The sequence below is a fragment of the Hypanus sabinus genome, chromosome 7 (genome assembly GCF_030144855.1).
Source record: "Hypanus sabinus isolate sHypSab1 chromosome 7, sHypSab1.hap1, whole genome shotgun sequence".
In the NCBI taxonomy this organism is placed as follows: Eukaryota; Metazoa; Chordata; class Chondrichthyes; order Myliobatiformes; family Dasyatidae; genus Hypanus; species Hypanus sabinus.
The window spans coordinates 63916002-65069434 of NC_082712.1; the positions used below are offsets into that span (position 1 = coordinate 63916002).

General features: G+C 41.1%; 6 protein-coding genes, 1 long non-coding RNA gene and 1 pseudogene across 26 annotated transcripts; 4 read left to right on the forward strand and 4 right to left on the reverse strand.

Annotated features, from left to right (window-relative positions):
• Positions 1-4884: 4884 nt before the first annotated feature.
• On the forward strand, positions 4885-159481 carry hsdl2 (hydroxysteroid dehydrogenase like 2). The gene is made up of 11 exons (XM_059974840.1): positions 4885-5031; positions 18855-19018; positions 42902-43000; positions 53938-54052; positions 118151-118254; positions 118737-118835; positions 144761-144955; positions 151507-151578; positions 154038-154184; positions 156388-156516; positions 158905-159481. Exons 1-11 carry the CDS (start codon positions 5015-5017, stop codon positions 159015-159017), a joined length of 1254 nt encoding a protein of 417 aa, XP_059830823.1. The 5' UTR covers positions 4885-5014; the 3' UTR covers positions 159018-159481.
• On the reverse strand, positions 57317-82872 carry LOC132396855 (uncharacterized). 2 transcript variants are annotated; one of them, XR_009513152.1, is made up of 4 exons: positions 82784-82872; positions 80488-80718; positions 59570-59831; positions 57317-59469 (listed from the first exon to the last, which is right to left on the reverse strand). It is a non-coding gene; the product is annotated as an uncharacterized LOC132396855 (long non-coding RNA). The 2 variants fall into 2 exon arrangements; XR_009513151.1 differs by having other exon boundaries at positions 59570-59835.
• A 21975-nt stretch (positions 159482-181456) lies between the features above and the next one.
• On the forward strand, positions 181457-357995 carry LOC132396856 (uncharacterized protein KIAA1958). Of its 5 annotated transcripts, none has more exons than XM_059974843.1 (5): positions 181457-181595; positions 234880-236051; positions 290269-290435; positions 292413-293132; positions 355999-357995. In XM_059974843.1, the coding sequence occupies exons 2-5, from the start codon at positions 234914-234916 to the stop codon at positions 356218-356220; spliced, it is 2247 nt and encodes a 748-aa protein (XP_059830826.1). In that variant the 5' UTR covers positions 181457-181595; positions 234880-234913; the 3' UTR covers positions 356221-357995. The 5 variants fall into 5 exon arrangements, 4 of the variants coding, with proteins under 4 accessions (XP_059830826.1, XP_059830825.1, XP_059830829.1 ...); XR_009513153.1 differs by lacking the exon at positions 181457-181595 and adding an exon at positions 234340-234524 and having other exon boundaries at positions 292413-293507; positions 355999-356095; XM_059974842.1 differs by lacking the exon at positions 181457-181595 and adding an exon at positions 234340-234524.
• inip (ints3 and nabp interacting protein) lies at positions 349354-395524 on the reverse strand. 5 transcript variants are annotated; one of them, XM_059974854.1, is made up of 5 exons: positions 395386-395524; positions 389253-389297; positions 368192-368294; positions 366682-366772; positions 349354-351575 (listed from the first exon to the last, which is right to left on the reverse strand). In XM_059974854.1, the coding sequence occupies exons 2-5, from the start codon at positions 389275-389277 to the stop codon at positions 351480-351482; spliced, it is 315 nt and encodes a 104-aa protein (XP_059830837.1). In that variant the 5' UTR covers positions 389278-389297; positions 395386-395524; the 3' UTR covers positions 349354-351479. The 5 variants fall into 5 exon arrangements, with proteins under 5 accessions (XP_059830837.1, XP_059830835.1, XP_059830839.1 ...); XM_059974852.1 differs by lacking the exon at positions 395386-395524 and adding an exon at positions 395167-395284; XM_059974856.1 differs by lacking the exon at positions 395386-395524 and having other exon boundaries at positions 389248-389287.
• Positions 395244-528720, forward strand: snx30 (sorting nexin family member 30). Of its 4 annotated transcripts, none has more exons than XM_059974848.1 (9): positions 395244-395348; positions 466093-466281; positions 468844-468954; positions 481740-481898; positions 483147-483342; positions 487964-488163; positions 490134-490220; positions 514658-514810; positions 515079-528720. In XM_059974848.1, exons 1-9 carry the CDS (start codon positions 395283-395285, stop codon positions 515151-515153), a joined length of 1236 nt encoding a protein of 411 aa, XP_059830831.1. In that variant the 5' UTR covers positions 395244-395282; the 3' UTR covers positions 515154-528720. The 4 variants fall into 4 exon arrangements, with proteins under 4 accessions (XP_059830831.1, XP_059830832.1, XP_059830833.1 ...); XM_059974849.1 differs by lacking the exon at positions 395244-395348 and adding an exon at positions 395388-395524; XM_059974850.1 differs by lacking the exon at positions 395244-395348 and adding an exon at positions 415607-415688.
• Positions 528721-530986: 2266 nt separating this feature from the next.
• On the reverse strand, positions 530987-556112 carry LOC132396860 (thymic stromal cotransporter homolog). 2 transcript variants are annotated; one of them, XM_059974865.1, is made up of 4 exons: positions 554874-556111; positions 540722-540805; positions 539450-539606; positions 530987-531332 (listed from the first exon to the last, which is right to left on the reverse strand). In XM_059974865.1, the coding sequence occupies exons 1-4, from the start codon at positions 555988-555990 to the stop codon at positions 531275-531277; spliced, it is 1416 nt and encodes a 471-aa protein (XP_059830848.1). In that variant the 5' UTR covers positions 555991-556111; the 3' UTR covers positions 530987-531274. The 2 variants fall into 2 exon arrangements, with proteins under 2 accessions (XP_059830848.1, XP_059830849.1); XM_059974866.1 differs by lacking the exon at positions 540722-540805 and having other exon boundaries at positions 554874-556112.
• Positions 556113-563616: 7504 nt separating this feature from the next.
• Positions 563617-940790, reverse strand: LOC132396859 (paralemmin-2-like). Of its 7 annotated transcripts, XM_059974860.1 has the most exons (12): positions 940506-940790; positions 923592-923672; positions 916562-916692; positions 810696-810810; positions 806092-806113; positions 801663-801767; positions 787723-788406; positions 755601-755686; positions 588925-591373; positions 582733-582920; positions 575581-575625; positions 563617-571406 (listed from the first exon to the last, which is right to left on the reverse strand). In XM_059974860.1, the coding sequence occupies exons 1-11, from the start codon at positions 940548-940550 to the stop codon at positions 575617-575619; spliced, it is 3915 nt and encodes a 1304-aa protein (XP_059830843.1). In that variant the 5' UTR covers positions 940551-940790; the 3' UTR covers positions 563617-571406; positions 575581-575616. The 7 variants fall into 7 exon arrangements, with proteins under 7 accessions (XP_059830843.1, XP_059830841.1, XP_059830842.1 ...); XM_059974858.1 differs by lacking the exon at positions 575581-575625 and having other exon boundaries at positions 801663-801764; XM_059974859.1 differs by lacking the exon at positions 575581-575625 and having other exon boundaries at positions 588925-591370.
• A 99791-nt stretch (positions 940791-1040581) lies between these two features.
• On the forward strand, positions 1040582-1041125 carry LOC132397474 (protein sidekick-1-like; annotated as a pseudogene).
• The last annotated feature ends 112308 nt before the right edge of the window (positions 1041126-1153433 follow it).

Below are 1153433 nucleotides of genomic sequence, written 5' to 3' on the forward strand. Positions count from 1 at the left end.
AAAAGTAAGTATAACTGAATAAAGTCTAAAACTTAACAGTTGAACTGTTTTAAAAAAAAACTGGGAAGGAATGTTATTCTTTGCAGGAAACTTAAATGCAGCAACTGAATAACATATTAAACTGAAACTATATTTTGAAAGCATACTGCATTGGTGCTCACATTTCAATTTTTGCAAAGTTTATCCAATACTGGTTTGTCACTTAATGAGTCTAAGTAGATTTTTAATAAATGAGATTTTAGAATTTTTGTTGGAGTTATGAGAATTGCCTTTTCATACAAGAAGGCAGAAGTCCAGTAGTCATGAAGCAGCAACCTCACTTGCTTACATAGGTATTAGTGCAGGCCAATGAACAGTAGTACATATGTGATTTGAATTCATTAAAATGATCATATCTTTGCCAATTATAGAGATAATTGAAACATTGCTCTCACTTGCATCACTCTGAAAATAGAATTGAGTGGGAACACCTTAAACTAAATTACAAAGTGGTACCTGATATATTCTTTAGCTTTTTCTTTTACTCTTCTTATTGTTGCTATTTTATAGATCCTTCCTTCATTCTCCTTATTCATTTCTCATTTGCTCTCTTTTTTTGCTTTGCTGTTGTTGCGCACAATTTTCAATACTGCCAGTTTGTGTCCTTTGGGTTTTCCAGGACACTGAAATATGTAGCTTCTTTGTTAGGAAAGTCAGAGAAGAGTAGGAAAGAGAAAGCTGGAAGTTACAGGCCAGTTAGCTTAACACTTAACATCTGTCATACTGAAAATATTAGAAATAATAATCAGGCATTAATGGGTCTTGTGTTACTGTACCAAAAGGTTCAGTGCTCATGCCTCATTTTATTTTACATTTTATATAAATGATTTGTGAGATATATTTCCTAATTTCACTACTCTACAAAGATAGGTGGAAAAATAAGTTGTGAAGAAAACATAATAAAGCTACAAGGGGATATAGACAAATTAAGCAAGTGGACGAAGATTTGTAAAATGCAGTGTAATGTAGGTTAATGAAATTGTCCGTTTTAGTAGGAGAAATAATAAAAAAGCATGTTATCAAAATATTTAACAACCACCAAGCTCTGGATTTCCTATCTACCTTCTCAAAAATCACGTTTTGAAAGTAATTATGCTGTTTTTTCTTTGTTTCTTGAGGAATTGAATACTAAAGTAGGAAAGTTATGTTATGTCTTGAAGGACATTTGTCAGACCATGTTTGGAATACTATGTTTTCCTGAATTAAAGAAAGTTGTAAGTGTGAAGACAATAGTTCAAAGATTTAATAGACTGATTCTTGGACTGCGTGGCTCATCTTGTGAGGAAAGGTTGGACAAATTATGCTTGTATCCACTGGGGTTTGGAAGATTGATAGGAGACTTGATAGAAACATGAGAGGTCCAGTATTTATTTTATCTATTGAGATGCTACATAGAATAGGCCCTTCCAGCCACAGTGCTCAACAGTCCCTGATTTAATCTTAGCCTAATCATTGGACAATTTACAATGAGACCAATTAACCTTCCAACGGTAGGTCTATAGACTGTGAGAGGGAACTGGAGCACCAGGAAGAAACCCACACGGTCACGGGGAGAATGTACAAGCTCCTTATAGGCAGCGGCGGGAATTGAAGCCGTAAAGCATTACGCTACCATGCTGCCCATTTTAAGATAGAAAAGAGGTGAGACATCAATTCATAACCCTCAAAGGGTTGTGAAACTTAGAATGCCCTTCTCCAAAGTGTGACAGAAAAAGAATATTTGATTGTTTTAAGGTAGAAGTAGGCACTTAATAAATAGAGGACTAAAGGTTACTGGGAGGTAGGCAGAAATGTCAAGTGGAAGTTACAATCAAATCAGCCATGATCTTTTGGCTGGCAAAGTAAGCTTCAAGGACTACCAGTGTTTTCATGCCCCAGATGGTATGTTCACAACTATATAGCAAGTGAAATAAAAACTTTTAAAATCATTAAGTAAAATGAAAAATAAATTCTGGAAAGCTACATAAAAAGTTGGCTTCAATGAAGAAGATGGTGTGCAAACTTTTGGACTCTATTGGAAATTAGTAAGGTAATAAAGAGGAATATTTAAATGTTGTTTGTATAAGTAAAATCCTGTATAAAAGGAAGGAATAACAATCACACTACTGACTAAATCACAATGATTCTTTTATTATAATTTCACTAATATTCTGCAAATGAAGCTTACGTCAGTTTCTGGACTACCAGCCCCATCAATCTGGGCTGTAGATTATCATTGATTGTTAAAGCTTATTTGTATGTTTATTTTATAGAATAAATTGAACTGAACTATATTATTGTAATAATATAGTTTTAATGCCATCTCTCTAAAAAAGCTTTCACAGTGCTGTGTTGTCCAGAGCTTTTTTACCCAGCAATGCTGAAGGACCAATGATACTCAGCAAGTCAGGTTGATGTTCAATTGAGATGAACTTGAGGTGATAATATTTCCATGCATTCATTTACCTGGTATCCTTGTTCTTCTTGGTAGCAGAATTCATGGGTTTGGCAGTGGCTTGGTAAATCAATAATTGAATTAATGGGTGAAGACTTTGGCTTTCGAACTCCAACAAAAGGTTGCAGTCTGTCACCTGAAGTTTAATAGAAGTTGGATAATGCAACAAGACAATGATCTGAAAGAAAAGAGTAAATCAACAGCAGAATGGTTTAAAAGAAGAAAATTAGTGTTTTGGAATGGCTGAGTCAAAGTCCTGACCTCACTCCTATAGAAATGTGCAGGCAAGCAGTTCACACAAGGCAGCCCACCAACATCACAGAGTTGAAGCAGTTTAGTAAGGACAAATGACCTAAAATTCCTCCAAGCTGATGTGATCAACAGTTACCAGAAATGTTTGGTTGAAGTTATTGCTGTACAAGGAGGTCACACCAGTTACTGAAAGCAAAGGTTCACATACATTTTACAACAGAATCAGAATTATTATCACCGGCATGTGATGTGAAATTTTGTAACAATATTATAAATATTTACTTATACATTTATTTATATATATTTATACATTTATTTTTCTCAATAAATAAATGATCAAGTATCATTTTTGTGTTATTTAATTGAGTTTTCATTAAGGATTTTTGTGAAGATCTGATCACATTTTAGGTCTTATTTATGCAGAAACAGAACATTCTACAGGGTTCACAAGCTTTCTAGCACCACTGTAAGTGGAAAAAGTTGTCTCAAGGCATCTTGGCTAGTCAAATCGTGCTGAGATTTAGAATTCAATTATGACTACAAATCATATAGTCCATGAAAATAAAAATAAAAAAATCTAGAAATTTAAATTAAAAACAGAAAATGCTATAAATTCTTAGATCGGGCTATATCTACAGGAAGATGAAAAAGAAATGTTTCAGGTCAAATGAATGTGGAGGCTGGTGGCAGAGGAAGTGAAGAACGGGGGAACTCCGTTCTATTCCAGAAGAGGGGTTCTAATCTTCCACCCTATCAACCTTCACCTTTGACAGATCATTCTCCACAATTGCTGCCACCTTCAAAGAGACTCCAACACCAGTTACTTCATCCCCACTTCTCTCCTTTCAACATCATGCAGAAACCATTCCCTTTCTAACTCTCTGGTCCATACTTCCATTCCCACTATTCACAGTGCTCCTTACACTACTTTCCCGCACAACTAAAAGTGACACACGCCTGTCCTTTCACCTCTTCCAGTCCCACAGTTTTGAAGACTATCTAGATTGTATGTTGGGTCAGATAGAGATCCTGGCTGCATGTTATTTCAAATCCCTTTCCCATATTAACCTGTCTCTCCTTGACCTCTTCCACTGCCTAGTAAGGCCAAACACACACTGGAAGAACAACTCAAATTCCCTTCGGGAAGTCTACAACTGAATGGCATGAACACTGAATTTTTCAATTTCAGACCATCTGCACCTTCTGTCCTTTTTTTCTTTGTATTCCATCAGCAACCGCCCCCCCCCCCATCAACCAGTTTCCTGATTCCATATACCTATCACCCACATTTAATATACTGGGTTTCCTGCTTCCCTCTCTCAAATGATTCCACCTACCCATCATTTCTTCTTTTCCATTGATGCTGCTGGGCCTGCTGAGTTCCTCCAGCATTTTGTGTGTGCAGCATCATTTCTTCTTATCTGGCTTCACTTACTTTTATCTGCAGACCCTTCTATCTCCACTTACCCTCTTCCAGCCTACTTATTTTGCTTTCTAATTATTTGTCTCACACCCAGCAACCGTTATCTTCCATCTCCATCCTTTACCCCACCATCTCTCTCCTCCGCTGGTTCCACCTACCCTCGCCCTAGATACTAGTCATCTTTCCTCTCAATCCTTATGTAGGATTTAGATTCGAACCGTCTACCATCGCTCCGCACCTAGAGGTGATGCCTACCCCGCTGAGTTCATCCACAGTTCAGTTCTTTTTGTTCCCCATTTAATATATGTAGTCTCGAGTCTCATGATTTCCTGTCTGATTGTATTAAACGCAAGCTCTTTAATATTTTTAACATTCCAGGAAGGTGAAACGCTGTAACTTGAAATTCATGCGATAGGAAGCTTCGCGTTCCCACTGTCTAAAAATAAACAACTCTCAATTGCCTATTTAAACGACAATGCTCAAAAGTTTCAAAAGACCGACCAAACGGAAATATGTCAAGACGTTCTGATTGACGTGTGCGTTCGCCTATCATTGCACACAAATCAGGATTTTGGACGCATCATTTTGGAAACGTAGAAAAAAATGAATATGTAATACCATTCTAAGAAAGATTTTAATAAACTCGTTTAAATGCACTGGTTTGTGCTTTATCTTCATTGAAAAATAAATCGGCTCCATTCTCTCTTTAGATGATCGCACTAAGAAATGTTTGCTTGCAAAAAGTGGAGCAAAGGGCGCAGTGATCAAAGAGTGATACATTGATTAGTCTTTGCGACCTCCCATCGTCACTCTGACGATTTGCGACTAGGCCGTTTTTCATATTGCGTTACTGCACTATTCTGAAAATGTTACAAAACACCGGGTAAGCAGATTACAGTACTGAGCAAACGCGTATATAATTATGTTTAATGTATCGAAAAGCAAGATAAAAAGACAATACAATAAGTTGGGGATCGCTGTTTAATTATATTTACAATTTAAGCATAGTTCTACCCACTTCTGTTTGAAAATAAACAGAGGGAACATAATCTCGTCGTTTGCACTTCAAAATGCTAATTATCCCGTGGTGAATTACAAGATTTAATATTTAAATAGAACACGTTAACGCCTGTGATCTGTTATTTTAAAAATTGAATTGGTGGTCATTTGGTATGCTTAAAGCTATCATTAATTTTGAGAAATAGGTGAAGTACGAATGTGTTTAATACAGAATTTGAATGAATACAGTCCACCTCAACAACTAAGAGTTTATAATGAGAGCGTGTTCAATTCGAATGCATGTGATAATTAAACCAGTTAGTTCAACGGACTTTAAACTGTTTGGACTACCTGATTCTACACTTTGAAATAGACCGTGTTATATAGCAAGAGTTACTTGATCCAGGGAATGTGTATGAGTCATTTAGTAAAATATTAACGAGACTCCAGATTAGATGAAAATATGCCTTTGCCTTTTTCTTCAGGAGTGTGGTAAATATGTTGACTAGGTTTATGTGAAACTTGACAAAGTATATTCACTGTTTGATTGAGATGGTGACAGGTTATAAGGAATCCATGCAACCTCAGAAGTCTTCAAGTTTTATCTTTAGGAATGATCGCTTATTTATTCTGAAGTGGAGGAGGTATTTGGCTCTTTGGGCTTATGCCAGCTGTTGTCCTTTTCTCTGGAACTTATCTGATGAACAGTTGCAACAGTGTGTACTATCTACAAGATACACTGCAACAACACACCAAAGTTCCTAAGGCAGAACCTTCCAGACCCACGACCACTACTATCTAGAAGAATGAGAACAGCAGATGCTTGGGAACACCACCACTTGGAAATCCCCCTCCATGTCACTCACCAGCCTGACTTGGAAGCATATCACCATTCCTTCATTGTCACTGGGTCAAAAATCATGGAATTCTCTCCTGAACAGCACTGTGGGTGTACCTGCACCTCAGGGACTGCAGTGGTTCAAACAGGCAGCTCATCACCACTTTCTCAAGGGCAAGTAGGGATTGGTTTAGCTGGGGACACCCACATCCTGTAAATGAATAAATTAAAAAAGTTCTCTCACATGTGCCCTAATTTTCCTTTTATCCTTTTGCCATTTCCAATCACAAAAGGGTAATTTCCAGTAGCTAATTAACTCACCAGCATATTTTCAGGATGTGGGAATACACCAGACCATGTTGGAAACCCAACTTGGTCCAGGAAAAACAGCAAACTCAACTTATGTTTGTAGTCAGGATCGATTCAGATCGCAGAGCTGTGAGATACCATTGCCAACTGCTGAGTTACCTTGCTTGAGTATTTGATGACTTAATAAATCTCAGGATGGTGGTGGAATCACTTTGAATCCCAAGTTACAAACTTACGAGTTTCTCCCTTCTGATCCATTCCAGAACTACGCAGCTACTGAGTGAATATAAGATTGAGTTTGACTGTGACCACAAGTCAAACATGCAATTTAAGAAGTAGTTAAGTACAGTTAAGGACAAGTGGCACATTGCCCTTTATTTTGGTATGAGATTTTAAACACTGAAGCAAGCATGTCTTGTTGGAATTATGCAGCACCTGGGTATCGTGCTGTTTTGTTTCCCCTACCTAATAAAGGATATGCTTGCCTGAGAGGGTTCCTGCAATATGTGGTGTGATTGTAGCAATTAGGTTTGTACACAAGCGTTTTAAAAAATTGTGAGAGTATTTTGCTGAAATAGACAAAATTTCGACAGTAAATTGGAAGTGGAGAGGATTGGAAGTAGGAGTGTCTAAACCAAGGAGTCACAGTTCTCAAACATCTAGTTAGTAAAAGGTGAGGAGGAATTTCTTTGTTGATAGGATGATACTGTGAAAGGTTTTTATCAGAAAAAATGGCACTGGGCACAATTGCTATTAAGGAAATAGAGATTGCTCTTGATGGTATTGCGATTGGATGGTAGATCAGGCTAAAAGAGCTCAGAGGCCTATTGCTACTATTTATTATGTTCTGCTGTAATGTAAAAATCGTTCATTATATGGAACGCTGCAGAATGTCTTGCAGTGTCAGCAAATAGATAATGAATGAAAGAAAGAGACACTGGGAGAAAACGGAACACTATTTTTGAATATAATGAAAGGGGCATTTGCTTGTGAAGTAGCACTGGGAAATTTCATGGAATTTTTGATTAGAAAAAATATAAAGGCAGAATAAAATGAGACATGTTAAACGTGGCTTAGTAGTGGTATTCAGCCTCTGAATTAAAGGCTGTGTGTTCACGATGTACAAAAACTCCACAATGCAGAACTAAGCTTCTTTTGTAGGGGAAGGTTGCCGAGTTAATCTTCAAAAAGAAAGTATCAAAGTTCCCCATGATCTCAGATTTTAATAAGACTTTGGATAGGGTGTTACATAAGCGATTGGACTCATAAGGTATGAAACATCAGTCATTTCAACCCTGATTCAAAAAATTTACAGTGGTGCAATAAATTAAGTGCTCATCAGCACCACTGGTTTGCAATTCAAGGAGTGTGCCAAATTATCTAGAGGTTATCAAGCTGTAGTGAACAAACTCACATGGGACGCCTTAAAGAATTTCATCACTTGGGAAGGGAAGATTGGCAACATGTGATGTGCTAAAGATATCATCCTGATAACACGGACACCTGAATAGTGGCAAAGAATTCGTAAAGTACTTGGGGAGAGGGAAATTAAGTGTGATGATGTAATGGAACCAAGTGCTAAGAAAAGCAAAGTTGATGTAAACGTCAATGATGAAATAACAGAAAGGGGCACGGGTCTTCATTTTCAACGAACCACCACTACAGAACACTTGTTCATTTAGTCATCTATAAATGAATTTATATAAGTGAATTCTATTGAGTTTTTTTGTTTTGTGGGTGCCTGCAAGAAGATGAATCTATAAATTGAAACTTCCATTTCCTAACTTATAAGTCAAAAAGGCAACTAGAAAACATTGTCTTTGAAGCTGACAGTGTTTGAAACTTGACTCACAAATATGAAATGTCATCTCCCTTGTTTGGGAAGAGTAAGACGTGCCAGGCAACTCCAGGCAACATTAATGTGTTCAGCTGAGGGGCAGGACACAGAATAGAAATACCCTTAAGAACCGAAACAAATACGAAACCCCTTTTAATAAGTTCTTGGGATCTGGAATGCACTGTCAAACAAAGTAGCGAAGGTAGATGTCAAATTCTTTCTTAGCTTAATCTGATTTTCAAGCAAATGAAGAGATACCAGGGTTCTGGGACTTGCTGGATAGATTAATTACTCTTATATAGTGCTATGGTCTGTTTTGATAAGTTCTGGCATGGACTGGTTCAGCCAAATGATCAGTTTTTGTTCTAAATATTTTAAGTAGTGTGTGTATCAATTGCTTTAAAGCATTGTTTAGTTTTGGAGAAATTTTAAATTACAACTGTGCTTCTTGGTAAGATGTAGTTGAATAAATGGACAATCCCTTTAATATTGTTGTTCATTATCAGTCTGAATTCCTGATCTGCATTTTCATTTCTGACATATTTTAAGCCCCTATCATTACTTGGGTGTTTTCCTTGAGAAAACTGAAAAATGTAGAGCTTGCATGTGGGATCACTAAGGCCAAAAAAGACATTGTATGCTTTTTTGAGCCTTCCAGTTCTAAAGTGTGTTATATAAAGCATTATGCTCCAAGGCAGCAATAACCATAAACTTCTGTCAGTGAATACTTGCATTGCTTCAAATGACTGATGTATCCTGGGGCTGCTGTCTGATTGTGCCTTTGAACTCAGTGGATCAAATCATTGCTGCTCTGTTCTTCTTCTTGATGAAAGTTTCAAGGAAGACTAATTTATGATGCATAACCTTTGGATGGAGTGACTTAGTGTTTAATTTTGTGTGGCTACAGCCCTACATATAACATGAAATATGATAAAACACGCAAGGTTGTGTTTTAGTGCAAAGTATTATGTGCATACTGGAGAAAGACATTTCAAATCCTGGAGACAGAATTCTGTTTTGAGTGGCACCACTTTCATGGAGCAATGGGGAAACCAGAAAAAAATCGTTTGAAAGTGTGCATAACCTGTTTAGAGTTAACAATATTTGATGAATAAATCTACAGAGTTTCTTGAATTGCAGCAAAGATTACTCAGGTGGGTAATGAGACAGCAATCTGGAAGAACGTTCTGTATTTCCCAGGTATTTCACAGGATTATCAATGTTCCTACATGCATTTACTCTGTATGAGTTTTGATTTGCATTCTTTTTAATTTTTTTCATAAATCTGTTTTGGAAATTTTTAACCTGAATACTACGTGCCGTAGACCACCATTCAAAGAAGAGAAGGGAAGTTCTGATTCTCAGGGTCACACAACTCAACACTTTAGCTAGTTAGTCAGTTAGTCAAAAAATGCATTATAACTTCAAAATTACCTAATTGGTAGAGGTATACGACAGGGAACCAGGCTCTTCAGCCTGATTTGTCTATACCAACCAAAATAAGATAATTTCAATCTGGCCAACTCTGCAAAGCTGTATTTTCTGTAGTGGGCTCCTTGTTTATGAAAACATTTCCTAATCCACTGGTTGCTAAGTAGCAGCCGATCTTCCACAGTCTACAGCTTTAAATGTGTTAAGCGTTTCCAACTTTAACAAAATGGACTGCTTGTAAAAGAAAATGTTACTTACTTTATACACTTATTCTTATCAGAATACTTAGAGATTGACAGGAGGAAAGCACACCCAAAGCTATTCTTACATTGATATCTTCCAGAAAGAATGTATTTAATATTCTCTCACACTCTGAGGTTCTTAAGGATCAGTTATATACTTTGCAATAATAACAATTAAAAATACTGAAATTCTTGGCAGATCAGAGACCATTAGTGCAAAGAATAACAAAGTTATCTGTTCAGGTCTAAGACCATTCATTTTATGGATTTCCTTGCAGAATTGAATTGAATTGACTATATTATATCCTTCATGAGTAAAAATCTTTATGTTAGTCTCCATCTGAATGTGCAATGTGCAAACTATAGTAATTTGTAATAACTAGTATGTGCAGTAAGGTATACAACAGAATAGTCAATATAGCTTAGAAATACAATTGTGTCAGCATGAATTAATTAGTCTGATGGCCTGGTGGAAGAAGCTGTTACAGAACCTATTGGACCTGGTGTTAATGCTGCAGCGCCGTTTCCGGGACGGTAGTAGCTGTAAAAGTTTGTGGTTGGGGTTGCTGGGGTTGCTCGGGTTCCCAGTGATCTTTCTACACACCTGTCACTTCTTAAGCGTGTTGCACCAGACAGGCACCTGTCACTGTAAATGTCCTCAGTGATGGGTAGTTCACATCCACAGATGCACTAGGCTGTCCGTGCCACTCTTTGCAGAGCCCTGCAGTTGAGGGAAGTACAGTTCCCATACTAGGCAGTGATGCAGCCAGAGTACATCTGATGTACAATGCAGGATCAATGGTAGCTATTTTTTTCTTGGTTAAAATCTCAGAAAAAGCATGGTGGTGATGATGTTCAAGACATCTCTTTGGCAATTTTGGTTGTGAGTTGAATATTTGCCAGGATATTAGGATAATTTTCCTTGACTTTTGAAGTAGTGTTATGTTTTATTTCCACCAGAGCAAACCCATGAAGGTCTGAGTTTAATGCCTTGTGCAAGTGAAATTCTCTAACAGTAGCACGTACTGGCCTCCATTTTATGCCTAAATCATGGCTGAGAGGGGTAGGTCTTTACCAGTGAGCCATGTCTGACGTCTTTTGTTTGCTGTATCATAGATCTTAAAGTTCTGCAGTGTTCTGGCACTTGCTGGATAAATTTGCTTAATTATTTGGGTAAGTATTCTCTTAAAATTTGAGATTAAGTCATGAGTTTATGTAAGTTCACTTTTAAAATTCATGTAGATTTCCCTGTAATTGCTTTGCTCTGAATGTGATCTCTCACTGAACTTTTTTTTCAAATGGAGCACTTGTTGAGCAGATGTAATGCTTTGTGAGTAATCACGAGAAGTTATGGCATGAGATAATGTAGAATTTTATATGTTTTTTGCTTGCAATTTTGTGTGGAATATCATTTTTAACAATAGCTTGCATTTAATTAGTACTAGTTCTCAATGTAGTAACATGCCCCAAAATATTTAGCAAACTATTTGCCTCTGAGCACTAGTCAAAAAAGAGATTGTAGATTAGGTAACAACAAGTGGTGCAAAAGGCACATTTTAAAGGCAGTCTTGAAGCGTGAGAAGTAGGGAGATAGAAAGTAGGAAACCACAGGACAGGTAGCTTAACTTCTGTCATAAGGAAAATACTGAGAATTATTGTTTTAGTCAGTGTTATGGACACTTGGAAAAATTCAAGCTATTCAGGCAAAATCAAAATTGTTCGTCATCATTGATCATTTGTGGTCAATTTATTGGAGTTGTTTGAAGAAGTAACATGCTGTGGATGAAGAGGAAATGATGCATGTATTACACTTGGATTTGCAGAAAGAAGGCAGCAAGCTTACTGTTGCAATAAAATCTCAAGCCCTTGCAGATAATGTTTGAGCAGAATGGAAGGTTGGTTGGTTAACAGGAAGCAGAGTAAGCGTGTGAAAATAAAACAAATCTGTAAATGCTGACAATCTGAAATAAAAACAGAAAATGCTAGAAGCACTGAGTAGATCAAGCAGTACCTGTGGAAAGAGAAGAGTTAATATTTCAGGTTAAAGACCCTTCTTTGTTTATGTCTTGATTGCAGTCTTTTGTGGTGCTAGAAAGTTTGTGAACCCTATAGAATTTTCTCTTATTTCAGCATAAATGCAACCAAAAATATGGTCAGATCTTCACACAAGTCCTAAAACTAGATAGAGAACCCAATTAAATAATAAAACAAAAACATGATACTTGTTCATTTATTTATTGAGAAAAATGATCCAATATTGCATGTATTTGTTGGAAAACACATGTGAACCTTTGCTTTCAGTAATTGGTGTGACCCCCTTGTATAGCAATAATTTCAACCAAACTTTTCCAGTTACTGTTGTTCAGGCCTGCACATCAGCTTGGAGAATTTTAGGCTATTTCTCCTTACAAAACTGCTTCAACGCAGGGATGTTAGTGGACTTCTTGAGGTGCATTAGTGATGTTTTGTCAGTGAGGAGGAGGTGATATTTCCAATCCACACAGACTCTGGTCTCCCAGTGAGGAAGTGAAGTATCCAGTTGCAGAAGGAGGTACAGCGGCCCAGGTTTTGGAGCTTGTTGATTAGAACTGAGGGTATGATTGTGTTGAATGCTGAGCTGTAGTCCATAAACGGCAGCCTGATGTAGTTATTACTATTGTCCAGGTCATGCTAGGCCGAGTGGAGAGCCAGTGAAATTGCATCTGTTGTAGTCCTATTGTGGTAATAGGCAAATTGCAGTGGGTCCAGCTCCTTGCTTAGTCAGGAGTTGATTCTAGCCATGACCAACCTCTTCATCATAGTAATTGTGAGTGCCACAGGGTGATAGTTGTTGAGGCAGCTCACCCTGCTATTTTTGGGAAACAGGTGGGTACCTCCGACTCTAATAATGAGAGATTGATGATGTTTCTGAGCACTTCACTAGTTTTGGTTGGCAGAGCCCTACCAGGAACCTGATGCCTTGCAAGGGTTCACCGTCTTCAAAGATGTTCTGACATTGGCCTCTGAGGTGGAGATAGCAGTGTCACCAAGTGCGGCAGGGATTTGCATAGGTGTAGTTTTATTCTGTATTTCAAAGCATGAATAATAAGTTAAATGAATGAGCAAAGATGTGGCGAATGATGTATAATACAGAAAAATGTGAACCTGTCCATTTTGGCAGGAAAGTAGAAGCATTTTATCTCAACTGTGGGAATTCAGAGCCAGGAGGTGTAAAGGAATCTGAGGTGTCTTAATGCATGATTTGCAAAAGGCTAAACTGCAGGTACAGCAGGTAATTAGACAATATTATTGTTGTTTGCTAAGGGAATTGAATATAAAAGCAGGGGGATTATGTTTCAGTTAAATATGGCTTTGTTGAGATCACGTGGAGCACTGTGTACAGTGTTGGGAGTGTGCTGATAATGAATGTGTTCACAAATTGAGGATCAATTTTGATCAGTTGCTGGAACTCCAAACTCCAAATTAGAAAAAGGCACAAGACAAAAATCTCAGCCCCTGATCTAGCCTGGATGTCAGTGCAGATATTTTGTATGAAATTTGAACTACCATTGCCAAATCTCGCTGAGTTGAGTACAGGAGATATCCCATGTTTCTGACCAATATTATTCCTCAGTTAACATTTTTCCTAGAAACAGTCCATTGCCATTTGCTGAGTGGAACCTTAAATATTTCAGATCACGATAACAGAATTAGTCAATGACACAAATTTAAAGAATTCAACAGCTGTGAAAAATGTTGAATATTTTTTAGGATCTGTGAAAGACCAGATGCAAATACAAGTTCTTTGATTTTTTTTAGATTTGCCAATGGTGTTTGAACAGTCTATTCTAACATAGTATACAATAGTGATGGTTGGGAAAATTTCAGTTTTAACCTTATTCTTAATTTTTTTTTCCTCACTTCATGAATTCAGTCTTATTTCATTTCATTGTGATTTGCCGAAAACAGACAGCAACTGACTGCACTGGTGCAGAGTCTAGGCTTTCTTTTGGCTGTTCTGAGGCAAAACCGCAATAATCCAAAATAGCAGACTTGCATGTATTGTTACAGTTTATTGACACCACAGTAAACATAATTAAATAATTACTTAATTAATACTTTGTACTATAAAGCATATGGTCCTCTTTCTCCTGTAGTTGGTGTTGCTATTGTCATCTTCCTACCTGAAGCACAGCAAGTATGTAACGGCTGTGAAGTTCATCTTCCAGATAAATAGGGCTGGTAGAAGTTCCTCACTGGCTTTTAGATAAATTCAAAAATCAATGGAGCAAAAAATACTGCATTCAGTAGTTTGTTACATGTAATAATCCTCCAAACTATTACCTTACAAGGCAATATGATAGGTAATGATTAATCTAATTATCAGAACTAATGCATATAATTTATCTCAAACTACTCTTATAATTTCTGTCCGAGATTGGTGGGGTTTTGGTTGTCCAATGGTATTATAGTCATCACATAATATAGTGTACAGTGTCGTAATGCTGACAGATGAGGTCAGTGTGATAAATGGGCTGTGTTTCATCATGGAGGGTGGATACTCTATAGGTCAAGGTTATGGAATGTTAGTCCTGTTGCAATTATTGGAAGTTGGATGAAAAGATTATCATTCTATTAGAATTTTAACCGTACCTCCTAACATTCTGAGGTACTCTCGAATTTCATACACTGTTGTGGACTTTGGCCTACTTTGTAATTCCTGAATATAAAGGGAATGTTCATGTGTTTTACGTCTTAATTAGCACAATAAATAGAACTCTATTGAATTAATGTTTTTAGTTAGCTTATTGTCTTTGATCAAATTTAAAATTGTAAGCTCTCAGTATAGTGCATTTGTCAACAAAACATGGCATCTTTGCTCTCAATCTATTAACAAAGCTTCTTATTTACAATGCATGAAAAGGGAGAGACTTGCATTTGTTTTTAATACAGCATTATTTGCACAGCAATGTACTATAATAACCAATGAATTACTTATTTAGCGATGCAACTTGTAACAGGCCCTTCCAGCCTGATTGTGGTGCTGAACATGGGGTAAGTTTTGGTCAGGAAGTCCTGAAGGTACCTTGCACTTTTTCAAGGAGGTGTTGTGGACAGCAAAATTTCAATTCTTAATATGGATGCATCTTTAAAGCCATCAGAGGTGGAATTTTTAATGTAACATCTGTCAAAATCTAAAATGGTTTAGCTTAGATTTTGTAAAATCCAAAAAGGTGTGGGTGCTATCGGTTAAGTTAGGTGATTTATGTTGGAATATTTCGCTACAATGTGCAAAACTTGCTTCTCTGTAGCTATTTGTTAAGTTTTTTTTGTAGTGTACTTGATCTGGTGACCTTCTAGTTTAATATTTTTATAAAAAGTTACTTTAACCTCTACAAGTACCTCAAAATTGGTTATTTTTTGTTCTATTTAAAACTGCTTCTCAGCTACTGAAGATAGCTTTTTGCTGAGGTTAGAAGTTTTATTAGTTGTCCGGATGAATGATGACCATTATTAGTGAAAATTACATACACTGCTGCTCTGCCATTCAATGCTCTTTGCATCAGTGTACAAAGAACAACCAAGTAAGATTTACTTAAGATAGATTTTAGTGCGGACCATGTATTACAGTAAATATCTTCAAGGTTATCAGCCTTATTTTGAAATTCCACTTTGTCTCTGTAATCTGCCCTGGCTCCAAGTTCCCAAATTCCCTCCCTAAAGAACTGTATTTTTCTGCCCCTCACTTGTAAGATGCTCATTAAAAGTATCCTCCTTTATCAAGGCTTTAATCACTTGCCCAAGCATGTCTTGATATGTCTCCATGTCAGATTTTGCTTGATAATGCTTTTGACAAGCGTCTTGTGTTTTGAATTATCAGCAGTCCTATTATAGTATAGGACTTTCTCTTCCAAAAAGAAAGTAAATCAGCTCTCCCTAATGACTTTGAAAAGATGTGGTTACTTTCTCATCCAATCAGAAGTGAAGCTTTGACTGGGAATCTCCTGGCAAGCCCCAACACTTTTACAAGAAGCAGTTGATTAGGTACTGGAGTTTGTAATGAACTGAGAATTTTCAAGCTGTGTGGCATTTTGGTAAAGTGTAGAGGATAGCTGCATGTAGTTGAAGAGTTCATTGTTACGTCCTGCACCTCTTCTTGCTGTTGAGCCCAGACTTTTGGATCCTGTTCAGAGTATTTGGCTCAGACCCTTGAACCAGAGAATGGTGTCTGGGCTCAGCCACCATATTGACTCTGGTTGCTCAAATAAATCATTGGACTGGAGCCTCCAGCCTGATTGCAAAGCTAAACCATGTTCATGGGGCCAACATTGTGCTTATTGGTCCAATGCTCATAAAAGGAGCCCAGACCCAGTTTCATATCCAGAGGTAGCAATAGGTTAACAAAAATGGACAGGAAAACAGTGGGGTACAGTGCTGGTGGCTTCAAGTGTATTGTATTTTTAAGGAGCTTATTGCAGAGCTTTTGCTGTTGGAATGCGTTTGGAATTTTGGAATTTCCATCTGTGTTACAGACTCTGGCCTGATTTTACTCTTGTTGAAGATATGTACATGTATATGAGCCTGAATAATTGCCAGATGTTATGGTGCAGTGATTATTGATGGTCAGGAAGAAAGTATGTCCAGATTCTTGATAAGGACAAGTAGAACTATTTTGCCTTCCATGAGGAGGGTTTGGTTAGCAACTTTGTAAAGAATATTTTGTGTGTGTTTATTTTCTTGAGTAGTCTGGAATTTATTGCATTTATTTTTTACATTTGATTTTATATAGAGGATCATATAGAGGATAGAGAGTGAGGCCATTTGGCCTATTTGGTTTATCACGGCACTGAGCAATCCCATAAAAACTTTACTCCCCCACCTCCCCTTTTCCTGCAACTCACTCAGTGAACATAATTTCACATATTGCAGTGTTTTCAGAAGAAAAAGTAAGATTTCAGGAATACATAATTAACAGATATTTTATGTTTTTTTCCAAAGATAATTTCATATATTGTTTGTATTTTCACAAGACTGTTTGGCCTGTTGAGCCCGATAGTCCTGAGATAACCTTTGATACATTGCCTGGTTACAGCATTGGCATTGCTGCTTTGCATATTTTATAATGTTCAAAATGCTACAAAATGCAGATTGCTGGTGATGCAACATTAAATATAAATAGTTAAGATCATGAAGCAGTCAAAATTAAAAAGCAAGAAAAAGTCTGAATGCGCTTGTGGTTTCTGCAGCTTAGAGTAGGTCTTGGTATGGCGATTGAATCAGCACATTCTTTCAGATAAATTGCAAGTTGTTTTTCTTTATAATTTCTTTAATGCCCTTTGTATATTGAACATTATCCCAATCCCTTCCACAATCCGGGCTATTTAATCTCCCAAAGCCTTGCTCTCTCTTATCAAACTGTTGGATTGAAGTTCCTAACTCCTGTTAACTGTGTCTGGCATTGGGTCAGTTTAAATAGTTGTAATGTGGCCACTTCTGTGACTGTGAAGTACTGTACCAACTTCTGGGAATGTCATTGAGATATGAGAAACTTCTGTTGGAACTGTAGAGTATAGTGTTTTCAATGGGAGCTCTGTTTGTAATTCATTGTCTACAATGCACCATAAGTTGTCAAGGAAGGTAAAAGTAATGGAACTTGCTTTATGATGGAAAAGAAGACGTTCAACTTTCTTGTTGAAAATAGGGAAGAGAATGAGTTTATTTAAGTGTAACACTGCAATTAGAAAGCTGAGTAATGTCCTGTATAAAGTCACTGGAGGTACTGTTGCATATGGCTAATTTTTTAGTGCATGTACATTTGTTTCAGAGACCTGAATATGAATGTGTCCCATTTGAGGCCAAGCTTTGGGAATAAAAGCTACAATTAAAAGGCTTTGAAAGTTGTGCTAAACTTTGTGTAAGTGGGAGTGAGGTTGAGGTGCACGTGGCACATAGGCCTTTTGATCTGACTGTTCATTTCTCTGCTGTCCTTTCTGTGTAATTCCTGGATTGATTTATTTGGTTAAGATTAGCTAGGGATTTGTGTAGGGTCCAACCACCCCAGTTATTTTCAACCCTTATGTACAAATGAGATTGACAGGATGGATTTTCTAGTGGCTGTATGCTTCTGCTGCTGTGTGTGGGAATTTGGTTCGCAGCAGTATCTGAATGGCTGAGTTAAATGCCTGGATTTAACTCCACATTGCCCTTGGTTGGCCTTCGTTTTTATTTAAATATATTACAAGGCAGCTGCATTCTTGGTTGTGAACTGTTTGTATTTTCAGGAATGGAACCATGCCATAAGCCAAGGAAGACCTGTGTTGTAGAAAGTAAAAATAATTTGCAAGTTTAGATACAGTATCACGCTCAGAATAATTGGAAAATAATTTGACCAGTCAGAGCGTTGAAGCAAATGACGTGAGTCTAAAGGAATTTCAAGTATGTTTCTGTAAACTGAGTTGCCAAAAGTATTGGTGCTGAGCTTAATTGAAAAGACATAATTAGGGTACTTTTATTCCAAGTTTGCAGTTCATTTCTGAGAATGTGCCAAGTTGCCCCGTTCTTGTGAAAATTCCAGTAAAGTAGCATAATTTCCTTCATTCCTGATGTCTGACAGATGCACTTTCAAAAATGGAGATTGTTCTGTGTAGATTAAATTTTACTGAAGCAAGGAGAGATTTCTGAATGTCCAAAAATTTTTTGCATAGCGCAATTGACATAAGGTGTATTTCTAAACCTCTTTTTGGACAAGACTTCAAAACTCCTCTCTCTGCTTGAATTGTCTTCCTAAATAGAAACAAACAATTATCATACTTCTGTTTTCTGAGTTCCTTCTGCTAGGCATGTAAAATACACTAGACCTCCACGCAAGGCATCAGTTGTCTGCTAACAGATGCATTGGGCTCCTTTCAACTCAGCCACGTTCTAAAATGCAGTAACACAGTGCTCAAATAAAAGTCCATTCCTACTCATTTAATCTTTACTTCAACTTCAATAAAAATTGTACGTGGCATATTTCTATTTCAAAATGCACGGACAATCTCTAATGAATTTCTTCTTTTTATTACCCCCAGGAAACTTGCAGGTCGCACACTTTTCATTACCGGCGCCAGTCGTGGTATTGGGAAAGCAATTGCTTTGAAAGCAGCTAAAGATGGTGCCAATATTGTGATTGCCGCTAAAACTGCAGAAATGCACCCCAAATTACCAGGCACGATATATACAGCAGCAGCAGAAAGTGAGTATTTGTTACTTAGGTTCGTCTAGGGAAAAATATAACATAAAAGCTAACAAATCATGCTGGAACTGTATATCTCATCAGTGAGACCTTACTGCTGTGGCCAATTCTGGGCACTGCAATTCAGAAGAAAGCATGAAGGTAAAAGGTTTAAATGTATCTGCATTGAATTGCAGAGACACTGAACGGAACCAAATGCATAAGGTAGAGGGAAGAGCTGAGAATTCCATCCACCAAGGTTTTTAAAAATTAACGTGTCAAATTTGCTTGCTAAATATTATCAGATATTTGGTATTAATGAATTAGAATTTTATTTTGTTTTATTTAGAGATGCAGCACAGTAATAGGCCCTCGAGCCCAATAAGCCCATCCGCCCGATTACACCTTTGTGGCCAATTAACCCACTAACCCGTATGTATTTGGAACGTGGGAGGAAACTGGAACACCTGCAGGAAACCCTCACAGTCACAGGGAGAACATAGAAGCTTCTATCAGACAGCAGTGGGAAATAAACCTGGGTTCCTGGCATGCAAAGCTTCACACTAACCGCTACACTGCCAAGCTGACCCAGTTTATAGTGTCTTTTAACACAGTAATATGCTGCTTCATGTGCTTGTATTTGGTCACAGATGTCAGATTAAGAAATAATGAGGAGGTACAACAGTTAAGTTAAAATCAGGAGGCCAGAACTAGATGACCCTAGGGATGTTAAGATATAGTACAGGTCCACAATCCCTTATCCGAAATTCTGAAATCTGAGAAGCTCCGAAAACAAATTTTTTTCATGGAGCATGTCGTAACAAGGTTTGTTTGGCGTATCAACAGCTGACGTCACTCAGGTGTGACGTGGCAGCACTAGCAGAGACAGCCAGATGTCAGTTGTGGCTCAGCGCTCGTACTGGTTACACGTGCATTTGCTGTTCGCTGATATTTTGTGTTCACTGTTGACTTTGTGTATAATTTCACTGTGAAAATGTCAAAAAGAGCTGCAGATACCCCTATGGGTAATAATGACGAAAAAGAAAAGGAAGCATCTATCATTATCAATAACGCAGAAAGTGGAGTTATTGCAGAAGCTTGATTGTGAAGAATGTGGTGTCAGAACTGCCACTGTATGTGATTTAAAGAAACAGAAAGACCAGTTACTGAAGTTTTATAGTGACAGTGATGACCATAAAGTAATGAAAAATAGGAAAACACTGCATAGGGCAAAAAATGAAGCTCTTGACCACGTGTTGATTGAGTGGATTAGACAACAAAGGGGTGAACATATGCCACTGAATGGCATGTTGATTATGAAACCAGCTAGAATACACCATGAAGAACTGAACGTTGCTGCAATGGTGTTAAATACAGATAAGCATGAAGATGATAGTGATGATGATGCCATAGTGAACACCGGTGGAAAAAATCCCCACAGACAATATGGTGAAAATGTGTGATCAGTTAATTGCTGGTCTTGAACAACATGCATTTATCGGTGAACAAGAGATTATGGCAGTTTACTCAGTTAAAGAGAGATTGCTTAGACATAAACCTTTGTTAATGAGAAGATGACACTTGAGGAAGTCTTTAAAAACACCGTCTGTCGTAGTGCTGCTTCATAACTTGAGAAACCTTTTCCTGGCCCATCAGGTACCTGTAGAGTATTTAGCTTTTTTTGCCAGATGTAATGCAACTTAACTGGAGGTACCTGTGCGTATATAGCTTAGTTTGAACCTGCTTATGTCCTAGAGTGTTTATGTTCTACATTTATTCCAATAAGTCATTTACCATGTGTTGATTTGGTTCATTTGAAGCTGTATATTCTTATGCTTTATTGAATGTTTTTGTCGGAAATAAAATGTTCTAGTGTAGTGGTCACCAACCTTTTTAAACCCAAGATCCCCTACCTTGGCCTTAGTGAAAGGCAAGATCAACTCCAAATTGATTAGTTACACACACGCACACCGGGGCAGTAAAGACCGGAAGTAAAACCCCGCAACCTGGAAGTAGAAATAATGTATGTACACCAGGGGTCACCACCCGTTTTTGCACCGTAGACCGGTTTAATATTGACAATATTCTTGCGGACTGGCCGATGGGTGTCGGGTGGTGTTAAACACGACCGGAATACAGCGATACTTGAAACAGATTCCTTATGTCAGACTATTCCGCAATTTAGTTTTCGTGGCTCTCGGCTGCTGTCCCACTTGCTCAAGTTTTTTTCCGCTGAAAAAACACAGTGGATTTGTCTTTAAGTTCAGGGTGATCGGAGTCAAGGTGCCAAAAGCAGTTTTGAGGGCTTCATTGCCTCATTAGACAGTCTCCCCACCCACCAGACACCTTGGCCAGGTGCAGCTGTTCCCGTGGCAGGGCCGTGGCGATCACAGTCCGGAAGGCGACTGAGCAAGGAGTGCAACAGGGTGGTCGCCTGCTCCCCTTGTAGGATCTATCGGCTGACAAAAATTTTTTTCAGTAGATCGCAGCGAGGTAGCTGCTTTGCTACTTACGAAACCCTGAGCCCAAATCAGGTTGTCTGCGAATATTTTAGCACTGGGTTCCCCACAGGCCAATAGCAATGGTGCTTCCCGCCAGCCTCCCGAGACCAACCAGTGATCCCAGGTACAAGGGTATCACTGCGTTTAGGCGACTGATGACCTCGTGTGCGTTCAAGTTCAACAGTGGGAGTGACAGGGAATGAGGAAAGGTGCAGCTGACTCATATCGTTTGCTTGCGGCTCGGTGGTTGGGGATCACTGAAGTATACTGTGTAGTGCGGGGGAGCTACACGCATGCGCACTGGGCAGAAAGAACGGAACTAAAACCCCGCAACCCGGAAACAATCTCTCAGCAGTATTTGTGTATTTTTCATTTTTTTCGGGATCTGCTGGGAAAGTCTCAAAGATCGACTAGTCGATTGCGATTGATGGGTTAGCGACCACTATACTAGTGTATTTATGGTCTATAATTATCCCACTATTTCATTTATCAATATATTAATAAATTGTAATAGTATTTGTAAAAGAACGCGGATCAGGAAAACCGGGAAGTTCTCTCTCCAGCACTTGTTGTTTGAACATGTACAGACATTTTTCTTGTCATTATTCCCTAAATAATACAGTATAACAACTAATTATATAGTATTTACATTGTATTAAGATATTATAAGTAATCTAGAGATGATTTAAAGTATACGGGAGGATGTGCATAGGTCTGGGGCCCTCCTGGGTCCTAAGGTCCACCCGCACTGAGGCAGGTTAATTATCAATATAATTATCAATTTTCTGAAATCCGAAAAATTCTGAATTCCAAAATGCAACTGGCCCAAAGGATTTTGGATAAGGGATTGTGGACCTGTACATGGAGGGGATGTTGAAAATAAAATCATTTAATTAAAATGAAAATTGAGCATAAATGACAGTTATGAATAGAAATTGTTTACTTTATTTCTTTTTATTATTATTCCTTATTTTGTTGTTAAAAATCTGCCCCATCAAATGAATATTGAACTTATTAATCTCTAATTTTGAACCAAAAATTGCTTTCTCTACCAAAGCCATGAAAAGGATGATATCTGCTACTTTATGAAATACTGCTTATGTGTTTGTTGCATGTCACCTGTCAGAGAACCAATTCACATCTTGGTTCCTGCTGTTCTGAGGCAAATGAAGTCACCTTCCACTTGTCCAAGCAATAGAGCTGCAGCTCTCTTCTGTCTAAATCTTACCTCGCATTTTTTAGCAGATCTATTTCTTAACCTAGTAGAATCAACAAGCATCTCCTGACGTCTCAAGAGTATAGCACAGATATTTTGTATCGATGTATTTATATCTCAGTGGGGTGAAGCTCACGGGCACTAGATAAATACTGGTATGTTGTTTATTGAGCCACTTTCTTCATTGGTTAGTCATTACAAGCAGGCCATTTGATCATGTGAATTCTCTTACCTTTTCTTTCGTCTTGACTGCAGAGCCAGAGGCTCCAAATTTGTACCTCCTTTTATGCACACTTTGGAAGGGAGAATTACACTGCCTATGTGAATTCCCACAGTGACCCTGTGATTTTTATCTCAGAGGCTAAAGTCAGAATATCTTTCAAGAAGGTGAATCCTCATAAGGTGTCATGTTCAGTTGATATAGCTGGTGCTAAAAATCTGTGCTGCCCATTTGGCTGGTGTATTCAAGGACATTCCTACCTATTTCAGACAGACAGAAGGACATACTTTATTGATCCCAGGGAAATCGGGTTTCGTTACAGTCGCACCAACCAAGAATAGTGTAGAAATATAGCAATATAAAACCATAAATAATTTAATAATAATAAGTAAATTATTCCAAGTGGAAATATGTCCAGGACAAGCCTATTGGCTCAGGGTGTCTAACACTCCGAGGGAGGAGTTGTAAAGTTTGTTGGCCACAGGCAGGAATGACTTCCTATGACGCTCAGTGTTACACAGTGCACACAACAGCAAACATGATAGCACTGGCCACCACAGATCATCCGGCAGATGTAAAGGACCTCAGTCTCCTCAAGAAGTAGATGGAGGCTCAGAGACTCAGGTTTTGAAGCTTGTTGATTAGTACTGAGGAAAGATAGTATTGAATGCCAAGTTGTTCTCAATAAAAAGCAGACTGACATATGCTTTGCTGTTTTCTAGGTGCTCCTAGGTAGAGAGTTGGTGAGATTACATCCTGTTGTTATGGCAGGCAAACTGCAAAGGCTCCAGATCCTTGCTTGGGCAGGAGTTAATTCTAGCCATGACCAGCCTCTTAAATTGCTTCATTACTGTTGATGTGAGTACTACCAGGCAATTGTCATTGAGGCAGTTCACCCTCAATCATACTGGTACTCTTCTTGGGCACCAGTACAATTGGTGCCCTTTTGAAGAGCATCAGTGGAGGATTACAAATACCTGGGGATACGAATTGACAATAAACTGGACTGGTCAAAGAACACTGAGGCTGTCTACAAGAAGGATCAGAGCCATCTCTACTTTCTGAGGAGACTGAGGTCCTTTAACATCTGCCGGAAGATGCTGAGGATGTTCTACGAGGCTGTGGTGGCCAGTGCTATCATGTTTGCTGTTGTGTGCTGGGGCAGCAGGCTGAGGGTAGCAGACGCCAACAGAATCAACAAACTCATTTGTAAGGCCACTGATGTTGTGGGGGTGTCTGTGGTGTCTGAAAAGAGGATGCTGTCCAAGTTGCATGCCGTCTTGGACAGTGTCGCCTATCCACTCCATAATGAACTGGTTAGGCACAGGAGTACATTCAGCCAGAGACTCATTCCACCGAGATGCAACACTGAGCGTCATAGGAAGTCATTCCTGCCTGTGGCCATCAAACTTTACAACTTCTCCCTTGGAATGTCAGACACCCTGAGCCAACAGGCTGGTCCTGGACTTATTTCCACTTGGCATAATTTACCTATTATTATTTTAATTATTTATGGTTTTATACTGCTATATTCCTACACTTTTCTTGGTTGGTGTGACTGTAACGAAACCCAATTTCCCTCGGGATCAATAAAGTATGTCCGTCTGTCTGTCATTTATTTATTTATAGAGAAAAATGTCCAATTTTACATGTATTTGTTGGAAAAAGTATGTGAACCTTTGCTTTCAGTAACTGGTGTGAACTCCTTGTACAGCAGTAACTTCAACCGAACATTTCCGGTAAATGCTGATCAGTCCTGCACATCGGCTTGAAGGAATTTTAGGTCAATTCTCCTTATAAAGCTGCTTCAGCTTTGGTATGTTGGTGGGCTTCCTTGCATGAACTGCTTGCTTCAGGTCCTTCCACAATATTTTAATAGGATGAAAGTCAGAACTTTGACTTGGCCATTCCATAACATGGATTTTCTTCCTTTTAAACCATTCTGTTGTTGATTTACTCTTGTCTTTCAGATCATTGTCTTGTTGCGTTATCCAACTTCTATTAAGCTTTAGGTGACGGACTACCACCCTTACATTCTCCTGTAAAATGTCTCGATACAATTTTGAATTCACTGCAGATGTCCAGGCCTTGAGGCAGCAAAGCAGCCCCAAACCACGATGCTCCATCTACCATGCTTCAAAGTTGGGATGAGGTATTGGTGTGCAGTGCCCTTTTTCTTCCAACATAGCAGCGTGCATTTCTGCCAAAAAGTTCAACTTTTGTCTCACCTGTACACAGAACATTATCCCAGAAGCATTGTAGAACATCCAGGTGGTCTTCTGCAAATTTAAGACGTGCAGCAATTTTATTTTTTGGAGAGCAGTGGTTTCCTCCATGAACACTATTCTTGTTCGGTATTTTTCTTATCGTGGACACGTAAACAGAGACTTTAGCAAGATCTAGAGTTCTGCAGGTCTTTTGCTGCTATCCTTTGGTTCTTCTTCACCTCCTTCAGCATTGCACACTGTGCTCTTGGTGTGATCTTTGCAAGAGGCCCACTCCTAGGGAGAGTAGCAACAGTACTGAGTTTCTTCCACTTGCAGACAATTTCTCTTCCTGTGGACTGATGAACACTCAGGTCTTTAGAAATGCTTTTGTAGCCTTTTCTGGCTTCATGTATCTCTCCAATTCTTCTAAAGTCCTTTGAAAGTTGTTTTGACTGAGATATAGTGTACATCAACAAATCTTTCTTGAGAAGAACAGGCTCTGTCAGAAACCTGATAACTTTTCTCAATAAATAAATGTACAAGTATAATGTTATAGAACATAGAAAATTTACAGCACATTACAGGCCCTTGGCCCACAATGTTGTACCGACCAAGTAACCTGCCCTAGAAACTGCCTAGAATCTCATTACTGCAGAACCCTCTAATTTTTAAGCTCCATGTACCTATCTAAGAGTCTCTTAAAAGACCCTATTGTATCTACCTCTACCACCGTATCTGGCAGTGCATTTCACACACACACCACTCTCTGTGTGGAAAAACTCTCTGACATCCCCCTTGTACCTACTTCCAAGCACCTTAAAATTATGCCCCCTTGTGTTAGCCATTTTGGCCCTGGGGAAAAAGCCTCTAGCTATCCACACAATCAATACCTCTTATTATCATCTTATACATCTCTATCAGGTCACCTCTCATCCCCTGTCGCTCCAAGGGGAAAAAGCCAAGTTCACTCAACCTATTCTCATATGGCATTCTCTCCAATCCAGGCAACACCCTTGTAAATCTCTTCTGTACTCTCTCTATATATAGTAACCACACCCTTCTTTTAGTGAAGTGACCAGAACTGAACACAGTACTCGAAGTGGGGTCTAATAAAGATCTTATATAGCTGTAACATTACCTTAAGGCTCTTGAACTCAATCCCATGGTTGATGAAGGCCATCACACCATACACCTTCTTAACAACACTGTCAACCTGTGCAACAGCTTTGAGTGTCCCATGGACACAGACTCCCAAGATCTCACCTCTCCTCTGTACTGCCAAGAGTCTTACCATTGTAACGCTTGCTTCCGCTAGCAGCTTAATATAGGGGTTGATAACCCCTGGCCTGGCCAAATTTAAGAAATCTCATTTGGGTGGAAGCTGCACGATGTGATCAATTTGTGGTTACAAATCAGTACCACAAAATAACAAACAGTACACAATCTGCGATTAAACGATTAAACTTTATAATTCTTACTTTGACTATATGGTTAGTGAAGAAACGTAAAAAAAAGAAATAAAGGGCCCAATCTTATTAAACAGTTTGTTGTGCAAAGTTGGACTTCACTGATAATCGATCGTTCACCATCAACCTCCTCCAATCATCGCTGCTCTTCAGACCTTTGCTCTGAGTCCACCCCGTTCGGTGGTAAACCAAATCTCTCCATTTGTGTGTTCTCTCCTCATCTGTCCCCGGCAAAAGCCCGCAAAAAATCTCCTTCCAGATTCACAAGACAGAGCAACAAAATCCTGCTTGGCTAACATGCATACCACAGTCCTGTTATCTCCAGCCATAACCCAAACATTGCTGCTACAGAGAAACCGTTACCTCAGCAGTGAACATTACAGAAAAGCCATTTCATTAGCCTTAGCAGTGAAACATTACAGAGAAGTCATTACAGTGCGTTACACCATTAATATTATATTCTGATTTCAAATTTGAACTACTAAAATGAACCACTTCACACTTATCTGGGTTGAACTCCATCTGCTATTTCTCAGCCCAGTTCTGTATCCTATTGATGTTCCACTGTAACCTTGACAATTCTCCAGACTATCCACAACTTTGGTGTCATTAGCAAACTTGCTACCCACCTTTCTACTTCCTCATCCAGGTCATTTATAAAAATCACAAACAGGAGGAGTCCCAGAACAGATTTCTGCAGAACACCACTGGTCACTGACCTCCATACAGAATATGAACCATTTACAACCACCCTTTGCTTCCTGTGGGCATGCCAGTCTGGATCCACAAAGCAAGGTCTCCTTGGATCCCAAACCTCATTACTTTCTGAATGAGCCTTGCGTGGGGAAACCTAACAAGTGCCTTACTGAAATCCATATACACTAGATCCACTGTTTTACCTTCATTAATGTGTTTTGTTACATCCTACATAATTCATTCAGGCTTGTAAGGCACAACCTGCCCTTGACAAAGCCATGCTGACTACCTCTAATCAGATTATGTCTCTCTAAATGCTCATAAATCCTGCCTCTCAGGATTGTCTCCAACAACATGCCCACCACTGATGTAAGACTCACTGGTGTATCATTTCCTGGGTTATCTCTACTCCCTTTCTTGAACAAGGGAACAACATTTACAACCTTTCAATCCTCTAGTACTTCTCCTGTCCCTATTGATGATGCAAAGGTCATCGTCCGAAGCTCAGCAATCTCCTCCCTCGCTCCCCATGGTAACCTGGGGTATATCTTGTCCAGTCTTGGCAACTTATCTAACTTAATACCTTTCAAAAGCCCATCCTCTTTCTTAATGTCTGTGCAGTCCAGTGTTTCAGTCAGTTGTAAGTCATCCCCACAATTGCCAAGGTCCCATTCACTGGTGGATATTGAAGCAAAGTATTCATCAAGTACTTTTGCTACCTCCTCTGGCTCTATGCACATGTTTCCACTGTTGCATCTGATTGGTCCTATTATCATACGATTAATGCTCTTGCTCTTCACATACTTGTAGAATACCTTAGGGTTTTCCTTAGTCCTGCTTACCAAGGCCTTCTCTTGGCTCCTTCTAGCTCTCCTAATTTCATTCTTGAGCTTCCTGGCTTTCTAGAGCTCTAACAGTACCTCATTTCATGAATCTTTCGTAAGCTTTTCTTAACTAGATTTTCTATATCCTTTGTACATCATGGTTCTTTTACTCTACCATCCTTTCCCTGTCTCAGTGGAACATATCTGGCACACTCAGCAGCCATTCCTGCCACTGAGGCATCCAAGTCTCTGTAATTGAAGTGAATTGACTTTATTTCTTACATCCTTCATATACAAGAGGAGTAAAAATCTTTCTGTTACGTTCCCATCTAAATGTGCCATGTTCAATCAAAGTAATTAATAACTTATAATAAATAGAACAGTCAATGTCATATAGAGTCATATACGTAATGTATGTCAATGTCCACAATGTCATAGTTCTGTGTATTAATCTACGCTCTAAGTTCATCCACCTTGTTTATGACACTCCTTGCATTAAAATTGACACATCTCAAGCCATCAGGCTGAGTGCATCTTTGCTCTATCATCTGCCTATCCTTCCTCATAAACTCCCTTCAGGCTGTCTCTACTTATGCGTCAACTGCCCCATCCTCTGGCTTTTCACTTCCCTGCAAATCCAATTTGAGCCCTCCCAATAGGATTAGTGAACTTCACTCCCAGGATATTGGTTCCCCTCCAGTTCAGGTGCAACCTGTCCCACTTGAGCAGATCACCCCTTCCCTAAAGAAGGTTCCATTGATCCAAGAACTTGAAACCTTGCCCCTTGCACCATCTCCTCAGCCACTCATTCATCTGCGCTATCTTCCTATTCTGACCTTCTTTAACTTGTAGCACTGGGAGTAATCCGGAGAATGCCCCCCTTGGTTACCTCCTTCCTAACTCCCTAAACTTGCTGTGCAGGACCTTTATCTCTCTCTTGCCTGTGTCATTGGTACCAACATGTCCCATGACCTCCAGCTGCTCACCACCCTCTTCAAGAATATTCTGCAACCACTCAGGACAAACCTGAACCTCAGCACCCAGGGAGGCAACACACTATCCTGGTGTCTCTTTTGCTGCTGCAGAATCTCGTATCTGTCTCCGTAATTATCATGTCCCTATGTCTATTGGTCTGCCTGACTTCACCCTCTCCTTCTGAAGCGCAGAGCCAACCACAGTGCTATTGGTCTGGCTGCTGCTGCCTTGCCCAGATAGGACATCCCCCTCAGCAGTATTCAAAGGGGTATACCTGTCGCTGAGGGGGATGGCCACAGGAGGACCCTGCACTGTCTTTCTCCCTTTACCTATCTCAGTGTTCACCTGTCTACTCCCCGAATTCTGCACTCTGGGTGTAACCACATGCTCAAAAGTCATATCTATCAATTGCTCTGTTTGCCAGATGATCCTAAGTTCATCCACTTCCAGCTCCTTAATGCCGTCTCATGAGTTGGAGATGGCTGCATTTCCTGCAGGTGTAGTCATCAGGGAGACTATCAGGTTCCATGAATTCCCACATCCTACAGGAGGAGCATTCCACTGCCATACCTGCCATCCGGCCTGCACTGCGCAATGGGCAACCAAGTCCAAATCTTCTAACCTGTTTCTTTGGCCTCAGCCTCTTCTTGTCGAAGTCTCTTGAATCAAAGCCTGACGCTCCTGCTCTTACGGCTGGCTTACTCCTAACAGTGGCTGCCCCGCTTGTCGCTTCTATACTTTTATTCACTTCGCAGTGTTCTGCTCCCGCTGCTAATTGGGCCTCTGGAATCAGCGTCATTTTGTAGTGTTATTTATTTAATTAGAATTTCTCTATCTAATTTTTGGACTTGTATGAAGATCTGATCACATTTATGCAGAAATAGAAAAAATCTATAGGGTTCACAAGCTTTCTAGCACCACTGTATCTGCATTTATTGTCTCATTGCTGCATGGCCTTGAGCAGGTGAATTGCTGCCTTAAGTAGTTGCATTCTCAGGATGTGAAACATTACCATGGTGCTATGAGTTTAGGAGTTCCTGGCCATGATCCATTGCCAAGGTCAGGGTGACTTAAGGCAACAAAGTTTGTTGATGGTTTCTTATGCACACATTTTGTCTTCCTCTGTGGCAGAGGAAATGTCCAGTTTTGTCTTACTTGTTTGTCTTAAAACTAACTTCTTATATCTTATCATGGTTGTAGAAGATACAGGAAGACTTCTCCCACATGTTTATTTGTTGATGGTCATTTGTTCCCATGCTGTTGCTGAGTTAAAGCGGTTATGTGATAAATGAGCTGCAGAATCTTGTCTTAGATTGACCTTTCACTACATGTTGCAATTCATAGTGTTTGACATTCTGTTTACAAGCTAATAAAAGCTGTTGACAGGATTGAATGGTTGAATATGCAAATCCTGCTTGGTTTTCATGGTTTTCAGCATATTTGTTGACCAGTTTCAGATAGGAATCAATTAGAAATCTGTGTCAATCCTGCATATGAAGCTGCAGTCCATTATGGCAAGTATTTTGTAATGCCTTATCTTCAGATATTAAATCTCTAGTTTCTGCCAATGATGAGTAATTTGGTGTATTTTGTGATAGATCTTTAAGCCAAACTTATCTTTATGGCTGCTCCCTTTCCTCATCTCCTAATTGGGTGACGAGAAAACTAAAATTGTTCTTAGAAATTCTAATAAGACAGACAGACAGACATACTTTATTGATCCCGAGGGAAGTTGGGTTTTATTACAGCCGCACCAAGAATAGTGAAGAAATATAGCAATATAAAACTATAAATAATTAAATAATAATAAGTTAATCATGCCAAGTGGAATTAAGTCCAGGACCAGCCTATTGGCTCAGGGTGTCTGACACTCCAACAGGGAATAATTGGTAAGGGCTCTCCATTGAACACTTTAATATTCCCTACTTTGAGAGAGAGTTCAAATTTGGATTGTAGCTCAGAGCAAAATCAAGGCTTTTTTTTCTTTCTGCCTCCTTCATCCTACACTATAATCTGGTTCATAACTAGGATTGGAAATGAAGCATTGATTTGAGAGAAGAACTGTAGAATGTTAGATAGGTGCAATATTCTTTCGCGTTCCTGGTTCCTTATGGAAGTTAATTATGGAGATTAAGCCAAGGATTGTGTTCAACTTTTATTCACCTGCTTTTGTTTTGCAGCTTGGATTTGGGTGAAAGCCTCATTAATATTGGTGTACACTCTTTTAAAGTATGGAGTTTATTCAAGTGTTGAAATATGATTGCACTTTTTCAAAGTGGTTCTGTTGAAATAGTTTACTGACCTTGACATTCTGATCATGATTCTGTCTATTACATTGTATGAAGGAAGCTCCTACTGTTCACACAATCCTTGGATGAAGGACGTTTTTTTTGTATTCCTTTGGGGAGGCAATGTTTGCAGGGCTCACTTTTCTGCATTTTGGGTTGGGGATTAAGGGAAATGTACACTAATGAGGTTTGGAATTCATGTGATAAAAACTTTTGTCTGGATCCCATTGAGACACATTGTACATTGCAACATTTAAATAGCTGGTATTTTGATAGTCTTTATTTGCAGTGGATATGAAATATTTTAATTTGGTGTTCTCCTCAATTCTGTACTTTAGAATTTGAAGTTTAGAATGAAATTATTCAAAAGTATATTTCATAAAGTTTATTTTTGCTAATTTATTTTGTATATTATAATACAAGTGTCCCCCGCTTTATGAATGTTTGCTTTACGCAACTTCGCTTTTACAAAAGACCTATATTAGTAAACTGTTTTTGCATTACAAAGAGGATTTTCGCTTTTACGAAAAATTAACCCATATAAGTTAATGGTTCTTTGCTTTACACCATTTTGGCTTATGAAAGGTTTGGTAGGAACACTCTACCTTTGTAAAGGGAGGGGGGAACACCTGTACATAAAATGAGTTTTCAGAAAATATCATCTCATAAGCAAATATGATCATTTTTGCAATCTTGACACTTTACTTGCAACAAGGGAATGCTGACTTCTGCACTGCCGATAGAGAAAGATCAAACAACAGTGGGAGACTTGGATAGACGAATACAAGATGACAAAAGGCATAGATAAGAGTGGATAGTAAGAGACATTTTCCCTGGATGGAAATGGCTGAAATGAAAGGCAATAATTTTAAGGTGATTGTAGGATAGAGAATTACACTGAGAATGGTAGGTGCATGGAACATGCTGCCAGTGGTTGTGGTAGAGAAACACATTAAGGATTATGGATAGATAGGCATGTGGATGATACAAAATGGGAGGGCTACATGGGAAGGAAGGGTTAAATTGATCTTAAGATAGTTTAAAAGGTTGACACAATATCTTGGATCAAAGGATGTGACCTGTGCTGTAATGATCTATGTTATCAGCTTAAGCTACACTGAAATAAATTTTGGACAAATGCCTACCTAGAGAGTAGTGATAATGTGGAATGTGTTACAGTGATCAATTGTATTTTAGAATGTATTTTTAGAATTGTATATTACAATGTGTATTTTAGGGAAAATTTGTTAAATCTGCAAGAAGTAAAGTAACAGCCGAGTTACTGGTGGAGGTGAAGATGAGGATGCAAGATCTGTATAAATGCAGTCATTGACCATCGATTGAATGGCATATTTTCATGCTATTTTATGTAGTTCTGTCCTATTTTAGGTGTGTTAAATTATCTTTCAAATATATCCCCTTAAAACTTTTGTTTATTTGCAGCCAGCATTTTCTTTTAGTTTGTTTGTATCTTACCTATTTCCCATGAAGAGAGGGTTGTGACCAGCTTCTTGTGCTACCTTGTAGGGGCTTGGTACCGTTCAGCTATTTCTTATTTTGGGTATTTCACAGGGAAATTAAATCTTTTACACAGCCAAGTTCATGTGTGTCTCAGACACCTGATGGGACCAGGCCCAAGGTGAGGATGCTAGATTCTATTTTGTGTACTGACAATGTAATACAGCCAACATCTATCTGTAAATCAGCCTGGAATTTAAATTAACATTTTGCTTTCCCTTTACCATTATCTCGCATAAACAACCACAAATCTGGAATGTACTTTTTGGCTATGAGTTTTAAGGCTATTTTGTGCTCTTGGCATTTATGAATTATTCTATCCTTGGGGGAGTATCTGATGAATTATCGCTTTGTTGTAGACGCAGTGAAATATGTGTTAATGTACAAATGGTCATGATATGAGCAGAACAATAATGTGACATTCCTGTTGTCATTTTTATAACCTTTTAGATTTTTTTGCATACATTTTGTTTGTTTTGATTATCTTGGAATCAAAGTGAAGAATGCCTTATTAGGGAATATTATGGCTTGTTTCAACTGGAAGGATGACGTGGTTTTGTATCTTGATGAGACTTTTTCTGATGAACTTGATCTTACTATTCTCTCATTTAATTGGCTATTATATCTTGTTTATAAGTTTTTGTTTTTATGTTAGTGTTACATTTGATGATCTGTGTTTAAATCTCATGTTCTGTAGCAGAATTATTAACTATTATAGATTTGGAGGTTTCTTTGTGTCTTTAACCTTCACCTTTGCTCCTGTACTTCTCAAAGTTTTAGAACTGGATTTCAACTAATTAAAGACTTCATGACTTGTTGAAAATGCATTGATATAAACTTAATAGCATGGAACAAATGGATGACAAAGCAGCACAAAACTCTTGTGCATTTAACATAGAAAAGAACGACAAGAAGGTTGAGATGGGTAAAATCGGAAATGGATGCTGTGAGAAAGTGGATATTATTTAAGAGGGGTGGTAAAAGGTTTAATCAAAAGGAATGAATTTAGTAGGATTGAGAAGAGGAAAATTCTTATGTTTCTTAATCTGTTTAAGGTGGGCCACAATTGTTTAGAGATCTAAGATGCCACATAAGAAGGAAGTAGATGTGTACTAAGTGTTATTTATTTATTTATTTATTTATTTATTGGCATAAAGCACAGCATAGGCCCTTTTAGCCCTTTGAGTCATGCTGCCCAGCCATCCCCTGATTTAATCCTATCCTAATCACAGGACAGTTTACAATGAATGTCCAGTTAACCTATCAACCGGTACGTCTTTGGACTGTGGGTGGAAACCAGAGCACCCAGAGGAAACCCACACAGTCACGAGCAGAACATACAAACTCCTTACAGGCAGCGGTGCGAATTGAACCCTGGTCACCTGTACTGTAAAGCATTATGCTACTGTGCCACCCTGTAGAAGAGCCAATTGAATAATATAGTATTTTACCTGATAAAATTTTCCTTAAGTAAATGTTAACTTGCTAAAAAGTTTCATTCAGTTGTGTGATTTATCCAGTGTATATTAATGCCTTTGAGTTTGTTTATGAAGAATAATGAATTTACACAAGAAGCGACATTAAATACTTTACCTCTTAGCCAGTCAGCTCTTAAATCTTGACAGACTTTGACAAATTAAGAAATGACAATGGCTTCTTGACATGTAGAATCATCACTTTTCTTGCTGCGAGATGTTAAGCATAGTTCTATTTTATGAGTTGCGAGAGCCTAGGAAATATTGAGCACTGTTCAAAGAAGATCTTGGCATTTGCTCAGTGTTTGGAATCGCAATTTTTCCTCGCTCAATGCTACTAAAACTGATATATTTTTATTCATCTCTTTGTTCTCAGTGGGTCTGGCCATACAAATTTACCACATCAGCTTCCTTAATAGATTAATTTTATTTTGGCAGTAAATTATTGCAGCTGAAGCATGAAAGGATATAAATCCAAATGCCTCCTTTCATGTTTATAATTGGTATGTTGAACTGCAAATTCATGGAATTCTAATACAGTAGCTGTGCAAATTAATGAAATTTATGTCACAGACTGCAATTTAAATCTATTTTACATAGAAGCACAAAACCAGGCTGATAGTGATTATGTCAGTGGGTCTTGCTTTGATTTTACATGTGCATTTACTGAATGTTATATCTCTAATGTATTGCTCTTAGGTGTTTTGATGCTATTTAATATACTGTAGAGAAGTTGAAGCGTTAATGGACCTTTTTATTGGAAATTTATACTCATTTCAGTCACTGGCGAGATTCGGCCTCACTCCATGTGAAAGCGTATTATTTAATTCCATGACTTCTACCACCTTCACAGATGAGGCAGCAGATGCATTGGAACACCATAACCTAATTATCCACCATATTGTACACAATCCTGACATTATCTCATGGGCACATTCCATTATTGGCTTTGTACAGTGACATATAGTCAACAGAACTGTAAGAATATCATCAGCAGTGATGATATTGAAGAGAGTGGCACACCATGATTAGACCAAGTCCAGAAACAGGTGGTTGATAGACTTTAGCCCAAGTGTCCAATATGCGACTATTCCCAATTCAAAAAGCAAGAATTTCATTTGAGTAAAAATCACATGGAGAATCACTTTTTAATTTTCCAGTTGCTTTAATCATTTGTATCCTGAAGACATTTACACCACTGTCATCAGTGTGACTGCATGTTTCTGTAGATGTATATCTGCCCGAAATGTTAATTTCACAGCACTGGTAGTTATAGTTAAATTATAGTTGATTTTCTGATACTATTGTCTTTACCTGTGATGCAACACAGAACTGGTGTCAGCAACACACACAAAATGCTGGTGGAACACAGCAGGCCAGGCAGCATCTATAAGGAGAAGCATTGTCAATGTTTCAGGCCGAGACCCTTTGTCAGGACTAACTGAGAGGAGAGATACTAAGAGATTTGAAAGTAGTGGGGGGAGGAGGAAATGCGAAATGATAGGAGAAGACTGGAGGGAGTGCGATGAAGCTAAGAGCTGGAAAGGTGATTGGCGAAAATGATACAGAGCTGGAGAAGGGAAAGGATCATGGGACAGGAGGCCTCGGGCAAAAGAAAGGTTGGGGGGAAGCACCAGAGGGAGTTGGAGAACTGGCAGAATGATGGGCAGAGAGAGAAAAAAAAACAACTAAATATGTCAGGGATGGGGTAAGAAGGGGAGGAGGGGCATTAACAGAAATTGGAGAAGTCAATGTTCATGCCATCAGGTTGGAGGCTACCCAGCCGGTATATAAGGTGTTGTTCCTCCAACCTGAGTGTGGATTCATTTTGACAGTAGAGGAGACCATGAATAGACATATCAGAATGGGAATGGGACGTGGAATTAAAATGTGTGGCCACTGGGAGATCCTGCTTTCTCTGGCAGACTGAGCGTAGGTGTTCAGTGAAACGGTTTCCCAGTCTGTGTCAGGTCTCACCAATATATAAAAGGCCACACCGGGAGCACCGGACGCAGTATACCACACCAGCCGTCTCACAGGTGAAGTGTCGCCTCACCTGGAAGGACTGTCTGGGGCCCTGAATGGTGGTGAGGGAGGAAGTGTAAGGGCAGGTGTAGCACTTGTTCTGTTTACAAGGATAAGAACCATTAGGTGTCAGCAGTTAGGTTATTGGGAGGGTCGATACAGAATCTTGCAGTCAAGATGGCGCCTGGGTACAGCATTTCTTCGGTGAAATTCTTCCAGATAGATCATGAAACCATGTATTTCACTTCTTTTATATCGTTTACTTTTGTTTTTTGTCTTGTCTGTGATTCTGGAACTATTGGAGCCAGTGATCGCAGTTTGGAGATCATTTGGGTGTTCCAGTGCTCTGCAGTTTCTGAGAGGATTCTGGGAGGCAGAGGCAACGTGTGGGAACCTCGTGGTGAGAAGGCTGCAAGCTGATGTTCGACTCTATTTCGCCGATTAAAGCTTCCATTATTTGCCAGTTAAAGTAACGAGGGAGATTGAAGTGCCGGCAGCCTGCTTTTTACCGCTGTTGGGATCACTCTGCTGCTGGATAGGGGGGACTGCCTTTTTATCATTGGTGAGATTGCTCTGCCTTTTCATGCTGGGGATGTTGCTCTGATGTGGAGAGGGAATACTACCTTTTATCGTTAATGAGATCGCTGTGCTATGGAGAGGGGAGACTGCCTTTTTATTGCTGGTGGGATCACTTTGCTCTGGAGAGAGAACTTTACCCAGGTTTTCTGCGTTTTGAATGTGCACTTGGATTGCAGACTTCCTTTTCAGTCTTGTTCTTTTTTGCATTCTATTTGTATCCTGTTCTATTTTTGTTCATATTTTTGTGAGGGAAGGAGGGATTTGGGGGTGGATGATTGTGGTGCCTTTTTCTTTCTTGGTTTCATGGCTATCTGGAGAAGAAGAATTTCAGTGTTGTATACTTTGATAATAGATGAACCTTTGAACCAAATATTGTTTCCTCTCCCCGTTGTTAAATCATCAATTAAATGTTGTATGATGAAAAATATTTATATCGGGCATTTCGTGATCTTGGAAATCTGGTTACTGTAGTAACACAAAAAATGCAACATGATCATTTTTGTAAGATTGGCTTGGGATAAATTTTGGCCAGGAAACAAAGTCTGACAAAAGGCTAAGTGCTTGTTTTTCTATGCTTATACACTTGTAAGGGAGAAATTCATCCTTTGTTGCTCGTGCTGGATATGTATGTGAACTTGCCCGAGCATGATCTCTCCATTAACTCAGTAAAACTGAATATTCAGAGGTGAGTGCAAGTGGCAGTCAGTAATATTGCACTCATTGAACACTTGTCTCTCTCTTGAAGTTATTCTGTGGAACTTGTTTTTCCAGTGATAATATTGATAAGGTATTAGTTCAAGGTGTGAATAGATTGACTTGATTGTTGAATTCTCCTCCTCTTGATGTTACTCAGGAAACATTCTTATGTATAACAAAATGTGAACCTTGCCTTTGATGTTGAACACTGATTAGGTATACAATCATATATGAGGCAACTTGGAAATGCTCAGTTTATGCTCCATCCCTCAACAGAAATTTCTTCATCATTTAGATTCTAATACACAAGTGCATGCCATTATATCCCTCTTCAGTTGGGCCAATGAAAAATGCTTTGAAAAAATATTGGATCTAAAAACCATCATAATTTCTCTGTAGAAATATATAGGAATGTTATAATTTGAATCTCTGGATGTTCTTTTAGCTTGCTTGTCATTCCTATTTGCTATTGACTTGTGTTTTGTTCTATTATCTTTCTGTTCTCTTTCTTGCAGTGCATTCAGAATTGGCTGTAAGGTTTAGTTGCTCTTGTCTCCCTCCAAGTAAAAATGATCAGTGTACTGAGTGCCTTGAGTCTATATAATGAGAACATGGGGGAGCCACACAAACAGCAGTTCACAGCATCACAAGCTCCCCACCATGTCAAGGCCCTCCCCATTTGTAGATCCCAAATGCTCTGCCACCTCAAACTCACAAACTGAATTGAAAAAGATTGCTGATATGGAAATAAAACAAAAAAGCTACAGATGTTGGAAATCTGAAATAAAATCCACATGCAGGAAGTATTCAGAAGGTGGAGAAAGAAACAGATTGATGACCGTTAATCAATTCTAATGAAAAGTTATGAACCTGAAACTTGGCTTTTTTTTCTTTTTCCACAGAAAATGTTGTTCTTACCAACCCTTCTGCACTATAGGGGGAAACTGTCTATTTGTTTACTAATGATATATATAATCAATAATAATTCTTGGTCTGTTCACTGCATATAGTTTAATTTAGCATGCCCAACATGTGACTCATTTATTGCATGTGAGTAACAATTGAAAGTTTAAAGTGCATTTATTGTCAAAGTAAACATTATGCAACCTTGAGATTCGTTGCCTAACAGGCAGCCACAAAACAAAGAAACTAAAAAAGAAATTATTTTAAAAAAAGACCGTCAACACCCAATGTGCAGAGAGAGAAAAAAGCAATATAATACTAGATAATAGAACTAAGTATAAGTAAGTAAATATATTATGCAAACAATCTAAGTAAGTAAATAGTGCTCAGGACTGGAATTTTACTGAAGACATGAAGCCAGACATCTCTGCAGCTGGAGTAGGCAACAGCCACAGTTCATTGCAAAGCTGATTAATCTCTGGAAGACCACAGAAGCTTGGCATCAGTGCAGCCAGCACTGCAGCTTAGTGTAGAGCTGAGTAAACGTCGTGGAGCGGCGATCTGAACCGGCCCTCGCTTCACCTCCAGTCACGACACCCTGATCTTTTCAATCAAGCCCAGTGTTTACATCATCCAAACATCAGGTCATTCCTCACTTTCGGACTGCTCTAGGGCCTGGACACTGCCACTACGATTCAGTGTGTACCTGACCTTTCCAATTTGTACTGGCTCTTAAATCAGTCAGACATCAGGATTTTCCTCGCTCTTGGGGACGCTACAACTCAGCCTTGACTGTGCTTCAACCCCAACTCTATCTCTGCTTGCCACAACCATGCATCCCTCACCTGTGCTTTTGCTTCCCCCACCTTTCCATTGTCAGCATTGACCATTATTAATAAAGTGTTATGAATAAGATATATAGTAGTTTCCTTTGTTTTGCTTTTTGCTGCCAGTAAGTAGTCACTGGGCATCACCAGCACCGCCTTAAGCTGGAAGTTCTATAGCAACCTGCACTATTAGCGGTGTAACCTGTGTCTGGTGCTTTGCTGTCAATTTAATAGGTGAGAAGTCCACTTGATCTTTGATTTCAAACAAGTTGAATGGGTAAGATAGTTCATGGTTGTTATTTGTATCAACATGAAAGCTGATGTGAAAGGTGAGATTGTGGATTTGTGCCTGAGCCTCTTCACTACTTCACCAGTATTTTTCAGTTGGGCATGGTCTTCTCAATTTCATGTCAGCCAAGAGGTGCAGCAAGGATAGCTGGAAGAGGTTTCAGTAGGATCACATCAAAGACACTCATATGAAGGACAAAGTTTCCCTTGAATGAAAAACTCTACAAAAAATAGTGGATACAGCCCAGTCCACCATGGGTAAAGACTTCCTCACCATTGAGCACGTCTACAAGAAGTGCTGCTGCTTTCCCATCATCGGGGATCCCCACCACTCAGGCCATGCATTTATCTCACAGCTGCCATCAGAGATACAGGAGCCTCAGGACTCAAACAACCAGGTTCTGGATCAGTTATTACCCCCAACCATTAGGTTCTTGAACCAGAGGGGATAATTTTCACTTGCCCCATCACTGAACTGTTTCCACAGCCTCTGGACTCACTTTCAAGGGCTCTTCATGTTCTCAATAATTTATTTATTATTATTATTATTTATGTATAGTTTGTTGTCTTTTGCAATCTGGTTGGAAGCCCAAGTTGGTGCAGTCTTTCATTGATTCTATTATTGTTATTCTTCTGTTATGGAATTATTGAGTATGCCCATAAGTAAATGAATCTTAGGGTTTTGTATCATGACATACAGTATATAGTATGTACTTTGATAATAAATTTACTTTGTACTGTGACCACCTCATATACTATCTAGGCAGCCTCCAACCTGATGGCATGAACATTAATCTCCAACTTCCAGGGCATGAGCTCCCGTTCTCTCTTTGGATGCTGTCTGTTTGCTGCTTGTCACAGCATCTATTTTTTTTAGTGTTCAATCCTGTCCATTTAATAACACAAGGAATAAAAGAAGTAGGCGAGACAGCTTCTCAAGCCTGTTCTTTACTCTTTTCCATTGCAACTGTAGCATCCTGTAAATATGGAGACCAAAATGTCCGGTACTTGAGGTGCAATCTCACTTATGCCTTGTCAAATTCAATTAGACTTCCCTACTTCTATGCTCCATACTCCTTGTAACATAGCTCAATGTGGTATTACTTTTAATTATGTGCTGAACTGCATGCTAATATTTTATTTTATGTACAATGGTCTTCAGATCCCTTTGTCCTGAAGCATTTTGTGGTCTCACTTGCTTTGAATAATAATTTGCTTTTGTATCTATTTTTTCGAAGCATTTTCCCCTGTTTTATCTATTTGTAATTTCTAGCCTACACACGTAATATATCTCCTTTCATGTTTTTTGGGTCGTCTTCAAATTTGCTAACCTACCTACAGTACTGTGCAAAAGTCTTATGCTAATACTGTATACATGGCTAGCGTGCCTAGGACTTATGCACAGAACTGTATTTGTCTACATTAGAGTGGAGAGTGAGTTTGTAAATCTAATGGCGGCAAAGGATAGCCAGGGTGGGGCGCAGGGTTGGGGATGTGGGACAGGTGGCAGAGAAAGGAGTACCAGGGGTGTAGCATTGGCATGGATACAGATTCATCCACTGCTGAGGCACCAGGCAAGATTCCAAAAACTTGGTTTATTGGTCATTACAAAATATCCCTCTGGTGCTTTGTGCCACCATTCCCCCTTCCCCCCTCCCCCTTCAACCTCTTCACCCCTTCAACCCCTCGCCCTTGCCGCCTTCCCCCTCCTCTTCCTTTTATCAAGTCTGTTACATTCTTAAAGAATTCCAGCAAAGTCGTCCCTTTCCTAAAGCCATTTTGACACCTTATGAATAGCTTCTGATTTTCTAAGTGTTCTACAAAAACCTCAATAATGGGCTCCAACATTTTCCCAATGATGAATACTGTATTAGGCTAACCAGCTTAGTATTTCATCCTTTCCACTCCCTCAGCCTCCCCTTTCCATTACCTCCTCACTCTTTTCCACTCCCCTACCACCCACCTTTCTATTTTCATCTCCACTTTTTCACTTCACTCCCCTTCCTGAATTGTGACATTGGTGATTTTTCAATCCACCATAAGCTCTAGGAATCAAGAGAAATTTGGAGATGATAGCCAATGCATCCATTATCTATGCAGCCCCTTCTTCAAAATCTTAAGTAGCAGGCTACCAGAGAACTTTTGGCCTTCAACCCATCAATTTGCCAAATTTCTCTTCTGTAGTGATTTATTTTGGAGTTCTCCCTTTCTAGAGGTACTTGCTAGTAATTGAAATGTTTTTAGTTTTTTTTCTGTGAAAGCAAGTTCCAATGAAAGGTGGCCTAGCCTCTTTATTCTTCAAACAGCATCAGAAAAATCATATCTTTTCTTGTGGAATCTTGCTGTGCACCAATGGAATGCCATACAGTAGAACAGTAATTACACTCGCATGGATACCTAATTGGTTGTAAAGCTCATGATACTAAGTACCAGAATTTATTTCTGGAGAGTATCCCTTTGTTTGATGTTGTGGTATTCGCTGAGCTTGGCAATTAGCTTACAGATGTTTCATCACCAGTCGAGATGATATTCTCAGTGCGTAGTGTCCCTTGGGGCTAGAACAGTTGGGCACTGCCTCCAAACACTTAAAAGAATTTTGAGAGTTGCTGTTCTTTAATAGTGCTTTGAAACCTAAAAATATTCGAGTAGCTCCCGCAGCCTATAACATAATATAGTTGCTGCTGTCAATATTGAGCTCTTCATCTGTATTTAGTTTGGTGACAGGAATAACTAGATGTTACGAATTGGGCCATGAATATGTATTGTAGTGAGCTCAGCCAGGTTTATAAGTTACGAAGTGTGAATGCAAAATACTTTGAATTATATTTGCAATACTGTGCCGTCCTTGTTCCTTCCAGCAAAGGATGAGCCGTATGTAACTTGAGCTGCGAAACATGACCTTTTCATTCTGTTATTGAAGTATTTGACAGGAAAAGCTGGGCTTGGTGATATTTTTGTAATTATTCTAAACAGTTGACTGATGAATGAATGTTGACAGTCAATACTGGCTCAGTCGCCACCAACACCAATCTACCTACCTCAGCTTTAGAAAGCTTAATGTGTGTGATGTGTTTTGCTTTGCATTTATGTTTTATATTTGTGAAAAATAGCTTTGCCCAATGCTGTCAATTCATCTCCATGGATTAAAGAAAACTGATTGTACACTTCTTTGATTTGTCTAAAATCATTATTTTTTCCAGTTGAAGCTGTCGGAGGCAAGGCTTTACCATGTCTGGTTGATGTGCGAGATGAGCAGCAAATCAGCGAGGCAGTCCTGAATGCAGTGAAGACATTTGGAGGTACAGTCAGATCAATGATTTTGGATGTGGCAATCTGGTGGACAGCGAATGGCTTTTGACTTTTCTCTTCTGGGAGATATCAATTTATAAGCCATATGGATGGCTTAAGATCCTGAGTTAAACTCTGAGCAAGCTGATCAAAGCACCGACTTTCTTTTTGCATTTGTAGTACCACAGTGATGCAAGCACTATGTTTCAATTATGCATTCTCACTGTTGTGCAGTTTCCAAAACACTCCTCCCATTGTTCCAAAATCAACCAGTATTTCCAGGGCAGCTATTTAACATCAAAAATAAAACTAGGGTTAACGCAGTGATGTGCAGAGGGATCTATTCACTAAGACTGAGATGTAATTGTGATGTTTTTGTAATCTAAGGCAATTGATATAATTTTGGAAAATGGAGTTAATGTTCAATTCAGCCGTCACTGTAATTAATTTGAAGATTAGAGGTGTCTATTCCTACCTTGTGGAAGTGGTTTGAACTCATCTCGCCTAACTGAAGCATAGCAGGTAAAAAAGAATGACCTTTTTTTGTTGTAATGGGTGCAAAGTTTATATACAGATAGTCAGGATAGTATTCTTGAAAATAACTAAATTGTAGAATAAAAGGGAATCAAAGAGGTTTCTGGTGCTGCATAAGATCTCCAGTCTGAAAATCTCAATCTTCATGAAGTACGTGGCTTTTAACAAATTATTTTCTTCATCAACTTTATTATCATTAGTAATATTTAAAACTGAAAGTTTATATATCACATGTACATTAAAACATACAGTGAAGTGTGGCATTTGCGTTAACAACCAACACAGTTAAGAGGGCAGCCTGCAAGTGTTGCCACAAGACAGAACACAACAAGCAAGAAAACAACAAGAGCAAAACAAGCCCAGTTCCTCCCCCCCCCACCCATGAACACAGTTCTCTAACCTCACAACAGTCTGTATTCTGCATTCTTTGGCCTTCGGCCTCCAGCAGACTCAGATTGGAAGCAGACATGCAGACATTGGGTCCTCAACTACCTCAGCGGACTCCCAGAGGTTCACATCCCAGGGCTCTGGTCAGTGGGCCGTGACTTTCTAACTTCCAATTCAACCTTTGGGCTTTGATCGTTGGCAGTGACAAGACCTTGAATTCTGGACAGGACCCTCAACACTAGGCCCCAGATTCTCCTCTCATTAATTCATGAACCCAAAGGGGTGATCAGACCTCGTTCTGCCTGAACTCAAAGAACTCTGAGTCTGGAACTCAGTGACAACTCACTGACTCTGGGAGAGACTTCCACCTTCATCCACGCTGGTCTGTTGTCCGGACATCCTGGCTAGGTCCATGGATGTCACTCGTCCACATCACTGTCCTTCGAATGTAAAGTGGACTCTTTAAGACTATCCTGTAATTCCATTGCATTCCTGTCCCTAAACCCCTAACCTGAAATTATGAAGCATGATCCCTTATGTTCCCTTGGCCATTTAGTAGGTTAGTTACATTTTTAATATCAATTATGGACCCTTTGGCAGTTGTGGAGCCTGTTCATCAATGATTAGGACTCTACGCTAGGGCTGCATAGAAATGGGCAATGTTTGTGTATATTTTTTTCCATATGGAAATATAAGGGTGAACATGGACCATTTTGCTGTATAGCCTTTTTGTGTAAAGTTATGTTCTTGGCCAGTTTATGTTTACATTCTGAATATTTGGATTTAGTTCACCCATTTTGTTAGGAGACCAAACACTATGGAAAATTGGAGACCTGGATGATTGGTGCTTCAACATGGAGTTGATTGGAATGGGATACAGGCCTTTCAATATGTTGTCTTTATTTTAGTTTACACATTACCATGTAAGGATCTGTGAAAGCCTTCCACCAAAAAATGTACTTAAGCTCACCTTATGCCATCAGTTTTTCAGTACAAGTATGAAATATTTATTTGTTTTATGCACATTTTGCCTTCACCTTCTTTTACTTCTAATTTATTTAAAAAGAAACAGATTTTTTTATGCAGTGCTTTTAATGCAGTGAATTGTTCCAAAGTGCTCTATGGAAGTTGGAGGAAGGGATCCTAACAATTTATTATGTTTGAACTGTTAAATTGCACCGTGCATAAGGGGTAAATCAAATACAGAAACACATAGCAACCAAGGTTAATCTTACCATGATTTACAGCCTAGAAGCCACTATCCACACATGGAATATATACAGTGTTTATTAACATTTCAAAAAAATCTATTTTGTAGAAGTTTCACATGTTGGCATTAACAGAAGAGCACTAGAGGCTGGTTTGTGTTTGAACTAGCCTGCTACCCATGCTTCCCATCCATGCAATTCCTGGACACTTTCACAGTTTTGTAGGTTCAATTGAATTAGTGCTGCAAAATGGAGTGATCTGCAACTGACAGCTTGGCATTGGTGGCAGATTCTGAAGCCTCACCCTCGAAGGCATATGTTGTCAAAGTCTTTTAAATTATTTTTAAATGTCTGTGACATTTAAGAATAATTCAAATAGAAAGTTCAAAGTAAATTTATTATCGAAGTATGTAATGTCACCATATACTATCCTGAGATTCATTTTCTTGCAGTCATTCACAGCAGATACCAGGAAACACAATAGAATCAATGAAAAGCTATGCTTAGATGGACAAACACCAATGTGCAAAAGAAGACAAACTGTGCAAATAGAAAAAAAGCTTGATCGATAGATAAGTAAATAAACACACAGATCGATAAACAATATTGAGAACATGAGTTGTAGATCTCTTGAAAGTAAATCCATAGATCATGGAATCTGAGCAGAGTGAAGTTATAATGCTGGTATAGGAATGTGGTGGTAACTGTTCCCAAACCTGATGGTGTGGGACCTCATGCTCCTGTATCTCCTTCCCAATGGCAGCAGTGGGGAGACAGCACAGCCTGGATGGGACGGGTCCTTGATGATGGATGCTGTTTTTTTCTGCCGATGCTCCTTGCAGATATGCTCAATTACGGGGGGGCGGGGGGGTGCTTTTACTATGATGGACTGAATTGTATCTACTGCTTTTTTTTAGGCTTTTCCATTCATTATCATTGGTGTTTCTATAGCAGGCCATGATGCAACCAGTCAGGATACCCTCCATTGTGCTGTGTCCTAAGCCCCCTCCTTTACCCTCTGTATACTCAAGACTGTGTCGCCACCCACAGCTCCAATCTGCTAATAAAATTTGCTGACGATACTGCATTGATTAGCCTAATCTCAAGTAATAATGATGCAGCCTACAGAGAAGAAGTCATCACCCTGACACAGTGGTGTCAAGAAAACAACCTCCCCCTGAATGTCGCAAAAACGGGAGCTGGTTGTGGACCACCGGAAGAATGGACACAGGCTAAACATCTTTTGACAACAATGGATCTGTAGTTGAGAGGGTGAACAGCTTTAAGTTCCTTGGCACACACATCACCGAGGATCTCACGTGGTTTGTACATACCGGCTGTGTGGTGAGAAAAGCACAACAGCACTTCTTTCACCTCAGACAGTTGAAGAAATTTGGTATGGGCTCCCAAATCCTGAGGACTTTCTACTTCTACTGGGGCACAATTCAGAGCACCCTGACTGGCTGCATCACTGTTTGGTATAGGAACTGTACTTCCTTCAATTGCAGGATTCTGCAGAGAGTGGTGCAGACAGCACAGCTCATCTGTAGATGTGAACTTCCCCCTATTCACAGGACATTTACAAAAACGGGTGTGTAAAAAGGGCCCAAAGGATCATTGGAGAACCAAGTCACCCCAACCACAAAACCGTTCCAGCAGTTACCATCCAGGAAACGGTACCACAGCATAAAAGCCAGGACCAACAGGCTCTTGGACAGCTTCTTCCACCAGGTCATCAGACTGATTTAATTCACGCTGATACAATTGTATTTCTATGTTGTATTAACTGTCCTGTTGTACATATTAGTTATTGCAAATGACTATAAATTGCACATTGCACATTTAGTTGGAGACATAACATAAAGATTTTTACTCTTCACGTATATGAAGGATGTAAGTAATAAAGTCAATTCAATTCAATTTAATTCAATCTATAGAAGTTTGTCAAAGTTTTAGATGACACGCCAAATCTGCACAGATCTCTAAGAAAGTAGAGGCACTGCCATGCCTTCTTTGTAGAGGCAGTTACATGCTGGTCTCAGAGTAGATCCTCTGAAATGATAACACCAAGGAATTAAAGTTACTGGCCTTTTCCACTTCCTTTTCGCTGATGTGAACTGACTCGTGGACGTCTAGTTTCATCATACTATAGTCAGCTCTTTGCTTTTGCTGGCATTGATTGAAAGGTTGTTGTTATATTACCACTCACCCAGATTTTCTCTGTCGTACATGCTGATTCCTTACTACCTTTTGATCTGGCCAATAACAATGGTGTTGTCAGCAAAGTTGAATATCGCATTGGAGCTGTACTTAGCTTTGCAGTCATAAGTATCAAGTGAATAGAGAAGGGGACTAAGCACACAACCTTGTGGTGCACCTGTGCTGTTGATGATTGTGGAGGAGATGTTATTGCCAATCCAGAATGACTGGGATCTACAAGTGAAGAAATCGAACATCCAATTACACAAGGAAGTATTGAGGCATAGGTGTTGGAGCTTACTGATTAGGTTTGATGGAATGATAGTATTGAATGCTGAACTGTAGTCAATGAAGAGCATCCTGATGATTGCATCTTCATTGCCCAGATGTTCCAGGGTTGAGTGAAAAATCATTGAAATGGTATCTGCCTTTGAACTGTTATGATGAAGTAGAGCCACTCTTCAGGTAGGAGTTGATATGTTTCATGACCAGCCTCTCAGCAGTTCATCACAGTGGATGTAAGCGCTACTGGATGATGGTCGGTGAGGCAGGTTACCAAGATCTTCTTGGTCACTGGATGATTTAGGTCAGCTTGATGGAGGTGAGTACCTCAGATTGCTGAAGCGAGCGGTTAAAGATGTCAGTAAACACACTAGCTAGTTGTTTAGCACAGGTCTTTTATAGAAAATAGAAGTAAGTAATTAGCAAAAATACTTAAAACAATTACAGGCAGTCCCCGGGTTACGTACGAGTTCCTGAGTCCGTCTTTAAGTCGGATTTGTACTTAAGTTGGAACAAGTACATCTGGTATTTAGTGTCAGTTTGTCAAAAGTTTGTCGTAGTATATAGTATATATTTTACCTTTCTATGTATATAAAACACTTAAGAAACATATGTATTCCAATAATTAAACCACTGTGTTGCTTAGTAATAATTGTAGCTTTCATCGGGGCAGGGCGTTTCACATGCTCCATTATTCTCACTTTATCTGTTATCCTTTAAAATTGTTCCGATTGTTGACCGATTGTAGTCTAACGCTTTTCCAATAACCAGTGGCGTTTCACCTCTTTCCAAACACTTTATTATTTCCACTTTATTTTCAATCGCAATCACTTCCCGTCAACGGACCAGAAACACTGCGGGCGGCGGGTCCCAGGGTCCGCTGGTTAAGAACTTAAGAACTACCTCACTGAGACAGGCTAAATGGGACATGTGGGGGCTGTGCTGAGTTTGGGTATTTGATCCTCCACAATATTCCATGTGGGAATTTAAACTGGAGGTGGCAGTGTTTTTTTTATGAGGTCGAGTTGCGAGCTCGACATCAACCTGGCATGGATAGTACGGGAGTCACTGGATCGACATCAACCCAGCACGGGAGTGGACTGTCACTGGATCGAACCTCTGTTCTTGAGTTCAGCACTGATCTCACTGTGCCACCGTCTGACCGGAAACTGGGGTGGGGGGGGGGGGGTGGCAGTGTCAGGGTGAGTCTAACTAAGAAAAATTTAAGCCAACTACAAAGTTACACAACTCAGTGTCAACGGCAACAACTTAAAATGGTGGACGGCGGTCCTTCTTTAGTTCGTAAGTACGAGTTGTCTGTAACTCAGGGACTGCCTGTATTCTAAAACAGGTTTAACTGATATTATTTAGTACTATTCATTTGAAAGCAACTTCAACCAATTAGCATTTCCATCCAGATTGTAGATTTAATTGAGACAAGGTGGTTTCAAGCTGAGGAGATGGATGTGAAGTAAGGTAAACTCCTCAACCCACAGAGAACATGGAATAGTACTATACTGGATAAACCATTTGGCCAGTGATACTGTGTTGTTCTTGATGCCAACGTATGTTAAACCTCCACATGTATCATCCTGGTCCCTCCATTCACTCCGTATTAAAAGCCTTAGAAACTCCACCAAAATGTCTGATTCCACTTCACCTTTGCCAACCTACTTTAGGCACCCACCACGGTCTGTGTAAAAGAAAACAGAACTTGCCTCTCATGTTGTCTTCAAATTTCACCCCTCTAAAGGTATAATCTCTGGTGTCTGTATTTCTACCCTGTAGAAACGATATTGACTGTCTACCCTATCAATGTCTCTTGTAACCTTAAATACCTCATTTATAGCTGCCTTAGCCTCTGAGCTCGAAAGAGAACAACCTACGTTTGTCCAACCTTTGCTTATAGCTGATACCTTCTAATCCAGACAGCATCCTGGTAAACCTTTTCTGTACCATTTGCATAGACAACACATTTTTTCGCTAATAGTTCAACCAGAACTGCATGCAATACAAGTGTAGTCTGACTGAAATTTTTTACAGCTGCAGTATGACTTCCTTATTTATCTTCCCTTCCAATGATGGCAAACATGCCACATCTTTGCTATCATATCCACTTACTTAACCATGTTCATTGAACTACAGACCTGGATTCCAAGATCCCGCTGTTCATCGGTGCTATTAAAGGGTGTACAATTAACTGCATACAGTCTTCTTTCATTTGACCTTACTCGATTAAATTCCATCTGCCACTTCTCTGCACATATCTGTAACTGATCTGTATCCCACTGTATTCTTTGATAGTCCTTCACACTGTCCACAATCCACCAACTTGTGTGAAACCTGCATACATGCTAATCAACTCATCTCCATTTTCGTCTGAATCATTAACGTATATCACAAACACCAGAGGTCCTAGCATCAATCTTTGCAAAACATCACTGTACTGGTCACAGACCTCCAGCCACAATAACAACCTTCCTCTCCTACTCTGTCTTCCATGGGCAAGTCCATTCCAAACCCAAACTTGCAATTGGTCTTTATCTTCTGCATCAGCCTACCATGAGGGACATTATCAAATGCCTTACTAAAGTCCATGTAGATAACTTTCATTACCTTACCCTCACACCAAACACCTTTGTCATAAAACTTCGCATGAATACATTGCCTCTGGAGTCCAGAGCTTGACAGCTGGTGGAGTGGATGGTTCAGCGGGCTGACACTGATCTTCCAACGTGTTTTGTACTATTGTTTTTTCAGTATGCAGGCTTGGAAGACAATAAGGTGTACATCTGTGTGATGCTATTAGTGAGAAGTCTTTTTGAAACTACTGACTGAATAAAGGCACAATCTGGGATGTTCATCTCTTGACCTTTATCGTATTCCAAAGCCTGGGGCCTCTGCACCTCCCTCTACAACTAGATCCTTGCCTTCCTTACTACTCTACTCTCTCTACACCCTTAACTGTGTGGTTAGGCACAGCTGAAATGCCATGTATAAGTTTGCCAATGACACAACTGTCATTGGCAGAATTTCAGATAGTAGTGAGGAGGTGTATAGGAATGACATAGATCAGCTGGTTGAATGGTGTCATAACAGCCTTGCAGTCAAAGTCAGTAACATCAACAAATTGATTGTAAGGAAAGGGAAGTCAAAGATACACACACCAGCCCTCATCGAGGGACAGAAGTGGAAAGGGTAAGCAGTTTCAAGTTCCTGGGTGTTAATATGTCTGATGATCTATCCTGCAGCCAACTTATTGATGCAATTACAAAGAAGGAACAACAGCTGCTATATTTCAATAGGACTTTCATTAAAGACTTGCAAATTTCTACAGACATACTTTGGACAGTGTTCTAACTGTTTGCAACACCAGCTGGAACTGCACAGGATCAGAAAAAGAAAGTTGGAAACTCAGCCTGCTCCATCACGGGTACTACCCTCTCCAGCATCAACATCTTCAAAAGGAGATGCCTTAAAAAGGACCCCATCATCCATGTCATGCCCTCCTTTCATTACTACCATGAAAGTGAGGTATAGGAGACAGAAGAGACTTGGTGAATGTTTCAGAGACCCCTCTGCCATCAGATTTCTGAATGGACAGTGAACCCCTGAACACTGTTCATTGCTCCCCGACTAACCTGGTAGAGCTTGAGCAATTTTGCAAGGAGAAATGGGAAATCTTACTCCAACACGTTGTGCAAAGCTTAATAGAGGCTTCTCCAAAAAGATTACTGGCTGTAATTGCTGCGAGTGGTGGTTCAGCTAAGTACAAAGCAAAGGGGGGTGAATACTTCTGAACCGCTGTCATTTCGTTTTTTGGATTTTTCGTTTTTCATCCTTTACGATTTTCCCCTGTTTTATGGGCTCTACTGTGAAAAGGAAGCATGTGATTCACAAATAAAAATTCTCAGTTAAATTGCTCAAAATCCCTGGTTGTAAAACACATTTATATGAACAATGGGTTGGGGACTATATAGTTTTTCAAGTCTAGGGTGCCTATGACTTTTGCAAGGTTGGGACTGTAGTGATTTTATGCATTGCACTGTATTGCTGCTTCAAAATTAAACAAATTTTATGACACATGCCAGTGATAATAAACCTGATTCTGATATGGGTCTCAATTGTGGACTGAGAGTGGAGGTGGGAAAGGAGAGGGAAATCATGGTTGGGAAAAGGGAGAAGAGAGAGGGGAGGGAATGAGGAGCATCAGAGTGGCACTTTGTAATGATCAATAAACCAGTTGTTTGGAATTAAGTGACCTTGCCTGGTGTCTTGGGGCGCCACTCTGCCAGCTGGCTCACACCCCTCCCAAGTTACTCCACCCTCACCATTCCTAACATTCTTTGCTCCGGCCAGACTTACAAACTCGCTCTCTGCTCCACATTAACAAATACAGTACTGTGCATCAGTCTTAGGTATCAGTGCTATATAGGTATATGCGCCGAAGACTTTTGCACAGTATTGTGTGTGTATGTATGCGTATATTATAATATTTCGCTTCATTATTATTATTTATTTCAATGTACTGCTACCGCAAGCAACAAATTTCATGACATATGCCTGATGCTGATTCATTCATTCATCACCTATGTACTCTCTGCACATTTTATGACTATCTATTTTGTCCCTTTTACATCTCAGTTTCTGATTATCAGCAGTTTTATCTCCACTTGAGTGAGGCTTGTCAGTGCCAGACAAAACTGGCTTCCTTCTAATCTCAATTTGCATTCAATTTCCTTTTTGGTTTACTAACATTGTCTAGCAATGTTGTTGGGATGGCAAAAATGAAAACAATTTACTCATAACAAAGACTGAGATTGCATCATTGGATCTGGTCAATCAGTGATTTTGGTGGGCAAGTGACAGCAAAATACTCTACATCTTCTCACATGACTTGGAACTTTAGGTGATTTACTTGTTAGCCCTCCAAAGGTACCAGGTGTTATTTGCCTCAATTTTATTGTCATGAATTCCTTCTGGGACATTTATGACAAATATGCCTCACTGTGAGGCATGCCTTAATGACTTTCATTCAGATTGTGGGTTTAAATCCCACTCTAGATAGCTGAACCCAGAATCTACATTGGTGCTCCTTGTACTGCAGAAGGTGTCATCTTTCAAGTCACTCAGTCTAGTTCTGTACCTTTGTCTTGTGTCTTACAGTAAATCCAGGCCTGGTTCTATCATCTGAAATAGATTTGTAAGAACTTGTGGCACTATTCCTCCCTAAGTTTTGAGGGAGTTTGCTGTGTCATTTTCGCTCACTGTCAGTGAACCCACTTCAAAAATTACTTCATTGGTTGTAAGTTACTTTGGGATGTCCTGAGGTTATGAATGGTGCTGCACCATCACAGGCCTTTCTTTATCCCTTTGTTCATTTTTGAAGCTGATGACAAGTGATCTGATTTTGCTGGCATCATTCCTGAGGCCAACCAAGTTGATAAATGAGCAAACATAAGTTAATTCCACGACTACCATATCCTAAGGAATGTCCCAAATTTACCCTTGCAGAATTCACAAATCACTCCAGAAATTAGAGAAATGGAATTTATGTGGAGACAAATAAGTAAAATTTAAAATAAATGACAAACTTTATCAATTTTTATTTCTGGTCACTTAGTAAAATGAACTCAATAAGATTTGGATGTGATGTCACCACGTTGATTGGGTCTTCAGTCCTTCCTTTACCATGCTCTCGCCAGTCCTAAGAGAGAGTATGGTAAAGATGAATCGAAATGCAACACTGCCACTTTATTCATCAATGAGGCATTGTCTCTGACATGCTACATTGTGGGGAGGTGCAATGGCCACGGCCAGCCCCTTAAATTGATTTTGTGGCCTTTACCCCACTACTACTAAGTCACGCCACTTTAACCATTTATCTGTCTGAACTCCTCCTATGCACCTTTCTCCCATAAACCCTGATCCTCAAATCCCATGTTTTTCCCCTGATATCCTCTCCTTAATGTGGGGTCACCTCTATTCAATCAGAGTACAATTAATTAAATTTTCTGATTGTGTTAATGGCAAATGCTGAGCAAAATACTAAGAGTATACACTTCTTTGAGAGACCTCATGTGCTCTTTTATGTCCTCTAAAGCAGTTCCGCAGTTCAGTTGATTTTTTTGCATTCCTGGCACTGAGTTAAGGATCACGTCATGCTCTCATGGACTGGACTTCTGTCAGGGGATCAGTGACAATGTAAAGCAATGACTTAAACAAGAACTTTCAGGTATATTCCAAGTCTGCTTCCCTGAGGTGGTGGGCAAAATGTTTGGATTGAAAAGGCTGGAGCTATTACATAAAAGATTATTAACTGACCTTTTTCTCCACAGGCATAGATATTTTGATAAATAATGCCAGTGCCATAAATCTGACTGGTACACTCGAGACACCAATGAAGAAAGTGGACCTCATGATGAATATCAACAGCAGGGGTGCCTACCTAACGTATGTACTGCATAGTTTACACTCTGATCATTAAGTGCTTGCACTGGGCACCAGGATATTCTTTTAGAAAGTCAAACATGTTATTAGTTCTTTTAAGAAAATATTGCAGGTGTGTCTGTTATGGTTAAGTTTTCAATGAGCTGCTTTATAGATGGCACTTTTACTGTAATGAAGGCGACAAGTCACTTCATTTGAGCAAAATTTGACAATAAGATACTATGATATATTTGTTCAGACAAATAAAAGCTGAAAAAAAGTATGAATTGTATGAATCAGTTTGAAGGAAGAAGTGATTGATTAGGTCAGAGAAGGAATTCCAAGCTGTGGGTGTTGACATTAGGAGGCGTGTTACCAATGATACTATGGTGAAAATCGGGTGGTACATAATTCCTATTTTTGAAGAATGTGGAAGTCTTTGGAAGTTTGTAGAGCTGCACGATGTTAGAGGGAGGGTTAAGACCTTGAATTGATGGAGAAATGGATGTATTAAATATCACGGTCAGTTTTAGTAGATTTTTAATCTGAAGCAACATTAAAATAAGTTCATTATAAGTTACGTCTTTCTTTGTAAGAAGGGAAAATGATAATATTTCTCCCCCCCCACCACACTCTTTTGATGACCTTGAGTGGATAGACACCTCTTAGTCATATGCCAATCCTTTTGTGCTGCTGCATAAGATAGAATATTGATATTTATATTTTCTTTTTTAATTTGCTCAGTTTGCATCTAAACTCAATTACGTTTCAGATCAGTCTGGTTGTAGTTACACTTCTTTAAAACTGTGCTCCCTGTTGAATTAAACATATTCTATCTTTACTTACCCCGATGAGCAGAGCAGTACAGTTTCTTTCGTATTAGGCTTCAACATGTTGGTTCTATTCATAAATAGTGTGACAGAGCTTTGTTTGTCAGCTGTGATGTCTCTGTGTGGATGTTGTTTACATTTTGTAGTGGCTCATCTATCAAATGTATGGAGGAAGCAGTGCATTCTAAAGGAGACATGGCATTTTAATTGCTGCTGAATCAATAATTTACATAGATTTCGCAACACTGCTTTGTTTTTACAGTGTCTCTGTTGAGGTGGTCCAGCATCGCATCCCGTATGTCTTGCATTAACATGAAAGCTGATAATTCCTTTTTGAGAATTGCACAATTGATATTCTGATTTTTTTTTAACTTTCAAAACAGACATATCTGAATCTATTTCATTCTTTTCATGATTTACTGCAAACAGAATGCTTGTGTTTTCCCCTCAAGTTTTCTCCTCACTAGCTGGTACACAGAAGCAAAACCTTCTTTTCTTACCCGGAGAAAGAAACAACCTCTTTCATTTTTGTACAAAGAAGCTGCAGCAGACAGTACATATGGAAGGAAATGGATAGTTAACATTTCAGGAGACTCTTCATTACAACTGGAAAGAAAACGAGACAGCTTGTATAAAATGGTTGGGTAGGGGCTGAGGAAGAGCTTGCAGGTGATAAGCAGAGCTAGATTAGGGGGTAATAGGCAGGCGAGGGAGGGGGAGAGTAGAAACAGTGTAAGAAATTGATAGGTGGTAGAAACAAAGGGTAAAAAAAACAATTTGAAGGGAGAGGACAGTGGAACATTAAATAAAAGGAAAGAAGTGAGAAACTGATGTTTAGTGGGGGAGGGTTGATGCTTTGCTGCAGCTTGTGTATGGGAGTGGGGTAGGGGGGCTTGGGGATTCTAATACTTTTCTGTCATTCATTCTTTGGGGTTTTCTGTTTTGTGGATGTCTGCAAAGAGTAAGAATTTCAGGTCGCTTTTTTATACATTCTCTGATATTAAATTGAACCAATGGGAGGAACATATGGGGGTGGAGAGGGGAAAGAGATGCAGTGATGGGGACTAGTGGGGAAAGACAAAAAGAAAAGAGGGGAATGGTTACTGGAAGTTAGAGAAATCAATGTTCATACCGTCAGGTTGGAGACTACCAAGGCAGAATATGAGATGCTGTTTCTCTATTATGCATCCATTGTCAGCTCTGCGGAGGCCATGGACAAACATGTTGTTGTGAGAATGGGAAGTTCAATTAATTGCATTGTCATTCTACTTTTCACACCTCCAGTTGGTGAAGTGTTGTTGAAGTGAAAGGAAATGTGCTTATAAATGGGTTGTCAGGTTTTAATGTTTTTTGAGGACACCAGAAAGAACATCCCCGTGGTATTGTAAATGATGTTGGTGTGCACCTGTTGAACTAGATCGTGTCTTGGTTTATAGTTGCATACAAAAGACAAACTTTCAACAGTGTAACATTTTCTGAGTGAGAATGTCAGTCTTGATTTTTGTGTTCAAGACTGCTGGTAAGGCATTTCTGACTTCAAAGTTCAAGCTCAAAATATATGGTGAAAATGTCACTGAGATTCATTTTCTTGAAGGCATTCACAGTAGAACAAAAAAAGAACAATAAGATCAATGTAAAACTACACACAAACAAAAACTGATGAACAAAATCCAAAAGAAGACACCTTGTGCAAATACAAAAAAAGGTTAATAATTGAGTAATACTGAGAACATAACGTGCAGAGTCCATAGGTTGTAGAATTAGTTCAGTGTTGAGGTGAGTGAAGTTATCCATGCTGGTTCAGAAACCTGACAGTGTGTTTAATAACTGTTTCTGAACCTGATAGTGTGGGACCTAAGGTTCTTGTACTTCCTTCCTGATGACAGCAGCAAGAATATAGATGGTGGGTGTCCTTGATGATGGATGCAGTGCTCCTTGCCGATGTGCTCAATGGGAGGAGGCCTTTTCCTGTGATAGTCTGAGCTGTATCCACTACTTTTACAGGCTTTTTCATTAGTGTTCCCATACCAGGCCATGATGCAACCTGTCAGGATACTCCCCACTGTGTATCTATAGTTATCAAAGTTTTTGATGACATGTCAAATCTTCTATGGCAGTACAGCTACCATCATGCCTTCTTTGTAATTGTACTTGCAAGAATTCCGATAGAAGCAAGCTTGCTGTTGTTTGCCACAAACTGCTTTAGTAAATGAAATCACTGATCCTTTGAACACCATTCAAATAAAAATAATCTATTGCTCCATAGCCCTTTGAGGATTTTCTTTGTCTGTTCTTTACATAATCTATGTTTTTTTGAGATATGGCAGAGTCTAGATGACCAGGGAGAAAAGTTTATTGGAACATTTTACCTTGTTAAAAGATGTCTAAAAGTATGTATTAATGTCATTGTTAAAACTAAATTTGGCTCACTGTCTCTAACTCAATGACGATGAAATATTTTGTCTGTATTTCTCCATTTTGATAAACTTCAGGTGCTCAAAAGCTTCAGAAAGAATGTAGTGTATGCATTGGCTACGTATTCCACCATACACATAGAAACTTACACCATAAAAACGGTTAATTACTTGAGTTAAAATTTTACTATCTTTATTGAGTTATGACATTCAGATAAGGCATCACCTCGAAACTTTATACTAAATACTCATCTTCTGTCTGTTCATGTGTAATTCTCAGGATATTTGCTAGGATATGCTAACTTTAAAGCAAAATCGTGCATCCTATTCATGAAATTGTAGTTTGTGACATTCAAGGCAAAGTTAACTCTAGATTTTGCTTGTGATAAACGAAGACAAATAAATGTAAGGAAAGCATGGGAGAAATGTATCCACTTGGTTTTAGCAAATCATTTTCTTGATTGTGATCCCTGTACAAAAAAAACTTGCTTCAAGTTTCTTTTGTCCAATTATTTTCAAATTCAGTGCTTAGCAGTATCAATTTTTTTCAAGATTCTGCTCTTGTTGCTGAATGCAAGATCACTAGCTGCTTTCAATGTAGAGGGTTTTCTGTGGTAGGCCTGTTAGCACTGTTTTCCCTAACCTGATCCACCTATGAGAACAGAAAGAACGTTTTTGGCTTCGGTGTGGAGTTTGAACTTTTGTTGAGGCTTGTTCAAACAAGGTGGCTCCTGTTGTAAAATAGCTGTTGCAGGATCTTGATAAAGCATTCTGCTGCTTTGGTCTCCTGACAGAATAGGAGCATTTGGAATAACTTTACAATCACATGCAGAAACTGTAGTAGTAAGGAAACACTCCTTACTCTGCCGCTGCAGTGTTTTTACTTACTGCTGCAAGAGAGCATTACTTCTGAGATGACTCAAGTCCTCTGCAAGGAATCGAAATCTTACTCAGCTCTGGTCTGTCCAATGATATGAGTAGCTAAGTAACTATGTCTTCATGGTAGGGGTAGTTTTTGGTGTGGGAAAGAGCGTAATCGTCACTCAATTTTCTGCTGAAAAATTGAGTTTCTTTTCAAACTCAATTTGACCAGATTGAGTTTGGTCACTCAGCCAAACTCACCAGAATGTTTTCCATAGGTTTCTCCCAAGATTGTTATGGCTATTGTGTTGCATTGCATATTTAGCCTTGCCTGAATGTCATCACTATACCAGTTTTACTGGCTAAGATGCTGGCTTTGATTCAGTCAGACCAGGGGTCGGCAACCCGCGGCTCCGGAGCCGCATGCGACTCTTTCATCTCTGTGCTGCGGCTCCCCGTGGTTTGTTAGTTTTTGAAATGTAATTCGAAATTTGAACATTATGGTGATCTTGTACAATCTAAATGAAACGTTGTGGCGACCCCATTTCCTGGCACATCCGAACCGGCTCACAATTAGCCACCGTTCCGGCTAAGGGAGATAGCCTACGGGGGTTTGTGAGTACGTGTCTTTTGGAGCATCCGTGCCCACGGGGGCGGGGGGGGGCGGGTTGAGGGAGGCTTTAAAGCAAGGCTGTTTAGTTCGAATAAAGTTATCTTTGACTGCAGTGTCGTTATTTTAGCGCTGCGTGTAGCACACCGCTGCAACGTGTTTTTATCGCTATTAATATACGTCACCACTGCCAATGCCTGACACCTGCCAGTGCGCGATTTCTTTTAATTTTTCGATCCAAGGTAGGCTAATTATGGAGTAACCTTTAACCCAACGTCTTTTTTTCGGAGTTCAAAATGTTTTTGTTGCATGCAGAAATGTAATTTCGTTTTCTCTGCAGGAGTTCATCAATTTCATAAATGCAACACATTATAGTTTGTTTATACATAGCATAAAGGCAAAAAAAACCATTGTATGCAGTGTTATTTCATTTTAAATGTCAAATGGGTTTTGTGGCTCCCAGTGTTTTCTGTGGGAAATGGGTCCATATGGCACTTTCAGTGGTAAAGGTTGCCGACCCCTGAGTCAGACCATGCACGACTTCCACACTTGATACCACCTTCCTTTCATTTCCCTAAGTTTTCACATTCTTTTGGCAACCAAAAATCTGTCCACAGGGCAGCGAAACTTCAGAATCTCAAAGGCATGTTCATCTTCCAGGCCGTGTCCTTGGGGAAATTGCGATTCATGTTCTTGCAGCCATTCACAGTAAATACAAAGTAACAGCTGAATCAATGAAAACACAAGCAAACAACCAATGTGTAAAAGACAAACTATGCAAATACAAAATGATCATAAATAAATAAGCAATGAATTTTGATCTTACGTGTTGCAGATGAGTCCTTAAAATTGATTCCATAGTTGTGGAATTGGTTCAGTGTTAGCATGAGTGAAGTTATCCCATCTGGTTCAAGAGTCTGATGACTGAGAGGTAACTTATTGACCCTGGAGATGAGGCTTCTGTACCTCCGTTCAGGTGGCAGCAGTGGGAAGAGAGCATGGCCTGCATGGTGAGGTTCTTTATGATGGACGCTGCTTTCCTGCTACACTGCTGCAAAATCTTTGCATTCCATTTAATCCAGCCATATCTATCTGAGATAAAGGGATCATATCTGCAAATAGCATGAATGTTTTCATCAAAGCCCTATATAATTATAGTAAAATTATTTTCGTGCTCCAGCTCTTCTGTAGTATAGTCTAATAAACCACAAAGTTTCTCCATTCTTTGCTTTTTGTGTGATGCATATAAAAAGACTTTTGGATTCCCTTATGAAGACCAACATTTCTCAATCTTTGACATTTCTAAAATACTTATTTTTTCCTACTTTTCATGTCTGAAGTGTTAACTTGTCAGAATAAACCACTAAACATAACCTTACCCACAATTGAAAGTAGTGGCGGGAGGGGGAAAGGCGAAATGATAGAAGACCGGAGGGAGTGGGATGAAGCTAAGAGCTGGAAAGGTGATTGGAGAAAGTGATACAGATCTGGAGAAGGGAAGGATCATGGGACGGGAGGCCTTGGGAGAAAGAAGGGGGGTGGAGCACCAGAGGGAGATGGAGAACAGGCAGAGTGATGGGTAGAGAGAGAAAAAATACAAGCAAACAACTAAATATGTTAGGGACGGGGTAAGGAGGGGAGGAGGGGCATTAACGGAAGTTAGAGTAGTCAATGTTCATGCCATCAGGTTGGAGGCTACCCAGCTGGTATGTAATGTGTTGTTCCTCCAACCTGAGTGTGGATTCATTTTGACAGTAGAGGAGGCCATGGATAGACATATCAGAATGGGAATGGGACGTGGAAATAAAATGTGTGGCCGCTGGGAGATCCTGCTTTCTCTGGCGGACCGAGCGTAGGTGTTAAGCGAAGCGGTCTCCCAGTCTGCGTCGGGTCTCACCAATATATAAAAGGCCACACCGGGAGCACCAGACGCAGTATACCACACCAGCCGACTCACAGGTGAAGTGTCACCTCACCTGGAAGGACTGTCTGGGGCCTTGAATGGTGGTGAGGGAGGAAGTGTAAGGGCAGGTGTAGCACTTGTTCCGCTTACAAGGCTAAATGCCAGGAGGGAGATCGGTGGGGAGGGATGGAGGGGATGAGTGGACAAAGAAGTCACGTAGGGAGCTGGAGACTGTTCCAACTCTATACAGGTATCCGTCCCCCTCTTTTCCTTCGCTACATCGACAACTACATTGGTGCTGCCTCCTGCACGCATGGTGAGCTCGTTGACTTTATTAACTTTGCCTCCAACTTTCACCCTGCCCTCAAATTTACCTGGTCCACTTCCGACACCTCCCTCCACTTTCTTGATCTTTCTGTCTCCACCTCTGGAGACAGCTTAATGTACTGATATCTACTATAAACCTACAGACTCTCACAGCTACCTGGACTATTCCTCTTCCCACCCTGTCGCTTACAAAAATGCTATCTCCTTCTCACAATTCCTCCGTCTCTGCCACATCTGCTCTCAGGATGGGGCTTTTCATTCCAGGATGAAGGATGTCTTCCTTTGTTAAACAAAGGGGCTTCCCTTCTTCCACCATCAACTCTGCTCTCAAACGCATCTCTCCCATTTCCCACACATCTGCCCTCACCCCTTCTGCCCGCCACCCCACTCGGGATAGGGTTCCCCTTGTCCTCTCCTACCACCCCACCAGCCTCTAGGTCCAATGTACAATTCTCCATAACTTCCGCCACCTCCAGTGGGATCCTACTACCAAGCACATCTTTCCCTCCCCCCCCTTCTGCTTTCCGCAGGGATCGCTCCCTACGCAACTCCCTTGTCCACTCGTCCCCCCCATCCCTCCCCACCGATCTCCCTCCTGGCACTTATCCTTGTAAGCGGAACAAGTGCTACACCTGCCCTTACACTTCCTCTCTCACCACCATTCAGGGCCCTAGACAGTCCTTCCAGGTGAGGCGACACTTCACCTGTGAGTCGGCTGGTGTGGTATACTGCGTCCGGTGCTCCCAGTGTGGCCTTTTATACATTGATGAGACCCAACGCAGACTGGGAGACGGTTTCACTGAACACCTACGCTCGGTCTGTCAGAGAAAGCAGGATCTCCCAGTGGCCATACATTTTAATTCCACATCCCATTCCGATTCTGATATGTCTATCCATGGCCTCCTCTACTGTCAAGATGAATCCACGCTCAGGTTGGAGGAACATCACCTTATATTCCAGCTGGGCAGCCTCCAACCTGATGGCATGAACATTGACTTCTCTAACTTTTGTTAATGCCCCTCCTCCCCTTCTTACCCATCCCTGACATATTTAGTTGTTTTTTTATCTCTCTCTGCCCATCACCCTGCCTGTTCTCCATCTCCTTCTGGTGCTCCCCCCTCCCCCTTTCTTTCTCCCGAGGCCTCCCGTCCCATGATCCTTTCCCTTCTCCAGCTCTGTATCGCTTTCGCCAATCACCTTCCAGCTCTTAGCTTCACCCACCCCCTCCGGTCTTCTCCCGTCATTTCGCATTTCCCCCTCCCCCCACTACTTTCAAATCTCTTAGTATCTCTCCTTTCAGTTAGTCCTGACGAAGGGTCTCGGCCCAAAACGTCGACAGTGCTTCTCTTGTAGATGCTGCCTGGCCTGCTGTGTTCCACCAGCACTTTGTGTGTGTTGTTTGAATTTCCAGCATCTGCAGATTTCCTCGTGTTTGCCATGAAATCATGCTATTTATAACTAATGGACAAAACTGCTGACACTGAAACAATGATTCATTTATTCTAAATGTTTTAAGTCCTAATCTATGCTACTGTGTTATTCTATTCCTTTAAAAAATGTGTTATTTGCCATAACCATAGGTTTCTCTAAAACTGGAGGTGATGGCAAGAGGTGGTTTTGAGAAGGCGAAGAAATATTCCCTTTTCTTCCCTAAGCCAAACAAACACTGGCTTGATTTTACAAAAAATTGACTTTGTCAGGTAACCAAAGATACCTTGTTTTAAAGTTTTAAATTTCTATTTCTATAGGAAAGGAAGTACATAAATAATGCAGTTCATTTCTCACCTTCAGGATTTTCAAAAGAATTCTGACTTCTTCATCACCCAAAATAGAATGTCAATATTAAAATGCAAATTGTGAGCAAATATGTTTGTGATGTGACAGCAATCACATATCTGAATAGGAAAGTCAAATGGGGGACTGGGAGTTTCCTGGACATGAGGAGGAACTCCTTTCCTCCTTTTTAGCTTATGATGTGGGACTTTTGATTTCCACTGGAGACTGGGCTGCATATCTCTTTTGACAGCACAGCATTCACTCTGTGGTCCTGTTTTACAGGTGAGATATTAAACTGAGAGCCTTGAGGTGATCTCCTAGGAGATTTTAATAGATCCCGTGATGCTTTTTCAAGAAGAGCAACACTGGTAAACTGGCTGATGTTTGCCTCCACTGTGTCAGCATCACTGAAACATATGATCTGCCTCCACTGTGTCAGCATCACTGAAACATATGATCTGGCTTTATCACATTTCTGTTTGCTTAAACTTGCTGTGTGCACATTGGATGCTGCTTTTCCTTTGTGACTTCACTGATAATTAAATCTAAACCGGTGAAAGAGAGTTAAAAGCTATAATGTCTGCTTTCAAGCAAATACAAAGGGAAAGCATTTTTAATTTACTTATCAACATCTCCTGGTGGCCAATTATGTCTCTGAGGTGGTAAATTACCATGCAGGAATTACATATTCTGTAGAAAGAGGCTTTTTTATGTAAAGGAATATTCTTTACTTGTAATATATATTGGAAGTAAAATAGGCACAGACTTTCTCAATACTCGGTATCTCATCTGATGAATTATTTAACAATGCATCTGTATCATTTGTTTCCATGTTAAACAATGTTAAACAGGACCCAGATGCTCAATAGCCAGTGGCAGCAGGACCCTATAGTGGGTGTTCCCCACTGAGTATTTGTAGAGGCTGCACCTAGATTCATTGCATCCCTCAGTACATACTTCTGCGCTCTGGAATGTGCCTGTCAGTACGTTTTGCATATGGATATCTTCTTACACTGGAAGACTAACCGGTTTGGCCAAACCAAATGTGTGTCTGACTCAATGATTTTCCAGCACAAGTTGATCATCATCTTGGAATGTGTCTCTGGGACACATGTGCCTGTGGATCAGTGAGGCCTTTGTTACATGGAAACTTAACAAAGAACATTTGCATCTTTTTCCAGACCTTTTTGGCAAAGTCAACAAAGTACTGAATAATTGTCTCATTTGCTCCTCAGCCATCCTGAGGGCAGCATGCTTCATAGTGAGGCTCTGACTGCACAGGACAGATCTCACAGGAAGAGCTCCTCTCACCTCCAACCAAGTAAGATCTTGATGTTTTTGCATTCTTATGATGATGAGGTATTTTGCCAAATAACTTCCATAGTTTCCATAGGAAATTATCTCAAAGTACCCATTGTGTCCATCTAGCACAGAGCCTGAAGGATACAGTGCCTTGAAAAAGTATTCAGCCCCCCCCCCCACAACTATTTTCACATTTTACTGTCTCATTTTCAAAATTTTAAATATATTGAAGTAGGATTTTTGAGCTTATCTACAAAACATTATGCCTCATGTCAAATCATACGGAAAATTCCAAAATCCATCAACAATTTGCTCAAATTCTATGTGTCTAGGTACCATATCCGATGCGGACTTTGGTGACCATGGATTTCCATACAGATCTATCCCTTGTTGTTTGGATGACTTCCATTTCCTCAATGTATAGTCACTTGCCTAGGCTTTTGATGTACATAAGCCAAGGTTTCTAAGTTTTCTCCCCTCGATCTTTCCAGAGAGTGTGAGTTTTTCTAGTTCATCTTTCCGCATGATGTGTCCCAGGAATCTGAGTTGTCTTTCTTGTATGAGTGATCTAACTGCTTGGGCTCTTCTGAGAACTTCTTCATTTGATGTGTGTGTAGTCCATGATATTTTTAACATTTTCCTGTAGAACACCATAATTCAGCTGCTTCTCGTCACTTTTCCAATGCTGGGGAAATGGTCCAGCATTCACTTCCATAAGTCAGGATAGAATAACCGTAGAACTACAGTATTCTGTTGTTAGTGTTCATGCTCATCTTTCTGTCTGTTAATATGGTCTTCATTTTCTGGAAAGCTTCTTTCGCCATTGCTATTCTGTATTTGATATCTGTGTCACACCTGCCATCACTTGTTATTTAGCTGCCAAGATATCTGAATTTGTTGACTTGTTTGATGTTTGTATTTCCTATCTTGATCACACATTATGGGATGTTTGACTTTCTGGAGATGGCCATGCTTTCTGTCTTCTTGGTGTTGATTGAGAGGCCTCTGCGTTTACTTTCTGTTGCCACTTCAGTGAGTAGTTCTTGAAGTTTTGTTTCTGAGTCAGCTATTAATATGATGTCATCAGCATATCTGATGTTATTTATATTATGGCCTCCAATTGTGAGTCCTTTGATGTCTTTGATACTTCTCAAGATATTTTCACTATAGAGGTCGAATAAGTCGAGTGAAAAGACACGACCTTTCCTGACTCCTGTCATGATATTCACATACTCACTTCTCCTTCTACTCTGATGGATGCTGTCTGGTCCCAGTATAAGTTTCTTAAGAAACATACATCTTCTCCATCAAGGTCTTGAAGCATTTCCAGGAGATCTTGGTGTCTGACAATTTCAAAAGCTTTAGTATAGTCAATGAAACATAGGTAGATGTCTTTCTGTACCTGGATGGCTCATTCACAGATCATCCATAGCACGAAAATTGCTCAAATTAGAAACCAAAGTTGTGTGTCTGAAAAAGAATTCATCCCCTTTGTAATTACTATGTTCACTTTCCTCAGTTGTATGTTAACTTATCAACTCATCTAATTTGTTGATGTAGAAAACCGAAGGGATTTCCTGCTTCTAATGAATTCACAAGAATACATAACCCCTCTCTCTGTAAGGTCCAACAGTATGGTAGATTTTCAACAGACCAAACCAAAATGAAGACAAAAGATCATTCAAGGCAAGTCATGGAAATGATAATAGAGAAGCGCAAATCTGGAGAAGAGAGAAGGCCCATCTCAAAGGCACTGAACATACCTCAGTGCAGTCCACTGTGAAAAAGTGGGGGAAAACATGAAAGCACAGCCACACTGCCTATGTCAGTCAGCTCCTCTAAACTTAATTGCTGGAGAAGAATAACACTTGTAAGAAAAGCTACTGTGACGCCAAATGACACTCTGGGTGAGCTGCAGAAGTCAGTGGCTGCAACTGGAGATGAAGTTCATGGCTTCATGATCTCTAATGCCTTGCACAAAAAGGGTATTTGAAAGTGGCAAGGTAGAAGCCCCTGGCTAATTAAAAAGAATATTCTTTCCCATAAAGACTTTGCAAAGTGTCACTTAGAACGGTGGTCCCCAAGCACCGGGCCACAAAGCATGTGCTACTTGGGCTGCAAGGAAACAATATGGTTTTGGCGATATGACTCATATCGTTTCATACCGCCAGATCATATCATTTTCTCGCGGCCTGGTAATACATGCTTTGCGGCCCAGTGGTTGGGGACCACTAACCTAGAAGATGCGGTAAGGATGTAGAAGAAGGTCTTGAGGTCAGGTGAGACTAAAGTGGAAGTTTTTGGCCTCAATACTAAGCAGTGCATGTGGCATAAATGTAATACTGTGCATCATCAGCCAGGTAACACCATCCCTGTTGTAAAGTATGGTGGAACTAGCATCATGCCATCAGAATGCTTGTCAGCAGCAAGAACTGGAAATCTGATCAGGATTAATGGGAGGATGAGTGCTGCAAAATACAGCCTCTAACCTCTGCCTGAAGCTTAAACTGGGGAGAAAGTTCAGCTTTTAGCTGGACAACAACCCAAAGCACACAACCAGAGGATGCATGGAATGGCTTCCAATGAAGAAAATTGATGCCGTTGAGTGACCCAGTCAGAATCCTGACCTTAACCTGATCAAACATCTTTGGCAAGACCTGAAGGTGTCCACTGCCGCTCCCCAACTAACCAGGCACAGCTTGAGCAATTTTGCAAGAGCGAATGGGCAAACTTTGCTCCATCATGTCTTGCAAAGTTAATAGAGACTTACCCAAAAGACTGCTGGCTGTAATAGCTGCAAGAGGTGGTTCAACTAAGTACTGAGCAAAGAGGGGTGAATACTTTTCAACCGCTGACATTTCAGTTTTTGAATTTTTAGTTTTTTGGGCTCTATTGAGAAAAAGGGAACATGTAATTCACAAGTAAAAATTATCAGTTAAATTAATCAAAATCCCTGGTTGTAGTACTCATTTATGTTTATGTATATATTTAACAAAGAGTTGAGGGCTGAATATTTTTACAAGATACTGTATTTGGTGCTGATCAGTACATGATAGACTTCTACTCAAAGTCTTGCCAAATCATAAGCCCTGGACGAACCATGAGATCTAGACCCAAAGGAGATTACTTCACTCAGCTTCACTTGCCCCATTATTGAAATATTCCCACAACCAATAAACTCACTTTCAAGCACTCTTCATCTCATGTTCTCGTTATTTATTGCTTATTTATGTATTTTTATCATCATCATCATCATTATTATTACTTCTTTTTCTATTTGCACAGTTTGATGTCTTCTGCGCTCTGGTTAATGCCCTAGTTAGATGGTCTTTCATTGATTCTGTTAAGGTTATCATTCTGTGGGTTTATTGAGAAAGCTCACAACGAAACAATTGCCAGGGTTCTGTATGGTGACATATGTGTACTTTGATAATGTATTTACTTTGAACTTTGAACTTATGTTTTACTGTAGAAACTTTTCTATGAAGGACTAGAAACTATGCCAAGGTCATTTTTAATGGAACAAGACCAGGGCCATTCTTTACAGTACAGGGAGTAGGTAGAACCATAGCATATAATGACACACACACAAAATGCTGGAGGAACTCAGCAGGCCAGGCAGCATCTGCAGAAAAAAAGTACACAGTCAACATTTTGGGCTGAAACCCTTCGGCAGAACTGGAGGAAAAAAGCTGAGTAGATTTAAAAGGTGGGGGGAGGGGAGAGAGAAACACAAGGGGAGGGATGAAATAAAGAGCTGGGAAGTTGATTGGTGAAAGAGACAGAAGGCCATGGAAGAAAGAAAAAGGGGGAGGAGCACTACAGGGAGGAGATGGACGGGCACGGAGATAAGGTGAGACGTTTTGGAATGGGATGTGGAATTAAAATGAGTGGCCACTGGGAGATCCCACTTTTTCAGGCAGATGGAGCGTAGGTGCTCAGCAAAGCATTCTCCCGATCTGTGTCAGGTCTCACCGATATACAGGAGCACCAGACACAATATATGACTCCAACAGACTCCCAGGTGAAGTGTTGCCTCACTTGGAAGGACTGTTTGGGGCCTTGAATGGTAGTGAGGGAGGAGGATTCCAATAGACTATCCATGGCCTCCTCCACTGTCGTGGTGAGGCTATACTTGGGTTGGGGGAACAACACCTTATATTCTGTTTGGGTTGCAGATTTTCTCCAATTTGCGATTGCATTCTTTGATTATATCTTAGCTTTATTCATATAAAAGTTGTCATTGGGATGAAGGCAATATTTCATATGATTATCTCCCCTTCTCTAGAGCAGGGGTTCCCAGCCTTTTTTATGCAGTGGACCCAAGGACCCCACGTTGGAACCCCCTGCTCCTGAGATTTGTACGTCATGAACTGCAGAATGCAGATGAAGCAGAAGGTGGCATAGTGTGAGTGTTGTAAGGGCCAGACCTGTGTTGCATCATTACCATGTTCTTCCTTTCCATTGAGAGGAAGTGCCGCTCCCACATTTTTGTTCTGCTTTGATTATCCAGCCATTTCCTGCCACATGCACCAGTTTACCTGAACCACATTCCCAGCTCTTTCAGGTTTCATATTTGGTGAGTATGATGATCATAATTTGCCTCACTCTTGCTGTGATTGACCCTAAGGCCTAAGGACCCCAAAACTGGTTATAGAAGTTGATCAGCCTGTGGATCTGAGGAGAAAATGGTGACATCATCCATGTTTAGAGGATAAAGCTTTTTTATTTTAAAAGTACACTTTATTCATTGCAATATATACAATATATACAAAAAGGAAAACAAAGCAAAATTGTTTACGTATTATCATTTGGTTAGTACTTTCAGCACTTTAAAAGAAACACATTTGATTCACCCTATCATTATTTGAGTAAAATTTGCTTTTCTGTTGCCAATCAACTTCCAGCAGGATTTGTAGTAGTGAAACTGGTAAATGAAGGCCAGGACTAGTAAATCTGTCACTATAATACCAATTTAGCATGAAAGTTATGTTGGGTTTAATTGTGCATTTCCTCTCTCTTGTTTAGTACAATTGCATAATTTACGTCTCTCTGATAGATGAGAATGAATAGTTAAATTATTTACAAACAATAAAGTTAACATATATGAAATACAAATCACATGTAGGGGTTGGGAGAGGCAGAGGCAAAAGAGTTTAATGAAACCTTATTCAATTATATTTGGCCACCCAAAGAGAAGTGAGAAAGAGATTAAAGAAACAATGAAAATGCTTAAAGCACTTCATAGGACAAGCAGCATCTATGGAAGGACGGACAGACTTAATCTCTCAGTTTGATGACTCTTCATCAGAACTAAGAAGAGATAGGTACAGGGCTTAGAAAATGCCCTGGACATGAGGGAGAGAAAAGCTGTGTTAATGTTGCAGATAGATAACCCACACTAAAGCTGGTTAGTTTCGAAACAAATCAGAGAAGATGTTTATCTGAAATTGTTGAATTCAGTATTGAGTCCTGAAGGCTGCTACATGTCCTGAAGAAAGATGAGATGTTCTTGCTGAAGCATATGTTGGACCTTGCTGGAACATGCAGGATGGCAGAGACAGAGGTCAGAATAGAATGGAGAATTTAAGTGACAGGAACTGAAAGCTCAGGGTTGTCCTGCTGTCTGTGCAGGTTCTCTGTGAAGCATTCAGCCAATCTATGTTTAGTTTATTTGATGTAGAGGCAACCTCATATTGAATACAATATCCCAAATTGGAAGAATTGCAAGTTATTTTTAAACCAAGAGAGGTGGGCAGAGATCTTGGGAGAAAACTCCCCAGGGATCAAAGCTATCAATAATGCAGCTGTTTAAAATTGTTTAGAGCTAGAAGAATGCAATGGTTTTGAAGGGCTGGAGATGGGCTGAACATCTGGTGGATTTTAAAATGAGGGTGGAAGTTTTAAAAAATAGGTATGCAGAACATCTAACTTGGATTAATGGACATGGGTAAATGCAGCAGTACAGTTCAGCAAATGACATGTGTCTCCACAGGAGCTGAATACTGGATAGGGCATAATTGATTCATGGACGTGATGATCCTGGTGCTGGAGCATTTAGAATCAGAGAGTCAAACTGCATGGGGAAACAGGCCACTTTTTTGACTCAACTGGTCCATGTTGAACAAGATTCCTGTCTAAGCTAGTCCCATTTGCCCATGTTACTTCAGTATTGCTCTGAAACTTTCCTATCCCTGTCCCTTCCAAGTACCTTTTAAATGTTAATGTACCTGCCTCAATCTCATCCTCTAACAGCTCATTCCATATACTAACCACTCTGTGCGTGTAAAAGCTAATCTTAAAATTCCTTTTAAATCTATCCTCTCTCACTGTAAACCAGTGCCCACTAATTCCATTATTCAGCTCCTGCTAAGACCTCATAGCTTTCTCTCTCCACACCTGACTATTATATTGCTCAAGTACCAGGTCTTTCCATCTTTTACTCTCCATATGTTGAATCTTAATAAAAATTCCTGATCCCTATTTTCTGAATTGTACTGCTGCATTTAACCAGTACTCTTCCCATGTCCATTAATCCAAATTGGATTCTCTATGTTTGTAATATACATAAATGATCTGGATGATGGGGTGGTAAATTGGATTAGTAAGTATGCCGATGATACTAAGGTAGGAGGTGTTGTGGATAATGAGGTGGGTTTTCAAAGCTTGCAGGGAGATTTGTGCCGGTTAGAAGAATGGGCTGAACTTTGGCAGATGGAGTTTAATGCTGAGAAGTGTGAGGTTCTACATTTTGGCAGGAATAATCCAAATAGAACATACAGGGTAAATGGTAGGGCATTGAGGAATGCAGAGGAACAGAGAGATCTAGGAATAACAGTGCATAGTTCCCTGAAGGTGGAGTCTCATGTAGATAGGGTGGTGAAGAAGGCTTTTGGAACGCTGGCCTTTATAAATCAAAGCATTGAGTACAGAAGTTGGGATGTAATGTTAAAATTGTACAAGGCATTGGTAAGGCCAAATTTGGAATATTGTGTGCAGTTCTGGCCACCGAATTATAGGAAAGATATCAATAAATTAGAGAAAGTGCAGAGACGATTTACTAGGATGTTACCTGGGTTTCAGCACTTAAGTTACAGAGAAAGGTTGAACAAGTTAGGTCTCTATTCATTGGAGCGTAGAAGGTTGAGGGGGGATTTGATCGAGGTATTTAAAATTTTGAGAGGGATAGATAGAGTTGACGTGAATACGCTGTTTCCATTGAGAGTAGGGGAGATTCAAACGAGAGGACATGATTTGAGAGTTAGGGGGCAGAAGTTTAAGGGAAACACAAGGGGGTATTTTTTTACTCAGAGAGTAATAGTTGTGTGGAATGAGCTTCCTGTAGAAGTAGTAGAGGCCAGTTCAGTTGTGTCATTTAAGGTAAAATTGGATAGGTATATGGACAGGAAAGGAGTGGAGGGTTATGGGCTGAGTGCGGGTAGGTGGGACTAGGTGAGATTAATAAGAGTTCGGCACGGACTAGGAGGGCTGAGATGGCCTGTTTCTGTGCTGTGATTGTTATATGGTTATATGTAGCCTCAGTTTTAAAAACTTATGTTTTAAAATCTCATTTTAAAATCCACCCTTATGTTCAGCCCATCTTCAGCCCCTCAAAACCATTGTATTCTTCTAGTTCTGGTCTCTAAACAATTGTTCTAAACAATTTTTAACAACTGCATTATTGATGGCTGTGATCCCGGGGAGTTTTCTCCCAAGATCTCTTGGTAAAAGACTATGCCTATGCGGTGGTTGGCATCCATCTGTCTCGAAGGACAATGGGTAGTGATGATCATCCTCAAGTCTGGGTGGAAGGTATAGAGATCCTGAGGTGCCCAGTTGTCAAGATCCCTCCCTCGGCCTCACCAGTGTAGTCCAAAGGAAAGCTTATGAAGCAATATTTTTGGCACCAGCTTGACTGTAGGAGCTGCTAGAAAGATGTTCAAAGACATCCAGCTGCCTGAGGGGCTCCACTCCTGATTTGTTGTCTGGGTTTACTCCCGTAGCCTTCGTCTTTCCTGAGGCTGCCCACAAGGCAGTGGGGCTATTTACACATACCTGGGGATTTGGTTCATGAGCACCAGGGCATGTCCACATACCAGTGGGCCTGCACATTATGTGTGCAAGGGCCAGACCTCCTCCCTGTCCTCTGTAGTTAACCCTGTGTCCGAAAGGAGTTCTGTTTCTGTGTGTCGCCAGCAAGGAGGCACCACATGAGGCTTGCTGTAAGAGAGGCTGTGTACTGGCAGGGAGAACCTTAATTCAGCTGTCCTTTTCACAAGTCTACTAGGCAGCAGTGGAAGCTGAAAGTGAGAGTGACAAGCACTGCCCAATACACTACCACACTAGATGGACCACAACAACCATTTTGACAGCATCCTATTATTGCCCCTCATGATTTTATATACTTCTATAAGATCAGCCTTCATTTCTCCTCTGCTTCAATGAAAAGAGTCCCAACCTGCTCAATCTCTCTGCATGCTCAGTCCATTGAGTCCCAGCAACATGCTCATACATCTCCTCTGCACTTTTCAGTTTAATGATGTCTTTTCTCTAGCAAAGTGATCAAAGCTGAATAAATATTCCAAATGCCACCATTGAATAGAATTACATGGAGTGCAGCTACCAGAAAGCAGCATCTGTCATTAAAGACTTCCGCCTATGCCCTTTTCTCATTACTGCCATCTTGCAGGAGTGCAGAAATCCATACTAGCAGGTTCAGGAACAGTTCAGACTTCTGAACTGGTATGGTAACGTCAATCACCACTACTCTGAATTGATTCTACAACGTACAGACTGGTTTTCAAATACTCTTGCCCTCAGTATTGGTTTTGTACACTTTGTCTTTGCCCATTGATTGTCTGGCAGTCTTTGTTTATGCAGTTTTTGTTTGTACAATTTTATTGCATGTCCTTTTTCACGTAAATGGCTGTAAAAATTGAGTCTCAAGGTAGTGTGTGGTAACATTGACAAGAAATATTGTACTTTGACAATAAATTGTAATGTGAAGCGTTAATGCTATCTGCCTTTCAAAAGATGCTGTGTTAGTTATCAATTGGCCCATTTGAAGAATGCTGCAGCCCTTTCGTTGACTGCGTTTGACTGATTTCTGACATCAAAGTACCACTGTCATATAAATATAGTGGGTATGGGGCTCTCTGCTCCCTTGCTTCGGGGGTTTGCCGAAGGACTGGCTTGCAATTGATGCGTGGAAAATCAGAAGTGTGCTGCAGAGGGACCATGCAAACATTTAGATAAGTGTCTGTGTAACTTGACTCGTCTTTTGTTTGTCTTTATTTTATTAGTAAATAAGTTAAAATTATAACATCCAGCTTCCAGGCTCATTGATGAAAGCCAGCTTTCAGAATTTTTTTTCACCAACTGTGTGACTCTGATGCCACTTTCAGGGAACTTTGTGCGTGTAGTCATAAATACAGTGGCATGCAAAAATTTGGTCAAAATTTCTGTTTCTGTGAATAGCTAAGTGGGTAGAAGATCAACTGATCTCCAAAAGTCATGAAGTTAAAGATGAAACATTATTTTCAACATTTTAAGTAAGATTAGTGTATTATTTTAGTTGTGTACAATTTAAGAGTGAAAAAAAGGAAAGGAGCACCATGCAAAAGTTTGGGCACCCCAAGAGATTTGAGCTCTCAGATAATCTTTACCAAGATTTCAGACCTTAATTAGCTTGTTAGGGCTATGGGTTGTTCACAGTCATCATTAGGAAAGGCCAGGTGATGCACATCTCAAAGCTTTATAAATACCCTGACTCCTCAAACCTTGTCCCAGCAATCAACAGCCATGGGCTCCTCTAAGCAGCTGCCTAGCACTCTGAAAATTAAAATAAATGATGCCCACAAAGCAGGAGAAGGCTATAAGAAGATAGCAAAGCGTTTTCAGGTAGCTGTTTCCTCAGTTCGTAATGTAATTAAGAAATGGCAGTTAACAGGAATGGTGGAGGTCAAGTTGAGGTCTGGAAGGCTGAGAAAACTTTCTGAGGGAACTGCTCGTAGGATTACTAGAAAGGCAAATCAAAACCCCTGTTTGACTGAAAAAGACCTTCAGGAAGATTTAGCAGACTCTGGAGTGGTGATGCACTGTTCTACTGTGCAGCGACACCTGCACAAATATGACCTTCATGGAAGAGTCATCAGAAGAAAACCTCTCCTGCATCCTCACCACAAAATTCAATGTTAGAAGTTTGCAAAGGAACATCTAAATGAGCCTGATGCATTTTGGAAACAAGTCCTGTGGACTGATGAAGTTATAATAGAAGTTTTTGGCCACAATGAGCAAAGGTATGTTTGGAGAAAAAAGGGTGCAGAATTTCATGAAAAGAACACCTCTGACTGTTAAGCACGGGGGCGGATCGATCATACTTTGGGCTTGTGTTGCAGCCAGTGGCACAGGGAACATTTCACTGGTAGAGGGAAGAATGAATTCAATTAAATACCAGCAAATTCTGGAAGCAAACATCACACCGTCTGTAAAAAAGCTGAAGATGAAAAGAGGATGGCATCTACAACACAATAATGATCCTAAACACATCTCAAAATCCACAATGGACTTCATCAAGAGGTGCAAGCTGAAGGTTTTGCCAAGGCCCTCTCAGTCCCCTGACTCATCGAAAATCTGTGGATAGACCTCAAAAGAGCAGTGCATGCAAGGTGGCCCAAGAATCTCACAGAACTAGAAGTCTTTTGCAAGGAAGAATGGGTAAAAATCCCCCAAACAAGAATTGAAAGACTCTTAGCTGGCTACAGAAAGCGTCTACAAGCTGTGATGCTTGCCAAAGGGGGTGTTACTAAGTACTGACCATGCAGGGTGCCCAAACTTTTGCTTCGAGCCCTTTTCCTTTTTTGTTATTTTGTAACTGAAAAAGATGGAAATAAAATAATCTTGCTTAAAATATTAAAGAAATGTGTCATCTTTAACTTTATGCCTTTTGGAAATCAGGTAATCTTTTACTTGCTTAGCTATTCACAGTAACAGAAATTTTGACTGGGGTGCCCAAACTTTTGCAGACTACTGTACCTTTTACCTTTTTTCTACAACACTTCCCCAGGGCCTAACATTTAGTGGAGAAAATTTCTGCAATTTTTGTACTGACTGTTGACAAGCAGTGTTGGTAAAGATGGTGTGGCTGCTGGTCTAGGTGTTTAACATGGTGTTTTGGATGATGTTGTCAAAGTTAACAAGGAAGTAAGAAACTGGAACGGACAAAAATTAGATCCTTGGCAGACTTCAGAGTTCAGAGCCGTATTGTCTAACGAGGAAAAGGACTGTGAGAACTGTACATACCATAATTTCAGGTCATGGGTTGGATGAAATCCAAATATAACCATTGACTTGCTCGCGTGATGTGAATCTAGTTCTTTGTTACACTGTTGGGAACTAACTCTCCCAACCCTGTATAGTAGATGTTTCCATTTGCTGGCAATCTTGACATTGATGAGAATTTGCAGTGTTCCTGAGACTCGAGTGACAAGAAGGCTATGACTCAGTCTCAGACTTAGTGCATGAGTGTTGGATGGGGAAGGTAGTTTGGACTGTGGGTGAGAGGACAGGCTGACCATAAAATGAGTGTCAGGTTAAGTTTCAGGGCTCTTTTTGCTGAATTTGATACAAGAATTAGTTCAAATGATTCTTTGTTTAGGGAACACAATTACACCCTTGAAAGTAAGGATTCAGATATTCAATGTTTAACAAATCAGCAAAAATTTTGCTTCTCCAGAAACCACTACTCTTCACCTCTCTTAGCATTTGCAAACCACCTCGTCCACTCTATGGGGAGATCTTTCACAGAGAAAGGAGGGTAGAAAAGACAGTGGGAGAAGACTGATGTTGTTACACCACCAGGCTTGGTTTAAGTTTCATTGCTTGCTAATTTGTGTTTTGCTTGTGTTTAGGATAAATAAAACTGTCCACTTGTTAACTTTTGTGAAGCGTTTAATAAAATCTACAGAACACAGATAAATTGTAATTCAAATATTTCCACAGATCAAATAGTTTATAAGATTACAGTGTTTCTATTCGTACCTATTTCCCCAAGTAATATAAAGCAAGGTCAAATATTGTCTGAATTGAATTATTTTATCACCAATAAACAAGTGGTGTAAACAAAGGGCATCATAATGGTCTTGCTGATAGCAGAGCTATGGCCTGTGATTGATTCTAGCCACTGATGGTGTCTGCATGCAGTTTCCTCCCACAGACCAGAGTCATACTTAATTGACTACTGTAAAATTTCCCTATGTACATGGATGATCAGTGGAACAGAGACATGTTAATTGGCATGTGTGAGAGAATAAGTTGCAAAGAAAAGGAGCAGGAGCTGGGTTTGACTTGAGAGCTAGCACAGTTTTGATCTCCTATGTCATTTGGAAAATTGAAATTATGAACCAAAATAAGAGAAGAAATTCCACTGAAAGTGTACTTTGAAAGTATTTCAGCTATTTAAAATAACTTCACAGGGAAGCATTTGTTGTTCACCTCTAAATAATTATGGTGGCAGGAGGTTGCAATTGCTGTTGACAGAAGATCCCAACTGAAATGTCATACTAAAGCTGAAATATCATCAACTCCATTACAGTACTGAGAAAAAGATGTTAGTTAACATATTATTTTCTTAAGTATTGTCCCCTATTTTGTATGTTAACCATTATGTTCTGACTGGGAGGTTTAATTACATTCATTATATTATAAATTATCTCAAAACAAATAAATTTTTGCCTATCCTTTAAGTTACTGTGTGCAGCATTTCTAGGTATCTTCATAATTCACTCAGATTTTGTCAAAGCAGGTTAACAGAAATGACCCAAGATAACTGTGTGATTCGAATTTGTTTTTCCCAATCAGTTCAGAGGGTTTTGCGTCCACATTCAGAATCAGAGTCAGGTTTAATATCACTAGCATATGTTGTGAAATTGAAAATGCAAACATGAGGAAATCTGCAGATGCTGGAAATTCAAGCAACACACACAAAATGCTGGTGGAACGCAGCAGGCCAGGCAGCATCTATAGGAAGAAGCACAGTCGACGTTTCAGGCTGAGACCCTTCATCAGGACTAACTGAAAGAAAAGATAGTACGAGATTTGAAAGTAGGAGGGGGAGGGGGAATTCCGAAATGATAGGAGAAGACGAGGGGGTGGAAAGGTGATTGGCAAAAGGGATACAGAGCTGGAGAAGGGAAAGGATCATGGGACGGGAGGCCTAGGGAGAAAGAAAGGGGGAGGGGAGCACCAGAGGGAGATGGAGAACAGGCAAAGAGTGATGGGCAGAGAGAGGAAAAAAAAGGAGAGGGGAAAAATAAATAAATCAGCGATGGGATAAGAAGGGGAGGAGGGGCATTAACGGAAGTTAGAGAAATCAATGTTCATGCCATCAGGTTGGAGGCTACCCAGACGGAATATAAGGTGTTGTTCCTCCAACCTGAGTGTGACTTTATCTTGATAGTAGAGGAGGCCATGGATAGACAATCAGAATGGGAATGGGACGTGGAATTAAAATGTGTGGCCACTGGGAGATCCTATAAAAGGCCACACTGGGAGCACTGGACACAGTATACCACACTGACTCACAGGTGAAGTGTCGCCTCACCTGGAAGGACTGTCTGGGGCCCTGAATGGTGGTGAGGGAGGAAGTGTAAGGGCAGGTGTATTCTTTGTCTTTGTGGCAACAGTAATTGTAATACATGATAATAGAGAAAAAAAACTGAATAAAATAAAAAAAGTAGTGAGGTAGTATTCATGGATTCAATGTTCATTCAAAAATCAGGTGGCAGAAGGCAGGAAGCTGCTCCTGAATCATTGAGTGTGTGCCTGTAGGCTCCTGTACTTCCTTCCTGATGGTAGCAGAGAGAACAGGGCATGTCCTGGGGAGTAGACGTCCTTAATGATGGACACCGCCTTTTTGAGGCTTTGCTCCTTGAAAGTGTCCTGGATACTATGGAAGCCAGTGCCCATGATGGAGCTGGTTAAGTTTACAACTATGCAGTTTATTTTGATTCTCCGCAGTCGTCACCCACTCCCCCCCCCATACCATATGGTAACAGCCAGTTAGAGTGCTCTCCATTTCACCAATTTAATCTTATCCAATAACATGAGAGCTTGCTATGTGAGAATCACAAACAACACATGAGCAAAAGTTCTCTGCTAAATAATTGAAAAGCAGTGAAGCAGTTAATTTTGCATGATTTAATTTAATCCTCTGGAATAAGAACATAACAGAATTTAAGATGAATGCATTGCTTGATTAGTTTAAATTACTGATTTTATTTAGAGATTCAGTGTGGTAACAGGCGCAACAAGTCCACACTACCGAACCAAACCATGTGACCAATTAACCTGCTAGCCTGCATACCTTTGGAATTTGAGAGGAAACCACGGGGAGATCACGGGGAGAAATATAAACTTCAAGCAGAGAGTGGCGGAATTGAACCCAGGCTCTGTATTAGCACATTGCTAGAAAGTCATCCATTAACAGCAAATCCAGTTAATTTCCTAGCACTTCCTAGTAGGCCATAACCTCCATGAACATGTCAGAAGTTTGTGCAATAATTAGATACACCTGAGCAGAATAAACAAAGCAAAATGTGCATCAAAGGCTCACTCTGTACAAACACATCAAAGTCATAGACTTCCATTTTGCTCTGAGGCCGAGATTTTTTATTTGTAAGCTCTCTTGGCTTATTTTGCATAGACTTATTCTTCACTGTGTTTGAAACTAATCAGTTAAATTAAACTTCATTTTCCTCACTTTTTTTATTTGCACGTAATTTTATGAAGGGAATTTGGAGTCGGAGCCTGCCTGTGAAGTCCATTCATTTCATCAACTAAGTGGTTGATGATCCTCAAGTGACCTGGAATTCTCCAGGCAGGCAGTCAGACTTCTCAGCCCATGATTGAGTTCTGCAGTCTAGATGATTGTTGCAATTGTGACAATCTCTTCAGCAACTGGCCCAACTGATCCAGTGTCCCCTTCACCATCAGGTCTGATCACCTGAAGGTGTTGGGGGTCTGGTTTGGAGGGGCCGAGGTGTGCAACAAGAACTGGCAGGAGCGGACTGCCAAGGTCAAACAGAAACTGGGGCTGTGGGGAGAGTGCTCCCTATCGATAGTGGACAAGAACCTGGTCATCAGGTGTGAGGTGTTCTCAGGGCTGCTGTACTTGGTGCAGGTGTGGCCAGTCCCCTGCTTCTTCAGGTGGGAAATCACCCGAGCCGTCTTCAGATTTGTCTGGGGATCTAAGATGGAGTGGGTCAGACGGACCACCGTGCACCTGAATAACGGGGGCAAAAATGTCCCCAATGTCGCCCTCACCCTGATGGCCAGCTTCGTGTGTGGCTGCATCAGGTTGTGTGTGGATCCCAGGTACGTGGGTACCAAGTACCACTATGTGCCCAGGTTCTACCTGTCACCCTGGCTACAAAGGATGGGTCTGGCCCCTTTCCCGTGCAACACCCCTGTCAGCTGATCGTTGCCACCATACCTGTCCTTCATAGGGAAGTTCTTTCAGGTCAATGCCTTGGACCACAGGGCCATCAGGCAGTGGTCAACACATAAAGTCCTGCAGGCACTGCAGGAGAAGGACGTGATGGACACAGTAGGGTGGTTCCCTGAGCAGACCGTGCAGTTCATCTGGCAAAATGCCTCATCGCCAGACCTCACCAACAGGCACCAAGACCTCGCCTGGCTGGCGATGAGAGGGCCCCTCCCAGTCCGATCCCTCCTGTACACCTGGAACATCGCCTCCACACCCCTCTGCCCACGGGAGGACTGCAGTGAGGAGGAGTCGGTGACCCACCTCTTTGCACACTGTGGGTTCGCGGAGAAGGTGTGGAGGGGGATGGAAGGGGCAGTGTCGAGGTTCATCCCCAGCAGCTGCATGACAGAGGACTCTCTGATCTACGGGCTGTTCCCAGGGATGCACACCGAGACCAACATTCGCTGCTGCTGGCAGATCATCAACTCAGTGAAAGACACTCTTTGTTCGGCCCAAAACTTGATGGTCTACCAGCACATGGAGATGTCTGTGGGGGAATGCTGCTGACTGCTGAGAGACGCACTCAGACTTGGTGCAGCCACTGCAGGGGCCCGGTGGGGAAGGACCACAGTCGAGGGTTCTTCTCCCATGGGAGTTGAGGGGTAGGGGGGTTGGGGGTATACCCCCTGAATGTAAATATGGAAGAACAGAGTGCCACGTGGGTGGTAAAAATTTTGAAAATGTAAAGGCAGTAATGGAAACAACTGTAAAGAATTGAAAGTCATTGAAGGGTTTATTGTATATAATTTGATTTTTGAATAAAGTATATTTTGTTTAATAAAAAAAATCTGGCAGAAACTCTGCTGAATATTGTGAGGAGCGAAACGATAGTAGGTAATTCCAGGGTTAAAGTGCGCAGTCGGTATGGAAACAGGCCAGGCAACATACTTACCAAAGGATGGCATAGTCCATTGTGTCCAAAACCGAAGGCCAATCTGAGAAGCAGAAGTAACCGTGTATCATGGTCACACCTCTACGTCATTCAGAAATTGAGATCTTTCTCCTGAATTCTTTTTTGGATTAAGTTGTATTCATTGTATTCCCAATTTTTGGTCTCCTTTATAAATTGAAATAATTTTGCTCCATCTTTCTTAACCAACATTTTATAAATGTTAAAGCTCTCCTTTGAAACAGGAAAAATGAAAATGTAGGTTAGGTAACATCTGCAGAGATAGATACACGTTCATCATGTCATGTTCTTAACCTTTTTCCCTCTTTTCACATTTCTGTACTCACAATAGTTTCACACAAAGACTTTCCTCTTTTCACAAGAAAAAAGCCCCAGCTTACACGGAGGACCAGTTCAAATTCAAATTTATATTTAATTGTTATTCAGCCATACATGAATACCCAGGAATATAGCCATATGAAACAGCACTACTGTGTTAGCCAAGGTGCAAAACACAGTACCGTCAGTCATACACAGCACAAGGCACATGTAACACATATAACATATCTGTAAAATACAGTCACACAATAAAAATAGTCAGGACCCTGAATCCAAAAATGTTGTAGTAGTCTTCAGTTGAACACAATACAGTTTGTCCCTTGCTGAGCGAACACGAGGATACAGCACCAACTCCAGATTGGACGCTATGCAACAGTGCCTCTGGCACTCCAGTGGAGCGTACCAACTCCAACACCTCTCCTGGGCAACACAGCAGCTTAAGGCTTAGTCCTTGCTACAGCTGAAGCCAAGCAGCTCCCCCACCATCTGCCGACAAATCAGTGAATCGGACTTGCAGCATTCCACATTAACAGTGTTCAATAGGGTCTTGAGCTCACAAGAAAAGTGACTAAGATGATCACTCGCTATTAGACTGCACACCGCCTTCACATTGCCAACTCCTCCCATGCCTGTCTGACACAGGCAGCAGCACGATGTACCCCAAGTCCATCTCCAGTTTCTTCACCAACAAGGAACCCACTGATGGGTTGGACTGCAGTACTTTAAGTTCTGAATGTCCAGCAGGGTCATTAATTGTAATAATACATTAAAAAAAAGACAATAACGCCTTTGGTTGGCTCCGTTAGAAGCCGCTATGACTGAGTATGCCACCATCTCACCAGAGGAATAAGGCAAATAATGCAGTACAGGAGGAAGCTATCTGGCTGATCATGCCTGTCCTGGTCACCAGTCCACAAACATTGTGGTTCCAGAAAGGACGTTATATTTTCTTACCTTCCATTCGTAACTAAATAGATGGAGTCTACATTGATATTCAGGAAGCAGTTCCTTAGTGACTGTAAAACTGTTTTCCATATAGCTTTCTCTATGATGGACAGTAAAGGGTCCCTTTGTAGTTACAGATTTGCAAAGGCATTACAAAATGGGAATCTCAGAGTGATCTCTCACTAAAAAGTGAACATCATCTCTGAGATCCCCTCATATATCTTCCTCTGCCCAAATGTAAAAGGTGAGATTTGTGTCTGAATCTCTTCACCACTTCACCACTATTTTTGAGTTGGGCATGATCTTCTCAATTTGTCAGTCAAGAGCTGCATGAAGGATAGTCGGAAGAGGTTTCAGTAGGATAGAATCAAGGGCACTCACACGAAGGGCAAAGTGGCAATTGAAGAGGTTTTTGAGGTGATCCTGCAAGCATTGACTGCCTTTCTGCACATCCCTAGTTTTAATTATTCCGTAATTGATGGTCATGCCTCTTCTAGTAGCTCTGGTTCTGATCTCAGGAATTTTTTCCCTAAATTTCTATTTCTCTCTTTTTCCCATCCTCACTGGTGTACCTTAAAATTTCATCAGCAATACTATCAATGGGAGCTTGGTGCTTGCAAATTACATATTACCAAAAGTACTTCCTTTGATGCAGAAATCTGTGGAACGTGTTGAGGTTTTCTATGTCCCTTGTTTCAATTGACTGGTCCCTTGTAGTGAATTGGCGTCAAAATTAGTAACTGGTCCTGTGAAGTGCATTGTTGCGATAGCATTTAGTTAACTAGAATAGTCTGTATGTAAGCTAGGCAACTTGAACAACTTTTTAAAAATATCTTAAAAGTTTAAAATAACTTTTTAAATCATAACAAAAATTCATCAATACATTATAAACTGTTGTGTGCATTAGTTAATATATTGGAAGACATTGGTAATAATTTCTGAAATGGCAAAAAGTAATCTGATTATGTTAACATGGAAATTTTCTCAAGTTCAAAATATCAGTTTAATCACTTACCCTCTCTCCTGAAATAAGCTTCAGAGCTTTTACCAGGGCCTGCCTGACAAGCTCATTTCCTCTCGCTATTTCTCACTGCTTGCTATTTCCTGTAAAGTATGTGACTATTTAACTAAAACAGAATTCCTGAAGAGGAAATAAAAAGGGAGCAGAAAACACAGTTCCTTCCTGTTTCAAAGCAAGGTCACATTTTTCTCGCATCATTTTGAAGCTCAACTTCTTTCATGAAACTTGTTTTTGTAAAACATTGTCAACACAAGAATTAGTTTCAAACCCAAAGTATAGAGGTTAAACACTGGACAAGTTAGACCACCCAAGTAGTAACTTCCTCCAATTAACTGTTAATGTAGCTTACAATTTCATCTGATACTATCCCTAACTTACTCCAGGTTTGTAATTGGTACATGAGTTATGGCTGATATTCTGTCTCTGGAGGCATTGTTCATTTTGTATGCAGTTTGTTTTGTACAAACTTCACTTCCTATTCGTAAGCTATATTTTACATCATTTCCTGTGAGGGCCAATTCAGATTTCAACTTGGGGCAAACAGGGTAGAAAGACATCTAATTCCATCCACTCTTTACTTGCCCTTGAAGCAGTAATCTCTATGATTCTTAGCTATAATATTTATTGTTCATTGCTATTAAGTTATCCTTGTGCCTCGTTTACTTTAGTCCATGGCATCGCAATAAAATGTTGCACATGTGCATTACTTTGTTTAACGCTAATCATGAGACTCATCGATAATATTAGTATATTCAGGGTCATGATAATTCTGTATTGGATTTAATACATGTATCACTTAACTTTCTGCAGTTTCACAAAGTTATCTCATTAAAACCCTGATGAAAGCTTCTGGCGCAGGTGATTTTTGAGATATTTAACTTTCTGCCTAGCTTTGTACATACGTAGTGCGAGGGCAGTAAAGTGAAAAGATAAATTGTCTTCAGAGACTTTTCCTGTGGACTGGAGATGCATTTGAATACCATACGTTACAGAGTCAGTTTCCGACACCAGCAACGTCGATCGCCAAATCCTGGAAGTCAGGCCAGAATGTGGCGAGAATGAGAGCTGCGCGTGCTAAGCCTGAAGCTGATATGCTAATTGGAAAAGTACACACAGACATGGAGAAAGCTCGTGTAGAACTACCCTGAGTGCACTCAAGGTGCTTGAACCTGAGGCTGCCTTAGCAGAGGCAAAGGTGTATGAAGTAGCATCTGACTTAGACAGTGGTGGCTGTCTTTCTAGGAAGGTGATGAAAGAACCCTCTTAAAGGACATGGTTGCTCAACAAAAGATGAAACCAATGCAGCAGGCAAAGATAGCTTGGTGTTATGCTTCACACTAAATTTTTACCCAGTCCTCCTTCACATGAACTTGCATCCCATGCTTTACATTGAAATCCAAGAAAGATGAATCCTTAATTAAGGGAGGAGGTGAGAAGTGCCCAAGGTCACCCAACTTGGAAGCATGTGGGTGTTCACCACTTAATAAGAGCAGACAAGGGCTGAACAGTCCACCAAGTGCATCAACAGGAGCTACCACAGAACCAACTGCATGGCACTCACTCACTACACCAGTCTGTGGTGATAAATCAACATTGGACAACAGTTTCAATGAGATGCTGAGCCTGGCCAGAGGAGCCCTGGGGCAGAGTCAGTCCAAATGTGGATAAGGTGATCATCTAGAGAGCAGTGGAGAATCTGTGCAGGATATACCATAGTCCATATACCATGGTCATATGGTACAGCAAGCACCAATGGTCTCCAGGAAACTGAACTAAGAACCTATTGATGCTTCAGTAGAATTAGAACCCAGGTACAGCTGTAAATTTAGGGCCAACACCTTGGGATACTAGTTCCAGCACACCCGCAGCAGAACACTGCAGGGAGCCAGCTGAGTATCCATCAGATGTAGCTAATTCCCCAGGCACTAAAGACATGTTCTGGAACATCAGAAATTACTGGAAGCAGAACTGGTGGATTTGTCGCAGAGTCAGTAGGAGGGAAGGTCTGCTTACCCCTTCCAATTCTTATTGACTGCGACCATATACCCAACAATAGGGATGAGAAACCATCTCCTGAAGCTGCACATGGTCGTTCACATCTTAAGGACATAGATGACAAGATTTCTCTCTCTTCCCCCCCCCCCCCCAGTGAACTTGACTCTTTTGCTGAGATTTTTCTGTTGCTTGGCGGAGACACCATCTGTTTAGGTAAGGTATTAGAACAGCATAATGATTGGGATGATGCACCTTACATCTTATGCTAATGACTGGACCTAGTTTGGGTCATGATGGGTGAAGTCTGCCTCAATGGTGCTCGTCAGCCACTGTCAACGTATTTGAGACAAATGTTCTGGAGAATGGGCACCCAAGTCATTTAAGTCCCTATGAGAGTAGTATCTATGAAAGAGAAGCTTGGAGGAATAGCCAAAGACAACCTTTACAGTAGTTGGCACATTTGTAAGCAACCTCTTAGCACAGGGGAACTGAAGTTTCCAACTCGGGCAAGGATTAGAGTCCTTGATGTTCAAAGATAGATGTATGCAGAGGAAGTGTGGTGCATCACAAAGCAGGAACCCAATTCTAAGTTACCTTAGTCTCACTCAGTCTCCTTCTTGAATCTATGTTAAGTTTGAGGATGTAATAAGAGAGCAGGAATCACTTCAGAGATACCTCAGCCAGTCATCATTCTGGGTGAGCAGCATGTTAAAGCTCTGTTAATGAGACATTACCACAAGCAAGTATGTCATCAAGGACAAAATTTTCAAAGCAAGAGCAGTTAGAGACTGTTTCAAGATTAGTCTTTGAGACTGTCCATTCTTTTGCCAAAGAGTTAATGAAATCATATGACTTTGAGATTCAGTAGTAAAGTTTGACATCGTGCATGTCACACAGGGAGTGGTCTGCCTCTAGAGGCCTTGTTCAATTTGTACTCAGTTTGTTTTGTATAAACATCACTTCCTGTTCGTAAGCTTTTTTTTTACCTCATTTCGTACATGGGTTAATTCGGATTTCAACAGAGCAAACACAGTAAAATGATATCCATTGCTATCCACTCTATATTTGCCCTTGAAACAGCAATATCTGTGAGTCTTATTATGTTTATCATTCATCGCTATTAAACCATCATTGCACCATGAGTTCACTCTAGTTCAAGGCATAGCTATAGAATGTGTGAATTAATTTCTTTAATGTTGATTGTGAAAATAATCGATAATAATAAAAATATTCAGCCTCTGAAGAAAGCTTCCAGTTTGGGTGATTTTTTAACTTCCTGCCTTGCTTTGTATACAATGCACTGTGTGAGGGCAGTAGAGTTGCCATGGCTGACTTTATTAACAACCCCTGATCACTCTTACAAATTTTTATCTAGACTTGAATCTTTCTGATAAAGATGCTTCCTGAATATGGTTGGGTAGGAAATTCCAGGATCTGTGACCTAATATTGGAGGAATGGCAGTACTGTGAATTATGGATTTCCTGGTAACTGAGTATTTTTTCTGTCTCTGTACTTTCAATAATGATAATAATTCAGTTTGTAGATTTAGCCAGCTCACGCATAGTCATCAGTGCATTTTTACTCACTACCTGATATATTCATTTTCAGGCCAATTTTCAAGGAACAGTTGTAGAGTATTGTGGTTGCGCATGAATAGTGAAATGATTTATCACTCATACGTCTCTCTCCTTCTACTTGGACGTGCTAGTTATCCTACAGTTTCCTGCCTTGCTCTTTGGTAAGAGATCTCTCTGTGATCCCTGCTTTGCTGCAACTCCATTGACCCATTTCTCTTCAATTCCACTTGCTTGCTAAGAGTTTAATGATGGCCTTTTATGTTTGTTTGTTGGCTCGATCAATTATCTACATTGGCTTTCCCCTGTCCCCGTGGTTTCCATCAGACTGTTGGAGAGAAACTCCTTTTCAACTGGGTGGCCGGCAAATGGATAACTTAGAGCAGTTCTGGCCTGCAAGCAAGGGAGCCACAGACACTGCAAAGCCCACATGTCAAAGCTGTTAGCAATTTGCTAAGCATCCTGTGCCCTTGCCATCCACTACTGGTTCTTTAAGACATGGCTTCTCACTGAAAGCCAAGAACAAGAGAAAACAATCAAGGCCGTCAATAACCGTACTCAGTAAATTTATAGAATAATAAACTTAACAGAATCAGTGAAAGACTGCATGAACTTGGGTGTTCAACAAGTGTGCAAAAGACAACAAACTGTGCAAATACAATAATATATAAATAATAATAAATGAATAAGCAATAAATATGGAGAATATGAGATGAGCTGGGGGTTCCTGATGATGGATGCAGCTTTCCTGAGACAACGCTTCTAGTAGATGTGCTCAGTAGTAGGGAGGGCTTTTATGTTACCTGTGATGGACTGGGCTTTATCCAGTACTTTTTGTAGGCTCTTTCATTCAAGGGACAGAAAATCCTGCCCTTCATGCCTTTGATGCAATCCTACAGAAACCTCTTCCAGCTATCCTTGCTGCAGCTCATGACTGACGTGAAGTTGAGAAGACCATGCCCAACTCAAAAGCAGTGATGGAGAAGTGAAGAGATTCAAACACAAATCCTCAAACTCACCTTTCACATCTGGGCAGGGAAAGATATACTAGGGGACCTCAGAGATGATGTTCACTTTTTAGTGAGAGATCATTCTGCGATTCCATTTTGCAACACCTTTGCAAAAGGTCATGTTTAGTACATGGGAAAACTGGTTAGGAGTGGGAGGAATATGGTGGGAAGAAATTAAGATGAATTGTCGAAATTTGGCATCATTTACAATAAGATTCCTTTATGTGGATTTGTATTCTCATTTTCACAGTTTGTTCTACAAATTGTTTCAAAAGATCACCTGCATTCTGGTGACAGATGATAATGCTTCAGGTCCATGTGCAGCAATAATAATTGCAAACTACTTGGGATTATTTGAAAGAATTCTTCAAAGTAAAGTGCTAGTTGGAGTGATTTTATTTGTGATTTCACAAACACAGGAGCACTCTCCCCCCACCAAACCCCTCAGAGTTTATTCTGGCTTAATCATGTATAACATCTGCCTTCTAGATTCTTCTATCCAGATAAGGATACAGCTCTTGCTTGAAAGGTTTTGGTGACATGACATCAATTACATGACCTGTAGGTCTGTTTCAGAGATCTGCTACTTTCAGATCTTAAAATTATGAAGTGTGATGCCAGTAACCTTGCTTAGCTGACAGAAAATTTCCACACAAAAACAATTATTTCCTGTAATCATCTTAGGAATTGCCTGCAGTTCTTCAAGTATAGACCCCAGGTTATTTTAGCCGTTATTTAGCATGCATTTTTCAGAGAATTGCTTCACTGATCCTCCTCTGCACTCTTTTCAAATCCACGTTACCTGCCATGTCAGCAGACAAGTCACGGTATTCTCGGCCTTGACTGGCATCTTGTACAGCAACAAAATATATAACTCTGGGGTCTGGATACCTGTGTCTTCACACCTGTACCTTGGGTTTTCCCTGTATTCAGCTGCCAATTTCTCCATGTATGTAATTGTGTAATTATGCATGTCTCCAACAGTGAGTTGCAATGAGAGTCCAGCTGCCATTCTCTCATTTATAGAAGCTTCGGTTTAAAGGTATCTTTTGGCTAAATAGATCTACCTTGCTGGTGTTTGAGAATAAGGATCCAAAAGAGCATGTATGACTAAAGATATTCTCACTGTCCATAATCTCAACTGGAAATGGGAATGATCAGCTGAGGTTTTATTTTGATGCAAGTAACTTTTGATGCTTATTGAGTTTGGAGAAAAAGTTGTATGGAAATCTGCTGTACCTTATCCAATTGCTCCAATTTAAAACTTAGATGCTGAAGCCAGATAATTTCTTGGCGGTATATATGACCTTGATACTTCCACATTTATGGGTGCACTGTCAGTTGTTAATCATTGCAGAGGCTGTTTCTGATCACCACAGTTGCATATCAGTGAAGTTCCTTTCTTTCACTATTTCCAATTATGCATCATTTGTCCACATTGGCTATGATTTGTGCGGATGTAAATTAGCATTGATGGAGCCTAATCTTAATTACACGATGAACTTCAAATAATTGTGGGAGACTTGGAGTCAAAACAGGAAAATTTGCAGGAAGGTAATATTTGCTTTAATTGTGGTAGTTTATAAAAGTCATTGGGCAAAAACATTCACTTCACTTCACTCCTGATGAAGGGTTTCGGCCTGAAACGTCACTACCTCCTCCCATAGATGCCGTCTGGCCTGCTGAGTTCTGCCAGCATTTTGTGTTTTTATTTATTTCCAGCATCTGCAGATTCACTCATGTTGATGTGCATTTAAAACATTAGTTATGTTACACAATTATTTTTGTGGAGTCTTTTATTTACCTATCTTCTGATGTCATTTTCAACACATTCCTTGGTGCTTTGCAGTTTAATTTCTTGACTTAATGAATGTGACTGGTTTTGTCCAGGAGGTCTGCTTCAGAAACATTGAACCTAAGGTCTGTAGTTGGACCTACAATTGGATGCGTGGAAGCCACAGATTGGATGATTCATCACTTTGAGTTGAGCCTGGTAGTTGCAAAATCTGAAGCGACACGGTTTGTGGATTGGACTGTGTGTTCACATTACGTTGCGTTTCTGGTCACTCCTTTTTTTGGTCGCAATTTTGATTGGGTCGGCCTGTAGATAACAAATGACACAGTATTAGATACTAGTTCTTAGGTACTGAGCTAAGCTAAATATGCCTGGACTCTATCGATTTTATGTTTTATATTCTGTGTTTTTTGCTCGTTTTCTTTTTTTGTCATTTATGTAATTTGTTTCTTTTTGCACCTGGAGGGAGGTTGATGTTTTTCTTTGAATAGATTCTAGGGTTTCCTTTGTTTCTTGGCTGCCTCTGAGAAGACGAATCTTGGGATTGTGTACTTTGATAATAAATGTACTTTAAATCTTTGGATAATGTTTTAAATCAATGAAGTTGCTTATCTTCACACTTTCACTGAAAGCCACATTGTGTCATTGTTTCCACTACTTAACTATTCTCATAATGCAGCCCCACTCCTCACTTTCATATCAACTTTGGCTTTTATTAATTTCTGTCATGCACCCAGATGTGATAAGGTACCTGAAACTTGTCTACTGAATGAGCAGGTCTGGCAGCAATGTGACTTAATTTGTAACTTCTCATGAAGAACGGAGAACAAAGGGAGGTGGGAACGCAGTCATAGTTAGAAATAGCGGCTACATTCTTAAATGGAAGGTTCTACTTTCCCCTTTAAAACTTAAATTCAAGAATAAGAGAATTGTATATTAAGTTAGAAAATAGATCTAAGACAGATATACAGCACAAATCTCCTTATATAACGGGCAATATACTTTAATATGTGTTTTATTTTTTCTATTTTAACAGCTGATCTCCAGTAGATAATTTATTTGTGAACTAGTCACAATAAAGCAGAAGTTACATGCACTTGCCTTTCACATGTGAATTAGTTATGTAGTCAGCACATTCAAATGGCAGTTCTCGACTTTGTTCTTTGCCCATTTCTTTGATCTGCCAACTCTAATGAACAGAGCATGAATAATCTATTTTTAACTGTATCACTAGTGTCTAAAGAATGGAAATTGGTGAAGAAATATGTGTTTTATATTATCTGGGGATAGAAGACATCATCTTTTGAGATCATGTGTTTGTTTATACAGTTTATACTGGTGTTCAGCCAGATGGGAAATATGATGGCTGCAGTTAACGTGAGCTAGTCTGGGCTGAGATCAGAAAGATAATATTTTCTGACCTGTTGTCTGATTTAGCCATACAGCCTTGCAAGTGATAATTTAATTCTGGACTCCTGCTCTTCCTTAATATTTTTGACCCCGTTGTTATTCTCCATACTCTCAATTGCAAGTTGCCAAATATTTCTATAATATCTTCTCTTCTTGAGCCATTGGATCCACACTGGACCCCCAACAGATCACCTACCAACTGAACTGATCTACCAATGACACCATAGCACTACACACTGTCTTCACTCACCTGGGCAAGAGGGATGCGTACATTAGAATGCTGTTTATGGACTACAGTTTAGCATTCAACACCATAATTCCCTCAGAGACCTTGGCCTGCATCTCATCTTGTGCAGCTGGATCTTAGACTTCCTTTTGGATTGCTGATAGGTAGTAAGAATGGGCTCCCTCTCCTCACCCTCTGACCCTCAACATAGGTGCCCCCCAGGATTGTGTCCTGAGTCCCCTCCTCTATTCCCTTTACACTGCGACTGTGTTGCCACACACAGCTCCAATCTGCAGATGACACAACATTAATTGGTCTTATTCTAGCAGTCATGAGACAGCCTACAGAGGAAAGGTCAACATCCTGACACAATGGTGCCAAGATAACCTCTCCCTTAATGACCAAAAAACAAAAGAGGTGATTGTGCATTACAGGAGAATCACCCCGATTAACATCAATGGGGCTGCAGTTGAGAGGGTGAGTAGTTTCAAGTTCCTCGGTATACACATCACCAAAGATTTCACCTGGGCTGTACACACCAGCTGTGTGGCAAAAAAGGCACAACAGCATCTCGTCCACCTCAGGCAAATGAAGAAGTTCAGCATGAGCCCCAAAATCCTCAAGCCCTTCTACAGGGGCGGCATTGAGGCCATCCTGACTGGCTGTATAAAACGCTTGGAACTTCACTAATTTTGACCGCTGGGCACTGTAGAAAATGGTACGGACAGCTCAGCGCATCTGTGGATGTGAACTTCCCTCCATTGAGGATATTTACAGCAGCAGGTGCGTAAAGGCCTGGAAGATCATGGGGGACACCAGTCACCCCAAACATAAACTTTTCAGCTGCTCCTGTCTGGCAAATGCCACTGCAGCATTAAAGCCAGGACCAACAGACTATGGAAGAGCTTCTTTCTACATCCATTAGACTTTCAAATTCACATGTCTATACATTGTGACAAAGTCATAACGTGAAGATTTTTACCACTCACATTGTGGGATGGATGTATGGTTTAAATAAATTCAATTCATTACCTCCAATGACTTTCTAAAATTCTTTCTTTTACTCCCAACTTCCTCGTCAGCATGCAACCTCTTTCTACCAGTGCAACATTATCTGAAATCACAGCCAGTTTCAAGTGTAAGGTAACAAAGCCTAGCTGTACTTCTTTGTCCCTGCTGTAAGTTGTCACTGTGTACCTGGGATCCATACTACAGGGACAGAAATTGGTGGGGAAGGAAGCATTTTCCTCACCACAGTCTCTGCTCCCTCACAGATCTTGATAACTGTACGACTGAACCCACGCTATTCAAAAAGAAACAACAACAAACTGCTGGAAGAATTCTGCAAGATCAGCATCTGTGGAGGTAAAGTGATGGTCAACAGTTTGGCTTGGTTATCTATTTGCCTCCTTGGATGTTGCTTGGCCCACTAGGTGCCTCCAGAAATTTATTTTTTTTTTGTTTTTGTTTCCACTTCTGCAGTCATTTGTATCTTTATGCTATTGAAAATCTTGATGCCATATTTGACAGAGACAACTATTTGAACCACATCTCCAAATATCTATTTCTACTTTCATAATATCACCTAACTCTGCCCCAACATCAGCTGACCTCCTGCAGATACTCTTAACTATTTTTTTAAACCACGTACATTATACTTGATTCTCCTGCATTTCCTAATCCAGCAAAGACACAGAAAGAGCTCCTCCTTGCTGGTAATCAACACATGTGCATCTCAAGAATGTTTTGCTGACTGCTCTACTCTCTCTGCACTGTTGACTTTGTGGCTAGGCCCAGCTCAAATGTGATCTATAACTTTGTTGATGACACCACTGTTGTTGGCTGAATCTCGGATGGCGACATGGTGAATCTCTCACTTCTGTTGTAGTAACAATTTCGTCCTCAATATCAGCAAGACCAAGGAATTGTTTGTGGACTTTAGGAAGGGGTAGCCAGGAGAACACACTCCAATCATCATTGAGTGATCTGCTGGAAAGAATGAGTAGTTTCAAGTTCTTTGGTGTCAACGTCTCAGAGAATCTATAGTGGGTCGAAAACATTGATGCAGTCAATGAAGAAGGCATGACAGTGGTTATACTTCATTAGGAGTTTGAAGAGGTTTGGTATGTCACCAAACACTCTTGAAAATTTAGAGACAGATATACGATGGAGACCATTCTGACTGATTGCATCACAGGTTAGTATGGATACTCCAGTGCCCTGTTTCAAAGGAAGCTGCGGAGAGTTACAGACTCAGCCATCATGGGCATATCCCTCCCCACATTGAAGATATCTCCAAAAGGCAGTGCCTCAAGAATGCAGGATCCAACATTAAAGGCCTTCACTATCTGAATCATACCTTCTCATCAGGAAGATGGGACAGGAGCCTGAAGACCTTTACTTAATATTTTAGGAACAGCTTCTTCCCATCCGCCATCAGATTTCTGAATGATCCATGGACGTTACTTTGCATTTTGCTCTATTTATTTTTTACATTAGAATAATTTTTGTGTCTTACACTATACTGCTAATGCAAAATAATAAAAGTTCATACATTTGAAAATGACAATAATCCTGACTCTGAGGCAACATGACTGAAGGAGTAACTCAGACATAGAAAAGACAGGTTGCACCATGGTTGTCCTCTGTTCCACAACAATTCTACCATTGTAACTCATAGCATTCTCTTCTTCAGTCTTCCAACTATTCTTCAATGTTCCAGGTATTCCTACATGGCAGATTTGGCTCTAATTAAATATCCATTTTATAGGTGAGACCACCACAGTTGTCTGTATATCAAATAATGACGAGTCAGAGTATCAGAATGTGTCATGACTACAACCTTTCCTTCAACATCAGCAAACCAAACCAAAACATTTGGTTATTGACTTCATGAAAATGGTCGATACACATGCCCCTGCCTACCTATTGAGGTTGAAAGCATTGAAACCTTTAAGTTTTTAGGAGTGCACCTCACCTATACTTTGTTCTGGTCCAATCACAAAGACACCACATCTAAGAAAGCTCACTAACGCCCCTACTTCCTTAGGAGGCTAAAGAAATTTGTCATGTCCCTGTCGACCCTTACCAATTTTTATTGATGCACCTTAGAAATCATCCTAACTGGGTGCTTCACTGCTTGATACAGCATCTGCTCTACATGTGACCACAAGTAAATGCAGAGAGTTGTGGATAGAGCTCAGCATATCACAGAAACCAGCCTCCTTTCCATGGACTCTGTTTATACACTGCATCAGTAAAGCAGCCAACATAATCAAAGACCCCAGCCACCCCAGGCATTCTCCCTCCTTCCATAAGACAAATGCATGAAAACATGTACCACCAGGTTCAAAGACAGATTCTACCCTGCTGTTGCTCCCTAGTACAACAAGATGGAATCTTGAACTCACAGCTTATTTTGTAATGATCTTGCACCTTCTCTGTACTTTAAACTTTATTCTGCATTCTGGTATTATTTTACCTTGTACTGCCTACCTCAATGCGTTGTGTACTGATTTGATGGGTTCGAACAATATGCAAGACTAGCTTTTCACTGTATCTCGGTACATGTGACAATAATAAAGCAATACCAATTCCTTTCCTGTCATATTTCTATTAAATTTATCCCTAAATGCATCCAGACCATTGGCCTGAATTTCTTCCTGTAGCTGATGGGTTCCACATTTTCTCCACTTTGACTAAAGAAGTTACTTTGATCTCCCTATTTTGTGTGTGTGTGTGTGTGTGTGTGTGTGTGAGAGAGAGAGAGAGAATATGAGTGAAGATCTTTGGTGAGTCACAGAGATCAGGACCAGGAAGTTGAAGGCCATGGTGGAGTAATGAAAACCACCTGGAACAGAACAGAGATTTTGTTAAGTCCTGCTGAAAGGTCTTGGCCTGAAACGTCAACTGAACTTTCTTTCCATTGTTGCTGCCTAGCTTGCTGAGCTCCTCCAGCACTTTGTGCGTGTTGCTTGGATTTACAGCATCTGCAGATTTTCTCTTGTTAGCGATTTTGTTAGTTTGGTAAAGTTTACAGATATAGAGAAGGGTGTGAACATGCATAGATTTTAAGAAGCAGATGAGAGTTTTGAGGTGAACTGTTGTCAGTGTAGAATAGTAAGCAGAACAATTGTGGTTCAATAGGATTAGGTGTGAATTGGGATAAAGGCAATAAATAGTTTTAGGTAATCTCAAATTTATGGAGAGTGGTAATGAGATATAGATAGGAAAGTTGTTCCACTGGTAGGTGACACTAGAACTAGACGACATAGCATCAGGATTCGGGAACATAGATTTAGGATGGAGATGAGGAGGAACTGCTTTTTCCAGAAAGTGGTGAATCTGTGGAATTCTCTGCCCAGTGCAGCAGTGGAGACTACCTGCGTAAATATATATAAGACAAGGTTGGACAGATTTTTGCATAGTAGAGGAATTAGGGGTTATGGGAAAAAGGCAGGTAGGTGGAGATAAGTCAATGGCCAGATCAGCCATGATATTGTTGAATGGCGGAGCAGGCTCGACGGGCCAGATGGCCTACACCTGCTCCTATTTCTCATGTTCTTATGTAATGGGAAAGCATTAGGAAAGGATGGGAAGAGTTTGGAGATAACAATAAATTTGCATTAATTGACCTTGAGTTTGCTTTTTTTTTACAAAATAAACTTTATTCATAATAAAAAATTTCATTGTAATTAAAAATATTTATAAGAAATTGTTCAATGCTTTTTCATTCTTTACATTCATAGTCATAGCTTTCCATACTGTTCTATTACATTCGTACATATCAATAACATTGCTGCCATTCATGTGGCACTCTGGGGTAGTATGCACTACAATAATTGAGGGGCTTCCTCCCCCAAACCAACTCCTTCCTCTCCAGTAGCAGAAGAAGCTTACACTGCGGTCCTTCCCCATCAAGTCCTTGTGGTGGAGCACTAGGTACCATTGCATCCCTCAGCAGGTATTCCTGCAGCTGGGAATGTGTTAGCTGGCAGCTTTTCTCCTTAGACATCTCATCGTACTGGCAGAATGGAGGGTGTCTTTCACTTAGTTGATGACCTGCCAGTAGCATTTGATGTTTGTCTCCATGTGTGTCCCTGTGAACAGCCCGTAATTTAGAGAGTCCTCTGGGCAACGACACAGGCACTTGCATTTTTCTCCACATCTTCTTCGCAAATCCACAGTCCAAAAAGAGGTGAGCTTCCTTACCAGAGGTCTCTTTCTTATTACAGTCATCCCACGGGTAGTGCATGGTGGGTGTGATGTTCCAAGTATGTAGGAAGGATCTGATTGGGAGGGCTCTTCTTACAACCAGCTGTTACAACAGGTCTTATTGCCTGTTTGTACGGTCAGTGATGAGTCATTCTGCCTGATGGTTTGGACAGTCTGCTCAGGAAACCACCTCGCTGTGTTCATTGAGTCCTTCTCCTGCAATGGCAGCAGGACTTTCTGTCCTCACCACTGATGGACTGTCGTCAAAAGTGTTGGTCTAGAAGAACTTTCCCATGAAAGACAGGTCACGTGGCAACGTCCAGCTCATGGGGATGTTGCATGGCAATGGGGCCAGCCCCATCCTTTGTAACAGCAGGGACTGATGAAACCTAGGCATGTAGTGGTACTTGGTGCTCCATGTATTTAAGTTCCATACATAGCCTGATACAGCCACCCATGAAGTTGGTCACCTGGGTGAGGGTGACATTGGGTATGTTTTTGCCTCCATTGTCATGGGTCTTGCGTATTGTGCCCCATCTGACCCAGTCCGTCTTGGATCCTGAGATGAATCTAAAGTAAATTCAGGTAATTCTCAAGCTGGAGGAGCTGGAAATGGGTTACTCTTGCACCAAGTAAAACAGTCCTGAGAACACCTCACACCTGATGACTAGATTCTTCTCAGTTATCAATAAAAAGCATCCTCCCCACAGTCCCAATTTCTGTTTTGCCTTCCACTCTGCTCCAGCCAATTCTTGTTTCCTGCCTTGGTCCCTCCAAACCAGATCCTCAGCACTTTCATGTAATCGGACCTGATGGTGAAAGAGACAGTGGATCAGTTGGGCCAGTTGTTGAAGAGTATGCCTTCGATTTTCGTGCAGTTAACTCTGGCCCCAGTGCCAATTCAAACTGGTTGCAGATGTTAATCAGTCTGTTAACTGACCTTGGATCCAAGCAGAAGGTGGTGATGCCATCCTTGAGTTTTGAGTTCTTCGGACCTTGTGTTTTTTGATTGCAAAATCCTTGGTGAATTGTGAATATGTTATGGCAGTTTGACGAAACTATCCCAGTTGGAAATGTTTTGCAGAACACCTTGATAGGAAGGAGCAACTGGGAAAATAGCCTTGAAATTGGTCAGTTTTGAAATTGAAAATTTTAGCCGTGTAGGTGAGAATTGAATATATACTAACATTGATTCAATTAAATACTGTAGCATTCTGACATAATGAGACCACTATAAGGAAGGAGATTGTTGGATATATGTAACACTATCTGTCTATTACTCCCTAACTCTTCCTCCGTTCATGTATCTGTGATTTAAACTGAATATATCTCTTTGATCATTTCAAAGCATTTCCCATGTTCAATTTTTATTTGAATAAATTGGGAAAAATCAAAATTTAATCTGTGAAGTGGGATGTTAACCAAGATAGGCAAAATCTTCCTTGCAAGTAGAGTTACCTGAGATGGAGGAGCATTATCAGTGAATTAGAATGCACCTTCAAATTAAAATAAGTTTTTTAAAGGGAAAAATGTTCTGAAATAAAAACAAAAAATAATTTAATTTGTAGCAGGTCAGGCTGCATTTTGTATTGAAAGACAGACTTAATGTTTTTGATACCCTTCCTCAGAACTGAGAAGGAGATGAGACAAAAGGAGCTTGTTAATATGCAGGGAGGGCTGGAGAGGGAAGATATCTCTGACAGGGTAAAGCCAAGGTGATTTTGGGGATGAGCTGTAAATACTGTTATCAGGTCAGTGAGTGAGTAAGTGTAATTAGAGACTGAGAACATAGACAAAAGAATGTGGGACTGTGAAATGCAGCACAGAAAGACAGATTGGTTTGTATTGCCTCTCTCATCATCTCATGATGCCAAAATGTGCATTACTGCCAGTGGAGGGAAAATGCCATTCAAAGTCCACTGTCTGCTGTAACAGAGCCAATGTGTGCACAGCAAGCACCTACAGTTATCATTAAGATAATGCCTGATCATGTATTCTGCAGATATTGGTCACTATGGACACTGAGGGATAACTTCTGTCCTCGAGTAGTGTTTGGGATATTTGAATTTTCTCAAAGAGAGGAAATAATCTCCTCTGTTTAATGTTCCGCCATGAGAGAATATTGCTTGACATATGATGTTCTTCAGATCCTGGGTATTCTTTGTAGGTGTTGGTGAGCATCTCCTTGTGGCAGACTCCGCTCCGGCTAATTAATGTGTATGCCTCACCCATGTGAATAACTGGTTGACCATCCTCCAGCAGTTCCCACAGCTGCTGGTGACATCTCAGACAATCATCCTGGCCAGTGACCTTAAATGCATCATCGATGCAGTGGGACAATCAGGCAATGCCTGGACAGCATCTCCAGATTTCTGATGGAAACAGTTAAAGTTGCCAAGCTGCACACATACAGGCAGAGCACAGCCAGATCCTGGATTGACTTCCTCTTTGAGTCGGAACCTGTTATGGTCAGATCCTCAACTTCACACTGGTATTCTTCACTGACCACTGTCACCTACAGAAGACCAGACGGTAGGTGGGGGTGGGGTGGGGCTGTCGTTGAAGCTGAACATCAAACTATATATCCCAGAAAGCATAGAAGAACTAAAAAAGGACAAGGGACTCTGCAGGTTGGAGAACCTTGAAACCCCTCATTTATTCCCCTGTGCCCTGATGAGAAGCAACCAGGGCGAACATTAGCAAAATCTTCATCAACAAATGGGTTCAGTAATCAAGGCAGTGTCAGAGAGAACAGTGCAACCTCCAGACATAATTGCAGCAACTTCTCTTTCTGCAGTCGAGGGGGGTGGATGGGAGGGAGGAGTAATGAGAGGTGAAGGACCAGCAAGCCCACCTTTTTGCCTCCAAATCCTCCAAGGTCATCATACAATTCAGGGTCTGCACTGTGGAACAAGATGAAACATAGTCACGCTTCTTCTTCCAAACGGTTCACAATGGGAGCTCTGATTCCCAGTTTTAAAGAAGAGGATAGCTTAGTTGCATCCTCACAGACAGACGTATTGTGGATCTGCAGATCTTTCTCTGCTGGTCTGTGTGACAGAAGGGCTACAGACATCACAGTCTCCTAGAACTTCCTGTCCTCTATCAGGTTAGGTGACAGCAAGCAGGAGAGCCTGTACCAGTCATTGACACTGGAGCAATTCAAATAAAATTCCAGGAAGCGACAGCTTACTGACTGCGCTATACTGGGCTCTATGGATTGAATGGACCTGGACCTGCCTGAAGTGCACAACAGTGTGCTTCTAGCTGGCAGCTTGTCAGACTCCATGAAGAAGTGTGTCATCACCCTCGTCTACGAGCAGAAAGGGGACAGGGATGACATAGGGAATTGGAGGCACAACTTGGTGTTGAATATAGATTGCAAGATCCTGTCTAAGGCCATTGCCAGGCAGTAGAGGGACCCAGGTGAAAACCTTATCTTCTGTTCAGATCAGAGGCCAGTTTGCTAATTGATCAGCATCTGCAGCCAGTTGTTGTTGGCATCAGGGGTCGGAGTTAACTCTGTGAAGAACAAGGCCATGCTCTTCAGCATTAGGCCTAACCAATCCAACGTCCCCTTCACTGTGCGGTCTGATTACTGAAGGTGTTAGGGACCTGGTTCAGATGAGCCGTGGCATGCAACAAGACTTGGCTGAAGTGTATTGGGAATGTAAAGCAGAATTTGGGACTGTGGGAAGGATGTTCCTCTTTAAAAACCAGGAAGAACCTGGTCATCACGTGTGAGGTGCTCTCAAGGATGCTCTAGCTGGCACAGGGGTGACTCCCCCCCCCCCCCCAACTCCTGCAGCTTGGAAATCACCGTCTTCAGTTCATTTGGCTATCCAAGGTGGAACAAGTTAAAAGGGTCATGATGGACAAGCCTCTGAACAAAAGGGACAAAAATGTATCCAGTATCAACCTCACCCTGATGGCCACCTTCATGTGTGGCTGCATCAAGCTGTAGGTAGAACCTAAGTATGTGGGCACATAGTATCAGTACGTACCAAGGTTCTAGCTGTTCCCAGTGTTGCGAACGATGCGTCTGGCCCTATTCTGCGCATCATCACAGTCAACTGGATGTTGCAGCACTCCCTGTCGTTTGTGGAAAATTTCTTCTACACCAACACCTCTGACAAGTGGTCAGCACAGAATGTTCTGCAGACACTGCAAGAGATCTCAATGGATACTGTGGGGTGGTTCCCTGAGTAGGCTGTCCAAACCAGCTGGCAGAATGCCTCATCGCTAAATAGGAGCATAAGAAAAAGAACTGAATCAGGCTATTTGGCCCATCAAGTTTGCTTCACCATTCCATCATGGGTGATTTATTATCCCTCTCAACCACATTCTTCTGTCTTCTCCCTGTAACCTTTGATGCCCTTACCCACCAAGAACCTACCAACCTATAGTTTGGATTAACCGGTCACAAATACTTACTTCCACAGCATTTACCACACACTTTACTATCTAGGTGAAGAAAGACAGCAAGTGAATGGGAATACCACCATCAAACTGACACCTTGATTTAAAAATGTATCGATGTTCCTTTGTCACTTTTTTGCAACCCTAGAATTACTAACCTAACTGTGATCACACCTTTGTGATAAAGACTGGTTCTGCAAAGCAACTTGCTTTCTTAAGGGTGGGGATGATCATTAAATACTGACTGTTCTAGTGACGTCTGCATCCTGAGGGAACAAACACTATTTACCATCTGATACACTGGATCAGAAAGGATAGATCAGTCTCTCTTCTATTTTATCATACACACTTGACAGATGGATTAAATCTTTGTTTAGCACAAGCACTACCACCTGTGGTTTATTGCTGAGCAGGAATGGAAATGTAGGTGTTTTCCCACTTGGCACTAGTGCATGCACACTGATAAACAAGTTGTAAAATAGCCTTCCATTTCTCAACCCCATCCAGTTTGACAGCTGTACTATAGTGGTTAGAACAATGCTTTACAGTAGAAGTGACACGGGTTCATTTCCCGTCGCTGCCAGTAAGGATTCTCTTTGTGATCACGCGAGTTTCCTCCCGGTGGTCCAGTTCTCTCCACGGTTCAAAGACGTACCGGTTGGTAGGTTAATTGGTCTTTGGAAATTGTCCCATGATTAGGCTGGGATTCAATTGAGGGATTGCTGGGTGGCTTGGCTCAAAGGGCTGGAAGAGCTTATTCCATGACGTGTCTCAATAAAAAGATAAAAATAAATAACAAAAAGTCAAAGACTTGGAGGCTACTGGAGTCATAATAAACAGAAGACTTTTCTAAATTTCCTACAATAATGCTGACAGGGGATGTAAAATAAAATGACATTTTACGATGTGCATTCATCACAGTTTCATCCCTTCAGCTTTTTTGGCTTCAAGCAATACAGTCCAATAACTCAGGAAAAATATTCTGTGCTTTTAGACCCACTGTCTGGTTTGTATCCTTTTTTTTTATTAAATACAAACTACTATTCTACATATGACTTAGAAAGCTTAAGAGGCATGTTACAAATGTGTTTGTTGAATAATTTGTACTGTCAGTAGTAGCAGTTTGCACTTATTAAAACCTCTGATGTTCCAAAGAAAATGAATTTCTTTTGAACTCAGTTTAAGATGGCACTGGTAAGGTACTGCAATGACTTGCTAGCAGCAAATACAGCTATAATTTACTCTATTGATCACATCTTTTCTCAGATACGATCATTGCAATCAGTAGCCTTTCAGAGTTGAGCTTTTCAACCGCCTATATGACCTGGCATTTTTGCAGGTGGTGGGGCCCGGGCCTGAGGGCAGGGAATGAGCGAATGTTTTGGCCATTTGGAGCAGACCTGAAGGTGATTCGATACAACAGAATGAAGACAAAGTAGGGAGGCCTAGGCCCAGGCCTGGTAGCGTGGAATAGCCCGTTAATTGGCATAATTAAGCTCTGGTCCAGATCGGAAAGGTCATGTATGGGCCAAATTGAGGCGGCGGGGCCCAGGCCCAAAAGTGTATCAAAGCAGCAGGCCCTGGATCCAGGAGCAAGAAAAGACCCAAGGTTTAAGCAGTCAGCCAGATTGAAAATGTCAGAGTATCAGGGCCAGAGAAGGGGGATGGGCCAGTGATCAGGTTTACTTGTCTCTGCACTGAACTGAGGCTGTAGTGTGCAACTAACGGGCTCCTGGATTGGCTGCAATGATGACTGGTTTCGTGGCTGTGGCCTCACTTTCGTGAACTTCAGTATACGATAAAAAGTAAACAATAAAACTGTTTACTTTTATTGTTTGCCCAGTTTGTTTAATTCTGTACATTGGGTGCTTCACAGTTTTTTTAATATGTTCTATTGGGTTTCCTTGTTTTGTGACTGACTTTAAGGAGATGAATCTTAAGGTTGTGCATACTTTAATAAATGTACTTTGAACTTTGAAACATAGTGACTGTTTTAGGAACATAACTGTGTGTGTAGCATGCTCTCATAAAAAGTAATGCAAATGTAATTGAATTAACTGTCATGATATTGGTAGAAAGGTAAAAGTTGCTCGGATGACTAAGAAAGTTCCCCTTGTAAATGTTGATTATGTGATCTACTTTGGCCATCTAAGGAAAAAAAGAGAATGAAACACAAGTTTTCCTTGTCCCTATGAACTTCTACATCCAGGATAGCATCCTTTGTCATTTCTGCCAACGGCAGCACCACCCACATTTTCTCCTCCCCACTTCTTGCCTTCTGCAGAGACCACTCCCTAGCCTGCTCATCCTCCTCACACATCCTTCATTCTCCCCTGCCCTCGCACTACATGTAACACTTGTCCTTACACTTCCTCCCTCGACACCATCCAGGGACCTAAGCAACCCTGAACCTTCAAAGAAAAGGTTCATATACATCTCCTCCAACTTTGTCCGCTGCATTTAGTGCTCCAGATGTGGCTCCCTCAACATCGGTGAGACCAAGTGTGAACTCGGCAACATTTTCACAGAACTATGCTCAGTCCATAAAGGCCATCCTGAGCTCCACTTCCCAATCCACACGGACATGTCCATCCTTAACGTTCTGTACTTCCACTATGAAGCCCAACACCAACTGAAGGAGCAGCACCTTACATTGAGTTTTCCAATTTTAGGTAATCTGCACCCTCCCCTTTTCTTTCCTTCTCCACCCCCTTTTTTCCTTCTGATCCTTCCCATTGTGGTTCCCCTTCCCTCCCCCCTCCCAGTCCCCTTCACCCATCTTTGTTTCCTAACTGCTTCTCCGTACACCCATTTCACAAACCCCATCCCTGTTTGTCATTCAAGAGATTTTAAAGATTAGTTTTATTTGAAACTTTGAATCATACAATGAACTGCGTCATTTGCATCAACGGCCAATATAGTAGAAGAATGTGCTGGGGGTAGCCCGTTACTGTCACCATATTTTCAGCACCAACATAGCATGCTCTTAACTTACTAACCCTAAGCAGGGTGTTGTGAACCATTGCAAAGACCGCTATGTTACCGTGCTTCCGAGCTCTCCCTCTCCTCAGTTTCTATTCTCACATCCTTTTCATTAGAATTCAGTAGTGATGTTTCTGCTTCCCTCTCTCTCTCTCTCTCTTCCTCCAGTGACTGTCTCCGATCTCCACACTCCCATCCCCCCACTTTGCTCCATTTGTTCTTTCTTTTTCTTTTCCCTCTAACCCCTTGGCCGCCTTTATTTATCATTCCCCTTCCCCAGTCTTCTGACTCCACTCCCCTCATCTCCCCGATTTGGCACTACCTTCCTGTCATCTCGCACGCCTTCTCAGTCCACCAGTCGCCTCAGATTCCTTCCTTGCCGCCTCCCCACTTCTCCGTACACTCATCTCTCCACTCTCAGTCCTGATGCAAGGTTTTGGCCTCTAACGTTGACCGTTTCTTGCTTCCTGTTGATGTTGCTCACCCTACCGAGTTCTTCCAGCAGATTGTATACTGCCCCAGAAAAGGGCAAGACTTGTATTTGATTTATAACGAGCCTCTCAGAACTTTGATATATGAAGTCCTCTGGAAATAATTTTGAAGAACAGTAATTGTTCTGAAAAATGCTACAAACAAATTAAACCTTTTCAGTCCCAAGCTTTATCACAGTAAGATGGATGGGGAAAATTCTGTTTCCCAATGACTCCTGGGAATTTCTGGCCCATCTCTGCTCAAAGAGGAAGAGGAAGACTAAGGTGCAGAGAGCCTTGAATCCACGTGCAGGGAATATACAGGATCCCGTTACATTTGGTGGAAGGAGCACATCATCTAGCAAACTTCCCACCTATTTGTCTCAGAGGACACCCCAGCAATAGCCTGCAGTAGTCACGTTACCCACATCAGACACCTCAGAATGTGCAGAAATTACTGGAGGAATTGAGCCTATCAAATAAAGCATTTTGCTGATGTTCATTGAAGGATATGTTTTTAGTCTCTGGCTCAGCTGAACAGCTTAACTAAAGGATAGTGCTTCTGTATATTACATTCATGCCTCTGAAGAAGGCTTGAACCAACCACCTCTCCTAACTTGGTTTAGCATATTTAAGAACATATGCATAATATCTGATTGTTGTCTATTAGCTTCTGATCATCTGTTCATTTGGGGTATGTTAAATGTAAAATTAAATGTAAAGCTCAGTAGAGAAACATAGTGGCCAACATACCCTACCCTTTTATATTGGCAATATCCTCTCCTCCTTTCCATTCCTGAAGCTGTGTCTCAACCCAAAACATTGATTGCTCATTTCCCTCCATAACGGCTGCCCAACCTGCTGAGTTCCTCCAGCATTTTGTGTGTGGTTGTAGTGGGGAGCTTTCTGTAGGTTAAGGTGGAGCATAGCAATGCAAATCTCAGTTATTCTCTCTCTCTCTCTCTCTCTTTCTCTTTCTCTCTGTCTTTCTCTCTCACCCTCTCTCTCTTTCACTATATCTCTATCTCACTCCATCTCTATTATACACACACACCTATGAACGTTATCTAGTTACACTGCTGTTAGTACATGCAACCAGAAGTGCAGCAGTGCAGATGATTACATAAACATTCGCATGTGAGATAACATTTGCTCATCAAGATTTGCATATGACAACATAAGCATCAAAATGAATACATTTTTGGTACCAATAATCAAATTTATAGGATGTTGCATTTCTGCCAGCTCTGAGGTATTTGGTATTTTGCATGTGGTTTATTAGCATTTCATTGAAAACCACTCAAATTCTCCCTCTCTGCCCCCATTCTTCCCTACTACTACTTAACCTAGTTTTACTCACTACTTTTCTCTTGCTCTCACTCTGTCACTCGTACTTCCTGTTTTGGTAATGCGGTTTATGGCACAATACTTAAGGCAAATTTAATTAATTTTGAATTCCTTAAGCAATTCCTTGAGAGCAGATCCCATTTCTAGCACAACAGATGTCACAGAACATAAGGAGAAAATCCCTTAGAAGAATTGAAGGTGGAGAAAATGAAGACATTACACACAGACAACATTCCTGGCAGACTGCTCAGAGGATGTGCAGACCAGCTAGCAGGTGTTCTCTCTGACATCTTCAACATCTCCCTGAGCAGCACAGTTGTTCCAATGTGCTTCAAGGTCACCACCATCGTCCCCGTGCCAAAGAAGTCTTCAGTGTCCTGCTTCAATGACTACTGTCCATTGCACTCACATCCATCATCATGAAGTGTTTCGAGAGGTTTGTCATGAGGCACATCAAAACCCTGCTGTCCCCCTCACTGAACGCCCTGCAGTTTGCGTACCGTCCCAACCGTTCAGCAGAGGATGCCATTGCCATCACCCTCCATCTGGCCCTAACCCACCTGGACAAAAAAGACACATACATTTGAATGCTGTTCATAGACTTCAACACAATCATCCCTCAGAAACTGATTGGAAAGCTGAGCCTACTGGGCCTGAACACCTCCCTCTGCAACTGGATCCTAGACTTCCCGACTGGGAGACCTCAGTCAGTCTGGATTGGGAGCAGCATCTCCAACACCATCACACTGAGCATGGGGGCCCCCCAGGGCTGTGTGCTCAGTCCACTGCTGTCCACTCTGCTGACCCACGACTGTGCTGCAATACAGCTCGAACCACATCATGAAGTTTGCTGTTGACACGACTGTGGTGGGTCTCATCAGCAAGAACGATGAGTCAGCTTACAGAGAGGAAGTGCAGCGGCTAACAGACTGGTGCAGAGCCAACAACCTGTCTCTTAATGTGAACAAAACAAAAGAGATGGTTGTTGACTTCAGGAGGGCACGGAGCAACCACTCCCCGCTGAACGTCGACGGCTCCTCGGTAGAGATTGTTAAGAGCACCAAATTTCTTGGTGTTCGCCTGATGGAGAATCTCACCTGGTCCCTCAACACCAGCTCCATAGCAAAGAAAGCCCAGCAGCCTCTCGACTTTCTGCGAAGGCTGAGGAAAGTCCATCTCCCACACCCCCCACCCCCCGCCATCCTCATCACATTCTACAGGGGTCGCATCACTGCCTGGTTTGGAAATTGCACCATCTCGGATCGCAAGATACCGGATAGTGAGGTCAGCTGAGAAGATCATTGGGGTCTCTCTTCCTGCCATCACGGACGTTTACACTACACGCTGCATCCGCAAAGGAAACAGCATTATGAAGGACCCCATGCACCCCTCATACAATCTCTTCTCCCTCCTGCCGTTTGGGAAAAGGCTCCGAAGCATTTGGGCTCTCACAACCAGACTATGTAACAGTTTCTTCCCCCAAGCTATCAGACTCCTCAATACCCAGAGCCTGGGCTGACACCCCGTAACTGCCCTATTGTCCTGTTTATTTATTGTAATGCCTGCACTGTTTTTGTGCACTTTACGCAGTTCTGTGTAGGTCTGTAGTCTAGTGTAGCTTTCTCTGTAGTGTTTTTTTACGTAGTTCAGTCTAGTTTTTGTACTGTGTCATGTAACACCATGATCCTGAAAAACATTGTGTCATTTGTACTCTAAGCTGTACCAGCAGTTATGGTCGAAATGACAATAAAAGTGACTTGACTTGACAGTTACATTGGATTAATATTTCTAGTATTTACATTATTATGCTGAAGAATGCAGGGCATTCATTAAGAAACTTCTATAAGTTTGTCATTTTGGGAAGAAATGCAAGTTACAGATGTCTTTCTTCCCAAAATAATCAGTCTCAGTTTGAATTAAGAGACTGAATAGTCGTATTATGTGGCAATTAATACTAAAAACTGGGTTATTGATTCAAATGGTTTAACCAGTGCAAAGAGAAAATAACTCTCCCCACAACCTACTCCAGCATCATTTCATCTTGGACTTTTACTTCATCATTAAGCACAGGTATTTGGTGTAAGTTGGACTTCAAAGGCTAGCAGGAGGGTACTTTTCAAGTGGTGAAACAGCAATGGAGGTTCAAAGGTTTTCAGTTCCATATACAGATATTGTTTAAAAAGTTATGGATAAGCACAAAAATGATGACAAAGGTTAATGGAATTGAAAGAGTTTTGCAGCAGCTGTGCAAGCCGCAGCGAGATCACAGGTGGAGTCAGCAGTTCTAGTCGCCACACCTTGGAAAAGCTGTGATGCCCTCTGAGTGTGAACAGAGTAAATGTATCAGAACAGTGCTGTTAACCAAAGATACAGTATTAAAGAATATGAAGAAGGAAGAGATATCCAATTACGTCAAATATGACCTCATTGATTGTCAACCAGCTCTTTGTACTACACATCCCATTCCTCTTTCAGTTTTTTGCTTTCTATTAAAGGGGTTATATTTTCGATAATGAATAGAAATAGGAATTAGACAAAACTTAAGATCTGATCACGGGCACTAGAGTAGCTCCAGAATTGGTTCATTCCCAAACCTGAAAGGTAATTGCCAAATGAAGCTGAAAGACAGGAAATAATTTTGATGTCTATGTTGGTGTTTAGGATCAAAAGCCTCTGCACTGGTCTTCTTGAAGGGGAAGAAATGGCTGGGAAGCTTGTTGTCCTCTGTGTCTTTGTAATGATTGGTATCAGTTTTAAGGACATTTGCATCCAATTTGTTACTGAAACTTCCCAGCAGTTTTGCAAACAATTTCTGAAGATATATGCAGGAGAAGCTTGAAAACTGGAAACAATTGTTCCACAACTTTAAACAAGTTGAAACAAGTGAATTTAGAGAATTACTTAAACAAGATTGAGTTAAAGATCAAGAAAGGCTTTTGGATCAACTGTCATAGGCTAAAGGCAAGGATTTTGTAGAGGAAAGTGAGGATGAACTTGAGCAATAGTTTGCAGGGGCCAAAGATCTCAGTTGGCTTTCTGAGGAAAGGCTTGGTGGATTTGAAAGGAAAGCATCAGAATGTACATGAAAGGAAGGAATCATTAACAAGATCAGCTAAAAAGGGGGCTGCGTTGCATTTGAAAATTTGATCGTTAAGAGAGTAAGATGGGTGTGACAAGAGAGAGCAGAAGAAATTGCATCAGGTTTTAAAACTGCAAGGATGGTTGCCAAACCCTGCTTGACATCATTAACACATGAATAATAGCATGATCATAACTTGCATTTATGCAATAGCATTATGAAGTAAAATCACCTAAGGTGCTTTACAGGAGCAAAGGCAAACAACTAAGCCAGTTCTGTGGAAGTTTTAAGAAGTATTTTAAAGGAGCAGAGATATGCAGAATTTTGGGAACAGATACCAGATCCTGAGGCCTACGCTGTTTAAGGTACACCAGCTAATGATTGAATGATGTGTGTGTTAAAGTTGCAGCATATATTGGTTGCATTTTTTTATGTCCTTAATGTAATCTAACCTCATCTACTATGCTCACATTAAAGTATCACTTTTAATAGCATTCCCTGGTAATGTTCCATTAGCCTTCACCTTTTCTTCGGCTTCCAAGTTTACTCAGGTGCTCAGATACAGGTGCTCCCACAAAATAGATCAGTGTGCAAACTTAAAGCACATGGTATTGGAGGTATGGTATTGATATGGATAGAGAATTGGTTGGCAGACAGGAAGCAAAGAGTGGGAGTAAATGGGACCTTTTCAGAATGGCAGGCAGTGACTAGTGGGGTACTGCAAGGCTCAGTGCTGTGACCCCAGTTGTTTACGATATATATTAATGATTTAGACGAGGGAATTAAATGCAGCATCTCCAAGTTTGCGGATGATACGAAGCTAGGCGGTGGTGTTAGCTGTGAGGAGGATGCTAAAAGGATGCAGGGTGACTTCGATAGGTTAGGTGAGTGGGCAAATTCATGGCAGATGCAATTTAATGTGGATAAATGTGAGGTTATCCACTTTGGTTGCAAGAACAGGAAAATAGATTATTATCTGAACGGTGGCTGATTAGGAAAAGGGGAGGTGCAATGAGACCTGGGTGTCATTGTACACCAGTCATTGAAAGTGGGCATGCAGGTAGGTACAGCAGGCAGTGAAAAAGGCAAATGGTATGTTGGCATTCATAGCAAAAGGATTCGAGTACAGGAGCAGGAAGGTTCTACTGCAGTTGTGCAAGGCCTTGGTGAGACCGCACCTGGAGTATTGTGTGCAGTTTTGGTCCCCTAATCTGAGGAAAGACATTCTTGCCATAAAGGGAGTACAAAGAAGGTTCACCAGATTGATTCTTGGGATGGCAGAACTTTCATATGAAGAAAGACTAGATCGACTAGGCTTATACTCACTGGAATTTAGAAGATTGAGGGGGGATCTTATTGAAATGTATAAAATTCTAAAGGGATTGGACAGGCTAGATGCAGGAAGATTGTTTCCAACATTGGGGAAGTCCAGAACGAGGGGTCACAGTTTAAGGATAAAGGGGAAGCCTTTTAGGACCGAGATGAGGAGAAACTTCTTCACACAGAGAGTGGTGAATCTGTGGCATTCTCTGCCACAGGAAACAGTTGAGGCCGGTTCACTGGCTATATTTAAGAGGAAGTTAAATATGACCCTTGTGGCTAAAGGGATCAAGGGGTATGGAGAGAAAACAGGTACAGGGTTCTGAGTTGGATGATCAGCCATGATCATACTGAATGGCGGTGCAGGCTCGAAGGGCCAAATTGCCTACTCCTGCACCTATTTTCTATGTTTCTATAGTGAGTTTGGGAATACCAGGAGTTTGACTCAGCAAAGGTGAACAAACATGGAAATATTTTCAAGTCAGAACAAAATATAGTATGGGTCAAAGCTTGTAATTTTGAGATATTCCCATATATTTGTCACCCTTGCCCTTCCAGATGGTGGAAAATATGGCCTTGGGTATTACTAGTCACCATGAAACAATTCTTGACTATGAGCAAAATTTATATAAAAGAGAGGCACAATCCCTCAAATTACTTGCATCATTCAATCATTTACTTGGTATCTTTTACCTCAACTCCACTTTCCCATCCAATTCCTTTGGCATCCAAATTAATTATTCTGCCACGAATGTGCTTAACACCTGCTGCCTTTTGGAATAGAGAATTTCAGTGTTTAACAACCCTCTTGGTCAAGAAATTTGTACTCATTTCAGATGCCTTATTCTGAGAAAGAAATCCCTTGCTCCAGACTTAACACACGTAAGCAGCCTCTCAGGATCCACCCAGTGGACCCCTTAATGTCAAATGTTTCACTGAGATCATCTTTCATTCTTATAAAATCTGTGCAAAATAGGAATGTCTGTCTACTCCTCCTACTGTACATCACTTCATGCCTCGAGTAAGTTTTGTGAATCTTTCTCACAATCCATCAACAACAATTATTTTCTCCTTTGAGTATGGAACAAGTGAGGTTAGGCTGTAATTGAAGGAAAAAAAAACTTTATGTGGTATATTACATTTAGATTTATCATGTTTACATCTTGTAGTTTCTTCTGTGCCCTCATGTTTTGTGGTATTATCGCTCTTGAAGTAGTTCCCTGTACAAGCCAAAATTCTTCAGCTTCATTTAGGTACTTAATTGTTTGTTATTTGGTAGTGTAAACGGTTAGCATAATGCTATTATAGTGCCAGTGAGTTGGGTTCAGATCCGCCATTGTGCACAAGGAGTTTCTATATTCTTCCCGTGTTTCTGTGGAATTCCTTCAGGTGCTCCAGTTTCCTCCTAGTTTGCACATATTAGTAGGTTAGTTGGTCAAATGAGTGTAATTGGGTGGTGCGGGCTCATTGGGCCAGAAGGGCTTCTAACCGTGCTGTGTTTCAAAATAAAATTTTGTATTTTATAACTGTTTAAAAAGGTACTTTGTATTTTTAAAAATTGCAACAAAATCCTAACATATACAATCTTACCTGAATAGGTAATTTGACTAAGATATAGGAAATTCTTTATGAAAGCTGGGACTTACTGATTCCTTATTGACCTTCTGAAAGGAAATAGTAGGTAATTAAACCCTACAGACTGTGGTTGATCTTTGACCTAACCATTTACCTACCTTTACTCCATAAACTTTAATCCTTCTGGTTAAGAGATATCAATCACAACTTAAAGTTAATAATTGATAATTATAGCAACTGCAGAGGAGAATTCTTAACTTCCTCCACCCTCTGCATATGTTTCCCAAAGTAGGCCTAGCTCTAACTTTTTGACCGTGTTCCCTGGAATAGATTGCTTAATGAGCAAATAGAATTTATCTGTATAATTTCCTTTAACACCTTGAAAACTCAAAATCCTGGCACCCCTTAAACTTCAGAGAATACAACCCCAGTTTGTTCAATCGCCCTTGGAGAACCAGAAAATTATGTTTTTGCTAACATATCCTTGGTAAAGGTGTGTGTTCAGAACTGAACATTGCCGATTTTATAACTGGTTAGATTAGTTGCCTGCAGCTTCTGTGTCAGGAATGGTGCAACTCATGCAAGGAATGCCTGTGTGCATACCAGTGTAGCATGTAGTGTAGCCCTCCACCTAGTGGGCTGATTGAGATCTCACCAGTTGAAATCTGCTTGTGATGTTATGACAACAGCTTATGTTTATACACCCACACAAGATAACATTAAAAACGTTGCATGAGTACCTTGAAACAAAGCACACAAGGAGATATGAAATAGATGACTAAACACTTTTAAGGTTATTTTTGACAGTCGTTCACCATCCAAGGCAGATATTAAAGTTCAAAGTAAATTTATTATCAATGTACAGTCTGCCCTCCTTATCCGCGAGGGATTGGTTCCAGGACCCCTCGCTGATACCAAAATTCGCGGATGCTCAAGTCCCTTATTGACCCTGTCTTAACACGGTGGATCCTAGGACCCAGCAGAACCTCAGACCTTATTTAACCTGTCGCAGTGTGGTGGACATTAGGACCCAGCGGCAGAGATCTGAATCCGCAGTGTTTCTGTTCACGAAAATAATCACGATCAGATCACGATTGAAAATAAAGTGGAAATAATAAAGCAATTGGAAAGAGGTGAAACGCCATCAGTCATTGGAAAAGCGTTAGGCTACAGTCGGTCATCAATCGGAACAATTTTAATGGATAAAGTGAGAAAGGCTGTGCCCTGATGAAAGCTACAATTATTACAAAGCAACGCAGTGGTTTAATTACTGGGTTTTGATCCTCACATCAACCCGGCACAGTGGAGAGTGCACTCAATAGCAGTCTGTCACTGGATCGAACTCGGGAAGAAGTTCCCGAGCCCGGTGCTGAAACATACGTTCTTAAGTGTTTTATATGCATAGAAAGGTAAAACATATACTATATACTAAGACAAATGTTTGACTAACTGACGCTAAATAATACTGGATGTACCTGTTCCGACTTACTGAGTAAGAGAGCTTCCAATTTTTTTCGATCCTGATCCGCGATAACACACGCACATCCTCGCGGATACTTTAAATCATCTCTAGATTACTTATAATACCTAATACAATGTAAATGCTATGTAAAATAGTTGCTACACTGCATTGTTTAGGGAATAATGACAAGAAAAAAAAGTCTGTACATGCTCGAACAACAAGTGCTGGAAGAGCACTTCCCGCTTTTCGTGATTTGCGGTTGGTTGAATTAGCGCATGCGGAATTCGCGGATAAGGAGGGCTGAGTGTACATACATGTCCGATATATGACCATGAGGTTCATTGTCTTGCAGGTATACTCATTATATTCATTGAATAATAACCATAACGGAATCAATGAAAGACCGCACCGACTTGCATGCTTAACCGGTGTGCAAAAGACAGCAAACTGTGCAAATACAAAAAGAAAGAAATAATAATAATGAATATATAAGCAATAAATATCAAGAACATGAGATGACAAGTCCTTGAAAGTGAATCCATAGGTTGTGGGAACGTTTCAATGACGGGGCAAGTGAAGTTATCCCCTTTTGTTCAAGAGCCTGATGGTTGAAGGGTAGTAACTTCCTGAACCCAGTGGTGTGAATCCTTCTTTCTGATGGCAGCAGCAAGAAGAGAGTGTATCCAGGTTTGTGGGTGTCCCTGATGACGGATGCTGCTTTCCTACAACAGTGTTTCGTGTAGATATGCTCAGTAGCTGGGGAGAGCTTTACCCATGATGGACTGGGCCATATCTACTACTTTTCACAGGATTTTCCATTCAAGGGCTTTGATGTTTCCATACCAGGCTGTGATGCAGCCAGTCAATGTACTCTCCACTACACTTCTACAGAAGTTTGTCAAAGCTTTAGATGTCATTCTGAATCTTCAAATACTTCTAAGGAAGTAGAGGCACTGCTGTGCTTTCTTTGTAATTACACTTGCGTGCTGAGCCCAGGTCAGGTCCTCCGAAATAATAACACTGAGGAATTTAAAGTTGCCGACCTTCTCCACCTCTGATCCCCTGATGAAGACTTATTCATGGACATCTGGTTTTAGCGCAGTTTCCAGTGATGGAACAATGGATATAGGGTCAGAAAGACTGGAGCACAGAGATCGAAGAGTGTTGGAATCTTGGAGGATATCATACAGATGGAGAGGTGTAATGCTAGGGAAGAATTTGAAATTCTAGGGTATTGCTCTTTTGGAACAAGGTAATCAAAATGTCATTCTTGAAAGTCCATTCAATACTCCAAGTGTTAGCATAGTCCAAGTCTTTGTTTGACTTTATAAAAAGGTTACTTCTGTTTTATTGGTGCTAAACCCTTATCAGAACTGTTCAATGATGTTAGACTTAACATGACAGATGCACTTATACAAAACGTCTGCTGGCATTCATAATATGGCAGTCTGTGAAAAAGGTAACCAAGTAAGTTAGAATTTCAGATGGTATGTGAAACGTATCCTTGAAAAGAAACTGTTGCACTCTTTTAAAATGTACACTTGAAATACTTAAGTTCTCTTTTATACTTTTGACCAATTTATAATGGGACTAAAGCTTGAAACAAGATAGTTCACTTTGCTGCTGATGAGAGACGCATCGAAAGAAGACAATCAATAACACTTGCAGATACTGTAAATCTGAAATAAAAATACAACATGCTGGAAATACTCAGGAGTTCAGGCTAGTCGCTAAACGGAAACCGTTTCCATCTCCACTGATGCTACCTGACCTGCTCTGTACTTCAGCAGAGATGACAAATGCTGTAATCTGCAGCAGAAAGAAACTGCTGAGGGAACTTAGTGGGTGAGGAATCCTCTGTAGAAACAAAGGGATAGTGTATGTTTCAGGTCAAGTTTCTGCATGAGTCTTGAAGTTCCTAGGACATGTAAGTAAGAGACAGCTAACAAAGACATATATAAAAGGAAGCCAGATGGGTAACTGAAGGAAAGAAGGGATATAATTGTGTTGTGATAGGGTGAGATAAGGTAGGGTGCAGGTGTGTAGGAACCATAACATGAAATGAATTGACTGTGTTTGTGCTGTGACATTCAGTGTAATTCCACACCAACTATTTAACAAGAAAACATGAAAGAGGAGATGATAGACCAAGTTGACTAAAGACAGGTTCAACCAATAAACATCTGCCGAAATTTTGCTTTTTTGTGTGATTATTTTGCTGGATTTCACCACTATTGCATGCAAGAACATTTGTAGTAGAAGTGTGAGTAGGCATCTTCTCCCTCGTGCCTGTTACGCTTTTCAGAAAAATCATAGCTGATCTTGTATCTCATGGTCCATTTCAATGACAGTCTCCATTTGTTTGGATTCCTTCAATATCTACAAATATATTGATATCTTGGACATGAAGTGCTTTTGCTTGCCATGACAACAGGTCTACAGCAGATGGAATCTCACTAGTTTTCTAATCAATTTTGGAGCATCAAGACAACATCATCAAGCACCCTTTTATCAAATACAGCTCAGTATTTAACACATTCATTTCACGACAAGCTCAAAACCTGTGTGTCCATACCTCCCTCTGGATTCTCAACTTCCTTATAAAGACAGAGGCGCACCTCAAGGATGTGTTCTTAGCCCACTGCTTTACACTGTCTACACTCATGACTGTGTGGTCAGGCAAAGCTAAATGCCATCTATAAATTTGGAAATAACACTGCTGTCATTAGCAGAATCTCAGGTGGCAACAAGGTGTATAGGAATGAGATTGGTCAGCTGGTTGAGTGGTGCTGATCGTGGATTTCTGGAAGGGGAAGTCAGGAGAACACACCAGTCGTCATTAAGGAGTGTTAGTAGAAAGGGAGAGCAGCTTCAAGTTCCTGCGCGTCAACGTCTCTGAAAATATATCCTGGGCCCAACACATTGATGCCGTCAAGAAGAAGAGTCACCAATGACTCTTGCCAATTTCAGAGAGCATCACAGCCTGGTATAGAGGCTCCAATACACAGGATCACGAGAGGCTATGGAGGGTTGTAGACAACCAGCGTCGTCTTGGGCACACTCCTCTCCTTCATCAAGGACATCTTCAAGAGCTGATAGCTCAAAAAGGCAGCATCCATCATTAGAGACCATCACCTTCTAAGAGATGGACTCTTCTTGTTACTACCATCAGGAGCTTGAAGACCCACATTTGACTCAGGAACAGCTTCTTCCCCTCCACCATCACATTTCCAAACAGTCTATGTACCTGTGAATACTACCTCATTGTTAATTTTATGCATCATTTACTTTTTGTAACTTGATAGTAATTTTTATGTCTTGCTCTGAAATGCTGCCGTAAAACAACAAATTTCACAACATGTCAGTGATAACTGAATCTAACAATGTGAAAGGGTCAATATAAATGCATGTTTCTTCCAGTTAAGCTCTCAGTTCTGCACTAAAAGTTTCAAGCTGATGAAATGCTTTTGCGTATTCAATCTAATTTGGACCACTCTTAAATATTTCTTGGTTTTCAGCAACATCCATTTACAGGAGACTGCAGAGGAAAGCCCTAATGAAATAATATCCATGAATTCTCCTGCCCTTATTTACTGCCAACACCGCATAAAAAAAGATTTACTGTACTGATGTGATGCAATTGATGGTGCTTGTAAGCTGCCACTTAATTTGTTAGAAACAAATAGCTTTGTAAATAGATCATTCTGAAAATATTTTTTACCATGTGTGTCATTTTGGTGATGGAAGCACAAGGAAGCACAACCTTTGCTCAGTTGAGGATGAGCTTATTTGACCTGAGCCCTGGGTTATTCAGTAGCTATGGTCCCTACCCTTTGAGATTAGACTACAAAAGCAATTGTTGCAAGGCACTATATAAAAAAATATCACTAATACTGTCTTTGCTAAGTCCTTCAAGTTCACCTGGAGGATAACAAAATCAATGTCAACACCATCCCTGAGGTTTAGCCTCTCAGTATGAAGAAGTAATTTCATTCAGTTAGCTACTTTGGGAAGACCATATTGCTTATGTGCCTGGCCACCAGACTCTCAAAATAGACACTCCATTCCAAGCTCAGTCATGGAAAAAGATTCCCAGATGGGAAAGATTCAAAGATGTGTTGAAAACAGATTTCTGAAGAAATGGAACATCCCTGAGTTTAACGCCACTTGCCCACATAATCAGTCCATTGTCATACTTGAACCAGAGGGCTGCTTCAGGAGAACCATTCTGCATGGCATTTTCAAGTAATTCTACCCTTCGGTGCAGGCAGTTATACAAACATAACCTCTTCTCTTTTTGAAGGAGAACACTTTTTTAAGCAATCAAGGGAGGAACCAAAGTTGCAGAAATCTTCAACAACAGCTTCCATTGTGAATTGTAGAAATTCATGGAACAGAATAAGGTCATTCAGCCCATTGTCCACATGTTGTATACGAGGGATATTTAGATCTTCCTCACTTTCCTGATCACTGCCTGAAGTCATTTTAATGCTCATCAAGGAACTATAATAAATGTGAAGTAACAACAATGCTGGAAATACTCAACATGTCAAACAGTGTCTGGAGAGAGAAACATATTCAATGTTTCAGGAACTGATCTTTCAGTGGAACTATTATATATACTACAGTAGTTTCTGCCTCCACCACCACTTGAAGCACTGTTCCAAAACCCACCAGTCTTTGGTCAGAAGATTTTTTTTTGTCTGAACTCCCGTTATAATTTTCTATTTACTTTTGAATTAATTACCTTGTTATTGCGGTAACTGCTGAATAAAATGGACCTTTCCTATTCAGCCTATCAAAATCTCTCAGAATTTTGTGCCTCAATAAAAATTCTACTCTACATCCTCCATATTATTGAAAGTGAGCCCACCCTTGTCACTCCTGGCAACATCCTTGTAAATCTCCTTTGTGACATCTCTCAAGCCATCACTTCCTCCTTTTATTATGAATTAGATCCATTCATTTTTCAGGCAGGATGAGATTGCATGAAAGACCTATATTACATGTAGGCTACATATATGATGAAGTTGGGGTTGGGGGGGGGGGGGAAACACCAGGGAATTGGGAGGATTGAACAAGACTGGGTGGAAGTTGGGCAAAACAGATGTCAAAACTTTTGATGAACATTGTAATTAGTGTTTAATTAAAGAAGTGCTTTGAGGAGATGTTTTCAGTATATTCTGTCACAATTCTTTTCTATAACATAAAATATTTGCCGCTGCATTTTCTGTATTACTGGTATTACTTCACTGGTCAACAAGTGCTTTGGGATTCTCTGAAATTGAAATATAAATACAAGATGAGGGTAAAAAATATCTTTATTGGCTCATAAAAATCATTTGTAAAGATTCTTCTGAATTATTGTTAACATAAAAGCTGAAATTTTATGCCTAGTTTTCTGTTGAAAAACCAGTATGTTAATTCAAATTAGATTATGTATTTTGCATTGTACTCAACTCATTTCTCTCCTCTGCCTTAGGTCCAAATTGTGCATTCCTTATCTGAAAAAGAGTGAAAATGGGCACATTCTGAACTTGAGTCCTCCTCTCAACATGAATCCGGTATGGTTCAAGAATCACTGTGGTGAGTTGAAGAGATATTCATGTATTTTTTCTGGGAGACGTGAGAAACTGGAATTGTTGTCATTGAAACAGATGGAGTTAAGGGGAGAGTTCATCTTGTGGTTTAAGATCACAAGGGCTTTTCGATTCTTCCCACTGATATAATAAATATTTTATCAAAGTCAACAAGCTATTTTTTTGTTCAGCAAATTCTTTATCTAGGTCCAGAATGGACTGTCAGAAAAGTTGGTGATAGCTGATTCAAAAATCACTTTCAATGAGTGAAAAGAACAGTAGGGCTCTCAGTGAAGAGGAATTGGCTAGCAGCTTCAAAGCACAGATGCAGACACGATAGGTCAAATGATGCCCTTCAGTATTATAATTCTTTAAATCTTCAGTATTAACTAGAAATAAATATGGAAAAATGGTTTATATTTCTTATTCCTGAAGTCTGAAGAGGCAGACTATAGTGCTCATGATCCAAAAATTTCTTTCTGTTCTCAGCGTACACCATGGCTAAATATGGGATGTCGATGTGTGTTCTGGGTATGGCCGAGGAATTCAAGGGAGAAATTGCAGTTAATGCTTTATGGCCAAAAACCGGTAAGGGTACCTTGATTTTCTTCAACCTGGTGAAAATAGTTATTTTATACTAATGGTTGTATATTGAATATTTAATGCTGTTTTAATTGAGACTTTTCTCCTTTCCTGGAGATGTTGAGATAGATGTGTGAAGTATCAGGTACTGTTGAGTATGCTACTTGGGTGAGTCTTAACATTATTGCACAAGCATATATTTGCAATGCATATAGAAAAAACTGGATAAATATTTGGTGAGTGTGGGGGGGGGGTCGGAACATATTTGGAAGGGTTGGTTGAAGGGTCAGGCAGGTGAAAGTTCAAACTGGACAGAAAGACTAGCATAATATAACTGGACAGATTGTGTGTGCCTGTGTCGTACATTGTTTAATGTAAATACAGGTTTCCCCTGCTATCCGAAGGTAGAGTGTTCCTATGAAATGGTTTGTAAGTCGGAATGTCGTAAAGTGAATAAGCAATTACCATTTATTTATATGGGAAAAATTTGTGAGCGTTCCCAGACCCAAAAAATAACCTACAAAATCATGCCAAATAACACAACCTAAAATAACAATAACATATAGTAAAAACATGAATGATATCATAAATACACAGCCTACATAAAGTAGAAATTCTTTTCTGCAATCATTGCAACACTGTCTAGCGTAGTGAAAATCTCTCGCAAGCACTCTCGGCAGAAGCGCTCTCAGTGGAAGTACTCTCTCCAGTAACCTTTAAGCTATGAAGCTGCCAAATCATACCAAATAACACATAAAAATACACAGCCTATATAAAGTAGAAATAATGTATGTACAGTGTAGTTTCACTTACTGGAATCGGGAAGACAGTTAGCCTACCAAGATTATCTCCAATGTTGGCGATTGCCAATTTTATATTGTACTCTTTCCAGATCTCTCACAAAAATGCCTTGGAGTTGCCTTCTCTGTCAGTGGTACTTACAATAAATTACATCACATTTTGTGTATAGTAAGCCTTAATTGTGTCTATTAGGCCTTTGTCGCATGGCTGCAGCAATGACGTCGTATTCAGCGGTAAGAACACAACACGAATTTTACCGCCATACTCGGTAATGCCAGGTGGATGAACAGCACAATTATTGACAATCACAAGACACTTATTATCGAGGTTATTTTCTCTACAGTATTTTTCAACAAAGGGACTAACGCATCCACTCACGTACTCAGAAAAAAGCACTTGGGTATTCCAACCATTTGGATGTGAACAGAACACAACAGGAAGTGTTTACTTATCAACGCCTTTAAGTGCCCTGGGATTTTCTGAATTGTACACTAGTAGAGGCTTAAGGACAGCATCACCAGTGGCATTAATAATAAGCATTAGGGTAAACCTGTCCTTCGATGCCTTGTGTCCCTGAGCCTGCTTTCCTTCTATCGAAATAAGTGTCTTGCTCGGCAATTTTTTCCAATAAATTGCAGTTTCATCACAGTTAAACACTTGTTTATACGAATAAACACCTTCTGTAATTATTTTCTTCAGTTCTACTGGGAACTTTTCGGCAGCTTCGGTATCAGCCGAAGCACTCGCTCCAGTAAATATTAAACTATGAAGCTGCCCTCGCCTCAGAAACCGATCAAATCATCCATAACTGCCTTTAAATTCCACTTACAAGGATAAATTCCAAGAGGGAGATCAGAGGGGAGGGACAAATGGACAAGGGAGTTGCTAGGGAGTGATCCCTGCAGAAAGTAGAAAGTGGGAGAAAGGGAAAGATGTGTTTGGTGGTGGGATCCTTTTGGAGGTGATGGAAGTTAATGGGGAATTATGTGCTGGCCATGGAGGCTGGTGGGATGGTAGGTGAGGATGAAAGGAACCATATCCCTGGTAGGATGAAGGGAGGATAGGGTAAGAGCAGACATGTGTGAAATGGAGGATATGTGGTTGAGGGCAGTGTTGATGATAGAGGAAGGAAAGCTCCTTTTTTTGAAAAAGGAGGACATCTCCTTCACTTTAGAATGAAAAGCCTCATCCTGAGAGCAGATGCAGTGGAAATGGAGGAACTGAGAGAATGGGATGGTGATTTTACAAGTAATAGTGTGGGAAGAGGTATAGTCCATGGATTTATAATAGACATCTGTGGATAAGCTGTCCCCAGAGATAGAGACAGTGAGATCAAGAAAGGGGAGGGAGGTGTTGGAAATGGACTAGGTAAATTTGAGGGCAGATTGGAAGTTGGAGGCAAAGTAGTTAACGTGTTCAGCATAGGTGTAGGAATCAGCGTCAGTGCAGTCATTGATACAGCATAGGAAAAGTGTGGGACAGTCACCAGGATAGGCTCGGAACATAGACTGTTCCACATAGCTGACAAACAGGCAGGCATAGCTGAGACCATGCAAGTGCCCATGGCTACTCCTTTTGTTTGAAAGAAGTGGGGGGAGCCAAGGGAGAAATTATTTAGATTGAGGACAAGTTCCACCTGGTGTCCATAAAGAAACGGAGAGTTTTGAGGCCTTCCTGGTTGGGGTTGCAGGTGTATAGGGACTGAACATCCATAGGAAAAATAAGATGATGGAGGCCAGGGAACCTGAAATCATTGAAAAGCTCCAGAGTATGTGAAGTGTCATGCTCTTTTGTAAATCCCCACTTTAGGGGTGACTGAAATGCCACCTGCTTGTATCACGTTGTTGTCAATCACTATCAGAGCATGTCAGTAAGTTAGCCATTGCCATTGTTTCATCATGACAATGTTATGCACAGATTTACCTCAGAAAGATACCCCTGACATTGGTGCCATGCTGGGAAGAGACACTTTCGAAGCAGAGGTGGTTATTATGTTGCTGGAAATGCATTAGTTTCTATCATTTTATTATTGGAAAGAGAAGTATCCTTTTCTTCTTTCTCTAGCCTTGGATCCTGGAATGCTAATCAAATGCAAGACATTGAACTTCCCAGTGGCCAGCCTTTTGTGCCATAAGGAAGTCATCCTCAGGTGGGGAAGCAACATCTGTCTGAGAGGGCTCCAACCTGATTGCATGAATGTCAATTTCTCTATCTGGTAAAAACATTTCCTCCCCCTCCTCTCTTCTTCTAGAACCACTTTGGTTCTTTACCTCTTCTCAACTACCTATCACCTCCCCTTGTGCCTGCTCCTCCTTCCCTTTTTTTTATGGTCCACATTCCTTTCCAGCCCTTTACCATCCTGGCTTCACCTATCACCTTCCAGCTATCTGCCTTCCCCTCACCCCACCTTTATATCCTGTCATCTTCCCCCTTCCTCTCCAATCTTGGAGGAGGGCCTTGGGCTGAAACATCAACTGTTCACTCATTTCCATAGATGTTGCGTGACCCACTAAGTTCCTCCAGCATTTTGTGTACATTGTATTGAATATGTACTTCTACTTACCTTCAAACCTTCTGAAAAAGTTGAGTCAAAAGAATGCATGAATTTACATGTCAATAGGTGGAATGCGAACCATCCAACATCTTGCATTGGTAAGAGCTGGCTGAAGTATTTAAATTCTGCACAAAGGTGCATGACAAAGCAGTTCTTGGCTATCACTGGTGGGTAGAGCTGCAGCTATTAAAAATGGAAATGTATCTGGACAGGATGATCACCACCATTACTCTGTCTACAAAAGTATATTGTCCGCAGGAAGAACTAAAGTCACAATGGTAAAGCTAGGTCAAAGTGCCTCCATATCTATTTTCTGTTCTTTTGATGATAAGAACAGAAAACAAAAATAACAAAACTTCTTCCATTTCTAGGCTCATGCTATCCAGGTTTGGAGATAAGTGGATTAAAAGTATGGAATTTTCTACCTATTGCTTCCCTTTTAACATTTATGTTACTAGAAAGTATCAAAGATGTGGAAGAAGATTATTTGACTCAGTAGAGCTTGGCAATAGTTAAATTTCCCTTTCGAAATCCACTTAAACTACCTTAGCTGATCCACCAACTGACTGACAGGTGTGTATTTTTATCTTGTTTCCATAGGGTAAATATTTCCTTTTCTTTGTCTTGTTAAATTAAATTCTGGTAGTGACCCTAAATAAAAGACTTCAGTTCATAGCACTGAGTAAGAAATAGTATTGCACAGTTTGACCCATCAAACTTCAATGTAAAATGTCACTTCACGCTCTTTCCAGCAGCAGGTCTGCGTAGAACAAAACAACATCCTTCTAAAGAAAATCAGTTGAAAGTTCCGAAACATGTAGATCATTGACTAGCTGAGTTATTTTGAAGACAGAGAGGTTGTGCTAATTTATTGAACAAAAATCTCAACTCCAGTTATCCTAGTGGGTGGACTGTGAAATAAATATTTGACTATATTTGGACCACATCCAAGGTAAATCTACAATGCAGGCGTGAACTTCCCCAATTGATCGAAACCATTATGTATGAGAAAGGTTATATTCTTAATCAGAGGAACTTGTGCCATTTAAATTATCACTGCATTTGATTTCTGATGAGGCAGGCATTGCAATTTTAAAGTTTTCTCAACCTCACGTGTTATGGTTTACTAATAACTGAGTTTTAGGTTTATGCCACATTCACCTTCCTCAGATCTTACTGATATTGCTGAAATGCATAGATGGCTTTCAAGGGATTAAGCACAGAATGCTGGCAGAAATGGATTTTTGAAGGGCGTAGTACTGATTATACACCCTGCCATTTGCAGCTTACAAGTATCAGAGAAATTAAAATGATTGTAAATTAGGGCTGTATATTATCATAATTCTTGCAAATGAATGAGAAAGAAAAATATTGTTATTAGTAAGTATTGATGACACCTATGGACCTCTCACTGACTTTGACCCTATTTTGCTTTGGTATGGAAATAGACTTCAGTAATGACACATAATTATTAATACATGCTGTAACGTTCTCCTTCGCGTGTCACGAAACGCCGAATTTAACGTCGAGATAAACCACAGTTAATAAGAACCAGATCGCAGTAAGATTAACCATTTACTGTTCACTCTTCACATTAACATATGGTGAAAACTGTTGATAAAACAATACAAGATTGATACAGTATTTGTTCCTTCCTTAATATCACATTTCAAGTGTAAATACTTGCAAAGGTGACTATAACTACATTACACTAAGGTGCAGTATACAGGGAGAGTTTACCTGCTCCATTGACTACTTTAAATACACTTCCATGCAAACTATCCGCGACTCTTTAACTAACGAAAGCATAAACATTATCTACCGTCGTTACTTCTAACAGGATCGGCATTAACATCTTAGTTCAATATATCGATTATCTATTAACTTACAGCGTTGCTCTCACTGTGATTTCTCATGCCTGCAAAACAACTTCTGCTCGGGTCTGCCTCGTGGTGAGCCCCCACCCTCGCGCTAATTTCAAACTGGTATTTTCCCACAAGACGCGGCGAAACCGGATGTGACGTCATCGCATGCCGATATATTTTACATGCAATGAATATACTTTAAACACTTCTAATTCTAACTAGAAAATACTATCGAATGAATTACTAAGCGGAAATATTATAAACTAAATAACTGTTGTAAAGACAGCACACATGCATTAGGATAATGTTACATCTTTAACAGTTGAGCCTGTATTGGCCAGTGTGAAACTTGAGTTGAAGTATCAATTTAAAAGCCTTTTTGCTGTGATGTTTCACTCTCAGATGAGCTCAACACCTCTTATGCACACTTTGAATTTTGCCACTTTGAAAACCCACTGCAATTTGCTTATCATCACAGCAGGTCAAAGGCAGACGCAATCTCAATGGTTCTTCACACAGCCTGAGGCCACCTAGGAGAATACAAGCACTTATGCCAGGATGTTGTTCATCGACTATAGCTCAGCATTTAACATCATCATTCCCACAATCCTGATTGAGAAGTTACAGAATCTGGGCCTCTGTACCTCCCTCTACAATTGGATCCTTGACTTCCTAACTCGTTGATGATCAACACTGTCGCACCTCGGGGGTGTGTGCTTAGCCCACTGCTCTACTCTCTATATACACATAGCTCAAATACCATCTATAAATTTGTTGATGATACAACTATTGTTGGTAGAATCTCAGATGGAGACGAGAGGGTGTACAGGATTGAGATATACCAACTAGTGGAGTAGTGCCCAACAAGAACCTGGCACTCAATGTCAGTAAGACGAAAAAGCTGATTGTGGACATCAAGAAGGGTAAGACAGAGGAACACATACCAATCCCTATAGAGGGATCAGAAGTGGAGAGAGTGAGCAGTTTCAAGTTCCTGGGTGTCAAGATCTCTGAGGATCTGACCTGGTCCCAACATATCGATTCAGCTATAAAGAAGGCAAGACAGTGTCTATACTTCATTAGGAGTTTGAAGAGATTTGGTACATCAACAAATACACTCAAAAATGTCTATTGATGTACTGTGGAGAGCTGACAGGCTGCACCGCTGTCTGGTATGGAGGGGGGGGGGGGCTATTGCACAGGACCTAAAGAAGCTGCAGAGGGTTGTAAATTTAGCCAACTCCATCTTGGGTACTAGCCTACAAAGTTCCCAGGATGTAATCAAGGAGCAGTGTCTCAGAAAGGAAGCGTCTATTATTAATGACCCTCAGCATCCAGGACATGCCCTTTTCTCACTGTTACCATCAGGTAGGAGGTACAGAAGCCTGAAGGCACACACTCAGTGATTCAGGAACAGCTTCTTCCCCTCTGCCATCCAATTCCTAAATAGACATTGGACCTGTGAACACTTCATCACTTTTTAAATATATATTAATTCTGCTTTTACACAGTTTTTAATCTCCAATATACATATACTGTAACTGATTTATTTTCCTTCTATATTGTGTATTGCATTGAACTGTTGCTACTAAGTTAACAAATTTCATGTCACATGCCAGTGATAATAAATCTGATTCTGATTCTAAAAGGGGGCATAAAACTACATCTGTACAAATCCTGGCAGTATCTGATGACCTGACGATCTCTGTCTCAGAGGCTGAAAATGGAAGATCTTTCAAGAAGATGAATCTTTGCAAGACGTAAGGGCCCTGATGGTGTACCTGGTAGGGCAGTGAAAATCTGTGCCAACCAACTGGTGGGTGCGTTCAAGGACATCTTTTAGCTCTCACTGCTACAATCAGAGGTTCCCACCTCTGCTTCAAAAGGGGGACATTCATAACAGTGCCCAAGAAGAGCAGGGTGAGCTGCCTTAATGACTGTCACCTAGTTGCACTCACATCTGCTATGAATAAGTGTTTTGAGAGGTTGGTCATGGCCAGAATCAACTTCTGACTAAGCAAGAACCTGGGCCAACTGCATTTTGCCTGTTGCCACAGTAGGTCTACGGTGGATGCAATCTCACTGGCTCACCACTCGGCCTTAGATTGTCATGGTTTCTCATGCCCCACAAATGACCAGGAGACGCAGAAGATTCTTCAAGAAGGGTTAAACTTTAATTTGCAAATCAAAGCTGAGACAGTCATTGAGCTAGTCGCTGATTGCCCACCGATCCTTGGACATAGCATGTTTTATAGCAATCTCCTGGTTTAGTTGCATTAGCATATGCAATCGATCTATAGTTGCGTATCACACGTACATCCGCCACTATTGTTTCTACCCATTGATTTAATCATGTTCTAATCTACATCTCTTAGCTACCTCTTATTAACCCACCATTGTCCTACATTTTTAATATTTCATTCTCCTACTAAATTGGGTACATGCATAGCAAATAGCAAACTCAAACTAGATAATTTACATCTCTTAGCTTCCTCTTAGTAACACACCATTATCTTCTACATTCCTAAGATTTCATTCTCCTACTAAATTGGGTACATGCATAGCAAATAGAAAACTCAGACTACATAATTTTGGTTACACAGCAAACAATCTCAACTTTTATACTCCAATATATCCCCCCTTTGAGACCCAGAGGGTCTCACACAGAGAAAAGACTGAGAGTCTGCGCACAAAAGCCCCAATAAACTCAAGCATTTATTCCCAAATCTCAGGTTAAACTATAATTTTCTGCCCCAAGACCTCAAAGTATTCTCTCCCTGTTACCCTGGGCCGCTGAGCCAAAAACCTGTCCCTCTGTACCTGAGACAGGGAAAAAGACTCGGAAGCCCTTACAATCTACTCCCACACTGTCGTTTTGCTCTTGTTCATCATGCAGGTGTTGTAGGCTGTAACCATACATTTTCGGTATTTCTTTCTCCACTAAACTTGCTTCAGTAATTGCCACGAGCATCGGAAATTGTTTGGTTGCAGCATGCACTACAAGAGGTTTGAGACAAGGAAGAAAACAGCACAGCACAAGCACGCAGCTCAACAATGCAATACTGACAGTTATTGCCATTTTAGTCAGCCTTGCTCCCCATCCTCCGAGTCTACTTTCCAACCAATCAAATAACTGATGTCCGGACCCTGCATTCTGTTTAACTTCCTTTCTTAGGCTTTTCAACTTATACATTGCCTTAGTAAACAATCCTTCTGGACTAGTGTTATTTGGTATAAAAGTACAGCACTTCTCTCCAAACATCACACAAACTCCTCCTTTTTCTGCCAACAGCCAGTCCAATGCTTTCAGGGTTCCATTAATTCTCTCTACCATGCCCTGCGACTGAGGGTGGTATACATATCCAAATGTTTGCTTTATCCTCGGCGTCAGTAATAACAGTTTGACCACTTTCTGGATAAAAGCTGAACCATTGTCTGAGCTAACTTCTGTAGGTATTCCAAACCTTGGGATCACTTCATTTGTCAGAAATTTTACCACTGTCTTTGCCCCTTGATCTCTTGAAGGTACTGCCTCCACCCATCTGCTAAATCGATCAATTACTACCAGCATGTATCTTTTCCCTCTCACTGTCTTTATCATGTCTACGTAATCGATCACTAGATGTTTAAATGGTCCTTCAGGTACAGGAATGTGACCTATTGGGGTTGTAATTCCCTTCCGAACATTATTCTGTGCGCATACCTCACACTGTGACAAGACAAAGTCCACTGAAGCCTGTAAATGAGGTGACCAAAAACCATCCTTCTTTATTTTCTTTATCACTTCCCCCCTTGACCAATGGTCCATCCCATGCACTTCTGAAATCAGAAACGACAGTAGAGGGGTGGGCGCTACCAACAAACCGTCTTCCGTGCTCCACAAGCCTTCCAGGTTCTGCTTGGCCCCCCTTTTTCTCCACATTGTCTGTTCTGCCAAAGCAGCCTTACCTTGTATTTCAATTAGGTCCTCTACCTCAGGTTCTGGAGTTAGACTTACCTGGAGGGCAATGACAGCTGATGTACATCCAGACGCTTTTCTGGCTGCCTCGTCCGCAGCTTCATTTCCCTTTGTTATTACATCATTTCCCTTTTTATGTGCCTGGCATTTCACTATAGCCAACGCTTTAGATTTCATTATGGCTTTTATTAAGTCTAGAATTTGCTGACAATCTTGTATGGGATCTCCGCTACTTTTTTAAAAACCTCTTTGCTTCCACACTGCCCCGAACAAATGGCATACTCCATGAGCATATGCCGAATCAGTATAGATGTCTACTTTCTCACCTTCCATCATTTCACACACAGCTGTCAGGGCTTTGATTTCCGCTAGTTGGGTGGAACACGGTTGGGGACAGGACTCCATCCTAATAATCTTAGCTCGATTGATCCTGCTGCACTACTGAGAACCCTGCATGATTTCCATCATAGTCCCTATAACAAGAGCCATCTACGAACAGAACCTTTTTATCTGCATCCTCTAGTGGTTCTGACCGTAAATCTGCTCTCAATTTGGCAATTGCCATTGTCTTCCCTACACAATCATGGGGTTCTCCTTCTTAGCGCAAAGGGACAAAATCGGCTATATTACTGGTAGTGCATCTCTGTACAGTTATGTCTGGAAATGTCAATAGCATCTGATACGCTGCTATTCTGGCTGGCGTCAACACAAATTTCCCTCTTTCCAGCAATTCTGCTACTTTGTGGTGTGTGTACAGAGTCACAGGATAGCCCAGGGTTACAGATGATGTCTTTTCATATGCATAGTACAGCGCCGCCAATCCCTGATAACAGGGTGGATACCCCTGAGCCACCTCATCTAGTCTCGTACTGTAGCATGCTATCGGCTGCTTTGCTTTTTCTGTGCCTGTCTCTTGTGTTAGAACCGCTGTGACATAACCCTCCTGTCGGTTGGATACATACAAATGAAAAACCTTCTCGTAGTCAGGCAAAGCTAATGCTGGTGCTGACTGCAATTCCTGCTTAATAGTATTGAAAGCTATCTCCGCCTCTCCATTCCACTGTAAGCCGTTTTTCAAATTTGTATGTCCTGCTTCTTCTTTCTCAAAGGTGCCACAATCTCAGCATGTTCTCCCATCCAATCTGAGCTGTACCCTGCCATTCCCAAAAACGTCATCATCTGCCCTACAGTCTGGGGTTTGGGGGCTGTAACGTTCTCCTTCGCGTGTCACGAAACGCCGAATTTAACGTCGAGATAAACCACAGTTAATAAGAACCAGATCGCAGTAAGATTAACCATTTACTGTTCACTCTTCACATTAACATATGGTGAAAACTGTTGATAAAACAATACAAGATTGATACAGTATTTGTTCCTTCCTTAATATCACATTTCAAGTGTAAATACTTGCAAAGGTGACTATAACTACATTACACTAAGGTGCAGTATACAGGGAGAGTTTACCTGCTCCATTGACTACTTTAAATACACTTCCATGCAAACTATCCGCGACTCTTTAACTAACGAAAGCATAAACATTATCTACCGTCGTTACTTCTAACAGGATCGGCTTTAACATCTTAGTTCAATATATCGATTATCTATTAACTTACAGTGTTGCTCTCACTGTGATTTCTCATGCCTGCAAAACAACTTCTGCTCAGGTGAGCCTCGTGGTAAGCCCCCACCCTCGCGCTAATTTCAAACCGGTATTTTCCCACAAGACGCGGCGAAACCGGATGTGACGTCATCGCATGCCGATATATTTTACATGCAATGAATATACTTTAAACACTTCTAATTCTAACTAGAAAATACTATCGAATGAATTACTAAGCAAAAATATTATAAACTAAATAACTGTCGTAAAGACAGCACAGGGGCCTTAGTTATTGCCTCAATCTGATCTGGTGCTATTGCCTTCACTCCCTTGGATATGACCCTGCCTAAGTATTCCACTTGCTGCGTCCAAAATTGCAGTTTCTTTTTGGACACTTTATGTCCTCCGTGCGCCAGCTTCTCTAACAGTGTCCTGCTCACACTGTTCCTTACTGTGGGAGCAAATCAACAGGTCATCCACATACTGTAACAGTGTACTTTCCAATGGCATGCCCTCCAGGTCTGCCTTCAACACTTGGTTAAAAACGTGTAGTGAATGTTTAAAACCTTGCGGCATTCTGGTATTGGTATACTGAGCACCTCTGTAAGTAAATGCAAACAGATATTGACACTGGTCGACTAGAGGAATGCTGAAGAAAGCCAAACACAAATCAATCACTGCAAAGTAACTTGCTTCTGGTGGAACATTAGCCAAAAGCATGTGTGGGTTGGGGACTACCGCTGGCCAGTCCTCTACTACATCATTTACCGCTCGCAAATCATGCACCAATCTCCACTTAGATTTATCTGCTTTTAAGACCGGCAGCAACAGGGTATTACATGGACTGTTTGTTCTTTTAAGCACCCCTATTTCAAGCAACCCCTGCACTGTCGATGCTATTCCCTCTTCTGCTTCCTGTCCTAGAGGGTATTGTGGTCTCCTGGGTGGAATTGCTCCCCTTTTCAGCCTTATTTCCACTGGACTAGCTGTTTTTATTTTCCCTACATCCGTGTCATGCTGTGACCACAGAATAGACGGCAACTCATCTAACCTTTTAACTTTCTGCTGGCCTCTTTCCTTTCCCAGCAAGGGCAGGTGTGGTTGGGGAGTTATTTCGACCTCTCTCATTGTCCCTACCATATCTACATTTCCCATTATTTTAATGCAGTTGTTGTCTTCTGATATCCACACCTCTGGCATGATTTTCCTCCACACTGTTACGGTTTCAGCACTCTTAACTAAGGGTCCTAAGTCTTTAGACTGATATCCCTTGTTTACCAACAACGTTACGTGGGGTGCAGCCTCCGGTATTCTGTACCATTTTTCTAAAAAGGTGTTCCACTTAACTTGTAAAGCTGCCCCTTGCTTTCCAATTATCACAGCCTCCCCTTCCAGGTGCTGTTGGGTGCTTCAGGTGCCATCTCTCCTCTAACTCCCTGTTCTGAGTCTCGTCAAAAATCACTGTACAATGTAGCTCAGATTTGGGCATTACAGCCCTGGGTAATTATAGCCTGCACGCCCTTTTTCCATTTTTCCCAGGTTTCCAGAATCTGATCTGCGATGTCTCCTATCCAAAAGACATTAGTCTTCTTGTCTTCTCGCACTATCAATTGAGCCCCTGCTCTTTCCACACTCAGCCCATTTCTGGTGCATTCTAATTTTAATTCCAGTTTCAATAAGGCATCTCTGCCTAACAAATTAATCGGAGTTCCTTTAAATACTAGCACCGGTAAAACAATTCCTTTATTTCCCATTCTCAACCACACTGGAGCCGTGCACTGTGTCAACTGTGTTTTCCCCGAGAACCCTACCGTCTTAATAAACTTTCCTGACATGGGAAGGTGAAGGGCATACTGTGGCTGTACACAAGTGTACGTGGCTCCAGTATCTATCATCATTGGCGTCAGTTGCCCTTCTAACATAACCTGAATGATGGGTTCCTCGTCTGCCTCCCTTGTTATCATTGGGTAATGTCCCTTCCCACTCAAGTTCTCGGGGCACCCCTAATACCTCGCATCGGGGTTCACAGGTCCGCTTGGGCCTGTGGGGGCTAGTCCTTGGCTAAACTTTAGTTCCCTTCTTATCGGTTCCTGCTGGTGTGTGACAGGCCATGGTGTAAACGGGCAATCTCTTGTCATGTGACCTGGCTGATTACATCCCCAGCACAATCTCTCTACCTCTCTTTCCCCCTGTTTCCTCACTGGTCCCCTCTGCCCATAGCTCCTCTGTCCCCCTCCTTGGGACTTCCAGTCCTGTCAGGGCTGTTTGAATTTAGTCTGTTCCTGATAGGGCATTTGTGGGAATGCTCCTCCAAAGATGATTATTGGCATGGGGTTTTCCAGCCCTTGTCTTACAGTATGATCGGTTCCTCCACATAGCAGTGCTTTGTCCAGTTCGATGGCTGTACTCGGACCAGTGGTTGCTGGCAGCATCTTTTTGTTTTTCTCTTTTTCCTTCTTTTTGAGCGAGCTGCATTTGTATTAACTTTCTTTGCACCTCTTCCTGCTGCTCAGCCAACCTTTGTTTGTCTTTCCGGTATTTCTCAACCACATGGACTACGTGGTCTCTAAATTCTTGTGGGGTTATTGACGTTAGCTCAACCACTTCCTCCAGTTTGGATTTTACTTGCGGAGGCATTGCATCCAAAATGCTATGTCGGAACAGTGAGGTCATAAATAAGCTATTCTCCACCTCTTGCTCAGTCTCCAGTTTCCACCTTTTCAACTGGTTTTCTACGTAAGCTGCTGGGTTTTCAGTGGATCCCCTTTTAAGGCTTTGGGGTCCACTTTGGGTGGATAAAGCTTCCTGAAGGCCTGCCATACCCTCTGCCTCACTCTGTCAAACCCGTCTCTATCAGTTCTTGGGTCGTTCGAGTTTACTATGCCAGCCATTTCCATTAGTTCGTTAAATTTGGAGGTTCCCATCAACTTTATCAATAGTGCCTTCAAATCTCCCATAGCCAACAATCGTCCCACCGTTTCTTCTTCAAAGGCTCTAATCCATTTCCCTGCTCCTTCATGTAGATTGGGCAGAGTGTTTTTCAGCCCTTCTAGGTCCTGGGATCCCCAAGGGATATACTGCACTTGTACTAACAACGGCATCATTCTTTCTCCTTCTTCCCACCAGCCCTGGCTCTCCTCCTCACCTGACTCCCCATCTGTCTCAAGGTATGTCTTTACTGCCTCCCACACAAATGTCTCTGGGGTTCTCTTCTTCCCTCGGTCTCCTTGTGGAGTCCTTCCTTTCTGTCTTGATTCAATACTTGGTTGGCTTCTGGAGTATTTTTCGCATCTCTTCTGACAATCCCCTCTCAGTAACTTATCTGGCTTTCTCTCTACTTCCACAATTCGCTCCCCTACTGCCTCCTTCTGCTCTTCTAGGCTTCTGCCTCCTACCTCTTCCCCACAAATTCTCGCATCCTCTCTCTCTCCACTTAACTCTTGCTCCTCCACTGAGTCACCTTCTCTTTCTTCCTGTTTATTTCTATAGTATAACCGATAATACTCATACTCCTTTTCCTCTTTCAAGTATTTCATCTGTTCAATCCCTTCTTCCATTTCTCTCTGTGTCTGTTCCACCTTTATCCTTTCTGCTTGTATCTCCTTCCATATCGCCGCTTTTTCCTTGTCGTATTGTCTTTTTTCCTCCTCATTATCCCAAACTTGTACTTCTCCCTGCACGTTTACTGTTCCCGTCAGCAGGGGGCACTGCTTAGGGGTTCCTTCCTCATTATAGGGAGGGGGCTTTTCTGTTTCTTTCGCATCCAGGTACGGAGCCGAAGCCAGCTTCTCACAGTACCTTCCTCTCTCTCTAACAGGCTGTTTCTCCAGCACCTCAGTATCTTCCTCGCTTGTAATCAATATTCTACCTGTCCTCCTCAGCCTTTCTCCCTCCGTTCTGAAGAGTTTTAGCACTTCCATTTCTCGTTCTCTTTTTTGCCCTCTTTTCTTAGATTTATCTTTTGGTTTGTAATTTTTAATTAGTCCCTCCATTTCTTCGCACAAGCTTACATCAAACGTTCCTTCTGTTGGCCATTGTGTGACCAGGTTTTTGGTTCTCTTTCCCATTTTTCTGAAGCTTTTGTGATCTCATATTTATTTACCGGGATTTTTTTTTTTGCTCAGAATCTCTACTGCCATTCCTTTACCTGTCATGTTGTTCTCTCTTTTTAAGGTATTTCAGAGATTCACAGTTCGTTTACAGGATAATATTATTTATTCTAATTCTATGCCTAGTCTATCGTCTATCTACCAGCACTTTAAACTATATATTGGACTGTCCTCGTTTCCTATTCTGTTCTGCCCGTACAGACCTCTACTCAAAGCAGTACCCACAGAACTTTCTCTTTGCACCTCATCTATTCAGACCCTTATCTCTAAAGGTGGTATCCACGAGGATTTTTTCTATTTTTCCTTTCCCTGCCCGTTCAGACCTTCGATTCATACAAAGCGGTATCCACAGGGATTTTCTCTATGCACCCTGTCTATTCAGACCCTTATCTCTTACGGCGGTATCCACAAGGATTTTCTCTATTTTTCCTTTCCCTGCCCGTTCAGACCTTCGTCTTCTACAAAGCGGTATCCACAGGGATTTACCACACCACGTGGAATTTTTCTTAATTTAACTTTTTATTAACTTATTTGTACTTACCCTCACTGCAGTGTTCTTGATCAATCCTCTGAGCCTCCTATTAACCCCCAATTCTGCCAGATTCTTTGGACCAGAGAGACCCTTCGGCAGTGGTTCCACACTTCTGAGACTCCAAGACCTCCCCAAAGCCAACAGAATTCTTAGTCCAAATTGTCACAAAAAGCGCTTACCTTTTGTTTGGGTGCACCCTTAACTCTGTTAGCCTTGTGGGGGTCCCTTGAGGACTGGGAAGCATCCCCAATCTGCCGTTTCCTTTCCACGGGTCTCTTTCCGGTCCTGCCGCGGTCGCCAATTTTGTTGTGGTTTCTTGTGCCCCACAAATGACCAGGAGACACAGAAGATTCTTCAAGAAGGGTTAAACTTTAATTTGCAAATCAAAGCTGAGACAGTCATTGAGCTAGTTGCTGATTGCCCACCGATCCTTGGACATAGTATGTTTTATAGCAATCTCCTGGTTTAGTTGCATTAGCATATGCAATCGGTCTATAGTTGTGTATCACACGTACATCCACCACTATTGTTTCTACCCATTGACTTAATCGTGTTCTAATCTACATCTCTTAGCTACCTCTCATTAACCCACCATTGTCTTCTACATTCTTAATATTTCATTCTCCTACTAAATTGGGTACATGCATAGAAAATAGCAAACTCAGACTACATAAATTACATCTCTTAGCTTCCTCTTATTAACACACCATTGTCTTCTACATTGCTAAGATTTCATTCTCCTACTACTTCCTGCCTCCTTTTACAATTATAACTTTAAAAGTATTGTTAAATAGTGTGATAGTTAGCTGTATTGGGGCAAAGGGTTCTTGCATAACTAATACTAGTACATTAAATTAACTATATAGCATGGAGCAGGTGATGTGTTACTGCTGCGAGATGTGGGAACCGGTAGACCCAATTGAGGGACACGGCGACTACATTTGCGGCAAGTGTTTGTTGCTCGAGGAACTCCAGCTTCATATTGATGAGCTGCAGTCTGAGCTTCAGACACTGTGACACATCAGGGAGGGGGAGAGTTAACTGGACTCTGTGTACCAGGAGATAGCCACACCTAATAGATTAACTAATGTAGATTGCAGTCAAGCACAGGATGGTGTGGCTATGAGTGGGGAAAGTAGGGGAATCCAGGAGGTAGGGCTGGAGGAGATGCAGGCCTTGCTCTTGTCCAACAAATTCGAGGCTTTAACTCCCTGTGAGGGCAGGAGCGGGGACTGTGGGGAGGATGAGCAACCTGCCCATAGCACCATGGAGTGGGGGGCCATTCCAGAGGGGGGAGTCAATAGAAATGTTGTAATAACAGGGGGCAGTATCGTCAGGGGGATAGATAGGGTTCTCTGCAACCGAGTGCGAGAGTCCCGAAGGCCTGCCTGGTGCCAGGGTTAAGGACATCTCTTCTGGGCTGGAGAGAAACTTGCAGTGGGAGGGCGAGGATCCAGTTGTCTTAGTGCACGTTGGTACTAATGACATAGATAGGACAAGGAAGAAGGTTCTGTTACAGGAATATGAGCAGCTAGGGGTCAAATTAAAAAACAGAACCTCAAGGGTAATAATCTCTGGATTATTACCTGAGCCACGAGCAAATTTGGCTAGGTTAAAGAAAATTAGGGAGTTAAACGCGTGGCTCAAAGACTGGTGTGGGAGAAGTGGGTTTTGCTTCTTGGGACACTGGCACCAGTACTGGGACAGGAGAGAACTGTTCCAGAGGTTCGGGCTTCACCTGAACCGGGCTGGGGTTAGTGTCCTGGCGAAACATATAACTAGGGCTGCAGAGAGGTCTTTAAACTAACTAGTGGGGGGAGGATTCTAGAGACCAAATAATTAAAAAGACAATGGAGAAGCTAATGAATGTAGGTAAAAGTGGAGGATTAAAAAGACAGAGTGTGTCAGGAGGGGAAAGAATGTACGGAGATAAGCGTAAAGTTGTACAAAAGGAAAAGGTAGGAAATAAGTGTCAAACATATTTGAAAGTCCTTTATTTGAATGCACATAGTATTAGGAATAAAATCGATGAGTTGACAGTACAAACAATTACGTATGGTTATGATATTGTGGCAATTACGGAAACATGGCTGCAGGGTGACCAGGACTGGGAATTAAACATACAAGGGTATTCGACAATTAGGAGAGACAGGCAAGAAGGAAAAGGAGGTGGGGTGGCTATGTTAATAAAGCAAGAAATCACTGCAATAAAGTGAAATGATATCGGCTCAAAGGATCAGGATAACGAAACAATTTGGGTTGAAATAAGAAATAATAAAGGGAAAAAAGCAGTGGTGGGAGTAGTCTATAGGCCTCCAAACAGCTGTAACTCAGTTGGTCGGAGCATAAATCAGGAAATAGTTGGGGCTTGTAATAAGGGAAGAGCTATAGTTATGGGGGATTTTAACTTTCATTTTGACTGGACTAATCAAGTCGGACACGGCAGCCTTGAAGAAGAGTTTATTGAGTGTATTTGGGATGGGTTCCTTGAACAATACGTTACTGAGCCGACAAGGGGGCAAGCAGTCTTAGATCTGGTCCTGTGTAATGAGACAGGACTAATAAAAAATGTCCTAGTAAAGGATCCCCTTGGAATGAGTGACCATAACATGGTCGAATTCTATATTCAATTAGAGGATGAGAGGGTTGGATCTCAAACAAGCGCACTGAGCTTAAATAAAGGAGACTATGATGGTATGAGAGCGGAATTGCTTAAGATGGATTGGGAAAATAGATTAAAGGGTAGATTGGTACTTGTTCAGTGGTGTATATTTAAGGAGTTATTTTACAACTATCAAGAAAAATATATTCCACTGAAGAAAAAAGGGTGTAAAAGAAAAAATAGTTATCCGTGGCTAAGTAAAGAAATAAAGCAAAGTATACGACTAAAAAGAAAGTTATATAAGGTAGCTAAATCTATTGGGAAGATTGAAGATCGAGAAGCTTTTAAAGATCAGCAGCAAATAACTAAAAGATTAATTAAAAAGGGGAAGATAGATTATGAAAGTAAATTGGTGAAAAACATAAAAGCAGATAGTAAGAGTTTTTATAGTTACATAAAAACAAAAAGGGTGGCTAAAGTAAATGTTGGTCCCCTAGAAGATGAGACCAGGAAATTAATGGTAGGGGACATGGAGATGGCGGAAACGCTGAAGAAATATTTTGTATCAGTTTTTACAGTAGAGGACACTCAAAGTATCCCAACACTGAATAAACAGGGGGCTCTACGGGGAGAGAAGCTAACTATGATTCAAATCACCAAGGAAATGGTACTTGATAAATTAATGGGACTGAAGGTGGATAAATCCCCTGGACCGGATGGCTTGCATCCTAGGGTCTTAAGGGAAGTGGCGGTCGGGATTGTGGACGCATTAGTGATAATTTTTCAAAACTTGCTGCACTCGGCAATGGTCCCGGCAGATTGGAAAAATGCTAATGTAACTCCTTTATTTAAAAAGGGCAATAGACAGAAGGCTGGGAATTATAGGCCAGTTAGCCTAACATCTGTGGTTAGCAAAATGTTGGAATCAATAATTAAGGAAACAGTAACAGGGCATTTGGATAAACATAGCTTAATAGGACAAAGTCAGCATGGGAAAAGCAAAAGTCAGCAAAAGGGAAGTCATGTTTGACAAATTTGTTGGAGTTCTTTGAGGACATAGCATGTAGGGTAGATAAAGGGGAACCAGTGGATATAGTGTATTTGGACTTCCAAAAGGCATTTGACAAGGTGCCACACCAAAGATTATTACTTAAAGTAAAAAAATCATGGGATTGGGGATAATATTCTGGCATGGGTGGAGGATTGGCTTTCTAACAGAAAACAGAGAGTTGGGATAAATGGTTTATTCTCAGACGGCAGTTGGTGACTAGTGGTGTTCCGCAGGGGTCGGTGTTGGGACCCCAACTCTTTACAATCTATATTAATGATTTGGAGAAAGGGACTAAGTGCAACGTATCGAAGTTTGCTGATGACACAAAGATGGGAGGGAGTGTAATGAGTGCGGAGGACATTGAAACCCTGCAGGGGGACATAGATAGGCTGAGTGATTGGGCAGGCATTTGGCAGATGAAATATAATACTGACAAGTGTGAGGTCTTGCACTTTGGCAGGAAAAATAATAGAGCAAGTTATTATCTAAATGGAGAGAAACTGGAAAGTGCTTCTGTGCAAAGGGATCTGGGGGTCCTGGTGCAGGAAACACAAAAAGTTAGTATGCAAGTACAGGAGGTGGTCAAGAAGGCCAATGGAATGCTGGCTTTTATTGCTAGGGGGATGGAGTATAAGAACAGGGAGGTCTTACTGCAGTTGTACCGGGTGTTGGTGAGACCACACCTGGAGTACTGCGTGCAGTTCTGGTGTCCATATTTAAGAAAGGACATACTGGCTCTCGAGGCAGTGCAGAGAAGGTTCACTAGGTTAATTCCGGGGATGGGTGGGTTGATGTATGATGAGAGGTTGAGTAGATTGGGACTCTACTCATTGGAGTTCCGAAGAATGAAAGGCGATCTTATTGAAACATATAAGATTGTGAAGGGACTTGATCAGGTGGATGCAGAGAGAATGTTCCCAATGATGGGTGAAACTAGGACTAGGGGCCATAATCTTAAAATAAGGGGATGCTGTTCCAGGACTGAGATGAGGAGAAATTTCTTCACTCAGAGGGCAGTGGGGCTGTGGAATTTACTGCCCCAGAGAGCTGTGGAAGCTACTACACTCAATAAATTCAAAACGGAGATAGACATTTTCCTGGATAAAAATGGCATTAGGGGATACGGTGAGCAAGCAGGTAAGTGGACATGAGGCTAGGTATAGGTCAGCCATGTGATCTCCTGGACCAGTTTTCGATAGCCTGGATGGGTTGGAGAGGAATTTTCTAGATTTTTTTCTCCTCAATTGGCAAATCGTTTTTTTTTCCCCCCAGGTGATCACATGGGCTTGGGTGGGATGAATAATAAAATAAAATGGGTGGCATGGTGCTCTGTTGGTTGGCACTGTTGCCTTGTGGGATTCAGTGAAAACTAGAGTTAAGATTGGATCAGCCATGATCTTGTTGAATGGCGGAGCAGGCTTGAGGGGCCGATTGGCCTACTCCTGCTCCTATCTCTTATGTTCTTATGTAAATTGGGTACATGCATAGCAAATAGCAAACTCAGACTACATAATTTTGGTTACTCAGCAAACAATCTCAACTTTTATACTCCAATAAGATCACCTGAACAATAGCAACTGGCTGCTGTTTGTTGGTAACAGCTTAGCATTCAACACCATCATATAATAATAATAATAATAGTAATAATCAACAAGCTCCGAGAACTGAGCCTCTGTATCCCTCTCTGCAACTGAATCCTTAACTTCCTCATCAGGGGATCACAGTCACTGCAGATCTGTAATAACATGTCCGTCCTGCTGACAATCAACACTGGCTCATCTCAAAGATATGTGCTTAGCTCACTGCTCTACTCTCTCTACACCATGATTGTGTGGCTAGGCATTGCTCAAATGCCATTTTTTTCTTTTTTTGAACTACATTAATTTTAAAATATGTATTTCTTACATAATTTATAGCTTTTAAAAAACTTATTGTGCATTGCAATGTACTGCTGTCTCAAAATAACAAATTTCACAACATATGTCAGTGATATTAAACATGATTCTGATTTTAATAGCCTTTTTAAATACCTGACTTTTAACAATTTTTGATAATTGGCATTTCAAAAGTTCAAAGGTAGAATTTAATGTCAGAGAAATGTATATGATATACATCCTGAAATGCTTTTTCTTCACAAACATCCACGAAAACAGGGAGGTGCCCCAAAGAATGAACAACAGTTAAACATGAGAACGCCAAAGTCCCCCCAGCTTCCCCCTCCCGCGGGTGAGCGGCAGCGAGCAACGATTCCCCCTCCTCCTGCCCAGAAAAAAAGCACATTGGTACCGTCACTGAACCCAAGCATGTGCTAAGCAATAGCAAAGACACAGACCAAAGTTACCCCAAAGGCTTCACATTTCATCTGACATTTGACAAACCACAGGTTCTCTCTCTCCCTGGCCCCCATTTTCATTGTGAGCAGGAGACATAGGAACAAACTGCTGGATTATGATGTTAAAAGTCTGTTCCATGGCTTTTTTTGAGCTCTGTGACCAAAGATTGCAAAGACCTCCACCCTCAATCTGCCCATCCCCAGAGCCCCGAGATCTCAGGCTTCCGAACGCGATCGAGACTGTCAGGCCAAACTCTTGGCATTTCGAATAACAGCCAGTTGTGGAACCCCGAGAATGGGTCCCATTCCTGCAAAGAACCGAAGCCTGCATGTAACTCCAGGTCAGGGTCTTCAAAAGAACCTTGAACGTGAAAAATAAAGATATTAAAGGTAGAAGTAGAGCTGTTTCCGAAGATGCAAACAAAGGAGTCGCCATTAGGCGCCGTTATTCCTCCTGAGTGCCACCTTCAATTGTGTTTTGAATCTACAATACTGGTCAAAAGTTTTAGGCACATGTAAAAAAATTCTGTAAAGCAAAAATTCTTTCAAAATAATGAAGTGAAAAGTTTCCAAATATAAAAAAAATTACTATAAGGAATAAACAGTAAAAAACTAAATGCGATCAATATTTGGTGTGACCAGCCTTTGCCTTTAAACTGCATCAATTCTCTTAGGTCCACTGCCATGCAGATTTATAAGAAAATCAGCTGGGTGGTTGTTCCAAGCATCTTGCTTCTTCTGCAGACTTTGGATGTCTTGCTTGCTTGCTTCTGTCTCTGCAGGTAATCCCAGACAGCCTTGATGATGTGAAGGCCATACTATCTGAAACCATATATATAAAAAAAAGAGGGGGGTGCTTAAGACTTTTGCACAGTACTGTACTTCTGACCAATAGTGCCACATTTTTGTAACCTTATCAATGAACGTATATAAAAGAAGTAAGAGATAGGTTAAATATTCCTCATTTTTAGTGGTATTCATTGTTACAGAGAATCAAATCACCTATAAGGGAAATATGTCATTTAAATCATGTTTCTATATTTAAATCTCTATTTTTGTTTTAAATAAGGAGAGCTGTGGTAGAATGAATATCACAAATATATTTAATAAAATGAATGACGAAGAGTTTTGTGTATACTGTAAAAATAATCATTGATTTGTTCAGTGAAGTCTACAAGAGAATGGGCCTTGAGCAAATCAGAGGTCTTTCACCAAACTATACCACTACAGTTAACATTCATGATTAGATCCAGGAAAATGTGATCCACTTTCCAGACATCAACAGCTACCTTTAGTAGAGGCTGGTGAAATTCACCACAATCTTTAGTTTATCAGCAGGCCTTCAGTCATCTGAGGAAAAGAATGTTTAAAGATTAAGGCAATCAGATACAGCACAGACCCTACGGTCTACTTGGTAGCAGTAACCCTATCATGATGTACGCTTAAGAGATATGGACCACTTACAGCACTGGGAAGGTATTACCAATATTATCTTTGCAAAATTCTACAGATCTATAGGTAGAATAAGTGAAACTATGTCAGTGTACTTTCCCAGGCCAACATCGCCATCCTTGAGGCACTGAGTACAAGCAGCCATGATCAACAGCCCTGCTGTTTGCTGCATGACACCAATTTACTAAAAAAAATCATTCTACTTTAAGCTCTGTCATGGAATGAAACTGAAAAAGGCAGATGAAACATGATATTCCCATCAAACAGTGGTAATTTCTGATCCAGACTACTCAAGTAGAGAAGGAGCATTTGAGAGTGCAACCTTCAAGGGAAGTCCAGTATAAATGGTGCATTCTGCCTCCCAAATAATCCAACCATGTGCACCTAACAAGCACCTCCTACCCCACTGATGGCCAAATCAGTTACTTCAGATTGGAATGTAAGCAAATCGTCTTCATACATGGATGATTGTCCAAGAGAAAAAACAAGCAATATCTTAAAAATATATCGAAGTATATTTTGGAAGATAACTGCATAGATGTATTTGACATTGATTGCATGTAATGTTAAGGTTTTAGGATTTAGACCTATTAACAAAGAAGAAACAACAATATATTTCTTAATTCAAGAGATTCTGGAGGATGATGTGAGACCTGGCGGGAAATCTCAAGGTGGTGGTTTTCTCAACGCTAGAAGGGTTGCTTTGTCCTGGATAATGTTAATCATCTTGAATGTTGTTGAAGCTGTGGTAATCTAGGCAGCTGATGTGTATTACATCACACTTGGGCCTTGCAAGTGGTGGAAAGGGTTTGGGAATGAGGAGGTAAGTTGTTCACAGTATGTAGCTCGTCCTGAGAGATTTCTGATCAGTGGTGACCTTCACAATATTGATGGTCAGGGACTTAAAGATGTTAATCCCTTTGAATATCATTGGTAGTTGGTTAGATATATTTTTGTTGGACATGATCATTGCCTGGCACTGTGCAATGATTACGTTTTGCCAGCTATCAGTATGCACCTGAATTATTGTCTAGGTTTTGCCACTTGTAGATATGTGCTGCTTCTCTGTTGAAAAGTTATGAATAGAACAGAACATCATGTAATCAACAGCAAGCATCTCTACTTCTTTCCTTGTAGTAGAAGGAAGATATTGATGTCTTAGAATTTTGTATCCTGTAATGTCTTTGTTGGTACACTTTGACTTGGAGTTCAGCAGTTCAAGTTAGAAGTTTACCAATACTCTCCAAAGGCAACAAAAGACTCGCCACAAGTATTGTCCTTATTTCCTAAAAATACATAAATTAAAAAGTACCTTCCTGATTTTGACAGTACTGAGAATTTTTCAATTTTCAGTACTGAGTATTTTTCAGTTCAGTGAAAATGTTGGCAGTCCCTTAGTATCTTCAGCAAAGCAACTTCAGTGCTTCAAATAGCAAACACGAGGAAATCTGCAGATGCTGGAAATTCAAACAACACGCACAAAATGCTGGTGGAACGCAGCAGGGCAGGCAGCATTTATAGGAAGAAGCACTGTCGATGTTTCAGGCTGAGACCCTTCGTCAGGACTCACGAAGGGTCTCGGCCTGAAACGTCGAGAGTGCTTCTCCTTATAGATGCTGCCTGGCCTGCTGTGTTACACCAGCATTTCGTGTGTGGTGCTTCAAAAAGTTTAGCTTCCAGTGATAACAAACCAAATCTGCTTAGAAACTGAGCGAGGGACTTGACACTGATGACGTGCTTCATAATAACTGAGTTAAGTCGAGAAAAAGTACGTTCAATCCTTTATTATGAAACCAGCAAAGACAAATGATCTTATAGCAAGATTAGAAATTAGCATAACCAAAATTAGCAAGGTTACAAAATAAGTGGAATAAGAATGATTAGTGTTCAAATTAGCAGTCAATAAAAAATATCATTCAAGTCAAAAAAAGGATGCATGACTCCTACATGGCTCATTGCCATTTCATCACAAAGACTCCCTAAAGATGAGCAATAAATACCAGGTTTGTTGGTGATATTATCTAAAATGTATAGTTAATGCAACTCATAATGTGCTTTATCCTAACAGCACTGTGGGTGTACCTACACCTCAGGTACTGCAGCTGTTCAAGAAGGCAGTTCATCACCACTTTCTCAAGGGCAACTAGGGATGGGCAATAAATGCTGGCTTAGCTGGTGACGCCCACATCCCGTAAGTGAATTAAAAAAATTACAACTGAGGTCATGGGGGTGCAGTGGAAGCAGGGGAAACAAGCACAAAGGAGTAAGGCACGTCACTATTTCCTGCTTTCCTTGAGCCATTAGCTTGGGAGATTTAGCAGCATCATCTTTTGATTATTTGTTACACTTGATCAACATTGTGCGGATTTTTTCTCAATCTTTCAGCAGTACTTCTCAGGTGGCGGTATGTTTGTAATGTAGGAAGGACATACAGTGGCTAGTTTGAACACAGCAAACTGACAAACCATATGATTTGTTTCTGAAATGTTTTTTGAGGAATAAGTATTAACTGGGGCACTGAGGTGAACCCTACTGACTCCCTCCAGTGCAGATCTTCCCATATTTGCAACTCAAGAATGCTGGGTTAGCACATCTGAAGTTTGTGCACCTTTTGAGTAAAGTCACCAAAGACGGGTGTGGGCTACAGTAAAGGTCGATGGTTTTGAACCAGCCCACCTGCAAAACTACCAGTAAGTTGTCCGCAGTGTGCAGGTGAGTGGTAAAACCTAGGAAGAGTTGACGTGGAAATGTGGGGAGAATAAAATGGATTTGGGTAGGGTTAGTGCAAAAGGTATATGATGGTTGGTGTGGGCTGAAGGACCCATTTCTGTGCTGATTTTTCTGACTCTGACTCTAACCCTGCAATCATCACATTTCACGAATTGGTTCCTACTGCAATTTGCTCTGGATATCCTGTACCTTTTTTGAAAACAAAACTTCTGTCCCTTATGGCCTGCTTTTATTATGATCATGCTCTGTGTTAGCAAACAACAAAATGAACCTTTAAGTTCATTTACTGTATATAATAATTTTAAGTATTATATATTAAAAATACATTTCTTTGACATCTTGCAGCCATTCACACAGCTGCGATGGACATGCTGGGAGGACCTGGTGTGAGCAAACAGTGCAGGAAGCCTGAGATAATAGCTGATGCTGCCTATGCCATTTTCTGCAGGCCAAAGTCATTTACTGGGAACTTTATAATTGATGAAGAATTTCTCAAAGGAGAAGGAATAAGCGACTTCAGTGTCTATGCAGTTGAACCAGGTACGCACAGAGTTCTTGCAGTTTTTAAACTGTTATGACTAAACTGAATCCTGTATTCACCATAGTTTGCTGAAAAGAACCAAAATTGTTTTTACACTAGAGCAGAGGGATTAAAGGGAAAATTTTACAAACTAAGGTACTGCGTGGCCTTGATAGGAGGGCACTGTTTTGAGAATTAGATGATTTTGTACACTCGTGAAGCTTGTGAAGAGAATTTAATAATTGGCATTGTGAAACAATAAAGTTACAGTTGAAGCCAGGAAATACTTGAAGCATTCAGGGGCTCAGAAAGTATCTGAGGAGAGACACAGTTAACTCTTCAGAACTGCTATAAGATCATTGACCTGAATAGTTAACTCTCCATAGGTGCTGACATGCTGAATGTTCAATCTTTATTTTTGACTTCAGGCAATTGCAATCTTTTTTTTTGCTTTTAGATTTCTTTAAGGTTATTACAGTTTCAATTTAAAAATGCATTGCAGAGTACAGAAGATAACTGTCCCAAAATTAAAATGGTGTAATTATTTGAGTTGAAAGGCCTTTGTTGGGTAAACAGCATCTGGTTTTATGGTTGTAGTGTGGTAACAAGGAAGTGAGAGAATGAGACTTTAGAAACCTGCTCCCCAGCACCACCAACTGGCCAGAGTCTGGAACTACATCATTAAAGTAAAATTAAAAGGAATTACATAATATCAGAAGGAAGTGGCGCTCGCTATTAATTAGGCACAAGAGACAGCAAATGTTGGCAATCTAGAGCAACACAGATTGGAAAGAAGTAAAGGAACTCAGTGAATCAGGCAGTGAATGGACGGAAATGACAGTCGATGTTTCAGGTTGAGACTCTTCATCTGGACCAGATAAAAGAGAGGAGATAGCAAATATATAAAAATGGGGGGAGTGGATGGAGCAAGAACTGACAGGTAATGGGTACATCCAGGAAAGGGGTAGAATGATATGTAGATGAGGAAGGTATGGAAATGGTGTAAGCAATTGGAAGGTGATAGGTGGAAGTGGCAAAGGGTTGAAGAAGATGGAACCTGATAAGAGAGGATGGTGGACCATAGAATAAAGGGAAGGATGGGGAACGGGAACCAGTGGGAGGAATTTGCAGGTGTTGGGCAGATGGAGAGGATGGAAGAGGGAAAGATATAGGGTGATGAGCAGCAGTAAGATCAGGAAAAGAAAGATGGAAGAGGCAGAGAGGAGCAGTTACTGGAAGTTAAAGAAATCAATGTTCATCAGGTTGGAAACTACCAAGGTGGAATATCAAGTTCTGTTCACTTATCTGTGTTTATAGTCTCAACACAGCGGTGAAGGAGACAGTTGACAGACATGTCAGTGTGGGAATGGGTAATCAAATTTAAATAGCTGGCCACCGGGAGATCTTGGATGGGACAATGGAAGAAGCAAATGTGCTGTACGAAGCAGTCCTCCAATCTGCATCAGAGCTCACTGTGGTAGATGAAGCTGCAGCAGATGCAATGAATAACACCAATGGGTTCACATGTGAATGGTTGCCTCACCTGGAAGGACTATTTAGGGCCCTGGCTGGTTGTGAGAGATGAGGTGTAGGGACAGGTGAGCACTTAGTGCACTTGCAGTTATAAGTCCCTAGAAGGGGATTGGTGGGAAGGATGAGTGGATAAGGGGGTCACAAAGAGATGGCAGTAGTTGTAGAGAATGATAAGAGTGATATTTGGATGCACAGGCCGGTGTGGTGGTGAGGACAGATGTATGGGAAATGGAAGAAAGGCAAGTGAGGACTCCATCTTTAGCAATGGGGAGGGGGCAGAAGCCCCATATAAAAATAAGTATTATTGGCTCCAGAGACTTCAGCAGAGTTGAATATCTGTGCTGTCTGCAATCCAACTATTGATGACCTCCATCATCCTGAGGGTTTGAGAAGCCCAATTTCAAAGAGAGTGCAACTCAAACGTAATGAGACAGCTACTGAGTTGGAAGCAAGAGTGGATGTGTGATTGATGCGGAATCAAATCTTGCAAGAGGCATTGGACTTTACGTTATTTATAGAAGTATCAGGTTTATTTGTGGATGAGTCATTTTTGATTATCTTATTTGCAGCAATAAAAACCATTTTACGGTATTTATCAATTCAGGTAATCAGCAGAGCTTGAGTTCCTTCAGGAAACAGCCTGAAAGTTTCCGTTTGTTGTTATATTTGATACTTTATAATAATAATAAATGTGCCTCATGCTTAAAACTGTACCACTGCTCCCAATCATAAGAATTAAAATTGAAAGTCGTGGGCTTGTTACAAGAGACAGGCAATGGAGACTTGAAGTTAATGAAGTAGAATTGCAGCTGCATTTCTGTACAAGACTCAGTGGGGAGCTGTGGTGCAGAAGCAACTAGCAGTATAGGTGGCCTAGGAGAAGCCAATGCTAAACTGACTTGGGGCTTCCACAAAGAAACATGGAAGTCCTGACATAAGCACTTCTGCCAAGTGGAAGATTTAGCTCTTGAAGTTGGTGGCTTAGCCATTTGCAGAAAACCACATTGAAAGGTTTGATTGGAAGTACTCTGGTACAAATATATATAGAACTGAGGAGACACTATGTGTGGATTTAGAAAGAGTGCTTTGTAAAATTATTCAGAATTAAGTTGATAGGCTAGATTAAAATTGTTTTCATTACATTAGAGAGATTTTTATTTCCATTCTTTGCTCATTCATCCTATACCCTAGAGTGATTGAACAAAGAATGAAAATAAAAATCTCTCTGAAGTAATGAAGCCCCATTGAATGTTGACTGAAGGTCAAACTCTTTTTGGAACCAAGAATATAAATGTTAAATATCCCTGCATTACTTGACCAGAAGCTGGTGAAACACAGTGAGCACAGGAATTTGGGTGAATGGGACAGGAATATAGTAGGGAAACATAGACTTATTTAAAAATAGTTAAGAATAGTAAATAATATACTGACAGGCATAGTGAGCAAGATCCAGTATATAAAATGGAGGCAAGTTCTAATGGAACATTCATTTTGGAGTGGTCATTTTGAGAAGTGCTGTTTTGAGTTTTAACTGCTGAGGCTTTGACAAGAAGGATGAGCGCTGACAAGGTCTTTACTTTTTCATCTTTTAACAATAGAGATAGAAACAACCTTCAGTGGAGTGCTATGCTCCTCCAGTGAAATGTCAAAGTCAAATGCGCCTGACAACAGTATCTATGGGATGTGTGCTCAGCTGCTGTTCCTCTCAGAGTATAGGAATTACTCATGACAGCGGCTGGACACCTGATACAAGAGAAGTGTTATAAATGGAATTTCACCCAAAGAGATAGATGAGAAGGAAGGAAGTGTAGGAGTCTCCTGTGGTTATTCCCCTCATTCACAAGTATGCTAGTTTTGGATACTGTTGGGGGGAAATTGACTCTTCGGAAAAGCAACAGAAGCAGCCAGATCAGTTGATTCTGCTGTAGAGCTGGGTAGATCAGAGCGCAGCTGAGCAGCAGTGATAGGCAATTCTACAGTTGGGCACAGATGGACATTTCTGTGGCTGTGAGCAAGACTATAGGGTGGGGCATTGCCCTCCACACTGGTGGCAGAGTCAAGGATGTCTCTGATTGGATGCAGGACATTCTGAAAGAGGGGAAGATGGTGAGCAGCAAGAGGACATTGGTACCAATGGCATAGGCAATGTCTTCCTGACATAGATAGGAAGAGAGATGAAGTCCTGCAAATTTAGGGATTTAGCAAAAGGTTAAATCAATGTCCCTCTGGAGTTATAATTTCTGGATTACTCCCATGCTCTGTGCTGCAGAGGGCTGGAATAAGAGGATAAGGCATAAGAATACATGTTTGAAGAGCAGACAGGAAGGCTTCAACTACTTGAACCATGGGGATCTACTATAACCACAGATCACCTGTTTAAGGGGTGCAGGATACATCTCAATTGTAGGAAAACCAATATCCTTGCAGGGAGATTTACTCCTGTTATTCACAAGGTTTAAACTATTATGGCAGGGGTTTGGGACCTAAAATAGTGGTGTATCAGATGAGAAAAGTGAAGCAAGTCTAGAGATTAACGTGAGCAGGTAATGAGAGGTAATTTCCGTAATATTGAGTTAGTGCTATGCAGCAGATGGGACAGAATATGTCCTGAGTGTACAGGAAATTCTTCTGAACCAATATGTGGATAGACCTACACTTAAGCAGCTCTTACAAATCAGCCTGGGCAAATGGTCAATGTGTCAGTGAGGGAGCACATTGAGACCAGTGACTATTTTCTAAGTTTCAAGCTAATTGCTGAAACAATAGGACTGGTGTTCATGTTGAAGTCCTAAGTTGGAGGAAAACACGAGGAAATCTGCAGATGCTGGAAATTCAAGCAACACACACAAAATGCTGGTGGAACACAGCATTAACAAGCCCTGATGAAGGGTCTTGGCCCAAAACATGGACAGTGCTTCTCCCTTTAGATGCTGCCTGGCCTGCTGCGTTCCACCTGCATTTTGTGTGTGTTGCCTAAATTGGAGGAATGCTAATTTCAACACATCGGACAAAAACTATCAAAATTCATTGGGAGAGGCTGTTTACAGATAAAGGGACATCTAGCAAGTGAGGTAGGAAGAGTTCAGAGTCAGCATGTTTTTGTTGGGAAGGCTTGTAAGATTAGAAAACCTTGGTTGATGAAGGATATTAAGAATTTGATCGAAAAAAAGGTGTATGTCAGCTATAGGTGTATGGAATCAAGCAAGTCTCTTGAGGAAGATACAAGTACATTTAAGAGAGAAATTAGGAGGGGTAAATAGGTCATGATATATCAAGATAAAGGAAAGGAGATTACATAAGATATACACAAGATAAAGGAAAATCTCAGGAGATTCTGTAAGTGTTTTTTTGGAGTAAAAGGGTAACTACAGAGACAGTAGACTCTCTTCAGGATCAGTGTGCATGTTTGGAGGGATAGAAAGTTGGTGAGGTGTTAAAATGAATGCTTTACATCTAGATTCACTATGGAGAAGCGCATAGGAGCTAGTAAGTTCAGAAGAAGGATCATTGATATCCTGGAGGAGGAAGTATTCAAGGTCTTGAAATATATAGAGGTGGATAAATCATCGGGGGCTAACCAGATTTATCCAAAGATTTTAAGGGAAGCAAGGGAAAACATTGCTGGGGCACTGGCAGAAATGATTCATTAGCCACAAATGATGTGAGGATAGCTAATGTTGTGTCTTTCTTGAAGAAGGGTAGTTGGGATAAGCCAGGAAATTACAGACCAGTGAGCCTTGTATCAGGGGTGGGAAATTTACTGGAAGGGAATTTGAGAGACCAGATTTACTTATATTTAACAAAGCAAGGACTGATTAAGGATAAAATAGTTTTGTGCATGGGAAATCATGCCTCATGATTTTTTTTAGTAAACTGAAGCTGATTAATGAGGCTCGGTCTACATGAACTTTAGCAAGACCTTTCACAAGGTCCCGCATGACAGGCTAGTCTGGAATGCTAGAATGCATGGAATCCAGTGTGAGCTAGCCAATTAGGTACAGAATTCTTATTACTATCACTTGAATTATTTTATCTTGGTAATGGAGGGTTGGTTTTCAGATTGGTGACCTGTGACCCATGACGTGTCATGGGGATTGATGCTGGATCCTTTATTGTTTGCTTTGTACTGTATATTAATAGTTTGGATAGGTACCTAAGGCTTTTGCACAATACTGCATTTGTCACCGTGGAGCAGAGAGCAAGTTTGTGAATCTGGCGGAAGCAAAGGATGTTGGGAGTGGTGAGGATGGAGCACTCTGGGGAGGTGGGGTGGGACAGGTGGCAAAAAAGGAGTACCAAGGGCGGTGGTGGCACTGGTTCAGACACACCCGTCCCTGAGACACAGGCAAGGTCATTTGATTCCAAACAATTGGTTAATTGATTATTACAGAACGTCTCTCTGGTGCTTCCCACTCCCTTCCCCTTTTCCCAACCATGATTCCCCTCTCTCTGCCCCCTTCCCACTCTCAATCCACAATAGAGGCCCATATCAGATTCGAGTATATTATCACTTACATATGTCATGAAATTTGTCTTTTGTAGTTTTTTTTGTGGCAACAGTACAGTGCAATACATAAAACTACTGCAGTGCTGTGCAAAAGTCTTTGGCACCCTAGCTATATATCAGACTTTTATACAATACTGTGCAGGGCAAGTTTGCAGATGAGATGGTGTTGTGGACAGTGAAGAAGGTTCTCTGAGGTTACAAGATCTAATCAATTGGGAAAATGAGCAAGGGAATAGTAAGTGGAATTTAACTTGGACAAGTGTAAGGTAATGCATTTTGGGAAGTTAAGCGAGGAAAGGACGTACACAGTGAATAGACATGGTGAGCCAGCTGAAGTGTTTCTGTGCTGTACAATTCTATGACTAAAAATGAACAATCTGTGACCAGTGAACTCTTGTTCTACTCTTCAATAAGTGGTTTATGAATGTTTCTCTGACGTCCCAGTGATGCACCAGAGATTTAAATCACACCATTGTTAAAACTTTAAACCTTTGGTGATAAGACTTTAATTACACTGATCTGAATTTACAGGCCATCCACTATTACCTGATTTCTTTTTGGATGAGGATCCTGAAAATTTGAGCAAGAAGATGCAAGAATTTGGTATGTCCCTTATATTCCCTGTATCTCAATGCTGATACGACATCTAGATGAACTGATGAATATTAGAACTGAAACTATTGTTACTCTGTATCCTCATCCCCAGGATGAGATTGATACAAGTGGTAGTCAATTAATCTGTGCTAAATTGTTGGAGAGGAGCAATCTTCTTGATTTTCTTCACACAGATTGACTCATCTTTAGAAATTTGTGTAACACTGTTAATCCTATGAACAGCAAATGAAAATCAGTTGGAAATTGAGTGACCACCCTGTGGTTTGTTAATTCTTAGACTTTCTCCTTTGACTTTGTGTTTTAATACAACGTTCTCAATGTGTGAGTGTCACATACTTCAGTGAGCTGTGGGAGTATGGGTGAAAACTCAAGACAAAGGAACAGAGGGCCCATGAAGAACAAAATAGTCTGCTTAGTTATAGGAAGATGGGAAGAAAGATTGACAAAGAGAAAAATGCATATTATTTCATTAAAATAATTATTATTGTGGCAGCAGTTTACATTCCTGGGCTGGAGTGGTCGATGAGCTTTGCATTTCATATTTTCAATACCACTATCACTGGGTAGCTTTCTGCAGGGGCTTTGAGAAATGGACCACCTACATAACCCTGACCCTTCCTTTCCCTAGAGTCAGCTAGTCAAAAGCTAACATGATGAAATGGGCATAGCTGCAATACCTAAGACCTGCTGTTGGTATGACTGTGCTGCAATATTTGCTGTTGTTTAAGAATGATTGCTGTACAGTTTAGACTGCCCTGGACTCAATTCCTGAGCCATGAGTTGTACATGTTCAGTGGTTGAGCATAAAAAGATGATAAATTCTTATTCCTATCACTTGGAATTATTTTATCATTAATATCCACAGCTAAAAACTTTGCAGTGTATAGGTCTATGATTATTGTTCAAACATTTAGCACAGAGGAGGTTTGTTGGTGTATTACACCGCTGTAGATGTTTGAAAGAGCTAAATGTTTTTCTTCATAATCCTGCAATATTGCCCTATCATTTATACGAATTGTTATTTGAAACTTGCAATTAAACTCACTTCCACTATTTCAGAAAGTAGATTTCAGATCATTATAATTTGTTGCAAGGGAAGAGAATAATATCTCTGATCTTCCTTCGGGTTCTTTTTTGAATCATCTCAGATCTATGTCACCTGATAATTGACCTCCTACTATTGGAGTTATTTTCTCCATAGTTATCCTTTCAAGCCCAAACATAATTTTGAGCACACCCTAATTTGTTCTGTTCTTAGCCATCTTTGTTCTGTGCAGTGGCTGGGATATTCCTGCGGTATATCTGAACTATTTATGTCATAAGAACATAAGAGCAGAATTAGGCCATTCAGCTCTTAGAGTCAGCTCCGCCATTTCACCATGGCTGATTTATTATCCATCTCAATCTCATTCTCCTGTCTTTTGCCTGTAACTTTTGACACTCTGATTTAAAAAAACCTATCAACCTCCACCTTAAATGTAGCCAATGACTTGACCCTGCACAGCCATCTGTGGCAATGAATTTCACAGGTGTCCTCCCTTGCCTTGACATCCGTCTAAAAATATGCTCAGGTTTGGACTAAATTCAGTATAACGTCCTTGATTTGGTACATTATTGGGTGGAAATTTACCTCATTTGTGCCTGTTTTTTAACGTATAAAATGTGCATAAAAATCATGCTGTGTTTTTTGATGAAATTGAGTGGATATTCACCTTGATGTGTGTATAATTTGTTCAATATTATGAGAGTGTGATACGCTTTTTCCATTATCAGTCAAAAATTGGTGTAAATGTGTGCAACCTACAGTCTGAGTATTTCCTTCACAGTGAAAGTAGAATGAAACCCTGCTCTCTGTTGTTAGTCGTACAATTTAGAGTAACTCTTCTGCGATATCAGATCAGTGATCTCCTTGTGCTATGCACTAGAATGTCTACAGCAGCTTTTCATTGGAGTGATCAATGTTCACTGGCAACAATGTAAACCTGCAGTTCACAGAGCACAGCAATGAGACATGTATGGATCATTGGGAATGGGGAGGAGCGGTGTATGGGCAGATGAAGGGAAATTTGTGGTTTTCCCCTTCCTTGACCCTCTCCTACATTGTCCCTTCATTTTATGGTAGCCTACTGTAGAGTTGCTGTGGGATATTACACTCATCGAATTTCAGTGCAACAAAGTTTGGGGAGGGCGGGTTGGGATATGTAGTTTGGCTGCAAGATAACCACCCTGAGGACTAAACTAAAACCAACTTAGTATTTTTGAGGGGTCTTTCAAATAAGAGATCAACAGGATCAATTTACTGTAGGAAAATTCCAATTCTCAGACATATTACAAACAAAGTCAATGACCTTGATTGCTTAGTGGGTCCTATCTTCAGTGATTCATGTTAGGTCTATTATCTATTAACAAGGCATAACTCTAGACATTAAAGTCATATTTCTTTGTAGGTGGAACTCCTGCGTTTGAAGCTGGAAAGCAGCAAGTTTCAGCAACATCTAAAGGACCTGTTGCTGATACTTTCAGGACTATTGAGGGAGCACTCACTGCTGATGTGGTAAAATCCACAGGAGGGGTTTATCAGTTTGAATTATCAGGTAAAGTGACTTGTGTAAGTTTTCTGCTGGCCTTTTTGAAGGCAAATTTTATTTCAGGATGTAAACTATTTTGGAACTAACAACTTAACAGAGAATCTTCTTCCTTTACTTTGACTGCAGGCTTGATTTTTCACAAGCCCTATTCCAGTTCCTGAATCAGGCATCTTTATAGTTATTTATGTTTTATTTGAAACCACAGGTATTACAATAAAGTAAGATTGACAGAAATTGATTTGGACTGTGGGATAGGAGCAAACATATGTGACAGGAAGGAATGACTGATCCATCAAACCCTTGTCACAGTAGCCTTGAATAAATATCATGACTAAAGATCTCGTCCATCTTCTGCAACCTCATTGTCTTCTGGTCAAGGCTGATTAAGAATAAAATCAGGCTGCACAAAGTGAAAGGTACTCTGGGAGAATTTCCTCTCTGACCGCCTCAGGTATTTGAAACTGGTGCAGAAATTCACAAGAATCAAACTGGAAAGAGACTTGTTTTTTTACAATTTTCCATTTTCTTAATGGTAATTTCTCCACTCTAATCAATTCATGTCCATCATGATATTTTCATTTGTGTTTTTTTTCCAATCCTAGCCTATTTTCTAAGACAAACTGAGTATCTAATTTTCGTCCCTCCAAATCACCATCAAATTTTGTTTTGCATTAACTTGAACAACTGGATTTTGCTGACCACTTGTACATAGAAGGTCAGTTGTATATAGATAGATATAGTTACTTTGTGTTTTTCCATGAGTTTAACTTGGTGTGTAGTCTTATAGGCCAATGTTAGTAATTGACATAATTTAATTTAATCAACAAAAACAAATAAAAATTGAAAACACAATACTGTAAGACATTTCACTGTGTTTAAAGTTAATAAGGGTTAAATGAGATCATTAGTTACCTTCTGCCCCTTTGGAATGTGATGAAGTCATCACCTGAGAAGTGACAGGAATGCTGATTGATGGGGCAACCACCAAACGAACTACTCCTTCATCGTGCAGCTTCCTTCATGTGTAGATTTTCAATTTTCATCTTATTACAGCTATTAGTCTTGCTCAAGTGTGCATTTGGTCTGTGTATTCAATTTACTGAAGATGTCTATCCTTCTGCTTTTATAATGCCAAACCTCTAGTTTTAATTAACTGTCTAGAATACAATTCTGAAAATATGGAAAAAATAACATGACAGGGCAAGAATGCATTTGGACCATGGTTACTGTCTTTTTGAAGAGCTGATTAGTTTCACCAGCCATGCATTATCTCTTTTGTCCTGCCCTTTATCATCCCCCATAGGCATTTTCATTTGAAGTATTTATCCAATTCATTTCAAAGTTTTCATTGAAATGTTCTCATTTTCAGTCAGTTCATTCCAGAACATTATAACTCACTGAACTCTCTTATTATTGCAAATATCTAGGAGAATTTTCAGAATCATCCAAAAACAATGTGGTAACCTCATTTTAAGTTAATTCAAGGTTATACCTTGTTCTTCTTTGATTTTATTACCAATAACATGATATTCCTGCTCATTTGATTCACAATAATGTTACAACATGGAGCCATAAAGATCTCCCCGAATTACAAATCCAGTATCACAATATAAGGATGGGAGTAAGCCACTCGGCCCTTTGAGCCCACCCTGTTGTTCCTTCGAGTCATGACTAATCTACACCAAGCATTGTCCCTCCTTTGTATCAGCTCCTGATACCTCTCAGTTGCCTGATCTTCGAAAATAATAATCTATTTCATCTTTAACTGTCTCATTGATTTAATCTTCACAATTCCCATTTAGAGAATCTCAGAGATTCTCCACCCCAAGCAAGAAGTTCCCTTCACTGCTAAATGACCACCTCCTAATCTTGTAGCTATGTTCACTTGTTTAAGGTTCTCCCACTGAGGGAGAAGTCTTCACATCTACTCTGCCTTCTATGGAAACACATTGGCATTAACACTGCCATACCACTTTAGGATCTTGTATGCTCCGATAAGATCACTCTCATTCTCTAAATTCTAAATGGTACAGATCTAATTTCTTTAGCTTCTCATCCCTGAAATTCACCTAGTTAATCTCTTTTAGGCTACCTGGAACACAATTATATCAGTATTTCAGTACATTTTTGTCTTGTTTTACCTTGTATGGAACACTTCATATTTCTGTTGTTTGTCTTTTAATTAGATCTTTCTCCTTTCCTTGAGCAGGTGATCATCCAGGAACCTGGTACATTGATCTGAAAAATGAAAGTGGCTGTGCTGGCGAAGGAAGCTTCCCAGGAAAAGTGGATGTACAGATGAGTATGAGCAGTGAGGACTTTGTAAAAATGTTTTCAGGTGAGCCTTTATGTAAAGGGCTATCATAAAAACAGTTCATGGGCAGTGTACGACTCATGACCTGCATAGGCACTGTATCCCGTCGTAACATGCCTAACAATTACTGCTTGAACTTAGATGGGATATCATATTTAATACAATAAAACCAAGGGACATACAGGAGAGCTATTGAACAAAATCATAATGCTTTACAATGCCAATGACCCAGGTTCAATTTGCACCGCTGTCTGTAAGGAGTTTCTACGTTCTCCCCGTGACCGTGTATGTTTCTGGGTGCTCTGAATGTGTTCTCCCACATTCCAAAGACATATGGGTCAGTAGGTTTTTTGGATGATGCAGGTTCATTGGGATGGAAGGACCTGTTACCATGCTTTATCTCTAAATATTTTTAAAAAATTGATATTGAGCTGTATGGGAGAGAGTATGATAAATCTCCAAAAGTTTGATGAAAGATTTGGAAACTAAGAATAATCTTAAAAGTGGTGGGATGGAGATGGGAAGAATGGGTTGTAGAGTAAAGAGAAAGTGAGAGACAGATATGGAGAGGTTTTGAGAACACATTCCTGCTGAAGACAGGCCAGCCAATATCAAAGTAATGACTGTTGGGTCAGAATCAAAGTTGTACAGAGATTGCAGAGGGATGTAGGGTTGGAGGAGGACTTGTGCCTGACAAGACAGGTCTGCAGCTTGTTAATGAAGCATATGAATGGAAGGATCTGTTACATGATAAAGAAAACTTAAAATCTTTGCAGGTTGGTCTCGTTCTCATTAGGTAGTTAATTCAGAAAAGGTGTTGAGCAAGACTTATGATGATCTGTCAAGTTTAGTATTGAAATGTTCATTTGATTTACCCCTGCCCCTCACCTTTGGGAAAAAGATGCACAACAAAATGGCAAATGTTGCATACTAACATGATATAATAATTGCAGTTCAGCTTTTCCTGACTCTTCCTTCTTTGTTTCTGAGAATATGGGTGCCCATCATAAGACTTAACTTTTGATCTGCCTCTTTCAACATCTCAATTGCATTTGTTCTAATGATATCACTTTCTTTAGCTTGAATTCTGATATTTCTTCCTTCAGCAAAGATCGCTCCACCATGGTGAATGGGGCCTTGACTGTCTCTAACCCAGTCTTCAGTACTTCTCCCATGCTTTGCTTCCATATTAGATATGCCACATTTAACAGAGAATCCTTGTTTATTCCTGGCACCCCTAGCATGATATTGCTGCTGAAAAGATTTTACTCTTTTACTTTCACCATTCCTAAGGGACTATTATCTCCATGGCATAAGAGTCTGCTGCTCAGTAAATGCTTAATCATCTCTCAGCTTTCCATAGGAACTTTCACATAAAAAATGTAAGAGTCACCTTTTCCTTTCTCTTTAGCCTTTCAACTATCCAGAGGTTGAAGTTCTCCTTAATGAAATAACAATTTCCTTACTTATCCTAACTATATTTGTTATTCATATTGTGGTCACCTCTTTATTAGGGAGCCCAAAAGTAAATTGGATAAGCGGTTTGCAGAACATCTCCATTTAATACACGTTTGTGATACTGAGTTTATGGTCATATCTCAATTTAATTGCCTGACAGAATTCAAACTCTGATCAGACATAGCTGGAGACATAAATAATGGGAAAATAGGCTGACCTTCCCTTAGCAACACAACCAGCACACCACAGATTGGGGAAGAACAGTGCCAGTGCCCAGTCCTGAAAACAATGCAACTGTTTGCAAAGATACAAAATACAGTAGGTACTGGAATCTGGAATGAAAAATATTAAACTGCTGGATGAACTCTAGACCAGGCAACATCAGTGGGAAATGAACAGTCGACATTTCAGGTGAAGACCAGTCACCCATTTCAGAGGAAGGTCTTGATGCAGAAAATGACCATTTCACTCTGCAAATGCTGCCTAACCCGTTGAGTTCCATGCAGCAGTTTGTTTATTGTAAAGAAGAAGCCAGAACTCAGATTACACACTATAAAAGGACCATATGTGTAGGACTCTTGTGTCTGAAAAGACAACATTGAGTATAGTGCAATAGCAATCTTTTGTAAATGATGTGTTTTGATGGATGGATATTAACGTAATGTTTTCAGATGCGGATGAGATTGAACATGGGATCATAAGTAGAATTATGCTGAAGAGCGTTCAGAAGGAACTTGTTTGCTGACAGAATTTGAATGTTACAGCCACATTGAGGCAAAGAGCTAAGAAAGAGACGGAGTAAACATACAACAAGACAGAAAGCAGGAAAATCTCTTGAAGATGGGAGGGAATACTAGCATCAGATTAGAACCTTTCCATGGACTATGAATTTTGTGTAATGAATCAAATCTGTCTTTGTTCATTACTAAAGCATGATCTTTGTCCTTCTTTCAGGTAAAATGAAACCAACCCTGGCATTCATGTCTGGCAAACTGAAGATCAAAGGGGACATGGCTCTTGCTATCAAACTGGAAAAGCTGTTGGCCCAGCTCAAGTCCAAGCTTTAACCTCTGATCAAAACAGCTATCAGTTTCTTCACTTGCCAGTACACAATGTTGATTTATGACTTCATGATTGAACATAACCACTTGACCAGCTAATTTAACTTTACGTACATTTGACACCAAACTTTTTGCCTTTAATTTGTATTTTTACAGTAAAATGAGGAAAATGGAATTCATAAATGAATTTGTTCTTGTTACTGAAACAATCTCAATTGAGTATTTAATTAACTGTGTACAACTTGACCTTGTACCTGATTATTATGTAGGTTGGCTAGAATGATCAGAGTTATTGTGGTTGTTTAAAGTGGGTGCATACTTTTGTTAATCTGGTCAGTAGATTTGAACTCATTGTTACTTTAATAACTTGAGGGGGATCTCCAATGTATTTTTTAATAATCTCACTTTCCCCTCCATTTTATGAACTGTTACTGTAAATATTGATACAATATCAAATTATTTCCACATAATATTTGGTATTTAATTTAATTTCATAATTTTTAAAAATTATTTCTACAGGGTGAAAGCTCCATCTTCTCTTAAACTATATCTAATTTTGTTAATAAGAACATTAGAAAATGGAGTAGGAGTAGGCATCCAGCCACCTCGAGCTGGCTCCGCCATTCAATAAGATCATGGTTGATCTGACTATGGACTCATCTTCACCTACCTGCCTTTTCCTCATAACGCTTAATTCCCTTACTATGCAAAAATCTATCCAACCTCGTCTTAAGTATATTTACTGAGGTAGCCTCTACTGTGTCATTGGGCAGAGAATTCCACAGATTCACCACTCTTTAGGAAAAGAAGTTCCTCTACACCTCTGTCCTAAATTTACTTCCCTGAATCTTGAGGCTATGTTCCCTAGTTCTAGTCTCACCTACCATTGGAAACAACTTTTCTGCCTCTATCTTATCTATCCCTTTCATAATTTGATATGTTTCTATAAGATCTCTTCTCATCCTTTTGAATTGAGTACAGACCCAGACAACTCCATCTCTTCTCAGGTCTAACCCCCTCATCTCTGGAATCAGCCTGGTGAATTTCCTCTGCACTGCCTCCAAAGCCAGTATATTCTTTCTCAAGTAAGGAGACCAGAACTGCACGCGGTACTCCAGTTGCAGCCTCACCAGTATCCTGTACATTTGCAGCAAAACCTCCCTGCTCTCAAATTCAATCCCTCTAGCAATGAAGGCCAATATTCCATTGCTTTCTTGATAGTCTGCTGCACCTGCAAAACAACCTTTTGTAATTAAATATCAGATGAAGAAAGTCTTGAACAATAATTACAAAATGGACAATCATGGACTGTACTATTTTTAAATACAACAGCTCACATTGACAATTAGTGTATTGTCTCCAAGGACTTCACCACCACAAAGCATGATGCCAACAGGTAGCCATGGTGATTTCAGTTACAGTGAATGTGATCAGGCCAGCGACGGTGGTGACAGTGCTGAACCTGATGCACCTCTTGCCAACATTAATATTTTAGTACACAGGAATTGCCAGTCACTACCCAGGAGTGCAGCTACAGGCTACACTGTAGCCACCATTCGTCAAACTCATACCATCTAACTCTGCAGAGACCAAGTCTATATGTGGGATTTTCCTTTTCCACCGATCAGCTACTCAGCAAATAAATTTGCTAAACTTAAGGGAATTTTTTTTGGATGTTTTAAAATAGAATTCCCAACTTGATAGAACTGAATAACACACACAAAATGCTGGTGGAACACAGCAGTCCAGGCAGCATCTATAGGAAGAAGTACAGTTGACGTTTCGGGCCGAGACCCTTCATCAGGACTAACTGAAAGGAAAGATGGTAAGAGATTTGAAAGTAGGAGGGGGAGGGGGAAATGCAAAATGATAGAAGACAGGAGGGGGTGGGGTGAATCTGAGAGCTGGAAAGGTGATTGGCAAAAGGGATACAGAGCTGAAGAAGGGAAAGGATCATGGGACGGGAGGCCTCAGGAGAAAGAAAGGGGGAGAATTCTGATATGTCTATCCATGGCCTCCTCTACTGTCAAGATGAAGCCACACTCAGATTGGAGGAACAACACCTTATATACCAGCTGGGTAGCCTCCAACCTGATGGCATGAACATTGACTTCTCTAACTTCTGTTAATGCTCCCCCTCCTCTTTATTTTCTCTCTCTCTGCCCATCACTTTGCCTGTTCTCCATCTCCCTCTGGTGCTCCCCTCCTCCCCCTTTCTTTCTCCTGAGGCCTCCCGTCCCATGATCCTTTCCCTTCTCCAGCTCTGTATCCCTTTTGCCAGTCGCCTTTCCAGCTCTCAGATTCACCCCACCCCCTCCGGTCTTCTCCTATCATTTCACATTTCCCCCTCCCCCCACTACTTTCAAATCTCTTACTATTTATCCTTTCAGTTAGTCCTGACGAAGGGTCTCGGCCAGAAACTTCGACTGTACTTCTTCCTATAGATGCTGCCTGGCCTGCTGTTCCACCAGCATCTTGTGTGTGTTGCTTGAATTTCCAGCATCTGCAGATTTCCTCGTGTAGAACTGAATAATACTGACTTAAGAATTGGGCATTTTGGCCCATCGAGTATGCTCCGCTGTTTCATCATTGCTAATCCATTTCCCTCTCAACTCCATTCTCCTGCTTTCTCTCCATAACCTGACCCTGACTAATCAAGAACCTATCAATCTCTGTCTTAAATGCACAGAATGACTTGGCCTCCACAGCCACCTGTGGCAACAAATTCTCAGGCTCAAGAAATTCTTCCTAATCTCTGTTCTAAAAGGACATCCCTCTAATTTAAGGCTGTACCCACTGGTCCTAGACTCCCCCACCAAAAGAAACATCCTCTTCACAACCACTCTATCAAGGCCGTTCAACATTCAATAGGTTTCACTGAGATCCCCCCTCATTCTTCTAAATTCCAGCAAGTATAGGCCTGGAACCTTCCATCTTTGCTCATATGATAACCCTTACAATCCTGGAATAATTCTTGTGAACCTCCTCTGAACCCTCTCCGATGTAAGCACATCCTTTCTCAAATAAGGGACCCAAAACTGCTCCCAGTGCTCCAAATGAGGGCTCACCAGTGCCTTATGCAGCCTCAGCATTACATCCTTACTTTCATGTTCTAGTTCCCTTGAAATTAATGCTAACATTGCATCTGCCCTCCTCACCACCGATTCAAAGTTCAAAATAAATTTATTATTAAAGTACATATATGTCACCATATACAACCCTGACCTGAGATTCATTTTCTTTTGGGCATACTCAATAAATCTATAGCATTATAACCAGAAAAATTAATGAAAGACCACCTAACTAGGTACTTCATCCAGAGTGCAGAAGACAACGAACTGTGCAAATACAAAAAGAAGAAATAATAATAAATAAACAAACAATAAATATTGAGAACATGAGATGAAGAGTCCTTGAAAGTGAGTCCATTGGTTGTGGGTACATTTCAATGATGTGGCAAGTGAAGTTGTCTGCAGCCCACAGAACATTGCTGAGGATCACTAGAGCCATCTTGGATTCAACTTGCAAATTAACCTTTAGGGAATTCTGCTTGAGGACTCCCAGATCCCTTTGTACCTTGAATCTTTGAATTTTTCTCTCCTAATGAAGTTTTTCCTTCTACCAAAGTGCATGACCATACACTTCCGGACACTGTATTCCATCTGTCACCTCTTGGCCCATTCCACGAATCTGTCTAAGTCCTTCTGCAGCTTTCCTGCTACCTCAATGCTACCTGCCCCTCCACCTATCCTTGTATCGTCCACAAGCTTGGCCACAAAGCCATCAATTTCATCATCTAAATTGTTGACATACAATGTGAAAAGAAGTGGTCCCAACGGAGACCCATGAGGAACACCACTAGTCACCAGCAGCCAACCCGAAAAGGCTGCCTTTATTCCCACACTTTGCCTCTTGCCAAGCAGCCAATGCTCTATCTATGCTAGTACCTTTCCTGTAATATTCTGGGATCTTATCTTGTAAGCAGCCTCATGTGTGATACCTTGTCAAAGGCCTTCTGAAAATCCAAGTACACAACATCCACTGATTTTCCTTTGTCTATCCTGCTTGTTATTTCCTCAAAGAATTCTGACAGATTTGTCAGGCAAGATTTTCCCTTAAGAAAACCAAATTGACTTTAGCTTATTTTGTCATGTGCCTCCAAGTACCACCTACTTAGCAATCGACTCCAACGTCTTCCCAACTACTGAAGTCAGGCTAACTGGCCTATATTTTCCTTTCTTCTGCCTCCTTTCCTTCTTGAAGAGCAAAGTGATATTTGCAATGTTCGTGTCCTCTGGAATCATGCCAGAATGTATTGATCCTTGGAAGTTCATTACTAATGGCTCCACAGTTTCTTTAGCCGCCTCTTTAAGCAACCTGGATTGTAGTCCATCAGGTCCAGGTGACTTCTCTACCTTAAGACCTTTAGCTTCCCAAGCACCATCTATCTAGTAATAGCAACTGTACTCACTTCTGCCCCTTGACGCTCTCGGACTTGAAGCTTACTACTAGTATCTTCCACAGTGAAGACTGATGCAAAGTACTTATTTAGTTTGTCTGCCACTTTCTTCTCCCTCTTTACTATCCAGCATCATTTTCCAGCGGTCCAATATCTACTCTTGCCTCCAATATATCTGAAAAACTTTTTTTGAAAGTTTCCCAATCCTTTAACTTCCCACTAATATTTGCCCTTGGCTTTTATGTTGGGGTTCACTTCCCTTGTCAGCCACCTTTGCGTCATCCTGCCTTTACAATACTTACTTTTCTGTGAGATGTTTTTCCTGTGCCTTCCAAATTGCTCCCTGAAACTTCAGCCATTGCTGCCCTGCTGTCATCCCTGCTAGTGTCCCCTTCCAATCAACTTTGGCCGGCTCCTCTCTCATGCCCTTGTAATCCCCTTTACTGCACTGTATTAGTGATACCTCTGACTTTAGCTTCTCCTTCTTACTGTTTTCTAAGGGTTCCATTACATTCAGCTCCCTAATCATATCCAGTTCATTACACAATATCCAATCCAGAAATGCTGATACCCTAGTGGGCTCAACCACAAGCTGCTTCAAAAAGCCATCTCAGAGGCATTCCACAAATTCTGTTGGGATGCAGCATCTATCTGCATATTGAAATGCCTCATTACTAACGTAACATCACCTTTTTGACATGCTTTTTCTATCTCCCACCGTAACTTGTAGATCACATCTACAAATAACTGCCACTGAGGTCTCCTTACCCTTGCAGTTTCTCAACTCTACCCACAAGGATTCTACATCTTCTGATCCTATGTCACCTCTTTCTAAAAATTTTATTTAATTTTTTACCAACCGAGCCACTGCTCCTCCTGCTTACCTGCCTGTTTTTCAATAGATTGTGTATCCTTAGATATTAAGCTCTCAACTACAATTGTCTTCCAGCCATGACTCCATGATACCCACAACATCGTGCCTGCCAGACTCTTAACTGTACTACAAGATCATCTGCCTTATTTCGTTTACTGCATGCATTCAAATATATCTCTTTCAATCCTGTAGTTGTCGCCTCTTTCAATTTTGTCCCCCTTTTACACTGCAACCTGTCCTACTGACTGCAATGTTATCCTAATATCTGCCTGTCCTTTCTCACAGTCTCATTATATTCTATCTCTGCTTGTAAACCAACATCCCCATCCTCAGCTCTATCACTCCAATTCCCATCCCCTTACCAAATTAGTTTGAACTCTCCCTAACGGCTCTAGCAAAGCTGCCTGCAACGATATTGGTCCTGCTCAGCTTCAAGTGTAGCCCTCACTAGCCACAGCTCTACACTCCACCCATGTACATCTTGAGAAGAACGATGCTGTTCTTACACTACAGTTCAGCATTCAACACCAAATTTCCCTCCAGGCTTGACAAGAAGCTCAGCGACCTTGGCCTTCACCTTGCCTTGTGCAACTGGATCCTGGGTTTCCTGTCAGATCACCAACAAGTGGTAAGATTGGGCTCCCTCAGCTCAGCCCCTCTGATCTTCAACACAGGTGCCCCTCAGGACTGTGTCCTAAACCCCCTCCTTTACTCCCTTGATACCTATGACTGTTGCCACCCACACAGCTCCAATCTGCTCATGAAATTTGCTGATGATACTACATTGATTGGCCTAACAGTTATACCAATGCCTAATAATGTGAGCTGCCTTAATGACTATCACCCCGTAGCACTCACATCTAGTGATGAAATGCTTTAAGAGGTTAGTCATAACTAGACTGAACTCCTGCCTCAGCAAGGACCTGAACCCATTGCAATTTGCCTATCACCACAATAGTCAATGGCAGATGCAATCTCAATGGCTCTTCACACAGCTTTAGATCACCTGGACAACACAAACACCTCTGTCAGGATGCTGTTCATCGACTATAGCTCAGCATTTAATACCATCATTCCCACAATCCTGATTGAGAAGTTGCAGAACCTGGGCCTCTGTACCTCCCTCTGCAATTGGATCCTCGACTTCCTAACTGGAAGACCACACTGTGCAGATTGGTGATAACGTATCCTCCTCGCTGACGATTAACACTGACACACCTCAGGGGTGTGTGCTTAGCCCACTGCCCTACTCTCTATATACACATCAGTGTGTGGCTAGGCATAGCTCAAATACCATCTATACATTTGCTGATGATTCAACCATTGTTGGTAGAATCTCAGGTGGTGACGAGAGGGCGTGCAGGAGTGAGATATGCCATCTAGTGGAATGGTGCCGCAGCAACAACCTGGCACTCAACGTCAGTAAGATGAGCTGATTGTAGACTTCAGGAAGAGTAAGATGAAGGAATACATACCAATCCTCATAGAGGGATCTGAACTGGAAAGAATGAGCAGCTTCTAGTTCCTGGGTGTCAAGATCTCTAAGGATCTAACCTGGTCCCAACATATCGATGTTGTTATAAAGAAGGCAAGACAGTGGCTATACTTAATTATTTTGAAGAGATTTGGCATGTCAACAAATACACTCAAAAACTTCGAAACAAGTACTGTGGAGAACATTCTGACAGGCTGCATCATTATCCGGTATGTGTGTGGGGGGGGGGGTGGGGTGGGGGAGGGGGGGGGGGTCTGCTGCACAGGACTGAAAGAAACTTCAGAGGGTTGTAAATCTAGTCAGCTCCATCTTGGGTACTAGCCTACAAAGTACCCAGAACATCTTCAGGGAGCAGTGTCTCAGAAAGGCAGCATATATTATTATGGACCTCCAGCCCCCAGGGCATGCCCTTTTCTCACTGTTACCAACTGGTAGGGGGTACAGAAGCCTGAACCAGTGATTCAGGAACAGCTTCTTCCTCTCTGCCAACCAATTTCCTAAATGGACATTGAACCCTTGGACACTAACTCACTTTTTTTTTAATATACAGTAATTCTGTTTTTTTTACATCTTTAAAAAAATTATTCAATATGTGTATGCTGTAATTGATTTACTTATCTATTATAATTATTTTTTTTCTCTCTCCTATATTATGTATTGCATTAAACTGTTGCTGCTATGTTAACAAATTTCATGTCATGTGCTGGTGATAATAAACCTGATTCTGATTCTAATCTCAAATAATAACAAGACAGCTTACAGAGAAGAAGTCATCACCTTGATACAGTGGTGTCAAGAAAACAACCTCTCAATCAATGTCGCAAAAATAAAGGAGCTGGTTGTGGACTGCAGGAGGAATGGAGACAGGCTCACCCCTACTGACAACAATGGATCTGAGGTTGAGAGGGTGAACAGCTATAAGTTCCTCGGGATACACATCACCAAGGATCTCGTGGTCTGTACATATAGGCTGTGTGATGAAAAAAAAACAACAGTGCCTCTTTCACCTCAGACAGTTGAAGAAGTTTGGTATGGGTCCCCAAATCCTAAGGACTTCCTACAGGGAACATACTGACTGGCTGCATCACTGCCTGGTATGGGAACTGTATTTCCCTCAAACGCAGGACTCTGCAGAGAGTGGTGTGGACAACCCAGCGCATCTGTAGATATGAACTTCCCACTATTCAGGATAGATAGATTTGTAAAAAGGGCCCAGAAGATCATTGGGGACCTGAGTCACTCCAACCACAACCTGTTCCTGCTGCTACCAACCGGGAAACAGTACCACAGCATACAAGCCAAGACCAACAGGCTCCAGGACAGCTTCTTCCACCAGGCCATCAGACTGATTAATTCACACTGATACAATTGTACTTCTATATCGATTGTCCTATTGTACATACTATTTATTACGTATGACTATAAATTGAACATTTAGATGGAGATGTAACTTAAAAGATCTTTACTCCTTATGTATGTGAAGGATGTAAGTAATAAAGCTAATCCAATTCACTTTTGTACAGGTCATACCTTCCTCAGAAGAGATCCCAATGTTCCATCTATTGGGAAGGGTTTAAACTAGTATGCTATTAGGCAGGAACTTCGGAACATAAATTGGGAATAGATGTTTCAGGGAAATGCACAGCATAAATGTAGCAAATATTCAGGGAATATTTGCATGGTGTTCTGCATTGGTATGTTCCATTGAGGCAGGGAAAGTCTGGTAAGGTAAAAGAACCATAGTGTACATAGGATGTAGAAAATCTAGTTAAGAAGAAAAGCTTACAAAAGGTTCAAGAAACTAGGTACTCTTAGAGCTCTAGAAAATTACAAGGGTGCCAGAAATGAACTCAAGAATAAAATTAGGAGAGCCAGAAGGGGCCATGAGAAGCCTCAAGGCATTCTACAAGTATGTGAAGAGCAAGAGGATGAGAATAGGACTGATCAGGAGCGATAGTGGAAACGTGCATGGAGTTGGTGAAGGTAGTGGAGGTACTTAATGAATACTTTGCTTCAGTATTCACCAGTGAAAGGACATCAGCAATTGTGGGGATGACTTGTAGCGGACTGAAATGCTTGAGTGTATAGACATTGAGAAAGAGGATGTGCTGGAGCTGTTGAAAGGCATTAAGTTGGATAAGTCACCAGGACCAGACGAGACATACCCCAGGCTACTGTGGGAAGCGAGGTTGATGAGTTTCTGGCGATGATCTTTGCTTCATCAATAGGGATGGGAAAAGTATCAGAGGATTGAAAGGTTGCAAATGTTGTTCCCTTGTTTAAGAATGGAGTAGAGATAACCCAGGAGATGATAGACCAATGAGTCTTACATCAGTGGTTGGCAAGTTGTTGGAGAAGATCCTAAGAGGAAGGATTTATGAGCATTTGGAGAGGCATAATGTGATTAGAAATAGTCAGCATGGCTTTGTCAAGGGCAGGTTGTGCCTTATGAGCCAGATTGAATTCTTTAAGTACGTAACAAAATATATTGATAAAGGTAGAGCAGTGGCTAGCCCACAGAAGGCAAACTGTGGTTTTAGATGGTTCATATTCTGCATGGAGGATGGTGACCAATGGTATTCCACATAGATCTGTTCTAGGACCCCTCCTCTGTGTGATCCTTATGAATGACCTGGATGAAAAAGTAGAAGGGTGGGTTTGTAAGTTTGCTGATGACCCAAACGTTGGGAGTGTTGTGGATAGTCTGTGCAGTTGTCAGAGGTTACAGTGTGACATTGATAGGACACAGAACTGGGCTGAGGAGTGGCAGATAAGAGTTCAACCCAGTTGAGTGTGAAGTGATTAACTTTGGTTGGTCAAGTTTGAAGACAGAATATACTATTAATGGTAAGACTCTTGGCAGTGTGGAGGATCAGCAAGATCTTGGAGTCCATGTCCATGGGACACTGAAAGCTGCTATGTAGGTTGACAGTGTTGTTAAGAAGGTGTATGGTGTGATAGCCTTCATCAACCAAAGGATTGAGTTCAAGAGAGGTAATGTTACAGCTATATAAGATCTTAGACCCCATTTGGAGTACTGTGTTCAGTTCTGGTCACCTCTAACATGAGGGGGCATAGTTTTAGGGTCCTTGGAAGTAGAGGAGGCCATGGACCAATATTTCAGAATGGGAATGGGGATTAGAATTAAAGTGTTTGGCCACTGGGAAATTGCACCTGTTGCAGATGGGTGGAGGTGCTCAACAAAGGAGTTCCCCCAATCTGTGTAAGGCCTCACCAACGTCCAGGAGGCCACTCTGTAACTCTGTGGATGATCTTGACAGAATTACAGGTGAAGTGCAGCCTTATATGGAAGGACTGTTTGGGGCCCTGAAAAGTGGTGAGGAGTGAGGTAAGTGGGCAGGGTTAGCACTTGTTCTGCAAGTGAGGATATGTACCAGGATGGACATCAGTGTAGATGGATGAGTGGGTAAGGGAATCATGGAGAGCATAATTCCTGTGGAAAGCAGAGTTTCGGATACCTTCTTCACCCCTTTAACTTTTTCATTTATCACCCAGCTTCTCACTTCATTCCCCCTCATCTGGTTTCACCTATCGCCTTCCAGTTTGTACCCCTTCCCCCACCTTCTGGATTTTTCCCTCTTTCTTTCCAGTCCTGATGGAGGATCATGGCCTAAAACCTTGAGTCTTCATTCTTTTCCATGTTTGCTGCCTGACATGCTGAGTTCCTCCAACATTTTGTATGTGTACTCTGGATTTCCAACACTGGCATAGTTTCTCGTGCTTGTCAAACTCCTCAGCTTTTCTTCCAAATAAGATGTTTTAGGCTCTGGGTTGTATAATGCTTTGGAACATTTAAATGTCATTCAGCTACTTGTGTATCAGAAAGAGTGGTTGGTTAAGTTGAAGTTTTTCTGTGGTTCCCATGGTACTATTTGAACTCAGTAGGTGCTGCAGACTCCACATATTGAAGGGAAGAGTACTACAGCCAAAGTAATCAGTGCAACAAATTGATCACAGCATGTAACAAGTTTGCTCTAACGCAATGGGAGGGTAAGTATAACCTGCAGAGATAAGGATGTCTTACAACTTTGCATGAGGTAGGACCTCCACTACTTGACATGGGAATGAATCGTAGTGACCTAAATCACTATGGGGATATGATGTTTACCTTTCCAGTGAACGGTAAAACAATGCATTTAAATGTAGTGAAACATCACAAGGTATATCATGAAACAAACTCCACATAAGGAGAGAGTAAGGCAGGCAATCGTTGTCAAGTTCACATTTGTCACAGGTATGCATGCCCAGGGTATAAATTCCATGAAAATTAGCTTTATGCAGCAGCAGTACAATACATTACAAACAAGTTAACATGATCTTAAATGAACATACATTAAACATAACTCAGACATCAAAATCAATATTACTGCATTAATATAAATTGACAGAAAGGAAAAGAAATATAGTTTGAGGTAGTGTTATGGTTCTTCAGGTCAATTCAAGAACCTACTGACAGTCCTGCTCTCTGACCAGATGGAGGAAGTGCAGCAGCTACTGACAAAAGTGGAATTGAGTGCAATAAAGTTGGACTTCACCTAAATGCTAAAAAGACAGTGTAAAGAGGCGTTCAACTGAGACGAAGGTACTCTCAAGACCATAAAGAATGATACCATTAAGAAAGTCTTAGACTTCAAGTACCTCGGGTCAGGAATGATGAGTTCGGAAAAGGACATAGAGATACGGAAGGCGCTAGCGTGGAGGGCTATGAATGACATGAAGGAAATCTGGAAGTCGATCCTGACCGGAGGGCTCAAAAAGAGGGTCTTCATAGCAGTCATAGAGTCCATTCTCACATATGGATGTGAGACATGGACACTCACTAAGACCATGTGAAAGTCAGTAGATGGTTGCTATACACGAATGCTCTGGATGGCTCTTGACGTGAGTTGGCAGCAGCACATGACGAATGTCAAGCTCTATGATGACTTACCGATGCTCACCACTAAAATTGAGGTGAGAAGACTGCAACTAGCAGGGTACTGTCTATGCCACACTGAGCTATCCACCAACCTAGTCATCACATGGGAGGATGAACCCTGGGCACCCTCCCAAGACTATGGTCACACACCCAGAAGATAGCGGCACAGCTAATGTAGAAGATCTAAACACACTGATGAAGGAGAGGGAGGAGTGGAGAGTCCGTCATCGTGCCTGACGCTGGCCCCCTAGGCCTGAGTCAACGTAGTAGTAGTAGTACTGACAGACGGGTGGAAGTTGTTGTTGAACCTTTAGGTGTGGGTCTTAAAACTCTTGTACCACCTGCCTGATCACAGCAGTGAAAAGAGGGCATGTGCCAGGTGGTGGGGGTCCTTGATGATGGATGTCACCTCTTGTAGATATTTTCGATGGTGGGAGAGCTTTACCCGTGATGGAACTAAACTGGTGAGTGTACTACTGTCTGCAGCCTCCTGCATTCCTGTGCATTGGAATTTCCACACCAGGCTGCGATGCAACCAGTCAGAATGCTTTATTTTGTCCATCTATAGGAGCCTCAGTCGTTGATGACATGCCAAATATCCTGAAACTTTTAAGTAGAAACTCTGGTGTGGCTTCTTCATGGTTGCATCAGTGTGCTGGGCCCAGGACCTCTGAGATCTTGTTACCCATGCACTTGAAACTGCTCAGACCCTTCAATGAGGACTGGCATGTGCTCGCCTACCCTCTCTAAAGTCCACCATCAGTTTCTTGGTTTTGACAACATTGGAACAAGGTTGCTGCTATAACACCACTCAACCAATGGACACTTGTTCTCATTGCCTCAACACCTTGCTACTTGAACTGCTAAGTTCCTCCATTATTTTTCGTGTACTCCATCCTTCGTTCCATGGTCTACACTTCTCATTGCCTGAGTAAAGCAGCCAAAACAATCAAAAGACCCCTCCCATCTGGGTCATTCTCTTCCCCTCCCCCATCCCATCAGTCAGAAGAGAAAAAAAAACTGAAAGCAGGTTCAAAGTCAGTTTCTGTCTCTCTGTAATAGGACTACTGAATGATCTCCTAGTATGATAAGCTGGAATCTAAATCTTACTATCTATCTCATCATGGCCTTGCACCTTATTCTCTGCTTGGCCTACAGTGTCTGTGCAACCATTGCATTTTAACCTGCATTCTATAGTTTCTTTCTCTTGTACTACTGCAATGTTCTGATGAGATGAAATGATCTGTATGGTTGGCTTGAAAAACAAAGCCTTGATAATAATAAACCAAATGTTAAGATCTGTGGCTCTGCAATGGTATGTATGAAAATGAATGGAGTAGTGGGGAAGCTTAACAAAGTCCTGTTAAGGAAGGGAATTTCAGAAGCTTAAACTAAAGCTGCTAGTGGTGGAGAAAGTAAATTTCAGGGAAAAAAAATAGAAGAACTAGGAGAGTGTGGAGATAGTGAAGGATTGTGAGGTGGCGGAGGTTATGGAATTGCAATGCCTGACCTCTGGTCTGATTTGTATATTCACATCTAATCCAATGCAATTAACTCTTCATTGTTTCTGAAATGGTATAACAACTACTCAATTCAAGAGCAATTCAGGAAGACCTACCTTCATCAGTGATAACATCCTATCAATGTATGATAAAAACAGATGATTAAGCATCCCAAATAAGCTGTAATGTAAATGAAAGCATATAAAGCAAGGTAGGTCCAATTGGTTTATAGATAGTATGTAGAGTCATTCAGCATGGAAACCTTCCCACTGACAACCTCTGTGCCAACCAGTGGGGTGCTTGTCTGTATTAATTCCCTTTTCCATGTCCTTGGCTCATGTCCTTGAACCTTCTGGTTCAATTCAAATCTTTTATTTGCTTTCTTATCATTGACTTTTATTGACACTATTAGTGTTTTAATAAAAATGATTATTGCAATAGGGTTGAGATTAGCTTGGTCATAAATTGAGAATGTTGTGACTTCACAGAAGGTAATGTTAGACCTGTTGAAATCATCACTTTCTAGTTGAGGGAGATGGAAAAATGGAATTAAATAATCAAGTTTGCAGGATGTTTGTTTCTCTACAGCTTCAGATGGCATGTGTCAGTCTCGCGAGATCATGGATCTGCGCCTGGTAAGTCTTGTTTCAGCCCCTCCAGGGTGCAGCCCTCGGCAAGGTAGTATGGAAGATCGGCAGTTGCCCAAGCAGCAAGTCTCCCCTCTCCACGCCACCAATGTTGTCCAAGGGAAGGACAAGGGCCGATACAACTTGGCACCAGTGATGTCACAGGAATTGCCAGAGCGAGGTTGAAAGCAATGTCGGACTGCCTTAGGGACTCCAGCTCCGGATTTGTCCTCAGGGTTTACTCCCGAAGCCTTTCCCATAAATGGGTATGGCCTCAAGGCAGCAGAGGTCTGAAATCAAGGCAGCAGAGTTTTCCCTCTCTTGGATGGACTGCCTTCCAGGTTGACAAATTCCATCTACCCAAAGGTTTGAAGGCGCCAGGACCTGCCTTCGCCCCTTCTCATGTCAGTAGAAACAGTTCCTCCGGGCTTAGAGGTTAAGCCACACAAGAAGGCCGGGAGTTGGACTTGGTTGTCAGAGGCTATTTGAGGTGCATGCTGCCCAGAGCACATTTATGTAGCGAGAGCTTGTCCCCCACTACCACTCCTCGGCTTGACAACCTTGGATTAAGAGTTATTATAAAAGACCTCTTTCTTATTACAGTAAAACAATTGCAATGCTGACCAGTATACCACAACTGAGCCACCAAAAGATAAACTGCTTACTCATAGTCTTCACTCTGTTGTTCTTCAACTCAAAATAGTTGTACAAGTATCACAGTACTTTGTAATATTGCACATGAAAAAAGAAAATGCCATTAGAAATAAAAAGACAGACGTCAAAGAAGCTAGTACTCATGAAATACTTTCAAGCCATGTATACACATTGCAGTAAAACTGGACGTAAAATGTTTACCCATAAACACATAAATATTATGCAAATACCTTACAAATTGTTCTGTCAATCATTTACCCTGGTGTCAGAAGTGATTGATCTCGTACCTGAAAGTACTGGTGAAGGCATCAATCCCTTCAATTATTCAGGGGCTTGTGCATCCATGGTGAGAAAGGTATTTATTTTCTATCTCTGATTGCCCTTGAGAAGATGATGATGAACATCTGGTGAGGGTAATCCCACGGTCCTGTCATGGAGGAAGTAGAATTGACAAAGAAGCTACCAGATTATGAAGGCATGCAAATTAGGATGTTAAGCAATTCAAAGGGGAACCCACAGGTTACATCAAGTGTTGCTAGGGACAGAGGGTGAAAGTTTGGGAGTGCATTAGGAGTAGCCAGCATGACTAATTTTCATGGCTTGTCCACCACCTTTATGATTGAGTTCAGAAGTAAATTTCTTATCAAAGTACAAATATGTCATCATATACAAGGCTGAGAACCATTTTCTTACGAGGATTCACAGTAAATACAAAGAATTGGGTATTGAGCAATGAGGAAGGGTTAGTTAGCAATCTTGTCGTGCGAGACCCCTTGGGTAAGAGTGACCATAATATGGTGGAATTCTTCATTAATATGGAGAGTGACATAGTTAATTCAGAAACAAAGGTTCTGAACTTAAAGAAGGGTAACTTTGAAGGTATGAGATGTGAATTAGTTAAGATGGACTGGCAAATGATATTTAAAGAGTTGACGGTGGATATGCAATGGCAAGCATTTAAAGATCACATGGATGAACTACAACAATTGTTCACCCCAGTTTGGCAAAAGAATAAACCAGGGTAGTTAGTGCACCCATGGCTGACAAGGGAAATTAGGGATAGTATCTAGTCCAAAGAAGAAACATAAATTAGCAAAAAAAAAAGCAGCACACCTGAGGACTGGGAGAAATTCAGAGACCAGCAGAGGAGGACAAAGGGCTTAATTAGGAAAGGGAAAAAAGATTATGAGGGAAAGCTGGCAGGGAACATAAAAACTGACTGTAAAAGTTTTTATAGATACGTGAAAAGACAAATGTAGGTCCTTTACAGTCAGAAACAGGTGAATTGATCATAGGGAACAAAGACATGGCAGACCAGTTGAATAATTATTTTGGTTCTGCCTTCACTAAGGAGGACATTAAATAATCTTCCGGAAATAGTAAGGGACCGAGGATCTAGTGAGATGGAGGAACTGAGGGAAATACATGTTAGTAGGGAAGTGGTGTTAGGTAAATTGAAGGGATTAAAGGCAGATAAATCCCCCAGGGCCAGATGGTCTGCATCCCAGAGTGCTTAAGGAAGTAGCCCAAGAAATAGTGGATGCATTAGTGATAATTTTTCAAAACTCCTTAGATTCTGGATTAGTTCCAGAGGATTGGAGGATGGCTAATGTAACCCCACTTTTTAAAAAAGGAGGGAGAGGGAAACCGGGGAATTATAGACCGGTTAGTCTGACATCGGTGGTGGGGAAAATGCTAGAGTCAGTTATCAAAGATGTGATAACAGCACATTTGGAAAGAGGTGAAATCATCGGACAAAGTCAGCATGGATTTGTGAAAGGAAAATCATGTTTGACAAATCTTATAGAATTTTTTGAAGATGTAACTAGTAGAGTGGATAGGGGAGAGCCAGTGGATGTGATATACTTAGATTTTCAAAAGGCTTTTGACAAGGTCCCACACCTTGGGAGATTAGTGTGCAAACTTAAAGCACATGGTATTGGGGGTATGGTATTGATGTGGATAGAGAATTGGTTGGCAGACAGGAAGCAAAGAGTGGGAGTAAGCGGGACCTTTTCAGAATGGCAGGCAGTGACTGGTGGGGTACCGCAAGGTTCAGTGCTGGGACCCCAGTTGTTTACAATATATATTAATGATTCAGACAAGGGAATTAAATGCAGCATCTCCAAGTTTGTGGATGACACGAAGCTGGGCGGCGGTGTTAGCTGTGAGGAGGATGCTAAGAGGATGCAGGGTGACTTCGATAGGTTAGGTGAGTGGGCAAATTCATGACAGATGCAATTTAATGTGGATAAATGTGAGTTTATCCACTTTGGATGCAAGAACAGGAAAACAGATTATTATCCTAACGGTGGCCGATCAGGAAAAGGGGAGATACAATGAGACCTGGGTGTCATTGTACACCAGTCATTGAAGGTGGGCATGCAGGTACAGCAGGTGGTGAAAAAGGCAAATGGTATGTTGGCATTCATAGCAAAAGGATTTGAGTACAGGAGCAGAGAGGTTCTGCTGCAGTTGTGCAAGGCCTTGGTGAGACCGCACCTAGAATATTGTGTGCAGTTTTGGTCCCCTAATCTGAGGAAAGACATTTTTGCCATAGAGGGAGTACAGAGAAGGTTCACCAGATTGATTCCTGGGATGGGAGGACTTTCGTATGAAGAAAGACAGGATCGACTAGGCTTATACTCACTGGAATTTAGAAGATTGAGGGGGGATCATATTGAAACATCTAAAATTCTAAAGGGATTGGACAGGCTAGATGCAGGAAGATTGTTTCCGATGTTGGGGAAGTCCAGAATGAGGGGTCACAGTTTAAGGATAAAGGGGAAGCCTTTTAGGACCGAGATGAGGAAAAACTTCTTCACACAGAGAGTGGTGAATCTGTGGAATTCTCTGCCACAGGAAACAGTTGAGGCCGGTTAATTGGCTATATTTAAGAGGAAGTTAGATATGGCCCTTGTGGCTAAAGGGATCAGGGGTACAGAGAGAAAGCAGGTACAGGGTTCTGAGTTGGATGATCAGCCATGATCATACTGAATGGCTGTGCAGGCTTGAAGGGCCGAATGGCCTTCTCTTGCACCTATTTTCTATGTTTCTATTTTCTATGTAAACACAACAGAATCAATAAAAAAACAAACATTGTACAACAAACTGCAAATATGAAAACAAAAAAAACCCAAACAAAATAATAATGATAAGTGTTGATTGTTCATCATTTCCAACAATGACAGGAGGCCTGTGCAGGAGAGTTTTAAAAGTGGAAAAATCATTCCACTGTATCAAACTCAGAAGTCTGGGTCTCGTGGTACAAGTAGTTGTCACAAACTGGGGTCTTCCTTGGCTGCAGTGGATGACCTTCCTCAGTGCCTTGTCATGTCCTTAGCTCTCCACAAAGCATTGCAGAACTACCTTCCTGGCCATTGGATCTCATTGTAGATCTCATCCGCCCAGTCCACCGGAGCTGACTTCACACGCTAGGACAGGTATTTCCCTATCTCACCAGGGTACGAGGCTGCAGGCTACCCTCACCTGGTTTAGCCCGCCTGTTGAAACAGTGTTATAGGATGTGGCTGCTGTCGAACACAAATAACTACTTGGAACCACAAGTGAGAGCTAAGTGTCTGGTGGGGTCAAAAGGTAAGCTGCCACAGAATAGACATGATAAGCCTTCCTGGACATGCCATACACCCCAAATAAATAAAAAAAGGAAGCAATAAATATCGAGAACATGAGATGAAAAGTCCTGAGGCTTCTGTACCTTCTTCTTGGTGGCGGCAGCGAGAAGAGAACATGGCCTGATCATGGATGCTACTTTCCTGTGACAGCACTCCATGTAGATGTGCTCAATGGTGGGGAGAGTTTTACCCATGATAGACAGGGCTGCATCAACTGTATCTTGCAGGGTTTTCGGTTCAAAGGCCTTGGTTTTCCCATACCAGGCTTTGATGCAACCAGTCAGTATTCTCTCCACGCACATCTTTTAAAATTTATCAAAGTTTTAGATGGCATGTTGAATCTTCGCAAACTTCTAAGAAAGTAGAAGTGCTGCTATGCTTTCTTTGTAATGGCAGTTACACTAGACCCACATGCAGACTGCAGGGATCTGTCCGAACTTTGTATACAATACAAAACTGGCAATTTTTCACATTATCAGGTGGATGTCAATATTGTTACTTTACTGGAACAGCTAGGCGAGGAGTGCCATTAGCTCTGAAGCACACATTCTCAGTACTGCAGCTTGAATGTTGTCTGAATCCATTGAAGCAGAGTATCCTGTGCTCTACTCTTCCTTGGTATAGTATGAAGTAAGTGAAATGTGAGGACTGTTTTCTATAATGATACAGATCTCAGGAGGAAGCCAAGATGGATTTAAACTAGTTAGGTTGAGTTGTTCTCCAGTCTTGGCAATTTACTTGCAAACATTTTGTCACCATACAAGGAGACATTGTCAGTGCACTGTAAGCAAATTCTCAGGTCTGGAACAAATTTTGGAGATAGATGTGTAAAAGGCCAATCCTGTTATTGTGAGAAGTTGTAGTGAGTGAGGAACTGCAGCTTAAAGGTAGCTGGTCCCAAGTTTCAGTTATAAATTGCTTTGGATTTCTTTAGGACATAAAATGATATGCAAGGATTTTTTTTTAACTTACAGCACTGCTATAGCCAATTTATTTACCTGAAGAATGCAAGTCAAACACCATATGTATGGAAGTGGTCCTCAATGGACAATGAAGCCCAAAAAACATGACAAACATAATGATAGGTTCCTGATGTTATCTGTAAGCATCATAATGGTGAAAAAAGTTTGAACATTTTTCTGGGTATTCACAGCTTTAACCAGAAACCTAAACCTTAGCATCACACATCTTATCTCTGCAAACCCACCATTTTACCTCAAGTCTAACATTATTCATTGAGTCAAACAGCCTAGATTGCGAGGAGGTTAGCTGAACGTATGATCTAGAAAGGAAATGCTGATAGAGTTTGATAAAGAGCAAGAGGCTGTTTTAACAAAAGTTAAAATCATTTTTCTATGAAAAACACCAAAGCAGAGAATTATTTAAAGAGTGATAGATTTGGAAATAGTGATGAACAATGGGTCCCAGGTGTTTCTTGTACATGAGTTACTGAAATCAAACATTTAAGTGCATCAAGCAGTTAATAATAAATCTAATATTGTGTAGAGGAAACACGAGGAGATCTGCAGATGCTGGAAATTCAAACAACAACTCCTGACGAAGGGTCTCGGCCCAAAACGTTGACAGTGCTTCTCCTTATAGATGCTGCCTGGCCTGCTGTGTTCCACCAGCATTTTGTGTTGTTGATTGTGTAGAGGAGCAAGGATGCCTTGCTATTATTATACAAGTCCTTGGTAAGACCAAGATTGTATGCATTTTCATTTCTAGAAAAGATATATTTGCTGTTGAGTGAGTAAAATGAAGGATTATCAGAATAATTCCAGGGGTAATGGAAGTGTATTCAGAAGGAGAGGAAATTTTATTGAAACATACAAATCTCTGAGAGGGCTTGAAAAGCTGAATGTCAAGGGAGAATATTTCCACTTGTTAGGGTATTTTTAACCAGGGGCTACAGTATAAAGATATGGAGTAAGATATTCAGTTCTGAGGTGAGACAGTGTTATGAACTTACAAAATTCCCTAATCCGGGGGGCTGTGAAGGCCTAATCACTAGTGCCACCTTTATTAGATACACCTGCTCGCTAATGCAAATATCTAATCATGTGGCAACAAATCAATGCATAAAAACATGCAGACATGGTTGAGTGGGGTTCATTTGTTGTTCAGACCAACCATCTGAAGGGGGAAAGGGGGGTAGCTTAGTGACTTGGACTTTGGAATGATTGTTGGTGTCAGATGGGATGAGTATCTCCTGGGATTTTCATGCACAACAGTCTCCAGAGTTTACAGAGGATGTTGTGAAAAACATCTAGTGCATGTAGTTCTGTTGGTGAAAATGCTCTGCTCTTGAGACAAGTCAGAGGATGATGGACAGACTGCTTCAAACTGACAGGAACGTGACAGTAACTCAGATAACCATGTTATAATAGAAGTGTGTCGAAGAGCATCTCTGAACACATAACATGCTGAACCTTGAAGGTATAGCAGCAGAAGATTATGAACATATGCTCAGATGCCACTTTATTATGTATGGTAAGTATGTTGTAGTGGAGAACTAACAGCCACAGATGCACCACAGAAACTATCCTTACCAGTTGCATTTCAATCTGGTATGCTCTGCTCTGGACCTATAGGTTTCTAAACAGTGCTCTGTCCATCACAGACTTGTTACTTTCTTCCATCCAGTGCACCTTTATCATGTGTTGCTGGATCCCTGTATCCGATACTGTTGACTAATCACAGTACATGAATACTGGAAAATCTGACGTAACTGATGGCAGGAGTGAATGAATACCAGTGGTGTAGGGAATGGACATGTCAAGAATATTTGGAATAGTATTCTAGTTCATTGAATTTTGTTCCTAAAAAGGGAGCATTTGCTTTTGGTTACTTGTGTTTCATGATGCTTTTAAATTTTTTTATATTTTGTTATAGGACATACTGGAAAGACTTCAGCAGTTTCTGGGAGCCTCTGAGGGGTGAGGAATAGAAAAAGAGTCAATGTTACCCAAAAGAAGCTTGGGGAGATGGTAGAGGAGCAGTGCATCCCTGTACTGTTACAAACCTCCTGACACACAGCTATTCTGTAACTATTTCATCCCCCCCCCCTGCCTTCTCCCCCCCCCCCATCTCTGTCTCCATCGTATTTACAATGATGATGGGACTATCTGTGTAGAAGCTTCCAAGATGCTTTCTTACTGAACTGCAGCTTCATTTTTACTATTAATAAAACCCTTGACCCCAACTCATTTGTTTCCAGCACCGCTATTCTCATACCTCCTCCTCCAGTACAGAACAAGGATAGAGATTCCATGGCACACACACACCCCGCAGCCTCCAAATTCAACAATTTGCCATTTCTGCCATCTTCAAAGAGATTCTACCCCAGACGCATCTTCCATTCTCCCTGTTCAGCATTTCATAGGGTCTGATCTTTTTATGACTTTCTGGTTCACTCACCTACGTTCCTACTTACAGCACTTTCCCTAGTAACCATAGGCGATGCAATATTTGTCTATTCTCGTCTTTCCTTCCCAGCGTCCTGAGACCAAAAGATTCTCCAGGTGCATTTCCTCCAGTCTAGTTTACCGTACAACATTTGGAGAATATTTCCAGCATTTTGTTTTTGTTGTAGATCTCCAGAATCTGCAGTTTGATTTTAAGCCAATCCATTTTGTTGGGAATAAACTTGAAGCAGGCAGGCTTCCTGGCACGGTTATTTATGTTTATCTTTGAGCGCCTTTTATTTAATGATATACGCCTGTGGTAATTCTGCAAATAAGCTTTTCATTACAGCTGTGCAGAAATGTGCGAACAACAAATAAACTCGACTTTGACCCTTTTTAGCGCGGATTTTACTCGCACTGTCGATCCTGGGAAAACATTCCCAGTGGATTAAGTGGATTATCAGTGCAATCGGTATATTTGCAATACCAGTTTACATGAATTAAAATTGCAACGGACGACTTGCACGCCATTAGGGCTCCTAGCTGCTCTGCCGATTGTCCAGCAAACACCGTCTCCGGGGCTCGGCTCGAGCACAGGTGCGGGGGCGCGCCGGGAAATAGCGAGCAGGTACAGGTACAAATGCGGAGTGGTCGTAGTGGGACGAAGGATTGGGCGGCAAGAAGGGAGGAAGGAGTTCGCTGTCGCACTCTCCCCGCTCCTCTGGAGCACATTTCCGGTGTTGTCGGGAAGGGTCCGTGCAATCCGTTGGGCTCTGTGTTGTGTTCCGTCCCGTTCGCTGGGAGAAAATAAAAAAAACCGCGACGACGGCGGTGGGATCGAGGAGCCGGGCAGTCGCCGCTGCTCTGCCAGGCGACGAGTCGGCGTTAGGGGTCCTACACCGAGGAAACTGGGCATACACACGCGGTTGACAACCGAGAAAGCGAGGGACGAAGAGTGGGACGCGGGCTGCTCCTATGGATGCCGAGGTGCAGGTGGGTGCAGGTTGAGAGGAACGGGCGTGCGGCTGGCCGCCCTAGGCCGAGGGCCGGCCAAACGCACCGTCACCACCGCTCTTTATTTATTAGGTTTCCTTTGTGTCTCTTGTTTGCGGCGCCGGAGTCTGCGCATTGCCACCCGCCCTATCGGTGATGAAACAATGAGAGTGGGGGGTGGCCCGGGACCCGATGTGCCGTCACCCCCGGGCCCGTCTTCTTCCCCTTCCCACTTTACTGCCCCCACCCCCCCGCCCCGGTCTCACTCACCAACTCACTCATTCACATACACACAAATGTGGCACAGCCACATTTTCCCTTGCTTTTTGCCCAATCAGTTTGCAGGGAATGTGAGCAGACCTATACAGAACCGACCATAAATACTATGTGCGTGCCTGAATATCTACACTGTATCACTATGCATCGAACACCGTACACAGGCAGGTTGAATTGTTACGTAGAAGTAGATAATTAAGCAGAATGCATCCGTAAGTGTAAAGATTAGCTCATAGTTATGTTTCTCTGTAAGAAACTGGATATTACTTTAAAGTATTTAAAGTCAAATGTACAGTTTGCGTACAGTTAGCTGCGTGTGTGAATGATTCACTCACAATCGTATCTAGTTTTGTGAGTATAGCTTTTCAGTTTTGTTTTCGCTAAGAAACCATGTGCAGAGTATGTAACTTGATACTTGATTTGTATCACACCGGGACAATGTATGTAAAATGCTTGTGGAACTCAGCAGGTCTAGCAGCATCTATGGAAACGATTAAACAGACGTCGTTTAGGGTAAATGAGAACCTTCTTCAGGATTGGAAAGGAAGGGGGTGACGATAGAATGAAAAGGTGGTTGGAGGGGAAGGAGGTCGAGCTAGAAGGTGATAGATGAAGCCTGGTAAGTGGGAAAGATTTAAGGGCTGGAGAAAAATAATCTGATAGGAGAGGAGAGTGAACCATAGGAAAAAGGGAAGGAGGGGCACCAGTGGGAGGTGAGGAGAAAGAGACCTCTCATGTGGTTTCCCTTCCACTACCATTGGTGCTGCCCTCACCCGCGTCTCCATTTCTCGGACATTTGCGTGCACCTTTTCACTGCCTTAATAGGAATAGAGTTCCTCGTATCTTCACCTACTACCCTGTGAACCTTGGCATCCAATACATCATTCTCTGTAACTTCTACCATCTTCAATGGGATCCTACCGCCAAATCCATCTTTACCTCCTCCCCACTTTCCGCAGGGATTGCTCTCTCCATGATTCCCTTGCCCTTCATCCCTCCTGGCACATATCCCTGCAAGAGACAGAAATGCTGCACCTGCCCATTTAACTCCTCCCTTGCCTTCATTCAGAGCCTCAAACAGCTCTTCTAAGTGAGGCAACACCTCACCTGCGACTCTGTTGGGGTTGTTTATTGTTTCTGGTGTTCCCAATCAGGCCTCTTCTTCATTGGTGAGACCCGACAAATTGGGAACCAGTTTATCGAGCACCTATGCTCCACCTGCCCAAAGTGGAATCTCCTGGAAGTGAATCATTTTAATGCCTATCCCCATTCCCATTCTGACATGCTGCTCCATGGCCTCTTTGCCATAATGAGTCCACTCTCAGGGTGGAGGAACAACACCTCATTTCCATCTAGGTAGTCTTCAACCTGATGGCATGAACATTGATTTTTCCTTCCAGTAAAAAAATTATCCCTTCCCCCTTCCCTCCTCTTCTATTCTCCACTCTAACTTATTGCCTGTCACCTCCCCCTGGTGCCCTTCCTTCCCTTTCTCCCATGGTCCAATCTCCTCTCCTATCAGATTCTTTCTTCAACCCTTTACCTTTCCCACCTACCTGGCTTCACCTCCCATCTATTAAAGGGGTCTTATTTCTTCCTCCCCCCACCTTTTTGTTGTGGCATCTTTCCCCTTCTTTTCCAGTCCTCTACCCAAAAGGTCAGCTGTTTATTCATTTCCATACATTCTGCCTGACCTGCTGAGTTCTTCCAACAATTTATTTATTACCCTGGATTTCCAGCAGAATCTGCAGAATCTCTTGTGCTTATGATATACGCAATCTGTTTTCTTTGCCACTCTCCCCTCTGCTGCTCAGGGATCACCGTGCTGTGTACAAACAAACTGTGAACACGTTATCTCAGTTGCATGCGGCCATCTGTCTTAATAGAGACCATCCAGCATTCTTGTTTTCACTTTCCAAATCTGACTGCTATTTTCATATGTAATTTAAATTATATGCAAATGTATGTTTACATTGGCAATTTTCTTGTGTCTTTAAAAAATCATTACTTTGGCTGTGATTACTGTGTCTAAATTAATTATGGCTACAACATTTGGTAATAGCTAATTTGAGTACCGTAAATATTATTTTTGCTTAAATGTAAATTGATGAAACTTTTAAAATCTTGTTAAGTATTCTTATTGGCAAGAATTGAATGTTTGCAATCACAGAACAATAAATGACAGAAATGAAATGTGGTTCATGTTAATTCATATCTGAATCTGTTTGTAATTGTGTGCCCCGCTGGTGAAACTGAAGGATGTCTTTTTTTCCCTATTAATTTTGTATCAGATTTTGTTTCAATTGCTAGGATATTTTAATATGTATGTTGTTTTACTTTCTCATGGATAACTAAGGGCAGATCTTAAAGCACCCGTTAAAATTTTGACATTTCATTTTCAATAGCAACAGGAACACTGTTTGAAGTTTGTTACATTTTGTTGACAGGACTTTTCACCAGAATGCTGCTACTACTACATAGAAAAGATAAACCACTTAATTTTTAATTTTATGTGACAAGCAGTGTTTGATGGCCAGACCTTGACTGGCTTTTATGGAATTGTTTTATCTACAGTGCCAGTGCACAGGTCAATTAAACATAAGCAGATTCTGGATACGAGGTACAGCACAAACTAATGTTTATCACACATTTCTGGCAGAACTTGCATGTTTTATTTATGGTCCCATAGCACAATAATGTTAAGTCAGCTCCTCACATAAAATGTATCTTTTGTTTATCTTCTAGTTTAAATTTGTTTGCAGTAGACCTAAAACTATAAACTAAACACTGCCTCAATGCTACATAAGTCATTAGCCACATGGGTAACAATGTTTTTTGTTTTTTATATTTTGTTATTTGGAAGGGTTACTGGTGAATTGTATTTAATATTTGCTTGTATCAGCAACAGCAGTCTGGCAAAAAGAGACAGGGATTTAAATAAGCTAGTGAATCGTAAAACTTTCAGTAGTGGCTCAATGATGTAATTTTTATTTTGTAGGAATCTTATGTGAATCAAATATCTATATGAAAGTGAAATTTAAAAATTATGTAGACTAGAAAAATTCTTGAAGATATAACTGAGTCTTCCAAATAGAATAGTGCATGTTTGAACTAGTAAGGCAGACAGACATACTTTAGTGATCCCAAGGGAAATTGGGTTTCATTACAGTCGCACCAACCAAGAATAGTGTAGAAGTATAGCAATATAAAACCATAAATAATTTAATAATAAGTAAATTATTCCAAGTGGAAATAAGTCCAGGACCAGCCTATTGGCTCTGGGTGTCTGACTCTCCGAGGGAGGAGTTGTAAAGTTTGATGGCCACAGGCAGGAATGACTTCCTATGCCGCTCAGTGTTGATTCTCGGTGGAATGAGTCTCTGTGAATGTACTCCTGTGCCTAACTAGTACATTATGGAGTGATTTGTATATAATATATATGGATATGATATATAAATAAATACATATGGATATGTGTGATAATGATATGTAGCAGAGTCAGGATAAATTTGTCAGATACTTGAACATTCAATAAATAGTGTTTACACTTTCTGTTGTAGCAAATATGTATTGCAAGGTAAAAATTATTAAATCTGCATCTGTTGTTGCAAACTGTTCTGGTGTGTTGATTAATATTTGTACTTGAAATTTATATAATTTCAAACATTCAGTGCCTGCATTGTGTAGTGTATTCTTTCTGATAACCATCTGCAGATTAGAACTACAAGTCAACACAGCCAAATTCAATGGAGATGCAAACGACTACATTTGCTGGAATCTGGAGCAGCAAAACAGGTGCTGGGGAACTCAGTGGGTCAAGAACCATCTGTAGAAAGAAAGAAGTTGTTGATGTTTTGGGTTGAAAACCTGCAATAGGACTAAGAGTGGCAAGGCAAGATGTCTAGTACAAAGAGAAAGGAAGTGGAGAGAAAGGACCTCGTCTGCCTCTATCATTTACTTGCCAGTCTTCCAACTCTACCCACTCACCTCTCCTGCCTGTCATCTTGCATCCCTCCAGAGTCCACCAATCAGCTTGGAATCCTTTCTCATAAACCCTTCTCTTTGGCCTTTCCGCACTTGGCCTGAAAATTCGACTATTTCTTTTCTTCCACAGATACCACTTGACTCACTGAGTTCTCCTAGCACCTTGTTACAGTCAAATCCAGTACTCCTTTCCTGATAGGTACTTGAGATACCAAAGTGGTTGATGTTTACCTTCTCTAACTGACCTGGACTGCAGCCTAGTCCTAATGTAAGAGAATACTGCAAAGTTGGGAGTCTTTATTGCTCAGCTTCTTGGTTATGTTGAATTATCGCTGCACTTTTCTGATCAGCCCATCATTTTCCATGTCCATTAACTTGGCTTCATCCAAAACTCATTCAACAGTATTCAAATTTGTTCATCTTGCTGACACGGCTCATTGTTAAACCTTTGATTTTTGTTCTTGACTTCCTCTGTAAACCTATCTTTTCATGTGTCACTAACCACTAAAACTATATAACTTATGGATTTTTTATTTTGATTTTGTTTACTTTTATATTCTTATCCCCTCTCCTCCCCGTTGTAGCTCCATCTCTGCATGAAGTGTCTTTAGCTGCCTGATTTGTGGGTACCATAATTCTCTCCACCCCTAAGCCTGTTTCCTTTTCACAATCTACCTCTGTTATCTGGGCTTTGATCATTTACCCCAGTATTTCCCATACTCCAGTGTCAAATGTGCCTAGGGATGTTAGCCATGTGAAAACTGCACTTGCTGTTAGTAAACTTGCTGAGTAATGGTGGCTTCTATGATGTAGCTCAATTTTCATGCTGTTATGTTTACGTGTTATGTTTTGTGTATTGCGAAAACAGTAATATTGATAGCAATGTTCAGCTCTCATTGGAGAGCTCTGGTTGTACTATGGATCACCTGAGCTCTAATGTCATCCAACTGTGTTTCCTCAGCCGCCACCCTTCCCCATTAGCAGCCCTGTAATCAGCAATGTATTATGCCAGGACTGTTGGATTTTATCTGTGTTTGCCTTTTAAATATTTTTTTCAAATGCTTCTAATACAAGTCATCAGCATACTTGCTAGAAAGAAAGGTAGGATGTCAGCCCTGTCAATTATGCATATTGATCCATGCAGGATGTGTGCACCTGTGACCAATATTATGTGAGTTTGCTGACTTAAATTATTGCAAAAGGTAGTTCTAATAAAATTCATTTACAACTTGTGGACCATGTCAATTATGAGTTCAGATCTTGGAATAACAAGCTTGTTTGGCACAGTTCGATATCCAGTGCAATTACGCTTTGTGATTGGGAAATCGCTTTTTCTAAATGCAGTTTTATTAATCAGTTGAAATATGTCTGTGAACTTTAATCATCTTGATGATCTTCATATTGATGCATTGTTGACAGATTATTTTATATTGCACAGCACAAGGTCATTCAGATTTTTATTTGAAGCACACTGCTTGCAATTAGTATAGGGGTAAGTTTTAATACAGTCCCATGTTTCATCCTAAAAATAGCTCTGCAGAAGATACTGGGTTTCCTCTAAGCTTTCACTGATGCAAGCTGATAAATAAATGCTGCTTAATGAATTCTATAACATAAGTAAAAAAGTCATTAGGATGTCCTATTTTGTGAATTTGTTGTAAGTGAAAGACATTGACTTCAGACTAACATCTGTTTGACAGCAGATAAATGCTCAGAGTGATAGTAGTTAAGCTTAGATGTTTTGCATAGATCACCTTTTCACAAAGAATCTGCCGAATCTCTTATCAAGCAGAATTTGTCATGGCCTTTGAAGATTTTAAACCAATAACCAAAGGCTTCTTCAAGGAGGCAGAATTTTAGACCTGGGCCCTGAAGCTCCAGAACATCCAAATTCAGATGTACAAGTGGACAAAAATTTCAGCACTAAGATCTTGAAAAATTGGAGAAAGGGGTGCTTGAATTCTTATTTCTGCCTCATTGATAATGAGGGGATTGATATAACCTAGTTATTGCCCAAACGGTATTATTTGAACTCAAACTAAGGAACAGAATTTTGTCTTTGCACAAGAGGATGAAATGTGTCGACTGGATTTTGGGAGTTTCAACCAGATGGTTCACAAAACTACTTATTTCACTACTTTTCCATATTTTTCTTTCAAATGTGGTTCGGCTGCTGTTGGAGCCTGTGATCTACATTTTGGTGATGTTTTTTGGGCTGATTGAGCAATCTGATGCTTTGCTGTCGCTGAGAGGGCTCTATGAGGCCTCAAGGCCAAGTAGCCTGAAGATGGGGCACAAGCCATGATTGATTCCATTTTTTTGCCAGTTAAAATGCTGTGGAAGATTGAAATCATTGAAGTAAATGCAGAAGGTGAGTTGTCTACTAGACTCTTGCTCGCTGATGCCAGAAGGTGTCTGCGTGTAACGATCTCACGCTTTCTCAATGCTGTCGGAGGATGGTGCTGTAGTTCTGGGGTCTTGAGCAAGGTTTAATCAACATGGTTTGTGGCTTGATCTCCAGTTCATGTTATGATATTTTTCTGGCTGCTTTTTTTACTTGTTGCTATTTTGGGCAATTTTGAATCAGGGCGGCCTGAGATACCGAATACTGAACTGAGCCGAATGATCCTGGATTCCTTCATTTTGTGTTCTATATTGTTTTTTTTTGTTGTTGTTGCTGTTTATGAGATTTGGGTTTTTTTGAGCATGGGAGGTAGTTTGATGTTTTTCTTTGGATTCCATGGTTTTTCATTGTTTCATGGCTGTCTATGGGGAAGATAAATCTCAGTGTAGTATACTGCATATGTACTTTGTACTTTGAATCTTGATTGGCCTTTTGATTTTATTGTACAGAAGAACAAGCTTAATCGACAGAGTGGCCTACTCCTGCACCTGAGTTGTGTGTTCGGAGGTAAAGTTCTTGGATGATATAAAACTCAGTGGATAGCAAAGGAGATGGTTGTAGCCTTCAGGATTGTGAACGACTCAAGTGTGGTAAAAGAAGATCTGATCTAGAGAAGGCGGACAGTTGTACTTCAGGAAGATTAAAGGTGAAAGATAGTATACTGTAATTGGCACAAGTTTTAAAGAAGGACAGACCATGATGTTCATAAATGCAACACTTGAAACATATTGTTATTTATTAAACAGTGGTTATTTGAGGCTTTACCTCTTCGAGGCTTGAGTGAAAGATGATTTAAAAAAAAGCCAAGTTATTTTTTCTAGTTTATTTATTGTTTCCTTCTTTATTTTTGCACAGTTAAACAGGGGATGTCAGGCAGGATAATTGAATACTCCTCTTGTGTAATGTGGGAAGACAGGGAGACCTTCAGTATCCCTGACGTCTTCACCTGCGAGAAGTGCATTCATCTGTAGCTTCTAAAACTCCTTGATATGAACTCAAGATCATTTGGGAGGCTGGGGAGCTGATAGGACGTATACAGAGGTAGTTACACCCAAAGTACAGGACACAGAAGACTAGGTGACAGGAAGGGGAAGGGGGTTAAAAGCCAGTGCAGAGAATTCCTGTGGCCAGCCCCCTCAACCATAGATATATTGCTTCGGGTACTGTTTTTGGGGGGGTGGGTAGGGAATGGCCTAGTGATCAGGTATCTGGCTCTCTGACTCGGAAGGGAAGGGGGGAAGAAGAGGTAACCTGTGGTGGTAAGTTCTGTGGATAAGAATGAGACTCCAGATGGTATGTTGTCTCCCAGGTACCAGGCTGTGGGACATCTTGGATCGAGTCCTCAGCATTAAGTTGGAGGGTGAACAATCGGAGGTCGTAGTCCATGTGGATATCATGGGTAGGAAGGGTGACAAGGTTCTGCAAAGTGAGTCCAAGGAGTTAGATGCTAAGTTAAAAGACAGGACCTCTAGGGTCGTGGCACTTGCCAGTGAGGCCAGAAATAGGAAGATCATACGGTTTAACATGTGGCTAAGGAGTTGGTATAGGACGGGGGTCGGCAACCTGCGGCTCCCGAGCCATTTGTGGCTCTTTCACCTCTGTGCTGCGGCTCCCTGTGGCTTTGGGAAATAATTGGTCAGTATTTAATTAAAATGTATTTTATGTTAGTTTGTTAGCTTTTGAAATGTAATTATGGTGATCTTGTACAACCTAAGTGTAGCGACACATTTCCTGCCACATCATAAAACGGCTCACAATTAGCCAGCATTCCGGCTAAGGGAGATAGCCTACGGGGGTTTGTGAGTACGCGTCTTTTGCAGCATCTGCGTCCATGGGGGCTGGGTTGAGGGAAGCTGAAAAGCAAGGCTGTTTAGTTCGAATAAAGCTATCTTTGACTGCAGTTTACTGACACCGCTACAACGTGTTTTTATCGCTGGCTGTCCAGACGGAAGGTGCTGAAACGCTTTGTCGCGTGTCTGGAAGAAGTGAAAACTTTCCTGGGCAGCAAAGGGCTCACCTTTCCTGAGCTGGAACAGCCAGAGTGGCTGGAAAAGCTACACTTCATGGTAGACATGACAGCGCACCTGAACACGCTGAACACAGCTCTTCAGGGGAAAGGACGTACAGCCCTGCACATGTTGGAGGATGTTTTGGCATTCGAGCGCAAGTTGACAGTGCTTGCCAGAGATTTACAGAAAGGCACTTTGTCTCACTTCCCCAATTTGAGAGAGTTCAAACAAGGTCACGACATGATAATTTCGGAGTATTTACATTCTGCAATCATCGCAATGCAAACATCGTTTGGGAAACGCTTCTGTGAGTTCAGAGAGGAAAAAAACACATTATCCTTCCCGGTCACTCCCTTAAGCATCGATCCTTCCCTACTGAATACGACTGCATTGGCAGGTGTGAGTCAACCTGATCTTGAGATGGAACTGGCCGACATAGCCGACAAAGACATATGGGTGTCCAAGTTTAGACGCTTGACAGCAGACCTTGAAGATGTTGCCCGTCAGAAGGCCGTTCTTGCTCAGAAACACAAATGGAGTGATATTGAAAACCTCACAGATGACAGCTTGCGATCCTGTGTAAAGATGAAGGTGACATCATACAGCCCTGATGTGCAGACGCTGTGCGCTGAGGTCCAGGAGCAGAAATCCCATTAACCAAGTATGATAAATATTTTAATTGCCTATTATTTTACTCATATTCATATTTTTTCATTGTTCAGTGAAATAGTCCTTTCATTTTTCAGGATGACAGCTGGCTGACGTTATTTTTGGTTTGCTGCTGGCGGAAAATTTAAGTTCGGCGTTTTTCATAAATACAAGAAGGACTCAAATAGACATTGAATATTTTACTTAAAAGTAACTTTCAACCCAACGTCTTTTTTTCGGAGTTCAAAATGTTTTTGTTGCATGCAGAAATGTAATTTCGTTTTCTCTGCAGGAGTTCATCAATTTCATAAATGCAACACATTATAGTTTGTTTATACATAGCATAAAGGCAAAAAAAACGTTGTATGCAGTGTTATTTCATTTTAAATGTCAAACGGGTTTTGCGGCTCCCAGTGTTTTCTTTTCTGTGGGAAACGGGTCCAAGTGGCTCTTTCAGTGGTAAAGGTTGCTGACCCCTGGTATAGGAGAATGGCATCAGATTTTGGCTGTCTTCCAAGGAAGGCGGGACCTGTACAAAAAAAGACAATTTGCATCTGAGTTGGAGGGAGACTAATATCATAATGGGAAGGTTTGCTAATGCTGCATTGGCGGGGGGGGGGGGGGGGAGGGGTTTAATCAAGAGTTGCAGGAGCATGGGAACCAGAGTGCCAGAACAGGTAGTGGAGAGGTTGTGAAGACTGATGTTTTTAAGGCCTCCGTCAGAGTCAGGAAACTAAGGTTGAGTAAGGTGTGGCTAATGTTCTGAGCTGCATGTATTTCAGTATAAGAAATACTCTGGAAAGGCAGAGGTGGTCAGGCCATGGATCAATATCAGGAATTGTGATATTGTAGCCAGTAGTGAGAATTGCTTGCAGGAGATACAGGGCTGGCAGCTCAATATCGTAGAGTTCTGTTCTTTTAGAAGTGACAGAGTGTGAGGGATTAAAGAGCAAAGGGTAGTGCTGCTAGTTTTTGAGAGTGAGTGTAGATTTTTGCAAGAAACACAAGGTTGTTATAGTAGGTGATTTTAACTTCCCACATATTGACAGGGACTTTATACTATAGAATGATTAGATGGGATAAAGATTGCCAAATGAGCTTACAAAGGTTTCCTTAATCAGTATGTAGAAGTCCCAAAGAGAGTGTGCAATAGTTGATCTCTTGTTAGGGAATGAGACCGGGCAGGTGACTGAAGTTTATGTAGAGCAGCATCTTGCACCTAGTGATCATAATGCCATTAGTTTCAAAGTAAATAAGCCAAAAGATATGTCTGGTCCATGGGTTAAGATTGTAAATTGAAGAAAGGCTAATTTTGATGTTATCAGAAAGGATCTGGCAAGTGTGGATCGGGACAGACTGTTTTCTGGCAAAGGTCTTCTGGTCCTCAAAAGTGAAATTGAGAGTAGGAATATTGAATGTGTCCGTCAGAATAAAAGATAAAGGTAACCAAGTTTAGGGAACATTGATTTTCAAGAGGTATTGAGGCCCTGGTTGAGAAAAAGAGAGGAGGTACACAACAGGTATAGGCAGGTAGCAACAAATTAGGTATTTAAGAAGTGCAAGAGAACACTTAAGTCAGAAATCAGGAGGGATGAAAGAAGCCCTAGCAAATAAAGTGAAAGAGATTCCCAAGAGCTTCTATAGATATGTTAAGAGCAAAAGGATTGTAAGGTCCGCTAGAAAATCAGAATGGCAATCTGTGTGGAACCAAAAGAGAATGGGGATACAGATTTTGAATCTGTATTTTCTTGGGAGGTGGACACTGTCTGTGGAAGTGATGCAAAGCAGCAGCGAGGTCATGGACCCTATACAGAGAAGGAGGTGTTTGCTGTCTTGAGGCAAATTAGGGTAGATAACTCCCCAGGGCCTGACAGGGTGTTCCCTTGGACCCTGTGTGAAGCTAGTGCAGAAATTGCAGGTACCCAAGCAGGGATATTTGAATCATCCTTATTGACAGGTGAAGTAGTAGAGGATTGGAGGATAGCTAATGTTCTGCAGTTTAAGAAAGGCTGTAAAACTTAAACAGGAGATTCATAGGCCAGTGAGCCTGATGCGAAAGTTACTCAAGATTCGAGGGAGTAAATTCAGGATAGAGATGCAGAATTGCTTTTCCCAAAGAGTGGTGAATATATGGAATTCTCTGCCCAAAGAAACAGTGGAGGTTACCTCAGTAAGTGCAGTGGCATGCAAAAGTTTAGGCACCTCTGATCAAAATTTCTGTTACTGTGAATAGCTAAGCGAGTAAAAGATGACCTGATTTCCAAAAGGCATAAAGTTAAAGATGGCATTTCTTTAATATTTTAAGCAAGGTTACTTTTTTATTAACATCTTTTACAGTTTCAAAATAACAAAAAAGGGAAAGGGGCCCGAAACAAAAGTTTGGGCACCCTTCATGGTCAGTAGTTAGTAACACCCACTTTGGTAAGTATCACAGCTCGTAAACACTTTCTGTAGCCAGTTAAGAGTCTTTCCATTCTTGTTTGGGGGATGTTCACCTGTTCTTCCTTGCAAAAGGCTTCTAGTTCTGTGAGATTCTTGGGCCATCTTGCATGCATTGCTCTTTTGAGGTCTATCCACAGATTTTCGATGATGTTTAGGTTGGGAGTGTGAGGGCCATGGCAAAACCTTCAGCTTGCGCCTCTTGAGGTAGTCCATTGTGAATTTTGAGGTGTGTTTAGGATCATTATCCTTTTGTAGAAGCTATCCTCTTTTCATCTTCAGCTCTTTTTTTTTACAGACAGTGTGATGTTTGCTTCCAGAGTTTGCTGGTATTTAACTGAATTCATTCTTCCCTCTACCAGTGAAATGTTCCCTGTGCCGCTGGCTGAAACATAAGCCCAAAGCATGATCAATCCAACCCCGTGCTTATCAGTCAGAGAGGTGTTCTTTTCATGAAATTCTGCACCCTTTATTCTCCAAACATACCTTTGCTCATTGTGGCCAAAAAGTTCTATTTTAACTTCATCAGTCCACAGGACTTGTTTCCAAAATGCATCAGGCTTGTTTAGATGTTCCTTTGTAAACTTCTGATGCTGAATTTTGTGGTGAGGATGCAGGAAAGGTTTTCTTCTGACACTTCCACGAAGGTCATATTTGTGCAGGTGTCACTGCGCAGTAGAACAGTGCACCACCATTCCAGAGTCTGCTAAATCTTCCTGAAGGTCTTTTGCAGTCAATTGGCGGTTTTGATTTGCCTTTCTAGCAATCCTGTGAGCAGTTCTCTCAGAAAGTTTTCTCGGTCTTCCAGACCTCAACTTGACCTCCACTGTTCCTTGTTAACTGCCATTTCTTAATGACATTACGAACTGAAGAAACGGCTACCTGAAAACACTTTGCTATCTTCTTATAACCTTCTGCTTTGTTGGCATCATTTATTTTAATTTTCAGAGTGCTAGGCAGCTGCTTAGAGGAGACAATGGTTGCTGATTGTTGGGACAAGGTTTGAGGAGTCAGGGTATTTATAAAGCTTTGAAATTTGTATCACCTGGCCTTTCCTAACAATGACTGTGAACAGGCAATAGCCCTAACAAGCTAATTAAGGTCTGAGACCTAGGTAAAAGTTATCTGAGAGCTCAAATCTCTTGGGGGTGCCCAAACTTTTGCATGGTGCTCCTTTCCTTTTCTTCACTCTAAAATTGTACAAAATGAAAATAATACAGTAATCTTGCTTAAAATGTTGAAAGGAATGTTTGATCTTTAACTATATGACTTTTGGAGATCATCTACTCACTTAACTATTCACAATAACAAAAATTTTGACCAGGGTGCCCAAACTTTTGCATGCCTCTGTATATTTAAGACAAGGTTAGATAGATTTTTGCATGGTAGGAGAATTAAGGGTTATGGGGAAAAGGCAGGTAGCTAGCAATGAGTCCATTGTCAGATTAACCATGATCTTATTGAATGACGGAGTAGGCTCGACAGGCCAGATGGCCTATCCTGCTCTTATTTCTTATGCTCTTATGGAAGGTATTCTAAGGGACTACATATGAGCACTTGTCTAGAGTTGGACTGATTAAGGATAGTCAGCATAGCTTTGTGTGTGGTAGGTCTTGTCTAACCAGTTTTAATGGGTTTTTTTAGAGGAAGTTATAAGGAAGGTTGATGAAGGCAAGGCAGTGAATGGTGTCTACATGGACCTAAGCAAGGCATTTGACAAGGTCCCGTATGAGGCAGTTGCTCGGGATTCAAGATGAGGTAGTAGATTAGATATTGGCTTTGTGGGAGAAGCCAAGGTGTGGTAGTAGATAATTGTCTCTCTGACTGGAGTCCTGTGACTAGTGGAGTGCTGCATGGATTGGTGTTGTTTGTGATCCATCTCAATGATCTGGATGATAATGTGGTTATCTGAATCAGTAAATCTGAGGATGACACCAAGATTGTGGCAGGATGTAGACAAGCTGGAAAAAGGGGCTGAAAAACGACAGGTGGATGTTATGTTGAAGTTGTATAAGACATTGGTGAGACTTAATTTGAAGTATTGTGTGCAATTTTGGTCACCTACCAACAGGAAAGATGCAAGGAAGGTTGAAAGAGTACAGAGAAAATTATCAAGGATTGGAGAACCTGAGATGTAGGGAAAGTTTGAACAGGTTAGAATTTCATTCCTTGGAATGCAGAAGGTTGGGGGGAGATTTGATAGAGGTATACCAAATTATGAGGGGTATAGATTGGGTAAATATAAGTAGGCTTTTTCCACTGAGATTTGAGTGAGACTACAATTCAACCTCATGGGTTAAGGGTGAAAGGTTTAAGAGGAACATGAGTGGAAACTTCTTCACTGAGTGCCATACGAGTGTGGAATGAGTTGTCAGCACAAGTGGTACATGTGAGCTTGATTTCAAAAGTTGAGACATTTGGATAGATATAGTGCTGGTCATTTAAGTAGTTCAGCATAGACTAGATGGGGGCTGAAGGGCTTGTTTCTGTGATTCTCTACTATATTGAGATAAACCAGAATAAGAAAGAACATTCTTTTATGTGGCAAAATAGAGAAACAGAAGTATCAAGTTTGAATCCTATAAATGATATTTTAGACTTCTGATGTGTATTGTATGCAATTCTGTGTATGAGACTAGGAAAACTGTTAAGTTCTTGGAAGCTTTACAAAGGACTTTTACTCGGGTGAGAAAGATTGAAATAATATTAAGACTTTCTGTCGGACCAAGAAATTCAGGTCATGACCAAACACAGATTTTCAAGATAACAAATTTTCTTGTTAGCAGCTGGGGGAATACACTCTTGGCTAGAAAGTGGGGCAGTATCCACTCTGAATCCCATAGAGTCAAAGCTATTGCCAAAAGATCTGGAAGGGGATCTGGAATACTCTCCCTGGGGTTAAAAGTAATCCCATGTCTTTAAAAAGATCCAGAAGAATTGGGGGAGAAAACTGGAGAATAGGGCAATGGAAGATTAAAGATATGAATGCATGGTGCCCAAGTGTCACCCATAATTTGAATTGCTAACATCACTTCTGTACCTTTACTCATATTAATAGAAGGCTTTAGAAAAGGTGCAGTTACCTCAAGTTTTTATTTACATCCACACTGTATGGTGGCAAAAGTTTAAGAGAGTAACATAATCCTGCAGTTAGTTGTTTGCATCATTCTGAAGGGAAATTGTGCTCTTGCTGTTCATGACTTTGCATAAATCACTTGGCTGAATTATAGTCTTGTAACATACTACCTCTCCTTTATTATATAACAGTTCATCAACTGGAAGTCAAATAAATCTAAGTGACCCAGCTCTCTCTCTCAAGCTAAAATGGTTGGGCAAGGATCATGTTTTGCTCTCTGTACAACTTAAAAATGGTGCTGCTTGCAAATCCAGGCAGCAGTAAACCTTTCATGGTTGGAATTTAAAGGCATTGCTTCTATTGGATGATGGTTAAAAATGTAGAACGTGGAACAGTGCAGCACAGGAATAGGCCCTTCAGCCCTTACAGTGCCAAATTTATTAAACTAGTAATTAAAGGCTTAACTAAACTCATCCCTTCTGCCTACACCAATCTGTATGCACATTCATGTGCTGATGTAGAGCTTCTTAATCTCCTCTATTGCATTTGTCTCCACTATCACATCTAGCAGTGCATTGCAGGCATCACCACTCCATTCTTAAAGCAAAATTTGCCCCACACTTTTTTTGAATTTAACTCCTCTCACCTAAAACCCCTCTGGTTTTCACCCCTGGAGGAAAAATACCACTGTTTACCCCATCTATGCCACTCATAATCTTATAAACTGCTTCAGGGAAAATAACCCAAGTTGTCCAACCTCTCCTCGTACCACATTCAAAATGAATGCCACCATATACTACCTTGAGATTCATTTTCTTACAGGCCAGTTCTGGGACAGATCCTCTGAAATTATAACTGAACCTCTCCACCACCGATCCTCTAACGAGGGCTGGCTCATGGTTTCCTCTTTCTGTAGTCAATAATCATCTCTTTGGTTTTAGTGATCTTGAGTAAGAGGCTGTTGAGGCACCATACATCTGGAATTTCAGTCTCCCTTCTATGTGCTGTTTCATTACCACCTTTGATTTGGCCACGACAGTGGTATTGTCAGCAAACTTGAAAATGACATTGGAGCTATGCTCAGCCACACAGTTGGAAGTGTAAAGCAAATAGAGCAGGGGGCTAGGCATACAGCCTTGTGGTGTGCTGATGGTGATTTGGGGAGGATATGTTGCCAATCTGAACTGGCTGGGGTCTGTAAGTGATGAAATTGAGGATCCAGTTGCATAAGGAGGTATTGAGGCAGAAGCAGTAGAGCTTATTGATTAGGTTTGAGGGGATGATGGTGTTGAATGCTGAACTGTAGTCAATGAACAGCATCCTGATGTATGTACCTTTGTCCAGATGTTCCAGAGATGTGTGATGATCTAATGCCATCTGATGTTGACCTGCTAGTGGTGATAGGCAAATTGGAGTTGATCCAGATCACTGCTTAGCAGGTGCTGATGTCCTTCATGACCATGCTCTCAAAATAGTGGATGCAAGTGCTGTTGGAGAACAGTCATTTTGAGGCATGCTATCTAATCAAATTTAATCCTGGTAAACCTCTTCTGCAACTTCCCAAAGCCTTCACCTGTAATAGGGTGACCAGAATTGAATGTATTACTCCAGATATAGTGTAACCAGAATTTCATAAGAGCTTTAACCAGAGTTGTAGTTTAACTGAGTTTCAACTAATATGTATTGGGGTGGGAGAGATAGTTGTGAAAGAATGTGGTGGTTACAGAGGAAAGGGGACTTGTAATTTTAATCATGTTGCACTACTGTAGACCAGCATGTGCCCTGACTCATGAAGCAAAATGACTGATTAGATCCTTCTATGTTTAACTATTTAAACATAAATATTTAAACTATTCCCGACAGGCCTGTCGGGAAGCGGCCTGATCGAGGGAAGTGCCTGGTGTGAAAAGTGCTAGTCTTTGGCTCGAGAATCTTCGGCGAGGAGACTACGCCAGGCACAATTGCAGAGGGTGAAGACATGACCACAGCTGATTCAGTGTGCTACGTGCATGATGTGGGAGGTCAGGGACACTGATGGTGCCCCTGGCTGCTACAGCTGTGGAAAGTGTGTCCAGATTCAGCTTCTGAAGAAGCATGTTGCAGCACTGAAGAAAGAATTGGATGACCTCAGGTTTATCCACGAAAACGAGGATTTTCTGGACGGGACCTACAGTGAGGTCATTACACCGAGGATACCGGAAGAGAGAAAGGGGGTGACGATGAGGAAGGAAAGGATGCTTGAAGTACGGGAGACCCCAGGGGATGTACCTCTCGTAAACAGGTTCACCTTCTTGGAAGCTGTCAGGACAGAAGATACTGCCAGTCTGAGAGGCGGTCAGGTCTGCGAGCCGAAAATTGGTGCAGAAGCAAAGCCGAGGAGTCAGACATCAGGAAGAGCCGTGGTAGTAGGGGACTCCATAGTAAGAGGTACGAAAAGGGGTCTCTGCGGCAACAGGCGAGATTTAAGGATGGTGTGTTGTCTCCCTGGTGCTAGGATCCAGGACATCACGGACCGATTGCAGGGAATCCTCAAGGGTGAAGGTGAACAGCCGGAAGTGGTAGTGCATGTCAGTACAAATGACTTTGGGAAGAAGAGGAAGGACATTCTGCAGCGGGACTTCAGAGAAATCGGGAGAAGGCTGAAGAGCAGGACTTCCAAGGTGGTTATCTCTGGTTTGCTTCCAGTTCCACATGCTGGAGAGGGCAGGAACAGGGAGATAATGGATCTGAATGTGTGGCTGAAGAACTGGTGCAGGAAGCAAGGATTTACATTCTTGGACCACTGGGATCTGTTTTGGGGTAGGGATGAATTGTACAAAAGGGATGGGTTGCACCTTAATAGGTGGGGGACCAGCATTCTGGCAGACAGGTTTGCCACTGCAACACAGATGTGTTTAAACTAAGTGGGGGGGAGGGGATGAACTGGAAATATAAGGATGGAGTTAAAGGGAAAGTGAAAATAAGAAAAGTTAAAAAGGACAACAGAATCAATGGAGTAGAAAGCTCAAGAAGAGATCATACAGTCTGGCCAAGTGCAATGGGAATTGATATGAAAGGAGAGGGGAGTACTGAATTAAAAGTATATATGAATGCACGAAGTATAAGGAATAAAGTAGATGAGCTTGAGGCTCAGTTGGAAGTTGGCAAGTATGATGTTGTGGGAATAACTGAGATATGGCTTCAAGCGGACAGGGCCTGGGAAATGAATATTCAAGGATATACATCTTATCGAAAGGACAGACTGACTGGCAGAGGGGGTGGGGTGGCTCTGTTGGTGAGGAATGATATTCAGTCCCTTGCGAGGGGGGACATAGAATCAGGGGATGTAGAGTCAGTATGGATAGAACTGAGAAATTCTAAGGGTAGAAAGACCCTAATGGGAGTTATCTACAGGCCCCCAAACAGCAGTCTGGATGTAGGGTGGAAGTTGAATGAAGAGTTAAAATTGGCATGTCGCAAAGGTAATGATACAGTTGTCATGGGGGATTTCAACATGCAAGTAGACTGGGAGAATCAGAATGGTACTGGACCCCAAGAAAGGTAGTTTGTGGAGTGCCTCCGAGATGGATTCTTAGAACAGCTTATACTGGAGCCTACCAGGGAGAAGGCTATTCTAGATTTAGTGTTGTGCAATGAACCGGATTTGATAAGGGACCTCGAGGTAAAGGAACCATTAGGAGGTAGTGACCATAATATGATATGTTTTAACCTACAATTTGAGAAGGAGAAGGGAAAATCGGATGTATCAGTATTACAGTTGAACAAAGGGAACTATGGAGCTATGAGGGAGGAGCTGGCCAAAGTTCAATGGAACAATACCCTAGCAGGGAAGACAGCGGAACAAAAATGGCAGGTATTTCTGGGAATAATGCAGAAGGTACAGGATCGGTTCATTCCAAAGAGGAAGGAAGATCCTAAGGGGAGTAAGGGGCGGCCGTGGCTGACGGGGGAAGTAAAGTGCAGTATAAAAATAAAAGAGAAGTATAACAGAAAAGATGAGCGAGAAACCGGAGGACTGGGAAGCTTTTAAAGAGCAACAGAAGATAACAAAAAAGGCAATACGCCAAGAAAAAATGAGGTACGAAGGTAAATTAGCCAAGAATATAAAGGAGGATAGTAAAAGCTTCTTTGTATGTGAATAGCAAAAAAATAGTTCGGACCAAAATTGGGCCATTGAAGACAGAAATGGGTGAATTTATTATGGGGAACAGGGAAATGGCAGATGAGTTGAACAGGTACTTTGGATCTGTCTTCACTAGGGAAGACACAAACAATCTCCCAGATGTAATAGTGGCCAAAGGAACTAGGGTAAAGGATAGACTGCAGGAAATTTATATTAGGCAAGAAATGGTGTTGGATAGACTGTTGAGTCTGAAGGCTGATAAGTCCCTGGGACCTGATGGTCTGCATCCAAGTTAGTCAAGTTAGGGAAAGGGGAAGGACAACGAGATCTAGGTGTTCTTGTACATCAGTCAATGAAAGCAAGCATGCAGGTACAGCAGGCAGTGAAGAAAGCTAATGGCATGCTGGCTTTTATAACAAGAGGAATTGAGCATCCGAGTAAAGAGGTCCTTCTGCAGCTGTACAGGGCCCTGGTGAGACCCCACCTGGAGTATTGTGTGCAGTTTTGGTCTCCAAATTTGAGGAAGGACATTCTTGCTATTGAGGGAGTGCAGCGTAAGTTCACAAGGTTAATTCCCGGAATGGCGGGACTGTCATATGTTGAAAGATTGGAGAGACTGGGCTTGTATACACTGGAATTTAGAAGGATGAGAGGGGATCTAATTGAAACATGTAAGATTATTAAGGGATTAGACACACTGGAGGCAGGAAGCATGTTCCCGCTGATGGGTGAGTCCAGAACTAGAGGCCACAGTTTAAGAATAAGTGGTAGGCCATTTAGAACAGAAATGCAGAAAAAAATTTTCACCCAGAGAGTGGTGGATATGTGGAATGCTCTGCCCCAGAAGGCAGTGGAGGCCAAGTTTCTGGATGCATTCAAGAGAGAGTTAGATAGAGCTCTTATAGATAGCGGGGTCAAGGGATATGGGGAGAGGGCAGGAACAGGGTACTGATTGTGTATGATCAGCCATGATCACAGTGAATGGCGGTGTTGGCTAGAAGGGCCGAATGGCCTACTCCTGCACTACTGTCTATTTTAGGTGCCATCTTGAACTTCAAAAACTCTTTCTTAATTCTTAAGTAATTAAAAAGTTATTTACTTCCCATTTTGTCTGTCATAACAGGACCATTAATACTGATGAAGGGTCTCGGCCTGAAACATTGCTCGTTTCAACGGATGCTGCCTGACTTGCTGAGTTCATCCAGCTTGTTTGTACCATTAATACTTTTATAAGTGGCTTCATGTGCACAATGTCTAAGTGTGGGTGTCAGTGCTTCACAAGGGAATTGAGTGAAGGTACATAGTGCTTGAGTGTGCAGTAACCTGAACCAACAAGTGATTTGACCATACCCGGCAGACTGTTTATTGCGAAGTGTAGTTTAAATTGTATCTGTGCTGTTTCAACTGTTGATATCCAATACTGCTGCCACCTGCTAGTTACCAGACACCTGGCATATGGCTTCTTGTCTCATTGCATTCCTAATTTAAACCTTGGAAAATTCACACACCACAGAAGAGGTTAAACCTGGAGATACACAAGGATAAATGCCAACACATTCGGTTGCTGTGTTTACTGCAGGCACAGTAATTTTTTCAATAAAATATCAGAGCTTGAAATGTAGGTGCCATTGATGCCAGGCTAAAAGGAGAGAATCCAATTAAGGATGGAACCTTTCAAACAAACATCTGTGACCAAACAGCTATAAATTACCAGCACATACAATTTCGAGCAAATTAGTTTCATTTGAAGTGTCTGACATCTCAGCATCTTGACTCATTTTCTTTGCAACTTGTAATGTTTCCATTTTGTTTTTGAGAAAGTCGAGATTTAACACCATAAACAGGACAAGTGATGAGGATGATTTTGCCCCATTGGAACATAAATTTTAAATCTCCTCAGAACTGTACAAAGCAGTGACCCATATTGTGATGCAGAGTCTTGACCTGAAATATGGATCATCCACTGTTTTGTACCCACATTGTAATCTGCTGCTGTAATCCTCAGCAAGTGGTGCTTTGCAAATTGGTAATCAAGCTTATGAAAATAGTTAGAGTCGCAGTTATAAATAATGGGAACAGGCCCATTGGCCCAGATTGTCCATACCAATCAAAATGCCTACCTCAGCTAGTCCCCATTTCCCTACATTTAGTCCATGTATCCATATAAAATCTTTTAAACGTTGTAATTGTACCTATCTCTACCACTTCCATCTAACCATCACCTCTGTTTCAGGAAAAACTAGCCCATGGGACCTCATTTAATGTTGTTCCTCTCTCACTTTGAACCCACACCCTCTAGTTTTAGAGAATCTGCTGATGCCTGAAGTCCAAAGTAACTCGCACTAAATACTGGAGGAACTTAGTAGGCCAGGCAGCAACTATGGAAATGAGTAAATGGTTGATGTTTCAGGCTGAGACCCTTTATCAGGACTGGGGGGAAAAAAAGATGAGAAGTTGGAGCAAAGAAGTGGGAGGGGGGAGGAAGAAGTACAAGATGGTAGGTCACAGGTGAAACTGGGAGGGGGGAACGATGAAGTAAAGACTTGGGAAGCTGAGATAGGTGTAAGAGATAAAGGGAATCTCATAGAGGGCAGAAGACCAAGGAAGAAGGGAAGGGAGAGGAGCACCAGAGGGAGGGGGTGAGGTGAAAGAGGAAAATGGGAATGGTGAGGGTAGGGGAGGGTCAATTACCAGAAGTTTGAGAAACCTATATTCTTGTCATCAGGTTGGAGGCTACCCAGATGGAATATAAGGTGTTGCTCCTCCAATCTGAGTATAGCCGCATTGCAACAATAGAGGAGACAATGGGCTTGCAAGCCAGAATGGGAATGGGAAGCAGAATTGAAATGGTTAGCCACTGGGAGATCCCGCTTTTTCTGGTGACAGAGCATAGGTGCTCAGTGAGGCGGACTCCCAATCTACGTCGGGTCTCAGCAATTATACAGGAGGCCACGCTAGGAGCACTGGATACAATAGGTGATCCCAACCGACTCTCAGGTGAAGTGTCTCCTCACCTGGAAGGAGTGTTCGGGGCTTTGAATGATCGTGAGAGAGTAGGTGTAATACTTGTTCTGTTTGTAAGGATGAGTGCCAGGAGGGAGATCAGTGGGGCAGAATGAATGAACAAGGGAGTCACCTTGGGAGGTGGTGGGTGGGGGGGGTGGGGAAGAAGATGTGCTTGGTGGTGGGATCCCATTGGAAATGGCAGAAGTTCTGGGGAATCGTGTGCTGGACGTGGATGTTGGTGGGGTGGTAGATGAGGACGAGGAACCCTATCCCTGGTGGGGTGGCAGGAGGATGGGGTGAGGGCAGATGTGCATGAAATGGAAGAGATGCGGGTGAGGAAGTGTTGTTGGTGGAGGAAGGAAAGCCCCTTTAAAGGAAGATGACATCTCATTAGAAGCAGTTGATGTTTTGGGCCAAGACCTTTCAATGTTCAAAGTAAAAATTATTATCGGAGTACACATATGTCACCATCTAAACCCTCATATTCTTTTCCCCGTGGGCAAACTTAGCAAATCTATAGAGCGGTAACTATAAACAGGATCAGTGAACAACAAACTGTGGAAATGCAAATATAAGTAAATAGCAATAAATAAGGAGAGCATGAAATAACAAGATAAAAAGACCTTAAAGTGAAGCCTTCATTTGTGAGAACACCAGAAATAGAATGAGTGTAGTAACTTAACTCCGTTAACTTAACTCTGTTGTTCAAGAGCCTGATGGTTGAGGGGTAGTAACTGTTGTTGAACCTGCTGGTCTGAGTCCTGAGGCACTTGTACCTTCTACCTGATGACAGCAGCTAGAAAAGAGCATGAACTGAGTGGTGAAGATCTCTAATGATGGATGTTGCTTTTCTCGGGCAATGTTTCACGTAGATGTGCTCAATGGTTTGGAGGGTTTTCCCCATGTACTGTGCCGAAACCACCCATTTCATCAGGACCTCTAGTTTTAGACTCTCTAGCTCGGGCAAAAAGACTGTCACCATTCACTTTATCTACTTGATGTCCCTCATAATTTTATTGTATCTCTATTATGGTCATCACCCAGCCTCTTATGATCCAGGGAAAACCGCCCCAGCCTCTCCTTATAACCAAAGCCTTTATGCACCCTTTCCAATGGCATCCTTTGTATGGTATGGCAACCAGAAGTGCATACGATATTCCATCTGTGGTCCTACCACTTTGTACTGCTATACCATGGCATTAACTCTTGTATTTAGTGCTCCGACTGATGAAGGCAAGTGTGCCAAGCATCTTCGCCACCTGTGTTAACCACTTTCAGGAAAGTATGTAAACTTAGTCAAAACTATGATTATAATTGACTGGAAAATAAAAGTTTGGTCAACTTGAATTTTTAGTGAATGTAACATCAAATTTGATAACCTTTTGAGAACTGACTGAATAATAAGTAATTCAGCAAGGAATATTTTCCCCTCTTCCACAAATTCTCTTTTAACTGTTTACCCTTGTAACTAGGTCTCTTTGAGTAATTATTGCATTCTTGTGACAAAGAGCATTTTGCAGAATATTATAATAACTTCTAATTTATTTTATGGTTGAGTTGTGGTCTAAGCATAGCACATACTATGTTATGTGATCACGGTTTCTGCTTTTGAAGTTCAGCTGGACAAATTTTGAGTATCACCAGTGCTTTTGGTTACTGTTAATCTCACAATTTAACATTTGTGAAGGTATTTATCTGCTACTTGGGTACTGCTGTTTCTGGGAGGTTGCAGAAAGGAAGTTCAGGACCTTTGTGCGAAGTAGTATGATGTTATTTCCTGATTCACATGCAGATTGGTAATGAGAGATAAGGATTAGAGAAGTAAATGTGTGGCTTAAAGTATGGTGTGGTAGCAATGGATTTCAATTCATGGGACACTGGCACTTATATTGGGAAGAAGAAGACTGTTCCTTTGGGATGGAGCTCAATTGAATTGTGTTGGGGCCCATGTCCTAGTGAGTTGCAAAAATATGGCTGCAGACAGAAGGAGAGGGTTCCAACAACAAGCTCTTTAATAAATCAAGGGGAAAATGAGTGGTTTGGGGAGTATAGGCAAAGAGGAGTTTCATTGGGTATACAAGTATGGGATTTCTAGAGAGTAAGGCTTGTGAGTTAACAACAAACAATGGGAACTTTTTGTTAACATTGTTAAACAATGTTAACTTTTTTCAACATGTTGGATACTGTAAATATCACTAAGATAACAGGTAATTTCAAATATCAGAGAGAAAAGGATCTAGCGCTTTCTTGGCATGTATAATGAATACACTCTTCTCAGGCTTCCAACCAGGTACAGATATCGATTATAACTGATGTTTTGATGCCATCTTCTTCAGGGATGATGCCTAGTCCAGCGGTATTTCTTCCCCTTTTGTCGATCCCTCATGATTGGTTAGTTCTCATCCAATCAGGTTTCCACTCTCCTTCATTTACAATTGAATTCCAGTTCTTACTTAGAGCAAGACGTTGATCTTTGTTAAATTTCTGTCTTCACCAGGCGGTCCCAAAAGCCTTTGGAGCAGCACTGTAGTTTTGTGCCGTTGAAGTCAATCCTGTGGCCACTGTGACTGCAGTGTTCTGTTACCGCTGATTTCTCCGAGTAATCCAAATGGATAGATCTCCACTGCCTCTTGGTGGGTTTCCATATTGTGTCCTGTCTGGTCAATATATGCTACTCTGCATTCTCAGGGAATCCAGTAAATGTCAGCCAACCTGAGTCCCGGGTCACCTTTGACCCACATAAACTGTGAATTGAACTTCCTTGTTTGTGGATGGTACTAAGCTGGTATTTCTTCAGGATCCTGGCAATCCTTCCAGAAACCATGGAAATATAGGGAAGATGAGCAGTAGTGACATGTTCCTTCTCATTGTTAGCTTTCTTAGTTTTTCTCAGCTGTTTTAAGGACCTGATTGATTTTCTTCATCTTCTAGCCATTCTGTAGCAACATTGTGTAAAATCATCTTATTTTCTTGGGTAGACTCTCTGGGTTCAAAATAGTTTTCGCATAGTTAATCAAAGCTCTATTATTAAGATACAAATCAGTGTGAGTGGTTTTCTGATTAGACACTATGTCCGAGGCTGCTGTCCAGTTTCTGTCATATTAGAATGTCCAGGTATGGAAGGCAACCGTTCTTCTCCATCTCCATTGTAAATTGAATGTTTCAATGTATATTGTTCAGATGGTTGTGGAACTGTTGGAGCACCTGGAGTCCGTGAGGCCACACTATGAAGGTGTCATCAATGTATATGAAGAAGCACTTGAGGCGCAAGGGCAATTAACTCAGAGCTCTGTCCTCAAAATCCTCCATGTAGAAATTAGCAATAGCCAGCGACAAGCGATCCCACAGCCACTTCATCCATTTGTGCATAGTAGTTCCCCTCATAGAGGAAATAAGTCGATGTAAAGGTGTATTCAAAAAAAGTCAATGGTACCCTTTTCAAACCTTGACTGCAGGAAGACTAAGCTGTCCTAAATGGGAGCTCTTGTGAACAGGGACACCATGTTAAAACTGAGCATTATGTCCTCCAGGTTTAGCTAGATGTTGATTATCGTTTAAGCAAAGTTGGTTGAATTCGTGATGGATGCGCACAGCTCCCAACAAAGGGAAGACAACAAGGTCATTAAAATTTAAGCATTAATACCATTCACAAACCTGTAAGGAAACTTGGGTCATAGCTTTGGTCAATGATGACCCGGGGTTCAAGTCGGCCTGCATTTACAGGATTCCCTGTGAATGTGAAAAGCGTATATCGGCCAGACAGGACGTATGGCGGAAACACGCATGAAGGAACACCATTTGGAAGCAAAACACTACCATGGCCATAGGATTGACTTGGGCACAAAACCACTATGCCGTGTCAATGGCTTTTGGAACCGCCTGGAAAAGGAAGCCATTGAAATAAAACTAGAGAAAAAGAATTTTAACAAAGATAAAGGGCTCATTCTAAATAAGAAATGGAATTCGTTTGGATGAGGACTAATCAGTCAGGAGGGACGAACTACGGGGGCATATATTTCACCAGACTGGATGTGCCCAGGTATCATCCTTGAAGAAAATGGCAGAGTTTGTCATTGAAATGTTGGTTATAATCAACACCTGTACCCGGCTAGAAGCCTGAAAAGTGTTTATTCAACAAGGAGGAAGTTTTAAAAATTCCAATTACAAGGGATGAAGTAGTAGAGAAACTCGTGGGACTGAAGGTGGACATGTTGCTGGTTTGAAGAAGTAGCTGCAGATAGTGATCCATCAGTAGAACATTTTTTTTTAAACTCACTAAATTCAAGTGGGGTACCAGAAGATTGGAAAACAGCTGATATGACTCACTTGCTCAAAACAAGAGGATGCCAGAAGGTGGGAAACTATAAGCCATTTAGTTTAACATCTGTTGTTTGTGAGATGCCAGATTCCATAATCAATCAAAGAAAACAACTCATAATTTGGGAAAGGTGAATAGTTAAATATCAATATGGTTTTATGAAAGATAAATTCTGATGGTGTATTTGATATAAGGGAACATGGAGTGCATTTAGGTTTCCAAAGGCATGTGACAAAGTGCCTCCTGAGAGGCTGATGCATAATTTAAGAGCCCGGGGATTGGAGGAAGTGCCATGACATGGATTGAAGCTGCCACATAAGCATTTGAAATAAATAGACTTTTTCAGTTTGGTAATTGGTTTATTACTGTTGCTTGTATCAAGATAGATTAGGGAAAAAATTGATTAGCATCCATCTGTACATATCACCTCATCACATTAGTGCAAAGGGGAATGCGAAAACAGCAGACTATAGTGTTACAGTTACAGCGAAAGTGTGGTGCATGCAGAGAATAAGGTGCAAGGCCTACAATAAGGGAGATTGTGAGGTTAAGAATCCATTATTGCACAAGAAATCCATTCAGGGTTCATCTTGCAGCAGGATAGAATCTGTACTTGAGCCTGATGGTGGATGTTTTTAAGCTTTCAAATCATCTACATAAAGATAACGGAAGAAAAGAGAATATCCAGGGTGGCTGGGGTCTCAGACATCTCAAATCGTCTCCACCTTTGCACCATGGCTGGGTGCCATGTACTCTGTCTGGTATCCTAAACTAGCACTTCTGTTTTGTGGATATTAATGGAAAATTTTATCTTTTGACACCATTGTCACTAAACTCTTTACCTCATTCTTGTACCTCCCTTCATCTTTATTTGAGAATTTTGTTCACTAGGGTGAAGTCATCTGTACATGTAGATAGAATTGGAGCAGAACCTGGTCAAACAGACTTGAGCATAAGGGGCTGAGCTTGCAGATTTGCAGGAGACCGATTTTCGAACATAATCATGGTAGAGGGGTTGTTGATTGCAGTCTGTTTGTCAGGAAATCAAGGATCCTGTTGCACAGGAAAGTGCTGAGTTCCTACTTCTAGGAGTTTGGAGATGAAATTGTTTGGAATTATGCTATAAAAGGCAGATTTGTCAATAAATAAGAATCTAATGTATGTGTTTTTGTTAGTTAGAAGCTCCTGAGATGAGTGTAGGGCCAGTGAGCTGGCATCTACCAGGAGAGATTAGAGTTGTGTGGGAGAATGGAGCTTTGTGCCACGAACAGCCTGTCAGAGCCCTTTCTGATGGTGGAAGTCAGAGTCACTGGGCAAAAGTCTTTCAGGCATATTACCTTACTTTTCTTTGCAGTTTGCTATTCTTGTTGAAGCAGCTGGGAAACCTCAGATTGAAATGGAGATTAAAAATATCTGCAAATACCTATCCCTGCCAGCAGATCCATGCAGGATCCGAGGATACTGCCTCTGATTCCATATAGGACAGATGTTATCAGCATGTTCACTGTCACAGCATCTGTGCGTTGAGGTGCATTGGAGGCTGTCGGGGTCATTGCCCTTCTATTCCTGACCTCATTTCCAATATATTCAGCTCATCAGGGATGGATGTGTTGTTAATGATGCTGTCCAGCTTCACTTTGTAGCCCATGATAACACGTAAGCCTTGCCACAACTGGCAGCTGGTCTGGGATCTATTTTGGACTGGTATCCCTCTTGGCATCCCTGATAACTCTACCTAGACAGATGTAAAGAGTGGAGTGCCCCAGAGATTGATTATTGATTCTCTGTTGTTTGCTATTAACATTAATGAGCTGGTAGAGGAAGCAAATTGTTTCAAGTTGTTGATACAAAATGGATGGAAGGGTAGGTTGTGATAAGTATATTTGTGATTCTGCAATAGGATAGAGATAGTTCAGTTATTGTGTTTACTTAAAAAAAATCATGCTGTTGGGTAAGAGAGATCAAAAGGTGGATTATTAACTAAATGGAGAAATATTGCAAGTGAGAATAAGTTCAGAAAAATCTCAATGTCTTAAGTATATAAAAGCAGGATGGCCTTTTAGTACCTTCTCTCAGAGGGTGGTGCATATCTGAAATTCTCACAGAGACCAGATCATTAGACACATTTAAACTGGGCTCGGATAAATACTTGAGGGATCAAAGTATTGAGTCTGATGGGGAACTACCACAAAGAGGAATTTAGACCAGCATAATCAGTCATAATTGTATTGAATGACGGATGGGGAGGGTTGTGAGTGGCTTCTTTTTTTTCTCTTGCGTTCTGGCAAGCAGAGTGCATAAAGATTTCAAGGTGACTTAAACAGATTGAGCCAGTGACCAAAAGCTGGGCAAGTGGATAAATGTGAAATTATCCACTTCAGTAGGGAAAAAAAATCCTGATGCTTGGTTTTTTTTTTCACTCTAGCTTTTGTATAATTAGCTGAATGTAAATTCCCCAGCTGCTGTGGATTTGAAATTATTCATGGTTTATTAATCCAGTTGTCTGGGTTATTTATCCAGTGATGTGGTACTGGGTATACGTGAGACTATGCACCCATTCCCACTTAATCAAATAGTAGTGATTGTGTATCTGTACCAATTCACAGTGGTAACACTATTCTTTGCTAAACACTTTGTGCATAGCGTGCTTCCATTAAACTCAAATGTTTTGTTTATGAATATGAGTCAATTGTAGCTGAAAACTTGAACTAAGCAGGTGTCATTGCATTCACCTTGAAAACAACCACAAAATTAGATGGTTTTTGGTTTAATGCATCCAGTTTCTTCTCCTGACATGCATAATTTGGTGAACCCCAAATAAGGAAAGTTTATAATGTTCACATGGAGATCTTGTCTTGCAACTTCAAGTCATGTATAAAGCTATCTGACACAGATCATTTTTGATTTAGGTTTTCATCTACATTTCATATTAGTTTTATGTGTGTAGATGTATAAAAAGAATATAGTCGTATCTAGTGACATTCTGGTAATGAATGCTTGATTCATCTGACACTTACTCAGCACACCGTTTCATTTTGGGAAATCTTGATTCCTTGTTTATTTTCTAAGAGTCCCTGTGGCCTTTTACATTTCTAAAGCATGATGAACAACGGGGTAGTTAGTAATGTGATTTTGTAGGTTGCGGTGATGTAGCGAATTCCCAGTGTGTTACAAAGTTATTATCTGATGCAACTGTTGAGTCATTTTGAAGTATTCATTTGTATTTTAAGATGCTGGAAATCTGAAATACACAATACTGGAAATATTCAACAGGTCAGGCAGCATCTGTGGAGCAAGAAACAAATGAAAGTTCTTTAAGTACCTGGAACATTAACTGCTTGACTGTAGATATAGCCCAGCCTGCTGATATTTTCCACCATTATTTTAAATTGGTGATACATACTTACCATTCTGTGAAATCACCTTGCCAATTTCTGTCATGGTGAGATAGATGGAGCAGGCAAGTGATGACAGCAGCTTTTTTTCTCCATTAATATAAAATGTAAGCAAGAATATAGAACAAGAGCTAATGGCACCAATAAGGTTGAAGTACTTTCTCCTTTATAGGTATGTCTACCAAAAAAAATGATTTGTATTACGGTCCAATTTTAACCCATATGCTACAAGTGTTTAGAGCAGCAGAAAAATTCCTAAAATTTAAAAGCGTATGGTGCAAGTCATTTCCATTATGGAACAATAATCATTTTCTATCTGGGGGGGGGGAACCGTTCACTAACAGAACTTGGGAGGATAAAGGTATTGCTACTCCTCAAGCTATTAATGGGGCAAGTACTATCCTTAGCTTTCAAGAACTGATATCTTGATATAATATTGATAAACACTCTCTTCTACTTTAGAGTAAGATCAGCTTGTAAAACCTACGGCATTCCTTGGGGGTCAGATTTAAAGGACCACACCATTTAAGCTGGATACAGGGTGCTCCAAGACAGATAGTGTCATATATCTATGATAAATTAAATTCCCAGAATTATATGCCCACATCAGGAATGAAAGCCTGGGATAGGGACATACCTGAATTGGGACAAGACTTGGACTGGGATGCAGTTTGGGATAATGCTGCCGGTGCTTCGAAAAACCCAAATCATCGGTATATACACATGAAATTTTGTCATAGAGCATATTTAACATGGAGAATTAGACATCAATGGGACTGGTTCTTGACCCATATTGCTCATTTTTCCCCTGCTGAATTGTTGGCTCTTTTATACATGTTGGATGGGAGTGTCCAGGGTTTTTGGTTTGTGGGGGAAGTTTATCAGTACTCTTACAGAACTAATGGGGGTACAATTAGCAATGGACCCTGCTGTACATCTTCTAAATGGTGACTCCTACCTTTCCCTTATGGAAAAAAACATGCACAGTCTGGCTGGCAGGCCTGACTGCAGCTAAGAAGATTGTAGTCCAGCGTTGGAAACCTCCCCATGATATTTCATATACTCACTGGCTTCGGAGCTTTTTGGACATTTCGTACTTGGAACTTTCATCAGCAAGAGTAAATGATGCACGACCAAACACAATCTTAATGTGGACAAATTTGATATCTATCTTCTTTCTTTTTCAATCTTTTTATTGAATTTCATATATAAAAAAAACATATCGTAATATTGAATAGGTTATAAGTGCATTAGACTTAAAGTTGAATTAGTAATAAAATAACAATATCTTATTAAAATATCAGCAAAAAAATAGTACATTAATCAATCTAACCTATATTAATTATACATGAAAAAGAATAAGAATAATCATCAAAAGAAGAAAAATTTTTTTTAAAAAAATACAAGAAAAAAGAATATATATTGAAAAAAAAATTAAACCTAAACTAAACTAACATGGGCAATAATAACAGTTTATATGTATATGATAGTGTCAAAAACTCCGGAACTCCATACCAGAACAAGAACAAAAAGAGAAAAGGTCTGGAAGAGACCAAATTAATTCATATGAAAATGTTGAATGAACGGTCCCCAAGTTTCTTCAAATTTAATTGATGAGTCAAAAATAGTGCTTCTAATTTTTTCTAAGCTCAAATAAGAAATAGTTTGAGAGAACCACTGAAACGTGGTAGGAGGATTTACTTCTTTCCAATTTTGTAATATAGACCTTCTGGCCATTAATGTTGCAAAGGCGATCATTCGTCTAATTGAAGGGGAAAACCGGTTACCATCCTCATTTGGTATACCAAAAATTGCAGTAATAAAATGAGGTTGTAAATCAATATTCTAAATTGAGGAAATAATAGCAAATATGTCCTTCCAATAGTCATAGTCATGTAGAGTGGGACATGACCAAAGCATGTGGGTCAATGAGGCCACATCTAAATGACATCTGTCACATTGAGGGTTAATATGAGAATAGAATCGAGCAAGTTTATCTTTAGACATATGGGCTCTATGTACAACCTTAAATTGTATTAAAGCGTGTTTAGCACATATAGAAGAAGAATTAACCATTTGTAGAATTTTTTCCCATTTTTCTGTTGATATATTGAAGTTCTTTTTCCCATTCTTGTTTAATTCTACCTGATATTTCTGGTTGTATCTTCATAATCATATTATAAATAAGAGCCACTAATCCCTTCTGACAAGGATTCAAGGTAAAAATCATATCTGAAAAATCTATCAAAGTTGAATTGGGGAAGGATGGTAGAACTTTATGTAAAAAAATTTCTGATCTGTAAGTATCTAAAAAAAAAATAAATAAATTAGATTTAGGTAACTTAAATTTGTTGGAAAGTTGGTCGAAAGACATCAAACTACCTTCAAAAAAAAGATCTCGAAAACATATTATACCTTTCCTTTTCCATATGCTAAAAGCTTGATCTGTCAAAGAAGGTTTAAAAAAGAAGTTAAGTAAGATAGGGCTATCAAGAACAAAGTTTTTCAGAGTAAAAAACTTACGAAATTGAAACCAAATTCATAATGTGTGCTTGACAATAGGGTTGGATAACTGTTTATTGAATTTAACTAAATCAGTAGGAAGAGAAGAACCAAGAACAGAGAATAGAGAATATCCTTATGCATCATTGCATTCTAAATTTACCCACTGTGGGCACAATGGTGAATCCAAATCTAATTTCCAATATATTAAGTTTTGAATATTATTCGCCCAATAGTAAAATCTAAAGTTAGGTAAAGCTAAACCACCATCTTTTTTAGATTTTTGTAACTGCCTTTTACTTAACCTGGGGTTTTTATTTTGCCACACAAATGAGGAAATTTTTGAATCAATGTTATCAAAAAAAGATTTAGGAATAAAAATTGGTAAGGCTTGAAATAAATATAAAAATTTCAGTAAAATCATCATTTTAATAGCATTAATCCGGCCAACTAATGATAAGGATAAAGGAGACCATCTTGTAGTAAGTTGTTGAATTTGATGAAGCATAGGTAAAAAATTCAATCTGAATAAATCTTTATATTTCTTAGTAATTTATATACCTAAATAAATAAAGTTATCAGTAACAACTTTAAATGGTATCCTGTCATTCAATAAAGTTTGCACATTTAAAGGCAATAATTCACTCTTATCCAAGTTTAGTATATAACCAGAAAAACTACCAAATTGAACCAACAAGGATAAATTAGCGGGAATAGACCTGTCAGGATCAGAAATATATAACAACAAGTCATCAGCATAAAGTGATAACTTGTATAACTTCTCATTACGGGTAATACCAAAAATATTAGGGGATTCACGAATAGCAATGGCTAAAGGTTCTAATGCAATATTAAATAATAAAGGACTTAAGGGACAACCTTGTCTCGTACCACGAGATAATTGAGAAAAAGGGGATCTGTAATTATTTGTAAGAACAGAAGCAACAGGTTTATAATATATTAATTTAATCCATGATATAAAATTAGGACTAAAATTAAAATTTCTCAAGGCATTAAATAAGTATGTCCATTCAACTCTATCAAAAGCTTTTTCAGCATCTAATGAAATAACACATTCTGAGGTTGTGGGTGAAGAAGTGTAAATTATATTAATCAATTTTCTAACATTAAAAAAGGAATACTGGTTCCTAATAAAACCAGTTTGGTCTGAAATAATTTGTGATAGTAACTTTTCTAATCTAATAGCTAAAATTTTTGTAAGAATCTTAGAGTCTACATTTAATAGCGATATAGGGCGATAAGATGCACATAGAGTAGGATCCTTATCTTTTTTAAGAATTAGAGAGATAGTAGCTTCATAAAAAGACTGGGGTAGTCTCTTCTTAGTAAATGCATCATTAAAGATTTCACATAACCAAGGGGAAAGCAAAGAAGAAAAAGTTTTAAAAAATTCTATACTATAACCATCAGGACCAGGAGCTTTCCCTGAATTCATTGATGAGATAGCCTCTCCTATTTCAGCCATAGAAATAGGAGCATCAAACACACTTCGATCTTCATCTGTCAGTTTGGGAATATTCAAATTGTTAAAAAAATTATCCATCATGGATAGATTGCCATCAAATTCTGATTGATATAAAGATTTATAAAAATCTTGGAAAGTATTATTAATTTCTTTATGATCAGTAGTCAGATTACAAATTTTAATAATTTGTTGCTTAGTCAAAATAGCTTTTAATTGGTTAGCTAACAATTTACCAGTTCGATCACTATGAATATAAAATTGAGCCCTAGTCTTAATTAATTGATTCTCAATTGAAGAAGATAATAATAAACTATGCTCCATTTGAAGCTCAACTCTCTTCTTATAGAGTTCTTTGGTAGGAGTCACGGAATAAATCTTATCAATTTCTTTAATTTTATCCACTAATAAAGCAATATCTAAATATCTTTGTTTTCCTTTACCGACGGAATACGAGATAATTTGTCCATGGATAAAAACAAAAGAGTCCCAAAGTATTCCTCTGTCAATCTCTTCGGTATAGTTTGTTGAAAAAAAGCAAGTCAATTTGCTGTTTTATGAAGGTGATAAATTCTGGATCTTGAAGCAAAGTAGCGTTAAATCTCCAAGTTCTAGTATTATTGAAAGAGTCCGAAATCTTGATAGATAACTTCAAAGGTGCATGATCTGAAATGGCAATAGAGTCATATTTACAATCAGTAACATCTGTTAAACGATTATCAATAAGGAAATAATCAATTCTAGAATAACTGTGCTAAACATGTGAAAAAAATGAAAATTCTTTATCTTTAGGGTTCAAAAACTGCCATATTTCAGTAATTCCTGAATCAACCATAAAGGAAGTAATAAGTAAGGCTGATCTATTCAGAAGAATTCGAATATTCGAATAATCGAAGGATTCAGCCAACAGTTGAAATCTCCACCCATTATCAGCATATATTCATTTAGATTAGGGAGGGAAGTAAATAAACGTTTAAAAAAATCAGGGCAGTCAAAGTTTGGAGCATAAATATTAACTAGAGCCACTTTTCGATTAAAAAGTGAGCCAGTTATCAACAAAAATCTGCCCTGTGGATCAGAAATAATTTCATGATGTGTAAACGAAATTGAGGGGTCTATAAAAATAGACACACCCCTAATTTTGGCGGTACAATTCGAGTGAAATTGTTGACCCTGCCAGAACCTAAAAAAGCGCTGATTATCCTCCCTCCTAATATGGGTCTCCTGTACAAAAATAATATTAGCATTTAGTCTATGGAATACTTTAAATATTTTTTTACGTTTAATCGGTTGATTTAAACCATTAGTATTCCAAGAGATAAAATTAATAGACTTATCTATCATGCCAATACTAATTGTATATATCATAAAAGGTTAAAAAGATACATAACCCATAATTCAGGAAGAAGGAAAAATGATTCAGGAGCAACCGGAGAACATGACACTTCAACAATATTAATAATCTAAAGTTGGCCCATAAACTAAAAGCAAAAAAATAAAAAGCAAAAGCGTGATAAAAGATCCCTACCCCCTCCCCCAACCCCTCGACAGGCACACAAACTAATACTAATATTACCCCCATTTCAAGATGGCAACTCCATGAAAAGAAAGAAAAAAGACTATATAACACCCAGGTATAAATACAGGGTTGTAAGAAGAAAGAATATATCAATCAAAATGAAAAAATAATATAATAAAGCAAAAGAACATTAGTAAAAAAGGATAAACATTAAAGTTTAAAATAGTGTAATATGCCTTTAAAAAAAATTCCATATTCAGATACAAGAAAATGACGTTTCAAAAACAGAGACTAATGGGAAGAAGAAACGACATTTTGAAAAAACCATATTACAGAATATAAGTGTAAATTCACCAATCTATTAAAAAAGGACATCAAAAAAGGATTTAAAAAGGATTCAATAATCACTACAATATATTAAAAAAAAGGTCCAAAAATCCAAAACATTCGTCCCATTTTCAAGTACAAGCAAATAAATGCTTACGGAAAGCAAAGTCTTATGTGAAGAAGAAACGACATCTTAAAAAATAAATCATTATTACAGAGTGTTAACATGTATATCCAATTCAGAAGAAAAAAAATTAAGAAAAAAAATTATAGTAAAATTAGAAGAGCTTCTATAAACCATGATAATAATAAAAGACCAGGTCTACAGACCAAAGTAAAAAGCTATACCGCAGCTTCATAAGTTAAAGCCCAAAATGAAATGGCATCTTCTCTCCAAAAATTCTTCAACATAACACATAGTTCAACTTGTACTAGAAGACCGATATTCTTCGACGAATTTCTTCGCTTCTTCCGGAGTATTAAAGAAGCGCTGACTGTTGTCACTCAACGTAATTCTGAGATTCGTTGGGTATCTTAAAGCTTGTTTAAGTCCAATCGAATGAATCTCTGCCATCACTGGTTTAAAAGCGATTCTCGCCTTCATCACATCAAATGAATAATCTTCAACAATTCGAAACTTGTTGTTTCTGTGAGAAATCATACCTTTCTGACGAGCTAATCGGATTAAAAGCTCTTTCTCCTGAGGATAATGGAGGCGAACAATCACAGCTCGTGGCTTATCTCTCGAGATCGAAAATCTCGAAACTCTGTGGGCACGATCAATAGTAGGTTTAGCCCACAAAGCGTCCTCACCGAAAATTTCCCACAATAAGTTAGAGAAATATTCAGTTAAGTCACCAGACTCAACATTTTCGGGAAATCTGATAATTCGCAAGTTTTGTCTGCGAGATCGGTTTTCAAGATCGGTGATTTTAAACTTACTCTGCTCCACTATTTTAACGGTTGACTGTAACTTCTCCTCCAAAGTTTCAATAGTACGTATTTTTTCACAAATTAACTTGTCAAGAGGCTCAAACTTTTATTCATGCCGTTCAATATCTGCTGCCTGCGATTGAAGCTTCGTATCAAACGATCTAACGACTTCTTCAAGCTCAGACATTTTCGCAGTAAGCTTATTTTCCAGACTTGCAAATTTAGTATCCAGTTTAGTATCCAGAAGACTGGAGATTGCCTCAAGAGATGGAGGGTCTTTAGACGATTTCTTAGATACAGACATTTTAAGTTTGAAAAGATTAAATCAAGTATTATTTTAAAAAAGAAGTAAATCGTGAGTATCAACCCATGTAATTAAGTACGAAAAGATTTGATTAAAGGGTGATTATAGTTTAAAAAATGAAGAGTGCCCAAAGGCAGATGTCTACGTCGCCATCTTGAAACTCTGCCCCCCACCATATCTAACTTAAAAGATCTTTTGTTAAAATAAGAATTCTTTGTCTGTGTATGCACTACTATTCAGTTGGTGGGTGGAGGGGAGAGGGGTAGAGGAGGGTGGTGGGGAAGGTTGGGGGGTGGCTGGGTTAAACAGTCAAAATGTAATTGGCAATTGGTTGTATTGAATGTAATTTGTTGGTGATCAATAAAAAATTAGCAAAAAAAAAGTAAACAAATTGAAGGTTGCCTGGTGTCAGATTTAGCAGTAATGTGCATTGTCCTACACTGAATGTGTAGTCCAGTTGTTCATTGTGTTGCTTCCTGTAAATGAGAACGTTAACCACACAGTAACAGTTTGACCAGCTACAAAGTGTAAAATGAATGAATTGTTTTCCATTCTGCAAAGTTTGGGTAAAATAGCATTCTTTGGTAATGTGTGAATTGAGGGGGAGGAAGATGAGGGTGCTATATTTCCATGCTTTAATAGACTGCAACATCTTTCCCTAGAGACATACTTATTGGTGTTGAACTGAATATGTAGTTTTAAGAATTTGCCTGTTCCATGTCTTGGAACCCTCCACGAGGACCACAACCTTGTATAGTTTGAAGTCTCTCAATGACCCAGAGAGTATTTGTGAGTGATTTTTGGGTTTAGGTCATTTACATTTGGCAAATGGCTTTGGCTACCAGTCTTCTGTTCCTTGACTATGTATTGTGGATTCAGTTTGGAATAATGCATTCCTTAGAAGCTTTGGATCCCAGTCCAGAAGCTGCTGGCATCTGTGGGATGGATTCAAATCTGGAGGTGTGAAGTTTGTATGTAGTTTCAAAAGAAAGCATTGTCTATACTTTGTAAATATAGAATTGGCCTTTGTGTTTATCAAATAAATACTGAGCTCCATGTTGGGCCAGCAGACCTTTCCACTGAAAGCATCTCCATATGTACCTTGTTTTGTTGAATAAAGAAGCTACTTTGTATCTGCCAGTAATTTTCTCTGGCGATTTCATTTGCGCAACAACAGTTCTGGTGGCTGGAATAAGGGCTTTATACCATGGCTCTTGGTAGGGTCACCCATGCCAACAGGTTAAAGGCTAGAGGCCAGACTAGGAATGCTCCACTGGTCCTCCAGGTTTGGGGGTTCAGATCAGGGCTACCAACTCTTTCTGGTAAAACAATTTTTATGAAAACAACAAGAACCCTTCTATATCTGTGTGTGACATTATGGATGGACAGATAGAGGACCTAGGCCAGCAGTGTAATGGGCAGAAAATAAGTATGCTTTGGAATGGCAATGCTTGTAGGAGTGGCCATTGTGTGAGTGGACAGGCTTTGGCTAGAACCTAAGCTTGAGAAATTAAAAGTTATAACATGTAGGCAGGACGGAAGTTCAAGCAATGGAATACTGCTTCTGTGAGATGTGAGATTTCAGAGTACCTACTTGTTGACTACTTCAGCAGGAAGTGCACCCACCTTCAACTCCTGGTCAAAGTCCAGAAGCTGGAACTGGGACTACATGCCTTCAGGACCATCCAGGAGGCTGAAAACTTCATAGGCAAGTCTTTTATTGAAGTAGTCAGACCAAGAGTGCTGGGTTCAGGTAGTAGATGGATGACCACCAGGAGAAGTGAGAGGGGTAAGTATTCAGTGCGGGGCTTCCTTATGGCCATTCTCCTCAGCAACAAGTAAACCCCTTTGGATATTGCTGGAAGGGAGGGGATGATCTGTTAGGGCATGGCAGCTATAGCCAGGCCAGTGGCACAGTGACCAACTCTGGAGCTCAGTAGGGAAGGGTAAAACCCAGGCAGTGATAGTGATGGCAGACTCAGTAGTTAAGAGTTTAGACAGGAGATTATACAGGCCATGAAAGAAGCCAGTATGGTGTGGGGTCTAGGGTCCAGGATGTCTCAGACTAACTGCAGAAGATTCTTGAGCATAAGGGCGAGTAGGCTGCCAGAGGTTGTGGTGTACATTGGCACCAGTGATATAGGAGAAGACGCCTAGTGCAGTAAGCTATAGGGAGTTAGGGAAAAGGCTGGAGAACAGGAACCCCAAAGTAGTAATTCTGGATTACTTTCAGTGTCGTGGGCTAGTCGGGGCAAGAATAAGGTGATGGTATGAATGAATGGCAGAGGAAGTGGTGCAGGGGGCAGGGTTTCAGGTACTTGGATCATTAGGATCTCTTCTGGGGAAGGTATGATCTGCACAAAAAGGATGGGTTACATCTGAACCTAAGGGGGACTAATATCCTTGCAGGCAGGCTTGCTAGTGCTTTTGGGGAGTGTTTAAACTGGGTTGGCAGGGGAATGAGAACTGGAGTGAGGGAGAGCAGTTGGTATTCAAGTCAAAGCAGTGTGTTGGGCTGTGAGAATGGACAAACAGATGATGGGGCAAAATTACAGTCAGTGGGATGAGGTGGTGTAACATGGGGGCAAAATCAAAAGGGGAATGGACACAGGACTAAAGGTGTTATACTTGAGTTCATGCAGTATATGGAATAAAGTAGATTTTGTTGTGCACTTTAAGATGAGCAGGTATGATGTATTGAATATGTTGAATATGAATATCATCACTGAGACATGGCTGAAAGAAGATCATAGTTGGGAGCTTAGAATCTAAAAATTCACTTTATTGAAAGGACAGGCAGGTAGACAGAGGGGGTGGTGTGGCTCTATTGGTAAAAAACAAAATCAAATACTTAGAGGTGACATAGGATCAGAAGCTGTGGAATCCTTGTGGGTACAGTTAAGAAACTACAAGGGCAAAAGGACCTTGATGGGAGTGTATACAGGTCTCTGAATAGTAGAAGGATGTAAGACATGAATTTCAGCAGGAAGTAGGAAAAGCATGTAATGAGAGGAATGTTACGATAGTTATGGGGGATTTTAATATGCAGATAAGTTGGGAAAATTAGGTTGGTGCTGAATCTTGAGAGGGAACTTGTAGCATGCCGAGGAGAGGGCTTGCTAGAGCAGTGGTCCCCAACCACTGGGCCGCGGACCGGTACCGGTCTGCAAAGCATGTGCTACCGGGCCATGCGGAAACGATATGATTTGGCGATATGAGTCAGCTGCACCTTTCTTCATTCCCTGTCACACCCACTGTTGAACTTGAACTCATGCGAGGTCATCAGTCGCCTAAATGCAGTGATACCCTCGTGCCAGGGATCATTGGTTGGCCTCGAGTAACCGGCCGCCTCGCGCGGCTAGCAAGAAGTGCCGTAGCTACTGGCCTGGAGCGCGGACAGATGGACGCCGCCTCTAAGCCTGTTGACCACACCGAATGTTTGTGGGGAACCTGGTGCTAAAATATTCACAGATGACCTAATTTGGGCTCAGGGTTTCTTAAGTAGCAGAGCAGCTACCTCGCTGTGATCTACTGAAAGTCATCCTTCAAGCCAAACTTTTGTCGGCTGATAGATCCTATCTACAAGGGGGTGGGCACGCACCCTGTTGCACTTCTCAGTTGGTTGCTCTCTCCGGATTGTGACCCCGACACGTGGACCTCTAGCCTTTACCTTGTCCTCTCACCCCACCCACAACCAGTTGCATCTGGCCAAGGCGTCTAGCGGTGGGTGGGCAGAAGGCTGGAGTTCGGGCCCGGAGGGTGTCTAATGAGGCAATGAAGCCCTCAAAACTGCTTCAGCACCTAGAGTCCAAGCACCCTGCACTTAAAGACAAACCCGTTGAGTTTCTTTTTGAGTGGAAAAAACGTGAACCAACAGGACAGAAGCAAGTGCTAAGAGCTACGAAAACTACATTGCAGAATAGACTGGACATAAGGAACCCCCTTCGAGTATCGCTGTCTCCCATCACCCCTCGATGGGACCATCTTGTTGCAGGGAAACAAGCCCAGGGCTCCCACTGATTCAGCGATATTGGTGTGTTGCAATGATTTATATGTTCATGTGAGGGAAATATGCACCGTGTTTAATATTAAATTTGTTAGGTAAACATTTTTAGAAATGAAATTGATTGTATTAGCCACTTACAAGTGACTCATAGTTGACTTATCACCTATATTCTGGTCATGATGAACACTCCTCACCATCATCCGGTCCGCAAGAATGTTGTCAATATTAAACCAATCCATGGTGTAAAAATGGTTGGTGACTTCTGTTCTAGAGCAGCTTGTGTTTGAGCCCACTGGGGGAAAGCATTTCTGGATTTGGTGTCGTGTAATGAACTTTGGGAGGCAGTGATCACAATCTGATAGAATTCATCCTGCCTTTTGGGAGGGAGAAGATAAAATCAGATGTATCGGTATTACGGTGGAGTAAGGAGAATTACGAAGACATGAGAGAGACAAAGTTGATTCGAAGAGTACACGAACAGGGATGATGGCAGAATAACAATGGCTGTAGTTCCTGGGGGTAATTCAGAAGGCGCAAGGTAGATGCATCTCAAGTATGAAGTATTCTAAAGGGAGGATGAGGCAACTGTGAGGTCACAGGTAGCATAAAAGCAATCGAAAGGACATATGGTTATAGCAAAAAATTAGTGAAAAGTTAGAGGGTTGGGAAGCTTTTAAAAGCTAGCACCTTTTTAAAAAAATGAAAGAAAAAGTAAAATATGAAGGTAAACTAGGCAAAATATCATAAGATACCAAAAAGTTTTTCCGATGTATGTAAAGAGTAAGAGAGAGTGAGTGAATATTGGGCCTTTGGAAAGTGATGCTGGGGAGGTGGGCAAAGAATGGTGGATGAACTTATTTCATGTCAGTCTTCACTGTGAAAGACACTAGCAGAATGCCAGCAATGCCAGTCAGGGACTGGAAGTGATGAATGTAGTTGCTATTGCTATGGAGAAGGTGCTTGAGAAGCTGAAAGGTCTGAAGATGGGTAAGTCACCTGGACAAAGAGGACTACACTCCAGGGTTCTGAAAGACCTAGCTGAAGAGATTGTGGAGGCATTTGTAATAATCTTTCAGGAATTACCAGATTCTGGAATGGTTCTGGAGCACTGGAAGAGTCTTTGAAAGTGAGTCTATAGGTTGTAGGAGCAGTTCAGTGTTGGGGAAAGTGAAGTTATCCTCAAGTTTACATACAACAAGCTGGAGAAACTCAGCAGGTTGGGCAGCATCCATGGAAACGAGCAATCCACGTTTCAGGCCGAAACGTTGACTGCTCGTTTCCATGGATGCTGCCCGACCTGCTGAGTTCTTCCAGCTTGTTGTACATTTTGCTTTGACCCCAGCATCTGCAGAGTACTTTGTGTTATCCTCAGGTTTGCTCCTCCTGAAAGCAATAATCAACTCCTTGGCTTTGCTGACGTTGAGTAAAAGTTGTTGTTGTGGCACCGCTCAGCCAGATTTTTCAATCTCCTTCCTGTGTGCTGTTTCATCACTTCCTTTGATTCAGCCTGCAACAGTGAGGTCATCTGCAAACTTGAAAATGGCATCGGAGCTGTGCTAAGCTACACAGCCCTAAGTGTAAAGTGAATAGAGCAGGGGGCTAAGCACACAGCCTTGTGGTGCATCCGTGCTGGTAGAAGTTGTGGAGGAGGTGGTGGTGTCAATCTGAACTGATTTGGGTCTGTAAGTGAGGAAATTGAGGAACCAGTGCTCAAGAAGGTATTAATGCCAAAGTTTTGAAGTTTATTGATTAGTTTTGAGGAGATGCTGAGGCTTTTGTATGACATTGGTCAGACTGCATTTGGGAGTATAGTGAGCAGTTTTGAGCCCCCTTATTTAAGAAAAGATGTGCTGGCATTGGACAGGGTCTAGAGTGGGTGTATGAACATTACCCCAAGAACGTAAAGGTTAACAAGTGAGGAGCATATGATGGCTCTGGGCCTGTACTTGCTGGAATTTAGAAGAATGGGGGGGGGGCGGAATTCTCATTGAAATCTATCGAATATTGAAAGACCTGGGCAGAGTGGATGTGGAGAGAATATTTCCTGTAGTGGATGAGTCTAGGACCAGATGTTACAAGCTCAAAATAAAGGGGCATTCATTTAGAATAGAGGTGAGAAGGAATTTCTTTAGCCAGAAGATGGTGAATCGGAAATTCATCGCATGGACAGCTGTGGATTTGAGTGTTGGTTCATAATCCTTTCTCTCTGTAATTCCATGAGTCTCAATTTTAGATAGTAATTTCCCATTGAGGATTTAATCAAGTGCCCTTTAGAACCCTCTTTGAATAAATAACTGAAATGCCTTTGTCCTGCTGCTTCATGTTTCAACTTTAACTGAGTCATTTTAAAACGTTGCTTCTGGTTCAAGGATTTGTTTACACGTCTGTCTGGTCTCCATACATACATACATGAAACTGATTTTGTATATAAAATACTTGAGATGTTGATGACTGGCTGATTCTGCATAAACACAGATGTGTAAAAATAGTTGCCTAAACAGGGAAGGAAGTGAGCAGCCCAAGTTTTATTCCTTCTGAATGTTTTATAATTAATTAGTTTAAGATGCTGTCAGTCAGTGAATGAATGAATGTGATCAACTATAGGATGCAGCTTCAGACAAAGGAGCATGATCTTAAACTTAAAGCTTAATTGGTAAGGGGTGACGAGAAATATTTCTTTGCGCAGAATATCTTGGAAATTTTGATGGCCTACCCTACATGAAGCTAAGAGTCTTTTTCTTTATTAGGAGGGTATTAAGGATTATGAAACAATGATCAATAGAGGTAAAACTAGGCATTCTGTTATTAAATAATGCAGCAGGCTCCAGGGTTCCTACTGTGCTAAGGTAGGGTCACTATTTCTCTTCTAATAATATCTCTTTGTCTACAGAAGTTATTTAATATTTCTCAAAAACTATCATTTTGTGATTTTTGTTTTGTATCTAAAATTTGTATCCCATCATGTTCTGTGCTTGTGCACTGATTTTAAAGTGTAAAGACAGTAAATTTTCTTGTTTCATTCCCTTTTCAGTTTTGATTTATCTTTTCAGTTTTGATTTATCTTTTCAGTTTTGATTTATCTTTTCAGTTTTGATTTATCTTTCCAGTTTTGATTTATCTTTCCTTCAGCTACAATAACCAGATATGGAACAAAATTTATGAAGGGTGTGGGGTGGAAGTAGGAACATCGATCATTATTATTTGTACTAATTGGTCAGTCCTCAGCATTTGTGAAATTGCAGTTGATTTAGAAGCAAATAATAATGTTCTGAATATTTGTCATGTAAACCCCCTTACTTTTGTTTCCAAATTATGCTTCTGAAAACAGTGAATTTTAAGCATTCTTGTTTAAACAGATGCAACAGTCACTGCCAAGTGTTTTATGGCTTGGAAAAATATAGTTTTCCTGAAGGGTGCTGTTATAGAATTTTCACTCCGTTGCTTTCCATAGCACAATTAATTTAGTATGTATAATAATTGATGGAAATAAATGTGTTGAAAGGTGGTTGCTCAAATGAAGTTCACATTTAGCTGAGTAGAGCCTGAATTTATCTTAGCTGAGATTTTAGTTGTGCAAAAAAGCCTTGATCAATTTTGTGTAGTGTTTTTGTCATAATAAACAGAATAGTTAATATCCTCTCTTTTTAATGTCTTTTTTAAAACTAAGTTGGATTGTGGCATTGAAGTATACCCATTGCTCCAATATTCTGTTGTCATGCAATTCATTTGTGTAGACTTCGCATGTTTGTCACTCCTTTTAGGAGATAAGGGTATTCAAAATTGCTTTAAAGTCACTTTTTTTGAAGTGGGATCACCACTCATCCAAGAATGTAGCAGCCAATTAGTTAACCCTGGAGAGGGTTCAGAGGGCGTTCTCAAGAATAAAAGTCTTGACATAGGAAAATCTAATGGCACTTGTTGGTGTTTGGAAGGATGAGGAGTGGAGGGAGGGGGTAATTTCATTGAAACTAACGAAATACTGAAAGGCTTAAGAAAGACTGGGGCTGACTTTGATTATTCTGTTAGTAGGGGAGTCTAGGAAATGAGGGCATGGCCTCAGAATAAAAAGATGTTCCTTTAAAACTGAGGTGAAGAGGAATTTTTTCAGGCTAATGGTGATCGATCTGTGAAATTTATTGTCAAAACTTCTGGAGGCCAAATCATTTGGTGTTTTTAAGACAGAGGTTGAAAAATTCTTGATTAGTAAGGATATGAAAGGCCATGGCGAGAAGCAATTGAACAATTGCTGAAAGAAGTCTGGTGATTTAATGCAAGAGCAGACTTGATGGGCCAAAAGGCCTGATTCTGTTACTGTATCTTATGATTTTATGGCCTTGACTTAGTGCACAAGAGCCTCTTGTAAACTGTGAGTTAGGTGACCTTTTACAGTGGAACTTCAGTAATTTTTCATGTTTGGGCCTTTGGTGTTTGATTTTGCAGATTTTATTTCCATTAATATGGCAACATACTTTTAATTTGTCTTTTTTTTTAGGTATTATGCAACAAAATGATGAATGAGCTCAGTGATTTAGAATGAAGCACTGGAATTGGGACCTTGCTGAGTTGCAAAAAACCATGAATGTTACTTGGTGAGCCGGATGCCAAGCCATTGGAATTTCTGAATAGTCAGATGGGATTGTTGGAGTTTTACTTTAACCTGATTTTACTGATTATTGAGGTGAATATTTGTTGGGATCTCATAACTGTACTTAGTGAGGTATATAGATGGCTTGAGGCCTCTGGTAATGTCATCCATAATATAGATAGATACTTTATTCATCCCCAAGAGGAAATTCAACATTTTTCCAGTGTCCCATACACTTATTGTAGCAAAACTAATTACATACAGTATTTAACTCAGTATAAATATGATATGCATCTAAAATCACCCTCCCAAAAAGCATTAATAAATAGCTTTTAAAAAGTTCTTAAATAGTTTACTAAAGTGCATTGAGTGGTAACTTAAGCTCAGTCCTAACCCCGGCACTTAACTTGTCTTGCCCCTGGTGGTTGAATTGCAGAGCCGAATGGCGTTGGGGAGTAATGATCTCTTCATCCTGTCTGAGGAGCATTGCATTGACAGCATATGGCACCTCTGCAAGTTTGGTACTCTCCAAGTACTGTTTTTCAGTGTCAATTTCAGTGTGGTCAAATCATGACAAAATGCTCAAACCAATAAAGTTCTGTTTAGGCTTGGTTACTGTGCATTACATGGCACTTGTGTTCCGAAAAACCTAACATTTTCTGTCAACGTGGTAATCTGGTACTTTTGATAGGGATTTCTGCAAGCAATTGTAAGATGTGATGAATGTGTGTTGCAGCAAGAATGTCATTCCCCTGTGTAAAAAAGGCATGGATTTGTATGGCAATCGGTGACAGAAAGTGGTAATTCAGATTGCCTGTCTAAGTTAATCAGAACTAGTTCTGCATTGTTTAATTCAGGCCGTTGGCAAAATCAATCATTTTGGCATAGAAGAGACTTGTGATCATTATTAACAAGTAATATATTATCAGTGCTCATTTAATCCTAAAATTTTGAAAAAGTTTGACACATTAGAGACCATTCAACCATCATAGCCAATGCCAGTCAAAAGAGCTATGCAATCTAAGCCCAACCTTCAGCACTAGGATCTGTGTAACCCTGCAATTGAATCACTTCACAAGTACACACCCAAGTAAAATGTGACAAGGATTTTTATCTCTATCATCCATTTATGGTTTCCATGAGTACAGACCTCCATCATTCAAGGGTGGAAAAAAGTTGTTTCTTTCACTCCTGTCTAATCGTTCTACTACTTTTAAGTCCATGCTCTTTGGTTTTTGACCTCCTTGATAAGGAGAATAGGTCCTTCCTATTTACTTTGATTACTTAATTTTACATCAGTTAAATCTTCCCTTTGCCTTCTCTGATCCAAAGAATAATCCCAGTTGATTAAGCCTGTATGGCTGTAATTTTCCAATCTAAGCAACTCTTTAAACTTCCTCATGACTCAAGATTCAGGTTTATTTATCATATATACATCAAAACATACAGTGAAATGGTTTGTTTGTGTAACAGCTAACAAATCTTGAGTGTGTGCTAGGGGAAGCCCATAAGTTGGCGAGGCACCATCAACTCAGCAGAACAACACAGAACGCAACAAGCAACAAAACACATGCTGTCCCCCTCTCACCCACGCACATAGAGTTCTCTAACCCCAAGACAGTCTGTCTTCAGACTCCTGCCTCCAGTGGACTCGGATTTGGACTTGGACACGCAGACTTTGGACCATTGACTACCCTAGTGGACTTGGATTTGCAGATCTGGGCCTATAGCCATAGGGCCTCAGCTTCTGGACTTCCAATTTAGCACTTGGCATCTTCCAATTACCAAACTCTAGATTTGCCAATGACAGAACCCTGAACACTAGGCCCCTACCTCTGGTCTAACCAATTCACAAACCAAGGGTGTGATTGGATCTTGCTCCCCCAGCTTGCAAGGTACTCCAAATCCAGAATCCTCCAACTCCCTGACCTTGGGGGAGCCATCAGCCCTTCTATTCACTGGTCTGTCAATCCAACATCCCACTGGACATCATGGTGCAGCCTGCGGATGTGAGACATCTATGTCGCTGTCCTTAGAATGTGGAGAGGAATCTTGGTCTTCGGACTATCCTCTCATTCCTCCAATTCCCCCAGTTCCCCCACATCCCGATTCCTAAAACCCTAACCTGATCTCTAATTCATCTCTGATACCAAACTATCCCCATAAAATCCTAAAAAACACCTTTTTAAAAAAAAAACCTCTTAAAAACATTTAAAACTGAGTTGCAACCTCATTGGTACCATGTCACAGCTCAGTGCCATCTCCATCACCAGAACAATTTAATCTTTTGGTATCAGTTTACCCAGCATCATTACCAGTTAAAAGCCCAGATCCCCTGTCTCTTCTGAGGGTTTTACTCAAAAACATAATGTTAATAATTGGTACATATTGCAGCAGGAATCTATTCTCCCAGGTGGGGGGGGGGGAGGTGAAAATTTACTGAGCTATGGGGGAACAGTTTTTTAAAAATTTTGCGTTTGAATTGGATAATTTCACATAATGTATAAAACAGATCAGAAGGATGCTGAATGTGGGCTGACTTGACCCCATTTATTTTATGTGCATATTGTTCTGTCAAAACACCTTTTTGCTATGTCCCATAATAAATAACTCGAGTTGATCAATCATAACTACATTTATTTTACTTGCAGCAAGGGGAGAGCATCACTGCACAAGTGTTGGTGATAGCTCCAAATAAAGCCACTCCTTACTCATACAAGCACAGCTACCCACACTTCAGTTCAAGGGAAGGGTGCATTCTGTCCTGCTTGATCAGTGTACTTGTCATTCTTCCAGCCACCCATCTGCTGATCTACAGTTATTCAAGGACTCAGTTCATTGGTATAATGTTCACGAATACTATTGGCAAAGCACACTGGTACAATACATGTTCCATTTTGTTAGTACAAGTAAAGTACATTTCCACATGTCCCTAATCCACCATTCACTATGTTTAATGACTCTATGACTCATTTGATGTTTTCTTTTGTTGATTTTTGATGAGCATTAACAGAAAATATGCATTTGTATAGTACCAATGATATTGCAAAATATTTGCACTGGTAGAATGTGTTAAGTCTGCACTGAACCATGTACCTTTTAAATTTAAGAACTCATTTTGGATGATTTAATCTGGGGTGAGGTTTAGCTACTTGTTATATTAACTGGAATTCTCAGTTCCTCCACTGAGATCACCTGAACCCGAAACTGTTCCCACAGCCTGTGGGCTGACTTTCGAGAACTCTTCATCTCATGCTTTTGTTATATGTTGTTTATTTATTATTTTAAAATTTGCACAATTTGTTGCCTTTTGCACATTGGTTATTTGTCTAGTGTGCATTTTTTTCAAAAATTCAGTCATGTTTCTTCATATTTTTTGTGAATGCTCACAAGAAAGTGAATCTCAGGGTTGTATACAGTATGTACTTTGATCATTTACTTTGAACTGCTCAAAACAGTTTTTCTATAATACGTGGTGGTTATTCTTGGCTGTTTTACGCCACTGTATTCTGCTGGGTTACGCTATTCCTACAATACTGTTGGAGTAACTTCCAAAGTTTATTTCTAATGCTTAGTCAGAATATCTTACTGCTAGTGGAACTTGGGGAGGGGTTGGTATTACCATTTACCTTTTATTATCCTCCTGTTGTATGCAGTTCTTAAATTGGGTTATATTCCATTAAATTGTTGTAGGTTTATACAAACACAGAAAACCTATAGTGCAATACAGGCCCTTCAGCCCATAAAGTTGTGCCAAACATGTCCCTACCTTAGAAATTACTGGGCTTACCTATAGCTCTCTATTTTACTAAGCTCCATGTACCTGTCTAAAAGCCTCTTAAAAGACCCTATCGTATCAGCCTCCACCACCGTTGCTGGCAACCCATTCCATGCACTCACCACTCTGAGTAAAAAAACACTTACCCCTGACATCTTCTCTGTACCTACTCCCCAACACCTTAAACCTGTGTCCTCTTGTGGCAACCATTTCAGCCCTGGGAAAAAGCCTCCGACTATCCACACAATCAATGCCTCTCATCATCTTATACACCTCTATCAGGTCACCTCTCAGCCTCCTTCACCTCAAGGAGAAAAGGCAGAGTTCACTCAACCTGTTCTCATAAGGCATGCTCCCCAATCCAGCCAATATCCTTGTAAATCTACTCTGCATCATTTCTATGGCTTCCACATCCTTCCTGTAGCAAGGCGACCAGAACTAAGCACAGTACTCCAAGTGGGGTCTTCACATTTATCTGGGTTGAACTCCATCTGCCATTTCTCAGCCCAGTTTTGCATCCTATCAATGTCCCGCTGTAACCTCTGACAGCCCTCCACACTATCCACAACACCTCCAACCTTTGTGTCATCAGCAAACTTACTAACCCATCCCTCCACTTCCTCATCCAGGTCATTTATAAAAACCACAAAGAGTAAGGGTCCCAGAACAGATTCCTGAGGCACTCACTCCACTGATGACCAACCTCCATGCAGGATATGACCCGTCTACAACCACTGTTTGCCTTCTGTAGGCAAGCTAGTTCTGGATCCACAAAGCAATGTCCCCTTGGATCCCATGCCTCATTTTCTCAATGTCTTGCATGGGGTACCTTATCAAATGCCTTGCTGAAATCCATATACACTACATCTACTGCTCTTTCTTCATCAATGTGTTTAGTCACATCCTCAAAAAATTCAATCAGGCTTGTAAGGCACGACCCGCCCTTGACAAAGCCATGCTGACTACACCTAATCATTTTATACCTCTCCAAATGTTCATGAATCCTGCTTATCAGGATCTTCTCCATCAACTTACCAACCACTGAGGTAAGATTCACTGGTCTGTAATTCCCTGAGCTATCTCTACTCCCTTTCTTGAATAAAGGAACAACATCCGCAACCCTCCAATCCTCTGGAACCTCTCCCATCCCTATTGATGATACAAAGATCATCGCCAGAGGCTAAGGAATCTTCTCCCTCTCCTCTCACAGTAACCTAGGGTACATTTCGTCTAGTCCTGGCAACTTATCCAACTTGATGCATTCCAAAAGCTCCAGCGCATCCTCCTTCTTAATATCTCCATGCTCAAGCTTTTTAGTCTGCTGCAGGTCATCACTACGATCACTAAGATCCTTTTCCATAGTGAATACTGAAGTAAAGAATTCATTAAGTACCTCTGCTGTTTCCGCCGGTTCCATACACACTTTCCCACTGTCACACTTGATAGGTCCTATTCTTTCACGTCTTATCCTCTTGCTCTTCACATACTTGTAGAATGCCTTGGAGTTTTCCTTAATTCTGCCAGCACAGGCCTTTTCATGGCCCCTTCCGCCTCTCCTAATTTCCTTCTTAAGCTCCTTCCTAGTAGCCTTATAATCTTCTAGATCTATAACATTACCTAGCTCTCTGAACCTTTTGTAAGCTTCTTGATTAGATTTATTACAGCCTTTGTACACCACAATTCCTGTACCCTACCATAATTTCCCTGTCTCATTGGAATGTACCTATACAGAACTCTACATACATATCCCCTGAATATTTGCTACATTTTTTCTGTACTTTTCCCTGAGAACAATTTCCAATTTAAGCCTCCAGTTTCCTGCCTGAGAGCCTCATAATTCCCCTTACTCCAATAAACACTTTTCTAACTTGTCTGTTCCCATCTCTCTCCAATGCTGTTGTAAAGGAGATAGAATTATGATCACTATCTCCAAAATGTTCTCCCACTGAGAGATCTGACACCTGACCAGGTTCATTTACCAATACCAAATCAATTTCAGCCTCTCCTCTTGTAGGCTTATCTACATATTGTGTCAAGAAACCTTCCTGAACACACCTAACAAACTCCATCCCATCTTAAACCTCTTGCTCTGGTGAGATGCCAGCTGATATTTGGAAAAGTAAAATCTCGCATCATGACAACTGTTATTATTACACCTTTCCAAGATCTGTTTCCCTATCTGCTCCTCGATATCCCTGTTATTATTGAGCGGTCTATAAAAAAAACACCCAGTAAAGTTATTGACCCTTTCCTGTTCCTAACCTCCATCCACAGAGATTCCGTAGACAATCCCTACATGGCATCCACCTTTTCTGTATCCATGACACTATCTCTGATCAACAGTGCCATGCCCCCACCTCTTTTGCCTCCCTCCCTGTCCTTTCTGAAACATCTAAAAGCTGGCACTTGAAGTAACCAATCCTGTCCCTGAGCCATCCAAGTCTCTGTAATGGCCACCTCATCATATCTCCAAGTACTGTTCCATGTTCTAAGCTCATCCGCTTTGTTCACAAGACTCCTTGCATTAAAATGGACGCATCTCAAGCCTTCAATCCGAGCGCAGCCCTTCTCTATCACCTGCCCATCCTCCCTCGCACACTGTCTTCAAGCTTTCTCTATTTGTGAGCTGACCTCTTACCCAGTCTCTTCAGTTCAGTTCCCACCCCCCAGCAATTCTAGTTTAAACTCTCTCCAATAGCCTTAGCAAACCTCCTTGCCAGGATATTGGTCCCCCTGGGATTCAAGTGCAACCCGTCCTTTTTGTACAGGTCACACCTGCCCCAGAAGAGGTCCCAATGATCCAGAAATCTGAATCCCTGCCCCCTGCTCCAATCCCTCAGCCACACATTTATCCTCCACCTCATTCTATTCCTATTCTCACTGTCACGTGGCATAGGCAGTAATTCCGAGATTACTATCTTTGCTGTCCTGCTTCTCAACTTCCTTCCTAACTCCCTGTAGTCTTTTTTTTCAGGACCTCTTACCTTTTTTTACCTATGTCAATTGGTACCAATATGTACCATGACTTCTGGCTGTTCTCCCTCACACTACAGGATATCCTGGACACGATCTGAAACGTCCCAGACCCTGGCACCTGGGAGGCAAGCTACCATCTGAGTTTCTTTCCTGTGTCCACAGAATCGCCTGTCTGACCTCTTGACTATACAGTCCCCTATCACTACTGCCTTCCTCTTCCCTTCCCTGCCCTTTTGAGCCACAGGGCCAGACTCTGTGGCAGAGGCACGGCCACTGTCGCTTCCCCCATGTAGGCTGTCCCCCCCAGCAGTACTCAAACAGGAGTACTCATTGTCAAGTGGTACAACCACAGGGGTACCCTCTAGTTTATTTTGAATTTAATCCAATTCAGGGCATTTCATGTGTTCATTTATGACAATCACTATATGCAGATAGGAGGAAACATTTTTGCTTTCAACAAGAACACCTATCACTTCTAGAGTTAATTATTCAGTAATGTGTGACAATGATAAAGCCCTAGGTGTTCTTTTTATGGTAGTTTATTGCTGGTACAGCTGAATTATTTTGAACATTCCCCATTTTCTTTGAAGGAACACAGTGGTTAAGGATTATTTCCAAAAGATCAAATTCCAATGTTCTGAAGCATAGTTGTATTGAATGGTGGTCAGCAGAACATTCTGGTATACTGTGAACCACAAAAAGTACAGTATTGAACAGAGCTTTTCTCTAGTAAATGACCAGTTGCAAGGTGGGAATATTCAGCTAAAATATAATTCCCTGATCAAAATTGGTGCTTGACTGCTGTTTTCTGCCTGAATGGTCAGGGCTACAATCTTGAGTGAGTACATCTTTGAGTAATTGAGCTATGCTATCCTGAGCAGATTAAAAGCAAATAAAACATTAAATTTAATTGTACAATGGAATACACTTATGAAGGTCACAACAATTTTCTAGAAGTAACTACGAACGGTGTGATTACTTGTCCAAGTTAAAGTACTTGTCTAAATATGTCTGCTTCTGAAGTAATTGACTCAAAATTAACCTGTTGTAGTTAAATGACGAATCTGTTTATACTTTATTATAAGCCCTTGAAGCTGGTTTGCTGCTGCTTGTTGGTATGCCCTTTGGGTCATGAAGTTGTGTGATTGGAGTAGCCAAGTTTGAAATTTTGCTTTCCCCTTTTCCTCTTACAGAACACTGACTACTGAAGAGTGACAGGCCAACAAGATGGAGGACTGCCTTCACACGTCTTCAGAAAACTTGTCCAAACTGGTTAGCTGGGCTCACAGTCATGGAACAATTTGTAGTCTCATTCCAAACCTGAAGCACTTGTTGACTGAAGGGGCCCATGGAAATCTTACTGCAATGTGGGGTTGTGGCGCTGGCCATGCCTACCACTGGCCACTGGCTGTCACCTGCAGGACAGGATCCCAGGACAGAGTGTGCTTTCAGGACAGTAGAAGCTTTAACTCAGACAGCTCCAGCATCATTGCAGTATCTTCTGAGGCCCAGCAAAGCCCATCGGAGAAGTACCAAAGTAGATCCTCAAAAGGAAAGGCGGAGTTTTCAAGGAATAGAGATTCCTGTGATTTTTCATATAGTGAACATTCAGAGGTTGATGAAAATGTGGAAGAATATGATGGTGATTTATTTCACATGGCATGTGAGTCTTCTGCAACTGATGAAGACAGTGATTATGAATCACGGCTACAAAAGAACACACTGAAAAGGCGAGAAGCAGGGCCTTTGCTTGCACTGGACTCTCCAAATCACCTTTCTCATGAAAACAGTAATGAAGTTATTGTAAAAAAGATTAAGCAAGAGGGTCCTGAAGACTATTACATTGTGACAAATGCTGAAATAGCTCTAGACAATGAGAGTTCCTCTGTAACTGTGAGATCCAAGCCGAAGCCTGGTCCTGCTTCCTATTTAGGTCCTACCAAATCTTCAGCCCTCCTTCCTGCTAGTCACATGCCCGAAAGGACTGAGTCAAAAGCTGTTTCTATTATTCCACCAAATACGACAAGGACAATGGGTCCCAAGTCTGGGAAGAGTTGTACGTCTTCACAGAAGAAGCTAAATGATGGTCAAGGAACTGGACAGCAGTTAGTTCTTCAAATGCCAGTCAGCACTTCGGGAGGAAACCAGCAGATCAATATCCCATTGTCAGCCCTCCAGCTTCCTGGCCAAGAGGAGCAGAATGCTTCTGAAGACATAGGAGTACAGCTGGTAAAGACCAGAGCATCCAGTGAGGTTTCATTATCTCCATCTATCAGTGCAGAACCTGAAGTCAGCTCAAGTCAGCAGCAGTCAAGTTTGCTTCAGTCCCTGGCAAAAGATGTCAGTGTACAATCATCAGCAGCAGGTAAGAAAGCTCAATTAACATAGCACTTTGGTCCTGCAATTTGTGGTTTCTGTAACTGTAATTGCAATGTGAGAGGTAGTTTCAGTTTGAAGTCTTTCTAACATCTAATATTCTATTGTATTGATTTTTCAGGCAATGATAGGGCAGACTGATTTTTGGGGGGGGGGGGGGATTTTCTTCCGAAGCGTTGATTTCCCCTTGTAAGTAATGTTTGTCCAAGCAGCAAAGCTGACCAAATTTTTCTTGTTACCAGATTAGCATCTTTTAAATATTAACAGGTAATTTGAAGCTGTGGACAATAAATAGTGAAAAAAATTGGTCTTAATTAACCTCAATGTTGGTGGGTGGAAGGGTCTGGGGTGGTGATGCATGAGGGATGAGAAGGGTAGATCCAGTTTGTTTGTCTGTGAAACTCCTAAATGAATGAAGTTTGTAATATAAAAAGGACATAGTTTCAATTCCTATCTGAGTCTGCCAATGTACTTTATTAGACTGCTTATTTAGATTGCACTTATTTTTAACCTATTAAAACCAACAATTTTGCTATATGTTTTTACAAACTAGTTTTGCTTTTTTTTAAACCTTTAAGAATTTGTATTTGTTGGGTAATAGATTTAAGAACCAATGCTTTAAAAATAGTTCTGAGTTTCCTTCAAGTCGTGACCAAATGCTACAAAAACAGGTTCTGTTGTCTTTGTGTTCTACTTTCTGGTTTGTTGATTTTCTTTTTCACACTTGTAGAGCACCATTTTGGAGTAAGTTACAGATTAACAGTAAATTCTTATCTACTTAACTTGGGTTCTTCGATCCATGTGAATAATTATTTAGCTTTAAAGTACTAGAAACAATGCATCTGCTTTTCTCTTCAATTGCAGTTATATAATAGAATTACTTTTGGTTAGTACAGTCCAAAAAGACTAGTCGTATTTTGATAAATGTTCAACAAACACATCAAACATGTCTTTTGAATACCTACAGAGATGACTTTAGGGTGCCATTTAACATAATTATACGAATTGATGTGTGGGCTCTAGTTCCATATTTGTAATATGGCTGGCAGATACTTGCTTTCTTTTTAGCGATAGGTGGGTACTTAGCTATCCCAATCATGAATACAAAGTATGGAGATGAAGCATTTACAGCTTTGTTGCCATTTTGAAGCATTTATATTTTTAATTAAGTTTTGTTTCAGTGCCAAGTAGCTTTATAGTAACATATGGTTTTGTTAGTTTCTCACGCTGGATCTCAAGCAACCAGCTCCCAAACACTGCCAAGAGATTTTAGGAGTGAAAGCCAAAATAACTTCTTACAGAGTCTTCCAAGACCCAGTAAATTTGATACATTGGTGGTTTAAAAACAGTGTTTGTTGTTGAATTCCTGATATGGTACCTGCATCTCTCCCAAATTTATTAGATTTTATTTATAGCACCGAATATACACCAGGTTTATAACATTATTAGTGTCTCATCCATCCTTAACATAATATCCTAACTTTGCTTCCTGCCTCTTGAGAACTTGGGTAGCTATTCTTAAGTACATGAAAATTGTTCATTTCTACCTACTTTGTTTTTCTACAAGTTTGACATTTTTACCATGAGAGAAACTCCTTCATGGATTCATTTGTGATTGACTTGCACTTGAGACTCCTGCACAAGTGAAAGCAGCCGCTCTTGCTCCCAGTGATCCAGTCCAGATCATTGAAAGGAGTTTGCACATCTCCTCAGACTTTGTGTTTCCCTTTGGTGCTCCAGTATCTCCCACATCCAAAGCACGCTGGTCGATTAATAGGCCACTGTAACTTTAGCCCTTGGCGTAGATAAGTGGCAAAATATATTAAAGGGAAGTTGATAGGCTTGGGAAACTGAATGAATTACAGGATTGCAGGGAAGTAAGGTGAGGTAACGGAGTGCTTTGTAGGGCTCAGCAGATGCACGATGGGCTGAATGGCCTCTTCCAATGTCACAATAAATATATACCCTGCCATACCCCTCTATTATTTCAGTTTGTCACCTGTCAACCTTTATCTTGCTAGAAATAGGAAAGAACCCCAATCTGTTTGAATTTTGGTTTTGCTGTCTCTTTTGTTGTGACTATTTTCAGGATTTCTCTAGGTTATGACATGACTCTATTCCAGATAATAGTCCTTAACCTGAATTGCTTGTAAGTTGGAAAGAGAAGCTATCATCCAGCCTTAAGTCACTGAATGAGCAAGTGAATCTGCTCAGTGCTCCTATTTCTGCTCAGCTTGACCCAGCCCCTGATTGTTGTAGCTTGGGGTGGAGTGGGGTAAGTGTTGGTAGAGAAGGTACATGTTTATGTCCCATTCCCACCCCACAAATTCTTTCAGCCCTAAATCCATCCCCATCCACCTAGTTGGGTTTCAATGTTTGCCTGTATTTATATATACACTGTCCATTAGTTGGGCATTCATAACTTGGGGAGGAGATGTATAGCATTTGCCCGATAGTTTTGCACAATAGAGTGTAAATTTGTGCCTGATGAAGTAGGTGTATTCTAACCCAGGTGATCCAAAAATTGTTGATGTGCAATATTTTTGGTCAGCAACACCATGTAAAATATCAATATTGGTATTGCGTGCATGTAGGTAAGTGTTATGTCATAATGAGTTATCTCCTTTTCACTATCAAATCTGATACATAAGTGGTTTTAATGCAAAATATTCTATAATTATAAAGATGGAGGTGGAAAGCGGAAATAGTGGCTACATATAAGGAATGATTTGTGTGCAGTTTCTAATCTGAATCTTAAGTTTTTTTTACAGTAGATTCTCTAAGAGCAGTTGCTTTTAGCTTGTGCCTTCCCTACATAGGTTAATAATCAGCATTATACCAATTTGACTTGAGCACCAAATGGGCTATTTACATCTTTACAGCTAACTGACTTGTTGCTGATTGCTGAGTTTATTTTCATAGACGTGCATTTATTTATAGTCCAATATGTTAGGTTATTATTAGAGTTATAGATCTTGGGGAGCAGTTGATGACGTTCAGTGTGTGCTATTTATGAATTTGTGCATCATCTTGAAGGTTAACACATTGAAGGTACAGTATTTGTAATTTGGATGTTGACTTGTACTCTGGTTGTGCAAGCTACTGGAAATCTCTGTAGTAATTTTATTTTGTGTGATTCCATTTATTCTTAGCAACATCTACATCTGTGTGACACAAATTAGTAAGGCTTTATGCTACTCCTCTATCCATGTTAAATTTCTCTTTGGATACATTGTAATTTATTTTTATACAAATCAATATATATTGCTTTTTTAAAAAAAACAAGCCTTTCAAAAATGGTGATGTCTTGATTGGCTCTAATACTGTTTTATTTTGTATTAGTTTGGTTGAGATATTGGAGTAATCTGTGATAATAAATGTAACCAGCTTCATCAATTCTACACATTAGCTTAATTTTCCACTGATTTAGATATATGCATAGTTTTTTCCAAAAGGTAATTTGATATTTACTTGGATAGGGCAAATTTCAAGCCCTTAGAGAAGGGTAGTTATGCGTATTTTAAGGTAGCTACCATGTGAACTTGATTGAATTGTCTTGAGTTTATCTGGTGCTCTGATATTGCAAACAAGATTTAATGTTGGAAATACCCTGTGTTTAACTATGGCATGTACCATAAGTGTACAGCATTTAATCCTGCAATTAGAAAATAAAGATCTGTGTATTTTACTCTTTAGGAATTTTAAGTTGAGGCTAGTGTCTGTCATCATTAGTTAATATATGTATAATGCATTCAAAATGTTTAATTACTGTAGCACTTTGTCTAGGACCTGCCAGCAGAAGTGCTGGATGTGGGTTCAATTACAACCTGGGATTCATAGACCTCTTGCTTAATGGCATTGGTCCATGGCATAAAAAGTTTGGTAAATCAGAAGGCAATTTATCAGGTTATAATGCACCTGTTTGGCAGCCTGCAAACTGATGGATACTCCATAACTTCAACCTGCCCAACCAAGCACATCCTGAAACTTAGTAAGAATTGTATGGGTCAATCAAAGGAAAGCTAAATATAATTTTATCAGAGAGAGAGGAGAAAGAAGATTCCTTCCATCGCCTGACCACAGGTCATCTTTCTTGGAATACTTGTGAATATCTTTTTCAACTCTGTACTTGAGTACTTGGTCATTGTTTTTCTGATTTACCTCCTTTCTTCCAGTTTCTATACACTTCAAATCAAGAAATGCTATCTATGTATTTCATCTGACACCACGTCCAAACATTCCTGTAACTGGAACATCATTCTGATGCGCTCTTTTGATTAAAAAAAAGTCTTGATGGTCCCTCTTGATGGTTTTTGAAACTTCTCTCCCCTGCACTTTGATTTCTGTTTGAAAATGAATGGGAATTGAATTTAAAATACAGGTTTGCTTTCTTGTAGCACCTTTCATATTCTTCCAGGATATTTTAAAACATTTTGCAGCAGATGAGTTGCTTTGTGAAATGTACATGCCATAGTATAGGGTTGTTCATTAGTATTTTGTCAGTGACTATTTTTTATTCTCTTGAGAAAGGAATTCAGGAATCCACTTAATTTTGTGCTGGGACTTTCATCTGCTCTTAAAAATTATTTGTGTGATCATTGTGTGGAATGGTATGATTTGTGAAGTTCCATACAAACAGAACAGTACGTCTTTAAGTACATTAAAATTTATTTTTAAATTTATTGCATAAACAAGGCCGGCATTAATTCTTCATCATTTTTTAGCACTTTGAGAAGATGGCAGTGGGTCATTGCATCTGTTCTCCCAGTGAAGATGTTCCCACATTGTTTTGGGTGGGGGAGTTCTGACATCTAAGCCCAGTGATCACAAAGGAATTATGATCATATTTCCAAGTCAGGATGGCGTGCGGCTTGCAGTGAATCAGCAGGTTGTTGTACTTGCATGCATCTGTATTTCCTTGTCCTTCTAGGTGATAAAGATCCAGATTTTGGGAAAATTCTTGGGAGTACCATGGGTGAGTAATTGCAGTCCATTTTGTAGATTAAAGACAAGTATGCTGCAAGGAATGATTCATCCAGGTCAGCAAGTCTACTGTATCAAGCTTCTCACTTGTGTTTTGAAATTGATTGAAAGGGTTTGTACTATGATGAGATTGACTGACTTGCTGCAGGATACCTCGTCTCAGAGCTGCTCTTGAGACTGCACCATTCACATGACTAATCTGGCAAAGTTCACCAGCAGGATGTTGACAGCAGGGGAGTTGGTAATGCTATTACCATGGAATGTTTAGGGTAAGTGAGTTACACTCATTGTTTTCGAGAACTTCTGGGGCAGCAATGTTATTTGCTCATGCCTAAATCTTGCTGTGGTCTTCAAGTTCAAGTTTATTGTCATTCAACTGTATACAAGAATACTGCCAAACGAAACAATGTTCCTCCAGACCAGGGTGTACAATACAGAACCTATGAGACACACACAGCACATAAAATAATATTAGCACAAATACAATAACAAATAATGTGCATTTACGACACAAATTTAAAAAAATAAACAGAATAACCCTACTGGTGCTGAGACCTGGGTGTTGGCAAGGGCATCTCACGGCCTGTGGGAAGTATCTGTTAGTCATCCTAACAATCCATGTCCTGATGCTCCGGTGCCTTCTGCCTGATAGTAGGGGTCTAAGAGATTGTTGGATGGATGCGAGGGATCCTTAACAATTCTAAGGTCCCTGAATACACAGCACTCCTGATAAATATCTCAGATGCATGGAACAGAGACGTGATGATCCTCTAAGCCAGGGGTCGGCAACGTTTACCACTGAAAGAGCCAATATGGACCCATTTCCCACAGAAGAGAAAACACTGGGAGCCACAACACCCGTATGACATTTAAAATGAAATAGCACTGCATACAACGGTTTTTTTTTGCCTTTATGCTATGTATAAACAAACTATAATGTGTTTCATTTATGAAATTGATGAACTCCCGCAGAGAAAACGAAATTACATTTCTGCATGCAACAAAAACATTTTGAACTCCGAAAAAAAGACGTTGGGTTGAAGGTTACTCCACAGTTAGCCTACCTTGGATCGAAGAATTAAAAGAAAGCGCGCACTGGCGGGTGTCAGGCATTGGCAGTGGTGATGTATATTAATAGCGATAAAAAACACGTAGCGGTGTGCTACACGCAGCGCTAAAATAAAGACACTGCAGTCAAAGGTAACTTTATTCAAACTAAACAGCCTTGCTTTAAAGCCTCCCTCAATCCGTCCCCGTGGGCGCAGATGCTCCAAAAGACACGTACTCACAAACCCCCGTAGGCTATCTCCCTTAGCCGGAACGGTGGCTAATTGTGAGCCGGTTCGGATGTGCCAGGAAATGGGGTCTCCACAACGTTTTATTTAGATTGTACAAGATCACCATAATGTTCAAATTTCGAATTACATTTCAAAAACTAACAAACCACGGGGAGCCGCAGCACAGAGATGAAAGAGGCGCATGCGGCTCCGGAGCCGCGGGTTGCCGACCCCTGCTCCAAGCAGTTCTCACAGTCCTTTGTTGAGTCTTGAGTTCAGTTGGCTTGCAAATACCATACCAGATGGTGATGCAGCTAGTCAGGACACTTTTAATGGTGCTCTTGTAAAAATTTGTTAAAATGGGACAGAGTGGGGATGGAGGAGGAGCCTTACTCATCTTTCTCCTCAGGAAGTCGAGACCATTGCTGTGCTTTATTGACTAAAGCAGTGGTGTTGAGGGACCAGTTGAAATTGTCCATTAAGTGTGCTCCCAGATACTTGGTGCTCCTAACACTTGCCATGGAGGAGCTGTTTATGTGCACTGAGAAGTGGTCAGCCTGCTCCTTCCTAAATTCTACAATCATCTCTTAAGTTTTGTCTACATTGAGACTCAAGTTGTGCCTGCACCATTCAACCAGCTGTTGTACCTCCTCTCTGTACACTGTCACATCATCGTGGCTTGTAGTCGTGAGTAGTGTCACATGCTGGGAAATAATTAACTGCATTCTTCATATTTAAACAATTTGATCTTTGGTAATTTCAGACCTGGTAAATTTGACTAATTATCATTTAACAGTGTTCTGGTTGCATGCGATCTTGCATTTTTAAAAATTTAAATAAAACACAAAGAAACATTTTTTGTTGCTCAGCTGTGATTATTTATATTGGCCCCATGGCTTGTAGTGTAAGAACTTTCCAGTTAGCTTTCAATCATGTAAATAAATGTTTTTAGTGTAATAACTAGAACAATGTGAAGGCATTCAGACAGAAACACTGAGCTACTCAAGTTACTGAAGTGACTGAGCTAAATTAAATACACTGCACATACCTCTGGTGCAGCACAATATAAACAGTGCCTTTGTTTCTGTAGGTTAGGGATTTCTTTTGTACTGGAGATAATCAGGACAAAATAAACAAATTGCAATTTTCTATGAAAAAGATTCCCAAGTTTTAACTACTACCTTCTGCTGACTTTGCATAACTTTGCTTAATTGGGCAATGAGGGCCTCTGTATGATGGAATGAAGAATTGGCCAGAACTGCTAGTCGTGGTCTTTATTTAGTAATCAATTGCTAGAAAGGGTGTACTTGTGACCATTAGATAAGGCTCATGTGTGATCACTTTCTAGTTATTGTCCTGAACCTGTGTTGAATGAACACAGTAAGGTACAGGATTGCTCAGTGATTGATTAAGCTCAGATGAGCAAAGGTCTTTGGGATTAGAAGCAATCATTGCCAGTGTGCTTCTGTTGACTTTTACTGTTGCAGGCAGATCTTTAGTGGGCAGTGCTGCCAGCAGTTATAGTAAAATGCCAACAGGATTTCAGGCAATATGAATTATTTTGTGTAACATTTTCAGTTCACCTTAAAGCTACCCTTGCCACTTGAAGGAAATCACTTTGACTGCATAATTGCTTAGCTAAAATGTTATACACCAAGTTTGAAGGAGCAAATTGAAGTACGCGGGGTGAATAAAGGTAACAATAAAAATAAGAAATTACAAAAAGGAATTCTGAGAAAGTAAGTAAAAACTAAGTCCTAAGTACTTGTACTTGTAATTCTATTCATTTAAAACTATTGTTTTTAATCTGTTTTTTAATTTAAAATTTGATATTGAGGTTTTTTTTATGTCAGTATATTGAAAAGCTTTGATTAATGTCACAGCTCTGAGCAAAGGCATCCATAAAAGGCTTCCAGATGTTTATGGACAATCATTGCTGTGGCACATGACCCGATTACATTCACCAAGGCCCATGCTTCAACAATGGGCTTTGCCACATGATTCAGGATAATCATTGCCAGGAAAATTGGCCTTCAGACCTGGACCAGGTAAGTTTGAGGCAGTGGAGAATGTGAAAGCAGGCAAGGGAATCCATTCCACAAAACCAGCTCTTTTTGTATGTGAATTTCATCAGAGTGCAGTTCAAATGAGCATCAAATTACGTGTTTATTGTTGGGCTTGCATTACTAGCCTAATCTGCATGTTATCTTTTAAACTGAGATTGTGAAAGTGAGAGAGAGAGAGAGAGAGAGAGATAAAACAATTAACAACTACATAATCATGCAGGGCTCCAGTCCTATGCAGTAGAGCTGGTGGTTATGAGTAAGTGAGTGGATGGCAAATTCTAGCATCTCTTTAAAAACAGAGGAAATAAAGGCTTATTATACTGACAAGAACTTCATAAACTAAGTGTGCTAACATACCGAACTTGCGGTTTTAATGGTTGGGTTCACCACTGTTCCCTTGAAGGTGCACAGCCGCAATGTAACTGAAATGCTCCTGTGCATATATCCTTTGTTGTTGCGCAGCTGGAATTTTCTTTTATGTAATGTTAATGTTATTTTGAAATTATGTTAAGATAAGTTTGAAATCTGTTAATTGTGAAATGCCCTTTAAAAAAAGTTAATATCCATAAATTTTCTAAATACTGTTAGCAGTTACTTTGAAACATTTTACAGTTTCAAAGTATCTACATTATAATTGTTTCAAGTTGCAACACTGTTACAAATTATAACATTAAACACAGAATGGAAGTTGGTAACTCATTGTTAATAAACCACTGGCCCACTGAACACCAAGACCATCCTGTCAAAACATTTTACTTTTGACATTGTGCCTGTCTGTTGCTTTGATTGCCTGACATGGTTCACTTGTGTTGTGAGTTGTAGTTTGCATTTCTTTGATGTGCATATTACAGAAAATCATTTAAAGAGCCACCCAGTTTTCAGGCCATGTAAAAATTTCCTGAGCAGAGCAATGGTTGGTTTGCGCAGCTGTAAATAAATTTAGAGTGAACAGTGTTCTTCATAATGTTAGAATGAGATTGGGATCTAATCTGCATTTTTAACTTTGTTCCTGTACATGGTATTGCATAAGCATCTTTTTAATGGTACTGTTTGTTAATTTCCTTGGGTTTAGAGGTTTCTTTAACATTTTGAAGGCACAAGAAAATGTTAATCAAAGGAGGAATAATTCTACCAAAGGCTGAATTGAGATTTCATTTTTAAGCAGAAACTCACATGGTGTGCATCTGGTCAGTTGGAGGGTGGACAGGGTGGCACTGGAAATTATATGTTGGGGTGTATTTATAACTCTGAAACACACTTTAATGTGCCCAATCGGATTTCTCTGCTTTAAACCAAAGAATAATCCTTTGGTTATTTCAACAGTATATGTTCTCTTTTCTTGTAAATAACTGGACTGTGAATAATTGAGATTGAACAAATTGTTGATTCAGTGGAAAAATAATTCAATGGGCTTCTGTTGTTAGAAGGAGGAATGTTGGTGAAATACTGTTTTGAGCTATTTCTTATTTCATCCAAACAAATTATTTTTGCATATATTATGATTATTCTGCTAAAAAACTGAGGAGCAGTGCCTATTTGAGAATTGAAAAACAAGCAAATTCTTGATGTTTTTCTGGACAATATTCGTGCATCAGTTAGCATCAGTTAAATTACTTGCTGATGTATTGCATTGCTTTAGTAAGGGCATACCTTGCAACAATTGGCAGCTGTGGTTTCTACTTAACGGGAACTTGTAACACATTGTTATTTTGAAGCGGGTCAGATTTTATAAATTTCTTGTTGGAACTTTGGCATTTATATCAGATTAATTTCTTTTTACTGTATAGGAAATGGTAGTTGGTTGATATAATAAAATAACATAGAATCAATACAAACTCTCTTTTTAAAACAAGCAAGAGAGTGCATATAAACCTGGACTAAATATAATACTGCTAGCATGTTATCTGTTTACAAGCCAATGTAATTCAACAATCCCTTTGGAATGTTTAGGAAACACCATTTCAAAATGCATGTGCAAATGTGAACCTGAACCACACTTGTTTTTCTTTAGTACAGTATTTTTGATTTAACAGCAGTTGTTTTAAGTTAAGTCACCACTTACCATTTACAAAATGACAAGTATAAACAATTAGTATTATCAAGTGTAGATGTAGTGGAATTAAATCCACAAACATTACAGCATGTGTGTTGTTTTGGGTGGGGGCGAGTGTGGTAGGTGTGAAGAACAAAGTAGGATGTTGAATAAATGAGGCCGTGCACTAAAGAGTCCTTATGTAGCGATGGAATGAGAGCAAAGTTTGTCGTAAAGAAAAGAGGAGTAGAAACGGAGACTCAATGAGTGTGGGTCTGATGTTTCCTCCAAATTGTTGCTTTTATTTATATATATATATATATATATACACTATTGCATTTTAGTATGTTAATATAAATGAGAGGTTTTCTTTGTTTTCATCCAACTCGCAGTAAACAGTGGAAATTATATTGAGGGATGTGGGTGGGAAAGAATCTCTGGAATTCTTTGACATGAAAGAGTTGGATCTTGTTCAGACTTTCAGGTTTCTATGGTGATCTGCTGAATTGTACATGACTTGGGATTTCTCGAGTTTGATTGTCAGTCTATGCCCACTTTAGATGTTGGTGAAGAATTTATCACAAAAGATGGTGCTGATATGCAGTACTGCCTCAGCATGGCTCATGGAGTTTTCATGTTTCCTGAACTGTACTTGAATTCACAAAATATGACCAACAGTGCAGTTCTATTCAAGAATGGCGCTAATTGCTAGGTAGCAGCACTGTTTTGACAGTCAACTGTAAAACACTTAAAGAAATCTGGAGCAACACACATGATGCTGAATGAACTCAGCAGGTCAGGCAGCATCAGTGAAGGGAAATGGACAGTCAATGTTTCAAGTGGAGACTGACATATTAAGGCAATAGGTGGGCAGTGTGAGAGAAAGTGGAAGCTGGTAAGAGATTGGTAGCTCTCTTAGCTGTTACTCTCACTACCAGTTCCCCTCACCTTCATTACAGAAAGCTGGAGTAGTTTGTGCAGCAGTGTTTAGATAGGTGAAACTCACGTTAACATTGATCACTATGGCATTCTTAGTAATGACGTGTGAAGATTGAAAGAAAGAAAAGGATCCATCTTCAATTCTGGAAAGGAGTAGGCTGCAGTAAATGCAATGTACGGGGATATTTAGTTATGAATAGCATGATGCCATACAATCCAATGGCCATATTTGTAATTACAATTGCAGACTTTGATTCCTTTTTGAAGTTTGTAATCTTTAAGTGGGTATATGAAAACAATTGAACATCTTATCTCAGACTTATCAATGTCCGGCAGTTTGATGTTGTGCACTTTATAGTGCTTGTCTTTTATAGAAATTCCTAATGAATGTGGGTTATAGCTTTCTGTTGGGCAATTCCTGGTGGTAAGCTGGTGTTTTGCTGCTGTAAACTGTGATTGTCACCCCTTGCTTCGATGTGTCAGCTGTTAATTGAACATGCATAATTTGGCCAGGGGCATTGAGCAAAAGGTCAACAGATATCATCAGATGAAGTGCTTTGTTCACATGAAACTTTTTTAAAAGTAAATCATTTAAAGCAGTTAAAGTACTTCAAAACATCCACCATTGTCCCTGTACCTAAAAAGACCAAGGTAACATGTCTGAATGACTAGCGTTCAGTTGCACTCACCAATAATAAGCAAATGCTTTGAGAGGCTGGTCAAGAACTACATCTGTGGCTTGCTGCCACCTACACTGGACCCCTTGCAATTCGCCTACTGACACAACCGATCGACAGATGATGCAATAGCCACTGCTCTACACACCATCCTTAACACATCTGGAGAAGAGGGATGCTTATGTGAGAATGCTTTTCTTGGACTACAGTGCAGCCTTCAAAACCATAATACCCTCCAGGTTCAACAAGAAGCTCAGAGACCTCTACCATCACCCTGCTTTGAGTAGCCGGATCCTGGACTTCCTGTCAGATCGCTGACAGGTGGTAAGAGTGGGCTCCCTCACCTCTGCCCCTCTTACTCTCAACACAGGTGCCCCTCAGGCTGTGTACTAAGCCCCGTCCTTTACTCTCTGCAGACTGTGTCACCACCCACAGCTCCAATCTGCTAACTAAACTTGCTGATGACACTACACTGTTTGGCCTAATCTCACATAATAATGAGGCAACCTACAGAGAGGAAATCTCTAACACAATGGTGTCAAGAAAACAACCTCTCTCTCAATGTCACAAAAATAAAGGAGCTGGTTGTAGACTACAAGAGGAATGGAGATAGGCTAATTCCTATAGATATCAATGAATTTAGGGTTGAAAGAGAGAACAGCTTTAAGTTCCTCGGCATAAACATCATTGAAGATCTTACATGGTCTGTACATACCAGCTGTGTGGTGAAAAAGGCATAACAGTGCCTCTTTCACCTCAGACAATTGAGAGGCTTGGTATGGGCCCCCAAATTCTAAGAACATTCTATAGGGGCATGATTGAGAGTATTATGACTGGCTGTATCACTGCCTGGTATGGGAACTGTACTTCCCTCAATTGCAGGACTCTGCATAGAACTTACCACTAGTCAGGACATTTACAAAGACAGGTGTGTAAAAAGGGCATGAAGGATCATTGGGGACCCGAGTCACCCCAACCACAAACTGCAACCATCCGGGAAATGGTACTGTAGCACGAAAGCCAGGACCAATAGCTTGTTCCACCAGGTCATCATACTACTTAATTGATGCTGATACAATTTGTATTTCTACGTTATATTGACTATCCTGTTTTATGTAATACTTATTATAAATTACTGTAATTGCATATTTGAACGAAACATAAAGATTTTTACTCCTCTTGTATATGATGGTCTAAGTAATAAAGTCAATTCTATTCAATACTTCAGGAACTGGAGAGGTGAGAAGTGAATAAACACCCACACAGTACTTGCTAAGTCAGATAAGGGGGAAACTTAAACCTTGTTACAAGGGTTACTCTGTAGTTGGATATCTGCACTGTGCCTTGCTCTTGTTCATAAATCCCCTCCACTCACACCACATTTTAGACATTTCAGGAAATGCTATAATTGAGCTGATACTACCAAACTAAAACTGGATTAAAAACCAGAAGTTCCTTGCATGTACTTCACATCTCTTACTCTACTCCAATCAGTGTATATTTTTGTAAAATCACTGCTTTTCATTTGAATTACGGCAATGTCCTCGTGTAAATTGAATAATTCCAGGTCAAGAACATGGTAAAGAAGAGCTTAGAAATGAGGAAGAATAAAGAAAATTGATCGCAAGCAAAAGAAAATCTGCAGATGTTGGAAATCTAAGCCACACACACACACACACACACACACACACACACACACACACACACACACACACACACACACACACACACACACACACACACACACACACACACACACACACACACACGTACACACACGTACACACACACACACGTACACACACGTACACACACACACACGTACACACACGTACACACACACACACGTGCACACACACACGTACACACACACACACGTACACAGCTGGAGGAACTCAGCAAGCTATGCAGCATCTGTGCAGAAGAGTATAGTCGATATTTTGGGTTGAGACCCTTCATCAGAACTGGAGAAAAAAGGATGAGGAGTCAAAGTTAGGTGGTTAGAGGGGAGAAAGAAACACAAGGTGATAGGTGAAATGTGGCCACCCATTTTAATTCTACTTCCCTTTCCAATTCTAATATGCAAGTCCATGACCTCCTCGATTGTCGTGATGAGACTACACTCAGGTTGGAGGAGCAGCACCTTGTATTCCGTCTGGGTATCCAACCTGATGGCATGAACTTTGGTTTCTCAAATTTCAGGTAATGCATCCCCCCACCCCCCCCCCAAACCATTCTTCAATCCCTTCTCCTCTCTCTTACCTGCCCACCACTTCCCTCTGGTGCTCCTCACCCTTTTCTTTCTTCCATGGCCTTCTGTCCTCTCCAGTCAGGTTTCCCCCTTCTCCAGCCCTGAATCTCTTTCACCAATCAACTTCCTAACTCTTTACTTCACCCCTTCCCCCTCCCGGTTTCATCTATTACCTTGTGCTTCTTCTCCCCACTTTTTAATCTGAGGCCTCATCTTTCTTTTCTCCTGATGAAGGGTCTCAGCCTGAAACATCAGCTGTACCTTTTTCCATAGGTGCTGTCAAATCTGCTAAGTTCCTCCAGCATTTTGTGTGTTTGTTGCTTGTAAAGAAAACTGACACCACATTTTCTGATGATAATGAGCAGGTTTCTGTGGGAAACTGAAATCTTTGAAAACGGGTGTTACTCATTTCCATTATTTGTGTGCATCTATGTTAGGCTTGTTGGTGGAATTATGAGCTTTTTGGTGCAATAGCAAAATGGAAATACATAAGACATCATCACATTCACTCAGCAAAGAACATCAAGATTATCACCCCAGACGAGGAAATGCTTTCATATGCACTACTGTCATTTTAATGAATACAATCTGCCTGAACCTGAATTGAGTAGCTTGTTTTCAGGGTTTTAAATGCAGATGTTATTGCGAATGTTAATCTGGTGCCAGATGCTCAAGTCTGTTATCCTGAATCAGTCATTGATTTTGTCTGCACTTTTCGGATAAACAGTTGTGTGACTTGGGAATGTAGTTGCAGATTTCTAGCAGTCACTTCATAGCCTGTTTATAATTTGATTTTATCAGTAAGTTTTGATATGGAAGAGCAACAGGTAAAGTAAAGATCCATTATCTTGGTGTTGCCTTGTGTATTTAATTTACATCATCCAAATAAAACCAGATCAAAACCTGAGTCCAACTACACTTATTAATTGATAAATGAGAGGTAATTGAAGAATTTCAGGTGGAAATGTTAATAGCATCTGACATAAAAATGTCTGTAGAGCTCCCTCACCTGGCATTAAAATATTGGTGAGAAGAATCACATGTTAACCACGAATGAAGTTCTTCTGTGATTAAACCATCCAAGTGTGATATTATGTAATTCATGAATGTCCCATTGCTTGGAATGCATATGGTTGGACTGCCTTTCCTGTTGGCAGAGAAAGGTGAGAGAAAGATTCCCGAGTTAAGTGAGAAGGGTGAGCTATTGGCCAATAGTTCCAGCTGCTTTTGCTATCATATTGCCAATATAATTCATTAGCATTTGCACAAATAAAAATCATTTCCTTTGTAGTGTCATGAATTTTGGAGCCATCCCATGGGACAGTAAGGTTTGTATACTAATGAGTAATGATGTAGTGTATTGTTGGCCAGGGATTGTAACCCAACACTTCCAAATGTTCATATAAAAGTACACTGTTAATGAAATTGTATGTCTCTGGAGAGTTGACAGATAAAATTCAAGATAGCTGGAGCTGAAACATCAGGTTTGGATGGAGGGTGGTGTTGTGGGTGTTGGTAGAAAAAACAAGCTGTCATAAAAAATCTCAATGTAATGTGTGAATTGGCATTAACCACAGCTGCTGCAGTTGAAGTAAATAGAGTGCTCGGTTTGATTTAACTGCCTACTTTGAAATTTTCAGTATAAACAAACAAGGCTAATAGTTGAGGTTTTCATGCTGGTAGGAGCTTGCCCATATCAAACATAGGGGACTGCATCTTGTCGAGGAGGACCTTCTTTCACTGCAGCATAAGTTGGCATTATAAGGCAAATGAGGTGTCATTTACATTTGGAAAATGAAGTAATTCCCATCTACTTATATAAACTTGGCAGATAACTGTATAGAGTCTCTGTTTGTAGAAATTCAGTGTATAGGTTTTTGTATATAGTAATCAAGTTCCTGGTAAGGGGCTAGTGTATTATCATAAACATGAGGAATATTTATTTCTTGTTCTTTTTGTAAGTTGTGAATTAAAAATAATAAATTGCATTATTTTGCAGAAGACATTTAATTCTATATCACTGACTAATCCTTGACCTTTATAGCTTTGAAATGTTGGCTCCTCAGGCATTTACTGTCTATTCACGATTGATTTTTGAATTGTCTGGCTGAGCCATTTTAAGGGGCAGTTTAGAGATAATCACTGTAATGTCCTGATTAAGATTTTACTGCTAATGTTACAGGGTATTTCATTTAATGGTGTTCTGTAGAAGCAGTGCTTTCTGTTGGTAGTGTCTGGGTTAATGTTAAAAATGAGGGGTTGTGATGTTCATGCTTTGGAATGTCATGTTATCCAATCAGGATGATGGAATTGGGAGAAGGTTCTAGAAAGCACTGGGCGGAGAAGTTTTGTGATAGACACTGAGATGGGTCGAGATCTTTTTCGGCAGAAGAGGGAGAGAGAAGAAGCTAGAGAGAACCCGGGCATGGGATTCCAATCCAACAGGGATGCGCAATTTGATGGAGTCCAAGAGGGGGAATCCTTCTGGCTCTGTGAGTACATCAGATACAACAGCTTTTGGAAGATTTGGGCTCCAACCTATGTACATTTGACTGTTTTAATTATGATAGGCCCTTTTGAATTTTCTTCTTTCTTTAATAAATATACTTATAATTATGCTGTGTGCAGTGTATTATTTCTTAACGAAGGGTGATTGCATAGGGGTAGTGTTTACATAGTATTCACACAGATTAGGGTTCTCAACATCCCAACTTCCCAGGTTTGGTGGGACCCAAAGAGAGGCATAACCAAGGCAGAACGATTTGGGATGATAATGTTTCTTAGTTATGTGGGGGGGACGGACGGCTACCAAAATAATTAAATTAGCAGCCACCCTAGAGGAGTTGGCTATCAATACCGCCAATGCTCTGGAAGACGCTCAGTCCCAGATATATAGAATTACTACTGAAATGATTGCCATCAGGCAGACATTATTGCAGAATCAGATGGACGAGAAAGGGGGCACTTGTTCTCTCATAAGGAAAGAATATTGTACGTACATCCCTGATATCTCCGAGAATGTTACTAACTTGAACCAGTACATATGGGAAAAGGTGAAGAAGGTAAAGGAAATAGGAAGCTGGATGAGAAACTTTACTAATAGAACAAGTTGGTGGGATGGAATATGGGGATAGTCTTCCGACTAGGGAAGCAGGATCCTGCATGGGATAATCATAGTGGCAATCATATATATTGTATACTCTGGTGTTGTGTGTGTGGAGAACTTAAGGGTGCAGCAGTCAGTTAATAAAGAGGGCCCTATGATGCCTCGAATACTAAGGGCCACTGCTAGCCAAGGGTACTGGTGGGGAGAAAAGGTGTACCCTGTGAGAGAAAGACCCTTTCTCAAGGCTTACAATCCCCCCTATGAGGAGGAGGAGGAGGAGAAGATACCCTAGTAAGAAATGTTAATCTAGAAGATTAACAAGGAGGGAACTGTGGAAGAAAATACCCAGAACTGACACTGTATTGAGCAAGGAAGGGTTAATGATCTTCAAATGTAAAATCAAAGTCTACTGTGACTAATCTACTCTGTGCTGCTGACAATGTGCCTTTCAGTCAAGACGATTAAAATAACTGTTTCTACTTTGTTCTAAGAATTATCACATATCTGATGTACTCTTTTAGCCTGTCTGATGTACCCTTTTGAGAAATTAACACTGAAGTAAATGTGTAACTGCTCAAGGACATATCCTGCAACTTTGCTTCTCAGCAGAACTGCCGTTAAAGTTCCTCCTTCTGATTTATGTGTTTTTTCTCTCATATGCTTGGGATATAAACAAGAGCGTGACCCATTGTCAGGCAGTCTCGGAACTCCGCTTTTAGGAGGATGAGCTCCATGATATCATGCTAAAATAAAGGCATTCTGAAGCGATCTACTTTTGATTTTACATGTGAAGATCATTAACCCTTCCTTGCTCAATACAGTGTCAGCTCTGGGTATTTTCTTCCACATACATTCATAGCTCTTCACACCAGACAGCCAGCCACTCTAGTGTTGTTTGGTTGACATTGAGCACGTTTCAGCTATATCAGGTGAAAGTGGGCAGTTGCCCAGAACGGGTTCAGTGTTCTGCACCCTTTCGGCACACTTACAGGATTTGCTGGTCTTTAAACCCCACTTCACCATATTGTCTCCTGTCCTAGAAACTTCCGCTCGCTCTCTGTTGAGAGTGCACCACTTTCATCTGTCACGCAGTGCCACGTCTGGCAACATTTCTGTGGGGTCTTATGCTGTATTGGTGGTGGGGTTCTGGCTTCTGTTTGTTACCAGAGGTCAATCCTTTATGTTTGGAGGGATGTTCCGTGCAGTAGTTCCTCCACTGTAGCAAAGCTTTTCCTTGATTTTTAGGTGGTTGGAAACTGGCACATGATGATGTAGTGGGTGCTGTGGATCCGAGTTCTGTTTACCTTTTTCAATATTTGTTGTAGTATGTCTTCGAATCTCTGGGGGAGCAATGCCTGCAAGTCTGTAAGTGATGTTAGTGGGTGTGGGGTGCAGTGTGCCGGTGATTATTTGGCAGGCTTCATTAAGTACGGATCTATTTTCTTTGCATGGGCTGATCTGCCCCACACAGGTGCTTAGCAGAGTGCTAGGGCAGTTGATCTAAGTGTGTGAGCACTTGCTCCCTATTTCGTGCCTGCTAATTTTTTTCAAGAGAGAATTGCGAGAGCCAGCTTTCCCTCGGAGTTTTTGGATGTGGGTGGCAAATGAGAGCATCACGCCCAGGTGAATTGGTGTTGGATGGTGTTCGAGTTCCTTCCCACACCAGAAGATCTTGAGTTTCCGAACTGCTTCTCGATTCCTCAGGCGGAATGCACACTCTTAAGTTTTTGATGGATTTGGGTTCAGAGACCATTTTTCATAATACTGCTTAATTTCTTTGAGGACTGCTGTAAGTCATACTTCAACTTCTTGGAAGGAGTTAGCTTGTGTTGCAATGCATAGGTCATCTGCATAGATAAACCTGCATGTATTAGGAAAGGTTGGTTGGTTGTTTGTGTAAACATTAAAGATTACAGTAGACCATAGTACTCATAGGCTAATTAAATTAGAAACTAATCCCTTCTGTCTACACAGTGTTAATATCCCTCTATTCTCTGCACCTCTGTGTGCCTATCTAAAGAACCTCCTAAATGCCTCTGTCATATTTACCATCCCCACCAGTGTATTCTCGGTATCCACTGGAATACTTGGACCTTTCCGTGTTTCTGTGTCAAGGAAAAGTTTTCCCCACATATCACCATTTGAACCCTCTCACCTCAAATAAATGCCCTCTTGTATTAGGCATTTCAATCCTCTATTTATATCCCTCATAATATCCAGAGAAAACAACCCAGGTAAGTAGATGTTTGGCACAGCATTGTGGGCTGAAGGGCCTGTATTGTACTGTAGGTTTTCTTTGTTTCTCTAACTTCCTCAAATAGGCTTTCTAATCCAGGCAGCATTCTGGTAAATTTCTTCTACATCCTCTCCAAAACTTCCACATTCTATATAACAGGGCGACTGGAAATAAATGTACTATGCCAGATGCGACCTCAACAGTTCTATAAAGCTGCATTATAACTTCCTGATTCTTGAACTCATTGCCATGCGCTGCCTTTACAACCCTGTTGACCTGTTTAGTCACTTTCAAGGAAAGTGGACATCAGCACAGTTAAGTGTGCTGCCATTAACTTTTGTGGCCCTTTAATTTTGGTCTCTAAAGAGAGTGAAGAAACAACTCTCAGAAAATGCTGGTGAAATGCAGCAGGCCAGGCAGCATCTATAGGAAGAAGTACAGTTGACTTTTCGGACTGAGACCCTTCATCAGGGCTAACTAAGAGACATAGTAAGAGATTTGAGAGGGGGAGGGGGATGAAGCTAAGAGCTGGAAAGTTCATTGGTAAAAAGGATTACCTGCTGGAGAAAGGAAAGGATCATGGGATGGGAGGCCTAAGGAGAAAGAAAGGGAGAGGGGAGCACCAGAGGGAGATGGAGAGCAGGTAAGGAGTGATTGTGAGAGGGGCAGAGAGAGAAAGAGGGAGAAAAGAAGAAACAAAAAAGGGGAAAAATAATAAATATATCAATAAATAAAGGATGGGGTAAGAAGGGGAGAGGGACATTAACAGAAGTCAGAGAAGTCAGTGTTCATGCCATCAGGTTGGAGGCTACCCAGAAGGAGTATAAGATGTTGTTCCTCCAACCTGAATGTGGCTTCATCTTGACAGTAGAGGAGGCCATGGATAGACATATCAGATTGGGAATGGGACGTGGAATTAAAATGTGTGGCCACTGGGAGATCCTGCTTTCTCTGGCGGACAGAACATAGGTGTTCAGGGAAATGGTCTCCCAGTTTATGTCGGGTCTCACCAACATATAAAAGGCCGCACCGGGAGCACTGGACACAGTATATCACACCAGCCAACTCACAGGTGAAGTGTCACCTCACCTGGAAGGACTGTCTGGGGAACAAGTGCTACACTTGCCCTTACACTTCCTACCTCACCACCATTCAGGGCCCCAGACAGTCCTCCTGTCTTCTCCTATCATTTTGGATCTCCCCCCTCCCTCTCCCATTTTCAAATCTCTTACTATCTCTTCTTTCAGTTAGTCCTGACAAAGGGTCTCAGCTCAAAACATCGACTGTGCTTCTTCCTATAGATGCTGTCTGGCCTGCTGCATTCCTCCAGCATTTTGTGTGTGTTGCTTGAATTTCCAGCAACTGCAGATTTCCTCGTGTTTGTGTGAAGAAGCAACTAATTGGTTGGTAGGAGTTGAGAGAGGTTTAAAAAGAGAAGATAACATGAGGCTATTTTGTACATTCAAATAGCAAAGGGAATTATATAAAAGTGAGTGGAATATTAGAATATATAATGAAATACTGAGATCATCAAGTTCGGATGGGAAGACTATGGGATGATGCCAATCAATTTGATAGGACACAGGTGGACATGTAGAATGGACAGACAACTGGCAGATGAAATTAAATGCAGAGAATCATGGATTAAGGCAAATTGACAGAATGGATGGAAAGACAATGTAGACTGAATTGAGTTTGCCTGAATCTTTGACAGTTTCCTCATGAGCACTTTACAGGGCACATCACATAAAGTCAGCAACTGACAAATATGTTATCAGGGTCTGGTAAAACTGAAGTCAAAGCAGGGAAAGCTCTGATAGTTAGTCATATCTCCAACAAATAAATGGCTGTGTTGTTGGAGGTCAATCATTGTCATGGAAGAACATCACTGCAAGAATTCCTCAGGGTAGTATGCTTGACAACCATCTTGAGATAGTTCATCAACAAGCTCCTTCCATTGTACAATATTTAGTCCATTCACAGCAATTGAAGCATGTGGCAAGACTTAGACAGCATTCAGGCATGGGTTTTTAAAGGTCAAGCAACATTTAAGCAGTATTGCCTCACGTGATCATCATTTACAAGATAGATACTACCCATCTGCTTAAGACATTCAGTGATGTTGCCATCACTGTATTCTTCATTATTAATACCATAGAGTTGTGTGGTGGGGGAGGGGCTATGGTCGCTATTGACCAGAAGCTATGGCTACAACAGCAGGCCAGAGACATGCCCCAGCAACCAACTAAAATGGTCTTTCTATCCAATGTCAGTACATAGAAACTGCAGTGTGTCCTGTCTACAAGATACACTGTACATACTTGTCCATGGTGTCTGTGACACTTCTCAAACATATGACCCCTACCACAAAGGATGACAAAGGCAGCAGTCACATGGGAACAGCAGTACCTGCAGCTTACCCTTCTAGTGACATACCATCCTGACTCTGAAACTTATCACTGTGATCACCATGTTGTGGTGCTATTTAGAGTTCTCTACCCGACGGCATCTGAGGGAGTGCCTTTGTCAGAACTACTTAAGAAATTTCAAGGAAGTGGGCAGTAAATTGTGCCTTACATATGATGTGTACTCCTGGAAAAATTAATGATTTTTAAAAATCCTTCAGGAGTTAGAGGAGATTTAGCAGAATTGCAGGCAGGGATGAGGTGTTTAGGCGTTTGGAGTTTAGATCTGAGTATTTGAAGACGGTCTCTTTGCAACAGAGGAAGTTGATGGAATATTGGATAGAGGTGTAGAAGATTATGTCCGGTTTGAATAAGAGAAAGGCAAACAATGTTTCCTTTAGCTCAGTGGTTCCCAACCTTTTTTTGGCCATGCCCCACCTAATCACCTCTAAAATCCTGATGCCCCCTGTGGTGATATATAATTCTTATTATTCAAAAAGTGAACTCCTATTCAACTGGAGGAAGCCTAAAAGACCATTAACTTGGTTTAAACAAGCTTCCAAAGAACATGGCATTCATGAAAGAGAAAAATAAAAGAACCAAAGGACTGTTAAAGTTCTGAAGAAGAAATTACTAAATTGTAAAAAAAGAACATTAAGGGATATTAAAATAATAATAATAATAAATAAATAAAACAATGCCGACTTGTTTCTACAGCATACAAAGACAGATACACCGTTTAAAAGAGATGACGCAATGTACACACCTTCACACCACCAAGAACCGAAAGCTACTGCAAAAAGCAGCATTGGCGCGACCTCGTACGAGTTTCTTACGCATTTGGACTTGTTCATTCGTTCCTTCCTACATCAGTCAATTCATGAATTTAATTATGAAAGCCATTTGATGGTTGTAATGATGGTGATACACTACATATACAGTACATATGCAATTACACATGTACATACACAAGTATTTTTATGTATGCATACTGTATATACACATATGTATTAACTCGCACACACACTCATACTCACACAGACTTACTAGAAAAAATTCACTGTTAATTCACTGCCCCCCCTTAAAAATCAAATTACCTCCCATGGGGCGTACGTCCCACGTTGGGAACCACTGCTTTAGCTTATTATTCAAGGTCTACAGATTAAGAGATTAAGGTTGGACAAGAGAATCAAGGTAGAAAATTTTAAGAGAACCTTTTAACACAAGTAGTTATAAATGCTTCCACTTTCATAGACAGCCATTTGAAAAGGAACTTTAGGAAATAAATTTCCAGGGACAGTGAGCAGGGGAGAGATTCAGTGAGCTGAATTAATTATTGTGTCATTACAATTATATAATAAACAATGGATTTTTAGAGCAGATGGATAGTTTATGCTGCTATTCTGGGGGTTGGACTTGTTTTCAGAGAGGTAGTGATAACTTCTGTATACTTGTTCATTAATTTAAGTGCAGTGCTACCATACCCTGACTCCATTTGCTCCCTGTTCCTAACTTAGCTCCAAAATTAGTATTGGTTTATTGTTGTCACATGTACCAAGGTACAGTGAAAAGCTTGTCCTGCATACTGTTCATACAGAACAATTCCTTACACAGCGCAGTACAAGTAAAACAATAACAGAATGCAGAATAAAGTGAAACCACTACAGAGAGAGTGCAATACAGTTAGACAATAGTGGTCCAGAAATGAGCAATCTTAGATTCAGAATTAACAATGGATTTTGCATTAATTGTTCTTTATGGACGCAAATTTCATATTCCTTCTACATTTTGCGCTACATAATCAATTGCTCTTGGCTTAATTGTGGGCTATGCCTCCTAATCCTAGGCTTCCAAACCATCTTTCTACTTCAGCAATTCTTAATTTTGTGACAACTTGAAGTATTCTTTAACTTGCTCATTTTCTTGGAAAAAGCTCTAATTTGAGTAAATAATCTCCATAAATTTAGGTAACATTACTGTAAATCCATGCTGCTATTTCTTCAACTCAATATATCCTTTCTAAGGTAGAATAGCTAAAACTGCTCATAGAGCTATTGTAGTCACAACAACTTTGTATTGCTCGTACACTCCAGTCATCTGAATATAATGGCATATTGGCTGTTAACACTTTTGATTATTTTCTGTCCCAGTCTATAATGTTTATGATTTCTGTAAATGACTCTTCAATCACTTAGGCTGCCATTGCTTTTAGCTTTGTACTATGCAGAAGAATGATCCTATTTAATAGGAATGGAATGACTTTCCCATTTGTTTCTAATTGAAATGTGTTTGGCTCTTTGCTTAATCTTTTATTAACTTTGGCAGAGTAGCACCAATACTGAATTTCCTCTACTTGTAGACAGTTTCTCTTACTGTGGACTGATGAACACTCAGGTGTTCATCTGTAGCCCTTCTGTAGCCCTTTCCAACTTAATGCATCTCTACAATTCTTCTTCAAAGGTCCTCCGAAAGTTGTTTTGATCAAGACGTGGTGCACACAAACAGATCTTTCTTGAGCAAAGTAGGCTCTGTCAGTAACCTGATTTTCTGTGTGGTTTTTTATAGGGCAGGACACATCTGAACCCACCAATCTCAGTTCATTGATTCAAACACCTGACTCCAAATAGCTTTTGTAGAAGGCATTACCCTGGAGGTTCACATACTTATTCCGACAAATACATGTAATATTGGGTAATTTTTCTCAATAAATAAATGAACAAGTATAATGTTTTTTGTGTTATTTAATTTGGTTCCCTTGATCTAGTTTTACGACGTGTGAAGATCTGATCACGTCTTAGGTCATATTTATGCAGAAATAGAGAAAATACTGCAAGGTTCACGGACTTTCTAACACCACTGTATCTCCGCAAGGGCTCTGTTGGTTTGGTCCAAGGATTCACTCAAGCACTGGAGATTTACCAACCTTAATGTACTTTAAGGCATTTTTATGTTGACATCTTCAACATTTTTATATTGTCCAAGACATCTTCACTCTTTTTTAGCATCCATTATTTTATTTCCAGAGGTAAAACTGATGAGAAATACATTAAATCTCTTGCCCATTTCCTGTAGCTCCAAATGTAGAAAGTCTTTCTGATCTTTAAGGTGATCTACTCTCTCCCTTGCCATCCTTTTAATCTTAATATAGATATAGAATCTCTTGGCATTCTCTAATTTCTGTATTTTTTAAATTCTTATTTAGATTTATAATCTTTGTAATTTTTTTATTGAATGCTTTCTATTTCTGTATTCTGGTATAACAGCCTTACACCTTTAGGTGTTCAGTTTGCATGTCTGGTTTGTGTGATTTCTGATTATTTGCATGACCTCTTTATTCTTTAATTTCTTTTAAAATTTATTAATATAATTTGCAAGCATTGACTTGGATTTCTTGGGGTTTTGATGTGAAGTTTTAAACATGAAGAATGCATTGAGGATATATTTGGAAGGTATTTCATTATGTATCTTAATAAATTTCTTCTTTTCAGTCACAATAGCACAGTAATTTATATTTACATAATGACCTGTTATTCAAATCAAATTCTAGCTTTTTTTAGTTCCCTTGTTGGTGATGAGATAGCTTTCAGCTTTGCGAATCCATTATTTTTATCTTTTTTAATCTTCAGTCGTATTTTGCAAAGTCCTTCACGAAAAATATTTGAAATGTAGCATCGTGGTTTGAACATGCTCTACTCAGGAAAATCCACTAAAGATATTTTTATTTATTGTTTAATATAGATGTTATTTAACCTCTTTTTTTTATTTTTGTTAAGCTCACTACCATTAGCCCAAGAAAACTCAGGCAACTCTGACAAGCTCAAAACATTCCAAACCTTGTACATGCACATCTGTTACTTTTTCTTCATTGACTAGCCTTGTTACCTGAGAATCCAAGCCTAACATGCACCAGTCTTTTCATTGAGACCAACAGAATAAATAGCTTCCAGAATAAAAACTTCCAGTCAACACCTAACCACACTGGTCTTCTTTCTTCTCTCTGTCATAATGTTCCAGGAGGGAGGGACTATCTAACTTTCTTTTTAGGTTGTTGTTCCCTTTCATCTCTTGTCAATTCTCAATACCTACAGAAATCATCTGGTTTTTCTTTCAGTATTTAGCCATTGAGCCATTGATGCCTGTCTGTGTGTTTACCTCTGTTGACCATACCTTCCCCCCCCCCCCACTTTATCACAGTCCCTCATTTTGTGTGTGTGTGTGTGAAATGCTCTTTTTCTTTTCCTTCAACCACACCCACCCCATCCTGCTACCCACTTGCTCTTACTTTCTGTTTAGATCTGCACTCTTGACAATGAACCTTTTTTTCCCCTCTTGTAGGGATCAGCAGTTAGTTGTCACTTGGCTTTTAAAATTAGAATCCCATCAACACCACAGGTCACCTGGTGCCAATTTCTATTTGTGCAGCTGTGAGTAGAAATGATGGATTTGTTTAAGCAGTGAAGTGGCTGTTCATCTGGTGTTTAACACTATCTGGACACCATCTGGGTGTGAGTAATTAATTCTTTCAGAAGCAAACAAACAGATTCAACACAGGCTAAACCGCAAATTCTGTGTGGTGCATTTTGCTGCTTGTTATTGTTGAATTGAGTGGGGCAAGTTAAATAGAATTTTCAAAGTTGAATCTCTGAGATTAGAATTTAATTCTAGATAATATTTTTAATGCTTTTTGATGTTAGGAGGAATTCTTGTCACATTAGAATCTTAACTGGTGAGCCTGATGCATGATGCATTTTTCTTACAACCCCCGATAATTCCAAACCAATTATCATCTGCTTTTGCTTTGTTCACTTTTTATCTTTATCTTGGTGATACATGTTGATGTTGGCATTGGAATGCTCATTCTAGAGGAGACACTGTTTCAGTTCGATCTTGCAAGAATGCCCCAATTGCATCTGATTTTTTTTCTAATACCACAAATTCCACTAGTGCCTCACTGTAGAAACCTGAGCATAAAACCAAGGCTGATACTTCCATACAGTTCAGAGGCAGCACCTTTATTAAATGAGGGTTTAAATCCAGATCACAGCTGTTCTTTCAAATCAATGTTTTAAAAATGTTGTGATGTAAATTTGAAGCAAAACAGTCTGGTTCACAAGTATTCCGGCTAATCTTTGTCTGTTAAACTAAAAAGAATATTTGGTAATTATAACACTGCTTGTTGAAGATGGCTGAATGCAAATTATCTAGTTCAGTTTCAACATTACACTAATATTTCATATGCACTTAATTGGTTTGGTTTGGAAATATAGCTCTTACAATGGTGCTAGAAAGTTTGTGAATAGTGTAGAATTTTGTTTGTTTCTGCGTAAGTATGACCTAAAATGTGATCAGATCTTTGCGTAAGTTCTAAAACTAGATGGAGAACCCAATTAAATAAACAACACAAAAAACAGCATATTTGTTCATTTATTTATTGAGAGAAATGATCCAACATTACATATATTTGTTGATTTACTCTTGTCTTTTGGAGGATTATCTTGTTGCATTTTCAAGCTTCAGGTGATGGGCTGCTACGCTGACATTCTCCTGTAAAATGTCTTGATAAAGTTTTGAATTCATTATTCCTTTAATGATTGCAAGCTGTCTAGACCCTGGGGCAGCAAAGCAGCCCCAAACCATGGTGTCCAATTTACTATGTTTCAACTCAAGTAATCTGGTGTCTTTTGTGAATGATCTGAGACATCTATGAGCAAGGAAAAGGAAAATTACCATTTTGCATTAAGATAAAACTGGATTTGTCTTGGCATTTGTGTGTGTATATATATATGTGTGTGTGTGTGTGTGTGTATATATGCACACACACACACACGCGCGCACACACACAAACACACACACACACACACACACACACACACACACACACACGTATATACAGCTACATGTAAGTGATGCTCAAGACAGAATCAGCGCGATTGGTTTATTGGGTTTATTAAGGCCACATTAGCATACTCTGTAATATCAGTGAGCTGACAGTAACTTAGTGATTTTCATCTTTAATGTTCAGATGTCAGAGTTGCTCTCAGTTGTAAACAGCAAGGTAAGCCAGATCTGAGCTTTTCAACCAGAAATTGCAAGCCTTTTTTTTTGCAGTACTAACTAAAATATTTTAATATACCTTTTTATATAGAATACAGTTAAAACTACTTTGATATCTAAACTGTGCTCTGTGCTGGTCATGGTGTGTGTTCGGGATGTGAATATAATAACGGGTTCCTTTTGTAATTTATGGTTTTAATCGGCACTACAAAAATATTTAAAGGAATAATCTTGGTGCTCCAACAGGCTGTAGATTTGATTTAGGAATGTATTGTAAAAAGTAAGTGCCAAGTGGAGAAACAGTTATTTCAAAAAATGAAAAGGCATTTTAGACCTCAACACTCACTGCTCTTTCAATCACAAGGAGGACATTGAGTTCCAGATCCTCCAAATAACATCAATTCAGATTAAGCTACTTCAATTTCCTTTTTTTTTAAATAATTTTTAAAAACCATTTCTAAATTGCATTATCACTGCTGAAATGAAGTCTTGTCAGTCTTTCATAAACATGCTTATTCCCTCTTCCTTTTGAATTACCCTTTTGGCTATTCTCTAATGTATGATGTAAACAAAACTTCAGTTATTTGCACTGTAGAGTTAAGAGCTTTTTAATTCTTAGTCTTACAGCAGTTCAACTTTTTTCCAGCCACTTGTAAGTGCAGAGGTTTAAACTATCATTAATTTTCAATCACTGCTGAAATTATATAATCGAGATAACTGGTAGTTTTGGAAACAGATGGCCAACAGCAAAAAACAAAATGGTCCAGAACGGTAATGAGTGGCTTTGATGATGAACTGTATGATTTTAAGCATACAAGGGCCCTTATTTTAACAAGATTTGTCCACTGGCCTGAAGTTAAATATTACATTTGGGCATTGATTTTGAATTTACTGAAGATGTATTTGATGCAAGTTCCACTTCTGCAACTTTTACACACTAAAGAAGGAAACTGCCAATGACCAACGTTTTATATGAAAGATTCCGAAACTACATTATGCCTTTGGAGATTTTGAGAAAGATCATCAAAGCCACAAAATCAATGTTAAGGATGTATGGAAATATAGACTGCTTACAGAAACTGGATAAATTTGGTCCCTTTGATCTCCATTCACTTGGAAAAATTCACGAGTGAACAGATTACAGTTAGACTGAGAAATTCAGTGAGGGATTTGTATATTGATTAGTTACAGTAATGCTTATTTTCTCATGTAAGGCAGCTGAAATGGAGATTTCTGTTGGTGCCCCTTGAGTGCAAATCCTAAATAAATGCCTCTGGTTTTTGGCACTGAATTTTCAGAGTAACACTAGGAAATTACGAAATTTGTACAATTCAAAGGGGTCATTTACATCAGAGGTCATCATTTTAGGGCTATGGGGGAATGATTAGGAAGTACACTGAACAGGCAGCTGTTTGTAGTGCAGAGGATAATGCATCAAGTTGTGAATGCTTATATGTTTATATAATGTGAATATTTAAAGGTGCAGATATTTGAAGGGGCTATGACTGGCTTTGTGGGTTCTGTGTTTCTCTGCATGTGATACACAACACAGGTTCCAGTCACAAAAGTGGACCATTCAGAAACAACTTTACCTTGGTATGGGCCCAGGCTGACACATGGCATTGCAAATGCACCCTGTCAAGCCAACTGTGCCCAGGGCCTTTATTCTTATTGCTTTTGGTTCAAGAGATTCTGGTTCTTCATTTCTATAAGCAACACACGGCGATTCTTAGTGAAGAACGCAGTTAATATGCAATACCTCATTCCATGTTATGAAGGACAGAGATAAGTTGATTGGTGTTTTCCTCTCCCACTGCCAGTTTCCTTCTCTTTAAGGTGTGGGCTTGTACCGGAGTAATGGCTTTACTAGTTCTCCCAATATGTGAAATGTATTCTTGAAAATAGACCAGAGAAAATCTGCAGATACTGGAAATCCAAGCAACACCTTCAAAATGCTGGAGGAGCTCAGCAGACCAGGCAGCATCTATGGAAAAGAGTACAGTCGATGTTTCGGATCAAGCCCCTTCATCAGGACCATTGGATTGAAAATAAACCATTGGATTGAAACAATTGAGTGCTGTTCTGAAGGGACTGACAATCACTTTTGGATTATAAACCAATATGAGCCAAGTGGCCATACCTAGCAGCCATCATTTTGTTAACTACTTTCTAGTTTTATTCTTTGTGATAGACTTGCTCCTTGCTGCCCAATGATAGGAGGCTTTAGTCCAGTGGACCATTTGACAAATTTTTTTCAGGAGTGCACAAGCAGAAACAGTCATCTTCTTCACTATTTTTTCATGTAAGGAATGTCAGTATTGCTGGCAAGCCCAGGATTTATTGCTTGTCCTAATTTTCTGAATTGCTACAGCACAGACGGCATAGGTACTCCAATGGTAATGCTAGATTTGGAATTGCAGCATTTAGACTCATTGAGGAAAGGATGGTGAGCCATTTTCAAGGAGAATATGACACGTAATGCAGAGAAACCTGCTGGTGTCTCGGCTCTTTGCCCTTTTAGATGGTCAAGGTCATGGTAGGGATCAGTGAAAAAACCTATAGACAGTCCTTGGTTGGCACTTTGCATTCTTTAGCCAATAAGTACTGGTAGTGGATGATTTGCTAGTCAATCAGACTTCATTGCTGAACATGAGTCACCTACATTTGCTATACTTTGCCTTCGAACCTGGTGCTGCTAACACAGTATTTGTGTGGCTTGTCCAGTTAAGCCTACAATTATGTGACCACTGCACTCTGCCACATTTCCCCCTAGATTCCTGCAGGTAACATTGATGCTCAAAATTAATGGAAGGAAGTAGCATATTACTTTGAAAATTATTATTGTCTGGCATACTTATCATATGTATTTTTCTTTGTATTCTCAACCTCGTGCCCAAATGTTGTCTAGGTCTTAATCTAGTGAACAGTGTCCGATTCACATTTCTTTTATCCTACACCTATTCCCAACTAATGCAAATTATTTTCCTTAAGTGCTTTGGTGTTTGTGGTTTACTCCAAAATGTTTTTGGTACCTGGATCTTAGGAATTCAATAGACAAAGCATAAAGTCACTGAATTTTGACATATTGTTCATATCCTCACAGTAGAAGCAATCCCTAATGTACTAACTTACAAACAAGCTAGATATTGTATAGTCCATAAGACAAAGGAGCAGAATGAGACCATTCAGTCCATCAAGTCTGCTCTGCCATTTGATCAAGGCTGATATTTTCTTTCAACCCAATTCTCTTGACCTCTTCCCATAACCTTTGACATCCTTACTAATTAAGAACCTATCAACTTCTGCTTTAAAGATACTCAATGACTGACTTACCACAGCTGTCTGTGGCAAAGAGTTCCACAGATTCATCACCCTCTGGCTAAAGAAATTCCACTTCATCTCTGTTCTAATGGTTGTGAGGCTGTGCTCTCTGGTCCTTGATTTTTCCACTATAAGAAATATCCTCTCCGTGTCCACTCTATTGTGGTGTTTCGATATTCATTTGGTTTCAATGAAATTCCCCCCCCCCACCCCTCCAGTTCTTCTAAACCCCAGCAAGTGCCAGGCCAGAGTCATCAAATGCTCTTGATATGTTAATCCTTTCATCCTCAGTATCGTTCACGTAATCTCCTTCTGGATCCTCTCCATTATCAACACATCCTTCCTTGTATCAGGGCCTAAAACTGCTCACAATACTTCAAGTGCAGTGTCACCAATGGCTTATAAAGACTCAGCATTACATCTGTGTTCTTATATTCTAGTCCTCTTGAAATGAATGTCAACATTGTATTTGATTTCCCTCACACTAACTCAACCTGCAAGTTAACCCTTATGAAACCCTGCACTTGGACTCCCAAGTCCCTCAGCACACCTGGCCTGAATTCTAAGGATTTTTTACAGGGGCACAATTGAGAGCATCCTGACTGGCAACATCACTGCCTGGTACAGGAACTATACTTCCCTCAATTGCAGAACTCTGCAGAGACAGCCCAGTGCATCTGTGGATGTGAACTTCCCACTATTCAGGACATTTACTGCAACAGGTACAGAAAAAGGTCCCGAATGATCTTTTGGGACCCAGGTTACCCCAACAGGCTCCAGGACAGCTTCCTTCAGGCCATCAGACTGATTAATTCATGCTGACACAATTGTATTTCTATGTTATTTTGGCTGTTCTGTTGTACATACTATTTATTACAAATTACTATAAATTGCACTGTTCTATTTATTATAAATTACTATGATTGCACATTTAGACAGATGTAACTTAAACATTTTTACTCCATGTATGTGAAAGATGTAAGAAATAAAGTCAAGTCAATTTTCCCCCCATTTAGAAAATAGTCTATGTCAATATTCCCAGATTTCCAAATCCATCTGAAGATTTCCTGCTTCTTCAATTCCACCGGTCTTTGTATCATCTGCAACCTTTTCCCTCAAGACATAAATTCCATTATCTCGATCATTAACGTACAAGATGAAAAGTAGCAGACCCAACTCTGACCGCTGGGGAACAATACCACTACTAGTCACCAGTAGCTAACCAGAAAAACCCCGTTCATAAAATGCTGGTGGAACGCAGCAGGCCAGGCGGCATCTACAGGGAGCAGCACTGTTGATGTATCAGGTTGAGACAATTCAGGACGAAGGATCTCGGCCCAAAAAGTCGGCAGTGCTTCTCCCTATAGATGCTGTCTGGCTTGCTGTTTTCCATCAGAATTTTATTTGTGTTACTTGAATTTCCAGCATCTGCAGATTTCCTCCTGTTTGCTTTTTAAAAACCCCTTTCATTCCCACTCTTTACTTTCAGTGTAGCCATAGAACCTGCTAACATTTTAAACAGCTAACCTAATTCAAATGATACAACTTTTAATCTTTCAGTTACATGCCTCCCAACCTAGTATTGAAATCCTGTCATGGTAAGAAGATCTACAAATGCTTTAATCTGGATTTGAAATGTTGGACCTGTTTGTGTAGCTCTTTTAAATTCTGTATGTATAATGGCAAAAGAAAGTATCCTGCAACACCATAAATCCACCACTTCCCATGCTGCTGTGAACTATTTAAATCTAGCCCAGCTTTCAAGATAGATTCCAAATCAGGCCAATTCATCAGCCAGTGATGTAACTACATGGCCAATACCACATATAAATGTGTTTTTAACTTATTTTTAAAAAGTGATTTTCATGTATTTTTCCCCGTCTTCGCTCTTCCCCTCGATCTATTTATACTCCCTTTTTTATGTCTTGCCAAGGCTATAACCTCTGCTACTCAGTGTTTTATTTTTACCTCTACAGCCTGAGGGCTCACTGTACTTGCTCAGTTGCAGTTGCAAATTTGTCTCTAATGCTAAGTAGAGCAAAGCAAATAATGAAATTTCAGAACACACATACCACCCTCTTTTTCAGAAAAAAAGTAAATTTACAGCATTTTTAGTTTATTTTCCACAGCTCCTGTGCTGCTACTAAACTGCATGCCTGAACACAGTTGCATTGATGAAGTAAACAGACTGAGCTGTATTTGACATACCATTTACACTATAACATATCTGCAATTTGGCCCATCTTCAGAATGCTTGTGACGATGCTTCAACTTCTTCCCATCCTCCTCCATCTTGTTCATTTGGCATATCTCTTAATTCCTTTCTGACTTCCTGTTTGTGTCTGTACCATTTGCCTCAGCCTTGCAATTTCTGAATTTTGCGGTCTTACCTCTGCTTGGATAAAGTTGTTTCTAAATTTTCTCCTAGATTTATTCATGAACATCTATTCTTAGTTTTATTTGACTAGAATATAAAAGCAAGGATGTAATGTTGAAGCTTTACAAAACACTGGTGAGGCCTCAGTTGGACCATTGTGAGCAGTTTTGGGCCCCTTATCTAAGAAAGGATCTGCTGACGTTGGAGAAGGTTCAAAGGAGGTTCATAAAAATGATTCTGGGATTAAAAGGCTTGTCATATGAGGAACATTTAATGGCTCATAGCCTCTGGTCATTGGAATTCAGAAGAATGAGGGGTGACCTCATTGAAACCTATTGAATGTTGAAAGGCCTCGATAGAGTGGATGTGGGGGAGTCTACGACCAGAGGATGCAGCCTCAGGATAGAGGGATGTCCTTATAGAACAGAGTTAAGGAAGAATTTCTTTAGCCAGAGAGTGGTGAATCTGGAATTTGTTGTCACAGGTGGTTATCGAGGCCATGTCATTGGGTATATTTAAGGTAGAGGTTGATAGGTTCTTGATTAGTGACGGTATGAAGGGATAAGGGGAGAAGTCAGGAGATTGGGGCTAAGGCAAAAAGGATCAGCCATGATGAAATGGTGGAGCATATTTGTGGGCCAAATGACCTAATTCTGCTCCTACTGTATGGTGGTTGTATGCTCTTATTTGCTGCAGTACCAGAGACAACTTGTCAACAAATACTTGTCAACATCTGTAGAAAAGGAAATAAGAATTAACACATCAGATTGATGAACTTTTTATCAAAATCCTTCTGCACTAATACTCCCTAACCTGTTGAGAATTTACGACCTAATTTTCTACTCCAGATTTCTTGTATGCTATTTCACCATTGTATAATTGCAAAGTAGCACTTTTATGTAATGATAGTCATGCATTATCTACAATATGTTTGGTCCACATGTTCCATAAAACTAAATTTTTCAAGTTAGTTTCTTTGTACTGTTGTAAGCACAAAGTATATGATATTTAAACCAGTACAATTTGCTTTAGCATGTGCACAGTGAAGATTTTATTTTTTTTGCCATTCTTGTGGTCTGATTAACCTAACTCGAGCTGCAAGTTAATTTTTGGATATTGTAGCCAATTGTCTGGAAGGAGATGCGTTTTGAGCAGGACCAAATACTTCAATGTAGATGATGTATGCTTGAGTCTTTTACGATTCTTTGTTGATATTCTCTCACTGTCAGTAGGCAACATCTAAATGTTAATAGTTAACCCAAATGCTTTGCACTTCAAAATGTGTTTGCCGTGGGTCCAGCACAAGTTGAAATGTTTAATTACACATTGGACAATTTTTCAGTATTCTATTTAATTATGGAAATCCTAGAAATATTATTAAGAAAGGGTAAAAGATGAAAATTCTACTCGTGCTGTTATAGGTTACCTCTTTTGCTTAACCCACAAATAGTTTATTTTACATTAGTTTGGTATTCCACCATTTGACTTCCCTAATTACTGTCAGAGTAATACAGGCAGGCTACTTGTTGTTGCATCTTTACTTCATGCATCCAGGCTGCTGTTGCTCGATTTACGACATCCATTTGCAGGGTCGTGCATTGGTTGGTTCTGCAATGTAACATTGCAACATGTTGGCCTGGTATGTTTGATCTGAGATGGTCTGTGCTCTATCTGATTTCTCTCACTAATTCATGTGCACTATTGAGTGCAACATTGACATGAGGACCTTTTTGATAATTTTTGCGTCTTTAAGTTTTTACGTCATGTGTGAAATTGAAGTTGGCTTTTGAAACCTAAGACAGGTATGTAATATCGTTTTCCAATGACCTTTGTGAAATTGAAAATTACTTTTAATTGGCTTTATGAGCAGCTTATTTTTTTTTCTTTCCCTTCCCTGTTCCATTTTTAGAAAATGAAGAAAGAGCCTGCGAGGGTCAACAGAATGAAAAAACTGTTCGGAGCACCCTGACAGCACTAAGAAACTTCCGAGAGTTCCTCCTTTCCAAATACCCACACGAAAACCGGGAAATCCAATTCATACCATGCACGGAACTTGATGTCTACCTAGCTTCATTCTTTGTGGATGCCAGGCAGAAAGATGGTTCTGAATACGAGCCCAACAGTTTGGCCAACTATCAGTGTGGACTTGAAAGGTACTTAAAGGAATACAAATATGGGTTCAGTATAACAAGAGATAAGGAATTCAGGCGGTCCCAAGAAGCACTTAAGCAGAAGCAGCTTGAGCTAAGAGGTAAAGGGAAAGGAAACAAGCCACATAAGTCAATGAAACTAACTTTTGCCGATGAGCTCATCCTGCGCAAGAGGGGTTTGCTAAGCAGATATAACCCCGAGGGGCTGCTCAATCTTGTGTGGTTGAACAACACTAAAGCTTTTGGGCATTGTGCAGGATTCCACAGTTCTACGCTAAAGTGGGGGGATATCAGGCTGCACATAACCGAGACAGGCTTGGAGTACCTGGAGTGGGAAATCATAGACAATTCTGATGCACAAGGGAAGAGCCGGAGAGCTGGAACGGAGTGCAGAATTTACGCCACGCCGCATTCTCCACAGACATGTCCCGTGCAGGACTACAAAGAGTACGCACAAAGGCGCCCTCCAGCTATGCGCTATGAAGATGCCCCCTTCTATCTGTCAATTAAGCCAGTCTGTAATCTGGCTGCACTTTACTGGTACAATAGTCAATCCCTAGGGAAGAATAAACTGTCAAAAATGGTTAAAACTATGTGTGAAAAGGGGAATATTCCAGGGAGGAAGACCAATTTTAGTGTTTACCAGAGTTGCAGTTCTCTGTCTGAGGCACAAAGCAACCAGTTGGTGTTGATATGTAACAATCTGAGCCAGCAAGCTGCCCAGTCAATGTCTGGCCTCAACAATACAGGGAATTTTATTATCTCGGGTTCTTTTGACTCTTCCTCTGATACAGCTTGACAGAAATTTGCTTTAGGATTTTAAAAATTATTTTTAGTACTCTCTGTCCTCTTGCAATTTTATAGAGCCTAATCATTCTTCAGCCACCAATAGTTATACTTTTCAAACTCAGTGTGTGAATGAATTATATCTTGCAAGTGGACAAATTTAAAAAAACAAATCAATGATCGATTGTACAGGTAAATGATTTAGTAAAACTCTTTTTAAAAGTAAATGTGTACTGATATCGGTCTGGAATTTTTCTTCCAAGCAACTTAAATCTCTTTTGAAGTACTTTAGTTCCATGAAGTTGTTCAAAATTTTTTGATATTTTGAAATGTGCACCAACTTTATTCAGTTCTTTAACAATGGCATCCTTTATGTTTAAATACTAAATTTTCAAGAAGGGTTACAGAAATTATTCAGCTGCACAGATTTTAATTCACAGATTTCCAGATGGGGAGGTGGGAAATAATATTTTTGAACAATCTTGCCTCTTTCTGTAACTGCAGTATTAAATGTTTAACCCAGTATTAACTGTGTGATGTTTTTAGCCATTTCTCATCAGTGTTTTAACTACCTTCCCAGTGTCCCTTGTCCCCCCTTTACATTCTCACCCCATTGCTGCCCCAGTTCTTTGATCTGCAAGTGAATCAGAGTATTATAAATTACATGTTTGCCACCTTTGAAGTCAAGCTATTTTAGTTATTCAAAACGATTAGCTGACACTGAAATTCCCTCAAAGTAAATACGTGACAAATATACCATAAAAAGATTTATTTTTACAACGTTGAAGCTTAGCAATTATATTTGAACATTTTCAGGGTTTGAGTACCTCTGACAGTGACCTGTAGGGTCCATTCATATCTTTCCGTATGGACTAGCTGATCCATGCCCGTAGTGTCCTACCTAGAAACATACATTAAAATGTACTTGCAAGATAACAATGTTAGTCTGGCTAAAACCTGAAACATAGTAGACTGGTATCTCACTATTTTCTTTCTGTGAAGTTTGCTGATGAAGACTCCTTCCATTTCAACCTTTTCATTTTACAGTTATTGAGGATATTGTCTTAATATTGAGGAAAATAATTCAGTGTTCTGGTAACCATGTTGTGTTTTAAATGCATAGTCTCTTATCCATTGATTTGTTTCTTTGGGCTCTGCATAGCTGAAAATTGTTTGTTTAAAAAAAAATCTTCTGTTTGACTTGAGATTTTTTTTATTACTACTATTAATGTCACATATTTTGTATGTCATATTTATTTTAGTTTCATTTGATCGCACTTTGCAATTATAACTAGGCTTCTCATATACAAGTACTCATATTTGTTGGAGCTCCAATTTTGGAAAAACTAAGCTAAATCTGCTACAAGGTTCACTTCAGTGAAGGATTTATCGGCTATAGGTCTTGACTTGATGGCATAATTCCACAAGTTTAAAGAGAAGTAGACTTTAGTGCAGGACACTGTTTTACTTCCTGTAGCAATTTCTAGAGCCACATGTGACTGTGTGTATTTAAGACATTTTGTGCAAATTAAGCCCAATTTTCCTTATTTTTTAAACCAACTAAAAAGAGTTCTAAAATTGTTGAAAATTTTTGTACCTTAATAATGCACCTATATGTGCGTGCTCTTCTCAATAAAAGATTAAAGTATACCTTTCTCGAGAAGTAAAAGGTTTTGGGGTTGTTAAATAGAGCCGTTTGTTTTGTATCAATCAATTTTATTGTTTTAATGAACATGTAAAGATTACTTATAAAGGAGACTGTTAGGTACTACTTTTTAATCAAAAACTAATATATAGACGTTGTGCTTGGTTAATTTATCTCTTTCTGCATCTAAACACCAGAATTTATATGGAATCCAGATGTGGAGTGAATTGCGAAACATGCCTGTAACTGTAATAGACTTCCGATTCTGCATAAATTCTTCCACAGAAGAGGTGCATTGAAAGGTCAAAAGGGATAAAATAACCTGTTCTTCTTTTAGTTTAAGATGAGGTCAACATCAAGAGGGTTCTGTATGGCTCCAGATTTTGGCCCAAGTTTGAAATTCTTTAGGAGACACTAAAATCACTGCCTGAAGTGTAGTTCAGATGTTTAGATGTGGAATTCTCTTTTATTGAAAGTTTTCAGATCAGCTTTTGAATACAAGCCTTCATAAAATTTTAATCTGTATATTTTAATCATGTGCAGTTGTTCTTGATTCCTGCATCATTGAATGTTTTCACAGTGTAATGCTTTATTTCTGTAGCCAGCCTAAGACAGTACTTGTTAAAGAATAAGATTATTTCTCTCATCTCATGAATGTCCCAATGGATTAAAGATCAATTAAGCACATGAAAAAAGTTGTGCAATTTAGCTTGCAAGTGGCTTATTTGCACCAATTAACATTAAAGCCATGCCATTTAGATCCTGTCTAGGTTGATCCAATCTTAGTAGATAAGCAATTTGCTTGAGGAACTCAGTTGGACAGGCAGCATCTGTGACGAAAAATGAGCAGTCAGGTCATTAAGCTTTGGGTTAGAGCCCCTTGTCCATATGAAGAATCTCAACCCAAAATGCTGTTTGTCCGTTTCTCTTCACGGATGCTGCCTGACCCACTGAATTCTGCTGGCGTATTGTTTGTTGCTGCAGCATCTGCAGTATTTTGTATCAGCATAGAAGATAGTAATTCTTGGGAACTATTAGCTCTGTGAGCTTGCTCCACTGTTCGTTTGGATCATGCTGAATGAGTGCCCTAGCGCTATCTACCTGTGTTGGCTCCAGGTGTTTTGGTGCGCTTTTACCTAATCTTGGTTGTGAAAATTATAATGAGGTACTGCAGTTGACTGACATTCAGCAATGGTGGGGAGCAGGGTTACTGTAGTATTTGGCAATGGTTTCCATTACAAGGTGAAAGAAAAGTTCAGATTTTACTGCTAATCTCTCCCAGAGCTCAATTTTTATCATCACACCTCCAATAAGTAATGCCACATAGTTAAGCTGCCTGTGACAACTGTACCCCAGTAACAAACCAAGGTGATTTATAAACCCAAAATATTCTAGTGCATTTTGCAGGAGTAATTATCAAACAATTTGAAACTGTTTCAAAAAGAGACATGGATGGATGACTAAGGCATGGTCAAAGAGAGACTTGAGGAGCATAGTGGAGGGGCTGCAGAAGGAATGGGATAATGGTTACTTCCCCATGGGCACCCATGATATATTCCCCACCATATAACTGCAGACTCTGTCAGATGCAGTTAGCTTATAGAAATCAGCAGGGCCAAAAAAGGCATGAGGTTGCTCTAGTAGACAAGCAGAAGGAGAATCTTAAGGGCTTCTACAGATATGTTAAGAGCAAAAAGTTTGCAAAGGGCAAAATTGATCCTCTGGAAGATCAGAATGCTAATCTATGTATGGAGCCAAAAGAGATGGGCAAGATCTTAAATAGGTTCTTTTACATCTGTATTTGCTCGGGAGATGGACGTGGAGTATATAGAAGTGAGGCAAGCGACAGTGAGGTCATGGATCTTATACAGATTTGAGGAAGAGGTGTTTGCTGTCTTGAGGCAAATTAGGGTAAATAAATCACCAGGGCTTGACAAGTTGTTCCCTCGGACCCTTTGGGAGTTAAGAGTTGAAATTGCAGGGGCCCTAGCAGAAATATTTAAATCACCCTTAGCAACAAGTGAGGTATCGGAGGATTGTGGGGTAGCTAATGTTGCTCCACTGTTTAAGGAAGGCTGTAAGAATAATCCAGGAAATTATAGGCTGGTGAGCCTGTTATCAGTAGTGGGAAAGTTATTGGAAGGTATTTTAAGGGACCGACTATATGAGTACTTGGATAGACAAGGACTGATGAAGGATAGTCAGCATGGCTTTGCTCATGGTAGGTCATGTCTAACCAGTCTTATAGAGTTTTTAGAGGAAGATACCAGAAAAATTGATGAAAGCAAGGCAGTGGATATTGTCTTTAGCAAGGCATTTGATAAGGTCCCACATGAGAGGTTGGTCAAGAAGGTTCAGTTGCTTGGCCTTCAAGATGAGGTATTAAATTGGATTTGACTTTGGCTTCATGGAAGAAGCCAGAGAGTGGTTGTAGCTGTTTGCCTCTCTGACTGCAGGCCTGTGATTAATGGTGTGCTACTGGGATCAGTGTTTGTCATCTGTATCAGTTATCTGGGTGATAATGTGGTTAACTGGATCTGCAGATTTGTGGATGACACCAAGATTAGGGGTGTAGAGGACAGCAAGGAAGACTATCAAAACTTGCAACAGGATCTGGGCCAACTGAAAAAATGGGTTGACAGTGAAAGATGGAATTTCAGAAACAAGTGTGCACTTCGGTAGGATTAACCAGGGTAGGTCTTAGGCAGTGAGTGGGAGGGCACTGAGGAGTGCAGTAGAACAAAGGGATCTGCGAGTACAGGTCCATAATTCATTGAATGTGGCGTCACAGGTAGATGGGGTCATAAAGAAAGCTTTTAGCACAATGGCCTTCATAGATCAAAGTAATGAGTACGGGAGTTGGGATGTTATGTTGAAATTGTGTACAAAGTTGATGAGGCCTAATTTGGAGTTATATTTGAAGTTTTGGTGACCTAACTATAGGAAAGATGTACATAAGATGGAAGTATGGAGAAAATTAACAAGAGTGTTGCCAGGACTGGAGGATTTGAGTTATAAGGAAAGATTGAATAGGTTAGAACTTCATTGCCTAGAATGTAGAAGATTGATGGCAGATATGAGGGATGTAGATAGAATAAATGTAAGCAGGCTTTTTCCATTGTGGTTGGGAGAATCTACAATTAGAGGTCATGGGGTAAGGGTGAAATGTTTAAGAAGAACATGAAGGGAAATATCACTCAGAGGTTGGCAAGAGTGTGGAATGAGCTGCTAGCAGAAGTGATGGATGCAATTTTGATTTCAACATTTAAGCGAGGTTTAGATAGGGATGTGGATGGGAGGAGTATAGAAAGCTGCAGGTTAATGAGACTAAGCAGTTTACATGGTTTGGGTTGGACTGGAAGGGCTAAATTGTCTGTTTCTGTGCTGTAGTTATCTGAAACCAGGGAATCTTTTCATTTGATGGCTCATAACTGTCTTTAATCTTAAGAGATTTGTTAGTTTGAAAAATTGAGGGTTATAATTTTAAAATTATACTAGGTTGCTTATATTGTTGCTCTTCCCACTGGAAGAATAGATTTTTCTTATAGAAACCGAAAATGCTGGATAAAGTAACAGGTGAGGCTGCATTTCTGGCAAGAAAATCATGAATGGTTGATGGTTCATGAATGCTGCTTGAACCTGCTTAACATTACTAGCATCTTCTATTTTTATTTGATTTTCAGTAACTTCAGTATTGCTTTTGATATCTGTCATCTTTACCAGCTGGATAGGTGACTGATCGCACTCCTTAGTGTCTGTACAGCCAAATTATTATCAGGTGATTCAAGTAGCTTTGTTCACCTTTCTCCTGCTGCAATGAAGATAGCATACACAAGCTCTAAAGATGTACATTCTGTATTTTGATCATTCATTTCACCAGATGCACCTTAAAACTAAGGGAGACTCAAATTTTTCATTTCCACACTATATCTTGGTTTGAGTTTTGTCCTGCTGTCTGAACTTCAATTTTACTTTCAAGTGAAGATTGATTTTTGTTTCTGAAAATAGAATTGTAATACTAACAGTATTTTGTCAATGAATTGTCACTGTCTTGCCAAAAAAACATGCCGATCTCTATGTATTTTGTAATCAAGTGGTATTGTTGCAATGCAGAATAAGCATGTTTTGCAGGCACTTATATTTTCATGAGTGATTTGATACTTTTTAGAAATGTTACAATTTGCTGCTAATAATCTATTAATAATTTTGAAGAGTGTTTAGAGCCTTTAGTGTAGTTCCACTAATCAATTCTTTCTATTGGGTGTTTGACTTGTTCTTGTTGGACCAAACAATAAGAATGGTGCAAAAAAAATTATTTCTGAGATTTCTTTTATAAAACCACAAGGGTGGTGGGATGGGGGAAGGGAAGGTTGGTTGGAATGGAGATAAGCAAAGCTGGTTGAAAAAGGTTTACTGTAACAGATAGTGATATCTTTCACCTAAACCACCTTCATTTTTCCTCAGTTGATGAAATAATGTTTCAAGATGCTCCATATTCTTCAGAATATTTATAACATGCATTTGAATTTAATTTTTTGCCTGTGTGTGTGCTGTCATTTCCTACAGACAATGTATTTAATGTTCTTCAGTATTGTTCATTCATTTTGTGGGGGTGTACAGAAGAAAGAGTCGTTTGGCATTTGCATCATGCAGTACTTGTACCCATTCAAGATGACTGTATTGATTGGTAGGCTAACATCTTTGCTGTTTATGGGGAAAATATGTTGCCCCCCTCAAAAAAAACATTAAAAATACTTGCACACTACTTAAAATTAATCTGTTTTTAAAGTTATTAATAATTGTCTGATTGCTGCATGCTGCTTCGGAGTTTCTCGGTGTATGTAGAAAGTGAATGATTTTCCAGATAATAAAGAATAAATCTATACTGTATTCTCCACTTGGGTAGGATTTGTTTTTATTTTAGTGCTGTGCTTCTGAGTTAAGAATCATGCAGTTACATATACAAAGACACCTCCTGTGGTTGTATCATGTTGTCAAAAATCTGTCATTGATGGTAATAAATTATGTATTCTGAATGTGGCTCTTTTGAAGGATCACAGTAATAAAAAATGAAATTTTATTGGACTGAGCGTTGTTTTATTTAGAAATCACGAAGCAATTTATTATTTAAAGCTTGAGTTAGCTTGTAATATTTATCATCTAAAATGTTCAGCATTTTGTTTGAAATGCCTGCGAAGTTGTCCTTCACATCTTACTCAGAGAAGATCTTTTTTCATATGTCAAACTGAAATTTCTTTGTTCAAGTTTAAGAAGAAATCTTGCATTTCTACACTACCTATGATAATTCATTCCAAAATATTTCCATTTGAGTGTTGTAGGAAATGCCGCATGCAATTTGCACCCAGCAAGATCTCTCAAACAGTAATGTGATAATGACCAGATAATCTATTTCAGCTATGTTGTCAGAGGGATGAATATTGACCAAGACACCAGCGAGTCTTAGTCAATAATAACTCATCATCTTTAGAACAGTGTCTGTAATCTTACCCACCCACAAAGCTCGTTAGGACCTTTTTAATATTTCATCTGAAAGATGCAGCACTTTAAAACTTCATTGAGATACCAGCCTAGATTGTGTGCCTCTGCTTGATCTGGTACATGTTTATTCAACTGACTAGTTTACTAAGCTATTTAGTGGGGAGCAAAGAATCAACATATTGCTGTAGGCAATTTATCTATATAGATATTAGGGAACTGATGCCTTAACCTTAAATGCACTGGTGTGATTTTATACTTTTACTGGTACTTTCACTGATATTGATAAAGTAAGGTCAGTTCTATGCTTCGCTTGTACCTTATTTGCTGAATTTCACTGAGAAATATACGTAGCAAAAGGCTGTTTTTCAATTTAATTTTAAATATATTCAAGGCTGTCTAAGAGCCTTGAACAAGATGTTGCAGCAGTTATTTATAGTTTTATAGTTCATATCAATATTTTGAAATCCTTGCATCTCACCCCTTTATATCTTTCCAATTGTCTGTAGCCCACCAACTTTCACATCTCTGCCCTTCTGAATAGATTGAATGAGAACATAAGAAGGCAGAGATCTTAATGTGATTGCTTCTTAAAATCAACCATTTGTTGAAAAGTATCATTTTCATCACAAAAACATTAATTATACCATGTAATGTAACGGACACACCAGAAGTCACGTTGGTCAAGCAAGGAGGAATGTAACTTGCATAAATGGTCTGATACGTGAGTTCAGGTAGCCAGCCACATTTTAAGAGGACAGGACTCTTCACTGCAGTGAATTGTTAGTTTCTGTTGGAAATATTGAACTAATTATGCATATTTCAGCTTATTCAGTCTGTTTTGCCTAAAAGCAAATCTTCACTTGAACTGCTTTTATGTAAGGTATGGCTTTTTTCCATAAACCAAATATAATTATTCACTAGTCAAGAATTCTGTGTCCATTTCAGAATTAGGTTTATTATCACTGTCTTATATGATATGAAATTTGTTTGTGGCAGCAGAACGAGAAGAGCACACATCCTGAATGGTGAGGGTTTTTAATAATGGATGTCACTGCCTTGTGCACCTGATTTTCTACAATTTCTATGTTTGTATCATTGAAGGCAATCTTCAAGACAATCTTGGCTTTAGTTTTGATAGATTTTGTGATTGTGAGAGTTTATGAACCTTGGTCATGTTCTGCTTCGTACTGTCTTTCTCTACCCTGTTTATTGTCATACACTGTTCCTATTTTATGGAGAGAAAGATAGTCATGTTACACAGTATTTGGAATGACTCAAGTAGAATGGTAGTTAGCCCTTTGCTTGCTTTCACCAACCTGGGATTTAAGATTAGGTTTTCTGACCACTCCTTAATTCTCAATGGCTGTAAAGCTGCATTTTATTTCATGCTTGCATCTTCTGTCTCCTCTCTCTATGGATAGACATAGTACAGTTAGTGAAACTCTAAGTATATCTCGTATACTGTCCCAAGTTCACTCCTGGCAACTGTTTTGTGTAAGTGTTCAGTTAGTCAGCTGTTCCAATATTTTAAGGCTCTTTGAGAAATTGTCTTTGATAACACTCTTGCAAAGTACTGCATTTTACTCCTTTAACTGATCGTAAAACATCTCATATTTCTTTGAATTAAATTATAATAACCAATGAGAAGTAACTTTTAAAGTACAGTCAGAAAGCATGATTAAAATTCTTGCCAATACTCAAAAATCATCTTTTAATTTCTAGAGATTCTTTTTATTCAAGCTTGGCAAAAAAATTCAGAAGTGCTGAGAGTATTATTCTCCATTGAAGTCATTTTGTAAAAATTAAATATTGATGAAATAATATTCTTAACTCTTTTCTGATGAGGAGACACTGAGAACTAAGCCAGTCAGGTTTATTGTGGCATCAGGACTGAGGTTTATGGCAAAAACATCCTCTAGGAATGCATCTGTCCTTGAGCTTTCTCAACACCTTTGAGTAGATTTTGTGGGCAGCAGTGCTGGTTCTACCTTATTTGGCTGTAAAATAGTGTTCACGGGTGTCGTGTTGACAGGGAAAATGAGAGGGGACAATATTGACTAAATGAGGACAGTTTGAAAGGATTTGTAAAGGATGAAATTTTGTGTGAATGACTGATGTGACTTATGTGCAAGTGATATTAGGGGAGGCACTACCTAGGTTCTTGCAGACCCCTGCTACCTCCCTCTAGTCAGGTCAAGTCTCAGATTTGGAAGGTTCGTTGGGAGGGGTGGGGGGGAGCCTATTTCAGTAAGGTCCTGCTGAACTCCAGGGTTTTTCTGTTGTCGTGGGGAGAGCTGCAGAATTGTGTGGAGAATGGAGGTTATGGAGAAAGTTGGGGGTGCAAGGATAGTGAGCTATGCATCTCATGTCTCCCCCTCACTCTCACCTTCTCCCTCTGTCTTCCTCATTCTCTTGCTCTTGCGTTCTATCTTTCTCTCATACTCTGCCGTCTCTCTCTCCTTCTCTGAACCCCCCCCCCCCTCCCCCACCTCTGTCTTGTCTCCCATCACACCCTCTGGTGAAATTTAGGAAAAGGTACAAATCACAGAGTGGTAAAAGCATCATAAGAACTAAATTATAACATTAGATTAGTTACAACAATATATATTTTCCTTTACAGCATTAAAATAGTCATTTTCTTAGGCAGTAAGAACTGTGATTGACTTAACATTGTATTTTTAAATCATAATTTCCTTTTAATCACCAGGCAGCCTGCATAATAGGAGAATTAAGGGTTATGGGGAAAAGGCAGGAGGGTGGAAATGAGCCCATGGTCAGGTCAGCCATGATGTTATGGACTGATGGAGAAGGCTCGATGGGCCAGATGGCCTACACCAGATCCTATTTCTTATGTTCTGATGTTATGTTCTTGTATCATGTTATGGACTAACAATACCAGAGAAATGTGAGGGGGAAGCTAATTTAAAGATCTGAAATTTGCTGCCCGCAAGAAAGAATCTATTTGGTGATTAAAACAGAATTGGTTGACATTTCAGGGAAAATACTTCGTAGGAACGTGGGTTGGGGGGGTGCTAGAACTGAGTATGTTGCTCTATGGGGAGACAGCCTGGTCTCAGGACTCAATGGCCTTTCTCTGTGTCATAATTATTCTGTGGCTCCATGTTAAAAAATTAATGCTGTAATGTAAATTAAACTCCCAAGAATATTTGCCCCTCAGAGTGCTTGACTATACCTTTTGAAAGTGTCCTTTGCATACCACTATTCCTTATTAATCCAAACTCCCTCTAGCCCAAGGGTTCCCAACTATTTTTTTAAATGCCATGGACCGATACCATTAAACAAGGAGTCCATGAACCCCAGGTTGGGAACTCCTGCTCTAGCCATTGGCACATTGCTATTGGAATATTGGAATATTGCCCTACTGCAGTCTAATATCATGTATAGGACCTGGAGCAAGAGCAACATTCCAGATGAGGCTGAAAATAGATTTTGGACGTGTTGGTTGTCATGTGTTAAAACCATAAGATGATATGACATATGGGCAAAATTATGTTATTCGGCCCATCAAGTCTGCTTCACCAATCATGGTGGATTAATTTTCCCTCAACCCCGTTCTCCAGCCTTCTCTCCTTAACCTTTGATCCTCTTACTAATCAAGTACTATTTTACATATACCCAGTAGCTATCTGTGGCAATGAATTCCACTGATTTATCACCCTCTGGCTAAAGAAATTCCTCCTCTTTTCTACTCTGAGGCTGTGCCATTCAGATCCTCTATTTGAAACATCCTCTCCATGTTCACTCTATATCCCCCATTCCGCCTCACCCAACCCTTTTAAACTCCAGCAAGTACAGGCTCAGGGGAATCAAAGTTCTTTATACATTAACCCTTTCATTCCTGGGATAATTCTCGAAAGCCTCTTTTGAACCCTCTCCAAAGCCAACATATCCTTCAGATATGCAACCCAATACTGCTCACTATACTGCAAATGCAGTCTGACAGTTCCTTATAAAGTCTTAGCATTGCATCTTGGCTTCTTCTGGAGATGAATTCTAAAATTCCACTTGCTTTCCTTATTATGGACACACTCTGCAAGTTGACTTTTAGGGAATCCTGCACAAGTACACCAAGTCCATTTGTTCCTTTGATTTCTGAATTCGCTTCTTGTTTAGAAAATAGATTTTGCTTTATTCCTTCTACCAAAGTGCATGGCCATACATTTCCTTGCACTCTATTCCATATGCCACTTCTTTGTCCATTCCCCTTATCTGGCCACTCCAGTTAAACCTCACTTTTTATCATTGGCCCAGTGAAACATGCATGCAATGAGATTTGTTCTTTTCAATAGTTCTTCCTCTCCCTACTCCAAAGTGAAAAGTATCAACAGTTGTCCTGGCATGAACTGACATTTTAATTATATAATTTTTTGTGAGTAATCGGCCCAGTTTTGAGGATAAAATTGTTGCATGCTTTGAATTTTTATGGGCTATTGCATAATCCAGACTGACAACTGTAATAAAATTAAATCATAAATCTGATTATTTTAAATGTATTTGTGGGATGTAGGTGTTGTTGGATGGCCAATATTTATTGTCAATTAAATGCAATCACCATTTAATTTTGGGAATTGTTTCAGGGCCCTCTTGTTTCATTGCGATTATTTTTGAGAGGGTGAAATGAAAGAGTAATCATTCATCAGAGGCAAAGGGAGTGGGAGATTGTAATTCATTTGAAATTCACACCCAATAAATATTAAGGGATATGTCAATAACTCCTTCACAAGCTCCATAAATAGCTGAACCACATGGACTCGATTTTCAGTTTTCCTTCTTGTCGTCTCATATTATTGAGTTAATCCTGGGACCAAGTAAGAATGTTCAATTCAGTGTCATTGTTCCAAGCTGAACGAGATCAGAATCCAAGAACATTTCAAGAAATAGGGGTCTATGGGACTTGCAGCAAAGCAACAGAAGAATTGGTCTATGCCAGAGGGTATGCAACACATACCCTTTTCATTCAGAGGCTGGAGCATTGAAGCGTAGGCTGACACTGTTTGCGGCCATGAGAGAGTGATGGACTGTTGAATTTCCCGTGATCTTGCTAGATCAAATCTGTTCTTGGAAAGATCCTACTTGAAAGAAAAGTAAAAATATATTTTATCAACTAACTTCACTAAAACAGATTATCAAGATGTGGTTTTGTTGCTGTTCCTGCAAAATTTCTTGAAATGCATGAAAAATGTTATACAAATTCATGCTTTTAATCTTTTTGGTGTATCATTCAATTAACTACTTCTCGCCTTGATTCTGGTTTCCCTTTTAAATCTGTATTTGCTTTTATATTAAAACATGTTTTTTCTATTGAAAAAAACAGGGTGAGCTATAGTAGACCCTGTAGTCCTGTATGTCAAAGCTGACTTGAGCATGGTGACCACTCTTGAGGCATGTTGGTCCTTGGGTATGTTTCTAATCGAAGAACCCACAATTGTGAACAAACTTACGAAGACCAGTTCACAGTTGCCCAGCTCACTATACAATTATTGAGTTGCGGTATTTGATTTATTAAAAGTAACCTGTAACCTGATGTTTCATTTGGATAAAACAAGTGCATTCTAAATGCTGCAAGTGGCAAGATTATTGTAGTCTGTGCTTTGGATAGACATGAAAAATGCAAAAGTTGCTGTATAAACACAAATTATCCCATTTTGGAATACTCAATTTTTTTTGTTGTGTTGATGCTGGGGTTATCACATTTATCATTCTTCAGAGCTTTGGGAAGTTGATCGATGTTTGAGCCACTATAGGTCATCTTGTCATGGTGCAAAAAATGGGTGCTCACAAGTTCCATATTAAATAGTATATTGGAGTTTATTTCATCCATAGTGGTTTAACATTTCCTGCAAAGGCAGCACCTTGAGAAAGGCAACACCATCATAGGAATGTTCAAAAATGCATTCTACAGATTGTGTTGAAGTTCTTGCCAAACGATTTGAACCCACTATTGGAATCTGCATCAAGAATACTATTAATGCCCTTGAACATAGAGCATAGAATAGTACAGTACATTACAGGCCCTTTGGCCCACAAGGTTGTGCCGACTCTCAAACCCTGCCTCCCATATAACCCCCACCTTAAATTCCTCCATATACCTGTCTAGTAGTCTCTTAAACTTCACTAGTGTATCTGCCTCCACCACTGACTCAGGCAGTGCATTCCACGCACCAACCACTCTCTGAGTAAAAAACCTTCCTCTAATATCCCCCTTGAACTTCCCTCCCTTTACCTTAAAGCCATATCCTCTTGTACTGAGCAGTGGTGCCCCGGGCAAGAGGCGCTGGCTGTCCACTCTGTCTGTTCCTCTTAATATCTTGTACACCTCTATCATGTCTCCTCTCATCCTCCTTCTCTCCGAAGAGTAAAGCCCTAGCTCCCTTAATCTCAGATCATAATGCATACTCCCTAAACCAGGCAGCATCCTGGTAAATCTCCTCTGTACCCTTTCCAATGCTTCCACATCCTTCCTATAGTGAGGCGACCAGAACTGGACACAGTACTCCAAGTGTGGCCTAACCAGAGTTTTATAGAGCTGCATCATTACATTGCGTCTCTTAAACTCTATCCCTCGACTTATGAAAGCTAACACTCCATAAGTTTTTTTAACTACCCTATCTACCAGTGAGGCAACTTTCAGGGATCTGTGGACATGTACCCCCAGATCCCTCTGCACCTCCACACTACCAAGTATCCTGCCATTTACTTTATACTTGGAGTTTGTCCTTCCAAAGTATACCACCTCACACTTCTCAGCCCACTTCTGCATCCTATCAATGTCTCCCTGCAATCTTTGATAATCCTCTACACTATCTACAACACCACCAACCTTTGTGTTGTCTGCGAACTTGCCATCCCACCCTTCTAACCCCTCATCCAGGTCGTTAATAAAAATCACGAAAAGTAGAGGTCCCAGAACAGATCCTTGTGGGACACCACTAGTCACAACATTGTTAAGTTCAATGAAGTAATGAAATTGTGCCTGTCTGCAGATTGTTATTGTGTCCTCTTTGCAATATTCCTGAGCATTAAAAACTTTGAGCTGCAGTTGCCAATATAACAAAATTAACAATCAGTTATCAAACTAAATTAACTGAGATTTTCTTGTGATCTGGGTGCTGAAAAATGAAGGGACCAGAAACTTAGCTGCCTAAGTGTTGAATCACAGAAATTTAGCGAACTAAGGAGGCTATTCAGCCCCATATCTTCATGCCTGCCAAAAATTTTCAAACTTTTAGAACTATCTTAAGGTGAAATTTGTTTTGAGCATAAAATAGGGAGAAACAAGTTAACTTTTCTGTTTGTACTTTTTTTTGTCTTTAGACAAAATCAGAACTCTTTAACTGAAAGTGCAAAGCATTCATAACTAGTTAGAAATAAGTGACTGTTTCAGAGAACTGATTACCGAGTGATTAATTACTGGGAGCACAGTATTCCAGGATAATTTGATATTCCAGAAGAAAGGACAAAAAGGGAAAAGATTGTTAGCATTGCTAATCAAGGAAACAATCAGTACTGTTGTGATTAATAATATTAGGTGAAATCCAGTTAGATGGGAATAAGGAATAACAGAGATATGGTTGTGAGTTTTCTATAGGCCCTTACATTGTTGTCTCATGGAAGATAAAAGCCTAAGTGATTGTTGAATGTATGAAAGAAGAACTACAACTATAATTTGCAAATTGATAGGATTAATAAAACTGACATGGGCCTTATGGAAGAGGAATTAGTGAAATCATTAGTGATTATTTCTTAAAGCAATAAGTTATGGAAAGTGTAGAAAGGCTACTGTAGATTTGATCAAGGTTATTGAGGTTGTATTAATAGGAGATCATATTGCTAGGGAGCAGTGATTGCACCATGGTGGAATTCCGGTTATAATCTGAGTGCAAAACCATTATCCTTAACTTAAAAAGGCAGTTTCAAAGGTATGTGGGAGAAATTGAACCGGGAAAAAAAGAATAAAGGAAAGGTGAGTGGGTGAGCTGTGGCAGAAAATTAAGCAACTATTTCATAAAACACTGCAGAAATGTATCACATTCAGAAAGAGGGTGTCAATGAGAATGATAAACCAACTAAGTTGCCAGGCCAATACCTGACATCCAATGGCTTGAATGGAAGTGGCAGCAGAGATATCAGATTCAACTCCATTACATTTCAGAAGGGTACAATTGGTTTGGAAAACCACAGGTAGGAGGAGAGACAAAAATCAGGATGTTTTAGGCCAGTTAGTGTTATGTCTGTTGTTGAGAAAATGCTTTGGTCTATAAACAAGTCATCTACAAAAGTTAAATGCAATCAAATCAATTCGATATGGCTTTATGAAAGGGAAATCATGTATGGCAAGCTTGCTGGAGCTCTTTGAGGATGTATGGAGCAGAGGCAATTGCGAGCAACTTGTATGTGTGGTGTATTTGGATGTTTGATAATGTGCCACAATAATTGTTAATGCATGCGATGAGAAGTCATAGTAATGGGGAGGAGTGTGAACATAAACTGAAGACAAATTTTCACATAGTAGATCAAATTGGAATAAATGGGTCTTTCAAACTGGAAAGAAACTAACAGTGCTGACCTTGGAGTCTGCCAGTCCTTAGTTATATACTGTCTATATTAATGACTGGAGGAGAGATTAGAGCATAAGGTATCCATATTTATTGTGACATGACATTGTGGAAACACATGCTAGGACAAAAAGGATCTAGTGCTTTCCCGGCATTATTGACAAATAAACTCTTCTCGGGCTTTATTCCAGGTACAAGTATTGATTTTAACTGACATTTTGATGACAAACTCTGCCATCTTCATCAGAGATGATGCCTGGGCACCTCTGGTCCGGAGGTATATATACCCCCACCGCCTGTCCCTCCTGATTAGTTAGTCCTCATTCAGTCAGGTTTCGGCTGTGTTTTGTTTACAATTGAACTCCAGTTCTTACTTAGAGCTTCAGTTTTGCTAAAAATTCTTTTCCTGTAGTTTTAGTTCAATGCCTTCCTTCACCAGGCTGTCCCAAAAGCCATTGCACAGCACAGTAGTTTTGTGCCATCAAAATCAATCCTATGGCCGTTGCAAATGCAGTGTTCTGCCACTGCCAATTTCTCCAGGTAACTCAAACCTGCACCTGGCTGGAAGCCAAGAAGAGTTTATTTGATATGCTGGAACATTTGGAATCTCTATCTGGATGTTGATGGGTTAGCAAAGCTTAGCAAGTGTAGTTAATTTAATGTAGGAAACTGTAAGGTCATTTCAGTGGGAAGAATCTAAAGGGAGACTGATTGAAATAGAGAGTAGTTGTAAATGAGGGAAGTACAGTTATTTTCATGCATGAAGCACAAAGAGTTAGCAAGTGGGTGTAGCAAGTGATAAGGTGACATATTGGCATTTATTGCTAGTGGGTTAGAGTTTAGAAATAAGGCAAGTTATACAAGATGTTGGTGAAGCTGTATCTGGAGTACTGTGCATTGTTTTGGTTTCATTATTAAAGAAAAGGCACACTAGGATCAAATGTAGTTCTGAAGATATTCAGGAGACTTATTCCAGGAATGCAAGGGTTGTCTTGTCACAAATGGTTAGAATGTTCTACCCACATTCTTTGGAAGTTAGGAGATGAGGGATGATCGTACTAAATGAAATATGTGATTCAAATGTGTTGTGATGGATAGGTGTTGCAGGAGAGCCTCAAATGAGGATGTAGGTACAAGGCAAAGGGGTGATCATTTTAAAGTTGAGGGATGTAGGAGGATGGTGGATCTCTAGAATCCTTGACCCCAGAAGGTTATGGATTCTGGAAAGTTATTGAACATCAATTAATTGAAGGCTGTGTGTAATTTACATAGGAGAGGGGACTTGGAGTAGATCACCATTATCACCCTGAATGGCAGGGAGGCTCGAGGGGGATGTGGCCTGCTTGTGCTCCAATTTATTGTGGTCTTCTTTGTTCTTCCTTTCTGTAATGTTCTTTAGCTGCTGGTCCATTTTGTACAGCTGCTGAATGCTCACTTTATCCATTCGATCCCCACAAACTATAGTAGAATTGGTTTGAATTAGCTCTGTGACTGCCCTGGGCTTTGAGTGTGCTATGGTGGTTCTATTACGCATATAAAACAGTGATTTGTGGTCCTGCTTTGAGATTTCTAAAAATCTTAATACTTTTACCGTAATCCAGGGTTGTTTCAGATGTTTGTTACTGGATGACGTATAATGTGAGCTGTGAAATAACCAGCTCATTGTATCAGTATATTAATTCTAGTGAACCACCACATTTTGTCCTTATTAAAACTAGAATGAATACAGTAATGCTAATTTTTCCTTGTTTGACGCACAATGTTGCAGAAGTCCCCAGAAATTAACCTTGGCCGTCACCTCTGGGTTGTGTTTTTGTTTTATATAGCCCTTTCAGGAAAACTCAACAGGTTTCCGACGTTTGATGGTGAATTGAAGGAGCTCTGTACAAGCGCTGTCAGTGCCAACACCACGAAGGCGACCCTGTATTCTCTGAATGTATGGCGATACTGGTGTGTGACTCGAGAGCTGAAACAATACATGGACATTACCAAGGTGAGCCATTTGAATATTACTGTTCCAGACCTATCTGTGCAACTGCACATGAACCTCCAGTCAGCATGTTTTTCAAGTTTCAACTTAAAGTAAGATTATATAGCAATTATAGGTGTTTCTGGAGAGAGGAAAGATTGAGGTGTACGATGGCAAAAAGATAAATTGATCAGTTAATTGAAATGAGAGGTTTGGCACATTGGTCTGAGCTACAGTTCAGGGAGCCCATGACTCCTCTTATCAAGGAGCAGGATGGCCTCTTCATTTTGAGTAAATGCAGGAAGCTTCTTCATCACGATATAGACATCCATTAGAAACGGTACATTCATATAACACAGTACAAGGCAGACAAAGTCAGAAAACAGTTCATGTATGGATCACTCCCCTGAAAAGAGAAATTTTACTTGGGATGAGCATTAAGAATTTTCTATTAAGACAATACTAACATTCTATTTATTACTGGAAGTGGGTGTGGGGACTGAACTGGATTCCTCCTCCAGAGCCAGCTCAGGTACAGTAGCTTCCTTTTGCACTTCTCCATTCTGTGACTCTCTGGCAGTATTTGTGTGACTGTGGTTTTAAATCTCCCATCCCCCCTTTTTCAGTTGATTAAAGCTGTTGCTGCCAATTTCTGACTTCTGACCATCAGTACTATCATCGTCCAGGTGAAATGTATTTGACAGGCATTGCAAACACGTGCTTCAAAAGTTCTACTTAGTTTTTGTCAAAAATAGAATGTTTAGAAAGAAACATTCAGCCACTTTTTGATTGGTTTTGAATGCCTTAAATGGGTGAGAATGTGTAACTCGCCCCAATGGGGAGATGTTGAGGTGCGTAGAGGAGGGACATTTGGGGTGAAGCTCGGTAAAACAAGGAAGAAAGGAGTAGAAGCGTGTGATGTATATGTGAAGACTCATGTGGAGCATAAACACTGGCGTAGGCCAACGTCCAGAGTGTAATGAAATACATTGCGTTTGTCTTGATTAGTATAGCTCTAGACCCTAATCAAAACTCCATTCTCCATTCACCATTCTAAGCATACTTAATCACTTTGAACCAAGGCAGCCTTTCATTAACTTTGTTTCTTTCTCTATTAGTTCAATTAAACTTGCTAAGTATTTCCAGCATGTTGTGCATTTCACGTTTCCAGCATCTGTAGTACTTTGCTTTTTAAGTTTTACATGATTTTTTTCTGGAATTACTCAGCAGATTATTTGAACAATTCATTTTTGAATTCCCAGAGATTCTGACATTCCTGGAAGTATGACATCTTGAAATAATCTTTAAAAGATTTGATTTCCACTATCACTTCCCTTTTTGTTTATATACGCGGATCAAAATCAGAAGTAGGACATTCCGAAGCTCAAGTCTGCTTCATCATTTGTTAAGATTATGATTGTAACCCAGTCACCACATTCCTATTTGCTCACAGTAACATTTCATCTACTTTTATCAAGTAACTATTTACCTCTGTCTTAAATATATCTGAAGATAACATATTTAATATTCATTGATTACATGTGTGCGGATCTGTTAACAGTGCAGTAAGAAAGGTTTGGAAACGCTGCATGAGCAGGAAAGAAGAGTGGGGAACAGTGTCCAAAGTCAGAGGGTTATGCTAAAGAATGCACAAAGCACGGCTGTCCCTAGTACTGAATGGTGGGACCCAGGACTGGTTCCTGTTCAGAGTGGCGTTGGGTAGATCTTTTGATCTGTCTGGCTGGTGGAATTATCTCTGGTGAATGGGGGGTAGTTAGAGTAAGAAAGGGGATCCTGATTGGTATTCCTTCAGGCATGCATAGGCAGAGTCCGGATCAAGTCTTTTTTCCCAAGACCAAACATCCTACTGGCTGTCACAGCTCACATTTAAAGTGAGGGCAAACCTCATGTAGGATGGTTGGCATTGGCGAAAATGAAGTGGGAAATAAGCTAAAGGAGCCTTGCAACTTCAATTACTTGCTAATTTCTCTCCTTTTAAAGATTCCACCTGTGAAGCTCAACGAGTTGCTGGAGGACTTCTACGTGACAGTGAAGAAGACCGATGGCTCTGATTTTCTGGCCACCTCCCTTCATGCAATCCGAAGAGGCCTGGATCGGGTGCTGAAAAATGCCAATGTGGGCTTCTCCATAGGTGATGCCAGCTTCAAGTCCTCCACCCAGAAACTGAAGGACAAACTGAGGCTGCTGAACAAAGCAGGCATGTCTGGCTCACGGTCCCGAAACATCATCTACTTCACTGGGCAAGATGAGGAGGAGATGTGGCATGCTGGTTACCTAGGTGACACCAACCCGGTTGCTTTGCTCAGCGTGGTGGTAAAGTTCAACAGCCAGTACTTTAACATGAGAACCTTGCAGGAGCACGTGGACCTCATGTATGGGGATATCGAGCTGTTGAAGGATGCAGAGAATAGGCCCTTCTTTGCACGGACTGACATGGTCAAAAGAGAGAGCAAACTCTGCAGTAACAAGCTCTGCTTTGGGCAAGTCTACCACGAGCACTCGGAAGGACTCAAGAGATGTCCATACTGCCTGCTGTATAAATACATGTATACCCACCGGCCTCCAAGCCAGCGGGATCCCAAATCTCCCTTTTACCTTGTGGCCAGGAAGGATTTCTCCCAGCTGGACAGCGTCTGGTTTGAGGAGCAGAGAATGGGCCTCCGCTCTCTCAGGGCAGTGGTCCCAAAACTGGCAAAGAAAGTAAGGCTTGAGCAAAGCGAGAGCTTCACGTTTGTGTCCTTCACTCAGGCATCTCTCCTCAAGCCAGGAAAGTTCCTTTCTTCTGACAGCTGAGAAAAGTCTGTAGCTGTGGACCAAAAGAGTTGTTATAACCATAGATCTTCTAAATAATGGAGGGTGGAAAATAATGATCAGGCTAGCAGATAGAAAATGAAACACAATGTGAATTTATTTTGAAATAGGTAATAGTTATTTAATCTTTCATAATCTTTTTGTTGCAACATTTTCATTGCAGGTTTGTTTTTTCTAAAAGGCTACTGTCACATAACCTCTGTAAAATAAAACAAAACTGCAAACTATTGCTGTGGGGAATTTGGTGAGAAAGGGAATTCCCTGGTAAGTAGTAGTGAGTAGTGGAGTGTTTTGGTTTTAAATCAAACTGATGTCTTTATGTTTTTAGAACAAAAAAAAACTGCAAGTCAGTATGCATTAACTAGGTATCTGAAAAAGTGCTAATAATGTTGACTGACCATCTGTAACAAGTGTGTGTCTGAAGAGATCTGGTTTTATGAGAGCTGGCAAACTTGAATGGACATGCCACACATCCAGAACAGATCAAAAGCTGGATATCCTGTGGTGCTGGTTCATTAAAGCCTTTCCATCATTGACGAGGTATAGTCAGGAGAGTGATGAACTAATTGCTGCTTACCTGGATGAGTGCAGGTCTTCCAACACTTGAAGCTTAGGACAGTATCCTATTTTATTGGTAGCCCATCGCCATCTTTATTCTCCCTTCAATGTTGTTTCACTATGGCTATATGTGTATATCAGCCATAAAATTCACTGCAGTTACTCATCTCAGTTGCCCTGATAGGACCTCCTCCCAAACCTGCAATACCTGCCATGAAGGGCAAGACAGCAGGGAGTGGGAACACCCTCTTCCAGATAGATGCACACTGTTCTGACTTGGAAATGTATCACTATTTTCTCATTGTTACTGGGTCTATGACCTTGAACTCCACACAGAGAGAGACTTCACCAGAAGGACTGAAGCAGTTCTGGAAGCTGGGTGTGGGCTAGGGCAATAAATACTGGCCTTGCCAATGACACCCATATCCCCTAGATGAATAAAGAAAAAACATACTTATTCTTCTTTTGAAAGACTGAAAGAAAGATGCTCAGAGTTTGCTGTGATTAAATGTGTAGTGCTGAAGGGAAAGATGGTGCTAAGTTCAAAGTGCATTTATGTCACCCTATACAACCTTGAGATTCATTTTCTTGTGTGCATACTTAATAAATCCATAATAGAATGACTGCAAGATGGTTAAAACTGGGTGTCCAATCAGTGTGCAAAAGACAGCAAACTGTAGAAAAACAAAAAGAATAAAATAATAAATAACAAAATAAATAAGCAATAAATATCGAGAACATGAGCTGAAACATGCTTGAAAGTGAATCCATAGGTTGTGGGAACATTTCAGTGAAGGGACAATTGAAGTTGAGTAAGGTTACCCCTTTTGGTTCAGGAGCCTGATGGCCGAGGGGTAATAACTGTTCCTGAACCTGGTAGTGTAAGGTCTGAGGCCCCTGTAATATCTTCCCAATGGCAGCAGCGAGAAAAGAGCATGTACTGGGTGGTGGGTGTCCCAGATGATAGATGCTGCTTTCCTTTGACAATGCTCTATATAGATTTGCTTAATGGTGGGGTCCCCTTCATCTGTTACTCCTTTTTCTTTACTGCCTTGGCTCTAATTCCAGCAATCACTTCTATAGTTGAATCTCTCCATGGCTGTTCCCTGCCTACCACCCTCTGTATCTCTGTAATATTCTTCAGTCCCACAGCACCCAAGTTATCTGTCCTCCCCTGAGTCTGACTGCTTACAAAGTCACAATTTTGATTAATCCATCGTTGGTGGTCCCGTGTTCATTGATTGCCTTCAAACATGAAAATTCATCAAAATTGAAAGCCTCAAAGTGCTTTCTACTTCTCATTCCTGCAATATGCTTCATAAAACCTGTGTCGGTGGTCCAGATCTAAGTTATCTGTCCTATTTCTCAGTGTTTACTGTGTCAAATCTTGTTTGTTAATGCTCTGTGAAGCACCTTGCAATTATTAATTGAAGAGTATTATAGAAGTTTAAGCTGATGTTTTAATAAATGGATTTTAACCACAGTGATGAGGTAGATGAACCCCCTCCCCTTCAATCTTTTGAGTGAGAGCTCCAGGATTGTGTTGATCATGAGGTGATTGGACAGAACCTGCAATGTTGAGAAATTCATATTGCAGGGGCCGATGACACCACAACCACGAGATTCAAGGGTGAAGTAAGTGAGAAGTTACACAAGGAAAAGGAAGAAATGCTGGACTTCCCAGTCGTGTGGCACTTTCAATGCTGAAAATCCACATCACCTCAGGAGAGTACATACTGTAGCACTGCAGGGGTGGAATACCTTGGTAGGAAGAGCGGGGATAGAGGTGGATTTTTACATTGTAAAGATGCTGTGATCATGGCAATCGTAAGAAGGGATGGATTGGTGTTTTTGCACTTGCCTGCTGTGCTATCTCCATGTAATAGAATAAAGAACACCAGTGAATGAGTGAAGGGGAAGGAAATGGCCAGAGTTTGTAGACCGCATGGGAACCAAAGGTATATGCTTATAAAAATATCAATGTAGGGTACCTGAGCTGGATCTCATTAATGGAGAAGCAGAAGGATGTCAGTGCACAGGTCTCTGAAGGTGAGACAAATTGCAAAGTTCTTGAAAAGGGGTATGGGACCTTTGGCCTCCAAAATAGAATTCAAAAGCAGGGGAGTTGTTCTGAACACTGATTTTGCTGGAGCCTGACATCATGGCCAACTCTGTGCACTGGTCTTTAAAAAGGATCTCATGACCTTGGAGAAGGTGCACACGCAGAGTCAGCAGAATGGTATTGGATGAATGAGAACAGTTAAGTAGCGCAAGCAAAGGTGCTATTGACTGCTCTTGGGACAGTGTACGACAATGGGGTGGGGTGCGCGCAGAGAATGCTGAGTCGGTGCAATTTTCTCCACCGTAGAATCTGGATTTAAGGCAATTGGTCAAAGCACTAGAGGTGACATGAGGGAAAAGATCATGCAATGAGTAATAGTGTGGGGAAGATGGTGGAAGCAGATTTAATAATAAAAACAATTGCTCACACTCCAATGAAAACTACAGTGATATGGTGAAAAGTTAGTGTAGAAATAATAATTGAATTGATCATTTTTTATTTTAATTTTTTTTTGCTCAGCATGACAAAACTTTCAATTTCCAGATACACTTACATTTATATTTCTTCCCCTCACAGATATCAGGTATCAGAACACTTCCATCAAAATATTGACATCACCACAACATCCTATACAAAAGCCCTTATTAGTATAGCAGACAGGTTTACATCTATATACTGCAGAAGAAGTACATTTTTTATGGAAACTATTTGTTTTTGAATGTACCATACTTGTCAAAAAGTCCAAAGGAATGTATTCCATGATTAATTTATGCCAACCAAAAGTCCAGGGGCCGTATCGGATATCCAACAAAGTAAAATGTACTTTCTCGCACAAAAAGTCAGAATGTTTTTTCTGATGTGCATTAATAATTTGACTGCTGGGTAAGCCTAAGAGAAAAGACATTGGGACCAGTTCAAGCTCTTCAGAATCTTTTCCATTTCACCCAAAATATGCCTGAAGTTTGGGACAAGTCCAAAAACGGTGTGTGGAAGTTTCAGTATTTACTTTACATTTAGAACACATTGGAGAAACTCCCATCTTAAATTTTGGGAGACAAAGTGGAGTCAGGTGGGCTCTATGCATAATTTTGAGTTGCAATGCTTTAGTTCTATTACAAACTGAAATCTTCTTTGCATTATCACAGATGTCTTCCCATGTTTCAGCTGTAATTTTTACTCCCAGCTCTCCCTCCCAGACCTTTCCCAGCTGCTCATCTTCTCCACAAGAACTTGCCCTTAGGATGCTGTAAAAAGTACTAATGGAGACTAGCCAAATTGAGGAGGGGCCCTTGCAAACCCAGTCAACCACATAAGATAAAAAGGAACTTAATTGATATTTTTTGATGTCTGGAAAACCCAGAGCCCCTAGACTACTGGGAAGCTGTAACTTAGACATTTTAATACAGGGCCTTTATTTTGTTCCAAATGGAAGAACCAAACCAGCTATTTTTTTTTAAAGTATTTGTTGGGTAAAAATGACTGGAATCATTCTCATTGGGTAGAGCAGACGAAGAAGAATGTTCATTTTGAGCAAGGATATTTGACCAAGCCAAGAAATGGGAAGAGCGCTCCATCACTCAAGATCCTGTTTGATTTTGTCAAGTAACTGTAAAGTTAGCTTTGAACAATTGATCAAACGTAGGTGTGATAAATATGCCTGAGTAAACAAAACCTGTCTGCGACCATTTAAAGGGGAAAACACCCTGAGAGTCAGGTATCTGCTGCAGATTCCCCAGAGGCATAGCCTCTGATTTAGTAAAGTTGATTTTATAACCTGAAAAGGCACTAAATTAATTGATGCACTGTATAAGTTGGTGCACTGATGTAGCAGGGTTTGATAAGAAAATTAGAACATCATCTGCATACAATGTTATTTTATGTGACTCTCATCCTATGGCTGGAGCAGATATTTTGGGGTCTCGCTGAATAGCCTCGGCCAATGGCTCGATCACTAGTGTGAAAAGTAGTGGTGATAAAGGGCAGCCCTGCTGGCTGCCCCTCAGAATACTAAAATTATCTGAACCTAATACCATTAGTGAGAAACACAACCAAAGGGTCATTAAAAAGAACCTTCACCCACTTAATAAAATTATTGCCCAAACCAAATCATTTTAAAGTGAAAAAAAAAGATACGGCCATTCGGCACGATTGAAGGCCTTTTCTGCATCAAAGGAAACCACCAAGCCATCCATTGCCTGTTGCCGACATGCCTGAATCACATTAAGTAATTTTCTGATATTGTTAGATGATCTACGATCTTTTACAAAACCCATTTGATCCTCTTTTATGATAAAAAGGTAACACAGTTTCTAATCGCAACGCTAAGGTTTTAGATAAGATTTTAAAGTCAACATTTAACAATGAAATAGGCCTGTAAGAGGCAAATCTTCAGGGCTCTTACCTTTCTTAAGAATTAGGGAGATATTAGCTTCTCGCAATGATAGTGGGAGGAGACCACAATTAAATGCATGATTGAACATGTTTAGCATAGGCTCTGATAATAACCCTGTGAACTCTTTATAGAATTCACTAGTGAGTCCATCAGGACCAGGGATCTTCCCACTTTGGAGCTGCCTCACAGCTTCCTGTATCTCATGCTCAGTAGAAATGCCAAGGAAATCTAAATTCCTGAAAAAGGACTCCATCCTAGATTGCCCATCATTACATTGCTCAGATTGATACAGTTTAGAATAAAAATTCTTAAACACAACATTAATCATTTTAGAATTACTAGTGAGGGTTCCTGTCCTAACCCTAATTGGAGCAATAGTCTGAGAGGCATTTTTCTTTCTAGCTAAATAAGCCAAATACCTACCTGGTTTTTCACCATGTTCAGACAATTGTCATTTAGCAAATGTCAATTTTCTTTTGGCTGCTTGTGTAAGTGAGGAGTTTAGTGTACAGCGTAGGGCTGTGATATTCTGTAACTTGGCTGCAGAAGGCTAACTAATATAATCCTTCTCAGCTGCCGCAAGCCGTGCTTCCACTAGGCGCTGCTATTCCGCAGCTTGTCGTTTCTTACTAGCAGAGTAGAAGATCATTAATCCTCTTGCATAGGCCTTAACGGTTTCCCAGAGCATCGATGGACTACTAGCTGATTTGGAACTAATAGATAGGAAAGTTTTGAATTCGGAAGTAGTCTATAAATTTATTATCTTTTAGAATAAAAGGATTCAGCCTCCACTGTCTAGATTGTGCTGAATTGTCTTTGGGCTTAATATTCAAATATACTGCTGCATGGTCAGAAATAATGATATTTCCAATTGTGCAGGATACAACTAAATCTAGGAGAGTTTTAGGTGTTAGAAAAAAGTCTATTCTAGTGTAACACTTGGGAAGATTAGAAAAAAATGTGAAGTCTTTGTCTGAGGCATGTAACAGTCTCCAGATATCCACAAGTCCTAGTTCTCCACACAAGCCTGTTTGGACTGTGAGGAGAGCAATAGGGGACCACTGGGCACTCTGACCATCAATGGGTCCATGAGACAATTAAAATCCCCACCTACTATTGAAAAGCTTGTAAGTTTGGAAAAAGCATCTCTTAGGAATTTGAGAGGATGAGCTGGAGGGCAGTAAACATTGAGAATACCATATTCCTCTCCAAATATTGAAGCCTTAACAATCACAAATCTCCCATACTTATCCTTAATGCAGTCTAATAACTTAAAAGGTAAGTTCTTCCTAATTAAAATGGCTACCCCCCTACTCCTGGTATTAAAAGATGATAAATAGACTTCATCAAATCCATTCTGTTGCAGTTTTAGATGTTCTTTATCACTTAAATGTGTCTCCTACAATAAGGCTATATCCACTCTTTCCTTTTTCAGGTTTAATAGGATTTTCTTTCTCTTGATTGGTGAATGACTCCCCTTAATGTTCCAAGTGCACAATTGTAATATATTACTGGTCATAACCCTTTATAACAATCATGTGACTCCAGAGGAGAAGAAACCTGACTTAAGATCAGCTGAGCAGCAATAAGTAAATAAAAGAACACACACAAAAACAAAGCGCCAACAGCGCTGAACAAGAGGACTTATCCCACACTCACAAAGGATTTATCTGAACCTTCTAGCACCCCATAATCTGCTCCACTGCCAATATGGCACTTAACATAGTCAAAAATGAAAACGGCATAATTTATCAATCCACCGATTTGTTACTAGCATGTTTAAACTCCTTCAGGCTGGAGCAGCACCGCTAATTGAAACAAATAATGAAACTATTAATCAAAACAAACATGTTATCCATCCTATAAGGTACCTTGCCATCGAGTAATGAAGGTAAAATAAAGCAATTATCGAGCATGTTATCGTCCATAACCAGGACTGCACAATATACTGTATACATTCTTTAGCCCAATGTGTCCACAGGAGCTTTAGCTTTGCCAGGAGAATCAAATATCTTGGTGGTCCCATTGTAGATGATTTTCAGCGCCACTGGGTATAGCATTAAGTATTGGATTCCAGATTCTCTCAGCTTCTTCTTTACTGATTGAATTCCTGCACTTCCGAATAACGGTTGCCAAAAAATCTTGGGGAAAACATAAGCCTGGATCCCTCATATATTAAAGCCTGGGCGTCTCGCGGCGCCTTGAAGCCTCCGTCACTCTTTGCTTATCACTGAAATGATGGAACTGCATGAGGACAGGTTGAGGGCGTTGGCCTGGGCCCAGTTTTGGCGCCAGCGTATGGTGAGCTCTTTCCACTTTAATGCATCTGGTCTTGGTTTCCAAATCAAGGAAATTAAGCAGCCAGCCCTCAAAAAACTTCACTGGGGCTGCCTTCTGTACCTTCAGGTAGACCGATGAGATGCATATTCTTTCTCCTACCTCTGTTCTCAAGATCATCGACATGGTCAGACAGAATTTGAACTTGCTTTTCTAGTACCCGGATGTGGCTTTAAGCCTGATCAGATACAGTCTCTACAGTGGAGACTCTGCCCTCGGCCTCAGTCGTTCTTGAATCAAGATTTTTAAGCTCCAATGTGTAGTTTTGGAGTGTTAGAGAGCGCGGAGCCAGCTTCTTGCCAATCATTTTGGATATGTTCTCTGTAACTTCCTGGATTACTTGACGAAAAGCAGGGTCCAACGTGTTAGCAGTCCCCAGCTCTGGGCGAGTGCCCTGTGCAGCCCAGCTTGGCCACCTATTTAGTACCTTTCGATGGCATGGGTTTGAAGCAGCTCAAAAAAAATACTCGTCACTGTTCATGTCATTAAATCCACCACTTGAGCGTTTAAAAAACAGTTGAAACGATAGGTTTATATGCAAAATTATCAGTGTTGCGGTGCTGAGCTTAGCAAAGCAGACTTTTCACTGTGCCACCATCTTGAAAACCTCCAATTGAATTGATCATTAAAAGATTAACATTAATCCAATAGCATTCTCCTGTGTAGTATCATTTTGTGATGCTATAATTAAGAGACAATTAGACTGTTAAAAGATTTATTTGCTGTGTGTTATTCAGATTACTGTGATTATTTCTTTGTACTTTCTTTGTGATGCACTGTTTCTGTAGACCATGAGGAGATCATGATTATGAAAATGTTTTCTCCTCTTTCAGAGATGTTAAATAGGTTCTACTTCTTAGAGTATGTAATTGAAGTTTTCTTGACTCTTGTTCAACTTGCAGAATTATATTTTGTATAACAATGGAGAATCTCAGTATTATAAGCTATTTGGTTGGGAAATCCAGTGTTGCACAACACCACTACGCATACTTTTGAATATGTGTGATCTGTTTGCTAATTATTTTCAGCCTAGTCACAACTCCTTGCTGTATTTCTTACTTGGAAAGAAACACTGTTTTGTTTTCTGCCATGGACTCATATACCCGTGATTGATTTGCCCAGTTCCTCTGCTAGATTAGAATCTTGTGAGCTGAGCTCTTATGATATTGCTGGAGTTGTGTTGCTCAAAAAAGTACATTCAAAGCCCAACTTGCTCCTGAGTTGTCTCTTTTATAAAAGGGAGACTTCATATTTTTTTATTTATAATTTTAATTCTATTTTATCATCCTTTTAAAAGGAAATAGCAATTTTGAGTTTGTCACAGTAACTAATTTGTATATCTTCTGTGTCCTTGAGTATAATTTAAGCTTCAGAAAGACTTTTGCTACAGGTCATCTGGATAAAGATCATAGAAAAACTATAAAGGCTCCCATTTATAAAGCGCCTTCTGTCAGTGCAAAATGCTCTGGAGCCAATGAGGTACTTTTGCAGTCACTTGTTATTCAGGATAAACTGCAACCGTTCTGCTGAAGGAAATAGTCTCATCCACTTGAGGGCTGTGAGGGGCTTCATTTAAAAAGCCTTTTCCAACAGATAGTACTCCTGACAGTGTAGCACCTCTTCGGGACTGCACTAAGACAACCTCTGAAAGTCTTGGGCTAGTCTAATGTGCACACTTGAGAGTATTGTGTCCAATCATGGACTTTGGAAAAGGCCCCAGCAGGGATGCAGAAATATCCTAGAATAGTACTGTATATGGTACATAAGTTTTGTGTGTATGTGGATGGTGAGGCTGAGTTCCTTCTCCTGAAAGAAGAGAATGAGAATTTTTGGCAGCATAACTGAGAAGGAAGTATTTTACCTCATAGAAATGTTGGTAATTGTTTAAAAATGATTGGCAATGAAAAACAAAAGAGAAATCTATTTATGAGGCCTGCAGTTCTTTTCAGAAATGTACAAAAGGGCAAAGAGAGCAGGAAGTGGTTCCAACTGGATCATTCTTTTGGAGAGCCAATGTACCAGCTCTTCCCCACCTATCTGAAATCAGGAGTTTTATTGATAAACCCACTTAACAGTAAAAATCTCTGAAATGTGAAATACCTGACAGATTTGACTGTCATGTATAAGAACAATCTTGCCTTTCCATATCCACAAGTGCATTGCTATATAACTTCCGCTTCCCAGCTTGCAACAGTGACTAAATTTTAAAGGCTCCCAAGGATGTCCTGATTTTGTTAAATCTGTCATTTATACATTTTGATCATTATACTCGTGCATTTCCAAAACATTTATTCTAATCATAATCACTTATGAGAACCTTAGAAAAACACCATCATCAGGAAAACAAAACTGAAAAAGTGCACATAAAAGGTTGGAAGTAACCGATTTTCCTGCAGATTGGTGGGAGTTGTCAACATTGAACAGGAACTACCATTAGCCGGACAATGTCATGAGAATGTAAGATTAATGACAAATGACCAGTTCTTGAGAGGCAAGGTATCCCCATGTACTTGCATCCTTCTATCCATCATACACTCTGTTAATGGGGAAATAGAGGAAAAGCACCAACTCTCGTCTAACCAGATCAAACCCTTCTGCCTGTGTCAGCTTGGTATAAGCTGATACAGTTAAATTTAGTGTCACCACTGGTAATGAATTTTCTTGTTTAATTGTATTCTTGTACTTCAATTATGAGAGATTTGATTTGACCATTTATAAGAAATGGAAAGAACAGCAGCAAGGAACAAGATTTGTTCATGTGTGGAGATACTCAGCTGAACTTGGAGCATGTTGTTCCATTTGCTACCTTGTATATTTAAAGGGAGACTGTGCTACATTGAGAAACTTAACTAAGCACCTTCATAAGTTCATGCAGCCCACAGTGTGCTGGCAGCGTTAGCCTGATGAGATCTTCATGCAGTGGAGTGGAACTCAGGGTGGGGGCTGCTGGCAGCCCCCACTCAGATTAATTCGGGTATCTTAGCACAGGAATCAAAGATGCGCCCAATGTGAAGACACTTTTCCAACACAGTCTTCAGAACCACCAGCTGATGAAACATGGATTCACAAGTTCAGGTAGACCAAGGCTGCCAACACCTGATTATATGATATTTTGTCCTTTCATCATCCTCCTGTGTTAAGACTGCTCTTTGCACAGAAAATAAGGCCACAATTAATTTAAAACTTGCTTGCCACAGGGCATTTCCAAGCAGCTTCAGCTCTCTGTCATATCTCACAATGTGCTGCTTACCACTGCATCAGAGGTCAATCCAGGCACCACTTGTGGAGGAAAATTTTCACTCAAAGTGTGTCATGATTCCATTACTGTACTCCATTCACAGCTTCTCAAACTGGTGAGTTCTCCAATTACAACAGCTGAATTATAGATAAAACAAGTAGTGCAGAGGTACTAGATTCAGAATGGAAAATAGCACGAGTCAGCCCAGGAGGAGCCCTTCTCATTGTGTGCAATTTACTGTACATAGTAAGCTGGCAGCCAGTGCCCTGGGAAGAGCAGTGTGAAGACCTAGAGCCTGAGGAAGAGAAAGATTTATAAGGACCTGCGCCTGCTCTGTATCCATAGCTTAACCTGGCAGCTAAGTGAAGGAGGCTGATGCTGGCAGTGTGGAATAAAAGAGGCTCCATGAAGAAAGCTTGTCATGCAAGGAAATTTATACAGGTTGAGTACCTCTTATCCGAAATTCTAAAATTCAAAATCCTCCACAATCTGAATATTTTTCGAGTGCTGACATGATGTCACAAATGGAAACTTCCTCAAAGAGGCTGGAAAGGTTCCCTGGTGATGTGTAGGTTTCTGTGCAGCACAGACTGTTCTGAGACATGACCGCACATGTTGGGAGAAGTTAATGTAGAAAAACAATGCATAAAGTGAAAACTGAAGGTCTCGATTGTGTATTGAAAGAGTGGATTTGTCAGTGTTGGAGTCAACATGTGCCGCTTAACTGAATACTGATCATTAAACAATCAGATCTACAACGACAAATGGAAAATTGAAGGTAATTGTGAATATTCAGCGGCTGTTTGCATAAATTTAAGAAAAGGCACAACGTTAAATTTTTAATAATTTTAAGGATGAAATGTCTGATGATCAAGAAGCAGGAGAGAAATTCATTGATAGATTTGTGAATATACGTCACCGATGAAAATCTAACACTAGAACAGGTCTGCAATGCTATACTTTACATTAAAACCTAGAAAAAAGTAAAATACACAGTGATCTATAACCTTTTAATGAAAACACGGCATCGTAGACTGAAAGCCTGCCGTTGTTTGTTGTTGCTCAACAGCTGATTCAAGTTTTCTCCCGATGCAGCTGTGTTGCTTTTGTTACCCTGCACACATTATATTTTCATTATATTAATGGTATGTATTAAATTTTACTGTTAAGTACAGATGTGTGATGAACAAAGGCTGCTTACCTGTAGCATATAAACTCAGAGCCAGAGCCGGGAATGATGAGGATCCCAAGCTATCTCATTATATGTTCCAAAACATTTCTGGCCCCAAACATTTCGGATAAGAGTAGTCAACCTGTATTTTATTGAAAAATAAAATTCCCCATTGCAAACCAGGTAACTCTCTCCAGATTACAATGCTGTGATAATGTCTTGGCGATAAAGCAATCAGCCTGGACAAATATATCCCCTCACATCCTGCTCTACAGATCCATTGCATCCAGTACAATTCATGAAGTACTGACCTTGTTTACAATTGCTACAACATCTCTTATTTCTTGATGAGAAGCACCTCACTTAATATCTCAAACCTCTGCAAAATGAGCATTTTCTATGGCATTTCCATTGCATTGTTATAGAGTTGCATGGCTCAGCTTGACACATAGAATGTCTTTTAGCATTACTACACTGTCTGGGATTCTCATTGCTAAACTAGAGCCACCTTCCCACCTGACCCACCCCTAACATTCGGGGCTTTCCTGTTGGCATGTATCTCTTTGACCAGAGTGGTCAGATTCTTCTGGGTGTATTTTGTAACTGTCTTTCTACAGTCCATCCTATACTGTATGCTTGCACTGTGTAGGTGCCACAGGGAGTGTACATCTATCAGGACTGCTACCTTCCAGTTGCTGTGTAACAAAGTGTCAAGGGAGATGCAGAATTTTGTGAGATTCCATCAGGAATTGCACAGGTCCTGTTTCAGAACTAATTTCAGTTTGTAAAGCACCCCAATAGTTTGGTCAACTTTACATTTTTGTTTACAGAAGATCTATTTCACCATTACCACTAAATGTAACCATGATGGAAGCAGTCCAGTTTCTTGCAATCATGCTTAAAGTCTGAGCAGAGTACTAACAATACTGGTAAAAATAAAACATAGTAAAAGTGCTTCACAGGATGTTTATCAGATAAGATTTGACAGTAAACCACAGAAGGGGATGATGAGAGTTAATTTTTTTTCAAAAAACATAGTATCCACTAAGTTTTGTAGAGTTTAGAAGTCAGATTTTGTTTTGGGTAGTAGAATACTGAAATTATGCACAAAAGCAGAATTGGTGGGTTGAAGATAATTACAGACCTGAGGAGGAATGAGAAATGCAGGGATTGACATGGAACATTAACATTTGGAACTTGAAAACGCTGCTCTTGTTTAAATTATTGTCCAAGTTTATTAACACAGTTTCAAGTGTAATCTGTGACCAGACATTCTGAACAATTGATTATTAAATCTATTGTGTGTTCACTCACTACTATACTTTAAAATGAGTAGCCTTGCAATCTACCATTCGGGAGTTGCAACCTTTTGTTAGTTGTGGGGCTACAGAAATGTGCATAGAGTAATATGAAGCTATTACAAATTACTGGAAACAAAATGAAATTCCAACAGAATTAGTCTGTGTACTGCTGAATAATCATGACAAATGTGGCAATAATAAATAGCAATAGATTCAGACTTACAATGACTGTCTTATTCTTCATTTTAACTCAAACCTAAATATGATGGCAGATGTTAATTGGGTGAGAAACAGTCTTCACATAGGACACATTAAGTGTTACTCCTATCAAACTCCTTTAAGATCCAACTGACTTGCAAACTCAGGTTTGAGAATGTAGGGCGGGGGGGGGGGGGGGGGTTGTTACAGCTGGGAGATAGAAATGCAGTCAAGGTTCCGTTGCTGTTGACTATCCAGTGATAAAATGAGTGTAGGTATTGGGCTGACAAATTTGGATGGGCTACACTGATGTTTCAGAGCAGCTTGACAGTGCCTCCAGTCCACACAGACATACTAAGAAGTTTGCAAAATCCAGACTATCTAAAACCATGCCCACAGTGTGGATGAGGGAACAGCATGGAAGGCATTATTTCCATTTCAACAAAACTAAAATTTTGCAACTGGGACACATGAAGCAACTGTGTAAAATATTTTATGACAGCATACAAATTAGAGAGTTAGATTTCTGAGGAAACATTTTATTAATTCAGCCTTATGATGCTAACTTAGATTTGTCTGGTGCATGCTATTTTACTTCAATAATGATTACCAAATATTATATACAGGTCATTCTATTCCAGAGAAGTTATATTATTTCAAAGACATATTTGCTCATTATGAATTTAAACATCAGAGATCTTGGAGACATCAAAACAAGAAGTAGCACATGTTCCAAATTCAATCACGCAGTGAGTTTCCTTTATCTGCTTGTCCTTATGATCTAGGATAATAATTTTTAAAATTCTGGTTAATGTACACTCATGGAAGCAGAGTAATATTGGCGAAGAGCAGCAAGAAGGAAATGATTGGATTGTTTGTATGAGGCAAGCTTATCAATAGGTCCATGAATATTACATTGATGGGGTTTCAAGTAAAATCCGTAAACTGGATGAAAAATCTGCTTTCATATGATCTCATCTTAGCATATGATTAATGGGTTAAACTGTATCTACAGACAATCTGAAATAGTAAAATAGAAGATAAGGAAGTTTGTTTTTTTGAAACCAACCGCTTTTTAAAATAAATTGTGTACAATTACATTCAGAAGTGAATCCAAAAAAGAACTGCTGTCAGCTATTCAGAATAAAATACTGCTGTTTGCATCTTCCTCACAGTCAGCAGACTGGACACGTGTCTTCCTGGACTACACTTATTATTACTATGTCAATTAAGATTACAATCAAGAAGTTGAGTCAGGTAATCCAAAATATGCTACTTGCATTCTTACCTCTAGTTCCTTAAAGCTGTATTTAGTACCAGTGAGAGATCTGTACCCACCCTTAATGTACTTATGTCATACAATAACAGCGTAGTATCGACCTGAAACACTGTACACTGGTGTTATTTGACAAACTGTGCCCACTAGTTTGGTATCCTTGAATGTATGGACTTGCATCTAAACTCTGGTCCAAAAGATCCAAATAGACCTTACAGGGTTATTTCTCTCTGGACCCTGTGTATCTCCTCACTGAGTCCCTGACATCAACCCTAATCTATCCTGTCTCTGGTGTCAGAGTCAGGACCAAGGTGCATTAGAGAAAATGCAGATGAGATATTTTTGGGGATGTTAAGAGGACCAGAGGGCTTGAGTTAGAAAGATAGGCTAGGACTGTTTGTCCTGGAGCAGAGAAGGCTAAGCAATGACATTATTGAGGCAATAAAATCATGAGGGGCGTAAGTAAGGTGGATGGACACAGTATTTTTCTCATGGTGGGGGAAGTTAAAACCAAAGACCATAGGTTTAAGGTGAGAGGAGTAAGATTTAAAAGGGGACTTTGGGCAATTTTTTTCACGCTGTAGGAAAATGGAACAGGGTGCCAAGGAAGTGAGAGAAGCAGGTACAATTACCCATTTAAAATAGATTTAGATAGAATAATAGGAAATATTTAGATGGATATGAGCCAAAAATAGGCAAACTTGGACAACCTCGGAAAGGCACATTGGTTAGCTGGGACAAGTTGGGCTGATGGGCCTGTTTCTAGACGTTGACCTCATCCTAATATAGTTTTAAGCCCATAATCTTTTGATTCAGAGATGAGACCATGACCTAGGCAGCCTTGTTTAAACACACATTTGAAGAATAGTTACATTTTGGATTTCTCTTATTGACAGAAAAGAGCTTTAAAATAACCACATCAAATAATCCTGTTGCCCAAATTGTGGTCAGATAGTTCAGAATGGTCTGGTAATAGCTCTGCATAGAGGTATTTAGTGTTTCAGCTCTATCTGGCTATTCAGCTCTTGGTAAAAGAAAAACATGAAAATACATAATGATGATGAGATGATGCTGGCTTATGGAAAGGTACAAGCTTCAATTTTGACAATGATTTCACTTAAGGAGCTACCTGTGATGCCAAATCTTGCATCCATACAGATCTTCAAATCAGGAAAACAACAGTCAACTACGCACACTAATTGAAAGGAAAAACAAATCAAGAGAGAGGATGTCAACAAGTTGATATTAGGAAAGAGTTGTTAACAAGATAATAATTTGAAGAACCATAGGTAAGATGATGGGAGTCATTTTACAATGTGGAATACACTGGTTCATCAGTGGATTCAATTATATCATGAGGGGAGTCATTGAGAAAAAGTTGCACTGCCAGTTATTCAACCTGGAATGAACGGCCCGAGAGGAAAGAAAGTCAACTGTAACATTTGTAGGGGAGACAGGTAATTACTTTGAATAGCACAATTACACAGGGCCATGGGGATTGGGACCAATTGAAAATTGAATATCCACTAAAGAGTAGGCACCATAAATCAAATAGGTTCTTCTATATGTGTGATTATGAAATATTATTGGCAACACTGATCGGAATATCTTAAAATAGACTGGAATTTTTCTGGGGGAATGAGGCAGCCTTGCTTGGCTCATTGCAACAGCTTAAAAATTAGTCTGACATAACTATGAATTGAGTTGGTTGGTAGTCCATTTAGAGTCAGTCACCTTGGTGAGTCTGCAGTCATACATGGATCTGACCATGCAAGTTGTAGCAGGTTTCTTTTCCTGATAGGTTTTACAACAATCCAGTGGCTTACTGACTAGTAAACCATTATTAACAACTAGTCTTTTCCAAATTATCTGTGTTGGAATTTGAACTAGCCTAGAGCTCCGGATTACTCACCTCACTGTTTAACTACTGTCCCACCCTAACATACACTACATGCTTAACTTTCTAAACATGACAATCCATTCTGGCAGCAGCTGATCTGCTTTTATCAGATCCCTCCTTAGTGGTACCCTTAAACATCAGAGCAGTGTAATGTAGGATTGGTATCAATACATGGTTGATGGTCCACACAAATTCCATGAACAACAGCTGTATGTACCTGTGAGAGTTAGTCAAAGACTTGGAACAATAAACCCTGCTTGTCTGACAAAACACACAACTTTAACACCAGGCCTATTTATTTATTTTTAAATTACGAAGGAGAAACAAGAACAGAAAATATTGGGAATGCTTAGTAGATCAGGCAGCATCTGAGAAAGGAGAAAAGGGTAATGTTTTCAATTCACTACAAGGAAAAAGAGCTAGAGGGCAAGTTTACAGTTTAACGGTACCTCTAATCTAAAAAAATGTCTCAGGAAACTTCATGTGAGGGATTATTGATCAAAAATTTGCATAGGCTACAGGAGTTATTAAAGGCAGATTGCCCAAAAGCTGACTTGGAGAAGTAGGAATAATTGAGTAATCATGGGGAACTTCAATCTCCAAATGGACAGGATGAGTTAAATAGGTGGAGGACCAATTCGTGGAATTATATATAGTTTTCAAGATACTATATATTGAGGAACCTACTAGGAAGAGGGTAATTTGAAATCTAGTATAATAAAATGAGGTAAAGTTCATTAATAACCACAAGAGAATCCGCAGATGCTGGAAATCTTGAGCAGCACACACAAAATGCTAGAAGAACTCATCAAGTCAGGCAGTGTCTATGGAGGGGAATAAACAGATGACATTTGAGGCCAAGACCCTTCACCAAGACTGAAAAGGAAGGCAACAGAAATGAGAATAAGAAGTCAGGGCAGAGGGAAGTCGTTTAAGTTGGCAAATGATGGATGACACCAGGTGAGAGGGAGAGAGGGTGGGTGGGTGATGGAAGGGGATGCAGCAAAAAGCTGAGATAGGTGGAAGAGGTTAGAAGCTGAAGAAGAAACTTAATAGGAGAGGACAGTGGATCATGGAAGGTGAGGAACCAAAAGGCCATGTGAGGAGAAGAACAGGGCTGAGGGGGTAACCAGAATGGGAAATGGAAAGAGAGAGGGAAGGGGAAGAAATGATCAGAAGTTAGATAAATCATTGTTCGTGCCATCAGATTGGAAGCTACACAGACAGAATATGAAGTGTTGCTTTTTCAACCTGAGTTTGGCCTCTTCATGGCAGTAGAGGAGGCCATGGACAAACATGTCAGCATGGGAATAGGATGTTGAGTTGAAATAGGTAGTCACTGGGAGATCCTGCCTTCTGAAGCAGACAGAGTGAAGGCACTTGACAAAGCATTCCCTTAGTCTGTATCGGGTCCTACTGATGTAGAGGTGGCATGTCAGGAGCACTGGATACAATAGAAGACTCACAAGTGAAGTATTGCTGCATCGGGAAGGATTGTTTGGGGCCTTGAATGGTGGTGAGGGAAGAGGTGTAAGGGCAGGTGTAGCGTTTGTTCCACTTGCAGGGATAAATTCCGGGAGGGAGATCCATGGACAGGCACAAATGGATGAGGGAGTTGCATAGAGAGCAATCCCTATGGAAATGGGACATAGAGTGCCAGTGGAGGGAGGGGGAGAAGAGGTGGAAGATTTGCTTAGTGTTAGAATTCTGTTGAAGATGGCGTAGAATGATGTGTTGGTTACAGAGGCTTCTGGGATGGCCGGTAAAGACAAGGAGAACCCTACCCGTTATGATGGCTGGAGTGTGGGTGAGGGTAGACGTGTGGGAAATGGAGGAGATGCAGATGAGGGCAGCAGCATCAAAGGTGGTGAAAAATAAACTAGTAATCTTATTGTGGCATAAAATGACCATAATATGATAGAATACTAAATTGCATTTGAAAGTGGTGTAATTCAACCTAAGCAAAGGAAATAAGGAAGACATCAGGGATGAGTTGATTGGTAAACTGCAATATAGATAGTGAGAAAACCATGACTAACTTTGAGTGGAATAGAATGCAATTTATGAAAAAAAATTCCTCTACAGCACAGAAACCCAAAAGGAATTGTTGGCTGCCCGTGACTGACAGGAGAGATTAAAACTAGTGCTTAATCAAAGAAAATGGCTAATAAAGTTGCCAGTATTAGCAACAGGCCTGAGGAAAACATCAAGGACGAATATGGATCCCTCACAAACAGAGACAAGAGAATTTATGACAAATATAGAAATAACAGAACTTTAAATACGTGCATCTGTCTTCACGGCAGAACTGAAGGACGCAAGGTACAGAGAAAGTGTATGAAATTAATACACAATGACCAGGAAAACAGGGGAAGGTGAAAGCCATCAAATCCAGTCCCATTCTGTCCTATATTCCAGAAATTTGGAGAAGTTGGCTCTGGAGTTGACATTGGTTATCACCTTTCAACAGCCTGCAGATTGGAGTGTGGCAAATGTGACCCCATTATTTGAGGAGGGAACTACCAATCTATTAGCTTGATACTAATAAGTAGTAAAATTCTTGAAGGTAGGAAAGGATGTAATAATTGAAAACCTTGAAATGAAAAATGGAATTAAATGAGATCTGAATGAACTGGAGAGACAGATATCATGGTTTGATGAGTTTATTGGTGTCTTTTGAAGACCTGACCAATAGGTAATAGGGAACTAGTGGATTTAAATTTTAATGGTCTCACATGGGAAGTTGGTGAATGAGTTTGGAGTACAATGTGAATGATGTACTGCTTTGAATTGAGATTTGGGATTGAGAAACAGAATGAGGATTACTGGATCTTTCTTGGGTTGCTGGCTGGGACTGACAAGGTTCCAAAGGGATTGGTCCTGAGGCCTCAGCTAATCACTACACATATCAATGATTTGGTTAGGAAGGCAAATGGAATATGTTGGTGTTTATTTTGAGGGGATTTCGGTAAAGATATCTGACTGCAATTATATTGGACTTTGTTGAGATCACAACTGGTACATAATACATTATTTTGGTCTCCTTATCCAAAAGTAAAGGATATGTTTGCGATAGAAGTTGTGTAATAAAGGTTCACTAGCACTAAAGGGAATATTAGTTACCAGGTGCCATTGTTATCCAACCAGACAAGGATGCCTTTATATCGTATTGATTTATTTCTTCTTGTTTCCAAATTGAGGCCAGGTGTAATCACGCACCGACCAACAGGATCTAGGGGCCACACTGCTTCCAGTGAGATTTGAGGTGATTGGGTCATTTCTCTATCAATCATATGTGGAGACAGTGTTGCAGATTGTGACTGGAATAAATTTTTCTCTTGCTGGGAGCATGCTGTAGCTTCTGGGAGTTTGGAATCTCTGTTTGCTTCAGTAAGTGGATTCTCATATGCCAGGTGTATTCTGCCTGTTGGAAGTGTCAAATGGATTACCTATTCAATTATTCCACCCCCCCCCCCCCCAGTATGAACAGCGTCTGCTGTTGTACACGGATTCTGCTTGCTTTCGCAAATAGACTGCCTTGGAAACTGCTCCACAACACCTTATCCTGCGTTACCAGCAGTGCAGGTCACCACATGCTGTTTCTGAAAGCTGCATTAAAACCAAGAACTCAGGACCCAAGTTGCACAAAAAAAAAAGCTTTGCCAAGTTTTCTTGTGGTTTACTGTTGTAAATTTGAATTATACTGAGATGTAAATGACAACATGTAGCCCAGCATCTGTCATCTCTGCAGCTTGCTCATCCCACAATGCAAGCAGTGCCTCCCCAACTACAGGCCAGTGAAGTACTGAATGAATCAATGTGGAACTGTTGGGAAAGAGGGGCAAGAGAGTGTGAGTGTGGGACGGGGGTTGGAGGTGGTGAAGAATACTCCCAGGGGCCATGGGGTCCTGGAGAAATTGTCATGGGTGATAGATTAGTAGCTTTTGTGTACCAGATATACATAGACCTTCCAAACCCATGGCTAGGTTCCCCAGCATTTATCAGGGAGATCTCTACAAGAACATGAGTACTGTCTCTGAACGCTGGTATTTTGGGGAAGGCTGCTCTACACTCAGATGTCTGTTTCACTACACCTGTTTCTTTGGGCTCAAGGGAAAATAAGTGGGCCTCTTGTCCCTGAGGATGGAATTTAGAAGACCTTCCTGACACAGCAGCATAAATGTGTGATATGGCAAGATGGGTGGTGGCAACTAAGAATGAGCTGGAGGCTGCGAAGCTGCGAGGGACTGCAGTTCTAACATCCAGGAGCAGAGCATCAGGCTGCACATGGGGTTGTAACTGAGGCTGGAGGAGACCAAGGATCTAATCTCAGTGTTTGTCCTTTAAAGGGCCGTTCCAGGGAAATGGAGATCATAAAATTTGTCCTTTGCATATACGTCATTTTTTTGTGACTAGTGAGGTTGAAAATCACTAATGTGCCTGTCACACCACTGTTGACATCATTTGGGGGGAGATTTACACCAACAGCAAGGGAAAATAAAAATTCCTCCAACTAAGTAGGGATCAAATTTCTTGATGAGCATGAAGTCAACCAGCAAAATCCACTCTGAGTTAACTCAATTTTCAACAGCACTGCATCTTTCGTTTGAAGCTTTGAGAAGGAATTCCTAGGCTCTCGACTTACAATGGGGTCTGTTTGTTGCAATGAATTCCTTCTGCTATTGTAAACCTCCTCTGCGGTAATCTCTGAATACATTTAAAACCACAAAGTCCATCCCATCACCAACTCAGTACAAACATCAATAGTCCCTCTACAAATCTAACCTTTTGGACTCGCTGCCTGATTCTTTCAATTCACCATTCAGACTCAGTAAAATAAACACAACACTAAAACTACAACACATGAAGGGCAATGCTAACTGAAGAGCTGGCTTTACATTGGGAAGCTTGAGCTCCAGTTGTTCCGCTCTCAATCATCAGGAAATGTTGAATGATGACTGTTTCAGCAGAAAGCGATGAGCAGTGACGGAGAGCTTTACAAACATCTTCTCACCACCACCTCCCTCTCCCCATGACAATCCTGCAGTCTTTCCTTTTCCCTGTCCACTTCCACGGAAGCAAAATTAATCAGTGTGATATGAGCTCAGCACTTGCTGCTTCCTTTAGGCCCTCTTTGCTACATAGTCGTTGTCCACGGTCATAAAACCTGTGGCCCGCTCCTGCCATCCTGAACTGCTGACTACCCGGCCTACTTTCTGACCCCAGCTTCAGTGAAATTATTAATTCAACTCCTTCAGTTTCAGTCTGATCCGCTCTAAATCTGCTGCTGTTTTTACCCTCTCCTACTTTGTTGTTCAAAGTCCCTTTCCTCTTTAATGTACTGTTATAGTACATTCAGTGTGCTGGTGCCACCAGCGTCGGAGGCTGTATCAAAGGTGAATAATCAACATATCGGAGGAAGGTTGAAAAATTGGCTGAGTGATGCCACAGCAACCTCAATAGCAGCAAGACCAAGGACAGATTATAGACTACTGGAGGAAACTGGTGGTCCATGAGCCTCACTGAGGGGGGAAAATCGGAAGTTGAGAGGGTCAGCAACTTTAAGTTCCTCAGTGCTACCATTTCAAGAGCCTGACCAGGGCCTAGCACATCCACTTTTGAAGAAAGCTTCAGCAGCGCCTCTACTTTGGAGTTTGAGGAGATTCGGCATGACATCTCAAACTTTGACAAGCTTCTATAGGTGTAGTGGAGAGTATGTTGACTGCTGTGGAAACACCGACACCTGGTTGCAGGAAACCGACATCCATCATCAGGGACCCCCACCATCCTAACTATGCTCTCTTCTCACTGCTACCTTCAGGATGAAGGTACAGGAGCCTCAGGTCTCACACCCCCAGGTTCATACCCCTCAACCATCAGGTTCTTGAACCAAAGAAGATAACTTCACTCTACTTACTCATCAATGAAATGTTTTCACAACCTATTGACTCACTTTCAAAGACATCTCATGTTAGATATTTATTGCTTATTTATATATAATTACTTCTTTTTTATCATTCTTTTTGTATTTGCACAGTGTTGTCTTTTGCACACTGGCTGTCCGCCCTGGTGGTGTGGTCTTTCATTGACTGTTATGGTTATTGGATTTATTGTGTATCCCTGTAAGAAAATGAATTTACTTTGAATGTATTGTAGCCTCCTGAATCTGTGCACACCTTTACCCGTGTTTGAGTCCCTCTAATCAGTATTCTACCCATGTCAAACACTTCTGGTTAAAAATCACAACTCCCGTCCCCTGTCCTTGTGACCATAACTGTACCCTCTCCACTTATTCTTCTGAATCTGTGTGGCCTGTGCTCACTATCCTCTTGGCAACCCATCATCATCGAGCCAGCCGAGGTCTCATTCGTACCAATGCACTTGCAACCAGCAGTGGTGACCCTTCCTTTCCCATCTCCTTCCATTTCATCTGGTGCTTCCACAAGACACTTCCTATTCTTTTCATCAGGAACAGTGACCATCTCTATTTGAACATGCTCAAGCCTCAGCTCTGTCTCACCAACACTTGACCATTATCTTTAACCTGCCTTTATCCACCAGTCATTGATAACCAGAAGCTTTGACCAGCTAAACATATTCCCAGCCACTGAGGTCAGGCTAACTAGCCTGCAATTTCCTTCCTTTTGCCACCTTCCCTCAAGTGGAGTGACCTTTGCAATTTTCCAGTCTTCCAGAACCGTTCCAGAATCCAGTGATTCTTGAAAGTTCATTATTAATGCCTCCACAATCTCTTCAGTTACCTTTTTCAGAACCCCGAAGTGTAGTCCACCTGGTCCAGATGACTTATCTACCTTCAGATCGTTGTTTCCTTAGCACCTTCTCTGTAGCAACTGCACTCACTTCTGCCCCTGGCACTCTCAAACTTCCGGCATACTGATTGCACCCTCCACATTGAAGACTGATGCAAAATACTTATCCAGTTCATCTGCCATCTCCTTGTCCCCCATTAGTATTTATCTAGTGCCATTTTTCAGCAGTCCAATATCTGCTCGCCTTTTTTAAAAAAAACTCTTTATCTGAATAAATTTTGGTATCCTCTTTGATTTTGTTGGCTAGCTTACTACCATATGTCATCTTTTCCCCTTTATGGCTTTTTTAGTTGCCTTCTGTTTTTTTTAAAGTTTCCAAATCGTCTAATGTCGTACTAATTTTTGCTCTATTATGTGCCCTCTTTTGCCTTTATTTTGATTTCCCTTGTCAGCCACAGTTGCATAATCCTGCCTGTAGAGTACTGCTTATTCTTTGGGATGCATCCATACTGTGCCTTCTGAATTGCTCCCAGAAACTCCAGCATGCTTTTGTCTTCTTCCAAACAACTTTGGTCAGCTCCTCTCTCATGCCTCTATAATTCCCCTTAATCCACTACAATACTGATACATCTGACTTTAGCTTCTCCCTCTGGGATTGCAGGGTGAATTCTATCATATTATGATCATTGTTTCCTAAGAGTTCCTTTACCTTAAGCTCCCTCATCAAATTGGGTTCATTACAGAACACCCAATCCAAAATAACTGATCCCTACTGGGTTGAACCACAAACTGTTCTTAAAAGCCATCCGATAGGCATTCTACAAATTCCCTCTCTTGGGATCCAGCACCAACCTGATTTTCCTAATCTACCTGCAAAATGAAATACCCCATGACTATTGTAATGTTGTCCTCTTGACATGCCTTTTCTATCTCCCTATGTAGTTTTCACCCATATCCTGGCTACAGTTCGGAGGCCTGTGCAAAACTCCCGTCAAGGTCTTTCTCCCCTTGTAGTTTTGTAATCACAAGGATTCTACATCTTCTGATCCCATGTCAGATCCTTCTAAAAATTTCATTTTTTTTAAACCAACAAAACCCCGCCACCCTCTGCCTCCCTGCCTGTCCTTTCGACTTAATGTGCATCATTGGATGTTAAGCTCCAAACTATAATCCTCTTTCTGCCAGTGTCATTGCTTACAAGTTCTACGTTATTCTGTATATTGTGTGCATTCAAAATAACACCTTCAGCCCTGTATCTATCACCCTTTTCAATTTTGTTTCCCCTTCCTCAACCCTTTTACATTGCAACTCATCCCACTGACTACAATTTTGCCCAGTCATCAGCCAGTCCTTCCTGAGAGTCTCACTACACACTGCCTCTGCTTGCAAGCCAACATCCCTATCTTCAGCCCTAATCATGCCAGTTCCCATCCCTCTACCAAATTAGTTTAGATGTATCAAACAGCTCGAGCAAACCTGACTGTGAGTATTTTAGTCCCCGTCAGGTTTGGGTATAACCCGCCCCTTTTGTACAGGTCATTGCAAACTCTTCTGGGGAGGATGATCTACAAATCTGAACCCCTACCTGTTCCTCAGCCATGCATTCATCTGACAAATCATCCTATTCTTACCCTCACTGGCACAGGGAGCAATCCAGAGATTGCTACCCTGGAGGTCCTGCTTTTCAGCTTTCTACCTATCTAATGCACGAATCCTCATGTGACGATTTGACCATGACTGCACTGCTGAAAAGTGGATGTGACGGTTCTGTCTCAATCCTGCTCACCTATCCTGGAACATCAAGCAGTCAAATGTTGTCCTTTTTATCTGCCAAGGGAGCTTTTGACCATCATCCTGGTAGTGGAGGAGTACATTCAACCTCAAGCCAACGCCAGGCAATGGAAGAGATGAACATTGTGATTAGCACTCACAAAACAATGCACCCAGATGCCATCCCTATCATCTCAGGAGATTTGTACCAGGCCAGCTTGAAGAAGTTTTGAACAACTACCACCAGTGACATATCACCTTTGCTACCAGAGGAGCCAACACACTTGACCACTATTTTACCACCATTACGAATGCTTACCGTGCCATCTCACGCTCACACTTTGAAAAGTGTGAGCACCTGGCTGTACTTCTACTCTCGGCCAAACTGCAGAGATTAAAGACTACAATACCAGTGAAGAGGACAAAGAAGGTATGGTCAAGGGAGGTGGGTTGTGCTTATTGGTCTGTTTTGAGTCGGTGCACTGGACAATATTCAGGGATTCATCTTTGAATCTGAATGTCACCAGCTTCATCAAGACTGGCAAAATGTGAGCGACTCAGGCACAGCAACTTCTACAGGGCCAACCAGAGGTGTTCTTGTCTTTTGTGAATGTATTTTTTTACAATTGCAAGACTCTGCTGGACATTGAGAACTCAGTGCTGCAGGTCTACTCCATCAGTTGGTTGCTTGCTGGTGGAGGAGCTGGGTTTGGTGTAGATCGTGCTGCTGCATGAGCCAGAGAGACATCGGAGGACTTGGTACACAAAGGCAGGGTGCAATCATCAAGTCGCTGTTTTTGTGATTGCAATTCCCTGTTGGACATTGTTGATGTGGAATGGTGCAAGTCTGATTCACTAATTTATTGGTGGACAGTAAGGGAGCTTGGTCATGGTAAGGATGGGGCTCAATCTGGGCTGTCACCTCTTTGTAGCCCGCAGGACAGGCGCTGGAATTGGTGTGTTCACCGCAGTGCCAGAAGTGTGGCGAGGCTTTCATGCTGAAGCCAGTGCTGCCCTCTAGTGTTCACTCAGCAGAAGACGAGTATTGTATTAGACAGCAGACTGGTGTATACCAGGGCCATGAACTATGTTTTTGTGTGACTGTTTTACTGACATCTTGCATGTGCTTGCTATCTCACATGTGCTATACATGTCTTGTGCTGTGTATGAATGTTGTTACCGTGTTTTGCTCCTTGACCCCAGAGTGACACTGTTTTGTTTGGCTTTATCCATGTATGGTTGAATAACAAATGAATGTGTGCCTTCAAGAACATAGACAAACCAAAAGTTGTGGACTAACTGGGAGATTTGTAGCCTACTGAGGGCAGGATCTGTGGCACTCAAGACTGGTGATTCAGAACTATACAAGTAAGTCATCTAGGTCTGACCTACAGACGGCCATTTTAAAAGTGAGAAAGCAATTCCAGCTCAAAACAAGGTTTGCAGCTCATTTGCTACAGTGTAAAACTTAACATCCTGAATGGCTGTGATGCTTCATTCCCAGATGAGCTCAACACCTACATGCATGCTTTGAAAGAGAGAATGAAATTACATTTGTGTGAATCCCTGTGTCGAGGCCAGTGTCAGAACATAGTTCAAGAGGGTGAACCCTCTCAAGGGGTCAAACCCTGACAGTTTTTTTTGTACAAATCAGTATTTTTGTTCAATTGTTCTCCTGCAAAATGCTCTAGAGCATTTGATTACCTAAAGGGGTTATACAAATGGAGTTGTTGTTGAGTATGTAAAAGACCTGTAAAAAAAATACACAACAAACAGCTTCACACCCAGGATCAGAAATTGAATTAAAACATTCGTTAGTTGATCACTATCATACTGCTGTTTGTGGGAGCTTGCTAGGTACAGTGCGCTGCTCTGTTTTCTACATTGCAGCATTATCTAGTCTAAAGAACTTGTTTGACTGTAAAGGTGCTATGGAAATGTAGATCTTTTATTGCCAATTTAACGAGCATCCATAGTACTGTATTGTAATCTGAAACTGTCACACCAGTCAGACAATTAATCCATCCAATCGTTCCTACCGTATTTTTCTTCACTTGCAGCACCTTCATCAATCAGCCTTTTTGGAAAAACGCACTGAAGTGTTCAAGAAACAAAACTGAGAACAATACCAAATACAGGAATGAAGATAATGTTGAAAGCCAATGTTTCATGTAGACTAAAGTTTATCTATTGGTCCACTGTGGGTATTATCTTTCTAAAATGTTGCTCTTCTTCGTCCGTAAATTTCCACTTTCAAAGGGAAAATTGTAAAATCTCCCCAATCCCCTCCTCTACTCCCATGAGGATGTTAGAGCCAGGAGAAGGAGAGGGAAAAGCTTCCCCCCCCCCCCTGAAATCAACCGGTCAATAAACTTCAGTTCCTTTTTTTTGTCCACGCCCTATAAACTTATAGTATATAACTCAAATACAACTTCGAGTATTCACAACCTTCTGGTTAAAGAATTATAATTTTCTGCCCAAAAAACATAGAACAGTACAGCAAAGTACAGACCTTTCGACCCACAATGTTGTGTCAGCCTCTTAACCAACTCTGTCTAACCCTTCCCTCTTACATAGCTCTCCAGTTTTCTATCATCCTATGCGCCTAGCTAAGAGGTTTTTTTAAATACCCTGATGTATCTGCCTCTACCACTCTCTGAATACTTCTGACCTCCCCTCTATACTTCCTTTGAATCATCTTAAAATTATGCCACTAGTATTAGTCATTTCCCCCCCCTCCCCACTCCCAAGAAAAAGTATCTGGCTATCAACTCAATCTATGCCTCTTATTATCTTGTACTTCTCTGTCAAGCCACCTCTCCTCCTTTGCTCCAAAGAGAAAAGCCCCAACTTACTCACTCTTCCCTCCTAAAATATGGTCTTAATCCAGGCAGCATCCTAGTAGATCTCTACACACTCTAAAGCTTCTATCTCCTTCCTATAATGAGGTGAGTAGAACCTTCTGCATTATCCACATCCCCACCAACCTTCATATCATCTGGACACTTACTAATCCACAGTTTCACATCATTGTCCAAGTCATTTATGAGAAACACAAAGAGCAGGGCTGCCAGAACAGATCCCTGTCGAACATCACTGGTCACTGACCTCCAGTTAGAATATGCTCTATATACAACCACCTTCTGCTTCTATAGTTAAGCCAATTCTGAATCCATACAGCCAGGTTTCCCTGGATCCCATCCCTCCTGACTTTCTGAATGAGCCTACTTGGGGAGCTTTATCTCCCCTTCATCTCTTTCCCAAATGTCATGCCAAGATCCTGCTTCAACAGCCTCCAATCTGTGAAAACAGCCTTGCTGTATTTACCCCACAAATCTGTGGCATCTCAACATGATGTCCCCCATTCTTCGCAAATTCAGGGCAAGTATCCTCACTCTCTCAATATGACAATTCTCTCATTCCAAGAGCCAGTCTGAGCTTTAGGCAAGTATAACTTCCTTTAGCTACAGGAATTACAGACCAGTACATTAAAATCAATCTCAGATGGATGAAATATTTTCCTAAGTCCCATTCCATTTATCCAATCTCAGACCAGAGATAAAACCCCCTAAACTCAACAGCATCAGTGAGACAAATTCTATAGACTGGGTCTACCTTGTCTTCCTGCAGTGAGAAGACATAGGTCTATATTGATGGATTATTTTATTGGTGGTCAAATCCAGGCAAAAGGCAAAACAACAATCTCTACTGCCAGGAGAGTTCAAAGCAATTGATATTTCTTATTTAGAATATAATTACCAACAACTAAAAATAATTTTCAGAAGTTAAAAATATTAAGAATTAAGCACATTAGACTGGGACAAATACATTTAATACTGGGATATTCCACTTCACTTGATAATAATTAAGCTTAAAAACTTAACCACGTAAGATAGAAGTAACCAAGTAAAATAGAAAACAAAGAGCCAGGAAACAACAGATTACATCTGCATCATGCACAGGTACTCGTGGAACACAAACAGCATCCTACCTCCCCTTATCCCATCTTGGAGCTGCTCCTGCACACTTTTAGTGAGACCTATAATGCAAAAGAAGAGGAGATTTGAGGTCAATGTCATGTTGAAAAAAGTCCCCAGAGTTGCAGATTCTCAAAGAAAGACACACCAATAGTAGAGGAGCAGAACTGCCACAGTGAGTTTCCCCATTTTCCTTGGTTTTTCTGATGTGACTTTACTACCAGTGGTGTGTTTGTGGAGCTAGCTGAATTATGTTATTTATAGGGAGAATGGGTATGGCTGGTTTCTAATTCGTTGATGGATTGCATGTGATGTTAATACCTTTTCAAATATAAGTTGTACTTTTGTTAAGAGTGCTCAGCACAGAGAGAGAGAGCAAACTGGGTCCTAGAGTATGCCTTGTTAGTGAACATTTTCAGGTTCTTTGCATAGCATACTAAGCTTGTAAATAAATATATTTTGTGCAAAGTAAATTCCTTGGAGATTTGGAAGCACTTGCAAAATGATGGCAGAATGTCAGTGCAGCTGACTAATACCTCAGGAAGTAACAGCCAGGGAGCTTTATATTTATTGGAGGAAATTAGCAGGAAATTGCTAGCTCTGGACCACCTAAACTAAGAGCAAGGTTTGAGAAATCTAAACAACAGGCCAATTTGGAAATGTCGGGTACAGGCCGAAATGTGGTGGCGTTGTCCAGGCCCGGAGCAGATCGATGCGACAGGGCTCAGGACCTTGACCCAATGATTGGATGATTTAAACTCCAGGCTGGATGGATTGAAAAAGCACGGCATCGGGACCAGAGATGAGGATCAGGCCAGTTCTGCTCACACTCCATGACGTTTGCTTCACTCAGGCCGAGGCTGAGGTCTGCTCTGGGGCTTCGTATCTGTGGGCTCCGTGAAGTTCTGCCCCGTTCTGGCTGCTCTATGTTTTGTGCCTGTGGACACACTTTCATTCGGAACGCTGTTTGCTTGCTTTTACTGTGGTGATATCATGTGCAATGATGTGCCAGTACAGGTTTGGACAGAGCACTGAGCATGTACAGGATTGCTAGAATGTTCCAGCACGTGGCTGGTTAAGACGTGTTTGTTTATTACTATCAATAAAAGTTCTCTAATTCTTCTAGAATATGATTCTTCATTGTTAACCCACAGTACATTTAAACAGAAATAACATAACATGGTGTCAGAAGTGGTTCTGGAAGAATAATACAGGAGAATTGAGAATCGAAGATAATTGAAGAAAAAGAAGAGAAGAAGAAAAAAGTTCGAACTGTAAACGGTAAAATGGAAGGTTTACAATCCCCATCAAAACTTCAGCTGACTGGCAATGTAGCTGAGAATTGGAGGACATTCAAGCAACAGTTTGAGCTGTACTTATCGACGATTGATTATGAAGAAAAATCAGAAAATACCAAAGCTGCGCTTTTGCGCCATGTAATCGGGAATGACACAGTAGAGATGTAGTAATTTTGTCTTTGAAGATGGAGATAATTTCTATTTAAAGTCGATAATGGACAGATTTGAAGTATTTTGTATACCTAAGCATAATTTAATGCATGAGTGATATAAATTCTTCACATGTGCATAGAGAGCTGCTGAAACAATTGATCAGTATGTTACTGAGTTAAGAAAGCATAGTAGAACATGCGAGTTTGGATTGCTCATGGACTCTCTTGTTAAAGGTAGACTTGTTTGTGGCATTCGAGATAATGCTCTGAGACAAAGGCTGTTGAGAGAGCAAAAATTATTTTGGAAAAGCTTTGGCACTTTGCAAAGCTTCTGGGACCGTGATGGTGCAGGCTGAAGAGCTTTTGTCAGAAACTGCAATGTAAAAGCTGTAAAAAAGTACAAATATATCAAGAAATATAATAATACATCGAAGAAACCGACAGAGAGCAAGATGGCATTTGAAAGAAAAAGTCATGTGATCACTGTGCATGGGAACATCGTCCAAATCAGTGTCCTGCATATGGAAAAATTTGCAATGGTTGCGGTAAGATTAATCATTTTTCATGCTGTTGTAAAAGTAGAAAGAATGAAAATAAAATGGAACAAGTAAATGCTGTGCTTGAAGATGAATGTGAGGAATTTTATATAGATCTGCTTGGTGAAAATAAAAAAAAAGTAAGGATGACTGGACTATTCCGTTGCAAATGAATCAAAACAATATTCTGTTTAAACTGGATACTGGAGCACAAGTAAATGTTCTTGCAGAATCTGAGTTTAATGCATTAAAGCCAAGACCAAAGTTACATGAGACAAATATAAAAGTGACTGGGTATTCAGGTGCAGACATTCCAGTTAAAGGAACATGTGTGGCAAAGGTATCACACAAAAATATTGTGCACATGCTTTTATTTGTGGTCATGCCAAAAAATGTACAGTCAATTCTGGGTTTATCTGCCTGTGAAAGACTTAATTTGGTGAAAAGAATTTTAGTCCTGGATAGTGACACAGAGTCAGAATACAGTGACTTGATGAAAGGGTATGAAGACTTGTTTAAAGGGCTTGGTTGTCTTCCAAGAGAGCACGCGATTAAAATTGACCACACAGTGCAATCCGTAATACATCCATGCAGAAAAGTACCTTCTGCATTACATCATCAACTGAAAACAGCTAGACAGAAGGGAAAGGCTAGGAGTCATTAAAAAAAAATTGATGAACCAACTGAATGGGTCAATTCGCTTGTCATTGACAGACAGACAGACATACTTTATTGATCCCGAGGGAAATTGATAAGAAAAATGGAAAACTGAGGATTTGTTTAGACCCAAGAGACTTGAATCAGGCCATTAAAAGAGAGCATTTCAAATTGCCCACTCATGAAGAAATTTTGTCACAGTTTGCCATAATTGGTAAATTAGATGCTTGCTTCAGATACTGGCAACTCAAATTAGATGAACAGAATTCAAAATTGTGTACCTTTAACACTCCTTTTACTAGATACTGTTTTCTTAGGCTTCCGTTTGGAATTGCATCAACTCCTGAAGTGTACCATAAAACCATTCGCATGCTATATGAACACATTGAGGGCATGGATACATCCATGGATGATATTATTATTTGGGGATCGACTAAACAAGAGCATGACACCAGGCTCAGACGAGTCTTTGAGGCGACACGCAAGGCCAACCTGAAATTGAATAAAGAAATATGTCAGCTAGAAGTGACTGAACTTACCTTTGTGGGTGATATCATCAGCAATGAGGGTGTGCGTCCTGATCCATTGAAGATTTCTGCTAATGAGAATATGCCAAGACCGCAATATAAAAAGGATGTTCAGAGGTTTATGGGAATGGTTAACTATATGGGAAAGTTTATACCCAGTCTCTCAGAACAGCTTGCTCCATTGAGGCAGATAACAGAAAAGAGAAATGAATGGAGCTGGAACCATGAACAGAAGGCATGGCAAAATCTCAAGAAAGAACCTGTGTTGAAATTTTATGATGCTCAGAGACCCATCAAAATCTCATGTGATGCATTTCAAGCGGGCTTAGGGGCAGTATTACTCCAAAAACATGATCAGGAATGGCTACCAGTGGCATATGCATCTCATTCATTATCTGATCCAGAAACAAGGTAAGCCCAAATTGAAACAGAATTGCTCAGCATTATGTTTGCTTGTGAGAGATTTCATCAGTCTGTGTCAGGGCAATCTATTGATGTTGAAACTGATCATAAGCCGTTGATTGCGTTGTTTAACAAATCTTTAAGCGACTGTCCTTTATGAACTCAGCGAAGGATGATCACATTGCAAAGATATGCGTTAAATGTGTTATACACACCTGGAAAATTCATGTACATGGCTGACACCCTTTCCAGAGCTGTGGATCTAACGACAAAAGACTGTTACAGGAATGTTACTGATGTTCAGATATTTATTGATATGGTCATAGAAACTGTACCTGTTGCTCCCAAAAAGTTGGAACTACTGCGTCTTGAGACAGAGAAGGACAAAATTCTCAATCGGTAATACAAGTGGTGTTGGATGGATGGGCAGACAATAGGCATGACTGTATCTGAGTAGTACAAGATTATTGGAACCACAGATCAGAACTGTCTGTTCTGGATGGGATAATGTACATAGGTAGCAAAATTGTTATATCCAAAAGTCTCCGTAAAGAAATGATTGATAAAATTCATGAATGCCACCTTGGCCATTGAAAAATGTAAGAGAAGAGCACGGGAAGTGATGTTTTGGTCCAGTATGAATCAAGAGATTGAAGAATTGGTGTCTTCTTGTCAAGTATGCCTTAAATACCAACCTCGCAACCCTAAGGAGCCACTGCATCCACGTCCGAATCCTCGTAGACCTTATCGGAAGGTAGGTGTTGATCCTTTTATAACTAACAACAAAGACTATCTATTAATAACAGATTACTACTCATTGTATCCTGAAGTGTGTTGTCTGGGCAGAATGGCTGCCGAAAATGTAATTACATGCATGAAATCAGTTTTTCAAGACTTGGTGTACCTGATGAAATTTTCACAATGGTCCACAATTCAGTAGTGAATGCATGAAACGTTTTGCTTGTGAATGGGGCTTTGTTCATACAACATCTAGTCCATTTTTTCCTCAGTCTAATGGATTAGTTGAGAATTGGTAGGAATTGTCAAGAAACTGCTGCACAAGGCAAAAGATAGTGGAAGTGATTTTTATAAAGCCTTGTTAGCCTGCCGAAGTACTTCACTGGAATATGGATTTTCGCCTGCTCAGCTCTTGATGGGACAACATTTGAGATCCAATCTGCCAATAGATGAGAGCCTTCTGAGAACAGAGGGAGGTGAACAAGTGAAAAGATGGAAAGGTGAACACAAAGCAAAGCAGAAAATATACTCTGATAAAAGTCCTCATCCATTACCTGAACTGCACCAGGGAGATGAAGTAAGAATACAAGACAAAGTGAACACATGGACACAGAAAGCTACAGTACTTGAAGAGTACAACCCAGATCATACATGGTCCAAACAGAGGAGGGAGCAGTGTTAAGAAGAAATCGCAAAGATCTTCAGTTAATGGCTGAAGATGAGACAAAACATGTAAATAATAACAAGGAAACACAAGATCTGTGTGTACCACTTAGAAGGTCTACTCATGTCCGTAAACCCACAGAGAGACTGATAGAGACTTGCTGAATTAGGTATTTGCTTTGATTAATGCTGTTAATTGTTTTTCTTTTAAGGAAAGGAAGATGTGATATCACGTGCAATGACGTGCCAGTACATGATTGGACAGTGCTCTGAGCATGCACAGGATTGCTAGAATGTTCCAGCACATGGCTGGGTTAAGACGTGTTTGTTTATTACTGTAAATAAAAGTTCTCTAGTTCTTCCAGAATATGATTCTTCATTGTTAACCCACAGTACATTTAACCAGAAGTAACATAACAATTTACACAATGTGTTTTGTTCTCTCTGTACATTGGGTATCTGTTGAATTTTTTAAAATGGGTTCTTTTGGGTTTCTTGTTTAGTGGCTGCCTGCAAGGAGATGAATCTCAAGGCGTATACATACTTTGATAATAAATTTACTTTGAACTGTTACAACCTGCAGAGAAATGGGCCATTTCTCAGACTGAAACACACTACTCATATATTTGACTAACCCTGTCTGCATAACCCTTTATTTTTATAGCCCTCACACGGCTTTCTAACCTCCCCTTAAATGCATTTTGACTGACCCTGTTGTGGCAGTGATCTCCACGTTCTCATCACACTCTGGAAATAACAGAAGCAACCCAATTCCTGCAAGCCTGCTCCACCATTCATTAAGGTCACAGCTGATCTCGTACTGAGTGACGTTTTCCAGTATTATCCCCACATCTCTGGATTCACTGAATGCCCAAATGTCTATCAATGAACGCAGTAGCTGAGTCTCCACACGATAAGGAACTCCACATATTCATCTCTGCTGAAAGAAGAAATTTCTCCATATCCTAACATTAAATGCCTTATTCTGAAACTGTGCATTTTGGTCCAAGACCGTTCAGTCAGCAGAAATATCCTCCCTGCATCTTGTTTATCAAGCCCTTATAAATTTTGTTAGTTGCAATGAGTCAATGTGACCTACTCTCATTCTTACAATTGCTATAGAGTTACAATCCCATTCTTCCATTGCATGGCCAGCTCTCTCCATCTCTAGAACCATTCCATGGTGAGTACATCCTTTCTCAGGAAAGGAGGCCTAAACTGTGCTCACTAGTCCAGGGGCATCACATCAAGGCTCCTGGCATTTTTACTTAAGCTTTCCTTACTCCTGTGGTCAAACCCTCTTGTAGAAAATGCTAACATACTACTTGTCCTCCTAATCGCTTGAGGAACCTGCATGCTGGCTTTCGGTGACTTGTGTGCAAGAACACGCAGACCCCTTTGAGCCTCAGATACTGCTTTACAGTTCTGAGCACCAGAGTGGATAACTTCACATTTTCCCACAATACCTGCCTATTCTCACCCACTCACTCAGCTTGACCATATCCCCTTGAAGCCATTTTACATCTTTCACCTATCTCTAAATTCCTTATTTTGTTTCTTGGTGCCTTTGTTATACAGTGGATTCTGGTTAATTTGGATACATCAGATCCAGTTCATTTTGGCCTAATTAAATAGCTGCCCAATTGGCAAGTTTCATGGAAATAATTTTTTTTTAAGGTATAAAAAAAAGTAAACTACCATTTTAACTGAAGAACAAATTGTATATGTAAATTAAATATGAAACAAGTTAGTATTACAGTGCATTAAAACCGTCTATTAGTTTGTTGTAGTTATCGTCAGAGGAATTCATCGAGTGTACACTGCTTTGTTCTTATGATTGACTTTAAATGAACAGAATCAGCAGGTAATTTTTTCAGCCAATGTCAAACTGTTTTGTGACATCTTGATGAAGGTGTGAAATTTTTTTAAAGGTCAAAATGATCACAAATTGCTGCTTTTTGAATTGGCATCAATCAGCCAAATGGCTAACATAACACAAATACCTAAAATAACACAAACACTTGCGACTGATGATATTTAAAAACCATTCAGTCTAACCATGGTGTAGTGTCTAAAGGCCACACAAGTGCACACAACTGACGCTAGTTAGAAGCTAGTTTGGCAACTGTTTGAAAAGAATGTTTCATCTTTAACTTTATGACTTTTGGAGATCAGTTCAGCTTCTACTCACTTAACTAGTCACAGAAACAGAAATTTTGACCGGGGTGCCCAAACTTTGGAAATGCCACTGTATCTGAGAAAGCTTCTGATATGTTTATCAGGCAGTTACTTGAGAAATGTGGTTTAGTTTTAAGCTGGAAGAAAGTTCAATGAACTTCAGGGAAGTTGCAAGCATTTGACTTCTGAGAGTATAAAGAACCAGAATCCACTCTGCACACATTAAGGTTATTGCATGAACTTCAGTGGGAAACAAAAAGTTGCTTGTAAAAGTAGATGCAAAGACCAGATTCCAACAGGGTGCACGGAAGGCCAAAAAGAAAGAGTCAAAGGAGGTACGAAAACAGAGGATTTGTCAGATGATGTTGTGGATGAGGAAGCCTAGACGAGAGACCAGATCATAAAGGGAGAAATAAGAGGATTAATAAGAGAACATTCCAATAAACTAAATGGCCCTTCCCAACATCAAGATGCATAAACTGGAAGAAGAAAAAGGTGGGTAGAGATGGAGAGAAAGAATGTGAATGAGAAAGAGAAGGAACATGAAAGGGAAAAAAAGAAAGGGATCAAAGTAAATCCAGAGAGGGAAAAGGAGAAGAACAGTGTACAGAGCTATGAGAACCACTTCTTGCAGACTCAGGGTCAGGGTCAACTCTTTTTACCCTCAGAGGCAGCCCCCAGAACCTCAGATAGTTTGCACAGCCACAAGTCTCACCTGGCAAGCAAAGTGATGCCCCTTGTCAGGAAAGGTATTAACACAACAAGAAATCACATGATTGAATCTTTGGGTTGGAATGGGACAGCTTAAAATTTGGCAAATTATGGATGTCTGTATAGTAGTTGTATAACATAGTATATTGTAATTGTAGTTGAGATGCATTCCCTATTCATCCTCTCCATGGCTGACAAGTAAAGTCAGAGCCAAAGAGAGGGCATACAGGGAAGCCAGAGCTAGTGGGAAGATAGAGGACTGGGAAGCTTATAAAAATTTGCAGAAAGAAACTAAGAAGGTCGTTTGGAAGGAAAAGATTAATTATGAAAAGAAGCTGGTGACTAATATCGAAGAAGATACTAAAAGCTTTTTTTAAGTATATAAAGGGTAAAAGAGAGTCAAGGGTAAATATAGAACCAATACAAAATGATGCTGGAGATATTGTAATGAGAGGTGCAGAGATGGCAGAGGAACTCAATGCATATTTTGCATCAGTCTTCACAGTGGAAGACATCTGCAGTATAATGGACATTTGAGAGTGTCAGGGAAGTGAAGTTTGTGCAGTGAAAATCACAACTGTGAAGGTGCTTAGGAAGCTCAATGGCCTGAGGGTGGATAAATCTCCTGGACCTGATGGAATGCACCCTCTAGTTCTGAAGGAAGTAGCTGAAGAGATTGTGGAGGCATTAACGATAATCTTTCAAGAATCGATAGAATCTGGCATTTTACGGGATGACTGGAAAATTGCAAATGTTACTCCGCTATTTAAGAATGGTGGGAGGCAGCCGAAAGGAAACTATAGACCTGTTAGGCTGACATCAGTGGTTGGGAAGATGTTGGAATCGATTGTCAGGGATGAGATTACGGGGTACTTGGCAGCACATGACAAGATAAGCCAAAGCCAGCATGGTTTTCTGAAAGTGGAAATCCTGCCTGACAAATCTACTGCAATTCATTGAGGAAATTACAAGCAGGGTAAATGAAGGAGATGCAGTAGATGTGGTGTACTTGGATTTTCAGAAGGCCTTTGACAAGGTGCCGCACATGAAGCTGCTTAGCAAGGCAAAGAGCCCATGGAATTACAGGAAAGTTACTAGTGTGGGTGGATCATTGGCTGGTCAGCAGAAAACAAAGTGGGATTAAAGGGGTCCTATTCTGAGTGGCTGCCGGTTACCAGTGGAGTTCCACAGGGGTTGGTGTTGGGACCGCTGCTTTTGATGAAATACGTCAATGATTTGAACTATGGGATTAATGGATTTGTGGATAAATTTGCTGATGATACAAAGATAGGTGGAGGAGCGGGTAGTGTTGAGGAAACAGAGAGCCTGCAGAGAGACTTAGATAGTTTAGGGAATGGGCAAAGAAGTAGCAAATGAAATATAATGTTGGAAGGTGTATGGTCATGCACTTTGGTGGAAGAAATAAACAGGAAGACTATTATTTAGATGGGGAAAATATTTAAAATGCAAAGATGCAAAGGGACTTGGGAGTCCTTGTGCAAGATACCCTAAACGTTAACCTCCAGGTTGAGTTGATGGTGCAGAAGGCGAATGCAATGTTGGCATTCATTTCTAGAGGTCCAGAATATAAGAGCAGGGATGTGATGTTGAGGTTCTATAAGGCACTCGTGAGACCACATGGAGTATTGTGTGCAGTTTTGGACTCCTTATTTTAGAAAGGATATACTGACATTGGAGAGGGTTCAGAGAAGATTCACAAGAATGATTCCAGGAATGAAAGGGTTACAGTATGAGGAAAATCTGGCAGCTCTTGGGCTGTATTCCCTCAAGTTCAGGAGAATGAGGGGGGATCTCATAGAAACATTCCAAATGGTAAAAGGCCTGAACAGATGAGATATGTCAAAGTTATTTCCCATGGTAGGGGATTCTAGGACAAGAGGGCACAACTTCAGGATTGAAGGCTGTCCATTTAGAACTGAGATGCAGAGAAATTACTTTAGTCAGAGGGTGGTAAATCTGTGGAATTTGTTGCCACACGCAGCAGTGGAGGCCAAGTCATTGGGTGCTATTAAAGCAGAGATAGATAGATTCTTGATTAGCCGGGGCATCAAAGGGTATGGAGTGGAGGCAGGGGAGGGGGGATGACTGGAAGAATTGGATCAACCCATGATTGAATGGCAGAGCAGGCTAGATGGGTTGAAAGGCCTACTTCTGCTCCTATGTCTTATGGTCTATTGAGCTGGGGTTTATAACTAAACAGGGAGGAGTGTGTATTTAAGATTTGAGTAATCTTGCATGTGTGTCTGTGTGTATATATGTATGTTTGATTAAGCATTCTTGTTTATTTAATTTTTCTTAACAAAATATAAACTTACTTGTTAAAAACGCGAAAAAATCTGCAGATATGGGAAATGCAAGCACCACTCACAAAATGCTGGGGGTGCTCAGCAGGCCAGGCAGCAACTATGAAAAAGAGTGATCAGTTGACGGTTCGGGCCAAGAACCTTCATCAGGACTGGAAAAACAGATGAGAAGTCAGAGTAAGAAGGTGGCAGGAAAAGGGAAGAAGAAATACAAGGTGGTAGGTGATGGGTGAAACAGGAGAGGGGTGAAGTAAAAAGCTGGGGAGTTGATTTTGAAAGAAATAAAGGGCTGGAGAAGGGGGAATCTGACAGGAGACAGTAGAAAACCATGGAAGAAATCGAAGGGGAGGAGCACCAGAGGGAGGTGATTGGCAGGTAAGGAGATGAGGTGAGAGAGGGAAACATGAAAGGGGAGGGCAATTACTGGAAATTTGAGAAATCTATGTTCATGTCATCAGGTTGGAGGCTACCCAGACAAAGTATAAGGTGTACAAAAGCTGGACGAACTCAGCAGGTCGGGTAGCTTCCATTGAAATGTGCTTTTGTACGTGTTGATTTGACCACAGCATCTGCAGTGTACTTTGTGTTAAATATAAGGTGGTGCTCCTCAACCTGAGTGTGGCCTCATTGTGGCAGTGAAGGAGGCCGTGGACTCCTCCCCTCCCTCTCTCCCAATATCACTTTGTACTACTTCCTCTCCTTCTCCCACCTTCTTACCCTGACTTCTCATCTTTTTTTCTCCAGTCTTCCTGTACTGCACTTTCTCTGTAGCTGTTACACTTTATTCTGCTTTCCCCTCATTGTAATGATTTGATCTGTATGAACAGTATGCAAGACAAATTGTTCACTGGCAGTAATAAAGCAAATGCAATTATCCAATACTTCTGTAAACTGTTATGGAAAATTTACATAGCATTAAACAATGTTTATTGTCCGCCACTTGCTATAAACCTTCCTTTTGCTTTTCACAGAAATGGAGTCCCACAGCACAGATTCATCACTGAGGTGGTTTAATGATCCTTTCTTGTCTGCTATTTGTTTCCACAGGTGTATTGCATGCATTTGGCTTTTTAATTTTTGTCTTTCTGGGAACTCTGGTCAGCATGCTCATTTATTTTACATTTGCAGGCCCCTTTGGTGTACTGACAGGTGATGTGTCACAGCTATGGGTTGGAGCTTGTGGTTGTTCCTTCTCTGACGTGGCCCTTGATCCATCTGGATCTGGTGAGAATATGGAGCAACTTCCTCTTGCACATATCCTGGCATAGACCACGTGCCAGAATCGTGAACTTGGACTCTCACTTGATATCCAGGCTTCAGGACTGGTGGGCTTTTCGCAGTCTTGTTGTGATACTGTTTCTGTTTGTATTTCCCTTTCACCTTAGCCAATTTGACCTTGTGTGCTCCTTTAGTTTCGATGCACTGGGAGGTTAGTGCATATCCGTCAATCTATCAGCATTTGGGCTGGAGAAAGGCCATTCTGCAGTGGCGCACTCCTGTAAATTGTTAGACTTTTGTGGAAATCCTCTTGTCCATCAAGCACCTTTTTCATGAGGCCTTTCACTGCCTTGACCAAACTCTCTGCTAGGCCATTAGATTTTGGGTGCTATGGGCTTAGTTATACGGTTATATAGTTACATGTGAAACCCTCGAATCGTTGGCAAAGGACTCAAATTCACAGCTCAAATTGTGAACCATTGTCTGATACAACTTCACATGGAACTCCACACCTCACAAAGACAGCTTTCAGGAAGGTGATGACTGCTTTGATGGATTAGATCACAGCGTTGCAACCTTTGGGAAATTGGGAAAAGTAGTCTGTTACAACAATATGACTCTTCCCATTACCATCAAACAAATCCATTCCGATTTTGAAGTACGGCCCATCTCGCACAGGTGTGGTGTAAGCGGTTCTGCTTGCTGCTTTGGTCTGTAGGACAGGCATATTTCACATGAAGCAGTGATCTGGCTGATATCTCAATTAATTTTCAGCCAGTATCACTGCATGAGCACTACATTTACACTTTACCTCACCAAGAAGCCCCTCATGTATCTTCCGGAGCATTTCCTTGCATAGCAACACTGGATTCACAAGCCCACTCACTTTGAAGACCATTTCTTCCACTACTGTCAGTAATCTCTGCGTGCCCAATAATTCCGAATACACATTGGACAGTCATCCATAGTTGCTGGCCATTCGTTCTGTATTGTCTCCTTGAGTACTTTCATCTGTCCCTGGTGCTTTCCTAATCTGCTCTGTTCTATTAGGAGACCCTGGAATGAAGGTGACAACCATGTCGACAGAGGCCTGTTTATCAGAATTAATCTCTTGGCCACTCCTTTCTTTCTTGTTGACTGCTCGAGATAACACATCAGCAGCGAACATATATTTTCAGGGTGGGTAGATCATCTTCATGTCATATTTCTGCAGCATTATCAACAGCACTGTATCCTCATGCAGTAGAGTTACATAGAGGTACTGATGGAACCTTTTGCATAGATATGATGAGAATCTCTTTCTCTATCTGTGCATAGTTGGTTTCCACACTTGTTAAAGCCCTTGATGCATCGGCTGCAGGTTACCATGTGTCATCATGCTGCTGCAGTAGTACTGCTTTAAGGCCATACTGGCACACATCAGCTGAGGCCCCAGTACACCTTTCTGGATCATAAATCTTTAACACGGGAACTTTAATTCTAGAAATACTCTTCTTGCTTGTGAGACCAAATCCACTTATTATGCTGCTCAAGGAGTGACCTAAATGGTGATACAGTAGACAGTCGAGGGATGAACTTGGCTAGGTAAGTCACCATCCCCAAGAAACGACTCACCTCTTTGTTTTGGGGCCTCTCCATGTTTTCAATGACTGACATCTTTCTTGGGCCAGGCTTCACTCCTCCTTCAGATATGACATTTCTATGAAAGTTAGCGTCTAAACACCAGACTCACATTTTTATTTATTTAATTTCAAATTGACATTCAGTGTCATGTTAAGTAGCTGTCTCAGTTGTGCATCATGTTCTCCTTGGTGGACCCCAGTTGACTATGTCATTCATCATGCTCTTGACAATACATATGCCCTCAACGATCACGTGGATGGTTTTATGGTAAACTTCTGGTGCAGACAGAACCCCATATGGTTGCCGAAGAAAGCTATATCTTCCCTGTGTGTGTTAAACTTGCCTCCTCTAGCTTAATCTGCCAAAACCCAGAGGACGCGTCAAACTTGCTTAATCATTTGGCACCTGCAAAATGGGACATGATCTCCTCTCATTCAGGCAACTTAAAATGCTCCCCCAACCGCGAATGTCTTTATTGAGATCTCCTGGGTCTAGACATATCCACAGTGCTCAATTTTTCTTTTGCACAATGACCAGTGAGCTCACCCAATCTGTTGGTTCTTCAATTTTCTGCATGACATTTATCTGTTCCATGCGTGCTGGTTCTTGTTTGAGTTTGTCTCTAAGAGCAAACAGAACTTTCCGGTATGCATGGACAACAGGAACCATTGCCTCATCTATATAAATATTGTGTACACCCAGGTAAGCATCCAAGCCCCTCAAAGACTTTTGCATATTCTTCCGTGAGTGTTGTGTGGTCATCTTTGGTCTGTGAAGACACTATGAAAATGCTTTTCATCAGGTTGAGCTTTTTGTGAAAGGCTTAGCTTGTGCATAAAGGCAACTCTCAGCCTCTCACCTGAATTTCTTGGTGAATCTGGTGAACTTCTGGAACACTTGCTTCTCTCTGTCTCTTTCTCAGTCACTCACAGTATTCATTTTGTTGTGAATCCCGTAACTGGGTCACTTACCAGCAAAGATAGAGAAGTCTGTTGAAGTCTGATGATACTATTTTTAATCGTATTTATTAGTAAAAAGACACAAAAATAATATCAATGCAAATATACAGATAATATACATCGTCAATACTAAATCTAAAAGTGCAGGTATAGTAATAATCAATAAGAAATAGCTCTATCATTGCCTAGGGGATAATGTATTGTCCAATGGAAATATAAAAGTCACTCAGTTCATTCAGGCTGCAGCCTTTTGGTTGGAGAGAGAGAGATTTTTAGAAACTTGCCGGCTTTCCTTTTTATGATTTTGATCTGTCAGAATTCCCATTGGTGAGGCCGTTCACTTGTGGCCTCTCCTTTAATTAAGCCGTTCTTCCGTGATGAGCCCGCTACCCTGGCAAGGGAGGACGCACACGGGCCCTCACCGGCGTTCGCTATAAAACGCTGTCACTGGTTTTCCAGCGTTTCTCCTGGTGCGTCTAAAGGGGTTGTTCCCCAGACCATCTTTTATCCTTACCTACGGGGTCTCAGATATCAATCAGGTTGGGATGATGCAATCCCTCAACCAGCCCACTCTGGTCGTCCCCTGAGGGGTTTCAATGAATAGTACAGTACTCAATACACAATTCCATCTCCAAGAGACAATAGCCGTTATCAGGGGTTTTGTTTTCGCTGAGGCCAGGACACATTCCAAACCTTGTGGATTCTCTCTCATTTCCTGGGTCCCAGACCTGAATTAATAGTGATCTTGTGATTCTCAAAAAGGAGGGGGCTACTTTGTACCCTTCGGCCCCTCAGAGTTGTGGCACATTCGTAACAATTTACTCTCCGTGTTTAGATCTCACACGAACCTCTGATGCCATGTTATATTTGTTCTTGATAAAGACAAACTGGGCGTGGGTAAACGCTAGAACATTTTTATTACTGAACTCTGTTCAACACTGAGTATGTGTTGTGTAATCAGCTCACCATTGAAGCTTCCAGTTCTGGGAGCACTGCCCACATTGCCCACTGGGAACTGAAGTTCTCTATTATATACATGCATAATAACATATGAGTAATAATTTTTAATTATACATCACATGCTCCTTTATTTTCCACAGTAGACCCCAAAATTAGGGAAAATTGTAAAGAATGAAAAACTAAAAATTGAAAAACTGAAATGCTGGCAATTTAGAAGTATTACACCCCTTTGCTCAGTACTTAGTTGAACCACCTCTTGCTGCTGTTACAGCCAGAACTCTCTATTAGCTTTGCACAACATGATGGGGCAAGGTTTGCCCATTCCTTTCTGCAAAATTGCTCAAGCTGTGCCAGGCTAACCTCAACCTTGGAAACAATTCCTTCAGCATCCATGCGTTCAAGCTCACTGGCTTTTCTTTTTATTACAGATTTTATAACTTTGTAAAACATGGGTGTGGCATTTTCCTTTAACATTATTTTACCCTTGATAAATTTGATTTTTCCAATGCCATCCTTGAACACTGCTCTGGCGTCATCCAGTACCTTTCTTAATTTGCTTTCAGTTGACTTTATTGCAGAGGATGTGGCATGCAAATGGTGGATGGATCTCCAGTCAAGTTGTAGTTGTATCAGCCAATTATATCCACACAATTCTGGCCTTTCAGTTTTTAACTACATTCAAGCCCAAAGTGGTTTGTTGGTTGTTGTATTCCACTACTACAAATGTCATTCCCACAGGAATTAACTTTTCTCCAGCATAGGTTCTTATTTGGATATCTACAGGAAAGATAGTTGAGCATCTTTGACATGGCATTCCAACTCATATTGTGGAATGACTGAAACAGCCGAGTCAGTGTTCATTGCCATCTTAATTAATTTGTCACTCACTTCTGGTGTAATACATATTGCTTATCTCCTGTTAGTTTTCACATCATAAATCTCAAGGCTATTCAGTCTTGTGGCTGCTCTCAACATTATCAGATTTTTCATCAACATCATGCAGATTAGTGCCCTTTCTAAAATTGAAACTTGAATTTTTTTTCTTTTTCTCTTCCCTGTACAGTCCATTTATTTTTGTCTACTCAACATGCTCTTTGTATGTGTCCTATTTTGTTGCATTTTCTGCAAGTTTTGCCCTTAACCCTACAATGGTCTGGTGTATGTGTCCCTACCACAACAATAACATAGTTTGTACAGCCAGGCAGGGTTCTGTTTGGACATCACAATTTTGTTCACGCTCACTTTCATTCCTGACTGCATCTCAATTGTGTCTATGGCTGCTGTTTCCATTGATAGAAGGGTTCAACTGCTCTTCTAAATGTAAGTTGTGCTTCAGTTAGGAGTCATTTTTGAATGGTTTCATGAAATATTCCACTAAACAATCTCTCAGTGCATCATGAAGCCTATCGCTGAACTGACAATGTTAAGACAATCTCTTCAATTCAGCCACATGCGTCAAAATAGGCTCGCCTTGTTTTTGATTCTGCTTATGAAATCTAAAGTGTTCTGCAATCAGCAATGGTTTGAGTTTTAAATGGTCCTGCACTACTTTCACAATTCAGCAAAGCTCATTTTGGCTGGTTTGATTCAAGCTGTTAAACTTTTAAGCAAATTGTGTGCATTTGCACCTATTACACCGAGCAAAACTGACACTCTTGTTGCATCCACAAAATGCTGGTGGAACACAGCAGGCCAGGCAGCATCTATAAGGAGAAGCACTGTTGATGTTCGTCAGGGTCTCGGCCCAAAACGTCGACAGCGCTTCTCCTTATAGCTGCTGCCTGGCCTGCTGTGTTCTACCAGCATTTTGTGTGTGTTGTTTGAATTTCCAGCATCTGCAGATTTCCTCGTGTTTACTCTCTTTGCATCGGTTATTTCATTTGCTTCAAAATGCTGCTCAATTCATTTAGTCTACATATTCCGGTAATCTGTTGTGCAATTAAATATGTCTACCTTTCCAATGCAGTCAGCCATTTCTGCTTTATTTTATTTATTATTATCATCCAGTACTCACTGTTTATGAATACGTTAATTTGCTGTTTTCTAACCTTTTTTGTAACTCAACCGCCTCCCTTCCTCTTCCAAAGAGACACATGGTGCACTTTTTTTACACTTGAACTTCTCTCTCCTCTTGCAAAGAAAGATGTGTTGTGCTCCAACAGGTAGGTAGTTGTCTCAGATTTGTTTTAAAACTTACTCGTTGCCTCTATTATCTTTTGTAACTCTAAAATATAAAACTAATTCAGAGAAAACACGGGAGCCCAAGGATAAACGTGTCTGCACTCCGCTTTCCTTTTAGTAAGGTGCACACGTATGACCTGGTGGCAGTCCACATACTTTTACATATAACCCGTAATCGAATGCTTAATCAAACAATATATTTACATTACTCAAATAATACTAAAAATTAAATACACCACAATTTCCACCAATTGTGGAAACTTAAATGGCTATGTAACAGTTAAGTAAATCTTGGTTTATGTAGGGGACTGGATTCAATTCTGTTTGTTGTGTATTTCTAAAGATATGTTTACTACGGAAACAAAGTATCTGAGGTGCAGTCTAATCATTCCAGGACTAATAGGGTTAAATTAAGAAGAACACAAGTAGAAAGGAACAGGAGACCATTTATTCTGTCATTCATTTTTATCCATGGTCTAACTTGAGACCTGTAAAACCCTTGGTTAATGAAAATGCACCAATCTGATTTAAAATTTAAAAAGTAATTTGATGTTATTAACTCAATATCAGAGCTGTTTGCAAAAAAGACTGTCAAATTTCATAGAATTGAGACATACACCTGAATTTGAGTTCCCCAAAACCATTTCCCAATCAATTCTGCTGAATATTTTAATTATTTTATTTCATAGGTCAGGCTTGACTTCCCTTCAGTGTTGATGAATAAGTGATGATTTCAGATAATTAAAGGGAGTCATATAACTTCTGATGGTGGAACCGAGAACAAAGCAGCATTATCTTAAGATGCAACCTATTATGTTTGGAAGCATAGCTTCACACAAGGGACAGTGAAAATCTCAAAGCTCTTTCCGCAAAATATTCAGCCCAGGCAAAAGGGGAAATAGGAGGAGAGTTAATTTATAACAGTATAATTTGATTGGGTTAGTATATTAGTATTAAGAAATCAAGTATAACATACAATTGAGGTTAATCAAGAGTTGACTCCAAGCCCCCTCCTTTACTCTCTGTATATCCATGATTGTATATCATATATACTCTCTGTATATCCACAGCTCCAATATGCTAATAAAATTTGCTGACGACACTACACTGATTGGCCTAATCTCAGGTAATAACAAGGCAGCCCACAGAGAAGAAGTCATCACTCTGACACAGTGGTGTCAAGAAAACAACCTCTCCCTCAATGTCGTGAAAACAAAGGAGCTGGTTGTGGATTACAGGAGGAATGGAGAAAGACATCAATGGATCTGGGGTTGAGAGGGTGAACAGCTTTATGTTCTGCAGCATACACATCACCAAGGATCTCACATGGTCTGTACATATGTGTGGGGGAGAAGGAACACAACAGTGCCTCTTTCACCTCAGATGGTTGAACCCATCTCTGTGGAGAGAAAACATTGTGTCTATTGCAGCAGATGGGTGGGAACACTTTGGATAATAGGTGTTATCCATCTATTCGATGCCACTGAAATTAGTCATGCAGTTTGACTAGCGTGAAACAAATAGTTGTTCTATGTGTATGTCTCTTTAAGGTGGAACATTTTGCCACCACTTGGCTAACAGTTTCTTAATAATTATGATAATATGACAACTTTTATATATTGTTATAATAACTTTAACATAATACATTTTATAGAAAATCTTATTTTTGTCCTGCAAAAAACTGTAAGTCATCCTACCTGAGAGGAGCCAGTGCAAGCAACAAGCAAGTGTCATGGGTCACAAGCACATGACCTACTTATATTTAGCTCCGCAAAATTTCCCTCAATTTCGTAACAGATCCTAAGGATGAATGGAAGTAGAACAGAGGAAACTTGCTCATTCTGTTGTTGACTGCTGTTATTAGAGCTATGCCAGGAGGAAAGAATGCTTTTATATAATCCCCTTTCATGTCCTTGGAACATCCCAGAATGCTTTTTGTCCAATGAACAATAATCTATTTTGATGGCTGTGGGTTGGCCAAGATATTATGAAATCTCCTGCATTTTCAACCATATTCATCTTTCAGCACTATTGAAAACACCAGATCTTATCACATTGATATTTATGAGATCTTGCTTTATGCCACTGGTGACCATGTTACAATAATGGCTTTAAAACTCTCAGGCACATCCTGAGGTTATGGAAGGCTTTTTGTACTAAATCCAGCTTCTCTGCCCCCCCCCCCCCCAGGAGATCTTTTATACTCACATAAGGGACAGATTGTAGTGTAATAAATCCCTGAAGATATATTCTCCAGTATTGAACCATTCAACCATTCTAATTTGAGTATAGACTGGAGCTGCTCAAGTTAGGAACGAACTGACTTATGAAAATCTGACTTCATAAAAGTTCTCCCATATATTTTTAAAGCACTTTTCTAGCTAGTAATAATAATACTTAATGGCACTCATTATGACTGGATTTGGTATATATTTCTTTGGTTTTATTATTGCTAATGTTATCAATGAAATGTTCAATGAAAGAATTACAGCAAGTGTTTTCAGAGTAATACATGGCACAAGACCGCATATAGACATAGGAATAGAATTGGGCCATTCACCCCATTGAGTCTGCTCCACCATTTCATCATGGCTGTTCCATTTCCCTCTCAACCCCATTCTCCTGCCTTCTCCTCATTACTTTACATGCCCACCTTAAATGCACCCAGTGACCTAGTCTCCACAGTTGCCTGTGGCAGTGAATTCCACACTCATCACCCTTTGGCTAAAGAAATTCCTCCTCATCTCTCCTATAAATGGACATCCCTCTATTCTGAGGTTGTGCCCTCTGGTTCTAGACTGACCTACCAAAGGAAACCTCCTCTTCACATCCACTCCATCTAGGCCTTGCAGCATTCGATAGTTCTCAATGAAATCCCTCATTCTTCTAAATTCCAGGATTACAGGCCCATAGCCTTCAATTGCTGCTCATGTGATAACCCTTTCTTTCCTGGAATTATTCTCATAAACCTCTGAACACCCTCCAATGTCAGCACCTCCTTTCTTAAATAAGGGGCCCAAAATTGCTCCCAATACTTCCAGTGCTTTATACAGTTTGAGCATTACACTCTTGTTTTTATATTCTGGTCCTCCTAAAATGAATGCTAACATTGCACTTACCTTTCTCACCACTGATTCAACCTGCAAAAAACGAGGACTCCCAAATCCTTTTGCACCTCTTTTTAAAAAAAATTCTCCGTTTAGAAAAAATGCTTTTATTCCTTCTACAAAGTGCATGACCATACAGCTCCTGACACTGTATTCCATCTGTTACGTTCTTGTCCATTCTCCTAATCTGCCCAAGTCGTTCTATAGCCCCTCCTCCTATCTTTGTATTATCTGCAAACCTGGCCTCAAAGCCATCAATTTCATCAGCCAAATCATTGACATACAGTGTAAAAAGTAGCAGTCTCAACACAGACTCTCCTATTGCCACAGCTTTCCTCTCCTGGCCCCTTCCCTTCTGAGGTACGGTGCCAGACTCAGTGCCCAAGGCCTGGTCACTTCCATTCCCACCCCATTATCCAAAATGGTTTACTTGTTATTGAGGGGAATGGCTACAAGCGTACTCTGTAACAACTGCCTATTTCCCTTCCCTCTCCTGACAGTAACCCATTCACCTGCCTTCCGCAGCCTAGGGGTGACTATCTCTCTCTAACTCATAGCTATCATCTCCTCAGTTTCCCTTATGAGCCATACGTCATTGAGTTGCAGCTCCAGTTCTTTAATATTCTGTCTGAGGGGCTGAAAATCTTTGGCAGCAGAGTGACATGATATTGGTTACTATAGAAAACAGACTCTACTTGGACAACACCAAAAGACAGATTTGAACTGAGCTCACTAGAACTTTGAGGCAGCAGCTCTAACTGTACTACCCAGGTTTATGTCATGAAATAAAAAATATGGTAATAGAGGAACCTGTTGCTGCAGCAATTAGATTGAATGTGATCAATTCCAGCATTTATATGGAACATTAAATGATACAAGATGATACGTCCAAACTTTCTCCTACTTTAGCCAGAATATGGGTAAGCAGCCATATTAATGAAGAATGTGGGAACACAGGGATTACTCTCAGTTGTTGAGTCAAATCCATAATTTAGAACAAGAGGCTTTTCCTGTGTCTATAGTGTCAAACATGACAACAGGAGAGGCCTATGTTCCTGCTTGAGTATCCAGGTCCAGCATAGGGTGGGCCCTCACACCTTGCCAATAGGGAAAGTTGAAATTGTACCAAATCCTGAGCTGTTGATCTCACCACAATCCCAGTCCCCACCATCACTGTGGGACACATAATTCAAGGGAAACAGTCATGTAATTAGTGACTGCTCTTTTCAAGTAATGTGGTTGGCTTGAGCATTTCTAGTTTCACCTGCTCTGTTCGTTTCACAGGAAAGTCAGCATCTTATGTTAATATGTGACTGAATGAGATTTCAAACGCACGCAGTCTTTTGTCATACAGGACTGTTGGTAACCCTCACTCCAAGTTCCCACATTATTCCATATTTCTCACTTTCCTTTCACTCCCATTGCCATGTTGCATCTGTGCATGATCTAAAGATAGAAAATAATTCGGCTACCAGGCACTTAACTAGCTGAAAACTAGCTTGAAAGAGTTCAAAGTACATCTATCTCACCATATACATCCCTGATTCATTATCTTGAGGGCATACTCAATAAGTCCATAATCATTGTATAATCAATGAAAGACCGCACCAACTGTCTGTTTAACCAGTGTGTAAGAGAAGAAAACTGTACAAATAGCATTTAAATCCCGTCATAACAACTGCAGAATATGGTCAGACATATAAAAGTGGAATTTCATTAAAAAATGGCTGAGTGGGATTGGAGGTGGAGGGGTCCGTAACTTTAAATTCCTTGGCATTGTCATATCGGAGGATCTGTCCTGGGACCAGCATGTAAGTGCCATTACAGAGAAGGCAAAATAGTGCCTCTATTTTCTTGCAACACACACAAAGTACTGGTGGAATGTAGCAGGCCAGGCAGCATCTATAGGGAGAAGCACTGTCGACGTTTCAGGCTGAGACCCTTCGTCAGGACTAACTGAAAGGAAAGATAGTAAGAGATTTGAAAGTCGGAGGGAGAGGCAGAAATGCGAAATGATAGGAGACGGAGGGGGTGGAGTGAAGCTGAGAGCTGGAAAGGTGATTGGCAAAAGGGATACAGAGCTAGAGAAGGGAAAGGATCATGGGACAGGAGGCCTAGGGAGAAAGAAAGGGGGAGGGGAGAACCAGAGGGAGATGGAGAATAGGCAGAGTGATGGGCAGAAAGAGAGAAAAAGAAAAGAGGGGTGAGAAAACTAAATATATCAGTGATGGGGTAAGAAGGGGAGGAGGGGCATTAACAGAAGTTAGAGAAGTCAATGTTCATGCCATCAGGTTGGAGGCTACCCAGCCAGTATATAAGGTGTTGTTCCTCCAACCTGAGTGTGGCTTCATCTTGACAGTAGAGGAGGCCATGGATAGACATATCAGAATGGGAATGGGACGTGGAATTAAAATGTGTGGCCACTGGGAGATCCTACTTTCTCTGACAGACCGAGCGTAGGTATTCAGCGAAACGGTCTCCCAGTCTGCGTCGAGTCTCACCAATATATAAAAGGCCACACCGGGAGCACCGGACGCAGTATACCACACCAGCCGACTCACAGGTGAAGTGTCACCTCAGCTGGAATGGTGGTGAGGGAGGAAGTGTAAGGGCAGGTGTAGCACTTGTTCCGCTTACAAGGATAAGTGCCAGGAAGGAGATTGGTGGGGAGGGACGGGGGAGGGGGGACGAGTGGACAAGGGAGTCACGTAGGGAGTGATCCCTGCAAAAAGCAGAAAGGGGGGGGAGGGAAAGATGTGCTTGGTAGTGGGATCCTGTTGGAGGTGGTGGAAGTTACGGAGAATTATACGTTGGACCCAGAGGCTGGTGGGGTGGTAGGTGAAGACAAGGGGAACCCTATCCCGAGTGGGGCGGTGGGCAGATGGGATGAGGGCAGGTGTGCGGGAAATGGGAGAGATGCATTTGAGAGCAGAGTTGATGGCAGAAGAGGGGAAGCCCCTTTGTTTTAAAAAAAAAGGAAGACATCTCTTTCGTCCTGGAATGAAAAGCCTCATCCTGAGAGCAGATGCGGCGGAGACAGAGGAATTGTGAGAAGGGGATAGCATTTTTGCAAGAGACAGGGTGGGAAGAGGAATAGTGTAGGTAGCTATGAGAGTCTGTAGGCTTATGGTAGATATCAATAGATAAGCCGTCTCCAGAGATGGAGACAGAAAGATCAAGAAAAGGGAGGGAGGTGTCAGAAATAGACTGTAAATTTGAGGGCAGGGTGAAAGTTGGAGGCAAAGTTAATGAAGCCAACGAGCTCAGCATGCGTGCAGGAGGCAGCACCAATGCAGTCGTCGATGTAGTGAAGGAAAAGAGGGGGAAGGATACCCATATAGAGTTGGAACATGGACTGTTCCACAAAGCCAACAAAAAGGCAGGCATAACTGGGACCCATGCAGGTGCCCATGGCTACACCCTTGGTTTGGAGGAAGTGGGAAGAGCCAAAGGAGAAATTATTGAGAGAAAGAACTAATTCCGCTAGACGGAGGAGAGTGGTGGTAGAGGGGAATTGCTTTCTATTTTCTTAGAAGTTTGCACAGATTCAGCATGTAATCTAACAACTTAACTAACTTCTACAGATGCGCAGTGGAGAGTACCCTGACTGCTTGTATCATGGCCTGGGTTGGAAACACTATTGACAAAGCATGAAAAGGTCTACAAAAAACAGTGGTTACAGATGGAGTGCAGTGTCTGGAAGCGTATTGTTACGTACCCCGTAACTGGGTGTCTTACCAGCAAAGATAGAAGTGTCCGTTGGAGTCTGGTACTAATTTCAAAACGGTGTTTATTAGTAAAAATACACAAATCAATATCAACAAATATACAGATAATACACGTTAGCAATACTAAACCTAAAAGTGTGGGTATTATAATAATAATAAACAAGCTCTGTCGATGTCTAGGAGATAATGAATTGTCATATGTGAATATAAAGTTCAGTTCATACAGGCTGAGGTAGTCGTTGATCGATGAGTCGATGGGGAGAGAGAGAGAGAAAGGGCGAGCAAACAGTGACAGCTACAGTCATTCAAACCTTCCTTTACTTTCTTGATCCGTCGATGTGTTGTTGTGGCCATTCAGTTATGATCCCTCTGTCCTTTAGCTAGACCATTCTTCTATGGTGGACTCGTCACCCAGGCAAGGGTGGACACACACACAAGCCCCCACCGGCCTCGCTACAAAAACTGTGAGTTAAAATTGACCGATCCTTCGTTCGGTCTCCGATGCCCCACTTTTCTCGTGGGTTCCAACACTTAAGCAGTGCTCACTAGTGTGTCTCTTGGTGCATCTCCTGGTGTGTCTGAGGGGTGTCACCCCAGACCTCACTTTTATCCCTACTCACGGGGTCTCAGGTGTCAATCAGTTTTGAATGGCTTAGCCCATCAAACCAGCCCACTCCAGCTGTCCAATGAGGAATTTTAATGAACAGAATAGTACCAAGTAAACAGACCTCTCCGGAGCCGTAAGTCTTACAGGAGTCATAATATGGTCTCTCTCCCCCCCCCCCCCCCCCCCCCCCCGGTGTTATCAGCAGCAGATGTTCCAACTTGTTTTCCTCTTATCTGTGTCTCTCTCTCATTCCCTCTCATGAGCAGCATGATAACAGTAACAGTTTGTGATTCTCCCAGGGGAGGGGGACATGGGCAACTCCGTACCCTTCTGCCCATCAGAGCTGTTCATCCTTCGTGACAGTATGGTCATGCACTTCGTTTGAAGGAGTAAAAGCATGGACTAATTTCTAAATGGAGAAGTAGTTAAAAAATCCGAGCTGCAAGGGGACTCTGGAGTCCACATGCAGGATTCCCTAAAGGATAATTTGCAGGACAGGTTGGTGATGAGGAAGGAGAATGTAATGTTAGCATTCATTGAGAGGACTAGAATATGAAAGAATGTAATGCTGAAACTTCAAAGGGCACTGGTGAGGCCTCACTTGGAGTACTGTGCTCAGATCTGGACTCCTATTTAAGAAAGGAGGTGCTGACTCTGGAGAGATTGCACAATAATGACTCCAGGCATGAAAGGCTTATCGTGTGAGTGATTAATGGCTCTGGGCCTTTACTCACCAGAACTTGGAATAAGGAGGGATCTCATTAAAACCTATTGAATGTTAAAAGGCCTACGTAGAGTGAATGTGGATCAAGTGTTTCCTATGGAAGGGGAGTCTAGGAACAGAGGGCACAGCCTCGGAATAGATGGAAGCCCATTTAGAATGGCGATGAGGAGGAACCTCCCTTGCCAGATGTGATGAATCTGTTAATTCTTTGCCACAGGCTGCTGCAGAGACTAGGTCATAAATATATTTAAGATGGAAGTTGATAGGTTCTTGATTAGTAAGGTTGCAGGGTGAAGGCAGAATGGGGCTGAGCCATTAAGAAATGGCAGAGTGGACTCGATGGGCCAAATAGCCTAATTCTGCTCCTATGTCTTATGGTAGTAGATGGTTGTCTCTCTGACTGGAGGCCTGTGACTAATGGGGTGCCACAGGAATTGGCGCGGGTTCCATTTTTGTTTGACATCTACTATATATCATTGATCTGGATGATAAGGTGGTAAACATAATCTGCAAATTTGCAGATTACATGGGGGCACAGTGGACAGTTTGGAAGGCTATCAAAGCTTTCAGCAGCAACTGAACCAGCTAGAAAAATGCCAGAATGGAATTTAATGCAGACAAATGTGGTGTTGCACTTTGGTAGGACAAACCAGAGTAGCACTTACACAGTGAATGGTAGGGCACTGAGGAGTGTGGGAGAATGGAGGGATCTGGGAATAAAGCTCCATAATTAATTGAAAGCGGTGTCATGGGTAGATAGGGTCATAAAGAAAACTTTTGGCACTTTGACCTTTATAAATCAAGGTAGTGAGTGCAGGAGTTGGGATGTTATACAAGATGTTTGTAGGCCTAATATGTAGCACCTACCTACAGGAAAACAATCACTAAGATTGAAAAGGTATAGAGAAAATTTAGAGAAAAAAGGGTTTTGTCAGGACTTGTAGACCTGTGTTATTGGGTAAGACCAACTAGGTTAGGATTTTATTCCTTAGAGCATAGAAGAACGAGGGGAGATTTGGAGGTACACAAAATTATGGTAGGTATAGATGGGGTAAATGCAAGCAGGCCTTTTCCACTGAGGTTGGGAGAGACTATAACTAGAGGTCATAGATTAAGGATGAAGTGCTGTTCTGTGCTGCTGGCTCTACGATGAAAGTTACAACCTTAAAGTTATTTAAGTATGGAAGTACAGGTTTCCAAGTCACATATTACCCTGACTTCAAATTATAATCAACATTCTTTCATAAATGCTGGGATTAAGGTCTGCACCGTGCACATGCCATTTCAAGTACTGCAGTCATATTTCACTGCATTTGTGGGCACAGATAGGATTGTCTGTAATAAGAATTGTGATATTATGGAAAGTGCATCAAAAACAAAAATGAAGTTGTCAAAACATTTTCAAATTCAAGTAAAGATATTCACACCCACCATACCACAAACGTGAAAAAGACAAAATACCAGTGATTTCCTATGCCCTAGTAAGCTGACTCCAAATCCAACTTCTCCCTCCTCACAATCTCTGAACATTTTGTTCCCTATCAAAACACACCCCACCATCCGTCAAAAACATCTAATCCTTACTTTCAAAATTCTCACAAAACCAAGCCAAGAATACACTGTTCTGTGGAAGTAATTGAGACATGGGCCGAATGCAGGAAATCGGTTCTGGTTGGATGAGCACTGTGGTCAGCATTAAGCCAAAGGCCTGTATCTGTGCTCTATTGCTCTATAACATGATTCTTCTTGCTGTTGTTTTCACCACTGTTACTATCAAACTTCTTGGTCTCCCCTAGATGACAGAAATGCAACACTCGCAAAAACTTTTTTTTTACAGAGCAGCACAAACAAAATACAACTCACTACATTCGGATATATAAACCAAGTTTTAATTTTTTTGTAAATAACCAGTAATTTTATTATATTCTTCAAAATACAAATGGCAGATAAATGTATCAATGTTTTAATGAATCACATTGATCAGTTAGATAGACCAAATACCTACTTGGAAATAAATCACCCTTTTGTAATAAAACTCTTGGATCCTTGCCTAGGCCTGGGAGATAATTAATTTTCTGTGCTTAGCTTCAAGGCTTTCAATATTTTTAAAATCTGTAATGCACCTGATGCCCGAGATAAATGGAAACACAGAAACAGGAATTCACTCATTCAAATTATGGTTAAATCAAATAAAACTACGCAAAATAATATGATTAGTTACTAAAAAAGAGTTCCATTGTGCTACATATATTTAGTACAATTTATTACTTGAAAATTAATGTGTGTTTATTCTGGACACTTGTAGGAATTGCCACTTATTTTGCTATTGGTTTCCTTCAAAGTTTAATTCAATTTGCATTCAAAACATTGGTAGATTGATGGAACAATTCTGTGTTCACAAAATACAAGAGGCATTCAAATTTATTGTTCCTCAAAATAGTCGGTTTTGCACAATGATTTATATTGGGTTACATGCTTGTGAAGTGGCAGAGCAGATTTGAAAGGCCTATTCCTGCTCCCGATTCATATTTGTATGAACAGAAGAGGAAGGTAAATAAATAATAGGTTATACACAATAGTTGTAAGATGAGGTGTGCAAATGGAGCTGTGTCCTTTGTGCAGAGAAGCAGGCCAATATGTGTGCTTTTAATTTTGTGCAATACTGACTCCAAAACTGTTACTGTGGCACATATGCATCTTTAAGCGATGGTGAGGAAACAATTCACTGTCACAACAAACTTGCGATTGATCAGTTTATGGGAAGATGGATCAAGTTAGGTTTATCTGCTTTAAATACTTTCAAAAAGAAAACTAACAAGTTGGTTGAAAAATCTGCCCTTCTCACCACCTTTTAATTGAACAATGTTTGCCTCTTCCATCTAATTCCTTGCTGAGGTTCAGTTTACTGTCTGGGATCTGTCAAGTTGCCATTGCAACACTACAGCCAATTCTATATTTTGCCCTGAAGCCACAGTACCAGCACAGGTTTAATGTGGAATCTTGGCTGCTTTTCCAGTCTCTCTTTAACCAAGGCCAAATGTAGCACCCAAGTTGGAGAATTTTAAACAGACTGAAGCCCAGATGCAATCTAGTATCATACTGTTTACAAGGCCAGGAGTTCACTGAATAGATATTGCTTCCACTAACAGTTTAACATCTCTTTCTCACATTCCAATCAAGTAATTATTAGACGTCATAAGTGTCTAGTTTAGTGACTGCAATTCTTTTTTTGGAGTACAGCAATTACACAAGTTGGTACTGCACCACCATAATGAAAGAGTAGTTCTATATCTGGGCTTTTAACACTTAAAAACTGAGTGACTTCACTCAAAATCCAAGAACTCAACTAAAATAAAGAATGATAATATTGACAACAGTGGATACAAAACTGACATTCAACAAAAAAAAACACAAAATCTGAGTTATATAGCCACATACTTCAAGCTTAAACTACACAGAATGCATTGAAGTACAATCAAGATTTCTAAAGCATGCTTACAAAAAACCTTTTCTCAGTAATATACATTTTTAAGTTTCCTCAGCCTAAGCAGGAGCTTGGCCAATCCATTTTGTATTAGCAGCATTAGGCAAATGAGGCCATATTTTTTCAGTATAATGATGAACCCATAAGCAGTACATAATGTACTAACTTACTTGTAGACAGATGATTATCAAAGTGAGTACCCTCATTATTTGACAAGTTCCTGATGTCCAAGATCATGTTCACTGTTAAACCTTTACAGAATACTTCTTTCACTGCTGGTGAATGTAATGAGAAATGAGGGAAAGTCATATGAATGAACTGGAAAGCAGAAATTGGGCATCTGTTTCCCTCTTGCACATATACACAAAATCTGCAAGATAATATATCATGGTCCACTAGTAGCATCAAATGATGAAATTAAATTTCCCTTTATTGCCGTTCTTTCAGGTGCAAGAAATAGTCTCATTTATGAAAAATCCTCTCCAACAATCAAGACTGTTTTTGAGTGCTTATTCTGGCTCCAAACGAGGCAAAACAGGAAGAATAAGATTTCCAAAAGCCGAGTCTTGAGTTATGAAATATCCTGATGAATGTGCATGTGCATGCTGTGAATCAAATAAAAGAAAATACATTAGATTTCAAATACAGAAATGTCCAGTAAGATCAGTCAATAATCCAAATTAGCTCCCAATAATGTTGCTTGTCATTGGTTTAAATATATTTACATATAACAGCAAATACTATAATAACAGCTCAAACTATTGAAGAATTGCCAAAATCAACTCTAACCAATAGAAAACATCAGCAATTTGGAAGGTACCAAAAGCAAAGAACTAAGTAAATAAACTACTGATACACTCACAAAAGGTAAAAATTTATGTGCATTGTTCTGTATGAAATAATTACAAATGAATTACAGTGCACATAAAAAGTATTCAACCCCCTTGGAAGTTTTCATGTTTTATTGTTTAACAACATTGAATCACAGTGGATTTAATTTGGCTTTTCTGACACTGATCAACAGAAAAAGATTCTTTCATGTCAAAGTGAACACAAATCTCTACAAAGTGATCTAAATTAATTACAAATATAAAACAAAATATTTGATTACATAAGTACAGTATTCACTCCCTTTAATATGACACACTAAATCATCACTGGAGCAGCCAATTGTTTTTAGATGTCACATAATTAGTTAAATGGGGATCACCTGTGTGCAGCCAGGGTGTTCAATTGATTGTAATAAAAATACACCTGTGTCTGGGAAGTCCAACTGCTGGTGGGTCAGTATCCAGGCAAAAACTGTAACGTGTAGATAAAAGAACACGCCAACGAACTCCGTGAAAAGATTATTGAAAAGCACAAATCAGGAGATGGATACAAGAAAATTTCCAAGTCACTGAATATCCCTTGGATTACAGTTAAGTCAATCATCAAGAAATGGAAAGAATATGGCACAGCTGTATATTTGCCTAGAGCAGTATCCTCAAATACTGAGTGACTGTGCAAGAAGTGGACTAGTGAAGGAGGCTCCAAGAGTCCTATGACAACTCAGATTCAGATTCAGTTTTTTGTCATTTAGAAACCACAAATGCAATGCAGTTAAAAAATGAGACAACGTTCCTCCAGAATGATATCACAAAAGCATATGACAAAACAGACTACACCAGAAAATCCACATAATGTTTGGCAATCGCCAATCCAGAGTCCGGAGAGGTGCTGCGTATTAATATCGTGCTACCATCTTAGCGCGTTCCCTGGAAAGGAGCTCCAAATCCACCAGACAAAACAAGACCAAAAACTAAAGCTACAAGACCTGCACAAAACCACATAGTTACAACAATAGCATAATTGATAAAAAAACAGACCATGGGCACAGTAAAAATAGTCCAAAGATGTTAAAGGACTATAGTTCAAAAGAAATCACCACACAGTTTCCACAAGTCCCCAGGGTCCTGACAGACTCGCCACCCCACGCCGGCGGCAGAAGGGAATACCCCTGCTATGGACTTACACGGCGCCGCCCGACTCAGCCTCACAGATGCAGCACACAATGGAAGCTCCGTCAAATCCAGCCTCGCAGACGCAGCACACACCGAAAGCGACCTGACCACAGCGGACTCCGAGTCCGTCGAACCTCCGAGCCGACGATCATCCCCTCCGGCACAGCTTCTCCGAGCACCATCCTCTGCTGAACGTATTAAGACGGCCCTGCCAACGGCCATCGGCAGTGTGACCCCGAGGACTGGGGGCCTGTTCTTCCCAGCAGAGTCCTGGACTTCACAGCACCAGCAGCAATGAAGAAGATCTTCCTGGAGATGTTTCTCCGTGCTCCCACGTCCGTTTACAATCGATTATGATTGCGCATGGCACCCCACTTCACAAATAACAGATAATCAGCTCCGGGAGAGTGGCCGCTGTAAGCTGCGTCGCGCCGCCATCTTAGAACTCTGGAGGAGTTACAAGCTTCAGTGGCTAAGATGGAAGAGCATTCACATACAACAACAGTTGTCCAGGTGCTTCACCAGTCACAGCTTTATGGGAGAATGGAAAAGAGAAAGCCACTGTTAAAAAACAGCTCTCGGGTAGAGTTTGCCAGAAGGAATGGTCTGAAGTCAACTGGAAGAAGGTTCTATGGTCTGATGAAACCAAAATTGAGCTTTTGGCCATCAGACTAAGTACTATGTTTGACATAAGCCAAAACCCACATATTATCAAAAACACACCATCCCTACCATGAAGCATGGTGGTGGCTGCATCATGCTGTGGGGATGCTTCACTGTAGCAGGGCCCTGGAAGGTTTGTGAAGGTAGAAGGTAAAATCAATGCAGCAAAATACAGGGAAATCCTGGAGGAAAACTTGATACAGTCTGCAAGAGAACTGTGGCTTGGGAGAAGATTTGTTTTCCAGCAAGGCAATGACCCCAAGCATAAAGCCAAAGCTACACAAGAATAGCTTAAAAACAACAAAGTTAATGTTCTGGAGTGGTCAAGTCAGAGTACAGACCTCAATCCAAATGAGAATTTGTGGTTGGATTTGAAATGGGCTGCTCACTCACAACAGAGCTTCGGCAGTTTTGTGAAAAAGAATGGGGAAAAATTGCAGTGTTCAGATGTGCAAAGCTGATAGAAACTATTCACACAGACTCAAGGCTGTAATTGCTGCCAAAGTGCATCTACTAAATACTGATTTGAAGGGGGCAAGTAACTGTCCAAATAATTATTTTGTGTTTAATAATTGTAATAAATTTAGACCAATTTGTAGATGAAAACTTCCGGGGGGGGGGGGGGGGGGAGGGTGTGAAACATCAGGAGAGGCATATTAAGAAAACAAATCTGATCCAAGAATGGAAAATACTGCCATTTAAAAAGAAATTTTATCGCTCTGAACCAACAAATGGGTCTTTAGACAGAAATCCATTCTAAAGTAATGACTCGTGTAAATCAAATACAGCTTAAAGTAGTAAGAGTAAAATTTTCTATATAAACAAGAAATTCTGCAGATGCTGGAAATCCAAAGCGATATACAGAAAATATGGTCATTCTCACTCTCTTTATCTAATCTCATCAACATAACATTCAACTCAAAGCAACACACACAAAATGCTGGAGAACTCAGGAGGTCAGGCAGATTCCATGGAAGTGAATGAAGAGTTGATGCTTTGGGCCGAGGCCCTTCTTCAGCACTGGAAAGGAAGGGAGAAGATACCAGAATAAAAAGATAGGGGAAGGGGGAGAAGGAGGATAGCTAGAAGGTGATGGGTGAAACCAGGTGGGTGGGAAAGGTAAAGGGTTGGAGATAAAGGAATCTGAGAGGAGAATGGACCATAGGAGAAAGGGAAAGGTGAGGGGCACCGGGGGAGGAGATCGGCAGGTGGGGAATACATAAATTCTCTATTTTGTGGCATTAAATTAATGAGGTAAAGATAGTCAAAGTAGAAAGGTCTGCTCCATATGGTATAACTTGAGTCATACAACCTCATATTTAAAATTAACTATTAGTTAAAAAATGTATTTTTAAAAAAGTGTGAAGTTCATAAGTTGCTGCACCCATAAGGATTCTTGCAATCAAAAAACTAAAAGTTAACTTACTTGTCACGTATACCATACGTCAAAACATAGTGAAATGCATTGTTTGCAACATGACACCCTTTTCAAAATTTTGTCTGATATGTTAATATGACATTATAGACCAGTAACAGATTCACAAAAAAGGGAATTGTGCAGATTAAGGAAGAGTGTTTAAAAGCCCTAACTTCGGATTGAGAGATTGCAGAGAGAAACACAGTCCAAACAAACATTTGTGCAGTATGCACTTGTTTTAAATCTCTTCAGTGCAAGGCACTGAGATGGGATGCAATTTGGAGACACTGCAATTTGATAATGCATGAGGCATGTTGGTTATTTCCTAATAATCTATACTGGATTTCAATCTACTGTATAATCAGCAGCTATTTCAAATGTGGGATATTTTTCAGTTTGTAGCAATTTAATTGACTGAATCAATGAACCTGCACTTTTATAATACTTATTGTATCTACAAGGCATGTCATCACATTTCACAGCCAACGCAGTAAGCAGAACAAACAGGGGCAGGTCAGTTTAGAGACTGATGTTGGATAGTGACCAAATATTCTGTTCTGGTAGTGACTGGAAATATAGCCCAAGATACACACCAATAGAAAGATACAGTGCCTTAGAAAAAGTACACAGGCACTACAACTATTTTCACATTTACTAAATTTAAAATATATTGAAGTAGGATTTTTTAAGCTAATCTACAAAACATTATGCATCATGTCAAATCAAAAGAATAATTCTAAAACCTATCAACAATTTATTAAAAATATAGAAACAAAATTGTGATACTGAAAAATGAATATGTAATTACTATGCTAACTTTCCTCAGGTGAATACTGTATATTACCTCATCAACTCACCCAATTTGTTCATGTAGAAAATTGAAGGATCACTTGTTTTCAATGAATTCATAAGATAAAATATCCTCTCTCTCTCGCTCTGTCTAAGGTCCAGCAGTATGGTAGATTTTCAAGACCAAACCAAAATGAAGACAAAACAGCATTCAAGACAAGTCAGGGAAATAATAATAGAGAAGCACAAATCTGGAGAAGGGTACAAAACCATCCCAAAGGCACTGAATATACCTCAGAGCTCAGTGCAGTCAATCATGAAACCATAGCCACACTGCCTAGGTTGGGTCATCCCTCTAAACATTCCAGAGAAGAATGACACTTGTACTGTGACACCAACAGTCTCTCTGAGTGACCTGCTGAAGTCAGTTGCTGCATTTGGAGATGAAGTTCACGGCTCCATAATCTCTAATGCCTTACACAAAAAGGGTATTTATGGAAGAGTGGCAAGGAAGAAGCCCTGGCTAAGAACAACAAACATATCCCTGTCCAGCAAGGTTCTACAAAATGTTACTTCGAAGATACTGTAAAGTTGTAGAAGGTCTTGTGGTTGGATGAGACTAAGGTGTAACTTTATGGGCTCAAAACTAAGTGTTACAAATGCCGTAAATCTAATACTGTGCATCAGCCAGGTAACACCATCCCTACGGTAAAGTACGGTGGAGTTGGCATCATGCTATGAGAATGTTTTTCAGCAGCAGAGACTGAAAATCTGGTCAGGGTCAATGTGAAGATGAATGCTTAAACTGGGGAATATAGAGATCCTGGATTTTAAAAAAACTGCTAGTCTTTGCCAGAAAGCTTAAACTGGGAAGTTCATCTCTCAGCAGGATAATGACTCGAATCACCCTGGAGAGGCTTCAAATGATGAAAATTTATATCCTTGAGTGGCCTAGTCAGAGTCTTAACCTTAACCCAATCAAACATCTCTGGCAAGACCTCAAGACTGCTGTTCACCGCCATTCTCCAAATAACCTGGCACAGCTTGAGCAATTTTGCAAGAAGGAATGAAAAATCTTGCTCTCTCACATTGAGCAAAGCTAATACAGACATATACAAAAAAATTACTGGATGTAATAGCTGTGAGAGTAAGTCCAACTATGTATGGAGCAAAGGAGAGGAGGGGTGAATACTTTTGAATTGCTGACATTTCAGTTTTTGAATTTTTAGTACTTCTTGCTTTACAATTTTCCCTGTTTTTTGTGGGAACAGATATTGTCCCCATAGCCCTCAATGTGTGGAAAAAAGGAGCACTTGATTCACAAATAAAGATTCTCAGTTAAATTGATCAAAATCCCTGTTTGTAATACTCATTTATGTGAACAATGGGTTGGCGCCTGAATACTCTTACAAGGCGCAGTATGTTGATATCCATCCCAAGATCCACGGATCCGTTGCTTGATAATACTGGTCCACAGCATTAAAAAAAAGGTTAGGAACCAGAGTTTGAAGATGTTCAATTGAAGGAGACTTGTTTAGAGCACAAACACCAACATGTACAGTTGTCTGGATTAGTTCATTTCCATACTACAAATGCAACACCAATTCAAAGATGGAAGTGGGCAGAACTTATAATAAATTTGAACCAGTCCTTAATCAGATTTTAGAAGTGCAGGATTAGAATAGGGCTGATAAATTCCATAGCATGCCGCAGATGAGGAATTAAGAAAGCAAATTAGATTCTCTAGAAGCTAATTCCTATTCCACCGGTTGCCCCAATAAGCATTTTGTATATAAATGAAGAGCAGTTAGCACAATGCCTTACAGAGCCAGCAGTCACTGTTTTGGGTACAGTGCCTGCCGGTGTCTGTATGTTTTGTACACTTTCTCTGTAACTGTGTGGGATTCCTCAGGGTGCTCCAGTTTCCTCCAATATTCTGAAGACATATGGTTAGGGTTAGTGAGTTTGTGGCATGCTATGTCAGCACTGGAAGCATGGTGACACTTGAGGGCTGCCCCGTCACCATCCTCCAACTGTGTTAATTGTTAACGCAAATGATACATTTCACTGTATGTTTCGATGTGCATGTGACAAATAAAGCTAATCTCTACGAATAAACTGAGTTTCCAGCCACGTACAGGTATCAATTATAACCGATGCACCATTTTCATTAGAAGAATTTATTCGTCATATAGTCAAGTTTATTGTCATTTCGACCATAAACTGCTGGTACAGTAAACAGTAAAAACAAAACAACGTTCCTGCAGGATCCTGGTGCTGCATGAAACAACACAAAAAAACACTAGACTACGTAAAACAACATAAAAACTGCACTAGACTACAGACCTACACAGGATTACATAAGGTGCACAAAACACTTCAGGGCAGTACAATAATTAATAAACAAGACAATAGGCACAGTAGAGGACAAATTACAATATAATTATAAATGATGTAGATGTCAGTCTAGACTCTTATTGAATAGTCTGATGGTTAGGGGGAAGAAACTGTTGCACAGTCTGGTCATGACAGCCCGAATGCTTCGATACCTTTTGCTAGATGGCAGGAGGGAGAAGAGTTTGTGTGAGAGGTGCATGGGGTCGTTCACAGTACTGTTAGCTTTGCGGGTGCAGCGTGTGGTGTAAACGTCTGTAATAGTGCCAGGAAAGCACTAGATCCTTTTCAAAGCTAATGTCTCTTTCTTTTTCTGTCTCTTTATTAAAAAAAAAGAACCTTAATGAATAGGAGGACAAGTCGAACATTGTTTTTTTTTTAAAGCATGATTTTATTTCTTTACCTAAACCATATACTCTTTATAGAATGAATACTTCAATGAACACAACAGGTGGCAGAATAGGTCAGTTGGCTCTTTAACACTGGCCTATAATTCAAAACAATTATGGCCTCCGTAGCCCTCAATTTCAAGATCTTTCAAAAAAAATCCTCATTTCCTTGTTAACTACCACCCCTCAACTATTCCCACCACCCAGCATCTTGAATTCTAGTGATTCACCACCCTCCTACCCTCTGAAAGAAGCTATGAACTTTAATTTTAAATGACCATACCCTATAAAGATTCATCAAGCTGGCTCATGGGGTGGTGGGCTTGCCATAAGGAGAGGTCAAATAGACATATCTGGAATGGGATATTATCTCATTGAAACTTGTACATTTCAACAAAATGAATATGGATAAAATGTTTTACATGGCTCAGACATCTAGAACCAAGAGTCAGTGTGTCAGAATAAAGGGTTGGCCATTTAAAATCAAGACATTTCCTCATCTAAGGTTTTGTCGCTGAGATCAGACAAAAGACTGTTAAGAGTTCTGGATAGCAAGGGAATCAAGTAACAAGGTTCAAGATTCATTTATTATAATGTATAAAGTATATAACCTTGAGATTTGCTTACTCATAAGTAACCACAAAGCAAGAAACCTGAAAAAACCCAATTAAAGAAAAAAAAAGAATAAAAATAAAAGACCAACACTCTATGAGCAAGAGAAAGGCTCCAGAGCCCAAATTTCACCACCCAGCACAAAGCCGCTCTGAAGCTCTTCAAATCAGCTCAGCATCCAGAGCAATCCAACCTTGCACCCGGGCATGGGCACTGAATCTCCTCTGCCCAATAAACGGATGACACAGTAATTGCAACTGAATGACAGTATACACAGAAAGGGAGACGACTTATTCCCGCTCCTAGTTCTCATGCTTTTGTGACTTGCAGGCACAAATTCAATTATAAGGGTATGACAGGGTATTCATTACCAAAACCAAGACCATCAGAACTAGTAACAAATATGCAGGCTTGTAAAGGTCTACTAGAAAGATAAAACTGTAGAAGATATGACAGTCAAATTAAGAGAATACAACTGGCAGTGATCAGCTTACAGGTAAAATTAAGAGAAAGGACCCTAATAGAAATTATGTGTGAACCTACTGACAACAGCACTGAAGAGGCAGAATACATCAATGTAAAAATTAAGGAACCATGCAGCTAAGATTTGCTGGATTTAATAGGGGCTTTTAGTATAGATTCTCAAGAGAATATCCTGGCAGGTTGCATGTAATGTTGTAATACAAAAAACTGTAGTAGTTTCATCTAATCATCAGAATTATAAACTACTTGTTACAGGATGGAAGGATGACCATTCAAGTTTGATGGTGACATAAAGATGGACAATACTGCACACATACATAAAATAGTATTAACATATATCAATATTAATTGATTGAAAAAATAGATTTCTATGGGCACATGCAAGTTTATCCTAACAAAGAACAAAGACCCTAGAAAGTCTGCAGAAAATATTTTCTAGTATGTGGGAATTTGGGTATGAAAAGTTTGAATGGGAAAGCTGGGACTGTTTTCCTTGGAACTAAGCAAGAGATTTGATAGTGGTATACAGATACAAGATTAGTTTAGGTAGGGTAACTTTCCTTATTTGTAAATAGCTCAAAGATCGGAATACTCAGATGTAAAACAGATGCGCAGAAGATAAATGGGACACAAGGATAAACAGTAGTTAGGATCAGTAATTCACTACCTGAAAGGATGGAAACCAAATCAATGTCTTCAAAATGAAGCTGCATAAGCAAAGAAAATAATTTGCAGGGCTTTGGGAAAAGTAGTGGGAAAATAGCATCAACAAGATTACTGTATTGTGAGTTGGCAGAAAATCCAACAAATCATTTGGCCTTCTATACCATTACAATTATATGATTCTGACTCCTTAGACTTTGTAGAATTTAGTTGAAGGGGTACTATAATCAATATTTTAAAGATATTTTCAACGCATCTGGAAAGGTAACTCAGTAAATGAAAACTATTCCCACAGGTTGAGGAGTTTAAAAAGATAACAGCCAACATGTAGGAACAGACTTCTCAGAAAAGTTAGAAAATACAAAGTTGTAAAAAATTGCATATTTCTTTCACATATGCTAGGAAAATTCATGACTTTAAATCCAATATTACTGGATATTAATTAATAATTATTGATGGACAAGTTGAACATGTGGGCAATGAAATTACATCACTGATGAAACAGAATTTTTAATGCAAGCCAATAAATAGATTTCACATGTTGCTGATAAAAATCCATTGACATTAGAACTAGTTATAAGTTACTTTGTGTGTAACAGGGGCAAAATAATATACCTAGGTTTGGGTATGAAATCTTAGCAAACTGGATATACTGTTTTCTCACAGCTTAGCAGATATCAACTCTCAAATCACAATACAACTATCACTTCACCCTCAGATCTCTTGCTTTAGTGCAAAACATCTTGTACATCAGCGGACTTCAATGTGGGGTCATCTGCCATAAATGGTTAAACTGCAGGGGCAAGAATGGATGAAGTCCACCACTGCTATTTCCATTAAATTCCTGATGCTCATCATATATTGACAGGAAGTTAAATTCACTTTTCTTGATAAATTTGTAGCATTTCTAAGTGATAAGCAGCTTGCAGAACAAGTTGTCACTGCTATATCTGAAATAGTTTACCTGTTAGATATGTTTGTAAAACTAAGTTTATTAAACAGTTACAAGGAAAAAACTGCAATCTCTATTATGCAAAAAGGCTTTTACAGATTTCCTTAGAAAACCCAAAACTTTCAGCAGCAATATTGGACGTGATAAGTTTATGCAATCTCCTTCACTGTGCACTCCTAAAGTAGAATTGCAAGATGATCTGATTATATATCTTGATCATTTGAAACACTGTACATTGATAGATATGGAATTTCAGTTCAGAGACCTACTGAAGATGCATATTCCAGATTGGATGGATCCATTTGGGGTAAATATAAATGATGTTGACACCACATTGCAAGAATGTCTGTCTTATTGTGCTGAGTGATATAACAGCTCATGCTAAATTCTGGATAACTAGTTTTATTCAAAATAAATTTCCACAGCTCTGGAAGAAAGCAAAAATATTTTAAATTGGATTTCCCACCTCTTATGTACTTGAATATGGTTTTAGTCAAATGCTTCACCTACCAACATCTTGTAACCATCCTGATGTTGTGAAAAGAGGCAATCTTTGATTTTATCTTTAACTAAGTTGTAACCAGATATTTAATAACTTGTTAGTTTGCATTAAAGTTCAAAGCAAATTTATTATCAAAGTATATATATCACCATATACAACCTTGAGATTCATTTTCTTGCAGGCATACTTAATAACCAGAATAGAAAGACAACACCAACTTGGGCACTCAACCAATGTGCAAAAGACAACAATCTGGGCAAATACAAAAAGAAAGAAATAACAAGAAGGTGTGATAGAGTTGGAGGGGCCAGAGGAGGAGGTGTTGCATTGCTTGTCCGAGAAAATCTTATGGCGGTGCTTTGGAAGGATAGATTAGAGAGCTCCTCTAGGGAGGCTATTTGGGTGGAATTGAGGAATGGGAAAGGTGTAGTAACACTGATAGGAGTGTATTATAGGCCACCTAATGGGGAGCGTGAGTTGGAAGAGCAAATGTGTAAGGAGATAGCAGATATTTGTATTAAGCACAAGGTGGTGATTGTGGGAGATTTTAATTTTCCACACGTAGACTGGGAAGCTCATTCTGTAAAAGGGCTGGATGGTTTAGAGTTTGTGAAATGTGTGCAGGATAGTTTTTCGCAACAATACATAGAAGTACCGACTAGAGATGGGGCAGTGTTGGATCTCCTGTTAGGGAATGCGATAGGTCAGCTGACAGATGTATGTGTTGGGGAGCACTTTGGGTCCAGTGATCACAATAGCATTAGCTTCAATATAATTATGGAGAAGGACAGGACAGGACCTAGAGTTGAGATTTTTGATTGGAGAAAGGCCAACTTTGAGGAGATGCGAAGGGATTTAGAGAGAGTGGATTGGGTCAAGTTGTTTTATCGGAAGGATGTAATAGAAAATTAGAAAATGGAGGTCATTTAAGGGTGAAATTATGAGGGTACAGAATCTTTATGTTCCTGTTAGGTTGAAAGGAAAGGTTAAAGGTTTGAAAGCACCATGGTTTTCAAGGGATATTAGAAATTTGGTTCGGAAAAAGAGGGATGTCTACAATAGATATAGGCAGCATGGAGTAAAGGAATTGCTCGAGGAATATAAAGAATGTAAAAGAAATCTTAAGAAAGAGATTAGAAAAGCTAAAAGAAGCTTTTAGCTTGGTTTGGCAAATAAGGTGAAAGTAAATCCGAAAGGTTTCTACAGTTATATTAAAAGCAAGAGGATAGTGAGGGATAAAATTGGCCCCTTAGAGAATCAGAGTGGTCAGCTATGTGTGGAGCCGAGGGAGATGGGAGAGATTTTGAACGATTTCTTCTCTTCGGTATTCACTAAGGATAAGGATATTGAATTGTGTAAGGTGTGGGAAACAAGTAAGGAAGTTATGGAACCTATGACAATTAAAGAGGTGGAAGTACTGGCGCTTTTAAGAAATTTAAAAGTGGATAAATCTCCGGATCCTGACAGGATATTCCCCAGGACCTTGAGGGAAGTTTGTGTAGAGATAGCAGGAGCTCTGACAGAGATCTTTAAGATGTCATTAGAAACGGGGATTGTGCCGGAGGATTGGCGTATTGCTCATGTGGTTCCATTGTTTAAAAAGGTTCTAGAAGTAAGCCTAGCAATTATAGACCTGTCAGTTTGACATCAGTGGTGGGTAAATTAATGGAAAGTATTCTTAGAGATAGTATTAATAATTATCTGGATAGACAGGATCTGATTAGGAGTAGCCAGCATGGATTTGTGCATGGAAGGTCATGTTTGACAAACCTTTTTGAATTTTTTGAAGAAGTTACAAGGAATGTTGACGAGGGTAAGGCAGTGGATGTAGTCTATATGGACTTAAGCAAAGCCTTTGACAAAGTTCCACATAGAAGGTTAGTTAAGAAGGTTGAGTTGTTAGGTATTAATGCTGGAGTAATAAAATGGATTCAACAGAGGCTAGAAGGGAGATGCCAGAGAGTAGTGGAGGATAATTGTTTATCGGGATGGAGGCTGGTGTCTAGCGGGGTGCCTCAGGGATCTGTTTTGGGCCCAATGTTGTTTGTAATATACATAAATGATCTGGATGATGGGGTGGTAAATTGGATTAGTAAGTATGCCGATGATACTAAGGTAGGAGGTGTTGTGGATAATGAGGTGGGTTTTCAATGCTTGCAGGGAGATTTATGCTGGTTAGAAGAATGGGCTGAACGTTGGCAGATGGAGTTTAATGCTGAGAAGTGTGAGGTTCTACATTTTGGCAGGAATAATCCAAATAGAACATACAGGGTAAATGGTAGGGCATTGAGGAATGCAGAGGAACAGAGAGATCTAGGAATAACAGTGCATAGTTCCCTGAAGGTGGAGTCTCATGTAGATAGGGTGGTGAAGAAGGCTTTTGGAACGCTGGCCTTTATAAATCAAAGCACTGAGTACAGAAGTTGGGATGTAATGTTAAAATTGTACAAGGCATTGGTAAGGCCAAATTTGGAATATTGTGTGCAGTTCTGGCCACCGAATTATAGGAAAGATATCAATAAATTAGAGAGAGTGCAGAGACGATTTACTAGGATGTTACCTGGGTTTCAGCACTTAAGTTACAGAGAAAGGTTGAACAAGTTAGGTCTCTATTCATTGGAGCGTAGAAGGTTGAGGGGGGATTTGATCGAGGTATTTAAAATTTTGAGAGGGATAGATAGAGTTGACGTGAATAGGCTGTTTCCATTGAGAGTAGGGGAGATTCAAACGAGAGGACATGATTTGAGAGTTAGGGGGCAGAAGTTTAAGGGAAACACGAGGGGGTATTTCTTTACTCAGAGAGTGACAGCTGTGTGGAATGAGCTTCCTGTAGAAGTAGTAGAGGCCAGTTCAGTTGTGTCATTTAAGGTAAAATTGGATAGGTATATGGACAGGAAAGGAGTGGAGGGTTATGGGCTGAGTGCGGGTAGGTGGGACTAGGTGAGATTAAGAGTCCGGCACGGACTAGGAGGGTCGAGATGGCCTGTTTCCGTGCTGTGATTGTTATATGGTTATATGGAATAAATATATTGAAACATGAGGTGAGGAGTCTGCAAGTGAGGAAATCCAGGATCCAGTTGCACAACAGGGTATTGAGGCCACGGGGGTTGAAGCTTATTGATTAGTTTTGAGGAGGATGATGGTAATTGAATGCTGCGCTACAGTCGATAAAGGTCACCTTTATGTATGCATCTTTGCTATCCAGACGTTTCAGTGTTGAGTGAAGAGCCAATGATATGGCATCTGCTGCGGATCTGTGCTTCACAGGAAAATTGGAGGATCCAACTGAACACTCCAGCACAGGTGATCAACACAGGTCTCACAATAGGAACACTCACAAGGGATTCATTAAATATCCAAAGCAACAATACTAACCTCTTTTGCGATGCTCATTGGAAGAATATTTATATAGTTTCATAAATAAAGTATTCTGCTCAGAGCTTGAAAATTATTTTTCATATATACTAGTAACATTGTATTTAGCATATACTGTAATACCTATAAACTGTTAAAACATAAATACTGACTGTATATTAGAATAATTAGTACAGTTGACCAAAAAAAACTTTAGCAGCTCACAGAGACTATGGAGGATAGGGGCCCCAGAGGTAAATGAAAGTCACAAGTGGGCTACAAGCAGAAACAAAATTGAGAACCACTGTTATGCATCACATCACCAGTCTGAGGAACTTTATACCCTAAAAGAGTAACACAACTTTTGACAAACTTGTTTATTCAGTATACAGAGTACATCAAGAATTTTCACGCAACTAGCAAAAAATTCTCAGAATACAAGTTCTTCAACTTCACTCACAAAAATTCAGTTTAACTTGAAGAAATACCATTAAAATAACCAGACCACAGTGATTTAGAATTAATGATTTTAGTTTTAACTTATATGTTAACCAAGGCTAAGCAATGCAGAAAAATCTATGCATAGCCTATAATCAGACTACTTCCTTTTTATGAAAATAAGCTCAATGAATTATGCCACGTATGAAATTATATTTTAGCATATGTTTATACAGTTTTAGTCTTATTAGCAGAAATACTTTCCGAAGATTTGGCGCTTCATGGCATGGTGAATGCAGTCATTAATTTATTTTTATATTTTTATACGAACATTGTTTGCCCTTAATATATTAGAATTACACTATAAAACAGTTAAAAGAGTTAAGGAGATGACATAGTTTGGCAAATTAAACATTTCCAGTGTGTGAAATACTGTATTTTTTGACCAATTTTCAAGTAACTGACATATTCAGCAAGTTGGCACTCCCTATTCCTTGTGGATGGATGATTGACAGCATACTGTAGTTGGAGGGATTCACATCTCTCTGACACATTGGTGTCAAGAAAACAACCTCTCCCTCAATGTTGCAAAAACAAAGTAGCTAGTTGTGGATTACAGGTGGAATGGAAACGGGCAATTTGTCTTCCTTACGAACTGAAATCATAGTCTATACATACAAAATCTAATTACAAGCAAAACCCAAGGCTCTAAACCCCAGTCTGTGAATGACCTGCCAGTCAGAATGTATCCTCCCTGTTGCCCATAACATTTTAAAAAATATTTGCAAAGGAAAATTGTGAATAAATTTTAAATTACATAAATCTTCTCCTTGATATCAGAGATGTCAGCTTTTCCCAGAGTAAATTTTCAATTTCACGCTTTAAACAGCTTTCAAAAGTTTACACACTGAGACTAGGCAGAAAATTCATGAATAGAAATAGGTTCATAATGGAGTAAAATAAGAGCTCTCAAACTGTTCATCTCACTAAAAATTTGACATATGGGTGTTTAAGTCATCAACACTAATAATAAAAATTATGTTCAAAATTACCTGCAAGGCAGCCTTCTGTTGTGCTGCTATATGTTGTTGTTCAGCGTGGTCCCGAAAATCCTTAGCAAAAGCAGGCCTTGATAGAGGAATACTATAAGCAAGTGGTACAAAAGTGAGACAATGCATTTCAGTTATTTAAACATCTTTTCACACAGTCCACACAATATGGTTCTACAAATGGGGCTTAGCACTGACTGTAAAATAAAACAATTGCAAAAATATTTATGGTAAATAAATTAAAAATATAAAATTGTGAAGATGATAGAAGGTTTTAGTCAACTGTGCATTACACATGAACACAAATTGGAGATAAAGCATTGTGATTGATCATATGTTCATAATCTTGTTAATGTCAATAGAAACATTATGTCAGTACAAAATGATACCTGTATAAATAATTGAAATTAAAAAAAGAAAATACAAAATACCCAGAAAATCAGGTAGTATCAATGGAGAAAATTAAGTTAAGGAAAGATCATCAATCTAAAACATTGAGCCCTTTTTCTCTCTATATATACACTACCAAACACACTGCATATTTTGATCAATTCCACTTCACTCTATTATTGACATACTCATTTACACTTATACATTTTATTTTGCATAATCTGTGGATATAAAACTTAAGATTTACAGAAAATCTTGGATAACAATCGTTAAATGATTCCACACTATGACAATTCATCATACTATTCAGAGATTGGAACTGACCCAAGGTATTATTTTTCCATTAAACATTAACACAGGCTAACAGCAATTGGAAAGAACCAAACCAAGTAACTCAAAAATCCTCAAAGTTCATCAAAACATGACTTACTCCAGCAACAGCACTACATGATATTAATAGATCACAATTTTTAAAAAATCTTAAGCAACATTATGGACTCCATCATCAACATTTTCTAATGGTTAAATTAAGTCAACTGAACACCAAACACCCTCAACCCATCCACCCAACTCCCAAAACTATTATTCACATAAAACAAAACTACAAAAACAAAAAGAAACATGAACTATTTTGTGTGATCATGGGACACTGTGTGACCATTAATTTCTCTGAAGTACTGAGTTTATAATGATGAACCAAATTATTTTAAAAGCTCATCGCATACTGTATGTATATTTGTGCTTTATGATCTTGACTCTCTCAGAAAGCTAGATTTTTTAAGAGATACATCATCATCTCTGAACAACTATAAACGTGGCATTTAAGAACTACATATTGAGTACAGTTTTTTCAAAAAAGATAATTTTAATATTGAAAAGTAAATCAATTCCCACAAATTGTATTAGCTTTGCTTCTATTTCTTTTCACTCAAAAAGATTTGCAACCATTTAAAACACCAATTATTAAAAATGGAAAATGAAAGAGGAGGAAATTTCTAATTTTTATTGCAATATCAATTGCATATGAAAATCATTACACCCTGTTCACATAAAATTCAGTTTTGAAGTTACTTTGATCACTGATCTTGAAATAAATTTTCAATAACAATCTGATGTACTATACCTGGCTCCAGGGTTGTTCATAGACGATTGATTCTGCATTATCAACTTTTTCTTCTCCTGTTTCAGCTCTGCCAAGATAGCAGCACGATTTTTGTTCTGAAAATCTTAATTTAAAAAAATTAGTTTTGGAGAGTGTAAATGACACATGAATCAGATACTTGAAGAATAGTTAAAACTTCTTAACTTTTAAATGACTATCAAGGAAGCAATTTCAAAGGAAAAACATTTGAAAAGCCAACTTTATTTTCTTTGATCTTATTTCTAGTGTACTGAAGTTCAAAGCTGATAACTGGAATAAAAGATTCAGACCTTACTTTTGCAATGAACAAACTCTTAAGCAAATTTTATATCGGAAGCCCACACATCACTAGACTGGTATTATTGGTTTTACATTTTCCTAAAATCAGAATTTTGAAATGGGATGGAGAGAAAAGACTATGGTATTTCGTTTTTCAAAAAAAACTTAGTAAATGGGAAGTGTCACTGAAGATTACCTAAATGCATTTTAACAGGAAGCTCAATAAAGAAACGTAAGCAATTAGAAGTAAGTGTCCAGCTTCTCCCTGAAGATGGTACATGGCAGAGATGGAAAGGGAAAAATTGAGAACTGAAACAACTAAATTAGCTCTTCTCCTCAATCTATGATGAGAGAATAAAACAGAAAACAGGATCTACATCCACTAATGATGTATGAATGCTCTTATTTCTTGTTTACATGTGAAAACTAAACACACAAGCTTTTGAAAGATACTCTCCTTTGTTAGATTTTGGTAGATTTGCTAGACAAATAAAAAAGTAGAACAATGCAGCAAGAGATATTTTGGGATGTATGAGAGAAGGCCTAGACGTGTACTTTAGGAAACATATTCAGTCCAGTTAATCTGGTTTCAGTATGTCTAAACTTGAAAGATCAAAAGGTTACTAAAATACATTTTCATTATCTGTATACTAGAGTCTGTTCTGAAGGGAAAAATTACATAATCAAAAAATCTGAGCATATACCATAGCATGTACCACAGAAGAGTCTTGGAATAAATCAACTATTTTCCATAACACTTCAACACAGCAGTTCAAACAGAAGGAATAGCTGAATCACACAGATAAAGCAAATTCCTAATTAAATACCGTATCCAAGGTTGCACAATTGACTTCAATGTCTTGGATAATAAAGAGCTGTAACTACTTGGGATCTCTACTTGTGATTAACTCTGTGCACAATCTGAATGTAGTGGGCTTTAATCAACTTAAAGTCTCCCCATGGTCAAACGTCTGTTTGGAAATGTGGAGAAAACTAAAGTTCTGGTTTTAAATAAATGAATGCAATTAGCAAATCAGTTTCATCACAGAAATTACTTTTGTGCCAGCCAGATAAAAGAATTTTGCTTTGAAAACATCTGTCATTTCTATTGGAAAGTTATTTGTGTGCAATATTGTTATAACACTGCATCTGTTTAAGAGACTGATTTAAGCTCTCCTGCTGCTCTAGTCAAAAAAGTCGGCTCAAAATTTGGAAGAGTGTTATTACATGAGCTTCCTTATGAATCAATTTTCTTTTCACTTAAAAAAGGGTACAGAAGGTACTAACGCCACTCTTGCTATCTTCTAGTTCGGAATTGTTCAACCCAGCATTATCTCTTGGATCAAACAAAGGTCAGTTTTATGTACCTCAGTAAAGTACTGCTATAAAGTAGTGGAGCATACATTTATTAAGGTCGTCATTTATATTGAAATAGCTTGTAGCCCAAGCTGTTGGCTTATAGTTACTAAACCATTCACACTTGGCCCCACTGAGGATAGATTCTGCACTGCAATGACCACAAGAACAGGTACATGCAATTACATTCAGAACATCTTTTGAATATGAACTACTTAAAACAAGTGTGCAGTTTTGTCGCCTTGAACAGCATAAGTTACAAGAAAATATTGATGTGATGAGTAGCCAATATTCTGGCACTAAGTGTTATGAGCACTAATTTATTGGTTAGCTGTTCGTTTGCTGACTCTTTAAACAGTCATGCAGATTGAAAATCACTCAATTACTCCAAAATACAATTGATTTAAAATAAAGTTTTGTTAAAACATTTCAACTTCTACCTAGATTTTACGAGAATGCTTCATTCTTTATTGTGCTATCTATGAGATGCATACAAGTCCGTGATAATAAATTTGATTCTGACATTTAAGATAGTTAAAAAAATTTGCTTCTCACTTCATGGTTTGATGCCAAAGAAAATTTTTCAATTGTTCTCATCAATATTCCTGGAGACCAAATACTACCCTTAAATTGTTATCAGTTAGAAACAAACATTTAAAGAAAAAGCCTGGCCAAAATGATAGCTAAGTCTATGGAGAACCTTTCTAAAATAAATCAAGCTGTGAGCACCATTATTTCTTTGCTAACCCTTAAAACACAGGCAAGTGCTTTGTCTATAGCACAGCTTAAATGCTAATCTATGTTTTCCTTATTTGAAATGCAGGATACAATCATGATTGATTTTTAAAATTTCATATACATTAGCAGGTTTTTATTTGAGTTTTATCAATATACCACTCCTGTAAATAAAGCAAATAAGTCATGACGAAGTATTTAAAAAAAAATTATATTTAACCGTTGGGACTGTTCAATGATACTGGGTCAGTCACTCTCATTAACAACTAGATGCAGACTACCTAGCTAAAGAAACAATCAGCTGAAATACTTTTTTTTGGTATTCAACTTAATTATTCTAATTAATGAACACAGTATTGACAGCTATTTAAAATCTGCATTTTTGTTAGTGGTGTACAATTTATTTTCCAGGGGTGGGTTGGGGAGATGTTGATTGAGAACTTAAATAATTTCAGAGACTTTTCACAAGAAAGTCACCAAATAGTCATGAACAAGACAAATTTTAGCATTTAGATTCTGTTCATACTGTTAGCAAAAAACTGCAAATTAATGTTTTCCATAATTGAAATGCAAGGTACTATCACCTAAGGCTTTGTCCGCTACCACGTAACTTAGAAAAAATCATTTTAGCCCTCCACCTATAAAAAACATTATTTTAGATATTTGGTGATTCAGCTTTCAGAGCTTCCAAATTAAGCTACTGAAAAATTCAAACCAGAAGAAATGTTATGTATCGGATATACTCTATACTTCTTACCTGTACAAACCAGCCTATCCTCTGAGCCCACACCACCTAACCAAAGCCTTAATCCTGTTGAATTCTGATCAAAGGTCATTAGTCCAAGCTGTTAACTTTTTAACAGCTTCACTATTTCCTGCTATTTCTTTCTCCAGACTTCTAGCATCTGCAAGATTTATTTACGGCAGTGTTAGTAGATTATATCTGTGGGATGATGGGGGCAGAGATGATATACAGTTAAGATTGTTCATTCAAGTTACAAAATCTGGTTATATAAAATGTGATTTTTCATATCTAGCAAGAAAGACACAGCTCTTCAGTGAAGCACTAATCTAATTACTAAATAGAAAATAGATTTGCAGTATAACACTAATCACCACAGAATGACTGAACAGAGGTGATACAATGAACCCATTTTCTGAGAAGTACAAGAGATTAATTGTATTGGGAGCTATAAGTGGCAGAATTCAATAAACTCTTTTGTAGCACTCTGGAAACAAAGTGTAAATGCCACTGTACCATGCATTATATGATGGCCACTGATTAGGTTTTGCCATCCCCCACCCCCCATCCTCAATTTCTAGCAGTAAGTACCAATACTGCCATATTGCTGAAATATGATTGATCAGCATAGGGCTGTAATTTTTAAAATCTTTAATGCCATCATATATGTCCTTTAAAGTGGTGTGCAGAACAGCACACAGTTCTCCAGCTGTAGCCTAGTGAGTACTTATTACAATTCTTGTATGAATTCCTGCTTTTAGAAATCAAAAAATAAATTATGACAGTGGACCATTCAGTTAATAACATGCATGCCAATCAAGAATTAAAAGCTAACTAGTTTAATCCCATCTTTAAGCACTAGTCAAATCTCTACTAAATGTAGTATTAATTGCAAAGCATCATAGGGAGCTCAGCTGAATCCCACACCACAACACACTCCAGTTATGAATACTTCTGTTGACCAATACCCTTTACTGTCCCTCACACAGTATTTAAAATTTTATGTATCACTTTCTCCATGGATGATATATCCATATTGAACATGCTTGACATCTCAAGTTAGATCTAATTAATCTGATATTGTGGCGGCTCATTTCCTAGCGTATGCGAACCGACTCACAATTAGATAGCCTACGGGGGTTTGCGAGCACAGAGCTTTGGAGCCTCTTCGCCATGGGGGGCCGGTTGACAGAGGCTTAAAAGTGAGGCTGAAGTTTTCGAATAAAGTTTTTCCTTCGACTGCAGTTACCGACTCCGTGTCGTAATTTTAGCGCTGTTTGTAGCACACCGCTACAATTGGTGACCCCGACGGTCCAAACGATTTTTGGACCAGAAATGACCGACGCCGCCTCTGTTCATGCGGTTTCGTTGACACTGCCGGGTTTCTGGACACAGCGCCCGGACCTATGGTTCCAGCAAGCCGAAGCCCAATTCCACGTTCGCCGGATCACCTCAGAAGACACCCGCTACTACTACGTGGTGGGCTCCCTCGACCAGGACACAGCTGCCCAGGTCGCGGAGTCCGTACAGTCGCCCCCGGCAGACGGCAAGTACACGGAATTCAAAGCCCTGCTCCTCAGGACTTTCGGACTCTCACGGCGCGAGCGGGCTGCCCGTTTACTGCACCTGGATGGCTTGGGCGACAGACCTCCATCGGCTTTAATGAACGAGATGTTGTCTCTCGCCGACGAACACACACCCTGCCTCATGTTTGAGCAGGCATTCCTGGAGCAGCTGCCCGAGGACATACGCCTGCTGCTGTTCGATGCGGATTTCAGTGACCCCCGGAAGGTGGCAGCCCGGGCGGACTTGCTGTGGAACGCCAAAAAGGTGAGCGGGGCGTCCATCGCACAGATCACCCAGCCACGCTCCCGGCAGCAAACCAGTCCAGGCCCGGCCGCAGAGCCCACTAACCCCCGGCCCAATGACCACTGGTGCTTCTACCACCAGCGGTGGGGCGCAGAAGCCCGCCGTTGCCGCCCGCCCTGCAAGTTCCCGGGAAACGCCAGGGCCAGCCGCCGCTGATGGCTACGGCGGCTGGCCATCGGGATAGCCTCCTGTATGTGTGGGATAGCAGGTCGGGACGCCGCTTTTTGGTCGATACTGGGGCTGAGGTCAGCGTTTTACCTCCGACAAGTTACGACACTCGCAGCAGGGCACCGGGTCCCCCCCTGAGGGCCGTGAATGGCAGCACAGTAAGGACCTATGGCACCCGTCAGGTGCAGCTACAGTTCGGCCCCAGCCAGTTCACGTGGGACTTCACACTGGCCGCCGTAGCCCAACCGCTTCTGGGTGCGGATTTTTTGCGAGCTCACAGCCTGCTGGTTGACCTGCCCAGGAAGAGACTGGTACACGCCCAGACCTTTCAGACGTTCTCCCTGGGCGCGGCCCAGTTGCCAGCCCCTCACCTCGGCTCCATCACGCTGTCCGACAACGACTTCACCAGGGTCCTGGCGGAGTTCCCATCGGTTCTGGCACCGCAGTTCACAGCAGCCATGCCCAGGCACGGCGTACAGCACCACATCCCGACACAGGGACCACCCCTCCATGCCCGTGCTCGGCGGCTTCCCCCGGACAAGCTCCGACTGGCGAAGGAGGAGCTCCAGAGAATGGAGGAATTGGGGATCATCCGGCGGTCCGACAGCCCCTGGGCTTCCCCCCTGCACATGGTGCCCAAAGCGACGGGGGGCTGGAGACCGTGCGGCGACTACCGCAGGCTGAACGAGGCTACCACACCGGACCGCTACCCTGTGCCGCACATTCAGGACTTTGCGGCAAACCTGCACGGCGCCCGGATCTTCTCCAAGGTCGACCTTGTCCGAGGGTACCATCAAATCCCGATGCATCCTGACGACGTCCCCAAGACGGCTCTCATCACCCCGTTTGGCCTCTTCGAGTTCCTCCGCATGCCGTTCGGCCTGAAGAATGCCGCACAGACGTTCCAGCGGTTAATGGACGCGGTGGGACGGGACCTGGACTTCGCGTTCATCTATTTGGATGACATCCTCATAGCCAGCGGCAGTCGTCAGGAGCATCTGTCCCACCTCCGTCAACTCTGCGCCCGACTGAGTGAGTACGGTCTTACAATCAACCCTGCCAAATGCCAGTTCGGACTTGATACCATTGACTTCCTGGGCCACAGGATTACTAAAGACGGGGCAACCCCTCTGCCCGCTAAGGTAGATGCGGTCCGCCACTTCCCCCGACTCACCACGGTCAAAGGCCTTCAGGAATTCGTAGGTATGGTCAATTTCTACCGCCGCTTCCTCCCTTCAGCTGCCCGGATCATGCGCCCCCTGTTCGCCCTGATGTCGGGTCCGAGCAAGGACATTACCTGGGACGAGGAGTCCGCCGCCGCTTTCGTTCAAACGAAGGAAGCTTTGGCTGACGCCGCAATGCTAGTACATCCCAGAATGGACACCCCTACCGCCCTCACAGTGGACGCATCAAACACGGCAGTCGGTGGGGTGCTGGAGCAGCTCATCGCAGGTCGCTGGCAACCCCTGGCGTTTTTCAGCAAACACCTGCGGCCACCCGAGCTCAAGTACAGTGCTTTTGACCGGGAACTGTTGGCGCTCTACCTGGCAATCCGGCATTTCAGGTACTTCCTAGAAGGTCGGCCCTTCACCGCGTTCACGGACCACAAACCGCTTACCTTTGCGTTTACGAAAGCATCCGACCCCTGGTCATCCCGCCAGCAACGCCACCTGTCCTACATCTCTGAATACACAACGGATGTCCGGCACGTCTCGGGTAAGGACAATGTCGTGGCGGATGCGCTCTCTCGCCCTACCGTTCATGCCCTTTCCCAAGGGGTAGACTTTGAGGCACTGGCAGAGGCACAGCAGGTAGATGAGGAGATTCCGAGTTACAGGACTGCAGTCTCTGGTTTGCAGCTCCAGGACCTCCCCGTGGGCCCAGGTGAGAGGACCCTACTCTGTGACGTCGCCACCAACCAGCCCCGTCCGGTCGTCCCCGCAGCCTGGCGGCGACGTGTTTTCGACTCCATTCATAACTTGGCGCATCCCTCCATCCGGACAACTGTCCGGATGGTTTCCAGCAGGTTCGTTTGGCACGGACTCCGCAAACAGGTCAGTGAATGGGCCAGGACGTGCATGCACTGCCAGACGGCCAAGGTTCAGCGGCACACCAAAGCCCCACCGCAGCAGTTCCATCCCGCCCACCGGCGTTTCGACCACATTCATGTGGATATCGTGGGCCCCCTGCCAGTGTCGCGTGGAGCGCGTTACCTCCTGACTATCGTGGACCGGTTCACAAGATGGCCAGAGGCGGTCCCGCTCACCGACACCACCTCCGAATCTTGCGCCCGAGCCCTGATCGCCACCTGGATATCCCGCTTTGGTGTACCAGCCCACATTACCTCCGACAGAGGCGCCCAGTTCACCTCCAGCCTGTGGTCAGCTATGGCCAGCCTTTTGGGGACTCAGCTGCACCACACCACTGCCTACCACCCACAGTCGAACGGGCTAGTGGAGCGTTTCCACCGTCACCTGAAGTCGGCCCTCATGGCCCGCCTGCGAGGAGCCAACTGGGCGGACGAGCTTCCCTGGGTCCTTCTCGGCATCCGCACAGCGCCCAAGGACGACCTGCACGCCTCGTCGGCCGAGTTGGTATACGGCGCGCCCCTGGCCGTCCCCGGGGAGTTCCTACCAGCCCCGAGGGGGCAAGAGGAAGAACCCGCTGCAGTCCTGGGCAGACTTCGCGAGAAGCTCGGTAACCTGGCCCCCATACCCACTTCACAGCATGGGCGGCACCCGACCTGCGTACCCAAAGATCTACGGAACTGTAAGTTTGTGTTTGTACGAAGGGGCGGGCATCGGCCACCGCTGCAGCGGCCATACGAGGGGCCGTTTACGGTGCTCCGGAACAACGGGTCCACGTTCGTGCTGGACGTTGGGGGGAAGGAGGAGGTTTTCACGGTGGACCGCCTCAAGCCGGCCCATGTGGACCTGGCGCAACCGGCCGAGTTTCCGGCGCCTCGGCGCAGAGGCCGACCTCCCAAGCAGGTTCTGGCCCAGGCTGTGGACATTGGGGGGTGTATCGCCGGTTCTGGGGGGGGGTTATGTGGCGGCTCATTTCCTAGCGTATGCGAACCGACTCACAATTAGATAGCCTACGGGGGTTTGCGAGCACAGAGCTTTGGAGCCTCTTCGCCATGGGGGGCCGGTTGACAGAGGCTTAAAAGTGAGGCTGAAGTTTTCGAATAAAGTTTTTCCTTCGACTGCAGTTACCGACTCCGTGTCGTAATTTTAGCGCTGTTTGTAGCACACCGCTACAATATGAACATCCATTAATAAATCCATGCCAACTGCCCTTAATTAGAAACACAGAAAAACCTACAACACAATACAGGCCCTTCGGCCCACAGTGCTGTGCTGAACATGTACTTACTTTAGAAATTACCTCAGATTACCCATAGTCTTCTACTTTTCGAAGCTCCACGTACCCATTCAGGAGTCTCTTAAAAGACCGTATTGCATCCGCCTCCACCACCGTCGTTAGCAGCCCATTCCACACACTCACCACTCTCTACGTAGAAAACTTACCCGACATCTCCTCTGTAACTACTTCCAAGCACATTAAAACTGTGTCCTCTTGTGTTAGTCATTTCAGCACCTGGGAAAAAGCTTCTGACTATCCACATGATCAATGCTTCTCTAAATGTTTATCTCCCCTTTCTTGATCTGTCTCCATCTTCTGGAGAAAGAGTATCCACCAACATTTACAAATCCACAGAATCCCACCACAACTGTTTTGACTACACCTCTTCATCTCCATTCTTTTCTTCCCTCAGTTTCTACCTCTACCACATCTGTTTCCGAAATAAGACATAGGAGCAGAATTGGGTAATTTGGCCCATCAAGTCTGCTCTGTCATTCAATCATGGCAGATCCTTTTATCTTCTTTTCAGCCCCATTCACCAGCTTTCTCTCTGTAACTTTGATGCCGTGTCCAATCAAGAACCTATCAAGTTCTGCCTTAAACACACCCAATAAACTGGCCTCCATAGATACCTGTGGTAATAAATACCACAAATTCACCATCCTGTGGCTAAAGAAATTTCTCTGCATTTCTGTTTGAAATGGATATCCCTCTATCTTTGAGGCTGATGCCCTTTCTCCAAGACTTCCCCACCATGGGAAACATCCTTTCTACATCTACACTGTCTCAGCCTTTCAACATTTGGAAGGTTTCAAAGAGATCCCCCATCTTTCTAAATTCCAGCGACTACAGACCCAGAGCCATCATATGTTCCTTGTATGATAACCCTTTCATTCCCATAGTCATCCTTGTGAGCCTCTTCAGAACCCTTTCCAATGTCAGTACATCTTTTCTTAGCCCAAAACTGTTCTGAGTCTATGATATCTTACTTCTTCGAAAACACATTCCCCTCACTACAACTATCATTTATAGAGTTAACTAGACCTTCTCTATTTCCCAAACCTCTGCCCTTACCCCATTCCCCAACTTCCCTTCCTATTCCACAGGCAAAACAGCCTACCACCCTGTGCATACCACTTATCGTTCTTCACAACTGTGGCCATTCTACAACAGGATTCCACACTGCAACTCCATGGTCTGCTTATCCCTCCCCAGGCACTTCCTCTGCAATCACAAGAGGTGTAACACCTACCCGTACACAATCCATGGCCCAAAACAGCCCCTCCAGGTGAGGTAGTCTTTCACATACAAATCCACCGGCAGTACTTATTGCACCTGATATTCCCAATGAGGCCTCCTCTAACCACGACCATTTTACGGAGCACTGTGGCTGCCTAGTTCTCCCGGTTGCCAGCTATTATAACTTTCTTTGTCATTTACACAACAACATGTCTGTCCTCACTCTCCCACTTCAAGTTGAAGCTAAATTTAAATTAGAAGAACAGCACCATGTATTCCACCAGGGTAGTCTACAACCTGGTGACATAAATGGTGAATTTTTCAACTATTACTAACTGCTTCCCTTTTTCTCTCTCCTCCTCATCCACCTGACCCACATCATTACCTTCTTCTCCTTCACAACACACACACAATGCTGAGGAACTCAGCAAGTCAGGAACATCAATGGAAATTAATACACAGTCAATGTTTCGGGTGAAGACCCTTCTTCAGGATCTTTCTCCTTCCCACCCTCTCCATCTACCCACTATCCATCCACTCCTCCCACTGGATGCCTTCTCCTATGTCCCCCCCCTTCCTCTTCTATCAGATTTCATCATTTTCAGTTTTTGGCAATTCCTCTCACCTACCAGCTTGACACGATTTCCACTCTCACAGCCACCTAACAGTTTTTGGTGCTGTTCTGGGAAGCGGTCTTGTCCCCTATTCTTTTCCTTATACATGCTCCCATTAGGAGACATCAGTAAAGAACATAAAAATTGAATTCTACAGTTATGCAGATGACACACAATTGTACATCTTGGTTAAGTCTGATGGTGATAACACCCCATCTTTTCTGTCATCTGGTGTGGCTGCAATAAATAATTGGATGAGCAATAATTTCCTAAAACTAAATGAAGATAAAACTCAAATACTCTTGGTTGATCCCAAAGCCAAAAGAGATAAACTTGATAAATTTTTGACCTTGGCTCCCCTTGTAAAATCAGACGTAACAATTCTGGGTGTTATCCTTGATTCAGATTTGAACTTTAAATCTCACAGAAAGAAGGTGACCAGAGCAGCATTTCTATACTTAAGGAATATTGTAAAGGAACGTTCATTTGTCATTTAATGATGCTGAGAAATTAATCCATGCTTTAATATTGAATAAACTAGATTACTACAGTGCACTTTTTACTGGCCTTCCAAAGCAATCTATAGGCAAACTTCAACTCATTCAGAATGCCACTGCTAGACTTTTAACCAAAACCAGGATGAGGGAGCATATCACTCCTACCTTAGCTACTCTGCATTGGCTTCCTGTATCTTTTAGAATTAAATTTAAAGTTCTCTTACTTGCTTTATAATTCTGCTTGAGTTCTTAGATCTTCTTCCACCAGTTTCTTAAATTTAAACTATCTTCCTCAAAAGATAATTGGCAGGTCAGCCTTTTTGAACTATGCCCCTAAATTGTGGAACTCAACATCTAAAACTATAAGGGATGCACTCCCAGTTGACAATTTTAAACACCAGCTCAAAACTCATTTATTTAAGCTTGCTTTTAACAAACATCTTTTTGTCTTTTATTTTCATATTTGCACTTTATCTCATTGTAAAGCAATTTGTTCTATTATTTGGATCCACCCACCACCTGCCAGTTCCTGCTCTAGCCCCTTTTTATACATGCTACCTCCCCCCTTTTTTATATCCAGATGAAGCCTGGAGTATTCTCAGCCTTGAAATGCCAGCTGTCTACTTCCCTCCATAGATGCCGCCTGTTCCATTCATTTCCTCCAGTGTTTTGGGTGGTGTTCCAGAGTCCAGCATCCGTAGTTTCCTGTGTTCTGCCCCCACCAAAATGTTGATGTTCTTTGCTATTAATAAATTTATCTAACACCTATTGAGTCTTCCATTTCTGAGATGACAATATAGGTTATTACCCAATTAGTGTTTTAGTAATGACCCTGATGAGGAAGACTTTCAGGTCAGTGGCTAACCTTTCAAGGAAACAGTTTTACAGAAATATTAATTGGATTAGTACTACTCTTTACAATTGAGTTTAGATTCAAGATTCTTAAAACTTTTGGTGTATCCCACTGGAAAGGTTTGATTTATTATTTACCAACATCCAGCATTTTTCACCTCAAAATCATATTGGGAACTAGGCTTTGCACTTATTTTGCCCCCTTCTAAATACTAGAAACTAGCTGCCCAATATTAGGCCTCCCATGATCAAAGACATCAAAGAATTCACAGAATGATACAGCATGAAAAAAGCCATTCAGCCCCACATGTCTACATTGACCACTCCCAACACCTACCACATGGTCCATAGCCTTCCATGGCTATGCAATTCAAGTGCTCATCTTGATTCAGCATTCTAGTTTTAACCTCTCACTGGGTGAAGAAGGACCCCCTCTATCCCCCTTAACCAAAACTTAAGTCTTTTAATTTTTTTATATCTACACATATAGCAAACAACAAGAGTCCTAACATCAATCCACTGGGATCTAGTCACAGGCATCCAATTGCAAAAGCACCCCTTTGACTCCTATTGCCATCAATTTTGTATCCAGTAGCCCGAACCTTTTGAACAAATTTCTCATGTAGGGCCTTATCAAATACTTATCTAAATCACACCAACTGCCTTGTCCGCATCAATACACTTTATTACAGCTTCAAAGAATTCAATCAGGTTGTTAAGACAGCATTGTCCTGAACAAACATAAACTGGCTGTCTCTGATTAGTCCCTGCCTTTCCAAGTAATTATTAATCCTCTCCCTCAAAATTGTTTCCAGTATCTTCCTCACCACAGATGTTAGGCTTACAGTGCAACAATTGCAAGGCTTGTTTTGAATTGTTTGCTATTCTATTTAAAAGTGTCTCAATCAATTGCCAGTGTTTAACCGGTTTCTTTTTAAGTGAGGCTTACTGTCAAAGTAGAGGATATCATGTTAATTTTGACAAATATCACGGTTCAGCATGTGGTTCTTTCAGTAAGATTTAATCTATCCCCACTCCCTGAATGAGATTGCCTTAAAATGATTGCTTCACCACTGTTAACAAGTTTTCTATGGGAAGGCGGTTTTAGAAAAAAATCATTATCTATTTGCTGATATTTGATTGGTGCTGTTAAGATTATTTCAGTTTAAAACAGGAAGAAAAACAAATTAATCCACACACAGGAAATAACACCACCTACAGGGATACTCTGATAAAGCAGGAGCAGTTCATATGGTGATCTCTTACTGCACAAAAATACATGTGGGAGACAAGATAGGGTTTGCAGATTGAAGATTGGTGGAATTATTGATAGTACGTAAGGTAGTCATGAGCTGCAGAGAGATATTGGTGTATTGTGAAAAAAATTAATTCACACCTGATTTCTAGTCAATTAAAGAACAAAATCCTTTTACTCATTCAGCAATGCGCTCACAATCTTACGAAGAGCTACACAGAACCATAATGCTACAATCCAGAAAATAGGCTCTTTGGCCCAACTTGTCCATGCTAACCAAATTGCCTAACTGAGCTAGTCCCGTATTCTTCAAAACCTTTCCAATCTATGTATCTGTCATCTCTACTACATGCTCTGGCAGCTCATTTGCACCACCCTCTGTGTGAAAATCTTGTCCTTCAGGTTGCTTTTAAACCTTTCCCTTCTCACTTTAAATTGATACTGTCTCGTGCTGGACTCCTCTGCTCTGTGGAAAATACGGTGGCTATTCATCTTATTTATGGTTAATTTTATAGTCTGAAACTGCACTCACTGCAATGCAATAATGAATAGAAACTTAACATCCAAAGTCAAAAAAAGGAGCCTGTCTCAAATCCAAGCACTGGACACTAACATACCATTACAAATGCTTTAAGTGTGTATTTGTAGACGATTACCAGTGTTTCAAAACTGCTTAGGTGCTCAACGTTATATAAAGCACTTTTAACTACTCCAACACTATCCTGCCTTATTGATGCGCCATTCATCATTGCATGTTAGTCATGCTTAGGAAGGCAATTTTTAAAAAAAATTGTCATTGGTCAAGCACTTGCCTCTGCAGTTTTCCCTAATTAATAATCCACTTTCAGTATACATCGCTTGCATAAAATACATCTCCAGGAATATTCTACCAAATAGAAAACATCACAATATTGCTGCTACATACTCTCGCCTCACCCCATCACAACAATGTTCATCACTAACAAAATTTATGCATTATATGCAGAAAGCAAGTCAGACAATTATTTTCCAACCACCTCTCTTGACTTCCAAAATAGAACAATTTCTAAGAATCAAAAATTAAGTTCCCACTTGGAGATGAAATAAGAACTTTAAATTGATATCCAAGATATGCACCAAATGCAAGTTGAATAATATTGTGCACTCACCCAATATAATGAATGTTGTAGGGGTGTGTGAATGGAGTGGGAGAGAAGATGATAGGTTAGGAGATAGTAAAAAAGTATTTTAGAAAATAAAAAGGAGAGGCAAACAAATGAAGGTACAAAAATCTGATTAAAAGTTCCCCTTTGGCATGGTATCTAATTAATACCAGAACATTTCTGAAGAGCCTTTTGACACTTTTTTCTATGTTTAAGTCTGTCTATTTAATGCCAGAAGTATTATGGGTATAAAGGTGATGAACTTAGAGCATGGATCTTTAAATGTTATGATGATTACTGAGACTTGGCTGAAAGAGGGACAAGAATGGGTGCTTATTGTCCTACCAGGGTTTTGCTTTTTAGAAAAGATGGAGGAAGGTAAGGTGGTGGGAGTTGCATTATCAATCAGGGACAATATCACAGCTGTATTTAGAGAGGGCATAATGGAGGGCTCATCAACTGAGTCTATATGGTAGAACACAAAAATAAGTGCAATCGCTCTGACCCCCCCCACCTCCAAAAACCACCAAGACACTGAGAAACAGACATGCAGGTAGAATAAGGTATACAAACAATAGGGTTGTTATCAAGGGGGACTTCAACTTCCCTGATTTAAACAGGGACCTTCCTAGCACAAGAGATTTGGGTGGGACAGAATGTGTTAGATGCATCCAGAAAGGTTTCCTAAATCAATATGCAGATAGTCGAACAAGAGAAGGGTCTGTACTAGATTTGCTGTTGGGTAATGAGCCTGGCCGGGAGACTAAGCTTTCAGTGGGTAAACAATTATGGAACAATGACCACAACTCCTTAACTTTTAAGACAGCTATAGCTAAGTATGGACCTTGCAAGAGAGTAGTAAATTGGAGCAGGGCAAGTTATGGGAGCATTAGGCAGGAATTAGGAAAAGATCATTGGGAACACCTTTTCTCAGGCAAGTCCACATCTGACATGTGCAGGATGTTTAAAGACCAATTGCACAGAGTACAGGACAGGTACATTCCAGTCAGACGGAAGTACAAGGATAAAAAACTAGAGAATCTTGGATGTCAAGGGAGGTGATAAATTTAGTCAAGAATTAAAAGGAAAAGTACGTAAAGCTTAGGAAGCTATGCATGATTAAGAGACCTTGGGGATTATAAAGAAGCCAAAAAAAGAACTCAAGAAGGGAATTAGGAAAGCAAGGAGGGTTATGAAAATTCCGTGGCAAGTAGCATTAAAGAAAATCCCAAGGCATTCTATACATCAAGAGCGAGAAGATAACTAAAGAGAGAGTAGGACCACTCAAGGACAAAGCAAGAAGCATTGGAAACAGCTTGGATGTGGAGGATATAGGTGAGGTTCTTCCTGAGTAGTTTACATCAATATTTACCAAACAGAAGGATATGGAAGATAGGTAGATCAATGCCGAGCATATTCGTGGAATTTGTTGCCACAAGGGGCTGTGGAGGCCATCAACTGGGTATATTTATGGCAGAGGTTGATGGATTCTTGATTAGTCAGGATATGAAGGGATACGAGAGGAAGGTAGGAGATTGGAGAGAAATGAATCAGTCATGATGAAATGATGGAGCAGTCTTGATAGGCCAAATGGCCTAATTCTGCTCCTATATCTTATAGTATTAAAATGCTTGGGCATTTTGAGGTAAATATGAGGAAGTGGTGTTGAGTCTCTTAAGAGAACATTAGGGTAGGCAAGTCCCCAGGGCCTGATGGGATTTGCCTCAGGTTAATGAGACAGGCAAGAGAAGCTGGGGCCTTAACCAGTATATTAGTATCTTCTCTAGCCACGGGCGAGGTCATGGAGGACTGGAAAGTAACTAATGTTGTCCTATTATACAAGAAGAGAACAAAGCGTAACGCTGGAAACTATAGACCAGTAAGTCTTAGTTTAGTGGTGGAGAAGTTACTGTAGAGAATTCTTAGGGACAGGATTTGTGAGCATTTGGAAAACCATGGCCTGATTAGAGTGAGCCAGAATTGCTTTGTGCAGAGCAAATCTTACTAAACTGATTACATTTTTTTATGAGGTGATGAGGGCAATTGATGAAGGTAGAGCTGTGGATGTTCTCTACATGGATTTTAGTAAGGCATTTGACAAGGTCTTTCATGGGAGGCTCATGCAGATTACGATGCATGAGATCCATGGTGAATTGGCTGTTTGCATTTAGAACTGGCTTGCCCATAGAAGAAAAAGACTTGTGGTCAAAGGGACTTATTTTAGCTCAAGGTCTGTGATTAGTGGTCATAAAGAAGTACAGTTCAGAAACAAGCCCTTTTGTCTATTCAGTCCATGCCAAAACCATTTAAACTGCCGACTCCCATTGACCTGTGCCAGGATCACAGTTACTATCCATGTATCCAAATTTTTCTTAAACGTTGAAATTAAGCTCGCATGGACCACTTGTGCTGGCAGTTCATTCCACACTCTCATGACCCTTGAGTGAATGTTTCCCCTCACCTTTCACCCTTAAGCCATGACCTCTTGTCGTAGTCCCACCTAACCTCAGTGGAAAAAGCATACCTGTGTTTACCCTATCAATACCCTTCATAATTTTGTGTACCTCTGTGACCTCACCAGTACCTTGTTTTCCTTTATTGGGGGGAGGGGGAGGGAGGGAGAGAGACAGACTGAGGTATGTAGAATTACCAGGTGAACAAGTAGTCTTTGGGGTACAGCATCTGTGTCTTTATTGATGCTTTGCTACACGAATGAGTATTCGTGGGGGGTGCAGATGCTTCTTTGCTGGCGGGGGAGGGGGGGTCACTGCTCTGCTACTGCTTATGCGTGGGTGGCAGGAGTTGGAGGGGGTTTGGGGTTCTAACATTTAACTGTCATTCTTTCTTTGGGAGCACTCCTCTGTTTTCGTGGATGTTTGCGAAGAAAAAGAATTTCAGGATGTATATTGTATACATTTCTCTGACATTAAATGTACCTCTGAAACCTTTGAAATCTCTCAATCTTTTACAGTCTAAAGAAGATAAGAAATAAGAAATAGGTGCAAGAGCAGGCCATCTGGCCTGACAAGCCTATTCCGCCATTCAATAAGATCCTAGCTGACCTGGCCATGGACTCTTCTCCACATGCCTGCCTTTTCCCCATAACCCTTAACTCCCCTACTATCCAGCCTTGTCTTAAATATATTTGCTGAGGTAGCCTTCACTGCTTCATTGAATAGAGAATTCCACAGATTCACCACTCACTGGGAAAAGCAGTTCCTCCTCATCTCTGTCCTAAATCTACTCCCCCAAATCTTGAGGCTATTTCCCCTAGTTCTAGACTCACCTACCAGTGGAAACAACTTTCCTACCTCTATCTTATCTATCCCTTTTATAATGTTATATGTTTCTATAACATCTCCTATCATTCTTCTGAATTCTTCCAAGCCCTGTCCCAGGTGACTCAATCTCTCCTCATAGCCTAACCTCCTCATCTCTGGAATCAACCTGGTGAACATCCTCTGCACTGCCTCCAAAGCCAGTATATCCTTCAAGTAAGGAGGCTGGAACTGCATACAGCATTCCAGGTGTGACCTCACCAGTACCCTGTACAATTGCAGCATACACTCCCTGCTCTTAAATTGAATCCCTCTAGCAACGAACGGCAATTCCACCTGCCCTTTAAAACCAACCTTTTTGATTCATGCACAAACACTCTCAATTCTCTCTGCACAACAGCATGCTGCAGCTTTTTACCATTTAAATAATAATCTGCTCTTTTTTTTCTTTCAAAAGTGGATGACCTTGCATTTACTAACATTGTATTCCATCTGTCAAACCACTTAACCTATCAATATCTCTCTGCAGACTCTCCGTATCTTCTGCACAATTTGCTTTTTCACTCAATTTAGTATCATCAGCAAACTTAGATACACTACACTCGGTCCCCTCTTCCAAATTGTGAATGTATTTCGTGATCAGTTGCGGACCCAGCACCGACCCCTGTGGCACACCACTCACCACTGATTGCCAACCAGACTAACACCCATGTATCCCAACTCTCTGCTTTCTATTAGTTAACCAATCCTCTTTCTGTACTTTTACCCCCAACTCTATGCATCCTTATCTTATGGATACGTCTTTTATGTGGCACCTTATTGAATGTCTTCTGGAAATCCAAGTAAATAACATCCATCTATCCCCCTCTATCCACTCTGCTTGTTATATCCTCAAAGAACTCCACTAAGTTTGTCAAACAGAACCTGCCTTTGCTGAATCTACGGTGCGTCTGCCTGATGGATCTATTTCTTTCCAGATACTTTACTATTTCTTCTTTAATGAGAGCTTCAAGCATTTTCTGAACTACAGATATTAAACCAACTGGCCTATAGTTACCTGCCTTTTGCATACATCCCTTTTTAAACAGTGGCATGACATTTGCCGTCTTCCAATCCACCGGGACTTGCCCAGAGTTTGGAGAATTTTGGTAAATCATCACCAAAGCCTCAACTATAACCTCTGCCATTTCTTTCAGTACCCTGGGATGCATTCCATCAGGCCCACAAGTTTACTCAGCACTACTTCTTTAATGATAGCTGTTGTATCAAGATCCCCACCTTCCTTCACATCCATAACATCTCTCTTTGGCATGTTAGGTGTGTCCTCCACCATGAAGACCGACACAAGATAGTCATTCAAAGCCTCAGCCATTTCCTCATTACCCAATATCAATTCCCCTTCTTGTCCTCCAAGGGACCTATATTCACCTTAGCCCCCCCCCCCCCTTTTCCACTTATATAATTATAAAAACATTTACTAACCATTTTTATATTTTCTGCTAGCTTATTTTCATAATCCAGCTTCCATTTCTTTATTGCTTGCTTAGTGGTACTTTGCTGCTTTTTAAAGCTTTCCTCAATCTTCCAGTTTCCCACTATTCTTCGTGACTTTGTATGCATGAGCTTTTAGTTTGATGCCTTCTTTTAGTTATCCGAGGCTGGCTCTCCCCACCTGTACCGTCCTTGCTTTTAACTGGAATATACTTCTGTTGTGAAAAATCTCTTAGAAAGCCTTCCACTGTTCCTCAACTGTCCCACTATATAGCCTGTGTTCCCAGTCTACACTAGCCAAATCCAACCTCATTCCATTGTGGTCTCTATTATTTAGGCATAATACACTGTGAAAAAGGATACAGTCCTAAATTATTCAAACTTTTCTTATAACTCAGGTTCTCCAGACCTGGCAACATCCTTGTAAATTTTCTCTGCACTCTTTCAACCTTGTTTACATCTTTCCTGTAGGTAGATTGTAGCACACAATACTCTAAGTATCTTAAACAACTTCAACATAACATCCCATCTTCTGTACTCAATACGTTGATTTATGAAGGCAAATCTGCCAAAAACTTTCTTTACGATCCTATCACTGTCACTTTTACCGAATTATAGACCTGTATTCCCAGATCCTCTTGTTCTATCACATTTCTCAGTGCCCTACCATTCACTGTGTAAGATCTACCCAGGTTGATCCTACCAAAGTGCAAAACCTTGCACTTGTCTGCATTACATTCCATCTGCCATTTTTCAGCCCATTTTTCCAGCTGATGAAGATCCCTATGCAAGATGTGATAGCTTTCCTCACCATCCACTAGATCCCCCAATCTCAGTGTCATCAGCAAATACGGTCATCCAGATCACTGATATAGATGACAACAACAAAGGACTCAGGATCAGTCCCTGCAGTACCATTAATCAGTGGCCTCCAGTCAAAGAGGCAACCCTCTACTACCACTCTCTGACTAGTCTCACATAGTCAATGTCTAATCCAATTTACTACCGCATCCTCAATGCTGAGCAACTGAACCTTCTTGACTAGCCTCCCATGTGGGGCTTTGTCAAATGTCTTACTAAAGCCCATGTAGACAACATCCATTGCCTTGCCTTCATTCACTTTCCTGGTAACTACCTTGAAAAGCTCTGTAAGATTGGTTAGGCATGATGTACCATGCACGTCTATATCCAGTGTTCCGAAGGGATTGCTACGGTTTGTGATGTACATAAGTGATTTGGATAAAAATGCAGATGGCTGGGTTAGGAAATTTGCAGATGATGTGAAGATTGGTGCTGTTGATGAGCTGAGGGACATTGGAATCAAGTTCATAGCTCCCTGACATTGGCTACACAGGTTGATAGAGTAGTTAAGAAGGCACATGACATGCCTGCCATCAGCTGAGGCACTGAATTCAAAAGTCAGGAAGATATGTTGCAGCTTTTTAAAGCTCTAGTTAGAATATTGCATACAGTCCTGGGTTGCCTCATTATATAAAGGATGTCGAGACTTTGGAGAAGGTACAGAAGAGATTTACTAGGATGCCGCCTGGTATAATCAGAAGTTGGACTAACTTGGGTTTTTTTCTCTAGAGCAGCAGAGGTTGAGGGGAGAATTGATAGACGTTTATAAGATTATGAGAGGCATAGATAAGAGTAGACAGACAGTACCTGTTTCCCAGTGTTGAAATGTCTAATATCAGAGGGCATGCATTTAAAGTTAGTGGATGCAAGTTCAAAGGAGATGTGAGTGGTAAGTTTTTTTATACATATAGAGAGTGATGGGTGCCTGTGGTGTGATAGAGGCAGAAACATTAGAGAATTTTATGAGATGTTTAGATAGGCATATGAATGTGAGGGAAATAGAAGGATAAGAACATTGTATAGCTGGCCATTTGATTACTAATTTAATTGGTTCAGCACAACTTTGTGGGTTGAAGGTACTGTTCCTGTGCTGTACTGTTCTATGTAAGAGCTTTACTGCATGAAAAGATGGATGAGACTGCAACTGCATAGCAACTTTGCCCACCATATGTGGCCAACCTACAAACTTTTTTTGACATGAAATCATTGGTACAATGGGGGAAAAAACAGGGCTGAAATTCATTTCAATTTCTAAGCTCTAACTATGTGCATCTACTATTGCTCTTGGCCATACCTTACCTGGTGCTGGAGGGTTTGTTGTCATTTCTATTGAACATCCAAAATCTATTTGAAACAAAAGGTAAATATTAGGCATGGAAATTATAGATTTGGTGACAATTAAAAGGGAAAACCTGAACAGTGATAGGGTTGTATCCCATAAAAACAGCAATTACAGAAGCTGAGAATATAGCAACATACAGAATTTATGTAAAAAATCAATACTTGTCAAGCAGCACATTATTCTTGAGGGTTTGTCCCAATGGTTTGAGCCTTAGCCAACAAACAATCCCAGGAGTATAAAAGGCTTATGAAGCTTCAGCTCTGGCATCTTTTTTTCTTATCAAGTTTGGCACTAGAATTTGAAGTAATACTGTATAACTTACACACTAATAATACTTACACTTCTGTGTGTCCTATGCTTACAGATGGTATCTGACAATGCTATCCTTCAATCTAGGTCAATTTTATCCAATCCAGTGGATGTACCATCTCTGCAATGACTGTTACCATGGTCTGTGAAATGAAGGTGCTATAAACATACTTCCTCAGAAGGCTAAGGAAATTTAGCCTGTCCTTATTGATCCTCACCAATCTTATAAATGCACCATTTGAAAACATCCCATCTGGATGCAGTTATAAAAAGTGGCACATGCCAGCTTGGTATGGCAACTGCTCTACTCTAGACCGTAAAAATAGCAGAGCTGTGCTGAGCAATGCCCACATCATGAAAACCAGCTTCCCCTTCATGGACTCTATCTACACTTCTCACTGCTTCAGAAAATCAGCTAGCATAATCAAAGACTTGACTTGAAACCTCCCACCCAGGATATTTTCTCTTTGCCAATTAGGCATAAGATACAAAAGCAAGGACAGCTTTTTACCTACTGTTAGGGTGCATTAATAGACCTTCTATACATTAATGATCAACCATTGACCTCACAATCACATTGACCTCTTTCTTCCTTATTAGGGAAAGAGAGCCTGTGGTCTGTCAAATACCGGGTGAACGAGTAGTCTTTGGAGTACTGCAAGTCTGTGTCATGCTTCAGTGCTCGGTGGTGGGGGCTGATGCTTTTTTTTGCCTGTGGGGGGGGATGGGGAATCATGCTTGCTTCTGCTTTCGTGCGGGAGGGTGGGGAGCTGGAGGGGGGACTTTGGGGTTCTAACATTTAACTGTCATTCATTCGTTATGGGCACTCCCCTGTTTTTCGTGGATGGTTGGGAAGAAAAAGCATTTCAGGTTGTATATTGTATACATTTCTCTGACATTAAATGTACCTTTGAAACAATCTTAAACACAAAAGATTCTGCACATGCTGGAAAAACGAAGCAACACTGGAGGAACTCAGCAGGTCAGGCAAGATCCATGAAGACATCAGAACAGTCAACATTTTGGGCCCAGCAAAGGAAGTGGCAAGATGCCAGAATAAGGTGACGGGATTGGAAGGAGTACAAGCTAGAAGGTGACAAGTGCAATCAGGTGGGTGGGGGTGTCGGGCAGAATGTGGGGGGTGGGTGTCAGGTAGATGTCTTAGGAATGGAGATGTGGGTGAAGGCACCATCAATGGTCAAGTAGGGGAAACCCAGTTCTTTGACATCTTTGAAGGAGGAAATCTTCATCCTGGGAACAGATGCTGCAGAGACAAAGGATCTGAGTAAAGAGAATGGCATTTTTATAAGGGACAGGGTGGAAAGTGGTGTAGTCAAGATAGCCATGGAAATCACTAGTCTTATAAAAGATATTGGTAGGCAGTTTGCCCTCAGAGATGAAAACAAAGATTGAGAAAGGGGAGAGAAATGTCAGGAATGGAGTGACTGAGTTTAAGGACAGGGTGGAAATTGGAGTCAAAGTTGATGAAATTGACAAGCTCAGCATGGGTGCATGAAGCAGCACCAATGCAGTGAGCAATACAGTGCAGAAAGAGTTGGGGAGAATTACCAGGGAATAGTTGGAACATGGACTGTTCCATGCAGCTGAAGGCTGGGGACCATGCAGGTGCCCACAGAGACACTTTGAGTTTGTAGTAAGTGGAAGGAACCAAAAGAGAAACTGTTGAGGGTGAGGACCAGTTTGCCAGGGTGAGGGTGTTGGTGGAGGGGAAGTCGTCAGGTCTGTAGTTGAGAAAGAAACAGAGGGCTTTAAGGTCTTCTCGACGGGGGACAGAAGTGTATAGGACTAGACATCCATGGTGAAAATAAGGTGATCAGGGCAGGGAATTTAAAGTTGGTGAGGAGATCGCAAACATGTAAAGTGATGCAGAGGTAGGTGGGAAGAGACCGAACCAAGGGGGATAAAATGGAGTTGCAGTACAGTATATGGATACGAGTTCAGTGGGGAGGAGCAGGTAGAAACAATGGCAATCAGATTTGTGGATCTTGGGTAGGAAGCAGAAAGGAGCTGTGCAGGGTAACAGAACTGTTAGGTTGATGGCAGTGGAAGGGAGATCTTTTGGTGATGGCGCAGAGGACAACAGCCTGATGTTTCTTACTGGGGTCCTTTTCAAGGGGTAAGGAAGTCTGAGAGTTGCCAGCCAGTCTCAGGAAGGTAAAAGTCAGCCTGCCAGAGTACAACAGCACCCCCTTTGTCTGCAGGTTTGATGGTGAGGGTCGGACTGGTGCAGAGAGTGTAGGGCTCAAAGGTGTGTCTCGTCAGCAATTACAGGTGAAAAGATCCAGAGCAGGGTGTCTAAGAGGAGGAAAGTTGGAGATGGAAGAAAGGGTCATCATTGCGGAGTGAGGGATCCTTGCCAAAGAAGTAGTCTCAGAGATGGACGTGACAGAAGAAGAGCTCAATGTCATGGCAAGCACAAAATTCACTAAGGTGAAGGAGGAGGAGGGCAAAGGTAAGGCCCTTGCTGAGGACAGAATGTGCTGCCTCAGAGAGAAGGTTGGAGGGAATGGTGAAGCCATGGCAGGGATTAGAACTGGGATCAGAGGGGAGGGGAATTGGTGGTGACAAAGGGGAGGGCTGGGGTGTTCAGGGAAGATAGGATGCGAAAAAGATGGAGACCCTGAGGACCCAAGAGGTGATGGAGAAGCCTCAGACTCAGGGTTGGGGAGTATCTGAGGGGAAGTGGAGCCCAGCAGCAAAGAGAAAGGTCTTGGCCTTGAGATGATAGCAGCCAAGGTTGGAGGCCACATAATTGAACCCGCGTAGCCTCCAACCTTTTGGCATGAAGATTTATTTCTCCGACTTCCAGTAGTTTGCCCCCCTTTTCCCTCTTCTTCATTTCCCCTATCTGCCCCCCTTCCTTCTCAGATTCACCTATCACGTCGCCCTGGTGCCCCTCCTCCTTTGCTTTCTCCCATGGTCCAGTTTCCTCTCCTGAGATTCCTTTTTCTCCAACCCTTTACCTTTTCTACCTATCATCTCCCAACTTCTTAATTCATCCCCCCCACCCACCTGGATTCAGCTATCACCTTCTAGTTTGTATTCCATTACCCCTCCCCCCACATTCTTATTCTGGCATCTTCCCCCTTCATTTCCAGTGCTGATGAAAGGTCTCAATCCAAAACATTGACCGTTTGTTCATTTCCACAGATGCTGCCTGATCTGCTGAGTTCATCCAGCATTTTGTGTGTGCTGACTTCACAATCTTAAACTGCACTTTGTGACTGTAGCATATATTCTGCAACTTGTTATTGCTCTTCTCTAGTACTTGCATTTGAAATAATCTGTATGGATGCTTTCAAAAACTATTTCCACTGTATGGCAACATATGCATTTCTCTCAGATACATCACTACTAAGGTGCAAAGGACTTTAATATAGACTGGCAAGATAGATTTCCAATCTAAGCACCAAATGCAATGCTAGCAAATCACAGGAATAAAAACTGGAAGTTAGAATGGTGAACCCATGAACTTGAAGGATATTAAACAAATAAATACGGGAATTCAAAGAGGAAATTAAATTTTAATCTACAAAACCTAAATGCATTCCGGAACTATAACATCCTCCTTCAGTTGGTTCCTAAATCCATGGCCAATTTTATGGATTAGTCAGCTACCACACGCTGGTGCAAATCACTCTTTTTAATTATTACAAGCGTATACAGCTGCAAAGATAAATGGTCATTTTATTTTACTGCACTAAGGTAAGCTGAAACTTCAAGCAGCTTTCTTGAACACAAATTCCTGAGATATGCAAGTCCCGAGCATGGCTAGCATATGTTACCCTTTCCTAGCTAACCATGACAGCTAATTCTCACACTGTTGTATCCTGCTGGCTACAAAGTACATCCATTATGCAGACGAGCTGAGAATTTCAGGATTGTGTCCAATGAAAATGAAAGAATTATGATACACATCTGTCATATTGTGTGTGAACTGGGTGCAAAACTGGAGATGATATCAATCCCAGATGTTTCCTGCTTCCATCTCTACCACCCTTGTCACAGTTCCTCCAGCACTTTGTGTTTTGTTCAGATTTCCAGCATTTGCAGAATCTGGTGTTTATCATTTGTCTACTCTTTACTTAAATCATCCCCTTGTGTGTATGTATCTCCTCTTTAGTGAGATCAGCTGCAATTAACGCACCATCAATATCTTTGCAGTCAGCACGATCACCATTTTATGGCCTTCATATTATTATTAGCAATAATCTTTGTTTGCTCAACCCCTCCCCTACAACTTAAAGCATGCTTCATCTGTAACATCTCAATCCCAATGAACAGTCTTCAACCCAAAACACAACTTCTTTTTGTTGCAGCAGATGTAGAACTCTTGTTACAGAACTCTGTTTAGACCTCTTCTGCAGGATTACATAAAGTTCTGTTCACCCCACCATAGGAAGGATGTTGAGGCTTTGGAGAGGGTGCAGAAGAGGTTTATCATGTGCTTAGAGGGATATGCTATCATGAGAGGCTGGATAAACTTGGGTTGTTTTCTTTGCAGCAGTGGAGGATGAGGGGAAATCTAAAAGAGGTTTATAAGATTATGAGAGGCATAGATAGAGTGGAGAGTATCCTTTTCCAAGGGATGAAATGTCTCATACCATCTGGGGGCTGTGAGGGGTAAGACGCACATGAATATAAGGAAGATGGAGGGATATGGTTGTGCAGGTAGCAGGAGTTCGTTTTGGGGGATTCTTTGATTTACTTTTTAGCTGGTTCAGCATAATATCGTGGGCCAAAGGGCCTGTTTTAATGCTGCACAGTTCTGTGCTCTAGACGCTGCCTGACCTGCCAATTATTTTCAGCATTTCTACTTTTAATTTCAGATTTCCAGCGTCTGCGTTTTTATTACCCCAATATAAGTCACGGGTTGGGGAACCAATGTCGAAGATGCCCTGTGATACCATAGACAGGTACATTCAAATTGAGCCACTGGTCTGTCGTCAGAAGGGAATCTATACTGCTCCAAGATAACAATACACCACAAAGAATGTATTTTAAATAATTTAACTAGCAATCGTAACCTACAACAATAAAAAGCACCAATGTACTCTCGTAAATTAACAATACCGTACTGACGGAGGACAAAACAAGCATCGAAGAAAAATAAACTGCAGATAGAATGTTGCAGGAATAACTTCTAAAAATGTTTTTCCATACAATGGTAACTACTACTGATATACAGTATTCTGCTTTTATTGATACAATTCCTCTAGTATTATAGATGGGGAAATGAGTGGCCAGGCGTGATCCTGGAAACATGCATGTGCACGGCAAGAATGATTAAAATCTAACCCATACTGTGGCAGGGATGACACTGCCGTAACTGTCACCCTCTCAGTCACCACACCCGGAGATCGTCCGCTGCTTCCGGGACAGCTGACGTCACGTAGGGCGCGAAGGGTCGGTAGGGGTGGGGGAGATGGCGGTTTGCTGCAGGCCTGCAACGCACGGTGGAGGCAACAACTTGCTCAGGAGCACATCAACCTAGCCCAGCCTTCCCTTCAGAAAGTTTATTTTGCCCTCCCGTAGACCTACCAATCGACTCCCACACCCTCCTCCACGCCGGTCTCCGTTACTGACGTCCTCACATTCGGCGACAGATGTGTTAACAACTGACAGCCACTTACTCCGCCACTGCGGGCAAAACACGCATGCGCGTCGACGGGTACGTGCGGTCGCCTTCACACCGGCACGCATGCGCACTTCCTACCGGACGGGTATGTTAGATCGTCTTCACAGCGGGACTTAGTCTACCTGTTGGGTTCGCTCAATTGCCTTGACGCCGGCACGCATCTTAACAAATCTTGATCTTGAAGCTTTTTAAAATGTCGTGGTTAAAATGAACAATCTACCAAAGGGCGTTAAAAGTGATAGCAATCTCTCACGTTCTCAGGTACATTGCAAACAATCTCGATGGAGGCGCCCACTTGCTATGATATTAGTGCGCATGCGTTTGATCGCGGTTAAAGGGGCCGGGTTTTAAAATTGCGTAGATGTAAAGCAAGGACGGAGAGAGTTTGTGAGCTTTGAAATGATGATCTTATTTGTAGATTCCCCTGATGAAGTGGAATAATTGTCAGGCTGCCTCAGAATCAAATTCTTCAACAAGATCTCCAGTCGTTCTTCTAAACTACTGTAATGTGTTTAGGCCAACCTCTTGAACAGTTCCTCAAGAGACAACTCTCTGTTAAGAATAAACCTAGTAAACCTCTGATCTGCAGTGCAAATAAACCTCACTAATTAAAGGAGAATTAAACTACATACAACACTGCAATTTGGTCTCATCAAAAACCTGTACAGTAGCAACAAGATATACTTTAAATCCCATTCTTATTGCAAAGTTCAAAGTAGATTTATTATCCACCATATACCTGACTTTCATATTTATTTCCTGGAATTCACAGTAGAACAAAGGAAAAAAACATAATGAAAAACTATTTACAAAGACTGACAGACAACGAGTGTGCAAAAGAAAACTGCAAGTACCAAAAAAAACTAAAAACATAAGTTGTAGAATCCTTGAAAATGAGTCAATAGATTATAGAATCATTTCAGCGTTAAGGTGAGTGAAGTTATTCACACTGGTTTGGTAGCCTGATAATTGAGGGGTAATAACTTCCAGAACCTGGTGGTATGAGGTCTGAGGCTCCTGTACCTCCTTGCTGATGGCAGCAGCAAGAAGAGAGCACTGGGCTGAATGGTGGGGATCCTTGATGGTGCTCTTTTTTGACAGTGCAATAATAGTTATTGAATTGACTTTCTTACATTCTTCACATACATGAGGAGTAAAAATCTTTATGTCATGTCTCCATCTAAATGTACAATGTGCAATCATAGTAATTTATAATAACTAGACGGTCAATGTAACATAGAAATACACTCAAATCAGCATGAGTTAATCAGTCTTATGACCTGGTGGAAGAAGCTGTCCCAGAGCCTGTTGGTCCTGGCTTTTATGCTGCGGTACCGTTTCCCTGATGGCAGCTGCTGGAATAGATTGTGGTTGGGGTGACTCAGGTCCACAATGATCTTATGGGCCCTTTTTACACACCTGACTTTGTAAATGTCTTGAATCATGGGAAGTTCACAACTACAGATGTGCTGGCTGTCTGCACCACTCTGCAGAATCCTGTGACTGGGGGAGGTACAGTTCCCATACTAGGCAGTGATGCAGCCAGTCAGGACGCTCTCAATTGAGCCCCTGTAGAAAGTTCTTGGGATTTGGAGGTCGATACCAAACTTCCTCAACTGTCTGAGGTGAAAGAGGCGCTGTTGTGCCTTTTCCACCACACAGGTGGTGTGTACAGACAATGCGAGATCCTCAGTGATGTGGATGCCGAGGAACTTAAAGCTGTTCACCCTCTTGATATCAATAGGGGTAAGCCCGTCTCTATTCCTCCTGTAATCCACAATCAGCTACTTTGTTTTTGCAACATTGAGGGAGAGGTGGTTTTCTTGACAACTCCATGTCAGAGTGATAACTTCTTCCCTGTAGGCCACCTTGTTATTGTTTGAGATTAGGCCAATCAATGTAGTGTCAGCAAATTTAATTAGCAGATTAGAGCTGTGGGTGGCGACACAGTCATGCTTATACAGGGAGTAAAGGAGGGGACTTAGTACATAGCTCTTTGAGACTCCTGTATTGAGAGTCAGAGGAACAAAGGTGAGGGAGCCCACTCCTACCACATGCCAGCAATCTGACAGGAAGTCCAGGATCCAGCTGCATAAGGCAGGGTCAAGACCAAGGTCTCTGAGTTGAGCATGGATGGAATTATTGTGTTGAATGCTGAACTGTAGTCCAAGAACAGCATTCTCACATAAGCATCCCTCTTACCCAGATGTATAAGGACACTGAAAAGAGCAGTGGCTATTGCATCATCTGTCGATTGGTTGTGTCGGCGAATTGTAGGGGGTCCAGGTTGGGTGGTAGCAAGCTGCAGATGTAATCCTTGACCAGCTTCTCAAAGCATTTGCTTATTATTGAGGTGAGTGCGACAGGATGTCAGTCGTTCAAGCATATTACCTTGGTCTTTTTTGGTACAGAGACAATGGTGGATAATTTGAAGCAGGAGGGCCTTTCTAATGACTTGTTTTACCCTTGAAACATTGAATGTTTATTCCTCTTCATAGATGATTCCTAACTTACTGCGCTGCTCTAGATTTCCAGCATAAGCGGAATCATTTGTGTTTACCTTTTTGTTAATTTGTTCCACAAGATCCCTCTACTACAATATTCTGTGGTCACTTGCCATTTAATCAATATCCTACCATCTCCACACATTAATCTCTTCCTAATTAATACCCTGCCACCACTGAGATCTCATCACTAGGACAATGAACTGTTTACCTTTTACTGGTGCTGTGCACTTCACATACATTTTAAATACAGTATATTTTCTTAACTTAGTTGCAGTAATGTGTTGTTTTATGTGCTGTGATATATGTGTTGTGGGTGCACCGTAGTCAGGAAGAACATTGGTTGTATACAAACATCCTACCCTGCAAAAACTCATTTCAGGGAGGTAGCACCACCACCCCACCCCCCACAACCCCATACCCCCCCCCCCCCCCCCGTCAACCTCCAAGGGTGTATGTATACTGGACATTTAGGACATTTGATAATGAAAGAACACAACAATTAATTTGATTACATATGAAACTATACACACACACTTTCACTGTATATTTCTTGTTGAGTATTTTGTTGGCAGTCTCAATGCTAATAGCTAAATGCTAATGCAAATAAATTTTCTATTTCTTTTGCAAACTTTCCTTGTACTGTGATGTGGCTTGCTTGGCAGATTTCAGCATTTTGCTGGAAGTCTCAACCTCATAGCAATCTGTGTCAATGAATTTGTTAATTTTGCAAGACATCAGATTCACAAGTGTTTTGTGAGACAGCTGACTTCTGAATTCTGTCTTCATGTGACACACTGTGCAAATGTCCTTTCTACATCACACCTGAAAGCTCCTGACATAGAATGCTCTGGCATCTTTGAAGAACTACTTTGTCTTGTAAGGGGGGGGGGGGAGATCTCTTGTGCTTCCTCACTTAGCAACTGCCTCCTTGCCAGGTACCCAATAAAAAGCTCTTCATCTGGGCAGTGAATTTCAGAGTTGCTCACATCTATCTACTGAATGTTCTATTCTCTCAATACCTTTGGCTCAATAAATCTGCTTGGTGGTCAATGAAAGAGAGAGAGAGGTCGACTGTAAAGCTTGCCCACAGAGAAAGCTGATAGGTCTACTTAGCACAAAGAGAGACCAATCAGGATACTCTCTCTCTCACTACATCTGTCACTCGCTCTCTGTCTCTCTCTCTCTCCTTCTCTCACTTGCTTGCTCTCAAAAAAAACTGATTTCCGGGATATTGTATGTAATTTGCAGGCGTCAGGGAGTCACTATCAATATGCAGGAGACTCCCAGAACTTCGGGAGAGGTGGGATGTCTGTGTATATATGTACAGACAGATGACAATAAACTTGAACTTGTACCAAATTTTTGGTTATTTGTTTAACTTTTGGAAACTGGCATCTTTACAACTTGTTTCCCTGCTCATTCGTATCAGGGACAAAGTTGGTTACCATTCATTCTATCATTTAATCCAAGTCATAAAGTTCAACGTACATTTAGTATAAAAGTATTTATACAACCTTGAGATTTGTCCCCTTACAGGCAGTCACAAAGCAAAGAAACCCAAAATAACTGATTAAAAAAAAGGTATCAAACACCCAACACGCAGAGAGAAAAAAAACAAATCATGGAAACAATAAAAGTAAGCAAATAGCATTCAGTACTGAAGTTTTACAAAAGTAAATCCACAGACACAAAGCCAGGCATCACAGCAGCTGGAGTGGGCTGCAGCCTCATTCAGTGCAGAGCGGAGTAAACATTGCAGAGCAGCAAGCAGAACTGGTCTGTCCCTCACCTCTGGTCCCAACATCTTGACCTATTCAACCTGGCCCAGTGCTTAAATTGTCCAAACATTTGGTCATTCCTCACTCTTGGACCCTGGCCCTGCCCTTCAAACGCTCTTGGGACGGTGCCCCACTGCCTCAATTCAGCCATAACCAAAACAATGATAATTAATCATAGAAATCTATCAATGACCATTCTGAATGAAAACCCCAGTGGTGGGAAACTTTGAAAACCGTATTTGCCTTCTTTGTGATAGTACTTGCATGCTCGTACTATATCGTCCTCTGATATGATAATGCCAAGGAAATTAAAGTTACTCACCCTCTTTACCTCAAATCCCCTAGTGAGGATTGACTCATGACCTCCAGTTTCTTCCTCCTTTTGTCAATAATCACCTCTTTGGTTTGTTTGATTTTGAAAGAGAGGTTGTAATTGTGGCACAATTCAACCAGATTTTTCATCTCCCTCTTGTATTCCGGTGCGTCACTACCTTTGATTCAGCCATCAACAGTGGTGTTGCCAACAAACTTAAAATAGCATTGGGGCTGTGCTTAACCACACTGTCATAAGTGTAAAGCGAGTAGAGCAGGGGGCTAACCATCAGCCTTGTGCTGCACCTGTGTTAATGGAGATTGTGCAGGAGATGTTACAAATCCGAACTGACTGGGTCTGCAAATGAGAAAACCGGTTACACAAGGAGGTATCAAGGCCTGGGTTTTGGAGCTCAGTGATTAGTTTTGAAGGGATGACTATTTTGAAAGCTGAGCTGTAGTCAATGGAGAGTATTCTGATGTATGCCCCTTCATTGTCCAGATGCACCAGGGTTGAATGGCGTCTGCTGTAGACCTGTTGTGAGCAGGCAAATTGAAGTGGATCTAAGTCACTCTTCAAGCAGGAGTTGATAAGTCCATTGACCAAACTCTCAAAGTATTACATTACAGTGGATGTAAGTGCTATTGGATGGTAGTTACTGAGGCAGGTTATCACATTCTTCTGTTACGTATTCAGGCAATAATAAATATATGAGTTCGGCAAGGGTTTCTTATAACAAACAACACGTTTATTAAACACAGAAAACAAACCCCCCAAAAGTAAACAAACACTACCGTAACCGGAAACAGCTGCTGAGCGGCAGCCCAAACAGTTCTTAAAGTGATATTCCAAAAACAGTTCTTAAAAGTGGTATTGCCAAAAGTTCGATATGCTCACAGTCCATTTAAAAGGAGAGACTTTATAAGACGATTTAGGTTCTCTTTCACGTCGCGTGCTTCGATCCCCGACGTCGAACTTCCCACGAAGAATTCACGAAACAGAACGGCTTAAAGGCACTGACCTTTCCTTCTCCACTACCTTCAATCCTTTCTAGTTAAACCTAGGGATTAACATGAAGATAGTCAACGAAATCCTTCCAAATAAGGATCAAACAAAGGTCGCCCCCGTTTCACCGTAGAAAGCGATTCTCCTCGATCTTTAACTTCCAACTTCCAATCTTCACTCTCCACTAATTTCGAACTAACAGGATCGTAAAGAACCTGCTGGCAATGACCTCTTAAACTTTAGGCATCAAATAAAAAACTTCATCCTTCAACTAAACTGCGTCATCACTTAAAACACGCAGTGGCATGAAGTCAACCTGGCAAATCCAGCCACGACCTGCCCCTCCTCACAGGGTGGGGTCTACCTTTTATAACCTGTAAAGAAAACCCGTCACATGATCTCTACTGGCGGGAAAATGACGTCACCACCATCACAAGACCATCACCTCAGGACCAGTACAGCTTCAACCCCAGTCACATGACAAGGGCTCCACTGTCATGTGTCACGAGTACGTAACACCTCCCTCCAAAAAAACATTTTTGTTCTGACGAACAAAAATTTTTAACAATTGCTTACAAGAAAAACAAAGGTATAAATTTTATAACATACACAATATACAATACCATCATATAACAGCTTATAACTCACAATACAGTAGGAGTGTTACAATTGAAAAAAAACCACTCCAAAAAAAAAATCACAGTGTACATTCAACATCGAGATAGACAATCAGCAACCACATTATCTTTACCTTTAATATGAGTCATCACAATATTGTACTCTTGTAACATCAAACTCCAATTTAATAATCTTCTGTTTTTGTTTTTCATCTTACTCAGGAAAACTAACGGATTATGATCAGTGTAAACAATAAGTGGTTTTTGAGTTGTACTAACATATACCTCAAAATATTCCAGAGCTAAAACAAGAGATAACAATTCTTTCTCTATTGTCAAATAGTTTCTTTGATGCTTATTAAATTTCTTAGAAAAGTAAGCTACTGGATGATCAACCTCATCACCCTCATTCCTTTGCATTAATACTGCTCCTGCAGCCTCATCACTAGCATCCACAGCCAATGAGAAAGGTTTTCCAAAGTCAGGTGCCTTAAGCACAGGTTGTTGACATATCATTGTTTTCAATTTTTCAAATGCTTCTTGACAAGGCACCGTCCATACAAACTTCTCATTCTTCCGTAGAAGGTTAGTTAATGGAAGGGCAACATTAGCAAAATTCTTACAACATTTCCAATAATATCCTACCATTCCCAAAAACCTTCTGAGAGTCTTTTTCCCCGTTGGAGTGGGAATCTCTAAAATTGCCTGAACTTTTGCCTGAACAGGAGCTACCTTACCTTGACCCACAACATAACCAAGGTAAGTCACAGTGGCATGTCCAAATTCACTCTTAGCTAAATTAATAGTTAAGTTAGCTTTTGAAAGCCTTTCAAACAATTTCTCCATCACAATAATGTGTGCTTCCCAAGTATCATTTCCTGTCACTAAATCATCAATATAAGCATCTGTATCTTTCAATCCCTGAATCACAAAGTTAATCATCCTCTGGAAAGTACCTGGGGCATTCTTCATCCCAAATGGAAGAACATTATACTCATATAACCCAGATGGAGTTACAAATGCAGAAATCTCTCTACCTCTGTCCGTTAGTGGAACACACCAATACCCCTTCAATAAATCAATCTTTGTAAGGAACTTTGCTTTTCCAACTTTATCTACACAATCATCTACTCTAGGAATTGGATATGCATCTGTTTTCGTTACAGCATTCACCTTCCTATAATCCGTACAAAACCTAATACTACCATCTGGCTTTGGCACCATAACACATGGCGAACTCCAATTCGAGTTAGAATGTCTAATGATATTATTCTCTAACATATATTCAATTTCTTTCTCAGCAAGTTCACATTTTTCCATGTTCATCCTATATGGATGTTGTTTAATAGGTTTGGCATCCCCAACATCTACATCATGTGAAGCTATAGTAGTCCTTCTCGGAACATCTGGAAACAACTCCCTATATTTAAAAATCAACTCCTTCATCTGTTGTCTCTGCTCTAACTGTAAATGTGCTAATTTTTCATCAACATTTTCCAGAATGGTTGAATTTGGTAACCTAACAGAAACAATGTTGGATTTAGAATGAAAGTCAGATGAATCATCTACCATGTTCCTAGTTAAATCAAACTCATTCTCACTAACCACAACAGTCACAGTATCAGATTGTTTCTCAAAATATGGTTTCAACATATTTATATGGCAAAGTTGTGTTGACCTTCTACGATCTGGAGTTTTTACCATGTAATCCACATCATTGATTTTAGACACAATTTCATAAGGACCATGAAATCTAGCTTGTAAAGGATTTGTCTGCACTGGGAAAAGAACCAACACCTTATCTCCAGGCTTAAACATCCTCATCCTACCTTCTTTATCATACCAAGTCTTCATTTTCTCCTGAGCCAACTTTAAATTTTCCTTAGCTAAGCTACAAGCTTTATGTAACCTGTCCTTAAATTTCAAAACATAGTCCAACAAATTAGTGTGTACTTCCTTACTAATCCACTGTTCTTTCAATAAAGCTAAAGGTCCTCTAACTCTATGCCCAAACACAAGTTCAAATGGACTAAAACCTAAAGATTCCTGTACCGATTCCCTTACTGCAAATAAAAGTAAGTTTATACCCTCATTCCAGTCACTTTCGTTTTCCACACAAAATGTCCTAATCATATTCTTGAGGGTAGAATGAAACCTCTCCAAGGCACCCTGCGATTCTGGATGGTATGCAGACGAAGTGATTTGCTTAGCTCCCAATTTATAAACTATCTGTTGAAACAATCCAAACATAAAATTACTGCCTTGATCAGTTTGTATCTCCTTAGGTAATCCAAAATAAGTAAAAAAATTTATAAGGGCCTTTGTCACAGTCTTAGCTTTTATATTCCTAAGTGGTACTGCCTCTGGAAACCTAGAAGAAGTACACATGATAGTCAACAAATACTGATAACCAGTTTTTGTCTTTGGTAATGGACCAACACAATCTACAATAACTTTAGAAAATGGTTCACCAAAGGCTGGGATAGGTTGTAATGGAGCTACTGGTGTAACCTGATTTGGTTTACCCACAATTTGACAAGTATGGCACGTTTTACAAAACATCGCCACATCTTTTCTTAGACCAGGCCAGTAAAAATGTTTTAAAATCTTGTCCACAGTTTTCCTTACCCCTTGATGTCCACCTAAAGGCACACTATGAGCTAAAGTCAAAATCTCATTTCGATAAACTTTTGGGACAACTACCTGGTAAACAACATTCCAATCCTCACTTGCAGGAATTGTAGGTGATCTCCACTTCCTCATCAACACTCCTTTTTCCAAGTAATATCCTACTGGCACCTTATCAATTTCACTATCTAGTAAAACCTGCTCTTTTAATTTTGTAATCTCAGAGTCTCTATTCTGCTCTGCTATCATCTCCTTCCTAGACAAAGATAAATCTTTATAGTCAGACTTACTCCAATCTTGTTCAAACAATGAAGATAAGAAAGTCTCTGACACATCCTCAAAACTCGAAACCTGAGTTGAACAGTCCTGAGTAACAACCTCATTCTGCGCAACAATCTTTTTAGCCATAGCTCTAGTCACAACACAGGAAGAATCTGTGTTAGAATTCAACTCTGGTTCCTCTGCCTCCATTGTCAAATGCACTTCAGGAAAAACTTGTCCACCTGCCAAGTCATTACCTAACAATAAAGAAATACCCTTCACAGGTAAGCTATGCTGTAATCCTACTTTAACAAATCCTGTAACTAAGCCTGACTTTAAATTTACTTTATGTAAATGTACAGGCATAAAATCACTTCCAACACCTCTTATGTAATTTACCTCACCAGTATCAGACTCTTCATTAAACTTCAACACACTATCTAACATCAGTGATTGAGAAGCACCAGTATCCCTAAGGATTTTTATTGGCACCAGAGTAGATCCTTCCTTCAAGGATACAAACCCTTCAGTTACAAAATGATCATATCCCTTTCTAACTTGGTCAGACTCTAACAAAGCCTCATTTGTTTTTATCAAACCCTGTAACTTTACTAGTGCTTTAGTATGTTGCACACAAGCATCTGGAACTGCTTCCTTCTCTTTCTTTTTCAATTTGAAACAGTTAGCTATTACATGGCCAGGCTTCTTACAATAGTTACAAGTAAGACCAAACTGTCTTTCCTTCACAGGCTTTCCTTTCTCATCAACTTTCTCATTAACCTCTGATTTAACTTCTGATTTACCTGGAGTCTCCATGTTATTTTTCCTCTTAAAATTTCTGCCCTGAGGAAATTTATTCTTATGGATTAAAACATACTCATCAGCTAATCTAGCACAGTCCTGCAATTTATCAGTATCCTTCTCATTTAAGTAGGTCCTTACTTCAACAGGAATGCTTCTTTTAAATTCCTCCATTAAAATCAGCTCTGTCAATGTATCATAGTCCCCATTTACATTTTTAGAAGAAACCCATCTCTCAAAACACATAGCTTTATCATAGGCAAATTCCACATAAGTTTTTTCCACAGACTTTTTCAAACTTCTGAATCTTTCCCTATATGCTTCTGGGACTAACTCATATGCGTTTAAGATATGCCTCTTTACAATATCATAATCAAGTGCTTGCGCAGCTGTTAAAGCTGTGTAAACTTGTTGTGCTTTGCCTTTAATTACACTCTGTAACAACACTGACCATTTATCTTTCGGCCACTCTGACATCCGAGCAATAGTTTCAAATAGTATTCAAAATAGTTTCAAAATACCTTTCCACTTCTGTTTCACTAAATGGAGGGACCAATTTAATTTCTTGACTAGCAACAAATGTTTTTTTAGAACCAGAAGACTGATTTCCAGACCTTAATTCCTCTATTGCATATGCAAATTCTCTCTGCTTTTGTTCCATCTCCAATTTACACCTCTCCAATTTCATTTGTTCGATTTGCAACTGCATCTCCAGATTACTTATTGGAAACGACTCTAAAATTGATTCATCAAAAACACCCGAGACCACATAGTGTGACGCGATTTTTCTCTGTATTACAGCCTTAGAAGTAGTCTGCAAAATACCTTTAAGTTGCAATCTACTAGCTATCTCAAACACCTCAGTTTTCTTCGCCTTCGCCAACACCTCCGCAGCTGGCGAAGCCAGAAACTCATCAATATTCATTGCTGCCGAATACCACAACAAGCCAAACAAAAGAACCGAGTAATCCCCATTTCCAAAACACCGATTTAAAAGTCAGCAAGCATTTAAACTCAAATGATTCAATCCCTGACGATCCCCCATATTTAATGTTACGTATTCAGGCAACAATAAATATATGAGTTCGGCAAGGGTTTCTTATAACAAACAACACATTTATTAAGCACAGAAAACAAACCCCCCAAAAGTAAACAAACACTACCGTAACCGGAAACAGCTGCTGAGCGGCAGCCCAAACAGTTCTTAAAGTGATATTCCAAAAACAGTTCTTAAAGGTGGTATTGCCAAAAGTTCGATATGCTCACAGTCCATTTAAAAGGAGAGACTTTATAAGATGATTTAGGTTCTCTTTCACGTCGCTTGCTTCAATCCCCGACGTCGAACTTCCCACGAAGAATTCACGAAACAGAACGGCTTAAAGGCACTGACCTTTCCTTCTCCACTACCTTCAATCCTTTCTAGTTAAACCTAGGGATTAACACGAAGATAGTCAACGAAATCCTTCCAAATAAGGATCAAACAAAGGTTGCCCCCGTTTCACTGTAGAAAGCGATTCTCTCGATCTTTAACTTCCAACTTCCAATCTTCACTCTCCACTAATTTCGAACTAACAGGTTCGTAAAGAACTTGCTGGCAATGACCTCTTAAACTTTAGGCATTAAATAAAAAACTTCATCCTTCAACTAAACTGCGTCATCACTTAAAACACGCAGTGGCATGAAGTAAACCTGGCAAATCCAGCCACAAACTGCCCCACCTCACAGGGTGGGGTCTACCTTTTATAACCTGTAAAAAAAAACCAGTCACATGATCTCTACTGGCGGGAAAATGACGTCACCACCATCACAAGACCATCACCTCAAGACCAGTACAGCTTCAACCCCAGTCACATGACAAGGGCTCCACTGTCATGTGTCACGAGTACGTAACACTTCTGTAGTCAGCATGATGTCCTCAAGAGAAAATCTTGCTGCATTGGTAGAAGAAATGAAAGGGTTGACTATTTTCTAAATGGAGATAAAATACAAAAAAAATGGAGGAGCAAAGAGACTTGGGAATCCTTGTGCAGGATTCCCTAAAGGGTAATTTGCAAGTTGAGTCTGTGGTGAAAGAAGCAAATGCAATGTTAGCATTCATTTCAAGAAGACTAGAATATAAAAGCAAGGATGTAATGTTGAGAATTAGTAAAGTACTTGTGAAGCCTCACCTTGAGCATTGTGAGCAGTTTTGGATTTCACGACATATGCCAGTGATATTGAACCTGATTCTCATTTTGCCTGCAGTAACTTCCCCCGGTGCCTTTCCCTTTTGCCTTTGCCTGTATGCAGGAAGGAGGAGGAAATTCTTATGATCAGATTTCCCAAAGGGCAGTCTAGAATTGGAACAGTAGGCATTGTTGATAGTAGGATAGAAGTGGTCAGATGTGTTGGGTCCCTTGATGCTGCAGGAGATGTGCTAATGGTAATTGGGCAGGGATTTCTTCAAGCTAGCCTTAATGAAATCACAGACAAGAATCACACTGAAAGGTGTCAGGGTAGGTGGTTTGCTGCATTCATTTTACCCTCTACCTTCACAAGTCTTCCAGGGCCTACTGCTGTGAAGCATCCCCACAGCATGATTCAGCCTTCACCTTTCTTCACAATGGGGATGGTGTATTTTTGATGATGTGTGGTGTTTGGCTTACGCCAAAAAGCGTGTTTTGTCTGATGGCCAAAAAATCTCAATTTTGGTTTCATCAGACCATAGAACTTCCAGCTGACTTCAGAGTCTCCCACAAGCCTTCTGGCAAACTCTAGCCAAAATTTCACGTGAGTTTTTTTTTCAAAAGTGGCTTTCTCCTTGCCACTCTTTCATAAAGCTGTGACTGGTGAAGCACCCCGTCAAGTTGTTGTATGTGCAGACTCTCCCATCTCCACTGCTGAAGCATGTAACTTCTCTAGAGTTGTCATAGGTCTCTTGGTGGCCTCCCTCATTAGTCCCCTTCTGCATTATCACTCAGTTTTTGAGGACAGCCTGTTTTAGGCAAATTTACAGCTGTGCCATATTCTTTCCATTTTTTTGTTGATTGACTTAACTGTACTCCAAGAGGTATTCAATGACTTGAAGATGTTCTTGTGTCCATATTGTGACTCATGCTTTTCAATAACCTTTTCACAGATTTGCTTGGAGAGTTCTTTTATCTTCCATGGTGTAGTTTTTTGCCAGGATACTGACCCACCGGCAGTTGGATCCATCAGATACAAGTGTATTTTTACAACAATTAATTGAAACATCTTGACTGCACCAGTTAATCTCCATTTAACTAATTATGTGGCTTCTAAAGCCAGTTGGCCGCAGCAGTGATGATTATGTGTGTCAAATTAAAGGGGGTGAATACTTGTGCAATCAAATATTTTGTATTTTATATTTGTAATTAATTTAAATCACTTTGTAGAGATCTGTTTTCACTTTGACATGGAAGGGTCTTTTTCTGCTGATCAGTGTCAAAAAAGCCAAATTAAATCCACTGAGATTCAATGTTGTAAAACAATAAAACATGAAAACTTCCGGGGGGGGGGGGGCGGTGAATACTTTTTATTGGCACTGTACGTGTATATAACATATACAGTATAACCATATAATGTATATTGAAATGAGGCAACATTTCTTTGAACCAGTGTAAAACAGAATACACATATCACACAAAACTTATGAAAGTAAGGATAAAATCTACAGCTGAATCGCACATAAATAACAAGCTAAAGTGCATTAATATTAAATATTGTAACATTTGCAACAGAGCTCGCTATGCCAGCTCCTCAGGTTTTTCTCCTGAACTGTAGCTGCTTCTCTCTTTCTTAAAATCTAAACATCCCCAAATTACACTGGTGATATTTTGATTAACACAACCTTCCATTTTTACCGTACCGTCTCCATTCTGTATGCCCCTGTGGAAATGTTTGATGTTGAAACATTATCACAACAAAGATGCTTTGATGTTGAAACATTACCAATACAAAAGGGTTTAAGGTGCAGAAAAATAGGGTTTTTGAGTTTATCTGCAGTCAAAAACAGAGTAATAAATGTTTCCACTAGTACTCACACTAATGTATGCTCTTTGAAGACAGAACTAAATATACCAGAGTTATCTTGTTACTTTGGCATGTTACATTCATAACATTTTCACCTAGCATGGATACAGGTGAAAACATTATATTTTACATATAAATATTTCAGGATTCCTTTTCAAAATTGTAGTCAATTTGAAAGGTTCACCTCTGAGATTGGGACCTATCAATAGTTTTTAATACTTGGGATAAGAATTTATATCAATTTTCTTTTCAGCATTAATTCAGTGACCCTGCTGCAGGCACGTGACTACACCAGTCCTTGTTAATTAAAGGCTAGCAATGTTTGCTTTCTGATTTTCTTTTAATCTTTTCACTTCATGAAAATAAAATTATTTTTCAGAAACCCCATTCTAAATTGGCAGACTTCAAATGTGGACAAGTTTTATTTTGATGAATTAACTTTTCTTAGGCTTCCAGCCGGATTCAGGTATCAATTTTAACTGATGATTCGATGTCACACTTTGCAAGGCATTTCTAGTCCGGAGGAGATGGTTATCAACTTCTGGAGAACTCACACCACTCACACCCCATTTTCCATTGGCAGCACGACAGTTACATACTCTTGGAACCTACATCATGCACAACCTCGCGCTTCTGGGTCCCAGAACACATCCAACACAGTTTTGTCAAATGTGTTCAGGAACATTACCTTAATTAGTAGATAGAAGACCCTAAAGAGAGTGTGTGATACTTGTTCTTCTATTAGGGAATGAGATAGGGCAGTTAACAGAAGTTTGTGTGGGGGAATGTTTTGCATCTAGTGATCACAATAACAATAGTTTCAAAGTAATTATGCAAAAGATAGGTCTGGTCCTGGGGTTGAAATTCTAAATCAGAGGAAAGCCGATTTTGATAGCATCAGAAATTATCTAGGAAGTATGGATTGGGACAGGCTGTTTTCTGGCAAAGGTGTTCTTGGCAAGTGGGAGGCCTTCAAAAGTGAAATTTTAAGTGTACAAAGCTTGTATGTGCCTGTCAGAATAAAGTAAAGATAACAAGTGTAGGGATCCTTGGTTTTCAAGGGATATTAAGGCCCTGGTTATGAAAAAGGGAGGTGTTTAACAGATATAGGCAGGTAGGAACAAATAAAGTGCTTATGGAGTATAAGAAAATGCAAGAGGACATGTTAGAAAGAAATCAGGAGGGATAAAAGAAGGCATACAGTTGCTCAAGCAGACAAAGTGAAGGAGAAGCCTAAGGGATTCTACAGACAAGTTAAGAGCAAAAGGATTGCAAGGGACATAATTGGACCTCTGGAAGATCAGAACAGTAATTCATATGTGGAACCAGAAGAGATAGGGGAGATCTTAAGTATTTTTTTGGCACCTGTATTTATTCAGGAGACAGACATGGAGTCTGTAGAAGTGAGGCAATGTAACATCAACTTCATGGACCCTATACAGATTACATAGGAAGGGGTGTTTCCTGTCCTGAAGCAAATCAGGATGGATGAATTCCCAGGGCCTGACAAGGTGTTCCCTTGGAATTTGTGGGAGGCAAGTGCAGAAATTGTCGAGGCCCTGGCAGAGATATTTAAATCATCATTAATGACAAGTGAGGTACAAGAGGATTGGAGGATAGCCAATGTTGTTCTGCTGTTTAAGAAAGGCTCAAATGCACCTCCCCCTCTAGAAATTATAGGCTGGTAAGCCTGACATGAGTAGTGGGAAAATTATTGGAGGTATACTGAGGGACCAGATATATAACCATTTGGATAGACATTGGCTGATTAAAGGATAGTCAGCATGGCTTCATGAATGGTAGGTCATGTCTAACCAATCTTATGGAGTTTTTCAAGGAAGACATCAGGAAAGAAGATAAAGGCAAGGCAGTGGATATTGTCTACGTGGACTTTAGCAAGGCATTTGACAAGTTCTCCCAAGGGAGGTTGGTCAAGAAGGTTCAGTCACTCAGCATTCAAGATGAGGTAGTAAATTAAAAAAGACATCAGCTTTGTGAGAAAAGCCAGGGAGTGATTGTAGTTGGTTGCCTCTCTGACTGGAGGCCTGTAACTAGTAGAGTGTCACAGGGATTGGTGCTGGGTCCATTGTTGTTTGTCATCCAGATCAACGATCTGGATGATAATGTGGTGAACTGGATCAGCAAATTTGCAGATGACACCAAGACCGGGGGTGTAGTGACCAGCAAGGAAGGGTATCATGATATGCAGAGGGATCTGGATCAGATGGAAAAGTGGGCTGAGAAACGGCAAACACGAGGAAATCTGCAGATGCTGGAAATTCAAACAGCAACACACACAAAATGCTGGTAGAACACAGCAGGCCAGGCAGCATCTATAGGGAGAAGCGCTGTCAACGTCTCAGCCCGAAACGTTGACAGCGCTTCTCCCTATAGATGCTGCCTGGCCTGTTGTGTTCTACCAGCATTTTGTGTGTGTTGCTGTAATTTAATCCAGGCAAGTGCAAGGTGCCAGGGTAGGTCTTACACAGTGAACAGTAGGGCACTGAGGAGCTTGGGAGAACAAAATGATCTGGGAATTCATAATTCATTGAAAGTGGATAGGGTTATAAAGAAAGCTTTTGGCACTTTGGCCTTAATAAATCAAAGTATTGAATACAGGAGATGAGATATTATGTTGAAGTTGTATAAGACATTGATGAGTCCTTATTTGGACTATTGTATGCAGTTTTGGTCATCTCCAGGAACGATGTAAATAAGTTCTAGATAATGTAAGTGCAAGCAGGCTTTTTCCTCTGAGTTTGGGTGGGATTATAACCAGAGGTTATGGGTTAAGTGTGAAAGGTGAAACATTTAAGGGGAGCATGAGGGAAACTCCTTCACTCAGAGTGGCGTGAGAGCTTGGAACGAGCTGCCAGCACTAGTGGTGCATACGACCTTGATGTCAATGCTCAAACAAAGTTTGGATAGGTACATCGATGGAAGGGGTATGGAGGGATGTAGTTCTGATGCAGGTCAATGGGAATAGATCTCATCATGGAATACACTACCAGCAAAGGTAGTAGAGGCAGATACAACAGGGTCTTTTAAGAGACTCTGAGATAGGTACATGGAGCTTAGAAAAATAGAGGGCTATGTGGTAGGGGAATTCTAGGCAGCTTCCACAGTAGATTACATTGTTGACACAACATTATGGGCCAAAGGGCCTGTAATGTGCTTTAGATTTCTATTATTCTGTGGACTAGATGGGCTGTTGTGCCTGTGTCTATGTTGTACTTTTCTATGACTCTAACAAAGCTCACCAATGCCTGTACTTTCTGAGGAGGCTGAAGAGAATGTGACTTTCATCCATACTCTGGTGATTCTTCAATTCGGGGACACTTTTGATGTATTTCTTAAAAGTGAAATTTCTTGAAACTCTCTTATGTTTATCTTATAACCTTTGTTTTTGGTTCTGGAATGAAGACCAGATCTCGTCACCAATCAAGCTTTAAGGGAACTTTTATATTTTAAGATGTTTTTGCAGAGTTTTCACATGTGAGTGTTATTATCATCACACCATCAAAATACAGAATTTAATTTAAAATGAATGTCAAACCTGTAAAAAAAAACAATGCCCTTTGATAAATTTGTTTTAACTCATTTTAAGTACATTCAGAATACATCTTTGAGACACATTTTCTTAAGAAAATCAATATTTTCCTTGGTTAAGTAACTACACATTTGTTTACTAATTGGACTATTGGAATTTTAGTCCTTTTTGACAGAATGCTGACTTTAGCATCAAAGCACTTGACTCCAGCAAATGAGTTCAGACCAATATTACGAAACAAAACTTTATTTCCCATCAAAATATGCACAGTGATGCGAATGACAAAATACTTTCAACGTTGACAAACAATGGCTTTAGTTTGACATTAACTCTGACAAAACATTTGTCTAACTAGAAGGAGCAACGCTTAAAACATGTCCTTACAGTCTGCACTATTTATCAAAATTCCATAAGAGATCGCAGTCTCTGAGGCAGACAGCTAGAACAATTGGTTAAAAACATCCACGTGAATCATGAACAAAGGCAGCCCAGCTAAACTAGGCACTGCCTAGTCTTGTTAAAAAAACAATAATGCTTATGAAACATCTACCTTTGAGTAGACTGAGTTTGTGCAGCCACTCTCCTCATAGGCAGACAAAAAAGATGTTTTCGATATTCTGAGATTTATGTGATGATTGAACTGTATTTTATATTGGTTTCCTTCAGTTTTTTGGTGATTTCTTTCTTTTGGCTGATAAGCTGGTGGTTGATCTGTTAATTTTTTTGTGTGTAAGAGGGATTATTGTGGGTTTTAATTTTGCTGTCCTTTTCTGCAAGTGAGGGAATTGGGAATTGTTATTGTTGCTGTTTCTTTTCTGTGAGTGAGGGGGGTCAGGGATTGTTATTGTCGCTGTTCTATTCTGCAGGGAAGGGGTGGGATTTGATGTTATTGTTGCTTTTTTCTGTGGAGGAGTGGGTGGGGGATTTTGGAGATGCAAGTTTTGTTTCTTTTCTTTTTCATGCCGGTGGGGGCAGAGGGAGTTGGTGTCTTTTCTTTTATCAACCCCATGGTCTTCTTGTATTTCATGGCTATCTGGAGAAGATAAACACCAGAGTTGTATTGTACATGCATACTTTGACAATAAAAGGAACCTTTGAACCTTTGAAGCCTCAGGAAGATGGACGTCATTTTACTCTTGTTGCTGGCCTACGGGGTATTCTCTGCTATAAAACTTCGCACTGTCTGTCTTTTCTTATCAGCAGCCCTTTTGTTTTTTTTGATTAAATCTCCACTGTCATTTCTTCAGTCTCTGTCCACACTTTGGTAATTGTGAGGTAGTCTTAAATTTGCCTGTCACCCTTTTTTTTAATCTCTCTCTTTCTCATTCAAGGTACTTCTGATATTTCTCTGGGTCTTCTTCAAGAGTGTCTTTATACTTTTTAATCAGTCTGCTGATGATTTTATGACCATCTTGACAACTTCACCATCAGTCGTGTGGTGGTAATGACATTTCTTTTTAAAGAAATAGTTGGCTAACTATCGCACTTGCTCAACAGGATAGCTAGCTTGTAAATGTAATTTAAATATACAGAAATAAAGTGAAGTTATTTATTTCTCATTTAAAACACTTGAACAGTAACTCGTTTGGTAATGACATGTAATAAACATACTCTCAGATCAGGACATCAAAATGTCAGTATTATCCCATTACAGCCACATGTTCCCCTGTCACTACTCCTTTTTATGGCAACCACATAAACAGTTGTTTGAAAAAACTTGATTGGTCTCTAAAATGTGTTGCATGTTGATAATAACAGAAGTATTGGGGATAGTGGTTCTTTGTCATAAAAATGTACAAACTGTAAAAAAAATCCATGTGAATTTGAAGTGTGTTTTAGAAGTTCTTGTGAGAAAATTTAAACTAAAGTTTTCATGAATTTAATACTTATTATCACTTCATTTTGAAGAAAAGTTTACAGAGACTGGATAGGGGACAAGGCCAAAATAGTGAAATTTTGACACATTCAAATTTTTAATTCACTTAAATATTAAGAAAATATTATTTGTGAAGCATATTGAAAAAGTTCAGTTGTTATTACTTAGCTTTTAAAACTACAGAGAGTCATTTGGATTTATAAAATGAAGTCATGTTTTATTAGGCAACACGAGTGAATCTGCAGATGCTGGAAATAAATAAAAACACAAAATGCTGGCAGAACTCAGCAGACCAGACAGCATCTATGGGAGGAGGTAGTGACAACACTTCGGGCAGAAACCCTTCATCAGGAGTGAAGTTACATGGGATGGTCGAGGGGGGGATAAGAAGTGGTGGGAGGGATGAAGTAGAGAGCCAGAAATTTCCCATAATTCTCCACCTTTCCCCCTACCCCATTTCCCTTCAGCCTATCACTTCCCAGCTCTCTACTTCATCCCTCCCCCCGACTTCTTATTCCCCCTCGACCATCCCATGTTACTTCACTCCTGATGAAGGGTTTCAGCCCGAAACGTCGTCACTGCCTCCTCCCATAGATGCTGTCTGGCCTGCTGAGTTTTACCAGCATTTTGTGTTTTTATTTTATTTTTGTTCATGTTTTATTAATCTATCTGAGTTCCTTGAAAATAAAGGAATAGTTGGCTAACTATCGCACTTGCTCAACAGGATAGCTAGCTTGTAAATGTAATTTAAATATACAGAAATAAAATGAAGCTATTTATTTCTTTAGTGAGATAGATGAAGAGGAACTAGTCTGAATTTTCAGAAGGCTTTTGACAAGGTCCCACTCAGGATGCTGAGAAAATTGAAGACAATGTAGAGCTGTGTATTGATTAACCAAAAGAAAACAAGAAATCAAAATAACTGGATTTTTTTTTCAGGTTGGCTGGCTTTGAATAGTGGGGTACCAAAGAGATTAGTTCTTGGGTCCCAACTATTCAGAATCTCTATCAATTACCTGTCTGAAGGAATCAAATGAAAAGTTTCCAGGTTTTAAAAGTAAGTGGCATGGTGAATAGTGATGAGATAGTACTATGGCAAGTTGAGGTCATGGAAAAAGTAATATTTATTCATTTTTAAATGTTGAAAGATTGGGGAATGTGAATATTTAAACGGATCTGGGAGGTCACACATGGTTGACATACAAGTACAGCAGGCACTTAGTGAGGTACATGGTTTGCTGACCTTCATTTTAAGAAGATTTGAGAGAAGATGTCTTACCACTATTCTATAAGGCCTTGTTGAGACCACATCTGGACTAATGTACACAATTTTGGATTTACTTGCTGTCGAGGGAGGGAAGTGAAGATTCACCAGGTTAGTTCTGGGATGATACATTTTGTTATATGAGAAGGACATTCAATAGACGAGGCCACTATTCTCTAGTGCTTCGAAGAACGTGAGAGTTAAACCAAAAAGTTAATGGTTGACTTCAAAAGGGGAAGGATGGTGAGCATACTCCAATCTACATTGTTGGATCAGCAGTGGAGAGAGTCAACAGCTTTAATATCCTGGGTGTTAACATGTCGGATGGCTCGTCCTGGGCCCAGTACAAAGATGCAATCGCGAGGAAAGTGTGCCTGTGTCTTTACTTTCTTAGGTGGTTAAGGAGCTTAGGCTCTAACAAACTTCTACAGATGTACTGTTGCAAGTGTTTGACTAGTTGCACCATTGTCAGATACAGCAATTCAAATGAACAGGAATATAAGAAGCCGCAGAAAGTAATGGACTTAGTACCAATAGAACACAGGCACATCTCTCCCCACCATTGGTAGTTATCTACAGGAAGTGCTGCCTCAAGAAGGTAACATCCATCAGTAGTGTTCCCCATGGTCTTGGTCATCAATGCCACCTTCTCACAGCTACCACTGGGCAAGAAGTACAGAAGCCTGAAACGCCACACCATCAGGTTCCAGAACAACTGCCCTTCAACCATGCTGATTTTTAAACAACCAATGCAACCCTAATCAGTAGATTTTAAGAACTCTATTACTAATTAAAATATGACTACTTTGATTACTTTGCACTATATTGGACTTCATTTTTGATGTTCTAATTCTGTTCTTTCTTGTGAAAATTGTATTTATGCGTAATATATGTTTTTCTTGTGAATTTATATAATGCTGCCTACCTGTGATGTTGCTGCAAGTATGTCTTTCGTTCCATCTGTGCATACATGTACTTGCGCGCATGACAATAAATCTGACTTTGATTTTGAAATTCTAAGGAAGATTGACGGAGTTGATACGGGAAGGATGTATTCCGAGGCTAAGGAATGTAAATCTAAGGGATTGTGTCGAAGGTAGAATTAGGCCAATTAGAATGTCATATGTTAAGGAGAAATTTCTTCTTTCCAATGGTGCAAATCCTTTACATTCTCATTTCCAGGGGTTTGAGAAGACTCAGAACTGATGTTAATAAATTTCTGGATATAACAAGATCAATGGATTTGGGGACAGGAAAGAAAAAAGGTTGCTGAGATGAAGTTATGCCATGATCTTGCCAAAGGTGATGCAGAACTAAGAGGCCAAATGGCCCATTGCATCCATTATTTCTTATGCCTCACCTACTGGGTATTTCTAGTATTCTCCCTTGTTTATTTCCAGCAAATGCTGAGTTCCCTAACTTTATATTTCCTCCCTTGTCTAATCTTTTCATTCATCTCATTCTATCTACACCTGCTCCAGTCAGTTCAGTTTCAGTTTGCAAACCCTTTCTTAGTCAGCACCAACGCTGTAGTTATCACTCTGTCTCTCTTGGTTTCCATCCTACCAACAATGTTGCTTTTTCTGTCATATGTTTGTTTTCTGAGGTTTTCCTTATTCTGATGGCCACTGACCTGAATGGTTAACTATTTCTCTCGACTCAGATGCTGCCCAACCAAGTCTTCTGCATTTTTGCAACCTGTTCTTCTTTGACATTATGCATTATAATAATGACTATAGCTTGACTATTTTGGTAGCAGTATACATTCCACCTCAGGCCAATGTCAATCAGGCTTTAGATGATCTGAGCAATGGGATCAACAAGCACAAAACTGCACACCCTAATGCTTTCACCATTGTTTTGAGAGATTTTAACCAGACTTTAACCAGGACTGCTTTGAATTGGTGGATTGGACTGTATTCAGGGATTCATCTTTGAACCTGGATGAGTATGCTGCAGTTGTTATTGACTTCATTAAAACCTGTGTGGATGAGTGTGTGCCTACAAAGACTTACTGTACATTCCCAAACCAAACGCTATGGATGAACCAGGAGGTACGTCATCTGCTGAAGGCTAGATCTGTGGCATTCAAGTCTGGCAACCCAGGCCTGTACCAGAAGACTATGATTTGTGGAAAGCTATTTCAAGGGTGAAGAGACAATTTTGAATGAGGTTTGGAGGTGACATCGGATGCACAATAACCCTGGCAGGGTTTGCAAGACATTACTTCCTACAAAGTGAAGCCCAGTAGCATGAATGGCAGGATGCTTCACTACCAGATGAACTCAATGCTTTCTATGCCCGCTTTGAAAGGGACAATACCACTACAGCTGTGAAGATCCCTGTTGCATCCGATGACCTTGTGAACTCTGTCTCCGAGGCCGAGTAAAGAGAGTTAACCCTTACAAGGTGGAAAGTCCCAATGGACCAGAGCCTGGGGGCTCTGAAAACCTGTGCCAACCAATTGGCGGGAGTATTCAAGTGTGCTTTCAACCTCTCACTGCTATGGGCAGAAGTTCCAACTTGCTTCAAAAAGACAACAATTATATCAGTGTCTCAGAAGAATAATGTGAGCTGCTTTAATGACTATCGCCCGGTAGCACTCACGTCTACAGTGATGAAATGCTTTGAGAGGTTGGTCATGACTGGACTGAACTCCTGCCTCAGCAAGGACCTGGACCCATTGTAATTTGTCTATCGCTACAATAGGTCAATGGCAGACGCAATCTCAGTGGCTCTTCACACAGCTTTAGACCACCTGGACAACACAAACACCTCTGTCAGGATGCTGTTCATTGACTATAGCTCAGCATTTAATACCATCATTCCCAGAATCCTGATTGAGAAGTGGCAGAACCTGGACCTCTGTACCTCCCTCTGCAATTGGATTCTCGACTTCCTAACCAGAAAGCCAAATGTCTTTTTCTCATTGTAACCATCGGGTAGGAGGTACAGAAGCCTGAAAGCACACAGTCAGTGATTCAGGAACAGCTTCTTCCCCTCTGCCATCGGATTAATAAATGGACATTGAACCCTTGGATACTGCCTCACATTTTTAATATATAGAATTTCTGTTTTTGCACAATTTTTAATCTATTTAATATATGTATACTGTAAATGGTTTTTTTTTCTATATTGTGTATTGCATTGTACTTCTGCTGCTAAGTTAACAAATTTCATGTCACATGCCGGTAATAATAAACTTGATTCTGATCCTTGCTGAGTTATAATGCAGGAACTGGTTGTGATTTGATAGTGATGTTCCCCTAATGCAGTGCTACCTGGTGCTGGAGAATATCATATCCCAGTGGTTTAATTGGTACAGCTGGTATCTACAACACGGCGAGATTGAGTAGGGGAAAGGTCGGGCACCAGTGAGCAACAAATGCGGACGCAGTCGATGCAATCACCGGTGGCAGCGCCTCCTAGCAGGGGAAACCTGGTATTGCAGCGTGAGGGGCGAGTCCTGACATGCGCAGTGGTGGTGGTACGGGTTGTGGGGAGGATCTAGGCTGCTGTTTTTTTAAATGGAGGTGCTGGCAGTAGCAGAAGCTCGGGTAGAGGACGGAGCGACGGGAGGAGAAGGCGACGATTCGGGCGCCATGAGTGTGATGTGCAAAGCGTTGCCCTCCTCGGGCCCAAGATCCATTTGCGACGTTTCGCACCCGTTGTCGGCCGAAGAACTGCTGTCGTCCGGACCCGACACGACAGCGGCAGCGGGGGACAAGGTGGGGGTGGGGAGGTGGGAACTGTGGTGTGAGGGGTGGGGAAGTGGGTTCTGTGGTGGGGATTGGGGGTTGCAGTGGCGGGTAACACTGAGGGGACTGGGTGCTGTGATCTGGGGGTGGGGCTGTGAGGTGAGTGTGGGTTGTTGTAAGGGGAACAGAAGCGGGTGGGGGCTGTGAGCAGAGGATGATCCGCCGAGAGGGAGGGTGGAGAGGGGCTGTGAGTGGGAGTGAAGTGGATAAGGGTGCTCTGTACAAGGGAGGGTGGGGAGAGTGGTTGTGAATGACGGGTGAATGAAAGGATTGTGGCTAGGGAGCTAGGTGTGTCAGGTGACATGGGTGAGGGTATGGTGTGTTTATGGGGTTTGTGAGGGAGATGGGGTGAGTGATGAAGTGGGGCATTGGAGGTGTGTGAGGTAACTTAGTAAATAGGTGTAATGGTGGTAAATCGTTAGTTAATGCTACAGGTAGTGGTTGAGGTGGGAAATGTGACTCTTAGGATGTTTGCTTCCAGAGAACTTTGGTGTTCAATTTCTTCGTTGGTGTCATCTCAAAATGTCATCGTCTCTCCTGAAGTTGGACTCTATCTGTAGAGTTCACACCAGTTTATCTCTGTGTTTTTTAAATTTGCAAGTCCATTTCCATCATGGGTTGCTTTGCAGGCAGGGTAGGGGTATTTTTAAGAGAAACTGATGGGCACTTATAGAAAAGTTTGGGATTTCTTTTGTATCTACTTGAATATCCCAGAGTGTTAAAGCAGATGAAGTAATTTTGAAATATTGTTGCTGCATATAATGTCTGAAACATTAGCTGATTTGAATATGAAATGGACCTGTAAACATCAAGATAAGGGTCGCGAGAGACTGCAGATGCTGGAAATCTGGAGCAGCATACACAATCCAGGTGAGAAGGGGCTAATGATTGGTGAGTCCAGGTGAGAGGTGGCTCTCAGCTGGATTCACTTGTCACCTGCCAGCTTGTGTATCTCTCCTTCTCTTCTCCCCCCTCCCCCAACCCCATATTTTCATTCTAGTTTCTGCCTCACTTTTTTCTAGTCCCCTTGAAAGTTCTGGGCCTGAAACATCGACTGCTCATTTCTTTCTATAGATGTGGCCTGACCTACTGAGCTCCTCCAGTACTTTGTTAGTGTTGCATTTGTTACCAGGTAATCTGCATTTTGTGTTGCTGAATGAGGATTAAATATTGTTCAGGACATCAGAATAAGCACATTAAAAATCCTGCTGCATTTCATCCACCTGGAAGGGAAGTTTGGCAAAGTTATCTCCTCTGACAGCATTTTGATTGGAATTGTGAGCCCAGATTTTTGTGCTCATTTCAATGGAGTTGGGGGATAGAAGTTTATGACCATGACCTAAATGTGATAGCATTTGACCCTATAGCCAGTCTTGCATACAATTAGTTTATGCACAGGAAGCTCCTGCAAACAAAAAAATTGAAAATCTGAAATGTAAGCAGAAGGTGCCAAAAATCAACAGCCCCTTCTTGTCAGGCTATCATTTTGTGAATGAATGATAATTATTGTTCTTGCCTGTGCTAGCCATATCCTGTGCAGTAATTTAAAATTACCAAGCATCCTCTGAGGAAAGAGCAGCTGATGTTTTTGGTTTCATTTCCTTTCATCTGATTGTTTTTGTGATGTTGATTGACAGATAGATTTTGACCCAGGAGTAGAGAAGGATTCTGTTATTCAAAAAGGACTTTCAGGTTAGCTGGATAGCGCATTTGATTTTAATATCATGCTGGAGTCTCTGACAGTTGAGTATTGAGTGCATCAGTCTAAATTGTGGGATCATTGAATGGGACATAAACTTGAATCTTCTGGTGTGAGAGACCATATACTGTCCATACTGAACAATAAGTGCCCATTGCATCCTTCTTGGCTGCTGCTTCTATCCTGTATAGAGGTGAGCAATACAATGTATTTGTAATTTATTTTGAATAACGAGTATCTGGCTATTGGCCATTAATGAGTAAAGTTTTCAATTTGAAATGCAAATTGTGCTTTTGGGAAGCCTATCATCAAAATGTTTCTGGTTAGGATGTTGCTTCCACCTCAGTGCTTTATTGAATAGTACAAATAATACATTATATATGTTGGTAGGTAATGAATTCTTTGTAAAAGTGCTTTTAGCAAGATAGTTTTCATTGGGTTATTTTTAAAATTTTGCAGGAATTTCATCATGATTAATACAGGTAAAAGTTAAATTTTGCAATGGCATTTTATCTTGTTCTCTAATCTTGATTTTTGAGTTTTTAAATTGTATCTGTTCTTGCAAAGTTTCTATTTTTTGTTTTATCTGTTGTAGCAAAGATGTAGGTGTAAAGATGCTGAATATAATGGATTAATTTTTCAAATCATTTTAATTGAATTTATTACTGTTTAGTTCATCATCTCTCATTTCCAACCACCAAATGTTAGGAGAATTTTCAAATGTACTTCAATCCAATGGCTGGATAATGCTTTTGTTGAAGCACTGTTGTGTGTTCTGCTATGCTTTCTGCAATGTCATAGTGGTAGATTTCAGATAATAACTTCAGGAAATGGTGTTTGTGCATCTCAGAAGACTATGATTTGGAGCATAAAATGATTGAGAATGTGTGAATTTGAAAACTCAGATGAGATATTTATGGTTGAAGCATGTGCCAGACAGCAACCACAATATTAATTAATGTCATTGTACCAGGCTGATTATTATTGTAAATCAACTTGCATCTAGGGATGGTTTAAGTTTCTGAATTTTTTTGTGTAATCATGTTGCAGTATAGGATGGGTGTACTGCAAAAGTTCACATTTCAAATACAGATTTCCCCCCTATTCGTTCCTACGAAATGGTTTGTAAGCCAGAATGTTGTAAAGTGAAGAAGCAATTACCATTTATTTATATGGGAAAAATTTGTGAGAGTTCGCAGACCCAAAAAATAACATACCAAATCATGCCAAATAACACACAAGACCTAAAATAACAGATAGTAAAAGCAGGAATGATCTGATAAATACACAGCCTATATAATGTAGGGATACTTTTCTGCAATTATTGCAGCACTGTCCACTGCAGCGAAAATCTCACGCAAGCGCTCTCGGCAGAAGCACTCCTTCCAGTAACCTTTAAGCTATGAAGCTACCAGGTAACACAAAAATCCACAGTCTAAATAAAGTAGAAATAATGTACGCCCGGTGTAGTTTTACTACTGGAATCGGGAAGACAGTGAGCACACTGATGATGGTATGTTAGGCTGAGTCGCCGGAAGTTGGCATGGTGGGAGGTATAGGAGACTTGGGTGTTATCTCATTGTGGTCTGTTTCCATCAGGGCAGGCAGGTCACCTTCTTCTATGTCTGCTGTGGCTGATGTGGAAGGCTTGTAAAACAACAGTATGCTTGACTGTTTAGCCTTGCGCATTTTTCTATCATATAGTTCTTTGTAAGCACTCAAACCATCCTGCAAATATGCCCTAAACCTATGTACCCTTCAAAATTAAAATCATACTTTTCTGCAATCATTGTAGTTGTCAATCGCAGCGAAAATCTCACGCAATTGCTTCACATTCAGTTCCTGGACAACTTCACTTTTGGGCCATTTGCTACTGCATTCGGCTTCAATTGTTATCCTTTCCTCTTCATCTCTCAGTTCTTGGTCATGTGATGCCAAAACCTCTTCAACATCTTCATCAACTTCCACACACCTTTTGCCAAACTCACTATATCCTTACTTCGTTCACCACAAACAAAACACTTAATTATGTCTAGTGTTACGCTAAGTGTAACACCCTTATGTGCTCTTTTAGGCTTTTCTAATACCTTAGAACTCATCTTGCTAATGGATGCGCAAAATAAATAGACATAAAGCACAGATGCTCATAGGCATGTGTTTAAGCAATGCCGGCTAGAATGCAATTCCAGGGGAGGAGCTTGGCTGCTCGGGTGGGCGCTGCCTTTTTTCGTAACAGTGAAAACACCTTCTGTGAGCGAAAACAGGTAACTAATATAGGTCTTTCGTAACAGCGAGGTGATGTAGAGCGAATGTTTGAAAAACGGGGGACTCCTGTAGTGTGTTTTTCTTGTTAAAATGAAGAGTTGACCCCATTGACTGTCCTCTTTGCACAGTTCTCAGCAGACTTACTGACGATGGTGGTGCCGTACTCTTCTAGGCTGACAGCTGAGTCTTTGAACATGGACCAGTTATCATGTAGAAGCTCATCTGTTTCCTCAGACATCACTGTATGATTCTGCACTGGATGCTTCTGTTTAAGTTTCTGTTTGTACACTGGAAGTAGCAGCGCAACCTGTGGTCTGGTTTATCGTGGACAGAAGTGGTCATTTTTTTAATACAGTAGTGGTGGAATGTGTTTGGGGATCGGCTTGTATTTTGATAATGCTCTTGAAGTTGGCCTATTTGGAGTCACTAGCAATGATGAGAGGGCTTTTGGTATTCCAGTTTCAAGACTATTGACCGCAGTACAGTTCATTAAGTGCAAACTTCATCTGTCTGAGGCGGGGTGTAGACTGCTGTCACATTAGAACCGTCACATTTTCAGTGTAATTGTCTTTGCCTTCCACTCTGAGGAAACAGGAAAGCAGATTTTTGCTATGATTTTTCTCAGTGACTCTTACTTCACTCCCTCCTCCTTCCTCCCACCCCCATCATCCTGACTGTTTTATGTTAGAACTGGCCAATTCTAATTGAAGGTCATCAACTTGTAATGTTAACAAATTTTGGTCTTCGTTATCAAGGGCCATTATCCAAATCAGAAGTCGGGTTTAACATCACCGGTATATGTTGTGAAATTTGTTTAGCGACAGCAGTACGTTGCAAAACATAGTAATTAAAACTCTAAATTACAGGAAAGTGTGTGTATATAACAATAAATTAAATGGTGCAAAGAGAGGAAAATATAAATTCTGAGGAAGTGTTCATGGGTTCATTGTCCATTCAGAAATCTGATGTGGAGAGGAAGAAGCTGTTCTTGACGTGTTGAGTGTCTTCAGGCTTCTGTATCATCATGATGGTAGCAATGAGAAGAGGTCATATCCTGGGTGATGGGGGTCATAAATGATAAATGCTGCCTTTTGGAGGCATCATGTTTTTGAAGGTGACGTAGATGCTGGGGAGGCTAGTGCTCATGATGGAGTTGACTGAGTTTACAACTTTTTGCAACTTCGTCCAATCCTATGCAGTGACCCTTCCCCCACCCCCATACAGACAGTGGTGCAGCCAGTTAGAATGCTCTCCATGGTACATCAGTAGAAGTTAGTGTCTCTGACTTACCAATTCTCCTCAAGCTCTTTATGGAAATAGATCTGCTGTTATGCTGCCTTTACCAATGTGATTGCATCAGTGTCACAGAATAGATTCTCATAGATGTTGACCCTCAGGAACTTGAAACTGCTCCCCCCTTTCCACTTCTGATCTCTTGACTTGTCCTTCCTGAAGTCCACAATCAAGTCTAAGCCTTACTGATGTTGAGTGCAAGGTTGTTACTATGATACATTCAACCAGCTTATCTATCTTTCTCCTGTACGATGCTTCATCACCATCTGAAATTATGCCAATAATATTTATTGGCAACTTTTTAGATGACATTTGAGCTGTGCCCAGCCACACAGTCATGGATATAGAGACAGTATATCAATGGGCTAAGTTCACATTCTTAATTTGCGGCAATGTTGATTGTCAGCGAGGAGACGTTATTTCTGTTGTGCATTGCATATGGTCTCTTGGTGAGGAAGTCAAGGATCCAATTGCAGAAGAAGGCACAGAGGCCCAGGTGTTGAGCTTTTTGATTAGAATTGAGGATATGATTGTGTTGAATGCTGAGTTGTTGTCAACAAACTGGAGCCTGACGCAAGAATTTCTACCACCCAGGTGATCCAAAGCTATGTGGAGAGCCAGTGAGGTTGCATCTGATGTAGACCTGTTGTTGTGAAAGGCAGATTTCAAGGGGTTGAAGTCTTTGCTTAGGCAAGGGTTGATTCTAGCTATGACCACCCTTGAAAGTACTTTGTAGTAGATGTGAGTGCCACTGGGTGATGAGCATTGAGGCAGCTCATTCTGCTCTTTTTGGACACGGGTATGATTGTTGCCCTTTTGAAGCAGGTGGGAACCTCCAGCTACAGCAGTGAGAAATTGAAGATGTCCTTGAACACTCCCACCAGTTGGCTGGTACAGATTTTCAGAGCTGTACCAAGTACCATCAGGGCCTGACTCCTTGTGAGGGCTTGCATTCTTGAAGGATGTTCTGATGTCCTCTGAGACAGATCAAAGGGTCACTAGATGCTGCAGGGATTTGCATAAGTGCAGTTTTATTCTCCCTTTCAAAGCGTGCATAAAAGGTATTGAGGTCATCTGGGAATGAAGCATCACAACCTTCCATGATGTTGGGCTTTAGATTTGTAGGAAGCGATGGCCTGCAAACCCTGCCAGAGCTGACAGGCATCCAATTCTGTCTCTAACCTCAATCGGAATTGTTTTTTTCACTCTTGAGATAGCCGCCTGTTTACTTTTTGGATCACTGGTCTTGAATGCCAGTGATCTAGACCTCAGCAGACTATGGATCTCCTAGTTCATCCATGGCTTTTGATTTGGGTATGTTTGATATGTCCAGAAAAGAGACTTGGTTGAGAGAAGGACAGGAATAGATGCTCTAATATTTTTATCATTTAGAAAAGATGAGGGAGGTAACGGGGGAGAGAGTTAATCAGTGACAATATTATAACTGCAAACAGAATGTAATGGATGTCTCACCTACTGAATCTATATGGGTAGAGCTCAAAAATAAGAAAGCTACAATCACTTGGGATACACGTCACCTTCTCCAGCTGTGTCATATGGCATGAGCAATCATGGTTGCAACCATGTTTGTTCTTGGCAAACTTTTCTACAAAAGTGGTTTGCCATTGTTCCCCTCTGGGCAGTGTCTGCCTGGTGTCAGTGGTTACATAACCAGGACTTGTGGTATGTACCAGTTGTACATGCAGCCATGGCTTCACTTGACTGAGGGACTAAGCAGGCAATTCAACTTGCCCAAGGGTGACCTGCAGGCTAGCAGAGGGAAGGAGCATCTTAAACCTCCTTTGGTAGAGACACATCTCCACCTTGTCACTGGGGTATCGGATCTCCTAATAGCCATAGGGTACTGGGGAGCAGATAGGCAGGCAGATCAGGGAAAAGTGTAAAAACATCAGGGTGGCTGATGAGCAACTTCAACTTGTGTAACATAGATAGATCTCCTTAGCTCAGAGTTTTAGGTGGGGCAGAATTTGTTACTTGCATCTAGAAGGGTTTATTAATTAATACAAAGTCCATGAGAGGAGGTCCATACTGGACCTGGTATGGGGGAAATGAGCCTGTCTAGGTGACTTTCGTAGGGAGAACAGTTGGGGAACTGTGATCACAACTCCTTTTTAAGTTTTAAGATGGCTATAGATGAGGATAAATATGGGCCTTATGGGAGAGTATTTAATTGGAGCAGGACAAGTTACAGGAGTATTAGGCAGGAGCTAGAGAGTGTTAATTGGAAACAGCAATTTTTTAGGCTAGTCCACAGATGGCATTAAGAGACCAACTCCACAGAGTACAGAACAGGTATGTTTCAGTAAGAAGCAAGGACAAAGTTGGGAAAGTAAACCTTGTTGAGAAGGTTAGTAAATTTGGTCAAGAAGGAAAAGTGAATGTAAAGTTTAAGAAGCTAAAATCATGTGACACAATGACAGAGATGGCTGCTTAGAACAGTGCTCCACGCCAGTGGTATATAATTATTCTTTAAAAATTTGCTTTCACTCGCTATTTTATCACTGTTGCAGCTCTAAAGTGTTACTGTCTGTGTAAGATGTCAAAACAACTTAAAACGAAGGCTTCTGGAGATATTAGACATTTGAGGTTGTAGTGCTCCGGGCAGACGGCCTCTGATCAAAATGGCAGAGGTCCATCGTCTGATGGAGACCAACAAGAGGTGAGTCATGACTTGGCTGACGTATATGCAGCTTTGAAAAAAATCTCGGACGACCTGTTAGGCCTTGAAGATGTATGTTGATCTATATCGTTAGTGGAGTCAAAGTTGTCTTCGCTGATGACCATGCTTGCAGATGTCGAGAAGCAAGTTGACTATCTAGAAGCGGCAGATAGGGAACGAGAAGTCAACCCATTGGTTACCAAAGTGGATATTGACCAGCTAACAGATAAACCGGAGGACATGGAGAACTGTAATCGGTGCAACAATCTATGATTCATCGGCATTCCAGAGAGAAAAGGGGGGCAGTATATCGTCGCATTCATGGATAAGCTAGTCTCAGAGCTTATCGGCGATCGAGAGGAAAAGCTTGAAATAGAACGCGCACACAGAGCGCTGGGCCCTAGACCCAATACCGGAGATAGGCTTCGGCCTATCCTCGCAAGGTTCCTGAGGTCAAAGGATCGAGATTTTGTGCTGCAAGCGGCGAGGGTCAAGGGCAAGTTTTCCTGAGACAACAATCATGTTATGATCTTCCTGGACTTCTCCAGACCCTCGCAAGTAAAACGAGGAAAGTTTAAAGAATGTAATAAGATGCTTTGGGGATGGAATGTGAGCTTTGTGCTGCTTTACCCAGCCAAGCTAAGAATAGAGACTAAGGATGGTTTCAAGTTTTTGAGTGCCCAAGTAAAGCAAGAAAACTTATTGAGGAGATGGGGTAGTTTAACTATGCTAGTTAAATTGAGCAAGATGTGAGTCAAGTTGTGTTTGCTATTTTTTAAAAATCTTGCTATTATTATTATTGTACTGAAGCTACCTTATTCTCACTAGGGCTGACATGCTGTTAAGTGTGCTTTGTTTACTGTAAAATTGCACCGGCATAGTTTCTGAGGAGTTAAAACTAGTCCAGGCGTTTCATGGACCATAATCCTTTGTAGAAGGGACGTTTGGCTATGTTCTGTGGCCACTGTTGCGTGTAGGAGAGTTTTACGCGCCATTTTGTTACCTTTCAGTTTGAACTGGGGTTTATGAGTCAGTGTCAAAATATTGTAGTGTATTTGTTTCTTTGTCCCAACTATGACTTCTCTTAATTCAGATAAAATGTTTCACTACATGGAATATTAACGGGAAGTCCTATAAAAAAGAGAAAAGTAATGAATAAGCTTAGATAAAAAATGGGATGTAGCATTTCTACAGGAAACACATTTATCAGCAGAAGAATCAGTAAAGCTGCTGGAGAGTTTTAACAGATCATGGTTACAGAGCAGGGGTGTTATAACACTTATAGGTGGCTGCAGTTTAGATGTGAAAAACAAATCAAAGCTGAAGCAGGGAGAATTCTTATTATTTTGGCAGAAGTACAGAAGCAACATATTATTTTAGCAAACATATATGCATCCAGTATAGAAGATGCAGGAGTTTTTGTTGATCTTGAAGGGAAGTTACATTCTATTGGAGCTTGGGGGAGATTTTAATTTGGTAACGCATCCACTCATCGACTGTAGTAAGATCTTGTCATATAGAACCTCAAAACTCACTGTGATGGTGCAAAAAATGTTTAAAGCCCTTGGGCTTGTGGATGTTTGATGCCTTATGAATCCCAGTGGAAATAAGTCCAGGACCAGAGTATTGGTGAGACACCCTGTGCCAATAGGCTGGTCCTGGACTTACTTCCACTTGGCAGGATTAAATTATTATTTAATTATTTATGATTTTATATTGCTATATTTCTTCACTATTCTTGGTTGGTGCGGCTGTAACGAAACCCAATTTCCCTCGGATCAATAAAGTATGTCTGTCTGTCCAATGGGAGGGATTACTCTTTTTTTTTCTGCAGTTAATAAAACATACACAAGGATTGATTTCCTTATATCCAAGTCACTTATTCAGTCTGCGTCTCAATGTGCAATTGGTGATATTATAATATCAGATAATGCTTGGGTTTGTCTAGCGACAGTACCTCAGTATAAGAGAATGCAGTCCCATAGATGGAGATTTAATTCATCCTTGTTGCAAGAATCAATATTTAGGCAAACTATGAGACAACAAATCAAGGAATATTTAGAGATAAACATACCTATGGTCTCCTCGGTAGGGACAAACTGGAAGCCCTGAAGGCAGTTTTGAGGGGAACATACTATTCAACATACTTATATTAAAAAAAAACAGAATAATCAGAAAATTACAAACTTAGAAAATAAAATCAAAGAGATTGAGATAAAATTGAAGCAGTGGATGTCATCCAAAGATTTGAGAGAACTAACATGGGTAAAATATCAGTACAATCTAATATTATCCCAGAAAGTAGAATTTTGGCTTTTCAGGGCAAGAAAAGGCAATTTGAATCGGAAGAAAGCTGGCAAGCTTCTAGCAAGGTGTATAAAACAGAGAATCAATATCTATCATCCCAGCTATTAGACCAGCAACAGGTGATACTTTGACACCTAAAGATATTAATGATGTATTCCAAGAGTTTTTTTATAAGAACCTATATACATCAACCTCCAACTCTGGTGAGGAAGAAATTGGTAGCTTTCTGAGGCCATTAGGGTTACCTGAGTTGATGAAAGAACAACAACAATACCTTGATTCTGCTGTAACATTGGAAGAAATTATATCAATGATTAAGACCTTACCTACTGGAAAGCTCCTGGCCCAGATCGATTTACAGTGACATTTTTTAAATGCTATGTGGAGGAGCTAGTTCCACTACTGCTGAATATGTACAATGAGTCTATAGAGCGGGGTAATTTACCCCCTACTTTATCACAAGCACTAATTACATTGATTACATTGACCTGTGTGAATGTAAGAATTATAGACCAATTTTCCTAATCCCAATAGATGTGAAAATTTTTATCAAAGATCCTTGCAAACCATTGTAGGGTTCTCAGTAATATTAACTGTAATGTTAACTGCTAATAGTAAAATGGCTTCCCTGAAGTGTTATAATGAAATAGCTTCTCTGTAATGTTAACTGTGAGGTAATGTTCTCTGTAACTGAAATGTCTGGGTTATAACTACTGATAACAGGGGAACGAACCAATAGGAGTCTTTTTGTTCTATCTGTATGTGTGGGAACTGGGGTTGGTGCACGGGAAGTTCGGCGAGGAGAAGCGAAGAGGGAGGACATGTGGGAAGCGCTCTGGTAGACCACCATAGTTAGTCCCAGTCCGAGGGTCTAGGAGGTCAGAGGAAAGCGAATGGTGGATTAAGGATATTGCGTGAGCTCCAACGTGTGCACAAACTGTATAATCTCTATTTTTGGCGCCTTTTTATTTTGTTTCTCTACTAACCCCATAGTCACAGTAAAATTTATAAAGTGTAATTGTTTAAACATTCATTGTGTACTGACTGATATTTTACGTTATGGAATTGTGCCGGAGTGCATATACAGCATTTATGTAAACGTGAGACACAGTTTGGCAGGGAGATGGCGGTTTCCCCTAGACGAACATGGGTTGATAGAGCTGAGTGTTACACCGTTTAGATACAGTAATAACACTGATGATACATAGTGATCAGGTGGGATTTATCAGGGGCTGCAGCTCATCTGATAACATAAGGCATATTGTGAATATTTTGTGGTCGGTGGCTGATAATCAATTTATCTCACTCGATGCTGAAAAAGCATTTGGTCGGGTGGAATGGGACTATCTTTTTAAGATTCTTCAATTTTTTTGGATTTGGACCCATCTTTTTAACATATATTAGACTATATATTAGACATATATTAGATATAATAACTCTGAAGCAGCGGTTCAAACTAGTGGTTACATTTTACCTTCTCTTTCAGAAGGGATGCCCGATAGGGTTCCTCACTCTCCCTAATGTTGTTCTGACTGGCTTTGGAGCCCCTGGCAGCAGCTATCGGAGAGAAGGAGAACTTTATAGGGATATCTGTGGGAGGACAGGTTCATAAACTGATGCTTTATGCGGATGATATTTTATTATTTGTGTCGGACCCTAGTTGGTCAGTGCCATGTCTTTTTAACATGATAAAGCCTTACTCTAGATTCTCAGGTTATAAGGTTAATTGGACAAAATCAGAAGCACTATCGTTGACTGCAGATTGCCCTGCATCTGCTTTTTACTCAGGCCAATTTCACTGACTGAAGAAGGGTATATGATACTTAGGTATTAATTTTTCACCCTCGACTGAAGGATTTAGTAAAGGTAAATTTTGTTCATTATTGCAGAGAATTTCATGTGATGTAGACAGATGGTCATCATTGTATTTGTCAATGTCAAGAAAAGTAAATACCTTGAAGATGAATACATTCCAAAGGTTAATTATTTTTTCCAATCATTACCAATTCAAATTCCATTAACATATTTTAAGCAATTTGATAAAATAATTAAGGCTTTTATTTGAAATGGTAAATGCCCACGCTTAAAATTTAACAAATTACAATTGCCAGTTGTATGTCGTGTTTCCTTATTCAATAAGGAAAATGAGGATAATCCTAGGAACTATAGACCATGGAGTCTCATGCCTTTGGTAGGGAAGTTACTCGAGAGGATTCTTAAGGATAGGATTATATGCATTTGAAAACCATGGCCTAATTGTGGTCGTTCAATATGGTTTTGTACAGGTCAAGTCAGATTACTAATTAAAATTGTTTGAGGAGCTCATGAAGATGATTGAAGGTAGATCTGTGTGTGTTGTGTACATAGATTTTAGTAAACCATTTGACAAAATCACATGGGATCCGTAGGCACTTAGCCGTTGGGGATTCACAATTGTCTTGCCCATGGGAGACAGGGTAGTCGTTAATGTGCTTATTTAGGCTGGAGGTCTGATGATTGCTAAAGGATACAGCAGGATATGGATCAGTTGCAGGTGTGGTTGGAGAAATGGCAGATGGAGTTAATGTCCCAGAGTGAGGTTTTATGCTTTAGGAGATTAAATCTAGAGACAGTACACTGTTAATGACAAGAGGCTTGCCAGTATTGATGCAGAGAGGGATATTGGGATCCAAGTCCTTGGATCCCTTAAAGTGTTTGCATCGGTTGATGGGGTAGCAAAGAAGGCATATGAAATGCTTGCCTTTTTAGTCGGTCACTAATTTTGAGTCAGGAAGTTGTGCTGTAGTTTTATAAAACTTTGGTTAGGTATGTTTTGGAATATTGAATTGAGTTCAATTCTGCTTGCCCCATTTAAGGAAGGATGTGGATGTTATGCAAGAGAAGTTTACCAGGATGTTGCCTGGATTAGAAGGCATCCTCTGCAAGGAGAGGTTGGACAAAATCGGGTTGTTTTCTCTAGAGTAGCGGGGTCTGAGGGGAAACCTAATAAAGTTTGTAAGAGATAGAAGCATAAATAGAATAGGATCTGTATCCTTTTCCCAGGGTTGAACTATCCTAATATGAGGCAGAATGGATTTAAATTAAGAGGGGCAAGTTCAAAGGAGATATGTGGGACAGTTTTTTTTTGAAAAACGTGAATGCCTGGAGTATACTGTCAAGTGGAGGCAAATATTATAGAGGCATTTAAGAGGCTCTTGGATGGGTGAATGAATTTGTGGAGAATGGAGGGGTATGGGCATTTTATAGGCAGAAGAGGCTAGTTTAGTTAATTGCTTAACAAGTTCAGTACAATATTGTGAGCTGAAGGGCCTTTGCTGTGCTAAACTGACTTGTGTTTGCTGTCTGTTGTGTATTCTCAGTATTACTTTGATTTTCAGTATATACAGGTTTTTGCTTCTCAATATTTGACTACTGGGATTCAATTTTTCTTTTACTCAAGATGTCTATATAAATCTACTTGGCTCCATCCTTTCTCCCTCGTCCAGAAACTTGTCACTCATGTTCATTATAGTTCTAGTTATAGTTATAGTTTACTCCTTAAATATCATTATAGTTATAGTTATAGTTTACTCCTTAAATATTTATTTTAGTTTCCTTACTTCAAATAACTCGTATTCACTGCATGGAATCCCTCTTTCCCTCTGTCTCATATAGGATCATTTCAGGGTCCTCTGCTCCCTTGATTAACCAGTTCCCACTGTTAACATCCATGCTTACCTGGATAAACTCTTGTACTGAACAACTTTCCCCAAGCTCATAAAGTGCATGTTTCTCTGTGATATGCAGAAAAGCCATCATTTCAGTCCCATTAAGAACCCATCCCCAACTTTTCTGTTATGTCAATTACTACTATTAGTGTTTTACTTAATTGTGCAGAACTAGTTTAGTTTTGCTACCATTTTCCTGCCTTCTCACTTTTAACTGGTCCCTTTTGGAAACAGATTATTGACAAATATCCACTTTAAATTAATTGCTATATTGACTATACATCTCTCCCCACACTTTCCCACTTTCTCCTGTCACTGCTCTAGTGATGAGACTTTTAACACTATCTCTGATAAATCTTCCTTTTTCTATCCCTTCGGCCTTAGTTTATCTTCCCCTCTGCATTCAGTGGATCATCTTTTTGCCATTTTTGCTCACTTAGTGAGATTCCACTACCAGGTCCCTCTTGCATCATTCTGAAGGGAATGCTTTACAGAATAAATCAGTCTGTCTGCAAGACTTTTTTTGAACTTCTAAGTTGCCCTACACTTTGATTCTCCCTCCCAATCCCTCCCTGACTTGTCTATTGCCAATTACGCTGTTCCAAAAATCCCAGTGGAATCGTATTTCATCTCCCATCTTGTTATGACTTTTGGGGGTATTGAGTTATTGATTTGATATAATCTACAAGATCTATTTCTAATATTAACAGTTTTTTGTCTTCCATGGTATTGTCTAGTCTTTTGGCTATTTCAATAGTTCTATTTAATATCAGAGAATGTATAGAATATACAACCTGAAGTTGTTCTTTCCAGACATCCACAAACACAAATGTCCCAAAGAATGAGTGACAGCAAAGAATTAGAACCCCAAAGCCCCCTACCTCCCCCTGCCCCCCCCCCCCACAAGCTGCAACAGAGCAACCATTTCCAGTATTTCTTTGGTTTCAGGTTCAAGTATTTCACAGCTTTTACATGTTTATTTTCTGAATAATTGGCCTCTGTCTCTGTAAATATTGGATCATTTGGGCAGTCATGAGCTTGGTCTTTCAGGAGTATTTTCTTTGAATTCATCACCTCTTTGCAATTTAACTTTTCACTTTGTTCTGTGATCTGAAATGGGAATCTGTTTGCATAAATGCTGCTTGACATTTTCAGTATGCAGTTTTTTTAGATAAACACTAGATTAATAACTTCAAGGAAATCTGCAGATGCTGGAAATTCAAGCAACACACACAAAATGCTGGTGGAATGCAGCAGACCAGGCAGCATCTATAGGGAGAAGCACTGTCGACATTTCGGGCTGAGACCCTTTGTCAGGACTCTTCGAGACCCTGGCGAAGGGTCTCGGCCGGATACGTGCTTCTCCCTATAGATGCTTCCTGGCCTGCTGCATTCCACCAACATTTTGGGAGATTAATAGCTTATTAGGCTACTTCAGACACTTTAGCTAGCTTAGTATTTTATGTTCACCATAACAACACATTCTGCTGCATTGGAGACACTTATATTAAAGCCTGTATTGCAGCCTTTCTCAACAACTTTGCCCTAGAGGAACCCTTGAAATAATTTTCAGGTCTTGGGGAACCACCACATAAGAATTATATCTACAGCTCACGGTACATTAGGGAGATCAGTAAGTTGTAGATATAATAATCCAAAAAACTCTTTTTTGATAGAAAATACATTTTTTGCTTTATTTTCTTGAAATTAATCTTTCTCTTTCATCAATTTAAAAAAACTCTTAGGCAAACATAATACATTCTCAGTAATATTCTGGATCAAACTTGGGATAAGCATACTTGGATTTCACCTTCAACTGAAACGAGTCTATTTTTGTCCTTGTTCTTGATGCTTGTTAAACAAGAAGAATCTTGCACACACATGTAGGAAGTTGAAAACTGCAGCAAAATGTTCACTGCTTTCTTATGAATGGCAGGGTGCTCTTTCACAGCAATCCAGAATTTGTCCAAGTGCAGGTCAGTAAATCTCATCTTGATCAGAGTGCAGCTCACAAAGTTCTTCCTTTTTCTTAAAGTCAAGTTCTGCTCAGCCTGAGAAGATTCAGAGAAAGGCCCCCTTACGCAGTCATAGACTTGTGTTGAAAGGGAGGAAGAATGCTGCTTAATTTTGTTCTGCAGTTCTTCTAGGTGGTTTTCAATATGCCTGAGATTTCCTCCCTCTCAAGCCCAAGCAGCAGTGGAAACATTTCAAGATTTTCTTTTACAACATGATTTTTCCAAAAATTCAGTTTCCTTTTAAACCCAAGAATCTTTTCACTTGAAGTCAAAATATTTTCTCCAGGGCTTTGCAGAGACTTGTTCAACTGGTTCATGTGATTGAAAAAAAGTAGGCTAGTTTCTGCAGCCATTCTTCATTTTTAAAGCACTCAGCAAAATCTGGCCTTCTATTTTCTTGAAAGTACTCCTGCAATTCACCTTTCAGCTCAAACACCCTGTTAAGAACTCTTTCTCTGCTATGCCACCGGGTATCTGTATATGGTAGGAGATCGGTGCTCGTTGTCCAGGTTTTCAGTTTTTTAGCATTCTCTAGTGTACTGGTCTTAAAGCTGCTAAGTAACTTGCTTCCTGAACTTTTTTTTCCACTGACTGTGACTTTATTTTCAAAAGCTTTAATCTGTTTGTTTTGAGATTCCAATAGTTGTTTAAAATAATCAGCACTTGTATGTCATATAGCTATGATTTGTAGTTAAGTGTCTTTTCAATTGTGCTGGAGCCATTGCAACATTTCTGAGTTGTTTGCCACAGACTAGGCACAATGGGATAGGACAGCTTGGATCACCGGTCTATGTAAAGCCCACTGATAAGTAGCTTTCATTGTAAGGAGGAACTTTTTTTGTCTATTGTTGACTCAGAAGATTGTAATTCATTATTAACCTTATCAAAATTGTCTGTAGGGCTAGACCTAGAATCTTCTCTTCCATCTTGCACCACCTCTTCAAAAATCGCCACTCTGGACCATCTTTAGAATGAAAATTTCCCTCCAATTTTCTACTACACTGGTAGTTTGCTCGCACCCATGAGTCAGCTGGGGGCACATAAGGAGAGGTTGAGGGAGGTAATTCAGGAGGAAGAGGCTGACGTCACAGCCCAAGTTGAGCAAGTCCATTCAATGCCTGGAAAACGCATTTCATGCTCCTCCCTTCCATGCATACAGCGCTCGTCATCAGCCTACTGTCCTCCCCTCTGTGCAATAGAGCGCTCACCATCAGCCTACCATTCTCCCTTCTGTGCAATACAACGTTCACCAATATCAACAGCCTCCCCAATCTCAAGTCAAAATTTGAGAATGGACTCGACCAAATAAACATGGTCCTACTGCACACTGCCTTATGAAGCTGAGAGACCTCTAACAAGATTGGTAAAAGGGGTCTGCTCGGTCATTGTCCACCACTGTGAGTGCTAGCATAAAGTGTTGTGCAAAGTTCAATCACAGTCTCTTCTGGAAACCCTAGTGACCTCTGATGGAACCCTGATTGAGAAACCCTGCTGTAATAGATGACATCACCATCTTCTGTGTGGGCTGATGGTTAAACGGTATATTAATTATCTTTAGCCAGTTAGAGTTGGTGTGTCAGTGGGGAAGCAGAAAACTGCAGGAAGAATAAATCATTTTTTTGACTGATTCAGCATTCCTTTCACTGTTTAGTCTATCTACCTGAAGGCACTGTAGGTCTTCTGAGGTGTAAAAGGATATGGTGAGAATTCACTAGATCAGATAGCCAAGACTGATCAAAATCTGGAACTGTAGAAGCAGTAGTTGCTCTTAATATCGAAAAGGACCTGGTCATCGGGGCAAGGTACTTTTGGTATTGTTTGTGCCCAAACTATCATCCTTTTCATCTGGAAATCTAAGAACACTGCCTAAAGACAAAATAAAACTTTTCATAGAATGGGGGAAAAAGTGTACCTAATATTGCCCTTGTCCTGATGGCCACCACCAAGGTGTGAAAATCATCTTTGACTACAAGTCTGCCAGGCAGTGATCAGTGAGAAACATTTTGGGGGGGGGGGGTGGTAGGTGGTGCATATTCCTCTAGATTAGTTTCTTGCAATTGACAGAATATCTCATTATAGCTCATCAGCAAGTATCTAGCTATTGTTTGGCTGGTAGTGAGAGGGGCTTACCCCATCAAATTTCTCTTGCACAGTCAGATTCTCACTATTAACAAGTGTTGCAGAGGTGATTGTCTATCCCTTTGATCAAGAAGGTGTGGAAAAAGATGCAAGAGTCCTTGTTCAGCCTGAGCTGCAATATAATAGAGGACTCGTCTGTTGGCTCTTTTCAGAGTCATAGTATAAGTGCTGCTGGAACATCTTTGATTTGGTGAAAGTTGCAGCTTGGCTTCCTTAAAATTTGGCCGTCTTGTGCCACAAAATGTCAAATTGAATTCTTCTGGCTATGCCAGGTTGTTGGAGCAAATGCTAAGGAACACTGAAACCTCGTGAAGGCAATACAAAGACTTTGTAGAGAAGCACTAGAAAATAGGGTCCTGTCACCACCTGATATTGAATGGCACAATCTAGTGATCTCTTAAGCATCTCCGTGGGCCTTTTGGTCAAGTCACAAATGTTTAACATTGGTGTTTTGTGAAAATATCGGCTTAATGAAGCAAGTGTCAACAAGTCGTGACATCCATGGAATGAAAAGAATGCATCATTGTATTTCCTGTGTGCATTTTTATGAATAAACTTTTAAAATAAGAGTTTTGGAAGCACTCTAGTCGGGTAGTAGCTGAGGGGAGAGACAGCAAATGTTTTGTATCTATCATAACAAGTGTCTACAATATTTTACTTCCTGAATTTTTTGAACATGCAGTGTTGGTCTTCAAAGCATGCCATGTTCTTTTATAGTTGGGCTGCTCCTTTTTTTTGTTTTGGTTTATTCTGATCTAATTGAATCTCACTGTCTGGGAGAGTTGGATTCCGCAAAGGCAGCTGTTGTACTTTTCATTTGGCCAAAGTGAACTTTAATTATAGCTGGAAGAGAATTTGTTTTACGCTTGTTAGAAGATACCTTGTAAGTGATTCAATTAGATGTGCTATAACCATTAGTTTTGCTATATAAGGGTGTTACCACATTTATTAAATTGTTCCTATTGTAAATGGCAGTTAGTGTTTTTAATTGGCTACCAATGGTTGTACAATGTTCATAAAAGGTAGAAAATTGATATATTCTCTTGTTGGCTGGAATTTAGGGAAAACTACCTGCATTTGTTTTAGAGGCTCAGATGAACCACATTGTTTACTGTTTTTTTTTAAAACCACCTTGAGTAACTCTAGCGGTTTCTCTCCCAATTCTAGCATCTACAGAATCTGGAGTCTATATTGCTTACTGTGCGCAGCTAATTATACTACAAGATAAATGCTGTCTAATTTGTTGAATAGTAATTTTAAATATTCCTGCTTGGACATGGTGCAATTGCAAAAATAAAGATTTAATTTTTAAATTTATAGTTTAGTATGAGGCAAAGTATGATGCACTTCACCTTACTGTATAGCAGAAGTCCCTATATTGTTCAGAGGTTCATTTATTATCAAAGTATGCAATTGAAATTCTTCAGATAGCCACAGAACCAACAAAGAAAAGAATGGAAGCACTATCATCATCCCCCAAATCTCTCCTCTCTGCATACAAAAAAAACCCAAAGGCAGAACAGACACCCCCATCCCCCTCCGCTATGCACAAAAAACCCCACAAATGGGGTGAAAAACATGGAATATAAAAAAAGCTATAAGACTGGGGGGCGTGGAAGAAAACTGTCTGTAGACCAAGTTGAAATCCAAAATGCAGAAAACCTGGGTAACATTCTCAGGGCACAGCAAGAGGTTCTTTCCTCTCCAAGGCAAAGCGATCTCACCAGTGATAATAAAAAGGTCATCTCCCTCTTCATAGCAGAGTGATCCAACTGGTGATCAAAAGATAGCCTTCGCTCTCCGGCATTAGAGCAATCCCACCAGTGATCAAAAGGCAGGCAGCTGCCAGTCACCTTCCACATTCATTTCAATGTTTCATTCTCCCTCTTTGAGTTAATGGAAGCTTTAATTGACGAAATGGAGTTGAACGTTGGCTTGCAGCCTTTTTACCACAAGGTTCGTGCACACTGCATCTGCCTCCCGGAATCCCCTTGGAGACTCTAGAGAGCTACAACACCCAGATAACCTCCAAATAGCAAATCACAGGATCCAACAGTTCCAGAGTTACATTCAAGATGAAAAACAAATGTAAAAGACATAAATGAAATGTATGGTTTCATGATCTATGCTGAAGGTGTGTTGTACGTGGACATCATTGTGATCGGAAGCTAGTGCCGTGGCAGAGTTGTAGATTCTAGTTGAAATGTTTAAGTGGATGTCACACATTTAAAATAGCAGCTGTCTGAGTGGGTTAAGTTCCACTTGCTCTACAGAGTTCATCCATTTTTCAAGAAGTCTTTGCACTGCGCCTTCCAGTTCCTTATTTCCGTTCACTTTGTTCCTATTACAGCAGCTGTGCTGTTCTGATGTCCTAAATTTGGGGGTGGGGGGGAAGAAGAGGAGGGACAGTCTATGTTGCAAGCCTGTACTGGTGACCGTCCCACACTTTCCCTACACTACGTCGATGACTGCACTGGTGCTGCTTCCTGTGCCCGTGCTGAACTCGTCTATATCTTCCACTTTGCTTCTAACTTCCACCCGGCCCTCAAATTCACCTGGTCCATTTCCAACACTTCCCACCCCTTTTTCAATCTCATTATCTCTATCTCTGGAGACAACTTAGCCACCAGTGTCTACTTATAAACCAAAGGACTTAGAGCTACCTGGACTATACCTTGTCCCACCCTGCTACTTGTAAAACCACTATCCCCTTCTCTCAATTCCTCCATCTCCGCTGCATCTGCTCTCAGGCTGAGGTTTTTCATTCTAGTACGAAAGAAATGCCCTCTTTATTTTTCAAAGATAGGGACTTCTGTTCCTCCATCAACGCTGTCCTTAACTGCATCTCTTCCATTTTATGCACGTCTGTTCTTACCCCTTTCTCCTGCCATGTTACCAGGGATAGGGTTCCTTGCCCCCACCTACCACCCCACCAGCCTCTGCACCCAACACATAATTCTCTGAACCTTCCGCCACCTTCAACTGGACCCCACCACCAAACACACCTTCCCCTCTTCCCCCTCCCCCCCCCCACTTTCTGCTTTCTGCAGGGATTGCTCCCTATGTAACTTCCTTGTCCATTTGTCCCTCCCCACTGATCTCCCACCTGTCCCTACACCTCTTCCCTCACTACTATTCAGGGTCCCAAACAGTCCTTCCAGGTCTGTTGGGGTCATATACTGTGTACGGTGCTCTTAGTGTAGCCTCTTGTATATCAGTGAGATCCAATGTAGATTTGGAGACCGCTTTGCTGAGCATCTATGCTTCATCCACCAGAACAAGTGGACAAGTGGGATCTCCCAGTGGCCTCCCATTTTAATTCCATTTCCCATTCTGATATGTCCATCCATGGCCTCCACTATCGGGATAAAGTCACACTTAGGTGGAAGGAACAACACCCTGTATTCCATTTGGGTAGACTCCAACCTGATGGCATGAATATTGATTTCTCAAACTTCCAGTAATGCCTCCACTTCCCCATCACTCCCATCCCTTTTCCCTCTCTCATATTATCTCCTTGCCCACCCATTGCCGCCTCCTGGTGTTCCTCTTCTTCCCCCCCCCCCCTTTCTTCATGGCCTTGCCTCTTTCACCAATCAACTTCCTAGCTCTTTGCTTCATCTCCTCTCTCTCTCTCCTCTCCCCACCTTTCAAATCTACTCCTCAACTTTTTTTCCCTAGTCCTGTCAAAGGGTTTCAGCCCAGAGCATCAAATCTACTTTTTTTTCCTGTAGATTCTGCCTGGCCTGCTGAGTTCCTCTAGAATTTTGTGTGTGTTGCTGGGATTTCCAGCATCTGCATATTTTCTCTTATTGTTTTAGCTGTGTTGTAACATAGAATGCTCCTCTTGTGGGTTAGGGTTCTTTGATTTGTTCATTACAGGGTAAGGGGAAGATGGTACAAAATGCAGATTTCTTGCGGTTATATATAGTCTCCAGCTTGTTTAGGACTCACTACTTGGTTCCTACAGGTGTTCTGCCTAAATTGGATCTCTATGTTCTGCTTAGATCTGAACAGTCAGCAGAAAATTTATAGCTAGATCAGACTTCATGGTGTAGAGCTGAGAAGAGATATACCTACTTAGTAGAAAATGTTTAGGCATTCTATCCAACCATTTGAACAAAAAAGCAGTGGCCTTAAATGTTTGCCAAACGAGATCACTTGATTGGATATTTGTTGCCTACTTTCATAAGAAATGGGCTAGTTGTGAAATTTGATTTTTGGGACACTGCCCAACTTAGTTGGGTAGAAACATGAATGATAGTATTACATTATGACAGGTGCAGGTTTGGCATATGATGTTCTCAGGCTTGTAGGTGAAATGGAGCTGAACCCTAAATGTCAGCATGTCATTTACAACTTGTTCTGCAATCAGTTATATCGCCCTAGCCAGTTGTTCTTTTTTTATTTTTGCAGGAAGTGAAAAATTTTCCACCTGGGGGATTCCACCAAACCATTTTTTTTTGGATTAGAAAAAAATATTAATCCAATGAGGAAGTAAGGATCATAGTGAATTTTGCAAAGTCTGTCTATCTACTTGGGTGATAACTGTGAATGAATTAACCTAATTATGAAGAGATGAGTAATAAGCCAATGGGACTTCCAAGTGTGCAAAACCTATTGTATAAAGTTATGGAGGAAACACTGGACATGACCAGTAGGTTGGGCAAGTCTTGATGTATCCTGTTGAGCGTCCTTCAGCAGAGTGGGTTAATTAATAAAAATATTAGCTCTAAGTTTTAAGTTGCTGTGAGGATAGATGTGGGGATGGGTAAGACAAAGAGCTTCTCTAAGGTGAGAGAGGTTCCCATGGCTAAGCTTTAAATACAGTCATCAGGTTGCAGGGCTAAAGGGGCAATTAAGGAGGACATATTAACAAAGGAACAGAAAAGCCATACAATGAGGGTGGTTAGAGAATATGCACTCAAATGAAAACAGAAGCTGCAAATTGCAGATCTATAAAACAAGTCTGGCTGATGTTCCAATGACATAGATGGAATGGCCATATGTGATTGAGACAGAGTTAAAACTCTGAAATAAAAGCAGAAAATACTGGAAACATGCAACATGCCAGGTAGTACTTGTGGAAAGGGAAAGCAAGGTCATTGAAGTTGTAAGATTTTGAGTTTGGTAGGCTCAGAATTACCTAGACTGAGAATGCTGTGCTGTTGCTTGTTCTTGCTTTGGGCTTTAGGATTAAGCATACGGTACAGATAGAGATAGTGTGAGATGAAGAAATGATCAGCTCAAGAAAGAGTGTACTCAGATCTGTTAAAGCCAATCTATGATCCCAATGGAAATTTATAAAACAATGTCTATGGAGAATAGTGCATGCTAGAAAACTGCAAGAATGGAAATAAGTAGTACTTTTTCCAAGTTTAAGAACTGGTCTCATTCTCAACTGTTAACTTGACTCTTGCCTTACTTCATTAGTAATTTATCCCTTGTTCTACTTGTAAATTTCATTCAGATCATAAGAGACAAATTTACGTAATGCCTTTCAAGTTCTCTGGAACATCGCACACTGAATTGGGGAAGTGAGTAACCAATATGTGAATAGAACAAGTAATACAAACAATGTAAATTATTTTTCTGGAGTCTGAAGAATTAACAATTGATGTTGATATTGAGGATACCCTTTTGAAAGGATGCTATTAGAACTTCCATAATATTCAATGTGCAGATGTGGTCCTCTGTTAACATCTCAGTTTGGAGTTGGAGTCTCTGATAATGAAGTGCTATACTTTATTTGATCTTTGGGATGTTGCCATCATGGACATGGCCTGGGTTAATTGCCCTGTTGTTAAGTAGGGTGTTCTAGGATTTGGGCCCAGCATGGGTTATGTTTCAAGTCAGGAAGGGGTGTAACTTGGGGGGGAGTGGAGGAAAAAATGCAGATTGCATTGTTCATGTTTGCCTGAAACCTTCGTCGTTTTCTGGTTAGTTATTGCCACTGGAGTAATGTGGATAATTAATATTAATACATTTTATGGATGTATAGTATCATGGAGGTGTACCAGTAAAGTGGGCTGTTTGTTCTGTATTTTATGGAGTGTCACTTGCTGTCAGACTGTCTCCTATAGCCACTTGAATGTATGGTCTTGACTTTCTGACCAATGGTGACCCCCAGGATATTGGTAGTGGAGAACTTGGTAATGCAGTAGCTGGCTATGCTAAAACTTAAAAGATCATCAATCCTGAAGTGTAAGCTTAGAACTGTGATTATCATGATGAGCTTTTGATCACCAGCTTTCTGACTGGGAAGCGTCTATGCGGCTATTTGGGCTGCAGTTCACATTGTCTTCTGCTGGGTCCTGTAGTTCAGTTTCCAGAGACCAAGATTCTCCTGGTATCATTTACTTTGAGCTCTTTTTGGAACTGAAGGCTGTGAAGAAACTGGTTTACAGTCTAACTGTAGCAAAACCTGGGTTAATGTTTGATCAATTCCCAAAGTGGACTTGATGACTAATGTGCTACTCATTCTGTTTTATTTAAAAAAAACAAATTGGTTCTGAATTGGTAGAGATTCAAAACGTGGAAAAAATGGTGGCAAGGACTGAACTGTGAAGGGAGCTGGTTAAATCTAGTCACTGGTGTTACCTGTAAATATCAAGCTCATAAAATTGAACATAAATTTAAAGTCCAGCTCTAAATTTATTCTTCGCTGTTTTAATATAGAAAATAGTATAAAGGATTGCAGGTTTCTAACTAGTAAAGAATAAAAGTAAAGGTATATAGGATACAAAGGATTACAGTAAATTGAGCCATTGGTAATTGGATAAAGTTTATTTAGTAAAACTCTTAAAGAACAAAAACTAAATCAAGAAAATAGTCAGTATTCCCTACGTTTATTTTGGATACTATGCTGCTTAATTGAACCAGGACACTGTTGCTGAACAATTTCTAACTAGTGTCAGTCACGTGCACTTACATGGCCATAATACACTACACTGCTTAGAGCGAACAGTTTTTAAGTAGTGTCAGTTGGATGTTTGTGTTCAAAATACATTTGCATTTATTTGTGTTCAGAATGCAGGTTGGTGATTATGTTGTGTATTTGTGGGTGGGCACAGTGGCACAACTTTTATATCTGCCATCTCACAGCACTGGAGACTTTGGTTCAGTCTTGCAGATAGGGAGTGGTGAGTGTGGAATTCACTGCAGTAGATGGCTGCAGAGGTCAGTCATTGTGTATATTTAAAACAGAGCTCGAGAGATTCTTGATTTGTCAGGGTGTCAGGTTACAGGGAGAAGGTGGGACAATGGGGTTGAGAGGGATAATAAATTGGCCATTTGGAATGTGGGGACTCGATGGGCTGTACGGCCTAATTCTGCTTCTATGTCTCGTGGTCTGACCTAGGTTTCTCTTTGCATGGAGTTTGCATGTTCTCACTGGGTATATGTGGACTTTCTTCTGCTTTGGTTTGTTTCCATGTATATAGTGTGCAAATGAGTGATAAAATCTGAGGGTGTGTGGATGAGAATGTGGAGAAAAGAGATTAGTGTAGCATTACTGTAAATGTGTTGTACATGGTCTATGTAGCCTCAGTGGTTTAAAGGGTCTGTAATGTCACCACACATTCCAGCACAAACAGAGCACGCTGAAGTGTTCAGGAGAACAGCAACAACACAACAAAAATATAAACCCCTTACCCAGTGGTCCCCAACCACTGGGCTCTGGACTGGTACCGGGCCGCAAAGCATGTGCTACCAGGCTGCGAGGGAACGATATGATTTGGTTATATGAAATGATATGAGTCAGCTGCACCTTTCCTCATTCCCTGTCATGCCCCCTGTTGAACTTGAACGCATGCGAGGTTATTATGCATGTGAGGTTATCAGTCGGTCATTAACCTACAACTACTCAATGAGTGAAAAAACAAATGTCACTTGAGTTTCTTTGGAAGAGGTGGTAGGGACAGAAAAGGCCTAATGATGATGATAACGCAGAGACAGCTGAGGCCCAGACTAAAAAGAAAGCTCCCTTCAACAGAAAATACGATGACTCGTACATAAAATATGGCTTTAATGCGACCGGTGACTCGCACGCTCCAAGACTCCTGTGTGTGATCTGTGGAGACAAGCTGTCTAATAAGGCAATGAAGCCCTCAAAACTACTTTGACACCTTGAGTCCAAGCACCCTGCACTTAAAGACAAACTCGTTTGAGTTTTTTGAGTGGAAATAATGTGAGCAAGTGGGACAGAAGTGCTGAGAGCCACCACCTCCACAAATGCTGCTGCTCTGAGAACGTCATACCTAGTGGCTAGCTGTATTGCTAAGGCTAAGAAGCCTTTCACTGTTGGTGAGGAATCGATTCTGCCTGCTGCCAAGGACATGTGCTGTGAACTGTTTGGAGAAGCTTCAGCTAACAAGATGGCATAGGTTTCTCTTTCAGCCACCACATTTTCAAGGAGAATTGATGGCATAGCGGAGGAGATCGAAGCACAGCTGTTGGAATGGCTTAACGAGTCACCATGTGACGAGGAGTGGATAGCAAAATTGGCTGATTTGTGTGACATCTTCAACCTGCTTAGTGAACTCAAATTTGTCTCTTCAGAGGAGAATGACAATTGTCTTCAAGTTGGCGGATAAAGTGTCTGCTTTCAAAGCCAAACTGGATCTGTGTGGACAGCGAGTGGATAGGGACATATTTGACATGTTCCCAACATTAGCTGGGATTTTGGGAGGGACTGAGGCTGCACTGTCCTTCTCATAGCTAGTACGCGATCACCTATCTTCGCTGTCGTCAGAATTCGAGCGTTACTTCCCAATCGCAAATGACCCAAGATGTGCAAAGGAATGGATCCGTGATCCATTTGTGAATGTTCCTGGTGAATCATCCTCGTCAGTGCAGGAAGAAGATCAACTCCTAGAGCTTGCAAATGATAGTGGGCTGAAAAGTATGTTTGACATAACATCTCTGCTGGCATTCTGGATCAAAGTCAAGGCTGATGAATATCTTGAGATAGCCATGAAAGCACTGAGAACGTTGCTTCCAGTTCCAACATCATATCTCTGCAAAGCAGGGTTTTCTGCAATGAAAACTAAATTGCGGAATAGACTGGACATAAGGAACCCCCTTCGAGTATCGCTGTCTCCCATCACCCCTTGATGGGACCATCTTGTTGCAGGGAAACAAGCCCAGGGCTCCCACTGATTCGGCGATATTGGTGTGTTGCAGTGATTTTATATGTTCATACAAGGAAAATATGTGCTGTGTTTGATATCCAAACGTTACTTAAAATGCTATGATGCTATTGACTTATAAGTGACGTATAATTGACTTATCACTATATTCATGCGAGGGAAACACGAGCTGCGTGTTTAATATTAAATTTGTTGGATAAACCCTTTTGGAAATGAAATTGAGTGTATTAGCCACTTGTAAGTGACCTATAGTTTACTTATCACCTATAGTCCGGTCGTGATTAACACCCCCTCCACCCCTCCACCCCCCCCCCCCCCCCCCCCCCGGGGTTGGCCGGTCCGCAAGAATATTGTTAATATTAAACCGGTCCGCGGTGCAAAAAAGGTTGGGGACCCCTGCCTTTACCCACCCACCCCTTACACAGATAGACTTCATGCCTCAGATTCATTCTTCTGAATTTTCTCTGGACCCTCTCCAAATTCAGAACATCACTTCTTAGATAAGGGGCCCAGAACTACTCACAAAATGCAGTCTGCCCAATGCCTTATAATATCTCACATTGCATCCTTGCTTTTGTATTCTAATTCGCTCAAAATGAATGCTAACATTGTATTTGCCTTCCTTACCGCCAGCTCAACCTGCAAGTTAACCTTTAGGGAATCCTGCACAAAAACTTCCAAGTCCCTCTGCACCTCTGATTTTTGAATTTCCTCCTCATTTTGAAAATAGTCCACACTTTTATTCCGTCTGCCAAAGTGTGTGACCATGCACCCCCTACATTATATTCCATCTGATACTTGTTTCCTCATTTCCCCCCAATCTAAGTCTGTCTGCAGGCACCCTGCTTAATCAACATTACCTGCCTTTCTACCTAGCTTTGTACACAAAGATGTCAATTCCTTCATCCAAATCATTGACACAACATAAAAAGAAGTGGTCCCAACATTGACCCTGGCAGCAAACCAGAAAAGGTCCCCTTTATTCCCACTCATTGCCAGTCAGTCAATGCTCTATCCATGTTAGGACCTTTCCAGTAATACCATGGGCTCTTGTTAACTTGTCTGTGACCTTTAGAAAATATATTTATACAACATCCTGCCTTTTATTTCCTTAAAGAATTCCAACAGATTTGTCAGTTTCCCCACTAGAAAACATGCTAACTTTGGCATATTTTATCATGTCCCTCCAAGCATCTCAAAATCTCATCCTTAATAGACACCAACAAATTTCTAACCACTGAAATTGAGCTAACTATCCTATAATTTCCATTCTTCTGCCTCCTTTACGTCTTAAAGAATGGAGTAACATTTGCAATTTTCTCACCTCAGGAGCGATTCCAGAATTTAGTGAATCTTGAAAGATCACCTCCACAATCTCTTCAGCTACCTCTTTGAGAGCCCTGGGGTGTAGTCCATCTGGTCCAGGCGACTTCAGACCTTTAAGCTTCTGAAGCACCTTAGTAATACCAGCTACACTCACTTCTGCCCCCTGACACACTCTCAATTCTGGCATTCTGCGAGTGTGGTCACAGTGAAGCCAGATGCAAAATACTTAAGGTTGTCTGCAATGTCTTTGTCCCTTAATACTACATCTCCAGCAGTTCACTATCCACTATTTCTTCTATTCTATACATCTTGGGGGGAAAAAAACTTTAGGAATTCTCTTTTAAATCATTGGTGAGCTTGCCTTCATACTTCATCTTTTCTCTTCATGGCTTTAATTGCCTTCTGTTGATTTTTAAAAGCTTTCCAATGCTGTACCTTCTCACTAATTTTTGCTATATTGTGTGTGCACACACGAGGAAATCTGCAGATGCTGGAAATTCAAGCAATACACACAAAATGTCGGTAGAATGCAGCAGGCCAGGCAGCATCAATAGGATGAAGTACTGTTGACGTTTCCGGTTGAGACCCTTCGTCAGGACTAACAGAAAAAAGAGATAGTAAGAGATTAGAAAGTGGGTGGGGGAGGGGGAGACCCAAAATGATAGGAGAAGACAGGAGGGGGAGGGATGAGGCTAAGAGCTGGGAAGTTGATTGGCAAAAGGGATACACGGCTAAAGAAGGGGGAGTATCATAGGATGTAAGGCCTTGGAAGAAAGAAAGAGGGAAAGGAGCACCAGAGAAAAATGCGGAATAGGCAAAGAGTTATTGTGAGGGAAAGAGAGACAAAAAATATTAAAAATTAATAATTAGGGATGGGGTAAGGAGGGGCATTAACGGAAGTTAGAGAAATCAATGTTCGTGCTATCAGGTTGGAGGCTACCCAGATGGAATATAAGGTGTTGTTACTCCAACCTGAGTGTGGTTTTGTCTTGACAGTAGAGGAGGCCATGGATAGACATATCAGAATGGGACGTGGAACTAAAATGTGTGGCCAGTGGGAGATCTTGCTTTCTCTGGCGGACAGAGCGTAGGTGTTCAGCGAAACGGTCTCCCAGTCTGTTGGGTCTCACCAATATATAAAAGGCCGCACTGGGAGCACTGGATGCAGTATACCATACCAGCTGACTCACAGGTGAAGTGTCGCCTCACCTGGAAGGACTGTCTGGGGCCCTGAATGTGGTGAGGGAGGAAGTGTAAGGGCAGCTGTAGCACTTGTTCAGTTTACAAGGATAAGTGCCAGAAGGGAGATTGGTGGGAAGGGATGGGGTGGGGGGGGGAAGTATGAATGGACAAGGGAGTTGCTTAGGGAGCGATCCCTGTGGAAAGCAGAAAGGGAGGGGTGAGGGAAAGATGTGCTTGGTAGTGGGATCCCATTAAAAGTGGCAGAAGTTATGGAGAATTATATGTTAGACCCGGATGCTGGTGGGGTGGTAGGTCCTTCCCCCACCCCCACCTCTTTCTGCTTTCTGCATATTGATACATTCAGTTTTACTTTCTCCATCTCAAACTGCAAGGTGAATGGCATGGACATGATCTGAGACGTCCCTGACCTTGGCACCTGGGTTTCTTTCATTCCACAAAATTTGCTTTCTGTTCTAATTGTGGAATCACGACTGAACTCCTCTTCTTCCCACCCTACCTGAGCCACAGGGCCAGGATGTCTGCCAGAGATCTGGTCGCTATAGCTTTCTTCAATAGTTCATCTCCCCTAACAACATCCAAAGCAATATTTTATTATTGAGGGGAACAGCCACAAGGCTGTTCTGTAGTAGCTGTCTATTCCCCTTCCTGACAGTCATCCTGGTACCTTCCTCCTGCAACTTGGGGGTGACTGCCTCCATGTGGGTCATATCTATCATATTTTTCTATGAGCCTAATGTCATCCAGCTGCAATTTCTGTTCCTTGGCATGGTCTCTGAGGAGCTGTAGCTTGATGCACTTCTGATTATCTCCCAAATTTCCCAGATCTCACACAAGGAATGTACCACTACCTCTGGATCCATTTTCAGTGTACTCACTATGTACTAATGGAGAAAAAAACTTGCTAGAAACTTTTTTATTTAGAACCTCCACCTGTACTTGCCCAAGCCTGTTGAGCCAAAGCACAACCTCTCCAGCTGTGGCTGCTCCACACACACATCCTCTCTTTTTATTGGACCTGTGCAAAATCAGCCTATTGATAGCCCAGAGCCTCACTTCATTCTTCATTTCCCATTGTTAGGGGGTGGGGGAGGAAGAGAACAGCTCCACACTTTTTTTAAAAACAAAAGATAAAAAGCTTAGGTTTGAAAATCTGTTTTCCATATCTGTTGAATTTTATACTGTACTTCCATTCTTACACTCTTGCTTGGGTTGCTGTGTTCTTTTTCTCTGGAAGAGTGAATGGGAGGTGTGGACCCCTATTAAACCATGAATGTAATTTGGCTCTTGGCTAACATGTCTGAGATTGCATTGAATTGTCAAAAGTCCTGAGTTTGGATTCATTTTGACAGTAGAGGAGGCCATGGATAGACATATCAGAATGGGAATGGGACGTGGAATTAAAATGTGTGGCCACTGGGAGATCCTGCTTTCTCTGGCGGACCGAGCATAGGTGTTCAGCGAAATGGTCTCCCAGCCTGCGTCGGGTCTCACCAATATATAAAAGGCCACACCGGGAGCACCGGACGCAGTATACCACACCAGCTAACTCACAGGTGAAGTGTCGCCTCACCTGGAAAGACTGTCTGGGGTCCTGAATGGTGGTGAGGGAGGAAGTATGAGGACAGGTGTAGCACTTGTTCGGCTTATAAGGATAAGTGTCAGGAGGGGGATCGGTGGGAAGGGATGGGGGGAGCGAGTGGACAAGGGAGTTGTGTGGGGAGCGATCCCTGCGGAAAGCAGAAAGTGGGGGAAGGAAAAGATGTGCTTGGTAGTGGGATCCCATTGGAGGTGGCGGAAGTTATGGAGAATTATACGTTGGACCTGAAGGCTGGTGGGGTGGTAAGTGAGGACAAGGGGAACCCTATCCTGAGTGGGGTGGCTGGCGGATGGGGTGAGGGCAGATGGGTGGGAAATGGGAGAGGTGCGTTTGAGAGCAGAGTTGATGGTGGAAGAAGGGAAGCCCATTTGTTTAAAAAAAAAGTAAGACATCTCCTTTGTCCTAGAATGAAAAGCCTCATCCTGAGAGCAGATGCGGTGGAAACTGAGGAATTGTGAGAAGGGGATAGCATTTTTGCAAGAGACAGTGGGAAGAGGAATAGTCCAGGTAGCTGTGAGAGTCTGTAGGCTTAAAGTAGATATCTGTAGATAAGCCGTCTCCAGGGTTGGAGATAGAAAGATCAAGAAATGGGAGGGAGGTGTTGGAAATGGACCAGGTAAATTTGAGGGCAGGGTGAAAGTTGGAGGCAAAGTTAATGAAGTCAACGAGCTCAGCATGCGTGCAGGAGGCAGCACCAATGCAGTCGTCAGTGTAGCGAAGGAAAAGAGGGGGATGGATACCCGTATAGACTTGGAACATGGACTGTTCCACAAAGCCAACAAAAAGGCAGGCATAACTGGGACTCATTCGGATGCCCATGTCTACACTCTTGGTTTGGAGAAAGTGGGAGGAGCCAAAGGAGAAATTATTGAGAGTAAGAACTAATTCGGCTAGACAGAGGAGAGTGGTGGTAGAGGGGAATTGGTTAGGTCTGGAATGAGAAGCCTCATCCTGAGAGTAGATGTGGCGGAGATGGAGGAGTTGTGCGAATTCCTCCTCCTCTGGACACCCCACTCTGGTCTTCTGCCTGCTCTGGATCAGTTGGTGAGCTCCAAGAGCGGAACTCATCCACAATGGTGGGGGGTGGGGGGGGGATAGTTTGAGTGCTGTTGCAGATCAGGGGCTTCAATAGAGCCCCAGCCACCTTGAAGAGGAAAAAAGACATTAAGGAGAGAAATTTAAACTGTTTCCGCAGATGAGCTCAACCATTTGGCGCCATCTTAGCTCCGCCTTCTGTGCCAGTATTTGAAGTTCCCAATCCAGTTTTCTGTAATCTTGTGAGCAATATACCAAGCTAATTACAGCTTCACTTTTGAGGCTTGCTTTGTGTGAGCATTTATTCTCTTTGCTTCCTAGTGCACTATGGTTTTAGGCTGCGATATAATGTCCCAGTTTGGAACTTGCAGTCTATTTCTTTTATGTGCCTGACAAAGCTGAAGTTCTGTAGTGAGATCGCAGACTGTTGCAGGAATTGTAAGGTTGTTATACTAGGTGATACCAACTTTTCACATATTGACTAAAACTCCACTGGATATGGACCAAAGATTACAAAAGAAAATAGAAAAGGTGTGTCAAAAAGGCAGTGTTATGATGGTCATGGGAGATTTCAACATGCAGATCGATTGGGGAAAATCTGGTTGGTAATGGATCTCCAGTTTGTTGAATGCCTAAGAGATGGCTTTTTAGAGCAGTTTGTTGTTGAGCCTACTGGGGGGATCAGCTATACTGGATTGGATGTTATGAAACAGAGACGATGAGGGAGCTTAAGGTAAGAGAACCCTTGGGAAGCAGTGATTACAATATGATTGAGTTCAACTTGAAATTTGATGGGGAGAAGTTAAAGACTGACGTAGCAGTGTTTCAGTGGAGTAAAGGAAATTGTAGTGGTATGAGAGGGGAGTTGGCCAAAGTAAACAAGGTATTGGCAGGGATGACAACAGATCAGCAATGGCGTGAGTTTCTAGGAAAAATTAGGAAGATGCAGGATAGATGTATTTCAAAAACACAAAGAAATACTCAGTGTTAAAATAGTACAACCATGGATGGCAAAGGAAGTCAAAGCAAATGTAAAAGCAAAAGAGGGCATATAACAAAGCAAAAATTGCAGGCAGTCCCCGGGTTATGTACAAGTTCCGTTCCTGTGTCCATGTTTAAGTCGGATTTGTATGTAAGTTGGAGCAAGTACATCCAGTATTATTTAGCGTCAGTTAGTCAAATGTTTGTCTTAGTATATAGTATAAATTTTACCTTTCTATGCATATAAAGCACTTAAGAAACGTATGTATTTCAATAATTAAACCACTGCATTGCCTAGTAATAATTGTAGCTTTCATTGGGGCAAGGTCTTTCACATATTCCATTATTCTCACTTTATCCGTTATCCTTTAAAATTGTTCTGATCGTTGACCGACTGTAGCTTGACGCTTTTCCAATGACCGATGGGATTTCACCTCTTTCCAAACGCTTTATTGTTTCCTCTTCATTTTCAGTCACGATGGCTTCCCGTCAACGGAACAGAAACGTTGTGGGTGGCAGGTCCCGAGCTGCGCTGGCTCCTAAGGACCACCGCATTGAGACAGGCTAAATGGGACAAGTGGGGGCTGCGCTGGGTTTGGGTATTTGATCATCCACGATATTCCGTGTGGGAATTTAAACCGGAGGTGGCAGTGTTTTTTTTGAGGTTGAATTGTGAGCTCGACATCAACCCAGCATGGGAGCGGTATCTTACTGGATCAAACTCAGAAACCTCCGTTCTCGAGCCCGGCTGGAACGGGGGGTGGGGGTGGGTGGGTGCGGGGTCAGGGTGATTCTTACTAAGAAAAATTTAAGCCAAACACAACGTTGAACACTCAATACAGTGTCAACGACAACGACTTAAAATGATGGATGACGTTGCCATCCAACTTAAAGTGGCAGACAGCGTTCACCTTCCTTGGTTCGTAAGTACGAGTTGTCCGTAAGTCTGATGTTCGTTACTCGGGGACTACCTGTAGTGAGAAGGCAGGATTGGGAAGCTTTAAAAACCCTACAGGGGGCATCTAAAAGAATCATTAGGAGGGGAAAGATTGAAATATGAAAGCAAGCTAGCAAACAATATCAAAGTCACTAGTAAAAACTTTTTCAACAATTTTTTTTTTAAAAAAACAATGAGATGAGTGGATATAGGATTGGTGGAAAATGAGGCCAGAGAAATAATAACGGGGACCAAGTAGATGGCAGATAAACTGAGTATTTTGCATGTCTTCACTGTGGAAGACACTAGCATTGTGCCTCATGTTGAACTGGTCTGAGGGAAGAGAAGTGAGTGCAGTTGCTATTGCTACGTACCCCGTAACTAGGTCACTTACCAGCAAAGATAGAGAGGTCCGTTGAATCTGATGGTACTATTTTTAAAAGTCTTTATTTATAAAGGGGCACAAAAATAAGATTAATACAAACATTCAGATAATATACGTCATCACTACTCAATCTAAAAGCGCGGGTCTAATAATAACCATCAATAAGAAGCAGCTCGATCGTTTGTCTAGGGGATAATATATTGTCCGATGGAAATATAAAAGTCACTCAGTTCCCGCAGGCCTCAGCCTTTTGGCGAGGGGACCGCTGGGTTTTCACTTGTTGGAGAGAGAGAGATTGGTGAGAAAAGAAACTTGCCCAGGTCTTTTATGAAGCAAATCCGTTGAATCAGGGGAGCGGGCTTCCCCGTTGTTAGCTAAAAGCTGTTTTCCGTGGTTCCAGCCACCGATTCCAGCCACGGAATTGAACGCACTTGGCTTCCTTCAAATGGCTTCCTGCTACTATGGGATCGTTAGCGTTTCTTCTGGTGCGTCTGAAGGGGTTGTTCCCCCAGACCCTCTTTTATACTTCCTCACGGGGTCTCAGATGTCAATCAGGTTGGGTTGTTGCAATCTCTCTCTCAACCAGCCCGCTTTGCCCGAGGGCTTGCACGTAGCATAGTCCCCAATCCACAAACGTGGTCTCCAGGAGACAATGGTCAATGTCACGTTATTTTGCATCGCTGGGGAACGAGGCATCTGGCACGTCTCTCTCCCCCATTTCCTGGGTCTACTGACCCCCCCCAACTAGTGCTCTTGCGATTCTCATAAAGGAGGGGGCTGCGGGCATAACACTATTACAAGGGAGAAACTGCTCAAAAAGCTGAAAGACCCAGTACATAAGTCTCCCGGACCAGATGGACTGCACCTAAGGATTCTGAAAGAGGTAGTGGTAGAGATTGTGGAGGGTATTAGTAATGATCTTTCAAAAATCATTGAACTTTGGCAACATGCCAGAGGACTGGAAAATTGCAAATGTTACTCCACTTTTTAAGAAAGGAGGAAAGCAGTAGAAAGGAAATTATAGATCGGTTGACCTGACCTCAGTGGTTGGGAAGATGTTGGAGTCAGTTGTTAAAGGATGAGGTCAAGATAGGACAAAGGCAGCATGGTTTTCTTGAGCAAAAATCTTGCCTGACAAACCTGTTGGAAATTTTTGAGGCGGTTACATGTAGGATAGATAAAGGGGATGCAGTGGATGTTGTATATTTGGACTGTGAGAAGGCCTTTTGACAAGGTGCCACACATGAAGCTGCTTAGCAAGGTAAGAGCCCTGGCATTACAAGAAAATTACTGGCATGGTTAGAGTCTTGGCTGATTAGTAGGAGGCGGTGAGAAGGAATAAAATAATCCTTTACTGTTTGGCTGCCCGTGACCAGTGGTGTTCCACAGGGATCTGTGTTGGAACCACTACTTTTCATGTTATATATCAATGATTCAGATGATGGAATAGATGACTTTATTGACAAGTTTGCAGATGATATGAAGAAGAGAAAATCTGCAAATGCTGTAGGAACTCAGCAGGCCAGGCTGCATCTTTGGAAGAGTGCAGTTGACATTTTGGGCAAAGACCCTTCAGTAGGACTAGAGGGGGGAGAGGGAGAAACACAATGTGATAGTGAAACTGGGAGAGGGAGGGGTGAAGTAGAGAGCTGAGAAGTTGGTGAAAGAGGTATGGGGCTGGAGAAGGGGGAGTCTGATGGATGATAGAAGGCCATGGGAGAAAGAAAAGGGGGAGGAGCACCAGGGGGAGCCAATGAGCAGGAAAGGAAATAAGGTGAGGGGGAAACGGGGATGGGGAATGCTAAAGGGGGAGCATTACCACAAGTTTGAGAAATTGATGTCATGCCATCAGGTTGGAGGCTACCCAGACAGAATATAAGGTGCTTTTCCTCCAACCTGAGTGTGGCCTCATCATGACAGTGGATAGACATATCAAAATGGGAAGTGGAGTTGAAATGTGTGGCCACTGGGAGGTCCTGCTTTTTCTGGCAGTTGGAATGTAGGTGCTCTGCGAAGAATCTTCCTATCAATGTCCGGTCTCACCGATGTACAGGAGACCACATCAGGAGCACTGGACACAGTATAAGACCCCTGCAATCTCACAGGTGAAGTGTTGTCTCACGTGGAAGAACTTTTTGGGGCCCTGGATGGTAGTGATATGAAGATTGTTGGAGGAGCAAGTAGTGTTGAGGAAACAGGCTGTAGAAGGATTTAGTCAGATTAGGAGAATGGGCAAGAGATTGACAAATGAAATACTTTGTTGGAAAATGCATGTTCATGCACTTTGATAGTAGAAATGAATGTGTGAACTGTTTTCCAAATGGGGAGAAAATCCAGGAATCTGAGATGCAGAAGGACTTGGGAGTCCTTGTGCAGAACACCCTAAAGGTTAACTTGCAAGTGGAGTTGGTGGATGCAAATGCCATGTTAGCGTTCATTTCAAGAAGCCCAGAATAGAGTCGAGATGTGATGCTGAGGCTTTATAAGGCACTGGTGAGGTCTCACCTTGAGTATTGTGAACAGTTTGGGCTCCTTATGTAAGAAATGATGTACTGGCGTTGGAGCAGGTTCACAGGAGGTTCACAAGGATGATTCCAGGAATGAAAGGGTTATAATACAAGGAACATTTGATAGCTCTGAGTCTGGATTTGGAAGGATTGGGAGGGTGAAGGAGGGGTGGTTTGGAAAGGACCTCATAAAAACCCAGACAGGAGATGTGGAAAGGGTGTTTCCCATGGTGAGGGAGTCTAGGACAAGAGGTTGCAACCTCAGGATAGAGAGGTGTCCATTTAAAACAGAACATAACATAGAAATCTGTAGCATATTACAGGCCCTTCGGCCCACTGTTGTGCTGACCATGTAACCTACTCTGGAAACTGTCTGGAATTACCCTACCACATAGCTCCTTATTTTCCCAAGCTCCATGTACTTATCTAATTTTCTTAAAAGACCCTATTGTATTCACATCCACCACCGTCGCCAGCAGTGCATTCCACGCACCCACCTGTGTCGAAAAACTTGACCCTGGCATCCCCTCTGTATCTACTTCCAAGCACCTTAAAGCTATCCCCCCTCATGTTAGCCATTTCAGCCCTGGGGGAAAATAGCCTCTGGTTATCCACATGATCAGTGCCTCACATCTTGTACAACTCTATTAGGTTGCCTTTCATCCTCCATCACTCCAAGGAGAAAAGGCCAAGTTCACACAACCTATTCTCATAAGGCAAGCTTTCCAATCCAGGCAACATCTTTGTAAATCTGCTTTGCACTCTTTCTGTAGTATCCATGTTCTTCCTGTAGTGAGGTGAGCAGAACAGAACACAGTACCCCAAGTGGGGTCTGACCAAGGTCTTGTATAGCTGTAACATTACCTCATGGCTCTCGAACTCATTCCCATGATTGATGAATGCCAACACAGCATACTCTTTCTTAACAACACTATCAAGCTGCACAGCAGCTTTGGGCATCCTATGGACACAGACCCAAAGATATCTCTGATGCTCCACACTGCCAAGTGTCTTACTGTTAATACTATATTCTGTCTTCAAATTTGACCTACCAAAATGAACCACTTCACACTTATCTGGGTTGAACTCCATTTGCCATTTCTCAGCCCAGTTCTGCATCCTATCTTTGTCCTGCTGTAACCTCTGACAGCCTTTTAGACCAGGGGTAGGCCAGATCTAGCCTCTGAGGTATTTTGACCAGCCCATGAGCAAATATTGGTATGCTATGCTTATCCAGCCCACGAGTGGATTTTTCCCCCCTTATTCTGAGTGTTTCACATGACCATACTGACAAGCAATGAACAGCATCATGTTTCACATTGACTTATTGACTGTTTGCATTAAAATTTTCTTTTTTATTATACTTATTTTACCATCATTCAATGCATCATGTTCATACGTTTTATGTTTAAAGATTTTTTGTGTCCTTTTAATAGATTCAAAAGATACCTTGATTGAAATAAATTGCAACTAAACTGAGTTCTTTGATTACTAATTGGTATCCTTGGTTAAGCACTTGCCTTGCTGAAATCCATATACATTACATCCACTGCTCTACCTTCATCAATGTGCTTTGTTACTTCCTCAAGTAATTCAATCAGGCTCGTAAGACACGACCTGCCCTTGACAGAGCCGTGCTGACCATACCTAATCAAATGTCTCTCCAAATGCTCATAAGTCCTGTCTTAGGACCTTCTCCAACAACTTGCCTACCACTGAAGTAGGAGTCACTGGTCTATAATTTCCTCATTTATCTCCACTTGAACAGGGGAACAACATTTGCAACACTCCAATCTTCTGGTACTTCTCCTGTCCCTCATGATGATGCAAAGATCATTGTCAGAGGCTTAGCAGTCTCTTTCTTTTCCCACAGTAGTCTGGGGTATATCTCGCCAGGTCCTGGTGACTTAACTAAGTTAATACCTTTCAAAATCTCCAGCACATCTTCTTCCTTAATGTCTATATGCTCATGTTTCAGTCAGCTGTAAGTCATTCCCACAATTGCCAAGGTCCTTTTCCCTGGTGAATATAAAGCATTCAGAAAGAACCTCCACTACCTTCTCTGACTCCATGCACATGTTTCCACTATTGCACCTGGTCCTATTTTCACACGACTCATCCTCTTGCTCTTCACTTACTTGTAGAATGCCTCGAGGTTTTCCTTAATCCTGCTTGCCGAGGCCTTCTCATGGTCCCTTCTAGCTCTCCTAATTTCATTCTTAAGCTCCTTCCTGGTAACCTTGTAATTTTCTAGAACTTGTAATTTTCTAGAACTTGAACTTTTCTTGAACCTTTCGTAAGCTTCTTAACTAGATTTTTTTATATCCTTTGTACACCAAGGTTCTTTTACCGTACCATCCTTTCCCTGCCTCAATGAAACATACCCTTGCAGAACACCATGCAAATGTTGCCTGGATTGGGGAGCCTGCCTTATGAGAATAGGTTGAGTGAACTCTGCCTTTTCTCCTTGGAGCGACGGAGAATGAGAGGTGACTTGATAGAGGTGTACAAGATAATGAGAGGCATTGATCATGTGGATAGTCAGATGTTTTTCCCCAGGGCTGAATTGGCTAGCATGAGAAGACATAGTTTTAAGGTGCTTGGAAGCTGGTACAGAAGAGATGTCAGAGGTAAGTTTTTTTACACAGAGAGCGGTGAGTGCATGAAATGGGCTGCTGGCGGCGGTGATGGAGGCAGAAACGATGGAGTCTTTTAAGAGACTCCTGGATGGTTAGGTGGAGCTTAGAAAAATAGAGGACTATGGGTAAAGCCTATGTAGTTCTAAGGTAGGGACATGTTCGGCCCAGCTTTGTGAGCCAAAGGGCCTGTATTGTGCTGTATGTTTTCTGTTTCTGATCTTTCCTAAACATTTGCCATATTTCTGCCGTGCATATCCCTGAGAACATTTGCTCACAATTTATGCTACTAAGTTCCTGCCAAATAGCATCATGCTTTTCCCCATACCCCAATTAAATGTTTTCACAAATTGTCTGCTTCTTTTCTTCTCCAGTGCTATGGTGAAGGAGATAGAATTGTGATCACTATCTCCAAAATGCTCTCCCACAGAGATTTGAAACCTGACCAGGTTCATTTCCCAATGCCAGATCAAGTATAGCCTCCCCTCTAGTTGGCTTATCTATATATTGCGTCAAGAAACCTTCATGAATGCACCTAACAAACTCCGCCCCATCTAAACCCCTTGCTCTGAGGAGATGCCAGTCAATACTACTAGGGAAGTTTAAAATCTCCCATTGCAACAATTCTTATTATTGCACCGTTCCAGAATCTGCCTCCCTATCTGCTCCTTGATATCTCTTACTATTGGAGGGTCTTTAAAGAAAGCACCCAGTAGAGTTACTACCCTCTTCCTGTTTCTGACTTCCACCCACACTGACTCAGGACATAATCCCTGTGTGGCTTTCTCCTTTTCTGCAGCTGTGACACTATCTCTGATTAGCAATGCCACATCTGCATCTCTTTTGCCTCCCTCCCTCCCTGTCCTTTTTGAAACATCTAAAGCCCAGCACACTCAGTGGCCATTCCTGACACTGAGACATCCAAGTCTCTGTAATGGCAACAACATCATAGTTCTATGTATTGATTCACGCTCTTAAGTTCACCTGCCTTTTTTAAGATACTCCTTACCTTAAAATTATACATCTCAAACCATCAGTCTAGTGCATCATTGCTCCATCATCTGCCTGTCCTTCCTCACAAACTGCCTACAAACTGTCTCTATTTGTGCACCAAGTGCCCCATCCTCTGCCTCTTCACTTCGGTTCCCACCCCCTGCAAATCTAGTTTAAACCTTCCCCAATAACATGAGCAAACCTCCCTGCCAGGATAGTGGTCTCCCTGAGATACAAGTGCAACCCGTCCTTTTGGTACAGGTCACATCTGCCTCAGAAGAGGTCTCAATAATCCAGAAATCTGAATCCCTAACCCCAATCCAATCCTTCAGCTACTCATTTATCCGCCACCTCATTCTATTCCTATACTCACTGTCATGTGCCACAGGCAGCAATTCTGACAAAACTACCCTTGAGGTCCTGCTTTTCAGCTTCCTTCCTAACTCCCTGTATTCTGCTTTCAGGACCTCCCTTTTTCTACCTGTGATGTTGCTATCAACATGTACCACGAACTCTGGCTGCTCACCCTCCCATTTCAGGATATTGTGGACGCATTCAGAAACATCATGAACCCTGGCACCTGAGAGGCAAACCACCTTCCATATTTCTTTTTCGTGCCCATAGAATTGCCTTTCTGTTTCTCTTTCCCTTACTCCCCCCCCCCCCCCAACTATAGAGTCCCCTATTACTGCTGCCATCCTCTTCTGTTCCATACCCTTCTCAGCCACAGGGCCAGACTCGGGGCCAGAGCATGGCCACTGTTGCTTCCCCCAGGTAGGTCTGTTCTCCTCCCCCCCCCCCCCCCCCCAACAGTACTCAAAATTCAGTGTCTGTTGTTAAGGGGGATGGCCACAGGGGTGCTCTCCACTACATGATGCTCTCCCTTCCCTCTCCTGATAGTCACCCACTTGTTCATCTCCTGTGGGGGCCTGGTGTGAGTTACCTGCCTGTAGCTCCTATCAATTGCCTCCTTACTTACCCCAGCAAGCTGAAGGTCATCGAGCTGCAGTTCCAGTTCTCTAATTCAGTCTCTAAGGAGCTGCAGCTTGATGCACCTGGCGCAGATGTGGCCATCAGCAAGGCTGGAAGTCCCTTGGATAGCCCATATCTGACACCCGGAGAAGTAACTGACCTTGCAGACATACCCACTATTCTTAAATTAGAGGTGGAAAAATATATGGAAGTAACTTGCCTCCTGTTCTCACCAAAACCCCAATAAGCCAAAACCCTGCTACTCTGACTGTTCTGCTAGGCAGTATTCTGCCTTTTACTTAGAACTTCAGCGGCCTTGCTTTATGATGAGCTACTGCATCTGTGCACTTCTCCCAATTGAATCTGCTGAGAAATTTCTTCAACCAGAGACTGGTAAATCTGTGGAATTTGTTACCACAGGCAACTGTGGAGGCCAGGTCATTGGGTGTATTTAAGGCAGAGCTTAGAGGTTCTTGATTGGATATGGCATCAAAGGTTATGGGAAGAAGGTCGTAGAGTGGGGGAAAAGGATCAGTCATGATTGAATGGCAGAGCAGACTTAATGGGCCAAATAACCTAACTCTGTACCTTAATGGGCCAAATGACCTTATGGTTTACCATAAAAAGGACTAGGTGAGATATAGTTGGATGTGTTCCAGAAAGTTTCCTTAATCATTTCAGTCCCAGAGCAAGACTGCAATACTTGATCTTCTATTAGGGAATGAGATGGCAGGGGACAGAAGTTTGTGTTGGGAAAGACTTCGTGTTTAGTTTAAAGTAAATACAGAAAAGGATAGGTCTGGTCAGCAGATTGAGATTCTAAATTGGAGAAAGGCCAATTTTGATGGTGTCAGAAAGGATCTTGCAAGTGTGGATTGGAATAGGCTGCTTTCTGGCAAAGGTGTACTTGGTAAGTGGGAGGCCTTCAAAATTGAAATTTTGGGAGTACAGAGCTTGAATTTGTTTGTCAGGATAAAAGGTAAAATTATAGAACCTTGGTTTTCGAGAGATATTGAGGCCCTGGTTAAGAAAAAAAGGTGTATAGTAGGTATAGGCAGGTAGGAACAAATGTGGTATTTGAGTAGAAGAGATGCAAGAGAACCAAAGAAATCAGGAGGAATAAAAGGAAGCACAAAGTTGCCCAAGCAGACAAGGTAAGGGAGAATCTTAAGGGGTTTTACAGATGTGTTAAGAACAGAAGGATTACAAGGGACAAAGTTCTTCCTCTGGAAGGTAAGAGAGGTAATCCATGCATGGAGCCAAAAGGGATGGTGGAGATCTAGCATGGGCTTTTTGCATCTGTATTTACTTGGGAGATGGACACAATCTATAGAAGTGAGGCCAAGCACTCTATGCAGATTACAGAGAAAGAGGTGTTTGTTGTCTTTAGGTAAATTGGGGTGGATAAATACCCAGGGTGTAAAACCCTGAGAAGATGTTTTCCCCAGACCCTCTGGGAAGCAAGTTTTGAAATTCCAGGGGCCTCGCAGAGATATTTAAAATCATCCCTAGCAACAGGTGAGGCACTGGAGGATTGGTGAATAGCTAATGTTGTTTTGCTGTTTAGGAAAGCCTTTTAAAATAAACCAGGGAATTACAGGGTGGTGAGCCTGACATCAGTAGTGGGTAAGTTATTGGAAGGTACTCCAAGTGACTGATTTGAGTATTTGGATAGACGTGGACTGACTGGGGATAGTCAGCATGGCTTTGTGCGTGGTAGGTCATGTCTAATCAATCTTGTAGTTTTTTTTTGAGGTTACTAGGAAAGTTGATGGAAGCAAGGCAATGGATGTTGTCTACATAGCTTTAGCATGGCATTTAACAAGGTCCCACGTGGGAGGATGGTCAAGAAGGTTGGTGCTCTGCTTTCAAGATGAGGTAGTAGATTGCATTAGATGTTGGCTTTGTAGAAGCCAGAGAGTGTTAGATGGTTGCTTCTCTGCCTGGAGGGCTGTGATTAGTGGAATGCTGCAGTATTTTTTGTTATCTATATCAATGATCTGCATTATAATATGGTCTATATCCCTCATAATTTCATGAATTCCTGATAAAATCATCACTTGACCTTCAATGGTTCAGTGAAAATAAATCCACCCTATCCAATCTCCTTTTTTAACTGCAACCAATCAACATCTCGGTGAATCTCTTCTGCACTGTCTACATTGCTATAAGGAAATAAAGCAATATATATGAATGCATGGAATTGCTGAGAAGTTTTAAGTTTTACATAAGAACATAAGAGATGGGAGCAGGAGTAGGCCAATCGGCCCCTCAAGCCTGCTCCGCCATTCAACAAGATCATGGCTGATCCAATCTTAACTCTAGTTTTTACCGAATCCCACAAGGCAACAGTGCCAACCAACAGGGCACCATGCCGCCCATTTTATTTTATTATTCATCCCGCCCAAACCCATGTGATCACCCGGGGTAAAAAAAAACGATTTGCCAATTGAGGAGAAAAAATCTGGAAATTTCCTCTCCGACCCATCCAGGCTATCAAAAACTGGTCCAGGAGATCACATGGCTGATCTAAACCTAGCCTCATGTCCACTTACCTGCTCGCTCACCGTATCCCCTAACGCCATTTTTATCCAGGAAAATGTCTCTCCGTTTTGAATTTATTGAGTGTAGTAGCTTCCACAGCTCTCTGGGGCAGCAAATTCCACAGCCCCACCACCCTCTGAGTGAAGAAGTTTCTCCTCATCTCAGTCCTGGAATGGCATCCCCTTATTTTAAGATTATGCTCCCTAGTCCTAGTTTCACCCATCATTGGGAACATTCTCCCCGCATCCACCCGATCAAGCCCCTTCACAATCTTATATGTTTCAATAAGATTGCCTCTCATTCTTCGGAACTCCAATGAGTAGAGTCCCAATCTACCTAACCTCTCATCATACATCAACCCACCCATCCCCGGAATTAACCTAGTGAACCTTCTCTGCACTGCCTCGAGAGCCAGTATGTCCTTTCTTAAATATGGACACCAGAACTGCACGCGGTACTCCAGGTGTGGTCTCACCAATACCCGGTACAACTGCAGTAAGACCTCCCTGTTCTTATACTCCATCCCCCTAGCAATAAAAGCCAGCATTCCATTGGCCTTCTTGACCACCTGCTGCACTTGCATACTAACTTTTTGTGTTTCCTTCTCCAGGACCCCCAGATCCCTTTGCACAGAAGCACTTTCCAGTTTCTCTCCATTTAGATAATAACTTGCTGTATTATTTTTCCTGCCAAAGTGCAAGACCTCACACTTGTCAGTATTATATTGCTTTAGCATTTCTCAGTGCACATTCGTGAATGCTTGGAGATAGTTTTTGGTTGAATTTGAGTATTTGTGTACAGTTACTTATTTGCTGGTAAGTGGATGGAGCTGTTTTGTGTATTTTCTTGCTGTACTGGTGAAGTGTTAATGTTGCAGATGGTGGTAAGAAGCCAGCATCTTTGCTGCAGGGAAGTATATGGACCAAACATAATGCTATTAAGTTGTACTTCATTTGGCACCTGAGGATCCAAAATTGTCTGCAGACCAGTAAGATGGGAAAGGTGTAGGTGGAGGAATTTGGTGGATCGAGCAGCATCTATGAGAAGTATGGAATTGAGAGACAGTCATTATAAAGAGGGGAATGGTGAGAAGGAAGTCTGAGGTAATTGGTGACTGAGGGGTGTAAGATGATAGATGTGTTAGTGGGCGGGGCTGGAATTGGGATACTGGCTGGTGACTGATAGCTGGAGGCAGATGGAAGGAGGGGTGGAGGGGAGTGTGAAGGTTGTATTCCTGCTTGCCTCCCTGCAGACAGGTTTTTAGATTATTATAGGATGAATACCTTGTGGGAAAGTAGTCAATGAGTATATGAACCACTTGATGGGTCTATGCACGAACATGTCTGTCTGCCAGCAGAAGAGTTTAAATTCACAAATTGCCCCCCTTTTGAGAATGAAATGGAAGATGTTCAAAATATTTGGATACATGAATTCAGTTGTTTAAACTTAGTGGAGTTGTGAAGCTTCATTCTTGTGTACCTTGCTAGAAGATGTAGGTAAGTAAAGGTTAATATGCTGTGTAATATTTTTGCTGAAGTGGCACCATGTATCAAAGGCACCAAGATCTGGAGCTCTCACTGGTGATGTTAACCTGTTTAGCATCTCTGAGAAGAAAAAAAACATGCCTGGTACTAATCGATACCATTATATTGTTGTTCAGTTGAAGCTAGCCTAACATGCTCAGGAAAGGGATTATGAGACTATGAAAAATGAAACAGATAACTAATAGAAATATCCATGTGGTCTAAACCTTTGGAACCTGTAACATGTCTCATAGATATTCTTAGAGTTCAGAAAGCATAATGCCTTACTGAATTCATGGTTGCAAGTTCTGAACTGCTTCAGCTTCTTGAAAAATAGAATTCAATGCATACCTAGTCGTTTAGTGTCCTGTTAAATTGTATGTGAGCTGTGTGAGCATTGCTATGTTTAAGCATTAATAAAGTTGCATATCTATCTGTTGGAATGTTGGTTGTGTGTATCATTGTGGAAGTTCTGGTTATCTTGGGTTTTGTAAATAGTAAATCTATTTTTAATGCTGGTCAGCTAAGCGTTGACTTGTCTTTCAGGATCTAACATTGCCCAATGGGACACCGGTGGAGACATCAAGCCCTGCCTCTTCATCGTCACTTCTCAATAGACTGCAGCTAGATGATGAACTAGATGGTGAAACTAGAGATCTATTTGTTACAGTTGATGACCCAAAGAAACATGTGTCTGCAATGGAGACTTACATCACTTACAGAGTTAGTACAAAGGTATGAATAATTGAACTGTTCATTTTCCTGCTATACACTGTATTTTTTTGGCTTGGAAATAGTTATGTAAAGAACTCAAATCCCACCAGGGAAGCTATGGAAGTAGTAGGAGGGGGTAGAAGGAGAAGGTAGTCAATAGTATTAATCACCGAGCAGATTGTTAAAGGTTGTCTAGTTCACTCCTTGTGTAGTTTGTATTGAGACCCACCAGTGAGCTGTTGTGTGAATTTGAAAACCTTTTGTTAAATGTGTGCCTTCAGCTAAACTGGAATGAACTGCATTTGGGATTAAATGTTCACAAATAGTTGGGTATCCAATGGACACATTGTATTGTGATGTAATATTCTTCTGGTCAATACAGAACCCAGCCACCTGAAAATCTTCCAGACTTAATGAAAGACTACTTACCCTTGTTTAAAAGCTGTGAAGTACGATATCGTCTCTCTTGGATCAGACTAGAATGGCACAAATGAAGTGCAGTGGTTGCAGTTAATTGGGACAGCTCTTAAAGGACAAAAACAAATTGAGAAAATAGCCGGGATTCCCTTAGTTTATCTAGGACACTATGCCTCTCAATTGGAGCAGGATACTGTTGCTAAACACTTCCTAATTAATGACAGCTGCATGCACATAACGTGCCGTTAGACACTACACCATGCTTCAAGCGAGCAGGTTTTAAATAGTGATATTGGTGATTGTGATTTTTGTCACTGATAATTGGCAAGTAATGACAGAACTGTTTTGCTTACTACTGTTTCAAGCATTCAGTCTTGGAGATGCTAGAAACGATGAAGAGTGAAAATGAAATGATTTGACTACTTCAGATTAGGAACTATGAAGAATTTGAAAGTATTGACAATCATGAATATTGCAATGAAAATTTGGAGCATGCAATAATTAAAAGTGTTGTTTGAAGGCTGTCCACAATCTGCACTAGTATCAGAGCTGATTTTGTTTAATCAGCCAATTAAAAAAACACATCAGCATACACTGAGTTCCTCTGATAACTATTAGAGGCTAATACAGTTTTATAGTACTATAGTAGTTTTCGCAGTGTTCTAATTTATTTTGTATTTCATTTAAGCACATAATTTGTTACTCAGTTAAATGGTAGTTTTGTCTTTTTTTAAAATATGCTTTTTTAACTATTTCTGTGAAACTTAGGCTGTTGGGCAGCCATGTAATTTGGCCAAACGTGTACTGGTCCCAATGTGTTCCAATCAACTGGAATCCACTGTAATTGGGAATAGTTGAACAGTAGATGATGTGACTGCAGAAGAAAAATACACTGTCTCCCTTGCCTTAACTGTTCTTTTTGGACTTTAAAGTATTTGTTGGTTTCAAAAGATCCTTCATAGCAATTAACAGCCAGAAATGTTTCTCCACAATTTACAGGACTGTGCAAAGGTATTGGGCGTATATATCCAAGACTCGTGCACTGTACTGTGGTGCAGGGGACTGTCAGTAGTTAGAAGCTGTTTGCGACAGCAGTGCACTGCATAACAACATACTGCCGTAAAACAAAAACAAATTTCATGATTTGATGATAAACTTGATTCTGATGTGAGCCTCTGTGGACTGAGAGTGGGAAGGGGACAGGGAGAGGGGAGGGAGTGGGAAGCATCCGAGACATTCGGCAGTGATCAATAAACTAATTGTTTGGAATCAGTTAATCTTGTCTGGTGTCTCAGGGCTGGGTGTGTCGGCACCCATGCCACTTACTGGCACTTCACCACTCATCCTACACCCCTCCCACTGTGCTTCACCCTCGCCATTTTCAACATCCTTTGCTCCTGCCAGATTTACAAACTCCTGCTCTGCTCCACATTGACAAAGACAATACTATGCAAAAGTCTTGGGCACCTAAGACTTTTTAAAAGTACTGTATTTAATTAATCTTCAAGCTAAATATCAATAGCATAAAGTTGCCCCCACTTTATGCTACTGTATCTGTATATTGAGTTGCTTATTAACATGTACGAGCCGAGTGGGCGTCAGTCTCCCTGATGAATATGGACTGAAGTGCCATTGCGTTGAAATCTTTTAACTCCTATTTATTTTGCTTTATGTTGATGTGACAGAGAGGCTAATGTACGCAATCAGCCTTCATGCTATTTTGATGGGTTTAAATTGTGGAAAGAAATGACTAGTTTGTCTTACTGGAATATGTTTGCTAAATTGAAACAATGAACTATTAATGACTAAGCTTGACACTTGTTTGAGAGGTGTTATGCGGGCAAAAAATAGCTCTGAGACTCAGGCTTGTTAAAAGCATCCTTAGTTGGTCTTTGATCATAATTATTAATTTCTTATTAACTGGTTTCACATTTTTCTTCCACGGACTTAGTTATTGTATTTATATCCCAGTAATTGTCAATGCTATTTTTAAACAAATGTAAAATGTTATGAATCTTGGATAACTTCTAAAGCTTCGCAGTTTAATTAGTGCAAGTTAATAAACCAATTAGGATTAGTCAGATCAAATTCATATATTCTGAATGTTTTAACAAAAGTTAATATTTTAATTTCACCCTGTTTACTAAAAGTTTCAATTAATTTCAGACCACCAGAACTGAATTTGATTTACCAGAATATGTAGTACGGCGCAGATACCAGGATTTTGATTGGTTGAGGATTAAACTGGAAGAATCGCAGCCGACGCATATCATACCAGTAGGTACAGGGTAAATCTGGTCTCCAGGTGCATATGATATTTAAATTCATTCATGGCATGCATGATCTGGAAAAGTGTACTTTATTAGGTTTTGATAATGTTGAACTGCACCTTGAACTACTGCTAAATGTATACTTTGGCCAAATGCATGGACCTGCTTTATTCTATTGTCTTTCAAGTGCCTATTGTTGTTACAATCTCTACAATCAATAGTTTGCTTCTTATATCAGCATGTCTCCATTCGGTGTGAGGTAATCAAAATTCAAATGTATATTAACAAACATTGTGAATCTGCCTTTTCTTTTGGCCCATTCTCTCCTAGATATAAATCTCTTGGGTTTTGTTGGTTGTCAGAAATATTTCTAATATACCAGATAACAGGAACTAGTGATTTGTATTTCTTGTGATAACTAGTAATATCAAGTGGACATTTATTAATAGATGGTCATATTAACCCAAAACACAAATTAATGAGATCAGATGCTTACAATTCCAAATTTAATGTTGGCCTCAATTATTAAATAAGTGCATCACATCACTGATTTTAAAAATGGCTCAATATATACAAATATTTTCATTTATACTGCAAAGTTTACACAGAAGTTGAATTCTTAACTTTAGTTGCCCTATCCCCCAATCAATTAATCATATCTACAATAATCTGTCAAGAATTTTTAATCTCTCAAGAATCCTGTAGATGAACAAACTAGTCATCATTAATATGAGATTCTGCAATTACTTAAAGTCCTGAATAACACTTGGAATGGTGGAGCAGTTCTGTAGGCCAGGCAGCATCTATGGAGAGGAATAAAATCAACATTTCATTGGGACTCTCATGATGAAAGGTCTCAACCTGAAACATCAACTCTTCATTCCTCTCCATAGATGTTGCTTGACTTGCTGTGTCCTTCAGCATGTTACTCTAGTCATGCTTACAGGTCCACAGCAAATGCTATCTCATTGGCTCTTCACTCAACCTTGTAATATCTGGACAGCAAAGATGCATACATCATTATGTTCTTTATTGAGTACAGCTTGGCATTCAATACCATCATACTCTCAAAACTAATCAATAAGCTCCAAGACTTTGGCCTCAATACCCATTTGTGCAACTGGGTCCTCAGTTTCCTCACTTGCAGAAGCCAGCCAGTCCAGATTGGCAACAACACCTCCATGTTCTCCATCAACACAGGTACACTTCAAGGCTGTGTGCTTGACCGCCTGCTCAACTGGTTTTACACATGACTGTGTGGCTAAGTACAGCTTCTTTATTTTTGTAATTTGTTTTTTATTGAAGTTCATCATCAAACAAACATTTCCATAAGATAAATTTCAGACTTCGTACATATATATCATATATCCATATTTGTCACAAATCTCCACATATTTATCTGAGGTAAACAATTATAGAAAAGAGAGGAAAGAAAGAACAAGCAAAAGGAGAATACTATGTAACAACATATTAATTTGTGAGAATAAAATCAGGCCTATGAGGTGTTATGTAGTTAAACCACCTTTCATGGTGGTTTCACCTTTCAAATTGTTCCAACTTATGATCAACAGATGCTGTTATCTTCTCCATTTTGTAAATGTCCATTGTAATTTCCATCCATGTATTTAAAGTTGGGCTCTCCTGTGATAACCATTTCCTGGTAAGAGTCTTTTTACCAGCCACCAACAGTATATTCATTAAATAGTTATCTCTTTTCAGCCATTCTTGAGGGATATACCCAAAATATATGGTCTTAATATATTTATAATTATTATAAATTAAATATTTATAAATATTAAATATTATTTAGATGTTAATTATTTATAATTATAAATAAATAAATTATTAATACATTTATAATTCAAAATATATATCTTCCTAAGGATATTTCACATTTAAAAATGTCTTGTAGGGCATTGTGTATCCCACTCCAATAATCTTTGATAATGGGCAATCCCAGAAAATATGATAATGGATTGCATTTTGATTTCCACAATTCCTCCAGCAAACAGGGAGGTTACTGTCATAATGGGATTTCTGAGAGGGTGTAATAAAATATCTTAGCAAGTTTTTCCACCCAAATTCCCTCCATTTCAGTGAACTGGTACACTTCCATTGATACCTCCATGTTATTGTCCATTTTACCGTAGATATAATTATCCCTCCTTTCTTCTCCCATTTTGTTCTAATGTATGAAGTCGAATGTGTTTTAAGATTTGACAAACCCTTAAACATGCTTGAAATGATTCTACTACCATTATCTGAATTATGTGCTTTTCTAAATAGTTCTATCAAGCATGTACTTGGTTACATTTTTAACCCTCCTATGAACATACTGTCACATCTGCAAATACCAATAAAAGTCTTGTTTTTCTAATAAGTGTTTCTCTTTAAGCATTTCGAAACTGAACAGTGTTCCTTCTTTCATTATATTGCAAAGAACTGTTATTCCTTTAGCTGTCCAGTCCTTAAATCTAGCATCCAGTTTATTCGGCGTAAAATACGAGTTGTATGCACACCATTTAAGAATTGCAATATGTCCCTCTAGTTTATATTCTTTTATAGTAGTTTTCCCTATTTTAATAGTTCATTTCACCCATGGTTTGTCAATAGTATTTATTTAACTTTGTAGTTGTTATCAGCCAAAATTGCCTGTATGGGGATGTTTTTCCATTGAGTGTTATATGATGGGTTGCACCAGCATATCACAACTCCATGCTGCAAAATAATAATCTCGAAGAGAAGTTAGGCCCCATCCCCCCTTTTCCTTGGCTAATTGCAAAGTTTTTAGATGCATTCTAGGCCTTTTTCCTTGCCATATATATCTTGATGACATCTTGTTCCATTCATTGAATTGATTTTGGTTAATCTCTATTGGTAGGGTCTGAAAGAGATATAATAGTCTGGGCAATATATTCATTTTAATGGATTCAATCCTTGAACTGAGACTAAAAAATGGAATTAGTTTCCATCTTGTTATATCTTCCTTGATTTTTTATATATAGGCGGATAATTGTGTAGCTCCCTGGTATGCTTCAGTCTCGCTCAGCTTGCTTCTGTCTGGGGGAGCAGCCTTCGGCCCCGCCAAACTATGTAATAAAGTTTGTGTTGATGCCAAATAACAGACATTACACCATATGTGATTAAAGGAGTACACTTTATAACTCTTAGTTTGACTATGTAGATAGTAAAGGAACAAAATCAGAACTGTTTAACTGTTTTTAAAAAAAAAAGTAAAAGGCGCAATTATTATTAACCAGTTTGTGCACACTTCGTTGGAGCTCTTATGGAACCAGGTCCCCCTTCCTCCAGTCGATGTCTTCCGAACTCTGCCGACCCACGAATGGGACCACACTTCGTGATCAACCAAATGCTCTACTCAAGTCTGTCCTCATCTCCTCTCCTCGCCGAAGACCCTGGGCCTTGGACTCTCGCTCGGAGTCCGTTCCATTGCCCAGCTTACAGCATCGCATCTCATCTCTCTGTCCCCATCGTGCCTCCCCCCCCCCCCCCAAAGCCTGCGAAAACAATAGCTTACAGATACACAAGAAAGAATAACATCTATCCCAATTGGTTAGCAAATGAATGCAATTCTCTCTATCAGTAATTATAACCCAAACAAGCTGCCAGAGAGAAGCACTTTCTCAGCAGTTAATATAACAAAGAAGCCATTTTATTAGCCTTAGCAGTAACATAAAAGAAGAAACCCCTTAGAATTGCATTCTGATAATTTTGTCAAATCTTTTGCCAAATATTTGAAAGACTGTTTACCATGAGCAGGGATATCTACTTTCAATTTCTGTTGGTGGGCTATAGTTATACGAAAGTAATTGGGTTTTATTTATGTCTTGTATCCTGATAATTGACCATATTGTTCAAAGGATTGCATCAACTTAGGTAAAGACTATGTTGGTTTCCCTGGATAGATCAAAATGTCATCCGCATAATAAACCAATTGATGCTCTGTCTCTTTAATAGTAATTCCCCTGATATCTTCATTTTGTCTGATGTATTGAGCTAATGGTTCCAGATTTAATGCGAAGAGGAGTGGTTACCATGCACAACCCTGTCTCATGCCCCTTTCTAGGGTAAAACTATTTGACAAATATCCATTGATTTTAGTCCTAGCAGTAGGATTATCATATAGTGCCAGTATAGTTTTAATAATTGTCATGTAAACCAGTTCTATGTAAAACTCTGTAAAGAAAATTCCAATTAACCGAATCAAATGCCTTTTCAGCGTCCACGATTATCAATATTGCTTCAATTTTATTTTTTGTATATGATCCATAAAGTGAAGTGTCCTTCTTATATTGTCTTCTTTGCCATTGTTATATAAAACCTGTTTGATCATTATGTATCAGTGTGGATAGAAACTCTGCTAATCTTTTGGCCATGATGGAGATAAATGGTCTATAGTCTACGTTAAGAACAGATATTGGTCTAAATGACCCACATTCCATTTTATCCTTGCCTTCTTTTGGTCTAGCTGAGATTATCTCCTTCCAGCTGGGTGGCATTTGCACCTTTTTTTTTAAAAGAGTCCAGTTCAGTGTGGGGAGTAAAACAGGAATTAACTCATTTTTAAATTCTTTATACCACTCTGCCATATATCCATCTGGTTCCTGATGACTTGCTTAAGTTAAGCCTACTAATTGCAGTTTTTTGTTCCGCTTCAATTATGTCAGCAGTCATCGTTCTATTTTGTTCTCCGCTTAAAGTGGGTAACAGTAGAATTCAGGAAGGTTCAATTTGGGTTATGCTTCCCTCTGGAACTTTGGAATATAGAGTTTTGTAAAACTCTTCAAAAGCTGCTTGAATTTCACTTAGCTTATTTTTTTTAATTACTTTTGTTCTTGGATCCCTAATTCTATGAATTGTATTTTCCGCTATCTTTTTTTCAGTTTCCATGCCAGTATTTTCATAGGTTTAGATCCACTTTCATATTGTCTCTGTTTCAGAAACATTAGATTTTTCATGATTTCTTTTGTAGACAAACTATTAATTTCATTTCTAATTTTTTTAATTTCCTCTGTGTCCTGTGCCAAACACAACTTGTGTTTTTTTTTGAGTTCCTTCAGTTTATTTTGTAATTCCTCTAATGTTTTATACCTTATTTTTTCTTATACAAAGTTATCGCTATAATTTTCCCTCTTAAGACAGCCTTCACAGTATCCCATAGAATGGGAAGTGAAATCTCTCCATTATCAGTGAATTCTAAGTAAAGACTAATTACTTTTTTAATTTATTCCTTAGAATAGGGATAATTGAGTAGACTTGAATTTAGTTTCCAAATAGTATTCTTTGGTGTAGGTCAAAATCAACAAATAAATAAATAGGTGCAAGGTCAGTTATATCTATTGTCCCTATTCCACGGGTGTTTATTTTGTCTTTATCTTTTCCAAATGTTATGAAATAGTCCATTCTTGTACATGAAGAATTGGGGCAGAATAATGAGTGTAATCCCTTCTGTTGGGGAAAAGGTCCCTCCATATATCAATTAGACCAACATCTTCAAAAAGTGTATTAACTTTCTTATGTAAGGACTTGGTTTTGTAGGTTTTTCTATTGGAAGAGTCTAACTTTGGTTGTAATTGTAAATTTAAGTCTTTCCCACATATCAAGAGACCTTATGTTTCCGTTATTAGTAACTTTCTGGAAGAAACTAATATCACTACCTGGGGGTGTGTATATATTCAATAGAGTAACTGAATTTCCATCTATATTCCCCCTCACCAGAATATACCTGCTCTCCTTATCTCCCATTTCAAATGCTTTTCAAAATTTAGCTTGCTTGAGATGAGAATAGCCACTCCTCTCCTATGTCCTGATTTATATGAAGAGAAAATCAAATTAGTGAAGCCCATTCTCTTTGGTTTTCCATGCTCATTATCACTTAGTGAGTTTCCTGTAAATATACTACATGGACTTGTTCGTTCTTCATTTTTTTTTAGAATTTTTACTGTGTTTGAATTTAACAGCCCATTGACATTAAAAGAAATGAATTTTACACTGTCCTTAGCCATGTGTATTTATCTGTCAGTATATCATTGAAATTAGCAGAATAAAACTTTATCAATCTACTCCCTGAACAAATAAGAATCAAGAAATGCGAAGGAGAACAAAGGTAAGGAGGATGTGATTGAAAGGCTGAGGTCTCAGATGACCCTGAATTGAGCTAGAGGAAATGTCTAGCCGTGGGGGATAGCCTCTCCTACCTGTGAGTTGAGGGGCCCCCACTGCAGTACCCACAAAAGTAAGTGAAAAAAATCTATGTCCATTACACAGAAAAAACTTACCTGTGTCGTCCTCCCATGTATATATTCTCATTTAGGTTGGGAAAAAGGAGTGAGTGAATGAATGAATAAAAAATAAAAATAATTGAGTAATATAAAATCCACATTGTAGTATGTGCTTCTTGAAATAAGTATAGCACCATTTATTTTTGCTTCTGTTTAGCTTATCAACACTTTTGAAATTAGTCAGACCTTATGGCTGTTCTGGAGGGAGTGAGGGCTGACTTCTGAAAACTCGTAGTCTCTGCCTGGTATTCTTCTCTCGCTCTCCTCCCATCCCCTGTTTTCTCAATTCTCTCACTATTTCCCAAGGAGAGTGGGATAGCTGCTCAGCCAGGCTTTCCCTTGGTTTGATCACGCTGATGGGCAACCCTCTGTTCTTCATGTCTGCAGTCACCTCTTCCGCTGTCTGATACAGCTGCGTCCCATCTCCATAAAACACATTTCTGCAGGACCGCTGAGGGGTAATATTGATCAAAATATATTAATTTCCAGTTCAAAAATACCTTCTTTCCCCAGGCCTTGTGCAGAATCTCTGCTTTGATTTTGTACCGAAGGAATCTGATCAATGTTGACTGTGGCTTGCCTTCCCTGTCTCCAGCAGGCCTCGGAACAAGCACGCGGTGTGCTCTCTGTCGAGTGCCATGGTTGGGGGAAGCTCCACTCTGTCTCGTAGCAAGTTTTCTACAAACTCCGCCATAGAACAACCCCTCCGCTCCTTCAGGAACATTATATATCCTGATATTCTTATGTCGTGACCTTTCTTTTTGTTCGAGTAGCTTACTTTCCTGTTGATTTATCAGTTTTATAATCTTACAGAATATCCATTCCACGTTTTGAACACGATCTTCCACCTTTTTAATTCATGTCTCTGCCACCGCTATTTTTTGATTAACATTGGTGAGCTCTGACTTGATATCAGTTAATTGCTGTTTTATGTCTTTTTGGAATTCCCGTATCTCTTCCAAAATCTTTACTAAATTTGCCGCCTCGTTTGAACGAGGCCCAGCGTCAGCCTCACTACCACAAGGTCGTGTAGGAGAGTCGCTCGTTGCAACCCCCTCGTCCACAGGCTCTGCAGTGATGCTTTTTTAAAAATCTCCATTCCTTTTCCCCATTCTTAACCCCTTTACCAGTTCAGATATTTTCGAGAAATCTTGTATTTGGTGGATTAACGGGGCAAAATAAGTGGTTTTCCGGAGGAGCTATTATTTTAAGCTGCCATTCTGGACAGTGACGTCAGCAGAACACTGGTTAAGTACAGCTTCAATGCCATATTGAAGTTTACTGAAGACATGACTGTTGAAAGCCAAATCAAAGGTAGTGATGAATTAGCTTGTAGGAGGACGATTGAAAATCAGGCTGAGTGATGCCATAACAGCAGCCTCTTACTCAATATCAGCAAGACCAAGAAGCTGATTATTGACTTGCGAAAGAAACCAGAGGTTCATGAGCCAGTCCTCATTGGAGGAGGAGAGGGTCAGCAACTTAAATTCCTCAGTGTTATCATTTCAGAGGACTTGTCCTGGGCCCAGCATGTAAGTGCAATTATGAAGAAAGCATAGCAAGTATCTCTACTTGGGAGTTTGCAAGGATTCAACCTGTTATCTAAAACTTTTACGAACTTCTGCAGATGTGTAGTGGAGAATATATTGATTGGCTACATTACAGCCTGGTATGGAAACACTAATGCCCTTAAATGGAAAATCCTACAAAAAGTAGTGGGTGCAGCCCAATTCATCAAGGGCAAAGCCCTCCCCACTATTGAGTACATCTCTACATGAAATGCTGTTGCAAGAAAGCAGCATCCATCATTGGAGATCTCCACCCAGGACATGCTCTCTTCTTGTAGCTGCCATCAGGAAATGGGTACAGGAGCCCAAAGACTTGTATACCACCAGGTTCAGGCACAGTTATTACTTCTCAACCATAAGGCTCCTCAATCAAAGGGGGTAACTTCACTTCATCACTGAAATATTCTCACAACCATTGAACTCATTTTCAAGGACTCTGCTTTATGTTTGGAGTTACAGTTTGTCTTTTTCACTGACCCATGTCATTGGGGTCAGTCACAGAGAAGTACAGCACAGAAATGGGCACTTTGGACCATCTAGACCATGCCAAACAATTTAAGCTGCATACTTCCATCAACCTGCACTGGGACAATAGCCCTCCATACCCTTCCCACCAATGTACATACCCAAACTTTTCTTAAATGTTGAAGTCAAGCTTGCATGCTCTACTTGCACTGGCAATTCATTCCACATTCATGACTCTTGAGTGGTTTCCCTCTCTCGCTCTCGCTCTCTCTCTCTCTCTTGGTTTCAAGTGGTGACAGACCCTTCCAGTGTTTTGAGGGACTTCTCCATCTGATTTGGCCTCTCCATGTCAGGTTGCAGGCAAAATGTGGACATTGGTCCTTTCCCCTCAGACCCTTTGTGTTGGCTGTTCCAAGCTTCTTTGTTCCAAGTTTTATGGTTGTCGCTGTTCTTTGGCATGATTTTCTGTTAGTCTTTCATCAGATCCAGAATTTCATCTGTTAGCTATTTTTCTTTCTTTCTTTTTTGGGAATCACTTCATTAGGCATATTCACTGCTGCTTTTTTAAACTTCAGCAAACTTGGTGTTTTCTTCACTGCTGAAGTGTATTTCATCTTTGTGTCTGGATATTTCAAGCAAGCCAGGTCTAATTTGGATGAAACATAGTTTATAGGTTCAGAAATTATACTAAGCACTTAGTTTTCCTTAACAGTCAAAGCTTAACCCTCAACATGCACATCACTGGAACATGATCACTCTCTCAGTCCACTCCTGGATATGTCTTGGGCTGTTGCACGGCATACCTAAAGGCTTGCTGATTGTGATGTAGTCTATTGATTGTGATACCCATCTTCAGAGCTTCTCCAAGTCAACAGTTTTGTTTGTCATTACCTGATCATTTGCACGACACCAGTCTATGAATCTGTTATCTCTGTTCCTGGTTCCTAATCCAAATATGCCGACGATATTACCATCGTGTTGTTGTCCAACTTTATTCATATCCCCTATTGTTATATCTTGTGATTTGCAGTGGTCTTTTGCTCCTTGCAAGATATTATTTAAAAACTTCCTGTATCATCTTCACTACTATCAGCTGTTGGAGTATATATCACTATTATTGAAATGCTCATGGGTTGTCCTCAGAGTTTCACCAGCAAGACTCTGTCCGATAATGCCCAGTATCCCATAAAGCTTTTGTTATTTTTCTCAGCATCTAGTGTTATTCCCACATCTCGTTCAGGTTTATCACCATCTGACTAGATAATCTGAATTGAAACATCTAGTCCTTCCCACCTTGTCTCTCACAGTCCCATGATGTTGAGTCTCAAATATTCCATTTCTTGCTTCATATTCTCTAGCTTTCCAGCTTGATAGAGTTCTTGCATTCCTAGTTGCTGTTTTGATGGTATCCTTGTTACGGACCATTGCCTGATGACAGTCGAGTCTCATCTGTTGTGTATCATTGACTCTACTGAGCGAGGGATTGTTGCCTGTGGGGAAGACCCCCTTCACGCTTTTCCTCTTAGTCCATCATTGTTGTTGGTAAATTCTTCTACCGAGGTGCTTTGCCATTGCCACCTTCTGGGCAGTGACTATGCAAGATGTGTTATTCCAGATATTATCTTCAGAGATAGTTTGCCTGGTGTCGGTGGTTGCATAACCGGGACTTGTGATGTGCACCCTGCTCCTCCAACCATCCTTCACCTGCTCCTGTGGCTTCATGTAACCCTGATCAAGGAGGGTGCTAAGCAGGTACTACACCTTGCCTGAGGGTGACCTGCAGTCTACCAGAGGGAAGGAACACCTTACACCTCCTTTGGTAGTGATGTATCCAAAAAACAGTGACAATGATAAAACTTTGAAACAAAGAGATCAAGTGAAAATATAGGGAAGTGGATGAATAGAGAATGCAGAGGTAGAGAAACTGAAAAATTCTGACATGCACAAGGTGAGGACACTCATGGGTGCTAATTCTTGTATATCTAGTAGGTGTTTGAGGCATCGATACTCATGAAAGAAGCAGATATACTGGTTAGATAGTCTGATACATTGTCGACTTGTTTGAAGAAACGATAGGAGAGAAGTCAATAATTATTAAGTACATGGACGGCCCATCTATTATGAAATTAGATGTTAAAGCAGCAGCGGGGGAAATTGAAAAGAATAAAGCATTGGGACCAGATGGCATTGCTATAGAAATGATTCAAGCTCTGGAAGATTTTGGGATTGAAAGGTTGTCAGATTTACTGAATGAAATAATGGGGAGATGGGTGAGGAAATGAGCAAATCAGTGTTTATTGTACTGCTTAAAAAGAGCACACCTCAAGCAATTGAATGTGAGTTACACTGCACAATTAGTTTGAATCATGTTGTGAACATCCTGCCAAGGATGAAGTTTGCATTTCAAGTTCCACTACCTTCAATGAAGCAGAACTGTTTGTGTGATCTTCATTTTCTTTCTCTCATCATGATGAAGCAAACTTCATCCTTGGAATGATTTGAGGTCCAGAAAGATCTATACCCATGTTTCATCAATTATACAAAAGCTTTTGATGAGGTGAGACAGAAGAGCTGATAAAAATCCTTCAGCACTTGGACATTACTGGGAAAGATATCTGAAACTTGTGAACAAAGGGCAGGAATGAGAGTTGAAAATGAAACTAGTGATTTTTTTTGTCGAGATTAAGAGGGGTTTGACAGGGTTGTGTTCTCTCACTTGGCTTGTTCAGCCTTTATAATGAGAAAAGAAGTTAGCAGTATTCTAGGATACAATTTGAACTATCTATGATATGCAGATGACACAGTGCCGATAGCTATTTCTGAAGAGAATCTCCAAGAAATATCAAAGTTGTTGAAGGAAGTGTTAAGAGGGAATTGATCATTAACTGCAAGAAAACTGAATGTATGGTTTCATAAAGAATGAAATACAGAAATGTGAACTGAAAATGTGCAATGAAGCAAGGAAATTCAATTACTTAGGGAGCGGGATAACAGCTAGCGGTAGGACTGATGCTGAAGTTAGAAGGAGGATGCAAGTTTGAACATTTGAGCAAGGTACTAAAAAATAACAATTTCTGTGGGTATGAAACTGTGTTGAGGAGCTGTGTTCATTCTACACTAACATAGAAGCAAATGTAGGACAATATCAAAGCAAAATGAGGGAAGACTAAGCTGCAGAAAAGAATGAGAAGAAAGATGAAAATATTGTGGAAGGACAAAGTAACAAATGAAGTATTGCGAGAACCCAGAATAAGAGAGCTGATGTTATCAATCAGGAATGGCAACTGGAATTTCTGGGACTTGTACTGAGGAAGGGGAAGCTCAAACATCTTTTAGTGCCAAGAAAAACTGACGGAGGAGAAAGTCGTGGTTGATAGTGCATGATATCCATGTTACCTTAAAGGATGGACAGGCAAAAGGTGTGAAGAGCTTATTAGTACTTATCAGATTAAAGACAAATAGAGGACCATATTGCCCAATTCATATGTCACAGCATGTGATGATTTTGATGTACTAAGCTTCAATGCATCCTTCATTTGGTAACATTCCCTTCTGGATATCTTGCTATGATGGAAGAGTAAGTTTTAAGCTGATCAAAAAAACTTTCATATTTTGATCTTGCAACAGCATTAGATATCCATCTCAGTGAATGTCTCTAGGAATAATGTATAGATCTAGTGCACAGCATTGGAAATTGCATCCCATAATTACAGTACTGCCACACACTAAGAATGTCTAATTTTAGGTGCTCTGATCAAAATAGTGCACTTTTAATTTGTTGAAATAACTGCAAATTTTAGTACTGCCTTTCTTGGCTTTGGTTATAAGGTAGTCTGCTCATTTGGTACTTTAAAATATGTTGCCTCATTTGGTGGTGTAGTTTCTACCCACATTTCCATTGCAACGTATTATTAACATGTACAGTGTTTTTTAATATATGCCAAAGTTATAATCTGATTTGCTGATTGTCCACTCCCATTCTGGTTGGTTTGTAGTGTTTATTGTCACATCATTTGTTTGGGGGGGGGCGGGGGTGAGGTGAAAATGGATTGCTTCAAAGTTGAAAACTGAGGAAACCTAATAGTTAAACTGTTTAATTTGCATTGAATTGCATATGATTTTACACCACCAGAACTGGACAATCTGCTTAATTGTTTTATAGAAGTGTTGTCTTGCCTTTAGTTCCTTTGTACAGCTCATCTGCTTTGTTCTGTAATGAGTTTCTTGTGGTAACTCTTTGGTTTGAAGTTTCTTCCAGATTCCTTCCCTGATTGGTGATTTTAATTTATTGGTCCTAGTTTTGAAACATCCCTAATATCTTTTTTAAAAAGTCTTGTGGTTTCTCCTGAATGTTGTACACAGGTGAATGTGTCATCCAATTTTAAATGTATTTTAAGTGCAGAGAGATTCATAAATCACTAATTTCATGCAGTAAATTTAAATTTCTTTTCTTGCAGCCTTTGCCAGAGAAGTTTGTAGTGAAAGGGGTTGTGGATCGCTTTTCAGAAGACTTTGTGGAGACTAGAAGGAAGGCACTGGACAAGTTTCTGAAAAGAATCTCTGATCATCCTGTTCTTTCCTTCAATGATCACTTTAATTTATTTCTTACGGCAAAGGTACCTGGTTTAGATCTTACCTTAGCAGAGTGCTTTACAGTACCAGTGACGCAGTTACATTTCCTGCCACTGCCTGTAAGGAGTTTGTACATTCTCCCCGTGACTGTGTGTGTTTCCTCCGAGTGTTCTGGTTTTCTGCCACATTTCAAAGATGTACTGGTTGTTAGGTTAAATTGCCCTGTGATTAGGCTAGGAGTAAATTGGGGAATCAGTGGGCTCCTACTAAAAGGGCTACCTTCATGCTGCATGTCAATAAAAAAGAAAAAAAAATCAAATCCAGGTTATGGAAACGGGTAAGCAACTGATCAGATACTTTTTTCAAAAGCCAGTCCAGAATTGATTCAGTTTCATCATTCAGTGTTGCCAGATCAGACTGTGTTATTCAGCCAGTATTCACTTTACCACTAGCCCCCTCCATGCCATGCAAAGTAATTAGTTCAAAAAGGATTAAGGATGCCAATTTAATGTCAGATGTCAACTGCAGAGAAAGAAAACAAAAATAAACACTTAACATACAAGCTATTCCCAAAGTTGGACTCAGGCATGAGAATTTTGTCATCAAGTACAACATTATAGGTTGTCGAACACAGATCATGTTTTGTTCATCTACCCAACACACCCTTTGACCTTTGTTATCAACAGATCAATGAACAAAATTTCCAATATTCTAATTTTAAAATCAGAACTCTTAAGGTATTACTTGTAACAAGAAATTGCCTTTTTTTGGTCTGGCATTGAAGACCATTCTGCTGTTACCACAAATCAGGTTTCCTTTCATGAAACTGGAATCTGGGGCCCTTCCCTTTGGTAGGGATTTTTTCTGCTTCAGAGGCCTTGCCTTATTGTTTTCTAATTGATGTGGCCTTTTCAACTTGGTCTTTCTGGGCTAGTGTTGAGATTGGACTGGATGGTGGTGTAGGGTGGAATCAAGGAAATTCATGATAAGGCAAGATCGCTTCAAGGTGCTCCTTACAGCAGCAGGGTCTAACTGCCTTCTTGATAAGCGTTCCTCTAAATAGGCTCAACACCTAATGGCCCACCCAATGAAAGTGGTCATGGCAGCACAGAAGGCATTCATGCCTTTTAAAATCTGTTTTTCAAAATTAGTCACATACACTTCCAACACAATTTTGGGCATATGGTCCTTCCTCTTGTTCCTGAGAACTGTTCTTTCTTCTTGATCTTGAAATTTTTTATTGTTTAACAAATTATTTTCAACTGACTTTTGTGGCTTTTTTTTTAATATAGGATTTGAATCCTTATAAAAAGCAAGGCCTGGCTTTTATTGCAAAGATGGGAGAGTCTGTAAAATATGTTACTGGAGGTTACAAACTAAGAAGCCGCCCTGTAGAGTTTGCTGCTGTGGGAGATTATTTGGATATGTTTTCTCAGAAGCTGGGGACAATTGATCGAATTGCACAAAGGATAGTTAAGGAACAAACGGGTAAGATATTGTATGTTGATTTTTGAAACTTTGCTTACATGTGCACAGTTCCATTTAGGTTAACTTTGTGCTTGTTTTAAAGTAACTTTAGTAATGGTGCTTCCAAAATAAATAGTACTTCAGCCCATCATGTTTATTCTGTCCATTGTCCCCAAATGTAATCCCATTTAGCACATTAGCTCTGTAGACTTCTATACCTTAAAGGTTGAAGTACTTGACTAGCTGCTGCATAAATGTAATGTGTAACTACCTCTGCCACCCTTTACAGGTAACGTGTTCTGACTTCAATTACCCAATGCCTGGGGAGGGAAAGGAATGGGAGAAATCCTTTCTAAACCAATTTTCCTCTACCATACCCCTAAGCCCTCGTCTTCAACACCTTGTGTTGTAGGAACAAATGTCGTGGGAACATTTCAGTGAAAGGGCAAGTGAAGCTGTCTGCTTTAGTTCAGGAGCTTAATGTTTGAGGGGTAATAACTTCTCTTGAATCTGGTCGTGGGAGTCCTGAGGCTCCTGTACCACCTTCCTGATGACAGCAGCAAGAAGAGAGCATTACCTGGGTAATTTTTTTTTTGGGGGGTGGTTATCCTTGATGATGGATGGATGCTACTTTCTTGCAACAATGCTTTGTGTAGATGTGCTTAATGGTGGGGAGTGATGACTTTGCTGTATCACTTTTTTGTAGGATTTTCTATTTGAGGGCATTAGTGTTTTCATATCAGGCTGTTGTGCAGCCTGTCAATATGCTCTCCTTCACACATCTATAGAAGTTTCTCAAAGTTTTAGATTTTGTACCAAATCTTTGCAAGCTTCTAAGGAAGTAGAAAAGCTGCTGTGCTTTCTTTGTTATTGCACTTGTGTGCTGGGCCCAGGACAGGTCCTTCGAAATGATAACACTGAGGGATTTAAAACTGCTGACCCTCTCCACCTCTAATCCTCCGATGAAGACTGGCTTATGGACCCCTGGTTTCATCCTCCTGAAGTCAATCATTATTGATTTCAATAATCATTAGAAAACATTTATGATTTCCACAGGTTATGCAGGTTGAACCTGATGATGATAACATCCTATCTTTTCTGTCTTCTGGTATCACTGTAATAAACAACTGGATGAGCAATAATTTCCTAAAACGAAATGAAGATGAAGCTGAAATACATTTGGTTGGTCCCAAAGCCAAAAGAGATAATCTTCCAAATAAACCTGACTTTGTCTGCCCTTGTAAAGTCTGAAGTAACAAGCCTGAGTGTTATCTAAAACTAGGTCAAGGGTGCATGTCACTCCCATCTTAGCTCTACTCTGCATTGGCTTCTTGTATCTTTTAGAATTGATTTTTAAAGTTATTTAAAATTTTTAAAGCTGTCAATGGTCTGGACCAGAGTACGTCACAGAATCACTTTTGTTTCATAATCTTGCTCGAGCTTTCTGGTCATCTTCAGAATCAGAATCGGGTACATCTGTAGAAGTTTTTGAGTGTATTTGTTGACATGCCAAAACTCTTCAAACTCCTAATGAAGTACAGCTACTGTCTTGCCTTCTTTATAACTGCATTGATATGCTAGGACCAGGTTAGATTCTCAAATCTAGACACCCAGGAACTTGAAATTACTCACTCTGTTCATTTCTGATCCCTCTGAGGATTGGTACGTGTTCCTTCGTCTTACTCTTCCTGAAGTCCGCAATCAGCTCTTCTGACTTACTGGTGTTGAGTGCTAGGTTGTTGCTGCAGCACCATTCCGCTAGTTTGCATATCTTACTCCTGTACGGCCTCTTGTCACCACCTGAGATTCTACCAACAATAGTTGTATCATCAGCAAATTTATAGATGGTATTTGAGCTGTGCCTAGCCACACAGTCATGTGTACATAGAGAGTGGAATAGTGAGCTAAGCACATACCCCTGAAGTACTCCAGTATTGTTCGTCAGCGAGGAGGAGATAATATCACCAATCTGCATAGATTGTGATCTTCTGGTTAGAAAGTATAGGATCCAATTGCAGAGGGAGGTACAGAGCCCCAGGTTCTGCAGCTTCTCAGTCAGGATTCTGGGAATGATGGTATTAAATGCTGATCTATAGTCAATGAACAGCATCCTGACAGAGGTGTTTGTGTTGTCCAGGTAGTCTAATGCAATGTGGAAAGCTATTGAGATTGCATCTGCCGTTGACATATTGCAGTGAGAGGCAAATTGCAATGGGTTCAGGTCCTTGCTGAGGCAGGAATTCAGTCTAGTCATGACCAACCTCAAAGCATTTCATCACTGTAGATGTGAGTGCTACCAGGCAATAGTCATTAAAGCAGCTCACCTTATTCTTCTTAGGCACTGGTATAATAGTTGCCTTTTTAAAGTGGGAACTTCTGCCCACAGCAGAGAGAGGTTGTAAATGTCCTTGAATACTCCCACCAATTGGTTGGCACAGGTTTTCAGAGCCTTACCAGGTACTCCCTCAGGGCCTTCCGCCTTGCAAAGGTTCACTCTTCTTAAAGACAGCTGAACATCGGCTTGTGAGACGGAGATCACAGGGTCATCAGGTGCAGCAGGGATCTTCACAGATGTAGTTGGGTTCTCCCTTTCAAATGAGGGCATAGAAGGTATTGAATTCATCTGGTAGTGAAGCATCGCTGCCAGTCTCTTAAATTTAAATAATTTCCCTCAAGGGATAATTAGCAGGTCAGCTTTTTTGAACTGTTCCTAATCTCTGAAACACAAATCTATAAAGGATGTAGTCTCAGTTGACACTTTTAAGTACCATCTCAAAATCTATATAGCATTTTAACTAACATCTTTGTTTTTTATTTTTATACTTGCATTTTATTCCATTGTAAAGCAGTTTAAACTACATCATTTGTATGAAAAATGTGCTATAAATATGTTGTTATTAAACCTTGCTGGAACCAAGTGAGCAACTTGGTTTATAAAGTGAAGTGGTAACAAAACGCACAAGGGGTTTGAGAGGGATAATAAATTGGCCACGATAGAATGGCAGAGCAGACACTGGGCCAAATGGCCTAATTCTGCTAGTGTATCTCATGGTCTTGTGTTTTGTCAAATTATCGGGGAAAAAATTGAGAGGATGGTTGAGAGATGAGATGCTATACAAGAAGTATGTTTTTCAGCTACTACTACGGACTTGAATGCAGATGGAACCTGAATCCAAATGTTGGCTGAAAAGGAGAGTTTAGACATTTGCCAAAGGAATGCCTGATTCTAATTTTCCCTCTAGTTTTTTTTAGTGGGGGAGGGTGCTATGATAGTGGAAGCAGCTCAGTGCAAGCTATGTAGATTTTTGCAAGTAATATTGATGGATAATATTACTTGGGCGTAAACCTATTTCAATCCTCATTCTCTGAAGCACTGATGCACGTGTCACGTATTGTGAGCAGCTACTCAAAGATGGAAGCTGTGGTTCAGCTAATGCTCAGTGTCACAGCCAGAAAGTTGCAAGCGTCTAATCAGTATTTGCTAATATTCCTCAAACATGGATTGACCTTCATTTGAACAACACAGAGACCAATACGATAGAGATTGAATTTGAAGAAGCAAAAGTATTCAAAGCTATAGTGATGAACAAAGTTTCAGGTTACTATCAATGGGTTAATTTGTTTCCAGTAGGATAGTCAGCTGGCTGGAAGTACAACAAATCCAGTTTCTCTTTACAAGTGAGTGGGTAGAGTTGGAAAGTCAAATATTCTACTCTAATTGGCAAAAGAACCATTATTGGAATTAGTGGGAGGCTTCACTTACCTGTCATGGAGGGACCATTTTGGAATGAGGAAGGCACGAGGGATTGTAAAGCAATTGCAAAGTTGAGCGCAGCAATATAAAGTGAAAGGTGAGATGTGTATAGACAGAGCACTTGGGTGGAATCCGTCACAGTGATTCAAGCTTGACTGAAAGAAAAGCATCTGCCCTAGTCAATGTTCTGGCATGGGAGACTAGGAGAAACAACTTTAAGTTATGTACAAAGTAGTTTGGGGAATTCAAAGGCTACTAATTTTATTTGAGAACTCCACAGATGCAGAAAAATTAGCTGAGAAATTAGTCATGTAAAGATGATGGAAAATTAAAGCAAGCTTTTGGGAAAAACCTCAAATGTTACAATTTTGCCTGGAGCTGGTCAATTCTTGAGCAGAGCTACAATTTGGCCTTGTGTTTGGAGCATTGGCTGCAATCCTTCTACACTGCCAGGTTGGTCTCCTAATACTATTCAATGGGGCAATTAAATGAAAGTGTCATTGCAGACAGTCAGCTGTTTGGAAATACAGCAAATCTGTCCCACTGAGATCAGAGGGGACCTCAGCAAGACGGGGGTGAGGGAGTGCGGCAAAGAACCTGCTCAGCATATTATATGGAATAATCTCGTCTTTACTTGGTCAAGGTAAATAGTTAAAGGTACAGTTAAGTGAAAATTTGAGCCAGATTGATTGGAGAAACTTGGTCACTATTCAAGTTGGAAGTTCATTGTCTGAGGGTGTGTCCGGGAAATGGTTTGCTACACCGTAAGTCACATGGTAGTTATTGGGAGGTGCGTGTAAATTGTCTTCTACTTGAGTATCTAGTGTTTTCATTATGCTTGTAATTAATAAAGCAATTTTTAAAATTTCAAACTTCTCTGTTATTTAGAATATTTGGTGGAGCTTCGAGAATACGGGCCTATTTATTTTTCCTGGTCTGAGGTGGAAGAACAACTGAACAAGCCCCTCAGTGGGGCATCAAATTGCATTGGCAGCTGCTGTGTAGCCCTGGAAGAACTGTCAGAAGGCATGTCTGAAGACTTCCTTCCTGTACTTCGCGAATATATCCTCTACGTAGAATCAATGAAAGTAAGAGATCCTTTTTACTCCACTAGCACTATTTTTGAGCTTTACATTGTGCATCTACTGTTTGATGGTTGAATTACACTATTTCTCAAATGGGGTAGATATAATATTTGGAAATTCCATTGCTACAACCTTAGTCAAGCCTAAATCTTCAGGAGTGATTCTGTCGATATTCTTTTCAATTTCTTTTTAATATTTAAGAGTATCCATTCATATTAAATGTTGGCCTTTTTTAAAATTACTATCATCTGCTTGAAAACTCAACAACTGACAATTGCTTTCATGCCCCATCTCCATAAACCCTATTTCCCCTCTAATATCCTGAAAATCTTTAAATAATCAAGCCTCTGCAATAGAACATAGAACAATACAGCACAGTACAGGCCCTTCGGCCCACAATGTTGTGCCGACCCTTAAACCCTGCCTCCCATATAACCCTCCACCTTAAATTCCTCCATATACCTGTGTAGTAGTCTCTTAAATGTCAGTAGTAATCTTCAAGATTTTCAAATATTTTGCATTGACTTTTTATTATTCTTAGCAAGCAATGCTCTGCCTTGAATATGCTTACTTCTTCCATCTTAAACCTTTGAGGATGTTGAAATTTTCCATTTAATAAATGAGCTTGGATCAAAGTAAAATTTATTATCAGAGTACATATACAACTGTGAGATTCATTTTCTTGTGGGCTTACTCAACAAATCTATAGAATCGTAACTATAACAGAATCAGTGAAAGACTGCACAATTAGGGTGTTCAACCAGAGTGCAGAAGACAACAAACTGCAAATGGAAATGTAAATAAATAGCAATAAGTAACAAGAATATGAAATAAAGTCATTGAAAGTGAGTCCATTGGTTGTGGGAACATTTCAGTGATGGGGCAAGTGATGTTGAGTGAAATTATCCCCTTTGTTCAAGAGCCTGATGGTTGAGAGGTCTTGACTGTTCTTGAACCTGGTGGTTCAAATGACTGATACTTGTTTCTGTGGATATAGCTTGTCCTGCTGGGAGAATGCCTTGCTGGCATTTAACTTGTAGAGCTTTTTAACAATCATGCATATTCTGTGAAGTTATCTAATTTTTTTTCTAGAGATTAGATGCTTAACCTACTTGATCTCTTATTTTTGACAAATCTACCATCCAAGGAACCCTTCTAATCTTCGCAGCATGGCTATAATCATGAGAAGAGTAAGAATCCATTAATAGAGCACCCTTGGTAATTGAAACTGGAATATCAGATTTTCTAGATTATTGGATGTTATTAACCCAATGCATATTTTTTTCCCAGATGATACCCATTAGCAAAATATTTTCCAGAAAATCCTGGGTTTAAAATGGGTGTGGGAACTGGGCTCTGGTGATCTTAAAGGGTGCTTGGAAAATAAGCCAGTGAGTTTGAAAGGAATGGGAGGAGACAGCTTTGTGTAAGATGCTGAATGAATTGGATACCAAATTATTTCACTGTAAATCCTTCATTTAAGTGAGAAGTCATAAAACTGTACAGAAAGTTTGGGGCTAAGCAATAAACAAGTCTAATGTGCTTGTAGCAAAGGAATGGAAGGTGCTTAGAATTTGCAGTGGGGGCCAGTGGGACGAATGTGCAGTATATATGATGTGACATGTATTTCGAGAAATGTTTTCTCATATGGTTATTCTTTTGAATCCACATTTTAAGTGGTTGTCGGCTGCTGTGGTTTACTCTTGAGGTATATTTGGAAATTGAAGTGCTTTATATGACGTGTTTTGCATGTTGCTCTTCCTGAGATTTAATACTTAAGTGCAGATTCTGATTCAGCATCTATGCTGGCTGACTTATTTACATTTGTCTAGTGAGTGCTTCATTTGCATGTGCCAGGATTGTTTTAGAAGTGAAAATGAACTGTACTTAACTGGTTACTGTCTGGTAACACAACTTTTGAAGATTAGCACAGCTGTCAGATGACATTCTGTTCAAGTTTGTTTTTTTTTCAGAATGTGCTGAGAAAAAGGGATCAAGTGCAAGCAGAGTATGAAGCTAAACTGGAAACTGCTGTTTACAAGAAAGAAGAAAAACAAGCAGTGAGTACTATTTCACTATTAAGTTAAATTGTCAGGACAAAGGGTCTCAGTACAGTGAGACAGACAAATGGAGAGCTGTTTGAAGACTCTTCATTTCTCTAGTCTGGGTTAGGATTTGTTCAAGCTGTTCAATGCATCCTTCTCTGCCAATTAGAGGAATCCATTTCAAATGAGCCTAGGTTCATGGCCCCAAAGTGTTTAAGCACAGCAACTTTTCTGGGACTTTGTTCATTGTTCTCATGTAGTAAAAGCAAGAAAAGTTGCTAGTGAGTGGCTGTCCTTGTGATAATGATATGAGACAAGAATTGAACATTCAGCCATTTTGAGATGGTTCTGCCATTCACTAAGATTGTAGCTAATCTGTACTGTATTTACCCAGTACCGAATTGTTTTGAAAGTTTCAATGGCACCAGCCTCCATTTTGAGCACAGTATTTCACCTGAGCTTCCTGGCATTGCTGTTGCCTGCCCTGGCTGAGTGCTCAAAAGGCAAAGATACTTTGATCAAGTTAATGCAGAGCAAAATTCAATTTGATCTGTTATCCTAATTTTTGACTTTGACAACTGTGTATAAAATTAACAACTTTGTAAATGCTAGAAATTGAATTTGTTCCAAAGGCAATGCAATGTTTGTGTTGTTTTAATGTTTGTATACCCTGTTGACAGGTGGGTTATCTGAATCAGTTGGTAGTGCAGCCTTTCAATGGAAGGCAAAATTTGAACTAATGCATCAGATTTTTCTTTGTATTTTATTGTCTAGAAAGGAAAACACTGGCTGTTTAGCCAGGTACCTTCATTTCTGCCATTCTTGAGTTTTAAAAAACCTGGACTTGTATTTGGCTCTTTTGAAAAGGCTAAGATTGGAAGATTAAGACTGCTGTTAGGACAAAATTTTCCTCAATTTTAAAGAAGAAACTTTAGCTCTGAACAGTCTTCAGCTCTACACCTTTTTATTATTCTTGGCAAGCAATGCTCTGCCTTGAATATGCTTATTTCTTCCATCTTAAACCTTGGAGGATGTTGAAATTTTCCATTTAATAAATGAGCTTGGATCAAAGTAAAATTTATTATCAAAGTACATATATGTCACCATATACAACCCTGAGATTCATTTTCTTGTGGGCTTACTCAACAAATCTGTAGAATCGTAACTATAACAGAATCAATGAAAGACTGCACAATTAGGGTGTTCAACCAGAGTGCAGAAGACAACAAACTGCAAATGGAAATGTAAATAAATAGCAATAAGTAACAAGAATATGAAATAAAGTCATTGAAAGTGAGTCCATTGGTTGTGGGAACATTTCAGTGATGGGCAAGTGATGTCGAGTGAAATTATCCCCTTTGTTCGAGAGCCTGATGGTTGAGAGGTCTTAACTGTTCTTGAACCTGGTGATGTAAGTCCTGAGGCTCTTGCCCTGCCTTTCTGATGGCTGCAGTGAGAAGAGAGCATGGCATGGATGGTGGGGATCCCTGTTGATGGATATTGCTTTCCTATGAAGTTTCATGTCGGGAGTTTGGGAGGGCTTTACTTGTGATGACCTGGACCCAAAACCCCAAATCCACTACTTTTCATAGGATTTTCTGTTCAAGGGCATTGGTGTTTCTATACCAGGCTGTGATGCAGCCAATCAATGTACTCTCCAAGACACATCTATAGAAGTTTGTCAGTTTTATTTGCATGTGCCAAGATCGTTTTAGAAGTGAAAATGAATTGTACTAACTGGTTACTGTCTGGTAACAAAAATTTTGAAGATTGGCACAGTTGTCAGTTAAATTACAGAAAACATTGTATTCAAGTCTATTATTAATAAGGTCCTCTAAGATGGTATCATTTTGGGTCAGCTGACTCTCACTACCTCTGATCCTCTGGTGAGGACTAATTCGTGGACCTCTGGTTTCCATCTCCTGAAGTCTATGATCGGCTCCTTGGTTTTACTGACATTGGATGAGAGGTGGATGTTATGGCATCACTCAGCCAGATTTTCAATCTCCCTCTATATGCTGACTTATCACAACCTTTGATTAGGATGACAGTGGTGTCATCAGCAGACTTGAATGTGGCATTGAAGCTGTGCTTAGCCATGCAATCATATTGTAAAGTGAGTAGAGCAGAGAGCTAAGCACACAGTCTTGTGGTGCGTCTTTGCTGATGGAGATCGTGGAAAAGATGTTGCCAGTCTAAACTGACTAGGGTCTACAAATAAGGAAATCCAAGATCCAGTTGCACAAGCAGGTATGAGGCCAAAGTCTAGGAGTTTATTAATTAGTTTTGAGGGGATGATGGTTTTGAATGCTGAGCTGTAGTCGATAAAGAGCATCCTGATGTACGTGTCTTTGGCACTTCACCCAACCCTAGAACACTTGGCAATGAGATGGCATCTACTGTAGATCTGTTTTTCTTGTAGGCAAATTGGAATGGATCCAAGTTGCCTCTTGGGCAGGAGCTGATATGATTCATCACCATCCTCTCAAAACACTTCACTGTGGATGTAAGTGCAACTGGACTATAGTCATTGGGGCAGGTCACCTCAGTCTTGGGCACCGGTATAATTGAAGCCTGCTTGAAGTAGGTGGGTGTCGCTCATTGCCAGAGTGCGAGGCTAAGGATCTGTGAACACACAAACCAGTTGAGCAGCATAGATTTTGTTGTATGTGGCCAGGTAATCCCTCTGGTCCAGGTGCTTTCCAAGGGTACACCCTCCTGAAGGCAGCCTGCACTTCTGCTTCAGAGATTGAAATCATAGAATCATCAGGAGATGTGCGAGTTCATGATGGTTGTCCGTACTCTGGTCAAAGTGAGCATTGAGTGTATCTGGAAGTGAACCCTTGCTGTCTCCTATGTTGCTTGAGTTAACTTTAAAAGATGATAGCAGTCAAACCCTGCTACAACTGTTGAGCATCCATAGTTGATTCAAGTTTGGTAAGGAATTTCCACTTTGTTGTTGAGATGCTTTCCAGAAACCATTGTAACTCTGTCTTAAGCCTTCAAACAAGCCTGGTTTAAGTCTCTATGATTTGAAATGCATTAGGATGGATTGTTGTGAGTGCATGATTATAGTCAGCTGTTGATGGTCTATACATTGTGGTCAGGATTACTGAGAACTTCCTAGGTAAATAAAACAGATGGCATTTGACAGATGTTCAAGGTTGGGGGGACACGAGTTTGACAAAACATCCACGTTGGAGCGCCAGCAAGTTTATCATAACACCCACACCTCCTCCTTTTGCCTTTTCTGAATCTGTGGTTCGGTCCATTCTGTAGACCGAGAATACTTCTGGTTTGTTCGCTGTGTCTGGTGAAACTAAAGAAAATCGCATACCAATAAAGCATGCAATTGAGCAGTTTCTCAGTTTCTTCTGATACAGCAATCTTGCCCTCGGGTCTTCAATTTTGTTCTCCATCGACAGTACATTTGCCAGCAAGATACTGGGTGGAGGGGGTGTCATCCCTCTCTTTCAGCCTGGCTTGGAGTCGTCCTCTTCTGCCTTGCTTTCAGCAACCTTAAGTTGCCGTACCTGACTGGTCTGTTGGGTACTTCAGTTTGTGAGATCTGACGACCATTGGAGTTGATTTAAAAGTCCACTTCTTAGTGGGAAGTTACGTGCTGCTGATTGCAGTGAAAGTCATTCTAAAGTGGTATATTTAAAAGAAATTTTGGAATTTCCTGCTGTCCACAAAACATAGCTGATGATTGCCAGTGCCATTTATTTCCATATAGTGTCCTAATTCACTTTACTTTTCTATTAAAGATTAATGTGTACACTTGAGCCTTTTTTTAATACATCCTTTAGGGTGTCAAGTACTTTATTGATAGCAAACTACATTTGAAGTATAGATATAGTAGGGTGGGAAGCATAACCATGTTGCCAATAGTGAATTCCCTCAGAAGATGATTTTAAGGTAAATGTGCATTACATTGATCTTGGGGGTCTGAGATCTTTGTGACAATGTAACAGTCTCAGTATTGCACTAGTTTTGACCTTGGGGTATTGCACTTGCATATCTTGTTAAGTGTTTAGACATATGACAGCCTTATCTGTTCAAGTTGGAGAGTTCCTTTATTTGACTGTGCCAGGGCTGAATTGGAAAATTGTGAATGCCATTTGGTAAACATGTATTTCCCAGAGATAAAATTCTAACTGACTAGTTGTTCAGTTAGTGTAACGCTATTACAGTGTCAGCGACCCAGGTTCAATTTTGCAGCTGTCTGTAAGGAGTTTGTATGTTCTCATGATTGTTAGGTTTCTTCTGAGTGCTCCAGTTTCTTTCAACATTCTAAGGATACAATGTTTGGGTTAGTAAGTTAGCATGTTGGTGTTGGCGCCAAAGCATGGTAACGTTATGGGCATTCCCCAGTATACTGACTCAAATGATGCATTTCACTGTGCTTTGCTTCGATGTATATGTAACAATAATGCTGATCCATTTTCATTCAAGCAGATTATTTTCTTGGGTACTGTCAACTTGAATGAAGGGTTTGAATTTGAAGGACTCCATCCTCTGCATATGGACATGTAAGACATAGTCTCTTTATGTCCGTCTTTAATCTCTCCCTTTTCCAACGTAAACTTTGAAATTTCAACTTTACTCAGTCGGATCTGTAGAGTAATAGTTATGGCTACTCTCAGAAGCGCCAAAAGAAATCCGGACCCGGGCAATGGGAAGCCCAAAAATGCTGGTGAATTCTCGGAGGAATTCCCCTGGGTAAAGAGACTGGAGTCTCAAATCAGCAGAATCGGTATTGAAATAACTCAATTAAAAGAGAAATTTGAAGGAAAAGTTGACTCTCTGAGCCTTGATCTAAAAGAAGTTATTTGAAATGCTGCTGACCTTCCTTCTCGTTTGGAAAAAGCCCAACAATGGATCGTCGATCTGGAAGCTCGATCAAGTTGGACTAATAATCAAATTGTTGGATTAAAAGAGAAATCAGAATCGGCCGGCACACTGGATTATTTCACAAAAATGTTTCGGTCTTTATTTCCGGAGGTTTGTTTACAGCCTTCAGATACCAAAATGGCTTATAGAATTTGCACTTTAAAATTCTTGGATCAAGGTAAAAACAGACACATTGTTGTGTTTTTTCTCCATATTATTAGGCTTGCGAGGGGGAAAAAAAGGCTATTTCGGTATCAAGATTCAGAGATCGGCTTTTTTGAAGATTTTCCACGCAAAATTGTTAAGCATGGTGGATTCACATCGATTATGAAATTAGCATATCAAAAAAAGCTTTTTCCACTGCTCCAGTATCCAGCTAAATTGAGGCTTTTTGTCAAAAAGTCTGGCACTCATATTTTTGATGATCCAGCCAAAGCATTGCGTTTTATTAACTCTTTACTTGATGGATCTGATGACGAGTCTGAAGACTGAAGCTTTAATGATTTATAATGATTGTCTTGCGGTGTAAAGAGTGATGAGATTGAAAGATTCGATGGTTACAGAAAGTCTTTACCTTAAAATGCATTTTTATCTCTGAAAAAGACTGGTTTGGATGGCTTTAACCTCAGAAGACATAGCAGGAGAACTGTTAATAGACTGTAGATAAGTTTGAACCATTTAGAATTTTTCCTCTGCAGCATTTAAATGAATTAATTGTTTTTTTTTTGTTTCGTATGCTTTTGTAAAGATCTTTTAAATAATTATTTGGATTTCCTTATGTTTTAAAGATAGATTGGACAATTTAAAGATGGTGATTGTTGTTCTTTTGTGCAAATATTTCAAGAATTGTTTTGGATGTGTTTTTCTTCCCTTTTCTATTATTATGAAGATTACTTTCAAATTGAAGGTCATTTTGTTTTACAAGAAAAACACTTTCCTTCCAAGTTAATTATATTGAGATATATGTCGACTGTAATGAGTTTTATGTTCGGTAGAGGGAGACAGATTACTTTTTTTCACTTTTTTACTTAGGTAGGCGGAGTTTGTATTTGCATCTATGCTTTTCTTGGGGCTTGTGTTGAATGATATCGACTCGTTTCTGGACTTTGTAGTTTGGGTGTTTTTTTTTAAATCCCCATTATGGAATCCTGGAGCATACGTCAATGATTTTTATTGTTGTTCATCTCCGCCATTTTTGACTACCTTATCCTGACATATGTCTAACTACTCTTCTTAGATACAAAGTTCCAATATGATATCTAAACAGTTAAGTATTTTAACTTGGAATGTTCGCGGTTGGAATCATCCTATTAAGCGTAAGAAAGCATTTAAAGTTATTAACCGATTCCAGCCTGATATAATCTTTGCTCAAGAGACGCATATCAGGTTATGTGATTAAAAATCGATTTTTTTTTTAATTTTGGAAGGGTCCTCAGTTTCATGCAAACTCCCAGAGTAAAACTAGAGGTGTCTCTATTTTTATTGATTCCAATATTCCTTTTAATCAGGAGGATATTATAGCCGATATTAATGGTAGATTTTTGATTGTTAAAGGAATAATTTGTAATAGGAAAATGGTTTTGGTTAATATTTATGGACCAAATGTTGATGATCCCTCAGTTTTTAAAGCTGTCTTTGCTTTATTACCTGATTTAAATGAATATATTTTATTAATGGGTGGTGATTTCTAATACTTGTTTAAGTCCTTTAATGGATAAGTCATCATCCAAATATCAACTCCCTAATCGTTCTGCATCGCTTCTTAATTCTTTCTTAATTGATTATGGTTTAATTGAGATCTGGAGGCATATGCACCCTAGTGATAGAGAATACTCTTTTTTTCCTCACGTGTTCATAATAAATATTCGAGAATCGACTATTTTATAGTTGACCCTCGACTTTTATTTAATGTTCAGAAATGTGAGTATTATGCGATTGCTATCTCTGATCATGCTTCTTTAAACTTAATATTTGAACTGAAAGATGTGGTTTCTACCAGACCATTTTGGAATTTTCCAGAACATTTATCACAAAGTTCAGAATTTGTTGAGTTTATTGAAGCTCAGATAAGAGATTTTTCTCTTTAATATAGGAAATGACTCGAAGTTAGTAATTTGGGATACATTAAAAGCTTATTTACGTGGTCAAATTATTTCGTATATAGCTAAACTGAAGAAACAAGAATGGAATTATATAAAATTTCTAAACAAATTAAAGAATTAGATAACATCAGTGCAATCTCTCCAAATGTTTCATTTAAAAGAAGAGTAGAATTACAATCACAGTATAATTTATTACTAACATATCCTATTGAAGGATATTTGCTTAAATTGAAAAGTCAATTTTATATTTTTGGGGATAAAAATGGTAAGCTCTTAGCTTCCCAATTAAGAGCAGCTAGAGCTAAAAGACAAATTTTAAGGATTCCTAAAAATAATGGAGATATAGCAAGTAACAATGAGGACATTAATAATATTTTTCAAGATTTTTACTCTGATCTTTATAGATCTCAATTTCCTGCAGATTCCTTCAAAATGAAGGCTTTTTTTTTTACATAAGATTAAATTTCCACAAATTTCTGTTGAAGATCAACAGATGCTTGATGCTTCAATTACCGAGCATGAAATTCAGAAAGCTATTTTATCAATGCAATCAGGTGAAGCTCCTGGACTTGATGGTATTTGATGGGATTTTATAAAAAATTTGAAAGATTACTTTCTCTGTAACTTTTGGAAATATTTCATGAATCCTTTGAGAAGGGTAATGAAGCAATTTTATGAAGCATCTATTTCCTTAATTCTTAAAGATCCTGTTGAATGGTCAACATATAGACCTATTTTGTTATTAAATGTGGATGCAAAAATTCTCTCTAAAATAATGGCTAATCATTTGGAAAATATTTTAACTAAAATCATCTCTGTGGATCAAATGGGCTTTATTAAAGGCCGTTACTGTTTCTCTAATGTTCGGAGATTGATGAACATTATATATTCATCATTATCTAAGCAACCTCAATGTGTTGTCACTATCGATGCAGAAAAGGCTTTTGATAGAGTTGAGTGGCCATATTTGTTTAAAGTATTAGAAAAATTTGGTTTTGGTAATAATTTCAATAGGTGGATTCAAATGATTTATAAGAATCCTATTGCCACGGTCATTACTAATAACTGCACTTGCATTGTCTCACTTTCTTTTTGTACTAGATAGGGATGTCCATTAAGCCCATTATTATTTAATCTTGTATTGGAACCTTTAGCTATAACATTACGTGAAGCTAAAAATATTCATGGTATCTCTATGAGATACCATAAGATTTCTCTTTATGTAGATGATCTTTTGGTTTTTATCTCGAATCTTGAGGAATCAATTCCTAATCTTTTGGAAACACTTAAACATATTGGTAATTTTTCGGAAGATAAACGACTTGAATAAAAGTGAATTGTTACCATTAAATGTCCCTGTTAGTGTATATATAATGATATTCCTTTTAGAATTGTTAATACATTTAGATATTTAGGTATTATAATTACTAAAAAAATATGCAGATCTTTATAAAGCTAACATAGTTCCTTTAATGGACTCTATGAAACAACTATTTTCTAGATGGAATCCACTTACTCTTTCTTTAATAGGTCGTATCCATGCTATGAAAATGATGATTTTACCTAGATTTTTATATATTTTCCAAAATATACCTATCTTTTTAACTAAAAAAATTTTTGATCAAATTGACTGTCTTATTTCTTCCTTTATTTGGAACAATAAGAGACCAAGAATTAACATGCATCATTTACAAAAATCTAAAAAAGATGGACTTGCACTTCCTAATTTAAGACTATTATTGGGCTGTAAATATCAAACAGTTATGTTTTTGGTTATACTGGCTCGATAAGAACCAAAAACCATTATGGGTTGATTTGGAATTAAAAGCTGTTAAATAATTTCATTTAACTTCAATATTAGGAGCTTCATTACCTTTACAGCTCTCTAAAATTCCAAATTTAAATCTTTACCTGGTTATTAAACAATCCTTACGGATTTGGGTTCAGTTTCATAATTTTTTAAATTTTAAACAATTTAAGTTGTCTAGTTTTTTAATATCAAAACTTGTCATTTAAACCTTCAATAACTGACCCCATTTTTCTCCTATGGAGAAATAAAAGGATCCGTTCTTCTACAGATTTATTTTGTGATGGTCGATTGATGTCTTTTGAAGAGTTAATTAATAAATATTCTCTCGTTCATAGACATTTGTTGCAATATTTTCAGGTTTGACATTTTTTACAACAATATTTAACTAAGTTTCCATATTTACAAGAATCTGATTTGTTGGATACCATTTTGAAGTTAAATCCTTTAGTGAGAGGTTCCATTAGCAGAATTTATAATTTATTTTTGTCACAAAAGGAGAACCTACAACTAAAGATTAAACAAGATTAGGAGAGAGAACTTAATATGTCCTTTGTTAATGAAGATCGGCTTCAAGTTTTGAAAACGTAAATTCTTCTTCTATATGTGCCAACCACTGTTTAATCCAATTTATAATTGTTCACCATTATTATTTAACAAAGGAGAGACTATCTAAAATATTTCCTAGTACAGACAACTACTGTGATAGATGTAAAACTAAAGTAGCTACTTTGTCACATATGTTCTGGTCAAGTTCTTCATTAAAATTGTATTGGAAATCTTTATTTTCTACAATTTCTAAAGCTCTGAAAATTAATTTACAACCTAATAGATTGACTGCTCTATTTGGAATAGTTCCACATCATATTCCCGGTATTTCATCTTCAGATCAACATGTAATTGCATTTGTTACACTATTGGCAAGAAGAGCTATTTTGTTAAAATGGAAAGATATCTCTTCCCCTACATTAATTGAATGGTTCTCTCAAGTAATGTTATGTCTCAGCTTGGAAAAAATTAGAAGTAGAACTTTTGATCCTCGATTCGATTTTGAGAGAAGATGGGGTTCTTTTCTCAAATATTATCATTTAATTTGAATTATTCTATATGGTTTCCTTCCAATTTTATTTTTTTATATAAATATGAATTGGTGGTTGATGACTTTTTTTTAATATATTTGGATGATGGTCAAATGTATTGCTCCGGGTGGGGGGGGGGTTGATTCCTAATGTTTTTCCCCCTTTTTTTGTAGTTAGTGGGGTTTTTCCCCTAGTTAGATGGGGTTCTTTTTTTCTTTTTTCCTATATATATATTCCCCCCCCCTCCATTTTTATATATTACGATCAGCTTTTTTCTTCAGCTTTGATTGTGTGCATATTAATCTGTTGAAGTTTTGTATCATTTTATAGCTGTAGAAGATTATGTACCCATTAAAAGATTTTAAAAATGAAAATGAAATGTATTTGAAGACCTGAGCTATTGTCTATATTGGTCTCCAAGGAATGATTATTTTGGTCAGTCATCTAGCTTTTCTATTAAATAAGGCAGGGATATGCTTTCTGATGAAAATACTTGTGTTTAGAGGTAAATCAATCAAGAAATTTCTTTTTTTTTGAGCCTTGTAGGAAAATAGCTATAGGTGTCTACAAACCCCATTTCTAGAAAAGTTGCGATATTTTCCAAAATGCAATGAAAACAAAAATCTGTGATACGTTAATTCACGTGAGCCTTTATTTAACTGACAAAAGTGCAAAGAAAATATTTTCAATAGTTTTACTGACCAACTTAATTGTATTTTGTAAATATACACAAATTTAGGATTTGATGGCTGCAAGGTACTCAACAAAAGTTGGGACAGAGGCATGTTTACCAATGTGTTACATCACCTTTCCTTTTAATAACTCTTTTTAATAGTTTTGGAACTGAGGATACTAATTGTAGTAGATTTGCAATTGGAAATTTTGTCCATTCTTGCTTGATATAAGACTTCAGCTGCTCAACAGTCTTTGGTCTCCGTTGTCTGATTCTCCTCTTCATGATGCGCCATACATTTTCAATAGGAGATGGATCTGGACTGGCAGCAGAATATTCAATTAACACCGGTTTGGAAGACTCCACATTAAGCAGGCTTATTGGTAGCAGGTATATTTACAAAATACAGTTAAGTTGGTCAGTAAAACTATTGAAAATCTTTTCTTTGTACTTTTGTCAGTTAAATAAAGGTTCACGTGAATCTGGAAATGGAGTTTGTAGTTCAAAATTAATGTTTCAATGTTCCTAATCTAGTTTTAACACGAGTCAGAAGACTCTTGCTACTTGCTACTAGATATGTATTGTGTTTGGGATAAATTTGGTCATGCTCTTTAAAGATTGATGCATCTTGGAATAAATGGCAGCAAGAGTTTGGATCTGGGAAGTGGGTGTCAAAATTAAGGAAAGTTTACAAAGCAATATATTGGCAAGTTCTTTCGTGTAGCATAGAATTACTTAATTTCTTTCCAAACTGAAGGCCATGTCTTCAGTTGGTATTACTAGTCAATCAGCATAGTTGAGTATTCTTTAAAGACATAATCTAAACAAAGGTGTAAATTAAAAAGTTTTGGAGAAATTTCCCTGTTTTGGAAAGTGTATTTCTAGATCAATTCAAATGGAAAGTGATAATAAATGACTGGTACTGGGTCTGGAGCTGGTATCACCTACCTTCTTTCCAAACTAAGCAAATACAAAACAAATATGCAATGCTTGAATAAACCTTGATTAGGAAGAAAAGAATTTTTGATTATTTGTTAGCTCAACTATTCCTGTTAAACCAGTAATTTAGTCCGTTTTTTAAAAAAAATTACTGAATTAAGTTTTTTTTTTGAATTGCCAGTCTGGAAGAATCATTCAAATGTCCATACATAAAGCCCTTTTCGTAATTCCATCTGTTGAAATTTTATCAGCAGTTTTATTTGGGCTTGGAATTGCTTGGCTAAAATACTCAAGGTGGGATAGTCGTGTTTGCATGTTTTTACAGTGATGGCATTGGATTCATTTTTATCTATGCCACAGTTGTGGCTTACTCCATATTACAAAATGTGCTGGTTGGTAGTTTAATTGGCCACTGTAAATTGCACATTGTCGGTGAGGTGGAAGGAATGAGAAGAGGTAGTTTAGAATCATGAAAGGATTTGATGCACAAGAGAGAATAGATTACAGGGAAAATGGGAATCGATGGGATTCATCTAAGTGTTGGTATTGTAACATGTGAGTTCAGTGGTGTTTGAATGTTAATGTTGGCATGCTTGATTTTTGGTAATCTGGGAAATGTATGCTGTTGAATATGTAAATGTCTATATTGGGTGCTAAATGCTCAAACTTTGTATCTGTTTTCCATTTGCTTGTATTTATTACATGTTTTAATGAGGGCTTTGCTAGAACTTTGTCAAGCAGAATTTGGTACTGTAGCATAGAAATGGTAGGACAATTCATAAAACCTTTTGAAGTAATCTTTAAGCAGGGTCTGGAATGGGAAGAGGCAGAAACTTAACCTGAAATGTCATGTTTCTGAACCAGAATGACATAGGCAAAATGGAGCAAACTAAATTGGCAACATGTAACAAACTGTGGAAAGCATGTTTTGAGTCATGTAATCCTACTTTCCAAAAAGGCGGGCTTGTTTGCTAGCTGACAAGGTAGAATTAATTATGGTATTGAATGAGCTAAACTTTCCAGTGCAATATGCTATATCATGAAGGAATTTGTTGTGCTACAGTTTTCGGGTCTCTTTAACTAATGTGTACAGACTGTATCTTGTATTTTCTCTTTTGATACTGGTGTTGACTGAGGAAATGCTTAAAGGAAGCAGCAGTGAAAATTTGAAATGAAGCCAAAAGTCTCTGGTCATATAAACTGGCGCTGGGATTCTAAATTGCAGGAAGGCTTCAACAAAAAGTGATGATGGTGAAATGTTGGGGAAGAGCTCTAGTTGAGATGCTTGTAGTAAGTATAGAGTTGGATGTTCTAAAACTTGTGTAACGCAGTGGATTTTGTCACCATTAGGAAAACAATCCTTCAACCATAACCTCTTCATGTGTTCTGCATTGGGCTCCCTCATGTGCCTAATGTTGCTTAGCAGTTTCTTTTGTATGTCTGGCTGTGGTTTTGAAATGAGATTAAAAGGTTTTTCATTCAGTAGTAAGTCAGCATATCAGGCAATCCATGATGGAAAAGGATTTTTGTTAGAAATCACAGATAACATTTGACATAAAGACAGTTTTTAAGCTGGTGTACTTGGTCTTTCCAGGATAAATCCAGTTCTGAATGAACTAATTCTGGATGCTGACCATAAACTATAGGAGCAGATTTCTGCCATTTGAACCATCAAGTATGCTCCACCCTTTCATCATGGCTGATCCATTTTCCCTCGACCCCATTCTGCTGCCTTATCCCTGTTGCCTCCAATGCATTGACTAGTCAAGAAACTATTAACATCTGCCTTAATACACCAATGACTTGGCCTTCACAGATGTCTATGGCAATGAATTCCACAGATTCACCAACCACTGGCTAAAGAAGTTCCTCCACATCTGTTCTAAGTGGATGTCCCTTGATTTTGAGATTGCTCTCTGGTCATAGACTGCCCCACAATAGGAGACATCCTCCCCACATCCACTGGGGCTTTCAAGATTCAGTAGGTTTCAATGAGATCCGTCCCTTATTTTTCTAACTTCTAGTGAGTACAGGCCCAGGACCATCAAACACTCCTACAATAACTGCTTCATTCTTGGTATCATTCTCATGAGCTTCCTATGAATCCTCTCCAATGTTAGTATATCCTTTCTTGGATAAGAGGCCCAGATCTGCTCTGAAAACCAAGTGATGCCTCACCAGTGCCTTTTAAAGTGTCAGCTTAATGTCCTTGCTTTTCTATTCTAGCCCCCCTCAATGCCTTCACTGCCAACTCAAACTGCAAGTTAAACTTTACAGAATACTGCATGAGGACTCCCAAGTTCCTTTGCACCTTAGATTTTAAAATTTTCTTCCTATTTCGAAGATGGTATATACTTTTATTCCTTCTACCAAAGTGCATGACTATACACTTCCCAGCTCTGTATTGTCTGACACTATCTTGTCCATTTTCCTAATCTGTTCAAGTCCTTTTGCCTCCTCCCTGTCTCTTCAACATTACCTGCTCCATCACTTTGTATCGTCTTGGCTGCAAAACTGTGAATTCCATCATCCAAATTATTGACATCTAATGTTATAAAGCTGTCCCAGCACCAACCCCTGTGGAACACCTTTAGTCACTGGCAGCCAACCTTTATTCCCATTTTACCTCCTGCCAATCAGCCAATCCTCTATCCATGCTAGTATCTTTCTTGTAATACTATGGGCTCCTACTTTGTTAAGCAGCCTCATAAGTCACCTTGCACTATATCCTAGCTGTATTACTGATTCATTTAGTGCAAGTACAACGTTTTCAACTGGAAATTTGTACAATATTTTTATTCAATCAAAATAATAAAATAATAATATAGAGTTTGTGGGTGGGGGGATGGTAGACGAGCTACTGGAGTAATTCAGCATTTCTGGAGGGAAATGCTCTGTCCAGAGATGCTGCCTGACCTGCTGGGTTCCTCTAGAAGCTCACTGTTTGACTGTAGCTTCCAGCATCTGCACTCTCATGTCTTCTGGGTGTTAGCAGCGGCAGTCTATGAAATATTCATTCTAACCTGTAACTGGAGGAATGAATGACCAACAAACTAACTATTGGGTTTGTTCAGGTGTAAATTTTTAATCTTTTGACTTTCAAAAGCTTGATCCATGCTTTGGAGTATGTTCTATTATGTTTTTTTCATCTATTATGTCTTTTGGAAGAAGACAGCGAGGCTTTGAGAGGAAGTGCAGCGGTGGCCATTTTCAAATTGCTTCTCAGATCGGCGTTCTGTGAGGCGGGACTGTGCAGGCGCGTGAAGGAGGCCTGGGAAGGAGGGAAGATATAAAAAGAACGCAGCCTTAAGCAGCGGGCAGCGGAGTGAGCCGGGAGCAGAGTGTAGGCTTATCTTTTAGTTCTCCTTGTTATTTTCAGTTATTCGGGAAGTATGAGTGTGAGGGCAGCTTGTTGTTCTCGGTGTCAGATGTGGGAGATCCTGGAGTCTCCGAGCCTCCCGGACGTCCGCATCTGCGCCAGGTGCGCCGAACTGCAGCTCCTGAGGGACCGAGTTAGGGAACTGGAGCTGCAGCTTGATGACCTTTGCCTGGTCAGGGAGAGTGAGGAGGTGATAGAGAGGAGTTACAGGCAGGTGGTCACTCCGGGGCCACAGGAGACAGATAGGTGGGTCACGGTCAGGAAGGGGAAGAGGCAGGTACTAGAGAGTACCCCAGTGGCTGTACCCCTTGACAATAAGTACTCATGTTTGAGTACTGTTGGGAGGGACAGCCTACCTGGAGGAAGTGACAGTGGCCGGGCCTCCGGCACAGAGGACGGCCCTGTAGCTCAGAAGGGTAGGGATAGAAGAAAGAGGACCATAGTAATAGGGGACTCGATAGTCAGGGGTTCAGACAGGCGGTTCTGTGGAGGTGATCGGGAGTCCCGGATGGTAGTTTGCCTCCCTGGTGCCAGGGTTCAGGACACTTCTGATCGTGTCCAAGATATCCGGAAGTGGGAGGGTGAGGAGCCAGAGGTTGTGGTACATGTAGGTAGCAATGACATAGATAGGAAAGGGGAAGAGGTCCTGAAGCGAGAGTATAGGGAGTTAGGAAGGCAGTTGAAAAGAAGGACCGCAAAGGTAGTGATCTCGGGATTACTGCCTGTGCCACGCAACAGTGAGAGTAGGAATGGAATTAGGTGGAGGATGAATGTGTGGCTGAGGGATTGGAGCAGGGGGCAGGGATTCAAGTTTCTGGATCATTGGGACCTCTTCTGGGGAAGGCGTGACCTGTTCAAGAAGGACGGGTTACACTTGAATCCTGGGGGGGACCAATATCCTAGCGGGGAGGTTTGCTATGGCTACAGGGCAGACTTTAAACTAGTAAGATGGGGGGGCGGGAATCAATTTGAGGAAACTATGGGACAGGAGGTTAGTTCACCAGTAGAGCAAGTAAGTAGACAGTGTGTGAGGGAGGAAAGGCAGGTGATGGAGAAGGGATGCACTCAGCCCGAAGATGTAGGGGAGAAGAAAGAAAAGGATAATAAATTTGAATGCATTGTTAGGGATGAAAAGAGAGGAGGAGGTGGAGAGTATCTTAAATGTATCTATTTTAATGCTAGGAGCATTGTAAGAAAGGTGGATGAGCTTAAAGCGTGGATTGATACCTGGAATTATGATGTTGTAGCTATTAGTGAAACATGGTTGCAGGAAGGGTGTGATTGGCAACTAAATATTCCTGGATTTAGTTGCTTCAGGTGTGATAGAGTAGGAGGGGCCAGAGGAGGAGGTGTTGCATTGCTTGTTCGAGAAAATCTTATGGCGGTGCTTTGGAAGGATAGATTAGAGAGCTCCTCTAGGGAGGCTATTTGGGTGGAATTGAGGAATGGGAAAGGTGTGGTAACACTGATAGGAGTGTATTATAGGCCACCTAATGGGGAGCGTGAGTTGGAAGAACAAATGTGTAAGGAGATAGCAGATATTTGTAGTAAACACAAGGTGGTGATTGTGGGAGATTTTAATTTTCCATACGTAGATTGGGAAGCTCATTCTGTAAAAGGGCTGGATGGTTTAGAGTTTGTGAAATGTGTGCAGGATAGTTTTTTGCAACAATACATAGAAGTACCGACCAGAGATGGGGCAGTGTTGGATCTCCTGTGTTATGAATGTACCACAGCTCTGAGGGGCCGAAGGGGCAGGAGCAGTCCCCTCCTTCCGGAGAATCGCAAGATCACTATTAATTCAGGTCTCGGACCCAGGAAATGAGAGACAATGCAACTGTTTTGACCATTGTTCTTAGAGACACCTGTGTGAATTGCAACTCCCTGCTACGTGCCAGCTACCAGGGACGTGGACACCCTTGGGCAATGTGGGGGTGGGGATTGCATCACCCTACTTTGATGGACATCTACAACTCTGCAAGTCAAGATAAAAAGGGACTGCAGGAAGTGGTACCCCAGCGACGCTCCAGAAGGACACACCATCGCTCAGCGCTCCCGTGCTAGTGGGAAACCATTTAAAGCCACGTGCATCCCGTTCTCCTTTGCCTAGGGAGCAGGTGGCTGATAACACCGAAAAGGACTTCGAACTAACAACGGGGAACCAACTTTCCCGATTCAATGGATTTGCTTCATAAACGACTGGGCAAGTTTCTTGTTTCACAAGTCTGTCTTTCTAACAAGTGAAACCCAGCGGTCCCCCAAAAGGCTGAAGCCTGCAGACTTCTGAGTGACTTTTATATTTCCATCGGACTCAGTATTATCCCCTAGACCAGGGGTCAGCAACCTTTACCATTGAAAGAGCCACTTGGACCCGTTTCCCACAGAAAAGAAAACACTGGGAGCCGCAAAACCCGTTTGACATTTAAAATGAAATAACACTGCATACAACGTTTTGTTTTGCCTTTATGCTATGTGTTGCATTTATGAAATTGATGAACTCCTGCAGAGAAAATGAAATTACATTTCTGCATGCAACAAAAACATTTTGAACTCCGAAAAAAAGACGTTGGGTTGAAGGTTACTTTTAAGTAAAATACTCAACGTCTATTTGAGTCCTTCTTGTATTTATGAAAAACGCCAAACTTAAATTTGCCGCCAGGAGCAAACCAAAAATAACGTCAGCCAGCTGTCAACCTGAAAAATAAAAGGACTATTTCACTGAACAATGAAAACATATGAATATACAAAATAATAGGCAATTAAAATATTTATCATACTTGTTCAGGTTGACTCACACCTGACAATGCAGTCGTATTCAGTAGGGATGGATCGATGCTTAGGGGAGTGACCGGGAAGGATAATGTGTTTTTTTTTCCTCTCTGAACTCACAGAAGCGTTTCCCAAACGATGTTTGCATTGCGATGATTGCAGAATGTAAATACTCCGAATTTATCATGTCGTGACATTGTTTGAACTCTCTCAAATTGGGGAAGTGAGACCATGTGCCTTTCTGTAAATCTCTGGCAAGCAACGTCAACTTGCGCTCGAATGCCAAAACATCCTCCAACATGTGCAGGGCTGTACGTCCTTACCCCGTTGAAGAGCTGTGTTCAGCGTGTTCAGGTGCGCTGTCATGTCTACCATGAAGTGTAGCTTTTCCAGCCACTCTGGCTGTTCCAGCTCAGGAAAGTTGAGCCCTTTGCTGCCCAGGAAAGTTTTCACTTCTTCCAGACACGCGACAAAGCGTTTCAGCACCTCCCCTCTGGACAGCCAGCGATAAAAACGCGTTGTAGCGGTTGCTACACGCAGTCAGTAAACTGCAGTCAAAGATAGCTTTATTCGAACTAAACAGCCTTGCTTTTAAGCCTCCCTCAACCCGCCCCCCATGGGCGCGGATGCTGCAAAAGACACGTACTCACAAACCCCCGTAGGCTATCTCCCTTAGCCTGAACGCTGGCTAATTGTGAGCCGGTTCGGATGTGTCAGGAAATGGGTCGCCACAACGTCTTATTTAGATTGTACAAGATCACCATAATCTTCGAATTTAGATTTACATTTCAAAAACTAACAAACTAACATAAAATACATTTTAATTAAATACTGACCATGTAGCGGTGTGCTACACGCAGCGCTAAAATTACGACACGGAGTCGGTAACTGCAGTCGAAGGAAAAAACTTTATTCGAAATCTTCAGCCTCACTTTTAAGCCTCTGTCAACCGGCCCCCCATGGCGCAGAGGCTCCAAAGCTCTGTGCTCGCAAACCCCCGTAGGCTATCTAATTGTGAGTCGGTTCGGATGTGCCAGGAAAAGGGTCGCCACAAACAATTATTTCCCAAAGCAACAGGGAGCCGTAGCACAGACGTAAAAGAGCCACATGTGGCTCCGGAGCCGCGGGTTGCCGACCCCCGCCCTAGACAAATGATAGAACTATTTCTTATGATAATTATTACTATACCTACGCTTTAGATGGAGCATTGACGAAGTATATTATCTGAATGTTTGCATTAACCTTACTTTTGTGTCCCCTTATAAAATAAAGACTTTTAAAAATAGTACCATCAGACTTCAATGGACTTCTCTATCTTTGCTGGTAAGTGATCCAGTTACAGGATACGTAACACCTGTTAGGGAATGCGATAGGTCAGCTGACAGATGTATGTGTTGGGGAGTACTTCGAGTACAGTGATCACAATAGAATTAGCTTCAATATAATTATGGAGAAGGACAGGACTGGACCTAGAGTTGAGATTTTTGATTGGAGAAAGGGTAACTTTGAGGAGATGCGAAGGGATTTAGAGAGAGTGGATTGGGTCAAGTTGTTTTATGGGAAGGATGTAATAGAGAAATGGAGGTCATTTAAGGGTGAAATTATGAGGGTACAGAATGTTTATGTTCCTGTTAGGTTAAAAAGAAAGGTTAAAGGTTTGAAAGCACCGTGGTTTTCAAGGGATATTAGAAACTTGGTTCGGAAAAAGAGGGATGTCTACAATAGATATAGGCAGCATGGAGTAAAGGAATTGCTTGAGGAATATAAAGAATGTAAAAGGAATCTTAAGAAAGATTAGAAAAGCTAAAAGAAGATACGAGGTTGGTTTGGCAAATAAGATTAAAGTAAATCAGAAAGGTTTCTACAGTTATATTAAAAGCAAGAGGATAGTGAGGGATAAAATTGGTCCCTTAGAGAATCAGGGTGGTCAGCTATGTGTAGAGCCGAGGGAGATGGGAGAGATTTTGAACAATCTCTTTGGTATTCACTAAGGAGAAGGATATTGAATTATGTAAGGTGTGGGGAAACAAGTAAGGAAGTTATGGAACCTATGACAATTAAAGAGGTGGAAGTACTGGCGCTTTTAAGAAATTTAAAAGTGGATAAATCTCCGGGTCCTTACAGGATATTCCCCAGGACCTTGAGGGAAGTTTGTGTAGAGGTAGCAGGAGCTCTGACGGAGATCTTTCATGTGGTTCCATTGTTTAAAAAGGGTTCTAGAAGTAAGCCTAGCAATTATAGACCTGTCAGTTTGACATCAGTGGTGGGTAAATTAATGGAAAGTATTCTTAGAGATAGTATTTATAATTATCTGGATAGACAGGATCTGATTAGGAGTAGCCAGCATGGATTTGTGCGTGGAAGGTCATGTTTGACAAACCTTATTGAATTTTTTGAAGAAGTTACGAGGAATGTTGACGAGGGTAAGGCAGTGGATGTAGTCTATATGGACTTCAGCAAAGGCCTTTGACAAAGTTCCACATGGAAGGTTAGTTAAGAAGGTTGAGTTGTTAGGTATTAATGCTGGAGTAATAAAATGGATTCAACAGTGGCTAGAAGGGAGATGCCAGAGAGTAGTGGTGGATAATTGTTTATCGGGATGGAGGCCGGTGACTAGCGGGGTGTCTCAGGGATCTGTTTTGGGCCCAGTGTTGTTTGTAATATACATAAATGATCTAGCTGATGGGTGGTAAATTGGATTAGTAAGTATGCCGATGATACTAAGGTAGGAGGTGTTGTGGATAATGAGGTGGGTTTTCAAAGCTTGCAGGGAGATTTATGCCGGTTAGAAGAATGGGCTGAACGTTGGCAGATAAAGTTTAATGCTGAGAAGTGTGAGGTTCTACATTTTGGCAGGAATAATCCAAATAGAACATACAGGGTAAATGGTAGGGCATTGAGGAATGCAGTGGAATAGAGAGATCTAGAAATAACAGTGCATAGTTCCCTGAAGGTGGAGTCTCATGTAGATAGGGTGGTGAAGAAGGCTTTTGGAACGCTAGCCTTTATAAATCAGAGCATTGAGTACAGAAGTTGGGATGCAATGTTAAAATTGTACAAGGCATTGGTTAGGCCAAATTTGGAATATTGTGTACAGTTCTGGGCACCAAGTTATAGGAAAGATATCAATAAATTAGAGAGAGGGTGCAGAGACTATTTACTAGGATGTTACCTGGGTTTCAGCACTTAAGTTACAGAGAAAGGTTGAACAAGTTAGGTCTCTATTCATTGGAGCGTAGAAGGTTGAGGGGTTGATTTGATCGAGGTATTTAAAATTTTGAGAGGGATAGATAGAGTTGACATGAATAGGCTGTTTCCATTGAAAGTAGAGGAGATTCAAATGAGAGAACATGATTTGAGAGTTGGGGGGCAAAATTTTAAGGGAAACACAAGGGGGTATTTCTTTACTCAGAGAGTGATAGCTGTGTGGAATGAGCTTCCTGTAGAAGTAGTAGAGGCCAGTTCAGTTGTGTCATTTAAGGTAAAATTGGATAGGTATATGGACAGGAAAGGAGAGGAGGGTTATGGGCTGAGTGGGACTAGGTGAGATTAAGAGTTCGGCACGGACTAGGAGGGCTGAAATGGCCTGTTTCCATGCTGTGATTGTTATATGGTTATATCATGCCCTATTCGCCTTCTGTTGTGTTTAAAACGTGAAATGATTGGCATGGTAGAGTAGAAGTCAGCGTAATGCTAATTCAGCACCAGGATTCAATTACCATTGCGATTTGTAAGGAATTTGTACATGGATTTCCTCCCACATTCTAAAGATGTTGTGATAAGGTTAGTAAGTGGTGGGCACGTTATGTTGGTGTCAGAAGCACAGTGACACTTCAAACTTTGGACTGTCACCACCAGGGTCAAGAACAGTTACTGCAAATATTCAACACTTTTCTCTTCTATCTGTCTGCTTCCCAAAAGCCCTGGAAACTGCAGTTATTTAAACCTCTTTTCTAAAAAATAATCTAGATGCCGGAGTAATTAATGACTACAGTCCTACGTCAAACTTGTGTTTAAGTAAAATCATTGAAAAGGTGGTTTATCAGCAACATAATAACTTCTTGGCACTAAGCAATTGTATGGATGTTTTCCAGTCTGGATTTCGACAATACCATAGCACTGAGACTTTTCTGGCCAAGGTTTTAAATGACATCTGCTTAAATCATGATGAACTTTTACTTTTGGTTTTACTGGATCTTAATGCTGTTTTTTTGATACAGCTGGTGATTGCTGGACAGAGTGGAAAACTGGGTGGGACTTTCTGGTATAGTCCTCAAGTGATTTAAATTGTATTGTTATGAATGCACCACAGCTCTGAGGGGCCGAAGGGTGCGGGGTAGCCTCCTCCTTTGTAAGAATCGCAGGATCGCTATTGATTTGGGTCAGGAGACCCAGGAAATGAGAGAGAGACGTGCGGAATGTCTTGACCCCCCCCGGCGATATAAAAGCTATGGGAAACGGCCATTGTCTCTTGGAGCCGAACTTGTGTATTACAACACTGTGCTACATGGAAGCCCTCAGGCAAAGTGGGCTGGTTGAGGGAGGGATTGCATCACCCCAACCTGATTGACATCTGAGACCCTGTGAGTCAGGATAAAAGAGGGTCTGTGGGAACAGAAGAAACGCTAGCGATCCCGTAATAGTGGAAGCCGGTGGGAAGAGGCCACGTGCGTTCAGTTCCAGTTGCCCCGGAACCAGTGGCTTTTACTACGGGAGAATGGCTTTTAGCTTGGAACGGGGAACCCAACTCCCAATGACTCTCATAATAAAAGGACATCATAAAAGGACTGGGCAAGTTTTAACCCGTCTTTCTCTCAAACCAAAACGCTGCAGCTTGAACGAACTAACAGTGACTTTTATATTTCCATCGGACAATACATTATCCCCTAGGCAACGATAGAGCTATTTCTTATTGATTATTATTATACCCGCGCTTTTAGATTTAGTATTGACGACGTATATTATCTGTATGTTTGCATTGATATTATTTTGTGTATTTTTATCAATAAATGCTGTTAAAATAGTACCATCAGACTTCAACGGACCTCTATCTTTGCTGGTAAGTGACCCAGTTACAGGGTTCGTAACAGTATTTACAGGGATATTTTATATTGATTTGGTAGCTGTGTATCTGACTGAACAAAAATTGCATGCGAGTGCCTCAAGGGTCCATACTAAGGCCTCTTCTGTTTAATGTATACATGCTCCCTCTAGCTCAAATCATGGTAAGCAACAAAATATCTTAATTATGCAAAAGACACTCCAATTTATATATGTCACACAGTGACTATGGTCCCATACTATCTCAAAAAAAAACCCAGTATTGAACAAATCACTGATTGGATGTGTCAAATTTTCCTCCAGTTAAAGAGAGTGCTGAAATAATTGTTCTGGGGCCAAATAGAACATTCGAAAGTCAATGCTCACTTAGAATCCCTGTCTTTTCAGACCACAAACCAAACCAGAAATCTTGGTGGTTGAGATGAGCTTTGACTTAAATTTTAACTGCTACATTAAGACAATTGCAAAGCCAGTCTACTATCGTCTTTTAAAAAAAAAATATGTATAGCAAGAGCTAAAGGGTTTGTGTCTCAGCATGGGCTAGAAAAACTCATCTGTGCGTTTATTTTTAGTAGGCTTGATATTACTGTAATGCTGTTTTCACAGGTCTCTGTTTTTAAAATAATACCTCAGCCAGCTACTGGAGTCCTCACTAAGACCAAGAAAGTGGAACATATCACTCCAGTTCTCAGAACCATGGCTTCCTGTCCATCAGAGGATTGACTTCAAAATATTGCTAGTGGTTTATAAAGCACTGAGTGGTCTAGGGTCAAAATACATCTCTGATCTCTTGCTGCATTATGAACCTTCCCGTGATCTCAGGTCATCTGGAGTGAGTCTGCTTTCTGTCCCCAGGGTTAAAACTAAACATGGTGAAGCAGCCTTTAGTTACTATGCTCTATATATCTGAAATAACCTTCTGAAAGATCTGAAGTCTGCCCCAACTTCAAGCTCTTTTAAATCGAGGCTTAAAACTTAATTAAAAGCTACAGCAAAAAGTTAAAATCTCCTGCACTGTAGCCTCTCATATCCTTTGTGATTTTATTGTGTATTGTTTGATTATTAGATCTTGTTCTATATAAAGCAGTTTGAACTGCCTTGTGTTTGAAAAGTGCTATACCAAATAAACTCGCTTGTTTGCTACCCGTCAGGCTCTTGAACAAAAGGGGATAACAACACTTGCCCATCCATTGAGATGTTCCCACAACCAATAACCTCATTTTAAGGATTCTTTATCTCAGTATCTCATTCTTGTTTTATTGCTATTTGTTTATAAACAATATAAATTTGTTTATATTTGCATTTGCACAGTTTGTTGTCTTCTGCACTCTGAGTTGATCTTCCTTTGATTCTGTTAGTTACTATTCCATAAATTTACTGAGTGTGCCTGCAGGAATTGCCTATGGTGATGTATGTATTTTGATAATAAATATCAGCATTAATATTTAATAAGAAAAAACCTTTTTCTGCCTTATCAGTAAATTTCTTTCAAATGAAGGGACCATGGTTTATGTATGCTGGCTGTAGCTGGAATATATGCCCCTCAGCTTTCTAATTTTGTTCTGTCCCAGACTCAGTCCAGTGGCAGAGTCGGAGTTCAGTTGCCATTGAGCTGCATTGGATTACTTGTGTAATCCTCTGAATCATTGGCAGGAAGTAGTTCTTCCATGCAATCTATGCTAGTGGTTAATTGTTTTCTTTTTTAAGTGCACAATATATGAAGACAAATTGAATCTTTTCTATTGTAAAGATACCAACAGATGTTGAAAAGTGCCAGGATCGCGTGGAATGCTTTAATGCTGATCTAAAGGCAGACTGGGATCGGTGGCAGTGTAATAAGAGGCAGGACTTCCGGCATCTGTTAATGGGAATGGCAGACAAAAACATCCAGTATTATGAGAAGGTAAATCTGTGATATGAATGTACATGCCATTCTGCCTGACTTTTTAAAATCATACTTTCAACCACCTGTTTCTATTGTTTGTTTGTATTTATGCCTTGATGATATCCCATGCAAAACAACTGGTATGTTACTGCTGCTCGCACATGTTGTTCTAGGAAGTAACTGACTTGCTAGTTTGAGACAAATTCTGAATTGGGGCGCAGCTTCATTTTCTCATTTGGAATTCATGGCATGCACTTGTCTTGATACTTGTTTTTGTGTTCTACAGTGCCTTGCAGCTTGGGAGTCTGTTATTCCTCTTCTACAAGAGAAGCCCGATGATAAAAGTGAGGACCACTCGTAGCTTGTTGTTCAGCATTGGTCACTGATGACCATCACTTCCCCAGCTCAGTACTGGAATATGGCACTTTGGGGCAGGAGAGTTGGTTGATCTTGTGTGTGGCTCTACATCAATGCCATGTTGTGCAAGGGCATAAAACTGCAGAAGGTGTGCTCTCTGTAATGAAGGTTTTTGTTTTGTCCAGTGTTATCTAGCAATTCACTTTGTGGTCTGCTGAGTGCAGTCCATGTCTAGTACTCCAAATGGTGAAGAATATAATGTCAGCCTTTGGCTGTTGTGCTGTTTCATAAACTGTACTTTTTTTAAAAAAAAAAGTAACATGTAAGCGTTTTTGATAGATGTCTAATGGCATTCCATGTAACCAACAGAGTGCAGTTGGGTATGTGCTGGTACTTCTGTGGATTTGGTTGTAGAGATTTGAGTATATTTATACATTGGAAAGCCCTCAGGCTTGTTTTGGGGATTGAGTGATATAGTAAAACCCCTAGACCAATGGGAGGAAACACCTGATACTTGAGATTTGTCCTTTTGTAGTCTGTTATCACTACACTAGTAATCAACTTTAATTTCGTAAAATGTTTATTCCCTTGTGCACATTAGACCATGACAGTAGGACACTAATTATTTGTGAGATTCCATCACCATGCATGTGAGACATTTTTGAGGCCATCAATTGAAAATTAACAGCATTCCATTTTTTAATATTAGGGTAAACCTATCCATCCTTCACTCGTGTTACTTGAGGGTATAGTGTCTTCTATTTTCACTCTGTACAGTTTCTAATCCTTGATATGTTATTTTTCACATTCGTTGTCATGTTTGATATTTCCAGATCACCTGAAATAATTGATATTTTTACGGGAAAGGAAATAAAGTCACTTAATTTTTTTCCTCCTGTTGATTAGACCTGCTTGTATCTTACTTGAGTGACTATTGCAGATAAAGGCAGAGGTATTCTTATCAGATAACCCAGGGAGCAAATAATTGAATTAATTATGGGTATACAAAAGTGCCTTTGTTGCATGAGAAATTTGCTTATACAAAATTTATCTGTCTGAATATTAAGCAACCCCAGGCTTCAATGTACTAAACTATAAAGTGAGGGGAAAACTGGCCAAATTGCATGATTTGCACATTGCCTTCATGCCTTCTGTAATGGAATCACTGCACTCAATGATTTTTTTTTCAGTTTCTCCTGAAATGAACGTTGATAGATCACTAAACAATGTACAATTTTTTAAAAGTGCTACTGTGTTCCATTAACTCATTTTTTGATAAAAGAGAAATCTGGTTGTAGTTTTTGCATCTACAATGCTGTTTCATGCTCATTTAGGTGTTCTGTATTAGATACTTAAGGTCTTCTAACTGAATTGCTATTTGAAGGAGAATTTCATTAAATGTGGACTGCTTTGAAAATAAGGGTCTGGTTAAAGAACGAGATTTTCATTTTTATATTTTCATCCATGGTAATTTCCAAGAGAATTCTATGTAGCATTGGGATATTTTGCCTATCTACTCACTCATTTCTGTGCAGCTCCTTATTGTGAGCAGTTTAATATGTGAAACTAAAAACAAAGCTCTTTGAAGAGTGGGTGTGAAATTTGGATTTGATTGAAATTTGCTGTACACTTGAAATCAATGTTCTCTGTTAATTATCTTGTTCGAAATGCTATCTTCAAAGTTGGAGGACAGGCCTTTATTGAGTGGGGGTGGGGGAAAGCGTTTTTTAAAAAGTTCAGAAAAAGCACTTTTCGGTCAGAAGAGTAATAGCAGAATGTTCTTAAATGATCATTATTTTATCACACCAGTGAGATGCCTCAATGTACACTAATCTTGCAAATACTTTCATGTTCTCGGCTTGTAAATGGATCATTTGGCTATGCTATAATTTATTGCTATTTGTATGCAGTGATTTGCTTAAGTGCCAAAACTTTATTCCATTTTCACAGATACTTAATGTTTTCAATGGAGAAACAAAAGTGAATGATTTAAGTCAAATGATCAGACTTGCAGCAAGTTAGTGTGGAGCAAATGAACCATTGGAAACTCATGGCATAGGCAAGTAGCAGTGTAATTGGTGTTCAGGGTCATTTGTTGGTTTTACTTAGTTGTATGAGAAAAGTAATATCAGTGCTACTGTTATAGCTGTAATGGCTTTCACTTGTGCTTACAAAGGTATAGATAATCCAGAGCAATATTCTAATGTAAAGTTTCATTTGGCAGGCTTGGGTTTGGGTACAATTACCATATCCAGCACAGTGTAATAGTGATGGTCAATTTCATTACTTAAATTAACAATGAAATGAACTAATCAAATGTTTGTGTCTCCACTATTTGCTAATTGGAATAAATATATTAATACCCTTTAGGGAATAGACGTGCCTAATTTAGTTAAATGGAACTCCGTTGAAGGATTGCAGTTTTGCAAGGTACTAGATTCTAGAAGTGAGACATTGAAAGTTTTGTTCCCTTGTTTTGCCGGTGGATCTTGGGGTAAATTCAATTGTAATCCTCAATTGTTTGAGGTTGTGCTTTTGTTTACTGTGAACTGTAAACCATGAAACATTTGATAAATCATGAAGGAGTTAATAGTTATTAAAATGAATGTGGACTATTTAATTTGGTACAACTTTCCCCTGCAAGTTTGGTGCTATTGCCAACATTGTAATCTTATTTGTACCTATGAATCTTTTTTTGAACACTATTGAATAAAGTTTTGGGTCAAGTATTTGCCTTTAAATTATGTATTATTGTTATGCAGGAATAAGTACATTTCTGGTGTACACTCACTAATTCTGTCAACCCTTTCTTAATCTATGAGGAAGAAAACTAAGCATTCCAAAAATAATTTTGTTTCATTAAATGGGCAGCACTTTCTAATGTAATTTATGGAATCAAATTTATTTTAGATGGGTTGTGAGCCTGACAAAGAGTTCTGTTAAGCAGTGGATAATAAACCAATTTCTTGCTGGCAGGCACAGTTGTGATTTTGGTAGAGTTTAGCACTATTTAATGTCTCATCAGTACTTGTACTGAACTTGTGAAACATTAAAGCTATGTTATCTCCCATGTTAAAAGGTTGTGGTGAATGAGCACTGAAGATTTGTATTCAAAAGCAAAAGTAATAGTAATACTAAGGTATCAAGAGCAACAGTCTGCTGAAAGAACTTTTGGATTGAACCCTTTCTTCCTATGAATGCTGCATGACCTACTCATTTTCCAGCAGGTTGCTTTTTGCTCCATATTTTGATATCTGCAGTCCTTTATCTCCACTGAGCTATCAGTGTAATCTGAAAATTTCCAAGTCTTTTTTCAGTTTGGGCAAGAACCAGCCACTCCGCACCAAGGATAAGGTGGGGGATTCCTGCATTGGTTTCCCTTTTCGGCATGGGGTAGATGTGATGTTAGATCCCTAATGTGCTCTTCCTAAATTCCAGTTATACCTAAGATACAATAAAACTTTTTTTCATTCGTAGAATCAATTTTCCTTTAACTTCTAAGAGTGGTAATTGAATATTTTGCTTGTAAGCCTGGAATCCAGTAAGTATGAGGAAGTTGAGTTTACAAGAATGGAATAGAGACAAATTCAATAAGAGGCACAATCAACAAAGTAAAACTTATGAGGAACTAATACAGCAATTTTAATAATGGAGAAATTATATCTGGTTTAGCGCTAGGCACTGATTCTATCCCATTTATTTTTAGGTTTTCAAGCAGATTTTCGTTGAACTGGTAAAATTCTAGTTTTATCCTTTCTATTTTGTAAAGATAGTTTGTGATCAGAGTTCAACAAAGCTGGTTAATTGTAGATTTGTTAAAAGAATGCAAATTCTATTTTCAAGATTGTTTAATAGTTCCTGTATGCATTTGCAAAGGAGAATTAAATACTTGTTACTTCAGATCCGATGGAGCTTTTTTAAAAAAAAGAACCCAATAATGTTCAAAAACAATTATAAATACATAAGATAGCTGGTATACATTGTATGTCCATAGTGGTGCTAGGGACATAAGTATCTGTACATAAGTGACTTATCAGTAAATAAAGAAGTGGTGGTTGGGGGCAGTGGGTTAGTGGGTGGAGATGTTGATCAACCTTACTGCTTGGGGAAAGTAACTTTTTGTGTCTGGTGGTCCTGGTATGAATGTGACATAGCCTCATTAGAGTGGGGAAAGCAGGTTGAGTGGGAGCCTTCATGATGTTACTGGCCCTTTACAGCACCTTTCTGTACATGTCCTTGCTGGCGGGTAGGTTGATGCTGGTGATGCATTGAGCAGTTTTGACTACCTGTTGTAGAGCCTTCCTTTCTGACGCAGCATAGTTTCCTTGCCAAGCAGTAATGCTTGTTTGGATGCCCCTTACTGTGCATCTGCAGAAAGACACTCTTGTGTCCCAATAGTCCAGCTCTCTTCAGCCTTTTCAAAGTAGAAACATTGCTGATCTTTCATGACTGTGCAGAATGTGTTTTGAGACTATGAGAGTTTGTGTCAAATGTGTACTCCCAGGAGTTTAAAGCTGCTTGCAGTTTCCATTGCTATGCCACCAAGTTCTCCTGAAGTCGATAACCATCTCCTTCGTCTTGTTGACATTGAGAAGTCAGACTCACTGTTGGTGATGAACCCCACCACTGTCATGTTATCAATGAATTTGATAGTGTGAATACTTGGGTGTTAGTCCAAGTGGTCTTGGGTGAGCAGAGTGTACAGCAATGGGCTCAGTACACAGCCCAGGGGGCACCAGTGTTAAAGGATGATGGAGAGAGAGGAAAGGTTGTGCATCCTGAATATCTCATCTCGTTAGGAAGTCCAACACCATAGCAGTGGTATATTTAGACTGAGGAGTAGGAGTTTATTCACCAGTCTGTGGGCAATATTTTGAATGTCAAACTGAAATCCAGAAACAGCATTCTGGTGTCCTCATTTTCTAGGTGTGTCAGGGCCAGGTGCATTCTTTCATAGAGTGGTTCTGTTGTTGAGTGTACGATGTGGTAGGAATGGAGGTTTTGATTTTTTGATATGTGCTATTATCAACCATTCAAAGCACTTGATTGGTGTTAGTGCCACTGGGCAGCGTTCATTTAGACCACGAGGCCATTGGAGATAGAATCAGAATTAGGCCATTATTACACATATCTTCCACAACACTGTCCTCTTGTGTTGCCAAACATTACTAATATTTAGACCATAAGACATGAGAGCAGAATTAGTCCATTTGTCCCATCTAGTTGACTTACATGGTCTAATCCATCTCCATCCTCTCTCTCTAACCTTTCATGTTCTGACATCAAAAATACACTCAATGACCTTGCCTCCATAGTAGCCTGTGGCAACGAATTCCATAGATTCACGACCCTCCTCTCCGTTCCAAATGGACGTCGCTCTATTCAAGGGGTTCCCAGTCTGGGGTCCATGGGCCCCTCGGTTAATGGTAGGGGTCTATGGCATGAAAAGTTTGGGAACTTCTGCTCTATTCTGTGGCTATGCCCCCTGGTCCTAGACTCCCCCACCAAAGGGAATATCTTCTCTGCATCCACTTTGAAGGTTTAGAGCTCTTTGGTAAAGAAATAGTGGCTGATTTGTAGCAGCCTGGATGACAGAAGTGTTGATGGTCTCTTTGAAGATGTCTGTGAGCTGATGCACACACTTGGAGTACCCTACCTGATTTGTTGTCTGGCCCGGTTGCGTTACTGGGGAAGACTTTCTGCAGAGTCGTTTTCATGTCTGCTGACCTGGGAGGGTGTAGCTTTTGTTGTTGGTGTTGTATTGCATGCCTCAAAGTGTGCATAAAAGTTGTTTAGAGCGACAGGGAGGGAGGTGTCACTGGTACAGTTGATGTTTTTCCTTGCATAGGTTGTTCATTCACAAATGGTTCTTGGACTTGAACTTCATTAATTAGGAGGAAAAACTTGTTGCTATGGCAGCATGACCCAAAGAGTTGTTTGCATATAATGAAGTGTTTCTGCAGTGTAGAAAATAGAATATAACAGACTTCTATAAATAGTGTTATTGAACAGATCAGCTATTTTTAGTAAACTTTATGAAAGATATGTTCTATCTTGGCCAGGAAACCAAAGCTAATATCCATTGATACTTTAACATATTAGTGCTGGAGAATCAACTTGATAGTTTAACTAAAAGTGAAGCACCTGATTGTTCATTGACTTAGTTTTGTGGTCCCCGATTTTAAATCTCCTTACTTTTTTTGCATTTGTGATACGTGGGCTACCTCCTTTAGGAAGTTGAGGCTGTCATTAAGAATGCAGCCACCTTGTGCTTGGGACAATTAATATGCCAAGTTTTTTGGAATCTGTGATTTTTGTTTTTACATTTTTAATTTTTTTGTGTGGTTGATTGTGCTGAACTTGCCAAGGTTGTGGGAAACTAGTAGCCTAGAATTTTCGTTTTGTGTCTAGAATGCCTGATACTGTATAAGTGTTGTGAACTAAACCATAATATTGAAATTTGATAACATTGTATGAAATTGTTTATGTAAATATTATTTTCCCACTTTTCAATCCTAGTGTTATGAAAAGGAAATGGTGTTTAACACATTTATTAGAAGATGAAGCAGTCAAGGGAGATTATGAAAGCTTGAAACAGTATTGTAATATTTGCAAAGTACAATTTACATTTCCATTGGCAAGATGAGGTTAATGGTGTGAACATGGGGAAAAAGGACCCGGTTAACTATCAGAAGGTGGCGAGTAAACATAAATTGATAATGTTCGTGATGACAACTAAAAGGATGCCGGTGGATCAGTGCTGACGACTGCTGTTTGAGGAAATTAGGTCTTTGGTTTTGGTAGAATAGAACTCAGAATTTTATTGAAGTATTGTGAGACTTAAGGTTAGCATTCAGATACATCAAATTAGGAAGGCAAACAAAATAGACCTTTATTGCAAAGAGTACATGATACAAATAAGTTTTGCTACAACAGTACAGAGCTTTCAGAACAATACATGCAGTCAATCAGATGCTGAAACTTCAGGGTTCACTTATTAACAAACACTAAGTTGATGTTACCTGTGGACATGCTAACGGTGTACTCGCAAGGTCCTGTCTATGACTGCAGGTGTGGGCCAGATGTGGAGTTATGATCAAGAACACTATGTATGGATTTTAGCCAGGCCTTGGAGTAAATGAAGCAGTCTGAAATTTGCCTGGTTCTTTTTCCTGGGCTCCTGTTTAAATTCACTGGGTGCCTGTTTACCCACCAAGGCTAAGCTTCCTACTCACTGGAATTGTTTATTTCTTTTAAACAAACATGTTACAAGGTAATATATACATGTTGCAAATATCCAGTTTAGCAACTGGAAATGTGCTAATCTAGTACCACTGACATCCCCAGGAAGCTGATTATTTGAGTTTTCCTCCATTGGGCGTGGAATGCAAAGAAAGTAGACCAGATGAGAGGGTGTTTTTTTTTAAGGAAAGAATTAGCAGAAAGGCTGGAGTCCCTGGAATTCAGATAAATAATGAATCTATTACCTTCTTTAAATACTTGTGGATGGTAGGCCATTGAGCATTTTCCCAGTTGATTTAAAATGTTCTTGGCAATAGGAATCTCTGCAGTTAAAGCCAAAGCTGAGATGTGCTAGGATTCTGTTGGATGATATCACAGGCCATTGGGGTTTCTCCTTGTTTCTTTGGTTATGAATTGCTACTGGCTGACTGCTATCATTATCAGTTATTCTTAATGCATACTTGGTTTCGATGATCTAAGCACAAAGTAGCAGTATATCAGTCAAGGAAAAATAATGGAAATAACTTGATGGTTAAAAGAAACATTGAAGATTTGTCTCTTTTTTTTAATGCAGTGACCAGTAGAAGTTAATGATTGTATAGTTCTAAAATAGGCTTTATTTTCACTGAAGAGGTAATGATTGCAGAAAGAACATTTTCTATATCTGTAAATGTCAACTACAATATTGAGCTTCTGGCAATTTTTCTAGATCTTTTTTTGTAAAGGATTGGCAATTCAAGGTTGCAAAATACTGCCATCTTTTGTAATTGGTAACTAATGTAAAATTGAAATCTATGTAAATCATTTACTCGATGTGTGGTTTTCTCAGTGCATGATTGTCTGCAGTGAAAGCTTTTAACAAGTGTACAGGCTTGGCTGAATGTGCAATGTGTCTATATTGCATCATAGGAAATTTGATCCTCCATGTACATTGGTTAACAATTGGATTTGTGTGAAAATGTGTACTGTATAAACTTTAAGTGATCATGGCTAAACTATATGAACTGTATAATTTTGATATTGCATTTCTTTACCTCAATTGATTTTAAATACTTTGACTAATAAAAATTAATGTATTTAAAAACAACATGGTACCATTTTCTAATTTAATTCACAAGGATTTGAAATGTGACTTTTTTTTAATTCACCCACTTACGGAATATGCCTATTGCTGGTAAGGGCTCTATTTATTGTTAAGTTAATGTCATTCCAGAATGCAGATGAAATTTTACTCCACTGATGTGGTTCTGGAATTATACCTGGTGTAACTGGTTAAGTGTGGTATTTTTTTTACTTGATTGGTTTATATAGGAATCTAATATTTTTAATCATTATACCAGGTACTAGCTCTCCAGATTTAAATTCCTTACCATGAAAGTGTCATTTTAATTTTAATTAGGTTATTAATTTAGGCCTTTGAATTACTCTAGAATATAAAGTAAATTCACTCCCTATAATGAAGACCTATCATTTGTGAAAACTTTTCAGTCTTGATGCCCTATACAGTTCAGCAATTAATTATTTGCAATAGATAATTAATGGGCAATTCCTATGTGTTCCCTGTTTTGTAAATGTGAGACTTTAATGTGGAGGAGTTGTCCTGCTTTGAGTTGGGAGAATTTGTGTCCTACCACCAGAGTTGATCACGAGTGACTTTTCAAGCATGATGGTAATGGAGAAAAGGGATGTAATTAAAGCGTTATTTGGGGTGGCCTGTTTTTTAAAAGCAAATGACTGGCAAAAGTCTGCAACATTGTCTAACATTCTTAGGGAGAGTTAAAACTAATTTGGCAGTGGATGGGGAAATGGTAATGGGATGAGATGCAGTGCAACAGGGGAACAAAACTGAAAAAAGGTGATACCATCTGAAGATATTGTATTCGAATACATGCAATGTACAGAATAAGGTAGGTCTTGTAGAGCAGTTAGTGATTGTTGGGTATGACGTTGTGGACATCACTGAGTTGTGACTGAAAAGAGATTGTTGGGAGCTTAGCAGAGTTTAAGCTTAACAGCTTAACTTCACTTTGCATTGAAAGGGCAGGTAGGCAGAGGGAATGGACTGACTTTGTTGGATTTAAAAAATGAAATTAAATCCTTAGAAAGGGGTGACATTGGACTGGAAGATGAAGGTTTGTTGGTAGAGTTGAGAAATAGCAAGGGTAAAAAATAGTCTGATAGGAGCTGTATACAGAGCTCTGAACAGTAGCCAGAATGTGGGCGGTTATGAATGTACAGCAACTCTGAGGGTACAAAGTCGCCCTCTCCTTTTCGAGAATCACAAGATCGCTATTAATTCGGGTCTGGGACCCAGGAAATGAGAGAGACGTCCAGAATCCACAAGATTTGAAATGTGTCCTGGCCTCAGCGAAACGGAACCACTGATAACGGCTATTGTCTCTTGGAGACAGAATTGTGTATTGAGTACTGTACTATTCATTGAAATCCCTCAGGGGACAACCAGAGTGGGCTGGTTGAGGGATTGCATCATCCCAACCTGATTGACATCTGAGACCCCGTGAGTAAGGATAAAAGAGGGTCTGGGGAACAACCCCTTTAGATGCTCCAGGAGAAACGCTAGAGATCCCGTGACAGCGTTTAATAGCAACAGCTGATGGGGGGCTCATGTGCGTCCTCCTTTGACTGGGTTGGCGGGCTCACCACGGAAGAACGGCTTAGCTAAAGGAAAGGCCACAAGTGAACGGCCACACCAAAGAGACTCCGATGGATCAAAATCATAAACGGAAAAGCCGGCAAGTTTTTCTCCAAATCTCTCTCTCTCCACCCATTGCCACACAGCGGTCCCCAAAGGCTGCAGCCTGCATGAACTGAGTGAACTTTATAGTTCCATCGGACAATACATTATCCCCTAGACAACGATAGGGCTTATTTCTTATTGATTATTATTATACCCGCACTTTTAGATATAGTATTGACGATGTATATTATCTGTAATTTGCATTGATATTATTTTTGTGTAATTTTACTAATAAATACTGTTTAAAAATAGTATCATCAGACTTCAACGGACGTCTCCATCTTTGCTGGTAAGTGACCCAGTTACGGGGTTCGTAACAGGGCTACAAATTATAATAGGTGATAGAAAATGCATGCCAATAGGGCAAAGTTACAATTGTCATGGGAGATTTCAATATGCAGTTAGATTGGGGAAAATCAGGTTGGTGCTGGATCTCGAGGGGGAATTTGTAGAAAGCCTATGAGATGGCATTTTAGAGCAGCTGTTGATTTAGCCCACAATGGGATCAGCTATTCTGGATTGAGTTGTGTAATGATCTGGATTAAGGAGTTTAAGTAAAGGAACCTGTAGGAGAGAATGATCATAATATGATAGATTTTTGCCCTGCATTTAGAGGGTGAGGAGCTAACGTCAAATGTATTTGTATTACAGTGGAACAATGGGAATTTGTACAGGCATGAGAGAGAAGCTGGCCAAGTTGATTGGAAGGGGACACTAACAGAGATGACAGCAGAGCAACAGTGGCTGGAGTTTCTGGGAACAATTCGGAATGCACAAGATAGACAGATGCATCCCAAAGAAGTAGTAGTACTCTAAAGGCAGGATGACATAACCGTGGTTGACAAAGGAAGTCAAAGCCAACATAAAAACAAAAGGAAGGGCATATGACGGAGCAAAAATGAATGGGAAGTTAAAGGATTGGGAAGCTTTTAAAAACCAATAGAAGGCAAATTTTTAAAAAAATTCCCATGAGAAGGGAAAAGAAATATGAGTTCTGTACCCACTATGATATCAAGCTCTGCTTCCATCTCCAAGTGCACTTCTTTGACAAGGATCCCACACCCCGCACTGACGAACCCTGCTCTCATTTCCAACTCTCTCCTTTTCTTGGACACTCCTTTCTGGTTCTATGCCTGCTCTGAGTCTTTCCATATCTAATTGCTGATGACTGATTTCAACATTTCTTTCTCCTCCAACCTGACCCATTCAGAACACTGCCCTGCACCCCCTCTGCACCAATCCCAGCCTTACCATCAAAGCTGAAGATGAAGGGGATGCTATTGTTGTGTGGCACACTGACCTCTACCTTGTTAAGGCCAGGTGACAACTCTCGGTCACCTTGTCATGCTTACCCCTTAAGAAACACATTCCATATCATCAGAAAACTGTCTCCGAAACTGTTATTGTTCTCAGTCACTCTGGAGAACTCCCAACGACTGTCACCAAACTTGTAGTTCCCTTACCCTGTTTTGCTGACTTCTATCTCCTACCCAAGAGCCACAAACCAGACTGTCTGGCTAGTGTATTGTCTCAGCCTGCTCCTGCCCTACCGATCTCGTGACCTTGTATCTTGATTCCATTCTGTCCCCCTTTGCCCAGTCCTTTCCCACCTCCCTCCATGACTCTTATTCAATCTCCTCAGTAACGTTCAATTCCCTGGCCCTGACAGCCTCATCTTCACGAATGTTCAGTCCCTCTACACTTCTATCCCCCATCAGGAAGGCCTCAAAGCCCTTTGCTTTTTTGACATAAGAATCAATCAATCCCCCCTCTACCTCCACTCTCTCCTGTCTGGCAGAACTGGTTCTCAACCTGAACAATTTTTCCTTTGGCTTCTCCCACCTTCTCCAAACCAGAAGGTAGGCACGGGCCCAAACTATGCCTGCCTTTCATTGGCTATGTAGAAAAGTCGATGTTCGAAGCCTTCCCTGGTTATACTCCCCAAGTTGTCTTCCACTACACTGATGACAGCATTGGTGCTGCTTCATGCTAAGTTTGCCAATTTAATCAATTTTGCTTCTAACCTCCACCCTGCCCTTAAATTCACTTGGCCATCTCTGATACCTCCCTCCCCTTTCTTGATCTCCCTGTCTCTATCTCTGGAGACAAACTGTCAACTGACATCTTTTGTAAACCTACTGATTCCCATAGTTATTTGGGCTATACCTCTTCCCATCCTATCTCCTGTTTTTGTTTTAAATGCTTTTCCCTTTTCTCAGTTCCTTCACTTGTGCTGCACCTGTTCTCAGGATTTCCATTCCTGGACATCAGAGATGTTGTCCTCTTTCAAATGATGGGGTTTCGCTCTCTACTATTGATGCTGACTTCACCCACATCTCCATTTCCTGTACATTGGCACTCACCCCATCTTCTCTCCATCATAATAGTCCTTGCCTCCATACGCAACACACTCTGCAACCTCCGCCATCTCCAAAGGGACCTTAGCACTAAACATACTTTACCTCCCACAACCCCCACCAGTTTTCTGCAGAGATCACGCCCTTGGAGGTTCCTTTGCCCACTTGTACATCCCCACTCATCTCCCTCCAGGCACTTGTCCCAGCAAATGGCTTAAGTGCTACACCATACACCATCTCCCTCGCCTCCATTCGGGGCCCCAAACAGTCCTTCCAGCTGTGACAACACTTCACCTGCGAATTTGCTGGGGTTGTCTACTGTGTCCAGTGTTCCCAATTCAGCCTCCTCCTGTTGTAAATTGGGAGACCACTTCATCAAGCACCTCTGCATTATCTACCACAAGCGGGACTTCCTGGTGGCCAAATATATTAATTCCAATTCCCATTCCTGTTCTAATATGTCAATCCATGGCCGCCTGTTGTGCCAAAATGAAGCCAACCACAGGGTAGAGGAGTAACACCTTGTATTCCATCTGGGTACTTTCCAGCCTGACAGTAGGAATATATATATTTTTTCTGTCCTTGAAAACACAATTCCCCACTTCCTCGATTCTCCACTCTGAGCTTTTACTATTTCCCACCTGGCTATTACTTCCCCCTGGGTCCCCTCAACTCTCCCTTTCTCCTCACCTACCAGAATGTTTCTTCTCCAGCCCTTAACCTTTCCCACCCACCTGGCTTCACCTATCATCTTCTAGCTAACCTCTTTCCCCTCCCCAACTTTTAAATTCAGGCATCTCTTCCCCACTTCCCCTTTATTCCTGAAGAAAGGTCTCAGCCCAAAATGTCAGCTGTTTACACTTTTCCACAGATGCTGTCTGACTGGCTGAGTTCCTCCAGCATTTTGTGTGTGTTGCTTTAAATATGAAGGTAGGCTAACAAATAATGAGAAAGGGATACACACATGAGGCTGCTTAGCAAGATCAGAACCCATAGCGTGGAAAGCTACTAGCATTGGCTGATTGGCAGGAAGCAGAGTGTGGGAATAAAGGGAGCCTTTTCTGATTGGCTGCCAGTGCTGAGTGGCATTCAGCAGGAGTTTGTATTGGGACTGCTTTTTGTGTTGTATGTCAGTGATTTGGTTCAAAGGTACAATTTAATGTCAGATGTATACAATATACATTCTGAAATGATTTTTTTCTTCACAACCATCCATGAAAACTGAGGAGTGCCCCCAAAGAATGAACAACAGTTAAATATTAGAACCCCAAAGTCCCCCATCCTGCGCGTAAGCAGCAGCGAGCAACAATCCCCCCCCCCCCCATGGCAAAAACAAAGCATTGGCACTCAGCACCAAGCACTCAAGCGTGAGCAAAGCAATAGCAAAGACACAGACTTACAGTTACACTCAAAGACTTTGTGTTTCACCCGCTATTCAACACACCACAGGTTCCCTCTCTCTCCCTAATAAGGGAGAAAGAGATGTCTCCGTTTTCCCAGTGAGTGGCGAAACATACCAAACAACTCACTTGCTTATGATGTTAAAAGTAAGCCAAGTCACTTTTTTTTCAAGCTCTGTGTCCAAAAACTGGGCACACAGCCACAGACATCCCAACTCCCCAGATGACACATGGGTTTCCTGTTGTGATACTGACCCTTGATTTGCCTGTCACCAGAGCCCCAAGATCCTAGGCTTCTGAATCCAAGCCTAGGTGGAGGGGCAGGTAGTGTTGAGGAAGAAGGGAGGTTGTAGATTAGGATGATGGGCAAAGAGAGTGGCAAATGGAATACAGTGTTGGGAAGTGTATGGTCGTGCACTTTGGCAGAAGGAATAAAAGCATTGACTATTCTCTAAATGGGGAGAAATTTTAAAAATCTGAGGTGCAAAAGGACTTCAGAGTCTTTGTGCAGGTTTCCCTAAAGGTTAACTTGCAGGTTGAGTGAAGGGTGAGGAAGGCAATTGCAATGTTAGCTTTCATTTCCAGAGGACTAGAATACTAAAAACAAGGATGTAATGCTAAGGCTTTAAGGCACAGGTAAGGCCTCACTTGGAGTGTTGTGAACACTGTTTGGGCCCCTTGTTTAAGAAAGGTTTTACTAGCATAGAAGGTTCATGAGAATGATCTGGGAATGAACGGCTTATACGTGGAGCATTTGATGGTTCTGGGCCTTTACTCACTGGAATTTAAAAAAAAATGAGGGGGAGATCTCATTGAAACTTAATACACTCTATCTAGGCCTTTCAACATGTATGTGGGGAGTTTGTTTCCTATAGTGGAGGAGTCCAGGACCAGAGGATGCAGCCTCAGATTAGAGGGATGTCCATATAGAATGGAGATGAGGAATTGTTTTTAGTCAGAGGATGGTGAATCTTTGGAATTTGTTGCTACAAGTGGCAGTGGAGGCCAGGCCGCTGTCCCCAAGTGCTCCAAATCAGCCAACATCATTTCTGTACCTAAGAGCTCTAAACCTTCAGAGTGGATGTAGAGAGGATGTTCCCTGCCACAAGCAACTGGAAATCTGAGCAACGTACATAAAATGCTGGAGGAACTCAGCAGGCCAGGCAGCATCTTTGGAAACAAGTACAGTTGAGGTTTTGGGCTGAGACTCTTCAGTAGGATGCTTCCTTTAGAGGGTGAATCTAGGACCAGATGGCACAGCCTCAGAGTAGAGCAGGAATTCCTAACCTTTTTTATGCCATGGGGCTCCTACCATTAACTGAGGGGCAGTGGACCCCATTTTGGGAATCCCAAGAATAGAGGGATGTCCATTTAGAATGGTGAGGAGGAATTTCTTTAGCCAGAGGGTGGTGAATTTGTGGGATTTCTTGCTACAGGTGGCAGTGGAGGCCAGATCTTTAGTTGTACTTGAGGCAGAGGTTGATACATTCTTGATTAATCAGGGTGTGGAAAGTTATAGGGAGAAGGCAGGAGAATGGGGTTGAGAGGAAAATGGATTAGCCATGATTAAATGGCAGTGCAGACCGGAAGTTCGAGAAATTGATGTTACCACACTCAGGTTAGAGGAAAAGCAGCTTGTATTCCATCTGGGTAGCCTCCAACCTGATGGCATGAACATCAATTTCTTGAACCTCTGGTAATGCCTCCACTTCCCCTTCACCATTTCCCGTCCCTTTCCCTTTCTCACTTTACCTCCTTACCTGCCCATTGCCTGCATCTGGTGCTCTTCCCCCCTTTTCTTTCTTCCATGGCCTTCTGTCCTTTCCAATTATAATTCCCCCTCTTCCAGCCCTGTATCTCTTTCACCAATCAACTTCCCAGCTCTGTACTTCATCCCTCCCCCTCCCAGTTTAACCTATCACCTTGTTTCTCTCTCCTCCCCCACCCATCAATCTTTTAAATCTACTCCTCATCTTTTTTTCCTCCAGTCCTGCGGAAGGGCCTGACCATTTGGGTCTAGGAACCAGAGTATAACTGCTTAAGAACAATGTAAGTAAAGTGCACAACTGAAGGTGGAGGATGAATGCAGTCATGTTGAATGTCAAGTTACAGAATAATGATATGTTATGTTCAATGTAACAACAGTATTGTAGACTAATCTTTCAAACTAGTTTCCAAGCAACAACAACGGCAGTGATTTTCTTCAAGATTTTGGAGATGTCCGCTGAATGGAGGCATGAGTTGAAATTACAGTTGTAACTGGAGGGAAGTAAAACTTGCTTTTCAAGGCATATGGGTGTTTTGGAAAACAGCCAGTGATTCTTTGAATAGTTGGAGCTTTCCAGATATTTTAGTGCTGGGTTTCACATCAATCTTCTGGTATTCTGGAATATCCAGATTGCTCAGATGATCTGCGTTCTACAAGGCTGCAAGTGAAGCAGAATAGGAGACTTACAGTAGCAAAATGAGCAGTACTAATTTTAAAGCTACGTACTGTGCCCAAATCTTGGTTGTGCCTCATCAAAAAAAGTAACGTTTCCCCCACTCCCATTCTCTGTTCCAAATGCACACATCAAGTAAGTAGGGCGAATGCTACAGACCAGTTCAACTGAAGAGCCTGATCCTGTGCTGTGTAATTCTGTGATGAATGAAATCTTTGGGAGCCAATCTAAAATTAGACAACCCTGCCAATGGATATCTATTTCCCCATTTTTTTTAATAGAAACCTAGGTTGTGCCTATACATGCTCTGAAGTCAATTCAAAGAACACTGGTAACTAAAGGTAATATTCAACTTTGTATTCCTAACTAATTCTTAATTAACACAACCCTAAAACTGAATTGAGGTTGGCTAAAAATGGAATCATTTTCTGACCGTAGCAGATTTCCTAATCTTACACATGCTGTGGAGCAGACTGGGGAAAAAAAAGTTACATGTTTAATTTCTGACTTGTGCTATTCTTGGCTTTGCCAAGTGTCCCTAAAGCCATCTCTGTGAACTTTCAAAGCTGCCCTCTTGCTTCTACACTCTTCTGGGGTTCAATGTTCTACAACTTCATCTCACTTCCCTTGAAACATAGATTCAATTCTCTTCTGAGGTTCACACTGATATTCATTTCCATCACTTCATCATATTGTGCACTCCAGATTGTGTAACCTTGCATGCATGAAGAAACCTATGTAGTTTGTTTTGTTAGCTGTTAAAACTGTCCTCTAGTTGCCAAGACAGTAGGATTTGTAGCAGGAGAAGGCCACTCAATCTCTTGCTTGCCATGCCATTTCACCTGAATGTAACTTTAACTCCACATTCCTACCTATGCTGATCATCTTTTAGCTTCAAGAATCTTGCTAACTCTGCCTTAAATATGGAGGACCTCTGTTTTCACCATCCGTTGAGAAAGGGTTCCTAAGTCACTGAGTAGCAAACTGTCTCCATCTGTTTTAAGTATGTGACCCAATTATCTTTTTTAAAAAAACACACTTGCTTCTGGATTCTCCCATGAAGAAACATTTTCACATCCGCCCTGTGAAGCCTTGGGATGATTTGTTTTGTTCCAGTGCTCTCTTAGCCCTGTCTTTCCAATTTGTTCATTTAACAATCTGACAAGGGTACCCTATCAGGGCTCAGAAGCAGTTGGCAGGTCAATGACACTCGATAGTCCTGAGGCTCAACAGGGCGGGGTAAAATCAGTCAGAGCTTTGGTGATAGAAGACTTGTTAATTGGGGAGCAGGCAAGAGATTCTAACACTGGAAAAGACACCAGGAGGGATTGTCTACGGAGTCTCTGTGGGTGGAGGTTAGGAAAAGGAAGGGAACAATAACTTTACTGGGTGTTTTTTATAGGCTGCCCAATAGTAACAGGGATATCAAGGAGCAGATAGGGAAACAGATCCTGGAAAGATGTGATAATAACAGAGTTGTCGTGATGCGAGATTTTAATTTCCCAAATATCGATTGGAATCTCCACAGAGCAAGGGGTTTAGATGGGTTGGAGTTTGTTACGTGTGTTCAGGAAGGTTTCTAGACACAGTATGCAGATAAGCCTGCAAGAAGAGGGGCTGTACTTGATTTGGTATTGGGAATTGAACCTGGTCAGAGAGATGTCAGATCTCTCATTGGGAGAGCATTTTGGAGATAATGATCATAATTCTATCACCTTTACAGTAGCATTGGAGAGAAATAGGAACAGACAAGTTAGAAAAGGGGAATTATGCTACCACATATGCTATCAGGCAGGAAATTGGAGGCTTAAATTGTAAACAGATGTTCTCAGGGAAAAGTACGGAAAAAATGTGGCAAATATTCAGGGGTATTTGTGTAGAGTTCTGTATAGGTAAGTTCCAATGAGACAGGGAAGTTATGGTAGGGTACAGGAACCGTGGTGTACAAAGGCTGTAATAAATCTAGTCAAGAAAAAAAGAAAAGCTTTACAAAAGGTAAAGAGCTAGGTAATGTTAGAGATCTAGAAGATTATAAGGCAAATAGGAAAGAGCTTAAGAAGGAAATTAGGAGAGCCAGAAGGGGCCATGAGAAGGCCTTGGAGGGCAGAATTAAGGAAAACCCAAGGCATTCTAGAAGTATGTGAAGAACAAGAGGATAAGACATGAAAGAATAGGACCTATCAAGTGTGACAGTGGGAAAGTGTGTATGGAACCGGAGGAAATAGCAGAGGTACTTAATGAATACTTTACTTCAGTATTCACTATGGAAAAGGATCTTAGTGATTGTAGTGATGACTTGCAACAGACTGAAAAGCTTGAGCATGTAGATATTAAGAAAGAGGATGTGCTGGAGATTTTGGAAAGCATCATGTTGGATAAGTCGCCGGGACTGGGTGAAATGTACACCAGGCAACTGTGGGAGGCACGGGAGGAGATTGCTGAGACTCTGGCGATGATCTATGCATCATCAATGGTGACAGGAGAGATTCCAGAGGATTGCAGATATTGTTCCTTTATTCAAGAAAGGAGAGTAGAGATAGTCCAGGAAATTATAGACCAGTGAGTCTTACCTCAGTGGGTGGTAAGTTGATGGAGAAGATCCTGAGAGGCAGGATCTACAAACATTTGGAGAGGTATAATATGGTTAGGAGTAGTCAGCATGACTTTGTTAAGGGCAGGTCGTGGCTTACGATTGATTGAATTTTTTAGGATGTGACTAAACGTATTGATGAAGGAAGAGCAGTAGACGTAGTGTACATGGATTTCAGCAAGGCAATTGATAAGGTAACCCATGCAAGGCTTATTGAGAAAGTAAGGAGGCATGGGAGCCAAGGGGACATTGCTTTGTAGATCCAGAACTGGCTTGCCCACAGAAGGCAAAGAGTGGTTGTAGACAGGTCATATTCTGCATGGAGGTCGGTCCCCAGTGGAATGCCTCAGGGATCTGTTCAGAACTTTTCATTGCTCTTCTTGAATTTTATAAATGACCTGGATGAGGAAGTGGAGGGATGGGTTAGTAAGTTTGCTGATGACACAAAGGTTGGAGGTGTTGTGGATAGTGTGGAGGACTGTCGGAGGTTACAGCAGGACATTGATAGGATGCAAAACTGGGCTGAGAAGCGGCAGATAAGAGTTCAATCCAGATAAATGTGAAGTGGTTCATTTTGATAGATCAAATCTGATTGCAGAATACGGTATTAATGGTAAGACTCTTGGCAGTGTGGAGGATCAGAGGGATCTTGGGGTCTGAGTCCATAGGACACTCAAAGCAGCTGCGCAGGTTGACTCTCTGTGGTTAAGAAGGCGTACGGTGTATTGGCCTTCATCAATTGTGGAACTGAATTTAGGAGCCAAGAAGTAATGTTGCAGCTATACAGGACCCTGGTCAGACCCCACTTGGAGTATTGTGCTCAGTTTTGGTCGCCTCACTACAGAAAGGATGTGGAAGCCATAGAAAGGGTGCAGAGGAGATTTATAAGGATGTTGCCTGGATTGGGGAGCATGCCTTGTGAGAATAGGTTGAGGGAACTCGGCCTTTTCTCCTTGGAGAGGAAGATGATGAGAGGTGACCTGATAAAGGAGAATAAGATGATGAGAGGCATTGATCGTGTGGATAGTCAGGCTTTTTTCCCAGGGCTGAAATGGTTGCCACAAGAGGACACAGGTTTAAGGTGCTGGGGAGTAGGTACAGAGAAGATGTCAGGGGTAAGTTTTTTTTTACTCAGAGGGTGCTAAGTGCGTGGAATGGGCTGCTGGCAATGGTGGTGGAGGTGGTTACGATAGGGTCTTTTAAGAGGCTTTTGGATAGGTACATGGAGCTTAGTAAAATAGAAGGCTATAGGTAAGCCTAGTAATTTCTGAGGTAGGGACATGTTTGGCACTACGTTGTGGGCTGAAGGGCCTGTAGTGTGCTGTAGGTTTTCTATGGTGTGTTGCTCTAGGTGCTTGAGGTTGAGGATCTCTTAGTGGCTGCAGAACATTATCAAGTGAGAGAGTGGGCAGCCAGAGGTTGGTGCAAATTGGCACCAATGGCATAAATAAAGGGGAAGAAAGTTCTGCTCACTGAGTATAGGGAATCAGGAAAGAAGTTGTAAAGGAAGACCTCATGTAGTAATCTCTGGACTGCTCCCAGCCCCAGATGCTAATCAGGGCAGGAACAGAAGGATAGACTGGATTTTGGTGTCTTAATCGAAGGCTATCCAGGAACAAAGCATAAAACTTGTTGCTTCTCAATGGTTTTATTAAGAATTGATAGAACAGAAGCAAACTGAACAGACAGGAAAAGTTGAGATTCAAGATGGTGCTGCTTTGTATTTAGCTATTTGATATTCTCATCTATAGATAAAAATCAATAAGTTATAATTAATTGTCAAACTGCAAAGAAAATAAGGAGATTAGGGAAAGGTGTAAGTGCAAAGACAATGGACAGCAAAGTCCTAAATGTGTACTTTGCATCAATATAAGACCATAAGATATAGGAGCAGAAGTAGGCTATTTTAACCATCAAGTCTGCTCTTCCATTCAATCATGGCTGATTCAATTCTTCCAGTTATCCCCACTCCGCTGCCTTCTCCTCATACTCTTTGATGCCCTGACTAATCAAGAACCTATCTTTCTCTGCCTTAAATGCACCCAATGACTTGTCCTCCTCAGCCACTCATGGCAACAAATTCCGCAGTTACCACTGTTTGACAAAAATGGATCCACATCTGTTCTAAATGGATGTCATTCAATCCTGAAGTCATGCCCTATTGTCCTAGACTCCCCTACCATGAGAAATAATTTTGTCATATTTACCAAGATGATGTGGAGGATGGGGAGATCAGTGCGAAGTGTGCTAATAAACTAGGGCATTTTGCTTTTAAGGAGGTAATGTTGGGTCTCTTTAAGAGTATTAAGGTGGATGAATCCTCAGGGCCTAATGGGATATCCCCTGGGTTATTGAGAGAGGCATGAGATGACATTCCTAGGCCCTTCACTGATATCTTTGTGTCCTCTCTAGCCACAGGTGCAGTCCTCAAGGACTAGTGAGAAGCTAGTGTTCCATTATCCATGAAGGGAAATGGCGATGATCCTGAAAGCTACACAACTAGTAAGTCTAATGTCGCTGGTAGGGAAGTTGCTGGAGGGGATACTTAGGGATTGAATTATGAGCATTTGGAAAAACTACAGCCAATTTAGGGACAGTCAACATGGTTTGGCAGGCCATGTTTTACTAACTTGACTGAGTTTTTTGGGTGAGAAAAATGACTGATGAAGCTAGAGCTATGGATGTTGTCTACAGTAATTATAGGAGGGCATTTGATAAGGCCATTCATGGGAGGCTCGGCCAGAAGGTAGTGGTGCATGGGACTTATCCTGACTGGAGGTCTGTGATCTGTGATGTTCTGCAGGGTTCTGTACAGCACAAGACAAAATAGGCCAAAGTTAGTTTGGTTTCCTTAACAGAAAATCTTGCCTGACAAATCTGTTGGAATTATTTGAAGAAATAACAGACAGGACAGGCAAAGGAGAGACAGTGGAAGATGTTCACTTGGATTTTCAGAAGGCCTTTGATAAGAAGCTGCACATGAGAGGGCTCAACAAGAGCCCATCATATCACAGTAAAGATACTAGCATGAATAGAAGATTGGCTGAATGTCAGGAGTAAAGTGTTGGAAAGAAGGGAGCCTTTTCTCATTAACTGCCAATGATTACTGGGCCTCTGCAGGAGTCGGTGTTGGGGCAGTTTCTTTTCATGTTATGTCAGTGATTTGGTTGATGAAATTGATGGCTTTGCAGCTAAGTTTGCAAACAATACAAAGATAGGTGGAGGGGCAAGTGGTGTTGACGAAGCAGGGTGTCCTCAGAAGGACTTGGACAGATTAGAAGAATGGGCAAAGAAGTGTCTAACAGAATATAGTGTAGGGAAGTATATGGTCATTCACTTTGGTAGATGGAATGAAGGTGTAGACTTCTCTAAACAGTAAGAAAGTTCAGAAATCAGAGGTACAGATGGACTTGGGAGTCTTCGTGCAGTATTCCCTAAAGTTTAACTTGCAGGTTGAGATGGGGGTAAGGAATACCAATACTATATTAGTATTTATTTTGAGAGCACTCGAATATAAAGAAGGATATAATACTGAGGCTTTGTAAGGCATTAATCAGACAATGCAGTTTTTGACCTCTTATTTAAGAAAGGATTTGGCATTGGAGAAGGTCCAGAGGAGATTCATGAGAATTATCCCAGAAATGAAAGGGTTAATATATGAGTGTTTGAATACCCTGGGAATGTACTCACTGGAATTTAGAAGAATGAGGGGGGGGGGGTCTCACTGAAACTATCAAATATTGACAGGCGTAGGTAGAGTGGATATGGAGAGGATGTTTCCTATAGTGGTGGAGTCTAGGACCAGAGATCACATCTTCAGAATAGAAGGACATCTCTTTTAAACATATGAGGAGGAACTTCTTCAGCCAGAGGGTGGAATTAATTGCCTTTGATGGCTCTAGAGGCCAAATCATGAGATATAATTAACATTAACTACAGGGATTCAGTCTGGAGTTCAGATTTGTCCTGGGTTTGACTCATCCTGTGTTATATCTACAGGCAGCAAGGCAGCCTTGGAGAGAGTACTTCTCTTGAATTTGGGACTTTCCCTAAATTTGTCAAGGTAACTTCTAACAACAACGCTTAATGTTTCTCAAACAAAACTATTTGTAATTCTTTAGACCCTTTAACATGGATTGAAAAGCCCTTAAGTTGCTGTGATATTGTAATCCTTCAGTACTGCTTTCTTCCATATATCAAACCAGTGCTGTATTTTCTTGCTCAGATACCATCTCACCAATACCCTGTATTCTGTCTTCAATATGACTCAACAACTATAATCTCTTGAGAGGTCTGCATGAGTATTGTCAAGGTAGGATTATTTTATAAAGACATCGGCTAGGCTGGGGCATCTTCTTTGGAACACTGGGGACTGATCTGCTTGAGATGGATAAAACGGTTGCATAATGAGTCAAGGGTGAATATTAAGGGACCAGTTTTCTGAGTAGCAAGGCTGAGATACATGAGGCATAGTTAAAAAAGATGAAGGATTGGATGGATTCAAGTGTAAGTCAGTTCAGGGTGGTGGTGGTGGTAGCAAGTGGTTTTGCTTGAACTTGCAGTTTGAAAGGTTATTAGAGGCAGCAACAATTGTTTTTGAAAATACGTATTGGTAAGCCAAGGAGAAGCTGGCGTATGGACACTCTCCCCACTCCCCCATTACATGTGCAAAAGTATCTAGGAGACTGGTGGGATGCTCTTGACAGTTGCTATGAAGCTGCATGAATTTTCTGGTGGAAGAGATCTGAGTTTTTCAGTGTGTCTTCTCTTCACCCTCTGTTTCTTCCTCAAGCTGCTACATTCAGGCTGGGTGGAGACGAGAAGAGCTGCAGTATTGAGCAGACTGCCTGGCAGCCACTCTTGCTCTCATGTCACAGATGCTTTTGTTATCCCCTCTTGTACATTACTTCTGTTCATTTCCAATTTGCAAACCATTTGGATTACGGACAGCTTTTGGGAAGCCTGACATAATTTATAGCATAGTTGCTTTTTAAACAAAGGTATCATTTCATGTGAAATGGAGACACCTCTTTCTCCCTTATTAGGGACAGAGAGCCTGTGGTATGTCGAATACCCGGTGAATGAGTCTTTGGGGTCACTGCAAGTCTGTGTCTTTGTTGCTTTGCTCAAGCTTGAGTGCTCGGTGGCGGGTGCCGATGCTTTTATTTGCTGGTGGGGTGGGGAGGATCGTTGCTTGCAGGAGGGAGGGGAGCTGGGGGGGACTTTGGGGTTATAACACTTAACCGTCATTCATTCTTTGGGAGCACTCCTCTGTTTTCATGGATGGTTGCGAATAAAAAGCATTTCAGGATATATATTGTATACATCTCTCTGGCATTAAATGTACGTTTGAATCCTTTAAATATCAAGACCTAGGAACGAGGATCAGTCTGGATGTACTACATGGGTTGACTGATCCACATTTTTTCTATGATTGTGTTATTCAAATCGGGTATTATTATAGAAATTGCATGACATAATGACAGGTGTGTTGCAGCTAAATTTTACTTACATTATGGGAATGATACTTAAGCAACCGATGACTGAAGACAGGCTGAAACAGAGGTTTGGATACCAGTCTTTTGTTAATAGGTAAATCTGGATGAAGCTGATTGAAGAAGTTACTCCAGCCAATGTCATGATAATCTGGAGGACGGCAAGCACTTTCCCTTGAAGTACAATTGAAAAGTTTACATACTTCAATCAAGAGAAACTTTCATTTCTATAACATCTTTCATGTCCCATTACAGGTAATGAAGTACCATTAATCATTGTTATAACGACATTATGTAACTACGTAAAATATAATTGTGGACACTTGTCATTTGTGCTGTAATATAGTACTGAATCAGGTTTAATAGCACTGGCATGTGTTGTGAAATTTGATGTTTTGTGGCAACAGTACATGGCTGGCTCTGATTGTGGATTTCTGCTGTGGTAGTCCTAAAGAGGGATATTTGATGATTCCATTCAGAGCTTCATGCAAATAGTTGCCATTTTCTGGTGCTATCTTGGATTACCGAGTTCGGTACTGAACTTCCTCCGAATTTAACTTGATCTAGGAAGCTTCTGCCTGGTGCATCCAAATTTGCATGAAGTTGCAATGTTTAATGATGTCCTGTAAATTTGGCAGTACTTGGCCAATTAGCACCTGGGAAGTGGGCAATCTGTTACCCATCTCCATTTGTCAGACTGAGAAATGCATGCACTTCTGGCCACCGACTTCCAGGTTTGTCCTCAATGCTTTAGAACAAAGCAAACAAGCTTGAAGTGCAATTACTGTTGTAATAATACAGTGCAAAGAGTAGCTGGTTAATGATACAAATCCTCCCAAACAGATATGAACAGTCTGTTGAGTGATATTTATTGGGACTTTGAATAGAATAGAAAAATCTCTTATTGCATATTAAAATGGTGCCATGGGATCTTCTGCATCACCATGAACTCTATCATGGTTTAATATTTCATTCAAAAGATGGAACGTGGGTCAGTGCGTCATTCCTAGTTCTATTCTGGGATATTAGCCTAGATATTGCTCAAGCCTCTAGAGTAAAATCCAGTTTTTACCATTAAAAGACAAGTCTGACAGCTGCCAAAGGTCCATTTATACCTATCAAGGACCTTCACTTAACACGTATTTTGTAGAAGCTATTGCCACAGCTATATTGGCCAAGTGATCTTCTCAAATTGTTTTGGTACACTGGGTGGAAGGAAGCAACTCGGTGAAAATGCACATTAATGAAACTAATCCAGATGCCAGCTGATAAATTGGGAGCATACTAACCATATGAAGTCTCTTTTATATGCTTTGAAATCAGTGACCGAATTGTTGGGAGAGGAATAAGGGCAAACAGCATCACTGCTCGAGCTGCAAGAGATATTTCAAAAAATGGTTAATTGGTTGTTAAGAAGTTCACTAAATAGGGATATTCTGTATTTGACATTCCATGCAAATACTTACCCAATTTAATCAATTGGTTCATGTTTTCTTTGTGTACAACACTGTCCACATTAGTCATACCACATTTCAGCACGTATATTGTTTCATTAACACATTAGTGTTCCAAATCACTTAACAGATATAAGACATATTTTGCTACAGATCACCAGAAGCAGTTTTGAAGCAATGATTTTGAAAGAACTGAGAAATTTATAGAGAGAATTCCAAGCCAATAGCTGACTTAAATTGACATTGGGTGGACCATAGAGAACACAAATAGCAGAGTGAGGTTGTGTGTGTTCTGTGACCCCAAAAGAGAATTTAAAAGTTTGCTGGAAGAAGAGACAGCATTAGTTCAGAAAACACAAGTGAATGAGAATTGCTGCAAGTCATAATGAAGACAGGAGATGCAATGTGGAGACCAAGCAGGAGCACATTGCAATATTTGAGTCCTGAATTATGCTGCCATGGATGAATGCATTGGTAATGGAAGTGCCAAAGCTTGGGTAAGGATGTCTGATGATCCAGGAGTGAAAATGGGTGAGGACTCAGTCAGAAACAGAACTGCAAGCATCAGAAATGCCAAAACTGAGATTAGTGTGTGTTAGCTGCAGATTCTTCAGGACTAAAATGCAATTGGGGACTTAACAAAGGAGTTTGTGATTGAGACCAATACTGGGTGAAAATTTCAAAGAGTCCAATGCAGGCAACAAGGTGAAGCAGAGGAAAAATAGCACTCGGTTCAGAATAATTTACACAACATGATTTTTGTGTAATGTGGTAGTGGTGAACATTATCAAATATATTTTGTATTTGAGCACTACAGTTTCTCAAGAGAAATTTAAATTGTTTATCATAAGCACAACATATATATATATATATATATATATATATATATATATATATATATGCACAGTGCAATAGAAATATTAAAAATGAAAAAAATAATTTTGCTTTCTCCTTAAAGGAGAGACAGCCTAGGCCATCTTTGCACCTAGAATGTACTTGTTTACCTTCAGGTTTTTGTTTAAAGTGACTGAGTCATTGTAACTGTTTCATTTTTTGCAGAGCTAATGTTACCTGTGGCAATGTTATCAATGTGTTAGTTAATATTTGTTGTGTTTGTGACGTTATTAAATTTTGGGTGGCTATTGAGAACCATCTTGCCAAAAGATATCACTGTCTAATGGTTTAAATTTCTTAAGATTAATCATTTATTTTTAAAAATGGCAAGATGATCATTCTGCTATTTTGTGGCTCTTTGAAAGGAAATTTACAGACTATTAGACACATCACAATACAGGCCCTTCGGCCCACAATGCTGTGCAGAACATGTATTTACGTTAGAAATTCCCTAGGGTTACCCATAGACTTCTATTTTTCTAAGCTCCATGTACCTGTCCTGGAGTCTCTCAAAATACCCTATAGTATCCGCCTCCACCACCGTCGCCGGCAGCCCATTCCATGCACTCACCACTCTCTGCGTCTTTTTTTTTTAAAAAAACAACTTACTCCTGACATCTCCTCTGTACCTACTTCCAAGCAGCTTAAAACTGTGCCCTCTCGTATTGGCCATTTCAGCCTTAGGAAAAAGCCTCTGACTATCCACACAATCAATGCCTCTCATCATATTTTACACCTCCATCAGGTCACATCTCATTCTCCTTTGCTTGAAGGAGAAAAGGCCAAGTTCACTCAACCTATTCTCATAAGGCATGCTCCCCAATCCAGGCAACATCCTTGTAGATCTCCTCTGCACCCTTCCTATAGTTTCCACATCCTTCCTGTAGTGAGGTGACCAGAACTGAGCACAGTATTCCAAGTGGGGTCTGACCAGGGTCCTATGTAGCTACAACATTACCTCTCGGCTCTTGAACAATCCCACGGTTGATGAAGGCCAATACACTGTATGCCGCCTTAACCACACAGTCAACCTGCACAGTTGCTTTGAGCGTCCAAGATCCCTCTGATCTTCCACACTGCCAAGAGTCTTACCATTAATACTATACTCTGCCATCAGATTTGACCTACCTAAATGAACCACCTCACACTTATCTGGGTTGAACTCCATCTGCCACTTCTCAGCCCAGTTCTGCATCCTATCGTTGTCCTGCTGTAACCTCTAACAGCCCTCCACACTATCCACAACACCCCCAACCATTGTGTTATCAGTAAATTCACTAACCCATTTCCTCATCCAGGTCATTTATAAATATCACAAAGAGAAGGAGTCACAAACAGATCCCTGAGGCACACCACCGGTCACTGACCTCCATGCAGAATATGACCCATCTACAACCAGCCTTTGCCTTCTGTGGGCAAGCCAATTCTGGATCCACGAAGCAAGGTCCCCTTGGATCCCATACCTCCTTACCTTCTCAATAAGCCTTGCATGGAGTACCTCATCAAATGCCTTGCTGAAATCCATATACACTACATTACTGCTCCACCTTCATCAATGTGTTTAATCACATCCTCAAAAAATTCAGGCTCATAAGGCACGACCTGCCTTTGCCAAAGCCATGCTGACTATTCCTAATCATATTATGCCTCTCCAAATGTTCATAAATCCTACCTCAGGATCTTTTCCATCAACTTACCAACCACTGAAATAAGATTCACTGGACTATAAGTTCCTGGGCTATCTCTACTTCCTTTCTTAAATAAGGGAACAACATCTGCAACCCTCCAATCCTCCAGAACTTCTCCCGTCCCCATTGATGGTGCAAAGATCATTTCCAGAGGCTCAGTAATCTCCTCCCTTGACTCCCACTGTAGCCTGGGGTAGATCTCGTCTGGTCCCAGAGACTTATCCAGCTTGATGCTTTCCAAAACCTCCTGTGCATCCTCTTTCTTAATGTCTATATGCTCAAGCTCTTCAGTCTGCTGTAAATCATCCCTACAATTGCCAAGATCCTTTTCTGTAGTGAATACTGAAGCAAAGTATTCATTAAGTACCTTTGCTACCTCCTCCAGTTCCATATACACTTTTTCACTGTTGCTCTTGATTGGTCTTATTCTCTCATATCTATTCCTCTTGCTCTTCGCATACTTGTAGAATGCCGTGTGATTTTCCTTAATCCTGTTCGCCAAGGCCTTCTCATGACCCCTTCTGGCTCTCCTAATTTCATTCTTAAGCTTCTTCCTGCTAGCTTTATAATTTTCTAGATCTCTATCATTACCTAGTTCTTTGAACCTTTCATAAGATTTTCTTCTTAACTAGATTTTCTACAGCCTTTGTACCCCACAGTTTCTGTACTCTACCATCTTTTCCCTGTCTCATTGGAATGTACCTATACAGAACTCCATGCAGATATCCCCTGAACATTTGCCACATTTCTGCCGTACATTTCCCTAAGAACATCTGTTCCTAATTTATGCTTCCAAGTTCCTGCCTGATAGCCTCATATTTCCCCTTATTCCAATTAAACATTTTCCTGATTTGTCTGCTCTTATCTCTCTCCAATGCTATGGTAAAGGAGACAGAATTGTGATCACTATTTCCAAAATGCTCTCCCACTGAGAGACCCGACATGTGACCAGGTTCATTTCCCAATACCAGATCAAGTACAGCCTCTCCTCTTGTAGGCTTACCTACAGATGTGTCAGAAAACTTTCCTGAACACACCTAACAAACTCCATCCCATCTAAACCCCTTGTTCTAAGGAGATGCCAATCAATATTTGGGAAATTAAAATCTCCCATCACGACAACGTTGTTATTATTGCACCATTCCAGAATCTATCTCCCAATCTGCTCGTCAATGTCCCTGTTACTATTGGGTGGTCTATAAAAAAAACACCCAATAGAGTTATTGACTCCTTCCTGTTTCTAAACTCTAGCCACAGAGACTCAGTCGGCAATCCCTCCATGACTTCCTCCTTTTCTGCAGCTGTGACACTATCTCTGATCAGCAATGCCACTCCCCCACCTCTTTTGCCTCCCTCCCTGTCCTTTCTGAAACATCCAAAGCCTGGAACTCCAAGTAGTCATTCCTGCCCCTGAGCCATCGAAGTCTCTGTAATGGCAACAACATCATAGCTCCAAGTACTGATCCATGTTCTAAGCTCACCCGCTTTGTTCATAAAACTCCTTGCATTAAAAGACACATCTCAAACCATTGGTCTGAGTGCATCCTTTTTCTATCACCTGCCTATCCTCCCTCTCACACTGCCAACAAGCTTTCTCTATTTGTGAGCTAACTGCCCTTCCTCCATCTCCTCATTTCGGTTCCCACTCCCTAGCAATTCTAGTTTATACTCTCTCCAATGGCCTTAGCAAACCTACCTGCCAGGATATTGGTCCCCTTTGGATTCAAGTGCAACCATCCTTTTTGTACAGGTCACACCTGCCCCAAAAGAGGACCCAATGATCCCGAAATCTGAATCCTTGTCCCCTTCTCCAATCCCTCATTTATCCTCCACCTCACTCTATTCCCATATTCACTGTCGAGATGACTACCTTTGAGGTCCTGCTTCTCAGCTTCTTTCCTAACTCCCTGTAGTCTGTTTTCAGGAAATCCTCCCTTTTCCTACCTATGTTGTTGGTACCAATATGTACCACGACCTCTGGCTGTTCACCTTCCCACTTCAGGATATCATGGACTCAATCAGGAAACATCCCGGACCCTGGCACCTGGGAGTCAAACTACCATCTGTGTTTCTTTCCTCTGTCCGCAGAATAGCCTGTCTGGCCCCCTAACTACAAAGTCCCCTATCACTGCTGCCATCCTCTTTAAGATGGCTTTAATTTGTTTTATTAAGATTTTTTGCTGTGCCATTTATAAACAGCTTGGCACTCAATACTATCATCTCCTCAAAACTAATCGGTAAGTTTCAAGGCCTTGACTTCAATACCTCCTTGTGTGATGGAACCTTCAATTTCCTCACTTGCAGACCCCAGTCAGGTCAGATTGGCAACAGCTTCTCCTCCACAATCTCCATCAGCACGGTGCAACAAAAGGCTATGTGCTTGGACCTCCGTTCTACTTGCTTAACACTTACAATTGTGTGGCTAAGCACAGCTCCAATGCCATATTCAAGTTTGCTGAAGACACCACATCATAAGCTAACAAAAAGGTGGTGACAAATCAGTATGTATGGGGGGGAGGGTTGAAAATCTTGCTGAATAGTGCCTCAACAACCTCTTACCCAATGTCAGCAAAGCCAAGGGGCTGATTATTGCTTTCAGGAGGAGGAAAAATGGAGTATCAGAGGTGAAGAGGGTCAGCAACTTTAAATTCCTTGGTGTTATCATTTCAGAAGGCCCGTCCTGGGCCCGGCACGTATGTGCAATTATGAAGAAAGCAGGACAAGTGCCTCTGCTTCCTCAGGAGTTTGTGAAGATTTGGCATGACATCAAAAACTTTGACAAACTTCTGTGGATGTGCGGTAGAGACTGTATTGACTGGCTGCATTACAGCCTGGTATGGAAACACCAATACCCTTGAATGGAAAGTCTTATAAAAAGTAGTGGAAATGCTTAGTCCGTCACAGGTAAAGCCCTCCCCACCATGGAGTGTTGTCATAGGAAAGCAGCATCCATCTTCAGGGACCCTCACCACCAAGGTCATGCACTCTTCACACTGCAGTAATCAGGAAGAAGGTACGGGAACCTCAGGGGACTCATCTCCAGGTCCATGAACAGTTATTACCCCTTAACCATCAGGCTCCTGAACCAGTGGGGATAACTTCACCTGCCCCATCACTGAACTGCTCCCCCAACCTGTGTACTCAAGTTCATGGACTCTTCATTTCATGCTCCCTGTCTGTCTAATCCTTTTTGTATTTGCACAGTTTGCTGTCTTTAGTGCACTGGTTGTCTGCCTTGTTGGTGTGCTTTCACTAATTCTATTATGGTTATCGTATTTATTGATCAAGCCCACATGAAATGAATCTCAGGTTGTATGCGGTGACATTCAGTATATGTACTTGATAATAAATTCACTTTGAACTTCGAACAGCCACTTTAGATTCTGATAACTGAATTTGAAATTAAAACACGGGTCTAATAAAGAAGCTTTCATTTTCTTAGCACTGCTGCTTCCTTTTTTAAATTTTTAAAATTTATTTATCTTCTCTCCTGAGAGCATAAATAAAGTTGTTCATTTTCAGAAAGTATTTACTAATGCTTATCGTGAAAGCACTGTGGCAAATATAGACATGGTCAATGGTTCTGAACAGAGCTGTTAGTGTTCTGCCAACCAAATGCCAATATTGAATCTTGGACTCACTAATACATGTGGGAAGGCCAAGTCTGCCTTATCCTGTGGCTGGGTTCGCTACATAGTCCAAAAGCTCATTTACCACTGTTAAACCGGTGAATATCTTATATGACTTATTTGTGGGTCAGACCTTTAAGCACGGTCAAAGGATGTGTATGGGGACTCTAAGCTGAAAGGTAAGAAACAAATGAGGAGCAAGCTTTCATTATTTTATTTTAGTTTAATCTTTTAATATTTTAAATGGTTTTGTTAGCTCTTCTTTCTACAAACTTCTTTCACTGCTTCCTATCTTTGCTGGATGTGAAACTAAGTTTGCAAAGTGAGCAACAGCAACACATTGATTTTCATTTACGCAGGGCTTATAATTTGTATATCAGAATCGGGTTTAATATCACTGGCGTATGTTGTGAAATTTGTTGCAGGAGAACAACCATGACCTGGGTGACAAAGGTCCTTAATAATGGACACCACCTTTGAGGTATCACTCCTTGACAATGTCCTGGATACTACAGAGGCTGGTGCTCATGATGGAGCTGACTAAATTTACACTCTCTGCAGCTCAGCTCAATGCTGTGCAGTAGCCCCCGCACAATACCAGACATTGATGCAGCCAGTTAGAACATTCTCCACAGTACATCTGTAGAAATTATCCAGTGTTTTGGAGACATACCAATTCTCAGAACATAAAACAGTACAGCGTAGAAACAGGCCATTCGCTCACAATGTTGTGCTGAACCAGCTAAAAAACAAATTAAAAACAAAACCCAAACATTAGTCCCTCCTTCCTACATCATGTCCATATCCTTCCATCTTCCTTGTATCCTAGAAGCTTGAAGCTTCTAGTTTACATGGAGAAACATACCCTCGGGGTCCTCCGAGAGGAAAGGTGAATGATGGATACAGTTAATTACAGGGAACAACTACGACCAAGAGCTAGGATAAGAGGCTCTGAGTGTCTAATGAGTTGGTGTGGGAGAGCGTTTTCCAGCATTAAAGGTTTACTAGTCCACTGAGCAAAGTTGAAGTGCTATTCCATCCCAGTGGATGAAGATGAAATTACTTCATCAAGCACAGAAGATGTGGTCTTTTCAACCACTGATACACAAGCCACAGCAATTCGCTCTGGAGAGAGTCATCATACTCCAGGTCAGATGAGAGATAACCCAGGTCAGGTTGCAGACCACAGTACCCAGGTAGATCCTTTGCATAATGGCGGTGGTGAGGTGGTAGAGTAGAAGAGGAAGGTCAAGTGGCCAGCAAATGGCAGATAAGAAGGCTTGGTGTGTGTTTGATGAGGATATCAGTATGATGTTGAAGAATATTCTCGGGGGAACATCAAAGAGAAAGTTGGAAGTGATGGGCGATATGATTTATGATGTTGGAAAGTACAGGTTTAGTTGAGTTGAAGAAAGCAAAGCCTACATGGACACCAAGCAGGTGCCAGAAGGAGATTAGTAGGTTGAGGAGAGAGCTTTAGATCATTGAGACAGGTGGAAGGTAGCAAATGAGGTGACAAGCCAGGGGTCACTGATCTCCAAGAGCAGCTTCGAATAAAGTTAGCATCACTCCGTCGTGCAGAGTCACAACGTAAAAAGAGAAAGAAGAGAGAGAAGGCAAGAAAGGCGGCATTCTTTGAGAACCCTCACCAGTTCACAAAGAGATTGTTTGAACAAAGTAAGAGCAGGCAGCTTAACATCTCTCAACAAGAACTGGAAGATCACCTGACAAGCATTTACTCTAACGAACAGCGGGAGGCTCCTTTGTTTGACATTTCTGGGCTTGTGAAGCCTACCAAGCCAGGAGTGAAGTTCAATCTGTCAGAACCCAAACTGGGAGAAGTTGAGTGGTTCATCAGAAAGGCAAGGTCAGGTTCAGTGCCAGGACCTAATGGAGTGCTGTATAAGGTGTTCAAGAAGTGTAATGAGCTGAGGAAATACTTGTGGAGATTATTAAAGGTTGTGTGATCACAAGGTGTTGTTCCTTTGTCATGGAGTGAGGCTGAAGGAGTATACATCCTGAAGGAAGAGATTTCTATTACATTGAATCAGTTCCGACCAATTTCACTCCTGAATGTAGAGGGGAAGATTATGTTTGGCATTCTAGCAGAAAGAATATCTTCGTTTGTGATAGAGAATGGATTGGTAAACACATCTGTGCAGAAGGCAGGAATACCAGGATTCCAGGGATGCCTTGAACATACTAGTATGATATGGCATACCATCCAGGAGTCAAAAAGGTTGAGAAGAAATCTGGCTGTAGTTTGGCTTGATCTTGCAAATGCGTATGGTTCTGTTCCCCATGTCCTGATTGAGTTTGCGATGGAATTCCTATGGATTCCTGCTAAGGTGAGGAACTTCATTATGCAGTACTACAATGATTTCCGGATGAGGTTCTCCACTCAGCAGTTTACAACTAGGTGGCAGAGCTTGGACATTGGACTGTGCGATTTTACCCATCCTTTTTGTGTTAGCCATGGTGGTCATTGTGAGAGCTGCAGAATCAGTGGGACCAGGTGTTGCACTTGATGGTGGAGGGGAATTGCCACCAATACGAGCGTTCATGGACGATCTCACCCTTTTGGGTCCTAGCACGGAGGCTTTGGAAAGTGTACTATCTAGAATCGAGGAGCTAATGGATTGGGGAAGAATGAAGTTCAAGATCAGGAAGTCAAGGAGCCTTGTTCTTAGGAGAGGAAAGCTGGTTGACTTTCATTTCACCCTTTGTGGAGAGGAGATTCCATCCATTCAGGACCAATCAGTTAAGAGCCTCGGGTGATGGTACACACAGAAACTGAGAGACACCAAGAGGGTTCAAGAGACAGGAGAACAGATCAACAGAGGTCTGATGTCTGTCGACAAGTGTGGCTTGCCTGGCAAGTTGAAGTTGTGGTGCTTGCAGTACGGACTGATGCCATGGATAATGTGGCCACTAACTGTCTATGACGTGGCAATGTCTCATATTGAGGCAATGGAACGGAAGATCAACAAGTATGTGAAGAATTGATTTGGAGTATCGAGCAGCCTCACTAATGTTGCAATCCACAGTAGCCAGACAAAGCTTACCATCCCAGTGCAATCCCTTGTTGAAGAGGCCAAGGTAGCCAAGGTAGGATCATTCTTGATGCTTCGAGACTCAAAAGACCCTGTCATCAAGAACATCCAGACGGATGTGAGATCAGGCAGGAAGTGGTCAGCCCGGGCAGCAGTTGATGAGGCAGAGTCTAGATTGTAGCACAAGGAGATGGTTGGGGCTACGCAGCTAGGCCACCAGGGACTTGGATGGACAACCCACAAGTGGTGGTCATCTTCTACAGGTAAGGAGCGTCGTGAGCTTGTAACGCAAGAAATACGAGAGGTAGAAGAGAAGAGGTTAGCTAAAGCAGCTGGCCTGACCAAACAAGGGGCTTGAACCTGGTGGGAAAGTGTTGAACAATGACATCTATCTTGGAATGTTCTGTGGCAGATGGAACTGCTCCGCATTACTTTTCTATGTAGAGTGATGTATGACCTGCTCCCAACACCTGCCAACCTCAGCACCTGGTATGAAGATAAGACAGACAGGTGTGCTGCTTGTGGTGAGAAGGGAACACTTCAGCATATGTTGGGTGCATGCAGAGTCAATCTTTCCAGCGGCATGTACACTTGGAGACATAACAACATACTCAAAGTTGTAACAGAAGCAGTTGAACAGAGAGTACTGCAGCACAAAATATCTCATGCCCCATGCTGCACAGAACATCGCATACCATTTGTGAAAGAAGGCTCCAAGTCAAGGGTGTACAGTGCAGGCCCATGATCAAGTATACTTTCTTCAGCCAATGATTGGTGTGTCAAGGCCAACCTGGATGGGAAAGGCAATTTCCCGGAGCAAATAGCTTTCCATGTGCCTATCCAAACATCTCTTAAAAGCCTCCAATGTATTTTACTCTAACACCACACCAGGCACCTCCACTCTGAGTGAACAAACTTACCCCTCACATCGCCTTTGAAACCTACCTTCTGTCACCTTCAATGCATGCTCTCTGGTATTAGACATTTCAACCCTGGGAAACAAATAGTGCTCACTACCTTTCCTCTCACAGTTCTGTAAACTTCTATCAGATCTCCCCTCAGCCTCCAGCACTCCGAAGAAGACAACTCAAGTTTATCCAGCCTCAACATGCCCTCAACTAGGCACCATCCTAGTAAACCTTGTGGGCACCCACTAGAAAGCCTCAACATCCACCCTACAGGGAACAATGAGAACAGTATACAATACTCCAGATGTGGCCTAACCAGAGTTTTATAAAGTTGCATCAATAGATTGAGTTCAGGTTAGACCCTCAGGTATTGACACCAGAGAACACGAAACTGATCACTCTTTCCACTCTCCTTGAAACACAGAAGGAGACTATTCAATGCAAGCTTGTGTTAGCACTCTGACCCCAGTTCCCCTGTATTTTCCTTAGTAACTTATTCTCTCCATTTCCCCAACAATCCTCCACGTCAGGTTCTACCAATTTGCACACTCAGAGCAATTTACAATGGTCAATTAATCTGCACATTATTGGACATGGGAGAAAGCCGCAGAACCCAGAGGAAACCTGTGTAGTCATGGGGAGAGTATGAAAACTCCATACAAGCAGCACTGTAGGTCACGTTTGAATGTGGTCATGAGGCTCAGGCAGCAGCACTTCTGAGGTACCCAATACTATAGCGAATTTAAAAAAAAATTCCAAGTTGCTTCAAAGTAGTTTATCAACCAAAATTAATTGAGTCGGATGAGGGTAACACGCACAATGCTGGAGGGCCTCAACAGGCCAGGCAGCACCTATGGAAAAGAGTACAGTTGATGTTTCGGGCCAAGACCCTTGAGCAGTAAGGGTCCTGCTGAAGGTCTTGGTCCGAAACGTTGACTACTTTTTTCCATAGATGCCGCCTGGCTTGCTGAGTTCCTCCAGCATTTTGTGTATGCTGCTTGGATTTCAAGCATCTGCAGACTTTCTCTTGTTTGAGATGAGGGGTATGTGATCAAAAGGTGGTGGATTTTATAAGACTTAGGAGCAGGATTAGGCCTTCTGGCCTATTGAGTCTGCTCCGCCATTCAATCATGGCTGATCCCTTTTTTAATCTCCTCCTCAACCCCAGTTCCCAGACTTCTCCCCATAACCTTTGATGCCATGTCCAATCGAGAACCTATCAATCTCTGTCTTAAATACACTCAATGATCTGACCTCCACAGCTGCACGTGGCAACAAATTCCACAAATTCATCAACCTCTGGCCAAAGAAATTTCTCTGCATCTCTATTCTGAAAGGGCATCTCTAAATCCTGAGGCTGTGCCCTTTTGTCCTAGACTGTCCCACCATAGGAAACATCCTTTCCACATCTACTCTGTCTAGGCCTTTCAACATTCTAAAGTTTTCAATGAGATCCCCCCACTTCACCTTTCTGAATTCCAGCGAGTACAGACCCAGAGCCATCAACTGTTTCTTGTATGATAACCCTTTCATTCCTGGAATCATCCATGTGAACCTCTTCTGGACCCTCTCCAATGCCAAAACATGTTTTTTAAAATGAGGGGCCCAAAACTGTTCACAATACACAAGGTGAGGCCTCTCCAGTGCCTTATAAAGCCTCAGCATCACATCCTTGCTTTTGTATTGTAGACCTATTGAAATGAATGGCATGGCTAACATGGCATTTGCCTTCCTCACCACCAACTCAACCTGCAAGTTAACCTTCAGGGTGTTCTGCACAAGGACTCCCATGTTCCTTTGCCCTTCCAATTCCTGGATTTTCTCCGTTTAGAAAATAGTCCGCACATTTATTTCTACTACCAAAGAGCATGACCGTGCATTTTCCAACATTGTATTTCATTTGCCACTTTCTTAACCATTCTCTTAATCTATCTGACCTTCTGCATCCTGTTTCCTCAACACTACCTGCCCCTCCACCAATCTTTGTATCATCTGCAAACTTGGCGACAAAGCCATCTGTTCCATCATCTAAATTATCGATATATAGTATAAAAAGAAGTGGTCCCAACACCAGCCCCTGCGGTACACCACTAGTCATTGGCAGCCAAACAGAAAAGGATCCTTTTATTCCCACTTGTTGCCTCTTACCAATCAGCCAATGCTCTAACCATGTTAGTAACTTCCCTGTAATACCACAGGCTCTTAACTTTTTAAGCAGCCTCATGTGTGGCACCTTGTCAAAGGTCTTCTGAAAGTCCAAATATACAACATCTACTACATCTCTTTTATCCTACTTATAACCTTATCAAAGGATTCCAACAGGTTTGTCAGGCAGGATTTTCGCTGAAGGAAACCATGGTGACTTTGTACTATCTTGTCCTGTGTCACCAAGTACTCCATCACCTCATTCCTAACAATTGACTCTAATAGCTTCCCAACCACTGAGGTCAGGCTAACTGGTCTATAATTTCCTCTTTGCTGACTTCCTTCTTTCTTAAAGAGTGGAGTAACATCTGCAATTTTCCTGTCCTCTAGCACCATGCCAGAGTCCAATGATTTTTTTGAAAGATCGTTTCTAATGCAGCCGCAATCTCTAACACTAACTCTTTCAGAACCCTAGGGTGCAGTTCCTCTGGTCCGGGTGATTATGTACCTTTAGGTCTTTCAGCTTTTTGAGCATCTTCTCTCTTGTAACAGCTTTAAAAAAGACTTGAGTTTCTTGATTTGCTTCTTTTTTGGAGAATTCTTTAATGTGGGGGCTAATTTGATAATATCAGAGCTGTGAGCATTGGATTACTTTGAACTGTTTTCTGATTGTTTTAGCATTAGAAGAGACAGTCTGAAGACTGATTGCTGGAAATCTGAAATAAAAAAAACTTCTGGAAGTATACCAGAGAAGGATCTGTGGACTGAATTAGTAACTCTGTTTTTCTTTCTACAGTTGCTGCTTGACCCGAGATATATTATTAGCTTTTTAAAAATTTCTGTTGCTATTTTTGGGGGAGAATTTTCTTCAGGGGCAGTATTTTCTGCCAGTAACCCACTTTCGAATTGTGGATAGTGGTGCAATCTCGGCAACTATGGTTGTTAATTAGTCTATTACAGGATCTCACAACCATCAAAGAGATAATGGTGCACCTAATCAAAATGCAAAGATAGTGCATATCTATGGAGGGAGAAACAGAATTACCATTTCTCATGAAAATCAGAATCAGGTTTAATATCACCGGCATATTTCATGAAATTTGTTGTTATGTGGCAGCAGTACATAACAGTAAAAACTATAAATTAAGTAATGTATATATTTAAAAAGATAAGTAGTGGAAAAAGGGAGAAAAAATGTAGTCAGGTAGTGTTTGTGGGTTCAATGTTCATTCTGAAATCAGATGGCATTGAGGTAATGAACATTATCTCATACTTTTTTTAAGAACTACATAGCTAATCTGTGTTGGAATTCCAGTTACAACTGTTCTACTGAGATGTTTAAAGCCTTAGGAGTGTTCTGTTATCATTGTTGAACAACCAATATTGCCCTTCAGTGTTGTACTTAAGCACATAATCTACACTAATATTTAAGTTTTGAGTCAGTGTTCTTGTGCAATGCTGACAGGAGCTCGTAGGTAATACCATTCACACAAGCTTTCATAAAGCAATGGGGAAAATATGTCATAGGTCCCTAACTAGGACTGTTCATAATGAAGCTACATCAATGATCTGTAGATAGGAAATGAAAGCATTGTCAAAATTTCTGTTGACTACAAAGTGTATATTAATTAAGAATGTCTAAAGCAGTTCCAGACTGTAATGATACTTACCAATGAAAAATACGTAAGTCCTCTTCACAAAAGCCATGATCAGCATCCCAGTGGAAAATGATACTATTCCAATCACTATCAATGAAGTGTCTTTCAGGTATCTGGAAAGAACTTTGACTCCTAGGAAACTGGTCAGGAAGATGGTGTATCCTGCTGCAGAGCCATAGCCAACCCACACAGCATCCCAGTTCAATGGGTCTTTCAATACAAACATGGGAATTATATCCACTCCACCTGTCACACTCAGATCGTATAACACCCCACTTGTAAAAAGTAAAGCAACTGTGAAATTCGCTGCTGTACAACAACTGGATTTGCCTTTAGCCCTTGCAATGTAATCCAGTAGCCTTGAGGTTTCAGTTGGATGCCTATTTGCGCCTCTGTTTTGCTCAGCTTCAACCCTAGTGGCAGCTTCGGAGCCGTGGTCCCACCCAGACTGACCCAGCACTCTGTCACTTCCAAGAGGTGGTGTGCTTCCAATCTGCTCGCAAGCTTCCGCTTGTCTGGATGGCGCTTTCACCCCCAGGAGGCAGTACAGCAAGCTTATCAAATAACAGAGGCAGCTACAGCCTGCCAACACTACCCCCTGGTCATGGGAGAGGGTGAAGTGAATGAAGATGTGACCAGATGAGAGGCTTCCAATCAACCCGGCCAAGCCATAGGCCAGCTCGATTCTAATGAGCCTGACTGACCTGTCCTTGGCAGAGGAAGTGTCTGAGGCCAGGGCCATAATTCCTGACCAGAAAGAAGGGAAGCCCCCACTCAGGCCATTGAGCAGCGCAGTGGCAAACATAACCTCCAAGGGCAGATGAAACAGGATCACACAGAACAGCAGAGACCTGGAGATCAGGTAGCCCAGGAGTGGCACGCAGATGGTGATCTTCCTGGATCTCTCATCTCCCAGCTTGGCTAAGATGAAGGTGAAGAGTAGTGGGGTGAGTCCCAGCATAATGTTGTTGCACATGTAAAACTGGGAGATGCAAGTTTGCCTGACTCCGGCAACCGTGGCGTTACAGCGCTCTTGAGCAACCATCAGCAAACCAGTGTCAAAGAAAGCTCCCGCGACCTGGTGGAAAACCACGACGATCTCTAGAAGAGAAGGTAGCTTCTCACACATTTTGAATTTTTGTTCTACGTAAGTCTTCCGAGCTTCTCCCGTGCCTCAAAGCGACCAAGTCAATCAACTCGCCGCGTTAAGGTCAGATCCGGAAGTCCGCCGGAGCGGAGCAGAAGCACTTCCCCTTATCTCTCTCTCTCTCTCTCTCTCTCTCTCTCTCTCGGTGCAGATGCTCGAATCGATACCACACCCCGATCCGCAATTCGCCTGAGGAATTCCGCAGCTGCCGGACCCGTCCGACCGGTTTTTGGACGCAATATCGCATAGCGACACGGCCCCAGCGGGATTCGAAGAGTGGATATAGTATCGTTACTGCCATTGCAGGCACGAGTCACCAGGAGACTGCAGGTACAGGAATCTGGATGGCGAGCAGCATATGTGCCCTGTATCTCTGTTACATCATATCCTGATCCTCCTACACTACCAAAGACCCTTATCATGCTGCTTCTTTTCCTTCCTACCCCAAATCCATAGGTCCACCTTCCTCCCACTGGGCGACCTCCTCCTCCACTGTTCCCACTAGCCCACTCCACCTCCTTATTTGGTTCCATGCTACACCTGCTTTACTATTGGATTCAAAGCACATTTATTATCAAAGAACTTACAAATTATACACCTTGAGAATTGTCTTACCGGCAACCACAAAGCAAGGAACTCAAATAACTCAATTTTTAAAAGAAGACCAAAAGCCACTGCGCAGAGAAAGAGAGAAAATCGCACGCTGTGTAAACAGTAGAAGCAATCCAACAGCATCCCGGACCAGACTGAGTCCCAGATCTGCTCCCAGAGCAGCTGGAGTAGGACTGAGCCTGGGTCCCCACTTGTCACACTAGCAGGACATGAACACCCAGCAGCAGATTCATCATTTGCAGCTGTTTCCCTCCACCCATCACCACCTTAACTATTCCCACTCTTCTCTCCTCTACCTGCCTTTCACCACTCCTCACCTGGATCCACCTATGGCTAGTCAGCTCTTGTACCTCACCTCTGTACTGTCTACCAACACCTGCTCCCTTCCAGTCCAAGTGAAGGGTCTGGACGAGAGGACGTCTCTGCGTTTCTCTCCACAGTTGATGCCCGACCTGTTAAGTTCCTCTGACAGTTTTTTTTTTGTTGTTTTACACAGATGTCACAGTCTGAAGTTTCCGCTTTATGCGGAGACTGGAATGAAATGGCATTGACCACAGTAGAACATAGGGATTTAAAATCAGAAGGCTTTTTCAATTTGTAGTTTGTCTTCTTTTGCACAGTGATTGTTTATCTATAGTTTTCTGTAAACTCCATGAATTTCTTTATCTTTCCTTTAAAACCTGCAAGAAAATGAATCTCAAGGTGGTATATGGTAACATACACATACTTTGCTAATAAATTTACTTTGAACTTACCTGTCCCTTGCTGCAACCCCTCACTGGCACCAAATTTCTTTGCAGCTTAAGAAATGTTTGTTTAGAAAAGTGAGGTAACACTTCACCTGCAAGTCTGTTGGAGCCATCCACCATATCCACTGCTCCCGGTGCTCCCACTGCTCTACATTGATGAGACTTGACGTTGATTGGAAACTGCTTTGTCTAGCACCTTCGCTCCACCTGCTGGAAGCAGAATTTCCTGGCAGCCAACTATTTTAATTCCAATCCTCATTCCCATTCTGACACGTTGACCACAGTCTCCTCTTCTGCCACAATGAGGCCACTCTCACATTGAAAAAGTAACACATTATATTCCATCTAGGTAGCCTCCAACCTGATGGCATGAACATTGATGTCTCCAGTTTATGGTAATACCTCCCTCTCCCCTTCCCTCTTCTTCAGTTCCTCACTTTAGCTCCCCCCCTTACCTCTTCTCACCTGCCTATCACCTTCCCATGGTGCCCCTCCTCCTTCCCTTTCTCCTCTGGTCTACTCTCCTCTTTTATCAGATTCCTCTTTCTCCATCTCTTTACCTTTTCCACCTATCACTTCCCAGCTTTTTACTTCACCCACCCTCCACCACCCCCCCCCCACTCATCATCTTATTCTACCACTGCTTTCAAGTCCGATTAAGAGTTTCGACCCGAAACATAGACTTTTTATTCATTTCTGGAGATGCTGCCTGACCTAATGAGTTCCTCCAACATTTTGTGTGTGTTCCTCCAGGAGTTCTTTTGTGCTCTGGATTCCAGTATCAACAGTTGCAAGGAGAGTAACTTTTACTTTTACTTTTCCAGTCTACCTGTATATCCTATAGCCTCTGCTGTCAGGAATTGCTTTGGTAAATTTCTTCTGCACCCATTTCAAAGATCTTTTATATCATTACAGTGGGTTGCTCCAGCTAAGGAGAAAATATTGTAGTTGTGTCCAAAGTCATGTTTCGTAGACATTCAGCCAGATAGTGGTATGAGCAGCTCTACCAGAAGTCCATAAAGCCCATTTTGTTAATTCATATCATTCAGGGTGGGAAATCTTCTGTCTCAGTTTAGGGGTAATGGGTCAATAAATAGTAGCTATACTTATAATGTTCATTACTGTGGATAGATGGGGAAAAATGTGCTACGTTAATGGCTCCCACTACCTATTAAATGCTCCCAATGGTGTGTGTTCCAAGTAGCTTTTGATGACCTAGTCCAGCTCCTAGCCTTCATGTGTGGCTTAGCTATTAAGCCTGGTGGAACTGCTTCTACTGACAGGAGAAGGGGTAGAGCCGGGTTATTGGTGCCTTAAAACTAGTTGCTTCGGGCAGGTTCATAAGGTTTGTCAGCTGTGGTTGGCAGCTCATCTCTAAGGAGGGAAACTGATCTCACACCTCCACTGCCTTGTGCTATGCCCACTCAGGGGAAAGCTTTGGCAGTAAACCCCGACTGAAACATCTGGAGCTGGGGTCCCTAAGGCAGTCCTGTGTTGACTTCACTAGCAACTCCTGTGACGCTGCTGGTGCCAAACTGTATCGGTCTCTGCAGTTCCTTTGTGTTCATCAGATGTGTGGAGAGGGGAAGCTTGCCCTCCATAGTGTACTGCCCAGGCTTGCATAGAAAGACAGCTAGGACACAACATCCATAGTCAACCACGATCGATGGAGGCCTCACTTACATTAATGGTAATATTATTACTACTTTTGCCTTTTGCCTCCTGTGCTATCCTATTTGGGTAGCAGCAGATCCTTCCCAAAGCCGTCAAATGGATAAGAAACTATATTCAACTAAAATGAGATCAAAAATGATGGGATGGATAATGTGATAGGTACACTTTGTTGCTAGAACAGCAAATGGTACAACCTTAGAATTTAAATTTGTCAATAATTACTACTAAGTAAAGCTAAATCCTTATTTTGGAACATTAGATAGTGCTGATTGCTACCAATGAAGTACCGATAGGTCCACCTTATGAAGACCATAGTTAGAATTCCAGCAAAGAATAAAACCATTCCACTTGTGATCATCAAGAAGTCCTCGACCATTTTGGAAAAACCAAACTCCAAGACAATAGATGGTATATTCTGAAGCATTCATATAGCCAACCCAAACAGCACACCACTTGAAGAGGTTCTTCATTATAATAGTAGGCAGTAGCCATGTCATAAGTGATCCCAGTCCCAAAAGGGAGAGAAAAATGATTATTGTGGTTGGAATGGTTTTATTTTTAATCATGGTATTCATAAAGTGTGCCTGTCAGTATTTTGTTGGTAAAAATCAGCACTATCTAATGTTCCAAAATGAGGATGTTATCCGAAAATTCCTTGGCTTCACAAGCACCTACCTTCATCAAACCTGGCTCATTGGAGTTGGCTGTACTTATCTTACCGCATTCCACTTGTTCTGTTACCTCACTGCAACCGTCAAACCTTCAAGTGGTTTCAATTTTGTCAGCTAGGTTTTGTACAGCACAATGAACTTCATGAATTAAACATCCATGACCTGATTCTTTTGTAAGATCCTACACTGTCGTATTATACAGAGCAGGGGAGCATGCAGTTACCTTCATAAAATGCGGAATCAAAATGGTGGAAATTCTGACTTGATAACATGCTCACTACGAGACCATAGTGGTCTCCCTACCATCCAACGGGGACACTTATCAGGAGTGCTGCATATGCAGGGCCCTTAGTATTATTACAGATCCCATTGATCCAATCAGCATCCTCTTTGACTTTCCACCGTTGGGCAGGAGACTACAATGCAATAAAACAAGAATGGGAAGAATGAGAGACAGTTTCTTCCCTCAGGCCATTAGGCTTCCGAACTCCCTGCCACGTCGTATTCGAAGTGTCACTGGTTAATCTGTTCTGTACCTTACAGTATTTAATATTAATGCACTTTAGTTTGATATTAATGTGTGTTTCATCTGTAGATTTTATCCTTACCTTTATAAGTTATTTTGTGCTAAGTGTGTTATGTGTACTACTGTGCTTTACACCCTAGTTCGAAGAAACTTCTCATTTCTATATACATTATATGGTTATCTACCTTACACACATGTATATAGTTAAATGACAACAAACTTGGCTTGATTTGCTTTTAGTGAAGACTCCCTTCACCTAATTATCTAAAAAGGCAATTGATAGGATAATTATGCTGCCTTTTTTATATACCACCATATGGAAGTGGCATATCTAATTCAGTTAAACAACCTTTCCCAAACAGAACAGGCAGTTCCGTATATTAAATACTAGCTTAGTGTTAAAGTCCCAAGGTAACTAGTTCCTCATTAGTTAGGTTTTCTCTTTTAATTTGTTTCTGCATTTTTTATTTGGTAAGCCCCAAAACTGAGGAAGAAACTGGTTCTTAATTTTACTGTTAATTTGTCCATGGGAATTTTCCTAAATAGAACCCGTCATCCTTTAATACTTGAAGATTATAACCAACACAGTCTTTGACAAAGAGGTGGGAAACAAGGGAAATATAAATGGATCCTTGAGCCAACATGGAAATGATGAATTAATCCTTCCTTCCCATGTCGTAATTTTCTTCCATTTCCATGGCTATGCTGGCTTACTCCAGCGTGCATGACTGTCAAGAATTTATCGCTGTCACTCATGTCCCAGGGCTTTGGACATTCCCAAGAACAGATTTTGAGATTGTTGATCTTAGTGAGTTTGAGCTAGTTAGTAAAGGGCCTATTATGAAGATGAAAGAAGAGCAAGTCAATGCAAATTAAAGACAGATCTCTCGAAGGGAAAATGCCCCATGAGCAAAGGTGCTACACCAGTTTCCTTAAGGAGGATGAACACTCCAGCTGTTATCTGTGATGTATTATCCTGCAGTGGTTGTGAATGACAGTGATGCAAGTAGTAAATCTAGTTACATAAGGAGACAGAGCCTCTTCTCTCACCATTTATCATTGGCCATGATTGTGCCTTTCAGGTGAGCACAGCTGATAACTACTTGGGTAGGAATTTGATATTGGTTGCCAGTGCTAACTGTACAACCATTGCTAAGAGCATTGTGCTTGATAATAGACTTTAGAAATGGCATAACAGCATACGTCCACTATTAGATTATGCACTTAATGATTAAGATTCTTACTGAGCTTCTAACCATTAAGGACATTTTCTACTGGGAAAGGTGGCCACTCATAAATTCAGTAGTTAATTCAGGCCAACACTGGCTATCCTGAAATTGGTGAGAATGTACAAGGCAAATAGAGTAGATGCATTTGCGTTACAATAATTAAGGGAGCTAGGAATAAATTATGATGAAAAGAGAGATACAGTGGTCCATGTATGTGTAGTGTACACCTGCTTGGCTGAATGATGTACAGTATTTCACCATTTGTTCTGTTGAAATAATCAACCAAATGGTGAATAAGACCATCTGTCAAGATTAGTTGGGGGCCCAATTAATAACATAACCTGAGAGATAGCTAATTTAGAATACTGTGTAGAGATCTCATTTCCATACTCGGAGGAATCAGTGCAGGGAAGAGTGATTGCTAGGAGGTGGTGGGATGAGATGAGAGGGATCTAAACTGACAGAAAAATAAACATGATCTTATTCAGACGTGTGGATTTCTGAGTGGGATAGTGAGGATAGGTGCTTAGTAGTTTCTCCTTGAGCTGTAGAATCTGTAACAAAGGAGCATCATTTCCAGATGAAGGGTTTAATGCATAGTAGAGGTGGGTTAAGGAGAGAGTTCTGTACAGAGAAGATTGCTGGTCTTTGGTATCAAGTCTGAGGCAAGGAGACTCGAGAGGCTGCAAATGCTGGGATCTGGTGCAACAATCTGTTGGGGGGACTCAGGGGGTCGAGCAGCATCTGTGGGAGGATAGGCATTGTCAACAATTTGTTCATAAGCATTAAAAACTACTTACCTCCCACAGATGATGCTCAACCTGCTAACTCCCTCTAGCATTTTGTTTCTTGCAGAGTTTGAGGGATTTGGAAGATGAGGGATTAGAAGATGTGGAGTTTGGATAGGTGTGTCAATTGGAGGCACAAGAACAGCCTTGCTCTGCTTGAATGCACAGCAAGCTTGTTGTAGCCAGGGCTAGCATAGTTCCTTCTTCTCATATTCTTAATTTCCTGGAGGTTTCTGCAAGTAATTCAATGCACTAAAAATGAAGCTGTGTATATTTAAACTTTTTTGGAGGACTATTTGCGGTTAGAGCTCAAGATTGTTGGCCAAAAATAACTACCAGCTTGCAAGAGCTGGTAGTTTGCAAGAGCACTATTGATGGTCTTACTCAAAAAAAGTTGTGATCAATCCTACCACAGGTGGCCAGACCATCTGTTTCGTGCAGCATTCACATCAAACTGCAATCACATCCCAAGTGATCTTTTCCTTAACTTGCCTCCTCCATAATTTCTGCTAAGGAGGGACACAATCCACTGTACAAAGATTCCGGTTTTGTGCGTAACACAATGTTGCAGGTCTCTTGGCGAAGCAATCCAAGTACTTACACTGGCCAGAGTTTGGGCATTCTTGAACTGAATGAATAGTGGAAGATACTGACTGATACATTTGTTTACTCTTATTGCCATTTCCTTAAGTTTGAGCTATAATTTTCATGATTCTTTTAAACTTCACCGGGCCACTGGATGTTTAGATTATGGGTCATGGAAAAGACCTCCAGTGTGCCAATTCCTCAAGTACATTGCATCATGCTGTACTTACATTCCTCAATAAAACACTTCTTGATCATGTACCCAAACCTCATGGCATAGTTGTTGCTGTTCATATATAAGTTTTATTGTTACTCTATAACTTTCCAAAAGTACCCTCTTTACCACTTATGCAGCACAATAATGCAAATTAAGCTATTAGTTTCCATCAATTCACATTCCTATCATCAATATTGTTTATTTTGTACTATTCTTCCTTTACCGGTGCTGAACTCAGGTTGGCATAGTTCCTACTGATACCCAACTTTATCACTTACCCTGCATCCTAATTCCCTCCTGCTGCAGTGCAATTTCTGCTGGTGGGAAATGAACTGCACTGAAAGACTCTCACATCTATCTCTCGTTCACAGAAAATGCCCAGAAGCTGATGAGATGGAGCAACTATGCAGAGAAAGGAAGCATCTGCAGGTGCAAAACAAGGGGTTAAATCCTGACCCAGGTCCAACAATCATGCAGCCCACTTCTTCATAAAGTAAACTGTCACAATTTTCCTTACATAATATGACTCAACATATCAGACTCAATAAACACAAGAGCAAGATTAAGCAAAGCCAGATTTTATTTCAACATTGTTCTGCATAGTGATATACATCTTTGACACTCCATTGGAGTTCTTCTTATAAAAATACCAAGCCAATATTCACTTGAAAATATATTTATAATTCCATAAAGTTTAGGCATTGTTTGAGTAGCTACATAATAAAAGTTCATAACAACAGATCTAGAAAATAAAGTTTTAATACTTTGGCATTACCAACAGAAAAAAAAATCTGCATTGTTCCAACCAATCTGCCTCACCAATTATGTTAAAGAGTCAATGGGAAAACATTGTAGATTCTGGGTCAAACAGGAGCTCCTACCAGTTTGACTGACTGACTGAAGATTGCTTTTGTCTGAGCGGCCATTGTAACACTTGATCTCACACCTTGCTTCATCACATATGCCCTACTTTATTTCATAAGTCTAAATTGATCACATATACCATATATAATCAGATTTACCATAAAATTGTAGCATGTATTCTATACTACTTCAAAGAATACTACATTACTACATATATTATAACTTTATACTTTAATTATTGTCATATGTCTCCTACATTAATACATATACCCTGCATAGTAATGCATCCTATATCATAACAGGTCATGTTTTAGTGAACACATCACATTGTGCAGCACTTATATTCTTCAGTTAAACATTTTTGCTAGGACATACAGTATATCCAGACCTTGTGGCATAGTTGTTGGTATACATATCAATAAATTATATTGTTATAACCTGCCCCATCTATCCTACTTTATCATTTACACAGAAGAGTGGTAAATTGAGCTATTACATGGCCTTTATGCATTTACATCCCTGTCACAAAATATTGAATAGAGATTTTTAAAACTGCTAGAAATGCAGATCAGGCTGCATCTATGAGAAGAGAAACAGAATTAACATTTCAAGCTGAAGACTGAAGCCTGACCTGCTGGGCACACCCCCCTGCTCTGCACTTCACAACACTTACATCCTTTGTCTAATGTTCTAATTAACTTACTCCTCCCATTCACTCATTGTCCAGATAATCTTATGGTCACCCCAGTTTTACCCTTTCATAGACTTCCACACCTCCCCTAGCTTAGTCAGCTTCTTTCACCTTCTTCACAGTTCTGAAGGTTTTCCAACTGAACTTTACAAATTTCTCTTCCCTCAGAAGTGGCCTGACCTGCTGAGAATTATTCTTTTTTTTACTTTAGATTTCCAGCATCTACAATATTTTTGATTGTCACTGTAGATATTATACCACCCTTTACCATCATTGTGGTCAACTTAACAGACATATAGCTAATGATTAACACCCATCTTATTACATTGTGCCCTAGTTCCCTCCTGCTGTAGTATAAGCTTTGTAAGCAGAAATGAATTGCCCCAAAAGTGTGTATCTATTTCTGTGGTTCAGAGTGGAAGGAAAGAAATGGTACTAAAGTTGATGGGGTAGAGTGATCTTGCACTGAGGAAGGAATTGAAGGACAATAGAAGGCAGGGCACGCGGTCATCCTGAAGCAGTTGATGTGACAGGCTTAAATGTGTTTAAAGAGAGAAAGGATATGGTGATAAGGTGAGATGAAGTAATGTGGGAAGAGTATTTTTGTGGAGTATTGCTACCTCCATTAACTAGTTGAGCTAAATTGCCTGTTTCAGCGTGTTAATTTTTACGTAATTCAATGAACAGCACAGGGACATACATATTAATTTCACTCCTGATGGCAGTGGAGTGGATCCTCAGATAGAATCTTGATTCTTTTTTTCCTCTGGTAAATTATTTTCTTAAACGAGAATTGGGTGTTTGATTTAATTTGCATTCCTTTCTTTTCATGATGGGGCTGAATTTTGGAAGGAAATACTTCTTTGCAAAGGGTTAGGCAGCAACATCAACATGTAGAGTTACAAACTTGGGCTGAGTGATTCATTTCTGTGCTGTTGACTCAGATTAAATCTCTTACTTATTATGACACAGGAGGCCATTTAGCCCAGTGGCTTCCAACCATACTGTCCCATCATTCCCATTCACCTTCTTTATTTCCCCGCAACAACTCCTCTCTCAAGTGTCCATCAATTGTCAGTTGACCCTTTAGCTAACCAACTGCAGACGGGTGTGATTTGGAGAATCTAGTTAACCTACAATATGTCTCTGGGATGTGGGAGGGAAGTGGAGTTCCCGGGAGAAACAGTTCATGGGCTGAATGTACAAATTGAATGCAGATAGCACCAGGCTCCGATTTGTGTCTCCGAAGCTGTAAATGTTGAGGCATGGTGCCCCCTTGATTTGGATGTATTTATATATTTTAATGAGAAGATGGCATTATTGATCCTGACTGAGAGCTGAACTTGCCAGTATGTTCACTCACACAGAGGAACTCAGCAATACAAGTCCCTTGATGAATTAAACATAACCCACATCTTTCTTTCTTGTTACAAACTGAGGCAGTATTTGTGTGCAAAGGAGACACTGCATCCAAATAGGGCAGAGCCATGTGAAAATGTCACTGAGAACACTGTACCGTGGTCTCCGACTTTTATGGGGAGACAAGTTCAGTTTGTAGTGAGAGAATTAGAACGCCTGCATGGTGGAGTACTATAAATATCAAGCTGTGTCACTTACACTGGCGCTCCAGTCACTCAAAGAGTTGTTGGAAATTTCTGACATTTCCATTTATCTCAGCCCTTGAGGTTTAGGAAAAACATTCAGAATCATTGGAGTTTGCCTCTTTACATAAAGGGTATGGTCATCATTATGACTTGTAGTGCCAGGAGCAACTTGCACAGACACTGTTGTTGTTAGCTTTGTTTTACATGCATGCATTCATGGAATCCGACGAGGCTGGTATTCAGTGCTCGACTCTTAACTGCACTTGAACTGAATGGCTCCCTTGACCATTGATTAGTAATCGTGTCAAGTGCAGGGCTCCGGGTGTGGCGTAGCATTTGATTCAGATTTCCTTTCCCTGTAAAGGGTCATTAGTGGCCCAGATGCAATTTCCCGGTCATTATTAGTTGTACTAATTCTGTAGTCGATAAATGGCACTAAAATTCCCCAGCTGCAGTGGTACAGTACGATTTGGTTTTGTGCCTGTAGAGCGTCGGTGAAGGGTGCTAGATCACATTGGCATCCCTCGTTGGAATGCTGACCCAAGGAATGTGAGCCAGTCTTTGTACACAGTATCAGGGCCGTCTGATGTTCTTCTGGGTAAAGTCGTTGCTTTGACCATTGTAATGATTCTCCAGATTACAACGTTTTTATAAACTCTGCACTCTTTTTTTTATATTTTTGTTAATTATTTCTCTCTAAAAATACTTTTCAGACATTTCTGTTGCATTTTGGTAGAGAAAGGGAAAACTCAATTAACCATTAGCAAAATTAACCCATGCTAACCTATCTCAAAAGTGGGTTCCTAATGACGGACCTTCCCTGAGGAGTTGAGGGCCTTGTCAGTAGAATTCAGAATCATTGCATTTCCACTAGATGAGGAAGTGAAACCACACAGAGCAACTGCTAAATCTCATGACTGTCATACTTCTTGTACTGAGAAATAGACTTTACTTTCTAATGCTGCCCTTGACAACATTCCTGCATTCAAGCTCGAAGCAGAGCAAATGGCTGCCACATTAAAAAACTATCTAGCTGACTAGCACGTTTAAAATCCTCACCAGCCATCGCTTCCAAATAAGACTGACCATCCCACGCAATTTTATTTCAACCTCTTAAAAAAAAAATCAAATTATTTGAGCACAAAATAATTTGGGAACAAAATAATTTGGTAATTTGAGAAAAAGAACTGTGTGGGTTTTTCATTTTAATTTGCACTTGGTGTTCAATTGTAATAAAAACAGCAGAGATGGGCTGACAGCTGTACAGTTAAGGTTCAGATTTAAGATCGATCCAATCAAGTAGCTAAGATCATTTTGCTACTCAATTCAAGATGTTCAAGATGACGCCTGTGACCAATGGCAACATCCTGCAGGCAGCTCACGAAACAACTCCTTCTTCTTTTAAATGTGCTTCTGAACTGCTATTGATTGCAGCCTGTCATTTCCATTGAGATGATCTGTTTTTGGGCCGACTGAGTGATCTTGCACTTTTGCTGTCTCCTGGGGAATTTGGCGAGGTTGAGAGCAGAGCGTGTGGCTTCGTACCCTAATGGTGGAAAAGCAAACCCATGGTCGGCTTCGTTACTCCTCGCTGATTAAAGTGTTGAGCAAGATTGAAGTGGACAAGGACGAGCGCTAAATGCAAGTGGGCATTCAGCACCGTCCACCTCTGTTTGACTGGCCTCTGTCTTGCTGCTTCCGGAGGAAAGTGCAGGAATCCTGGGCCCTACTCCGTAAGGTTGAATTGTGGGACTCTGCGTCTTGATGTTTAACATCTTCAGCGCTGTACATGCTCCTTGGCTGTGGACTCTTTCTGGAGGACAATGTGGTTAATCGTCCAAGTGTTTCTGGTGACACTTTTTTTGCACTGAATCAGTCTGATTTTTAATATTCTGTGTTGTTTGCACGATTTGTTCTTTTTTCATGCATTGGGTGTTTGACGTTTTCTTTAATCAGGTTCTCTTTATTTTGTGGCTACCTGTGGAAGGACAAATCTCAGAGCTGTATACTGTATATGTACTTTGATAATAAATGTACTCTGAAAACTTTGAACAGGACCTGGGACATATTGGGTGACCAATAATGAGGGAGTAGGGTGGGTATTGGCAGCGGGAGGTTATATAAAGAAACTGCCCAAAACTACAGCTACCCTGGTTAGCAAGCAACTCCAAATACAACCAAAAATAATACCTATTAATATTTCACAAATTCAGCTGTGCAGGAGTGTGGTCTAACGGCTTATATAGATCTCACAAAGACCACATGGGGCATTCAGCACAAGAAGTTTATAATGAATAAGAAGTCAATCATCAGTCAGTCTGCAGTCATTACTGGTGTCAAACAGCCTGTAGAACAGCGAATAATTCAACATGCACAGGCCCGTGAAAAAAAACACTACTGAATCCGGTTAGTAGGATAATGAGAGAAACCATCACTGCTTGGGTGAACTCACAGCTACACCAGCATAATTTCAATGTGTAATAATTCAGATCTTTATAAGAATACAAAGTATGTTGATAGGTTAGTATCTCCTATTATCTTCAAGGTTAGTTCTTCACACTGTTATTATCATATTGGCCATCAAATCTGTTGCCTCTAGATTAGTGATGAATTACCTTCTTCATAGAACACACACACACACAGACGCACGCGCACAGACACACACCCACACACACACACAAAACAGGCCTATAATTTGTAATAGACTTCTAAATCCATCTGCTGATATTGGGACAGATTTTTCTTTTCTTAGGAGGATTCAACATTTTAAAGCTGGGTTGGAGTCCAGGAGGTAATGTCTACTCCTTTTTTGTGCTTCCGCCTGTGTTTATATTGTCTCTCTTGTCATCCGTGACACATGCACATAAAAAGGCAAAAAGCTGCGTAGCATTAAGTCTCAATACTGGCACAATTCTTCTATACAGGAGCTAATGATGCATAACACTGAATAAAGGATTAATTAATCTGTTTAATGGTTTCGCTTTAGCATGGAGTTAAAGGAAGCCAAGTTGCAGTCAAACTGTCAGCCCTGAACAATCTTTAATTGATAAAAATACACAGGAATAAACACCACAATTGTTTTGCATGTTCTAACCAGTTATCTGCAGAAAACAATTTCATGCAACTAACACAGCAGCACTTTCTGCTCTCTTACTTCACTGACTACACTACTTTGTTTTAAGACTCAAGAAAATTAAAAAAAAGACTGGGAGAAACAGAGAAAATGTTGGAGTAACTCAGGGAGCATCAACGGAGAGGAATGAACTGTCCATGTTTCGAGCTGAGACTCTTCATCAGGACTGGAAAGGAAGGGGACAGAAATCATGTTAAGAAGGTGGGGGGAGGGGGAGGAGTACAAGGTGGCAGGTGATAGGTGAAACCGGATGAGGGAGTATGTAGGATGAATTAAGGAACTGGGATGTGTTAGGTTGAAGAGCTTAAGGGCTGAAGAAGTAAAAAACCTTTGAGACCTAACGTAGACGAGGGGATTGCTTTGCCGAGCATGCTCGGTCTGTCCACTCAAAAGGTGAGATTTCACGGTGGGCACCCATTTCAATTCGACCTCCCATTCCCATTCTGACATATCAGCCTCCTGTACTGTCACGAAAGACCACAACAGCTCATGTTCCATCTGGGTAGCCTTCAACCTGACGGCATGAACAAAGATTTCTCTAGCTTCTGATAATTTCTCCCCTCCCACCTCCCCATTCTCTTCTCGTCACCTCTTCTGGAGCTCCACCCCCTTCTCTTCCTCCCATGATCCACTGTCCTCTCCTATCAGATTTCTTCTCCTTGGACCAAAATGTTGACTGTTTATTCCTCTCCATAGAAGCTGCCTGACCTGCTGAATTCCTCCAGCATTTTGTATGCGTAGCTCTGGATTTCCAGCCTCTGCAGAATCTCTTGTGTTTATACAACAGATTGGTACATGCAATACACTTTCTGAAGGAGCCAAAGGCTCTTTTGACTAAAACTACGCACAAATATGATCTGTGTGGCACAGCACAATGCCAGAGTCTGCCTTTTCTGAAGTTGTCTGGCCCAGCACCTTCCAAGTTACCAGCTGGTAAGTAAACTGCACCCAGCACAGACACATTCTGATTGGAAATCAAGTATAGGCATTTGTGAAGGCAGCGGACCAGGAGACAGAGCTTGACAGCAGTGACATTTCAAAAGGTTTTGGATACTTTTGTGTAAGTGGTTAGTTTGACTTTTCCTGTATGTTTGCAAAACAAAGTCTGTTTCTCTGATCTGCTATCCTTCTGGTGCCTCGGCTACAAGTCAACCTCAAGGCAAATGAATCCCGAGGCAACTTCCCCTCCATGCACTTAGCCACCCCAGTCTGTGGTAATAAAGAACATTGTCCAACTATTCCATTGATTCCTGATCAAGGCAAGCGCCACATGCCGTAATAAATAAACAAATCCTGTGGCTCATAGGGTTTGCGTCTGGATTAGTTGTTTGCCTTTGCCAAATCTGGCAAATTACAAACGGTATAAATTAAGGGCAGGTATCAAAGAGTGAATGAAGGTTGTTTTGACGCGCTGTGGGTATGTGTGACTTGACCCAGCACAGCTAAATGAAAGTTGCTGCATGGACAAAACTCCCTGATAACCACAATGTTGCATATCACTTAAGCCACATTTCCTCTTAGGTTAGTAAGCAAATGAGAGCTATAATTAAAATAAAAGCTTTTGCAATACATTACCATGGTTATTTACAAGGAGGCTGACATCAGTGGAAATCTGTGGGACTGAGAATTAAACTTAGCCCATGCAAAATTAAATACAAGGATGCGAGGAGTATTTATACATATACAAGTAACTGGCTCTTCAGGTTTTGCAGTTATTGTCCGGCAATCCTTGTCTCCTTTTCTTTTTTGCAGTAGCTGGGATATGTCCGAGAACAAAGAACCTCTCCGTTTACCAATTCATCGTACTTGCAAAGGTGGGTGTTTCTGCCGTGTGCCCCAGCACGGCTTCGCATGGATAAATATGCCGCGTTGTATCTGTGCTTCAGCAACAACAGCAAAAACAAAAGAAATGTAACAGAACAAGATACTCTTGACCTTTCCTTTGTGTAGTGGTGATGAAGTTGGCTACTTTTCCTCATGGTTGGCATAAATGCCAGCCTCCCAGCGCAAAGCCATGGCGCTCTTTCGGCGGGTCACCCTGGTCGCCTCCAGTACCTGGAAGAATTATAAACCCCAAGAGAAATGAGTGGAAGAAAAAAAATCAATCAATTAAGCTAAAGTTTCTAAGCAATGAAAATCTCCTTTGTCAAAGTGAACTCCCACTTCATGCTGACAGATTATTCCATTTGTTGTTTAACTAGGGGTGGCCCAGTGGTACAGCTAGTGGTGTTGTCATCTCTTAACTCTTGGGGCCTGGGTTCATTCCTGACCTGAAGTGCTGTCTGTGTGGTGTTTGCACATTCTCCCTGTGACTGTATGGATCCCATGTCCCAAAGGTCACAGTAAATTGCCGCTAGCGTATGGATTAGTGCTAGAATCAGGAAGGGTTACTGGGAATGCCAGGATAAACTGGATTAGGGTAGGATTAATGTAAATAATGGTGTGGATTCGGTGGGCTGAAGGGCTCCTTTCCATACTGTATCACATTTGTCTCTGAATCCTAATTAAGGGCAAAACCCCAAATCTCTGGTCAAGCATCATGGCAAAACTGGTACAGCAAACTGTATTGGTCCCTGCTGTTCCTTTGGGCTCATCAGCTAAGTGGAGCATGGTAGTCTACTGGATAGGTAACAGCTTGTTCACCATATTGTATGGCCTTGTGTACTGGCTTATGTGTCACATAGTCAGCTAGGATGAATATCCATGGTAACCCCAACCAGTGGAGGGTCTACTGTTGAGTTTTCAACTGGTATCTCTGGTTACAGATCTAGCCACTATACTACTACAGTCCCATTACATGTAACATCCTTCAATCTAAGCCTCAAGTAATCTTCTCAAAATTATTTTCTCCTCAAATGGTGGAGATAAAAACAGAAATCTAAAATAGCGATAGTGAAATCCTCTGAAAGCTCATTTGCATCTGACAGAGATGTGGGTTAGAGTTTTAAGAATGTTCTGACATTTAATCATTCACCTTTCAGGGGCCAATAAAAATGTTGTGCCTTTTCTGTTTTCGATGTACACTGTTCGCTTTAACTCATGTAAGCAGGTACTTTTGTTGTTAGCAACCCATCTCTCTCAGCAGAAAGGTTTGGTGAGCTGAGAAAACCATTAAAAATAAATATAACAACCTACTTGCACTAATAATTGTATTTTTCAATTACTCCCTATTATAAATCTAAATAGTTAACTTCCACTGGCTGATAGATAAATTGATCAATCACTAATAAAGGCCAAGTAGACAAACATGGATAATATTACGATGTCACTAACCAGTTCAACCCACTAACCAGACCTTCTTCCAATGGAGTGAGGGGTACTGTGTAGCTCATTGACACAGACTGAAGTATCGCCATTCCCTTTCACCTCTGGCTTTATCTTTCAACCTCATTTCAGACACAATGTCCTAATGGTGTGGGAGAGCTTTCTGCCGATTCTCGAGTTGGAGAATCTCGGAATAAAAAGCGATGTGGCAGACCGTAACATCGCAACAGCAACTGCTGTTGGTCTCCCCTTTCGCTGTAAAATGAAGGGGAGGGGGAGGGGGAGAGAGTCAAACCGTCGGGTGAACAATAGTTTGTGCTGGACTGCAAATCATGGTCTCTCTTTCGGGGCTTTGCTATTGCTTGCTTGGTGGGTGCTGATGCTTTTTGCTGAACTGAGTGTGGGGGAAGGGGGGAGTGCTGATGCTTTGCTGCTTCTTGCACGGGGAAGGGGGAGGGGGGGCTTTGGTGTTCTGACATTTTTCTGTCCTTCAGTCTTTTGGGGTTCTTCTGTTTATCATGGATGTCTGCGAAGACTAAGAATTTCAGGTTGTATACTGTATATATTCTCTGATAATAAACTGAAAAACATTTAAATCAGAAATTAGCTCTGCAAATCATTAATCCCAACCCAACTGAGAGGTCACTTTGAGGAGAAAGTGACTGCTTAAGTAAAGAGCAGGTTAAATACAGTACACTACTGACCATCCTAGGCTGGATTGATTCACAATACTATGGGGTGGTATCCATCCTGCAAGTTGAAACTGTGCTTCAGTCTTCCTCGTGCGAACACCACCAGTCCAGAAAAAGGGAATATGGTCCTTTTTGTTCCAATGTGGACATTTTTAAACTGACCCACATTATAAACACAATTAATTGGAATAAAGCAGAATGAATGATTAATTGAGCAACACACAAAATGCTGGAGGAATCCAGCAAGTCAGGTGGCATCTATTTAAGGAAATAAACACACTGACTTACAAGTTCCTCTGCCGTTTTGTGTGTGTGTTGTTCAAGATTTCCAGCATCTCCAGAATTTCGTATGTTTAGAATGAACGATTCAATTCTGAATAACTTCGATTTTCTTGAGGTTATTTATTAATTTGGTGGAGTGATCCTTTCCATAGGATAGGTGCAGTAATTTTATAAAAGAGTGGCAGGTGAATGTTGCACATCTATCACCTCACAAAGTGATAGTCAGACTCAGTGCAAGGGTTGGCAAATGGAAACACCTCCGCTCTCACACACACTCATTCATGGCTTACTGACACAGTCAACATTTCCTTGAAGCCAATATTCCAATTAATTTTCAAAGAGAGTGTGCTGCTGTAATGTGCGGTCCAACAATACATCAAATATAGCTGATATCAGGTACCACGTTTGATCCCAGCCTAGGTAGAATTAGAGACGTGCGGCATCGGTTTTTATATTATAAAGAATGTTGAACACTTGGGTTACAAATCCTCAGAATTTAGCTGCAGTTAACACAATGTGGGCTACAGAAGAATTGGAAGCACTTTCTCCCCCTATAGACCTGCCTTCATCACCCATGCTGGCTTTGATTCAGTGTCAATTCACTCTAATCTCCACATGGTAACAGAAGAGCAAAGAACTTTTGGTGAGGTGTGTGATTGTGTCAAGTAAGAAAAAAAAAATTGAATTTATCTTGTACCCTATCAACACTTTCAGATTTTCTGGAGAGGAAAATGGAGCAGGAATAGGTCACATGTTCCCTCAAATCTGCTCTGCCATTCAATTAGATCACAGTCCAATCCCAAAAACCTATGATTCTCAAAATAATCAATTTCAGTTTTGGTTATCCTCAATGACTAAGCATTCCCAATCCTGCAGGCTGGTAAATTCCTGACCTTCCCAATGGAGCGTTTTCATTCCTAAACGATCAAGCTGTTGTCCCACAATCATACCCTTGGGTTGAGTTTCATGTGTCTGAGGGACATGAAGCGAGGACAGGATTCTCATGCAATTACATTCAAAGAACTGCACCCCCCCTCCCACTGCATTATATAATGTGAGCCATATCTAAGAGAGTCACTTTCAGTTCAACTTTAATCGTGAGCCAGCCATAAAATGAGAGAGGGCAAATGTAATTAAAGCATACAGTAGCTCAGGATAAAGGGGCAGGCTTGAGAGGCTGGTGGGCCACAGATCAAGAGCTTGTGGTTATGAATGGTAATGTTCAGCTGGAATGGATTTGCCAGGTTAAATAGTCTGTTTTTGTTCTGTAATATTTGATGGTTCTATTTACCCAAATCACTCCAGCAACTGTCACTGATGAGCCCTTTTAACCCTGCTCTAATATTGCAGATGTGTTAGTTGCTGAAGTACACCACCTTACCATGTGGAGGTCACAGAAGATGCTTCCAGTTTCACAGACAATCAGTGGGATCTCTCAGTGTTGGCAGTATTGAGGGAATTGTATTGACTGGGTGTTGTGGATTTTGTTTTGCCATTGTACGTAATGTGGCTCGCAGGTAAATAGACATAGCCACAAAGTACCAAGGTTTTGCATCCCAAGTTTGCTTAATGGTTATAGACATTGTAACCCTACAAGTGCTTCTTGTTAAGTGTATGGGAGTGAAGACCAGGGTCACAGGAGCGTATTGAGAATAACCCACCCACGACAGATCAGTGGTCACCTTGCCAATGTTGGCTGAATGAGTCGCTTCGGGGGATATTCCCATGACCCCTGTATCCTTGGAAAGAGATGGTTTTATTGTTAATGATGGACTCATGTCAAGAAGCGTGTTGAACATCAGCTCGTCAGTAGCTGCCGGCGGGCTGCCCATATTTAGGCTGTAGGCAGGGATTGATTAGGCAAGTTAAAAATGAAGCATATGAATGAGGGAGAGGGAGGGATTAATGGTTAGGCAGATTTATAATGAATGAGAAATGGGTTGTGGATTAACTAATTAATACTTGAACCGTTACAACTTTACAAAACTCACATTCCCAGGTTCCCCATCTGTGGCGAGGCTGAGTAATTACTCCATCTGTACCATGTAAAACAGTTCAACGTTAAAATAGCAGAACATCTTAGGGCTTCCTCTTTCCTCTTTCACTTTAAATGAAGAACATATCTATATTGTACTGATCTGTAGAAAAAGCATTTTTATTTGAAATAAAATACAACTTGCTCACAAAACTTCACTTCTGGGTGAAAGTGATAAAATAATTGCGGAAGATATGCATGATACGTTTCTGCAACAGTCTGTTTATTTCAGTTCTTTCACTCTCTCTCTCTCACAAACCCCAAACCAATGAAAGGTTCCACCACCACTTCTCCACTAATGCATCAATTTAAAAAGTAAGTTTCTGTTTCTATCACTGCTTTCGTGTCTTTAGGGCATGGCTGACCACTTCACTTAATTCTCCTGATGGACAGCCAACTCAATTCTACTTCACATTCCCAGACTGGTATGCCTGTCCACAGCCTCCTACACTGCCAGGTCACGGTGTGGGTGATCTCCAACTTGACAGCATGAACACTGAACTCTCAAACTTCTTGTAATGTGCTCCCCCTCTGTCCCGTTTCACTCTCTCCCCCGATCCAGCTGAACCCCACCTCTTTCCCTTCTCCCAACCTCTCCATCTGCCCTTCATCAACACATGCCTTCCACCAGTTCCCCTCCCTTGACTCCATCCTCCAATGAATCAACCCGGTTTAACATCACTGATATATATTGTGAAATCTGTTGTTCACTACATAGGTCGGCGATGTTAAACCAGATTCAGCTTTACGAGATGGACTAAGTGGCCCAGATGTGGGGTGAGAAAGCAGCTCTTTAAAAAGGCTTCAGTGAGAAGGCAGAGGTAAGAGCAGGTAAAGTTTTATTTTGTTGTTTATCCTTGGTGCTCAGGATCATCTGGGAAATTGAGGGTTTACAGGCGGACGACCACCAGGAGAAATAAAGGGTGCAGGCAGTCAATGGATGGTTCCTCTGTGGCTATTTCCATCACTAACAGCTATACCCTTTTGGATACCTTTGAGGAGGGTGTCCTTTCAAGGTTTAACAGCGGTAGTCAGGTCTCTGGTACTGTGACTGGCACTGACGCTGAAGGGTAGGGTACAATCAGACAGGCTGAGAGTGATAGGAGACTCCATGGTGAGGGAGGAAGAGGCATGAGATTCTGAGGCCGCAGAGAGATGTCAGGATGGTGGGCTCCTCCCAGGTGCCAGGGACGAGGATGTCTCTGAGCAGCTGTAGAAAATCCTCGAGGGGGAGGGCGAACGGCCAGAGGTTGTTATACATGTTGGCACAAGTGACCCAAGTAAAGGAAGATATGGAGTCCTGTCGAGTGAGTAGAGGGAGTTGGGTAAGAAATTGAAATGCAGGTTAGTGATCTCCAGATTACTATAAAGTAAATGATTCGGATGTGAATGAACTTCATGATTAGCAAGTTGGCTGACGATACTAAATTAGGGAGTCTTGTCGATAATGAAGCAGGTTACAGTGAATTGCAAAGAGATCTTGTTCAGTAAGGGAGATGGACAGAGGAATAGTGAATGGCTTTCGACCTAGATAAGTGTGAATTGATGCATTTGGGCAGTCAGACCAGGATAGGATTGTGCATTGAATAGCAAAGCACCGATGAGTGTGGTGGAACAAAAACACAATTCGCTAAATAGACAGGGTAGTAAAGAAGGTGTCGTCAGCCAGGGCACCAAGTTTAGGAAATGTGGACAGTTTTTTGCAGTTATAACCGTTATTGGTGAGACTACACTTGAAGTATTGTGTACAGTTTTGGTCACCCAGTATAGGAAAGACGTCGTCAAGCTGAAGAGGATGCAGAAGAGATTTACGAGGATGTTACCTGGAATAGAGGGTCTGAGTTCTAGGGAGAGGCTGGACATTCTTGGAGCACAGCAGAATAAGAGGTGACATCATAGAAGTTTATAAAATCATGAGGGTTACAAATAAGATGAATGGACAGTCTTTTCCCTATGGTTGGGGAGCCCAAACCTAGAGGGCACAGATAAGAGGGGAGAGGTTTGAGAGCCCAAAGAGGTAACTTCTTTACACAGAGGGTAGTGAGTTCCTAGAATAAATGGCCAGAGACATGGGAAACAGGGACTAAGCAGGGAGGATCTGAGGTTGACAGAAACCAGTTGGGCCAAAAAGCCTGTTTCTGTACTGTATTACTCTGAACTCTATAACTGTGTCAGTGGGTAGTCGAGCATCCATTTGATGGCATTTCTGAGGCAGCACTCCCTCAAGTACTGCAATGGAGTGCCCTCTGAAAGTTTGTATTGTACTTATAACTTGGTAGTTAATATTTGTCTTTAAATTCCTTTGCATTCCATCATTATTGTTAAAGTAATGAGTCACACATCACACCACTGTCTACTCAATCTACATAAAAGGGGATTAGTACAGATACTGGGGCCTTTCAACCCCAACGAGTATCTGTTCTAATTCCCTTTTATTTATGTAGCCAGTCAGAATCACTTCTGGCCTTGGAAAAAGTCAAATACTGGAGGACTGGAATTTAAGGTGAGAGGGAGGTGGTTTAAAGAGGCGTGGGGCAAGTCTTTCTCTTTACACAAAGTGGTAGGTGCCTGGAACGAGCTGTTGGGGGCAAGGTGGAAGCAGATATGATGGTGGTAATTAAGAGGCTTTTAGACAGACACACAGGAAATGTGAGGATCTTGATCACATGCCAGCTGAAGAGTATTTTGTACTTCAGTTTAAATACAAACGGATTTCATTTTCTCCTCCACTCTTGAGACACCTTTCTCCTCATGTGGCTCAAAGGAGAGGACATGGTGTTCTCTCCTATACAGTTCCTTATCCTGCTGCTTCTGAACGAGAGTCACACAGACCAGAAACAGGCCATTTGGTCCATCTGGTCCATGCCAAGTGATGTGAGGTCAGTTAAGATTTCTGGGGACAGAGCTGCAAGTGGTTGGGGGCAGGGGCAAATGCCTACAGCAATGATCAGCTGGGAGGTAATGGACAGGGGTGTCTGTCTGTGGGACTGAGTTGGTTTCTACGTAAGTAACAGTTGGCAAAGATCCTTTACTGAATGGGGTACCCTGCTAATTGGGCATCTGGTCCCTGACCCCCTTCCCTTTTGATTATCCCAACCCAAGCAGCTGATGTACAATGGCAGGGTTGTTGGCTGAGAAGGAAAAATGGCTTGTCACTGAAGCTTGAATTTACCTTGTAGTGAATTTCCTGGCAGGAGGTTCCTGGGTAGAGGGGAGGGAGACAAAGGGGAGGAGAAGAAATGTGGAGGATAGGAGAGAAGAGGAGGTGGTGAGTGGAGATAAGGGGAAGGAGAGGAGGGGCGGAGGAAGATAGAATGGGAGGGGAAGAGAAAGGTAGGGGGGTGAAGGAGAAGCTGAGGATTAAGAGGAATTTCTCCACATTGCCCATTCTGTTGCTATGTACATTAAAACCATGTCTGCTGAACATCAACCTGTCTGCCATATGAAAACATCTTTGCTTTCTGTCATAACCTTTACAAATTATACGTGCATTCACAGGCAAGGCCCGATATTCTGGAAATTTCTCCCATCACCCTCCCCTGAACTGCTGCTGCTCCTTGAAATCTCTAAATAGCAACACTTTGAATATCTAATCTGACTGCCCCACAAAGAGAGGTTAAACTGATCACCCACAATTTGCCAGACAGGGGCTCTTCTCCCCGGATGGTTGGGGATGAGGGAAGTTACGAGAATATGTGAGATAATCTCTAGTATGTCCAACCAGGAACTGAGGAGAACATCCTTTATAAAATCTGAAGTGCTGTTGTAGGGAAAGTTTGAGATTGGTATTGGAAATGTGTTTAAGGAGAAATCAGATGATATCTCACAAAGCATTTCACAAGAGTGAGAATGGAATAGAAGGTACAGTGACAGGAGAAGCTGGAGAACTGGGGGGGAAGGAAGCTGATGTTGAGAGTAAAGACCAGCTTAGGCCAGTAGAACTGAATGGTTGGTTCCTTTGTTATAAATTTTATCCAACTAATTCTATGCTGGAAGCACATTAAATTCTACCTGGCAACAACTATTGATACTTTTAACTTCTTGACAAAATGTGAATGTCTGGTAAGGCCAGCTTTTAATGTGAACCTTAACGCTGAACGGCTTGCTCAGCCTCTTTGGACAGCAGTTCCCTGGCACTGTGGCTTTTCAATCTGTATTTGATTACTTGCTTTTATCAGTTGCTCGTGTGGGGTTTGAACTCACGTCCAACAAATCTCAAATCTAGCAACTCAGCCACTCTATCAATTACCCCCACCCTGTCAAAATATGTAATGTAGAAGCTATAGATGCTGGTTACAGCTGATTAACAGCAAGTAACTGACAGGATAGTTGTGAATTGACCCCGACCGAGGAAAGAATGCTGGTGTACCGGTAGAGAAAAGGAACGGGTAATTATTAGTCATCCTTCAAAAGAGTGACAGCAACATTTGAGAATATTGGGAAACCTTTCCTGCATAAGCATGATATCCAAGTTGAATAACATGCTTGAGATTAGTGTTTATACAGATGTTCATTTTAAGGCATTCTTTTAAGGACAGACTTATACAGGATTATCTAGAGTTCTGAAGGAGGGTCTTGGCCTGAAACATCGATGGTCTATTCATTTCCATAGATGCTGCCTGACCTGCTGAGTTCCTCCATCATTTTGTGTGTATTGGTCAGGGTTCTCTAATGTGTGTGTAGGCATATGTATATTGGGTTTCAGATCACAGAAGTGATCTGACATTTGTTACTTTGAGATTTTGAAGGGGGCAGGTTTGCAGTGTGGTGGAGTGGAATGATCAGAAAAAGACCCTGTTATGCAGGCTGTGCAAAAAATATCCACAGTGAAGACCAGATAGTGAATGTGAGATTCACATGGAGAAAAATTCATGGGATATGGGTGGGGATATGATTTACAGGGAAGACTGATTATGGGATTATAGCAGGAATGTCAGATGGATGAGAAAATTTATCTGGTTTGCTATCATGTACTGAACTTATTATCACTTTTAACATGTGAGTTGAGAAACTCAGATTCGTTTTGACAAGCCTCTGATAATATTTCTGTCATTGAGGCAATGCGTTTATCTTGCAATGCAGAGTGAAGAGATGCACACATCGGGGGGGGGGGGGGGGAAGAGGGAGACAAGGTGGGACATTGGATAACCTGCTCATCTGAAGAAACACTTCCAAAACAAGAGTACAAAAATAAGACTCTTGATACCACTTGCAGTGTTCCTGTGGAAGTCTGTCCACAACTACTCATTGTGTTTGGTCTCTCATATTGTGGGGTCCTGCTATCCCCACTCAACGACCTCTTCATCTCATCGAAGTGCTAACCTGCACTGTAAAGAGGTTTCCTGAACGTTCCACCAGCCGATCAGACCGGCTAAATCTAACGGTGCCAAGCTCACTGGCACCACCTGAGCCGAAAACAGAACCACATTCCAGTACAGAGATGACAAAAAAAAATGTCCACGTTCATCCATGTGATATGGTCACCTCTCTTCACCCCTGAGGTGGATACGTAAACAGCTGGAACAGCCAGTCACAAGTCAGGGATTTTCTGGCCACTTGACTCACTTGGCTTGGGGCTGGGTAGCCAGTGGTGATCAAATGTACACCAAGATCTCTCAACAGCACCACACAACAACGCTCCCCACCCCCAACATAATAAACAAGGTAAGAAAATGAAGATTTTCTTGTGTATCTGTGACTGTTCTTGGGTGTGGTCACCCTGGTGATTTTTAGAACATGTAACATGGAACAACTACAGCAAGGAACAGGTGCTTTGGCCCACAATGCCATACCGAACCAGAAACCTGAAAAAAACCCAAAAGCTAACCCCTCCTACCTATACAATGTCCATATTTCTACATCTTCCTCACACTCATGTACCTATCTAAATGTCTCTTAAAAGCCTCTCATATATTTGCCTCTATTACATTTCCAGGCATTCACAACCCTGAGTAAAAAACTTACCCCTTACACCCCCTTTGAACCTACTCCCTCTCATCTTCAATGCATGTCCTCTGGTATTAGACATTTCAACCCTGGGAAAAAGATACTCTGTCCACTCTATGCCTCTCATAATCTTATAAACCTCTGTCTGATCTCCCCTCAGCCTCCGCCGCTCCAAAGAAAACAGCCCAAGTTTATCCAGCCTCTCAGGATAGCACATGTTGAGTTCCTGGAACTCTAGGGCAACCCTGAGAGATCCTAGTCCAGATCAGGGAAGCGCAAGGAGAGATTGTGTTCTAGATCAGGGAACACCAGATGAGATCCTAGTCTAGATCAGGGAAACACCAGGGGAGATCCTAGTTTAGATCAGATAAACACCGGGACAGATCCTGGTCAAGATCAGGGAAGCACAAGGAGAGATACTAGTCAAGATCAGGTAAACACCAGGAGAGATCCTAGTCTAGTCTAGCTTCTTATATAAATGCTGCTGGCAACGCTCTGTATAGAAATTACAGCACAGACATAGGGCACTTGGTAAAACAGCATCAAAGCTGAGTTTATGCTCCACAAAAGATTCCTCCAGCTCCTTTCCCTCCAATTCCAGTCTAATTCTCCCCTCTCAGAATCAGAACCAGGTGTAATGTTACTGACATTTGTTGTGAAATTTGTTATTTTGTGGCTGCGGTACAGCACAATACATAAAAGCAAACTATAAATTACAATAAGTATATATAAATTAAGTTAAATAAATAGTGCAATTTGAGAGCAAAAATAGTGTTCATGCATTCACTCCCAGCAATCTGATGGTGGAGGGGAAGTAGCTGTTCCTAAAGCATTAAGTGTGTGGCTTCATGCTCCTGTACCTCCTCCCAGACTGTAGCCTCTAATTTTCCTTTAGTGCATCTGTGCTATTAGACTTCACTACTCCTAACATTTAGTGAGTTCCACACAATACTCCAGAATACTTTGCGTTTATTACTAGCTACCTAACTTACCATTGATCTTCATCTCAGGTGGAAACAATTTCTTTTCATGCATATAATCCCCTGCATTGTTTCAAAGAGCTCCACCTCTTTTGTAGAGAATGCCAAGGGTGTGTGGGATTCGAAGCAAGACTACAAGTGTTATAACATTCATTACGATTATGAGAAACACAAGTGCTTACATTGGGCTCATCCCGCCTCTCTCGCCGCTTAACCTTCTGTACTTCATAGTCTTCCAGTAATGTCTCCATCAGGCCTCTGGAACGAGACTGTCCTGAAGTTTGCTGATCCACAGGTGTGAGTTCAGACCGTGGAGAGGGCACTGGGCGTTCTGTCACTGGTGACACTGGACTGGATTTTTCCATTTTCCCTGCACAGAAAAGGGAGGAATAGCAAGAGGAATTTTTCAATTGATTCATTAATATATTCTGTGTGATGCTTAGGCAGAGGTCTTCTTTAATAAAAAACACAGAAGGACATTGAAATCTGATAGCTATGAGCAGCACCAACTTTTAGCATTCTCTTCCAGCTACTTTGGTTACTATACCGATGTCCTGAGATCGAAAGTTATTCAGGTATAAAAGAAGAAACTTCCAACAAAATGTGCTCAAGGTGCAGATCCCCACCAACCAGGCCGTGCCATTTTCTCATAGTTACTATCAAGCAGCAGGTGCAGACTCCTGAAACCCCTCACCTCAGGTTCAAGAACAGCTATTTCCCTTCAACCATAAACACAAGAAATTCCACAGATGCTGGGAATCTTGAGTAACACTAAAACACACACACACACACACACAAAATTGCTGGAGGAATTCAGCAAGTCAGGCAGCATGTATGGAAGGGAATAAACAATCAACATGTTGGGGTGAGACCCTAATGAAAATTATCCAATGTTATGAGCTTGTGGGCCTGCTGCAAGGAGTTTTTTTAATATCACCTGTGCACACCAGTATTTGTGCACATGACAATAAACTCAACTTTGACAGTATTATCATACCTTGAGTCCATTACTGCAGTTTCAAGTTGAATTTATCACCATGTGCAGGGGAACCATGGAAACCATGGATACCATGGAAAAACTTGCTTGTGAGAGCATCACAAGCACGTAGGTTCAGATAACACCTAGAGCATAAATTTATACAAGATAGTGAAACAACTGCAAAACAAGACCCAAGTGCAAAAGGAAAATCACAGACGTCAATAGTAGTGGAAGAGGTAGTTTGCTTGCCATACATGAGTAAATCAGAATTGCCATGGTTTCCAGTGAATATCGTGGTGACATATCATTGTGAGAGATGGAGACAATGGTCCATAACCCTAGTTCTGCTCTTCCCTCACACAGAGCAAATTTGCCTATTGCAAGAGGGAATACAGAAATTACTTTCCAGAGCTAAGTTCATCTCTCACTTTGTTATTGTTATAACAGCAACTTCTTTTGAAACACAATTTGAATTATAGAGGAAAACAATATACATTGCGAGTCAGTTACTATCAAAGTGTATTCATGGTTGGGGCACAGGTTCTGTGTTGTGTATGTGTAATCCAAAGTAAAAAACAGCAAAGTGGAATGTATAAAGTGATTAGGATTATCATGGTACGTAAGACTGTGGTTAATAATAATTCCTGCAGATTAAACTGAATGTTCCCTTTGGACCTGAAGGTACAATGGAGATACATGACCATCACTGCTTTATACCACTTTGTCTATAGTCTTCCAATCAGCACCTCCGCATTCTTTCCCAGAACCATGCAAACTGTTCTTGGTGACCTTTCTGTATTATTAACCATGGTCTTACGAAACATGATAATCCTTATCACTTTCTCCACTATCCTGTTTTAACATTGGCTTACACATATAATAGACACAATAAATCCACCTGGTCCACCTCGCATTTACACTGGTCCAGACCAACCTGTCCTACCTCTTTCAGATGAGATAGTGAAGTGAGACTCCTGCTGTCTGATAGATCCCACACCATTATATCACAGCAGAGCAATAATCTCTTCATGCATCTTGTTCCTTGATCATAATCCCTACAAGCAGTACGTGATTGTCCAATATCCCATGGATGCTTGTATGCGTTGCTCTGTGCAAATCAGCAGACTTGTTTCCCACAAGAGTGTTGGCACTTCACTAACTGTAGAATGTATTGTGATATCCTAAGGTGAGAAAGGTGCTAGAGAAATGAAAGTTTTCCTTTCCACTGGATTCCTTTCTGTCAACTAATCTGTCCTTGCCTGAAGCTTTTCCCCAGATAACGTAATAACGACATTCACAGAAAATTTATGAAGGATGCTCTTCTGGCATTTCTGCTCAGTGTCAATCACACTTGTGTCCTGCAGTTAACCTTTAATTCCAGGAGTGGAATGCACTGTGCTATCTAAACTTTAGCTGGCACTGTCTTGCATAGTGAGGGCTACTAACTGAATCCAATCCACTGCGTACATTCCATATGTCGATGGTCTTGTCTGATGTTCAGACTAGCCAAAATAAGAAGAATTTGTTTGGTAATTCACATTTTCCTTCATGGCAATATATTTTGTGGAAGGCACCGTCTTTATCAGAATCTCATCATAAATGAAAGAAGTCTAGGGCCAAGAAATCAATAAGACATGATATTCCCATTCCTCACCCCCCGCCCCCCAACCCTATGAGTATTCTGAAGGGATTACACCTAATTCTCTGGTCCACACTTCTGTCTCCATCAATTGTTCCTCAACTTAAGGCACTTTCCCACAAGAGGAAAAGCCACACCTATCTCTTCAACTCTCCTTCCCATCAGCCAGGGACCAAACAGTCATTCCATGTCAGTTCGGTGTTCACAATGCGGTCTCACCTGCATTATTTATTGAGATGGAGCATGAAACAGGCCCTTCTGGCCCTTCCAGCCATGGCACCCAGCAACCCCCCATTTCATCCTCGGCTTATCACTGAACTATTTACAATGACCAATTAACCTACCAACTGGCATGTCTTGGGACTGTGTGAGGAACCCGGAGGAAACTCACGAGGTCATGGGAAGAACGTACGAACGTGGGAATGACTTCAGGGCATTTCCTCCATTCCCCAAATTTCACTACCTGCATACACTTGTCCTGTCCAATAACCCTCCAAGATACTTATGTTACCCCAGTTCTGGACTCTTGCTGCAATCCACTGTTTACTCTACCCATCACTGGTAACTTAACTCAACTCATGAAATTCCTTCCATAAACTCTTAGCATCTCCTTCCTTATTTGTAACAACCTATCTGACCTGCTCTCGAGATCTCTTTCTGTGGTTCAGCATCAAATTTGGTTTGCTAGAAAGTATCGAGGCATCTTGTTACCCTGTATAAATAATTGTTTACAAGCCACAACATTTTTGCACATTGAATATATAAGAATTAAGGGCAAAGGGATTAATGCAAATGGATGGCTGAGAATCAGCACAGAATCAATGGGTCGAAAGGCCTGTGTGCTGTATCTCTCTAAGATTATTTAATATTTCAGTCCTGGAGTAACAAAGGTTGGAGGAGGCAAGGTCTCAGGGATCAGTTACTAATAATCAGTAACTTTTCACTTCTGCCACTAGATGGTAGAAAAGAGTCAGGATGAACTCCACTGAGGTCTGGAGAATTGAAGTCTAGGTCTTGCACCTTCCCTGTGTTAACCAATGCCACAGTCTTATTGAATCTGAGCATCTCATCATCTAATGGGATTTTCACTTTTTTCGCCTTGGGATTTCTTCGTTGCGTTCTGTCTTAAATAGATCACAGTACTACAATATTAAACACGCAACCTGGCAGATTGCTGCAAAATCCAAGGAGGTCATAACTAGTCGTTAAAAAGGAAGGATTTTGACAGCACATTTGCAGATTGACTCTATGTAGACAAAGCTGACATTTGGCATTTGTTATACATTTCAGGAAAGGAAGTAGCACCATGTTAGGCAGGTGTCAGGCCTGGCTCCACCAGCAGCCCTCTCGGCTCCCACTCGGAAGGTCATGAATTCTGGCCGAGTCTATAATTAAGTCTATCACCTCTGCCAACAAAGGATCTCACATCAGGTGCAATCTAAAAGCCGGCAGGGCCATACGAGTGGAATTAAAAGCAACAAAAATCTGCTAGAGGAACTTAGTGGGTCAAGCAGCGTGCAAGAAAAAAGGAATTTACTCTCACTGATGCTGAGTTTTTCCTGCAGATTGTGGATTGCTCCACATTCCAGTATCTGCAGTCTGTTGGGCCTCCCTGATTCTCCCAGTTTCTTGTGGGTGGGTGGGGTGAGAATAAAATGTTCACTTTCTTCCCCAGGAATATCTTCCAAACCCAGCAAGTCCAGAAGTGCTTCACACTAAATCACATCAGCTAGTTATGCACAGCAAGCTTCCATGAGGGTGATAGAAGAGGAAGATATCATCTTTTAATGATGTTTGCTCAGAGACCGGTCTCAGGACAATGGTAAGAACTATCGCCATTCTTAGAAAATGCCCAATAAAGCCTAACCGAGAGGGTAAAGCCTCATCTAAAAGACAATGCCTGCTGGTAAGGCCCTGAAAGAGCAGCCTGTGCTTGACGTTCAACCTGTAACCCCCTGATTCAGAGGCAAGAGCACCAAAAGTAGGCCGCAACTGACAGCATACCAGAGATGCGACACAAGGCTGATATGTCCAACTCAGCTTAGAGGAGAAAACCTCTGCAAAACCATCCCTTTACTCATCAAAAGTAGGTCCACACAGCCCAAACTGAATTCTGCTTTTTCCATAAGAAGCTGCTGTTTGAGAATATTCCTTTTCTCATTTCCCTCAGCTCGAGTCCTCCTCCCAACCAAATTGAAGGGAGTATGTCATTCTACAAGATTGTGACCTCCTGATATTTTATTTCCTGTGTGGGACTGAGAGGGGGGACAGAGGAACATTGACATTTTAACAGAGAAAGGACCCTTGCTCCTGGTGACCTCATCCTGGCACAGCATGCAGGACTGCCAGCAACAGGGCTGTGCAACTGCCAAGAAGCAGAAGGATAATGTCACAGCTAACACCCAGGCTCTGTGTGACAAACTCTGAGCCAGCCACCGGAAAGGCAGCCACACACTGTTCAAAACAAAACTGCAGCCAATTTGGACTTTGTACCTTCAGTGACCCTGCCTGTTCCGGACTCACAGAGGCTGAATCACACCAGAACAGCACTCAGGCCAATGGGTTTAACTGAGAAGGACGTAGTCTACATGCCCTGTTTTGGGATGGTCTACCTGATGAAATATTTAGGGTGAAGGTTCAGAAGTCCAGGGCAAAGAGGCAGAAACTTAAAACCCATGAAGCTCTCTTTCACATGAAGGTTAGTGGGAGATTTGAACTCCCTTCCCCGTGTATTTGGGTGGGAAAATCTCAAAGCTGCTAATCTCTAACACTCTATGCTATGGTGAAATGCTTAATGCAGAAAGAGGCCATTCAGCATACCAAGCCCGTGCTGGTTCAGTGGTGCTTGGGGCCTAGTGCTTTTTGTCTGTTGCCCTGAGAGTTGCACCATGCCTATTACCGATCTGACCCTCCTGCAAATACCACTTGGGGGAGACCGGATACTTGCACCTGCACAGGCCGAGATGCCCAGATGGGAAAGACTATAGCTCTTCTCCAGACCTCCAGCTCGGCCTACGAGCCTGGGCACTGACCTTCCCACTGGGACGCTGAGGGAAATGCCTGGGGTTGAGATGCCCAGTTGTGAAAGACTATAGCTCCACTCCAGACCTTCAGCTCGGCCTACGAGCCTGGGCACTGACCTTCCCACTGGGACCCTGAGGGAAATGCTGGGTGTCAGGTTGGTGGTCCAGGGTTACAGCAGTGGACTCTGGCTGATGCCCAACCCTGCCATCTTGGTCAGCACAACTCCTGGTAAATTTTGTCAATCTCTTTTGGAAAGGGCCAGGCTGAGGAATGATCCAGTATTTAAGATGGACAATGCAGATGTGGACCAGCCGGGGAAGACCAAGACTGGAGACCACATTACTAGATTGTTGCTAATATGTCCGGTGAGGAATTTAGGAGACTATTCTCTGGGTGTGGGGTGGTGAGAAGGTGGACCCTAATGGCAGATATACAGCTAAAGCAAAGCTAGATAAATGCAGGGGAAGGATCTCCATATGGGAGAAGGTTGGGGGAGAAGGCATATTAGAGAGTAAAGACTGACATAGTCCACTTTGGCTAAATGGCCTACCTCAGTTCTCTGAACATCCTGCAGACAGAGAAGCCACAAGACACATTTGTCTTTTCGGATAGTTTAACTGCCCCATTAGCTCTGATGTTCACCAGCTGAGCTGAAATATGATCCCTCTGGCTTGGCTCATATTCCAAACCCACGAGCCTGGTTCATGCAATGAGGAGAGTTCGGGGTCTTACCGGGGGCTTTTGCTCTGGGGGGACACGCCAGTGACGGTGTCTGGGGCCCCGAGCTCCTGCGGGGAGTCTGCACTGTCTTCAGGACTTCTCTCTGGCGGCGAAGCTCCTCCTCTCGATCCTGGGCTGCCCTGATCTCCTGCTCAATCATCGACAGGGTCTTCTGCCTGCGCGAGCGCAGCTTGAAGGGGCCAGACTGGGCGATGACCTCCGGCTCCTGTGAATGGCTGACAAAGACATTGGTTCTGGAATAGTCTGTGGGCTCCAAGTAACTGGCAACGTCACTGAAGGGGCTGAACTCCGGCCTGTATAACGAGGGCTGTGAGCTGGCACCACTGTTGCTGCTGACGACTGCCGTGGTACTGCTCGGTCTGGTCGTTGCCGTGGGAGATGGGAGGCAATGGTCCTTGTGGTGGTCTGGCTCTGCCTCTACCTCACTCTTTGGAATGTGGAGTCTCTGGTCCTGCACTGGAGGTGGTGGTGACGGCCCAGTCTGTGGTTCAGGCAGAGCAATGTCAGCTGGCTCACTCACCAAATCCGACTCAGGCTCACTTAGAGCACCTTCACCTGTCACAGGAGCTGTGTTGGTCTCCTGTGCCAGGGCGAGCTGTATGGCATTCTTCACCACTATCTCTGCCTGGTATTGAAGCTGCTGCTCGGTGTCCAGTGGCAGAGGGGACCGCTGCCTGTATAAATCCTCGTCACCGAGTGGGCCCAGGCCTCCTTCCCTCTTGTCAAGACTCTCCTCTCCATCCCTGTCGCTGGGTGTGAGAGCCTGGGGCGTCTGCGGTTGAGAGAATTCCTGAGATCCACCCAAAGAATAGTCCAGGGACACATTTGTCGTCTCATTTGAAGCGCCGCTGTCACTCACGTTGTCAATACTGAAATCATTGGACAGGGTTTCCATCACCGTCGTGTCCTGGGATCGAAGGGATAAGTCATCCAAACCAGAATCTACCTCTTCTACTGTGGTGGGGAGACTTACACACTTGAAGCAGTGGTCAGAGGTGTCACTGTCACCATCTTCGTTCAGCACTGTCAAGACAGCCCTGACCCTGGTAAACCCTTCGTCATCTACGTTGGCCTTTCTGACTAACTCTTCCTTCAGACTGCTGCTGATCAGTTGCTGCTCCAAGCACAGCCCCCCTGTCTGCTTTCTCTCACAGGGGGGTGAGGGCACCTCCCTGCTCTCGCCATCATCAGGCACGATGCTTACTTTGGACACCTTGACGAGGGACACTTCGCTGACACTCACCTGCATCGGCTGCCCCTGAGCCCCACTCGCCCCCGCCGCTCCACCTGAAACGGCCGTCCGCTCCTTCCGGGGGGCCTCTGCCAGCTTCTGCGCCGGTCGTGCAGAGCCCCCTCTGATAATCCCCGTCCGCCTCTGTCCATGATGCGTGGTGACCTCAGGCCCGCTCTCCATCTGCAGGAATTGCCTCCTGGCGGCAGAGAAGTCAATTTGCTCTGTGACGATGTCCTCCCTGTTGATGCTGACAGGCTCTGGTGGCACAAACACAGGGGCTTTCTGCTTCGGTGAGACGGGGGACAGGTGGCCTCCCTGCTTCCTCTGCTTGCGCTCGGCATACTTCTTGTGCGATTCCAGCTTATCTGGGTCCAACTGCTGCTCGAGGGACTTCTCCTGGGGGGGCTTCCACTTCTCTGTGATGCTCGGGTTCTTCCTCACCACCTGGCTCCGGATGACCTCCAGTCGGGCTCGTTCCAGCTCCGCGATCTCGTCCGAAGCCCTGCTCTTCTTAATCTTGTAGCTTTTGCTTTTCTCGTCCTCCACAAAGAGCTTGGAGGGCTTTTTGTCCTCGTGGTAAGCCCGTAGCTCGAACCTGGCCTCCTTCTTCAGGGGGATGATGACCGGCTCACCGTCCCTGGACGGCTTTCTGGAATTTTCCGTCTGCTCTCTGCTCTGATTGGCAATGGGTGATGCTTCAGGGCAGCTCGGTGAAAGACCATTCATCTTAACCTCGCTGTCGCCCTGCACCTGTTGCTCAGTGAGAGCGGGCTCCTCCCTGGTGAGGGGTGAATCCGCAGGGTCTGCTGCCACGGGACTGGGAGGAACTCGGCTGTCTGCCATGACTGGGCACGGCTCAGGAGAAGGCGGTGCATTCGACCCGTTCTCCATAACAGGGTCACAGCAATTTGCTTCCAAGACCTCATCGAGGTACCTGATCTCCTTCGCAACATCGCTGTCCAGTGATTCATGCTTGCTCTGGATGCCGTTGTGCTCTTTGTTGCCATGGCAAAGTGGTTCGCTGTCCAGGGGTGTGGACTCCGAGGTCACAACCTTGGACACGGCTGTGTTCACGGTCATGGGACCACTCGGCTGGTTGTCCACCTCCATTCTGTCCTCCTGCCCAGACGTCTGATGATTGGAGTTTCCGCTGCTCTTGTCCCTCCTCAGTTTAGTGCCATCCTCCAGGAGCCTGGCTGCAGGCTTCTGTGCAAAATGAAGGGGAAACAAGCGTTAAATTAGATAGAGTGTCCGGGCAATTCAACAGAAAACTACACACAGCACCTCTCACCGATATTATCTTCACTTTGACTGTCTGTCACAGCTCAGTGTACTGATTGGATGAGGATTGATAAGTTCGTGGCCTAAGGTAGAAGGAGTCGAGTTTAGAAAACCTAGCAGATTCATTTTTCAACATAGTCCCTCCTACATTTACACACTTAGTCCAGCCGTCGTGGAGCATATGGATCTTGGACTTCCAGAAAGTGTCCACAGATGGGTGCTTGATAAGTTTGTGGCCTAAGGTTGAAGGAGATGAGTTATACAGCTCTTGTTACATGCACAGGCAGTTCAACTCTTTGAGTGATTATGCAGAAACTTTGAAGTTAATAACTCATTTCCTTCTATCTTAGGCCACAAAATTATCAATTACCCCTGGAGTGGACATTTTCTGGAGGTCCAAGATTCTTACGCTGGACTAAGTGTGTAAACGTAGGAGGGGCCTATGTTGAAAAATAAAAGTGCTAGGTTTTCTAAAATTGACTCCTTCTACCTTAGGCCATCAACTTATCAATCACCTCTTGTATAAGTTCATAGATGACATCACCATAATGGGCCGGATCTCAAATGATAATGAGATGGACTGAAGGAAGGAGACAGAGAGCCTAGAGATATGTTGTTAAGCTAATAATGTCAGCAAAACAAGCTAGACCCATGCATGTACCAAGGTTCAAGTTCCTAGGTGTAACTACCACCCACAGTCTACCTTGACTCAACCATGTAGATGCTATGGCCAAAAAAATACACCAGCACTTCTAGTTCCTCAGAAGGCTAAGGAAATTCAGCATGACACCTTTGACCCTCATCAATACTTTTATAGATGCACTGTTGAAAGCAAGATGTTGCCAAGATTTGTAGACACAGCTCAGTCCATCACGGAAATCAGCCTCCCTTCCATGGAGTCTCTCTGCATGGAGCTCTTGCTGCCTCAGTAAAGCAACTACCATAATCGAACAAGTCCTATCACAGGCATTTTCTCTTAGTCTCCCTTCCAACAGGCAAGAGATACAAAAGCTTGCAAATGCACACCACCAGGCTCAACGACAACTTCTTTCCTGAACGGATCTCTTGCACCTTATTCTCTACCTGCAATTTCTCGGTAACTGTAACACTATATTCTGCATTCTGTTATTACGTTTCCCTTGTAGCACTAAACAAAACTAAATTTTCCCCTGAATGATTAACAATAAACTGATTCCAATTACATCTATGGGGCCATTTTACTATGTGTTTCATTCGCAGATAAAATAAAACACTTTCAATATTAAAACCAAAAGGCTGCAGGTGCTGGAAATCTGAAATAAATAGAAAATGGTGGAAATACTTAGGAGGTCTTGTTGCAGGTGCAGGAGAAAGAAACTCTGGCACCGTGAGGCAGCTGCTCTAAAAACTGTGCAAATGACCTACAGCACTGATTTTAAATGGATCTTTGTCCAGGCTGGTAAGCTTTGTTAGGGTTGTGAATGGGCATTTCAAATCTCTCCATCTCCACTTCCACGTTTCTCACTCAAGTCGTGAACCATCCTCAAATATATTGCTTCTTCTACACCTTTTCCAAAGCTTCCATATCTTTCCTGTAATGGGGAAACCGGAACTACACACAATACCCCAAAAGCAGCCTAGACATTGTTTAATATTGTTGCCACTTGACTTCCTGATTCACATACTCAATGCCACAACTAATGAAGGCAAGCATGCTTTCTTTACCACTCACACAGCCACTTTCGGGGAGCTATGGACTTGAACCCAAGATCCCTCTGTACAACAATGCTATTAAGAATCCTGCCATTAGTTGCATATTAAGTATATTTGACCTCCTAAAAACTCATAGTTGCTAGGATTAAACTCCATCTGCCATTCCTCTGCCCATATCTGTAACTGATCTGTTTTGCTGTAACTTTTGACAGCCCTCTACACTGTCCACAACTTCACCAATATTTGAGTCATCTGCAAATGAGTCCACCAAACTTTGTGCCATCATAAATGCTTTGCTATGCCATATATATATGTAAGTTTTTGCTGTTATTCTTTAGTAAATGGCAGGTTATTGTTATAACAAGACAAAATGATGTACCATCATTAAACTTAATTGCAAAGAATAACCAGGCAAACATTGTGAGCTCCACATCATTTGGTGCGTTTAGTCCTGTCAGTTTTGGAGACAGGAGTATAAGAACTAGGGAAAGTTTGCTTATGACTGCTCTTTCAAATCTATTTGGAGATATCACAGGGGTGAAGATGCAATCCTAGGATGTAACTACTGATCCTCTATTTCCAGCTTCAGAGCTAAGCTATCCCACAAATTGGCCACAGCACTATTTCAAAGAAAGCATCTTTTTGTGTATTCGCTCTGCTGCTGTGTAGCCAAGACACAATGCACTGAATATCCTCCTTCAATAACCATTGCTAAAAACAGAAAATCTGGTCATTGCCGTGCTTTGTTTGTGGGAGTCTGTTGAACACAAACTGATCATTGCATTAACATCATGACAACAGTGAACACACTTCAAAACCAGGTCACTGCTGTAAAGTGCTTGGACTGCCCTGGAGTAATGAAGGGCTCCATGCATGTCAAGTCTCTCACAACTGTCCCCCGCCAGGAATTATGAGGGACTGAGATAAATCATTCAGAGAAAAAAAACACAATGGGCTAGAAATTTGGCTTTGATCACCGGAACTTCCCTTCTAATCCCCGCTCAATATTTGTTGAATCCTATGCAACCAAATGTCTGGGGATTTGTATGCTCAGCACGTATCTGCATGTCATCAGTTCTGGGTTTGTTTCATTGAAGGTTAATGGGAAAGATAGAGGATCCTCAAATCACCCCAAGAAGAGATTCCTCTGATCAGTATTGAATTGAATTGACTTTATTTCTTACATCCTTAACATACCCAAGGAGTAAAATTCTTTATGTTACGTCTCCATCTAAATGTGCCATGTGCCATCATAGTAATTTATAATAAATAGAACAGTCAATGTAATATAGAGTACACTCAAATCAGCATGAGTTCATCAGTTTGACAGCCTGGTGGAAGAAGCTGTCCCGTGGTCCTGGCTTTTAAGCTGTGGTATCGCTTCCCGGATGGTAGCAGCTTGAATACGATTTTTGGGTTTAGGTCATTTACATTTAGCAAATGGCTTTGGCTACCAGTCTTCTGTTCCTTGATAATGTACTGTGGATTCAGTTTGGAATAATGCATTCCTAAAAGCTGTGGATACCAGTCCAGAAGCTGCTGGCGTCTGTGGGATGGATGCGAATCAGAAGGTGAGATGTTTGTATGTAGTTTCAAAAGAAAGCATTGTCTATACTTTGTAAATATGGATTGTCCTTTGTGCTTAGCAAATAAATATCGAGCCCCACTTTGGGCCAGCAGATCTTTCCACTGAAAGCGTCTCTGTATGATGCCTGCTGTACCTTGTTTTGTCGAATAAAGAAGTTGCTTTGCATCTACCAGTAACTCTCTCCAATGATTTCGTTCATGCAACAATATTTGGTGTGATAGATTGTGGTTGGGTCTCCAATGATCCTACAGGTCCTTTTTACACACCTATCCTTGTAAATGTCCTGAGTCATGTGAAGCTTACAACTACGGATGCGCTGGGCTGTCTGCACCACTCTCTGCAGAACCCTGCGATTAAGGGAGGTACAGTTCCCATACCAGGCAGTGATGCAGTCAGTCAGGATGCTCTCAGTTGTGCCCCTGTAGAAAGTTCTTGGGATTTGGAGGCCTATACCAAACTTCCTCAACCGTTTGAAGTGAAAGAGGTGAAACCATTACAGTACAAAATTTAATATAAATTTATATAAATTTCAAGGAGCAATAGAATCCAGCCCTCTTCTCAATTTGTTTCACTATATTATTTAGACTCATCTGGATGTGATTCTGACCGTTGTCCTAACAGGGTTTTATATGACTGGGTTTTAATCAGTGAGGCACTCACAATGGCCTCGCATCTTTTCTGAGAATAGAAGGTACTTTTTAATTTTAAACAATGAAAAGATTTGAAAGTGTAGACAGAGAGAAGCTTTTTTTTCTGTTCGGGGAGCGAGGTCCAATATAAAAAACTATTAGAAGTTAATGTTAGATGTGAAGAAGAGGTACAATAGCCAATGGAAACTTGCAACTTCTTGTCTTAAAAGACTGCCGAGACAAGAGATGAAGTGGAATTTACAGATGACTTTTGTTAGAACAGAATATTAGAGCTTGTGGAACCAAGGATTAGGTAGGTGGTATCTGAACTAAGATGCAGGTTAGGTTGTGCATCTATACTCATGTCATTCTGCAGGAATGCCGTAGGGAGCATCCTAACAAGCTACATCACTGCTTGGTACGGAAATTGCTCTGTGGCTGACAGGAAGGTTCTACCCTAATGCCCAATGAATCACTGGCACCAGCCTGGCCGCCATCAACAGCATATATACAGAAAGGTGGCAGAAACAGGGCAATAACGTCATGAAGGATCCCACAAGACCTGCTCATGGTCTTTCTGTCCCACTCCATTGGGGAAGAGGAATAATTCTCTCAATCTTAGCATGAACAGCAAATTGCTGAAGCATCTTTGAAAGCTCAGCATATATTCAGATCTACATGTCTTACTATGAAGGTCTAAATGTACAGTATTTGCTACTAACTAATATAGTCTGTGTTTTTGTTAGGATGCAGATACAATGGCCAGTAACCCAGGACAAGGCTGACCTTATTAGGAATACAATCACCTGTATATTATACTTCACTGACAGCAAGGCCTGTGTATAACAGCCTTCTTGCTGCCAGTCCAAAATGGAATGTAGCCAAACTTGTTTTGTTTGGTGGAATGATAGAATAAAATTGTACAGAAGGTGACCATTCTGTCCACTCTTACTGTGCCAACTCTGTGTAAGAATTATTCACAGCCACATGCCACTGCGTTGACCCCAAATATTTGCAAATATTTCCCCTTTTAAGCACAGATTCAAGCGTCAGCTGTGGCTTAACACCTACCTATGAAACAACAGGTTTGACTCTACAACCCCAAAACCAAGAATCTAGAACAATATTCCAAGCAGCGCAGCATTTTGGAGATACCGCTTCTTGGGCCAGATGTCAAAATAAAGCTGTCCCAGGTGAAAGATCCCATAGCAGCATTTTTGTAAAAGGCAGGGGCTGCTCCCCAGAGGTCTGTGCAAAATTTAACCTTGTCAATATTACCAAGACCAATGAATTGATTGTTGTCACACAGATGTTTGTTACACCTTGATGTTACATGGAACAGTCTAGGCCCTCTGGCTGATGATGATTTGCCAGCGTTTTAACCTACTGTAAGCTCAACCTCATCCTTCCCTCCCACACAGCTCTCTATTTTTCCTATGATCCACATGCCTAGAGTCTCCTAAATGCCCTTAATAGGTATTTCAAATCACAAATTAGCTGCATTTCCTGCAATAGTAACCACAAGGACTCTTTGTTGGTAGTGGGGTACATCTGGATGTCTACAGATGTGCTCGAGCAATAGGTTTGGGTCTTAATTTTCTACCCAAGTTTCCGCAGAGGAGTGTGATTCTGCTCCTCGGGAAAGAGTGAATCCATTTATTCTCACTTGATGAAATGATAGACCAGCCACTTCTGATGCTTCTTCACGCCATTTTATCTTTCAATTTTACTTGCTGATCTTCCCACAGCTGGAGTTCATTGTGAACTATGCCACAACCAATTTAACAACGGCATCTGCCAGCATTATTACTTATGGGTTTGAGAAATTGTCACTGTTAATTTCAAACAAAACTAAAAGGGCCACATGATACAAAAAAGTTTCCATGGGACTGCTATTAGCTACACTATCCCAAACAGCCAGTTACAATATGCACCTGTTTATTTCGTTTGACATTCGTGTCGGGCAAAGTGCATCTTGCTCCCAAACTCCAACTCGGTTATTGGTTGGCAGATCAGCAGATTAAGCACTCCCAGTGATGAATAATCTGGTCTGGCAGCTGCAGGCAGAATGCCCACGGCAAGTCAGAAGGTTGTGGGTTCTGGCCCCACTCCAGAGACACCGGAACAGTCATCTCTGCTGCCTGTGTAACCCTGAGGTGTGTCACACTGTTGGAAGTGCTATAGTTTGGATGAGTTCTTGAAGCTTTATGGCAAAGATGTAAGAGAGTTCATGGGACTGTTGGGAAAAACTAGCAGCTGGTTGAGTGGTGTTGCAGCAACAACCTTGTACTCAGCATCAGTACGACTTCAGAAAGGGTAAGATGGGGGAGCACACACCAGTCCTCAGAGGGATCAGAGTTAGAATGAGTGAGGAATTTCAAATTCCAAGTGGCCAACATCTCAAAGGATCTATCCTGAGCCAATGCAGTTACTAAGAAGGTATAGATATATACTAAGAAGCAGCAGCAGCTATATTTCGTTAGGAGTTTGAGGAGATTTGGGGTGTTAACAAAGACACTCGCAAATTTCTACAGATGTACCATGGACAGCATGGCTGCAGCACCGCCTGGTATCAGGGAGGGGGGGCATTGCACAGAATCAAAATAAGCTGCAGAAAGTTGTAAACTCAGTCAGCTCCATCATGGACACTAGCCTCCCAGGACAAACCTTCTTCACATTGCTATCATCAGGGAGGAGATAACAGCAGCCTGAAGGCACACAATCAACAATTCAGGAACGGCTTCTTACTATACATACACTATATCTATTTCTTACTATAATTCAGTTTTATTATGTATTGCATTGTACTGCTGCCGCATAACAACAAATTACATGACATATGCTGGTAATATTAAACCTGATTCTGATTCTGCTAGTCACTACAGATCTATTCATAATCACTTTGCTGTTTGTAGGGATTTGATGCTCTTTTCAAATATTGCTGCAGTGACTGTACTAATAGAGTGCTACATTAACCATAACTCTTTGGGATGACAGCCCAATGTCATGAAAAGTGATTTATACATGCAATTCTTTCTTGCATTGCTGTTCACTGGGATCTTGCTTTATGCAAATTGACTCCCTGGTCCATTACAAAAAAAGCATCAATAATACAAACTTAAATAAGTTTACTACTGTCACATGTACCGAGGTACAGTGAAAACATCTTTCACACATTCATACAGATCAAATTAAGGGAGCGCAAGGTAAAACAATAAATTTGCAGAATGAAGTATTAAAGAGAAAGTGGGGTGCTGGTAAACTGTATGGTGCAAGGTCACAATGAGGTACATTGTGAAGTTAAAACTCCACCTTCTTTCACTAGGGAAGCATTCTGTTGTCTTACAACAGAAGGGAGACGTCCTTGAGCCTTTTTTAGCTTCTGTCTGATGCGAGTAGGGAGAAGAAAGCATATTCAGGGTGAGTGGGATTTTGATAATGCTGACTACTTCACCAAGGCAGCAAGGAGTGTAACGAGAGTCCACGAAGGTGAAGCTGGCTTCTTTGATGAGCTGAGTTGTGTCCACAACTTTTTCCAGTTTCTTGCGCTCATGAGCAGAGCAGATGCCATACTAAGCAGCAATGTATCCAAATAAGATGCTTTATAAAGTGCAACGATAAAAATTAGTGAGGGTCAAAGGTGGCATGCCAAATTTCTTTTGTCTCCTGAGGAAGTAGAGGCAGTGGTGAGTTTTCTTGGCGATGAAAAGAACATCTCACTGGTTATAAAACAGTATTGGATATCCTGAGGCTGTGAAATTTACAGTTTGCTTCCTAGAGTATTTATTATTTGCTCCTTATTACAGTGTAATGGCAATAGAGGTGTACAGAAATGTGGTCGATGACAAGGGTCTGACCAAATAATGTTCAGTAGGGTTTTAACGCTACTCCGCTGATGGAGATGAAAGCTGCCTCACTTTGGGTTTGACTAATGTGTGGATGTCACAGAAAACTTTGGAGCAACTGAACAAAAAGAGCATAGAAGGCTAGAAGGAAAGGGAAGAAAAAGAACTCCAGGGTGAATATTGTCACATCTCTCTGAAGATCCAAGAGACATTGATAGAATTCTCTGTTGTTTGCTGGAAGTCTGGAATAGGGCTGTCAGTCCTTCCAAGATCTGCAAGAACCAGCAATCTCCAAACATCATTGAGAGGAGAATCCACTGATAATTCCAGTACTCATTGGAATGCTGGCTTTGGTGGGTCTGATGAAGCGAAGAGAGCAAAAGCTGAGGTAATGTGATTGATGGCCAAGAATCTTCCAGTTGGGAAAGAAAGATGTGCTGCCCAGATACCAAGGGTATGTAGTCTTTCATAAGGTTTGGCATACACAGCGACCAACAGTTGGAAATGGGGTGGGGATGTAAGGTCAGGTGAAGTAATCTGCAGGAAAAGGTTCAAACCACAGGGGCAATCTTGGTCTGGAGCCAGCAGAAAAATAGTTTAAATGATTAAATATTGTGAATGTTATATCTTTGAACAATCTTTATGCTGTTAACTATATCCAGTAGACTGAAGGAATTTTCAAGAATCTCTCAAGTGTTTTAGGTCTTTCTACGTTGTGAGGTAATGTGATTGATGGCCAAGAATCTTCCAGTTGGGAAAGAAAGATGTGCTGCCCAGATACCAAGGGTATGTAGTCTTTCATAAGGTTTGGCATACACAGCGACCAACAGTTGGAAATGGGGTGGGGATGTAAGGTCAGGTGAAGTAATCTGCAGGAAAAGGTTCAAACCACAGGGGCAATCTTGGTCTGGAGCCAGCAGAAAAATAGTTTAAATGATTAAATATTGTGAATGTTATATCTTTGAACAATCTTTATGCTGTTAACTATATCCAGTAGACTGAAGGAATTTTCAAGAATCTCTCAAGTGTTTTAGGTCTTTCTACGTTGTGCCTTGTGGAAAATAAAAATTTTAAAAATACAGTTTGTTTCAAAATCGTTACAAACAAAACAAATGCTGTTTCTGTTCCTGCGGTTTCTCTTCGTTCTATTCCTGTTTCGGCTAGAATGATGGTCCTCCCTAATATGCTACAGTAAGACTAGGAATTGATGTTTGTACGTGACCTGGTGTGTAATGAAGGAGTATGGCCATAGTTAATGAAAGATGTTTTTAACTGCAGGGTCTGGTAAATTGGCTGTGAATATCAGGCTTTGATCTATTGAGGCCATGCTGTAAATTTGACTATTACATGCTCCAGTACACTTCATGTATCAAAGGCAGAATGTGCCTCAGCTGGGCATTATATAATAGATGCACACAGAAAAGTGTGAAGCTTTGTCTATACATCGCACAACGCTTGTCAGCGAACCTCTTAAATCAACAATATGAGTTCTTATATTTCATATACTAACTCCTGATTATCCTATGATATCCACAAATCAGCATTTGAAAAAAAACAGGCAGGAGAGCAGCAATGACAGGAAATCTTGCGCAGTCTCTGCCTTAAACTCCATTACTGTTGAAGACCATTAGGTCTTTCTCCTGAAAAGTTCATGAAATCAGTGTCTTTCTGGCTGGTTGCATGAAGAACTCGTGGAATATTTATTTATTTAGAAGTAAAGCACAGAATACAGTAGGTCCTTCTAGCCCTTCGAACTACACGCACAACAGCTCCAACAACCCCCGATCTAACCCTAACCTAATCATGGACAATTAACCTACTAACCAGAAACAAGAAAAAAATCTGCAGATGCCTGGAATCGGATCAACACACCCAAAATGCTGGAGGAACTCAGCAGACCAGGCAGCGTCTATGGAAAAAAGTGCAGTTGACGTTTTGGGCTGGAACCCCTTGGCAGGACTGGAAAACGAATCTGGAAACTGTGCGGCAAAAGTGTGTTCCCAGCAGGGACACATGGCTGTAGCAGCGGATCTGGGTAAGCACGTGGTCAAAGAGTTGGCGGGGAGCAGTGAGAGAGAGTTTCACTGAACTCCCGTCACAGGGAAGATTTAAACTTTTTCAGGGCAGGCATTGCTGAAAGAGACTTCACAGAATAGTAATCAAATCCCAGTTCTGCCAAAGGGTCTCGGCCCGAAATGCCAACTGTATATTTTACCCCATAGATGCTGCCTGGCCTGCTGAGTTCCTCCAGCATTTTGTGTGTGTTGCTCGGACTCACTAACCAGTATGACTTTGGACTGTGGGATGGTACGAATATTGACAGATATCAGTCTCCAGTCAGCCTTAATTCCTTAACTCAAATGCCACAATGCCACATGTGGAGATAGGATCACAAGATTTAAAGCCATCTCAACTCCACACTCTACTGGTCACTTCAACAACCCAGTCTCTCTTCCAATGACTTTGTTTTCGCTTCCTGGTGCTCAGGAAAGCAGCAAGCGTAATCACGCACATTTCCCACCCTGTGCATTCTCTTCTCTCTCTCTCGTTGGGTAGAAGATTAAAAAAACTTTAAAAATGTCAAGGACAAGGACTGTTATCAGACTCTTAACAGACCTCTCATACACTAAAAGGTGAACTCCTGATCTATCATTCTACCTCGTTGTGGTTTGTTTACCTTTTTCTGTAACTGTAACATTATATTTTGCATTTTGTTTTCCTTTTTACTGCCTCCACGTACTTGTAAATGGAATGATTGGTCTTGAAGGCATGTAAGCAAAGGCTTGTTCGTGTATGTGACAATCCAAAACAATTCTAAATCACTGAACATGCCTACACTGCCTTCTTGGCCTATCAGACAGCAAGCAGCCTGTTGTTAGCCAATCAAGGTGACTTCCATCTCTCAGCCAGGCCTTTCCTCCATTTTTTTAATAACTAAAGAATAAGGGGGAGGACCACATCTTTGATTGCTGGCTGACTTGGCTGCCAGTTGTACACCTGATTCCACTAGATTCAATATAAGCAAATGTGCGGAGAGAACGACCAGCAGTGGGCACCTCTGGATATCCCTGTAAGGCTGGCAGCCCCAGTACCAACCATTAGCCTTGCCTCAAATTGTCTTCACTTTGCTGCAGATTAGTGAAAGCATTTATGTGCAGAAAGTTACACAAAGTGGAATGCAACAAATTATATATGTTTGGCAATATTCCCTGCAAACTGTCGGACACTTTAATAAAATATTACGTAAAAGAAAATTCCATCTGCATGGCAAAAGGCTATGAGTATGGGAGCAATTCAATTACTGTGTGCTGTGCACCCGCATCGCTCAGAGGGAAAAGAGATGATTGGTAATTTCAGCCTGTTGACGTTTCTTATTTAGGTTTGGGTAGGAAGCCAAAAATCTAACTTTGATGAATTTATTGACTTACAGGGAAGCATGTGAGGAAAACATTACAGCTAAACCATTTAACTCCACTTTAAGAAAATATATAATTTAGCAGCACTGAACATGGAGAAACATACTTCATATTGGGAATCTGTCATTAACGATGTGTTCGTAGGGTCTGCACTCGGTAGCCATGTTTATCACATTTTCACAACCAGTGTTGGAGATGTAGCCACCTGAGAAGATTGCACTGACAGCTTCCGGAACATCAACGCCTGTTGCATTCTGATGTAGGAAGGGTCAGTGCCAATCTCTTTGAGTAAGCAGCGAGCAATTTCAAGTTCCTGGGTGTCAACATCTGAGGATCCATCCTGGGCCCGACGTATCAAAGCAACTACAAAGGCAGAATGGCAGCAGCTACACTTCATTTGGAGTTTGAGCAGATTTGGTATGTTTCCAAAGACACTTGCAAATTTCTGCAGGTGTGCCATGGAGAGCATTCTAACTGGCTGGCACACAGGATGGAAAGAAGCTGCAGAAGGTTTTGGACTCAGTCAGGTCCATCATAGGCACTAACCTCCGAAACATCCAGGACATTAAGGCGCGATGCCTCAAGAAGTTGGCATTCATCATCAGCCAGGTCATGCCTTCTTCTCATTGCAACCATCAGGGAAGAGGTATTGGAGCCTGAAGGCACACACTCAATGATTCAGAAACAGCTTCTTCCCCTCTGCCATCTGATTTCTGAATGGACATTGAACCCATGAACACTACCTCACAACTTTTTTTGCTCTGCTTATTTAACTCTCTTAAATATATATATTTACTGTAATTCAGTTTATCTATTGCATTGTATTGCTGCCTCAAGAACAATACATTTCATGACACATGCCAGTGATATTAAAGCTGATTCTGATTCTAGTCTATATGAACAAACAATAAAGACTTTCATTTATATACAGTACACCTGTCTTGAACTCAGGATATACCAAAGACTTCACTGCCTTTGAATGTAAGCCAATTAGCACACATCACATTCCGGCATCTACAGTGTGGCACTTGCCTGTTGCTCAGCTTTTGTTGTTGGCTGAGGCATAAATACCGGTCCCAGGATTTCAAAGACAATTCCTTTGCTATTTTTCAAAAATTGAGATATTCAATAATTGCCTCAGAGAGCGTATGGAACCTTAGTTCAATGTCTCATCTAAGTGTTGTCACTTCTGATGGACTAGCACATTGTTTGCCAACTAAGACTTTTGTCCTTGAGTTTTGTAAGAGCGGGTAGGAAGGGAAAGTGCTGCTATTGTCTCTGGTTTCTTAAGCTCCCTGGGTATTTGTTTCTCCATCATGGATAGGTCTCCGATATCCATGGCTTTAAGCTCTAGAATTCCCTCACTACTCCTCTTCATCTCTTTATACACCCAAGAGATTCTGCAGATGCTGGAAATCATACGCAAAATGTTAGAGGAACTCAGCAGGTCAGGCAGCATCTATGGAGAGAAATAAACAGTTGACGTTTCCAGCCAAAATGTCAACTGTTTAATCACTTCCATAGATGCTGCCTGACCTTCTGAGTTCCTGCAGCATTTTGTATGTGTTATTTTCCATCTTTTTGCCTTTCCTCCTCCTTTACTTTGACCAAGTCTTTCAAATACAGAGTCATACAGTAAACTAACAGGCCCTTTGCCTATTTACATGAATACCATTTCCATTCCCTTGTTCCATAGCCTTCTATGCGCTGGTGATTCAAGTACTCGACTACATACGTACACTTTAACAGTTGTTAAGAGTAACTGCTTCCATCAATCACTTAAGCAGTGTGTCCCAGATTCCGACCACCTTGGACAGGATAAAATTCTTCTCTAGACTGCCAAACCTCCCCCCAATATATGACATTTTCCAGGAGAATTATATACAAAGGGACTGAAGCATTGTTGAGGATCCCTAACACAGTCTCTTCAAGAAAGAGAAGAAGGGGGAGAAAAGATTTCACCTAGTGGGATCCAGAAAAGAGCGATAGTGGTAGAAACTTCCAGCACATTTAAACAGCACACTAAGTCTGTGTTACTGGCAAGGGATTGGGGCAAAATTCAGATATGACCAAGGCCGCTGGCAATGACAAGAAAGCAGAAATGTCGTATGGCATTTAGTGATCAGCCCCTCTGAAAATAGAACATCTATGTTCATTTCAGCTTGTCAAAACAAACCAGCCCACATTCCCCACCCCAATGATCCCGATCCCGATTCCAGCTGCACATCTACTATTGATAGTTCGAATTAAATCATTTCATAGTCAATAAAATTCACCAGCCACAAGGGTGGGCTCTGGGGGAAATTCACACAGCCAAGTCCCAGGGTGTGTGGATAATAAGTGGATAACGAGGACTGAGTACAGTTGAAAAGCAACTGAAGAATTGTGATACAAGGGCTATAGATCCAATGAGGGAAGATGGAGAAGTGCTATTCAGCACTTGTTAATATAAATTTACTTTAAAACGATGGACTCTGAATTTTAGTGGTTACCTGTAGTCCTGGGGTGCAAGTCTAAATTGAGTGTGCATATCCCTGGAGCAAGGTCTGAGCCTATCACAATCTAACCAATTAGAAGTGAGGCTCCCAGGCAATGCCATTCATTAAAGCCCCTCTGAAGCAAGAGTGGCAGTGGGGATATGGGCGGTGATGCAATAGTTAGATCAGACCAAATATGACACCTAATAACCCAAGAATGAAGAAGAAGGAGCCATGTCATCAACTGAGGAATAAAACAGTATTCTTTATCACTATTAACTAATGCAAGAGAGAATTGAAAAAGTAATTGAATTTTTCAAATGTTCTTTAGCATCGTAGGATTTTCCTAAACCCTTTGACAACCAATAAAATGCCCTTGAAAGTGTAATTAAGAAGAGTACAGCAGTAACCACAATGTGATAGTCACGACACCCAGTTTTGCTTTAGAAATTGTGACCGAGGAATAAATACTGGGCACAGCATGATCATGACAGAGTTCCTTAGCAGTGAACGGAAATCAAAGAACAGAAAGTCCTAGAATCACTTGGCAGTTCTATTTATTTTATTTTATTCTACTTTAGAGATGGAGCGCAGAATAAGCCCTTCCAGCCCAACAAACTGCATCACCCAACTACTCACTTATTTAATCGTAGCCTAATCACAGGACAATTTACAATGATCAATTAACCTACTAACTGATATGTCTTTGGACTGTGGGATGAAACCAGAGCACCTGGAGTAAACCCACATATTCATGGGAAAGATTTACAAACTCCTTACAGAGGGATGCTGGAATTGAACTCTGAACTCTGACACCCTGGGCTGTAATAGTCTTGCCACTCACTGCTACACTACAGTCGTGCCCAGTTAGCACCTGTGGGTTGATAGATACTTTATTGATCCCATAGGAAATTACAGTGTCACAGTAGCTTTACAAGTGTGCAGATATACAGATATGAGAAGAGAAGGAAGAACAAAAAAATAAGTTACTTCCAACAGTCTAACAGAGGGGGTCATCACTTCCCCAGGTTGACTCATCATCGAGTCTAATGGCTGAAGGTAAGAATGACCTCGTACAGCGCTCTTTGGAGCAACACAGCTGTCTTAACCAAAGTTGATGGTTCAGATTGAGGACCCTTCATCAGAAATGGGGAAGTGTGGGAAGCAGGCTGCTTTTAACCAGCAGAAAGGATGTACAACGGATGGAGAGGGCAAGTAGAATGCTTGCAATAGGGTGAGGCCAGGAGTGTCAAGGAGACAAGTCATAGAGATCAAAGGAGTTTTGCCCAATATTAATTCCTCAGTCAAAACCGTTACATCAAACGTTGATGTGATGATCACAAGAAAGAGCCTGCTAACAGTTTTCTCTTGCATTTTAAATTGGTGTGGGTCAGTGGGTGAAACAGCCCCTGAAAATTGTCCCTGTTTCTGTGGGAGTGGAAGAATCGGGGGGAAATTCATGGAAATGTGGGGAGAATAAAATGGAAACTGTGCAAATGGATCGCTCACGGTGGGCACAGTGAGCTGAGGGGCCTGTGTATATGGGATCTTGCTGTTAACAGGGTAAGTTAGAGACAAGAAAAATCTGCAGATGCTGGAAATCACAGCGACACACACCAAATGCTAGTTTAACTCAGCAGGCTAGGCAGCATCCGTGGAAAAGAGAATTTCAGGCCAAGATCTTGCATCAGGACTGAGGACAAGTTAGAGAGTGATTTTACAAACATTAAATTACAAAAAGGAGTAAAATAGGTGCAGGGCTGATGGAGGTGATCAGTGGGTCAGACAGTGCTGACGGAGGGAGAATCATTGAGCCAATACCACAGCAGGCCTGGCTGGGTCTAATAAAGACAGAGAGAGTACATTGCCTGAAGTTGTAGAATTTACTATTCAGTTGTGGAGGTTGCAACGTGCCGAGGTGGAAGGAGACGTGCTGTTGCCCAATTTGGCACTGGATCTCATTATAACAGGAAGGGAAGCCATGGACAGAATGGTCGGTGGGATGCTGTTAATCTCTCTCTACTGCAAGTGACAGAGCAGTGTTCTATTGCACTGTGGTTCCCTACGCAGAGACACCTTGGCATATTGTCAAAGGAATGGGGAGGATTAGCATTTGTGTCAGTGTTTGAAGGAAAACGAAACCATTGCTCTTTAACAGCTAGTTTTTCAGGAAAAAGCACACTTGTAGCCAAAGGAAGCAAATAAAAGTCTCATAAATGAATCACTAGCTGAAGAGCATCGGGGAAATTTCAGTCGATCTATGAAAGAATTTCTGGTGAGTTTGGGGCTTTTGGCTGGCTTCTGTCTCTGCAGTTTACTTTCCATCATGGGATTTGATAAACAAATTAGTTCAATTATATTTAACTACGCTTAAGCAGATCTTAACGGAAACAAAGGACAATAGAAAGCATCTGCCTTTGCTAGCTTTAATATTAACTGTTCAGGTCAACAAACCAAGCATTGGTCAAACAAATATTTGGTTTGCTGTGATTATTTTCTGACAGGACATGAAGTTAAATCAGCCTGTATCCCTTACCCAGGCATCGGTCATCACTATGTTCAAACCTTTGTGTGTTTGAGGATAAAAATACTTTCCTGCATACCATTAACAGTCTGTGTTGATGCTATCACAGTATTTTTCAAGAGTTTCTTCTTCCAAAGTTACACAATTCTCAAAACACTTCAGTTAATGAGTCACAGTTCCTGTAAAGTAGGAAGTTTTGTAGCAACAGAACATTGCACTAAGGGAACCTGCTGGTTGACAAAGGCAAACCAGTTTCAGAGACAATTTAACAAAATCTGTAACCAGCCACTCAGCTTTTTTTCGTTGCTCTTATTTCTGGACTCTCATCACCAGCTCTTCTTAAGCATGACTTCATTCAAAACCTTATTTGAACTTGCACCCAGTCCTGTTCACCAGTGCCTCAATTTTAAAATGCTTTATCACTGTGTTCAGATCTTGTTTTGGAGTCAGCTCCTCTGCAGTCCTTCTCTCACTGCCTTTGTTATCTTTGAATCGAAACTTCCATTCCCTTGTATATGGAGCTTTGTGCAGCCATTGTTGCATCATTTGCAGCTGTTTTTTTAAAGCTGCCCAGGTCCTAACTTCAAGCATGCTCTCACTAAAGCACTCTGGTTCTCTAAGATTTGCCTTAACCAAAACCATTATCTCCTAACATGGCTCACAATCACACTTTGCCTGGTTACTCTATTGTGGAGCACTGAGACACTTTACTGTATTGACATATAAAAGTATATTGCTGCTGCAGAGAATTTGAAATCCATTACTCTGAACGCTTCCCTTTAACAAAAGTTGAGGATAATCAAAGAATGAGAAGCACCGAGTGAAGGCAAAACATTTCAACCAGAGTGCTGGAGGCAAACGCCCTCAGACCCTGTATGAACAGCTAAAATGCTTTAACCTGCAACAATACAAGATGAGCTGGAAAGCATGGTTAATCCGAATAACTTTTCAGTTGGCAGCCTTGGTCAAAGTAATCCGAATAGTCTTTACATTCAGTAAAATATAGTTCCAAGATTCTGTTAGTTGCTTTCCTAGTTCATGTTTTAGTTTTCTGACAATAAATGGGTTGTGTCATCTGATCAGAGGGGATGCATTATCAATATCCTTTCCCATCCCACAGGTATCCTGTTGTGTCTGTATTGTCCCTTCCACTCTGAGGCATTGAGCATTGTGCTTGCTCATTTTGTTCACTGAAGAAGCTCGCAGAGCTGACAGATGTTTCTAGGGTATGACTTTCTCTACTGCGCGTTACGCTGCTCCATCTCTAGCAGTGTTCAGGGCTTTCTTCATTATGTCAGTAGCTTGGTTCATGACTGTTAGTCATGCAAGTTCCAAGTGGAGACTCAAGAATACTCGTGCACTCAAATGTAGAAGGATCCTTGATTGCCGTTTCCATAACAATTTTGTTTTAGCAGTCAGGGTTGCTAGCTCTTAGCTGAACCCGGAGGATCGATACGCCACTCTTAGTCTGGCCTTGAAACTTTAACCTGTTTGGCACGGGTGACCCTATCAAAAGCCAAAGCATAAAGCCCTGACTCCAGCCAACATAGCTCTGTGGCATGCAAGCCTCCATTCCCCAAGACAAGTCTGTGGTCCTCTTGGAGGGCGTGACTTTGTTAATTTGTTTACAATAATAATGCTGTTTTCTGGTATATTCATTTAAGGGATGTGGGCTTTTCAGGCTGAGCCAGCATTTAATTGCCCCTCCCTAGGTGCCCTTGAGAATGTAGTGCTGAGCTGCTGCAATCCTGGAGTTGTGGATATATTTACAATGCTGTTAGGGAGAGAGTTGCACAAGTTTGACAAGTGAAGAAGTGGTGATATAGGCCCACGTCAGGCTGGCGTGTGGCGGCAGAGCAGATTCCAGTTGGTGGCGGCCTCCTGCTTTAGCTGCCTTGTCCTTCCAGCTGGCAGACATGGTGGGTTTGGAAGATGCTGTCGAAAGGATCGCGGTGAGTTGCTGACGTGCGAACGTGATATGGACCGCTGCTGCGGTGATGGAGTGAGGGAATTGTTGCAGATGAGGTTCCAATCAAACAGGATCGGAAGTGGAGGACTGCCTCATCAAGCAGCTCCGCACCATCTGCCACAAGCAGGACTTCCCAGTATCCAAACATTTTAACACCAATTCACATTCTCGTTCTGACACGCCAGTCCATGGCCTCCACTGGTGCTAAGTTGAGGTCACCCTCAGGGTGGAGGAGCAACACTTTATATGCCATCTGGATACCCTCCAAACTGATGGCATGAATATAGATTTCTCCTTCTGGTGAACAAACCCCACCCTCATACCCCACTCTTACCTTTGACTTCTTCTCACCTGCCTATTATTCCCCATTGGTCCCCCCCTCCATTCCTTTCTCCTATTGTCCTCCTTCCCCTCCCATCAGATTCTTTCTTCTCCAGTCCTTGATCTTTCCCACCCACCCAGCTTCACTAATCACCTTCCAACTAGCCTCCTTCCCCTCCCCCTACCTTTTAATTCAGTCATCTCCACTCTTCCCCCTCAGCCCTGAAGAAGGCCAGAAACATTGACTATTTACTCTTTTCCATGCTGCCTTGCCTGCTGAATTCCTCCAGCATCTTCTGTGTTTTGCTTTGAGACAGGATACTATGCTCAGTAGCTATTGGCCATCATCTCGATAAATGACTAAGTTCTTTTATCACTCATAAGACATTGGAATTCTTGGCTAGGCCAAATTTATTACCTATCCCTAATTGCTTCAGAAAAAAACTTGCCCCTTTTCAGAGCAGTTGAGAGACAAGGCCACTGTTGTGATTTAGAGTCATATATGGACAAAATCCAGGAAGGATTGTAGATCCTTGAGATATATTAACTAGACACAGTGGTATTTATACTCCAGCAGTTTCACAGAAACCTTCACTGACACTGATCTTTAGAATTACTTGAACTGAAATTCCTCACCTGCTGTGCTGGGGATTGAACTGGTATCTGCATCCTTAGTAACTGTGTTACTGCAGAACTTCAAAACTGGTTCTGACATGGGGAACTGCATGACGTAATAGTTTTGAAGAAGGCCATTCTGCCTATTGATTTTCCATTTGAAGAGGCTTTCCCGTTATTTTGCTGCCATTCTTCTCCCTTTAAAAAAATACCGGTTTCCAAGGCTCTCTCAAGCTGCACACTCCAGATTAATTTGCAAAAGCATACTTTCCTCCCATGCTTTTGAATATTTGGGCAATTATCCAAAATCTGTTGCTGCTGGCCCTCGGGCATGGTATCTCCTTAATTACTCCATGCTGCGGTTTAATATCGTCATTAAATAATGGCTACATAATGTCACCTGGAGCTCAAGTGAGCAGCGGCTTCTGAGTCAGAAGGTTGTGTCAACCAATCCCAGCCCAAAACCCCAGGCCGACCAAGCACAGTGGAGGGAGCACCATACTGTTGTGGTTGCCCCAGTTCAGAAGAAATATTAAACTGGGGCTCTGTGTGGTCTCTCAGGTTGTGTAAAAGGGCCCATAGAATGGAGAGAACTCCCTGGTATACTGGCCAAGATGTATCCCTCACTCAGCATCCTTAAAACACATTGTCTGGTCATTATCACAATACTCTTTGAGGGAGCTTGTAGTTCAGAATTTGGCACTGTCTTCTTGTATTAGAATGCTAATCACTTTGTGAAAGGTGTGGCTGAAATGCAAGTCTATCAGAGTTAAATCAAAATTACCGAATGAAATGCCATGATTGTTTCTTTTAAGTCAATGTGACACAGAACATCTTCAGACAAATATTTATGATTGAGTGGCCTGAGAAGGTACTGCATTCTCCCCTGCAAGACTGTGGTTTCTCTGAAGGGATGTGTGTGGCTAGGGTTTTTCAGCTGCCAGACAGGCCACATATACAGGACTCTGTAGAATACTCTGCATCTCTGCTTCAAGAAAAGGCTGATTCATTCACTCCCCGAAATGAGCACATAGATTTTGGAATGATGTCAGCTGGTCAGAGGTGTGTCTCAGTGACAGCGTTGACCAGCTGTCCTAGTTGAGTTTGAGGCAACAGTTCTGGGTCAATATAACCTAGAAGTTTCATCCCATCTCCCTACCACCTTTGTGTGCTTTATTCTCTCGACCAACCTCTTACTCAACCGCCATTCAAAATGCATTCTTATTTAATTGTGTTCAAGAGAAATAAAACTAAAGTATATCCCAAATATTATTTTCATAGCACTGAATAAATTGCAGTTTTCTTTCCCCTAAATGGGCCCAAGTTTTTGTATCCATGATGAAGAGTTCTTGGCCCTCAGTGCTGACTACTTCCCTCGCAATGGATGCTTGCTGAGCACTTCCAATACTTTGCTTTTGTTTTGAATTTCCAGCACGTGTTGCTTTTTTCTTGCTTGCATTTGTTGCTAATCCAGTTTTTTTTTGCCTTTCCTGGATATAATTTAGTTTTTGGGCTGGAAGTGGATACAGAAACCATTACTGTAATAAGAGTGGAACAGCACAGAAACCGAAACTTTGACCTACTGTGTCTCAACTGACAGATGAAACCATCAATAATTTTATTTTGCTGAATTAAGACCATAAGATATGGGAGAAGAATCAGGCCATTCAGCCTATCAAGTCTGCTCCGCCACTCAATCATGGCTGATCTACCTTCCCTCTCAACTCCATTCTCTTGCCTTCTCAGTAATCAAGAACCTATCAACATTTGCTTTAAATATAACCAATAACTTAGCCTTCACAGCTGTCTGTGGCAATGAACTCCACAGATAAACCACCCTCTGACCAAAGAAATTCTTCCTCATTTGTTCTAAAGGGAAACACTTCTATTTTGAGGCTGCGGCCTCTGGTCCTAGACTCTCTCACTAGGTCCATAGCCTTTTACGTCTTTGTGGATCAAGTGCTTTTCAACATCCTTCCTAAAGTTTATCCAAGTGCTTGCCTCCACCTAAGGAAATGAGCTCTTGGGTCCAACCACTCTGTGGTAAAAAAAATCCCCTCAGATCCCCTTTAAATTTCTTGCTTCTCACGTGAAATGTACATTCTCTTGTCTTAATACAACTCCAGCAAGGGATAAGTTGCTTAGTATTTATCTATCTAACCCCTCATAACTTTGCTTACTCCCGCAGGTCGCTCCTAAGCCTGCTCAGTTCAAGGAAAAACAAACACAGCCCATCCAGTCCCATCTAGTAACTCGCTACTGCACTCTCTCCTTGCCAGTGTGTGGTGACCAGATCTCCACATATTGTTCCAAGTGCTGGCCTAACCACTGTTCTATAAAGTTGTATCATGGCGTTCCAGCTATTACTGTGTGGGAGAAACAAAGTTAACAGGTACATTCCATCTGCCACTGTTGGCACGTCTACTTCAAAGCTACAAATAAGCTGGAGGAACGCTGTAGGCTGAGCAGCATCTGTGGTTGGGGGGGGCTGGGGGGGGATGGATTTCTGATCAAAATCTGGCCACCTTTGTGGGATTGATGGCAAAGACAGTGATAGGGGAGATGATCATGGGGGGGGTGGGTGAGAAAAGGCTTCAAGGGGAGAGAGAAAAAACACAAAACTGCTGGAAATCTGAAATAAATTCAGGAAATGTTGGAAACACTCAGCAGGTCACGTAACATTTGTGGGAAAAAAAGAAACCGTTGAAACTAACAGAAACAGGTGGAAGACACTGTGTGAGAATGGTAGGAACCCGAACACCCTTGGGAGTTGGCTTGGTCTTGATGAGCCAAATAGCCTCTCTGTGTCAGTATAGGTACAAAGTGACTGATTAGGTCCAACCAGAAATGCATTTGAACTTTCCCCAGGAAGGAAAAAGTGTTACCAAATCAAGAGTGGTGAGCTTCATTTATAGACCAAGAGAGGTAGTGCTGGCATAAGAACAGCTGACCATTGACAAGAGAAGTGGAAGAACATTATGCAGTCTATGTTTGTTTTTGACCATGACCTAGTTTGCTCCTGAGTTTTAAAAAATATTCTGAAGTAACCTCAGACAAAGGCAATTATGTATTTTATTTGACAAACAACATGCCAATCTGATGCCATCACTCTGAACCACCAGCAGTATGGAGGACGCGTTCTCAGCTAATATCAGCTAGGACACTAATGTTTCCGAGTGATTGAAATAATGGATGCCATTATGCCAGTGTGACAAACCCAGCAACAATGGATTCTATACTTCATAGCGTAATGTAGGGATCTCATACCTCTCTATATATCTGAAACAGAGGTTACAATCAGCAAGAAACCATTTCTTTTAAATCAGCAGCAAATCAGTGCATTCGAAATTTCATGAGGCAGTACTGTGTAGCAGACCACAAGTATTCTTTTGAAACAAAATTAACTGTGTCTATTATCAAGGCGGTGGCTCTAAAAAAAGGGTTGCATCACTGGATGTTCTCAAGTGGTTTACTGTCAACGTATTCTGCTTTACTTAGGGAAAGATTTAACAGGCAGAGCAGGGAGAACTCTTGAGCACTCCTTCAAAATGATGCCATGGGAATCTTTTACATTCATCTCAGGGACAGACAGGTGTTGTATTTGAGTAATATTGTAAATATATTGCTTGTTATTCATTATGGACAATCAGGCATATCCTTTCCATGACCTACTGAGTAAGCTGCAGAGCACCTTTTCCAGCACTCATTCAGCTCCACTGTCACAAGGATTGTTAGAGAAAATTTTTCCTTCCAAATGCAAGAAGCATATACAACAGTTCATCTCTGTGCCACAGGAGAGCATACATCATAGTACAATAGTCTGTTTTATTATTTTGTACTTTATTACATGGTATTGCATATTGGTAAATTATTGTGTATATTCTGAACGTTATTATTAGTTAATATTATTATTTATTAATATTGCTAAGTGTGTTTTTAAATGTTGCTGCTGCAATTAAATCATTTTCCACTTGGGAACAGTTAAGTGCTAATTCTTATGCATTCTTTGTTAACTTAAATAATTTGTACGGGTTATATATAAAATTGTGTGAATGGCATACATCATTATGTCACCACATCACAGATGCACATCTCACTAGAAATAAAACTACAAAGTGTACCCATTCTCCCAGGCTCTCCTGAGTTTTTCTTTTTATTAGTTTCACGTTTATGAAATACGACAGGTTCAACAGTGCAGTCTGCCCCAGCACTCCCTGCATTAACAGGCAAAAGTTAAGACAACTGAGCCTCAATAATGGGCCTGGTATTTAACCTGGGCTGAGCATACCACACACTGAGCCATGGTTAACACCAGTGCAGCAGCAGTTCCTGGCTGTGCACTCCAGATGGAATGGAAACTCCAAGTTGACACTGAGGACACTGGCTAATCTAGCAGCAGACCAAATCAAGACACAGCCACATGAGATTCGGGAGTGACTAAAAGAGTCACAAGCATGTCTAAATGCTTTCAGTCAGTCATCAGCCTTCCCCGGCAGAACCTCCACCACTAATATGGCAATAGTGACACCTTGTTTACGTTGCATGTGTGAGATTGTCAAGAAACTGGATTTAGGCTATTAACATTTATGAGAAAAGTTACTTAAATGAAAATCTATAGAAAATGTTAACAGAAATTAAGACTGCTACAAATACTGTAAAAGGTAACATGAACAGGGCTACATTAATGCAACTCTTTAATGTTCCTTTTAACTCAAGAAATGACTGCAGTTTTGGCCAAAGCATTTAGAAAGGATGTAGAGGTCATGGGCAAGTTTACAGCAATGACATTCTAGGATTTTCCTTGGTTTGTGGAAATGAGGAGGATGTGGGAAACTGAGATAGTTTTCATTCCAACAGAATAATTCTATATTATGTGATACAACCCTTTAAAACCATAAATGGTTGAACCGAATAGACAGAACAGTCACAATATACTCTGAGGAGGTCTCAGTACAATATAACCATATAACAATTACAGCACAGAAACAGGCCATCTCGGCCCTTCTAGTCCATGCCGAACGCTTACTCTCAACTAGTCCCACCGACCTGCACTCAGCCCATAACCCTCCATTCCTTTCCTGTCCATATATCTAACCAATTTTTTTTTTAAATGACAATATCGAACCTGCCTCTACTGGAAGCTTGTTCCGCACAGCTACCACTCTCTGAGTAAAGAAATTCCCCCTTGTGTTACCCTTAAACTTTTGCCCCCTAACTCTCAACTCATGTTCTCTTGTTTGAATCTCCCTCACTCTCAATGGAAAAACCCTATCCATTTCAACTCTCTCTATCCCCCCTCATAATTTTAAGTACCTCTATCAAGTCCCCATTCAACCTTCTACGCTCCAAGGAATGAAGACCTAACTTGTTCAACTAGGTGCTGAAACCAAGGTAACATTTTAGTAAATCTCCTCTGTACTCTCTCTATTTTGTTGACATCTTTCCTATCATTCAGTGACCAGAACTATACATAATACTCCAATGATAAATCTTTAAAAGTAATATAAAGATAAGACAGGACCTTGCATCTGAATTTGTAAAACAGCTTTCACAAGAACATCTGGAACATTTTACTGAAATTAAAAAAATGCAGAAGCTAATATATGCACAGTGAGCTCCCACTGACAACAATGTGATATCGTCCAGATAATTTGTTTCAGAATAGCAGATTTGCACTGCAGGATCACTTACATTCACCCTAGAAGGCAAATGTTGTTCCTCCTAAGGAATTAGCAACAGCGTGCTGGCAAATATTCACCTCTCAATGTTCTAAAAAAGAAACAGGTTATTTTTACTTTTCTGTGGACAAGGCAACTTTGTTTTTCTGTAGCTTCTGGAATGGTTCATGCAAATTGGGAATCTGGCAAATGTGATCCCTCTATTTAAAATAACTCAATTCAACCAGACACTATCATTGCTCCATCAACAATCAATCTTACTAGCTTTGTGGACTCGCTCAGTGTTGTCCTCTCCAACATCAGCAACCTTGCTGACTCAATCAAATGACTCCCTGTACCCAATGGAGATGAACAAACTAAGAAGATTTAACTCAACCTCCCATAATGTCTTCCAACGGACCCCTACAACATTCCTAAAACACTTGAGTCCTCAAATTTCCGGACTACTTCTACCAGGGTTTGGTTTCCAAACCACAAGGTCACCAAATATTCCCATTATTGAATATTCCCTCTATTTTCAGATGTCTTTGTAAATGAGGGACACAATATCCCAACTTATTAGGAATTGCCATGATTTTCTTTTTGCATTTATGGAGTAACAGGACTGTATGTGATACTTTGAATAGAAATTCTGATGCAAAAATTACTTAAAATCTACAGAAGTGCTGCCCATCTTGTTCCACCTTGCTTTTGTGTCTGACATGCCTCTCCTCATCCAGCTGGCATAATCAACATCTCCTTGCACCCTGAGTGCTTATGTAACTGCCCCTTAAATGCAGTTGTGATCCTTGCCTCAACCACTCTCTTGCGACTCATTGGCAAAATGGATACGGAGAATATTTGTGTGGTGCACTAATGTGCTGGATGTCATGCTCAACGAATGCGATCTTCCTTTCACTGCTTCAGTCAGCCAGCACTCCGTCCCTGTCAAATGCCCAGCTGATGACTAAACCAACAAATATGTTTTACTGTTGATTGCAAAACTGCAAAAATTCCAGCTGTGATCTGCAGAGCAGAAAGCTGATAACTGGTGGGATCACAGAAAGAAAAGATTTGAGAAGAGGTAGATAATTAATTTTGTTTTCAGTTAACAAGTAATCAGTCAATCAGACTTTGCTATTGCTAGTATTAATCTGAGCTAATATTCTAATATCCTGGAATCAGCAAATGTCTAAGCTTGCAGTTCATTAGAGTCCAAGATGGGTGCCACTATGCAAGAGTGTACTACTAATCCAGTATTTAAAAGAGTATTTGGAATCAAACAGAGGTTTAGTTGATCTGTTTAATGCTACATTTTATTTTACAGCAAGTTGACAATTCCTCAGCCACTAGGTTTGGGACACTTTCAACCAATTGGTTATCAAGTTGGAATCTCAGCTTTGTGGTAATAAAGTCTGCCAACCTTCTGTAGGTGACTTCGAACTTCCTGCTTAAACCAACACAGTAACATGCATTTACATGGTGCCCTTAACACAACAAAATATTCCAAATGTTTCACTTTTGTGAGGTCAAACACAATGACACTGAGTCACTTATGGAGGGAATAGGCTGGATGAGTAAAAGATTAATCAAATGATTAGCATCTTGTGTATCATAGAGTTGCATTCTCTCAAAATTAGTTACATCTGGTCAAAGTCTTCAGAATAATATGGGAAGTTACTAAGTTTGATTAAGAGGGCAAAAAAATCCACAGACTGGAGAGGCTGGGACTAGAAGGCAACATCTAAAAATTAGATTCAGCCCTCTGAAAAATTATGTTAAGGAAACAGAGGGTAAAAGTTTGAAATCCTGCTCTGGAAATTGCAACTGGTGATGGGTTATTTTTTTACTCTTAACATTTAAACAAAGATAACTCAGGGACTATGGGGAAAACCAGGAACACGGAGAATGGTCATAAATCCGCTATTATCTCAGAGCAATCTTCTCCTGTATCTGAATGAGAGGTAGTGATTATATGTTTCATAAGGGAATTCCAAAACTAAGGATAAATGCGAATCAAGGCTCAGCTTCAAAGTCTGAATGATAAAATTGAGCACAAAGGCTGTAATATTAATTTTTATTTCTATTAGGTTTGTATTTCTCAGGATAAGAAATTACATCTTATAAGTGATAGAAACAGAAAACTAATGATTGTTTGTTTAAAGTCATCGTTTTTTGTTCTAATCAATGGCCATGGCCCTCTTTCTGCAGATCAACAACCAAATACAATATCTGCATTTCTCCCACTCCCTGAATGTCTCCCCTTTACCATAGGTAGCAGTGCACACAGAGTACAACCAAGACCCTAAATTTCAAAATTCCTTCTCTACATTTTTCCATCTCTTCCTCTTTTTGGATAATCCTTCTTTGAGCAAGGTTTTGGTCATCTCTCCTGAACGGTCATGTTATGTCTGCATGTCAAACTTCATGTGACAATTGCTCCTAAGCTATGTCTTAGTGAAACTTGGCCATCTTCCCAGCATGCCAGATACAGTGGTCAAACTGGTAGGTTTCTCAGTTTTCTGTGTGGACCAAACTGCTGATTCAGAAAAGGCAAGAGGTGGAGATGTGTGTTTCCAGATAAACTCTTGGTGGTACTCCAATGTGGCAGTTTTGTCGAACCCATGTTCCCCTGACTTTGAACACCCAACAGTCAGATATCATCCGCTCTATTTACCGAGGAAGTTCTCGTCAATAATCCTGACTGCAGTTTACATACCACCAGCGGGCATCTATAATTAAGTACTTGAGATATTGCATGATGCTCTCTTCAATGAAGAAACAGTACATCCAGACACTGTCATAGTCATTGTCGGGGACTTCAACTGGGCATGTTTGAAGAAAACTCTGCCCAATTACTATCAGCATATAACCTGTAGCACCATGAGACCACAACACACTAGACCACCGTTATACTAAGATTAGGAATGCCTACTGTTCCATGCCCAGACCACATTTCAGTACATTAGATCACTTGGCTGTCCTTCTCTGCATACTGAGCAGCTGCAGGACATTCTGGAATGGGAGGGTGAACAGCCAACCAATTCTCTATCCACATCAATACCATACCCCCAATACCGTGTGCTTTAAGTTTGCACACTAATCTCCTGTGTGGGACTTTGTGAAAAGCCTTTTGAAAATCTAAATATACCACATCCACTGGCTCTCCCCTATCCACTCTACTAGTTACATCTTCAAAAAATTCTATAAGATTCGTCAGACATGATTTTCCTTTCACAAAATTGGTAGGCAGACAGGAAGCAAAGAGTGGGAGTAAATGGGACCTTTTCAGAATGGCAGGCAGTGACTAGTGGGGTACCGCAAGGCTCAGTGCTGGGACCCCAGTTGTTTACAATATATATTAATGATTTAGACGAGGGAATTAAATGCAGGATCTCCAAGTTTGCGGAAGACACGAAGCTGGGTGGCAGTGTTAGCTGTGAGGAGGATGCTAAGAGGATGCAGGGTGATTTGGATAGGTTAGGTGAGTGGGCAAATTCATGGAGATGCAATTTAATGTGGATAAATGTGAGGTTATCCACTTTGGTTGCAAGAACAGGAAAACAGATTATTACCTGAATGATGGCCGATTAGGAAAAGGGGAGATGCAAAGAGACCTGAGTGTCATTGTACACCAGTCATTGAAGGTGGACATGCAGGTACAGCAGGCGGTAGTAGCCAAAGGATTTGAGTACAGGAGCAGGGAGGTTCTACTGCAGTTGTACAAGGCCTCGGTGAGACCGCACCTAGAATATTGTGTGCAGTTTTGGTCCCCTAATCTGAGGAAAGACATTTTTGCCATAGAGGGAGTACAGAGAAGGTTCACCAGATTGATTCCTGGGATGGCAGGACTTTCATATGAAGAAAGACTGGATCGACTAGGCTTATACTCACTGGAATTTAGAAGATTGAGGCGGGATCTTATTGAAACGTCTAATATTCTAAAGGCATTGGACAGGCTAGATGCAGGAAGATTGTTTCCAATGTTGGGGAAGTCCAGAACGAGGGGTCACAGTTTAAGGATAAAGGGGAAGCCTTTTAGGACTGAGATGAGGAAAAACTTCTTCACACAGAGAGTGGTGAATCTGTGGAATTATCTGCCACAGGAAACAGTTGAGGCCGGTTCATTGGCTATATTTAAGAGGAAGTTAGATATGACCCTTGTGGCTAAAGGGATCAGGGGGTACGGAGAGAAAGCAGGGACAGGGTTCTGAGTTGGATGATCAGCCATGGTCATACTGAATGGCGGTGCAGGCTCGAAGGGCCGAATGGCCTACTCTTGCACCTTTTTTCTATGTTTCTATGTTTCTATACAGGCAGAGGCTAAAGAGCAAAGGCCCAGATATTAGGGCAACCAAGAAGTGGTTGTGGGAGGCAGAGGAGCAGCGACGGGATTACTTTGACCTTTCAAATTAACTTGGAACTCTTTATTTGATATAATATTTAGTATATATGGAGATTATTTTAGTGCTATATCTTGGAGTGGATGCCTTCCTGTTTTAACCATTCCTCTTGGGTTAAGTTATTGAGGCTAGGGCTTCCCACTATCTCTAAAGCAATTCTGGATTCTAATGTTATATTCTCCACTGGCTTGGTGACGGGGTGCGATTCCATCACACTTTTGACACCATTCAAGACAAAAAAAATCTCCACCCAATCTTTCCCTAGGCCATGATTATCAAAATGCACCACAGTTATTCCCATGGGATATTCCAATATCACACCTCAAACCTCCAACCTCTACTGGCAAGAATGACGTTGATTCAGCCGCCTATACAAACACTACCCTGGCATGGAAATATATTGCTCCATCATTGTTGCTACAACTCTCTTCCCAGCAGTACATTCACCAGATTGTATGCAGTAGAACAAGATAGTGACTCCTGATTGAGTATAACTAGTGGATAGACAATAAATCCTGGTCTGGCCAATGATGCCAGATCCCACATAATGGAAAACAGAAGGGAAATGGAGAAGCAGAGAGATCGCAGAGGGTTGTGGAGATGGAACTTTACTGGATCAGCTGAGAGCCATGGAGCGCAAGTATAACTGTCAGGTAGTTGTGGAGTATCTATCCTCTTCCTTGAAATAGGAACATCTATATCAGTTCTTCCACTCCGGGAGCTGATGGTGGAAAGAGCAAAAGCTGCAATGGAGAAGTCTACCCCAGATTGCCAGACTTACTGAAAAATATTTCAATGAAAGGCTGAATTCTATAAATAATACATTCAGACTCAAGATAATAAATGTGTTCCAGATGACAGTGAGATCTATTTGCCCTGAGGAAAACCCCATTCCGTATTATGCCATATAATTATCAGGATTATTGCTTCCCATAAGCTGCAGAAAGTCAATAACTCTCCAAATAGTGTCGTAATGCATTAGAAATCAGAAGCTTCTCTCAATGCAACTTTATGTCACTGACCAGTTCCAAGCACCATGTGGCCCAAGGACTTGGTGTGTGGGACATTTTTGGTGATAAGCCCATATTCTCTGCAAGTGAGCAAAGGAAAAAGGGACAATTCAGTTTAAGAAATTAAACAGGAAACACAAGGCTGCTTGTCTTGAGCAGCCAGGAAGTGGAACAAAAATGACACTTAATATTTCTGAAGGCCTCTGTTGCAGTTTTGAGAGTTTTCTCCAAAACTTTGAACACCCATTCATTTGAAAAGTCTCCTGTTTCACACAAACAGAAACACAGAAAATGGGCATGGGACTAATAGCTACCTGTTTAAAATAATCTTTGTTTTAAAGTTCATCATCTTGACTTTCTTTCTCTGTAATAGCTTCCAGCCTAACCACCCACTCCTCCAATCTTTGTATTCCAACTCTGCCCTCTTGTTTTGTCTCTCAATGGGGCTGTGTCCTCAATTGCCAAGGCACAAGCTCTGGAATTCCGTCCACACATTGCCTCATCTGTTTCCTTTGGGACATTCCTTAAAATCTCTTTGATCAAATCTTTGCCTACTTGTCCTAATACCCCTTTACTTGGCTGTATGTCAAACATTGCCTGATAATTGCTGCTATGATAACATTGGGATGCTTTATTAGATGAAATATTCTGTATACATGGAAGCTACTTTAATGCTTTGAGGACAGTTTTCTGCTGCTATAACCACTCAGGCCAACTTAAAGATAGAATTAAGGTAAATTTCGAAGCATAGAAACAGGCTACTCTGCTTAACATTATTTATACTGTCTTTTCTCACTCTACCCTTCTCGCCTCATTACCAATGCTTTCCATAACTTTTTCGTGCATGGTGTATTCGATAAACCCCAAGTGCATAAGTCCTATTCACCTTAGTCACTCTACTCTCAAAAGCCTGAAGTGCAGATGTTTGGAGCATGTAGCATCAATCATTGGAGACCTTCCTGCTCCATTAAATCATTCTTTTATATCTGAGCTGATTTATGTGCAAGAGAAAGTAGGTTATTAAGCTTATGCTGCTTTTTTCTATGGTTCCTTCTGTGTGTTAGAGCTGTGAGCAATCTCTAGTGCTGGAACACACCAGGGAGTTCTGAACAGCCACTTGCCTCTACATTACAATTGCAAAGATAGAACAGGGAAAAGAATAGGAAAATAACCATAAGATTAAAACTGGGCAGTTCAAAAGTGATGTCTTCATTCAATGGAAACACTAGAATGCTCTCACAGTAAAAAGAATTTGGTGAAATAGAAGCATATTATGCAACCCCTTGTGCCTGCTCCGTCACTCAAAAAGATCAAAACCAATCTACCTCAATGCCTCAGTGCCATTTTCCTACATTAACCTCAGACCCCTCAACTCCCTTAAGACCCAATCGCTCTTCCTTGTAAACAAACTATTTGTTAGTTATGGTGAGAATATCAGTACAGAATATTTCAGATATAGACTCACCAAAGTCTTACGTAACTGCAACGAGATGTTGGAAATTAAGGGTCAATTCATACATGTGAAAGGTGCTTCCACTGGTCAGGTCAGTGAGACTGATGCTGGCAAATAGACTAGGTTCAGAGCAACACTGAAAAGTGGAATACACTTGAGGAGCTGAATGGCCTAGTCCTTGGTTTAAAATTCATTAATTGCTTCTTTATGGAAGCCTCTGCAAGCTGTGGTAAGAAGACTTCAATGATACTGTTTTCATTAATCTGCCAAGTATTAATTAAGGCTGACTAAAACACAAGCCTAACTGATGATACTCAAACCCCATATTCTGTTTGCTGACCTGCTGCTATTTCTTATGGGAAAACCTGTTAATGCACCACACTTAAAAGCTCTTCTCTCAGTTTCACAGCTATCCATGAGCTTAGTTCCTTTTATTTCTGTTATCTCCCTAAGCCCAACATAGCCTCAGCTCCAACAATCAAATCCTGACCTCCACTGTTGCCTTGTGTTCTTCCTACCACTGCATGCATTTCAGCTATGTAGATGCTTCAGGGTCCTCCTATCTGCCAAAGAGATAGGGACTGGGTTGGTGAATTGGCCACTGAGAATTGTTCTTAATGTGCAGGTGAGTGGTAGGATCTGGTGGGGGCAGGTGGCAATTGATGTAAACATAGGGACAATGAAATGGGATTGGTGTCAATGGGTGCCTATTGCTTAGCATCGACTTCATGGACAGAGGGCCTGTTTTTATGCTGTATGATTCTTTTTCCATGCTCCTCTGATTTTGCCCTCTCAGACAACTTAAACACAATCATCCAACCAGTTTTTTTTTAAACTGCCCCTTACATTGCTGGCCTTTAGGGCAGCAATGGAGGTTCTCCATCTCTGTCTGTCCATACGGTTGCACACAGATACTCATTGCTGTTTCTATAACAATTGTCTGACCAGTCAGGCTTATCAGCCCTGAGCTGAACCCTCAAACTCCTGAGCCTGAGGACCAGTGGACCATTCTTAGTCTGGTCTCTACTCTTTAATTTGTTTGGCATGCACATCCCTACCAGGTGTCAAAGTGCAAGGTCCTGACTCCAGCCAACAGAGCTCTCTGGGTCATTGAGGCATGCCAGCTCCAAACCCTACAACAAGGTTGAGTGCTCTTGGAGGTCTCAACCAGTGGTAATGCACAGATCCTACTTTTGGGCCTTCCCGCTCTAAATATCTCTGCCTGTCTCTTCTTTTAAGACACTCCTTAAAACCCTCTTCCTTCATCAATCTTTCACTCACCTCTTTTAATATTTCCTGATTTGACTTGGTGTCAAGTTTTATTTGATCAGCTATCTGGAGGAATGTTCCTTATATTAAAAGTGTGATACAATTTCAGATTGCTTTTGCATGACATATACAAGGTGGTTACTTTATGTGTGGATACTCAGTGTTTATATACAAAGTAATCATCTCATTAACCTGGATAGCCTGTTCTTTGACCTCTATAGGTCTGAATAGTAGATGTTAGGATACAATATGTTTGGCTAGATAACCTGTGTACACAATTAAAACATCTGCCATGATATAGAGAGTTTATGTTTGAAGCAATATCAAGCTTCCTTCCAAAATATACTCCACCCTGACTTCATTAGAGAAAAAAACCCTGCAGATTCTGTAAAGCAGAAATAAAAACACAGAAAACATTGGAAATACTCAACAGGTCAGGCAGCCTCTATGGAAAGAGAACTAAGTTAATGGTTCAGGGTGAAAAGTCTTTGTTAAACTGGGTAAGCGGAGGAAGCTTATAGAGAGGAGAGTGGTGTGAAGAAGAGGGCAGAGATAAAGTTTGTTGAGGCGACACGATCCTCAGCCTATCACAGACATTCCCTTCATTTTCTCACACCCCGTTACTGAAATTTAAAACAAACCTGCCTTCACACTGTTCCAATTCTGAAATGAAGGTCATCAACCTGAAACATTAGCTTTTTGTTCTCTTTCCACAAATGCTGCCAAACCTGTTGAGTATCTGCAGATTTTTGTGTTTTTGTTTGGGATTTTAAATAAATAAGTCATTTCCAGATCATTGCTGGCTCACAGCTCCTGAACTCCCCGACTGAGACCTGCACTAGACAATTCACTATGAAGATTCAAGGCAAAACGCCTTCACATTTCCACGCTGTCATGAAGAGAGAGGCTGGAAAACATATGCTGCCTTGGCCTGCAAGACCCTCAACCCATTAGTGAATCTAAATCAGAACCAGAACCATGGATCTCACGGCTTCAAAAGGAGAAATTCAATGATTTCCTATTAGTGGTATGTTTGTGAGAGCTTTAGGTAGCCTGCAGCAAACTGTAAAGAGCTATTACCATACAGGCTCCTGCAGTGGCAGACACTCCAGAAGTTTACAATAAATTTTAATTAAAAATGCCACTTTGCAGTTATATTTCGCCTTCCCCATGACAACACAAGTATAAAATGCAATTATCATAAGGCTCTGCAAGAGGTTTCTCAGGTACATTATGAGGTGCAACATGATACCAGAAATGGCCAGTTAAAATATTAGAATAGTTTTGAAGATGAAAACGAGGAAGAAAGTGTCACTGATGCAATCCCAGAGCTTAGGAGTCCAGCAGCTGAAGGCACAGCTGCCAAAGTAAAAAAAGGAGGGAAGTCAGACACATGCCTGAAGCCAGAACTAGAGACGTCTAGAAGGATTGGAGGTCAAAATGACACACCGTGACTGATTGCCAGCTAATGACAAGGAGGCAGAGATACACTGAGAATTCACTTCCAGAACTGTTGTAGATCAGCTTGGAACACTTGTTCCATTTAGAACCTGAAAGGAGGAAGAGAAAGCTCTTCAAGGTTGGCAGAAAGACCGCTAGAGAACGCAATAACAGATCTGATTGCAGGTATAATGACCTAATTCTGCCAATCTAAAGATTAACCCTGCAAAGTGTCAGAGGCACAAAAGGTGTTTAAAGGAAAGGCCTTAATTTGTAAAGTGTATCTCAGGTATAGCAAACATCTTTGTAGCTGATGAAGGAAATGTGACAACCAATTTGTGCACAACAAGATCCCATAAGCAACACAACGCTGTTCTGCAGGAGTCACCAAAGTTGGTTACAGAGAAAAGTTTACCCCGTGTCCTGCTCCAGGCCTCCAAATTGGTTCCAGCACCTGAGAACACTAATAGGCTATAGCCTGGGATGACTCTGCAGAAAGCTAAATTGTGATGCCACCCTGGGTAGGTTTACAAATAATATAAGCACCCTTCACCCACCCAGGCACGCAGGGTCCACGAAACACTGTGGGGTGCGGCCTCTAATACTTTGCAAACCACCCCAGATGCCAATGCTTCCCGTGACAATCACACACAAAAGAACCCCCCAAAGTCTTAAAGAAACCAGGAAAAACAAATCACAACACAACTAGTTTAGTAAGGGTCTGGTCACAACTCATCCCTTTCAGTATTCACTGACCAACGTGCCAGCAGAAAGTGCCACATGATAACTGGGAGTGGAACCTTGATTTGCATTATCCTGATCTGACAGTGCTGGATTCTCCAAGGAAGGGTAGCACCATTATGGCAGATGGGGGAATTGTCCATTTAGTGGCATTCCATTAAAATAATGATCATCTTGTGTGATTGCATGGGATTGGTGATAATTGTGTTATATCTGTAACTGATGGGACAATGGGCAAGGAAAGAGTCTTTTCTTCCTGCTTAATTGCATTGGTGTCACTGTCTAAGACAACAATTATTGTCCAGTCCTGACCTCCCTTGAGCTGATGGTGCTAAGCTGCCTCCTTGAAGCACTGCCGTCTTCCTGGTGAAGGTGTCCCCCACGGTGTCACTGGGGAAGGAGCTCCAGCTTTAGCTCCGTTAATAATGAAGGACCAGCGATGCATTTCCAAATGGGGATGACATTTAACTTGGAAAGGAACCGGCAGGCAGCAATATTTCCATGCACTTGTTGCCCTCGCCCGTCCTGATGGTAGGGACTGTGTCATGGGGCTCAAGTGGAGATCATGTTCTTGTGTCTTGTAGATGGTGAAAAGGTGTCAGCTGAGTCACACAGTGCAGGATACCAAAGCCTCTGACACTCTCTTGTAGCCACTGCATTTATATGACTGACCCTGAGGAATTTCTGATTGTAGGAGAAAATCACAACAGGAGATGGATGGACATGAGATGCACCCAGTCCAAGAAAAGGTGGACCCAGAAAACTCACTGTGTACTGGTCATTCCCAGGTGTGACCAGGGTCAAGGCAAACTCCTAGCCAAGTTGCCACAGTGTTGACTCAATCCAGAGCTGAGGGGCATAGACTGGCTAAAGGTACAACCTGTGGAAGGAAAGCCCCAGCCGAGTCATCTGAGCTGCATTACAATGTTAAAAGCTGCCCGAGACAGCTGTGGAGTTGAGGCAGAGATCAGTTTTGTCCTCTACAGTGGTCGGGTCAAACCTCTCAGCCATACATAGAAAGAGTACAGCAAACACATTCCATGCACTGACCAAATGCAATTGTGATGGTGATTGTAGGTGATAATAAAGTTCGTGATTGTATCAGAGATAACTGGTATCATCTGGCTTTGCTGAGAAGACCATACACACTGATTATTGACTACAAGCCTCTGCTGGTCATCTTGGGACTCCCATGAATAAAGGTAGAAGGAAGCTTACAGGGATGCCCCATCTTTACTCTTAGTACAGCTATGACACTAAGTAAGAATATCCTAGCAAGCCTTACAGTGAGTGCTTGGTCAACATTACCTTATAAAATATGTCTTAATATAGAAAAGAAAATTTGCACTTGATAGGTCATAGAAGATGGAGGGGTCACAGAAAGACCCTGCCTTATAATGAATGTATGAAAACACATCAAGTGGATGGAGTGATTTTGGAATGAGGACATGAAGCCATCTCTTTCCAGATGTGAACAGTCCACCAATCATAGTTGATATAAAATGTGGATACTAGGTACTATCAACAAAGGAAAATTATAGATAAAGTGCATACAGAACACTTGAGAGTAAATGCAAAGACATTGTTAGAAGATTAGCCTGCTGGTCTAGCTTTGACAAATATCCAGAACACCCAGCCAAGAGATTACAGAATACAATCCCATAATGAAGATCTCTTAGGGTGGAACTGATCTACAAGACCATTCTAGTACATCCCTATCGATTGTGTAAAAAAGACATCAGTAATAGTAATTTATTAGTAATAACTGATAGGCATTCAAAGGGGAGATTGTAGATGCTATAATCTGGAATAAACAAGAAACTGCTGGAAGAACTCAATGGGTCAGGCAGCACCTGTGGAGGCAGAGGGATGGTTAGTGTTTTGAGCAGGGACCCTGCATTAAGCACTCAATGTGGCTAGATTGAAGTATTAAATAGACTGCTAGAGAAATTCAGCAGGTTGAGTAGAATCTTTGTAGGGAAAGTTTTGAAGGGTGCTTATTGGCATAGAAACCATGATAAAGAATTAGGACCTATATTTGCTGTGCACTGACTTACTGGAGAGATTATCACAGAGATGGTTCACAGTTCAGATTAGCTCAGTTGAATGATTCAGAAAGAGCCGTGGAGGAAGGCCTTATTTTACTCTCTTCTTTACACAGCTTCCAATAGGTGAATGGAAGGGTCAGTTCACTCAGTAAAGGAGGCATGAACATCACCATGAAACATCATCTGATAGCATTTCTCCTAAACTGCAAGACTGTACCTCAATTCACAATTGGATTGTCTTCTGCTAAAATAGAAAAGTCAGAAAGATTAGAGGTTAGTTTTATTTGTCATATGTACACTGCAATGGTGAAACAGTGAAATTTATTGTTTTGCGTCGATGGTCAATGCAGTCCAGGAGAGTGTACAGACTCCTTACAGGCAGTGGTGGGAATCGAACCCTGGACTTTCAACTGTCAGTGCTGTAAACTGTTACGCTAACTGCTACACTAGCAAGGTTGGATTTCAGCCCTGTTTGAAAAGTAAAGTGGAAGAGAAGAAGTTAAGCTGCAAAGAGAAGCAGTTGAGCTTGCATAATAATGATTTTGTGCTGAGATCTCTAACAGATCAGAGCTGGGAAATAATTGGGGTGTACATGTGCAGGAATTCCATTGTTAAAATTGGAGAGACATACCACATTGAACAGTTAATCCTAGTTAACCATATTTGGGAAATTAGAAAAAGTGGCTGCCAGATTGATGATATTTCTGGATTGTGATGAACAATTGATGGAGGAACTAATGTAATGTGTCTAATCACAGATAAATGTCTGGTTTGGGTCTTGAACCCATTTTGGAAGGTTGTGGATTACAACAGCAGGGTTAGAATCAGACAGAGTGAGTGGAACTGCTAGTGATGGAGTTCAATGCTGGAATGTTGGAGGCCTTTCAGTTAAGACTGGAGAAGAACAAAACTAAATATTTCTGTAATAGGGAACAATCTGCATGCCCATATTAATGAAACCGAGAGGGTTGAAATCCAAACGGGGAGAAACTGAATCTTCAATTGAACAGAACTTTGATCAGATACCATATCAAATGCTGCCTTCAGTTACAGATTTCAGCTTTGGAAAAACAACAGCCGTTGGAAGTGGTTCAATGCGAAGTTACCAGTGACCCTGGCACTTAATGGTTTAATGCAAGGACAGGCTGAATAAGCTGATTTACAGTACGTTACAGTGAATTGAGACGGTTGAGGGATGATCTGACAGATACATTTAAGAACATATGAACATTAAAAGAAAGGAGTATCCACGAAGTCCTTGGAACCTGGCTCAACAGTCAGAAAGGTCATTGCTGATCTTTAACATCTGTGCCATTTCCCTGAACTATGGAGTGCTATATGAGGTCATTCTTACCCTCAGCCATTAGGCTCTATAATGAGTCAACTTGTAGCCAGGGAAGTGATGACTAACCCCTCTCCTCCCCCCCCCCCCCCCCCGTTAGACTGTTTGAGGCAACTTTTGAATACTTTCTTACTTCTCTAATATTTGTATATTTTATATCCGTGTATTTGTAATACTACTGTGACTTTGGGATGAATAAAATAGCTGTCTGTCTATCTAACTCCTGTCTTCCTTATTATTCACAAATTTCTGGAACCGGCCTGAATATATACAGTGACTGAGGCTGTCTACAGTAAAGAGTTCAAAATGAGAAAGGGTACTGATAGAAGCAGAATTTAATTCCTGGGATGGGTGATTCCGAATTAAAAGGACAGTTTTAAAATTTCAGCCTGGCCATTTGGGAATGAAATCAGCATATGCCCCAGCCACATGGAGCTTGATCCCTACGAGAGCTTGTGGATTATGCGAGGCCTATGTAATCCAGAGCAGCCAGTCTGGCAGAGTGTGTTGGGTTTGGGTGCTGTAGCATATGGAGCAGAAGGGATAAATAGTTATGATGTAGTCCAGCTAATGTGCAATTGAATTATAGAATGGGTTTGAGGGGCAGAATGGCCTGCTCCTCTACCTCTGGTGAGATGAAATTTACTGTTAAATCTTGCCTCCACTGTTTATGCTTTGGAAGCTGCAGTGAATTGTCGCCTTTAAATACTTGTGATCAAATCACAGTTGCACAGTCAACGTGAAGAACAAGCATGATTGTATTTAGAAATCCAGGTCCACCTATTACAACACCACAGCCATGCCAAGCTATACAGAAACATTGGGCCAGTCCAGGATGAAGAAACATAATATAGTAACTGTATCACATAAGCATGAAGCGCAGAGACGTCTCAAAGTGATCAGCAATGTGCAGTCTATCTGATATTTATTGAAGACAACCATGCCTTTATTAATCAGACGCAATTTGTGTTATGATGTGAGACAGCACATGGGATTACTGACTCAGGACCTTGACCAGGTAGCTCAGTTTATTTCAACACCAGGCAAAGGTATTTCCAACTCTGTCCTCTGTAGTCATGGGAACTTAACATAAATGTGCACACTTAACTTGTACCATGCCAGGTAATCCAAGCAGATATCTCTCTTTCTCTCAAGAATTCCTTTGCTCCTTCCACTGTACGTCCAAATAACACAGTACAACATTGCAGGGTCTGGAGGGCTTCCTAAACTGACAGGGACACACAGTCTGATCTCCACAGTGAAAGCAGATGTGACCCCTGCACCTTCGACAGACGCCTCACAGAATTTCAACAGCCCGATGAACAGAGAAACAGTTAATGACAAGAAACACAGCCACACAAACAGGGGCAGACATCTCACACTTCAGTTTTCTCAACAGAATTATCTACCTCTATGAAGCTGCCACTGGTTATTCGTGTGTTTGAGAAGCCGCAGGACTACAGAATACTACTAAACTTTTTACATGCTTTTACTTTCTGTTCCGTACGGCCTGTTGAACAGCCCAGAGTTGACAGCCTCACATATGTCTGCAGCCTAGTGCATTTTATCTCAAAATCCAACATACTAATCAAAGCCACATTCCACATTTAGAAAGTTATCTCTTCAAAGCTGCTACTGTCTCTCTCAGACTGGTACCTACCTGTGGAATAATTCTCCCCAGCGAAGATGGCAGAGCTCGGTTCCAAGCCGCTCTCTCCCTTTCCCTTTTATCCCCTCTCTCCTCTCACATTCCTTTCCTGCCTTCTGGAGTGAGTGATGTCAGCGAGCTGGGATTGTGTGACGGAACACAGTTCCCCCCCCCCCCCACCTCCCACTCCATTCATACAAAGAATCTCTTCAGTCTCGGCGTGCTATTTCTTGTGCTATCGCAAGACCTCAGCCTGCCACTGAAACCACACCCCTTCCCCCTCCCGCCTCCCCTCTGTACAATAACTCTATTTTACCACTACAGGGTTAGACTAGCAGTGCCTAAGGTTATTTGAAACTTTAGTAATTCCGAACAAACTGTGCCCTACAAAATATAAACATAGTTGATCTTTAAACACTACTGCATTCTATAGGATGAGCTTCACCACCCACATGGTGATGGAAGGGCTTTATTTCCTTTGTGAAGACGACATCCATCATTAAGAACCCACACCATTAGGACCTTATCCTCTTCAAATGGTTGCTATTAAGTAGGAGGTTCAGGAGCCTACTGACCCACACCTCAAAGTTCAGCATCAGTATCCTCTCCACCACTGCCAGGCTTTCAGATCTGTCAGCTTGTACGAATGCCACTTAGTTTATTTTTGTATACTTTCTCTTTTAAGTTACGTTTAATTTATGTTAATTTAAGATTATGCATTTGTTACATTATGATGCACTGTGCTGCTACTACAAAAGTTAATTGTGATAACATTTAGGTGGATCCACACGACAATCAACTTGAACTTTAGTGGCATTGTTGATCCCTTCATTAACCTGTAGGTCACTGCTCCATCAGCTGCCAAGGCCCTACACTCTGGAATTCCCTCTCTAAAATCTCCATCACTCAAAGCTTACTTCTTTGACCATGCTTACACTTGTCCTTCTGAACTGGCAAGTGTGCTGGCTGTGAAGTTCCTTGGGATTTTTACTGCTTCACAGGGTAATGTAGTTGGATTGTATTCACGTTATCCACAACTTCTGGTCTTTCAGGAAGGAGAGAGAAAAATAGGAGGGAGGAGGAAGTTGAAACCAAGGACACGGTAGCGTAATGGTCTAAAGTACAGGTAAACCAGTTTCAATTCCTGCTGCTGTCTGTATGTTCTCCCAGTGACAGTGTGGACTTCCTCCAGTTGCTCTGGTTTCCTCCCACGATAAAGTTGTACTGGTCGGAAGTTTAATTGGTCAATGTAAATTGTTCTGTGATTAGGCTCAGATTAAATTGGGAGGGGGGTTTCTGGGTACTACAGCTCGAAGGGCCAGAAAGGCCTATTCTGTGTGGTTTCACGATAAAATAAATGAAGACACAGAGTGGGACTCAGACACTAATTCCATATTTCTACTGCTAACATTGAACATCAAATACTACAGCACAAGAACAGGCCCTCAGCCCACATTGTGCTGAACTAAATAAAATGGTATTCAAAGCTCAACTAAACTAATCCTTTCTGCCTAGACAATGTCTATGTTCATCCATTTCCTGCACACACACGGTAGTAATTTCCATACACCCACTACTCTGGGTAACAAAAAAAGCCCTGCAAATTTCCTTTGAACTTACCTCCTCTCACCTTAAATAATGATCTGCTGGTATTAGGATTTACAAACACGGGAGAAAAAAATCTGGCTTTCTACTATGCTGTGCACAATTTTATAACCCTCTATCAGTCTCTGCCTCTCTAGAGAAAACAAATCAAGTTTGTCCAATCTCCTTATAGCCCATGGTACAATCCCAGTAAACCCCTTCTGAATCCAAGGAGAGTCAACGGGCAGGGGGAAAGGAAAACAAAGGGTTTCCCAGAACAGATCCCTGCAGAACATCACTACAAGAGAGGAGCACAAAATTATTTTAAGAGGGGAAGGTTGGAGGGGATGCTGTGCACCTGCTCTTTCACCTATGTTTCTATTCTGGCTTCTACCCCCTCCCTTACCAGTCCAAAATGCTGACTGTTCATTTCCTTCCACAGAAGCTGCCCAACCTGCCGAGTTCCTCCAGCAATTTGCGTGCGTTGCTCGTGTCTTTATATTGATGTAAAAAATCCTCCTGAATATACCTAGCAAGTTCTGCCCCATCTAAACCACTTGCACTATGGAGTCATCCATTACAACAACCCTGATGTTGTTACACTTTACCCTTATCTGTCTGCATATCTATTCCTCAATGTCCTAGTGGCTATTAGGGGTCTGCAGCGTAATCTCAGAGTGATTGCACATTTCTTTTTATTTTTGAGTTCTACCCATATAGACTCTGTGAATGAGCCCTTCATTATGTTCCCTCTGAATGCAGGTGTGATATTGTCCCTGATTAACAGGGAGTCTTCCCCTTCAAATGCAACCTCCTCCTCCATTTTTTCCAAAACATCATAACCCTGGAACATTAGGAATCCATTCCTGTTCCCCTCACAAACATGTCTCTGCTACGGCCACAGCAAAGTTCCATGTTACTCCAAGTTCATTACTTACCCATAATACTCCTAGCATTGAAATACACACTCTTCAACCAGTCCATCCCAGTATGTCTATTACGTTACTCCTGCTAGTTCTCATTGGTCATGATATCCATCTTCCTCTCAGTACCTTCAGTTTCTGACCTGGTGCTCTGGCTTCCGTCACTCTGCCAAACAATTTAAACCCTCCTGGCCAGGATGTTAGTTTCTCTGCAGGTAAGCTGCAATTTGTTCCTCTTCTACAGGTCACCCCTGCCCCAAAACAGGTTCCAATCATCCAAGAACCTGAAACCCTGCTCGTTCTACTAGTTTCTCCACCACTCTTTCTGCTCCTGCCCTGACTAGCATGTAGCACCAGGAGTAATCCAGATTTACTATCCATGAGATTCTGCTTTCCAGTCTCTTTCCTAACACCCTATACTCACTGTGCAGGACCTCTACCCCCTTTCCACCAATGTCTTTGATACCAATATGCATGGCAGCATCTGTCTGCTCCCACTCCCCCTTTAGAATGTCCTGCAACCAGTTAGAGGCACATTCTGAACTCACTGTACGAATCAGTGAAACCCAGAAACAAACCTTCGTCAAACTTCCTATTAATTTTGCCACCTGATCTTACTATTCCAAAGTCTCCTAATGCATACCTTCTGCAAAACCGAACCTATCTGAAAAATCTGCTGCTTGGATCTCATCTTGCTCTGAGTCCCATTGGCCCATGACCGAAGTAACTGATATATACCGGCTCCATTTCCAGAAATGCATTGACTTTAAAGTCTTCGTGTTCCTAAATGGCTTCACACTTCCCTGTCTGTACAACTTCCACCATCTCAAGCACTATTCAACATCTCCTTCAGTGCTGGCTTCTTGCATGTCCCAGATCTTAATTGCTCCGCCACTACTGGCTGTAGCTTCAGCCTGGGAATCCAACTGTAAAGCTCTCTGCTTTTCCAACTCACTCTAATCCTTCGACCCTTCTTACCCTTCTGCTTCAGCTTCTGAGATGTCACATTTTGAAAAGAGAGATGTTTTATTTCATCTCCAGCACGTTATTAATGCAAGTTGTTATTGTTGCAATGGCATTTACACACCAATACAATCAAGCTCTTTGGGAGGGGAATCTGTGTGGGCTGGCAAATGTCTACCAGTTTCTGCTCTTCAGCTGACTGTGCACCTCAGTTTGACAATGCATGTTGGTAACCATACAAAGAAACATCTGCTACTTCCGTTATCTGTAGGACCGTTGAAAGGCAGAGAAGGCTACAGTGCCAGGAAGTTCTCTTTCAGTGGTCTGTGGTTTTAAGTTAATTGCACAAGCAGACAACAGTTTGAAATTACACACTTATCTAGACTCATTTTCCTTGCAAGTTATCTTTCACAGCCATTCTCTCAACCACTGAGGCCATTTGCACTCATTTAACACTTCAAAATGGTTAATCAATGAAAGATTGTCTTAAATCAAATTCTGGTTTTAGTAGATTTGAGGACAGGTGTTTGAAAGCTCAAAGATGTCTTAAAGGAGGAGAGTGGGGTAAACAGGTGGGGATGTTTAAGAAGGGAATTCCAGAGCTTCGGGCCTAGTCAGCTGAAGGAATAGCCACCAGAGGTGAGATGAAAGAGGTTACTTATGTACATCACATACTCAGTATATAAAAAAGCCCTAGAATGATATAGTATGTGTCAACCATCACATTTTTTGATATTCTTTAGGATTTTATTCCTTGGAATTTAGAAGATTGAGAGGAGATTTGATAGAGATATACAAAATTATGAGGGGTATATATCGGATAAATGTAAGCAAGCTTTTCCCACAGGGTTGGGTAGGATTTCTAGAGGTCACATGTTAAGGGTGAAAAGTGAAAAGTTTAAGGGGAAAATGAGGGGAAAGTTCTTCACTCAGAGGGTCAGGAGAGCATGGAACAAGCTGCCAGTGCAAGTGAACATGATTTCAATGTTTAAGAGAAGTTTGGGTAGGTACATGGATGGTAGGGGTATGGAGGGCTATGGTCCCAGTGTGGGTCGATGGAAGCAGGCAATATAAATGGTTTGGCATGGACTAGATGGGCTGAAGGGCCTGTTTCTGTACTGTACTTTTCTATGCCTCTATGACATCCTGTCCTTAATCACATTCCCATTAGATTTTCCCCAGCCACCAATTTACAAGGGTCAGTTACCTTACAGCATGTCATTGGGAGGAAAGTGTCGTAAGGAAACCCATGGAATCCATTGTCAGAGATTGTAGTGGAGGTGAATGGTATGGTCACAAAGTGACTTGAAGGATCTGAAATTTGGGCAGTCCATGGAGTGGGAACCAGTGTAGTCAGTGAACATGGGGTATTAATCTGACAGGGTAAGGAAATGGACAAAAAGGCTTGGGCAAGAAGCAGACATGCCCCTCAATCTAAATATTTTTATTTCCAGAGTGGGCGGAGAGCTAAAACAACTTCACCCTCCAAAGAGTTAGCCACATAGTGCAAGGTGACATTCCACCTGACAGGTGTGTTAAACTCGGGTCCCCCCCACTAGCAGGTAAAAGCAAAGATCTCATGGTGGGAGTAACAGGGTATTATTTCCAATATCCTCAATCAATTAATACAGTAAGTAATTAGACTCAGTTTTGATAACAATATATCATGCCAAATGGAGTTTTCTGGAAAAAAAAACACAACCTGGAAAATTTTACAGAACTTAATAAAGTAGTGAAAATTACCTGGTAAGTTGGGGATAATCTTCTGGCCAACTAAGGCTCCCTATTAAGTGAACTATCTAGTGCTGAGGTGTTTAAGGGAGTCTGATTGCAAAGGATCATGACTATAATTCAAACTCTGTCAATTTTAGGTCTTGACTGTCACAGACTGTGCCTGGCAGCTCTGTGGGCCTGGCCAAGGGCAGTTAAAAGTAATCTTGGACAAAATGTTCATGTCTTTCTATACATCAAACTTTGTTTGGGAACATAAACCTTGTACCGCTTCTCTATTTCCTAGAGTCCATCTATATGCTTCGTGTTGTGCTCAGAATGTTCCTGGATTGAAAACTACTAAATGCACAGCCCCCATGGTGTAGAAATTCATTTTAAAATCTTTTTATTAATTATTGTTGAAGATGAAAAGAAAAAGATACATTAATTAACTCAAATCAGATGATAGTAGTGGGCGAATGAACCCCACCTTTTCTTAAAATCAAATCGAGGATCAAAAGTTCGACTTCTGATTTTCTCCAAACTACATCGCATCACCTGAGAGAACCATTGTATCAAAGTAGGAGCAGAAGCATCTTTCCATTTCAACAGAATAGCCCTTCTGGCCAATAATGTAACAAATGCAATTACATGTTGGTCTGATGGAGAAATACCATGAATATATTGAGGGTCTAAACCAAATAAAACTGTCAATTTACTAGGTTGTAAATTAATTTTTAAAACTTTAGAAACTGTCGAGAAAATAAACTTCCAGAAATGTTTCAGTACAGAACATGACCAAAACATATGTGCCAATGTGGCTGTCTCGGTTTTACATCTGTCACACCGACCTTCAACATTAGGAAACATTTTAGACAGTCTCTCCTTTGTCAAACAGTAATGATGTACAATTTTAAATTGAATTAAAGAGTGATTGGCACAATCGAAGAAGAAGAGTTCATTCTATGATTACCACGGCTAGTTTTTTGTTAGCTTGCTCCTTTCCTATTGATGGTGCACCTCAGCAACACTTACTAATTGAGCCCCAGTGTTAGCCTATTCCCAATATTTCCCTCCAAAGTAAGTATCTGGGTTAGCAATACCATCCTGTCCCACCAGAAATGGTTTACAACTCTGAAATTCTTCTTTTGAAGGTTCAGAGGTTCAAGCCTCACTTCTGGTGAACTGGTTTTGAAACTTGGTGAAAATCCTCTTGTGTGTGTCCCACATGAGGAACCAAAGAGGATAAGTTCACTCATCTTCACTTCATTGAAATGTTCCTGCAACCTATGGACTCACTTTCAAGGACTCTTCATCTCACGTTCTAGATATTTATTGCTTCTTTATTATTACTTTCTTTTTGCACCTGCACAGTTTTGTGTCTTTGGCAGACTGGTTGAATGCAGAAGTTGTGATTTATTAATGATTCTACTATGGCTACTATTCTATTATAGATTTACTGAGAATGCTCACAAAAAATTAAACTCAGGGTTGTATATAGTGACAGTAAATTTACTTTGAACTTTACATGAGTTGAGCTTCCCTGCTTCAACCACTTCCTGCACCAACTAAGCTCCTGATAGTAAGTGGTATGAATCCTGGTCCAATACGAATAATGCTTCTAACCCCACCAAACAAAAATGACTTCCAGACTTTTAGTCCTCAATATCATTGGGTCAGTAAGAAATCGCCCTCTGTTATAGCCTTCTCTATGCATCACATCCTTACTTCACAATTTGTATTGAACTTGATGCTCCCATCTTTGTACAAAGGAAATTCATCTGGAATCTTCATTAAATATGCCATTAAATATGCCATTAAATGTGACTTTAAGTGACAAGGAATTCACAATTGGGAGAATCCTAACAATCAAAGTTTCAGCTCATCTCTTGCTGAGTGGTAGACACAACTGAGATTGTACTTCAATCTCCAGTTTTGATTTATTTTTCCACTTTAGTACATTAAAAAAACAAAGGTCACTGCCTTGTAGTTCATTCTGCACTGCTAGAAACCCTGAATGCTTCCTAAAATACTTTTCTTCAATTACAGTGACAGTTAAACATTGCATCCAATAATTTCTGGCTCATTTCTGTTTAAAAGAAATACAGGTATACATTCTCACTCAAATAAATAGTGTGGAATACAGTTGGAAGTTTGAGTTAATGCAGTAAACACAATCTATCAGTTATAATACAAGGCTCTCCTTAGCCACAGAATTGGTCAATAATAACTAGAAAGCAGTCCAAATTTTTCCTTTGCCTTCTTGTTGCTGGGCCTCTGTCCCATAGTTCATTGGGCCTGGAACAAAATTTATAGGCCTTCGCCAAATATAGAATATGAACTAGAAGCTTCATAAACACATGTCTAATACCAAGGGACTGACTCCATGGACTGCCCTCTGATGTGACTTTCATATGAATAGCCAAAAGATGTGAGGGACACTAGACTGTCAGTTTCCAGAAGGAAAAAGTTCAAACCAGCCACCAGAGGTTACATATGCTTGCAGAATTTCCCATGCATAGCAAGTAGGGTTTGCAAAGACTAAAAATTCACTGGTACTGGGGGAGGGATCTAAATGAAACATCCATCATTCCGGTCCCTGGGGAAATGTATACTGGCTGGCTTTATGAGAGATTGGCAATAGCTCACACCTACGCCAGCCTGCCAGACAATATGGACCCCCTGCAATTTGCTTACAGGATAAATAGGGGTATGGAGGATGTCATGCCCTGTGCACAACATTCAGTTCTAGATCACCTTGACAATAGGTATACCCATGTCACGATTTGCAACAGCTTTCAACACCATTCTCCATCATAAGCTCATCTCTAAACTCTTGGACCTTGGCCTTAAGGTCCTCATCAGCAAGTGGCTTCCTGACCAGCAGAACCCAGTTGGTTAGAGTTGGTCATAGCACTTCATCCAACCTGACCCTTCGCACTGGTGCTCCACATGGTTGCTCCTGTTCTACTTCCCTGCATACCCATTAGTGTTTGGCCAGATGCAGCACGAGTTCAATCTTCAAGCTCATCAATGACACTGCTGTAATAGGCCAGATCAATATCAATTCTGAGGCAAAGTACAGGATAGCGATTGTAAAACTTGATGTCATGGTGTCAGAATAATAACAGTAAACTAATATGAATCTGAAATGGTCATGACCACTCTAAAACAGCATCCAAGACCTAAGGTAGCTCACTGCCCCTAATGGACTTTCCAATCTGAGTTTCCCAATGGCAGAGTGTGTAAAGGAATGTATAGGGTGCCATTGTAATGTAGCGGTTAGCGAGATGCTATTACAGCTTGGAGCGTTGGGAGTTCAGAGGTCAATTCTGAAACCCTCCTGTAATTAATTTTGTACACTCCTTCTCATGTGCACGTGGGTTTCCTCCAGATGTTCTAGTTTTCTCCCACAGTCTGACAGTGTACAGGTTAGGAGGTTAATTGGCCATTGTAAATTGCTCCATGATTCGGCTAGGGTTAAATCGGTGGGTTGCTGGGTGGTGTGGCTTGAAGGGCCTCAAGGGCCTTTACTTCACTGCATCTCCATGTAAGTTAATAAATAAATTAGAGATGTCCAGACCATGGCTAGGTTTAGTGAAGCTGGGATGAGTGGGGAGATTAGGCAGGGAGAGTCACCAAGTTTGGATCTTGGGTTGGATTCGAGTTGGAGTTGAGTAGGGTGGTAGAGTGGGTGAGTTGTGAGAATCAGTGACAATAAGGGAGGGAAGGGACAAGATTGATGACTGGACTGGTGTGTATGTTGATGATGAGGGAGTGTCCTGAAGGTAGGAGATAAGACAGGGACCTTATCTTAGGTGGGTTCTTCCTCAGAGAGCACCTGTCAAGACATACTGCTTCTGAAAGTGCCAAGCGACAGGCACACCTTAGAACAGAATTAATCTTCAGAGCAAGTGCAGCATTGCCCTCCTACCCTCTCCCTATCTGTCATCTCCTCTGGTCTTACAAACCTTGGATCTTCAGTGTCCTCCAGCTCTAGCTTATTGTGCATCCGTGAGGGTACAGTCATTGGCCTCAGTTCTGACATTCCCTCCCTAAATCTCTCAGTCCTTCATTCCTCCTTCAAGACACCACTTCAAATAGACCAGTGGATGTATAAAAAACTTTAAGTGCTTGAAAGAAACTTGACAACTCCTCCTATCTTACAATAAGTGCAGGGAAGGCACCACTTCTTTGTTAGACAATGCTAACTGATTTCATTCAGTGTCACAAGTCACTCTCTCCACTCAATAGCAGTAATTGGAATTACCCTTACAAGTCAAAATGTCCCAAGAAGGGATGTTAGAAATACAACGAGCATCATGCTGAATGTTGAAGTATCCAACAGGAAGTCTCATTGTCAACAAAAGACAAAACATTTGGAATGAACTGTATTAAGTTAATTTGTTCAGTTTCCTGTTTAACTGATTTAAACATCTGTTTGTGTACTTTAAAAGATTGCCAGGTTCTCATTAGGAGAACTAAACTGTAAAAGAGAGCCAATGTGATAGTGTGTTGTATCAAACTGGGACAATGATTTTCAAAAAAGTTCTCTGAAGCCTTTCTCACAGTCAGTGATTACTGGTTGAAATTTAACCAGGAAAACTGAGCAGAGAGAGACTAGGATTTTTAAATTTTAAAAAAGTTCTTTTATTTCCCCAAATAATTAAAATCCAATTTTAATGAAGGAAAACAGGCAATCAACCTATTCCTACAATAGGGGATTAATTGTTTAAAACCTGTATGATGGAGTTTTCTCAGCTTCCAAGGTTAACTCTGACCATCCAGTTTTTCCAGCATCTGAAGGGTCACAAGGATAACTTCCTGGAATGCCGTTGCAATGTTTCTGTTGTGGCAAGACGAGTGGGTATGCTTATTGTAAGCACATCAAGTTCACTTTCTTACTTGCTTTCCACTCGACTTCCTGGTCCCTCCATTGAGATCATTCCCTTAAGGACATTCAGTGCTTCATGAAGCCTGGACTAGGAAGCATTGACTTCATGGGCCAAAATGGCCTACCTCATGAGAAATATTGTCTAATACAGTATCAAATTTCTTGTGTGGTGATGTTGATGATCAGAACATTTAAACCAAGTTTTATACAATGTATTGCATTAATATAGCAACTCTAATCTAGTATAACATCCCAAAAGATGCCTTACATGTATATTATCAACAATTTTACACCAATCCACATAAAAAGACATGACAGGAAGGTAGGAGGTGGTTTCTAGAGATTATAGATCAGGTAGCTAATGTTTTTCCTGTAAAAGTTAAAGGTCTTGTGTTATTTTATAGAAGATTATGGGAATCCTGTCAAATGCCCTGGACAATTATTTATTCCTCACTCAGAATCAGGGAGTTAGGTTGAGTGCTTTGATTCACTGCTATTCCTTTTCAGAGAAGGGTCATCTCGGATATTCTCTGTTCAACTTTTTAAACCTCATTCATAAGTTTATGTCTCCACACCTACACTTGATCAGCTATCTAGTAAGACAGGTTTCAAGTTCACACTCAGCTTGGCAAATATTTCTGCAGCTGACTATTCCTTCTGGGACTGAAGATGACATAGTAGTGTAGTGGCTAGCACAATGCTTTAAAGCGATGAGGGTTCAATTCCTGCTGCTGTTTGTATGGATGTTCTCCCTGTGACCGCGTGTTTCCCCTGGAAGCTCTAGTTTCCTCCCACATTCCAACAATGTTATGGTTGGTAGGTTAGCTGTCATTGTAAATTGTCCTGTGATTAGGCTAGGGTTAAATTGGGAGATTGCTGGGCGACTCAAAGGGCCGGAAGAACCTATACCGTGCTTTATCGCGATAAATATAAATAAAAAAATAAAGTTCCACCATGATAAATTATCTCCTTCTCTATCCTCTTCTACTCCAACTCACTTGCCTTTGTTTGGGTCTACATTTAAAACCAATTATTTCAGAATGAGAATCAGGTTTATTAGCGGTGACCACTCAACCAGCCGATCTATCTCACCCTGTACATCTTCTTGACACCACCTTTAACAGTCTCTAGCCCTGCTGCAAAGTTGGTCTGAAAGTTGAATCCCATAATGTTCATTGCAGAGTCTCCTGCGGCTGCTAGTAATTCTAAAGTTTTCAGTGTTGCTTCAGGTCTACTGCCTTAATTGATCCTGTGCACAGGTCTTTTCAAACACTTATGGGTGTTAGATAACTGTGACAATTTCACAGTCCATCCATTTGGCACTTTCCCCTAAACTGCATTTACTCTGGTTGTTCAACAACCATTTTCAAGGGGTGATGCCTCAAAAAAAAGGCGGCATCCATCATTAAGAATCCCAGCACCCAGGATATGCCCCCTTCTCATTGCAACCATCAGGAAGGAGGTGCAGAAGCCTGAAGACACACACTCAACAACTCAGGATCAGTGTCCTTCCCTCTGCCATCTGATTTCTGGATGCACATTACCTCACTACGTATTCTTTCTGTTTTTGCCTTACTTAATTAATATAGTTACTTACTGCAACTCAGCTTTTTCTCTCCATTATTATGTATTGCAATGTACTGCTGCCGCAAAGACAACAAATTTCACAACATATGCGAGTGATATTAAACCTGATTCTGATCCAGAAATGGAGAGAAAAAGTGAACATTTTCAGTAACACAAAATACTCTGCAGATGCTGGGGTCAAAGCAACACGCATTTTCAAAGCAACTGGAATAAGGAAAACATTGCAGTGTATGGACAATGAGCCAATTCAGATTCTATACCATGTAACTATCAGTGTGATTATTTTGTTAACAGAGATTAATGAGCTCTTACCTTGAAACCTTGCTCCATTGAATAGCAAAGCACCTGCCATGGTGAGGTGTATCTGAACATCATCACTGACAGCGGAGGATGAAGGAAATTCTGAGGTGAGGCTTTTGCTTCCAATGTATTCGCTACGCAAACAAGACTCCTCGCAGGTTTATGCTGTCCTAAGGGTTTCTATATTCAGCCTGCACATTTAAGCGCTATGAAAATCTAAACAAAGCTGCTATAAGAAGCTTTATTTCACAATGGATGAGTCTCACGTCAAACTCAATTAGCTGAGGCAAGATTACAAACATGTACAGTATGTATTGCAGACACTGGGCAGTCACTCCATCTGGTCCACACATGCAGATGCCATCTCACTGACTCTCCACTCAGCCTTGGATCAGCTGGACAATAGCAATATCTACCTCAGGCTGCTGTTTATTGAGTAAAGCTCAGCGTTCAACACAATCATATCCTCAGTTCTAATCAACAAGCTCAAAGCCTGGGCACTTGTACCTCCCTCTGCCACTGGATCCTTGACTTCCTCATTGGGAGACCACAGTCAGTGTGGATCGGAAATAGCATCTCTTCCTGACTGACAGTCAACACTGGTGAACCACAGGGATGTGCGCTTAGCCCACTGCTCTACTCTCTCTCCACCCACAACTGCGTGGCCAGGCAAGGCCCAATCCCCATCTATAAATTTGCCAATGACAACTATAGTTGGCAGGATTTCAGATGGTGACGAGGAGGCATAAGTGAGTGAAATAGATCAGCTGGTTCAATGCTGAAGCAACAGCAACCTTGCACTCAATGTCAGTTAGACCAAGGAAATGATTGTGGACTTCAAGAAGGGGAGGTCGGGCGATCACACACCAGTCCTCATCGAGGAATCAGTTTTGGAAAGGGTGAGCAGTTTCAAGCTCCTGGGTGTCACCATTCTGAAAATCTATCCTGGGCCCAACATATTAATGCAATTACTAACAGTGCATTCTATGAGTGACCATATTTCATTAGGAGCTTGAGGAAACTTGGTATGTCACCAAAAATCGCAAATTTCTACAGGTGTACCACGGAGAACAGTCCAACTTCTTGCATCACTGTCTGGCATGGAGGGGCCACTGCACAGGACTGGGAAAGCTGCAGAAGGTAACAAACTCAGCCAGCTCCATCACGGGGACTGACATTCCCAGCATCGAGGACATCTTCAAAAGGCAATACCTCAAAAAGGCAGCATCCATCATTAAGGACCCCTACCGCCCAGGAAATGCCCTTTTCTCATCAAGAAAGAGATACAGGTGCCCGAAATCACACACTTCTTCACCTCCTGCATCAGATTCATGAACGGACAATGAATCCATGTACTCTATTTTTTCTTTTTTTTTGCTCTTTTTGTACTACTTATTTAATTTTTAATAGTATGCATTGCAATATGCTGCTGCCACAAAACAAATTTCATGACATATGCCAGTGATATTAAACCAGATTCTGATTCTATATTTTTCATCTTATCTTTTGCCATTCTACCTAAGCCTTTCACCTCTTTCTTTTCTCTTTTCCCTCTGAGTTATCTCTTAGCAGCATCAAAGCTGTTGGCCTCAATTATTTCCTGAAGTATCAGGTTTCACATTGGAGTCTCCATCTATTTCTCCACAGGAATTTATAAATGTCTCTCCGGGAATTGTGGTCACTGCTTTTTATACCTCTCTACCAGAAATTGAAACATTTTTTTTTACATTGTTGTGTAATTATTAAGCTAATTAGTAAGAATAGCATAACATAAGAAAATAGGGCAGATTAGGCCATTTGATAATGTTCCTCCATTCAAAAAGTTCATGGCTCACCACTTACCCCAGCGCCATTCTCCTGAACTAATCCCAGACTCTTAATATCTAAACATTAAGAATCTCTATTTTCAATATTGTCAGTGGCTGAGCTCCTTTCTCTTGGGTAGAGAAAGAGAAAATATTCACTTTGCCACAAGTGAAGAAATTTCTTCTCATCTGTGTCCTGACAGGTCAACATTCTGTTCTGAGACACTGCAGAGCCCAGGTTCTAGACACTGCAGCCACAGAAACACCAACTCTGCATCTACCCTGACACGCCTTGTAAGAATTATGCAAACTTTAATAAGGTCAACTCTCTTTCCTTCAGACTCAAGAGAATGCAGGCGTTGTCTATTTAGCCCTTCTATAATAAACCCACCAACCTAAGAATCTATCTGGTGAACCTTTCCAGTAGCTGTCTATAGAAGTATATCCTTCTTTAGAAATAAAGAAGAGAATCAAAAGCTGGACCACACAGATTTAAGGTGAGAAGGCGTAGATTTAGAGGGGACCCGAGGTGCACATTCTTGATGCAGAGGTTAATACGAAAATACCAGAGCAGATCGTAGAGATGGGTCCCACAACAATATTTAACAGACTTAAATGGGACTTGCTTTGGTGGACATCTTGGTTGTAATGGATGAGTTCTTTAAGCCTCTATGCCTCTAATAATCAGTCCAGAGGTCACAACTTACAAGCCATACTGGAGGGCAAAACTGAGAAGTGCAGCTGTGGAATTTAAATTTTGTGGATATTAAAACAAAATTACACTGAAATCTCATAAATGGTGACGACGAAGTGAACGAATTGTTTTTGAACTCTAGTGTTTATTACTGTCTCTTATGGAAGAATTTTTTTTACCCAGTCTGGGCTTGATGGGCCAGAGATATATGACTGATCTAATATTCCCTCCAGCCTAATAGCCATTTGTTTCAAGGGCAATTAGGGGAGGGTAATAAATGTTGGCTTTCTAAAAATGCCCTCATCTGGTGAAAGGATAAGAATGTATGTCTGGGTGTTTCCTGTGTCTCTGCACTTTTTATAACTGCTCCCCTGAATGTGGCTTCACTTCATGTGTTACTGTGCATTTCTTCCCTTTTCAGGCACTCAAAAATGGCATATAATGCCCTTCAATCGCACATCCAAATGAAACTTCTGTCTTAAGTGAACACTATACTGCAGTAACTGATAAGTATCTCTGGGTAATTAGCAAGTGGAATGCCACTAGTTAGGTCAAGTGGAAATTAATGGCCTCAGTAAGTGAATCACTCCCAGACCACGCATTAAAAAGTCCTTCAGTAGGATTACCTGGTAAATGGTTCTGGGAGAATGATGCTCCCTGCAATCTTCAGCTGCTTAAGCCTCAAGTCTGGAATTCACTTCCTGAATCTCCTGTCTCCTTTGTTAAACTGCTCAGTCAGTTCTCTACCATTGAGCAACATTTTGGTCATTAACTCCCATACCTGCCTTTCAAATTTTCTCTGCAAAAACTCCATGAGGTAGCTTGTGAGTTTAAAGGAAGGCTTTATATAATCAGAGAACAAAGTACCTGCTTCAGTTCACCTCTCAGAAGCTTGACTCAGTTTGTAATATATTTATTATGATACAATAGCTTATTAATTAACTGAGAATTACATACTAATTTTAGTCATTTTAGCACAATTGGTTATTTAAAGCCTGTTGATTATGGTGATTGGTAATATTACCCATTGATAAATGAGCTAATAATTGACAGGTTTGATTAACAGATTGCATATGTAAAAACTGGTTGGATAACTTGCGGTTTTCTGATTTATATTGTGTTTCTCGCCCATTTTTTTAAAAGCCATTTGCGTGTTTCTTTCTCGCCTGTGCATTGGAGGTTCGTTTATCTTTGAGCAATTTGCATGGTCTTTTGCCCATTGTTTTGTGGCTTTCTGTGGTGAGACAAATCTCAGGGTTGTATATGGCATACATACTTTAATAATGAATGTACATTGAATCTTTGAAAACTTTGCTAATATTAAAACCAAGATATTTATTTTTTCTTTCCTCCATTCTGTTGTATGTCCTTGGAGCAGAAATTCTTTCCCTGTTACATGTGCTAAACATATGATAAAGGAATTGAATTCTGCTCCTGACATCCAGTTCTGTCAGAGTAAGTGAAATGAAATTTCAGTGTATTACTATGTAGGACATTGAATAAATGTCTTGGAAGATGAAGGTTGTGTCTATAAATGTTGGAACCTAGTAAGTAAAGAGGTATTGTGGCACAAAGGGGAAGAGCTTACAGCAAGATTACAGTCAATTTTCTTATAAATACCTTTATAGTTATATAACTAAATAATTCTTTATTTTGCTTCCCACTTATTGAAAAATAATGAGGAAAGCTTTGTATTTCTAAGTATATAGGATGTACTTCAGTGCTTCACAAACATGTTCACTTCTGAAATAAAAATAAATAGAGTAAATCTGTGGGCAACAATATTAAACAATTGTCTTGGTATTATTGACTGATAAACAGTAGGTAAGGGCATCAAAAAGGCTTAGTGATAAAAGATGGGCCACGTTGCTGAACAAGAGAACGGGGCTACAGGTCTTTGAACCTTATTTTCTTAAAGGTAAAATAAAAATATGTGGTTAGCAAAAAGGGAGGATTTAGTTTCATACATTTTTCAGCTGTATTTAATTAGTATTATTTCACAACAATGCAATCTGTCCGTCAGCTGTTGAGGGTGGATGAGCACACACAAGGACACAGAATTCTCTGCTTTTCCCAGACAGCCAATCTCCAACTTTGTTAGTCAACAAGCCCAACCTTCCCCTGGCTCAACTACAATGTCCAACGACCCAGTTATTTTTTAGCTTATTCTGTTTACATAACCCACGCCTTGCCCCCCCCCCACGCCCCAACCGCCAAGAGTCCATTCCTGAAAAACTGCCTGTAAATCAAGATTACAAAATTGAACAGAATCCAACTATTTTGCCATAAACAGAAGGCAGAAAATGTTGAAAATTGCAGATTTCTTTCCTTCCTTGATGGACCTACAATATTTTTATCATAGTCCTGTTGCTTCATGATAAGTTATTGAATCAGAGGGATATAGCATTCAAATATAAATGGACACTCCTTGATAGTTATGAGAGAATGCTGACAGGTCTGATTTCTTATACCATTATCCCTATGACATAGAGGTGACTATTAGGCCAATTGAATCAATGCCATTTCTGCAGCTAATTTCCTTTGTCCCATTCTCTATTTTTCCATACCATGTCTCTCTCATACATATCAATTCCACCCTGTTTCACTGGCACCCAACTACACTAGTGGTAATTCACAGTGACTATTAAACCAAGCAACCAACAAAACCTTGAGATGTAGGAGGAAACCAGAGAATCTAGGGCTAAAACATGAATTTAAACTCACTAAGGAGATGATTCTCCTGAAATACCCTGGAAGGCCAGCACATTCAAGGGCAAATATGGATGGGCAGCAATGCTCACAGCTCACGAATAAATAAAATGATCTCTTTCCAACTTGCATTTCAATATCACAAGCACATGATGGTGAAGGCAAGGGCACTGCCTTGTTCAAATCGTAATGGCAGAAACACTCCATCAGAATCTAACAATTCTCCACAGCACAGGCATGGGCAGACAATACAAGGGGGGCAGACACCATATTGAAAAAAGAAAGGTTTGCATCCTTAGGGCATTCACTAATTTGAGGCACTCCAAGTCGGGGTTCCATGTACTGAGTCCACTGCCTCTGTCCTCCTTGATGGTAGCAGTGACCATGAAAACTAACATCTCCATTTCTGCAGCCAGGGTATTGGAGGTGGAGAGGGTCAGTGATTTTAAATCTCTTGGGAGTTATCATATCTGACAATTTGTCCTGGAACCAGCACGTATGTACCATTACAAAGAAGGCATGACAGTACCTCTACTTTCTTAGAATTTTGCATCGATTTAACGTGTCACCTAAAACTTTGACAAATTTCCGTGGTACATGGAGGGCTTTGGGTGACGCTAGGTAATTTCTAAAGTAAGTACATGTTCAGTACAGACAGACATACTTTATTGATCCCGAAGGAAATTGGGTTTCATTACAGCCGCACCAACCAAGAATAGTGAAGAAATATAGAAATACAAAACCATAAATAATTAAATAATAAGTTAATCTTGCCAAGTAGAAATAAGTCCAGGACCAGTCTATTGGCTCAAGGTGTCTGACACTCCGAGGGAGGAGTTGTAAAGTTTGATGGCCACAGGTAGAAATGACTTCCTATGATGCTCAGTGTTACATCTTGTGCTACAACATTGTGGACTGAAGGGCCTGTATTGTGCTGTATGTTTTCTATGTTTCTAGATACACAGTGGATGCATTGATGCTCATAGATGCCAGCATGTGGAAACACCAATGCCCAGCAGCAGAAAAGTCTGCAATAAAGTGGTGGATGCAGTGCAGTGAATCACAGGCAAAGCCCTCACTACCGTTGAGCACTGCCACAAACAGCACTGCCACAAGAAAGCAGCATCCATCATCAAGGAGTGGCACCATCCAGGACATGCCCTCTTCTCGCTCTTGCCATTGGGAAGGAGGTAAAGGACTTCAGGTCCCACACCACCAGGCTGAGGAAAAGTTATTATCCTTTAACCATCAGGCCCCTGAACCAGCATGGAGAACTTCACTCACCTCAACACTGAGCTGATTCCACAACCAATGGACTCACTTGCAAGGACTCTACAACTCATATTCTCAGTATTATTTATTACTATTGTTATTACTAGTTTTTTTGTATTTGCATAGATTTTCTTCTTTTGTACATTTGTTGTCAGTCTTAGTTTGCGTGTAGTTTCTCCACTGATTCTATTGCAGTCTTTGTTCTACTGTGAATGCTTGCAAGAAAATCAATGTTATTTATGTGACGTACATGTACTTTGATAATTAATTTACTTTGAACCTCATTCAAACTACAACATCCAGAGGAGGGGAGTCTAAAATTTAAGGATTTAAGGTGAGACGAGAAAGATTTAAAAGAGAGCTGTAAAGGTGGTGGATATATGGGTTGAGCTGCCAGAGAGAAGCAGTAATGGCAGGCACAATGACAGTGTTTCAAAGGCAGTTAGGCCTTTAGAGGGATACAGACAATATTCAAGCAAATGGGACCTGCCTCTGCACTGCTCTTGGTCTCTTCCACTTAAAATGAAGAGGGAGAGGAGGTCACCAACACAGCCACCACCAAGATGGTGCAAAATGTATTAAAAGTGGGATTATTGTTAAAAATGACATAAACTTGGCGTGTTAAAGTGCCTGATTCTGTGCATCCCTGAATGATGGTGAAGAAAATTGCTCTGTTGGAAAATTCTGAAGGTTGAAAGGAAGGATAATTTTTTTAAATGATGATCCAGCATGGATCAGGCAGCTGCTTCCTTTGTTTTTTGACAAGAGATACGCAGGAGTACTCCTGGTGCCTCCGGGAATCTAGTGGAAGGACTCCTCCCTCAGCCTCTGTATTTGATGCTGGTTGTACAATGGTGACCGGCAGAGAGAATGTCTAAGTGGCTCCTGAAACAGCTTAGGCTTGTTGCTAAATCAGAACAAATACAATAGAAAGTCACAAAGCCTCAACAACCCATGGAGCGTCAGTGTGGAGCAAAGATGAACTCATGCTTTGGGTGTGGATATCAAAATAGACCAAGTGACCTGACATTAAAAGATGTATCGCTGGATGATCTCAGCAGATCAGGCAGCATCTATGAAGAGAAATGGACAGTCAGTATTTTGGGTTGAGACCCTTCATCCGGGCTGTCAGCCCAGATGAATGGTCATAAATTACCAGACTGGACCTGCAAATCTCTTGATGCACAAAACTGAAATTATTTGGGCATCTCTTCTTTGGATAAAAAGCAGAAAATGTCGTAAATTATCAGTAGGTCAGGTAGCATGTGAAAAAGAAACAGTTGTTTTCAGGCCAGAGACCCCGTATCAGAACAGCTCTGACAAAGAATCCAGACTGAAATGATAATTAATACTCATGCTTACAGCAAATTCTTTCTCTGAAAACTCTGGACAATGGAGGGTGGTCATGAAAACAAAGACAAAACCAGAAGGGACGAGAAAGCAAATTCCAGAATAATGATAGAAAGCTATTTTTTATTCCAAAAGAAATAAAGGCATACTCTTTGCCGAATGTTTAGACCACTCGCCCGTAGCTCTACATCTGTTTTCTGTGTGTTCGGTGAAGGAGAGGAATCTGTACCAACGTCTGAATTACTGATTTCACTGCACAGAGCAGTGACATGATGCATTGTGTCAGTGAATTTTTTGTTTAAACAGGCTAGGAAGATTGATCAATACCCGCTGGATTTTCTCATTGCTGTATCTAGTCCATTCTCTTGTACATATAGCCTGACAAAGTGGGTTGGAAGGGCACTTCCAACCACAGTCCCATAAGAGTTGCACCAACCTCACTCAGGGTCATCCAGCACCAAATTATATTTGTGAGAAATAAACTAGGTCAAGCCCATTTATGGGCACATCTTAACTGAAAATATCCTGCAGAAATACGAAGCCCAGGTCATTCCATCCAAGTCATTAAGATAGAACAGTACAACTCTAGCAGGCTGTTTAGCCAGGATATTGTACTGATCATGATGTCAATTTGTTTTAAATGTCCTACTTCTGAGTATCATCCACGTCCTTTCATATTCACAAGTCTGTCTAAATGTCTCTTGAACTCCGAACTGTCTGCCTCTATTGGTACCACTCGTAGCTCATTCCAGGCACTCTGCTTAAAAAAAAACTTTCCCTCATGTTGCCTTTAAACAACCTCCTCTAAACTAGAAAGCATGTCCTCTAGTGTTTGGTATTTCTACTCTAGGGAACAGATTTCCAGTGTCCATCTTATCTACGCCACTCATCATTTTAAAGACCTCTGTTAGGTCTCCCCTCAGCCTGCGATGCTCCAGGGAGAACAACCTGTTTGTCCAACCTTATATCTTCTAATCTTGGCAGCATCCTGGGGAAAAAAAAACTTATCTGTGTCCTTTCCACAGTCTCCACACCCTTCCTATTACGGAGTGGCCAGACCTGCACACAATATACTCCAAGTATAGTCTGACTAAAGTTTAGGTGCAGTGTGATTTCTTTACTCTGACACCCAACACCCCACCAACGAAGGTAGGCATGCCATACGTCTTCTTTACTACCTTATCCACTTGCATTGAACTATGGACATGGACCTCAAGATCTCTGTACCTCAGCGCTATTTAGGAATCTACAGTTAACTGTATACTTTATCCTCCTAAAGTGAAACACCTCACACTTGTTTGGATTAAGCTCCATGTGACACTTGTCTGCCCATATCTGTAATTATATTCTTTGACAGTCTATTATATTGTCCACATTTCCACCAATCTTGGTTCCTTTCCATTCACAAACTTACTAATCCACCCATGAACATTTTCATCCAAATAATTTATATCACATTAGAGTTCCCAGCACTGATCCCTGTGGAACACCTCTGGTCACTGACCTCCAGCCAGAGTAACAGCTTTCTGCCCCTACTCTGGCTTCAATGGGCAAATCAGTTCCAAGTCCAAACTTGCATTTACCCTGAACCCCAAGTCTCATTAGCTTCTGAATCAATCTGCTACGGGGGACTTCATCAAAGGCTTAATTAAATGGCCACGTAGGTAGCATTCACCTCAAAGATAATCATGTTTGTAAGGCACAACCTGCCCCACACAACGCCATGCTGACTCTAAATAGAGTATGCTTTTCTAAACGTGCATAAATCCTATCCTCAAGTGTCCTCTGCAATAGCTTCCCTACACTGACATGAGGCTCACGAGCCCAAAATTACCTGGATTGTCTTTGGTTCCCTTTTTGCACCAAGGCACAGTATTTGCTACTCTCCAGTCCTCCAAGACATTGCCATTTGCTAGTGAAGACACAAGGATCTTTGTCAAAGCCCCAGCAATCCTCTTACTTTCGATATTCTGTAATGCATGTCTTCACGCCCTGGGGACTTACCCAATTTAATGCCTTTCAGAAGACAGAACACAACCTCCTCTTTAGCCTCAAAGTACCCCAGTGCATTAGCATGGCCTACTGTTTTCACTGTCCCCGAAATCCTTCTCACTGGTAAATACCAATGCAGTGTCTGACTACAAGTACAAATTCCCTCCTTTAACCCCGAGTAGTCACCTTGTCTTTAGTTACATTCTTTCTCATAATACAAGAGTGCAATGCCTTGGGATTTTCCTTGAGCCCCTTTGTGCTTCCTAATCAGCTGCTTAAGTGATAGTTAAAAGTGTTGTGGGCAGGTTTGTTAGAGTAATTGGGCAGGATTTAAGCTAATTTGGCATGGTGTTGGGAATAGGATGAGGGAGCTCAGGATAGGATGGATGGTTAAAAAAAACAAAGATAGCATGCAATCAGACTGTTGGGAAGGTCAGGCAAAAGACAGGACAAAATTGCAGCCAGCAGGGTGAGTATCAGTGCTTTAGGGATGCAGAATCAAAAAGGGTAGCAAATACAGTTCTCAAAATGTTGTAACTCAATGCACAGGGTATAAGGTGAAATGAGGTGGATGATCTTGTTGCACTTTTACAGATTGTCAGGTATGGTGCCGTGGTCATCATTGAATCATGGCTGAAGGATGGTTGAAGGTGGGAGCTGAACGTCCAAGGTTACACATTGTATCGGAGGGATAGGAAGGTACGCAAAAGAGGAGGTGTGGCTCTACTGGTAAAGAGTGGCTTCAAATCAGCAGAAAGATGTGACATAGGATCAGAAAATGTTGAATCTTTGTGGGTTGAGTTAAGAAACTGCAAGGGTAAAAGGACCCTGATGGCAGTTATATACAGGCCTCCCAACAGTGGCTGGGATGTAGACTACAGATTACAACAGGAAATAGAAAAGGCATGTCAAAAGGGCAATGTTATGATAGTCATGGAAGATTTTAATATGCAAATAGATGTGGAAGATCAGGTTGGTAATGGATCCCAAGAGAGTGAGTTTGTTGAATGCCTAAGAGATGGCTTTTTAGAGTAGTTTGTCATTGAGCCTACTAGGGGATCAGCTATACTGGGTTGAATGTTTATGTAATGAACTGGAGGTGATTGGGGAGGTTAAGGTAAAACAACCCTTAGGAGGCAGTGATCACAATATGATTGAGTCCAACTTGAAATTTGATAGGGACAAAGTAAAGTCTTTCAGTGGAGTAAAAGAAATTACAGAGCTTTGAGAGAGTTGGCCAAAGTAAATTGGAAGAAGATGCTGGCAGGGATGGCAGCTGAGCAGCAGTCACGCAAGTTTCTGGGAAAAAATGAGGAAGGTACAGGATAGATGTATTCCAGAAACAAAGAAACACTCAAATGGCAAAACAGTACAACTGTGGCCAACAAGAGAAATCAAAGCTAATGTAAAAGCAAAAGAGAGGGCATACTACAAAGCTAAAATTAGTGGGAAGACAGGATTGGGAAGTTTTTTTAAAACAACAGAAACAAACCACTGGTAGGGAAAAGATGAAATATGAAGCGAGCTAGCAAACAATATCAAGGTGAATAGAAAAAGCTTTCTCCAAGTATGTAAAAAACAAAAGAGAGACGCGAGTAGATATAGGACCGATTGAAAATGAGGCCAGAAAAATGATAACGGGACAAGGGGATGAAAGATGAACCAAATGAGTATTTTGGATCAGTTTTCACTTTGGAAGACACGAGCAGTGTGCCAGCTGTTGAAGGGTGTGAGGGAAGAGAAGTGAGTGCAGTTACTATTACAAGGGACAAAGTGCTCAAAAAGCTGAAAGACCTCAAGGTACACAAGTCACCCAGACCAGGTGGACTGCACTCTAGGGTTCTAAAAGAGGTAGTGGTAGAGGTTGTGGAGGCATTAGTAATAATTTTTCAAGAAGCATTGGTCTCTGGCATGGTTCTGGAGGACTAGAAAATTACAAATGTCACTTCTCTCTTCAAAAAGGACATTATAGACCTACTAGCCTGACCTCAGTCATTGGGAAGATGTTGGAATCAATTGTTAAGGATGAGGTTAAGGAGTACTTGGTAACAGGATGAGATAGGACATGGGTGGACCTTACCCATTAGAATTCTTTGAGATTATAAGATAAAGGATAAAGGGGTTGCAGTGGGTATTGTATATTTGGATTTTCAGAAGGCCTTTGACAAGCTGTCACACATGAGGCTGCTTACCAAGTTAAGAGCCCAAGGTATTACAGGAAACCTACTAGCATGATTAGAGCATTGGCTGATTGGTAGGAGGCAGTGAGTAGGTATAAAAAGATCCTTTTCTCATTGGCTGCCAGTGACTAGTGGTATTCCACAGGGGTCGGTGTTGGGACCACTTCTTTTTATGCTGTATATCAATGATTTAGATGATGGAATAGATGGCTTTGTTGCCAAGTTTGCAGCTGATACGGAGATTGGTGGAGGGGCAGGTAGTGTTGAGGAAACAGGTAGGATGCAGAAGGACATTAGACAGATTAGGAGAATTGGCAAGAGAGTGGCAAATGAAATACAATGTTGGAAAATGCATGGTCTTGCACTTTGGTAGTAAAGATAACTGTGCAGATTATTTTCTAAACTGGGAGAAAATACAAAAAGTCAGAATCAGAATCAGGTTTATTATCACCGGTACGTGTTGTTAAATTTACTAACTTAGCAGTAGCAGTTCAATGCAATACATAATATAGAAGAATAAATAAATAAGTAAATCGATTACAGTATACATATATTGAATAGATTAAAAATCATGCAAAAACATAAATAATATATATTTTAAAAGCCAGGTAGTGTTCACGGGTTCAATGTCCATTTAGGAATTAGATGGCAGAGGGGAAGAAGCTGTTCCCGAATCGCTGAGTGTGTGCCTTCAGGCTTCTGTACCTCCTACCTGATGGTAACAGTGAGAAAAGGGCATGCCCTGGGTGATGGAGGTCCTTAATAATGGACACTGCCTTTCTAAAAAACCACTCCCTGAAGTTGTCCTGGGTACTTTGTAGGCTAGTACCCAAGAAGGAGCCAACCAAGTTTATGACCCTCTGCAGCTTCTTTCCGTCCTGTACAGTAGCTCCCACCCACCAGTCAGTGATGCAGTCTGTCAGAATGCTCTCCTCGAAACATCTATAGAAGTTTTGAGTGTTTTTCTTGACATACCAAATCTCTTCAAACTCTTAAGTATAGTCACTGTCTTGCCTTCTTTATACAGTAGCTGCATCGATATGTTGGGACCTTAAGACCATGTGTGTCCTTTGTTTCACGGAATCCTGGTTAATTCCTTCTGTACCGGATGCAGTGATCCAGATCAATGGGTTTACTGTACACCGTCAAGATGGATCTATAGAATCTCTCAAAAGCAGAGGTGGAGGAGTATACCTCATGTTCAACTCCTCTTGGTGCACAAATATATCAGTACTGTCCCAATTCTGCTCATCACACCTGGAATATCTCACAGTTAAGTGCTGTCCATTTTACCTAGTACGGGAGATTTCCATAATCATTTTGGCAGTGCTATACATTCCATCTCAGGCCAATGTCAATCAAGCTTTAGATTCAAATCTGAGGAGCAAAGCGACTTGGGAGTCCTTGTGCAGTACACCCTAAAGATTAACTTGCAGGTTGAGTCGGTGGGAAGGAAGGCAAATGTAACGTTACCATTCATTTCAAGAGGTCTAGAATACAAGAGGAGGGATGTGATGCAGAGGCTTTATAAGGCAATGGTGAGGCCTCATCTTGAGTCTGGTGAACAGTTTGGGCTCCTTACCTAAGAAAAGATGCGCTGGCATTGGATAGGGTTTAGAGGAAGTTCACAAGGATGATTCCAGGAACAAAAGGGTTATCATATGAGGAAAGTTTGCTGGCTCTGGTCCTGTACTCACTGGAATTTAAAAGGTTGAGGGAGGATCTCATTGAAACCTTTCAAATGTTGAAAGGCCTAGACAAAGTAGATGTGGAAAGGATGTTTCCCATAGTGGGAGAGTCTAGGCCAAGAGGGTACATCCTCAGGATAGAGTCCATTTAAAACAGATGTGGAGAAATTTCTTTAGCCAGAGGTTGGTGAATTTGTGGAGTTTATTACCACAGGCAGCTGTGGAGACCAGGTTGTTGGATGTACTAAAGGCGGAGATTGAGAAGTTCTTAATTGGTCACAGCATCAAAGGTTCTGGGGAGAAGGGCAGGTTGTGGGGCTGGGGGGGGGGGGAAGGATCACCCATGATTGAATGGCAGAGCAGACTCAATAGGCCAATTGGCTGAATCCTGCTCCTATGTCTATGGTCTAATATCGGCCCCAAAAAATACCCAGCAACTGCTTTGCAGCAGGTTATGCGTTTCTGAAGCGCAGCTGAGTCATTTACCTTCCCAGGACAAAATGAGGCTGTAACTACTCCAGATGCTCAGGAAGCAATTTCCATCCTTGGATCTCAGGGAAATAGTATATCTTAACAGATGTACTTTCATAATAAAGTTACTTTGAACATTAAACAGCAATTCCAGTTCACTTATCCAGGAGTTTATTCAAAAAATGGATTTTAACTCCCCATTGTGAGATTCAAACTTTACACCCAGAATATTGCAGAGCTGGTCCAGCATGTTAACCAATATACTCCTACACCCTAAAATATGTAACCTGCTGGCCTAGAGGAAGTTAGTGTGAAACTTGAATCAGAAGCAAGTGTGCATTAATGTCACACTTCAATGCCTGATCTTCCTCATGGACTGGCCAACAATACCCTTAAATTTATAAACAGTAAGTAAAAGAAGGAAATGACATTAATCCAACACCATTCATGATGCTATGGTGCTAAACAGCATTTTAAAGCCAATGAAGTACTTTTGAAGTCTAGTTACTATTGGAATGCAGGGAATGTGGCATGGATTTTAATTAGCTCCTCGTCACACGTTTTCCTGAGATTCCCACCAGACAGGCACTAGCCTATAAAAAGCTTGTACTCCTCACCTGCACTGTGAAATTAATGTCTGCTGCCATCCTTTCCACACTGTCTTATTCATAATGCAAAAAAGTATGTCACCAAAGACAACAGTTTTAATCTACAAAACTGTAACTTAAATTTTGAAACACGGAAGTGTTAATAGGGTCTTGCTAGTTACAGTGTGCAATTACCTGCAGCACCTGCATGTCCAGGCTGGGTGTGGTGGACAGATCTCCCTGGTCCTAGCAGAACAGTGAAGTGTCCGCCCTAAGACTTGGGATCACGTCTACTGTTAAAGTTGTAATTGATTTCAAATGTCTGACATTCAGAGATACAAGAATGGTTAAAATTGAAATAAATTTTAATTAAGACTAAAAATATAATTTAAAATGCTGCAGCAATTACTAAGGTATATTGCACTTAACCTTTCTTCCTTTTGCAAGGACCTAAAATTTCTAATGAAATCAATGGGCCTCAAACCCTACGGCAGGTACAAACTGGCAGAGGAGCGAAAAGGAGATACTTTAGCAGGAACAGTTTCCATCCAATCCCATGAGGACTTTTTCAACAGTGCAGAGTGACAGATGTGCTGGACTTATTGCCACTGAGTTGTGGGCTCTCAGCATTTTATCTATTTTACCAAACCCCTTCCCACAATACTTGAGAGGCTGAGATTTTGGTGCAGGTTCGAGACTCCAGCACAAGATGAAGGGCACTCTCTAGTACAGAAGCGGTGCACTGTCAGGGGTGCTGTTTTACAGTTGAGTCATTGAACTAAAGTGGCAGCTGAACATATACATGGATATACTGGAGAAGTTATCCCAGAGAAGAGCAGGAGCGTTACAGCGACTGAAAACTGTTCACTCCCGAAACACTAAAACAGAACAGTGTCAGTCTGGCTTTTCCAAAAACTAACTGCCAGTTTTCTTACATTAGGACAATTAAAAATCTTCACTGCAGTCCCTTTGTGCAGCCCCATGACTAGGTAAAACTTTAATCTATATAACACCTTGCTTTCTCTGAAATAAATTAATACTGACAACGCAGTTCCATCGCCACTGAGCATATGGTACCACATGCTGTTTATAACCAACCAGTTTACTTTAGTTAACAAGACACCAAAACCAGATGTAAATTAATTTTACTTGTTGCTGCAGTATGGGTGAGAGACTTCCTGTTGTAATGTGACTGCAGTGTGTTACACTGTACAGATGGAGTTCAACTTATAAACCATGCAACATCAAATATAATTGAATTTTCCTTCTGGTTCTGTTTAAAATATAGAACAATAAAGCACAAAAAGGCCACTCCACCCACTGTGCCTGTGCTAGCTCTGAATGAGGCCTGAAATTCTCCTCACTACCTACTCATCCTTCCACTGCAGCCCTGTAAATCGTTCCCCATCATGAATTAATCCAATTCCCTTATGAAGGCTGTAATTGAATCTGCTTTCAATGTCCCTTTTGGCAGTCCATCTCGCATCACGAGTGACTGTGTTGAAACAACACTCATCACCTTGCCTCTGGCTTTGCTGCTAATTGCTTTAACTCTTTGTCCTTGGGCTAGTCCTCTCACCACTGTACACAGCCTCTTCTTTTCCACTATTCCAAATATTCGTCTTAAATCATACATTAGCATATATTTAATCATTAGCATTTCAAAACATTTCATGGGCTGCGGCAAGTGTATGTTGGGAGCATTGTAGGGGTGGGTGTCTACCTTGGTAAATTCTGGTAAAATTAAAAGAACCCCTTACTCCGCCAAACCACAATCATCACCTCCCAAGCTCTCTACAATTTATCTATGTAAATGGACAAGTTGGTAGAAGCCTCAAGGCAACCAGTGGGAAGGTAAAGAGATAATTAATAGCTCAAAATGTTCTTGTCAGCCTCGGCTCTGGTACCTCTGGGAGGTACTGGCACACTTTCCAGTCCTCTCGCTGCCCGTCATGCTGCGCTGCATCATCGCCTGTCCCCATCCTGTCCTCTTTTCAAGGTTATAACACTCCTCTTTCTGAATATGAGATTTTACTGACTACTCAAACAAAGAAATGCACCACATTTAGAAATCAGATTAACTGCAGCCCCGATCTCCTGAAAGGGACCTTCACCATCACCACATGACTCAGCAAGTTAGTGAAGGCAGCACTCAGAATTAATACAATAAGGACAGGCCAGTCGGCCCATTGTGTCTACTCCATAATGCAATAACATCATAGCCGACCATATGTCACTGTGCCACTTTCCCGTACTGGTCCCATAACCCTCAGTATCTAAACATCCTTCCATCCTGATGCAGGGCTTCAACCCAAAATGTGAACACTTCCTTTTCCCCACAGATGTTACTGCATCTACTGAGTTCCTCCAGCAGACTGAGGACATGGGAGAGACCGCAGATTCTGGAACACAAGATGCTGGAGGAACCCAACTGTATCAGGGAGCACCGAGGGAATAAAATGGAACAGCTTCGTCACCTCTGCCAATGGATTTCTGAAACTTCAACGAACCCATGAACACTCCACTCTACTTTTGGTCTCCTTTTGCACTATTTGTATATTTTTTTCTACTGTAATTTATAGTATATTTTATGTATTGCACTGTACTGCTGCTGCACAACTATTGCTTCAAAACGTACGCCAGTGAAAATAAACATGATTCTGGATGGCTGATGTTTTAGGTTGAGACCCTTCATTCAGCCCAGATAGAGAGTCTTGACGTGAAATGTCAGCTGTCCATTCCTTCACGGATGCTGCCTGACCTGCTGTGTTCCTCCAGCAGACTGTTGTTCGAGCTTCCAGCCTCTGCAATCTCTTGTGATTCCTTTAGAAGTAGAATGAAGTTCATTATCGTGGACATACGGCAGGGTGGAGATACATTCCTACTTCCCTCTGCTAGCCTGCAGGTGACCTTTGGGCGAAGTGTAGCGCCTGCTTAGGTCCTCACCCCCCATCCCCCCAGATCAATGTCACATGAAGCCATGGGAGCAGGTGGTGGATGGTCGTACAAGCAGCCGGTGCACATCACAAGTCTTGGTAATGCAACCACTGACACCAGGCAGGCAATCTCTGAAGAGTATTGATAATGGCTGGGGTTAACTGTCTTGTAAAGACATGGGTCAGAAGAAGGCAATGGCAAACCATTTCTGTAGGTAGAAAAATTTGCCAAGTACAATCATGGATCAAGAAAAGAATAACAGCACGAAGGGGGTCTTACCCACAGACAATGATCAGATTAAAAATAGATGGAAGACCATGACTGCCCACATCATAAGATGATGTCATGAAAGTTATTTTGTGGCAGCAGTACAGTGCAAGACATAAATTACTGCACATTACAAAAATAAATAACGCAAATGAGTAATAGTGAGGTTGTGTTCATGGACTGTTCAAAATCCTGATGGACAGAGGGGAAGAAGCTGTCCCTAAAACATTGAGTGTGGGTCTATGGGCATCTGTACCTCCTCCCCAATGGCAGTAGCAAGAAGTGGGCATGTCCTGGATGGTGTAGGTCCTTAGCAATGGTCCCTGAGTCATCGCCTCTTGAAGATCTTTCCACTTCTGCCTTAAATCTACAGGGTGACTGAGACTTCACTGCTCTTTTTATCTGAGCTATTAGCACCTGTAGAGAAAACTATCCCCAAGATTGCTCCAGTGTTCAGGAACCCCCTGGGTTCCAGGAATAAAAGAAAACGGGAAATAGAAACATTGTTTTACTATGTGGGTGATTAACAGGAGAGTCAAAAGTTGTCACTTCCAGGAATATGTCCAATCATTGTTGGTATCAAAGAACACAACACAACCCATTACATTGACAACTGTCCCTCTAACAAATGTCAAGGGTGAGGGGGGAGAGGGGAGAAGGCCATTGATTATGAAATGAAGCCAAAATGCTGCACTGAGTTCCTCTATTGGACAAACTGGGTAAAAGTAAATCTGACCTGTATAGCTCAGGAAAGAACTATATAGCTCATTAACAATGGATCAGCTGATGATACGAATTAGGAGCAGGAGAAGGCCACTCAGTCCCTGGAGTTTGCTCTGCCATTTATAAGATCATCTACGATGCGATTGTAACAGCAATTCTGTATTCTCATGCACATAGAGCAACTTCAGTCCCTTGTTTATCAAGAATCTATCTACCCCTGCCATAAAATATTCTAAGACTCTGTATCCAGTGCTCTATGAGGAAGAGTTCTCTCAGCTGAAAAGAGGCTACCTGCTTCATAGAGGCCAATTGGCATTTTCCAATATGAGTGTATGTTTCATTAACTAAATAAAAATATGATGTAATTGTTTATTATAAAGCACTTTAATTTAGAATGGTGGTAAATCATTTGGAATGTTTATTTGATTGTAAAACTTAACTCTAGTTAGTTAGGATCCACTGTATCACAAAGAAGCCTACTTGTTTCAAACAGGCTATTTGTCTTTTGCAAGTTTAATGTATACACTTCATTTAACTCATCAAAACAATGAGGTAGCTGACTGTAAAAGTACTTTAGCTAAGGATAGTTCCAAATTGTTCAGAAAGGGTTTAGTTGATTGTTCCACTTAGCCTTGATTAATTACTGTCCACCATGTCCCAAAAAAGGCAGCCTGCTTCAAGCAGGTTAATTGGGTATTTGCAAGGTAGGTATATAATAAACCAGTTTGGCCTCACCTATTGGACAGCAAAGTCCTGAAGGATTTGGAAAGATTTCAGAAGAAAATTAATCACAAACGGGAGAAAATCTGCAGATGCTTGAAATCCAAGCAACATACACAATGCTGGAGGAACTCAGCAGGCCAGGCAGCATCTATGGATAAGAGTACAGTCGAGATTTTGGGCCGAGACCCTTCATCAGGACTCATGCTTGTGTGTTGTTGAGAAGAAAATTAATTATTGCCCTAGAGATGAATAAAAGTTGCTACATGGAAAGACTAAAGAAGCTGGACTGGTTGCCTTTGATGCAAAGAAGGCCCAGTGGAGATTGGTTTGAAATGTTTAAAAATAGGGAGGTAACTGGCTATGACCAGAATTATGGCTGCAGGCAAAGGAATCAATGCTGGCAGAAGGAAAAGAATTTCTGAATACTAGAAGTTCACAGGAACCAGAATGGCTGATTTTGGAGATTGAAAGTGGGTACCATAGCATAATAGTTAAATTGGAGCACTAATGGCCCAAGCACTGGACACTGAGCCACAGACATGATTCACATCTCCCCAAGGCAGCTGAGGAATTTAAGTACAAAAGTTAATTAAGAAAGAAATAAAATCATCTATGGCCTATTTTAGCTTGGCCTCTCCTCTGCTATTTAATAAGATCAAGACTGACTTTTACCTCAGTATCACCTTTCCACATGAGCCTCACGTTCCCTCAATATCATGGAATCATTGTTTTCTCTCCCGAATGTATTCAGTGCCAGAGCCTCCACAGGCCTCTTAGGTGTAGTATTCAAAATATTTATTGTCACCTAGGTAAATAAATTTCTTCTCATATTTATCTTAATGCCAAACCCTTATTTTGGGACTCTGATCCCTGGTATCTATGTTTTAAAATTTTTCTAGTTGTTTTAAAGCTAAGTGTTCCAAATCCCACTTCCATAAAATCTTCTCATATGGCAAACCCACTATTTATTTATTTTTATATTGAAATACAGCACTTTGAGCCAAGCTGCCTCGCAATCCCCTGATTTTATTCAATCCTAGCCTAATCATGGAACAATTTACAATGATCAGAACTGGTATGTTCTTGGGCTGTGGGAGGAAACCCACATGGTGAATGTACAAATTCCTTATCAGCAGTGATGGGAAATGAATCTGATCACTGGTGTCATTATACCCCAGGAATTAGTCTGAACTTTTGTTACGTTCCCTCTATTACAAGTATATCCTTCCTTATACAGAGAGACAGGACATATATGCAGTACTCCAGATGTGGTCTCAGTATCTATGAGCAGGAGACTACTGTTAGCTGTAAAGTTCCATCTGGTTCACCAACCACCCCTGGGGAAGGAAAACTGCAATCCTTGTAATACAGCTTTGGACCCAAAGGGAGTCACTGGTGTTCCTCAGGTTGAGAATCAGCCATCATCTGATAGAATGGTCGGGCCAGACTTACACTACTCCTATTTAAGAACATAAGAAACAGGAGGAGTAGGCCGTCTGGCCCGTCGAGCCTGCTCCACCATTCAATAAGATCATGGCCGACCTGATCATAAACTCATCTCCACCTACCTGACTGATCTCCATAACCCTCAATTCCTCTACTATGCAAAAATCTATCCAACCTTGCCATAAGTATATTTACTGAGGTAGCTTCCACTGCTTCATTGGGCAGAGAATTCCAGATTCAGCACCCTATGGGAAAAGCAGTTCCTCTTTATCTCCATCCAAAATCTATTCCCCCAAATCCTGAGGCTATCTAGTCTCACTGACCAGTGGGAACAGCTTTCCTGCCTCTATCTTATCTATCCCGTTCATAATTTTATACGTTTCAATAAGATCTCCTCTGATTCTTTTGAATTCCAGTGAGTACAGCCCAAGGCAACTCAATCTCTCCTCACAGTCTCTGAAATCAACCTGGTGAACCTCCTCTGTACTGCTTCCAAAGCCAGTATATCCTTTCTACATTTTTCCACACTCCATTCTTTCTGCCAGTGTCAGGGAACAAAGCTGTGGAAGGTCACTTCCACTTGTTATCAACCTCCCTAAATAGTCAATGAGAAGCTGAGTGTGAGGGAAGGCAGAGAGAATAAACCCAAGGGGATAAAACCTAACTATTCTTTGTTGTATCCTTTGCAAGACTTTAATAGCCTTCCTTCAGAGAATCAATGTACACTCTCAATTTTCGAAAGGATTGAATAGTCACTGATAAAGTTTGGAATACTCTGAATCAGAAGGTTGTACCTGATTTACTGTTCCATGCACCTTTCAGTATGGATGCATTTCTTTGCTTAACCTTAGACCCTAGGGATTGGAAACCAGCATGTGACGTGCGGAGGTCGCCCGTTTCTGTGCTCCAATATGCTTCTAATCTTACAAGTGATGTTCACTTTGTTTTATGGAGTGGTCATAGGTCACTCTGATGTCAATGAGGCTAGGGTCATGATTCATATTTTCTTCACAGAAGATGACATAGATGTGGTGGGATTGGTGATGGTACTAAGTGGATTTCAGAATCTTGAACCAGCATCTTCGATCAAGATCTCATGTGCCAATTACAAAATCAAAGGTGTACCGAACCAACATTGGATCCACAATGGCCCAAACTTACTCCTGTGGTTTCTATGAAAATACCACTTGATGTGATCTGCTGTCAAGTATAAAGTATCTTGTTCCTTTCAGGAAGTTCACTGCTGGTAATCAGAGAGAATGCTTTCAATCCCATTATTCTGGGACAAAATTGAAGCTAGTCTCCATTGTGAGTGGATGGTCCAACTCACCACACCACACAGCCTTGTATGCTGCTTTGGACTGAAAGAAAAGGAAGGAAGAGGGAACTAGTCCTCACCTGCTCATCATCTCCCTTTGGTTCCCTTCCTTCCATGGTCCTCTCCCATTAGATTTATTCTTCTTCAGCACTTTACCTCTTCCACCTATCACCTCCTAACTTCTTACTTCATATCCTTCTTCCCCCTCCTCACCTAGTCTCACCTATCATTTGACAGATAGTACTCCTCCCCACCCCCATTCCTCAACATCTTATTCTGGCTTTTGCCCCCACCTGCATTTCCAGTCCTAATGAAGTGCCTTAGCCCAAAACATTGATGTTTATTCCCTTCAATAGATACCACCTGAATTGATGAGAGGTGTGCGTGCGTAAGTAATAATAGTTAACGACTGAAATCACACATCTCTGCATTAAAGGTTGCCAGATGTGCATAAAAAAAGCTTAATTTGATTTAAAGTTACAAGTGCAATCATAAATTCCAAGCTTGGAGATTCAAACAATTTATGAGAAACTACAGAATACTACAATTGAATTACTGCCTTCAGCTGTTAATCATGCTTTTTGTCTGCAACACTGCAGCAGCAGTGGCAGACGTGTGAAGCAAGTTAAATTGTGATAACTAGATACCTAATGAAGATAATCTTATGTTATTGGCTGCTGCCAAATGAACAGCAGTTTTCGTAAGATCTTCCAGTAAGATTGATGTGTGCTCAGACACAGTGTCTTCTATGGGGACAATCAAAGCTGTCATTGTCTTATTTCAATTTCTTTTTTTATGATTGTAAGGCACAGCTGGACACCAAGAAATTCAAGTACTGCAGGTCAACTCCATCAGCGAGTTGCTCATTGGTGGAGGAGCTGGACTTGGTGCTGACTGTCGTGTTTCCTGCTACTTGCTACAAAAAGGCATCAGCGTTGGTGCATGAAGGCTAACAGCACGTGATTATCTTGGACGTTTTTCTTGTGATCTCATGACACTGTTAGATATCGGTAATGTGGAAAGCTGCAAGTCTGGTTCACTGGTTTATTGGCAGGACTGGTGGCAGGGGAGTTGCGTGGCCTTGGTTGTATCGTGGACCGGGTCTCATGCTGCAGTGCACAGCCACCAGGAGAGTGGTGCCCAGAGGTAGTGTGGCGTGTGTGTCCATATTGATGTTAGTGCTGCCCTCCAGTGTGTGCTCAGTGGAAGACAAGCTGGATTGTTTGTCTGCTGTGGGCCTGTTCCTGTTGACAACATCCAGGGACTCGGGGACATGGCTATATTATATTTTTATTTGTGAATCTATACTTACTGCTATCTTAGATGTGTCTTGTGTTGTGTATGACTGGTGGTACTGTGCTTTGTACCTTGGTCCTGGAAGAACACTGTTTCATTTGGCTGCATTCATGGATAGTCATGAAAACCATATAACAATCACAGCACGGGAACAGGCCATCTCAGCCCTCCTAGTCCGTGCTGAACTCTTAATCTCACCTAGTCCCACCTACCCGCACTCAGCCCATAATCCTCCACTCCTTTCCTGTCCATATACCTATCCAATTTTACCTTAAATGACACAACTGAACTGGCCTCTACTACTTCTACAGGTAGCTCATTCCACACAGCTATCACTCTCTGAGTAAAGAAATAACCCCTCCTGTTTCCCTTAAACTTCTGCCCCCTAACTCTCAAATCATGTCCTCTCGTTTGAATCTCCCCTACTCTCAATGGAAACAGCCTATTCACGTCAACTCTATCTATCCCTCTCAAAATTTTAAATACCTCGATCAAATCCCCCCTCAACCTTCTACACTCCAATGAATAGAGACCTAACTTGTTCAACCTTTCTCTGTAACTTATTTGCTGAAACCCAGGTAACATCCTAGTAAATCGTCTCTGCACTCTCTCTAATTTATTGATATCTCTCTCTCATTTATTGATATTGAAAAGTTGAATGACAATTAAACTTGAACTGATAATCTAGAGTTAATACACAACAGTGCTATGCAATTGAGCCAATTGAAATCAATATACAAGTAGTGTGGTAAAAACTTAGAGCATCTGTAACATGGTAAAAGTAGATGATAAAACATGCTGTTGTTCATCCAGGACTGCTATCTTTCAAAATCAATAACCTTAGTAGCTTTGGGGCTTATCAAGATGTACTTGAATTGTCAAGAATTGATTGCAAATGCAAGCTGTGAAGCTCCAGCACTGAGCATCAGTGCAACCCACTGCTCATGCAGAAATAAATTCACAATCAGAAAATATCGCACAAGGAAAGGCCATTCAGACCACTAAAGCTTAACCTGCCCTTCATCTTCAGGCACTTAATCAACAGCCTTATTTGGTCTCTACTTCAATCTCTCATCATAGAGGAGTGCAGCAATGCAGGCCATTTGGCCCATCTAGTCCATGCTGAAACAATTTAAACTGCCTACTCCCATCAACTTGCACCAGGACCATAGCTCACAATAACCTTACCATCCTTATACCTATCCAAACTGCTCTTAAGCATTGCATGCACTTGCTAGCTTCTTGTGCTAGCAGCTTATTCCACATCCTCACAACCCTCTCAATAAAGAAGCCTCCCCTCATGTTCCTCTTTAAACTTCTCACCTTTCACCCTTAACCCATGATCTCCAGTTGTAGTTCCACCCAATTTCAGTGGAAACCACCTGCTTGCATTTATATTATCTATCCCCCTCATAATTTTGTACTACTTTAAAGCATTTTTTACTGATTTAGTGATACAGCGTGGAGCCCTTCCAGCCCTTCGAGACACAGTGCCCCAGCAACCCTAAACTAATCTATCCATTCTATCGCTTGACCTTAACAATCACCTACTTACAACTACTGACTGCAACATTTCACCTGTAGTCTTTCTCAGGCACAAGCTAGTCAAATGACAAACCCTCTTAGAAACATCTTCTTATATACCCTCTCGACTGAGCAGGGCAAGGGCAGGGCTTAATGCTCGAACCTGATGAGCGGGATCTGAATTGCCTGTACCTGATTGGTTAGTTTGAATTGGCCTTATTCTGATCGGTCAATTTTTTATATAGATAGAATAGTTATTGTGCCATACAGTGGCAGCTTACCTGAAAAACTAACACCAATTTGCTAAAAATATGCTGTCTAGCAAATAGTGAAAAGTAAGGACACAATTAGAGAAAGGCTATGCAAAATGGCATTTAGTAGACCTAATGAACTGTGTCAGGGAGTTGTGTATTCCACACCGCTATCACTATGCTAACAACTATATTTGATGAGACCAGAAGGCCATTGAAGACCAGGATAGCAGAACATTAGAGTGCCTTTAAAAAGATTGAGAGCAGAACAAAGTCGGATCACTGAGCACTGCCTATCATGCACATGTAGACCAAGGGATGATGAGGCCAACATCATTTTCATGATTTGCCAACATTCTCTTCCTGGCAAGGAAGAGAATGCCTACAAGAGAAAGATTAGGGAATCACTAAAGATGGACCATGTGGGGACCAAAATGTAAGTTCTAAGAGTGTAGAGTTTGGGACCACACATTCCTATAGAAGGTTTGACCTAAAAAAAATCAACTAATCAGAACAAGGCCAAATCAAACTAACCACTCAAGAATTGGCAATTCAGATCTAGCCAGTCAGTATCAAACATTAAGGCATGCCCATGTGCTGCTCACTCAACAGCGTATATAAGAAGGTTTCTCTAGGGGGTGTAACTTGTTATTTGACTAACTTGTGCCGAGGAAGATGGTCGGGTTTACTGTTGAAATGTTGCAATCAGTATCAGTATGTATGTGACTGTTAATGCCGAAGGATAGTGTAGATAGATTTGATAGCCCGTCACAAAGTTTTGAGTCAGTTAGCCCTAAACTAATCATGGGACCATTTTCAAAGTTGATTATTTAACCTAGTCAGTACGTCTTTGGACTGTGGGAGGAAACCGGATCACCGGGGAAAACCCTTGCATTCCACAGGGAGGATGTACAGATGGTGCTGGAATTGAATTCTGAACTCCAGAATGCCCCAAGCTGTGCTACTGTGAACATGCCATTCCCCACCTCCTAGAGAATTTGGAATTATGTTACTTTGTTATCATTTGAACCCAAGGTCAAGGGTAAGTTTTAATTTAGAGAAGGAGTTAAACAAACTTATGGAAGAACACAGTAGATCAGGCAGTATCTGTGCTGGCAGAAGGATGGTCAATGTTTTGAGTTAACACCTTGCAACAGGACCATATAAGAGTACAGGTAAGTTACATGACATTTGAGACCCCACCACCACTCAAAGTCATTGCATGTCCTGTATCTTAACTGCAAATTGCCATCTAATGCCCAAACACATTTGATAAACTCTATCCAATTCAGTCCTCTTCCAGTATGGGAGTACCAGTCAATATGTGGAAAGTTAAAATCATCTATCAGAACATTATTTGAGCTCATTGAGAGACACAGTTGGCATAGATCAGTTAAGCCAAAGGGCTTGTTTCCATACACTATGATGGGCCAAATGGTTTCTTCCTGTGCCACAAATTTCTTTGATTCTGTGATTTGAAATGGAGGTCACAAAACCAGAGAATGTAAGTGATAACTCACACCCTTCAATAAGCACCCAATGTTACAGTGCCTTTAGCACTGTAAAAAGACACAAGGCATTCTCTGGAAATATTTGGGACAATTCAGTAAAGAGGTCATAGAACAGAATATTGATGAATAACTTGATAGTTGAAGACCTGCTCTGAGAGAAGGGTTTGTAGGAACGTCATCATAAGCCGAGACGCTGGAGTTTTAGTAAGGGACCTATAAAGCTTAGAGACCAGGCAGACAATGGTATGATCGGCAATAGTGGGAGAAGTGGAGAAGGTGGGTGGAAATTTGGGGATATAGAGAAGGCCAGCACCTGATATCTTGGTATTGTAGGACTTGAAAGGGAGAGATGGGGGGGGGGGGGGGGGTCAACAGATGCTTATACTCCCTTTCGGATACAAGAGAGGCTAGATTCTGAAATCTGGAACAAAACAAAATTAAATCTGAAACAGTTCAACAGGTCAAGCAGCATCATTAGAGAAAAAAAGTGTCTCAAAGTTTTGGACTTCCCAAACATTGACTTACACTGTTTAATTCCATAGATGTTGCTTAACTTGCAGAGTTTTCCCAGCATTCGGATACATTTACAAGGAAGAGTTGGCCAAGTCAGCCCTTGCTATTCACACCAGGTTGAGTAAGATCCAGTCCATTTGATTCCACACTCCAGATCCTGGTTCCCAAAAGCACTCAAGGTTCTTTGCAAAATAAGCTGAGGGGTTCTGCCTTCAAGCCTCTTTTGGGTGAATATATTTTCTTCACTTCCCTTCTAATCCTTTGAAATTACTCCTTTCAGTCTCAATATAAACAAGAAAAAATATTTTAAACCTTTATACACCATATGTAGGATTGTTCTTGACATCTGGATCCTGAATTTTCATCAGGTTTTCCTGAGTTCCCACCAGGAATTAGTACAATTCCTGGAAGGTCACTGGAAATTGATTTTAAACCACTTGGGCCATTTCTCCAGGACTTTGCTGAAATCTCTTTGTGGACTGTTTGAAATCACAGTTGTGTTCAAAATGCACATATTTCCCATACAGTTGACTGAAGATTTTGTGGCTCTTTAGTTAACAAGGACCATTAAATCAAATGAGTGCTCTGGACGAGCTTAAACGATACGTCAAATATTCATCCAGGTATTTATAGCTTCTGTCCCCATCGTCATGTCAGGCAGCAAGTTCCAGCCTCCTGGTTTGTTGAGTACAAATGTTTTTCCTCAACTTTCCTTTAATCCTTCTACCTTAAACCTGTGTCCTTCGGTTATTGATCATTTGGGTACAATACAATTACCTGCCATTCCAGTTGACACTGCACTAACACTGGACATGATTGGTATTAACTAACACAACATCCTTTGAGTCTGGGCATTTAATCCACTTTCTGACCCATTCCAGTTATTCAAAGGGTAATGCATGAACTTTGTGTAAACCCAGTCACAGATGTACTGGGGAACAGAGTGCAGAATCCAGAGTTATTCTGCCATTCTCCAAAACTTTGGGCAAGAGCACTTGTGTGAAAATGGGGACAGGCAGAAACATTAAAGAATAAGCTTTGTTCCTTGTTACTGCTTTAGGCACAAAATAAGACAAAAGAGAAGACTGGACCATGTTTACACAAGAATTTGATTTTTAACCACAGTGATTGTAGAAGAAATATTAATAATAAAAACAGGAAGTGTTGGAAACGCTCAAGCAGATCAAGCAGCATCTGTGAAAGTAAAGATATTTGACGATTTACGTCAGATACCCTTCGCCAACAACAGGAAAGAGCTTAAAAAGGCTCATTTCAGATTTCCAGCATCTGCAGTTCTTTTGATTTTCATTTGCAGACAAATATTAATCCTTGTTTTAGCTCAGCATGAGCTCACAATTGATCAATATATTGATGAATTGCATCACTAAATGGATGTATTATAATTTTGTGAGCCCGGCACCAATAAGTGAGTCATACCTCTGCATAAGTTAGCACTGCATGGAGATATATCGTGCAAGATGATACTTAGCTTTCAAGAGCAATGCACCACCATCTGACAATATACACAAAAATAGTACCCTCTCAAATTGACTAATATTCAGTTGTGTTATCATACCCTAACAAACTTAATTTGACCGATTTTCCATTGGCTGCCATTACACAGGAGATCACAAACTTTTGCAAAAGCTTACTGGAAAATCCACTGGATGGAAGGCATTTTTGCAGTATCTACACCTTTTGGTTTTCTTTAGAGTAGTAGAAGAGTACAGCAAAGGAACTGGCTTTTTGGCCCATCTAGTCCATGCAGAATTATTTCAACTGCCTACTCCCATCAACCTACACCTCCATATCCTTACCATTCAACTTCTTTGAAACGTTGAAATAAAGTTTGCACGCACCACTTGCACTGGCAACTTGTTTCATACTCTCAGGACCCTTAGACTGAAGAAAATACCCCTCATTTCTCCCTTAAATTTTTTGCCTTTCACTCTTAACCCATGACCTGTAATTGTAATCTTTCAGTGAAGAAAACCTGCGGGCATTTACCCTATCTACACCCCTCATAATTTTGTATATCTCTATCAAATCTTCCCTCAATCTTCTACAGTCCTGACTATTCATTGTGGGATTTTGCTTTCCTGTAAACAGCAGAGAAAATGGTAGATAAAAATTGCTTCTCAAAGGTTGCACCAAATTGCCAGTTTTGTTCATGGTGTGGTTTGGCTGAGCAGACCACCCTGGGCGTGAATTGGGGTGGGGACATTTGGAACCTAGGAAGCATCTGTCTCATTTGAGAGAGAACACAATGAGGATAAATTCAGCCAAAAAGGGTTCCTTGTCCTTATCTGAGCTGGAAAGACAGTGTAAACAATGCATCACCCTAACAGAGAGATTTTTGTCCCTTTGCATGTCCACTGCTCATGTAGTTCGAACAGCTATTATGGGATTTGAAGTTAAAGCTAAGTTCTTTTAAGTCATGATGGAGCATCACATCTCTACACATCTTTCATCACTTGATTGAAGTAGCTAGATCTGTACTCTGTTTTTCAAATACATAGCACAGCCTAACAAACAGTAAGGCCACATTCACCAAATCCAAGCTTAGTCATTTCAGAACTACTCAAAATACTGTGCTGTACATTGAAACCATAATGTGCAACTCATTGAAATAAGACACACGTTTTCCATGCAGCAATGCAGTTGTCATTTATTTTACTGGGTTCAAGTGTCAGCATCTTACAGATCAGAGATGAACTCCTTTTCCAAGCTGAGACACTAACTTGTTTCTTTCTGTCTTTTATTCAAGAGGGAAGGAGGACGACATTTGTTTTCCTAAGGCAGCTTTCACAGTCTTGAGACATCCCAAAGCATTTTATTATGAAATATAATTTTAAAGCTAATCACCACTGAAATTAAGTATCAGTTAAAAATCAAAGAAGATTAGTGTATGAAACAAGAGATTCTGCAGATGCTAGAAATCTTGAACAACACACACAAAATGATGGAGGAATTCAACAAGTTGGGCATTATCTATGGAAAGGAATAAACAATGGATGTTTTGAGCCAAGACCTTTTGTCCTGATGGGAAAGGAAGAGGGCAGAAACCAGAATCAGGTGGGGGTTGGGGGAAAGCTGGCAGGTGAGATCAGGTGAGGGGGAAAGTTGGTGAGTGGGGAGGGGAGCTGAAGCTTGGAGGGCAAGGTGGAAGAAATAAAGGGTTGAAGAAGGAGGAATCTGACAGAGGAGCACAGTGTAGGATGGAAGAAAGGGAAGGAAGGGGGCCAGAGCACAGGTATGGGCAGGTGAGAAGGTAACCGGAATGGAATAGAAGAAAATGAAGGAAGGGGGAGAAGTTATCGGAAGTTAGAGAAATCGATGCTCCTGCCATCAGGTTGGACGCTATCCAAATAGGATATAAGGTGTTGCTCCTCCAACCTGAGTTTGGCCCAATTATGGCAGTAGTGGAGGCCATGGACAGACATGTCAGAATGGGGAAGTAGAATTGAAAAGGGTGGCCACCAGGAGATGCTGACTTTTGTGACAGATGGACCGAAATTGCTTGCAAAGTGTTCCCCCCATTCTGCATCAAGTCTCACCAATGTAGAGGAGGGCACAGTGTATATAATAGATAACTTTGACAGACTTGCAGGTGACGTGTCACCTCACCTGGAAGGACTGTTTGGAGCCTGGACGGTGATGAGGGATGAGGTGTAGGGACACTCATCACGCTTGCAGGGATGAGCAGTAGGAGAGGGATGAGTAGACAAGGAAGTCGTGTAGAGAGTGATCCCTATGGAAAGTGGAAGGGAGTTGGGAAGGGAAGGAAAGAATGATGGGCTTACTGGCAAGATCCTGTTGGAGATGTCAGAGACTACAGAAAAAATAATGTGCTGGATACAGAAGCTCATGGGGTGGTAGGTAAGGGGAAGGTACTCATTTGCTGTTGTACCAGTGGAGGATGGGCTGAGAGATGTGTGGGAAATGGAGGAGGTGCAGTGAGGACAGCATCAATGGCAAAGGAAGGGGAAACCCATTCTTTGAAAACAGAGGGCATCTCAGATGTCTTAAGGCCTGTTTCTATGCTGTACACTAAAAACAGCTGCCCATGAGTCTGGATTCCAGTTCAGTAACTTAATCCTAACTCTTTTACCTTATGCTATCTACCCTGAAATGTATAGAGGAGGTCACAACGGAAGATTTAATTGTGTATATTTTCCGTTTATTTAAATCAACTGATTTCCCTCCCTTTGAGCTACTCATTTCCTGCCAGCCAGCACAATTATGGGAGAATTTACTGTCAAAAATTGGATTTTAAAGATGTAGCCCAAGATCTGCACTTTTCATTCACAATAAGAATACGAGAAAACCCTGAATGGTCAGCAGAGACAATATTTAAGGCAGAGGTTCCCAACCTAGTGACAACAGACCCTCTTGCTTAATGGTATTGGTCCATGGGATAAAAAGGGTTTGGAACCCCTGAGTTAAGGGGTCCCCATGCTTCCATTGATGTTGAAAGTGTGTTTCTCACCCTTAGTTTGCAATGCTCAGCAAATTTAGAAGTATTCCATTTTCCGAGTTCTTCCTTTCTGTAGAATACACACCCGATTTCCATGCTACGATCTCTGCCACATCCTATACATCTCCTGTGTATAGGATGACTCGCATTCCACACTTCTGTGTATTTTCCCTGACAGTCTGTTCTAAAGGTGTTCCACAATGGCAATCTCTGACCTCAACTCCATTGTGAACAGTACAGGTTTGGTGCACAAATCTAACTGAACAATACTACAGTTATTTTATTTTTTAAAGCATTTGTTTTTCCAGTTTTCTTGCAGATCACCCAAATGGTTATGATTGCTGCAGGCAGCACCTGTTTATCGCAGCAGAAAAGGCTGAACTCCGTTTTCTGGGCATGTGTAAAACCCTTTATTGGTGTTTAATGACCGACTGCCAACACCAGCCAACGTTCTCTAGACCGTACATGGGCCCTAAGCCCACTTCACAGCCAACACCACTTCTTATTTCATAAACGAGTTTTGGATTCTGAACAACACACACAAAATGCTGGAGGAACTCAGCAGGCCGGGTAGCATTTATGGAAAAAAACACAGCTGATGTTTCGGGCTGAAACCCTGTGGCAGGACAATGGGTAAAAAGTTGAGGAGTAGATTTGAAAGGTGGGAGGAAAAGGAGAGAAAAGCAGCAGGCGATAGGTGAAACTTGGAGGGGGAGGGATGAAGCAAAGAGTTTGGAATTTGATTGGTGAAAGAGGCTGAAGGCTATGGAAGAAAGAAAAGCAAAAGGTGGTGGGGAGGGGTGGGGTTAGGAGCACCAGAGGGAGGGGATGGACTTGCAAGGAGCTAGCATGAGAGCGAGAGAGAGAGAGAGAGAGAGAGAAGGGGAAATGGTGAAGGGGTGTGGGAGAGGCATTACTGGAAGTTTGCGAAATCGATGTTTGTGCCATCAGGTTGGAGGCTACCCAGACAGAATATAAGGTATTGTTCCTCCAACCTAATTGTGGCATTATTATGACAGTGGAGGAGGCCATGGATGGACATATTGGAATGAGAAGTGTAATTAAAATGGGTGGCTACTGGGAGATCCCGCTTGTTCTGGCAGACGGAGTGTAGATGCTCGGCAAAGCGGTCAATCAATCTACGTCGGGTCTCACCGATATACAGGAGGCCATATCAGGATTCTGAAGGTCAACAACCAGCAAACAAGCTTCACTTACTTTCTGGTTGTTTTCCAGTTAGGGTCTTCAGTCCAATTTATTCCCAATCAGCAACATTTTGTTATGTTAGTCAGGAATTGACCAGGTGGCAGCTCTTGTAAGCTTCTCTCATTTACCCCCTTGCACAGGATCCCACTAAGGAGAACTAGGCCATTGTCTCCCACACTACCTCCAACTCTGGTGATCCACAGCCACCAATCTCATGCTTTCCATACTGTGGTGTATTTAATATTTCAGTAATATTTGAGTAATATTGCAATTATCTGATTTAGCATTCTTTGTTTAAAAAATTTGTTATGGGTTTTATGTAGAAGAACATGAATGGCATTTGTCATGACGCTACCACGTTGTATGTGTAAGCTTCGCTAAAAGTAAAAATGAAACATATATGTTCTCACAGGCTCCTATCTTTTTCTTTCAATTAGTGTTACAATTTGGAGCTACAAAGCACAACAGTGGCAACGAGGTAGTTTAGAAAAGAATCTGGGTCGACTACTTACATGTTGAAACACAATCAGACGTTTTTCCCCCCTCTGAGAGAATTGTGAGGTTCGTTAAAAACAAGGAATTAATGGGTTTATAAACAGTGAGTAACACTGGGTGATAATAATCACTATTTTTTAAAAAGCAGAAAAGGCTGGCAACATTGGAAAGACAGACCCGTTTGATTTCACAAGAGATAATTGGATGTTGTATACTGAGTGAATTGAGCAGTATTTTGAAGCAAATGAAATAGCTGGTGCCAGTTTTGCTGAGCGTCACAGGGGGAAGAGTATACAGTTTGCTTAGATGTTTAACTGCTCCAACCAAACAAGCTGAAATGAGCTTTGCTGATCTCATGAAAGTAATGGAGGAATATTTAGAACTGAAACTATCACTGAATACAGAATGCTTTAGGTTTCATAAATGGAATCAAAAGGAAGGGGAATCCATTTCAACACATGTGGCTGAATTGAAGAGATTGCCTGAGCATTGTCAGTTCAATGTTGGACTTAATGGTGCACTGAACAATCATTTGGTTTGGGGACTCTTACAAGGAGGAATTTAAATTAGCTTCTAATTGAAACATGACTTACTTTTAAAAATGCAGTTAAAATTGTTGTATCAATGGAAACAGTAGACAGACGCCATTGAGTTGCAGTTAGGAATGAAAGTAAACATAGACAAAATTATGTCTGGCCAAACAAGTTGTGTTACCTTTGTGGCAGTGGCTCCACCCCACCAATGCATGTTTAAAGGTGAAACTTGGAGAAAATGCAAAAAAGCAGGACACATTCAAGGAGCATGTTCAGTGGACAAAAATAAATGGATTGCACAGTGAAGAGGAAAAGATAAGATGTCAAGTTTCAGTTTCAAAAAGATCAATAATCTGCATGCTGTTGATAATATATCTGATAATGATAACAGTGACACAGGACTGCGTAGACATGAGACTTACAATATGAAAACTAACAAGAGACTAGTAATATGGCTTAGATCAGAACTGAATGACAAATTAATTAAAATGGAATTGGACTCTGGCTCAGCTGTTTCAGTCATTCCACAAAAATAATTTGAATGACATTTCTGAGTTGCTAAACTGAAGCCTGCATATATCCAACAAAGAACTTATCTTTTCTCCAGTATAACTCATGTGGGAATGACATTCATAACAACCAACAAGCTACATTGGGCATGCATGTGGTAAAAAACAGGAGGACATGTATTGAGGGGTCATGATTGGGTGAGCAAAATACAACTTGATTGGAAATGCATCCATCTTCTGCAAGCCTCATGTCCTGCAATGGAAACACTGAAAGTGAATTAAGAAAGGTACTGGATGATGCCACAGCAGTATTTAAGGCTGGCATTGGAAAACTCAAACATATCAAGGGTAAAATAATGTTAGATGAAAATGCCACACCCAAGACCTACAAAGCCCATCCAGTTCCTTATACCACCTGTGATAAATTAGCCAGAGAGCTAAATCACATGGAGGCTGAAAGAATTCTTTCCAAGGTTGAGTGGAGCCCATGGGCAAAGCCAGTGGTCCCAGAAGCCAAGAAGAATGGGTCTGTCAGGATCTATGGTGATTTTAATGTCACCATCTGTCTAGTACTGAAAGTAGATCAATGTCCTCTGGTCAGTACAGAGGATACCTTTGCAAATTTTTCTGGAGGAAAACACTTCAGCAAAGTGGATTAGCTGCAGATGGAGATGGAAGAAGAGTCCAAAGTGTTTGTCACCGTAAGCCTGCACAAAGGGCTTTATAGCTATAATCGGCTTATTTTTGGAGCAGCATCTGCACCTGCACTTGCATTATGACAGTGAGCTATAAATCAGGTGCTTGCAAGGCCATGTAGACAAATCAGAGTTACCTAGAGTCTATTTTCAATCCACAGAAGGGAGTTCAATTAACAGCAGCAGCACAAATGCAGAGATGGGCTCTGTTCCTTGGAGGACACAATTACAACATCGAATTCAAGAGGACAGCTAATCATGGAAATGCTGATGGATTGTTCGTTTACCTTTGAAAAAGGAAACAACTGAAAAATTTACAAAATAGGACACTCCTACTGGCTTATTTTCCCTAATGCAAATCAAAAGTCTCCCTATAACAGCAGAGATGATGTAACGAGAAATCAGAAAAGACCCCACACTGTCTCAGATTTATGCGGCCATCCAAAATGGCTGAAATGTGCAGCAGAATCCAAAATGGCTGGAATGTGCAGCAAAAATTCTAGTTTCCCCATTTTTACCAGTGCTGGGAGGAGCTTGCCCTCAACAAAGGTTGCTGCAAGTGGGGTTTGAGAGTTATACCACCCAAGCTGAGAGCTAATGTATTGGAGGGAGTACATGTCTGACTTCCAGCAATCTCAGCAGAACACACTACACTAACACTGAAATCAGAAGCTTGCTAATTTCCTCCTTACATATCGCAGTGCAGCACACTCCATAAACACGTCAACACATTGATCAGTTGAGGAGGGCAGAGTCAATTGTAGAGAAGAAAGGTGTCCAGAGCTGTCAGAACAACTTCTGCAGTCCCAGAGACAATTCCTACAACCACCAGAGAGGAGGACACAGAACCTGAGATTGGGTCATAGCCACAAGTCTCACTGGTGAAGCAGATTGACCCCACCCTCCCGTCAGGAAAGATATTATCCCATAGGAGTTAGAAATCCTCTACAGCGATTACATCTCTAGACCTGAATGGGATAATATAAAATCTACAATGTGATGGATTCCTATGTTGTTTTCTGCATTAATTACACATAAAATGTAGTCTGAACTCCACCTATGTCCCAATAATAGCCAAATACAATCTGCCTAATCTAGTAACACATGAGCAATTGTACTTCTTTTCATTAATCCATTCGCAGTCTAGGTTCAAAAAAGTCTATGAACCTTTAGGTAATGCCTTTTACAAAAACTATTTGGAGTCAGATGTTCCAATCAATGAAATGAGATTGGAGGTGTGGGTTGTAGAGTGCCCTGCCCTATAAAAAAAAACACACAAAGTCAGGTTATGACAGAGCCTGCTCTTCTCAAGAAAAATCTGTTCATGTGCACCATGCCTCGATCAAAACAACTTTCTGAGGACCTTTGAAGAAGAATTGTAGAGATGCATGAAGCTGGAAAAAGCTGCAAAGCATTTCTAAAGACCTGAGTATTCATCAGTCCCCAGTGAGAGAAATCGTCTACAAATGGAGGAAATTCAGTGCTGTTACTACTGTCCCTAAAAGTGGGCATTCTGCAAAGATTACACCAAGAGGACAACGTGTAATGCTGAAGGAGGTGAAAAAGAACCCAACAGTAACAGCAAAAAACTTGTTGAAATCTCTAGAACTTGCTCAAGTCTCTGTTCATGTGTCCACTATAAGAAAAACACTGAACAAGAATAGTGTTAATGGAAGGACACCATGGACAAAATCACTGCTCTCCAAAAAAAACATTTCTGCATATCTCCAGTTTGCAAAAGACCATTTGGATGTTCCACAACACTTCTGGAACAATCTTCTGTGGACAGATGAGACAAAAGTTGAATTTTGGCAGAAATGCACACCGCTATATTTGGAGGGAAAAGGACACGGCACACCAACACCAAAACCTCATCCCAACTGTGATGCATGGTGGAAGGAGCATTATGGTTTGGGGCTGCTTTGCTGCCTCAAGGCCTGGACAACCTGCAATCATTGAAGGATCCGAAATGATTGACAACGATCTAAAACACAAGAGTATATCAACAACAGAATAGTTTAAAAAGAAGAAAGTTTGTGTTTTGGAATAAGGAAGTCAGAGTCCAGATCTTAACCCAATAGTGATGCTGTGGCATGACCTAAAGAGGGCTGTTCGTACAAGGTATCCCGGAAATATTGATGAAATGAAACAGTTTTGTTTGGAGGAATAGTCTAAAATTCTTCCTCGCCATTGTGCAAGCCTGATCAGCAGCTACAGGAAATGTTTGGAGGAGGTTATTGCTGCTAAATGAAGTTCTACCAGTTATTAAATACAAGGTTCACCTACTTTTTTCCAGCCTAGACTGCGAATGATTAAACAGTGTGTTCAATAAAGACATGGAAAGTACAATTGTTTGTATGTTATTAGTTTAGGCAGATTGTGGATGTCTATTATTGCGATTTAGATGAAGATCGGACCAGATTTTATGAGTATTTAATACAGAAAACCAGGTAATTGCAAAGGGTTCACAAACATTTTCTTGCAACTGTATATCTTTGACTTGAGATGCACTCTATATTGAGTTGGAGTTTATAGCTAAGCAGGGAGCAGAGTTGTGTATTTAACATTTCAGTAACGTTTGAGTAAGATTGTTAATAATATTGTTGTTTAAATAATTCATTATGGGTTACATATAAAAAGGTACATGAAAGGCATATATCATGATGCTACCACCTCATATGTGCACGCCTTGCTAAAAGTAAAAACCAAATGTACAGTTCTCCCAGGCTCCCATCTATTTCTTTTAATTAGTTTTGTGTTATGGAGTTACAAAACATAACACATACTCCACATATGTTGTTTTTTTACTTCCTACCCAAGATCTGCAAACCTAACTCTTTTGGTAGTCCCAGACACAACTCCTACAATCACCACAGAAGAGGACACAGAACTTGAGATTGTGTCACAGCTACACGTCTCACCAGTGAAGCAGAGTTGCACCCCCCCTCCCACATCAGGAAAGACATTATCCCATAGGAGTTAGAAATCCTCTACAATGATTACATCTTTAGGCCTAAATGGGATAATCTAAAATTTACAACGTAATGGATTTCTATATTGTTTTCTGCATTAATTACACATAAAATGTAGTCTGAACTTCATCTATGTCACAATAATAGAGAAATACAATCTGCCTAATCTAATAACACACGAGCAATTGTACTTCTTTTCATTAATCCATTCACAGTCTAGGTTCAAAAAAGTCTATGAACCTTTGGATAATGCCTTTTACAAAAACTATTTGGAGTCAGAGTTAAATTTCATCTGCCAGCCCCTTAACAAATTTCCCTGTTGATCCTTGTAGCACGTCAACTGTCGTAAGCCTTCAATCTGAAAAACAACCATCCACCTTCTACAACCAAGCCAGCTTTATATCCCATTTGACCACTAAAGGCTGATTTATACTTGAGCATAGGGGCTACGCCGCAGCCTATGCCGTAACCCTGATTTTCACTTCTGCGTCGCTCTACGCCGTAGCGAGCATGGGTTGGTGTACGCCAAAATCCTAGTTGGCGGTAGAGTTTCTATGTCACTGTGTTGAGTTTCCTCGTGAAAGACATGGATGAGGAAATGCATTTCAAACATTTTTGCATGTCGGCAGGTAGATTTGACGATTTGGTTCATTGATTTCATATCGGTGTATGCACAGCCTCCAGACATGGCGGAGAAGAAGCAACCGGAAATGTGTAGGAGGAAATGCGATGCTACCAAGCGGACCAATCACAGTTGTTGCGGTCTGCGTCGCCACGACACATGAGTAACATTTCTGGAGAGGTGCATATTACCCTATGGTGTAGGGTACAGCGTAGGGTACACGTTACCTATGGCATAGATGCGACACACAAGTATAAATCAGCCTTTAACCTAGACATGGAATCTTGTCAAAGGCCTCATTAAGGTCTATTGTAGTGGTCGCCAACCCGTTGATCGCGATCGCCTGGTCGATCTTTGAGACTTTCTCAGTAGATCCAGAAAAAATGAAAAATAAATACACAAATACTGTTGAGAGATTGTTTCTGGGTTGTGGGGTTTTAGTTCCGTTCTTTCTGCCCAGTGCGCATGCATGTATCTCCCCCGCACTACACAGTGTAATTCAATGGTCCCCAACCACCGGTGCGCATGTGAGGAAACAATATGAATCAGCTGTACCTTTCCTCATTCCCTGTCATGCCAATTGTTGAACTTGAATCCATGCGAGGTTATCAGTCACCTAAACGCAGTGATACCCTTGCACCAGTGTTCGCCTCACGCGGCTGGCGTTAAGTGTCGATGGTACTGGCCTGGAGCGCGGCTGGCGGGAAATGCCGATGCTGCTGGCCCGGAGTGCGGCCGGCAGGAAGTGCTGTTGCTATGGGCCTGGAGCGTGGACAGATGGGCACCGCCTCTAAACCTGTTCACCACACCGAATGTTCATGGGGAAGCTGGTGCTAAAATATTCGCAGATGACCTAATTCGGACTCAAGGTTTCATAAGTATCAGAGCAGCGATCTGTGGTGCGATCTACTAAAACAAACTTTTGTTGGCCAATAGATCCTACAAGGGGGGAGGCGGGCCTGTCACACTCCTTGCTCAGTCGGCCACTCTCTCCGGACTGTGACCGCCGCGGCCCCGATACGGGGACCTCTCCGGCCCTGACCTTGTCCTCTCACCCCACCCGCCACCAGCCGCACCTGGCCAAGGCATCTGGCGGCGGGCGGGCGGGCGGAGGCTGCATTTCGGGCTGGGAGGCTGTCTGAGGCAATGAAGCCCTCAAAATGGCTTCTGTACCCTGAGTCCAAGCACCCTGCACTTAAAGACAAACGCATTGAGATTTTTCAGCGGAAAAAAACATGAGCAAGTGGGACAGAAACTAAGTGCTGAGAGCCACAAAAAGATTGCGGAATAGACTGGACATAAGGAACCTGTATCGGTGTATTCCGGTCGTGTTTAACACCAACCAACCCCCCCCCACCCCCCCCCGTCGGCCAGTCCGCAATAATATTGTCAATATTAAACAGGTCCATGATGCAAAAAAAGTGTGGGTATCCCTGGTGTTTATACATTTCTAGTCCGGGTTGTGGGGTTTTACTTCTGGTCTTTTCTGCCCCGGTGCGCATGCGTGTAACTTGTCGATCTCACTAAGACCGAATAGGGGATCTTGGGCTTAGAAAGGTTAGTGACCTCTAGTCTATTGGATAATGTCTACCAGCCCATCCTTGCTAATCCAATTGAATACTTCTGCAAAAAGCCAACTCAGACAAATGCATGAGACATAATTTCACACGCATAAAGAAATGCTAATCAGTTCTTAGAACTCCTGATTCAGTAACGTGGTTGACTCATGACTGACTTTTCAGTTCAAAGACAGTTGGAGATGAACAATAAATGGTAAATTCATACCTTGGATAAATTGAAACAAGCACTATGTAATTGATTATTTAACTTCTTTCTAGAATGACAAAGCAAGTTTCTCATTCAAGGGCAATTGGGGATGGGTACTAAATATTCACCCAGCTGGTGGCATTAACAATCAATGCAAAAATTTAAAGTTAAATTATCATAGAAATATATTTCAATTGCACTGGCCCAGCTTGATTCTGTAACCATTACAGCCAAGAGAGCAACCAGGACTTCAATTTTCCAACAAAGATACTATGCTGCAGATGCTGTAGTCTGGAGCTAAAAACAAACTGGAGGAAGTCAGTGACCCAGGCATCAACTGTGGTGACAGGGGAAAACTGATACCTCTGGTGGAGATCCTACATCAGGACTGAGAGTGCAGAGGCAAGGTAGCTAGTTTAAAGAGATGGAGGAGGATGAGACAGGAGCTGTCAGGTAAAATGCGGAACCAGGTAAGGAGGGGAATGATGGACAGGTACGGCAAGGGGAGGATGGAGGGAGAGACAGAGGTGAAGGTGGTGTGGAGAATACAATGGGATGCGGTTACAGATTCTGATAAGTAAGGAAGGTGATAAGTGGAACCAAATAAAAGAGGGGAGATGAGCAGGTGGAACTAGTTCATGGTGGAGGAAGGGCTGTGGAGTGGTCTCGAAAAAAATAGTGGGCAGGGTGAGGGAGCTTCAGAGGAGAGAAAGGAACATGGAGATATGGTTTACTTGAAACTGGAGAATTCAATATCCACTGAGTTGCAAACTACCCACGTAGAATATGAAGTGCTACTTTTTTAGATTGCTTTAGTGTCATCCTGGCAGTGAAGGAGACCAAGGAGAGATAAGTTAAAGTAGAAATGAGAAGAGGAGTTGAAATGTCATGTAACTAGGAGCTTAAAGTGGTCTTTGCAGACAGTGCACTGACTCAGCAAAGTGGTTGACTAGTCTGCACTTAGTTGCAATGTAGAGGTGGTGCCTGTAAGGCTGGTTAGGTCTCAGGATGGTGGGGAGGGAGGAAGTGAAGAGACAAGTTATGGTTGCAGGTGAAAGTGCCTGGGAGGGCTATGGCTAGATGAGTGAATCAGGGCTGAGTTTCACCCATTGGGTCTCCCAATCCTTTTTTCGCTCAACCCATCTGTCCATTATTCCTCCCTTAATTGGTCTCAATTTTCACCTTCCTATTCAGATTCTATAATCTGCAGCCCTTAATTGTCCCCCAGTATCACTTTCCAACTTCACCTTCCTACTATCTGGCTTCACATCCCAGAAACCCCCTCCTCAACTGGTTCCATCCATCACCTGCTAGTTCCTGCCTCACCCCTACCACTGATCTTTTTATAGTGGCCATCTCCCCACCCCCCCACACTCTCTCTCCTGATGCAATGTGCTGATTTAGAACATCAACCCTCTCTCTGCCTTCGCAGATGCTGCTCAGCCTGCTGAGTTCCTCCAGCAGTATTTTTCGCTGCTCAAGTGTCCCAGTTGTGGTTTCTAAATCTTACAGTATTGACAAGTATTTTAAAGGGAGATCCAGAATACCCTCCCCTTTGTGTGTAGGAGCACTTCAAGACATTACCCCTGATTGGATTGGCTCCAGTTTTACTTTGAAAACAGTAGCTGTTTTGAAAATTCAACCGTGTTTTAAAGCACAGGAATATGTGGGTCTCTAGTCACTTGGTTTGCACCCAAAGAATGTTCATACATTGAGAAGACAGGATACTAATACAAAACACACTATCCATTACTCTAGTCAACAGCATTCTATGCTTCAACCTATTGATCACATAAAAACTGTGATATTTTTCCACTTTCTCTCAAGGAGACACTCAATATATCCCAGGGGTTCCCTGGAAATATTGAGAAATACATTGCCATCCCCTTCAATTACTGACATCTACAGGGAAAGTCCTTGCAAGTATTTCTTCTTACATAGTCCCTTTCAGTGGGTGGTGAATCTGGCCAGATCATTAGACAAACTTACGGTGGAGGTACTTGGGGTGTAGGGGTGGGGGGGGGGGGGTCAAGTGGCCTAATAATGCTCTTATTTTCTTACATTCTTGTTTTGATGATTGAGTTTTTCAGATGAGGCCAGTCTGGGAACTGCTGATTCTTTCCAGATGTGGCAAGTACAGGCTGAAACGTAGTTGTGAGGTGCCCACTCTTTATGTCTCATTTGTAAGATCTTTGTGTGTTCCCAGTGTATGGATCTGAAGTTCTCAAATATGCCTTCTGGGCCAGTATTGCCCAGTATTGCCCAAAAGGCAGTGGGAATGTTGCACTTTTTCCAAGGAAGCTTTTGGCTTATTCTTGAATCTTTTCATCTGAGCATTTGGTAATCTCTTCCTGCATCAGATCTTGGAGTAGGATGTGTGTTTCAGGAATATGGTGCCAGACACTTGAACATATGGCTGTCCAACATGCCAAACTAAATGTAACAAGGGCCACACTACTGGGGTGATAGTTTTAGGAGAGGATACAAAAAGTTGGCGTGGTTCCCTTTCCATCTTTGGTGATATTACTCAGTGCAGTCCAGGCCTTGGAAACATAGGAGGACAGAGATCACTGCTGAACAGGAGTTTAATGCTTGGAGTAAAGTCTTTTCAATATTTTTATTAATATCACCATGATAAGATTAGTACATAGATAATGGGATTGGAATTGGAATTGGAAAGAAATTAATCCCCCTACCGTATTTCATTGGTTTTCTCAAACTATGTTATGTCTAAACTTGCAGAAAATTAGAAGTGTCGTATATGACCGTTCTATTAAATTTGAAAAGATTTGGAGGTCATTTATTCAATATTTTCACATGATGTAATTTTACCCTGTTCCAATCCTACTTGTTTTTTCGGTTTTGATTATATATATATGTTGAGAGGATCAGAGTTGGGGACACTGATGATTTTGTAAGTTTTTTAATAGATATTATAAACAGCCCATTTTTTTTTCTTCTTTCTTTTTTTTTCTTTAATAGTTAGTGGTTAGTTTGTTAGTTTAGTTTTTCTTAGGGTATTAATTTTTTTTCTTTTTCTCTCTTCCGTTTTTTTTCAACATGATTTACCTAGTTTTTTTTTTGTTTTGTTTACATGACTTTTGTATCATTCATGATTTGGGAAGACTTAACTATATTGTGCTTATTGCTTGTGTATCCTTTTATGTTCATTTTAATTTTGTAAGTTTGGAGTAAAGTCTTGTTCTTCAAATATGACTTCCCTTCATTTCTTTATATATATCCAATGCTGAATACCAGAAATAAGTAGGACATTTGACATTATGAGTGACAATCAGCATGGCTTTGTGCGGGCACGTCATGTCTTAAAAAATTGATTGTTTTTTTTAAGGAAATGACAAAGGTGTTTGATGGTAAGGCATTAGACGTTACCTGCATGAACTTTAGTAAGGCATTTGATAAGGTCCCTCTGCCCTGTGGGGACAAGCTTTATTCTGATTGTCGAAAATCACTTCCATTGTAATTGATTAGTTTAGAAGCTGCAGCTGCTTTTCCCATTGGATATTTGCTTAGTGTCCAGTTTCCAGTATATAAAATAGCATGTGGAAGAGACTTGCTCTCTTCTTTCTTTGTTTAAGGCAAGGATGCACATTATGATTGGGGTGGTATGCTTTGCATGCACTTTTAACTAAATATGTTTATTGAATACATGATTGTTTGTTGAATATTCAGCTTTGTGGTGTCTGTAAGTTGAGGAACATGAATGTTTGGTTGAGTTTTTATTGTTTGTAAATAAATGATTAATATAGTTATTCACAGAGAGTGCCTTCTGTATCACTTGCCTGGCCCACGAACTTGATTCAACATTATACCCTCGTGGGAGGTTGATTCAGAAGATAAAGATGCACAATATGCAGAGTGAACTGTAAATCTGGATTCAGGATTGGCTTGTCCATTGAAGACAAGACAGTAGGGATGGAAAGCTATTATTCAGCTGGAGGTCTGTGACCAGAGGTCTTGGTAGAGGCACATACATTAGGGATATTGAAGGGACTTTTAGACAGCCACGTGGTTGAATGAGAAATGGTGGGCTATGTGAGAAGAAAGGGTTAAAGGATCGGCAAAACACTGTGGTCCTAAGAACCTGTACTGTGCTGTAGTGCTCAATGTGCTACGTTCTATGTCCTACAAGGATCAGTATTGGACTCTGCCATTTGTGAAATAGATCAATGACTTAGATGACAACGTCAATGGGTGGATTAGCAAGTTTATGGATGACACCAAGTTTTGTGGTGTTGTGGAGAATATATAGGACAATCAAAGGACACAGCAGGGTATAGATCAGTTACAGATATGGGCAGAGAAGTGGCAGATAGGGATTGATCTGGACAACTATGAGGTGTTGCACTTTGGGAGGTCAAACGAAAGAAGGTATACGGTTAATGATAGACTCCTTAATGGCATATGATACAGAATAATCATGGGGTCTAGGCCCACAGTTCACCGAAAGTGGCTATGTAATTGGTTAGGTTGGTAAAGAAAGAAAATATCATGTTTTCCTTCATTGGTAGGGATGACGAGTTCAAGAGTTTGGAAGTAATGATGCAGCTATATAAAGCTTTAGTCACAGCACATTTGGAAGTATAGTGTGTGCAGTTTACTGGAGAGATGTGGAGACTGTGTAGAGAGGGTGCAGAAGAGGTTTGCTTGGATTGTGCCTGGATTAGAAGGCATAAACAATAAGGAATGGTTCGACAGACTCAGGTTGTTCTCCCTAGAGTGATGGAAGCTGAGGGAAGATCTGACTGACCAGCTTTTTTAAAAATTACCAGAGGCATCTTTTCTTCAGAGTAGAAATTTCAAACACTTAAGGACATACTTTGAAGTTTAAAGAAAGGAAATTTAAAGGCGATGTGAAGCGCAAAGCTTTTTTTAAAAAATGCAGAGAGTGATGGGTGCCTGGAATGGGTTAACGGTGGTAGTTGTGGAATCAAGTAGTTTGGAATCTAAGAGGCTTTTAGATAGACACATGAATATAAAGGGAATGGAGGGATATGGATGATACAAAGGAGGAGGGTATTTAGGATAAACTGGCATCAGAATTGGCACAACAGTGTTGGCAGATGCTTGTCCTGTGCTATACAACAAGTGTGCTCAAATGATGTTCTGTAGAATCATTGGTGAAATGGATGGGCACACACACGGCCACACAGACACAGGAAAATCCACATTTTGGAGTGTTAACAAGTTTCACAATCTCACAGACAGCCCTGCAGATTCAAAATCTTTTGAAGTTTTAATTTCTTACGATATTGTCCAGCTTGTATGTTATTGATATGCCAGACAGGCAGAATTCAATATGTGACGTTCTCTGACCTTTATTACTCTGTGTCCAACTTACTCTCTTTGTTCATTTGAATTTTATGTATAAAAACCTGACCAGCCAGTCTCTACCTCAGCAATGGTTTGAAAATGAGTTCTAGGTTTCTGTTCCTTTACATCTAGGCGTGCTTTCTAAAACCAACTCTGATTGGTCTGGCTCCAGCTTTAATGTCCTGGACCTTCCCACCTTTGAAAATAATACCTCTCTATTCACTATGTTGGTTCTCTTTGATTTTTCCACATTCAAAGCCATTCAGACATGGTCGCTTCACTCATTAGCACTCTGTTGAACCTGTGTTGCACCCTCCTCACTAGCAAAGCCTTCCCAAAATGGATACCTGCAGAGAGTGCAGTACAACTCTTGCAAAACTTCCACCCCATAGCAATCCCTGACCCACCTTCTAATCTACCGTTAGTTAGGCTGCAGTGTTACTGTGAACAAATTGGCTCCCTAGTGTGATGGTGCCACTTCATCACCTCATATCAATTCAACAACCTGTTTTAAAATACTTGGGTCTCTACTCTTTGGCAGTGGCAGGTATTCTGAGGTTGCTGGTATCACAATATTTCTCTCTCTCAAGCAACTTCACTTGATTTCCAGGCCATCTATTGCAAAGCTCTTTGAGAAGCTTGCAATGCAACTATTTTCCAGCTTACAGCCATGACCACATTCCAGAAAGTGCATGTAAGAGATTTTACATACAATACAGTAGTTCACACGCACCATTCTACATTTACATGTGATAAGCCAGAAGGAACACAGAAGTCTAAGCTGACTTTTAACATGTCTTCAGCTTCAAATCCTGCCTCAGAACATATCAGCCTGTTATAGCAGGACCAAAATAAGCATGTACAAAAAGCTGTCTCAGGACACCCACTTTAAATGACCTTCAAGGGTCTCCAGTCAGACGTCAACATACTCACCAAAACCAAAGAGTAAAGAATCAACCAGGAAATCATGGTGCGTGAGACCTTCAAAGACGTAAAACAAAGACAAATTCCTTTGTCAGTTGTACAATTCAACTGAAGTGTTGTTCTCTTCCTTTATCTTTACGTCAAATCCTGTTCTAATCAAATGCTTCGTTTAAAAAACTGAACTTATGTTCGATGAGAGAGCAATTCCGAAAACGGCAGCTGAGAAAGAAAATGGCTGGAGTGCTCTTTTGGAACTGAGTGCCTGTAGAAAATTGGAAGCCGGTACATAAGGTGAGCTGTTTCCACACTCGAAACAACTCCGGTGAAGTATCGGACTGGATCAATCATGGGCTCACTGAAAGTCAGTGAACCTCTGCAGAGGTGAGACTGCTCACTTGGAAACAAACACCCTGCTAATTCACTGTGAAGTGGTTTTCCTGAGTACGACCTTGGGCTTTAATCACAGGACACATTCCTGCTTTGGCTGCTCCCATGTCCACAAGGAAATAAACACAAGCCCGCAGCTGGGCACAGTAAAAGGAGAACAAAAGCTAAACAGAAATAAACTTAACTCGATGCGACGCCAGCACGGTTCTGTTAGTAGCATCTCTGGCTACTGGGTCAGGAGATGCTGAGACCAGGTCCGAGGACTGAACAGCCACTCCAGTGTAGTGCCGATGACATGCTGCAGCACTAGAATCACAAGAGAGGTCAAAAAGCTCTATCTACATCCTCAGGCATCTGTAAACAATTGCATGGCTCTATTTCAATAAACAGACTGCAGGAAGTTCTTCTCAGTCACCTTGGCCAATATTTATCTCTGATTCAACACACAGTCACGGAGTCTTACAACATGGAAACAAGCCCTCTGGCCCAACCGGTTCAGGCTGACCAAAATAACCCATCTACGCTGGTCCCATTTGCCTACGTGTCCATCGAGCCATCAGAAAACACGCTGTCCTGTCATCACACTGAGCTTGCTGTAAGTTGGATGCTGCATGACCTGCATCACAACCGTGCCCACGTTGTGGAAACATCTCATTGGACGATGAGCACCTTGGCTTGACAGATGCTGTACAGATGGTCGGGTAGATGCGGGGGCTCCCCATTTATAGACGAGCTGACTTACACAATTATGATTTCACGCAAATTCTCCCATATATTTTAAAAGTATTTTTCAAGATAATAAATTTCATGGCATTCAGTAAAGATTGAAAACAGTATATGCTAGATTAATATAATTATGGGTAGTGTTCGGGTGTATAATAAATGAAATTAAAGAATTGTAGCAAGTGTATGTAGAATGATCCAACATAGAAAATGGACATTTATGACTTACAGAGAAGTTGACTTGCAGAGAGTTCTCAGGAATGGAACTCTTACCTAACCTGGGAATTGCTGACAAAGGGTAGATACAGTGAAACCATTTTCTTTTAGTTGGGTGTGATTAAGAAACATTGCCACAGGTGGGAAATCAGAATTCTGGACTGAGAAAAGGGGAAATACTTTTATTCTTGGGACACAGGAATCTTTGAAACTCTCGGCCCAGAGGGCTCCAAGTGCTCAGATGTTGCAAATACGCCTCCATAGTCATGGGTTGTGCTGATCAGGGAACAAGTGAGGCTGGGGTTTGGCCATTATCCCACTGAGTGGCTGGGTGGGCCAAGGGGCTTTGCACTGCAACCCTCCTTTGGTTTATTAGGCCCAGCAAAGCTGACTGGATACCTCCTTGGAAATGACATCAGACCTTCTGGTTCTAGCTGGCCAACCCAACGGCACAGGATGCTTGCATTCCTCAAAGCAAATGGGAGAGGATAGACTTACGCCTGTGATAATCCTTATGGGCACAAGGCCTTCAGGTCTAAAACCTCACAATAAAATATAGTATACCCTGTTGGTTCGTTACAAAGAGCCAACAGATCAGCACTTTTATTTGATACTTGGGTACTTTTGAATAGTTTGGTTGTGATAATAACTAACCACAATTAAAGCCTTCAAAGGGAATTGATTAAAATGTGTTTTTAAACTCCCTCATTGAAATATTTGAACAAGTGTTTATTACGAAAGTGCCCTGGAGATGACCATAAACACAAGAGATCCAGAGCAACACACGCACAGTGCTGGTGGAATAGACAGTCGATGTTTTGGGTTGAGACGCTTCATCAGGACTGGAAAGAAGTAGAACGGAAGCCAGAATAAGGCGATGGGAGGTGAAGGAGTACAAGCTGATGGGTGATAGGCGAAATGTGGTGAGGGGGAGGTGGTGGGTGGGGAGTGAGTGGGCTGATGTGAAAGCTGGGAGGGCTGAAGGAGGATTCTAATAGGAGAGGACAGTGAGCCATGGGAGAAAGGGAAGGAGAAGGGTCATCAGAGGTCATGGGCAGGTGAGAAGAAGGGGTAAGAGGGGAGCCAGAATGGGGAACAGAAAAGGAGTAAAAGGACCCTGGAGATTAATCTAGTCTCCGGCTAAGCCTGGGTTTGCATTCTTGATGTTGCACTGCCTGCCATCAGACAGCCAGCCTCAATCCTTAACTCCTCTGGAAGTTTCATGCTCCTCCTGATTCCTCTCACCCTGATGCTCATTGCCCCCTCCTCGATAAACGCCTACCTCGTTACAGAACTCTCCCTTCAACGATAAGGCCCTACCTCACCTCAGCAAGTTTCTATTACACAGGCAATCCTAAAAAGACAGTCTCGGCTTCAGGTTTGCTAAATTTGAGCAGATAAACTTGAGGCCAAGGTCCGAGTCATCCTGAGTGATATTTCAGGGGCACAACCTGCTGTTTGAAAGAGTCCTCATTATTTCCTGTTCTGAATATACTTACAATAGTAGCAACATTACTGCAGGTTACACAATTTGTGGCAAAGCTATTTAGGACTTCCTCAACCTGGAGCATCCCACTGCTACCAGAACCCTCTTCAACTTCCCCACCCTTCGAAGGAAAACATTGCACAACGACAATAAACCGTTAAAACTTAATTTCAGACCACATCACAAACATTTCCACACATCTCTTTTGCAGTTTGCCACGTTTCATTTAATTTTCAAGGCGATGTCAGGTGCAGGACACTTGCACCGAGGGAGCAGATGGTCGACCCCATGATTCCCATCAGTTCTACCAGTCACGAGCATATTAGGGCCATTTTACAAGGGCAAATCAACCTATTGACCTGCGTGTATGTGGGATGTGAGAGGAAACTGGACAGCCCAAAGGAAACTCGTGTGGTCATGGAGAAAAGCTGAAAACACCACACAAACAGAGACAGAGGTCAGGATAGAACCCAGGTGCATGGAGCTGCAGCACCAGCGTGTCACCCTAACCTTCTCTCTCAGATTCTACCTTCTTATGTCGAGACTTCACTTGGAGTATTGTGAGCGGTTTTGGGCTCCTTATCTTAGAAGGGACGTGCTGAAACTGATGAAGGTTCAAAGGAGGTTCACGGAAATGATTCCAGGATTGAACGGCCTGTCATAGGAAGAGCATTTGATGGCTCTGGGTCTGTATTCACTAGAATTCAGAAGAATGAGGGTGACCTCATCCCACATCTCCCGTATATTGATAGTGGCTCCCTGAAGCCCGCAAATTATATACAATATCCCAGAAATCGATTCTTTTGAGAGAGAGAGGAAGAGGAAGAGCGAGAGCTCTTGTGGAAGCAAATATCCTGATGTGGAGCTTCCTGATTGGTCTCTCTTCGTGCTAAGTTTTCTCTGTGGGCGGGCTTTACAATCGACCTCAAAAACAATGACTTTTCTATTGTCCATGGTGGGTTAAAATGTAAAAGACATGTTGAGGTGAGTTTAACAGGTGTCATTCGTTCATTAGCACAGCTAACGTTATTTGAGTTAGCTGGCTAGCTGTGAAGGAGCTACTCTATTGATATCTTATGTGATGAGGCCAAACTCCCTGTAAACTTGCTTAAAATTTTAATAGAATAAAAAAAACGACTCCATGATAATATAAGTACGTATTTTAATGCCACATTTTCTGCATCTACCCAACTTGGTTTACAGATTAGACAAAATCACTAAACAAAGTATTACCTTGGGAGGTCGACAGTTGCAGGGGGGCAGGGATGCTACCTCCCTGAAATGAGTTTTTGCAGGGTGGGACGTCTGCCTCATTGAAACTTATCGAATGGTGAAAGGCCCTGATTGAGTGAATGTGGAGAGGATGTTTCCTATGGTGACAGAGCCTAGGACCAGAGGACACAGCCTCAGAATAGAGAGGTTCCTTTTAGAATGGAGATGAGGAATTTCTTTAGCCAGAGAGTGGTGAACCTGGGTTATTCTTTTCACAGGCAGCTGTGGAGCCAAGTCTTTATGTATATTTAAGACAGAGGTTGATAAATTCTTGACTGGTCAGGGCATGAAGGGATACGGGGAGAAGGCAGGAGATTGGGGCTGAGAGGGAAATGGATCGACCACGATGAAATGGCAGAGCAGACTCGATGGGCCAAATGGCCTAATTCTGCTCCTATGTCTTATTGGAATGTCCAAGTATACTTGCTTCCACAACGACCTCAATTCACATAACACCTTCCAATGTAGCAAAACATCCCAATGCTATCGGACAGAAACAGATACGGAATCTTTAGAGGGAGAGAAACCAGGGCAGAGGAAAAAGAATCCGATAGGAGAAATTGGTGGAACATAGAATAAAGGGAATGGGGGTGAGGAAGGGAAACAAAAGGAGGGATGTGTGAGTGATGGGCTGAATGAAAGAGGGCGAGAGGGGAAGGAATGAGGTGATGGGTTCAGTGAGATAAAGGACAAACAGGAAGGGGCATAGGAATGTGGTTATTGGAAGTTAGAGAAATTAATGCCATTGGCCACTGTCTACTCTTAACAGATTCTATCTTTTTCTGCTTTTTGTCACTTCCACCTATCACTTTCTAGCTTCTTGCATCATTCCCTCTCTCCCCTCCCTCATCTGCCTATCAAAGCCCTTACCTGGATCCACTTATTACCTGCCAGCTCGTGCTCAACCCCTTCCCCCTCCCACCTTTTTGTACTGATTCCACCCCTCTTTCTTTCCAGTCTTGACGAAGGGCCTTGACCTGAAATGTCGACTGTTCATTTCCCTCCATAGACGCTGCCAGATCTGCTGAGTTTCTCCAGCATTCTGTGTTACTCCCCATGTGTTAATCCTTTCATACAGCACGTGGGATCACTTCTGCGATCCTCCTCGATCCCTCACCAGGGCCAGCACAACCTTTCTTAGAAACGCGGCCCAAACTGGCTCACAATATTCCACCACTGAGACAAGTATAAAATGCTGTGGCTCAGGTTTAAGGAATCATCATCCACCTCACTGGAAGTCACCACCTTTGTGAATCTGCGTCTCTCTCTGGGACCCAGTCCTCACGGGTGGGACCGTTGCACAACCACTGCAAACTACCGGCCACTGCTAGACTTTCAGCCTAAGGACAGGAACAGGGAAGCCCCCAACCTCAGCCTGTGATCCCAGCCCTTTATAGACTCATTAAAAGGGGGCAAGCAGAGGCTACTCCACGTGAAAAATTATAAAATGGTAGACAATCATAGGACAAGAGGAGGCCACGATGCTCAGGTGAGGTATAGGTGAACTGCTACTGTTGTACAGAATACAGGAAGACAGGAACAGGTTAAACTGTGGCTCTCCTAATTTTAGCACATTAGGATCATTGCAGCCTGATATGGGGGCTCAAATGCACAGGTCCCCAGCAGCTGCAGAGTGTTGTAAAGATTCATCACAAAGACAGATCTCCCCACCACTGAGAACATCTTCAGTCGGGGGCAGCATCCATCACTAAGGACCCACAAAATCTGGGACATGCCCTCTTCTCGTTACCACCAGAGAGAAGGTACAGAAGCTTGAGGAGACACACTCAACGTATTAGGAACAGCTTTTTCCCCTCTGTCATCAGATCTCTGAATGATCCATGAACATGTACACACTGCCTCATTCCTTTTTAAGTATTATTTACTAATTTGTGATCTGTAGTAATATTATGCACTGCACTGGCACTGCACGACAATACATTCCACGACATGCAAGTCAGTGATTCTGATTCACTTTTTTGCTGCAAGTGAGCACTGTCAGCTTAAGTCCCACCTTTTCCCTCGATGAAAACATAAGGTATAGGAGTCCACAAAAAGTCCACCATTCAGTGAGATTGTGGCCAGTCAGATTTTGGTCACAATTCCTGATTTTCCTGTGTGCATGAGAAATAGAAGCATGAGTAGGCCATTCAGCCCCTCATACTTGCTCCTTCATTCAATTAGGTCATGGCTGATCATTTACCACTTAGTCCTTTTCTGCACTAACCTCGTATCCACCAAAATCCTTATTAACCAAAATGAAATCTATTGATTTTGGTCATGTATACACAGTAACACTTGGTCCTCTCGGACAGAGAATTGCAGAATCACAGTGGAAAGTAAATAGATTTAAGTTACAGGCTCAGGATCGAGGCAGCTCTTCCATAACTTGCTGCAAGTTTACACCTCTGGGCTGAAGCTGCTGGCTTGCCAGGTTGTATGTTTGTGTGTTTTCAGCTCTGCATGTGATCGAGAGTTTAGAACAAAGTGCACATTTGAAGTTGAGTAATCCTAGATGTTACCTACCATGATAACCCAATCCTTTTTTAATGTATTTCGACTTGCCTCTGTTACTAGCTCACTCACCTCTACAGTAAAGTCTCTGACAAGATTAATGAAACATAAACATCCTGTTGCTGCTTCTAATATACAATTCAATGTTAACACTCAGATGGACAGTCCCAAATAGTAGAGCTTGGTTTAAGAGGTCAGCACCAAATTCTGGGAAATAAATATGAAGACATCTTAATTCTGAAAAGATCTGCACAGTGAATCTCCAGTATCGAAATCTTCCCTTCCCACAATGCACTGAAGATTCATTGGCTGTTTCTTGGATCTGGGTGCAGCCTACTCAGGTTATGAATACTCTTCATACAAACGAGATACTGTGGCGACCCATTTCCTGGCACATCCGCACCGGCTCACAATTAGATAGCCTACGGGGGTTTGCAAGCACGGAGCTTTGGAGCCTCTGCGCCACGGGGGGCAGGTTGAGGGAGTCTTAAAAGTGAGGCTGAGGATTTCGAATAAAGTTTTTTCCTTCGACTGCAGTTACCGACTCCGTGTCGTAATTTTAGCGCTGCGTGTAGCACACCGCTACAGTACTATAATATTATTCAATTCTTAAGTCTGACCTATGTATTTATATGTGCTTCTATAAATGGCAAAACTAGTTTCCTCTCTCTTTCACTTTTAGTAATTGTTCTTTCTTATCTCTCTTACATGCTGTTAAGGTGTGGTTAAAATTTTGAGTGATTTTTTATTTACTTCCCAATTCACAGACAAATCAACTCGTGGACTTTGCTCTAAAGGAACCCATTCATTACCTGCGGGTACTAGGAGGGATTGCTTTGGCTGGGTTGGCTTTCTTTGAAGAAGAGAAGGATGACGGTGACGAAATAGCGTTATGTAAATTAATGAGGGAGATAGATGGGTTAGGTTCTAAAAACTTTTTCACCTTGTGGGTACCTTTAAGACAAGAGTGTACAGGTTTAAGATAGGAGGTTTAGAGAGGATCTGAGATGGAGTATTTTTCCTTAGAGTGGTGGCTGTCTGGAATACTTTGCCTTATGAGATGCTGGAAGCAAACACTCTCACAGCCTTTAAGAAGCACCTAGACGAGTACTTGAAAGGCAGAGAAAGCTAATGCAGGTAAATGGGATTGGTGAGGTTAGGTATAATATGCAGGATAGACATACTGGACCAAATGATCTGTTTCTGGGTTTTTGTGATTCTATTACACATATGCCTTGGGCATATTGCTACCTTTTACAAAATACAAGTCACAGAAATGATAATACATTCAGTTTGACACTTCTATACCAACTCCAGAATGGTGCCACTACCATGTCATGACTCTCATTCTGCATTCATATCCATTTCGGACGGTACATTGCAAATTAGTTTAACAGTGTAAAAATAATAGGTTCCTCTCCTTCTGTCCGTCTCACTGGCCTTTCTAGAAAGCAAACATGATTTCAAAAACAAAGGTCTCTGTGCTTACTTTCATCTGAGCCATTTTCCAAACTTTCAGCGTTTTCCCAGATAGAAAACGTGTATCTCATGCAGACATAGAAACAGACTCAATTCCATGGACACACGGCCGCATCCATGAAATTCCTCTGCCTTCTCAGTTGGCTTTGGCTCCCCTTAGCCCAGCACTGAATTGTTGTCCAGATTCTGTTGTCCTCAAGGTTACTTTGTGATCGCTTAGCAGTATTGTGTGTTTTAATTGGAAAGATCACAAATAAAAATAAAAAACATAATTGCAACATTGGGTGGCCCAACCATAGTTCAGAGGAATGGTACCCATCCTTAATGGAAGCAGCTTTGATGTCATTAGGTATTTGTTGGGGGGGGGGGGAGAGGGAGAGCACTTATTACTGAGTGTGAACAACTGTGATTTTCATCCAAAATGGTTGTGAACCTCAGGCCAGATGCTACAGTGAAGAGCGGCAGAGAGCAGATCCCACACTATGCATTATAGTTGATTGTTAGCCTCCCAGAAGGCACCAAGATCATGCTTGTAGACTGATGCTGATGTGCATCAGTAAAGGAGTTTAATAAGAACTTAAAAACCTGACTGGGTACAGTCTTAATCCAGTCAGGCTGCTCTCATGCCAGGATTGACCTGAAGTCCCCATTAATTAAAAGAAGTTCCTAACTTTATGTTTCCTTTCACCTGTTCCAAAGTGCTTAAAGCCAGTAAGGGATCATTTGCCTAAACTCCAGCAGACTGGATCTAATGATCTGCTTTCTTGCTGTGAAGTCCATGCAAGCATTTTTTTTAGACCAGAAAAAGTACTTGGAATGGGTTAATTGCACTTTCTGCTGGGTTACTGGAAGTTTGAGATCATGTGGGGTAACCATAGGACTTTTGGAATGTTTCACTGCTGGCAAACTCAGTGCTCATGTACAAGTCTAAACTTCCTCAGACAAAATTTGAAAAAAAAGCTGGAGAGACCCAATGGCTCAGGCATCTGAAATCAAAACGAAAATAATTCTAATAAGCAGTACATCTTTTTCTTCCAGTAGACTTAACAATTGTGTAAACCACAGAGCTTACTGATGACTTATAATAAGTATATTTAGCTCCAGCAAGAGAATAATGGAATTTTGACAGATTCCTCGCCGGGACCGCCCAAAGATTTCAAAACATTGGCTTCATGCACTAAACAGTAGATCATTTTTGAGAAATAATTCCATAAATGGTACAGAATATTTATATAGTTAAGTGGCCAAAGCCATGACTTTAACATTCTCATTGGCCTCTAGCTTTAACAACCCTCCTCTGACCCTCGCCCCAATGGTACGGACTCCACCATTTCAATAGTCAAGTAGTCACAAAATTAATGCCAGTTCTTTCTGCAGAAACATCCATATATGTTCACTTGCCAGCATCCACTCTGAACACTTGATCACGATTTAATTGTAATTTCCAAAATATTTCCTCAGAAGATTTGAACACCAACACTTGTATCTAAAAGTTTCGAATAAAACAGGCAATGACTCACAAAGCAGTAGATCTTCAGTGCAATAATGTGCAAATCCCAGGAGCCTTCAATTTAAAAAAAAATCTGTATTTGAAAATTCTGCATTACAAATAGTTCTTGTTAGTCTGTTCCTAATTTGGTTGGGATTTTTAACAGGAACTGAGTGTGCGGTCACTTTTATTCTCTAAAACTTACAGTAAGTCAACTGTTTGCTGCAGGACAAAACAAAAATGATGTTTCCAAAGTTCAATACAGAAGCAATTATCAAACAAGATTCAAAGTACAAATAACTATCAAATTATGTATGCAGTATACAACCCTGAAATTTGTCTTCTCCACAGACAGTTACGAAACAAAGAACCACGGGACTAACCCTCTCAAAGAAAAACATCAAATGCACAAGTGGCAACAAAAAAAAGAGTGAAAACACAATATAAAACACAAAATTAAAAGTCTTATTTTACTACAGTTCAGCTCAATGTTCATTATTTGCAGGCCACCCCAATTTAAAAATAGTCCAAAAGTAGTGACAAAGAAGAATGATCAGAAATAGAACTAGAAACTAGAAATGAGAACACATCATAATCATGAATTAGAGTCCAAATCTACAATCCGCATCGATTAAACTTTGCTCTAGCATCATCCACTGACAAAATCGAGGTAGAGAGTGATCACTCGAATGCTAGGACCCTCCCTTGGGACGGTGAGCAAAAGAGAGGGAAGAGACCACTAGACACAGATACCTTCTCCAGCAGCAGCAAGTGAGATCCAACTTTCCCCTTTCCGGCAGCACAGGCAAGTTTTGGAACTGTTAATTCTAACTCCTCTATTGACAGACAGACAGACATACTTTATTGATCCCGAGGGTAATTGGGTAAGGTAATTGATAAATTATTGTCACTTCAGAATTTTTTCCATTGCTTCAGTTTACACTACTGTACTTTGCACTATTCTAGCATTCGGTATTCATTGCTATATTTATACCAAGTATATTGTTTACTCTGTCATCTTTAGACAAGGAAGGAATGTCATCGCAACAATAAAATAACCTGAATCTGACATATCAGGGAAGATCACCCATTCATTAAATAATTATGATTTGAGAAATGTGTGAGTAAGCATGAGCAGGCAATTTCAAAATTTATAATCTTGGGGTTAAATGCAAGGATTACATTGATACTGTACAGCAAATTAATTTGAGGAGGTTGAGAAGGAGTAGACAGTCTCCTTGGGTTGAGCCATATTTATGGGGAGGAAGGAACTGTTGATGTTTCAAGTTGAATTCCTGCATTGAGACAGAATAGGGCACTTTCGGTATCATTTTGGGAAGTACACACCTCCAACAATACAGGAATCCCTCAGAAAAACACTTTGCAGTTTGAGGCTCAGATTACTTAAATCAGAATCCACCAGATTCAGGAGCAAATTTGCTGCCAGCTGATCCCTGGACAGGACTGTGGTACGCTCTGGGGCCATATTCCATTGCCCCTGCACTTCCCTCAGCGAAAGCAGAATCTCTAGGTTATTAATGAGTCCTGTGTGTTGTCATAATTCAGTCACTAAATTGACCTTCAGTTTATTCAGTCGCAACCAAGAGAAATCCTGCAGATGCTGGAAATCCAAGCAACACACACAAGATGCTGGAGGAACTCAGCAGGCCAGGCAGCATCTCTAGAAAAGAGTACAGTTGATGTTTTGGGCTGAGACCCTTCGGCACTGGTCTCCCGAAATGTCGACTGTACTTTTATCCAGAGATGCTGCCTGGCTTGTTGAGTTCCTCCAGCATTTTGTGTGTGTCGCTTCAGTTTATTCCAGGAACTAACACTGACCAATGCAGAGAGCCACTTATTAGTTGAATGCAATTTTAAAAATGAATTCCAAGAAGCCTAGCGTAAACTGGAGAAATTGTATCTGATTTTCTGTCTACAACACATATGTGCATGATACACCACACCCACACACACCTTGGGCTCACTATCAAAGTCAGCAAATCCAAAAACCTGCCATCCAGTTTGTAGCAAGTTCTGACAAAGTCATCAATTTGTAACAGAAATATCTCTCACTGCAAATTCTCCCTGACCCGAGTATTTCCAGCATTCTAGTACGTCTCCAATTTCTAGTAACGGCAGTGTTTTGCATCTCACAGTTGCAGCATTTTTACCTCTTTATTCTTCCCCCTACTTGTACCGCTTCCAGAGAGTTCAGCTGCCATTAATAATTCCTCAGCTGACACTCAACTTTCCATCTCTGTGTCACCACAGGTGTTTCTTTGCCCTATCCAATTCCAGACCACCCTACCACTCTACACGCTCCCTCCCCTTTCTCTTTCAAATTAAAACATGCTAGTTTTCTAACCTTTCCCACTTCTGATACAAGGTCTGAATCATTAACTCTGTTTCTCTCTCCTGGGACATTACCTTCATGTTTCTGACATTTTCTGCTGTTATTACAGAGAAATAAGAACTACATTACCAGAAGCAATTTCACAAGTGAAAGCAGATGTGCTCGTGCTTTACAGGACTTTATGAAGACATTACAGCTAGATGTCATATGTGTCCTTGATGATTCTCGGTCACTGCTCATGATAGAATAACAACTTGCATTTCTATTGTGTCCTTTACAACCAGTGCTGAAGCCTAGGCAGTAACTCTCAAGTAGTCACTTTTGCAAGGTAGGAAACTCACCACAGACCAAGATTTCTGAAGACTGGCAGTAAGGAACAATGTAACAGCAGCCAGATCATTTGCTTTAGTATGGTTAGTAGATGAACATTGAAAATTTACTGGGCAAAAATTCCAACTCCTCCTCACGGAATTGCAAGATGGAAGTGAAGCCTCGCATGTTAAAACATGTTGCATTGGGATTGTAGATTTGAGGAACCTAGTGACCAAATTTTCATAGTGAAGGTTGAATGCACTCCATCCAAGCCTAGAGGTCACCCACCAAGACAAGTGGCCAATACACAAAGCCTGAATAACATAGAGGCAAGGAATCAGCTGATGACTGGATACTTACAGGCAGTCAGTGCAGTGTCAATTCCTGTTTTCTCCAGTAGGCTCTGACTGGCAGCAAGATTGTTCTGCTTTCTTTTGCACACACCCAACAGGGCCGTTCAGCTTCTCTGCACAATTTTATCACCTGCCAGCTGCTTGCCTCTACCCAATCCCAACAGCTGACACTAGAAAGAGAAGGCACCAGCTGGACAGTCTTGTCATTCCAGCCCCTAACTCTGTTCAGACACTATTCTACAGCTAATATCTTGAAAACTCTAATCAAATTTTGTACTTAACCTTTGAATGCCAAGGAAATCAGGCATAGTTTATGTAATCTCTCCTTGTAATTGTAAACCTTGGTGACTGGATGGATTTCTGCTAAATCTACTCCTTCAAACCCAATAAACCCATGATAGATATCCTGTGTTGACAAAGTGCACTTGGCCCTAATTTGCCAACAGCTGGCAGTCCCAGTATGAGGGGCTACAAGACACCGGTTATGGAAATAGGAAGCAAGCTCTCTATATGTTGGGGAAGACTGAAGACAGTGTTATAGTGGTTTGTGGCACTGAAATAACCAGACGCTACTGACTCCAACGAATTGGAATGGCACACCACTAGGACCAAGCTGAAAATGTAAAGAAGTCAAAAATAAAAGTGATCCAAGCTTTGTGGCCTCATTGCATTCGTGCACTTTTGTTTCACCTGCTGGGACCTTCCGGGCAGATGGGGTTTGTTCGCCGTGCTTGTCAGTTTATTTAGAGAAGAAAAGCTCTGCCATTGCCTTGTGGCTATATTCACACATGGGGAAGGCTTTGGGAGTAAACCCCGAGGACAAATCTGGAGCTGGAGTCACTGAGAGATTTCTATGTTGACTAGTAACTCCTGCGATGCTGTTGGTGTCAAAATGTATCAGTCTTTGCCAGACCTTGGGATCGCTCAGCGACATGGAGAGGGGGAGCCCACTGCATGCACAACAGCTTGCTCTCTGTATCATACTGCTCTGGCTTGCTTGTGTATAGACCAAATGTAGACAGCTAGGACGCAACATATACGTTTGACCCTGATCAATGGAGAACCTCCGGTTGGGACCTGGATCTGAGTCCAGTGAAGATTTCCATCACTGTTTGTCAACACTGGTTGTAATCCTGGAGTTGTCATTACATCACTCCTGCCTTAAAGCTTTCTTAAGGAACATCAGAAATGGGAAAATTAGTGAGTTGTTCAGACTCTCGTGCCTGTTCCATCCAACAAGATCACAATCAATCTTTCACCTCAAGCACCTGCTTTCCTTCCCTACCCCTACATCCCTTATTCCTTTAATACCCAGAAAGCTATTTTAAGTGAAGTCGATAGCTCAACCCTGTGTCATAAGGAATTCCAACATTTTCCTTTAAATTTCCGCACACTTTAGTCCTAACCATCCTCCCATGCCTATCTTTGTCAAGTTCTGTAAGAACTTTCTATGTCTTGATTAGGTCTCACATGTTTCTTTTGAAAGTAGGAGAACTGAAATCATTATGACATTTTTGGGATGTTGCTATGCACAAACTTGTTGCTATATTCCCTACATGACAACAATTACACTTTAAAATGATCTCAGTGACTACAAAATGCTTTCGGATGCTTTGAAAGTGCTATATAAACATAAACTTTTGCTGCCATTCACTGACTCCAACCACGTATTGGGCCAGATCAGAATCAGTTTGCTTGCAAAGCCCAGTGTGTTGTTCTATTAGTATGGGAAAGTTAACAAGGCCTTTGACCTCCTTTTATGCCACTGTGAGCTAATCACTGATGGAAAACTATCAAGTGATGAGAAACACTCACCAGTGCCTCGCAGAACTGACATTACGAATTGCACGTGTTTGTTACTGAAAATAATTGGACTGTAAAATTTGTAGCTGGCACACAGTGATACAAATCATTTTGTTTAGATGACGGATGGAGAAGGGGGTGGTGGGGAATATTACCTGACTGACTGTTCCAGAATTGCATGACAGGAATAAAGCAAAACAGATCCTGTGAGCATTAGAAACAACAACATACATTTATGCAGAGCCTTTAGCACAGTGAACTTTCTCTAGCAGCTTCACAGGAATGTCAGAATAAGTCTGACACAAAGAGAAACCAGAGCACAACAAATATTTGATCACAAGTTTGTTTTAAGGGATGTCTCAACAGGAAAAAGTAAAATTCAAAGGTTTGAAGTAAATTTTATTATCAAGGTACATATACGTCAGTACATTCAACCCCAAGATTAATTTTTTACTCAATAAATCTATAGAATAATGTCACAGAATAAATGAAAGACCGCCAAACAATGGCATTCAACCAAATTGCAGAAGACGCCAAACTGTGCAAATACAAAAAAGAAACAATAATAACAACAGCACATAAACAATAAATATGAAGGGCATGAGATGAACATTCCTTGGATGTGAATTCATTGGCAATGGGAACATTTCAATGGCAGGGCAAGTGAAGTTATCCCCTCTGGTTCAACAGCTTGATGGTTGAGGGGTAGTAACAGTTCCTAAACCTGGTGGTGTGGGTCCTGTGGCTCCTGTACCTTCTTCCTGATGGCAGTAGCAAGAGGAGACCTGTGATGCGGTCTGCGTGGAGCTTGGATGCCCCCTGTGAGTGCACGGGTTTCATCATGCTTTTGAAGGAACAGTAGAAATGGCTTCTTGATGATCAACACAGACTCGCTGGTCTGCAGTGCCTGCTCCTGTGGTGTACTATTCTACGACTATGACTTTAACATGCCAGAATTGGAAAAATGCAAAAATGTCTGAGAACTGTCAAGATGAAGAAGGCAGTAGAAGTAGAGGTGATCATGGAAACAGGAGATGATGGAAGTAAATCCTGTGTTCAGTAACAATGCCAGATATGTGAGTGATTTCTTTGTTGATCAACTTTGATGTTCACTCTTTTCAGTGACAGACTGATTTCAAACACAAAATACAGCATATATGTAATTACTCTTCACACAGTACTGTTTTAAAATTAAATCACCCAGTTCTGATAGGAAAACGTTTCTGTATTTTGTTTTTCCTCTTTATACTGTTTACTGAGTGAACAGACTTAGATGTAAAATAAACATGTTGCTAGCCCCAGAACAGGCTTGATTCCTCTCCAACCTATCGTCTCGTGCAGTGTTTATAAAAAATACTCCAGAGGCTGGTTGGTGGGGAGGAGGGAGGGAAAAAAAAACAGACAACTGATAATTAGCATTTAATAGGACTGTGACAAAGTAAGATAAGGAGCTTCCTCTGGAAAATACCTAACAATTTAAATATACAATTCCTTAAATGTCCAGCACATTCCTGACCTGAAACATTTCACAAAGATCGAGAGGGAAAACAACTTTGAACTTGTATGGTTCAAATCAGTCAGCTCAATAATTGAAGGAAGTCTTTAGATCTCTTAATGCCTCATTTGAACAGCTTGCGCTGGCTGCTTTCTTCTGCTAAGCAATGCCTGCTGTCTACCATTTAGAATTTGGTTTCAGCAGTTGACTGGTTTGAGCCTAAAGACTGTGGACTCCATTTTGAGGAATTTATATGGTTTGGAGTAAATTAAGTTTGCTGATATTCTTCTGTAGCATCTTGGACTTCTTGCTATATTCAGAGCAGTTGGTTGTTGCTACCTTCTCTGTTAAAACAGCCAATCAAGCTTAACAACACATGTAACACGCCTCTTTCAGTGACAGCAACCAATCAGGTTAACAATGCATGTTAACACACCTCTTTTAGATACAGCAGCCAATCAGAATTAACAATACATGTAGCATGCCTGTCTCAGTAAAAGCAACCAATCAGAGTTAACAATACATGCTAACACACCTCTTTTAATGACAGAACCAATCAGGTTAACAATGCTTGGTAACACATCTCTTTCAGTGATGGAAACCACTAAGTATTTATCAAGTAGCTGTAGTATACTAAACAGAATGGGTCGTGACAGGCTCACTAAAATATGGTCCAAACTGCCAGGTTCTACCCAGTTCTCCTTGCAAGTTTCCTGCCATTTCAAGATGCGAATGCTTTGCCCCCAAGGTCTGAACATTCTTTGCATTGTTGTTTGACAGTTTTCACCACCTGTTTCTGTGTATTTGGCTACCAACACTATGTATTTCCATGATACTTATAGTTGATAACTAACACTTGAAAGGAAACTGTGTAAACCTTTTAAACTGACCCTATTACATGGTTCATCACTGAACTTCCTTGTCTGAGGACCAGCCAAAACAGAAAGTCCACCAGATCCTTGAAGCCAAGGTACTGTAGCCTACAGAACAGGCCTTCAGTAGAAAAGCTTCTCACTTTATGTGCTTTGCCACAGTAGAGGGTTTGGAGAAAGAGATGATTTGTGGATAGACAGGTAAGGGTTTGAGCTAGGTCGCAGAGGTTGAGGGGAAGGGAGAAGGGAGGACAGCATGGGTGGAAATGAAGCTGCAGTCTAGGGACTGTTGTTGAAAAGAGTAGTTTGCTACTGAGGAAGAGGCAGATAAGTACATCACTGAAGGAGGAGCCGAGGCTCCTGTGTGGGCCAGGAGCAGTTCGAACAACTAAGCAGGCCTCACTTTTATCTTGAGTGGCCAGCAGGTCATGCATGACTGAGTAAAAACCCTTGGAAGCTCCAAGCATTCTGCGTACACTAGGGACAGCACTACACAATTCACAGCTGCTCCCTGATGCTCATTTACCGTTGTCCTTTCACTAAGAATTAAACGTGAGATGCACTGATGTTTCTATGAGATCCAATTTCTTTTTAACTGCTTTGTAGTGTGTAGTTAACCTTAACCCTTGGATGCGCCCTTGATGGATTGCCTCATTCTGGCAACAAGGGACCAGGACAAAGAACCGAGTTATAAACGGCTGGCACAGTGTTGCAGCTAGCAGAGCAGCAGCCTTACACATCAGAGATCCACATTTGATCCTGAGCTTGCGTGCTGCTTCTATTGAGTTTGCATCCTCTGACTGGTCTTGAAGGTCAACTCTAGTTGCTTGGGTTTCTTCCCACAATTAAAAACATTTGGGGTTAGTCTGTTAATTGACTGCTATAAGTGAGGTCTCCGTCCGTCAGGGTCGATCATGGATGATGCATGCTCGCACTCTAGAAACGCAAGCCTGGGCAGTACGATATGGGGAGCAAGCTGTTGCCCGGGCAGCAAGCTCCCCCTCTCCATGCATCTGATGAAACCAATGGAATGGCAGAGACTGATACAGACTGGTACCAGCAGCATCACAGGAGTTGCCAGTCAGCATTGAGCTCAGTGTAGGACTGCCTTAGGGACTTCAGCTCTGGATTTTTTTTTCCTTGTGGTTTACTTCCAAAGACTTCCCCATGAGTGGGTACGGCCACAAGGCAGCAGAGGTTTGAGAACAGAGTTTTCCTTCTCCTAGATGAGCTGCCAACCACGGCTGATGAGCCCCATTTGCCTGAAGTGACTGGAATTAAGAAGCCAGTAACCTGCCTTTGCCCCTTCCCCTGTCAGTAGAAAAGTTTCCGCCGGGCTTAGTAGCTAAGCCACACGTGAAGGCCAGGAGCAGGACTTTGTTGTCAGAGGCCATTTGAGGCACATGCCACTGGGACCATTTAACAGGAGTTGGGAACTTGCCCCATTGCCACCCCCAGCTACAACACCCTTATTGTGCTATGAATTGCCCTCTAATGTTTGTAGGTCAGTGGCAGAATCTAAGGTGAGCTAACAAAAAAGTATAGAGAATACAAAATGGGATTAATGTGGGATTAGTTTGGAAACCAGGGGTTCCCAACCATTTTCTATGCCATGGACCAATACCAATAAGCAAGTGGTCCATGGACCCCAGGTTAGGAACCCCTGGAGTAGATGGTGGTTGATGGTTAGTATGAAACAGTGGGCCATAGGGCCTGTTTTTGTGCTGTTTCTCTCAATAAATAAATTGTCCTGAAGCTTCACTGGTGATGCTGAATGTTAAACATAAAAGGTAGCCTCCTAACCATTTCCAGTTTCTCTAAATCAAAACTGCTCCACTTTGGAATCTGCCTTTAGAATCAACCAGATATTTAAATGAATAATTTCTTTCACACCGTTGATTACTTCAGGATATCCCATTGCCTCCTACGGCCAATAAATCAGCCTTGAAATAGTCACTGTCATAACGTGGGAGATAGCGAGGTCAGATCAAGCACAGCAGGCTCCTGTAAACAGCACCCTGACAAATCTGTCCATTTATATTCACTAACCTCTGTGTGAACAAGTTGACCCTCACTCAGTTTCAAATCTTACCCCTTTCACCCTAAATCCATGCCCCACTAGTCTTGGACTCCCTTCCCCCCAGGGAAAAGACTTTTCTATACATTATATAGTGGTAGCATAACAATCACTATAATGCCATTAGAGCTACCAATCACTGATCAGGGTGCAATTCTCACACTACCTTCTAAGGGCCTTGTGTGTTCTCCCTATGACCATGAGGTTTCCTATGAGTGCTTGGTTTCCTTCCTCATTCCAAGGATGTATGGGTTAGGGTTAGTAAGTTTGGGTATGCTACGTTCATCCTGGAAGCATGGCAACACACTTGTGGGTCACCCCTGCCCAATCCTCACTGACTTGATTTGACGCAAACAACACATCTCTTAGGTGTTTTGATGTTTCTACGTACATGTGACAAATAAACCTAATATCTCTTCATCTCTCTTTTATAATCCTTTAGTTTTAGCAAGGTTGGTTCAGAGGTCAATTGTGGGCATCACAATGGGAGAACTAGAGTCTAATTTTTAAAATAATATGGTGATAACTCTATGCCCACCCCCAGACAGCAGGTAAGGCCTTAAGAGTCAACACATCAGAAAAACAGACTCAAAAAGCACAGCACTCCTTTGGAACGGGCATAGGAATCTAGACCCAAAAACAGTGTTCCCTCAGCTGAGTCACAATTGACAGAAACTGTGGTGCCTCACTGGTGGGGGGTGGAGGGGGGAAGGAATCAGTTGTGGGTCAGACACTAGGGTGATTTCTGACAGACATGGTCCAGCAGCATTTCTGATTAGGAGGAGTCAGCATGGATTTGTTCATGGGAAATTGTGTTTGACAAACTCTTTGAAGAGGAAATGTAAAGTAAGGTGTTTGCCAAGGTTAGGTTCCATGGAATACAGGGAGAGATAGATAGGTGAACTCAAAATTCACTCAGAGCACAGAGTGATGGTTGATGGTTATGTCTGGGAAAGAAGACTAGTGATCAGTCTTATGCTGAAGCAAATGGTTTTGAGACTCTTGTAATAGGTTATTTATATAAATGATTTGGATGTGAATCTACAAAGCTTAATCAGAAAATTTGCATATTACCCAAAAGTAAGAGGTGTCATTGATAGTGAAGGAGGTTATTGTAGATTGATCAGTTAGGGAAGTGAGCTAAAGAGTAGCAAGTGGATTTCAATGCAGATAAGTGTGAGATAATGCATTTTAGAAAGTACTGGCAGAGTAGGACTTATCCTATGAAAGGCAGGTCAGTCAGGTATGTAATAAATCAGGGGGAGCTGGGGAGTACAAGAGCATAGCTCATTGAGAGCAATGTCATAGGAAATCAGGGTGGTTAAAAAAAACAAGGCATTCAGCATGCTGACCTTCATTAGTCAATATATTGAGTACAAAAGTAGGACATTATGTTACAGCTGTATAAGTTGTTGGTGGGGCTGCACTTGGAACATTGTGCACAGTTTTTATCGTCTTGTTATAGGAAAGATGTTGTTCAATTGGAAAGGATGCAAAAAAGATTTACGAGGATGCTGCCTGGACCAGCGGGTCTGCATTATAGGAGGAGGTTGGGTCAGGCTATGTCTTTATTCCTTGGAATGCGGAAAAATGAGGATTGACCTTGCAAGGAAGTATTTTAAATTATGCGATGTATAGAAAAGGTTGTAGAGTTTTCCCTAGGGACGGGAGGTAGAGGGTATAGATTTAGGGTGAGAGGAGGGAAAGAGTTAAAAGGGGCCTGAGGAGCAACTTGTTCACACAGAGGATGAGCTGCCAGAGGAAGTGGCTAAGGCAGGTAGTATGATTTAAGAAGCGCCTGGAGCAACTGGGACCAGCTAAGTGGACAATATGGTTGCCATGGAGTCCTTGGGCCGAGGAGCCTGTATAAATGTTGAATTGCTCCATGACTCCATAGAAGCCCAGCACTATGTACATCAGGTATGAAACTGGGACAAATGGGTTGTAAAAGGAAGGGGCTCAGAAAACTACATTAAAAAAAGAGAACATCTCAAAGTACAGTACAGCCAACAAAGTGAAGACATAACTACAATACTGGAAACCAATTTATACACAGTAATTCATGGAAAAGGTGATATTTCTCAACGAGCAGATAATCTGTTTTACTCATGTTGAATGGAGTGTAAATACCAGCTTGGACATTGGAGATAAATGACTGTGCCATGATACTTTAAAAAACACTTGAGAGAGGATGGAGCCTTGTACTGAAATCCCTTTGGAATGACTGGAAAGAAAATTGTTTCTTTGAACTGTGTTATGACCCCGGAGAGGATTCCATGTGAAATATTCGAATCAGAGAGATGAGAGAAAACATGGTGCTGAAGAACAAGAAAAAAAGTGTTTGTGGGAGATTACTACACTGAAAGACTTTTGTTCCCAACACATCAGCTTTGAAACATAAGTCTTAAAAAAATCAAGATCTATCATGAGCCTTTTTAAAATCACAATACATCTTACACTACGTACCAAAGACAAGTTAGGGAGACTAGTTTAGATTGTAATGCGTTGCTGGTCCCTAAACTCCGCCATCTCTCCAAGCCAGAATAAGGGATACAGTCATGTCTGACAGGTCTGCTGGAACTATTGTATACCAGTCGAATAGCCAAATGCTTATGAGTAGGAAGATCAGGGTTCTGACATGGGAATGACAAACTTCCTTGGGAATTGCAAAAACCAAAAAACGCACTTACTGTGCTGGCATCAGACAGCATGAATGAAATTACTTCACAGTTACAACTCTGTCAGATAAAGTCAATATTAACTCTCTTTAGACCAACTTCTCAGCAAGTTCTTGCCACCATCTGCCTATCTGGCAAGGTTTCAAGCAAAATGGGACACACTTCTCTTAGTTCCATGTTAGTCACCATGAGTACATACGGATGTGCAGCAAAATTTGTGCCGTAGTCATGGCAACAGTTTACCGGCAAATGGAGTTTCATCCTAGTGTGGGTGAATGAGCACTTCATGAAAATTCAAGGACCATAAAAGGAAAAGACGTATAGCACCTTTAACATCTTTCAGTGCCTTTCAGAGTATAAGCCAGAAATTGTACCTTTAGTTTATAATTGCAGTTCCTGTGTAGCAGTTGTATCAGCCAAGTTGTGCACAGCATGCTTTGACAATCAGTAATGGTCAGAGAACCCATTTTAGTGATAAGGAGTGTCAGTTAACTGTTGACGAGGATACCAACAAGAAGTTCCTTTCTGAAACGTAGCAATGGGATCTTTTGAATTTGTCCAAGAACTCACAGACTGTGCTCCAAAGCACAGCACTTTGAATGTGTTGAGCATCCTCAATTCTGGAGTGTCGGTATTAGAATGGGATCTAGTACCTCCCACCTCCAACTCTGCAACTCCCAATTTACTCCATGTTCTCACCCATCACTGTGGCAAAGACAATCTCAGAATAGACCCAAAGATTGAAATGGTTTAATTTAGGAAATATCATCCCCTTCTTTCCAACTGCAAGAACAAAAAAATCAAAGATAGCCCATTTCCAACAGTGATGTTGAGCGAGTGAAAAATATTGTTCAGGTCACAGACTTTGCAGCTCAATTTTGAAATGGCTTTAATTCAGTTTAGTACTTATTGAGAACTTGCTAAATCTACTTTGCACTGTGATAAAAGCATTAGACTAGACTTTGCGCTCCATTCTGATTTGTGGCTTTGATGTGGGAGTACATCACAAGGGAGATGGCAGTTGAGCAAATACGGGCTTCTGAGCACAGGCTGAGCTTCAGTTTGACATCACATTTGAGAGACAACAGCTCCAAACATATCACTCCTTCTTTGAAGCAAAATGAAACATTGGCCAAGATTTTGTGTTTGAGTTCTTGGTGCTTGACTTGAAGCTACGACTTTCTGACTCAGAAACATGAGCAACATCAGCTGAGTCATAGATGACACCATCAATATGAGTGTTTTTGGCATTAATATGCATGCTGCTAGTTTACTATGCAGTAATCTATTAAGCTACCATACTAGGAAATCTTTGAGTACAAGTTTTAAAAATTTTGTGCTCAACTGCTTCTTTTAATTTGTTTCTTAAGTTGCTGACTCAAGGAGGTGTATATCATGCCAAATGGAAATTACTTTCTCATGCACAAGAAGGAAAACTTATTGGAGTCCATCAGCCATCTGGAGAACACAGGCGCCTCAGTCCCTTTATTGATGTTTATCACCAATTACTTGTTAAACGTCTCCTTCAAATTCCTGATGTAATCAGCCACAATTGCCTCCCGAAAGACTTCATTCCACACTTTCATCACGCTTCGTATGAAAGTTCCATTTGGTCAGTGAGCTAACTTTCAACTCTCCAACCACCTTCCCAGTTTCAGACCCCTCTCTGAATCTGACCCCTCCACAAGACAAACAAGCCACAGAAATCTCTGTGTTCCCGTAGCCCTGGCTTTTGTGTCTGCACCATTGGCATCTGTGCCTTCAGCTGCCTCACATCTAACCCTCAAACTCACTTTCTCACCTCGCCATCTTTCTAGTCAAGTTCCTTAACATTGACCAAATTTCTAGCATCCTTCTCTAACTCACTCTCAAATTTTGTTAGATTTTTTTTTGTACTTCCTTCGGAATTTGAGGAGATTTGGTATGTCACCAAAGACTCTTGGCTAACTTCGCCAGATGTACAGTGGAGAGCATTCTAACTGGAATGACAGCTGCAATGCACAGGATCAAATGAGGCTGCAGAGGGGTAAACTCAGCCAGCTCGATTACAGGCACAATCCCACCATCAAGGACATCTTGAAAGGTCGGTGCCTCACATCCATCATTAAGGACGCTCAATTTCTGAGACATGTCCTTATTTCATTAGTACCATCCGGGAGGAGGTACAGGAGCCTGAAGGCCCACACTCAGTATTTTAAGAGCAGCTTCTTTCCCTCCACTATCAGATTTCTGAATAGTCCGTGAACACTACCTCACTGTTCCTCCTTTGCATTGTTTATTTATTGTAATTTATAGTCATTCTTATGTCTGGCACTGTACTGCTGCACAAAACAAAACACATTCACACCATTCTATCAGTGAAGTATGTCAGCAGCACGGTAGCGTAGTAGTAAGCACAACACCTAAAATTACCAGCAACACGGGTTCAGTTCCTGCCTGCAAGGAGTTTGCATGTTCTTCCCTCTGCCTGTGCCATTTCAGGAAGTTCTTTTCCCTTGTAGTCATCAATTGCCCATTCTCTTCCTTGTATGTTTTTGTTAACTCCATTTCCTTTACTATACCCTGACTCATTCATCCTCTCTTTATTCACTTTTGATACTTGGCTCATCTGAGGATTCTTACCTAATGCAATAAGAAATCCACAGGGTGAATAGCACCTGAGGGATGTAAAGCATTGTTGATGATGTTTTGGGTTAAAACAGGACTCTTATCTATCACTTTGAATGTCCTTTCAAGTTCAATCCTTCCCCTATCTTGTTAGACTTTCCTCGTCAGCTTCACTGCCACTGTACTATCACTTAGTAATGCGGTTACTCATCCTGCTGCTGCTAATACTATAGAATACTATAGTTCTATACTATAGTAATACCATAGTTGCTATATATAGCTGCTATAATACAATACTATAGTTCATTAATGTCTCCAAGATGGAGTTAAGTTAGAATTACAAGCAGGTCTCTTTCACAACTCCCACAGATTAATGCAAAATGATTAACTTAGGAGCATTTTGACTGCTTTTCAAATCTTCCTCAGGTATTTTCTATCTTCTGGTCAACTTTTCTGATCAAGTTTGGTTGTCCACAATACTTTCCTCCTGTATGTTTTCCTGTCTTGTGTTTGAGATGTTATTATCAACATTTAATTTCACTTTCTAGGGAATGTTGACTTCAACCTGGAGATGGTAGGGAATGCTGTGGTTTTCAGCAGTTACTGGATGCAATCAGGAGTTCCCTCCTCAGAAGTGAGAGCAGCTTGTGATGCAGGTCACAGCGCACACAAGCCTGCTTTATATCCGCCTTTGCACCTGGTGAAAGGAAATGGGGCAAGTCATGGTTCTTGGAGGGTAATGCAATGAATATTGTGGAATGAAATCTTTACCAAATTTTGTTGATTATCCTATTGAGTATACTAAGGCGGAACAGTAGTAGATCCTTTTTTGCAGTAGAGGTTAACAACAGTGACTTGCACTTAAATAGGTCATCCACCTAATCTCATCCTCATGGTACAGAAGGTGGTCATTCAGGCCATTAAATCCATGCTAGCTCTCTCAGCATTTCCATTCGTTCCATTTCCCTATAACCTATGAGATCTCAGATAAACTCTCAGACATCCCCTCTCAAATCCACCCTGATTCTCCTAGGCCAGGGGTCAGCAACCTTTACCACTGAAAGAGCCACTTGGACCCGTTTCCCACAGAAAAGAAAACACTGGGAGCCGCAAAACCCGTTTGACATTTAAAATGAAATAACACTGCATACAACGTTTTGTTTTGCCTTTATGCTATGTATAAATAAACTATAATGTGTTGCATTTATGAAATTGATGAACTCCTGCAGAGAAAACGAAATTACATTTCTGCATGCAACAAAAACATTTTGAACTCCGAAAAAAAGACGTTGGGTTGAAGGTTACTTTTAAGTAAAATACTCAACGTCTATTTGAGTCCTTCTTGTATTTATGAAAAACACCAAACTTAAATTTGCCGCCAGCAGCAAACCAAAAATAACGTCAGTCAGCTGTCAACCTGAAAAATAAAAGGACTATTTCACTGAACAATGAAAACATATGAATATACGTAAAATAATACGCAATTAAAATATTTATCATACTTCTTCAGGTTGACTCACACCTGACAATGCAGTCGTATTCAGTAGGGATGGATCGATGCTTAGGGGAGTGACCGGGAAGGATAATGTGTTTTTTACCTCTCTGAACTCACAGAAGCGTTTCCCAAACGATGTTTGCATTGCGATGATTGCAGAATGTAAATACTCCGAATTTATCATGTCGTGACATTGTTTGAACTCTCTCATATTGGGGAAGTGAGACAATGTGCCTTTCTGTAAATCTCTGGCAAGCAACGTCAACTTGCGCTCGAATGCAAAACATCCTCCAACATGTGCAGGGCTGTACGTCCTTACCCCGTTGAAGAGCTGTGTTCAGCGTGTTCAGGTGCGCTGTCATGTCTACCATGAAGTGTAGCTTTTCCAGCCACTCTGGCTGTTCAGGAAAGTTGAGCCCTTTGCTGCCCAGGAAAGTTTTCACTTCTTCCAGACGCGCGACAAAGCGTTTCAGCACCTCCCCTCTGGACAGCCAGCGATAAAAACACGTTGTAGCGGTTGCTACACGCAGTCAGTAAACTGCAGTCAAAGATAGCTTTATTCGAACTAAACAGCCTTGCTTTTAAGCCTCCCTCAACCCGCCCCCCATGGGCGCGGATGCTGCAAAAGACACGTACTCACAAACCCCCGTAGGCTATCTCCCTTAGCCTGAACGCTGGCTAATTGTGAGCCGGTTCGGATGTGTCAGGAAATGGGTCGCCACAACGTCTTACTTAGATTGTACAAGATCACCATAATCTTCAAATTTAGATTTACATTTCAAAAACTAACAAACTAACATAAAATACATATTAATTAAATACTGACCATGTAGCGGTGTGCTACACGCAGCGCTAAAATTACGACACGGAGTCGGTAACTGCAGTCGAAGGAAAAAAACTTTATTCGAAATCTTCAGCCTCACTTTTAAGCCTCCCTCAACCTGCCCCCCCCCCCATGGCGCAGAGGCTCCAAAGCTCTGTGCTCGCAAACCCCCGTAGGCTATCTTATTGTGAGTCGGTTCGGATGTGCCAGGAAAAGGGTCGCCACAACCAATTATTTCCCAAAGCAACAGGGAGCCGCAGCACAGACGTAAAAGAGCCACATGTGGCTCCAGAGCCGCGGGTTGCCGACCCCCGTCCTAGGCTCTGTCCACACTACGCTGGATAAATCTGTAACCAAAGCTTTTCCTTTTTGTTTTTACCCTCCGTTCAGACTAAAACGGCGTTTTCATCCCCCGTAAACGGAGATTTTCAGAAACGCTCTCCAGAGTGTGTAATTTTGAAAACACCGCTTGGGCAGAGCAGTGTGGACGGGGTAACTGGAGAAATCTAAAACCGCCGCTGTCATGATGTGCCGGAACAGATGGTGATGGCAGCATGCCATTTCATTGTTTTCTTGAACGCAACCTAACAATTTCAGAACAGACAGCAACGAGACTGAAGCCAGAAGAGTTAGAAATGTACTCATCAAATATTTTGGCCCATAATTTATCAAATAATTAAGTATACTTACTTTGCCCTGTTTTCCGTCCTTGCTCATACAAAGGTGGCTTACCTATTTATGCAAGTATTTCTCTGACAATAGATGCCTAATGTAACATTGTATGGAAATACAAGATAACACTGGTGCAGACATGTTTTATACATTTAACAAAGTGCTTTATTAATGCAACACAGTTAGCTCGTCGTCACCGAGTCATACTGTCCGTGAACGCCCTGTCGTTTGCCTCCATATGCTCCAGTATTTGTTTTTTTAGTATTAAATCCTCCTGCACAAGAGCCAACAGCAGTCTGTCATTTAAGTTTTTCTAGTCTGTAACTGAACAAACACGCACCAAGTCTTTGACGGTGAGATTCGACATCAAATATGTCACTTGTTTTTGGTAGATGTGTCCTGCGCATGCACAGTAGGAGGAGATTCACCGAAATATCCATTTTAATGTGGACAGAGATTTTCTAAAAATGCCTAGTGTGGACGCTTATCGATTTTACGCGAACCCAGCGTTTTCAAAGTTACCCGGTCTAGTGTGGATGTAGCCTCAGTAACCACTCACATGACCAGGAAGTTTCAGCAGCCAATTACCTACCACCCCACCAGCCTCCAGGTCCAACGTATAATTCTCCGTAACTTCCGCCACCTCCAACGGGATCCCACTACCAAACACATTTTTCCCTCCCCCCCCTTCTGCTTTTCGCAGGGATCGCTCCCTATGTGACTCCCTTCTCCACTCCCCCCCCCATTCCTTCCCACCAATCTCCCTCCTGGCACTTATCCTTGTAAATGGAACAAGTGCTGCACCTGCCCTTACACTTCCTCTCTCACCACCATTCAGGGCCCCAGACAGTCCTTCCAGGTGAGGCGACACTTCACCTGTGAGTCGGCTGGTGTGGTATACTGCGTCCGGTGCTCCTGGTGTGGCCTTTTATATATTGGTGAGACTCGACGCAGACTGGGAGACCATTTTGCTGAACACCTACGCTCGGTCCGCCAGAAAAAGCAGGATCTCCCATTTTAATGGCCATACATTTTAATTCCACATCCCATTCCCATTCTGATATGTCTATCCATGGCCTCCTCTATTGTCAAAATGAATCCAAACTCAGGTTGGAGGAACAACACCTTATACATTTTTAGTTGTTTGCATGTTATCCATCTCCCTCTGGTGCTCCCCCCCTTTCTTTCTCCTGAGGCCTCCTGTCCCATGATCCTTTCCCTTCTCCAGCTCTGTATCACTTTCGCCAATCACCTTTCCAGCTCTTAGCTTCATCCCACCCCCTCCGGTCTTCTCCTATCATTTCGCATTTCCCCCTCCCCCCACTACTTTCAAATATCTTACTATCTTTCCTTTCGATTTGTCCTGACGAAGGGTCTCGGCCTGAAACATCGACAGCGCTTCTCCCTATAGATGCTGCCTGGCCTGCTGTGTTCCACCAGCATTTTATGTGTGTTGTTGTTTGAATTTCCAGTATCTGCCGATTTCCTTAAGTTAACTACCATTTGCCTGTCTTCAGAGTGTGGGTTGTTCATAAGATTGTCAGAGCTGGGGGGGGGGATAGTGGGGATAAGCTCCCACTACCTATAAAGTGCTCCAAATGGTGTGCGATTCTAACAGTCTGACAACCAAGTCCAACTCTTTGCCTTCATGTGTGGCTTAGCTACTAGGCCTGGTGGAACTGTTTCTACTGACAAGAGAATGGGCAAAGGTGGATCACTGATGCCTCAAAACAAGTTGCTTCAGGCAGGTGGGGCTTGTCAGCCTTGGAAAGCAGCCTGCCTAGGAGCAGAAAAACTCTGATTTTAGACCTCCGCTGCCTTGCGACCATACTAACTCACGGGAAAGGCTTCGGGAGTAAACCTGAGGAAGAAGTCCGGAGCTGGGGTCCCTAAGACAGTTTGATGCTGTTTACAACGTCACTCTGGCAACATGTGCGATGAGATTGGCGCCAAGCTGTATTGCCACTTGCCCTTCCTTTGGACTGCGTCAGCGATGTGGAGAGGGGGAACCCACTGCATGGGCAACAGCCAGTTCTTCAAATTTCCCGGCCAGGCCTGCGCCCTGGAGAGGACACAGTCCATCCCCTGGGATCGCAGGCTGCCCATTAGGGTGTGGGAAGAGAGCAGGGCACCTGGGAGAAACCTGAGTGGTCACAGGGAGAAGACGCAAACTCCACACACAGCACTGAGAGTCAGGAGCGAATCTGATTTGCAGCACTGTGCCTCAAAGACTGCAAGGTGCTTCACAGAAGAACTGGATGCAAACTGACATAGAGCAGAAGGAATTAAGAAATAGGTATGAGCACATTATGGAGTAGGTGTGAGTCTGTAAAGCTTGGTCAGAGGTTGGTCAACATCTATTTATCTGTTAGCTTTAATAAAGGAAGATCTACAACCATACGGTGCCATGTATGACTGTGGGGTGTCCAAGACACTCAAAGATATACTTACTTAAATGTACTCAGTGCTGCCCTGCAAGGACCTAGCAATCAATATTTGTATAGCAAACTCCCAACAGCAATGTGGTAATCAATAGCACTGACGTAGGTTATGGGTAAATATCAGTCAGGAAATTGTCACAAACATTCTTACACGTTTCACTGGGGTGGTGTCAGACAAAACACTGATACCTTGTTTTAACAGACCTAACACTTAGTATTGCACTGGGAGTGTCGTCCTGAGTTAATGTACGGGCTTTGCACCTGAATCTCTGCCCTCCAAGCAGCAAGATGAGTTGCTACTCACAGTTGCAGATGTGGCCAGCATAGGAAAGACAATAATCTGGGGACAGCACACATCTGGATTCAGAGGCTTGGTTTCTGCTGCTGTCATAGGGTAGAGAGATACTGATGCTGGTCCCCACATAACTGTGCTTTGAACATTTGGAAGCAGTAGTTCCTTCACTCATTTCCAGTGAAGGTGACTGTCAGTGGCTCCTTTCATTGTACAAAACCCAAACTGGGGATATATTTCACACCATTTCTCCACTTCCATTAAAATTCATAAAAGGTCTAAAACGTCAAATTCCCATCCCTGGGTTTGTTCTCACCTATGCACCCAAACCACCATTGGCTCGCAGTCTCAGTTTGCCATAGCTTTACACTACAATCGCCCAGGGCTGACATGATGAGCAAGTTCAGCTGAAAATAAGGCTAAAAGCAACAATCAGCCCCCACAATTCTGATTGACAGAAGAGAATTCACCCTTTTAGCCTAGATGGCGCACATCCCAGCATATCACACAATGGCTGTTTGAGTGCTAACAAGCGATGCCAAAGATGGGCTCCCAATTGAAGTGGCGCGATATAGAATAGAACCATCCTGGGCAACACAGAAGCTGATTCTGCTCAGCTGGACTAAGACAGTGCTGCATTGACAGCATCCGAAAGAAAAGACTTTGCAGAACCATGGAGAGAAGACAGTGGTGTTGGAGGAGCGGGTCTCCTCTTACATGGACTTCTTGAACTGAATGATTCTCCTTCTGTGCTATTACCAGCCTGTATCATTGGGATGAACTGTCAGTGTAGTTTTGTCTGCCTCTCATGACTTGGTGCTATTTAAAGATCAGGGCAGTGCAAACACAAGGAACTGCAGGTGCTGGACTCTAAAATGAAAAACATCTGCAGGACAAACCACATCTGTGAAGGGGAATCCACAACTGATGTTTTAGCTCCATTCAGTTTATCATGCCACTTCAGAGAAAGGGCATGCTCCTCCTTGTCCTAACCACTCAGTAATCACTTGTTAATACTTAAGTAACCATGACACCAATTCAGTTGGTAGAAGAGTGGACACAGTGTGGACATTAAGGATAAATCAGCATTCTGGTTTTGCTGGCTAGTAGTTATTCCACACTCAATTTTATGAGCACATATTATTTACCATCTGCAGGATGATAAAGTGTTAATACATTCAATCAGTGCTTACATTTCAACTAAGTATTTTGCTGTCTTTTGGAACACCAGAGAAAGATAAAATCTGTTCTTGTTTCAACCCAACAGGTCACAAAAAAAACCTCAATGGTGGACTTTTGCTTTTGTAGACCCGGTTAATTCAGTTTAGCAATTAATCTGAGGACCAGAACTTGGCTCCTGCTGAACCCTCTCTGCACTGTACTGGAAGCATGAGCCCAGATTCTTTGCTCCAATCTGATTCATGGCTTTGGTTCAGGAGCGCATCACAAGGGCGATGGCATCTGACCAAAATAGAGGCTTCCACCAAGTTCCGGACCTGCAACACAAATGTGTTTTGCAGTTATTTTGCTGATTCAGCCCGAGTGCAGTGATGGCTAAATTGAATCAGCAAATAGATCACCTCGACTCATCATGGAAAAGTTGAATCAGCAGAAAAAAAAGCTGAGAGATTTTCTGTGAACCGTACAGCAAATAAACAAATGACATGGTTACTAATGCTCCTGATTCTGCACTGACCAGCCCAGATTCATAATGCAGACAGTTCCAGAGTTACTGAAATTCTTCAGCAACTGGCCAAGCTACTCAATGTACCTCTGCCAACGTTGGTAGAGGGACACTGCAAAGCGATTCCATACCAATCCTCTCATCCTCTACCGACCAGCTTTCACAGTGAGGAGCCACAAGATAGTGAAGGAGAGGTAGAAGATGGTTCATTTCTCAAATATGGCCCAGGGTCACAGCAGGCAACTGCACAGCTACTCACCTTTGTCAAGGATGGGAGGGAAGATGATGGAGAGGCAGGGTGGCGGGTTGGAAAGGGAATGGAGGGGTGGGGAGGGAGGGTACTGCATCAGAAAAGGGAGAGTGGGGTAGGAAAACGAGAAGAGAGGATGGTGGGGGTGGTTGATATTAGTATTTGGATTTTCAGAAGGCCTTTGACAAGGTGCCACACATGAGGCTGCCCAACAAGCTTACAAGCCCATGGTATTACAGGAAAGATTCTAGCATGGATAAAGCAGTGGCTGATTGGCTGGAGGTATAGAGTGGGAATAAAGGGAGCCTTTACTGATTGGCTGCCAGTGATTAGTGGTGTCCACAAGGGTCTGTGATGGGACCAATTCTTTTTATGTTATATGCCAATGATTTGGATGATGAAGCTGATGGCTTTGTTGATGAAGATCAGTGGAGGGGTAGGTAGTTTTGAGGGAATAGAAAGGCTACTGAAGGACTTAGACAGAGTAGGAGATGGGTGAAGAAGTGGCAGATGGAATACAGTGCTGGGAAGTGTATGGTCATGTACGTTGGTAGAAGAACTGAAGGAGTTAACTATTTTCCAAATGGAGAGAAAATTCAAAAATCTGAGGAGCAAAGGGACTTGGGAGTCCTTGTGCAGCATTCCCTAAAGGTTAATTTGAGTCTGTGATGAGGAAGGCAAGTGGGATGTTAGCATTCATTTCAAGAGGACTAGATTATAAAAGCAGGTATGTAATATTGAGGTATTATAAAGCATTAGTGAGGCCTCACTTGGAGTATTGTGAGCAGGTCTGAGCCCCTTATCTTAGAAAGGACGTATCGAAACTGGAGAGGCTTTAAAGGAGGTTCACAAAAATTATTCCAGCTTTGAAGGGCTTGTCATATGAAGAGCCTTTAATGGCTCTGAGCCTGCATTCACTGGAATTCTGAAGAATGAGAGGTGACCTCATTGAAACCTATTGAATGTTGACAGGCCTTGATAGAATGGATGTGGAGAGGATGTTTCCTATGGTGGGAGAGTCTAAAACCAGAGGACTTAGCCTCAGAATACAGGGGCATCCTTTTAGAACAGAGATGAGGAGGAATTTCTTTAGCTATAGAATGCTGAGTCTGCAGAATTCTTTGCCACAGGCAGCTGTGAAGGCCAAGTCTTATATAGATTATAGATTAATGATGCTGTAAGGATGTTAAGAAACAATTCATCCAGCATCTACAGTTCTGTACAGTTTGATATATAAGAACACTGATTATCTTGATGACTGCACCCTAACATTCTGTAACAATAAGAAATATTTGCACACAGCAAACAACACTTTGTGCTATCACTCTGCACGTGGATTATTGTTCAGAGGGCGAGTCTAGAACCCAACAGGGTTTCTTGTCTTGTATTACAAGTTAATGGCACAATAAAACTTGCATTTACATATAATACCTTCTCAGCACTATTTCCCTGTGCCACTGTAAAAAACGATTCTGCTCCGTTTGCACAGGCAATAAGAGATTCCCCATAACCACTGCCACATACAATGAGAAAAATTGGACCATGAGTGTGTCACCAATTGTAAAGTCGCTCAACTAGTAGCAAATCTGACTTTGCAGTTTATCACAATCATGACCCTGGTGATGTTTATTTTAATAGAGTGAGTGATTGACAACCAGTAATTATAAATTGGGTGGTTTCTCTAAGAAAATGCAGTGAGTGAAGGATAGCAATTAGTTAATCTCAATCATTTATATCAGTGTGGTCACCAGTCTTGTCTGACAGAGATTCACACAATAATGACCTTATCTCCGAACACCTTTAACTCTTTCGTTTCTTTTAACCTTAAAGGAATGGAACTGAAACTCAGGCAAGTACAAGCATTGAAACAATCACATTCCCTTGACACTTTCATCGGGAGTTTAAATGACTATCTCTACCTTAGCCTCCAAGAGGACCACAACCTTGTTGTTGGTATTGGAGGCTTGCATGCCTCAGAGAGCTACAGGGCTTTATGCTTTGGCTCTTGGTAGGGTCACCCACGCCAAACAAGTCAAAGGGTAGAGGCCAGACTAAGAGTGGTCCACTGGTCCTCCAGGTTTGGGGGTAAACCTCAGGGCTAACCACCCTGGGTGGTCAAACAAATTTGTTATGGATATAATAATGAAGAATCCCACTACATCTGAGTACGAAGGTATTCCTGAGTCTCCACCTGGAACTTGCATGACTGATCGTGAAAACGGAGCTACTGATATGATGAAAGAAGCCCTGAACTCTGCCAGAGATGGATGATGGAGGACGTTCATTGCTGCCCTAAACACCAGTGGCATAATGGACAATAAGTGCATGTGAAGATCTCAGTTAACGGCTTGAGCTTGCAACTCATTTCAGACTGAAACCTCACTGAAAGAATTGCCCAGATACAATTAAAAGACATTTAAAGTAAATGTCATTAACCAGCAACTGCACAACTACCCTTAAATGTAGTTAGAATCCTTTGAATAATGATAACGGCAGGTTAGTATGGTAAATTGTGAATTGTTTTTGCAGAGTTTTACTTGGAGAAAGGATATTACATTTCTATAGCATCTTTCAATACATCCCAAAAGATCCAAAGGCAATGAAATATTTCTAAAGCAATGCCAAGTAGGAATTACAGCAGCTGCTTTGTACACAGAAGGCTTTTGTACACAGCAATATAGTCATGACCACATAACATGCAAAAGTGATAATGACTGAGAGATCCTAGGATGCTGGAGATGATTTTGGTGCTTTTCTTCAAATATATTCCATTGAATCTGTTACATTCAGTTTGGGCCTCTATTTAACATCTCAATTGAAGGACAAAACTTCCAACATCATATTGGTCTTCACTAAGAATGATTCAGTTGTGGACCCACCTGCTATTCCAGATACTTCAGTGGCAATGCTCAAAGTGGCATGGTAGCAGAATGCTTTACAGTACCAGTGATCAATTCCTGCCACCGTCTGTAAGGAGCTGGTATGTTGTCTCCGTGGTCACGTGGCCTTCCTCCGGGTGCTCCAGTTTCCTCCAGCAGTCCAAGGACGTACCAGATTATAGGTTAACTGGTTATTGTAAATTGCCCTATGATTAGATTACGGTTAAAATGAGCGTTACTGGGCAGCATGGCTCAAAGGGGCAGAAGGCCCTATTCTACACTGCATCTCAATAAATAAATAAATTCCTCCAAGTACTGCACTGCAATTTTAACCCAGTGTTTTTGTGCTCAAGAGTCTGAAATCGAGTTTCTTGATACCAAGATAGGAGCATTATCAGTCAGGTACACGAAAGGCAGTTCTTCAATTGTAAAATCTGTCAGGAAGGAAACAGTTCCAAAAGGAATACAATCTGTTTTCAATTTCGCTCCATCAGTGATTTGTGGATGTCTCCAAAGTGATCACATTTGTGTGTTGATCCTTAATGTCGGAAGGGTATTGACTGTGGATATGATCACAGTAGGCCTTCTTCCTACTGACAGGACCACATTCCCCACCCAGCTGCCAACCACTCTGATGCCAGCATCCACAACTGTGCTGCAGATTACACTTCAGTTCTGCTGCACTGACACAGATTGCGCTTAACTTCAAAAAAAATTAACGACTTTTAAAATGGCTGATTTTCCCAATTAAAGGATGGGCAAGTCTATTTATAACTAACTAGTCTAATTACTTAGAGTAAGGATTAAATTTATCCTAGAAAGTTCCTCTGGGCTTTGCACAATGTCGGTGCAGCGACTGAAAATACCGAATCACAGTTTGGGGACAGGATCGATCTTCCAGAGTTACTTCTGACCAATAGCATACAAACAAGCCGTTCAACCTACTCTATATATCCATGCTCCACACAAACCATTTGCATGGTTTGCATCATCACATCCTAGAGGTAAAATATTTCATCTCTCTTTCAACCTGACTGAGCCAAGTGTACAGTGAACCTGAAATATGAAGCAGAAGTAAACTGGCAAACTGTTCGAGTGCTCTCTGAGAAATCTTTCAAATTTAATTATAAAAAGCATGCAGCAAAAGCTGCTTTATGCATAAGAGTCTTCTGTTGTGGTTACTGGACATCCAGGAACCACTTCACACAGTCTTGGTGTGATGTACACATGTGATTGTTTCACTCCTATCCTACATCACTTGATGGACCAGATTGCTTCCATGTTTCAGGGATACATGACAAATATAAGAAAAAAATTTCACCATGTATGTGATGTTAACACTCCTAGCAGCCTTTAATCTCTTTACTACTTCCCATTGAACTGCATTACACTCAGAAACTAGCTTCATGTACGATCAGGAAGCCTCACATTGCTCACAACCTATATTAAATCACAAGTACTGTCATTCGATACTGTTTTCACTCTCTACTAAAATACCAAAGCACATGGTCCCAAATGATAAACTTCCTTACGTACAAGAAAGAAAACTCTTTGTTCAAAAAAGCTAATTTGTTTCTCTGACAGGACCACATCGGCAAGGTTGTCAATATTGCCCCTGAGATGGTGAACTACCATCTTGAACTGCTGAAGCTCTAGCAAAGATCCTGTTATAATACCGTTGTGTTGGAAATCCCAAAATTTAGATGTGACCATAATGAAGGCATAGGAATATATGTTAAATCAGGATGACGTGCGACTGTGACAGGAGGGGAATCAGCAGGTGGCGGTGTGTTAATGTGCCTTTTCGACTCTTGATTTTCTTATTACTACAGGGCATGGATTTTTTTAAAGAATGCTTATTTATTGACAAACAATGTAGATTAGAGCCTTCTGGCACTTCGAGCCATGGCACCCAGGAACCCCCGGTTTCACCCTAGCCTAATCATAGGATGATTTACAATGACCAGTTAACCTATCAACTGGTATGTCTTCAGGACGTAGCAGGAAATGGGAGCACCTGAATGAAACCCACAGGGTCACAGGGAGAATATACAAGCTCCTTCCAGACAGCAGTGGGAATTGAACCCGTCGCGGGTACTGTAAAGCGTTGTGCTAACCACTATGCTAGCGTGCTGCTTTGAGCATTACTGCTGGAATAGCCCTGGTGAATAACAGATGGGTCCGCAATTGGACCATTCTCGGTGAAGACTCACCTCAAACAAGGTAATTGCCCCAATGCATTTCCAATCCTTCTTACAACAGAGCTGCATCTGATCTTTGACAAACCTGTTGTGGGAGAACAGCTAAGCTTGAGAACTAATGGGCAGCAATTCAACTTATGTTAACTGTAACCCAAAGCTGAGTTCATTGGACAACTATTATTACAGTACATTGATTGTTTAACTAATATAACAGAAGAATTCCTACTGTTGAATACCCTACACCTAGGACCCTCGAGGGGGGCACTGTTTCATGTACCAGCAGGCACTCTGGTAGAGGTTCTTGCAATATATACAGTGTGGAACAGACCCTTCAGGCCATGCTGCCCAGCAACCCACTGGTTTAACCCTAGCCGAATCACAGGACGATTTGCAATGACCAATTAATGTACAGATGGGTACATCTTTGGACTGGAGCCCTCAGAGGAAACCCACGCGCACATGGGAAGCAATGCACAAACTTGCTTACGGAGGATGCCAGAATTGAACTTCAAACTCCACTAACCACTTGGTTGCACTAACCACTACACTATTTGGTGCCTTGCTTACGTTGGCTTTGCAAGTCTAAAATGCTGCAGTTTTATTTCCGGTACTTGCTTGTTGGGAACGTCCCCAGAGTCTTGTGATTTGACATCGAGTTATATTGACTCAGATTTAAAATTTTTAGGTTGGTGATCAAATCCTCCTTGGCCTGCCTCTCCCTATTTCTTCAACCTTCTCCACCCACCGACGGCTTTGTGCTCCTCTGTTTTTGTTTACTTATAGATCCCTGGCTTCTTTCCTCCACTACTGGTTGGCATTTTCTTCCTAAACCTTTCCATCCTTTAAGCAACGTTTAGAAACTACCTGTGACTGGGAGTTTGCTCATCTGTTTTATCTCATCACATGTTACAGTGACAATTTTTTTTGAAACACTGAGACAATGATGGTAAAGGCACTACTACATAAATGGAAGATATTGAGGAGGAAATGACCCTCCCAGTAGATCACAAGCTGGCAAACTCTAGTGTTAGGTGGCCCTGAAAAAATTGCTTCGGCATCTACATTGGAGCATAGAAAACTAGAAATAAAAAGCATATTTCAAAATTCAGAATGATCAGTTGGGCAGAGACACACAGGACTGTTGAATCAAGGTGGTTGAATTCTGCTACAGAGTCATATACTCAGGATCCAACTGAGGGACTGAATGGCCTCCAGAGTGAGACAGAACAACTGACTACAATGTTGACAGCAACACACACAAAATGCTGGAGGAACTCAGCAGGCCAGGCAGTACCTAGGAAAAGAGTACAGGACCCGCCGAAGGGTTTCAGTCTTTTCCATAGATGCTGCCTGGCCGGCTGCGTCCCTCCAGCATTTTGAGTGTTTTGCTATGATTTCCAGCATCTGCAGAGTTTCTCGTTTGCAATGTTGACAGCACCTTCTTCATTCTAATTGAACAGGAAGTGCTTTTAATCGTCAACACTCCATATGCCAGTTTTCTATATTACAGGCATTAATGAACAAGATACCAAAGCACCGCTTTAACAATCCAGCAGGCTGTTCCTCTCCCCAGGACAGAACTCAGCCAGTTACTAATACAGACAGAGCCCTGGTCTTACCTACCTCAGTACAGTGCTTAGCTGTACAGGCCTTTTCTTTTCAATATTCCACCTGTGCCCTCAGTTCCCCGTCTCACGCGCCGTAATTCCCTCCCCTAACATTCTCTTCACAGCCTACCTCTCTGACCAATCTCCCTTTTCAACCGGCGCTACATCTCACAAGGCTCCGGGTCAGCCCCGTTAAAGCTCCTGTGACACATTCTATACCTGCGCATCATGAATGCAAATGCGAGTTTTTGTTATTCTCCACTGAGCACCGAGTTGGCATTTAAAATTAAGATGAGCACTGAGAGATTAAACGAGACAAAAAGTGCATAATTGGGGCAGGAAGATCGGTAGCCACAGATGACGGAGGGGAGTTCAGATTCTTTCCCTCTGCGAACTAAGTGAATTATCATGCTCTGGACTGCACCGCCAGAGAGAGCGATGGAAGCAGATCGGGCTACACTTCTCGGCATTTCTGAGTGAAATTTAGCATGGGGGGGGGGCAGAGAATTTGGCTGATATTGCACAGAGCTAGCACAAAGATATGGACAGAACGGCCTCCTTATCTGTGCGTACAATTACACAATATCGTAATTTTTCTGTTGAGGCCAAATCCCGGAATTGAGAATCTCCACGTTTGAGATCCTCTGGGGAGACTCCACCACAAACTACATCGCCAACAGCCTGTAAATGAGAGGCTATATGGCTCAAAACGCAGTTCCATCTGTCATTGCCCTTACCCCAATTCCGCCGCATCCCAGAAACCCCCTGCCACCTTCCCGGAGTCTGCCTACACATATTTAATGTCGACTTCACTCGTACATCCGTGAAGCTTTGACCGAGTTTGTGGCCGACCGTCTCTTGTCGTTGGGACACCGAGCCCGGTGCAGCCAGCTCTGCTCCAGAAACCGATAGGCAGCTGCAGTGGGGGTTGGGTTGGGGCATAGGACACTCCGCAGGCTGCGTATCACTTTAGGTTGGCTGAAGCAAAAACCTTCCCGGCTCCGGCGATGCTATCACCACCCACCCACCCACACAACACTCAGTAGTTAACCCTCATTAAGTGATCCCACACGCCTACCTGACAGGGTTCGGCAACTTTCGTCCCAGCGCTGGAGAAGGAGAAGGAGCAAACGGGCTGTTTGCATTGAAGTTGGTTAAATATCCAAGAGGGTTGTAGTGGTGTCCGGAGGCTAGCACTGACCAATCCCCTCCACTCCTGATCCTCTGTGTGATTGTGTGTCTGTTTCCCTCTCTCTCTCTAAATAATGAATGAAACCAGGCAACGTGCGAACTGTCTCTCTCTCTCTCGGATCTCAAACGGCCTCCCAGTACAATGCAGGATGGATCAGAATAAGGGGAAGAGCTGCCTCAAATAGTCAAGCTTTGACGATCAGTTCAGTCACTTAAAACGCACGTCCTCTCTATTGTCTAGGCGGGGGTGGGAGAGGGGTCGGGAGAGGTGGGGGGGGGGGGGGAGAAGCCCAGCGGAAAACACCTTGTCCAATCAAAACTGAGCCCATTTTTTAAAAGTCATGTTTCAGGAATTTGTTAAGCCTTTTCTCTTTTATGGTTAACCCTTCCTCGGCTTAACCCACCAGAGATCGCATAAACTCTGCCGTCCGATCGAACCAAAACGGTGTACAGAATTAACAATGCAGATACCGGTCATTCGGCCCAACTGGACTGTGCTAACTCACATCTCATTAACGTGCACGCCCCCGTATTCCTTTCTTTTGCTTTGCCCTCAGAAGCATCGACCCGTTCTTATTTGGATGTAAGTCCCACAGCCTCACCACCCTGAGTGAGGAACTCGTCCCTATTTTTAAAAATGTGTTATTGGACGTCTTGTATTAAGGATCACTGGTTTTGATTCCTTCAGGTACAAAAACATCTCTTCCCTTGAGCGTTATAAGGGCATCCATCAGGTCACCCCTCTTCCCTTGACATAAAAGATTTCCACCTTGTTCAATTGTTCAAAGAGATGGGGTAGCGGCAAGGTGGGAAGATAATTTTAATTATTCTACCTCCCCTTTGATTTCCAGACCATGTTAAAGTGAGCCATCATTGCTTTCCAAATCTACCTGCTGTAGATGCTGCAGGGCATTAACATACCTGATCAAGATGAAAGTCGTTTATGTAGACCAATACAACGTATTCACACAAATACACAATTCAGTGTGTCGGGTCCATACTTGTGAGTATTCTCTGAGTTTGTTCCATTTAATTCTACCAGCATAACCTTCAATTCCTTTCATCTTTTATGTTTAGTCAGCTTCTTTAACCCATCTATGTTATTATCTTCTTCAATGCTTCCTGGACAAACAGGGTCATGAAACATTTATCAATGTTTGCCTTGGGGTGGAATAAAATGGTTAGTTTGTGAGCAATCTGGTTCAGCCCCAGCTAATGCTTCCTGTGGGAGGGTGTGGAGTCAATAGTTAGACTAATGTTCAGTTCATTCTGCAAGACAGATAAAAATTGAAGATCAAAGCATTGGTTATATCACCGAATGAAAGAATTCCACAGATTTCTCTTCAGACTGGAAGAAAAATCAGGTTAATTAGGCTCCCATAGGATCTCTCACACTTAGTGTTTGGGGTCAGGTCATGAACATATATGCCCCCCACTATGTACTTGAATTTTTATAGACTGGATTTTTTTCCTGATTTATTTATGAGATGTCTTCATCTCACTTCCCCTTAAAGCTATCAACCCATTCTATTCAGTAACAGAATGGAGACACAAGGGACTGCAGATGCTGATTTGGAGAAACCACAAGTAGCTGGAGGAGCTCAGTGGGTCAAACAGCATCTAAGGACAGAAGTAGAAAGTTGATATTTCAGGCTGAGACCCTTCATCTTTCAGTCCTGATAAAGTGTCAGCTGTCCTTTTTCCTTCATAAATGCTGCCTGCTGTGCTGAGATCCTGCAGCTTTCTATGTGCTGTTCCATTCAGTGGTAAGTTCAGTCTTCAACAAGGATCAAGCATGTAAAGTCAACGTATATCCATTTGTTAGGGACATTACAAATGGAATGGATTTTTGACAACAATCACCATTATTAATGACAAATTTTCATTTCATAGATATAGTCTGTATTTCCAGATCCAGTAATCAAACTATCATACCCCACCTGCCAGGTTCAGGTGTAGGAATCCTTGGCATAGTTTAATTCTATACATGATTACTTCTATTAAAAAGCCAATATAGTTGCCACATTCATTTTCCATTAATTTCTTGTCAGAAAGGTTTGGGAACTCATTACAACATCAGGCAGGAGATACAGGAACCTAAAGAACCACACTCAATGTTTTAGGAACAGATTTTTTCCCTTCTCTATTAGGTTTCTGAACAGTCCATAAACCCCTGAACACAAGCTTCTTATTCCTCTTTGAGCTAACTATTTTTTTGTAACTTATGGTAAGTTTCAAGTCTTGTACTTTACTGCTGTAGTAAACAACAAATTTCACGATATCAGTGATAATAATCCTAATTCTGATTCTGATTCTGATCCTGATTCTGATAGCATACTTCTATCCCCTGGGTGGATGGCAATCCATGCAAGATTACTGAGGTCTCCCAAAGTCATCACAACTCTAAGCAATTCTTCCTAGAAAGTGTTAGGAAAAATCACAAGCTTTGAGATACTCAAATGGAAAACAATACATGCTAACAAGCTTTCCAAGTTTACAACTGTATAGAAAGTAAACAGTAATGCTTTTTTATAAGCATCATATACTTGTAGCTTATTGCACAGCCTATTCATCATTTTACACTGTTACATCAAGTTATAAACAGCTGATTTTACAAGGATTAATATTACTCTAGAGATTATGTGCGGCTATGGTATCATTCTATGGATGACACACTCTGTTCTTGCAATGAAGAGTGATCTCTTGCTCCACAACCATTCTATTCCATCTTTAGCCATTGTCTCTGATTACAATGCTACACAACTTTCATCCAGCCACAGGGGGTTGTATTCACTGGGTTCCATTCTTAGCTATGGTGAATTTTCGCTTCCCAAATCCACACAATTTTCTCTGGTATTCCGCAAAGAATCCATCCTTGGTCCCTTCACATTTCTCATCTTTGGAACACTACCTGAAGATACAGTGTCAGTTTTCTCATATATATTGATGACATCCAGCTCTACTCCACCATTATCTCTCTTGGCCTCTCCACTATCTGTAAATTATCAGTGTGATGGTTCAACACTAAGAACTGGATGAGCTGAAATTTCATCTGGATTAATATTGGGAAGGCTGACGCTGTCATTATGGTCGCCTTCACAAATTTCATTCCAAGTCACCGATTATATCCCTCTCCTTGACATTTGTCTGAGAGTAAACCAGTCTGGGTATCGTATTTGATCCAGTTTAGTTTTTGAAATCTCATTCATACTGTCACTCAGAACTCCAACTTCCACCTTCATAATGTTGGCTGACTACACTCTGGTTTCAGCCCATCTATTGCTAAAACTCCTTGATCATTGTAAAATGGTGGTGATTGTCTTCCTGCCTTCTGCTTTCCATTAATATGATGTCAACCAGAAATCTATCGACCATATCTGAACTGGCCACAGGTCCTCTACATCTGTCATCCCTATTAACAGTATTTCAGTTTTAAAATGCTTAACCTTTTTCTAAATTCCACTATGGTCTCACCCTTCCTATCTCTGTAATTATCTTGTAAAATGTCTTCATGCCTTAATTCTGGGCTCTTGCTGAATTTAATGGCCCTAACCTCCGAAATTCATTATTGAATCCCAGCTACCTCTTTTCCTTACCAAGCAGCATTTATGGGGAGGAATAAAGAGTCAATGTTTTGGGCCGAGGGGGAAGAGAAGGAGTACAAGCTGGAAGATGATAGTTGAAGACAGGTGAGGGGTAAGGTAGGGAGTTTGGGGAGGGAGGATGAAGTGAGAAGCTGGGAGATGATAGATGGAGGAAGTAAAGAGCTGAAGAATAAGGAATCTGATAGGAGAGAAGAGAAAGGGAAAGTAAGAAAGAGAAGGAGGAGGGGCACCAAAGGGAGGTAACAGGTAAATAAAGAGAATTGATGGGGTAAGAGGGAGGCCAGAATGGGGAACAGAAAAAAAGAGAAGGGAGAGAGGCAGAAATTACCGGAAGTTGGAGATATCGATGTTCATGCTGTCAGGTTGGAGGCTACCCAAACAGAACATGAAGTGTTCTCCAACATGAGAGTGGCCTCATTGGGGCAGTAACGGAGATAATGGACTGACAAGTTGGGATGGGAATGGGGAATGGAATTAAAATGTTTGTTCATTGGGAAACCCTGCCTGTTCCAAATGGACCCAAGGTGCTCAACAAAGTAGTCCCCCAATCTACATTTTGTCTTGCCAATGTGGAGGAGCTACACAGCGAACACTGGGTACGGCTGATGACCACGAGAGACTCACAGATGAAGTGTTGCCTCATCTGGAAGGACTGTTTGTGGTGCTGAATTGTAGTGAGGGAGAAGGTGTAGGGACAAGTGTAGCACTTGTGCCACTGGCAGGGATACGTGCCAGAAGGAAGATCAATGGTGGGGGGTGGGGGTGGAATGAATGGACAAGGGAATGATCCCTGTGGAAAGTGGAAAGTGAGGGTGGAGGAGGTAAAGATGTGTTTGGTTATAGATTCCCCTTGAAGGTGGCTGAAGTTGTGGAGAATGATGTGCTGGATGCAGAGGCTTATGGAGTTGCAGGTAAGGACAACAAGAATTCTATTGCTGTTTATTGCTGTTATAAAGAATTCTATTGGTGCGAAGATGAGCTGAGGGAAGATGTCTGGGAATTGGAAGAGATGCAATGATTGCAGCATCAGTGGTGGAGGCAGGGTGGAAAGAGGTACAGCCAAGATAGCTTGGAGAGTCAATATGTTTATAAAAGATATCAGTAGACAGTCTGTCTCCAGAGATGGAGACAGAGAGATTGAGAAAGAGGACAGAGGTGTCAGAAATGGACCAAGTAGATTGAAGGGCAGGGTGAAAAGTTGGAGGCAAAGTTGAAGAAATTGACAAGTTCAGCATGGATGCAGGAAGCAGTACCAATGCAGTCATCAATGTAGCGCAGAAGGAATTGGGTGGGGGGGGGGGTGCATTATCAGTGAAGGTTTGGAACATGCCTGTTCCACATAGCCAATGAAAATGCAGGCATAGCTGAAGTGCCCATGACTGCACATTGGGTTGGAGAAACTGGGCAAACCAAGAGAGAAGTTGTTGAGTGTGAGGACCAGTTCCGCCAAATGAAGGAGAGTGGTTGTGGAGGGGAAGTGGTTAGGAACTTATCTGTATGATTAATACATGGCTGGGATAAATTCCAAGCTTAGTTGAGAATAACTCATATATCAAATGAGTAGCTGATCATTATAAATTAAATCTATTTTTTGGTTCCTCTCAGCATTTTCTGATTTTATTTCAGATTTTCAGCATTTGCACTATTTTTCATTTCTATATACATGCATATACACACATGCAATATGTTGTTGTTGTATTGTGTGCAGCCATATTACAATTCTGCTGAACATAATTATTTTGTTAATCGACAGCACGGTTATAATTCTAGTTTTATTGTGTTACCTGTTCGTATTTCAAGATTTTTTTGTGGATTATACACAATTTTACTTTGACACAGAATTTATTTAATGTTCTATTTTCAGCTAGCCCCACTTTTTCCATTTGTGTGGTATCCCAGTTATTCACTGCAGCAATTTGCCTGCAGGGATTGCTTCATTTAGTAGCTGTCTTGAATGCTTGTCTTGCTGACACATATTTCTGCAGGATCAATGTTTCAAACATTAGCTATCTCAAGAATGGGATGTGGGTGTCAGCTCCAGCTGATGTCATGAATATTTCATCAAGAACCTCTTGGCAAGAAATAATTGAATAAATAGTATTAATTTTATTTTGGGATATGTTGTGCTCAAACGTATGACTGTGCCATACTTACCTAATTCAAATTTTTTCTTGTGTTTTCAAATTAGCAGTGTTTCTACTCAGTTGTGTAAAATGCTTTATGACTTCCAGCATAGACGTGGCACTTCTGCAGATTTTTGGAAACCCAAGTACTTCTGTTTCCCAAACCAATTTACCAAGAATTGCACATGAAACTCCACATGAGGGCACCGGGATATCTCAAAGTACTTTACAATCAATTAAGCACTTTTTGAAGTGTAGGGATTCCAGCGGAAATACGGAACCAGTCAGCAGTGGCATAATTAACCATGTGACTTCCTTTTCACTGTTGTTGCTGTTCCTCTCTGTGCCTTGTGGCACATGAGGGGCAACCTTGCCATTTCTTTAGCATTTGTCTGTTTTTTAACGAGGCCAAATTGCCAGCTTGATGCTCAACACAGTGTGGATGGAAAGCATGCAAGGAGCCAGCTGAATTTGATCCCAGGACCACTCACCTCGAAGTCCAGTATGGATACCACTACCCACTGGTCAGCAATTTTTCTTTTAATGGTAGCACTGATTAAAGAGTTTCCATTAGCTGGGGCGCTATGAATTAACTCACCTGCAGTGGTATCCTTGAATGTTTTACATCCATCTGAATAATGTTATTGTGTTTGTGCAGCCTTTTCTCAGTACTGGACTTGAACAATAGCTTCTATTTTTGCATCTAAGTTTCTGGCTTGAGACTTGAAGCAATAACTTCCTGATTCAAAGATGTAAATTCCATCCATATCTAAAGCACATGCCTTACATTTATAAAGGGATTTCATAATTTTGTGTACACATTTAGAAGTGCCTTGGAAATCTTGCAACCTCACAATGTAGAGGTGCAGATTAGAGGCTCATTGACACGAAAGATTCTGCAGATGCTGGACATCTTGAGCAACACACACAAAATACTGGAGGAACTCAGCTGGTAAGGCAGTATCTATGGAGTCGATGTTTTGGACAAAAAAACCCTTGTAAAGGACTGGAAAGGAAGGAGACAGCAGCCAGAATAAGAAGGTGTGGATTGGGAGCTGGAGGAGGAGTAGGAGCTGTGAGGTGATAGGTGGAAGAGGTAAAGGGTTGAAGAAGAAAAAAATGTGACAGGAGAGGACAGTGGATCTTGGAATAAAGGGAAGGAGGTAGGAAACCAGGGGAAGGTCATGAGGGCAGGAAAGGAGAAGAGAAGGGGTAACTGGAATGGAATAAGATAGTGCGTGGGAGGGGCAACAGAAGGGAATGGATTATCCAAAGTTAGAAAATTTGATGTTCATATCATCAGATTGGAGGCTACCCAGATAGAATATGGGGCATTGTTCCTGAAAACTGTGTTTAGCCTCATTGTGACGATAGAGGAAGCCATAGATAGACGTGTTATCTGGATTTTGGATCTTCATTTGTCATCACCTGTGAGTCCTAGGTTGATACTGAAGATTGTTCGGAGGTCTGGATCGAAGCCTGAAGATCAATCGGAAGTCTAAAAGTCGAGGCAAGATGACTGGAGCCCCAAGTCTGTGAATCTCTTCAAGTCCGGTAGGGGAATGCTATGTTGCCACTGAATTGTGTGGTGACATTTGTAGGCTTCCCTCAGCACATCTGAGAGGCTGTTGATCATTTACACAAATGACACATTTCACTTTATGTTTTGACGTACGTGTGATAAATAAATAAATCTGAATCTGAATGAGCAGGTGGCAATTTAAACACTATTTCAGGTTCATTACTTGATCGGTTGTTTTGGCTGTAACTCACCAATGCTGACTAAGTGCCTTCTACTCTGGTCCATCATACTGAGGGGTTTCCAAAACTTTTCGTTCTAGGTTCATGGCATTCCAAAGATTCTGACTGGATTCTGTCAACATCAGTTTGAGGGCACAGCAGAGCAGAAGCACTGTACTGGAACTGCAATGCTGAAACTTCATCTTGAATGGACCCCTTACAGGAAATTGAGCACAAAAGCCCTAAACTAACAGCCTAGTGCTACACAGAGGGAGTGTGGCAGTGTTAGTGCTGTTGTCTTTCAGAACCAAGGCTTAGTCTGCTTCATCAGGTAGATGGAAAAGATTCGATGGTACTATTTCAAAGAATAGCAGAGGAGCTTCCTCCCATTGTTGAAACGAACATTTCTCTCCTACTGAACAGCACTCTGACAGTTTATCTGTTTGCTGTCACTGTTGCCATCTGTGGGATCTTGCTTGTATAAATTGTCTGCCATATTTCCTACTTCAGAATATTGACCATACTTCAACAGATTGTCAATGGTTACATTGCATTTTGGACCACCTGAAAGGGACCAAAATGCAGTGATTTCTTTCTAGTTGGATAGCAGATATATTTGTCAATAAAACACTTCAACTGATTTCCGAGTACTTGCATTTATGTGGCATCTCTGATATATCTTGAGACATGTAATTGCTTTAAAGCAGGGGTTCCTAACCATTTTTTTAGGCCATGGAGGCTTACCATTAACCAAGTGTTCCTTGAACCCCAGGATGGGATCCCCTGCTTTAAAGGCACTTCATAACTGCAAGTTAGCATGAAATACAGCAGCCCATTTGAGCACAGCTAAATCTACTCTGCAACAAATGAGATGGGTGGAAAGCTGGAAAGATAGAAAGTGAGTGCAAGAAAGAGAGAGAGAGAGATAGAGATAGAGAGATAGAAATATGTATGTAAAGAGAGACAGAGGTATAGCGATAGAGATGGAGAGATCAAGAGGGGGAGAGGGAATAACACAATTTTGGCAAATTTTGGGAGTTGGTTTGAGTTGAAACTGGAAGAATTCTTTGGTGTTCATGAGTGACATCTTCAATGTCAAATAAGTCAACAGTACAGGAAAAATGGATCTCAATTTGCCTCGCCTAAAAGGAGAAACCACTAGCAGATCAACAGCTTGGTACCCCTGTGTGGAAGTGTTGATTCAGGTAATTGATTCACCTCCTAGAACTGTGGCAGTACAGGCTGTCTCTGGGTGATGAACACCCAATTAATGGAGAACCCTTTACTCAAGTAAACTCATAGAATATTATTAAATTCAAAAGTCCTTAGAATTTGTTCATTTATATAATTGGCAGAACTAGCTTTCTGTCTTTCTTTCTTTCTTTCTCTCTCTCTGCCCCTCTCCCTCTCCACTCCCCCTCCCTCTCTCCCCCTCTCTCCCTTCTCCCTCCCTCTCCCCTCCCTCTCCCTCCCTCCTTCCCTCCCTCTCTCCTTCTCTCTCTCTCTCCATCTGTATAATTGTTCTTTCTTATCAGTTTTATGTGCTTTTGATGCCATTTATATCAACACTGTGGAAATCTGGTAACTGTATTGAGTGATTTTTGTGTATTTTCTGTTATCTGGGGATTGCCTGTAGTGGTCACATTTGTTTGATTGTTTGCCAGCACACGGGTTGGAGAAGGAGCTGTTTTAGCTTTATTGGTCGCTGAAGTTGTTGTAATACTTTGATATCTTCGTGCAGCACTATTGTGTCTGGGCAGGGGGATATGAAAGATATTAACGTTCGGTGCAGGAACTGGTTGCTGGAGATTGTTGATAGATGAGTGATGAAGATGTGGTGCTTTGAATGCCATGTGATGCAGCGGAGGGATCTGAAGATGCATTCTCGGACCGTGACCACTTCTGCAAGGCCATTTTACCTCCTGCTGTGCTGCATCCAAGTCATGGGGGCTTCACATTATTTTTCACAGTAATTTTGTCCCACTGTTTTTGCAGTGGCCATCTGGGGCATCACATTGAACTTTCCACTCCTGCCCACCTCGAGGATGCCTCGACGCACGGTGCAACTATATCTCTCTCCTACTGTACATTCTTCAATGGGGCATGTGTCAGAATAATTTCTAGACCATCTACAGAACCGACTGTAACAACAAGGCACCTTTCCTTTAAGAGAAGTGGGGTAGTTTTAAGAAGGTGTAGACTAGCCTTAAGGAGCACTATCCTCATGCAGGCAAATGAAACTAGCTCTAGAAGGTGGCTTGGTATGAGTAGGGCCGAAGGGTCTATTGCACTCAATGCCAGTAAGACCAAAGAACTGCTTGTGGACTTCAGAAAGAGTAAGACAAGGAAGCACATGCCAGTTCTCATAGAGGGATCAGAGGTGGAAAGAATGAGCAATTTCAAGTTCCTGGGTGTCAATATTTCTATCCTGGACTCAACATATTGATGCAACGACAAATAAGGCATGACAGCGGCTTTACTTCATTGGGAGTATGTAATGAAAGACGCCTGCAAATTTCTACAGATGTACCATGGAGAGCATTCTAACTGGCTGCATCACCGTCTCAATTGGGGGAGTGGGGTAGGAGGTGTGAGGGGGCTACTGCACAGGATCAAAATAAGCTGCAGAGAGCTGTAAACATAGTCAGCTCCATCATGGGGTCTGGCCTCTGTAGTATCCAGGACATCTTCAAGGAGCAATGCCTCAAAAAGACGGCATCCATCATTAAAGACCCCATCACCCAGGTCGTTCCTTGTTCTTGTTACTGCCATCAGGAAGGAGGTACAGGAGCCTGAAGGCACATATCAGTAATTCAGGAGCAGCTTCTTCCCCTCTGCCATCCGATTTCTGAATGGACATTGAACCCTCGAACACTACCTCACTACTTATTTTATTTTTTCACTACTTATTTTATTCAACTATTTTATATACTCAGTGTAATTCACCGTTTATTCTCTATTATTATATATTGCATTGTACTGCTGCCGCAAAAATCAACAAATCTCACGGCATACGCCTGTGATATTAAACCTGATTAAGATTCTGTGCCTGGGCTGTACAAATCTATGACTTCCTAAATAACAACATATGCCTCTCATTTTGTGAATTGTATTGTTTTGTAACAGATACAGTTTTCAGAGGCGCAATGCTGATGTGATAACCCAATCTGCAGCAGGTTTTGCAATGGCTCGATGCACCATTCATGTCAAGGAGCTAGTGAGTTACCTTAATTAGAAGCAGCAGGTGTGGGTTAAATCCTCTGGGCAATTCTTGCATTTATTTCTAGCAAGCATCCTAGAATTAAGTTGCCTGTGTTCCCAGGGTAGAGTGCAAAGTAACTTTAATTTTGCTTGAGGATTATTGTAGAGCCCAGCTCTGAGCTTGGGTAAGGGCTAAAGTTGTTCATCTCTCCATTCATGAGGAATAGGAAACCTAATCTGACTGGATTGTTTGCAAAACAGAGATACCAGCTATCAAATATCAACCATGACTGCCCTGTCAGAGCATTTTTATCCTGACAGAGCATCTGCATCATTCTTCCTGGACTGGCCACCTCCATATATGGCCAACTCTGATTGATGCAATGGCAAAGGGTGGCAGAGCTTAATGTTTGAGGAAAGACTCATTTTCAGTCGAGGTATGGTGAAGAGGAGTGTGTTGCCTAAGAAGGTACTTGATTCACCTTTTGAATGAGTATATACTGGAAAATGAAAAACTGTCATGGACATGCGGGAAGAAGCAGAGAATAGGGCTGTATGGGACATCTGTTTCAAAGTTACAGTTAAGGGTATTTTACTGTCATGTCCACAAGTATATGTATGCACAGGTGCAATGAAAAAAGTACTTGTAGCATCACAGGCACACAGCATTCACAAGAGATACTTCTATTATGAGGGGCTGAATGGCCTCCTGCAGACCGTGATTCTGAGATTAGTGAGATGAGAGACTTCTTCAAGGTTTGTGTACGTGTGGATTTGACTAGACAGGGATTTGACTGGAAGTGGGAGGGGAAGGGAGGAGGAAGTACAAAGTGGTAGGTGAAAGGTGCAACTGGGAGAGGGAGAGCGGGTGAAGCAAAGAGCTCGGAGGATGATTGTTGAAAGAGAGAAAGATTGGAGAAGGGGGAATCTGATAGGGGTGGATTGAAGAAGGTGAAGGTGAGCCCTTGTCCACTTGTCCCTCCCAGTACTCCTGGTAATGTCTGTAATCCCGGCTCTGTAATCTCCCGCTTTTAATTCTCCTTCCACTGCTTTGCCCTTACCTCTGTTCATACAATGTCTGGACCTCATAGATGTTGCATCGAAGACCAATATCACCCCTGAAAATACATCAATTTACAAAGCAATGCAATTTATCTTCAAAGCAACACAAACAAAATGCAGGAGGAATCCGGCAGGCCAGGCAGCATCTATGGAAAAGAGTAAACAGTTGATGTTTTGGGCTGAGACCCTTCATCAGGACTGGAAAGAAAGAGAAGTCAGAATAGGGAGGTGGGGGAGCGGAAGAAGAAATACAAGGTGATAGGTGAAACCAGCAGAGGGGGGAGAGGGTGAGGTAAAGAGCTGGGAAGTTGATTGGTGAAAGAGATAAAGGGCTGGAGAAGGGGGGATATGATAGGAAAGGATAGAAGACCATGGAAGAAAGGGAAGGTGAGCCCTTGTCCATTCATCCCTCCCCACTGATCTCCCTCCTAATAATTATCCTTTCAAACGGAACAAGTGCCACACCTGCCCCCACACCTCCTCCCTCACTTTCAATTCAGGGCCACAAGCAGTCCTTCCAGGTGAGGTGACACTTCATCAGCACCCCATTGGCCCCTGCATCCAGCACATAATCCTCCACAACCTCTGCCATCTTCAACGGGACACCTCCACCAAGCACGGCTAGGCTCCATCCCCCACCACCACTTTCCACTTTCTGCAGAGATCGCTCCCTAAGTGATTCCCGTGCCTGCTCATCCCTCCACACTGATCTCCCTCCTGGTACTTATCCCTGCAAGCAGAACAAGTGCCATGCCTACCCCTACATCTCCTCCCTCACTACCGTTCAAGTCCCCTAATTGTCCTTCCAGGTGGGGCAACAGTTCACCAGTCTGTCTGTTGGGATCATATACTGTATCCGGTGTTCTTGGTGTGGCCTCCTGTATATCGGTGAGACCCAGCATAGATTGGGAGACTGCTAAGCTTCGCTAAGCACATATACTCCATCTGCAAGAGAGTGCAGGATCTCCCGGCAGCCACCCATTTCAATTCTGCTTCTCATTCCCATCTCAGTCCATGGCCCCCTCTACTGCCACGATGAAACCAGACTTAGAATGGAGGAACAGTACCTCATATTCCGTTTGGGTAGCCACCAATCTGATGGTATGAAAATTGATTTCTTGAACTTCCAGTAATGGCCCCCCTCCTCTCCTTCGGCATTCCCCATTCCTGTTTTGTTTTCTTAAGTTATCTCCTTACCTACCCATCAGCACGCTCTGGTGCTCCTCCCCCTTCTCTTTCTTCCATGGCCTTCTATCCTCTCCAGTCAGATTCCCCTTTTCCAGCCCTTTATCTCTTTCATCAATCAAATTTCCGGCTCTTTAATTCATCCTTCTCCCTCTTCTGGTTTCACCTATCACCCACCACCTTGTACTTCTCCCTCCTGTCACTCCACCTTTTTACTCTGAATTCTCCTCTTTCTTTCCAGTCCTGGTGAAGGGTCTCGGCCCGAAATGTCAATTGTATACACTTTTCCATAGATGCTGCCTGGCCTGCTGAGTTCCTCAATCATTGTGTCTGTGTTGTTTTGGATTTCTAGCATCTGCAGATTGCCTCTTGTTTGTGATACAATTTATCTCCATCTGTCCTCACTACACCAGATACAATAAAACACAAGTTATGTTCTTAGTTTAGACAAACCTAGATGTTTAGACCCACAGTCAAAATTCACTTCAAATATTCAGGGAGAAAAGCCTAACAAGCAAAGCCTGAATTTTGATGGAAAGTCATGCTCCAATAAATTGATGTCAATTAAAACATACATGTTATTGATTTCAAGTATTAGGTCACTTTAGCGTCAAGGTGTGACTGCAATGACTCCTAATTTTTTTTTGTCTCAACATCTTTTGCCAAATTCTGCCATGTTGTTCAACTGCATCTCAATCAGTACCACTCTCACCTCCTGGTCAGGTTCTGGGTTTAAGCCTTGTTCCAGAGATCCTGGCACTGCATTGCAGGATTGAGGGAATGCTGACTAAACTGAGGTTCTCCCAGTTCACTTGTGGGTTTTGGAACTTTGATGATTAGTGATCAGGATGCATCATGCATCGAAATAACCCATGAGGGAGCTGGAAGAACCTTAATTTCTAATAGCCATCAACAGATTGTGTCTACCTGTAAGATATATAAAGAGGAAGAGAGAGTGAGGGAGAGAAAGAAAGAAAGAGAGAGAGAGACTGAGAAAGAAAGAAAAGATTGGAAGCAGCTCTGGTTGTGTTTGCCCTCCTATAGAAAGAATATAATTAAGCAAGAGAGGATGTAGGAAAGGCTCAGATGTAGGATTTTGCCAGGAATGCAAGGCTTGCACTGTAGGGAGAGACTGGATAGGCTGGGACTGTCATCTCTGGAGCAGAGGATGCTGAGGAATGAACATATAGAGATTTATAAAATCATGAGGGCCATAGGAAGGTGGATAGTCACAGCTTTTTTTACCCCCAGGGCAGAGGTTTGAGGTGAGAATGCAAAGATTTAAGGAACTTGCTGTCACACAGAGGTAATTGAACAAACTGCCAGAGTAAATGGTAGAGTTGGGTGTAATTACAACATTTAAAAGACATGTTTATGGATAGGAAAGTTTTAGAGGCCTATGGACCAAACACAGGCAAATGAGACTAGCTCAGGAGGGAATGGATGAATAGGGCTGAAGGTGTGTTCTATAACTCTATGACTTTTTATGACAACATTCTAATTACGCCTCTCATTTTACAATACTTTATTACATTTTTAAGAGTTTATTTCCTAAACAGATATAATTTAATAAACAAACCTCTATGATCTGAATGCTCAATTGCACGATGACTGAAGTGCAGAGAAAACAATGTTGAGCACTAAAATCTGTGGCCGTAATAATGCAAACCTTCCAACTGTAATATTACATTCCCTTGCATTTGTAACACCAGGCTGATCTTTCTATTACGTCTGGATCCCTGTGGTAGGGAAGGAAGGAGCAGCTGCAGTAGGTTTTGTTTGCCAACACTTTATACATGCACCTGGTCATTGCCATTTGCCAAAACCCCCAGCAGAGTCACCTAAAGCCACTAAAAACTAGCTTGGTGATCACTGTGCCCAAACTTTCTCAAGTGCTGAAAACTGGTGCACAGAGATCGAGACAGACTTAAGGGGGAGAGAGGGGGAGAAACCAGTAGTCCACTAACAGACCTCTGCATGGAAGATTAGGGATAGGCCTGTCAGTCGGCAAAGGCAAAGGATATGAGCTGAATGAGGGTCAAAGGGCTATGGAACCAAGTCAGGTTTATAGAGTTAAAATGTGAATCACCTACGACCACTGAATGCTGGAACAGAATTGAATGGCTCAGTGGCAATTTCCTCCTCTTTCTACATTTGCAATGCTGCCTCGCTTTCACAGTATAGATGGTTAACTCTGACATTTAAGAGTGTCAGGTTAGGCTGGAAAAAAATAAACCAAGTACCTGTATCTTGAATGCTTTATAAAATCTTTTCACTGCATTTTAGAAAATTGGGATATTTTAATGCACAAGAAAGATATGAACCAGAAAGCAAGGAAGTAGTTATCCGTTAGCTTCACAGCTGCAGTTGCCAGAGACTGTGGTCAATCATAAATAATGGGACATGAAGATATTTAGAAGTTAATATGATTGAGTAGATTCAGTATCTGAAAGGGAATTCACGTTTGAGTAATCTATTGAAATTCTTTAAGGTTGTACGCAGTACACTAGAATTCTTCCCTCTGGGAGAAGGTTCAGGAGCTTGAAGATTCGTACGGCCAGATTTGGGAACAGCTTCTTTCCAACTGTGATAAGACTGCTGAACAGATCCTGACCCGGATCTGGGCCGTACCTTCCAAATATCCGGACCTGACTTGCTTTTCCTTTTCTATTTTCTAATTATGATTTATAATTTAAATTTGAATTATGTTTACTTCGATTTGTACTCCAGGGAGCACAAAGCGCAGAATCAGATATCGCTGTGATGATTGTACGCTCTAGTATCAATTGTTTGGTGACAATAAAGTAAAGTAAAAGTAAAGTATTTGGATTTTTGTAAGGTACCCTGAGGGAGGTTGAGCAAGCTCAGAACACATGGAAATTGGTAAGATAAGTGTTTGGCAAACTTAAGGGAACAATGTATGAATCAATGGAACCTTCTCAGTCTGGCAGGCCGTTATAAGTGGCCTACCACAGGGATCAGTGCTTTGGCCCTAACTATTCATAACTGATGTCAGTGACTTGAATGAGGGGTTCAAGTGTAGCATTCCCCAAGTTTGCTGATGAAACACTTTGTTAGTCCTGATGGAGATGCAAGGGCATTCCAAGAGGCTGTAGGAATCAGTGAGAGGGCAATAACGTTGCAGAAAGGAACAATGTGAAATTATCCACCTTGGCAGCGAGAAAAGAAATACTGAATATATTTTGCATTATGAGAGATCGGGGAAGTTAATGTTCAAAAGAGCCTGTGTATCTGGCACACAAGTCACCGTAAGCTGACGTGCAGGTACAGCAGGTAATTAGGAAGACAAATGATATGTTGGTCTTTTGATGTTGCTGTGTTCACTGAACTTGGCGTTTAGCTTGCAGACATTTCATCACCAGCCGAGGTGACATCCTCAGTGTGCAGTTGTTGGTGTTCCTCTCTGGCCCTGTTCGCTTGCTTTGATCCTAATTGGCTACCGCTTCGGTTGGCCTTTGAATTCTATTGGCTCGGGTTTGTTTGGCTCTTAGGGGTTTGTGGATGCCATCTATTTCGATATATTTATTTACAGAATTGTCAGAAGAGGACCACATTTCTAAGAATTCTCATGCCTGCTCTGTGTTTGTCTGTGCCAGAACCCCTTCTCGATCTTTGTGTACCGAGATTAGTGACAGTGGATGATGTCTCTGTACTGCCAGTTTGTGTTTCTGTAAATGAGTTGAGAGTTTACACCCTGTCTGCTGCTGATGTAGTTCTTGTTGCATGTGTGATCCTGTACATCACATTGCTTTTGTCAGTTGTCTTTACTGGTTCTTTTGTTCCTGAGACAAGTTTCCTTAAAGTTGCCGGAGGCTCTTTTGAGCATCAACATTTCCCAATCTCTCATGTTGGTCTTTATTACAAGATGAGCTGAGTACGAGAGAAAAGGTTTCTTTCCATCATTCTATAGGCCATTTCTGAGACCACCTCTGAAATATTGTTTACGGTTTTGGTCTCCTGACTTTAAAAAAAGAGAATGTACATATACCTGCAATAGAGGAAATGCTGTGATTATTCAATGGAGTCGTTACCAGAATGGTGGGTTTCCTCTAAAATAATAACTTGCTAATGGAGCACTTTTCTTATAGATGATGTGGTTCAAAGTGTTTTACAATGGGATAAAGTGAAAATATGAAAATAAAAGACACAAAGATGATAGTTAAAAGCAAGGTTAAATAAGAATTTTTTGAGCTGGCAATTAAAATTGTCAAGGAGTCTGCATTCCTTATAGTTTTAGCCTTTGAATTCCACGGTTTAGGGGTGTAGTTCAAAAAAAAAGTTGTCCTGCCAAGTTTCTTTAGAGGAAGATCGTTTAAATTTAAGAGACTTGTGGAAGAAGACCTGAGCTCTCGAGCCGGATTATGAAGCAGAAGTGATTCTGTGATGGACTCTGGCCTCAGATCATTGAGAGCTTTAAAAACAAGTAAGAGAACTTTAAATTTAATTCTAAAAGATACAGGAAGCCAATGCAGAGTAGCTAAGGTAGGAGTGATATGCTCCCTCATCCTGGTTTTGGTTAAAAGTCTAGCAGTGCCATTCTGAATGAGTTGAGGTTTATCAATAGATTGCTTTGGAAGACCAGTAAAAAGTGCATTGTAGTAATCTAGTTTATTCAATATAAAGGCATGAATTAGTTTCTCAGCATCATTAAATGACAGAAATGAACGTGCCTTTGCAATATTTCTTAAGTGTAGAAATGCTGCTCTGGTCACCTTCTTAATGTGGAATTTAAAATTCAAATCTGAATCAAAGGTAACACCCAGGCTTGTTACGTCTGATTTATAATCAGAATCATAATTAGGTTTAATATCACTGGCACATGTTGTGTGAAATATATTTCTTTTGTGGCAGCAGTACATTTCAATACATAATTAAAAAGGTAAAATAGTGAGGTAGGTTACATGGGTTCACCGTCCAGTCAGAAATCTGGGTAGCATTGGGTTCCTAAGTGAGAGTATGTCCTCAGGATCCTATACTTTCTGCTTCATGGTAGCAATGAGAAGAGGTCATATCCTGGGTGACGGGGGTCCTTGATGGTGGATGCTGCCTTTTTGAGGCATTGCCATTTGAAAATGTCCTCGATGCTGGGGAAGCAAGTGCCCATGTTGGAACTAGCTGAGGGTGCAACTTTCTGCAGTGTTTTCTGACCCTGTGCAGTGGCCCTTCCATACCAGTCTGCGATGCAACCAGTTAGAATGTTCTCCATGGTACATCTGTAGAAATTTGTGGGAGTCTTCAGTGACATAACAGATCTCCTCAAACAACTAATGAAATATTGCCACTGTCGCGCCTTCCTTGTAATTGCATCAACATTTTGGGCACAGGATAGATCTTCAGAGATGTTGACACCCAGGAACTTGAAACAGCTCACCCTTTCCACTGCTGATCCCTCGATGAGGACTGGTGTGTGATCCCTCGACTTACCCTTCCTGAGGTCCACAATCAATTCTTTGGTCTTATTGACACTGAGTGCAAGGTTGTTGTTCCTACCCCATTGAATCAGCTGGCCTATCCCACTCCCATATGCCTCTTCGCTACCATCTGAAATTCTGCTAACAGTAGTTGTGTCACTGGCAAATTTATAGATGGGGATTGAGCTGTGCCTGGCCACACAGTCATGGGTGTAGAAAGAATAGAGCAGTAGACTAAGCATATATCCTTGAGGTGTGCCCGAGTTTATTGTCAGTGAGGAGGAGATGTTATTTCCAATCTGTACTGACTATGGCCTCCCAATGAAGAAGACAAGGATCCAGCTGCAGAGGGAAGCACAGAGGCCCAGGTTTTGGAGCTTGTTAATTGGAACTGAGGGCATGATTTGTGTTGATGCTGAGCTGTAACCAATAAACAGCAGCCCGATGTAGGTATTGCTATTGCCCAGGGTATCCAAGGCTGAGTGGAAAGCTTATGATATGCACCTGACCATGCCAGATTCTGGAGTTTAGACACTCTGATTCTCTGGGGAATGAATATCTGGCAAGGTTCCTTTAAAGACTCAGACCCACTCCCCTAATTGACGGCCATGTTTTGGCGCCAGGATGTTCGTACTTAAAGAGCACCTGAACGTAGGTTTGGTGCTCAATTGTCAGTTCTACTTTGGATCATTATCTAGCATCAAATTTAGGACCCTGTCCCCGTCATAGTCTCAAATCATGTCTCAATTCTAGTCTCTGATACTCCAGCACCTGAGTCCTTACCATCCTTGCCTAGACCTCTCATCACAGTGAGATTGCATCTGCTGTAGACCTAATGAAGTGACAGACAATTGCAGTGTGTCCAGGTCCCTGCTTAGGCAGAAGTTGATTTTAGCCATGATCACCCTTTCAAAACACTTCAGCAGATGTGAGTGCAACTTGGTGATAGTCATTGAGGCAGCTCACCCTGTTCTTCTTGGGCACTGGTACGATTGTTTCCCTTTTGAAGCAGGTGTGAACCTCTGACTGATGTCCTTGAACACTCCCACTAGTTGGTTGGCACAAGTTTTCAGTGCCCTACCAGGTACACCATCAGGGCCTGGCACCTTGTTATGAGACACAGGCTGCAGGGTCACCAAATGCTGCAGGGATACACACAGGTGTAGTTTTATTCTTCCTTTCAAAGTGTGCATTAGGTGTTTATCCCATCATGAAGTTAGGTTTTGCCTTGTAGGAAGTAATGGTCTGAAAACCCTACCAGAGGTGACATGCATCTGATTCTCTCTCTAACTTCAATGGGAATTGTTTTTTCTCTCTTAAAATAGACTTTCATAGCTTGTATCTTGACTTCTTACAAGATCACAAGACAAAGGAGCAGAAGTAGGCCATTCAGCCCATCGAGTCTGCTCCGCCACTCCACCATGAGCTAAACTATTCTCCCATCTAGTTCCAGTTTCCAGCTTTTTCCTCATATTCCTTGACACCATGACTAGTTAGATACCTATCAATCTCTTCCTTAAACACCCTCACTGATTGGGCCTCCACAGCTGTATGTGGCAACGAATTCCATAAATCCACCACCCTCTGGCTAAAAAAATTTCTCCTCATCTCTGTTTTAAATGGGTACCCTCTAATTCTAAGACTGTGACCTCTTGTCCTGGACTCACCCACCAAGGGAAACAGCCTTTCCACATCTACTCTGTTCAACCCTTTCAACATTTGAAATGTTTCTATGAGATCCCCTCTCATTCTTCTATACTCTAATGAATAAAATCCAAGAGCCGACAAACGCTCCTCACATGTTAGTCTCTGCACTCCAGGAATCATCCTAGTGAATCTTCTCTGAACTCTCTCCAACACCAGCACATCCTTTCTAAGACAGGGGGCCCAAAACTTCTTGTATTGTTCTGGATCACTGGACCCTTGATCTAGCCCTCAGCAGATTATGAATCTCCTGGTTCATCCATGGCTTTTGGTTTGGGTATGCCTGGAATGATTGCAAAGGCACACACTTATGCATACAAGTCTTGATGGAGTCAGTGACAACTATGGGGTATTAATTCAGATCCGAAGATGAATCCCTGAATATTGTCCAGTCCACCGACATAAAGCAGTCCTGTAAGTGTTTCTCTCCTTCTCTTGACCATACCTTCTTGGTCATCACCATGGATCTGTGGTATTTAATCTCAGCCTACAACCACGGAGTAGACGTACAGCTAGGTGATTGGACTTCCCAATTTGCCAGCATGGGATGCCATGGGAAGCTTTCTTATGATGGTATAACAGTGGTCAAATGTGTTGACTCCTCTGACCCATAGGTGATATATATAGGTGGTGGTTGTTCTGAAACTTCTTCAAGCTGGCCTGGTTGAAATCCCGCACAATGAAAGGGAAGGCGTCGGGGTGAGCTGTTTTGAGACTGGTGATCATGGTGCTCAGCTCCTATAGTGCCTGACTGACTAGAGGTGGAATGCGTACCACCCCTGCACTTGACCACTGGGTGTTCCAGGGTGTGTGAGCGGGACTGAGACAGAACCATTCTGTCTGTGCAGCCAGATGAGCTACTTGTGGAGCATACCTCCTCTCTACTAGCTTTAAAAGACTCAGCTGACCTGTCTTTGTGGAGAACGTTGAAGCCATTGGTCTGCAGTGCTGTGTCTGAAATGGTTGAGGTATGTTTCCGTGAAGCAAAAGACATAGCAGTCCCTGATGTCCCTTTGGTACTGCAATCTTGCACTGAGGTTTTCAATTTTATTTTATTTTCCAGAGGCTGTAGTTTTGCCAGCAGGATAGTCAGGAGTTGCTTTGGGGTGGGGGGTGGGTGAGGGTCTAAGGCCTTTGCATTTCAATTGTACCTGTAGCCCAGCACGCCTTCCATACTTCTGTTTTCTTAAAGAGGAACTGCACTTGTGACAAAAAAAATTTTCTTATATGAGTGAAACCAATTAAAGGCATTACCAGAGAGGCCACCCCAGTTGGCAAGGTGATCTAGGGGAATGTTGTAGTCAATTGTGTCAATGATCTGGTGCTGAGCCCAAGATTGCTGACAATTTAGCTAAGGGCCATCTCTGTGTTGTGGTTTGCTCTAAATCCTGCTTAAATTTTTTTAGAATATTGTTCTCATTGAGGAGATATTGAGTTAGCTTCTATGCTATTCTTTAGAGTTTGGAAGAAAGAGAGGTGACACCATATTAAATTCAACAGGGTGGAAGATGCTTCCCCTGGGGAAGAAATTTAGAATAACATTCACAGAATACAGGTCCTCCCCAGCTTACTAATGTCTGACTTATGTACAGCCCGTACCTGCTAAAAAGCATTTGGGAAATCACTGGGATAGATTTAGCAGCTGCTGTGTAGCTGCAGGCATCTTCTGCCAACTGGAAACTTGGTTTGCAGCTGCATTTCTGACTTGTGAACTGTTTGAGTTATGAAGAGCTGACAGGAACAGAACCCTGCCGTAACTTGAGGATGAATTGTAAAGAGCAGGCCACTTAGGAGTGAGAAAGGTGAGAAATGTCCTCACGTGGAAGGTGTGAGCACTCAATCACTGATGATGCTCAAAGCAAAGATTGCCAAACAAATCAAGGGATACATGGAGGCAATGTAGGTTTTTGATTACCCGTTATCTTGTTGAATGGCAGAGAAGACCTCAAAGACTCAATGATCTTCTCCTGCACCTACATCTGATGTTCTTATAATTGTTAATGGATAGGGCAGTTGAGTAAGGTCAACAACAAACCACAATCAATATCCCCAGGAACTTCACTACTTACAAGTACAAGGGCAGGAAATTAGTGGGAGCCCACCTCTTGCAAAGTTTCCATTCAGATCACACATCACACTGGTCTAAAAGTAATGTTATTCCATCATATTGCTGGATTCAAGTCCTGGAACCTCTGAACTAACAGCAGTGCGAGAGGGCCTTCACTTTCTGGACAACAGTCACTGAAGAGGGAACTTAGGGGCAAGCAATAGATGCTGGCTTTGTCATTGAAGTTCACCTCCTGGGAATAATTTTAAAAAATTAGACCATTGTTCACACATGAATAACATTGGGTCAGAACTTCAAACTGCAGATATTATTAATGCTTTATAAGAGAATCAGAAAGAATCTAATTTAATATATACTTGACATAAGCAAAATGCAAGATTTTAAAAATTTGCAATTGTTGTCTCAAAACTCAAATACTAGGTATTAACCATTCTATAGGTAACTAGAGAAGCGACTTAAGAAAGAGAATCCAGCTCGACCTATTTTGCTCTGCAGTACTGATGTGTGCTGTTATTTTTAGTATCCCAGAGGTTTCCTATTGCTTATCTCAAGTACACTGGATTGCCATGTTATTTTTGAATTCCATTAGCTGATGCTGGCTGCTCTTTGGAGATTAAAAGGTCAAGCTGCGATTTGCTTTGAAAAGACAATATGCTTCCATGCTCAAGTCAGCTGGCAAGCGTGGTCCAGATTCATGAATCAAGGATCATCCACTCCTCATATTACTGGATTAATCAGCAAATGGAATATTATTGAATTCAAAGCAAATGATTTTACATGGGATCAGAAGTAGGCCAATGAACGTCTTAAGTGAAACCATACCTGATTTACAACCTAACTGTCTATTATTAGTAGCTTTCTGCAAACAGGCTATACTTTGACAAATGCTTTATTAAAAGAAAAACACTTTGATGCTTCCTTCACTTTTCATATCATATATTTTTACAACATAAGCATTCAGTCCACTGCATTTATTCAGCAATCTTTGAGAGCAAAGCTGTTACTCCCAGTCTCCTGATAAATTCCCTGACACTTTCACTCAAGTGCACTTAAAATATTTACACCTTGATTCCTTTATCTTTTGTATACCTTGTGAGTAATTTACAGTGGACAATTAACTTACAACTGGATAAGACCAATGTGGTCTACAAAATCCAATGTAGGGACTGTAGTAAATATTACGTCAGCCCAATTGGGAGAAAATTATCTACAAGGATCCATGACAATCCTGTGGCAGTAAAGCAGCATGGCCAACTCTTCCTAGTCTCTACCCATGAAGCTCAAAAGGGACACAAATTCAACCGGGCATCAGTGAAAGTCATGATGCAAGTGAACAAGAGGCATGCAAAAGAATTCCTAAAAGCATGGTTTTCTGTGAACAACGGGCATGTAGACCTTGATCCTATTTGTGAGCCAAGGTGGCAAAATTCCTGACCACAACGCATGAAGTTTGCCACACAACCAATCAGTGATGAGATATCCTCTCCACATCCCAATTGAGCTTCTGTAATGACAGCCAAACAGCTGATTGATAAGTATTCTGAGGACAAATCACAATTAACAGTGCACTGATGGTGATGAAACATTTGTAAGTAAACTGCCAAGATCGGAGAACAACTCAACCCAATTAACTTACACATCCTTGGACTGTGGGAGAAAACCATGGGGATCATGGGGAGAATGAGTAATCTTCCTACTGACTCTACAGGAAGTCAGGATCCAACAAAGGTCACTGGAGTGGTAGGGTAGCTGCACTATTGTGCAGGATTTAGTGTGCTCTGGTGGTGAAAGAGGGAATATAAACACTACAGGGCTTCTGCAGTCCACTGACTGTAAAGACCTTATATTTTCACATGCATCTTAATGCTGTTATCTACTGACACACATTTCCCACATTCTTTGTACCTCTGAGAGAGAAAAAAATACATCTAACTAGTCTTTCAAGTTGGTAAATGGCCCGACATGAATCACTATTTGAAGTGAGTTCTGAATTTCCAGTCTCCTTTGTCTCAATTAACTCCAGTCTCAGGAAATGAATCCTGATTTTACTCTAATGCTGGGATCATGCCCCTTGTGTTGGATTCACCAAGTAGCAGAAATTGTTTGTCTCTATCAACTCCTATCAGATTTTATAAAATCTTGGTAAGTTGGTAACTAAATATATCAGGGATGGGGTAAGAAGGGGAGGAGGGGCAGTAACAGAAGTTAGAGAAGTCAATGTTCATGCCATCAGGTTGGAGGCTACCCAGCCGGTATATAAGGTATGTGAATTTCATGTGCTACACCAGAAATAAGACGGTTGCTAATATTATTAACATGGAATTATATCTTCAAGTAGAAAATACAGCCATATAGTTCACCAACAGGTCAGCATGGCCATACAGAGTCCCTGAAAACCTCTATTCAGTTACTCCAGATCCTTTGCTCTTTTCCCCTAGCCATGAGTTTACAAAAAGTTGTTTTTTTATTCATTCAGTTGCCTTTTCAAAGATACCACTGAAATTGCTTCCAGCACTCTCAACGCATTGAATTCAAATGTATTACAACTCAGGGAATAAAAGAATTTCTCCTCATTTTCCACCAGCTCTGGAATATTTGCCAGTTGTTCTATTTATTTGAGTCTTTTGATTACTGACACTCTGCCAGCAAAAATATTTCCCCTCTATTTACAGAATCAGAAATCTTCATAACTTTAACTAATTCTATTAAATCTTCCCTCAGCCTTTCTTGTACTTAAGGAAAAGAGTTTAAAATTCATGCTTGCGAGGGATGAAGAGTTCATTTGGATGCTGACCCGCAGAATTTCTCCAGCATTTTGTGCATATTGTTTTATGTTTTGCCTGGCAGTGTGACTGCAAACAAGCTTTTCAAAAATATTTATGGTTTTGTAAACAAGAAGGATGAGGGTTAAATCTTCCATCCTGATGATAAAATTTATCTCAGTATCTTCTATCACCCTTTAGTTCAATGAAGTACTATTTAAAGTATGTAACAGAGCAAGTTTTCCCAAGGAGCAATGTTGAAATGGGCAGTTTAGTTCAGAGATGTCAGTTCGATGGTGTCACTGTAGCAACAGCCTAGATTTGTTCTCCAGTCTCGAGGGCAGGTTTGGATTCTGACTTTAGGCAAGGATGCCACTAATGAGGGCAGGGTGAAATCAACAGACTGAGTGTTGAAATGTGTAGTGGAGAAAGAACACTGAAGCAGTTGATTTACTTCATTTGAAATTTGCAAAATAACTTGCCCTACGTAAAACTCTGCAGACTTCATTTGCGATTTCTTCATGTGCAAGAAAAGTTTGCACAGGCTTCATGTCTCACTGATTAATACAGAACTCTTTTAATGCTTTTCTGATCTGAGGCAAGATTTCCACATGCCCTACCAAATCTGTTCTTCTGCAGTTCTTCATAATCTGCAACTATTATCACTTGGGTTGAACCAATTTGCTACAAGCCACAGTAAATCATCTTTGCCTCATATTGTCTTTACAGAGGAATGAGATATAAAGATATTCAACTGTTGTATTAAGATAGGAAATGACTCACCACCGTGGTCTGTTGTGTCCCAGCGATGTCGAACTCGGTTGACTGAACCAACTCTTTGGATTGATGGGTGTGGCTTATCTCTGCCCCTAAAAAGCAATAATTAAAGCTTTTCAACCATCATACGTTTCTAACAGATGGTCTAAGTCAGGACTTCCCCTTACAATATTTCTCAGGAGACATTGCTCACTTATCTCCTCCCATCAATACCTTTCTTGTTGGATTTTAGAGGGAAATGACAAAACTTTGTTCCCTTGAGGAAAGAAAGAAAAGGAGGAATCCCGACGGATGCAGAGACAACATCAAGGACTCAGTAGAGAGCAAACCTTCGCACGTGGCCCTGCTGCTGATTTGTGGACAGGTGAACTATCAGCCCCATGAAGCAACTGTGAGGTCCGAGTTACTTCCATAACCATAACCTCTATTACTAAAAAGAACATGGATAGCAGGTGTATGGAAACACCACTACTAACCTATGCACTTCCAAGCTGTGGCAACATCCTGACACGGAACTGTCATTGTTATCATTTGATCAAATCCCGGAACTCCCTACCCAATAGCAATGTGCGAGCAGCTTCATGAGGGGGACTGTAGACTGTAGTTTAAGACTGGGCATTAACTGTGGCTTTGTGATGATTTCTGGATCCTATAAATAAAAGTTTGTTATGACTGCGATTCACACTCGGGCTTTGGAGTGAGTGTTGGAACATCCTGCTAAACTGATCCTGTATCCACATCATTTCCGTAGTGGATGAGGATAATTAACATACCCCATGACACAGATTCTGCGCCCAATAGTGCCCCATTTTGAAAGGACACACGTGAGCTGGAATGACAGGTGATTCCCTCCTTCCTAAAATAGAGACACCAGGACTTACTCTGAATTACTAAGGAAAGCAAAAGGAGATTGAGTCTGTGATAGTCTAGACACTGAATTGATAAACTTATTGGGGCCGTTGGGCATGTGCTGGAATAAATGTGACGCTGAGTGCATCTGATGTTTAGTAAAAGCGTGGTTTTAACTGTAGTTCAGTCAGGACTACTTTTTTTTCCAGTACCTGTTCTCAGAGCCACTCCACACACTCAAGTGTCTTCACAACCAGGTGGATACACCACCACAGTGGCAGGGGTTTTCGGTTTTATTGGAAGCACTGTTCTTGGATAAGACAAAAAGTTGAAATTCCATCTGCAACTCAGATGTCTATAAGGTATTTAGTGGCACTTATTTGGAGTGATGATGATCACCAGTTTCCAGGCCAATATTTATTCTGTGCCCAACTTCACTAAAACATATTAGCATGTTGATTTATTTGTGGAGATCATGCCTTGTGCAAGTTTGTACAAAAGCAATTTCACGTTAACAGCGCATGATGAACAAGAAAATGCCACGGTCATAAAAGACATATAGAAGTTATGTTTTTCCTCATTGAATTCCACCCCCCAGTCCTACTCTTGGTGTGTCTCCATCCATGCTGCAGTGCTGGGTTGCATACTCATTGACAAGTTTCACAGGCTGTCACTGTTTCCTCTCAGGATGCGGGTCTGAATTTCAAATTAATTGAGTAAATGAGTGGGACGTGTGAAAAGTCATGCATTGAATCTTCTCCAAGAAGCAGATCTGGAAGAGAAGGTAAAAGCTGAAAGCAAATATACAAACGGTTGCAGCGTAAGTTGCTGGATTCTTCTGGGCAGCAGAGAGCGAAGAATGACCAGGAACCTCGCTGCCCACATTAAAATGCTGGAGGAACTCAGCAGGCCAGGCAGCATCTGTGGAAAACATTACAGTCGACGTTTCGGGCCGAGACCCTTCATCAGCTCAGATGAAGTCTCGGCCTGAAACTTCGACTGTACTCTCTTCCATTGATGCTGCCTGGCCTGCTGAGTTCCTCCAGCATTTAGTGTGTGTTGCTCGGATTTCCAGCACCTGCAGATTTTTTCCTGCTTGCCCACATTAACCTAACCCAGAACTGGTAGCTCTGTTGAGGTAGGCAGTTGGGATAATGTAACACCTGCACTTATTAATCCCTCCCCGGAATACCATTCTTCAAATTACATTCAACACTTATCTCCCACCCTTGTTACAGAACAGAGAGCTGCAAGCAGGTTCCAGTGCCATCTGTTAACCGAGGAAGTCTCTCTCAAAATTAATGGTGTGCAGTGAACTGAACTGAGGCTCTCGTGTTTTGGCAGATTGCAGGAGCTGGTTAATAGCTGCCCTGGGACCTTTGTAATCATGTTAGATATATTAGAACATTGGTGGAGGCATGTTGCCAACCTGACTCAAACTAAATTCTTTCATCTAAACTAGGTCACAACAGTTTAGGAAACCTTAGCGCTATATCTTATGGAATGCCCAGCACCAAAGCATCCTTCTATCCCAATCAGTCAGGTTGTCTCTGCTTTCCCTTTCTTCCATGATTTCCCCTTAATTCCATGGATGCCTCAACTAATCAGAATGCCAAGGATTTCACATAGCAACTGCTCTCTGTGAATGTCCAATTGGTGGATGAAGTTATGGCTCCATGTATCCCAAATGGAAACCCATTCACTTTCCTTTTGATTCAAATTCATTCTAAGACATGGGTGTCTCTGAATCAGAATCAGGTTTATTATCACTGGCATGTGACATGAAATTTGTTAGCTTAGTGGCAGCAAGTTCAATGTAATACTTAATCTAGCAGAGAGAGAAAAAAAAACAAGTAGATCAATTATGTATATTGAATAGATAAACAACATGCAAAAACAGAAATACTATATATTAAAAAAAAAGTGAGGTAGCGTCCAAAGATTCAATTTCCATTTATGAATTGGATGTCAGAGGGGAAGAAGCTGTTTCTGAATTGCTGAGTGTGTGCCTTCAGGCTTCTGTACCTCCTACCTGATGGTAACAATGAGAAAAGGACATGCCCTGGGTGCTGGAGGTCCTTAATAATGGATGCTGCCTTTCTGAGATGCCGCTCAGAAGTTATAGCCACTGGAGCTATTTGGGGCACAATTCTCACATCTGGTCACAGGGCAATTACTGTGGGCAGATAAGAGACAATCACGTTGCTAGCTCACATGTGACCACATGACATAAGGATGGCATTTGCCTTTTCTGAGTATGTCTACATTTATTAGATACCAGTAGTTTATTGGTCACATTTCATGATACTACAAGTATTTTAATGCCAGATTTAATTTTCATTTCAAGTGAACTGAGAATTCTGGATCAATAGTCAAGATTGCTGGATATTAGTTCAGTAACAACCACTGTCTACTGCAACACACTCAAAATGCTGGCGTAACCCAGCAGGTCAGGCAGTATCTATGGAAATGAATAGGACAGTTGACTTTTTGGGCCGAGACCCTTCTTCAGGACTGAGGAGGAAGGGGGAAAGATGCCAGAATATAAGTGTGAGGGGAGGGGAAGAGGCAAGCTGGAAGGTGATAGGTGAAGCTGAAAGACACAAGATGGAAGGTGATAGGTGAAACCAGGTGGGTGGGAAAGGTAAAGGATTGAAGGAATCTGATAGGAGAGGAGAGAGGACCACAAGAGGAAGGGATGGAGGAGGGGATCAGGGTGCAGTAATAGGCAGGTGAGAAAAAGAAAAAGGTTAAAATGAGGAATAAAGGAAGGGGTGGGGGGTAATTTTTTTATAGGAAGGAGAAGTCGATATTTATGCCATCAGGTAGGAGGGTACCCACATGGAATATAAGGTGTACTGTATTACTGTCTCCTATAATGTTAAGCTCCTCTTTCAGGCCACCTATCAGCCTTCTTTTGGTACAAGACATAGTCCAAGCCTGTAAGGAAGAGATGGAGAAAACATCTAAACTGAAAGACAAATACGAACTACATGAGGATGAGATGTTGTGTATTTAGCAGTCTTCACCGAGTTTAAAACCCTACCACCCAAACGTCCTGGGAGAGATCTTAATTAGTGAGTAATCATACATATATACCATAATTTAAAGTGGTCAAAAAGTGAAAACTGCAAATGCAGGAAGTTTAAAATATAAATAGAAAAATCTTAAAGTACTCCTCAGGTTAGTAAGTAACTGTGGAGAAAGGAAAAAAGGTGAAGCAATTAAAGAATATACTCCTGATACCTTAGCTTCCTTTCTCTCTCTGTAGCTGCTACCTGACCGGTTGTGTGTTTCTAGCATTTCCTAATTCTAATTTAAATGTATAATCTTTTAGAGGCCATTACTTCAGGCATCAATGATATGTTGTTAAATGAATAATGTTTATTGAATAACATCATAGTAAAATTATTTATTTAGTGAACTGCTTTCCACCAACATGACCAAAGAACTAACTGCTCTGAAATAAAAATAGAAAATGCTGGTCTGGCTGCATCTGTGGAAAAGAAACAGGGCTAAAGTTTCAAAGACTCTTAATTGAACATCCTTCAGCAGAAGATGAGTGAAGGATCTTCTTTTCCCACAGATACAGCCTGGCTTACTGACTATTTCTAGCATTTTCTATTTTTATTTCAGATATCCAGCATCTACAACTTCCTTTTTTGAAATAGTGAAGATTTGGACTCTTGTTTGCCTCCCCCACACCTCAACTCTATTACTGTCATTGCCTACCTTCCCTTGGCTTACTTGGCCCAAGCAACTACTCAAGATCAGTTTGGTGATATGATGTGGTATGAAGAATGGCGAAACTGGAAACGGTCTCCTTGCTTGGAAGAGGTTTACAGGGAAAAGATTTAATGCTGGACTTCACAATGATAGAAGATATTGATGGAGATAACAGTTTGCACTAGCAGTGGAAAGAAATTTAAAATAGACAGCCGAGAAAACAGAAGGGAGATCAGAATGGCTGTTTTTCTTAAATACTGTCAATGGAATTGGATGCAATATTTGCACTAAAGGAACCAAATAATTGTTTGGGGGAAACTTACTGACTTGTGGAGAAATAGCAGCTGGTAGCTCTACAAACAGTTAGCACTGGCATAATGGGCAAAATAGCCTTCTTTTCCGAGCTCTGATCTGGATTTTCATTTACAGTAGTTTCTGCAAAGGAGCTGCAAGCAAATTAATATTTGGATTTGATAATAGGGCTATCTCAGGCTTTCAGTATATGAATCACTATTGGGAATTGGAGTGTACCAGATCGGATTAATATGTGTCATTTTTAATTTCATAAGTTCAATGTTTTTGAGGTGCTCCATCAACCCTGTACCATACAGATTGTGGCTAGATTAAAGCATCATAACTAAACAAATCCTTTCTTCTTCTCACCCACAGCAGCACTGCAGCTACATTTTATCATTATTATTAGGGTCAAAAAAGAGGTAAGAAAGCCTGTGCTAAATTATTTAATGTACAATGTAGGTACTCATTCCTACAGAGTTTATAAATCATTTGTTTTGTTTAAGGAACTGGGTCACCAGAAACATAAGATTTTGTTCAACTCAATCCATCCTATTACTAACACATTAGTTCTACTGCTGTGAATATACAGTTCAAAATAAATTCTTGCATAGTAGCAGTGTTTTCATTTGGGTAGGTGACACCTTCAGGAGTTTGCCAATATCCACAGGGGTTCTATGGAAGTCAGCCAATGCTTTAAGAGGGGATTCGATTAACTGAAGAGCTCAAAGACCTTTTGGTTATGTCAGATCTTATATTTTCCCTGATCCTATTTTGCTTCCTACCACTAAGCCAGTTTTCAGTCCATATAATTAATATGCCTTCACTATTTGAAAGATCGTCACCACAGAATTTTTTTCAAATCATTTCTGAAAATCCAAGTTAATCCTATTTACTGAATTCCCTCTTATTTTCAACAGGACCACCTCTGAAAGAGTTTTGGTTGCTTTGTGGGACATGATGTTGGTGGCCTTAAGGATCAGGGACCAGCTATATAGCCAAGCAGATTCAAGGAGCTTCCTTCAGCCGGGGTCTTGTATACAGTCTTTGGCTGGGAGCTTGGCACCCACATCACTAAAGCCCCAGGAAACACAGGGCCTCTCCCAGAGATGATATCTGGTAGGAGAGATGGAACAGTTCATCACTTCAGCTCACCAGCTGGCAAACTTTCTGCTGAATTTCTGGATTCAACAATGGCTGGATGGGAGATGCCAGAGAATGGTGGTGGATAACTGTTTGTCGATTTAGAGGCTGGTGACTAGTGGTGTGCCTCAGGGATCTGAACTAGGTCCAACGTTGTTTGTCATATACATTAATGATCTGGATGATGGGGTGGTAAATTGGATTAGTAAGTATGCAGATAATACTAAGATAGAGATTTAGGCCAGTTAGAAGAGTGGGCTGAATGATGGCAGATGGAGTTTAATGCTGATAAGTGTGAGATGCTACATTTTGGTAGGAATAATCCAAATAGGACATACATGGTAAATGGTAGGGCATTGAAAAATGCGGTAGAACAGAGTGATCTAGAAATAATGGTGCATAGTTCCCTGAAGGTGGAATCTCATGTGGATAGGGTGGTGAAGAAAGCTTTTGGTATGCTGGCCTTTATAAATCAGAGCTTGAATATAGGAGTTGGGATATAATGTTAAAATTGTACAAGGCATTGGTAATGCTGAACTTAGAGTATTGTGTACAGTTCTAGTCACCGAATTATAGGAAAGATTTCAACAAAACAGAGAGAGTACAGAGAAGATTTACTAGAATGTTACCTGGGTTTCAGCATCTAAGTTATGGGGAAAGATTGAACAAGTTAGGTCTTTATTCTTTGGAGCGTAGAAGGTTGAGGGGGGACTTGATAGAGGTATTTAAAATTATGAGGGGGATAGATAGAGTTGACGTGGATAGGGTTTTTCCATTGAGAGTAGGGGAGGTTCAAACAAGAGGACATGAGTTGAGAGTTAGGAGGCAAAAGTTTAAGGGTAACACGAGGGGGAATTTCTTTACTCAGAGAGTGGTAGCTGTGTGGGACGAGCTTCCAGTAGAAGTGGTAGAGGCAGGTTCAATATTGTCATTTAAAGTAAAATTGGATAGGTATATGGACAGGAAAGGAATGGAGGGTTATGGGCTGAGTGCGGGTCTGTGGGACTAGGTGAGAGTAAGCGTTCGGCACGGACTAGAAGGGCCGAGTTGGCCTGTTTCCGTGCTGTAATTGTTATATGGTTATATGGTTAATTTGAGTGCTTGTGACTGGTATCCATTCACATTCACTCAAGACTGAGCAAAATTAAAAAAGCTGTTTTAATAAATTTAAAATAATTAAGTAATAATTTTGAAGTTAAGATAAAATCAAACATTTAAAACAAATGGAACTTTGAAACTAAAGACACAAGAACTGCAGATGCTGGAAACTGGAACAAAAACATCTCTGGAGGAATACAATGGGTTAAACAGTGTCTGTTGGGTTTGTGGGAGCAGAATTGCTGACATATCGGGCCAAAACCCTGTATCAGGACTTTGAAACTAACTTAATTAAACCAGGTACAAACCTTTCCTTGTTCTGGTTCTAGGATCTGAGTTCTCTCATTGATTTCGGCATGATCATAGTATTGTTCCGGGGAACCTGGTCTGAAGACTACGAAATCTGTAGAGGTTTGCACTGTTCCATTGGATTTCATCTGCCCCATTGCTTATTATGAACCTTTGAATGCTAACCCTTTATAGTTTATCCCAAAGACTCTGCATTTGTAGTATAGTTCCAATGATGAACAAATCAGGCCTTGTTTCCTCAGTCACCAGCTTTTTCTACTTGAGTAATGTACTCTTCTGGGTCATCCTACTGTTTATAGAGCTCCTGGAATGACTGGTCAAAGGCTCGATAATTACCTTTCACCCTCAAAGACTGAATGACACATTCCTTTGGATACTCATTCCAGATGAATCAGTTCTCTAGCAACAGCCTCAATGGCTACTGGTACTTCCTGCACTGAACAGAAATAAAACAATTCCTCCTTACCCAAAACTGGTGACTAAATGCCTCAGTTCTGAATCTTGTCACTTGATATTGTCATTGTCGTATGACGGAGAGGTTTGATAATGTGAGGGAGTGAGTGTGTAATTCTAGGCTGCTGTCAGTGTCAATCAAATCAATAACAATTACTGCTGGAAGCTTGGGAACTGTTTGATTACTTGTTTGCAAAATTATCCACAAGGATAATGGAAACAAGAGCCAAGAAAATAAGGGATTGAATTATTCTGTGGCTTGGAGACTACAGTTTGCGATCTTTAGCTAAAGAATATTACAGGTCCTTGTGACTGTACTTATTGTTACACTGAACCAAACTTGTATCTAAGTTTACTGCCACTGTGTTTTATTAATTGTGGCCCTGCTCTCCCATCTGCTCTCAGGGATTCTTGGGAGCTGGCCCTCTCGATCTAGTGCTATCAGAAAGAACTGCAAGAAGCACTGTATATGATGTGGCTGTGAAATGTTTCTTTTGCTTACTGATCAGCATTGAGTTAATCACTGGGTGGGGACAAAATTTTCCTCTGCGGGGTGTTCTAAATGCACCGTGAACTAACAAGCACATGAGATTCATGAGAAAGATCCTCGGAATGAAAGGGTTAATATACTAGGAGCTTTCGATGTCTCTGGGCCTGTCCTCACTGGAATTCAGAGGAATGAGGGAATGAGGAGGGATTTCATTGAAACCTATCTAATATTGAAAAACTAGTTGAAAAGAAACACGGAGCCAGGAATGCGAGTCTAATTTAGTTTTTACTTTAAGCGAGGTGAATACGTATGACATGGCAGGGTCATGATTTATGCAATTCACTTATTTTTGCACATAACCCATAATGAATTATTTCAACAAACAAGAAAACTTAATCACACTGTTTATTTACAATATTACACAAATACTACTGAAACATTAAATGCACAACACTCCTTCTAGCTTAACTATAAACTCCAACTCAATATAGAATGCATTTCAACAATGCACGCAGTATACTATATAGTACAACTATTATACAGACATCCACTGCATGGTAAATTGTCCCATTCAGTCCTAAAGATTTAATCACTGAGGAGGCTTTCCTACTCTTATGGGATAACGTCTTTCCTGACAAGAGGGTTGGTAGGTGAGACTTGTGGCTGTGAAAAAATACCAGGTTCTGGGGCCACCTAAATGGGTGTTATAGGAGTTGACTCTGCAGAAAGTAGCTCTGACTGCTTTGGATACCTTTCTTCTGTGCGTATTGGATTCCTGAACAGTGCATGGCCAGCTTCACTGGACAATCTGTGAGCACAGTGTCTGACATCACTATTTCCTTTGCCTTTTGGAAATTCACCTCACACTGCTTTGTCCATTGCATTTCTTCAGAGTCTGCTTGAACTTGCTCAGCACAACTGTGTAATGGTGAGACCACAATAAGTGATGCTTGATTTACAGAATTCACACTTGTGTTGTGGTCTGAGCCCATAATCTTCTGATCTTTTAAACACTCTCTTGAGATTTTGGAGACGTCATCCTTACCGGTAACAAAGCCATCCAGGTAACACTGAGTGCCTGGGCAACCTTGTGGTACCTGGTCCATAGCTTCCTGCCAGAATGCAAGTGCAAATGTTACAGATAGTATACGGAAGCGGATGGGCTTTTTAAAACTTGCGTACGACACTTTCTTTTAACATTATATTACCCTTAATATTTGGGTGGCGGGTGGAAATATGTCTCTACCAAAGGATTTGTAAGGCACTCCTTCCCTCCACTAGCCTGCAGGTTACCCTTGGGCAAAGCATAGCATCTGCTAAGCCCCATGACCAGGGCCAAGTGAAGCCGTGGGAGCAGCTGGTGCATATGCGACCACTGATGCCAGGTAGACAATCTCTGAAGAGTATTGCTAATGGCTGGGGTCACCCATCTTGTAAAGATGCTGCAAAGAAGATGGCAATGGCAAACTACTTCCGGAGGGACATTTTCTAAGAGTAATCATGAGCAGTCACATCATATGACATGGAACATAAAGATGATGATGATTACCCTTGATATGTTTTGAGTTTTCCAGTGCCATCCTTGAACACTGCTGTAGCATCACCCAGCACTTTTGTTAATATGCTTTCTGTTGACTCTATTGTACAGGATATGGCATGCAAATAGGGTGTGGATCTCCAACCAAGTTGTAGTTGTCTCAGCCAATCATGGCCCCACAACGCTGGCCCTCCTATTTTAACAACACACAAGCCCAATGTGCCTTGTTGGTTGTTGTATTTCACTGTTACGAATGTCATTCCTACAGGAGTTATCTTTTCTCCAGTAGAAGTTTGATGTTTGCAAGTTTCTGTTCAGAGTGTCTCAAATGCCATTTTTTGTGGAATGACTGAAACTGCTGAGCCTGTGTCCAATTCCATTTTAATTTACTTGCTGTTCGCTTCTGGTGTAGGCCTTATTGCTTGTCCCTTGTTTGTTTTCACAATGTAAATCTCAAGCCTATCAGCCCTGTGTCACTCTCATCAATATCAGAGTTTCAAACAGTAGCATCCACATTAGTTTTCTTTTTGATACTGCAACTTGACCTTTTTCTCCTTTTCTCTCCCATGTGAAGTCCCTTTACTTTTGTCTACCTGACATGCTCTTTGTATGTGTCCTACTTTGTTTCATTTCTTGCAAATTTTGCCTTTAAACTTGCATTGGTTTGGTGTATGTGAGCCCCTGTCACAACAGTAACACAATTTGTTTAGCCAGGCAGGTTTCTGATTAGATGTTGCTATTTTGTTCACACTCATTTGCATTCTTGACTGCAACTCAATTGCATCTGTCTGCTGTTTCCACTGATACAGTAATTTCAACTGCTCTTTTAAATGTGAGTTGTGCTTCAGATAGGAGCCAGTTTTGAATGTTTTCTTGTAAGATTCTGCAATCTAAATGATCTCTCAGTGCACCACTGAACTGACAATGCTCAGACTATCTCTTCAATTCAACCATGTAAACTGAAATGGACCCCTTTTCCTTTTGATTCCATTTATGAGACCTAAAGAGTTCTGTGATCAACAGTGGATTTAGTTCTAAGTGTTCCTGCATTATGTTCATGATATCAGCAAAGCTCATTTTGGCTGGTTTGGTTGGCACAGTTAAATAAACTGTATGCTTTTCTACCTATTGCATTCAGTAACTCTGGCACTTGCTTTTCATTGGCTATTTCACTTGCTTGAAAGTACTACTTAATTTATTCAGTATACACCATCCACTTATTTATTGTGCAATTGAATGTATCTATCTTTCTTATACAGCCAGTCATTTCTGTTATTTTAAGAATTATTTAGTATTATTATCACCCAGTGTGCACTGTTTATGAACCCATGAATTTAATCCATTTTCTGCCTTTTTTAAAATGAATGTCTCTCTCTCTCCTTTGAACAGACGTGCTGCACTTTTTTATGAACTCAAACATTTCTCTCTCCCTTTCCAAAGGAAGTAAACGTGCTGAACTTCAACAGAGAGTTAGTTGTCTTGGGTTCATTTTAAAACTTCCCCATTGCCACTGCTACGTTTTGGAACTGCACCGAAAGCAAAGCACAGGAGTCTGGAGATACTCGCGTACTTAGTTTCACTTCAGTGAGGTACTCTTATGTGACGTGCTTTTTACATAAAGAATTATGTGAACAAAATTGCTGAATCAATCATTATATTTACAATTTTACTCAACTATTACTGCAATATTAAATACACTACAATATTGTCTTCAGTGAGGCTAGATTTTATTAAGTTCATGTCATGCATTTAGCTCAGACAATAGAAAGTAAATTCCTATAGTGTCAATGGTGTAATATACTTCATACCCATCTCACCAGTGTAATCTCTCTCCTTGCCTCAGTGTTGAGACAAGGAGAGAGACTTGTCATCTTACTTGAACCCATCTGACTTCCTAATTCAGCAAGCAATTTATTACAAAAGGCCTAGAGCCCTAAATGTGTTATGAGGAGTTGGTTGTACCAGTTGGTAGACAGACCTACAAGAGAAGAGGCACAGCTAAGGGAATGTAACCAGTCAAGCGGCTGGAGAAAACCTTGGAGATAATGGCCATAAGTCTGTTATGTTCAAGGGATATGGATGGATAGGAAACAGATCCTTAATTAGGAGAGCTTGCAAAATTAGACTGCGAGCAGCGATTAGTAGCCAAGTCTACATTTGAAAAGTGAGAACCATTTAAAAGTGAAATACAGGTCCTCCCCAGCTTACAAATGCCTAATTTACATACATCCTATACATATGACTGAAGATCTGGGAGACCGGCAGAATGGATTTGCCATCTGCTGCAGGGCTGCGGGCATCATCTGCCTTATGGGAACTTGGTCTGTGGCCACATTTCTGACTTGTGGTTACAAATGATTCACAGAATGGAACACTGTAGTAACCTGGGGAGGCACTGTGGTGAGAGTTCCAGGCCAACATGTTACTTAAAGAAAGACAGATAATAATAAGAGCTATTTAAGAAGGGCAGTAAAGGCAAGTCAGGGAACTACAACCCTGCAAGCTGGTGAGTAAGATACTGGAGGGGATTCTGAGGGATTGGACCTACCAGCGTTTGGATAGAAAAGGTCTAATTAGAGATAGACAGCCTAGCTTTGTCCATGTAAAATTGGGCCTAAGAAACCTGTTACAGGTTTTCAAAGAAGTAACCAAGAAAATAGATGAGGACAATGTGATGGACGTTGTCTGTATAGATGTTAGCAAGGACTCCTACGTGGTAGACTTGTTGGAAGGTTAGGTCGATTGAGATCACTAGTAAACTGGATTCATAATTGTTTGATGGTAGGATGCAGGTGGTAATGGCGAAAGGTTGTTTCTTGGACTGGAAGCCCATGGATATTGATGTTACATAGAGACTGGTGCTGGGACCTCCATTGCTTGCTATTGGATAAGAACGTACAAGGCCTGAATAGTAAGTTTGCAAAATAGGTTGTATTGTAAACTGAAGAAAGATATGAAAAATTATAGGCTGATACAGTGAGCCAAGGATTGGAAAATGTATTTCAGTATAGTTAAGAGCAAGACGTTGCATCTTGGGAAGTCAAAGAAGGGTTATGCTTATACAGTACACTGAGTGGTGGAGCCCTGGGAAGAGTTGTGGAACAAAGGGACTGAGGAGTATAGGTGCATCATTTGCTGACATTGGTATCACAAGTAGACAGAGTGGTGAAGAAGGCATTTGGCACACTGGCCTTCATTAGTCAGGACACTGAGTGTAGGAGTTGGGACATTATGCTTTCATGCTCCTGATCTTCTCAACAACTTTCATTTCCCTGGCCCTGACAGCCTCATTTTCACCGTGGATGTACAGTCCCTGTACACTTCTATCCCTATCAAGAAGGCCTTAAAGCCCACTGCTTCTTACTCAACAAAAGACCCAACCAGTTCCCTTCCACCAGCTCCCTTCTTTGTCTGGTAGAACTGGGCCTTGTCCTCAACAATTTTTCCTTTGGCTCCTCCCACTTTCTCCAAACTCATAGATGTTGCCTGACCTGCTGAGTTCCTCCAGCTTTTTGTATGTGTTGTTGGGACATTATTTTGGTGAGGCTGCCCTTGGAGTACTGTGTTTGGTATTGGCCATCATAGTAAAGATGTCATTAAGCTGAAAAGAGTGTAAAGAAGATTTATGAGAATATTTCCAGAACTCAAGGGCATGCATTATTGGAAAGATTAGACAGGCTAGGGTTTTATTCCTTTGAGCACGCGAGGCTGAGGAGTGAACCTTTACACATGTATGAAATCATGATGAGTGTAGACATTATGAATGCACACAGTCTCTTTCCCAAGGACAGGAAGCCGAAAGCTATAGGGTGTAGATTAAAGGCGAGAGACAAAAGATTCAAATGGGATCTGAGGGGCAACTTCTTCATTTAGTGGTGCATATATAGAATGTGCTAGCATACAAATTAGTTTAAGAAGGTTATAATCACAAAATTAAAAGACGTTTGGGTAAGTACATGGATTGGAAAGGTTTAGATGGATATGGGCCAAATGCATGCATGGGATTAGTTTAGGGAGATGCCTAGTTGGCATGGATGAGTTGGGCTGAATGGCTTGAATTACTCCATGAATCCATATCAGCAGTTCCCAGGAAACCTGGATTAAAGGGATATGGAGGTTTGGCTAAAAATGAAAAATAAAGGAAACAAATGACAGGTGTAGAGAAATGAAAGGTGGGGAATGGGCTGAAAAAATGGCAGATGGAATTCAATGCAGACAAGTGTGAGATGTTGCACTTCAGTAGGACCAATCAGGGTGGGTTTTACACAGTGAACAGTAAGGTATTGAGGTGTGTGATAGATCAAAGGGATCTGGGAATACAGGTCCATAATTCATTGATTGTGGCATCACAGGTTGCCAGGGTTATAAAGAAAGTTTTTGGCACCTTGGCCTTCATGAATCAAAATATTAAGTACAGAAGATGGGATGTTGTGTTGAAGTTGTTTAAGAGATTGGTGAGGCCTAATCTGTAGTATTGTGTGCTGTCTGATCACCTATCTGCAGGAAAGATGAAAATAAGGTTGAAAGAGTACAGAGAAATTTTACAAGAATGTTGCTGGGACTGGAGGACCTGAGTGATAAGACAAGATGGAATAGGTTAGGACTTTATTTGTTGGAACCTGAAAATTAAGAGAAGATTTGATGGAGGTATACAAAATAATGAGGGGTATAGATAGAGTAAATGCAAGCAAACATATTTTCATTGAAGATGGGTGGGACTATAACTAGAGGTCATGGGTTAAGGGTGAAGGGTGAGACGCTTAAGGGGAACATGAGGGCAAACCCTTTTCACTCAGAGGGTTGTGAGAGTGTGGAATGAGCTGCCAGCACAAGTGATGCATGTCAGCTCGTTTTCAGTGTTTAAGAGAAGCTTGGATAGGTACATGGATGGTAGGGCTATGGAGGGCTCAGGTCCCAGTGCAGGTTGGTGGGAGTAGGGAGTTTAAATGGTTTGGCACGGACTACATGGGCCAAAGGGACTGTTTCTGTTCTGGACTTTACTATGAGTCTATGAAGATGGTAAGTATAGGGTGTAATTAGAAGGGAAATAAGGTGATTAAGGAAATTCTCAAAGCATTTTATGAGTATATTAAGAAAAAAAAGTGACTAGTAAGGTAGCCGGTGGAAAGTATGCGCCATTGAGGGCCAAAGTTACTATTTCTCTGTAGAGCCACAGGAGGTGAGGTCTTAAATGAATACTTCTGACAGAATTTACTATTCACGTGAGAAATATTCACAGTAACAGTGCATTTGGAGAATTCAGGTCAGAACGGTGAAATTCTGGAACATGTTATTAATAAAGAGAAGAGATATATGTCTTAGTGAGCTGAAAGTTCCTGATACGATGTATCCAGTTCTCTATGGGAAACTATCATGGAAGTTGCAGGATTTTTAAATCTTCATTGGCTACAGGCGAGACTCTAGATGACTCGAGGCCAGGGAAAGTGGTCCCTCTGTGAGAAGGCAGCAGAAGTAAGCCAGGTAACAACAGGCTCCTCAGTGTAATGTCAATGGTAGGAAATAATTGAATAGTGGAAATAATACTGAGAGATGAGATTAATCTACATTGAAAAGGAACGGACTCTGATCAAAGATAGTCAGCATGGCTTTGTTAGGTCCAACAAGTCTGACTTTTCAAAGAAGTAGCAAAGTGTATTGATGAGGGAAGTGCAGTAGATGAAATCTACATGGACTTCAGCAAGTGATTGTCAAGGTCGCACATGGTAGAACAAATCAAAAAGTTGGACCCCATGGGATCCAGGACAAATTGGATCCAAATTTGAAAATAGGTGACACAGATGATAGCAAAGGTTGATTTGTGATTGTAAACATGTGACCAGTAATGTACCGCACAATAGGTGCTGGCACCTTTTATTGTTTGTCATATACGTTGAAAATTTGGATGTGAAAATAAAAGGTACAGTCCGTATATTAGTCACCTTTTTGATCATGTGGATGTTCATCTTAGGGATGATATTGAAGAACTGAAAAGACAGAACAGCACAGGCGGAAGAACTGTGAGGTGATGCTCTTTAGGACAGCTAATAAAGGTAAAACATGCACAGTGAATGGAAGGTCCTGGGCAGTACTGAAGAGTATTGACAGGCTTTGGTGTACAGTTCCAACATTTCCTGAAGGTGGCAGCACAGCTAGACAGGGTGGATTAGGAAACATATGGTGCCTTTGCCCTCATTAGCAGGGATCCTCCAGTTTCCTCACCAGGTCCAAAGATGTGTCAGGTACACTAATTAGTCATTGTAATATGTCCCGTGATGAGGTTAGGGTTAATCAGTTTTGTCAGGGGCTGCTGGGGCGGTGTGACTCGAAGGGCTCACTCCGTGCTGTATCAATAATATGTAAATAAAATAAATAAGAGCAGTGAGGTGATGGAACAATTGTATTAAACATTGATTAGGGCCACTTCATGTTGCTACCATCACGGGGAGGTATAGGTGCTTGAAGACCCACAATACAGGAACAGCTACCAAAAGACTTCTGAATGGTCCATCAACACAAACTCATTATTTCTCCTTTACACTATTTATTTTTGAAACTTATAGCAATATTTATATTGTGCACTGTAGCACTGCCAGAGGGCAATAAATTTCACAACACATATCAGTGATAATACATCTGATTGTGATTACCTGAAGTAAAAGTTAAGCTCTGTTTGTCTCATTCTAGTAAGGAAGTGATCGCACTGGAGAGTGATTGCAACTCCAGTACGTTGATTTGGGTTGGATCATTTCAGTTATGGGGAGGGACTGAACCATCTGGATGTGCTCTTCTTGTAGCGATGGAGGCAAAGTGAGATTGGACTGAGATGTACAACCTTGAGTGGCATAGATGGGTAGAAAAATACTTCTTCCCACTAGCAAAGGTGTATGAAACCAAAGGGCATAGGTTTAACATAAGGGCCAGGAGGTTTAGAGCTCATCTGAGGAAGAAGGAAGGAGGACTGTGGAGACAGAGACATTCACAGCTTTTTCAAAGTATATAGATAAGAGCTTGATTTGCTAAGCAGAGGAGGCAATGGATCAGAGCTGGAAAATGGCATCAGTACATTTGGTGTGCGTGGGCACAGTGGACATAGAGGGCCTGCTTCCACGCGGTATGACTTCTTGACTCTGACCATTTGATTGATATCATTTGCTTAATATTATCAATCCCACTTCTGTCCATCTCTATCCTAGTTTCTGCCTCTGTCTCAAAGTATTAACCAAGTTATTTGTCATTTCTAGAGGGACCTATCCAGTGGTCTACCCGCTGTTCCCCCATTGGCAACCAATCTGCACCTCCACTTCCCACACTTTGTCATGTGCTCACCCACCTTGCTTGTGCCTCTGGTACTACAATGCCTCAAACTAAAGGCCTTTGCAATTGTATTTAATCCCAACATGGCCTTGCTCCAGACCTTGAGGCAGAAGTGTTTCTAGATGTCGCACACTTAAACACAGGAGTTGCCAAAATTTCTTCTATTTTGTGTTCCTAGTTAGATGAAGTAGAATAGGAGGATCAGGTACAGACTATAAATATTGGCCTTGACAAGCTGGACCAAATAGCCTGTTCTTACCAAAAGAAGTTTTACTTCTTTGGATATCCACTCCTTTGACCTTTTCTCTTGCCCTCACGGATCAGTTTCCTACATTCTCTTCCAATTTGGAAGGATGCTGAAAGACTATGGGGACCTGCATTACACGTGAAGTTATCATTTAGTAGTTTAACCCTCCACCTATCTTGGGTCACCTCTGAATATGCAATGCCCCTCTTTATGCTGTTTATAGGGACTTGATGTCAGTTGAAGTGGAGTTCAATCAGACAGAAGAACTTCAATGCAGAACCATAGTGAAGTGAACATTTTGAAAGTACTTCCACAGGCTCTTTGTTAAGGTTACACTTCCAAAGGTATTAAACTTGTGCCTCGCTACAGAGACCGGAGTAAAAAAAACTTAGCATACTGTTTTAGTACAGTACCGAGATAGTGATACTTTATTGTTGTCATTTGAATGAGATATTAAACTGAGGATGTTTTTGTCCTCTGAGGTAGACCCAAAAGATCCAGTGTAATTATTTTGAAAAGTGGCAAAGGAGGGAGTTCTCACTTAACCTTCAACCAACATCACTAAAATAGGTGGCCTTGTTGTTACATTTTGCAACTCCAGAATATAAGACGAATTGCAAGAAAAAGCCCAGGAAAATGAGTCTTAGTTTCGATTTTACAAAGTAGGTCACATACAAAGAGCATGTCAGACAAACAAAAATACATGCACAGGAAAGAGAAAAAGAGAAAACGAAAATGAGAAAAATAAGAAAAACAAGTCAAGTTTTAGTTTCAAAAACAGCATACTAATCTGTATGCTGTTGATGAAAAATCTGATAATAATGAGAATGACGCAGGACTGAGTAGCTTTGAGAGTTACAGTGTGAGAACTAACAATAGACAAGCAATATGGCTTATACCAGAAGTGAATGGTAAGATAATTAAAATGGAATTGAACACTGGATCAGCTGTTCTAGTCATTCCACAAAATGACCTTGAACAGCATTTCAAAGTTTCTGAACTGAAGCCTGCAGATATCCACCTAAGAACTTATACTAGAGAAGAGATAATTCCTGTAATAATATTTGTAACAGTGAAATACAACAAGCAATAAGGCACATTGGGCTTGTATGTGGTAAAAACAGGAGGGCCATCATTGTGGGGTCATGATTGGCTCATAGAGCTACAACTTGCTTGGAGATCCATTCATCGTTTGCATGCCACATCCCCTGCAATAGAGGCAACTGAAAGTGAATTAAGAAAGTTACTAGGAGATGCCTCAGCAATGTTCAAGGATGGCATTGGAAAACTCAAACATATCAAGGGTAAGATAGTGTTAAATGAAAATGCCACACCCAAGGTTTACAAAGTCCATTCAGCTCATTATACCACCTGTGATAAAGTAGCCAGTGAGCTAAATTGCATGGAGGCTGAAGGAATTCTTTCCAAGATTGAGTGGAGCCCATGGGCAATGCCAGTGATCCCAGTGGTCAAGAAGACTAGGTCTGTCAGGATCTGTGGTGATTTTAGGTCACCATTAACCCAGTACTAAAAGTTGATCAATACTCTTTGCCTAGGATAAATGATATCTTTGCACAACTTTCTGGAGGGAAACACTTCAGCAATGTGGTCTTAGCTGAGGTTTACCAACAGATGGAGTTGAAAGAAGAATCCAAAGTGTTTTTCACCATAAACAATCATAATGGGCTTTGTCACTATTTTCAGAGCAGCATCTGCAACTGCACTCTTTCTGAAAGCTATGGACCAGGTGCTGCAAGGCTGTCCAGGCACTCAGTATTATCTGGATGACATAATTGTTACTGGTTATGATGACAAGAACATCTCTGAAATCTCAAGACAGCGGAAAATGATTAGAAGACTACAGGCTTAGGGAATGACGCAACTTGTATTCTTAAAACCAAGCATCACTTATTGTAGTCACACGACTAACACTCAAGTATTACTCAAGTGTGCTGAGAAAATTCAAGCCGTGGTGGATGCCTCAAAGCCAAAGTATGTTTCGCAGTTTCCATAACAGGTTCCTGCCAAACCTAGCTACTGTGCTCCACCCCTCGAACTCATAGCGAAGAAAGGTGCCCAGAGCCATCAGAACCACCTCTTGCAGTCCCAGAGTCAACTCCTACAACTACTATGGAGGAGGCCCCAGAACCTGAGATCTCACCTTGCAAGCAGAGTGTCAGCAAATATGTTATCTCATTGGAGTTAGAAATCCTCCACAGCAATTAAATCTACAGGCCTGAAAGGGACAACTTACACATGCTGTGGATGTCTATATGGTAGTTATATAGTATACTGTATATATGTACATAAGTCCAGATGCATTCTCTATTGAGTTGGAGTTTATAGCTAAGCAGGAAGGAGTGTTGTGTAATTAATATTTTGGTGATATTTAAGTAATATTTTAAATATATTGCTTGATTAAGCATTCTCTATTTGTTTAAATAATGGAATTTGGTTTGATATATATTAAGTACGTGAATGGTATACATTATCACACCATTGCATCATAAGTGCATGACTTGCTTACAATAAAAACAAAATTAAAACTGGAATCCAGTCTTTTCCTTGTAATTAATTCTACATTTTGAAGTTATAAAATGTAACACTAGTCATTTTCACATTTTTATTTACAAGAATGTGCCAAGGAAAAGGTGGCTTTTTGCTATGCTACAACAGTGACTACACGTTAAAGTATCGCTTCAGTGACTGCAAACTGTTTAGGTAAGTGTTCAGTTCATGAAGGGCATTGTATTGGTTTTAATGATCAAACTGGACATCTCATTCCTGTCCCTGAAGAGAGCCTTCGTTGCCAAACGCCCCAGGAATCCAAGTGTAAAAGGCATTTTCTTAATGCAGTAGCAAGCTGCTGCAGTGACAGAAACAGGGAGAACAGTGATGCATGCTCGTGCAGAGTGGAAGTTAAAGAGGTTAGTAACCTTTTAGTGCAGGCTGTGCTATCAGAACAGTGCTTCTTCTTTTTGTAGTCTGGAGTGTCTTACAAAGTGAGGGTTAGAAAGAAATGTAGCAGAGACCATCTTGTGTAGACACTGTGGAGAGCCAGTTTATTCATATTAATTCAGTACAGAAGAGAAGCTGAAGTCACAGCTTGGCCAGTGGCAGTTTATCAGAACAGAACAGTACAGTCCAAGTACACTTCAGGTTACAAAAGTACAGCAGAAAACGCAGCAAGTTTGATCCAGTGTTAGCACAGCATAATTTCCAGTCTCTGAGCTCTTTTACATTTATTTAGGCAGATGATTTATTAATAAAACACACAGCTTCCTCTCTCCCAATCTAATAACCTCCTGCCTTTGATGCAGTGGATGTAAATGCACTCTGGTTTTAACTCACTTTCTCTTGGCAATACAATGATAACCCTTTGTTAATTTTATTTATTTATTGAGATATACTGTGGAATAGGCCCTTCCAGCCCTTTGAGCTGTGTCCCCATTCTAACCATGGGACAATTTACAATGACTGATTAACCAACTGGTACATCTTTGGACTGTAGGAGGAAACTGGAGCACCTGGAGGAAACTAAGGAGAATGTACAAACACCTTAAGGGCAGCAGCGGGAATTGAACCTGGTCACTGGTACTGTAAAGCATTGTGTTAACCATTACACTACCGTGCTGCCCAGGATATGACTTCAATAGTACAAATTTGACAGCCGCTCAAAAATAATGACATGGCATTGATGCAGTAAGTGGTGGTGTTGAATGATTGTATCAAAATATAGAGGTCGATGAAAATTGATGTAAAAGAATTTACTAATTGTGCTTCATATTGTTTAACTATGACAGCTGGAAAGGCTTCTCTTGTTGGATACCAGCTAATAGAATGAGAGGAGGCAGTGATGTGTACTAGTACATCTAGCACTCTTGCAGGTTTGAACCAGTTATATGGAATGACTGAAGAAATCCTTAAAGTGGGTAACCCAAATTGGCACTCACATAGCTTGGAGCTGTGTGCATACATCTAAAATAGATTTCTTAATTGCTGTAAGAATAAATGCCTATGTACAATTACAAAGGGCTTAGTTTCGCAAAGTAAGAGAGGAATGTTCTCTCCTTCCCATTGGCATCTTGGAGCTGTTGAAAAACAGAACTGTTTATAAACGGAAGCTGCACAATATTAACTGATATTATTCTTTTGCAGTATTGAACGAGTGCAGCACCGCTCAGGTGCCTTTGTTTGGGTAAGGTCTTTTCTGCCCATTCATGCAGTCATTCAAAGTGTCCTAGCCAATACATAACCTCAAAACCACTAACCCAGGTGATTATTTTGCTGCTTGTGGGAGCTAACTACATGCAAATAGTCCATCACCTTTCCCGCACTTCCCATCTGCTTCATTAACTGTTAAGGACTTTGGGGTGTTCTTTGAGTCAGCAAAAGCAAAACAGACCTCGATGTCTTTTGGATTTCCCAGTCTGCTGTGTTTAAATGCCCAAAAGCATACCTCTCTTGGCAGACCTATTAACACCTTTTCGTGGTTGAGTTTTATGTAAGAAATGAAATTAGAATTTTGTAGCTTGCAAAATAAACAAATCAAAAACAATTAAGTAAAAGACGGCAATAAGAAAAAATGTGTTGTGACTTCAATAATATCTCATGAAATGGAATCTCTGATTTTTTCTGCAAACCATGGGAACTACAGCTTTAGGACCACCTGCTACATTCTTAACTCTTCCTTTTCTACATCAGACCCATCACATCTGTTGCTCTGCCTACACCACCATCTGCACTGTCTATTACTGTTTTACCTACATCTACTAAAGCTCCAGTCCTACAACTATGCCTTTTGCTGCACCCACGTTTTGGTACCAGCCTCCCCAGCATTAGCTCCAACCTTTGCAGTTTTAATTCCACTCATTATGTCTCTAGCTCCATCCAATTTAAACCATGCAAATTATTGTCTTAACTCCCACTACAAGTTACCACATTCCATTACAGAGTTAGCTCCGACTATGACATTCTTACCCTATTCACTGGACTTCTGCCTCTTTGCCCCACCCTACACAGAATCAGCACCGCTAACCTTTGAGTTCCACCTACAGTAGCCCCTTCTAAGATAGACACTAGGTTCAACACTATGCTTGCTGGTCAGTATCAAGATTAGAATCTTGTTTGTTGTTCAGACTAAGATCTTCAGCAAGGGAGCTGAAGAATATTGGAGACTGTTTATTGAGCCTATGTATTTATAACATCTGTTTTAAATTTGTGGGAGCATGTCAAAAATAGCAATGTAAAAGAAGTCAAAACTAGATTAAGAATAAACCACAAAATAACAAATTGTTAAACTAAGGAAGAAGAGGTGCCTTTCTAGAATGTCCCTTTAATACCTCAGGATATTTCAGAGTGCCTGACAGCTGCTGAAGTACTTTTGAAGTGTGGACAGCATTAAAACGTAAGAAGTTAGAGTCAATGTTTATTCACATCCCTATCCTGCAGTGGTGTGAGTGATCATATAAACCTTAGGGTTTTGTATAACATCAGGATTTGATGCAGTTTTTGCAAATAGTGCTAATAGTAAATATGATATACCTTGTCTCTGTAAACATTTTCAATAATTGTCAGGCACGTTCCCAAAGGATATTTTTTAAACTTGTTCTTTTAATGAAAGTAACAGTGGTATTGAACTTCACTATTGGCATGGCAGAGTGAAGCGTTGTTCAAAATGGCTCCTGTATTAAGGCCACTGGGAAATGTTCATTATAAATCCAACTTTCCATTCTCCTACCCATTACCCATTAACAGTGGTCGGTGTTTGCCACACATTTGACAAATTAAAGGCAGTGATTCTTCTGGATTATATTGGAGGACATTGAACCTGACATTGAAGAAAGCCTCCAGGCCAATCCCGTTTTATCATCTACTGAAATAATCATTAAAAGTATCAAAGCAACTTAAATGCAAATGTCTTTAGTGAATAACTCATTCTATCCCTTGTTAGATAAATTGTTGTATAATACTTATGATGGTTTTATAAAATTATAGAACTATGTTCCTATACTTCCAAAATATTTATGGATGTTATGAAATATTCACCCATTGCAGTTTCAAAATAGTCTATCTTTAACCATCTTTTGAAAACTAACGTTCTCGAGGCACTGATCACATTGAGTGAGGTCAGTGATGATCCCATTGATCTTCTGGCTGATCTGAAAAAAAGTCATCAAAGGGAACTAGTGTGTCTGAAAGGGATACTAGGATGCTGAAGAGCATCATTATGCACATGGTCAAATTCCACCTGCAGTAGACACCAACTATTATTGGCAGTAAAAGATAAAGAGTTGGTCACTTAGGACAGATATGCAAGTCATTTCTTCAACTGGACAGGTATAAATCTTTGGAGTTCTCTACCACAAAAAGATTGACTTCCAGATTATTGAAGCAAGTTCTTTTAATCACTGTAAAACAAAATTGCATTATTAATCATAAGTGATGTTTCATGAAAGGTTTACCAGTTGATTAACTGACAAGGACCATGAAGTCGCATTACAACACTCTTTTAACTAGCTAATAAACATAAAGGCAACATGATGTCGAGGGGCACGTGGGTGGGAAATTTCATGAGTGGTATTTGAGATATTTAAAGAATGTCCCTGTCTCCATTTCATGGGCTCATGAGTATCCTTGAGGGGATGTGGAAGATCACTTCCACTTTGAAAAGTTCAACAAAGGAATTTTTGGTCCAGGTGCTGGATCAAAGTCAAGGCTCAATATCCCAGATGGCTCAGTGTTAGGATGACATGTGGCAATCCTTATGTACACAGAGCGATTTTGGGATGGGTTACATATGGTGAGCTTTTCCTATTGTGACTACTTTCATTTCCATGTGTTGTAAAAGACTGAAAGATGTGATTATTTTTATCTCTTAACAAGAATCACTATGCCTCTCTCTCAAAAATTGCAATTAAAATGATAATTTTATCAGAATGTTCACTTTTTTAAGATTGCAGACATTCAACTCATCAGGTAATCTACTGACTCCTTAGTTCAAAGATAATTTCTCAGAACAGGAAGGAATTACTTCCTTCAGTAGTGAGGTTAATCCTTTTAGGATATAAGTTTAAGATGATATCTTAAACTTATTAAGTTTAAGATGATGAAGGATTAGATAAGAGTTGAGGAATGTATTCCCATGCAATGGTAACCTGGAATGCAATGCTTGAATGTACGAAGGCGGAAAAAAAAAACCTCGTCACATTTAAAACGTACCTGGGGGTGCTGTGATCTACAGACTTATAATCAACTGAGAACTTGGAAGTTAGATTAGTTTAAATAACTCTTTTTGGCTGGTATGTATAAGCTGAATGGTTTTCCTTTGTTATAGATGATCTTATAATTCTATAAAAGATCTATTATTAACTATGGAAAAACAGATCACATCAATTGATTTTTATTTATTCTTTGTCTCAATAGCAAGGTCAGCTTTTGATGTCCATCTCTCAATTCCTTTTTGGAAATGTTCAACCCTCCCTGATTCTTGTTAACCTACACTAAAAGGCAACTTAGCGTAACTGAGGAAATGGGAGCACTCTGAGGAAAGCCACACTGTCATGGAGAGTAGGAGCAAACTCCACACCAACATCAAAGGTGAGGATCAAACCTGGCACCCAGGAGTGATGAGGCAGCAGCTTGAAAGATCACACCAACACCACTGCAGGCTGTGTGGAGAGTATGGAAACATGGTCCAACCTAGGCCATTCCAGAGGGAAGTTTACAGTCACCATATTGCTGCATGGGCTTGGAGTCAGATACAGAGGGATGACTTCCATCCCTAGAAAACCAGAGGACTTTAGTTGTGTTTGAAAGATATTTTTTAGTGGAACGCTAGCTGCAGCAGCTGGTTATCAATCACAAGTAACTATATTCTCTAGCTTATAAGGACACCATCAAATAGTTGTCTTTGGGAGCTCACTATGTGCAAATCAATGCTTGTACTTTTTGTACTAAGACAGTATAATTACAAAAAAGGCAGAAAAACACTGAGGCATCCTGCAGTTCTGAACGTTTTAATATCCTAAGAAATATAATCAACCATGGTAACCATGGCAATCATTGTTTCACTTTTTTAATGTACCAACATTCCATTTTGATTATTCTCCATTTTAATGGACTACCTGTACCCAAGTGGAAACTGTGTGTAACATGTGAGTATGCAACTGCCTCTGTGTGCTATCTGTCAGCACGGGAATGTCTGTGTGTATGTAATATGCACGTGAGGGGGGGGGGGGGCTGTGTGTTTGTGTGTGTGTAACATTCTGGAAGATCAGTGCCCCTCTGGGATTTCTCTGACACCCTATTTTAATCATTCATTCATTGGAAATCTTCCTTTGAGCTGCCAAAGCCTCTGGAAGTCTCTCTCACAACTTCAGCTCTCTTCCTTTCTTATATCCATCAGAATACTCCTTAAAACCAAATCCTTGACCAACTAGCACTGTCCAGCTCAGTGCTACTGTGAAAAATGTTGAGACTTATCAAAATGTTCAACATGCTCCACAGAAACAAAATTATTGTCTTAAAAGTGCACACAACCCAGAGTGACATTTTGCATCAAAAGCCAGGTCTTGTGCAATCTGGCAGCAACATGCTCATTCAATGCACAATGGGTTAATTACTCAGGGGAATTATTACATCCAGCTGCTGTCAATCAAAGTCCCCATTGCATGGGTGTTGCCTAAGCCTCAGTAGGTGGATAAGTAGCTTGAAGAGGTAATGTAAAAGAGCTCGTTGGTACTGGCATCAAAGGAAAAGGGAACAGAGAACCATAATCACACACTGCATCAAATGCTTAGAAACAGCAATAGTTACTAAGTTTGCTCCAGAGTATTATGTTTTTTTTAAAAAAAGGAAAAGATAAGTAGAAATCTCATACAAACTGCAATAGAACAAGGTACAAAATGGTCAATTCAAAGACAACCTTCTTGTGGAACAACAGTGTTAGTTGCGTCATAGATATGTCTCAGTAAAAGTAATCATAGAATCAAAAAAATTGCTTTAGAAGTAGGAAATTCACAACCTTTAGCAATTGAAAGAGAAGAGAGGGGAATTTCCCACCTGTATACGAGATATTAATTATAGACCATATCATTGAACATCCATATACAGCAGTATCCTTAATCAAATTGAAACTAGGCAAAAAAACCATTAGTGTATGGGATTTAGGGGTAAGGAGAAAAAAAATCAGGCACAGTCACTAAAAGGCATCGCAGAAAATCAATGACAGTTTCATAGTGTTATTTCTCCCTCAGCTGTGCTTGTGAATAGATTGGGTAACCAAGCACTGTGAACTGGGAGGGACTGGGGGTGAGATGGAACCTGCTAGGTTGTACAGGATGCCAATTATGAGCAGTTTTAAAAATCACAGAACTGAGCAGGTAGTTAACCTGAACCCAGTTAATGTATCATGGATCCATTCTCACTGATTCAGAGCCCCAGAATCACTGTGAGGCATTCTACCTCTCGGTGCAATCAAAGCTATTAGACAAAGGCACCAATATTCGAAAATTAGGACTCCTTCACTTCCCACCCACCCTATAATTTCTTACCAATACAAAAGAACCCACTTAACAATACAAAAAAAAGCACTTAGTCGATTTAGAAATGTCTTAATGTAATCTGGGTGAAAACTTCAAGAGAGTGGAATTAATATCTTTATGAGCATACACAGAAGCCTTTGAAATCCACCAGTTTACGTGGGCTGACAGGCTATCCGGTATCCCGAGGATCCAATATACCAGGATATCTTTAGTAGCACCAGGACTGTTCCTGAACTTGCACAAGAATGCAAATCATGCAATGGGTTTACATCTCTCCTGAACTTCATCAACTTCAATGAAAATAGAGAGTTTCTGTTTGCTGAAACCCACTTTGTACCCAAAGCAATGTCAGAAACCACCTGCAAGAGCCCCACGGGCCACAGGCCGTCAGTACACTGGGGTCCAGTTTGGGGTCTGAGCTGGTAGATCTTACCATTGCATTGGAAAATATCCAGCAATTTGTGGTTAAGTGCTCCCACTGATAGCTGATTTTCTGCACATCTGTGCTCTCTGTTTTTTGACTACTTTTTCAAGTCTTTTCCCCCTTTCTTCCCCGAACTCTGCAATCAGCTTTAATAACATTGGTCAAAGGTAAGATTTTACAAAGGTGGCGCTAGTACTTGCTACCAGCTCCAGCTTCAATTTCTCACAATCCCATAGTAGATATTTCTACTCTTTGCCGTTTTTAGTAATTCAAATGCAAAACCTGTTGGAAATACAGTTAACATTTTAGTTGTTACCTTCCAATCAAATCCATCCTCTGTCCCTTACAGATAGAATGTAGAACAGTTGTAGGTACTTCTGTTAAGATGTTGCTGAATAGATTATTTGTATAGTAATTACCCATGGGGACATCATAACAAGATTTTCATCTGTTGGGAATTTACCTACAGGCTTTCTATCAGAATAGATACAAATGTGCACAATATGTCAATTATTCTTCTGCAGCCAGGAGATTTGGAAAACTCAAGCTGGCATTAAATATATTGGTGTAATTATTGTCTGATGACACTTTCATATTTGCAAAGCCATTTGAATATTAATAAAATCTGCATAGCTTTTAAAGGTATATTGATGACTAAAAAAAGTAATAACATCGTTTAACGACTCAACGTCTTGGGAAATAAATACTTCACAATACATTGTCTTTTCTGGGGTGCAGACTGTACATCATACATTAATCTTCCACCCTCAATCCAACGATGGACATTGTGTTTGTATAAGAGTGTAGGATGTCCCAGAAGGAGCTAGCAACTCTCCTTTTACTTTTATTGGTTCCCGTGGTCTGTTTTACATGGTGTAGCTGGCAAAGCTTCCATTGAATGTGTATGGATCCTCACGTGCCTGATGCTTAAGCACATTTCAACAGGGTCTTAAGTCAGCAATCAGGGCCAGTAAGTCAGGTTAGTTCACCAACCAATTTTTCTGCCAACTGTAGTACCTCAAACAATGGTGACCTTTGAGATCAGCAAAACCCAACACAGTCCTGCATTTGAATTTACAATTCTCTGCACTACAACTTTACACCAGACAGCCCGTTAATCCACTATATTGGAGCAGAAGGTTAAACTAGGGAAAGAAGGGTATCCCTCTCCCCCACTCTCTTGCAACCCACTTTTCATTGTACTTCACCCCAGATCATCCTGCATGTTCTTTGGGACTGCTTTTGTTACATTGAAAATCAGCTGGTACTGGCCTTTCATACTTTACAGTAAAACCTCAGTGGACTCGGCAGAGATTACATCACTGGAGAGGAATAGTTATGAAGCTAATGATGCTACAATGGAAAAATCTGACTGTATATCCTGTATACACGCACATGCATGGTGAGGTACTGAAATCCAGAAGTTGTTGTGGGTAATTGTCAAAGGAAGCATCATTGCTGTTCTCAGCAGCACTATCTGCTAAAATCAGTGAATTGACAAGATCTTTAAATGTTTTCCAATTATTCTTTTGGTAACAGAGCAGTCAATTTTTTTATAATGAGGGTTAACAGAGCTTTTAACAGATAAATCAAAATTATGTCCTAACAACTTTACTGGGCTGAAAACCAATTATATATATATATAGATTGTCATTATCTTTGTTAGTGATTTCAAAATTCCCTATTTTTTAAAGTGATAAAAAATTGAATATATTTTTAAAGTTGTTTATGATGTTCACCTTTTTTTTATTCTATTTGTATTTTCTAAACTTTATGTAACACTCTGTAAACTGTTTAAATCAGTTGTTACTAATTATTGCTTTCTACTTCCTGATTTGCTGTCTGTGAGAATTCTTTAATTTCATTGGCTGTTTGATTTCTTGCTGATTTCAAAAGTTACCAGACATTTGGCATCACTGGGAACTGAAACCTGATTTGGCAAGTCTAAGGCCCAGAGATTACAGTCTTTGTACTATTCCCTTTTCTCTGTTCTTTCAAATTCACTGCATTTGTTCCCAGGATGGAGCTTTCCTTTCCGGGTTATGAGAGAGGTTCTCCTTCTTCAAAGAATGGTGTTCCACCATTAATGCTGCCCTCACCCACATCTCCTCCATTTTCTGAACATCTGCACTCACCCCACTTTCCCATTGCCTTAATAGTGATACCTCTAAGAGGACCACAATCTTGTTGTGTTTTGGAGGCTTGCATGCCTCAGTGACCCAGAGTGCTAAATTGGCTGGAGTCAGGGCTTTATGCTTTGGCTCCTGGTAAATAGACCAAAGGGTAGAGGGCAGACTAAGAGTGGTCCACCAGTTCTCCAGGTTCGGGGGTTCAGCCTGACTGATAGTAAACTGAGAGGAAGCTACTGATCATGATGAAAGAAGCCCTGAACTCCAACAGAGATGGAGGAGCTTCACTGCTGTCCTAAAAGCCAGCAGTGTAACAGGCAATAAATAAGTTAACAGTGATAGCATTTCTTTTGTCCTCATCTACCACCCCATGAACCAACATATCATCCTCCGCAACTTCAGCCATCTCCAAAGGGGCCCTACCACCAAACACATCCTTACCTACTGCCTCTCTCCGCTTTCCACAAGGATCACTCCCCCCCGTGATTCCCTAGTTCAGTTGTCCCGCCACACTAATCTCCCTCCCGACACTTATCCCTGTAAGCCGTCAATGTGTCACACCTATCCATTCAGGGCCCTAAACAGTCCTTTCAGTTGACAGAACACTTTGACTGTGAAACTGCTGGAGTTGTCTATTGTGTCCAATGCTCCCAATGTGGTCTCCTCTGCATCGGTGAAATCTGTCATAAATTGGGAGACCGCTTTGTCGAGCACCTCCACACTATCCTCCATAAGCCGGACATGCCAGTGGCCAAACATTTTAAATCCAATTCCCTGTTCTGCCATGATGGTCCATTGCCCCCTCTTGTGCTACAATGAGACCAGGGTAGAGGATCAACTCCTTATATTTAGTATAGGTAGCTTCCAACCTGACGGCATGAATTGATTTTTTCTTTGGGTAAAAAATAAATTACCTCCCCCCCCTTCTTCTAATCCCCACTCCGGCCTCTTACCTCTTCTCACCTGCCTATCAAACCCCCCCCTTCCCTTTATCTTATGGTTCACTCTCCTCTCAGATTCCTTCCTCTCCAGCCCTATACCCTTCCGACCCACCTGGCTTCACCTATCACCTTCTAGCTGTCAACCTTCCCCTCAGCCTACCTTTTTTCTGTCATCTTCCCTCTCCCTTTCCAGTCGTGAAGTAGAGTTTTGGCCTGGAAGTCATCTGTTCCATGGATGGTGGCTGACCTGCTAGTTCCTCCAGCATTTCATGTGAGCCTCTTTGTGAGCAGCTAACCCTGATGCTGCCTATAAGCCTTGCCAGTTTACAAGTGACTGCTAATTTGCAGCCTGCTTCATTGCTGAATAGATATATGTGGAGCACTGCCCCAAGAAAGCAGCATTTACTATCAAGGATGCCCACCTTTCTGACCATGCACTCTTCCCGCTACTATTGATGGGCTGGAGGTACAGAAGCCTTGTCCCTCACCACCAGCTTCAGGAACAGTTATTACCCTACAACCATCAGGTTCCTGAGCTGGCAACAATAACTTAACTCAACTCAACTCTGAACCGATTCTATCACCTACAGACTCACTTTCAAGAATCTTTACAACTCATTTTCTCTGTATAACTTTTCATTTGCACAGTTTGCCTTCTTTTGCACATTGGTTGTTTGTCAGTCTTAACAGGCAGTGTAAAGTCTATTGTATTTCTTTATTTTTCCTGTAACTGCCTGCCAGAGCATGCATCTCAAGGTAGTATATGGTGACATATACGTATAATAAATTTCCTTTGAAGTTTAGAAACTCCTCAGTAAAGTTGAAGGAAATCAGGAAGTCTTTTGAACCTGAATGAAAGATAGTTTATAATAATCCCTTCTTGTGTTGTAGCATAAAATTTTAATGGGTAGGAACTGATAATGTTGAAATGAATAGGGACTTCAGGGTAGGAAGTAATTCAGGAAACAAATGGCACAGATCAGTGTAGCCATGATTAGATTATAACACAGGGAGGTGAGAATCATAAGCTTATTGCAAGTTTAAGTATTATCCATATGTTTTGTGGTAACATAGGAGTTTTATTAAGTGGCTATTGCTATTCTATCTTTCTTGTGGGTAATTGTTTTAACTCTTTATACTTCATGTTATTGAAACTACATGATTGTTTATCCAGGAAATTGCAAACATCAATGAAAGAACAGCAATAATTAACCCCACGAAGAATTCAGGGTCAATCTTCGTCACCCTATTAAAATGATGTGGTTGAAGGAGATAATATGGATATAAGACATGGGAAAAGGAATCAATATACGGGGAGGGTGAGATGTGCAAAGGTTTCTGATGGAACATCGACAATGGGGCGGAGTGGCCTGTTTCTGTGGTGTGTGTTCCATGTAAACTCAAAGGAAGTCTAACCAGTGATAAGGCTCTGGTGTTGGTTAGACCACAGTAAGGTGAGTGTTCAGGAACCAACTTCCAGTGAATTAAGGAAGGTCCCTTCCAGTTCACAGTACAGGCAGTGTAATTAATAAAATGAGGTTAAAGTCAGTGAGAGACAGTGAGACCACATTGCCTGGAGATGTGGTCACATGACAGCACAGCACTTACAGCGCTTTTTCTTGCCTGTACCTGCGACTGGTTCCATCCGAGTGTCCGTCCCTTCGTTCTCCTCTGCTGAGAGGGTCTCAGAAGCCTCGGTTATGGATTTGCCGGCCACCAGTTCCGCAGCGTTGCCATCCGTTGTCGAGACGTCCGTGACAGTCTTCTCTCGCAATGACTTCTCGTCGTCTTCGTCGATCAGCACCAGCTCAGCCTGGATGGTGCCGTCATATCCCAGAAGTTTGTTGGTTTCCTCCTGATCCTCCACGTTCTGATACCCCATGAAGATCATTGTCACTGGGTGTTCGGCGCTGGCCTTGGGAGCTTCCCCAGGAGGGATCGGCTGCACCTCCTTTCCCGCCTGGCCAGCCTTCAGCCGGGCTTCCTTCCCAACCATGTCCTTTCTAAGTCCGCTATCCCCACCACTCCGGCAATCGTCCCGGGAAGTACTGCTTTCCGATGCACATTTACTGACCACATTCGCTCTCCCTGCTTTGTTTATCAGTCGGTCCACTGCTGATGTGGTTAAATGATGAACCCCATTCTCCACCACCGCATCTCCAGAATGTACCTCATATACAACTTTGTTGCCATCGTCGTACACCTTAACCCCTCTCTGGTGAACTCCCTCAGGACCCATGGGAGTTGTGGAGAGAACCTTGGATTCCCCCGTTAGCTTGTCCTTTTCTACGCTGACCTCCATGGCATACATTGCTGTAATATCAAGAACACAAATATTAAAGAAGTAACTAGTCTTGCTTTGACCAGCTGATCAAGATATTAGGATTGGTAGTTAAATGGGCTACTGTAATTTGCCAGTAGCATGGAAGGGTTAGGATTAGGATCTATGGGGTAGCTGACGCGAACATGGGGTGAATAAAATGGGTTAGGGATAGGACTGGTGTAAAAAATTTCTTTATGATTTACATCAACGATTTAGACGAAGGCATTGAGAATAACATCAGCAAGTTTGCTGATGATACTAAGCTGGGTGGCAGGATTACATGCGATGAGGATGTTAGGAGAATTCAGGGTGACTTGGATAGGCTGGGTGAGTGGGCAGATACTTGGCAGATTACGTTTAATGTGAGTAAGTGTGAGGTTATCCACTTTGGGAGTAAGAACAGGAAGGCAGATTATTATCTGAACGGTGTAGAGTTAGGTAAGGGAGAGATACAAAGGGATCTAGGAGTCCTTGTTCACCAGTCACTGAAGGTGAATGAGCAAGTGCAGCAGGCAGTGAAGAAGGCTAATGGAATGTTGGCCTTTATTACAAAGGGAATTGAGTACAAGAACAAGGAAATCCTTTTGCATTTGTACAGGGCCCTGGTGAGATCACACCTGGAGTATTGTGTACAGTTTTGGCCTCCAGGGTTAAGGAAGGACATACTGGCTATAGAGGAAGTGCAGCGTAGATTCACGAGGTTAATCCCTGGGATGTACAGATTGTTTTACGCAGAGAGGTTAGAGAGACTGGGCTTGTACAAGCTGGAATTAAGGAGATTGAGAGGGGATCAGATTGCAACATATAAGATTATTAAGGGATTGGACAAGATAGAGGCAGGAAATATGTTCCAGCTGCTGGGAGAGTCCAGTACCAGAGGGCATGGTTTGAGAATAAGGGGTAGGTCATTTAGGACAGAGTTAAGGAAAAACTTCTTCTCCCAGAGAGTTGTGGGGGTTTGGAATGCACTGCCTCGGAAGGCAGTGGAGGCCAATTCTCTGGATGCTTTCAAGAAGGAGCTAGATAGGTATCTTATGTATAAGGGGAATCAAGGGATATGGGGACAAGGCAGGAACCGGGTATTGATAGTAGATGATCAGCCATGATCTCAGAATGGCAGTGCAGGCTTGAAGGGCCGAATGGTCTACTTCTGCACCTATTGTCTGTTGTCTATAAAATGGGTGCCTGATGTTGGGCATGGACTCAGTTGGCTGGGTGGCCTGTTTCCATGCTCCTTTTCCTTATGACTCTCTTTGGAACAAAGCTTATGCAGATGGGCACGTTTGCTGCTAATGGCCATTGAACATCTGCCAGATTGGAAAAGTGACATTTAAGGATACAATTCATCAATGGACAATGCAGTGCTAAATTGAACTGAACTGAATATTCCTAGACTACTTCAAAGACTCTGTGGTTTAATGTTTCATATTCTGCGTTTTTCACTCGTTTTTTGCCAATTGCATGATCTGTTCTCTTTTTTGTATTTTGCATGTTTGATGCTTTCGCTGAACAGATTCCATGATGTTTCTTTGTTGCCTATGGGAAGATGAATCTCAGAGATTTTTTTGGGTGGCTCAGGGATGAGGAATGTGAGTGTTGGTGTCAGAGCTCTACAGAAGTTGGGCGAGAGAGGATAAAAGGAACAGATTTGGGCAAGGCTGGTCTTTTTGGGCAGCGCAGGTGCAGAAAGTGTCAGTGTCAGAGGCCTAAACCCAGCTGCAAATGAAAGGAAGCTAGGCTCGAGGAGTGGTCATTTTTGGAGTGACCATTGTTTGAGTGTGCCAGTTATAGAGTGGAAAGGCTTTGGCTTAATAGCTTCAAGATGAACAGGCAGAAGCCCAGTAAAGAAGAGTTAAGCTTTTTTTAGTACTGAGTAGTGAGGATGTAAACAGGTTCACAAGTAGATGATGGATGTAACAAAATGTAAGGAAGAACAAGCCAACGATTGGGTAAAAATGCAGACAGGGCAAAGAGTTAAATTGCACCACAGAGGCAAAATTCAAAAGGGTGAAGAATGCAGGACTGAAGGTGCTGTATTTAAATGCACCTAGCATTCAGAATAAGGTGGACGAGCTCATGGCGCAATCAGAGATTGGTCGGTATGACGTTGTGGGCATCACTGAGTCATGGCTATAAGAAGGACATGGTTCGGAGATTAACATCAAAGGATACACTTCCTATTGAAAAGACAGGCAGGAAGGTATAGGGAGTGGTGTGGCTCTGTTGGTAAAAGATGCAATTACATCTTTAGAAAGAGGTGGCATCCCATCAGAGAATGTGGAATCTTTGTGGGTGGAGTTAAGAAATCGCAAGGGTAAAAGACCCATTATGGTAGTCATATATAGGCTTCTAAATAGTAGCCAAGATGTGGGGTTGTGGGAGCTGGAAAAGACATGTAAGAAGAGTAATGACACAATTGCAATGAGGGATTTCAATATGCAAGAGGATTAGGAAAATCGGGTTGGTGTCAGATCGCAAGAGAGGAAATTTATTGAATGCCTATGAGATGGCTTTTTAGAACAGCTTATACTCAGGGAAAACCGATCTTAGATTGGGTGTTGTGTAATAACCCAGATCTTATTAGGGAGCTTAATGTAAAGGAACTCTTAGGAGTCAGTAATCATATTCTGATTGAATTCAAACAGCAATTTGAGAGGGAGAAGTATAATTCACATGTATCTGTATCACAATGGAATTAAAGGAATTACAGAGGCATGAGAGAGGAGCTTGCCCAGTGGATTGGAGGAGGATACTGGCTGGGATGATGGCACAGCAGAGATGGCTGAAGTGTCTGGGAATAGTTCACAAGGTGCAGGATAGATATGTCCCACAGAGGAAGATGTTCTCAAATTGCAGGGGTAAAGGAAGTTAAGGACTGCATAAAAGCCAAGGAAAGAGCATATAAGGTACATAAAAAGCTAAAAGGGAAAATGTGAAATATGAGGGCAAATTAGCCAATAATATAAAGCAGGATACTAAAAGTATTTTCAGTTATATAAAGAGTAAAAAGGAGGTGACAGTTGAAATTGGACCACTGGAAAATTTTGCTGGTTATCTCCTTCTGCTTGTCGGATAATTGCATTTCTTACATTAATGGCTAAAAGATCTATTTTGTTGAATTGGAAAGAGATTACCCCTACCACATTTCATTGGTTTTCTCAAACTATGTTATGTTTAAATTTGGAAAAAATTAGAAGTGTCATATATGATCTTTCTATTAAATTTGAAAAGACTTGGAGGCCATTTATTCAATATTTTCATATGATGTAATTTGACCCTTTTCCAATCCTATTTTTTTTCCGTTTCTGATTATATATATGTAGAGAGGATCGGAGTTGATGACACTGATGATACTTTGTCTTTTCTTAGATATTATAAACAGCCCATGTTTTTTTTTCTTCTTTTTCTTTTTTTAAAGTTAATGGTTAGCTTGTTAGATTAGTTCTTGTTTTTTGGGGTAAATTTTTTTTGTTTTTTTCATAATGTTATACTTACTTTGTTTTTTTGTCTTGTTCATATTATATTCGTATCATGTATGATTTTGGGAGATTTAACTTTATTGTACTTATTGTTTATATATCCTTTTATGTTCATTTTAATTTTGTAATCCCAATAATGATGTATCAATTTTTGTTATCTCATGATGTTGATATTAATAAAAAGATTGAAAAAGAAAGGAAAATTTTGCTGGTGAGGCAGTAATGGGGGACGGAGAAATGGCAGACAAACTTAATGGGTACTTGTAATTTGTCTTCATTGTGGAAGACAGTAGCAGTGAACCAGTGAGAGTCAGGGAGCAGGAATGAGTCCCATTGCTATTACAATGGAAAAAGTGCTAGGTAAACTCAAAGGTCTTAGGCTGGATAAGTCACCAGGGCCAGATGGACTACATCCCAGAGTCCTGAGAGAGGTTGCTGAAGAGATAACAGATGCATTGGTCATGATCTTTCAAGAATCACTTGATTCTGGCATGGTCCTGGAGGACTGGAAGATTGCAAATGTCACTCCACTCTTTAAGAAGGGAGGAAGGCAAAAGCAAGGAAATTATAGGCCAGAGAGCCTGACCTCCGTGGTTGGGAAAGTGTTGGAGTCTATTATTAAGAATATGAGGTTTTGAGGCTCTTGGAGACTAATGATAGAATAAGTTAAAGTTAGCATGGTTTCTGTGAAGGGAAATCTTGCCTGACAAATCTGTTAGAGTTCTTTGAGGAAGAACAAGCAGGGTGGATAAAGGAGAGGCAGTGGCTGTCATTTACTTGGACTTTCAGAAGGTGTTTGACAGGTTGCCACACATAAGGCTGCTTAACAAGATGAAATCATATGGCACTACAGGCATGGATAGTGGAATGGCTAACAGGCAGGAGGCAGCGAATGGGAATAAAGGGAGCCTTTTCTGGTTTGCTGACAGTGACTAGTGGTTTTCATCAGGGGTTAGTATTGGGACTGCTACTTTTCATACTGTTTCTCAGTGACTTAGGTAATGGAATTGATGGCTTTGTGTCAAAGTTTGTGAATGATAACAAGATAGGTGGAGGGTTAGGTAGTGTTGAGGAAGCAATTGCAATTGCAGCAGGACTTAAGACAATTGGAAGAATGGGCAGAAGGAATACAGTGATGGGAAATGTATGATATTGCATTGTGCTAAAAGGAACAATAGTGTAGACTTTTATCTAAACAGGGAGATGGTTCAAACTTCAGAGGTGCAGTGTGACTTAGGAGTCCTCATGCAAGACTCCCAGAAGGTTAATTTACAGGTTGTATCTGTGGTAAAGAAGGCAAATGCAACGTTGGCATTTATTTCAAGGGGAATAGAATATAAAAGCAAGGAGATAATGCTGAGCCTTTATAAGACACTAGTCATGCCGCAGTTGTAGTATTGTTAACAGCTTTGGGTCCCATAGCTCAGAAAGGATGTGTTGTCATTGAAGTGAATTTAGAGGAGGTTCACAAGGATGATTCTGGGAATGAAGGGGTTAACATATGATTTGCTTTTGGCAGCTTTGGGCCTGTACTCACTGGAATTTTGAAGAATGTGGGGTATCTCATTGAAACCTACCGAATGTTGAAAGGACTAGGGGTGGATGTGGAGAGGACGTTTCCAATGGTGGGGTTATCCAGAACTAGAGGTAACAGCTGCAAATTTGAGGGCGACCCCTTAGAACAGAGGTAAGGAGGAATTATTTTAAGCCAGAGACTAATAAATCTGTGGAATATTCTGTCACAGGCTGCGGCGGAGGCCAAGTCCGTGTGTATATTAAGGCGGAAGTTGGTCGTTTGCTGATCGGCCAGGGCATGAAAGGATATGGTGAGCAGGCAGATGTATCGGGTTGAGTGGGATCTGGGATCAGCCTTGATGGAATGACAGGGAATACTCAATGGGCTGAATGGCCTAATCCTGTTCCTATGTCTTATGGAATTCTCCTCCTGTCAGATGTGGGAATTCAGGATACCTGGTGATTTCCCTGATGACTACATATCTGGGAATAGCACTCAACTAACTGACTGGGTCAAAGAGTTGGAGCTGGAGTTGGATTTACTCAGGTCAACTGGGAGGCTGAAGTATTATAGACAATAATTTTGAAGAGGTGGTCACATCCAGAGTACAGGCTTGGGACAGTGGGTGGGTGACCTTCAGGAAAGGTAAAGGAATTAAGAGGCCAGTGCAGGGATCCCTGTGGCTGTTCTCCTTAGCAACAAGTATACCTTTTTGGATACTGCTGTGGGTGGCGGGGGGGGGGGGGGGGGGTGGGGGGGGGGAAACAGGAGCAGCCAGGCTGTTGGCACTGTGCCCAGCTCTGAGGCTCTAGAGAAAAGGATGAAGTCAGAAAGTATGGTAGTTACAGGGGACTCGATAGTTAGGGGGACAGAAAGGAGATTCTGTGGTCGCAAAAGAGACACCAAGATTCTGTGTTGCCTCCCAGGTGCTAGTGTCCATGGTATATTGGAGCAACTGTAGGAAATTCTCAAGGGGTTAGGGAACAGCCAAGGTCGTGCTGCATATTGGCAGCAATGACACAGGCAGTAAAGGGGAAGAGGTCCTACGCAGTGAGTATACAGAGTTAGGAAAGAGGCAGAAGAGAAGGACCTCTCTGGGCTACTCCCTGTGCCACGGGCTAGTGCAGGTAGGGAATGGGGTGATGGCATGGATGAATGAGTGGCTGCAGAGATGGTGCAGGAGGCAGGGCTCCTTTGATCATTGGAACCTTTTCTGGATAAGGGGTGACCTGTACAAGAGGGAGAGGAGGGGAACCAATATCCTGGCTGGGTGGTTTGCCTATGTACTTGGGAGAGTTCAAACTAGTTCTGCAGGGGGCTGGGAACCAGAGCCTCAGGTCATTAAGGGAAGGACTGGGCCAGAAGGTAGATGTAAGGGAAAATACTGAGAGGCAACATTGCAATAACATGTATGATGGATCAGATAGTTTGAAGCGTGCATATTTTAATGGTACAAGTATTATGGGTGATGGGATGAACTTAAAGCATGGATCAGTACATGGAACTATGTTATTGTAACTTGGTTGAGAGCGGGGCAGGAATGGATGATTAATGTACCAGGTTTTTGAAGTTTTAGAAAAGATAGAGGAAGAGGTAAAAGGGTGGGGGAGAATTGCACTACTAATTAGGGACAATATCGTAGCTGCACTCAGGAGATATAACGGAGGGTCAGACACTGAGTCCGTTTGTGTATAACTCAGGGACAGGAAGGGTGCAACACACTGATGGAATTGTACTTCAGACCCTCTAATGGCCACTGGCACATCAAGGAACAGATAAGTAAACAGATTAAGGAAATGTCAAAAATCATAGTGTTGTTGTCATGGGGGATTTCAACTTCCCTAAAACATACTGGGATCTTCTTAGTTTAAGGGGCTTAGATGGGGCAGGTTTTTAAAAAGTGTATCCAAGGTTTCTAAAATCAAGATGCGGATGGTCCAATGAGAGGAGGGGCTGTACAGGATCTGGTGTTGGGTAATGATCCTGGCCAGATGACTGACCTATCAGTACGTGAACAGTTATGGAGTAGAAACCACTCCTTAGCTTTCAGGACAGCTATAGATATGGATAGGTATGGTCCTTGTGGGAGAGTTTTATATTGGAGCAGGGCAAATTATAAGAGCATTAGGCAGGAACTAAGGAGTGTTAGTTGAGAACATCTTTCCTCTGGCACCTTCACATCCGACATGTGGAGGGTGATTAAAGATCAATCACACAGAGTACAGGAAAGGTATGTTCCTATTAGAAGGAAGGATGGGATGAAAAGATAAGCGAACCTTGGATGTCCGGAGAGGTGATGAATTTAGTCAAGAAGAAACTGGAAATGTATGTAAAGCTTCGCAAGCTGGAATCAATTGAACCACGTGAGGAGTATAAAGAAGCCAGAAAAGAACTACAGACAGGGAATTGGGAAAGCCAGGAGGGGCTAGGAAAAGGCATTGGCAAGTTAGATTAAGTTGAATCCCAGGGCATTCTACACATAAATCAAGAGCAAGAGGATAATTAGGGAAAGGATGGGACCACTCAAGGATAAAGGGGAGAACATTTGCTTGGATGCAGAGGATGTGAATGAGGTACTTATTGAGTATTTTGCTTCAGTAATTACCAAGGAAAAGGATATGGAGGACCAGGAGATAAGTGCTGAGTTTATAAATATGTTAGGCTATTTAGACATCAATGAGGAGAAAGTGTTGGCCCTCCTAATGAATATTAAGGTAGATAGGTCCCCAGAGCTTGATGGGATTTACTCCGGGTTATTGAAGGAGGCAAGACACGAGATTGATGGGCCCTTGACCTCTTTAGTTACAGGCGAGGTCCAGGAGGACTGGTGAGACCCTAATGTTGTACTTTTATTTAAGAACGGAACAAGAGAAATCTTGGGAATTATAGCCCGGTGAGTCTCACATTAGATGTAGTGAAATTACTGTAGAAAATCCTTAGGGATAGGATATATGAGCATATGGAAACCCATGGTGTAAGGAGGGAGAGCCAGCATGGCTTTGTGCGTGGTAGGTTATGCCTTACCAACTTTATTGAGTTTCTCTTTGACAAGGTGATGAGAGAGACTGATGAGGCTAGGGCAATGGATGTTGTCTACATGGATTTTAGTAAAGTATTTGACAAAGTGCCTCATTGGAGGCTAATCCAGAGGATTTAGATACATTTGGTCTGCGGCAAATTGGCTGTTTAGATTCAGAACTGGCTTACGCATAGAAGACAGAAGACAGTGGTTAAAGGGACTAATTTGAGCTGGAGGTTTGTATTTAGTGGTGTTCTGTAGGAATTTGTGCTGGGACCTCCACTGTTTGTAATGTCTATAAACAACATGGATGAGAATGTAGATGGGTGTGTACGTTTGCTGATGTTATCAAGATTAGTGGAGTTGTGTATAATGTAGAAGACTGGCAAAGAATATATTGTGATATAGACCAGTTACAGATATAGGCTGAGAAATGGCAGATGGAGTTTATCCCAGATAAATGTGAGGTGTTGCACCTCTGTAGGGAAAATGCAAGGAGACAGTACACTGTTAAAAGCAAGATCCTTAACAGTGTTGTTGAGCAGAGAAATCTTGGAATCCAACTTTATAGCTCCTTGAAAGTGGTGAGGCAGGTTGATAAGGTAGTTAAGAAGGTTTATGGAATGCTTGTTTTTGTTGACTTCAAAGGTCAGGAGATTATATTGTAACTTTATAAAACTATAGTTAGGCTACATCCAGTTCTGGTTGCCCCACTATAGGACAGAGGTTGAGGCTTTGGAGAGGGTGCAGGAGAGGTTTACCAAGGCGCTGCATGGTTTAGAAGGCAAGTGCTATCACAGGAGGCTGGATAAACGTGGACTGTTTTCTCTGGAGAACTGGAGGCTGCGGGGAGATCTGATAGAGGTTTACAAGATTATGAGAAGCATAGACAGAATGGATAAAGAGTATCTTTTTCCCAAGGTTCAAATGTCTAATACCAGAGAGCATGCATTGAAGGTGAGACGGGGCAGGTTCAAAGGGGATGTGAGGGGTAAGTTTTTTACTGAGAATGTCATGAATGCTGGGAATATGCTGCCTGTTATGGCAGCAGAGGGAAGTACATTAGAGGATTTTAAAAGATGTTTGGATAGGCACATGGTTGCAAGAAAGATGGAGGGACATGGACATGGCATAGGGTAGGAGAGATTAGTGTTTGGATGTTTTTGATTTTATTTTAGCTGGTTCACCACAACATGGTGGGCCGAATGGCTTGCTCCTGCGCTGTACTGCTCTATGTTCTATGAGTTGTATACATACTTTGATAATAAATGTACTTTGAATCTTCGAATCTACACAACTAACCACAAATCAGCAAGGTGAGGTTACTTTAAACTATCCCACAAGTGAATGTTAGAAAGGGAAGCAGGCTCAGGGTATTCTGTCCCTCAAACCTGCTCTAGTATTCAATACGATCACTACCATCCTGTGCTCAAGTGAACTACTCTATCCAATTCCCATTTCCTCTAGCACTCTAAAATGTATTAATCACAGCCCAGATATGGAACAGAGGATTCCAAAGAGATTTCTCCTTCCCCTGGTTGGAAATGACTAAGCTTTATTCTGAGACTAAAGGTTCTGCTTAAAGGGTCACCAGTCATTTGGCATTTACTCTGACAATCTTTTACAAAACCTTGCTGGTCACTGCTAAGTTCTAGTGTAAAAAAAGGCCAATCTTCCTCCGGACCTGATAATAGTGAGATACAATGAATAATGATAATTTGGTACTACTGCCTAATGCAACTCAAAACTAGATGATCAAAAAATAATGATCCAACCATCACCTAGGAAATAGTTAAATAATTATTTTTTGTTGCTAATTATATTGCTAATTACATTGGGAGTAGTTTCTCAGTGAACTAAAACACACATTGGAAAATCTTTCGAAAATTTAACCTTTATTGTTCTTGCACACAGAAATTCTCAAATTTAATCACTGAACATAATTGATGGGAGCTTGTACACAAATTTCTCACATTGCAAATCAGATTGGAATTGACTTTGTATAAAGGCTCAGAGTGGATGACAAGTAGCATAGCAGAGAAATAGACTTTACAATAAAATGGACATTATAACACTGACTATATTTCAAATTATACTTTCCTGTAGCAGTATGCCCAAAATTCTGGAGGAACTCAGTCCAAAACATAAACTATTCATTTCCCTCCATGGAGTTGCTTGACCTGCTGAGTTCCTCCATAATTTTGTGTATGTTGCTCAAGATTCTCAACATCTGCAAAATCTCTGTGTCTCCTATAGTAGCAAGGTGTTTTGTATCTTCCTGACTTCCTGAAAAGTGCCCCCGAAGACAAATCTTTTTAATCTTATTAACATAAGTGGCAGATTATTTCATGAAGTTGAAGAGAAAATTTGCAGAAATGATCCCTGGATTCCAATGATAGATATTGACCAGGTAAAGGTAATTTTGACAGTCTGGAAGATATTTGCATTTCACTAACAGTCTTAGGTTGTTTGACAGTAAATAAAGAGCAGTCACCTCAACACAGGAAACTTGGCAGCCAAATATTGTAGTGCATTGCAAACTCCCACAAACTGACTGAGTGGTAAACATTGGCCAGGACACCTGGAATGTTTCCTAGGTCACTTCCAAAAGTGTGCATAGGGATCTCTCTTTACACCTGGGAGACATATAGGGTCTTGGTTTAGTATCTCATCTTACTGGTAGCTCCTCCAACAAGTCAAGGTTTCCCTAGTACTGTCCCTGACAGTCAGCCTAGTTCTTGTGTTTTAGTTAGTGCTTATATTTTGTTGGACAATGGCATAAAATGACTAATAGCAAAATGACTATAGCAGTGCAAAGAAAAATACTTATGAAATGTGATTTGCAGATACGAAATCAGGCAGTATACCAAGAAAGGTCTTATTATACATATTTTGTGTTACACCTTGTACACAGCACAGAAACAGGCTGTTCTGCTTTTCTGTCTGGCTCATATTTCTGCACCGCACGACCTTTCTCACACTCTTCCTTTCAGCTCCGAGTAGAATGGATTCCCAATGACAGAATGGAGCCCTACTGAAAGCTGATCACTAGCAAACAGTAAAGCAGACACCACAGACTTCAAAACAAAATATTACTTGTGCATCAGGCGCAGCTAATGAGGTCACTAAAAGGAGCCTGGTGGTGTAGCAGATACTGCTGTTGCCCAACAGTTCCAGAGTGGGTGCCCTGGTTTCCTGCCCAGTCCCAGACATGCTGGGAAGTGTTAACTGGCCACTGTAAATCCCCCTTAGTGCTGGGAAACTGCAAAAGAATTAAAGAAGAGTGGATAGGCACAGGCACGAGGAAAGAAAGGAAATAGGCTGTTGGGGTAGCTTGGCTGGGACCTAGCATGGGTTGAATTTCCTTTCATATATGGCAATAAATAAGGGATATATCTCATTCAGTGAGGTGATCTATTCAGCCATGGTTTTGTTTATTGTTTAGTGAAGTAGGCCCTTTGAGCTGTGCTGCCCAGCAAACCCCCATTTATCCCTAGCCTAATCATAATCAATTTTAAATGACCAATTAACTTACTAATCGGGACGTCTTTGGCCTGTTGGAGGAAACTGCAGCACCTGGAGAAAACCCACGAATTCTATGGGGAGAACCTACAGACTCCTTACGGAGGACACTGGAATCGAACTCTGAACTCCCTCGCCCCTGAACTGTTATAATGTCACACTAACCACTACACCAGCACTTGCTTTGTATAGAAGTGACCCAGATACAGCTACCCACCCTTCAGTTTCCATTACTAACATTTCTTTTACTCTCCAAATGATGTCCTAAGATAATTTACAATTAATAAAGCATGTTATTATGGTCTGGTGACTCTGGGATAAGCATAGAGAATGTCCAGAATAATACCCATGAGTATTAGTGTGATAATTCATTGTCGAAAAATATTGATTTAAAGAAAAATACTGGCCAGAATCTTAGGGTGAACTCCTCCTTTGAAAATGTGGCATGAGATCTTTTACATCCACCTGAGAGCAGGTGAAACATTTGGTTTAACATAGCATCAAAAACAGGGACATTTGCAGCACATTGCTTCAGCACCACAATCATCAAAAGATATTAAGTCATATTCGGACAAATTCTTCATTAGCATTGTTTTAGAACAGCCATTAAAATTGTGATATTGTAGGACCACAGGCCTATACCTAATTAGTCTGGCCAAGAGTGGAGTTGGGAACTGACTAAGTTATGACCTAGATTAATTCAGTCATTGACCCTGCTTTGGGCAATTAAACAGGACTTTCTTCTGAAAGGGACAGTGGGGAGATGTGGTGCACAAGGCTATCAGCTACTGGACATGCTGCTCAGCACTTCCATTCACACACTGATCTCATTGTGGCTGTGGTGTGTAACTAGCAACTAGTGTACATGTTTAGTATAGACAAGAGAAGACAAATCTCCCTCCATACTGGGTAAGGGTGAATCTTAACCTGCCTTCCCTCCCTCTTATGCAGACAAATAGGAAGTTGGAGGGACGATTGACATTAATGATTTTACATTCACCTATCAGATCGGTGATCATTTGGTTAACATAACAGAAGGTAGTTATTTATCTCATTTAGTCAGTAACAGACTTTTAAAGGCAAAATTCAAATTAATCTTATTCCTCTCTCTTTGCAGTCAGTTCTATCATAATTTTCTCTTCAAGAATTCCTACCATGTAGTTTTCTCCCATTCTCATTTCAGGCTGTGTCCTCCCATTCACAACAACTTGCTTTGCAAAAAGTAAAACTTTCCTCATTTCATCACTGATTATTTTCCTCTGGTTGTCAGCCCTCCTGAATCTCAGCAGCCAAATCCTCCAGCATTTTGAACATATATCTTCCTGTGACCTTCTCTGTTCCAAACTGGAGAGTCCTCACAAATCTGATGTCCCACATTCCTGGTACAATGTCTGTCAGACCTCCTCTGCAGTCTAGTCTAAGACCATGACATCTTTCCTCAAAGTCTGGTGTTCAGAACTGAACACGATATTCCAGCTGATGCCTTCTCAACGTCTCATTAAGGTTCAGCACAACTTCCCTGCTTTTGTACCTTACGCCGTTATTACCAATAAAGCCAGGATACCTGGATGCTCCCTTCAAAGCCTTCCCAACTTGTCCTGAGACCTTCAAAGATCTGAATCCGCATACCTTCGGGTCCCAGTGCTTCTAGACCCCCCCCCCCCCCGAAATTTACTACGCAGATTACACAGACCCTCCTCTGCCACTCACCCGCCACCTCCTCTGTGCCGTCTTCCCCCTTCATCGCCTCCTTCCTTTGTGAGCAGAGAGTCGGAAGGTCGGGAGTCCGAGAAAAATCGTAATTCAGTGCATCTGCTGGTGGGGTTGGAGGGTGGGGGGAGTGGTGGGAAAGGAAATGGGAAAACAAAATGACTGGCAGGACGAGATTGCTGCTGATGTAGCAGTCTCCGGGAGTAGTGTATTAAAGCAGAACAATAAAAGGCAGCTACCGCATCAGGCTTTTTTTTCGCACTGAACAGCTGGATCAGAGGGAACAATGAACAGGATCACAGTCCCATGATTGGCGTTAAATAGGGGAGCTGAGGCAGGAAATATCGAGACTCGCCTACGAGCCGCTGAACATTTCATTCAGTCGGTGTTTCCAGGTTTTGAACAGAGCTCGGTGACACTCCCACGTCGCAGCTCCTTGATTTCAGCAACATTTTACAGAGAGGAAAATCCACTGGGGTTCCAGATACAAACTGTACCAATTTCCAAAACACCTGAACTACCACGCAGAGAAAGGAGTGAATCGTCCTGTCACCGCTTCACAAATTGTTCCTCCGTCATTACGTTTATAATGGACGAGATGTAGTGGAAAATCAGTGCACGGGAAGCTCCCACCTCCTGCTCATTCCGACTTATTTTGTTTCCTCACAACATTGGAGACGCCATTGGGCCTGTCAAGCCCAAGCTGGCTTTCTGAGCGATTCCAGTCCCTCATTTATTTCCCTGTAACTTATTCTCTCTCACATGTCCATCGAACTCTGTCGTCTCCACTGTTACCTCTTCCCGGTGGCGCGGGTACATTCTCCCATTCTTAACTTTACCTCCCTCGGTTTCTCCACTAGTGTCACTTCAGAATTTGCATTTTGTTTGTACTACCTCATATTGGACTATGGTATTTCCACCTTGCTGCTGTCTTTTTGTTTGCACTCCCATTTCTATTGATAGTTGTTTTTATAATCACCACGTGCTCGCTTTACTAGGAACAATGAACGCCATTACACCCTGCTGTATAGGAAGGACAATATAAACTCATCTACCCTTACCACACTCATAAAGCAGCCTGTTGACCTACCAACTTGCATGCTTTTGGGATATGGGGAGGGGACAACCGGAGAAGACGGGAAACCCTTTGGTCACTGAGAGAATATGAAAACTCCACCCACCCAGACAGCACCGGAGTTCGGAATGGAATCTGGGTCACTGGTGCTGAGAAACACTTAACTGTGGCCCCACATAGAATGCATGATGGTGATGTAATCCCTTATTTTTGTAAAAATGAGGTTGACTGAGGGATGAATGATGTTTAGGTGGTTGGAAAGAACCTTTCTGCTGTCTTCAAATAGAGTGCTGGGGCAACTAACATGGCCACTCGATAGAACAGAGGAACTGAGGACCAGCACATGTGACAGAGCACCTACTCTCTCTGTACTGCTCCAAAAGGTCAGCCTAGTCTTTTGTGCTCAAGTTTTAGAAGTGGAATTTGAAACATTCGGATAGAGTCAACTCTTTATGTGAGACTATACCCTCCCAGATTCTTCACCCGAGGAATCAACAATAATCGTTCTTGTTCATCCCAGAATCCCACCCATTTCACCACTGCCATTGACTACTGAAGCCAGTCACTGCCAGGCTCTAGGAAAACACAAGGACAATTGCCACATTGCTTCTTTAGTGAGATTGGTTGAGGTTTTAATTATTCTTCTAGGGGTCACATCATTACAAAACCAGTAATGAATCACATTACCATCTTTTTTCCAACTAAGAAGGTCCCTTGAGTGAGAATGAGGTTTTAGATCTTCAGATATACAAGTTATGTTTCCAATTCCCATTTCTGTTCCAACATGTTGGTCCATGACCTCCTCTTGTGCCACAATGAGGCCACCCTCAGAGTGGAAGAGCAACACTTTATATTCTGTCTGGGTAGCGTCCAACTGATGGCATGAACATCGATTGCTTCTACTGGTTAAAAAAAAGAATTCCCTCACTCTCTCCTCTTCTATTCCTCACTCTGACCTCTTGCCTTTTCCCACCTGCCTATCAGTTCCTCCTGGTTCTCCTCCTCCTTCCCTTTTCCCTATGGTCCATTCTCCTCCCCTTTCAGATTCCTTTCTCTCCAGCCATTTATCTGGGTTCACCTATCACCTTTTAATTACCGTCCCTCCCCTTCCTCCACCTCTTTATTCTGGAGTTTCCCCTCTTCCTTTCCAGTCCTGAAGAAGGGTCTTGGCCTGAAAGGTTGACTGTTTATTCATTTTCATAGATGCTGCCTGACCTGCTGAGTTCCTCTGGCATTTTGTGTGTGATCCAACCCTGAAGAATTTCTTATGTTTAAAATTACAACTTTATTTATTTTAGATTCTTTCTTTATCCAGATTTGCAATGCTGAAATCAATTTTCATTCATAAGATTTTGGGAACTATTTCTCTTTTGGTCAGTGATGAATATTTCAAAGATGAAGTCAATTTGGGCACAGCAAGCACACCACCCCCCAAAAATAAACACTTACATTAATCTGCAAGGTGCCAGAACCACAACAAAGGCATGCATTCATACATATCCTTTAAAATAATAAGGTGCCTTATGTGGACATAATTTTACACTGAGTGGATTAGGAGCTGTGAGGTTGGGTAACTGAGATTTGAGAGAAGGTTTTAGGGATCACATTGGAGTGTAAAAGTAGAAAGGTACAAGGAAGGAACTGCGGAGCTTAGGAACTGGGCAACCCTGTAAGAATGGCCACTACTGGTGCTGTGATGAAAACCAGGAGTATGCAAGAAGCTAGTATCAGACTGACATAGACTTCTTGAGAGGTTACACACTCAGGAGAGGTTTCAAAGTTTCAAAGCAAATCTATTATCAGTGTGTGAATACCATATACATCCTTGACATTGTATCAGTGCTGTGGAGGGATGAATACATGGCAAGGTATGAAACCCAGGTGTAATTTTTGAAATTATTTGATTTGTACTAGAAGTCAATACAAACTGGTGAGGGGCCTTCCATCCTTGGAATTAACAAACAATGTTTGACCTCATTTGAACTTTTACATTGGACTTGGCTTTGCTTTGTCAGCTTTCAGAGCACTGAAGGTCCATGAGATGCAGGTTCTACAGGAAAGTACAGGTAATATCCCACATCAATGCCGAGTCAATTGACCAGGAAACGCTATTTAGCAGCTGCCCTGTATACATCTTCTATTGGAGCTGGTGCAGGAAGAAGGGAGAAGTGTTGACACTAGGCCACTAAGGTAATCAGATGAATTTTTGAGGAGGCCTTTGATGTCACTAGATGCATACTGAGACAAGCAACAGCTGTTGCTAAAAGATCACACGTCATGAAAGATGTGATTTGGTCTGCCCAAAATCTTTTGGACTTCCAGTGAAAGGAGATGTCCCAAGCACATCCCAAGGTGTTGAGAGATGCAGCCTCTGCAAAGGCCCTGTATAGGAGGATCGCAGTCTAAGATCATGCTGTCACTGGATATTGAGGTCCTGGTGCCTGTGAAGCTATTTCTCAAATGCTTCATGGATGCAGTAAACGGGAGTGACATTGACACATTTGTCAGGAAATATATTGAACTGACACACAATAAATACAGACACGTACTGAGTATTTATTGTATACATTATGAATAGACTACATCTGTAAAATAAACCAATATGACTCTGAACTCCTAATGCAACAGCACTGCAGAAGCACCACTTCCACAGGGCCTATTGTATCCGAAAAGACAGCTCATCAACTCCCTCTCAAAGGAAATTTCAGATCTATATATAAGTGCTGTGCTCACCAACAGTACTCTATTAATCCATTAACCAGTACAAAGGGTTTGTAGGGAAGAACTAAAAATGGTTAACACAGAAGGATCTAGGGACAGAAATCAGGGTCAGAGTGACTGAATAACCTGGCCACTGGCAATCAAATAATGGGGATACATTTTATTGTAAGAACATACAAAATATGAGCAGGAACGTGCCAAATTTCCTGAAGGCTGCTCTACCTTTGAATAATATTGTTCATTTTCCTTTCTAAGCCTTCATTCTTTGATTCCTTTATCCGATCTATTGACCTATGGCTTCGATGTAGTCAGCCACTGAGACTATTCAGGTGGAGAATTTCATACTCGGAAACCTCTGATTTCCTCAAAATATTAAAAAAAATATGATTGACAGCAACAGGAATAGCACTTTAATCTTGCTGATTTTTGAATTAAAAAAATTAATGCACCATTTGAAGGAGTCAATAAGCTTATGTATTTGACATAGGTTAATCCCTTTTCAAATTTGTGTTGTGCAAGTGTGTTCACAAGTGAAGGCAATATGTACAATTGCAATCCCCATTTATATCACTGACAACCATACAGCACCTGCACACCAAAACATCTTATACTGAATATGAAAAGCTTACTTACCCCCATCAGGTTTGGAGAAGCTCTGTGAAATGAAACAAAGCATTCATTTATTAATATTTTGTAATGGACACAAGGCACAATAATTTAATGCACACACCCTAGCAGCAAGATTAAAATCTACTTTCTGCTGAAATTCCAGCTTTCCATTGCAGTTATTACAAAGCAGAGTGAGATGACTCCTCATACAGACCTAACCAGTTGCGTATCAGTGCATGAGAAGTCACGTGATTGCTTATAATATCATTATGGATTACAAGCACTCTGCAGCAGTCAAACCGTAGCGCAGAAACTGGGTGATTTTTAAGATGATTACAGCGCTGATGGTGGCCTCAATTGATATTTAACACAGATTTGCTAAAAGGAGAGCTTTCAAAGAAATGTCACGCTGCCGGTTTCTCTCCTGCCGAGGAGCTACACAATTAGGTTTTGGTGGGGCCCACTTGGTGAGGACAAAAGGTCAGTCCTGAGCTCCGCGACCATTCTCCATGGAAGTAGTTACTAACAGGATAATTAACTTGGGGGCTGGGATACCGAAGCACAGGCTGTTCTGGTGCAGTGGCACAGACAGTGGCTCGGAGACTGAGAGGAATGCTGTGTTCAGCTGACTATCAGGCATCACCATGGATCTAGTGCTCTTTGAGAGACATTTACACAGACTAAGTAATAAATTCCACCATCCAGGTGCACCTTTGCATGAGCAATCTGACTGATAAGTTTAAAAAAAAATCATGTTGGGATGGTTGAAGACCAACTACTGCTTCTTCAAGAAGCAGTTCAGGACAAGAATACATAATGATAGAACTAGGCTGGTTGAGGCCCATGGAGGAAGCACATCTTTACTCAAAGGCTTGGGAAACCTAGGACTGCTGTCTCACAGCTCCAGGAACTCCAGTTTGATCCTAATCTTGGCTGCTCTCAGTGTGGAGTTTGCATGTTTTGGTTTCCACTGGTTGCTTTGCTTTTCTCCCATATCCCGAAGACCTGTGGGCTGTTGGGTTAATTGTCCCCTGTACATTCCCTCGAGTGAGTAGAGGAATGCCTGGATGCATTTGCTTTTGTTGTTCAGGGGAAACTGATGGAAATGTGGGGAGAATAACACGGGATTGGTGCAGTGCAAATGTGTGCTCCATGGTCAGTTCAGCCTTGATGGGCTGAAGGGCTCTAGTCATGCCACGTGATTCTATAACCTAATGACCAGATCAGACTGTTGGGTCTGGGGACAACCGGGGAATGGACCTGGTTTATTACTGTCATAAATGACAAGATACAGTGAAAACCTTGTCTTGTATACTGTTCATATAGATCAAATCATTATGCTGTGCATGAGGTCAAACAAGATAAAACAGTAACAGAATGCAGAATGAAGTGTAGCAGCTACAGGATAAGTGGAGAGCAGGAGGACAATAACGTGCAAAATCATAATAAGGTAGATCGTGGGGTCACAATTCCGTTTTACTATACTAGGGAATTTCAAGCGAAGATTAATGCATATTTTAAAATTATACTTTATTGCAAGCTATGAACCATGCAAGTGGAAGGAGTTTCTGAGGGTTTAACTTGAGTCATCAGCTGACTTAGTGGCACAACATTTGAGGAGTTGGGTCTGCAAGGGAGGGGCTTCCTTTTTCTTTGTCTCTGCCATGCAATGTAACACACCCATTATGATTACTGTGGTTGGAGATATTTCCATTAGATTAAATAAAATATGTGAAGGGGCCTGTCAAGACAGATTCTTAGTCCCTATTGAAACATCAGCTTCTATTGTGGGAGCATTATCAACACTAAGTCACATGTGATGTTACAGTCTAGATCCCCAAAGAACATTTATGGACCAGATTGGTTTTTACAACAGCCTGGTATAAACCATAAATAGATGCAGGCATAGGTCATTCAATTGTTTGTACTGAGCCTGCTTTTTCATTAGGTATCTTCCATCTCAGTTGTTCAGCTCATCTCTGATAAGTTTCATGGTTGTCAATACTTTTACCTTTCTGATGAGCTCATTAACTGAGTTTACCAAATGGTGAAATTTATATCTCTGTATACTCACTTCAGAGCTCTGAAGAACCAGTACAATAACTTGACAACTACATCAGCAATTCAAAATTGGCTGCAGAAAAGATATTTCCCAAACAACACTTCAGGGGAAAATCTCTCTTCCATGTTAAATAGTTAAAATGTAAGGATGTATTTCAAACATGAATGAAAGTAGAGAAGTTCTCCTGAATACCCTGTACAAGATTTATTCCACTGTAAATACCACTAAATAAAGTCTGTCTGATCATTACCCCTTTGATCTTCCCATGGCTGCCATTGTTTCCCACAGGACAACAGTAAACAGGCAACGAGAAACATTGTACTGTCTGTAAATCATTGGGAGGTGCAGCAGCTGGAAAAAACTCCAAAAATGCAAATAATGACTTTCCTTCCTTTCCAGAAGGATATGCATTTGTTGGTTAATACCGAAGTCTTATCAGGCTTGTGGCCACAATTGTCTGCCTGCAACAATACAAGCTGATACCATTCACTTGGCTGTGTGTCTTGGAGGAGCCTGTACATTTAAGGGGAGGAAAGGAAGGCTAATAAACATAAGTTTTTCTATCACTGTCTTATTTTTTTCCATGGTGCAGCATAATAGCAAAAACAGGCTGGGAATGCACAGTGAGCAGTGAAAACTGCTTTTGACACTGAATAAAATCATTTACATTAAAATATCAGCTCAAAACATTCCTAAAATCAATCATTCATCTCAACCGGTCTCTCCTACCTATTCTGCCATGTAATACTTATCCAAACATCCATTGATCTTTATTCTGAATACAACTAATGCTTTAGCTCTCCAATTAGCTGTTGGAGAAAATCCCAAAGATTCGCCACACTTTAAGTGAAGAAATTTCCTCTCACTTCATTTTAAAATAATTTTTCCTTTATCTTGAGTATGAACCCTGGTTCAAGACTCCTCCAACGAAAACATCCATTCTCTATCTACTCCGTCAGGCCATCTGAGAATTGTGTGCCTTCTAACGAGGTCTCCTTTTATTCTTCTAACTTCAGAGGATACTTAGCCTTTCTTCAGACCAGCTATCCCAGGAGCATTGAATGACATTGACCAAAGATCTCCCCTAATGGCATTGCTTCAGATTACTGAAGGAAAAGCTGTCAGTTTGCATTAAGTCCGAACTATGATCAATTATAAAAGCAGGAATCTTTAATGGTTTTTTGCTGTCTCAATGCATTTTATAGCCAATCATGTTCTTAAATGATCACTGTGGTATTGTGGGGAACATAGAAAACAATTAGCCTCCCACTGTTTTTCACAAACAACAATGAGTTACCTGACTTATAGATTTTGATTGGAAGGTAAATATTGTAAAGGACACCCTCAGAAGCTCCCTGTCCTTCTATTACATTCACCTGAGAGAGCAGAGAGGGACTCAATAAACCATCTCCTCTAAACATCAGCTGGCACTTCCTCATTACTGCAGGGAAATGTCCGCCTAGGTTTCTCTGCTATGATCTCCGGAATGGGACTGTTCTCTGCATCCTTCTGAATCCGAGCTAGGAGTGCTTCCCATCAACCCACAACATTGGCCAATCTCTCCAAAGCAAAGTTCTACAGGAATTAAAATAAAATAAAATAAATGCAGTTAAAAATAATGTCAACTGTTAGAATTCTTGATTGGATAATGGCTATTTTTGGACAGGTAGTGCCAGCTGTGACCTCTTTGCTGGTCATCTTGAGTTTGAGTTCTGTGCCAACACAATGACATTGGGAAGGCAGACATTAGCTGGAGATCAGATGCTGGCTGAAAAATGGCAGTCAAGCAATCATGAGTTGAGCTGAGAGGTGCCCTTGCCAATTGGCACTTCAGCTTTATACCAGCCGCTGTTGACCTATCTAGAGTTCCTCCATTCTGGTGAATGAGGTCACCAGTCTTGAGCTGGAAGGTAAGTGCAGGCTAGTGGTCAAAGGACATTAGGGTGGACTGGAATTTGGGTCTCAGGACAGAACACTGCTTGTTGTGCATACTCATTCAATGAGAAGACACTCAAATGGGGATAGTCATCTGGACAGGCCCACTGCTGTGAAAGTGGGCGGCACCATAGGTTTAAATCATGGTGATCCCATCAGGAAGCATCCAACCAGGCAAAGATCTGATCTGTTCAGTTTCCAATTTGTGTGCAACTGCTTCTCACAAGTAACACTGAGAACACTGCTCCTGCTCAGGAGATGGACCCTTTTCTTTTAAAGGGTCAGTAGAAGGGAGGGCCACGTCACCTTGGGCATGGAGGTCTGTGCTTCAACCATCCAGGTTTATAATCCAAAATGGCTGCCCCCCTCCTCCTCCCCCCCCCCCCACTTCTAGTAAGAGTCACTGCCTTCCTAAGGATACGGTCAAAGGAAATGCTGACTCTGGACGCTTTCATGGATATCTGCCACTGTCCTTATCCATCACTAGAACTTTTTAAAGCTATCTGAACATTTACAATTCCAGGTTCTCCCTAATTTCTAAATTTATCCTTTACTATAGGTGGCATAAAATTTAAGCTCAGAGTTGCTTCCACCTCAGCAGTCAGTGAGTAAAGGGCTCCAGTCTACTTACCTTCTGCAGGTCCTCAATCGATTTCTCTGCTTCCCTTAACTTTTCCCGAATGATTTGCTCCTTGGCAGAAATCTGGGATTCCTCTCTCTCAAGTTGTTCTATTTCCACCTCGAGTCTGCACGGAAAAAAAGCACAGAATTTGTATCTGTCCTTAAAGGCTCTTTTGGCATTATTGTTCCTCACAAAAAGTTGATGGTGCTAACATAAACTGAATATAGAGAGTTTCCTTCAGTGCCCCAATTTAATTTTTGCTTAGTCCTACATTTTATAGGCACTGCATATTCAAATCTGTTTCATTCATAAACTGTAAAATATATACTCTTTTTTTCTTCTTAATCAGTCCTTCAGGGTCAAGGATAATTTGCTTATTCTTTGTTTCATGGGATCTGAGGTAGCTGATGAAGCTAATATAGTTGTTATTAGATTCTGCTTCTGCTAGGATAGGAGGGTGGATGTGCAGATTGTGAGATAGTGTGCTGGATCTGTCACTTGTACCAGGCTTTCTTGGCACCTGTGGTTTCTCAGGACCATCTGATTTTAGAAGCCCACTAGGAAGTTACACTTCTTTATTGAGGCTTTGACGATATTCGTGAATCAGTTGTTCTGTTCCTCCAGGTAATCCTGGTAGAACATCAGTATCATGAGTGGGCAATGTAGGATTCTGACTATGCAAATATTGTTTGCACAACAGAGCTGATTGGATATAATCAAGGACTCAATATTGGGGATGTTGGCCTGCAAAGTGACACTGATGTTAGTTTGCTTATCCTCTTGGTGGATTAGAAGGATTTAAAACTGGTGGTGGCATCTCTTTAGTGCTTAGAATGTTTGCTGTAGGTAGCTCAAATCTAAGAACCTATAAAACAGTTGCTATTGCTTGGGGATTATCTGCTTTGTGTCAAGTTTGGAAACTTAATCTATAAATAGCCATTTTTTCACATGGTTAAAGATTGTTCCAGGGCATTGAAGATAATGCGAGTTTGATTACAGATGTCAACCTTTGAAATAATGTGTCTCCCAAAATATGGGAAATGGTCCCCGATTTCCCAAGATCTCACCGTGAATCTTTAATGTCAGAGGACTTTGTGGTCTAGGGGAGGCATGCTGATAAAGGAGCTCTTCCAGATATTAAGTATGAATTCTTAATGTCTCAAATATTTTTGTTAAGAAGCTGATGATGTTTGGATTCCCACCCTTCAACTGATCACATCTGTGTACTGCATCTTGATGACTGAAATTGTGAGACAGTGATTCAAATATTGAGGCAGTAGAGTTTGAACAGTTTTCAGTTCGTCCTATTGTATACTTATCTCCACTCTAGTGGGGAGCTTATTGAAGGTAACTTGTAGTACTACAGTGAGGAAAATTGAAACATATATTGGAGCAAGATGCAATGGGGTTTGGCTTGACACCTGTCTGCAGTGCGGTTGTGTCCATTGTGAATCCACCTATCATGCCTTGAATGCCATCATGAAGATGGCATAACATGGAAATTAATTTTTTCACTACAAATTCCATATTCCTTCCTGGTTGATAGGGTCAGGAGTTCTGGTGAGGTCAAAAAAGTTCCTGTATTTCCATTGGCATTTCACATGGTGAAGGTCATGCCCACTGTGTCTCTGGACAGAGTGATTTAAGGAGAACTCTTTGGTTATTGAGAGAAGCTTGCAAAGACTTTCTCCATAATAGATAGCTGAAGACCCCTCTGAAGTTACTGCAGTCAGGTCTGTCTCCTTTCTTGAATGTACAAATGTGGGTCATTCCTCACCTATATAAACATGACCACAGATTTCAATTGCATTCTTGCAGGAATCATAAAGGATGTTCATGTTAGTTGATTTGGAGCTACAATCACTAATATTCATGGAATCCAGGGGAAAGTTGGACTGATAAATCCAGTCACGTGCCTATGTTGCTCTGACAATTGTCCCCAGTAGAACGCAGGATTGGCTGAATTTGTTCCTGTCTAGCCAAGAGTTATTTAAGTTCACCTGCATGGCCCATTGCTTGCTCCATTGAGGTGAAGACAATTTTCAGGTGCGTTGTCATGAAGTGGTAGAATGCAGCATCAATAAATTGCGAAGGGATGAAAGATGTCCATTTGGTCAATGTATTTAGTGAGTATACAAGGAACTGCAGGTAACACCTCCATCCCCCACCAGGAAGGCCTCAAAGCAGTCTGTTCTTTTCTGGACACCAGACCTAACCAGTTCCCCTCTACCACCACTCTCCTCTGCCTAGCGGAACTTGACCTCACTCTAAATAATTTCTCCTTTGGCTCCTCCTACTTCCTTCATACAAAAGATGTAGTCATGGGCACTTGCATGGGTCCCAGCTATGCCTCCCTGTTTGTCGGCTATGTGGAACAGTCTATGTTCCAAGCCTACACTGGTGACTGTCCCACACTTTACCTGCGCAACATTGAGCTTCCTGCACCCATGAACTCGTCTACTTCATCCATTTTGCCTCCAAATTCCACCCTGCCCTCAAATCTCCGGAGACAGCTTATCCACTGATGTCTATTATAAACCTATGTACTCTCACAGCTACCTGGACTATACCTCTTCCCACTCTGTTACTTGTAAAAATGTAATTTCCTTCTCTCACTTCCTCCTCCTTCACTTCACCTGCTGTGAGGATGAGGCTTTTCATTCTAGAACAAAGGAGATGTCCTCCATTTTCAAAGAAAGCGGCTTCCTCTCCTCCGCCATCAATGCTGCTTTCAACTACATCTTTTCCATTTCACACATGTCTGCTCTTACGCCATCCTCCCACCACTCTATCAGGGATAGGATTCCTCATCCTCACCTACCACTTAACCAGCCTCTGCATCCAGCAGATAATTCTCTGAAATTTCCACCATCTCCAATGGGATCCCACCACCAAGCACATCTTTCTCTCCCCCCACTTTCTGCTTTCTGCAGGGTTGTTCCCTAAGCAACTCCTTTGTCCATTCATCCTACTCCACTGATCTCCCTCCTGGCACTTATCCTTGCAAGTGGAACAAGTGCTACACCTGCCCCTACACCTCCTCCCTCACTACCATTCAGGGTCCCGAAGAGTCCTTTCAGGTGAGGCAACACTTCATCTGTGAGTGCTTTGGGGTCATATACTGTGTCCATTGCTCCTCGTGTGGCCTCTTGTATAATGGTGAGACCTGATGTAGATTGCCAGACCGCTTCACCGAGCTCCTACACTCCATCCACCTGAAAAAGTGGGAACCCCACTGGCCACCCATTTTCATTCCACTTCCATTCCCATTCTGATATGTCTATCCATGGCCTACTCTACTGTCAAGATGAAGTCACACTCAGGTTGGAGGCATGACACCTTATAACCTGTTTGGGTAGCCTCCAACCTGATGAACATCAATTTCTCAAACTTCCAGTAATGCCCCCCAAGCTTCCACTCTCCTTCACATTTCCCATCCCCTTTTCCCTCTCTCACCTATCTCCTTGCCCACCCATTGCCTCCCTCTGGTGATCCACCCTCTTTTTTGCTTCCATGGTCTTATGTCTCTTTTACCTCCCAGCACTTTACTTCATCCCTTCCACTCCAGGTTTCACTTGTACTCTGGTGCTTCTCTCTCCCCTCTCCTCTCTTTTAAATCTACTCCTCAGCATCTTTTTCTCCAGTCCTGCGGAAGGGTTTCGGCCTGAAATGTTGACTGCACTCTTTACCTGGCCTGCTGAGTTTCTCCAGCATTTTGTGTGTTTTGCTAAGAAACTGCAGATGTTGGAATCTGTTGGAGGTACTTAGCAGGCCAGGCAGCATCTGTGGAAGGAAAGGAACATTCCATGTTTTGGGTTGAGATGTTTCATTATTCATGAAGGGCCTTGACCTGAATAGTAATCACCAATTTTCCTCCATAGATGCTGCCTGACTTGCTGAGTTCCTCCAGCAGCTTGATATTTTGTGCTCAGTGAGAGCTTTTCCGTTTCTGAGCAATGGTCAAAACTGTAAAGGGGATTTCTAGAGTCCACCATGGCTAAACATGTCACTACACACAGAAAACAGCAAATCCCCAGCTAAAACAAACTTTCTCAATCCCCAGCTAAAACAAGCATTCCCAAAGTATGAAAAAAACCTTTTGCTACCATGCACCGAATGCATCACTGGCAGGGCCCAAGTTTGTTGTCCTTTATTTGTCAATGAACTGGGAGGCCTACTTCACTACATCAGTGGGTAGTTAAAGAGTTAATCACTCTGCCGTAGGCCAGGAGTCAAACATAGGCCAGACTGAGTCAGGACAAAAGATTTCTTCCCTGAGGTATACTGGTGAGCCAGATGGCTTTTTGTAACAATCCTGTTGTTTTATGGTGACCATTATTGATTTCAGTTTTTTTTTGAAATGTGTACATTCATTTAATTAACTTAATTTAATTTCTCAAGTTGCTGTGATGGGACTTGGAGTCACAGCTGCAGTTTTTGTGGTAAGGTAAATGCGACTTTTAAACTGTGACATTGATAACGTAAAACTCAGCATCAAATTGGATGCAGGTTTGACACTGCGGAGATCTGAAATATGCTACAGTGTCTGTTTTAGCAGAACTAATTTGATCTAAGCAGGATAACATAGAAGGACTAAACTTCCAAATCTTGTGCCAAGAATTATTTAGGGACAACGGAATAGATTATAAATCCTGCAGGAATTTGTGCATATGCCTGATGAAGACTGTTTTTGGCTCAGCTGTGATACCTATTCATGGAATCAAAAGAGTTTTGGATTATTTTATCCAGAGATACAGCTTGGAACATACCATCAGCAACCCCAGAACTAACCCTAGCCTAATCACGGGACAGTTTACAATCCCCAATTAACCTACTAACCAGTACATCTTTTGACTGTGGGAGGAAACTGGAACACCCGGAAAAAACGCATGCATTCCATGGGGAGGACATACAATCTCCTGACAGAGGACGCTGGAATTGAACTCCTAACTCCAACACCCTGAGCTGTAATAGCATCGCGCTAACCACCTCACTACCACGGTGCCCGACTTGGAATTCCACCATCACTTTAGAAGGATAAGTACATGGACAATTGTCTGTCAGTTAAACAGGTCAATGAAAAGTCTGAATCAGTTGTCTATGTGCTATGAACTGCATCATGCCAAGTGGCTGACCACTTGTCAAGAATCCTAGACAATCTCTCAGGGATTGAAGGTGACTTGCTTTATCTCTGGTTTTGAGGATTCTGTGTTGGCTAATGAAGCCAAAGTGGTTCTTTACAGATGGGACAGGAGATGGCTGATGGGTGGTACTCATGCACCCTATGTACACCTTGAGCAGATATGGGAGAGAGTTTCCCAGGAGTCAGTGAGGGGAATGTTGCATTTTTTTTATTAAAAAAAAACCTTATTTCCTTTGAAGCATTCCAATGCCTTCTGAGATCATGAGACTTTATTAGGCACGGGAAGGCCTCATTTGGAGCATTGTGAGCAATTTGGGGCCCCTTATCTTAGAAAGGTTGTATTGAAGCTGGAGAGGGTTCAAAGGAGGTTCATAAATATTATTCCAGGTTTGAATGGCTTGTCATATGAAGAGCATTTGATAGCTTTGGGCCTGTATTCACTGGAATTCAGAGGAATGATGGGTGACTTCATTGAAACCTATCGAATAATGAAAGGCCTTGACAGAGTGGATGTGGAGAAGATGTTTCCTGTGGTGGGAGAGTCTAGAGGGGCGCCAACTTAGAATGGAGATGACGAGGAATTTCTTTAGCCAGAGAGTGGTGAATCTGTGGAATTCTTTGCTACAGACAACATATATATATAAGGCAGAGGTTGACAGACTCTTGGTTAGTTAGGGCATGAAGGGATATGGGAAGAAGGCAGGAGATTGGGGATGAGAGGAAAAATGGTTACGCCATGATGAAATGGCAGAGCAGATTCAATGGGCCAAATGGTCTAATTCTGCTCCAGTGACGTGGAAATAAATTATTCACACAAAATGCTGGAAGAACTCAGCAGGTCAGGGAGCATCTATGGAAAGGAGTGTACAGTTGACATTTTGGGACAAAGCCCTTCTTCAGGACTGAAAAGGAAGGGGGAAGATGCCTGAATAAAATGTTAGGGGGAGGGGAAAGAAGTTAGCTGAAAGGTGATAGGTTAACTCAGGTGGGTGGGAAAAGAAAGACTCTGATAGGAGAGGAGAGTGGACAGTGGGAGAAACAGAAGGAGGAGAAGGAGGAAATAAGGTATAACTTGTTTATCATGACATAGCAAATTACTAGAGATGCTGTAAATCTGAAGATCAGAACATTCTGCGGGTACTAAACCTGAATTGCCAACATGTGTTTCTGAGTGCAGATAGCGAGAGGGTACATAAAAAAATTCACAAGGACGTTGCTTGACTTGAAGGCTTGAGTTATGAAGAGAGGTGGCTGAGTAAGCTGTAATCATTTTCCCTGGAGTGAAGGAGTCTGAGGGGTGACCTTTTAGCAGCATATATAATCATGAGGACATAGAGAAGATGGATGGTCACAGCCTTTTTCCTGGGGTAGCAAAGTCCACAACTAAAGGACCAAGGATTAAGATGAGACAGGAATGATATAATTGGGACCTAAAGGGCAAGCTTTTCATACAGAATGAGCTGACAGAAGAAATGGTTTGATGAATAGGAAAGGTTTATGGGGATGTGGGCTACAAACAGGAATGGGACTAGATTAGGCAGGAATGGATGAATTGGGCCAGTTTCTGTGCTGCATTCTATATCTCAATGACTCGGTAACATGTCTGATTTTCTTCTGTAGAGTAGTTGCAGTGCAGTCGAAATCATTTGGAAGTTATTGCCAGAACTTGAAGTGGCACACATAGGCCTAGAACAATTGATCAGAGAGCAGGTTCCTTAAGGTTGTTATAGCTGCGGGTGGTGATGGGAATAAGCTCCCACTTCTAGCCTCTGGCAACCAAGTCCAGCTCCTGTCCTTTACATGTGGTGTAGCTTCTAAGCCTGGTCGACCGTTTCTACTGACAGGCGAAAGGGCAAAGGCAGGTCACTGCGCCTTAAAACCAGTCACTTCAGGCAGATGGGACTCATCAGCTGCAGTTGGCGGCTCATGTTGGAGAAGGAGAACTCTGATCTCAAACCTCCACTGCCTTGTGGTGGTGCCCACTCGTGAGGACGGCTTCAGGAATCAACCGTGAGCAAATATCCGGAATTGGAGCCTCTAAGGAATGTTGAGTTCAATGCTGGATGGCAGCTTCTGAGGCACTGCTGGTGCCAAACTGCATCGGTCTCTGCCGTTCCTCTGGATTCATTGGCTGTATGGAGAGGGGGAGCCTGATACATAGGCAACAGCTTTCTCTCCATATCGTACTGCCCTAGTCTGCATATCACGTAGACAGCTGGGACTCAACATCAATGGTCAACCGAGCAATATAGGGATCAATAATTTAATCGTAATATGTATAACAAGAGACAGATATGTTGTGACAATAACTATTACCCCTTGTTTAGGAAAGATTCATTTGACAGGGACATTATCAAAGAAAACCTTACACTTAATTACGCAATGAAATGTTGGGAGGGATGAACACGTTTGATAAAAAGGGATAGGTTCCAGAGTGTGTCTTAAAGGAGGGAATAATTGAGGAGGGCTTTACAGAGGGAAATCTGGGGTTTGGGAGCTTAGACCCTGGCAGTTGAAGGCATGGATTGCAATGGTAAAGTGATTCAGTTTGGGGATGTTCAGAAGATAATAAATAGAGGAATTTAGGAATCGCTGGGCTTTGCAGGACTTGGGGACATTGTAAGGAAAGGAAAGGGGATTGTGGAGTGCCAAACTACATCAACAAGCACAGGGGTGGTGGAAAACAGGATTGGTGCGAGTCAGGGCATGGGTAAAAGTTTGGATAATATTATGTTTAAGAAGGATGCACAGAGGAAGGGTATCAGAAGTGCATTGGAACAGTCCAGTCAAGCAGCATCAAGGTATGGAGAAGGGTCTCTGCAGCAGATGAGGTGAGGCAGTGGCAGAGTAGGACATAACTGAGATTCATATTTAGTGGTGTTGCAGATCTGTGTTTAGAAGCACATCTTGGGATTAAATATGATTTCAAGATTGAAAACTGTCTGGTTTTGCTTCAGATCAGGTGATGGGGAAGGGATGAGGTTTGTTTGCTCTCAATTGCTCATTGCATAAAGCCTTTTGAGTGAAACCAGAGCAGCAAATTTCTGAGTTTGATCTCTCATCTGCACTGAACAGTAAGTTGTTGCAAGAAATTTCTTTATTAAGGATGTGACAATTAGCCACTGATCATTTGCAGATGTTCCTTAGCGGCAAGTCCCTAATTAAAGAGAAAAAGAACATAAGGGGTTCAGCTGTCCCTGCTGAAATCTCTGGAATTCCCTCTCCAAACCTCTCTGCCTTTCCTTTTTAGGCTCTGCTTAAAACCCTTGAAAGCTACTTTTTGACCAAAAATATGATGAGTTATTGTATTGCTTCATTCTTTGGTTTGAGGCACTCTGTTGGTCAGATGTTTCATCCTAGCTCACTAAGTACAGTTGGTAAACGCAAGCAAGTATGCAAGGCAGGGCAGTATGATATGGAGAGCAAGCTGTTGGCATGCAGCAGATTCCCCCTCTTCACGCAGCTGATAAATTCAAAGGAACGGCAGAGACTGATTCAGCTTGTCACCAGCGGCCTCGCGTGAGTTACCAGTCAGTATTGAACTCAATGTATTACTGCCTTAGGACTCCAGTTCTGGGGTTTCCTTGGAGTCGTCCTCATGAGTGAGTATAGCCACAAGGCAGCAGTGGTTTGAGATCAGTGTTTTCCTTTTCCTAGATGAGTTGCCAGCTGTGGCTGATGAACCCTATTTGCCCAAAGCGACTGGGTTTTAAAATGCCAGTAACCCGCCTTTGTCCCTTCTCCTCTCAGTAGAAGTGGTTCTGATGGACTTAGAAGCTAAGCCCCATGTGAAAGCCAGGAGTTGGTCGTGATGGTCAGAGGTTATATGAGACACATGCCATTGGGAGCATTTAATAGGTAGTGGGAGCTTTTCCCTTCTACACTTCCAGCTATGACAACCTTAAGGAACCATTCTTTGGTCTAATGCTGCTCTGTCTCTGCTAACCTTGCTCAATGATGCCTTGGAGGCATTTACAATGTCGGAGGTGGTAGGTAGGAACCGATTTTGAAGCTTCATCGTGAAGCATCAGGAGCTGAGTGGCTGACATACTTGAAACACATTGTCCAGCTTCGGTGGATTTCCCAAGAAAATACAAGTCAGCACTCTTAAGTGACGACTATAGGGACAATGATAGAGTATCTCAGATATTTATTTGTTGGGCATCATGTTATGTTAAAGCAGTAAAGGATTAGGGAACATTTATCATATACCTCAGTACTTCTATTTACCTTTATGGGGGTGAAACCTGATAGGTACCAGTAACAGATCAAACCGTTCACAACTTTTATCTTTGAGATGGGATTCTGAGGTTATATTTATTGCCAGAGAGCAATCTGTGGACTTTTCCAGCATTCATTTGAGAGATCACTCCAATCAGGAAACTGCTAAACTTAAGGTTGTTCTAACTTCATCCCCACCTCTCTCTGAAATTTCCTGCCATTGTTTAGATTCCTTTCGATGGGCAGATCCCACAGCAAGAAAGACTTCCGTTATTATTTGCACTGTTTAATATGCGTGATAACATCAAGGTATTTGGCTCGTACAATATGAATCCTAAGTCAACATTTCATTGAATCCTAACTCAACCACCCACTGTCCTGCTTGCTTTTGAACTGAATGGTTGAAGTGGCTTCCCAACATCCTCATAATATGATCACTTCCTTCCACAAATGTTCAGAAATCCCACACTCCTGTAAAATTTTAAGTTAATTCCTATACTCCAGAACTATCCACACATTTACTTTAGAACTTAAAGTACAAGTTCTACAACCTTTAGTCATATGAACTCTTGCAAGTTTTCATTTTTGTTGAAAATATGGAGATGGAGTGTAACAAGAATGTTTATTCTACACAAGAGATTCTGTAGCTGCTGGAAATCCAGAGTAACACATACAAAATGCTGCAGGAATTCAGCAGGTCAGGTAGTATCTGTGGAAATGAATAAGCTGAGACCTGATGAGGGGTCTTGGCCTCAAACGTCGATTGTTAACTCACTCCCTTAGATGCAGTGTGACCTGCTGAGTTCCTCCATGCTGTTGTGCGGTTATTCTATGTTCTGTTTTCAAGAAATTGTGCAGATTTAGTTATTGAATCTGCCAATCATCCCATTGGTTCAGTTCCTGACAAATCCATCAAGAAAGATAGGTTTGAATATACATGGTGCTTTTCAGGACATCTCAGAGTGTTTTACAGTCCATGATGTACATCATGAAGTGCCACTGTTGTAATGGTAGATGACTTGCAATAGCACATTCCAACAAACAGCAACGTAATAATGACCAGGTAATCTGTGTTGCAGTCATAGCGTGTGGGTGATAACTATGATTTAGAAAACTTTGGTCTTCATCAAAATTGTGTCATGTCCTTCATATTCAACCAAAACTGAAGCTCCATGTGAAGTCCCAGAACAAAAGAGAGTGCCTTTGACAGTATGGCATTCCCTCAGTGATATGGCGGGTTAGGGGGTGGGTGCATAAAATTTCAAGTGGAATACAAACTCACAACTTTGAGCTGCAGGCAAGAGTGCTTCCTACTGAATTATAGCTTGGCACAGATGGGAAGATGGTGGGCAGTGTAAGTGTTGCACTGGTGGATCTACACAAGCAATCTCTGAGTGACCATACTGCAAATATGTTATTATAAATTATATTCGCTGTCCAAGGTCTCGGGGCTTTTGGCCAAGCTCAGCTCTCTAAAACAGCAGCTGACACTTCCAGCGGCCAAAGAGATGCTTCTAAGTAAGTTAAACTTCCAAGCAAAGTTCTCAGACTTACTCAGTTCTTACTGAGTCTCCTGTCATAAACAAGTGAACAACTGGGTCACCTGGCCTGACGATGTAACTGAAACATATCACATGCATGTGAAGTCACCAAGTAGTTAAAAAAGCAGTGTAAATATCAGAGAGAAGTCAGACTTGTTAGGAATAGTCAAGGAATGACAGGGTGGCTAGGATCCGTTCCTCTGCCTTTTATTTCCATGACCGATGACTCACGTATCTGTATCTCATTGGCTTATCTTTTTTGACTTATAGGAACTGTGTCTGTATTTTGGAAATCTTCTGTGTTTTAGAAAGTGTTTGTAATTTGGAAATAACTTGTAAGATAGAAACTTTGTGAGTTTTAAATGTGCTTAAAGAATTTCATCTAAATTTAAACATATATCACTAAAAGTAAATGAACCGTGTTTAAACTACTTTGTTGGGTAGAAGAATCTTGGTAAGCGGGGTGGGTGGGGGGGTATGGAGGACACGCACTGCTCAAATAGAGGGTATTGGCATTTAAACTCTCTGTGGAGAATAAACAGGGAGGTGATCTAACCTTTGAAGATTAGATCAATAGCCTTAGGTGGCTATTGTATAATTTCTCTTTAGTAAGGGTACCTGTAGCTATCTACAGTCAATAAGGTTTAAGATTACACAAGTGAATCTGCAGATGCTGGAAATAAATAAAAACACAAAATGCTGGCAGAACTCAGCAGGTCAGACAGCATCTATGGGATGGGAGGAGGTAGTGATGACGTTTTGGGCCGAAACCCTTCCGTCGTCACTGCCTCCTCCTATAGATGCTGTCTGGCCTGCTGAGTTCTGCCAGCACTTTGTGTTTTTATAGGGTTTAAGATCTTCATTTAAGTTTGGAATTTTGTGGACAGCAAATTCAATATCATCACATTATTAGTTTTCTGTTTGGGCCCCATTCCCTACCTGCTTCCATTGTGCGGCAGGGAGGTGTTCTGACCTTACTGAATAATCTAGTGACAACTCAATGCCAGGTCTTTGTGAAGGAATTTCCTAAACAGATCAGTTCCCCCAACTATCGCAGGGCTTTTTGCTGTTGTACACTTTATTTGGAAGCTGGAGGAGCACTGTCAGCGCATTGATGGTCTTGGATAATGTGGGATCTCATCCAGAACCCAATGCTTCCTGCTGATTTTCCCTGAAGTTATGGCAATGTGGAAGGGCTTTGGTTTTTAGGATTTAATATCTTGATGCCAAATATTAAAAATGAGTGTTGAATGGGAAATAAATTATTTCCTTGAAGTTTAAGGCTTGTTTTTTTTGTGAAATGTTCAAACATCTAACAATGATTTATATTTCTATAGTACCATTCACATACATGAGATGTCCAAAAATACTCGTGCATCTCCAATTGATATACTGGCGAAAATCAAGGCATGCAGCATCCAAGTTATTGTCAGCAAGCTCCACGATAGTATAATGATTAGCACCTGATTACCTATTTCACTAAGGTTAAGGCAGAAGTAAATTTCAAGGAAGGACTCTCCCTATTTCCCACAAAACAGCACCATGGTGCATTTTATGTCATAATGACGTCGAATTAAATAGCACAAAATCAGCCCCTTGAGCCAAACATTTTCACATCAACCACTTGCCTCCTTATGGTCCATATCCTTCTTGTTTATCCATGTACCTGTTTAAATGCCCTTCAGTAGTTGTGTGGGAGAATAAGGAGGCTCTGGATTAACGCTACCCAGCAAGTGGCAATCCCATCAACACTGGGTTCCCTCAGTATTGAACCAGTGGTATCATGTTAGATTTTTTTTTAATACTCGGAACTCCAAAGTGAGACTTCAACCCACGTACGCTACTTCAATATTCTTTCCTCTCTTTTTGCCTATTTATTAAATTTAATTTTTAAAGATATTTTTCTCATTGTAATTCACAGTTTTTAAAAATTATAATCTATTGCAATGTACTGCTGCCGCAATACAGCACATTTCATGACATATGCCAGTGATGTTAAACCTGGTTCTTATTCTGGACCCTGAGCCCTTCGATTCAAAGATGACAGCTATATGCATTGTGTCACTGCCAGTAACAATGTGATCTTTGGAGCTACAGCCAAAGCATTTCATCTGAATAAAGGCAATGCTTTGTACTTCCATTATACATATTTATCCTAGTAACACATAACAACATCAGAAACATATTTATAATTATGTTGTCCCCGTTGCAGAGTGAAAATTCTCCCCACCCATTGAGGGTGACTCCAAGCTAACATTCCAATGGTGCCAGGAAGTACAACAGTTCCTCGTTTTAGCTTCGGAAAGCAGCCAAAAGGGAATTTGGGATAGTTCCAAACCTTCTCAGTGTGAGACCAATGATAGCAGCAGATATTAAGTCAAGCAGAAGGAAAGATATTATTTCCTTTGTAAAATGGAGAGCTAATAAATGAAATATTAGAATTTAAAATGAATAATGTCAGTTATCAAACAGGCAGCTTTTCTTCGTCATGGATGTGTATATATAGACAGATGAAGGATTTCCTTGAAAGGATCTGGAGCCTGTCCTTGATAAATCATGGAAATAAAGTCCTTATCATTGACTCTCTTGCATGTATATCATTGTTCATCGAGGATACTCGGTGCGTTGACAATTGCTGTAAATGCTTAAATTTCCAGCTTAATTACCAGCCCAAAACGCTGCCCATATCAACACATGAAAGAAAATCTGAAACAGCAGAGAATAATTTCATGGAGGTTTGAAGCAGCAGTTCTTGCTGAATCCTCCTTTTATAGACCTTCCTCTGCATGCCTCAAACAGATCATTTAGACATCCATGATTCATTGAAACAATTACTTTTATCAAGCAATGTGCAGTGCTGTATCTTAATAAAAAGAGCTGATCAAATAGAAAATGAGTCTGACCTTATTTACAATTCCTGCTAGGGATATATCACCTGCTTTAAATTATTTGAGCTGTATTTCCAGACCCCTTCACTATACAATATAACTGAAACCAGTGCTGACATCTTACCTCCTGCCATTCTCTTCAGAGCCTTTCTTCCAACTAGCTGCTTTTTTTCCTCATTCAAAATAAAGCCTGGTGCAAACCAGGAGAGAAATTCATATCCCACACAAATCTCGTCCACTCTTTTCTGCTTTGTTACACTCCTAAGGAATCTGTTCAGGGTCAGCGAAGGCAGAGAAAGTGCATTAAATTCTCCTGTTACCCAGGTGTCAGAGCTGGGCTCAGCTGGAACCCGGCTCCAATCTGAGTGCGATCCTTGCTCTGTTCAGAGAATTACATGGCCGCTGCAGATGGAAGCTCTCTGATTCAAAGGGGCCTCCATCCGCTGCTCTGGACGCTAATTCATTAGCAAGGTGCGAGATTGTAACTAAACGTTTATAAGTGTCACTTATTGACCCTGAGAGTAATTGAGTAATTTTTATTTATTAATTCATTCCAGACAAGTGGCGTCACTGGCTAGTGTAACATTTATTTTCTTCTGTCATTGCCCTGTAGGGGCCAGGTTCAGCTGAGTGGCACAACTAGCATAACCACTCTCTCACAATGCTGAGTCCTGATCTCCAGTGCTGTCTGTATGGAGTCTGCACCCTCTCTCTGTGACTACGTGGGTTTCCCCTGGGGTGCTCCAGTTTCTCCCCACAACCTAATGATGAGCAGGTTGGTCAGGTAATTGGCTGTTGTAAATTTTCCTAAGAATGCAGGTGAGTTGGAAAATCCGGTGATGGGGGGAGGGAGGAGGAGATGAGAACGTAGTATTAGTGTAAACAGGTACTTGATTGCCAGCATGGATTGAGTGGGCTGAAGGGCCTATCTGCATGTTGTATCTCTCTGAGTCTAATTTAAAGGATATTATGAGTCAGGAGCTGTGTATAGACAAGCCTCAGTAAGGAGAGTAAAGTTCCCTCTTTCTCTGAAGAGAAACAAGATGAGGTCTTTATAACAATACAGTAATTTTGTGGTCATCCTTAATAATTTGTCTTTTTAATTTCAGATTTAATTAGAAGTTTATAAAATTATGAGAGGCATGGAAAGGGTAGACAGTCAGAATCTTTTCTCCACAATAGAACTGTCAAATACCAAAGGACATGCATTTAAAGTGAGAGGGGAAAAGTTTAATGGAAATTGCTGTGCTTTGTACCTTCAAAACATTAAACTAATTCAAGGGAAGACACGGGAGTCTGACATGCGGGTGTAACTTTGGGTTTACTTTAGGCGAGGCACACATGTATCACATGGAAGCGTGTGATGACATATACAATCCATGTATTTATACATATAACCTGTAATGAATTATTTAAACAAATGGGAATCCTTAATCAAACAATATATATACAAGATCACTCAAACATTACTTAAAAGTTAAATACACAACAGAATGTGTTGGGCAAGGGTTTTATACAGAGAGCGGTGACAGGATACCAGGAGCAGACAGAGTTGTGACATTTAGGACTCTTTTAAATAAAGGCACAAATATGTAGGGAATGAAATGATATGGAAAGGAATCAGGAATGGGGAAAGTGATTCAGCTTAATTTGGCATTGTGTCTGGTTCAGAGGGCCTAATCCTGTGTTCTTCCAATCTAAGTTCTGTGTACATATAAATGGCACAGGCTTGGTCATCTTGGATGAGCTGTATTGAAGTGCCTGTTTCCATGCTCCGTGACTCTATAATTACTTGAATTTTGCTTTCCTAGTGTCATTCAGACTAATGGAGAATCATGTCTTCTCAACAGCAACACAGGCTTCTGGCTTTGTCCTGTATTCAGTAACCAATGCGCAGTGTTACTCTAGCTCCTGTGTACAATATGCCTATGATGAAAGCTTTAAGGCAGAGGTTATTGGGCAGCCTTGTCTTGTTGTGGAACCAGGTCCCTCTCTGGGGAGCAAAGAACAAGGTCAATACTAACACTTCCAAAGGCACATCAACATTTAGTAGATGTACTCTCAATCCTTGTTATCCACGCACATACCGTCTGCTGACCCACAGGCTTGCAAGATGGAGTCAGGAACACAGGGAACGTGAATGTTGGTAGAATTGCCGTGAGAGTGGGATCCGGAACGTGAACTGGGTGAGTTGATGGAGCTGGAACCAGGATGTAGAACAGTTGTGCAACAGGAAGTGTCATTAGTGTCAGGACTGGGAACACCATGATTCGGGGAAGTTCAAAGTAAATGTATTATCAAAGTACATGTATGTTACTATATACCTCCCTGAGATTCATTTTCCTGTGGGCACTCACAGTAAAAACAAAGGAACACAATAGAATGGAAAAAATGCACAAAACAAGACGAACAAATGACCAATGTGCAAAAAGCAACAAGCTGTGCAAATAGAAAAATAGAAATAAAAAATGAACAATAAATATTGAGAATATGAATGCGGGTGCCTGCAAACTGTAACTATAAAGTTGAAACTTATATAGAAATTGTTATATTCATGAAGGGGCCGGTCACTGGATGTCAATGCAATTCTAGTGCCATTGCCAGCTGTATCTGTGTTTGTTGGTCATCTAAACGTCTCTGTCCTTCCACCTCATAGATCATGACTTAAGTATTGTCGTTTTTGGATGCAACATTCACCGGAGGGTATAATTCATTCTGATCCTCTCACAGTAGTTGAGAGGGAGTATTGCACTGGGGAAGCTGTTGTCTTTCAGAAGAGATTTTAAACCCAGGTCTGATCTGCTGTCTGATGTGGAAATAAAGATCTCAATGCAACTTTCTGTAGATGCATTGTAGAGAGCAATCTACATCAAAGCCTGGTATGGAGCCTCCAATCAGAGGGTTGAAAGAGGCTGCAGAGGGTTGTAGATTCAGCCAGTTCCATTATAGACACTACAGACCTCCTCATCATCGAGGACTTCTTCATGAGGTGGCATCCATCACTAAGACCCTCATCCTTTGGGACCTTCCTCTTCTTATTACTAGCATCAGTTTGGAAGTAAAGTACCTGAAAGCCCACACTCATTCCCTCTGCTGTCAGATTTCTGAATGGTCCATGAACCCACGAACACTACCTTAATTCTTATTTATTCTGTAATTTGTAGTAAGTTTCATGTTTTTGTACTGTATTGTTTCCAAAAAGCAGCATATATTACTTCATGTAAAACAGTGATAACAAATAGGATTCTGATTCAGATTCATAATGTTAGTTTGTGGGAGAGTTAAATCTAGTCTCTTGCTCAATATTTGTACCTCAAACAACAACTGTCATGATAGATTAGTGACATTGTGCTGTTCTAGATCTGTGGAATTGCAGAGTTGTACAAGATGGACATAGATCTTTTGGTTCAATTCATCCATGCCAATCAAGATGCAACCTAAACTAGTCTCATTAGCCTTCATTTGGTCTATTGGCCATAAACCTTACCCATCCATGTACTCGTCCAAGTATCTTTTAGATGTTGCAATTGTGACCTCCCTCAAGTACTTCCTTTAGCAGCTCTTTCCAAGTACCTCTTCAATCAGATGTCTACAGACAACCATCTGAACAAAGAGGTTGCTCTTCAGGTCCCTTTTAAATTATAGAAAGCTCCAACAAATAATGGGACAATGACCACCTAATCTCTGACTGAGAAGTATAGAGTACTCAAGGGAATGGACCCAACCTTTTTTAGAATAGATCCATGGTAAAGATATTGAACACTTCACCTAAGTTATGAAGTGGGTCACCACACATCAAAGATGAAGTTACTCAATTATCTTGGTATTCTGGAGAAATAACAATTAAGCAATTGTTCCTGTGAATGATTAATTTTCTGGAGGAAAATATCCTTTCCATCTGAACGGCATGAGATGGCTCATTGCAGCATGGTGCCCCAAGTTGTTCAATATTATTTAGTGATTGATATTTGGATATGTTAATCTTCTTCTCAGACATTGCAGAGCCTGCAAAAGGTCTAGAGACTGTATTTTAAGTGCCAATAGCTCTTAAAGAATAATGTTCACACCCAATACTTCAGGAATCAAAGAAACAAAATAGTCTTTTGCTTACATATAGCTTTCACCCTCAGTACTTTATAGCCAATGTGTTGTCGGCTATAATGGAACAATATATCGTCACAGGGCAAACTCTCACAAATGGCAATGACCTGATGACCTATTTTTAAGTGTTGGCCATTGAGAGATAGATGTAGTCCGAAGATCCCATGCTTTTTTTTGAAATAGTTGACAAGAAATATTTTGTCATCTGCCTAAGAGAGACCAGATGTACAAAAGGCAGCAGTGATGACAACTTAGAAAGGCAAGAGTAATTCAAATAACTACACATTACAACAATGATATACAGAAGAGCATCTCTGAATACACAGCACATCAAACCTTGAAGTGGATGGGGCTCAGCAACAGAAGATCATGAACATACTCTCTGTGGTCATTTTGTTAAGTACAGGAAGTACCTAATAAAGTGGTCACTGAGTGTCTGTACCTATTTCTTCCATTGAAAATTGTTTTTGGACATACATCCATCACCCTTTTAGGCAGTCCATGCCAGTATACATTAGCCAGTTGCATAATTTTATTTCCCCACTTCATCTTTATTTGTTTTGGCAATTGTGTCATCTTTGTAAAGAATGTCACCAAGTTCCAAACTCCATTATTTTTGAGAACTGTAGGCTGTTAAAATTGTTTTTTTTTCTTTTATGTAATTGCCTTTCAGCTCTGTATTATTTTCTTTGAAGACAAAAGTCTGCAAATGGAATGCAATAAAATATATTTCATTTCACCCCTCCGATCTTGCTTCTCCTTTCCATACCAAAGGCACTTACTCAGTTTCCAACAATTAATCCAAATGTTAAATTACTCAGGTACCTGGAGCATGTCTATTCACTACTAAATGGCTAGACTGGGACCCCAAGTGGCAGGATTAAGCTGTGCAGTTTTGTACAAGTATTCTGCATTACTTCTGCAGCACCTTCCACAAGCGGGCTGTAAACGTGGGGAACACAGCAGCCAGATGACCAGAGAACAGAAGATGGCTTTGCTTGTTTATGCTAAAGTTGTCATGAATTGCACCCCACTTCACAAAGTTGTTTCAATGGAGCTGAGTTGCAAGGCGGTATGCAACTGACCACGTTTAACCATTTCAGACTCATCACAAGCAAACAGGAAAAAAGTCTACATACCCAATCTGTTTTGATGATGTTGACAAAGATGTTGCCCAGAAATATTGTGTTCTGTAGTGTGGGATTACTACATGACTAGATAGTACAACTGTATACAGTATATTACTATTTTCAAAATGGAAAGGAGTTAGAAGCTGTAGCATAACAAATGGAGTTAGCTGTCCATATAGTGTTCAGGAATCTTTTGGACACAGACATCTATATAATAAAATGGAACAAAGGCTATATCTCATGGGAGGGGAATAGCCTGGAACAGTGGGGGTAAGAAGTGATGCTTTGTTTGGGAGGTGCCATGGTCTCTGCTGCTTTCATTGTTGTTCTCCTTCATTTCTGAGCACTGCTTCATGGCAGACACGATGGTCTTGAAAGGTACAGAATACTGTACAAAGCGAACTTTCCAAGTGAGGGCATCATCCGACATCTTAAGTGTCCCTAAACCGAGTGACTTGCGAGGTCATTTCAGAGAACCTTGAAAAGTCAGCTAACATTTAGATCCAAATGCCATCAATGAATTTCCATAAATTAATACACAAAATAAGCATCTTAATTTTTTGACTCCATATAAAAGCATGATTTTTTTTGATGTTTACAGAACTTCTTTACAAGGTTCTCAGTCTTGACCTTTTGAAAGTCACTGATAAGAGCCACATTATCTGCAAAAGCAAGGGTGGAGCAATAAAAGTTGCCCATTGCCAAATAAAAACTGGCACTCATTCCTAGAAAAAAGGAAAAAGAAAAAAAGTCGAGATCAGGATATCCTGCTTCACCCTTCTCGGGATAGGGATGGGTCCAGTTTGCAATAAAAATTGATGAGCTGGAAAACAGTCCAAAATGAGGATAACAAAATGGTTGCCAGCCCCCATATGGCCCAATGCTTTAAAAGCAAGGTTATGGCGACAGAGTCAGAGGTCTTAATGAGATTTATAAAAACTACATCCGATTGGCCCTATACTTAAATTGTTTAAAGTTTCCCTCCAAGAAAATATCTTAGCTAGATTTTTAGTATCTAGGTTGTGACAAGTCCTGAAATAAATCTGGATCTTGATCCTAAAATATTGTTTAGGGAAACAGCACTCTGTAGGGTTGGATTGCTATATAAACATACGGTACTATATAACAATGTCAACCTTGTTCCGAAATGAATACAAAGCTAATTAATATTCAATATTTTATATACGACACAATGGACACCATGACAATTCTAAATGCATTAACCTACCTTTTACAACCATTATTCAAAACTAAAACAGAATTACATTAAATGTAAATCGAAAAGTAAAAACTGCAGGTGTTGGAAATCTGAAATAAGAAAGAAAAATGCTGGAAATCAGCAGGCCGGGCAGGGAGTAGCAGGAATAACATTTCAGAACAGTATTGATGTAAGGTCATTGCCCTGAAAGATTCTGTTTCTTTTGGAAACATTACCTGAACTTCTGAGTGTTTTCAGCACCTCTAAAGTCATTTGCCCTATGAGCCAGTCAAATATTCTAGGCCATCCTCATTCTCAATAATATGTTCTTCTCTCCTATTAATATACTATATACCATTTACTCTGAAACAATTGAAAATTGTTTTTGTGTGGAGTAGGCTTGATGTAAATGACATCGGATAGTGCAGGTTTTATCACCGAATTTTGCTTACATAATACTTTTAAAATAGTAAACTACCCAAGACCCTTCCTTTGAGGATTATCCAATGGCTGTTAACATGAGTAGATATTAGGTCAAGTGGCCAAAATAAAGAGGTTTTACGGAGTGTTTTAAAAGGGGAGCAGCTTGAGGGTGCGAGAGAAGCTTGACAGAATTAAGCATTGTAAGTTTTTTTTAAACTCTCCTGATCACCTTCCTTAATTTTTTGCTATTGAATTCATTATTTAATGCTCTTCCTTTAAATTAGAATTGTCCTTGATTATGTCAATGCAATGTTGAGCTGGGAAGTACAGCTCCTTCTTATTTCTTTTATGTCTATTACTTTAACTATTGTGGTCTTTCTTTACCTTGATGCATACCACATCGGTCCAGCTGGTGTTACGTGTAAATATAAGCAGCAGTCCAAACAGTTCAAGGAACTTCACTGCAAATGTGTAAGTTGCAGCCATTTTGAAATCAGCAAGTTCACACAAATATCAATGTGAAAAAGGCGGATGATTTGTTTCATTTTTATACATTGTGACTGAAGCCTGATTTTGTCTTTGGCCTGGGCACGGGTTAGAACACCACTGCTCTTCTTAGGATCTTTTACTTTCACCCATAGACTTGATGAGTGTGTAGAAAGCAAGACAGCACAGGTATAAGGTTAAGAAGAGACCTGAGGTGGAATTTTTCCATACAGACATTGGTTGGAATATGTTGCCTGAGGAGGTGGTGGAGGAAGGTATTGGTTATGTTCTGTTATGCCACTGGTGTTTAGGGCAACAATGAAGGTCCTCCATCTCTGTCTGTTCTTGGCCATCTTCTCTATTGTGCCCCAGGTGTAGTTCAGGGTAATCATTTCCACCTCTGTGATACGGTGCCAAGTTTTCTTTGGTCTCCCATGTTTCCTCCACCCTTCATGGGTGCAATGATACGCTGTCTTGATGATGGAGTTAGCCTCTCTTCCCATCACATGCCTAATCCATCTCCAATGTTACCTCATGATGATTGCAGCATATCCTCTTGGTAACACTGAAGGATTAGGCTATAGCCGGTGATCTTTCTTGGCCAGAAAATATGAAGGATCATCCAGAGGTTCATTGTATGGAATGATGACAACTTGACAAGGTCATTCTCTGTCAGGTATACCCACAACACTTAAGGAGCTGCTAGACAAGCTGTTCAAGGTGTAGAAGGTTACAGACAGAACGAAGGAAAATGGGACTAGTGTAGATAAGTACAATGGTCAGCATGGACTTGGTGGACAGAGTGGCCTGTTCCTGTGCTGTATGGTTCTATAATTCGATTTTATAATAAATTACATTTTTCTTTAGACTTCACAGTCTAGAATTTATATTCAAAGCTCCAGAATAGACACAAACCATAAGCTCTGACAGGAAGAGTTTCTACCAATTAAGCCTGAATGCTGAAGTTTCAATGCTGAAGTATAATAGAACATAGCAAATAATTCTGTTTCTTTATATGTTCATTTCAAAATATTAAATAGGGATTTTAATTTAAAATGATTAACACGGAATAGAAATTGAATTAACTAGTTGCTTGCCATTGAAGGAAATGGAGTTTTCCCAAGAGTGAATTCCACTGTCCAGATTTGCTTGTCTTCTCTTTAGATCTGTCTTCATGCCTGCCCCACAGATAGAGATGGCAATTATCTGTGGTTGTAGTAAGGTTTCTAGAACTTAAATGAGAGAAATTGTCTAAACGAATTTTACTTACCTCCTGCCTTTTGGTTTCAATGTCTTCAACTCAACCAACTTTACAAATGGTGACGGCAAGTGATGGTTGATAATCCCAAACACATTTGGCAAACATAATTTGCTCCTTCAAAGACTCATCTTCAGGGTATGAACATGAAAAGCCTATGAGAAAGTACTTCCATTTGAGCACATGGAAGTTCAAAGTTGTATTAATTTGCCAAGACCTAGGAAACCTAGGTATTATTCCTGAGCAGGAATAATAGATGCAAGGATCTTGGTTCATTAACTGAGGGACTCTTCATATCTGGGAGAAGACCAAGTTTACCATTCAAAACCTTAAGAACATATCTGATCCCTTTAGATAAGCAGGGAGTGTTTGTTCAAATTATGAGAGTCTGAAAACTGTCTTCATGAAAGCAAGTTATTTGTGTTGGACGGACAAAAGATTCTGATGCAACCTTATGCAATGTTGTTATGGAATAGCAGGAAACCCACTGAATATCATTCACGCAAAAACTTGTTTCTCCTGGCAAGAAATTTAGAGCTCACTGGCATCATGGACTGAGTTCCTTCAGGTCAATGTCTTTGGGAAGTGAAAAAAAAAATTGCAAAAAAGTTCCAATGGATTGACTCCACCAAAGCTCTTTACTTTCTGGCCAGGATTTTTTTTTTAGCTCTTTTTAAAAAATGTTCTCATCTATCAGAAGTGACCTTTTTAGGTCAAGCTGATTTACGGATCAACCACAAGAAGTAGAATATGATTTAGGGAGCACTTCAGTGTCAAATACTCCACAGCACTTTGGAAAAGGTCTCAAGCGAGTGTGGAAAGAGACGGCAAATCTTTAATGGGTGAGACCTATTTGTAGGAAGGTGAGAATAGGAAGAGGCTCCCTGTCAGTAAAACCATGTCCTATCTATGACCAATGTTCCCTCTAATTTTTACTAGTCTGTGTGTGCAAAAATCTTATGTTGTGCAAAGTTTTTTCCTGTGACAAAAGTATGGGCACACTGAATGCACACATGGCACATTTTACAAAATATTTGACATAGAACTGCACAGAATAACACAAAATAACATATATATTTAAGTCATTCAGTTATTTTTCCTCTCTCCTGTCTTTGGCATTTACCCATTCTTTGTAAACTCTATCTAGATCAGTGATTCCCAACCTTTTTTTGGCCATGCCCCACCTAATCACCTCTAAAATCCTGATGCCCCCTGTGGTGATATATAATGCTTATTATTCAAAAAGTGAACTCCTATTCACCTGGAGGAAGCCTAAAAGACCATTAACTTGGTTTAAACAAGCTTCCAAAGAACATGGTATTCATGAAAGAGAAAAATAAAAGAACCAAAGGACTGTTAAAGTTCTGAGGAAGAAATTACTAAGAAATTGTAAAAAAAAGAACATTAAGTGATATTAAAATAATAATAATAATAAATAAATAAAACAATGCCGATTCGTTTCTACAGCATACAAAGACAGATACACCGTTTAAAAGAGATGACGCAATGTACACATCTTCACACCACCAAGAACCGAAAGCTACTGCAAAAAGCAGCATTGGCGCGACCTCGTACGAGTTTCTTACGTGTTTGGACTTGTCCATTCGCTCCTTCCTACATCAGTCAATTCATTAATTTAATTATGAAAGCCATTTGATGGTTGTAATGATGGTGATACACTACATATACAGTACATACGCAATTACACATGTACATACACACAAGTATTTTTATGTATGCATACTGTATATACACATATGTATTAACTCGCACACACACTCATACTCACACAGACTTACTAGAAAAAATTCACTGTTAATAACTCATTCTCGAATTGCCCCCCTTAAAAATCAAATTACCCCCTGTGGGGTGTACGCCCCACGTGGGGAACCACTGATCAAGATTAATAGAACTTCCATCAAATTGATAGCTTTTGTTTCTTATTAACATATCCAAATGACATTCACCTAAACAGTTTCTCAGATTGTTTTTGAGTTGATTCGTTAGGCTAAAACCTCACTCACATTCCATACTAGATGCAAGAAAGGTTCCCCCAATGTCCATCAACTGTGCAAGGTCGCAAAACTGTTCATTTTGAAGTACAAATGCCACCATTTGAGCAAAATTTGAAATCAATTTGGATTTAATTTTTTCTTGCATGGAAGATTTGAAATCATTAAACTGTGTAACTAGATTTTTGGCTAGGAAATCATGATATTTTAGACATAAAGCATTAACTTGTTCATCATTAAATGTGAAGTCACAATCAGCAATTGCGGAGAAATCAAAAGCTGACCATTCTTGTACCTCATCTTCAGGAAACCTTTCTTCTAAATGAACACAAAGACTATTTCTAAAAGTCAACAGCGAACTTGTATCTACTGTGATGTTTTCTTCACGTTGTTGGCTTAGCGAAACTTTAACTTTGTCACTCCACGAAACATTATCTCCCAGATACGGTTTTCTTATCTTGTTAATTTTGCCTCGTGCAAAATGAAGTGAATCAATCGGTGTCAGGCCACTCTTTTGCAAAATCTTGCACAGTGTAGCCAGTTCATCAAAGACATCACTTAAAACCTGTAAAGCTACTTTGTATGTGAAGTTTATCAATTTCTTGTGACAGTATTTAGCCAGTGTCATTTGACTGATCTTCTTCAAAGTACGTGATCAGTACCTCATAATTTTTTATTATCGCCTGCAATGCAAAGTGTCTAGATAACCATCTGACTTCGTTGAGTGGTCTGAAAGCAACTGCTTCATTTTCAGGGGCCTCTGCAATTTCTTTAAATTTGCATCTTTTAATTGCAGATCGAGAAAACATTGTATAGATTGTTCTCATCAAAGTTTCAATGTCTCTGATTAACTTGACTTCTTTCCATGCATCTGCTAACCAGTCAACAGAAAGATTTAGCTAAAAGATTATTTTCAATAAGTGTAATTACTACATTATTTTAACCTTTTGTGCACTGGTTGAAAAACGTGTGTATGCGTGTACACGCACACAGCTTAGAGGGAACATAGTCTATGACTTAACTTAACCTTCTCATGGCCTCTCATGTTACACTAGCTTTATTCCTCTAGACTCAAGGAAATTGATTCTACTATCAAGTTCACATTTAAAATTAATGATTGGCCCAGTTTAAACTATCTGTAAAGTGTTTCCAATTTCTACCATCGAGTATAGCAGGAGCTAAATTCACTCCTGAAAGGACTAGCCATAATCTGTAGACTCTTCTCCTTGGCCCTCAACTCATTGCCCAACAGAAATATGTCTGTTTCCATCCAATCTTGAGTCTTCTCAGTACTTTAAAAGTCTTGAATTGCAGTATAGTTATATCTGGTTTATACAGTTCCCCTGTAATGTACCCCCAGAGTCCAGGTATCATTCTGGTAAACATATCTGACAGGTGTGGTGCCCACAGTGTTCCAGGCAAGGTCTAAAAGGGATTTCAACACCTTCTCCATAATGTCTATCCTGAGAAGGGAGGGTGAGCAGCCAGAAATTGTGGTACATATTGGTACCAATGACATCAGAAAAAAAGGGAGGAGGTCCTGAGAAAAGAATACAAGGAGATTGGAAGGAAGCTGAGAAGCAGGAGCTCAAAGGTAGTAACCTTGGGATTACTGCCTGTGCTACACGACAGTGAGGATAGGAATAGAAAGAGGTGGCAGATAAATGCTGGCTGAAGAACTGGGGGCAGGGATTAACCATTTCTGGATAATTGGGAGCTCTTCTGGGGCAGGTGTGACCTGTACAAAAGGGAGGGTTTACACTTGAATCTGAGGGGGACCAATACTCTTGCAGGCTGATTTACTAGAGCTGTCGGGAGTGGTTTATACTAATATGGCAGGGGGATGGGTGCCAGGATGACAGAGCTGAGGATGAGTCAACAGGTTTACAAGTAGATGATGGGTGTAACATGAATGTAAGGAAGGACAAGTCAATGATTGGGTACAAATGCTGACAGAGCAAAGAGTTAAATTGTACCACAGAAGCAAAATTCAAAAGAGCGAAGAATGCAGGATTGATGGTGCTGTATTTAAATGCACGCAGCATTCGGAATAAGGTGGACAAACTCGCGGCATAATTAGAGATTAATCGGTATGACTTTGTGGGCTTCAGTGAGTTGTGGCTGAAAGAAAGCCATAGTTGGGACCTTAACATCAAAGGATATACTTTGTATCACAAGGCCAGGCAGAAGGCATAAGCAGTGGTGTGGCTCCGTTGGTGTGAGATAGAATTTCATCTTTAGAGAGAAGTGACATAGGGTCAGAGAATGTTGAATCTTTGTGGAAGGAGTTAAGAGATTTTAAGGGTTAAAAAACCTTTATGGGAATCATTTATAGGCCTCCAAATAGTAGCCAAGATGTGGGGTTGAGATTGGAAAGGGAGCTTGAAAAGCATGTAAGAAGAGTAATGACACAATTGTAATGGGAGACTTCAATACGCAAGAGGATTGGGAAAATCAGGTTGTTATTGGATCGCAAGAGAGGGAATTTATTGAATGCCTATGAGATGGCTTTTTAGAACAGCTTGTACTCAGGGAAAACCAATCTTAGATTGGGTGTTGTGTAATAACCCAGATCTTATTAGGAAGCTTAACATAAAGGAACACCTAGGAGACAGTGATAATAATATGATTTTGAGAGGGAGAATTATAACTCACATGTATTAGTATTGCAATAGAATAAAAGGAATTATACAGAAATGAGAGAGGAGCTTGCCCAGATGGATTGGAGTAGGATACTGGCAGGGATGACGGCAGAGCAGAGATGGCTGAAATTTCTGGGAATAGTTCACAAGGTGCAGGATATATATGTTTCACAGAAGAAGTTGTTCTCAAATGGCAGGGGCAGGCATCCATGGCTGACAAAGAAAAAAGCCAAGGAGAGGGAATATAGGGTAGCAAAAGTGAGTTGGAAGTTGGATGATTGGGAAGCTTTTAAAATCCAACAAAAGGCAACTAAAAAAGCTGTAAGAAGGAGAAGATGAAATATGAGAGAAGGATAGCCAATAATATAAAGCAGCATACCAAAAGTTTTTTCAGTTATATAAAGAGTAAAAGGGAGGTGAGAGTTGATATTAGACCACTGGAAAATGATGATGCTGGTGAGGTAGTAATGGAGAACAAAGAAATGGCAGATCAACTTAATGGATACTTTGCATCTGTCTTCACTGTGGAATACCCTAACAGTGTGCAAGAGGTCCATGAGTGTCAGGGAGCAAGAGTGAGTGCCATTGCAATTACAAAGCCAGTTAGCCTAACCAGTTAGCCAACTGGTTGAGAAAATTTGGAGTCTATTATTATGGCTGAGGTTTTGAGGTACTTGGAGACTAATGATAAAATAAGTCAAAGTCAACATGGGTTCTGTAAAGGGAAATCTTGCCTGACAAATCTGTTAGAGTTCTTTGAGGAGGTAACAAACAGGGTGGACAAAGGAAAGGCAGTGGATGTTATTTACTTGGAATTTCAGAAGGTGTTTGATAAGGTGCCACACTTAAGACTGCTTAACAAGATAAAATCCTATGGTGTTACAGGAAAGATACTGGCATGGATAGAGGAATGGCTGACAGGCAGGAGGCAGCAAGTGGGAATAAAATGGACCTTTTGTGGTTGGCTGCCAGTGACTAGTGGAGTTCCACAGGAGTCAGTATTGGGACTGCTTGCTGCTTTTCAGATTGTTTGTTAATGATTTGTATAATGGAATTGATTGGTGTGTGGCAAAGTTTGCAGATGATAGAAGATAGGTGGAGTGGTAGGTAGTGCTGAGGAAGCAATTGAAATTCCAGCAGGACTTAGACAATTGGAAGAATGGGCTGATATGATGGGAAACGTGATAATGCATTTTGGTATAAGAAACAATAGTGCAGTCTGTTATCTAAATGGGGAGAAGGTTCAGACATCAGCGGTGCACTGGGACTTAGGAGTCCTCATGGAAGAATCCCAGAAGGTTAATGTACAGGTTGAGTCTGTGATAAAGAAGGCAAATGCAACATTGGCATTTATTTCAAGGGGGATAGAATATAAAAGCAAGGAGATATTGCTGAGTCTGTATAAGACACTAGTCAGACTACACTTGGAGTATTGTTAACAGTTTTGGGCCCCATATCTCAAGGATGTGTTGTCATTGCAGAAAGTCCAGAGGAAGTTCACAAGGATGATTTTGGGAATGAAGGGGTTAACATATGAGGAGCCTTTGGCAGCTTTGGGCCTCTACTCACTGGAATTTGGAAGATTGCGTGAGGATCTCATTGAAACATATTGTATGTTGGAAGGACCAGATGGTGTGGATGAGGAGAGGATATTTCCTATGGTGGGTTATCCAGAAATATAGGGCATAGTCTCAAAATTGGGGAGGGGGGGTTGACCCTTTAGAACAGAGGTAAAAAATAATTGTTTCAGCCAGAGAGTACTGAATCTGTGGAGTTCTCTGCCACAGACTGCAGAGGAAGACAAGTCCATGAGTTTATTTGAGCTGGGTATTGATCATTTCCTGATCGGTCAGGGCATCAAAGGATATGGCAAATAGGCAGGTGTATGGGGTTGAGTGGGATTTGGGATCATACAAGATGGAATGGTGGAGCAGACTTGTTGGGCTGAATGGCCCAATTCCACTCCTATGTCTTATGATCTATCCCCTCCTTCTTCATCACTCCAGATATAAAGGTCTACACTTCATTTTTATATTTAATAATATTCTTTTAACAGTTATTGATCTACACTGTACTCAGACTCCCAGATCTCTGTTTCCAGCTTTTCACCACAAATAAAGTTTCTTTATTGGCCCAACTAGATGACCCAATATAGACTTGGTTTTCAGCAATCTTTCTAGAGCTGTGAGAAATCAGCCTCTTTCTCTTTGTGCAGAAGACTCTAAGTCAATTTGAATATAGTCAGAGGCTTTCAGTATAATTGGTACTCCCTTGGTTTTAATAGATCAAAAATAATTGGAATGGTAATATTAATAAAGTCAGCTCTAATTGGGTGGTCCATCACTCCAATAATTCCACAGTTCTCATGGATGGCCACCAAAGTTTTTTAATTGACTTCTGCAAGTTGTTCCAAACATTACTCAACTTTTCAACTTCACCCCTAGTCTCAACGCTCATTTCATCTCTCGTCCACACCCCCTTCCCAACCAATTGCCTCATCTTGTGATTTTCACCCTCACCCACCCTCAGCTTTTTGCCCAGACCCTTAAGCACTTGCTTTCAGTCTTCAACCCCATTCCTTTTCTCAGATCCCCATACAAGCAGAAGAGATCTTTGCTACTCCACTGCATTTGACCCAGCTGAATTCTTAGATACCAAGAGATCTGAATCAAAATGTGAGTTCATAGTGTGATTAGCCGATGGCAGTGCTCCATGCTCAATTGTCTTATTTCTAAGTTAGAAGAGTGAGGTCAGAAACCTAGGCTAACACCTCCCAGTGCACCACCGAGGGAATGCTGATCTTCTGGAGGTGTCCTTTTCAGAACAGACATCAATCTAAGACAGGGGTTCCCAAACCTTTTTTATGCCATAGACCAATCCTATTAAGCAAGGACCCCTGATTGGGGACCCCTGATCCAAGACAATCTTTTCTCTTAACTGAACCCAGAAATACTCTTGATTCTTCTTTTATTGATAATGGAGTCACACCTAGCACGCTAACCGGCATTATTCTTCATATCACTCACACAAAGTTCCTGAATTTTTCATACTGCTCTTCATGGGAGGTTACTGTGTTCAATGGCAAGGGTGTTTAAGGCAATTGGAAACCACAGAAATCATTCACACTCAGAGCACACATAAATCTTAGAAAAGTGCAGAATGCTGCTCATATATAAATATGTAATTCAATTTAGGTGAGTCCTTAACCAAGCCAGCACAAATGTTGCCAGATGGGCCTTCACATTCATCCAGAAGAACAGTCTGAGGAGAAAGGATCACGGAATGTTTAGTAATTTACAGCTGAATGTTCTTTGCTTTTCAACAACTGCTTTCTTCTGACTTTTTTCCCTCAGTTGATCATCCTGTTGGCTGGCAATCATAGAAGTGTTCCTGCCTGTAGAAAAGCTAGGTCAAGGAGACTCTTGTGTTGTGCTGGCAGATTCGGGTGTGCAAAGGATGTGCAGATAATCCATGTGAAGGCAACAATTATGCATCAGAATCAAAGTCAGATTTATTATCAATGACATATGAAGTGATATTTGTTGTTTTGTGGCAGCAGTACAGTACAAGACAAACAAATGACTTTAAATTACAAGAAAATAATGAATAGAGCAAAGGGTTAGCCATGGTTCATGGATCATTCAGAATTTTTATGCCTGCGGGGAAGAGGCTGTTCCTAAAAAGTTGAGTGTGGGTCTTCAGGCTCCCATACCTCCTCCTTGATGGTGGCAATGAGAAGGGGCATGACCTGGATGGTGAGGGTTTTTAATGATGGATTCCATCTCCTTGATACCCTTGATGGTGTGGAGGGTTATGTCCATGATGAATCTACAACCCGTGGCAGCCCCTTTTGATCCTGCACATTGGAGCCTCCTTACCAGACAGTAATGCAGTGAATTACAATGCGCTCTAACATACTTTGTACATCTGTAGAAATTTGCTAGATCTTTGATGACATGGCAAATCTTATAATACTCCTAATGAAGTATAGCCACAGATGTACCTTCTTTGTGATACCTTGAAAGTGTTGGTCCTAGGATAGATCCTTCAAGATGTTAGCACCCATGAACTTGAAGCTGCTCACTGCTGACCCTTTACTGAGGACTGGTGTGTGTTCTCCTGACTTCCCCTTCCTGAAGTTCACCTTGGTTTTCTGATGATGAGTGCACTGAACTGAGCTAAAGCACAACTGTAAATCTTGATCACCAACTCTACCTGGACCACAACAGTCCTTCTGAAGATGGTGAGTGGGAGGGACTTCCAGGAGTTAGACTCAATGATGATGAAGGACTTGGGATCTATTTCCACATCAGATCAATGAGTAGGTGGCAGTGCTTCCATTATTTCCACTCCTCCTGTTTGTTTGTAAGCTTGTGTGACTGGTTCACTGAGGAAGATTCCCTGAATGAAAACACCTCACTGATACTTTGTGTAAAGGACATGGGGTGTCAGGATATGGTAGCACAACATGCTTCCTTGGGAGTAGATCGTCCACCACTGGTCCCCACTTGGCACTCAGCCCTCATTCGTGGTTCCTAGCAGCTGTTAGCTGGTGACTGTGTCCACTTCGACAAACAGGCTAAACCAGGCGAGGGTAATCGATGAGCCTTAACCCTTGGTGAGTTTTGGGCTTGTCTACCCAAGCTAGTGAAGACTGGACCTGGCAAACTTCATGGAGGTAGCCAGTAGTTTGGCTCACCGGGCAGGTTGGTGGACCCAGCAAGGAGCTGTGACCAGGCACTCAGGATGGTATGGTCATCCACTACATCTAACTCCATCTCCAGCTATCTTGACTCCGTCTTGCCACTGGAGACAGATGGTCTCAGATGGGTAGTTGAGGTTGACGCTGCACAACTCTTCCTCACTTTAAACTAAATCTTTGCACAAGCCACTCTTGTTGTCTATACTTTCCATCCCAAACAAACCTAAGCCCTGTAATGACAGGATGCGACAACCGGCAGATACAGGTACACTTGCAGCCGTAGCCACAGACCTGCACACTGGCGACTCAGGCATTTGGGTTGTTATCCACTGACACTTGTGGCTTTTGGCAGCCACCTGAGTGACTGAGTTTTTACAGGAGTATACTGCTCACCTCCAGGGTATGAGGAAGGGGCTAGAAAAAGTGCCCTAAACATTACTTGCTCCATTCTGTCCCTGGCCAGTTTACCGCAGCTGGTGGGGCCCTATCTGGGCCCTAGCTGGTGATGGCTGAAATACAGTACATCAAAGAGAAAACTGAAGACCTTTTCTCTCACCCTCAGTGTGTGGAATGTGTATACACTGTTGGAGAGAGTTGATGCTGACGCACCTCAGAGGAGAACTGCTCTAATAGGGAGCAAATTATACATCAACTTCGTGACCCTGAGTGAGATCCACCTTGCAGGACAGGGAGATCTTTTGTGAAAGGGGCACAGGATACAAGTTGTTTTGGAGTGGCAGAGGAAGTCAAGACTGATGAGGCTGGGGAATAGATTTGCAGTGATGTTTGCTGGACCTCCATATGGTGTGAATAACAAGATCTGGACAATGACCATAACCTGTCACATAGTAGGAAGCAGGTCACCATTGCCAGTGCTTATACCCGAACCATGACCAACTCAGATGATGTCAAGGACAAGTTTTACAAAGAACTACACTCAGTTATTGCCACTGTTCCCAAAGTGGATCTCATCATCCTTGATGACATCAGCGTAAGAGTAGGTTCTGACAAAACGTCCTGGGATGGGGTCCTTGGGAAATATGGCACCGGCTGCTGCAACAGCAACAGTCTTTGTTACTTCAAACGTGTGTTGAACATGAATTGTTGAGCACCAATTCTGTCTTCTGTCTTCCCACCTGGAACAGAGTTTGTGGATGCATCTTTGCTCTAAGCACCGGCATCTAATTGACTACGTCATTATCAGGACGAGAGACAGGCAGGATTTAAATGTGACAAAATCTATGTGCAGTGTTGAATGCTGGACAGAACACTGTCTCATCGTTTCTAAACTGAACATCCATATTTGGTCCCAGTGATGCCCTCAAGGAAAGAAAACCCCAAGATGGCTGAACGTTTCCAAGCTGAAAAGAGCAACATTAAGCAATCTTTTGTTGACACCATGGAAGACCGCTTTAAACTCCAATACTCTGGCCAATCAGAATGTCAAAATTGCTTGGTCAATCCTTCAAGAGCTGCTCTACAACACTGCTACAGAGATTCTGGGGTTTGCTTCCAGAATGCACAAGGACAGGTTTGATGAAACTGTGTTGACATCAAACAACTGCTGATGAGAAACCTCATCTCCACAAAGCTTTCCTCACTCAAAGAAGGATGCCTTCAAACAAGGATACTCCAGATGCAGGATTCCAGGCTGAGTAACAAAACTGATGAGATCCAGGTGTATGCAGATAGGATGACTTAAAAGCTTCTACTGTGGCACCAAAATAAGTCTATGGCCCCACATCATCAAGATCATCCCCCTCTCCTTCAAGCTGATGGGAACATGGACAAAAATAAAATGCTTCATAGGTGGGCTGAGTACTCTAACAGTGTTCTCAATCATCCTTTGACTCTAAATGACAAAACTGTCGATTCCCTGACCCAGGTACCTGTAGCAGCAAGAGATGATTCCACAGGAACTTAAAGACAGACCTATCATCTGCCTGTACCATCATCCACCTGTATAAGTGAAAGGGAAACTGACAGTTCTGTGACAACTTTTGGGGAAAATCCTTGCTTTCTGTGATGGGAAAAATCTTTGCCAGGCTTCTTCTCAACTGCCTCACATCACACCACGATTCGGGACTCCTACCAGAGAGGATTCCAGAAGGAGTGTTAGACAATTGACATGATGTTTGCTGCAAGGTAACTGCAACAGAAATGTCAGGAGCAAAACGATGACCTGCTCTCTTGCTATGCTGATGTGACAAAGGTCTTTGACACTGTTAGCAGAGGTGATCTATGGAAGATCATGGAAGTACGAGCGACCGAGGAAATTTATCACAAGGGTGCAGTGATTCTTTGATGTCTTTTGAAAGTTAGAGTGCAGGAGAATGGTGAGATATCTGAGCCCTTCCCCATCTCAAAAGGGGTCAAACAGCGCACCAATGCTGTTCAGTATGGGGTTTTCTGTCAAGTTGATGTAGGCACTGGCAGCAGATTCTGCACTGATGAGAAAGTATTCAACCTCTGGAAACTCCAAGCAAAAACTAAGGTTATTACAGACAGGCACCATCAGAGACTTCCTTTCTGCTGATAACTATGCCCTCGATGCTGATTCAAAAGGTGACATGCAGTGCTGTGTCACCGAGTTTTCTGATGCCTGTCCCAACTTTGGGTGCCCCATCCACACCGAGAAGTCTGAAGTAATGCATCTGCCTTTTCCTGGGAAATGATACGTTGAGCCAAATATCATGATCAATGGTCAAAGATTCAACCCAGTGAACAGCTTCGTGTATCTTGGCAGCTCACTGTCCCAGTGCAGCCTGGGACAAACAAGTGCAGCCTTCAGCAGACTTTATACTGACATCTGGAACAGAAGAGGAATAAATCTACAGATGAAGCTAAAGGTGTATAGTAGTGCTGTAGAACTTCCTACTCTGCTTTATGCCTGTGAAACATAGACAGTACCAACAGCATGCCAAGAAACAGCCATTTACACACAGTCAGCCTCAGAAAGGTCCTCAATATTAAGTGGCAAGACAGAATCCCTGATACGGAGGTACTTATCAAGCCAGGCCTGCCCAGAGTCTACACTATTCTGGTGCAGTCCCAGTTCTGCTGGGCAGGCCATGTAGCTCATATGCCAGACCATCGGTTGAATGAAAGACTGCTTTAGGTCAAACGACAGAAAGGAAAGCGTTCTTGTGGAGGCCAAAAGAAATGCCATAAAAACACTCTGAAAACTTCACTAACAGCCTTTGGCTTCAAGCCAGACATCATCAAGGATCAGGCTGAGTGGTGCTCCTCCCTCCACAAGAGTACAGTGACACATGAGATAGAAAGGGAAATCGCAGCAGAGAGACATAGGATGGCCTGGAAAGCCTGAGCCAGTGTCCTCCAACCCAATGTGGCTGCCGTCTTTTGTCCATGCCGCCAAAGAACTTTTTGAGTATGGACTGGCCTCTCCAGCCGTCTGCATACCCAGAGACCAGTCCAACTCCTACAAATCACAGACATTGGACAAATGAACAAAGTAACACAAAATCTTAGCAAAATGTCATCCAAAAAGCTCAGAATTCTTATTGCTATAATAGTGGGAACAAGTGGCAAATGTGTGACATTTTCACTCCTTGGGACCTATGGTCCAAGCCCACTCAAAGTGGGAAAGGAGAGTTCAGGATTGTACCGAGAATCTTGAGACCATGTACCGGAAAAGCACTGTGGTTCTCGGTGACAGTGGAAGGAGAACACCAACTCACAAATTACCCATCCTCTCAGTCACCTCCTGCTCCACCTTTGAAGAGTCTCAAAGAACTGTCTAAGGAGTCACTGGGTCAAAACTGCTTTGTGTAACACTATTTTCCATGAGGTTTGAATTTTATATGAAAGTATAATATTGAAATGAGTGACTACATTTGAATAAGCTTCTGCAATGATGGAGAATTACTGCCTAAATGTGCCAAATTTCAATCAGTGAAATTTAAGGATAAGTGAATGGCTGATCGCAGAAATCATTTAAAGTTAACAAAAGAAGTTGTCAAATGCTGGACAATATATGGGGATCAAGAAACATTCAAGAATCAAGAGTAATGATTCAGGTCTGTTACCTTCTATTGATCATAAAGTCAGAGCCAAAGCAAGTTCTAAGGTCAGACAGCAAAAGGGGAGGAGAGTAAGGAATGGAAGAATGAAGTAAGGAGAAGCCTGTGGAAATAAAGAAATAAAGAAGGAGTTGAGTGAGGTGTCAACCTGAAATTAATTTGGTATTGCAAGCCATATTATTCCTCAACAGAAAGCCTGAGTAATGTGCCTGCAATGATTGGATGCTAAAAGTCAAAACAGGAGAACTGGCTATTCAGAGAAATGTTCCTTTGCCATGAAGACTATTCAGCAATTTTCTTTTTGTACCTGGTTAAGGCCAACATTTATTGTCCATTCTTAAATGTTCTGATGGGAAAAGGATTTAGTGCTTTTCTGGCAGATGTGATAAATAAACTCTTCCTGGGTTTCCAGCCAGATACAGGTATCAATTTTAACTAACATTTCGATGACAAACTCGTCACCTTCATCAGGGACCCTTTTCTCGGGTGTTTTTCTGTCACTCATTCTTTGGGGCTTTCTTCTGTTTTGTGGATGTATGCAAAGAGTAAGAACTTCTCTTATACATTCTCTGGTAACAAATGGAACCACTGAACCACTGATGGTGCTCCCACTGAGCTGTTGAGGTTTGAGTTCCGGTGTACAGGATCATTGATTCTGAGTGATTGTATTTCTGAATCAGGATGGTTTGTGACTAAGAGGGGACCCTGAAGGTGATAGTGTGCTGACAATTAATGACTGTTGGACGAAGCAGGCTATATCAACCATACATTTTGCATTTTGCATTAGTGAGGTCACCTTTGGAAAAATTGAAAATTTTGGACTTTGCGGTGGAGGCCAATTTTCCACTGGAATAATGCCAGATTTATGTTGTGGGAAAGCTGTCCAGGAGACTCCCCTTTGTCTTCTATCCCGTTATTAAACCTCTTTAGGGATTTCTATCAGGTAATAGTAGGAAGTTGATATGACAAAGGATGGGATTTTCAATTAATGTTGAGAAAGATTAGATCTAGCTTACCGCCCTGATTTAAGGAACAAAGATTCTGGGGGCAGCTCAGAGAAGATTTACTAGTTCTCTGAATGTGTGGGTTGCCACATGAGGAAAAGGTTGACAGGCTAGGCTGTATCCCTTGGAGTTTAGAAGAATGAGTGGGGAAAGTATTGACATAGTTAAATCCCAAGGGGTCCAGACAGGATGATCTTTCCTCTTGTCAGAAAATTTGGAGCTAAGGAGTCAATATTTAAAAGTACTTGGCTGCTTGTTTTAGTCAGGAAGATCTCAGAGGATTGGGATTGTTTGGAATTTCCTTTCTCTAAAGGCTGTGGAAGTAGAATTTTTAAATATTTTTGAGGTGGAGGTAGACATGAAGAGCCAAGTGGTCTACACCTACTCTTAATATGCATGTTCATTATAGGTTCAGCAGCAATGCTGGGCTCAGATTCAGTCAGTTAACTCTTGTCTTGGGGTTAAAAGTTTATGGTTCAAATTACCTCAGCACAAGAAGCTGGCCAGGCATTCCAATTTAGCACTGATAAAGTGAGTGCCACCTGCCCTCTCAGTTGCACTTTAAAGGTACTATTGTGCTGCTCCAAATGAGAGCAGGAGTGTCATCTCCCATGTCGTAGAGTGCTTATTCCTCAGGCAACAGCATGAAAACAGACTATTGGATCATTATCATATTTCCTGGGTGCAGGAGCTTGGTATTTTGTGATTGGCTGCCATGTTATCTACAATGTAACAAGACCACATTTCAAAAGTAGTTAATTGGCTATAAATCACTCTGAAGCCATGAAAGTGCTTATATAAATGCATGCCAAAATGCTGGGATGGTGAAGGTGCATTGCAGGTGAGGAGGAATTTCCTGTACCTGTAAAGACCAAGGTTGTCATCTCACCTTCTTGTCCTTCTGCCAAAGCAGCTGGTATTTCCTTGCCTGGCTCACTTCCTTCCCAGGGATGGGGTTAGTGGGAGAGGGCAGTCTTAGCAAGCAGTTCCCAATGAACCCCTTTAGACCATTAAAGCAAGTGGCTAATACTTTGTTTTAGTTCTAACTTGCCACTACTCCTGGGGCTTGTAAGGGTTAAATTACAACAGAATTTGGAGTACGCAGATCAAGGTTTTTAAAATTTCCACAAACTTGCATGTTCTCTCTACACTCTGGATTCCCAAACCAGTAGATTTAATTTTAATAGGGAAGATCAGATCGGTAATTTATGAGGAAAGGAACATCTGGGATTAACAAACAATCTGCTGAAGGAATTCAATGGGTTTAGTAGAATCACTTGGGAATGTTAGATAGGTGTAAAACTAGAAAAGGGGAAAGGAAAATGGAAGATAATGGAAGATAATAGTGGAAACAGAGGAAATCATTGTGTGATTAAGACCGATTAAAAGGAAGGAAAATTCAACACACAGAATTATAGATAGATAGGAGGTGCTTGAGGATGAAATGTAAATATAATTAAGACAATTTGAGGATATACTACGGTAGGCAACAAAGGGAGTGTAAAGAGGTTGGATCCCAAGAGTCACGGGGAGAATGAAAGAAAACAAAAACAGTTAATGATTTTTGTCAAAAAAGATCTTAAGTAACTGGAGACAGAACAGATTGTATTGCCCTTTAACTTGGTCCTCTAGTCAAAGGGGTTAAGACCAATCATTAACCGTGGTGTCACTTTCTCACATGATTTCCCATTTCTTTGATTTTACTAATATCCCAAACTTCACTGACCTCTGTTTTGAATCTAATTAATGACAGATTCAAGATTTGTGAGTATGTGTCTCTGCGTCACAGTCCAAAATGGCTGACCTGGTATCCGAGGACCCTGCTTCTAGACTCCCCAGGCAGCTGAAATAGTCTGTCAATACTTACCCTGTTAAGCCTTTAAGAATTTATCATTTTAAGTGAGATCACCTCATTCTTCTGAGCTCAAGGGAAAATAGGCCGAGTCTGTTCAATCTATCTTCATAAGACAATTCTTCATGTCAGAGATAGGTCCAGTGAACCTTTGTTGCACTCTCTCTAAGGCAGGAATTTAATCTAATCGAGAAATCCATTCATGCAGCACTGCTTTTTTCAGCATTAAGAATTTGAAAAATCATTTTCCAATGGGAAGTACAATAACAGTCACTTTCAAGCCTTTTCATGACACTCCGTGCAGTCACTCAGTCTTGCGAACCTGAAGCAACTTCTGTCTGAGGTCAGCCCTTGTTTTCTCTCTCTCATGCAATCTTTGTGGATGGAGAATAAGTTGTTTCTCTTCTATTTCTCTCAGTTCTGAGGTAAATGGTGAGACTAGTGTGGGACAGCAGGTTCTACAGTAGGTGGGACACAAGGTAGTTGACTCATTTTGGAAAGTGATGCATGCCTTCAGCCATATATTCTAGGCTTTTAATTCTCCTGTTGCATGGCTTTGACTTCCTTTATACCTTCCTGAATGTTCCTCCTCAAATCTGAGAGGCTGTGGGCCAGGGACTTCCAAACATTCAACGCCGGTCAAAGTTGAGTTTGTTGTAATATGCACAGGTATATGTATGTATAGGTGCAATGAAAAACTTAGTTGTAGCAATATCACAGGAATATAGTACCAGAGACATCATGAGAAAAGAGCATGACCTGGGAAGTGGGGATCTCTGATGATGGATGCTGCTTTTTTATTACAGCTTTTATGTAGATGTGCTGAAAGGTGGGACGGCTTTACCCCTGATGTACTGTGCCGAATGCATTACATTTTGCAGGATTTTCCATTCAAAGGCACTGGTGTTCCCATACCAGGCTGTGATGCAGCCGGTCCATACACTCTCCACTAGACATCTATCTGTTTGTTACAGTTATTGATGTCATGCTGAGTCTCCGCAAACTCCTGAGGGCGAAGAGGCTCTGCTGTGCTTTCTTCACAATTCCACTTATGTGCCGGGTCCAGTACAGGTCCTCTGAAATAGTAATACTCATGAATTTAAAGTTGCTAACCTTCCCCACTTCTGATCCTCTGATAAGTACTGGATCATGGAGCTCTGATATCCCTCTCCTGTCATCGATTATTAGTTCCTAGGTCTTGCTGACATTGAGTGAGAGGTTGTTGTTATGATACCACTCTGCCAGATTTTCAATCTCCCTCCTATATGCTGATTCATCACCATCTATGAATTAGGTTTACAAAATGATGAGGGGTATAGACAGAGTAAATGCGAGTAGGCTTTCCACTTAGATTAGGAGAGATAAATACGAGAGGACATGGCTTTAGGGTGAAAGAGGAAAGTTTTAAGGGGAACATTAGGGGGAACTTCACTCAGAGAGTGGTGAAAGTGTGGAACGAGCTGCCATCTGATGTGGTAAATGCGGGCTCACACTTAAGTTCTAAGAATAAATTAGATAGATACATGGATGGGAGAGGTCCAGAGGGTTATGGACTGGGTGCAGGTCAATGGGACTGGTGGAATAAAGTTTCTGTACAGACTAGAAGGGCCGAAGGGCCTGTTTTCTGTGCTGTAGTGTTCTATGGTTCTGTGGTTCTATGATCTGGCCCATTATAGCAGTTTCATCAGCAACCTTGAATATGACATTGAAGCTGTGCTTTACCACGCAGTTATAGGTGTAAAGTGAGTAGAGCAGGGGGCTAAGCACACAGCCTGTGCTGATAGAAATTGTAGAGGAGATGTTATTGCCAATCCGAACTGACTGGGATCTACAAGTGAGGAAATCCAGAATCCAATTGAACAAGGAGGTATTGAGGCCAAGGTCTTGGAGCTTATTAATTAGTTTTGATAAGTTTGATGAGTTAATTATATAAGCGTATGCAAGAAAGAACACAATTCTAGCAAAAAAAATCAATTGTAATTCAAAATGGTCAAGTGGCCATAATGTTGCTATACTGAGACGGTGATTAGGGTTGTACAGATTGGTTCAAGAGCCAAATGGCTGCAGGGAAGTAGCTTCTTGATTCTAGTAGAGTGAAGATTCAGGCTTCTGTTCCTCCAGCCTGATGGTAGCAGCAAGAAGATGTCACGGCCTGGACGGCAGAGCCCTTTGATGAAGTTGTCTTCTTGAGGCAGCTTCTTGAAAAGATGGTGGAAAGGGACACGCCAGTGATGTATTGGGTCGAGTCCACTACTACTCTCTGCAGCTTCTTGCATTCCTGTGCAGTACCAGGCCATAATGCAACCAGTAATCTGTAGAACTTTATTAGTGTTCATTGACATGCCGGACCTCCGTAATTGTCTAAGAAAGTAAAGGCATTGGTGTGTTTTCTTTGGGAGTTGGTAGGGATGTTGCACTTGTTTAAGTCTACCTGAGATTCTCTTGTGTTCATTGTAGAACAGAGTGTTTGCTTTGGAAGTCTGGTGCTGGGCATACGAATGGCGCCAACAGAGTGTCATTGGAGTCTCTGTGTTGAGGATGTTGGACTGAGAGGGGAACACAGGTGCTGGTTCAATTCTGCCAGCAAAACTCTGTAGAGGCACAACTGGTAGCACCATGCCAATGCTTTGAGGTATCTGCTGTGTGTAGTCTGCATCTTGAAACCATACAGGAAGTTGGGGATCATTGTTACCCAGTAGGCTTTGGACTGTATACTACATTTGAAGTCTTGATCTTCAAATAGGCTTTCCTTCTGCTTTTGCCATTGTCTTCTCCCTCATCTGTCCTGCAGCCTCATATCACAAGGGGAGTTATGACTCATATTAAATATATCTTCTACAGTTATATAAAGCTTTGTTTAATCTGGAATAATGTGCACAGGTTTGATCTTCCTACTTAAGGAAAGATGTACTTGTGATACAGTGCAGTGGACGCTCACTGGATTGATCCCTGGAATGAGGAATTGTTGAGGAGATATTAAACTGGATTTCAGTGAAATAGACGAACTTGCTTGGGGTTGGACAAAGTAGATGTGGAGTTGATATTTCCTCTGGCTGGGTATATAGAACCAGGTTTCACATTCTCACAAGAAGGATCAACAATTCAGGACAGATAAGAAAAGCATTTTTACCAAGAGTGATTCTTTGGAATTGTCCTCACAAAGTGGCAGATATCAATCAATTTTTAGATATTAATTTAACCAAGAGACAAATGAAGGAAAGTGGCGCTGAATGTAAAAATCAGTTGAGCTCTTGGTGATGGTGGTGAAGACAGATTGGGATGAATGGACACCTCCAGCTTCCATTCCTATGTAGTTAAGTATTCTTAATCCTCCACAACTGTCTTACCCAGTTCCACTCCGATTCTCTCCATTGGCCTATCAATTCCCTTCCCTGATCCTCGGCTTACACTATTCTTCTGACCGTCTACCAAACACCAAGTTCCATTGCCTCGGCCTGGACATAGGAAAATCTCTACCTGGCTCCCGGATTTGGAGAAGCAGTGACAGCAGCGTACTTCACACTTACATGTAATACTCTCTAACCCAGAGAACCTTCTGTCGAACTCTTCTACACCCTCTCCAAAGCCTCCATATTTTCCCTCTAACACAATGGCCATAGCTGTTCTCAAGTCTGCAAAGCAGCACACACAAAATGCTGGAGGAACTCAGCAGCCCAGGCAGCAGCTATGGAAAAGAGTAAACAGCTGAGGTTTCGGGCTGAGACCCTTCATCCGGACCTGCAAATAATTCTGCAAATAGGTCTTAATCAAAGTCATTAGCTTGAATGCAGATGACTGATTAACTTCACTGTCATTCTCATCTGGTGACCCACTGTTGGAAGTGCCTATGGTAATCTTATGCAGAAATTTTATTATAAAATTATTTTGCTGGAGAAATCATTCTGCTAATATTGGGAAACATCATCGAATTTTTATCATGAATCCCTTTTGCTGAGATTTGTAAAGCTGCTTATCATCAGTCTCTGTATTGTTGTCCACTGTTTAAATAGAGTCTGAAACTGTTTGCAGTAGATTCAGTAGGGTGTTGGCTGGAGTACATTGTTTAAGTAGCCTCTGTTTCTTGTCAGATTAGCTGCCTGCTAGAAGTCCTGTCATCCCTGTGATATAGGGTGCTAATACACAGTCAGGTCTTTGCAAAGGAGCCTAGAAATTCTGACAGGCATATTGTGCATGAAACCAACTTGCCTACCAGCTTTCCCCTTTAACATCAGCTCACAAATGGTACAGGCTTCTTTAAACTTATAAAATATCACTCCAGTCATTTCACTGGAAAGTGCCTTTTACTACTTCCATTAACCAATCCTCCAAATTAATTTAGCTTCTAAAGATCAGAATTTGACCTTTGCTTAAGATGTCATTCTATCTTTAATGGGCATAGGTCTGTTGTAACGATGGTCTGTCCAATCTATAATGCACAACAATTGTTTTTTGATGTGGATCAATGTCACAGACATTTTTTGACCCAGAAAGCAGAATTCTCAAGTCTCAAGAGCCAACCTGACAGAGGCAAAACATTCCAGAGACCAAAGTAATTTCTCTTCCTGTACAATACATGTTACTCCCACGCCAGACATAACACTTAAAAACTTAATGTATATCCAAGCATAATATTTTCTTCAATTAGCCATGTTTCGCTGTACAGATTACTGAACAGTGGTAGTCTGATGCTTATCTTCTTAGTACATGAGAAAAATTTGATCATTATGTTATGATTTAAAGTCAGTGGTGACTATTTTTAATGTCAATTAGAGGAATAGGTGCTATTCTTTCAGGGATTGAAATAAATGTGATTTTGTTTGGAAATGTGGCTTCCTTGGCTTGAATTCTGGAGGAAGACCAGGAAGCAGTGATATCAACTTTGAAAGGCTGACCACAAATGACTAGTGATGAGACCCATCCCATAATTTTGCAGCCCATAGATTGGTAATTCTGTCCATCTAGTTCATGCTAATGTTTATAAAGTCTCATTTGTCACATCTCAACTGCTCCTTTTTCTGGTTTACTCTCCAATTACCCCGTTCTGAATATCACATTTGAAGATTCATTTATATATCTCCTATATCACCAATCTGATTTTTTTGGATGCAGTTCTTTAATCTAATTTATATCCTACTCAACTGGAAATTTATCTGTGGTTTATTAAAACATATTTCAGAAAAATAAGCATTAGTCTCTTCAATCCACCCCAAAAGGTAAAAGCATTCAGGAGTACGTTCTTGTATGGTTCCTATGATCTTCCTTGCAAGTACCACTCTCCTCTTTAAGAAGGGAGGGAGGCAAATGATAAGAACTATTAGGACAGTTAGCCTGACATCAGTGGTTGGCAAGATGTTAGAGTCCATTATTAAGGATGAGGTTTTGAGGTACTTGGAAGCATATGATAAAATTGGCCCAAGCCAGCTTGGCTTCCTTACGGGAAAATTTTGCCTGAAAATTTGTTGGAATTCTTTAAGGAATATGACAGTTAGGATAAACAAAGGAGAGTTAGTGGGTGTTGTTTATTCGGATATTCTGGAGGCCAGTGATAATGTGCTTCACATGAGGCTGCTTAACAGGATAAGAGCCTATGTTATTACAGGAAAGATTTTAGTATGGACAGAAGACTGGCTGACTGGCAGAAGGCAAAGAGTAGGAATAAAAGGGGCCTCTTTTGTGGATATCTGCTGGTGCCTAATGGTGTTCCACAGAGTCAGAGGTGCTCTGCTACTTTTCACATTGTATGTCAATGATCTGGCTGGTGGAATTAATGGCTATGTGGCTAATTTTGCAGATGATTCAAATATAAGTAGAGGGGCAAGTAGTGTTGTGGAAGCAGGGAGTCTGCAGAAGAATTTGAAAAGTTTAGAGAAAAGGCAAAGAGTGGCAGATGGAATACAATGCCCGGAAGTGTATGTCATGCCATTTGGAAGAAGGAATGAAGGTATAGACTATTTTCTAAATGGAGAGCAAATTCAGATATTGAAGTTGCAAAGGGATTTGGAGAATAGGGTTGAGAAGGAAAATAAATTAGCCATGATCAAATGGTGGATCGGACTTAGTAGGCCATATAGCCTAATTTTGCTCCTATGTCTTATGGTCTTATGTTCTTCTGATGATAAGGAAACTATTCACAGAACATCAGTTATGGCCTAACTTAAAATCATGGTCTACATTTTAAAATTATTTCTTTACAGAAAGTGGTGGATGCAGTAGTCCATCATATTCAAATGCATCCTCACCACTCAGCACATTTACAAGGAGGGCTACCTTAAAAAAGTAGCAACGATCATAAAGGATTCCCACCATCTAGTCATGCTTTCTTCTTGTCTTTACCACCATGCAAGAGGTACAGGATCCTGTGTCCCTCACCACCATGTTCAGAAACAGCTATTACCCAACAGTCATCAGGCTCCTGAACTATTTTGGATAACTTCACCCAACTCAGCTGTGAATAGATTCCACAACCCACAGCCTCACTTTTAAGGACTCTACAATTCACATTTCTCAGTATTACTGTTTTTTTAAAATTTGCACAGTTTGTCTTCTCTTGCACTGTTTGTTAGTCAGTCTTTGTTTATTTATAGTTTTTAAAATTTTATTGCACTTATTTATTTTCCTGTAAATTCCTACAAGAGTTTGAAACTTGGGATAATATACAGTGACAAATAAGTACTTTGATAATAAATTTACTTTGACTTTGAGAAGTGATGTCCTTCATTTGTTAATGACCTTTTTTGACATAATTTTACACAGAGATCTATTTGACAAAAACAGATTGGGTAGTGTCATGAATTCAATATTTCAGCAATATTTGAGTAATCTTGCATATACATTGTTTGATTAACCATTCTTGTCTGTTTAAATAATTCATTATGGGTTATATGCTTAAATACGTAAATTGCACACATCATCACACTACCATGTGATACATGCACACCTCGCTTAAAATAAACACAAAGTTAGACCCACATTCCCAGACTCCAGGGTTGATGTCTTGAAGTTACAAAACATAATATTGGCAATGAGGAATTTTAAAAACAAACCCAAGACAGCTACTGACCCGTTGAAGCGCAGTGAGATGTCTGAACTAAAATAAAATGCAGCAACAACAGATCTTTCAGGTACAAAATGCAGCATAACACTTGTTCTTTGGAAGGGAAGACACAATCAAGTATTAAAAATAATACACACAAAATGGATGGTTGGGTTGGAGCAGTCAAACTTTGAGGTAAACTGTATGCCTTTAAATTCAATACACAGCAAAATTGGTACTTGTTTCTCATTGGCTATTTCATTTGCTTCAAAATATTGTTGAATTAGCTTAGTATGCATATTCCAGTTTTCTCTTTGGAATCAAACATGCTAATCTTTCTGATGTAGCCAGACATTTCTGCTCCTTTTTTAATCACCTGGTACTCACTCTTTATGAACCCATGATGTCTTTGTTTTATACCTTTTTTTAAATACTTCCCTGAACACCCAAACCCTCCCCTCTCCTCAGAGACCACAAACCCTCTTCCCCCTTCTGACCCCAGCTCTCATCCGTGCCGGGTCTTCACAATTTCCTCTGACCTTCCCTTCTCTGAGGCTGAATGTTGCTTCCTCAGTAAAGGCCTCCCCCAATCCCGTTGAGCCCACACCTCAGTGAGTTCCGTGCCCACCAAGACTCCGAGCTCTTCTTCCACTGCCTCCATCTCTCTGCCTACTTCTTTGGCAAGTACTCTCCAGCCTGCACCGATGACCCCTTCTCCCATCTCCAACCCTCCTCCTCTTCCTTGACACCCTGCTCTGGATCATTGTTAACTGCTGACAGGATATCAACCATTTGACTTCACCACTCCTCTCTCCAATTCTAACTTCACTCCGTCTGAGGCACTGCTCTCCACTCTCTCCACACAAATGCCAAGCTTTCTATCAAAACCATAGATAAGAGAGATGTTGTAGTAGTCTGGAAACTCTCAGACACCTTCTCTCGCTTACCCCTTGAGCAGGACTTTACTAAGGAACACCAGGTCATCGTCACCCACACCATCACTAACCTTATTAACTCTGGGAATCTCCTATCCACTGTCACCAACTTCATAGTTCCCTTACCCTGCTTCTGAGCATTGTCTGTTCGGTAATAGCCTTAATGATATATTCAGAGATCATTTAGTTTGTGGAATCATTGAGAAAGCATTCAAAAACTGCTTCTAACTGAAGCACAACTTATACTTAAAAGAATAGTTGAAATTGCTGTTTCAGTGGAAACCACAGACCGAGGCAACATTGTGTTGCAGTCAGGAATGAAAGCGAGTGTGAACAAAACCTCAAAGTCTAAACAGAAACTAACAAATAGTGTTAGTGTTGTGGCAGTGGCTCACATACACCAGATTAATGCAGGTTTAAAGGTAAATCTTTCAGAAAATGAATCAAAGTAGAACACATACAAAGAGCATGTCAGGCAGGCAAAAACCAAATGGATAGCACAGAGAAAAGAAAAAGATACCAAGTTAAGTTGAACTTTCAAAAAGAGCACTAATCTGCATATTGTTGATAAAAAATCTGAATAAGCCACATTGAGCTTGTATGTGGTTAAAACAGGAGAACAAACATTGTGGGGACATGATTGGCTGAGACAATTTCAATTTGATTAGTGATCCATCCAGCATTTGAATGCCACATCCTCTACATGAAACCATCTGAAAGTGAATTAAGAAAGTTACTGGATGATGCCATACCTGTCCCCATGCTGTACATCATGAACTATTACCCAACAGAGGTCAAACAGGCGTTGCTGGCAACCTCTGTGCTTCTGGTTGGAAAGCATATTGGCCCAAGGAAGAACTATGTTTCTCAGAGGGATCGAGAACATGATGAAAGCAATGATCCAACTACAAAAGTTTTTGTAGGCAACAGATCTGAGAAAGCTTCCAATATGTTAATCAGGCAGTTACTTGCGAAATGTGGCTTGGTTTTAAGCTGGAAGAGAGTCCAAGGAGCTTCAGGAAAGCTGCAAACATTCGGCTTTTGTGAGTATAAAGAACCAGAATCTACTCTGCATGCTTTAAGAATATTGCATGAACTTCAAGTGGGAGACAACAAACTGCTTGTAAAGGTAGATACAAAGACCAAAGCCCAGTTGGACAAATGGAAGGCCAAAAAAAAGAAATCAATGCAGATACAAAAATGGATGATTCATCAGATGATGTTGTGGATGAGGAAACCAAGAGGAGAGATCAGATCATAAAGGGAGCAACAGAAGGATTAATAAGATAATACTCCAGTGAATTAAATCCACCTTTCCAAGATCAAGATGCACAAATGAAAAGAAGAAAAGGTAAGGAGAAAGGTGTTTGGAGCTGTCATAACACCTGTTGCTGTCTCAGAGCCAACTCCTATAGCCACCAAAGAGGAGGTCCCAGAACCTGAGATTGTTTTCATTGTCACAATCCTCACCTGCCAAGCAAAGTGATCCCCCCTGTCACGATAGACGTTATCTCACAAGAGAAAAAAATCCTTCACAGCAATTAAATCTTTAGGCCTGAATGGGACAATTTAGTATTTCCTGTGGAGTTCCTCCAAATTGCTATGTGTAGCTCCACATTCCTGCATCTGCAGTCTTTTATGTCTCCATTAGTTGATCTGTGTTTAGCTAAATTATGTCATATATTATGCAAAGAGCCCACGATGGTGTGGTCAAAAGGCAGTAAGTATTCACAATACAAATACAAACAGAAACTTACATTCAGCCCTGTTTCATGTTTAGTTTTCTAATTTTCCATTTTAGCTGACTGTGGCTGTCATTTACTGCCACCCCTAATTGCTCCTGAAAAAAATTTAATGAAAGGACAAAATAGATAAAATGACTTTACAGGGGGTATTTTAGAGTCAATCATATTGAAATGAAATGGAAGAGCATGGTTGATATTTTGATGGAATACTTTGAGAGGTGACAAAGTGTAAAGGTCGGTATGAAAACTAAGATATTTTGAAGGTCTTGATGAAGTAAATTTCAACTTTAAATCCTTGTGATGTGTACATAGATCAGTGATAATTTTAGTATCTATGATCCTCAATGTCTGAAATAGATGCTTCGATCAACTTAATTAATGATTAATATCCACTCCTAGAATGCAACCCTCCATTAGGGAATTTGCTTTTCTCCCCTGTCTCCAGGCAAAGACATTAACTCTTAACTGAAAGATTAGAATGATAATAAAATAAAAATCTCAATATATAGGATATTATTGAATTCACCCTTTTGGTGCTTACTGTGAGTAGTGTGTCAACGTCAACCATCTGGTTTGCAGTCTTCATGGTATGTAATTCCCAAAATGCTGGCACATTGCCATGAAAAAAACACATGTTTTTCTTCAAGCACCTCTACTAATTACAGTTACATCAAATTTACAATGGAAAGAGGCTATTCAGCCCATCTGACTCATGCCAAAGTTATATTCACCCACATCACTCCCAATCCCTCTTTTGTGTCATGCTGGCTTTCCTTTGTATGTATCAATGCCATTTGCCACAAATTCTCCATATGGTATAGAGATCCACATTCCACTCACTCTCTGCAATGATGTTTCTCATAAATTTCCCTTTGGGTGAATTGATTTTATATTAATGGGTCTTTGCTTTGGAGAAACTATTAACATAAATTTTAATGTCCAAACAGCAAGGAAATAAAGCTTGCGCTGACATTCCATGTTAGTACTGATTGGAGACAGTGTTCAGGTCATTTTATAAGTCTGCACGTTGTAAATTTCAGCTCTACATGTCAAACTTTGGAACAGGGCTGCTTTCGTTCTGAGGAGTCTGAAAACATGATTCAGGTCAACAAGGTTGCTCAGAAATTAAGCTTACAAGAGAACCTGCTTTTTCTACAGCAATTCAAATGTGTTGGAGCTCTGATTAAGTTAATAACCATTGATTGAAACTCGGTGCCTCTTTAATGTGTGCACATGCTGTACCTTGGGTGAACCTATGCTCAATCTTACTGACATTTGGAGGCGGTATTGAGGAAATATTTTGCAGCTTTGTGAAGAAAACTTAGTACTCAGTGGACATAGTGGTAGGGAAAGAAGAAAACAGAAACATACAAATCCTATGAAATTCCATAATTCCTTTTGAATGTAAAGACTTCTAAAATGAAGATCTGCATCTTTGAAATCCTGCAGATTTAAAAATAATAGAAATATCTGCAGAAGTTAAGTGACTTTTGAGAATGAGAGTACAAGACTTACACACACCAGCCACTTTTTTTTTAGATACCTCCTGTACCTAATAAAGTAGCCGCAGAGTGTATGTCAATGGACGCCTGCTTCTGTAGCTTATCTACTTGAAGGTTCGCTGTGCTGTTTATTCAGTGATCATCTTCTGGGCACCACTGTTGTAACATGTGTTTATTCGAGTGTTGCCTTCCTGTCAGATTGAACTAATCTGGCTATTCTGCTCTGATCTCTCTAACCAACAAGGCGATTTTACTCCATTTTTCCATTTTTGTTTTCTGCATCATTTTCTGTACAGTCCAGAGACTGTTGTGCATGAAAATCCCAGGAGATTAACAGCTTCTGAGATACTCAAACCACCCTGTCTGGCACCAACAGTCTTTCCACCGTCAAAGTCACTTAGATCACATTTCTTCCCCTTTCTGTTGTTTGGTGTGAGCAACAACTGAACCTCTTGACCACATCTGAATGTTTTACTGCATTGCATTGCTGCCACATGATTGGCTGATTGTACATTTGCATGAGTGAGTAGGTGCACAGGTGTACCTAATAAAGTGGTCACTGAGTGTATTTAGTCCCTTCACATTATAGTAATGCCATTCTTGCCATTTTTACAATACAAGAGATTCGGCAGTCAATGAAGAATAGCAAAATCCCAAGTTCGATAATGATCAAATAATCTCAATTGACAATGTTGGTTTTGGAATTAATATTGTCTTGTGTTGCTGTTACTTGAAAACAAACCAAAACAGCCAAGAGACTAAGCCAGGGTAATCGACACTGTATGACATGTTTCTAAATAATGAATTTCCAAATCGAAAGGTACATTTGATCCTCTATATTGAAATCAGCAAAGACAAATGATCAAACAAAACTAGCGATTTAACAGTCTAACTAATGGTCTGATAGTAAAATTAATGATACTAAGCAGTAGTATAGCATAATTAGCCAATCTAACTGTTCTAATTAGTGATCTAGTTAGTGAAGTTAGCAATCCAATTAGTGGAATAATGAAGTTAGTGATACAATCAAGCAATATAATGGTGTTGTATTTGGTGAAGTATTGAAGTTAGCATTTCAGTTAGTGGTTGAACTAAATTATGAGTCAATCCCGGAGGCTCATCCCCTTTTCACTAGACTAAACTAAACCAAATAACTAACTAAAATGAAGTGTAAATATGTAACTTTACTCATTTTCTTCTAACACATCCCAACCCATGTGACAGATCACCATAATAAACCTGCCACAAAATGCAATGCAGTCTAGAAAATAGACATGTGGCTCCTACAGATAGGGCACCAGGAAAATCTTCCTGATCTTGTTCAGAATAGTTCCTTGGGATCATTTACGGTGAAGAGTGTAGCAGCTTATCCAAAAGGTGAACCCTCCACGAACGTGGTATTTTCAGACCTGTGCAGCACACGCAAAATTCTGGAGGAATTCAGCAGTCCTGATGAAGGGTCTCAGCCCAGAACGTCGACTGCTTACTCTCTCCCTGGCCTGCTGAACTCCTCCAGCACTTTGTGTATTTTGCTTGGATTTCCAGTGTCTGCAGATTTTCTCTTGTTTACAGACCTGTAACAAAATTGAACTCACAACTTCCTGACTCAGAGACATTATTCTGACCACTGAGCCACAGTAAATTCAGATCACAATTCAGATCAGACAAAGGTCTTACAAACTAAATGTCCTTTCATTTCTATGGCTTTGCAATATCTGGTAGATTAACCTTTGGGTTAATTCATTACTTTATCAGAATGACTCCCATCATTATTTAATCATTTATACAATGTTTCAGTGAATAATGTTTCCCTGGCTATAATATGTAACATATAGGTTCCAACACTATGATTTTTACAATCGTTCCAATTGTTGCACTAAAACCGAATTTCAGTTGGGTGTTAGAGCAATTCTAGTACACCTTGATGAACAAGAAGCGGGCTAATATGCACCTAAATTCCAGCAACTATCACTGAGATAGTTAATCTACTTACCTGTTTGGATAACCCAACTTCAGGAAATGAAACTGAATAAAAACCTGCAGATGGTGGAAATCTGAAATAAAAACAGAAAATGCTGGGGTTGCTCAGGAAGTCAGGCAATGTCCATAGAAAGGGGAAAGCGTAAGACAAAGGGCCATTGTTCTGGAGCATTAACTCTGCTTTTCTTTCTGCAGGTGCCGAATATTTCCAGCTTTTCTGATTTTATTCCAGATCTACCCTCAGAAATAATTATTGGTGAAAGAGCATTCATTATTTCAGTAGTGTGCCTAAGATAATTGTTGAGGTTGGATTAATGCATGATTTGAAATTCAGCCTACCAAACAAGCTAGAAGCAATTCTAGAGAGTGGTCTCAAGTTTCAAGAGCAGGATTTGAATCTCCAAATTTTTTGACTCAGAAGTGAAAACATTATGTATCTAATGCTGATGCAGAGAGCATTGAAAGTTTGGGCAAAGTCATGGATCTATTGTCAAAGGGAAATAAATTGGAATTGAGGAGAAACACCCAGTTGCTCTGTCAGCTTTAGGTTACACTTCTTAAATCAGGAAGGTAAAAATCTAAATCAAAGTAGACACCATATATACCACACTTTACCAACCATAATTGAAATGCCACTAAAATTCTCAAATGCAGATTAGAATTGATTGTAAGTTTGAAGCTCTCTACAGATGGTGAGGTAGGGAGGGATGGGATGTAGGAAAACTAATTCTACCCAGCTGGAACCCTGAAGCAACACATGAAGGAGCTGGAGGAACTGAATAGGTCAGGCAGCATCTATGGAGGAAAATGAACAGTCAGCGTTTTGGCTTGAGCCACTTCATCAGAACATTTGATCATTTGATTGTATAATGAAAGCTCTGACAATACTGTAACTTAGTTTAAAGATGTGCAAAGTGTTGCATTCGGACTTGTACCAAGTTTTATTCATCCCTGACTTCTGAAGTTGTTGACCTATTCTGACTCCATAGTCTAGTGACTTCTTGAACTTAAAATTATTGTCCTTATGCTCAAATCTTGCATTGGGCTGGTCTATCAGCATTCCTGGAGACAACTTTGACCTCACATGTAAAGATTCTCTACAGAAGCTTTTGAGGCTATGTCTTCAGCTGCTAAAATCTGGACTTCCTTTCTTAAAGTCCATCCCCCTTTCTCTTTTTTTAAAGAAACTCTTAAACATCACCCTTTCACGAAGCCTTTGGGCCGCAACCTAAGATCTTCTCATGCGGCACTGTGACCATACTGATCTGAAACTCCTTAGGTACGTTTCTACACAGAAGGCACCGTGCATTAACAAACATAGATGTTGTTGGTGGCACGTGTTTAGGATGGCTCCTCTGCCTTGTTGATAGTTTTAAATAAAACATGCTCCAGAACAAAATCCAATTCCAAGCTCGACATTTTGCACTGGTTGTCTTGCCCATTTGAATGGTCAAAGCGTAAAATTCAAGGTGAGTTTATTGTCTCATTGGATACTTCTTTTGAATGACACCAGGAATAGAATATTCAGAAACAAAGGGTGATGATGCGTGGCTATACATAATTCAAAATTTAATTCACTTAGGCTCCTCAGTAAATAGGTTAGAAGCTTCATTCTTCTCCCTGGCCCAATAGATTGAATTAATATGTGAAACAGCTGTTGATCTGAATGAGTTTAATGCTTTTACTGAATGCTAATTCCCACTTTTACAGATAAATGGATCAGTCTTTTTCAGTAAATTATCTTTCAAGATTTTTTTTACCCTATTTCAATGGAGTTTGGTTGTACAGTGACAATGTAATTGGATAAGTAATTCAGAGGCCTGGTTAATTGCTGAGAGGAATGAATGTATAGTTTCCCTACATTGAAAGAGACATAATTAAACTGTATAATATTGCAGCTCATGGTTCTGCTGCCTCATAGTTCCAGTAATCTAGGATCAATCCTGATTCCCATTGCAGTCTGTGTGGAGTTTTAATGTTCTTCCATCAACCGTGTGGATTTCTTTCATGTGCACCAGTTTCCACCCACTGTGAATTACCAAGTGAGTGGTAGAACCTGGAGGGAGTTGTTGGGAATGTGGGGGCAATAAAGTGGAATGTGTGTAAATTGGTCCTTGGGGATTGCATGGATTAAGTGGGGCAATGGGCCCATTCCGAGCTGCATGATGTAAAGCCGATAGCTGTGTAAGTTCAGGACTCTGATTGTTCCAGGGATTGCTAATTATTTTCTGGTGCCACAAGCAATATGTTGGAATGCCGGAAGAACTCAGTGGGTTGGGCAGCAAATGAAAGGAATTGTTGATGTTTTGGGTTGAAACCGTGCAAAGAGACTCTAGAGCTGGAATCCACCACCCAACTCCCACCAATTACCAGAAAAGGAAGGAATGACTACAATCAGTGGCAAAGGATTATATATCACCAATATATGTACAAACATCAAATGGTGGAAAAGCTTAGCAGGTCGGGTCGCATCTGTGGGAAGAGATACAAAGCTAATATTTCAGGCAAAGGATCCTTTTACGTGATGCTTGTCACCATCCTTGCACTGCTGCAGGCCAAATTGCTTGCTGCACTCCCTTAGGACTAGTCTATGTCTCACTCACTTCCTTCCAGCTACCTCCAGGTGCATGGCTATCAGCCTGCTTCAGACCAGACAGGGGTTTGGGACTGTGCATCCTCTACTGGTACCACAAACTGGGAACAATGGAGCTGGTGAGACAGAGTGGAGGCAGGGAACAAGAGTGAGATGGGCTGGAGTGTCAGAGTGCTGGATGGGTGGGTCACCACCACAAATGCTACCAATGTAGCCACTGGAACAGCACAGAAGGTGGCTATTTGGACCATCTGATCCATTCTGACCAGAAGTCAACCTTAGGTTAATTCTATTTCCCAGCATAGCCCTCTATGCTATGACTCTACCAGCTACTCTTTAAATGTGGTCAGACTGACTGCCCCGGCAATTGCGTTTCTAGACTCTGATCATTCTCCTTCTCAGTCCCCTTTCTACCACTTTGAGTTGCCGGGCACAGTGCTGGAGATATGTGATACAATCTCCTTTATGCCTTTATACTGTAGATTGACACTTGTGCCATAGCAATGTAGTCTATTGGTTATTTAGGTTCCTTTAGTAGTACCCATACAGCTGACTTGATAACCTGGGCATCAGCAGTAGCTTTTACTTTACTCTGAATAAGCAGGCTTTTCTTTCTCAATCGTTGGGAGCTTTGGGAATTAAAATGCTTTTTCTCTCTGTATTCTCTGGCCTCACAAATCTAAACATCTGATTAGAAAATGTAGTCACTCTCAATCCAGCAGCCAGCATCGAAAGCCCAGATACTGTTAATGCGAAGTCGTACTCAAAGTCAGATTACAGTGTTTGGGTTAGCAGGCACTGACCTTTGATGATCTAAATGCTAACGTTCAAATCTTGGACCATGTGCTATAAACCATGAAAATCCTGGTCTTATTGACTGGTGTACTTTGAAGGCTGAATTTCAGCTGGATCCACTTTTGGACTAGAAGCAGAATCCACTCTCTCTGAGATTCTCCATCATTTACTCTGGGGATTCAATTCATTCAATTCACTAATTACATTTATTTCAATGTTTGATGCAATGTTTGAATTGTTTTGTTTTAATTTAATATGTTAAATTATTTATGCTAGAAACATTAAAAAAATTCTTAAAGTCAGAAGCAACCTTCATTGCAAAGGAAGTTTCAGAATATTCTGTTTCCACAAGCTTTCGGGAAGTGTTCACAGTCTCACAGTCCTCACAGTTCAAGACTCACAGTCCTCAGAAAGGCTTCTCTTCTCTGCTTTACTTAATGATAAATGGAGTCTCTATGTCCAGATTTCCCTGCAAGAGAGACCAGCCATATCCACCCTGTACAGATCTAAAATGTTACAATTGTCCCCTAAACTTCAGTGGATTCAAACCTAAAATGTTCAACTTCAGAAGACAGCCTGCCCATTCTAGAAATATCTTAGAACCGCTTCCAATAAATTCAGGTTCTTCCTTAAATATGGAGAATAATACTGTATGCTGTACCAAACATGTAGACTCTGCAAGTCCCAAGAAGTTTCTTAAGGGAAGAGAATTGGTCCAGAGCATTAGCGAGAGAATCCCAGGATATAAACTTTAAGGAAGTTTAAGGAACCTGTATAAAGCTGAGGCATTAATACATGAAATGCTTATTCTAGTGAGTTTTGGTTTATCTTTGGAAAGACAGTCAAGGGACATAGAGCTGTGTTACATAAAGATCAGTCTTGTTCTAATTGAAACTTTGAACTGGTTCAAAGGGTCCTCTTGTTCCCATTATGTAGTTTACTTTTCAAGGTAGAAAAATACTCAACACCATTGTGCAAGATGAATACAATTCTGTCAATCAGGCTCCTGTGAAAGAATGAAGTGATTGATGAGATAATGCTTCAGCCACAACATACCCCTGGATTAGATTAAAGGTGACTTGAACAAAATATAAAAGGAAAGAGAGATTTTCTATTTGAATCTGGCCATCAGGTATTGAGTGGAACACATCAAGGCTTGCATTATCCTGTCCATGGATTTTTCTGGGTGAATTAACTAAAGTTGCTAACATTGCAAGGTCCTTTCTGTCAGATTTATTTAATAATTTGATCTGCATGGACACCATGCAAGACAAGCTTCTCACTACTTCTCAGTTCATGTAACAATAATAAACCAATTCTAATAGAAATAACAACAGATTTTTGTGTATCTTGGCACTAAACTTCTGGCACCCTTCCCACTTAAATGATGTCAGCAGTGGGACAACACCCAAAATTTATCTTCAGTGAGATTTTCAACCATATTGTTCTGAATCAACACGTGTGCTATTCACTTACAGTGGAGCCACTTTTTGCCACCTCACAGTATGTTAGTGCTTCATAGTAGTGTCACCTCTTGCTCTGTCAGGCAGAGAAATGCCAAATTATCTGTCAAACAAATCTCAATAGACTGACCCGAAGTGAGATCCCAGTCATCCCCTGAAGCACTTCCCATCCTAGAAATATCTTAGAATTGCTTTCAAGGAGACTGCTCTCAAAATTAAATGTTCAGAAATACCTGAAGAAATATTGTTGGATGTAGTTTTATGTTCATTAGATTATAAGTAGTTATTAATATCTGACAAAAAAGATGCCTTTAAAGCCTTATTAACTCTGGCTATCTTTTACCTACACATCTCGCTGCAGCAATATCCACTTTTCCTTACTTGCATCCATCCAGACTCACAGCTGCTTTCTTTCATACCTGTCCTCTTCCTCAGCTGTCTTCACTAACACCTCTTTATTCACCCCTATCCTCACTCACACCAGTCTTCGCTCTCACCCGTCTTTGTTCACATTTGTCCTTCCTCAAACTTGTCCTCACTCTCACCTGCTCACCTTCATACTTGCCCTCATTCTCACCTCTTTGCTCACATGTGTGTTCACTTACACCTATCCCAAATCTCACTTAACCTTGCTGATACCTGTTCTCACTCATACCTGCTTTCTCCTCACTCAAACCTGTCCTTGTTCACACCTGTAATGCCAAAAAGCCACAAGTATAAGTTCCTTCAAATAGGACCACTGATTTCAATGTGAAAGTTGAGTTCACTGTCACTCTCAGGTATCTAGACTTAGGTCCAATCCCTGCCACTTACAACACTTTGCAGGTCACTGCTTTGTTGAACAAGAATTTCCATCCATGTTCAACCAGAAATTCACTTTATTCCTGAGAATATTGAATAATGAGGGGATATTTGATAGAATTATACAAAATTATGAGGAGTATTGATAGGGTAAATGATAGGCTTTTTCCAATGAGATTGGGTGAGACAGAACTGAAGGTCATGGGTTATTGGTGAAAGATAAAATGTTTAAAGGAAACCCAAAGGGGAACTTCTTCACTCAGAAGTTGGTGAGATTGTGGATGAGCTGCTAATGGAAGTGGTGGAAGTGGCAGTTCAATGTAACACTTGAGAGAAATTTGATAGGTACATCGATGAGAGGTGTGTGGATGGGACTAAGCAGATTCAGCATGGACTAGATAGGCCAAGGGGCCTGTTTCTGTTCTGCAGTGTTCTTGAGTGTAGAGTAGATGACTAATTTTGGTTTTATCCTGAGATCCTAACTTTCATGAAAGCCAGACTACAACCAAACTGACCCACTGTATGTGACACGAAGAAACTGCTAAGGAAGTACGATATAACATGCACACTTATGGACCAGACAACATCCGGACTGCAGTATTGTACACCTGTGTTTCGGAATTGTACATCATCAGCAAAGCTGTTCCAATACAGTTGCAACATTGCCATCTAACCAACAAATTGAGAAGTAGCTTTGGCATGTCCCATCTGCAGAACACAGGAGAATTACAACTGTCAAGCAACACTTAGTCAGCAATCCACTCTCTGGTGCCCAGTTTGGATTTCACTGAACCCTTAGAATACAGAACATAGAACATAGAAATCTATAACACATTACAGGCCCTTCAGCCCACAATGTTGTGCTGACCATGCAACCTCCTCTAGAAATGCCTAGAATTTCCCAAGCGCATAGCTCTCTACTTTTTCCAAGCTCCATGTACCTATCTAAGAGGCTCTTAAAAGACCCTTTTGTATCCGCTTCCACCACCACTGCCGGCAGTGCATTCAAAAAGTACGATCCTGTTAGAAAAACAAGTGGCATCAATCCCATATGCCACTCTCTGTGTGAAAAACTTACCCCTGACATCCCCTTGGTACCTAAAATCTTAAAATTGTTCCCCCTCATGCTAGCCATTTCAGCCCTGGGAAAAAGCCTCTGGCTATCCACATGATCAATGCCTCTCATCATCTTACACACCTCTATCAGGTCACCTCTCATCCTCCGTCACTCCAAAAGGCCGAGTTCACTCAACCTGTTCTCATAAGATACACCCTGCAATCCAGGCAACATCTTTGTAAATCTCCTCTGCAGACCCTGTAGTATCCACATCCTTCCTGTAGTTAGGTGGCCAGAATTGAACACAGTACTCCAAGTGGGGTCTGACCAAGGTCTTGTATAGCTGCAACATTACCCCACAGCCCTTGAACTCAATCCCATGGTTGATGAATGCCAACACACCATACACCTTCTTAACAACACTGTCATAACCTTTCTGAAAAGATGGACCGAACAGGTGTTTACATGGTTGAGGGGAGATTAGCTGCTCTTGACTACAAGGCTCCATTTGATTGAGTGTAAAACTGAAGTCAATGGATATCACAGGAAAACCCTTCATATTTGGAGGAACGTTGCAGTAAGGAAAATAGTTGTGCTTGTTTGAAGTCAAACGTCCTATTCCAGGATATCGTGGCAGGCGTTACACAGGATGGTGTCCTTAATGCAATCGGCTACAGCAGCTTCATCAATGACCTTGGTTTCATTATAGTGTCAGATTATACAACGTTCACAAATGATTCTACATATTCAACACCATTCACAGTAAAGGAAGCATTCCACGCAAGCGTATAGAAAGAACTAGACAACATTCAGCATGAGTTGACAAATGGCAAGTGACATTCACACCAGAAAAGTGCCACACAATATTATCTCGAGCAAGAGAGAATTTATCAGCTCACTGTGAATATCAGCCATGAACCATGGACCAACTTTGATATTCAAGGACAAATTCTGCACCTTAAACACCTTGGGTCACCAGTGATCAGAAAGTCAACTGACCCAGTCATATAAATTCTATAGCAAAGGATCTTGTGCAGAGTGACTAACCTCCCGACCACCAAATCCTTAAATCCTCTCAGTTCATTCCATCATCTACAAGGCAGACTTTAGGAATATGAAGAAATTTTCTCCACTTGCCTGAATCAATGCAATCCATTAATTCACATAAACTCTGCACCCATGTAGGATAAGGCAGCTCACTTAATTTTTACTTCTTCACCACTGTGAACATAGTGTGAAATATTAAAAAAATCTAATGAATTTGCTTATCTCGGCTAAGCTGGTAGAATCTCCCATGCCTGTGACATCAAACACCAAGACAGAAATGGTAGCAGTGTGCACGAAAGTACCACTACCTTAGATTTCAGTGCAAGTCAGACACCATCTCTACTTGGAAATACAGTAAATTGCTGGGTGAAACTCCTCCCACAGCACTGTGGGAGTCCCCTTACCAGAAGGACTGTAGTTTTCAAGAAGGCAGCTCGCCCCCATCTCAAACATAATGAGAGTGATGGGCAATAAATGTTGGCCTTGTAATGATAACATTCCCCTAATAACAAATTAAAGAAGTCATAAACTGTGCTGTTCTCAATTTATTTTTCAGGAGATAGGTTTTGTTGCAAGGTCAGCGTGCCCAGTTATTGAGCACGGGGGCTGTAACTGGTCAGACACAGTTTAAAAAAAAAGAACGCATGCATAGTGGCACTTTACACTTGCTGCCAATATCCGCATGTGTGGGCTGAATGAATCTGGAGAAAAGACGTCACCAAATGATAACCTCCCTCAGGAGCACCAGTAACAGGAGAAGGCAGCCAAGGGCAAGGTGATGTAAGAGCAAATAAAGCCTTTGCCTGAGATTGGCAGCACAATTTACGAGATTTAGTTTTGAATGATCACAGCAGGTTTCAAGGGGGCCATGGCTCAGGTGAGGAATCTAGCAGTATTAATTTTACAGCCACAGTGAATCACCTTACAATCACTAACACATGGCAGTCTAACTCACCTTAGAACTTAAGGACTTTGTCATCACACATTCTATGACCCAAGGAATAGAAGGGTATAAGACCTAAAGCAGGAAACCCGCAGTGGCGTATCTAAGGCATGGCAGGTATGGCTTGTGCCCTGGGCGCCACTTGAAGGGGGCGCCACTGAGCAGTTTCTATTAAAGTCAGACAAGCCATCTTCGGATGGTGAATAAAGAATTTTCTTCAGATGTATGATCTGTCTTTGATTATCATGGGTGAGAAGCACTAGGATGGCCTTATTTCAGAGCATTGTGTAAGAAGACCATGAAACGTTTCTTCACGAAGAAGAAGGAAAGTGGAGCTGAAAGACAGAAGAGACGAAAGTTGGAGGTGGAGGAAGCCAAGAAGTCGAGCAAGTACTTCATGCCTTCTTTGAAAAGCCCGGAACAAGTAGTTTGACACGTTCCGTGGAGTCGCCTGCACCTGCTACAAGTTCGTTAGAATCCGAAGGTGGATCAAGTACAAATGTGTCACAAGCCAAGGAGGAAGTCAAGTCAGATAAATCCGAGTATGACGAGATTAAGAGCGAGGCTGCCACAGAGAACGTGGACATGACAGGAGGGGAAGAATTTGGTGGTGGTGATGTTGAGTTTATTGATGAGATTTTACCTGACAAGATTGAACCTGACGACACTGAACCTAGTGAACTGGATGGTGTCAAAGAGCCTCGAACTGTCATACCAGAAGTGATTGAACAGCATGACATTGAACTTCTGAAGTTTGACAAGGATACTGCAAAAGTAATTCTGCCTGATGCGTTGAGAACAGAAATAATAAAGCAGGGTTCGAAGTATTTCCAGAACAGTGAGGGGTCTTTCATACCAACAAATAACCACTCAATGAACAAAACTTGGTTCAAAAGGAGGGAAATGGTCGTGGTGAGGAAGTGACTCGCTCATGGCTGGTCTATTCCCCTTCTAAAAGGTCTGCATTTTGTATCTGTTGTCTTCTCTATTCCCGGTCAGACCATCAATCCTCATTGGAGCAGGAAAGTGGATTCAACCAGTGGAAAACACCTGAAAGGATTAGTGTTCATGAAAATGCCAAAAATTATCAGGAATGCTTCACACAGTGGAAAGAAATTTAGTTGGAAACAGAGGAGTTATTGACGCAGTATTTCAGTCACAGATTGAGAAGGAAAAGCAGAAGTGGCGTGACATCTTGAAGAGAATCCTTTACTGCATAAAATTCTTTGAGACTCAGAACCTGGCTTTGCGAGGACACAGGGAGTCACTTTAGCTAGACGATGACTCTAATGTGGGAAATTTCCTTGGTTTACTGAAACTACTGGCCATCTTTGACCCTGTCATAAAAGAACATCTCACTCATTTGGGAAGTCATCCTGGACCTATGTCTTATCTTTCACTGGGTGTCCAGAAAGAATTCATCCACATGATGGCATTCACTGTTTGCCAGGGTTTACTGAGAAGCATTTGTAATGCTAAGTACTATGGTCTCATGTTCAACTCGTCTCTTGATCAGGCACACTGTGAGCAGATGTCAGAAGTAGTGAGGTACGTGGAAGTTGATTTTGAGAGGAAAACAGTCCATGTTAGAGAGTCCTTCCTTGGTTTTATCCAGATAAGCCAGAAGGATGCTGGGAGCTTGGTTGAAGACATCTTGAAACAGCTAGAAAAGGACAAATGGAGCTACAAGATTGTCGGTCACAGTGCTATGACAATGCTGCTGTGATGGTTGGGCACAGAAGTAGTGTTCATCAAAGAATAAGTGAGAAAAACAACCTGGCAGTGTTTGTGAATTGCGACAATTACTCACTCAGCTTGGTGGGTGTACATGCAGCCAAGCAGGATACAATGATGATCATGTTTTTTGGAACCATTGAAGCTCTCTATGTATTTTTCTCTTGTTCAACACAGAGCAGGGAAAACCTCGAAAACGCTGTGCCTGTCGTTGTTAAGTTAGAGTCCGAAACCAGGTGGAGTGCAAGGACAGAAGCAGTGAAGCCCGTCAACAAATACCTTGAGGAGATACTTCAAGTTCTCCAGGACATGATAGACAGGAAAATGAGACCAGTGAAACAAGAAGTGACGCAAGGCAGCTGTACAACTGCATGTTGAGTTATAATTTTCTGATTTTTCTAGGATTTTGGAACCAAGTATTCATTCGCGTTGACCGTATTCAAAAGAGGCTGTAGGATCCTAGCATGAACTTTCACAATGCTGCCCTGCATTTGAAAGCCCTCTGAGATCATTTTTATGATGAAAGAGAAGTGTTGGTCAGTGAGTCACTCGAAGAAGGAGTCGGTCTCTGTCAAGAAAGGAATATTGAAGTTGAAAGATGTCAGAGACGAAAGAAACGAATGGCTAATGAGAACTCGAGAGACACTGGGTTAACAGCAAAGGAGGAAATGGAAAGAGTCATGAAAGGAACACTCGACCATCTTCACAGAGAAATGGACGAAAGGTTCGCACGCTTACACAACACTGACTACAAGTTTGGGTTCCTTCTTGATGTTGAGGGACTGTGTTACGGCACCAATGGTAATGACCTAAAGAAGAAGTGTGAAAATTTGGGCGAATTGTACAGCTCTGATGTTGATGGACAGCAGCTATATGAAGAAATTTTGATTGCAGAATGTTGCTATCAAGGCGGGTCAACATGAAAATATCAAGACCTGAAGAGCTTCTTGAATTTATTGTTCAGTATGGAGATGAGAGCATCTTCCCCAATCTTCACATTGTTATTCATTTAATGCTAACCATCTCAGTTTCCATCACCAGCTGTGAGAGATTATTCAGCAAGTTAAAACTAATACTTTCATATTTGAGAGCCTCCATGGGTCAAGGCAGACTCTGTGATCTAGTTCTGCGGAGTGGAGAAAGAGAAGAAAATGAAAAAACTAACTTTGATCACATCATAGACCAATTCGCATCAGTGAAAGCAAGGAAGGCGCAGTTATAATTTTCATGTCGTGCCATAATTAGTTAATCAAAAGATTAACGAGCTTGACTTGTATTTTTGACCTGATATTATGGTAAAGTTATCTAAATGATGGGTGTCAGATGTTTGGATAGGGGCGTAATTTCAGTGCTTGCCATAGGCGCTATTTTCCTTAGATACGCCCCTGGAAACCCATTAAAGCCTTGGCATTGAAATCTGCTGTGAATGACTTGGATCTGCTGGGCTGGATGTAGTAACTAGTCAAAGGCTTTTGGAATTTGTCAGAGTAAGTAAATTTAGAGATAATTTTTCAAATGATTCTGCACGGTTCCAGGAACATGGGACTAAAGTGGAGAAATGGGTTTGTATTACAAGTCAGAACCTTATGTGAGTTCTGCAACAGTTTTAAGAGCCAGTAGCTGTGCAAGTTGTGTGACTAAATTATCAATTAAAAGAAAATTGCAGCTTTACATCCATAACCCTGTGTGTTTTAGGAAATCTTTGCATTTAGAAACATCAAAACATAGAAAATCTACAGCATAGTACAGGCCCTTCGGCCCACAAAGTTGTGCCGAACATGTCCCTACCTTAGAAATTACTAGGCTTACCCATAGCCTCTATTTTACTAAGCTCTACGTACCTATCTAAAAGCCTCTTAAAAAACCCCATCGTATCTGCCTCCACCACCATTGCTGACAGCCCATTCCACGCACTCACCACTCTCTGAGTAAAATAGTTACCCATGACATCTCCTCTATACCTACGCCCCAGCACCTTAAACCTGTCTCCTCTTGTGGCAACCATTTCAGCCCTGGGAAAAAGCCTCTGACTATCCACATGATCAATGCCTCTCATCATCTTGTACACCTCTATCAGGTCACCTCTCATCCTCCTTTGCTCCAAGGAGAAAAGGCCGAGTTCACTCAACCTATTCTCATAAGGCATGCTCCCCAATCCAGGCAACATCCTTGTAAATCTCCTCTGCACCCTTTCTATGGTTTCCACATCCTTCCTGTAGTGAGGCAACCAGAACTGAGCACAGTACTCCATGAGGGGTCTGACCAGGGTCCTATATAGCTGCTACATTACCTCTCGGCTCCTAAATTCAATTTCATGATTGATGAAGGCCAATACACCGTATGCCTTCTTAACCACAGAGTCAACCTGCGCAGCTGCTTTGAGCGTCCTATAGACTCAGACCCCAAGATCCCTCTGATCCTCCACACTGCCAAGAGTCTTACCATTAATACTATATTCTGCTATCATATTAGACCTACCAAAATGAACCACCTCACACTTACCTGTGTTGAGTTCCATCTGTCACTTCTCAGCCCAGTTTTGCATCCTATCAATGTCTCGCTGTAACCTCTGTCAGCCCTCCACACTATCCACAACACCTCCAACCTTTGTGTCATCAGCAAACTTACGTTTCCAATTAACTACTTTTCCTATAGGTCCTGATAAAAACTTACTGGATGATATTTTAAATTAAAAACCTTTTGTTAATGGTTCTATTACCGGTATCTATAACTTGTTGATTGATTCTAGACAAGACTTTTTAGATAAAATAAAAAAAGCTTGGGAGGATGACCTAAATTGTCAGATTTCTGATGAAAGATGGAATAAAATTATTAAATGGGTTAATAAATCATCCTTCTGTGCTCGTCATTCTCTCCTACAATTTAAAGTGGTTCATAGAACTTATATTTCTAAACAGAAGCTGTCCAGTTTTTATCTGCACATTTCTCCACTTTGTAATAAATACAACTCTGCTGATGCCTCTTTAATTCATATGTTTTGGTTTTGCCCTAAAATTGAAAAGTTTTGGCGGGAAGTATTCCATACCTTCTCACAACTTTTTAGGGTCAAATTTGACCCAAATCCCCTTACTGCCTTGTTTGGTATTATTGTAAATGAAGATATAACTTTAAATACTCCTAACCTACAGGTTTTAGTTTTTACTCTCTTTGAGCAAGAAGAGCAATCTTGCTTAAATGGAAGGAGTCTACTCCTCCTACACATCTTCAATGGCTATGTGATATTATGTCTTATTTAAATTTAGAAAAAATCCGCTGCTCAGTCTTAAATTCGAAACAATCTTTTTACGATATCTGGGGACTTTTCCTAAATTACTTTTCCAATTTTTGAAGTTTAAGAGTGCACAGACTTTTATGTATATTTTTATCTTCTCCTTAAGCGAATATGTTTTTTTTCTAATTATCCATTATCATCCATCAGCTTTTTTGTTTGGTAGTTGGTAGGGGGTTGACTTTTTTTATATAAAAAATTTCTTTTATGATGTATAACCTATCTTTAAATTTTTGATTACAGAGTGGTATACCTTTATGTGATATGCTATAACATTTTCATCAATTTTATTACAACATATGAATGTACACAATTTATGTTGAGATATATCTATGTGTTGCACTCTGTAAATCTTGTTTTTTCTTCTGAATAAAAATATTGTAAAAAGAAAGCAAACTTACTAACCCATCCCTCCACTTCCTCATCCAGGTCATTTATAAAAATCACGAAGAGTAAGGGTCCCAGTATAGATCCCTGAGGCACACCACTGGTGACCGACCTCCATGCAGAATATGACCCGTCTACAACCACTCATTGCCATCTGGGGGCAAGCCAGTTCTGGATCACTAAGTAATGTCCCTTTGGATCCCAGTCCTCCTTACTTTCTCAGTAAGCTTTGCATGAGGTACTTTATTAAATGCCTTGCTGAAATCCATTTACACTACATGTACTGCTCTTCCTTCATCAATGTATTTAGTATTGGAGTATAAAAGTTGCATTGTTTGCTGTGTAACTAAAATTATGTAGTCAGCTTTGAGTTTGCCATTTGCTATGCATGTATCCAATTTAGTAGGAGAATGAAATCTTAAGAATGTAGAAGATAATGGTGTGTTAATGAGAAGCTAGCTAAGAGATGTAGATTAGAACATGATTAAGTCAATGGGTAGAAACAATAGTGGTGGATGTACTTGTGATATGCAACTGTAGACCGATTGGATATGCTAATGCAACTAAACCAGGAGATTGCTATAAAAAATGCTATGTACAAGGATCGGTGGGCAATCGGCCACTAGCTCAATGACTGTCTCAGCTTTGATTTGCAAATTAAAGTTTAACCCTTCTTGAAGAATCTTCTGCGTCTCCTGGTCGTTTGTGGGGCACGAGAAACCACAACAAAATTGGCGACTGCGGCAGGACCAGAAAGAGACCCTTGGAAAGGAAACAACAGATTGGGGATGCTTCCCAGTCCTCTAGGGACCCCCACAAGGCTAACAGAATTAAGGGTGCCCCCAAACAAAAGATAAGCGCTTTTTGCGACAATTTGGACTAAGAATTCTGTTGGTTTTGGGGAGGTCTTGGAGTCTCAGAAGTGTGGAACCATTGCAGAAGGGTCTCTCCGGTCCAAAGAATCTGGCAGAATTGGGGGTTAACAGGAGGCTCAGAGGATTGATCAAGAACACTGCAGTGAGGTTAAGTACAAATAAGCTAATAAGAAGTTAAGTGAAGAAAAATTCTGTGGTGTTGGTAAGTCCCTGTGGATACCACTTCATATGAAACAGAGGTCTGAACGGGCAGGGAAAGGAAAATAGGGAAAATCCTCGTGGATACCGCCTTAAGAGATAATGGTCTGAATAGACGAGGCGCATAGAGAAAATCCCTGTGGATACCGCTTCGTATGAAACGAAGGTCTGAACGGGCAGGGAAAGGGAAAATAAAGAAAATCCTCGTGGATACCGCCTTAAGAGTTAAAGGTCTGAATAGATGAGGTGCAAAGAGAAAGTTCTGTGGATACCGCTCTGAGTAGAGGTCTGTACGGGCTGAACAGAATAGGAAACAAGGACAGTCCAATATATAGTTTAAAGCGCTGGTAGAAAGACGATAGACTAGGCATAGAACTAGAGTAAATAATATTATCCTGTAAACGAACTGTGAATCTCTGAAATACCTTAAAAAGAGAGAATAACATGACAGGTAAAGGAACGGCATTAGAAATTGTGAGCAAAAAAATCCCGGTAAATAAATATGAGATCACAAAAACTTCAGAAAAATGGGAAAAGAGAACCAAAAACCTGGTCACACAATGGCCAACAGAAGGAACGTTTGATGTAAGCTTGTGCGAAGAAATGGAGGCACTAATTAAAAATTACAAACCAAAAGATAAATCTAAGAAAAGAGGGCAAAAAAGAGAACGAGAAATGGAAGTGCTAAAACCCTTCAGAACGGAAGGAGAAAGGCTGAGGAGGACAGGTAGAATACTGATTACAAACGAGGAAGATACTCAGGTGCTGGAGAAACAGCCTGTTGGAGAGAGAGGAAGGTACGGTGAGAAGCTGGCTTCGGCTCCGTACCCGGATGTGAAAGAAACAGTAAAGCCCCCTCCCTATAATGAGGAAGGAACCCCTAAGCAGTGCCCCCTGCTGACGGGGACAGTAAACGTGCAGGGAGAAGTACAAGTTTGGGATAATGAGGAGGAAAAAAGACAATACGAGAAGGAAAAAGTGGCGATTTAGAAGGAGATACAAGCAGAAAGGATAAAGGTGGAACCAGCAAAGAGAGAAATGAAAGAAGAGATTGAACGGATGAAATACTTGAGAGAGGAAAAGGAATATGAAGAGTATCGGTTATACCATAGAAATAAACAGACTAGAAAAGAAAGTGGCTCATCAGGGCAGGAAGAGATGAGGCATTCAAGAGGAAGTGGAAAAAAGATAGGAGATGAGAGTCTTGGAGAAACACAAGAGAGAAGGGAATCAAGCACGAGTAAGGATCATGAGGAGTCCCTGCCACAGGGGTACAGACATAGACAGGAAGAAAGAGAAGGTGACTCATTGGAGGAGCAAGAGTTAAGTGGAGAGAGAGAGGATGCGAGAATTTGTGGGGAAGAGATAGGAGGCAGAAGCCTAGAAGAGCAGAAGGAGGTGGTAGGGAAGCGACTTGCGGAAGTAGAGAGAGAGCTAGATAAGTTACTGAGAGGGGATTGCCAGAGGAGATGCAAAAAATACTCCAGGGGCCAACCAAGTATTGTAGCAAGACAGAAAGGAAGGACTCCACAGGGAGACCGAGGGAAGAAGAGGACCCCAGAGAAATTTGTGTGGGAGGCAATAAAGACATACCCTGAGACAGATGGGGAGTCAGGCGAGGAGGAGAGCCAGGGCAGGTGGGAAGGAGGAGGAAGAATGATGCCGTTGTTAGTTAAAGGATCAGGACAAAGTGCAGTACATCCCTTGGGGAATCCCAGGACCTAGAAGGGCTGAAAAACACACTGCCCAATCTACATGAAGGAGCAGGGAAATGGATTAGAGCCTTTGAAGAAGAAGCGGCGGGACGATTATTGGCTATGGGAGATTTGAAGGCACTGTTGATAAGGTTGATGGGAACCTCCAAATTTAATGAACTAATGGAAATGGCTGGCATAGTAAACTCGAACGACCCAAGAACTGATGGAGACGGGTTTGACAGAGTGAGGCAGAGGGTATGGCAGGCCCTCAGAAAGCTTTATCCACCTAAAGTGGACCCCAGAGCCTTAAAGGGGGATCCACTGGGAGACACTGAAAACCCAGCAGCCTACGTAGAAAACTAGTTAAAAAGGTGGAGACTGGAGACTGAGCAAGAGGTGGAAAATAGCTTATTTATCACCACACTCTCTGACATAGCATTTTGGATGCAATGCCTCCGCAAGTAAAATCCAAACTGGAGGAAGTGGTTGGGCTGACGTCAATGACCCAACAAGAATTTAGAGACCACGTAGTCCATGCGGTTGAGAAATACCAGAAAGACAAACAAAAGTTGGCTGAGCAGCAGGAAGAGGTGCAAAGAAAGTTAATACAAATGCAGCTCGAAGAACTCAAAAAGAAGGAAAAAGAGAAAAGCAAAAAGATGCTGCCAGCAACCACTGGTCCGAGTACAGCCATCGAACTGGACAAAGCACTGCTATATGGAGGAACCGATCATACTGTAAGACAAGGGCTGGAAAACCCCATGCCAATAATCAACGTCTTTGGAGGAGTATTCCCACAAATGCCCTATCAGGAACAGACTAAATTCAAACAGCCCAGACAGGACTGGAAGTCCCAAGGAGGGGATCAGAGGAGCTATGGGCAGAGGGGACCAGTGAGGAAACAGGGGGAAAGAGAGGTAGAGAGATTGTGCTGGGGATGTAATCAGCCAGGTCACATGACAAGAGATTGCCCGTTTACACCATGGCCTGTCACACACCAGCAGGAACTGATAAGAAGGGAACTAAAGTTTAGCCAAGGACCAGCCCCCACAGGCCCAAGCGGACCTGTGAACCCCTATGCGAGGTATTGGGGTGCCCCGAGAACTCGAGTGGGAAGGGACATTACCCAATGATAACAAGGGAGGCAGACGAGGAACCCATTGTTCAGGTTATGTTAGAAGGGCAACTGACGCCAATGATGATAGATACTGGAGCCACGTACACTTGTGTACAGCCACAGTATGCCCTTCACCTTCCCATGTCAGGAAAGTTTATTAAGACGGTAGGGTTCTCGGGGAAAACGCAGTTGACACAGTGCACGGCTCCAGTGCGGTTGAGAATGGGAAATAAAGGAATTGTTTTGCCGGTGCTAGTATTTAAAGGAACTCCGATTAATTTGTTAGCAGAGATGCCTTATTGAAACCGGAATTAAAATTGGAATGCACCAGAAATGGGCTGAGTGTGGAAAGAGCAGGGGCTCAATTGATAGTGCGAGAAGACAAGAAGGCTAATGTCTTTTGGATAGGAGACATCGCAGAACAGATTCAGGAAACCTGGGAAAAATGGAAAAAGGGCGTGCAGGCTATAATTACCCAGGGCTGTGATGCCCAAATCTGAGCTACATTGTACAGTGATTTTTGACGAGACTCAGAACAGGGAGTTAGAGGAGAGATGGCACCTGGAGGCATGTACCCAACAGCACCTCGAAGGGGAGGATGTGATAATTGGAAAGCAAGGGGCAGCTTTACAAGTTAAGTGGAACACCTTTTTAGAAAAGTGGTACAGGATGCTGGAGGCTGCACCCCATGTAACGTTGTTGGTAAACAAGGGATATCAGTCTAAAGACTTAGGACCCTTAGTTAAGAGTGCTGAAACTGTAACAGTGTGGAGGAAAATCATGCCAGAGGTGTGGATATCAGAAGATAACAATTACATTAAAATAATTGTAATTGTAGATATGGTAGGGACAGTGAGAGAGGTCGAAATAACTCCCCAACCACACCTGCCCTTGCTGGGAAAGGAAAGAGGCCAGCAGGAAAATAGAAGGTTAGATGAGTTGCCATCTCTTCTGTGGTCACAGCATGACACGGATGTAGGGAAAATAAAAACAGCTAGTCCAGTGGAAATAAGGCTGAAAAGGGGAGCAATTCCACCCAGGAGACCACAATACCCTCTAAGACAAGAAGCAGAAGAGGGAATAGCATTGATAGTGCAGGGGTTGCTTGAAATAGGGGTGCTTAAAAGAACAAACAGTCCATGCAATACCCTGTTGCTGCCGGTCTTAAAAGCAGATAAATCTAAGTGGAGATAGGTGCATGATTTGCGAGCGGTAAATGATGTGGTAGAGGACTGGCCAGCAGTAGTCCCCAACCCACACACGCTTTTGACTAATGTTCCACCAGAAGCAAGTTACTTTTCAATGATTTGTGTTCGGCTTTCTTCAGCATTCCTCTAGCCGACCAGTGTCAGCATTTGTTTGCATTTACTTACAGAGGTGCTCAGTATACGTATACCAGAATGCCGCAAGGGTTTAAACATTCACCACATGTTTTTAATCAGGTGTTGAAGGCAGACCTGGAGGGCATACCATTGGAAAGTACATTGTTACAGTATGTGGATGACCTGTTGATTTGCTCCCACAGTAAGGAACAGTGTGAGCAGGACTCTATAATTCTGTTAGAGAAGCTGGCGCACGGAGGACATAAAGTATCCAAAAAGAAACTGCAATTTTGCACACAGCAAGTGGAATACTTAGGCAGGGTAATATCCAAGGGAGTGAAGGCGATAGCACCAGATCAGATTGTGGCAATAACTAAGGCCCCCAAACCCCAGACTGTAGGGCAGATGATGACGTTTTTGGGAATGGCAGGGTACAGCTCAGATTGGATAGGAGAATATGCTGAGATTGTGGCACCTTTGAGAAAGATAATGAAAGAAGCAGGACATACAAATTTGAAGAACGGCTTGCAGTGGAATGGAGAGGCGGAGGCAGCTTTCAATACTATTAAGCAGGAATTGCAGTCAGCACCAGCATTAGCTTTGCCTGACTACGAGAAGGTTTTTCATTTGTATGCATCCAACCGACAGGAGGGTTGTGTCACGGCGGTTCTAACACAAGAGACAGGCACAGGAAAAGCAAAGCAGCCAATAGCATGCTACAGTACGAGACTAGATGAGGTGGCTCAGGGGTATCCACCCTGTTATCAGGGATTGGCGGCGCTGTACTATGCATATGAAAAGACATCATCTGTAACCCTGGGCTATCCTGTGACTCTGTACACACACCACAAAGTAGCAGAATTGCTGGAGAGAGGGAAATTTATGCTGACACCAGCAGGATAGCAGCGTATCAGATGCTATTGACATTTCCAGACATAACTATACAGAGATGCACTACCAGTAATGTAGCCAATTTTGTCCCTTTGGGCTATGAAGGAGAACACCATGATTGTGTAGGGAAGACAATGGCATTTGCCAAATTGAGAGCAGATTTACGGTGAGAACCACTAGAGGATGCAGATAAAAAGGTTCTGTTCGTAGATGGCTCTTGTTATAGGGATTATGATGGAAATCATGCAGGGTTCTCAGTCGTGCAGCAGGATCAGTAGAGCTATAAGATTATTAGGATGGAATCCTGTCCCCAACCGTGTTCCACCCAACTAGCGGAAATCAAAGCCCTGACAGCTGTGTGTGAAATGATGGAAGGTGAGAAAGTAGACATCTATACTGATTTGGCATATGCTCATGGAGTATGCCATTTGTTTGGGGCAGTGTGGAAACAGAGAGGTTTTTTAAAAAAAGCAGTGGAGATCCCATACAACATTGTCAGCAAATTCTAGACTTAATAAAAGCCATAATGAAACCTAAAGCATTGGCTATAGTAAAATGCCAAGCACATAAAAAGGGAAATGATGTAATAACAAAGGGAAATGAAGCTGCGGACAAGGCAGCCAGAAAAGCGTCTGGATGTACCTCAGCTGTCATTGGCCCCCAGGTAAGCCTAGCTCCAGAACCTGTGGTAGAGGACCTAATTGAAATACAAGGTAAGGCAACTTTGGCAGAACAGACAATGTGGAGACGAAGGGGGGCCAGGCAGAACCCGGAAGGCTTGTGGAGCATGGAAGACGGTTTGTTGGTAGTGCCCACCCCTCTACTGACGATTCTGATTTCAGAAGCGCATGGGATTGACCATTGTGCAAGGGGGGAAGTGATAAAGAAAATAAAGGATCATTTACTAAGGCAATGTATAAGTTGAAAAGTCGAAGAAAGGAAGTTAAACAGAATGCAGGGTCCGGACATCAGTTATTTGACTGGTTGGAAAGTAGACTCGGAGAATGGGGAGCATGGCTGACTAAAATGGCAATAACTGTCAGTATTGTATTGTTGAGCTATGCGCTTGTGCTGTGCTGTTTTCTTCCTTGTCTCAAATCTCTTGTAGTGCGTGCTGCAACCAAACAATTTCCGATGCTCACGGCAATTACTGAAGCAAGTTTAGTGGAGAAAGAAATACCGAAAATGTATTGTTACAGCCTACAACACCTGCAGGATGAACAGGAGCAAACCGACAGTGTGGGAGTAGATTGTAAGGGCTTCCGAGTCTTTTTTCCCTGTCTCAGGTACAGAGGGACAGGTTTTTGGCTCAGCGGCCCAGGGTAACAGGGAGAGAATACTTTGAGGTCTTGGCGCAGAAAATTATAGTTTAACCCGAGATTTGGGAATAAGTGCTTGAGTTTATTGGGGCTTTTGTGCACGGACTCTTAGTCTTCTTTCTCTATGTGAGACCCTATGGATCTGAAAGGGTGGATATTTGGAGTACAAAAGTTGCATTGTTTGCTGTGTAACCAAAACTATGTAGTCAGCTTTGAGTTTGCTATTTGCTATGCATGTATCCAATTTAGTAGGAGAATGAAATCTTAAGAATGTAGACAATGGTGTGTTAATGAGAGGCTAGCTAAGAGATGTAGATTAGAACATGATTAAGTCAATGGGTAGAAACAATAGTGGCTGATGTACTTGTGATGCGCAACTGTAGACCGATTGGATATGCTAATGCAACTAAACCAGGAGATTGCTATAAAAATGCTATGTACAAGGATCGGTGGGCAATCAGCGACTAGCTCAATGACTGTCTCAGCTTTGATTTGCAAATTAAAGTTTAACCCTTCTTGAAGAATCTTCTGTGTCTCCTGGTCATTTGTGGGGCACGAGAAACCACAACGTTAGTCACATTCTCAAAAAATTTAATCAGGCTCGTAAGGCATGACCTGCCCTTTACAAAGCCATGCTGACTACTCCTAATCATATTATACCTCTCCAAATGTTCATAAATACTGCCTCTCAGGATTTTCTCCATCAACTTACCAACCACTGAAGTAAGACTCACTGGTCTATAATTTCCTGGGCTATCTCTACTCCCTTTCTTGTATAAAGGAACAACATCCGCAACCCTCCAATCCTCCAGAACCTCTCCTGTCACCATTGATGATGCAAAGATCAGTGCCAGAGGCTCAGCAATCTCCTCCCTTGTCTCCCAAAGTAGCCTGGGGTACATTTTGTCTGGTCCTAGCGACTTATCCAACTTGATGCTTTCCAAAAGCTCCAGCACATCTTCTTTCTTAATATCTACAAGTTCAAGCTTATCAGTCTGCTACAAGTCATCACTACAATCACTGAGATCCTTTTCCATAGTGAATACTAAAGAGGTAAACCTCTGCTATTTCCTCCGGTTCCATATACACTTTCCCACTGTCAAACTTGATAGGTCCTACCCTTTCATGTCTTATCCTCTTGCTCTTCATGTAGAATGCCTTGAGGTTTTCCTTAATCCTACCCACCAAGGCCTTCTCATGGCCCTTTCTGGCTCTCCTAATTTCCTTCTTAAGCTCCTTCCTTAAGCGCCTTCCTTAAGCGCCTTATAATCCTCTAGATCTCTAACATTACCCAGCTCTCTGAACCTTTTATAAGCTTTTCTTCTTGACTAGATTTATTACAGCCTTTGTATACCACGGTTCCTGTACCCTACCATAACTTCCCTGTCTCATTGGAATGTACCTATACAGAACTCTACACAAATATCCCTTGAATATTTGCCACATTTCTTCCGTACTTTTCCTTGAGAAAATCTGTTTCCAATTTAAGCCTCCAATTTCCTGCCTGATAGCCTCATAATTCCCCTTACTCCAATTAAATGCTTTTCTAACTTGTCTGTTCCTATCTCTCTCCAATGCTATTGTAAAAGAGATAGAATTATGATCCCTATCTCCAAAATGCTCTCCCACTGAGAGATCTGACACCTGACCAGGTTCATTTCCCAATACCAGATCAAGTACAGCCTCTCCTCTTGCAGGCTTATCTACATATTGTGTCAAGAAACCTTCCTGAACACACCTAACAAACTCCACCCCATCCAAACCCCTTGATCTAGGGAGATGATAATCGATATTTGGGAAATTAAAGTCTCCCACCACGACAACTCCGTTATTATTAATCCTTTCCAGGATCTGTTTCCCTATCTGCTCCTTGATAGCCCTTTTACTATTGGGTGGCCTATAAAAAACACCCAGTAAAGTTATTGACCCCTTCCTGTTCCTAACCTCCACCCACAGAGACTCCATAGACAATCCGTCCATGGCGTCCACCTTTTCTGCATCCATGACACTATCTCTGATCAGCAGTGCCATGCCCCCACCTCTTTTGCCTCCCTCCCTGTCCTTTCTGAAACATCTAAAACCTGGCACTTGAAGTAACCAATCCTGTCTCTGAGCCATCCAAGTCTCTGTAATGGCCACCTCATCATATCTCCAAGTACTGTTCCATGTTCTAAGCTCATCCGCTTTGTTCACAACACTCCTTGCATTAAAATAGACGCATCTCAAGCCTCCAATCTGAGCGCGACCCTTCTCTATCACCTGCCCATCCTCCCTCTCGCACTGTCTACAAGCTTTTTCTATTTGTGAGGCAACCTCCTCTTCCCCAGTCTCTTTAGTTCAGTTCCCACCCCCCACCAATTTAGTTTAAACTCTCCCCAGTAGCCTTAGCAAACCTCCCCGCCTTGGTCCCCCTGGGATTCAAGTGCAACCAGTCCTTTTTGTACAGGTCACACCTGCCCCAAAAAAGGTCCCAATGATCCAGAAATCTGAATCCCAGACCCCTGCTCCAATCCCTCCGCCATGCATTTATCCTCCACCTCATCCTGTTCCTATTCTCACTGTTGCATGGCACAGGCAGTAATCCCAAGATTACTATGTTTGCAGTTCTGCTTCTCAACTTCCTTCCTAACTCGCTGTACTCTTTTTTTCAGGATCTCTTCCCTTTTCCTACTATACCATTGGTACCAGTGTGTACCATGACCTCTGACTGTTCTCCCTCCCACCGCAGGATATCTTGGACACGATCCGAAACATCCCGGACCCTGGCACCTGGGAGGCAAACCACCATCCGAGTTTCTTTCCTGTGTCCACAGACTCTGTGCCAGAGGCACGGCCACTGCCGCTTCCCCTAAGTAGTCTGTCACCCCCAACAATACTCAAACAGGAGTACTTATTGTCAAGGGGTACTCTCTAGTACCTGACTCTTCCCCTTCCCCCTCCTGACTGTGACCCACTTGTCTGTCTCCCTTGGCCCTGGTGTGACCACCTGCCTATAACTTCTCTCTATCACCTCCAAGCTTTTCCTGACGAGGCGAAGGTCATCGAGCTGCAGCTCAATACACGTGGTGCAGATATGGCTGTCCAGGAGGCTGGGAGACTCCAGGACACCCCACATCTGACACTGAGCACAGAAAACTGGCCTCACACATATACTTCCTACCTCGCCTCGTCCCATTACCGTCTAAGCCCATTGAGCCAAAGCCCTATAGCTCTGTTGCCCGCTGGATATGGCTGCCTTCTTTTTAAACCTTTCATGCTGTACTGGTTGACGTTACGCGCCTGCGCAGTCTCGCCTCTCTTTAACCCAAGTAGTAAAAAATAACTCCCTTCGCTCCGAAAAATCAGCAGTTCACTCACAGCCTTTTCGCTCCGAATTTACTCATTAACTCTAGTTAAGCTTAAATCTCCTCGTCTTACAAGTTACTGCATCTCCAAGCACCTATGAACCACCTTCAAACAAATGGCATGCTTCTAACAAGAGAATTTCTTGTACTTTCTATACTCATCCAGACAGTGTAAATCTGCCATCAAACCTGACACATTTATTGATGTCATTCAATATAAAGAAGCACATAAACAAGTCCAGAACATTTCAAATGTTTTGCAATTTATGAAATGCATTTGTACAGTGGTCACATAACCACCACATCATAACAGGCAATTTTAGAGACACTAGAAACTTCAGATACTGGAACCTGGAGCAACACTCAAAATGCTGGAGGAACTCAATGGGTCAGGCAGCATCTAAGGAAGGAAAAGAGCAGATGACATTTTGGATTGAGGCCCGTCATCTGCACTGATGATAATGTTTTAGTGTTGTTAATCAAGGGACCAATTTTGGCAAGAAGTTGTATTCTTCTCATAATATTATGCCAAGGGACTTTTGATGGTTACCTGAGATCAGGTGGGACTTTGAATCTATATTTCATCCAAAAGATGGGCCGCCTAACATTGTCATGTTGAACTGGGAGTGTCAGCCTGGATGTTGTGATCTTATCTCTAGGGTGGATCTTGAAACTCAGCTTTCCAGCTCAGAAGTATGAATCTTTCCACTGAGCCCACCTGACAGATACTGGATATGTTCACGCTGATGGATACTGGGATTAAAGTTAGTTCATGCTAGCTACTTCCTTTCAAGCTACCAGCATTCTGATAAATACGCCATTGCCACTAGCACACACCCGAGATTTGCTCTAGGTGAACAAACCTGGCCTAAATATCATAATAAAAATCAAAATTATTGCAGATCAGAATATCAAACTTGAACTTTGACCGTTTCTCTTTCCACAGATGCTGCCTGGCCAGCAGTTTCTGTCTTTAATGATGTTATCATGCATGTCACGTAGAGACTTCCTTGTGTCAATTTACTGAGATGTGTGCTTGATTATAAAGTGGACAGCACCCTCCTATAAACACAATGGCTAACACATTCACCTGCTCTCCTGGTTTCTTCATGGGATAGTGGTATTCAGTGACCACCATTTTTCAAGAGGCCTGTGCTGTCTTTACGACAGTTATTTAGTTTATAATATTTTCGCTTAGTAATTCATTCAATAGTATTTTCTAGTTAGAATTAGAAGTGTTTAAAGTGTATTCATTGCATGTAAAATATATCGGCATGCGATGACGTCACATCCTGTTTCGCCGCGTCTTGTGGGAAAACACCGGTTTGAAATCAGCGCGAGGGTGGGGGCTTTCCACGAGGCTCACCTGAGCACAAGCAGTTTTGCAGGCATGAGAAATCACAGTGAGAGCAACGCTGTAAGTTAATAGATAATCGATATATTGAACTAAGATGTTAATGCTGATCCTGTTAGAGGTAACGACGGTAGATAATGTTTATGCTTTCGTTAGTTAAAGAGTCGCGGATAGTTTGCATGGAAGTGTATTTAAAGTAGTGAATGGAGCAGGTAAACTCTCCCTGTATACTGCACCTTAGTGTAATGTAGTTATAGTCACCTTTGCAAGTATTTACACTTGAAATGTGATATTAAGGAAGGAACAAATACTGTATCAATCCTGTATTGTTTTATCAACAGTTTTCACCATATGTTAATGTGAAGAGTGAACAGTAAATGGTTAATCTTACTGCGATCTGGTTTGCATTGGCTGTGGTTTATCCGGACGTTAAATTCGGCGTTTCGTTACACCCGAAGGAGAACGTTACAGTGAAAAAGCGGCATTATCAGGTGTTTCAAGTGCTGCAATGTCAGCTCAATCCAGCATCAAGTCGACGCCGCCCAGCGACAGGGGCAGTAAACCGACATCAAGTAAGCCCACCCGGGCGTAATCAGGTGTTCCAAGTGCTGCAATGTCAGCTCGATCCGGGATCAAGTCGATGGCGCCCAGCGACAAGGGCAGTAGAACGACATCAAGTAAGTCCGCACAGGCAAGAGCCAAGGCAGAAGCCGCCAAGGTGCGACTGCATTACGCCAAACAAGAAGCAGTTTTGAAAATGAAACTGGCCACCAGAGAAGCCGAAAAGGCTGCCAGAGAAGCCGAAAGGGCCGCCAGAAAGGCAGAAGCCGCCAAGGTGCTACTGCGTTACGCCAGACAAGAAGCAGTTTTGAAAATGAAACTGGCCACCAAAGAAGCCGAAATCCAGAAAGAAAGGGCCGCCAGAGAAGCCGAAAGGGCCGCCAGACAAAGAGAAGAGGCTGCCAGAGAAGCCGAAATCCAGAAAGAAAGGGCCGCCAGACAAAGAGAAGAGGCTGCCAGAGAAGCCGAAGAGGCCGCCAGAGAAGCCGAAATCCAGAAAGAAAGGGCCGCCAGACAAAGAGAAGAGGCCGCCAGAGAAGCCGAAACCCAGTTGGAAATGGCAAAAATATCGACAAAGTTGCAAGTGCTGCAGCGAGAAAGAGAAGAAGAAGCTGCCATGGCGGAAGCAAAGTACATAGAAGAAGCTGAAGGGTCACGTGATCTGACCGAAGCAAGATCTACTTTAGAAAGGACCAGACTGGAACGCACAAGCGACTATGTACAATCTCAAATAGACAGGCAGGCTCGTCTTCCCTCTCCATACGTATTCGATAACTTCCCCAGCTACGAGGAAGAGAATTTACCCTCGCGGCCCCGTGATGAAGTCAAGAATGAAAGAACCGACAACGCTCCTTCACCCCCACAACAGGACGGCGGGGAGGGAGAGGTTCACTCCAGGACAACAATTGTCAGCTCGAACTGTACAGAAGTTTGCGGTCAAACTCAGTCAAGCCGTTCTTGTTCCGAGATCTGCCTCACTGAGGTGTACCCTAAAGAAGCACAACAAGACATTACCAAGTATAAAGTAACCGACGAGACGCTAGGTCAGTCAGTTTTCGTTCAAACCGAGCACGGAAACAAACTTGCACAATCAGCTCAAGATACCATTTCTTTAAAACCCAAAGACACCAAGGTCTTCAGAGATGAAGCAAATAATGGGGTTGCCCCATTGCCAATCAGAGAACCACGCCAGCGCTCACCAGATAACAAAGAGCAGGCAGTCAAACGGTTCACGTCCTTACGGAAAACCCGGAAAAGGAAACCTGAGATGCAGCAACGCACCCGATTGGCCCACGAGGTACTGTGCACCCTAATGGCAGAGGTCACAGCCATTATAAACGCACAATCATTCCTACCTGTGTCTTCTGACCCAGAAAACCCCTTTATACTTTCGCCATCAACGCTCCTTATGCAGAAGGCAGGAGCACCTCCTCCACCAGGAGACTTCTCAGACAAGAATTTGTACACAAGGCAATGGAGACAAGTCCAGGCTCTGGCAAATCAGTTCTGGCCTCGCTGGAGACAAAAATATCTACCTTTGTTGCAACAGAGACAAAAGTGGACAGAACCCCGAAGGAATCTTCAAGTTGAAGACTTAGTCCTGCTCAGGGACAAGCAAGCCACCCGCAACAGCTGGCCAATGGCCAGAATCACTGCTACATTCCCTATCGGGGATGGACATGTCAGGAAGATCGAATTGAAGACTACCGACCAAGGCGATGTGAAAATTTACCAAGGGCCAGTTACAGAAGTTATTCTACTTCTACCCAATGACTGATTAAGAGACTAAGTTTTGTACTCTGCTCATTGTGACCTTACGAAGGTCAAGCGGGGAGTGTGCTGTCTTTACGACAGTTATTTAGTTTATAATATTTTCGCTTAGTAATTCATTCAATAGTATTTTCTAGTTAGAATTAGAAGTGTTTAAAGTGTATTCATTGCATGTAAAATATATCGGCATGCGATGACGTCACATCCTGTTTCGCCGCGTCTTGTGGGAAAACACCGGTTTGAAATCAGCGCGAGGGTGGGGGCTTTCCACGAGGCTCACCTGAGCACAAGCAGTTTTGCAGGCATGAGAAATCACAGTGAGAGCAACGCTGTAAGTTAATAGATAATCGATATATTGAACTAAGATGTTAATGCTGATCCTGTTAGAGGTAACGACGGTAGATAATGTTTATGCTTTCGTTAGTTAAAGAGTCGCGGATAGTTTGCATGGAAGTGTATTTAAAGTAGTGAATGGAGCAGGTAAACTCTCCCTGTATACTGCACCTTAGTGTAATGTAGTTATAGTCACCTTTGCAAGTATTTACACTTGAAATGTGATATTAAGGAAGGAACAAATACTGTATCAATCCTGTATTGTTTTATCAACAGTTTTCACCATATGTTAATGTGAAGAGTGAACAGTAAATGGTTAATCTTACTGCGATCTGGTTTGCATTGGCTGTGGTTTATCCGGACGTTAAATTCGGCGTTTCGTTACACCCGAAGGAGAACGTTACAAGGCCTTTTCATTATGTTGTATATTTATTAACAAATGTTTTGTGTCGAGGGATACTTAAATCCTTTTGCTTCCACCCCACCCTGTCCCACTAATTTCTCACCATGACAATCCTTTTCTGAACAGCCACTACCTATTAGATGTTTACAGTAAGAAAGTGTTTCAGTCTATTTTTTGTGGAGCCGAAGTGACTGAGCTCTTACTTCCCTACATTAGGTAGCATTTGCCATAGTTTTGCTCATTAATGGTGCTACTTTCCTAACATATTATCCAAGCCATCATCCTAAACATATTAAATGGAGCAGTACAGCTGAGCCTGCCCCTAACCCACCTTCATAGAGTAATACAGTGTAGAAACAGGCTCTTCGGCCCAACTCGTCCGTGCTGACCTAGCTGCCCAACAAAACTGGTCTCATTTGCCTTTGTTTGGCCCATTTCCCTCTAAAACTTCCTATCAATGTACCTATCCAAATATTTTTTTAAGTGATATTATTGTACCTACCTCAATCACTTCCTCTGGTAGCTTATTCCATCTATGCACCCCCTGCTGTGTGAAAAATTTTCTCCTCAAGTCTCTTCTAAAAAATTCTCTCATCTTTGATCTGTGTCCACTAGTTTTTTGATTACCATTACCTGGGTAAAAGACTGTGTTCATTCATCTTATTTATGCCCTTTGTGATTTTATACATCTGCATGAGGTCACCCCGTGGTGTCCTATGATCGAAGGAAGAGTCCTAGCCTGCCTAGGCTCTCCTGATAATTCAGGATCTCAAGTCCTGACCACATTCTTGTACTGTTTCTAGCAATTTATTATTATTTTTTAATTTTATTTATTATTGTTATTATTTTTCTCTCTCTGCCAGATTATGTATTGCATTGAACTGCTGCTGGTAAGTTAACAAATTTCACGTCACATGCCAATGATAATAAACCTGATTCTGATTCTGGCATTAAATTCACCAAGTGCAGCCTCATCATCAAGAACTGCTTCCAAATCTGGGTGTTCAAGGAACCACTAACCCCCACAGTACAGAAAAGTACTATTTGCCTCAACTACTTCATGCTGGTATATATGCTCAGAACAAACTTCTTCCCTCCCTTTTTCCCTTTCCTCCCCTTGTGTGTACTTATCAGCCCCTTAACTGCATCCATACTAATTATTTCAAAGCAGCTCTGCAGCAGCATGTTCTGCATCCAACTGATCTCTGGGTAAGAAACATTTATTTCATAGCTTTACCATCCCTGAAACAGGCAAAAATACATTCCTTCTGCAAGAGCAGTTTAGCAAAAATCCTAACCTCAGTTAATTTCTGCCATGATTGAAAAATCATTCTTGGCACGTAGTACAGAAGCTGGTCTCTGTACTTTCAATAGCCACTATTCTATGAACTTGTAAATAACAGAAGCATTGCAAAAATATACACTAGAATTGGTTGTTTTTTTTTTAAAAAAGGAGCCCCTCTCTATTAACCACAGTCCTCGTTCTTGTTCCACTGAAAGAAGTAACTCGCAAAATGAACAATAGTGTTTCTGTATAACTGCTGAATCTATACATTTGGCAAAAGTGCTTGGTTCCAGAACAAAGCAAACTATATTGAAATGGTTTCTCCTTCTCCTGAGAAGATTTGTGTGTTAAGATTCCTGGTTATGATTTATGCAGGCTTGAAAAATAATGTAATGTCGGGCTCTTATTTTTGAGTTTTTGCTAATAATGTCTTCAATTTCTCAGAAGGAGAATAATTATTTGACTCTTAATAGAAAGATTGTCCGGATTTACCCCAACCTGTCAGAACTGCAGGTAAAGGACAAAGAGTGTGATTGTATTTGAAGAATCCAACTAAACAGTGTGCAGGGAGGGTGAAGCAGAACAAGCAGTACTGTAAACTCATAATTATTTTTATTAGGAAACCCAATGTAAAGAATTTAAGTGAAACCAACAGTGGATTCCGATGTAACATTAATAGGTATTTGATTATTTTAATAGCCGTATACTAACATCAGAGTGAAACATTCATTGGGCCACTTTTAGCTGGGTAATTTTTTAAAGAAGGACTTTCAGAAGACAAATCTAATTTTACAGTATTTCTTTGCAAATCATTATTTCTTGAAAATGATTTAAAAATATATAAATTGCATTTTTTTTTAAAGAATCCAAGACATGGGTAATCCTGGCTCTCTCCCTAGCCTCCCTCTCAAAACTTTCACCACCCTACTCCAATGATAATGGTTTTGAAGAAGCCAAATGCAAAGCTTGCATTCATATCTAGAGGACTAAAATATTAAAGCAAGGATGTAATGCTGAGGATCTATTAGGCATTGGTCAAACTGCATTTGGAGTGTAAAGAAGGATAGAGTCATAGAAAAGTACAACAGAGAAACAGGCTCTTCAAGCCATCTAGGCTGTGCCAAACCACCTCAACTGTCTACTCCCATTAATCAGCACTGCGACCAGAGCCCCCCTTACCCCTACAATCCATGCACCTATCCAAAGTTTTCATAAACATTGAAATCGGGCTTGCATGCATCACTTGTGCTGGCAGCTTGTACCACACTCTGACAACCGTCTGAGTGAAGAAGTTTTCCCACATGTTCTCCTTAAACTTTTGACCTTCCACTCTTAACCCATGACCTTTAGTTGTAGTCTCACTCAACCTCAGTGGAAAAAGTCTGCTTGCATTTATGCCATCTATACCTCTCATAATTTTGTATACCTCTATCAATTCACCTCTCAATTTTCTACATTACAAGGAATAAATCAGAAAGATCTGCTGGTGACGGAGGAGGTCCAGAGAGCTTTATGAATCTGAGCTTGAGGATGAAAGAGTTAACATATGAGAAGCATTTGATGACTCATGGCCTGTACTCACTGGAGTTTAGAAGAGTGAAGACTGATCTTATTGAAACCTACTGAGAGGGCCTGGATTGAGTGGAAGTGGAGAGGATGTTTCCCATAGCAGAAACATCTAGGACCAGAGAGCACAGCCTCAGAATAAAAGGATGTCCTTTTAGAACAGAGATGAGGAGGAATTTCTTTAGCCAGTGGAATTCATTGCCACAGAAAGCTGTGGTGTAAGTCATTGGGTATATTTAAAGCAGAGGTCAATAGTTTTCGATTTGTAAGGCTGTTAAGTTTATGGAGAGAAGGCAGGAGAATGAGACAGGAGATAGAGAGGAAGGAAAATTGGGCATGATCAAATAGTGGAGCAAATTCAATAGGCAGAATGGCCTAATTCTGCTTTAATGTCTTATGGTTTTGTATGATCCACATTTCACAGATGTGGATCATACTTCCTGGCATGGACGAGTGTGGTGCCAGTAAGTCTCAAGAAACTTAACTCTATGCATCCAAAGGAATAACCAGAGTTAGTTCCATTATTGGTAGTGTAGTGGTTAGCACAAGGCTTTACAGTACAGACAACCTGGGTTCAATTCCCGCCATGCCTATAAGGAGTTTGTATGTTCTCCCCATGAGAATCCGTTAAAAAGGAGATTGCAGGAGTATCTGCAAATCTAGCAGGTCAGGCAGCATCGGTGGAGAGAGACATTTCACATCAAAAACCTATCATAATATTTTTGTTATGTTTTCTAAGTGATAAATGGGACTGTAATTCTTCAACATTGTGCTCTGTGATCTTTGAGGTCTGTCCGTTAAGAAAAGCAGGAGCTTCTAAAGGGGGTTATTGCATTTCACAACCACAGTTCCCATCGAGTTCCTTCCAGTCACCCCACTTAAGGAGGGACCTGACAATCCTAGACAGTTTGCAGAAAAGATTTCAGAAAATAATTTCAGATACGACAGGTTTTGGATACAAGGAGGAGATATCTTGATCTACATGGACTAAAGAAGATTGATAGGAGAATTGACAGAACTGTACAAAGGTAAGTTCAGCTACTTGAGATACAGATTGAAAAAAATTAGCAAAATACATAAAAGGGCAGGATGAGGTCTGTGAGGAAAATCTTTTTCATATAGTATCTGTAATTTACTCCCTTTTGGGGTGGTTGAGGATAGTTTATATTGGTAATCTGAAAGGATGGTGGCTAGGATCTGGGAGAGAAATCTTCAAAGTTTTGTGTGGAAATAGTGGGGACATGGGCCTGACAGGTTTGCTATACCAGAGTCTAGCATAACCCTGATGGGTTGAATGGCCTCTGTATTGTAACACTCTATTTATTTCTAATTTGAGGTACCTCAGCTTTGAATATGAAGCATTCCCTCACTACTGAGACATCATGACAGATCTTTTGCCAGGTTCTGGAACAGGGCTCAAACCACTCCAGATACTTTATGAAGAATCTTGCCAGTCCATAATCCAGGCAGCTGCTTTAATAACCAACCCTCCTGGAATGAAACTATTTCAGGGCTGAAGCAGATTGACAATCCAGGCTTGGTTTAAAAAAATTGCCTTTGGTAATCATATGAAGATACGAGTGAAGAGCAGGAGTAACCTATTTGGCTCCTCAGACCTGTGCTGTCATTTAATAAAATCATAGCTCATTTGATTGATATCTCAAATCCACATTCCCATTTACCCAAAGTGAATTCATGATTCTCCCGCAAGAAGAAGCATCCTTTCCACAACCACTCCAACAAAACCCCTCAGCTCCTCCAGGATCATATTCATTTTGGTCTGGTCTATTGTGTCACCTTTTCCCCTGACAACATGTTTGACCTTGAACTGTCTTATGAAGTGGTCTCATAAAATGTATTCAGGTTTCAGTTTGGGGACCAAAAGATGGGCAACACATTTTTCTGTTTTCAGCTATGGCCACATGCCAAGAATGAATTAAAAACAACTTTGGCAGGAGTCCACTGTGAGAGACCAGCAAGTAGTTAGGATAATTTTCTTTGTCATAAAACAAAAGGTTTCCAAGCTAATTGAAATAGAAATGTGATTATTTAGTCAGCTACGCTACTTGTAAATCAAGATCAGCTGCAGAAAACTAACAATTTCAACTAATTGCCCCTCTAGGGAAAACTGAAAAGTGTTTATGGTAGCATGGTTATAGTCAAAGACATGGCAGCCCCACAAAAATTTCAACAAAATTGCATGAACTGAATCTTATCAGCTTTTAGTTGAGTTGTGACTCTAAGATTGTTTCTCATTTACAGGCGTAAGCTCTAATATAGCAGCCTGAAAATATGGTGAAATCCAAAATTTGATGTACTTAATACCCACATTAATCATCAGGTTCAGAAATACACTCAAAGTATTTTTGTATTCTTTTTCATTGAGCTCTGGTTTGTAAGATGGGGAATCCTGTCTTCCTCGTAATTTTAATGCAGATAGAGGCCATTCAGTCCATCAATGACATTGCCAGATGTTTTAAAACTATCCCATTACCCTTATTTCCCCATCCTATCCTATAGCTAACCAATATTCAACTAATTCCTTGATTGAAAGTTGCTATTGAATCTTCTTCCATTACCTTTTCAAGTAGTCATTCCAAATAATCTGATTCAGTGCTAGGTTTCATTATTTATTTACTAAAATGAGGTTGGCACAGTGGCACAATAGACAGAGCTGCCTTTGCAATGCCAGAGACCTGGTTTGCTCCTGACCTTGGGTGCTGTATGTGTTGGAATTTGTACCATTCAGGTTTCCTCCGGATGCTCTGGTTTCCTCCCAGATCCCAATGATATGTAGGACCACTATAAAATTGCCCCTGGTGTGCAGGTGAGTGGTAGAATCTTGGGGGAATGTGGGGAGAATTAAAAAGTGAGATTACTGTAGGATTGGTATAAGTAGGTAGTTGATGGATGATGCAGACTCTATGACTTTGTCTCCAATGCTGTGGTAACTAAACCTTTCATAACACTAGTGCATATGACAATAAACTTGACTTTGACTTCCTCTCCTCACCAGTCCTCTTGGATTAGAAGTGGAAATAATGAGCAGTTCCTGGGTGTCAGCATCTCTGAGGATCTATCCTGGGATTGATGCAGTTACAACAAAGTTATGACAGTGGTTATATTTCATTAGGAGATTGAGGAAATTTGCTATGTCTTCAAAGACACTCACAAATCTCTGCAAAAGTATCGTGGAGAGCATTCTGACTGGCTGCATCACCGTCTGGTATGGGGGGAGGGGTACTGCACAGGATGAAAAGAAGCTGTATGAAGTTGTGAAGTCAGTCAGCTCCATCATGGGCACTAAACCTCCATAGCATCCAGGGCATCTTCAAGGAGTGATGCCTCAAAAAGGCAGTGTCCATCATTAAGGACCCCAATCACCAAGGGCATGCCCTCTTCTCATTGCTACCATCAGGAAGGAGGTACAGGAGCCTGAAGGCACACACTCAGAGATTCAGAAAACAACTTTCATCTTGGCTGTCTGATTGCTGAATGGACATCAAACCCATGAAGACTACCTCACTACCTTTTTTTGCACTGTATATTCTATATATATAGTATAAACTTTGTAATTCAGTTAAAATATTATATATTGCATTGTACCACTGCCACAAAAACCTGATTCTGATCTGGAGTGAAACTGATATCTTAGCCGAGAAGTTCACTAGTGCTACTCAGGAAACTTTAAACTAGTTTGGTACGGGAATGGGGACCAGTGCACCAGATCAGTAAGTGGAGGAACTGAAAAGAAGGCAGGATGAAAGACCAGTAAGAACTGACAGGAGCAATGCTGTAGACATAATGGGGTGGACAGATTGAAATGTGTGTATTTTAATATTGGGAGTATTATGGATAAGGGTGATGAATGTAGATTATGGAACAATACATGGAACTGTGATTTTGAGATGGGGAGGGAGACAGGGAGGAAAGAGAGGGAAAGAGAGGGAGAGAGGGAGGGAAAGAGGGAGGGAAAGGGAGGGAAAGAGAGGGAGAGGAAGAGGGTGAGGGAGAGAGAATGAGAATGGATACTTAATGCTCCAGTGTTTCAATGGTTCAGAAAATATAGAGGAAGAAGTAAAAGGTGTAGGAGTGGGGCGGTTGCACTATTTATCAGGGACAATATCACAGCTGCATTCAGAGGGTACATAATGATGGGCTCATCCATAGAGTCCACAGTGGAAGGAATCAGAAATAAGAAAGATGCAGTCACTCAGATGGAATTATACTACAGATCTCCCCAGTATCCACTGGGACAATGAGGAGCAAATATGCAGGAAAAATGTACAAGCAACAATATTGTTGTAGTGGGTAGCTTTAACTTTCCCAACATAGACTAGACCTCCTTAATGCACAAGGTTTAGAGGGGGGCAAAATATGTTAGGTGCATCCAGGAGGGTTTCTTAAATCAATATATTGATAGTCTAACAAGAGGGAAGTCTACGGTGCTGGATAATGAGCATGGCCAGGTAACTGAACTTTCAATAGGAGAACAGTAATCACAACTATTTAAGTTTTAAAATTGCTACTGATAAGGATAACATTGACCTTGCAGTGAGTACTTAATTGGAACAGATCAAATTACGGGAGTATTAGGCGGGAACAAGGGAGAGTTAATTGGGAACAGCTGTTTTTGGGCAAGTCCAATACTGACATGCGTAGGGTGTTTAAAGACAAACAGTACAGAGTGTAGGACAGGTCTATTTTAATAGGAAGGAAATACAAGGTAAGGGAATCTTGCATGTTGAAAAAGGTGGTGAATTTAGTCAAGGAGAAAAAGGAAACATATTTAAGATTTAGGAAGCCAAAATCAAACAGAGCCCTTGATGATTATAAAGAAGCCAGAAAAGAACTCAAGAGGGAAATAGGAGAGCCTGGAGGTGTCGTGAAAGTTCCTTGGAAAGTAGGATTAAAGAGGATCCTAAGGCACTCTGTATGAGTATCATGAGCAAGTGGGTAACTAGGAAGCGGGTAGGACCACTCAAGGATAAAGGAAAGAACATGTGCTTGGATGTGCAGTATGTAGGTGAGGTCTAAATGAGTACTTTAAATCAGTATTTACCAGTGAGAAGGACTGGAAGACAAGGTGATCGGTGTGGAGTGTGAATTTAAGCTGGGGTATATCAATACAGTCAGCCCTCCTTATCCGTGAGGGATTGGTTCTGGGACCCCTCGTGGATACCAAAAAACACTGATGCTCAAGTCCCTTATTTAACCTGTCTCAGTGCGGTGGACTTTAGGACCCAGCGGAGATCAGAATCTGCAGTGTTTCTGTTCACGAAAATGATCATGATTGAAAATAAAGTGGAAATAATAAAACGATCGGAAAGAGGTGAAACACCATTGGTCATTGGAAAAGCGTTAGGCTACAGTTGGTCAATGATCGGAACAATTTTAAAGGATAAAGTAAGAAAGGCCCTGCCCCAATGAAAGCTACAATTTATTACTAAGCTACACAATGGTTTAATTATTGAAATACATACGTTTCTTAAGCATTTTATATGCATAGAAAGGTAAAATATGTGCAATATACTAAGACAAACGTTTGATTAACTGACGCTAAATATTATATTCCAACTTACTTAGTAAAATAACTCACTGTTTTTTCCAATCCCGATCAGCAATAACCTACACACATCTTCCCGTATACTTTAAATCATCTCTACTTATAATACCTAATACAATGTAAATGCTATGTAAATAGTTGTTATATTGCATTGCTTAGGGAATAATGACAAGAAAAAAGTCTGTACGTGCTCAAACAACAAGTGCTGGAAGAGCACTTCAGGGTTTTCTCCATTCGCAGTTGGTTGAATTCGCGCATGTGGAACTCGCGGATAAGGAGGGCCGACTGTATAACAAAGGACTGGTGTCAGTGCTCAGTCTCTTAAAAAATATTAAGGTGGGTAAGTTCCCAGGACCTGAGGAATATACACAAGGTTAATGGGAGAGGTGGGAGATGAGATTGCTGGAGTCTTGACCAAAGTTGATTGATAAAGGTAGGGCATTGAGTGTAATCTACATGGATTTTAGTAAGCCATTTGACAAGGACCTTCAGGGAGGTTCATCCAGAAGATTAAGATGCAAAGGATCTATGGTGAATTGGTTGTTTGGATTCAGAACTGGCTTGCTTGTAGAGGACAGAGGATAATGGTTGATGGGATGAAATCAGGCCATTCAATCATGGATGATCCTTTTTTCTTCTCCTCAAACCCATTCCTTGGCCTTCTCCCTGTAACCTTTGATGCCATGTCCAATCAAGAATCTACCAATCTCTGCCTTAAATACACCCAACAACCTGGCCTCCACAGCTGCATGTGGTAACAAATTCACCACCCTCTGGCTAAAGAAATTCCTCTGCATCCCTGTTTTAAATGGAGGCTAGGCTTTGCCCTTTTGTTCTAGACTCCCTCACCATGGGAAATATCAGTTCCACATCTACCCTGCTAGTTCTTTCAATATTTCAAAGGTTTCAATGATATCCTCCCTGATCCTTCTGAATTCCAGTGAGTACAGACCCAGAGCCATCTAACATTCCTTGTATGATAACGTTTTCATTCCCAGAACCATCCTTGTGACCCTTTTCTGGACCCTCTCCAATACCAGCATATCTTTTCTTAGATGAGGAGACCGAAACTATTCACAGTACTCAAGGTGAAACCTCACCAGTGCCTTATAAATCATCAACATCACATCCTTGATTTTGTGTTCTAGACTTCTTGAAATGAATTTTAACATTTCATTTGCCTTCCTCACCATTGACTCAACCTGCATGTTAACCCTTAGGGTGTTCTGCATAAGGACCCCCAAGTCCCTTTGCATCTCAGATATTTGGATTTTTTCCCCATTTAGAAAATAGCCTTCACATTTATTTCTACTACCAAAGTGCATGACCATGCATTTTCCAACATCGTATTTCATTTGCTGCTTTCTTGCCCATTCTCCTAATCCGGGGGTCGGCAACCCGCGGCTCCGGAGCCACATGTGGCTCTTTTACGTCTGTGCTGCGGCTCCCTGTTGCTTTGGGAAATAATTGGTTGTGGCGACCCTTTTCCTGGCACATCGGAACCGGCTCACAATTAGATAGCCTACGGGGGTTTGCGAGCACAGAGCTTTGGAGCCTCTGCGCCATGGGGGGCCGGTTGACAGAGGCTTAAAAGTGAGGCTGAAGATTTCGAATAAAGTTTTTTCCTTCGACTGCAGTTACCGACTCCGTGTCGTAATTTTAGCGCTGCGTGTAGCACACCGCTACATGGTCAGTATTTAATTAAAATGTATTTTATGTTAGTTTGTTAGTTTTTGAAATGTAAATCTAAATTTGAAGATTATGGTGATCTTGTACAATCTAAATAAGACGTTGTGGCGACCCATTTCCTGACACATCCGAACCGGCTCACAATTAGCCAGCGTTCAGGCTAAGGGAGATAGCCTACGGGGGTTTGTGAGTACGTGTCTTTTGCAGCATCCGCGCCCATGGGGGGCGGGTTGAGGGAGGCTTAAAAGCAAGACTGTTTAGTTCGAATAAAGCTATCTTTGACTGCAGTTTACTGACTGCGTGTAGCACACCGCTACAACGTGTTTTTATCGCTGGCTGTCCAAAGGGGAGGTGCTGAAACGCTTTGTCGCGTGTCTGGAAGAAGTGAAAACTTTCCTGGGCAGCAAAGGGCTCAACTTTCCTGAGCTGGAACAGCCAGAGTGGCTGGAAAAGCTACATTTCATGGTAGACATGACAGCGCACCTGAACACGCTGAACACAGCTCTTCAACGGGGTAAGGACGTACAGCCCTGCACATGTTGGAGGATGTTTTGGCATTCGAGCGCAAGTTGACGTTGCTTGCCAGAGATTTACAGAAAGGCACATTGTCTCACTTCCACAATTTGAGAGAGTTCAATCAAGGTCACGACATGATAAATTCGGAGTATTTACATTCTGCAATCATCGCAATGCAAACATCGTTTGGGAAACGCTTCTGTGAGTTCAGAGAGGAAAAAAACACATTATCTTTCCCGGTCACTCCCCTAAGCATCGATCCATCCCTACTGAATACGACTGCATTGTCAGGTGTGAGTCAACCTGAACAAGTATGATAAATATTTTAATTGCCTATTACTTTACATATATTCATATGTTTTCATTGTTCAGTGAAATAGTCCTTTTATTTTTCAGGTTGACAGCTGGCTGACGTTATTTTTGGTTTGCTGCTGGCGGCAAATTTAAGTTTGGCGTTTTTCATAAATACAAGAAGGACTCAAATAGACGTTAAGTATTTTACTTAAAAGTAACCTTCAACCCAACGTCTTTTTGTCGGAGTTCAAAATGTTTTTGTTGCATGCAGAAATGTAATTTCGTTTTCTCTGCAGGAGTTCATCAATTTCATAAATGCAACACATTATAGTTTGTTTATACATAGCATAAAGGCAAAACAAAACATTGTATGCAGTGTTATTTCATTTTAAATGTCAAACGGGTTTTGCGGCTCCCAGTGTTTTCTTTTCTGTGGGAAACGGGTCCAAGTGGCTCTTTCAGTGGTAAAGGTTGCTGACCCCTGTCCTAATCTGTTTCAAGTCACTTTGCATCTCAGATACTCTCCTTAAAAGAGAGGTCACCCAAAAGGTTGCTGCCTGTGTCCTATTCTATGTCCTTTTTGCTGCCTTGTAAGGTTAAGCAAAGTTTAGATTTTAAAATTCTCATCTTTGTTTTTCAATCCCTCCACTGTCTCACACCTCATTGCCTCTGTGTTCTCATCCAGCCCTCCAATCCTTTACTTCCCTGCTTGGATCATCTATAAACAAAGCAACTACAAAATGAACAGCACTTCTTCATCTGTCATGATCCCCTGTCCTAGAATTCCCGCATTAAACCCTTCTGTTTTTTTTCTCTTTAAACTACACTGAAGAACTCTCTCTTTAATGGGCATTTAATTACCTACCTTATTATCATAATTTATACATGAGGAAACCTGTGTGAAGCATCACAGAATGTTTTGTTGAGCGTTTTCTTAAATAAAAGTTGTTGTTTTTCAAATCAACAAAAAACACAGCATTTACATTAATTCCCTGGTCTTTATATTCCTCAAAGAAGATAGTTGGAGAATTGCTAAAGGCCATTGACTTGTAGACTGTAGAGTACAACAAGAATGGTACCTTATTCTTACTGATCACCAACTCTTGCCTGCCAATTAGAATTTACTACCATAGGCTGAAGCTTCTGAGCATTCTGTCTGGGGAATCATGCCTGACAAATTGCCATAAAAAAACTGGACTGATTTCAGATGTTAGAGGAATTCAGTGGCTGTTGAGCCAACTAAACTAAGACTCATTGGTTGTTGATGGATAATTGAACACTGATCAAGTTTGCCAAAAAAACATATAAGAAGAGCAAGAGGTTGCCGATGGAAAAAAATACACCCAATTTTCTGTAATGAAGATAAAAAAAACACCAATGTTGAAAATCTGAATAAAAACAGAAAATGCTGGGAACATTATCTGGGTCAGGCAGCATCTGGGAAGATATAAACAGAGTTAATCTTGTAGGTTCAACTTGGAGAATCACTATGTCTTTCTTTCCACTGATGCTATCTATTCTGTTGAGTGTTTCCAGTATTTTTTGTTGTACCAAGACTGATTAAATTCATCAGTTCCATCTGTAGCAAATGGCAGAAAACCTAACATGAAATAAAAACTTACTTGATTCTTTCTCACTCTCTCACACTGCTGTTAAATTTCTTCTCATATAAGACAATGGTAATAAGCCTGATTCTGATATCCTCCAGTATCTTATAGAATAATATTGATGTGTGCTGTTAGAAGCGCTGGTTGATAAAGCCATAACATTTCCCTATATGAACTTGAATACTTAATGGAAAATAGGATCTCTCCTAATTAATCAAACCTGCGTACATTTATTTGTTGACTATCAGTCGTGCGATTGAAACAAAGGAATAGTTGATGGATTTCCAGGCAAGTCATGTTTCAGAGGAATGGAGATAGTGGAGAAAAAATTTTCACCTCAAAATCAATCAGAACAGCCAAAAGTTGAGATATTATAAAGTCTCTTGGCAGCAACACCACAAAGTTGTATCCTACCAGTAAACAGTCAAATGAGACTCTGGAGAATACAACACAAGCGCACTGCAAAGCGCCTTGAAATGAAACGTGGACTGTGACCACTTCTTTGCATGGAACTTGGAAGAAGGGAAAATTATCTGATAATTTCTTGAAGGATCTGTGATTTTATAGATTTAAAGAACTCCCTCAACAAAGATTTGCTATTTGTGGATCACACAAGATCAGCCTGAGGAAATGGCTGAAAGTGGTTTAACTCCAAATGGGGGCATTTAAATTTGTGTAGCTATCCAAGGCCAGGATGGAAATTTTGGATGGCCAGCAGCAGGAAGGACATGTGGAGAGGTGAGAGATTAAAGGCAGAAGAGTGAAAGTAAAGCTAAGATTGATTAGATGTTGCAATTCTTGTGGACAGCAAAATGATAAGCTGGCAAAGTAATACACTGTGCTTGGGAAAAATACACATGATGAACACTGTAAAAATTACCTCTACAAATCGTGTTCAAATGGAAAGAAGACATTGAAAATCCAGAGGGTGTGGTGTTAGAATCAGAGTACTAGTTGACCATAATTACCTTGGTGCCAAACGAGGCTAATTCAGTGAAAGAAATACCCACTAAATGTGTTTATGCCAAGATGTTGGAATGAGGGAAACTAAAGATGTTTTAGTTTGACTCAGAGCAACATGTAATACTGTATCTGCATGAAGTAAGCCATTTATCTAGAGGTAGTGTAGGTAAAACCCACAGGAGGTGTGATCAATAGAGAACAAGGCTGCTCAGAAGCCTGCCAGGATTTGCACTGTGTAAGTAGTGATCCCAAAGAATCCGGAGAGGTATGAGGTGGAGTTCATTGTCATCAGCAAGAGTGATGCCAGAACTTGGAATTGGTGCAGTCCAACAGATGGGACTGATAAGGGTGCACAACAACAGTTTCCAAGCTGCTCTCTCAGAAAAGCCTTTCGTTTATATGAATATGTTGCTGGTTTAACATACTGGCTATCCTCCAATGTCTGATAAAGTTAGATCCAAAGACAATTTAGTTGACCTAACTCACTTTCTTTATTAAGACAGGCTTGACAGCTAATATCTCAGGCCAGTGGAAAACCCCTCTGCTGCAGAGCACAGACTATGCATCTTCCAACATCATTTGTTTATCGCAGCCTCCTGCTCACTGTCGTCCCATGTTCCTTGTGTGGAAGCAGAATCCAGAAAGTGACACTTTGTATTTAGCATGTGGCAGATCTTACTTATGAACAAAAAGACTGAAAAATCTCGTGTGTGGGATGCCAGGGTGCGTGGAGGAAAGGAGGGAGGTTGAGTTGCAAAAGAGACACAGTCCCTCCACCTTCAATAATTTATCCTTATATATATAGGGATATATGTGGGCTCCAAGGTTAGCGCAACACTAATACGGTTTGGGGCATTCCAGAGTTCAGAGTTCAATTCCAGATCCATTCTGTACGGAATCTATACATCCTCGCCATGGAATGTGCGAGGTTCTCCCAGGTGCCCTAGTTTCCTCCAACAGTCTATAGCTTTGTCGGTTAGTAGATTAATTGGTCATTGTATGTTGTCCCACAATTAAGCTAGGGTTGATGGGGTTTGTCGAGGGATGAGCAGAGTGGATTAAAGTACAGGAAGGGCCTACTTCACACTGTATCACTAAATAAATAAATGTGTGTGGGTATAAAAGATACTGGAAATAGATTGGAATTCCAGAGCTCTATAAATTATTGTGGAATTTTCTTTATATGTTTTTCTTCCTTGCCGTTTTCAAGAAGTATAAATTCATATTGCAGTCATGTTCTGGTGAATGCTTTACAGCCAATAAAAAGAGATTTTTTTGGAACAAATTACCTAGATGATCAGCTGATTTATTAGAAGCACTGGAAAAGATACTATTAAAGTTATTTTCAACATATGGCATCCATCATTAAGGACAGGAGCCTGAAGACACACACTCAATATTTTAGCAATAGTTTCTTACCCTTCATCATCAGATTTCTGAGCAGACAATGAACCCATGATCAGTATTTTTGCTCTTTTATTTATATACACACACAGCCACTTTATTATGTACGTTCTGATCTTCTGCTACTGTAGGTGATCTGTAGGCCACAAGCTCGATGTGTTGTGTGTTCAGAGATGCTCTTCTGCATGACACTGCTGTGCCGTTACTGTTGCCTTCCTGTCAGCTTGAACCAGTTTGGCTAGCTGACCTTTCTCATTAACAGGGTGCTTTCACCCACAGATCTGCCACTCGCTGGATGATCTTTGTTGCTGTAAGCTCTGGAGAATGTTGTACATGAAAATTCCAGGAGATCAGCAGTTTCTGAGATACTCAAACACCCCTCTCTGGCACCAACAATCATTTTATGGACAAAGTCACTTAGATCACATTTCTTCCCCATTCTGTTGTTTGGTCTGAACAACAACTGAACCTCTTGACCATGTCTGCATGCTTTTATGCATTGAGTTGCTCCTACATGATTTACTGTTCAAATAATTGCATTAATGAGAAGCTGTACTTAATAGAGTGGCCACTGAGTGTGTATTTTTATTGTAATTTATAATACATTTTATATATTGCAGTGTACCGCTGCCGCAAAATAACAAATTTCATGACATACGTCAGTGATAATAAACCTGGCTTTTCTGATTCTTTTTCCCAGGGTAGAAATGTCAACTATCAGAGTGCATAGATTTGAGGTGAGAGGGGAAAAGTTTGAAGGAGATGGATTGGATTTTTTTTACCCAGAGAGCAGTAGGCACCTGAAAAGCGTTGTCATGGTAGTTGGTGGAGACAGACATGATAGGGGCATTTGAGAAGCATCTAGGCAGGCATATCAACTTGCAGGGTATGGAGGGATGTGCTTCATTTACAATCAGATAGGTTTAGTTTAATTCATCATCATGATTGGCATTGTTACTGTGGGCCAAATGATCTTTTCCTGTGCTGTACAGTTCTATGTTCTAAAAATAGAGTGAAGAGGACCTCTTTGCACAGTGCTGGGACACTGTGGAACTCACTTTCAAGGTCAAAGGTCTTAGTAGAATCTATGTTAACATTCAAGGTTATATAGGATTGAGAACTGTAGACAAACAAGAAATGGGTCAGAAACTCGGATAGAGAACGTAATCAATAACTGTTTACAGATGTGGAAGTTAAATGACAGCATAGGCTGGATGGGCTGAAGATCTGTTTCCATACCGTACTATCTGCCGAATCAAAGCAAGACTGTTAGGTGAAAATGGGGCGGGAAGAAAGAAAACAGAAAATATTTTCAAAAGATAGTGTGACTTGTCATTTATAGTAGGTTGTTTTTCAAAGCTGAATATTTGTTAAAGTTATTTTGGCTCACAGTTATGTACTGTATGTGCTTGAAAGTTATTCCCATGAAATAGTGCAGATAGTTGTCATGTAAAGCCCCTGCATGCCTTTCACTAGAGAAGGGAAGAGAAACTATTTATAAAATGGCAATTTAATCCTATTAAAATAAAATAACTAGGATACCAGAGCATGTTTTTTTTTGTGGAGTTGGACACTATTTTCACATTTATTTTTGCTCCCAATTTCTTACTAACCTGCAACCCATTATCAAATAATAAACAGTGCACTTTAAATATGAAGGGATATTGCCCTAAAACTGGGAATACACCAAAGAAGCCATTGAAAGACATTGACAAACATAACTTATAAAATCACAAATACATGGCTAAAAAACTTAATGCCATTTAAGATATACCGGGTTTATATTGCATCGAATTTCTCTTTTTAATCTACAGTCTATTTTTCCTTCTGCTGTCATATGTGGTCACCAATTTTTTTTTTTATTTTCATGGCTAGTGCTAATCTCTTAGAAGGTGATTGTATAGGCATTGCAATATTGAAAATTCTGGGATCCTGCTATGCATAAATTGTCTACTCCTCTTCTTAGATTTTGAAGGTGACGCATTTCAAAAGGTTTTTCTGCCTTATACTCTCTTGCATTTGAGGATCTGTTGTGTCTACTCTTTTAACATAGATTTCTAATTGCAACCCGCAATGTCTTCATCCAAAAGGTCCAAGACATTCGGAGACCAAGCTCTTCTGCAAATAACTACAGATATATTCAGATCACAAGTCTAACTCCACTCTAGTTACAGGGACATGGTCACACAGATGGATATACACAACATGTTCATTTCTTTTCTTCTGCTGCTCTCCCTTGACCAATATCATCTTCCCCTGTGAGGCCCCCTCTCCTTTCTCTTTCTCATGTGATATTCCCTCATCATTACCCTTCTCTTACCAATATCCCTCTCTCTCCCTCTACCCTCATCCCTTAGATGTAACTCAACCTCACCTCCTTCACCTTCACCACAAAGCTGTTGGTCTTTATTCTCCCTGGGGTGAGGTTGATCCATTGTCCACAGCCATGTCCCATGGTTTTGCTGCTATCTTTCCTACACACCCAATCAGTCTTTGCAGCCTGTGACCTTGTATGGATCACATTCCAGTCTTTTCCTTAATTTACCATGAAACTATTTTTAATAACTGTAGTAGTCATTTTAAATGTAACTAAATTTATTAATTTACCAAGATTTATTTTTGGTGTTTCATTTTATTGGTGGAAGGATTAAAGGGAATTTGAGGTAAATATTTTTCACCCAGGACCTGGCAGCAGTCTGTAACAGATGATGGGATGGAGAGGGAAGATTTAGTTGGAGAATTGTGATATATGGAAGTTTTGATGATTACAGTGGTCAATTCCAGGCAATGAAGCAGCCCATGTCTGCATTCAACAAAACCCAGAAGGCAGTCTGATATGGGGTGATAAGTGGCAATTGTCAGGCAATGAGTAACTCCAGTAAGGGATGGCCTAACCATCGGCCCTTGATATTCAATAATTTTACTATCTCAGAGTCCTCATATGTTATGTTCTAGAGGTCAGCATTGACCAGAAACTCAACTAGACAAACTAAGTAAATACCATGGGAATAAGGACAGATCAGAGCCTGGGAAAACTCTGGCAAGTGGCTCATCGCCTGATGAACCACATTCTTACCAAGGATCCACAAGGGCCCCCTTGAGCAAGGGATCCTCTTCACTTATTTATCCTGGATGCAGCACTAACATGTTTTAATCCAGAACAAAGAAGCCCATTTGATTTCCTCCCCCTCCACCATCTTAAATATTCATTCATTTCACCACAGGGATAACCTAATTGCAGTATGGGCTGACCATGAAATGAATTATGATTATTTACTCAGACTACTCTGACAGATGGGTGATAGTGGAGGCATGTCTCTACCAAAGGAGGTGTAAGGCACTCTTTTCCTTCTCTAGCCTGCAGGTTGCCCTTGGGCAAGGTGTAGCATCTGCTTAGACCCCCGATCAGGGTCACGTGAAGCCATGGGAACAGGTGGTGGATAGTCATATGAGCAGCTGGTACATATCACAAGTGCTGGTTTTACAGCCACTGATACCAGACAGACCATTTCTGATGAGCATTGATAATGGCTGGGGAAATGTCGACTGTTTATTCTTTCATAGATGTTGCCTGGCCTGCTGAGTTCCTCTAGCATTTTGTGTGTGTTTCTTTTGATTTCTAGCAGCTGCAGATTTTCTTATGTATGTGTTATGATGGCTCTTTATCTTTTTTGTAACATTTTGTTCAGTTATTAAAAATCAGAATAATGGTAAATGCTTACTTATGCATTGAATTAGTTTTCATCTCGATCAACTGAATAAGAACTCTGGAGATCATGGAATATTTCTTAGTTCAATAAACTGTTCGAATAAAATTGATCTTCTAAAACACTGCCTGTTCTGCAGTCTTGATTATATTTGATAATATATGTAAATCTAGGTGCACACTCAAACAATAATTGGATCAGTTTTTAAAACAACAATTTGAGTGCAACTTTTGCTTGGGTCACAATTTGAGCAAAAAACAGAAACAATCTCTTTGTGCAGCACAAATCCTCTGACCCTCTTGAGATTTCTCGTTGTGATGAACTGTCTCTCTGATGATTCCATAATACCCTTTGGATCCTGATGCCTTCCTTCAATCCTTTATATTCCACTACTTTTTCAATGGAAACAACTCACTTCACATATTGCCAATTTCTTTCTTCTTTCTTTGCTGCTCTTTCTCTCTCTCTTCCTTCTTTGCAGATATATCTATGTCTAGTAGCTTTTTTGAGTGAGTCCTTGTGGTTTGAAGTTCTGCTGGGTTTACAGATACAGCACATCGCTCTCTGAAAATGCTACTGCCAACTTTATTTGAGATTAGTATCATTCCTTAGCATGCTTCTGAACAATGAGCTGCTTTAAGCAAGTATAATCCCTCTCTTCTGATCCATGGCCAATGCCTACTGTCTTCACTGGTATCAAATAACATTGTTCAAATCTAGTCGATGCCAATGAAACACATCCAACATTTTCTTTGCAAGCTTTGCACTCCATGGCATCAATCCAACATTCCCTGAAGCTAAGAGCTGACAGGTATCTTGTCAGGACATTTGGCCTAAGTCAAATTGTTACAATCTCTTCTGATGTCTTTGTAGACAGTTCTCCATCTTGTTCTAATTTTGCTATTGTTGAGGATGTAATATTCTCGATTACTTTTGCTGTTACTGTACAACCTCAGTTAAAGACCAACTCTAAATCTGATAGCCTTGCCTCGTTTGTGATCCATTCATCAGAGAGTGTTAATCCTTCTGAAACACAGCTGTTCCTGGGCATTGTTTATGAAATATTCCTATTTTCAGTAATTGTTGTTGGCAGGTCTATTCATAAAGTTATGATGCTCGTTTATCCTGCAATATAGGTTAATGATGTGCTGACAAGCCTGTCTGTAGACATCTTGCACAAGCTGATGGAATGGTATTCATTGCCACAGGGTAATACCAGACAGAGTCAGGTACAGATGGTGGTTAGGCTAATGTGGCTGATGACATATATGTAAACAGGGGTTCACAACAAGACCACCCACTTTCAATCATCTTGACCCCGCATCCCATGTTTCCATAGCTCTGTAAGCTGTTCCTCTTCGAGTAGCTATTTTTGTTGAATCTGTTTGCATCACCCTTACTGGGAACAGATTTCAACACTGGAAAGTTATAGGTCCTACTTGTCCGGTCCTACTCTCCAGACTGTAATCAAGGCTAGTGCTCCCACAGGGACCATCGAACTTTCACATGAAACGTTACTCAGGAAACCTTCCTGTTCTCTTCTGCGAATCATGATTATCCAAAACAAAAAGTGTCTATTAATTTAATTGTTGTGGGATTGCACTGTGCCACATTACAGTGCTTTAGTGTCTGAAGTTTGAAGGTAATTCAATGGTCATATGGTAAACAGGGACATCTAGAGGCAACCAAAGTCCTCATTGTAAGTTAACTCTTGTGAAAGCTTGGAGAGAGCTGACCATACTTGGCCGTGGAGTGAGTATGATGGATGTGCTGAGTGGTCCAATTTTCTGCCCTTTAAGTTCTTGCATTTAACTTTAAGCCACTAGACTTATCATCATCCTTTTATGCAGGTTTGTAACAAAATGAAACAACACAGATGATCTGACATGCATGAAATGGCCTTGCAACCTATCCACAACCTCTGCTGTCACCGTAAATTGCCTTTAAGACTGCTGCTGTAGCAACTAATTCAAATAAATTGACATACGCACCACATTTATTTAAACTAATCCCCACCTACCTGACACCGCTTTACCTGTGCACTTAATGGACGTGAGCTTTCCCAGTTGCTTTGACTAGTATACACAGAAATAGTTCTAGCCTGACTTATTTAATAGCCTATAAGGATCCAAAAACAGCTTTTAAACACATCCTTTAAACAACTTAACCTGTAAGTTCTCTCTGTTTCACATTTTATTCCTCTCTTCTGAGTAAGGTGTCTTTTCACACCAATTTATAATTCACGGATTGTCTGACGATGAGCCTCGGTGTCACCAGGGTGACCAAATGTGTGAAGTGTAACAGTGAGTACTGCAAACACTGAGCAGTGAAACAATCCATTTGTTTCACTGTGCCTCTGATATTAGTTTAAAGGAGCCATCCAATCAAATCCCTCACCCTTTCTGCCTAACACTGAATATGTTTTCCTTTTCAAATGGATTTAACTAATTTGTTTTTACCATAAAACAAGGATTAGACCAACAGCGAAAATAATTTACATGAAATATGACCCCTTTAGTGCAGGATGAAGGCCCAGTAGAAAAAAAATGAAGAGGAGCTATGTCTCTTTTGGAGATTGGCACCAGAACTCATGACTTCTAATACCACAAAGATGTGACCAATGTCTTTGCAAAACCCTCCAAGTGGATTAGTGAACCAAAGTTCATCTCCTCTCCCAGGCCAATATTTCCAGCACTGAGGCCCTAGATACAATCAGATGGATCTGCTGGGCAGGCTATGTCATTCATGAGTCTTACACCGCACTCCTGAACTGATAATCTATTTTGAGCTCCGACACAAGCAGAGGAAACAAGCTCAGCAGTGGTCATTGGATATTTAGCTTGTTACCGTAGCAACTGAGATGAGAGGAGGTGATGAGATGTAGTTGATCTGAATGGTCTGACAACACACAGAGTAAATGCTGCCAGTCTGTCATCATGGTGTGAAGTCACTGAGGTGGCCAAGGTGCCACTCTGAGCCACTCCTCTCACCCAAGCCGAAAACAATGTCGGGTCATTTCAGGTGCTCGTTGCACTCTGCCATGGTGGCTTACTCCACATTGGTGAAGAGGTCACTTTAACCGTTTCATTGTCATGGGAACACCAGCAGCGGGCTAAGTCCTCAATCAGAATTCCCGTAAAGCAGCGCACAGTAGTGGAGAGGACTGTGGTTTATGCAGAGTGTGTTATCAGCGATGTATCTCTCTCTCTTTTCTGATATTGCTATAATAACTCCCCTTTAGCATTAACCCCATTAATACTCTCACTCCTGCGAACTGTTTGGTACTAGTGTATTCAAAACTCATCACAGCACCTCATTGTGTATAATCAAATAGACATTATACACAATCAAGTATCATTTTCAAACAGGATACGTATAATGGCTATAATGATTTTCAACCTTTGTCAGTCTCTGGATGAAAAAATGCACTGCTCAATTAATATTTATTTAATTCCACTTCACAATATCTTCAAAGATCTCTTCATCATCTCCAGCAACATCACATTCTGACAGTATTTCAGTTGTTCCCTTTGCATTTCTATCATGACCTCCTTTCTGCTTTATTCAATGCTCTCTCCATTAAAAGTTAAGAGTCGTGTATGCTTTCCAGGCAATATCATTTACCAGTGCTGCTTCTTTCTGGGATGCATTTATATTTATTCTCTCTAATCCTCAATGCCTCTTACTATTGTTATCTTCTCCTGATCCGAAGCAGATCTTTACATTCTAGTGACACACCAGTCTGTGGGCTTTGGATTACGTTATTGCTGTAATATTCACTAGAATCCAAGTAGCAGCCAAACTAGTTGAATATACCACCACCATAATGGATTTTATCAGCAAGCGTGTAAAGGACTGTGTACAAAAGATGCCAATCTGGGTGTTCCCAAGCCAGGAACTGCAGCTGGTCTACTCGCTACTAAAATCCAGGACTGTGGAATTCATATCCGGTAACCTTGTCCCATACAAGAAATTGGGATAAAACTATCTGAGATGCCAAGAGACCATACCAGTTTAAAGAGCAAACATGAGGAAATCTGCAGATGCTGGAAATTCAAACAACTCACACAAAATGCTGGTGGAACACCGCAGGCCAGGCAGCATCTATAGGAAGAAGCACTGTCGACGTTTCAGGCCGAGACTCTTGGGTCTTAGTGTATAAGGGCAGGGCTTACATGCTATAAATGGCTACAAGACGAGACGAAGCTGGGCAGCATTGCTGACAACAGCACATCTCTTTCTGATAAGCTTCCCTCTGCATGTTTTGAACAGAAGGGTAAAAGTACATCACCACACACCTCAACAGCCTCCAAAGCAACTGAACCCACAGTCATGATTGCAGAAATCAGATCAATCTGCAGGAGAGTGAACTTGCAGAAAGCATCTGGCCCGGATGGCACTCATGCCAGTGTCCCTAGATCCTGCAAAGAACAGCTGGCGAGAACATTTGCAGGAATTTTTAATCCCTCCTTACTTCAATCTGAAGTTCTAGTTTTTTTTTATAAAAGACCACCTTCATCCACTAACTAAGAAAAATAAGGTGATGTACCTTAATGATTACCACTTGAAGATTCTGCCATCTATTATCATATGGTGCTTCAAGAGGCTGGTCATGGTACACATCAGTTACAGCCTCCCAGGCAACCTTAGCCCATTGTAATTCATCTTCTACCGAAACAGGTCTATTGCAGACACCATCTTCCTGGCCCTACGATCATCTTTGAATCATCTGGACAGTAAAGGCATCTATCTTAGATCTTTGTTTATTGACTGACTACAACTTCATCTTCAATACTATGATTCCAAGCAAGCTTATCTCCAAAGTTCTAGATCTGGGGCTCAACATCTCCCTTTGCATTGGATCCTTGACATCCTGACAAACAAACAGCAATCAGTGAGGACAGGCAACTATATCTCAGCCACAATTATCCTCAGTACTGCTGTCCCACAAGGCTGCATCCTTAGTCCCTCACCAATTTTTATTAATGCACTTTTGAAAACATTCTATACAGATGCATCTTGGCTCGGTATGGCAATTGCACTTCATGTGACTGTAGGAAAGAAACTTAAGAGAGTTGTGGACATCACGATAACCAACCTTCCTCCATGGACTTATTGCTGCCTCAGTAAAGCAGCCAGCGCAATCAAAGACCCCACCTAACCCAGACATACTCAGTTCTCCCCCACCCACCATCAGACAGAAGATACAAAAGCCTGAAGACATGTACCACCAGGTTCAAGACCAGCTTCAATCCTGCTGTTATAAGACTATTGAACAGTCCTTTTGTACAATAACTAATTTACCAATTTAGAATTCTGTTTTGCTTCCTGAAATGAGACTGCACAGCAGCATCCCCACTTCTAGAGGAGACTGAGGTGATCGAGCCCCCACCACCCCACTTTAACCAATTTTTACTGGAGCACCATTGAGAGTGTCCTGACCAACTGCATTACCATCTGGTAGGGGAACTGCAAGGCATATGACTACAAGACCCTACAAAGGGTTGTGAGGACTATTGAGAGGATCACCGGGGACTCTCTTCAACCCATCAGGAGAGCTGCCTGCAAAGCCCTTACCATTGTCAATGATCCCTCCCCTCTGTGTAACAGCCTCTTTGACAGCCATTGCTTTGGCCCCCTACCATTAGGTTGGAGGTATTGTAGCATTAAACTATGACTGTTAGGATGGGAAACAGCTTCTTCCAACAGGGCATGAGATTACTGAACTCCCTGCCACCAAACAGATCTCAACACATATGAAGCACCATTAATGTATACTGTTTATTTTTTGACTTCTGTTGTAAATGCACCTTCTTATTTGTTATTTGTGGTAATAGTACCTTTTGTGCTGTGTTTGAGTTATACATACTGTGTTGTGCACCTTGGTCCAGAGTAACGTTGTTTTGTTTGGTGGTATACGTTTATATAGATGAAAGCCATAAACTTGAACTTGAACTTGAAACTCCCATTATCATCTGACTGGGAGCAATTAACTCAGTAAAGGATGGGAATGAGACCTGGGACCATCCTTCCCCTTTGGGATGGTCCAGTACCAGGAAGGACTCCTTACACGTGAAGATGGAGATGAGTTAGAGGCCATCATTTATTTGCTATCATAATAAATGATTATAAATGTAAGCTCTGACCTGCAAATGGCTTCTTCCAATTTCTTTGCCTTGTTCTCATCCAGCTGGACCTGGTTGGTCCTTGCTTCCTCCTCTTCAGGTGATGAGGCAGGGATTCCTTGCAGCAGCCATCTTTCTCGCATGGCTTTGGACTGAGTAAGGAAAGAAGAAAGACGTTGAAAACTTTAATCTGCAGAGCAGGGAAGTCATAAAACCTTGATCTCCAATTGTAATCAACCTGCCCATAGCTGTTCTGGTCCTGTCCCTTGAAAATGCTTCTCGATATATTGTCTTTCTCTGCCACTTTAAGCCACCATTTAAAATCAATCTATCAAAGCAAGCTTCTGGACACCCAGTTTAATGTCTCCATGGACCATAAGACTGTAAAATATAGGAACACAATTCCGCTATTTGGACCATTGTCTGCTCTGCCATTTCATTTCGGCTGATCCATTTCCCTCTCAGCCCTAATCGCTATGCCCTTATCAATCAAGAATCTATCAAACTCTGCCTTCAATATACCCTAACACTTGGCTGCACAGATGCCTGTGGCAATGAATTTCACAGATTCACCTCTCTCTGGCTAAAGAAGTTTCTCCTCATCTTAGTTCGAAAGAGACATCCCGCCATTCTAAGGCTGTATCCTCTGGTCTTAGACACTCCTCACCATAGGAAACATCCTTTCCATATCCACTCTATTGAGGCCTTTCAACAATTGATAGGTTTCAATGAGATTCCCCCCTCATTCTTCTGAATTCCAATGAGTGCAGACCCAAAGCCATCAAATGCTCTTTATATGACAAGCCTTTCAATCCCGGAATCATTTTTGTGAACTTCTTTTGAACCATCTCCAATGTCAACACATCCTTTCTTAGATAAAGGGCCCAAAGCACTCACAATATTCCAAGTGAGGCCTCACCAATGCTTTATAAAGCCTCAACATTACATTCTTGCTTTTATATTCTAGTCCTCTTGAAATGAAAGCTAACATTGCATTTGTCTTCCTCACCACCGACTCAATCCTGAATGAGGACTCCCAAGTCTCTTAGCACGTCAGACTTCTGTCATGTCCTTCTGTGACATGACATCATATTTTGTTTGATGAGATTCAAATTAAACAGTGGAATGTTCTACTATGTTAAAGACACTCAGTCAATAGAGGTTACTCGATTAATTTTGAAACAAGTTCAATAGTTTAGAAAATCCATTTCTCTAACTGAGATTGCTTTTGGATTTGATGGGAGGAAATTGCATGGATTTCAATAGATTTGTTGATTTGGTCCTTTAACTCAATGCCTGGCTGCTTCCTATTACTTTAATCAGGCAACATTCCCATATTTAAGGGAGTTCTGTAGGGCAGAACAGGGTCAAACTCCAGCTGCGGAGAACACTCTGCAGGGCTGACACCTCCTCAAGTTTGCTCCATGACATATATGCAAGTATTTTCACAGCCATTCTCATCTGCTTCATTTTAAAATTTATTATGGATAACATAAGATGCCCTAATCAAATATCATTGGTATTGCAATGGTTGTTATAGCCCTTTACAGCTACTGTTAATTTGAGTGACTGGTTGATATTGCCAAGGGGAAAATAAAACAGGGATTAGACCAACAGCTATAATAATAAGTATTTAATATGGGACCTTTAGTGCGGCATATGAAGAGCAGCTAAGTGCTCTGCTGGCATTGTCCACAACAGGAGGGCAGAACTTAAAAATTATGGCCAGGTCATTCTGAGGTGATGTGAGGAGACAGTCTACCAAGAGGAATTGAAATCTAGAAGTCCTGCTGGACCAGATGCGTCAATGGAAAACCTCAGAATGTCAGCTGATGGATTTTTGTCAGGTAGAGCGTCAAGGAAGATGCAGGCAAATTAACCCTGAGTATCAGAGCAGAGTATCTTCTGTTCCTGCATGCACAGTCCAAATACTAATTTTTGCTTATTCAGCGTGTGCGTATGTGTGGGGGGGGGGGGGCGGGGGGGAATGGCTGGGAGTAGATTGAAGCAGGGAAATTTTCCAAACCTCAGTGAAGCACGAAGTACACGAGCAACACACTTGGTTCCCTTCAAACAATTCAAATAGAGAAGGTGAAGGATGAACAATTAGCTCTGACCCTTTGGCAGGACTTCTTTTTGGCCCAAAACATTGACAGTACTCTTTTCCTAGGTGCTGCCTGGACTGCTGAGTTCCTCCAGTACTTTGTGTGACTTTGAACACCATAAATCAGCGAGTTGTTTTGTTATGTCTCCCCTCTCGCTGTGAAATGGGGACACCTCTCTTTCCTTTATTAGGGTGAGAGAGAGAGAGAGAGAGAGAGCCTGCAGTATGTTCAATACCGGGTGAACTAGTAGTCCTTGGTGTACTGCAAGTCACGTGTCTTTGTTGCTGCTTTACTGATGCTTGAGTACTTGGTGGGGGGGGGGTGCCGATGTTTTTTTCTGGTGGGGGGTCATTACTTTGCTGCTGCTTAAGCATGGAAGGGGGATCTGGGGAGGCTTTGGGGTTCTAACATTTAACTGTCATTCGTTCTTTGGGGGCACTCCTCTGTTTTCCTGGATGTTTGCAAAGAAAAAGTATTTCAGGATGTATATTGTATACATTTCTCTGACATTAGATGTACCTATTGAAACCTATTGAGATATGCAGTGTGAGGTGATGCATTTTGGAAAATCAAGCCAGTGTAGTACTTATATTGTGATGGCACAGCACTAGGGAGTGTAATGGAACAGAGTGTACAGTTCATTGAAAGTGGTATCACAGGAAGACAAGGTGGTGAAAAGGGTATTTAGTGCATTTGGCTTCATCATTTAGGGCTTTGGGTATGGGAGTTACAACATTACGTTGCAGTTGTGTAAGTCATTGCTGAGACTGCACTTTGAGTACTGAGTACAGTTTTGGTCTCCCTGTTATAGGAAACATTATGGTTCAACTGGAAAGAAAGCAGAAAAGATTTATGAGGATACTGACAGGTCCAGAGGACTTGAGTTATAAAGAGGGGTTGGTCAGGTTTTTTATTCCTTGGCATGCAGGAGAATGGGAGACAAGGTTATGGGAATGTTTAAAAATATGAGAACCATAGAGAAGGTGGACAGCTTAGGAGAGACCAGCTCCAGAGAGTATAGATTTAGGGTGAGAGGATCGAGCTGCTAAAAGTGGCAGATGTTTGAGAGGTAATAAATAGGTTAGATAAATAGTGTCATTTTTCCAAGATGGAAATGTCAAATCTCTGAGTGTATAAGTTTAAGATGAGAGGGGAAAGGTTGAAAGGAGGTTTACAAGGCAAATTTTTATTACACAGAGAGTACTAGGTGCCTGAGTAGAGGAGTCAGATATGATCACAAATGTAAACAGTCATATGAATAGGTAGGAATGGAGGGATACACGACGTGCAGGCAAACAAACTGTTTAAATTGCTGTCATGGTCAGCATGGGCATTTTTAATGGAGTCCACACACCATCAGGCACCTACTTACTCTAATCCTAATTTAACCCATTTTATTCTCCCCACATCCCATCAGCTTCCCCCAGATCCCATCTCTCATTAACACACTAGTAGCAATTTGGGGTCGCCAAGTAACATATCAAGTCACACATTTTTTGAGATTTGGGAGGAAAGCAGGGCACCAGTGGGCAAATGGTCACAGGGGGCACAAGGAGCACTCTGCATAGACGGTCACGGGAGCTGTGCAGAAGCAGCTTTTTCAGCCGTGACTGTGTGATTCTGTCTTGTGGGTTTCTGACCCATTTATTGGGAAATAGGGAAAACTACATGTGGGAAAAAGAAGACAGATGTGGTCTGCTGCTGTAGACCAATAACTTCAAGGTTCTGTTTGACCTGTGTTCAGAGATGCTCTTCTGCACACCACTATAGTAACATGCGGTTATTTGGGTTACTGTCGCATTCCTTGAACTAGTCTGGCCATTCTCCTCTAATCTCAGTCATTAACAAGGCATTTTCACCCACGAAACTGCCGCTCACTGGAAGTTTTTGGTTTATCAAACCATTCTCTGTAAAATCTAGAGAGTATTGTGTGTGAAAATCCCAGGAGATCAGCAGTTTCTAAGATACTCAAACCACCTTGTCTAGCACCAACAATCATTCCATAGCTGAAGTCACTTAGGTCACATTGCTTCTCCATTCTGAAGTTTGGTATGAATAACAACAGAACCTCTTGACCATGTCTGCATGCTTCTATACATTGAGTTGCTGCCACATAATTGGTTGATTAGACATTTGCATTAATGAGCAGGTGTACAGGTGTACCTAATAAAGTGACCACCAAGTGTATGTGGAGCATGAACCATTTGGGACAAATGGCCTGTTTCTCCTTTGTAATTCCCATATGTACATTATTAATCTCCAGTTTCCACAATAAAAAAGTAACTTTTGGTTTAATTCATATCCATTTCTTCATCTGTAAGATCACCATCTTTTTCCTATAGTTTGGTATAGTGGTACCACTTGTCAGCAAGGGGTTAATGCGCTACATGGCCAGTTTCTATGCTGTATGGTTCCATGATTCCATGCTCCAGCTAATTCCCATCTCGCGTCCTGCCTCACCTCATAGCAGGGTTGATGTAAGTGCAGTTACCATTGGCCTATGAAGGCAGACGTGTGTTGGAATAGAAGGATATCTCCCTGTCTGTAACAGCTGGCACACCTAAAGTGATTTATCTTAATTGCAACTGTCATCCATGTCAGCACTATCTGCTCAATATAGGCAACTGTTGGGCACAACCCGAAGACCCTGCAGAAGGGTCACTTCAGGAACCTGCTGTCAGAAACCTCATGCAAAGGTAGAAATATCCTGAGCTGGAACTCAGGAGCAGATGGGTAAAATCCTAATCAGCGGCTGCCAGTGAGTTAAAAATGGGACGAGCTCGAAATACTCAACAGGTCAAGTAGCTTCTGTGGAGTGAGAAACACAGGCGATAACCTCTTGTCAGTTTGACAAGCCATTGTCCTGAAGTGCCTATCATCTCTTTCGTTACCTGACCTGCTGAGTGGTTCCAGTGCTTTTCTGCTTTTATTTTAGATTTTCATCATCCCAAAGTATTTTCCGGGTCACTGATGAGTATTTGTCATATGCATTCTTACCAAGGTTGACCACAATACAACTGGCAGCCCTCTCTTCCACCCGAACAGACCATACTGCAGACCGACAAACAGAGTTTTCTGGAGAATGAGTCCTTCAGTGGCTGGTTAACAATCACCCCTGCAATATGCTTTCAGCTACAAAGCTCAAGCCTTCCGCTCACCAGATTTATCAGAACGTTTGTTTGACTTGAATCAAAACCATAGTCTGTAGTCATTCTCAATTTTTATTACATAAATTTTTGGCAGCCTTATTCATCCCCAGTTGCTTGTGAAATATTACTGTAAAGTAGTCGATATAATTTTTAAAGCACCATGTGGAACGAATTAAGGATTAAGATCCGAAGAACTGAGGTAACAACAGGCCCTATGATCTGCCAGCCAGTCATTTCCTTTCTTATTGCACCAGATTTTTGTCCTAGAACATAGAACAGTGCAGCATGGGAAAAGGCCCTTCGACCACAATATCTGCACCGAATTAAATCATGTCTCTTCTGCCTGTACACCAAAAATATATCTCCATTTCCTGCACATTCACGTGTCTGTCTATCCACCTCCTAAATGCCATTGTTGTATCAGCTTCCACCGTGACCCCTGGCAGCCTGCTCCAGGCAGCTACCAGATTCTGTGTAAAACACCTGCCCTGCACCTTTCTATACTTTGCTTCGCTCACCTTAAATACACATCCTCTTTCAAAAAAAAAACTAAGAACTTGCCCTTTCAGCTCTGGGCTTTGACATCATTCCCCAAATGAGTGAAGTGTCTATTGTTGCTATGGTAACCTCCCGATAAAAAGAGGGAGCTACATCACCTTGTTGCTGCAATTCCACAATGCAAGACCATGATAATTTGCATGAAATTCTCAAATTATTTTGTCAGACTACATAAATATTTATTTGCATCTATTTAGCATTAAAACATTTCCAGGGTTTTCATACGTATGCTATAGAACAAATTACAATAGGGTATCACATGAGACATGAGCACAGGAGTTAGGTCAAAGAGATTGATTTAAGAGGTGCCTCAGGAGGAGGGAGAGTAAATGGGATTGAAAGTTTTTGGGAGATGTTTAGTGACCAGACAAGTGAGGTACAACAAAGGGAATTAGGATGCACAAGGAGACTGGGGAGGTAGAAAGACCTTAGAGAGGTTACCAAGTTGTCAGTGGTAGCAACTGGTGCTGCATATATCAGGGAGGTACCTGGGTCTAAGATATATTGTCAGGATTTAACACAGAGAAGTCACAGGGGTCTTTCATAGTCAAAACAAGATAAAAACAAACAATTTAAAAAAAAATCAAAATCAACATACGACGGTGATGAAAATCTGAAGTTACAAACAAAAGAAGATGGAAACCTTTGCTTGGATCACTCTTCTATTCTTCATTGAATCTCTTCAGCATCTTTTGATGAAGAGATCCATCAGCCTGAGGTAAAATGCTGATACTCTCTCCATAGAAGCTGTCTGATCTGCCAGCTTTCCTGTTTTATTTCACATTCCCAGCATTCGCAGTTTATTTGATTTATATTTTCCACTTCACCTTCTCTCATGTTTGCTCATCCCTACCCCCTCTTTGGATCTTGTCTAACAATTTTCAGTTCTCTTAGAAGTTATCAGTTTGAAATGTTAGCTCGGTTTCTCTCTCAGCTGATGCTGCCTGATCTGCTGGGTGTTTCTAGCATATTCTGTCTTAATTTGGAACAAAAATGTTCTGTTACTGGCAGACTAAAATTCTTCCATGTTTAGGTACTGGAAGAGTCTAACCCAAATGCAAGGACAAAGCAGCAAAGGAATGCAGTAGCTCATAATCACATCTAAGATATGAATTGGCCATCCCATTAGGAATATTTAGCCACAGACACTCTCAGCAGAGTCACCTAGAATAAATGAGCATGACAGTATTGCGCACTTGACAGGAAATACAGCTTGAAGTTCTCTCGTTGATCTCCTACCTTGTGGTGCTGCAGCTGAAGTATTTTGTCCTCGAGCTGGTGTCGTTTGTTCTCGATTTCTCTCTGCCTCTGCCTTTTATCCTTCAAAGAGAGCGAGGGAGAGAGTGTTTTAAATGTGTTGCTTCAACTGTTACCAGTTCATCCCCTATGCCAACATTCTAGCAATCGAACACTTTTCTTAAAACATAGAAGCAAAAGATTATTAAATAAAAAGAAAGGTAGGCAATTCAGCTCTTTGATCATGTTGATACTCTCTCCCATTACCTTATTTCTGCTCTTCCCCCCAAACCCTGTGATGCCATTGGCATTGAGTTTTTAAAATCTCCTTCTTATCAATATTAAGTGACCTGTCCTCTGTAGCCCTCTGTGGTAAGAATTTCCACAGGTTCATCAACCCCTGAGGGAAGAAACTTCCTCGCAACCCAGACCTAAATCTGTTGGCTAAGTCTGTGATTCTATTTCCTAGAAAATCCAGCCAAGGCAAACATCCTCCCAACATCCAGCCACGTCAGACTGTGTAACTTTCAATTAGATCTCATCTCATTTTTCTTAATCCTAATGAATCCAGATCTTCACTTTTCTCACACCTCCGCACATGCTCTATGGCAAACATATCCTTTCCAAGGTAAAGAGATAAAGCCTGCATACAATTTTGCAAGAATCAACTCAATGTAATTGTAGCAAGGCATTCTTGCTCTTGGGCTTAAATCCTGTTGCCACAAAGGCCAACATACCATTTGTCTTCTTAACTGCTTTCAGTAACTGGGTTCCCAGGACACTTTGTACATCAGTACTTCCCAAGCTCATAGTATTTTCTGCTTTCCCTACTGTAGTGGAAGGAAAATCTCACATTTATCAATATTATATTGCTTCTCTCAATTATTTCCCACTCATTCATTCTAAGTCACCCAGAAGCCTCTTTGTATCTCTCTCACAACCCGCAATCGTGCCCAATATTACATTGGACTTACTCATTAAAATTACTGATCTGTTACGAGAGGCTTGTGCCCAACCATTGATACCTGCAGTATCATAATAATTAATACTTCCCAATAACAAAACTGCTACATACAGCAACATCATCAAAACCTATCGAATGTTGAAAGGCCTCGGAATAGTGGATATGGAGAGGATGTTTCCTTGAATAGAGGGATGTCCATTTAGAATGGAGATGAGGAGGAGTTTCTTCAGCCAGAAAGTGGTTAATCTGTGGAATTCATTGCCCTCAGGCAGTTGTGAGGGCCAAGTCCTTATGTATATTTCAGGCAGAGCTTGATTGATTCTTGATTGGTCAAGGGATAAAGGGATATGGGAAGAAGGCAGGAGATTGGGGCTGAGAGAGCAAAAGGATCAGCCATGATGAAATGGTGGAGTAGACTCGATGGGCCACATGGCTTAATTCTACTCCTATATCTTATGGTTTCATGGTCTTAAACCAGACAACTGATTTTTTATCAGTCTTGACTGAATGGTAAATCAATTGAATGATAAATATTTGCCAGGAGACTGGGTAGAAATCTCCTACTTCTCTTCAAAATGGTACCAGTGAATATTTATGGTATCAGTGAAGAGAGCAGACAGGGCTTTGGTTTAAGGCTTCATCTGAAAGACATAACTGATACACTCCCACAGTACCATTCTGCAGTGACAGGCTAGATTTCAGAGTCCAGATCTTCAGAGTGAGACAAACTCCTAACCTTCTGATTCAGAGGGCCCAGGGTTAAGCCTAGCTTGAGGATACAAGAGTGTGTTTATGTTCAGCATCAGGATTGAGGGCACAGACTTGAGATTAAACGTGCAAAGCCTTGCTTGAGGCTGCAGCCGGTTTTTAAAGCAGGGGTCAAGCGTACAATCATCGGTTGGGGTCATGAGCATAAAGACCAAAACAGAGATCAAAAGCATGTATGTAAGTCTGAAGACAGTCTGTATGCGGAGCCCAAAGTCAGGACCACACAGACAAAGCCGAGGCCAGGAATGCTGAACAGACTAAGGACTGGGTGTATAACTGGGATTGGCCATGCTCCTGCACTGTGGGATGGACCCTCAGACTTTAGTAATCAGACCCTGAATCAAAATCCAAATAATTTTCATGACTTATCAGAAGCACCAAGTCAACTCCAGAGAAAAATATGTGAGTCCATTTGTGACATCTTCAATTTCCTTGACATAGTAAATGCAGGGATAATGGAGAGTGAGGAGATAGCTGATGCTGGAATTCATTTTTTTTACACAAAGAGTGGCTGGAATGCACTGCCAGGGAGGTGGTAGAGGCTGATACATTAGGGACATTTAAGAGACACTTTAAATGGGCACGTTGGTCAGATGGAGCTGAGTAGGTGGAGGGGAGGGGAAAAATACTGACTGAGGCTAGAAGTGTTAAGTGCTTGAAGAGACAGGAATAGTGCATCTCATCAGCTTGTCTTGCAGTCTTGCATTGTGTCTCCTCTGCACTAAGGTCTTGATTTCCAACACTCTTGCTTCTCACCCCTTTTAATACAGAGAACATAGCACATTAAAGTACAGTTGAGGCCCTTAAGCCCATGATGTTGTATCAACACTTTCAAAAGTTCAAAGTATATTTATTATCTAAGTACATATATGTCACTAAATACTATCCTGTGATTAATTCTCTCGCGAGCATTCATAATAGATATAAAGACACATGATTGAATCAATGAAATGTATACACAAAGCTGGACAAACAACTAATATGCTAAAGACGTTAAATTGTGCAAGTACAAAAAGAAAAGCAAAATAATAATAATACTAAATAAGTCATAAATAATAGTGAGAACATGAGTTGTAGAGTTCTTGAAAGTAAGTCCACAGCTTATGGAATCAGTTCAGTGCTGGGGTGAGTGAAGTTATTGACTCTGGTTCAGGAACCTGAGGGTTGATGGGTAATAACAGTTCCTGAACCTGGTGGTGTGGGACCTAAGGTTCCTGTACCTCCTTCCTGATGTCAACAGTGAGAAGAGAGCATGGCTAAGATGGGGGGGGGGGGGGCAGTCCTTGATGATGGATGCTGCTTTCCTGCAACAATGCTCCTTGTAGGTGTGCTCAATAGTGGGGAGTGCTTTAGCTCTGATGTGCTGGGCTGTATCCACTACTTTTTGTAGAATTTCCATTCAAGGGCATTGGCATTTCTATATCAGGCCAGGGTGCAACCAGTCAGTGTACTCTTCACCATGCACCTATGGAAGTTTGTCCAAGTTCTGGGTAACATGCCTAAGCTTCACAAACTTCTAAAAACTTTGAGACATGCCTTCTTTGTAATGGCATTTAATCTATTCTAAGATCAATTAAACCCTTCCCTTCTACATAGCCCTCCATATTTCTATTATCTATCTAAGAGTTTCTTAAATGCCCCTACTGTATCTGCTTCTATCATCACTCCTGACAAGGCATTCCATTACCTACCACTCTCTGTGTAAAGAATGTACCTCTGATACCCCCCTATAACTTCCTCCAATCACCTTAAAATTGTCCCTCTGATATTAGACATTTCTGCCCTGAGGAAATGTCTCTGGCTATCCAATCTGTCTAAATGATTTATCATTGGGCCACCATTCCCTCCACTTTGCACCAAAGGGAAAAACCATAGCTCACTCAACCTATCTTCATAAAACATGCTGTCTAGTCTGGGCAGCACCTTGGTAAAAATTATCTGCACCCTATCTAAAGCTTACACATTTTTCCTAAAATGGGGCGACCAGAACTGAACACAATATTCCAAGTGTGATCTAACCAGGGTTTTACAGAGCTGCAACATTACCTCACGGCTCTTGAACTCAATCCCTCAACTCGTGAAGGATATCACACCATATTCCTTCTTAAAAGTCCAATCAACATTGTGGTACCTTTGAGGGTCTATGGATATAGGCCCCAAGATCCCTCTGTTCCTCTACATCACCATGAATCCTGCCATTAACTCTGTTTTCTGCCTTCAAATTCAACCTTCCAAAATAAATCACTTCCTTTTTTTCCGGGTTGAACACCATTTGCCACTTCTTAGCCCAACTCTGCATCCTATCAATGTCCTATTGCAACCTACACCAACTCTCCTCATTATCTACAACTCCACCAACCCTCATGCTATCTGCAGATTTACTAACCCACCCTTCCAATTGCTTATCCAAAGTCATTTATAAAAAATTGTAAAGACCAAGGGTTCCAGAACAGATCCCTGCAGAACACCTCTGGTCACCGACCTCCAGGCCAGTTATATTTCCACACAGCCAAACTTCCCTGCAAGATTCCTGACCTTCTGAATAAGCCTAATATGTTATCAAACACCTTACTACAATCTATATACACCACGTCCACTACTTTACATTCATCAACAAACAAGAGAAAAACTGCAAATGCTGGAAATCCAATCAGCACCCACAGAATGCTGGAGGAACACAGCAGACCAGGTACTGACTAAGGGTCTCGGTCCAGAAGGTTGACTGTACCCTTTTCCATAGATGCTGCCTGGCCTGCTGAGTTCCTCCAGCATTTTATGTATCTACGTTCATCAATATACTTTGTCACATCCTCAAAGAACTCAGTTAGGCCTGTGAGACATGGCTTGCCCCTCACAAAGCCATGTTTACTATCCTTAATCAGATTATGCCTCTCCAAATACACATAATTCCTGTCTCTAAGAGACCTCTCCAATAATTTGCTTCCTGTCAAAATAAGACTCTAAGGTATGTAATTCCCAGGGTCATCACTACTCCCTTTACTACACAAAGCAGTATTCATTAGTCTCCAATCAGCTGATACCACTCCTGTGGCCTGTGATGATGCAAGGATCCTCATTAAAGCTGCAGCAATCTATTCCCTTGCTTTCCACAATAACCAGATTACATACCACCTGGCCCTTGGGACTTATTTATCCTAACGTTTTTCAAAAGTCCCAGCATATCCTCTTTCTTAATATCAACATGTTCCAGCATATCAGCCTGTTCTACATTGTCCTTACAAACCTCGAGCTCCCTTTCACTGTGAATTCTGAAGCAAAGTATTCATTAAGGACTTTCCTTACCTCCCTCAACTCCAGGCACACATTTCCTTTTCTATTCCTGATTGGTCCTACGCTCACTTTAGCCATCCTCCTGTTTTTTACATATGTGTAGACACTTTAGAGTTTTCCTTAATTCTACATGCCGAGACCTTGTCATACCCCCTTCTAGCTCTCCTAAGTTTATTCTTCAGTTTCTTTCTGGCTATCTTGTAACTCTCTAGGGCCCTGCCTGATCCTTGCTTCAAAAACCTTAATTAAGCTTCCTTCTTTCTCTTGACTAAAAGTTCCATATCTCTTATCAAACACAGTTACTTTACCTTACTTTTTCCCACCTTGATATTACAAACAAATCCAGAATCCCCAGCAAGTTCTCCCTCAACAACCTCCACTTTTCTGTTATCGATTTCTTGAGTACACCTGTTTCCAATTTATGTTCTCCATTTTCTGCCCAATAGCATTACAACTCCCTCTCCCCCAATTACATTCTTTCCTATACCATCTGCTCCTATCTACCTCCAAGGCTATAGTAAAGGTCAGGGAGTTATTGAAACATTCTCCCACTGAGAGATCTGACACCTGACCTGGTCTATTGCTTAGCACCAAATCCAAAATGGCCTCTCCTCCAGTTGGCCTGTCTATATATTGAATCAGAAATCTTCCTAGACACACCTTAAAGAATTCTGCCCTATCCAAACTTTTTAATGTTTTATAACATTTATGTGTGAGTTATATTCTGCATGTTGGCTGCACCTAAATGTGTGTGATGTTGTACCTCACTCTACTTAGCACATGACTTGATCTCCCTGATTCTTTACCTGTTCAGGTCTCAGAACTCTCTGGTATTCTTCACTGAGAGAGTGATGAAACATTGGAATTCTTTGCAAAAGAAGCTCAGTCACTGAACGTATTCAAGATTGATAGAATTTTATATATTAAGGAAATCAGGTAACTTGGGGTTGGTGCAGGGAAGTGTCACTGAAGTAAAAGATCAGTCATGATCTCAGTGTAGGTTGGAGAAAGCAGAGGGAGCTGAATGGCCTTTCCCCTATTTATATTCATTATGTTGTGGTTGAGAGGCATCATCATTGTCCTAGGTCTAGATGCGCATGCTCATTTATTGTCATGGATCTGTGAATGCTCAGTTTACGAGCTCTCAAGTTAGCTCACTGAGTAGTATCTATATACCAATGTTTCATGGGCTCAAACTTTTGGCAATTTTTATACTGCGTTCAAATAAAGGTCACAGTAAACGTGCTAATAAATCATGGATTTAAGAAAAAGAAAAAGTTGCAAACTGAAGATCTTAAAATAAACCAAAATCCCCTCACTTGCTAATGTTTACGCTATTAAGGAGAAACAATGTCAAAGCTAAGCCCCGAGTTCTATTCCCACTGTAGAAACCTGACAGAACTCCATGCTTTAGTGATATGTGCATTAAGTTTACCACTCTGTTTTATGCATCAAGGCAGTGCTGAGTATGATGAGGTTTCAAGTTCAAACATTACACCACATGTATAACTCAAGATTCAAGTTTATTTGTTACATGTGCATCAAAAAATACAGTGAAATGCTTCATTTGTGTTAGCAACCAGAAGATCCAAGGGTGTTCTGGGACAGCCTGAGAGTGTTGCCACACATTCCGGCACCAGCATTACAATGTGGGGCAGAACATAACAAGCAACAAAACAGCAACAGTAGAAGAAGCCCCGTACATCTCATTTCCTGCACCATGTTCCCAACACCCATCGCTCTGTACTTGTCCAAATGCACAGACTTCTGGTTAGGGCGGGGGTCGGCAACCTGCGGCTCCCGAGCCATTTGTGGCTCTTTCACCTCTGTGCTGCGGCTCCCTGTGGCTTTGGGAAATAATTGGTCAGTATTTAATTAAAATGTATTTTATGTTAGTTTGTTAGCTTTTGAAATGTAATTCTAAATTTGAAGATTATGGTGATCTTGTACAATCTAAGTGTGGCGACACATTTCCTGCCACATCCGAAACAATTAGCCAGCATTCCGGCTAAGGGAGATAGCCTACGGGGGTTTGTGAGTACGCGTCTTTTGCAGCATCTGCGTCCATGGGGGCTGGGTTGAGGGAGGCTTAAAAGCAAGGCTGTTTAGTTCGAATAAAGCTATCTTTGACTGCAGTTTACTGACACCGCTACAACGTGTTTTTATCGCTGGCTGTCCAGACGGAAGGTGCTGAAACGCTTTGTCGCGTGTCTGGAAGAAGTGAAAACTTTCCTGGGCAGCAAAGGGCTCACCTTTCCTGAGCTGGAACAGCCAGAGTGGCCGGAAAAGCTACACTTCATGGTAGACATGACAGCGCACCTGAACATGCTGAACACAGCTCTTCAGGGGTAAGGACGTACAGCCCTGCGCATGTTGGAGGATGTTTTGGCATTCGAGCGCAAGTTGACGTTGCTTGCCAGAGATTTACAGAAAGGCACATTGTCTCACTTGCCCAATTTGAGAGAGTTCAAACAATGTCACGACATGATAAATTCGGAGTATTTACATTCTGCAATCATCGCAATGCAAACATCGTTTGGGAAACGCTTCTGTGAGTTCAGAGAGGAAAAAAACACATTATCCTTCCCGGTCACTCCCCTAAGCATCGATCCATCCCTACTGAATACGACTGCATTGTCAGATGTGAGTCAACCTGACCAAGTATGATAAATATTTTAATTGCCTATTATTTTACGTATATTCATATGTTTTCATTGTTCAGTGAAATAGTCCTTTTACTTTTCAGGTTGACAGCTGGCTGACGTTATTTTTCGTTTGCTGCTGACGGCAAATTTAAGTTTGGCGTTTTTCATAAATACAAGAAGGACTCAAATAGACGTTGAGTATTTTACTTAAAAGTAACCTTCAACCCAACATCTTTTTTTCGGAGTTCAAAATGTTTTTGTTGCATGCAGAAATGTAATTTCGTTTTCTCTGCAGGAGTTCATCAATTTCATAAATGCAACACATTATAGTTTGTTTATACATAGCATAAAGGCAAAACAAAACGTTGTATGCAGTGTTATTTCATTTTAAATGTCAAACGGGTTTTGCGGCTCCCAGTGTTTTCTTTTCTGTGGGAAACGGGTCCAAGTGGCTCTTTCAGTGGTAAAGGTTGCTGACCCCTGGGTTAGGCAATGCCTTGGTATTAAAATTCTCAGCTTTGTTCTCATGCTTTTCTCTATCTTTGCTGCCTCCTGTAACCCTGCAGTTCTCTGATCTCCACACTCCTCTTGTTCAGGGCTCTAAATTCTCCCCAACAGGGGTTGCTAAGTTTTCAATGACTAAGGACTCCAGTGTTGCCCTCTCTAAAGCTTCTTACCTTTCCCTTTCCTACTTTCTGACTCTCGTTAAAACCTCATTCTATGGCCAAGCCTTTGGACTTGTACCAATCTTTCCTTTTGCAGCTTGGTGCCATGTTTTGTTTGGTCATTGCTCCTGTGAAGCAGGGTAAGAACTTCACTCCACTTCAGGTGTTACTCAAAGGCTGCTGAGGGCTAGATAGGTGGTATTCAGGACTGGCAACACAGGAAAGTACAAAAGGCCTGGATACAACCTCCAGAAAGCCATCTCACATGCAAAGTGGCAACTCCAGACCAAACTTAAATCACAGGAGCATATTTGACAGCTGCGGCAAGGTTTGAATGCTATCACCTCCAATAAAGCAAAATCAAGCAACGGAGTTCCGCTCCCAGATGGACTCAATGCCTTTTTTGCTTGCTTTGACTGACAGAACATGGAGACACCTTCACAAACTCCCATAATCCCTATTGACTCAGTGATATTGGTCTCTGAGGCTGATGTGAGAGCATCCTGCAGGAGGGTATGCCCACGGAAAACATCTGACTTAGATGTGGTACAATGGCGTGGCCAAGTGGTTAAGGCATTTGTCTAGTGATCTGAAGGTTGTTAGTTCGAGCCTTGGCTGAGGCTGCGTGTGTGTCCCTGAGCAAGGTACTTAACCACACATTGCTCTGCGACGACACCGGTGTCAAGCTGTATGGGTTCTAATGCCCTTCCCTTGGACAACATTGGGGGCGTGGAGAGGGGAGACTTGCAGCTTGGGCAACTGCCAGTCTTCCATAAAAAAAACCTTGCCCAGGCTTGCACACTGGAAACTTTCCAAGGCACAAATCCATGGTCTATCGAGACTAATGGCAGGCTACACATACACTACACACCAGGCCGAGTACTGAAGACCTGTCCTAATCAACTGGCTGGAGTATTTACTGACATCTTTAACCTCTTGTTTCTTCAGTCTGAGGTATCCACCTGCTTTAAGCAGGCTTCAATAATACCAGTGCCCATGAAGAAATTGGGAACCCGCCTCAATTACTATCGTCCAGTAGCATTTACTTCCACTGTGATGAGGTTGGCCATGAAGGATATCAACTCCTGCCTGAGGAGAATCTTGGATCTGCAACAATTTACCTACCATCATAACATGTCAACAGCAGTTGCTATTTTGTTTGCTCATCATTGAGCTCTGTAACATCTGGACAGTGAAGGTGCATGCATCAGGATTCTCTTCATTGACTACAGCCCTAGAGCTCAGCATTCAACATTATCATCCCCTTGAAGCCAATCACTTAGCTTCAAGACCCAGATCTCGATAACTCCTTGTGCAAATGGATCCTCAATTTTCTCACTTGCTGTTGATGAATTAGCATATAGCAAGGAGATTGCAAATCTGGTTGAATGGTGCCACAATATTCAATCAGTTTGGCATGAATCAGCCAGAGCTTTATCACAAGACTTAAAATACAGCCAATGTCATATGTGATATTGTGATAATGATTCTCAAGTCTTTATTTTCCGGTAAGTGCTGCAAGAAAATGAAATTAAAAATTGCATACACTTGCATATATATATACGTTGATAATATATTTGAGGTTTACTTTGACTGTTACTTTACTGTCTGGAATGGAGCATCCAATGCACAAAGTTGCAAGATGCTGCAGATGATTATATAATCAGCCATGTCCAACATGGTGACAACCGTCCCTATCACTGAGAACATCCTCAATGGATGGTACCTCAAGGTGGAATCTATCTTTAAAGACCCTCACCATTGGGGCCATGCCCTCTTCTTCTTACTATCATCCAGGAGGAGGTACTGGAGCATGAAGTTCCTCACTGAATGACTTTTGAGGAGATTCAGATTTATTGATCCTATGCACATTGAAATATATGGTGAAATGCGTTATTTGCATTGACAATCAACACACCTAAGGATGTGCCGGGGGCAGCCTGCAAGTGTTGCTATGCATTCTTCCTTTCTGCCATCAGATTTCTGAACAGTTCCCAAACCTTATTCCTTTCATTTGCACTATTTATTTTTTTTATAAATGTTTTTATGGGGTACTGTAATGCTGCTCCAAAGATGTACTGATTGTTCATTTAAAATTGTCCCATGATTAGGCTAGGGTTAATTCAGGGGTTGCAGGGCAGCATGGTTTGAAGGGCCAGAGGGCCTATTCCACACTGTATTTTAATAAATAAACAAACAAACAAATAAATAAAATTTTTACAAATCATGTCATTTGTCAGTAATAATAAATCTGGTTCGGATACTGGGTTTTATTCTGAAAGGATTTCAATACATGAGTAAAGCTGCCTTACACAGGACTTTAAAGTGGTCAGTGCCCTCAGATTTTGCTTCTTTAAAAGGATACACTTGCTATAGAGAGAATGTAACAAGAGTTCACAATATTTCTTCTAGGTCTGAGGAGAAATTGAATAGGGATTGGTGAGGTTTGGAAGAATAAGAGGAGACCTTATAGAAGTAAGTAACATTCTTTCAGGGACTCATTAGGTACAGGGAAGATGTACCCGCAGACCAAGGAACCTGGAATGAGGGATCACAGAATCAAAATAAAAAGTAAACTCTTAATAAATGAAATTAGGAGAAATTACACTTAAAGGATTCTGAACCTTTGGGATTCTTTATCTTGCTAAGCCTTGGAGGCTCAGACATGGATTCAATACAAAACTGAGAATAGGTTTCCTGTAATTAAAGAAATTAATGGATATGGGATAGTGAAGGAAAACTAAAGCTGAAAATTAGCCACAGTTTTTCTGATTGACAGAGTGGCTCAAAGATCTGCACAACCAACTCTGATTTCAGTTTCTGATTATTTTATTTCCAGCACTTGCACTTTATTGCTTGTTAAATATGTTTTTGTAATGTTGATAGACTGATAATTCCTGGCCCAGAATACAGGCAAGATTTCAGTACTCTTTCTCAGAGACAGGAGAGGATGACTGCATTAAGAGATGGAAAGAAAAGTGACTGAAAGGCAAAAAGAAAAATGAAAATCAGCCATTTCTGAGAATGCCCTCACTTTTCCCTACATTACTGGATAAGATTGAAGAGTTTAGATTTTTCCTTTTTCTGTTGGGTTGACTAGTTACCATGTACTTTGAATTGTTATAACACAGAAGGAGTCATGTAGGAGTCAATGCCTTACAGACACATTAATTAAAAGACGTTGTATAAATCAACAGCAGATTCTAGAGGATTGCAATTCAAGGCTTATATCTAAATTAGTATACATATGATGTGCATCATTAAAATATGACTTTGCCTGTCAGGATTACTGGTTAACAGATTTGGGAAGGACATAAATTTATTCGTGCATCCCTTTATAATTATGGCAAGAAATAAGAGTTCATTTAAATAATCAAGTGCTACTGTGAGGGGTTTTTCTCTTGGGAGCAGAGGAGCATTAAAGATCTGACCTTCTTCATGTGAGGATGGCAGAGTTTAAAACGAGAATATTAATTGTACCAGCATTCACTCCAGCTTCGTGTGATTTACTACTGAGAGTTAGGCTGGAATGCAGTCTGTGGGAGGGACTTGGAACAGAGAGTTTTTGAAACCCCAGCTGAACTCTAAACACTATTAAGGGCAGACAGTTATATACATACACAAGAAATGACAGGGAAGTGAAATGACAGCCCTCTGATATATCCAGCCTGTTCCCGTTCGGCTGTGATATCCCTAGCATAGCAATAGACAGTTTCTCTGGTTCACACTAATATAAGGTGCGCCAAATATTGTTTGTTGTGCAGTCAGTCAGTGATTTCTTCAGTACGCTCTATTGTTCTGATTTTTATGCTCACAGAAGCAATCAAACTAGCAGAATCCATTCAGTCTGGTCTTCCATTCAGCATGATGAAGGCTGATCTGCCCCCCAGCTCCATCTAACTCAGACAGAATAACAAAGATCCATCAATTTCAGATTCAGGCTTAGCAATCACATGTATAAATTAGGAGCAGCACTGTGTCCATGGACCCTTGAACATACTCTGCCCTAAAATGAGATCATGGCTAAACTGACTGTAATCCTAACCCTGCATTCCCTTCTATCCTTCGTAACCTTTCATCCTCTTGCTTAGCTAGCATCTATCTACCTCTGTTTTAAAAATATTTAAGGGCTTTGCTTCCATTGTGCTTTGAAGGGGAGAGTTTCAAAGACTCATTACTCTCTGACAGAAAAAAAATATCAGGACATCTGTGTCTTAAATGGGAAACCTACTATTTTTAAACATTGGTTCTTAGTTCTATATTCTCCCACAAGAGGAAATATTCTTTCCACATCAAACCTTAAATTCTAGTCCAGAACACTCTCAATCTTCTAAACTCCAAGGAATACAAGTCTATCCTGTTCAACCTTTCTTCACAGGACAACTTGTTCATTCAGATATTAGTCCAGTAAACCTCTGAACTGCTTCCAACATATTTAGGTCTTTCCTTAAATGAGACCAATACCGTGCACAGTACTCCACATGTGGCCTTGCCAAAGCCCAGTGTAATCACACTGCTATCACCAGAAACCTCAGGGTCCATAACACTGTAGTAGAAGCAAGGCAGCTTTAATTCAGAGGGTTTGCATGGGAAGAAGTTACAAATGAAGCATAACGTCTCTACTTTTGTAATTAGATTCCATTTCCAATAAATAATAACGTTCTGTTAGACTTTTTGTTGTTCACTCTATCTGTATTTTTGCTTTTTATACCTGTCACTAATCCAGCATCAGTCTTATTTGTGGAAAAAGTCCATTTTTTCAACTATTCTAACTTAATTCCCAAGAAATCTAGCTCTGTTTTTCGACAATATCCTCATCCCCCAGACTTTCCAACTAGAAGAAATAGTTCCTTTTCATAAATTCAACATACTCATAGAAGTGATGAAGAAATCATTCACTCCAGAAAATTCAAGTGAAAGTGAATGAGTACAGTGTATTTGGTAAGTTTGTGGGCTGTGCAGTCAGAATGAATGGGTTAAATCAGCAATGTTAGCAATACAACTGTATTAAATAGAATGTTAGGTTGCTTTCACTTCCATTGCAACTTCATTTCATTGTGTTTTTTCCCATTTAATTCAGCCTTTGAAATCTGTATTTCAATTATCTTGGTGGATGGGTGCTAAAATCTGTTTTGCTTATTTGTTCTAAGCAATATAACCATATATAGCCATATAACAATTACGGCATGGAAACAGGCTGTCTCGGCCCTTCAGTCCGTGCCAAACGCTTACTCTCACCTAGTCCCACTGACCATATACTTATCCAATTTTACTTTCAATGGCAATACTGAACCTGCCTCTACCACTTCTACAATATATTAACATTTTGAAATATGAAAACTGATTACCTGCAAAAATAGACTATCATTTTGAAACTGATCTGGAAGTTATAAAGTTGTACGGAACATTACGGAACATTCAAAGATCACCTCAGTTGCACACCCGTCAGTAAGTGCATCTCTGGAGATATATAATGCTTTTTGATAAGCATTTTAATAAATAATGAAATCTTCAAGTGATGTGTTTTTAAAAAATGCTTAATGCATTCTTATCATCACAGCTGTCTCTCAACAGAGGTGAAATAAGCTGAATGATTTATTTTAGATTTCTGTTGCAAGTATGCACCTTTGATCAGATCACATCAGAGGGAATGGGTATTGTTGAGCAGCACTTGGAGTTCAATATGGAATTAGAATCTTCACAACTAGTTAGCATTATCATGGGCTCAAATGCTCTTATAATCTGACAGTTTCCATGTAATAATTGAAGTAACATTTTTCAAATGTTTGCACCAGAAATAACAGCATTAGTTCAAGAGGCAATATGATTTTTAATGAATTACAGGGCTCTCATTAAAGTGGGTGTGAATGCAGGGAAACAAAATATCGATTAAATCTTTGAGAGATGGCAGAACAGCAAGCTATAAAACCCAATATATATTTTGGAAGCAGCTGTATGTTCATATTTAGAGCAACATTAATGCATGAGTCAGTCGTGAGCCTAACTAAAAATATTCTAACATTCCAGTGGACTGTTCCTGCAGAAAATACTGCCCAGAGCAGCTGAATTCTTAAAGACATGGGATCTCATGTATGTAAACTTTGCAAATATCACACAGCTGACGCTTGAGGGTACTTGGGAAGAGTTTTATAGCCATCCATGCTCAACCTCCACCCCCGCTCACCGACTGGCTGAAACCCAGCAGCAGCTATTATTAGAAATTCCCAAAGGCTTCTCTACCCTAGCCATTCTCAGTGGTTTGAGATAAATGAACCCAGCAAAGTCGCTGCCCTTCTAATTAAAATCATCTGTGCAAACACCTTGGCTTGGGAATTAGAAACAACTGTTATAAGTCCTGGTGAAAGGCTGTGGGAGAAGTCTCTTGTGCCCAGCCTCTTACTGACAGGGCCAGTTCCAGCTCATGCCAGCTCCATTTGGTTTAGTTCTTTTTCCCATTGCTGTTTGGCACAGTCACTGCTCAAGCTTCTCATGTCGCTGGAAAGGCCTATAAGCTAGATGAGGAGTGTTGATCATCTTACCTCACAACATATAAAAACTCTAAGCCAGCGGCAGACACACAGTGAGAGGTCAGTTGAAGAAAAAGAAAATCAGTGCCTCTCAGGTATTAACCAAACAACCAATAGTTGCATCTATATAGAGCATAGAAGAGTACAGCACAGGAACAGGCCCCTCATCCCACAATGTAAGTGCAGACCAAGATGTTAAACAAAATTAATCCTGCGTAAGTCTTTTACGCAGAGAATGGTGAGTGCGTGGAATGGGCTGCCAGTGGCAGTGGTGGAGACGGAAACGATAGGGTCTTTTAAGAGACTCCTGGATAGGTACATGGAGCTTAGAAAAATAGAGGGCTATGGGTAAGCTTAGGTAATTTCTAAGGTAGGGACATGTTCAACAGCACAGCTTTGTGGGCTGAAGGGCCGGTATTGTGCTGTAGGTTTTCTATGTTTCTGTTTCTAACTGCCTGCATGTCATTCATATTCCATCTGTTCATTTACCTGTTCCATATTGAGTCTAGTGTTATGATTTTAATATTTCATTTATGTTTGTGTAATCTTGTGTATATATATTGGTTGATTAAGCATTCCTGTTTGTTTAAATAATTCATTTTGGGTTATATTTATAAATATGTGAACTGCATACGTCATTAGACTATCACATGATATGTGCATGTTTCGCTTAAATTAAACCCGTAGTTAACTCACATTTTGCACTCCCGCGACTTCCTTTGAATTAGTTTAATGTTTTGAAGTTACAAAGCATAACACCGATGGTGTCATAAAACAACTTAAGGTGTTTTAAGAGAGTGATTAGGGGAAAAAATTGATTGCACTATGTGAAGGTTTTGAGTCAGAGGATCAAAAGCCTGGCCAAAAATGTATTTTTTGAAGAGGTGTGGGTAGGGAGATAGATAGGATTAGGTGGGGTAGGAGGGTTGGAAATTCCAGAGTTTGGTGACCAAGCAGCTGAAGGCAAAGCTGTCAATAGTGGAGCAATGAAAATCAGGGATGTGCAAGACATCAGAATTGGAAGAGCACCAAGACTTTAGTGCAATAGGAACATCGGATTGCTAGTAAACCTTCAATTTGCCATTTTAAAGATTGTTGATTCTTCATTTTCTGCCTCTGGACCACAGAGCCCACCAACATTGCTCAAACAAAGGAGTGCTGGATTATTAATATAAGGGTCAAATCCCAACCAAAATACCTAACAGTTACAGCCCTGATAAAGGAGAATTATTTAAAAATCACTGGCCCAATTCAGAATGCAGTGGATTTTCTGCAGGAGGCTTTTAATAACAGGCTCTAAGCACCAGTTTTATTTTAAGAATGTAGAACTGCTCATTAGGCCACAATCTGTGTTTTCTTACTTGAAAAGATGCAGCAAATTAAAAATGAAATTTACATATCTCACATGCAACATTTTTTTCTAATATTGCAAGTTCTTATGAACAAAGATTACATACATTTTAAATCTCCCGCAGAAGGAACTGTCAAAATAAATTTAGTTTGTTCACTGTTGATATTCTGCAACTTGCGTGCACAGCAAAACCTGTCATCAAAGAGTTAAAGCCAAGTGAAGGCTGTAGTTTAAATCTTCGGCCCTCAGCAGGCTGGAGTGCTGTTTGGGAACGCTCTGCTTTTAATCACACACAACGACCCGGTTCAGGATCTGTGTCCTCACTACAATCTTTTTGTTAATGATCACTGGATTTTCCTTGGATTTTGCCTGCCTGTTACCATTTGTGAAAAAAAATCATTTGTTTACCCAGAGGAAAGAAAATGAAAATGAAACAGAGACCATATAGACAGAACTGACTGCAAACCCCAAATGACGGAGTTAAAAATATCACAACACATTTGTACATAACACACCATGCAGGAGCGTATTTTAACACAATTGTTGGTAAAGGTTTTATTGACTTGTAGACCTGGGTGGAAGTTCATCAGGCTTCATTGCAATGTTCTGCCTCTTTCCAGCTGCGTTTCCTATAACATGACATATGGACTGAATGTAGTGAAAAGTTAAAAATCTGCCAGAGAGGAGGTAAAGAGAATTGACTTACTGCTATGGCTTGAAGTCTCTGTTTCTGCAGTTCAGCCTCTGCCATCCTAGAGGAGGGACACAGAAGAGTGTAGTCACCAAACAGAGCGTAGTTGAAGCACTCAGGTAAGTTGAAGAAGAAGGAGAGTGGTGGGATGGGGACAGGAGGTGTAGGGGATTTAGCTTGAAAGACCTCTCCCTACGAGACGCTACTGCCGGCAAGATGTACTGCAAAGACTCATTTCTGCCACTAGATCAATGCCTCCTTCAGCTGTAATGTGAGGGCATTTTCTCCACACTGCTGACACGAGCCTCATATGTGCAGCGAGAAGGAGCTGAGCAGAGGAATAGCTGGCATGTCTATCATTTTTCTGCTTTGACGCGCTGCTAACGGCTTGCTCCTCCTAGAATAGGGTCATGGCAGAGGGGGCCTCAACACTGCAACAATGTGTAATAATGACCCTTGGTGGAAGCATATTACTTTATGTGATATATATGCGGTAGGCAAGAAGGTGTGAGTGTGTGTTTGTGTAGTTGTACTGTATGTGTGTATATATGTGTCTGTGTGTGAATGTGGATGTATGGGAGAAAGAGAAAGCAAAAGATCCTGCAAAAAGTCCATTAGGAATCACACTAAAAATAATCCAGACAGCCTTTTTGCTTTACTGCTATTTTTCCAAGTCTGCTGCCAACTTCCAGTTTTGTAGCAGAACTTATTCCACGTGGTTGGAAGCCAGTAGTTTCTTACAGAACTCCAAGAGGTGACGAGCTCCTAATGTTGACATCAAATTCCAGATTTTGAAAGCTGAAAGCACTTTGTTATCCTTTTTCATTGCAAGGATTCCTTTGCAAATTTTAAAGATCAAAATATAAAAGAAAATCCTCAATGACTGGTGTAACCTTGGGAATGTGGGAAAATCATAAAGTCATTCGGCAAGGTAGGGTGCCATTTGGATAATGAGGTCCAATTGGTCCCACTCTCTCCTTCAGCCTTGAAAATGGTTCCCTCTCTGCATGACATCCACTTTCCCTTTGAAAGTCACAGCCAAGTCTCATTCCTTTATTCCCTCAGTAAATGCTTCCTGTGTAGACAAACATCCAGGTTACCTGCCTCTCCTCCCAGCAGGAAATGAGAGGCAGAGAGGGAATGAGAGACGAGGAGGTGTGAGTGTCAGGATGGGAGTGAGAGGTAGGAAGAGAGAAGTGATGGGAGTGCTAGGCAGGGAGGAAGGGTTGACAAAACAGTGGATAGTTATGCCAATCTCTAGTGGAGGACAGAAGGTGTGCTGCATGGACTGAGGTGAGAGGATATTAGATTTTAAACTAAAACATTACCTGTCCTTTCAGATCAATCGGAACCATCCCCTGCTATTACCTTTCAGAGTTAAAGAGCAATACTGCATGGATACAGATCCTTTGGCACAATGAGTCCATGCCAGCCACAATGTTCTCCCACCTAGTATAATTTCCTGTGTTTGACCTATATCCCTCCAAGCTCTGACCCTCCATTTACTTCTTGAAGTGCTTCTTGAATGATACTTTCATCATCTATTTCTTCCTGTTGAAAAAGTTGTTCCTCATGTCCCCTTAAAATCTTTACCTTCTCACACAAAATTTATTTTCCTTAGTTTTGGAGCCCACAAGCCTAGGGAATAGACTTACTGTCCACCTTATCTGTATCCCTAGTGATTTTATAAACATCTGCAGTATAGGGTTACCCCTCATTCTCTTACGCTTCATGGAATAAAGACCTAAACTGGCCAACCTCTCCCTATAACTCAAGCCTTCTAATCATGACAGCATGCTCGTATATCTTTTTCTGCAATTTTTCCAGTTTAACCATATTTTTCCTGTATATGACACTCCAAGTACCACCTCACCACCAAGTCATACAACTACAACATAAAGTCCCCACTGATGAAGGCCGGTGTGCTAAAGGACCTTTTCACCACCATATCTACTTGTGATGCTGCTTTCAACCAAATATGCATTTATACTCCTAAGTTTCTCTGTCCCATTAGAGTAGGCTTACTGCAAATTGTCACAAGAGCACATGCCAAATTATTTTGGATTCTTTAACGGTATGCAACTTGGGTTAATCCACATGAGAAGATACAGACTTTTGTTTGGATTCATCAGAATGCTTCCACTCAGGACTTGCCTGGAAGGTACAGTGCTGAGATTTTTATACACGGGCACTGCTAGCTCCATAACCAAGCTATTGAACATTACATGAAACAATCTGATTCCCGTTAAAATTTCAACAATTACATGAATAGAGCTTTGTATGTAGATCTTCACATGTACTTTGATTTGGCTGATTAGTTTTCACAGAGGTGCGGAGAAAGGGATGGAGAATGAAGGAAGGGTTTCCATGTTTAGTATGATCAAATACTGTAAGTCCAATTTTGCTTTCTCCAATGCACACTTCTTCAATACATAGCTCAAACTCTTCAATATAATTGGAATTCGTTCACCAATGCAGCATGAATAATGGGTGTGAGGTGAGCCAATATGGGGCAGAGAGAACATGCCAGCATACCCATCACTAATTGCCTATGTACCATTGACCATCTCAATATTTTTCACGCTCCTTATTCTCACCTACCTCCCTGCAAATTGCAGCACATTTTCACTCCGGTCATCCCTCAAATCTGCTGACAAATGTGGTGTCTTCATGATTTGGCAAACAGACCTTTGTCTCAGAGGCAAATGTCAGCTCTCAGACACCTCCTCATACCTCTCTCTGGACCTTAACTACATCTACAGTATATCACACCATTGTGTCCCCATGAAATCATTGACCTTATTTCTTTGGGGATCTTCTCTCCACAGTCTCCAAAGTTATTGTCTCCCAAACCCAGTATTGCCTGCTTTTCACAAACAAGAGAAGATTTGCAGAAGCTGGAAATCAAAGTAATACACACAAAACGCTGGAGGAACTCAGCAGACCAGGCAGTATCTATGGAAGAGGGTAAACATTCATCGTTTCAGGCCAAGACCCTTCCTCAGGACTGGAAAAAAGAGATGAGGTCAGAGAAAGAAGGTGGAGGAAGGGAGGAAGAAGTATAAGGTAGGAGGTGACAGGTGAAACTGGGAGATGAGAATGGGGGAAGTAGAGAGTTGGAAAGTTGATTGTTTAAAGAGATAATGGGCTGGAGAAGGGGTAATCTGCTGGAGAGGACAGAAGGCCATGAAAGAAAGGGAAAGGGGAAGTAATGGGAAAGTAAGGGGATAAGGTGAGAGAGGGAAATGGGACTGTGGAATGGTGAATGGGCAACTACCGGAAGTTTGAGAAATTGATGTTCATACCATCAGGTTGGAGGCTATCCGAACGGAATATAAGGTGTTGCTCCTCCAACCTGAATGTGGCCTCATTGCGACAGTAGAGGAGGCCATGGACTGACATGTTGGAATGGGAATGGGAAGTAGAATTGAAATAGGTGGCGACTGGGAGATCCCACTTTTTGAGGTGGATGTAGTGTAGCTGCTCAGTGAAGCAGTCTTCCAATCTACATTGGGTCTCACTCATATACAGGAGGTCATGGCAGGAGCACTGGATATAGTAAATGACTCCACAGCCTCACAGGTGAAGTATCATCTCACCTAGAAGGACTGTTTGGGGCCTCGAATGGTAGTGAGGGAGGAGGTGTAGGGGCAGGTGTGGCCCTTGTTTTGCTTGCAAGGATAATTACCAGGAGGAGATCAGAGGGAAGGGTGAATGGACATGGGAGTTACGTAGTAAGTGATCCCTGCGGAAAGCAGGAAGTGGTGGGGGAGAAGATGTGATTGGTGGCAGGATCCCATTGGAGATGGTGAAAGTTATGGAGAATTATGTGCTGGATGCGGAGGCTGGTGGGGTGGAATGCGACAACAAGAGCTACACCGTGGGGAGGTGGGTCGATGGGGTGAGGGCAGGTGTGCATGAAATGGAAGAGATGCGAGTGAGGGCAACTTTGATGTGGAGGCTTTTTCTTTGAAGAATGAGGACAACTCATTAGTTCTGGAATGAAAAGCCTCATCCTGAGAGTAGATGTGTTGGAGATGGAGGAATTGAGAGAAGGGGATGGCATTTTTACAAGTGACAGGGTGGGAAGAGGTATAGTCCAGGTAGCTGTGAGAATCAGTGGGTTTATAAAAGACATCAGTAGATAAACTGTCTCCAGAGATAGAAGCAGAAAGATCAAGGAAGAGTTATTGGAAGGTAGGCATAGCTGGGACCCATGCGGGTGCCCATGGCTATACCTTTTGTTTGAAGAAAGTGGGAGGAGCCAAAGGAGAAATTATTGAGAGTGAGGACCAGTTTTGACAGATAGAGGAGAGTGGTGGTGGAGGAAAACTGGTTAGGTCTGTTGTCCAGAAAGAAGCGGAGAGCTTTGAGACCTTCCTGGTGAGAGGTGGAGGTGTATAGGGACTGAACATCCATAGTGAAAATGAGACAACCAGGGTCAAGGAACTTGAAGTCATTGAAATGATCAAGGGCATGTGAAGTGTCACAGATGTAGGTAGGAAGGGATTGAACTGGGGGGTGGGATGAAACAGAGTCAAGGTATGCAGCTATAATTTTGGTGGGGCAGGAACAAGAAGAAACAAGAGTTCTGTCTGGACAGGCAGGTTTATGGATCTTGGGTAGGCCACTCTCAGTAACTACCAGAGCCACAGCACGCATGGTTGACCACTTCATCTTTGTCCCCTTGCGCCCATACCTCTGTGAGTTCCATGCCCGCCATAACACCGAGCTCTTCAAGGAGGTGCATGTGACAATGGTCAGATGCTCCTTAGTGGAGTCCTGTTCAGGGGGTAAGTAAGAGGAGGTGTTTGAGAGTTGTCGCTTGGCCTTAGCCAGGTAAAGGTCAGTCCACCATTTTATTACGGTACTCCTCTTATCTGTGGGTTTGTTGGTGAGGTTAGCATTAACGTGGAGAGAGAAGAGAGCATAGAGTTTGGAAGGAGTGAGGTTAGAATTGAAGAGAGGAGTGGTGAGGTCGAGACGGTTGATGTCTCATCAGCAGTTAGCAATGAGAAGATCCAGAGCAGGCAGATGACTAGAGCAGTGTATCAAAAGAGGAGAAGGGTTGAAGATGGGAGAAGGGGTCGTCGGTGTGGGTTGGAGAGTCCTTGCCAAAGAAATAGACATGGAGATGGAGGCAGTGGAAGAAGAACTCACTGGGGTGTGGGCGCAAGGGGACAAAGGTGAGGCCCTTGCTGAGGACAGAACGTTCTGCCTCAGAGAGGGGAAATTGAAAATTCCGACTGAATTTTGAGAGCACAGCATGGATGAAAGCAGGAATAGAAGGGGGGAGGAGGGTTGGTAGTGGCTGAAGAGAGGGGAGGGTTAGGTGTTAATGGAAGATGGGGTTGAAAGAAGGATGGAGTCTCCGAGGACCCAAGAGTCATGGTATTGCAGAGAGGTGGGTACGGGAAGGGGAGGGTGGGGTTCCACTGCCAGCATGTCTGCTTTTGTTTCCTTTCAAAGACTTATATAACACTTCGGGTGTGTCAGAGGTAAATTTTCACACAGTATGATAGGTGTGTGTAATGCCTAGAAACATTAGGGACACTTAGATTAGACAACCAGGGTCAGGGAACTTGAAGCCATTGAAAAGATCAAGGGCGCGTGACAAATGGAGGGCTATGTAGGAGGGAAGGCGTAGATTGATCTCAGGGTAGGTTAGAAGGTCAGCAGAACATTGTGGACCGAAGAGCCTGTACTGTGCTGTAATTTTCTATGTTCTATGTTGAATATAAGTGGGCTGTCTGATCAGATTCATTGTTTTAGTTTGCTCTTTCTGCAATGTACTTATTTCCTTCTTGCTAGATTCTACCCTTTCATTCCTGCTCTAGCCCCTTTCCTCTTACAGTGCCTAGTAAAAGTATTCACCTCCCTTGGAAGTTTTCATGTTTTATTGTTTTACAACATTGAATCACAGTGGATTTAATTTGGCTTTTTTTTGATATTGATCAGCGGGAAAAGACTCTTGTGTCAAAGTGAAAACAAAGCTCTACAAAATTATCTAAATTAATTACAAATATAGAACACAAAATAATTGATTGCATAAATATTCACCTCTTCAAGTCTGTATTTAGTAGATGCATCTGTGGCAGCAATGACTGCCTTGAGTCAGTGTGGATAGGTCTCTACTAGCTTTGCATATCTGGACACTGCAATTTTCCCCATTCTTTACAAAACTGCTCAAGCTCTGTCAGATTGTATGGGGATCAAGACTCAACAGCTCTTTTCAAGTCCAGCCACAAATTCTCGATTGGAATGAAGTCTGGACTCTGACTTGGCCACTCCAGGACATTAACTTTGTTGTTTATAAGCCATTCCTATGTAGCTTTGGTATTATGCTTGGGGTCAATGTCTTGCAGAAAAACAAATCTTCTCCCAAGTCACAGTTCTCTTGCAGACTGGATAAGGTTTTCTTCCAGGATTTCCCTGTATTTTGCTGCATTCATTTTGCATTCTACCTTCTAGCACCTGCTGCAATAAAGCATCCCCACAGCATGATGCAGCCACCACCATGCTTCATGGTAGTAAAGGTGTGTTTTTAATGATGTGCAGTGTTTGGCTTACATTCAGTCTAATGGCCAAAAAGCTTAGTTTTGCTTTCATCAGACCATAGAGCCCAGAGTCTCCCACATTCCTTCTGGCAAACTCTAGCTGAGATTTCATGTGAGTTTTTTTCAATAGTGTCTTTCTCTTTGCCACTTTCCCATAAAGTGGTGACTGGTGAAGCACCCGTTCAATAGTTGATGCATGTGCAGTTTCTCCTATCTCAGCCACTGAAGCTTGTAACTCCTCCAGGGTTGTCATAGATCTATTTGTGGACTCCCTCACTAGTCGTCTTCCTGCACAGGCTCTCAGTTTTTGAGGATGGCCTGGTCTAGCCAGATTTACAGCTATGCCATATTCTTTCCATTTCTTGATGAGTGACTTAAATTAAGGGATATTCAGAGACCTGGAAGTTTTCTTGCATGCATTTCCTGACGTGTGTTTTTTGATAACCTTTTTGCAGAGTTGCTTGGAGTGTTCTTTTATATTCATGGTGTAGTTTTTGCCAGGATACTGACTTACCAGAAGTTGGACCTTCCAGATACAAGTGTACTTTTACTGCAATCAGTTGAAACACCTTGACTGCACACAAAGATCTCCATTTAAGTCATTATGTTAATTAGCAGCTTCAGTGATGATTTGGTGAATCACATTTGGTGTAAAGGCTCCTTGCATCTTCGGTGAACAGAGCGCCAATGAATTCCCCTCCTTCAACACACAAGTACACCACGCTGAGTTTGCACTCACATTTAACCATTTCTCCTTCAATTCCACTCATTCCAGATGAAAGGAGAAGCTGTAAGAACTTCTCTGGACCCCAAGCCACAACTGACTCTTCGTGGAATACGTGGGACAGTTTACAGGAGCCTGACTGGAGACTCCTCTCTTAATTCTTTATCCAGTACATGAGCAACAGTATTGGTCCTACTTGAATACTTCATCCCTTTCATTAACAAATTCCACTCTTCTCTTACCTTCACTTCAGTCCATATCTGATCTCCGAGCACCTTCTGGATCTCTCTGTCTCCATCTCAGTAGATTTATTGATGGTCAATATCCATTACATTCCCACAGATATCCTTTCTCAACTGCTTCCTCTCATTCTGCCTCCTATAAGGACTCCAGTTTGAGCTCCCATTTCTGAGCTTTGACCTGAATGATCAACAATTCTGTTTTTGCAACAGATGCTGCTCAGCCTGCTGAGTACCTCCAACAAATTGTTGCTCCAGATTCCAACATCTGCAATCTCATTTGTCTCCATTGTACTGCTCCACTGAGAGGTCTCTTCAAGCTATGCCAACTTTGAAGTTGTTTTCCTCCTCTCTCTGATGGGAGTTCTGTGAGACCCTTTCGTACTGTTCTCCCCTCTGTGAGTTCCAGGTCTGATGCAGGATTTCGACTGAAGCATCAACAGTTCCTTTTCCCAGAGCTGACTCATCTGCTGAGTTCCTCCAACAGTGTTTGTTGCTCTCATTTCTTCCATATCCACTCTGCTAATACTTCGAAATGCCTACCTTTTTTCCTGAAGCATGGCTTCCCTTCTACTACAGAGCACTCAACTTCATTTCACCTCGTTCCTGCACGTCTGTTCTCAACCCCTCTCCTTCTGAACAAGCAAGAATAGAAAAGCCCTGGTTCCCATATCCCACTTGACCAGCTTCCATGTTCAACTGGACTTCCCTTGCATTTCTATCACCTTCACAGGTTGCACATCATTTGTTTGTATCTCATTCCTCCCATAATTTAGTGATCCAAACTGTTCTTTCAGGCGAGGCAGCAATTCCCACTTTTACTTCCAAACAATCTTTTCAATCAACCCCCTCCCGGCAACTTAAAACCAACTTGTTTATATGCTTTTCTTCAAAATTTAAAAAGACTAACTTTATCTGTCATATGTAAACTTCAAAACACACAGTGAAAGTGGACAGTGGATTGGTTAACCAATAGAAGGTAGAGAGTTGGTATAAAGTCAGTGGTGTGTGGGGTGCCACAGGGGTTGGTGCTGGGCTCACAGCTGTTTATCATTTACATTGATGATTTGGAAGAGGGGACTGAGTGTAGTGTTGCAAAATTTGCTGATGACACTAAACTGAGTGGAAAACAAACTGTACAGAGGATGTGGAGAGTCTAGAGAGGGATATAGATAGGTTAAGTGAGTGGGCAAAGGTCTGGCAGATGGAATACAAAATTGGTAAATGCGAGATCATCCACTTCAGAAGGAATAGTAGAAGAACAGATTATTATTTAAATGGTGAAAGATTGCAGCATGCTGTTGTGCAGAAGGCCTTGTTCATGTATCGCAATAAGTACAACAGGTTATTAAGAAGACAAACGGAACGTTGGCCTGCATTGCTAGAGGGATTGAATTCAAAAGCAGGGAGGTCATGCTGCAACTATACAGGGTACTGGTGTGGTCACACCTGGAGTACTGTGTGCAGTTCTGGTCTCCATACTTGAGGAAGGATATACTGGTTTTGGAGGCAGTGCAGAGGAGGTTCACCAGGTTGATTCCAGAGATGAAGGGAGATTGAGTCAACTGGGACTATACTCTCTGAAGTTCCGAAGAATGAGAGGGGATCTTACAGAAGCATAAACATTTTTTGAAAGGGATAGATAACAGCAGGAAAGTTGTTTCCATTGGTCTATGAGAACTAGGGGACATTGCCTCAAGATTCAGGGGAGACGATTTAGGACGGAGATAAGGAGAAACTGTTTTTCCCAGAGAGTCTATGGAATTCTCTGCCCAGGGAAGCAGTTGAGGCTTCTTCACTAAATATTTTTAAGAAACAGATAGGTTTTTACATAGTAAGGTAATTAAGGGTTATGGAGAAGAGGCAGGTAAATGGAGTTGAGTTTATGGACAGATCAGCCATGATCTTATTGAGTGGTGGGGCAGGTTCGATGGGCCGGATGGCCTACTCCTGCTTCTATATCTTATGCTCTGATGAAATGAGTTCTTTCTGCGATAATGACCAACAGAACTGGGCGAAATTCGCGTGTGTTGCTATGCTCTCAACAACAACATCACAGACTTAGTACCCTAACTCATGTGTTTTCAGAATGTGGCAGGAAACCAGAGCACCTGGATTAAACATGCACGGTCATGCAGAAAACAAACTAACTCTTTCCAGACAGTGGCAGGAATTGAACCCTGATCTTGGTGCTAGATGATCTTGAACCTTAGATGGTGCTGTAAAGCTAACCACTATGCTACTGTGCCACCTCATGTTCTGTCCTAATTTTCACGAGATGTTTCAACCAGAAATGCTCTCTCTCTCTCTGCAGATACCGTAGTACGGTATGTTCCTGAGTGCACCAGCCTCCGGGGTTTAGTAACTCTGAATCTCTGGAGTATGGGTCGCAGGTGTGGTTCATTTTTTTGTGCTACTATGATTTTATAGTTGTTGCTTAGTGGGATTTTTCTTGTTAGATATCCATTCCCTGAAGATGGTCACTTTCAGTCACATTTAGCATTTGGTGTTCCATTTCCCAAGAGTAGAGAGAGATTTAGTAAATTTTGGCCTGATAGACTCAGTCTAGGTTGACACTCCAGTATGATGTCAAAGCATGATGAAGACACAAGAAACTGTATATACTGGAATCTAGAACAGAAGAACAAATTGCTGAGAGCTGTGAAGATGGTGGAGCTTTCAGAGATAAAGAATTACAAGCCAATGAGTGATTTGAAAAAAAAACAGAAAATGCTAAATAGACAGAAACTCAACTAAAGAGGAATTGTTCAAACTGAGTTGGGATCAATTCATTCAATTTTAATCCAGTCAGAGGTTTAACATGCCATCTGATAAACAGTGAAGGGGCTGGTCATGTCCATTCTGGAGCAGCTCACTCACCTTTGGTCCCCACCGAACACTAAGCTCTCACCTGTGGCTCCAAACATCTGGTTGCATGTGATGCTTTGACATTCGAGCTAAGCCATGTGGGGGTAGCCAGCAGGCCTCATACCCCAGTGACCCCAATAGGGTCATGCCTGTCCTAGCATATGAAGCCGACTCCGGAGGACAGGGCTGTTGAGATCCAATGGCCAAGAAGGCAGTTCTGCAATGCTTTGTGCAGAGAGAAGGACATGATAAGTACAGAAGAGGTACCTTCTGTACAGAAAATACCTAAGGTACAGGAAGTTTTTCCACTGCATCCAAGGCAGACCTAAGTTTGGGATGACTATTCATACCACCAGATCGGGAATTCCGAGGCTGAGAGTGGAATGGCTTTTCCATTTTCAAAACTGTCCTGCACAGGTTTCACTGTTGTCATTGGATATGATGGACAACGATCACGCTGCCGTGTTCATTTGATTGACTGTAAATAACAAAATTAGCACAGACACTTAGAGCAAATAATGGACTGTCTTCATACAATGCCTCCAAAGATTGCATCTTCCAAATCTTCATTTTCATAGTAATATTCAAGATGATGCAGATTCCTTCGAATTCTTTATAGTTCGTTACTTGTTGACGTAATTAAATCATTTCGTTTGCACTCCTGGACATCTCTGACATCTCCAAATTGAAGGCTTGAAAACACAACGAGCAAAACAGTTCTAAAATGCCTTACTGCTTAATTTTCACCAATTATCAGGGTAAAAAAAAATCACTGCTTTTTGAACACAAACAGATGCAATGGATACTATTTAAAAGCTGTTTGTGGTAAGCATGGTCCAATAGTCACACAAGTTCAGGCAACTAATGCTAGTTAAAAACTGATAGGCAACAGACTCCTGTCCCAATTAAGCAGTGTAGCATCCCAAATAAATCCTGGCTATTTTCTCAATTAGTTTTTGTTTTTAACAGTTGTCCCAAATAAATAGATGCCCCAATTAACCAGAATCTACTGCATAATTAAATATAGCATATCATTTTTGAAATAAGGTTGAGTGAAGTGATTCAAAATACATTCTCCTTTTATCTTTTGAACATCTGGTTTGAATTCCAGCCACCCAAGGACCTCAAGGTGAAGAATGTTGTGGTGCAGAAATCGTACTAGCATTGAAGTATTTGTGAGCTGTAGGTCAACACACACCAGGAGCTAGATTAAGACTGCTCAGATTGATTCCATACAGGGCAGGTTCTTTTGCTTTGCTATGGATTTATGTTACACAAATACCCAATAAAGAAAGCCATACACTGTGCCACAGCAGCAGCGAACTGGGTTCAGTCCTGCTCTTTGCCTGGATTTTGAATGTTCTCTTTATGATCCATGTGGTTTTCTCAAGGTGCTCCAGTTTCCTCCCATCTCCCAAAGATCTGCTGGCATTTTAATTGGCTACTCTGCAATAAGTTGCTCCTTAGAAAAGGCTAATTGCAAAAATAATCAAAGGGGAATTGATAGGCTTATGTGAGAATGAATGTGCTGTAGATTTCTTGGAAAGTAATGCGAAAGGAAATGGGACTGGAGTGTCCTGGGAGCTGGCATGGAGACTGTCGGGCAAATCGCCTCTTTTTCTATGGCTACGTGCATAAAAATTATACCATTCATAACCCAAATATATGCCAAAACCCCTTATAGTTTTATCTTCTGAAGTGTAGTCATTGTTGGGATATGCAGCAGTATTTTGTGATTTTCAAAGGAGAGCATAAGACTACTCGCTGGCCTCTGAGGGGTCAACAAACAATGTGCTGGAGGAACATAGCAGATTGACCAGTACCTGCAGGGAGAAAGGATCATCACAATCTGAAAAATGCCCTCTTCTTTGAGGAGGTACAAGAGTCTGAAGACCTACAATTAGCATTTTAAGAAAGGCTTCTTCCCTTCCACCATCAGATTTCTAAATTGCTGATAAATCTATGAACACTATCCCACAATTTGTTTTTGCACTATTTATTTATTGTAATGTTTATGTCTTGCACTCAATACAGCTGCTGCAAAACCAACTTCCAAAACATTCCCTATATCAGTGTTAATAAACCTGATTTTGATTTTGAGTTGTCAGTGTTTCGGCTTAAAACACTCCATCAAAACTAAGGATGGAGAGGGGAAGATGGCCAGATAGGTCTCTTTTCCATTCTCAGTCCTGATGCAGGGTTTTGCCCAAAATATTGACAATCGCTCTCCTTCCCAAAGATGCGGCCTGACCTGATGAGTTGCTCTGGCAGATTGTTGCTCCAGATCCCAGCATCTGCAGTCTCCAGGGATCAATATTTGCCCCTCAAGCAACACCGTTAAGACAGTTTATTTGCTGCTTGGGGTGCTTGCTGAATACCCTTCCAAAGAAAAACATACTCCAGCATTTGTAGCTTGATTCAGAATACTCTGAAGGAGATGCAAAAGCCACTGTAGAAATGAAAATCTGTTTTCTTTGATGTATCATTTAGTTCCACAGTTTGTACGAGCTTTGTACAAACTAGAATTTATTGGAAGGTCAGTTTACAAGTTTTTTTGTGCAGTTATAAACTCAAGCTCCTTCTGAGCAGTAATGTAAATAGTTCGACCCTATAGTGAAGTTTGTTATACTCCTCCATTGCTGCTGGGATTGACACTTTGTCTTGTTGTCATTCTTCTGTGCTGGAATTAAATTGCCTTATAAGGAAAAGCTTGAGAGCATTGCTGCTCAGGCTGAAGTATTTCACAGCAGTGCTGTGCCCCTGGGAATTCATTACATGCTCCTGGCAAAGAGGTATCACATTTTATGGAATTCTCCTGCTTAAACAATATCAGCTTTGTAGCTCCAAACATTTGACTTTCACAACCAACTCCACAGAAGCCAGACTTTCCTTCTTTCCCTTGTTTCATTCTGCCCCGAGAGTTATTAGGGACCTTAACAGTGGCAGTGCTGTAATGAAACTTTGCAAAGGAGTAAACTATTCATCCTCCCTAAATTCTCACAGCATACAATTAGATCAGGTCTGATCTGCATTAAAATTCCATCTATTGTCACCCTCATTATCCCTGTCAAATAAATAACATCTATTCCTGGCTTTGACGCTTTTAATTGACACATCAAGAACTCTCTCACCTTGCTGAGACTGCTGCCTCTTGAAAGCGAGGTTACTCAAATTTTCACTACTTAATGTATAGAGCAGTCTAAACTTCACCACACAGTTGTTATGTGGTGTGTCGTATGACGTGGATGATCATGGTCTTTCCATGACCACGACTGTTCTTGGCAAATTTTTCTGCAGACGTGGCTTGCCATTGCTTTCTTCTGAGCAGTGTCTTTACAAGACAGGTGACTCCAGTCATTATCAACGCTCTTCAGAGACTGCCTGCCTGGTGTCAGTGGTTGTATAACCAGGATGTGATATATACCAGCTGCTCATATGTCTTCATATGACCCTAATCAAGGAGGGGGGAGGGGTGGGGGAGGCAAGAAGGTGCTACACCCTGCCCAAGGGAATGAGCACCTTATACCTCCTTTGGTAGAGAATTATCTCCACCCCACCACCCTGACTTCACCATTACATATACTGAAGGCAGGCAGGCTCTATCTTCAGATTTTAAAATCATGTCTCCTTTAATCTGAGACTGAGATATATTGGCTGATTGAGTGGTGTCACAACAACCTTGCCCTCTGTCAGCAAAACCAAGGAGTTGGTTGGGGACTTTAGGACGAGGAAGTCAGGAGAACACACACCAGTCCTTATTGAGGTGGAAAGGGCTTCAACTTTCACGTTCTTGGGCATCAGTATTTCAGAGGATCTATCTTGGGCCCAACAAAACAACGTAACCATGAAGAGGGCGTGCGAGCAGCTCGACTTCATTAGGAGTCTGAGAGATTTGGTATGTCACTGCGGGCTCTTACAAATGTTAATATTTGTACGGTGGAGAGCAATCTGACTGGTTGCACTACCATGACGAGTTGAGGCTCCAATCACAGAGGCCGCAGGGGGTTGTGGACTCAGCCAGTTCCACCAGAGGAACAACTCTCCACTCTATCGAGACATTTTCAAGAAAGGATTCTTCAATAAGGTGGCATCCACTATGAAGGGCCCTCACTTTCTGGGAGATGCCCTCTTATTACTACCCTCAGGGAAGAGGTACAGACACTTGAAGGCTCACTCTCAATGATTTAGGAATAGCCTCTTCTTCTCCACTATCAGATATCTGAATTGCTTATAAACCTATGAACACGACTTTGTTCATTTTTCTTGCACTGTAATTAATGTTGTGATTTATGTCTTTCCACTGCTGCAGAAAAACCAACACATTTCACATTATCTATGTCAGTGGTAATAATTCTGATTCTAATTCATTCTCCTACCGAACAAACAATTTCTCTACATTTGCAGTACAATCTCTTTAAATTACATTAAATAATTTTATGTCCACCATCCGTCACCTACTCTACAGAATGTCAGCTTCCTCTAAACTACAGAGGATATACACAACTTGCACTCAAAGCTGAGAATTTTGCCCTTGCATGTCCGTCAGATGATAGACCTGCTTTCAGACTGAGGCTGTTGTAAAAGATCCCATGTTTCAAAGAAGAACAGTTAAGTTATTATTAATACTCGAGCCAATATTTATCCCTTAGAGTAGTAAATATTTCTAAAACTGATCAGCATCACATTGCTTTGCAGGAACTTGCTGTGTGTAACTTAACCTCAGTACTGTAGCGGTGTGCTACACGCAGCGCTAAAATTACGACACTGAGTCGGTAACTGCAGTCGAAGGAAAAAACTTTATTCGAAATCTTCAGCCTCACTTTTAAGCCTCCCTCAACCTGCCCCCCGTGGCGCAGAGGCTCCAAAGCTCTGTGCTCGCAAACCCCCGTAGGCTATCTAATTGTGAGCCGGTTCGGATGTGCCAGGAAAAGGGTCGCCACAGTACTTCCAATACTGCAATAATGGCTATACTTCATTATCAGCCACAGTGCTTTGTAATGCTCTGAAGATGAAGTGCAGAGATTCATCTCTAACCCATCATACCCTTTCAGATGCCAGTACCTAAGGACATAAGTAGGTCATGAGGTCCTTCAAGCCTATTCCACCATTCAATACAATCATGGCTGATCTACAGTTGCTGTATTCCCAAGTACCTGCCCAGTCTTGATATGAATCCAATCCCAAAGGTTTCAGTACTGTGGGATTAGAGTGTCTACTTGGTTTTCTTGTAGTTTAACTTTTCCCATATCATCTCTATATCTCCTGTACTTAATAAAGTGGCCACTGAGTGTACTTTCATAGTCTTCTGCTAACACAGACAATTAACTTCAAGGTTTAACATATCGTGCATTCAGACAAGCTCTTCTGCACACCACTGTTGTAATGCATGGTCATTTAAGTTATTGCTGCCTTCCTGTAAGCTTGAACCAGTCTGGCCAGTCTCCCCTAGCCTCTCTCAAGGCATTTTCAGCCACAGAACTGCTGCTCATCAGATGTTTTCTGTTTTTCCTACCATCCTCTGTAAACTCTAGAGACAGATGTGCATGAAAATCCCAGGAGATCAGCAGTTTCTGAGATAGTCAAACTTCCCTGTCTGGCACTAACAACCATTCCACAGTCAAAGTCACTGAAATCACATTTCTTTCCTATTCTGATGTTTGGTCTGAACAACAATTGAATCTCTTGACCATGTCTGCATGCTCTTATGCACTGAGTTGCTGCCACATGTTTGGTTGATTAGATATTTGCATTAATGAGCAGGCGTACAGGAATACATAATAAAGATGGACACTGAGTGCTCTTGTACGATTCTTTAGTGAATTTTCAGTAATTCTAGTAGTATAATAGATTCTGTAATTTTCTGGAAGTTTCTCTGCAGCCTGTGTCATGGCACTTGAATCTAACTATTTCATACGCTACCTCTTATCACCGGACTGCACTTTATCTCTCTAGTGAGCTAGTTTTAGTACAAGACAGTAATGACTTTGTTGTTTCTTTATCTTTTCTTTGTTCTCCTTTAGACTTAGAATTTTATTTCTTACATCCATCTCACAACATGAGGAATTAAAAATCTTTATGTTGGGTCCCTGTCATTATATACAAGCAATAAGGAAGGAAAATGTGGGAGGATATTGCCCAAACACTAAGATTGTATATATAATTGTTTTGTATTCATGTATGCACAGGTAGATATGCATTCAGATCAATGTGTATTGATAAATCTGATGGCCTGGTGGAAGACAATCTCCCGGAGCCTGTTGGTCCTAACCTTAATGCTGTGGTACTGTTTACCAGACCGAAGCAGCTGAAACAGTTTGTGGTTGGGATGGCTGGAGTCCTTGATAATCCTCTGGACCCTTTTTATGTACCTATAAGACCATAAGATATAGGAGCAGAAGTAGACCATTCGACCCATTGAGTCTACTCTGCCATTCAATCATGGCTGATCCAATTCTTCCAGTCACCCCCACTCCCCTGCCTTCATCCCATACCCTTTGATGCCCTGTCTAATCAAGAACCTATCTATTTCTGCCTTAAATGCACTCAATGACTTGGTCTCCACAGCCACTCATGGCAACAAATTCCACAGATTTACCATTCTCTGACTAAAGTAGTTTCTCCACATCACTGTTGTAAATGGATGTCCTACGATCTAGAAGTTGTGCCCTGTTGTCCTAGAATCCCCTACCATGGGAAATAACTTAGCTATATCTAATCTGTTCAGGCCTTTTAACATTCGGAATGTTTCTATGAGATTCCCCCCTCATTCTCTTGAACTCCAGGGAATACAGCCCAAGAGCTGCCAGATGTTCCTCATACAGTAACCCTTTCATTCCTGGAATCATTTTCGTGAATATTCTCTGAATTCTCTCCAATGTCAGTATATCATTGCTAAAATAAAGAGCCCAAAACTGCACACAATACTCCAAGTCTGGTCTCACGAGTGCCTTATAGATCCTCAACATCACATTCCTGCTCTTATATTCTACACCTCTAGAAATGAATTCTGACATTGCATTCAGCTTCTTCACCACTGACTCAACCTGAAGGTTAACCTTTAGGGTATCCTGCACAAAGACTCCCAAGTCCCTTTGCATCTTTGCATTTTGAATTCTCTCTCCATCTACATAATACTCTGCCCATTTATATCTTCCACCAAAGTGCATGACCATACACTTTTCAACATTATATTTCATTTACCACTTCTTTGTTCATTCTCCTAAACTATCTAAACCTTTCTGCAGGCTCTCTGTTTCCTCAGCTCTACCTGCTCCTCTACCTAGCTTTGTATCATTGGCAAATTTAGCTACACATCCATTAATCTCATAGTTTAAATCATTGACGTACATCGTAAAAAGCAACGGTCCCAACACTGACCCCTGTGGAACTCCACTGGTAACCAGCAGCCAGCCAGAATAGGATCCCTTTATTCCCACTCTCTGTTTTCTGCCAATCAACCAATGCTCCACCCATGCTAGTAGCTTCCCTGAAATTCCATGGGCTCTTATCTTGCTAAGTAGCCCCATGTGAGGCACCTTGCAAAGGTCTTCTGAAAATCCAAGTACACCACATCCACTGCATCTCCTTTGTCTTCCCTGCTTATAATTTCCTCAAAGAATTGCAGTAGGTTTGTCAGGCAGGATTTTCCTTTCAGGAAATCATGCTGGCTTTGGTCTATCTTGTCATGTGCCTCCAGGTACTCTGTAATCTTATCCCTAACAATCAATTCCAACAACTTCCCTACTACTAGTGTCAGGCTTACAGGTCTATAGTTTCCTTTCTGCTGCCTCCCAGCCTTAAATAGTGGGATAACATTTGCAATTTTCCAGTCATCTGGTACAATGCCAGGATTTATCGATTCTTGAAAGATCATTGTTAATGCCTCCACAATCTCTCCAGCTACTTCCTTCAGAACCCAAGGTGCATTCCATCAGGTCCAGGAGATTTATCCACCCTCAGACCACTAAGCTTCCTGAGCACCTTCTCAGTTGTAATTTTCACTGCACATACTTCACTTCCCTGACACTCTTGAATGTCCGGTATACTGCAGATGGCTTCCACTGTGAAGACTGATGCAAAGTACACATTCAGATCCTCTGCCATCTCTGCGTCTCTCAATACAATATCTCCAGTGTCACTTTCAATTGGTCCTAAATCTACCATCAGCTCTCCTTTACCCTTTATATACTTAAAATCTTTTAGTATCTTCTTTCCTATTAGTCGTGAGCTTCCTTTCATAATTCATCTTTTCCTTCCTAATGACCTTCTTAGTTTCCTTCAGCAAGTTTTTAAAAGCTTCCCAATCTTTTATCTAGCCACTATCTTTGGCTTCACTGTATGCCCTCTCTTTTGCTTTTACTTTGGCTCTGACTTCAATTGTTAGTCACGGTAGCGTGCTTCTTCCATTTGAAAATTTCTTCTCATTTGGAATATATCTGTCTTGCACTTCCCTCATTTTTCGCAGAAACTCCGGCCATTGTTGCTCTGCTGTCCGACATGCGAGTGTCCCTTTCCAGTCATCCTTGGCCTGTTGCCACTGTCTCATGCCATTGTAATTTCCTTTATTCTCCTGAAATACTGGCATATTGGAATTTCAAATTTCAAAGTGAACTTGATCATATTGTGATCACTGTTCTCTAAGGGTTCCTTAACCTTAAGCTCTCTTATCACCTCCGGATCATTGCACAGCACCCAGTCCAGCACAGCTGATCCTCTAGTGGGCTCAACAGCAAGTTGTTCTAAAAAGCCATCCCTTAGACATTCTACAAATTCTCTCATTTGAGGTCCAGTACTGGCCTGGTTTTCCCAATCCATTTTCATGTTAAAATCCCCAATGATTATCATGACATTGCTCTTCTGACATGCCTTTTCTAACTCGTGCTGTAATTGGAAATCCACATCCCTGCCGCTGTTTGGAGGCCTGTATACAACTGCCATTAGAGTCCTTTTACCCTTGCCATTTCTTAACTCAACCCATAGAGGTTCTACACCTTCCAATTCTATGCCATCCCTTTCTAATGATTCAATATTATTTCTTATACACAGGGCCACACCATCCCCTCTGCCTACTAACCTATCTTTCTGATACGCGGTATATCCTTGGATGTTCAGCTCCCAATGACAGCAACCCTTTAGCCAAGTTTCAGAGATGGCCACTGTTGTGTTCTTTATACATACCATGGGTTACTAAGAACAAACCATATTCTGGAACAATTAAAACTGAGAACTTTTATTTAACAGCAAACAGCAACCACATTTGACACGGCCATACTTTCTAGATCATTCTGTCATTTCTGCGCGTGCTCTGAAGTCTGTCCCATCACGTTCTTACACGTGACACGTGATATCACCATATTTTCCTTTCCTTAAAAAGAAATACAATTAGCAACATTAATCAAAACAAATGCATAATTTAACATGTCTCTATCAGTCACTCTGGGCATTTACAAACAAATTAGACCTTCTAAGCGGTTCACACAGTTCTTGTGTTTCGTTGTTATATTCATGTTTCATCTGGTCTGCATCAGTTAATGGAAACTCTGAAGTTGGCTCTTTCTTGAGGTCTTTGAGAAGAAATCGCAATTCATTCATTAACTGTGTAATCTCTTTTTTATGCTGAGACTTCATCATTTCAATAAAACTTCTCAACTCCTTCACTTGTGCTTTCACTTCTTCAGTTGGATCCTGATTCTTGTTACTCTTTGGCTTCATATCAGTATTGTACTGTACCGGCAAGTTTTGTAACAAAGGGAGATGGGTCTGGGATTTTTCTTTATGACTTATTTTACTTTTGCCGCATTGGAATCAAATTCTGTTCTCTCTTGCTCTTTCATCAAGTCACTGTATTCTGATTCTGTGTCACTGTCCAGGACTAAGACTCTTTTCACCAAATTCAGTCTCTCACAGGCAGATAAACCTTCTTAGGCACAACCACAAATGAAAGCATGTGCACAATATTTTTGTGTGATACTTTTGCCACACATGTTCCTTTAACTGGAATGTCTGCAGCTGAATACCCAGTCTGATGTAACTTTGGTCTTGGCTTTAAAGCATTAAACTCAGTTTCTGCAAGAATATTTACTTGTGCTCCAGTATCCAGTTTAAACAGAATATTGTTTTGGTTCACTTGCAATGGCACAGTCCAGTCATCCTTATTTTGTTTGTTTTCAGAAAGCACATCTATATAAAATTCCTCACGTTCATTTTCAAGCATTGCATTTACATGTTTTATTTCCTTTCTGCTTCTGCAACAGTGTGAAAAATGATTACTCTTACCACAGTGATTGCACGTTTTTCCATACGATGGACACTTTTTAGTTCAATGCTCCCACCCACAGCAATTGCAAAGGTTTTTTTCTTTCAGATGATGTCTCGCTCTCTGTCAGTTTAATTGTCGCTTTATTATTTTTTAAAAATATGTTCACGCTTTACAGCATCTATGCTGCCGTTCTCGATAAAAAGCTCTTCAGCCTGCGACATCATGGTCTCAAAAGCTGTGCAAAACATCACAGCTTTTTCCAGGTCAAAGTCCTGTTCTCTTAACAGCCTTTCTCTCAGACCATTATCCTGAATGCCACAAACAATTCTGTTCTTAATGAGAGAGTCTGTCAGCTCGGCAAACTTGCATGTTTTACTGCGGTTTCTCAACTCAATAACAAATTGATCAATTGTTTGACCAGCTCTCTGCTGACTGGTAAAGAACTTGTACCTTTCAAACATCACATTGTGCTTCGATATACAAAATGCTTCAAATTTTTTCATTATCGCTTTTAGATTCAAATTATCTCCATTTTTAACTGTGTCATCCCCAGTCATGTGGAGTAAGATCGCTGCTTTCGTCTTCTCTATTTTATTTTCTGCTCCGATCAAAACGCTGTTTACATCTTTTCCAGTTTTCGGTAATGTTTCCAGTCAGCTGAAGCATTGATGGGTGTTGCAAAACTTCCATTCTTAAAGCTGTTAGCAAACAACAAAAATGTTCGTGCTCTTTTTTTTCGATTATCTTCACCTCTCCCATGTTAGCAAAATGAATTATTCTTCCTGACCGACTTCTGAGACCATGTTGTGTTCTTTATATGTACCGTGGGTTACTAAGAACAAACCATATTCTGGAAGAATTAAAGCTGGAACTTTCATTTAACAGCAAACAGCAACCATGCTGCCATACTTTCTAGATTATTCTGTCATTTCTGCGCAAGCTCCGAAATCTGTCTAATCATGTTCTTACACGTGACACGTGATATCATCACAGCCACAACATCATATTTGCCAATCTGTAGCTGAATTTTAAGATTGTCTATTTTATTCCTTATGCTGCATGCATTCAAATACAACACTCTCAGTCCAGTATTTGTTGCTTTCTGATTTAACTGCACCATGCCTCTATTGCCCTGTAACTCATGCCTGATTAACTCAAGGCTTTGATTAAGCCTCATCTCCTGCCTATTCTTTCTATAACCTCTGTTGCATGCTACCTTTGATTTATTTCTGCTTTCCCCTTCCTCAGCCCTATCACTCTGATTCCCATGCCCTTGCCAGGTTAGTTTAACCCCTCCCTAACAGGTCTATTAAACCTGCCTGCTAGGACATTCAACCCTTTTGGGTTCAGGTGTAACCTGCTGTTGTAAATGTCCTGAACAGAGGAATGTTCACAAACACAATGTGCTAGGCTGTCTGCACCGCTTTCTGCAGTGTGCTGTGATTGAGAGTAGTAAGTTCCCGTACCAGGCAGTGACACAGCCAGTCAGGTTGCTCTCGACGGTGCCCTGTAGAAAGTCCTGAGATTTGGGGACTCATGCCAAACTTCTTCTGCTGTCTGAGGTGAAAGAGGCATTGTTGTGCCTTTTTCACCACACAGCCAGTATGCACAGTACAGGCAAGATCCTCGGTGATGTGTATACCGAGGAACTTGAAACTACTCACCCCCTCAACTACAGTCCCATTCATGTCTAGGGACTAGCCTGTTTCCATTCCTCCTGTAATCCACGATCAACTTCTCCGTTTTTTTTTCGACATTGAGGGAGAGGTTGTTTTCTTGGCACCACCGTGTCAGGGCATTGACTTCTCCTCTGTAGGCTGTCTCGTCTTTGTTGGAAATAAGGCCTATCAATGTCATGTCATCTGCAGACTGGATCAGCAGAATGGAGCTGCGCTTGGCAACACAGTCATGGGTGCATAGGGACTAGAGGAGGGTTCTCTGGACACAGCCCTGGGGGGCTCCTGTTTTGAGGGTCAGAGGGGTAGAGGTGAGGGTGCCCATCCTCACCACCTGCTAGCGATTTAACAAGAGGTCCAGGATCCAGCTGCACAAGGCAGGGTGTAGGCCAAGGTCTCTGAGCTTTTTGTCGAGCCTGGGTGGAATAATGGCATTGAATGCTGAACTGGAGTTCAAGAATAGCATTTTCTCTAATATAACCATCCCTCTTTTCCAGATGGGTGAGGATGGTGTGCAGAGCTGTGGCTATGGCATCGTCTGTTAATCAGTTGTGTCAGTAGGTAAATTGTAGGGGGTCCATTATGGTGGTGGTGTGCTGCAGATATAGGCCTTGCCCAATCTTTTGAAGCATTTGCTTATGATTGAGGTGAATGCGACAGGAAGCTAGATGTTCAAAAATTCTACCTTGGTTTTCTTTGGTACAGGGACAATGGTGGATGTTTTGAAGCAGGAAGACACTCTACACTGGGAGAGGGAGAGATTAAAAATGCCTGTAAGCACACCAGCAGCTGTGCCCCGCACACTTTGAGTAAGATGACCGTTACATTTTATTGTTATGATCATCGAATAAAACACTCAGAACCCCCAAGATTTACACCTCATTCTTGATTTCAAAAGAATCTCTGGATCACAATTCCTCCAGATCCAATTGTAATAAATGAATAAAAATATTGAACATCTTGAGCATCTGAGCATGAACAACTATCTGGAGTAAGAGTTTCATGATTCTGTGAATGAACAAATTCTGATCACGGCCCCAAATATCCAACTCCTTATCTTGAGAGAATTCTGCTGAGTTCCAGCCTTTCCAGCTATGGGGAACAATCTCCCCTTTCACTCTCCCTCAGAATCCTCTACTGAAAGTAGATCACCTTTCTTTTCTCTAGACTCCAGAGAATGTAAGACCATTTAACTATATCAGTTCTCAGAGGACTACATTCTTATTGGGAGTAATTTAGTACAGTAATTTTCATCTTATACGGTCTGAGCTCTCTTGTTTCAGGAGCATTTACTAAACACAGTGCTGCAATAAGCAGAGACGCAAACTCACAGAGGGAGTCACCTAGGTTCAATCTGTCTATTTGCACGTTCTTCTTGTGACCATGTGAGTTTGCTCTGGGTGCTCTGTTTTCCTTTTATGTCCAAAAGACAAGTGGGTTTATCAGTTAAACGATCACTTGTATTGCTCCTTGTATAGTTGAGTGGTTGAATCAAGGGGGAATGAAGGGTAGACATGAGCAGTAGATTACGGGGATGGCTAGTGGGGAAATGGCATTGCCAGCATGGGCTCAGTAAGTTTAATGGCTTCCTTCTATTTCATAAAAAAATCAAAACTATGGTTATTTATGACATCTCAAAAGCCTAGACATTGTTTTGCTTCTCCCATGGAAAGAATGCATGTTCATTTGGACACTCTCCCCAACCCTCAATGAATTTTCAAAGATAAGAGGGTGGTGCAGAAGGATCTACAATACTTTGAGTATGGCAGCTTTTAATTGCTTCTGGCACAGATCACCATTGACAGCTGTGCAAAATACAAAAATCAATGTGAAAATCAGCTGAATGAAATAGAAGCTGAAAACACCGGAAAAAACACAACAGATCAGACTACCTCTGTGGAAAATGTGAAAGTTAATATTTCAGCTTTGAAACCCTTTATCAGAACTGAGAAAGAGAAACAGGTTAGCCCAGAGAGCAGAGAACGTGGAGGAGGGCAGTAGGTGGAACAATGAGGATTTCTCTGATAGGATGAAATAATGGATGCAGCTAAGTTACGATTAAGCTTATAATGTATGAAGGGTCTTTGACCTGAAATGTTAGTTCTGCTTCTCTTCCCATGGATGTGGCCTAACTTACTGAGTGCTTCTGGCATTTACTGTACTTAACTAAATGCTAGGGTCTCGTCCCAGGAATGTCGACTGTCTATTCATTTTTACAGATGTTGCCTGACCCGCGGAGTTCCTCCAGCAGTCGAATCTGTTGCTTTGGATTTCCAGGACATGCAGAATCTTGTGTTTATCAAGTGCTGCTAATGTTGTATAACGTTGCATAATCATAATGCAGAAATAAACAGAATTGAAAATAAAAGTATGGGATGCAGAAATGTAAGTTTGTAAACAAGTAAAAAGTAAGAGTGAGTTATTTTATTCTGGGGGTGTGGTAGGGAGAGTGGGGCTGGGTTTAACAGCATGCAAACTTGAGGAAACAGTTAACAAGAAGATGAGTGCAGTCGAGGTTATAAAAGTGTCCAAAATTAAAAAAAGGACTGTGAGATTAGATTGGGTTAGGAATCTAACTTCAGACAACAAAATGAAATCAAATTAATTGCAGGAATTGGTATAGGACAGAGGTCGGCAACCTGCGGCTCCAGAGCCACATGCGGCTCTTTGATCTCTGTGATGCGGCTCCCCGTGGTTTGTTAGCTTTTGAAATGTAATTCGAAATTTGAAGATTATGGTGATCTTGTACAATATGAAAACTTTGCGGAGACACCGTTTCCTGGCACATCCGAACCGGCTCACAATTAGCCACCGTTCCGACTAAGGGAGATAGCCTACGGGGGTTTGTGAGTACGTGTCTGTTGGAGCATCCGCGCCCACGGGGACGAGTTGAGGGAGGCTTTAAAGCAAGGCTGTTTAGTTCGAATAAAGTTACCTTTGACTGCAGTCTTTATTTTAGCGCTGCGTGTAGCACACCGCTACAACGTGTTATTTATCGCTATTAATATACATCACAACTGCCAATGCCTGACACCCGCCAGTGCGCGCATTCTTTTAATTCTTCGATCCAAGGTAGGCTACCTATGTAGTAACCTTCAACCCAACGTCTTTTTTTCGGAGTTCAAAATGTTTTTGTTGCATGCAGAAATGTAATTTCGTTTTCTCTGCAGGAGTTCATCAATTTCAAAAATGCAACACATTATAGTTTGTTTATACATAGCATAAAGGCAAAAAAAAACCCGTTGTATGCAGTGTTATTTCATTTTGTGGCTCCCAGTGTTTTCTTTTCTGTGGGAAATGGGTCCATATTGGCTCTTTTAGTGGTAAACGTTGCCGACCCCTGGTATAGGATAATAAGGTGTAGAACCTTTGTGAGTGCTGATGATGAACTGGAAAGATATAAAGATCCTGATGAGAGTTATATACAAGCCTCTGTATAGTAGTCAAGACATATACCAGGAAACAGAAAATATTTAAGAAAAACTTGGATCATTCCATTTTGAGAGGTAGTAGTGTGTCAGGGATGATTGGCTCATTGGCCATCAAGGTGCTATTGCACTCCTTTCTTTGGACAGCATGCTCTCAAAGTCCAGCGATGATGGGCTTGCCAATATACTCGATGTACTGACGTGGTGAAATGATTCACATGGATGTCTTGCAAAACAAAGTCAACTTCCAGTGGAGTGGTATATTAAATGAATGGTTCATCCATTTTCTCAGACTGGCTTGTAGAATACCATGGTACCACTTTGAAGGAGAAAAGGGGCAGAAACTGGAGTGGGGGGGGGGGTGTAGATTTTCCTTCATGTCACAGTTGATTTGTAGCACTAAACCAACAGGTAGCCTGGTCTCATAAGACATAAGAGCAGAATTAGGCCATTTGGCCCATCGAGTCTGCTCCGCTATTCAATCATGGCTGATTATTTGATAAACAGCCTCATGTATGGCACTTTGTCAAAGGCCTTCTGAAAATCCAAATATACATCCATTGCATCCCCTTTATCTATCCTACTTGTAATCTCCTCAGAGAATTCAAACAGGTTTGTCAAGCAAGATTTTCCTTTAAGGAAACCATGCTGACTTTGTCCTATTGTGTCCTGTGTCACCAAGTACTCTATAACCCCATCCTTAACAATTGACTCCAACATCTTCTCAACCACTGAGGTTAGGCTAATTGGTCTACGATTTCCTTTCTGCTGCTTTCCTCCTTTCTTAATGTTGCAGCTATATAGGACCCTGGGCAGACCCCACTTGGAGTACTGTGCTCAATTCTGGTCGCCTCACTACGGGAAGGAGGTGGAAGCTACAGAAAGGGCGCAGAGGAAATTTACAAGGATATTGGCTGAATTGGGGAGCATACCTTATTAGAATAGGTTGAGTGAACTCGGCCTTTTCTCCTTGGAGCAACAGAGGATGTCAGGTGACCTGGTAGAGGTGTACAAGATAATGAGAGGCATTGATCATGTGGATAGTCAGAGGCTTTTCCCCAGGGCTGAAATGGCTAGCACAAGAGGGCACAGTTTTAAGGTGCTTGGAAGTAGGTACAGAGGAGATGTCACAGGGTAAGTTTTTTATGCAGAGAGTGGTGAGTGCATGGAATGGGCTGCTGGCAGCAGTGGTGGAGGCGGAAACGATAGGGTCCTTTAAGAGACTCCTGGATAGCTACATGAAGCTTAGAAAAATAGAGGGCTATGGGTAACCCTAGGTAGTTCTAAGGTAGGGACATGTTCGGCACAGCTTTGTGGGCCAAGAGGCCTGTATTGTGCTGTAGGTTTTCTATGTTTTAAAGAGCAAAGTGACATTTACAATTTTCCAATCCTCCAGAACAATGCCAGAATCCAATGATTCTTGAATGATCATTACTAACGCCTCCACAATCTCTACTGCTACCACTTTCAGAACCCTAGTGTGCAGTTCATCTGGTCCAGGAGACTTCTATACCTTTAGTACTTTCAGCTTTTTGAGCACTTGTAATAGTAACTGCACTCATTTCTCTTCAAACACACCCTTCAACATCTGGCACAATGCTAGTGTATTCCTCAGTGAAGACTGATGCAAAATACTTTGTTCAGCTGCCATCTCCTTGTTCCCTGGTATTATCTCTCTGGGCTCATTCTCTAGCAATCCTATATCCACTCTCTTCTCTTTTTTATTTTTTATATACTTGATAAAGCTTTTTCCATCCACCTTGATATTGTTTGCTAGCTTGCTTTCATATTTCATCTTTTCCCTCCTAATTCATTTTAGTTGCTTTCTGTAGGTTTTTAAAAGCTTCATAATCTTTTATCTTCCCACTAATTTTTGCTTTGTTGTATGCCCCTCTATTTTGCTTTTACATTAGCTGAATTTCCTTGTTAGCCACAGTTGTACTATTTTGCCATTTGAGTATTTCTTTGTTTTTGGAATACATCTATCCTGCAATTTCCTTGTATTTTCCAGAAACTTAAGCCATCACTGTCTGCTGTCATCCCTGCCAGCATCACCTTCCAATTTACTTTGGCCATCTCCTCTCTCATACCATTGTAATTTCACTCACTCCACTGAAATCCTGCTGCATCGGACTTTACTTTCTCCCTATCAAATTTCAAGTTGAACTCAATCATATTGTGCTAACAGCTTCCTAAAGGTTCTTTTACTTTGAGCTCCTATCTGCCTCTGGTTTGTTACATAACACCCAATCCAGTATAGCTGATCCCTTAGTAGGCTCAGTGACAAACTGCTCTAAAAAGCCATCTCTTCGGCATTCAACAAACTCACTGTCTTGAGATCTGTTACCAACCTGATTTTCCCAAACTACCTGCATGTCAGAATCTCCCATTACTATCATAACATTGCCTTTTGACACACCTTTTCTATTTCCCATTGCAACCTGCAGTCCACATTCCTGCCACTGTTTGGAGGCCTGTATATAAATGCCATCAGGGTCCTTTTACCCTTGTAGTTTCTTAACTCAACTCACAAGGATTCAATATCTTCCTATCCTTTGTCACATCTTTCTACTGATTTGATACCATTCTTTACCAACAGAGCTACACCACCTCCTTTGCCTACCTTCCTATCCCTCTGATACAATGTGTAACCGTGGAGATTCAGCTCCCAATTACAAGCATCCTTCAGCCACGATTCAGTGATGGCCACAATATCATACCCAATAATTTGTAAATGAGCAACAAGTTCATCTACCTTATTTCTTACACTCAATGCATTGAGATATTATACTTTGGGTACTGTATTTGCTACCCTTTTTGATTTTGTATCCCTAGTGGACTGATACTCACCCTGTTGGCTGCAATATTTTCCTATCTGCCCTTCCTGACATATGATATGATATGTTTGCTTTTTTACCATCCGTACTATGCTGAGTCCGTTCACTCCAGTTCCCAAACCCCTGCTAAATTAGTTTAAACCCTCTTCAACAGCTTTAACAAACCTGCCCACAAAAGTATTGGTCCCCCTCAGGTTCAGGTGCAACCCATCACTTTTGTAGAGGCCATACTTCCACCAGAGATCCAAGAACCTGAAGCACTGCTCCATCCACCAGCTTCGCAGCCATGCACTTATCTGCCAGATCATCCTGTTTCTAGCCCCACTGGCTCATGGCATAGGTAGCAATCCAGAAATTATTACCCTAGAGGTCCTGTTTTTCAGTTTTCTGCCTAGCTCTCTAAATTCTCTATTCAGGATCTCTTTGCTTTCCCTGCCTATGTCATTGGCTCCAATATGTACAAAGACATCTGGCTGCTCTCCTCCCTCCACTCCAAAATGCTGTGGACATGATCCAAGATGTCCCTGAACCTGGCATCTGGGAGGCAACGTACCATCCTGGTGTCCTGTTCACATCCATAGAATTCCCTGTCAGTTCTTCTGACTACTGGGTCCCCTATCACTACTGCTCCCCTCTTTCCCCTGTTTCCCTTCCGCATCATTTCATTGCCTTTTCTGGATTCTTGTTGTGCATAAGTTAGCTTTTTTTTCCCCTGTTTCAGCAGAGAATATTCCTCGTGCTTTCTGCCACCTTTACTTGAACTCTTTTTCAGCAAGGATCTAATTTAATAGGGGCATTTTTTACAAACTTTCCCCAAGGATCAAACAGCCTGAAAGAATATTAGCTCCTTCATTTGCCTTGATTTTTATTTTCTCAAATTTATGGATACATTCAGCAAATAATGGAAAATCATTCTTTATTTCTTCAATACAAATTCCATTTTTTCTGCTGGATATGATTTTATAATGTGCCTATTTGACAGACATTAGTATTTGCACTGCTTTAATCTCATTTGTGTTTATCCTATATCAGGTATTTAATTGAGACTCCACAACTAATAGACATTTGAAGATTTTCATCCTGTGGCATTGGGTATGTTCTAGTTGGGTTTAATTCAAGCTGTTTCATGCTACAAACAGCCCAAGGATCCAATGGTGCTAAAACATAGAGAAGAAGGTGCATTGCCTTAAACTAATTTTGTCATCCTATAGCAACAACAACCTCCATTTACCGTCTTTAGTGTAAACTATCCTGTGGTATCACACCCGAATATCATCAAATCAATTTGGCACCAAGAAGATGATAGGAATGATGTTCAAACACCTAATCTAAAAGGAGCATAATAAATGAGTAACAACAGGTAGAGAGATGGAGTGAAATAGGTAGGGAGCCCTGACAGCAGAAGGCTATCAACTGCATAGCCATTAAGGATTGCTAACAGGCCACAAGTGAAAGAGATCACAGATCTTCATGGTGTGTGGTCCTGGAGGAGAATACAGAGGTGGGTTGGGAGCTGTGTGGTGGTGGTGGGTGAGAACGTATAGCAAAGAAACCCCTTCCCTCCCCACCTGTCCAAAATATTTAAAGATGTTTTACTGAAGACAGTTTTGTTGAACTCTATACCATTGGTTTAATGTTGGGACTCCCCTCCTTTTGTAAGTCATGGATCAATACCATTAAGAAAGGGTCTGCGGACTCCATGTTTGGAACCCCTGTCTAATGAATCCAATGTTTAAGGTTAAACTGGAAGAGATTTGAAAATCTTGGACCATTCTAGCAGTAGTTGGCAGATCTGGATCTGGTGAGGGATGATGGCTCATTGGCCATCAATGAATCAAAGGAAACCAAGTTTTGCCACTGTTCCTCAGTACATGTGTCAATAATAAACGAATAAACCTTTCACTGGGATGCCATTTCATGTCAGTCAAAAATTAAGGAAAACGAATGGACAAAGTTGCTCTTAAAAGGCTGTCATGTTTCCCAATCAATCCACTATAAAGTGAGCTCAGTTGCTGATAAGTTGTTCAGTGGTCTGAGCCTGTGAATCTGCCAGCTCATTCTGACAAAATGAGGAACACTGAACAAGGTCTGTGAAGTACTGAAAGTGTTTAGGTCTACTTGGCAATCGGCATTACTAAATGTAATCCACTGATTTCAGATGAACCCAATTTCAATGCGCCTCGCCAAACTGCACAATGTTAAAATCAAGTGTATGGCTGCAAAGTGCTAAGAAGGATTGTTTAACATTAGGTGGATAACATGAATCATACGTGATGGAAACTGAAATGCTTTTGAACCATTATCACCCTCCAACTGCAGCAAGTGGATAGAAGAAGCACAGTAAATGCTCGTGGAATCGTTGAAGTTTGAGGCACAGAAGATATATGCTCTAAAATGTGGAAGCTGCCAGCAAGTTACACCACCTTCTATTAGCATAATTGCTTATAGACATTTTACTGAATGTTTTAGCTAATATATAATCAGCGGCCACTTTATCATGAACTTCCTAATAAAGTGGCCACTGAGTGTATGTTCATTGTCTTCTGTCGCTGTAGCCTATCTACTTCAAGGTTCAACGTATTGCGCGTTCAGAGATTCTCTTCTGCACACCTCCGTTGTAACGCATGCTAAGGTAAGTTACTGTCACCTTCCTGTCAGCTTGAACCGGTCTGACCATTCTTCTCTGACCTCTCTCATTAACAACAGAACTGCCACTGGCTGGATGTGTTTTGTTTTTTGCACCCTTCTATGTAAACTCTAGAGACTGAGGTGCGTGAAAATCCCAGGAGATCAGCAGCTTCTGAGACACTCAAATCACCCCATCTGGCATCAGTAATCATTCCACGATCAGTCACACAGTCCCTTCCTATTCTGATGTTTGGTCTGAGCAACAACTGAACCTTTTGACCATGTCTGCGTTTATCCATTGAGTCGCTGACACATGATTGGTTGATTAGATATTGGCAACAACAAGCAGGTGTATAGGTGTACCTAATAAAGTGGCCACTTAGTGCACAATATGTACAAATATAGAAATAGACATTAGATTGTAAACATTATTGATCATGATTCAAAATGAGATATTAAATTAAAGTTGGGTTTAGTTGTTGCTCATCTGAAATAAGAACTATGCATTTCATAAAAATCTAATCATTGGTCCCTTGACTGAACCGCCAAGTTTCTCCCACTAACCCACAATGGGTTGCCATTAACCCGTTTAGGTACACTGTAGTGAATCCAGGTTCTTATGTGCAAACACACAAGTGCTCAAGGCATGGGAAGCTAGTGACCATATGCAGGTGAATGAGACTTATTTACTAAGCACAGTGGTCAGCATGGACACAATGGCTTTATTCCTGTGTTGTCCAACTCTATGACTCTGAATGGAAGATGTTGGAGAGACTTCAGTGTGAAATTCTGGCAATGTACCATTCTGTGAATGAGGATCCTATCTTCCCCTACACCTTTGGCGCTGTAGCGGGACTGTAAGTTATGAAATGGCTTAGAATTTTTATGATACAATTGAGAGTATTTACTTGTACCAAACAAATGAACAACACTTCTGTATTAGTAACTTGCTGTGAAACACATATGGCTAGTGATCTTTGTGCCCACGAAAGGATGTCTTGGTTACTTTAGGGTTGGTAATTATAAACACGAGAAAGTCTGCAGATACTGGAAGTGCAAAGCAACGCACACACAATGCTGGAGAAACTCAGCAGGCCATCGATGGAAATGAATAGACAGTTGACCTTTCATACCAAGACCCTTCTTCTGGTAATCAGCTTTGATCTGTAGAATTCGGTTTCTACAGAAGGGAAAAAAATTATTCATGTGCCAAATGGAAGACCCCATTCCCCCTAAGTGAGAAATAATTTAGATACTCCTGATCCATGGTTTTATAATTCCAGTTGAAGTCATTGGGATTTCAGACCTTACAAAGATTCTGTAGATCTGGATGGTGATTCCTGGAGTTAATTTTGGGAAATTCAGTGATGCCGTCACATTGCCCATGACTTCTCTGCTTAGCCAAGTTTAACAGTAAATCCCATTCTGCTGTACTGGGCATGGCATGAGCTGCAGTCCTGGATTTACTGCAGAGTATGTCTGTCTGTCTGTCTGTCTGTCTGTCTCTTTCTTTCTCTCTGCGTACTGAGAGATCTGAGACCTGGATAATCAACCTTCTCCTTCTTGAGTGAGCATCATATCTGAAGACAGATGCAATAAACCTGAAGGAATTGGGATGTGAAACCATTTGGTTCTGTTTGTGTTCTGAAGTGAAATCCTTAACATAATATCAGTCAGGGATTACTGATCCAGACACCAGATGTTCAAATGCATAGAAAATGTTCTTGCTGAGCTGAAATTCACTGGTTTAATAGTTGATGGGTGATCCATCTGGTTTTGCCCATTATCTCTCCTAAGGTGACTGTTATGTTACAATTGAGAGTGTTGCAGGGCCATTTCAGAGGGCAGTTAAGGGTCAACAAAATGTGCAGAGTTGTGGATGCACCTCGGCATGTTACAAAAGCCCATCTCCCCTTCAAGGTCTCTTTGCTGCATTGGTAAATTTGCAAACATAATCAAAGGTGTCTCTTATAATGTTCTGTCTTCCTCTTTCAATTGGGCAGAAGATACAAAAGCCTGAAAACATGTACGTACCACCAGGATCAAGGACAGCTCCTATGCTGCTGTTATAAGACCACTGAATGGACATCTTGTACGATCAGATGGACTCTTTACCTTACAATCTACCCAGTTGTGCTCTTGCAGCTTACTTTCTGATTTTGCTCTACAGCACTTTCTCTGTAACTGCACTGTACATTTTGGTGGAGGAAGGTCAAAGCCATGGAGATGCTTGAATTCAAGTTTGAGTATTTGAAAATCAAACTTTATCTCCTTGTAGGCCTGGGTGAGATTGATTATCAAGAGGCTGAATGGGTTTTGTGTAAGCCCAGTTGTGTCAATCTATACTGGAGAGAGTGAGCGAATTGAACAAGGCAGCTCTAGCACAGTGACAGAACAGGAGAAACTTGGTTACATGGAGGTTTTGGTGGAGGTAAGGTTGTCCTGATCAGAACAGACAGGGTTAAAAGCGTATTTCATAGAGATGTCAATTAAAGGAACTTTAATTGAGTGTATAAAGAAAACTAATTTCAACTGATACAAACAACATAAAGGGTATATTTTATGTAGATTGTTTTAATGATCTGGAATGCTTTGCTCCAGGAAGGGTGGAAGCAGATTAAAGTGTAACTATTTGATAGCATAGTTTGTAGAGCTGTAAGATAAAACCCAGCATGAGTGCAGTTCCACATCATTCTACACAGCTGTACTACAGTGTACAGTTGAAAGATGGAGGAATGTGGCAGCTGGATATCATTCAACAAAGAGTCATTGCTGACAAAGTGATGAATGGTAATTTGAGATCTGTTAACCAAGGGGTAAGTGATCATACTGATAACATGAAATGCTGCCTACGGATCTTTATTGTCGATATATGGGAGAGGATCGGTTTAGTGTCAATTCTAAAGAGCATAGTATACACTTAGTACTGTCCCAAGTGGCAGATAAGACCAATGAAGGACCTTTAGACTCACCCAGTGGTGGGGCTGGAGATGCTTGAGAGAGCAATTTGCAAGTTGGATTGCTCCTTCTGTCATGAATGCTTGGCTTCTTTGTGCTTCCAGCCAAGAGATTTGATGTTTAGGTGTCATCCCCGATGTTCCTTCTCTACATCAATTGGTTATAAAGCCAAAGGCTTCCACTGCTTGGTGGGAATGTTGTGCTCTCTCATAGGGGCTTTGAATACATCCTTGAAATGTTTGTTCTGCTTGCCTGGAACCTCTGATCATGATGGAGCTTGCAGGGAAGGGTCTGTTTTGGGAATCTAACATCATACTCAGAAATGATGTGCATTAGATCATTGACACTGAGGCTATTGGTTAGGGCAATTTGCAAGTTGGTTTGTTCCTTCTGTCATTAATGCTAGGCTTCTTTGTGCTTCCAGCCAAAAGATTTGACGTTTAGGTGTCATTCCCGATGTTTCTTCTCTAGATTCTGTTTTGGGAATCTAACATCATACTTAGAAATGATATGCATTTGATCATTGACACTGGAGCTATTGGTTAGGGAGAGGGTGATGATATTGTTTCACTTATCTTGTTAGTGGGTTTGGAAGATCTTAAAATGGTATCTCTCCAAAGCTTTGAGGTGTTGCTATAAGTATCTTGTATGCCCCTGCTGAGCTAATTATTGAGCAAAACCTCTTTGGCCTTTGCTCTGCACTCCTAGCTATCCATTTCATTTATAGATCCACAGATGTTGTTCTTGAAGATTTAACTCATCGCCCACAGCTTGGGGTAGAGAAATATTTTCTGAATGTGTTGCTGAAGGCATCAGGATGATGGCAGAAATGTTCACCTCCTAATTTAGATAATCTTGTCAGAGAAATAGTTGCTCTACGTCTATCTTACTTTATTTTAAATATTTGAATTTTATCTCCATTTTTCTTTTAATATGCTATATGGTTTGATGTAAAGTTACCCAACATATCCCTTTTAACCATGTCCTCATATTGAATTTGCATGTACCACCTACAAAGATAATACATCAGCTCGGATGTCAGCAATCAAAACTGAACACAATGTTCCAGTTAGGATTGGACCAGAATTCTCCAAGAATGGAGCATATTGTCTCTCCCCTTCTCTTTTCAACTCCTTGTGACTTAAGCAATATAACAAAGGACGGGTTGCACTTGAATCCCAAGGGGACCAATATCCTGGTGGGGCTACTGGGGAGAGTTTAAACTAAAATGGTTGGAGGGTGGGAACCGAACTGAAGAGACCGGGGAAGAGGAGGTTGGCTCACACATTGAGAAAGCTTGTAGACAGTGTGAGAGGGAGGATAGGCAGGTGATAGAGAAGGGACATGTTCAGACGTGCTTGAGATGAGTCTATTTTAACGCAAGGAGTGTTGTGAACAAAGCGGATGAGCTTAGAGCATGGATCAATACTTGGAGATCTGATGTGGTGGCCATTACAGAGACTTTGATGGCTCAGGGTCAGGAATAGCTACTTCAAATGCTGGGTTTTAGATGTTTTAGAAAGGACAGGGAGGGTGGCAAAAGCGGTGGGGGCGTGGCACTGTTGATTAGAGATAGTGTCACTGTCGCAGAAAAGATGGACACCATGGAGGGATTGTCTACGGAGTCTCAGTGGGTGGAGTTTAGGAACAGGAAGGGGCCAATAACTTTACTGGCTGTTTTTTATAGGCTGCCCAATAGTAACAGGGATATCGAGGAGCAGATAGGGAAACAGATCCCGGAAAGGTGTAATAATAACAGAGTTGTCGTAATGGGAGATTTTAATTTCCCTAATTTTGATTGGCATCTCACTAGAACAAGGGGTTTAGATGGGGTGGAGTTTGTTAGGTGTGTTCAGGAACGTTTCTTGACACAATATGAAGATAAGCTTACAAGAGGAGAGGCTGTACTTGATCTGGTATTGGGAAATGAACCTGGTCAGGTGTCAGATCTCTCAGTGGGAGAGCATTTTGGAGATAATGATCAGAATTCTCTCTCCTTTACAATAACATTGGAGAGAGATAAGAAAAGACAAGTTAGAAAAGTATTTAATTGGAGTAAGGGGAATTATGAGGCTATCAGGCAGGAAATTGGAAGTTTAAATTGGAAACAGATGCTCCCAGGGAAAAGTACGGAAAAAATGTGGCAAATTTTCAGGGGATATTTGTGTGGAGTTCTGCACAGGTACGTTCCAATGAGACAGGGAAGTTATGGTAGGGTACAGGAACCGTGGTATACAAAGGCTGTATACAAAATCTAGTCAAGAAGAAAAGAAAAGCTTACAAAAGGTTCAGAGAGCTAGGTAATGTTGGAGATCTAGAAGACTATAAGGAGCTTAGAAGCAAATTAGGAGAGCCAGAAGGGACCATGAGAAGGTCTTGGTGGGCAGGATTAAGGAAAACCCCAAGGCATTCTACAAGTATGTGAAGAACAAGAGGATAAGACGTGAAAGAATAGGACCTATCAAGTGTGACAGTGGGGAAGTGTTTGTGGAACCGGAGGAAATAGCAGAGGTACTTAATGAATACTTTACATCAGTATTCACTATGGAAAAGGATCTTGGTGATTGTAGTGATGACTTAGGCAGACTGAAAAGTGTGAATGTTTAGATATTGAGAAAGAGGATGGGCTGGAGCTTTTGGAAAGCATCAATTTGGGTAAGTCGCCGGGACCGGATGAGATGTATCCCAGACTACTGTGGGAGGCGAGGGAGGAGATTACTAAGCCTCTGGCGATGATCTTTGCATCATCAATGGGGACAGGAGGATTGGAGGGTTGCAGATGTTGTTCCTTTATTTAAGAAAGGGAGTAGAGATAGCCCAAGAAATTATAGACCAGTGAGTCTGACCTCAGTGATTGGTAAGTTGTTGGAGAAGATTCTGAGAGGCAGGATTTATGAACATTTGGAGAGGTATAATATGATTAGGAATAGAAAGCATGACTTTGTCAAGGGCAGGTCGTGCCTTACAAGCCTAATTGAATTTTCTGAGGATGTGGCTAAACATATTGATAAAGGAAGAGCAGTAAACATAGTGTATATGGATTTCAGCAAGGCATTTGATAAGGTCCACCATGCAAGGCTTCTTGAGAAAGTAAAGAGACATGGGATCCGAGGGAACATAGCTTTGTGGATCCAGGACTGGCTTGCCCATAGAAGGCAAAGAGCGGTAGTAGACTGGTCATATTCTGCATGGAGGTTGGTCACCAGTGGAGTGTCTCAGGAATCTGTTCTGATCCCTACAAATGACCTGCATGAGGAAGTGGAGGGTTGGGTCAGTAAGTTTGCTGATGACACAAAGGTTGGAGGTGTTGTGGATAGTGTGGAGGGCTGTCAGAGGTTACAGAGTGACATTGATAGGATAGGAAGCTGGGCTGAGAAGTGGAAGATGGAGTTCAACCCAAAAAAGCGTGAAGTAGTTCATTTTGGTAGATCAAATGTGATGGCAGAATATAGTATTAATGGTAAGATTCTTGACAGTGTGGAGGGTGAGAGGGATCTTGGAGTCTGAGTCCATAGGACACTCAAAGCAGCTGTGCAGGTTGACTCCGTCATTAAGAAGGCGTACAGTGTATTGGCCTTCATCAATTGTAGAACTGAGTTTAGGAGCCAAGAGGTAATATTGCAGCTATATAGGACCCTGGTCAGACCCCACTTGGAGTACTGTGCTCAATTCTGGTTGCTTCATTAGAGAAAGGATGTAGAAGCCATAGAACGTGTGCAGAGGAGATTTACAAGGATGTTGTCTGGATTGGGGAGCATGCCTAATGAGAACAGGTTGAGTGAACTCGTCCTTTTCTCCTCGGAGTGATGGAGGATGTGAAGTGACCTGATAACGGTGTATAAGATGATGAGAGGCATTGATCGTGTGGATAGTCAGAGACTTTTCCCCAGGGCTGAAATGGTTGCCACAAGAGGACGTGGCTCTCCTGAATGACAAAATAATTACCAGCTTAAGTAGTTACTTCCTTGATAGCAATTGCTCCAAGACTGCAAGACACATTGCATCAGTTAATCTTGGCTACTTTGATCACACTTCCCAAGCCCTCAAAGAGTGTCAAAAGTGTAAGGGAGCATCTTCTTGCAGGTTCCTCTCTAGGTCAGATTAGATTCTGAGTCAGCAAAATATGACTGATCCCTCATTGTCATGGGTATAAACCATTGAACTTTGTATCCAAAAGCTCTGTCTCTCCTTCACAACCTGGACTGTAGTGGCTAAGAAGGTGACCCACACAACTCTCTCACAATAATTAGAGATGAACAATAAATGCAGTTCTTGCCAATGATGCCGCATTCTGTGAACAGGAGAGAGGGGGAATGAACTTTCAGTGAGTTGCTTGTCTGTCCCTCTGAACTTGAACTGGAGAAGAGACATTTAGGAAGGAAACCAACTTTCCCTAAGTTGTCAAAAGTGAAGAATCCTCAATTTATTTATGTTGTTATTCAGATACTTCCTTATTTTTCACTACATAAGATGAGGCCCCCTGGCTCATCAATATTACACCAACTCAGAGCAAACTCATTTCTCCATTAATTTTCCCTGCAGCCCGCAATCCCATCAATTTCCCGTTTCTGCTACTCACTCATACACTAGGGTCAATTGACAACTGCCAGTCAAGCAACGTGTTTGTCTTAGTGAGAAGAGACTGGATGAGATGACAACTAGAGGTCATAGGTTAAGGGTGAAAGGTGAAAAGTTTAAGGGGAATATGAGGGAAAACTTCTTCACTCAGGGGGTTGTGAGAGTGTGGAATGTGCAACCGGCACAAGTGGTGCATGCGAGTTTGATTTTAATGTTTAAGAAAAATTTGGATAGGTGCTTGGATGGTGGGGGTATGGAGGGATATAGTCATGGTGCAGGTCGATGGGAGTAGGTCGTTTAAATGGCTTGGTATAGAGTAGATGGGCCAAATGGCCTGTTTCTGTGCTGTACTTTTCTATGACTCTATACAGAGTAAACCCATGCAGTTACAGGGAGAATATCCACACACACAGCACCAGAGGTCAAAAATGACCATGGTTGCTATAAGGCAGTTATCTCCATTAGCTGTGCCACAGCACTGTTCTGTGCTGTCATAATCCTGAAGGAACAAATCTGGGAGACATGGCCTATGACACATCAACAAAGCCTGAAAAGGTCTCAAACCCTGAGCCACTCCTGATTACGCTCACATTCTTTACTAAATTAATGGACTTCTTCATGTTTAATGATATGCATGCTTGACTGAGAATGTTTTTCTTTTTTTTATTAAAGCGAGTTTAAACATCCTGACCTTCATGAACTCCAAGCTGTATTTGAGTTGCCTGTCTTCACTTCAGGGTTATTGTTTCCTTGGCATGGAATGGACGATCTATTGATAAAATCATAGTTTATGCTCTAAGCTTCATAAAAAGACAAAGAGCCCAGTAAAACAAATGTAGGAGATTGATTGTGTGGATTAAAACAAAGTATTTGTTCAGCTTTAGTAATAGAATATTTTTTCCCACTATTCAATGCAGATCAGGCATATTTGCTCTTTATTTCACTATATAATGTAAAACAATTTAAAATCTGTTTAAAAAATGGAATTGCTGGCAACATTCCTGTGGAACTTTAGGTGGACTATAATATATTTTTCTATTTGTATTCTTTCATGTACAGTTTTGTTTTTCTTGTAAATGTCGAGTCACTGACACTAAGTGTGTGTAACATTGCTGTAGGTAAATTTTTCATTGCACCTGTTCATATACGTTCATGTGCAAATGACAATAAACCTGACTTTGACTGAGAAACTCAGTTTCACTCTAGAGTGTTTGACCTGAAACATTACTTTTTTCCACAGATGTTACTTGGGTTGCTGGGAGTTTTCGGCATTTTCTGTTCTTGTTTCAGATTTCTAGCATTTGCATTTATTTAGATTTAAGTTGACTGTAAAATTCTGGGGCAACGAACAAAAAGCTGGAGGAACCCAACAGGTCAGGTAGCATCCACGGAGGGAAATGTTTTAGGTTGAGATGCTTCATCAGGACCTGATGATTTTGTGTCACAGGACAGTTTATTTTTGAAGAATCAGCAGCTGCCTTTCTGGATTTTAGCCGTTGGTCAGGAGAAGAACATTAGTCCAGGAGCACAACCATCATGACCAAAGATCCAGATCAATGGTTCGTCAGTATTGGTTGTGACCCAATGTGGGTTGTAAATACCTTTTGGTTTATGCTGTAACATGGCTCAAGACAACAGGATGTTGAGTACCATGGAATTTTTATCCACCATTCCGCATCCTGAGGTCAAGGTGAATCATGCCACAATTCCTCTTCACCTACATGGAACTGAGATGTGAGAATGATGGAAGAACATATCTGTGTCTGACCTGTCACTGTGAAAACTGAATGTTGACAGATGCTCTTTAATTATCTGAGTTCTTCCAGCACTTCTGTTTTTGTTTCACAGTCTAGCATCAGCAGTTCTATTAGGTTTAATTTACTTCTGACATTCAGAACATAAAGAAATGGTGCATGGTACCATCTGCATTGAGAGGTGGGGAAGAGGGGAGAGACTTAAGAAGTGAAAGGAATAGTGGTGAAAATGGGTGAAAGAGAAAAGGGGGAAGAGTTTGGTGAGAGAGAGAGGATGTAAGAAAGAGGAGAGGAGGAAGGGGGGAATGCAGGGAAAGGAATGGGTGATAGAGAATTGTGGACAAAGATGTGGAGGAGAGATTGAGGGAGAGGGTCAGAAAGAGTGGTAAGAGGAGAGAAGAAGGAAGAACTGCTGAGAGAGTGAGGATGAGAGAGAAAAGGCAAAGAGTAAGGAAGAAAGAACTGGAAAGAGAGTTGGAGAGAAGAGCAGGTGAGAGGAGAGAGAGTGGGGAGAAAGGTTGGAGTGAGAGAGGGGAAGAAGGAAATTGGGAAACTGAGACAGGAAGAGTGGGGGAAAAGAGGAGGATGAGAGGGTAAAGAGAGGGGAATAAGAGAAGAAGGGAGGGTACAAATGAGAGAGAAAAGTGGTAGAGAGTTGGGGGATGAAGGGGAAAAGAAGTGGGAGTGAAGGGAAAGGAAGGAAGACAGAAAGAAGAGAGCAATTCATCAGCATGCTGCCTCCCAGCCTAGAGTCCACTTCAGCTGCTGTGATTGAATGCCAAGATTGCTGCCATCTACAGTTACCTTTTTTATGGTTAACCTTTTACACCATGCTCCCTCTATCTCTCCGTCCTCTCTGTGTGCCCCTTCTCCCTCTCCTTCCTTCAACCGCACAGGCTACCAACCCCTCCATCCTTTCTTTAATGTTATAGGCCATTCCTTTCACTCACCTTCCTTCTCTAACACTGTTTCCCCTTCGTTTCTTCTCTCTCACCTCTTTTTCCTTCCTTTTCTTTTCCTCTGGCCCTTCCCTTTCCTCTCCCATCAAATCTGCTATTTGTATTACAGGATTGAACACAGTCAAAGTATCTAATATTCAAGTGCAACAATTGTGCAATTTACGGGTAATTACGTTATTCCTGTGTTGTACAGTTCTATGTTTTGGAGGTATGAATTAATAAAGCCAGCCACAGATGCTGAGGAATTAGTACACAGGTCTATTGAATATACAAGCTTGATACTGCTGACAGATACAAATGGCAGACTGCAGAGAGCAGAAATGGCCGACACATTCCAATATACACCAACAAGTCATTTTCCCAATCAGTTCTATTTCACATTTTCATATGATTTGATCAGAGTTAAACCCAAACCTCTCATACTGAATGTTCAATCACTAATTATTCTCCTAATTGTGTTTACTTTGGAAAACAAGAGCGTTCCCATGATTTCTTCAGTGTAATTTTTAAAAGATCCAAAGCAGGTAGAAGACCAGAGCGGGGTCTGACGAAGGGTCTCGGCCCGAAACATCGACAGTGCTTCTCCCTATCGATGCTGCCTGGCCTGCTGTGTTCCACCAGCATTTTGTGTGTGTTGCTGTTCCCATGATTTCTGTCTGTCACTGTAATAGTTGAGTGTGTTAGGCAATTTATTCTGTGCAAATGTGACTCCACCCTCTACTCACTGGGAATGTGAATGAATTTCCCTTTTCACCAGCGGACTGAACTGGAACCTTCTGGACAACTGCAATATCTTGGATCAACAGCAGCATTTAGTTTGCGCATTTAATGTAGCAAAATGGCTTAAGATTTTAGCATATGGGGAGTTTCTGGAAGACATCCAACCCTGAGCCATGCAAGGAGGAATTAGCTCAGGTGACCAAAAGTGTTAGCTAACTGATGGATTTTGAGAAGAATTGGATGTCTCTGGGCCTATACTCACTGGAGTTCAGAAGGATGAGGAGGGATCTCATTGAAACCCACTGGATAATGAGTAAGGTGGAGGGACATAGAAAGATAAATTGTGAGGGCAAGAGTCACTCTTATTATGCTAAGAAACCATTCAATAGTGTCCTAAACCATGGGGTAGAAACTGTCCTTGAGCCTAGTGCTATCTGCTTTCAGGCTTTTCTTCTTCCTGAGGAAAAGGCAGAGTGATATTTGGGGTGGGTGGGGATCTTTGACTATGCTGGCTACTATACTAAGGCAGTGAGAAGCATAGACAGAGTCCACAGAGGGGAGGTTGGTTTCTGTGCGTGCTGAGCTGTGTCCACAATCCTTTGCTGTTTCTTGCTTTAATTTGCAGTGCACTTGCCATTATACATCCAGATAGGCTACTTTCTACGGTGCATTGATAAAAACCAGTAAGGTTCGATGGGGACATGCCAAATTTCTTTAGCCTTCTGTGGAAGTCGAGGCATTGGTGAGCTTTCAAGTCTGTGGCTTCTATATGGTTGGGCCCGGACAGGCTTTTGGTGATGTTCACTCCCAGGAACTCGAAGCTCTGAACTCTCTCAAAATCAGCACTGTTAATGTAGATGGCAGCATGTGCAATGCCTCCCTTCCTCAAGTTAATGACCAGCTCTTTTGTTTTGCTGACATTGAAGGAATTGCTGTTTTCATGACATCATGTTACTAAACTGGCAATGAATTCCACAAATTCATTGCTAAAGATGGCTTTGAGGTCCAGGTCACTGTGTGCATTTAAGGGAAAAATTGATAGGTTCTTGATTGGCAAGAGGGTTGAGGTTTATGGGGACAAGGCACGAAACTGGGATTGAGAACAAACAATTGGCCATGACTGAGAGGTGGAACAGACTTAATGGGCCAAATGGTCAAATTTAGTTCCTCTATCTCATGGCCTTGAAAGGGTGAGGAGAAAGATAAAATAGCTCAGGGAGGGAATTCTGGAATGCAGAAATCTACCTGCCACTGACACCAATGAAGGAAGAATTAAGTCTGCAAGAGCCAGGGTGGAGAGAGAGTTCAATATGGAATTGTTCACTCAAGAGGTAAAGAGTTATTGGCATACAACGTCAGTTCTGTATTTTTCAAATATTCAGATAATCCTTTCAGATTTCTTTCAGTTTTACCCTCTCTCACTTTGTATCCTTATCTGCCCAGTTGCCCCTGGTGCTGCTCCCCCTTCGCTTTCTTCCATATCTTTCTACCCTCTCTGAACAGATTCCCCCTTCTTCAGCCCTTATCTCTTTCACCTATCGACTTCCCAGATCTTTACTTCACCTCTCCCCCTCTCCTGGTTTCACATGTCACCTACTACCTTGTATTTATTCCTCCCCTCCCCTCCCTTCTTACTCTGATTTCTCATCTCTTTTCTCCAGTCCTGATGAAGGGTCTCAGCCCGAAGCATCAACTGTCCTCTTTTTCGTAGATGCTGCCTGGCCTGCTGAGTTTCTCCAGCATTTTGTGTTTGTTGCTTGGATTTCCAACATGTGAATAACTACACCCACATCAACACTGAACTGATTTCACAGCCTATAGATTCACTTTCAAGGACTCTGCAGAGGGGGAGATCACAGAGTGAGCTGGAGGCAGTTCCTTGTGGACTTCACAGTTTTAAAAAGTGAGCAGGGCCTGTCGGGACTTGCCTGCAGAGCAGGAGACCAGAGGTGAGTTGGAGATGGTTCCTTGCGGACTTCAGGTTGAAGAATGAGTTGGAGACAGTCTCTTGTAGATTTTAAGTGCTAGTTCTAAAACTTGAGAAGGGACCCTTGGGACTTCTCTGTGGGTGGGTTAATAATAATAGTTAATTAGCAAGGGCAATAAGAAGAAGTGAGGTTTGTGGATCAGCCATTGTTAGAGTGGGCCAACTTTAGAGTTGTTGGGGTTTGGCACGAGCAAGTGCAGGCTAGAACTTAAGTTTGAGAAATTAGAGACATAACAAGTTAGGCAGGATGGTAGCTCAGGCAATGGAATGCTTCTCCTGTGAGATGTGGGATCTCAGGGTACTTAACAATCTCTCTGATGACGACATCTGCAGGAAATGCTCCTGACTGACGAGGTCAAGGAACTGAAGCTGGAGATGCATGCACTCTGGACCATCAGTGAGACTGAAAACTTCTTAGATGCGTTTTTTACTGTGGTGGTTTTCAGAGAGTAGATGATTGACCACCAGTATGTAGGAGGAGTAACCAATCAGTGCAGAGTTCACCCTGGCCATTCCCCTCAGCAACAAGTATATTCCTTCGAATACTGCTGGGGGTTACCACTTTTCAGGGCACAGCATCAACAGTGGCACTGTGGCCAGCTAAGAAGGTCAACAGAGAAAAGTAAGGTCAGGCAGAGCATTAGTGATAGGAGATTCTATAGTTAGGGGGATAATCAGCAGATTCTGTGACCACAGAAGAGAAGCCAGGATACTGTGTTGCTTCCCAGATGCCGGGGTCTAGGATGTCTCAGAGTGATTCAGAAGGTTCTCCAGAGGGAGGGTGAGCAGCCAAAGTTGCAGTGCACCAATGACATAGATAGAAAGGGGGAAGAGATCCCGCACAGTGAGGATGGGGAATTAGGAAAGAGGCTGAAGAACAGGACCTCCAAGTTAGTAATCTCTGGATTACTCCCAGTACCACATGCTGGTCAGGGCAGGAATAGCATGATAGTACAGATGAATGAGTGGTTGAGGAAGTGGTGAAGGGGGCAGGGTTTCAGATTTCTGAATCAATGGGATCTCCTGTATATTGGTGAGACCTGACGCAGGTTGAGAGACTGCTTCATCAAGCATCTCCACTCTGTCCACCAAAAATGTGGGATCTCCCAGTGGCCAACCATTTCAATTCCACTTCCCATTCGCATCCCAATATCCCCATCCATGGCCTCCTCCACTGTTCTGATAATGCCACACTTAGGTTGGAAGAACAACACCTTATATTCTGTTTGGGTAGCCTCCATCCTGATGGCACGAACATTGATTTCTCAAACTTGCAGTAATGCCTCCCCACCCTCACCATTTCCCATCCCCTTTTTTCTCTCTCATGTTATTTCTTTGCCTGCCCATCACCTTCCTCTGGTGCTCCACCAACCCCCCCCCCTTTCTTTCTTTCATGGCCTTCTGTCTCTTTCACCAATCAACTTCCTAGGTCTTTGCTTCATCCCTCCCCCTCCAAGTTTCACCTATTGCCTGGTGTTTCTCTCTCCTCTTCCCCCACCTTTCAAGTCTAGTCCTCAGCTTTTTTCCTCCAGTTCTGCTGAAGGGTTTCAGCCTAAAACGTCTACTGTGCTTTTACTTCCATCGACACAGCCTGGCCTGCTGAGTTCCTCCAGCACTTTGTATGTGTTGCTCGGATTTCCAGCCTCTGCAGATTTTCTCTTGTTTGCAGCCAATTGGGATGAGGTGAAGTGTAACATGTGAGCAATATCAAATAGGGTGAAGAATGCAGGGCTGAAGGTTTTATATTTGAATGCACACAGTATACGGAATAAAATAGGTGATCTTGTAGCACAGTTGGAGATCGGCAGGTATTATGTTATGGGCATCACTGACTTGTGGCTGAAAGAAGATCATAGTTGGGAGTTTAACATCCAACGATACACATTGGTAAGATAGGTGGGTATGCAGAGGGGGTAAGAGGCTCTGTTGGTAAAAAATGAAATCAAATCCTTAGAAAGAGGTAACATGGGATCAGAAGATACAGAATCTTTGTTGGGAGAGTTAGGAAACTGTAAGGGTAAAGATCCTGATAGGAGCTATACACAGGCCAATGAACAGTAGCCAGGATGTGCGATATAAATTTCAACGGGAAGGAAAAAGGCATGTAATAAGGACAATGTTACAACAGTTATGGAGGATTTCAGTGTGCAGATAGATTGGGAAAATCAGGGTGGAGCTGGATCCCAAGAGAGGGAATTTGTAGAATGCCTACAGGATGGATTTCTAAAGTAGCCTATGGTGGAGTGCAGTAGAAGAAAGGCAATTTGGGGTTTGGTGTTGTGTAATGAACCAGATTTGATTAGGAAACTTAAGGTAAAGGAACACTTGGTAGACAGTGATCATAATATGATAGAATTCATGCTGCAGTTTGAGAGGGAGAAGATAAGGTCAGGTGAATCAGCATTATAGTGGAGTAAAGGGAATTACAGAGCCATTAGAGAGGCACTGGCCAGAGTTGATTGGAAGAAGTCACTAGGAAGGGTGACGGCTGAATTGAAATGGTTAGAGTTTCTGGGGACAATTCAGAAGGCACAGGATAGATACAGTACACTCCAAAGATGACAATGTACTCTAAAGGGACGATTACGTAACCATGGCTGACAAGGGAAGTCAAAGACACCATAAAAGCAAAAGAGAGGGCACATAAAAGCGCAAAAATTAGTGTGAAGTTAGGAGATTGGGAAGCTCTTAAACACCAACAGAAGGCAACTAAAAATGTCACTTTTTCTCTTTTCTCTCCTTATGGTTTTTTAGTTGCCGTCTGTTGGTTTACAACACTTCTGTATGTACCTCTTTTGAATTACTGTCACTGCAATCTGCAGCATGTAATTTCCCTTTTGGCAATGTACTTTTAAATTGACTTAATGAACTGCAGATTTCACAATCTGCTGAAGGATTTGGCAGACTTAACTCTTAAGCAAGCAGGTACAGCACCTTTAGGCGGACGAAGATTCATTGCCATGTCCCAAAGCAGGAGAGGCTGAAACAGAGTAATGAGACCCCCTCTACCCAGCATCTTGTTAGCAAAAGTGCAGTCACTGGAGAATAAAATTGAGGAACTGAGGGCAAGATTGCTGTATTGGAGGGAAATGAGAAGCTGTTGAGTTCTATGTGTAATTGAGACATAGCTTACTTCTAACAGTTGCAAGAAAAAGTTTGTGAACTCTTTGCAATTAGTTGATTTTCTGCATTAATTACTCATAAAATGTGGTCTGATCTTCATCTAAGTCGCAATAATAGACAAACAGAATCTGCCTAATCTAATAACACACAAATATTTGAATTTTTTCTTGTCTTTACTGAGTACACTATTTAAACAATCACAATCTAGGTTCAAAAATTATGTGAACCCCCGAGGTAATGCCTCCAAAGCTATGTGGAGTCAGGTATTCCAATCAATGAGTTGAGTTTGGAGGTGTGGGTTGTAGAAATACCCTGCCCTTTAAAAATGACACACAAAGTCATTTCTGACAGAGCCTGCGCTTCTCAAGAAAGATCCCTTTACGTAAACTATGCCTCGATCAAAACAACCTTCAAAGGACCTTCGACGAGGAATTGTAGAGATGCATGAAGCTGGAAAAAGCTACAAAAGAATTTCTAAAGACCTGAGTGTTCATCAGTCCACATTAAGAGAAATTATCTTCAAATGGAGGAAATTCTTTACCGTTGCTTCTCTCCTTAGGAATGGGTGTCCTGCAAAGATCACACCAAGAGCACAATGTGTAATGCTGAAGGAGGTGAAAAGGAACCCAAGGGTAACAGCAGAAATCTCTAGAACTTGCTAAGGACTCTGATCATGCATCCAATATAAGGAAAACACTGAACAAGAATGGAGTTTGTGGAAGAATACCATGGAAAAAGCCACTGCTCTCCAAATAAAAACATTGCTGCACATCTCAAGTTTGCAAAGACCACCTGGATGTTCCACAGCACTTCTGGGATAATGTTCCGTGGACAGATGAGACAGAAGTTGAAATATTTGGCAGAAATACACATTTCCCTGGTTGGAGGAAAAAGGGCACTGCACACCAACACCAATACCTCATCCCAATTGTGAAGCATGGTGGAAGAAGCATCATGGTTTCGGGCTTCTTTACTGCCTCTGGGCCTAGACAACTTGCAATTGTTGAGGGAACAGTGAATTCAAAATTGTATCAAGACATTCTACAGGAGAATTTCAGGGTAGCAGTCCATCACGTGAAGCTTAATAGAAGTTGGATAATGCAACAAGACAATGATCTAAAACACAAGAGTAAATCAACAACAGAATGGTTTAACAAGAAGAAAGTCTGTGTTTTGAAATGGCCAAGTCAGAGTCCAGATCTTAACCCAATTGAGATGCTGTGGCATGAACTGAAATGGGCTGTTCATGCAAGGTATCCCAGAAAGATTGATGAACTGCAACAGTTTTGTATGGAGGAATGGACTAACATTCTCCAAGCCGATTTGCAGGACTGATCAATAGTTACCGGAAATGTTTGGTTGAAATTATTGCTGTACGAGCGGGATCACATCAGTTATTGAAAGCAAATGCTCACATACTTTATCCAATCCAAAAAATGTATGCAATATTAGATTATTTTTCTCAATAAACAAATGAACAAGTATAGTGTTTTTTTGTGTTATTTATTTAATTGGGTTCTCTTTACGTGACATTTTAGGTCACATTTATGCAGAAATAGAGAATATTCTAAAGGGTTCACAAAATTTCTAGCACCACTGTTAAGTGATTAGACCCAAAGGCTTCTCAATTCATGGGATGAACTGAACTGCTGATTCAGAAAAGGCAAAAGGTGGAGGTGTGTGTTTCATGATAAACCCTCAGTGGTGCTCCAATGTGGTGGTTTTGTCCTCCCAACCTTGAACACCTAATGGTGAAATGCTATCCATTATATTTACCTAGGGAGTTTTCCTCCATAATCCTGACTATGGTTTACATACCACCAGCAGTCGACTATAAGATACTGCATGATGTTGTCTCCAGTCAAGAAATAGTCCTTCCCGACTCATTTCAAATCATAGTCAAAGATGTCAACCAGGCTTTTTGAAGAAAACCCTGCCCAATTACCATCAGCATATAACCTGTAGCACCAGAGGTTCCAATACACTAGATTACTGTTATACTAAGATAAGAAATGCCTACTATTCAATGCCCTGACCACATTTTGGTAAATCTGATTACTTGGCTACCCTTCTCCTACCTGCATACAGGCCAAGGCTAAAGATTAGGACAACAAAGAGGTGGTCATAGGAGGCAGAGGAGTGATTATGGGCTTGCTTTGAGTTAGTCAAAGGCTCATCTGTGGATGTGAATGAATACACTATGGCTGTTAGGGACTTTATTAAAGCAGTTGTAGACTAGTGCGTCCCCACAAAATTATTCAGAATCATCCCCAACCAGAAGCCCTGGATGAACCATGAGATCTGCAGTCTGCTGATGGTCAGGTCAGAGGCATTCAAGTCTGGTGACCAAAAAAGTTACAAGAGGTCCAGGTATAATTTCACAGGCGAAGTGGCAACTCTGGACTAAACTTGTTTCAACAAAAGATGCCTGGCAGCAATGGCAGGGCTTGAATTCCATCACTTCTTATAAAGTCAAATTGAGCGAGATAGGTGACAACAGAGTATCACTTCCAGATGAGCACAATGCCTTCTATGATAACTTTGACCATAAAAACATGGAGGAACCATCATGAACTCCTGTTGCTCCCGATGATCATGTGATTTCAGTCTCTGGGGCCAAAGTGCGATCAGCCTTTGGGAGAATGAATCCATGAAAAGCTTTTGGCCCAGATGGAATACCTGGCCAATTTCTAAAGACCTGTGCTGATCAAATGGCTGGGGTTCTTACTGAGATCTTTGACCTCTTGCTTCATCAGTCTGAGATACCTACCTGCTTCAAGCAGACTTTACTTATACCAGTGCCTAAGAAGAATGTGGTAACCTGCCCAATGATTATCATCCAGCGGCACTTACATCACTGTGATGGAGTATTTTGTGTTGGTGATGAAACATATCAAATCCTGCTTGAGAAGTGACATGGATCTGCACAAATTTGCCTACCGGAGCAGCAAGTCCACAGCAGATGCCATCTTATTGGCTCTTCGCTCAACCCTGTAACATCTGGATGGCAAAGATGCATACATCAGGATGCTTCTTATCAACTACAGCTCAGTATCCAATGCCATCAGCGACTCAAAGCTAATCAATAAGCTTCAATAAGCCTCAATATCTCCTTGAGCAATTGCATCCTGGACTTCCTTGCAGACCCCAGTCAGTCCAGACTGGCAAAAACATCTCCTCCACAATCTCCATTAGCATGGATGTACCATAAAGCTGTGGGCTTAGTTCCCTGCTCTACTCACTTGACACTTATGACTGTGTTGCTAAGTACAGCTCCAATGCAATGTTCAAGTTTGCTGACAACACCACTGTTGTAGGTTGAATCAAAGGTGGGGATGACTCAGCATATAGGAGGGAGATTGAAAATCTGAGTGGTGCCACGACAACAACAACCTCTTACCCGATGTCAGCAAGATCAAGGAACTGATTATTGACTTCAGGAGGAGGAACCCACAGGTCCATGAGCCAGTCCTCATCAGGGAATCAGAAGCAGAGAGGGTCAGCAACTTTAAATTTCTTGGTGTTACCATTTTGGAGAACCTGCTCTGGGCCTCTGCAATTATGAAGAAAGCACGGTAGTGCCCCTACTTCCTTAGGAGTTTGCGAAGATTTGGCATGACATCAATGTGTGCTAGAGAGTATATTGACTATTCTTGAAAGGAAAATCCTAAACAAAGGAATGAATTCGGCTCAGTCCATCATGGGTAAAGCCCTCCTCACTATTGAGCACATCTATATGGAGCATGTTGTCACAGGTAAGAAGTCTCCATCATCAGGGTTCCTCACTACCCAGGTGTTGCCCTCTTCTTGCTTCTGCCAACAGAAAGGACAGTGCTCACAGCACTGGGTTCAGGAACAGTTATTGACTATCAGGCTCTTGAACCATAGGGGGTAACTTCACTTGCTCCATCATTGAAATGTTCCCACAACCCATGGACTCATTTTCAAGGATTCTTCATCTCATGTTCTTGATATTTATTGCTTACTCATTTAGTATTATAATTTTTTCTTCTTGTGTTTGTACAGTTTGTTGTCCTTTGCACACTGGTTGAACACCCAAGTTGGTGTGGTCTTCCATTCATTCTATTATGGTTGTTGTTCTATTATGGATGTATTGAGTATGTCCTAAGAATAGGAATTTATTCTGTAGGTTGAGCTGAAATATGAAAGTAACCTAGCCAATAATATAAAAGTGGATACCAAAAGTTTTTCCAGATATATAGAGAATAAAAGAGAGGCGGGAGTGGATATTTGACTCCTGGAAAATTACACTGGAGAGGTAGTAAGGGGACAAAAAAATGGCAGATGAACTTACTAAGTGTTTTGTGTCAGTCTTCACTGTGGAAGACATAGCAGAATGCCAGAGGTGCGAGAGTGTCAGGGGACAGAAGTGAGTGCAGTTGCTATTTCTAATGAGAAGATGCTTGGGAAGCTGAAAGGTCTGAAGGTAGATAGGTCACCTGGATCATCCCAGGGTTCTGAAAGAACTACCTGAGGAGATTATGGAGGCATTTGTATTGATATTTCGAGAATCACTAGATTCTAGAATGGTTTTGGAAGACTGGAAATTATAGGCCAGTTATCCTGACATTCATTGCTTTTTACAGCTGCATGGAGAACCATTGCTTCAAGCAAGAGATTGTTACACAGCCTGAAAGCTTCGTGGCACTTTTTGTAAAAAGAATACTATAAACACTTAGAATGAAAATTGAAAAATCACATAATTTTGATTTTAATTATTAATTGAAGGGTATAATAAATACAGTACAACAAAGAAAATGTTTCACATGTTGTAAACTCCTTCTTGTCTGTCTTTGTTCCAGATGTGTGGCATCAACGGCTACCTGTGCAGGAGAATTCCAGTTACTGTGCAGCCATGCACCCACTCAACCTCGAGGGAACAGTGCTTCAGTGGTTGGGAAGATGTTGGACTCCATTTTTAAGAGTGAGGTTTCAGGTTACTTGGAGGTGCATGATAAATCAGGCCGAAATCAACATGATTTCCTTAAGGTAAAACTTGCTTGACAAATCTGTTGGAATTCTTTGAGGAAGTAACAGGTAGGATAGCCAAAGGAGAATCTGTGGATGTTGTTTGCTTGGATTTTCAGAAGGCCTCTGACAAGGTGCTGCACTTGATAGGGGCCCATGGTATTACAGGTTAGAAGATTGGCTGACTGGCAGGAGGCAAAGAGTCAGAATAAAGCTGGCTTATTCTGGTTAGCTGCTGGAAACAAGAGGTATTGGGATTGCTTTTTTTCAATTATATGTCAATTATCTGGATGAAAGAATTGCTGGCTCTATGGCCAAGCTTGCAGACAATACAAGCATACGTTGAGGGTCAGGTGGTACTGAGGAAGCAGGGAGTCTGTAGAAGGACTTGACAGATTGGGAGAATGGGCAAACAAGTGTCAGATGGAATATAGTGTCAGGAAGTAAATGGTCGTGCACATTGGTAAAAGCATAGGTTATTTTCTAAATGGGAGTAAATTCAAAAATCAGAGGTACAAAGGGATGGGAGTCTTTGTGCAGGGTTCCCTAAATGTTAACTTGCAGGTTGAGTTGTAAGTTGTAGAATATAAGTGCAAGGATGCAACATTAATGCTTTATAAGGTATTGATCAGTCTGAGTATTGTGAGCAATGTTGGCCCACTTATCTGAGGGAAAGGTTGCTTGCATTGGAAAGAGTCCAAAGGAGGCTCACAAGAATTATTCTGGGAATGAAACGATTAATGTATGAGGAGCATTTGATTACTCTGGGTCAGTACTCACTGCAGTTCAGAAGAATTGGGGGGCAGGGGATTTCATTGGTACCTACTGGATATTTAATGGCCAAGACAAAGTGGATGTGGAGAGGATATTTCCTATAGTGGATGAGTCTAGGACCAAAGGGCACGGCCTCAGAATAGAGGGGCACCCATTTAGAACAAAGATGAGAAGAAATTTCTTTAGCCAGAGAGTGGTGAATCTGTGGAGTTCATTGCCATGGATAGCTGTGGAGGCCATCATTAAGTATATTGATTAGTCAGGGCATCAAAAGTTAATGGGAGAATGCAGGAGAATGGGATTGAGAGGGATAATAAATCAGCCATGAAAGAATGGCAGACCAGACTCGATGAGTTGAGTGGCCTAATTCTGTTCCTATGTGTCACGGTCTTTTATGAACTCTACAACTTTCGTTCTCAATATCATTTATTTACTTATTTATTTGTTAGTTTTAGTTTTTTTTGTATTTAAGTAGTTTATCTTCTTTTGCATATTGGTTGTCAGTTTTTGTTCATGTGTTTTTCCATTGCTTCTATTGTATTTCTTTGTGCTACTGTGAATGTCCACAAGAAAATAAATCTTAGGGTACGGTATGTGTGTATTTTGATAATAATTTACCTTGAACTTTGAAATTGAAATATGGCCACTCCGTTACAGTGGTGGCTTTGGAAAGGGTGCAGAACAGGCTTACCGGGATGTTGCCTCTATTATCAGGTATGATCTATAAGGAGAAGGTGGATAAACTTGAGTTGTTTTCTGTGCAGTGTTGGAGGCTGAGGAGAGACTTGATAGATGTTTATAAAATTACGAGAAATATAGATAGGGTGGAGAGTTGGAATCTTTTTTTCTCAGGTTGGATATGTTGCATTTAAGGTGAGAGGGGAAATGCTTAAAGGAAATGTGTAGGACAGATATTGAATGCAGAGAGTGGTTAGAGTCTGGGATGCACTGCTATTGGTAGTGATGCAATAACTACAATAGTGACACCAAAGAAGCTGCCAGACTGACACATGCAATGTCTACATGCATGGAATGGAGGGATGTGGATGATGTACAGGCAGAAGGGATTTAATTTAATTAGGCATCGTATTCAGCACAAGTATCATGGCCTGCAAGGCTTGTTCCTGTGCTGTGCTGTCCCAACCTCCCATGTTCCAAATTTCTCCCTTTCTCTTCGAAATATTCCTTGAAACAAGTTTCTGAGCAAGTCTTTGGTCAGCCATCATGCTTTGTGACTTGGTATCAGATTTCTCATTCTGGACCCAGTTGAATTCTGTCCTTTTGTGTGTTTCCCCTAGCCGTCAGTCTGTGGTTTTGTATTGCCATGTGCTCCTGCTCTACTCCGGCCCCTGTATTACTGAGTACTCCATCTCTCATCTGTTTCTCATTATTACCTGTATTGCTGCCCCCTGTGTCTCATTGTGCTCCACCTATCATCTGCCTCTCTGTTTATTGTTCAGTGTATTTCAGTCCTGTGTTTTCACCTGTTTGTTGCAAGATTGTATCAGTGAGTTTTCCAGCATTCAAATCTGTACTCGGTTTGTCTGAATATTGACTCTGTCTGTTTCCTGATTCTGGTTTTTGGATTTTTCTGGATGTTTTGATCTCTGCCTGAGCTTTGACACTAACTTTGTTTGCACCTTGGGATTGGTTACTCAATTAATATCACTGTGTGCACAGTACTGGGTCTGTGATTGGATCCCGGCTCTAGAACACTGACACCCATGCTTAAAAGTGCTATAGGGATATAATATGTTGCTATCTATGGAACATCAAGAAGGCAACAGTCACTCACGGGAGCCCGTTTTTACAAACACATTGTTTGGTAACAATTTCTGGAGGGTGCTGCTGCTACTTGAGAGCAAAGTAATTGAAAGCAAAGCTCAGTAAGGAGATCAATGCACAAAACAGCTTTCATTTCATGGCTGGAACTTGCACACAAGCATGAAGGCCTTCTCAAACTCATTTTGAAAAGATAATTTTAATGTGTCAAAACACCAAAAGCAAAATGAAACACCACTTGATATTTTCTAACTGAATTAAGTTACAAGCATGCATAGGAATGGAAAAGAACATTTAGGCCCTCTACTCTTTACCTGCAACATGTGCCCACAAGCCTCAGGCTCTTCTTCACCTCATCCAGCATTTCCTTCAGTTCTTTCTCCCTCAGCTGTTTACTTAACCCTTTAAATTAGATTCTATCACAACAGCTGAACGATTGAGAAAGAAATACTTCATAGAATTAGAAAGTCTAGAAAAGTACAGAAGTAGGTCATTCAGCCCATCTAGTCTGTGCTGAACCATTTAAACTGCCTACTCCCATTGACCTGCACCAGGGCTATAGCTCTCCATATCTCTACCATCCATGTACCTATCCAAACTTCTCTTAGAAATTGAGCTCACTTGCAACCCTTGTGCAGGCAGCTCATTCCATACGCTCACAACTCTGTGAGCGTAGACGAGTCCCCTTATGTTCCCGTTAAACCTTTCACCTTTAACCCATGACCTCAGGTTGTAGTCCTACCCAGCCTCAGTGGGTGTAGAATTTCACAGGCCACTTTGGCTGCTTTTTGCTAGTATTCAGCTCCATTTAGATTTCATACACTACCTCATCCTACAGCCTCATGAGAACCTTTTGATACTCCTCCCTTCATGTGATTCTCCAGCTTTCCTTCAAATGCATCATTAATAGAAGCCAATTGCTTCCCATGAAACATAAATGCTGAAATACTGAATGTGTTCTATGGAAGTTTGAAAATCACATGCTATTTGATTGAAGACTGAACTAATTAATGAGTCACCACCCAACAACCCACTTATTATTGTTAGTTATCAGAATCAGGAATTAACATCATTCCTATCAGAATTATCAGAATTAACATATGCATATCATTGGCATATGTTGTGAAATTTGTTATCTTTATGACAACAGTACAATGAAATACTTGATAAATAAATATAGAGGAGAAAAAACCGTGTTAGCTTAAGTTTATAGATGCCTACTAAATAGTTAAGTTAAAAAAGGTCAGTGTTCATTGGGTTCAATGTCCATTTAGAAATTCGATGTCAGAGGGGAATGATCCTTCTCTGATAGTTGTAGACTGGGGGCTAACTATTAGTGAGAATGCATCATATAATCCAAAAACTTCCATCAAAAACCATTAGACTGCTGCTACATGAGCAAGAAAGCTTCAGTCATGTCCGCTTTCTTCAGGGGCACCAGATGCAGCAAGTGAGTGGAAGTATTCCGACTAGTTTATCTGAAGTTATCTACAATTGGAAAGACTCAGTGGAATCCAGTGCTCTGAGGCTTAAGCAGCTTGAAGACCTGTCTTTCCTCAGCTGTTAGGAAAAAAATGTGCAAAAACTTCTGATTGACTTTACGATACCAGAAAGAGCATATTGCATGATCATAGGTGTTTGTTGTTACAACACATTGACCTTAAACAGTCAAACAGCAAGTACAAATCACTAATTCAGAACAGATGGTGGGCACCATGCAGTTACGTTCCTTTCATTGGATTGTTTTGACTTGGTTTGAACCTATTCTGCTTGTTCACTGTTCTGGGCTATTGCAGCTTTTATGGCAATAAAAATTTACATTTGACTAGCAGATTTAATGTAAAGCATTTTAATATACTCTTGTGAAGAGCATCATCAAATCAAAATTGGAACTGAACCACTAAGAAATGTAACAGCAGTACTCATCATTTTATTCGGCCCGATCCCCACCTCGTAACCAAGCTGATTGATAGGTCTGTCAGCAGTTCACCTCAATCCAGGTCAAGTGGCTCCCGATTGCAAACACAAGATAATTAGCATAAAGGGGTATTTTTACACAGGATTAAAAACACAACAAAGCAAACTTCATTATCATGAAATTAGCTTCTCTGGGGCAGCACTGTGCTGCTACTTTCTAAGCTTCACCAGTTATGAGGTGAAAACTGGAAATACCTATCAGGCCAGGCAACTTACATAGAAAGACGGAGATAACATGTCAGCTTTGAGACTCTTATTCGAGCAAACTATTTGGTCTTTAACAGCAAAGGGGGAGGGAATTATTAAGGACTTTATTCCTCAGAATTTTTACATGTGCCCAAGATTTGCATAGTATGGTAGACAGGGTAAAAGCACACAGGCTTTATCCCAGGAAAGGGGTGCTAAATTCAAGAGGGCATAAGTTTAAGGTCAGAAGCGAGAGATTTAAAATGGGTAGTTCCTTCCTGCAATGGCAGTGTGTATTTTGAATGAGCTACCAGAAATAATAGTTCTCACGCCGGAATGAATGTAAACTGCCCATCCATCTAGTTAGCTACGTTCTTCCTGCTCAACAGTGCCAAAATATTCAGGGCCCTCACTGACCTCAGAACCCACTCAAATTTAGTAAATGTGTGTCTTCCATGATCCCAGTACAATACTTAAGAAGAAGGATATTTTAGAAAAATAGCGAGAATTGTGGCATATTTTTGATCAAATAAAAGTAGCTTCCTAGAAAGATCAAGCTACTTAACAGCTGCATCATGTTTTTAATAACATTTTTTACTAATGCTTTTGCTGGAGAAATTATCAATCAAAGTTACCTTTAATAAAGAGAGATTAGGAAGTGACCAAAGTTTGTTCTGAAACCATCTTTTAAGGTGTATCTCAAAAGGTAAAAGCGGTGACAAAGTGCAAATGTTTAGAGAGAGAATTACAGAGGTTAGGTCCTTGTCACATGAACACATGGTCACCAGTGTTGGAGTGATAACCATCAAGGACCTGTAAAATGTCAGACCTAGATGGGCAGGCAATCTCGGAGCATTTGGTGATTTGGAGGGGCATGACAAGGCTGCGATACTCACTGGCTGCTGCTGTTCCCTGAGTCGACAAACACAGGGTAAAGGAAGAGTGAGACTTGGTGTGAGCTAACCTGGGGAGACCAAATTTGAATGATCTTCAGTTTACAGAGAGCAGAAAGTGAGAGTCGGTCTGGAGAACACTAGTAAGGTCAGGTTTGGAAGCAAAACAAAACACATATCAGGGCTCGGAAACAGACGAGATGAGTTGGGTCTGGAGGTAGGTGTGTAAGTAGAAGTGGAGATTCTTTATTATGACTTCAAGATGTGCCACATTCTATGTCAAACAAGTACTGTAGTGGGTATAAAATGCCCTGCATTTCTGTGAGTTGTTAAAGAGGTTTCATTGGCAAAGACATTTCAGTTATCTAGCCTGATATGTTTCCAATTTCTCTAAAAGTAGAAGACAGCAAGCACGTTAAATCTCAAATGTGAAAAGAGAGGAAACCTTCTGAACATCATTGCCACCTTATTGTTGTGCAAATGGCCAGGAAGTCATGCCAAAAGAACTGCCAAGCTGCTTCCACGTCCCTTCCTGTTCCTCTGAGACCATGGAATTAAATTCCCAGGCATCACAATGATTAGTTTTCAAACTTCTATGACTCATTATAATGTACCCAAGGAACACACTCTTGCTTTGAGAAGCCTGCTTATGTCGTTTCAATCACTGGCATTTCCTCAGCTGTTAATAGAACTGTTTCAACCATTAGTAGCTTCCTGGGGAGGGGGGAGGGGGGATAGATTTATTTCTGAAACTCAACTGAAACTTTTTCTCACCACTTGGAAATACTTCGGCAATTTCTCCTCTATGCTTATACTTCCCTATTCTGGAAAGTCATTTACCCTGCAATCAAATGCTAAAACTGTATACTATTACCATTTGTGTCCATCAGTGCAAGAGTGTTTTATTTTCCGAGCACTAGTTTATATGGAAACAGGTGTATCCTGATAAAAACTTTCAATGCAGTTTCACAGAGCTATTCAGGTATACCAAATGGAAACACTCACACACACGTGCACAAAAAATAAACTGCAGATGCTAGAAACCTGAAACAAAACAGGGAATATTAGAGAAACCCAGAAGACCAGGCAGCAGCTGTGGAAGGAGAAGGAGGTAACACCTCAGCTCCATTACCCTTCACCAGAAACCACAGATATATCCGTGTGCACACGCAAACACAGACATACATGCACAAGATACAAGTGTGTGCATGTACTTATGCACAAATCAAAAACGTGCATTTACTTTCACAGAAACACACAAACAGGATGGTAGTTTGTGTATGTGGGAGTGATCAGTGGGCCACTGAGGTCAATAGCTATGCGCACTTTCCATCTCCAAAAGAAAAGCAAACCACAACATAGAAAGCAATACAGAAAGAAACGCCATGACCTCACCAGGTGTGTGAAGGTGAGGCCTTCACACCCTGTATTTGGTACTGATACATATAGGGCATGTCCTGGGTGATGAGGTCCTCGATATAGACGCAGACCTTTTTTGAGGCATCTCATTTGACGATGTCCCTGCATCAGGGTACTATGGATTTGTCAACTGCATTGGAGCTACAGGAATCTTCTGCTGTGTGGAAACTTGGCTTGCAGCTGCATTTCCAATGTGCAAACTGCTCAGACTACAAACACTCCTCAGAAAGACTCTGCCATAATTTGGGAAGCATCTGAAGTAAACAAATAGCCCTGGATAAATGAATGGGAATAAAAGTACTAAATTCCCAGGACCTGATGACCTGCATCCCAGATCATCTGGAGATAATGGATACATTGATTGTCATGTTCCAAAATTATATCAATGCTAGATCATTTTCCATAGATTTACGGGTAATGTAACCCCACTATTTAAAAAGGAATGAAGGAAAAACAAAGAATGATAGATCAGTTGGCTTGATATCAGTCATGGGAAAATCAATTATTCAGGAAGTGGCCACAAGGCATCTAGAAAATATTCATAGGACTAAACAGAGTCAACATGGATTTATTGATGTAAAATAATGTTTGGCAAATCTGCTAGAGTTTTTTTGAGACTGCAATCAACTGAACTGATGATGCAGATCTAGAAATGTTGGACTTTCAGAAGGTATGCAATAAGGTGGCACAGAAAAGGTTATTAAACGAAATCAGTTTATTTGGATTGCTGGCATGGTCTGCTGATTGGGTGATAGTGAGTAGGAATAAAGAGGTCATATTTGAGTTGGGGTGCTGCAGGGATCAGTGTTGGAGATTACTGTAGCTCTTAATAATCTATGTACCTCAATAACTTAAATGAAAAGACCAAGTGAAAAATATTCATTTCTCTTAGTCGCACCAAACTGGGTGACAGGGTGGATTGTGGAAAGAATGCCAAGGTTCTGGGGGGATGTACATAGACTTCACGAGTGATGTGGAAAAATGTGAGTTACCTATTTTAGTCAAAGACGTAGAAAATTGGAGTTTTCTTTTAAATAATAAAGATGTTGGTTGTCAAAGGGAATTGTGTGACCTTGTGCATTCATTGTTACAAGTTAGTGTACAGCCAAATGGTACATTGGTCTTTACCGCAAGAGCATTTGTGTACAAGAGTAAAATGATTTGCTGCAATCATATAGAGACCCTTAGATTTCATTGAGACAATGTGCAGAGATCTAGTGTCCAAGGAAGGATCTGTTTGATAAAATGGCGGTAAAATTAGACAGTGATTACTCCGGGATCAATCTATGGTGTATTTGTTCATCTTCTATGTCTTTTTTTATGATTGCAAGTCTTGTTGGATGCTAAAAACATCAAGTACTGTTGGATTATCCCATCAGTAGGTTGCTGGACATATTGTGTACTGTTGATCTGTTGTTGCCTAGACTTGTTTCATACTTTTGTGCAGTGGTGGCATGTAATTGTCTTGGTTATTTTTAATATAATCACAAGACCTTGTTGGACATTCATAATGCAGGATACTGTAAATCTGGTTCACAGGTTCATTGGTGTGACCAATGGTAGGGGAGCTGCGTTGCCTTGGTTGTGGTGAGGACTAGGCCCTTGCTACAGGATCACATATTGCAGTTGCTCAGGAGAAGAGATGCCGAGGCAATGTGGGCGGCAGCAGTAGCCTCTGTGGGTGTGCCGGAATCTATACTGGGTTGTGGGGCTGGTCCCTCCTCCCAGTGCTGCTCTTCGGTGTTCGCTCACTGGAAGAACAAACTGGATGAAGACAATTTACAGTCTACAGTCAAACCACTCAGGGCTTGGGCTATGTTACTTTTTTTTCTTTATAATTGAATGCTTTTCTGAAATCATAACTGTATGTGCTATTTGTGCAATGTGTTATGTGCAGTGTGCTGTGAGCTGTTAGTAAAGCATTTTGCACCTTGGCTCTGCAGGAACGTTGTTTCGTCTGGCTAGTTTCATGTATGGTTGAATGATTATTAAACTTTAAATCTTGAACTTGAATGTGATATACTTGTGACAGAGGGAGTTCAGCAAAGGTTTTCCTGATCCATTGCAAAGATGGGGATTTGCTTCCTTGAGGAGAGATCTAGCAACGTCTATCTGTTTATAAGAATGAGAGATAATCTGAATGATAAGTAAAAGAAAATTCTTCTGGAGCTTGACGAGGTAGGTGCAGATTTGATATTTTGCTTGCCTGGGGTGCCTAGGACCAGGGATTGAAATCACGGAACAAGGCTTGGCCATTCAGAAGAGACGTGACAGAAGAAAAGAATCCTTATCCAGCGAGTCGTGTATCTTTGGAACTGTTTACCCAAGAAGGGTGTGAGGCTTAGCTTTTATGTATATTCAATAGAATTTTAGAATATTTATTGAATCATCACATTCTACAGGGGTTGCATTGAGAGTGTCCTGAGCAACTGCATCACTGCCTGGTTCGGAAATTGTACCATCTCGGATCGCAAGACCCTGCAGCGGATAGTGAGGTCAGCTGAGAAGATCATCGGGGTATCTCTTCCTGCCATCATGGACATTTACACTACACGCTGCACCCACAAAGGAAACAGCATTATGAAGGACCCCATGCACCCGTCATACAATTTCTTCTCCCTCCTGCCGTCTGGGAAAAGGCATTCGGGCTCTTACGACTAGACTATATAACAGTTTCTTCCCCCAAGCTATCAGATTCCTCAATACCCGAAGCCTGGACTGACACCTTGCCCTACTGTCCTGTTTATTATTTATTGCAATGCCGGTACTGTTTTTGTGCACTTTATGCAGTCCAGTGTAGGTCTGTAGTCTAGTATAGCTTTCTCTGTGTTTTTTTTTATTACGTAGTTCAGTCTAGTTTTTGTACTGTGTCATGTATACCATGGTCCTGAAAAATGTTGTCTCATTTTTACTATGCACTGTACCAGCAGTTATAGTCGAAATGACAATAAAAGTTGACTTGACTTGACTTGAATGAAAGCATGTCGGTTCATGTGGTGAAGTGATGGTGAGGTAAAAGAAAGACGATGATTTAATTCAATATCAGGACACTTGTGAGGGACTGTATGACTTTTAGTTCTTTTAAAGCCAGGAACAGAGGAAAACCAGATACAGGTTTGAGCTTTCATGGGTCAATAACACTATTCGTAAAGTTTGGCATATAGAGCTGTAAAGTTAGACTTTTGAAAGACTCAACAAATTATGACTGTGTGCATTCCTGAGTGCCTGGCATTATTTCAGTCCTTGACATCTGGCCTTTGTCAATGCCATTACATCTCTGCGAGGCAGCAGGGAACCAGTCTGATTGTTATTACCTCCAGATGGCCTCGGAGTTTAGATTTCAATTCATAAATGGCAAGAACAAACTAAAAGCTGGATCTGACAATTTTAATTTAATTCACTGTAGGTGAAACACAGAGGAAGAAAGAAGAGAAGTGAGTTACTAAATTATCAGTTTGATAATTGTACCAGAGTGAATTGCAATGAAAGTCATACTCCATTCAGCTTATTTAGTCTGGTCCATGAGTTTTATGCAAACCATGTGGGCCAGTAGCTGCAACGGAAAGGGTGATGTCAGAATATAGGAAATGCTTTCCTTTATAACCATGAAGTAATACTTTGTAGATAATGAATGCTTTGTGAGCAAGCCCACATTTAATGCATCACATCTTTTATAGAGTAAAGAATCAAACATTTTTACTGGTTCCAAAAAAAGTCAATTTTTTCTTGAGATCATGCTTCAATCCAATCTTCCTGGCCAGATACAGAAATCTTTTTACTAGGATTATGAGGCTTTAAGATGAAGAGCTGTTTTAACTGGCTAGACTGGTTCAGTTTATTTAGCAATATTTGCACCAATAATCCTTTAGTCCTGATGTATACCGTGATGGGGATTGGAACCATGACAATGTTTTCAGCCGAGGAACAGCAGCCAACTATTTTTAAGGAACTGTGGTTATCTGGGTAAGAAGTGATACCTTCTTGAATAACAAAAAAAACCTCCAATTGCTGGAAATCTGAAAATAACTGATGGAAACATTCAGCTGGTCAGAAAGTATCAGTGGAGAGAGAAACAGAATCTATTTCAGATTGAACCGGGACCCAGATCTGAAGAAGGGTTTGCAATATGAAACATTCAGTTTGTGTCTCCACAGATATTGCCTGACTTGATGAGCTTTTCCAATAATATATTTATTCTGGGGTGTATCAAGCACTGCTTTCTCAGTTGCACTCATACCCAACAATAGTCGAATTATTTATTTTCTCCATTTTGGATTGCAAGTGTCAACATCAATTGGATCTAAGTGACGATTGAAAACAATCGGAGGATTTTTACTCTGATGTTCTGGCCAAAGTTCAACATGGAGAACTTGGTCACTTTATTTCATAATGGGTCTACAAAATGACAATTGTATACATTGTCAGTTGCAGCTTAGTTGATAGTTGCAGAGACTGTGCATTCAGTTGACATTACATTTGGAATCCATGATGGAAAAATACCTTCAGACTGGATGTTTAGTGCAGTACTAAATGAGGGTTGGAATTGCGAACTCCGAGCTCCTCCAGTCTATGTTCAGGTCGCCAAGCTTTCCTGGGTCTTCCGGGGTTCTGAGGACTACTCCATGTTTCTGAGTTTGATTTTATGTTTTTGAGTTATATGCAATGTTTCCGAGTTATAAACAATGTTCCCAAGTTTACCAGTTCTGCCACAAGAGCATCAGGTCTTTTTTCGAGTTTACCAGCCCTGTCCTGAGTTCCAGGGCCATCAGGTGCCAGCCTTAGGGAGAGAGGAACCATCATGAGCCCAGTGGGCCTGTGCACCTGCATTTTTTCTTAGCTGCTGTCTTATCTAGAATTGCAAAGCACTTGTGCTTTCTGTTTAATCTCGTCAAGTTTATTTTGACTGGCATGGGTTTTCCCTGTACTGTCGTTATTCAAAGGGGTCTCCAGATCGGCGCCAATTGTGGGGTCCATGCGTTTTAACAATGATTCACCTCATGATGTCACTCAGTCAAGCCACCGATGCTCTGTTGGAATTCCTATGAATAAACTTTTGTTTCTGTCTCTGCTTGGGAGTCTCTCATTTCTCCACACCTGGGCTCAGTCATCTGTCAGCACACACTGTGACACTGCCTTTTATCACCAAGCTAATTTTAGATTGTTAGATGGTGTACTTTGGATCCCATACTCATTAACCTTTTGTGCAGTCTGTTATGTGTAACCTTCTCAAATACATTACTGAAGTTTATATTCATAATGCTCACATCCTGGCTTCATAGAACTCCTTGGTTACCATCTCAAAAAACATCAATCAAATTAGTGAGAAAGGATTTCTCCTGCATAAAGCTATGTTATCTATCCCCGATTAGCCAATAGTGTTTCCAACGTACATAAATACTGTCCTTTAGGATTTGTCTTGAATAATTCCACCAATTGATGTAAGGATGACCAGTCTGTAGTCACCTGTCTAATCCTGCTAGACTTCTTAACTAAAGAAAGAACATTAGCTTTCCTCCAGTCTTCTGGTACCTCACCAATGTCCAAAATGCCCACATCTCCTTCAGGATCCCAGCTATCTCCTCACTTGTTTCCCATGGCAACCTGTAATAGATTTGATCTAGTCCTGGGGGTTCATCAACCCCTATATATCTCTTGGAATGTAACATCTTCTCCTTATTGATATAGACTTGCTCTAGATAATGCATGCAGCCCTCGCTGAACTTAATCTTTCATGTCCTTCTTCTTGGTGAATACAGATAAGAAGTATTCACTTAAGACATTTTCCCCAGCACCAGAATCCCTTAGGTCCCTCAGGGGACTCACACTTTTGCTGGTTACCCTCTTGCTCCTGATATACCTGGAGAAGAGCTTGGGATTCTTGTTAATTTAATTTGTCAAGGATGCTTCATGGCCCCTTTTTGTCCTATTAATTTCTTTCTTAAGTTATTTCCAGCTCTATGTTCTTCAAAAGACTTCCTCGAACCCAACTTATCTATACCTGCCATATATTTCCCCTTTTTCCTGATCAAACCTTCAGTATCCTTTGTCACTAATGCCTCTAATCTTGCTGTCTTTGCCTTTCACCCTACTGGAAGATGTTGATTCTACGTTCTCAATATGTCTCGATATGCCAGCTGTCAAATTATACACAAGCCTCTGTTCCCAATTTACTTTCACCGGGTACTCTTATGTTATGGAAATCACCCTTCCCACTGGTCAACAGCGTAACTTGTGGACAAACCTTAAGTTAATCTCTTACATCTCTAAAGCAAAGGTATTTGATGAAGCCAATAATTATCTTTAATGATATGACAATCAAAATATCAGTTATCATTCTTACTAAAGCAAAACCAGAAATGTTGAAGATATCCATAGTTTTGCTGAAGGAATTTGAACCGAAGCTAATGAGCAATGTACTCAGGTGCAAGACACACAAATACTTATCTTGGTTAGTGTTTGGAAAATGATAACACACAGCCCATTTCTCCTTTCCAATACTAAAAGCACATAAATAAGTGAATCTCAAAGTAATTTTATTATCAAAGTATATATATGTCAGCATATACAACCCTGAGATTCATTTTCTTGTGGGCAATCACAGTAAATATAAGAAGTACAATAGAATCAACGAAAGGCCACATCCAACAGGACCGACAAATAAACAATGTGTAATAAACCAAACCCAACAAAGTGTGCAAATACAAAAAGAAAGAGAACAAAAGAAATAATAATAAGAAAAATAAATAATAATAAATAAATATGCAATAAGTAGAGCTGCATCACTGCCTGGTTCGGAAATTGCACCATCTCGGATTGCAAGACACTGCAGCTGATAGTGAGGTCAGCTGAGAAGATCATCGGGGTCTCTCCTCCCACCATCACGGACATTTACACTACACGCTGCATCTGCAAAGGAAACAGCATTATGAAGGTCCCCATGCAGCTCTCATACAATCTCTTCTCCCTCCTGCCATCTGGGAAAAGGCTCCAAAGCATTCGGGCTCTCACGGCCAGACTATGTAACAGTTTCTTCCCCCAAGCTATCAGACTCCTCAATACCTGAAGCCTGGACTGACACCTTGCCCTACTGTCCTGTTTATTATTTATTGTAATGCCTGCACTGTTTTGTGCACTTTATGTAGTTCTGTGTGGGTCGTTAGTCTCATGTAGCTTTCTCTGTGTTGTTTTTTTTACGTAGTTCAGTCTAGTTTTTTGTACTGTGTCATGTAACACCATGGTCCTGGAAAACGTTGTGTCATTTTTACTATGAACTGTACCAGCAGTTACGGTTGAAATGACAATAGAAGTGAATTGACTTGACTTGACTTTACTTGATATGAAGAACATGAAATGACAATTCCTTGAATGTGAGTCCATAGGTGTGGGAACAGTTCAATGATGGGGCAAGTGAGTCATCCCCTCTGGTTCACCAGTCTGTTAACTGAGGGGTAGTAACTGTTCCTGAACATGGTGGTGCAGGTTCTAAGGCTGCTGTAACTTCTTCCTGATGGCAGCAATAAGAAGAGAGCATGGCCTGGATTGTGGGGTTCCTTATGATGGCTGCTGCTTTAGTGCAACAATGCACTATGTAGGTGTGCTCAATAGATGGGAGGGCTTTACCTGAGATGAACTGGGCTATATCTGTTACTTTTTGTAGGTTTTTCTGTACAAGGGCATTGGTGTATCCATTCCAGGCTGTTTTGCAACCAGTCTCTATACTCTCCACCACACTTCTTTAGAAGTTTGTCAAAGTTTTAGGTGACATATTGAATCTTCGCAAACTTCCAAGCAAGTAGAGGTGTTGCCATGCTTTCTTTATAATTGCAGTTACGTGCTGGTTCCAGAACAGGTCCTCTGAAATAAGAAATTAGAGGAATTTAAAGTCCACTGTCTTTAGTGGTAGTGGCCAAACTGGGTTTGAACGGTGATTGTTATGGTAAAGTTCCATATCTTTAAACAGTGGACTACCAGGAGAGACTCAGACTAGATGGATCAAAGTGCAGAGGAGATCAGGGATGTGGACAGAATTGAACAAAGAATATGTTGTGCATTGTTTTATATAGTCTAGGATTTGAGAAGCATGACACATGGGGTAGGTAAACCCTGTGGGCAAAGACAAAGGAAACAGAGTGAACTTAAACAGATAAGCAAAAGAAGGCACAGGTGCGTTGTTAAGTAAAACAAGACACATATGAAAACATGAGTTGAGGTCAGAGTTGAGCATGGATATTATGTCCTAGCTGTCTAGATACACAAGTCTGGGCAGTACGATATGGGGAGCAAGCTGTTGCCTATGTAGCAAGCTCCTCCTCTCCACGCATCTGATGAACCCAAAGGAATGACAGAGACTGTTACAGACTGGTACCAGCAGCTTCTCAAGAGGTGCCAGTCAGCATTGAACTTAATGTAGGACTGCCTTAGGGACTCCAGCTCTGGATTTTTCCCTCGGGGTTTACTCCTGAAGTCTTCCCCATGTGTGGGTACAGCCGTAAGGCAGTGGACGTTTGAGATCATAGTTTTCCTTCACCTCGATGAGCTGCCAATCATGGCTGATGAGCCCCATCTGCCTGAAACGACCAGCTTTAAGGTGCCAATAACCCGACTTTGCCCTTTCTCCTGTTTGTAGAAATGATTCTGTCAAGCTTAGTAGTTAAAACATACTTGAACACCAGGAGCTGGACTTGGTTGTCAGAGGTTTTTGATGAACTTGTCCCCATTACCACCCCAGCATGTGAACTACTAATCAGGGGAGGAGGATTGTTGGAGCCTGGCAGACTCTGGTGCCCCCAAGTTGGTCAGGACAAGGTATGCTATGACCACACTCTTGGCCCATTATGGCCAGCACTTGATGGCCCAGGATGATCTGGATGGCAACAGTGGAAGTCCCTGATCATGTCCAGGTCCAGGATGCCAAGGGAGGGAAGCCACGACCTTTCCTCTGTGCTTTTACACCCTCAATCCACCATGTACTGGAGCCAGCCACGAGCTGAGGGCGGTCTTGGGGCTGGTGTCAGCAGATTGTAAAGAAGAGGCTACAGATGGGAGACATGAAAGATAGGGTTGGTAGATGACTGAAGAAGGTAGGTAACTGCGTTGATCAGACCGAGCACCTCGTACATCTGATACAGCGTAGCATCAGTTTCAGCAGGGGAAGGCCTTTGGCGAAGAGGCAGACACTTTGACCAGGATGGAACAAAGGCCCTAGCTGCCTCCAATAGCTAGCTTGTTGCTGTTGTTGCAGTGAGGCCTCCATTAAAGCTGCGCAAGCTTTCATCAATTCTGCCCGCAGCAATGGACCAGCTGTTCAGAAGATGGGACTCCCACCTCAGGTCCCTCCTCAGGAAACAGAGGGGGTGACCAACCAATCTGACCCTCAGAGGAGACACACATGTAGAAGAGTGGTGCAGAGTGTTAAGAGCAAGCTCTGCCTAGAGCAGGTAATCGTTCCAGATGGTGGTGTCACCCAACACAAAGCACCGCAGGGTCTTCTCCAATTCCTGGTTGATCGCTCCACCTCCCCATTGTACTGGGGGTGAAATCCAGGTGAGAGGCTGACTACAGCTCCAATGAACCAACAGAAGGCCTTCTGGAACTGGGAGGTAAACTGAGGGCCTTGGTCAGAAACATTGTCCTGGGGTAGGCTGTGTACTCTAACTAAATGTTTCGGCATAAGGCTGCCCATATCCTGAGCTGAGAGAAACTTGGGTAAGGGCACAAAATGGCAGGCCTTGGAGAACTGGTTCGCCACCATGGAGATATGGGACTACGGATGGGAAAGAACGGGCAGTGGGTCCAGCAGCCCCTCTGGATATGATCTGAGTTCCTTATTCTGAGTGCAGATGTGACAGGCTGTCACTTATAATTTGACATCTCTATCAATGCTCAGCCACCAGAACCACCTCTTGATGAACTCCACCACTTGAGCAGATGTAGTGTGATACATGCTATGCCTGCATTGTGACACATCCTAATGGATAAAGTTAGGGACGAAAAGGTGACCCAGTGGGCTGTTACCTGGGTCTGTCTCCTACTCTTTTGCTAGGGGGTGGGGGGGGGGGGGGTCGGATGGGGTGTATCAGAGCCTGGTGGACTCTGGTGCCCCCAGGTGGTCAGACCAAGGCATACAACATCATGGATTATGTTTGGGGAATGGATAGCGGGGAAGTTGCTGTGCAAAGAAAGAAAATGTTTACATTTTTCTCTACAAAAACTAGGTGCATAAATATCTAGTAGAAACTTCATTGTGTGTTGGAGGTTTGTTGCTTGCAGGGCACTCTTTGACAGTAGTAAAAGTAAGCCAGAAGTGTAAAAGATAGTGGCAAAATGTATAAAGTGTGTTTCATGCAAAATTTAAAATGATCTTGTCAGAGAAGTAAGGTCACACCGAACTAATGTTTTTTTATTGTCACTATTACTGATTCAATTTTATGCAGAACAAGTGTTGAAGCAATTTTTCAATTAGGTTTTCTTTATTAAAACTAAAAATAATGAACACTAATAAAATACTATATAAAAATGATCCATCCAGATCAAAATAAAAATTTGAAGCTCAAGCATATTTCAGAAAGTTGCCTCTGTTTTTGGGAGATCAATCGGAATGCTGTTAGAATAGGAGAGCTGAGTTCAGACCACAATAATTAGAAGCAAGCCAAGTGACTTGGCCAGCGAGCTTATGTTGCCCTGCAATAAGGCCACTGTTGCACATTGACCTCAGTGTCATATTCCCCCATTTCTTCTTATCCTCTGAGTCAGTTTATATCCAAAAATTGATCTTAGCCTTGAACAGGCTCATTATTTCAGCTAACAGGGGTGAAAGGGTCAGCATGGACATGATGAATATGCCTCTGTGACTGAGCATTTATGGACCCTGAGGTGTGGAATTCCACACTTTTGAGTGAAGCTAAAAGATTTTGCTGAAGATGATAATTGGCTCAATGGGCTGTTGCTCTTTCTTATGCTTCTAATGGGGAGGATATTCCTTCTATGTGGGAGGAAACATATTGCTGCAAGCACAAATCTCCAGATTTAGGTAGATTTGATGACCTTTGACTAACACACAAGCTATACAGTTGGTAGGGTAGAGATAATTAGCTGCTGCTTGCTTATATCATGGACCCATAACTTTAACAGTTGGATGATTCCCATTGGTTGTAGGGAGACAGAGGGGGTGATTGATGTTCCCTATTGGTTGGGAAGAGGAGATGTGGATAATAGATGTACCCCATTGGTGGTCTGACTCAGACACCTTCCCACTGCATGCCAGTTTATGCTTCAAAGAGTTTAGCCTGCCCTCGCCTACAGCTTACATTGCACTTATAAATGAGCTGGATTTGTGTAGGAAGTCCTCCTTGTAACAATGTATCAACATTTCACATCTTAAAAGACAATCCAACTAGAAGATTAAATGGAGAGAAAATTTTAGGGAATGCACTAGTAACCAGTTTGAGATTGAGTCCACACTGAACTGGCCTGAATTATCTACATTAAAACACACAAGCAAACTAAGGCTTCATACTTCAGCTCTGCTTTACTTTCAAATTTAGATACAATTTGAGAAAATATATGTGTAATTTATTACAGATGCCAGTTATAAATGATGAATGTTGTATCCCTCCACTATGTATTGCTTTAGGAAGGCTAAATGTATCATCAACAATCACTGCCAATCTGGTCATTCCTATTTCTCTCTTCTACCTTCTGAGAGAAGATCCAGGAGCTTGAAAACCTGGCCATCCACAAGATCAGCTTCTTCCTCATTGCTATCAGACTTCCGAACCAACCTCCCCTTTCGTGCCTCCTTCCTGGTGGTGTTGCCATACTCTTTCTTGTTTCTGCCATAATTATCACTTTAGCTTTTGTTTTGCACTCTAACCTGCACCACTCTGTTCTTTGGAGCTAATTGCTGTATTTATGTTTGTAATTGTATCTATTGTCAGTGCGTACACTGTTTACTCTGTGAGTTTCATGTGAATGTTTTGAGGAATTTCCTTGCAGCCTTGAGAATATGACAACTAATCTAACCTTCCTGTGAAGCACTTTTTTACCATGTTCAAAGTGGCATATAAATTGAAGCTAATGTTGATGTCAGTCAATCAAACCACTAAAGAAACAATGAAGACAACCATTGCAAACTATAATCCAATGTTAAATCTTTGATTGTCAGTCATTATGTTCCATCACTGGGAGGTTCAAAAATTGCCTGCAGTTGACCTCAGCCACCAAAGATTGCTGGAAAGAGTGCTGTGAATCAACCTCAGACTTTTTCATGAGACTAACCCGGCCAATGTCTTTCTTAAGGAGGGCACTTGCATCTTATTTCTCTTCTCAGCTTTTTATAATCCTTTAAAAGGGTAAAAAAATTTTTAAAAGTCTTTTACATTTACTGAACTTGCTGTGAATGAACAGAATAAAGCACAAGGTTGAAAATTCAGTCCACCGCAGAATGACGCAAAGAAATTTGAGCAAATAAAAGGATATTATTTATAGCTATGACCATGCCAAGCTCAGGTTGTCATCCAATAAACCCTCAGGGTTGATCAATGAGATCCATATCTTATCAGCACTGGAAATGGGTAGTTCTTTCATCCTCCTCCTGTGTAAGTATGTCAGACTTGCTCAATCATTTGTCAACTTGAGGTTAACCTGCATCTCAACCCACCTTTCTTCCCTAGATATGCTGATCAAACAAAAGCCATTTGAATCAGATTTATTATTACTGACATACATTGTAAAATTTGTTGTTTAACAGCAGCGGTATACTGAGCAAGGCATAAAAATTACTCTAAGTTACACAAATAGATAAATAATGAGGCACAGACAGCTCAGAACTCAGACAGGAAGAAGCTGAAAACATTGAGTGTGGGTCTTAAGGCTCCTGTGCATCTTCTGATGGTAACGTGAAGAGGGCATTTTCTGGGGGTCTTTCAAGGTGAACGCGTCAACTTTCAAAAATATCCTTAATGGTGGGGAGTGTTGTACCCACGATGGAACTGGCTGACTCTACAACCCTCTGTAGCCTCTTGTGATCCTGTACATTGGAAGCAGCATACCAGACCATAATGCAAACTGTCAGAATGTTCTCTACTGTACATCTGTAAATATTTATAAGTAACATCTGAAATTTCCTCAAACTCACAATAAATTAGAGCAGTTCATGTGCCTTCTTTGTGATTTTATCAACATGTTGAGCCCAGAATAGTCCTCTGAGATGTTGACACCCAGGAACATTAAGCTGTTCACCCTAAACATCACTGGTCCCCCATTGAGGACTTACTTGAGTTCTCCTAAACTCCTTTCTAGGAGTTCATGATCAAATCCTTGGTCTTGCAGACAATGAGTGTGAAGTAGCTGTTGCAACACCACTTAACCAGCTGATCTATCTTACTCCTGTATGCCCCCTTGTCACCAGTGAAATTCTGCCAACAACACTGCTTCCAATACTGTGATTTTCATTTGATCTGCAATCTCAGTAGCAGAGGGAAATAGTTCCAGTTTCTCTTACCTGAAGAGATGTCTCCTAAAATCACCCCTTTCAGCAAATGGGCCCTTAGTTTCTGCAGTGGAAACAGTTGTTCTTAATCAAACCTTTTGATTTTTTTAACTACTGTATATTAGAGACTTCAGTTAAATTAATCCTTAAACCTATATTGAAGAAAGCCTGGAAGTAGTATTTATGGCTCTGTCTCATTATTTAATCCTTTATCCCAACTGTAAAAATATTAGCTCAGATTGAAATTGGTATAACACTACAGTAGTAAAATCAGATTAGCTTTATTTGTCACATGTGTATCAAAACGTACAGTGAAATATGCTGTTTTGCATCAATGACCTACAGAATCTGAGATGTGCCGGAGGCAACTGACATAACATGCTCACAATTTATTAACTCTGACTTTGGAATGTGGGAGGAAACTGGAGCACCCAGAGGAAACTCATGTGCTCACGGGGAGAGCGTACAAACTCCTTAAAGGCAGAGGCAGGAATTGAAGCCTTATCTTACAGCTAGCATTGCAATAGCGTTATGCTAACTGCTAAACTACCGCGCCTCCCCTCCAGCGCCAGTTCATCTGTTGAAAGTATAGGCGTGGCTGAACTCTGTGATGAGTGAGGCAGTTTTGTTCAGAGTTTCAAACAGCCCACATGGTCAAGCTGAAGTAGAGATGAAATTTCATCTTTTCCAAAGCTGCCCCATTTAGCCTGAGTTGTCTTGAGGTAGAAAAGAAACTGAGAAGTAAAAGCGGGAGTAGACCACTGGGGCCTTGAGTTTGCTTTGTCATTCAATAAGATCATGGCAGATCTGTTACATGAGTGCCATCCCTTCATCAATGAGGTTTTGCCTGGTATCTCTAATATCCAAAAAAATGTACAATACTGATCACTGTGCTCAATACACTGAACAACTGATTACATCTTTCTTTGGCAAAAGAATTCCAGATTTCTGTGATATGCCTTCAGAAAGTTTTTCAACATAACTATGATGAAAGGAGGACTCTTTATTTTTAAACTAATTGAAACATCAAGTCTACATCAACCCTATAGAACCCTGTATGAATTCAATGAGATCATTGCTCATTTTTATTGATTCTGCTTGGATTCATTTTTCATGGGCAGCTTTTAACTTAGTTCCTATGTTAATTGTCCTCATTTCAAACCATAAATGCATGATCACACAATGAGGAACTGTGCTTTACCTGTCAGAAGCTGGACGTTTACTATTCAAACTAACAGGAATTCCTTTGACAAGGTGCTCAGAATGAGTCCATTATTTCTGTGCTAAAGGGCCGTACACGAAGGCAGCACAAGTGAGCGTGGCTCACACAAGGCTTTTTTTTTCATGTCCAAGCATCATGTCTGAATTAGTTTGTGTGCTCTATCATTGCTGTGAGTACTAACAATTAAACGCAGTGACAGAATTCCAAAAAGGAAGACTTTGTCCCATTCTGCCTTAACTGGACCTATTCAGATCAGAAAATTGCATTTAAATTAGCCATTTAACCAAATAAATACAATTACTTCCTGACCCTGGCCATTGAATTCTTTAACAGTAATTAAAAAACTATTTAAATACAAAGAAGGATCTTTATCTTAGAGAAATCTAGTTTGACAATTTTGTTGCATTTAGTCTAATTGGTTGCTGTTTCAAGTCCAGCTTTGTGAAGCTTGGCTTCATCATTTGTGCCAAATAATTTGGATTTGATGCAGTTACTATAAAGTCAAAGAATGGCTAATTCTTTAATGTTGACCTCTTTGATTCCCAGACAAGATGCAATACAAATATTTGTTTCTTTATTTCCGTCAATTTGTTTCCTATAGAAACTTTCCTGTCTCACCATATTTTTTGTAACAGTGTTACAGTCATTGCTATCAAATCGCCAAGGGGTTCCGATGGCTATAACCTCACACCTTGGGCTCCTAAACTGAAAGAAAAAAATCTCTTTAATCAGCCTTCTGTCCTCATTTGCTTTCTTCATATCTATGTGAGATGGACCCTGAGCTCCAAGCAGGAGCAGAGATTGGACAGCTTCTATATTCCATATTTCAGAAAATGAAGTCTTGGATGCCATTAAACCAGAAAGAGTACAAAGGACATTTATAAGGATGTTTCTGGGTCTCAAGGGACGGGGTTATGGACTGAGTTACCCGCCCTCTCTACCTTCCTTATTTGGTTCCATGCTTCACTTCCCTATCAGATTTCATCATTTGCAATCCTTTGCTGCCTCCTCTTATCACCTCCCAGCCCCTGTCGCTGTTTCTACTCTTGCCTCTTCCGTCTGCCTAACGTCCCTCCTCACCTGATTCACCCAAGACTTGCTGGCCCTTCCTTCATCCCATCGCCTCACCTCTTCATGTTGTCTGTTTGCCATTTATATTCAGTTCAGATAAAGGATCTTGGTCTAAAATGTCAATTGTTCGTTTCCATCCACAAATGCTGCCTGGCCCGTTGAGTTTCTACAGCATTTTGTTTGTTATTCCTGTCAAATATGGTACTGGTTGGTGGTGAGGGATACTGCAAATGCTGGAATCTGAAGCAGCAATGTGCTGGAGTAACTCTGTGGGTCAGGCAGTTTTTGTTGGAGGAAAGAAATTGTCGAGGTTTTGGATTGAGAGTAGAGAAGTGAGATGGCCACATTGAGAGAAGGGAAGTGGTAAGAAAGAATTCAAAGACATGAGGAGAGATGTAATGTGACAGACAGATAGGGGAGGTGAGCAGGGTTGGAGTTGGAAGAATGTGACAGTAGATTACCTGACTATAATTTGTTGGCTATGTGGACAGTCCCTGTTCCAAACCTTCTCCAATACCACTCTCCAACTCTTTCTCAAACATATAGATGACTGCATTGGTGTTGCTTCTTGCACTCATGTGAAACTCACCAATTTTATCACCTTCAACACCAACTTCCACCTTAGCACTGCGCTCAAATTCACATGCACCATTTCTGACACTTCTCTTGCTTTTCTAAATCTCACTTGATATTTATAGTAAACCCAGAAAACTCCACAGCTACTTAGATTACCCATCTTCCATCCTGTTTCTTGCAAGGATGCCATTTTTTTTCCCCAGATTCTCAATCTCTACCACACCTACTATCAACGAGCTTTGCATTCCAGGACCTCTGAAATACCCTCCTTTTTCAGCAATCATAGATTCCTTTCTGCAGTCATTGATGAAGCCCAGTCTTACATCCCATCTGTTTCTTGTACTTTCGTACCCCACCTCCTCCCAGACAGAACAGAGAGAGCTTCCCTTGTCCATACCTTTCATACGATGGCCTCCACATCCAGTGTGGATCCATTATTTGTCATTTCTGTCAGCACTATGACACCACCACCAACCACATCTTCTCCTCCTCCCCTTCTTTGGGGATCTCCCCCTCAAGATCACTGGTCCACTCATCCCTCAATGTCTAAATTTCCCAAACCCCCATCTCTTTCCTCTGCTCTCACAGTTGATGTAACAATTGTCCTTACATCTCTTCCCTCACTGCTACCCAGCAACCTAAATAGTGCTTCCAGGAGATGCAAAGCTTCGCATGCATCTCCTTCAAACTTGCCTACTGCATTTGGCACTCCTGGTGTGATCTCCTCAACATTAGTGAGACCAGGTTCATACTTCACAGAACCCCTACACACAGTCTTCAATAGCCATCTTGAGCTCCTGGTTGCTGACCACTTCAACTCCCCTTCCCATTCCCACACTGACCAGCCCATCCTTCACCTTCTCTACTGCCAGGCTGAATACCACACAAAGTAGAGGAACAACACTATATTCCACCAGGTAGTCTACAACTCAATAGCATGAATATTGAGTTTCCCGCCATCTTCTCTCCATCTTTTTCCACCATTCATTCACCCCTCTCCTAGTGGTGAATTCTCACCTCCTTTATGTATCTGTTAGTGCTTTGTGTTCCTGCTTGTCTCCCTCCAGCTGGTGTCTTCCATTTTCACACTCCTGTTCTTCACCTTACTCCACTTGTTGTATTTTTTTCTTTTTCCTCCATTTATCATTCACCTGCCACAGTCTCTTGACTCCATCCTTGCTGTCCTCCCCTTCCTGGCACCACCTGTTATCTTACACCACCCCTCAGACCACGGTCACCTTGGAATCATTTCTTGCCACTCCCTTCTCCTCCCTATACTGACCATCTTACATCTCCACTCTCAGTCCTGATGCAGGGCTCCATCCAAAACATCAACAATTTCTTTTCTCCTGCAGATACTGCACAACCTGCTGAGCTCCTCCAGCACATAATTTGTTGCATCATGTCTGGCTAACTTGTTTTCTGTAACTAACAGCTTCAAGCAAGGGACTGGGAGGGATTTCGATGTGGGAAGTAATGCAAAGTGAGTGATGGCAATTCATCTAGCTGTCATCCATCTGTTTAGATTTACGTTTTCATCAAATCTGGAGCAATGTGTATTATACGGCTGAATAGTCATCACCCATCTTAGATTGTCAAACTGACTCAGGACCAGGGTTATTATCATGACATATTTCATGAAATGTGTTGTTTTGTGGCAGCAGTACAGTGTAATGCATAATAAAAATAATGTAATTTATAATAAAAATAAATTAGTAAAACACTGAGTGTGTGTCTTCAGGCTCCTGCGCCTCCTTCCTGATGGCATGGCCCAGGTGGTGAAGGTCCTTAATGATCGATGCTGCCTTCGTGAGGCATCACCTTTTGAAGATGTCCTTGATGCTGGGGAGGCTAGTGCTCGTGATGGAGCTGGCTGAGTTTAAAACCTTCTGCAGCTTTTTCCAATTCTGTACATTGGCACCTGCATACCGCAAGGTTATTCAACCAGTCAGAGTACTCTCTATGGTTCATCTGTAGAATTTTGCTCGAGTCATTGGTGATTTACCTAATTTCCTCAAACTCCTAATGAAATATACCCATTGATGTGCTTTCTTAGCAATTGCATCAATATGCTGGGCCCAAGATAGATCTTCAAAGGTTTTGATAGCCAGGAACATGAAACTGCTCACTCTTTCCACTGCTGATGAGGACTGGTGGGTGTTCCCCAAATTTCCCTTCCTGAAGTCCAAAATCAGTTCCTTGGTCTTACTGATGTTGAGTGCAAGGTTGTTGTTATGACACCACTTAATCAGCTGATCTATCTCACTTCTGTGTAGTTCCTCATCACCATATGATACAACAGTTGTGTCGTCAGCAAATTTATAGATGGCGTATGAACAGTGCCTAGCCACACAGTCATGGGTGCAGAGAAAGTAGAGCAGGCTATGTACGCATCCTTGAGAGGTGTCTAGCCTATATTGATCATCAGTGAGGAGAATGTTATTTTCAATCCACACTGGCTATGGTCTCTTGATGAGGAAGCCAAGGATCCAGATACAGAGGGAGATGCAGAGGCCCAGGTTTTGAAGGAGGGTACTGAAAAAGGGTCTTTCCTGCCAAACATCCATTTCCATGGATGCTGCTTGACCTGCTGACTTCTTCCAGCATTTTGTGTGTGCTGCCCAGCTTTTAAAGCTCATTTATTATTGCTGGGGGGATGAATGGTGTTGGGTGTTGAGTTGTAATCAAAACAGCCTGACGTAGGTACTGGTGTTGTCCAGGTGGTCCAAGGCCAGGTGAAGAGCCAGTGAGATTGAATGATGAGGGTCACTGGTTTATTATTGTCACAGTGAAAAGCTTTTGCCTGGATGACATTCAGTCAGATAATTTCATATGCAAATGCATCGAGGCTAAACAAAAGCAAAAGTAAACAGACTGCAGAATATACACTCAGTGACCACTTTATTAGGTACCCCCTGTACCTAATAAAGTGGCAATTGAGGGTATGTTTGTGATGTTTAGCTGCTGCAGCCCATCCACTTCAAGATTCAACATGTGCATTCAGAAATACTCTTCTGCCCACTCCTGTCGTAACGAGTGATTATTTGAGTTGGCATTGCCTTTCTGTCAGTGAATATGTAGTACAGGAAGACAGATAAAGTTCAAGGGTCATGAGGAGTGACAGATCAAGAATCCATCATTATCATTCAAGATGTCCACTCAAGAGTCTTGTAACAATAGGGTAGAAGCTGCCTCTGAGCTTGTTGCTACTGTGTTTGCTGTTATATCTTTGTATTATTTTCATTTCCATCAGATTGGGAATAGTGCTGAAACTATTGGATGTATTGATTCTGATTTTTCTTTACAAATTTTACCCTTGGGTGGTTAACATTTTCCAATTTGAATAATGTAAAACAGATACAAATCCATCAATTAGTGTGTTTCTTTCAAGCAGCTCAAGGTCTTCTGTGATTTACAGAGGCAGGAATCATTTTATGGTTGAAATTGGTTATGAAAGGTAAGGTTTTTAATATAACACAGGGACTCAGTGATGTCCAAGACTTGTAATTTCTTGATGCTGCTGAAAGTTAAACAAAGATGCTGTGCACACAGGAATAAGCAATTGTAAAGGGGCTGGTGACGGATAGTCTCCTTGAAGCCCCAGTGGACGTTATTTAGTTGCCTGGAATTTGTGTGCACAATAGCACAGTGTTTTATAATCGAAGCAGCAGCAATCAAAACAGCAAGAGTAAAGCAATACCTCGTTGTGACTCTTTTGGTACCTGGTTGGTAATGGATTGGAAATTTAGTCAGAGCATCATAGTGTGAGGCAAAAAAAAAAGACTGGAAGTGATAAGGAAAAGATTTCATGTGGTACTGAACTGTCTGAAGTGGTCATTTTATGCATACAAAATGCTGGAGGAACTCAGCAGGTCAGGCAGTATCTCTGGAAAGGAATAAAAGGTTGATGTTTTGGGCATTAAGACCTTTCATTAGGACAAATGATGGCATTTTTTGATGAAGGGTCTCTGTCTGAAACATCAATTATTTATTCCTCTCCGTAGATGATGCCTGACCTGCTGAGTTCCTCGAGCATTTTGTGTGTGTTACTCTGGATTTTCTGCATCTGTAGAATCTCTTGAGTTTTTGGTCTTTTTATACAACATCTAAAGAAGAAAAGAATCACGGGACCATGTAGGAACTGAACTAATTGGATAAGATGCTCATAGAGAAGGCATAGGGCTGATAGGCAGGGTGGTCTCTCTTTCTGTTAAACTACACCATGCATGTTGATGAAGAAAGTTGTGCTAGATCAGCCAGTCTCTTCCAAGAAATCTTCGGAACCCAGCAGTGCAGCTCATAAGCTGCTGCCTCATAGCTCCAGAAGTTTCAGCTCACTCTTGACCTCTAGTGCTGTCTGTGTGGAGTATGCATGCTTCTCTGTGACCATGTAAATTTCCTCTAGATGTTCTGGTCTTATCCCCAAACCATGCAAGTTATTAGGTTTACTGGCTATTGAAATTTGTTCCTATTGTGCAGGTGGATAATGGAATTGGAGGGGAGCTGATGGAAATATGGGAAACAAATATGGACTTAACTTAAAATTAATATAAGTGGGTACTTGATGTTCTTACAGGCCCTTAGGGCCTACTTCCATGCTGTTTCACTCTATATCTCTATCCTGTATCCCTTAGCTACAACAAGACTGTTCTGGGATATGGACTTTGAGGCTCTGCTCAGTTCTGGCTGACTTTATAGGTAGGAGTTAAGAGGAAAGGTTTCATAAAGCATATACAGCTGGGAGAGATTCAGCTGGAAGAGACCCAGTCTAGACAAGGAGTGATGGGGCTGGTGTGATACAGCAGGACAACATTAGACGACCCTATGTGACAGGGTGGGAAGAGTTTACAAAGTGTGCAATATCTGCACTGCTGGGAAGGATTCAGATATTCATCTTTTGCGAGGAGAAATAATCACATAAGATGCTGCACAATTTTGTATTCTTCTGCTCTGTGTTCCCAGTGACTCCAATTGAACTGTTTTGGAAGTGAGGCAGAAAACACTGTTAGTATCATGTGTGTTGAGGTCAAATGATTTCTACACAGACTCAGCACCACCTTCTCCAGGGAAACTAAGGGTCTTCCCAAATGCTGAGTATAAGGCATATTTCATAAAGAATGTTCACACATTTCTCCACTGGACTATGTCCTGTATCTCGTAATGTCATTTATGTGAAGATCAAAGTTCTCTTACAGTCTTACCTCTAAAGGATGAGATGGATTAAGATTTGGTGTGATATCTTTACTTTATAAAATGAGAATTTCCTCCTATTTTTAATTTGTTGTGACATTTACTGACTATCAGAATGGTCCCTAGAATTCCATTCCACCACTCATTTCCTTGCAACCCATTTTGAAAAGAAAAAAAAACACACCTCATTGAGAGAATTAAATGGAAATAGTGGAGGGTACCCAACTGGGAGTGACAGGATCCAGTAGTGTTATGTAACTGATTTGGTGAGGGTAGTGGATGTCTTGTTGAGGGGGAAGTGAGGGTAGGCTGGTATAGTGAGAGGATACTTTTACTCATTCATGAGAGGTATGAATTCCTGTCAAGACCAGTATTTAATTTCTATCTCTAGTTGCTCTTGAGAAGTTAGTTGTGACTGCCCTTCTGAAATGGATGCCTTCTATTCCAGTATTATGTATCTCTTAAACTACAAGGATGTTGCCTGGATTGGAGAATATGCCTTATGAGAACAGGTTGAGTGAACTTGGTCCTTTCTCCTTGGAACAATGGAGGATGAGAGGTGATCTGATAGAGATGTGCATGTGATGAGAGGCATTGATCATGTGGATAGCCAGAGGCTTTTTCCCAGACCTGAAATAACTACCATGAGGGGGAAAGGCATAGTTTTAAGGTGCTTGGAAGTAGGTACAAGGAGCTAAGTTTTTCACAGACAGATTGATGAGTGCGTGGAATGCACTGCCAGCAATGGTGGTAGAGGCGGATATAATAGGGTCTCAAGAGAGTCTTAGATATATGTACATGGAGCTTAGAAAAATAGAGGGTTATGCAGTTAGGAAATTCTAGGCAGTTTCTAGAGTAGGTTACATGGTCGGCACAACATTGTGGGCCGAAGGGCCTGAAATGTGCCGTAGATTTCTCTGTTCTCTGTTCTAAACTGATCTCTTGTATGTGAAAGATTAACTTCTGGTTTCTCAGTCTACCTCATAATTGTCCTTGCATGTTCTTGTCTATGACTGTAAGACAGTACGTCTTACAGTTATATGAAATATTACATAGGACCATTAGACCATAAAATAAAGGAGCAGATTTAGGCCACTCAGCCCATTAAGTCTGCTCCATCATTCCATCAAGGATGATACATTATCCTCTCAAACTCATTCTCCTGCTTTCTCCCTGTAACCTTTGATACCCAGACTAATCACGAATTTATCAACCTCCACTTTAAATATACTCATTGACTTGGCCTCTGAAGCCATTTGTGGCAATGAATTCCATAGATACACCATCATCTGGCTAAAGAAATTCTTCCTCATTTCTGTTCTAAATTGATGTCCTTCTGTTCTGAAGCTATGCCCTCTGGTCCTAGACTCACCCACTATAGGAAACATCCACCCCACATTCACTCTATCTAGACTTTTCAATATCTGATAGGTTTCAATGAGATTCCCCCCTCATTCTTCTAAACTCCAGTGAATACAAGCCCAGAGCCATCAACCGCTGCTCACATGTTCATTCCTAGAGTTATTCTTGTGAACCTCCTCTGGACATTCTTTAATGCCAGTACATCTTTTCTTAGATATGGAGCCTAAAGCAGTTCACAATATTACAACATGAGTCTGACCAATGCCTTATAAAGACTCAACATCACATCCTGGCTCTTATACTCTAGTCCTCTTGAAATGAATGCAAACATTGCATTTGCCTTCCTTACTAACAACACAACCTGTAAGTTCTTTAGAGAATTCCCCATAAAGACTCTAAAATCCCTTTGCAACTCTGATTTATAAATTTTCTTCTTGTTTAGAAAATAGTCTACCCCTTTAATCCTTCTACCAAAGTGCATGACTATATACTTCCTTATACTATATTCTATCTGCCACTTCTTTGCCCATTCTCCTAATCTGTATAGGTCCTTTTGCAGACTTGCTGTGTCCTTAAAACTACCTGCCCCTCCATTTATCTTTGTATCATTTGTAAATTTGGTCACAAATCTATCAATGGTGTCATCCAAATCATTGACATGTAACATGAAAAGAAAAGGTCCCAATACCAACCTCTGTGGAACACCACAAGCCAACCTGAATAGGTCCCCTTTATTCTGACTCTTTGCCTCCTGCCGGTCAGCCTATCTTCTATTGATGCTAGTATCTTTCCTGTAATACCATGGGCTCTTAACTTGTTAAGCAGCATTATTTGTGGCTTCTTGTTAAGGGCCTTCTGAAAATCAAAGTAACCATCATCCACTAATTCTCCTTTGTCTATGCTGTCTGTTATTTTCTCAAACAATTCCAATAGATTTGTCAGGCAAGATTTCCCCTTAAGGAAACAACGCTGAGTTTCATATGCCTCCAAGTACCTTGAAAACTCATCCTTAATAATGGTCTCAAACATCTACCCAACCACTGAAGTCAGGTGAACTGACTTATAATTTCCTTTCTTTGTCTCCCTCCTTTCTTAAAGAGAGGAGTGACATTTGCAATTTTTCAGTCCTCCAAAAACAGTTCAGAGTCTAGTGATTCTTGAAAGATTGTTATTAATGCTTCCAAAATCTTTTCAGCCACCTCTTTCAGAATCCTGGAGTGTAGTCCATCTGATCCAGGTGACTTATCTATCTTCAGACCTTTCAGCTTCCCAAGCACTTTCTCCTTAGTAAAAGCAACTACACACACTTGACACTTCTGAATTTCTGGCACACTGTTAGCGTCTTCCACAGTTAAGAGTGACGCAAAATACTTATTTAATTCATCTGCCTTTCCTTGTCCTGCATTACTAGTTTCCCAGCATCATTTTCCATGGACCAATATCTACTCACTCCTCTCTTTTACTCTTCATATATCTGAAAAAAAATCTGCTATTCTCTTTTATGCTATTGGCTTGCTTACCTTCATATTTCATCTTTACTCTCCTTGAAGTATTTTTAATTGTCTACTGTTAGTTTTAAAACACTTCACAATCCTCTGAATTCTCACTATGTTTTGCTGTATTATATACCTTCTCTTTTGCTTTTATACAGTCTTTGACCTCTCTTGTCAGCTATGGTTGCTTTATCCTCTCTTAGGAGACATCTTTATCTTTGGAATGTGTCTATCTTGCACCTTCTGAATTGCCTCCAGAAATTGCATTCACTGCTGTTCTGTGTCATCCCTGCTTAGGCCCCCCTTCAAATCAACTTTGTCCAGCTCCTCTCTCATGCCTCTAAAACTCTCTTTACTCCAATACAGTACTGATGCATCTGACTTTAACTTCTCCCTCTCAAACTGCATGGTGGATTCTAACATATAATGATCACTGTCTCCTAAGAGTTCCTTTACCTTAAACTCCCTGATCAAATCTGGTTCATTAAACAAGACCCAATCCAGAATTACCTTTCCTCTTGTGGGCTCAACCAAAAGCCACTTTTAAAAGCCATCTTTTAGGCATTCTGCAAGTTCTGTTGGGATCCAGCACCAACCTAATTTTCCAAGTCTACCTGCATGTTGAAATCCCCCATGACCATCATAACATTGCCCGTACTTTACTTCTCCCACTGTAATTTATATATCCACATTCTGCATACTGTTTGGTGGCCTGTATACCCCAGCAGGGTCTTCTTACCCTTGCATTCTTAACTCTACCCACAAGAATTCTACATCTTTCAATCCTATGTCACTTCTTTCTAAGAATTTGATTTCATATTTTTAATAAGAAAGCCACCCCGCCCCCTCTGCCTACCTGTCCATCCTTTTGATACAAGGTGGATCCTTGGGACGTTAAGCTCTCAACTATGATCTTCTTTCAGCCATAGCTCACTGGGCCCACAGTGTCATACCTGCCATTCTTTAACTGTGCTACAAGATCATCTACTTCATTCCATACACTGTCTGCATTCAAATATGAAACCTCCAGTCTTGCATTCTTCACCCTTTTTGATTTTTGCTCATGTTACACTTCACCACATCCCTACAATTTTGCCCTATCATCTACCTCTCCTTCCCCACAGCCTCACTACAGACTGCATCAACTTGAATGCCACATGCCCTATCCTCAGTCCTATCACTCCAGTTCCCAACTCCCTGCCAAATTATTTTAAATCCTCACCAACAACTATAGCAAAGTTTGCCACAAGGATATCGGTCCCTCTTGGGCTCATGTGCCACCTGCTCTTTTTGTACAGGTCATACCTTTCCCAGATTAGATACCAATAATCCAGTAACCTGAAGCCTTGCACCCGTCCCTCAGCTACATGTTAATCTGTACTATTGTCCTATTCCTGCCCTGACTAGCACGTAGCACGGGTGTAATCCAGAGATTAATACCTTGGAGGTTTAGTTCATCAGCCTCTTCCTGAACTTCCTATCCTCACTGTACAGGACTCCTCCCCCTTTCTATCTATGCCATTGGTGCCAATGTGAACCATGACCTCTGGCTGCTCATCCTCACTCTTGAGAATCTTCTGCAGAAATTCTGAGACATCCTGGACCCTAGCAACTGGGAGGCAACACACCATCCTGGCTTCTCTTTTGCTGGTGCAAAATCTGCTGTACATTCCTCTAACCATCATGTCTCCTATCATTATTGTTCTGCCTGACTTTATCCTTCTCTGCTGGGTCTTAATGCCAGCCACTGTGCCACGAGACTGGCTGCTGCCTCTATGCCCGCTAGTTCATTTCCCTCCCTCCAGCAGTATACAGAGGGGTATTCTTGTTGCTGAGGGGAATGGCCACAGGGGAACCCTGCACTGACTGCTTACTCCCCTTCCTTCTCCTGGTGGTCACCAGGAAGCCTGCCCTCCGAGGGTGACCACATCAGTAAAAGAGGGTATCAGCTTCCTGGATGGTCCTGAACGCACCCAGCTCCAGTTCCTTGACCTTGTCAGTCAGTACCTGAAGTTGTGTACACTTCCTGCAGATGTAGTCATTAGAGTGACCGTTAGGTACCCTGAAAACCCACATCTCACAGGAGGAGTATTCCACTGCCTGAACTACTATCCTGCCTACACTTATCTCCTCAAGCTTATGTTCTAACCTGTGACTGTTCTCACCCAAACCTGTTGAGCCAAAGTCTAACCACTCTGGCACAGGCCCAGTCCAACAATGGCTACTTTGCTTTCATCTCACTTCTTTCTATTGGTCCCTTCCAAGTGTTTTAAAGATCATGATAATTGCAGTCTGTTGAAAAGTTCCAACATGCTATGTATTCTTTTTAAATCTCATGCAGCCTCACCAACATATGACCTTTCACAATGATTGCAGCCTGCCGAAAAAATATTTTGCATTATTTCTTATTTTCATATCATGTACTTAACTGTGGAATGATATTCCTGGATGTTATGCAACAAGGGCTTTTTAATGTATCATGGACCATGTGACAATAATAAATAAATTACCAATACATACAGTACTCCTTTGCCAAGCAGCTACCATCCGTTTGTCAGACAAAGGGAGATCTCCTGGAGGAGTATTCCACTGCCTGTTCCACTCATTCCACTCATTTCAATTCTACTACCCATTTCCATTCCTACATGTCAGTTCATGGCCTCCTCTACTGCCATAATGAGGTTACACTCAGTTTGAAGGAGCAACACGTTATATTCTGTCTGGGTAGCCTCCAACCCCTAATGGCATGAACATCAATTTCTCGAACTTCTGGTAATTGTCCCCCACCTTACATTTCCCCATTCCCATCTCTCACCTTACCTGTCCATCACCTCCCTCTGCCCTTTCATCCATGGCCTTCTGTCCCCTCTTACCAGATTTCCCCTTCTTCAGCGCTTTATCTCTTTCACCAATCGACTTCACTCCACCTCCTCTCCCAGTTTCATCTATCACCTACTACCTTGTACTTCTTTTTCCCCTCCCCCTCCACCTTCTTAGTCTGTCTTCTTTCTCCAGTCATAAAAATATAGAAAATCTGCAGCACATTACAGGCCCTTTGGCCCACATTGTTGTGCCAACCATGTAACCTACTCTAGAAACTGCCTCGAATTTCCCTACCACATAGCCCTCTATTTTTCTAAGCTCCATGTACCTATCTAAGACTCTTAAAAGACCCTATTGTATCCACCTCTACCACCTTCACTAGCAGTGCATTCCACGCACCCACCACTCTCTTACTTACCTCTAATGTTCCCAGTGTACCTACTTCTAAGCACCTTAAAGCTAAGTCCCCTCAGGTTAGCCATTCCAGGCCTGTGAAAAGCCTCTGGCTATCCACATGATCAAAGTCTCTCATCATCTTGTACACCTCTCTCACACAGGCCACCCCTCATCCTCCGTTGCTCCAAGGAGAAAAGGCCAAGTTCACTCAGCCTATTCTCATAAGGCATGCTCTCTAATCCAGGCAGTGATGAAGGGTCTTAGCCTGAAACAGTGACTAGTTACTCTTTTCCATAGAAGCTGATGAGTTTCTGCAGCATTTTGCGTGTATTACATAGAGTACATTGTTCATATAGGAGTCATTGAGTTATTGAATCTTTGGGAGATAGAGCATGGAAACAGGTCACTAGGTCCATCAAGTCTGCACTAACCATCAACAACCTGCTTTACAATAATCCCCACCTTCTCAACTCCCTCAATCTCCTCAATAGCGTTCACATTTGCTCTATGCCTTTGGCCTTAATGGTGGTTCATATGTGGTTTGTTGAAGTATAACTTTGGATGACAAGCACCTCATTCACATGACACTGGTGATGTCTGTTTAATCCTCCCAGGACAAAGTGGCTGGATGGATCATTCCACGGGGACCAGGCAGTGGCAACAACAGATATGGAGCAGTGTTTAGTATCGGATGATGGGGAGTGGGTAGAGGATGATGAGAGCCTATAGAAGGCAAGATTCCCATGACTCCCATCCCAAGTGAAGCCTCCTGCAGGTGACTTATTTTGATGCCACACAATTGCATAACTTCTCCCATCCAAAAGAAACAACAAGGTGAAGCTGGAAATGGTGTTTCAATGAAAGTCTTTAACCTAAAACATTCTGTTTCTTTCTCTATGGATGCTGCCTGAAATGCTGAGTACTTCCAGCATTTTCAAATTTGCAGCATTGCAACTTATTGATTTCCATAAACTGGAAAATATTGGGTAGATGGAAACATGAGATGCATGCATCAGAATTGGATGAATTGGGCCACTATCTCAAGCTTACTTTGTGCAAGACCTTGGTGCTCTCATGATTTACATAATAAGTGGAAGCTTCTGCAAAACTGCTTTACACACCTCTGTATTTTCCATCTACTAATAGTTCAGAATTTATATCACAACTTAAACATTGTGCTGTTGCTTTCCTCTTGATTGTACTGAAGCATTTAAGAAGATACAAATTGGACATTCACCAATCCAAATTATGTCCCATAAAAATTTCCGTCTTCTTAGACAGTCCTTCGGGCTTGAAGATTACTTCTTCTGAGGGGTCTGAAGGGACTAATAAGGCCAGTAGGAGAATTGCAGACTCATACACAGAGGGAGCAGAGATTATCAGGAGGAATCAGAATTTTGCATTTTTTCCCTGGGATACTTTGAGCACCCTTCAGTGCTTCAGCACTTTGAAAACCCTTCAGTGTTTTCTTCTATCTTCTGCTAAACATTTCAGCCAAAAGAACTTGGAAAGAAGTTTCAGTTTCTGGAGTCAAATGTCAGAATTATGAATAATGGAGTCTTGGATCAGCAAGTCCAGGCAAAGGTTTTAATCTCATGTGAGTTTAACAAAACTCTACTAATTCATGCCTTTCCTGATGAGTTATTGGATTAATTTATACTCATTTTGGTTTATTTAGCACAATTCAACAAAAGGGAACATTGTTTCCTTAACTACTTAAGTGCAGAATGATTAACAGATGGAATTCTCAGTTATTTTTGTCTTTTCCTCCAGCCAAGATTTATTGGGCATGAAGAAATGCACACATACACACACCTGCACACATGCAAATATACTGTAGGTATACATACATGTATAAAAACATACACACATTCCTAGGTACAGAAACACAATTAGGTAGAGGGAGAGAAACATAGAATCATGCAGACACTCACATATAAGCACATGGATAACGAATAAACAGATACATACATTCACATTCAAACTCCAAAGCAGAAACATACATACTGTGATATATATACTTGTACATCACAGATACACACTTACATGTACACACTCACTCATACTGTCTAACCTACATGGTATACTGATTAGATTTTCTGTATTATGATAAAGGATTGTTTTCCAAATTCACTCTGTAATGAAACAGATGATTGACATATTGCATTAAATCTCAAAATATTTTCCCTCCCCTTTCTACTACCGATGTGCTACTCCACCCATAGGAGAGTTTCTTTTGCAGATGTGATTTCAAGGTTCAAAGATTCAAAGAACACACACAAAATGCTGGTGGAACACAGCAGGCCAGGCAGCATCTATAAAGAGAAGCACTGTCGAAGTTTTGGGCCGAGACCCTTTGTCAGGACTAACTGAAAGGAAAGATATTAAGAGATTTGAAAGTAGAGGGGGGAGGGGGAAATGCAAAATGATAGAAGACCGGAGGGGGTGGGATGAAGCTAAGAGCTGGAAAGGTGATTGGCAAAAGTGATACAGAGCTGGGGAAGGGAAAGGATCATGGAAAGGGAAGCCTCAGGAGAAAGAAAAGGGGAGGGGGTGGAGCACCAGAGGGAGATGGAGAACAGGCAGAGTGATGGGCAGAGAGAGAGAAAAAAAACAACTAAATATGTCAGGGATGGGGTAAGAAGGGGAGGAGGGGCATTAACAGAAGTTAGAGAAGTCAATGTTCATGTGATTAGGTTGGAGGCTACCCAGCTGGTATATAAGGTGTTGTTCCTCCAACCTGAGTGTGGATTCATTTTGACAGTAGAGGCCATGGATAGACATACCAGAATGGGAATGGGATGCGGAATTAAAATGTGTGACCCCTTCTCCCATCTTCAACCCTCCTCCTTTTCATGGACACCCTGCTCTGGATCTCTTTATTGCTAATAGCCGATGGGACATCAACCGTCTCGACTTCACCACACCCTGTTCCAATTCCAACCTAACTCCTTCTGAACGCTCTGCTCTTCGCTCCCTCCGTATCAATCCCAACCTCACTATAAAACCCGCTGATAAGGGGGGAGCTGTTGTTGTCTGGCGTACTGACCTCTACCTGGCCGAGGCACAGCGACAACTCTCTGATACCTCCTCTTATTTACTCCTTGATCATGACCCCACTAAGGAGCACCAGGCCACTGTCTCCTATACCATCACCAACCTTATCAGCTCTAGGGATCTCCCCTCCACTGCCACCAACTTCAGTTCCCACACCTATTTAGTTGTTTTTTTCTCTCTCTCTGCCCATCACTCTGCCTGTTCTCCATCTCCCTCTGGTGCTCCACCCCCCCTTCTTTCTCCCAAGGCCTCCCGTCCCATGATCCTTCCCTTCTTCAGCTCTGTATCACTTTCACCAATCACCTTTCCAGCTCTTAGCTTCATCCCACCCCCTCCAGTCTTCTCTTACCATTTCACATTTTCCCCCTCCCCTCACTACTTTCAAATCTCTTAGTATCTCTCCTTCCAGTTAATCCTGATGAAGGGTCTCAGCCTGAAACGTCGACAGTGCTTCTCCTTATAGATGCTGCCTGGCCTGCTGTGTTCCACCCGCATTTTGTGTGTGTTGTTTGAATTTCCAGCATCTGCAGATTTCCTTGTGTTTGCTCAAAGATTCAAAGGTTCATTTTATTATTGAAATATTTATGCACAACACAGCTCTGAGACTTGTCTTCTCCAGATAGCCAGGAAATACAGAAAAACCATGGAGATCATTAGAAGACATCAAACCTCCTGCACAAAACAAACAAAAACTCAAGCGACCTCCCCAACCCCTCTCTCAGATTAAAACTAGCAGATTGTCTACATGGAAAACAGCAGGTAGAACATTTGCTGTGGTGTTCAGCAGCACTGGGAAGTCATGTGTGAATATTAAAAAGTAAAACCAGAAAATACACTAAATATCCTCAAGTTTTCCGGGAAAAAAATGTAGAACAAGATTAACAGCTTTTAGTTGTTAATGGCAGAAATATTATAATGGAACAGGGGTAAAAATAAATGATGTTAGTAGTTCATGCAAAGTCATAAATAGTAAGGTTGTGTGTGGTGGTAACCATTTACTGAGGTGTGTCTATTTCAATGTAAGGAGTATTGTGGGAAGGCAGAAGAGCCGAGGGCCTGGAATTATGACACATGGAATTATGACATCATAGCCATTACTGAAACTTGGCTACAGGAGGGGCAGGACTGGCAGCTCAATGTTCCAGGGTTCCGATGTTTCAGACGTGATAGAGGCAGAGGGATGAAGGGTTGGGGGGGGGGGGTGGCTTTGCTAGTCAGGGAAAATATTACAGCAGTGCTTCGGCAGGAAAGATTAGAGGGCTTGTATACTGAGGCCAAATGGGTGGAGATGAGAAACAGGAAAGATATGACCACATTATTAGGGTTGTGTTTTAGACCACCCAATAGTCAGCAAGAATTGGAGGAGCAAATCTACATAGAGATAAGAGACAACTGCAGGAGACAGAAAGTTGTGATTGTGGGAGATTTTAATTTTCCACACATTGATTGGGACTCCCATACTGTTAAACGTCTAGATGGGTTAAAGTCTGTGAAGTGTGTTCAGGAAACTTTTCTAAATAAATATATAGATGTACCAACTAGGGAGGATGCAGTATTGGATCTCCTATTGGGAAAAGAGTTAGGACAGGTGACGGAAGTGTGTGTAGGGGAACACTTTGGTTCCAGTGATCGTAACACCATTAGTTTCAACTTGATCATGGATAAAGATAGATCTGGTCCTCGGGTTGAAGCTCTAAACTGGAAAAAGGCCAAATTTGAAGAAATGAGCAAGGATCTAAAAAGCATAGACTGGGACAGGTTGTTCTCTGGCAAGGATATGATTGGTAAGTGGGAGGCCTTCAAAAGAGAAATTTTGAGAATGCAGAGTTTGTAAGTTCCTGTCAGAGTTAAAGGCAAAATGAATAAGGAACCTTGGTTCTTGAGGGATATTGGAACTCTGACAAAGAAGAGAGAGATGTATAACATGTATAGGCAACAGAGAGGAAATAAGATGCTTGAGGAGTATAAAAAGGGTAAGAAAATACTTAAGAAAGAAATCAGGAAAGCTAAAAGAAGACATGAGGTTGCTTTGGCAGTCAGGGTGAAGGATAGTACTAAGAGCTTCTACAGATATGTTAAAAGCAAAAGGATAGTAAGGGATAAAGTTGGTTCTCTTGAAGATCAGAGTGGTCGGCTACATATGGAACCAAAAGAAATGGGAGAGATATTAAATGGGTTTTTTGCATCTATATTTACTGAGGAAACTCAAATGGAGTCTATGGAAACAAGGCAAACAAGTAGGGAGGTCATGGAACTTATACAGATTAAAGAGGAGGAGGTTCCTGCTGTCTTGAGGCAAATCAGAGTAGATAAATCCCCAGGACCTGACAGGGTATTCCCGCGGACCTTGAGGGAGAGTAGTGTTGAAATTGCAAGGGCCCTGGCAGAAATATTTAAAATGTCGATATCCATGGGTCAGGTGCCGGAGGATTGGAGGATAGCTCATATAGTTCCGCTGTTTAAAAAAGGCTCAAAAAGTAAGCCGGGAAATTATAGGCCAGTAAGTTTGACATCGGTAGTAGGTAAATTATTGGAAAGAATACTAAGAGATAGGATCTAAAAGTATTTGGATAGACAGGGACTTATTAGAAACAGTCAGCATGGCTTTTTGCGTGGTAGGTCATGTTTAACCAATCTATTAAAGTTTTTCGAGGAAGTTACCAGGAAAGTGGATGAAAAGAAGGCAGTGGATGTTGTATACATGGACTTCAGTAAGGCCTTTGACAAAGTCCCGCATGGGAGGTTAGTTAGGAAGATTCAGTTTCTTGGTATACATGGAGAAGTAGTAAATTGCATTAGACATTGGCTCAATGGAAGAAGCCAGAGAGTGGTAGTGGAGGATTGCTACTCTGAGTGGAGGCCTGTGACTAGTGGTGTGCCACAGGGATCAGTGCTGGGTCCATTGTTATTTGTCATCTATATCAATGATCTGGATGATAATATGGCAAATTGGATCAGCAAATTTGCTGATGATACAAAGATTGGAGGTGTAGTGGACAGTGAAAAAGGTTTACAAAGCTTGCAGAGGGATTTGGACCGGTTGGAGGAATGAGCAGTAAAATGGCAGATGGAGTTTAATGTGGACAAGTGTGAGGTATTGCACTTCAGAAGGTCAAACTAAGGTAGAACATACAAGATAAATGGTAGGACATTGAGGAGTGCAGTAGAACAGAGGGATCTGGGACTACAGATAGAAAATTCCCTAAAAGTGGCATCACAGGTAGATAAGGTTGTAAAGAGAGCTTTTGGTACATTGGCCTTTATAAATCAAGGTATTGAGTATAAGAGTTGGAATGTAATGGTGAGGTTGTATAAGACATTGGTGAGAGTGAATTTGGAGTATTGTGTGCAGTTTTGGTCACCTAATTACAGTAAGGATATTAATAAGGTTGAAAGAATGCAGAAAAGGTTTACAAGGATGTTGCTGGGACTTGAGAAACTGAGTTACAGAGAAAGGTTGAATAGGTTAGGACTTTATTCCCTGGAGCATAGGAGAATGAGGGGTGATTTGATAGGTTTATAAAATTATGATGGGTATAGATAGAGTGAATGCAAGCAGGCTTTTTCCACAGAGGCTTGGGGAGGGAAAAAAACCAGAAGTCATGGGTTAAGGGTGAAGGGGGAAAAGTTTAAAGGGAACATGGGGGGGGGGCTTCTTCACGCAGAGTGGTGGGAGTGTGGAATGAGCTGCCAGATGGAGTGGTGAATATGGGCTCACTTTTGACATTTAACAAAAACTTGGACAGGTATATGGATAAGAGGTGTATGGAGGGATATGGCCCAGGTGTTGGTCAGTGGGACTAGGTAGAAAAATGGTTCGGCACAGCCAAGAAGGGCCAAAAGGCCTGTTTCTGTGCTGTAATGTTCTATGGTTCTAAGCCAAAGAAGTAGACTGCTGATGATCCCAGGAGATCATGAGTTTGCACCTCTGGTGGACTGTGTGTTCTCCAGGGTGCAAGCCTGGGCAGAAAGATTTGAAGAACTGGCTGTTGCCCATGCAGTGGGTTCCCCCTCTCCACGTCACTGATGCAGTCCAAGGGAAAGGAAAGCATTGATACAGCTTGGCACCAGTGTTGTCGCAGAGGCTGCCAGAGTGAAGTTGTGAACTACATCAAACTGCCTTAGGGACCCCGGCTCCCAATTTCTTCCTTGGGGTTTACTCTTGAAGCCTTTCCCCATGTGTAGGTTTGGCCGCAAGGCAGCAGAGGTTTGAAATCAGAGCTTTCCTTCTCCAAACCAAAATAATCTTAGATTTTCCAAGGGAGCTGACAATCTGAAGTCCTGAATATTCCAAGCAGAATGTAAAAAAGTTCTCTTGGTCATATCCTCAGAAGTAGATAATCTATCCTCGTAAAATCAAAAAAATCATGATAGCTTATTGTGTGCAATTGGCCATTGAGTTTTGCAGAGTGCAAGAGGTTTCACTTTAAAGGGAGTTTTTTGGCTCTAATGCACTTTCCAAATCCCTGCACTCATGAAAGCGTGATAAGGATACAAGTCTTCCTTCAGTGTGATACCACTATTCCTTTGAGTGGATGTCCAGTCACACATTCCAAACTGCCTGCTGAAATCTGTGATTAAGTTTCCTTCCAAAGCAGTTGATCGGTGATTTATCTCTATGGCAGGTCAGACATTCTTTTACAATTGCTGTATTGCTCCACATCGCATGCATACTTGAACCAAAGAGTGCACTGGATGCCCAGTGACATGCTTCAAATTCTGTTCCTATGACTCATGTAGAAACCTTGCAACCTAACTCATTGAAGGCTTGCAGATGTGCAGATCACATATCCATATGACAGGAAGTTACACAGCTAATAAGAGCAGTGTGTGAATGTGAATAAGCCTTTGTCCTGTTGGTCTTTTCGACCATGTCACAAAAACCCCAAAGCAATGTGTGCTGAGCAGCTATTGTGTAATGTGTAGACTGCACAGCGATAACAGGTCCACAAATAGAACATAATACAAAACAGCAAAGGTACAAGACCTTCAGCCCACAATGTCTATGATGTTGAATTAAACTAACTCTCTTCTGAATGTATATGATTGTCTTCCGTTCATATTCATTTACCCAACAGCCTCTGAGAGAGCAGCTTCAAGTTTCTGGGTGTCAAGATCTCTGAGGATCTAACCTGGTCCCAACATATGGATGTAGTTATAAAGAAGGCAAGACAGCAGTTATACTTTATGAGGAGTTTGAAGAGATTTGGCATGTCAACAACTACACTCAATAACTTCTATAGTTGTACCGTGGAGAGCATTCTGACAGGCTGCATCACTGTTCGGTGTGTGTGGGGGGGTGCTACTACACAGGACCAAAAGATGCTGTAGTCAGCTCCATCTTGGGTACTAGCCTACAAAGTACCCAGGACACCTTTAAAAGCGGTATCTCAGAAAGGCAGCATCCATTAGTAAGGACTCCAGCACTCAGGCCATGCCCTTTTCTCACTGTTACCATCAGCTAGGAGGTACAGAAGCCTGAAGGCACACACTCAGTGATTCAGGAACAGCTTCTTCTCCTCTGCCATCCGATTCCTAAATGGACATTGAATCTTTGGACACTACCTCACTTAAAAAAAAACCTATAGTATTTCTGGTTTTGCACTTTTTAAAAATCTATTCAACATATACAATTGATTTACTTATTGTTTATTATAATTTGTTTTCTCTGCTAGATTATTTATTGCATTGAACTGCTGCTGCTAAGTTAACAAATTTCACATCACATGCCAGTGATAATAAACCTGATTCTGATTCTTGAATGCTGCTTTCATCATTACCCAAGGCAGCCCATTCCAGACACCTACTGCCTATTCATAAAAAGCTTGCCCCGCAAATCTCCTTTAAACTTTCCTTCCGACTTTAAATACATAGCTCTAGTGCTTGGCAGTTCTACCCCGGGAAGAGGATTCCAACTGCCTACCCCACTTCTGCCACTCAGTTTTATAAATTTCTACTAGGTTTCCTCTCAACTTCCAATGCCCAACTTCTCTGAAGTAGAGAACTGCCCAAGATTATCAAGTCCCTGGGGAAGAAATCCCTTCATCCCGACACTGTGACTCTCCTAAAGAGAACACTCAGAACCCACCCTTTTAGGTTTCAATTATAGTAGTTTATATCCTCCAATTTAGGCAGAAATCCCTCAGCATCCTCTCCAAAGCCTCCACATCCATCATTTAATAGAGCAACCAGAATTGTACACAATATTCCAAGGCAGCCTAATTAAAGTTTTATATAAAACAATGGGCTTACTCCAAGTGTGCCTACAAGATGTTCACCCTACAATTAGGCCAAGCTGGCAGGGGTTCTTAAGCATTATTGAAATTCAAAAGGATGGGGTCTGAGTGTTCTCTTTAGGCAGCAGAGTTACGTTCTCAGAACAAAAGGCCTGCAATTTAGGACATAGATGAGGAAAACTTTCTTCCACGGAGGGTTCCAGAGAGTGGTAGCTGTATGGAATGAGCTTCCAGTAGACGAGGTAGAGGTAGGTTCAATATTGTCACTTAAAGTAAAATTGGATAGGTATATGGATAGGAAAGGAATGGAGGGTTATCGGCTGAGTGCGGGTAGGTGGGACTAGGTGAGTGTAAGCGTCAGCACGGACTAGAAGGGCCGAGATGGCCAGTTTCCACGCTGTAATTGTTATATGGTTATATGGGTTTGGGAAATTTTGGGCAGTTCTCTGCTCTCAGAGATGAGACTTTGGTTGCAAGGCTGATATCAATAGATTGAGGACGTGGAGAGAATTGGGGAAAGAACACAGGCAGGAATATAGACATCAGCCATGATCTTATGAGATGGTGGGAAAGGTTCAAGGGTCTAAATGGCCTTTCTTAGTTTTTATTATTTAAAGGGATCTAAGGTCTTATTCAAGTTCCCTCAAAGAAACTGGGCATGTTTCTGGCTTGTCCCAGTCATAACCCCTTATTAATCACTGCAGGGTAAATGACAGGCCACAAACACTTCGGATCAACTATGTTATACATTCCACCCCCCCCCCCCCCCCCCAACCACCGAAGTCTCTTGCAGCCAAGAGAAACAGGACTGTGTTCTGGATTCCCAAGCCCCCTGCCAACTCATCATTTGTCCCCCACCTCTCCTAGCCCTTTGCTTGTGAAGCATGGCATCTGACACCTTGAGCAAAGCACAAAGGTGGGGCAGGTGCCAAGTGATCACCCATTACATGTGGTTCAAAGTTGAACTCCAGGCCAGCTGCAGTCACTCGGACGCTTACTCAAAGACTAATCAAGAAAACTCATCCAAATCAGTTTTCACCCTTCTTCAAACAGTGGATTGTTCTTAATATTTCAGTGAGTTCATTAATAAATTAGTCAGCTTAAATAATGTGGACTATTTTATTTTTATGAAGATGGATCATGTTGAGCTATATTTTGGACCACTTTAAACTCTTTCATTAAGAATGTTATGAAACAACTCTATTGAAAACAAATCCTTGACAGCTTTTATTGGCTTTCACCAGTGTAGGTCTCCTCATGAACAAAGACATTTACAGTATTTAGAGTGGTATTTGCAAAGTTATGCAAAGTCAGTGCTATTTCCAATTAATTATTATGACTGATGAAGTACATGGGAATTGACACAGCCATTCTCCTTGAAGGCAGTCATAAAATGAGAACCAATCTTCACCCTTTCACTTACAACAGACTGACCAGAGTGACTTCTTTCGGTGTTTGGCCCTATTTTGATGATTAATCCACAAGGTAAATGTATTTATTGTCTTGTCACTTGAATGCTTTATAATCCAGTATCTAATGCATTTGGATACATTTGCTCTTTGATACATTTGCCTTGGTGATGCAGTGCAGCACACAATATACTTGAGGAACTCAGCAGGTCATATGGTATCTATGGAAATGAATAAACTGTCACCATTTCGGGCCAAGAACTCTTCAAGATAACAGTCCTGAAGAAAGGTCTTGGCCAGAAATGTCAACTGTTTATTCATTTCCATAGATGCTGCCTGAGCTCCTGAGTTCCTTCAGTATTCTGTGTGCGCTGCTTTGGATTTCCAGCATCTGCAGCCTTTCTTCTGGTTTTGGCGATGTAGTACTACCTTGTTATCATTGCAAAGCATCTGGAACAGAGATCATCTCAAGCATTTTTTAGTTTCAATAAATTGTGGTTATAATGAATTTCGGGAATTTCACATTTATGGAAATGTAATTTTAAAAAAATATGCATGTTGGCCAACGTGCTCCTTGAACTTCAAGGCAAGGTGTTATTGATAGGTATTGGCTGATGACAGGATAACTAAAATGTGGGCACAAATTTAACAGCTTAAAACAATGGTCGACTTGTACTTACATAGCACCTTTCACAACCTCTATGTCCCAAGGTACTTTACAGCCAATGAAATACTTTTAAACACAGTTAAAGCAGAGAATTCACAGGTAGCAATGTAGCAATGACAAATAATCTGTTTTAATGACATGTTGAGAGAAAAGTATTGGTTTGGACTCTCCTGTTCTTTTTGGCCAAACAATCAACTTGCTCATTCCCCTCAACACCTCCGGGTGCAGGGACCAATAAGAAGTCATGTAGACTAATACTTCGAATGTGAAATAAAGTTTGAAGAGCTTTCAGCAGTAAATCTGACCTACTGTTAGAATGATCTGTTTTAAGAGTCAAATCCAAACAATGAATCTGAACAAATTACAATTTTGCAAGGACAATTTCCTCCACTCATTGTAAGCCCAAAATGATGACGATCAGTTCTCCAGTATACACTGTGTCAGGGGAAAACCTAGTTTGAAACAGGGTCCAGAATAGACCCTAAGAACGATAGATAGAGGAAAACTGCTCGAAAGATTCTCTGCCAGCTTTTTGACCTTTTCCCCGAGGTCACTTGCCTGCTTGTTAAGGTTCCTGTAGAGAGAGCAGGGAGGAGCAGGTTGATGGACAGCTGGTGTCCAACATGGAGAGATAAAAGCCAGGTCCACTGTTACACCCATACTAGTAGGAATAAGTACTATGAACTAGTAGGAAGACACATCATGAAACACATAGTTTGGACACTGAACGAGCTTGTTGCACCCTCAGGAAGGTGGTGTTTTTAGAGGATCGATTCGGGGAAATTGATCAGTGGCTTAAAGTGTGAAAAGGTGCGACCAGTGGGGAATTATGTGTCTGTCCATCCTTGCCTGGGTGATAATTCCACCACTGAAGAAGAGTTGAACATATCATGGTCATAGTCGATGACCACAACAGGACTTTGGAAGACAACAGGAAGATAGATGGCATCACCCCTCTCTCTCTCCTCCCACCCCCCCACATTACTCAACTAACTACCTCGAACTGAACTGAACTCTCTTTATCACATTGCAAGACTGTACCCATTTACCCTTAGGTTTGAACACACACACACACACACACGCTAACCTGTTCAATATATTTGCATTTATATTACTGTATTGCATAGTTACTAATAAACACTATTAGTTTATAGCAATACCAGACTCCAATGTGTTTTCCATTTCTGCTGTTTCTTTAACCCGGTCATGGGGTACGTGACAAAATTGGGCCTGCGTCTGGGATTTGAACAAATTATGTGGGGTGCTGCATCCTTAGTACCGTTCAAAGCACTAACTGAATGATAAAACTTTGTCAACTGCAGGCTTTATGGCTGTGTGAAGGATTTGCTCAAAGTTGGAAGTTACTCCAAGTATGGAGATGAAACTTTTGAGGTCGAGATTGAGTACTGTTGGATCTCATTAGGATTTCAGAATTTTACTTCTTGCTATTTACTATTGGATGAACAAGCAAACTTTCTTCAGAAATATAAACACATTTAAAAAAAAAGTGCCCAGATGGTTGGAGTTAATTATCAACCCGGGGTTAAACGGGGGAGTTAATTTCAAAGGGATTAATTATTACTGTCTGGAATTCCCCAGCTTTGAAATAGAAGGTGTAAGTGGAATTACGAAAACAGAGATTTGGGAAGCAAACATGCCCATTTCTACCTCTTTCCCGTGTTGGGGCGAAGGTGGTCGGAAGAGGGTATTGCAATGGTCGTTCAGGAAATCAGGACTTTGGAGAGGGATCTGAATGCTGACCGGAGAGGTGCTGTTTCATATTCACATGCTACAGACCCTTGCACAAGAAGGTGTTCCACCTTATTTTAAGATGGAGCCAGGGCTGCCACAAGTTCATCTTGAAGGAAATCGTTTGGTCTTAACTTGCCTGGCTGAAGGAAGTTGGCCACTCAAATTTAAATGGTTCCGAAATGGTACAGTGATCATGGTGTTTTCAAGGGAATACAGGTATGTAATCCCATCAGTCCAATGATTGGACACTGGGTTTTACCAGTGTGTTGTGCGGAACAGGCGGGGAGCACTTAAATGGAGGAAGACAGAAGTACATGTAGCATACATGGGGAACTTTGAAGGAGCGGATCATCATATTGCAATAACATAAGGCCAGGTAGCAGTGCTAAAACCCCCCGAATCTCAGCAGTTATCCACAGCCGCAGGTGACGTGGATTTGTGAAGGCCAAAAGATTATCCCTAGCAGGAGAATTGTGATTACACTTGACAATCATCTAATACTGCTTCCGGTGGCCGTGGCAGACACTGGAAAATCAATGCCATCACAAAGACAGATGATTAACCTATTCCAAGAGTAGATGATTGTATTGATGAAGTGGGAAAGGCTAAGGACCTCACAAAGATTGACCTGCTGAAAGGATATTGGTGTGTTCCTTTGACTGAAAGGGCTAGAGAAATCTCAACACTTGTCACACCTTCAGGGCGGTAGGAATATAATGTTTTACCTTTCAGAATGGAAAATGGTCCTGGAACATTTCAAAGGATGATTGACTTGGTAATTAGAGGTTTAGAAAACACAGGGGCTTATATCGATGATTTAGTGGTCTGGAGTGACACGTGGGAAGAGCACGTTGTGGCTGTGGAAAAACTGTTCAAGCAGCTGTCTGAGGCCAATCTAATAGTGAACCTCGCTAAAAGTGAATTTGGCCACGCTACTGTCACGTATCTGGGATATGTAGTAGGCCAGGGCCAGCTGGCACCTGCACAGGCCAAGGTACAGGCTATTGCTGAGATTCCCATTTCAACTAACAAGAAAGCTGTGAGAAGGTTTTTAGGAATGGTGGGGTATTACTGGAAGTTCTGTAAAAACTTTGCAGATATCGCTCTCCCCCTTACAAAACTCCTGGGGAAGAGTGAGAGATTTGTATGGACTGACCTCTGCCAGGAAGCATTTGAACGACTGAGAACTATAGTGTGTTATCATCCTGTGCTCAAAGCACCTGATAAATAGTTAGTAGAACATTTGATGTGCCTGAATTTCAGGTAACAATAAAGAAAACAGCCACACCAACAACATTTCCCATTCAATTATCTTTTGATCCATCATAAAAAATGGTTAACATCACAATAATTCTCCTTAACATGCTGATGAACCAACAGACTCGCAGGCATATCAGAATCTATGGATATTATTAATTCATTCAACCTAAAATCAACTAAAGCCATTGGACAAAAACACATGGTAGGGTAACCAAAAAAGCAACAGTGGGCCAAATTGCATAGTCCAGAAAACCCGTATTCCTAGCAGGATGAGAACCTCAGCCACTCAAAATCTAAAAAGTCTTCCAACAGTGTGATCATCCCTCTGCCCCTTCAGGGTAACCCAGTAGGTTAACAACAACTTCATCCTCCATAACTGCAAGGGTAATTGTCCCATTTCAACCAGTAAAGCTGAAACAGATGACCTTACTGCACCACAACACAATCTTAAAGCCTGAGCTTGTATCACATCCAAACATTTTAAATTTGAAGATGATGCTGATCCATATACCACACAGCCACAATCAGGTATCAATCTAATTAGACAAACATAAATGGTGAACAGAGATCCTCATGTAGCACCCCAAGAATACTCACATAGACATGCAAGGATACTTATACCCCTTTACATTTTTCAATTATCTTACTGATATGGCACTTCTATGTCAGCTTATTATCCAGCCACATGCCAAGAAATCTTACCACTGACATTTCAGGAGTTTGACAACACAATTTCAAATTGAGTGCAGGTCTATCGATACTCTTTGTAAAACATAATTTGTGTTTTAGCTACTGAAAGCTTAAAACCCCATTTATTTGCCCACTGTTCAATCTTACCAATTACTAATTGCATCCTATATACAGTTAAATTGAATTTTCTTCCTCTGATCCATAAAGCTCCATCATCTGCAAAAAGTGATGGAGCCCATCTCAGAGAAAATATCATTAATCATAATATTAAACAATGAAGGGCTGCAAATACTGCCTTGTAGAGTCCCATTCTCCATCTCAGAAGCCCAAACATATCTTTCCTATCCTTACCTGCTTAGACCGCCCAAATCAGAAACTCAAATTAGATATTCTTTCTCCCACTCCCAGTTTCCATAATTTAGTCAAAAGTCCCTCCGTCCACAACATATCACATGCTTTTTCAATATCAATGTACTGCTATTACAACTTCTTTATTTACCTGTACTTTCCTAATATCTTCCAAACACAAAAATGAAAACAGTGTCATTTTACCCTTCTGAAATCCGCTCTGGTAAAATGCGATATCATCTTTTTACCAAAATATAATTCAACTACTCTATTACCATGCATCCCACAAGTTTATACAAATGGGATGTTATCATATTGGTCTATAACTAGAAGGATCAATGGGGGATTTCCAGGCTTTAGAATAGACACTACTACTGCCATTTCCCATGAAGAGGGAAAGTGGCCTAAATTCCAAATACAGTTTAGATATGTTAATATTATCTTAAAAGAGATGTCAGCCATATGTTTAAACATACAATAACACACATCATCCCTTCCTGGAGTCATTTGACCTGTACTATTAATAGCTTTCATAAATTCACACAAAGAAAGCTCCACATCACTGATACTATCATTGCTGCAGCTGGCTTCCAACACATCAGGGCATTCACTTGGAGCCTTTTCCCCACATTGTTTAGCCTCTTCAGTTCAATTATCTTAATTATGAATTGCAGCAAATGACTGTGCCAGTAACTCAATCTTTTGTTTCAGTAACAATTGTATTACCTTCTTTAATCAATACTGGAATCCCCTCCATTTTTTAAACATTCACCAAACATCTCCAAATTTAATACCCCTTCCAATACTATCACAATATGACCTCCAGTAAACCTTTATTGCAACATTTTCCACTTTCCTCACCACAGCCTGTGCCTTTTTTATACTTAATAACATCACTCAGAGAGGGGTAGTTCCTAACGGTCCTAAATGCCTTGTTTCTCTTCCTACCTCTATACACTCCTCAGTCCACCATGGTACAGCCCTCTCATATTAATGCCCTTTCTATTAGGAATCACTTCCACAGCAGTTTGATGAATTATGTGACATAACCTTTCATTGCAGAAATCCACATCATCCTCAACATTCAGCTCTGATATAGACATTCATGACACAAAACTTTAAACCTCTCCCTAGTTGCTTTAACCAAAATTTCACCTCCTGAAAGTGGCCTCCTGTCCCCTATACAAATCCACACCCGAACTTACAAATATAGGAAAATGATCACTTCCTAATGTTTCATCTCCCATGACATCTCACTCACTCACTCCAGCCTGAATGTTCAAAACTGAAGTTAAATCTCTAGCAATTTCAGGACTATCATGAACATTAAATCTCATGCCCCTCCCATCATTAAGACACACAAGGTGTGAAATACCTAAAGACTCTTCTACAATCAAACTATTACCATCATTCTTCGAGCAACCCCACGGTGAACGATGTGCATTAAAATCCCCACATCATATGACCCTTATTGAGCTAGAGCTACATATGATTTCCAGCAAATCAATCAAGAGCTTTCTAAAAGGGTTAGAAAAATTTACCACTTTAATGCTACTACCTGTTGAATCAAATACTTCTTTTACAAGTGCCTCATATACTTCAGTTACATCCACAACTTTTTGTCCCATCTTTTTCCTTATAAAACTTGCAACACCACCCCCTCTGCCAACTAACCTATCATGCCTAATTACAATATAACCCTGCAAGCAAAAACTTAAATGCAGTAACAACCAGATTTCCTGAATACATATAGCATCAGGTGGATTTGATAAATTAGAAACTAACTTCTTAAAGTGTTGACCATTAGAAATTGGGCTTCTCACATTCCCCTGCAATATTCTTGTGCCCGTTGTCTGCCTTCACAAGGAGACTGAAATACAGATACCCTGCCCATCAGAGCCTCATTTACAGCTTCCTACATTACACCTGTTATACTTTTCAGCAGCTTTCACAATAATTTTAATTTTCTCAGTATGACTAGATGAGTAGTACAATTCACCGCATCCATTATGAACATCACAAACTTTATTTTATCAATTAGCAAGGTATCTTTTGTAAGAGAAGTATGATGCCGACAAATAGCCTCTGACTTCACAGTCTGTCCTCTGACTGGTAATACTTTATCAATGGTCAGTTTAATTTTTTTTGCACGGCCTCTGCAGAACTTCAACCTTTGAACTTCAGCTGCCTTCTTAGGTACTTCACATCCTCTACAAACTGCACCATGTTCTCCTCCCCAATTACAACAACTAAACTTTACACCTTCATAATCTTCATATTTATGTTCCCCACTATACTTACTACATCTTAGTTTCCCACGACATACTGCCACAACATGCTCAAACCTGTGACATTTGTAACAGGAGGTGGAGTATAAACTCGAACATTATAACTAACATACTCCAAACTATCTTTATCAGGGAGTTTCACTTCATCAAAACATATCAATATCTATCCTTCCCCCATTTCTGACTACTTGCAATCTCTTTACCACCTTCACCTTATCTCCCAATAAATGGGATTTAACCTCTTCTGTTAAAATCTCCAACAGAACATCTGTTATAAGTGTTCTATTTTATAAGGCAAAATCAGTACTATCATTTTGCCAAGTCTTCAATCATAATGCCCTCTCACTCTGCTTTTTTATCCTTACACATAATTAACACCTTCCCTCCTCTTAAAGTACAAGCACAATCAAGTACAAGGACAAGGGCCATAAGTGTCCCTTATGGCCACTCTCAGTAGTTAATTTAATGGGATTGATGGAGAGCAGCTATTCCAGTTCAAATTTAAACAATACCTTGAAGTCTTTTTCTTCCAAAATATTTATCTCTTCCTCTCCATCACTTGAAATTATTCCAACATCATGTTTCTTTTCCCATTTTCTAGATCTGGATTCAACTACCTTCCAACCTCCCCCTGTCCTCACCCAAATCCTCTATTTGCAGTTCCTTTTCTAAATCCCCCCACCCTCAAACCTACACTATTTCCCAACATCCCCACACCATTCTCAGCCAGCACCACAAATCACCACTTTTCAAGCCAGCCAGCACCAACTCCTTACCAATCCAATTCTTTCAATAAACAGCCCAGTTGGACAACCTTCTTCTTCTTCTAGTATTCTTTTATGATGGTTGGCAAACCAGCTTAAAGATGTATTATCACCACCTGCTAGACTGGAGTGTGGATCATTTGATAAACAAGAGGAAGGAAGAGAGTTGCATTCCCTAAGTTCTATATAATAAACCAGAGTCTTTCAGATACTTCATGATATAGGCCCATATTTCTCTTGAAATCCCACTTAAAATGTCTGTTATACCCACAGCAGTTTTTTTGTTTATCTTTAAGTGCTGCTACCCTCTTTCTCTTTGGTACTTACACTTTATCAATACATGTTCAACTGTTTCTGGTTGATTACAGTATTCCCAGTTGGACTTCCTGGACACAGGTGTATTTTTACTACAATCAATTGAATCACCTTGACTGCACACAGGTGATCTCTATTTAACTAATTATATGACTTCAAAAACCAATTGGCTGCACGATTGATGATTTAGTGTGTCATATTAAAGGGGGGGGTGAGGTGAATACTTATACAATCAATTATTTTGTGTTTTATATTTGCAATTAATTTAGATCACTTTGTAGAGGTCTGTTTTCACTTTGACATGAAAGAGACTTTTTCTGTTGATCAGCGTAAAAAAAAGCCAAATTAAATCCACTGAGATTCGTTGTAAAACAATAAAACATGAAAACTTATGGGGGTGGGGGGTGAATATATTTTATAGGCATTGTAGGTCTGCACCTCCAGCAGTGAGGTATCCTTCAGTTCTGCACTGAAAAGGCAGCCTATATTTTTGTAGTCACATCTCTGGAGAGGCCAGTGAACCTACAGCCTTCAGACTCAGCGATGAGAGTCTTGCTTAGTGATAGGTTAGTAACAGATCAGGCCATCAGTGACAGAGAATATTGCATGCAGTTAAGCACAGCCCTTCCAAGTGGTGGTGTAAGAAATAGTTTTGCAAAAGTAGGATTTCACTTTCACTAACACAAAGGGGGCACATGAGGAAGTTGTCATTGATTTTGTGAAAGATCCCTCAGTTGTCCCTACGTTTTAACATTAGAGACAAAGGAACAAGAGGAGGAGAGTCAGGCTGATAATTCATTCAACAAGATAATGCTTGATCTATAATCTAAGTCCATGCCTTTTCCACTCACACACAAAGTCCTGGAGGAACTCAGCAGGCCAGGCAGCATCTCTGGGAAAAAAAGTACTGTTGATGTTTCGGGGTTTTGGCCTGCCTGGCCTGCTAAGTTCCTCCAGCATTTTGTGAGTGCTGTTCAGATTTCCAGCATCTGCATATTTTCTCTTGTTAGTGCCTCTTTCCCCATATCCATTAATAACTTCCATATATACAAAAGTCTTTTTTTTTTGTGTGCCATACTCTGCCAGAGCCTTGGCGGCCACTTTTTTCAAAGTGGTTGTCTTGGAGGAAAGATTCTGTGAGTGTTCCGCCACGTCCTTCTCACAGCGCAGTGTTTTTTAACAAGGCCGAGTTGCAAGCTCGATACTCAACCTGGCACGGTCTGGGAACAGCCCGACTGGATTTGAACTCAGGAACCTTTGCTCCGGAGTCTAGCGCTGGTGTCACTGTGCCACCAGCTGGCCTAAAAGTCTATTAGTCCCATATTTAAATTGATTAACTAACCCATTAACAGCTACTGCTTGCAGAGGAGTAAATTAAACTTCCACCACCCATTTTGTATTGAAGTTTTTTCTAATTTCACTCCAGAACTATCTGGCTTTAAGTACTTAGGTCTTGCCCTGTAGCTCTAGACTCACCAATTAGTTTTTCTCCATCTGGTCCTTCTCCTTTAAAACCTTGAAAACATCAATCAAATAATCCCTAATCTTAATGCAAACCTGGCTTGTGTAATCTCTCCCTGTAATTTCATACCTGAAATCCAGGAGGAATTATTCTCGTCAACCTTAGCTTCCTCAGAACTGCAGCCAGAACTCCAGAAGTAGTCTAACCTGGCTTCTGTGCAGCTGGAGCTGAACTCTTACCCTCCTGCACTGAACATTCACTTAGAGCCCAGGAGAAGCAGCCCATGCTAAGATGAAATGTGGTGCAGTGTGTTTTACAGCAGGGCCCTAAGATCTCATAACAACAACATTTTCAGACAAATAGTTCTTACCAATTCGACTGAGGTAAATAGGGTTTGTAACAAAGATTAATGGATTGACAATAAGGATAATGGTGCAGCAGGTGGGCAGTGTACTCCACCAGCTAATTATGAAGATTGAAATCTTCCAAGTCTACCTCATCCTCATTTACTTGGAAGTTGATGCACTTATAATTCAAGTGTGCAGGAATGATAAAGGCCTAAAAATTCAGATGGGTGGCTCAGATTCTGTTCAGTGTTTTGCATGTGAAAACTAAACCCTGGAGTGCAATGAATTTACTATAATTTCCCTGTTGAACTGCCTCACTGCGATACTCAATAGGTCCTTCTGACTGAGGGGAACTGTAACATATTGGAAATATTTCCACTTCAGGTGTGCATTAATTGATGCCATTCCCTGTCAGGCATTAACTTGGGAATTAACTTATGTCATCCCTGCAATGCCCGCTTGAGGGATTTCTGGAACAAATATGCTCTATTAGCACTGACCTGGGACTTGACTCAGATAATTTCCTTTGCTAATATCTTCTCTCATAGTCCTCTTCCCTCCCCATGCATCTCGTAGTACACACTCATACACTGGTTTTTGCCCATTTTCTGACCCCAACACTCCTGTCCTAATCCCTAATTCATTTCCCTTGACGTCACCCTTCCAACTCCATTAGGCGATTCTCTAATTTGGCTGCTGAACTTCCACACACTTCAATGCTGCATACTGAGGGTGAGTTTTAGTGTTCTGTATTTCTTCGTTAACCTGAGAAACAAATCTCCACTCTGGATATCCCAAATTCTTGGAACTTCTGCATGCAGTAAATTATTTTAAAAGTATTTTGAAATTGGAAATTGGCGATAAAATGTGTCGGTTGGTCTATTGTTCAGCTCTCTAATGAAATTCATTTGCTTGCTGTTAACTGTGGGGTGAACCTTCATGAGCTGAAAGAGAGTGGAAGAGAATTTAGCCAATCACTTCATTTATTCTGGTTATAATATCCTTTTAGTATCTAAGGTGGAGGACGTGTGTGAGTGGATGGTGGTTCCCTGAAAGCATTGCCTAACGGTGAAGCAGTGCGAGGACCAATGTTCTCTTTAAGGTGTGCATGTGCGCGCACACACGTATTTTGCTACTAGTGCACAAAGGAATTTAAATTACATAAGATAGATTGTCACCCTCTACCTTGTTGGCATGTTAAGTATATTCAAAATCATACACAACCATATTTCCTTTTCTGGTTTCTGATGCGGACAGTGTTGACAACTTGGAGTCTGCGATGATTTATCTGCAGATTTTAGAACTGGCTTATTTCTACTGGTTTTATAACCATATAACAACTACAGCATAGAAACAGGCCATCTCAGCCCTCCTAATCAGTGCCGACGCTTACACTCACCTAGTCCCATTGACCCGCACTCAGCCCATAACTCTCCATTCCTTTCCTGTCCATATACTGATCCAATTTTACTTTAAGTGACAATACCGAACCTGCCTCTACCACTTCTACTGGAAGCTCATTCCACACAGCTACCACTCTTGAGTAAAAAAAATTCCCCCTCGTGTTACCAATATATAGTTTTATAGTAGAAACTGTTCAGTGCGCACATATTGTTGCAAAAAATTGCGCACAATAAATTACAAATTAGAGGGAACATTGATAAAGAGTAGACCTCAATCCGTGGTATTGACTGTTTACAGCTGCCAGGAGAGAGGCTTCAAAGCCAGTGCACTCCTCTTGTGGCGGTGTGGCCCCCCATCACCGCACCCAGTGTTCACTCAGCAGAAGACATGATGTATTGTGGTCGACTGTAGATCTCTGCAACATAGATGGCTCAAGTTTGGATTCTTTTATTGCATGGCTGTATCTTACTGATACATCTTTGTGCTGTGTGTGACTGTTGGTGCTGTGTTTTGCACCTTCACCCTGAGTAACACTCTCTCATTTGCCTGTATTTATGGGTATTCATGTATGGTTGAGCAACTATTAAATTTGAGTTGAATTGAAATGTGGGATTTCAATTCATCTCTAGGAAGTGGTGTCTCAGAAAGGCAGTGTCCATTATTAAAGACCTCCAGCATCCAGGACATGCCCTTTCTCACTGGTACCATCAGGTAGGAGGTACAGAAGCCTGAAGGCACACACTCAGTGATTCAGGAACAGTTTCTTCCCCTCTGCCATCCGATTCCTGAATGAACTTTGAAGCTTTGGACACTACCTCACTTTTTAAAATATACAGTATTTCTGTTTTTGCACATTTTTAATAATCTATTCAATATATGTAATTTATTTACTTGTTTATTTGTTAATGCCTTGTGGTGATCCACTGCCTAGTGCACTTGAACCGGCTCACAAATAGCCGGCGTTCCGGCATAAAAGCCAGTCCCAAAAGGGCGCCAGGTCTGCTTCACTAACAAAGGGAAAAGCCTGCGGGGGATTGTGAATACATGCCTCCTACGGCATCTGCGCCCGGGGAGGGCGGGAGCAGGGAGGCTTTAAAGCAAGGCTGTGAAGTTCGAATAAAATCTTTCTTTAACTGCAGTTTACTGACTCAGTGTCGTTATTTTAGCGCTGCGTGTAGCACACCGCTACAGCCTTTTATCTTATTTATTATTATTATTTCCTTTTCTCTCTCTGCTAGATTATGTACTGCATTGAACTGCTGTGGCTAAGTTAACAAATTTCACGTAACATGCTGGTGATAATAAACCTGATTCTGATTAAATAGTTTACAATTCTAACTGTGGGAGTTAGCCTCTGCATCTGAAAGTCAAAACCAACATCAGACTGCTGATCACAAAATGTGGACATGTTGAAGGAATGCTGCAGCTCTTATCTTACAGAGGATCACACAGCTCACCTGCAAGCAGAGACAGAGGATCGAAATGTGAGCGACTTTTAAAGAAGCTCGGTTGAAATATGCAGCAGTTTCATTGGTGTGCACTTCTCAGCTTTGTGCAAATTAAGTATTTATCATTTAAATAATGCTTAAAAGCAATTCTACACTGCCAATGTGTCCAACTAAAAGAAATCACCCCAACCAGTGCTACCAGTGGTATCTCCCAGCGTCACTATGGCTATTTTCTGGTGAGACCCTGACCTAAAGTTCCAGAGCCTTGCGTTGGTGTAAAACATCTCTGAAGTGGTTTTGGTCACACTTCACCTGTAAGTCAAGTTGTCCAATTTTTATAGTGTTGATCTTTCCCAGGTTGTCCCTGGGATCAACATTGTAAACACATTGGAACTTTACTCTTTTACCTCTAAAAGCATTGCGCATCCTTTCAGTAGTATCTGAAGCTTGGCATCTCTTACAAACAGATGGATCAAAGGGAGGCTTGAGCCAATAGTCTAAGCCAATAGTCTTCATTTGTTCTTCAAGGTGATAAAAGGTTAATGGGCTACAGTTAAATGATATTCATTCTGTGGCATGTGAAATGTTACTTCCCAACCTGTCGGCTGACAAGACTTCACTCCTTTTGGAAGTCAAATGCATCCAAAAGCTCTCGTGTTCCTTTGTTTAGAGTGGGATGCTGTTCTGAAAAGACTCCAGGCAGTTGCTGCATAAAGGTCAAGTTTTGTTGTTGTTGACTTGCAGCTGATGACGTTCAATTCATTCACAACTGAAGCATTTATTTCAAGTTGTCTTGTGCGTGCTAGATTGTATGCACAGCAGCCGTGTGAGCGGATGGCCGCTCTGTGAAGTCATCACCCAACTGTGAAAGTGTACAACACTAAAAATGGTAATGGACAGTTAGAATTAAAATTTGCAGCGTCAGGCTCATCTTTTGTCTCTGAAAGATGACAGATCAAACCATATGATCTATGGTGACTTGGCCACTTGGATTCCAGATTTACTTGCTCATGGCATTAAATATGTCTTATTCTGGCTGAGGTCTGTGACCACTGGGGTGTTTCTGCAGGAGCTGCACAGGGACCTCTGCTGTATGTGATACAGTGATCAGTTAAGTGGGGCAGCCACTTATCTGGGACAACTCTTAACGAACAAAACTAATTGAAATAATACCTGGGATTCCCTTTGTTTATTTAGGACACTATGCCACTTAATGGTACAGGAGACTGTTGCCAAACTGTTTCTAACTATCATCAGCTGCGTGTACCTTTCCGGCTGTTTAACACTACTATGTTTAGAGTGAACAATTTTTTAAATCATGCGTGTTTGTGCTCAAATACTGTGATTTTTGTAACTGATTGTTGGCGAGAAATAAGCAATAAATCAGTTCAGAACTGCGTTACTCACTGCAGTTACATGCATTGGACCATATGACATAGGAGCAAAATTAGATCATTCAGCCCATCGAGTCTGCTCCACCATTCCATCATGGCTGATCCCGGATTCCACTCAACCCCATACTCCTGCCTTCTTGCCATATCCTTTCATGCCCTGATCGATCAAGAAACAATCAACTTCCACCTTAAACATATGCATGGACTTGGCTTCTACCGCAGTCTGAGGCAGAGCATTCCACAAATTTACTACTGCCTGGATAAAAAAATTTCCTCCTTACCTCTCTTCTAAAAGGTTGCCCTTTAATTTTGAGGCTGTAACCTCTAGTTTTGGATACCCCCACCAGAGGAAACAACCTCTCCACGTCCACCCTATCTAGACCTTTGAACATTTGCTAGGTTTCAATGAGATCCCCCAGCATTCTTCTAAATTCCAGTGAGTACAGGCCCAAAGCTGTCAAAGGCTCCTCATATGTTAACCCCTTCATTCCTGGAATTATCCCCATGAACCTCCTCTGGATTCTCTCCAATAACAACACATCCTTTCTGAGATATGGGGCCCAAAACTGTTGATAATGCTCCAAGTGCAGCCTGACTAGTGTCTTATAAAGGCCCAGCATTATCTCTTTGCATTTATATTCTATTCCCCTTGAAATAAATGCCAACATTGCATTTGCCTTCTTCACCACAGACTCAACCTGTAAATTAATCTTCTGCGAGTCATGCATGAGGACTCCTAAGTCCCCTCTGCACCTCTGATGTTTGAACTTTCTCCCCATTTTGATAAAAGTCCACAAAATTGTTCCTTTTACCAAAATGCATTATCATACATTCCCCAATACTGTATTCCATCTGCCACCTTTTGCCCATTCTTCCAATTTGTCCAAGTTCATGCTGTCCTTCCACCTATCTTTCTATCACCTGTAAACTCTGCTACAAAGCCATCAAATCCATAATCTAAATCACATGTGAAAAGTAGCGGTCCCAATCTTGACCCCTGAGGAACATCAATAGTTACCAACAGCCAAACAGTAAAGGCCCCTTTTATTCCCACTCACTGCCTCCTGCCTGTCAGTCATTCCACTATCCATGCCAGTATCTTTGCTGTAACGCCATAGGATTTTATCTTATGTGTGGCAGCCTCATGTGTGGCACCTTATCAAATGTCTTCTGAAAGTTCAGGCTTGGTGATGCCATAAATGTCCGAGAGTGAATGCAGTCCATTATCTGCACTAGGCATCTGTTCTGATTTTGTTCATTTACAGTCACTCAAAATAACATTGTAGGACACACTTGATGAATTCCTCTGTTGATAACTATTAGGAACTAATACACCATTTTATAATGTCTCAGTAGGTAATGTTCGAATTTATTCTGTATTTCATTTAAAACATAATTTGTTACTTAGTTCAATGGTAGTTTGTCTTTTTTATACCTTTTTAACTATTTCAATGAAATTTTGGCTAATTGGGTCAGCCACTGAATTTGGCTAAAGTGAACTGGTCCCAATGTGCCCCAATTAACTGCAATCCACTGTATATAGAAATGACTTAGATCAAGGCAAGAGTCATTTAGTAAGTTTGCAAATGTCTCAAAGAATGGTGTTGTGGTGAATGGTGGAAAAGGTTGCTAAAGGATACAGTGAGATAAAGATCAATTGCATGCATAGGCAAAGAAAGAAATGGCAGATGGAGTTTAATCTAGGCAAAGGTAAGATGTTGCAACTTAGGAAAACAAATATAAATGGAACATTCACAGTTATTTGCAGGAGTCTTAGCAGGTTTGATACAGAGAGAGATCTCCCTCTCCCCCCCCACCCCCCAGCCGTCTCACACACACAGAATGACGCATTTTTTAAATCTGAAGTTATTACTTAAAGAATGCTGTTTTTGTTTACCTTCCACGCACCTAGAAATAATAGGCCATTGGGTGCCTGCTTGGGTGCTGTCATTCAGTTAGGTTAGGGCTCCCCTATATCTTAATATGGTCCATACCCCTCCATTCTCTGTATATTCATGTGCCCACCTGAGTGCTTCTTAAAACACTTCTATCCTGTCTGCCTCCTCTACCACCAATGGCAGTACATGGCAGGCACCCACCACTCTATGTAAAATTAAACCCCAGCACATCTCCTTTAAACTGTCCTCCTTTCACCTTAAACACTTACCCTCTAGTATTAGGCATTTCAACCCCAGGATCCATTAACTTCATCAGTTCAGCAACGGTGGAAGGAATGGCCTATTCCGGTGATGGACTATTCCAAGTTTTATCTCCTCTATGTTCACTAAGCAAAAAAAGGCTGAAACTTCAGCATCATGTTGAGGTAGTGCTTCACTTCTTATCTTACAGAAGAGTATTCAGCCCATCAGGTCCATGCTAGCCACCAGAAGAAATCCCACTACTCACACTCCTACTCTCTGAGACATTTCCTCATACACATATTCATCAACTCCCTTATAATTCACTTTGCCTTCTAGTAGCTACATTGTGGAATAATTTACAGTGGCCAATTTACACATCCGTATGCCTTTGGGATATTGGAAGAGACGAGAGCGCCCTGAGAAAGTTCTGTGCAGTCACAGAGTAGACACTGCACCAGAGACACTGGAGCTGTGAACCAGTGAAAAGGTCAATGAAAACTTACATCTCTTGCCTAGGAGTGTTTTGAATATAGTCTGAAGAAGTTTTCAAAATCAGTACTCATTTTTATGAGTGAAAGTTTGATTGTAAATGGCATTAAGATATAGAGGAACCCTAACCTAATTGAATAAGAGCACTGAGCAGGCGCTCAATGACCTGTTATTTCTAGGTATGTGGAAGGTAAACAAGAACAACTTTCTATAAGCAATCATTTCAAATAAAAAGAATCATCATTCTATGAGAGAGAGGAGGAGAGAGAGAGGGAGAGGGAAAGGGAACAGAGACACAGTAAAAGTTTTTATACTTATGCCATTCAGACAAATCATTGATCTAGTACAGAAAGAAAAAACAGCACAGAATATAATGCTACAGTACGGAGAAAGTGCAGTGTGTAGATCATAAAATGCAAGGGCCATTGTATGCATAGTTTGAGACCAAGAGTTTGTCTTTAGTGCGTAGGAGTTTGAAAACAGAGGGATAGAAGCTGTTCTTCAGCCTGGTGGTGTGTGTTCTCAAGCTATTTATCTTTTTCCTGATGAGAGGTGGGAGAAGAGAACATAATGAGAGTGAGATGGATTCCTGATTTTGTTGTCTACTTTCTCTAGCCAGCGGGAAGTGTAGCCTGAGCATGCCACCTTAACTGGAGGATTAGTTGTCTTTTCCCTACCTGGCTTTTTAGTAGCACACATGGCCATCTACTTATGTGGCACTGATATTAAGACCCTTCTTCCACCTTGCTCCTGATTCTAGTTTCACCTTATTCTTCCTCTCCACAGAAACAGCATGCTTGTCTAACTGAATGCCAGAAAAGGAGCTGAACGGCCTACTCCTTTGCATGTTTATGTTTTTGTATTAATTAAAGCTGCAAAAATCACAGTTCCTTCTGATTTTGCAGCTCTGACACCACCAACAACATGCTTAAATATCATAAAAGGTATTTAGCATTACTGCTTCTTCTAACCTGCTCTAGGACTGAATCCAAAACCCATAAAGAATTCCAAATGTTTCAGCATAATGGGGCACTGTTGACACTCTCCACTCCAGTCATCCTTATGGATCCTTATGGAATTACTGCTAGATGGCCATTAGGGAAGAATTATTGACAATTTTGAACAACACAATCTCAGATTAGAGATCAAAGCAGAGAAGTACCAATAATCAACCCAAAAGGAAAGCATCTTATCAATATAAAGCTTTTATCAATATACATTCATCCATAAATACAGAGCAACTACTCTGATTAGTGACATACCACAGCAAGACAAACGGGCTATAATCTTTGCTTTTGAGCAAATCACATTAGATAGTAATGTAATTTGCATTCAGCCATCTCTTTCTCTTCCTCAGTACAAGGACATTGACTAATGAGATGATCGTGGTAGTTAGCAGGAGTACGTGATGTGGAAGCGAAGTATCATAGAGATTGACATGGCTTAGAGCTTAAAGACCAAGGATAATTCTACACACCAGACAATCAGCAGCAAAGTACAGCATATCACCAGGGAAATCAACTCCAAGAATAGGACCAATGACATTCAATAGAAAAGCTGATAGATTTGCTGATTTCTAAATTAAACGTGAAGGCTGTTTAATTTCATGAAAGTTAAGAGATATGAGAAATTCAGTGAGTCAGTGGTATGGCAGAGGAGTCAAAAGCACAAGGGGCAAGTAGTTGCGCTAGTGCCACAGATCCAGTCAAAGTTCAAAGTAAATTTTTTATCAAAGTGTATAATTGTCACCATGTACAGCCCCAAGATTCATTTGAATAAACCCAATAACTATAATAGAATCAATGAAAGACTGCACCAACAGGGTGGAGAGCCAATGTGCAAAAGGCAGCAAACTGTACAAATTCTAAAAGAAAGAAAAACAAAGAAATAGTAACAAATAAATAAGCAATGAATATCAAGAACATGAGATGAAGAGCCCTTGAAAACGAGTCCATAGGTTCCAGGGTCAGTTCAGTGATGGGGCAAGTGAATTAGAGTGAAGTTGAGTGAAGATGGACTGGGCCGTATCTGTTACTTTTTGCAGGGTATTCCATTCAAGTGCATTGGTATTTCCATACCAAACTGTGATTTAGCCAGTCAATATAATCTCCACTGCACATCTCTAGAAGTTTGCCAAAGTTTTAGAAGTCATGCTGAATCTTCGCCAACTTCCAAGGAAGTAGAGGCACTGCCATGCTTTCTTCATAATTGCACTTACATGGTGGACTCAGGACAGGTCTGAAATGATCACTCCAAGTAGTTTAAAGTAGCTGACCCTTTCCAGCTATGATCCCCTGATTAGGAATGGCTCATGGACCTCTGGTTTTCTCCTCGTGAAGTCAGTGCTCTTTGGTCTTGCTGACATTGGGTAAAAGGTTGTGTGGCACCACTCAGCTAGGTTTTCAATTTCCCTCCTATATGCTGATTCATCACCACCTTTGATTCATTCATTAACAGTGGTGTCATCAGCAAACTTAGATATGGCGTTAGAGCTGTGCTTAACCACAGTTTAAAGCGAGTAGAGCAAGGGGCTAAGCATACAGATCTGTGGAGTGCCTGTGCTGTTGGAGATCATGGAGGAGATGTTGGTACCAATTCAAACTGACTGGATCCAATTGCACATGGAGGTGTTTGCCCTGTGGTGGTTGGAACACACTGCTTTTTCTGGGTTGCTGCAGATTAGTCAGAGGTTATATGGTAGTGGGATGAACACCTGGTCTTCTCACATCCCAAGTAGTGGAATGGCGCAAAGTAATTTAGAATAAACTTAGATACTTCCAATTTGGAGCCAGCATTGTAGGAAACACAGCACGCAATTTGAACACAGCATGCTCTCACTAACTTCACCATTAACAAAAGCAAAGCTATTCATTTTAGATATTGATTGAACAAAAAAATGTTGGCCAGAAGACTGAAAAGAATAGAAAAAGACTGAATAGAAATTTCGTGCTCATCTTCAAAAAGGGTTGTAGGAAGTTGTACACAGGGAGCAAATGGGGCTTAGTTTAACAGCTCATTAGCACAGCAAAAACAACAACATCTTTTATCATGTCTTCAGATGTGGGATCGAGGTTGCATTTATTGTCCATCCCGATTTCCATAAGATATAGGAGCAGAATTAGGCCATTTGAAACAGCATGTCTGTTCCACCTTTCAATCATGGCAGATCTTTTTGCTGATGAATATTCGAAGTTACTGATGTTTACTCCAAATGTTAAATTACTTCAGAAGAGATTTAAGAGTCATCACATTGATGGATCTGGAATTACCTATTGGTGAAGCTGGGTGAAGAGAGACTTCCTTCTCTATTCAATATGAGTGAACAAGATGGGTTTTTAATGACAAATGTCCACTAGATTCACAGCCTTCAGTTCAAACACTAGCTATTTCTCATATATTCTTGATTATTAGCTAAATTTAAATGGCCATGGTAGGATGGAAATGAGAGTTTTTGGATTATTGGTCCAGCTTTGTGCACTAACAATCCAACAATTTAATTTCTACACTACCACAATACCTCCTGCATTGACATGGCACCTTTAATGGCAATGAATTACCAGAGGTACCCAACAGAGATATCAGTTAACATAAGTTAGTATGAAGAATTGAATGCCAATACTCAGGTAGATGACTAAAGACATGATGAAAGACCATAAGACACAGGAGGAGGCCATTTGGTCTATTAAGTTTGCTCTGCCATACAATCATGACTGAGTTTTTTTTTTCAAACCTGTTCCCCTGCCTTCTCCCTATAACTATTAATTCCTTTGCTAATTGAGTATCTATCAAACATTGTCTTAAATATATTCAATGTCTTGTATTTCACAGCCATATGTGACAACGAATTCACTGTCCTCATCTCAGTTTTAAAGGGTTGCCCCTTTATTCTCAGGCTGTGCCCTTGGATCCTACTCTTTCTCACCGATGGATACATCTTCTCCATGTCCACTCTATCTTGGCCTTTCTATATTCATCTCCACTTATGTGACAAAATGGGTAGACAAAGTTTAGTCTTAGACCTTCACACTGTGGGCAAGTATTCCCTCAAGACCACTTTTAAGGATAGTCAGAAAAAAATGGTATCTTTGTTTTGCATAGACAGATAGCAGTCCTGGTGCAGGGTGGCTGGCCAGGAGTGCTCTGTCAGTGTTCTTCTTAATGTTCTGCATCATTTTGGCATCCAATGACAGAGAGATTCATTTACCAGACCACCCTCCTTCCAGACAAAGCTAACACCTGCTGAATGTATATCATTTTTCTGTCCAATGGCTGCACATTGTGGAATCATGGCAGAATTGAGAGTGTCTCTTTTGCATTCTGGTCCTGAATTGTTTGAGACAGCGGCTTATTGTGATTGTACAGCTGTCAAAGTCAATCAACCAGAGTCCAAATCCAATACAGTCAACAGAGCTATTTAAGGAACTTAGAAAAGGAGTTGCCCGTCCATCTCTTCAAGGCCATTCTGCCTTTCTATAAGGTTATAGCTGCCTGTTTCTTAATTCCACTGTCTATCTTTAAAAACCACTGCCTTTCAAAAGCTGATCAATGTCAGTTTTGAAATTCACAATGGGCCCTATGGCTAACTTTAAATAGATTGTGAATCTGTGACTGGAATTTGAAGAAATTCATTATTAACTGTGACAAAAATAGTCACCAAATTTGACAGAGAATTAACTTCCAGAATAGGCAATTTCCCCAACTGCTCCACACATGAGTTTGATCAAAGCTGTTGCCTTTAATGTCTGCTCCAAACTCTGCCCTCAAATGCAGCCCAGTCCCTGTCCTCAGTCACCCACCCAAGGCTAAGCCGCACCTGCTGCAAGTTTGGTGATGTGTGTGATCCTGAGGTGAAGTGATCAAACTTCGGTGCTATTGAGGAATTCAATTATTCCAACCCCAACTGGCTCCACCACATCACTGGGTACTGAAGACTTCCATTGTGCTTTCCTACCTGATTGCTCATTCAAAATGCTGCTGTGCACGTCCTATCTTGCACTGTCTCATTTATTCATTACCCCATGCTTGGTCCTGCATGTTCAAAATCAAGCATTGCCTTGTTTTTAATGTTCTTATTGTTTGCAAATCCATTATTCGCTTTGTTGTAATCTCCTTCAACCTTACAACCCTGTGAGACATTGATGCGCCTCCAGTTGTTGTTTCCCATTATCTCTGAATGTAATTGTTCCACTATGAAGTCTGTGGCTTCACCTATCAAGGAACTAATCTTCAGAATTCCCTCCTAACTCTCTTTGGCCCGTTATATTTTCTTATATCTTTCAGTGACTCTTAACGCCTTCCTCTTCTATGAAGCTTCGGCTCACCATCCAGATTATTTCGTCGTGTGGTTTATGCATTCGTACTTCCCTGACGTTCCTCTTGTGGGGTGCCTCTTTTGCTAACGACACCACATAAACACAAGTTATTGTGGCAAATAGATTTACATTTGATACCAGTGTTTTTTATGTCAGCTTCTTTTAGTTTACTTCTCATTCGGGGTGCTTATGACTGAGCAATGGATTATAGGGAAATGCTAGACCAATATTATGACAGTTAGTCATTCAGAAGGCGTGTGCAAATGAACACTGGGCTAAGATGAGACCTGTGATGCCCCAAATGGTCAGAGCAGATGGCTAAGATAGAGTAATTGCCTAATGGGTGAGATACCAAAAGGCAATGACTTCCTCTGCTAAGGTGAAGTAAGACTAATGTCAGGAGCAATTAAAGCAGCAGCTGGCATCTTTGGACTTAAGTCTACATAGACTTCAATAATTTCACACTGTTGTTCTTCACCCAATAATTTATTTGCGTCAAGAGTATTAGACCAACAAAAGAAATCACTTTTGTTCTGAACCCTGAAACTTATAGATCCTTGAAGATGGTAACTCTGGTGCTATTGATGGTCCTGTAACATCCTAACTGGAAGGTTCGGACCAAACGTTTGACCTTTCACAAGAAGCCATTGCCATGATTTCAAAGTTCAAAGTAAATTAATTATCAAAGTACCTATGTGTCACCATATTCAACCCCAAAATTAATTATCTTGTGGGCATACTCAATAAATCCTTAATAGAATAATAGTCATAACAGAGTCAATGAAAGACTGCTTCAACATGCGCATTCAACTAGTGCGCAAAAGATGACAAACTGCAAATACAAAAGGAAGAAAGAATAATAATAAATAAGCAATAAATATTGAGAACATGAGATGAAAAGTACTTGAAAGTGAATCCATAGATTGTGGGAACATTTCAATGATGGTGCAAGTGAAGTTGAGTGAAGTTATTCGCTTTGGTTCAAGACCTAATGGTTGAGGAGTAATAACTGTTCCTGAACCTAGTAGTATGACCTGAGGCTCCTGTACTTTCTCCCTGATGGCAACAGCATGGGGTCCCTGATGATGGATGCTGCTTTCCTGAAACAGCATTTCATACAGTATGCTTAGAGGTGGAGAGGGCTTTACCTGTGACAAACTGGGTCATATCCATTAATTTTTGTAGGATTTTCCATTCAAGGGTACTGGTATTTCCATACCAGGCTGTGATATAGCCAGTTAATATGCCCTCTACAACACATCTGTAAAAGGTTGTCAACGTTTTAGATATCATGCCAAAGCTTCGCAAATTCCTAAGGAAGTAGAAGCACTGGCACACTTCTCTCGTGATTGCACTTATGTGCTGGATCCAGATGGGTCCTCCAAAGTAATAACACAGAGGAACTTAAAGTTGATGACCCTTTCCACCTCTGATCCTCCAATGAGGACCAGCTCATGAACTGGTTTCTATCTCCTGAATCTATAAATATCTCTTTGGTCTTGCTGAAGTTGAGTTAGAGGTTGTTGTTATCACACAACTCAGCCAGATTTTCAATCTCCCTCCTATATGCAGATTCATCACCAGCTTTGTGCCGGCCTATGGCAGTGGTGTCATCAGCAAACTTGAATGTAGCATTGGAGCTGTGCTTAGCCACACAGTCAAAAGTGTAAAGCAAGTAGAGCAGAGGACTAAGCACACAGCCTTGTGGTGCAGCTGTGCTGATGAAGATTGTGGAGGATTTGAAGCAATTATGGTATTGAATGCTGAGCTGTAGTTGATAAAGAGAATCCCGATGTGTGCATTCTTGCTGTCCAGAAGCTTCAGGGTTGAGCGAAGAGCAAATGAGGTGACATCTGCTGTGGACCTGCTGCTCCAGTAGGCAAACTGGAGAGGATCCAAGTCACTTTGCAGGCAGGAGTTGATATGTTTCATCACCAACCCCTCAAAGCCCTTCATCAGAGAGGATGTACTGGAAGTACACAGAATGACAGTCAGTGAGGTGGGTTAGCATACTGGTATTATTGAAGCCTGCTTAAAGCAGGTGGGTACCTGAGTTTGCTGAAACGAGAAGATAAAGATCTCAGTGAACACTCCAGCCAGTTGATCAACACAGGTCTTTAGGACTTGACAGGTACCCCATCTGGGCCGAATGTTTTTCGTGTGTTCACCTTCCTGAAGGCTGCTCACACATCAGCCTCAGAGACTGAAATCACAGGATCACATTGGGGAATGGTCTATCCCAAACAGATCTAATTCATAATAAAGCTTTTGAATTTGATTCTTTAAATTAATGATCTACGTGAATTCCCTTGTGATATCCTGAAGTTATGAAAGGATCTGTAGAAATTTTTCTTCAAAGGAATTGTCCTGTAGGTGAAGCTTTCAAATTGCAGGGGCATTATAACATGTAAACAAAAACAAAACAACAATTCAAACAGAGCCTTTAAGACAGGCAATTGTTCAAAGACATTTCAGAGAAATGTTACCAAAACAGATTTAATGCTGGAAGTATATGAAGATTTGGGACAGTTTTAAGAAACATCATAAACAAAGAGACAGTGGCTGAGAAGGTGAAAGATTGAATGAGGAAGTTCCAGGGCTCAGGGCCTTGAAAGATGGTGTAATGAAGAAATGAAAACGAGGGGCATATGAACAGCCAGAACTGGAGCAGTATAGTCAATGTGTCATAGAGTTATACAATTTTGAGCTAGTTGCATTTGCCTCCTTTCGGCCCATATTGCTATAAACTTTTTGTATCAAGCTATCTTCTCAAATGTCATTTACATTTTATAATTGTACTCGCCTCTACCACTCTTTGGCAGCTCATTATCCACCAACCCCTGTGTGAAAAAAGTTGCCTTGTGGATTCCTTTTAAATCTTTCCCCTCTTACCTTAAATCTAGTTCTTCTAGTATTAGATTCCATTATCCTGTGAAAAAGACTGTTATCATTCATCTTATCTAATTCCCTCAGTATTTTATATACCTCTATAGGGTTACCCCTTGACCTCCAATGCTCCTGTCAAAAAGTCTCAGCATATCCAATCACTCCTTGTAATTCCAGCTCTCCAGCCCTGGTAATATCTTGACAATTTGTTTCCACACGCTTTCCAGCTTAATGACATCCTTCCCAGCTGGGTGACCAGGACTGTACACAATACTCTGTGTGGTCTCACCAATGAACTGTACAGTTGGAACATGAAGTCACAGCTCCCATACTCAATACCCTGACCGCTGAAGGAAAGCATGCCCAATGCTTTCTTCACTACCCTGCAGAGATCTGAGCCAAACCTCCTAACTAGGCTGGTTCAGACAGGAACCAATCTATCCTGGATTCTGATGTCAATGAAGTCTACTGTTCAGATAGACAAAAGAGGTTTCAGCCATTAACCTTATAGCCAGTGAAGATGCCTGCATCTTTCCCACCAGTCCCAATAGTAACCCAGCAATGACTTGTTCCTTCCTGCAAAAGGTCTCCTCCCACTGACATGGCAAAGGTTAGCTGCATCAGAGGTTGAAATCCCAATGACCTTTGAGGTCTCTTTATCGGAAGTAACTGGGACTAAGTGATCTCCACTTGTAGAGATGTATCCACCAAAGAAATGACAGTATAAGAAATAAAAAATTCTGAGACATCCAAATGAGAATAGTATGAGACAATAAATGAAGAAATCAACAAAATTAGTAGAGCTGCCCTACAGTTCTCAAGGACCGAGTTCAAACCCAACCACTGGTGGTGTTCGCAGGGAGTTTGCATATCCTTCCTGTGACTGGATAGGTTTTCCTCTGGGTGGTTTCCTCTCACATCCCAAAGGCATGTTGTCATGTCAAATTTAAGCCAGAATGCAGGTTTAATGGCAGATTCTGAAGTATAGAGAAACAGAGGGATGTCTGTTTCTCTGTACCCATGTCGTGCCACATCCATGTTCATAGATCTCCTAAAGTTACTGCGCAAGCGGTGATTAAGAGGGTGTTGGTGTGTGGCCTTCATGAGTTGGGGGGATGAGTTCAGCAGACAACGTTGTAGCTCTGTAAGACTCTGGTCCACCCACACTTGGATATCGTGTTCCTGCTCACCTTATTACAGGAAGGATGTGACACAACATAGGTTGCCACAGTGGTGCTTAGTGTTACGGTATTACAGCTCGGGGCATTCAATTCTGACATCATCAGTAAGGATTCTATATGTCCTCCCTGTGGAATGCGTGGGTTTCCTCCAGGTGTTCTGGTTTCCTCCCACAGTCCAAAGGTATACTGGTTAGTAGGATACTTGGTCATTGTAAATAGTCCCAAGATTAGGCTGTGTGTGGCGTGAAGGGCCTACTCCGTGGTGCATCTCAATAAACAAACTTTATGAGCCAATGTGGTACCACTATACTGTTATACTGTTTTATTATACTGTTTTATGTTCTATGTTCTGTGTTAAATAGCTAGATAATTTACGCATAGTGCAGCTTAATGGCTAAATGATGGCATGTGTGAGAGAAAATAAGTTGAAGGACTACAGGGAAATAAAGCGGGGAGAGTGGGACTGATGGGATTTCTCTACTGGAAGCTAGCATGGACCCATTGAGCTGTATGGCCTTCTTCCATAAGGTAAAAATAAAATCTTATGATCCAGTGATCCTGGAATCAAGATCCTGGATGTCTGAGAGAAAATGAATTGTGTTGAAGTTAGAATGCAGCTTATGCGATATTGTAAATGTGAGACAAGTTTAAGGACCAGTCCAGTGTATCATTACTTCATCTCTCTCGTTTGCCAAGGAATCAGCTCAAAACAAACAGATGAGAAATGCATCACACATTGTATGTGTGTAAATGGGTCTATTGTCTCACTAAGAATAAGCACTTAGAGGAGTGGCATCTCATGTCCTTTGTGGAATTACTTCTGCTGTTGTGAGCATCCTTGTGCTTTGTTCCAAGATTTTGGGGTCCAGGAATCTGAGACCGATGATCCTGAATGTTTATAAGGTTCAGCCTAAATCCCTGCAGATCTGATCCTATTGGAACTTTGTGTGAGTGGGGCTGATTGGGGGCTGATGCACCTTTAATGCAAGGAGCCATTCTGTTCTTTTGTCTCTGCTTTTGTCTCTCCTCTCACTGAGTTACACCTCCTGCCCCTTTTTTAGGGAGAGCGAGAGAGCCTGTGGTATGTCAAATTGTTGGGTGAACAATTAAGTGACTTTCAAATGCCTGCTAAACATACAATCTTTGTGTGTTCATAGCTTAAAGGGTCCCCGAGGAGGTTTATGTGAAAGATCACAGGAATGAAAGGGTTACTGTCTGAGCAGTGTTTGATAGCTGTGAGCCTACCCTGACTGGGGTTTGGAAGAATGCTGGGGAATCTCATTAAAGTCTACCGAATATTGAAAAGCCTAGGGAAAATGGATGTGGAGAGGGTGCTTTCAATAGTGGGAGAATCTAGGACCAAAGGGCCACAGTCTCAGAATAGAAGGGCATCCTTTTGAACAGAGATGAGGGGGAGTTTGTTTTGACAGTGCGTAGTAAACCAGTGGAATTCCTTGCCAAGTCAATGGGTAAAAGTAGGGGTTGATAACTTCTTGATTAGCAAGGATGTCAAATATGTCAAAGGAGGATGGGGCTGAGAGGGAAAATAAATTAGCCACGATTGAATAACAGAGCAGACTCGATGGACTGAATGGCTTAATTCTTCCTTTATGTATAATGGCCTAAATAACAGCTTGATATTTGTAGAAACACTTACAGCACATAACTCACCTTTCAGTTGAGAGGCCTGATCTTCATCAGGGCAAAGGAAAAGAAGGAATCATCTTTATAAATGGGAGAGATCTGCAGATGCTGGAAATCCAGAGCAACACATACAAAATGCTGGAGGAACTAAGCAGGCCAGGCAGAATCTATAGAGAGGAATAAACCAAAAGATCTTGGCCTGAAATGTTAATTGTTTATTCCTCTCCATAGATACTCCCGAACCTGCTGAGGTCCTCCACCATTTTGTGTGTGTTGTGAATCAAGTTATACTTTTGTTGAGCAGTCACATTTTTAAAATTTATTTGTCTGCAGGATGGGGGCCTCACTGGCAATGCTAACATTTATTGTCCATCTTGATAACTTCTGTCAGCCACATTGGAGAGCCTGGAACCACATACACTCAGTGGCCATTTTATTAGTTACTTCCTGTGCCTACTAAAGTGGGACTGAGTGTTAATGTTGTGGTCTTCTGCTGCTGTACTCCATCCATTTTAAGGTTCACGGTGTTGTGTGTTTAGAGATGCTCTTCTGCACACCACTATTGTACTGTGCAGCTATTTGAGCTACTGTCTCCTTCTTGTCAGCTTAAATCAGTCTGGTCATTCTCTGACCTCTCTCATTCACCCACAGAAGTGCCACTTACTGGATTTTTGTTTCACTTTTGTACCATTCTTTGTAAACTCTAGAGACTGTTGTGTGTTGAAATTCCGGGAGACCAGTAGTTTTTAAGGTACTTAAACCATCACTTTTGGCACCAACAATCATTCCACGGCCAGAGTCACTTGGATCACATCTTTTCCTCATTCTTATGCTTGGTCTGAACAACAACTGAACCTCTTGACCATGCTTGTATGCATTGATTTTCTGCCACACGATTGGCTGATTAGATATTTGCATCAGCAAGCAGGTGTACCTAATAAAGTGTACCTAATGATGTACCCACTGGGTGAAATATGCAGAACTACGATGGTGCTAGAGAGCAGCTTCTTCAGGCTCATCTGCAGAAACTGTTTAATTTCTATATTTAATGTTTCGTTTTCACTTTTTGAGGTGGATGGGGTTCTGTCAGCATCCTTGACCTGCAGCTGCACTCAAACTTAAGTTCTTTACAGCAACAGGACCCCGTTCCAGGGCTCACCGATCAGCCGTTTTCCGATATCCTAAGGAAGCAGCCTGGAAGACGAGGGCGCTCTCGGGGTTCTGGGACTTCGCCGCCCTGTGGACAAACCAGTTGTACGCCAGTGCCACTGACTGAAGTGTCATGGGAGAAAATGGAATATCAGGAACAGCGGATCAGCTGTCGGAGGTCTCTGTACTCGGCAAACAGCTCTTCTGCTTTCTCTCATTAGTGGGGGAGAATTTTGTGTCAATTCTCGAGTCGGAGGACTTAAAGAAGAAGTGATGTGGCTGACTTTAACACTGTAAATCAGTGACCTGTTTTGCTTTTGTCTCTCGTCTCACTGAGTTACACCTCCTGCCCCTTTCTTAGGGAGAGAGCCAGTGGTATGTCGAATTGTTGGGTGAATGATTAGTTTTTGTTGTACTGCAGATCATGGTCTCTCTTGAGGGCTTTGCTATTGCTTCCTTGGTGGGTGAGGGCTGCTGATTTTCTTCGCTGAAATGAGTGGGGGAGGGGGTGCAAATGCTTTGCTGCTGTTTGTGTGTGGGGGGAGAAGGGGGCTTTGGGGTTCTAATGTTTTTACTGCCTCTCATTCTTTGGGGTTCTCCTGTTATTGTGGAGCAAGAATTTCAGGGTGTATATTGTACCCATTTTCTGATATTAAATGGAACTATTGATTTACTGAGTGTATATACTAGACGTCCTTCTCATGATTAGATTTTATAACCATCTAGTAGCTTTATTCACACTGTTACTGAGACTTTTTTGAAGTCCAGATTTATAATTACTTAACTTTAAATTTCCCATCAAATATGGTAGGAATTGATCTCAGATCTTTGGATCAATGGCTGACGAATCTGGCTGGTAGCCCAGCAACTTAACTTCAATGCCACTTTGATGTAAAGTAAAAGGCATAGCAATCAATTGTGCATAAACACGAGGCTAATAGTGATTGCTGAGGAATGATTGATTAATTCACATGGGGATTCCCGAGTTTGTGATAAAAGGCAGCCTTGGTATAGTATCTGCAATTTGAGCTTTGAAGTCAAGACAGGAGTCAGGCAAGGTTGAGTGATGTCAACAATTTTGTTTAAACCGGTGATTGACTGGGTTATGAGGCAAACAATGAAATATGAGCAGGGAAGCATTAGGTGGACTCTATTCTCTGCTTTACAAGACCTTGACTTTGTGATGACCTCACATTACTATCACATACACATCAGCACATGCAAGAGAAAACTCAGTGCCTGTGTACATTTGACAGCCAGGTTGGACCCAGAGTCAGGCAAAGAAAGACTGAGACCACAACCCGCAATGTAGAGTCTCCTCCTCCCATCAAGGCAGTCAGCATCAACTTACACGGCGCCTACCCAGACATTCAGCAGGTTGGTTGGACCAAGGACGAAATCCGGTGCAGACTCAGCGTGTGAATCAACCAAGTACAGTCTTCACACCAAGGTGAAGCTGTACCAGAGCTTTGTTCTATCCACACTCTTGTACGGGTTAGAATGCTGTTGTATGACAGAGTGAATGACCTTGCCAAGCTGTCATCATTCCACACCATGAGCCTCCAGAAGATCATTTGTATTTTCTGGCCATGAAGGATCTCCAACCACGCTCTATTTCTTCAATGTCATCAAGAATACATGACTACAATCATCATGAGGATACACTGGAGGTAGAGACCAACTTCATCATCATGACAGCACTTCATAAGACCTCTGAAGGGCAGGGGAAATGTGGGAGACCAAAGACAATTTGGTCCTGTACTGCAGAGGTGGAAATGAGGATCCTGAACCACACCTGGGGCACGATAGAGAAGATGGGCAAGGACAGCCAGAGATGGAGGACCTTCATTGCAGCCCTAAGCAGTAACAGCATAATGGGCAGTAAGTAAGTCAGTCAGTACAGTAAAGGACAAGGGGCCTTAAGATGGCTTCTCTATATTAACCCCATTGCTGATTATAATCAGTTCCCTGAAAACATGATGTAAATGTCTCCACAATGATCCACAAGAGAATTTTGTCAGATGTGCAAACATGGCCCATGCCTGTAACTGCCCAGCCATATTTCTGGAGCAGTGTGAAGTAATTCAGAAATTATTGATCAGAGACACATGGGATTCTGCAGATGCTGGAAATCTTGTGCAACAATCTGCAATATGCAGGAGGAACTTAACAAGTCAGGCAGCATCTATGGAAGAAGATAAATAGGAGGGTCTCGGCTCAAAATGCCAATTGTTCATTTCAATCTATTGATGCTGCACGGCCTGCTGAGTTCCTCCAGCAATTCTGTGTATGTGTCACAGATAATCATTCTTGCATTTCACTCTTGATAATGATTCCAGTTTTATATGATGTCTGACCTTGGAAAATGAACGTTATCGGTAATGTGTCCAAGAGTCCATGCTAATCATCAAGTTCCCATTCACACCAATCCCACACTAATTCCATTTTTCTTCTACCGTCTTTCTCATCAGCTCCGCCCTGATTCTATCCTTCCCCAACATACTTACAACAACTTAATCAACCTACAAACCTGCACATCTTGGAGAAGTGGGAGGAAACCAGAGCACTTGGAAAAGCCAAGTGGTCGCAGGGTGAGTGTGAAAGGTTGATCCAGATTGCACCAGTAGTTAGAGATGAAATGGAGTTGCTGGAGCTGAGAGGTAACAGTTGTATCGTGCTGCCCACATGCTACAATGATTGGGCTCCAAACGTACTTTATTGAGTTGTGAAATTAATCACAGAAACCCAAGAGGCTTTCTGTGTTTCCTCCAGTGGAACATGCCAATCCAGAACTCCAATCAGTTAGTCTTTAAACAATTCTCATATATGAGATAAGGACTTATTCATTAGCCGGTATTGCCAATCAACAACATTTAACTCCTGTCATCCTGTCATTATTTGCTCTTCCCCAGTTCAGATCCTTCTGAGTTTATCCTTACTCATAACTATCTTTGAGCTTAATGAACTGTGGTCACTATTCACAAAATGTTCACTCCCTATCAGTGTCACAACCACAGATTCGGCAGCGCAGTGGATACGGCAATTGCGCTTGTGAATTTGCATGTGTCAGGTAATTATTATTTAATCGTGATAGTGTTTAACTACTTTCTTATCATTTTAGTGCTTGTCGAGACTTGGACAGAGCATAGCAAAGCTTTGCTGCTGTTTTGCATTCAGCCTTTCCAGAGCCATTGGACTTTCAAAATCAATTGACTCTGAAGACTAGCGGTATTTGTTTAATGTTTATATATTCTTTTCAGCCGTAGTGTAGGCTTCGTTTCCCTTTTGAGAGTTTTAGTTATCGGCCCTGTTTGGCCTAGCGTTTATTCTTTTATTTTCCTTTTCTTGAATTAAAGTCTGTGAACTATCGACCTGTTTCATTGTCTCTCACTCTGCACTTGGGCCATATCTGAACCGATGGTGATAATCAGATCTGTCACCTGACTAGGCTCATTCCCCAAAACCAGATCCAATATGTTTTCTCTTCCAGTTGAACTGTCCACATATTATTTCAAGAACTCCTCTTTGATGCATTGAAAAGGTCCTGCTAATCTAAACTTCTTGCATGAATGAAGTTCCATTCAATAAAGGGGATGTTAAAGTTCCCCATTATGACAACCCAGTTGCTTCTGCACCTTTCCAAAATCTGTCTACACATCCGTTCCTCCACCTCTTGGTCAATTTTGGGGAGTCTTCTTTAACCCCCCCAACTATCATGTCTAAAACAATGAAACCTAAAAATGTTAAGCTACTGGTCCTATCCCTCATGCAACCAGGTCTCTGTAATGTCCCTATCGTTCAGCATCTTCAACATGATAGTGTCCAGTCCTTCCCTTTATTTTTACTGATATCACCATCACTTAATCTGCAAATATCTACATTATGGGGTCCTATTAACCAGGTACTTAACTGGGCAGGCCACGAAAATGCCAAGTCTGCAAGAACAGATCAGGAGATGCGTATCCAGTGACTCACCTCTTCACATCCCAAAGCCTTCCCACCATCTATAAATCACAACCCTGGAATATGACAGAATCCTCTCCACTTCCCTGGTTCAGCATGGTTCCAGCAACACTAAAAAAAGCTTAACATTATCAAAGACAAGGTCATTTTCTTGCTTAGGGCCTCATTCACTATAACGTTCACTTGCATTACACTATGGCTCCACTGGGTCCCATTTATAAAGTTCATTGTATTAACTTGTCAACACTTCTTTGACTGACACTTCAAAACTATGACCTCAAAATGGAAGCACATATATCACCATACTATCTCTTTCAGACTTAAAATAATTTTGAATTGGATATAGATTGCTGTCTTTTCAGTGTTGCTGTATCAAAATCCTGGAACTCCCTCCCCAACAAGACTATAGGAACAGCTTTGCCAAGAAAAGTTTGGCCCATCAAGTCTGCTCTGCCATTTCATCATGACTGATCCATTTTCCTTCTCAGCCCCAATTTCCAGCTTTCTCCCCATATCCCTTCAGGCTCTAACTGTATATGTCTATATATCTGCTCTTAATTGACTGCTTGATATTGGCACATGTTTGAGAATGTTGAATTAGTCAAGAATATTCCTTCTCAGTAGCCCTAAATAACCCATCAGCGCGTGTAAGCTTTGCCAACATTAACATGTCAAACTTAATATACTGAAGACTTCTCCCCTCCCTTCTCTTTTGACGTTACAAAAACAGGAAATATCATGGAACTGTACACTAGGTCTGGTAAAAAGAAAATCATGCACTATCATGAGAATGATACTCCCACAACACAGATAGTTATAGAGTAATGGAGTCACAGCATTACGCAGCGGACAAATAGGTCCTTCAGCATATCATGTCAATGCTGGCTACCAAATACCTTCCGTTACAAATCCCATTGATGACCAGTACCTGTTCCATAACTGTTTATCCAGCAGGGATTCATATGCTCATCGATATGCTTCTTAAAGGTTGTGAATGTACCTATCTCCACCGCCCTCTTGAGAGGGTGTTCCTGATCCCAGCTGCCTTCTGAGTGAAAAGCTCTTCTCCTTTAAATCTTTTGACCCATACCCTAAACTTGCATCCTCTGGCTTTATGTACCTCAGCTTGTAGAGGAGAGTTTCCCATTCTCTGTTCTCCCTAAATGCTTCATAATTTTATTTATTTACAGTATATCGAGTACTCCCCACAGGCAAACACCTAGCCTCTCCATTCTCTCCTTAGAGCTGAAACTCTCCATCTCAGGCAACAGCCCAGTGATCTGTCTCTAACCCTTTCCAGTTCCACTGTGCCTTTCCTATAGTATGGTGCCCAGAACTGCACACACTTCTCAAGCTGGGGCCAAACCAGTTACTTAGACTATTGCATGCCCTGTTGTATCTCAATGTTTTAGACTGTTGTATGCCCTAGCTAATGCGGGCAATGTTATGCTTGGCTCCTTTAACACTGTATCCACCTACACTGCCAAACTCAGCATTCCTTGTATTTGTACACTAAAGTTCTTCAATAGATCCTAGAGCACGAGCCTTATTATTTATCATATGATACCCTCATGAGCCCTTCAGAGATGCAACACCGTACCTAACTGGATGAAATTCCATCTGCCATTGCTTTCCCTATCTTGTCAATTGATCAATATCATTCAGCTTTCTCCTTCTTTATCAGCAATAATACCAACTTTCATGTTAGTTGCAAGCTTAATAATCATACTTCCTACATTACCTCCTACTCTTCCGAGCAGTAAAAGTTCTCACACCGATCCCTGTGGAACACCATTATCTCAGGCTCTTTTCCACCAACACCCTCTGCCTCCTATTACTAAGCCAACTTTAGGATCAAATTGCCAAGTTGCAATAAATCTTTATCTTGTGATGTGAAGTCAACACACTGGATGCATTATCAAGAATGTCTTAACCAAAAGTTCATTCCTTCACTTCTAGCTCTTTTGACCATAATTACAGTCAGATAGCATCATCATCAGTATGTGCCATATCATAATGTGGGCAATCATGACCATGATTGTTCTTGGCAAATATTTCTACAGAAGTGGTTTGCCATTGCTTTCTTCTGGGCAGTGACTTTACAAGACAGGTAACTTCAGCCATCACCAATACTCTTCAGAGATTGTCTGCCTAGTGTCAGTGGTCGCATAACCAGGACTTGTGATATGCACCAGCTGCTCATATGACTATGCACTGACATGTAAATACAAGACAGTCATAAGTGAATACAATATAAAATTGAGGAGGAACCTCTTAACCTAGAAAGTGGTGGTACCACGAAACTCATGAGTTTAAGGAATGAGGAGGTGGATAGTTCAATACACTTTTGGAAAAGTTAAACAAAATGAAAAGGGGAAGGAGAGATAGGATGCAGAAATAAATTAAGTTAATGTAGATGGGAGGTGGCTGGCGTAGACTCTGAATATTGTCAGAGACAAGCAGGCTTGTTGCTAAAGTAATATGTATATGAAGAACAACACACACGCAAAATGCTGGAGGAACTCAACAAGTATCTATGCAACATCTATGATGGGCAATAAGCAGTCAGGTTTTGGGCTGAAATCCTTCATCGGGACTGATTAGTTTGATTTACCTTTGACTCATAATTTGCTGCCTCATAAAAGAATCTGCCCAACTCACCTTGTCTTCATCTTTGCTTTAACCTTGTTGGATTTCTAAATTTTTTAAGGGCAGTTTTATTGGAACGAAGCTGAATCCCTGCCTCTTCCAATACTCATTTCTCTGGGGTCTTGCCAAATCCAATGACTTACCTGAATAGTATTGTCTTTTTTATATCACAGTGCTATGTAATACCACTAATTCTTCTCAAGAGAAAAGTAATCTTTTTAATCACTTTTCTCCTTAAGTCGATTATCTAGTTGGGGAATCGTCTTCCTTTACTCAATGTTTGTTTTGCCTTCACTCCCGGGATAAAGGCATAAACTTTGTATCATTTAATTATTATGTCTGCATTTACTTTATCTACCCTTCTATTTATTTAGCTTATGGTAATATCCTGCCCTAGCGGCCTTCCACCATTGTCCAATGATAAGAGCAACACTGAAACATAAATCATGGAAAGGAATCACAGAATGACGCAACACAGAAAGGCTATTTGACCCCAGCTTGCTGCTGCTGGTCCTTCTGATTGTCACTGCATCACTGCACTGCTCTCTCTACCTCTCCCTGCAGATTTTTCTGTGCACGTATTCATCCCTTTTCTTTCCATTGTTATTATTGAATAAACTTCCACTGCCCATTCCAGCAGTGTGTTCCATATGTGTTGAATAATACTCCATAATGATGGTGAGATACCATCATATAAAAAGGATTAAATGAAGTAATGGATCAATCATATTTTGACCTTTGACTGAAGCATCGAATCATTAAAATTACAGAGTGGAAGAAAGCCATTTTGCCCTTGTGTTCTTTCCAGAAAAAAAGAGTAGAGCTATGTTAGTTATTTTCCAGCTTCTGGGCTGCAGCCCTGTGAAGTGTTTACTCATCTAAATGTGAGGAAGGTTTTCCCACTTTTAGGTAGTTAGCTCCTGAACCCTTTGCTATTTGATGTAAATATTTATTTTTCCCCAACTCCACTCACATTCTTCCACCAGATGGCTAAACCATTCTGGTTACTGACCTCTCTCTTGAAGGGAAATAATTCTTTACAAAAGCAGCCCAATTCAAAATAAAGACACACCACATATTAATATGAAATTCCATAGTTGTCCATTGAATAATCTCAGCATACTTTGAAAGTAATTAATTTAGTGGACAATGATTTACACTGTTCTCTAGTGATCGTGACTGAACATTACAATGTGCCGGTTTTCATCTGTACTTGAAACTCCCACCCAATTAATCAATTCCAAGATATTTCATCAAATGGCCTCTCAAAACAGAAAATGCCGGGGGATAAAAACATTCAGCAGGTTCTCATTTTTCTCACTCTCATCTTTAATATTTGCCTTACCTTTGATTCTTACTTTTAATTGCCTGGTCCACCTTGCTCTCATCATTGGTTCATCCTCAAAATGCCTCATATCTATTGGACAACATACACGTCTTTTCTTACCTCACTGGACCAATCTGGCTGCCATCTTACTGAGTCTGTGTTTTCTCTCCACTGATTCTTTGTGAAATAGAGTTTGAGTGAAGCGTTGAATGGGAAAATACTTTCAATTCCCTCTTGGATTTTTTTTCCAGTCACTCTCAAGAAATTAACTTACAATTCCAAGACAGTGACTCACATATATTCCTCAAATTGAGTTCAACATTATTTCCAAATTGCCAATCTTTAAATGCCAGTGTCCCACATCAGAATTTTAAATTGCAATAATTATTATTTTATAGGTTTTTGATTTGCAATTTACTGTGTTATTATGTTCCTCGGCTTGGCAACCTTGATGTAACCCATCTCTGTAACCATCCTTTGAGGCTACACGTACTATGTCTTTTAGCAGCAGTCAGATAATTTCTGTAAGGATGTTTCAACCACTTAACTTTGGCTCTTATGTGTCCTCTTCCCATTACTACCATCAGGGAGGAGGTACTGGACCCTGATGACCCGCACTCAGTGATTCAAAAACAGCTTCTTCCCTGCCACCATTAAATTTCTGAATGGTCCTGAATAGTTCATTTTTTACATTATTTACTTCTTTTGTGATTTTTGGCAATTTTATGTCTTTGCTCAGTACTGCTGCCACAAAACAAAAAAGACTCATGTCATATAAGACAGACTTAAAACTGATTGTTTTGATTCTGATCTTCTTAGTGATGGAAGTCACACGTTTGAAGGAGCTATTGGAATCACTTTGCTGGAATGAACTTTGCAGCAGAGTCTGTTGTTGGGTAGTGAAATTATATTTACATAGGACCGTGGTTAAGGTGCTGTTAAGAAAGATGGGAGATGTTGGAGCTGTACACATCCAGGCAAGTGTAGAGTAATTTATCAAGCAACTGATTTGTCAAATGTGGAAAACTTCACTATGATCTTCTTTGGGGTACTGGTATTCTTGTCCAGAATGCTCACAATCTTTAATAAATAAAATGAGAGTTTCTCTTTTTTTCTGTCATTATGGAGACAGCTGCCAGAAAGACAACAAATTTTATGATTTCATGCTGGTGATATTAAACTTGATTTTGATTTTGATTCCCTATTATACTCTTCATTATTTATATCCATTGTAATAATCTTCCTTCACTTTCTCATTAACATAAGTAATTGTACTGTTTGACAGGACTAATAATTCATTAATATTATTGGTCAGAGTATATGATAGAGCTATACAAATCTTTTCTTTACAGAGCTCCTGGGTCTAGGATATCCACAATGAAACCCATATATTCCATATTCAATATATTGGAAGAATATCCTAGATAAGCTTAAGGAACTATCGAAAATAAATACTTAGATACTTGAAATGTAACATCTTTTTGTAATTAATAGGAACCAGCATCGACCAGTTGACCTTGAAAAATATCTACTTTTCATCTATTCAACTCTACCTTTCTGCTTTATCAATTTTGAAAAAAATATTCATCAAGGTGAAAAGTATTGACATTCAGTGCAGGTAAAAATCAATGAATGGGCATTCACAATCATCAGAATAGAGAATTCCATAGATTTGCCACAACCTGAGTGAAGAAACCTCTCTTCATTTTGATTACAAATGGACAATCCTTTATCTTGGCACATTGACTCCCCCTTTCCTTAATTTTTTCTTGAGACAGGATACACAGTATTTCAAGGTCTATCAAGATTTTTAAGAATGTTTATGAAACTGTAAAATTTAGTGAGCATAAACCTGGAACTGGAAGAACTCTGGATCATTTGGGAGTCTGAGAAAGTGATAGGTATGATATAAAGAGAAGTAGTTACACCCAAGGTGCAGGACACAGGGCATTAGGCAACAGTCAGGAAGAAAAATAGGGTTAAACAGCCAGTGCAGAGTAACCCTCTGGCCATCCCTCTTAGAAATAGGTAATATTATTGTTGATAGTGTTGGGGAGATGACCAAGCAGAGGTAAGTTGCAGCAGTCAGTTCTCTGGCACTGAGTTCGTGGCCTAAGGTAGAAGGAGATGAATTATTAACTTCAAACTTTCTGCATAATCACTCAAAGAATTGAACTGCATGTGCATGTAATGAGAGATTTATAACTCGTCTCCTTCTCCCTACGCCACAAACTTATCAATCACCCCTGCTGTGGACACTTTCTGGAGGTCCAAGATCCGTATGCTCCACTACCACTGGGCTAAGTGTATAAATGTAGGAGGGGACTATGTTGAAAAATAAATGTGCTAGGTTTTCTAAAATTGACTCCGTCTACCTTAGGCCACAAACTTATCAATCACCCCTTGTAAATATCAACGACATAAGTAGGAAGAGTGACGAGGTTCTGTAAAGTGAGTTCAGGGACTTAGGTGCTAAGTTAAACCACCGGGCCTCCAGTTTGTGATCTTAAGGTTGTTACCCATGCCATGTGCTAGTGAAGCTAGAAATAGGAAGGTTATGCAGTTTAACACGTGGCTAAGGAGTTGGTGTAGGATTGAGGGCATAACATTTTTGGATCTCTTTGTAAATTTGTTCTTCTAAATCTCTTGGATTGTTGGGTGGTCTGTAATACTGGGCTCTCTTCCAAGGAAGGTGGGACCTGTACAGAAGAAGGGTTTTCACCTGAACTGAAACCAAGAAGGTTTGGTCATGCTGCATGGTGGGGTTCAAACTAGAGTTGCAGGGGGACGGGAATGAGAGTGCCAAAACAGTTAGTTGAGTGGTTGTGGAGGCAGATGTTCTTAAGACTTCAGACAAAGTAAGAAACCAAAAGGTTGAGCATAGTGCCACAAATCTACAGAGCTGCATATATTTCGATGCAAGAAGTATTGTAGGAAAGGCACATGAGCTCAGGGCATGGATAAGCACATGGAATTATGACATTGTAGCCATTAGTGAGACTTGGTTGCAAGAAGGGCAGGACTGGCAGCGTAATATTCCAGGGTTCTATTGTTTTAGATGTGACAGGGTGGGAGGGATTAAAGGACAGGGGGGTGGTGGTACTAGTCAGGAAAAATGTCACTGCCATGCTTAGTCAGGATAGACTGAAGAATTTGTCTAATGAGGTGTTATGGGTGGAATTGAGAAATAAGAAAGGTATAACCATGTTAATGGGATTATATTAGAGCTACCCAACAGTCTGAGGGATTTAGAGGAATAAATTTGCAGAGAGATTGCAGGCTGTTGCAAGAAACATAAGGTTGTTATAATAGGTGATTTTAACTTTCCACATGTTAACTGGGAATTCCATACTGTAAAAGGATTAGATGGGATAGAGTGGGTCAAATGTGTTCAGGAAATTTTCCTTGATCAGTACGCAGAAGTCCCTACAAGAAAGTGTGTGATACTTGATCAACTATTATGGAGTGAGACAGGGCAGGTGACAGAAGTTTGTGTAGGGGCACACGTTGCATCTAGCAATCACAGTACCATTAGTTTCAAAGTAAATATGTAAGAATATAGGTCGGGTCCGTGGGTTAAAATTCTAAATTGGAGAAAGGCCAATTTTGATGGTATCAGAAAGGATCTGGCAAGTGAGGATTGGGACAGGCTGTTTTCTGGCATTGGTGAAGTTAGTAAGTGGGAGCCTTAAAAAGTGAAATTTTGACAGTACAAAGCTTGTATGTGCCTGTCAGAATGAAAGGTAAAGATAACAAGTTTAGGGAACCTTAGTTTTCAAGACGTATTGAGACCTTGGATAAAAAAAAAGGAGATACATAGCAGGTATAGGCAGGAAGGACAAATCAGATGCTTATGGAGTATAAGAAATGCAAGAGAACACTTAAAAAAGAGATCATGAGGGCTGAAATAAGGCATGAGATTGCCCTGGCAGACTCGGTGAAGGCAAATCCTAAGGGATTTTACAGGTAGATTAAGAGCAAAAGGATTGCAAGAGACAAAATTGATCCTGTGGAAGATCAGAATGGTAATCCAAATGAGGGGCCGAAAGAGAAGGGGGAGAATCTCAATGATTTTTTTGCATCTCTATTTATGCAGAAGATGGATGCACAGTCTATAGAAGTGAGACAAAGCGTCATTAACTTATACAGATTAGAGACAGGAGGTGTTTGCTGTCCTGAGGCGAATTAAGGTGTTCCCTCAGATCCTGGGGGAGGCAAGTGCAGAAATTGCCAGGGCCCTAGCAGAAATATTTAAAGTATCCTTAGGAAAAGTTGATGTACCAGAGGATTGGAGCATAGCCAATGATGTTCCACTGTTCAAGAAAGGCTCTAAAAATAAATCAGGATATTATAGGCTAGTAAGACTGACAACAGTAGTGGGAAAATTATTGGAAGATATTCTGAGGGACTAATATGTAAGTATTTTGATATTCATGGACTGATTAAGGATAGATCATGTCTAATTAGTCCTATAGAGATTTTTGAGGAAGTTACCAGGAAAGTGGATGAAGGCAAGGCATTGGACATTGTCTACATGGACTATAGCAAGGCAGTTTGGCAAAGTCTGCATGAGAGATTGTTCAAGAAGTTCAGTTACTCAGCATTCAAGATGAGGAAGTAAATTGGATTAGACATTGGCTTTGTGGGAGAAGACAGGTTACCTCCCTGACTGGACACCTATGACTTGTGGAATTCTGCAGCGGTTGGTGCTGGGTCCATTTTTGTTTGTCATCCATATCAACGATCTGGATGAAAATGTAGTAAATTGGATCAGCAAATTTGTGGATTACACCAAGAATGGGGGTGCAGTGGACAGTAGGGAAGGCTATCGTGGCTTGCAGTGGGATCTGGGCCAACTGGACAAATGGGCTGAAAAATGGCAGGCGGTATTTAACGCAGACAATTGTGAGGCGTTGCACGTCGGTAGGACCAACCAGGGCAGGACTTACTCAGTGAGTGGTAGGGAACTGCTGAGTGGTGTAGAATAATGGCATCTGGGAATATAGCTTTATAACTGGTTGAAAGTGGCATCTCATGTAGATAGGGTCATAAAGAAAGCTTTTAGCACATTGGCCTTCATAAGTCAAAGTACTGAATATAGGAGATGAGATATTTTGTTGAGCTGTATCAGAGCAAAATTGGCTTCTAGTCAAGTTGATGCCTATGTACAATAGTCCTTCAGTCCACATTTTCTGGATAGATCATGAAACTGTATATTTCATTTTTTTAATGTCTTTTACATTTGTTTTTTGTTTTGAATGTGATTCTGGAACTGTTGGAGTCTGTGAGTTGCAGCTTGTGATTGGAGATCGTTTGGGTGTTCTGGCACTTTGCAGTCTCTGAGGGGATTTCAGGAGGGAGAGGCTGTGTGTGTGAATCTTGTGGTGAGAAGGCTGTGAGTTGATGTTCAACTCCATTTCACTGATTAAAGCTTCCATTGTTTGTTGATTAAAGTGACAAGGGAGATTGAAACAACGTCTGCCTGCCTTTTTATTGTTGGGGTTTGCCCCTCTGCCACAGAGGGGAGATCGCCTTTTTATCACTGGTGAGATCACTCTGCTATAGAGAGGAAGAATGTTGCCCAGGTTTTCTGTGCTTTGGATGTGGACTTGAACTGTGGACTTCTTTTTGATCTTCTTTTTTGTATTCTGTGTTTCTTGTCCGATCTTTCTCATGGTTTTTGTGTGCAGGAGAGGGGCACTTAGGGGTTGATGTGCCTATTCCATTTCTTTTTACGCAGGGAGGAGGGATTTGGATTTGATGATTGTGTCGCCTTTCTTTTCTTTCTTGGTTTCCTGGCTATGTGGAGAAGAAGAATTACAGAGTTGTATACATTGATAATAAATGAATCTTTGAACCTCTGAACCACTGGTGAAGTCTAATTTGGAATACTGTGTGCAGTTTTGTTCACCTACCTAAAGGAAAGATGTAAATAAGGTAGAAAGAGTACAGAGAACATTTACAAGAATGTTGCCAGGTTCGGAAGAACAGAGTTATAAGGAAAGATTGAATAGGTTAGGACTTTATTCCTTGGAATGGAGAAGACGGAGTGATTTTTTAGAGGTATACATAGTTATGAGGGGTACAGATAGGGTAAATGCAAGCAGGCTCTTTCAGCTGAGGTTGGGTGGGACTACAACCAGAGGTCATGGGTTAAAGATGAAAGGTGAAATGTTTAAGGGAAACATGAGGGGTAACTTCTTCACTCACAGAGTCATAAGAGTGTAGAAAGGGCTGTCAGCACGAATAGTGCATGTGAACTTGAATTCAACATTTAAGAGAAGTTTGGATAGGTACATGGATGGTAGGGGTATGGAGGGCTATGGTCCTGATACAGGTCAATGGGTGTAGGCAGTTTAAAAGGTTTTGCACTGACTAGATGGGCTGAAGGGTCTGTTTATGTGCTGTACTTTTCAATGGCTCTATGACTTTTCAGAGAAGCTCAAGGAACATCACCTTAGCCGTTGATTGGACACTTGCAGTCTGCCAGATTTAACAATGAATCCAACAGCTGTATCTGCTGTTTTTACTGACACCAGCTTCTGATCTTGGAGCATAAAACAAACTGCTGGAGGAACTCAGCAGGTCAGTAGGCACCTGTTGATGGAAACCAACAGATGTCATTTCTTGTCGAGAACCTTCATCTTGACCTCAACCAACAACTGTCCATTTCCCTCCACAGATGTTGCACAAGTTCCTCCAGCAGTTTGTTTACCTCTCCAGATCCCAGCATATGCAGTCATCAATGTCTCCAGGTTCTTGTTATGGTCCTGCTGTTTTGATTTTAATTTCCTCAGGATCACTCGTTATTTCCTTTTGTGTCCCATTACCATCCACTTCTGCTTTGCACCACTTGTTTTCCACTCTTTCAGAAGCTTTCTGTTTAGTTTGCTTATCAATGCAGAAGCTCCTAATCTGGTTTCTATAGTGGTGGCCATGCTTTGCACACTGTTTGCCAAATTCAGTTCCATTCATGCAGCTGAGCCAACATTGGACACTTGATACAAACAACTTTTTTGCTTACTTTTATTCTTTGCACGACTTATTTTTCTCTCTCGTTGGATGTTTGTCAATCCTGCTTTTCTGGAGTCTTTTGGGCTTTTTTGTTTTGTGGCTGCCTGTAAAGAGACGAACCTCAAGATTCTTGTATATCGTATACATACTTTGATAGTGTATGCACTTTAAACTCTGAACTTTGAGCTTTCTTCCACAGAGGATGCTCAACCCACTCAGTGCCTCCATCAGGTTTTTTGTTGCTTCATATCAATGACCCTCTTTATTAGTAATATTTAGATTTGTGACCTTTGGTACACAGAAATCAAAGGAAATAATTTATCTCATATAAGTTTTAAATTTGATGCATTCATCTGGTTATGTTTTTGTGTATGTAAAGGCAAAAATTTGCAGCCTCTGAAGCTTGAGGTAAAAGACCAGCAACAACTGTGATGTTTTAAATCAATTTCATTTCATCGGAAATTGATAAAGTTAGAGATGAAACTGAGTTTGAAAGTTACAAGGAATGGGAGAAGGTGCAGCAAGAACAAAGGGAATCTCTGTAATGCAGCGGAGACCGGGGATGGTGGAGGGTGGGGTGGTGATGCTGACAGAGAGTGGAAAGGTAAATGTGCCTGAGAAAGGTCTAAAAAGGAAGAGAGAAATGAGATCAAGAAAGAATGGAAGAGATACTGAAAAAGACTGAATGCTAGAAATGTAAAATACACGGCTGCAATAGCTGACCATGAAAATTGTTGAGTTCATTGTTGAATCGAGAAGATTGCAAATGAGCCAAATGGGAAAATGACATGTTGTTCCTCAAGCTTCTGTTCAACTTCGTTGGAACAGTGTGAGGATTTGTGTATTATTACTACTTCACTCTGACCTATTTGTGGCAAAGATTCAAGTGCCTGTTCAAGATCATCTACAAGAATGACCCTTTGGAATCGCTGGCTCATGAGAGCTCAAAATACAGAAGCAACATTCAGAATGATATTGCATCAGGAACATATCAGTGCCCCACATCAGAAATAAAAGGACAACCCATAAGTCTACCCTCTCAGGCACCTCTGCCTCATCTGAGAGCATTCGTCTGCTCTCACATTGACTACGTTAGACCCTCAGAACCCACAAAACAGGAGTAAATGTGTTTCCTTTCATCCCAAGAATAAATAAGAAAATTGCCTGCATTCTGCTGTAGCTCCATGGAAAATATATTTGTCCCTGACTCAGAGGGTCTAGTTCATCTCACTCCAACGATCCGAGCAGATGACTTCAGTGCCACAGATAGTACAGCTGCAGTCACATAGATTCAATGATTTGAGTCTGAATTTACTGTCTGCTGGAGTTTTTTACATTTTCCATGTAGCTACGTGCGCCATGCTGTTTGGAACTATAAGAAAAATGAGGTTACGCATCCAGTGCAGTGATGAAGGAGTGCTGTTCTGCTGGAAGAACACTTGAAGGATGAAACATAGAATACTATCTCCCCTCACATCCTCATGAAACCATTCTTAAGGAGAGGAAGAAATGGACCTGTTGTCCTTGCTAATATGTATTTCTTTGTGACACTGAAAGAGATCTATTGGTTTATGAGATCTTGCTCTACATAAATAATTGCCAATGTTTCCTCCATTATACCAGTAACTGCAAAAGTACATTATTTAGGTTTCTTAAGGTTACGACAGTGGGGGGAGTAGTGGAGGTAAACTCCTACTACCTATTAAATACTCGCAATGGCATGCGTCTCAAATAGCTTCTGATAACCAAGTCCAGCTCCTAATCTAGCAGAACTGGTCTTATGAGCAGGAGAAGAAGCCTCAAAACCAGTTGCTTGTCAACTATGCAAAAGCTCACCTAGGAGCAGGAAATCTCTGATCCCAAACCTCCACGGCCCTGCAGCTATACCCACTCAAGGAGAAGTCTTTGGAAGCAAGCCTCAAGGAAAAAATCCAGAGCTGGGATCTTTACATTGAGTTCAATGCTGACTGACAACTCCTGCGGCACTGCTGGTGCCAAACTGTTTTGGTGTCTGCCGTTCCTTTGGATTCAGCAGATATGTGGAGAGGGGGAGCCTGCTGAATGGGCAACAACTTGTTCTCAATATTGTACTGCCCATAGCTTGGGTATGACAGAGTGAGCGCACAATGATCCAGGGTTGACTCCTATCAACAGAGGGCCTCCATTAAGTGCAAAGGCTTTTTTTTGGCAACAACAATATTGAAATATGCCAAATTTGGCATTTAGAATGAAAATGAATCCTCAGACACAGAGCCTGGAGCAGACGGAGCAGGCCACCACTATAGCCTCAGTGCAGTGAAGAGTGGAGGAAACATTGTGAAACAGGTAGAACGCTCACGTCTGATTCTGACATCCAGCCTTTCCAATCCATCTGGCCTGGTGTTTAAATTGTCCAAACATTGGGTCATTCCTCGTTGCAGGACCCAGGCCCTGTCACTTTGATACTCTGGGCCTGGACCCTGCTGTCACGTTTCAGCCGGTACCCGACCTTTCCCAATCGGCCCGGTGCTCAGATGGATCAAACCTTGCTCTCTGTTTAGGTGGATGGGGTTGAATCTGCCTCTCTTCTGTTCCAACATTGCTGCACTTCGCTCGCCTCGAGTTTGACTCGAACACACCTTGACCTTGTCTCGAATTCACCTCGCACCCGCACGCTTCAACCCTCAACTGAGCCTTGCCTTCACTTGCCTCTTCATCGTTTGCGCCGATCATTAACTATCGTTGTTTTTAAAAGAAAAAGTGTTATTAATGAAGTGTTTAGGTGTGTTCCTTGTTTTGGTAACTGTCTTCAGCAGTGCCATCTTGTTGACATTTCAGATCAGTACCTTGCATCATATTTTCAACCTGAAACGCCAACTACCATAGATTCCGGACTACAGAGCGCACCTGATTAAAAGCCGCATGCTCTAATTTTAGAAAGAAAATCAATTTTGTACTTGTACAAGCCGCACCGGATTTTAAGCCGCAGGTGTCCCACGTTGAATAATATGAGATATTTACACAGAAAGATATTACATGTGAGGATTTTTTAACTTTTAATTAAATCCGTATGGTAACATAAACAAATACATATTGCAAATGCTTTTTTTCGAACAGTGCCTGTAACACAGCTACTTTTAAATATACATACGTATCGGTAACACACAAATTACGTTGCGTACACTTTTTTACTGAACAGTGCACGAACAACATTCCAATATCTCCTAACGACTGGTAAAAAAAATATATATACTGCAGCCTACCAGGAAAAGTTATTGATCGCCTTCTTCATCTTCCTCCTGCGCACTAAAACCATCAAAGTCCTTCAGTGTCCGAATTGAACAACCTCAGGGTCTCGTCACTCACTTCAGTCTCTTCGTTGTCGCTCTCACTTGAGCGCACGCGGTCCTCTTCATCACGCAGCAGTCCAGCCTTTCGAAACCCGCTGGTGATGGTGGATGTTGTGACACGGCTCCACGCATTTAGGATCCACAGGCAGACTTGAGTTAAAGATGCTCTTCGCATGCGTCCTGCTTTGGTAAAGGATTTCTCGCCGCTCATCATCCAAGCCTCCCACTCAACGCGCAGCGCCACTTTAAATGCCCGGTTCACGCTGATGTCCAGTGGCTGCAAATACTTTGTGGTGCCCCCAGGAATCACAGCTGGAATTGAGTTTGTACTCTTGATGGCATCTTTCACTGAACTTTCACTGTCAGCCGCTTAAAAAATCACCATCGGTGGAAACTTTAGTCTGGATGCTGTGCAGCTCAGAACACAAGTAAAATGCGTTCTCTCATGGCCACTTGTTTTCAGTGTGATGGACGAGTCACCTTTTTTATTAACAGTCCGAGTGAGAGGCAGGTCAAACGTCAAAGGTACTTCATCTATATTTATGATATCATCTGGCCCGATAGAATTCTCTGCTATCTTTGTTTGAGTGAATGTGCGGAAGTTAGCAAGTTTTTCCTCGTGGTGTCGGGAGGGAGCTGCTGACACAGAGTCGTGCATACCCTGACGGACAGGCCTTTTCGTCTCATAAATCTAAAACACCACGATGGCCCAGCTCTAAAATCTTCGATTTTCATTTTGGTGGCGATTGCTTTAGCCTTCAGTCTGATCTGCACGGTGGAAACACCGCGGCTGCCTGCTCTCTGTGTGTTAACCCAGTCTTCAAGAAAGTTTTCAAGTTCGGGCCATCTGCTATGATTACCTCTGAAAGCTTTTGTCGTCTTTTTGCATTGACTCAGTTCTTCACGCTGGCATCTCCACCGTCTCACCGTCGATTCATTTATGCCAAGATTATGTGCAGCAGCTTGATTTCCTTCTTCAACCGCCAGATTGATCGCCTTTAACTTAAAAGCTGCATCATATGCTTTTCTTCGAGTGTTTTCCATGTTGATGAGGGTGAGTACAAATGACTGATTTACAATAATTTAATTGTGAAAGTGCGCTTGATTTATCGTACAATTTCATTGGACCTCTGCGAACTACTCATCAATTTTATTGGTCTACTGTTACGAGGCAAAATGTTTTTGGCGGCATGAAAAAAAAAACATGCATTAGCCGCACAGTAGTATAGGCCGCAGTGTTGCCGCAGTGTTCAAAGCGTGGGAAAAAAGTAGCGGCTTATAGTCCTGAATTTACGATATTCGTTTTCTTCCATAGTTGCTTGACCAGCTGAATTCTGCTGGCAAGTTGTTTGTTGCTCCAGATTTTACCTTATCAGTCTGTCAGGATATTTTGAACAACAGCCCTTATGAGAAATGATTGTCTTGCAGCTGCTATTGTTCAGTGGTCAAATACTCCATCCAATCTCTGCATGTAGTTGGTTGTTACAAATAATAAGATAAATGACCAGCTGATCTGCTCTTCTTCAATTTTGTTAATAAAGTAACAAATAGTGACCAGCTCTTTAAGATCTCTGAACAAGAAAGGCAATGACTTTTCATACATTGTGGATCCTTTACAAGCTCAGGACATTATGGACACCATGTTGATATTCAGTCTTTCCTCATTGCAGTGCCTGAAATATGGCAGTTAGTTTGCCTACCTTATTGCTTAATGTCATGGTGGACCACCTAATTTCTTTGAAAGGCCTGCACGTTGGAGGTAATTTACATGTTTTTATTTAAAACAGTGCCTTGGATTTTTATACATCTGTATGAGAGGGCAGATAGAGTTTAGTTGTGATGTCTCATCTAAAAGTCTGCATCTATGACAGTACAGGTAATTGGATTTATCGTGTTTGATTCACACAAGCTTTTGAGTCAACAAAGAGGAACATGTTCTCAGCTAGGGGACAGACCATAGGAGTGACAGTTGAGTGGCATCGGAAATAAATCTCTACCACATTGCAAAAGAAGCATTCATTAAGTCAAGCTGATATTAAGTGAGGCTATTTTCAGATTCAAGTTGCAGCTCTTTTATTTTTAATAAAACAACATCAGCATAGGGAAAATTAAATTCTAGTTTGAATTTTGAAAATCTTTTATTTTTAGCTTAACATGGTCTGATTATGGATAATAATAGGAAGTTTACTGACACCTGGTGGTTAAAATACAACACAACCAGGGAAGATTTCTTCTGATAAATGCTAGCTTGCTGTCTGTGTTCATAGCAGCACATTAATGTGGTCCCTTTATCTTCATTAACATGAGAAAATCTGCAGATGCTGGAAATCCAAAGCAATACACACAAAATGCTGGAGGAACTCAGCAGGCCATGCACCATCAATGGAAAAGAGTAAACGGTAGACGTTCCAGGCCAAGACCCTTCATCAGAACTAGAAAGAAAGATGAGATGTCAGAGTAAGAAGGTGGGGAGAGGGAGGGGAGGAAGTACATGGTGGCAGGAGATAGGTGGGGGGAGGGGTGAAGTAAAGAACTGCAAAGTTGATTGGTGAAAGAGATAAAGGGCTGGAGAAGAGGGAATCTGTTAGGGGAAGACAGAAGACCATGGAAGAATGGGAAGGGGAGGACACCAGAGGAAGTTGGGCAGGTGAGGAGATAAGATGAAAGGGAGAAACAGGAATGAGGAGTGGTGAATGGGGGGTGGGGGGGGGAAGAATAACTGGAAGTTCAAAAAATTGATGTTCATGCCATCGGGTGGTGCTACCCAGACAGAATATAAGGTGTTGCTCCTCCAGTCTGAGTATGGCCTCATCCTGACAGTAGAGGAGGCCACGGACGGACATGCTGGGATGGGAATGGGAAGTAGAATTGAAATAGATGGCCACTGGAAGATCCCACATTTTTTGGCGTACAGAGCGAAATAGTCTCCCAATCTAAATCAGGTATCGCCGATAAACAGCAGGCCACACCAGAAGCACCAGATGTAGTAGATAACCCCAACAGGCTCACAGGTGAAGTATCACCTCACCTGGAAGGACTGTTTGGACCCTGAATGGTGGTGAGGGAGGAGATGTAGGGGCAGGTGTAGCTCCTGTTCCTGAGTAATGAATGATTACCGTGTCATCTAATTTTATTTGTAGACAATCCAAAGATTCGCTGTTGCTTCCATTTCTGCAAACCTCTATGTGTTACCACTTCCAGAATCCTAAAACTAAAGTAATTTAACTGCAACTTCAGACATAATAATCAGTCATATTCCGCACTGAGAGAAAAAGCATGTAATCTGAAATCTATGACAAATTCATTACTCAGTGTGTTGAGGTAGTACAAGGTAAAACAATAACAGAATGCAGAATAAAGTGTGACAGCTACATAGAAAATACAGTGCAGGTAACTAATAAGGTGAAAGATCATTAAGAGGTCAATCGTGAGGAGAAGTGTCCATCCTATTGTACTGGGTAATCATTCTATTCATCCTCTAGCAGTGAGGAAAGAGCAGTTTTTAAGCCTGGTGCTATGTGTGTTCCGGCTTTTGTATCTTCTGACTGACGATGGAAGAAGGGAGAATGTCCGGGGTGCGTAGGGTCTTTGATTATGCTGACTGCTTTACTGAGGCAGCAAAAAGTTTAAAGAGAGGCCACGTTGAGGAGGCGAATACCAGGCTCACCAGGCACTGTGTGACACAGTGACACAGTCAGTAGAGCTGCTGTCTCAAGGGCCCAGTGACCCAGTTTCAATCCTGACCTCCAGTGTTGACAGTGTGGAGTCAGCATGTTCTTCCTGTGACTCTGTGAGATTCCCTTGGCTGCTGCAGTTTCCTCTCACATCTTAAATGTATGAGATTTGATAGGGTTAATTGGCTAGTGTAAATTGTAGGCTTATACTAGCCAATTGAGTTGACGAAGTGGAGGTGGAGGGGGGCGATAGAGGTGAAAGGGATGGGATGCCCATGGGAATGTGGGGTGAATACAATGGGATTAGTGTAGAAGTGGTGTAAATGGGCCAAAACAAATTTTTTTGGTCTAAGAATATTTTTCCTTGCTGTATAAGACACCATGGGAAACTAATTATTGTATAGGAATTGCAATTTTTCACCTATTGCAAAATAAAAGGAACTTCCAAATAATCAGAATTTTATTTTTATCAGTGGTCCAGTATTTCTACACATTCGTATGTGTCAATTTAATTTTTTCACTCTGTAAATATCGAAGAAAAGTTAATTGGAAATAGTGCATTAGCTTGGTTGGCTATACCATACTGTACACTGGACACCAGGAATCCCCATGAAGTGATACCAGACTTAGGTGAGGATGAGAAAAGGACAAGGCCATCCTGAAGATCTTTGTTTTGGGATGGTCCTTCAAAGTCAATGAGCAAGTTGCTCATTGGTGGAGGAGCTGGAGCAGCTGAACTTGGTGTGGATCATGTTGCTACCAACAACAGAAAGGCATTGGAGTTGGTGCGTGAAGGCAGTGTACAGTGTAGCAGAGGGTGATTATCTCGTGCACTTCTCTTGTCAATGCAAGGTCATGTTAGGCATTGATAACGTAGAATACTTGTAGTCTGGTTTACTGGTTTATTGGCTAGACCAATAGCAGGGGAGCTGCATGGCCTTGGTTGTATTGAGGACAAAGCCTTATGCTGCGGTGTTGCCTGTTGCAGCCATCAAGAGTGGAGCAGCAGCCACACTGGATTGGGGGCCGGTCACTCCCATCGGTGCAGCTTTCCGGTGTTTGCTCGGTGGAAGACAAGCTGGATTGTGTGTGTGCATTTGTCTGGCGACTGCTGAGGCTGTGTTCCTGCCCACAGTATTTATATCGGACATGCCACTTGGGAACTTAAGCTATATTATAATTATTTGTATGACTGTATATTTACCGCTATCATATTTGTGCTATGTATGACTTTTGGTTCTGTGTATTGCACCTTGTTCCCGGAGGAATGCTGTTTCATTTGGCTGTATTCATGACTATTCAATAGTCCCATTTAATATCAGAGAATGTATACGATATACAACCTGTATGGTTGGATGATAATTAAATCTGAAGTCGGACTTGATCTCTCCACTAAAACATAAAGTGTTATTTGAATAAAACACTCTTTATTTCTAAATCTTAATTCCTGATCATTTGTGTATAAATCAGTTAATAATGACATCGAGCACAAAACTTTGATCTATGAAGCATATCTGATGAATTAGATTCTCCTTGGACTGCTAGATAGCGTTTGAAAAATCAAGAAGGGTTCTTCCATATCATCATCTCTTTCTCTCCGATCCCCTTTAGTGCATCATTCCCTTTTGTTATTTAATCTTCATTTAGCCTCAATCTTGACCCACCATTTAACTAAAGGCTTACTGTCAAAGAAAGGGATGGTTGACTTTTTTTTCTCTGTGTGTTTTCAGTTTTTGGAACAATCTTCCTCAAAGGGTTTTGAAATAGAAGCTTTGAATATTTTTAAGACAGAGGTAGATTAATTCTTGGTTTAAAAAAAAGGGTAAAGGGTAACATTGTGATGAGAATACAGAGATGAGGTTACATTCAGATCAGCCATGATAGTCCTCCTCCTCCTCCTCCTCCTCCTCATATGTTTACATGTTATTTCCTATCATTTTCCCCTCTCTTCCTTCTCTGTATCTTAAAAATCATTTTATCTCTAGTTATTCCCAGTTCTGATAAAAGGCTATTGATTGAAAAAGAGTAACTCCGACAATCTTGCCACAGATGCTGCCTGACCTTCTGAGAATTTCACTATTCTCTGTTTCTATTACAGATATCCAACATCCTTGATTCATGATAAGTTACCAGGACTGGAGGCTAGATAGGACTCTTCTCCCCCTGGCAGGAAGAGTCACCTTACGGAGGTTTATAAAATCGGAGATAAAGTGAATAGACCCATTTCCCTTTTTCCCAGGCAAGAGGAGTCAAGTACTAGAGGACACAGATTTAAAGAGAGAAGGGAAAGGTACCTGGTGGACAACTTTTACACACAAACAAGTGTGTCTGTAGAGTGAGCTGCCAGAAGAAGTGGCCAAGGCAATCCAATTGTGGCATTTAAAATAACTTGGACAGGTACATAAATAGAAAACATTTAGAGGAATATTTTCAAATGCAAGCAAATGGTACTAGTTCAGTTAGAAAACTTGATCAGCACAGAGGAGATGGACCAAAGGGCCTGTTTCCATGCAGTGAGGTTCTATGACCCTAACTCACAGTGATCTGTTTTATTGTGCCCAAGGATGGCTGGGCTGAGCTGCTGACATCTCTCCTCTCTCCAAAGAGGAGAAAGAATGCTGAAACCAGAAAGGAAACACTAATGATATGAACTTTTTTTGTCCTGGGGATATATTAAGAATATAAAATTCGTGTAATTTTTTTTCAGTTGGGAACAACACAGGCTTGTAATATTCGAGCACTCTAGCCTGTGGCTGTATAAGAGATACTGTATTTGAAACTGAAAAGCAATAAGTAGAGACGTACAGAGAAGAAAAGCATTAGTTAATCACTCTACTGAAGGTAAAAGCCATCAATTTGCAGCTGCGTCATTTACCAGTATTCATTGCCTCTCATTCTTCTCATGAAACTATGATTCCTTTCAGAGTAGACATCATCTATCTATAAATCTCTTCAGTCAAGTATCCTTGAAAACAGGATAGAGTTGAAACAAAGACTGGAGTCTATTTTTGTGCAATTGATAGCCAACCATTCACTTATTGATGATCCATAAATGTGGAATTGCTACAGATAAACAGAATTCCTAGTTTGTACAGATGAACAGATTTATAGAACCATACAGCTCAGAGATGTGGCCTCCAGCTCACTTAATTCTTTGCATGTTCTCCACAGTGTTCCCCAGATTCCAAACACATCAATGTACTAATGGCAATTTAAAGTCACCAACTAACCTACTAACCAGCACTCCTTTTGACTGCAGGAGGGAACTGAGAAACTTGGGGAAACTCTCACAGTCAGAGGGAGTATGTGCAAATTCCACATAGACAACACCCAAGGTCAGGATTGAACCTGTATCACCTGATTTGTGAGGCAGGAGTTCTGTTGAATATGCTACTATGTGGCTCAGGATCTATGCGGTCACTTTCTTTGATTATCAACAACATTAATTGCGTATTCACTCTCTAATTAATTGATTGAAATTATTATCATTGCATTTGCAGGAATTCTGATCCGCTTCTGTAGATCAGCTTAATTAATTTTGTTTATTGTGCTGGAGGATGAATTTGTAAATCTTGGCCACATTTACTCTTCTGTTCTTCTGTGGTTGACAGTGCAACATTTTCTTCTGAGCTGCGCTGGCAGTGCAAATGTTCTTGAGACAAGCTTCATTAAAATATTTGAACAAATTCATCACCCAAATCCTCTTAGCATCAATTAGCACTCAAGAAAAGAATCGTAGAATTTTACATTAGGAAAACATTCAGCCCATCCAGGTGATAGTGGTCTCCATGGGAGTGATCCAGTTAGGCTTATTTCTGAGCATAATTACTGTGACTATGCCCTTCTTTCTTTCTGGTAATCGTCCAATTCGCCTGTCAAAGTCCAACCCTACATCCCCGTTGTGAGAGCTGGAAATGGGCAAGGCCAGCCAACAGAGCTCTGGTGAAGCAGTGTAGGCCAAACCTCTATACAGTGGATACAATGGAATATAGGAACATTGATGAAACAACAGTAACATTGACTTTAGACAATGGAGATGGAAGCTAAGAGCTCAAGAAGAAGAATGATTCAATTTACCCCTTCAAATGGGGTAATAAAATCTGATCCTATTGCCTCAGGTAGAGAAACTCAGGTTATGAATCCTCACTACATGTAAACTATTACATTCAACCTCCCTGGTGTTTTCACCCCTACCTTTCTGGTAATCATTTCTGCATCATTCACATTGTGTGCACTTTTGATCATTTTGACACTTCTGTCAAAATACCTTGCACTTGTCTCTGTTCCAAGGAGAAGAACACTAAATTCTCTACAGTTTCCAGGTAACTGATGTCCCTTATGCTCAGCATCATTCCAATTCTTTATCTCTGCATTAGCTCTTGGCTTTCATATCTTTCTGAAGGATGCTCTCCACTCAAAGTAATACTTCTATTGTAGCTGAACAAGTGTACGTATTATATAGATTCAATGCAATACATGTCTCAATTTGTAGAATCAGAAGTCCACATTTTTTATTCTTCACCTGTCCTGTCACCTTTCATAAAGTTGTGCATAATAAACCATTTGTTCTTTGTTCCTAAATCCACATTGGATTTGCATCCTTCAAGTTATACTACCCTTTCTTTTTTTTGTGCTACCTTTGGACTTCTCAATTAGGGATTGTCCTTATCTGTTCACAAGGTATTTATGAATGTGGAAGTCTGTTCACAGAAACATTCTATTTCACTCTATTGTAGCATCCAGTTGTTGCTTAATTGAGAGCAGAACTTCTTCTGTTCCATCTTTTGGGAAACATATTTCGACTGCTATTTTATATAAAAACAATGGAGTAAAATTCAACTGCATAATACCACTTCTATGAAGCAGAATTAAATATTCATATTTCCTAGCTTGTAAAGCCACAATTTTGAGAATCTGTATGCATTTATATAACACCTTTTATTCTTCCAAAAATATTAACGTGAAGGAAACATGTTGATTCATAAAGGAAGACTTGCCACAATAAGCACTTTGCAAGCACCTTTCAATGCATCCCAAATACTTCACAATCAATAAAATACCTTTGAACTGTAGGTGATTTAGGAAGCACAGAAGCCAATTTGTGCTCATCACGTTTCCACAAACAATAGGCTTCTATGCCATCTATGACTCCCTCTTTGCAACAAATCCATTCATTTCAGACCTCTGCCTGCAAAGGTAGATAGGTCCTACTTTAATAACTTATATAAAAGTGGACACTCAGTCAGTGAAGCCATTTCTCAGCACTACCCAGAAATAAACAGAATGAGATGTCCTTTTTAATTCATTTGCACTCACAGTTGTTTATTCTTATTTGTTTTTGGAGCCCTTTAACAATCTTTGGTTATGCTAACAGTGCAAGTCAGCAGTGGATCTGCTCCCACCACCGTTTCACCAAGTGCATTATGCTCTGGATAACTCAAAACATTGATTGTTCAATTCCACATTCATTACAACATTGTATAAGTAATGAAAAGAGCATCTCATTATGTACATGTCGATAAATATATGTTATTGAAATACAAAATAATGTATTATGAAAAAATAGTTGCACTTATGTGGTTCCTTTTATGATCTCTATAAATCAATAAGGACTTTTCAATAAAATGTATTTGTGTAGTTTTAAAAATTCTCATATTTATTCATGACATGAAGGATGACTTTCAGTCCACCAAGTCCATTCCAGCTCTTAAACATTTCCCACCAGGGCCATTTTCCAACTTATTTCCCTGTAACACATGTCTAGATGCCTCCCTTAGTTAATTTTCCTGCTACCATCCACACTCAGAGTGATCAATAATAACTAAATAACTGGTTAACCGGCACATCTTTGGGCTATGGAGTGAAACAAGAGGACCTAGTTGCAGGGACATCATACAAACTCTACATAAACAGCACTAAAGGTCAGGATCAAACCCAGGCTGGTGGATCCACCAATCTTTCTCAAATTGCATTCCAAAGACCAAAAACTCAGTAATATTTAACTATTTAATTCCTTATATTTTAAAAATAAAATGTGTTGGTATACATGAAACATATCAGCTGAAACATTCCTTAATATAACCAACAGAGCTTCCAAGATGCTATTGTGAAAATATTAATGTTAAAGTCATGTAGCACTGGAAAAGGCCCTTCAGCCTAACTTGTCCATGCTAACCAAGATTCCCATCTAAATTAGTCTAGACCAAATTGCCAGTATTTAGACCATATTCCTTTAAAACAGGACCCCTTGCTTAATGGTGTTGGTTCATGGCATAAAAAAGGTTGGGAACCCCTGCTCTAAACCTTTTCTATCCACGTACCTGTAAAAGTACATACCTTTTCAATGCTGTCAATGTAGCTGTCTCAAGCACTTCCTCTGGCAGTTCATACCTTATCCTGACCAGCCTCTGGGTTAAAAAGCTGCCCCACAGACTGCTATTGAAACCTTTTCCCTCTCATCTTCAATCTTTGCCCTTGCTAAACCCATGTGCAATGTCTAATTAAGAATGCTGCCATCTACCATTATTAAACATAATCAATTTTTAAACTATTTATTTTGCACTTTGCCCCAAGGGTAAAGATGATATATTTAAGGGGAACTTCTTCACTCAAACGATGTCTCAAGCAGCCAGAAGAAATGATGGATATGAGTTTGATTTCAACATTTAAGAGAAGTTTAGGTAAGTGCATGGAAGGGAGAGATACGGACAGCTATGTTCCAGGTGCGGGTCAAAGAGACGAGGCAGAATAAAGTTCAACACAGACTAGATGGGCCAAAGGGCTTGCTTCTGTGCTGAAGTGCTTTATGACTCTATATTATATGAAAATTATAAACTATGTCCTGATATAATTCAACAACACCAGATTTGCTGTGTAATGCTGCAGCATGTTGGAATAATCTGCAAATCTTCTTCCCACCCTGAGACCTATGGAATGGAGCTCTGCAGGTACCTGAAATGGGACTCTTCTTCTGATAATTTTCTGATTAGTAGATGGGGGAGGGGGCAGTAAATGCTTGTATTAGCAACGACAAATACACTCTATAAACAGATAACAAAGGATAACTTGTGAAAAGAAGTGCTGGTTGTATCCTGCGTAGATTTTGAACAGAGAATGCACTGTACTTACATTGTTGCAGATAGTCTTCAGGGAGGTTTAGGCAGCCGCTCCTGATGCACCAGCTGTGAGTAACCATACCTGACATAGCTGAGAAGTTTCAGATGTGTTCTGTGTTAAATCCGTTCACTGTGCATGCCTGGGATTATTCAGAGAGCTCAACAACATGACAGAGTCTCTACTGCCTGCATATTGCTGTTCGAGTGTAACAGGCTGAAATGCCGTTAACTCAGTGGCATATCAGATTTCTCCTGAATATTAGTTACCCAAAATACACAGCTCAAAGTTGCATCCCATACTAGGACTGCTCAGCTTTATCCCAAGGAATCAAAGCAGCCTAAGCATCTAAGAGAAAGTGATCACTTGGATCAGAAACAGCAGCGGGACTGGGAGAATGATTAAACCAGTCACTGTGTGCCACTGTTAACTAAAGCCAGACAATGCCAGTTTTGTCTAGAAGTAGCAGTGCACTTGTGAGAGTCAGACTTGATGTAGAGACCAGGAAAAGAAAAACTCAATCAACAGTGCTGTGTTCTGTAAGGTAGGATCTCAGTTCAGAATGATAACAAACAAAAACACTGCAGGAACTCAATGGATAAGGTGGACCTATAGAAGGAAATAGACAATTGACCTTTTGGATTGAGATCTTTCATCTGGCGGGAGATGTTAATTGTCCATTGCTTGCCGTAGATGCTGTCTGACACATTGAGTTCCTCCAGCATTTTTGTGTTGCTTCTGATTCCAGCATCTGCAGTTGCCTTGTCATGGCTTTGCGACTTTGCTGGTAATGCAAAGGCTCGAGTCAAAGATTCATAGAAATGAAATTGAATCCCACTGATGCAACTGGAAAATGTAATTCAGTGTAGTACTACAATCACAAATGAATCTCCCAGGAAGATTGTTAAAAACTATGTTTCTGGTTCATGATTTTCTGGGTGATCTCCTATCCTTCCTCAGTGTTTGTTTCCAGAGCCTCAGCTATGTCAGAATCAAAACCAGCTTCAGAAACAGGTTTATCATAACGGACATATGTCTTGAAAATTGTTGTTTTGTGACAGCAGTACAGTACAAGACATAGAAATTACTTATTACACAATTGCACAAAAATCTATAAATAGTGCAAAAAATGAATAGTGAGGTAATGTTCATGGGTTAATGGACTGTTCATCATGTCTGAGGATCACCACCTTTCACAGTGGAGAGACTTGTGTGTTCCTAAGATCCTGGGGGCGACGCTGTCTGGAGTTTCACCATCTGGTACCCAGCTACTGCTAGGGTCACCTATAGTGGTAAGGTCAACTAGAGGTTCCAGAAAAAGAGAGATCCACCCAAGACCTCAGTGGTAGCACTGGCAGAAGACAGCAGTGAAGATGGAGGAAGGCTGCAGCAGTGCAAGATCACCAGTAGTCTTGCTATCGGACCCTGACACTTCTCTGTCAAGGACCATGTTGGTGTATGCCGTGATGGAAATGACCAAGTCTACAACTCTTTACAGCCTCTTGGATCCTATGTATTGGAGCCTCCATGCTAAGCAGTGACACAACCAGTTAGAGTGGTCTCCATGCTACAGCCTTTGGTGACACATCAAATGTGTTAAATGCCCTCTGAAATAAACCATTCAGACAAAGGGTCTCGGCCCGAAATGTCAACAGTGCTCCTCCTTATAGATGCTGCCTGGCCTGCTGTGTTCCACCAGCACCTTGTGTGTGTTGTTTGAATTTCCAGCATCTGCAGATTTCCTCATGTTAAACCATTCAGTTGCAGGGCAGTTTGAGATGGGGACAAAAGTGCTGGCTTTGCTATTGATATTCACATCCCATCAATAAATGAAACTAAATCAGCTTAGACATTTTTGGAATGTCTCTAACTTTTATACAAATTGAGATGCATGGATGTTCTAGACCATTTGTTTCTAATGTTTGCCTTGCTGAAGCAATCAAAGGTGATCACCTTACTGAGGGTCTATATCTATTTTTATGTGATCAAAGGGAATTTATCATGATGGAGGGTGGTGGAATTTAAAAATGGACCATCCTTTTTTATTAGTTGATGTTGTCACTCCTTGAAGTCAGCAAAAAGGCGAATAACTCTGAAAGGAGTTTTATATCTTACATTTTTATGTCCCCGAGACACAACTAAAGAAATAATTTCCCATGCATAATATCCTGAGACATTTTCAAAATTACTAAATATTCCTGAAGTTAAATAAGAAGTTATTATCTGAGAAAAGTCTTGCTCTAATCTACCTGAAAGATGTTCAATGACTAATATCTTCATGAATGTATTAAGACAAACATATACTCTACATTGTGCTCTAAGCTGAGCATTTGAACCAAATGCAAGTCAGGTTTTGAGCTGGCAGGCTGGATAGCCCCTGATCTATGGAGGCTGTGGGGGCTGAGGCTTGAAGCTGAACCCAGTTTGAGGCGCAATGCTGGGGCCCCTCCAGATTGAAAGCCCAACTGTGCAAACCCAAAAGTACTAATGATAGGGCCCTCTGAAATACACCCACTAACCTGCTGGGGCAGCCCACTCCTCTTCAAGACCTTCAGACCTGTACAGAATAACAGAACTTACAGGCCAGCTGAATCCACTCCAGCTCTTCCAGGTCTGTCCTTAAGCAGTCACTTCCCTTCTCAGACATGTGGCTCCACTCCAGGACTGACTGGGTGTAGTCACTTTCCTCGAAGCATGGAAGAGGGCTAGGCTGCAGGTGAGGCTGAAACAGCATGGGTCAAGCTCTTCTTCCCCAGCGAACTACTAGTCAATGTCTAGGCCATTAAGAACAAAATTGATGACCTAATGCTAAGGCTGGCCTATTGAAGAGAACTGAGGGACTGCAAGGTGCAATGGGTTAACAGCTGCTTCACTTGACTGTGGCATTCAATCTGAAGGCTTCTAAATTCATTGGATGGGCTCAATGGTGTCTTCAGACAATGTTACAGTTGGGGGGGGGGGGTTGACTTTTTAATCCACTCCCTGTGGTGCTCATATGAAACAGTTGTGGCAAGCTCCTGCTACCATGGTTGGAATATTTAACAGTCGCCCATACTACCTGTCACAAGAATTCATTTAATCTATTTTGATCCCACCTGAGATAGAAGTGAAGCTTGCACTCAACGAATTATACTCTATGGTCAACAGCCTTGAAACAAGATAGCCAGATGCCTTTATCATCATTGTCAGTGACTTCAACCAGGAAAACCTCAAGGGAGTGCTACCAAAATGCTACCAGCATATCTCCTGACCAGGGGCTCAAAGACTCTCCACCATTGCTATGCAACCAGCCTACTGAGATACCATACACCCCCACCCCCACCCTCAGCCATACTTTGGCAAATCAGATTCACCAGGTTGTCTGAGAAATAAAAGGGATTCTATGTGACTGCTTTAAGTCAGCAGACTGGGCCACATTCAAAGACTCAGATGCCAGACTAGATGAGTATGTCACCACCATTATGGATTTTATTAGCAAGTGTGCTGTGGACTGTGTACCAAAGAGGACAGTCTGGTTCCTAAACCGCAAACCATGGATAAACAGTGATCCACTTCCTGCTGAAGTCTAGATATGCAGTATTCAAATCAAGTGACCCTAACCTTTACAAGAAATCAAGACATGACTTGTGTAAAGCTATCAGGGTTGATATCAGTATCAATTAAAAGAAGAGCCCCAGACCAGCCAACAGTTGTGGCAAGTGTTACATACTTTAAGAGTTACATATAAAATGAAATTGAGCAGCACTGTCAACAAGAACACATCCCTTCTTGATGATTAACATAGTCTATGCACCTTTTGAATACTGGGCATGGAATGTCATCAGTTACCCAACAACTTCCAATGCACCTGAACTCACAGGCACCATTGTGGATGCACAATCAGTCTTCCAGAGAGTGAACCTATGGAAATCATCTAGTCCAGATAGTGTCCCTGCAATGTTCTTTGATCCTGTGCAGATCAGCTGGTAGGGGTATTTGTACGCATGTTTTACTTTTCTCTTCTTCAATCTGTGGTCCCCACCTGCTTTACAAAGACCACCATCATCCTGGCACCTAAAAGAAAGAAGATAATATGCTGGTGGCTTTGACATTTGCCATCATGAAGTGCTTCAAGAGTCTAGTCATCAACTCCAACCTTGCAGACAACCTTGATCCACAGCAATTTGCCAACTACCGAAACAGGTCTCTGGTAGACATCATCTCACTGGCCTTACCCTCATCGCTGGCACATCTGGACAGTAATCACACCTACATAAGTCTATTACTTAATCACTACAGTTCCTTCTTCAATACCATAATGCTAAGAAAATTCATCCTCAAACTCCAGACCCTGCAACTGGATCCTTCACTTCTTGACCAACAGATCTCAATCTGTAAAGACAGGCAGTTGGACCTCTGCCACGATTGTTCCAAATACTGGTGCTCCACAGGGTTGCATCCATAACCCTTACTCTACTCTCTGTACACTCATGAAAGCATGGCCAGATTCTGCTCTAGCCCCATTTATAAGTTTGCAGATGTTACTATCAGAGTGGGCTGTGTCTCAAACATAATGAGTCAGAGGACTGGAAGGAGATAAGGAGCCTAGTGGCATAAAGCCATGGCAACAACCTGTTCCTCAATGTTAACAAAACAAAACAGCTGGTCTTTGACTTCAGTAAGGGAGGTGGTGCACATGCTCCTGTCTACATCAGTGATGTTGAGATTGAGAGATTTAAGAGCTTCAAGCTCTAGGGAGTGAACATCATCAGTAGCCTTCCCTGGTCCAACTATATAGACATCACAGCCAAGAAAGTTCACTAATGTTGTTACTTCCTCAGGAGGCTAAAGAAATTTGGCAAGTCTCCATGAACCCTTACACTTAGTTATTGTTGCACCATGGAAAGCATCCTATCTGGATGCATAATGGCTTGATATAGCAACTGCTCTGCACATGACTGTACAAGACTGCAGAGATTTGTGGATACATCATGGAAACCAGCCACCCCTCGATAAAATCCATCCGAACTTCTCACTTCCTCAGTAAAGCAGCCAGCACAAAGATCTCATTCACCCCAGACATTCTCTATTCTATCGTCTTTCATGGAGCAGAAGTTATAAAAGCCCAAAAGGATGTTCATCAGGCTCAAGGACAACCCCTACAGTGCTGTTACAAGACTATTAAATATGTCCTTAGTACGATAAGATAGACACTTGACTTCACAATCTTATACCTTATTGTTTACCTGCATTGCACTTTCTCTGTAACTGTTACACTTTACTCTGTGTCATTCTTTTCACCTTGTTGTACCTCGATTCACTGTTTAATGATTTGATCTGTAGGAACAGGGTATAAAAGAAGCTTTTTAACTACATCTCAGTATATGTGACAATAATAAATCAATGTCAATTTAGTGCTTAGTTGGCAATATGGAGACAAAGTATTTCACAGAAGCAGTTAATGAGAACATACTGAAACTGAATAAATCACATAATATTAAGAAGCATGATTAAGAATGGCAAGTATTCAGAGAAAAAGTTAGTATTGGGAAAGAAAGAAAGGGTATTCCAGAGCCTAGAACTTCAGATGTTGAAGGCATAGGCATTAATAATAAACTGCCAAGAACTGGAGAATACATATCTTAGAGTTCTTGAGGCTGGAGGAAGTTCCAGAGAAAGACAGGCAGTAATGGTGTGTGTGGGTCAGAAACAAGAGTAGTACAGGAAATGTGGCTTTAGTTTATAAAAGAGCCCTAAAGTATGCTGTTGTTATCACAGATTTTGTTTACACCATAAAGTAGTGGCTAGTTGAAATACAAATTGCAGAGACTGGAGACTGATACTACAATTTGTGTGCTGCGCCCTCCTGAAAATGTCAAAAGGTTGGAAGAAAATCAATAGCTTGCCATCTGGGGAAATCATTACATCCCACTTTTTCAGGCAGAGGGAGTGTGGGCAGAAATGAATCAGGGAAAAGCATCATCTATAACAAGGGCAGAGAAGCCCTGAAAGGGAAGAGAAAAAGGTCACATGTTTCCTCCTATCAAGGTAGGAAACATGCCCGAAAAATATTGTACTTATAAGAAGTCTGAAGATTTATATTGACCAATTTTTAAAAAAAGCGTTCTTCTCCTTTGTTCAACAATAAATGATGATGCTCATAGTGCTGGCTGGGATAAAGCTCTTTTCTATGACTAGCTATTTGCAGTAATTTAGTCACTAGCTCAGAAACATGGCCCTCTGAGGCAGAGAAATAGATGTACACATACCATAGTGTATGCTATCTTTACTCACCGAATTTTGCTGCTTTGCTTGCAGTTTCATCTGCTGTGCATGATGAATTGAAAAGGAAGTTGGGAAAAGCAAGAAGATTTGTGGTAGTAGAATGGGGCATAAGAATGCCATTATAAATCACCTCAGGGTATACAGCATCATTATATATTATTCTGAGAATCCAGTAATAATATAGAACACATTTCAAATTGCATTCTTCAACCCACAGCCAATTTCAAGGAGCAATATTCCTCCAAATATTCTCATTCTGAGTCATCCAGGGACGCTAAGAATAGATCAAAGCGAACAAGATTTTTCTTCCTAGAGGTATTCTACACATAATGACATAAGGCCCACTAAAGGCATTGATGGCCCAATTTGATAGCAAAGAGCTAGCCCAATTTGTCTAGTTCCCTTGTCTGAGAATTTTCAAAAAAAAAGGATGCTGCACATATATGAATAGTGAAGGTCAACTTGCATACTCTACGAGCCATGCATTGTGCTTTGTTTCGGGAATGCACTTTCAATTGTGATAGCACTGGCTTTGCTGACTGCAAAGTTCAAAACTCAAGATGACCTTAAGCCCTATTGGATATAAATATCCACAAATACTCTCACTAAAAGGAGATTATCCTGTAATTATCCAATCTTCAAAGACTAGTTTTCTTCCCTGTTTGTTCTCCACAGCAAGTTTTAGCTGTCAGTGCCCACTATTTCAGCAGTGGCTGCCCTCTCCTTACCAAGGAGAAGATACTTCCAGCTAACAAAGTATTTTAAGTACAGTTCATTTATCTTTAGTGAGGATTTCTACCTTACAAATTTACAAATTACATACCATCTTTAAAGTACAAAGGATTTCCAAAACACAAGTAGTATTCCTTTCAACTAAAAAGACAAACTAATAATGCAGATGAATAAATCGTCCGTCACAGAAACTGAAGCAAGAGGAATGGATTTTAGTCACCTAGTCTTCCTATCATTCTTATTGATGTTCTTCAAACACTTATAATAAAATTGATGCACTCTCTACATTTATACCTTTTTTCCACCACTTGGTGACTTCACATATATATAATATTTCCTCACATGATCTGAAAGGATTTTGGAGATATTGAACTCAGCTTAATGTTCACAGTTCACAACTAATGTTGTAAAACTAACTTCTCTGAGTACACAAACCTTCCAACTATAAACACATCAGTTATTTGATATTCTAAATTATGTTATTCATTTTGTTTGTAAGCTTCCTCGAAACAACCGATTGTCTTATATTGCATCTCAAGCAAATGTAAACCAAATGTAGTAAGCTAAACCATACTTCTCACAGACAGCGTGTCTATTATCTACAGAGCTTCTTTGCCAATCTGTTCTTCAGACAGTACTTGTTTTAACTTCAATCTGATTATGGCTTGCCATTTATATTTTAAGAGCTGAAGACAAACTTCCATTTATGACCAGAAGTCAAACAACAGCTAGTTGGAAGTTTACTTACAATTGTCTGTGATCTTCCAAGTTGCAGCTGCAGTGTTTAGAAAGCAAGGTTAGTCAACAACCAAGAGGACTACTGACGAGGAATGAGTATCCATCACACATTCAAGTCCCTGGAATTAAATTTTGCAGGTTATCACACACTTGCATTTTGGCACACATTTCTCAAGTTAAGTAAAACCCTGTCAAAGCACGTTTTCAACTAAATCCTTGTTAACAATGCAAGTGATATGGTCATAGTCTTGGTCATAGTTAGACCACGTTAGGTGGAATGTTCCTGGTATTCTCACATCACCATTTCCTGGAGACACAAGAGACTGCAGATTCTGGACTCTGAAGCAAAAATTAAACTGTTGGGACAACCCAGAAGACAAAGCTGGAAATGTGGAGGCAAAGAGAACATTGATACTTTGCACCCAAGTGATCTCTTGATATAGTGTTCTAACTGGCAACAAGATTTTGCATTATAAGTGGTGCTGTCTCATGCTTCAGTGATCTCAAGGGACTGCCAAAGAAGTATGGAAATTCTACTCTACTGCCAGCCGGTTGACTCTGCTGCTGTATGGTGGCGCTTCAGTGCTACCTCACTGAAGGTTTCCTCAAATGGGAAATACAGTTGCTATCTCTCACATTCTTCCCAAGGTGAACTTGGTGCAGGCTAGCACAATGTGCACTCAGTCTTAAGATAATATACACGAGCAGAAAAATGTCCAGGAATTTAGGAGTGGGAGTAAATGACCTGGCTCCCCTAGCCTTGTTTGCCATTCAACGAGATCATGGCTAACTCTTTTCTGAGCCTGTTCCTCATAGCCCAGTTTCCTGCTCTGCTAAAAATGTGTCAGTGAAAATGCTTTCACTGGTTACAGGTCCAGCCTCCACAACTCTCTGGGGTAGAGATTACAGAGATTTACCATCTTCCAGGATGAGATATACTGACACACTCCATTTTAAATGACTTCCATTTTACTGATAACTGCTCTATGTCCTCTTCCACCAGTAGAAACATCTCAACAGCAGTCCTGGTTACAATGCGACCCATTGCAAGCTAGAAGAATACCACTTCATCTTCTCTCTGGGCATATTGAAGCACGTTCAACTTAATATCAAATTCTCTAACTTCTGATAGCATTATCTTTATTCCTGACTACACAATAACATAACGTAATTTTTTATTTCCTCCATGAATAGTCCTTGAGCATGTCCCAGTATGCCAGATCCACCTCTCACCCATGACACTTAACTGCTCATTTCCTATCCCTTCTCCATCTGGTTCCAGCTGCCCATCAGCTCACTCTTTCCTGTCTCTACTTATCACCTTCCTTACTTAGTCCAGCAAATCCTGTGCCTCCTCAAATTACCCTGCAGCTTCAACCTCAACCTTTACCCCACCCTCATCCCACCTGGCTCCTTCTGCCTTTGTTACTTGCATTTTACCCCATCCTCTGCCTCTCTACTTCACCCCTCTTCCTCCTCCATCTGACTCCACCTGCCCTTCATCTCTCACTCCACGTAGCTCCATTCATCATGTATCAGTCCCTACCTCCCCTCCCTTTTCTACTGGTTCTCCTTCCACCCCATTCTCAGTTCCAGTGATGGGTCTTGATTCAAAGCATTGGCCATTCCTTTTCTTCCACAGATGCTGTTTGATCCACTGAGTTCTTCCAACAGTTTGGTTTTCAAATACTAAGCCATTAAAGCTTAACTTCATCCCATCTACCATTTGTCTTCACTTTATCAGATAAATTCCCTTGGTTTCACCCACATTTTGCTGCAACTCAGAGGTATTTATATATTTTTTTTCATGTGAAGCATTAACTCTTTTCACAGAAGCTGCCTGACCTGGTTAGCTGGGTCCTAATGTCCACCATACTCAGACAGGTTAAATATGATCTGGAGTTCCGCTGGGTCCTAAGATCCATCTCACTGAGACAGGTTAAATAAGGGAATTGAGCATCCGTGTTTTTTGGTATCCGCGAGGAGTCCTGGAACCAATCCCTTGCAGATAAGGAGGGCCGACTGTATTTGTCTATCTGCACTCTCTCTGCAGCTGATCCACCATATTCTTTTTACTGCCTTGATGTTCTTGTATGTGGAATGGGCCCTGCCTGGATGGCACACTACCACAAACTTTTTACCATGTCTTGGTATACATGACAATAATATACTGGAACCAGTCTTGGACTTGTTAGATATCTATACTATATCAAATTAGATGAACTTAATGAGAGAACCTATGAAAATTAAACTGGACTTTATGATAAACATTGACTAGGATACTAGTGAAGACCACAGTGTATCACTCTTGAATGATCCCAAAGGATCATTTACACTTACTGGAACTTACTTTGATATCAAAGTTCAAGGTACATTTATGATCAAAGTATGTATGCATTATACATCTTGAGATTCATCTCCTTGTAGGCAGCCACAAAACAAATAAATCTCAAAAGAACCCTTCAAAAAATGACCATCAAAACACCCAACATGCAGAAAGGGGGGGGGGGGGAAATCAAATCATGCTAACAATGAAAATAAGCAAATAGCTTCAGAACAGGAGTTTTCTGAAAGGCATGAAGCCAGGCATCTCTGCAGCTGGAGCAGGCAACAGCCACCTGCATCGCAAAGCTAAGCAAACTCTGCGAGACCACAGGCGGGTGGCCAGACATCACTGCAGCAGGCTCTGCGGTTCAGTGTAGAGCTGAGTAAATATCATGAAGCAACGAGCAGGACCGGCCCACAGCTGGAAGATGACACAGGTGCAGCTCTTGTACATCCCTCTGCAAAATATTGGTGCACAGCCTAGATTTTGGAGTCAATTATTGGAGGGGATTGTGACCATTGCACCATCAATAAAAATAGAAAATGATGGAAACACTCAGCAGGTCAGGTAGCATCTACAGAAAAAGAAACAGAGTAAATGTTTCAGGTGTGAGATCAGCAACCTGTAATCCAAAGCATTACCCTCAAAAATACTCTTAATTCACATTTGCCTTTACAGTATGAACAGCCTGAAACTTAAATAACACATATCTTTTTCTCTGGAGTAATAGAATAGTTGATATAGAGTATAGCTTTATATTACAAAGTTGCTCTCAAGTTACTTATATTGTTGATAGAGTAGTTTTATAAATTAAAGATCTAAATCTGCAGCAGCATTGAGCAACTGGGCTATTACAAATTTGTATGCTGAGTATGGATACTATTTATTGCAGAAGCATTTACAGTGGGCTGAGCTTGGAGGTCAGGTTATTATCACTTACCCACACCCCCCTCCCAAAAAAAGCTGCACTGTAGTCTAGCGGTTATCGCAGTACTTTGCAGAGCCGGTGATTTGTGATTGGTGTTCAGTTTCCACTGCTGTCTGTAAGAAACCTGAATGTTCTCCCCTGTGACCACATGTGATTCCTCTAGATGCTCCAGTTTCTTTCTACATTCTAAAGACATACAGATTCCAAAATCAGCAACTGTCGATCCCAGGGGATCGTTGGGTTTGCACCTCTGGCGGACCATGTCCTCTCCAGGGTGAAAGCCTGGGCGGGAAGATTTAAAGAACCGGCTGTTGCCCATGCAACGGGTTCCCCCTCTCCACGTCACTGATGCAGTCCAAGGGAAGCTCAAGCGCTGATACAGCTTGGTACTAGTGTTGTCGCAAAGGTTGCCAGAGTGAAGTTGTAAACAACATCAAACTGCCTTAGGGACCCCGGCTCCCGAATTCTTCCTCGGGGTTTACTCGAGAAACCTTTCCCATGGGTGGGTACGGCTGCAAGGCAGCAGAGGTTTAAAATCAGAGTTTTCCTTCTCCAAGGCAGGCTGCCATCCAAGGCTGACGAGCCCCACCTGACCAAAGCAACTGGTTTTGAGGCGCCAGTCGTCCACCTTTGCCTCTTCTCTTATCAGTAGAAACAGTTCTGCCGGGCCTAGTAGCTAAAGCCAAGAATTGGACTTAGTTGTCGGAGGCTGTTAGAGTCGCAAGCCATTTGGAGCACTTTATAGGTAGTGGGAGCTTATCCCCACTATCACCCCAGCTATGACAACCTTAAGAACCACGTACAGATTAGGGTTAGGGTTTTAGTAGGTTTGTGGGCTTGTTCTGGCACACCTTGCAGGTTGCCTCCACAACATCCTTGGACTATGTTATTTACTGATACAAACAATGCATTTCAATTTATATTTTGAAGTTTTGATGAACATCTGACAAGCAAAGCTAATCATTTTTTATTTCACTGTTGCGAACAAAAGCTCTTTGATGCTCTCTAGTGGACTGCCACTGAGCTGCAAGCACACTGGGTGAGCTGACATTCAGAAATAAATCATGGTTGCTTGTTCCTTAATGTAACGGTTGAGAATTTTGTTTAAAGACAATATATTTCTTTTCTTTCAATGTGACCTGCTCCCCACAAACTTATTTTTGAAATGTTAACAACATAGGTGCTGCTCGTCTAGCTAAATATTCCTCCCATGGTTTGTTTTTAATTCAATAAGAGGACTATCAACAGAAAGCAGAATCATTGAGGGGATTAGTATGGCTTGAATTCAGATTTCTGACATGAAGATAGTGTATGAAACCAGAATATTCAGACTCCTCCCAATAAGGCAATAACATATATCGTAAAGATGCAGCTTAGGTTTGGTTTTCAGCATGCTACCTATTTCAGTTTCAGTGGAGTACATCAGCAAAATAGCATATTATATCCCAATATCACAATATCCCTTTGGCTGAAGTATTGCGTATTATTAATATTGTTATTACTCAGTGGAAGAAAAATGAATGTGAAAGAACAAAACAGGAGGAGGAAGTTATCTGCAAGTGACAGCAACTTAAGTTGAAAGCTTCTTGTCTTAGACATAAATACATCTGGCAGTAGACTGTGTAAAGACACTAAACCTTCAATAATTCCATTACCAAGCTGCAGGTAACGTTAATGGGAAAGGTGCCAGATTTAAGACCCTCTTCTACCCAAGTTCTGATCATGGTTCTTATACACTTTTGCAGTAACTAGGTTGAAAGAGGTTGGACAAAAGTGAGTTCTCTCTGGAGTGCTAGAAGCTGAGATATGATCTGATAGAGATTTATAAATATAATGAGAGACAGAGCTAGGGTAGACAGAAGCGTGTTTTCAGGGTAATAATGACAAATACTTGAGGCCATGAATTTAAGGCGAGAAGGCAAAAGTTTAAAGAAGATGAGTGGGGCAAAGTTTTGTTTTTTATGTTGTGAATGGTAGATGCCTAGAAAGGTTAAAACAGTGTTTCCTAACCTTCATTAGCCCAACACCCCTGCTAAAGCACCTTCATTCTTGCCAGCACCCCTATTAGGAGCAATATACTTTAAGGTGCCTCCATCGGGTAGATGGAGCTCGTCAGCCTGGGAAGGCAGTCCATCTAAGAGAGGGAAAACTGTGATTTCAAAACTCCGCCGCCTTGTGGCCATACCCACTCATGGGAAAGGCTTCGGGAGTAAACCCTGAGGACAAATCCGGAGCCAGAGTCCCTAAGGCAGTCCGATTTTGCCTCCAACCTCATTCTGGCAACTCCTGCGACGTCACTTGGTGTCAAGCTGTATTGGCCCTTGCCCTTCCCTTGGAAAGCATTGGTGGCGTGGAGAGGGGAGACTTGCTGCTTGGGCAACTGCTGGTCTTCCATACTACCTTGCCTAGGCCTGCACTCTGGAGAGGACCATTGCAAGACTTCCCAGGGCAAGAGCCATGGTCTCACGAGACTAACAGATGCCATCGGACATAGTGTAAAAACATGCCTACCACACGTTAACAAGAGAAAAATGACTCTGCTTTAAATTTTTATTTGTCTTTAAACCTAGCTTGCACAGTACCTGTGCACTGTACAACAGCTTCGCCATCAATGTGATCCTTGAGCTTGATGGGTTTTAGCAAGAGTTGAAATATCTGGTTCAAGTTGTGCCAGCAAAAGCCTCAAGTCCTGACGTGTAACAATGTTCAAGCAGTTACTGTTTTTTGTGAGAATGTGGTTCACTGCACAGAAGCTTCTTTCAACAAGGTAGGAGAATAAAAATGCAATGAAAAGCAGTTTGGTTCTTCTCCAAAGACCATGAAACTTTGTTTGACAGTGTGGCCACCTACCACAAAAACAGACATTTTTGAAAAGCAGTTTTACTGCTTCATCATTCTAAATTTTGATAATTTCTTCTTGCAAGCTCTCTTCTCATTCTTCTACCTTGCAAAGAAATGGGTTAATTACCCAGTCTGTAATCTCTGGATTGTTCAAATCCTTGAATCGATTCTGAAAATTCTTCTCAGTGACTACAGTACTCTTGCAAATCACTATCTGTAAAAGATAGTGCTATACTTTCCATGCAAGGAAACTGTGAGAACTTTCATCTCCCAATGGGTTACTTGTATATTTCCAATTTTCCGATAAAAGTGGACACTCCATTTTGCCTGGATTAAATTGAAATTTTTATCTTGCAATTTCATATTTAGAATATTCATTTTGTTATACAGATCAGCTAGGTATGCAACATGTTCACACTGAAGTTCAATCTTGTTTCCCATGTTCTTGTCGATTTAAAAAGATCAAAGAATCGTTTTAAGTAGCAGTCTTTTGACAGGCAACACACTTCAGTCTGAAGAAGCAAGTGTTCAAATTCTTCATTGCTACCTTGGCATAATTGGTGAAATATTTTGCTATTTAATGGATGAGCTTTAATCTTGATATTACAAGGGTTATGCTTGAAATAAGTCACTGGCAGAGGTTTTTGAATGCTGACAATGAATTACACAATTGATTGCAAATAGACTAGAATCAATTTGCAATTGATTGCAAATAGACTGGAAGTTTTTTTCATAAATGCCACTAAATCAGCATGGTGTCCTGTCATAGGAATACTTTTATCCTCAATATACATTTTGAGCTCGCCGTAGATTAATTCTCTGTCGATAATTGTTATTAACTTTTTACAAAAGAGAATCTCTTCATAAACTTGAATTCTAATCCTGCTAAGAAACAAAAAAAAAACAGAAAGTGCATTAATACAATGTCACATACCTGGAGTATAGTTTTATCCCATTCCCATCAGATCAGCGACACCCCGTGGAATGCCTTTTATATTTTGACGATGGCAGTAAGTTGACACAGTAGGTCAGGTCTCGTATCTAAAGTTAGGGTGCCACTTACTACACCCTCAAGAATCTTGAGTACTCTCTCCAAAAATTCTATTTCTCCTGATGAAGGGTCTTGACCCAAAATGTCAATTATACTTTTATCCATAAATGCTCCCTGACCTCCCTTCCTCATGCATTTTGTGTTGTTTAGATTTCCAGCATCTGCAGATTTTCTTTTGCTCTTCATAAGCTCTTCCATTTTTGATGAACTGTATATATGCCATTAGCAATGGCTCATTGTCTTGCATAGTTGACTCTTCCAGTTGAATCCTAAGTTCTGTTTTTGTAGCTCTGTGCATAGTTGATATTCAATGTCTTCTTTTATTTCATCAACACAACCAGCTACAGGGTTATTACTCAGAGGAATTAATTTTAAAATACTGCTATCATTTTGAGAACTGTGGTGAGTACTTCTGATACAGCAGGCATTATTAATCTTACATCAATTGTATGAGATTTTCCACACCTTGCTGTCATTTTGGAAATGTTGTAAGAAGCAATGAGACCACTACCATGGTCATTTTTAGCTTTTTTGGCAAATGACTCAAGTGTGCAATGCTTTTCAAATGCTTCTTTCATCTTCTGAAATTGAGTAATACCATAAATAGCCTTATCAGGGAGGGTGTCTTTTATGGAAGTGTTCCTGCAATCTTGCTGGTTTAATGGCTTCATAAAACAGTACACTATTACACATAAGACACATCAGGCATTGCTGATCAGATGGAATTGGAATAAAACCATACTCCAGGTATGTAACATTGTATTGACGCACTTTCTGTAGTTTCTGTTTCTTAGCAGGATTAGAAATCAAGACTTCACCACCTTTGGACTCAGAGAGAGATCCATCATTAATGGGGCTAAATTAAAATAAAAAATTAACACAAACTGGGAATGCCCTTCAGATGTCGTTGATGGCAGCCAGTTGACATGATTGGTCAGGTCTCGTGTCTCAAGTTAGGGTGCCGCTTACTGTCCCCCAAGAATCTTGAACACCACCCCCATAACTTCTACTTCCCCTAACAACCCCTTAGGACATGTAAGCACCCCTTGGGGGCAGTACTGCCTCCTTTGGGAATCACTGGGTTAGAGTCATAGAACACTACAGCATAGAAACAAATCATTTGAACCATATCATCCATGTCAAACCACGGTGATAGATATTCGCTTCCTGGGCCAATGGGCCTCTTGGTATTTTGTCAAGCTCTGCTTTCTAAGCACCACAACTGCCACTTGTTAGGTCAAATAGTGTAAGTTAATCTTCCAAATATATCCTTTTATGAAGACAAAAGTTGTTCAGCCATACTGCTATCAGAGGATCGCCCACCTTTTAAAGTTTATAGAGGAAATATAAACTGGCACTGAGCTTGGGTCTGTGGTGCAGATGGGAAAGAGGGAGAAGAGTGGAGTAGTAGTGATAGGGGACTTGATAGTGAGGGGAACAGACAGGAGGGTCAGTGGACATGAACGGAACCTCCGGATGGTATGTTGTCTCCTAGGTGCCAGTGTCAGGGACATCTCAGATCGCGTCTACACCAATTTGGAGAGGGAGGGAGAGCAGCCACATGTCTTGGTACATATTGGTACCAATGACATAGGAAGGAAAAGCAAAGAGGTCCTGATGAGAGAATTTAAAGTCTAGGCAGAAAGTTGAGAAGCAGGACCTCCGGGGCAGTAATTTCTGGATTGTTGCCTGTGCCAAGCACCAGTGAGGGTAGAAACAGGATGATTTGGCAGATAAATGCGTGGCTGAGAAGCTGGTGCAGTGGGCAGGGCTTCAGGTTTTTGGATCATTGGGATCTCTTCTGGGGGGGGGGGGGTATGACTTGCACAAAAGCGGTGGGTTGCACCTGAACTAGACAGTGTTATGAAGCCCCGTAACTGGGTCACTTACCAGCAAAGATAGAGAGGTCTGTTGAAGTCTGATGGTACTATTTTAAAAAGTATTTATTGATAAAGGGGCACAAAAATAAGATTAATGCAAACATACAGATAATATACGTCGTCAAAACTAAATCTAAAGCGCGGGTATAATAATAACCAATAAGAAATAGCTCTATCATTGTCTAGGGGATAATGTATTGTCCGACGGAAATATAAAAGTCACTGTTAGTTCGTTCAAGCTGCAGCGTTTTGGGTTTAAGAGAGAAAGGGTTTAAATTGCCCGGGTCTTTTATGATGCCAATCCTTTGAGTCGGTGGGGTGGGGGGAGTTGGTTTCCCCGTTGTTAGCTAAAAGCTGTTTTCCGTGTTACAAGCCACCAGTCCCAGGCAACGGAACTGAACGCACGTGGCCTCCTTCAAATGGCTTCCAGCTATCACGGGAGTGCAAGCGTTTCTTCTGGTGCGTCTGAGGGGCTGTTTCCACAGACCCTCTTTTATCCTGACTCGCAGGGTCATAGATGTCAATCAGGTTGGGGTGATGCAATCTCTCCCTCAACCAGCCCACGTTGCCTGAGGGCATCCACGTAGTACGGTCTCCAATCCACAACTTCGCCTTCCGGAGACAATGGCCATGTCCCGTAGCTTTACATGGGAACGAGACATTCCGCACGTCTCTCTCTCATTTCCTGGGCCCCCTGACCCAACCCAACAGTGATCTTGCGATTCTCACAAAGGAGGGGTCTGCAGGCATAACAACAGTCACCAATATTCTCATGAGAAGGTGTATTAGAGATGTTGGGGAGGTTTTACACAGATTTGGCAGGGGGGTGGGAACCAGAGTGAAGGGACTCAGGATAGGATGGATGGTGAAAAAGCAAGATAGTGTGCAGTCAGACTATCAGGGATGGCAGGCAGATGATGGGACATAATTGCAGTCATCAGGGTGAGTATCAATGCATTAGGGATGCAGAATCAAAAAGGGTAGCAAATGCAGTACTCGAAGTGTTATATGCATATGTACCTGGGAACATCACCCCTTGGAAATTCCCCTCTAAGTCACTCACCATCCTGTCTTGGAAACATATCGCTGTTCCTTCATTGCCACCGGGTCAATATCATGAATTCCCTCCCTAACAGCACTGTGGGTGTACCTACACCATAGCAACTGCAGCAGTTCAAGAAGGCAGCTCATTACCTTCTCAAGGGCAATAAATGCTGGCTTAGCTGGTGGCGCCCACATCCCATAAATAAATAAATTTTTAAAAACTAAGTACACAAAATAAGATGGATGATCTTGTTGCACTATTACAGATTGTCAGATATGATGTTGTGACTCTCATTGAACTGTGGCTGAAGGATGGTTGTAGTTGGGAGCTGTGTGTCCGAGGCTACACATTGCATCAGAGGGATTGGAAGGTAGGCAGAGGGGGTGGCATGACTCAGCTGGTAAAGGATCATGAGAAAGGTGTGACAGAATCAGAAGATGTTGAATCTTTGTGGGCTGAGTTAAGGAACTGTAATTAATATCCAGGCTTCCAAACAGTAGCTGGGATGTGGACCACGGATTGCAATGGGAAATAGAAAAGCTCTGTCTAAAGGGCAATGCTGCGATAGTCATGGGAGATTTTAACATGCAGGTGGATTGGGAAAATCAGGTTGGCAATGGATCTCAAGAGAGTGAGTTTGTTGAATGCCCACAAGGTGGCTTTTTTAGAGCAGTTTGTCATTGAGTCTACTAGATTAGGTATTATGTAATGACCAGAGGCGATTACAGAGCTTAAGGTAAAATAACCCTTGGGAGCTAGTGATCACAATATGATTAAGTTCAACTTGACATTTGATAGGGAGAAAGTAAAGTCTGATGTAGCAATATTTCTGTGGAGTGAAGAAAATTACAGTGGTATGAGAGCAGAGTTGACTAAAGTAAGTTGGAAGAAGATGCTGGCAGGGATGACAGCAGAACAGCAATGGCTTGAGTTTCTGGGAAACACAAGGAAGGTGCAGGATAGATATATTTCAAAAACAAAGAAATACTCAAATGGAAAAATAGTACAACCATGGCTGACAAGTGAAGACAAGGCTAATGTAAAAGCAAAAGAGAGGACATACAACAAAACAAAAATTAGTGGGGAGATAAAGGGGTGTGAAGCTACAGAAAACAACTAAAAGAATCATTAAGAGGGAAAAGATGAAATATGATAGCAAGCTACCAACAGTATCAAGGTGGATAGAAAAAGCTTTTTCAACTATGTAAAATATAAAAGAGAGATGAGAGTTGATACAGGACTGCTAAAAATGAAGCTAGAGAGATAATAATGGGGGGGCAAGGAGATGATAGATGAACTAAATGAATATTTTGCATCAGTCTTCACTGTGGAAGACACTAGCAGCCTGTCAGATGTTGAAGAATGAGAGGGAAGAGAAGTGAGTACAGTTAGTATTATAAGGGAGGGCGTGCTGTAAAAGCTGAAAGACCTAAAGGTACATAAGTCTCCTGGACCTGATGAACTGCTGTCTAGGGTACTGACAGAGGTAGTGGCAGAGGTAGTGGAGGCATTGATAATGATCTTTCAAGTATCATTGGACTCGGGCATGGTGCCACTCTTTAAGAAAGGAGGGAGGCAGCTGAAATGAAATTATAGACCAGTCAGCCTGACCTAAGCGGTTGGGAAGATGTTGGAGTCAATATTTAATGATGAGGTTATGGACTATTTGGTGACACAGGATAAGATAGGATAAAGTCAACATGGTTTCCTTAAGGGAAAATCTTGCCTGAATAACCTGTTGGAATTCTTTGAGGAGATTACAAGTAGGATAGATAAGGGAGATGCATTGGATATTGTATATTTCAATTTGCATAAGGCCTTTGACAAAGTGCCACACATGATGCTACTTACTAAGTTAACAGCCTATGGTATTACAGGAAAGTTACTAACTTGGTGAGAGCATTGGCTGATTGGTGGGAGTCAGTGAGTGGAAATAAAGGGATCTTTTTCTGGTTGGCTATGAGTAACTAGTGGTGTCCTGCAGGGGTCAGTGTTGGGACCATTTCTTTTTATGTGGAATATCAATGTCTTTATCAAACATTATAATGATGGAATAGGCGGATTTGTATCCAGTTTGCAGATGATATGGTGGAGGGGCAGGTAGTGTTGAAGAAACAGATAGGCTGCAGAAAGGCTTAGACAGATTAGGAGAATGGGCAAGAAAATGGGAAATGAAATACAATGTTAGAAAATGCATGATCATGCACTTTGATAGAAGAAGTAACTGTGCAGACTATTTTCTAAACTGGGAGGAAATCCAAAAATCTGGGATGCAAAGGGATTTGGGAGTCCTTGTGTAGGACACCTTAAAGGTTAACCGTCAGGTAGAGTCGGTGCTGAGGAAGGCAAATGCAATGTTAGCATTCATTTCAAGGGGTCTGGAATATAATGCTGAGGCTTTATAAGACATCGGTGAGGTCTCACCTTGAGTACTGTGAATAGTTTTGGGCTCCTTGTGAAGATGAAATGTGCTGGCATTGGGGAGGGTTCAGAGGAGGCCCACAATGTTGATTCCTGGAATAAAAGGAATGATATCACATGAAGTATGTTTGATGGCTCTGGGCCTGTACTTGCTAGAATCTAGAAGAATGAGGGGGATCTCTTTGAAACCTTTCTAATGTTGAAGGGCCTAGACAGAGTAGATGTGGATAGGATGTTTCCCATGATGGGGGAGTCTTGGACAAGAGGACACAGCCTCAGGATAGAGGGGTGACCATTTAAAACAGAGATGCGGAGTAATTTCTTTAGTCAGAGGGTTGTGAATTTGTGGAATTTGTTACACAAGCAGCTGTGGAGGCCAGGGTACTGAGTATATTTAAGGTGGAGATTGATAGGTTCTTGATTGGACATGTATCAAAGGTTACTGAGAGAAGGCTGGAGAATGGGACTGAAGGGGGGTAAAAAAAAGGGATTGGCCATGATTGAAAGGCAGAGCAGACTCAATGGCCAAATGGCCCAATTCTGCTCCTATGTCTTATGGTCTAAATAACTCTTGGAGTAATTTGATGATTTAATCTATGTTGCATTTCTCAAGACAGAATCCAGTTTTAAGGAATGATTTATGATGGATGCAGCAAACAATGTACTATAAGGACTTGATATTCATCAACAATAGCTTGAAGAAACTCAGACAAATTTAAAGATAATTTCTCTATACATTACAAGAGTAAATGAACAGACATAATCTGAAAAGCGAGGCATCTTCTTCCACAAATTTCCTTTGCAGGCTTACTTTAAGCCCTTGACTGGCTTAATGCTCTAGTTGAAACAATAACTAAAACCCTTCCAGCTGTACAGATTTAGCTTCCGCAGCAGCAAATACAGTTTCTGGGTGGATTGACACTACTTTAAATTGGATTACAGATTTTGTTTTGTTTGCAGTTCTTCAATGGACAATTCCCTTAGCCATTGGAATCGGCACTCTTTCTGCTGAAACACTGAAGTCCGCAAAGTCTGAAATTTGGTGACCTGCTTTTTGTATAACTCCAGTAACTCTAATAACTAACCTGCACCACTATGGGATATCCTTCATATGACTATGCCTGCTTTGCTCATGCATGCCTCTTCACCTATTGCTCTGGTTTGTCCTCAGCCTTAGAAGAGTGAAGAGCAGGGACTGCCCTGATCATATTATTCTCGTTCCTCTCCTTTTCCTAATCGTAATTCCTAACATTTCATGGGTGTGCATGTTTTGTGCCTCATCTTGAGGGAGGTTGTGATGTGTCTTTTGCGAATAATTGGTCTAATAACAAAATCCCATGGAAGAATGAGATGATAAACAATTTTTATTTTCTTTTTTGGATATTACATATTTACTTACTAATATGAGTATTTTCTCTATTTATATTTCTTAAGATTTTAAATAATGTACTTTGTAAAGATATTGTTCATTTCTAATGCTTGGATTATGCTGTCATGGTTTACGTTTTTGACTTTTATATTCAACCCCATTGTGATATGTTGTGTGTTTTGTTAGCCTTACCAGGAGGAGAAGGACCTCTACCCCAGAAGAGTGCTATACTCCTGGTAACCTTTTTACCTGTTCTGTTGAAATTTCTTCAGGAATAGTGATGTAATCCTTGGACGACCGAGATCTACAAAACGTTATATGGTAACAAGGTAGAATGATTTGAATGTTTTTTACCTTCTATCAGAGTATGAGCATATATTGCGTACGTGGTACGCCTACAATGCAACAAGGAGGATCACTAGGCATACCAATACAGCTGTTCAAGTTATATTTGATAGTACCAGAACAATCTGTGAAACACACTCAAAATGCTGGAGGAACCCAGCAGGCCAGGCAGCATCTATGGAAAAAGGTACAGTTGATGTTTTGGCCCGAAACGTCGACTGTACCGCCTGCTGAGTCCTCGAGCATTTTGTGTGTGTTGCTCGGATTTACAGCATCTGCAGATTTTCTCTTGCTTGTAGAACAGTCTGTGTATTTAGTTGATAAAATCCCATGGTTTGACAGAACAGACTGAGCAATCTTTGCTCAGTTAAAGTTATCTGGGAAAACATAAATTTGGGAAGGTGTGTCAATACTTCTCATTTTGGCCCAATCCTCAACAAAGTAAAAAGGGAAGACATGAACAGTTATATACAGAGTTCAAAATCAACTAAATGGGAAAAAAACTTATGCAGATGTTATGGTTGATGTCAGAAAGTTAAGTTATGCCACTCCCATGCAACGGACATAACCAATCCCTATGTTCTGACATTTTTTTCTGGGAGCCTAGAATTAAAGGTATGGACAGAATCCTCAATGAGAAAACTGTACTATTCTTTAGTTTTGTAAATGTTTTGCCTTTTATGTATGTTATTATATTGTGAAATCATGTAGCTGATGGATATAATTTTCTATAACTAAAATGTGAGATTACTTATTCTTAGGCAAAAGAAGACAGCAAAACACAATCAGTAGCTTGCTTACAAGACTCACTTTCAGAAAACCTGAGTAAAGTCATGCACCACATCAAAAGCAATGCAAATACCTCTGTGAAAAAATGTGCTATCTTTGCTTAGGGAAAGATATTGCCTACTGACCTAATGAACTAACAGAGACAGTGATTCAAACTTGCATCAAGAAAATGGCAAGACCAGTTTATGGGGAAGAAGATTTTAAAGATAGACTAATATGGACTTGTAGTATGGACATGGATGTATCATTATCACATATTTGTGGAAAATTGTGAAGGCAACAATCCTTAGAGTTTTGGGAAATATTTGCAGTTGAGATTAAAGAAGTGAATACTCTAAAGAGAACATCACACGGAGACTCCTATATTGAGAAGGTACTCAATAAGTTATTTGAGCCTTGGATCCAAAGGAGCTTTTTGAGCACTGGTAACCTACTGGAATGGTTGGTGGAGTGATAGTCTGTTTCCAAGTGGCAGGAGTCTTGATCTCAAAGCTGATAACCATAGGATGAAGCTAGGTTAGAAATCTTCGCTAAGCAAGAGGAGGTTTGTGATGGGTATCCACTTATTGAGCCAAGAGGTCTCATACTTGCTAAGTTCAGCTTTCCAAACACAGCAGCTGTCACTTCTAAGATCATACAGTTATAAATGAACTTCCAACTGACATTGTTTAGCTTTTGGTCATAAATGTGAGCCGGTCTTCAGTTCTTAAAATGTAAATGTCAAGCAGTAATTAGTTTGAAATTAAAACAAGCACTGCCTGTAGAATACCTTTGTGACTGCTAGCCCACTACATCTAGTTTATTAATGCTTGAAAGGTGCAGTATAAGACAATGGGTTATTTAATTTGGCTGTTTTCAAAACAGATAACATTGACTAAGTTGCTTAGTTCAAAGAAATTTACAGACCAGATGGAATCTAACACTTCTAGCATATTAATAAGTGATCTATCAATGATTTGAAAGTTTACTGTACTCAAGATCTGTTTCTCAAAAAAAACTTTTAGATCATTTGTTTAAAAAGATATACCACCATTCAAGTAGTAGTTATTGGCAACTCAACTTGCAATGGAAAATAACCGGGGAACTGAGCTAGTCTTTGAAGATTGGGTAGTTACAGTATAAAATCCCTTTAGTAGGAGTACTCACACTAAATGTACGGTCATTGTTTCAGATTGAAACCCTTCATTTCCCCCCCAGGTTGGGTGAGACATACTGGTCATATGCTTAGTGTGAAGGGTGAAATATTCAAGGGGAACGTGAAGGGAAACTTCTGCACTCAGATGGTGGTGTTAGTATGGAATGAGCTGCCAGCTGAAGTGGTTGATAGGATCAATTTCAAAGTTAAAAGGAAGGTTGGATCAGGTTAAAAGGGGTATAGAGGGATATTGTCCAGATGAAGATAATTCGGACTAGGTGGAAGATCAGGTAGAATGGACTTGTTGGGCCAAAGGGGCTGTTTTTGTGGTGCAGTGGTCTATTTGTGGATATTTATATCTGTTAGGGCTTAAGGTGTTTGTTGAGTTTAGAACTTTGTGGTCATCAAACTCAATACCATCTTAGTGCGTGATGGATATTTGCTTCCTGGGCCAATGGGTCTCTTGACCTTTTTACTTGGCTCAACTTCTTAAACACTCCAGCTGCTACTTGTAAAATTGAGCAGTGTAAGTTAATAATCCAATTATATCTTTTGCTTAGCTTCTGGTTGTAAACAGGAACCCATCTTCAGCTCTTAAAATGTAAATAGAAAGCAGTAATAGTTTGAAATTAGAACAAGCATTGTCTATAGAACAGCTTAGCAATCAGTTCTGTATATAATAAACACATTGTCTGTTGAATGTAGGGTGTTGGTCATTGCACCTGGTTGACCGCTGCTGAAGAAATGTGGTATAAGGCAATGGGTTATTTAATGTGGCTTGATTTAGCCAATGCTGGTTAAGTTGCTTAGTTCAAGAAAGCTTGCATACCAGATGGAAACAAACATTTAGCATATCAATTAACTGATGTGCTTATAGTTGGAATATTTATTTAGTTAGAGAAGTTAGCTTTTAGGCATTAATTGTGGATAGCTGGGAACTATGTTTCTGAAAAGCTTTTAAACCATTTGTGTAAATAGGATTTCTGAGGAAATCTAAGTGTGTGAAGTCTCCCAAGTGGCAAAGAAACTGTTTAAATGTAAAGAGCAGTACATGCTTATTAGGCATGAGGTAAGAAACATCAAGAAGCAGGAAGGAAACACAGGGTGAACTAGAATCCATTCCTCTGGCTTCAGTTTTTGCAATGAATGATTTGTTTGTCTGCATCATAGGTATATATTTTTTTGTTTATGTGTTTAGGAAATCCTTTGTGTTTTAGAAATGAATTGTAACTTGGAAATGTTTATGATAGAAATCCTGTGCGTGTTTAACTGTGTTTTAAGAATATTGTTTGGATTTAAAAGTGTATCACTGGAAATAAATGAAGTGTGTTTTAAACTAATTGTTAGCTGGAAGTACCTTCTCTTTGGTAGCGAGGAGTACCCACCACTCAGATAATGGTATTGGCAGCTAATCTTGCCATGAAGAATAAACAGGGAAGTGAACGACTTTTTGAAGATTGGATAGTCACAGTATAACCTCCCTTTACTGAGAATATCTAATAGGGCTTAAGGTAATTTGAATTTAGAATTTTTGATTAGCAAACCTAACCTAAACCTTTGTAATAACCTTTATTACAAAAGGAATTGAGTACAAGAGCAAGGAAATCCTCTTGCATTTGTACAGAGCCCTGGTGAGACCACACCTGGGGTACTGTGTACAGTTTTGGTCTCCAGTGTTAAGGAAGGACATCCTGGCTGTAGAGGAAGTGCAGCGTAGATTCACGAGGTTAATTCCTGGGATGTCTGGACTGTCTTACACAGAGAGGTTAGAGAGACTGGGCTTGTACACGCTGGAATTAAGGAGATTGAGAGGGGATCTGATTGAAACATATAAGATTATTAAGGGATTGGACAAGATAGAGGCAGGAAATATGTTCCAGATGCTGGGAGAGTCCAGTACCAGAGGGCATGGTTTGAGAATAAGGGGTAGGTCATTTAGGACAGAGTTAAGGAAAAACTTTTTCTCCCAGAGAGTTGTGGGGGTCTGGAATGCACTGCCTTGGAAGGCAGTGGAGGCCAATTCTCTGGATGCTTTCAAGAAGGAGCTAGATAGGTATCTTATGGATAGGGGAATCAAGGGATATGGGGACAAGGCAGGAACCGGGTATTGATAGTAGATGATCAGCCATGATCTCAAAATGGCAGTGCAGGCTCAAAGGGCCGAATGGTCTACTTCTGCATCTATTGTCTATTGTCTAATACTGCCTAGTCCCAACAACCTATACCTAGACCATAGCCCTCCATATCCTTCCTGTCTATGTACTTATCCAAACATTTCCTAAATTTTGAAGTCAAATTCATATCCATTACTTCTGCTGGCAGCTTGTTCCACAATCACCACACTCACCACGCAAGTTCTCCCTCCTGCTCTCTTTAAGTATTTCACCTTTCACCCTTAACCTATGATCTCTAGTTCTTGTCTCATCCAACCTCAGTGGAAAAAGCCTGTTTGTATTTACCCTATTTCTACCCCTCATAATTTTGTATGCCTCTATTAGATCACCCCTCATTCTCCTACACTGCAGGGAATAAATTTCTATCCTATCCAACCACTCCCCATAACTCAAGTCTTCAAGATTTGTCAATATCCATGCAACTTTTCTCTGCATGCTTTCAATCTTATTGATAACACAGAAATGTTCACATACAGGTGCCAGAAGGATAAGGAAAAACAAAGGTGAGGGGCAAAAAGAGGGGAGGGTTATTTGAAGTTAGTGAAATCAATATTGATACCGTCTGGTTGAAAATTATCAAGATGGAATATGAAGTTTTACTCCTCCAGTTTGCTTCTGGCCTTATTGTGGCTGTGGAAGAGGCTGAGGACAGACTTGCAAATATTGCAATTGAAAAGGAATTAAAATGGCTGGCCAACAGGAGACCTTGGCTGCTATGGCAGAATAAGTGAAGGTGCTCAATGAATTGATTGCCCAATCTCCTGTCTCACCAATGTAGAGGAGCTCTCAGAGGGAGCATCAGATACAATGAATGACCTCAGTGCTCATACTCATGTGCAAAATGCTGCCTCACTGCGAAGTACTGTTAAGAATCCAGAATACTGGTGAAGGAGGAGGCGTAGAGACAGGTATTACAGCCTGGTTGTAGAGATAAGGGAGATAATTGGTAGGGACAAACAGATAAAGGAGTCACGGAGAGAGTGATCCCTGCAGAAAATGAAGAAAGGAGAGGAAGTGAAAGTATGCCTGGTGGGGTGGGGAGTTCCATTGGAGATGGTGTAGGATGTAGAGAATGATGTGAAAATGATGACGTGTGGGAGAGGCATGCATTGATAGCAGTGGAGGAGAAACCCCATTTTTTGATAAAGGAGGACATCTCACATGTCCTGGAATGGAAGTATAATCGTGAGAACAGATGCAACAGAGACAGAAGAACTGACAGAAGGGAATGGCTTCCTTGTAAGCGATAGGGTGGGAGGATGTGTAGTCAAGGTAGGCGTGAGAGACAGTGAGTTTTTAAAAAAAATGTCAGTAAATAATCTCTCTTCAAAAATAGAGACAAAGATATCAAGAACATGGAGAGAGGTGTCAGAAATGGACCAAGCAAATTTGAGGGTGGGGTGGAAGTTGGTGGTGAAGTAAATGAACTTGATGAGGTCTGCTTAGGGTCAGGAGGCAGCACAAATGCAATTGTCAATGTCGTGGAGTTGGGGAGCCTTACCAGTGTAGGTTTGGAATGTGGACTGTTCCATGTAGCTGATGAAAAGGCAGGAATAGCTGGGTCAGATTCAAGTGGCCCTGGCTGCACCTTTGGCATGGAGAAAGTGGGAAAGAGAAACTGTTGAGGATGAGTACCAATTCTGCCAGACAGAGGAGCTGGTTAGGATTATCAAGAAAGAAATGGAGAGCATTGAAGCCTCCTGATGAGTCATGTAAATGTACAGGGACTGGACATCTGGTGTAATTTGCCATTGTGTTTGGTACAGACATTGACTGTGAAGGGCCTGTTCCTGTGCTATGCTGTGCTGTTCTCTGTTTAACAGAGCACAGGAAAGAATGTTTGCTTATAAGCTTATGTATGTAGAACATGAGCATATACACAGGAGGTAAGATTATGGTGATTTATACACTGATGCATTTTTCCATTGTGTTGGACCGCCAGTGCAACAACATTACTGTCTCCCAAGAGTTTCCTTAGTGTTGTCTATCCACGTGGGAACACCACCTCCTCCAAGTTTCAATCCACAAACCCATTCTTTCATTGTTGCTGGTCGCATGCCCCAATAGTACTGAGGGAATTTCTTCACCAGGAGGACTGAAGCAGTTCAAGAGGGTAGCTTACCACTATGTTCTCAAGGACAAATAGGGGAAAAAAACAAAACATTCTTGTTTTGTCAGCAATATTCATATCATGTGAGTAAACAAATAAAAATTTTGTTGTTATAATTCAGGCTTTATATTTCTCCTTTATGAATAAACAAAACAAGTTGATCTGCTTTAAGAGAATTTTGAGCTGAGCAGCCTTCTAATGGGAATGAATCATCTCAACGTGATACACTGGGACCTTGGGTTTAGGTCAAAATTCTGCTTGGATCGACTCAACCTTTAACTATGTTTGTGTTATAAAAACAATGAGAAATGTGACCTCAGAGAAAGGAAAAAAAATCAAAGGCAAGGCTAAGAAATATTATTTCATTGATGTTGATTTGGTCCTGTTTTCTCAGAAAACGTGGCACCAGTTAGCCTCTGTGGAAATACATCAACAATGGAAATAAAACAATAATCCTCCACAAACACATATTCAAATGAGACATCAATTCCCTTAATATGTTTCTGTGAAGAATTTGTCATTTTCACCCACGGAGACATCTAAATATGAATTCCAGCCTACTGAAGATCACGCTGTTCAAACACATGTCACCTCCCTGTTTAAACCTTGGATTCTCTTGCTCCAGTGATGATACGAACATCGGTTAAGACAGTACAAAAATTCTGAGCCAAGAAAAGACTACAGGATGGGGGTGAGGGGATTAGCACTAATTTTGCTCACCACAATGTAGGGAGGATGTGTCAATATTAAACAGAGAATCACAAGGAAGATGCCAGAGCTGAAAAGCAATGTTGATGAGGGCCTGGCTAGGCTGGAATTTCAACAGCTTCGCTGTGGCTCAGTGCTGCTATGCTGGGCATCATCTGTGATGATGCTGATCCTGGTTAACAATCATTTCTGCTCATTGCATGGTTTGTACTTCCCACTGATACCTTGGTGGCCTCTAGACTTGACTGCTTCAGCATCCTGGCCAGAGTCGTTAGCTCTGTGAAAAACTAAATAAAGCAGGAGTAGGCCACTAGGTCCTTTGCCCTTGGCCCTCTGTTCAATAAGGTCATGGCTGATGTTGTCTCTCAGTTTCCTATACTTATTATTCATCTGTCAATTTATGCAATATTCTCAAATCTATTGGCTTCTGTCTTGAAGTTCTCTTTGCTAACTTTGATGCTGGTGTAGTGAATTGTGCCATGTTCCATTTGCCATTACTTTATTGTTTGCTGACCTGTGCTGCCTTCAATTATTTTTCTCTCCCTCAGTCTTGCTCCATTGTGTGTTTTGTTGTTTATCTTTGCGCAAATCTAAGTTGTTCATAATTGAGGTTAATTTATGTTTGAATCCATCTTGCAACATAACGTGCTGCTACAAAAAGCTAACTTTCAAAGCATTTATACCCTGTGAATGTGTGCCTTTGACAACAATAAACTTCAGGATCTTGATTCTCCTCCTTAGCTCCTGCAGACTCTTGACAGTTAGAGATCCCAGTGTTTTTCCAGTGATGGCTTCTTGAACATCGTGGATTTTATCACTCACCCATTGATGTCTGTGACCTCAGCAGCTATATCCCTACACTTTGGAACTCCCTCCACTCCTTTCTTTCCTGTCTGTCCTTATGAAGCTTTGTTGGCCACTTGGTCTTCCCATGTGGTACAGCATCTGGTCTATTACGTGGAATCGCCTCAAGAAGTTCCTTGGAATAATTTTTACTTTGCTTGAGGTTCTACATAAATGTGCTCAAGGCAAAATTTCCCCTGACTTCTGAGATCCTCAGGTCTATGACTGTTCACTAAGAGAAGGACTGAACAGGGTGGTATTGAGAAACTAGGAGAAAACATGATTTGTTTAAGTGACAGACCACCTCACAAAGCTCAGGGTGATGAGAGAAGCATTCAAAGAATTCGTGAGCTCAAATTCATAGTTAATTGAAAGGTCACACTCATTGCTCCAGCTTTATGACTATCATGCCAGTCACTGTCACTACACCATGAAACTAACAGCTACTTAACGGGAAACCCAGTGATTATTTACTGATAAGGTCTCAAGTAAGAGGATACACAATTATGGCTAAAGTGGCATAGCCGAGAGGGCAGGCCATGTGGAGTTTGTACTTTCTCCCTGTGACTGTGTTTGTTTTCTCCACCTGTTCCAGTTTCATTCTACATCAAAAGCTGTGCTGATAGGTTAATTGGCTCCTGTAAATTCCTTCCAGTCTAGGTAATTTAATCTAGATAATTGTGCCAGTCTAGGTACAATGACAGGACAATTAGGAGGTATTGAGGGACATATGAGAAAGAATAGGTTATAGGGAAATATGGGAGGAATGGAATTAATAGAAATGCTCTGAGTGCAGTGTTGATGGGCCTAGTGGCCTCCTTCCATGAGCTCAACAAATGACCTCAAACAGTCTTACGAGGGGGGGGGGGTCATCACTTCCCCAGCTATAGGTTGACTCATTATAGAGCCTAATGGCCGAGGGTAAGAATGACCTCATATAGCTCTCTTTGGAACAGCACAGTTACCTTAGTCTATTACTAAAAGTGCTCCTCTGTTCAGCCAAGGTGGCTTGCAGAAGGTGAGAAACATTGTCCAGAATTGCCAGGATTTTATGTAGGTTTCTTTGTTCTATCAGAGACTCCAGTGTGTCCATTTTGACTCTTAAAACAGAGCCAGACTTTCTATTAGTTTATTGAGCCTGTTGGCATCACCTGTGTTGATGCCATTGCCCCAGCATACCACTGCATAGAAGATCGTGCTGACGACAACAGGCTGGTAGAACATGTGAAGGAGAGTCCTGCATACTCCAGAGGACCTCAGACTCCTCAGGAAGTGGAGATGACTCTGGCTCTTCTTGTACACGTCCTCCGTGTTGGTGCTCCACTCAAGTCTGTCATCCATAGAAGCATAGAAAATAGGGCAGGAGTAGAACATTCGGCCCTTCGAGCCTGCACTGCCATTCAGTATGATCATGGCTGATCATCCAACTCAGAACCCTGTACCTGCTTTCTCTCCATACCCCCTGATCCCTTTAGCCACAAGGGCCATATCTAACTTCCTCTTAAATATAGCCAATGAACCGGCCTCAACTGTTTCCTGTGGCAGAGAATTCCACAGATTCACCACTCTCTGTGTGAAGAAGTTTTTCCTCATCTCAGTCCTAAAAGGCTTCCCCTTTATGCTTAAACTGTGACCCCTTGTTCTGGACTTCCCCTACATCGGAAACAATCTTCCTGCATCTAGCCTGTCCAATCCCTTTAGAATTTTATACATTTCAATAAGATCCCCCCTCAATCTTCTAAATTCCAGTGATCCAGGTGCACCTCCAGGTACTTGTGGGTCCTCACCACATCCACATCCTCACCATCAACAGTAACAGGGAACAGTGCAGGCTTAGTCTTCCTAAAGTCCATCACCTTCAACTTTGTCTTGCTGATGTTGGGCTGTAGATGATTTAGCTTGCACCATTTGACAATTACTCAGACCACTGGACACCAGTTCAGTAATTTGCAAACACACTACCTAGAACACATAAAGAGAAACTTGCTTGACATTGACATTGACACAGTGTTCTGACAATGATTCAGATTTTGCTGGTGTGGATTGGAATCATTGTGATGTCGCTCTAGGTAAGCCTAAAGGAGGATTACAGGGTTCCAGTGTAACTGCAGGGGAAAATATTTGTCCTATCAACAGACGTAACAGTTAGTCCTCCGTTGGATTGCTTTGATCAAAATTAAATTCAATGCTAATGAGGACACAATAAGGTACAAAGTCTTCTTGTTAACCTTGATCCAGTCCTGCTAAATGTAATACAGTAATAAAGCACATGCATTTAAGCTGAGCAAAAGCATCGGGAGCTTTTAAAGATGCAGCGAGAAGAGGTGAAAGCTGCGAGGAAGCAGCACTACTCACAGCTTCCCATGGCATCTGCTAATGAGAAGCTATCTGGCTTGATGAGAAATGATTTGTCAGAACGCTGTGCTGTTCTTCAAATCTTCACCCTTCAGCCTGTGCCTGTGGAAAGAATTATTGCAGGGAGTTCATGTTTCACTGCCATTCCTTTGATCCTTTGGAATTCCAATTGTAGGCCTTTCCACCTCTTGAAATCTCTTCTCCTTCTTAAGATGTATCTTTTCACCTCACTTTCCTTAGACCATCTGGTCAAATATGTTTCTCTATGACTATATTGTTTAATAATCCTCCTGCAAACCTCTTTGAGATAATTTACTGCGTGGAAGATGTTCCATATATGCAAGTTATTGCTGATGATGAAAGAATACTGGAATCTGGAGTAACAAACAAGGAACTTGATGGGTTGAGCAGCATCATTTGGGTGGGGGGTTGGGGTAACATTGACAATTCCTTTCTCCTGCACAGGTTCTGCTCGACCTTCTCAGTTGCTTCAGCAGACTGCTCTTTGCAAGAAGTTGTCGCTTTATTGACAATTTTCATTTGCTGAAACTTTCCTTTCTACCCCTATGGTGGTATGTACCTCTCTGCTTGTTCTACCACAGTGTGTGTGTGGTTGGATAAGGACTTGTTGAACTAATTCCAGGAATTGGGAGCAGAAGCAGAGCCAATGGAAAGAGAACTTTTGTGCAGGCTTAGTTGGAATCTTATTGAACGGGCCGGAAATTCAACTGAACCAAAACATTGTTTAATATGTCCACACGTTCTGAAATCTGTTGTTACGGAGCTACTTTTCTTGCACAAAGATGATGGAGTTGTTGTGAGATATTGAACCTGGTACATCCTGGTACATTGAAAGTGGCACAGATCAAATAGCCATTTAAGAGGAAAATAATTTCTCACTGAACTTCTGCGTTCCAGCTGCAGAGAGCAGTATAGGCTCACTTGTGGATTGCTTTCAAGACTGAGATAGTAAGCTTTCTGCATTTTAGAGAAATCAAGTGAAATGGGGATAGGCCAAGGAAATGGTGTTGAGGTAGTTGATTAGCCATGATCTTGTTGAATGGTGGAACAAGCCTGAATGACAGAATGGCCTACTGTTACAGATAAATGAATACAGGAGCAAATGCATTTCAAGTAAGAATAGGCCACTCAGCCCATCAATCCTGTTAGGCTATTTAATGATCTGATTGTAATTCCAATTCCTGTCTGCTCTGGTAATCTCTCTTCCCCTTGCTTATGAAGAATTTATTTATCACTGCCTTCATATCTCTAATATTCAAATGCTGCTTCTACTCTCCTTTAAGGAAGAGACTTTCATAGACTCACAATCCTCTGACAGAAAATCTCACATTCCTCCTCTGGAAGTGATTTATTATTTTCATAGCGTGTCCCTTAGTTCTTCATTTTCCCACAGAAAGGAAGCATTCTCTCATCAACTCCATTCACCCCTCAGGATGTATCTTTCCATCTACATTCATTCTTCTGAATTTCAGCAGATATTCCAGCTTGGTCGCTCTTTGCTCATGAGACAACCAACCCATTCCATGCAATACTCTTGTAAACCTTCTCTGATTTGCACCAAATACCTTAACATACGTCCTTTGATAAGAGGGCCAATACTGTAGGTGGTAGTATAAACAGAAAATGCTAGAAACATTCAGCAAGTCTGCAGCTTATGTGGAAAAAGAAATAAAGTTAATAGGTACATCAGGTCCAATATACTTTAACAGAACTGGAAATGGTATCTCAGATGAGATTTCAGCAGCTTCTATATCACTGAAGCATAACTTATTTATTTTTGTGTGAAATTCCCCTCATAATAAAAAGAGGTATTTTTAATTACCAGCATACAAACATTCTGCATCCAGATGCCATGAAGTTCAAACTCTACAATTTTTTTCCATTTTGATTATATGCTTCTTTGTTATTTTTCCTTTTCTTTATGTTTCATACTTTTCCATATTATACTCCGTGCTCCAAATCTTTACCCACTTACTTAACCTATCTATATCCCTTTGGAAATGACTGTTCCAATGTCTTATGTTCATTATGCACATCCTGAAATAGACGCAAAAGGCTTTTTGTTTATTTTTGTAATAATGAAGGGAAGTCAGTTTCTGAATAATTATTGAAAGTCACTTTCCGAATAACTATACAAGCTTCTACAATGTATCACTTTAGACAATATTTTTAAAATAGGATTGCATTTAAATTGCACAGTCTCAAGGCACAGTCAATAAAGCACTTTTGAAAGTGGTTGCTATTGTAGTATGGAAATAAGGCAGTTTGCTTGCAACAGTAAGTTTCAACAAAGAGCATTGTGAGTGAAAGGCAAAAACTCCAAATGTTGAAAGTTTGAAGTAAAAACAGGAAATGTACAGATTGAAAGAAGCTGCAGAGGTCTGTAGACTCACCCAGCTCCACCATAGATACAAATCTCCCCACCTTTGAGGACATCTTCAAATGGTGGTGCTTAAGGACCCTCACTATCTGAGACATGCCCTGTTCACCCTTACAAACATCGGGGAGAAGGTACATGAACCTGAAGACACACACGCAACATCTTGGAACAATTTCTTCTCCTCCACCGTTAGATTTCTGAATTATGAGTCCATGAACAGTACCTCGCTATTCTTCTTTTGCACTATTCATTACATTTTTTAATTTTAACTTATAGTAATATTTAATGTCTTGCAAAGTGCTGCTGCTACAAAGTAACAAATTTCATGACATAGGTCAAAGTTCAAAGTAAATTTATTATCAAAGTACATGTATATCACCATATACTACCCAGATTCTGATTTTGAAAATGCTAATTACTCAGCAGGCTAGGCAACATTTGTAGAGAGGCAAACACAGTAAGTGTTTCATGTTAATGGCCATTCATCAGAACATATATGAAGAGTATTGTGATGTTGACCTGTCATTAATGATGTTGGCCAAAAGGGCAAGTATTAACCAGGATGCTACAAATATCTTTTCTGCTATTTTTTTGAAACAATAGGATTGAATCTTAAATGTCAACTGGAGGTAGTGGATGCAAAAGCCCTTAATATACACTGTACAACCCCTTTCCCAACCTTAGGCCTTCCAAGGCATTTTACATTCAAAGTGGTGGACTTTGCAAAGATTAAGCCAACAGCATTTAAATTTCCTACGTTATTTTTGTTTGCAATATAGGTAAATTAAATGATACTGCCTCCATCTTTGATCTGGAAATGATAAAGTGCAATGAGTAGCTCCCTTCTGTTTCAGAGTTCAAATAGCAGAGTGTGACAGTGGTAGCTCACTAAATAAAAGAGACGCTGTCAATTCTGCACCAGATTGGAGCAGGCTGCAGGTCATTCAAGTCCCTGTGCAATCAATACACCTCAACTACTGCATTTTTATTTCTTCCTTCTCTTTAAGGGGAAACAGTTGAGATAAATTTGAACAAAGCCCAGACTAAGTTGTGAAATTGGAACCTGTTGCCATGGTGACAAGGAATGAAAAGATTAGTATTAAATACAGGCTAACAAAAATCAACAAAGGACAGAAAGAAATTAAGCAACATTCAAGGCAAGCTGAGGTTTCAAGTTAATGTCTTTTCATCAGAACAGATTCACCACAAGTTCTGATAAAAGGTCATAAACCTCAAATGTTAATTCTGTTTCTTTCTGAGAGTTCTGAATAAAATGTTGAGCAATTAATTTCAGACTTTTTCAGTAAATGTAATTTCATTACTGTAAAAGGTAAATTTTTGTCAAAGAGTGTACTTTATGTTGAGCATGGGATGGCAAGAGATTTAATTTATATTGAGCTGGTATAAGCATCAGAATCGGAATCAGGCTTAATATCACTGGTATATGTCATGAAATTTGTTATTATGCAGCAGTAATATAATGCAATACATAATAATAAAATCTGTACATTATAGTAATATATATATATTAAAGTAGTGGAGAAAGAGAAAAAATGTAGTGAGGTAGTGGTCATGCAGGAGTATTTGATAAGAATGTTCTTGAAGAAGTATAAATGTACTTAATAGGATGTTGTGCAATATGCAAGTCCAGAGGAATCTTGAGTTACTAGCCCACAGCTCCCTGAAAGTGGCAATACAAGTCAATAGGCTGGTAAAGAAGGCAGATGGCATGCTTGCCTTCATTGCTTGAGACATGAAGTATAATAGTTGGGAGCTCATGTTTTGGATGCAACATTACAGGAGCAACGTGCAGGCTTTGGAAAGTTGCAGAAACAGATCCCCAGGATGTTACCTGGATTGGAGAGTACTAGCTATGAGGAGAAGTAGTACAAATGTGGATTGTTTACTCTGGAACATCAGACAATAGATAATAGACAATAGACAATAGTTGCAGAAGTAGAGCATTCGGCCCCTCGAGTCTGCACCGCCATTCTGAAATCATGGCTGATCATTCACTTTCAATACCCAGTCCCTGCCTTGTCCCCATATCCCTTGATTCCCCTATCCGTCAGATATCTATCTAGCTCCTTCTTGAAAGCATCCAGAGAATTGGCCTCCACCGTCTTCCGAGGTAGTGCATTCCACACCTCCACAACTCTCTGGGAGAAGAAGCTCTTCCTCAACTCTGTTTTAAATAACTGACCTCTTATTCTCAATCCATGCCCTCTGGTACTGGACTCTCCCAACATCTGGAACATATTTCCTGCCTCAATCCTATCAAATCCTTTAATTATCTTAAACTTTTCAATCAGATCCCCTCTCAATCTCCTCAGTTCCAGTGTGTACAAGCCCAATCTCTCCAATCTCTCTGCGTAAGACAGCCCTGCCATCCCAGGAATCAACCTAGTGAATCTACGCTGCACTTCCTCAATTGCCAGAATGTCCTCCCTTAAACCTGGAGACCAAAACCTGGGCCCTGTACAAATGCAAAAGGACATCCTTGCTCTTGTACTCAATTCCCCTTGTAATAAAGGCCAACATTCCATTTGCCCTCTTCAATGCCTGTTGCACTTGCTCATTCACCTTCATTGACTGATGAACTAGGACTCCTAGGTCTCTTTGCATTTCTCCCTTACCTAACTCTACACCATTCAGACAATACTCTGCCCTCTTGTTCCTGCTTCCAAAGTGGATAACTTCACATTTATTCACATTGAATGACATCTGCCAAGTATCTGCCCACTCACCCAGCCTATCCAAGTCTCCCTGTATTCTCCTAACATCCTCTTCACATGTCACATTGCCACCCAGTTTAGTATCGTCAGCAAACTTGCTGATATAGTTATCAATGCCCTCATCTAAATCGTTGACATAAACTGTAAAGAGCTGTGGTCCCAATACAGAGCCCTGTGGTACCCCACTAGTCACCTCCAGCCAGTCCGAGAAACACCCATTCACTGCTACCCTTTGCTTTCTATCTGCCAACCAGTTTTCTATCCATGTTGAAACCCTGCCCCCAATGCCATGAGCTCTGATTTTACTCACCAATCTCCTATGTGGCACCTTATCGAATGCCTTCTGAAAATCTAGGTACGCTACATCCACTGGCTTATCCTCGTCTAACATCCTTGTTACACCCTCAAAAAACTCCAACAGATTAGTCAAGCATGATTTGCCCTTGGTAAATCCATGCTGGCTCGGCCTAATCCTATTTCTGCCATCAAGATGTGCCACTATTTCGTCCTTAATAATGGACTCAAGCATCTTCCCCACGACTGACGTTAGGCTAACAGGGTGATAGTTCTCCGTTTTCTCCTTCCCTCCCTTCTTGAAAAGTGGGATAACATTAGCCACTCTCCAATCTTCAGGAACTGATCCTGAATCTAAGGAACATTGGAAAATGATTACCAATGCATCCGCAATTTCCTGAGCCACATCTTTTAGAACCTTCGGATGCAGACCATCTGGACCCGGGGATTTATTAGCCTTCAGTCCTACCAGTCTACTCATCACAGCTTCTTTCCTAATGTCAATCTGCCTCAATTCCTCTGATATCTTATGACCCTGGCCCATCCATACATCTGGGAGATTGCTTGTGTCCTCCCTGGTGAAGACAGATCTAAAGTACGCATTAAATTCTGTTGCCATTTCCCTGTTTCCCATAACAATTTCTCCCAATTCATTCTTCAAGGGGCCAACATTGTTCTTAACTATCTTCTTTCTCTTCACATAGCTAAAAAAGCTTTTGCTATCCCCTTTTATATTCCTGGCTAGACTGAGCTCATACCTGATTTTTTCTCTCCGTATTGCTTTTTTAGTTAAGATCTGCTGTTCCTTAAAACTTTCCCAATCATCTGTATTCCCACTCATCTTAGCCCTGTCATACTTCTTTTTCTTTAATGCTATACAATCTCTGACTTCCTTTGTCAACCACCGTGGCCCCTTCCTCCTCTTTGAATCCTTCCTTCTCATTGGAATGAACTGCTTTTGCATCTTTTGTATTATCCCCAAGAATATCTGCCACTGCTGATCCACTGTCTTTCCTTCCAGGGCATCCGCCCATTTAACTTTGGCCAGCTCTTCCCTCATGGCTCCGTAGTCTCCTTTATTTAATTGCAACACTGACACCTCTGATCTGCCCTTATCCCTCTCAAATTGTAGATAAAAACTTATCATGTTATGATCACTACTTCCTAATGGCTCCTTTACTTCAAGATCACTTATCAATTCCTGTTCATTACACATCACCAAGTCCAAAATAGCCTCGTTCCTGGTTGGCTCAAGCACAAGCTGTTCCAAAAATACATCTCTTAGACACTCCACAAACTCCCTATCCTGGGGTCCAGCACCTACCTGATTCTCCCAGTTCACCTGCATGTTGAAATCTCCCATAACGACTGCATTACCTTTAGCACATGCCAATGTTAACTCCCTAATCAACTTGTACCCAATATCCACGCTACTGTTTGGGGGCCTGTACACAACACCCATTAGGGTCTTTTTACCCTTACTGTTCCTCAGCTCAATCCACATAGACTCTACTTCCCCTGTTCCCAAGTCACCTCTTGCTAAGGACTGAATCTCATTCCTCACCAACAGGGCCACCCCACCCCCTCTTCCCATATTTCTGTCTCTACGATAGCACATATACCCTGGTACACTCAATTCCCAGGCCTGATCCCCTTGCAGCCATGTCTCCGTTATCCCAACAATATCGTAGTTCCCTATTTTCATCTGAGCTTCAAGCTCATCTGTCTTATTTCTGACACTACGCGCATTCAAGTATAGAATTCTGAGCCCATTCCTCCTCTCTTTGCTTAAAACGCAGTCTACTGTACCTAACCCAGCTCCTTGAACTTCCATCGGGCTAATTGCACCCTAAATTTTGATGACCTTCTCAAGATCACCCAAAACTTCTACACATTTAACCCCATGCTCCTTCTGACCAACCCTCTGGATCTGGATCCCTGCCCCCTGCACATCTAGTTTAAACCCCCCCCGAGCAGCACTGGCAAACACTCCTGCAAGAATGTTAGTACCCCTCCGGTTCAGATGTAGACCGTCCCTTCGAAACAGATCCCAATGTCCCTGGAACAAAGACCAATTATCCAAAAACCTGAACCCTTCCTTCCTGCACCATGCTCTCAGCCTCGTATTGATGTGCATAATCATTCTATTCTTCGCCTCACTCGCACGTGGCACAGGTAGCAATCCCGAGATTGTCACCCTGGAGGTCCTGCCTTTCAGCTTCACTCCTAACTCCCTGAACTCTCTAAGCAGGACCCCCTCACTCACCTTACCTACATCGTTGGTCCCTACATGGACCACTACATCTGGGTTCATGCCCTCGTTCTCAAGAATAGCCTGCACCCGATCTGAGATGTCCCGGACCCTGGCACCAGGGAGGCAACATACCATCCGAGACTCCCGATCTGCCCCATAAAATCTCCTATCTGCCCCCCTGACTATAGAATCCCCTAAAATTATCGCTCTCTTCTCTTCCCTCCTCCCCTTTCTAGTTGAGGGTTCAACCTCTGTGCCAGAGGCAGGACCACTACAACTCATTCCTGGTAGGTCATCCCCATCAACAGTATCCAGTACGGTATACTTATTGTTAATGGGAATGGCCGCAGGGGTGCTCTGCTCTCTCTGCGTGCTCCCCCTGCCTCACTGGACTGTCACCCATCTGCCTACTTCTTGGTTTTTTGGTGTGACTACCTCCTGATAACTCCTATCTATCTCTGCCTCTGCCTCCCGAATGATCCATAGTTCATCCAGCTCCAGCTCCAACTCCCTAATTCGGGCTGATAGGAGCTGCAGCTGGATGCACCTCTTGCAGGTGTGGTCATCAGGGACAACTGTGTTGACCCTGACCTCCCACATACTGCATACGGAGCACACCACTGCTCTGACTGTCTCCCCCATACCTGAACTGGATTAATAGAATAAGTCTAAAAAGCACCTAGCCACCTTCCCCTCAGCGAGCAATCACACAGCCTTACCGAAGTCCCCTTAAACCGAAGCCCACTTAGCCAAAGCCCAGGACTCTGTTTCCACGGACTCCGCTGCCCGTTCTGAAAAGAAGTCCTGCCTTTTAAAGTGCGCGCTCGACGCTGACGTCACTCGCGCCTGCGCAGTTCCCCCTCCTCCACAGGTATTGACCAGGTAGGCTTAAATCCTACCTACACGGTTGAATTCTCTGAGCTCCCAGCTGAATCACAAGCTGTAACTTGCTCCCGATTCAAATGACCACTCTGAAAAGAAGTCCTGCCTTTTAAAGTGCGCGCTTGACGCACAGAGGCTGACAGAAGGATATAAAATTATGAGAGGCATAGCTCGGAAGGATAGAAGGCTTGTCCTTGGATGGAAATACAAGTAGTAGATGGCATAGATTCAAGTTGTGCATAGGAAAGTTTAAAGGAGATATGTGGAGCAAGTTTTCTTTTACACAGAGAGTGGAAGGAACCTGTAACATGTTCAAAGAGGTGGTAAAGGACTTGGGAGTCCTCGTGCAGATTCCCTAAAGGTTAATTTGCGGGTTTAGTTAATCGTGAGGAAGGCAAATGCAATGTTAGCATTAACTTTGTGAACTAGAACATAAAATCAAGTAAGTGGGGAAATCGCTTTGACACCTAGTGAATGTCAGAAGGCCTTGATAGAATAGATGTAGAGAGGATGTTTCCTATGGTGAGAGAGTCTAGGACCAGAGAACACCGCCTCAGATTAGAGAGATGTCCATTTTGAATAGAGATGAGGAATTCCTTTTGCTAGAGAGTGGTGGATCTGTGGAATTTGTTGCCACAGGCAGCTAAGGAGGCCATCAGTGGATATATTTAAAGCAGAGTTTAATAGATTCTTGATAAGTTAGGATGTGAAAAGTTATGGGGAGAAGGCAGGAGACTGGGGCTGAGAGGGAAATAGATCAGCCGTAACAAAATAATGGAGCAGACTTGATGGACCAAATGGGCTAATTCTGTTCCGCTATCTTATGGTCTTATGCTGTTGTGTTCTCTGCCCTATGCTCTATGCTGCATGAGTAGATAGTCATCATTTCAGTTGAGAAAGTTGGTGGAAGATCTTCTGATGGCATGAATATAGATTTCTCCAACTTCTGGTAATTCTTCCCGCTTCCCCTTCCTTCATTTCCCCCCTCTGGACCCCCTCTTACCTCTTTTCCTCATCTGCCTATCACCTCCCCCTGGCACCCGTCCACCTTCCCTTTTTCCCCCAGTCCACACTCCTCTCCTGTCAGATTCCCTCTTCTCCACCTGTTTACCTTTTCTACCTATTACCTCCCAGCATCTTTCTTCATCTCCCTCCCCACCTGCCTGGCTTCACCCATCACCTTCTAGTTTGTACTCCTTCCCCTTCCTCCCACCTTTTCATTCTGTCATCTTCTCCCTTCCTTTCCAATCCTGATGAAGAGTCTTGACCCAAACCGTCGACTGTTTATTCATTTCCATAGATGCTGTCTGACCCTCTGAGATCCCCCAGCATTTTGTGTGTGTTGCCCTGGAATTCCAGCATCTGAACGTCTCTTGTGTGCAGGGTCTCCATGGCTTACTGTACAGTATCCAGGACCTCAGCAGTGGCCCAAGTGCAGAGGGAGAGATGCAGAGTCGAATGAACAATTCACTCTGTTTAAATTAGAACTGTACGGTAACAAAGAAAATAATAACCATTTAGCCAACAGGACTACTTAAAATCTCATGCCTTCACTGCGTCTTGAAAGCAGTAACCTCAAACGAAATTAATACCATTCCTTTAACAACATCTTTCCTGGGACGTGGGCCAAGGTAAGCAGGGAGCATTGTTGTCGCTCTTCTTCGGTCAGGACTGAAACAAAAGGAAGGGTGTTACAAAGAAAGCCTGACTGGCTGGAATGTGCATTGTCACGTGCCGGATTGCTGCCTCTTATCAGCTCCCTGCTTGTGAGAGTGCCCAGACGCTGCAGCTGTGAACATGGTTGTGACAGTATCCTGTTAAAAGTAATGTGTTCAGTAAATTGTATTACTGTATTTACCACTGGCATTCTATACCAAGTACTCTATGTATATCTACCTGTGCTTGAATTAGCTGCACTGGGCAAGCTGGAACTTGTAAAGCTTTGATTCCCCTGGTCTTTAGGAAGAGGATCTCTTGGGATTTGATGAACCTTATGAAAACAGTGAAATCGCAGGAGGTCATTGAAAGCAGTGCGGTATTTCAATGAGATAGCAAAGCATCTCTCGTGAGCTTTGCCAGAAGGAGTCAGTGATGCATTGGGGACACTGTGCTTGTCAGGTTCCCTGCAAATACCAGCAGTGCCTTGCTCGGCTGATTCATGCAACAAAGCGTAAGACAGGCCTTCCTCACATTTATCTGCAAGGCCAATCCGATCTTCCTGATGCATACTGCCCTCAGACAAAAAAAAGAGCTTCATGACTAGATCCAGGAAAATATCAACCACTTCCCAGTCTTGAAAGCCTTGTTTGAGCCATTTTGAATGCAGGTTTGTATGATGAAATTCACTACTACCTCCACCAGTATTTGATCAGTTGAGGAAGAGGCTATTTGAAGATTAAGACTTTAGACCATGCACAAGCATCAAGATCTACCAAGTAATCCCTGCCTTCCCATATAAGACTGGACTACCTACAGCAGGCATTTAAAGGCACTGGAAAAATGCTACCAATGTTTCTGCTAAATCCTTCAAATTCACTAGAAAGAAAACAAGCCAACATCAATATCTTTCATTTTCCATTGTACCATGACGAGACCATCAGAGTGTAGGAGCAACATCTTATATTCTATCTGAGTACCCTCCAAGCTGATGTCATGAATATCGATTTCTCCTTCCAGTGAACAAGATTCACCCCCTCTCCTCTGTTCCCTACTCTGACCTTTCACTTCTTCTCACCTTCCCATTACTTCCTCCCAGGTGCCCTCCTCCTCTTCTCTCTCCAATGGGCCACTCTCCTCTCCAGCCTTTCAGCTTTTCCACCCACTTGCATTCACCTATCATCCTCGAGCTATTCCTCTTTCCCCTCCTTGCACCTTTTCATTCTGGCATCTTCCCCTTTCCATTTCGGTGCTGAAGGAAGGCCTCAGCTTGAAATGGCGACTGTTCACTCTTTTCCACAGATGCTGTCTGAACTGCAAAGCTCCTCTAGCACTCTGTGTGCGTAGCTTTGGTTTCCAGCGTCTGCAGACTTTCTTGTGTTATCAGTATCTTCACCCAGGTCAACATTGAAAACATTGGCACCCTTATTACACACAAATTATGAAAATAACAAAAAGAGCAGATACTGAAAATTTGAAATAAAAAACAGAAAATGCTCAGAATATTCAGAAGATTGGACTGTATCTGTGGAATGAGAAACAAAGTCAACTTTTCAGATCTGAGAAAGGCCTGGACCTGAAGTAGCTAATGGGTCCTTAATGGTCAGTGCAGACTTGGTGGGACAAAGGGCCTGTTTCCATACTGCAACTCTGAGACTCTATTAACTTAGTATCTGTGTTCAGTTGCTCTTATCTACACAGAGCAAGCCATATTGATTACATACTTGACACTAGGTTCCAAAAATAGATATTTTGCTGCCTACAAGAGGAGAGACATTGATCGTGTGGATAGTCAGAGGCTTTTGCCCAGGGCTGAAATGGCTAACATGAGAGGGCATAGTTTTAAGGTGCTTGGAAGAAGGTAAAGAGGAGATGGCAGGGGTAAGTTTTTTACACACAGAGTGGTGAATGCGTGGAATGGGCTGCCAGCAACGGTGGTGGAGATGAATACGATGGGGTCTTTTACGAGACTTCTGGATAGGTACATGGAGCTTAGAAAAATAGTGGGCTATGGGTAACCTTAGGTAATTTCTAAGTACGTACATGTTCGGCACAGCACTGTGGGCTGAAGGGCCTGTATCGTGCTGTAGGTTTTCTATGTTTCTACGTTTCTACTCTGGGCCCTCATGGGAGGAATTTACCTGGTGTACTGAAGAAAAGATTCAAGGATGTATTCAAAGCATTTTTGAAGAAGCTCAATAACTGCTTGACTCCTGAGAGTATGTGGCCAATAACAGCAAAAAATTGGAAATGTGGTCATTGGGATTGCATTGAGAACCCCAAGATCCTGTATCAGGAGTTCACAAAGGCCACTGGAAGGACCACATCACCTCTCAAATACCCACCTGCCAACTCCATCAGGCTCCTCCTGTCCCATCTATAAAAGAGTTGCTTGTTTCTGCATTGTCCTTATAGCTATCTCAGAACCCAGAAACCAGAGTGAAGTGATCTCAGAACTCACAAGCCAAAGTGAAGTTATCATAGAATCCATAAAACCAGACTTGAGTTATGACAGAACCCATGGGGCTGCTTAAGATAGAATAAGAAGGAATAATTGAGGGAATGCCTCATTATTGGAGGGGCTATTTTGGATGAAGCATTGAACCCAAAGATTTGTCTGATCTCTTGCGGTTGAAAATGATCCCACTATTTTGAAGCATAGGAGAGGAATAACTAAGTATCCAAAGCCACATTAATCCCACAATCAACATTTCTAAAATAGGTAAACTAGTTAGTATTTATCCTAAAACTGTAAAAGGGAGCTTGTTGCTGCAAAGTGGTTGCCTCAATTCCAAAACCACTCGTGTCTACCCTTTGAAAAAGAGAGTTTCTTTGGTTGTAAAATGTTATGGGACTTTCTGAAAAAGATCTGAAAATTAGTGAGCTTTCTAAGGGCGTTGACCTCAGCAGCACATAGAACAGAACAAGGACTGCCACAGTTCTGAATCTGCCTTTCCACTGACACGAGTCCAATCAACAAAAAGTAGGTGGACTCTGGCAAAACTGATGCATGTTCCAAAGTTGAGTGTGCAGAATTAATTTTAGGGGCATTTGGAACGTAAGCCATGAATTCCAACCACATTGATTGCGTACAAAGTGCAGAATATTGACAATTCAAGTGAATTTCAATGAATATTCAAGTGAAAATGAGAGCAGCAATTACGGTTGTTATTGGGCAACCTTTGGAACAGTTTTCAATGAGAAACAAAGTCCCACGCAAATGTGAAGTTGCTTTAAAGGATCTGATAAAATTAGAAGTAAATTGATTTGGTGATCTGCTTATCCATAGAGCAATAAAAGTAAATCTCTTGATTTAATTCAACTTCTTACCAAGACATAAAAGAAGGCATATTCTACCAAACATCTGCACATCCTGCAAGAATCTCAAGTGGTGCAGCCTACCAGATGTAGCGAAACTATTGTATGACCTGCTCAAGATGACACATGCAAAAATTTTGTTGGCACTTGGCATGGAGAGCTGTCTCTCAATTATTTAAACTCCATCCATAATAATATGAAACATAATGATTACCTTTACTGCCAAATGAAACTGTGAATGATTTTTTTACAATCTGACAGCAATGAGATATTTTCACAGGAAACGTCTTATGCCAACTTGGCACATACTGGTGTGCACATCAATATTTAGATAGTAGGAATAGATTCACTGATGAAACTAATGCTACATGCATAGCTCTTAAAACAACCAAATATAAGCTAGATATCAAATATTTGTTATTATTAGTGCAGCAACCGAAATCCCACAGAGAGTAAAGTGTATTTATTTTCCTTTCCTTGATCTTTAATGAATATGAACCAAAGCTTATAGTTTCATGTTCACATTTCTTTTGTTAAATTGTAACTGAGGTAAAATAACAGTACTATTTAGAAATGATGTAATTTTTCAATTGTATTATAAAAATAATATGACAGATTGGGGAAACAACCAAAATCAATAATTTGAATTTGAATTTCTTTATATTTGTGAGGATTGCAGGTATAACAGTTCTCAAGGCATGGAGCATTTTAGTTTATGAGGGAGGTGGAAGTTGAATGTTAGTCCGGCTTCTATTTTTAGTGATTTTATTTCTATGTTCAATTACCCATCTGCAGGTAGCCTTGTGGGATACCGCATTCATACATGACAGAGAAACCCATTTTTGAAGCATTTCTGAGTTTCCTGCATTTAGTTGTCTTATTGCTGAATATTACTCAGTTTATTGAGCTGCCTTATTAGTCCTGAATAATTGGGGGAATACTTCACTGTGAAAATGCCATTACCTACACGAGACATGGAAATGAAGTCTTGCAGCATTTTGCCTCACACACAGCAATGCGATCATGTCTGAAACAACTGTTTTAGTACTAGTTGAGATCCCATTTGATGGGTAGACAGCATGTTATGCAAATACTGGCCTTCGCCATACGATTTCACCCTGCAATCTCAGCTCTTCTTCCCTCATTTCTCTGGAAATGGAATTGAATCCACAAGACCCATAAGCTTGAGTTGAATGGAGAATGAGGACTCATTCAAAAGAATGAGAACTTGTGGCTGATCCATAGCTGATATTGATGCTAGAGCTGGTTTACAATCAGTTCTTACTCAATGGCAATCAACACAAATCAACATATCTCACCTGACTGCAAACTTGTGATACTTCTAGTTATTTAGTTCAATGGCACAGTCTTCTATAATAGTAATTACTGTTTTATACATGGTTTGTGAAGGAATTGAATGGGAATTAAGCACTTACTAATTTATGTGGACTGTTGCTCATCTACCAGGTAAATAATGCGGAATCTGAGGGAATTGAATTAAACATGAGTGAACTTTATAAAACTATGAAAGGCATAGATAGGGTCAGAGTCTTTTCTCAGGATGAAATGTCAAATAGTAAAGGATATAACTTTATGCTGAGAGGTGGAAGGTTTAAAGGGGATGTGAAGGACATTTTTTAAAACAGCCGGTGGTGGGTACCTGGAATGCGCTACCAGGGGTGGTCGTGGGACCAGATACAATAATGCTATTCAAGTGGCTTTTAGATAGGTACATGAATATGCAGGGAATGGAAGGATATGGATAATGTGCATGCAGAAGGATAAGTTTTGTTTGCCTTTAAGGTTGGCACAGACCTTGTGTTGTTTTGTTCTTTGCATGAGGCTGACTGAGTGTGGTTATGGCTTCACTTCTGGGGATATTGGGAAAATCATTGATTAGTACACCTCACCTTTCAATCTATTTGGGGGAATTTATAGAGAGAGCATTGATTGTATCTCTTAAGAGGTACCTACTGCAGGTAGTCCAAGTTTTAAACACATAAAGGACAGCAGTGGTTGCTGTGGCCTTGATGGACCTTGTGCCTTGAGCCTGCTCTGAAGTTTTTACCTTTGAATAGTCAAGTTCTCAATTAACCACTGATCTCTGGATCTCTGATATTCAAAGTGGTTTATTTTCCAGGCTCTTGTTGAGGTCCTTTATTGTTGGAGGATTATGTTGTATTGAGTGGTGAGATGGTGGAGGACCTTTGTTTTGTAGATCAATACACAACCTACTGGAGGAACTCAGTGAGTCAGGCAGTATCTATGCAGGGAAGTGGACAGTCGATGTTTTGTGTCAAGTCACTTCATCTGGATTCCAGGTTCCTTTGTGGATTGCTCTGGATTCTGGCAGCTGCATCCTATCGTGTCTCCTTTTTGTCTTGATAAATTCTTGAAAGTCCAGTGGATTGAGTCATTGATAGCTCAGATTTATGGGAATGGTGTTGGTGCAAGCATTAAGTCACCAGTCATCCAGTGCTCTGGACTAAAACTAGTGACCCAAGGTAAAATACCTAGATGCAGCTGTGGAATTTAGATTCTGACAAATATCTGGAACTTGGAGCAAATAAATCACCAAGTAATTTTAGTAGTGGTGACTACTAAAGCAATTAATTTTTTATAAAAACCTTCTGATTCACTAATCTCCAATCTTCCATCTTTATTAGCTCTGGCCAAAATACCACTCCATAGACTAATTCTTACATGCCCTCTGAGGTGATCTAACAACTCACCTAGTTGTATCTGTACTGTTTCAATAAAGGAATAAACCGCAGTAGACCACTACCATCAGTCTAGACACTGAATTCAGACATGACCAAGTTACTCCCAGCGCAGCCTCCTTCTGAACATCTGGTGTCTGCTGTTCAAACTAGGTAAGCTGTCCCACAGGTCAGTCAAGTAACATTCAGACATGGACATCCTCATACAACCAGACCTTATAAATAACTTGGGCAGACTCCACCATCACAATGCCTGTGTATGTCTTGTCCCCAGCAGGACAGATCAACCAGGGATGGTGCTACAGTGGTATACAGAGGGGAGGGAAGAGGGAGTTGCCCTTGAAGATATCAACATTGACTCCAGACCACATGAAGTCAGTACAGGTCTGCATCTTATAATTGGATATCCAATGGCAGTGGAGATGTATACCACCATAATGATTCACCTTAGAACCTTTGGATACATCTATCACTTTACCACTACCATTAAGCCATGTGATCAACCCTAATTTATTTGGAAGTGCAAAATAAGTTAAAGGGAGCAACAAAAGGCAGTGATGAGGTGGCAGCCTAATGAGGCTGCAACATGGGAACCACACGTTTGTTAAACAACATGAACATCATGCAGTGGATAGAGGTAACAAAGATGTGTAACCTCGCCTCTGCACCAGAATAGCTGTTGGTGTTAGTGCCACTGAAAATGTCAAAACTCGGACTAATAGAAATTTGTTGGTGTATTAAGGATTAAGGTTTGGAGTTAGGTCAGCCTTGAATCATTGAACTGAATCAATGGGCTAGGTGTCTAGTTTTTCAGAAGATTTTTATTTTAACTTGAGAGAGAAACTAGTATATGACCATGACACCGAGATTTGTTAACATCTTCAGTCAATGTAAAAGGATTATAAACAAATATTTTAAGCCTCACACATTAACTTTTGCTTTGCATGATTTCATGTTTATTTTATTGCATTTGGCTTATTCTGCCGACATGATTCATTAAATACACTTAGAGTGGAGAGAGGAATCTTCCAAAAGCGTGTCACAACAGTTTCCAATTCTCCCTCAAGTGACAACTTTGGACCATTTACCTACACTTGGGTGGTGAGAGAACAGAATCCTGGGTTAAAATGAGCTGTGGCTTTGTAAAGTTTCCACATCAGAAGTCTATTCCAGGAACTTGAGAACAAATTCTTGTATAATTGTCTTGAATTATACTGAAGGAATGCTGAACTCTAAGTGCTGCTACATTCAGAAAAAAAGCATTTAACTAAAGCCCTATCTTTTAACTAAAAAAGTATAACAGATTGCCTGGAAAATTTGAAGAGGAGTAGACATTCTTGATGTCTCAGCCAGTAATTATACCTCAAGCAACAACAAAGAGGCAGTTTATTCAGGTTCAGTTTATTGTCATTTAGAAACCACAAATGCAATGCAGTTAAAAAATGAGACAACGTTCCTGCAGAATGATATCACAAGAGTACATGACAAAACAGACTACACCAGAAAATCCACATAACGTTTGGCAATCGCCAATCCAGAGTCCGGAGAGGCTGCTGCGTGTTAATATTGCGCTACCATCTTAGCGCATTCCCCGGAAAGGAGCTCCAATTCCACTAGACAAAACAAGACCAAAAACTAAAGCTACAAGACCTGCACAAAACCACATAGTTACAACAGTGCAAACAATAGCATAATTGATAAAAAAAACCAGACCATGGGCACAGTGAAAATAGTCCAAAGATGTTAAGAGACTATTAGTTCAAAAGAGCAAACACGAGGAAATCTGCAGATGCTGGAAATTCAAACAACACACATAAAATGCTGGTGAAACACAGCAGGCCAGGCAGCATCTATAGGAAGAAGCACTGTTGAAGTTTCGGGCCGAGACCCTTCGTCCTGATGAAGGGTCTGGGCCCGAAATGTCGACAGTGCTTCTTCCTGTAGATGCTGCCTGGCCTGCTGTGTTTCACCAGCATTTTCTGTGTGAAGTTCAAAAGAAACCACCACACAGTTTCCACAAGTCCTCAGGGTCCCAAAAAACTCGTCATCCCACGCTGGCAGCAGAAGGGAATACCCCCGCTATGGATTTCCACAGCTCCGCCCGACTCAACCTCGCAGATGCAGCACACAATGAAAGCTCCGTCAAACCCAGCCTTGCAGACACAGCACACGGTGAAAGCGACCTGACCACAGTGGACTCCGAGTCCGTTGAACCTCCGAGCCTCCGGCACAGCTTCTCCGAGAACCATCCTCTGCCGAGTGTATCTAGACGCCCCTGACAACGGCCATTGGCGACACGACCCCGAGGACTGGGGGCCTGTTCTTCCCAGCAGAGACCCGGACCTCACAGCAGCGGCAGCAATGAAGGCAGTCTTCCTGGAGATATGAAAATAAGACTGTAAGACCATAAAATATAGCAAAATTAGGCCCGCCAAGCCTGCTCTGCTATTTCATCATGGCTGATCCAATTTTCCTCTCAGCTCCAATCTCCTGCCTTCTCCCCATATCCCTTCATGCTCTGACCAATCAAGAATCTATCAACCTCTGCCTTAAAGACTTGGACTCTACAGCTGCCTGTGGCAAAGAATTCCACGGATTCACCACTCTCTGGCTAAAGAAATTCGTCCTCATCTCCCTTCTAAAGGGACGTCCTTCTATTCTGAAGCTGTGTCCTCTGGTCTTAGACTTTCCCACCATAGGAAACATCCTCTCCACATCCACTCCATCAAGGCCTTTCACCATTCGATAAGTTTTAATGAGGTCACCCTCATTCTTCTGAATTCTAGTGAATACAGGCCTAGAGCCATCAAACGCTCTTCATATGACAAGCCGTTCCATCCTGGAATCATTTAGTGGAAGCTTGCTCTGTGAAAGTTAGTGCAATGTTTCCCACATCACAAAAGTAACAAAGGTATTTTGTTGGCTATAAGGCATCTTAGGAAATTTCTGTTTCAATACAGCTTCCTTTCTATTTTATGCATGAGGAATAGTGCCAATATTTCCTTTTTTTTTTCTACACTAAATAATATAAAATAAAGACTTGTGATTCTATAGCAACCTGACCTGTGCCATTCTCATGGGATATTACGGGTAATGAAATGCATTATAATATTATTGCAGCTTAGGAAATTTGAGAGGAGTTTAAATGTGGAATCTTCCAGAATACTGAATCGAACCCATTCAAAAATGAGTGCAATTTGCATTAATATTATGAAACAAATTCTACAATAGTTAGCTATAGTTCTCTTCATGGAGCTCCGTAGAATCTCACAGTGTTTTAATTAACTGGTCGCTCCCATCCTCCATTTCCCAACCCCAGACCAGCTGTGATCCACTTGTAGCAATGCGCCTGTTGCAACGAACAAGGCAAGCCCAAGCACAGGTCACGGGCATGGAAGTTGCGTTAGGATGTAGACGTGGGCGTGAGCGTTGAGCGGCAAACAGGAGCGAGTGCAGGAAGTCAGGAGTCAGGCAGGACTGATCTTGACAGGGAGCGTAGAAAGGGAAGAAGCAGACAAAACTTTTCTTAGCACGGAGAGGCAGAGTTACACGGTGCCGAAGTAAAACTTAAAAGACTTATCTTGACATGAAGAGACTGAGTTTCACAGGTAATTCTCAGTAATGAAGCAAAAAAAAACAGCTGGGAAACATTAATTACCACACAGGCAAAACCAACGACAGTATCTGGCAACTAGTGGTTCCAAAGCCGGGGTTCTTATGCTGCAGGTCGTGATGAGAATCAGGTGTGCTGCCGTCAAAGGGAATTAATGGTCAGGACCATGACAGCGTCGGGACAGTTGGAGTGACATATGTCCCCTGCCTCAGTAAAGCCAACCAAAAGGAGGGGGTAGGGGTTGTGAGGTTTGCTAGTCAGTGATGCTTTATCATTTCTTCACTCCAGGGAATAGCAGGGGTAATTCTGGCTATGTGCACCAGGGGCAGGGGCTTCAGTATCAATGAGACTACGGAGAGGTGGTTTGTCATTGAAACACTGAAAAGTGCTCCTGATACATAAAGGCACTTGTAACCACTTCACTTGAGAAAATGGAAGTATTGATCTCCAATTTTTAACTAATTAATAGCTTGAGCGCACCACCAGTGGAAATGATTGTTGGCAGGAGGCTGGCTGGTATAAGGGGCAATCTGATGTAATGGAGGGAAGGCTGATAGAGTAGTGATTCTGGAAAGAATGAATTTCATATACACTTGTGTTGGATTTCATGCAGTCAGAAATGTGGATTTTTAGCCCAGGCACTAACTGGGATGAAATACCACCATGAGTTTTCTCTGTACTGATTTAGTTGGAGGTCAGTCAGCAATAAAAGAATGCAAATATTAAACTAAACTGAACAGACGTTTATGGGTAGCACACAGATGTTTAATGACAATGTACTTTCACCAACAGGACTACAGAGATTCGAGGTGTCAGCTACCTTTCTCCTTCTCAAGGGTAATTAGCGATGGGTGATAAATGCTGGCCATTTCAACACAGAACACAGAACATGGGCCTTCAGCCCATTATATCTGTGCAAACCCAATGAAAAATTAAATGACCCCTATGTGCGCGCACATCACACATATTCCTCCATTTCTTTATACTTATGTGCCTGCTAACTGCCTCTTAAATATCATGATTGCACCTACTTACATCGATACCCCTAGCAGCTTGTTGCAGGCAGCCATCAGCTCCCCATGAAATATTCCAAGCATTGCTAACCACAGTTTTTGACAACTGTGACATATCCAGATGGAACGGCAACTGCCCTGCTCTGTATGGTTTTCCCCTTGAACTGCCGGAGTGCACTGTTGTAATGATTTGATCTGTATGGACAGTATGAAAGACAAGCTTTTCACTGTACCTTTGACAATAATGAACTAATTGGCCAATTTTTCAATTTATACTCTATGTCTCAACTGATGAAAGCAAGTATGCCATATGCCTTCTCTACAACACACGTGAAAACCTATTCTCTATTTTAATAGGAAACATTTGTAAGGTGCTCAGAGAAAAAAAAGCTCAAGAATGTGTTTAAACCACCTCACCACCCCCAGAAAACTGGTAACACTCCCACTGATCCCTAGGAATCTCTGGTCCGTGACTGCAAAAAGTGCCATTATTTTGTTGTTTGCCCGAAACATCAACATTTTACTCTTTTCCGTAGATGCTGCCTGGCCTGCTAAGTTCCTCCAGCATTTTGTGCTTGTTGCTTGGATTTCCTGCATCTGCAGATTTTCTCATGTTTGATGTATAAGTCATGTTTATGATCACTTATGTTCCTTGTGATTGTAATGTACTCTGTTGCTGCTGCTGCATGAAGCTAAATTCCTTGGCATATATACTTTGTGAATAGATGCCTATGATGACAATAAACTCAAACTTAATCTTGGATAAGGTGGAGAGGTAGTGCCAGTAATGGTGCTGAAACATAGAAAATAGGTGCAGGAGTAGGCCATTTGGCCCTTCGAGCCTGCACTGCCATTCAGTATGATCATGGCTGCTCATCCAACTCAGAACCCTGTACCTGCTTTCTCTCCGTACCCCTGATCCCTTTAGCCACAAGGGCCATATCTAACTTCCTCTTAAATATAGCCAATGAACCAGCCTCAACTGTTTCCTGTGGCAGAGAATTCCACAGATTCACCACTCTTTGTGTGAAGAAGTTTTTCCTCATCTCGGTCCTAAAAGGCTTCCCCTTTATGCTTAAACTGTGACCCCTCGTTCTGGACTTCCCTAACATCCGAAACAATCTTCCTGCATCAAGCCTGTCCAATCCCTTTAGAATTTTATACATTTCAATCAGATTCCCCCTCAATCTTCTAAATTCCAGAGTATAAGTCTAGTCGATCCAGTCTTTCTTCATATGAAAGTCCTGCCATCCCAGGAATCAATCTGGTGAACCTTCTCTGTGCTCCCTCTATGGCAAGAATGTCTTTCCTCAGATTAGGGGACCAAAACTGCACACAATATTCTAGGTGCGGTCTCACCAAGGCCTTGTACAACTGCAGTAGAACCTCCCTGCTCCTGTACTCAAATCCTTTTGCTATGAATGCCAACATACCATTTGCCTTTTTCACCACCTACTGTACCTACATGCCCACCTTCGATGACTGGTGTACAATGACACCCAGGTCTCGTTGCATCTCCCCTTTTCCTAATTGGCCACCGTTCAGGTAATAATCTGTTTTCCTGTTCTTGCAACCAAACTGGATAAACTCACATTTATCCGCATTAAGTTGCATCTGCCATGAATTTGCCCACTCACCTAACCTATCCAAGTCAGCCTGCATCCTCTTAGCATCCTCCTCACTGCTAACACCGCCGCCCAGCTTCGTGTCATCCGCAAACTTGGAGATGCTGCATTTAATTCCCTCGTCTAAATCATTAATATATGTTGTAAACAACTGGGGTCCCAGCACTGAGCCTTGCGGTACCCCACTAGTCACTGCCTGCCATTCTGAAAAGGTCCCGTTTACTCCCACTCTTTGCTTCCTATCTGCCAACCAATTCTCTATCCACATCAATACCATACCCCCAATACTTTGTATTTTACGTTTGCACACTAATCTCCCAAGGTGTGAGAACTTGTCAAAAGCCTTTTGAAAATCTAAATATACCACATCCAGTGGCTCTCCCCTATTCACTCTACTAGTTACATCTTCAAAAAATTCTATAAGATTCACCAGAGATGATTTTCCTTTCACAAATCCATGTTGACTTTGTCGGATGATTTCACCTCTTTCCAAATGTGCTGTTATCACATCTTTGATAACTGACTCTAGCATTTTCCCCACCACCGATGTCAGACTAACCGCTCTATAATTCCCTGGTTTCTCTCTCCCTCCTTTTTTAAAAAGTGGAGTTACATTAGCCACCCTCCAATCCTCAGGAACTAATCCAGAATCTAAGGGGTTTTGAAAAATTAACACTAATGCATCCACTATTTCTTGGGCTACTTCCTTAAGCACTCTGGGATGCAGACCATCTGACCCTGGGGATTTATCTGCCGTTAATCCCTTGAATTTACCTAACACCACTTCTCTACTAACATGTATTTCCCTCAGTTCCTCCATCTCACTAGACCCACGGTCCCTTACTATTTCCGGAAGATTATTTATGTCCTCCTTAGTGAAGACAGAACCAAAGTAGTTATTCAATTGGTCTGCCATGTCTTTGTTCCCTATGATCAATTCACATGTTTCTGACTATAAAGGACCTACATTTGTCTTGACCAAACTTTTTCTTTTCACGTACCTATAAAAGCTTTTACAGTCAGTTTTTATGTTCCCTGCCAGCTTTTTCTCATAATCTTTTTTCCCTTTCCTAATCAAGCCCTTTGTCCTCCTCTGCTGGTCTCTGAATTTCTCCCAGTCCTCAGGTGTGCCGCTTTTTTTTGCTAATTTATATGTTTCTTCTTTGGACTTGATACTATCCTTAATTTCCCTTGTCATCCATGGGTGCACTACCGTCCCTGGTTTATTTTTTTGCCAAACTGGGATGAACAATTGTTGTAGTTCATCCATGCGATCTTTAAATGCTTGCCATTGCATATCCACCATCAACCCTTTAAGTATCATTTGCCAGTATATCTTAGCTAATTCACGTCTCATACCTTCAAAGTTACCCTTCTTTAAGTTCAGAACCTTTGTTTCTGAATTAACTATGTCATTCTGCATCTTAATGAAGAATTCCACCATATTATGGTCACTCTTACCCAAGGGGCCTCGCACGACAAGATTGCTAACTAACTCTTCCTCATTGCTCAATATCCAATCTAGAATGGCCTGCTCTCTAGTTGGTTCAGAAAACCATCCCACTTACATTCCAAGAAATCCTCTTCTTCAGCACCCTTACCAATTTGGTTCACCCAATCTATATGTAGATTGAAGTCATCCATTATAACTACTGTTCCTTTATTGCATGCATTTCTAATTTCCTGTTTAATGCCATCCTCAACCTCACTACTACTGTTAGGTGGCCTGTACACAACTTCCACCAGCGTTTTCTGCCCCTTAGTGTTATGCAGCTCTACCCATATCGATTCCACATCCTCCAGGCTAATGTCCTTCCTTTCTATTGTGTTAAATCTCCTTTCTAACCAGAAATGCTACCCCACCTCCTTTTCTTTCCTGTCTATCCCTCCTGAATATTGAATATCCCTGGATGTTGAGCTCCCATCCTTGGTCACCCTGGAGCCATGTCGCTGTGATCCCAACTATATCATATTCATTAATAACTATCTGCACATTCAATTCATCCACCTTGTTACAAATGCTCCTCGCATTGACACACAAAGCCTTAAGGCTTGTTTTTACAACACTCTTAGCCCTCATATAATTATGTTGAAAAGTGGCTCTTTTTGCTTTTTGCCCTGGATTTGCCTGCCTGCCACTTTTACTTTTCACCTTACTACTTTTTGCTTCTACCCTCATTTTACACCCCTCTGTCTCTCTGCACTTGTTTCGATCCTCCTGATTAGTTTAAAGCCTCCTGAACAGCAGTAGCAAATGCTCCCCCTAGGACATTGGTTCCAGTCCAGCCCAGGTGCAGACCGTCCTGTTTATACTGGTCCCACCTCCCCCAGAACTGGTTCCAATGCCAATGAGAATCTGGAGTCCACGTCCTGGCAGTTCGCAGATGACCAGTGTAAATGGCACAATGGGCCACCACTTTCCCACCCAACCCATCAGGTGATTATTAATAATTTACCCTCCAGGCTATGAAATGTGCCTGTTCTCAATTTCCTGTCACTAGCCATTGACTCTGAACATGGTTGCCTGGGACCATGGCTAGTTTGCCTATCAGTATCAGCAAGTGTGTAATTAAATTCTTTCCACCAAAATGTCTGTTTAACTCTTGGTTTTAAACATTGCTCTTTAGTTCATAGTTTACAACAACATTTAAATCTCCATTTCTCTGTGTGGCTGTGAAGAATCAGAAGAAACCGTGTTTTGTGGACTTTTGAACTCTGGTTATAACACAC

What these genes read in the sequence shown, in the direction of transcription:
- hsdl2 (XM_059974840.1), top strand. An exon ending in ATATACAGCAGCAGCAGAAA is followed by an intron (nt 19,019 to 42,901) that starts GTGAGTATTTGT and finishes TATTTTTTCCAG; the next exon opens with TTGAAGCTGTCGGAGGCAAG. An exon ending in TGTCTATGCAGTTGAACCAG is followed by an intron (nt 144,956 to 151,506) that starts GTACGCACAGAG and finishes CTGAATTTACAG; the next exon opens with GCCATCCACTATTACCTGAT.
- snx30 (XM_059974847.1), top strand. Translation starts at nt 419,423, where the DNA reads ATGGAGGTGCTGGCAGTAGCAGAAGCTCGGGTAGAGGACGGAGCGACG. An exon ending in ATTTATTTCTTACGGCAAAG is followed by an intron (nt 481,899 to 483,146) that starts GTACCTGGTTTA and finishes TTTTTAATATAG; the next exon opens with GATTTGAATCCTTATAAAAA. An exon ending in GATAGTTAAGGAACAAACGG is followed by an intron (nt 483,343 to 487,963) that starts GTAAGATATTGT and finishes TCTGTTATTTAG; the next exon opens with AATATTTGGTGGAGCTTCGA.
- LOC132396856 (XM_059974843.1), top strand. Translation starts at nt 234,914, where the DNA reads ATGGAGGACTGCCTTCACACGTCTTCAGAAAACTTGTCCAAACTGGTT. An exon ending in TGTACAATCATCAGCAGCAG is followed by an intron (nt 236,052 to 290,268) that starts GTAAGAAAGCTC and finishes TGTTTTATATAG; the next exon opens with CCCTTTCAGGAAAACTCAAC. An exon ending in TCCCAAAACTGGCAAAGAAA is followed by an intron (nt 293,133 to 355,998) that starts GTAAGGCTTGAG and finishes GCTCTGTCTAAG; the next exon opens with GTCCAGCAGTATGGTAGATT.
- LOC132396860 (XM_059974865.1), bottom strand. Translation starts at nt 555,990, where the DNA reads ATGTGTGAGAAGCTACCTTCTCTTCTAGAGATCGTCGTGGTTTTCCAC. An exon ending in GACTTACGTATTTTTCATTG is followed by an intron (nt 540,806 to 554,873) that starts GTAAGTATCATT and finishes TATCTCTTGCAG; the next exon opens with CTCGAGCAGTGATGCTGTTT. An exon ending in TATAAAAGAGACTTCATATG is followed by an intron (nt 539,607 to 540,721) that starts GTTAGTATGCTC and finishes TTGTACTTCAAG; the next exon opens with GGAAAGTGCTTGCCGTCCTC.
- inip (XM_059974854.1), bottom strand. Translation starts at nt 389,277, where the DNA reads ATGACAACAAACCCTCCAGCACCAG. An exon ending in AACAAACCCTCCAGCACCAG is followed by an intron (nt 368,295 to 389,252) that starts GTAAGGTATGGC and finishes TTTTAAATTAAG; the next exon opens with ATTTTCAGAACAAAAATCGT. An exon ending in ATGAACAACCCTGGAGCCAG is followed by an intron (nt 366,773 to 368,191) that starts GTATAGTACATC and finishes ACTTGCTTATAG; the next exon opens with TATTCCTCTATCAAGGCCTG.
- LOC132396859 (XM_059974857.1), bottom strand. Translation starts at nt 940,550, where the DNA reads ATGGCAGAGGCTGAACTGCAGAAACAGAGACTTCAAGCCATAGCA. An exon ending in CGATTGAGGACCTGCAGAAG is followed by an intron (nt 806,114 to 810,695) that starts GTAAGTAGACTG and finishes TTCATTTCACAG; the next exon opens with AGCTTCTCCAAACCTGATGG. An exon ending in CTTCTCCAAACCTGATGGGG is followed by an intron (nt 801,768 to 806,091) that starts GTAAGTAAGCTT and finishes CAACCCCACCAG; the next exon opens with CAGATGCACTGAATTACGAT.